This window comes from Chamaea fasciata, unplaced genomic scaffold, assembly GCF_029207755.1.
Source record: "Chamaea fasciata isolate MVZ Bird 193981 ecotype frontalis unplaced genomic scaffold, bChaFas1.0.hap1 SCAF_5, whole genome shotgun sequence".
In the NCBI taxonomy this organism is placed as follows: domain Eukaryota; kingdom Metazoa; phylum Chordata; class Aves; order Passeriformes; family Sylviidae; genus Chamaea; species Chamaea fasciata.
Genome location: NW_027094090.1, coordinates 17252545 through 18405977, shown reverse-complemented (window position 1 = coordinate 18405977; position 1153433 = coordinate 17252545). Strand labels below are relative to the sequence as shown.

General features: G+C 36.2%; 4 protein-coding genes and 5 long non-coding RNA genes across 20 annotated transcripts; 6 read left to right on the top strand and 3 right to left on the bottom strand.

Moving 5' to 3' along the window:
- Nucleotides 1–55972: 55972 nt before the first annotated feature.
- LOC136289301 (uncharacterized) lies at nucleotides 55973–72818 on the bottom strand. The gene is made up of 3 exons (XR_010720754.1): nucleotides 72473–72818; nucleotides 63404–63477; nucleotides 55973–57813 (listed from the first exon to the last, which is right to left on the bottom strand). It is a non-coding gene; the product is annotated as an uncharacterized lncRNA (long non-coding RNA).
- A 52545-nt stretch (nucleotides 72819–125363) lies between these two features.
- CRELD2 (cysteine rich with EGF like domains 2) lies at nucleotides 125364–138165 on the bottom strand. The gene is made up of 10 exons (XM_066182957.1): nucleotides 137867–138165; nucleotides 136742–136824; nucleotides 135741–135851; nucleotides 133435–133526; nucleotides 132235–132411; nucleotides 131064–131162; nucleotides 129397–129474; nucleotides 128515–128610; nucleotides 127526–127666; nucleotides 125364–125966 (listed from the first exon to the last, which is right to left on the bottom strand). The coding sequence occupies exons 1-10, from the start codon at nucleotides 138035–138037 to the stop codon at nucleotides 125908–125910; spliced, it is 1107 nt and encodes a 368-aa protein (XP_066039054.1). The 5' UTR covers nucleotides 138038–138165; the 3' UTR covers nucleotides 125364–125907.
- Nucleotides 138166–138417: 252 nt separating this feature from the next.
- Nucleotides 138418–153710, top strand: ALG12 (ALG12 alpha-1,6-mannosyltransferase). 3 transcript variants are annotated; one of them, XM_066182956.1, is made up of 10 exons: nucleotides 138418–138567; nucleotides 142409–142592; nucleotides 142737–142869; nucleotides 143408–143581; nucleotides 144923–145117; nucleotides 146430–146533; nucleotides 146977–147200; nucleotides 147906–148075; nucleotides 148262–148337; nucleotides 152380–153710. In XM_066182956.1, exons 2-10 carry the CDS (start codon nucleotides 142428–142430, stop codon nucleotides 152609–152611), a joined length of 1473 nt encoding a protein of 490 aa, XP_066039053.1. In that variant the 5' UTR covers nucleotides 138418–138567; nucleotides 142409–142427; the 3' UTR covers nucleotides 152612–153710. The 3 variants fall into 3 exon arrangements, with proteins under 3 accessions (XP_066039053.1, XP_066039052.1, XP_066039050.1); XM_066182955.1 differs by lacking the exon at nucleotides 138418–138567 and adding an exon at nucleotides 139048–139108; XM_066182953.1 differs by lacking the exon at nucleotides 138418–138567 and adding an exon at nucleotides 139120–139417.
- Nucleotides 153711–159791: 6081 nt separating this feature from the next.
- On the bottom strand, nucleotides 159792–186263 carry ZBED4 (zinc finger BED-type containing 4). 2 transcript variants are annotated; one of them, XM_066182952.1, is made up of 3 exons: nucleotides 186198–186263; nucleotides 178909–178985; nucleotides 159792–165077 (listed from the first exon to the last, which is right to left on the bottom strand). In XM_066182952.1, exon 3 carries the CDS (start codon nucleotides 164672–164674, stop codon nucleotides 161156–161158), a length of 3519 nt encoding a protein of 1172 aa, XP_066039049.1. In that variant the 5' UTR covers nucleotides 164675–165077; nucleotides 178909–178985; nucleotides 186198–186263; the 3' UTR covers nucleotides 159792–161155. The 2 variants fall into 2 exon arrangements, with proteins under 2 accessions (XP_066039049.1, XP_066039048.1); XM_066182951.1 differs by lacking the exon at nucleotides 186198–186263 and adding an exon at nucleotides 185537–185712.
- On the top strand, nucleotides 185774–253984 carry BRD1 (bromodomain containing 1). Of its 9 annotated transcripts, none has more exons than XM_066182945.1 (15): nucleotides 185774–185919; nucleotides 187965–188089; nucleotides 190147–190311; nucleotides 200454–201834; nucleotides 213398–213554; nucleotides 219604–219735; nucleotides 222785–222913; nucleotides 223836–224148; nucleotides 224931–225191; nucleotides 228408–228896; nucleotides 243597–243732; nucleotides 244894–245021; nucleotides 246863–246972; nucleotides 249196–249350; nucleotides 252082–253984. In XM_066182945.1, exons 4-15 carry the CDS (start codon nucleotides 200468–200470, stop codon nucleotides 252263–252265), a joined length of 3561 nt encoding a protein of 1186 aa, XP_066039042.1. In that variant the 5' UTR covers nucleotides 185774–185919; nucleotides 187965–188089; nucleotides 190147–190311; nucleotides 200454–200467; the 3' UTR covers nucleotides 252266–253984. The 9 variants fall into 9 exon arrangements, with proteins under 9 accessions (XP_066039042.1, XP_066039040.1, XP_066039039.1 ...); XM_066182943.1 differs by lacking the exon at nucleotides 185774–185919 and adding an exon at nucleotides 185935–186173; XM_066182942.1 differs by lacking the exon at nucleotides 185774–185919 and adding an exon at nucleotides 185935–186205.
- A 48460-nt stretch (nucleotides 253985–302444) lies between these two features.
- On the top strand, nucleotides 302445–780423 carry LOC136290130 (uncharacterized). The gene is made up of 2 exons (XR_010720986.1): nucleotides 302445–302476; nucleotides 780355–780423. It is a non-coding gene; the product is annotated as an uncharacterized lncRNA (long non-coding RNA).
- Nucleotides 345129–365412, top strand: LOC136290128 (uncharacterized). The gene is made up of 3 exons (XR_010720984.1): nucleotides 345129–345195; nucleotides 365066–365131; nucleotides 365246–365412. It is a non-coding gene; the product is annotated as an uncharacterized lncRNA (long non-coding RNA).
- LOC136290127 (uncharacterized) lies at nucleotides 573250–582572 on the top strand. Its single transcript, XR_010720983.1, has 3 exons — nucleotides 573250–573308; nucleotides 574314–574454; nucleotides 580256–582572. It is a non-coding gene; the product is annotated as an uncharacterized lncRNA (long non-coding RNA).
- Nucleotides 612667–621995, top strand: LOC136290126 (uncharacterized). The gene is made up of 6 exons (XR_010720982.1): nucleotides 612667–612726; nucleotides 613007–613155; nucleotides 616468–616529; nucleotides 618966–619058; nucleotides 620296–620371; nucleotides 620470–621995. It is a non-coding gene; the product is annotated as an uncharacterized lncRNA (long non-coding RNA).
- Nucleotides 780424–1153433: the final 373010 nt, after the last annotated feature.

The following is a 1153433-nucleotide window of genomic DNA, read 5'->3' as shown; positions in this document are numbered from 1 at the left end:
TCAATGGCTTTCAAATTTTATTTTCAGGAAGCACCCAGAATAGTTTGGACAAGAGGAGTCAGAAAGACAAAAGTAATTTAAGACATCTCTATTGCCAATTCAGCTGGATGCATCCAAACAGCGAACCTGTTCCTAGATTACTGTATTACTGTTTCTGCAGTTTCTGTGTCTGGAGACATGATCAGTGGCTTCTCTCTGATAAACACTCCCGCACTCTTCCCTAGAAAGCTGTGTTAAGGCTGCAGTGGTCTGTGTCACACATGAAATGACAGAGCAGTGCAATAGCAGTGGTGCACAGAACCCAGGCAGACCAATACACATATAGATGGAACAGGGCTTAAAGTCAGCTGTGGTCTAATACATGCACACAGTCTAACAGAAGAGCTCCTAAAGACCTCTCTTTCCATAATTGTGACAGCATTGTGATTCTATTTTAAGCTATGTCATTTATTTAAATTGTTATGGACATTAATATAATGCATTTGTAAACACATGTACACGCATAATGTATTTAAGTAGTACTAGGAAATTCTGTGCAAATTGACTGGTCATTGTGAAACTGGGCCCTGCCCTGAGAGATGCACAGGACACACCAAAACCAAGGACAATGCCCTTGCAACAGCTGAGAGAAGGGAACAGTTACCCTCCCTTCAGTGGAAAAGGGTAACCAGATTTCAGGTCTTATCTCGGGGCGCTTACCACTCAACAGGACACCTTGTTAGTGTGTCAGCATGAAACAGACTCACTGTGTGCTGGCACTCTCTCAAAAATTGTATCTGTCCTCACGTGATGCCCTCTGAGCTACCACACACAAACTCTCCTGGTCTGTACTGCTTTCAGGCATTCTGCCACTTGCTTCTGCAGGCCTGACCCCAGTGATCCTTGCTCCAAATCACATGTTGGTCACTGCAATCATCTGAGTTTAAAAAAAAAAAAAAAAGCCAGAGTACAAACTGGAATGAATTCAAGCCTCATGTGACTATGTCCTGTTCACTGGATGCTTCATTGACTTTAGCACAGACACACTGTACTTGTCACAGATATTTTGTAAATACCATCAGCAGCATAATTTAAGTCTGTTCAGATGAGGGTGGAAGAATTTTTCTTATATGGATGGTACTTTTAATTGCCTGGGTTTTGGAAGCTAAAAAGCTTAAGACATACTTTCCTGAGAACACAGTGAGTCCCTTTAAAAACAATGCATGCAAGAAACAAAGGCTACATAGTGATAAAAAGCCAGAACTATATGTTTTATTACTGTAGACATCATTTTAACGTGCAATTACCTATAAATTAATAGATAGAAGTAAATACTCCCACTTTCTTATCAAAAGGATACTTTAAGCCATTGAGGAGAAATGCACCAATTCTTGGTTTGTGTTCTCCATGATGGCTTTTTTCCTCATAATTTTTTTTTTTTCTGAAAATCCATCTGAATAAATATAGGCCTTTCATTCCCTTACCTACACTGGAAAAGACAAAGAGTTAGGAAGCAAAAAGAGTTTTATTGCATGACAAACAAACAAAGAACAGTAAAACATGGTCACTCCTGGCAATGTAAATATCAGCAAAGTACTGGTACATTGATCCAAAGTCCTTTCTGGTTTACACTGCTGTTAATGTAGTTATTCCAGGTTTACACTAGTGTTCCAAGGAGCAGAATTTGTTCCATTCAAAGATCAGTTTTATCTTTGGATCAGATGCTGTCCTTTCTGAATATCAGGCACTGTTTTCCACAGGCTGGCATTTGAATGTTTAATAACTTCTGTGTTGCATGAGAGAGAAATGAGTAAATAAGTTAACTCACTGCTCAGTCAAAACGGCTCATCAGTCCCTCTAATTAGGCACATTGACTCCAACAGCACTAAGAATATACAAAAGAAGATGGGGGTCACCCAGCCATCATTAGCCATCAGAAAATCAAGCATCTGCTCTGATAAGTAACTGCAATACAGCCAGAAGTGAGGGACAAGGATCTTGAGCAAGGGGGGTTATTATATCTCTCCTAAAATCTTAGAAAGGGGTGAGTTTCCCTTTGGATTTTTTTTTCTCTTCACTGAGAATAATCCGAGTTTGTGACAAGGTCTCCTTTTTAAATGGCTATGCTTAGGAGACCCAAGTCCCACGTGCAAATGCTACTGCCTGAGTGCTAAAGGATACCAAGTCCTTAAAGGCTGGGCTTCAGATTCTGTGCCAATGGATGCAAATGGAATGAATTACTAAAATTAACTAAAAAGGGGAAAATGGGAATGGAAAATTACCAGGACACAAGCAATACCTTGGGGTATAAATGACTTGCTTGTAAATATAACAATTCTTTCCTCACATATATAAAGTGATCTGACTGCCAAATCTATGGTCAGGAAGGCATTTTCCCCGTCTCCCCAAACATGTTGTATGAGATCTAAATATTTTTTGTTGTCTTTCTTGGGCACACTGAGTCAGGCATCATTTGCTCCATGAAGAGGGCATGTCCCCACGACCAGTATCGGGTGACTCTAGCAAGAGTGCAGACATCTGGGCATTTCTTCTACCACATCTCTTGATGTTTATGATTAGAGTTTAGCATGAAGGTGATGAAACAAATAGAAAATAGAAAATAAAAAAGGATACTTTTTACAAATATGGTTTACAAGCTTTCCTTAAACTGGCACTTTGCTTCCACAAAGAGCAGAAGTAAAGGCATGAGGAAGCTTCTTTGGTTCATAAATTTAATTGAGCCATAGTTATGCCAATTTTTCTGACTAATTGGGAATGATGAGATGTTGGCAAGTCCTTTAAACACTGCCCTCCCACACATGTAACTCTTCACAGACCAAAGGCACCCAATAACACATACAGATATTTACACATTACACTTTTTATTTAGGCACATGAAAAACCAACTGCAGGTTTGTTTAGGCTGTCCACAAGTATTATCCACAAGAATGTAATGAGGAAAAAAAAAAATGACAGAGGAAGAGAAATATAGTGAGAAATTACTTTCTTCATTTGCCATTTCAGAAATAAATCTAAAAGGCAGAAACATTTTTCAAAATTTCACTCCTGATTCGCTTACATCTGGCTTACAGGTTATTGCTAACCATTCTATTTATTGATAAAACTATCAATTAACAGCCTTTTCTTCTCTGAGCTTCCATCACCATAGACACTGTGAATCTCTCAAAGCAAGCAAAAAAATTAACATCATGTTTCCATCACACATTTTCAAGTTTTGAGTTGGGTTAAGACTAATCTACGTGTCTTCATAACTGACAGAAAATTCCAGCTTAACTTGTTTTTTATCAGATTTTCCTGGATATAGGTAGAAACAACTGTCCCGTTTTCAGAATAGAAAAGATAGAAACAAAGTAGTGCCATAACCATCAGACTCTGTTTATTGGAGGGCCTTCCTTGTCAAGATTTTAGTTGTCCCTCCATGTAAAGTCTAAACCTGCTGTGGTTTGTAGCTGGGACAGTTAAGAGCTGGTTTGGAACCCTATGGTCTGGCCCAGTTTTCAGTTAATGCAAGGCACCTTACATTCATGGAAATGAATGAAGCTAACTCTCTGAACACAATTAAACATTTGACCCCTAAGGAGAACAGCTGAAGAGTCGAACTAAATCACTTGTAAATGAGCTAAAGCAGATCTTCGAATACAGTTCTCTAAGGAGCTGTCAAGAGCTGCCCAGAGCCTCCCTCAAAGCGGCATATGGCAGGACAGGACAGGACAGGACAGGACAGGACAGGACAGGACAGGACAGGACAGGACAGGACAGGACAGGATAGGATAGGATAGGATAGGATAGGATAGGATAGGATAGGATAGGATAAGAGGTACTGAATTATAGCATCCCCTTTGAACAGGGGTTTTGTGCTCACTCACTGACTCCTACGTGGGAAGACATTTACCACATACCTTCACATAATGTGCCTGATAGATACTTCCCTGTGTCTCCTCTAAAATCTGGTGTTCAATATCAACAGGAAGGTATCTAAAATGTTTTTGTATTCTTTGATAGTTTTAAATATTTTATTATCTTTCCCTCGTATTACTTCTCTCTGAATAAATATGATGTGATTAAATTTTGTTTTGCAAGACTTTAGCAAGGATTTCTGGATAAATTATGGAGTGTAGGAACAATGGTTTGAAATTCACTCTTCCATAGATTAAGGTTAGGGTAGGGATATGGGATGCATTGTTAATTCACGGCTGAATTCCTCATTAATCAAATATTAATTCAAATTATTTTGCTAGGAAGAAATTAGAATTTTTCTCAAAATAATGATGCAAAACTGTACTGATTCAGGGTAAACAAGTAAAATGAAATGAAAATCAAAACATTTGGAAACCTCACAATGTGTGAATACAGCACAAGTGGGACTCTAATATTTTACTACTACAGTTTTTGCACTGCCTCATCATTCTCCTTTGCCATTCTCACCCTTCATTTGCTGCGTTAAGGCTGTGAATTGTCCAACGTGGGAGCTGGGCCTTTGTTCTGTTCTTTGCAGGGAGATGATATCAATAAATTGTAGTGTAGAATTTCACACTGTTCCCACTGCTGTCAATGGGCATTTTACATTGAACTCTTTGTGAGAAGGGTATGAGTCATATAGTAGATTTCTGAAAACTCCCTATCTTCCATAGATGAGGAGCAGTAAGTACAGTTTAGATTGTTCCTTTTTCCTGTCCTGTTCACTTTAATTGCTTTCAGCAGAGGAAGACAGAAACTTTCACAACCCAGTTTGCAGTTGACATCAGGTTTCTCATTTTTAGGTAACATTGCTTTTGCAAACTGTTACTCAAGTGCCTTAAGCTGAATCTACACTATTATTCATTCTTGTGCTTTTCTGAGAAGACTGTGAGGTCTGGTGATTTCAGCAAGTCTTAGAAGTAAAAGGTCAAAGCTCCAGTAAGGGAGATGAGCTGATTCAATAAAAAACCATGACTAAACCATCTTATCCTCCTGTGTCACAGCCAGCTCCACTGAGTCTGGGGAGAAATGTTATGAAGCATGACTTTGGATTGAACTACATGATTCAAACACAGTAGTTGAAATTTCCAAAGCTAATGAGGGAAATCCCCTCAATGAGTTTGAAAACCTCAAGCACTTGTAAAAGATCTATTTACATTTTATATCTAGAAAGCATAGAGTACTCTGTGGATGGTTTGTTGCATGCAGTGTTCATTACAAGTGCAGGAATTTGGTGTTCACTATAAAATACTTGTTTCATATACTGCCTTGTCCTTTCACAGTGCCCTTGCAAAAATGTCATTGTCAATGTGTTTTAATCATTATTAGAAACCAGCATGTGAAAGCACAGTTAAACAGAACTTGAATCTTTAAAGGTGACCTTCAAGTGTTTTTACATATGTTGTGTTGGAGTGGGTGAATCAGGGACATCCTCACTTTCAGCTCATTTCAACTTTCCCCAGTTGTTCTGCAATTATTTACCAGGAGGACAAGTAGGAATGCTGATTCTGCCCCAGAAGCTGTGCTTTGTACATCTGCTTATTCATAAAATATTCAGCTTGCTTTACAGGCAGACAAAATATAAAAGTATTGGCTGGAGCTGGAAATCTCTGCAAAACCACACTCTTCCCTTCATATTCAAATTCAAGGCAGGCAAAGCCTGTAAATAATGGAGACTCTCCGAGGACGTAACTTTGCTTACAATGGAGAGAGTATGAATCAGCAAAGGACAGGCACCCACTTACATTTGAGACCGATTTACACAAGCCCATGAATCGTCCAAATGAGGAAAGCTAGAAGTGGAAGTAAGGAATGCCACATGTGCCTTGACACATGGAGCAGTACTTAAAGATCATCTTACAGAATGATTCCAAGTATCAGCACAGCTATCCAGAGTAGGAAACTGAGTCAATTAGGGCCACGGAACCCATGCTTACAAACACTGCAAATTACTCACCATCACACCGTGGTGATTATGGAGTTTCTGAAGTAGTTATTAGCAAGGTTTTCTACCTTAATCCTTCATTTACAAAGCAATGTGTTTGCCTATTGTGAGCTCAGCCTCACAGTCTTAGGGCAGCAATTAATGCTGCCTCTTCCTGAAACACTCCGTGGAGGTCAAAGCCCTGGGGGAGGCTTCCAAAAGTTCCCTCTGACTGGACACTGCTGCCACCCACAGTTTGAGACACAACTGATTATAAATCCTTTTTTTTTTCTTTTTTTTTTTTTTTTTTCTTTTTTTTTTTTTTTTTTTTTTCCAGCAGCTTTCAGAGCTCTTTCAAGTCTTGATCATTTTTTCTGAGCACAGTAATTGCTTCTCCCAGTAGAATTCCTTGGCAGTCAGGTTTTCACGCAGACAATGGGCACACAAGAGTAACCTTCCTAACCCTGATGCTGACTGTGGAGTATGAGTCCATCTTAGCACCTCAATGTAAACTGTATTCACAGAGCTAACTGATACACAGACTATGAAAACTACTTCTTAAGTAGCCATCATGTCAATAAGGAAAATAATAGATTAAAAAAAATAAGAAGTGCAGTCATATTTAACATGGATTCATGTCTATTTTATGTTAGAATTTATCTGTGCTCCCAGAGCAATTTCAAAGCAAAGCACAGAGGTTTTGCTACTTGAATTCCAGTAAAATTGTTTGAATTTCTGCCACTAGAGCCTTTCAAGACTTCCTGTGTTGTCCTTAAAAGCTTTATAAAAAACAGTGTATGATCTGCTCTCTCCAATATTTCAATCCCTACAAGGAAACAGTGAACTTTTAAATAAAACTATTTGTACCCATCAAAAAATCAGTGTCTTGCACAAGCTGCTACCCATGGGCCTCTGTTTGACACAACTTCAGAGACCCTCAGCTGCAGGTGGAAGTACACGAGGAAGGGCGGAGGAATATTTCCTCCTGAAAGCCTGAGTATGGGAAGAAGTCACAGGAGGCAGACTACACAGGCTCTCAAGGGAAGCTGTAAACCCATCCAAGCCAGTGCCTTAATGCTGTAATTTTGCACAGAAAGTTGAATCCTATTTATTTTTCTTACTTTCCATTTTACTGGAGAAAAGTTAAACCTGAAAATGATCTATTGCAGAACAGACCTGCGAGTAAAAATAGACCATCTTACTGTTTGTTATTAGTCACTGCATTTGGGCTTCTGTTTTACTTCTCTCAAGTGCTGGAGAAAATGATCTGAAGATAACATGAATCTGCGAAACATCTTAATAACTGTCACCTTTGCAATATTTTTCCTGTGTCGCCTCAACCTTATTATTAATTTTCTTATTATTGCTTTTTAAAGGTTTTTTAATATTAATCCTTTGAGAGATATTTTGGAATTAAGAAATAAATGCACAAACCAATATAAAATTTCTTAAAAATTAAGAATTGTAGATGTTGATCATTGTAGTCCATTACCTTACCAGTAAGGCTTTTCAGATTTCTTGCCTTCTATATATTTAATCTTCAATCCTATAAAATCCTTGTGTAATGTATAATTATTTTATCTGTCCCTCAGCTTTCAGCTTTAGGCTGAAAACATGCATCATGATGTGCTTTGTGAATTTCAACTAGATTTAGATTTGAAACAGATTCTTGCTCTAAAGAGCATAAATCCACTATCTGCATGCTAAGAATCTGACTTTATGAGGGTTTTTTTAACTGGATTATTTCTTTTATAAACAAAATTGTGAGGTACTGGGTCTACTGTTGCATGACACTCAGCATCATTTAAAATTATTTTGCATTAATCATTGACTATTCTGCAAGAAATAGGCAAAAACTTACTACCCTTCATTATTTACCCTTTATCATATGTTGCACAGAAGAAATGGAGACTGGGCTGGAAGCAAAACTATTACCCACATTCCTCCTGGAAATGATCATAATAAGACTATTTTCCTTATATAGTAAAAAAAGGCTGCAAGACTGCTATGTGGAAAAGAGATTGTGACCTATTCCACTGCATGATTTTGAACTGAATGTAAACCACTGATTTTAATAATAAATCATTCAAGGAGGAAAAAAACCCTACAGAGCCTAGACCAAACTGCTGCATTTAAAGAAAACTTATTCAACATTACAGGTCAATCAAACAAATAATGTGTGTAAGCAGCACAAGGAGTTCCACACATGGTTTTCTTCAGAGTCTGCAGACCCCACACTGGCAGCTCACTGGATGTGTAATGCTGCACAGGAGTGGTTCCAGCTCAGGGAACTTCAGAGGATTACAGTTGCATCCAGCTGCTGCAAAGGCACTCTTCAGAGAAATGAAATGGAAAGAGAGCTGAAGAGCAGTGTGGAATTCACTCAATATTGGTGGGGAAGAAATCCCAAGAATACAAATTCTGCATTTTTGCTTATACTCTTTACCTGGGCCACTCATATTTTTTTCAGAGAAGATGAAGAACCAGGATTTAATTATATAATTTAGATTTATGTTAGTTTAATGTGACATTTGAGATTTTTCATCACATTTTCTTGCAAAACTACATATGCCTGTTCATTAAGACTATTACTTGAATGCTGTAACATCATGTCTAAATAAAACTGCTTAACTAAAGCATCTAAATAAAAATGCTTATTTATCTGATTGCCCATCAGAGTTATGTATCAGCATCAAGATTCTCATTTGTGGGAAATCAATTTGCGCAAGAAATTTCTTCTTTCATATCAAAGAAAATAAATCTTTTGTGCTTCTGGAAGCTGTCTGTTAGCTGGTAGAAGCAATTCTGCTAGTATTCTTTGTGTGGTGCATTGACCTTGACCAGATGCCCGATGTCCACCAAAACCACTGTGTCATTCCCTTCCTCAGCTGGACAGAGGAGAGAAAATAAAATGAAAGGCTCATGAGTCGAAATGAGGGCAGGGAGAGATCCCACACCAGTTACTCTAATGGGCAAAACAAACTTGACTTGGGGAAATTAGCTTAATTTATTAACAAGCAAATCAGAGCAATATAATGAGAATGAAAAATAAATCTTAAAACATCTTCCTCTGTGCTTCCTTTCTTCCTGAGCTCAAATTCATTCCCAATTTCTCCACCTCTTCCTCTCCAGTGGAGGAGCTCGGCTTTAGACAGCAGTGGGTCTGTCTTATTTCTGGCTGACACTGGCCCCATTGGACAAATGGGAAGCTTCTGGAATCTTCTAATAGAAGCTTCTTCCTATAGCCCCCTGCTACCAAAAAATGGCAAAACCAAGATGTACTGGCTATATATTTCCCAGTAAAATGCTTCTTGAACATATTTATTTAAAACAGGATAGCTAATTTTCAAATTAAACAATGAAAGAACATTTTGGTGAAGAGAGAGTGAAGAACTGCTCTTTAAGCCAGGATTAGGCCATGTGAGTGTAGCGTTGTGTTTTGGGGAATTTTTGAGGTAGTGTAAATAATCCCAGTCCTTGCTATGAAATTGTTGTGTCGTTCAACACTTCCATACACAGCTAGACATCAGAAGACTTTCCAACACCTCTCCCCACCCTTTTGGAAAATGCTACAGCACAAACAAAAATGTCATTAGCAGTAGATGAACAGTGCTTGAACTAAAGAGAATGCCCAATGGAAAACCTGTTTTTTCTCTGGAGAGGTACACACACTCAATAGGAAAATCCCCAAACCAAAGAACAGAGGAGCTGTCTTTTGTATCAGAGGGGTTCCTTCTACAGAGAGCACAGTAGAGCAAAGAGAGATAAAGACTACAGAAGAGAAAAGGATTCAGGAAATAACTTCCTGTGGGGAGGCAACTTGACCCACTCTTACAGAACAACAAAGGACAAGTGTTTGGACCCAAAATCATCCTTCCATACCTACACCAAGGAAATAGCAGTGGAAACAACCATCAGAGGTTTCTGTATTCTTTGATAGTATCACTCCAGCAGAGTAAGGAGTTTAAAGAGAAGTTTAAAGGAATTTGCTCCTCTGCATCTTGCTATACTACCACTATGGCATGTATAGTGGTACTTCCTGGGATGGCACCTCTACCAAACAGCAGGCTCTCCTGGCATGGGGGTGGCCTTTCTAGCGGGTGGTTCGGATGGAGATGATTATTTTAAGAATGTTATATATTGCTATATATTCTGTTTACTCTGGCTGCAGAGTCTAAGAACACCAGAACTTATAATTTTATTGGTATACATGTAGTCATTCCTTTTGAGGGTCCTGACTGCCTTCCCAAGCTCCTCTCTTTACTGGAATGAAGAAGCAGGCTTGTTTAACATGCCATGCCAGATGCTCATTAGCAAGTTCCTCTTACAAGCAGACTGGTCTTCACCTCATTTCTCAATAGCAACTTAGTATTAATAAAAAATATAAATTAAATTGTCTCTCTTGTTTCCTGTGAGGGTGGCCTTGTAAAGCTTTCAGTGGAAGATAGGGGGACAGATGGATGCTCCTGCAAAGAAAAGGAAACATATGAACACTGAATGGCCCATCTATATCTTAACAACAGTTTGGATACTGCGTTTTAATAACCCAGTTTGGCCTCTTTCATTCCATATAATTGTTTTATTTGTCTAGACTCTCAAGATTCATAGTACTCTTGAACACTTTTATATAATTTCTAATTAAGGAACAAATGGCTTCCAGGAGAGTTACCAAAATGGTCATGTCTATCTAAATATGCGAGAAACTTAACTCAGGCATCCCAACACACCGGCGTCCCTGTGATCAGCTTCAGGAATAATGTGTTGATACTTTACAGGAAATGCACTCCACCATTATCCAACATCCCAGTAAACTCTGCTTGTGGTCCAATGTTGAGCTTCCAAAGCTGGTGGACAATTCTTCCACCTCCCACTATCCCCCTGTCACTTAGGACCCTGCTGTTCTCCTGCTTTCCCCCTACCACAACCACCCCTTCAATCACTGTCCAAAGTCATAGAGTCTGATGGGAATTTTCCTGGTGGCTCACTGGGAGTGTTTTTCTTATCTTTTTTTCTGTACTTGGAAAAGTTGTCTTTCACACAGGAAGATTTTGCAGCTTCTGTTGTTTGCTTTAGATCCGCAAATACATGGAAATTTCTTCAGATGAGCCAAATCAGTTAATAAAGTTCAGGTGTAAATTAACAGCTTCACAAATGACTTCAAGTCTTAGATTTTTATTGCAGCACCCTTTCTCTTCCTTGCCAGGCAGTTCCTCCTCCATAAGTTTCATTATTTCAGCAGGCCAGGACATAACTAAAAATTGATGATGTGGTTCACCAGCAGGTTGGATATTCTTTTACTGGGCAGCTCTTTGAATTCCAAACTAGTGGCATGTCCATTGACACAGGTACCACCAGAGGCTGAGGACACTTGGACCCACAGATGTGACAAACATAAGAGAACAGAATGTGTCAGAATGACACTATGGGAAGGAGATTGTCCACTTCTCACAATTTTTCCCATATTTTATGTTCTAAATTCCTCATTTGTGCCACACAGAAAAACTGGAAACTCTACCCACTGTGCCAATGGTGTGACCTGCTTTTCCTGTGATACATTACTTCACATCCCATAGTGCATTGCATCCAGAGGCGACAAAAGAACTACATGGTCTTTTACCAGCAGAAGTGCAGATTGTGAGGACATGCAGTGCTGGTACAGACTCTTTGACCTGTGGTGTTCTTGCAGCTCAATTTTGTTATTGCAGATGATGAATCAGCAGAAGTATGCGCACCAAATTCTGTAACACAGAGGAAGCTTGAGTTAAATTAAATCCAATTCTCATCATACAAATGAGCTGGAAAACCATGACAGAGATAATCTTTTAAATATTAGTCTGATTCACACCCCAAAACTGACAACTGTTAATTTTAAGAGGACAAACATTTTGTACCTTTGGGAATATGCACAGTGGAAATAATGCAATGCCCTTTATTTAAGACTGGTTTCTCACAGCTCATAGCCTGTTATCCTGTTATTTAGATGACTAAATCACAAATGCATGCTCAAAACTCCAATTTAGACTGGGCTTGGCTGTCTCTGTACTCACTGTATCTGTCATGTTTAGCTATTGCTAATGTTTTGCTATCAATATAAGTGAATCATCCTCTGAATCACTTCAGATTTTCTCTAAGAGATCTTTTAAGAGCCTTTATAATACTGCTATTCTGAATGTCAGCTCTCAGTGAACCAAAAGGTCTGAAGTCAGTTGTAAGACTCACCAACAGCTGGAACAGGCTCCAAATATCACATGGTAAATCAGATTTCCAACAGTCCTCTTTTTATTGCTTTCTCCTCCCTCTGTGACTTCATCTCTTTGCTTCTCCTCCCCACTATGTCAGACTCATAATACTTGGGATGGCCAATTTATCTAGTCAGTGAATCTGCAAAACACAAAAAATGCCCACTTTAGCACAGAAATTGCAATAAGTCTGAAGAATGAATGTAGCTTCCCATCCCAGCTGGACCAGGCACCTTCAAGTTCTTTGAGAATATATCCCAGAAAAATTAAAATAAAGAAGTTTACCAGTTGAATAGAAACTGGTCAAGAAACATCTTTGTCTGACCTTGCACTCATGTTTTAAGATCATCTCTGATTCCTAACTGTGTCTTTATCCATCAGCATTGATTTCTTACTAGATTTTTCTGAAAGACTGGACCTCTGTTCAATGCTGTTCATAAGAGAGACATTTAGCATGGAAGAACAAGATTAAATACTTGACAGAATTAATTTCCATCAAAGTATGCATTCTTCCTACAGTCATATATGTCAAATAAATTAATTTCAATTATATTTTTAAATCTGAACAGAAAAGTATATCAATAATGTGAAGAGATTAATTAGTGATATTAGAATTAGTATTTAGTACAGCAACAGTTTGTGGCTTTTTCAGTTTCCAAGGTGGAACAGTATTACTTTCAGAACAGCAGAGTTTCCTTTAGGATTAAAAAAATGCTTATTTTCAACCAGTTCTACATTAAAAAAAAAATATCGGTGGAACAAACATCCCAGAGAAGCACCTTTGTTTTATACAAAACATAGAAGAAATCTTGCCTAAGGCAACAATCTATGACATAAATGCAGAATTGCTCAGAAATACAAGGCTACAGCCAAAAAGAGTTACTGTTTTCCAGGATGGTTATGCCCATATGGATTATGTCCAAAGGCCTACCAGGACCAAGGATTGCTGTGAGTGGAAACCTGCAGCTATCAGGGTTACTGTTCCTTGTATGGCACTTGACAGCCCACAGGGTGGCTGGAGGGAGTCAGTCTGGCACACAGTTTGACCCACATCCTCCCTCCTACTGTGATGGATTCTGTGTCTTTGTCACTGCCGATAAGGTATCTTTTCAAATGACCAGCTACTCAGACCTCAGCAAGGAACAAAGAAAGAGCTCACCAGCTGGTCATGCCCTTTATCGCATCCCTCAGTTCTAAATTTCAGTTTCTGCAAGCTTTACACAGCACATGGTAAGAGGTTCCACTGTGCCTTCTATCACTTTGAATTAACAGTGATAATAATAATGCTTAACCTTTGTGCAGTTCTTTCTGTCTCTGCAATGCTTAACTAACATTAGCTAATCACATTAAAATGGCTGGGCTTATCCTTCCTACTCTTTACAGTGCCATGAATAATCTGATAATTATTTCTTTAGTCGATATAAACAGCTTGTCCACTCTTCTGTCATTTTCTATTTTGCTTAAGCTATAAATATCTGATATTAACTAAAGAAATGGTGAAGTTTTTCAGTGTCACTCTCAACTAAAGCCGATAATTATGTTAATATGATAGATCTGAGAATGAATATAAGCATTTTACTGTATTTTTTAAATACCTATATCCCTAATTATGAGCATCTGCTAAGGATTATATTCTTCAAGAATGAAAATGTGCCAACTAGTTAGTCTGGAATCTGTTCACATCGATTATTTAAAAGCACTCTGTATTTATTGCTTCAAACATTAAGTATTGACGTACTATGCCAGTAGCACCATACCTTAGTAGTGTATATGTAAGACTGTGATTTAAGCAGCTTACAGTTAGTATTCAAATTCTGTTTTATTGTTGAGAAGCACCAGACTGTGTCTTTCCCACACCCTTCTCAATAAATTTATAACTTCATGGCTCAGATAATCAGCAGAAGGTTGATGAAATAAGAATTGCAAACTTACCACATTTTATCCAAGGTTAACTACTCATGTAGAATGATCTCTCAGTAGCACAGAAATTCATTTCCACATTCAGAAGTGAAATTAATTTCTTTGACAGATAACTGTTTTTATGTGCTCTCCCTATTCAGTGGAATAGCACTATTGCATTATCTCATGAGATCTACCATATTTTAGGCCATGATTGCTTGCCAGCCATATTGAGAATGTGAGCTGAATATAATGCAAACTGCTTGCATTGATGGTAGATCTTCTTTGGGGTCTTCCTGACCTTTGATTTCTATTTTATGACCCAATTGCTTTGAGTCTGCATCCATGGGCCTCTGTACTTTATAGTTCTTGCACTATCAGTCCCCAGCTTTATCCAAGATACAACACGAACTATATTGCAACCTTATTGACATCTGACACAGAATCAGTTATCTCTGCCCCAGTCTCTAAGAGATGAGCAGATCCCATCATTATTCCTTTATTAAAACAGTTCAGTGTGCATGGTGCTTTGTAAGGAAAAGATGAGTCACTGTTCCAAGAGATCTCACCCTACAAATGAGATGCAGCATGTGGAATGACGACAGTAAAATGACTGAGGAAGGAATACATTTTAATATATGAATTTATTGAAAGATTTTGTGAAAAATGCCCTTTTTATTTGTATCTCTTTTTTTGTCTGACATATGCTATTCAAAAACAAAAGATAACGTGCTATGTCAAAATGGGACTAGACCCATTCCTCTTGCAACCTCTTCTTTAAGTGCAGAAAGGATTGAACTTGTTCAGAAGAAGATCCTGTAGCATTTTGTCTACAAAATTTTTCTTACCCACTGAAAGAGATACTAAAATGAATAATGACTCATCCCACTAGGCACTGAACTTCAGCCCTAGTGAGAGAAGAATAAGAGTAATAATGATACAGGTCTGAAAGAAATATTTTTACGTAATTACAGGTAAGTGAACATTTCTATTGCTTTAGTCTGTGAAAGCATCCTTCCTCTGCACCAGGGCACAGGGGTCTGACAGAAAACCTATTCCAGCCCTACAGGTGCTCCTTATGGGTGTTCCCCTCAGCCACCCCAGTACCCCAGCAGTATCTACTGATACAAACCTTACTAGTAGAAGTCAGGTCAAGGAAAGATATTTTTTACTTTGAAAGGCAAATCTAGCAATTATTTGCAGGAGGAAATGGCAATTTTGACTGTCCAGCCTGTACACTGTTAATATCTTGTACACCTGTAATAATGACCAACAGAAAGCACTTATTTTCCTAGGTATTCCTTGTCATGGTAAAGTAAGATGTAGTTCAATCCTTCCAGCCAAATTAGCACAAAGCAGAGTATTTCAGTCCTTGACACATGAGTTGTCACACTGCACACCACGGGAATATTTTGATGAAAACAAGTAAGAATGTACCCAAGCCCAGTAAGAGCGAGGGTCAGGAGGAAGCCACTTCCTGGGAACACCTGGAGGCTGGGAGCACCGGGACCATACATGACTGCACAGGTAGTCAGAGGAGAGAGTTTGGTTTAGTTACGTGCAAAGGAAGAAAGGGTGGCATTAAAAGGAGTCACCAGCACTCTTGGACACTTTCTGCCTTGTTTTATTCTAATAGACATCTACCTGCAGGTCCTGCACCTCTCCGCAGAGCCATAATGAACTCCTAACAGCGATGGCAGGCTCTAAGGGACGCAGGGCGGGCTGGCGGCCGAGCGGCTCGGGCAGCGCGTCACGGGACTGCCTGCTCCATTTCCTCAGGCGTGTCTGGAAGGAATTCACGCTGGCTCAAGGCATGGCTGAGCTGTAACTGAGAGGAGCGTGTTCGTCTGTCTGGAAGGGTTTCTGCACACGAGGCTGCCCCACATGAAGCGTGGTGTTTCCTTGGCACCACCCTGCCCGGTTTCGCGCGGTGATGGCAAATACCCGCGTGTGACGGTGGCAGACAAAGGGATGACTGTGGCAGTGTCGGGAAAGCCGGCTGCTCCCGGCCTGGAGCAGCTACCGCTAATTGGCCTTGGGCTTATTTTGTGTTCCTGCATTGCCACCCTCTGACAGCCCGGTGGATTAAACCCCTGCCCTTCAACAGACAGCTGAGGTTTAGGCCTGAACGCAGCACGGTGGAAATGCATTGTTGCTGCCACGTTTTGACTTGAATCTTTTAGGTTCTTTAGTAAGTCTTCCTGGATATTTGTCATCTATTGCTGTATGAGAAAGATTTGTTTAAAAGCTGATTTAAGGATGTGTAACAGAGAGATAATTCAGCTCAGTGCAAAAACCTATATCAGACTCCGTGAGTGTCCCAGAGGAATCAGAGGTGAGAAACTGTGTTATCCTGTGCCTGATAAATGAAACTACGGCATTGGCTATATAGATGTCATGCTTTGACTCCAGCCAGGAATGAAGTATCAAGCAGCCATTTGCTCACTATCCCTGTGCAGGACGTGGGAGAGAATCAGAAGAGTAAAATATGAGAGAACTGTGGGTTGAGATAAAGACAGGTTAGTCGATAAAGAAAATCAAGGACTTCATTCACCACTTCCCGGGGGCAGGCAGGTGTTCAGCCATCCCCAGGAGAGCAGGGCTCTATCACATGTAATAGGTACTTGGGAGGACAAACACCATCACTCTGGGTGCCCTCCTCGCTTCTTCTTCCCTCAGCTGTATATACTGAACATGATGCCATATGGTCTGGATATTTCCCCTGAGTCATTTGGGGTCAGCTGTCCTGGCTGTGTCTCCTCTCAAATTCTTGCACATCCCCAGACTGTTCTGGGGCCCCACACTGATGGGGCAATATAAGAAGCAGAAAAGATCTTGGCTCTGTGTAAGCTCTGTTCAGCAACAGCAAAAATATCCCTCCTGTTTTCGCTTCTGTGTTCAGTACAAATCCAAAATACATCCCCATACTAGCTACTATAAAGAAAATTAACTCTACCCCAGCCAAAACCAGCACAATAGAATAAGTATTTATCGGGAGTCACAGAAGTGGAAATAACAAAATCTTCAGACAAAACTGCCCAAGTGCATTGTACAGACACTTTGAACACTAATCCACCTACAAGAATAGCAGCCTCGGCTGCTGTTGAAATTGTTTACCATGTATTGGGGGATACGTTTTGTCATCCTGACCTACCTTCCCACCAGCAGCTTGTCTGTGAAAACATAACATTTGTATCTATGTGAATGTAAAATTATATAACACCTAAAGGGCACAAAATGCAGGTCACAAAGTAAACACTTGTATCTGCTCATACGAAATGTGAAAGGTAATTTTACATAATGATTACTTTCAGCTAGAATTGCTCACATCTCAGAGAGCAGTGCATGAAGGATAACTGAAAAGCAAAAAGCTATGCATATGTTTTCGGAATAGGGAGGATTATATATGCTGTGTCTGGCATCTTACTTGATACCTTCTTAAATCATTGTTTTTGTAGAAGAGAGACATGGATAAACTGAAAAGAGCACAGCAGAGGTTTACCAAGACAGTTGGAGGCACAGAGTATGGTGTACAATGACAAGCTAAAGGAATTGGTTGGACAACGCCCCACCCCGTACAACCTGGTCTAGTTTTGATGTTAGTCCTTCTGCCTTTCACAGTTAGACGAGACAACTTCCAGAGGTTCCTGCTAACTTAAATTTTTCTGTGACTAGGGTGTATTTTCATGGGTGTGTGGACTATGTTGTTCTACCTTGTGCATCTTGGGTTTACTTCATAGCTTAAGTCCTTCCCTATCTCAGACAAGAGTGGTGCTGTGAGGCAGGTCCCTGTTTCAGCAGCAGGAAAAATGAGGAACTTAAAACCTAGCAAAAAAGATCCACTGCAAACATGGAGTGTTGGTCATAAGACAGAGGGCTCTTTGCTACTTTTTCTGCCAGGTTGTTTCACCAAAATGCAAAGTTTTACATGTACGTTCTTCTGTCTAGAAAAGAGAAATTATGCAGCTTCTTTAGTGGTTACAGAAAAATGTTACAGAAAAAAACTCTTTTTAAAGTGACATTTTTAATAATCTATTCATTATCACAATATGAAGCTAAGACACACAAAATATGTTACATATTACAAGTTTCACTTGGATGTCACTTTAACTTTGAGTAAATAAGATGGTGAATTTTAGCATAGTATCCATGGTGGGTACAGCTCAGAACTAAAAATTCTCCCAAATAACTGTTGAGGTTTGGGGATTTCGGGGTTGTGGGATTTTTTAAATTTTTTGTTTGTTTGGTTGGTTTTTTTCTTTAATAATTCCTCTTCTATGGCTTTGTTATATCTTTGGAAAGAACACCTGAAGTGTCAAAAAGCATTCCTGGCCAGAGTTTATAGGAAACTTGAAAATAAATGGAAACACTTTAAAAAAGTATAGAATATGATTGTGAGACTCAAATTCTAGGAAGTGTCACAGTCCAGTATTAAAGGATAAGTAAATGCAACTAAAAATAGCTTGTTTTTCTTTGTTTATAAGAACAGGTGTTTCTGTCTATTCAAGCGAATAATGACTAGATTTTTACGCAATGTTTATTGCCACAGTATTTAATTACAGTTGAGAAAATCCTCAGACACAGTTCCATTTATTTACTCATCTAACTTTATACTTCTTTCTAAAAAAATTGTATGCTACAAAGCTTTTTAAACATATTGTCAGAAAAAAACAGATGCTGAGACACTGAAATTAGAATCAATTCTATAGTTAATAAGAAAAATTTTGGCTGAACTAGGAAATAAATTTTACATCTTGAAACACCTATTAAGGGAATAAAATAACCCTTCTAATTAAGAAATATCAATGAATAAGAAAAATTCAAAGAAATAATGGAATAATTAGGGATATTAATATACAAAATTTTAATGAATAATTTTAAAGAAAAATCAAAATGCATTTATTTAAAAATAATGAAGAATTAGAAAATACTCTTAAGAACTTCTTACTGACTATCTTAAGCATTAGAATGTGAAATATTTATTTACATACCATATCCAAAATGCTTAGCTTCAATATCAGCCTACTTTGTAGCTAAAACTCAGCATCTGATTTTCTGTCATCTGTAGCTGAAAGACTGCATGTTTTTCCATTTCTCAGTTTGAAATAAACATAGATGTATGAGGAAGAACATATTAACCAGCAGAAAAGACTGTGCAAAGGATATCTCTGTTGTGGTAAACATGGCTGAAGGAAAACCTAGTGAGGCTGGAGAGCATTATGCTGAATAGATAGTCATTAATTAAGATCCTTCTCTCTCTTACATTGTCTACAGCTGACAGGACACAAGAGAGGAGACAAAAAGTGACTTAGCTTCTTCTCTAAGAGAAGCCAAGAGTGAAGAAGCAAAGTTTGAGAAAACATGGGGGGGTCGAAGGAAATTTTCCCTTTGCTTTTATTTCTGACTATCCAAACCTATTTTAATTTGGACCAAATTAAATTAATTTTCCCCAGGTTGATTTTATTTTGTCCATGATGATAGCTGCCAAATAGTCTTCCTCTCTTTGCCTTGGCTCACATGCTTTTCATCCTATTCTCTCCTCTTGTCCTGTTGCAGATGGAAATAAGAGAGTGGATGAGTGGGTGTCTGACCACCATTCAAGGTCAACCCCTTCCAATCACAGAGGACAGCAATGTAGTACAAGAATAGTAAGCAATAAAAGACACTGATCTAATCAGGATCACGGTACTAGTGACACATTCATTCAAATAATTTCTTCTGATATTAGTCTTCAGTAACAAAGGAATTACTTCTAAGTATAATAAATATAATAAATACATCATTTAAGTATAATAAAATACAGCGTTCTGGGACACAAAGAGAAAAAGAAAAAGACCAATAGCAAAATGATACTCATAACCAGAATAGGAAAAGAAAAAGGTGCATGTCCAATGTGATTATTGGAATTATTGTTTTCTGACATCCTATGACTTTTACTGCATAGTTTTAGTAATGTATTGACTAGTGAAGTAAGAACTATATTTGCCTTGTTTCATCATGGAATTTTTTTTTTTCTTTGTGAAACTAAGTTGCCTAATTTTGTTGTCTTTCCTAATAAAAACTCTGGTCCAGAAAGCATTCATCATAGCAAAAATCAGTCCAAATTTCTCTTGCTTTGGAAAGCTATGAGCACGAGAAAGCAGAAGGTAATAGTGGAAACTGTTTTGCAACTGTAACTACAGTGGCCTAAATGAATGCCTGCTCTTATGTGCAAAGATGTCCCAGGTGAATACTTCTGCTTTAGAAAGTATCATTGTGCTCAAATCTCAGGCAGCAGAACAAAATGTCCTCGGTGTTTTCACAGCAGACAGCGCATAGTCTCTGTGTTGTTCTGAAATGGGAGCGAGTAGGTGTACACCAGGGTGCTCACATGGTTTCCTGTTTGGGGAAGTATTTGTCTGATGTTCATTTTAACATTCTGCTTTGGGTAATTTTTCTTCTAAATTCTCCAAAGCACATAATTAAGGAAGAGGGTTAACTGGTTAATTTAATTAAGTTAAAAACTCTTTCAAAAGTGTGTGCCAGCTACCAAGAAAACATTTGGAAAAGCGTCAGCTTTATCCTTACTTTCCGGAGTGGGCATTCTTCCAGCCACTGAATCAAGAGGCAGAAAAACCTTCTTAGAAAACCTTATCAAGTCAGCACACATTCTTCTATTCCCACATCAATGTCTCCCAGATGCCTTGAAGCACCAGTTTCAACAGCTTCCAACATAGTCACCAAAACTGGCAATCTTTTGATGATGTTCGGAGGTAGAGCACTGTTATAGAATCTATAGTAGTTTAGCCAGGGCTAGAGGATCCCACCCCACTATGCCCTACACAAGCACAAGAAGAAGGTCTTGCTCTACAAGAGCTACAGTCCAAGAATGATAAGAGCAAAATTATTTCTCTCAAAGGGCTTAACTGAAACCAAGTTTAAAAAACTGGATGGACAGACGTATACTTTTTTTCTGTGCTGTGTATCACCTTAGAAAGGCACATGCAACTCTTTCCCCTCTAATGGGTGGAAAGGGGTTCATAACCTTCAGCTGTGACATGGGTACGTGTCTTGTAGGTGTGCTGATTTCCGTCCACTAAGTGCACTCTTGGTAAGTTTGCAGATGACATTAAATTAGGCATTGATCTTCTGGAGGGTTGGAGGGTCTGCACTTCAGAGGGATTTGAAATGGGTAGATTGGTGAGCCAAGGCCAATGGTATGAGGTTCAACAAGAACAAGTTCCCGGTTCTGCACTTCAATCACAATAAGCTCCTGCAGAGCTGCGGGCAGGGGGAAGAGTGGTGGAAAAGCTTCCCACAGGAAAAGGACCTGGAGGTTCTGGTTGACAGTTTGCTGAACATGAGCCAGCATATGTGCAGGTGGCCAAGAAGGCAAATGGCATCCTGGCTTTTATCAAAAATAGTGTGATGAGCAAAACCAGGGAAATTATCAGCTCCCAGTACTCAGCACCAGTGAGGCTATGCCTCGAGTGCTGTGTTCAGTTCCAAGATCCTCAATTCAGAAAGGAAACTGAGATGCTGGAGTAACTCCAGAGAAGGGCAACAAAGCTGGGGAAGAGTCTGGAGTACAAGTCTGATGAGAAGTGGCTGAGGAAGCTGGGATTGATTAGTCTGGAGAAAAGGAGGCTCAGGTGAGACTTTATCATTCTGTACAAGTACCTGAAAGGAGGTTGTAGCCAGGTGGTGGTTGGTTTCTTCTCCCAAGAAACAAGTGATATGGTGAGGGGAAATGGCCTTGAACTGCATCAGGGGAGTATAACATTGGATATGAGGAAGAATTTCTTCACTGAAAATGTGGTCAAGCATTGGAACAGGCTGCCCTGGGAGGTGATGGAGTTGCCATCCCTGGGTGTGTTCAAGAAACAATTGGGTGTGGCACTTAGTGCTCTGGTCTAGTTGTCTGGGTGGTGAATGGTCAAAGCTTGGAGTTGATGATCTTGGAGAACCTTTCTAACCTAGATGATTCTGTGATTCTGGGTGATTCTGTGATTCCATGACACTGTCTCTGTTTTTTCTCACAATTAACAATTGCTGTACACCATTCCAACTGAGCCCATGTCCAATCTGGGGCAAATTTTGAATGGCACATTGTTGGGGGTTAGGTTTGTTTCTTCTTTCTCTAAAGAATTTTTTCCCCATAAGTTACCAAGGAGACCAAGTGTTGGATAATTGAGAGTACTTAACCGAAACAAAGAGGTGGACAAAGTTGGAAGGGAGAGATAATGCAGGTAAAAGACAGAGCTTGAGGCAGCTGCGCTCTTCTTTTTTCGGCAGTCAGGGAGAGAGAGAACGGCTGTTGCTGGCTGGAAGAGTTTCACTGTGGCCAAAGGGATCCAGTCCTGGGAAATCTACTATCACCAGTTCGGCCTGAATCCTGAGCCTTCTCTGCCACCCGCGGGAGCTGGGCCGGCTCTGCCTCGCCTTCGGCTTCTTCGGCGCTGCTCCTCTTGCTGCAGCATGACCCTGCACCCTCTGCGCTGCCGGGACACCCTGCCCCTGCCTGCCAGGACACTCTGCCATCCCAGCTACCAGCCCAGGACTTTTCCACTGTTTCAGCTTGGTGCTCTGAGGATCCTGCAGGGACACCGAAACCAAACTGCCCTGGGTTTTGTGAAACAAAGCCCTCAAGGTTCTTAGTAGTGTTTTCTTTTGTTATTAATGCTGTAGTTGTTAGGGGGGTTTTTTGTGTTTGTTTGCTTTGTGAGATATACTAGTAAAGAACTGCTATTCCTATTTCCCAAATCTTTGCCTAAGAGCCTCTGATTGTAAATTTATAATTGAAAAAGAAAAAAAAAAGGGGGGGGGGGGTTTACACTCTCCATTCCGAAGGAAACTCCAACTTTTTTTTTTTATTACCTAGCAAATACCTGTCTTCCCAAACCAAGACACACATCTGACTGAGAACATGCAGCAGCATAGGCAGTGAACTTCAGGAGCAGGAATGGCAGAACCGACCTTATGTAACCTGAGCAGACCTTCACTGCTTGTGTTCTCTGCTGGAATGAGTCAGTGTGGCATTGGCATGAGCAATCCTCAGAGTTAACCAATGGCACACATGGAAGGAGAGGGAGGATTCAGAAGTAAACAAATATTTAGGCAATGGAGTCTTTTAAAGTTCAAGATGCTTTGCTTATACTGTGTCTCAATGGGAAAAGAGGACTCAGCTGAGACTTGAAGGAGACTAGATGGATAAAAGTTGAAAAAAGTACAAGAAAAATGTCAAATCCAAGCAAATAGGACAAAGCAACAAACTGTCAGACAGAAACAGAAGACCAGCAATTATCAGCATCAAAAATAACAAATAGGTAGCCAAAAACCAGAAACAAGAAAAAAACACATTCACAGAGGCAGACTGAGTTCAACTTCCACTATTTTTCTCTAATTCTGGTGTCCCTATTAATCAGATTACAGCTAAACCAGTGTTCTGGGAAACCCAGTGAGAAGTGTCAGGTCTCAACTCACTCCAGATGGTTCCATCACAAGGTTTGTACCAGGGTGGGAAGTATGTAAACTCATTTCCCATGAAAATATGGCAATTCCACTCCATGTGAAAATATCAGGAATCTAATCTGGATGCACAAGTCTCTTTCCTCCAGCATACTTTTCTATGAGAGAGAGTAAACCAACTCCACATCTTTTAACAGTATACTCATCAGGTTTTTCCTATTGATACACATATTTTGAGGATCAAAGATAGAATGTGAGAGAAAAGATATGATATTACATATCATAATGTAATTCCTCTGACCTGTTCAAGTTTCATAAAGACTTATATCTAACATCTGTTTTGGGCTTCAAATGGACATTTTTCACCTTGGAAACCTCTATCTTAAAAACTTGTGTTTCAACACCAGCTGGAAAAATAGCAAGCTCAAATACAACACACAGTTCAGTTTGGAAATTAAATGACTGATACCGGTCACAGTGTGGATGGAGAACTATGAATATGCACCAATTCCTGTTAAGATTGCCTACAATACAAAAATTGCAAGGCAAAGATGACAGTAATTTTCTTACTAGTTTGTTTATGTTGCAAAAGTTCCAGAAAAGGGTTTTCTTCCCAAAACATTGTCTGAAAACCAATCTATTCTTTTGGCTACATCCATGTACTCCTTAATGCAACCTTTGCTAGTGAAGAAAAAGTATTATACCTCTCCCAGTGTGGGAGAAGCAGAAAAATTAAGGGAAGAAACAGCTCCCTCTCCTAAAAGGCTGTAGAATCATTATTTTGCAGAACAAGTTCCAATGCTGTTCAGATGAGACATCAGAGCCAACACAAACTTTACTGGCGTGAACAAGGGGAGGATGCACATGATGCTTCCACAGTCCATTGAGTGGTTGCATGCATAGCAATTCCTTTGGTTATGGAGTGATGATATTAACTAGAAACATCAAAAGGCCTTTTTAATTGGCAAAACAGTCCAAAACATGGCTAACAGCTTTTTTTTTTTTTTTTTTTTTTTTTTTTTGTCATCCCAAAACTTCTCTGGAAAGCCAGGGAGAAAAACACCATTTAACATGAGAGAGGGTCATGTTTGCAGTGCCACACTCTGCTGAAAAAAAAAAAATAAAAGAAAGTGATTGAGTCATTCTCAATGGAGAAAATGGTGCAAAATTTGTGCCATGGTGGTGTGTTCAATTTTTAAGATTTCTACAGTCATTCCAGCACAGCTCTTGCAAACATCATTAGAAATTTGAATAACTGTCTTACAGCCATAATTCATCAATTGACATTTCCCTACATTTAATAATGATTTAAAGCAACACAGTTTATTGAGGGCAAAAGGAAAACATGGTAACATAGTGGCTCCAGAAAAGACCTAGATGACAGCTTGCAAGATTACCATTTTCTACCCCAATTTCCCAGCTCTCTCCCCACAGCCAAGGTAGCTAACTGCTATCTTCCCCTCATTCAGTATCTAGGTTGACAGGATTCCCTGTGGATTATTTTATAGGGCTCCATGGGTGATTTCAGCTGAAGCGGCACAGATTCAGTGATACACCTGGTAAAGCATCACAGCTGCTCTGCTCTGGCCTGCTGGTGTTCTCATTCAGACCCTGAACTGCTGGACACATCTCCCACACACCCTCCACGGTTTCAGATGTATTTCAGAATAGAATTAAAGGTCCCTAGTAAGCCCTCTGCCTGCAGCAGAAACACTTTCCTTGTCAAATGTCCTTTTTTTTTCCTCATAAGCCATCTCCAGCACACTCAGGCCCTCCCATACCCTGGCCATGTTTGCCTGTATGCTTTTAAACATGAATGCCAACCTTATATTCACTTCAACAGTAATATTTCATAGCTTATTTTTAAACTGAAAATTTATAAACTGTTACATAACTGACATGCAACAGAGGCCTGGCCCATCCAGTAAATTACTATTTTTTTCAAAAGCAGATGCAGGCAGAGCTTGGCAGGAACCTCTGTACCTCTCCAGGCATTCTGGATTGCTTTTCTCCTACTTCAATGTGGGGTATTAAGAGTAAGCTCATCCTCTTTATGGCTTCAGACCACCGGGTTTACAGCAGTTTATGGCAGCTTTAGTGCCTCCAAGATAAATTATAGAGAGTAACATAAACAAGTGATTCCATGCATTCCTATGTGCTCTGTGACAGGTGTGAAGGCTGAAAAAGTACATGGATGACAGTCTTGCTCCCCTGTGGGAGCAAACCAGACTTTGTCACCTGTAAAGTAGTTGCTAACATGAGAAAAAATCCAACAGTTCCAGAAACAATGAGTACTTCTTAACCTCCTTTGCATGCTGAGGGCAAAAAATAAGGCCTAAAGTAGTAAACAGTCCCACCTCCCACCCCGCCCCCAGCCTGCAGCAGTGAACAGAGGGATTACAAGGAAGAAAAGGAAAATCCAGGTCTCCCTGTACCACTGACTTAACGGTTGTCTATGTGATTGTGGTTTCCAATACAGAATCAAAATAGTTTCTAGTAGCAACTAGTTGTAAACATTTGAGAATCTGATGGTAATGAACTCACTCCCCAACTAACGAACAATAGAGTCATCAAGTACTACAATTTCAGTCCTGTAAATATAACACCAGTGAATATTGGTAAACTGCTTCAATCCAAACACCTCACTCTGGGCTTAATACCATTCTTTAGCAAACAAACACGTGCAGATGGGATTTGTTGTCAGAATAGGATCAGGATGGTAAATGAGTGAGATCATTCCTAATAATGCTGCTGTTGTAGGAGCAGGTCCTTGGTAGTTGCTAGGAACGGCATGTTGTTTATTATCAGATAAACACATAAAGTTAGTCTTCCTCTGTTTCAAGAAAAGAGGACACACAGCATTTAGTGAAAGAGTTATGTAGATTACTTTTCAAACCTGTAAGGGAAATGTCTCTCCTTTTACAATGAATTTGCATAATAAGCACAATTCTTTTACCAAAGAGTGATAAATACAAATCTGTTGTGACACAGGGCTTCTACTTCATTCACCTCATTATAATCTTTTCAGGAAATTGAGCCTTGTTACACATGGAAGTAGTGGAGCACAGCAAGGCAAAGTGACCTCCCCAGGAAACACATCTGTCAGGACCAGTGGCAAAAACAGACTCCTACTTGTCCAGAGTCCTGAGGCATGCTACCTCTATTTATCACATTACAGTATGGAAATCTTTGATAAATAACAGTTAAAGATAATAGGAAGAAGCAGGAATACCCATGCCCATAGGGTTTTTTTCTTAACTAATGCTGTATAATGAAAAAATTTCCTTTTTCCAAGACAAATAGGAAAGTAGAAAAACATCCTGTAGATAAGACCAGAATAAGTTTTTCAACTAGCTCAGGAAGATTCATGTTCTACAAGACCAGCAGATCATACAAGTTTCAGATTTACCTCTCCATCCAATTCACTTTACCACTTCTTCCTTATTTCTTAAGTATGTTTCATAATAAGAAGATTTTTTTTTTTTCCAAACAGAATGGTTAAGCTGAAACCAAAAGAAGTTTGGGTCCTTGATAAAAATGTCCTGTATTAATATGGGGAACAAAAGTCCCTGTCCCAAGAACAAATGATTGATCACGATTCTGTGCTCAGACCTGTATCCTTTATGACCAGTTAACTAGACAGATAATTTATGGTATATCCAGCTGTTGGTATCTAACTGCTTTGAAAATTAGCCCAATTATTCCTGGATTCACCTGACCTGATTTAATGGATGAGTCAATGAAAGCCAGGTGATATAAGGGAACAAATGTTTTCATTGTGTGCCTCTCTCCCCACCTGCTGTTGAGGGAGGCAAAGTGACTCTGCTTCTATTTCTATGTCCCATACTGTACCCAGATGTACATGAGATGTAACTGTGCCCTAATTTCCAAATTACACGGGTTGCGTTCTAACTCCAGCAGACTGTCGCACTGGAAACTTCAGCAGAAACAAGATTGCATCAAGATTTTAAGGAGGAGTGTAAAATGTATTTAGATTCACTGAGGAGTCTTTGCTGAGTTTTCCCATGAACAGGATCCTTCCAGACACTCAATTTCTTTCTCATGATATACTTGGAGACTCAGCTATGATAAAAAGATGTATTGGCTAAATTGCATCATGCACATCAAAGGGTCTAAGCTGAGATTGCCTGTTTGTGTGCCTGCCGAGGCTTTCTGGTGCAAAGGACTGTACAAAAGCTAGTTTTTTCCAGGGAAGACAGTGATGAACTCAGTCCAGGCTTCTTGGAAACTCACATAACATACTTCAAATGGGTGCAGCACATTCTCCCATCCCATTCCATATCTGGCTGGATCTGCTACAGATGGTCTTCTTTCTTCCTCACATCCAAATATGTCCAAGAGTGGCCTCAGACTCGATGCAGCTATCAGCTCTCTTTAAAGAATGATGGAAAATGAAGGTTTCTGAACAATTCTGTTTCTTCCAAAATTGTACAGGGTAAACCTGTAAAGCTGGCTGTGCTTAATATTATGAATGCCAGTGGAGCTTAAAGATTTTTCTGCTACCTTCAAGGGGACTAACTGTTGAACTCAGACTGAGAGAGGGAGGCAAAGCCAGAGAGATGCAGAGACAAGACGTCATTTAAGGAATGACTGACTAAGAGATTGAAGGGAAGCTGGAAACTTCTGTCAAAAGATTCTTCTGTGAAATAGGACTTTACCTGCTTGTAACTAATAATGCCAACAGATTTACAGATCATATATAAATTCTCTCCAGGTTAGAGAGAATTTGCAGGGCCAGTTCCAGGCTAAGTATCTTGAGAAATTAGTATCCTGACACTTTTACAGCCACGAGCTCTGGCTGGGGGAAGAAAAGACAAGGCAGAACAGACAGACAGCTGTCAGGACATCAACAAATGTGGGCCTTACTGCCTCTGAACAGGACAGACACCCTTATTTCCCATCACCAGTCCATAGCTAACAAAAACCTGTACCTTGTAAGACTGGTGTGAGTCAATGAGGATTTAGAGGTTTGTCTGCCAGCGTACCATGTAGCCAGCACTCAGGTTGTTTTGCTGTCCTCTGGAAATGCATCACTTTCCGAAATTCCATCCTCTGACCAAAACTAGTGTCAGCCTTGGTGCTGTGTACTCTGTCTCTGCACGTATCTTTTTTTAGTAACATTTAACTTAAGCTGTTTGATTTTTTAAAGTGAAATCAGATCTGTCTTATTACAGACCTGAGAAGGGACCTAGATGAAAACTCAGTCTAGATCTGCAGAAAGAAGTCATTCTGCGCTGCTATACAAGGTGCGGTGAACACAGGGCATGGGAAAACAAAGTGATCTTAGAAAGGTTTGTGTTGGAAGGGACCTTACAGACCATCAAGTTCTAATTCTCCTGCCATGGATAGGAACACCTTACACTAGACCAGGTAAAAAATATCAAAGAATTATATTATTGTATATTTTGAAGAACACTTTGAAGCACCTGGCTGTCAAGGTGATCAATTTGAATGTAAAAAATATTCATTCTCTGGTGTCAAGATTATTCAAACACTGACTGAAAAAAATTTGCTACTACCTAAAATTAATTTAATTCAAAATAAACAGTTCAGGGGTTTTGGAGTCACCAAAATATAAAACAAGCATCAATTAATAACACTTGCAAAATGAGGGTCTGTCCTGCAGAAAGTTAATTCCTTTTACTTGGGGAACTAAACACAGCTACATTAAATCATAAATTCACCAATAAATGGCAGTTTGTGCAGAATTATCGAGGAGGAATGGGGAGAGAGGGTGGTCCATGCCCAAAGCTGCTGACAGCAGGAGTTGCCTTCCATTTTATCCTGCTGCACACTATCCCATGCAGCAGAGTTCATCTGCTACACAGATGACATGTCCTGCATAGATTCCTGTATTCCAGTGGCCAAAGAGAGTAGATGCACCCAGCCACCAGAGTTCAGAGGTGACTTTCCTCATCTCTCCCAGCCACAGCTAGAATATATAGCTCTTAATTTTTTTTTTCTGATCTAATAGAAAGAGGATACAATGAGAGAAGATAAAATTAGATGTTAGATTTACTTTAAATATGACATGCATAAGGTCAAAGACACCATAATTCATTAAATACAAATTCTGCAGTGATCTGTTAAAGTTATTACCTCAAGATATGCCCTATATATTACATGTAACTCCTTGGTCATCCACTTCTGGAATCCAACCATTTACTCATAGAGTGCTGGGAAAATTCAGACCTAGAGGATATGTGTGTGGGGTCAGAAGAATTAAGTGCTGGAAGTTTGCTGGTAAATGTCAAGAATGTTAGTGATATAGTACTAATAATGTATCTTATACCTTTGTCTGAATTTCTCTATTGTCTCATTTTCTGTTTAATTTTGCAGTGACAAATTTCTTTTATTTGTAAGATTTCAATGCCCTTGTATGTGCATGTTTTCCAGTGCATGTGTCTACATTTTATTGTTAATTTGAGGTCAGTTTGTAGGAAAACAGGAATGGTCGCACAGTTCTGAGCCCCACAATAGGTTCAAACCCCACAGAAAATTACCACCTTGCAAGATGAGGTACGTTTATGCAACAGCAGCACCATTGTCTCATCACTTATTATTTTAATTTACTATAAAAGGATCACATGCTTGCTCTCTAGCTGATCCTTTGGGTAAATATTCTGCACTGCGGACAACAAATTTATATATACATATATATATATATATGTATGTATGTGTGTGTGTGTAGATATATATACATTTTTATTATTATTTTCATATTCACTACACATTCAGAAGAAATTCAGTCCATAGTGGTTTTATAGCAGGTCTGTTACTGGATTATCCCCTGATTCAGTGCATTTGAAATAATACAAACAATGCAGCATTGTCAGAAGTCCTGACAAGAGCATCTATTTTAAATTATGGAAATATTTGGAGGGTAAACCATTTACGATGGACACAGTGAAGCATTCAAAAATATCAAATTTTGTAACAGGATGGGAGAAAGGAATATGATCACCATTTTTTTTCCAGGTATTTTGCCAGACTGATCTTCTAGCAAGACAGTCAAGGATTAACATGTCTGTATCTCAAATCTAGTTTCAAAATTGGGAAATTACATGGGGTTTTTTGCCTAAGGACACACTTAGAAGTGTCCTCCTAACTGTTTAGCTAACATCTTGGAGTAAGAGTCAGTTTTGTCACAAATGTAAGTTTGCAATACCAAAACATTGATAGAGGAAATACTAATGACATTTGATGACCATGGGTAGCACACCAATCTTTCCACATACAGAGTTTCCTAGCATTTACTTCAGTGGTCCTTTTTTTCTGTCAGAGATGTACCATAAGCTTTACTGATACATTTAAATTTCTCCCAATTTATCTGCAAAATAAATGCAATTCTATGAGAAGCTGAGAAAGTTATAATTCTGATTAAAAGGTTTTCCTCCCTTACCTTTCTTTTAACTTTTTTGTATTTGACAGCCAAGTTGTGAAAGATCAATGATAGAGCTTTGGGCTCAATTATGCCATCAGATAAGCAGGATATCTCTAAGACTCTCTAGTTAATTTATACACAAGAGATGCTTAAATTGGTTCTCTTGTGTAACTTAACATGCACTGAAAGTTCTGCCATTGGGAAGAACGTCAATCAAATCAAGAAGATCCACGCAGAAAGCAAGAACAGATGGTAGGTGATGAGTGCTGATTTCAGAAAACAGAGAAAATAATATAAAAGAGAGATTTTCCCTACTAAGCGAAATTTTTTTCTGTTTGTCACTGTTTGATATGTAAGCAGTTTTTCCTGTTAGATATGTCCTTTAAAACTGATGGGTTAAGGAACATAGTTTCTTAATCAACCACTCAGCAGTACCTAGATTACAGGTGATTAAAATGACTATGACAGTTGTACATGTGGGTAAGTATGTAATACTGAAATCTGCAAGAACAGAGGTAGCTCTCTCATGTCATTCTCAGGGCATTGCTGCCAGTAATCCTCAAAATTGGGAGTTTGAGCAAAGCAAACTATAGAATAAATTAATTTGAAGTGAGAAGTGCATTCTGCAAACAGTTTCTACTTGTCTAAAATTTCATATGAGTTTCAATTTTAGGGTTACATATCTGTGAATTTTCTTCAGACACTGCATAAATAATGAAAAATCTCAATATTTGGTATAGATCATGATGTATGTGTGTGGATATTACATGATAATACTCTGCTATGAATGAGAGAGATAAGAAAGAAATACTCTTTATTGTCCAACAAGTATTTTTTTCATTCTCTTCCTCTTTCTTCTCCAAATAACAAAGAGAGTCCTAGGGTCAAAGCTGGAAGCTACATGATCTGATCTCCATTTCTTAATTGCTATGCAATTTTTTTCTTGATTATTTGTACATGTTTTTCACCATGGCCCAAATTTCCTTTAAGCCAATATCTGCCATACTGGTTTTCACTCTAAATCCCTCCTTGAAAGTGGCACTCTTTGTGAGGATGGTGTGGCAGAAGTGTAAAGACAGCCCAAGAACCCCAGAATGAAGCTTCAGCTGTCAGCTCCTACAGGGTAACAGATCAATAATACACTGTGCTGCCAGACAGATTCCTTAAATCTCAGGAAACACTCATATGAATGTTTCATCAAATACTTACCCATAACCTGTAGGAAAAGAAAAAGTTGTTACAAATAGCCGTAATGCTATGGATATTTCAAACTTCACTCGGCCAGTAGAAAAAATAATCTCTACTATTTCTGAAAACAAGATATAATAAAAGCACCATCTCAGTGGAATAGAAAGTTTGTCTTTGAAAAATAATAGGCTGTGAACAAGCATTTAAGGAGGTTTGGAATGTTGTATTTGTACTTTCACCAAATATTTAGCAAAATGTCTGAGAAGCACTACAAACTGGCTTAAAGAAATTGAGGCAAATTTTGACAGAGTCAGAAATCAATAATGTTCTTTCAATATTTGAAAGGAATAAGGGGTATTTATTAGCTGTGGATTGATTCTATGTGGAATTAAGTGATTAATTGGAGATTCAGCAAACAATTTAAGGTTATACATATTTAGTAGTATATTTATTTCTGTGTCTGCCTGACCCAAAAATCTTGTTATATTTTCTAGAAACATTTTAAATCTAGCTGGAAAATATAACTAAGTTCTTACTGTAACCATGGATTTTTCTGAGTTAATTAGTACCTGGACATTTGACTTATAAAACATTTACTGTACGTAGCACTGGCAAGGCCTATGTTTGAGAGACTAAAAGAATTGACTAACTAAGAAATCTTAGAACACAGTCAGTGTGAAGTCATTGATGAGTAGGACATTTTCTATCAAAATCCCCCAGATATTACTTTTTGGTCCTGTGCTCTTTTACCAATGATGTAAACAGGGATCAATTGCCTTTTCTGGCCTATCTAGAAGATGCAGTATTTGAAAGGGTAATATATAACTGGGGAGACAAATCACTGTAAAAGAATAATCTCAATCATATGCCTAAAAAGTCAAAAAGAAGCAAAATGTGTTTTAATTTGACCTGTAACCAGTTCATTATGGGAAGTGGTGGTCTCACCATGTCTTCAAGTGGTCACTTTAAACACTTTTATGAATTTCATTCGGTTTCTTCAGAAAATCCTTAAAGTCTGTGAATTCAAACATTTATGCAGCATGATCATAACAATTTGGCTTGGAAATATATAATTATGGGAAACTGCGAGTCCATCTTTTAGGGGAGAAGGCGAGACCTGCACTGCCTTTCTGGTTCTCGACATTCCTGCAGCTCTGAAATATGAAAATGCCTGTAACACATCTTTCCTGAAACATCCTGGAGAAATTGTGTTTCCTCAGATAGTTAGAGGTACTGCGATTTTGCCACTTGATGGATGAGCAGCAACTGGCTTTGCAGACCACAGAGGAAAAGCCAAGGAAGGAAGAGCCAAAAAGGATGTGATTCAAGTAGAAAAAGTTCACTCTCGGCTGTCTGGTTTTGCAGCCTCATGGCACTCTCCAGAACATACTAACCACCGTATTTTAAGCTAGGAGCTGATTTCCATAGTTTAGGACTGCAAGGCTGTAACAGAAAGGATACATGGGAGCAGCACAAACACTGTGGGTGATGTGAGGGGCCAGCAGACACTCCTGACATGGTGTGGGATGCAGCCTCCACCAGCTCTGGGAGCTTGTCCCTCAGTGCCACCCACGGCTGCACATCCTGGGCCTGAGGGACAGGAATCACGCCCCAGCTGTGTGCGCAGAGGCCATCAGACAAACAATGGTTCTGTCTGGCCTCCAATTCTGTACAACCACTCCACAGACTGCCATAGCCATTCTGGATTTCAGGCTTTCTTTTGGTCTTTCCTGCTTTCCTCCCCAAAGATGATAGCTGGTGGATTGTGTAAAGAACATCCATACAAAAAATAGATAAAAATAGCTTTGGATCCAACCTGTTCTCAGAAATCCAGGTACTTGGTTGAAAAAAAAGAAAAAAGTAAAACCAACTGGGAAAATATTTTCCTCCTGAAGTCTCTTTCAGCTAATTTGTTTACATGTAGTAATAGAAGATAAAAATTCAGGATGAAGTGTAGCTTTGAAGTTGGCAGCATCTCTCAAGTTTTTTTTTTTTCCCTAGCAGTATCAGAGACTTTGATTTGGAATGTACACAACAAAGGTATAATCTTTCAGATTCAGATTAAAGAAAAACAAAACCACAATTCTTGTCATGTAAAGCCGTAATATTGTCCAGGCTTTTGCTTTTGTGTCATCCAGAGCTGGTCACCCGGGATACCAATTATAAAGCTCTAAATCCTACAGCCAATCACTGTGCCTTTTAAGGGGGTGTTGGTTTCACGTGCTGAAGTGTGTGCACCAGTTTATAGCAGCTAAGAAAAGCTCCTTTCTGCTTGCCATAAACTGAGCTGACTCAAGGCACTACAGTAAGGTGGTTGTTCAAAGTGGGTTTCTCCAAATGTGGCATCTTGCTCAGCATCTGGTTCCAGTTAACTTCTCTTCTGAGGTTTATCTGTAAATTATTGTGTTGAATCTGTATTAAATTTCAAAACAGGGCTGACTGTAAATATAGAAACTCACCTTAATTGTACAAAGAAAATGACTATAAAACAAATTTCATTGGCCAGTTCACACTTGGAGAATAAGGTGCTATCACGTGGCATTTTTTGTCCTAAATCTGATGCTTGTGATTTTTTCTAGAAATGCTCATTTAAGTATCCTTTGTAACCATGCCTAAGGGTGAATTGAGATCAGCCTTCCCTGAGATCTGTTATGCGCCATGTTACACAAAGTTTTCATGTTCTGTGACTGCATGTAACTTCTTTTCTGATAGGATCAGAAACAAGTGATTTTGTAGAACAAATTTAAAGCATAGTGATTTATTTAAAATTTTTATGTAGTTAACCATAGTATATTTTTACTGGAAATCACATTATTTAGTAATTTAGCTTAACAACTGATTTAGTCTTGTAAAAAGCTAAACATAATGCATATATTCATGCTTTCTTCAGCTGCTGTAAGGCAGTTAAGCAAACAGAATACAGCCTTTTTTTATGTATAATCTCATCCCACTTCTGTACTGGCTGTTGTGCAGTTTTAGTGATCTCAGCATTACAACACTTCATTTCATCCAGACAGTTCGTCACTCTTGTTCAAGTGGACTGAACTTAACCTGATGAAGCATCAGATATTCAACTGCAATTAAACCAGCCCCTCCAGAAGATATATTACAATATATTTTTCCTAAAAGAATTCAAAAACATATTCTCACAAATTTCATATCCATAAAATTGACTAACAGAACCCACAATCTAGGTCTTATTTTATCTAAACTTACATTGTTCTTTTAATTTCCCAATCTGCCCATTTTGGGGCATTTGATCATGCTTGTTTCACACCACCGTCAGCAATGAAACAACATACTTAGTGCAGCAGCAGAACAGGAAAAATGAGTTTGCATTTTGTTGCATCTTATTCCTATGCCTATGTTCAGTAGCTGCAGTGAAGAATTACTTCCTGCTTCTGTGGTTCCTCCTTCCTTCTGGTTACAGGGACCTCTGTATATCTCTGAATTTTGTCTCAGCTAACCACAGATTTTTCCAATAGCTGTGCTTTTGCCCTGTTTTTCTGTATTACACTTCTGACCTGAAAATTCACATCTTGCTTCACCAATTGCTTATTAATTCTTAATTTCACCCATAACTGAAGAAATACCTGAAGGGTCCAAGGAAGAATGACACAGGCACTTGTCAGTGGTGTCTGGTGACAGGAACAGAGGCAATGGGCACAAGCTGAAACAGACAAGGTGCCGTTTGAACACAGGAGCACTTGTGCTCTGTGCAGGTGACCAAGCCCTGGCATGGATTGCCCAGGCAGGCTGAAATCTCTCACCTTGCAAATAGTCAAAAAACAGCTAGGCATACTTCTGGGAAGCTGGCTGTAGGTGGTCAGGCTTCTTTCCCAGAGGGAATCAATGAGGATTTTCATCTTTCAAAATTAAAGCCACTATCAATCAGTGGATTCCTTAAGGGAAGTGGAAGCAGAGATTGTTAAAATTAAGAATAAAAGTGAAACTGTAGGTGAGCATAAGGGGATTGTGGGGTAAGTGGGATCATTCCACTCCTTTCACTGTGACCCTTGTCATTGATAACACTTTTCTGAGGGAGATCCCACCACAGCCAGCAGTGCACCAACAAACCTCAGGTGTGTGGAAAAAACCTGATTAGACTGGTGCAGTGGCCACGTTTCAGAAATATCTAATTAAAATGAAGTCAAGCTTTATATTATAGGACTGTCAGTTCCTGAAGTCTAAATGAGGAGGTTTTTCCTGCTCTAAGCCCATAATTTCATCTCAAAGAAGCGAAGTGCCTTTATAATATGAAATAAATATGATATTTTTCCTACCTGCAAGTTTCAGTTTTCCTAACACAACTTGTCTTACCCAAGCCCTCAACAGAGAGACTGGATTTCCTCTGTCATTTCCTTTGGTGGATGTTGAACTTCCTAATACAAGAGAATTTGTTTGATTCTTAGCAAGTAGTATTTTAAAAACACAATCACAACATAATTTTATATTTATCATTCAATCTCTCTAGGATTTCAAGCTGCTTAAATGTTCTGTAAATCTTCTGATTTATATTATGCATAGAATACTAATAAAATGGATAATATGGTAGTATCTCACTATAATATAAATAATTTAAAAATATCTTTTATAAGCAAAATTGTGTAAATATGGCAATGCATACTAAAACAAAAAAAAAATCAATATTACGTGTTTTCTTTAGAACAACTACCCACCAGTATATAATGGCTGTCTAGTGAAAGAAAAAATTGACTCATGATTCAACTGAATAAATAGTTCATCTGCAAAATTTTCAGTTTAAAAAATGTGGGTATTACATTGCCATCTTCTAGACCTCTGAGGTATGTCACTCATTACATATTACAGGGGCACATCTGCTTCCATACCTGGAAGCTTCCAGGTCTTTGTAAAAAACCCTTAAAAAACCTTAAGTGCTCAAAAAATTTTACATGGTAGATGAACATTGCCAGACTGTTTAGTGCTAATGACTTCACTGGAAGTATCAGCATGAAAAAGGCTTCACAAAGTAGATTTTCAATAATCCTTAGTATCAGACAGGTATTTCAGTTCCAAGCAGAAATTTACTTGTTAATTAATTATATTATTAAGAATGTGGTGTTTTGTTGGTACTCTCTCCGACAGATTTTTTTTTTTTTTAAAAAGGTCTTGAAAGAACTGTCTTCATAAAATATGTGGCTGATCTGCTGGGTAGAAATAGACAGCTGCAGTAGACTGTTCTATAAGAAATGTCTGTGTCTGGGTTTGTTTGGTTTTATTTTACTTCCAGATCATTACTGTGAGAAAGCAGGAGCTTGAGCCTAATACAATTGCTCTGTGATTTTTATAGAGCTCTTACCATTATTGAAATTGGACTCGCTATTTCCCCCAAGCATATGCCTGAATAGCTGAAAGATCTGTGCATCAGAGTGGAATTTTAAAAGGAGTAGAACAGTATTTAAAATGCTGCATAAGAGAGGGGATTTTTTTTTTTTTTTGCCTTCTCCTATAATAATGTGGGGTTAATAAAGAGACAAGAATATTTTTTGTCTTTACCAGAAGTGAAACCAGGTATAGACGTGGCTTGGGCTACAGTGAACAATCCTCACAGAACGTTAAAGTTTTTGGAATCTGTAGTTACTTCTAGAATAACATTGTAGAATTAAATCTGATTCTCCAACTTTTATGGAAGAATAACATGAGCGTATGAGCTCCAGAATGTCTGCAAGTGCAGGAAGTGTCAGATCATCTTGTTCTTCAGACTGTAAACAAAAATCACTATGTCTGAGAGTAGCTTAAAAATAGAAAAAGGTTCAACATAATTGTAGGCTTTTACAACTGACAAAATATTGTTCATTTTAATTAACCTCTCTCCTACACTGTTGCCTGAAAATATTCTATCTGAAACCTTAGTCATCTGCCTAAAAAGAAGCAAAATATTAAACCTACAATTTCATATTATGAAGGTAACCTTCTACAAAAACATATTGAACCAGCGCATAACACTGCAAAATATTTTGCTGGCAAGGAGTACCTACTTGTCCACAGTATTTTCATGTGGAATAACCTGAAATTTGAGGCAAAAAAATGTTCTCAGATAAATACCCTATGATGGAACAGAATATAAATCTGATCTGTAAACTGATCACGGTCTTAACTTTGCTGTATCACCAGGTTAAAACACAAGTTGTGATTAAGGTACACTACTCACTACAGTGTTATCCAGAATGCAGTATGAGAGGAGCAGGACACAGTTTATGGTTCTTTCAGGAGTTCATGAGATGGTGCAATAACCAGACAGTATAGCCTAAATTAAATATTTGGCTTATAGATTTTATTTGCATACTCTGGGTTTTTTTTTTTTTTAGTTCATTGTCCAAAGGAAAAGAAAATGAGAAAAAAGTAAATAGTGAGGGGAAAGTAATCTTTCCATTTTCTATTGCTTCTGTGCTGTACATCACAGCTACAGAAAACAGAATATTCTATCCCTCTGCACTAAAGCATGATTTTTGTCAATTTCACATTAAGTATTCTGTTTAATCTATTCTATGTATGTCAATCAGAAAGGCTTTCACCATTTCCTTTGGGAAAATTCTCCACAGACTTGTAGATTTTGCTGTCACAAAGATTGTCCAGACAGTTAACTTTTGTCCTTCCTTAACTCCATGCAGTTACTCATGTTTCTGCTCACCTTCAGTCTCCTTAACTGATTGCTGCCCATTTCTGAGAAAGCCTTTTGAAATTTGCAGGGAGCTAAACATCTGCTCCTTCCTCCTGCTAGTGAGTATTTTCGGCTATCAGTGATGCTTCTGAAAGCAGCCTTTTCAAAAATAAATTTGCAATAGGTTGGTGATTAAGTTGTGTGCTGGTGTATCAGCACACCTGTGGCCCTCAGCCAGTCTTGCATCCTGTTGTGCCAAATGCTGTATGGACATGATGGTGAAACCAGAGACAAGGATTTTTCACAAGCAGTGGAACTTCTCAGCTCGTACTTTTCTAACATGACTTGGCACACCTAGATCTTTATTCCCTGGATCATTACCCCCTTTATGAAGTGAAGGAGACCACAGTAGACAAGCTATACCTTCAATTTGGATCAGTCTTGAAGGAAACTTCATCACTCCTGAGAGAAACAGGAAAGAAAGGACAAGTGTGGGAATCCAGGGCTCTTGAGCACTCTAGTAAACTTTGGGATTGAAGTTGCCACTTCATGTGGTTTGGTTGGGTTTAATGTTTTGGTTTGGGTTGGGATTTTTTGTTAATAGGAATTGGCATCTTTGCTGATAAAGCTTGATTCTCTATGAAAAATGATGGACAAAATGTCCTCCCATGCTGAATTCCCCCACCTATCCACAGAGTGACTCCCTGCCCAGAGCATGTAAACTGCTATTAGTTATTGAAAAGGTGTGACTAATGCCACAGACGATGAGTGGGAGGTTGGAAGGGTATGATCCCAGCTTCCAAAGCCTGCATTGAAGGCTTGTGCCAGTTGCAGTGGCAGAGAGATGAAAGGAACTGCTCCATCGAGTCCTTCTGGGGCAATGGGGAACATAGATTTATAAAAATCATTTCCATGGATGGCTTCTTCTCTCTTCACCAAATTTTAATTAATGCAAAACCAGCACAACTCCCAAAATGAACCTGTGGGAGCTGGTGCTTCCAAGAGCACCACAGGCACCCTGCTAGTGGGTCACAGCAGCCCTTGGGAGGCTGTCTCTGCACTTCTCTTTCTGTTGGGCCTTCTCCTTTCTGTTGCCTCATTCAGTCCTGTCCTGCTTTCCCATGTAAGGAATGGGTGACTGTTTGCCTCTTTCCTTGTCTTGGTCTTGCCCCAAGCACACAAGAGTTTGCTTCCCCTCATGCAAATGAACATTTTTTATTTGTTATTCCCTTTCCTGCAGTTGTTCAGCCCCTGTTTAACACAACATCTCCCAGGACTTGCTCTAACCAGCAATGCTGAGAGATTTCAAGCCAACATAAAGCCTTTGGAAGGTCTGAGGTCACAGTCAAATGAGAAGGGTGAGCTCTGCTCCCCAAGGCTTAGCAGGACCCCTTGAAACTCTCACATCCACAGATCATCTGTAGGTGTTATGAATGCACAGGAAAACCGCCTCACCACTGTCCTTATGTGACTAGTTAACTTTTTTTGTTGTTGTTGTTATAAACAATTATTCCTCATGAGATCCATTATGATTTAATTAGCAAATATGTTTTAGGATTGTTTTTCCCTGTTAATACCATGTCTCATTCTGTCAGTTAAAAAAAAATCAATCACACAATATAGAGCTGTTAAAGATTGCTATGAAAACTTTTGTGGGAGAAAAATTCTTGAGGGGGGGGGGTAATACTATGACAGTAAATCATAAATTTATTGTGAAAAGCAGCGCAAAAGTCAAACAAATAACCTGTGTTCTTTTTGTGACATATTTTTGTGCATAATATTCAAGACATAGTCTTCAAATCTGGTATCAGCATTACTATCTTTTGGTGGTTTGGGCTGGTTTTTTTTTTCTTCCAGCTTTCTTTTTCTTGTTCTAATTATCTGAAACAGAACCAGGAAAAACTTTTCATAATTTCCTCATGAATAGTCTAATAGAAGGGTTTACCTCAGTACAAATTGCCCACTTGCACTGTTTTAATCTGACACACAGTTCAAAATATTTTTTAAAGCTAGCTGAGGGAATGGAATAGGTACATTTCTTTGTAGGAATGAGTCAGTGGGAAGAGACACAGTGACTACAGGAGAAACAACTTACATGTTTCATTGCCTTTTGAGCAGGTATTACCCATCTTGTGGAGATTACAAACTTGATAGCCCACCTCCACATTAACCAGGTACAGAACTCTTTTTAGAAGCATGCTGATAATTTTTCAGCATGAGGCTCTTTTCTCTTAGACAGTCAGTTCCTATTTCTCATGATTGAACAGAACACCTCTGAACTTATGATACCTGAAAGATGAGAGTAATATGTTTTCTACAACTGATATACTTTGGATATCTGTATACTTCCTGTTTTGAAAGGAAATGTTCACAAAGACAACATCATGGGAATCATAGGAATTTTCTGGTTTAAATGAAATTCTCCATCTTCAGGATTCCAAGGAAAGTTCTGAGGTGAATCTATGGCTTCCCCAGAGCACTGCAATGATGACTGAAAACATACTGTAAAACTTGATATATATTCTAAACTCCCTGCCTTCGCTCCATAGAAGGTTACATTTCTACTCCCAGTCCAAGAAATAAGAAAAATTTGATTATCTGTGCATATGCAAAATCCCATTGGGAGTCAATGTAAACATAAATTTCCCCATGTGTTTTCTAGCATATGAAGCTCTGCTCAGATTCATGTGCAACCAAAAAAAAAATTTGAGAAAGAGGTAGTAATTTTAAATCAAAACCAGAAATTAATCCATCTGTTTCATATTTCCAGCCTACCAAGTGGCAACTGTCCTTATTCACAAGGAGAGGAGCATTCCAGTGACATACTCTGTGTCATGGACATGATCTTGTTCCCTATTGTGGTTTTCACTGAAAACTCTAAAAGATGCTGGGGAAAAAATAATAAATGTGCTCTTATGAAATCCTTCGTTTATTAAACAGCTAAAAATACTTCTGTAATTAAAACTAGGTATAATCATATCTACCATAGCATAAAAGTATGCTTTGCCAAATATTTCTTATCAGACAAAAAGAATCTTAGTTTGACCTTCAGTTCAACGTTCCCATGCTTTCATTGCTTACAGCAGGCCTTTGAAATTCAGTGAGAAGAAAGCTCTGAAGATGAATACCTCTAGTGTCTGTCATGAAATTCCATTTGTCTATGTCCCAGGTTCAGGTGTGGTGTCGTTCCCATCTGTCAGCGAAGCCAGGGCAGCATACCAAAATACCAACTGAGCAGGAATGCTGGGATACACAACAAAATAGCCAGAAACACCTACTACATCAGAAGCTCTGTGCAGGAAACCTCCCTTAGTAAAGATGAGAGAGGGAAATCTAAATCACCTTCCTTGCAATCTCCCTCAGATGCGTTACATGGCCTCAGAGTCATTCTCAGCTCTGAAGGAACCATGTGAACAAAGCCTTTCCCCACCATCTCCACATAAGTAGAGACCCAAAGCAGGATTTTTCAAATATTTCACAAAGTCAGTACAAGGCCCAAATATATGTTCCCTTGCTAAAGTATTCCTCTGAACAGCTGCAGTAGTTACTCAGAGTTCAGGCTAATTGTGGATGTTCAGACCTTGATAATACTGATAACATTTGATAATAACATTCCCACATACACTACACAACAGAATTATTGTCAACCCACAACAGACCTCGGTGATGTATCTAACAACATTAAAATAATGCTATGACACTTATCAAAAAGTCAAAAATCTGTCAGCTAAAAAAGGAAAAAATTAAGATTGTCTGACATTTTACTTCAGTCCTCTTGTACCTATAGCTGAGACAATCCTTCATGACATGGCATGGTGAATTCAGGAGTCTTCAGGAGTCTCTGTCCTTTTGCTGCACAGGTGAGACGGTGCAAAGGATGTCTGAGATTGTGATGACCACAGCTGGTTACCAAATGTTTCCCTGCTTCATTTCTTCCAGAAGGCTGGAAGGATTCTCCAGGAGGAAATGGTCACTTCTGTGGCCTCTGTAGATACTACCATACAGAAGAGCTAAGTGTCTGGAAATCTACAAGCAGGCATGTGGGTAGCTGGTCTGGCAAGGGCTTCACAAGTACCTCTTGCTGAAAAAAGCTCAGTAACAGTTGTTATTGTTGAGCAGTTCGGGATAGAATTACACATTCCCATAGTAAATGGCTGCAGAAGGAAGAAAATCTTAAAGAGGGCTGGGGGGATATGTTGAATTATGCAGTTCATTTAAACAAATTTCTTGCTGCAGATACATTTGGAGTTGATTAACATATACATAGATATTTGGCACCCTGGCTGCTGTGAATTTCCCTTCAAGCAAAGTAACAGTTCTTTTACTTCTTTTCATTCACTGAGTTTCACCAGATAAAAGAGAACAAAGTGTACCTGGAGCCTGAAAAGGGCCCCTATGTCCCAAAACAGTATAAAAGCCCGCTTCATTAGTACACATCATTAAACATTTCATACAGAAAGGCGCCATCTGTTCTTGAAAATTCTGGGACCTCAGCACAGAAGGTATTTGATTGCCCTCAGCAAAGAGGGAGAGCCTTTTTGACTGAACCTGCTAGACTTGGAACTGGGGTTATTTTGCCGAAATAGGGCTTTTCTTCATTGTACTAAGCACTTCTCCCCTGTTCTTGCTGGATATCAAGAGCAGTCTCCAGTTTCTTCCCACTTGTTGCGGGGCTCCTGAGTGTGGAAAGTCATGGACTGGTTGGACAGTAGTATTTGAAATTTATTAATTATGTGTGTCCATTTTCCTTCTTGTAATCTCACAGCATCAGGCAGCTGCACTTTACACCCACCAGAGGCTTGCACCAAAGCAAACACTGGGCTTAATTTTGGCACAGGTTTCCCATTCACAGTTCTTGATTGCTACCCCAAGAGCAAGTAGGGCAGGGCTTATGTCACAAACGGGGTCTTCAGTTCCCCAGCTCTGTCCTATGTCACTGTGGCCAGGTCAGCAGGTGGAATATGCTGCAACCTTCAGGATGCCACAGCCCATAAACTCTGAGCTCAGAACACCCTGAGAGCTCCTCAGAGCAGACCAAGGAATGACAGCTGAGGGATGTGGCTACTGCCATAATTTTGTGCTGAATGAGTAAATGTCCGTTTTCTGGTTTTTCAGGAAACTGATCACACAAAACAAATTTTATTACAGAGAAGAAAAAACAGTCATGAAGACTTTATATTTCCTTAATGACCTAGAAACTAATTATAATTAGGGATAAACCATAGTTAATAAAGTTGCCAATGGATTTATTTGGAATACTTGTATCATATTTAAAGATCTGTAAGTTTATATCTGATCCACAGTATATACTGGTAGCACACTACAGAATTCTGGGCTATTTCCCTGTATTTCTGTAAAAATTAGTGTCATATTTTTAAGAAACTCCCCCCCCCCCCCAAGAAAACTCCTAATAAAGTACACATCATTGTGTTTAATGGTGTACATAACTGGAATAACACTGATTTAGAAAATAAAATCACTATTTGAAACTTATAAATTTTTTATTCAAATGAAACAAGATAGTCCCTGAAAAAAAATTTCTGAATTTATGAAAATTATATTTCCATATTTTGTACAATCATGCTAGAATTACTCATTTTCACAACAAACTACATTTTTTAATCAAAGCTGTGATTCTATTTGAAAACAAAGAAATATTATGTCTAATACCATGAATATTATCATCTCTGAAAATGACTATCTTATCATAATTGATAAAATTGTCACCTAGGGGTTGCATATCTGGCAATGTCATCTAATCCACAGTCTTTTTCTGTTTTTCAAATGTGATAATTTAAATTTTTTTTTCAAGTTTATCAGCCTAGTTGTCCCTGTGTTTTGCTTTCTTCTCTAATGCAAGACCAAAAGATTAGATAAAGCTTCTCAGCAGTTTTTTTGTTCTACCCTTCATTTTCCCAATTACTTGTTACAAACTTTGGGACTTATCTGAAATGCAGAGAATATCTTTTCCTACATCATTAGTGTGAAACTGGTTTATATCCCTCAGAAATGCTTCATTTTTATTGCTTTTTAAAAATCATTAGTGTGGACTGAATTATTTCCATTTGTAATTCTGGAAATACTTACTGACCACAAAATTACTGACATCCCTTTCTTCCTCTGCATTCTTTTGCCTGCCTAACATCTGATTGCAATGATTCCACCACTGCTAAGCATGTTCCAGTTTTTTATTCATAACAGTTCTTAATAAAATTGTGGGGCCATATTTCACAATGCAATATTCATTTTCCTTATGTGTCTTTACTTTAGTTCTAAAGTGTATTAACACATTTGGAAAAAAAAAAGGTTCATAAACTTTCATGTAAAAATAAGTCTCTTCAAGACATTTGGTATGTCGCTATAGTGCATAGTCATTCCTCATCACTCCCAGTAAAGAGAGAATTAGCATTCCTTCAATCACTTATCTTTATAAGAATTAAAATTCTTTCCAGGATATTTAGTTCTTAGGGCATTTTATCACAGCACGTTTATGTTATAAACATGCTCTTTCTTGTCAGGAATGACATTAATTTTCCAGTAAGTTATCAAAGCAAATTACTTCTAAATGTATAGCAGTCTGACATAGATTTATAGAATTAGAGCATAAATCTTACTTGCTATCTTCAAAAGCATAGGATGATATGTGCCTTTGCCCAGTCACAGTATGTAACCAGATGTGCTTGTTTTTTTAAGAAAAAAAATATTTTCTCCTTATCTAAATCATATGTGTCTGTGATTTGATGAATATGTTCCTTTGATTGCTTCATCACCTTCCAAACAAAACTATTTGCTAACAGAAAAGACAAGGCTCTGACAATATTGAGCAGTCGCTCCCCAAATTTGTACTGCACACATGAAATGACCATGAATTAGAGTCTAAGGCAGCACTGCTGCTTCCTCAGAAGTACAGAACTAAAGAAGTTAGTCTGCCATCAGGATAAAGAGCATTCTCCAAGGAAAGTCTAGTGCTACTATTTATTATTTTAGCATCAAGCTGTCTGTTTCTTGATTTCCCGTTTCTCTCATGAGGTTGATTTGGATTCTGATTTTTCACTTGCCAAAGCAAGGAAAGCTCTCCCACTCCAGGACAAAACGGAATTCAAGTAAAACACTTCTCCAGCCCTTCTGAGTCTCAGTTGCTCTTTTTGCTGCAGTACATCTCTGGCACTATGCTCACGGTCATGCCTCTGCTCTATTACTAATTTTAGCCTTTGGATACTTCAGCTGTGAGCCATAGCCTCTTTTTAACCACAAATTACTTTCTGGGTTCTTATGGGCCTGTTTCTGTTCATGTTTTTCTCTTCTGACTCTCCTTTCTCCCAAAGGGGAGTGAACCTCTACTATCCTTCAATGCAATGGCCTTTCTTAGTTGATAATTGTTTTCTTATTTTCCCACCTCCATTTGAGCCTATTTTCTCTCCTCTGTAATGTAAGTACTGGCTTTTGTCCTTAAGAACATTTTCTCTAAAAATACCCCCCAGAGGATAGAACTGACTAGAGTTTTGACTGAGAATTTTCCCTATTAAAATTGAATTGGTAAACTCAGTAAAAAATTAGAGAGACAGAGAGAGAAAAGAGACAGAGAGAAAAAAGCAAAATATGAGACATGTTATTTAATATTTTCAGGGGAAAATTTCTTATGCTCATCCTCAAAATGTCTTTTGGAGAAGATTTATGCATGATACAAAGTCAAAGAAGAAGGAAGAGTTATTTCACTGCAATGATCATCTCCAATATTGATATTAAATGGACAATATTGATGATCATACTGAAGCCTAACCCATAAAACCTTTTTTAGTTGAACTTCTATTTTATTTGGATTTTTTTTCATGAAAATATCTGGTGCATCTCTGATTAGTGCTATAATAATATCTATTATTGTGATTGAAATTGTAAGTATGAATATATGAAAGCAATATTTATAAATGAATTATTCTAAATCCCTAACTCCAGAAATTGTAGATATAATGTTTTGAAAAATGGAAGTCAAGTACTTGACAAGACCTTAATCAACTGAAATCTCTATGGAGAGATTTACTGTTCTATTATATAGAAGTACAGCCACACAAGCACCCATACATACATGTGTGAGTAGATGTCTGTACATCTTCTGAATATCTAGAATGTTTAAACTCCAAACAAAACATAGATATCTCTTGATCTGTGATCTCAGTAAGCTCAGAGCTTAATGAGTGAAGCATGAGATGCAATGCAAAAAAGTAATTACTCAGAAGAGGAAAACAAGTATCATTTTCCTTCTGATTTAACCAAAGATACACTGGCAAATGTCACAAAAGTTTACTACTGTATTAGGATAATTTGCTGCTCTTGAAGCATCATATACTAGTGAGTCAAGAGGCCTTCTAACATTAAAATACATAATTTAATATAAAAAAGCTAAACATGCAGAGAATTAGCTTCCAACCAATTGTGGAAGTGTTATCTTTATGGTTGTACTTGATGGTCTTAAAGGTGTTTTCCAATCTAAATGATTCAGTGATTCTATCAGAGGTAAATAACTAAAATGACATATCTGACCTATTTAGAGAAGACTTGAGTGGTGAGCTAGCCATCAATTTTTTATTAAGGTTGTTTTCATTAAAACAGAAAATATCTGTTCCATGAAATTGAGTTTTTCTAGTGGCTGTCTTAATTTTTCTCTTCTGTTACTGATGACAGCTGCAGCTATCCATGCCATAGTCCCCTGCATTTCAGCCTTTGGGGAAAGTTGCAAAGCTAAAAGATCTCCCTGAATGGAAATCAGCAGAGAGAAGCAGACGGATGAAGCACTTCACATTTAGCTGCTGGTAACCCCAGCTGAAGATTAATATTTTCACTTATGGAAAGGAAGAGGAAAGTCAGCAGTACTTTCTGGGCAGGCAGACAACTAAGAAGCCAAAACTCTCTAAAAACACTTTTTCTTTTTTTAATTTTTAAAGAATTCTCCTGTTGAAGTAAATAAAAAAAAAATTATAAGTGATGTTGGAAACTGGAGGAGGGAGGGAGGTCTGTTCATCATACTTTTTACCCCAGTTCTTGAGGCACATGTTTTCCAAACTTTTTTATTAAGCCAAATGGATTTCTATTTTCCAAATATCTAGCTATGTTCAGCCAGATTTCTGACCACATGCCAAACATGCGTCATTTATTTACATGGGGTTTCACTAGAGAAAGGTTTGCATGGTTCACTAAAACCAGTCCCTCCCTGTTCCCACCAGGCCCCCCAGAAGTCATGTCCCCCCCAGTCAGGGTGCTGCTCTCCTCAGCCCACTCTGCTCATTCCTACTTCCAGAAGGATCTGATCCTACTCTTCTCACTCTCCCTGTCCTCATGTGGTCCAGTTCCCACATTCCTTAATTCTGGTGATCTTTCGTTAGCATTTACTTTTGTTTCCCAGATATCACACTCTTTACTGATAGAGAAACGGTTCTTACTCACTTATTCCCTTTTAATTTCTAAGGGAATATCAGTGGTTAGATGGAAGCCAGAAATGACTATGTGGTTTATATGGCTTTTGTAACTGACTTTTCTTTATATACCAGTACCATTTCACTGTTTCATATAGTGATAATTTTTTTATTCTACTGAAAATTGCAATGCAATTTTTTAAATATTTGTTTTAGTTTATTTTATCAATATGTATATGAACTTAATTTTTTGTCTGATCATTAGCTGTCAGAATTTTTCTTTTGAGAAAAAATATTTTTAAAATTATATTTTTGTTAATTTAAAAGAATTAGCAATGAGGGGAACACTGAAAAGAACTTATACAACTGTTTGGGCTCAAAATAAATAAGGGGGTTGCCATGGTTTTCCACAAAAAACATTTTGTGTAGTATCCACTGGAGCATGAGCTGAAGAGATTCCTTCCCTCAAAGTAGCTGCAGTGAAGGGAGCAAAGATCACCAGCTTCCAGAATCAAGCTACTACACAGTAGCTAGTGAAAATTTCAGCACAAAGATGTTATTTATTTAGTTTATCATCAGGCATGTAGAAGAAAAAAAGATTGTCAGGAGTAGTTAGCATGATTCACCAAGGAGGAAGTATGCTTGACCTGTCTGAGAACCTTCCATGATGACTTGGCAGAATGGGTCAGTGACGGGAGAGCAGTGGATGTCATCTACCTTGACTTCACAAGGCTTTTGACTCTGTCTCCCATGACATCCTTGCAGACAAGCCTAGGAAGTATGGGTTAGATGAGATGACAGTGAAGTAGATCAAGAACTGCCTGAATGACAGAGCTCAGAGGGTTGAGATCAGTGAAATAGAATGCAGTTGGACGCCTGCAGTCCATGGCATTCCAGGCAGTCCAGGGATCAATACTAGGTGCAGTTTAATTCAACTTGTTTAACAATGACCTGGATGAAGGGATAGACGGTAGCCTCAGCAGGCTGGATGGAGATATGAGACTGGGGAGAGTGGCTGATCCACCTGCACGCTCTGCTGTCATTCAGTGGGACCTTGACAGGCTGGAGAATTGGGCAGAGACAAAATGAGGTTTGACAAGGGCAAGTGTAGGTTGCTGCACCTGGGGAGGAATAACCACAAGCACCAGCTGGCGGCTGACCTGCTGGAGAGCAGCTCTGCTGAGAAGGACCTGGCAGTCTCGGTGGAGGACAATCTCTTCGTGAGCGAGCAGTGTGCCCTTGCAGCAGGAGGGCCAAGGGTGTCCTGGGGTGCCTCAGGAAGACTGTGGCCTGCAGGTCAAGGAAGGTGATCTTGCCCCTCTACTCAGCCCTGGTGAGGCCACACCTGGAGTGCTGTGTCCCATTTTGGGCTCCTGAGTACACGACAAGGAGCCACTGGAGAGGTCCAGTGAAAGCCACAAAGATCATGGAGGAGTCTGGAGTGTCTCTCTTATGAGGAGAGCTTGCAGGAGCTGGGCTTGCTTAGTCTATAGAAAACTGAGAGGGAATCTCTTTAATGCATATAATATCTCAAAGGCAGGTGCCAAGACAATGGTGCCAGGCTCTTTTTGGTGTTGCCCAGTGACAGGACAAGGAGCAATGGTCATAAACTAAAGCACAAGAAGTTTTCCCTCAACACAAAGAACTTCTTTACTTTGAGGGTGGCAGAGCACTGGAAAAGGCTGACCAGGGATGTCATGAAGTCTCCCTCTCTGGAGACATTCCAAATCCACCTTGTGTTCCCTGTGTGATCTGCTCCAGCTGACCCTGCCTTGTCAGGGAGGTTGGACTGGATGACCTCCAGAGGTCCTTTCCAATCCAAATAATTCTGTGGCTCTGTATAGTTATTAATACAAGCTTACTGTGATAACAGAGAAAGAGTTATTAGAATTTCAGAGTGAAAGAGTATTTCTACAATTGGTGCACAAGATATCAGTCAAAGAGCTTGACATTAAATGATTTTCCCCAAAGCTGAAACAAACACAGGGTCAGTTTTATTGGTTCAATGGATGGGTGAGAACTTATTAGTTTACCACAACTCAACTCTGGCTGTGAGCCATGGTCTTCCGCTTATAGACACAGTGTTTCCAGCTGTCCCATTTATTGTAGTATTACCTCTTCAGTGATGCTATTAATATTTTTACTATGTAAACCTGCCATCCAAATAGTAGTCCCTATATTGGGACAAACCATTCCATCCTACTGGTGGAGAACATCAGTAGCTTTCACATTTTATAAGCTTCAAATTCACTATAAAGTAGGGGATTATTAGTTTATTCTATATGGATAAAATCAGGAATTCAGAAGAAGTTAATGTGCATTATTGTGTGTTTACCACCGTGGGCCCCAATGCATACAGATAGCTGCATCAATGTGCAAAAATAAACATTATGTCTTGAATTTTTTATGGAAATACAAAATTTTTATTCCATGTGTTTTATGTCATAATATCATTTTCAGATAATCTGTGTTTTTTACAGATTTTAGTCATTCAGTTGAAGCTTAGAAAGCCTTATCAAAGGTTGTAAACTAATGAGTACACTCTTAAATAAGGCAAAACCAAACAAACATTGGCTTTTGCAGAGAGTGTGAATATATTCAGAAAATAATTATGCTTGACACTGCCAGAGTTTGACCTCCTGGAGCCCCCAAAGCAATCATATACATGACAGAACAAGGGAATTCTGACATAATCTCATGAATATAACAGTTTAATAAATTATAACTTGTACAGTGAGCCACAGTACATGGGAATTAGCTGCCCTTGGTTATATATTTAGAGCAACTCAGGTTAAAAAATACAGCTCAGCTATGAAAAGACTCTTTATGCCTTACTCCTGTGAATCAAAAAAAAAAAAAGTCTGATTTTCTCAGAACTAAAGGAAGAACACATTACCAGATAGGTTCATCTATCCTGAGCAAAGTACCTCCTAATCCATCTCATCTGATACTACTGTTATCATATTAACTGCCACAGTCACATTCCAAGAAAAAGACAACTCCAAGCATGGATCTGTATCTAAAACATCTCATCCATTAGCCCTGCAAGTAAAAAAGAGATACCAAAAAAACTTTTGTAGAGTCCTTGCTTTATGTCCTGTATTTGCAATGTTAAGGCAGTCTATAATTAGAGCACACGGGGACTAGTGACTAATGCACATGAAGCTACTGTGAATTAGCTGAAGTGTTGTCATTTTTTTTGCTCATAGATGAGAATACCAGGCATTCTGATGGTGTTCCTCAGAGTGCAAATATTGGCACACCCTCCTCAAATACAACCACAGAAAGAAAACACAAAAGAAAGAAAAGAAACACCAAGTGCAGATGTCGTATCTTCTCTTAAAGTATTTACAAGTAATATGTTCACACCCAGCATGACATAATTGCAACACATACAAAAATTCCATGCCTCCTCTGCAGCAACACATTTGTGTGTATGCCCACTAACAAAAAGGCACCAATTCTTTACTTGCTCTTACATTGAGTTTACTGCGCTCTCCCTTGACTTTCATGTTTTCCCTGTCTACAAGATCTTTTTGGTATGGGGCTATTATTGCCCCAGTTATTGGGGAAATGGCTGAACGTGGTAGGAAACATTGGATAGTTCTTATTTTTATTCACTAAGACCTGAAAGAATGTCTTTAACAGTGTCTTCACTCTTGCTTTCCTCTTCAAACCAAACAATACCTGCATTACTAAATACTCAGTCACTGGACTGTCAGCTTCTTCTTGGTAAACAAAAAGCTGGAATGAATATTGTGTATTTACAAAGAAAATGGATGTTTTAACTGATTAAGTGGGAGGACAGAACAGCTGGCTCGCAAATATTGTCCAAAATATGTGACCACAAGACAAAAGAAACATACGTTGTCCTAACAAAATCAAGATAGCTCCTGTGGATTGCTAAGTATGTCTGTATCTGAACATACTCTATTATTTTTTGCACAGATATATAAAATGTATCAGTTCACATACAGTTTAGTGCTTGGTGAAATCCAGCCCAGTACCAGGAGCCAGTTACAGGATCAATGCACCTTTGAAGTAGTGCCTAGATTTGTGTTGACCTTTGATAACAGGATAAATTTCACCCTGTGTCATTAGTGCCGCCCACTAACATGAAAGGGTTATGTTTGCCTTGCCTTAACATCTTTGATATTTACCCACTGCTTTGCTTGAGACATCAGGTATAAAGATGACCCTATCTTTCCTGACTATGCTGAAAAGGAGAGATATTTTTATTTAAAATAAGGTTCAAACCTATGCTGGAAAGACGGTGCCAGCTCTTGCTGAACTTTGCCCTAGCATAGAGCAAGAAGCCAGCAGAGGTGAGCTGATGCAACTTCGCTGTAATAAAAGACTTCAAAAACAGTCATGATTTGTCAACCCAGAGGCCAAAACTTAGCCCAAGAGAGAAGGTTGTGATACCACAGAGATCAGACATTACCCAGTGACCGTGATCCCCCACCAAGATGAAAGGAATAGCTCAAAGCCAGCAGTTTTCCAACCATTTGAGGGCATTTGGCACAGTGGGTAAAGGCTATCCCTGTCCGTGGATGCAAGCCTTACTGTCCTGCCCTGATCAGCCCACTGAAGCAGATGGTTGAATTTGGCTATGATCACTTTGGGATAACACTGCTTCCCCTGACACTCACATCAAGCCCCTAATGTGGAAAGGAGTGGGGCTGAGCTTAGGGGGTGGGCTACAAAACAAAACACACTTTACATACAAATTCTTCTGCTTTCCAAAGGACAGCTGGAAGTACTATCAGGCAGCTCCACTGCTCTCCAAAAAATGTAGGTCCCATCCCTTAATCTCAGCCCTGCCGCTTCTCCTCTCCGTACCTGCTCCTAAGCCAAAGGACTTCTGAAGGCTGCCTGTCTGGCTGAGGTGCTGCAGGGGAGTGACCGAGGCCAACTCTGCTTGTCAATAAAACAGGCCTTGACCCATCGTTTCAGCCTGGCATGTGTGGGGTTTGTGCATGTGACTAAGAGACACACAGAGAGAATAAAAAATTAAGCTGATTTGGGGAAATTGGCTCAAATTGTGCTTATGTTTGTGATCCTTAAGAAGGTGGGTAGCAGGTGAAGAGGCTAAGGTTCAAATTCCCAGTGTCACACACACAAACACAGACCATGACCTTCTTAAATGTGGTACCTTTTTTGACAGAAAATTAAATACAGGAACATGAAGGTACAACTATACATATTTCATAATGGGATTTCTTAAAAATAGTTGCTACTAAAACAAGATTTCTGCTGCAAACAAAAAGTCATATTGGTAGTCAGTTGTCTATTAATTTATCAGTCCTCAATTTCAAAAAATAGGGGCTATGTACGTGCTATGTCCCCAGGAGTTTCTCTGGCAAAGGGGATCCACAGAATGTGGAAGACTGCCCAATTACAATTTAAAGAAATTTACAGCAAGGATGACTGACTACAGACAGAAGTCTCTAACAGCATCAGGAAAATAGAAAGAAAGGCTGTAAATGGGTGATTATGTGTGTCAGAGCACTTAGTTTTCTCATATGAGTGAAGTGAGGACAATTTTTCTTGTTAAGTTTTTCAGTGAGTGGAATCAAGGTCCTGTTTCCTTTCCTTTCTTTCTTTTTTTTTTCTTCTCTCTCTTTTACTGTGTGCGGACTCTTTATTTAAACATGAAAAACTTGCATTGGTTATTATGGACCCCTTTTAGACTTACACATGGTAACAAAAAGGGGCCCTTAAAATTCTGTTTTTGGCAGAATGGGGAGAAAGTACAACATTGCTGTTAGCCCTGGGCTTAGGCAGGGAAGCGGTAAATGTCTTCTTCCTCTGGGAACAGAAAGGCGCTGCCAGGAAGCTGTTGCATTGGAAATTCCACCCAGAGCAGAATTATCACAGAATTGATTAGGTCAGAAAAGACCTCTAATAACACTGAGTACCAGCCATTAACCCAGCGCTGTCAAGTCCCCCACTAAACACTGTCTGTCCCAAAGTGCCATATCTACGTGTCTTTTAAATACCCCCAGGGATGTGATTCCAACACTTCCCTGTTCCAACATTTGATCACTCTTTCAGTGAAAAAATTCTTCGTAATATTTGATCTAAACCTCCCTTGGTGCAACTTGAGGCCATTTTCTCTCATCCTGTCACATATTATATGCGACAAAAATTCAGCCTCCAACTGGCTACAGCCTCCTTTCAAGTAGTTCTAGAGATAAGGGCAGTTGTTGCAATAAGGTCACCCTTCAGCCTCCTTTTCTCCAGGCTGAACACCCCCAGCTCCCTCAGGTGCTCCTCATAAGATTTATGCTCCAGACCCTTCACCAGCTCCATTGACCTTCTCTGGACATGCTCCAGCACCTCAATGTGATTCTTGTAGAGAGGGGACCAGAACTGAACACAGGATTTGAAGTGTGGCCTCACCAGTGTGCCGAATACAAAGGGACAATCACTGCTCTGATCCTGCTGGCCACACTATTTTTCACCAGGGAAACAGTGCACCTCTCCAAGTCATGATCAGTTAGTTGCTCCAGGAGAATATTTTGGGAGGCAGCTTCAAAGACTTTAATAAAGTGTAGACAGACCCTCTTCCAAGGGTCACCTTGTCACAGAAGTACCTCCTTCCATACCTAAAGGGGGCTTACAAGAAGATTGGGGAGGGACTTACAGGGTCTAGGAGGGTCATGTAGTGATGGGACAAGGAGAAATGGCCTTAAAATGAAGCAGGGTAGGTTTAAATTTGATATCAGGAAGAAATCCTTTACTATAAGAGTGGTGAGACACTGGACAGGTTGCCCTGAGAAGGTGTGGACTCCTCATCCCTGGAGGTGTTCAGTGCCAGGCTGAATAGAGCTCTGAGCACCTGGTCTAGTGGAAAGTATTCTTGCTCATGAAAGGGGAGTTGGAACTAGATGATTTTTAAGGTCCCTTCCAACCCCAAAAATTCTGTGATTTTATAATATTAGAGATCAGGATGTCTAGAGCTAAAAATATTTTCAGGAGCTAAGGACTTTTTCTAGCTCTCTTTCTAGTTTCTGGGAGTTGTCCATAGAAAGAGGTTGTACCATTGTGCCTGGATCAAGGATTGTTTGCTCAAGCAATCCCATTCTATGGCCATCATAAGTATCACAATCCAGCATTAAGCTGGTACAGGAGAGTGGCCAAATGATTCAAAAACATTTAAGATTGATTATAATCAAGCCCAATCGTTCTTTTTTGTTGCAAATATCTCCTGCCTGACTCACCTCCGGGTGTGGATGAACTTTACTGTTTAAGCTAGCAGCTTCCAATTTGACCTTCTGCCTCAGCAGTGTGGCTGTGAGTCAGTGCACTGCCCAGACATGCACTGGGAGCTTTTGGTTACCAGGCTGAGAGAAAATTAAGCAGTCCAGGTTATGGTATACAGCCAGGAACCCTTACCACACTAAACTGTGTGGCCTCACCCATGAAGGGAATGGTCCTCGGCCTGTTATCCTATAAAAGGCTTCTGGGTATTGTCCTAGGCAGTGTAAGTATGCCTAAACTCTAACATGGAGCTTATTTCTTTCTAATATTAACAGTTAAATTGTATGGATAATTGCAGGCTAGATCAAATCTCTTCTTCAACTGGCACACTGGTTTGCAGGCAATTCATAGCCCATTTCTCCCAGTGGTTACAGAAGAAGTTCATTTTCACCTAGATGGATCCCATAAATCCTCACAAAAGCATGTGAAAAATTTCTCAGTTAAAGAATGTATTTGATTTAAGACAGTTCCCTTGCTTTCTCAAACAGTAAGGAAGAAATTATGTAGAGCAGTTAGTAAGCTGACCAAGTAGATAATTGAATAAAAAGACATGTTCACACACCTCTCAAGTAATACTAATATAACAAAGCATAATACTCATTAGAAATATCTGGGCTATCTACAGATCAAAGAAAAACAGGTCCTCTCTTCAGGTTTAGTAATAACATTATTAGTACTTATCAACATCTAAAACATTGATCATAGAAATATGACACTGACATTATATCTGGAAAGGGATACTACATTTTATGTAAAGAATTCTGTAGCATTATCTCTTTCCTTTTACATTTTCAATTATTTGCTGTACAATTCTACCCTCCACCAAGTTCAAGAACCTGACAGGATTCTATATGTGATTAAAGCAATGGTATCTTGAACTGCTCTGCATATCTTGATTCGCGTCAGACCAAAATAATTTCAGGTCAGTGTCAATTCCCAAGCAATATCATCATAATGATCTCACTGCTTTGGAGGAGAATCGAAAGTGGTTGCAGCCAGGTCCAGCCCTTGGTGGAATGGTGTCATTAGCTTCCTCTGGCTTACCTGCCCACCTTTCACCCTGTATTACACAGGCTTCTTCATCTCTTTTAGGGCAATAAACCCCCTGAGTCACATATGACAGAAATAGGCCATGGGTTATTCTTATGTTGGAAAATGGGTTATTCTTATAAAAGTGAGCTCAAATATTTCTGGCACACTGTCCTGGGTTGTAGCATAGGATATGCACAAAGTATTCTATCACCATCTTCATGGACTGTTGAATCCAGGTGGGGCAGTGTTTTCCCAGACCCCCTCCCTCTGGGCCATTATCTTCTGTTAATGGCCCATCAGATGCCTTGCCCATGACTCACAGATAACTCCCCCCAGGAGCTATCTCTGTTTAATGGGCCATCAAGGACCCCCTGCATGACTCATCATCCCACTGTGAGATGCTCTGCCCAGGGGGAGGAACCAAGCATTCTCACCTGAATATAATTTGGGGTTTGGGACAGTACAGGGGGCCCTTACCCACTGGATTCCCAGAGGACCAGAGCTACCAGACCTTTCTATGGGATCACTGCTTCAAGAAGACCACCTCATCTGGACTGCTTCCATCACTCTGCTCAGGTAGTATTCTGACTCTGACAGTGGTATTTTGTAGTATTGCATCTATTTTATTTTCCTTTTCTTTTTTTTTTCTTCCTATTAAATTGTATCTCTGACTTGGAGCCTCTCATTTGTTTTGCTTTCAAACCACTACACACACTTTGGATACATGCTAGCTAAAGCACCAAACATCCTCTTTATATGATATTGGCAAAATACATAATTAGAATTGTGCATGTCCATGTTTGATTGACTGATACTAATTTCCTTTACAAAAACAACATTAAGAAAATTATTTTGTAGAGGAATTGGATGAAGTGTGTCATAATATTTAATGATCTTACTTGTTCCAGTGCCTGAATTAATGAGTTGTCACCTTACTGAAAGTTGGATTTATGAGTGATTTAGCTTCAATTCAGTTCCTCTGTTTATCATCTTTCACCACAATGGGAAATATACCATTCAAACAATTCCAAAATAAGAAAAATAAATAAAATTGATGATGACACTCTCCCAATATAATTGTCCTGGATGTTTAATATTTTGACATCTGCATTATTGAACCAAATTGCTTCATTTTCATTCAGTGACTGCCAGTGGAATTGCAAATCTTGCAAATGTCAGTGAACAGCATGCACATGAAACCTCCACTTCTTCATAATGTACAGGCACCTCCCTGGGCAGATTAACTGTACAGTGGATATTGACTGATTCAGTACCACAAAGGCACAGCTCTGCTGCTTCTTCAGCTGTCTTGGGTCTGGTATTATGGTTTTCATATCATAACCCATCTGAACTAATAATCTGTCCAGAACTTTCCTTGGCTTCATGAAGGATGGGCAGTCTTGATATCCTTTCCCAGAACCAGGAGTCTGTAAGAAAATAAAGTGCAGAGAAACAAAGACTTAGTAACTACAGGTGATCTTTGGTTTACTAATTTATTAACAGGATTTGAACTGGCGATCCTTGTGGGTCCCTTCCAGCTCAGGATTCTATGATTCTGTGGTTATGCTTTGTATCAGAATTGAAGGATTTGGTGTTAAAGTGAGAGTAGCTGCTGGAAACAAAAGAAGGTGACAGGGCTGGTACTGTGTTACTCAAGGGTGCATTAACTCAGCTGTAGAGCAAGACTAGTGCAGAGCCTGACCTGGAAGCTGATGCTGTACTTAGTTCTGGAATTGGAAGCACTGGGAAACATGGGCATGTAGAATGCCATGGACATGGCTCTGTGTAGTTATAGCTTTACAGGGAGCAGTGAGTAGGAACACAAAATCAACAAACAGTTCAGTTTAGAAGGAACACCTGGAAACCTTTTGATCCAAACACCTTCTCAAAGCAGAGCCTATTTTGAAGACATTTCAGGTTGCTGAAAGGCTGATATTGCATTGCACCAGTCAACACTGGTGGTGTCCAGAATTTTCCAATTTCTAGATGTCCAACATTCTTTATATTGAATAAACCAGGAAAAGTGCTGAATAAGTTACTCTGTCTTTCAGTCTTATCACTGACAGACTGTTTCAGAGTAAAATATAATCAACCCAGCTCTAACTTCCCTTATTTCTACAGCAGTCAGTAACAGATTCAATAAGTCTGTAGCACTTCCATAATGTGAAATGGGTATAAGTAAAAGGAAAATCAAAGCCAAATATTATTTACAGCAGCAATTTTATGGGAAGAAGGTCCATGGTTTTTTCCTCAATCTTCTTCCCTAAGGCAGAATCCAAAGTTTCCACTCTATAGTTCTCCAAGCCAAGAGCGGTGGAATGGAGTCCACAGCAGTGTGTATTAATCCTTCCTGAATTAAGAAAATTTCCAATAACTTCATTCTTCTTGCTTCATTTTACTCCTTGTAAAATCTTTCTGTATTATAGATGTTTCAAAACTCATAAGTGTGTTGTGTCATATAGAATAAACTACCTTTGTATAAATACCTATGCCAAGGCATAACTGAATTCTAGGTTTGTGAAAAGTAGATCCTAGGGAAAGATTAAATCTCTAGTTTAAAGAAACTTGGCTTGATACAGTTAATTAGAAAACAAATAAAACATTAACAAAATGATAGTTATATGTACTACATACTTATATATAAGTATACCACACTTAGATAACCCTTAGCAAAACAGCTGGGGGCTGGAAGTGGTATTACCACAGCAGCATGGGGTACCACCAAATGGAGCTTACTCCTTGCAGCAGCACAGCAAACCTGGCTGTTCCTGCCCTCCTTACAAAACAGAATGCAGACAAAACATCCACTTACATTCTTAAGTTTTTAGATTGAGACAGATTTATGAGTGTGTAGATTCATCGCAAAGTAAAAGGCATCATGACAATGCAATCCCACCCTCATAAAGTGAAAGCTATACATAAAAGTAGTCCAAAACCCCTTTATAATTAATTCAGGAGAGAGCTTCAGAAAAAAAAAAAAAGTGGCAAAATACCAATAACTCAAATAGTGCAAACAATATAATTTCAGTTTGAAGAACTACTAGTAACTCTATCACAGGAAAAATTAAGACAAGGAAATCTGTTAAGTCTGAGTCTGTATGAATTTAGTATGTTTTCAAAGATGTTTTGAGATCCTTTAGAGTCCATTTTTTGGCTCTCTTTTTGTTGCCTCAGAAGTTACAGCAACCAGGAAAAACTCTGGCTTTCTTCTGGACAAGGGGTTTTCCAGATATTTATTGAGGTTAAGAATCAGTTTTTCATGGATTTGGCCTAGAGAAAAGTGTTCAAGAGTACAGAATTTAAATAAACTAGAATCTCCAAAGCAAAGATAATAAGAAGCTAAGAAAGTGTTATGGTTTAAATACAGAGTTTGAAAATTCCAGTGAGAGATGTCAGGCACATCACAAAGTCTCTCTGTCTCCATTCTCCAGCTGTAAAATAGAGATAATATTTCTCTCTAATTCTCCAGGAGGTTATAGCATAAATTCATTAACATTTTTAAGGCATTCAGATGTTGTGTTAATATCTGAGAGCAAAAGAGGAAACTGCTGGTAGTGAATGAAGGCCTCATAAATTGGTATATAGATTACTCCTGATCCTTTTTATATTTCCCATGGAAATTTGAACTTAATTCTGGAAAAGAATGCAAGGATGGAAAATGGGTTCTTTGAGAACTAAAGCTGGGGATCATTAATATCTCTAAGGGTGAAAAAGACTAATAACTACTTAATATTTGCAATCTCAGCTCCTATCCCTGTTCACATTCATATTACTTCTGTCTTTTCTGTTGCTCTTCTATTCCCACTATTTATTATGAGTGGTAAGAGAACCCTTCTATGTAATAAAATATCAGGTTATTTTAATGAGACTCTCTGAAATTTACTCTTGTTAATAATAAAGAAAGATAAGCAATGAAATCTTTGCTTCATTGAGACCAATGGGATTTTTTCTGTTGATCTCAGTAGAACCAGAACTTCATGCAGGAATCAATACTGATACCTTCGACCCCATGACAGCTTTGACATATCTTTGAGTGAAAGCGCATTGACTTTGTTGCAGATCCTAATAGGAAAGCATGATTTCAATATCACTCTTCTAAGAGTTTATTTTCTACCCAAGAGAAATAATAGGTACCCAGAACAACAGTTCATTCAGCAGGAGGGTGGTCTCATACACACTTGTATTCTGATTCTCTCAGTACTTGACTCATAGATGAAGGTAAATTTGAGGTGACCTTTTGGTCTCTTTCCTTCTATGGTTGAATGAATGTTCATAGGCAAATAGTAGAACCTATTAAGAACAAGGAGTATTGTCTGTCTGGAAGAAAAGATCTCAATGTAGCTATGCCTAGTCTTATGAAATAATTCTTTTAAAAGCTCAGAGATTTCTGTATTTTGTCTGAAGTGTTGGTCTATAAAAGCAAGTGACAGTCTGTAAGATATAAACAGAACATACCATAAAGAATAAGTATTTGCATCAGATATTTACAAGGTCAACAACCAAAGGAAAAGAGGTATGACATCAAGATATTGAAACTGAAAAACAGTCAGTAAAAGGTATTATCAGGTTTCCTTTCCTATTCTTCTTTCCTTTTTGCTTCTGTATCCAGTAATACACTTCAAACAGTTACCTATAAACAAGTAAATCATTGTTTACTGTAATGGCATTCCTTCAAATACAAGGAGCTAAATGTGTGGCCCACATCACAAAGGGCAAGCAGATTATTGTTCTGCTTTTGATGGAGGTTCATTTCCCAGCAACTATTTTTTAGGAATATTATTCGAAGACAGACATCCTTTAAACTTGTCAGAATTAAAATGTCTCCAATCTTCGGGCACCTGTTGGATCAATTTGGAGATAAGTAGAACTCTTAGAGTTGTGACTGACACAAATCAAAAATGAAAAGTATTCCTTTTGTGAATATATATTATTCACAAAATAAGAGCATTATCAGGAGTTTTCATAATTGCAGAAATACCACTTGCATTCACAGGAAAGAGATAGTGTTGTTGTACATTTAATGCTCAAATTGATCTTTTCAGCACTATAGATACCTAGGGCCCAAGATATTGACTGTCATTCCTTTGAAATGCTCCAGCAGAAGGACACACTTGTCACCTTACTGAACTCTTCAATGTGTTTTGCAGGTTTTCTTCCTGATTTCAATATAAAAATCCTTTTTCAGTACAATTACGTAACAACCTGAGCCCCTTTTATTACAGCTAGCTTTGTAAGCATATGAAAGAGTATGATCAGCTTTGTACAAATAAATATGTCAGTTTTATCTTTATTTGTCGAGCAGAGATCCAGTGAAAATATTGTATATTTTCTTTGTTTTTAATGGGTAAGAAACTCCTTTGATTTCTTATTACCCAGATTAATTCAGGAGAATAGAATTTCCCACCTTTTTTCTTTTTAACATAACTGCATCTTCAAGTTCTTAGCAGTTTTGGGGACCTGATTAGTCAGCATTGATGAAATGAACTAAATCCTGTCAATAGATACACAAAAGGAAAATTTAAAGGGTAGAAGGTTTTTCATTTACTAATTATAAATGGATTGGTGTAAGATTTGTCGCTGCTGGTGAAAGCCTGAGATCCCAACTCTATTTTGACAGATTTCCAGTGACTGAGTTTTGTGAGGCTTACTCACAAGTTCCAGATGACCCCAGAAAAACCTAAAATCAGTTATGGCATTTAAATCAGAACACAAAGTTCCCGTGGATCTGTGCCCAGAAGCTGCTCCTGTGGATGCCCAGGAGTGTTTTGGTCTGGGAACCAAAGCGTTGCCCAAGTTCTGTAATAACACAGTAATGCCTTGTTATACTGTAAAAGATAGTCACTGTGTTTTTGTGTACCAAACATCTTGTTGCTACCTCACTCACCATTTTGTAGTTTTGCCTTAAAGAATTTAGTGTTTATTAACCACTCTTCTCTGCTAACTGCTGCCATTATCCCACTCTTCTGTCTTTCGCCTTTGATTTATTCTATTTACCTTCATAAGAAGAGTACTGATGATGACTGGGATGAAAATATAACAAATCATAAAGAAGCACAAAGAACATATGCACTAGAAGACGCATGCCAAACATTCAATATTTTGTGAATTGATGAGCAATTGCGGCCTACTCCAAGAAAGACTGGAAAAACCACCTGGACACCACAAGACTCAATCTCAGCTTGCAAGGTGAGGTACCAATCAAAACCTCATAGCAGTATGTAGATCATATCCTGAGCTGCGCTTTAAAAGTCAAATGAGCATTTTGAGTAGCATCTCAGCTGCTGAGAATCAGCTTATCTCCCATCTGATTGATCAGCCTGAGGATCTTGCTTCTGCCTCCCTGTCCTCCCCACAGTACTCCCTGCCCCATCAATTTAGCTTATATACATTTCATGACTCACTAATGATGACACCTCTTAGGAGAACCCTCCCCAGATAGCAGAGTGGGCTTGTAACGCCAGCAAGTACATTTGAGAGACCAAAACTGTTCCATATCCTTCTTGCTAAGGCGTGGTTACCTATCCTCTAAGAGAGACTAGAAGGAAAAATACCTTCTCTACATTTCCTGAGAACTCGTCTGGCATCATTTTATAGGTGAGAGTCACTAGCAAAAATATATTGCTAGGAGTTAAAGTAGGAATCAGCTTCTGTCTGTCCCTTTCTCCTTCCTGCGCCTATACACAGCTGATGTTTCCTTGGTGGACACGCAAGCCAACAAGGAGTTCTGGTATGCTCCAGCCAGGGCTAGGATCTAGGTGAGCCAGAGAATAGAACTGGAGGGTATAAAAGAGGTTGGTACAGCCTTAATTCACATCAGCCGTCTGTAGAAACTCTTCACATCTACAGCATTTGCTGGGCAGGAGGGGAGAGCAGAGAGAAGTATAGAAAGGCACTGACAGCAGTCTTATCACTTTTATTTTTACTGGTGCACAGTTTGGCCGATCCCAAACAGTAGGAACACCAGAAGGAAGGGATTAGCAAGTCTATAAAGTCTGTCAACACAAAATAAAACCATACCTGGCAAGGAATCGTGAATTTCTGCTTCCATACTTAAATTCAGGGTCATTTCAGCTTGCTATGGTAGACATTGCCTGGGAAACAATAGGACACCTTAGCATTCTTTACAGCAGATAGCTTAAAGCCAGTGAACATTCATTTGTTTCAACTGATATTTGCAAAAAACTATGAAGAGGCAAGTGAGATACTTGTCAGGGAGGCAGCACTTGAGTGATGGTGTAGTGGGGGTAGTACTTTGTGATTTTTAAGAAACCTTTAGACAGCTAAAGGTTTCTTGTGAGGGTTCAGTGCTAGTGAACAGACGTGTTAGATCGCACTGCAAGAAAATAAAATATACATCTGTGAGGCAAGGTCAAAGCAGACTGACAGCACATAGATACCTATTTCTGGTCCCAGCTCTTCCATCAGCTGAGCCAGGATTCACCCCTAGAGAATTCAGCAATTGTATCTTGTGACACTGGGGCACTACACTTGACCTATTTAACATGACAAAATAGATGCAAATTGTATCTTTAGGAAATCCTCCCATGTGCTATTGACAAAGATCAAAACATGACTTCTGGGTCACATGTAAAAACCTCTAAACAGAACCTTAAACCAGTTAAGAGCAACATGAGCAAGCTGCTATTGCACTGTTTGAAACAAGTAAACAAAAGCCACTTCTTGTTACTATTTCATAAGGGTTTAAATAAACAACCATTTAAAACACAAGATTTTACACTGAAAAAGCAAGAGAGTCATATTTCATTAAGAGCATTACTTTTTGTAGTCGGAAACAGCACCAAATAGATCAAAGACATGGCTCTTTATTGATTAGTCCTCAGTGTTTAATCAGTGACTGGCCTCTTCCAGGTAGACTGACAGTAAATTAACAGAGACGCTCATCTGTTCCTGGAAATACCACATTGTTGGACATTAGAAGGTTCTCTAAGTCCAGTGTTTTTAGTGAATTCACATGACCGTAGTCTAAATTATCAGCAAACAGAGGATTACAGATGTGTTAGTTAACGACTAATGAACAAGTAAACAAAAACTATTTGCATTATATTATTATACTCTTAACCTTGATAGTCACCTTACTCCTTTTTTACAGTTATTTTCTGTAGCTGATGAAACTGAAGCATACCTTCAGTTGAATCTATTAGGCTCTGTATTGCTATTTCTATTTTGTTTCAACTATTTTTGCTTCGTAGGAAGACCAAGAAGGGATTGTAAATGCTCAAACAGAAAAAAAGTGAAAATAAAAGCCAGTCTAACTCCCTTCTAAAAATAACACTTTTATTCTTATTAAGGTGTTCTCCATTTCCATGAGTTTTGAAGACAAGTGCAGCCTCTATTTTCAAAGGCAATGTAGCTGATCCACAGATAATGCTCACCCAGGTTTCATCACCTGTGTAACTATTCTGATACCAGAAAGAAACTTTGACTATGCTGGCCATCAGTAGACTACAGATAATGACCTTCCCACAAAGAGGAGAAAAGCCCTCTCTCCATGTGGCAGCACACCCTGGACTCATGTTCCAGGAATCAGGTTTTCATTGCTACATGGCACCAGCACAAAGGCAGGCTGGCGGCACTATCAGGGCTGGGCTAACACAACACCCTGACCTGTGTACACTGTAGGCCTGTGGATGCCTGGCTCTCTCTTTACTGTTGCTGAGCTTATGCTCATCATCCTGCATGAGATGTCTGGACTTGATGAGGTTCATGCTTACATTTATAACATTAGTCAAGCTGCAACTGGTGCTCTTATAATTGTAAGGGAGATCATGGGTGGCACAATCTCGTTTTCCCACAGATGTAGAAAAAGCAATTTTCTATGAGTTGAAGGACAGGGCCCCTACCCCACAAGCCCATTTTACCTGCTCTTAGCCATCCTGCATGCTCTCAGCTGATGCAGCCTCACAAACTAACTGGAATTGTATCATGCTTTTGCTATCAGCGGTGTTCTGCTTGTATTTCAACTGCATATACTTGAAACTGAGGGGGGGGGTTTCCCCCAAACTTTAAAGAGTAGCTTTCTTTTGTAAACTTTCTTCCTGCTTTTTAAGTGGGAAGTGCCTCAAATTAGAAGTTTTGTAAAGGTTCCATCCAGTAAGTTCTTAGAATTTCACATTCCTGTGAATAAGGCAGGGTCTTTGTGGCTTTGTCTTTGAGGGTCAGAAATAGAAGGGAGGGGAAATTGCACATAAATGAGGCAAAAAGGCAATCTTTATTTAAAAATTTATTTGGTGCTTTTGAGACGAGTATTTTTTAATGTCCCTAGGGTGTTTCAATCATCAGGACACATTACTGCTACAGCAGTCTGCTCACCAGCTAGTCCCTGGAGGATATGACAACTGCTTAAACAAGAAACACCATCCAAACTATCTAACACATCCTGGATTTGCACAGAGCTTGATCAAGACGGTGTGAGCTAATTTTTCTGCCGTGATAGGGAAATCTACACAAGCTCCCAACACTGGAATTGATATTGCTCCTACCCTTGCCACAGTTACACTGGGGAAGGGTACTTGAACATTTCACAGCCTGACAAAGGTCTGCCAAAGAGGATGAGGCATTATTCCCTGTTTTGCAGTTCAAGACCTAAGACAGAGACCACGTGGACTGACCTGCGTGACAGAAAATCTGAAAATGAGCAGGGATTCACCCTTTCATCTCAGGCTTGCCTTGTGTTTTGGAGGGGGCTTTTTTCTTGCATGGTTGAATAGTAACATGGAATACACAGAAAAAACCCAGAAAAATTAACTAAAACATATCCCATAATAAGATCATTATATTCTGATTGACAAAACCCTTTCTTGGGGAAAGAGTACTAACTGGCTGTTACTTAGAGAAGAAAATCAAAGGGACTGTCATACTGACCCTGGCACAATGAGTGGTTTTCAGGAATTACTAAATGTAATGTAGTCCTTTCTAGGGCAGTGTTTTGGCTCAGGGCATAGAAAGATGAGAATCAGAAAATCTGAAATTGAAAAGCCAACACTTCAAGTGACATAAAACAACCAGTTGAATTTGCATCAGTCAAGGTGACAGTACAATTATTAATATAGGCAGCACTTCATTTGGAAATCAAAGGAACTGTGGGTGTATAAATAGCAAAATACCTGTAAATTAGTTTGAATAGAGGAGGAAGCTGTGTTTTGTCTTATAAATCAGGATTTTAGTTGCTGTGGAAATGTTCCTTGTATAACTTGTCTACGTAAATGAAACTCAATCCTGATTGTCTCAAGCCACAGAGGATTATAGAATATTGCAAAACAAAACTAAGCTGATGGAACCTAGTCAACTTAAGACTTACAGTGAAAATTGTAAGTAAAAGTTACACAAAAAGTTACACAAACAGATTAACTTTTTGTTGTTTTCATTTCACCAAGGAAAACAAACTTCGGAAACACTTTACAACTGGAAAACACAGCACTGATGTTAAAACAATCCTGTGCAGCTGTCTCCTGCACCTGCCTGTGGCACCTTGGGTAGATGTCTTTCAGAAAAACTATGGAGGCGCTGAATAACAGCTGGTGGAGCAGACGGCTGAGGATGGTGATGAATAAAGGCTGAGATGGAGTATTATAAGATAATTAGGCAGATTTGAGGTCAGATAATAGACCAATCTAAGAGTAATCAATGAATACATAGTAATTTTATTTCTTAGAAAACTACAAGGCAGTTGAAATCCATCTATGCTCAGTATTGTGGAAAGAGCAAAACAGACTTCCAGAGTTTACTAAATAGAACTACACCATGACCAATGTTTTACTGGCTTTATCACCTCATGCAAAGTGTTTTACAAACAGATTGAGCCAGTGCATAAAAAAACAAAAGTCTGGACTGAGCATAACTGCCACCCTTCAGTAAACAACCCTGCTCTAATAATTAAATATTATGAAACCCTGGGAACAGTTTTTGGAAGACACAACACTGCACTTTTTCCAAGTGGCTGAAGCAGTTGGCTGTGGCACGATGCTAGTTCAGGGTCCTCAGGGAAATCCGTTTGTTTCCCAAAGCTCACATCTTTCTAGCTAAAGACGGGCCAAAAAAAGCAGCAGCAAGTGGACAAATGTCAGGATTGTGTAATCTGCCATCTTTTCTTTTCCCCCTCTTTAGGAAATAACTAGAGAAATTAATATAATGTATGGAAGCCATGACATAATGGTTTATTTCTCTTGGTAGAGGGCTTGGATTTAACTGTCTCTAATTATAGTAGGATTTCACAGGCCACGTCTAACCATAGAGCTATGCTGACATGTAACTGAATCTTTAAAAGAAAAGGAAAATCCCTCTATTGCACCCCTTCGTACAATGCAAAATTTCCCATCCTCATAGTGTTTACCCAGAATGTCTGTGGTACACCGATCTGATTTTGCTCTTAATCGTTGAGTTATCTCTCCACCTAATTACCTACCTCTCTGACTAACTGCACCTAGGAGGCCAGTAACTGCAAGGTAGAGAAGTTTGTGTCTATTTATCTCGTATTTGCACCTGACAAGTAGTTTAAACATGGGCTCCTCGCATGGCTGACCTAACATGACATAATATGCCTTGCCATAGGAATTCCATTGAGAAGCTGATTGCCTTCAGACTGGGTTATCAGCATCATCCGTGCTTTTTCCTCCTTTGGATGTAAAATTCTCTAGGTGACCCTTGATGCAGGGATCACCTGGTGGCTCTGTGTGATGGCTCAGGCAGATTTCCCAAGAAGAGCTGTACACACAGGCAGTGCTTGCACCCATGTTTGAGCAGTTGTCTGCGATTTCCAGGTGGACTGCAGGCTGTTGATTTTTGGTCTGCAACTTAGAGGCAACTTTAGTTGCCACACAGAGAATAAAGAAGTGGAGACTGAAAAGCACAGGCAATCCTTCTCTCCTCCCCCATCATTTAAATTGGATACACAGTATGGAAGAGGCCCCTGGAGCTGTGTATAACCCAAATTCTGACTGAATGAAAGAAATAATTATGTTGCAACATCTCACTGAGAGCAGGAGAGACAGTGGCAATGGAGCCAAAAAGGATGAGAGGAACTATCTAGCAGAACTGCCTCCATCTTTGGTTACAAAACCTATACTATACCCTCGGGTCCAACAGAGACTAGTCTGGTTGCTTGTTGAGGGGGCAGGTGGGTGGCATTTCAGAGCTTGCTGTATGAAAACTTCTTTCATCCATTTTTGAGGCAGTTGCAGGAAGCATGAGCTAAAGGCAAGACTGTGGGGGAAAATATTTGTAGAAAATATTTTGTATAAGCTTACAGGATTTTTTTTTTTTTTAAATTATATGGCAAGCAAGCAGAGACTTATATAAGTGTAAAAGCTGCATTATCAAAATGTTGATAGGTAAGCATATTAATAAAAATGTTCTGAAATTAAGAATCAACTGAGTTTCTTTTTACACAGAAGAGATGTTAATAGTGATCCCTGCCTCAACCCACTGCCAACATGCTTCAGGGCACAAAGCTGCACATAACTCTGAGCTCCACAACTCATCCCATTTGTCCTTGCTTCCAGACTGCCAGAGTGCAGGTCAGTTCATGGTCAACAGTACTGGAGGCAGCTGACACATCCAAAAGAATCAGAAATGACACCTGATCTTCATCCATCATTGACAAAGGATTATCAGCCAACACAAATATGTGCTGTGACTTCTGTTATCAAGTGGTCTGTAAACAACCATGTATTACAGACAGGTTTTCAAGAGAGCTCAGTCCTGCCCTATTCGAAAAAAAAGCAGAACAAAAGTGTGCTGACATGAACTGATACAAATTCAGCACTCAGAGCATATGGAGAGTAGGATTATCTGACCATCTACTGACCGATCTGGGATCTGAATGAAGGATTTGGGATCAGTTTCCTACAGAGAAGATATATTTAAGGAAATAACGAAGATTAAACTGATGCATGCCACTGTGTGGAAGAGTGTCTGGTTAAAAACTGGGATTTATTTGGAACACTTTCTGTGTGAAACAAGTTCAGAAACCCTATGTTTCAGTCTCTCAAATTGGCTGTCATGTAGAAAATTTTTATACGGCACCATTGTTCCACAGATCAGTAGGTATTCATGTCATTCTGACTTTAAAAGTAATCTCTGGATTATTCTGTCCAAAATAGGGCTATTTTAATTTCTACAGAGAAAAAGGGAAGTGCTATTCTTTGGGCTGTTCTTTTGGTGCCTCTTCTCTGGCATCAGAGCCCAGAAAATGATATTCACCAGACTGATAACCCTAACTTCTTCCTCACACCATACTGTCCTCAGTCCCTTTTGTCCCAAGCCTTAAATTTCTGAGTCCTTTCTGCCTAAAAACTCTTTCAAATGCCTTCTCTGTTGAGGGTCCTCTTCCACATTGTCCCCTTCCAAGGCCTCTGCTGTTTCAAATCACCTTTTTCCCATACAAAAGCCACTCATCTTCCCCCCCCCCATCTCTCCTTGCTTAGATTTACTTCATCTCTGACAATTATTTTCCCATAACTTTCACTAACCCTGTTCCTCCAGAGGCAGTCCTTGCAATCCCCAAATGGAAGTAAAAAAAAAAATCTCCTAAAACAGAGAAATAAGGCCTTCCTAACCGTTTTTGAAACACAGTCTTTCTTTCCCCCTCTGTCACCCTTCTTCTCCAAATCTTTTATCAAACATTTCCTCAGACCTTTATTTCCCCTTCTGTTCCCAATTCTCATTTCCTCTCCTGCAGTCCCTGTGCTCCACATCCTCAGTATTCCCATCCTTGTTCCCACCTCCTGAGTGGTGTTATGCATTTATAATCCATGTATTACCTCCCTGTTTACTGCCAAGAAACAGCACAGCTCTCTCATGCACCCTTGCCCTTCTAACAGAGCCCTCCCCTTCCTTATGCTGCCCTCAGATAAACTCTTTGGAGTTGCTGGGCACACACTTGAAGCCAGCAGCATTGGTTCCATCAGACATTAAGGAAACTTCTATCAGCTTCTCACAGAAGCCAGCCCTGTAGCCACCAAGCTACCAAAAACTTCCCATGCAAACCCAAGCCAAAAGTAATTATTCAAGAAGTATGAGCATCAAGTTTCATTTCCCTCCTCAGCCAGTGGGAATTCAAACTCATTTCTCCTTCTGCTTTGTGCTCTCCTTTTCGTCTTGTTAGTCTTCTTTTTCCTGTGACTATTCCAACTTCAACTCAAGAAGATGCAAAAAATATACAGAATAACCTGTATCTGAAAAGGTCAGATGTGAAATGGAAGACTTGACATCGAACTTTCTCAGCCTAGTCAAGAAAGGCCTCGAGACAAAAATTCACATTTTTTTCAAGTATTAGAAAATGCTATTGTATCATATAATGGAGGAATTAAAAAACCCTGCCTATTTCCTTTTAAAAATATTCATAACTGTGTTTTTCAAGCAGCACACTGTTCTGCATGTTTGCTATGAATGTTCTGAGAATATATTCCAACTTAAAGAGAGACTAAGGGGGAAATTTCTATTTCTGAAACCTGATCAAGTGTTGAACCAGCTGCTGAATTTCTCATACTAGGGCTGCAGAGAACTGAATTCTCATAATAGTAATGTTAAACATCAAAAGGGGGGCTCCTGGTGAGTTTAGGTATCCATATCGGGTTAGCGGAGCAGGGGATTTCAGGATCATTATTATGCTTAACTATACCCAAGTTTATCCGGAACTTTATCAACCCTGAGTCCTTTTGCAGATATGACCTTGCTTTGATTTTTTTTTCCTTTTAGTGCTCCAAAATCTCTTCCAGATCATTCTCAGAAACACATGAGATTGAAGTTGTTTTCTGCTTTTTTCCTCCATACTTGGACACAAGACAATGGTCAAATGATCTCAGAAAACTTTATGGGAGGGATTTTGAGATGTTGTCATAGTAAATTACCAGTTCCTGATCAACATTGGTGCTGGCTCCTCACAAAAGCAAGGAGCTCACGAGACAAGAAAAGCCTCTCCAGCTGAAGGAAGAAAGAAGACTCCCCTGCCAGAACACATTTCCACAGTGCAGAGAGGATCACCAGTAGCTGTCCTGGCTCTGTCTATTGTCCTCTGTTTGGGTAGCACATGAGGACAGTGCAGCTCCCTCTCCATGTGCCCAGGGTGCTGGGATTCCCTCATGTCCTCAGGCTGGGACCTGTAGCCTCTCTCTACAGAGCTATTCCAGATGGGATGTGGTTTTGACAGCTGGACTGACAACTGTCCTTTGGGAAGTGACTCAAATGAAGTATGTCAAAGTTGTCGTGCAAAGGGTGACAACTGTCAGATAACCATTTCCATTGATTTGTCTAGTCATGTTTTTTTTCCAGTTTACACAATATTTTGGCTGTGAAATATAATCTAATTGCATGCTTCCTAGTGAGAAAAATTGTTATTTTTTCTCATTTTTATTTCATGTGCTAGAATGCCTTTCCTATACTCTTTTCTTACACCTCCAAGCCTTGTTGTAGTAATTTAATAATTGAGTAACTAGCACTGCAAACAATGGAACAATTTATTCCAGCTGTCATATCCACATTAGGGGACTTACCTCTGGGGCAGATTTGGCCCTCCCATTTAAAGTTTTAAATTGTCAGTTGCAAAGCAGAGCTTTTAGACCAGCCCCCATACTGTCTAGCAAACTTCTGAAATAAACCTGCAAGACTTTAAAAAATCTGTTTTGTGTAAATGGCACTTTTCAAAGAGGCAATTGTTTTCTTGAAACTAAAAACAAGTATGAATAAAGAAACATTACACTGGGCTGTGTCACTGGAGTCCCTATTTCTCTAATCTGTTTAAAGCCTAAAGAAAACTATTAAACTGGACCTCTTTGAAATAGAAACTAAATAATCTCAGCAACAATTATCACTCACTTCTGTATTACTTTCAAAAATAAGTGAAAAAAGGAAGTATCTATCAGAACCATGATGTGCTGCGAAGAAGTTTTCCATTTGTTACCTCACCAAACAGAATTCTAGTGCTTTTCTAGTAAAAATTAAATTAAATGTTCTATAAATCCCTGCAAATGGTTTGCTTTCATTTCAATACAAGAAAGATATCTATAGTACTAGCTGTGAGAATAGACCTTCTGTGCAGTGACCACTTCAGACAACACTCAAATCACTCACCTTTTGCTTCTTATTCAGGCAGTGATGACAGAGAGGTGCCCTGAGGTCCTTACTGCCTGTCTGACTCCATGCATGAGATAGTCTGACTAAAAGGCTTGGTGCAAAGATGTTCCAGGGCTCATCAACAGCTTCTACACAAATTGCAGTCCTATGCAGAAACACCTGTCCTCCCATCTGCCATTCATCCAGCAGAGCTCTGAGGTCAGAGGAACCAGGTAATCCACAGCAACCATTTGGCAGGTGAGTAAATTTGGTCATTTCAAACTAGCCTGTGCTTTGCCACACAGAAGATTCAAAGACTACCAACGGAACTGGAGAATTAAAAGTGGTTTATCAAGCATCCCCCTATTTTACTACATGGCAGACAAAGGTTCGCCCTGATGTGTTGGTTATTTGCACTGACCAATGCACTTTGAAACTTAAATGGTGCAAATAGCTCTGCTGGTAATTAAAATTTTCCTTATATCAGTTCTGGAGTCTCCTATTTCGAGTTAGTGGCAGCCAGACACTGGGTCAGCAGCGTGCTGAAGTGGGAGGCTGGAATAGGAAAGTTGCAGACAGAGCATCATCATGAACTGAGTATGTTGTTACGTGCAAAGCATGACCACACAGGCAAAATGCTGATTCCATCCAAACCCATAAAGCCTGACTTTAACCTGATTTAGCTGCATCTTTTCTCCTCCTTGTTGAGTCATCACAAGGCTTTCTTGTCCAGGATTAGACCTAATCCTTCTGTGACATCACCCTTTACACCCACTAATGTATAAAGTGAGGGCTGGACCCAGGCCACAATCTCTCCCACAGATTTGTAAGTCATGGCATACATGAGACAGCTTTTTCCTGCCTGTGTTATAAAGTATCAGGTTTCTTTTTCTAATTTCTGCACAACATCTTGATATAATTTGTTCTGCTTTAGCATTTTTTACAAAGCAATATGTAGCACAACCCAACATTTATAAAAATCATAACAATTTGTATTTTCTACAAAATAGTTGCATTTCAGCTATAACCTCTTAGTTTTAAAAAAGTGTTTTTTTCACATCTTACAGTGGGGTTCATCTACCTTAATTCTAACATCTAGAAGTCTGTCATTTCATGTAGAGGCTGTACTTCGTGTTATCTTCATTCTTCTTCCTCTCTTCATGCTTCCATTGCTCATTTTCTCATTTTACACTGTTCTTTTTCTGTGATTGCTTTCATTTCTCCATAAATCCTCTTACTTTAAGATTCTCTCATTCCTCTCTTCTGGCTCTAGCATTTCTTTCTTTCTTTCTTTCTTTCTTTCTTTCTTTCTTTCTTTCTTTCTTTCTTTCTTTCTTTCTTTCCCTTTGGTCACCTTCTTCCTCCATTTCTCTCTTCTCCTATGATGTACCAGCTCTCTTATTATCCCTCATTGTCACATTCTTCCTTCTTCTTGTCTTTTCTTTCTGCATCTCTGCAAGATACTCCTTCCCCTTTCTCCTTCCTCCATTCCCACCTGCTCTTCTGTGTATCAGTTTTCCACTTTGATGTCTTCTCACTCTCACTGCTCTCATTCCCTCATTTCAAGCTGCCTCCTCTAAGTCCCTATGTCTCTTATCATATCTTGCTATTCTTGCTCTACCATTTGAATTTGCTTGGGTTTTTTGATGGCTTCTCTTCTTCCTTCCTTCCTTCCTTCCTTCCTTCCTTCCTTCCTTCCTTCCTTCCTTCCTTCCTTCCTTCCTTCCTTCCTTCCTTCCTTCCTTCCTTCCTTCCTTCCTTCCTTCCTTCCTTCCTTCCTTCCTTCCTTCCTTCCTTCCTTCCTTCCTTCCTTCCTTCCTTCCTTCCTTCCTTCCTTCCTTCCCATTCAATAAGTGATTCTCCAGTGTTACAGGTTCTACTAATTCTATTCAAAGAACTAATTTTATTCAAAGAATAAAAATACCTGTCCTCCAAATTTCAGCTACCCAAAACTCCTGAAAGGACATTGTGAATGGTGCCACAGCTCTTCAGCTTCACTAGGCCATCAGTAAAATAAAAGTTTGAGTTTAGGTGGAAGGATAGTCTTGCTTTGTTTCTGGTCTTCAGATCAGAAAGGATGTCATTGTGTAATCTCCCACCTGTGCACTCAGGTTTTCTTTGGAAGGAGTGCTTATTGTGCTCCAGATTGTGCTTCAACCTGGACAACAGACTAGGACTGCATCCATTCAGCAGAACACATGGACACAGCAGGACTTCCAGCTTCCCCAGGCTGGGGGATAGGAGGGTGCACCTGTAGACCTCAGGTAAGCTGTGCTTTGATTTTCTCTGAGATGTACAGTAAATTCTGCTTGTTTCCCACCATACTATCTATGTACTAGGCAGTATACAGGACAAAGGAGATTACAGTTCTTGCTTGAAAATTCAAATGTTTAAAAGATCAGTTCTCTGAAAAATAGGAGAGGGAGAAGCAAGTGGTACTATAGGTCATGTGTGTCTGGAATTGAGCAGTTTTCCTTTTTGAATGGGCCAAACAAGTTAAGAAGAAGTTCTGTCAATCCTGAAAAAAATGGAAGGCTGCAAAACCTGAAAGTCTAGAGCAACGTTGGCTCTGCATTTCACTGCTGTAAAAAACAATGCATTAATACAGGGGCTTCAGCTCCTAGGGCCACTTTCCACTCTCTTCCTGCATTTGGAATCTCTAACTGCTCTATCCACTCTACAGAGTCAGTCTTCTATCAATAGGGAAAATACTCTTGGTTTTATTTGCTGCAGCCTTATGTGAGAAAGAACAGAGTCCCACTTCCACCAACCATTAGGAGATGATGCCTATTCTTGGTTTCAGTGTTCTCAGGCAGCAAAGAGAACTGAGCTTGTCTTTCAAGGCCCATTCTTTCTAATTGCTAGGTTATTGGAATCTGCAGGAAGAAACTGATTCTTCAAAAAAAACCAAACCAATTTGCCCTCACAGTACAGTTTTAAGATAATTTTCTTAAGCCAGTTATGCATGTCACCCAAAAGCAATAAGACATAGATAGACATAGATCCTCAAATATATTTAGATTCCTAAATCCCATTTATTTTGGTATAAATTTCACATGAACTGGAAAGGACCCAGTCTGCCGAATTTTTAACAATCCCAGATCCATTACAGGGTAAATAGATGTAGAAAAGTAATTCCATGACAGCAATGGGAAAAGGAAGGGCTTAAAGGATAAGGCTAAGGTCAGAGACATGAAAATTTCCAGTCACTGGAACAGGATCAATTCAACTTATCCAGGGAAAACTAATGAAAGAAGAATTGTTGGGCAAAGAAAGAATCAGAAAGTAGTCTCAGGCTAGAAAAGAGAATTATGTATGTGACATGGCAAAACTTACCATTTTCATACTACATAAAAAGTCAAGGTAGCATTAGAAGGGGAAAAACAGAAGAAAATACCAAACTACAGATCCTGCACTAGCAGTCAGTAAGAATTTCTTCTCAAGACAGTCTTCTATCTTTCACCCTGTCAGTCCTTGGCACAGAAATTGCAGACACAGTCTACATGGCTCAGGGCTGATGAGCTTCCAGACTGGAGACTACAGCCTGAGGAGTACTCTGTAGATTGTCTAAATGACCCTGGAGACTTCTTAACTGAAAGGCCTCAGCACCTCTTCAGCACAGTATCACCACTTTGGACTAAAACAACTCTCAAAATTGATCAGAAAACTGACAGCTCTGAACATGCAGACAGGTCTAAAGAGGCAGAGCAGCTCCCAACAGCAACCAGCAAACCCAGAAAAAGGGCAGCCAGGAAAGCTTGGGACCCGAGTGTTGGTGTCCCTACATTAGTCCCAAGTATCTTGGGTGGATGCATGTGCTGCACCTTTCAATCACAGCTTAGATACTCCTCTGGGCAGGTGGAGTCACTTCTTTGGACATAAGAATGAGCACATTCCTTTTGCTGTTTGATTTTATTATTGAAATACTACTGGATTTTGTCTGAATTTCTCATGTAAATACATATAACTGTGCTGAGTAAATTCCTTTCTGCAGTCCTTCAAAACGAGCCCTCATTTATGCCTAGGCCTCCCAAGTATGGTGATAATACAACTGATTAAGTAATAGCAGTAGTGAAGCAAATTCTTTTGGAATTACACTACTTTAGAGTCTACTGCTATTCCTCAGCATGTCTCTCCTAAAGAGTTATGTGGACTTTCACTCAATTAACTCAGCATCCCCCGAAGTGAGTAAGACTCCAGATGGTCTCTCCTTTTGAGGTGGCTAAGATATTTTTACTGGGAGGGGGATGCAATTTCTTTCAGACTGCATCTGTGAGACATTTAGGAAGTTATATTGGTGCTCACAAAATAACGATGCCTGTCCTGAAAAATCATCCTGCTCTTTTATGACAGTCTGTTTTAATTGGCTGCCTACCTAGTGTAGCTGTCTTCTTGGCCCACACTTTTGCCTGAGCTGTGCTGAGATGTCAAAAATGGAAGAAGAAAATGAATTATTTAAACCTTCATGTAAAAAAAGCACCAAATTCTTTTGTCATTACACTGATTTTACATTAGTTTTTAAAGTTTACTATTTATATTAATGCATTTTATGAAATCACTTTTAATAGACAGCACTGTGAGATGTCAAATGGATATTAGGAGGTTTCTCAAAATTAAAGATGGCTCTTTGTTTTGATATTTGGATTTAGCACTAAACCATTTTGAACCTTATGACAAAGCTGATTCTGCATCACAAAATTTGTATCTGAATCAGAACTCTCAGTATCTACTGAAACTGTAAATTCAGTAACTATTGAAAAAACACTGCTCGTGCTCTTCTACAGGGACTTCTGAACCAAACTGTCAACTTTTTTTTTTTCTTTTTTCTTTTTTTTTTTTTTTTTTTTTTTTTTTTTTTTTTTTAAATTGAAAACAGCCTCCAATATGGATTTCATCCTTTATTTTATTTTGGTGGTTTTTTGTTTTGTTGTTTTTTTTGGGGGGGGAGATTAATTGTGATTGACAAAATTCAAAAAAAATCCTAAAATTCTCTAAAAAGCCCTTGGCATATTTTAAAATACCACATTATATAATTACCCACAAAAGACTTAACTTTCCACTGATATTTATGAATATCAGATAATTCTTGAAAATGTGTGTGTAAAACTCAAGTAATTATTTCTTGCCTTCTGCCAAAAACTTGAAATTACTTTTTGTTACATTGACTCAAATAATAAAATTATTGTTTTAATAATTTAAAATAAGTTTCTTTTTGTATATTTTAAAATGTGAACTGTTTCAGTTGAGATTAACAACAAGGAACTAAGAAGTGGAAATGCTTTTAAAATGTTTCCAGTTATATTGCATTCTTTTAGTTAAATAATATTATTTTTTAAAGTATCTTATTTTATAAGTCCCTCCAACCTCTATTTCAGAGCAACATCAATTTAGTATCATCTTGGTACTAATGGAAAAAATTACAAAATGTGCCTTAAATACTCTATTTCATAATTTAGAATATTTTTCAACCTCCAGTGTAGTCTCCATGTTTTGCACTGAAACCTGCACTAAATTTACACCAAGCAATCTTTCTACAGTGTTATTTCTGTGTTCTTTCTTTTTTTTTTTTTCTCCTTTATTCATCTCTTTGCTCTTACCTACACTCAGGCTTCTTACCCTTGTTCACAGAGGCTTTAAGAGTACTGCTGTTTCCTGACTGTTCTGGTTATTGTGGCTGCCTTCTGGTATATCAAGGACATAGAGACATATATTAGGATAGGCTATTTGGTTTGAAAGCAGAAGTTTCTTCATCAATGTGAATAGTAGCATGCTGACTTCTTCCACATAATTGTAATGATCCCATGATTGCTAATTTGAGAATCAGAGAGACTATGTTGAAAATACACACCCTGCTGAAAATGTACCTGGATTTTTTGGCAAATTGCAACACAGAAACACAGGAATAGGTTGATTTTTCCTAGAGAGTCTATTCAATCTCATTTTTTAGTTGCATAGCATTTTCTCCCACACTGCAATTTTCCTAGATAATATCACCCTCGCTTTGAAAGGGAGAGAAATATTTATAAATGTGTCAGAGCCCTAAAAGACAATTCTTTATTAAAAGCTAAAATTTGCTCAAGTAAGAACTTCAGTCATCAGATTTTCTGTGCTCTCTGCTGCAGCATACTATTATTACACTTTACCAATGAGTATGAAAAACGTGACACAGTAACAAAACAGTTACATAAACCGTATAGATGCTCCCAATGAAAAAGCAAATCACAAGCCCTGCTAAAATATGCTGAAGTGAGGGTGGTAGGGTCCCTGCCACTGACATAAACCTCTTCTTGCCATGTGGCTTGTGATTGTAACCTTTGCTGTAGTTTTCTGAGTGGATAATTGGTAAATGATGGTCCATATATGATGGCAGCAGGACCCTGTCCTCTCAGTCTGTGAGACAGGGAAGATCTACTACACTCTAAGTCTCAGGGAACAGGCTGAATGCCTACCATGATACTAAGATGGATATAGGTGGAATTTAATATCCACTTCCAAAGGAGAGAGGGATGTCAGAAACCTCTATCCCAACATTAAGTTTTCTCACTCCAAACAAATCATGGAAATGCAGCACTGGGTTCATTGAAAAGCGTTTCCTAATACTGCAGGCAGCAAGTTACAGAAAGGCTTTTCACTGGAGAAGAAGATGTTCAAACCATCACTGTAAAACTAGATCTTCATCTCCCTTATCTTATGCTGTAATTAATGGAATGATACAAAAATTGTTACTGTGCTTCCTCTTCTACCCATGTGCAGAAAAAAAATATTCAACTCCAGAGAATTTTTGTTTGTATTTCTAGAAAATAGAATAAAGGTCTAGACTTAGACATGCTCCCATCCTCAGCATGCTCTGTTGGTTAGTGATGAGTAGCAGTGCACTTAGTATATTAGTGGTTTTGGAATTCTCTTCACAGCAGTTAAATGCCTAACCATGAGTTAAAATATCGATTCAGGAGGCCAAGCATTTGTCTTGTGAGCTCCTTAAGTTGCTTTTGCTTATCTGGCCTAATGAATTTCTTGGTGTTCTTTAGGGAGATAGAGAGGTAGGATGCTTACAGGGATCTCTGGGAACTCAGCATTCCTTCAAGCCAGGCTGGTTACCAGAGCAAACCTGTTTCCTCACTAATGCAGAATTACTATTCACTTGTTTCAAACAAACATACTCTTCTGTCCTTCCACATACTTTGAATTATCCCACCCAACTTTACACTGCTTCTCTAGGAGGCATGTTATTTGCTCTTCCAGCTATGGAACTGAAAGATAGAGCTGTATGACTCCAGACATGGATGATCAAACAATGGGCTGTCAGTTTCAGACTTTTTTGTTGTTTGTCAGGAGCTCTGCAGTGACAGTGCATCTGTCTTTGGTTTGACACTACTCTCTGCAATATAGCCTGATTCCCACAGCTCTGTAGCCCAGCAATTTGTCATAAGCAAGTTCTTTGTATTTGTCTTCTTGGAAATTTGCAACATTCCATACTAGTTCTCTCCTACAGATGATCTTTGGGTGTGATATCAAGCATCACCACTGTGTACTGGAGAGAGGATATGGCCCATTACAGCAAAACATCACTAACTATCACCTCATGTACTGGAGTGACAGACTGAATTCTGGGTTCTGTACTTGCATGTGGGGATTGGTGGGATTACCTTTATGTCTGTCTTTCACCCAAACAGTAAGGGATGTTGATATGTTTGTAAGGAAGGTGCAATATTGACAATGAAATAGTCATGTGTTCTTGCAATAGAGTTTTTGAAGAACCACATCATTCGTATGGGTGCAAGCTACACAAAATACTGAGGAATGCATAGGAACAGTGCTCTGAGGTCAGCATGAAAGGGCAAATGTGACAGAGGGTGGGCGACCCACTTTGCCTGGGATGAGCCCTACCTGGTGCAGATCCCTGGAGGGGGGGATCAGTGGATACAGCAGCTGACATGCTCCAAGGCACCCAGAGCATACACCAGAGCTTACTTTTCTTCAACCTTGTGTTAAAGAATTTGCCTGGTGGGCCACTGGAAGCAATGCAACAGCACAGGCCAGAGGAAGATTTCCTGGCGAACAAGCTAAGAACCCCAGGATTACTGTGTGAAGAGAATCTACATTGTACATGTTCCATCTTGTGAGTGGGAAAGGAGGCTTCTTCTGCAAAATTCTCCTGTGCTGACTTCACCAGCAAGACTGTGATAAGTGGCAGTGTGATCACTTGGCAGAGAGTATGCAATTTCTTCGACCGTTTTCAGGTCTCATTAAAAAAAAGTGAATTTTTGGTTCATGTTTTCATTGCTCAAGCATTCCTAAAAGGTGGGAACACCTGTCCATTGGGGAGATACCAAGAAACAACTTTAAAAAACCTCCACCTTAAAATAACTTGCACCATTATCATCAGGAAATACTTAAGAAAAGCAAGGATGCTTTTCTTGTTTCTTGTGTAAGTACCAAGCAAAACGCATGTGCATTACCTTGTCTTCCAAAAATAATAAAAGAAATTCAGAATAAAAACTTTTTCATTGTTTTAGAATAAAAACACTGTATCATTCAGTATATCTTTGTAAAGGTCTGGTTTTCCTGGAGATTCCTGGTAATTCTAAGGCTCCAAAAATTACATGTAACAAAAGAATTCATAAAAACATGGAAAGACATGAGATATCTTTTTTCCAATGAAACCATCAATTCCAGTTAGATTTCTTACTTTGAAAAATGAAAAATAAACCAAACCACAGTCATTTAAGGTCATTAGACTGAAAAATTACATTTTCTTGGAAGCACTTCCAAGTGTAGTAACAGAAGAGATGAGGCTCTTTCTTTAGCTGCTTCCAACAAGTACTGGAAGGAGCTGTGCAGTAGCAAAGGAGAGGAAACTTCCTACAGCTTCCTTGATTAAGGCGTTGTTCCGTACTGATTCCATGCCCAGTGTGATCTGGATGTGTCTCAGGGCTGCTTAACGCATGCTGAATGGCCAGTGCACCTCACTATGTTCCTTACAGAAACTGGACCAGAACATACAGGCAAATCTTTCTCTGTCCACAAAAGGATGCAGCCAAATGGCAAAATGTAACCACAAAAAAATCCCCAGTAGCTGCTCATGGCAGCCTCTGGCACACTCTGCATTGCCAGCAGAGCACAGAGTGCTCCAAATGTGGCTGAAGTTGCTGCCTGCAGATTTTGTAGCAATGGTTGTTGCTATAAAAGGAAAACTTTGGAAATAACTTCATAGAAATAAAATTCTCTCTTTCTCTGTAATTTACTTTACAAATCTGGAGTGTGGTACCATCCAAGTATTAGTCGTGCATCACTATCAAGCTGAGAGCTTGAGTAAACATGAAAAAATCACAGATAAGCTCATTCTGACTTGTGAAAGCCAAAAGTGAGCTGGGATGTAACAAGGGCTAAGTGTGGCATGTCCTGTGATAAGAAGGAGCTTAATCAGGGAAGGGTCCTTGTTTTCAATTTGCTAATTTCCTTTTTCTACAGCGTTGTCAATAACAAGGGCATAGAGGGCTTTTTTAATTGGAAAATGTCTTATGTCTTCACTGATTCAGGCACTTGCAGGGTGTGGGTGGGACTTTTACTGTTAGAACTAACCAACACTGTCCCAGGGTTTCAATGTTTTCTGTCCCTCTATATCCTGCATTGTGAGGTAAGGCAACTCTTCATGTCAACCCATACTGCCACTGGGGAATACAGAATAAAATACTAAAAAGGAGATTAATTTGGAAGAGAGCTGGCTGAATCCCTAAGTATGGGGAATCACTAATGCCAGTGTATAAATCAGCTTCATTCTTAGTGACCGAATTCTGGTCTGTTTTACTTCCATCTGTGTGGATCCAGATAAACTCTGTGAAAGTGAAAGGAGGTCCTGTGGAACTGCATTACAATAAGGCAGAAACAGAATATGCCCCTTTGCTTAAATCCATCATGATTTCAGGACTCAAAGAACTTGGGAAGACCTTTTTTTAGGCTTATGAACTAATGAAAAAGGTAATCCAGAAAGACAAATGTTTTTTAGGACTCTCACACAGTGACTAGAGACACAAATAGGGTACTACTAGACTATAACTCTCAGAGTTGCACTCCTGGGAGAACAAAACAAAACAAAACAAAACTCTAACTGAGCAAAGGAAAACCAGAATCATCAAGTTTTTATTCTGTATAATAGGGGGTTTTTTGTATTTGTTTCCACTTGGAAACAAGTTGTGCTTTTTAACAGGTAAAAAAACACATAAAAGTCATTTGTGTGAGAGTCAGTGTTTCCCCAGATTTTGCATGGCAACAAGCATGATGAGCTGAGAGCTACCCACTGGAAGTGACACTTTGCATCACCAAATTCATAAAGTATCACTTTTTTTTTTCTATGTACAACACAGTACCAGCTTTCACTGCTTGTTTCATCATACTTTTAGTGGGACAGAACACTAAAGAACAGAATGCCAAACCTGGTATAATCTTTTTAGGATAGAAGGATGGGGGGAATGAAGGTCATTGCTGCTGGAAAAGAACAACCTACTTCACAAAGGCAAGATAGAACAGAGAGAACTGGGAACCAACAGCTTTGTCTCTAGCTCCCATGCTGTGAACACTGATGCTGCCTATGAATAGTCAGTGACTGGAAGTCCCCACCGACACCAGGTTGTGAAGTGAGAGATGTCACCATTTTTCCAGGGGCATAAAATGAGAAAGCTAAATCCAGACTAGTGAAGAGATTCTCTTCAGCAGGAGGAGGAAAGGAACTGCAAGGTTTCAGAAGGGTCTTCTGTCTTTGTGAATTCAAGCTGTGAGAGCACAGCAGAATGGCCTGCTCAGTCACAAAATGGCCCCAAAATCCCTGGCTGTTAGACAGAGCAGACAGATCTCAGCTTTCCTGCAGAAACAAGCCAGATGCTGTAGTCTCTCATATGGCTAGCTATGTCAGGCAGAACAGGGTATGTAATCCATGAGCCAGGAAAAATTTTGCAGTGTCTTCCTCTGCCCCAGTTGTCTTGGTTTCCAAGGACTGAAATAACTTCTTGTGAACAGAAACTAGTACAGTCCTGAGACACAGGACACAACCACAAGAATTTGATGTTCATAGCTTGGTTTCAATGCCAGTTCTCTTTCTGCTCTCAAAATTTAGACATAATCATCTTTGGAGAAATCACGTCCACTCAGCTTAGCTCTCTGCCCCTCTACAGCAGAGTAGTCCCATCCTTGATGTCACAGAGGGAGAACATTTCCAGGATCACTCTGTCCCTGGAAACAAGGCCAGGTACTCGTTGGTCCTGGGTGGGCCAGTCAAACACACACCAGAGGCTGGGCTGTGAGGAGAGACACCAACCCTCACTGCAGCTTTGCTCCTTTTACTGGTGTATTCATGGCCCTGCAGAAGGCCAAAGGAGCAGGAGAGACTGCAGGACTGAGCAGTAACAGCACTGACCTGTGGTCATCCTCTGTTACCTGCCATGGGCAGCTTCTCCTCTGTCCAATCACCGCAGTGCAGACCAGACTGCCCCACAAAATTGCTGTGCTGAGAGGAGCTTTGGCTACCAATGTGATTGACTTTCCATAAGACAGTCCCAGTCAAAATATTTAAGATGTACATAAAAGATAGACAACAAAATAGTCCCGTTCCAGAGGATCCAGTGAGGGATTAACCTTCCAGAGAAGTTGGAGCAAATTTCCTAAAGACATCTTCCAAAACACCCTGTCCAAAAAACAATGCTGTCACAACAGAAGCCTCTGCCCAATACCATGGGAGAGTGGCCAAGGGACCCCATAAAATCTACTTCTGGAGAGAGAATGTGCTCAGATTTGATGCAGTGAACAGACTTTTATAGATTGCTAAATAGTTTTGAAAATAATTAATGTAAATTCAACTAAGAAAAAGACACAAAACATATTTATTGAGCCTTCTTACCAATTTTCTTGCTTCATTCGTTCAGGGCTCAGCAGGGATGCTAACCAATTTCCTTCAAATTGCCAACAATTTCAGGATTTCAGCATCACTAGAAAATGCCAAGACTTTCATGGTATCTGTGACATATGAAACAGAGCTTTGGTTATGAACATTTGTTTATAGACTGCTTTCACTCCAAACTCCCAAAACACTGACCACCACAGAAATCCCTGCTCTGGTACTAACAGGAATCCCTTCACTGGTCCCTGGATTATTAAAGCCTCTGGCAAGGCAGAAACAGCTCTTAATACAGCAGTTCTGCACTGCAGTCTAATACAAGAAAGGAATAATAAGGTATCCAACTAAATTACACACAAAAGTCAGCTAGACAAAATATAGTTATCCACATGGAATTTGGACGGGGCACTCGTGGTAACACCCTATCCTGTCCAAAGCACTTCTGGAAGTTAAGTGGCCAAGAACTTGGCTTTAGAGCTCATCCAAAATCCCATAATGTTTGCATTACGTAATGGATTATAAAATAATTACCATTTTAGTGACAAGTTGCAGCTCTTCATTGTTGTGATTTTTTTTTTTTTTTTGGGGGGGGGGTGGTATTGGTAATGGTGCCTGACTTAGAATGGCCTGTCATTCACTGCTGTTGGTTTTTCCAGTTCTGAGTAGGCTTAGTCCATTTAAAGTCTTGCAGGCACTCTTTCTTTCCTGTGTCTCTTGCTGATGAGCATTTCTACAAGAGTCCTTTATTCTGACAAAAAAAATCAAGACATACAGGTCAGGTAATTTTTCAGAGAGGAGCTCTTAGATTTAAGGGAAATGCAGATTTTTGCACTGATCTGCAAAAGTTCACTGCAATTCAAGGAGAGTCTGCATGACCTGTGGCAAGTCACTGATCTTTCTTTCTTTCTTTATGTCTTTCTGTCTTTCTTTCTGTCTGTCTTTTTTTTTTCTTTTTTTTTTTTCTTTTTTTTGGTGTGTGTGTGTGAGTGTGTGTGCTGTTATTAGGCAAGTACAGGTGAAAAAAAAATATGTGAGCAGCAGAATTTATTAGAGTCTATTGAGCCCCGGGGGAGACTAATTAAAAAGCTTCAATACAAGACTGACCCCATCTGGCTACTACAGGAGTTTGCAGGACTTACAATGTTTGTGTGAAATACTCCTTTTATACCCTTTTATACAGGAAACTATAGTATTTTGAGATCTAGTTCCAAGTGGCAACCCCAAGCGAAGAATCAGCACCACCTGTGGGCACCCTATGGAAGCTGGTGAAGCAGAGGGCTTCTCAGCAGCAGACACCCTCCTGCTGCTCCTCCATCACTGCTCTCAGGGCAGGTGCAGGTATTTTATCACCACAGCTCTGCAACGTTGCCAGCTAAAGCTGTCCTCTAGTGTAAGCAGTTTCTAGTAAAGATTGATTTAGGTCTTTTTTATATCTGCAGAGTGATCCTCTAGCTTTTGTAGTATCTTCCCAGGGGCACACAAGAAAATGAGGTGAGAAGCCAGAGTGTTCTTTGAGAAAATGCAACGTTTCTCCCAGTAAATCACCCAAGCTTAAGCCAATGCACTTGGACAATGTACCAAAGTAAATGAAATTGTTCATGCTCTTAAACTGAAATGACTGGATAAGCACCTCTGAACAACAGCTTGAAAAACAAATTTAACTAAATGCGACCTATTATTTACCCAGCTCCTGGACTGAGCATGAATTCACAACCTATGAACTTCATTCCCTCCATCAGGAAAGAAAAATAAGATAATGATCAAAATTACACTGCAGTTGAATATGAGATGACAAGAAGTAATTTCTCACTTCTCTATCTGATTTTCCCCAGATACTTGCAGCTGACTTATTTGCATTGATTTGGAGCAGAATTGCTTTTCCTTTGCACTTTCCCAGAAAGGAGTAATACTGACTGCTTTCTTGAGCTCAGTGAGTCAGAATGAGTCAGACCACAAGGCAAGAGAGGGTCCCTGGCACAGAACTTCTCTCTGCAGAGGGTTTGAGGAAGAAAGGAGTTTCAAACCACACATGGAACTCCCTTCATGGAGCTTTTGCCAGGATGCCACAATTGTAGCACATTTCTTCAGTCAGATCAGAGCAACGGGAAATTGAATTAAGTCCTTGCTGACTGATAAGGTGAACACTTGTGCTTTTGAGGAAGGAGTAGAGTTATGCAATAAACAATGAAGAATATGATCCAAAGAAAACATCATTGCAATTATACAGAGAAACACTTCAAAGATATTACAAACAGATGGAGAAATAGGATTTTCAAAAGTATGATGTTTCCTTAATAAGAACTCCATCTGGAATTTAAAGTTTCCAGCTTTTTCTAGTTTCCATAGAAAACTACTTGCATATCTTAACATACTATAGATTATTACCGTGTGTCTGCCAAATTTACTAAAGGAGTGTTCAAACTCTACCCGGAAAAGGAATTTTCATTCTTCACATTGCATGTTAAGTTCAAATTTGTGTGTTCAAATCAAAAAGAGATTAATTTTTTTTCCTTCCTTGCAATCCTGAAAGCTGCATACAAGAGTAAATAAGTAAGAAAGAATTGTGAAATCTCAAATATACTTCCCTTCCTAATAAATGGTCTAGTTTCCCGAATACATCTTGGAAAACAGCCATCACCAGAACAACAAGCCAAAGTTATGTGAATATCTGTTTGTATGGTTTGGTTGCCAAAAAAATGATCAAATAATGAAATAAAAACTTCTTTGACCTAAAATGAACTTTTCTTAATTCCTTGGAAAAAACAGACAAATCAGTGAAAATTATTTGAGGACAAAAAAACAAAAATACCCCAAAAACCAATAACAGCAACAAGAACAAGCTTTTTTAAACTTTATGTTTTCTTCATATACTGAATCTACAAGAAATGTTTGCATTTGTTAGTATAGTATTTTTTTTTCTGAAAATGAGTAACTACTTTTAATCAGGTTACCTGATTAAATGCAAATGCTTCTCTCAGTGTTTGCTGCTCTGTGTCCTGTCCTTAAGAGACTTGCGTGCTTTTGACCGTGCCCCATTATTAACACTTCAGTAGCTCTGAGATGGAGTCAAATGCTGCTGCGGGGAGTTGTCATTCTGCTTTCTGTTGGAGAGCACAGGGCTGGCCTGGACTCTGTTAGGGAAGCACCTCTTTTCTGTTTGGCAGTTTCTTGCTGCATTTATGTGCAGTTTTCTACCTTGTATCAAAATGGGTAGTGACAATTTATTAAAAATTCACACAAGCCTTTCCATGAGTTCACACTCTGTTCTTATCACAGATGGACTCAAACTGCAAAATCTGGATCCTGAATTAAATATTCTTTTACTTTGGCGTGTCAGATGCAAGGTCTTGTCTTTATTAAGGAAAAAGAAAAGGAAAAAGAAAAAAAAAAGAAAAGGTGTGTTCTCATTTTGAATTAGTTAACTAAAGGTTAGATCCTAGAAAAGGCAAAGAAACTCCTATTTTATTCGGCTTCTCTACAGTCATCAGCTCAATGTGTAACTTATCTGAAGCCTATAAACTGCTCTGTTTTCAGTGGAGTATTGTTGTGCATCAATGACTCTGAGTTATAGGTACCTATTATCTTTAGTGAGGAAAATCCCCAAGTACCTGAGCAAGGGCAAGTTCCAACCTCAAAAAACACCAGAAACATTCAAGCACTGGATGCTAACCTATTTACCATTTGGTTCTGCTGCCAGCACACTGCACATTGTCAGAGGCAATAGTAAGGCAGGATCCCAACGTGTGAGATCTCACTCAGATCTCCAGTACCACAGGAGAATGAAGGAATTCTGAAGAAGACGTAAGGATTTTTCTGCTTTTCATGGAATGATAGGAAAGCATCGTGTTTTGCTTATGCTGGTTTGTGACCAGGACCACTAGTAATAGCATATTTCACACTGTTATTTTTGGCTGGTCTGTGTGTTACAACATAAAGAAGAGAAAATGAGGACCATTCAAAATGTAGCATAAATTAGATGATTATGATGAAAACACTTAAATTTTGACATGCACTTAACAATTCATCTGCACCCAGCAATGCTTGAACTAAGATGAACATGTTTTGCAGTAGTGCCAGATCCCATGATATCACCCAGGATCAGTAATGAGAAGGGCTGCTCTCTCTGAAGATTACTGCAATCACATCTTTCCACGGAAGGTTTAATGTTCAGCAGTCTGTTTGGAAGAAATGTGTTTTAAAACAGAGTTGGAAATAGAAAAGATGATTATGACACAATTATGCAGAAAGAGAATGGCACAGAAGACTTCATAGAGAGCAGTCTGGAAGAAGTCAAAACAAACAAACAAAAAATTGAAGCCTTTTTTTCTCTGTTACACCCAGTTTCTTAATAAATACCTCAGTGGGACTGCTACAGCTACTTCTCTGTATTGGTCTGTATTTATCTTCAGTCATGTAAAAAGATCTTTCTGTCACATTCTGAACCAGGCAAAGGGTAAAATACATAATTCTGTATACAGCTAAAACACAGTGGTTCACAAATATTGCAGCCAAGGCCAAAATCTTTGGATTGCAGTGTCAGCTTTACAATAGTATTTTGTAGCACCAAAGTTATCTATTTCCACTTCATAAGCATCTTTTATTTGTTAAGCTTTTTTGTATGGCTTTTGAAGTCCAGAAAACCTTTAAGCACAGCATGCTGTATCACTCGACAATTTTTCCTTTAGAATTTTCTTCAGATATTTCTTGGAAGATTGTCATCACGAAATTTGTACTGTTCCATGGATTATGCTTTTTCCCTGTGCCAAACAGATACATACTAATATACTACAATATATGCTCTTAGTAACACCAAGCAGAAACACACAATCTATTAAATTTCTACTAAGCTCAATGTATGAGATAATTTAAATTATGTTTAAGTGACTTCAATCCTCCAAATTCATTTAAAACCCAAAGAGCTGGCAGAAGTCCAGAAGCAATCAGAGGAAAGCCAAGACCTACAGGAGATCAATATAAAATTTAAAATTTAGTCTCTGAGTCCAAACTGCTGACAAAGTATGCAACCTCAAAAAATATATTAAAAAAAAAAACACAAACAAAAAGCAAACCAGTTAATCTGCTTTCCTAAGCAAACATCCAACGTATTTTTTTGTTATATAAAGAAGCTTTTTGATATATGTCATCTTTACTCTTTTCCAGCTCCTATCTGTCAGTGGAAATGTAATCTTTTATATACCAACTGATTTAGGTTCTCAAAAAAAAAAAAAAAAAAAGCAAAGGAATGCTCTACACCAATCACTTTTTAGAAACTCAGTTAACTAAACACTGAACTTTTGACAGCAGGTACTGTGAGGATAGACTTTATGCAGAATACCTTTTCCTTGTTTTTATTTTTAAGCAGTGACTAACTATAGAAGCAGCACTGCACTTATGCTACAACAGTTGATGTGGTGGTAGCTTTTCTGCTATAAATTTCTGGTTTCAGGGGTTTATAACTCATCTGTGGAAGACTGTTCCAGGAAAAAAGACAAAAAAAACAAAAAAAACCCCAAACTTTTTGAAGTGTAAAGATCGCATTAAACTACATGTTTAAAAGAAAACTGTACCTTTTTTCTTCAGCACAGCAAGCCAAAAGTTCAAAACAGCATTGAAAGGATAAATTGATCTGGTCTGCTTTATTTTGACTTCACACTGGAAGAAGTGATAGAATTTATATGTTTAATAGTAAACATCAATATTAGAAGAACATTAAACTGATTTTGAGGAAGCATGGATGTTGGCATTCACTATCACAATTTAAATTATTTCAATACATTTCAAGACAAGAGTGTCTCCTAAGAGTTTCAGAAATAATTATTTTAATTTAAATTTGGGGTAACCACTGGTTTCATAAGTGCAATGATTTTGCATGAAGCAGATTGTACACAGCAAAAATTCAGTTTCTTCAAGGAAATGTTTGGGTAATAGAGATAAATAAAGTGAAGGTTTATTTAAATGTTGAGAAAAATAAAAATACTAAATCAAGCAGAAAATTTAAAAAAACCAAATTACCTGAAGAATATTACCTGAATCTTGTCACAAAAATCAAAACTACCCTTCTAAAGGACTTCTATGTGTTAGTAATTCCCCTGAAAAGTGTAAATTCCTGAAAAGTTTGTACTTTTGCAAGGTAAAACTGAAATAAAAGAATAGTTTGAAAACAAAATCAAACAGGAGGGAATACCAAAGAGACAAACTATCTCTGGCACTAAAAAAGCACCATCAATCCATCACATAATGCTATTTAATCACTAATATTTTTATAAGCTTTTTCTTATTTTCTTTTTAAATATGTGTAGTAGTTTTGATGTTACAGGATATATATAAAATAATGGGTTATAAATCATTAAACCTGATGATTTTTTTTTTCACTTAGCATGTATGTTTTATTTGTGTGATGGAATTTTTTCACAGTCTGTCTCTAATTATAGGAAGATTTTTTTTTTCCTGTAGTTTATTTGACTTGATTCACCACTTCTCAACATATGCCATATTTAGGATGTGATATTACTAAAATTTCATGTGAAGCCATGCCAATTCTTCCATTTTAGGGGCAACCAAGGAATGTATCCCCTTTAAATGAGTGTATAAATCGCCTTTGGTTAAATATCATAATTAAAATAAGCCCAAGAAGACCACCTCTGTGGAGGAAAAAGTGATGCTGCTTGTAGGTTAGAGCTTGGGCAGGTTTTAGGAGGCAGCCCCAGTGATGGAATTCCTTCAAGGTGGGCACCATCACTGGACTTTGCAGAAGAAACAGGAATCTTGCACATCAATCTTCTGTGAGTCCAGACTGATTCTGTGTTTCTTCTAGAGTGTGTCATTTTAGACATTATCTATTTAGATATTATCTATCATATATTCACTTTAGACATTATGTATTTGGCTATTGTTACTATTCATTTCTAGCTTATGGTCAAAAAATCACAAATAAAACCATTTTAGTATTTAAAAAATTATGTTAGCTCTAGCAAATCCTTGGGTGGAAAAACTATATTTTATTTTGGCTGTTTCCTTTTTTCTCCCTCTGGCTGATAAATTTATAAAAACATGAAAATTCTGCATCCCAACTGTACTTTATAAGCACATAAGAAATCTATCCTCTAGATCCACACAACCCAAGCAAACCACTAACTACCACGTCACTTCCCTGCCAAAGACATATGAACTTCCTGGGAATCAGAAGTGAGCCCAGAACAAATCTAAACCATTCACTTGAATGGTAATAATACTATTAACAAATATATACAGAGTTTGTAACTTCTCTTGTTCTGTCAAAAAGATCAGATAACCCAGTCTGTACTCTGACACAATAAAGGTCATTACATTTTAAATTACCCTTCTCAAATGTTTAAATATCTAAATTTAGGACTCTGAAAGAAATGCCCAAAGGCCTTGAGTTGAGCTAAGCTATTTATCACATGAAGTCTTCTACTCCCTTGTTATCCCAAAGGTTCCTGTTTCTGTAACCAGGCAAAGGGGTAATTGTTACAACCTGCATCCTGTTGCTACACCTTTAAACAAGAAAGAGGAGGTGGGAATAAACAGCTGGATGTACTGTCACCTCCAGAACCTGAAGCTAGCTCCAAATCTGAGCTCATCTTTTCAGTACTTGGGTCAAAATACTCTGAAGCTCATCAGAGATCCTGTTTACAACAGGGGAAATCCAAGTCTTACCAGTGCCCAAGGCCCTTTATATGATACAATACTGAAATTATTTCTATTGCTAATCCTGCTGTTATTCTCTGCATTTCCTGTGTATACAATAGTGATTTCAAATACAAGTTTAAATGTAAATAGCAGACTCTTTTAACCCTGGAATCAGGCTATTCTCCCATAATGCTGCAGAAGTCATTAGGAGAATTTGCACCAAGAATAGTTTTTGGTCTTTCCATTGTTTTTGAGACCTCAAGCACATGCAGTTTTTTCATGTGGGGCATGTGAACGATCTTCAAGAGAAAGTGATCATAAAAGGGTGCTGCAGAAAGTCCTCCACTGGTATGTGCCTTCCCATGACTGGATTAGTGCTGTCTCTGCTGTCTGTCTCCCTACAGCTGCCTGACTTTTGACAGGTGATGTTTTGGGAGTTAGGATCTGAAAGATATCAAATGGGAGGTTACATCCCTCAGTAGATCTGTTTTTCTAATTTCATATGAAAACTTTTCTTCAGGGACCCATTAAATAATCCTATTTTAACTGACACTGGGATCAGGCATCCTGGAATCAGTGACCTGTCAACCCCCTTCAGCACAATAGACTGTTTGTGTAAAGCCATGAGGTACATCACAAATCTGAACCTGGGTAATCGCCGTCTGATACTGAGTTTCCATGCATGAATCAGGGACCCAGATACCTTGGGGGTTTGCTCATGGCCAGGTGTCAATGCCACCTTCTCAACCCTTCTCTTTGCCTCATCTTAGACAGATTTTTGAAAAAAGTTCTCTATGAAAAGCCACCAGGAAGATGGCGAAATTCTTATAATAATAAGATTCTTATTCTTGTGAGAAGGCTGGGTGCTGTAACCTCCTGATGTCATGGAAACAGGCTAGTGAAGTTTTAAGCTATTTTTGCTTTATTTCAGGACATATGTTCATGCAAATGAGGATTTGCTCCCACTGATTAACACTGTCCGATTTCTGTTGAGTCACCTCACAACGAAACTACTTATTTCTACTGGCTTAGTAGAAAAATAAAAGATGAAGCAAAGTTCCCATAAAAGTCATCTAGATTAGCCCTGTGATTGAGGGTAGTGTACAGAGATTACAGTAATTTAACTAAAAAGTTTTGAACCTACTTAGTTAAAATCCATGACATTTCCATATCCTTAGAGAAATTTATTTGACTGGATTTATATTTGTTTTAGGCACTGGGACAGATTGATTAGTTTTTACAAAAGGGAGGGAGTTCCAGATTATCCAAATTAATTTACAAATTCAAAAACTCTATTTTCACCCTGGGACTGAAACTGACAAATGGCTTTTTCTCTAATATTACCTGAAATGATCACATGAAAATTACTGAAATTAGAGTCATGTATCCCTGATTACTGTAGGGAAAACAAACAGCTTCTATATTCACAGTGCCAAAGGGCAGAAGTATGGTCAGGCCTTTTCTAAAAGATTTCTCATAAATTACCACACAACTTTCTCACGAATCCAGAAATTATTAATCTTATCAACCCAGGATTATTTTGGCATTAGGTCAGGGATTAACTCAATCACTTCAAAAGTAAAAACTGGAAGAGGAGGGAAATGTCTGGAAAAGTAAATCTAGTTGACTCCTACTAAGTTTCTGGAATGTCAACTATTGTTACAGTTGTACTTTGTAATGTGTCTCATAGGTGCCACCATACTATGCTCACAACAGGTTTACATCTGCTTTTCAGTTTTGGAGCAGAGGAAACACATAAGAAGAGGCCAAAATACAGAGCCTAAAACCTACAGTAACCTGTTACATCTTAGATAATCATAACAAAGAATATTAAAGATGAGGTTTGGATTTTTCCTAACTAAGAAAGGAAATTGTTGGAGTTTTTAACTCATCTGCTAAACCAAATGAATTAACAAGCTCAAATAAAGTGCTTGCTCCCCCGCATCCTGTTTCAGAAGGATACATGAGCATTGCAAGAGCTTGCAATCTAAAAGACTTCTTTCTTTGGCCCAGAAGCTGTAGTGTACATTATTACCAACTTAATGGATGTTGTAATGGTAAGAAAGAAAACATCCCAAAATGGATGTCCGTCCTGGAAGGTTCATCCTTATTCATTATTGATTTGCTTGTGTCCTTCCCTTTACCCTAGTGCTGCATGGACTCCGATGGCAGTGACTGGTTTTGATGATAGGAGATATTGCAGGTTGTGTTGAACTGTTTATTACTGTCAGTAGAGGAAAAAATGCGAGAGATGAGTTTCATAGTATGAAACTGGGATAGTTTCAACCTATCACTGTGATGGTGGGGTTGTTTAAGCCCAAAGGTCATACTCAACTAGGACACCCATAGCCATTAACAGATTCGAGTCTGGGCTTGATATTTAGACCCCCATCTTCCATATTTTTTCCCAGGTGTGAAGGCATGGAACTCTTTTAATTACTTGAGACCAGAAGAAATGTCTTACGTACAGATTAAGTGTCTCACCAATCAGGCCATAGGATTAATCACAGAGGCATGGGAGTGTGCACATCTGCATGTGTGAACATAGGCACACTTGCAAGTGTTTAGGGATGTCACATCTGTACACCATCAGGAGTCAGTGCCTTGCTTTGATACCACTTCAGAAATCCAAAGAGCCTGTCTCACAAGGGTGGAGGACAAGCTGGGGCCCCAGGGAATGTGATACGTGGGTATTTGTTCATCATTCTCCCATGACAGCGGCATCCTCATAGACTGTCTGCATTTATTTAGTTATTTTGTTGGCATTGCTCATGGAGGTCTTAAATCATCCTAAATGAAACATTTAAATAAAAATGCCTGAGAGCTGTCAGCATGCAATTCCACTCTGCATTCTTTTCTAAGCTTTGCATCCAGCCTTCACTGTACAGATGCTTGCAGTTTGGTGTGTTATAACTTGCTTTTATTTTCAAATGCTGTATTTCTTCACTATTTCAGAGCCATACAACCTCCATCAGGACATAATGACAGCTGAACACAGGTTTTAAATAGCTGCCTGATATTTAGAAATATAGCTTTCTAGGTGTCCAAGATTATCTCTGTGATTCATTCAAAATTTAAAGAAGGAAGGTAATGACTCTTCTCTGATGCACTGTGGTTATGAAGAGGATCTACTTTCAAAAGTCTCTGACTAACCAAATTGTAAAGCAAGGGAGAATAGCTAGTATGTTAATAAATGACCACTACATAGGAAGGTCAGCATCAACATACAGAGAGCCTTGGAGGTATCCTTCACCACTGCTCCCCATAAGCTAAGGCTGCGCTGTCTATAAAGCCTTTAAAGCGTATTGGCAAAAACAAACAAACAAAAACCAAAAAATCAACAACAAAGCCCAGAAAATCTCTCTTGTCAATTCTTTGGCCCACGACCCAGCGGCAAGTGAAGCTGTGCAGACTTGCAACAGCAAGGTCTGAGGCCAGCAGAGCACCCAGGAAATGCTGGCAGTCTATCAGGACACTCGGCACTCAGCTTTTGTGTAGCTGATCCTCACAGGCAAGAGAGCAACAGCAGTGCTGGCTGTGCAGTCCTGAAACCAGGCCACAGGCAGAGTTATTTCAGGATCAGAGCCCTGTTCACAGCAATACACTGCTTCTATGGCCAAGTCAACATCTGCATCTAGCAGGCTGTAGACAGAGCCATCACTCAGAGATATCTTGCTAGCTTAGGGCTCTCCTGACAATCCACTAGGGCAAAATTTTGTCTTCCCTGAATAGCGGCAGGTTAAAGCTCAAGAGTCAGGACTTAAATGCTGACTTTGTTATGTCTGTCTTACTGCTTCAATTACTCACTGCTCACTACTGAATCTACTGGAGTCTCCATCACTGGAGATATTCAAGAACCATCTGGACACAATCCTGTGCCATGTGCTCTGGGATGACCCTGCTTGAGTGGGGAGGTTGAACCAGATGTCCCATTGTGGTCCCTTCCAGCCTTATCCATACTGTGATTCTGTGTGATAACTTGATTTAGTTCCACGATATTTTTTACAGTTGTATTTTTTAAAGAGGGAGCATAAAAGTAGATACTGAAATCAAATTTCCGAGTAAGCTTTGAAAACTGAGGTAACATTACTGAAGTAAAGATAGCTCTTTTTTGTATTAAACTATTTCCAAATTGTGAAATATAACTATTTTTTATAATTGACTGCTTAAGTAATGTACAAAGAAACAGTCATAGCTGGCCACCTGATACAATAAATACCAATCAAGTCTACTCTGTAACTCAGCAATTCAAAATAGTTGGTCTAATACATTTTAACTAATGTAAGTATTGTAACTAATTTCAAGTGTGGTGGTAAGGAGAAATACTGCTTATGTAACTTTCCTAAACCAATTACTCTGTTTATTCTTTATGTAAGTGATATCTGATGTCAAGTCCTAATGCTTCATTACATTTCAGCTTTGCTCTTTTTTTTCAATTTATTTAGAATGGTTTGAAAAACTGGCATTATCTTGTTGCATTCAGGCTTCAGTGGTCACCAAAAAGAGGGGTTTGGTGCCCATCAACCAGGAGAAAATTGGTTTAAATTTTGTTTAACCAATCTCTGGCAGTTTAGATATAGGAGCCTCTGGTCATCATACACATCCCTGCCCTTAATCCCTAGATTTAATAGTCCTACTCTCATTTGGTACTGTATTTCTCACCCAAATTAAATATCTTTCTAATGTCCTCTGAAAGTGTCTAGAATGCCAAGAAAAACTTGTCATGTTGCTATGATCATAAATAATAAATGACAGCTGACTATAACTAAAGATACTGTCAAAATCCTTTATTAAAATCTCCTAATTTAGCAAGCAATATTATCCACATAAAGAGAAACACCAGCACATCCTGCACAATTCCCTGAACTAAGGGAAGACCATTCATTTATAATATTTGCCAGAAAGTTTTTGTATTGTTTTTCTATCAGAGAAGGACACTTGCCATTTAATTCACTGACTGATTTCACTGACTCCATTTTCTTAGCAGATCCCATGGAATACATGAGTAGCACCATGAGTATGGTTTGGCAGGGACATAATTAATCTTAAATATCACTTGCCTTGATTGCAGAGACCTTTTTAAGTCTTTCCAAGATGAGATTCTGTTTTGAAGGACTTCTATATGTGCTGAAATGTGGACACATCCAAGGAAAATCCTCCTGTCTGGAGATGAGAATTCCTTTCAGTTTCGTGCAGCACTATGGCATACCCAGTTCAGATTGAAAACCCCTTGTACAGTGCCCACCTGCCCCTGCTGCCTCCAGCAGTGCCTTGGCACAAGGACAAAGCTTCTTGCGTGATTTTAGAGTGGTTGTGGGGTCAGAGACAAACAGAAGCTGTGGCAACAGCCTTGGAAGCAAGATGGCCAAGAAACCACTGGAAGGCTCCAGAGCTGGGATAGCAGCATCATGGATAGATCCTTCCCTTTTCACATGACCCAACACAGAGAGGAGAGAGCAGAAGCACTACCATTATATAACCCAGCCTGAGAGATATTCAGTTCCCAAATAAAATGCCATATACACTAAAAAAGAAAGATTAAAAAAAGATTAGGTGTCTCCTCAGACACTTTTCACCTAAAGAAACAGTTCCCCGCTGTGCTGTTCTTCGTGTTGGCACAGCCCATTCTCTCTTCCAACATCCAGACTGACATAGCTTCATCTTGGCTCTAGCTTCCTGTTTGTCCAGTGCCACCTCCACCAGCAGCAGTAGCTCAATCTTCCAGCATTCTCAGCATCTGCCTTCATGTTCTAACCCACTGATCTCCTTCCATTCTTATGTCTTAACACTGTCCCATTCTTTCCATGTGGGAAGGACCCCTATTAACAATAATTTGGCAGCAATCTCCAATCTCACCGATCTCTGACTGAGAGAAACAACTTAGGAGTCATGGTGACTATTGATTAACATCATCCCACTTGGCCTTTTGCCATGACTGCCTCATAAAACATAAAACCTCTGCCACCCTGTGTTGAATTTACCTCATTGGAATAGGTCATTGGATCAAGCACACAGACCAATGTGGAAGCAGAAAGCAGAAACAAAGTTTTCTCCTTGCTGAGGATATACCTATAAATAGTAGCCTGCAGATTTAGAAACTTTTTTGCTTTCTGTTCACCCACCAGTTTCACATTCTCCCTGTAGAGTAAATGACCATCACCACAGTCTTGTCTGTAGGCTGCCATGGAGTGCAATATCCTGGGAAGGATAATCTGAATCTCATCACGATGAGAGGAATATTAAACCAGATCTCCCCCTTTCTGATTAACATCTATAGTCTTGCTGTGCTGTTTTCTTTAGCTGTGATTTGGAAAAGACTGTTTTTTTTCTGCGCTGAACTCAATACCATGTGGTAGACAGGTCTATTTTGCTGCAAAATTTGCTTAGATTTAAGACAGATGCCAGAAAACTCCATTAGCTATCACAGCCAGTCTCGAGGTACAAGACACAGTGTTTTGATGACCCCTGCAAGTGCAGGAAGGGTGGTTTTGCAGAGCATGGCACTGTCACCTGGAGGCACCCAGGGATGCTGAGCAACCTGGCTGAGTTCTGCAGTCCCTGGGGTTTGTATGGGCCAACTGGCATTGCTCAGAATTAGCAACGATTAGTGTGAGTAAGGCTAAGCAGGTACACAGCAGTCTTTGGGGCTGCTGATGGTGTCAGACAGATGTATCCTCTCCTGGATGCTTCCATCCCCTGCAGCAGGGAGGGCAAAGGAGCACAGCTCACAGGGCTGAACCACAGCAACTTGTGTGCTGGAACAAACTCAGAAACAAGCTCAGATGTTCAAGTTCAGTGCAGTGGTCTTTGTACAGCAGTGCTTTGAATGTCTTTCTGGTTCCCTGTTTGCATTCTCTCCTTTGGAGGCATTCTCTCCTTTGGAGGCATTCTCTCCTTAGCATGGATGGTATGAGAAAAAACATTGAATATTTTGAAGCTTGCAGACACTTGGATAATGGGGCTGTGCATCTTCCTCAGATGCATTATTAGAAACCATACAGTATGCTAGCAATTTCTTAGGAAATACAGGGGGTTTATTATTTTGTCTAACTAGGTACATAATTATATAGGGGTTAACACCCCTGAATCTTGCAACAGGCTAAATCTTTCTTTTTTATTTTCTGTCCCAAGGTGAAACTTTTTTTAAGGACACTTCAATGAATAGCTTCATCCATCCCAAAGTTCTGCCAAGGTAAAAATTACATTTTGTTTCTCTCTTTTACAAAATTAGAAGAGTAGTTTTACCGTGACAATAACTCAGGAACATTTAGAGAGGAAAAGACCGACTGCCACATAGTAAACACATCATGCAAAATAAAAATACATACCCTATACTTCATAGCTAGAAACATGGGGGGTTTTTTAAAGGTTTAACTCCATATAAGCAATAACATCAGTCACTATAGACTAAATGGCCTAAATTAAAATGGTAATATCAGATGATGAAGTGTTCTCAGACAAGGTAAAAAACAGTGTGAAATACTCTTTCATCTCTGTTTATGGTTGAATGAACCAATAATGAGATTTTTTAGGGTCTGGCTGCACCCAGGTGATTGGTCAGCACTACCAAGGCTTGGTGACTGCTTTAGTATACAAATGGGGCCCATCCTAAGAATTCAGCTGCTGCACAAAAACCGTCATTAGTTACCTGACAGTATCCTGATAAAATCCAAGACAATAAAAGAATGAGGGATAAAGGCATGAGACTCCTCTCATGTCAAAGGATTGGAGTTACCTATGCTCAAATGATGCAGTAGAAGAAAAAGTGTCATGATGGACACCATGAAGAATATTTCATGTGTGGTTCCACACAACATCCAGCATGGACACCATGGCATTCAATGGTGATACAATGGTGAGAAGTACCACCACGTTTATTAACAAATTAAATTTCTTAACCCATATTGTCTTGGTTTAGATGGACAGGGAAGAATGGAGTCTCCTTTGGAATGTAAGCTCCCCCCTCCCTTTTTGCAAATTATTATAAATTTGCAAATAAAGGCTGTCAGGCAAAGATTTTGGGAATAACTATAGCAGTTCCTTACTAGGGATATGTATTAAAAAATACAAATGTTGTAGTACAGAAGAATAAGCAAGCAAACAAACAAACAAGAAATCTTAGGAAAAAAAACAAAACCCTGACAGAGTCAGAAATACAACCTGACACCCTGTTGGTCAGGGTGTTGGAAAGAGTCCAAAAGTAAGCCCTCCTGGAGTGGCAGATGCGGTCCTGTTGGAAGCAGAGATGGTCCCTGTGGAGCCAAGGGTCCAGAGATGGGTCCAGTCTTCCTTTGGGAGTCCCATGGGAACACTGGCTGTCTGGTGACGCTTGTGACTCCTTTTTATCTAGATGGAAATGGTTTGGCTCCTCCTCCCTGAGTAGAGCATCTCACAATAGGATGATGTAATGTGTGATGTCATTGGTGAGCTTTAATGGCCCATTAACAAAAGATATCCCCATGGGGGTAGTGGAAGGCTGAACAGAGATAAGAAACATGCCCCACCCAGTTTTAACAGCTGGCTTTTTATCAGAGAAGGCAGTTACCCCCTCCCTTCTGGAGTTACAACAGATAAAGAAAAATCTCCCCAACTGGGGTTCAACAGATGGAATAGAATAAACATTTCTTTTTTGGTTACAAAACCTAAGACACATATTTAGCTCAAGCTGGGAATTGCCATAATCATCTTAAAGCGATGAGGTGACCTCCAGTAGCCATGTTCATGTGCGCATTTGAGGAACTGGACACCCCGAGGTGCTCTTCTCCTTTGTACTTCCCAAGGGAATCCAAGCCTATGTCTGTGTCTGAGATCTGTGTCTGGGCAGTTCTGTGCCATATTAAAGTTTTACAGCACAGCATTTAAAAATTTTTAGGGGGAGCTGGTCACCTGTCAGGACTATGAAAAAGAATATTATGACTGCTTGGTGAGAGTTAGCATCTGCCATGGAAATTTGACTATCTTAATTAAGGTCAGATGGAATAAATACATAGTAACACAACAAGCAGTGCAGAAAAAACTAACTAAAAGCTCTTCTGCACCAAAGGTTATCAGGATGCCACTATTCTGGAAGAAACACTACTTAAGAGATTGAGAGCTGGTTAAAAGACAAAGCAAAATAGGGTTTAAGTGTCATTTATATGATGGAGAAAATAATGGAGTATCTTCAGGTACAGCTGCTGGAACTAGTTTTATTTAACTTCTTCATGAATGACCTGGAAAAGCAAGTATGCAGAAAAACCCGCTGTGATCCAGACCTTACTACCACAAGTAGTCAAATGCCACACCAATGGAGAGGAGACACAGAAGGGCTTCACTCACCCAAGCAAAAGTGTAAAGTTTCCCTTAAAAGAAAAAATCCCCTTCAGAACAGACTGCATCTTCACTAGTGTTCTTTACTGAGACAGCTGTGCAGGAGAGGACTTCTCATGTGGGCTTTATTCCTTTATTAATGAAGGATTTATTTCTTCATGGGGGACGCCATTATCCATGAGATTGTAGCAATAGATGTTCCTTTTCCAGTCAAAAATCTCAACCTTCATTTTCTATCAATCACAAATTGCCATATTTCAGAAAAAAACTTAAGGCTCATGGGCATCTTGCAGGTCTTTCATCCTTGCTGGATGAAATGTTGCACAAAAACAGATTCCTGAGAGGACTCCAGTAACATCTCCAGCTTCCAGATTGGATTCAGTAACTGATGACAATTTATTATGTATGAGAATACTGTGTTGTTCCATTTGTCATTATATATAAAGCAACATTTTTTACTTTCCAAATTTGAAGGGTTGTGAGGCTCTTTTTTTCCTGAGCCATTAAAGAAAGAAAAAATCTAACTCCTTCATATTTTCAAAGAATAATGAGATCTGCTGTCCTCCATCTTAGTTCAAACCTGTTACTCCTGTCCAAAGTCTTCATCACTACTAACCCAGTGTGGTACTGATAGCTATTAGTGCAAGCATAGCGATGGACATTTGCAGAGCTGAAGCTCTGAAGTCTGTTTTTCTTTGGAATAGATGTCACTGAATTCTTAGGAGTAGGATTTGGCTTTGGATTGAGACAACGAGGTCTTGGTGTTGAAATTTTTTTAACTGTTCAAGGAATACTTGTATGTCCTTGCGCTTCTTTAGAGAACTTTGGTACTCCAAGCCTTTTGGAGCTAGCACGGGGCTTGCATATGACACTGAATTTGCAAAATATTTGACGTTTCTGGTAACAGCAGGTGGTATGTCTCACAAGCATTTAAAATTACACAGGATCTACATTTAGATAACTGAATCCAGATGCACATGAGTGTACTCTTGAATGAAATAAACTTGAATTTTGGCACCTTAGATTTAAACAGCTAACTTTTTGAGCAACTGATGTCAGATTAACTTTGTTTCTATCATATTTGTTCATGTAATGAATATAGGTTTCCTTCATGTTTTCTTATCACCTCACACTCATTACACTATGACTTTAACTATCAGTGATCTCCTGTTCCCAAGTGGCCATTCAGAGTATGAGATCACAGCCCTTTGATTCACAAGCATTAAATATACACACCCTGTATGTAACTCCAACATGAATAGAAGTTGCATGACCATGTCTCCAGATAGCTTTAGTCAGATCAGTCACCACATTTAAAAAAATTCACAGCAGTGTTATCTTGGCTCTGGGCTGGGCACATGCTTACCCCAGCTGCTGGCCTTCCTCCTACTCAGCAACCACTCCGTGAGTGGGCAAGCTCAGGCTGACCGGTGGCAGCTGGCATTGCACTTACAGAGCAGAAGGGAGACTGCTGGTAGAGTTTAAAATACATGTTTTACAGCATGCCAGTGCAAGGCAGGAGCCAGCTTTATGACATTTGGCTGGTATGAAATGTCTCTCCTCGATGCTTTAGGGAACGAGAAAATAAACAGCGCCAAATATGCAGATTGAAATCATTTTATTCCATACACGCATTTTACTAGTATGATAGTGTGCCTGGCAATTATGTCCTCAGCTAACCCTACATCTAGGTAATTTCTCACTCCTCAGGCCAGTCCTTTGTGATTATCAGTTATAAAATTTGTGTTTTGCACCCTACCTTGAAAATTATTAAGTTGGGCATTGCTTATACATGCCTGCAACTCACTACAAGTAATTTGGAGAAACATGGTAAGCAAGAGAAGTCCTGTCTTTCCACAGTGGTATGACTTGGCTACAATATCACTTGTAAATTGACATTTATATTTAAATACTGAAATTTTTGTTGAATTTGATCTTTCTTGAACTCTTGCCCTGTAATATATATATACAGGAGTATTACGTGCAATGATTATTTTTTATACTTTTTAATTTTCAACCTGCTAAAAAAACTGCTGTAAACAAGTTCTTGGGTTCCTACATTTTTCACTACTACATGACTTCTGCAATAATATTAAATTAAGTCTTTCATACTTTTATCTGAACTAAAGGTAGTATTTACTGCAGCATACTTCTATGAAATTTTTCAGCAAAAAACCTCTTTTGCAAAGACTCTGAGATCCACTTCACACAGAGATGCTTCAGCAGCTTGGTACTTAACTATCGGATATAAGAGGGATGTTGTGTGATATCTGAGGTCATGAAGCATCTTACAGGCAGCATTCAAAAGCATGTATGAACAAATCCAAACTAACTGTATGAACACAAGCACTGTCTGTTTGCTTGTAAAGCCCACTATGAAAGAGTTCATTGTATCTGTGAGTGTATCTGTGTGTGTGTGCAGATACAATCACTGGTGACTGGCCCTTCATGGCAGACCACAGTCAAAGAGCAAGTAAAAATGAGGACATGAAAAACAATCTGCTCTGCAGTCACCTCAGTTCTGCCTTATATTTGTTTTAATTTTTTTTTAAATGAAGGAGATCAATTATGCCAAACAAGCAAGAAATCAAGCATGACAATTATTCACAGTTCCAGCACAAATATGTAACCAAGCAGCAGAGAAAACACCCCAATAAAATGGCACAAAGATAAATAAGTGAAAAGAGGGAAATGGTGCATGTTGCTTAGCGTGGATATGAGTAGGATGGGGTAGGATGTGCATAGCACAGGCTATAAAGCACCTGCTCAAAGCCAGGGGTTGAAACTTTTCTACCATATCCTGGTTACTTAGAAATTGTTTTGTAGTGTGGTTGGTGTAAGCTTAAAGCCACCATGACACCTGATGATGACCCTGAAGCACTGTCAGGAAAGAGAAAATGACAACATCTGCGACTCCCTGGAATTGCAAGAAGTAGCATATTTCCAGCCAGATTCAAGAGGCCAGAATGTGGTCCACATGACTGTGGAGTTTTCATTCCCCTTCTACCTGGGGTGATTCACTTCAATCCCTGTCAGTACTTAAAATGTCGAGTCACCCTAGATGACCACAGAAAGCCACAAAAGCCCTATTTCTCACTGTGACTGAACCACAGTGTCTGCTTCCTGCCTTCTGGAATTTCCTTATATAGATTGGAGCTCAGGGGATTCCCTCTCCTATTGCTTTTATAAGAGCTGTTACTAGGCTGTCCTCACTTTCCACTTCCTGGACACACTGCTGCCTATTATGACACCGCACTTTTGACCTGCAATCCCCTGCCTGTTTTTGGTTTGTTTTTTTCTTCTTCTTCTTCTTCTTTTGTTAAGAAAAGGAATTTCCAGCTGATTTTCTTATATCATCTGGTTTCTGAGAAGCTCCTAAATAATCTTGCAGATTTCTCCAATACCTTTGGATCTCTGAATATAACTCAGATTAGAACTGCACAAACCAGAGAGAATGGGAGTCCCTGCTTATTGGTCCCTTGCCCCAGCTGAGAGGCTCCTGCCTATCAGCCAGCTCCTGACTGGGAACCTCCAACCCCGTACCCCTGTACACTGTGAGGTCCCATAGTTAGGCCAGACCTTTTGGAAGCTTCAGGGTCAGACACCTCATCCATCACGTAGGTCAAACTCAGCCAGAGTTCAGATGAAGAAGTCTTCAGGTTGATTTTTACAAGCAAACAAATCTCCAGTGTGATCTGAGGGCAGGAAGGGTGCTCTTAGAGCCTGGCCCTTGGCTTTGCTGCTTAGCTGAGGTTTTGAGAGTGCTGAGGCAGTTAAATACATTAAAGACATTAGCATGCTTCTCCATCTCACAAATGCTTGAAAAAAATGACAAAGATTACAAGTTTAAAGCAGGATGGAAGGTTTATTCAAAAAAAATCAGTGAAACATTCCTAACTGATTCCACTGATTTTTAAGCTGGACTATTCCCAAAAGTTTTCAAGGCGTTTTTAGAGCTTTGGGTAGCTATAGGGAACAGTGTACCAGGAAAGTACAGTAAAGCAAGCTGTGAGGAATTGGGAAGGTGACAAGACTTCTACCATTTGTGGACCATGTTCCAGGGACTTGGCACTCTACTCAGCCATAATAAAATATCCCACAAAAGGGGAGGATGGTAGCATTTACCCTGAAAAGAAATGGAAAAGGTATTAGTATTGTTACTACTATGTCTCTGAGCTCAGAGCCCTTCTCTTGGCCCCAAGGGAAGCAAAGGATTTCATCCACATGGGTTTACTCTTTTAAGCTGTCACATCTCTCTAATAAACTTGTGGGACATGAAAACAACAGTGGACACAAAACAGGTGTCTCAGCTCTATCTGGAATCCAAGCTTACTTTATCCCCTCTTTCTGAATAAATATCATAACTGCATGAGGGAATGTTATATCCCAAATATATCCAGATAATGCATACACATTTTAAGCTTTCGCCTTTTCCATAAAAACTGAAATAGCAGTTTCTTTACCATTTAAAGAAGTATAATTGAACGGGCTTTTTGTGAAGCCGCGTGTGCATATACTTGTCTTGGCATCATGGAAATGATGGAGATGTGCACGGGTTAAAGTTTTGCCTGACCAGCAGATTTCATATTCTTAGCAGGTTTCCCAGTGACACCACTGGAGCACTTGTAGGTCTCTAGAATCAAATGTACAGAGGAGGTTTCGGGACCCCCCTGCCCTCCTACTGTGCAGTCAGGAGTTGGTGCGAGGGCAGCAGTTCCTCACCAGAAACCCCGTCCCTGCCCTCCACTGTCCAACTGGGTGAAAGGGAAAGCTCCAAGCACAACCTGCTCCTGCCGCTGCGGACTTATCACAGACACAGGCCAGGCCTGGCAACGAAACGTTAAACAAACGCGTATTAGCAACAAAAAGTCTGTGCTGGTGAGCCCCTAAAGCCCGCTGCTCTGGCACAGAGCCGCACTTCCCTCTAGCGGCGGCACGGCTCCCTGGAGACCTCAGCAGAAGCAAAAAACATCAAAGATCGCGTCCCCTCACAGGAGCGTGTGACACAGCTACGAGGACAGAGACACATGTACGTGCTGTGTAGAAAGAGGTAAAGATAGGCATATGCAAGAAATAGGTAAAGATAGACATTTGCAAGATATCTTGTGTTAGGAACGTAAATGGTTTCAGCCTGAAGGGTGACTATTTTAGGGTCCATCACACACAGTGCTTAATACATTTATACACATGCATATACTTACATCACACATACAGACTTCTTAGTGCTGTTCCCTCTGTGTTGGTTTTTAAATCAGCACCCTGCTAGATAGTTTTTCCTTTATATTTAGGCACTTGCTGTTCATAAACAGAACATGAGCCAGAAAGAGATCAGAACTGATAAACATTGCATTCCCAGATTTCTTTCACTTTGCAAAGGGAAGTCGAAAAGCTCCCCAATAACAGGATGTATGTCTCTCCAATGGAAAACACCCAGGGAACTCCCCGAGCTTTCAGTAAGCCCAGCAGTTTTCCAGCAAAATCTAAAAATGACCTGATGAGCAAGTGGCACCTTCAGTAAGGGAAATGGCAGCAGGGGTGCCTTGACATGGCCCACACAGCATATTTAAGCAGAGATTTCTGCATGATATGAAAGCCATGCCAGAGAAACTCATCAGCCTTGATTTCTACCACCCTCTGGATGCCACAGGTCCCAGATATGCAGCCACTGAAATGCTCAAGAATTACATGTCACACCTTTCTGGTACAGCTCAGTAAATGCTTTTCAGGTGAAAGCACATAAACGAAATAACACATAAACACTGGTTTTTCCTCTAGGTGAAGAAAGTAAACAGAAACAAATTTAACTGGGAAACCAAAGTAAAAAATTAGATTTGTGCCCATGAAGTGACTTTGTGTCAAAATAAGCAGTTTAGAAGGAGGACAGAACCCATCAATTAGAAAAACGCAGCATTGCTTTCTGTTTCTGTTTGATTACAACAAAAACAGGTTTTGTGCCTTGCTGCCATGGAAGTCTGCTGTGTTTTACATTATTTGTGAGTTATATACTTTTAATAGAACCTAATGAGACATCTTCTGCAGAATTCTCCTCTGTTCATAAATGTGATCCATTGCTTGTGTGTGTAGTATCACATCCCAAAAATAGCTCACAGCTCCTACCCATATTCTGAATATATCACACAAAAGAAGCACCATAGAAGCAGCACACAGAAATAGAAATCGTGGGCAAAGTATGAAGTATTATTGTAATTCAGGCTCCTGTAAGTGCATTGGCAATGTCTTTCCTAACATGGTGTCATCCTATTTTTAGTAAGATTCATATCTTATTTAGTACTTGCAGATTGAATGGGATAGAGACAGGTGAGAAAAAATGTTTTTCCAAAATGGCTGTAAGCTTCCAAAGAAAAAATATCTCTTGCAATTGAAATAAACCTTCACACTTTTAATAAGACTAGTGTTGGGGGGCTTAATATAAAACCTAATCCCTTAAATTTATAGAAGAGAGTGAGAGATTTTCTTGAGCTCTGAAAGAAACAGGACCAATTTTTACCACAGAAAGTGGTGAGGATGCATGGTGAAGGTCAAGAGAGTAGTCATATGGTGAAGAATGTTTTTAGTGGTCACCACTTCTCACCCATTTTTGCTAGGGATCCCAGTCCCTCTGGGCTGGCCTCAGTCTGGTCTTTTCCACATGCCTTCCTCTGAAGTTTGTTCCTATTTTCCCCCTGGGCTGGTCCTGCTCTCCCCCGTAGAAGGCTGGGCAGTAAGGGGTTAAGTTACCCCTGCCTTATCCCGTTGAGGAAGCCTGGCTCCACTCCCACTCACATCCCATCACTCCTCTCCCCACAGGTCTTGATCCCAGCCGTACAGATTTCCAATTTCTTGTCCAAACTCCTCAGCCAGTTGCAACGCCCTGGCCCAGGGCACCTCAGTCCCTTCTCCTCATGTCCTTGCCTAGCCCATGCCAGATCTCCACCTGCTACCTTGGATCTGCTGTCTCTGTTCTCCCTTTGTCCAACCTTATCTTGCACTTCCAAAGTCTTGCACTTTCTTGCAGTTTCTCTGCTTCCTTCAGAATTCATCAGCCTCTACACTATCCATTTTTTCCTTTCTTACTTTACAGTCCCAATTTCCTTATCCAACAAGTCCCAGGTAATGCAGTAAATTAATCCAGCCATCATAGCAAACTTTATCCAAGTCCTGAGGAAAGCCAGGGGAAGAATGTCAAAGAAAAAGGCCCTAGAGATCCAGTGTAGACCTCATTTAGCCTCTTTAGTTTTGTTAGGAGACAGTTTTATATGTCTCAGGGGAGCCTGCCAAAGCAACCCCTAGGAAGAGGAATCACTTCTCTCTGCTGTCCTGGAGTAGAGTTGTGGAAGAATGAGTCATTTTGAAGATCAAAAGGTCTGGGAATTGTTCATGTTTACAAGAGACGTGGATTCCAGATCTAAGCTGAAAACACACTGATTAGACAGGAGATCAAAGTAAGAACATCAAATACATCTGACCCAGATGTAACATGGCCACAAGAGCCTTTATGGCTTTGTCATGTTATGCCAAGCCATATTTCCATTAAAAACAAACTGTACCTTATCTGAGTAGAATGGAACATCACAGACAAATGCAAGTTTCACCATTTTGCTTAGTATATGTAGTTTCATTTCTTTATCCAGGTGCTTGAATGCGTAACATCTGTTGCTTTCATCCCTAATTCCCAAAGATCCACTGCCAAACCACTAAGGATGGAAGTTTTACTATTGCCATGTGCTCCTAGTTCAAGTATATGTAATTTTACTATTGTTACTGAACTACTTTATCCCCCCAGGGAAACCTGGTCAGAACTGCAAAGAGACACCAAACAAACACCCTCTGGATGGCTGTGCTGGCCACGCTCACTGTGGAGTCACCTGAACATTACAGAAGGACTGAAGGGAAAGCATCTCTGGGGAATCAAATCACAAATTCATTCCACCATCTAGTACAACAGGCTCCAGTGCCACAGTTATGAAGAAGAGGGATAGCTATGGCTTTTAAGCAGATATGAAAAGCAGATTTTGTGACACTGATGCTTATTTAACTATGCATGCTTCAGAGTGACAATATAAATGTCAATCAAAGGATGTCAAAAAGAAAGATCAAGAACTACAAATGTGTAACATTTTTAATGATTTCAAAATTGCTAATCTTGATTTTGAATGATCAATTAGCAGCTATTGTACAGCAAACAATTATATACATAATGTAAGTAGCATAAAGTTTCCTCAGAGGCAATTTCTCCAGCATCTGAAGGCCTCACCCTTTAAACAGATGCAACTTTGCTGAAGTTTTGTCAGTTAATGATCTGCCCAACTGCAATGAAAAGGGGTTTCATGGTTTTTTTTTTGGTGTTTTTTTTTTTTTTTTTTTTTTTTTTTTTTTTTTTTTTTTACCTACTCCATTCCATTAAGTTAATTAAAATAACAAAGTATAAACAGTCTAAGTTATGAAGTCTTGATATTTGGAGACAGAGTGGTTTCAAATATTAGGGGAAGAATCAGCTGCAGTTTCAGGAGGGTAGAGCCCTTTCAGCCCTAGTAGAGACACCGAACGTATGTAAGGCAAAGACTGCAACGTGCAACTTCAGAACTTGGCATTTATGAAAGCTAGTGTTTGAATCATCTTGCTAAGGATAGCAGTAATCATAACAGCTACCTATTAAATACCTGAAAATGTTCTTTATAGTGTTTTAAAGGTTGTGAGGAGAGTAAAGTTTCAAAACACCTCAGTATCAGACAGCAAGAGAGGAGAACACACAGAACAAATGCATCAACTGCTAACCAGAGGCAATAATTACCCAGTCAGTACACAGATGAGATCAACATGCACTGATGGGGCACTCACAAGGTAAAGCATCATATAAGAACAGTATTAAGTTTGTACCTAAGCAGGAGACCACAAGAAAGTGAAGTTTTTGTCATGGTCATTTACCTCCTCAGCTGGAGTGAGAATGAAATTTATTTTGAGCTCTTTAGTGATAACCCATGACCATTTTTCATTATTAGATTCCAAACCAAACACAAGTCAATTAATATAAAGCCTGGAAGGAATCCTAAAACCTAACAAAATTTCTTCAGTGCAGATAATCTGACACCAGGCTGCAGTAGGTGAGGCTTATCATCTAGCAGGCTGAAGTTAAACAAACGATAATGAACACAAATGCTTGAATTCAAAGTGAAAAAGAGAAGGATATACCATTTCCTGCTAAAAATGTTTTGTGATACTCATTTGTCGAGAGTCATCAGCAGGACTTGCTGCACTCACCACCCCATGTTTCACACAATGTGGATCTCCCTTTTCTTAGGGAGGAAGTGGAAACAGGTGGCTTCAGTAAACAGTCACTTTTGTGGGTTACATCTGATGAACTGATGTATTCTGCAAAAATCTAATTGTGTATCGGATATTTTCTTTCTGTTCTTTATTTTTAATGAACACTCAGCCAGTACTGGATGACAAGGACACTGCATTTTTCCAGTGTAGTTTAATTACTCTGAATACTAAGAGAATCAAGAATCTCCTTTTCTCCTGTAATTTCAGCAACTTTTTTTCTCACTGAGCAGACACACCTACCACAGCTTTGACTAGTTTTAAGTCCAGGAGAGGAGCATACCCTAAGAAGAAAGTAATTTCTTGCTCTGATTCAGTATAAGCAATGAGTCTCTAACACTTCACAGGTGGTATTTATTACTTAAACTATCCCTAAAACTACCCTCTGAAACAGCTCTGTAATACTATTTTATTATATAATAGAAATGTCTATTTCTGACTGAAGATGCTTGTGTGGGTAGGCACCATTTATGGGGTTTGGCTGACTCATCAGGTCCTCGTGAGGAAACATTTGACTTGCCATGAGTAAGGAGTGGGTAGGCTTTCCACAGTGGGGAACATATGGAGAACAGTGATGCACTTCTCCCACTACCTTTAGCCCAGCCAGAGGTCACAGTGGCTCCTACCAGAGTTTTTAACAGCACATGGGTTACTTCCAACTTAGCAGGGCAAGATATGCTAAGTAAGAGTTATGTTTCTAATAAAGGAACAAAATTCTCCTGTTGCTATGCCATATTAATCCAATTTTGGTGATTTCTGTCCAAAGGGAATCCCTGTCTGCCTTGATGGTTAAATCCTGAGGTAAGTGCAACCCAGACAACAGAACTGCCTAGAGCTTCTGAACTCAAAGGTTTTGGTTTTGAATGAGGTCCACAAGCACCCAGGTGAAGATTTCTCAAACCCAGCTGCTGTGCACAGAGAAAGCTGATTTGAGGTGCCCATGCTGCTGCTCTGATGGGAGCCCAGTGTGCAGATGGGACAATGCCAAACACAAGTGTTGATCCAGAGTCAACATACCTACATTGACGGGTCCCTGGGCACTCCCTGACCCTTTTAAACAGCCCTGGCAGTATGGCTGTGGGCTATGGCAGTGGGCAGCTTATCACACAGTGCACCCAAGATATTGTAAACTAGATAGGACAACAACACTTGAAGCCTTTTTGGAGAGACTTGATCGAGGAATAGGTAATTCCTAAGTAGCCCTAAAAGCCATCACTGCTGGACACCACAAATTTTGTACACACAAAGCTGAACAAAGAAAATCCATGCTTTTTTTTAGGAGACTTGCAAGATATTAAGCACGTGTTATCAAATATACCAAATAATTTAATTGCAACATACAAGTCTGATTCCAAAAGATACTTAAGTCATTTAATATCTTATCATAACGTTTCCTATTGTAATTATAATTTTTGTTGGTTTTGGAGAAACTACAAAATTGGTCCAGAAAGCAGACTCTCACAGACAATTATTACCATAGATAATTGAATAGAAAATTAATAATAATGGAAAATTAATAATACAGTTTACTGAATTGGTAGACATACTCAACCAGCAAAACAATAGAATCTTATATTGCAAATATACTCCATGCATGAGAAGCTTCAGCCTGGTGAAATGGCATGTTATTTATTAATAACATAGCACAACACTAAAACTACTATACAGCTGATGTGATTTGGGATTAATTATCATTGCTATGAACCATAAAACTTCTGCAAGCATAAATTTTTATCAATGTAATAAAATAGGTGTCATAAAATATGTCTGTCAGTTGCCTGAGGGGTGTTCAGAGTGTCAGAAAAACTTTTTCCAATTAAAAAAAGGACACATTTTTTCTGATATTTTCCTTGGTGAAACTGCAATGCAGATCTGCCTTGAAAAATGTGTGCTGATTCTGAAGTCTTAGTACTTTTGCATTCAAGCCTCATTTGTATCCCTAGTCTGTGATAACCTACATTCAAAGTGGTGCAGCACTTCACAGCCAGACTTGATTTCCATCATGGCATACCCATTACAATGACATTTCTGCTAATTCAAGTCAAATTAAGCCTCCCTGCAGGACAAAAAACTATTAATTTCCAAACCAGGAGGGTCTGACTTTGTTTGCTGAGTGGTACTGTTTTCTCAGCTTCGTTGCGGATATAGTAGTCTGACTTTGCATTAAGTCTCCTGACACATCCAAAACAAGAATCATCATCAAGACAGCAGCATTTTCCTCACTGAGGGGTATTTTGTGTTCAGAAATATTATCTATGTTTTACATGGGCAAATGTTTCATAAATATTTCTACTTGCAGATTTACTCAGCAGATAACCAGGCTTTGGTAAAGGTATACAAACACATTGCCAGCTCCACTCAGTACTGCTTAACTCTTGAAGAGAAATCTGCAGTCATAATAAACAGCTTGTGATATCTGCGTGAAGCACCTACTGTGGACTGGCACCATACCAAGAGATTTTCAGCCACTCCAGCCCAGTGTTCTGGGAGGAGACTTTTTAAGAGGCATTTGGCACCAGCAGGCCCAGAGATGCAGCTACCAGTGTCACCCAAATTATTGCTCCACTCACACTCAGTCCCTATTTGCAAGAACTTCCCATGAGAGGGACTGGCTTATAAAGATATTTTTCTTTTTCTTACATGGAAGCAAGCAAACCCATCTGCTATTCAATTTATCCCTCTGTTTATCCTCTACTCCTGTGTATCTTTGGAGTTTGCAATTTCTCTTTGTGAGAGAGCCAGAACAAATAAAGTTTTATCTGTTATGCTATTGTCTAATTCTCTAATGCAAGCATTCAGACAAAATGCATTTATCTTTCTTCTCTTTTGAACTTTTGTTCCTTTCTGGAAGCTCATTCAGTCCAAAACAGGGGGTCCCTAACTAGGGTATTCTCCTTGCAAGAGACATCTTTAAAACATCAGCAGAAAGGTTTCTGTTTTCAACCATTCATTTTCAGTGCCCTAAGGTCACAGCCATGGTCCAGGTAAAAATTGTGGGTAAGTCTCCCACTGACTCACAGCACTGATACCCTCAAGTGACAGGGTTGGCTGGCTAGTTCCATCCCCTCAGGGGTGTAGAATTGCAGTGAATCACCCCAGTTTTTACTGGCAAGGGAAATCATCCCATCTCTCTCTTTAGGCACCAACAGAAGTAAGGTAAAACAATACCAAGTGTAGGATAAAAGTAAGCAGCAAGCAAAGGCCTTTGGACAGCTGTGGTCTGAGGAAGGAGACTGGCTGCAGATAAAAGCAAGAAAGGAGTGGGGAGGAATGCAGCAGGTGAGGAAGGGAGGGGCAGAGAAAGCCAAGGAGTTAGCCAGGAGAAATGATCCTCAGCATAGTTTATTCAGTATCACCTCTCTTCTCCAAAATCAGTTCAGTGTTGGAAAGCATTCATAACTTCTCCTTGCCTGCATGCACAACTTTACTAATTAGCTAAATGTTTGTCTTTAACTTTGAAGCTGGAGAAGGCCATCTACATATAATAACTTAAGCTGTGTTTGCAGCTGGATAATAATAATAATTTCATTTGTCCGGTTTCATTGATTTTGACTACAATATCAATTCTGAAAATCAGTTTCCACTTTAAACACTAGTCACTGTATCTAAGAGCTTTCAGGTGGGAAAATATGGTTCCTGCTAGTAGTAGAAACAAGTATTCTAGAAAATCATTTGTAACTTATACACCAGATATACCACGATACACCACTAGCTATGAAAGAATGAGAGGTTAAAGAAGTTTGCTGAAGTTTAGTGGTTCTTAACAGGTCCTTATAAGAAAAGTTGGCTCTGTGAAGAAGAAAGAACAATTTGTCCTGGAGTTATTGCCATCCCTTAAAAGGTTTTGTTTTTTCTTAGAACTGGTACTTTTTAGGCAAAAATAAAGGGGAAAATTAAAAAAAAAATCATTTGGAAAAAAGAAGAGATTGAGATAATATGCATTAGTCATGTTGCATTTTATCATTTTTTCTGTCCGTCTATTCTGTTCTTGATGTGGGCATACAGCAGCACTGATTCCCTGAACAAGAGACTGTGTAAATTCCAGTTATGATCATACAACCAAAGCTTGTATAACCAAAAGCAACTTTTTCTCCCTGCTGTTATTTTCCTTGAATTCTGGCCAAAATTGCAGCTGCCTGTCCTTACAAAGTTTACATTAATTCTCAGACTTGTTTGAACTGATATATGTTATGCTCCACAGTCCAAAGCCTGGAGTTATTTCACCATTTTGGACACTTCACACTGGAGTTTTCAAGTGTTTCTCCCACTTCTGTGGTGATACAAATCTCACAGAAGCACCAGAAAGCACAAAATCACTATGATCCCTGTGTTCACTGGAGATGTTTGGTTTGCACCAGATACCACTGAATTCATCCAAAGCCCAGGCTGCCACAGGCCTGTCAGGTTCTCCAGGGCAAGTCAGGTAACCATACTGATGCCTTGAATAACAATGACTATGTGGAGCCACTTAGCCCACTAAATTTCCTAATTCAGGTCAATGCTTTTAACTCCTATATCCGGCCTACAAATTCAATGAGAGGCACCAGAGACATTCCACCTTCTTTAAAAGATGTCCTCTCCTACCTCACACTGGGATAACACTGTCCAGGCCAGATTATCAAGCACAGACCTGCCCAAAGGATAAAGCTCAATGAAGCAAACGATCCAAAAATCACACAATTTACAGGAAGGCTAGATCTAGAACTCAGAAATCTCATCCCTGCCTGCACTCCACTATGGATTTGTTTATGGACATGTTATCTGAACACCCTGTGCTTGAAAAAAGGTACTTCAAATGTGGCCCTGGAGAAACTCAGAGCAATCTTTGTTGAAATCTTGCAGGACGCAACTGACTGACACCTTGGTGTGCTGCCATTACACACATCTCAATTCATTGGTCATCTGTCCTTGCTGACAGGTGTCACTTAAAAAGCTTTGGAGACATTCCACAGCTCTTCCTGTGGAAGAACTAAAGTAAAATGTCAGTGTGCTACTGGAATGACTTTTGGGGCAAGGGCCTGCTCATTCCATTTCACTGGCATCACCTTTACCATATATTCCAGACTATCCTGGTTTTCAGAAGGTTTTATATTTTCTTCTGCAGGTCATAACATCTATTTTTTTCCTATAGTCCTGTTGGGTTTTAAAAAAAAAAAAGCATTGTCAAAGCTCACTCAGTTTGGATGCTTTGGTAAAAATCTTCTGCTTGCTGCTTATTCATAGAGGACAGCAGAATTAGAAGAAGTGATATTAGCAATGACAAAACTCACTAGTGACTGTTTCCCACAACTTCTTATTTAACATTCCCACCATCTCTTCCTTCAGCCTGCTACTAGGAACTGTAAGGGTTTTAAGGCATTCCTGGAACCTTGTCATGCTTAGCTTGCAGAATTATGACCTTTTTTCCTCCTTCTTTATATTTGTAAATACAAGGACTCAAAAAGTGTTGCCTGTCCATTCTTTTACTGGCTAACTCAGAAGCTCACGATCCTGTGATAAAATCCCTGCCTACTCCAAAGAACAGTGAAACTTTTATGTCACAGCATGAGTATTTCCTGAAACCATTTTTAAGTTCAGAAATAAACAAATTTCCCATGAAAGTTTATTCAACTGCTATTGAAAGAACATTAACTCATAAAGCTGTTTCTTTCCAGTACCATGCTTCTAACTCATATAAACACTGTGTTCTTACTCCATATTGAGGGAAGTCCAAATATTATTACAATACAGAATGCAAGCCAATGCAGAGCATGCACCTCCACTGGTGACGCTTTCCCTGGTAAATATCAGACTATTTCCACAGTAATAGCAGATAATTCTTCAGAAGCACTACATATTCTTGTTTATGAAATTCTATGAAAGCTAGCAGGTTTTTAAATTGCTGCTAATAGATACGTAAGTTTACAGGATTTGAAAAAGTGTTCTGATATAGCTAAATTCAACAACCATGGATGCTTCCCGTGGAAGTGTGAGATGTAGAACAGGGGTCAGCATCTATTCAAGTGCAGTGTGCCAGACTACTTTTTTTTTTGTCAACTAGAGGCTAACTGCACTTACAGAAGCTCAGTGGCATACAGAAAATACTGCATCTCAAAGGGATGACCTCTTCCCCACTTCTGACACTTTATGTTGTTGACCCTTGCCTTAGATGGAAAAGTTTCAGCCATATGCAGACCTGTCTCTCTGCAGTACCTTGAACCCTCCAGGCTGATGCCGAACCCTTTCCCATTAAAATTTAGATGCATCAGTTACTGACTGAGATTATTCATTCCCTCTTTGCTAATCTCTTACTTTTTCCAACTATGAAATCATAAAAAATGAAATGAAAGGAGAAGTACACTAGGCTGTGACCTTCACAAAACCATATATTTTTGCTGACCCAGTACATTTCCACAAGGTTTTGGGAAGAAATAGGTAGAATTTAATTGATGGTAGTGTCAAGTGAAGGGTCTTTTACAAAATATTGCTGTACTGTCCCTAATAAGCCACCAGCTTTCATAAACTCATACAGCTCATGTGGTCCCAGGTTGAAAACTGGTCATAAAAGTGGTTCCATTAGCCTCAGTGCTCGGGCAATCCTGGCAGCTCCAGATGCACCAGCAAGAATTTTGAAAAGGTCTCAGGTGTTTCTTGCCACCTCATTGTTATGCTTGTAATCTGCAGAAAACATACAGCTGTAGACAGCAGGAGTAGCTGGTGATATAGTTGACTGGCAGAGGAGAAGACTGAAGAACAGTGAGGGAGCAACAGCTGTGCTTTAATAATCTCTGTTTCTACACATGAATAATGACATAAATACATTTGGTTTTGAGAGAAAAAATATGAGCCTTTAAAAATAAAAGTAATACTTATAGTAAGGTTTTCATCACTGTCAAGTTAAAAGTGCATTTGTGCTTTTTACCTTGACTATCATATCACATGAGAGATATGTAAGTTGTCTAAGAAAGACTATTTTTCTTCTTAGTGTATTATTTTTCAAAGAAAAGATAAAACTCTGTTCCTCTGTTATTTGCCGAATAGACTAGAAATCCATGATCTAATTTTGTAGTTTAACTTGTAGTAACATGATATACAAATCTGTAATCCACAAGCCTACAAACTTTTAAGTTTTGTATGTGATTTTACATAGTAAATTTATGTAGTAAATTCCTTCTATTAAAGGCAGCAGAGCTGTTGATTTGAATGAAAATGGAATATAAATACAAGAATTGATAGAAAAATGGGATTCTAGCCAAGATGGAGGAATGGACTGATAGTGCCTTATGAAACTCTAAAAGGACAAGCCCAAATTGCTGCCCTTTGGAAGGAAGATCCTCTCGCAGTGACACCATCTGGGTACTGAGAGCTGGAGTGCAACACTGTGTAAAAAGAAGCCCTGGGGTCCAGTGGGCAGTGAGATGAATATGAGCCAGCCGTGCCCTGGCAGCAGAGAAGGCTAGCAGCCTTCTGGGATGCACTTAAAGGAGCAGAGCCACAAGACCAAGGATTCACAGCAGTGCATGACAAGAGGGCAAGACACAGCAGGTGTAAGTTGGAACACAGCGGGTTCAACCTGAACACATACATGAACATTTTGCCTGTGAGAGCAGCTGCCAAAAGATGACATGCAGTCTCCATCCTTATGGGTTTTCAAGAGTGGGTAAGGCAACTACTCAGCTCTCACAGCAACCCTGCCTCACCACTTGTTTGGATGAGAAACAACCTGGAGTACCTTCAAGCCTGAATTTCCCTGTTTTTAAGATTGTCTTATACTGACAAGATCTCGGTTTGCGCTTTTGGAAAAACAGCAGTGTAGGTTTATTCAACAAAGTATGTGTCCTAGTCAACACTTATACTTTAGTACAATGAGGCCCATATAGTTCAGCACTCACATTTTCAGCCCCTCCTCTCAGTACAGTAACTCTGAGGCAGTAACCTCCAGTGTAACATATTCTTGGAAGTTTAAGAGTACCCTCTGCTGGTTTAACACTGAAGTTGTGAAAAACTGCAGCACAGTATACTGAAACAGCATGGCAGAGAGAAACTCCTTTTCCTGAGTAGCACAGCTGTGCATCTCTGCATGGGGGAACAGCTGTGCTGTAGCATTTATCACCTACAAAGTGGATGCCTGAAGCAACATTGCACGGCAGGCCACAGAGCTCTCTTTCCCAAACAACTGGAATTTCAGAGCTGTCCTATTAGAATGACTGTCTTGTCAAACAGTCTGTCAAGTGTCATCTGTGTGAAGAGCTTTAGCCTTAAACAAAACTTATTCTGGGGACACTCTGTTTATTTTGAATATGAACAGTGCACAATAAATTGATAACAGAATTATGTCCTAAAGCACACAACAGCTTGTGTCTTAATGACTCATCTTTTCTCCCTTGCAAGCTCATGGGAAGAGTTTATCCAGCTTCTACAGCTCACACTGCAATAAAATTTCGTGTTGCAAAAGTTGACATCAGGTAGGAAGAATTTATTTTAATCACTGCATATCTTATGGTGCATAATGAAAGAAATATTTAAATTATGAAGTACTTCAATTGGAAGGTGTTTATCTACAGCACACAGGTCTACTTACACCTACCTATGAAAGTGTTTCTTTATAAACATAAACATTTTGATGTACTGACGAGTAAATGAAAAAATGGAGTCCAGTCAGTCAGACTCTTGGCCAAATTATTAAAGACCTCCAGGAGATTGCCACTGAGGGTGGATACCACACCATCCCTTTATGGTGGCTGCTCCATACACCTGGTGACTTTGCATTACCTCTTTTCCACTCCCAGTGATGTGTGATCTATTTGCCCATGCTGAGCTGCCACAGCTAACCTTGCTGTTACCAGATAAACAAATGAAAATAACTTTCTTAAAGTTACAAAATCACTGAGGGGATACACTTGCACAGAAAGAAAGAAAAAAAAAAAAGTGAATTTCCCAAGACCAAATTGATTTATCTTAGTACTGAAACTGTGTTTCACTGCTGTCAAGAGTTACAGTTAGCCATTTTATAGGTTTTTTATTTCATACAAAAATGTCAGATGTTCTTATGCTTTTCTAAATGGTAGTTTCTGGTCTTCTTTGCCTTAGTGCTTGAAAATGTGACTCTGCTTATTCCTGAAACCAGAAAATTTGAAAGCCAGCTAAAAGGCTGCATATTTTTTATGCTAAAGGTCAAAGATGAGTCTCAGTTCCCTGAACAGGTTCCTCTTACACCTTTTGCAAAGTAAAGATCTTATACAGGACTATCTTTTGTGTCTGTGCATTACCTCAAAGAAGTGATGCATAATCACAGCTGCACGTGGGAGAGTTCTTGTTCATTGTGCTAGTCATGAAAAAGAATTACTATCAAATGATAATATATTCTGATAAATATAATAATGTGGAATGATGGAAAATACATTACCTAAGCAATTTTTAAATTAGATGTTGCATTCCAAATGGCATGGAGAGAGTAATTCCACACTGGCGAGGGAAGGGTAAGATGACCCACAAGGTCTCCCTAGTTAGAATACTGACTGATTTATTCACATATCCTTTTTTTCAGGCAGTCATTTTTATCTATGAAAAAAAAACCAACTCCAAACCCAAAACAAAACAAAAAACCCAACAACAAAAAAAATCTAATAAAATATCTGAGTGAGTAGGACACTTTATTTCTTAGTTTTAAAGTGCGTATTCCTTCTTCCTCCATCTCATTCAAAACAAAACAAAAACAAACCCCAGACTTTTTTTTTTTTTTTAACTAAGAAATACTAAAGAAAATCAATGTTTGTTTGGTTTTTAATTACAGAGAATTTCTTACAAGTACACAGAATGGGCAAGAATAACAGGATCTGGACCAAATTCCTAGAAGCCACTGAAAAAATCAGTGTGAACCAGAACTGATTTTATTTTATTATTATTTGATTTAAGGAGTTTTTTCTTTTTTCCTCATGGAAGATAAATTTGCATAGTCCAAGTATGATATCTATCAAAACCCCCCAGAAATACAGAAAGATTTATGAAGTTACTGTATACATAATCTACCAGAATGATATATTATGTGGACATCACAATTTGCAAAACATGAAGTACCACCACCAAAGTATCCAAAATTTCTCAAAGATGCTTAAAAATTACTGACATAGTGGCCCCAATATGTATTTAAAGATCCAACGTTTTCTTTTTTCTTCCCTCTTGGGTTTACTGTGCACTGTGAACATAGAATTCAGCAATAGAAACACTTTCTTCTAGCTGCACAACTTTCCAGCTACTGGTCATGCAGTTTTCTGCACTAGTGGATCCTACACATCAAATGCTGTAATGCAAACTGGGGAAATGTGAGGACTAGGGCATATTTCTAACAAAAGCAGATCAAAAACCTGACCCTTAGTCCTAAAGAGCCTACAGTCACCCCCAGACTGAATAAGAAGCGTTGGATTCAACAAAAAAGCACCATTGTGTAGAGTGACGATATTTTCACCCCAGCAGTAGATTAAGAAGTGTAACAAAATGCTATTTTGCCCTCAAAGCAGATCATAACCCTTTATATCAGAAGAGTAGACCTGGGCAGTTCAGGCATCAGCATGAGAGGATAGCTAAGGCAGACAGTCCTAGACAGAAGGGTCCAAGACATTTGTTTCGGTGACCATTTTCTCCACTTTCTTCAATCCTGATGTGTGGTAAATCAAGTAAAGGCAGCAGGAAGCTGACAAGCATGAACAATGAGCTCCTGACTAAAGTAATAAAAAGGAACACACAAGGTAGAAACAGTGGCAAGTGACCCAGAAGGAATACAGAGCCACTGTCTTAGCATGAAGGAACGGAATCAAGACAGCCAAAGCTGCTTGGAGAAGAACCAGCAAGGGATTTGAAGAGTATTAAAGGCTGCTATAGGCGTATCTGCGGCAAATGAAACCATGAAAATAGACAACGTGTGAAGTTGCTGAAAGGGATGAGAAAAATTCCATTTTGATACAAGGAAAGAAAAAAAAAAAGAAGCACAAGCAGTTGCTTTGAACAACCTCAAAAGATTCCTTTCAGAACAGATAAAACACAATCTTAGGCAAAAATCCATAGCAGTCTGACAGACAGAGGGAAGGGAGTGGTATCAGGTTAGCTAGGACCATTATGGAGACCATCCTTTATATTATTGCTATATGAGCCAGGACTTGAATTTTTTAAAGCTTTTATTTTGTTGCTGGGGGTTTTGTTGCTTTTTTTTAATCTCAACACATTTTTTTCAGTTAGTCACCTGTTAAGGCAAACTTGAATTATTTGTGTGCCTAACTTTGTGCAGTATTAAGAATGGTCTGAAAATAACCTGAAGGGCAGGGTGCACCCTATTCATCGCGGAGAATTGTCTCAGTATATCCACATAGTGCCACATACACCAAAAGCTTTATGCTAGAAGTGTGATTTGGTGATTTTCACAATTCTTGGTGTTTTTTCAATTTGCAAATGTCATTGTTTGACTCTTCAACTGACAACTGCTTGAGTAGTACCTCTCCCATACATGTTAGGATGATGTATGATTAGTCATCATCCATAAAAAGTCCTGTGTTTGCACAGTATATCCCACATATTTTACAGTCCCTGGTGTCCTGATCTTGTCTATGACTTACAGACGTTAGCACCTTTCCTAAAGGTGCTAAAGATTATGAGAGAAAGAAGATTATGATTTGAACCCTTTCAGGTGATCACTGACTTCCTGAATTACCTAGTTCATCATTTTGTTCTGCAAAAGATAATTCATTAACCCTATTTAGGAATGGATGGCATTACACTTTGAAGTGAACTCAGTGTCTATTACAGACATGTTAGGAATTCACATCAAAGAAAATATTCAGTATTATGCACCAATGTTCAGCTGAAAACATTTCAGCACATACCTTGACTTCTAAGTTTAGACACTGCAGGATTGTGGTATAGATGCTGCATACTTGTGACTGCTTTTTTGGTCTAGTTCAGTGCCTTAATTGAAACATGAAGGTTTCCAAGTTTACTTGGTCTTGGAAAGTGTTTCTGGACCTTCCATGGAGTGCAGCTATCATATACAAGAGAATCTTGTCCTTTCAAGTGCCAAGATACACTATTCAGTACTATTTCCCATGGCAAAAAAAACCCCACTTAGTTTTAGGTCAAGAAACCCCAAAGCAGTAGCAAAACAATCTAGGAAAAGGGATGCCACTTCCAGTTTGATACCACAGTATGAAGTTTACAAAATAAATCATAGGGGTGCGTCTAGAAGTTTACCTTGGTATTTATGACAGAAGTAACTAACCATCACTTCACTGAGGCACAAATCTTGTTTGTTGGATATCTCAGATCACTTCTGAAGCATTTACCAACATATTTGTATAGTTGTACATGAGACCTATAATTCCAGACAACCCTAATTACAGTCTTGTACCACATAACCAGATGTCCTTACAATGCAATGAAAAATTTAATGGAAACATCTCACTTGTTTTTAGCACCGTAATATTAACATATACAGTAGAAAGCATTGATAGTCTGGACTGGCTTGGTTAACAAAATGCACTTAGCCTTCATCACCAGTTTCTGCTAATCAGTTCAAATCCTGCTCTTCCACCCCCTCCACTCAGATGATAAAGGGCAAAACCCAAGACAACTCAGAGTCCAATACCCACTGTATTCAAGGCAGAGGGGGAAAAAAAGATTAAGTTAATTCAAAATAATTTTTAGTTTCAACTTCTAAAATGGAGCAGTAATTAGTCTGACATAGTAAAATGAGAAGACAGAATAAAACAAGGGAACTCTTTAAAAACTCAGCATCAAGAGGACATTAGACAGTAGCATAGTACTAAATATTTATCACATACATACCTTGGCCAACATTCCTTCAGTGAAAGCTCTAAATATTTGAATTCACCTTTCTGGACCCCACAATTAATTTAATGCAGAGCAACATGTGCCTGTAATTGGTGGCAGCAGAATGGGAGAACTGAGAAAAATAGAACATTATTGACTCCTAATACCCAGGTACTACATCTGTGTGTTTTGTAAGGAACAACACCCTGATGGTTCTACTCTGGTAATGGAAAGCTGAAATCATTTTTCTCCAGAACTGAAAAAGTCTGGTTGTATCAGACTACTCATTATTTTTGCAGGTCAGGTGAGGAAGAGTTGGTTTTTATCAGTTCATTTTAGAGTTGATCTTAACAAAGACAATTCAGTTAAGGCTTTCTGTCCAAAGCTTTGGCAGGTGGGAAGCAAATGCTTCCACAATGTAGTTAAGAACCTCATCAGGTATTCCCCAGAGTCCCAAGTAAGCTGAAAGGAACTTCGAGTTTCAAGTTCTTCTTCATAGGGAAGTATTATTTCAGGCTTGGAACATTAATAGAAGAGTTTGTACTGGACAGACAATTCCCTTGAATATGAGTTGATGGTAGTGTCTAAACAGAACCAACAGTTCCTGTTATGATCAACGACCATTCATGCCACAGCCTGCAACACCTGGGAGTTACATGTGAGTGGTGGGAAACATAAAGAAGCTACACTCCTGCAGGAGCCTTAGGGGCTAATACTGGCTACACCTATACTAAAAAACCCTAAAGATCCTGGAGTTGTATTCCATGGGCTTCCCAAACTGCCTACTTTTTCCTCCCTTTAATTTAGTACTCATTAAATACAACACCTACCCCTCCAACTTGCAAGATTTTGTGGCAAATAGGCCCACCTTTGATAACTACAGCTGAAAAAGCACTGAAGATTTCATACTCTGACTGGCAAGTTAAGAAATGTCTAGATATAACAGCTAAAGGAAACTGACACAGATACCTTAGTACGGCAAGGCATTTAAACTACCACGGACAAGATGAGCTTAGAGAGCTTTTAACATAAGAATCCAACAGAATCAGATTTTGTACAATATTCACCTATGTATCTATCACACATACAAATCCTCCATGCACTCTTCACATCTGAACTGTGATTTAGTTTGAACAAGTCTTCAGAAGTACATAGAAGATTATTATTTTCCTATTCATAGCCTTTTTATGCCCACTTACCTCAATGTACTGTTTATAATTTCATTGTCAAGCCTAAACTGCTCTTCTTGGCTGTACTCTACAACGCTTTGTTATATGCCCTGAAGTCACCACAATGTATTCTAAACTTTACTCACTTCCACCACAGACTCTACATGGATGGTCCCTATTTTACTTACACCTGTGACAGTCCTACATGATATATCCATTTTAGCTCTTATACTTGCCTTTAAGCTCAGAGACAACATATAGGAAGTTGTGTCTATGCTATGCTTATAAGCTTTCCCTCTAAAATGGCAAGAGACAAGATAAAAAACGGATTGTGGTATGCTTGCTCCACAGTATACGGGAAGCTATTACACACAGCAGTACGCTGTAGTGAAAGTTCTGTATTCACCAATTTTAGAGAGTACTCCCATAATAACTGTGAGACATTGTGGGCATGTGTTAGCCAAACCAACTTTTCATCACTTTCTAAACTAGTTTACATAGCTGATCCAAGTATCTATCAGAAAGACTGGTTTACCTGCCTTTGAAAAGCAAAGTAGACATAATTCTTCCTTTGGAGGAACGTGTGTGTGAGAGAAGGGATGTTGTTGAGTCGGGGTTTTTATTTCATGTATATTCCAATACAACTGAGTGCTAGAATTCAGTGCTGAACTGAAACACAGTTTACAAGGTTCTGGGGTTTTTGGAGGGTTGTTTGGGTTGCTTTCGTGGTTTTGGGATTTTTTCACTGACTTAAAAGAAAACCAGGCATGACAACACATCAATGTATTAACATCTTAAAAATTTTAAGGCACATTCCAACAAAATAAACTTTTATTGAATGCAATATTAGGCATTCTATTTTGTTTAAGGGAACAGTGCTTCCCTCCCCAAGAGATTCCCTTTCACAATTTCCAAAAGCTGTATTTCAGTTACAGAAATATTTCTCATGATTAGAAACAACAAACTTCATTCTAAATTTTCCTTGAATTATGAAGTGCAGCTAAATTCTTCCAGAAGGTAATAGTTTTCAGTAGGCACTAGAATGAGAAGCCTGCAAGTTGTTTACAGTTGCTGGGTACAGTGTTATGTTCACTCAAATTTTATAGTAACCAATCTAGAGTGTTGTTTTTGAAGAATTATATAAAAAGTGGAATTTAACAATAAAGAAATGCAGCTTCAAGAGCAGGTTGTCACCATTTAAAAAAAAAGTCTTAATGGCAACCTGCATATTTCATACCACTTCCAGAGTATGTCAGCTAGCAGAGGCTTAGTCCAATAATTTAAAACTTTACACAGGAATGTCTTTTGGTTCTGAACGCAGATCATAAGTCAACATGTTCAGTATGTGAAGGCTCAGTTTTTTCACTCTCTACTTCCTCTCCTGTGAAGTTAAATATAACAATTAGAATACAAATCTACTATCAATTATGCATATATAATTAATTACATATATAACTATGTTTTTTGAAATCAGGGTTTTTTAAAAGAGAAACCGAAATGAATATATTTATCAAGATTAGAGATGCAATTGAACCCTATATAACACTTACTTGCACTATTCTCCTAACCTAAGCTTGTATTTATATTTTTTACTATATGCAAACAAAATTTTTCAAATAAACTGGTATTATACTATTAATGGAAGGGAAAAAAAAACAGCACAGGCGCTTCTATCCTAGACTTTTGTTTTCAGCTATTCATGGTGAATTTCCTCCTTTCCATACAACCTGTCAGTAGTAGTTCCAGTATTTGAAAAATAAGGCAAGTCTTATTCAGAATTGTTTTTTATAGTACAAACTGCTCAGTTCAGATGTTAAAACAGCCTTCAAAAGTGCTGAGCAATTTCAATGTATTGGGAAAAGCATTATCTAAACAACAACAACAAAAAAAACTAAGCCGATTTGTCAACCTTTTATTTTACTTTTAGTCTCAAAATGTCAGACCACATTAGCAAAGGTAGTAATTGATACCCTCCATATCTGTATCAGAGAAGAAACTGATTCTAAAGGACTAGAAACAGTGAGCATTGAGAGTAAAAGGAATGAACTAACTGAGTAGCCATGAGCAGCAATACAACATCCATCTTTACAACATATTAGTGTAAGATGAAAAATCAGTCTTGGGGATGGAAATGGGAGAACAAAAATCCACCCAAATGTGCTAAGAAGTTGAAAGAAAACAAATATGAAATTAGGCATCTCTCATCTATTCTCCTACAGCTGTTATTGCAAAATAATGCTATCTTTCTCTTTGGAATTGTAACAGGCCTAGATGGAGTAACGGAACATTTAATGAATGTAGTTCTGTCCATATGGGTCAACATATCCTAGAAAAAATGAAAGTTGCATTTTTTGACTGAAGGTATAATTTAAGTGAAGCTAAACAGCTCCGTATGACTGACAGATGGATGTCTTCCCCATTTTCACCTTAACACCAGCTCTGGCACTTACATGATCACAAAATAAACAAATTCAGTTTTGTTATCCAGCAAAAAGAATTCTTAAATCTTTTTTAAATTTGTGATTTTCTGAGATTTCAGTAAGTTGAAGACTGCATGCAATCAGATAAACCCTGAAGTCACTACAATTAATGATAAGGAAAGAAGTGGGGATGACAAACTCATTTTTATGACAGCAGAAATTTGCTAGCTCATTTTATGTAACAAAGCCAAACTCTTAAGTGACTTAAAAACACAACCTTGAGTTAAGCAAAAACGTAGCAGCACAAGAATAGAATGTTTAAAAGCATAAACTATCTTTAAGCAAAAAAACACACATCAGAGGGAGGCCTACACTATAAACTGTTGATACAGAACAGAGATGTTATGAAGTGAGAAATAATACAGAGGGGCTTACAAGTAACTAGACCCTTAGACTTAAATAAAACGCAAAGTTGTTGATACAGCATATTTTTTTTAATTGTCCCTAAATAGCTACTTGCCTGGTTTTACAGTTTGAACACATGTTCCATCCTTATCTTCAAACCCTTCTGAACATACACACTTGTAACTACCTGACGTATTAACACAGTCTTGATTCTCTTTCGTGCAGACCTTTTCAGGAAGGTTACATTCATCTATATCTAGAGATAGCACAGGAAAAGAAAGAGTCCAATGCTGTTATTTTCTTAAAAACCTTATTTGTGCTCAGACATTTAAACAAAATTCTATTAAAATACGAAAATCACTGAGGATCAGAACACTGCTGCAACAGATTTAACTTCTGTTAAATAATCTATTTCTTAGTGATTTGGACTGTTTCAAAGTTATTCAGATAACACCCAGTACTGCTGTTTTTTAATGTTTTGCAGGTCCCTGTATGGAGAAATGTATTAAGCAGTTATGTCTGTCACAATTAGGCAATTTGTCTTAACCTACTGAACATTTCTCCCACAGTCATTTTTTATTTATGCCATCAAAGTATAGCTAAAGGGAACAGAGCTTGTAAATACTACATCATCACAGTTAATAGCTACTTCTGATCATGCATATGTTCTACTCTTTCCCACAGAGGAAGTCTAATTTCACATTACAATTCACTAAGAACGAATATCATTTGAACTTGGACATTATGGCATTCTGATGGATTAACAGAATGCCTGCCTTTCTGTTACAAAATTAATAGAAACACAGATGTGATGAAGTGGTAAGTAACTGACAAAAGACTCATGTAGCTGTTTCCTGAACCTACCATAAAATACCTTGGTTCCTTCGTACCAGTGATTCACTTTAAGCCTTGCCAAGCAAATTAGCTCAGTAATATAAAGGCAGTAATTGAGAAAACTTTTGCAGCTAATACCGGAACGACTGGGCACACTGACAGGCATGAAAGCTGATGCACACTGATGTAAATGTACTTATGAGCTCCTCAGCATGGCTAACCAAGAGTGAGCTAACCAGCATGGTTACCAGGTATGCTACATCCACCAACCTGTACACTTCTCATCTTCCTTCACGTATCCGGATGTGCAGGTCTTACATTTTTCAGAACCTTCTCCTGTGCAACCTATACAGCTGGCATCACAGGCTAAAGATAAAATATTTTATGGACAAAAAAAGTTGTATATCTGGGGTTTAAAACACCACCCTTAAAGTGAGACAGCTCACCCAACCAAGGAATCATAGAATGGCTCAGGCTGGAAGTTGACCTTAAAGATCATCTAGCTCCAAACCCCCTGCCATAGGCCAGACACCTTTCACTAGACCAGGTAACTTAGAGTTCCATCCAACCAGTCTTTGAATACAACCAGGGACAAAACACTCACAACTTCTCAGGTCCAGTGCCTCAACACCCTCATAGTAAAGATTTTCTTCCTAATATCTAATCTAAGCCTACTCTATTTCAGCCTGAAACCATTCCCCCTTGTCTTGTCCACTACATGCCCTTGTAAAAAGTCCTTCTCCACCTTTGTTGTAGGTATCTTTAGGTACTGGAAGGCTCTGGAGCCTTCTCTTGTGCAGAATGGACAATCCCAGCTCTCTCAGCCTGTCCTCACAGGGGAGGTGACCCTCTTGATCAAGATCTTCACAGCCGTTCCCTGGACTCACTCAGGGAGGTCCATGCCTTCTTTATGTTAGAGGCCCCAGAGCTGGATGCAGCACTCAAGGTGGGGGGGTCCCACAAAAGCCAATTAGAAATAACCAGAAATCTCTTGTTTCTCTCATACAGTAGGTCTAAAGCCTCATCCTTCCCATGCCCACTGAAGATCAGACCACACTGTACCAAACACATATCATGCATTTTCTAAGCATTACCTCTAGCATTAGTTTAGGATTCTAGACAGTAAAATACAACAGCAGATTGAAAAGAGACCTTTGCATGAGAAAGATCCATCTGTGTTCAAACAATACTGGTGATCTTTGCAAGGAGAAGCAGCACATTCATCTAAATCTGAAAGATAAAAAGTGACAAGTTACCTAAAATAGTAATCATGATTAAACAGTCAGATTCATACTTGAATGCTATAAAGTGACTGCATTGAGAATAGTTGTTGCAATGAGTTTGGGGTCATGCAACATGGTAGACACAGAGTTAGCATGGTAAACATACTGAACATATGCTGTTTTGTTCAGCTGAAATCTGTATTAGAAAAATCAAAACTCATCCTCATATGCTTTGTGACGACTATAAGAGATGCATCGGAAATTCAACAGCTCAAATTAAATAAACTTCCAGGATACCTGCAATCCTTGCCATTTTCAAGTCATGCATTTATGCAAATAAAACAAACAAGCAGACAGACTATTGCTCTGGAACACTTTTTTCTCCTGTACTGCTACACTACCAAGTTACAGAACTTTTTAAATGACTAAAAAGCTTATATTAATGCACATACACATGCCTCTTAGCATTCTGCACGAAGCAAATTGGAACCAGGTTATGATTAAGACCAGTCAAGCTGAAACTCTACTGCAGAGTTAAAACATGCAAAGCTTATGATTTTGAGGAAAGGGTGCAACAGTATTTCATTAAAAAATTCTAACAAAGACAGGCTATTTCAGTCCCTATCTTCCTGTCACTGCTGTCACTCATCCTGTTGCTGCATCCATCATTCCCACTGATTACTCAATTGATTTGTAGTTCATTTGTGGCAATAATTTTCTTGAAAAAACCCAGCTGTACAGAAGACAGTATCAAAGCATCTTAAAAATGCGCTGGGAGTGCTCAGTAGCTGCCTAAGCAGGTATTGCAAGAGCTGTAATTCAAGTCCAGTTCTCACTAGCAGTTTGAAAAGGAAGCAGTGTTCACATAATTTCTAAGACACTGTTTGCAGGCATTATGTTAGAGGTCTTCAAAGGGTGAAATTCAACCACTTCAACAGAATGTGTTACTCTCCCCTAGTGCTTTCCTGCATTGGGAATGTTTTTAGTGTTCACATTTTTCCTGAAGTGTTTCACACTTATTTTCTCATAAACCAAATTAAATGCTAAGATAGAAACAGGTAAGAGATTAATGAAGCACTGAGCTTGATGTCTCCTAGTATTTCTGTCCAACAGTATGAAAAGTTAGTATGCATGGTTTTTAGTGAAGTGTTTGAACTCTTAGGGTTGAGCATTTAAAACAAAGCTATGTGAAGATAAATGTGCCATTAGTACAAAATATGTAGTTAAGTTTATATGAATCTTCTACTAATTGACAAAATAGCTTGAAGAGCAGGACATTGTTTAGCATTCAAATAAAAACCAAGAAAACTCATGACTAAATAGAAACACCCCACTTGCTGCTCTACGTATTCCACTAAATTAAAAAGACATGAACACTATCATAAAGATAACTATCATCACCAGGCAATCAGTGGTGAGAAAATACTACTTTCCTGCAACATGAAACAGTTAGGTAGAGAGAGACTAATAAAACTGTAGAAATCTAAACTGACAGATCATTTCCATAAAATACAATAAACTTGGAAGTGATATAATCTAATCTTACTAGCCATTGTTACTACGAAATCTATTTGAAGTCTGCCAAGCATTACTCACCCACACAAGCTCCACCTTCATTTTTAATCCAGCCTTCTTTACAGTCTTGGCAGTCCTCGTTACTTGAACCAGTACATGTCTTACAGGCAGCATGGCAGGCTGAGAGGAGAAAACTACAACCTGAGTTTTGTTGAGAGATCCCACGACAAGCTTGAGCATACAGATTCTCAGAGGAAACTTTAGGATTCACTGGAATAGTAGCTTGAAACTCCCATTCACAAGATAGCACATCCATAAGGTCAAGATTTAATTTAGAAACATGCAGCTATCTGACCAAAACAACAGCAAAATCCCAAAATACCCCTGGAAACCAAACCTAGCAATTATAGTTATTTGCACCACTGAGAACACTGCCAAGAAATTCTAGTGGCTAGAAGTAGCAGGTCCAATTTCTAAAATATTTGGAAAGAAGAGATCAGAAAGGCAAACTTAGCTCAGCCTCTCAAGGCTGGGACATGAGTTTAAACATCAAACTCTGCACTTCCCTACCTAATGAATCCTCACACTACTTACGTTTGCAACTAGCTATGAGAGCCATTTGTGAAGTGATTTAACTCTGAAGAACTTCAGAAGGAAATACGCTAGAAATCCAGCTGTATATCCATATCATATCCATATATATATATAAAACATGCATTTATAACACACCCTATGTAACATATGTATGTTGTATATTGTACTCTAAAACAAATCATATAGAAGACTTACTACACAACTAGTTCTAAAAAAAGACTATTTAAAAACAATCTTATTAGGTCAGGATGTAGCTGTTGCAGAATCTCATCAACGGTCTAAGAATAACTGGAAACATAACCAAGGGAAAATTTTATTCCTATGACCTGACTTTGTTTCAAAATTAAACTTAGGCCAATCTAACTGGACTCTAAGAAGTTTGCAGCACAGATCAACTGTTTCCATGCCCATTTGTTCCATTTACACTTATCTGAGACATGAGGAAAAATTAGCTTTTAAAGCAGTCCAGTATGTAGTAATTTCAGCTCAACATTTTAACAGTACTTTGGAAGCAGAGAAGTAAAGATTTTTATGAATTCTGCTTCTTAAAATAGAAAAAAAAAACAATTTAAAAATCAGGGCAGTGTGGAAATATGACCTAGCAAAAAAAACTGAAGATGTAACACAAAGATATAAGCATGTGTTAAGACTTTGTTACCTGTACAAACAGAATGTGTCTCATTCCTCAAAGAATTGAAGTAGCCACTAGAACAGTCCAAACAAAATTGTCCTGTGTACTCCTTCTTACAGCTACATGAGCCATCTCCACCTCGGGTACCATCACCATCACAGTGGCCATTTCCATGGCAAGGTCTTTCTGATCCACCAAGACAAGCTAAAAATGGATAAAAACCATTTTTAAATCTGATGTTTAGGGAAATAACTTTCTACTCTCAGACACAAGCACCCGAAGTCCCTCCCTCTTCACAGAAAATAAAATAAAAATTAATTTTAAAATGTCACACTAAAACAGAATATAATTTCCCAGAGTCATATTTTCACCCTTGAGAGTAACCAGAAGTTTTGCAATAAGGCAATGCTCAATAATATATTCAAGTATAACTGAGAATCAAAATAATCTCTCGGAAAGTTCAGTTATGAATTTGATTTTGGGTAAAGACCATGGCTCAAAAATTTAGTTATTTTCCTAGCTTCTTGGATAAAATTGGTATCTTCATTTTTTCTGGATCGCTGAGAAGGCTCATATCACATCTGTAAAAGTCTAGTGGCTATCATTTAGATCAATATAGGGAATGGGGACTTATCTTTTGCCAATGTATTAAGTGGCCAAAATCACTCTCTTAACAAGGTGCAAAGTTCTAGAGATATATAAATTTTACCAGCTTCAGAGGCCAGATATGTCTCATCACTTTTGCAAAGACCTTACTTTCATCCTCACCTACTTCTACCCAATTTTTCTGATTGCCTTTTTAACTGATCCTCAGTTGCAAATTTCTTCATTTAAATGCCAGCAGCATTTGGGTTGTTTTACTCTTGAAACTTGTCTAGGATTCTTGTCTACACAGATTCTGCAAGGCCACCTAAACAACAGACTTCATGTTACAGAGACCCTTTCAGGATGGGTCAGGTGTGGATACGAGCATCAGATTGATTGTTTCTGCACATCTTGGTATCCTGGATAGCTTTGTACATTACTACATGCCCAGAAGACTTTCACTCAGGCGGATATTCACAAGGTAGCCACTCAGTTATGAGGCAGCAAGCAGGTACATACTACACAGCAGCCTGTGTCTCATGCAAAATATCATACATAATGTATTTGTTCATGACAGTAAAGAATGAAACAAACAGGTAAAAACAATGTATCTGCTACTGAATTTTTCAGAAGAAAAATTACCAAGGCAATCAGGTCCATAAGTTCCAGCAGGGCAGCAAACTTCTATTGTTTCAATGCAAAACCACTTAAACAAATCTGGATACTTCTTCTTTCTGTATATGAAAGACATTAATTTACGAACAAGAAGAACAAAGATTCTTTAAAAACCAACTCACACAACTGACCCAGCACAACACAGGAGAGAAAACCTATTTCTTCCAAAGATTTCAGGAACCAATTTCTGGAAGTCCTCCAACTTGAAAATATACCTTTTAAAATACAATACTATTAACAAGCTCTACTCAAATTTTATTAATTTTATTCAAGAAAAATAAGAGCAACAGACAAAATTAATTAATCTTCATACATGCACACACCCTTTTTTTTTTAAAGACCTTACTTTCAGGGAAGGTTTATATATAGTTCAAACAGTCTTATTTATGTCTTTCTCTTATAGCTAATTGCTGTATCTTTATCTCAAGTACACGGAAGACAGCCCGGAAGAGATGTTAACATTTGTTCAAATTAATGGCAACTTGATGATAGGGTAAAAAATTCTCCTTTTTTTTTAGCATTGATCGAGTATTATTTTAGAACACATTTTTAAAATTAAGAAGTTAGTTATGTGCTACTTGAGCACCAGCATACAGTCCCAATTAATTGTGTCCAGCTCCCTGCTCCTCACAGGACTTCCTACACTAAACTATGTGAGCAAGAGTGTCCTCCACATGACTCCTGAACTCTGACAGGCTTGGTGCTGTGGGGAACCTGTTCCAGCGATTGACCACCCTTTAGGTAACAACTTGTAAAAAATACCTAAGATATTTATGGGCAAAGAAACTGTCTTTTGAAACTACCACAGTAACTGAATGACAATTGGATTCTGCAGGTTAAAGAAAGGAAGGCAAACAATCAATTGCGTGCACTCAAAAGGTCTATTACATACAGAAACTTTCTAAAAGCCAATGCATTGTATGAATTGTTTTGATTATTTTAGATAGTCTACTTTGTCCAACTTTCTAGTTCAAGACCAGTTCTGCAAATTAAGCCAAATTATGACTTTGGGTTGCATAGTTTACCTTTCTGGAAGGCATGTCCTATGAGGAGCACCTAAGGACTCTGTGCTTGTCTAGAAGTAGGTGGAGGGGGTGGCCTCATTGCCCTCTGCAGCATCCTGAGGACGGAAAGGGGAGAAGGAGGTGCAGATTTCTGTTGTATTTAATGACAGGACACAAGGGAAAGGTTCACAGCTGCACCAGGAGAGGTTTAGACTATACATTAGGAAACATTTCTTTACCAAGAGGGTGATCAAACACTGGGACAGGTTCCTAGAGAGGTAGTAGAGGCCCCAAGCCTGTCAGTGTTTTAGAGGTGTTACGGACAATGAACTTAAGTTTAACTGCTTTAACTTTTGATCAGCCCTGAAGTGGTCAGGCAGAGGAACTAAGTGTTCATTTTAAGTTCCTTCCAACTGAAGTACTCTGCTTTCTCCTCTGCTGTTCTATTCTATTCCCTTCACGACATGTCAATGTATTTACAATCCTGTGTAGTTAGGTGAAAGGATAAAGCAGTCATTTAGAAGAAAGTGGAGTATCAAAAGGCCTTACCCAGTTATGAAACATTATAATGGCAGTTCACTCTATTGAATTCTAGCTAACTAGGAGTGGTAACAGTCAGTGTAAAATGCTGAGAAAAAATGTGATTTGGAACTAAAAACCTAAACATTAGGAAATCTAAATGTTCTGCTGCCATCCATGCATTAATTATATTTAAGACTGGTGTACAAAAAGCTCAGCTGTAACACAAATCCCAATCTAACTTAAAATGCAGGTAGAAAAGTCAGCTGCTGATCTACCATCCTCAAGAGATCCAACTTCTACACTGATTAGGACCAACTATTCTTTTGATTGCCAGGAGGACAAAACGTAGTTTTGGGGGAAAAAAAGTAAACAAACAAAAATCCCACAAGAACCAAAGACTCCTTTGCAGTTTTGTGACAAAGGAAAAAAAAAAAGGGACTAAACTTCAAAATTTTCCAATGTTGGTTTGCCTTGACACCCCACTGGTAACTAAGCAGACAGTGTATAAGAAGCAAGTATAGATGCTTTGGTGCAATACTTCTGGAATTGAACCTCAAAAAGAACATAGTACAGCAGCATATGATACTAAAAGTTAGTCTGAAACCAGCTGTACCAAACGGCAACTCTTGAAAGACAATGAAGAATTAATCATACCGCCGTAGTTCAGACACAAGATTTAACATCATTAGTTCATCCTCTTAGATAATTTATTCGCACAAAGATCTCCACCCAGAAAATGATACTTACAATTTGAACCACCATTTCTCTATAAGTTCTTCATGTTCTTCAACCATGTTGTTACATTCAAAGTTACTACTGTCACACAGATTCTCTATGATCTCTACAAGACGAATTTCACTACAAGCAGAGAAGAAAAACTATAAATTTAATTTAAATGTTCAGTACAACTCAAGACTTGAAAGAGCAGCCAGACTTCAATGAGAATATTACATCAGTTTATGGGGTGCTCTGAATTAGTTTCAAAACGTACCAAATATCAGAGTAAAGAACTAATAAACATCATTTCAGTCAAAAAAAATCCAAACTCAGAATAATGACCACAAGAACCTTGTGACTTGCTTGGATTTACTATGTTTGCAGATTGTAGGTTTGATAGATTTTTAGCTTCCCAGAAAATCTGAGTGCAGTACTTTTCTCTTATGTTCAACAATAAATAGAATGTATTTTTATTTGATACAAGCCTGTGAGTCTCACAGTAACATCTCAGGGCTCCAACTAAGATAAGAAATGAATTTGAAACACAGGAAAAATGTCTCAGGTTACTTTTCTCCATGGTTAACCAGATACATATACAATAATTTGCTTTCTCTTTGGCACAGAAACAGTGACAACTCTCAGGAGGAGATACTGCTTTAATCCTAAATCAAGTATTTCAGTATTCTGTACTTTTTATAAGTAGCAACAAAATATTGACCATTATTTAGATTCATTATTTTAAGACTTTCGGGGTAAATAGAAAAAAAAAACCAAACTACTACGATTAATAACAATTAACTTTTATTGTTTTCAGAAACAAAACGAATAAAGGCAATAGTAAGACATACAAGTCTTTACTATAATCTTTAGATTACAATGTAATGTAACATTATAATCATTAAGACTTTAAGGTTTGGACAAGAGAAACCTTAGCTACCAAGTTCAATACTTAAGATCCAAATACTGGTATAGTGAAGTTACACACAGTGAACACAAAACACAGCTGAATGAGAAGTACTGAGACACCTCACCTGGACTCATACTTCGACAGTGTCTTCTCTTCCCACGCAGTGTTTCCACCACCAAAGTTTTTTTTAGCTGTATCAGCTAAACCCTACAAATAAAAAGTACCAGAAATTACATAGAATTTGATTCTAACAAAAAATTAAGAGCAATAACAAATGCTTATATAAAATTTGTGAAAAGCACCATGCATAAACTACAGTAGAGTCTCATGCTGCTGATCAAATTTCTGAGTAAAAGCAACAGCTAATGACAACATGAAAAGTGAGAAAGTGTATATTACAGCATAACATGATTAAATTTTCCTAATACATATACAAGGCCATGTTACAGTCTTGATATACAGAAAAAACCCAGCCCATGCACGTATGAAACTTTACATCCTTCTCCCTCAAGTTCTCAGGAAATTTATTATTTATTATAATTTGAACAGAACCTCTACTTCATTCAGTTTTGATAACAGCCCGGTGCGCACCACATTGTAAGTTAAGCACACAACCGCACAACAGGGCGATCAGCAGAGCGGTCCTCAGTCACATCCAACGCCACCAAACGACACCTCGCAAAGCTCCGCAGTTCAAGTGACCTGGCGAGCCTGCAGCAGCCGATACGCGTGTGAGGAGTACAAAGCACCGGGCACTCAGCACAGCAGCCCCTCGCTGCCGGCGCAGAGTTTACCGTGCCATACGTATGGCTGCAAGTGGTAACAGATAGTGCAAGTTTGGGGACGAAGCTCTCCACCAGCACTTCCCATGGAGCCAGACACGCTCCAACGGAGCCAGCCTTTTTGCACAAAAAGCACCAAAACACCTTTAGCGGCAGAGACGGAGGAGCTCTACCGCCCACCCGTCTCAGCACTGGGACAGATGCCGGAGCGGGGCCCGCCGCTGCCCCATCACAGGCCCGGCAGCCACCTCGAACGCGGCTCCGGTGGAGGCGCTCCCGTAGCGCGGCATCTGGGCACGGAGCCGGCCGGACCCGCGCCGCGCCCGCCGGCGCTGCTCGGCCAGAGGCCGGCGCTGCCCCTCGGCGCCGCGGGCGCGGAGCCGCCTATGCCGGTGCTCGGCCCCGCCGGGAGCCCCCACGAAACCCTGCCCCACCGCGGGGCCGTCCACCCGCCCCCCGCGGCCTACCTGGTTGAACCTCTCCACGATGCCCCGGCAGGTGGAGCACGCCAGGCGCCGCCGCTCACCGGCGCCGCGGACAGGCGGCGGCAACAACAGGGCGGCACAGAGCAGCACAGCCAAGGCCACGCGAGACGGTCGTGGCGCGGGGCCCGGGCGAGGAGAGGGGCCGAGCCCCATGGCGAGGGCTCGGGACCCCTGGACGCGGAGCGGGGCCGCCCCAGCCGAGCCCCCTCAGCAGCGGCAGCCGCGCTCGCCCCGCCCCGGCCCAGCCCGGCCCCGCCGCCGCCGGCCCGCGAGCTCCATTCAGATTTCCGCGTCAGCCCCGCGAGCGCACCGGCGGCAGGCGCTCGTTGGTCGAGGCAGCGGAGTGAAGGGACGTGGTCCAATCAGCGCCCGCCACGCTCCGGACCAATGGGAGCCCCCCGCGTGCCCGGCGATCTGGGCGAGGGGCGGGGCAAAGCCGATGGAGCGAGCCACGCCCATCGGCCTCGCGTGCCGCCACCATCATGAGAAAGGGCAGGCACCGGCTCCGTAGGGGCTTCAGAGCCGCCCGCCATTTGTGTTCGGCCCCGGAGACCTTCTGCTGCTGGGGGCGTGCCCTGCCCTCACCTAATATGGCCGGCGAGGGAGGCGGTCACGTGCTCGCGGGGCTGGCACTGCCGCTCCCGCGCTGCCCTCTGCGGGGCGGCCACGTGGGCGCGCGCGCGGTGAGTGCGGGACGGGCCGCGGGCGCTGCCCGGGCCGGCGGGGCGGGCGGCAGCCAGGGAGGGAGGGAGGGATGAGGCAGCGGCCGAGCGGGAGAGCCGCCAGCTGTCCGTGCCTTTACTGTAGCCGGGCCAGAGGGCGTTCCCGGGAGCCCCGCCGGGCGCTGCCAGGCGGCCGCCCCGGCTCTCCGCCTCCCGAGCGCGGGAGCTGTGGCGATGCGGCAGGGAGCGCGGCCGGGCTGGGCTGGGCAGGGCAGCCGCCTCCTGAGGCGTGTGCGCGGGGCGCGGTGCCTGCCTCTGCCGCGGGGGCCTGGCGGCCTCGGGGCGGCGCCGGCGGCTGCAGGAGCGGCGGCTGGTGTTTGGTCTCGGCCTGAAGCCCCCGCGGAGCCCCTCACAGGAGCGACCTGACACGGGCGGCACTTCAAACCCGCCCCAGCGGGCAGCTGCGGGGCGGGCTGGGCTGGGGTCTGTGTCCGAGTGTCCCCTGCTGGGGTCTGGGCGCCCGGGAACGGGGGCGCGGGGAGGGTGTTCGGCTTGCATTTCGGTAGGTTTCAGTTGAGAGCATTCTACGTGTTTCTTCCCTGGTCCCAAGAGTACCTTTTCTTTCTCTAACGCGCCGTCGTGCCTTTGTGTCTGGTAGTGTCCCACACTGTATTTCCTGCCTCAACTCTCTCTTTTTTTTTTTTTTTTCCTAGTTTTTTGTTTGTTTATTTGTTTTGTTTTTGGGATTTCTTTTAGCCAGTTTCGAAACTCACGAGGAAGTGTATATAAGAATAGCAGCTGCAGTTTTTTCCTGATGCAAGAAGAAAAAGCAATCCCAGCAACTACAAGGTTTAAATCTGACCTCATTGAGGTGATAACTCTAGAGCAAACTTGAAAGAGCTATTAGAGCATAGGGAAAAAAATAGCTGTGGAAATTTAAGATAAAACAAAATGGGTTTTGCCAAAACCAGATCAAGCTAAAGGGGGAAGACCTTATGCTGGGGTGCGCTTGGTGGTCCTGCTTAGATGCCTCCATGTGAGGGAGTGAAATGACTCTGCAGACAGATTTAACATGCAGTTTGGCTGCCAAACTCTCTCATAGCTCTTCTGAAGTGTGTCTGGAAAATGTAAGTGAGCTAAATATGGTAGATTTTTCACGGGAAGAGAAAAAAAATCTATATGAACTAATGATACTTCCACTGAAAAAGTATAGAACCGCAGCAAACCCTTTTTGATGGAAGTACCTTACCGTTTTTTGGGGTTTTTTTTTTTTTGGTTTGGTTTTTTTTTTTTTTTTTTACATGAGAACCCCAATTTCTTTTTTCACCCAGTTTAATCCCAGGGAAAGATTAATCCTTTGCATAAAAATACCCCCTCTCTTCTATGATTCAGTCTTGATGTAGATTCTTGGGGGGGGGAGTTGGTGTGGCTATGTTGTAGAGGCCAGAGGAAGATTCTTCTGAAGTTGCTGGAATGTAATCAATGGACAAACCTGTGTATATTTCCTTATGATTATTCCTCTAAGTATCATTATTAAATTATTTTTAAGTGAAAAATCTGTTTCTGTGGTTTTGTCATTGAAAGAACAAAAAGCTATAATTGCAAGGATTTGCTTTTATATAGAAAATTTATTTTGATCATGAGATTCAGTGTCTACCTGTCTTGATAAATTCCACTTGAGTTTTGATGCTTGTCAGCATCAATTTTCAACAGAGTTATCTTGAGTCTTGACAAGACCACTGAATTTATTAGGCTTTATCTCAGAAACCTGTGTGTTGTCCTCATGCTTTGGTTTTTTTATCTTCTAGCACGTTTCCCTTCAGGGAATTTCAGTATTTATGATGCATGTAATTATCTTCAAGATGTACAAGTATGCTACCGTGCTTACTTTTTTCAGGGATACTAAAGGATTGGAGTCGAGGTTTTTTTAAAAAAAAAAAATCTTGTGATAAACTGTGTGTGGGATACAAAGCTTCACTTTCATTCTGATTTAGGAAGTTGGGAGTGATTACTCATGTGGTTATCAGCTAAAGATACCAGGAGCAGGCTGTGTTGTAGATCAGTCAGAGGATAATGGATGCAGCATTTATAGGTGATGATAATAACACATTATTATGCAGATGATGTAGTTTAGAGGGAAAAAATAGAACTTCTGGGCCTTGGGTCCTTTTATAGGGATTTATTCGGCCCTAAAATACCTGCAGTGTTAATAAGCTGTGAATTTGAAGTCAGGAATACCTACCTTGAATACGAATATGCTGTTTCACCTGATGCATGAGCTGCTCAAGTGCCCTGTTGCTGTGTGCAGCAGTGGTTTGACCCTTCAGTGTCCATTTTTCTCCTCAGTTAAGTTTGGCCAGAAACATGAGATTCTCCTGAATTTATTGGAAGAATTTGGGAAGATTGCCTTCTATAGACAAGAATTTGTGCAGCATAAATTGCCATGTGCAGGGCCTTAATTCCTGCCAAACACTTTTTGAGGTATCCTGGTGTCAGTCCCATACCTCTTTCTCCTAGGAAAAGGATTCTTTTGTAGCATATACCATTGTTATCCATTCTTGTCAAGAAGTCATACTAGGTACAGGTGAAAAAGGCTGTTCCCACTTCCTGGGATGAAGGGTTTGTTTAGGCTCTGTCTTTGAGCCCAGGCTTAAGAGCTTCAGTTACAGTCTGCAGCAGAAGCAATCAGAGAACGAGGTGCAGTCAGTGAGATATTTAAAATAATATGCAGATGCATGCAATTTACAGGAAGTACACCATTTTCAGGATTTTTTGCTGCTAGTTGTGAATACAAGGAACATGAGCTCACTCCTTTTTACTAATGAGCAGCACAAACATTGGTTCAGGAAAAGGTAGCTCTAGGAGGCAGTTGCTAAGTGATTCCAGGAAATCTGCCAGCTATATTACATCTGTTTGATGGACATATTTAGACCAAAATACAGGAGAAAACATCTCTAACCAAAACCTCAGACGTACCTTAAAAGTGCTGGTTTTGAAATTTTGTCTCTGTGGGAACAGAGCAAGAATAACAATAACCAAAATCTCTTGTCTTTTATTAAATTGTAAACTTACAAAAATTTGGGAAGCTTAAATTAAAAGGGCGTGAAATAGATTTACTCTGGCATCACCTGGACATGTGATTTTGTCGTAATGATAAAATACAACATAAATACTACCATAAGAATGGCTCAGTGGTGTTGTGAAGTGAAGCACTGGGTAGAGGTGGCCTTCATTTCTGGGTAGAAGTGTGAAGTATGAGGTACAGAATGTCTCTTGCCACAGAGATGTGTGTGGGTGCCAGAGGGGATTTGTCATTCTCTGGCCAAGTCCAGACCTAGCTGCAGGCAAACTCGGGAGATCAAAGTACTCTGTTCTGAATAATTTCTCATCTTCACGGATTTTTTCCCACTGGTTTTGGAGCCCTGAACAAACAAGAGAGTATGTTTTAAAGATCATGTGTAAATCCAGTGTGCAGTTAAAGTCAGGGTAAATTACAAAGCTGTCTGTCCCACGAATCACTGACATAACTCAGGTGACACCCAGCAGTGGGGCAGTATGGAATGCAAAGGGATATACTTTCTTAGTAGGGTCCGTGTTGTCTTGAGTTTTTTTAGGTGAAAATTAAAACAATTACATTTACAGATGATGGCATAAATTCTGAAATGCTTCTGAATATACTTTTGACTACCTTAATTCATTCAATGTAGTAAAAATTTTCCTGTTTTTTTTTTTTTTTTTTACTTATCTTTGTTTAAACTTTTTGACTGCTGTCACATTTTCCTTCTGTCATCAATATTTTTCTGGTTATACACTTCATGCCATGTTTTGTAATTTCTTTTTATTTTCTTTTTAATAATAATAGAATATATCTGAATTTCAAGATGGCTCAGAAGAGGAGCTCAAGTGGACGGTCATTCCCATTGCTGTTGCTGCTCATTGCAGTGGCCTTTCTTCATTTAACTGTCTGTCCTTTTACGAAAGTGGAGGAAAGCTTTAACCTACAAGCTATCCATGATGTGGTGTACCACCAGCTGGACTTGGATAAGGTAAATTGAAAAGAATGTCTTCATTTTTGGGTGATGTTAAAGATGGCAATTCCCTGCAGTATCTGTAGGATAGTTGTGGTGTGAGTATGGTTTATTTTCCCTTGTTTCTGATTTGCCTATTTAAGTAGATTCTCCTTTTTGCAGTATGACCATCATGAATTTCCTGGAGTTGTCCCAAGAACGTTCCTTGGACCAATTTTTATTGCTGCTCTTTCCAGCCCAGCCATCTATGTACTTTCTGTGCTAAGAATGTCCAAGTTTTATTCCCAGCTGATAGGTATGAGAATTTTTATCCTCAGAGATGTCACCCTTTAAAGCATCAGTTAAAACATCGTTGCTACATTTGGATCAATGGTTAAATTGTGATACTCTTTTCCTCAATGAAGGGAAACCCAAACTATGGTACTTAGGGCCGGCAGGGCCATTCTGCTCCCTCTTTGGGGAGTAACTAACAGCACACAGAAAATCTGTGCTAACAAATGCCAGGCAGAGTAGAAAAAGCAAGTGTCTCAAGTCTCTTCAGAGAGTACACGTCCATGTACACTTCAGAAAGGATCGTTAACTTCGGCATGGAAGCATTGACCTTTGTGCAGAACTGCCAGACACGTTGAAAGTGGATTAGAATAGATAAACTAAATGGAGTTTTGTTCAGTTTTTTGTTTCTTGAAGGTAGTTATATTGTGATATCTTAAGTGTTAATCTTCAGAACATCTTCCCATCTTCAGAACGTCTTCCCGTAACATGACATAACATGGCCATTCATCAATGATCCATCTGATATTATTACTCTTCTATTCCTGTTTTTATTCTAATAGTCCGAGGAAGTTTGGGGCTCAGTGTGATTTACACGTTATGGAAGCTGCAGAAAGAAGTTAGAAAACAGTTTGGAGCAACTACAGCATCAATCTTCTGTCTCATCACTGTTACTCAGTTTCATTTGATGTTTTACTGTACAAGAACTCTACCTAATGTGTTTGCACTTCCATTTGGTAGGTATTTAATGGGAAAAAACTTAAAATTTAAAACTTCTTCTGAAATGCATCAGTAGTTAAGGCACAGGAAAAGTACAGTCAGACCAAATTAACATATCTACTTGATTAAATTGTGTGATAACAAAACTAAAAAGCTTGAGATTTCTTTCTCTTTACCGTATATGCTTCCAATGACTGTTGAATCAAGTTTTATTGAATGTGAATACATGTGGGTTTTGTCAGATGGCTTTGATTAGCTAGAGGTTTGAGTACACATGTCTAATTCATAAAGCATAGAGCTATGAAAAGGGATGAGGTACACCTGCAGTTCAAAAAAACGCTGTGAACTTGGTCTGCACAGGAAGGGACTTTCTCATGGGATTGTAGCAGAAATTCCTACTGCAGCATCTCCACTTTCCTCTTCTGAAGCTGTCTACAAATGCAGCAGTTTGTATACTTACAGTAAAAAAAAAAATCAAAGTCAAACCTTTCTCTACATGTACAGTTTTCCCCCAGAGCTGATGAAGAGGAAAATTAATCACATGTGACAGATATTAACTGAGTCACTAAATGCTTCAGTGCAAATTGTTCAGCTAACAAAATCGTAAGTTTTATGTAAGAACCTGTATAGGTGAGAAATGAGAAAAAAAAAGCAGATGAATTGTCAGATAAACTGTGTACTAATGTCTCAGATAATTTCTGCATATTAAAAAATACAAGTTGTTTCATGATTTTGTATTTCACATTTTCCGTAGGATCCTGAGCACTTTACTATGTTGAGATTTAAACTGAAAGTAGAGACAACTTCATCTGTAGAGATATGGTGTGTCCCACCTAATGACACAAAAGAATTTATAGATCTTTTTGCCTCAGTAGTAGTCTGTAGTGTCATTTTTATGTTTGAAATGGGTTTGTGTTATTATGAATATAGAATATACTTAACGAGAGAATAAACTAACTGCCCAGCTGATATTGAGCAATATTAATTATGAATCGTAGTTTGAGAAGCTTTTAGTACTCCCTTAAGGTTTGTTTTTCTTCCCTTCCCCCCCTCAGCAGCTATTAAATATTCTGCTAGAGAGAGCTCCCATGTGTTCCTTCTGTGATTATACTTTTCCTAATTATTTAAGCATCAACGGTATAAAGCTGTGCATTATTCCAAATTACACTTCTCTAACAAAGGAAGTATTTCTGGACTAGAAATGGTATGAAGACCAAGAGAGGATTGGTGGGAAGTTAGAGGAACAAGAAGATAGTATAGAGTGTTACCATTTAGAAAACTAATAGTTCAGTATGTTGGATGATTTTTTGATGGTTTTTTGGTTTGTTTTGTTGGTTTGTTTGGGTTTTTTTTTGCAGTGCTCCTGGCATTGACATTTTGGATACAGCAAAAGCAAAGACCGTTCATTTGGTTCTCAGCTTTGGCGATTATAGTCTTCAGATCAGAGCTCTGCATATTCTTAGGCCTCATGCTCCTTGTGACCTTATTAACTAAAAGAATCTCCATTTTCAAGGTGCTTTCCCATGCTGTTCCTGCTGGAATGTTTTGGTTGGGTAAGTGTTTGCTTGTAAGAAAGGAAATGACATTAAGGTCAAGAGAAGTCTGGCATTTTGACTGTTTTATCTGTTGAATGGCCCTTAAGGGGGTTTTTTTTGGGAGGTGGGGTGCTGTGAGTTGCTTTTGTTTTAGTTTGATTCTATTTGCTAATAATATGACAAGATATTTTTATTTCTTTGAAAATTTCTGTGTGAGGAAATAGATGTGCACAGAGCAGAGAAAGTTACTGTGGCCTCTGTCTTTAGATGCTTACACGTCCTGATCTGAAAGAGGCTTAGTTGTACAAGTTGACTTCAGTACAATTAGTACCTGGCTGTAGCTACTTGTGCATATTATCAGTTGTAGTATCTATTGCCATGGTGATAAGCTGAGTCCCAGGATAAAATACTACAGTGTGACAGACAGAGATACCAAGCAAGGAGGGTTGTGAGGAGAGTTGCAGTTCAGCTCTATTCTATTATTAAATTAAATTTTACAGCTTAAGTGATCTCCATGCTGGAAAGGTTGGAAAGTTCCCTTGTCTCTGCCCATCTGTGGAAGACCCATGTGTATATACACATAAATACTCTAAGCTGCCCTGCCAGCCTACCTCATTAAAAATGCTGTTGTCATATATGTGATGATGAGCCCTGTGCTGTTCCTTGTATAGAGTGCACAACAATTATGCCAGGTGCTTTTGAAGGCACCTCATGGTATAAAAGTTTGGAGATCCAATGGGAGTTAGCCACTGGCACTCCCATTTATGATCTGAGGAAAATCCTTAAATACGAGAGCAGTTTTCACAGAACTGAGTGGAGGAGATAGGGCTGACAGTTTTGCTGTTTTTATTTTGCCTTTCATCCCTTATTCTCCTTCTCCTTCCACCTAATGAATAGTAGCAAACTTAGTGATTATTTTTTCTAACTCAACAAAAAACAGTTGTAGCTTTACAGTAAAAGTTTATTTAGTACTCTTTGAAGTTAACATGAGCTTCTTATCATTCATACATTTAATGCTCTTAATAGTCTTCTAAAACAAACCTCAGTTAAACTATTTTTTTCAAACCTGGGTGTGGAGTGGAGTGAATCCCAATTTGGTTCATGTCTAACGTGCTTCTTTTAAGGCTTCGGTTCAGAAGTGCCTCCCTTCCTTGCATTTCCCCTGCAAGACAGACAAACTCGGCCTTCTCTGTGGTTTTGGGTGAGGCTTACAATGCATCTTTCAGTTTATGTTGGTCTCAATGTGCTATATGTGCTATTCGGATGTGTTAAGTTTACTTTTGCCTGGGTTTTAGTTCATGCAGATTTGTATCTCTTTAATTTTTTTTAGGGCTAACAGTTGCTGTGGATTCTCTATTTTGGAGGCAACTTGTGTGGCCTGAGGGGAAAGTGCTCTGGTATAACACGGTTTTAAACAAAAGTTCCAACTGGGGAGTATCCTTTGAAACGTCCGGAGAAAAAGAACACTACCAGCCAAAGCAAAGACTTGATGTGACTTATTCCTGAGACTCAGGGTGTTAGATTCTACTTTTCATTATTTAAAACTTATGAGACAATATCTGTCTTTTAGGTGTTTCTGAAAATTGTAAGTCTCTTCTGCTAACATTTTTCATGCCTCTTTGTGTTCTACCAATATAAAGCCAGGCTTTTTCCCCTTGGTTTTTCATGTTGCCCATCATCTGTGTCATTTGATGTGCCTCTGTTGAGTAATGTGAATGTAATTAAGCAACTGCTTTTAGTTCTCCAATGATAAGGCTGGAAGAATGTGTGTACAAAAAGTATACTGCATATTTGCAAAGTTTGTGTGTACTAATGTAAAGTATAGTTACTTCACTTGTCAGCAGTGAAAGCATCCTTAACTCTTTTTCACCTTTAAGACCTCTCCCTTCTTGTGGTATTTCTATTCAGCCCTGCCTCGTGCTTTGGGATGCAGCATAGTATTTGTACCTTTAGGGGTAACAGAAAAGAGAACTCGGATTTTACTTTTGCCAGCACTGGGCTTTATTTTCTTGTATTCGTTTCTCCCACACAAAGAGCTGCGTTTCATCATCTATACTTTCCCTGTTTTCAACATAGTGGCTGCTAAAATGTGCTCACGAATGTAAGTTCAAAATCCTGTTTGTTTGTTTTTTTACCTCTGAAAATGCAAAATTTTTATGCACTATTTTTATGCACTTTTTTCTATCTTGAACTCTGGATCATATTGAAATATTCATATGCTGTAGAAGGGAGTTCAAGGTCTTTGTACTCATTTGACTGCAGGGACAACTGGAAACAGAGAAAAGTCAAATGCTTTGACAGGACTATTTGGGAAGTCTGGAGGAGAATTGAGAATAGAGTCCTAATTTAGCAGTTTATTTTATCTACCAGAAAAAAAAACACATTCCAGTGGACTCCTGAGCTGTTGACACAGCTTACCTTAGGAGATAGTTTAATACACAGGCGAGGCTTGTGAAACATGGAATTAAATAGCTATGTTTGGGTATATTGAGAAAACAAATTGAAATTCAGAGTTTAGCTTCTTTAAAAGAGAATATATTCATAGCTGAAGTTCTTAAACACAAATACTTAGCTTTATTGGTAAGTTTGTCTTAGCTTTATTAATGAGAATATTCTAATTTAAATGTCACTAGAAGTTAATCTTCTAGAAATTGGTAATAAATGCATGCCATACCGGATTAATAAAATTTGCATTAATCTTTATTATCTAGAAGTGGAGTTTCCATAACAGTTATGTCACAGTAGTCAGTGACCAGTATGAAAGAAAATAACAGTTTATTCTTCCTTCTTTTTCTCTTCTTAACAGTCTGAATAACTACCGGAGATCCTGGCTGAATAAACTTGGATCTTTCTTTATTATAATGCATCTTCTACTTAATGCTGTTTATTCAGGAACATCTTTATATGTTTCACATTTCAATTATCCTGGAGGAGTGGCAATTCAGAAGTTGCATGAGTTGGTACCTTCAACAGCAGGTATGTAAAGCTGGCTTGAGGTGTGTTCACCTAATTTCAATTTCAGTATATCTTTTTATGTATTGAATGCTACTTCTTCAAACTAGGTACATGCACCTTCTTTTTTACTGTTTTGTTTATTTATTATTAATCAGAGTGTACTTGGAAGAATTTTGAAACAGTATTCTATTTTCTTTATTTTTGTAGATGTCTCTGTTCATATTGATGTGGCTGCAGCACAAACAGGAGTTTCTCGGTTTCTAGAAATCAATTCCGATTGGAGGTATGTTCTGAATGAGGCATTTTGATCTGATAATAATCATTTTGATACTGATAATAATCAGTAGCCTGCTTTTTGCTTTTTTGCATATGCGCAGGGACAAGCATTGCAAACATCGTTTCTGGTGCAGCTTAAGAACAATATGAATCTTCAGAGAATTTTTGATGTCTGCAGTGCTGCCATTTCAGAAATAAAGCACTGCAGTGTTTTTTCATTGTTTTAGATGATTCTGATTTGCCTATATAGCATAGGCTATCTCAGAGGACAAGAGGAAATGGCCTCAGATTGTACCAGGGGAGGCTTAGGTGCGATGCTAGGAAAAATTCCTTCATGGCAAGGATTGTCAAGCATTGGAGCACGCTGCCCCGGGAAGTGGTGGAGTCAGCATCCCTGGAAGTGTAAAAGTGTGGATATGGCACTTGGAGCCATGGGTTTAGGGTGGATGTGGTGGTGGTGCTAAGGTGATGATTGGGCTTGATGCTCTTAGACATCTTATCCAACCTTAATGATTCTGTGATTCTAAAGACATCAGAAACTGGACAAAAATTGTTAGCTTACCAAAATTGATACCAACATGTTTAAAGTGGCTGTGATAACCCACTTGTGAAACAGCTGTTCTTGGCAGAACAGTGTATATGATGATTTGTTTGTCTGAATGATGTGTGGCAGTGTGAGTGTCATGTACATTTTAATATTGAAAGTCTGTTTTTATGTAGAACATCCTTCATATAGATGGCATTGAAGCTGCTGGTGTGAACACATTCATTAACTCTGTGGGAACGGTGTTGGATGTTTTGTTACTATGACCAGCAGTGATACATAGACACTTTTAAAGAGTTGGAATATTGGAATGGATAGTAGGAGACATTGTGGGGTGGCATCATTTGCTTTTCAGGATGAAAACCAAAAAATAGGCACCTTTCTGTTTTTTAGGCCTACGTCTTCAGCTGAAGTATAAGTTTTTAATTTAAATGAAAATGATCGTAATGAAAATAATTCATTAGAAGGTAACATGAAGCCTCCCTTCATATTACACAAAATAGAAGCAACACAAGCAGATTTTGATTTAAGAAGCATTCTGAGCATGGAGTTCTTTTTCCCCAGTTATAGTATTCAGGAGCAGATGAACAAATATAATTTAATTATTGGTATGTTTAGAGATAAAAGTACTTTGGAAGTAAATCAGAAGAAAGGGAAAGAATGATTCCAAGGGAATTACAAAAATCATTGATCTTGCTATGCCTTTTTATTTCCAAGCACTCTCATGATGGTACAGGCTGTTTAAGGCCTTCACAATTACCTGTCTGCTGTTTATTTCAAATTGGTTTTTTGTATGTTGAATATAGAGAAAGTCTTAAGCCATGAATTGGGAGGAGACATTAAGCTGCTAGAGTACAAGGGATAGAATGTGCATGATAGGTAAAATGTTTCGGTCTTTGGGGTTTTGAAATATACTTAAATGCAGACATTACTCTGAATACCACTCTACTCTCTCCGGAGTGCTTCATTCCAATGAGCTTTTTGAGTTGGATTGCTTTGAGTTTGTAAGGCCTAGTGGGATTGGAAGGTAAATGAGTAATATCCCTGTCACTGATTGATGTTTCATAGTGTTGCAGCTACAGAGCAATTTCTCTCTGTTTTATTTGTACTCCGCAAAACAAAGGCTTAAGTAATGGCTGATTCAGCATAAAGTTTCACTTTAAAACAATCAGGCAAAGTCCACAACTGAACGTCATACACAGGATTACCACTTGGTGTGACAGCACAGTAGTGCAAAGTTTAGTGGAACCAACTGTACATTTTCTCGTCCAAGAAAGTGACAGCCTTTCAGAGGGGTGAACACTAATTTAACATCTTCAGAGACAGTGTATGTCAGGTGGAAACAGATTAAAGATGGGGTGGCTGTGAAGGCTGATGATTCACTATCAGATAACTGCAATCCATAAATAAAAGTGTCTTAAAGTTATCAGCTCTCAGTAGTGTGCTCAGATTAAATCTATTTGCCTCAAGAAAAATGCAAGCAATCTATTATTTTTCTTCAAAGGGTGATTGAAAGGAGCTTGATGCAGGTTCTTACACGAAGCAGGTGTTACAATCTTGTCTTCAATTAGTGCAGTCTCTTTGAACCCTGAATAAATATGCTGTATAAGCTTAAAGTATTTAAAAATAATAAAATTCAGAAATGCTTGTAGCCAGATGAAAGGCCTTTTACTTGCTGATGAAGAAAATGTGGAATTAGTAGTTGGTAAGACTGTTACAAAGTAATGCTGTTCTTTCTGCCAGTTTGGATGTATCTACCAACCTAAGGGGTATTGTGATATTTTTGGAAATAGCAGGTGAAATTAGCATGCAGTTGTTTTAGAAGAAGAAAACACCTGTTCAGTGTGCAAAGTCTAATTCTGCATTATATGGTGTATTTAGTGACACTTACAAATTCTGTCAGCCTGGGGTCTTTTCTGAGTTGCCAAAATTTTAGTTAACAACCCACACAAAACCTCTAGTTTTATGTAAAGTAATATCTTAAATGTTAATGACTGCCCTTTCAGGCAACATTACAAAAATATTAGTAGAGACTTTTTTCAGGGAATTCAGGCAGATGAGAGGCCAGGCCTGCAAAGATGCAGGCTGGATTTAATCCTAGGTGCATTTAAGGGTATGTAGGGCTGGGACTGCACTGCTTCCCTGCCTGTGTCCACGTCTGCAAGGAAAGTCATGGCCTGAGTAAGATGCCTGTGAAACGTGTGGAAGGGTTCAGGTCCCTAAGAATAGGCGCTCCAAGTAGAAAACAGTTCACAGAACAGGGCAACAGAAAAGGTGAAGAATGGGGCACTGCTCTTCACTCAGGTTACAGAGCCTAGCAGTGATTTGTGGAGTGTTTTGGAGTGAACTTAGCTTCTCCTCTGAAGTTGCTGGACTGAGGACTCAATCAGGCAGTCATGTCCAGTATGAATATCCTAACCCTTAAGCTGTAAATGGCACCTGACTCTCCTCAGTGAATGAACAAATAACTATTGTGAGGTAGAACCACGTCCTCATGAGGGAAATCTGTCTCAATTCCTAGAAGATAAAAGGGATTCATACAGCTCTTAAGAGATAATGAACTTCAGTTTTGGGCTTAGATCAGATGAAAAGTGGCTGAAACTAGATCTTTCACATCTCTGCCAAATGGCTAAGTCACTTGATTTCTCATCCTGTAAATTCCCTCAATAGCTAGATTGAACATTGAATCCTTTAAGAAATAGCTCTAAGTCTACATAATAAATAGTTCTAGAACTCAGTAGTTACTTTTTATATTTTATATATAGTTTATATATATATATATATATATATATATATATATATATATATATATATATAAAATTTATATTTAATTCTGGTACTTAAACAGTTTATAAAAGCTGACCCAAAGTGACCTGCCCAAACATGTAGTAGATCAGGAAACTGAACTTAGAAATAACAAGTGCCAAATTAGTACTGTAATTGCCAGGCTCTTTCTTTCCTCCAGTGTTCAAGGAGTTTTTCCTCCCTGCTATTCTCTGAGGCACCTACTCTAACGTATGACTACCAGAAGAAAAAGTTTTCTGCTTAAATACCACATAAAGTATTTTTTAGAATTACTAAAAAATCCCACAAACAAACAAAAAAGAGAAAAAAAAAAAACCCAAACAAAATGAAACTTCCATGTTTCTCAAAATGCAGTTCTCATAGAGTAAAACTTAAAAATTGGCCCAGTTTCCTACAATCTTAGGCTTTGGAGTCCTTTCTCCACTGAATTCAAATAGGGAACTAGTAAGAAATTTTCTAGGGGTCGTGATTTATATCCCAATAGCTGCAGAAAGAACTTGCTGAACTTGCATGGAATGACTGAGTCCCTACATTCTTCAAAAATAGTATTTCCTCCTCTAGTTCTATTTAATCAGGAGATATAACTGAGGATGTTAGTTCCTTTTTGTATTTCATCTTGGATGCTACATGCCTGTGCAGGAATGGCCATCTTTAATAGGTAAAGCGAGGAATAAAAATAAACTTTCTTTATTCTTTACAGGTATGATAAAAGAGAAGATGTTAAACCAGGAGACCAGTTGATGTTTTCTTACACACATATACTGATGGAAACAAATCCTCTTCAAATATCACATTATAAGACAACCCACAGGCCACTGGCAAATATACCTGGCATCAGTAAAATTGGGTTGAACCTTACTTCACTACCTCCTTTTACTTTAAACTTGAAACCAAAATTAGTACTGTTGGAAAAACTTCCTCTATCATCTTGACTGTGAATTTAAAGTAAGTCTTTTTATGTGATTTTGCTGATGACTGAACCGTATAAGACAGCAGCAAATTGTCATTCCAGCACTGCAACTGAGCTTCTGTGGAAAGGCACGGAAAATCTCTGTACTGATTGGTATTTAGCTCCATCCTGTTTCTTATGTAAATAATACAGTTCATTCCTAGTCAGTATATACCCAGTATACTGAGTTGTATTGTTAGATATGTTTGAGAGAGGTTGCCTACTATTTCAGTGGTATGAAGTAAAATCTGTCTACTTGGTTTGGTAGTCTGTTTCATCATGTAGCACAGGTATGTCCTAATTGTCCTATATAAGATACAAAGTCAACAGGTTTGTGCTAGGGCATATTTGATATGTAATCTGTGTGTGCAGAGATGTATTACTTAATGTATCTGCAGGATTGTAACCCCCTCAGTTGTCGGATTGCCTGTGTGAAACCTAATGATGTTATCAACATAGGAAAGCCATATTCATTGTAGCTTCATCATAATACCTAATCGTGCCCTGTAGGCTACCAAACTAATGAAACATTCACTTTAAAAGCAGTTGGACCTCTTGACAAGCACTGTTTCATAACAGATTCGAGTACTAAGAATGATTACCTTCATTCCAACAGTTTGTGATAAAGCAGTAACTTGGATTTCCCAGGAAATAGAATTTTTACAGTAATGTTTCCCCCCTTCTGCTGTACTGATATCTTAATTTGCAGTGCAAAAATTTACCTATGAAAATGTCCACTTTAAGATAGGTGCTGTTTTCCTTTTTTTTTTTTTTTTTTTAATTAAGTAATCCCTTTGGAAAGGAGTACTCTAATGTGCCATGTGCTGCATTCTATGAACTACAGTAAGACTGCATGCTCTGTAGTTTCTTTATTAGATGCTTTTGTTAAGGATGTCTGTATAGATTGCTGAATGGAACAAGGGAAAAAGGTTAGAATTCTGGTTAGGACCAGTGGCAAAATGACCAAAGCTCCATTAGTGTAAAATGTCAGAATCAGTGAAATTGTCATGGGCAGAAAACTACTCCTTGCTGACTGAAAACTTGAGTAAAATATAATTATGGAATAAAGTGGTTTGGAGTTATGTTTTGTTTTCTTTTTATTCTAAACTTGCTTGATTCAGGAATTACCTTACCTGTGTATGTTTCAGTTTTTGGGACCATGTTTTCTTTTCATCCTCTAGATTATGTATCAGTGGAACTGATCTGGTGGGGTGGAGCTTGCTCTCTCGTGGGTGGCTGTTGTTGCCCAGGCTTCTTTGTCCTTAGCAGATCTGGCAGAGGCAACCTGCAGAACTTGTTGGTCCAGTCTCTGGCTGCTCTTGAAATTTAAATCATTCAAGTATTATCTATTTGACTTGTCTTTGGAAGAAAATTTAGCTTCCTCCAGAGCCAGTTTGAACATCAAACAATTCACAAGAGACAGAAGGAAATACATGTGCAAATAGCTGCAAATTTGGAACCACACAAAGGAAAACTTTTGTTTAAGGATGTAGGCAGGCTTTCACGTTAAGGCTAATCATTGACTTCATGTGACTCGCCCACACTGGAATCCACAACTCAAGAACCCAAACTAAAATTTATCCTGCCCAGGTGTATACAAATTGGTTGTGGTTGCTCCAGCTTTCCAAATCCCCAGTTATTGAATCCCTCTGTAGGAATTTGCTTTTGTCACCTACAGAGAAAACTCAGGGCTACTGTGCTTGCAGAATAGACATCTCAAGCTATTGTCTGAAGTGGCACTCAATATTTACATGAGGCATTTGAAGAGTTTCATCTTGCTGAATCTCATACTCACATCATGTAGAGTTCTTCCACAGACTTACCCTGGTGTGTAGGTGCTACCTGTGGGACTTAAACCAATGATGGTGTTCAGCTGTGGAGCCCATGTCTACTACTGTTCACAGCCTCATCACCCACAGAAATAGAAACCATCAGCTCAAACTGGCCTTTTACTATATTTATGTATAAAATACATACAAGGAGACAGGAAAGAGATACTGGATTGCAGTTTTATCTGAAGTTTATTTGGGTCCTATTACACCTTGTTCTCTATATGTGGTTATTGAAAGTGCTTAGTTTGAAAATCTGGAACTTTAGTTTTGCAGCTAAAAGGGCTAGATTATTAGCCAGGCAGTGCATGGAGCACCACAGTACCTGTGGCTATTTGACCTCTGTAACAGCATGTGCCAGGGCAGGTTTAAGTTAGATAACAGGAAAAGGCTCTTCACCCAAAGGGTGGTTGGGCACTGGAACAGGCTCCCGAGGGAAGTGGTCACAGCACCAGCCTGACAGAGTTCAAGAAGTGTTTGGAAAACACTAAGACAGGTGGTGTGACTCTTTGAGATGTCCTGTGCAGGATCAGGAGTTGAACTTTAATGATCCTTGTCTGTCCTTTCCAACTCATGTATTCCTTTCTAACTATGATTCTATGGGTAACTGCCTGAGACACAGGCCATGAATATTATGGTGACCCACACTTGGAATGAGCAGGGGCAGTTGGTGAACTGGGATGAAGATTACTGCAGTTCTTCCCTGAAGACTGCTTGAGTAAAACAAGCAATCCTTGGAACAGAAACTAAAACTATCTCTCCTTTCTCTTAAATGAATCTTCTCATCTCTGTCTTGTGTTGCCTTTCTTTAGCTCCACAAGAACACTAGAGCTTACTTTCTCCTTTAATATAAATTATTATTCAGTGTACTTGCGTGGAAGAAAAAAGTGTGAGTTTAAATTCCCTTAAATACAAGAAGGCATAAAGGAACCCTCTTGCTCCTTCTGCAAACTTGAAGTGGGGTATTACAAGTTCTTCTGCATTTGGGGGACATAGGAAAAAGCATCAAGTTACAGAATGAGTGGAGCAGGTAGGAGGACAGAGACTAAACACTTGGAATTTTTGAAGGAACTTTTAAGTAATTTCTCAAGCCTATTTAAGTTCTTGTAAGGAAAATACCTTTTGACTTCACTGATTACAATCCTACCATAAAGTTCAGTGTTTCTTAACAAAAGGAGAAATAAGGTGAGCATATTGAACTAACTGAAGGTTGAATTAACATGAATAAAGCAAAAAGACAGATAGTACAGTTCATCTATAATGCTGCTATAGAATGAGATTTATTTTAGGGGTCTTGTTTAAACTCCCTAAGAGTCAAATATGTAGCATCCTACATGGCTCTTTCAAGTTTGACTTAATTTCTTGGAAGCAATGCTTGTTCCTGTAAAAAGTCCAACAGATTATTTGGATAAAAATACATCACCATGCCTTTTCACATGGAGAAGGTGAGTAATCAGTCTTACAGCCTGAGATGTAGGACATTCTTGTTATAAAACTAAATAAAGTAATTGCATGAAAACAAAGATGTGGAACTTGCCAATAGAGGATATTTCAGGAAGCTGAAAGTAAAAGCTGCTTCAAAAGAAAGGTAAACTGATTACTCTTGCATTAAGAACCAAAAGAACTAACAATCAAGGAACAACTTCCAGTTCACAAAGTCTCCAATATCAAGAGCTGGAAAAAAATCAGACTATATTGACCTAATACCTGCCCTAAGTACTTGCTATTGGTCTTCTCTCTTGAGCTAAATTGGGGTGAGGAGACATGGAGAATGATTATATTGGATCTGACATCAAATACATGTATCTTCTATGACTGAGGAAAAACCAGAACATGTCTCAGGTTCTTCCCTTGTTTGTTCTGCAGAACACAACCTCAATGCAATCTGTTTGTGCATTCTGAAACACTGAACACACTCCTTTTTCTCGCTCCCTGGCCATTTCACACATCCCCTTAGTGAGACAGATTACACTTTCAAATTAAGCTTGAGATTGTTCTGCCACTCCTGCAGTTACAGATGCAGTTCCAGGACCATTCTTTTTTTCATGAATACTTCTAGTTCTTTCCATAATGTTAAGGAGCTTGAAAACTGATGAGTTCTTAGCATTGGTCTGCTGTATCAATTTCAATGCAAGAAAGTGTTTCCCTTGCATCTGACAGCATTTTTTCATAACTTACACAGAAATTCCAGAAATTCCAGCCTAGTGTTGCTTCCCATTACTACATGTGCTCACTCTTACATACTCCCCTTCTACCAGCACCCTCAAAGAGCTTTCCTTCTTAGTATTCAAAGGCTGTTTCTTGTACAAGTGACTTCACTTTCTGTTTGCAAGAAAAGAAAAGTTTTCATCAAGCTGAGTTTATCACTGATGTAAGCAAGAGTGTTTAGCCACAGCTATGTCAGTGAGCTGGTTACATAATTAGTCTCAACTATGCCAAGACAAATGTCAAGAGGCTGTTAAACAGTGATACATGAAATGTATCACTGCTTAACATGTGACACCAAAGATTAAAAGGGTATTTACAGAAATTCCTTAAGCTAAAAAAACTCTACAAAGGTTTTCTTCATTTTCTATTTATATATGTATGATTTCAAAGTGTAACTGTTCTATTTTGTATGCAGCGATTTATTTTAGATCAGCTCTTTAGATAAAGATGAGCACCCCTAACTACTTTTTGGTTGCTCATTTCAGACCTTTTTAGGTCAGGTTGCAGACCTGATAGAAAGTGCAGCCACTGTTTCCTCTGAAAATCTGCATGTTACTGTCATGGGCACTCTTTTTCACCAATTCTGCTTTATTTCAGCTACAATTGCCCTTGGTTCTGTACCAAGTCTTCTTCATCTGTCAGTTTGTGCCAAGTACAAGGTAAAAATGCCGCTTGAAATGGAGTCCGCCTTTTCCTTTAAAACTGCCAACTAAAGTTCGAAGAAGGCATTCGTTTATAGTTTATAAAATCTAAATAATCTGAAACTAGAAAGTGTTATTTGTTAATTACGTATTTTATATATATGTATTTAGTTTTCCTGTGTTTGGAGGTTGTGAACATCCAAAGTTCACAAGAACAAGTTTGATATGGTCAGCTCTGAATAATGGCAGAAAAAAAAAAGAAAAAAAAAAAAGCCTCCTCTCTTTAAGGGAGAGATCTCAACAACTCTAAACAACTACTCTGAGCTGTCATCAATTCAATCAATTACATCCTTACGCTGGCCTGACACTGCTCTAGTTGAGATTTCAATTCTTTATAAATTCAGAAGCTACTTTTGGGGAGTAAAGAGAAGCCATGAGTATTTGTAGTAAATGCTCACTGACTAAATTCTGCAAACATGTTTCCTTCACTTGGACTTGGTGAGCAGGAAAGAGGCCACATGTAAAAAGAGGCAAGAAGAATTATTACCTCAGGTTTCTGAAGCATAATATACATCTCTAGATACTTTCCATTATATACCCTTCACAAGACCTAAGTTCTTTGAAAAGACTATAGCAGATCTTAACTTCTTCCCCTTCCTACCTATGTTACTACAAACTATTTATTGATGCAGCGTATAGTTGTTGCACCTGCCTACTTTTAAAAGAAGCAAAAGCTTTAAGATTTTTTATGATGACCAAGTTTCATCTACACTTTACTTTGCATGCTAACACTGAAAAAATGTCTGCTTACTAAATTTATTTCTGAGGTTGCTAAGGTACTGGAAGTATCTGTTTATTACTGTTACAGGGTCACCATAGTGTGCATTAGGGCAGTGTCTGTTGCCACAGGGATTGGTGCAGCACAAACTCAGCTTGATGAGAACTCCCACTGTTTACAGCTTTATTAGTCTGAGGGAAAGCACTGTAAAATTAGGGGGTGTCTTATCTATTACAAAGATGAGAAGGGTTGTAAAAACAAAATTTTATCAATCACTGGGAATTTACATTAAAAATAGTAAGGCAAACCCACACAAAACACAGTCACTCAATAACTTACCTCAACCTTCAATGAAAGCTTTCAACCCTTCTTTTGGAGTAATTCTTTTCTCACAGGCAGCAGTTCCTGATCTGAAGGAGATGCTGCTGTAACTCCTACAGAAGGATCAAGGCTTATAACTGAAAACAGCAACTTTATGTTCTCAGTTTCCCTCATTTTTATTTAAGAATTAATTTTTTCAATTTTAAGGTCTTTTGGGCCTGCATATTATCTTTAAAAAAATTCTAACTTAAGCCTTTAATTAATTCTTAACCAAGCTGACACTGAAACAGTGTGGTCTTAAGAACTAAGCCCTTCAAAACTCCAAACCAAGATGAAAAAGGGAAATCACAGGTATAAATAAACTAACTTCAATTCAAATTTTACATTTAAAAATAGTGACTAGTTCTTGTCTTCTCAGGAAGTTTTGACAAAAAACAGGACTATACAACTAATTATCTGTATGACTAAGAAACAGATTTGGGGCAACAAAATACCATCACTACAACTTTCCACACAGGGAGTTTGATAGGAGCTACAGCAAAGACTCCCTTCAGACAAGCCAAGATGCTTGCATCCAGAGAACTGTGATTTTCAGGTGAGCTTGTTCACTGCTAGCATTCCTCCTCGTCTGATGTGAGGATCAATGCTTTAATTCATAGGCTGTATTTACATTGAAGCGTTGAGTGAAAATTGTATCATCTGTTTAAAAAGAAAAGTGTTTTTTTCATCCTCTCTTCTCTCCACTGGTTTGGAGAGATTAAAAATCTCCTTTGCAAGGGTCAAGGTTATATTCACAGTTAAAATGTAGGAGAAAAAATTGAGATAATAATTAACCAGTAACCATTTAAACATGTTTCCCAATAAGCTGCTTCAAACTCACCTACTTCCAGCTATATATAAACTAGAACAAATTGTTTTATTACTGCAGAAAAAATGTGTGCTGTTCTCAGTTAACCCTAGAAGAACAAAGAGATGCTGACTATTGATAGAAGTAAACATTATCTTTTAAAATACTGCAGGGAAAAAAGCACTATTAGTCTTTCCCAAGTACACTATGTAGTAATTTACTTAAACAGTACAGGTATAAACATAACATGATGGAATAACGCTTGAAATACCTGAAACAGTAAAATGTTTATAGAGAAACTACACATGGAAACCAGAGCCACTTGGGAAGTAATTCAACAAATTTTCCTGAGGTTAAAACAGGTTTTGGAAAATGAAAAGAAGCAGAATCCAGGCTCAAGTCCAAAGAGATAAATGGAAAACCCACCTTTTCACATAGCTTGTTCTGTGGTATATTTATAATTACAATTGTTTGAATTAATTTTTATTCAATGGTTGTCTTAAATCCATCTGAAAAAAAAAGGCAGTGTTGACTACCACTGGAAAATTGCAAATAAAATGTTTAATTTCAGAAACTGAGTTCACCATTTATAAATACACTAAAACATAGTAAATGCAAAATTAGATTAGGCATAGGTAGAGTATTTTAACAAAGCTATAACTTTTCTAAAAGGTCATAGGCAAATGATGACTTGTTTCCCAAAAATGTATGCAATGAAAACTGAAATGAAAAGATGAATCTTTCTAGAGTTAAACTAAGGAGAATGTTCCTTTCAAATTAAAATGCTGGCTATTTTTTCCATCTTATTTGAAATTCCAAAGGCTCTACATCCCATTTGCCTGATGGACACTAACAATTAAGAATCAACCCTACTACATAAAGTTCTAAGCAGTGCACCATATCCATAAGGCTATTACTGAAAACCAGAAGATCAGTTATTTCTGTACTAGGAGCTTTAAGAGAGGTTGTTCTACACAGCTGAAATTACATTAGGAGTAAGGGCTCAATTTTTACAATAGGGACTTTATACTTTTGATGCACTAAAGATTAGAAAAGGCATCAGAATGACATTAGAATCTTCGTGGTAAGTTTCTTGCCTTTTTTTTGTACATGGCATTAAATAACAAGCATTAATTCACAAACTTTGAGAGAAATTCCAAAGACCTTTTATAAATACCGAGAATATTTCTATAATTCATTTTAAATGTAAAACCTGAACAGGAGAACCCAGAATGGGAAGTTTTACTACCGATTGCTGTATAACTGACATTCCATCTCATATTAAATTTAAGATTTATTTTCAGATATTAAGTCAACAGTCTCCTGTAAACACATCTTCCTCAATAACTCTTCTTAATCCTTTAAGTACTTTAGGGCTTGTAGTTAAAAACACCATATGATAAAAAGACAGCTTGAGCCCCATCTTTCACGTACAGCTTTCTTTTGACAACTACAAAACCTGTTTTCTTGCAATTAAAGCAATGTTCAACTAAAATACAGTACCTGGTTTATGGTTTTTACATAATAATTGAATAAAAAACTACAGAATAGAACTGTTTACATCTTTTTTTTTTTCCATTCTATTAAAACAAATGACTGAGCTTTTAAAAGTTCATTTACAATTATGGATTAAAACCTACATAATTTTGTATAATTTGACGAGACAGGCTATCTCTAGTGTGAACTTTTAAAAAACATATATACAATATCTGGCCTGAAGTACTATGAATAAGGCACATGTAGACATATTGAAAGCTGAAAAAAATGAACCTAAAATTTGGAATTTAGTCACTGATTAGATGTCATACATGGCCCCTACTGGAGCAATTTAAAAATCTGAGTTATAGACAGTTAATATCCAGTGAGCAACAATAGATTTAGTCTAGCAGTTTGTTCATTAGTTTCAATACTGGAAGTATATTAAAGGAAGATTCACTTTCAAAAAGATAAGCTTTTCAAAGTGTTCAATCATTAACCTTGACTGACTAAAGTTGTTGCTTTCATTGGATGTATTGAACAATCTCTCTGAAGGAACAATGCTTGGTGGACAACCCAAGAACCTGACAGCTAATTTTGACAGTACTGGCCAAGATGACTTCTTAAAGTTCCAGTAAGTTAGAGGATCACAGTTATGCTCAAGTACTTCTTCCTCCAAGTAAGAAAGCACCATTTCCTCTGGTAACTTTGCTCTCTCTTTCAGGTCTTTTGTCTTCTTCATGTCACCCATGAGTGACCAAAGATTATCTTCCCCATACGAATTTGTAGATGGTGAACCTATATCACATCCATTGGAAACAGGTTTATCATCATCTGAGGTAGAACTCATTATTTCCAGCTCCCTGATTAAGTCTTGTTTATATTGTTCAGCCTCCTCTTCTGTAAATAACGATGTTTTATACCGGGGATCCAGAAGTGTAGCAAAAATGTACCTTGGATCATGAAGTGTGGAGGACAATCTACTCACCATAGCTTCTTTCAAAGATTTCAGCATAGTATCTATGCCCATAGTTTCTTCAAATAGCATTTCTATTTTCCTGTTAAGTATATGAATCATTGGAATCACTTGGCTTAGAGTCGACATGTGTGTACTCATCTCCCTACTTGCAGCTTCGAAAGGTTTGAGAGCATGACACACTGACTGCATGACTTCCCACTGATCACAACTTATTAGCTCCCGAAAGCTGCACTCTATTGACATTTCATCAATCGCTCTTTTCTGTTCAATAAGACGTTCAAGCATATGAAATGACGTATTCCACTTGGATGGAACATCTTGTATTAGCTGATGCTGAGGCAACTCATACTCTTTTTGCAACTCAGCTAACTTCTCTTTTGCTTTTGCTGACCGATGGACACGTTCACAGATTTTTCTTGCAATACTAAGCAAATTCTGAACCATTCTCTGGCTTTTAATAGCCTCATTTACAATTACATTAACAGTGTGACTAAAACATTGTACACTTGAATGATCACCTTCATTTAAAGTTTTCTCTATACTCTGATTATCAGTAACAGTAATCCCAATCTGAAGTCCAATGGAAGTAATCCACGTTTCCCACCAGTATTCTAGCTGCTTTTGAATACTGATTCCATTGTAGTCGCAATCAATCTGTGATACATTTAATAGTGCTGAACAATGGTAATCCTCACACTGTGGTCGAAATGAAGACTCAAATGTTACCCAGTGAGCAGTCAGGGTTAGATATTCTCGTGTTTGGTTGCTCATCCATATTCCAGATGTAAAATGGATCACTCCACTTTCAGCTTCTTTAAGATGTGAAATAATTATTTGTTTTACATTATCATACATATCTGGAATTGCTGTCCTAGAAAAGTAAGATGGAGAAGGTAAAGAATACTGAGGTTGCAAATATTCAAGCAGCCTGTTAAAGCCAATGTTGTCTACAAAAGAATATGGCTGGAGGTCAAGTGCAATCATTTCGGCTACAAGACTTGTGATTTTTTTGGCAACTGGGTGAGAGTCACAAAACTTGTCATTGGTTTCATCAAAATTTGAAGATCCTAGTAATTCTGTGCGGAGTGGCATGTGATTATCCGTTGATGAGGATAACACTGTCTCTGGGACATCAGTTTTCAATACATTGTTATGAAACCGCTGCAAATGTCTTAGAAGGCAACTTGTGCCTAGGTTTGTTGGCTTTTTCCCTCTACTTATTATACGTCCACAGTGTGTACATATTACTTTTGTTGAATCTGCAGAACAAATTGAAAAGTGATTCCACAGTTTTGAGGTCTTCTTACTATTAACAGGAAATATAATTTGATTATCATGTGTAACCATTGTAGGCAAGTCAGTCAACTTTGAGGATGAACATTCTGCAGAAGCCAATGTGGCATAAGGAGAATTTGCCAAACTCACATCGAGAAAGCTCTTTTCATTTCCTATTACATCAGGATGGCGTCTATATAGATGTCTCATTAAGCAGCTTGTGCCCACATCTCCTTTCTTACCACGACTTATCATACAACTGCAGTATCTACATACTGCTTTTAGACTGTCTGCAGGTGAGAGTGAAAAGTGGTGCCAGACTTCTGACTTAAGCCTTTTCATAATCCTTTTATTTTGCTGAAACACAGCAGTAGGTTCAAATATTAGTGGACCTAATCCCTCACACTGTTTTTCAGGAGATGAAACAAAGGAGACTTCACCTATATCATCAGAAGATGAAAGCATTGAGTCTTCCACTAGAGTATCTCCAGAGGTGAGATTAGTATGGATCTCCTCAGAGATTCTGTCTGGAGAAGAGGAAACAGAAGTTGGTTCTTTCATTAGTTTTCCCGGAGAGGATGACATAGAATTCAGATCGCTATCTGATGGTAGCAAAGATGGCAAGAGAGTAGGAGGTGCAGTGTAGAGAGGTGGTATGCTGGTACCGCCCCCGTTCTCTTGCAGGACAATGGAGCGATGGGCTCTCCACATGTGTCTTATTAAACAACTCGTTCCTAGGTCTTTTCCATTTTTTCCTCTACTGAATTCATTCATGCAGTGGATGCAAACAGCTTTAGAATTATCTAGAGGTGACAAATAAAAGTGTTTCCAGACAGCAGATCTCCTTCTAGAACCTGATGCACTCTTTGGAATTACAACTGTTTTTTCTGCTACATTCTCAACAGTGTCATCATATTGGTTGTTGGATTGCTGTGGAGATGAACCAACCATGACTTCTTCTTTGCTGCACTTTTCAGAAACTGAGAGATCTGATATTTCTTCAGAAGAAACAATAGAAACAGATTCCTCAATTATTCGATCTGGAGATGGTATTTTAGAAGCCATTTTCTTGACCAGTTTTATGGGGGATAACATAGAACTCAGATCTCCAACATCAGCAGACTGAGGTGGAAGCAGTAATGTAGATGAAGAAAAGGAAGATATACCTGGCATAGTTCCATTTTCTTGAATTAGTACAGTGGGATGTGCTCTCCTCACATGTCTCATGAGACAACTTGTACTCAGGTCCTTTTCATTTTTACCCCTGCTAAATTCTTTCATACAGTACATACATATTGCTTTAGTGCTATCTCTAGGAGATATAAAAAAATGGTTCCAAGCAGGTGACTTTTTTCTGGAGCTTATGTTTCTGCTAGAAAGGAGGCTTTGTGTCACAGCTTCCATTGCTACATCATACAGCGTATTACTATACTGAGAAAAAAGAGATCCATAATCATCTTCATTTTCTGCAGACAAATATTTGCCAGGGTTGTTGGTAATGAAGTTCTTTTCTTTGTCTTCCTGTTCATCACTGCTGTCCACATGTTTGAAATCATCTTGTTCTGTCTTTATATCCGTTCTTTCTAGAGTACAGTTAATACTGTCATCTTCTTGCTCTACTTTCAAGTTACTGATTTTACCCAATACAAAAGTATCATCCATTCCGGGGGAATCTGCTTTACTCATGTCCATGGATGATAAATTCTTGCCAAGACTTCATCTATTAATAAATATAGATAATTTAAAAGATTACTTAAAATTTGATTAAAATTATGTATCTTGTATACTGAATGTAAAACAAAACGTGTTCATGTGTTAAAATAATCTCGGTTTTATGAATTCTGTATTCGTGTTGTGCATAAGCAAATATAATTAGTCATGAAAATGCATTTAAAAATTATAGACTTAGTTAATGGAATCTCATTTCTTTTCCCAGGATCAGGACATTTCAGGTCATAGATGAATGTTCTCAAAGACGGCTACTGCTAAATGCTTCATGTTGTAGATATAATCCTAAAAAATGAATGTTCTATTTCTTGTTGAAGAAAGCCATTCTGTGCATCTTGACTGGGCAACTGAGATTCTTTTACACCATCTGCAAAAAAAATCAGAAGACAAAGTTGACTAACACATATTAAAGAACTACAGTAAAGGTGAAATGAAAGCAGGCCATCTTTTCTCCTTTGAGATAAAAAACAATTCAATGTACTATTGAAAAAAAAGGAAAAAGTCCAACATTTACTCAATACATTTACTGTGGGCAAATATGCATCTACACATGCAGCTCTGGTTCAACTTTGACAAAAATCTAGAGTCCAAGCATCACTTCTGTATTTGCATGCACACACCTATGCCTCATCCTACACCATTTTTCAACCACTGCATGCACATACATATACCAAAGTACACACACACATACACACACATATTTAAACCCAAATACTTTATAGGTGTCTATATCTACCAATATATATGAATACAAGCAGGCATGAAATTACATTAGCACAGATACATGTACTTCAAATGTTATATTGTAGTCCTGTACATGTGAGCCCACCATTACTGACAGCAGCCTTTAAAAAGAAAACAAGTAACTTCTGTAAGGGTGTTCAGCCTTGGCAGACTAATCACTCTTCCTCTGACCACTAGTGACCAAATAGTCACACATTTGTATTCATGCCATAACACTCCCAGACAACAACATGCTACAGAAATAAGCTACTTTTGAAGTTTCATGATTAAAAACTCAAATGTTTAATTTAGGACAACTGAGCTATGTAAATGCCATACAGACAGAGGTCTTCCAAAAGTGTAGCAACATCACTCAGAAGTAAAGACACACACAGTTGCATATGCTGCTGCCTAGTGCATATGCTGCTGCCTAGTGCAGCACTGCCAGCTCAAGTCCCTCACATACCCAAAGGTTACACTAGAAAGCCCATTTACAAGAAGACAGCTGATTTCAGTAGTGAGTAAAGATTCTTTGCCACCAATTTCAGTACAAAGAGTAGGTTTTTGAAGTTGCATATAAAGTTGCATACAAAAGGGCAACAGCAGCCTCAAAAACTAGAACCAAGTGGTCCCTCACAAATACGAAGAAGCTGTCTGCGTTAATCAGTGACTTATTTTTCCACTGCAATTATATTAGAATTTTAAATTTTGCCAAACCCTTTCTCATATATTCTTCTGTGTCATTAATGAAGTTATTGATGCCTTCATAAAAGATAACAAACATTTTTGGCCACATTGGTGATGCTACAGTATGCACTGGAATTTTTGCAAACTAAATTTTATGGAACTATTTCTCCACAGCTGAAGCCAAAACACAAATTTAAATTGATTATTTTAAAAACTTTCCACAACTTTTATGTGTTACTAAAACACAGGAAGCATTGGGGTGGTTCTTGGGGTATCCTGTGCAGGGCCAGGAGTTAGACTTGATGATCCTTATGGGTCCCTTCCAAATCAACATATTCTATGATTTCAGCAATGGTAAAATTAGCCAGACACAAAACACTTTAAAAAGGCTGTTATTCGCACTGACATTTCCTCCCTGTATCAGGATCAATGTCATATTAGCTTTGCAACCTATTTTAACTAATTTTATGCTGAGGTTTGTTTAAAAGAGAAATTAGAAACACTTACTTTCTGTGGATTTCTGATTTATGGAAAGCCTATAATCATGATAACTTCCTTTCTTTTCCAGTGCAAGGGAAGGGGCAGGGAAAAAGAGGGGCAATGATCATACTACAGCTATTTTAAGAAAAGGGAGATGGAGCATTCAGAACTTGCTGAAAGGAAGGGAGCAACTCTTGCTTTTCTTTCTGTGCGAGTTTTAGTATTTGTGTCTTTCTTTCAGATTCTCAGGGGAAAAAAATAATATATTTTCAGATACCAAAAGATATGAGGGTTGAGCATAAAGAACAGTGAAGGGAAAGACTTGAAGAAAAAAAAACAACCTTAGATTTCTACAAGAAATTTACACTACACAGGACTTTCCACTGGCTTGTGAAATCACATCTGAGAACAATTCTGGCAGCCAGACTAAATTTATGTGACTCAGTATAAAATTGAATGAAACAGGAATTAGTGATCATACACATACTGATGATACGGACGCATGTGGATCTGGGACAAGACAAAGAGTGTAACACAGTCAACTTTTTAAATAGCAATCAATTCAAGAGGATTTTTGTTTCATCTCTACTTTGATCTAAGCTGTGAATTTTGAGCTTGTACTGCAAACAGGAAAAGCAAGAAAATGTAATAAGCTGTTGTGACTTAGGATCATGGAATAGAAAGGCTCACAAGCAAGTGGTTTGATGCAGAGCTTACAGAACATAAATTATGCATGGAAGTGCCAAGTTACAGTAAGGACATTACAGATTCCTAGCTAGATTCACACAAAATAAATGCGTATTTCCACTGGCATCAGGTTCTGATGAAGCTGTGTGCAATTTCTTTGGCTCAAAACAGGTAATCTCATCTTTATCTTGCGATTCCTATAATTTCTCAACTACACAAAACCAATTCTAGGCTTTAAACAGAAAAATCTGCAGAGATGCTTTAAGTGCCTCTGTCCTGATAAGCAGTTACTGCTTAACACAGTGAAGCTTAAGGTAGCTGTGATGGGGAGATTTGAAAATCTGATAAATAAGACCAGTTGCAAACTTTATAACCACACTTAACTAGAATGACATTCATTAACAACACATTGCCAGTGGCTAAGTTCTTTAACATTATCAGCCATTATCACTACATATTCAAACACTTAGACCCTAATCACCTTATCCTAAATTATCTTTGAGTACACAATACCGCTGAGCTGATGCCATGCAGTTAAATACTGATGGCTGTGGTCCTTGACAGTCTTAGTTACTAAGCTGAGGTGAAGAGGTGAGGGAGCTGTTTGGACTTTGAAGCAGGAACCATGGTGCTAGAAATTCTTCCGTATTTCTCCTTGCTGTCATTGCCTGGTTTTAATATTCATACTCTCCTCCACCAAAAAATGTCGGAAGCAATCTTATCTGCTCCTGACCCTATTGTCTTCATTGCTTTAGGACCAAAAATTGTTCTTGGTCCACCAGAAATCCTTCCTGATTATTCTGTATCCTTGGGTTTTGACTGCAGTCTTTACTGCTTGAATTGTTGATTCACATGGTGTTTGTCCTCCTTTTGTGCAATTAAACCTAGGTCTCCCTTTGCAGCACATGTAATTCCTATATTTATGCTTAGCTGTGAAAATGCCTGCATGCTGTTAAAAGAGTTATTATGCTACTAGCAGTGTTAAAAAGCACTTACAGACTGTGGTCAGTTACACTATTTTAGTGTATTTATGACTGAGTGTAAGACAAGAAAAAAATATTTACATCTTGTCCACTTTATGACTGTTACAGGTCTCTGGCTACATAGTATGTATTTTTCTCAGCCTTGTTGCTTCCTTCTAGAAATGAGAAGAAATAGCTGAGATTACAGGAGACAATTACTTCTGGGGAAATCCCCAAAGCTGGATGCCCCTTAGAAGATTTTTAACGTATTTTTTTTTTCCATTTTCTTTCAAACATCTAAGAATGATTTTTGTTGCTTTGAGAACCTGGCCGAATGGCAGAGCTCAGAGGGTTGCAATCAGCAGGGCAGTCTGGTTAGAGGAACCCTAACTAGAACAAACATGAAACACAGGTGTTTCCATCTGAACACAAGGAAAACCTTTTCTTTTGACAGTGACAGAGTACTGGAAGCAGCTGCCCAGAGAGGTTGTGGAGTCTCCTCTGGAGGTATTCAAAACCAGACTGGACAAGGATCTTGTCCAACCTGCTCCAGCTGAACCTCCATTGGCAAGGGGAGTTGGACTAGATGATCTCCAGAGGTCCCTTCCAACCCCCATCATTCTCTGATTCAGTGTTATAATGTTACATCACTCTGTAAAATTAAGTCAAGCCCTTCCCTTCAAACACCCTTGCATGTTCAACCGAAACTTTCTTTAGAATAGTCCCCATAATATTTAGGGTTAGAAACATAAATACGTTTTTCATCCCATCCTCCCAGGCCAACTTTATGTAAGAGTCAATCTGTTTTAATAAGAAACAAAAGAGGATGTTTTAAAATTTTATTGTCACCTAGAACAAAGTATAAATTTGATTATGACCACGTTTACATAGCTAATTTACCCTTGGACCCAAGCTATTCAAAATTAAGAACTACTGCTAAACAAACAGGATACTCAAGAAGGAAAATGTTTTCAAAGGTACAAAAAGCTATTGGCAGTTAGCTCAAAGTGAATTATGCTTTTGAAATCTCCACAATGAGATACAGAGTCACCTTGGAACAAAACAATCTTCAAAGAAAATGAACAGAACTAAAGAACAACTGTCTACTCAAATGCACTACTCTGGACTATTAGCACCTGAGCAGTAGTTTGCTGTGGTAAGAAGCCTAGAGAAACATTTTATAGGATTTTCCATTCAAAATGGGATTACTGAAAGCATACAGTGGTTGACAAGAAATGTCTGGAGAATGTCACTGATTTTGAGTGCCACAGCAAATTGCCATGACCAGAAGAAATCACTGCTGAAGGAAGGAGGTAAAAAGTGAAACACTGGTGGTCTCAGAATTGCACAGACATACATTAACACACGGAGAAGTATGAAAAGTATGCAAGAACACTGAACCATAAGCTGATTATTTTTTGTAAAGCACATTGTGGCCTGTAAGCTTTAAACAATTTTAGATTTTTGATTGAATAGTCAGACAATAATCATGAACTTGATTATATCACAGAATCTTGGTGGAAATAATGGTCTAGAAAAAGTAATTTGAAACAAAAAAAAATAGTTACATTATTATTGAAGAGCATGTAGTGTAAATACAAAGACACACCTGCAAAATGCAAGAGCAGTTTTTTCAAGAAAGATGTGAAATGTTGAGACAGTGAAAGTAAAAGCATTTACTCGTTTGAAAAATAAAATCAAAAGTTGTGACAGATTTTGAGCATAAGATGTACATAAAAGCTCATTAGCAGTAACTTGCACAAACGGATGTCAGTTTTATAATACGTTAATCTTGTTCATTTTTGGAAACACACAGGCAACATGAGGAATACCTAAGAGCAAGAAATAAGAAACACATACTTTAAGAAATTATTTGTTTCAACTGCAATGGCAGGTACTATGCTAATTAAGGAATATTTGCTAAAGCAAAACAATCAAACAAAACAGAAACACGCACATTAAAAAACCCTCAAAAATTCAGAGAATACACATCCAAAATCCTAAACAAATAAGCAAAATGTCCACATAATTTTATGCTCCAGATGAACCTTGCTGCTTTTCAAAGTTATAAATCCCTTGAAGAAGGAAAACTAAGAACAGTGCATTTTTTCTATAGAAATTTCCTATGACAAAATATCAGTACTAGCTTACCTGTAAAAAACTACAGAGGTTTGTAAGATACTGATCAATCAAAATGCAAAATTAGAAATGCAAAATTGGCATGTTAGTCACACTGAAACAAGGTGGGTCCTAGTCTTAAGTCTCAGAGAAGCTCACGGAAATTGGCACAGATGTACAACCATGAGCAAAAGGTATGCAATAGTTTAATCTTGAATAAAGTACAGAAAGTCAGGCTTAACAGAAGAAACAAGTTGTTCTGGACTTCATGGGAAATATGATTTGTAGAGAACTGCTTGAAGAGAAAAGAAGTGAAACCTTTACTATTCCATTACTTTTAAGTCACCTGAAAGGCAGATCTTATGAAAACCAGTAACTGCTGTGGTTTTACAAGGGTTTTACTCTCCAACTTGTAAAACACCCTCTCACATCCACAACCCCAAACGCTCCATCTGGACACAAAGGAATGAAGAGTGGAAACAGCACCACCAATATTGAACACTGCTCCTTGTTGACATGAATAGTCTTCTGTGAGCTCTCCTGTGTGCTCGTGCTACTTGTCAGGACAGGACAAAGAGACCTCTGATGTGCTGAAGTATAAAGATCACTCATGTCCCTTCATGTTACTGGAAAACTCAGGGCTTGGTGTTAGCTGGGGCCTAAATCAGTCATTTCAGGCAGAGAAAAAAGCAAGGTGTAGAAAGCTGAGTGTAACAGTCACTGTGATAACTGTGAGTACTCAACTCCAACTACAAATGCAGGAATTTAGCTGAAGCAGAGACTAAAAAGATACAAATGGCCACTAAATGTAAATATTCCCCTCTTTCTTGCCTCTTGCCCCACAAAACATCAAATAATTTTACTCTAAACACAGATGTTTTAAGCAGTAAAACATCTGCTAGGGCCAAGTTACACTTTTCTGGTTCAGTGGACTCTTCTCTATGTTTTCTATTTTCCCCACCACCTCTAAATTGACAATAATTCAAGTAAGTAACAGCTCAGAAGTAAAAATTTTTTGTCACTTGACTATTGTTAAATGGACAGCATTGAGTTAAAATGTAACCAGCACACAGAAAACACCTAACACTGTACAAACTCAAACTCGTCATATTTAGCTTCTTACTCTTGAAAGATGTTTTAATTTATACAGCTGTTTTCTTCTCTCATTGTTGTAAACATGGAAAGTCAACGGGATGCTGTTCACTAATCATTTTCAAATAGTTCCTGAAACCTCAGAAAAGATTCAAAACTAAAAACTCCATCTTTGTACCAATATTTCCATCTCAAACCCTAAAACATCTGCAACACTGTGCATGCCAGCTCCCCCTGCACAAAACTACACTGGCTCGTACTCCAATGTGTAAAAGGTTGAAAATAATTCATGACAGCGGTAAAACTGAAGAGAGACGGTAAGATTTCCAAATTAACATCATTTAAAAAAATACTTTGGTACAGAGATAAAGTGGAAATGAAGATATATTTTTAAAGTAATATTTATTAAAAAAAAGATCCAGTTCTTAATTCAGTTCTTACACTTATATATCCTCAATCATATAACTTATTAAAAGAATTGATAATGCTTTTAAAATATGATACATTGCTATTATTATACAATATTATACATTTCATATTAATTAAAGTGTGATAGAAATTAGGGTGTTCAAATCAGCATGTATATTATTTACAATGGGCTGACATTTAGGTCTGGTATCCCTGTTTAGTGGTGTAGCATAGGATGCTCTGCTTGGAATGGGGTAAACCAGCTTGAACAATGCCCTGTTTGCAAACCTGTAAGTGGTAAATGAAGAAGGGAGCATCATACTGCTCTTGGTGTTGAATAATGCTGAAACCAGCCTGACTCATCAGTCCCAAAGCTAAACATCCTGATAGTGAGATGAAGGTGTGGTAGATCTGTTCCTGGATAAACGAACAAACAAGTGATACTACTGATAACTTGTCCAAAGCTGCTGAGCTGACACAGCTGGAGACATCGGACCATCATCAGTCACTTTATACTATAAAAGCCCAGATTTTAATGCAGGATCTTCTGATATAAGCCTTCTTGGAGTATGTATGTATGGAGACTCCTCCCTTGAATGGGGAACATCCCTCAAGGTTACTCCTCTTACTCCTTGAGGCTGAGCTAAGAGATTTGCCCAAGGTCATTGTTATGGGTAACATCAATTTACTTAATTGTTTTGCCAGCTTTGATACAACTGCTTCAATACAACCGCTTCATAGTGCGCTATATTATAATAGTTGCTACAGTTCCTGTACTGTGTAGTAAATAATTCTGTAAATGATTTGTATCTAATCATTATCATAATACATTGTATATATTTATGTAAATATATATGACTTGCCATCCTTAATCCTGCAGGACAAAGTTGTATAAAGGTTCAGTTACACCTCTATAGTCCTTTAGATGAAAACCTGGCAAGACTGGATCCAGCCACACCCAGGCTCCCCTCTGAGGAGTTCAGAAAGCATGGAGGTCCTTTCTGCCCCATGACTCAATAGGGGGGCTTCTGTAACAAACTTTGAAGCTCCCATTCAGACCACTGGGTTGGGTAAACAAGCTCAGTACCCAAAGGTTTCATCAGACTTAATGAAGCAGGCTCACTGCACAGCATGTGTAAGAATAAAGCAGGTGTCTGATACAGGGTATTGAGTCAAGGCTCAGCCTTAGGTCTGGAGAAATCAATCTTCATAATTTATCTACCAATGTATTAAGCATATATCTATTTGAAGCATCATCCTCCACCACCTAGACTTAAGTAACACTCTTAAATATGCTAAAGCCCATAGTACAGAAATCCCCATTCCACACCGTTTTGAACAGCATTTATCTTAAAAGTAAAATAAAAATGTAAAGCTACAACAACAAAACAATCACCCTGGTCAAAAAAATATCACTCCCAACTTTTAGTAAAAAACCAAAGAAGCATGTTGCATTACCACCACACATAACATTATGTATCACTGGAATTATTAGCACTACTCACACCTACAATCACTTGATAAGCCCTTAATTGTTGCTATTTTTTTCTTTAGTGCACTAAAAATACCATCAGATCTCAAAAGGGGCTATATCCCTTCACATGTCCTTTACTAACTTCCCATTGCAGCACAATGTAATGACGGACAAAAAAAAAGCAGGTACTACACAAGCTAGTAATTTTTTCCCGGCTTCTACTAAGAAATTACTCATAAAATCCAGTTCTATCAAACTAAGTAAATGATGTCAACATTTGTCTAGGATCCAAACTGTCACGCGTTGAAGTGCTACTTCTTATTATCAGGCATGTAATACTTGCAGGATATGTTTCTGACCTATTGTTCACACCTACCAAGTGTCAGATCTTTAATTTGTTAAAATGCCAATGTTTTAAGCAATAGTTTCATTAAAACTTTAAGCAGGATCTTTCCAAGTCTTACACACCAGTTCGGTGTTGCTACAGAAAATTATACATTTCTTTTGATATTTTTATCCTTTATAATTTTTGACAAACAAATATAATATGATATAATGGGGAAAATCTTAATGTACAAGAAATAAGGTGGTTTTCTTAAGAAAAAATAGTTTTTTTATTTTACGCAGCTGAAGCATATATTGTTTGGTTTAGAGCAGGACATCGAAGCTGCTTTTAGTATCACATGCTGTACAATTTGGGGCTGATGGGAGACGAATGAAGGCTGCAGTAACACAATACAAGGGTAAAATGGAGAAGATAAAAATAAGAACAAGGTAGGAAAGATGAATCAGTATTATCACAGAATAGGAAAAGCACACAACCAAAACCGCAGTAACAACAGGTAAGTCAGAAAAGAATGAAAGGCAAAAGGCTAAATATTTACTCCATAATGCTAGAGAATAGCAGCCTGCTTTCAAAAAAGCATCAGAAAATTCAAAGCAAAGCTCCTCTAACAACTCTTCTCTCCCAGTGATCAATTCTCTGAATAGCCTATTAGACTCTTCTCTTTCTCCTCCCATGCAGCTGACAAAGTAAAAGGGATAGGATTAGGACAAGTGATTTTTCGACTGACTTACTGACTACCTTCCTAGCTTGCAAGATAATAAAAACCATGCATTTTCGTGGATTTTATTTTTGTCTATCTTTAAATCCAATAGGAGTGAAACTTCAAGCACTTTGAGGAAGATTTTGAACAGTAAGAAATGAGACACCTGTAAAGAAGAAAGATGAATAGGCAGGATAATGAAACACAAAAAACCAGTTAGGAGAGACACATCATGTTTTGTGTAGCCAGTCTTCTTGGAACTCTGGCTGAAAACATTCATGTAAGTAGAAAGTGGAGAAAGACCTCACAGAATGTAAACTGAGTTCTTTACAGAATATATTTCATTAACCTGTTACAACTATAACTTTTCTGATATACAAAATGGAACTACATCTGTTAAACTGCCAAGACTACCAGGTAGTAGTATTTATTTTCATGCTAACCAGATGAAGTCTGATGATGTCTGTTCTAAAAACCCGTCACAGCTACCCATCAACCCAATTCGGTGATCATATTGATGCCAATTAGTTGTGTGTCCTCAGATAGTTTCAACAGTGCTATTGAGAGGTTTTCCATGATATATATACATACATTTTGTGTATGTGTAACATGACATAATACCATGCTTCTATTAAAACATTTGTATCCTGGAATGCTTGTGAACTCAAAGGAAGGTTAGAAAGAAAATGCAATTCATAGTACCCAAAACCACAAAAACATATTTTCAAGAGTTTGAACAGTAGTTTAAATACTTCATAGGGATTTTTTTTTAAACCTAAGCTTAATCTTTCTTTTGTCACCATACTTTATTTCAAGTCAGAAGACACCTGGTATGGAGAAGAAAAATTTCTTTGGAGAATCATTTGCAACTGACGGTAACTTCTTTCTTCCTCATGTAATAAACTGAAGAAGTATGTCTACATTTTTCTTGAAGTAAGGAAAAGATCATCTCTTTACTAAATCCAGTAAATAAAACAGGAGACAATGTTCACCATACTATCCAAGGTAATTAGAGTTCAGAAACATTCAGTTTCACCACCATGCCAATGAATACAAGAACTAACAAAAACAAAGAGGTAACTTAAAAACCAACCTCCCATATCACATGGAGGCATAAATGCACATGCCCACAATAGGGGTGAACTTCTTATGCCTCTTTGAATTCTTTTTGGTCGTTCTGTATTTTCTAAGTAAATTGTACATTCATCAGAAGCATCTGACATGTTCACATGAAATCCCAGTTTAAAAAAACAATGATAACATCTCTCTCCCTCTCAAAACAAACCTTTGTATTCACAGAACAGGGGTAAGGGAGGGAGAAATGAGTGTGCATATCTCCATATTCACTTGTTCCTAGCCTCCATGATGAGGTATTCTCCTCTTAACCTCTTTTAGGTTTGTCTTTGTCTTTTTCAAGGCAAGGTGAGACTGCAAAGACTTAACTGACTCAGACAACCAAGCTAAGGGAATACAAGGCTGTTTCCACCAGCACCACACTGAGCACTAGCAGGAAATACAAAGACACTTTCCCAGCCCCCAGGCAAACAAATAGCTCCTTCTAATAGCTTCTTCTCCCAAAAGAAATGATTTCCAGAACTATCCTCCTGCCATAGACAGATCTTAATTTGACCAAATATGGTTTTGCCCAAGGAACAAAAAAAAAAAGAAATTTTAAATTAAGGATAAAGCTTTTTGTAGTACTTATTCTAACCAGTGCAGTTCATGAGCTTTAATTAATGGACTGCAACTTGGTTTTTAAATAAGTTTTACATAGTACAACTATATGGGTGTCCTATTCAGAGCAGGATCCACAACACTATTAGTACAAGAGCAGGTAAAGAAATGGATAACCCTTTCCATTCACTTGATTTCTATTCTTATTAGTAATTATTTTAATAAACTTAATACTTTCTGAAGTATTGAAATAGGAAATAAAAGCATTTAGAGAAAAGGATGAGGAATCTTCCTGCTCTTTATGAGCATCACTGCATTTCCTGTCATAAATGGATTACGGTCTCCCCACAGTTCAGTCAACCACTGAAGACAACTCCCAATCACTAAGAAAGGAAACAAACAGAACCTCAATTCCTCTCGTTTCCCAGTACCAAAGCAAGGATGCTGCTGACAGCACAACCTGCACACTGTTTGACTCCCTGAAAGCTGACCCATTTTTCCCACTGTTTCAGCAGCTATTCACGCAAGTCACAGCAAGTGACAACCTCCCATGAATGAGTTTTACACTCTTCTCTTTCAGTTGGTTTTTTTTTTTTCCTCTGGTCTGTACATATGCTCCCATATCATGCATATCATGTTTCCACCTTTAATGAAGAACAAAGAAGGGGAACCATAGAGTAAAAAACTAGAAAAAATTATATGATTGCCATGAGCTATGCCACATATTAGCACTGGGATTTGCAGTCTCAATTTTAAATTAAGAAAGGTTGTCATGAGCTAGGAGCCAGTAGTTGGGTGTGAGACATAAACAGGCAGCAGTTTTCACACTGCTTTGTTCTCTCGCACCTTCTCAGGACACATTTAGCACTACTAGATCCCTTTAATCAGGAACTAGATTTTCTTCAATGATCTAAACTGCACATAAAAATTACTGTATAGCATATGCACTGAAAGACAAATCCTTACAGTCGATGCTTGTTGACCTACCAGAATTTAAAATTTTAACAGAAAAGGTAACATCTGGACAGCAGAATCTTTGTTCTCAGGAGACTCCAGCTCTATATAACTATCTGGTTTTAGGGTACCCACTGTCAAGAGAGTGCTGCTTTAATCACAAATTAAGAAAGGCTCTATCAGAAAACTGAGCTTGCAGTCAACAATTACTTCATATGGGACTATAAATCAAGAAATAGTTCTTGAAGGTACAAAGACCAGATACTCATTTTCATTAGACAGGTAATACTAAAGTGGATTGTTTTCACTGAAGGCATTTAACTTTGAGAGTGACAATGCAAAGGCACTTTAAGTATAATATACTACAGCTTGACATCATATAATGAAACCATGCAAACCATTCAGTGACCTTGAGATGAGTATATTAGAATACAGCATTAACTACATGGAGAGTGAACTTTTGGATATTCTGAAAAAAAACCCCAAACATTTTTCCTTTTGTCAGATTTCTTTACAGTGGTCTAAAACTGACCTAGGAGGCCAGTACAAACAACAACTACTTTCTCCTGTTCTTCAGCTCTCCTCTGGGTTTGAAAAGCACTAGCAGCTCATTTTTGCTTAGACTGATAAAGAACAATCCACAGGCAAGTTTAGTATGTAGCAAAATTTCCCACATCTTCTGTATGTGTCACCTAGGAAAAGTTTCCTTCAAGCAACAAATCTGAATCCTACTTTAAATTTTCTCTTCCTACGGCGACCACAGTCCTACAGGGAAAGGCTGTGAAAGTTGGGCTTGTTCAGAAGAGAAGGCTCCAGCGAGACTTTAGACTACCCTTTCAGGAAGAGGAGTTTGTAAGAAGGATGGGGACAAACTTTTTAGTAGGGCCCGTAATGACAGGAAAAGGGGTATGCTTTTAAATGAAAAGAGGGTAGAGTCAAACTAGGTATAAGGAATAGATTTTTTACAATGAGGATGGTTAAATGCTGAAACAGGTTTTCCAGAGATGCAGTAGACACCCCATCTCTGGCAACACTCAAGGCCAGGATGGATGGGGCTCTGAGTGATGTGGTCTAATTGAAGATGCCCCTCCTCATGAGTTTGACTAGGTGGCCTTTAGAGGTCTCTTCTTCTGATTCTATGACCCCACCAAGACTTCCTAGCTCAACATTTTCGTAGTCTTAAACATTTTGTCCATCTGTTGGTAACATACATGTTAACCAATAACACAGTGGCTTAAAAATAGAACTATTTTATTCAGGGTACAGAGGAGAGTGGCTAAGAAATAAACGTAAAGCTCTAAATCACCATGCAAGAACAACATTTATTGTTACTCCACATAAATGCTTATCTTCATATGAACAATTTTTTCTCTAAGGCATCTTACTTGGGAATCTCAGGCTTCCAAAAAATCTGTATTCAAAAGCTCAAATGGAATATATAAAGTTTTAATATTTTCAGACAAAAACCCTAGAAGAAAATACTAAAACTAACTTGCTCAGTGAAGACATGAAATCTGATTAAGATGCCTGTAATTTGAGTACAGGATGAAAGCAGCATCTAAGTTACCTCCCCTTTTTAAATGGCATAATTCAGGTAAGGATGTATATATGGCAGCTGATACCACAGAGTAAGAGATCCCCCATAAATCATAAAATAGTTACTATTTCTGTACCACTCTAAAGATATCCAGGCTTCCAAACTTAATTTTTAAAGATCAGGCACTCATACAAATCTCCTGCTAAATTATTAAGCTCCATACAAGTCAATGCACAGGCATACAATTATTCATTGCCTTTTCCCATTGTTTTCCTTCAAATTAATAAAAATAATGATACAAGATACAAAACAAACAAGCTGCTCACTAGTTTATTGAGAAAAACAAACAAACTTACACATCTGTTCCACTGCAGGCAGGCGGCTTCATTTGAGGTTAAATACTCGCTACTCAAACTTAATGAGATGATTGTATCTAAGGAAAAGAAGAAAGTAATTACTTTAGTATTTTTTAAACATGTTAACTGTCACAGTTGCAACTCATGGGATGTTTCAACTTTCATTTTAGGTAACGGCTCCAGGAGCTGCACTTACATGACTCTCATCTTATTTCAAATCCCTAGCCCTCACAATTATCAAGAAAAATCAGATATTTTCACTTCTAGAGCTGCTCCAAAGCAAAATAAAAATAATAATAATAAATAAACCCTCAGATGATTGCTAAAGTAAAATTTAAAAGTCAAATTTTTGTATTTAACACTGCTTTATTTTTTTACACTCATGCTGAATGAAACAGAGTCTACATTACATGCAATATTTCAAAGGAGCTTGCTGACATCTTTCCATGCACTACAGGATTCACCTTGTTACACCTTCTCTTCATAAGCTAAACACATTGCTTATACACTGCACCAACCATGAGTATTAATCAACATGCACACGATCAACACAAGATTATCACTCCTGGTGTATAAGAAAGAAGCAATTCCAAGTGGAGCATATTAGATCACATATTTTGACTTAGCAACTAAATAGACCAAAACAGTCTATGGCAGGACACATTTTTTGAGTTTTCCAACTTCAGTCCCACTTATCTCATGAATATACAGACATGAGTGACACAGTGCAGAGGCCTCAGTACACTGAAAAAAACCCCAAACCACCAAACCAAGAAAACATTTTGCCAGCTTAGAAAATCCATAATTTGCAAGGCATTCTCTCTTATATTGCAGTGATTACTCTTCTTAATCAGACTGAGATGTTTAACACTATATATATATACACATGCATATCTATACCCACACTTTGGATTTTTTTTTTCCTTAGGAAGGAGATCAACTCTCAGAGGGCAGACAGTCTTGATGACAGGCTTAGTGTGCATTATGAAATGAAATATATATCACTTCTCTTACTGACATTTTTTACTTAACAACACTCCTATAGTGCCTTTTAAGCAACTGAAACAACTCCAGAGCTGTGCTGCTGGCTAATTTGACTATTGAGATACTTTACCCATCCCTATTACAGCAACATTTAAATAATGTATGCAGAGAGGAAGGTGTCAGCCAAGGAGACATAGACCCACCAGAGGCAGGGTGCTCAGTGGAGCAGTGATGAAACTCTCCTCAGATGTAGATTAAGCTCCTCAGGCAAAAGTGAACCTGGCTCTCCCACATTCCTTGCAAGTGCCAAAGCCATCAGACTACAGGCAAAATTAATACAAATATGCATCTGATGTCTTTAAAAACCACCAGAACCTCTCAACCCTTCCATTTCCATTCCCCCCCCCTCTGATTTGTTAAAGATGACTATAGTTTCAAGCCAGGCCAAACATTTTGTTCAATTCAAATTAATGTTTGGACTTTTTTGATTGTTTATTTTTGTGAGAAGAATAACAAAGAAAAAGTAATTTTAGCTAGATCTCAGATTATTATCTTTAGAAGCAGACACTGATTCAGAAAACAGCACACAAAATGACAGCAACTGGTAATCTGAACAATTATTGAAAAGCCACTTAACTATTTGGGGTAATACAGGCACAAACTCTTTGGTCATTGCCACACGAGAGAAATATATTATTACATACGTTTTCCTGTATATTTTGTAAATAGTTGCAAAAAAAGTATTGCTAAAATGTTCAGCTGTTAAAAATCCTATTTTCAGCCTTCATTTTCAAGCTAATATGAACTGAACCCCAGAACTGGCTTTTATATTAAATATACAAAAATCTCAACAATCAATACAAAAATTACTCTAACACCTCACAGGACAAACATATCTGTGTGACACTAGTGAATGCAAACTAGAAGACATAGTGTAAAAAAAAAAAATCCAACAACCTTTCACACAGCTGTAACAAAAACTTAGTAACCTTCTAAACCTTCAGAAAGCGATTGTACAATTGTACATGTCCTGAAACAACAAAGGAGGAAGGGAAAGAGGTGAGAGATGGAAAGGACGCAACTGCCCAGTAATTGCTAAAGAGAGCACACAGGTTGTGAGCTTACATAAAGATTATTACAATATAATAATATTTCTTATGTCAACACCCACTGAAAACCGGTTTTAGACTATACAAAAGACTCATACCACACATTCCAATATGTTGTCAATATTAAAAAAATCACTATTTATCCTGAATCATCACACGTCAGTGAAAATAAAGGGCCTTAAAAATCAAGCTATTTCCCTGTTGTTGCTTTAACAGTCCATCATATTGAGTTCTAGCTCATCCTCCTCCCAAAAATCCACCAAATCACAACCCCAAATCTAAACCAATACTACCATGATTAAACTACGTATCACACTAATTTAGAAGTTCCTTTGCTTCAGCAAACAAACACACAAGCAAAAAAAAGGCACAAAAAATCATGATAAAAACTTTAGTTTGTCTTCCTTCTTGACCTGAGAGCCTTAAACTCTAGATTTCACTTGAAAGCTACCATTAGGCCACAGAAACTACTCAATTTTTTCACTAATTGTCTCAAAAAAAACAATTCCATAGTTGTAAATTGACCAATACTGAGGATGCCAGTAACAAATACAAAATAAATAGCCAAAGATGTGCAGAAAACAAAGCACATCTGCCATATACGAACTCTTTCTTTGTGAAGTCTGTTTTGAAAGTATACACTACAACAGGTAACATTATGTAAATTACATTAATTTATGTTGATCCTGCTAAAATACGAAAAAAACTCAGTCATGGTAAGTTAAACACTCTGCTCTATATGGTGCAAATTCCCAAATAAACTATCTATATAATTCTTTTCTATATAAAACTAAGCCAATATACATGTATCATCATGTTATTTGCATATGGCTGATTATTTTAACTGTTCATTACATTGGCAACCCCATAACAAAACATGCTCACTTTGAAGATGAAATTCTTAAAAAAATTAGAAGTGAGCTGCAAAAAAACCCAGGATTTACAAACCTCCCCTGTAAATATTCTTCACCGTGAATGGCAATAAAATGCAGCAAGTTGTTGAGAAATACAACATATACATTCTTTAACTCAAACTTTCTCGGAGGGAAAAAAAATCTCCCAGAAGTTAATGTATTTAGGATTCTAAAAACACAAAGAGAACAAATTCCAAGAAAAAGGGAGAAGAAAACAGAAAGACCCAGCAGGCCCAAAGGCCACTTCCTTCTGTAATACCTAATTTTAAAAAGTATTTTATAGGATACTCTACTTCAGTGGATGGACAATTTTAAATAAACATGTAAAAACAAATTCTTTTCCCCTCCTATATTTTCCAAGGCCCTGTTATAAGTCTTAATGATGTGTGAATGTTTATTGAAGAAGACCCCCTCTGCCCTAACCACCTGTGACACTAGCTGTCCTGCAAACATGATTCTTGCTCTGGACATTTACTGCCTGGGCTCCAAATAAGCCATAGCAGGGGGAAGCATCGGATAGAGAGGCTGCAGCAGACAAAGAAACAGAAAGATAGCAAACATTGCTCTAAGCTCATCACCTGTCTACCCTTCTGCTATTCTATACTTTGTCTCTCACGTTATCAATGAGGATGCCGCACGTGTCATGATTTTGCCTTATACAGATGTCATGAATGAGTGGTTTGGCTGCTTAAAGAAACACTGTCAAAGGTACTGGCAAAAGCAGGGTTTAATATGGATATGTGAAAATGCAACTTTACGGAGTTCAATGGCAAGGTTTACTCTACTACTTACCACACAGACTAAAGCATACAAAAGAAGATCAAATAAGAAGCAATTTGGAATGATTTACACAAAAGCTGTGGATGCAAAAGCAGTTAGACTGCAAAGGATATGGGTGGAAAGATAAGGGTGCAGAAGGATTTAGCAGCACTTAATATTTGAGTACTTTAACATTTACAAAGTGATTTGATAGTTTTCAAAGCAATTATAACAATGACTTAACTACGGATTGAAAATAGTAACATTTGTACCATAATCGATTGACATACACACAGGTAAATCATGTATACACCTACTTCTATGCGTGTAAAGGCTCATGAAAAATTCCCTTTGAATTCACTAAAATATGTCCAATCCTTTTGCATTTCCCAATAGGCAATGGTTGCACCTTGAGGAACATGGAGATGGGGGGTGATGGGCTGACAGTCCTTGAGTACCACAAACCTGAGGGTTTGCGAGCTCTGGGAGGTGCTGACACAGGCTGCTGTGGTCCAGGCGAGCTCCAAAAGCCTCACTTAGGACTGCTGTTTATAGGATCAGAATATGATTGACTTTGGTCACCAGTAACCTTCCTTCCTGATAATAAACGAAGTCAGTAACGACTAAGATTTTTTCCCCAAAGTACAGTAACAATGGTACCGTTCCACTCGGGCTACATCCAGGTAAATGGTTTACCAAGGCTACAGGAGGTAATTGCTCATCCTTTGTTTCCCACCTTTACCGCCAGAGCTCCGGGTGCAATCAGGGAGCGCCTCAGGCCCAACTGGTACAGCCAAGGGACGCTTCACCACTCAGCTGCTTTGGTCAGGGCTCACCAGGAGCTTCCAAGAAGGCAGAGCAGTCACAAGGATGGGAGGGTGTTACACCACAAGAAGTAAAAGACTTATTGTTACGTAATAGTACAAACGTTTAGAAAATTTTTCTCTGAGATGCTTTGTTTAGGTACTTCATTTTACTTAGTCTCAATTCCTACATTTGACTGCTCTGGAGAACTCCTATGGAATAAATTCCTCAACATCTGTTAAAGCTGCAAGGTACTAGCAACATGAAGTACCAAAGTAGACACACATCCAACTGTACAAAAACTGTTAGCACCTTGCCTGTTGGTCTTATACCTACTGGAGAGCACTCAAATTTCTACAAGTACATCAAAGAATTTACTTTGTTTTGAACAGAATTTTTTCCTCTACAAAACCAGTCTCCATAGTGAGTAATAACTAGAATGCTCCTGCCCAGTATTTGCACAAACACAGGCTTCCTAAAGTAGCAGCATAGGATCTTGGGGACAGTTGATAAAGTCTTCCAGGCCTCACTCCCCTCAGTACGTAAGCCAGAATGTCCTCCCAAGGGTGCACGCCTGCTCTTAAAGTGAAATGCTGCATTACTGAAGATAACCTTTAGAAGAAAAGTGCTGTGCTCATGCTCTTGAAAAGCAAAACAGACACACATGTATAGTGGGACATAAAGACAACAACATATAAGGAAAGTCTGGAAAGTACATTCATATTATGGGGGCTTGAAAAGCTTTCTCTGCTTAGTATTATAGGTGTAGCATGACAGGTCATGCTAAATTATTGAAATCTCTCGAAGAGACCCCCCAGAAACAAGACAGGGCTGCTTCTAACACATAAACACAGAGTGAAATCTCTCCACTACAAAGCCTAACTCTACTAAACTTAGTAATGCTAAATAGAATCACCTAATGCAAATGAGGATTTAACCTTTCAGTACAAAAATGCATGTTTTTGTATTTTTAGTATAGATTAGTTTATACTATTATTTAGTATAAAGTTGTCTGCTGTACACGCAGCAGACAACTTTAAGTGTATTGGACACCCTGAGAACTCCAGTAAGCATTCTAACACAAGCACTCTATCAGCAGCGGTTGACTCAGTGCAGATCTAGAAGCTGCAAAAGACGTTTTTAAGCAAAACTACCACGCTCCAAACAGAAAACGCGAGCAGTGCTACATGAAAGCTAAATTCTGCACTTTTCCGAGACACCATTCTTGAGCGACTCTGCCCAGGAGGGATGGCTGGAACTCCACCGCACACAACACAGACGCGGTGCTTACGCCGCAGACGAAGCCGCTGGCGGTCGCCTGTCCACCTCTTGTCCCGTTTCCCGGGGGTGGGGGGGGGGGGGGGGAACGCTTTTTAGGATTTCCCGGGCTTTCCGGTCCCGGCACCCGACTCGGGAGCCTGTGCCCGAGGCGGTCCCCGGTCCCGGGTTCGCACCCTAAGGAGAGCGGTAGGCTCTCCACGCCGGGGCTGCCTGGGCCATCTTGGGTCGGGATGGCAGCGGCCACATGGTCACCGCTCCCTCCGCGGGCCCGGCTCCTGCGGCCCCGCCAGGTGGGTGCGGGCGCTCGGCCCCGGTAGGTCCGGCGGGCTCGGCCCGCGCACAATGCCGGGGGGTCGAGGTGCACCCGGCGCCGCGGCGGGCACCCCTCCCCGGGCGAGGGGCGGTGGGGCCCGCCGGGCGGCCCGGGACAGCACCGAACCCCTGGGCACCAGCAACCTCGGTTCACCGGGCCGTCCGCGCCCCCCGCGGGGCCCCGCAGACAATAGAGCAGGCACCGCGGGCCTGGTTCCCGGCTTCCTGCACTGCCCCGCCGCCACACGCCCCCTCCCCGGCCTAGCGGCGCTGTCCCGCGGGCGTTCCCGGGAGGGACAAGGCGCCGCCGGGCCCGGGACGCAGGTCCCCGGCCGCGCAAGGCACCGAGGCCGCTGAGGCCAAACGCGGCGGCGGCGGGCACGGGAGGGGGAGGGGGGGGTGCGGGACCAGAGAGACGTACCGCCCTGCTCGGCGCCCTCCCGGTGCCGGAACAGCGCTACTCACCTCCCCGGGCGGCCGCCGCGGGGGAAGCCGGAGATCGCCGCTGCCTCCGCCCGGCCGGGCCCGAAGGAGTTAAGAGGAAGGGCCGGGCGGGCCCGTCCCATTCATTACCCGGCGCTTTGTCTCCGCCGCCGCCGCGGCGCTGAGCAGCTGCCCCGGCTCGGCCGCCGCGGGCGCGGGGCGCAGGCGCGGGGGGCGGTGCCACGCACGGCGCGCGACATGTCAGCGCGCCGGGCCGCAAAATGGCGGTACCCGGCCCCGGCGCTCAGGGACTGTGGGGTCTCTTCTCATCCGCCTCCCGGGGTGCCTTAGGGAGGCCGGGATCGGACACCGGCCTTCTCCGCAAGGGCACGGCCGCTGTTCGCTGCACCCCGCTTCGTTCCTGGGTGGCTGAGGGCGGTGGCTGTGTTGGCCCTGAGGGCGGCGGGTCGGGTTCGGGGCGGTTCCTGCGGTGCTTCAGGCCCGGAGGGACCTCCGGGGGCTCTGCCGGGCTGGCTGCGCCTTCCCCGGGAGGCCGCGGGCGGGCGCCTCGCATTCCCCGTGGGCCGGCCGCAGGGAGGTTGTGCTACGCCGGCTGGAGCCGGCACGTACCCGCTATTCCGAGCGCGGCAGTCGCCTCGTCAGGAATTTAGCCTCTATTGTTCGTATCTGCAGTTAAACTCACCTTGATGGGTACGCGTGGCCTCACGCACAGCGGGTTTGGTTCTCGGCGCTGTTTCGGTGTACTGAACCTGCCTCGGGAAGGGCCTTTGGCGTGGCGCTTGAGTCTCTCCTGAGCAGGCATCCCAGGGAAGGATGTTCATGGCTGAAGGGAATGCCCTGGGCCGGTTCAGGGAAGCAGCGGCCAGCTATATGCTTAAGGTCGTGTTGTGGATAAAGCTCCTCCAGTTCCGGTGTTCGGTTGTAGGTTGGTGAATACCTTCTCCAACTGAGAAATTTAGTTAAGGTTATCAATGGGCCGAGTGATCCAGGCTTTTCAGGCGGGGTAAGGATGAAGAAAGGTGGTTTGTTGGGCCCTATTGGTGTATGTCATTTTCCGGAGTGAAGAGTGATATATAATCTGCTGTGATTGCGACATTTGTTGTCAAATTCCCAGTAGCAGTTGTAGATTTCACTGTCTTTGCCTTAATTGTTGGTAGTCATAACTCGCTGCTTGCCTTTGGGAGTGAAAGCTTGGAAAAACTTTAAGAGTACTCTAAATAGTACTGTTTTGGAAACAGTGTTAAAGTTTAGATTAAGACCGTGTTTCGAGAGACAGTGCTTAAGCAAGTTCTTGCTTTTTTAACTGAGTTATTTTCATCAGTTAATTTCCTTCTTTTTTTCTTTGTAATTTGAACAGATTTAGTAAAGAGTCTTTTGGTTGGGTATGTGGCAGCATATGAAGTGATCAGCTGATAGCTATTTAATTTGAAATAGTGTAGTTCTTCAACATTCTGCCGTATTAGGTGTATGTTTGTACTTAAATACTGGTGTGATTTTCTAAGTGGATTCTGCCAGTCAACATACTGTAAATGATCTGCTGTGGTTAATTCTTCCTTTGGAAATCTCCTGTCGGTTGTTTGTTTGTTTGTTTTTAAGTCATACATTACTCAAACTCCCAACAAAATAGTTTTTACGCTGTGTGCAGGCAGTCCTTTGTTTCTTAGTACTTTTTAATTTACAGTTTCTTTTTATTGGTACAGTTCAACTGTATCAGTGTGTGTATATATATGTGTATGCAGACAATATTATATATATAGTATATGTATTATTTACTATCGGTGACTGAGGCCAAAGTGATTTGAGTTGAAGTTACTTGGTCTTACTTGGTTTCCACTGTTACAAAGTGCAGTTGAAGTTTGATCTTGGCCAGTTCTGCCAACTAGACACAGTAATAGAGGTGTGAGAGCTTAGTTAAAAGTCTCTATCACCAGTCTGCTGACAGAAAGTTACAGCAGTGATGATAGCAATAACTGTTATTATTAGTATCCAAATATGTCACCTCCTAAAATGTCTTTGAGAGAGCTGTAAAATTGCAACAGTTGGAATGACATAGTTATGCTTATTACAATATGGAAAGATTAAATATTGGCGTATGTGGCTTTGTTAAATGCCTTTTTTAACAGCGGTGATTTTAGAGAGTATCACAATTCGTAGTTGAAAATTTTACACTAAATTTAAAAAGACTGGAAATTAGTTTTGCACTTTTGCGCTGCATGTTGCTCTTTCTGTAATCACCTCTCTGTACCTCTTCATTTTTTCATACATCCTGAAGATTTCCTTGAGAGTTAGGAAATTTCAGATTAATGGAAGTTAATTATTTTTAAAAATTGTCTTTTAGGTGGCTTGAGAACCAGTCAGCAATTTTGTATATAATCTACAGGTGTATATCACAGATTGATTGAAATAACTGGAATTTTTCTTTTCTTGTTGTTTTACAAAAATACACCAGAAACTCAAGAAATGGGGTCTTAAAAATCTGAGCAAAGCTGGATCCATAACATCTTTTCACAAACAACCAAGTAATGTGATGAATAAAGTCCAGAGCTGGTGATCTGGTGACTGGCAAAAGAAAGAGTAAGTAACTGCAATTCCCAGAGAAGGCTCCAGACTGCCAGCTTGTGGTGAACGTAGCAGCACTAGTGTGGTGGTAGTCTAAAGATAAAGATTTTCCATAAAGGTTGCAGTCTGAGGTGTAAGTATGTGAAAGAATATAGTTATTTAGGAAGACAGACAATTAGGAAAATCTGCAAGGCATCCTGACAGGAAGAACCCAAAACTTCCATTATTTAACTTCAGAAGAGTAGTTTTTTTCTTTGATCTTTCCTCTGTTTATGCATTTATAATCTTGTTATCTGTTTCAGATATTGTGAATAAACATCCTTATTTGCATGGTTAACTGAACTTGACATGAATTAAAAGTGATATGATATTAAATGAATATAAAAAAGCAATTTCTCACTCCAGTCCCTGGAGCAAAGTGCAAGTATTTGCCTCCCCATTATGTTTTGTAGAGTAGTGGAAAGCTGGGAGACCATGCTTCCAAGTGAATTGTTCGGGTTCTCTGGAAAATAGGCATTACAGGTTCAGTGAAGTAAGAAACATCACTTATTTAGCAGTGAGTAACCATCTCTCTGTCTTTCTCAGTACTGGGGTGGACCTTGACCTTGGAAGGCTCTCAGGGAGGCTATAGCAAGAGCCTAAGACTAGTTGGAAGCTAAATTAAATTCTTATATCCCATCCTACTGTGACAGAACTTAAAATATGCCTTAAATACACTTATTTCAATATTATATTATTAGCCAAATGTAGATGTTTAGTATTGCAGACAGAGTTTTGTGTTTTGTGGTCCCAGGGTCTCTCCAGTCACTGGCTGTTCATCTTGATCTAGTTTTATTGCTTCCGTCCTTCTTTTTCTCTCTTGTTAGTAAACATAATATTGATACTGCAGTGATAAATTGATGTGGTTCTGTCTTTTCGCATTTGTATACATTTGGAAACACTAAACGTTGATAATTACAGTGTAATTAGTAGTATTGATGCCGTTACCTTGTTTTAGCAGAATTCAGCAGTTAATACTTATCTCCAAACCTGCTCTTGTAAGCTTATTTTCACTCAAACCTTTGGCTTCACCTCTAGTAACTTCTGCATCAGTGATACATTTTCCATATGAAGACTAAAACTACATTAAGAGATAACATTTCTTAAATAAAGCACAAAGAATTACAGATTTTTTGTATGCACTGAGGTAGTACACAATAAAATTATCTCCTTTCCTCCTTGTATAGACTCCAGCCTCTTCCAGGAACCTATCTAGGCAATGTCAATTTAATGATAAAACCTTAAAATAGAGGTGAAAAGTACTGAATTTGGATGTCCAATTTAGTATCTATTTAGTATCTATCACAGGGGTATGATTTCTTAGAACCTGTAACATAGGAAAGTACTTATATATAGCATACATACCCATTTATTTCAGTGGGTACTTGGCTCTGCTCATCAGATCCAAGGTGTCAAGGTGGGTGCTCGGGAAATAAGAGTTGAGCAATCACACAGGAGTTAGGAGCAAGCATTCACTGCCAAAACCATGGTGCCCTTGTGCATTTATATTAATTACCTCTTTTATTACAAACACTACTTTTTCATCTCTATCATCCTCACTTTGTAGCACATCAGAGGTGTATGTCACTGATTTTTGACTTGGAGTTGAGCATACAGTAGCATGTTGACAGGATTTACTCATCCTTGCGCTTTATATGGAGTAAGCATGGTGCTGGAGTACGTCTTTCAGGAGTGGTCAGCTTGAAGTTCCTATTCAAGCATTTTTATATGACCTATGGAGATTTTGTCTACATTATGAAGTCATCAGTATCAGAACTGATTTATACATACATGAGTTTGGAAGTTCTCTTTATTAGATGGCATCAGGCCTTGGCTGAGGCAGTAGCAAGTCTGGGACAAAGTTGTGTAAGGCTCATTACTACTTGTTAAATGACACACATGATTTGAGTTTCTCTGAACAGAGGAAGAAACTACAGGCCATGTCAGTTGCTCTTGGTGGGTCAGGCTTTTTTTGTGGATGTTATGTATTGTGTCTTACTTCTGACATTTTTCACTTTATTTTTCCTTCCCAGATTTTGATGTCACTTTCTTGTAGTCCTTCCCCATATAAACAAGGAGGCAAGATTTTAATTCTGAGTGAGCCCATCTGTTTTTGGATTTCTTCTGTGACAAATGACTAGGGATTCTAACAGTCGAACTTCCTTCATTGCAAACCATCTTATTCATCTGCAGACCAGGTTTGTCCTCTAGAATGAATGAGGAAGAGATACTAAAGTAATTAAGACTGGATTTGGGTCTCATTGCTAATTGAATTTTAACCTAATTATGCTAAGGCTGGAGTATTAACTCATTGTTAACATTGGAGATTGTTTCTTAGGGACGTGTATTTGTGTGTGGGCTAACTAGGAAAAGAACTTCCCTCAGAGCTTATACCTCATCTCATATTATATTTGCAAGTTTTTAAACTGACACCAGAGGAATTGAGAATAGGGAAGTCACTTTATGGGTTTCAATAAATAAAATAAACTTTATGTATAACTAAACTTTATGAAGGCAGTGAGCAACTTGTCTTTGCTTGGATGAATGCTGTGTAGAGAATCCTTTCCAGTGCAGAGGAAATGATCAGGAAGTAGGAAAGGGAGATGATAACAATGTATTTGCATAATATTGTTTACATGGGTAATGCTATCTTAAGAAGTTACTTCATTTATCAGAAACTCTGATATCTTTTGGAATCCGAACCTGATCAGGAGAACAACCACAGAAACTAAAAGAAATTGTATTTGTCAAAAATCATTGTGAGTCAGATATAAGTATGGAGTATACTTTGGTTCCCTTTGCTATGGCTGCATTTGGCAAAACTATTCAGTTCAAATATGTCCCTTTTTTTTTTAAATTAATTTTCCATAAATTCTGTCTTATGTCTGCTACTGAGGCTTCCTCAGTGTGTTTTGCAAAAAAAGAGGTCAAAATCCAATGTAGATTGTTTAACCATGCTGTTTTGTACTTCTTTGCTGTGCAAGTATGGTATTTTTAGAACTTTTTGCATAGCAATTACTGTTTTGTTTTTTGATTCCTACCCATTACCACTGACATTCTGTCTTTGCCAATAACTTGGCTCAGTTAGTAATGCTGCATGAATTGACAGACACTCCAGTTCTGAACATGCAGCTGCTTTTGTAAGCTAAACTAGTGATGGCTAATAACTGGGGATGCTGAAGGGGCATTCCCAAATCCTAGATTTACGTTACTGCTTCTTTCTTGTGCTGGTGATCATTTTCTTGCAGGGAGGCACTCCTGGAAGCTAAACAGATAATTGGTGACTTGTTTATGAAGGGGTTGTTCTGATGGCAGTTATGCTGTGGCAGGAATAGCTTCTGACAAAGACCTTTATGGGGGAGTTACTATACAGAACATAATAAAGGTGCCGAACTGTAAACACTAGGAATTGACTAATTAATATCAAAGAGACAATGGCGGAAGAAAAGGGGAATATTATTCTCTTGATTATGGCTCTGTCTACTCTTTTGGATTCAGCAATATCATTATACATGAGAGTGCCAATAACTCTGTTCCAAGGGTTTGTTCTTGATAAAATGGTCTTTAAAATAGTAGATTGTAGTTTTGCTGTTTGACCTACAGGGCAGTACACGGGCAAGCTCTGTGCTTGTGCTGCAGCATGTTATAATTTGGGTGTGGTTTTTTGTTTTATATTATTGAAGCATAGTTTACATATTTTTTCATGTATATCCTAATCGTGAAGTTTGGTTTTGCATCTTTGCAGTGTCCAGAGGAGTGAGCTCAATCCTCACCTTCCACCATGCAACAGTTATGAGTTATGTCTCTACACCTATTGTAGAGACCATCTTAAAACTGCAAGATCCTAAAGGTACATGATGTTAAAGGATTCAAGATAGTGGATAAGTAAAGCAGGCAGTAGGTTTCCCTGTCAATTGTGTGTCTCAGCGAAGTGTTTGGTGTATCTCTCTGTCAGTGAGTGACAGGATACAAACCTCTTCTTGCAGTAGGTGACCCCAAGCAGTAGTTCCAACAAATGGTTAAATGGAAATGGGGTAAGGGCCTTTGCATAGCAGCTTTACTACTTGAAGACCTCTCTGTCAAATGATCTTCAAGCTTATCTATAGATAACATTCCATGGGACTGCTTAGCAGATGCAGCTCACAGAGGTATTTCTTAGCAAGCACTCTGATCAAGCATGACTTCTGGTGGACCTCTGATGATAAAAGATCTCTGGACCTTCATCAGTACCATAAAAGGCACTGACACAGCTCTTAGTCTGTTTTTAAACTTTTGTTTTGATGTAGACATGAACTGTTGTGAAGGTTTAGACTAAAGGGTCCTACCAATTTATAAACGAAGAACCACTTTGGCTGTGAGAATGAGAAAGGTGGTACATGCAGGAAGTAGGAGTTACTGAGGCTATAAGAACCAAAAAATACTTGATTCCATAGCAGTTGGTGAACATTATGTACACCAATCATATTAAGTTTTTATTCCCCCTTTGTTCATAATACAGCTAAAACTTCCAGATCAGAAGAGTGAGAAGGAAAATCCAGACAATTCTTCCTAACTAGAGAAAAAGGAATATATTCAGTACACAAGTAGGAGTAAACACTTGGACCAACACTTCTCTTATATATTTGAAGCCAAAAAATTTGATCTTCATTCTGGGATGGCCATCTAGGACTTGGGACCATATATCTGACTCAGTCTAGTATGACATACCAGTCTTTCTGACAAGGTATCAATGGCAAATAGGAGATCGATCAATGATGTGTTATTTTTCTGTAAATACAAATATTTGCAAAGATCACCCAGAAGATGCAGAGTGATTCTGCACCACCACCCCACAGACTGAAAATAAACCGCTGAAATTTTGTCAGCACACTGCTGTAATATGTCTATTGATAAGGTTGCAGCATCTTTTCCACAGTGAATGCTGTTCTGGCTTATGTGAGGTTTGGGGACAGCCTTTCTTTTGTGAACTTGCAAAGTCATTCACACAAGTATTCTACCAAGTGCCACATAAGATGACTGATGAAGTAACCTGACATCTAAAAGCATTCCCATGTAGGATGAGAGGACTGTGGTAATGTTGTATCTCCTAGATGAGTGTGAAGGTGCAAGTTCTATAATGGAGAATCCAAACTTGAAAACTACTGGTGATACATTACCTTGAGGCATCATACAGAAGTATCTCATGAAAGGTTAAGCAGATTTATCATCATGGTGGGAAGGAGACCCACACGTGTATGTTATGGCAGTCCAAAACTTTCTGGAAATGCAGGTTCTAAGGAAGGTGTGGAGTGAGTTCAGATTCTTAACTGTCCCTTCACCAGCCAACTGTCCAGGCCAGGAAAGGGATACAAAGTTGCATCCAAAGTAGGCCAGTACCCCTGCCAGTATTTAGTGCTGCAGTGAGTCTTGGGTTGACTTTTATTAATCTGTAAAACAAAGGTGATACACTTTAGAAACATTGTAATGTGTCTGATGAAGTTTGGTTCTACCAGAAAATAGAGAAGGATGCTGAGGCAGATAAATAGCGATTGTGTTTCTTTACCTGACCTTTCTTGCGGTGATTCTGTTGAGAATTTGACAGCTAGTGGAGGTGAAAGCTGGTAGGCAGAAGATCCTCCTTCTGTGAAGTTTTCCATGCAGAGTGAGTCAGCATTGGCAGCTTGGTTAACATTTTGATGCTGCCAGGTAGGGGTGTGAGGATTCTGAAGGATTGGAACTGAAGCCCCTTGCACATGTTGCACTGATGTGAAAAAAGGTAGCGAGGGGTCTATTGCCATCAAACTATGGATCAGAGGGCTTCTTATTTTTGGCTTGAAATTGAACTGTATGCTAGTAGAATTGTATTCTTTTGAGTAACCATGTTTCACTTGTGGGATGAAAAAGACAAAGGTAACAGATCTTTGAGGTTATAGGGACATGTGCTGAGGACTGGTCAGATGCCCCAGACAGTACTACATACTGTTCTATTTTGAAATATTGAGCATCCTGCTCTGGTAGCCTGTCATAAGCTCAATGAGAAATTATTTTGAAGTCTAAGACTCCAATTACTCATTTACCAAGAGCTTTTTGTTGAGCATATCCTGGTCTTCGTGCTGTTGCTCTGAAATGCCATATGAAGGAATGACATGAGTTCTGTGTCCTAGCCTGGATGGTCCAGAGCGAAAACTCCACATTCCGCCTTCTTACTGAGACTAATTGGGAGAACCTAGAAGCATGAGTTTAAATTACAGAAAAGTGGTCAAATGGTGCAAATACCAATAAGGAATACCACATTATCAAAAGGATGTCTTAGGGACTGTGGAATGCTGTAGTCTACCTGGCAGAAAAAAGAAACTGAAGAATAGCCAGACTTGCTGTGTGTTAGACACATCAGAATGTGGACACCATCAACATTTCTGAGGAAAACTTGTCTCCACTTAAAAAAGTATTTGTAGAGCTGCACAGCAGATACACATATGAATTATCCCTTAAAAGATAAACCAACATATTTCCTTATCATAATATTATTAGGTTTTTGACATTATTTCTATTCATTTTTATACTCTGCACACTGATGTACATGATATGCTATGATGCTCCCTCTTTAATACCTTTGTATCACAGGTTGATTTCCAATGCAACACTAACTTATATCAGCATGTTGTAAGACTTCTGAGACTGATGGCAGGATAACTAAAACAATTTTACTGGAGAGTACTTCCTCACAGGCAAGTACCCAAATGACCACATGGCCTCCATAGTTCATACAAACTTCCTTATATTGGAAATTGAAGTGTTTTGTCTGTCTGAGCCTAAGGATCTATTAAGTACACTGAGCAGACTCCGCAAGTGTTAGCTGCTTCGATAGCTTGTGTTTTGTTCAGAGATCAGTGTGCTAAATGGTCCCTCATGAGGAAAAAATAGTTTGGAAAGTGCTTTTCCTGTTCTACAAGATGTCCGTAGCCTAGTTGCTTAAACTCTCTGGACCTTAGTTAACTTTCTACAGGTTAATTAACAGGTGTATCTATTTCTGATTCACTAGTCATATTTTTATTGTAGAACCAACTAGTTTTTGAGGCAAGGAAACATCTGACTGCTAGAGAAAACATTAAAATGAATTGTTAAGTTTTTTTGCAGCAGTTTAGCTGAGTGGATGCTAAATACTGATGGGTTAAGAGAATCACACGTACTCTCAATCACTTGCTTTTTACTATATTCAGAACTTGTTCTGGATGATCGGCACAGGCAAGTGTTTGTGTTAGGCTGGGCCATCTAAACGTTGTTTTTTAAGGATGTGGCTGCAGCTGCCTTGCAGAAATGTATTACAGTAAAATCCTCCAGTTCTCGAATATGGCTGCAATGGCTGTCTAAAAATAATACCTAACAAAGGGTGTCCTTCGCAGGGGAAGCCAGAAATAACCTTCTTTTTCTCTGTCAAAATGTAAGGCTATTATCAGTTAATCAACAAGCGGCAGCTTGACCCAGAGACCACGAAAGCGCCGACTTTCAAGCACATTTTCTACGTAAGGAATCTTAAGCTTGGACTTCCCCCCGCAAGAGATAATAAATACCACTCGCTTCAACTTTTGAGCATCGATTTTGTAACGAGCCGCGCGTCCCGCCTCCGTCCGTTCCCCGGCCCCCGCGCTGGGCCGTTCGAATGTTCTACCAGGGACACGCGGCGGGTTAGGCCCGGGTCCGGGCGGGAGCGCGGCAGGCGCGGGGCCAGCGCGTTCCCGCCCCGATCGCGGCCGGTGCCGGCCCCGGGCGCGAGGAGCGGCGGCGAGCAGGCCCCGCCCCGCGGCGGCGGCAGCGCCGGGGCTGGGCGGTGCCTGGCGCCCTCACGTCCCTTCCCTCGCTCGCTCCCTCCCTCCCCGCCCGCCTCTCCTCCTCCCCCCCGTCGGCGCAGCGCTGTGGTGAAGCCGCATTGTTTGTGCCGCGGGGGGAGGGGAGCCGCTCAGCCCCGGGAGCCGAGCGCCGAGCCCGCAGCCGGACGGCGACGCGCACCGCGCCTCACGAATGCGCCGCGCCCGGCGGCAGCAGCAGCCCCGCACCCAGCGCCGGGTGACCGCCGCGGGCAGCGCGGCCGTCGTAGCGCCCGCTCGCCCGCCCGCGGCTGCCGGACGCGGGGCCAGGCGGCAGCACCGGCGGGGCCTCCGCCATTAACCCGGCCGAGCGTCGGCCACAGCGGCGGAGCGGGAGGTCTGTCAGCCGCTCCTCGGCGGCTCCCACAGCGTGAGTACGGCCGGGTGGGCGGCGGGGGCCGGCGGGCGGGGGCTGCGGGGCCGGGAGCCGGCGGGTCCCGCGGCAGCGGGACGGGAGAGCGGCGTGGGGGAAAGAGCAGGGCGGACTGGGCACGGCAGCCTGCGGGCGGGGGGGGCAGCGGCGGGCGGGCGGGGAGGCGAGGCGAGCGCGGCGGTCTGGGGGAGGGAGGGAGGGCGCCGCTGGAGCTGTTTTGTCAGCCGCCATATTTGTGGGCCGAGTATTTTCGCGGCGGGGAGGGAGTGACTGTTGGGAAGGGCTGGAGATGATGGGCCCGGGCAGGAACCATCCTGCCGGGGGCCGGGAGGGGGGAGCGCCGCGGCGGGCAGGAACCATCGGCGGGAGGGGAGGGAGCGCGTTGGAGGCTCCCTGGGCGTGGGCAGGAAGTGTTGGCGCGGCACCGGCGAGGGCGGGCCCGGGGGCGTGGGCAGCCGCGCGCGGGAGGCAGGATTCCGGGATGGCTGTGGGACGAGGCGGCGTGTGGGATCCGGCCTTGGCGGAGGACGGCTCTGGTGGTCCCGCGTGTCTTGGCCGTGCCCGCGCACGTTCGCTGGGCTCCATGAGCCCCACTCTGGGCCGTGCCCCCCAGGGAACCGCTCCTGCTGCGCGGCTGAAGCGGCGGGTGGTGTCCGCCCCGTGTGCGTATAAGCACTGTTTGCTTACCGTCCCTCATTGTCTAGGACTAAAGAGCATTCCTGTGTCTTTTTTAAATGGTCTACATGAAAGTGGCATTGAGAATGGAATTCCCTAGTCCATTGAGCAGGGAATCCAGGGGCCAAGGCCAATTTATTTGAAGAGGAGGAAGGTAACTAGGACAAAGATTATAATTTAGAAGTATATGGTACTGTATTTTTCGTGTTGGTTTTAGCTATCTTGCACCTTGATAAATAGCTTGCGCTTTCCCCCCCCCCCCCCCCCCCATACTGTGTATTTCACAGAAACAGCTGTCTCCGTGTACTGTTATGGTGAGGAGAAACGTCTGCTGGTGATTTTCTTCCCAAGTAGCTAAAGCAATTCTAGGAGATGAGAGCTGTGGATAACTTTCCTGGTTCATATCCCACAGTCGTTGAAGGCAGGACAGTGCTAACAGGAGTGCATTGAAATAATTTTGTGTGCAGTTAGTGCAATATCTTTGTGAGCATTGAATGGAAACTTGTCTTAGTTTACTCTTGAAATTTAGGTCTTGGTCCTCATTCTTATTGATCTTCAGGATACTGGGAAAGGAGTGGGGTAGAGAGCAATGCTATCTGATAATTGCCTAGGAAAAGCAAACCAGTTGTAGCTCCTGAATCTGCTATGCAGGAGTCTGGTCTTCATACAGAGTATTTATAGAACATTTGTGAACAGAAGAATTTTGAAGAAACAAAACACTGCTTTGGCCTCTGGGGCATTTAAGTTATTCATGCTAAATTTGCATGAAATTTAGCCTAAATACTGCCAGTTTCAATTCTGTGTGCATTACATTGTAATCTGTTCTGTGTTTGAGACTGTAACTTCTTGCCTAAGTCAGCTGTAGTCACTGTTGAGTATTACAGTATACTTATATGTTAGCTCAATCTATTTTTTTAATCAGTCTTGTTCATACAGCTCATTTGACTTTTGCAACAGCTGTCCTAAATCTTTAAGCAAGATAAAAGATCTTGTGCTTTTGAGTATTTTCTTCCTATTTTTAATGCCTGCCTGAAGCCATGCTCGAGAATCTTGGGAACAGAAGGGAGTGCAGAGCTTGGAAACATAGCATTAATGTGTTTTTCTGTGGTACTGGGCTAAGGTAGTGTGGACAAGCTACACGTTTTTGATTTCTGAAGGTCACCTCTCATCCTTCCCTCAGTATTTTTTCCAAAACAGTCTCAGGAGCCGCTATGAACGTATACACAACCAGCTAAAATGTAGGAAGGGCCAAAACAGACCTTTACATCTAGACAGAATTGAAATGCAATTATATGAGGTAAACATTCTGTAAAACTGTGTTTCTTGATTGATGAATAAATTGAGTCCATTCTGATCTGTAATAAGTAGCTGAACATTGACATGTCAGTGTGCTTTAGCTGAAGGATCCATTATTACTTGTTCACAATAACAGAAATCAGGGCCATTGTATTACCTTTGTGTCTCTGAATTACAAAATCTGTGTTGAAACTGAAACTGGGAACTAACTTTTAATTTTGGTTAAATTACTGGTATGTTTTTTGTTTTAGTCGTTGGGCCTTCTTTGGCAGTATTAGTTGTTTAAACTGTTTTCTGCAGTTAAGAAGCTAACATGATCGAATCCTATATTGTTTTACAGAATTTAATTATTAAATTCTTCTTTCAAAGTTGTTTGAAGAGGTGAAGCCTTTTGTATTCTTCTGTTGTTTATAAAGAGCAGATCAGAGATCCGTCATGATTAAGCACTGACTGTTGTCTGGCTACATGGTATAGAAACAATAAGGATTAAGAATTAGTTGTGTAGAAGTCAGATCCATGAGAAGCACAGTTTTTGCATGAATAATAAAACTAGCTTAGATTATGAAAGCAGAGTCCATTTGTGAGAGCAGAGAAATAAGAGCCTTTAGGGAACTGGTCTTAGGATTGGTTGCCTAAGTGATCTGGTCTTCCTGTCAGAGGAGTTCCTTTAGTACTTGGAGGCCTTTAGAAATTGGCATCATAGACTTAAGCAGAAGGCAGTCAGCATGGAGTAGTTCATGTAGCTGTTCAGTGCTTGCTGTTTTCTTCCTAAAATAATATACTGGTCTTCTAAAGTAGTTGTGTTTTGTGTTCTCTATTCCTCTGCTATTTTGGCAATACATTAGCTCACAGTAGTTGTGTTATACTGAGCAGCCCTGTCTCAAAATGCAAAGTTGAAATGATGAGGTCCTAATAATACTTTAGGCAGTGATTAAAGATCAAGGTTTTTTTTATGTATCTGAGATTGAATGCTGTTTATTAATGACTTATTGGGAAGAAGGAAGGAGTGGAATAGAATTTTAAACTGGACAATTTCAGTCAGGTCTGTAATATTTTCAACCCTTACAGGAGAAAAACCCCACCCAGTGTGAAGATGTCAAAAGGCATGAGTATGTATGGAAGCTTTTACCTTTGAAATTTTGTGGCCAAAATGCGTGCTCATCCTAGTCATGGGGCTTTGGAGTGGGGGAGAGAAAGCTATCTTTTTATATTATATGAGATCTTTTTGCAGTAGGTTGTAAACTCTGAAATTGTTTTAAAGGGCTTGGGTCTGGATTTATAAACAGGGAGATTTTTATCTCTCAGCAGTTGATTTGAGAACAGCTCCTGAAGAATCTGTTGAAGGAGAAGGGTGTGTGTACATGCATACTTAAAAGCAGGGTACATGTTTTTTCCCTAGGTCAGATCTGCTTTACAGGTGGAATATTTACTAGTTGCAGTCCATACTGCACCATATTGAGCACTGCGAGTTCTGTCACGTTCTTGTCATGTTGTGAAGAATAATGGGCTCAGTAAGGATTGAGGAAAGTAAAAAAAGTATAGGGCTGTCAAACTGCCCACTTGACTAATGTGGAAGTATCTGTGCTTTTCTAGCTTTTAAATATAGCTATAGTAATTGAGTTGATAGTGTGAGTGTTTGAAATTGCACTGGAAAAATTTCAGAGAAAATTTGTTTTTCTTTCACAATTGCATTAGTTCTTTTGAAGAGAGGTCTGGAGGACATAATCCGTAGCTGTTACAAAAACTTTCAAACTGCAGGCACCCCATAGGTGTTAAGAAGTATTATATTAAAGGTTTTCTTACAAGGTAACAAATGCATTTTTTTAACTGTGACACTTCTGAAATGTTTTTGTTCTCAAGCAGTGGACTTGCCAACAGTCCTTCTAGAGGATTTCCAGCAATATCTAGATTTTGTATAGCTGCATTTTCTCAGGGAAGTTTTTAGACAATCTATTGATCTTTAGGTTAAACTTGTACGAAACTGAGTCCTGTTGAGTAAGAGTGAGAGGCTTTTGGTTTTGTTTACTTTCAGTTAAATATATGCATAGGGGGCTATAGAACCGAAGGGGTTTTTTCCTCACTACAGTAAAATTACTTATATTTTAATATGATTGTTTGGAGTTCTTAGTGTTAACTGTTGCTCTAATTTTAGGTAAACATTACCAAATGAGGAGAAAAGGAAGATGCCATCGAGTATCGGCAGCAAGGCATTCTTCTTCCCCATGCAGTATTAAGCACTCCCCGACACGAGAGACCTTGACATACGCTCAAGCTCAAAGGATGGTTGAAATAGAAATTGAAGGTCGCCTGCATAGGATCAGTATCTTTGATCCTTTAGAAATCATATTAGAAGATGATCTTACTGCCCAGGAAATGAGTGAATGCAACAGCAATAAAGAAAACAGTGAAAGACCACCAGTTTGTCTAAGAAGCAAACGCCATAAAAACAACAAAGTGAAAAAGAAAAATGAAGCTCTTCCGAGCTCCCATGGTATACCCGCTACAACAGCTCCTCTTCCAGAACCAAAAGTACGGATTGTTGAGTACAGTCCCCCTTCAGCTCCTCGGAGACCTCCCATTTATTACAAATTCATTGAGAAGTCAGCAGAAGAACTTGATAACGAAGTCGAGTATGACATGGATGAAGAAGATTATGCGTGGTTAGAATTGATAAATGATAAGCGGAAAAGTGATGGAGTGTCAGTTGTTTCACAAAATATGTTTGAATTCCTTATGGATAGGTTTGAAAAAGAGTCTTATTGTGAGAACCAAAAACAGGGTGATCATCAGTCTTTAATTGATGAAGATGCGGTGTGTTGTATATGCATGGATGGTGAATGTCAGAACAGCAATGTGATCCTGTTTTGTGATATGTGTAATTTAGCAGTACATCAGGAATGCTATGGGGTGCCATATATACCTGAGGGCCAGTGGCTCTGCAGACACTGTTTGCAGTCCCGCTCTCGGCCTGTAGACTGTGTACTGTGCCCAAACAAGGGAGGTGCCTTTAAAAAGACAGATGATGATCGTTGGGGACACGTGGTGTGTGCTCTGTGGATTCCAGAAGTTGGATTTGCCAATACGGTTTTTATTGAGCCAATTGACGGTGTCAGGAACATTCCCCCAGCCAGATGGAAGTTAACATGCTACCTCTGTAAACAGAAAGGTGTTGGTGCCTGCATCCAGTGCCACAAAGCAAACTGTTATACTGCATTCCATGTGACGTGTGCTCAAAAGGCTGGTCTATATATGAAAATGGAACCTGTGAAAGAACTAACTGGCAGTGGAACAACATTCTCTGTGAAAAAAACTGCCTATTGCGATGTACATACTCCACCAGGTTGCACACGGAGACCACTCAATATTTATGGAGAAGCTGAAATCAAAAACGGTGTTTGTAGAAAGGAGGGATCAGTCAGAACTGCTAGGTCTACATCAAAAATCAGAAAAAAGACAAAAAAAGCCAAGAAAACAGTGGTCGAACCTTGTACAGTTATGCCAACAGTATCTGCTCCTTATATCCCCCCCCAGAGGTAAGCAAACCATCAAAATGTGAGAAACTTTTATTATCTATTTAATTTTAAACCAGTGCTTTTAGATGCCACCTCGAAATCTTTGTACCTTTTCTCCCATGCTTTCTTTAAAGGCCTTTTTCAGAGAATAACTGTTCATTATGTACATTGCACTTCTGTGGAGTTGCATTAAAAATGCAGTAACTTCCTCAGAGAAATTATTAAGTGATCAAGTGGTCTGTCTCCTCCTCAGAACATTTGGTTTGGGATTTTTTTTTGTCAGACTAAGTTACGTTCACTTGTCATTCACTGTACTTCAAAGAATTAACTGCTGAGTTTGGAATAGTAGATGGAGTTGATCTTCGTATTAAAGAAAAAAAGCCAAGCTCACAGTAAACTTTATTTGTAATTTTGGATTCTGAGCTTCTTTTTCTAATTTTAAGAGTTCCAAAATGGAAATTACAATTGTGTATGTAAGTTTTGAATCTTGTTCATCTCACATGAGTTAAGAATAAACTTGCAGTGTAAGATCTATGTAAGTTTTAACAAAAAAACCTTCAAGGAAGTGTTTTCCTTGTGTGGCAGAATAACTTCTCCAGAGGTGTATCTGAAATTTATGTTTGTGTGTTTACAACACCATGTATTTGTTTACCCCTTGAATTAAATTCTTACTAATTTAAGAGCAGTAATTTGGGAAGTTTCTCAAACAGGCTCCAGGTCCGTGTGCAGGCTCATTTCCCGTACTGTGACTGGACTCTGAATGCACTGAAGTGAGGGCTTTTAAAATAATATGATGCCTTTTCAATAGCTGACTCACAAGTCTCAGGTAGTAAGCAATTAAAGCTGGTTAAATTAATCTAAATAAATACATGTTTATAGACTGCAGTTCTTTCCTGTAATAAGTTTTGTTAATGTAGGAAGCCACTCATTGGCTGACTTTGGCAAACAGCCTTCAGCTCCCATGCAGTGTTTTCAAACGTCAGATTAATTGCTCTGTTCTCTGTTAGGATTGGCTTTGTAAAATGGTATTTTTGTTTAGTGATGCACTGCAGAAAAACTTTAGTTGACAGTCGGCAACTAATACTGCTATTTAAACAGGAACTACTGTCCATGGAAGGGGGAAGTTGGTATAAAATAATTTGGCTTTGTCTCAGTTAGGACAGTCCCAATTGTTAGTGTAGTGTGTTTTTGTTTTGCTTTTTTTAAGATGATGTAAGAAGGAACATGAACTAAGAATTGAGGCTTAGAAGGTATGTTCTCAGTTGTGCCTCTGGCAGTTCATTTCATTGGCAACTTTAAAAAAAGCCAGATTCTAAAAAGATGCTTTTTATCGTCAGATGGCTTTTTTTTTAAAATAGTCATTAGATGCCTGGAGCAAAAATGCAAAGATGTTTTCTTCTTTTTTTTTTTTTTTTTTTTTTTTCACGTTAATGATTAAATTTCTTTTCAAGACTGCAGGGAAATTCAGCTTTCCTCTATTTTATGCTTCTCTTCATATTTCTAGAAACAAGTAGAGTTCCTATACTCTATGTCATAAATGTAGAAAATATGCACAGTTTAAAGGAATTTATAAGTTGAGCTTTATTATAAATTGCTTGTCTTTAGCTGAGGGAGACCCTTGCTTAAATACTCTTTGTAACATGAACATGTTCAGTCCTAGAAAACTGTTCCCTGAATTAAAAGTGAAACAGGAATGGGCATATTAAAAGGAAAAGTGATGACACTGCAGACCCAAATCTTTAGTTTTAGAACCAGTTGTCTAGTTTTTTTGGCTGTTCTTCAATTTTTTTCTGTTTAGGAAACACTCTTGTTTTTCTGTAGAAATTGAGTACATATCCATAAAGTATTAAAAAAATTTGGATCATTTCACAGTGGTCTTCATTTAAATTATTCCTTTAATCTGTTTGGGTTTTTTTTTTAAATACTCTTTTTTTTTTTTTCCCTTGGAGCTGAAGCGTGATTTTACAGAGGTCTTGAGGTAGAGCAATTAAAGTATTTAAGTCACTAGAGAATAAATATATATACTCAGTGTTTAAACACTAGTGCTTTTTTACCTGAAGAATTTGATTTTTATATGTTTTCAACATCTCTGGTAATTGAGGTACACGTGAAGATGCTTGGTTTGGATTGCTTTCTTAATACCTAGATTGTACACCTCCTCAGCATATTGCTGCCTCTTCAGAGATGGTGATTGGAAGAGTGTACAAATATAAAGATCATAGTTTGGAGGAAAGTATGTGCTGGATACAGCCCCTGAGTACATCTGGTGAAGCTTGAGGAAAACCATCTTACAATTTATGTTCAGTTTAACGAGAAGGATTTGTATCCTTTTCTGGATAGTGAGAATATATGAACGACTGAGCATTTTAGTAACACAGTTTTTAGTAATTCTGTTTTCTGAGACTATTATCTTAATGTTCAGGATATTTTAAAAAGACTGAGTGTGGAACAGCATACTTCATAATTTCTGTACAACCTTTATAGCTTATTAATTTCTGGATCAGCTTACCCTAAGTCAGGTTTCTATGCTACTGCCTTGAATGACTTCAACCAGAATTTCTTACACAGATGTCATGCTCAGCTTTTTGCTGTTAAATTATATAGACAGTGTCATTCTCTAAGTGGTTTATAATCTAATTATATGACCTATCATCTGTGAGCTGCTGATTTAGGGGTGCAGATCAGGAGTTGTTTACTACTGATCCATTGATGATAGGACATAAAAGCTTACCTCCCCTGCCTTTTTTTTTTTTTTTTTTTTCTTTTTTTAAATTGTAATTTATTTTTAATGCTGGGCCTATATCTGTCCTGTTGCCTGGGTATTTTGGAAAGCCTATACTTAAGTATCTACTTCCAAAGGTGCAGTAGTTTGTCTTGGAGCCTTAAGGTAGTTTCAGTTTTCAGTGCTGTCAAGGCTGACTTGTAACTTGTTTAGCATTTGTAATAATGTATGGAACTGCCAGGGAACTCTTATGCATGGAGGATGTATGTCACACCTGGCTGCAGAGATGTGTTGTTTCTTTACTAGGAAATTCCAGTCAGTTTATCGAAATAAAAAACTCTGGAAAGTGGTTGCTTATACTGTACTGTTTGTACTCATCAGCTTTTTTGTTTGCCTGGTTTTGGTGGGTTGGTTGGTTTGTTTGTTTGTTTGGGGTTTTTTTGATTGTTTAAAGGTAGAAATGAGCATCATCTAAAAGTGTTTCTGGGAAGTGCCAGAGCAGCTGTGCTGTGTGGGGAGGAGAGTGGGAAAGGTCACTCCAAAACTGTCCCGCTATATGGGAGGGACAGACAGTACCTGCTCCTCTTGGCAAATAGTAGTCAAAAAGTAGCCTTCCTCTGCCACCATCTAGTTTGACTGAAGAAAGTGGCAAATTTGTTCCTGAAGTATAGTATTGCCACTAGAGATGTGTAATGGTTGAATTTTGCTTAGTAGAGAGATTCCCCATCTCTGCAAAAAAACCCAAAAAAACCAAAACTAGGAGGATTTTGTTTAGACTGCAGGTCCAGAATTTTCAAGTTAAGAAATGCTAACTTTTAGGGTTGGCTTGACAATCTAAACCTAGCTGCCTCTCTCTGTTAGTTATCTTGCATTGACTCTGTGCTCAATTTTTTGGGAGGTTGTTTTGTTTTGTTTTTTCATCTGCTGCTTCTCATCCTTGTCCTTAATAGCTGTTGCCTTACTCACCAAGCCGGATGGGTGAGTGAAGCAGAAGAGTTACAATGTTAGCTGGAAAAACTACATGGTTTCTCTTATTTTTGCCTGTTTGATTCTTTAGTACAAATAGCGTTGTTTTTGTATAGTCTCTTGATCTGATGTGTCAAAAGAGGCATTTAAAAATGTTCTTGTTAGCCAGTGTCAATATTAACATTATTTTAAAAAACTGTGAAGCTACGATATTGTAGATATATATTTGGAGGGAAGTACAATGTGATATAAAATATTTAATCTCCAGTATTTTATTAGTATACACTGAGATACAGTGTAATCTGCTTTATTAAAATGCTATTCATTCAAGTGCTGCCCTATTAAATAGAAGCTGGCATTAAAAGTATATAAATATTTGCTTTCATCTTTAGTTTCTCTTTCTGCAAACATGGCATGTTTGTTATGTCTGAAATTATGAAAACATTTGAAATGCAATACTTGTATAAAAAGAGAGTAAGTAAAAAAGCCCCACTTTAATTAGAAGTAGGAACACTGTATGTTGTTGCATGAGGTGTGTTGCATCATTAATATTAAAAGAGAGTTATGAGATTGTTATGAAAGTAGGTAAGTAGTAGCCAACAACTGAGAGCAAAAATTGCTGAGACTCTTACAAAAACATTTTCATCTATTGTGACAGGTCAGCATTTGTGCCCCACATTAACAGATTTGTTTTTGTTGATCTTTGGTTTTTCTCAGGAGGAATACTGTGCCTGGTAGTAAGCTGGATTTCTCCCACTGTGTCTCAAAACAGAACCAGTATTATCTTTTGGTTTATAATTTACCCAGTTGAATTATCCTGAACTTTCTTACCAAGTAATTAAATGTAATCTTGTTATCTTAACACAAGAATCTTGATTGTCTCTGAAAGGAAGTATGGAGCAGAAAAATAAATAATGAATAAACAGTAAGTGTTGAAATGCAGTATAAGAGGAAAGGAACCTTAACAAAGCCTTTGAGACACTGTTAGTCTGCATTCAAAGATAATGCTTCTTATTCATATATGTAGCTTGTGAATTTCTTTTGGGGATTTTTTAGAATATTTTTAGGGTACTCTGAGGTTTTTTAATACATTCAGAAAGTTTTTAAGGTGGGAGGCAAGAACAAGAAATTTGGCTTAAAATTCAGCATAAGCTATTGAAAAATACTGCTGGGGCCAACATTGCAAAGAACTTGGAATCTGAATAAATTCAGACTAATGTCTGTTAGCTCTTTATCCTTGAATATAAATGTCTGTATAATTCACAGAATCATGTGAAAATGCTTATTTTAATTCCAGGGAGCATGATGTAGGTATGCCTTGTAACTGTACCTGATACTTGGATCATAGAATCACCTAAGTGAAGGGAATGACGGAAGTCAGGGACTGCTCATGTTTTTTAACGTTGTTTAAACAAACTTTGAAACCTTTCTGTTGCATCTAGGAACTACTACTGATGTCATCCTGATCTCTTTGTTTAAATAAAAAAGTAATTTTCCCTAAATTAAAAAAAGAGCTACTGTGGTGTTCACTAGTTTTGCCTCAGCGATATTTTAAAAAAGTAAAGGTGACTTTAGAGCAATATTTTGAAGCTAGTTCGTTTTGACACTGGTTGGCTTATTAAATAAGGATTAATTAATGTGTTCAAAGAACTGTAACTTGTTTAGTAAATTGTAAAAGTAGATTTTGAGTAAAAATAATACATTTTTTCTGTTTATTTTACGTGTACAAGGCCAAGCAGATGAAAACAAATGAATACATTACTTCTGTAAGGCATATCATTAATATTCTATGTGCTTTCTGAGGGGTTTGGTCCACAATAATTATATATGTGATAATGCAGTTATGAAGACCAAGATTTATGTGATTTTGTTTTTCAAAACTTCTGAGTTTCACCAGTTATGTCAACTTTGATTTTTTTTTTTTTTTTTTTTTTTTTTTTTTTTTTTTTTTTTTTTTTTTTTTTTTTGGTGGCACATAGAGGGTGTTGTGATTTGTGCCATAGCAAAACATCTAAAGAATGCATTTTTTGAAGAACTGTCTCCTGGCAGATTTTTTTATTCAATGATCAAGTTACAAAGTGCACAAAAAATTAAAAGATAAATACTGAGCTTTCTAACAGTTACAGATCAAAATGTGATTTTTGATTAATACAGGTGATGTGAACTTAGCCTTTTGATATTAGATTTCAAAATCATGTATGGTCATTATATATGTATATGAATTGGCAGAAGTAAATCTGTGCATATGATTTTTCTGAGAAGAGATTTTTCCAGTGTGACAGGGTGGGGGGTTTTCATTGTTTGAGTTGGGTTTGGTTTTGGTTTTTTTATTTTTTATTTTGGGTTGTTTTTTCCTTATCCAAAGTTTTGGAGTATCACAAACTCTAGTTGTTAGAACAGGAAGAAGATAACAGAGAATTAATTGAAATAACAAATTTTTCTACCACATTAGTTCACTGATCTACTTTTCCTGTCCAAGCAAAATTTTACAAGCTGCTTGCTCAAATAGAAAAATAGAGGGTTCACAGTCATGTAAGCAAGACAAAGGGCTTCCTACGTGTGCATTCAAAATCAAATACTATTTAAATGCCAGTAAATGTTGAAAAAAGAATAGGAACCTGGGGAGACTTTCAGGCTTCAGAAGATGTATCAGTAGATTAAATATATGCTGTTAGACTCTCAAGCTAGGAGAGGCAAATTCAGTAGCTAATCTTTTGAAACATAACAGACAAAAAGGAATAAAACCTGCAAAGTAGTTCTAAGTAAGAAAATGTGTATTTGTTGTATGGAGATTCTGCAGACTTGTGTTGCAGAGGTTTAAATGAAATCTTTTTCAGTCTTTCCAGGATTTGGAATGTACTCTGTTAGGCATGTAGCTGACTTCTGCTTGGTATTAAAGGAATGTTAACCTTTTTCAAAAGGAAATAAAGACACACAGATGGATTCCAATTTTTACATAGTTATTCATTTACCTGTGTTGTCTTTCAAGTTGGTCAGAACAGTTTGAGGGGTTTTTTATTCTTAAGTTAATAAGTCATATAGTAAGTTTTATCTTCTGTTGAGGAAGAGAATAACAAAGCTGTGTTTCTTCACTGTTGAAAAAAAATGTGTATTGAAAGACAGGTTTTACAAACACTTTGATAAGCAGCTGCTGCCAAAGATTTTCCGTGAGAAGAGTAAGAAAGTCTTATCTGTCCAGGTGGGCATTCTGATCTTCAAAAACGGAAGTTTTTGGATATGGAACTAGGAGGAATAGTTGGCAAAGTTCCAGAATTAATTCCAATTCCCCAAATAAATTCTTTCATAGCTTTTTATTCTAGTTTTATGCTAATTGTCTTCCAGTAAGTGTTAATGGAATTACTCTAATTATCTTAGGGAAGTCCCATGTCTTTCCTGTTTCCTACAAGTCTCAGTATATTTTGTGGAACTTTGCTGAACAAGGATTGAAAATTCAAGTGTTCTAGAAACTCAGTTTACTTTGTAACAATTTGCTGAATAATTTTTTTTACATTTTGTTCTGACAGGTTTTAAAACATACCTGCAATCTTTGTGTGGGAAAATAAGGGTATTTTATTTGCTCTGTAAAGTGGAACATAATTTGATTGATGATGGGTATTAGCATAAGTCAAGAGAAACTGGTATGTTAATGATACTAAGTGAAATGTTACAGAGTATAATACAGTTTTCCTGTGTTGTGTATACCTCTAGTGTTATGCTGGATAAAGGATAGTGCAAAATAACAAACTGATAAAACTGGAGACTCAAGACAAGTATGGTAATTAAAATATTAGGGTTGTTTCATGTTCAAAAATTGCTTAGTTTTACTGGATATTTGATCTTCCTTTGAGTATTAGATTAACACAGATTTTCATATTAAGTTCTTTGTGCTTGAGTTACTATAGTAATGTCAGAATCACATACTTGCTCAGGAAAATGTTCTCTTCAATTTGTATTTCAAAAACATAAGAACCTTGAGGTATTGTAATACTAAAATAATACCTGTGGAATTAAAAACTGTGTGTGCTTTGTGCAGTGGTTAGTAATGATTGATAAAAAAGTGGCTGATTATCTCTCATTGGCTTTCTTAGGTTGAACTGCCACACGGTTGGTTACCAAAAATACTGGTTTCACTTTTCCCTGTGACCAGTTGCCACAGTTGCCTCAGTGATACGTAACTGAAACTGGGCAAGGAAGGAAGTCATGAGTCAAAGAAGGCAGCTGTGAGATTTGCTAATATGTTAAAAGCACATCTCTTACATTGACAAAATTTATTTTATGCATTTTTCTAGAAGGTGAGGAAACAAGGACTGAGTAACACTGAGCTCTCTGAATGCTCTGGGTGCATTAAGTGTATCATCCTTTGCAGGGTAGATTATCCATCAAATGTCTCCATATGAGGAGACTGTAGGTGTTATTTCAAAGGTTCAGTTCAAATGGGACCTTTGCGTGTTTAAAGACAAGCAGGGAATTGTATGATAATCCCCATTTGTAGTGCACATCAATGTTTTACAGGGCTGGGGAAATGAAGTAGTTCTGGCTCAGTCAGTTGGCTGTGGCACAATTAAAACCGTTCTGAAAAATGCTTTTGTCATCTGTGTAGTTTTGGCACGTAAAAACAAAAATAGGAATTGGTACAACTGCTAGTACTAAAACATCAAAAGGCTGCAGTGGTCATCAGCTTGAAACCTAATGCTTCTTTTATGAGACCAGTTAGCAGCAGTCACTGAGTATCATTGGAACACAGTCACCTTTTTAAAAATTTACAAATTCCTCTATCAACATACTTTGTTTTAAATAACTGGTAAGTTGAGGGAAAATTATGGTTTTTTCTCCCAGTAGTTGGTGTGCTTGACTTGCCTTTAGAAAATAGTACAGAAAGCTGGGGTTTTTTTGTTTTTTTTTGGTTTTTTTTTTCCTAATGTGCTTATACTGGAAAAAGTTCTGGTGTGGACAGATACCTTAGCAAAAAAATGCCTTTGCTGAGGTGTTTTCTGTGGTTCTGGGAGGTGCCTTAAGTTCTCTAAACCTTGGCTCTGCATTGGGGATTTATCAGTGTAGTGTAGCAATTAATCCTGTCATCTCCAAGTTAGAGCCTGGATTGCAAAATGATGAAGTCTTTAAACAGCTCTCCCTTATGTAGCCAAAGTACATACCTTTTTTTTTTTTTTTTTTTTTTTTTTTTTTTTTTTTTTTTTTGTATTCTTCAGGGGTTTTTTTATTACATCTTTGTTGAAAAAAAAAAAAGGAAGTGGAATGTATGGAAAATTCTTTAGGTGGTGGGAGCTACAGAATCAGTACCCAGTCTGTGCCACTTACAAGGGTTCTACAGCAACGTTGTCTCATTTCCCAAAAATGGTTGTATTGCCCATCAAAATTGCTTGGGACAGTAAAAGTCTACCTGGAAGTATCAAACTAAGCAAAAGGATGGTTAATGAGCTGTGCTATAGGTAGTGGGTTGTTAGAGTCTAACAGCAGATGTAACATCCTAGCACTAAGTGCATCGTGTAAAGGCTCTGTAGATAGCTGCCACAGGAAGAGTTTCAGAGCTTGGTATTTTGACAAGTTCATAGCTGCTACCTGTGTGTGTTTAAATTAAATACTGCGTTTAATTTAGAGGGGGAGGCAGAGATGAGTAGTTTCCAACCCCTTGTTAAGTAGTCTCTGCACTCCAAATTACCTTCTGTTTATTTATATTTTGAAAGTTCGAGAGTGTCTTTTGTGAACATCTTTCTTAAGCTTCTTTTAACACTCTACTATTATAATTATATATGAATAGAATGGTTCGTTATGTGAATTGGCAGATGTACTTAAAGCTGTAGTTAAAGAGATTTGCTTAGTCTTGCCACATCTGATGGGCATGAAGCCCAGGCACCTTTCTTCATGTTATGATTCTTTGATCTTTCCAAATAGTTGTGTATTTGACTGTGCTTCTTTTGACTCAGTTCAGTAGGTTTTACCATTTCAAAGAGATTTGTGAAAACAATTATTTGATTTTGATTGCATTCTATAATTAATTGTAATTATGTTGTTTGAAGTTTAGTAGGATCATGTCTGTTCTGCATTGAGTAAATCTTTGTGGAGCCTATCTGCCTTCCAGTGAAAGATACACAAGACAGTCTTAAGTCCATCTGCAGACCTTCTAAGCTTTAAATTAAGCTAGGATTTTTCAAGAATGCATAACTAGCTTAGTTATTAATTAAAAAAAAATGTCATTGAGGAACTGAAGGACACAATGGCACTGTGGTTTAATGAAAACCTGAGTTTGCTCTGCCTTTACCTGGTGATGACTGAAAACTTCAGCTATCGTTAGTAGCACTGAATAGACCTATGGCACTTTATCTTCTACACAGTCCAAAAAACCCCAGGGATAGATGACCTTTGGTGAACCCAAAGTACACTCACTTGTGTGTCTTAGTCTGAAAAATACTTATTTTTCCCAGATATTCTTAAAAACCATTTTACCCAGTGCTTACTTCTAACTTGACATTTTCCTTAGATGTTTTGACTACTTGGCTTTTATCACTCACCTGCAAAACTGCTTACTTCCTAATACAAAAAGGGAAAAAGCAGCAAAGTATTAGTATGCATATGTAATCATGATTTTTGTTTAAATGTCTCATGGTACTGCTCTACAAATCAGACACTTCTTGAGTTAATATCTGCTTGGTTTAGTATTAAATTTTGGAGAATGTGTGATAAACCCTCTACTATTGATTGTAGAGTTTTGCTGTGGGTAGAAGTAATATTCTGAGTGAAGAGTTAACAGATTTCTTTTTTCATTGTTACTATCCTTTCTGTAACTGATTTATATCCAGCTCTCTTTCCAGCTCACCCCTGCCCCCAAATGAAGGAACCATCTCTCTTTCAATACAGGGGGTTGGTGGCTTGGGGCGTCTTGTGTTAATTTTGCAAGGGCTGCCACCAGTTACAAATACCAGCATTATCACAGAAAGAGAAAATCTTTTCACTTTACAACCATTAACTTTTTCTAACTTCTGTTTTCCTGTAATTTCAAGATACTGTAGGCACAGACAGCTGAAGATCTGTTTCAGATAAAGTTTCTTTTTAATATGTTTTCAGAAGCCACTGTTGTGTTTGAGACTTGGACATCTATCTAACATATCATTATTTGAAAAATAGGAATCAGTATTGTTGTATGTGATGTTCATAAAGCACTTTCCTTGAGTATTTGTAAATGAGTATATGCATATTTACATTTGTTAAAAAGCAGTTCTGGAGAAAATACTGGTTGATTTTGTTTGAAATATTTGGTGAACTGTTTATGTCATCCTCACCATCATCTCTGTCTGGTTATTTTCACTGTATTTGTGGTGTAAAATAATAACTGTTCCTGTGTTTTATATTTTTTGTTTGTTATTTTGTCAGAAATTTAATATTAATAGAGTAATACAAGACTTTCCTTGCATTTTTTAATGCAAAAAGTTTGAATATGTGTTGTCTGTAAAATAAACTACTAATTCTTTCTGTAGATGGCAACAAATAGTCTGATGATTTTCATAGTGATTTGGAGCTTTTTATCTGATTTTATTTTCAATGGGAAAATCATTCTGAAATGCACATAAATCTTTATTCTCAGCCCTAATCTGGGATTGCTCTTCCAATAATGATTGCAAAAAAAATTGATTCCCTTTAGCTTTATAAAGTATCTTAATCTGTTTAGTAGAAGCTGCAGTGTCAAGCCGATGTATTTGGTTGTAATTTACTGCTCAGAAATGATTGTACTAGCAGGGATCTTACTGAAAGAAGTTAGTAGCATAGTGATTACTTCTGGTTTTACAATATACATTCATATATTTATATATGATGCTTAACTTCCATAGATAAATGTTTTATGCTTTGCTGTGAAAATACAATATCAGTTTTTCCGTGTTTTAGATTAAATAAGATTATGAATCAGGTGGCCATTCAGCGAAAGAAGCATTTTGTTGAACGAGTGCACAGTTACTGGTTGCTTAAAAGGCTGTCTAGAAATGGTGTTCCACTCTTGAGAAGACTGCAATCCAGTTTACAGTCACAAAGAAACACACAACAGGTATGTGACATACTTTTTACTTACAAGAAGAAATCAGACATTTTCTATTTTGAGCTAAAAAATAAATTAGGAGACCTAGCACAAAGCAAAACCTTTGTTTTACTCAGGACTGAATAAATTCTTTACCTTATTCTGAAGTGATACTACCTATATTGGCAGTTGGGAATTATCTATTACTTTTTAATATGTGAGATTAAAAAAAAAACCTTGCAACTTTTTCTTCTGTTTTGCTTAAGTGTTTCACAAAAATACTATCATCACAGATATCATAATGCCATTACTCTTTGGTAAGTGTTGTAGGTTTTTGGAATTCATTCTTCAATGTACTGTCAGATAAAAGTAAGTTATTTTATATTCATCAAAAGATGCAAAGCAAATGTCTTACTTGACACTTGAAAAAAAAAGTGGACTTTAGCAGGGCAAAGGGTTAGACAGCTAGTTTACAGTTTTCACATTCAGATCTTTTTTGCCCACCTTGTTCAGTAATAACAAAATGCAAGTTGTTGGTGAAGTTCAAAGACCTGTTTCAACTTCTGGTTTTGCTTTTGACACAGTTAAGTTGGATTGTAGACAAGCATGAGTTTAGTTGTACACTCCTATGAATAAGTTGCTGAAAGACTTTAAAATGGGAACTCCAGGTGGTCTGTTTTGGTTTCAAGTTACTGGATAGCTTCAAAAATAATTAAAACTTCACAATTGTGTGGATCCATGTGTGTAGACTTTGAAATGGTGTGAAGCATCATGATGCGGAAATTTTTACTGCATCTCAGTTACGTTTTTTAATGGAATGTGTAGGTGGCTGTGTTCTTTCCATTCTCCTGGTGTTTGACTTCCTGTAAAATAGCATGTAAAATTTAGGAATTAATTTTATATTAATTTACTTGTATTTAATTGAATTTTTCCCCCTCTGAAGTGGAACAGTTATTTTTGTTAAAATTGCATTTCTGTTTGCTGATTAAGTCATTGAAAAACTAATTAATAATTTCCAGAGTAATTGGGATTGGAAAGGAGGTCATCTGGTACAACCCCACTGCTTAAGCAGGGCCACTTAGAACAGGTTGTCCAGCGCCGTGTCCAGTTGGCTTTTGAGTATCTCCAGGGGTGGAAACTCCACAACATCTCTGGGTAGCTGTGCCAGTGCTTGGTTACCCTTACAGTTTAGAAAGAAAATAAAAGTCTTCTGATGTCCATTCTTACTTTGTGCCCATTGCCTCTTGTATTGTCACTGGGCACCACTGAATGGAGCCTGGCTCCATCTTCTTGCCTCCTCCCTTCAGGTATTTATGTTTATTGGTGAGATTTCTGCCCCTGAGCCTTTTCTTCTCCAGGCTAAACAGTTCAAGATCTCTCAGCCTTTCCTTATAGCTGAGATTCACAAATTCCATTTATGTGGCCTCCTTTTAGGTGGAGTCTACTTTGAATATAAATTGACCGCTTGTTTATCTTGTTTTCATTGTTTCTGTATTACTCCATTTTGAAGTTTGATTAGTCTTTTACTTCTGTGTGAGAGCTTCTGAAGAGTGATACCTGGCAGTGTACCTAATTATTGTTACCTAATAATAGTTGAAATTCATTTATTCAAATATTAAACTTCTTTTTAAATGAGTCCTTTTAAAATACTAAAGCACAGAAGTGTGGTGCTATTGTGGCAGTATAGAACTAGACCACTGTTAGTGTCTGAAAAATTACACGGTCCAGTTTTCTTCTGTGATGGCATGATAAGAGGGCAACTTTTCTATATATTTAAATTATGACTATGAGAATAAAATTATTACAATTGATGTTTGATTAAAATAAAATAGGCCTTTGATACTAGCATTTTAAAATTCAGTTGCCGGTTTACACTTCAGTACAAACAGTATTTCTTTTTCTAATTTGAGAACAATTCTTAAATAAGGAAATAATATATTGTAAATAAATTGGAATCTGTATTGGTCTGTTAAAAAGATTGTTCTTTTAAAAAGTAAAATCTAGTTGCAAGGTGAGCTGAGTATTAAATGCTTCTGTTGATGTAAAATGTGTTGTTAGTGCTTTTCAGTGAATAGCAGGTGTCCTGTGCATGACATTGTGTCTTTTCCATAGCACCTTTAATAGCTATGTATTAAATCAGTCATAATTGCAAGGCATTTAATGTATTTTGTTACTCCCAAGTATAAACCAATTTATAATCAAGACAATAAACAGCAATGGCACAGCTGATGTGAAAACACCTTAAAAATTTTTAGATAGGTATGATCATTTTGTTCATTTCAGTCCAGATGGGAAATTTTTTTTTGTTTTATGTGAGAGGTCAGAATATCAAGAAACCTACATAGATTTTTCAGTTAATCAAAGAAATATAAAAAGTGATATAATACAGATTTTTTAAAAATTGTTATTTAAACAGAAGTGTTATAATGATGAACCAAAACCCTGAAAATGGTTTCAGGATGTGTGGTAGATTTTGATTTTGATCCCTCTTTAGTTACTAAAACGAATTGGGCAAAGGGAGAGGACTTCATGAGCTAGACTTACTTCCTAATAAATGTGTTTCAAATTTTGATTATGGTATGATTTTTAAGGTCTAAGGGTTCTAAATCAGGCAAAAAGATCTGGGCTGACCCACCATTTGCAGAAACAAGGAGCCCTGTAAGAGAATGGTTTATACTCTCACTTATCTCTCCACCTAGAAATTGGGGAACGGTATTGGAATACTCTAATAGATCTACATCCTCTTTATTTTAGGTGTTTTTCCCTGAACTTTAAGAATGCTTAAATGAAAATAAGGCATGAAATGTAAGTGTAGAAGCTTACTGCTGCTGTAGTGATGTTATTTTAAAGCCACTGTTAGAAGAAATAAAGAAGGTACTAATGACTTAAGGTCACGCCTGCACTGAAGATTTCATTAAGAACACAAGTTGCAACCATTAAATGGTTTTGCCTGATTCCCATACAAGTCCAGCAGAGCATGCTAATAAAACTAATTATATTGATCAAGGTCCAGTTTCATCACTGTCATTTTTTTTTGTTTGTATCATATTAAGTTACAGTCTCTGTAAGGAGTGAGGCTGTTCTCTCACATTCACATCCAGCATAAGGAGGGATATTGTGCTACACTGACAGTATTCCTGCTGGAATGGAGACACTGGTAGCATACTAATGGTGAGATGAGTTCTCAGTTGCTGCATGTTCTTTGTGTAGACTTAAAAATGTTTTCCTCTTCCCTCAGTATTAGTAAATGTATAAGTTTTAGCTTTTCTAGGTAACACCATGTTCAGCAAGAACTAAGTCCATTGGAAAAATCATAGACTCACAGAAAGGTTTGGAGTGGAAGGCTCCTTAAAGATCATCTAGTTCCCACCCTGCTGCCATGGACAGGGACAACTTGCACTGGACCAGGTTACTCAGTTCCCCACCCAACCTGACTTTGAACACTGTCAGGTATGGGGCATTAACAGCTTCTCTGGGCAGCCTGTTCCAGTGTCTCTCCACCCTCACAGTCAAGATTTTTTTCCTGATATCTAATCTAAATTTCTTTTCCAGATTGAACTCATTGTTCTTTGTCTTATCAGTACAGTTCCTGATGAAGAGTTCCTCTCCATATGAGAATTTCTTGTGTCATCAGCCAAAGGAAACGTGGTGGCTCTCAGGACAGTTGTAGAAAGAAAGGTTTGGTAGAAGAACTTTCCTACCAGAAAGTTAAGAGAAACTTTCTATGTCAGAAAGCTAAAAATTTTGAAAGGAACACTTTCTGTCTTCAGTTTTTACTGGTTGATGGAAACCAGTGCATCATGCTCTTTTCGACTTGCCTGGACCTTTTAATCTAATCAAGGTGTATGTTGTATGTCAGATAATAAATAGGTTAGGGCAAAGGAGAGTTGTCATAGCTATTAAGCTGTAAACTGTCTGCCAGCATTAATTTGCATAAAAGTGTCAAAAAATTGGAGGCTTGCTATTAATCCCCAAGCCAGACTGCCATTCAGAAAGGTAATGTATGTGTGCAGAAAAAAAAAAGGCAGACAGGGTGCTCTTGATATTTTGGATCACATCTGCAGTTTGACAAGTATTTGCGTTATATGGAATGAAATTGGTAAAACAGATGATTCAGGTAAAAAAAATTATTTTATTTGAGTGCAACTGCACCTTGAGGTTCTGCCAAATACTTAAGTGTCTAATAAACGACCCTAAAACCTGCTGTAACATTATTTTTTCTTGCTGTATTGAAGTTTCTTGACCCACCCTAGAACTAGTACGCTTTGTTGATTTAGCTTTCATCCAGCTCAGTTCCCCAGTTTCTTAAATTATGTGGTTACATAGAGCAAAAGAGCAGGCCCTGAATGTTTGCAAGCAAAGGGAGGACAAGCCATCTACTTCTGGTGATTTAATTTTGGTTCTGAAAAACAGCAGAACTGAAAAAATAGTACAGCTAAGAGTTGGGTTGCATTTCCATGCCTGAGGTTTATACTCAGAGATGAAGGGGTTTAGGAGAGCAGCAGTTAGTGGCAGTGCAGACTTCTTATTTCAGTGAGTCTCTTGAGAATTTAAGGAACTAAAAATTATTGAAAATATTAATATTCTTTTCGGTCAGAATTTGCTTCGAACTATTCTGACCCCAGCAGTTAAGGGAAAGGGAACTGGAAGTTTCTAGCTCCAGTTTTTAGGTTGTTGTTTTTGTTGTGTTTTGAGTTTTTTTTCTTACTGAAAAGAGGAAAGAACTTATTTCAGTTGCTATATTCTAGTGCAGAAATAGTTGATATTTTAAGTATTTTCAACTACATTGAAGTCAGAGATTTGACAACTAAGTTTTACCTTTACTAAGTATATAAAGCAATAAAATACAATGCAGATGACAGAATTATAGCACTGGCAAATCTATTAGGTAATGTTTTTAAGCTTCCAGCTTTTGTAAATCTATTTTTAGAGCCGACTATCTGAAAAATTGCACAAACTTCATTTGGAGGACCTATGGTGCTTCTAAATCATTCTTCTCTTCAGGAATTTATGGGTTTCAGTGTAATAATTTGTAATGTTGTTTGTTGTTCATCTGCTTAGACACTTTCCTTTATTTCTCTGTCTTCTCTATATAGAAGCTGAAGGGATTTACTGGTTTTGTTTTAGCTTTTAGAACACCCTCCAAGAGGACTTAACAAGTGTGTAAATGCATTATTCTAGTTATGGGCAAGCATGCAAAGTTTTGGATATCTCTGAGAGATGCTTTTATAAAATACTCATTTTTCAAATGTAATAATTGTCCAAAGCAGATGTTTCTTTTGTGTACTTGGTACTAATATCAGAAATTCAGTTTCTTTATGGCCTCATTTCTGGTGAATTACCAGTATCATTTGCATCCTGTAAGTAGTATTCTAGTGTCCTCCCTTTTCTTTATGAAAAATAAAGAAAGGCAAACGCACACTCTGGGTTTTGTATGTACAAGTCAATCTAAATAGTGCAAGTATTTAAACATTATTTACTCTGAAAAATGTGTAAATTATATTCTTTCTTCCATTTTCCAAAAGGGTGTATTGCTGCATTATTCATGTGCAGTACCATTTGAAGTTGCTATATTATCTAATAAACAGCTTCTCATTTCCTGTCCTCACAAGACATAATTACTCTGTTTTGTTACGAGTGTGTCCTAGTTCTGCTGGGTGTGAGGGAGGTGGACTGTGTTGACCACATGAGTAATTTGTTTCTACCGGGCTGGAGTTTCTGAAGAAACTGGTGATGTTCACCTAGTTTGGATTTTGGTGTGAAAATCCTGTATTGTATTTCGCAACTTGTTGTATTTCTCGGTTGCTGTTTGCTGTGTTGCTTCTTCTGATGTCAATAGCCATTGTCATAGGATTGCTTTCTAGTTTAGATTTTATTTTCAATTACACCCTTGAGTAACTCTGGAAGATACCCTGACCACAGGTTTTGTTGTTGCAGCATGAAGCTCATGAAGCTTATGAGCAAGTGCTTATGAGCTACAGGACAGTAGTGTGCATACGTTTTGTAATTGTATAGAACAGTCTTATAAAAAGAGGTATGCATTTTTCATTTCATGAAAACGTATTATTTCTTTTCTTAGAGAGAAGATGATGAAGAAATGCAAGCCTTAAAAGAAAAATTGAAGTACTGGCAAAGGCTGCGCCATGACCTTGAAAGAGCACGATTATTGATAGAACTTATACGTAAGCGTGAAAAATTAAAAAGAGAACAGGTAAATGGTGAAACTTTCATGAAGGAAAGATAATTTAAGTATTCTCACACACGGTATTTTCAGTAGAAGAACAGCTGCATTTTTAATCCTTAAGGTCAAGTGACATATGTGCATGCTGTGTACTCAAACTATTTAAAATATATAAAATTTTCATAGAATCATAGAATGGCTTGGGTTGAAAGGAACATCAAGGATCATATAGTCCAACCCCTCTTCAATGAACAGGGACATCTTCAACTAGATCAGGTTGTTCAAAGCCCCATCCAATCTTACATTTAATTTTTCCAGGAAAAAGGCATCTACCACCTCTCTGGGCAACCTGTTGTTCCACTGCTTCACCCTCATTGTAAAAAAATTCTTCCTTATATCTAGTCTGCACCTATCCTCTTTTGGTTTAAAACTGTTACCCCTTGTCCTACAGGCCCTGCTAATCAGTTTGTCCCCATGTTTCTTATAAACCCCCTTTAAGTACTGAGAGGCTGCAGTAAAGTCTCACTTGGGCCCTCTATTCTCTAGGATGAACAACCCTATTTCATCCTTTCTTCAGAAGAGAGCTCCACTCTGATCATATTTATGGCCCTCCTCTGGACTGATTCCAACAGCTTAATGCCCTTGTGATGGGGGCTGCAGAGCTGGATGCAGCAGTCCAGGTGGGGCCAAATGAGGGTAGAGTAGAGGGACAGAATCACCTCCCTTGACCTGCTGGCCACACTTCTTTAGGTACAACCCTGGATACAGTTGACTTTCTGGGCTGCAAGTGCGCACTGCAAGCGCACTCATATTGTGGTTTTCATCCACCAGTACTCTCAAGTTCTTCACAGGGCTGGAGCTGTTCATCCCTCAGCTGATACTGATACCGGGGTTGCCACAACCCAGGTGCAGGAGGACCTGGAACCCCCGGTCTTGTTGAACCTTGTTGAACCCCATGAGATTCCCATGGGGCCCACTTCTTGAGCTTGTCTGAGTCTTGATGGGATCCTAGCTTTCAGGTGTGTCAGCTGCACAGTCGATCTTGGTGTCATCTGCAGATTTGTTGAGGGTGCACTTGATCCTTTGGTCTTATGTCATTGAGGAAAATACTAAACACTACTGGTTCCAGTACAGACCCCTGAGGGACACCACTCATTACTGATCTCCATCCAGAGTCCAAGCCATTGGATGCAGCCATCCAGCCAATTCCTCACCTATGGAACAGTCCACCCATTGAATCCATCTCTCTTCAGTTTAGTTTTAGAGAGAGGGATGTTGTTGGGGACCATGTCAGAGGCCTTAGAGAAGTTCAGACAGATGACATGTTCCTTTGTCTGCTGATAGAATTACTCCATCATAGAAGGCCACTAGGTTGCTTAGGCAGGACTTGCCCGTGGTGAGGCTCTGCTGGCTGTCCTGAATCACGTCCTTGTGCCCTGTGTGGAAGCTTTGCCTGGTGAAGTTATCCGTAATGCACTCCAGGAGTCTCCTACAGCTTGTGCTACTTTTCCAGATGTCAGAGTGGTTGAAGTCCCTAGCAGGGCAAGAGCCTGCAAAAACAGTGCCTGGAGGAATAAGGCTTTGTCAATAGGCTCTCCTAGATCTGAAATAAATATCAGCCACAGGGTTCCTTCTCTCACCTTGCTGTCTAAGCTTTCAACTTGCTCATGGCTTTTCTTGAGACAACTGTTTGCAATATATTCATTTCTCAATTTAGAGGGCAACCCTGCTGCCCCTTGGTATGCTCTTGGCCCTTCTGACCAGATTGTAGCCATCCATAGTCACACTCCAGTCATGGTATTCATCCCACCAAATTTCAGTAATGGAAATAAGGGCATAGCTCTACCAGCACTGTGACCTCCAGCTCGTTCTGTTTGTTGCCCATGCTGTGTGCATTGGTATAAAGAAATTATTTAAGAAGACATTCCCTTAGACTTGGAAAAACTGATCTCTGAACAACTGTAGATGATTGGATCTATTCAGGTTTTCTCAATACATGTCCTTATACTTAGTAGCCCTTCTATCCTTCTGTCACAAAAAAAGCAAAAGTAAAAGCTGCGTCTGGAGTGCTAGAGCATTCTACAGTTATCATTGCCAGGAGAAGAGATTTGAGGAAGTGATAATGCGGAAAGATAAAATCTTTTATGAATATTCTGAATGCAAAATGTTTGCACTTAGGGGTTTTTAATGGTCTTTATTTGTAAAAACACCATTTCATTTTCACTTATGCAAACTGTGAGTGTTCATTGCAAGCTAATATAAATTGTCCTTCTGGAGTGCTTTCTGGAATTCTAGGCATCATCCATGTGCGTTCACTTATCACTTGCTTTACACATGTATTATTATTTATGTGCATGTATTTTCCATATGTGTGTTCACTTATACTTTATTTACATGTTTATATTACATATATGTACACACATATTTAATCTTTCATTAAGAATTTACTTAAGCCGTAGCAAGACTGCTTCATTGCTGGTAACTCTTTAAATGACCTTTAAATTAAACTGCAGAGGAATTAAAGTAATGTCAAAAAAAAAAAGAAATTCTAAAGGATATTTAAGTATTTGAAGATGTTGATTCTGTTTTTGGAAATAATATTCTTGGAATTTATGTAGAACATTGTCTTTCCAATTACTCTTTGTTTTGGTCTTATGTAGCCTATAAATCAGATTCTCTTTTTAAACTTCGAACATAGCAGTACAACTGAAATTTAATCTGAAATGTTACTTTTAAATTCTTACTATTTTCACATTATTGTTGAATTGTGAAGCTGTTATTATGCAGCATCTTAAAGAAACATTTAAAATTGGAACAAAATTCTTGCATATAAAATACAAGTTTGAGTTCTGGGAAGCTGGAGTTGAAGGAATGAGAATTATTTTTTCTTATAAAATCATTAGCTGAAAACCTATGTCATGTAAATGTCAACTGATGATATTGAAAGTAGTACTTAACTCATTTACTTAAATGTGTTGATATTTTATATCTTGTCTACAATACTGTACTATTGCTGCTAAACAACTTTAATTCAACATGTTAATGAAGAATGCTCAGTTGATAACTGTTACTTCTTCAGGTGAAGATTGAGCAGGTTACTATGGAACTTCAGCTTATTCCATTCACTGTACTTCTGCGATCAGTTCTGGATCAGCTGCAGGAAAAGGATTCTGCTCGTATATTTGCTCAGCCAGTGAACCTGAAAGAGGTATGTTTGCAGCTGTGTTTCCCCGTGTTTACATGTGGCTTGGTGGCATTTAAGTACAAGAAACAAGTCATTATATGCAGAGTTAGAAGCAGTGTTACCTTTTAATCTCTATTCTGATTACTTATAATTAACATTATGAGTTATGGTTTGCTGCTATGAAAGCCTTTTTATGTTTGTATACCAAAATAATTTCTGGGAAATACTTGTGTGGAATGTTGGGTACATACTGATACTTTTCAATAAGATGATTTTGGTAAAGGAAATTCGAAGGATATCAAAAATTGCAATACAGGTACTGTGTTCTTACTTGAAGGTGAAACTAGACAGAGTATACGTGTGTGTGTGTGCATATACTGCATGCACATCTGTTTATTGTATGTAGAATCACTAAAGTTGAAGAAGACTGCCAAGATCATCAAGTCCAGTCTTTGACCTAATACCACCATGCCGACTAAACCATGTTGTGGAGTACCACACCCATTTGTTTTGAGCACTTCCATGGACGGACCACTTCCCTGCGGAGCCTGTTCAATTCTTTACCACCCTTTCAGTGTAGAAATCTCTCCTAATATACAACCTGAACTGCCCCTGGTGTAACTTGAGGCTGTTTTCCCTAGTCCTATCACTCATTGCCTGGAAGTAGGAGTACATAAAACCACAGAATTCCCAAGAAAAACTAGTTTCAGCATCTCTTAGTAGAGATCAAACTTGTTACCTTAGATGCAGAATATTGTAATATGTAAACTTCTGTTGGCATGCAAGTGTTTGCAACATCAAGATGTGCAATTTGAAGTTACATTTTTAATTTCTCGTATTGAGGTGTTAAAAAGTATGTTTGAAAAGTGTATCAGTTAGTAACTAATGTTACTTGGTCTGTAATAAGACAGTTTTATCCATTTGTGTTTTAAATATTTGTTCAAAGGTTCCAGACTATTTGGATCATATTAAACATCCTATGGATTTCTCTACCATGCGAAAACGGTTAGAAGCTCAAGGCTATAAAAACCTCACTGAGTTTGAAGAAGACTTCAATCTGATCATAGATAACTGTATGAAATACAACGCAAAAGATACAATATTTTATAGAGCTGCAGTGCGGTTAAGAGATCAAGGAGGTGTGGTTCTCAGGCAAGCCAGGCGAGATGCTGAAGGAATTGGTTATAACAATGAAACTGGAATGCACTTATCAGAACGGCCTAAACTTGAGTCACCCCAGCCTTTCTCTTGGGAAGATGGTAAGATGTTTCTCAATTATTTTTGAAAGTTGCATTTTTCATTGCACACAGTGTGTATGTTCCATACAGATGTTCAGGACTGTTGCTGTTCGGTTTGCTAACTAGATTTCCCACCCTCCATTAAAAACATTGCTTGAAAGAGTTCTGGTGTTTCTATTCTACCAGATTTGTCATTACACGTAAGTGCTGTCTGGATTCTGATTTTGGCAGTGTCAGAGCCTAATACAACAATTTAGGTGGAAAAAGTTTTTGAGTGCTTTCTTTCACATGATTGTTTATGTTTGAAAGGCATGGAAAAGTAATACCAGTGTTTATAAACTTCAGCATGTTCCTAAATGACCTACTCAAAAAATCAAGCATGTTTGTAATACTGGGAATTAAATTTTTTTTTTGACATACATGTGAGTTTCTAAGGTCTGGCAGTGCAGGAGAATCATTAACATATTTCTTTTATAACTATAGTTTTGTCCTTTTCTTCAACAAGAAGGAATTCATCTGTTAGAGTGGAAAAGATTAATTATGTCTTCCTTCTCACCTTGTACTTCTTGACTCTACTACCTAGTTTTTTTGAACAAAATGCTGATTAAGAAAAAGAGTAAATATATTGTAGGAATTAACTTCAACATTTCTGACCATAATCTAAATAGGTTTTTGACAGGGTTGTTTTGGGTTTTTTTTTTTGGCATGCCAATTCAATTTTTTTCCTCCTGTTGGTATTACTATTCTGAGAAACATTCTGGGAAATGCTAACACGTTTTCAATTGTACGTATTTTGACTTCAGTGGATAGGTTACTGAATCCTGCAAACAGAGCACACATGTCCTTGGAAGAACAGCTGAGAGAGCTGCTAGAAAAACTTGATCTCACCTGTGCAATGAAATCCAGCGGATCAAGGAGCAAAAGAGCAAAGCTGTTAAAGAAAGAAATCAGCATTATTCGCAACAAACTCAGTCAACAACACAACCAAGCTCCTCAAATAGAATCAGGTATTGGAAGTTTTGAAGAAGAAAGTGCAGCATTAGAACAAGATGGAGAAGAAGAAGGTAAGATTGTAAACCAGGTTAAATGAGTTCTGTTCTGAACTGCTTCAGTCAGGTGCTCTGATGTGAATAATAGTGTGAATTAAAGAATTTGATAAATTAATATGAATTAAGTTTTAAATACTGATTTTAAAATTAATATAATATTTTTAAAATATGAATGTAGCTGCTTTATCGCAACAAGTATTTTAAGAGTAGAATGATCTTCTTAAAAAAACCTTCCTCCATTACTTTTCATGGTAGCAAGGTTTCAAAAAATCATATGTTATAAAGGAAAGTGCAAGCAATCTCATACAAAAAGCAGTCAGAAATGCCTGAGTGGAAAATACCTTTGTACTTTTGGAAATATACTTAAATGTCAAAATGTGTATTAGGGATCGTGTGTGCCTAGGTCAATGGTAGTGAAGACTCTGGCTGTTGTACTGTGCTTGTAGCCTTTTTTATTCACTACTCCAGGCTTTAGGGAGGAGGGTGGGCAGGCTTTGGGGTGGTTCACTTATTTTTCTATTTTAAATAAAGCTAACTATTGATAAGACTTAACAAATTTCACGTTGTAGAAGCAAGTCAGCCATAACTGCTCAGTTCTTCCCCTTTTGCTTCTCTTCCCTCCTCAAAACATTTGTCTCAGAACAGTGTCTACTCTTGGCTAATTGCCATTGATTTCAATGAGAGCAGTGTGCTGGAAGGACTAACTGCATATTTTAATTAAATATCGTATTTGCATTTTTAGCTTTTAAATGAGTTTCTGAGGGGTTTTTTGCTCATTTTTAAATGATGCAAAGAAAATCTGTCACTCAGATAAGAATTCTGTTGACTTTTTTTCCGTATTAGTTCTGAGAAACTAAACTTTTTTCTTTAGGAAAGTTAGGGATGTGTTTCATTTCTGAACTAGTGCATGGAGTAGGAGGAGGAAAGAGCTCAGGAGAAAGTGGAAGCATGGTAATAGATAAAATAGTCTCTATTTGTTGTGGCTTGATGCTGTCAAGATTTTTGAAAGGTGAAGTCAATAAAACGATTGTCCTTAACTGCCATTCAAACAGCAACTCAGTGTTAATTCCAAACACAGAACTTGCTGGAGATTTGAGCATTGGTAGAAAAAGTGTACATGAATCAGCACATTATCTTCTTCTGAGGCTTTTAAGTGTTCCCAAAATGTTTAATAGTTTGGGTTTTTAAAATTTGGGTATTTTTTAATCTTCAAGTGATGGTGGTATTAAATATAGTTCTTTAGGAATGTGGGGTTTAGCACCTAATGAATCCACAACTTTTTTTATTTGTAGCTTAACATTTTGTATGCTTCAGCCTTTCGCTTCAGCTATTTTTTTGTGAAAAAAGTCCTCCAAAGTAAGCAGTAGTGGTTTTCTTGTATTTACAGTATGCTTTAAGAAAAAAAACATGATGAAAGGCACAATCCAGGGTTGATTGGTATAGTTGTTATGATTCTGATCTAGTGGAGAGTAATAATAATTAGTTCAAATTTCAGTTCTCAAATGGAAGGTGCATCAAAGAATAAAGAAAAAAAATTGCCCAAAAAAAGATAAAAAAAGTATTAAAAGCCTGTGCCCAGGATCTGCAGGAGCTGACTTTGATAGAACTGTGACTTACCCCCTTGCAATTCTATTTCCAGTCTTTGATCATGTGAAAAATGCAGTACCAGAATAACCCCTTGAAATTTAGGGTTTATTTCTAAATAATTCTCAAGTGGTTTTATGTTCTTTAATCTACCTATGAATGTTTTTTAATTAGTTGTAAGAAAATCAGAATTTGTTCACCAAGAAAGCCACCTTGGAGATTCTAACATACAGGATTTTTAAATGGCTGGTAGATTAAATCTACTTATCTGACTGTACATTTCATTCTGTGGTCTTCCTCAAATATTAGTTACCAATTCTAATACCTGTGTGCCTTCAAATGATGAAGCACAGTCATGCTGTATTTTAAAAACAGGTATTTTTAATATGAACTATGGTATTGTTTAATTAAACCTTAAACAGCAGGGTAAAGATTTTTTTGCACCTAGAAATCATTGATTTCCAAGTAAACATTGCTGGGCCAAAACCAAACAAAATAAACTGCAAGTACAGGACTTAAACATTTGGGGGTTTTACGCCTTTCTTCCAGTGGCATAGAAAATTTAACTAAGTTTAAGTATTTTATGTGATGGCATAAATAGTACATTAGGGTTATACAGTTATTCTAGAATAAGTATTTCCTTTCTTATATTTTGAAAGATTCTTTTGGAAGCTAGAAAGATTTTAACATCTTTTTGAGTTGATAATTATGGGTTAGGACATCCTTTTATGTGTTAGGGAATGCTGCAATAGCACAATGTTTCTTTTCTTTCCCATTACTTGTGAAGAGAAACTGAAAATACTCTTATACACTCACTGTCATATCTCTGTTGTCTTTTCCCAGCATGGATTTAGTGGAATTGAGTGGGACATGATCATATTAAAAAAAAATTAAAATGTGGGGGGAAGGGGCCAGGAGAAAAGTGGTAGAGGGTGGTTTTTCTGGTTTCTCATATCAAATCTGCATTATCAAGTGTGTTATTTGTCAACTAGAGACTATAATCAAGCTGCAAGATTTTGTGGGTGTTGGGTTTTTCTTCCCCATTTTTATTACGTTGGTTTTTTTTTTTGATAGATGAAACTTCTGGTCAGAACTGTAAAAAAGCTTTATAAATCATGCCCTTGTGTAGATTTTGTAACACATTTTAGTTCACTCAAATAGAACAGCTTGCAAGTACTTTTTTTTATTGGTTAGCTGATAAAATTTTTCACAGGCAGGTAAGGTAAATACTGATAAGGTGAAATAGATAAAAATGTATATTATCAAAATTTTTACTTGAATGGCAGTATAATTGCATTTAACAGATAATCATCCACCACCCCAACTTTCTAATGACAAAAATAGATTTTGTAGTTTTTAGTTAATGAAACTAACATAACTGCATGAGAAGAAGAAAGTACTTATCCAGGTATAAATTGTTAACACCAGCTATAGACATCTTCTTTTCTACCCCTGTTACATTCCCAGTATAAAAGTAGGAACTACTAACTAGGATAGATTGTTGCTAGACAAGTTTTGGTTTTAAAATGTTATGCTTTGTTTCCAGACAACAATTTATTTGGTGGGCTGCACATTTATAGTGAGTTTTATAATAGACTTTATAACTACAGGTTTTCAAAAATCACATTCTATTTATAATTTTTTCAGGAGATAAATCTCCCCCTAAACTTGAACCATCAGATGCATTACCTCTTCCTTCAAACTTGGAGACTAATTCAGAACCACCAACCCTCAAACCAGTAGAACTCAATCCAGAGCAGAGTAAGCTTTACAAAAGAGTAAAATTTGATAATGAATTATATAGTACTTCCATTCAGAAAGAAATAAATGGACACACTCCAGAACACTTACTTGACAGTAATCTCAATGAGTCGACTGTTTCTGCTGTAGCTGAGTCATCAACTGATGTAAACAGACGTACATCCATTCTCTTCTGCAAATCGAAAAGTATAAGCCCCCAAAAGTCTGCAAAGAACACTGAAACCCAGCCAACTTCTCCACAGCTAGGGACCAAAACCTTTTTGTCTGTAGTCCTTCCAAGGTTGGAGACACTTCTGCACCCAAGGAAAAGATCAAGGAGTGCATGTGGAGATTCTGAGGTTGATGATGAGTCCCCTGTAAAGCGCTTGGATACAGGTAAATGTTTACAAAACTTATTTGAATGGATGCATCTGGAAAGTTAACATACCTGTTAATTTTTAAGTACATGTGATTGTTAATCTTCAAATTTTAGCACTTGAAACAGGTTGTCCTCACAGTTGAGTAGTTACTGTTCAGAAAATTATTACTCATTTTTGTGTTGGCCCTTGACAATTAGACTTATTGAACCAAGTTTGGGTTCTTTAGTTTCTTGATGACACATCTGGGTGTATATGAAACCTGTAGGAAAGATGAATCGGCTGCTTTTTGCAAATTCCCTGTTAAATTACATGGAAACTTGTCATTCCATGGCAAAAATAAGAGGGCTTGTAAGCAGGAGCATGAAAAATACTTGTGCCATGTGTGACTTCATTTTGCTGAGTATTACTCCAAGCATATTTTTACATTATGAAACTGATGACTGTGTATGAGGCACTTTGTATATCCATGTACGTTATGGAAGTGTTAAAATCCCAGTGGATAATGACACTTCGTGTGGTTTTTTTCTTTAGTCTGTGCACTTTAAGTTGAGTTGAAGGTAAGATTATGCTCTTAATGAGACTTCTTTAAAGGATATTTTAAAGAAAATGCTATCTTGATACGTTAGTGCAGAACAGCTCAATACATTAATTATATCTTTTCTTAGCACACCATAGTTCTATTTATTTGAGAAGTTCAAATATACCTTTGAGGAAGAAAAGCAGCATGAGGAAATTGCATAGAGATATTTCCTCAATGTCATCCATGGCCGTTGCTATGACTTTTGTATTACCTTTGAAGTAAATACTCTGTTTTGTTGTCATGTTGGGACCCTTATGCAGGTATCAAAACAGCATGTGAGGATTTTGTCTCTTTGAATGCAAGCGATAGAAGTTTAATTTGAACATTAGGTGTGAAGATGTGCTCCAAAAGCTGGGGGAGATGGGGGTTTATTTGGGGGAAAGGGAAGTGTTGTTGATTTTTAGGTTGTTTCATTTTTGTTCGGTGGGAATTTTTTTGTTTTGAATAACAGGATTTTTTTGGGTGTGCGCTGGTGTGCTTTTTTTAATTGGTTGGTTGGCTGGGGTCTTTTTGAGTGATCAGGTTAGGACAGTAGTGATTCTAATGCTGGAATCATAGCAGGAGAAAACAGTCCGTAAGATTTACAAGGGGAGTTATCTTTTATTTATATTCTTGGGGTTTTGTTTGGTTTGCCTGCATGGAAAGCCCCAGCTTCCATTCATTTTCCTGACAGCTTGGAAAGATCATGCAAATTTGATCTGGTACTTTGGTTCTGAAGTAAGTACCAAGGGAAGGCAGTGTGATAATAGAAATGAGTTAATCTTTATTAATAATATAAAAAGCTTTGGTTTCCAAATATCCTAATTTGCAAGTTTATAATCTTGATAATTTCATTATGTACCGATATATAGATTGAATTTTATCACACACAGTGCATCATTTTGTGCTAGATCACACCAGGAATTAGTACCAATTCATGAAATTTTTATGTTAAACATTGTGAGTTTTTTCTTTAAGGGAAAAAAAAGGTTTTTATTTTGTAAGAAAACAAACTTAATTCTTAAAAGGTAGCAACAAAACCAAAACCCACCAGATTTCTGAATGCATTTAAATTCAGCCATTTTTCTTTCCCTCTGTGGGGTTAAGTGTATGTAAAGCAAATATGCTTTTGATTATCTTCAAAACTAACAGCCCAGTTCCAGGAACAAAATCCAGAAGTTAAAAGGTTTTCTATTGTTATTTTAAAACAAAATTATATAGTCTCTTCCTGAAGCTGGTAAAAATAAGGGGATTTAAACTTGTGTACAACTAATACTTAGGGGATGTTTATAGTTAGAATTTGTAGTTGTTCAAGGAGAGTGAATTGAAACAGTTTAGCCAATGAATATTCACCTGAAAATGCTCTAGCTATGCTTGAATAGTGTCTTGTGTTTTAAGCATATATGGTTCATACAGATGTGGAAGTTTATCAGATCTTATTCCTTTGATTAGTCTTCCTGTTTGCAACCAAACATTTTGCTTTCACACAGGAAATTTTATTCCTCATGTTATTTTCAAATTTGTGTGTCCACACTAATTTAAACAATTTGCAGTTGGCAGCTATCTTGAGCTACAGGTCAGCAGGAAACCAGCACAAATGTCAGATACTTACCAAGATTTAAAAACAGTTGAGATTTTTTTGTGTATGCAGCTGGTATTGATTCATGCAGATGTCTGTGTTATGATAAAAATGCATTAGGTAATGTATACAGTAGTACATTCTTTCCGTTTGGTTATTTTTTACAAAATTTATTCTCATGCTGTAGGTAAAAATGTTTTTATTCAGTAGAATCCAGCAGAGCTTTTCCTTCCAAAGCCATCCAGTCATAGGAAAAGGCATGCAACAGGCTTCTTGTGTGAATTGACATGAGTTAGCAGCTTTCTGGGAAATCCCTGCAGTTGAAACTGAATTATTGTTGCTCAGTTTTCTTTGAATGGTGTGAATATTAACTATCCTTAATTTTGCTGAATACAGAAAAATCATTAGAAGAACTTTCCTTAATATACAAAGCATTAAAATTTTTAAGTTGTCAAGAGCTGTGCTGTCATATATTTTTTCTTTCTTACCTATTCATAGCCAGTATGAGGGTTTTTGACATTATTTAAGGATGTCTTGTTTCTGTCCCTCACTCTTCAGTCTCCTCAGTGTTTCCCCCTTTCTTGGCACTCCGGTATTCTTACATGATGAAGCTCAGAGGAAGACTCTAAAAGTTTATTTGGTTGAGTAAAACCACACCTGCCTGGTTGTTTCATTATTCTTATAGACTGCTTTTATTGTGCTCTCTTGACTTACATTTGAGGTTGATGTTTTTCCAGTAATTTTCAAGAAAGACTTATAGGATCCGCTGACACACTCCTTTGTAAGTGTGGTGTCCCACATGCTGTTGGTTTTTATACACAAGATTACTAAGATGCCAGCTCTTTTTCAGAAATAGGGAAGTATTGAACAACATGAGTTAACTTTCACGGAGGACTGAAAGCAGTTCATTTCAATACTCTGACCTTTCATATGGGAATCTTTAAAATACGTGAAGCAGGAGTATAGAGTAATCTTAAATTTAAATTTTCTACTGCTCTACTAGGACATTCACAGAGTACATCAGTCTTTGTAGTTGCTATGTAGAAAAAGACAGCTGCATAGTGGAGACGTGTTCAAAAATTTCTTATACATACTTGATGTATTTTGGGTTTGCTTCACATGGTATCTAGCAACAATTTCCTAAAGAAGATTTTTGGTTTGCTTAGGAAATTTTGATGTCATCAGAGATTGATGTATGATTCTTGAAGGTTGGGCATGTCCAGTCTTAACTGTGACAAGTTCAATGACCTTTTCAAAATACCCATTGTATACTTACCTTGCTCTTTTGTTACCAAGCTGAATCCTTTTTGTCAGAGAAGTATTTTGTGCAGTTATTACATCAGAGAAAAATGAAACATTAATGGACAGAAGGTAGATTTTACTGACCATTAAAAATCTGCCTGTATCAGTTGTGTATAAGTAAGACAGCAGATGGAACAAATTACTATTTTAAGAAACCTTTTTTAACATTGTAAAATGCTAGATTATGATGAGATGAAATTTGCCTGTGTACTTGGTGTTATTCATCATCCCTAAGCTTTCATAAATTTAGATTAATAATTCACAGTTACTGTTACAGTACTCCTTATTTTAAATAGGAACTAAGTATTTAAAATACACTATCCTAAAAAAACCACTGTAACTTACCATAGAATCAGGATTTCAGATAGTGACTATTACAGTGCAGTATTTTGTGTTTCTATTATTTCTTGTCCAAATGCAGTAGTAGAAAATTTCGGTGAAGTATATAATTTACTTCTGCTTCCAGCTACACAGATTTTCTCAAGATACTGAAACACATGTAAACGAGTATTTAGAATATGGATCACTGAAGTAGAATATTCACACAGTAAAAAGCACAGAGGGGGGAATTTAACATTTCTTAATACATACTTCACATGCAGTTATGAGTGCACAACAAAGATTTCATATTAAATCTGTTAGTAAATATTGGGCAGATTTTGGTTCTGGTGCATTCCTGCAGAATGATGGCAAGTAACCCATATATGAATTCATTTGCCTTTGATGGAATTTAATATTATAGTGAGAACCGCTACTACTTAATTTGATATGATAGGGGTAGACTTTGTCTGGAGTGAAATGGAACACTGTTTATTTTTTTAATTCTTGAGTACTTGATTTCTGTTGAATCTTTGCCTCTCTGGAACACAGGCCAGTTTGGCTAGAAGTCAAGCTTCATAGGTACACCATTCAGTTACCATTCACTAAATAGAGGAAGTGAAACTAAAACATGCTTATCTAAGAAACTTATGTCCTCGAAGTAAATAATAAAAACTCAAATAAGGGTTCCACAGCATAAAAACCCAACAAATTGGTATAATTTCTCTCCTGGTCAGCATAGACAGGAATGATAGTACGTGTGTGTGTGTGTGTGTGTGTGTATATATATATATAATATATATATAATATATATAAAATATTCATTAATCAAGTGCAACAATTTGACTGAATCTATTGACAGATCCACAGTCCTGGTTTGTTGTGTTTAAATGCATAGTGATTGTTTCATGTGAAGTCTGATTTGAAATTTAGTTATTTGTTCACTTAATGTTGTCCAAGAACTTTAGCTGCCTGACTGCAGGAGGTTTGGAAACATAAAACATTATAAGGTGAATTTGCAAACAAAGTATTGGAGTTTGGTAAGGCCTAAAAGGAGTTATTCCTTGGATTGTTAAATTTGTCAGTGTAGAGACACGGGGACTACAGGAGTCTGACTGTTGAGTTGTCAGGATAAGTTTGGTTAATTGGTTTTCTAGTTGGTTGATTGGCCACTGGGAAATATAAGACCATATGCTAAGAAAATAAAGCAAAATAAGGAGAGAAATTAGGAGGATGAAAAAAAAAAAGAAAGAACCCCTCTGCATTTCTTAATTTCTTTTTGTCCCACTCAGACTTTTGACAGGAATTCTGCCAGTCCTATGAAAATTTCTGCCAGTTTAATTTCTGGGAGCATTATTAGAGCTAGGGGAGAGTTTTTGTAATACACCTAGAATAAAATAAGTGCCTAAGGCAGAAAGATGGGAGGGGAAACTATTTTATGCCAATCAACATTTGCAATGGCTTTTAAGAAACTAAATGTTCTTTCTGGTTTTCTTTCATGTAAATAATCATAGTATTAACTTCCTGACTATGAAAACTCTTTTTCCTATTTCTTGATTTATGTTATTAAAATAGGGGGAATTTTGAGCAACATAGTTGAGGATGTCAGTGGGTTGATGAACACCTGGATAAATGGCAACTTAGTGCTTTTTTCAAGGCTTGTGAGGTGTGTGCATGCATTATACACTAGTATTCTGGACTTTTTTCTAGTTAATTTCTTTGAAAGTGATGTCTTTTTGGTTCTTTTAAAATATTACTCATTAGCACCCAACGTATAATTGCCGAGTTTTCTAAGATGATTATAACCAAAACAAATATTTTTAGAAGCTATTGTGTTTTTCTTGATGCTGTAGGAATTGTGGTTTACTGTGTTCTGGTACTAGTTTTTTAGGGGTTTTTTGTTTCGTGTTTGTTTGGTTGTGGTGATTTTTTTTGTTTTTTGAGTTTTTTTGGGGTTTGTTTTGTTTTGTTTTTATTTGGGGGGGGGTCTTTTTTTTTTCTTTTTTTTTTAATACTTAGTTCTTGGCCTAGGTTTGTCTTTCTAAAAAATTAAATATCATAATCTGCTATGTGCTTCATCTGTGACATTTGAGACTATTTTTTTCTGTGTGGTGCAGATGGTAAACAGAACTGTGGGATTTATTGAAAATACTTAAGAAGTTAGTGAATTTGGAGATTCACACTATACTTTTTAGAAGTGTGTTCTTAATTTATTTAAGAAGACACTTGCCGTGGTGCTGGGGCTGAGTATAGATGACCTACCTTCAAATTCACAGGCTGAAGTCCCCTCTTATCAGACATACAGTGGATCAAAGTGGATCAAATCAGCTGACCTGTTTGGAACATCATAGACTAGTTTGGGTTGGAAGGGGCCTTTAAAGGTTATCTGGACCAACCACCACATACTCACTCACTGGTCTGATTTAAGAGGTGGACAATAGAAAAGATTAATTCAGTGACTCCAACACGCAGTGTCAGGCACTGAACCTGGCGGGCAAAAGCACCAGTCGCTTATGGCCCATTCTGCTGTGAGTGGAGAGAGCGGGACAGTTTACACAGTATGAGTGACAGCAGATTAATGTCTCTCAGTGAAGGTTTGTGTGTGGATTTGTGGTTTGTAGTGGGGTTTTTTTTTTTCCTTTTCCCCTTTTTCCACTCAGTGAGATTACATTAGATTATGTATTTGCATGCACAGAGGAACATCCTTCATGAAGAGTAATTATGGTCTCATGAACTTGCCACTGTCATACGCACAGTCAAGTATTTGGGGGTAGTTTTAATTGAATAGCTCTTTACTGTGTTTGTCATTGTAGTACCCAGATGTAATTTCTTTGGCGTGCACAGGGGAAGTGTACACATTAAGAAGATACCCCATACAAAGAAACATGTAATACTCAAGAATGGGTAAAATTGAAGCAAAGTTGCTTTGTTTTGTTGCTACCAGAACAGCGGTCATTGGTCATGCTGTCAGTTTGACAGGCCATGCTATGCTTAATGTGGTAATGCTCCCACTTTGATTTCATTTTCTCTTCTCCTTCCTTTTATTCTATTTCTTCCTTGACTTTTCCTTTTTCCCATCCCTTCAAAGCTGTAATAATGCTCAGAAATTACTTCCTAACAGCATGGCATTGGAAAAAAGTGGAGACAAAAGCCAATACTGAGAACTAATGTTCAGCTGATAAGCATGGCTAACTCCTGAGTTCTCTAAAAAAATTCTGTGTTGAAGATGAAAGTACTTTAGGTCTGAGGGGAAAATACCAGCTGTAGATCCATCCGATTAGACACAAAGGTACGAACGTGCAAGTCAGCCTTCTTTTAACTCTTGTTCAGTTTTGCCTATAAAAATAGCAAAGCTGCGCTGGTATTTAATAGGTCTTGGTTGTCTTCACTTGATGATGCTTCAAGCACTGTCAGGTTGACTGCATGAGCAATGAAACATCTCATTTGGTCTTTCCAGCTCCTGTCAATAAAGCCAGGAAGACAATCTTAGGATAGCAAGCACTGTTAATTTTTGCTAGGCTGGAATAATTTTTTACTATGATGTTTCAGTCTCAAAGGATTCAGGTCATGCACTTCCTCAAGTACCCTGCAAGCTATCATAGAAGAAGGCTGTAAAGCTCTGGATCTTTTATACTGAATAACATGAAGTTTTAATCTCCCTGCATGAAGTACCTCTCAAGGTAAAAAAAGACCTGGAAAATTAGGACTGGGAATGCAGCTGTGTAACTTGATGATTACTGAAGTAATTGGAAGATTTGCAGTTTACTGTTGTGTTCTGTATGTCATCTCAGGAGTGGCAGATCTCTGCCTTGATCTCTCTTTCGAGTAGCAACTTCAGTTTCGTTTTCTCTATTCTAGAAAGAGGAACAAATTATGAACCAGTTGTCCTAAATTTGCTGTAGAAGGCAAATAAACGCTAAATGATTTATTTTTAATAGAATAGGATTGCTCTCCTGCTTACATAGGAGAGCTCTGGAGTTCTCTGTCCATCTGTTTCCTTTTCTTTGGATACCATACCCAAAACCTGTGTTCTCACAATTACAGGGAAACCCTTACTATGAATGAAGAAAAAACTGTGTTGATAAAAGCTCTCTGTAAAATCCTGTAGATAGTAATTTCCAAAAGTTAGTTCCATTCAGGAACAGCTCAATTTAGGAAAGGGAGTAACCTTTCTTTGTAGGTGTAGCTCCTGCTGGGCTGCTCTGAAAAAGTGTTAGGCACTAGGACTTTTGTGCAGTATATTGATAAATAATTATCATGCTTTTTCATTATGTAAGTTGCAATTGAAAATAACATGTATTGATTTAAGTCTTTAAGAAATCTCGTAAGATTTTTTAACTTACATCAGAATTTTGTAGGTGAGAAAGTAAAACTCTTCAAATGGAAAATGTTTAAAAAATTTAAACATCTCTTTTTTTTGTTTCAGGATTTTCTGGAGTGTTTTCTAACTCCTTCACTAAGGTTGCCTCCCACTTGCATATTTTAAAATGCCTTGAACAATCATCCTACAGTACAGAGATCCTGTTGTAGTGCAGAGCAACATATGATCCTTATCTTACGGAAGCTGTAGTTATTAGGTGCTGATTAGTTTTCCTTTCTGTCATGTAAATCTGATTTTGCTGTTGTATCAGAGTCTAATCTGATTTTCCAGAGACACTTCTTATTCTCAGATTTGAAGAAAATTAGTAGTTACAAGATGAATTCTTTGGCATTCTTTTGGAATACATCAAACAGGCCGTTCATTGAGCCACCAAACTGCATTTGTTCTCTGTCACCTAAACCTTTAAAGCTTAACATTTCCTGGTTAGGATCTTGAAAGGTGCTGCTGTTTAGTGTGTAGGTACCACATCATGGGCTCATTGAGCTGTCTTTGCTGTCTTTAGTGATCACCAAGTTTTAAGCAAGTTTCAAAAGCTTTATTTCCAAAGGGACTCTTCACACCAGGCTTTGTAGTCTTTGAGTAACCGGCTTCTATTTTGTGTGCATATTACAGACTGTTTTAAGCTCTGGAAGCTTTGATGTGCTCTGATATTCATCTGAGTATTCTGAAAAGAAGAATTGTGTTTAATACTCCTACTGCACTCTAGAATTTACTGTTTGATGTAACATTTAAAGGGTTACTCTTAGGGTCTTAGGCCCTTACTTCTGAAAAAACCAAAAAAACTTAGTGGATGCCCTCCTGGTTCTGCAGTCTGCCCATTTCCAAGGTTTGCGTTTTTAAGAATACAGTAACTTTAATGATTTATTACCATCAAGTATTCTGTTATCCTGTGTGTGCTTATCTGTCTATGTAAATCCCCCTAAATCACTGACATCCCCCTTCTTACTCTTACTGGAGGTATTTTTAGATACATTTCTAAATTGTGTTCTTGATGCATATCATGCACATGGAGGTTGTATTCTGTGTTTTCAATGACTTTCAGTATTTTCTTTTTTTAAGAAAGAGGCCTGAATCAAAGTGAAACTTACTTAGATTGTCCCTTTAGAAGCCTTAGGTTTTAGTGATAGAATACGTGGGACACTTGTGTCAGTCTCACTGTCTCTGGACACTGCTATAAGGATGGCTATTTATTTGAAAGCTGTGTTTCCTTTCAGAGAGACTTAATGGCTTTTTCACTGTCTTCCAGGTTCTCATATTAACTAATATCATGCTGGGTATTTATCTCTTTGGATCCTAATTATTTTCTATTATCCTCAACATGGAATGGAATTCAATTAAATGATCATTTTGGAACGCAGAAAGACAGTTACATTTGAAGTAATTAATTTGGATCATGTTGGAGACACCAGCCATCCTTAAAACAAAAAACAAATAAAAATGAACACTCTTGGAGGAAGTCTTTGACATATATGAAACTATGCTCTTCATTCAATATATTGCCCCATTTCCGTAAGTTACAAAGTTGTACGTGTTATAGTATATGTGACACAGATTGGTCGCAGAGTTTTACCTGTCCCAGCATTCTTATTCCCAGAACATGTTCTGTGAGAGCAGATTAGCTAAGAATGCTACATCTCCATCCTGTTCCCTTCCCCAGAAAAAAAAAGTCTCATCTTCCTTAGAGAACTGAAACCTACCAAGAAAAAAATGGGGTTTCTAATAAAATGCACATTTTCCTCTACTGTATATGTATTTTTACAAGGAGTAACATCACTGGTTCTGGGTAAGTGCACAAGTCATGACTGAAAATGAGACTAAAAAGTGTTATAAAAGTGCTGGTGCACTGTGTGCAGTCATTTTCTGAATGCTCCCAGTTTTTTTGGTGGTTGAATCTCAGCCCTTCAGGTCTAGTTTTAGGAGAGCACTTCATCTTACATTTGGATGTGCTTGGTTTTGCATCAAGCTACACATAGCACAGTTTTAATTGCTTTGAAATAATTTTGTACAAGTTCTGCTTCTTTCTTTTTGTTTCAGCAGAACTGTAAGATGTGAATACAGTCTGAAATGTACAATTCTGTATTCTGGACAGCATTTTATACATTTGTAGACATGCTGTGCTGCTCTTTGGACTATACTGAGCTTTGTTCCTCTGCCATGTTTTCCAAACTTCTGCTCTCTTTCTGAAGTTACCTTTTCCTGCTTCCGTTAATTTAGTATGGGCAACAAAATTCTAACTTGCTTGATGTAGGTAGTCAGTGAAAGTTTTAGTTGCAGCTTAAGAACAAACTGGCATTGTTGAGAAAAAGTTAAAAACTTTGCCTGATAAATACAGTTTTCAGTGCAGTGAGAGACCTGTGGAAAAGTATCAGGCTGATCATCTTACTTTTTCTTCTTAGTTAGCATTTCTTTCTTTTCAAAGTGGTTGTGTTATGCTATGATTGGTGAGCAGTAAACTTTCCATGTACATTGAAGCTGAGCTGAAGATTAGAAATGGCAGTAACTCTGCATTTAAGACTGATAGCAGACTTCATTGTATGAGAATTCCCTTTTTAATGGAATAAAGTTAAGTTCTGCCTCTTAAGAGTGGACTGCTTTTTTGAAGAAACTCAAGAACACAGGGGAAAAGTAAAGGAAATGAACCACTAATGAAAGGCTTTTGCTTTTAGTTTGATCTTTAGGACTTCTGGAGGGAAGAGGAGGGTTGTCATTCAGTGGTGTTGGTGAGGCAATATGTGTAAGAAATTTATTACCTCACGTAGAACTTCACTCCATGACTGTAGAGAAAGCTCATTTGATCTAACAAAATCGTGAGCTTTGGAAAATTGCAAGCAGGATGGGTTATGTCTCATGGATTTTCTTTGTTTGGCTTTAGTTATATCTACTGATTCAGTAAATGCAAGTTCCTTAAGGCAAATGAAGACCTTTAATTTCACTTACTCTAGCAGCTACAGGACATTGGGTGTTTCATGGTTCATGGTAGAAAATAGTTTTGTAATGATATTACAGAAACCAAATTGTGTAGTACATCTGATCTTTTTTTGCACATCAGTGCTGCTGCCATAAAGCACTTAGATTTTATTTCCTCGTTTTCTTCTGGCAGGTTACAAGGTCACTTGTGAACTGCTTCATCTATGACTAGATATGAGTGTGTTTTGTTTAAAATAAGCCTTGAGGTTTTCTTTTCTTAAAATAATGCCTATTCCTTACAACTACTGAAATGTGAACTGTATAAACTGCAGTCTTATTTATTGTGTCAGCTCTTGTCATTTGGGGCTTGACGCTCAGGAAAATCACTCCTGCTCATAGCTTGCATGTTGTTTTTCATACTTCCACAAGCAAGAGAGAAATATGTCTGGGAAGTTCTAAATTCTTTTGCACTTTAGTGTTCCTTTTTTGCCAAAAATGGTTTGGGGTTTTTTTCCCCCACTTACCACAGTTTAACCCCAGATGACAGCCAAGTACCACCCAGCCACTCCCTCACTTCTCCACTCCTCCTTCCCTACAGTGGGATGAGGATGAGAATCAGAAAAAGGTAAAACCTCTGGGTTGAGATAAGAACAGTTTAATAATGGAAACAAAGTAAAATATAATAATAATAGGAAAAAGGAATAAAACTCAAGAGAAACAAGTGATGCACAATACTGTTGCATAGCTACCACTAACCAATGCCCAGCCCTGTCCCCCAGCAGCGATCAGTCCCTCCCAGCCTACTCCCATCAGTTTATCTATGGGACATGGCACTCCCTGGTATGGAATATCCTTTTGGCCAGTTTGGATCAGCTGTCCTGGCCAGTTTCTCTCCCAGCTTCTTGTGCACCTGCTCACTGGCAGAGCATGAGACACTGTGTGCTGTCAGCACTGCTCATCTATGTCAGTGTGTTACCAACATTATTCTTATACTAAATTAAAATACATCACTATACCAGCTACTAAGAACAAAATTTGCTCTATCTCAGTAGAAACCAGGACACCACTGTTAGTAACCATTCTACAGATTGATAAAATATTTTTTTACTGTGATCTGAAGTGAATTAAATGAGTCATTAAACTCACAGGTTATAATTAAACTAGAATAAGGCTGGACTGCCACCTCACAGAGCTGTCTCCATTGCTATAGTTGCATGTTTCTGTCATATCCCTTGTTTTTTAACTTCAGCAATCAGGTGATCACATGGTTGCTTTGCCCAGTGCATTGCTGAAAACTGTCTCCTTACCATGACCACATATTTCTTGGTACTGACTTGTTGACAATGAGGAGACACCATTGGCAGGGACTGAGAATGCCAGAATGTCCATTTTGGTGACAGCACAGTCATAAACTGATTGCAGTAGTAAAAATATGAAGCCCTTTTGCCCTGGCTGTGCATGTTCGTACAAAACTGGTGTATGCAGAGATAAGCATCCAAGTCACATTTGTCTTATATACGGTTAAATGTTCTGCACATCCTCTTATAATACAGGTACTTCTTTCCACTTTCACAGTCCATTGGGAACCTGAACTGTGCCCTTGTTCTAGTAGCAAACATTACTTGATATATCTTCTGATTTAAAATTCAGTCTGTGTTCTGACTTGTTTCTGCTGATAGCTGCTTTGCATTAGCTAGATGCCTGAGCGTTAACTTGAGTAATGTGTCTCCAGCTTGTGGCAGGATGAAAACAAAACAGTTTATACACCTCACTTGAAAGATAAGTCTGACAGGATATTGAAGAATAAAAAAGTAGTTTGTGCAGAGATATAAGAGATGTCGTTTGCAGAATGTGGTTTTTTAGGTTTTCATTTCAAATGCCGTGTAAAATGTACTGTGGTAACTTAAATTCCCCTCTACACTTTTTCATAAAGCATACTCTGTTTCAGCACAGTCTAGGACCCAACTCTTCTTCAATCTGCAGATATTCTTATCAACTTGCTGAGAGTGAGAACATGATTAATCAATACCACTGATAATAGTTTGGTGCTTGACACTCAGGACAATGCTACCTTTATCATTTTTCTTCTGTAGGAAATCAAAGGCAAATGTAGGAATTACAAAACAAACACTCTTGAATGAATATTTACAATGTAAACTAAATGACAATGAAAGAGAATGCTTATATATAAATCTTTCAGAACCTTGAGTAAATATACTCCTTTTTCTCTTAAAAATCTAAAATTGTGTTGATAATCCAAATGGAAGTTCTCCTGGGGTGGAGGGGAAAACCCCGTTAAGACACTGTATGGAGATGCTTAAAAAAATTGCTGTACAGAGTACAGTACAAAAAAACTGTTGTACAAAGTAACTTGCTAAGCTTAAGCTCCTTAGTTATCAGCCTTCTTTGCAGAGGTCTTTGTAGCAAACACACTGGAAGAATTAATAAAGGAAGTTCTCCCATAATTGCATTATAATACAGTGCTCTGTGGAGGGGCTTGTGAGGTTGCATCACCTAGTTTGTCTGTGTGTGAATGTACAATGATCGTGATGGCCTTCAAGTCTCTGGTAGTGGTAACGATGGCTGGAATGGATAGCTCTTTCTTATCCTGTGAGTGGCATGCTCAGAAATGAATATTTTTTTAAATTTTGTTCTCTTTGTAGCCTATAGTTTACAGTAGCTGACTGCAGGCTGGTACCATTGCTTTTAGTGAGTGCGATTCTGTTTGTATTCTAGAGTCTCTGTTGGGTTCTTCCTTGTTTCCTAATGTCCACACCTCCACACACACTCCCACTCGCCCTGGAAAGTCTTCAGAATGCTATCTTAAAACTTTCCATTTTCCTCTTTAATCATGTATATAAATAGCTTAATAAGGACTATACTGTTAGTATAGCAAACTCAGAGCAGAATTGGCAACAGCCCATCAAATAAGTAGATTGTAATACAAAAGTCTTTTTAATGTTTTCATTACAATTATGGAATTAAAATATAATATCCTTCAATGTCTATAAACTTGTGTTAGGGGAAGGCTAATTAAAAACAGTACCATGTATATTATTGATTATTGGTGACAAAACAGTCATCATCATGTCAGTCAGTCTGAATTTACTAAAATGGAAAGACTAGCAGTAAGAATTAGATAGTGTCACGAAGAAATCCATACCAGTCTTTATTTCCGGTGTTTGAAAAGGATTTTAAGTATTATAGCATTGCATTCAATTAAGCCTTTTGTTGACTTGATAATCTGCCTGATTTGTAACATTTTATTTTCTTGGTTTTTTTTCTATTTAGCATTTGCAGCATGATTGTTTTAATAGTTGGAAACATTACTGCAAAGACTCATTTGATACTCCATTTGGTACTTCCCATATTACAATCTCTGATTGCCTTTTTTTTTGGTTTTGTTTTTGTTTTTGTTGGTTTTTTTTTTTTGGTTTTTTTTACCTTACCTAAAGGTTCGTCCTGTCTTTAAAATCTGGACAACAGGAACTCCTATTTATAATGCTTCCTTGAAATTACATTTTTTGTTAATATTCACGTTCTTTTTCATCACACCAAAATACTTGGAAGAACAAAACAATAATAATACATTGTGTGAATACAAAAAGTTGTTAATGAAAATGGTGTAGTTTCCAGTTTGATGCAGTTTATTTTTTGTGTTATGCTGCAGGTCTCTCAAATGGTTTTGGAGATGAAAGTAAAGAGAGAGCATTAGATGATACTCCAGGAAGAAAAGTCGAACCTCGTCGCCGCTGTGCATCAGAATCTAGTATTTCGTCAAGTAACAGTCTCTTGTGTAACTCAAGGTAAAACTCTAAATATGAAATACAGATTTGAGACTGGATATATCAGTTTTCTATAGCACTTGTGACCCACATTGGAGGCCTGCATAAATTTTGGACAAAAGAATGCATTTCGATTTTCTCAGTTAGGTCAAGTCTGAGATAGCTTTCAGGATTGCTGGGATTCTTCTGTTGAATTCAGGTTATTGCATATCCAGGCAGTTACATTTTTGAACTGACTGTGCTTCTCTTGCTCTGTAAAGATACAGATATATTTTTGCATATAGTATCTTGGCCTAATCACTTTCCTAGTCCGGAGCACAAAAAATGCGTGTATTTGTATATGTGAGGGCAAGAGAGAAGCAGCTTAAAAAGCTGAGTCTTGTACACAGAAAAGGTAGTTTGATGGCTTTGGAGCTGTAGGTTGTCAGTCTTTGGGTTGCTGGCTAGGTACTACAGTGATGATAATAACTTTGTACCAACTATTGACTTTCTCTCCACGGAGTCTGTTGTTAAAGGCAGGACTGTCAGAACAGACACCTCTGCCGCCACTGATGTCTCCATCACCAGTGGAGTACACCAATGGTGTATCTTCTGAAAGAGCGGTAATCTCTGGTTGAAGGGTAGCTGTCTCCAGTCCTGGGCTAAGAGGATGGGACATACAGGAGAGTATAGGGTAAAAATATTCATGTGTTCAGGTTAAGGGAATGGTGTTAATGCAGTCTTGTCAAACAGGCTTTCAGAAACAAAGAGAAATTAATATTGCATCTATTTAAAATGTGATATTTTTTAGATCAAATTGTCAGTATAATTGTTGTTCAGATTCTATGATTCTTGAAGAAAATGTGTTCAAGAGAACAGATTGCCTATTTCGAGTAGAGACATTTCACAATTGAAAGACTGGAATTTTTAGTGAAAAATTAAAGAGAGAATAGTTGTGTTTTCTATGTAGTAGAACTGTTGGAGCAGTGGAGCTGTCTTTTCCTGATAACCAAGCAGTTCTGTCTAGTAAAATAATCAGGGCTTTGGCTTTTGTTTTTTGTATTTTTTACTCAAAATGTTTCTAGAGCTAGCTCCATTGATCTTACTCTGTACTGATGAAATTTAAATTCTTGTTCAAAATTGTGATTTATAGTGAACAATGTTAATTATCAAGTAATAGTTTTAATATTAATACTTTTGTAGTTTCAGTCTACCGAAGTGTGGTAAAGGTAAACCTGCCCTGATAAGGAGACACACACTGGAAGATCGAAGTGAATTGATATCATGTATTGAAAATGGAAACTATGCCAAAGCAGCAAGAATTGCAGCTGGTAACTATAAATAATTGAATTCTTAATAATATTGTATAATTTTGTCCATTTATTTGACTGATTCTAACGTTCTTATTTTCACTCCTTAAATACAGTAAGCCTTATGAAAGTGTTATTGATATCCTTTCAGAAGCTACTGAATTCTGCTTTTGACTCTTTATAAAGACTTTTAAAAGAATAGTGTCTGACTGATTTTGATTCATTTTCTCTCCTTGCTTGAGGAAATAAAGAGGTTTTGAAACAAAAGGAGAAAATGAGTTTTCTTTTACAGATCTTGTAAAAGAAAATTAGTATCACATGTGCTACATTTTTAACCCTTTGGAATAAATTCTGACTGTGAAGAATTCTGAGACTGTTGCTTGTATATACACCTGAGAAGTCTCTGAGTCTGGCTGCATGCTTCCTGTCAGCTTGTGTATGATTTTCTATTCAGCATTAAAATACCATTTTCTTTGCAGCTGAGAATAGTGTTGATTTCTTTCTTTTTAGCTGTCCTGAAGAAGAGTACTTGCATTGTTTTTATATACCAGATACAGTTCTACATACATACTTTTTAAACAGCCTGGAAATGAAGGATGACTTTATGGAAACCCTCGTGACTCTTTCTAACTGACATGTGAAAACAAACTGTTACTAACAGAGCAGAGAGATAGAACTTACTATACAGAATCATTGAACTAATTTTTTTTTATGTGATCACTTTAAACACTTTTTTCTTACTATTTCTACTTTTAAAAGGTCTTAAACCACATTTTTTCCCCTGGTAAGTTTTTATAATGTTGAGATAGAACATGTATCTGCACACCACCTTTCATTATAAATAAGCAATGCCCATTTCAAATGCACTTTCTCTCAGCAGTAAGTGTTGCCTAACTGCTGAGAGAGTATGCAGCTGCAGCCCTGAACTGTATCTTGGTACCAAGTTTCCTCATTCAAGAAATGGTGCATGACCTTTACAGCTTATGAACTTGGATAACTTTTTCCCCTTTGATCACCACCCCCACTTCATCTTGGTGTGTAACTCTGTCTTCTGATCAGTCTCTGGACTTTTTTTAGGGGACCTGTTGTGGTTTTGGTTGACTGACAGGCTTAAACCTGTCTCAGGCTTCAATCCATTGCTGAGCAATGGAGAAGAAAATTGAGGATTCTGGTAGAAGTGCACAGTAACATAAACTCAGTTGTTCATTGTCCTGCTTTTGAGAAGAAATAAAACACTAGTGCTGCTGCCTGGAAGTCTGTTGATGTTTTTGAACTTGACTGCAGGAAAGGGCAGGGCAGAGAGACCAAGAAGACTTGTTAAAAATAAATAGAAATCAAAATGCAGTTAGAATTTAGGCATAAGAATAGAAAGCTGTACCAGAGAAGTATTGTTATGTTACCACGTGCTAATCTCTGTGGGTATCAGATATCCAACACTTGGAAACATATACCATGCAACTTGTGTCTTGAAAATCATCTCCTCTGTGACATGATTGTCATCACAGTTGTAAAAGAAACTGTTATTGGAAGTACCATAATTTTATGTTTTCTTTGGAGCTTTTTCAGAGGGAAACAATTATTGGAATTTGGAAAACACTTTCTAAGAACTAAGATGTTGTAAGATATGCTGTTTCTAGAAGTGCCTAAACCCTTGTTCTTTATCTGTAGGCTTGGAATAAAGTAGTACTATCATCTGAAGAGCTCTTATGAATACTACCTTGTTTTTATTGGTATGTGTTTGAAAGTTGGTATTAGTATTTGGATTCTAAGGATCATGAACTATTGATTAGGAAACCAAGAACTGCGGATTTGTCTGAGGTTTCATTCTGAAACATTTTAATTTTGTACTTCTTTGTTCTTAGAAGTTGGGCATAGCAGTATGTGGATTTCAACTGATGCTGCAACATCTGTTCTGGAGCCTCTAAAAGTAGTATGGGCCAAATGCAGTGGATATCCCTCTTATCCAGCTTTGGTAAGTGCCCAGCCTCCCAGAAGTACAGTAGTGACTGTTTCTGGTCTGAAAACACCATGCACAAACTTAAGGTAATTGGAAAAGTCCCATTCAGGTTGAATAAAGGTGGCTTACTGTGCCCTCTTTACCATGCACTGAGTTTGTAAAGCTACTGCAGTATTAGATTTTAAGTCAATAATTTCTGCTACCCTGCCCACCTGAGACGTGCAGTACTCCTGTGTGGTGGTTTAACCCAGTCAGCAGCTAAGACTCTTGCAGCCACTCCCTTGCTCCCTGTGGAAGAGTGCAAGTGAGAAAACTCGTGGGTTGAGATAAACGCAGTTTAATAGGGAAAGCAAAAGCTGTGCACACAAGCAAAGCAGATTCATTCTCCACTTCCCATGGGCTGCAGCTGCTCAGTCATCCCCAGGAACACAGGGCTCCATCACACGTAGCTTGGGAAGACAAACGCTATCACACTGGATGACCTTACCTTTCTCCTCCTTCCCCCAGCTCTGTATATTGAGCTTGATGCCCTATGGGATGGAATATACTTAAGGTCAATTGGGGTCAGCTGTGTCCCCTCCCAACTTCTTGTGCACCTCCAGCCTCCTCACTGGTGGAGCAGTGTGAGAAGGGGAAAAGGCCTTGACGCTGTAAGCATTGCTCAGCATTAGCAAAAACATCTTTATATTGTCAATGCAGTTTTCAGCCCAAATCCAAAACATAGCCCCATACCACATACCATGAAGAAAATTGTCTCTATCCTTGCTAAAATCAGCATACTTGTCTTCTTAGTCTTTGTTTCTACATTGTATATTGTTTATGCTGCAAAATGAGTGTAAAATGCTTGATTCTGCAGCTCATTAAAGAAACAAAAAGTCAGTAGCTGGAATAAACTGACTGATTGCAGCCAATTGTGAATGATACACTGGAAACTTAAAGCTGTTGTTAATATAGGATATATATATGTGTGTGTGTTAATGAAGGAGAAACAGACACAGTTCTGCTCACATCAAAGCTTGCAGAGAAAATACTGATGAGGTGTTTGACTTTGGGCCTTTGGGGTTAAATGAACAGTTCATACGCTGGTTTGATTTATATATGAGTCTGGACAATCACGGCTTTTAATATGTGTGTTCTAAGGACAACATGAAATGTAATCATACAGAGTCAAGTTAAAACCTCTGGAGGTGGCATTCAGACCACTTGAGTTTTAGTACCCTCCCTGGGTGATTCAAAGACACTTGGGTCAGTTGCTGATGATTTGATGATTGTCTCTTGAAAGGTGTTAGGGCTAGATTTAAACTTATGAAGACCAAAAGGGTTCCTTTTCTGCCTTCTCCTTTATGTCAGCATTGGTATCTCTGAGAGTAGGATAAGTTGATTGAGGAGTTAAACCTCTGTCAAGAGAAGAAAATTCTTCTGATTTCTACAAGCTTCCCACAGTATTAGCTTTCTGTTCATTTATTTCCCAAAGTCAGTTTACTGTGGGTTAAGATTGATGCCAGTGTGAATGGTGGAAAAACAACAGGAGTTTGTAGAGTAGGAGATGGGTGGAACAGGCATGGAGTAAAAACCTTTCTTTGGGTGGAAACTAAGCACTTCATAATGCTGTGAGCTGCCTGCAAAGGAGATTTTCCATCAGCATGGTTAGTTTAATGTTAGCAGCATATTCCCTCTCTCCCTCAAGTTTTGTTTAGAAAGACTTTGTTGACTGCATGTTTTGCTGAAGACTGTCACTAAATTGTATGTGCAACATATTTGAAAGTTACACCTTTTTTTGGTTTTGTTTTTTAATTTTTGCTCCTGAGTTTGAGTACGTAGCATGTATTTTACAGAAATACTTATACCTTAACATAAGTTGGTCCTTAAAGGTATAAGAATTTCAAACCCCAAAATTTGAGGCCAGTTACAGCTTTTAGAAATCCTGGTTTGACTTTTTCATTCTAAAACCTGCTTGTCAGTCTCAAAGTTGTACTAAGTGGAATTCAAATGGGACTTTTAAGAAGAACTGATGCAGATGAAAAATGCTTTTTATGGTGTTTTCAGTCAAGTGTGCTGCTAGGTTTCCACTGTGCCTCTTCAGTTTATGTCAAAAAGTTGTGTGTAACACAAAATCAGTTTATATCCAGGGGCTGTTTAGTTTATTATTTATTTCTTGTTAACTTAATTTGTAATACCTTCTTAAGATGAATTATGTCATTTTAAATATGAGGAACTGCCCTTTCTTCTCTCTTACAGATTATTGACCCTAAGATGCCTCGTGTTGCTGGCCATCACAACGGTGTTACTATACCAGTGCCACCTCTAGATGTCCTGAAAATTGGAGAACAAATGCAGACCAAATCAGACGAGAAACTATTCTTAGTACTATTTTTTGACAATAAAAGAAGTTGGTATGTTATTGAAATGTATTGTTTGATGCAGTGACTTGAAATTTTAAGACCCTGTACCTTTATACTAGAAGAAAATTGAAACGTTATTTTTGCATGGATATAATACTTATGGAAGTATAAACTGTAAGGTTAAAATTTCATATTTGAGTCTATATTTGGACCAAGGTTTATATCATCATTGAAAGATACCTTTTTATTGTCAGTGTGGAAAAAAAATATTAAAAGTCATTAAATAGTCTTTCTTATTTACAAGCTACTTTCATTTATTGACCTGATGAAATTGCTTCATAAGTTTTTTAAAAGTAGCAATCTAACATTGATCTCTATCATCCTTCATCATTGCTTTCTGAATTACAGCACTTCTCCCCCCAGTGTGCTCCAGTGCATTTTCTTTGATTTTTTTAACCTCTCTTTAGTTAAATGCTTTATTAACACTTTCATTTGAAGTTCTTAACCTTTTCTAAATTTTTTTCATTAAACCTTCCCTATTTCCATTTATTTTGGCATCAGCAGTATGCTGTGTAGAGCCTGAAGGGGGATAATTCACACAGCATTCTCTTTCCCTCCCCCATGGTCTTCAGTTTAGGGCTGGTGGGGTTTTTCTGGGGAGGTAAGGGGAGACAACACTAGGTTTTTTGGGTTTTCTTTTGGTTGTTTTTGGTTTTGGTGGGTTTTTCCTAGACACACAAGCTTCTCATCTACCTTTCATCAAGCTGTGTATTTCTTTTTTGTGTTCTCTGTAGACCCTCTCCTGTCCTAAGTTTCCATACAGGTCAAGCTAACTGTATATCTGTCCGTGTCTCGTTTTTTTGTCTTGAGTTTGCTTACTTTCAGCTATCAGTTTCCTCTTTAGATGATTATATGTGGCATGTAATGATGCTGCCATTCTCCTGACTCCCTCTGTGTATGAGTATGCCATCACTTAAATAAATTCCTGCCTAAAATTTATGACTGATGTTTGCTCTTCTGCCCCGTAGATTTTTTGGCATAATTTCTCTGTTCTTCAGTTATTTTTTAAATTAATTCTTCATATTTATCTTTGTTCAGCTGCTCAGGATTCCATAAGATCCTGCATTCTTTTGCTGTTGTTTGCAGAGAACATCTGCATTTAAACATACTCAGCCTTCTGTTTCTCATTTTTTTCCTTACTGGTGTCACCAGTGTAATGCCTGTTATCCCTGGTCACTTTCTTAATAATTGCTGTTTGCTTCTTGATATGGGGAGTCCTCTGCAGCTTAAACTTCTCTGATTAGTCTCTATGTGCAGGTGGTCCTAAATCATGTAAATATTGTGCAAAATTGTCTGTAATGGGTACTCTGCATAGAGGGACAGGAAAAGACTCAATACTTCTTCCAGCCCCTTTCCTCCCCTTCACCCTGACCCCACCAAAAAACCTCTTGCTTTGGTAATGATTCCTTTATTGTGATTATTTTGGCACTCATAATTCTATCTTTGTGGTGTCTCTTATAGTCTTGAACCCCTGCTTGTGATTTTCATTCATTTGCTGGGTATGTGTTACCTTCAGTCTGTGCTATCACTGTCTGTGCCCTTTGGATTTTTGTATTTGTTTCGTCTTCTTCCCCACTTAATATCTGGAGGATTTGCAAAGCTTTCTTTTAAAAATACCTTCTTAAAACTTCATCTGATTTGTATTAAAACTGGTAATGGTTAGACTGCTGCTTTTAATGCTGTTATCATACTGTCTGTGTCCTTGTACTGACTCTTCACATTTTATTTCAGTGTGTGTCCTCAATACAATAGGGTTCTAGTTTAGAGTCCTTTAAGAGAATAAAAATGTTTCAATAGCCAATTTTACTTATTTAAAAGAAAATTTTTGCAGATTTGACTGGCTGATTTCCTGTTGGTTTGGCTTCAAATAGTCTCCCAAACTAATGTTTTTAAACAAAAGTAGGGCTTCTGCCTTCTGCAGGATTGGGATTGCAGACTACAGTAACATATATTAAAGAGACTCATTAATTTACCTAATTTTTGTTTTCCTTAATGTTTGTAACTTCAGAAGACAGGATTACAATCAACATGTATGAAAATTACATAAATTTAATTTATACTTTTAAAGTAAATATTTAGAATTCTTTAACTAGAAGAACAGGATGTAGAGCTCTTTCCGTTATCACTCCTCCATACCCAGAGTTTGAAGATATTAATGGAGCTTAAAACAGGAAAGTTCCCTGAATATGGAGCTAGTGGGATTTCATACTGCAGGGTAAAAGCATGCTATAAAGCAGGACTTCCTTGCCAGTTTAGCTCTCCCCATAAAGAACAAATCGAGGTGCCTGGAATGTAAGGCAAAAATCCATCATCTGAGAACTCCTTGTAACAATGGAAGGGAAAGAATGAAGAGAAACAATACAGTGTCAGATGAATCTTGAGCCATATCCATTGTTAGCTGCTGCTGCCTATTCTTTAACTGCATCAGTATTTCATGCTAGTTTTTTTTTTTTTTTTTTCTGTTGATTCTTAATCACTAAGTACATATCACTGAATTGGTATGTATTCTCTGTTCTATGGAAGAGATTTTCTTAATGTTTCATGTTCTTTAAATATTTAAGGCAAGTAAGCACTATCTTAAAAAGTGTTTTATTGTTTTGTTTAAGATGGTAAAGCTGATCTGTGATATGAGAAACATGGCATAGTAGCCCTGACATTTTGGGACAGACTTCTTGATTTTATTCTATATTTAACAGATTTTTTTTTTACCTTTTTCTTACAGGCAGTGGCTTCCCAAATCCAAAATGGTTCCCCTTGGGATAGATGAGACCATAGACAAGTTAAAAATGATGGAAGGACGCAACTCGAGCATACGAAAAGCAGTAAGAATTGCTTTTGATCGTGCTATGAATCACCTGAGCCGAGTCCATGGAGAACCAGTCAGTGACTTCAGTGATATTGACTAACAGAGATTCTCTAGCAAGGCATGAAAAATACCACAGAGACTTGAACTCTACTAATGAACCTCTTTGTCTAAAAGAATGTATTGAAGATACAACCCCTTAATTGTTGATTCAGTGGCTGAGTTCTGCAAACTTGAAATAGTTGAGCAATTCTTCTAAATCACCATTGCCATATTGATTAATTATTTTATTGTGTTGTAGATTGGAGGATTTTCCACTAAACCTGTTAAAATGTCTTGTTCATAGTGTTCATAATTGTACATAAATGTATATTCAACACTTAACTTATTCTGATTTTAGAAGTAGCTCCTTAATTCCTTTTATAATTTTGCTGGGGAGGGAATTGTTTTTTGGTTTTTTCCATGCTTTTTACTTTTTATTTCTTTCTTTCTGAGGTTGAGTTACCTAAGCATCATCTTCCAGCTTAAGGTGTTTAGTGGATCTTAAAGCCTAATATCAAACTGGCGTCAAATATATGTTTGCCTAAATCATATACAGTATGGTGCTGCTTGTATCATTTCTTCCTTGGTCTGTAGCTTCTGAAAAAGACTTCTGAATGTTTGTGTAAATTGTTGCTCTTTGCACAAAGTACCACGTATTTAAGATTGATGTAAATTTACAATTAAAAATATGTATTTTAAGAAAGGAAGTTGCATTATTTTGGAGGGTACTTTGTGAGAAAGACATCAATAAAGATTATACTATGTACATCACTTGCAAATCACCAAAAACACTCCATTGTTGCCCAAAATGACTTAAGGTTGTTATTGTTTTAAACAAACCTGGCTTAAAGCCTGCAAGCACATTATTTCTTTCAAAACCATATCCCATTTATCTCCCATTGGTTTAACTTTGTTGATATGTGTGCCTCCCTGTGTTTTATTTATTGTAGAAAATGTATTAATTTGCTTTATAATGAAAAATAAAATTGACAAATATATTGATATGCATTTTTATACAGGCACATGAGAAGACAACTTGCTTTGGGAGAAAAATGTATTGGAAATTGTATAAAATAACTCGATGGTTTGTGTGTAATTTGGTTTTTTGGTAACTTGTAATCTTTTGTTTCCAATGGAGGGGATTTATGTAACTTTTAATTTAGAACACTTTGGTAGCAATAGAAACTTTGGATACATTTTTGTATGGTACATGTGATGTATATAGAATTAGTACTTTATTTTTATTTTTAAGAAGTAAAGCATTATGTTTGGGCAGGGGGAAGAAGGAGGGTGGGTTTCCAGAACTGCATTTTTATATTAAAAAGAAAAAAAAATAAAGTCAAGATATTGATTGTTGTAGCTACTTTATTCCTACCTTCACTGAGATACTGAATTTGTAACAATGAAAATGGCAAGGTATGTTTGCAATGTGATTTATAATGGCTCCATTATTTATAAATGCACTGTGTTTGAACTCTTTTGCAGTGATATCGTAAATACTGTACCAAGTTATATAATATGAAACACCAAATAATGCATATGAGTGCACGAAGTATTTATGCCCAGCTTTTTTATAAAGGATTAGCAAATACAGCAAAACCAATACTTTTTAAACCTTTTTTTTAAAACTTCATTGAATAGTATACTTCATTGTTAAACCTGCTTGAATCTTTATTTTAAAGGGATGATTACTTTTTAAATAGTTTTTAATGTTTTTATTCTCTATTGTTTGTAATACCCCCGTAGAAGCTTGAAATAAAATTTCTTTCTCAACTGTAAATTTTGTCCTGAATTTAGCCCCTGAGATTTTGCTGCAGTGCCCATTTTCGTACTCCATGACTGAGCTCTTCCAGAGGCACTGGGCCAAGAAGCTGAATGTTCTCCTGTGGCACCCAGCATTGTCCTTACTGGGCCCTTTGCATAGGAGGTGTTAGCTGAGATCAGTTGCCTGTGATGGACCCTGGTAATTAGGGATGAATTGGATAAATCTCACAAATGATCAAGCAAATAGTTTTCTCAGACTTGTCAGCAGACACAGCTTTAGTGAGAACAGTGATGGCAGGTAACCTGGAAGGACCATCGTTGAGGTATGCTGCTCTGTTGGCCCCAACAGCTACATCAGTTAAAAAAACTGAAATCTGGTTGTTTGCATTAAATGTAATGACTTCAGGGATCTGCCATATAATGCTGCTCTTCTTTAAAGGGAATGGAGCCTAATTTGGGCAGGGTTGAGACAGTAGAACCACTTGTCATCAGGACTCTGTTAAAGATATTAAAAAAAAACCAAAATGCTGCATCAGATTTTATTTCAGGCTGGTTCCAGAAAATGTACTCTGCTTTTGTAGGTGTAAAACTAAATAATGATTCACAACCTCATTTTGGTGCACAGAGAAATGGACTTTTTATCTGTCTTGGGCCTTGGAAAGCTGAAATGCAGTTACAACAGAAGTTGGAAGATGACGGTACTTGTATGACAAGAATGTTGATACCTGTGAAATATGAAGTGCCAGTGAAAAAAAATGCATACAGTTGCAAAATGATTCTTCAGAAGGCTTCGTACATTCTCAGTTGCTTTGCACACTAGCAACATTGCAGGGGGGGAAAGAGCTCATCTTAAAAAAAAGAAAAAGCATTAGTTTAATTATTTTGGAATGTTTTTTAAATCACATCTTCAGGGGAAGCTCTAGTTTGAATTTTGCTCAGACTTCCAAGTCTTGCTTTATGACTTAACTGTTCAGAGATGGGTTAATCAGTTCTTGGAGAATGAGAATGTGCTGCCTTCGTCTTACAGGTGACTCTATGCGCTTAGGAGAATTATCAGCTGGAAAACTTTACTGATTAGAAGAAGCCTGTTAAGTATCCTGACAAGGCATGCTCCATCTTCTTCTGATGAAACTGACATGAAGGGCTCATTTATTTTTGTTCTGGATAAGTGGTGGGAACTGTTCCAGGAATTTTTCCCAGTCCTATCTGAGATGAGGTTGCAGCAGCGTCAATTGCTGTTCCCATACTCTTTTGTGATGAAGTCCAGTATCATCCAGTGGCTCTTGAGATTGGGTTAAAGTTTAAAGTAATTTCTCAGACTTGCCGGTCTTCAGTGTGACTTAGGTGTTTTTAACAGATTTCGTGCCTGCTTAGGAAGTCTGAGCTCCAAAGCTGCTTTATTTCCAAAATCTAGGGCCTAACCAGATACAGTAGTCAGATGAATCCATGCATGTTGGAGTATACTTAACTGTCTTTTAGACCAGGTTCTTCTGTGATGGTAACAATAACAACTTAGAGTGGAAATTCAAAGTGGAAAGAAAAACTGGAACACCACATTCTGGCTTGCCAGCTTCTTGCTTGGGAGTGTTGTAAGTACTGGGTGTCAGTTTGCACATTCTCTGCTCAGTTCTGGTGTGATAATTTCCTGTTAATAGAAGCATGAGACCTGCATCATGATTTGAAACAAAAAGGAAGTGTGAAAGTGTCTTTTCTTGTGTCAAAATATGAGCAATTATGTTGTGCATGTTTAGGGGGAAAATGTGACTGGAGAATAATAATTTTTTTAAAAAAAAAGTTTCTTACCCACCTCAGTGATTTTTTGGGGAACGTTTGTTGTGATTTTCTGTGTTTTACACTAGAGGGAGCAATGCACACAGACCATCAACATTCACGAAATAAGTATTCCGTTTTTCCTTTTCAAAATGCTGCTATTATAACTTACTGCTTGCAAACAGTCTTTTTTGCTTCTAGTATTTCTAGTCCATCAAAGTAACTTTCTCTGTTCTTGCTGCAAGTGGGCCGATTTGGGCATGCTTCATTTTAACTAGAGCTACTACAGAGGACAAATAGCTCTGGATTTTCTGGCTCTCATGTCTAATTGCAAGTGACAGATGAGTAACTTCTTACACTTTTAGTTAGTTGTTGATTTTGTTTTCACAGTTGCATTCTGTAGTGTTAGCAAATGACTCAGGCTGCTGCAAATCAAGTGCAAATCAAACACATCAATTAACAGAAATACTCAATTTTGGAGGTGAAAGTTCCAGATGAGACGGTTGCTCTGTCCTGCAGCCTGACAAGGGGAGGTTTTCTTGAGGATGTGTGCAGTGGAATCAAATAAATTCATCTCGGTCTTGTGATCATATGCATAAAGGTTGTTGTCTATGTGAGAAAAAACTTTCTCACCCCCGCTACATCTGTAACAAAAGATACAGAAGTGAAATGTAAATGGAGGAGACATTTGCTGTCCACATCCTGCTTAGCACCTTTGGCCTACCTTGTTTAGATTTTTATTTAACATCATTCAGTTGCTATGATTTGCCTGTTTTATCAGTTCTTCCTTGAAAGATCCATTTCCTCTAAAACTTTTAATGTAGAAAAAAAGAGTAAAATCAAGGTAATGAAAGTTCAGAAAATAATATTTTGGAATAGCATGAAGTTGAAAAACTTTTTTTAAATTTTTGGGAGTTGGTATTTGATGGAAAATTTATGTAAATTTATTTTTAGTTGCCTACATATTCGACTTTTATTGGCTGTGCACAGAAACTGCTATCAAATCTCTTATGGCCAGGAAGGAAAATACCAGATCTCAGCAGTTGTAGTTTAACACTATTCACCATCTTTTTCAATTGTTTCTATGTGTTAAACTACCAGTGCAGTGATTGCAGTCACCCCATTCTATTTTCTGCTTATACTACATGGAGGGAGGTGACAGAATAAGAATTTTATTTTTCTTCTAATAATTTAGAATATTCTTTACATTTTTAAAATTAATCCCCATGATATCACATATCTTCTCATCATGCTGCTACTCTGCTGGCTTTGTGCTGCTCTGCTGCCTTTTTATTTTCACAGTTCCTTCAAGCTCAGCTCATTTTTTGATCATTTTGATCTGTTTTGAAGTCTTCACTGCAGCAAGCCAGCACTGTCAGCAAACCAGGGAGGTCTCCACTTACTGGGTTAAAGTGATTAAAATCTGGCTATGCAGAGGTCTGGGCTAATGTACGTAGTTTCCATGTCCAGTCTTTGGTTGCTCCTCTTTATATGAAATTTTATGTATTGATACCTACTTTTCTCATCTCTCCTATTAAACTGCATTTTTGGTCATGTCTCGCCTGTCTGGAGCCATTCTCCACCGTGAAGGGCTTCACACTGTGAATTCCAGGGAGATGTAACTGTATTCTCTGTTCAGCTTCCCTGGCAACAGTCCCAAGTAGGTTTAGCCTAAGAAGATGGGTTAGGAATGCTCACACGTCTCCCCCTCCTATGGTCAGTTACTGGGTCCTTCACTCCTCCATACTTGTCTCTGTGAGGAGACATTTACTGTCCACATCCAGCTCATGAGGATAGGAATTTTCACATCCTTAGTAAAAAACAAGCAAACAAACAAACCAAAAAAAAACCATAAAACAAACCCCACAGAAAAATCTTAACTAAATCCATGGAAAGTACAGGGAGGACAAAGGAGAATCTCCACCTGTCATTTTAATGGGAAAACAGAGTTGCTAATAGATGGTGCAAAGATGATAAAGGATTGGAGTTGTTTGATTAGGTTTTTGGATTTTGTCCCTGTTTTTGAGATTGTGACAATTCATTTTTTCAGACTCCTAGTCCTTGTTAAAAAAAATTGATAATATCCTCCTTTTGTAATTTTGCCTTCAGGCCATGGAAACTTGACGTTCATGCTCAAGCAGATAGAGAACCACAAGAACACGAGTAATTTTTGTCAATAATCAATAGGGAACTATTGAAAAACATTAGCAATTTTTTACCATGAAACTTGTAGGATTTTAGGACTTTGAAGACTGTTTAATTTTTCAGTGTGCAGAGTTCACAAAGTTACTGTAACATTAAATAACCTTAGTTGTAAGAAAAGCAATAGTCTTCTTAGGAGTTATTTAAAAAATAATTTATGATTAAGGTGTGCATAAAGTATTGCTGCTTAAGGTTTTCTGTTTATCACTTCTGTAAGGAAAATTTTATAAGGAAACCATTTGATAAGGAAAATAATAAAATTATTTTAATTAAAATAACCATAAAACTTAATGGAACAGCTATAACATAGGTATAATATTTAAAATAATAATCTTAAAATAATGAAAATAATATCATTTTATGTTGTAGAACAAAGGGATCCACTTTATTTACCACAAGGTTTTCTTTTCTAATAATTCTGATTTTTAATGCTGCTTTAATAGAAGTGTGTTGTTCCTCGGCTGTTCCTCTTTCACTGAGAATGACTGACAACAAACCAGTACTTGTTAGGAAGCACAAAACAGAGAACACAGATGTTACACAGGCGGGAGCAGACCTTTGGACAATCCCCATCCAGGTGCTCAGTGCGGCGGTGCTTCCCCTCCATGAACCACACAGTGCAGGAATTCATGGGCAGAGCAAGCAAACAAGCTTCCTGCATGGATTTGGCATGTGGCCGTTGAAGCAGTGGGGTAGAGACAACTGGGCATTAAAAACAAAACTAAAACTTAATAATTTTGTAACAGGAACCGTGCAATAGCAGGTTGTTGTCCTTGATGGCCCCTTACATGCTTTGTTGTTAATTCTTAAGTGTTAAGCTGCCTCATGACAGGTGAATATGACTTTTTACTTAATTTTCTTATGTCTAATTTTACTATGAATTATTTTTCTTTCTCTCTCCCCAATTCATATGTTAAAATAAAGTCAGAATAAGTAATCAGTATTAATGGTTGCCAGGATGAGAGAAGCAAACACGCTGTGGTTTTTTGCTCTCCTTTTCATTTACTTACTCTCACATTCTGTTTATTATTTATGTCATGATATTTTGCATTGTTGTGGTGGGGTTTATACAAGCCATGTCATTAAGAGATATATAAGTTTTAGTTTATATAAAGATAATGATATTTTGTGTAGATAAAATGTGTCATCTAATATTGTAATTTTTTTCTGTTTTTTCAGAAGACCTTCTGGAATGGAGTGAAAAATACTTCTCATCAAAATAAAGAGTAAGAGAGAATTGTTAGCAGCTAAGAGAAGTTACTGAATTATTTGATTTATCAGAGACTATGCCTGTCAACCAGAAAATACAAGGAAAAGGTAAAGAAAACTGCTGAGGTAAAGAACTGATAACTTTAAAATAGATTTTATTTTAAAAGTCCTAATTTCTAGGCAGAGAAAAGGAGGCTGCCTCGAAAATGAGTGCAGGATTCTCAGTTTAGAGTTAGAATAAAAAAAAAATAAGGTCAAAGACAGTAGCAGCAGCAGATTGTCACATGACATCTCCTCCAGAGCTTTATATGCCAGAGACTGTTGATGCTGCTTATTACTGCAATTGTTCAAAGTGTCTATCAAATCTCCCATGCTTCATATGAGTCATTTGCATAAAAATAAACCATTAGCATTTTAACACCTCAGCAATAAAAAGTTTTAGTTTTGAAAACTCTGGTCTTATTTTTTATTTAACATTCAGTAGTTTCATTAATCTTGGTTAGTGTGACACTGTCTTCTGTGTCCAAGGTTACTGGAGTTGACAGTGATGTATTCAGTCAGGTTAGGTGTAGCTAATGAACTACACAAGTCTGTTTTATTACCTGTCTCTCCAAAAATTACTTTTGGGGACAGCCTGAAGTTCGTATTAGCTTTTGTATTCAAAAGTCTCGTTAATGTCAGCTATATGTGTACAATTACCAGTTAAGGAACAAACAGCCTTGAAAGTGAAAACACAATTGAAAAACTGAAGCTGAGCCTGTTTAGTTATTGCATTTGTAGCAAGAGAGCACAGGAAACCTTTGCAGTAGATATTGGTCCTCTCATGCACACATAATCAAATTACCACTTACTTTTCTGATATTCATAGGATCTGCTATAAAAGAAAACCACAGGCTCTTTGGCTATAAGTTTAGACAACCACTTAATAATCAATTTGATTACAAACAAGAGGGAAAACAGTTCCAGAGCAAGACAAAAGCAATACATGGCTTATGTATGGCAAGCAATGCTGCTGCTGCTGCTACCATTAAAATAGTTTAGGTAAAACTTCTGTTGGTGGAAATTGAGTGAATTGTCCAAGGACAGTAGAAATTCAGATTGTCCAGGGCCACAGAGAAAGCTTGGGACAGAGCTAGGAATCAAACTGAACACATTTCTGCCTCAGTTATAAAATTATGTTTTCCTTTTTAATCAGTTGATAGATTTGAAATTTAATCACCGGCTCAGCTGCTCAGTGAATTTTGTTAGACAAGGAGTGTGTTGGGCTGGCCCCAGCTAGCAGCAAAGCACCTGCTTTGCACCTTCCCTGTGGGATGTGGGAGTGCAGAGGAAGAGAAAAAGCAAGCAAACTTGTGGGTCAAGATTAAACAGCTTAACAAGTGAGCATGGGTAAACCTTTGGGCAGTTCAGGTCAACAGCTGTGGCTGTGTTTCCTCCCAGTCTCCTTCCCCCTCCCAGCAGAGTGGCAGAGTGAAAACCAGAAGGACTTGGTGCTGTACAAACACTGCTCAGCAGTAGCCAAAACACTTGTATGTGATCAACAGAGTTCAGTCACAAATCCAGAACATGGCACAACAGCAGCTGCTGTGACATTCCAGACAGACCCAGTACAAAAGTTTAAGATATTTTTCAATTTGCTTTTGTTTTGCATCAGCATCAATGCTCTTGTTATGATAAATTTTTGATTTTTATTTTGAGGCAGATGCCCTCTAACCTCTTGTTAGAATGGTCAACAGTGCTGTAGGCAGAGCAGCCCTATGGGATATGGAAGACTCAGATAGATTCCCATTTCATCCTGTGGACACTGAACTTGGGCTGCTGTAACCCAAACCAACCATCCATTCTGTAAGTAGGAACACTTCTAAAAAAAGCCTTGTTGAAATGAAGGTGCTTCAATGAAAACCAAAATTGTTACCAAAACCAGCTTAATAATTATATCAAAAAGTTTGCTTTAGTACATTTATGTATCTTGGACTCTTATCTACCCATAAATCTTGATTCTACCTAATTTTTTACTCCTGTGTTGCAGATGTGAAACACAATATAAAGCTTTGTCTTATAAAACAGATACTAGTTGATCTTAATCTATTTACTGCTATTTGACTGCTGGTACCAGTTGTTTCCGGAATCCAATCTATATGGGTATGCCATGACAATATTGAAATAAATAGAAGTTCTACTGTGCATCCTGGGAATGCATTTGGGGACTACCAAAGCAAATAGTGTGTGTAGTTAAAGAGCTTAAATTCCTCTGTAATGTGTTTAAAGTTACGGGGTTTTACCAGTCTCTGCTTCATTTAGAAACTCCATTTCCATTTCTTTATGTGTTGATTAAAATATGAATGTTTTAACATTTTATGTAAGTTAATTTCATACTGCTAGATCTCTGGGCAAAAAAAGATGACAGGTTGTTAAGTATTGTTCCCTAAATAAATGTTAAAGTAGTAAAAAGAGAAAAAAATCCTTATTTTGTTAAAGTGGAGGCACCAAGTTTTAATCAAATGATAGCACAAAATTAGCACAGTGGTCATTAAGGGATTTAAGTACTTCATTCTGATAGATGAGCTGCTCATTTAATACAAATATACTACAAAGAGATAGGAGAACTATGTTAGGCATAATTTTTCTTTTGAATTACTTTTCTTATTAAGAGCAGCTTATTATGAAAACACAGTAAAAGTATAAACTATGCTTATGTATCTCACAAACATCATTCATTTTCACTAAATGAGTACAACCTTAGTTAAATATTTTCCCTCAGAAGCAAAATATAAATACCTTAATGGGCTGAATTTTGCCCAAACTTAAGGCTTGGGCTAAAATTCATCTATCATCAATGAAAAATTACAGCTATGGACCAAAATTTTTGCAATGAAAATCTAAACCTGACTTTCTTACTCAGTTAAGGTTGTTTACTTGCGTGTTTACTTGTTTGTGTTTTGTTGCTCACCCTTTCTCTGCTCACCCCTTATAATTTCTGATAATCTTTCCCAAAGGTGGAACTGTAAAAGTAACTGCCTGGAGACAGAGGTGAAGAGGATGTGGCCCTGCTTTCCATTTCTCTGTCTTTCTTCATCTTTCAGATTTCTCAGAGGCCCGTTTTTAACAGCCATGGTCAGGTTTCCCTTTAGCTGATTTTCTGTCTCCTCCTCTGCTGTAAGAAGGGAAATGAAATTATTAACTCTGAAGGAGGTGAAACAACTGAGCACATCTTCAGCATGGGGCTTTTAGCATTGCACAATGTGAGCTTTAGAGGGTGCACAAGAACCAGTTAATCTGGATCCTGCTCTGTGCGCCCACAAAGGTTGCTGAAGCCTGCTGAGGTCGGCAGGCTGAATTTTTGACAACTAACATTTACAATTGCATGACTAAACATATCCAAAATGAAATTTTAAATTAGCTTGCTTGGTTGGATTTCTTTTATTACCTATTTTAAAACAATACATATTAGAGACAAATACAAGTCTGCAAAGGTGCTGATTTCCAGACAATATTCTGCAACTAGCAGTTCAAACAGAAGAAATATACACAAATAATGTAAAGATAATTAAAACAGTTTATTCTTCAGTAAATATGCTTGCATTCTGCAGAGTAAAACTGCCTTATGTCCAATTTGTTTTGGTAAATTAATGCTTTTTAGATAAAACCCTCTTGTATGAAGGAACACTTGTATAAAATATATTTTAATATAAAAAATCAGTCCTTTCACTCAATTTATTACTATTTGCCATGGTTTGATTCATGCAGTCCACAAATTAGAGGAAGTTTGCTGTGTTCTTCAGTTGTTTACTGAAGGCACAGAGTTGATTTCCTGTTAGTGATGTCTCCAGGATAATGTAGACAAGAGCAATATCAGTAGGCCTTTGGCAGAAAAAGATTATAATGTTCTAAGACTAAATTATGAAAGTTAACTATTTAGAAGGTCATGGGAATCTCTAGGGTGGGACATAATTAAATTCTGACTTGTTCCCAGAGGAAGAGTTGCTGGCAAAGGAGAAATCTAGGGCATTAAACAACTTTTCAGTTTTAAAAAGTTTGTTTTATCAAAAAAGATCACTTGCTGAATCTATCCTGGAGCAGTGCAGGGAGGAGTGTCCCAGGGGTGGTACCCAAGCTGGAGCACGGGAAGAGTGTGAGGAGCCCCCCCTCTGAGGAGGAAGGAGCAACAGGGACAATGTGTGATGAATTGACTTGATAGCCCCCATTTTCCATCCCCCTGTGCTGCTGGTGGTGAGGAAGCAGAGAAATAGGGAGTGAAACTGAGCCTGGGAAGAAGGGAAGGATGGGAAGGTGTTTTTAAGATTTTATTTCTTCCGTTCCTCCTTGGATTTGATTGACAATAAATTGAACTAATTTCTCCAAGCTGAGTCTGTTTTGCCTGGGATCAAACAGCTGAGTAATCTCTCCCTGTAACTGCTGAGTGATACCTCCCTGTCTTTATCTCAAATCAGGAGCCTCTTTTAAGTTTTCTCTCCCCTGGCCATTTGTGGAGGGGAGTGAAAAAGTGGCTTGGGTGCCCAGTCAGATCAGGCCCCTACACCTATCAAGGAAGCAACTCTCCTGGTCCTGGTAGGCAGTAACCATGCAGGATGGATTGGAGAAATCAACTCTGTCCCTGCTTTAGTTTGCCAAGCAATCTGAGCACAGTCATGCAAATACTTCCACTGCTACCCTCAGGTCTACAGTGCAAGCAGGTACTCACAGTTTTGTATCCTGGTGGAGCTGCTCAGGTCTGGAAAATTTCATTTTGTTTCCACAAAGACTCATTCTGTAGGCCAGGGAACAAACACAAGATATAAAATGTCTGGATTAATTTCTTCATAAATATTTAATAGCTTATTTAAAGTGGAATAACTTTAGCAGTGATAAAGACCTTTCTCATCACAGGCAAAATAATTAACCATGAGGATTTAAGCTTATCTCTGTGACTTTGCTTTGGAACAAGAAAACTGTGCTGACCCAAACAGATCCTGTAGTCACCTGGCAAAGGCTGTTCATTTCTGCCTTTCAGTCCTTCTTTTATGCAATATATTATGTACTAGGGGGCTTAAAGTGTGCTGAGAATAGACAGGTCTCCTTGCAGACTTTCTGAGGCTTTCCAGAGTGAAGGGCACCTCAGTTAAGAAATAACTCTGTAGATTTTAAAGAACTTTTGGTGAAAAGCTTGGGTTTAGTGTAGCTATTTTCATTGTTTTCATTTCTCTTACTTTTACAGAGCCTTGAAGTAAATAACTAAAAGGCATTGAACTTGAATTTGAGTTTTTCAAACTATTTCTGAAACAAATAAATTTATTTATTTGAAAAGTGTTGTTTTTCTAACTGTCATTTCCTTGCAACAGAAGTCCTACCTAGGTATTCACGGAATGAGCACATGAGCAGAGAAGCCTACCCATGGAAAGATTAGAATCTAATGCTTTAAGCTGCTACACTTTAAATGTAGAGCTGAAATGTACTGCTGGATCACTCCTGCAGCAGAATTAGCATAATTTGGGAAAGTCATTTGGTGATCTTTTTATTTATGTTTTCCAAATTTTATTTTGTTCAGGCCATTTACAGAGTGCTATTATTTCCCACTGTCTACAACCCGACCAGTTAGAACTAACTTCTTACTTTTCCTCATTCTGAGGGCTGCTGTTTCTGCATGCTAATTCATCACTCCCTGTCCAATATATCAAAATGCACTTGCTAGTTTCTTCTAAAATTTACTGAGAGTATTGAGTGATTTTCCATTAAATCAGTATTTATTGGACTGATGAGCTGTAGATCCATCTGTCTGGAGTATATGTGACCAACACAGCACAATTTGGAGGGATCTGATGCTAAAGCAGATATTTCAAGGTAGTTGCTCTTCCACTGCTAATGAAGACTTTAAAGTGACAACAGATCTCAAAGGCTGAGTGGTGACTGTTTTATCAGTTTCAAAATAGTGCAGCTTTGTTTTCATATTTAAATAGTCACTTGGAATCACAAGGCTACAGAACTAGGTAGAGTAAAAAGGATCCCTACTTCAAAGGGAACAGAGCGAGCAACAATTTCAGGTACTTTGAGAGTATATGCCAAATGAATCTATGCATATCATTTCTTTGCAATTATTTGCAGCTCTGTTCTTGAGTCTGAAGCAAAGACTTAAAAAGTTCACTGAGGTTTAGGAATAAGAAACAGTATCTAATAATTACAAAAAAAGTTGTTCTGATGAGTGCCACCTGTATAATTCAGTTTCTATGTGTCTGTCTACGAGTACAGGTAAACCCATGTGATGTAAATGGGTTCACATAGGGACTTTTCATTCATTCTTAGTGCTCTTTATGTTGCACAGACATCTGAAGTGGATCAAAACTAACAAATGGTTCGGACAATCTCTAGCCATGACCCAGGATCCTTAAAGAGGCTGAAGCACTGCTTCTGTTCCCCATCCTCCTCATACATTGACATAAAAAGGGGTATTGTAAGACATGGGATTGTAAGACATAAAGTTATAGAGAAAAGCCGGGGAGGAATAGTTTAGTTGTTTTAAGCTCTACTACCAGTTTTGCTTACACCTGACAATTATTGCAGCTTTATGACAGTACTGGTCTGGATGATGGCCATGTCCTTCTCTAGCAGTGTGATAACACAAGTCTGACTGCAGCGTTCAGGCTTATATAAATGAGGTTTGCAGAAAAAGAGACCGTATATGCTTAGCACGTACATTTTTAATAACGTGGTGAGAAACATCCAAAGATCATTTTCTCCTTGCAAGGTTACTCTCCTAGTCAGTTCTTTCCCATCCCTTTCTTGCTCTTAATTCTTCTAATAGTAGTAACAGGAAAAGACAAAGCAGAATCAGCCCTGCTGTCTTCATCCTTTGGGAGGCTTCGTACAGTGTGAAGCTGTCTCTGTGCTCAGACAACAGGAAAGATTTCATTTTCAACAGAAAGAGGAGTATCTGATAGTCTAGCCTTCTGGTGGTGTTTAATTCTGAGAAGCCAGAAGTGAGCTCACAACATATAAAAAGTAGATTAAAAGAAAAATAAAAAGAACTTTTTTCTGCACCAACTTTTGTGTAGGAGAGGAAAAAACAGGCTTCAATGCTGTCAAGATGTTTTAGGTTTGACATTAGGAAAAAGGTTCCTTAATACTGACACTTTCACGACTCAGGTTTAGATGGCTGACAGATTCTGTGGAATTGTTATAATTTTCTCTCTTAGCAGAGTAATTAATTAAACTATTTCAGGGCATTGGGTTTTTTCTTTTTTTTTCTTTTTCTTTTTCTTTTTTTTTTTTTTGTATAATAATATTTCAGTCCTCTTTTTCTGCAAATGTCATTGTGGTTAAAACTTTTACATCTGATGTGAACCATTTTTACTTTCCCCTTTTGCAGACAGTTAAAAATAAAGATAGGCCACTTCTAAAGTAAAATGTTTCCAAGTGGAAAACTACAAAGGCACACATTAAAAAAAGGCCAAGGTTTTGAAATTTTCAAATAAAAAGACAAACGGTTTTACAAGATGTAATTACCATCAACACTTCAGAAATCAGTGACAAGGGACACAGATAAGTAATTTTCTTATTTTTTCTGGGGTTTTTGTTTGTGTTAAAAAAAGGAAAACATCAAAGTTTTATGACTCCAAATGACTCCATGAAAACTGCACTTACTTATGCTCAGGGAATTTCAGGTGATCTATTAAACACAAATATGTTTTATTTTGAACGTTATTTTTATGTTCCTGGTGCTATTCATATTTATAACATTGATATAAGTATTTTGAACAAGTCTCATCACACTTCTCAGTATTTTAATTGTGGAATACTTAATGGTACTGACATTTAAAATAACATTATCAGTATTAGAATTAATATTGAAATTAATAGAGTAGTGGAAACTCTAAGAACATCTTTATATTTACAATGATATTGTGTAGCACTTTGTTACAATTTTAATAGGAAATTATTTCATTATTATGGGTTTGCTATCAGCTCATAAATGTACCCTGAACCGGGAAGCTGTGTGTGGTTGAAATATGAGTCTTTTACCCTAGCTTAGTGCTGTAATTCTCAATATCAGTCTGATAAAAAAGGTGCCTGGAAACATTTTGGAGGCTTACAGAAAGGGGAGCCAAAGTGTCCTACAAATCTAATTTAGCTGTCACCAAAACTTTATCAAACCTCTTTCTTCATAGGAAGTTTCTTACATCTTAACATCTGTATCTTAAACCCAGGAGATTCCTCTGTTTTCCACCAGAAATTAGCAGAATATAATAATTTCTAGGGTTTTTCCTATGTCAGTTTCGATTTAACTTCACGTCCAAATCTTATTTTAATCCTTCCAATGAACATGCCCTTTTTAATTGCACCCAACTTTTACCCAGAAAACATTCCAGCTATCTTTTGAATAAAAACTCAAGAATATTGACAACTTTGAAGAGAATTGTGTGGGTTTTTTTCCCCATGAAGGCCTGCTCTTTATGCTGCAGATACTCCCTTTGATGGGTGATGCCACAGGGACAGTTTTGTTTTAACATAACATATTGCCTGTTAAAATAAATCTAAATGAACACAGAGGTCACACTGAGCTGGTCCCAAATGTCCCTATAGACATATGTACAGACAGGTGGTTAACGCAGCCTCCTGTCCAAAACCAGATCTGGAGGGATTTGTCCTTATTCCTGACAGATGGTCAGCTCTTCTCAGAGAACCTGAATATGTTCATTTAAAATATTTATGTGATTCTGAGATGGAACTAAGGGTTGTTTCGGGTGCAAAACCATGATCCACTTTTCAAGTATAGTTTACTTGGGGCTTTGAAATTAATTTCCTTTTCATGAAAAAACAACTACAAAAGTACTGAAGACAAAAATTGAGTTATTAAGGGATAAAACAGCAGAGATTAATTATATTGCATTATGCTCTATTTCCTTGTTTTTTGAGACATCTGGGGTACTGGGGTACATTTGCTCTCTTTCAAAGTCACTGCTGTTAGAGAACAGTGTATGATTTGGGTGTCTGTCAATCCTGAACAGAATGCAGAGGACACCTTTCTTGTGCAGCAGCACTGACCCAGGGACAGGGATCCCTCCATACCAGCCGTGTTTCTCTGGCAGCAGCGTACACGTCCTGCTGTGACCACACAGGGCTGTGTCACACAGCCTTTCCTGGTCACTGCAACAGCTTCTCATCCTTCACCTGCTCCCTTCACCAGGAACAGGCTCGGTGGGAGCAGCCCAAGGCTGCCTGTGCTGGCCAGTGCTGTGGAATGCAGCTGATATCATTGTTATGACAGAAACCCTTTGCCTGAGTGTTCTGGTCAAGTTGTTGTATCGCTGGTCCCCAAATGACCATTGAAAATAACACCCACAGCTTTAACTTTGTTTCTCTGTGAACTGCCAATCAGCTGAGAGAAGCGCAGAATATTGTTGCACCAGAATAACCCAGCAAATGAGTCATAAAAATGTCTGTTAAAAGTGTGAAGTATATATGTAGTGATGCAGTATTAATATCTTTTCATTGTCAGGGTACAATTCCCACAATGTGACAGACCTGTGGGTGATAATTGCAAGGCTCATGCTGTGGCACTGCTTAAAATTATTACTGTAATTCCACCAAGATTATCTGCTTGCACAGGTAGAGAGAGTAGGTACAAAAATGTCTAGGCTTAATATTCAGAGAGATTAAAAATGTGTTCCTTCACAGGCAAGAGTGGATAATCTGAACTTTTGGATCTAAAGTGCTGTACTCTGCTATTGAAATGTCTTTTAAAGCTTATTCTAAACCCACTAAAACTTAAAGCTGGTTTGCAAAGAAATTTTGCTCTGTCAGCTTCTGCACAATGATTTAATGTCCTTATAAATGCAGAGGCTCTGTTAAACTTTGTGAAACAGACCAAGTTTGTCTTTACAGAAAAACATATTTCTGAGAAATAGCTGTGACATTTTTTAATCAATGGAGGTTTTAAAGTGAATTTTAGCACATTGCTGCAGCAAACATATGGACCAGAAGATTATTAATATGTGTATACATAAACCCCTTAGGAAATCCCTATTGTTTTGATAGATGAAAATAACTCCCAGTAAGCACCAGACTCTATTCTGTGCTAAAATAAAAATTTTAAAAAAATACTTTACATGAACAAAGTGTATTAGCCATAGTCCATCTGAAGAAGTTTAGCCCTTGCTTGAAAGGTGCTGTTGGTGACCAAGATAAAAGTCTAAAACATTTCTAATGATGTTTGATGTTTCCCAAAGGAGTAAAGCCCACATAACCTGTTTTCTAATAAACATTTAAACCTTTGATATTTGCAGATTACTACTCAAATATGCAAATGGTAATTCTGCCCTCATATTCTTATTAATTTCATTGAGGAATTATTGGCTGTGGTCCACAGCAGGATTCCTTACATATTTCTCTTTGCAGCACCAGGCACAAGTGGAATTTTCATTATGTGTGGAATTTTCTGTGTCCTTGTGTCTCTCTGGGTGGCAACATAAAGTACAAGCTACAAGTAGCTTATCTCAGGAGCTCATTGGTTTAATTCCTTTATTTTCTTTTCAGTGGAAATACTGGTTTCTGTGCCATTAGTATTGCATTAGACAGCTCTTTAAAAGCAGACCCACTCAATGTTCCATGTTGAAAGAAACATTGGGATACAACAGTAATTAGAACTTAAGAGGAGACTTAATGATTATGTCTTTAGTGTCAGAAGACACTTTCTAAATTTTGAATTTAGTCAGCTGATATATACAGGGACACTGAGAGTACATGGCCTCTTTAGATACCCATATTAAGTTATTCTCTGTGGGGACAATTTATTTTCCTTTGTATGATGTTTGGTATCACATCTGATGTTTTCTTCAGAACTGCAATTCAACAGAAAGGTGATAATGTAAACATGTCAAAATACATCACATGAGGATATATACATTTGTTATTGTTGTGACACAACATCTGCTCCTACTCACCTGCTTTGTATGAGCATATTATAATAATGAAAAGTTGCAAAATTTGAAGAGAAAGCAATAAAATGCACAAAGCTTAATGCAACAACATATACCAAGAAGAGATAGATTTTTTTGTTTGGTCTTATCTCTGCTTATGTCAATCTCTTCTGTGTTTACAGACTTAATAACAGCAGAATGGAGTCTGTGACTGTCATTCTGCTAAAGTGTGAGTGTGTTAACATGGGAGTGCCTTTCTCCAGCCAAATCCACTCCTTAGTGCCTGGTGGAACAGAGCCTGCCTGTTTGCTTGCCTTTCCTGTTTTAAAGGACTGAAATATTTCCTCACACTCTGCTCTAGAATGTGCCATGTGTGCTGTATTACAGACCTGAGCTTTTCAGACCTGTGCATTGAGGCATTATGTTGTACGATCTCAAATGCTACAATCTTTTGTACACGGCCCATTCAAGATATTCATGATTCTTTTTCAAAACTGGAGCAACATTTCCCTTCATTTAATTTAGACAGGAAAGATTTTAAAGCTTATTAAAATCAGGTATGAATAATTTCAACTTGGAAAGTCAAAATAAATGTTCACTGTTAAAATTCACCAGATTATTATGGACACAAATGGTTGAAAACATTTGCATTTTTTCAACTTCTGTGCTAGAAGTCGTGTGTGTTTACTTGAATATCCTCTGTGTATTACTACACTAAATAAAGAGCAGAGTAAATAGAGCTGAGACAAAGTTAACTGAGTGATCATTATATAAAATGTTATGGAAAATTGCACTAGAAATCTCTTGCATTTAACTAACTGATATTATATATTTAATGCACAGCTTAAAGTGACTGCAATATAGTATAAAATATTAAAAGAAAGCTTCCATTTATGAAAATGGTGCTGTAAATGAAATGAAAATCAGGTTGATAGTAATTGATTGTTACTGGATTGCTACTATGTGATTAGATTTCAAACTTGTTATTGTTTCTCATTTGTAACTCTGAAATAAAATACAAAATGTTTAAAGAAAAGTAGTATATCTTCAATAACGTCCCAGTTTGACACCCTCTGAATCATGTATCCCCAATATATCGTTATTATTGACCAACAGTCCCTTTTGACACAGGCTCATTGCCTTCTCAAATGGATGAGGCATTTTGAAGTCTCATAGGCCATGTATTAACAGTGCAAAGAAGGAGCTGCACATTCTGCAGGGTCTTGGAAAACATAAAACAATGCTCTTAGCTTTTATCTTTAGCTGAAACAATCTCCTTGGCAGCAGATGACAGAGGAGGGAGCGGGGCTCAGCATTCCCCATAATGAACCTGCATTCTCCTGACGTGCCCTGTTGTAGGGAATGTCTGAGTGCCTGAGATTCCCAAGCCCAGCAATCCAAGTTTAGCAAGGCAGTGTGATTACAAAAGAGGCAGTTTCAAAAGTGTGGCAATGGTAAACCTAAGTAAATCAAACACACGTCTATGCATCATATATGGTTATTGGATACTTGTTGTCTGGTCCAGATCATTGTGCTTAAAATCTTTCCTTATTATACACAACTTTCCTTGAAAACAGACTGTTTGTTTATATGGTGTTTGGTTTGTTTGTTTGTTTGTTTGTTTGTTTGTTTTAATCAGCTCTCTAAAATATATTTAAGTAGGATGCAGATATGTTAAAATATTTTAGATGCAAATATTGAGTAAGTAAAATAATTTATGCCCATTAACCTTTTTAAAGTAATGAGTTACCTGTGTAACTTAATAGGTGAGCAGTTTTCCTGTATTAAAGCTGCTTTTCTAGCTAAAGTCTTTTGGGAGAGAATATTACTTTACCAAATCACCTTCTAAAAGGTTTAATTAATTTTTTATGTCTAAATTTATAAACCATTAATCATAGTCTTAGAATAGAATATTATGGGTTGGAAGGGACCACTAAAGGTCATCTAGTCCAAATCTCCTGCAATGATCAGGGACATCTTCAACTAGATCAGGTTGCTCCAAGCTCCACCTAAACCTGATATTGAATGTTTCCAAGGATGGGGTGTCTAGGATCCCTCTGAGCTACTTGTTCCATTGTTCCACCATCCACATTGTAAAAAATTTGTTCCTTATATATAGCTTGTCTAAATTTAGCCTCTTTTAGTTTCAAACATTATTCCTTGTTCTGTCACAACAGGCCCTAATAAAAACTTTGTCCCCATCTTATTTTGGGCCCCCTTTAGGCAGTGGTGCGCTGCAATGAGGTCTCCAGCCTGAACAACCCCAGCTCTTTCAGCCTTTCTTCAGAGCAGAGGTGGTTCAGCCCTCTGACCATCTCTGTGGTACTCTGGACTCACTCCAAAAGGTCCATGTCCTTTCTGTGCCGGGGACCCCAGAACCGGACACTGTATTCCAAGTGGAGCCTCGTCTGAGCTGTGCAGAGGGGCAGAATCCTCTCCCTCGCCCTGCTGCCCACACTGGTTTGGATGCAGCCAAGGACATGTTTGGCTTTCTGTGCTTTCATGTCCAGCCTCTCATCCACTTTCCCCCAAGGTCCTTCTCAGCACGGCTGTTTTCAGTCCCTTCATCCGCCAGCCTGTATAGATTGATAATTCTTGTAAAACTGTTCCCTGTAATTGTAAAATGTTGATGCTGTAAAATATTTATTATCAGACACTATAAATTTTTTGTAATCTGAAATTTCTCTGATGGTTTCAGGAGAGCTGAACATCCTTAATTTGGTCTGAAAGACTAATTGAAAAGTAATCATTTTTTTTTAGAGTGCAATATATTTGTCGTCACTGATCACAGGATAGCAAATCTAGATTTTAAAAAAATTTTCTTCTGTACCTGCAGTCCACAAGATGGCAATCTTGGACTGAAATTGTCTCCACAAATTATTCTGCTGGCAGTGTTCCTGCTGTTCCCAACGTTGGGAGCATGTTTGAAGCCTGCTGTGCTGTGCTTATGTCTGGGGCTGCACTGCGAGCAACCCTAAGGCACGATCCGATGGGCCCCAGTACCCTCAAAACTGGCAGCTCCAGTAATACAGAAACATGTTCCTTTGGTCTATCCAGTTTTCAGTGTTATTCACTTTCATTCAGGCATCTAGTTTTGAAACAGTCTTTTTAAAAGTATAGAGGCTGTTTAGAATTAGGAACACCTCTTAATGGCTTCTGTATGTTGAATTCAAACAAAAGCCCCGAATGTAACCACACATTGCACATTATCTGCTCAGTATACATATTACCCTACCCTATTGCCACTAGAGCATTAAAACCTCTGATAACATTTTGGAAAATATTGACCTCATATGTGATCCTCAGCATTAAGAATCCACCACAGTTGCATGTTCTCAGCTATGAGAGCTTGTATGGCTCCACTGAACTCAGTGTTACCACTGTGGTGTACATGCACTCCAGATAGAGCTGCTCATCTCTCTCTTGGGGCACTCCAAGATTTGAAGGCATTATGCTAATTCAAAATTGTCTGCTTAGAAGGGCATAGTTCGTAGCATAGTCCTAGGGCATAACTCGGCCTTCCTGAGGAGGCCGTGAGAAGTGTTTGCAGGAAGACGTGTGGAGCATGAGTGTCACAGTCGTGTATCAGCCCTGGAATTCTGGCTGTCTAGTTTTTTCCTCCAGCTTAAAATATTATTTCAAAACTTGGACAATGACAAACCCTTATTTGCTAGTCATGGTGGAAAAAATCACAACTAATTTTGTAATTCGTCTGTATTCATTTAATGAACAAGCTGCACCTATTCATTACTATTTAAGGCATCTCATCTTTCCAAGGCTTGAATTTGGGACTGGAAATGTCAAAATTCAAGAATGAAATATGGAAGGGAAATTATCTGAAAGAAAGCCAAGAAAAACAAGATGAAGAATTTTATCTTTTCTTGCATTAGATTTTATTTATATTTTCTGAGTTAGGGAAGGCTTCTGAGCATCAAAAAGAGGTACTATTACCTTTTTAGAGCATAAAGTGGACAAAGACCATTGTGACTTCTCTATCACCAGGCTTAGTTAAAAGAATGAAGATTGGTGGAAAGGAAATGAAGAAATCCAGCTCATTCTTCCATGTCTGTCAGAAAAGGAGACAAAAGCTAAAGTAGTCACAGAGAACAGTATAAGCTGAAGTCGTGGTCCGATCCTGTGCAAACAACCAAGAGCTCTTCTGGGCAGCTGTAGGCTTGCAATTGCCAGAAAAAAAAGGTGTTGTCAGACTTGCAGGAGTGAGTGCTGCCACATGGTGACAGGACTATGCCGTCAGCCTGACCTGCTCTGATGGAAATGCTTTCCTGTTTTCTCCTTTTTTTTTTTTTTTTTTTTTTTTTTTTTCATGTTTTGATCTACATGGGTCTTACTCAGAGGGATGGAACTGAAGTGCCTTAAGCTGTAACAGTTTTTGATATCAAATTTCAAACTTAAAACTTCAAATTCTCAAGATACCTTTTTTTCTTTCACAAATTTCCTTCTGTTTTTCCAAATTTGATGGAGGAACTTAAAACAAAAGTATTGAAGATACAAAAGTATCTTCAATACTTCTTCCCACAAATCAAAACCTATTTATCACTGTCATGTACTTATGGCTATTTGGATAGTTTCCACTTGGTACTATTTTGGTTATTACTATTCCAATTGAAATAAATTTTGGAGACCTTAAGATTTTATGGGACATTAGACAAAGTGTTTAAATAAATATATCTTACCTTTATTCATCACCTGCAATATTTTTTGGTTAGGAATGCATAAGAAAAATCATATTTTTCACTAGTATTTCTGGGAAAAAAGGGAACTTACCAGAATGCAATATTACTGAATTATAGTGTCTTCCACTGACAAAGTTGACTGTGAGATAAATTTAGAATAGGCTACAATAATTTTCCCTTAGTATCTCAATCTTATTAAAGAAAGGTTTGATTCAGAAATGCAGATTAGACTCGATCCCGATAACTGTATAAAAGTTCATTAAAAAGGTAATCTAAATACTGAAAAAACCTACCCATGTATTTTCTCTTTTTATCTCAAATGCCAGCAAAGCAACACACCTACATAACAGCATAGAAAGGTGAAAAATTAGAAATTAGAAAAGAAATTAGAACGAAAAATTAGAAAAATTAGAGGTCTCATCTTAGTCTTGTGATGTAATGGGGAGATTTTCAATTGCTTTTAATAAGAGAGAGATAAGATCTTGAGAATGCAAACAGTCAAGAGTTATGTGTGTTAATTGCTTTTATTCTTAAAAAACCCCAGCAGGAGCTCTTTCTTAATCCAAACTGCCTGAAGAAACATTATAGTGTGTATACATGAACAGAGTTTCTTGTCTTCTTTTAACATTTCTTATAACCTTGCATATACTGCTGACTTATATTTCTACATTTAAAGCTGTATTATTTGCAGAATAATTGAGACTGTTTCTCTGTAGTAAACACATGCATGATCAATATTATCCTTTTATTTATTGCATACACTAAGAAGTAAAAGAAAAAATTATGCTTAAAATAAAAGCATATTAAAAGAAATCACTTCAGAGGACATGAAACTTAGTGTTTGGATTTGAAGGCTATTGCAGGGAAACTGCTATAAAAAGCATTATAATTAAAAAGCTGTTTTCTAAAATTAATTACTGTGTAAAAAACCCATTGTATTGGAAACTGAGATTTGTATAAGAATACCATGGAAAGCATTTGTTCTTCTAAACCCAAACTATAATACCACTTTGTTTTACTTTGAGGGAAACGCAGAACTGGTTTCAGTTGAATGTTCCCATTGCACTCCTGCTCTGAAATGTCTCTTGGCAGTCCCTTCATACCAAGCCTTAGTTCCCGTTGTTAAACTGTGGCAGCTTTCTCTAGACAAGGGGGAGGGGGCAAAAAAGAAAATTTAGTAAAAAATCATGTTTTTCTTTTGAAGCTGGGGCAAGAGCTGAGCACACAGGGACCCTGTGTGTGTGCCATTTTGCTGGGAAGCTGCTTGCCCACCATGGTAGCAGTCATGGCAGCATTTGCGCCTTGAGGGTCTGTGGTGCTTCTGGGCTTCCAACTTTCCTGAAATTCTCCTCATCCTTCCGAGGTGAACCACCCCTGTGGGGAAAGTTACCTTACTCCCACATAGATGTAGGATTCTGGCTTCCCACAATTTGCAAAAACTGTAGAGTGTAAATGTGACCTGTTCACTGTCCACAAACAGTGGTGCAGATCACTTTCAGTCAGGATCTGGCGACAGGATCTCATCAGACAGGGAGGATGGAAGTTGGCACTCCTTTTGCTCCCAAGCAGTGTGAGAGCTGGTCATGGATCATGAGCTCCAGGCACACTGGAGACTCTCCCAACTGCAGGTGCTGGCTCATGCCGATACATGAGTCTGTCCCAGAGGGGAGGTGCTCCTCGATCTTGAGAAGTGACTACAGCTGGTCAGTCATGCAGCCCCTCTTCCCTCCTCTATGTCAGAATTTTATTGACCTCCTGTCATTGGCACTGCTCTTCCTTCAAATAGGAGCTCAGGCTCATTAGTGGGGCAGCTCGTTCTGTTCCTGCCCTGGCTGTGGCTGCTTTTTGAGAAAGTCACGAACTGTTGATGAGAGAGGTCTCATGAAGATTTATTCCTTGTCAAAGATAGAGGTCATTAATATGCTTTCCAATTAAATTTCGTTTCTCCTCTCTGAAAGGCTTCTTGCCAACTTCCACAATCATATTTAGTTAAGTAATCTGTGAGGATTTGTTATATTATTTACACTGGAATAAATTATATTACTTTCACAAAAATTTGGCTAATCTTCTGTTGCTGAGATTTTCCACTGAGTTACAAGGCATGGAGAACTGCCTGCTGGCCTAGAGTGAGGGACTCTGCCTTTCCAAAACAGAGCCTGTCACTACAATCGCCCTGAAAGGACAAGGGTTGATCAGTTTATTCTGAGGCAGTCATTTATTACAGGATGATAAACTCTAAAAGGTAGATGAATATAATTTGAGCTTTTATCTGGGGCTTTTGGGAACCTTAGTGGTCCCTCCTGCCTCTGAACCCTAACACTTGGCTCATTTTCAAAGCACCTCACTCTGATCAATCCAAAACCCTGCTTCACTTTCTTCATTTGTGAAGTAGGACTAACAGCTGCATTGCCAGCCTCAAAAATTGAAATATGATGAACAGCTTCCTGGAGCATTACTAGTTTGTTTTCAGTATTCTGGGGTTTTGTGGGGGACTCTTGTAGTTTGGTTTTGTTTTCTTTTTGAATTACTGTGTAAATTTTTATGCCATTAAATATTAGAAACGTATTTTGTGCTTTTTGCTCTAGTTAGAACCTTCCTTGAAAATAAGAAATCAAGACTGGATATTTTCATATATTCACAATATTTACTAGTAAGATGCTGAAAAAATTCCAGCAATTATAGGAAAAAAGATAGTTTACAAAATTATCTAAGAACTAGCATGAATGAATCAATTATTTACAGACAAATTTGCAAGGTGCCAATTATGATAGTTTTAGTTCAACTTCCAAAGAATCTAAATTGTACCATTTATATGTAATATAGGTATACTTGCTTTAGAGGTTTAAATATTTTAGGTATCCTAGAATCAAGTGAAAAGTAAATTTCTCCTAAGTATCCAGAGACTGCTGTGGCAGAAGACATTCAACTGGTTTCAATAACAAAATTCTGTTGCCTTCAGCAGAGTTTCTAGATTGATTCTGGTTTGGGATCTGGCCCAAAATGAAGAGGACTCATCCTGAATTAATCTGCTCTTTCGGATATTCTGTTTCTGAGATCTTCCCTTCCCTAGTGAAGGTCAGGGCAGTAGGAGGTAAAACACTGTCATGATTAATATTCCCCACATCTGTCTGGAGCAGAATGCCTAGTGCAGAAAGCCAGCTGACCAGAGGGCATTGTTAAAGAAGGTGATGCATTCCTATGGCTAAAAGCACAAAGACTCTAGTGAGCAAACTTTTCTTTTGTAAGGAATAAGGTTCAGGTGTCAGTCTGGTAAATTGTTACCATCTCACCCTATTCAAAGAGAGAGGACAATTGGTTTGAAGTAGGGATTTTTTTTTTTCAGTCACAATGAGATATTGCTTTGTTTCAACACTGAAAATAAAATTTAAAAAAGTACTGCATGGGCTTGCTTAGAAAAATCATTAAAATTTGTGATTTTTTTTTTTTTTTTTTTGTTCCTAGAAAATCTTTAGAGTGGTAAGATTTTCAACATTGGGAGGTAATACTAGTTATAGTAGTTGGTTATCCTAATGTGAGTAATTTAACAGTAATGTTAGGAAAATAACCTGCAAAAATTATATTCTATATTTATATGGCTTATTAAAAAAGTTGCATGGAACTAAGTATAAGTTTGCAGATTTTATTTGTGATTCAATACCACAGGAAACATTCTGCAGCAACCTTGGAAATGCGAAGACTCCACAGTGCAAAGAAAGTATCACTGTCTTTTCTGGTTAAGGCTGTCTTAATGTTCGTGTAGACACCAAGTACTTCCCTACCTGTGAACGCCTCATGACGTGTTGAGAAACAAGTCACCAAGTCACCTGTCAGATGCTTCCTTTGAACTTATTCCTTTCAGTTAAGTTTTTGATGAGAAATAAAAGAATAATTCTCAGTTTTTCATTCAGTGAAGAAAGTGTTAATTATTTTGAGTAGACTATAAAATGCTCTAAACAGATACAAAATTCACAGGTGAACTTATTCAGTATTAACCTTTCTAATTTACTTTTCCCTCTATTCCTATTTCATAGGCTAACCAGTTTATTATCTACATCAAAATGTCAGAGTTCCTGAAGAATAGAGAGTTTCTAGTTCACATGAATGACAGTTATTTTGCATGTAAAAATCTGTTAGAAAGAGAAATCTGACCTATGATGTCTGGAGAAGAGCTGAATTGTAGCTCACTTGCTGCTTCTTTTCTTCCTTGTCTAAGTGGGAGAAAGTTTAAGTCTGCTACAGAGAATGAAGCACTTTTGTAGGAAAGAATATGTACTGAAAAGTAATGTTTTCCCAACTAAAGTCAGTGCTGTTAAGGTCAGTGCATAAAACACGTTAATAACATTTTGATTTGTTCTTCTCCTGGAATCTCAAAACAGTAGTCATTATGTTTTGGGAACAAGAACAGAGCTAGTCTCTGGTGTAAGACAGTGCTTCGCACACTGGAGGTTGGTGACAGCAGGCTGTTATGGATTTCCTAAAGAATAATGGCTTGTGTTACCATTTGACCAAGGGAGGGTAGGGCCAGTAGTTACAGTGCTCCATCACTGACAAACCTTGCACATTAAATGTCATCAGTGACAGCCCTCACTCCTCCAAACCCTCCTGCACTACCAGAAGGAAAAGAGATGAAGGAGGCTTAGCCTCAATGCATTTAAGTCATTTAGAGGGACAGGAGCTTGATGGCCTCCCTGGAACCTTTGGGTACAAAGTAGAATGAAATGTAAATTATAGGACTCAAGACACCAATAAACATCAGTTGTGACTATACTGAGTAAATAGTCTTTAATTAAATACAAGGAAAACCAAAATGTGTATTTAAGAATGTTCCTCTGAGATCCTGTTGCTTCACATGTCAATTGTTTGAGAGGCTGCTGCTGGAGGAGTCCTCCCTATTTTATGTTCACTGTGAAAAAAAAAAAAAAAAGAAGCATAACTGAAATTGAGTAAACAGTTATTTAAAGGTTGACCAAAGCTGTAAGAAAATAACTTTTTTTTTTCATTAATGGTTGGGCACATATTAATGACTTCAGAGTCATTTAGAAATGACTAAAACACCAACAATAATTTCAGGAAGTACTTATAGTTGTAATTGTATATCCTCTCTATAATGATGCTGTTAACCTGAGATTTCAGCCCCTAAGCTTACCAGAACTATTTATATGTTTACTTCCCCCAAGGCACTAGCTGTGAAAATCCTTGAAAAAGCACCATCATTAGCACCCAATTAAAGAGAAAACTTATGCTAATAAAGCCAGGAGTTGCTTTTAAATGCTATGAAAAAGAAAAAAAAAATTAATGACTGTATTTCTGGAAACCTTTTGATGTTCATGATAATTAGTTCAGTCCGGCTACTAAATTAAGGGCAGTTAATGTATTATACAGACATTTGAAGGTTGCTATATTCAGAGAAGACCTTTTGCAATCCTTTGGCAGTGAATATCCAATATACAGATTAAGTCAAAGAATGTCAGCAAGTGGAAAACCAACTCAAGGATTCTGCTTGGGTTTTTAGAGGCTTTGTGTAAATCTTAGATGAGGAAAATAAATGAAAATATTTGAAAAGGCAGCTGCATAGCTGCAGAAAGTTATAGTTTCTGCATCTCCAGAAAGTTATATCCTACATTAAAAATCACTGTTATCAATGCATTCCACTGAAGAATCCATAGTATATTAGTCTTGAATAACTGAATTCAATAACAGTTTATGACTTATTTCAACTACAATACATTTCTGAACCATTATAGTACTGTGCAAATACCTCTCTCAGCTAAGTGACTTCAAGTGCCTGATGCTATTTTCAGAGGGCAAACAAAAACATACTTTTGAAAAGTCTAGATTAGCTTTTGATCTTCTCTCAGAGCAGTTCAAAGGGGCAAAACACCTCATTTTCCAGGTACCTAAGAGTTTGCTGTGGCAGAGGTGATCTGATGGAGTACAAAGAAACTGTGTTAAGGGGGTATGGTTCTTTCCAGTCCCTGGATGGTCTTACAATCCAGAGGATAGTCTGGTACCAAATGATGCAAATTAGAGCTAAAATTGTTTTACATTGTATTAACTTTTTCATGTGCCTGTGACAGCATTGCTCAAGGAGGCTAGCAGAGATATAATGTCATCCTGGCCCTGCCTTTTTCAGTGAAGGCCAGGGACTACTTTGGCCATGTGTTGTACACCTAACTCACCTTTCCTCTGATATACCTATACACAACAGATGTAAATATAAATTATGAGGGATTATTTTTAGTATATAAAATGATGATAAAATTTGAGGATCTTCTGGTTCATCGAGAGGGCATTGCTCTGCCGTATCTGTGTAAATTATCAACACAGTCAGCAGCTATTTTATATTTTGTCTCTCCTCTCCTCTCCTCTCCTCTCCTCTCCTCTCCTCTCCTCTCCTCTCCTCTCCTCTCCTCTCCTCTCCTCTCCTCTCCTCTCCTCTCCTCTCCTCTCCTCTCCTCTCCTCTCCTCTCCTCTCCTCTCCTCTCCTCTCCTCTCCTCTCCTCTCCTCTCCTCTCCTCTCCTCTCCTCTCCTCTCCTCTCCTCTCCTCTCCTCTCCTCTCCTCTCCTCTCCTCTCCTCTCCTCTCCTTATAAGGAAAGCTGCAAGAGTTTTGTACATTTGTCAGAATACGTCAGGGTATATTTTTGGTCTAAGACACTACACTGAGCTAAAACACGTGGCTGACCTTGTAGCGAACTAAAGATAGATCAAAGGAATCAAGATGTAGAAAAATGCAACATTTCACATAATAAGTATATCTCTCTGGTCACAAACATTCAAAGATTAAGCATGATCTTAATCTTTGAATGATTAATTTGAGCAGGATCTCAAGAAAATTCTGCTCAGCTGCGTTGGTGCATAACTGTGAGCCAAGGCGGCTGCTACTCACGGTCTGAGGGAGTCCGGCACTCAGAGAGCGGCAAAGCCCGGCTGAGGCTGCTCTGTCACACGCCCAAGTCAAGAGATAACCCACTCCGGAGCAAGAATTATCAGAGAGGAGCTGTTCTGTACTGATCCCAGCCCCCATTCTCCACCCCCTGGTGCTGCTCAAGGGCTGGGGTGTTGTTTTAATCTTTGTTTCTTGCTTCCAAACCTATTTCAATGGTCAATAAATTAAATTAGTTTTCTCCGAGGTAAGTCTATTTTTCCCGTGACAGTAGCTAGTGAGTGACTTCCCTGTATTTATCTCGTCCTATGAGCATTCTCACACTATTCCTACCCGTGCTGTTGCGGAGGGCCGGTGAGGGAGCCATGAGCGCAGCTGGCCGGGCATGAGCCGCAGATGCACAAGGTCAGCCCACCGCAAAAACACAGCAGAGGCTGCCAAGTGCTGCAGGAGTGGTGGGCTCACACACATACACTCCTATCAGGGCTGCCTGTCGTCTGCCACACAGAGAAATGTTTCTGTGATTGTCCTTCTGTGTGAATAAGGAGACAGCTGTTATGTAAGCCAGTGCTGAATTAGGGATACTCTCCTGTCCTCTGGGGCAGTGCTGTGTTGACAAACATACTATGCTTGGATAGGCATTACATGATAGTCAGCACTGTGGTGGAGCACTGGGAAGTAGTTCTGTGCTTGATGTGCTAGATTAGCTTCCTGACACAGAAGAATGTTCCAAATTATACTCCCTTTTTTGGATGGGGTTGATGAGTCCTGAGGCTGAGGCACAGAAGCTTACATATCATCCAGAAATGGATCAGTCTTCTGGATCAAAATTTTACAAATAAATCTCAAGGACAGAATCAGACTGACTGAACATAAAGTGGAGACGAAAAGATGAGATTTAGATTTCTGCTCTATGATAAAGTAATACCTAACATAAGCAGCAGTACACCACTGCACATCATAGTAATCAATTCTGCAGTCAATTTTGAAGAGAAGGGGTCCTTACACATTTCTGCCGTGTTTGCTACAGTCCTGCATCCACAACTCAGAAATGATTTTATCTAAACTGTCAAAACAGTTGGTTTTGCTGTCAAAAATTCCTGCTTGCATTAATGTGATATGCTGCTTGTCTACGGATAACCCTTCATAGGCAGCTAAAACTTTTTAGGTATTTATCAGGATAACTTAGTGAATTTTTTTCAGATACAGATTTTTTAAAAACATTTTGCAATCCTTGGCATCTCAGTGATATTTTTCCAGATGGAATTCAGTGAAGTTCTGGTATGTTCCTCATCACACTGATGTCCTTATTTAGGGGCATATTCCTCAGGGTCCCTAGAAATTATTTCAATAGTATAAATAAATAAATATACTTAACATCTAACTAAATAAAATATTGCAAAATTGCATCCATGCTTTTGGTTTGGGTTCAACTTTTCTTCTGTTCAGGTTACGAAAGCCGTCAGCCATACTGCTAGAGAAGAAAATGTCTCTAGTCATTTAAAGAGTCCAATTGCTTTGAGAGTGCAGAGACATTTGGCTTAGGTAAGACTTAGTTGGCAGTGAGGAAGAGGGGATCCTGGGACCCAGGAGGAGTGAAGTGTAGCTTCATTATTCTGTACCATCAGACATGTGAGGGGAGATGGGTATCAATTAGTCAGATGAAGCACTTACCAGAAGTTGTTCTGCTGCTTCCAGATCTGGGCTGTTTTATTTGCCTGTCCTCTCACTGCAATATGGCAGTCACTGCAAAACCAAAAACTTCGTGTTGGGCTCTGATATGCAGTGGAGTCCTGCATATTTCAAAGTAATCAAGCTCATGTGTGCGCAGTCCAGAACTGAAGGAAATTCAGTTGCATGTGTGTATTAAAAAATAATATAGTCTTTTTCCAAAATGTAGCTGATTATTACGTTGTTTGAGATCTTTCCCTCTGTTGTTCAATTATGCTGAAAATATTAACTACCAAACATTTGTATCAAACATAAGACTTCCTTGTCTGAATATGTTTTGATTTGTTTTGTTGTTTTTGGTGTGTTTTTTTTTTTTAAACTTATGAAATGGTTGACATGATGGTAATAACACCAAGGTTGTGGGTTTGATACTCATATATTACTCAGTACTCTAAAAGTTAACTTGATGATCCTTGTGAGTCCTTTCCAACTCAGAATATTCTGTGATTGTGTGATCTTAACAACAAATCTGCAGAACATTGCTAGTGTCTATTGGACTTAAAAAGTAGAAAGAAAAAAAAAGTAGCATGAGCATGGGTGAATGTATTTCAGTAAAAAAAAAAAAAAAAGTGAAAAATAATACTTAAAATGCATGTTCAGGACACGAGATTGTGTAGAAAATTTAGGCAGGAGACTGAAGAAATGGAATGAATCACTATTTAGAAAAGAAGTTAATGCATTTAAACTGGAATTGCAAAGGCAAAAAAAGAAACAGAGATGATATAAAAAGGATGACAATAACTAGAAAGGACAAAACAAAAATGGAAGAAAAGATATAAAAAAGCATAATTGGATTTGGCAAAATGAGCAGGAATGGTGAGAGAAAAATGGATAATGGCAATAGCAAGAAAATTGGTGAGGAATAAATTGGTTTTATTTGATGATAAGTCTGTTCCTTAACTTCTGATTCCTTTTGGTAGATTGTTATGTGTTAGGCAGTATTGAAATATCTTAGATGACTAAATTTTCAGCAGAGTCATACACTGGGATTATTTCATCCTGATAGCTGATAGAAGCTAGAAGCTAGGCATGTGTGTAGCAAACGATGATCAGCTAATCACCAAATTATATCAGAAGTATTTAATTCAGTTAAGAACATGGGATGTATTGGATTGTTTTCCTGGGGCTCATCCTGTGTTTCATTAACTTTTTATGCACAGGAATTCCACTCATGAAGGCATTGAAGAACTATTTTAGGCTTAGTCAAAAATCTCTCTCTTATGTCAAGGAGACATGTATTTGCTAAAGACTACTAAAAACATTTATATGTGATTACTCCTTTAAAGCATAACAATACTGAAAACCCATTTATGTTTAATAAAATTTTAGTTAAAAAAAAAAGTTAGAAAACAGAGACAGCAGAATATGAGGCCTTCCTTATTTCACCCATCTTGAATGGTGACTGAGAGTCATAGGACATTTCGTTTGCTGTGCCAGGCAGGATGTAGTTTCAGATGAGAATGTAAGAGGAAAATTTATGAAACAGCATTAATGAAACTCAGCCCAATTTTAAATATCTGCTTCTCAGTTCTGAAGCAGCATCTGAATATAAAGGTAAAGAATCATCTTCGTTTCTGCTGTCTGACATGAGTAAATTGCCAAGTGTATTTTATCAGAATAAAATAAATGAGATTTTTCAATGTACGTGAATAATTCTGAGCAAGCCTGCAAAAATCCAGATGCCCTTATTGCTCTAAGCAAGTTTTGAAGGCCAGACTAGGCTACCTGTCTTCTCATTAAACAGTTATTTTCCTGATCCTTTGGAAAGAACTATCACTTTTTGTGAATTCACTCTAGCATAGTCAGAAAGGAATTACTCTCATCACAATTTTGTAAGAGCAAGGTCCTGAAATTGCACTACCTGAATGGACTAAGCAGAGGGATGATGTGACATGCACACACATGAATGCCTTCCCCTGATCCCAAAGAAATCTGTCATGTGGATGTTTCGTGTTGTAGGTCTGCCCTCAATACAGGAGCTGATATTTCTGGCTGTTCAGAAACAGTCTCTGTAATGACCTTTTGTTATTTTCATGTTTCTTGCATTGAGTTCATTCACTCTGGAGGCTTAAGAGCCTTCAGATCTTATATTTGCATTGTAAGATGCTCTGTACATCTTTTTTTCTACACTTTTACATCTGCAGATCTTCTCTTATAAGGATAGCCTGACTTGTCATTTTGTCATTAATGGTTCCTCTTCTCATATGCATAGAAATATATTTTTGAACTATAAGTCTATTGCACAAATACAATATAAAGACTCTACATGGGAGGACAAAAAAACCAAACAAACAAAAAACCAAAAAAACCCCCAAACAAACACAAAAACAAAACAAAAAACAACCAAAAACAAAAACAAACCCAAACCAAAAACAAAACAAAAAAACCCCCAAACTGAATAAGAAAAACCCAAGTTACAACTTTTTAAATCCTCAAATCAAAAATGTTGCTCTTAGAAAACAGAACCAGCTACTTCTTTATTTAGAGAAACAAAAACTTAGGATGCTTCCGTAGTTAAGTGTAGGTAAGTATAGTTCATTATTTCACCTTCCTTCTACCTGCAGAAATTCCTGGGGATCCACCACAAAATGTTCTCATGGGCAAGGTTTAGTAATTTTGGGGAGTGTTTAACCAGACAATAGGAATGAGTCCTGACACTTATTTGCTTTTTGAGGTGCTCTAAGCTCTAGCAGAGCAAACTAATATGATTTTCCTAGAGGAGTGAGATCTAAGGTACCCTTAAATGGGATTTGAAATCTTGATGTTTAATCAGATTTCTCTATTGTCTTAATGGACTGAAAGTGAATAAAAAAGGTCCCTGAATAATAGAGGGATGAAAAATTACCAGTCCCCATGATCATATGGTTTGTATTCCTCACTGTATTGTAAATTTTGAAAGCAATATACACCTGTTAAATCAGTATGTTTGTTTTGCTACATAATTTTTTTTGTTGTTTTCATTTAATGACTGGACCACAGAGAGATAGTTGGGGAGATAAGGAATGCAGCAGGGAGGAGCTCTCCCTGCACACAAGAGAGAGAGTGTTGCAGTAAAGGCAACTAGTCTATGAAGGTTTGGACAGATTTGCTGGAGCAGGCAGCAGGGCTCAGACAGCATTAATGAGATTGTTTATTAGTACCGGATGAACAATTCTGCAACTCACTTGACAAACACCAAGCAAAAAGCACCACAGGGGAGCGTCCCACTGCCTTAAGCAACTCCATGATCTGTGGCACAAAATAATCACTGAAGAAAAACAATCTATTTTCCATCGATTGAATTTTCTCTAACATATGAAAGTGCTTCTATCAGAATTTAAAATCTACGCAAACCCTGCATGAGATCAGGAGCTTTGTTTAAAAATCAGTAATCTGTGCTTAAAACAGCAGCACAAACCTGAAATGTTGTGACTGACTTAATAAGCTGTATATGCTGTACTGCATCTATTTAATTTCGGGGTTTTTTACGTTCTTTGGTTTTGATTCTTAAATTCAAAAGTGTTACCTTAGCTACTGCACAGCATCAGATGTTCTTAGTACTGAAAACTGCCCTATTTTCCACAACTGTCTACTTTTCCTGCATACCCAGTGTTTGAATCTGTTTTAAATGGATGTTTGTCAGCTAACTTGACCAGAGTCTTTTTTTTTTTTTTCTTTTTGAATACATTCCCTCAGGGTCTGCTTGAGCTAAGCTACTAATATGTAGCAAATATGCTTTTTTGGTATATGTGTACTCACATATTTCTATTCACGTGAAAACTGTGTGCATAAGTAAGTTCACAAATGCATCATCTTTCTCTTTTCATTCTTTCATCCATTTATCCATACACACATCCATTCACTCATCCAGTTTATGAGCAATTTGTTATAGTATAGGATAAACAACAGACTTTGCAGGGTTTTCATCTTCAACTTTTTTTTGTCGGTGATCCAAGATCATCGGAAAAGTGAATGTGAAAGGCTGATTCTGCTTCTTTATTAAGTAAGTCTAGGAAAAGTGACTAAACTGAAAGGAATTTGTCACACTATGTCATTTATATTTTGAATTAGTGCCCAGAGCACTTTATTGGTTGCTAAAGTGTTTCTATGGTTTCTCAGGTCATTTTTACTCAAAACTGAACCTTAGTGTTATAATGGAAGGTATACTGCAGTGTTATAAGGTATACCATTTTGAGGGGATGTGTCACTACCATATCCCTTTTCTTGTGTTATGTTTTCTTTCTTGTGATAACCAGTTGCTTTCCTGTTTATATTGACTCCATCTGTATGAGCTGTCATTGTGATGTTGATATGTTAAATACTGAGTTTAATCTTCCTTTTCCTCTGGACCTCCTGCTCCTTTTCTTCCTCAGAAGAGTGAACAACTCTCTTTTAACTTGGCAGAAAAGTTGCCACACATATCTGTACACATACACTGTTGTCCTTCCATAACCTTGAAACAGTCATTCTTGAGTTCTCATTTGATTGCAGTTTTATGGGTTTGCATTTAAAGTGTTTAGTACACCACAATTTTCATTGCTCTCTAAGGTTTATCTTCCTTGACTCTCACAGGTATTGTAGAAATGAAGCATCTTTCTGTTCAGCAAGAGAACTGTTGTGACTGCTAACAAGCAAACTGTATCTAGAAGGAATTTCATCCCTGCAGTCAGCTCTTTCAGTGAGCAGGGATAGCACCTGTGCTGGTACATGGAAGCCATCTATCTATTTAGAAAGCTTTTGCTTATGTAGCTCAACATAAAGCAATACCATGTAGTAAATGCAGAAAGCTGAAACATCTGCTTAAAAAACCTCTTGGTTACTTATTAGGAATGGTAAAATTATATCTACCTTGGTACAGCTGAGGATGAAGAGTCCCTGTCACCACAAACAACCTTAAGATTTTATTTAGCCTAAAGTAAATTTCTGCCTCCATTTGCAAGGGGTGTCTCATTCTTGCTCATATGGATATTTTGACTATAGAGAAGTAAAACTTAAAATTAAATTAAATAGCAGTTATTATTTTATGCAAATTGTAGGTTAAATGCTATCAATTTAATGCTTTTAGCAAGGTCGTATGTGTATTGAAATCCCAATAGATATTTGTTGACTATTTAAAGCCATAAGCCTCATCATTCTGAGGGTGGTGAGATTCTGGATGGAACAGGTCACCCAGGGATGTTGTGGCTGACCCAACCCTGACAGTATTCAAGGCCAGGTTGGATAAGGCCTTGGGCAACCTGGTCTGGGGGAAGATGTTCCTGCCCATGAAGGGAGTGGTTGGGACTGGGTGATCTTTACCGTCTCTTCCAACCCTTGATATTCCGTGATTGTGATTCTATCATTTATCGAAGAGCTCTTAGATGTGGTCATTGCAATCAGACAGCCAGATGGGCTGTCAAAGTCCATAGCTGTCAGCCAGGTAACTGTACTGTGTCAGCTCAGCAGCACTCTGCAGGCACAGCTAATTGAGGATATCATGGGTAAGGACTGAGTGTTGTGACTATGTCCTGATAATTACTCATAATGATTACAAAGCAAGAACTGTGACTGTGTGTTGTTAATGAGCAGCAATCTAGTCATGCCTTGTTTTGAATTTTGAAACTGGCCTGGCTTATTAGTCTTTTAAATACTTCTATCACAGTGATTTCTAATTTTCTGACTGGTGCATATATCTATATCTAATCTATACCTATACATATACCTATACCTATACCTATACCTATACCTATACCTATACCTATACCTATACCTATACCTATACCTATACCTATCTATACCTATATCTATATCATCTATCTATATCCATCCTTCTGTATTTTCTGTTGTAATGCCAGTGTCAGGCAATCATTGAGAGTGTGACAGAGAATTTTACCTTTAATCACATATTCTCAGGTTTCACCTGTCTAACTCTCTGCACTTTGGCTGTTTAGTTTTTGCAAGGCATTTATGGTACACCATGGCCAGCAAGGGAGAAAAGCACCATCAAGCTTAACTCATCTCAACTCTCCTGGACATCTAACTTGGATTTGGAGTCACCTCTCTGGGGTATCTACACCTCTCGTCTGATTATAGAGAAAGATTACATGAATTTCTTGGATTTGGAACTGACTACAAGTCATTGCTGAACTGTTTCCCATCTTTGGAGGCTGCCTCTTCTAGGTACTTAAATTTTCTTTTAATTCAGGCCCAAGTTTTCAAAACATAAAACAGTCAATACAGATTTTTCAGGGTTATGCACCAGCCACCCGTATCAAGAGGAATATTAATTTCAATGGAGATTTTGCTGGGAGTTTTTAATGTAAGCTTACATATCAGTGGTGAGAAGAAAGCTCAGTCCATTATCTAGTGTGCCTGCAGCTAGGCAGCTGTACTTACTTTATTGAACCAAGTTCAGAGATTCATAGATCATAAAAGCCAGAAGGAACTATTGTGATCATTTGCTGTGACCTCCTGCATAACACAGACCATTGGAAATTTTTAAAATTAATTTCCATGAAATAAAGTGTTCCATTTAGAAAAATAGCCAATCTTGAAAGTGTTTCCAGAGATAAGTCTGCCATAATTAGTAGCAAATTATTTTAATGTTTTATTACTCTATAGTGCTTTACAGTTGATATGAATTTGGCTTACTTCATCTAAATCATTTGATCTCATTACAGAGTTACCTGCTGCACGAATCTGATATTATGAAGTGCCTGTTTGTCATGTGAGTATGGAGACTTAAGGCATGCACTAACCCAACCTTCCCTTTATTAAGGAAGACTGAATGAATAAGCGATTAAGGACATGCATTGTGAGAGGTATTTTCTGGTCAATTTGTATAAACATTTTCTACACTATGAACAACCGTTCTTATAATGCAGGCCTTGGATCTGGACAAGACAATATCCCCATAGGTGTTGTATCATTGCCAAGTAGAGAAATAGAGGTATCTTGTCTATTCCAAATAAATATCCTTTTTAGTGAAACAGGATTTATGTGACTGGTTTTGATCTTGCTGTTGTATTTGAAGGTTGAATTAGCTATTAGCTGAACAGGTCTCTTAATACGTATGTCTTCAGATAAAAAGTAAGAGATAAATTTTTCTGTTTTGTAAGTGTTGGCTACATTTGGACCTACTAAATGCATTAAAAAGTACTAAAAGACATACTGAACACCTGCACCAGTGCTCATTTTAGCATGTGATCTACCCTTAGTGTCAGTGACCTGTCCTTATTGTTTGCCTTTCATACACTGTTATGTCTTCTAGCAATAAAGTACCTTATTTTATGTCCTCTCTAAGTCCTTACTTCTCTGCAGCAACAGATATATCATGCAGCATATATTAAAACACTAGCTGCTGTTCACTCTTGAGCAAATAGTGGTATTTATTTTACCTACTCTGTCTGGGGGATTGAATTTTTAGTGATCTCAGTTACCAGTCTCCTAGAGATCCTAACAGAACCGAGAAAATTATTTCCAAGACTATTTCTGAGCATGCAAATCACATTTTTCCCTCTGAAGAAGTTTCTCTTTCATTCTCCCTGATGCCTACAGAAAGAACCAAGGGAACCAAACAACTAGCAGGTGAGGTGGATTCCTGAAAGTCGGAGCTGCTTGCATTTACAAAATTATCAGCTAATTTTAATCAGTTGTTAAGTTTCATATTCTCTTTCTGTTGCTCTGTTTTTGTAAGCAAAATGTGTTAAGTCAAAGGCCTTAGAGTAGTCTAAGAACACTACATCAAGACCCCTAATCAGCTGCAATTACTCCTGTTACTTTATTAGGACTTACAAAGATCACAAAGATATTAAGTTAGGTAATTATACACAAGAGAAAAGTATCCTTTCTCCTTAAACTCATTAATTCTGTGTGAAGCTGAACTGGGCTGTTGTTGCTACATACTGTGGTTAGGGATAATCTTGGGATGTCAGTTTCTTTCCCATTTCTGTGACATGTTAGTAAAAACATTTTTCACTGCAATTCTTGAGAGCAAGGCATAGGAAAAATTGACAATTCCTGTCTTGAACATTGTTTTCAGTGCAAGTCATATTCTTCATCTTCTATGCAGGTCCTTTTCTGGGGTATGTTATTGCATAGGAACATGATGGCAGATTTTTTCCCATCTGTAGCATGAGTCGACTTTTCAGGATGATTGTCTGTGTCCACAACCTTAGGATGATTAGACTTGCAAATACTAGAGGAACATGCTACACCAAAATCATCTGCAGCACGTGTGTATGGTGTGGTTATATTTGTGCATGCAGCTTGAAAACAGCAGTGACTTCTCTGAACTTTGAATTGTTGAAAGTGGAGCAGCTGGACTTCACTGGGAGTGGAGAGGGTTCTACACTCTATTATTATTTGTGTTATCACTTATCAAAACCAGAAAAGCCTGCACAGGGAATTTTGGCATGTTCTTAGTACTCTATACTTGGATTTCTAGATAATATTCTCTTTTCTCTTGGTATAACAAACAAAAGAACAAAGACTTCATGGAGATACTGAAAACAGGCTTGCTTTCATTAAATTTTCCTTATATGAAGATATTTACATAACAAGAATGAACTTTCAAAATATCATAATAAGGTTCACCAAAAATCAGATTGGTCAGAGATGCATTACAGCAATTTTTTTTTTTTTTTTTTTTTTTTTTTTTTTTTTTTTTGTTCAGCAGTATTATCTAGGTTGCAGAACAGAGAAATAAAATTTAGAAATGAAAGAAAAGGGAAAAATCCAGAAAGATGATTACTTTTAGTTCAAGAAGGGTATTTAAAAAGATTCAGTACAAGGCACACTGAAAGAATAAAAAATTTTCATAAGAAAATTTTAAATGAAAAAATGAAAGAAGATAGCTACCAGCAATCGAAATTTTCATAGGATATAAAGCAATCAAGTCCCAAGGCATTATAAATTGTATTTCAGCTGGCAAATCGTTCCACTTGGTACATGAAATACTACTGCCCCAAAGAAGTCAGTACCAGCCAAGGGCAGTTGTAAGGAATTTAGTTGCAAAGCTTGATACAGCAATATCCAGGGTCTTTTTAATTTTTTTTTAATTTTTTTTTTCTCTTACCTGTTAGGTTAGGATTGCGTAGAATATCTAATAATGCAGAGGCATGAAATGAAAATGGTGACATATGTATTTATTTGGCTGTGATCACACCTGGGAGATACATGAATATGAGTTGTATTTAAGCAAAGTGTTAATTAAAATATTTTTTACTTTTTGGATTGACTTGGTTTAAGACAATTTAAGGGGGTGGACACTCCCAAATGAGTTGCCTCCAATTTTTTTAATGACTCCCTTTTCACCAACAAGGAGAGACAAATGTGAGAAGATATAAGTTAAAAAATAACAGTTTAGTAAAAATGGAACAACAGGAGAAAAATAGAAGTGCTAAACACTAGCTACAATACTCCAGAATCTCACAGAGTTGGAACAAAGAGAAACAAAAATGGCGGACAGCCCCTCCCCCCAAGATGGTACCCTCCACAGGCAACTGTGGATGGGGGGAGAGAGCAAAGAGAGAAAAGCAACATGGCCAGCAAACCTCCACAATTACAAAAACTCATTCTTCTCCCCAAATAACAACCAATGGGGAACAAGGACAAAACAAAAAGAAAACTAGGTGTCCAAAACCAACCAAATGCTGCTCTTATCTCTCTGGCGGCCTGAACTGGGTAACTGGAACCTGTGGAGGGATTTCACCTTCTCCTTGGCAAAAATGGCATGCAGCCGGCTGGGGTAACTTGGACTCTGTGCCCTCCCGCTTTGACCGGGCACTGCTGGCAGGCTGGGGTGGCTGTATGGAGCAGGACTGTTTCATTTTCCTTGGCGTGGTACTGCGGCTGCTTGTCTGCCATGTGCTCACTGCCTCAGCTCTTCTGGCTAGAATGACAGGGTAAGGCAAGAGAGCTCCTGCCTGAGCACCACCAACCTTAAAAGAGCAGCACCCTTTTGCTGACGTCGTGGTTCTGTTTCTGGCTGCCTGGTCTTGAGAGATGGTAACAATTTTGGGTACAGGTAGTTATGGAATACAATAATAATTTTGGGTTACCCAGGTCTGAAGCTACTCCCTTCTCATCTTCCTTCTTCAGTGAATGCAGTACTTAGCTAGGCTATCATAAAGGTTAGCAGAACAGTTCAGAATCTCTTAATGCAGCATGGAATGGGACTGACTGTGCCATGAGAGAATAGCACACACCTCCCTCTGTCACACCCTGGTGCTTGCCTGCATGAAGGCTGATTTTCAGGGCTGAGCAGGCAGCATAAGCAAAGACCACAAACAACACAAGCTGATCAGATTTCATGATAGTGCTGTGCTTTTGCAGAGACAGATCCTATGTTATTTGCATTTTGAAAGACACATTATTAATCTTTTCACACCTGGCACCCAGTTACTAATGCAACATCTGGGCACAAGGTGGGCTAATGCTCCTTAGAAGGCATTCTTGTCTAACTGTGTCACTCTGAGGTGTAGGTGCTTGGTGTTATAATACTCATGATGGCTCAACCACTACAGACATCCATCTCTCTGTTCTTTAATCTCTAAAGAGGTTGCATTTAAGCAACATAAAGTGGTGGCCACAAGCCTTAAACATTCCCCAGTTCAGTGCAGAGACAATTCCTTTAGAGAAATAACTGAGAACAATAGAGCTGGCACAGCTTTCTTCAGTGTTTTTGATTATTTAATTAACTTTGAGACTATTTCTCTTACTGCATTTAATTATCACTACATTTTCTAGATCTTTGAAAAACCCAGTTCTCTTGCCAAGGTGATTTTTTTATTTATTTTAAAGGATCAGCACTTTTGCTCATTGCTGATTTCAGTGCCATTTGTGTGTGTGATGACTGAAGTGGCATTGGGACACTAAACACATGAGCACATCTTTCATACTTTTTGAAAGAAATCCAATTAAAAAAAAACCCAAACAAACTTCTATTAATTATTCATATACAAAAAAATCACTAAAAATTCAAGGTGGCCATGACAAAGAATTTTAACTTGCCATTGGGAATTTCTTTTTACCTGCAGAATAGAGGGTTAAGAGTACTGTGGCCTGTATCCAGGCAAAGTATGCTTTCCTGAAGTAAATCAGGGTGATTTCCTGAAGCAAATTTAAAAAGTGGTGAGAAAGTACTAACAAAAGCTTATTTCTGATGTTGCAAACACAAGCAAATCTTCATGAAAATTAAGCAATCAATGAATAGAAATTTCATTATGTAGCATTTTTGCACTCCTTAAGAAAATGTATGGTTTAAGTTATGAATATTCAACAGTCTGTAAAATACCATATTTAAGGACTCTTCTAATATTTCTGAATTATGAATAGTTCCAGGAAAGGTGGCTCATGGTGTAGAAGGGGAATCTAAATTTGTCAATTCATTCTCAACTGAATAATATGCTAATATTATTATATGTAATTTGAATATTGCACCTTATACTTTCATTCCTATGATCTAAAGGCATTTAAAAATTATATTTCATGAAGTAAAGAAACCTGGCTGAGAATGAAATTTACAGCAGGTGTTGTAAACTCAATTTAAACCAAATAAAAATAAATCTCTAGATGGCAATTGCTACACATGGACAAGTTTGAATAACATGGTAACGTATTCAAAAGGACACAATGAATGAATGGCTACAAACAGATAAAAATGCCAAAATACAACATAATAACTACCGGTGAAGAGGTAGTGTCTTCCAAATTAGGCATCTTAATGGTCCAGGGAGTGAACTTCTGCATCTAGAATAGGTCAGAGTCATTTTGTGGAAGTCTTTCTTTGCTGTTAAAAGCTAATTTTGCTAAACCCAGAAGTCTTTCTCAGAAATATTTTCAACTGAAGGTGATTAGAAAGGTTTCAGAGGAGACTTCAAACGTTCCAAAGAGAATAAAAGCACAAGCTCCATTTCCCATAGAGTGAGATGAACACACCTTTACCCTCTATGGGCCTTTCTTCAGATAGGAGAGACCCTAGAGCAAGGAACAAAAAGAGAAACAGTACTTGTTGAGAGAAGGGGATACAGTGGATTTTGCTCTTGCAAAAGCTGAAGAATGGCTCCTGGCCACTCTGGATGCAGAAGTCTGAACTCATTCACAAAAGGTCCTGCAATCTTGCACAGTTATGATCGGCCCAGATTTTCTTTTGCTTTCCCCTCAACCCATCTAAACTCTGGAGAGCTGGCCCAAGGAATCGCAAACAGTGTCATCCACTTTGGTTCAGTTAAATTACTACAATTTTTAAAATGTGAGTAGCAGTTTATTGTGCTGTCTAATACCTGTAGTAATTCTCAGCACTTTCATATCTCTATTCGTCTTCAAAGAGTCTCACTAATATTATCTAATTGATTTTCTGGTTTTCTTTTAAGACACAGTATTGCAGGCTGTGATCATGCAGACCACTCAGGTAATTATAATTTTCTTTGCATAGAAGATTATTCCAAAGACAATTTTTGTAATTTTAGGTGTAGTCTTGCAAATCCTAATTTTATCAGATAAAAGTTAACATTAAAGTGATTAAATGATAGAATTTTTGTTTGAATACTTCAAGAGTGACATGCTAGTAAATCCTTATTGGAAAAGGATTCTTTCATCTAAAACTTGACTGTTAAGTACTGAAAAATAGCATTAAAGGATTGGCTTTGACACAGCCCAAGCACAGGAGGAATCTAACTTTTATGCTATCAGAAAATTATTAAATTAAATATTCAAAGTTCAGAACAGTCTTCTGAGAATATTTTCCACAATGATTTTCAGCAGAGCAGTAAGTAGAAATTGGTCCTTTTCATTTAAAAGAGGAAGTATAAAAGATGCATTTTGTAACAAATAATTTGGTCAAGATGCATAATACATGAGCCGCTGTTCCACTGACCACCATTTTCTCAAATCTTGATTTGTATTTATTACTCTGGTGATTATTGCTTCTTACTTAAGGGACAGGAAGTGGTTAAACTAACAGAGTAAACTATTTTTTTCTTCCCTCCTCTAAGGTAATAAGAATTAAATAATAAAAATCATTCAAAATGAGCAACAGAGCAGATTCCTTAAATGTCTTCTGTCTCCTCTCTCCGGAGACAAGCACAACAAGGTGAATCTCATCATTATTTGTCTTTTCAAGGGCAAAGCTGTGATAGACAGGGCTTAATGTGTATCTTGGTGGAATTGGATTTGATCCTCAGGGCTGGGCCAGAAGGCTGCTTTGTTAGATTTGTTAGATTTAGTCTCTCTCCTGTGTTCTCTCTCTACCACAAACAAAATTACCTCTCGGAGGCCTGCATCAGCCTCAGAATCCTGAGACTATCTCCTTTTCTTGATTTCAGTCACATCTAAATCTGTTTAAACTGTCGACATGATGATTTGTGGAGAGACAGGGATTAAGCAGAAGGGAGATTAACACAGTTGTCTGTCTTCTTTGAAATAATATACCTGCTGCCAGTAAGGGCATTCTTCAATTTACATAACTTATCTCACAAGGAGGGCTTTACAGTTGTTATTGGGTTGCTTTTCTCACTATCAGCAGTACAAACTCACCTGCTACCTGCACATTTAAAACCTTGACAGTCCATCTCTTCAATTCCTGTAAGACTGAGACATGCCCTTGTTTCCAAGGCAGAACAAGATTTTTTGGTATTTGAGTAATATACATTCAAATAGATTATTTAAGAAATATGTATTAAATTCTGCTGGATTAGATATTCAAATACCCTAAAGAAAACACCTACATTCCAGTAGAGTAGAAACTCTGTGAATAATTGTATAGAAATGGAATAATGATCTCTCTTTTTCTTTCATTCGCTGAAAGAAATTGGCAGATTATTTATTATTCTAGTTGTCTAGGAAAAAGATGCCACGAAATATCTTCTTTAATACTTATTTAGATAATTCTTAACAGCAGTAACTAGAATTGCTTGTTCAGAATTTTGGGCTTGGCCTTATTGTGGTGGGGAACAAAGGACTGCAGAAAAGAAAGAAGGAAATTTTATCTAAAAAAATATCTATTTTTCTTACATTTTATACCTTTTATCTTTATTCAGTTATAAAGGATAAGGCACAGAGCCTTTTCTTCTCTATATACAGGACTTTGTAAAAGAAACCTTGTTTTGAATTAGGAACTGAATTGTGAGGTAGCACTATGCTAGTTAAGGCAAAGCACAAATTTTAAGCCAGAAAATTGATAAATGTACTGTCACAGCCACAGAAGCTGGAAGAGCTGCATATGCAGAAGAAAAATGAATAATTACATGGAAAAAAAGACAGTAGCCTCCTAGGTGTGAAACTCTTTTTTTTTTTGGTACTTTATATTTTTGTATGAAATCTCACATAAAAGCTGCTTCATGATTGCCGGGTAGTGTGCTGTTCTGCTGGGATGAGGAAGCTGATGTAGTTTTCTCCATCCAGCCTTCATTCTCTGGGAGTTAAAGCATTTGTGAAAACATCTGTTGCACCAGAACTAGGAAAGTTTTTGTGTTACAGAGCTTCAGCTTGTAGCTCAGCACGCTGCAGAGGAGCGAAGGCAGAGGAACAGACAGAACTGTTCGGTTCATCCCCCTCTGTGTCTCACTGAAATGCTAAGCAGTTCTTAACATGCTATAGGGTTGGTGGTTTTTTTTCAATATGAAAAACTAAAGTAATATGAACAACTACACGTGATGACATAAATAAAATGTATGTATGAATCAATCCATTTCTTAACCTATTTTCTGGGTCAAATTTGCTTCTGAGGTCTAAAGAATTTACTTATTTTTCTTCTTGTTCTTTTTTTTTTCAGACATTTTACTTCATAATTATCTTTGTGTCCTTAGCTATACCTATTAAACATTCCTCAAGAAACAGATTAGTTTCCCGAACTTCCCAGCTAAATCAAGCACATATAAACCATTCAAATTTTTCATCAAAAACTTTCAGACAGGCATCCAAACTTGGAGGTGCTTATATGGCTTGAACTGCATGTTTCAGATCTATCCATTTTTGGCAGAAATTCCAACAGAAGCTGCGTTTCCATTTTTGTATTGGCTGTATCTTTTAAGTAGCTCCTGTGACATGAAATTTTGGTTACTTGACACTTGTAGATATCACGATTTCTTTGACTGAATAAAGATGCAGTCTCAGTCCTCAGGTGTGCATAAATCAAGGCACTGAGCTGAAAGAGATTTTCCCAGTGATGACAACATGCGGAGTAGGTAACATTATTAGTGACACGGACCATTATGCAAGACTCTCAGTGGACTCCATATTCTCCAAAACCACACAAAGTTTATGCAAGTCTTAGCATTGCTTTCACTACCTTCTGATTAAGATCAGAACCATCTATGACTTATTATTTTTGTTTTACCTATCATCTAGTGCTGGGCTGCTGGTAGTTGAAAAAGACTCAGGTGTGAAAAGAAGGGCTATGTCTTACACAGGCTCAGAACAGGTATGGCAGAGACAGATAACTTCACAAGAAAGGACATACAATGATTAACAGACGGAGAATACTTGATGAATAGATCCTTGCACTAAAAGAGATTTGGGCAGCTGTATGTTTTCCAGTACTTTCTCTCTGTAGTAATTGTAGTTGTTTCTGTAGGTCAGATCTTATTTTTAATTAATTGAATTGCTGAATTGCTGAATTGCTGTATTGCTGAATTGGATGTTTTTAAGGACAGTCTTAATTCTAGCCTCAAAATCTTTAAAGGCTTACTCCTAACTAAATAAATTGGTCAGGAAGAATAGGGCATCTCTATAAATTTTCTTGGCATTCCACTTATGGGAAAAAATTATCTGGAAATTACCTTCTATTGCCACACATAGAAGAAGAATCAGAAGTGCCAAAGGGATGCTGAGAAAGGCTGCTGTACTGTCCCTGTCTAGTTTAACCCATTAGTTTATTTACTTTCACTCTTAGACTTTTCTGAAATAATTGAAAACAACCTCCTGACAAAAAGAGTTCATTATCTCCTTTTAGTGTGTGAAATTGTCAACTGTTGGCACCACATCTATGATGTAAGAAGAATTAATATTGTTTACTTTCTAAAGTGTTTGTTTTATTTTGTGCAGGTTTAGAAATATACAGAATTTTGTTTATGCTTGCAATACCTAATCCAAAATGGAGACAGAAAAAACATTTCTTCTAAACTCATTCTGCAAATTTAATTGCTCACAATACTCTCTGTGGGAATAAAAATACTGCAAGAATGCCCAGCATGAAGAGGCACTGGGATTAAATACTAAACAATTCACCTTACTGTGATTTCATATCAATGGGTTAAACATGATAAACAGTTTATGTATTCACATCAATTTAAGCTGCTGGATGTATCAGTGGAATGAATACATTTGCTGCTGTTTTTTTGGCTCATCAGTAAATCTAGTACAAAATCTGATGCTATACCAGTTGGATTTATATTGCTGCAACAGATAGAGATTGTTACTGATGCCAAAAAGACTGATTTTCTGCTGATTTGATTAGGACAGTAACTGTGCAAAGCTACATATTAATATATTAGAACACTGCAGTCCCCTAGAAGCCTGCAGAAGGGAATTTTGTATTGGATTTGGAAAATAAAAGATCTGTTATTTCTGTATCCTACTGCATCTACTAGAAAATTCATACAAATTCTTTAATCAGCCCGTTCATGTGTGCTAGGAAATGGGCTTTCCATATTAACCAGGGAAATGTCAACTCAAGGCTATGGGGGCTGGTGCTAATAAGGTTAATGAATAGCTGGCCTGAAAAGCAACAGATGGGCCTAACAGAGCGGGAGCCTTAATGGCATTTGTAATGCCTAGGGTCAACTGCAGTTTATCTTCATTTTTTTCTCATTTAAAATATTCCAACAGAATAATAAAATAAGTTTAAATTTTCCCCACAGGGAGATGAAATTTATGCAGCACTGTTTATTGAATATCAATGTGTTTGGTTACAAACAGAGGACTGCTACACTGCTGCTAGAACTGTAGTTGTTTTATATTTGTATTTGTAGAGGAATTTTTCATTTAGCTCATTTAAAATAGTACTCTCTTTTTATCAATTTCTGCTGCAGAGCTGTTTTGGATTTTTTTAATTTCTTTTTTGTTGTTGTTGTTTTGTTTGTTTTCTGAAGACAGCTAACACAAAAGGTCAATTTATTGCTGTATATTGCAGCTAGATACATGACCATTATGCTAAATTTGCATAGAGGAATTGTAAGGGTAGAGTTTCAATACCCATGTTGTGGTCTCTGTTTCTCCCCTAGGATGACAGAATTCATGCTCATTATAATAGAATGTCATATGATAGTATAGGATAGAGATGAAAAGAATATATGGTAGAAATCATAAATATTTCTAGATAAAGAAGCAAATGTTTCTGATCAAAAGGTAGTTGGATCTAAAATAACTTCTGTGACCTTGTCGTCCTTCATCTCAGATACACTAGTCTTTAATCAGAAGAAATAATCTGCACAAGAGGCAATTAATAGTCCTCTCAATTCTAAATGCAGGCTCAGGGTGATGTTAAACTATCATTATAGCAGATCTATTGCCTGAATTGGGTCTGCAAGATTTAAGCTCTAATATCAGCTAAGGCAGTGAAACATAATGTTGAGGGAGGTTTTAAGACTTGTTCTAACAAACAGTTTTTTGAATAGGCATTGCTCTTGGGGAAAAAGAAAACACTGAATTCTTATTTAGCTTATGCCTCCTTCAAATAGCTTCAAGTAAACATATGGATCCACAGTAGTTTTATTTATGAAACTCACTTTCATACTTCCTAAATGCATGGAAATAGTTAGGAACATATTTAAGTATGGGGTAAGACTTTTTAAAGCACTTAATCCTGAGCTGATGCTGGCAAGTTTTCCATATCAAACGCTTTTGATCACCCCTCTTCTGCTTCTTTAGCGCTCCCTTCAAGTCAGTGTTAAAACTTCCTTTGACTTTAATAGGGGCAGAGTTAGGCTAATACTGTAAGTGTTTGAAAATCTCACTTTATGTGGATTTTAAAAAAATTATTGGATTATTCATAATGAAAATCATAGATTTAACTGCAAGTTTAAGCAGTTCAATGATTTCAAAGTAGCTGATGAAATTTGTCTCACCCAAGTTTAGATGTCAGAAGATTAGGTGTCCAAGTCAAGGCCAGCCAGCATGCTATTCAAGATAAATCTTCCTACTGAAGTTATCCAGCAAAGAACAGAAGACAAAATTAATTATTTAAGAGGTAATAATTGAATAAATTTTCCTACTCATTGTAAGAAAAAGGATTTCTGTTATGATAATCTTGACATTTTGAGATGCACGAATCTGTTTTATAATATTGTCAATTAAACAGATACAAATAATCAAAAATTTCAGATGTTGGTTGAATTAACAAATAACTTTGTGTCTTTTGCTTAAAGAATATCATATTCCACATATATTATAGAATGTTTCAAAGCCAGTGTCCTGGAAGAGAGAATAATGTCTATCTGAACGATTAACTAATTGTCATACTATTTCTTTAAATTTGGGAAAAGTAAGAAAAATATTACTGAATATTTCATGTATTGAATTTCATAGAATTTGTCAAGTAATTTTTAATCTGGTTTTCTCACAGATAGCTATGGTCAGAAGTAAAACTTAGCACATAATTTCAAGATTAGAGAAGAATTCATAATTTCAAGATTAGAGAAACACTCTAATTTTATTATAGAATGACCTAAATCTGCATACTGGTTTGTGATAGACCTGTACTGCTTACTGGTCTGGGACAGTACCGTACAGTTGCAACTAATTGCAAGTTCTGTAGATACAGCATAGAGAAGTGGAATCTACTCACTTTTCCCTTGAGCACCAGAGAATTTATGTGCTCATTGAACAGGTGATTTTTATACTCTTTCATGGTTACTACTAGCCAGTGACAACAAGTCTGTTCCAAGTCTAGTCTAATAGAAAGCATTTCCCCTTGAATTCTGAAAAATATCATTGCTTTTTTTCCCCTGATGTATCTTAAAAAGTTACATTTTTATTTAATTGTACAGATGACATCTACTTTTACCTGAATCTTCTATCTTGAGAGTATTGCCTGCTGTCTTGGTTTGGGATGACAGGTGTCTGCCAGGTAATAATAAAAAAACAACTACAGTTTTCTTTGGAATGGAGAGTGTAAACCCCCCCCCCCCCCCCCCCCCTTTTTTTTTTTTTGTTCTTTTTCAATTATAAATTTCAGTCAGAGGCTCTTAGGCAAAGATTTGGGAAATAGGAATAGCAGTTCTTTACTAGTATGTATTACAAAGCAAACAAACACAAAAAAACCCCCACCAAACAACTACAGCATTAATAACAAATGAAAACAGTACCAAAAACCTCGAGGGCTTTGTTTCACAAAACCCAGGGCAGTTTGGTTTCAGTGTCCCTGCAGGATCCTCAGAGCACCAAGCTGAAACAGTGGAAAAGTCCCGGGCTGGTAGCTGGGATGGCAGGGTGTCCCAGCAGGCAGGGGCAGGATGTCCCGGCAGCGCAGGGGGTGCAGGGTCACACTGTAGCAAGAGGAGCAGCGCTGAAGAAGCTGAAGGCGAGGCAGAGCCGGCCCAGCTCCCGCGGGTGGCAGGGAAAACTCAGGATTCAGGCCGAACCGGTGATAGTAGATTTCCCAGGACTGGATCCCTTTGGCCACAGTGAAACTCTTCCAGCCCCCATGTTCTCTCTCTTCCCGAACGCCGGAAAAAGAAGAGCCCCCTGCTGTCTTTTACCTGTATTATCTCCCCCTTCCCACTTTGTCCACGTCTTTGTTTCGGTTAAGTACTCTCAAGTATCCAACACTTGGTCTCCTTGGTAACTTATGGGGAAAAAATTCTATAGAGAAAGAAGGAACAAACCTAACCCCCAACACCTGCCCTCTGACTCACGTAAACATTTCCGTTATTTGAATTAAGTCTGCAAAAAGCAGTTTAATTTATTGAAGGAAGAAGAAACTAAAACTCTCATGTTAAATTGAAAGTCGGGTACAACGTACACAGACGTCTACTTCTGAAGTTCTAATTGCATTCAATGTGAGTTTTAGGAATTTTATAGAATAGCTTTTTTGTTTATCCTGCCTGCTGACTTTTCAGGACAAGAAAAGACACATTTTTTGGTCATGGTAATTTTTCAAATACTAACTTTAAAAATTTTTGCTTATTGAGCTGTGTCTTATTTCATTGTTTTAGATGGCACAGACTAAATTTTTAAGCCTGTTAGGTGGTCAGTTTCAGAGAGTATTTCAAACTTCCAACACCAGAAAATCAGTTGATGAGAAGAATGGATAACTAATTTGCTGAAAAAGATTGTAACCAATTGCTATCTAGTAAATAGTTGTAACATTTTTAAAAGATAAGTTTTCCTTTTTTCCTTCCCACCCTCCACCCTGATAGCTTTATGATTACCTAGAACTCTGCATGCATTGATTTAATGTATAAATGAAGTGTTTAGTCCTCTATTTTTTGTAGTTCAAATCTGGAAATTGTTTAGCATTAGAAAATAACACGTTGCCAAATGGAAAGATATAATGCTAATGAAATCTGATAGATGGCACTGTTGGATTGTTGATAAACCATGAGCTTGACTCCTACGTTACCAGTATTCAGAAGGATGTTATTGCTTATTAAAAAACTGTTGCTTTAGAAAGCTTGATAGAAACCATTTATTTCAGCCTGAATTTGCTCAGTAGTGGGACTCAGTGTACTGGTCTGGTTGTAGGTCTGTAATTCTCTCTTTTGTGTTTCTTTCAGGGCATCTCTATATCCCACTAAGATATGCTCTGCTTGTACCAAGGTGTGTGGGTGTTTCTTACCTCACACAGATTCTGGTTAGAGCAGAGATTTTGGGAACAAAAACTTTGATTCTTTTTTCTTTTGTTATAAGTCATACCATTAAACATTGCATTACACATTCCTTTCATATTCCATTTATCCTTTTCTTTGAGGTCTTAAGAATGACATCCACTTCCTGTGGGATTGCTGGTACTTACAGATGAATTGACTTTGATTGTCTGAAGCAAATTAAAGGCTAACTTGTCTAGCTTTTGCACTTACTTAAGATCAGACAAATGCAAAAGCACTATTGGAACTAGTCCAGGTAAATCCATTGGATTTCATTTGAACTGAAACCTAATGCAGCTTTTGCAGAAATATTAGAATGAGAATATTCTTGATGTATTATCTGACATGCAACTTGGACTATAACCAAAAAAAATTTTGCCAGACAATGAGAAGTGATGTGATGATTCATCTATCCTTAAATATATAGCAATATTGTGAGTAAAAGCTACATTAAAGAGTTATTTTATGCACAAGAGGGATTCTGTTATTGAAAAATTTTCATACTAGTTGTGAATTCTATGATTATTATGGCAGAAACTAAAGCTAGACAGAGACTTGTTGAACATGTTTTGCAATATTCATCCTGTTTGTGCCGTGTCATTTATTCCCACTCTTCTTGGCACTGCAGTGAATAAAATTCCACAATAAACTTTAGCATCATTAAATAGTTGCTCAATTTTTTCTGTTTTAAAATTGACTACAATTGTGCAATTTCTGTCATTTCAAATAGCTGTGAATACACCTAAAATCAGTAAATGCACTCATCCATCTTAGACGACCTAAGCAGCACACTGAAGGATGTAATGGATTTAGGGAGGTTATAGATGCTACAATTGCACACCTTGAAATGTATCACGCACTACTGAAATTTTCCCCTATGATAATGGAAAAAAAACCCCAATGTGACAACAACATTAGTGATTATCTTCTTTCAGGTCTGAGGTATAGGGGAAATATGGGGACAGGTCTTCCCTATTGCAGAGAAAAATTGAAAGAAAAATGTAAAGCAGAAACTATCCCTGCAAAATTTTCTCCTGGAATGCTTTTCTCCCTTATATTTTTTCAAGAAGCAAATGGTTTGTTCTGCTGGAGAACAATTACAGGGACTGTAGGAACTCTGAACTTGAAAGCTGTTGGGAAGCCCAGGTATGTCTGTGATGATCCTTTGCCTGCCCTTTTTCTCTGTGCACTGAGCACCTTTTGTTCTCTGTCAGCAGAACATCAGCCAGATTGTTCTTGCTTGGTAGCAGCAGCTGGATCCAAGGCCTTGAGTCTTAAATGGTTTCAGAAGTCCATGAAGGTGTAAATGGGAAGAAAGCACTATTGTTTTCCTGTGAGATAGGAAATGTGATGCTACAAATTATGTTTAAAGTCGAGGCTGCCTCCTGGCCTGCACATTTGGCCTTTGGTTGCATGCACATTTTGGGGTATGCACAATTCCCTATGTGAGAGCTGTAGGATTAAGACGTACAACAATTTCTGCCAAGGTTTTTCCATTTCTTGTCTGTATATCCCTTTATACAGAGTTCTTGGGGGAATGAACTAATACTCAATTATTTTAATAGATATTGGAGATTAATAAAAGATGCAAGTCAAGCATGGGAATAAATCATGAGGACTACACATACATCTGAGTGAAGTAAATCTTATTTGCTTTGAGTCAAGCCATGTAGAGAGAAATAAATTTTATTTCAGCTAGAAGTATTTGTGAAGAAATAAAATGCACCTATTATTTATGTCTTACAAGCATTTATAATTTTATGGCTGCACCAAGTTATCAGGCTTTTCCAAGAATACAAAGGACTGTATCTAATTCAGTGATTCTATTCCAAGAAAATCCTCTAACAGTACCACATGATATAGCAAAAATCAGTTTATAATGGAAGGTTTGAATTTTTCATGAAATGAAAAATAGTTTTGCTGATGAGCTTTTCTCCTTTTATTTCAGGGGATGTTTTTTACTCAAAAATTGGTGTTTAATAGAATAAAAATGGATTATTCAGGAAACATCTGCTGCGTGTGGTATAACTTCTTAATATAACTTTTTAGTAGATTAGATTTGTTCTAAAAAAAACCCCACAAACCACAACAACAACAACAACAAAAACCTGAAAAAATTGCAACTGTATCATTTATGAGTTTGGTGTTTTGAACATTCATGCTTTTAAAAAACTAGTCAGAAAAATGCCAGATTTTGTCTGTTCTTCAACTGCGTAATTCCAAAAGTGGACTCTTGTAGACAAAGATTTTAATCTCTACAAGCACATTTAATAGATACCGCTCACCTGAATGTATTCTAGATGACCAATTGCCCCATTTGAAAGGCACTGATGTCTCAACTGTATCTGTAACCAGATGCTTAATGTTCAGAAAGAAAAAAAAAGTAGCAGTAGATTTTAAAAAAATCTACTCCTTTAGGTGGAATAAAACAGGTTCTAGGAGTAACTGGGGACTACTTCACTGCCTGTAGAAATTCATCAAGGCAATCTTTTTGCCTAATGATCCAGCCATGGTTGTGAATTATACCACCATTGTAGTTTCAGCTTGCTTTTGTTTCAGCAAAAAAGAAAAAAAAAAAAAGGGTGCCTTAGTTAGAAAATTATCTGGTATTTAAAATTATGTTTTAGTAATTTTAAAGGTTTGAATTATATTTATTTTCCATTGATATCTCTACTTGTCATCTCAAAAACATTTTATCCTTCTCTTGAAAGCAGATAAAGCTTGAGATGTCTTTGTCCTGTAATTTATAAAAGGGAAGATGAACTTTCCAGTACCTTATGTCCGAGACTCAGATGATTTACAAAGGTTGCACATAAAAAATTGTGTTTAGAACTTTATTCAAATAGTCATGCAAAAATTTTATTTACATAAATGAAAGAAAATGGGAAACTTGATATCAGCATAATAACTGTGTCCCACTGCTTATGAATGAATAGGGTGGAGATGACAAATATATGGTAGAAATCATGAACATTTCTAGATGAATTTATTGAAAAAAGATATTTTTGTAAAAAATTAAGAGAGAAGCTCAAAAGATGGTGAAGTTTGATTGTCCCAGGAAAATCTTTGCTGTGTTGAGAACGTACAAAGCTGTAAAGCACCTCAGTGAGAAACACAGTGGAACTGTTAGAACCACAAATTAGAATTAGGTACAAAGAAATACATTTTCATGATTTGAGCCTTCTACAAAACATAATTAGTCCTTTTACTTACTGAAGGAAAATACTGAAGGTTGGATGTGAGACAGCTTGCTACAAAACTCATGATTTTGGGAGGATGAGTACCCAAAAACTTGGATATTCTAATATGTGCCTGATTTGGAGATTATCTTCCCCTTGAAAAATATGAAATGCAAGAAACAATTTGTTTCTATTTTAAAAATTGTATGCCACTTGAATGAATCTAAAAAGTACAACTACTGACTACATATCTAAGAAGTAATAGAAATAATTTGCCAGTGGCAAACTGTATTCTGAAAAATTATCATCAAACATTACAGACTAAAACATTACCACTTCAGTTAAATTTTTTTCTCTTAGGAATGCACTCAAAAATGTATGAAAATAATTTTAAAATTACTTTGGTTAATCCATTTTCATTTACTAACTCATCATTATTAGAAAAATGTGTAAAAAAAAACATTTGCAGAAGACATGTGTTTGCAAATGCTGAAGCTTGAAATAAAGCCCTCTATTATTCAGATTGAATTGAATCAGAATAGCATCAGACTTCCTATGTATTTCTAGATTTTTTTTTTCTACCTTGATGATTTAGAGTGCACTTTACCTCTGAAGATCCAGGGGATGCAACCACTTCATATAAGAAATAAATTTAGATTTTATTATTAAACATAAGCTGCTATAGGGTTGAATGATTAGCATTAAGAATATTCAGATAGATACTTACTCTAACCTTGCCATGTGCTGCAGGTTATTTTAACAAAATTATTTAGATATGGATTAAAAGATTTCTGCTTGTGATATGATTGTTTGAAACAATAGAAAAAGCTGCTGAAAAGTTCCATGTTAATATTTTTTAGAAGGAATAAATAGCCTTTGTGTAAATATTTCTTATTTTCTCAATTGTTTACTTTATACTTTTATACCTTTATACTTAGTGATTCTATTTAAAGATATGATTATGAATAGTTAATGATTTTGCCCTTTATTCAGATCTATTAAAACCACTTTGTTATTGAAAATAGTTTTTAATAAAAATCTTAGAAAAAAGATACCATCTAAAACATAAATAATCTTTAAAAATAAGTGATTTTTTCCATGAAAAAGGAAAATATTTGAAATAAATAAAAATATAATACGAGGGGTTTTTTTCAATTAAAAGATGTCATCTCATTGTAATTAACCTCACAATGTGTCTTTTCAATAAATAGTCATGCTTCAATTTTGATTATTAGGAAAAATCTATTGTATAATGCTTCATCTCAGGATTCAGAATTGAGAAGAATGTATTTGCTGAGTAGTAACACTTTAAACTCTCTTACTTTTTCCTTTGTAGGCCTTTTATAACTTTTCCATAAGAAAGAGAAAACCACAGCTGTTGAATAATAAGGTATGGTCCTAAAAAGAGAAACTCGTACAAGATTAAATATTTGACACACATTGTCTTTTTCTTTTTCTTTTTCTTTTTCTTTTTCTTTTTCTTTTTCTTTTTCTTTTTCTTTTTCTTTTTCTTTTTCTTTTTCTTTTTCTTTTTCTTTTTCTTTTTCTTTTTCTTTTTCTTTTTTTCTTTTTCCCCTCACTTTATAACTCTCTTGAAGCTAGGGAAATATTCTGTAGGAGAAAATGGCTGTGCAACAGTCCAGGTTCCCATCACTCCCATTATCCATTTGTGAGACAGTTCCTGATGCTTACTTTGCAGTAAAACATTTAGTCACCTTTATTCCAAGGCCTTTCCAAGACAGGTTTGATTTTTGTGTAAATCGTGACACTATTGAGTGGCAAATAATCACTTTGACTCCTGTGAAACCTGAAAGTCAGTCATTTCTCATAGGAAGGCTGATTGATGCCTTCTCTTTTCTGCATCCAGAAAAAGTGCCAATTATTCCCACTTGCACACACACATGCATACACTTAGGCTGCCTCTCCTTTTGGAATTAGAAGACTACAGCATTAAAGTTTAAAAGAATTAACTAAAAATTAATGAAACAATTTGGCATGGAATCAAAATAAATGTGAGGGTTTTGAGATGGAATGAATAGACCTGTGTGGTGAAAGTGAAGGGAGTGTGGGAGACACTTTGGACTGAAAGAGGCTGAAGAAAAGTGGCCCTAGCCTGGGAGTTGTGAAAGACCTACAGTACAAAGCAGGTCAGGGATAAGATTTCAGGACTGGAAGGAGTAGTTTCAGGATTTCAGAAATTGAAATCCTAGTTTCAGAAACTGAATCCTAGACTGGCTTGAGTTGTAAGCGACCTACAATCCCACCCTGGATTAGGGTTGGTGTTAGAGCAGGTTGTTCAGAACTTTCTTGGTCTTGAAACATTGAATCTGGGCACTTCTCACCTGGACGCGTTGTGAGGTAAAGATGAGAAGCCTTTTCTCCCCTACAAGGGACTGCAATTCCTCCCTTTCTCTTCAGCACCCTGACATACATGAGCACTTAGCACTGGTGTTCTAGCTTTGTGTGGTTTCTTTTTCTAGAATAAAAAAATACCTTTAGTTAGAATCTCATAGAAGTTTTGCAACATTAAAAAATACCAAAATAAACCCCAAATGAAAATGATGCACTAAACTTTGCCAGGAAAATCTCTCACCTTTCTAAGAAAGAAACATATTAAACCTTCTAAAGGGAATTGTATTGAAATAAAAGGTCTGACTTCCATGTTTTTGAAACTGCAAGAATAGAGGTGATGGCAAGAAGTTGTAATGGCTGTCAGGAGACTAAACTACACTAAAGACCTCCAGATTCTATGAAATAACAACAGACACTGAAAGAGTCATGGCAAAGCTGACAGATACACAATGCAAGCAATTTACCGATTATCTAAGGAAGATAACAAAACACCTGCTGCTTACTAAAGTCCACTAGCTATCATCATTAGAGAAAAAAAAATCAAAATATTCCCCTCATCTGCTTTTATTTATTTCATTTTATGATACATTTCCCCATAATTTTCAGAGATTTATCTAAAAGCAATTGTATACATGCTTTTTTGCATATAGAATGACACAAATGAAGATTACTTAAACTTGCTATTCTGAGGAAAAAAGGTCTTTAAAAATCTGTTTTGAATAAGCTCCTCTATATAGAACCATTTTAAGTCTCTGATCTCCCTTTTGGCGATAGCATGGTACATTTATCATAACTTAAATGAAGAGTGTGCTTATGGATTTTTCTTTTAAAGAGCAAAATCAGAAGGGAACAAAAAAAGGCCTTAAGAACATTCGTAAGTTAGATTTTTGTACCCACATTCATTTCAAGTATCACTTTTGTCCATGAATCTAGTGCTGCTGGAATTCTTTTAGAACTTTGGTCTGTACCTCACACTTGAATGAAAATATCCGCATCTGGACAGTGTTCAATGAGTGGAAGTATTTTACTTTAACATGTTTAAAGCAGAAAAGCATAGGAAAAAATCCCAAAAATTTGCTTGCATGAGTAGAAACTGAAAAAGCATTTTGACTTTGAATACTACTGGTTTTTTATAAGTCATTTTTAGGAATTTGTCTAGCCCAGCCTCATGGAGTGGATATTCTATTGTGATTTCTTGTTCATTTTCTTTTTAACCTGATTGTTAGAACATATGAATTGGGTGGTCTCTGATATCTCTAGTCTAATTGAGTGTCCTGAAAGCCAACTGGATATAGGTGTTTTAGAGACAGTGGGTTGCATTCTACTGTTTGGGGAAAAAAGTATCCTGTGAATGTGTGTATCTGTGACAGCATGTGTCAATCAATTGCAACTCTTCTTCTGAAAGCCATTATGAGTTATTGAGAGCTAGCTGCTACATCCAAAATGCAGCATCCTCAAATTTTAACCAAGAAAATCACAGGGTGTGATGTTGGATTAAATAATTCCTTAAGAATTTCTTTTTTTTTTTTTTTCCCTATGAAATCCCTTTTCAAAGTGTGCCCATCAAAGTCTTTCTTCAAAAAGATGAAACTTTTTTTATTAATATTAGTCATTTAAATATGGCTGTAAATAATAATTCATCTATGCACTGAATTTTAGCTGTGCTCTTGAGTTGTAGTTTGTATCCATGAAATTTGAAATTGCACTGATTTTAAGAACAGTGAAAAATTATCACTTAACAAGTGAACAGTAGAATCAGGGTTGTACTTACAGCATTCTTGGGTTTTATGGTGTGTGCAATGTGATAAAACCAAGGGTTCCTAACTGGTAATTTTCCGTAGGGGAGGACACTGATGTCGCTGCCCAGGCGCTGGCAGTGGGAGCTCTGGGACAGCCTGTGTGAGGAGAGGATGGGGTTACCCTGGGAGGACTCGAGCCAGCCTCAAAACAGACCCGCCACTGGCCAAGGCTGGGCCCATCAGCAGTGCTGGTGGTGCCTCTGTGATAGTATGTTTAAGAAAGGGTAAAACCAGCTGTGTGCCAGCTCTGAAAGAGGAGTGAGAAAATCTCACACAGCTACCGACATACCAAGGCCAGAGAAAGAAGAGGAGGAACTTGAGGCTCTGGAGCAGAGATTTATTTCCCTGCAGCCCATGGAGAGATGTCTGTGGAACTGGTTTATCCTGAAGAGCTGTAGCTTGTGGCTGGACCCACACTGGAGTAGGGGAAAAGTGTGGAGCTCTAAGGACTGTCCCATTCCCTGCCCCCCCTGCCCCACTCAGGATGGGAAGATGTTGAAGAATAAGGAATGGAGGTGTGAAACCAGGTGGGAGAAAGGTATTGTTTTAATTTTTATTTTTGTTTCTTGCACCATGAGTCTGTTTTGATTCACAACAAATTAATTTTCCCTTAGTCTTTATCCTAGTTTTAATCCTTGGGCTTTTTCATCATGTTTTCTCCCCTGTGCTCTTGGTGAAGAAGGGTGAAGGTGCATCTGGGTGGGCAGCTGGCAGGTACTGGTCATTGTCAGCCCAGTGTAGGAAGCAATGTTTTCAAGTTTTTCTTCTAATGTTTCTATAATCGTTGTACTTTAACCCTGGTTAATTGTGCCTAATTCTTAAATTCAGCCAATAGCATGGAGCAGTCTTCCCACATTTGGAACACACAGGTTAAAAATTACAGGCAGAGTGACAGGGCAAGTCTCTTTCTCTTGGCAGTGTTCAAAGCGCCTTAACGCCTACCTGTCATTACAGCTAGGCCTCACTGACTGCTTCCTTGACTATCATGGAAATTTTAGACGCATCAAGAATAGAAAATTAGCATTAATTTACAATAAAATTGTTCTTTTTCATCCCCCAAATGTGTTAGAGGGATTTAATATAGTTGTAGCTGCAGCTGCAAGCAGAATCCCTTATAATGGTTGACTCTGCAGCTAGGTTTCACATGCTCGGTGTAGGAGAGTTCTTACAGAGTTGCAATTGATTTCTTTAAAGGTGATTGTGTTTTTTGGCACACAGTTATGGAAAATGCAAACTGGCTTTTTGGTGTCACTGTGGTTACGGCTAAATAGCTACTGTTGAATGCTTTTATATGCTGGCACAGAATACTTGGTGTGCTATTGTACTTGATTCTGTGTTATTCCTGCCTTGGCAGTGCCCCCATTCCATCAAAACAGGTGTATATTGCACATTAAAAAATGCAGTTTCTAAAGTTGGCTTCACTGAAAAGATTGTCTTAGATAATGTGGTCCTTACTTTACTTCCACAGGCATTAAATGCCTCCCCAGCACAGGTGTTACCTCATTTGTAGTGCGGAATCTCTATTATTCATATTACAGTAGCGCCCAAGAGCCAAGAGTAAAGAGTTTTCTTTGTTTCAGATGTGATATATAGAATAACAGACACTTGAGGAGCTTACAGTAGGGATTGCAGAGGCCTTAGATACCATATAAGAGGTAAGATAAACTGTTCTAGTCTGATATTCACTAAGGGTCAACCCAGTGATTTGTCCTGTCCTTCACAATGAGCTGCCTCTTACTCCACCTGACACTGCTGTGAATATTCAGTCCAATTCCACAGCCAAGGGCAGGATAAGGTGTAGCACACATACCTTGGTGGTGTTAGTAGATGTTCTGTTCTGTGCTCTTTATTACTTTTTTACTCTATTTTAAAAGAGAAAAAAATACATCTACATAGGTAGACACTTTAAACTGAGAATATGTTTAAAGGAAGTTCTTCCTGTTTTCTGTAATCAACAGGAGTTCTGACATTCATTGACTAATATTTGAGCAATGTGAAGTCCACAGTGATGTATTTCTGACATCCTGGATTTAAAAATAATACACTTTAACACTGAAATATTTTTCTTTCCCTTTCAAAGTAATAACAAGAACAGTTATTAATGTTCTGGAAAAGCACAACAGTTCAAATTTAGACAAATACATAAACAGGATTTAAAAGGTGAGAATTATTGATGTCAATAAAGAAATTCTTCATCAGTGTTACCTGACTGTTTATAAATCTGGGTAATCATTTTTAAAAGTACTTTTCAGATAAACTACCTAAATTTAGGGTTGAATTATTTTCTGCCATGCTGGAAACACAGCACAACACAGATCATTCACAATTTTTCACAACATAAATGATTATTTAATGGAGAAGGCACAAGATTGAAAGCTTTTTTCCACATTCTCCTGGGCATATTGATAAATCATGCAAGCAGTTTTATATCCTGTAATTTTCTACAGTGCATGTAGAATCACCTTCAGTTTACTTTTTTTTTTTGTGATTAAAAATTACATTTTTCTTCATGGTTAAGTATTTCTTTCTCCCTCCTTCCGCATAAGGCTACTGGAAGTAATGGTTTTATCTAAGAATGACAGTCATCCATTCCAAGGTGAGGAGTTATGCCTAATAATGGCTATTTTAAATACAACTTTATCTTAATTTTCTTATTCATACTAGCAAGCAGAATAACAAGAATAACGGGATCTTTTACAATAGCTGCCATAAAAACTTCTAGCTGTTAAATTAATCAAGGAGGAAACAGAGAACAGTTCTAAACTAAAAATGGTTCAAGTGCATGGAAATTTTGAAGTATAATTTTTTATCAGTTGTCTGAATGTGAAGGTTAAGGGGTAGTACACAAAATTTCTGTGGAGTAGCTATCTGAAATACTAATTTTTTTTTAGTTTGGTTTGGTTTTGTTCTAGTTTTGTTTGTTTTTGTTTTTGTTTTGTTTTGTTTTGTTTTGTTTTTTTTTTTTTCCCCCCAAAATAATAATCTGTATTTTTACTGGGATTTTTTAAGAAAAATATTTGACTGATTTATTATTCTTAAGAGTTAATTATTTTGTGAACATCATAAAAATCTGTTGATAAGCCATACCAACCTTAAAGCAGTGACACTTATCCATACCCTAACACGTTTAAATTAAACTGCTTGAAGGATGTTCTGCTCTTGATGCCTCTGTTGGACATGAGAGTAAGGGAACTACTCTCATTCCCTCCTTTCTTTTTATCTCCAGGCTGGTTGAACTCTTACTGAATAGGACGGGCAAATATTTTGTCAGAAATCAGAAGTAAATGTCAGATGATGTATTTGTGTCATGTAATCCTTCTCTATCAAGTCGTAGTTTTCTATAAGATTAAGGGAGGATTCATATATCACTACTTCCTTATCTGGTGATTCACTGATACTGGTTAGAGAACATTATTTTATCTTTTCCATCACACTACTCATTGTTAAACAGTAATATGTTTTGTAAGCCATGGATTCTATTTGAATCAAAGTGCACAGCACATTTTATATTTCCATGAGATATAAAACAAAGCCCTGGGAGATCATATTTTATATAAAGCCTGTCTGGTGAAACGAAGTTTCTGTCTATTAATTAAATGCCAGTGATTTGGCTTGGAGTAAGAATATGTGGATTTTGCATGCAATAATAGTAACCCGCCAAGTCAAGTGATGTTAGAGTAATGAAAAAATGCTTATTTTTATGAAGGTATTTAAACTTCTTTAGGTAGAAAGAAATTAAGCAATTCAGTATCATTATAACATACATATAAATACTCTTAATTCATTTTTGGAAGGTTTTATTTTCTCTTTATTTAATTTTTTTGCAGTAGGATGCTGAAGATAAAGAACTAAGTCAGGCAATGCATAATATGCAGTGTACAAGAGCCTCATAGGGAGAACTGAGTACACAACCTCACTGAACTTACCAGGCATTTTGTCAGAGTTTCCCACTGTGTTGGTTTTGAGAAGCATGAACCCCAAATTTCTAGTTTGTTTGAGCTATTTTAGTGGTTTTTGGTTTTTTTTTCTGGAGTCAGGTGACATTCTTAATTTAACCATGAAGTTAAAGCACTATGAACTCTTCAAAGAACTACTGTAATAATAGTGACAGGGAGGGTAAACTAATTTTCATATAAGCTATCATCTATGATGGGTACTACTTGCTTCAGCTCAGAAAGGAAGTTAGGACAAAGAAGAATTCTAGAAAATGGACCAAAATCAGGTTTATAGACAATTCTTTGATAAAGTATCCTCTTTTACTCTTTAAGGAGACTGTCTTTTTGTGCTTTTCTACGAAAAGAAGTTGAGAACCAGTGTAAATGGCACTCAAGAGGGTTTCTCTAACTTCCTAATATACAAGGAAGTCCCACTCAGTTTTAGAACATATATTTAAAATACTAAAGTAGTGGTGGACTGCCTGAGTTGCTGGACCGAAGGAAAAAAATAGAAAGAAAAATACTTTGTGTAAGTTTACAACATACTTTTGACAGTTGGCCAAGGAGAATTCATATAATTCAACTTCTGCCTGTGTTCAGGCTGATTTGAGTGCACTTGCCCATAGCTCTCCTGATAGGGTATGAAAGTGTAAAGAATTCCTGGTTTTGTTGTCCTTTCTGGGGAGAATAAAAAAATCACAGATTTTGTTGCAGTATAATGTTAGATCCATATTTTTCATTTGTAAACACTCAATCAGATCAAGTGTATGGCAACATAAAGAGATTACAGATTCTTTTCAAAAGTTCAAAGCTTCAGATAGTTGACTTTTCTAATAGACTAAAGCTGTACCTCATAAAAGGTTTTAAGTACCTGAGAACTCTCAACTAAGTTGGGGAGTTTATTTATACAGCAGCAACTACATCTTGTTCATGATTTTAACCATGTAGGGCTTCAGTTGGAATCCAGTGGTAAAATGAAGACGCATAGTCATAATTTTAATACATCAGCCTTCGAAAGTTGCAGCCAAACACCTAAGAAAGTCTTATTCTTACAATAGTTCTGTGGAAAATAGAACAGTACTCTTACAGGATATGATGCAGAAGATTGAGAGCCTTAGAAATGGATTAGTTAAGAGGTTTCAGCTTTAATCTTGTCTAAGAACACTAAAAATATCCATCCAATCAATCTAGTCTTCGATTTGCTATTAACAGTTTAATATCTGATAGTCCTTGGTTTGGAAACTATGTTTTTGGGGCTGGTACTGGAAGCTAGTTCTGTATAGTCTGTGCATTACCTTCTATTAATTGCAGTCCTTCCAGAAATGGGGAAAAAGTAGTAGCAAAAAGATAAGCTATTTAGGAAGAGCACCAACCTCACCATTTCCTGTGATCTGTTCTCCATATAGGCATTTTGGCACCTGCAGCTGTCATGATACAGATGCAATATGATACATTCCTTACTATTGCTTACCTGTATTTGTTTATGGATTTGCTGCTCAGGACTTTTTGTACCTTTCCAAACCTTCTGCTGCTGTCTGCTTTCAAAACCTCCTCTGGTTTTGAAATCTCTATAATCTAGAAATTTAATACATTTTGAAAAGTTATATGACTTTCATTCTTAAATGCTTTTTAAAGGAATATTCTTTTACCTGTTTGAAATTGAACTCCTATTGTTTTTATCAAGTACTCTCTGTTCTTGCACTGAGGAATTTAGTCAATTTAATTTTGTATTTGTCTTAGCCACGGACTCCTGAGTTTTGTAAACTTTGATCATATCTCTTGTCCACCTGCTTTCCAAACTGGAGAGTCAGAATCTTCAATCTCTCTTTGTAACATAGATGCTTTATTGTTTTTAGTACATCAGCTGATCTCCAACATTGCTATATCCTCCTTGACATGCAGAGAGCAGAGGAACACACCATTCAGGATATGGGCTCTTCTTGGTTGTATATGACCCAAAAATCATACATTTGTCTTGGTCCCAATATTCTTCCAAATATCTTTTTGGCTTTCTTGGCTGCCATTGCATACAGATCTCAGTGAACTTATGATTACAGTGAACTGTTGATGAGAGATCTCAATGGCTCTGTCTTGAATTGCAACTGCTACTTTTGTGGTCAGCATTGCACAGACATGGCTTAATTTATTTTTTGCTAGATATAGTATTGTCTTATATTACTCTACAGTGAAGGTTACCTAACACATCTTTTACAGTATCTTCACAGGCAAACTCAGGAATTGTGGACAGGATGAGTGGACAATGAGATGGATGAGAACTGACTGAATGGGAGTCCCCAGAGGGTCATGATCAAGATAGGAGCTCGAACAAGGAGTAGTTAGGGGCTTGTCACTAATGGTGACCCCCATGATTCAATACTGGACCCAGTACTGTTTAACTTATCCATCAGTGACTTGGATGAAGGGGCAGATGTCTCCTCAGCAAGGTTGCTGATGCCACAAAGCTGGGAAGAGTGGCTGATACCCCAGAGTGCTGTGCAGCCCTTCAGGAAAGGCTGGAGAGATGGACAGAGAACTCTCTGAAATTCAGCAGAGGCAAATGCAGGGTTGTGCACCTAGGGAAAAACAAACTCATGTACCATCACAGGCTTGGGCCTGACCTGCTGGAAAGCAGCACTGTGGAGAAGGAGCTAGGGGTCCTGGTGGACAACCGGCTCTCCATGAGCCAGCCAGTGAAATCCTGCCTCAAGGAGCATCCAGTCCTATTCTGTGATTTATTACACTGTGCTTCACACAACAGGACATCTGACTCTCGGCTGGACTGCAGGCACTGTTAATGGTAGTAAGTATTTAGGAAAAGGACTTGAATCATGAAAGTATGGCCCAGATTCTCAGCCTATATTATCTCTCTGTTCACTTACACCACATCTTTAATGTGTTTGTGTTTCAGTCTAGTGGCTTGACTGTACCACATGTAAACACGTCAACTGTTTTAAAACCAGCTTGCCTAGGGACAAACAGTAGTTTTACCATGATAACTGGGGCTTTCTGTGCTCAGCAGCATCTTATGTGTGCCTTTCATAGCTCTTGCAGCTGAATCCTTTGGTACCTGAGCCTGTCTAGACCAAAATTTGCTACAAAATTTTTAGACGAAGGTGCAGAGTAGATTACTGGAAAAATAAAATCTGAGTTTGCAATAATACATTTTTGTCTGTTCTTTAGCTCTGTGGACACTATTTTCATTCCTTTTGCATCTCAACAAGGCTTTTAATATATGCTTGATACATAATTGAGAGCACTAAAGGCAATGACTGCAATATAATAGCTAAACCTGGTATTATGTGCTGGGGCATTAATGTGCAAGAATATCTAGCAGTAACAGTTACAGAAGGCAAGCAGTCTTTGTTTTAGATGGAAATTGCAGTAAAAAAATATAAGGGAAATGTTCCTTAAATAAAAGTTTTATTAGTTTTACCGGCACTCCACATTTAAATACTGTAAGTGATAAATTTGAAAAAGACTTAATGTTTTTCTATTAAGCTGTTATGACTCCATCTTTTCACAATGTAATAGTTTGCAGACAGAATACTAAAGACAACGATGGATCATTGCTAATTCTGTTAACTGGATGATTAAAATGACAAGAACATCTGCAAACAACTGTTGCTAGTATTATTGCTATGCCTGAAAGCTCTGCTCTTGCTAAAGATCTGACAGTATTTCCATTACTAAGTCCTATTGTAATCCTCATTGAGTTTTAACTGGAATTCATATTCTCAGTCCAAAAGACAGTTTTTTGACAACATTTGGTTATCCATATTTTAGTTACAGAAAAGATCTGTGAGAGATCCATGAAGACTTGATACTTTTAAAGACACATTGTGTGTTCTAAAAGGTTTTTATTGATCCTAAAATTATGCAAGTCCTAACATTTTATGAATATCATGCATTCTTGGTTATCCTGAATAACAGGAAAATGTGGCCATTTGAAATGACAAAATATATGAAGCATGTGGACATAGATTCTGCAGATATTTACACCTGTACTTAATTTCTTAAACATGAATACACCCTCCTGTTGATTTAGTGAAGCTGTTCAAGAGCAAAAATTTAAATGAAGATGCAGATATTTCTTTGGTCGTCCATAAATTGTCCTGTTGCTCCTGCGAAACTTTATTTTAACCTCTCTGGAAGCCAAACTGTCTGCTAAGAATCATGCTTAATAGAGTCTGTTTGCACACACTGATTAACCTCAGCAAGACCCTGATTTCACTGTCTAGATAACAGAGATACTATCACTGCTTTTTATTTCATAGCCGACAGAAAGCCAGTGAGGAAGCCTACAAACAAAATTGTGCCCTTTTATAAATTACAGATTTGTATTTAACAGACTTTCCAGCATAAAGGCATATGAATATTCTTTTGATATATTTCAGAACTGTCAGTTTCCCAAAGACATTTTTCTAATATATATGGAAATATAGTTTCCTTTTTTCTTTGGAGAAAGCAGGCCAAGAACATTCTTATCGGTTTTACTAATCTAGTTGTGAAATGCTGGTCATCTAAACCAAAAGACCATATTTCCAGACATTCCTAGCACATGAACCAAAATAAGTCTAGAAAAGAGAAAAGACAGTAATTTTTCCATCTCATTATTGACACTAGGCAATAAAACAGTTTTTCATTATTATTTTCAGCTAAATTGTCACATTCAGATTCAAAGTATATCCTAATAAGCGACCCAAGTATAAATGTATGAATTGTACTATAAAGCACTTTGTGTTAATAATAGGATTTATAAATCTCTTACCAATTCAAATTTGTGTGCAATTCTGCTGCAGATTTATTTTAAAAGTGAGGATTTAAATGGAGGACAATTTGCATCCAGTTCATATGATAGCTGAGTACAGCTGATATATACAGAAAATATATACAAAAATTCTTGTTCTAGTCTTGTCAAGACATTGACTTAATCTGTAAGAAAGTGAAAAAATTGTCACTATATGGTTTTGAGTCACTAATTCAGTTTTATTTGCCATAGTTACAATATTCAGGCAAGTGACCCTCACCCTTTTCTTAAATGTAAGCATCCATGAATAATTTTTTATAGGGCTAATGTAGCTAATCCCTCTGCTTGCAGATATCATCTAATCCCAATTCTCCTCAACCCTACATACAATTCCTAGGAAGATGCTGACCTTGCATATTTGTACTTTGAAATATTAGCACATGTAGGTTCATCCACGGATGGCAGGGAGAAGGAATTCGGCTGACCTGAGATATTCTAGAATACGTAGTTTTATTGCAAGGGTCATAGGTAAAAAGGGCCTTGCCTTCAGCCACCAGCCTCGGCTGAAGGGAAGTCCCAGAGAGAGTGGGAGAAAGAACAAGGGGGTAAAAGTTAAGAGAGAAAGGAGCAAAGGAGCAAGGTGGCAGGGGTCAGAGAGCAGGGGGAAGAGGTAAAAAAGCAAGAGAGCAGGGAGTAGAGAGGAGCTGGGATAAGAGCAGAAGAGGCAAGAGCAGAAGAGGAACTAAGAGATCAAGGTCCTTGTTACAATGTATTATATCTTCTTTTGTGATGAATATTCTAATTTACAGTGAGCAACCAATACAAGACACATAATCGTATGGAATCTACATATAGCCTATAAGAACTACTACATTACCATACTATGTTAGATTTTAAACTCTAAAAACTACTCTTTAGACTTTTCTGTTTTGCTACATTGACCTTTGGTTTCTTAGCCCGCAGAAAGGTATCGTTCCATCAAAAGGGATTCTTCTTCAGCTGGCTAGGCTATTGTTTTCAGGTTATATAGTAACTAAAACTCGGTATCCGATCACTCAAAGTAAGCTTCCATTTCTATTTCGATTATTGGTTTCATATTTTCAGAATCTTTTGCTGAGCAATCATATTTACAAGGTTTCCTTGATTCATGTTCCCCAACAAGCACTGCCTCCAGCACTGTCACATAGTGAAGAATCGTGTCAAAATTGAAAAATTGAATCCTGTAATAGGCAGATTACTCAAATAAATTTTATTCCAGGTAAAATTAGAAAACCTGCAGTGTTTTTTGCAGTTTTAGATTTTTTTGCCATTTTGTGTTGCTCCAGGGACATGAATTTAAAATCACACCTAACAATGGTTAAATTGAGTCAACTTCTCTTGTATGTTGTATTTCAATCCATTTACCATTTTTCCTTCATGTGGTTAAGCTGTATTGTAATTGTGTGATCACAAATACTTTTCCATGTAATTTCTTGATCAAGTACTGATAAAAAGTGTTTTTGAAATTTCATCTTGACTCACTTTTATTTTTTTTTTCAACTAAATGGCTTTAATAAAGGCTAAGTTAGTGAGGAAAACATCTAGAAGAAGAAACTTTAACCAATTTTTGACTCTTTTTAGTTACCACAATTTTCTTCACTGTTTCCAAATGGGGCTTGCATTCCAGTCCTTTCCTATGCGTTGGTCCTTGTGCTTTGACCTTGGCTTCAAATTCTCCCACCAGCCTTCATGTAACTTGAAACAAAGATTACAAGTCTATTACTAAAATTTTCATGGGGAAGCAGAAACTTATTGACGATTTTGAAATCTAGGCACATAAATTGTTAGGAATAATACTCTCTACAATGACAAAGGTCCCAGAACTGTTTTTTCTTATCTACTTTCTTATTACCAGGACACATTGTAAGTAATGCTGTGCAAACACAATGAAGGTACTCAAAGAAATACTGATTTAAATTATCTTTCATCATGTAACTGGGTCACTAAGCTGCTTGGCCTTCATTTTGTTACCAGTTAGTAGTAATGAGATGACTGCACAGCAGCTTTCTCATTTAGTGTGAGAGTAGGGTTTTTTAGTCATTGTTCATATCATGAAATTTGCTCTTAAGTGTGAGGAGCTTGGTGTGTATCTTTGCACAATCCAACTTTTTGTATTAGTGGTTGTTCCTCAGTGGAGAAGGAGTAAATGATTGTTATGCTTGCTGGTGCAGAAAAGAGGGTGGATGGGCTAGAAAAAGGTAAAATCAATTACTATATTTAGAAGAATCCAGGTTAAACCTGTATTGTGACAATCCTATACAGTCTGGGTAGATACTGAATATGGACATGAAACTGAGTTTGACATCAAATTATTTCTATACGTTTTTGTTATTATTTTGTTTCTTGTTTGTCTTGTTTTATTGATTTTTTTTTAAAAGCTGAATTATTATTGTGGGAATGACTCAGATAATGGGGTACACTAGTTCAGTCTGTGACCAGGATACATTTACTGTTGTCAAACACTGATTTTGGGACTTTGGAGGGAAAAGTGCTTTGCAAAAGTAGGAATTATTTAGATGCAACAAGTCTATTTTCTTCGTAACTACTTCAGTGTGTATTTTTCTGCTTTTTTGTTTGTTTGTCTGTTTTTAATTAGGTTTCAAATCTGATACCAAACTATCAACGCAACAGTATTGTCAGAATTGATACTGTATTGTCAGAAATGGTTATATAAATGTACCAAAAGTTTATGCAAATGATATTTGAAGTTTTATACATATAATCCCCATTTCAAGTAAAATATAGACATTAGATGTTTTATATTTACATACATACTATAGTATGACAAACTAAAACACACAAAATATTTTCATTACTTAACAAATGCAGAATTCTTTTTTGAAAAACAAGTAGAAATCTATTTAATATATTATGTTATGGTATAACTGGATAATCATCCTGACTCCCAATCTGAGCTAAGCAGTTTTTCACTGCCTTTGAATATGATGCTTGAAATAAGTAATAAGTGAAGGATGAAACCCAAAAAGTAATCTAAGCTTAAACTCATGCTGATCTATATAGAGAGCTAGAAGCCTGTATACTTTGATGTTGCTTTAATCCACTTTTCTCCAGTTGTCAGATATTAAACATCATGGGGCACATCATGAGCTCATGTAATTTGTTATAGTGCTATTGAAAGTTAATGGAGCTGAAAGGCCAGCTGAAGGTCTGGCCCTATAACGCTTCAGCTAATGTACACAACTCTGTAAAGTTGAGCTATTATAAGTCTCTTCCACAGGAATGCCTTTCTTCCAGCTCTTTTCCACTTGCATTTATGATGAATATATCATAACAGATTCGAGGAAAAAGTGTAATGTCTTCCACTAATTAGCTACCATAGAACCAAAGGAAACCTGAATAGCAAAATGTAGAAGGTCAGCTTCTCCTATTCCTATTCCAGCATTCATAGTGCTCCAATTTATCTCATTTTGCAAACATTAAGAAGCCAGCTTTAACTTGCAACGAAGTTTCATAGTCCTAGCAATGGGAGTTGGGCAATAGCTTGTAACGAATCATTTCCTACTACCATACCACTGCTTTTTCATGAGTTCAAGATTGCGTCATTGCCTCCAGGACATTGAAGACAGCAGGAATTCAAAATCCATTTTAAACTAGACTGACAAAGAATTGTGCATAAGTCTGCTTTCTGGAGAGAGTTGGTCTTGTATCTGGTAACGTAACTAGGAGTGCTGTCTTTTTCCTACAAATATACTTGCCGTACTATTAGCAGACATAATTTTCTTGTATTTCATTAAATGAAGTACTGAGGCCAACAGTGTGAGGTTCAGCTAAGCCATGTGCCTTATCTCGCACTTCTGTCACAAGGAATGCAGACAGGGTAGGGGAAAGCAGACCAGCAGAACAGTACCTGGGGGTGCAGATTGACAGTGGCTGAACATTTACTAGCATGTGCCCAGGTGGTCGAAAATGCCAATGCCATCCTCACCTGTGTCAGCAATTTTGTGGCCAGCAGGACCAGGATAGGGGTTGTTCTCCTGTACTCAGCACTGGTGAGACCACACCTCAAGTGCTGTGTTCATTTTGGGCCCCTCACTACAAGAAAAACATTGAGGTGCTAGAGTGTGTTCAGAGAAAGGCAGTGGAGCTGGTGAAAGGTCTGGAGCACAAGTCTGATGAGAGGCAGCTGAGAGAGCTGGGGGTGTTTAGCCTGGAGGAATGGAGGCTCAGGACAGACCTTGTATCGCTCTCCACAAGTATCTGAAAAGAGGTTGGTAACCTCTGTAGCCAGGTGGGGATCGGCCTCTTAGGCAACCAGCAATAAGACAAGAGGAAATGGCCTCAAGATGGAGGCTCATGTTGGACATCAGGAGGAATTTCTTTGCTGAAGGGGTTGTCAAGCATTGGAACGGACTGCCCAGTGAGGTGGTAGAGTCACTATCTTTGGAGGTGTTCAGGAAATAACAGGACCTTAGTGCCATGATTTAGTTCACAAGGTGGTGATAACTCAAAGGTTGAACTTGGTGATCCTGGAGTCTCTTCCAACCTAAGGGTTCCTTTGATTCTGTGATATTTTATACTCAGGAATGTTAGATTGCCAACATCTCTGAATGCATATAATCTGTCAGTACACTCTTTGCACCCCTTCCCTCCTGCTTTGCGCGACACTTGGGTGTCCACAAGTACTGTGGTTTATGATTTCATCATTAGGATCTGATCTTTGAAGTCCAGCTTCATCGATGTACAAGTGTGTTTTCACTTTGATGGGAATACAGTTCCTGAACTTCATATGTGCTCTTTAATGAAAAGAAATGTTTCCACTGAGATTGTAACTTGATTTGGAAATTAATTTTTGATGAGATTATAACTAGTAAATAGAAATTGAGATTTTTTTTAATAATGTTTCTGAAGACCATTAAAATTTTAATTACACAAATTTAGCATCATGATTTAACAGAGTCATACTAGCAAAGGGTTGAGAAAATTTGTTTGGTCTGTGTCCCATGTTCATTATCTTTAAATACATGTGATGTTTATGAAGGTGAAACAGAAAAAAAGAGCCAAGCTTGAGTGTTGTGTATGTCTTGTTTCTCAGCAGCTCTCAATGTTTTACAGAGAGAATAACATCTCGATAATTAAATTGCTTCCACATCTGTGCAATGGTATCAGCAGGATATTGCCATATTGCATATGTTTAACAAATTACACATAATTTGTCTTTATATTTTCATTATGGAAATTGCATTCATATTATTCAACAAGAAGTGCCACCATGTAAGAATGAGACAAGAAAATGGAATAACAAAACTGATTTTGAATATTTGCAAGGTAAATGCATTTTAACAAAGACAATAAAGTTCTGCTTTGGCGAGTTACAAGAGAAATAAACAAAGCTGACAATCTGAAGAAACTTATTAATGAAAAAATTATTTACTTTTGTACTGTTGGAAATGTTTACAGCATTAAAAGATAGAAAGGAAAATGCAGTCCAAGGGGAATGCAAAACTTCAAGGTTTGATGAGGAGTGAGACTTGACAGAACAGCAGTGAATATGCCACAGAGCTTTGGGGCATAATTTGAGTTACTTGAAATTGCAGGTTAAATTTAATTGTGATTGTTATCAATTGTTTAGTGAAAACCGTTTTTTGATAAGTAAACCTCTATGGGTTTTTTTGGATGGAGAAGAGGAGTAAACAAACCATCCCAAGCATTATTTTAAACAGTGATTGGTTAAAAAATATGGAAAATAGGCTCTCCTTCTCTGTGCGGTGTAATAAAACTGTTTTTATTTCAAGTAGCTTTAGTCAATACCCTATGTCTGTAACAAAGGAATAGATTTTAATTTTTTTTCTGTTGCTTAAAGTTAACAAAGTACATAGAGCTGATACCTAGAGGTAAGAACAACAACACCTGAGAATACAGTTCCTTATAGATTAAGGCAGGTTGCTTAGTTTAAATATTTGCAAGACTGCATCCTAATTCTTATTCTATCAATTTGCATCCAGTTTAGAGTGGTGCCTCATGTGCTCATTGATTTCTGTTCTCTGTTACAAGTCTCCTTTCTTTCTGGCACTAAATACAAACAGAACATAAAAAATGAAGTGTTCCCTGCAGCTTTTCCTGGTAAATAATTTTATTACTTGGCATTAATCTAGACTTTTAATTAGTGAAGAAGTATACTGATGAAGGCATCTCTTCGTGAGGCAAAAGATGGGTAAATACCAAAAAGACAGAATCTAAATGTGGTGGATAGAGAGGTATATCTCTGAACATTTCTATTCCTATATTGACAGGCTTCAGGCAGCAGCACAGTTTGACAGCAGATGAAGACAGATTCTGGTCTGAACAAGGGCATCTACTTAATGGTCAGCACTTAGAGAGGAAAAATAATTGCAAGGCCTTTTGGAGAATGTGGTTTGGCATAAGATGGTATCTTCAGGAGTTACAGTCCCTGCACTTAGTCTCTAGTGCCCCTCTTGGAGACATCCTTGCTCTCTCCTCTTTTAGGAAAACTATTATCCAGAGAAAATTATGGGTTTTCCTCACTGAATGAAATTTTTTGATCTTCGGAAAGCCCCAGTAAATTAACCTTCTTTTAATTTTACACTTAGGAAAATTGTTCATGAACCATAAAAGAGATAATCTGGACTTAGCCAGTGATGATGCCTTTTCCTATTTTATCGTCCTGGGCATAAATTCTGGCGATGGTCCTCCATGATTTTGTGCTTCTTTGCTAATGCAAAGTTACCATAGTTCTTTCTCATGAGCATTTTTTTTGCAACTTTCTGGGGGGAAAAGGTTCATATCCACATCATCTCACTTCAGTGGAGAGTTATGATGTCAGTGAGGCAGGTGGTCAGAGCCTGTGCAGAATGACTGTCTGTTTATTCAGTGAGACCACACGGGGTGCTCTGTGTCCAGTTCTGAGACCCCACACAAGAAGGACATTGAAGCAGTTCCAGTGAGTAGCGTTACCCAGATACCTAAGTGAGCATGTGATGCACAAATAGAGTCTGAGAGGACTGATACTTTTCAGTCTGAAAAAGACAAGGCTAAAGGAAGACCTGACTGCTGTCTTTGACTCTTGAAGGAGAGATTATAGAGAAAATGAAGACAACCTCGGCTCAGAGGTGTATGGTAAAATGATATGATACAGTGGGCACAAGCTGTAGCAAGACAAAATCTAACTCAAGGGAGGAAAAAATATATTCTCCAAGAGAATGGTTAAGCTGTGAAAAGGGTTGCCCAAGGCTGTGGAGTCTGCATCTTTAGATAGATGCAGAGAGTAACTTGACAAAGCCCTTAGAAACTGAATTGAACTTTTAAGTTGATCCTGCTTTGTGTAGTGAACAGATAAGATGACCTCCAGATGTTCTCTCCAGCAGAAATTATTTTGTTGTAGTGTGACCTATCCCATTTCCCAAGCTGTGTAAGGACAGAACAGAGATCTTGCTACATACCTCAGAGTACATTCTTCCTCTCCCTCCTGGATAGATTGATACCCCACATAAAGTTCCCAGTGGTACTTCGCCAGCAGTTGAACAACAGAGATGTGAAAGACTATAAAGGCCTGATTTTTAAAAGATAGTCATCATTATTAATGAGCACAGCCCAAGGAGGGAAAAAAAGAAAGCATTTTGAATTCAAACTAAAGTATAAAAATATTTTCACTGGCTTTGTTCTTTTCTTTTTTTGGGGAAAAGGAAAATAAATGAAAACCAGTGCTATAACTATAGCTGTTTTTCCCTGCATGTTTTATCCATCATTACCTGCATATGAATTGTGCACAAATAAAGAAATTATGAACATGAAGCATGATTGGTAACATTTCAAAGAAGATTCTTCATCACTGTGGGAGGCATCAGACACATTCCACTCTTCCAAATCCTTGAGAGTGAAGATCTGCAGCTTAGAATTCAACCAGTGGCTTTCTGCTTCTGACACAGACTGCCTTTATATGAAGTAGAATTGAAGGAGTTTGAATGCTTGTAATGAATCCCTCTGAGAAACAGTGTAATTGGTATGGCATTGGTCTGCTCTATTCCCTCTGCCTGAAGGATAACTACTACATTCTCAGATTTCCCTTAAGATGAAAGGACTTTGGCTGACAGATGCCTTATCCATTGAATGCATTGCTATAATCCAAACCTGTATGAGGAGCAAAAATTTTCAGTTTCCCTCAAGTTTTAAGAACTCTGAATCACATATCTGAAGAGAAATAATATCTTTCTAGCTATAGCTCAAACCTATTTCCCCTTTTCTTTTATTCGCTACTGTTAAATCAACACCTTATAGAGGAGGAAATTGCTGAGAGCTACATAGCTCAGATGGATGTTCGTGTGCATCACCTTTTGTTTCAATGGTGTTTGGATGTTTAGCTCCAATTTTCTCCTTTTACCCAAAATACTGTTGTCTGAATACTGTTGCATTAGGCAGTGAGAGCAGCTGAGCAGTACATGGAATATCTAGCATCCCTTCATTTTGGTAAAAAGCATTTTCTTCTTTTCCATACTTCTCCATACTTCTCTGTCTTTTCCTTAAGCTCCATTAGGTTTCTCTAGTTATTCTTCAAAACATACTCTTCTTACTAGTTGTTATTTGCTGATTTTATTCTTTGTAGTTTCATTTCTATCTCCCAGTCAGCTTTTGGCCCTTGACATTTACATGTTGCATTCTGATCTGGATTTATGTATTTCCTCTTATTTATTCCTTTGTTTCTGGTTTTCTTGTTTTATCTTAATCCATCTTTGCCCCTGCCTTTTCTCTCTTTGCTGATACTCTAATTATACTTTCCCTTATTAATTCCAACCTCTCTTTCCATGCAGAAAATGTCTCTTTGTAGTCACGAGTCTGTTTCCTACCCTAAAAAATTTCTACCTTAAAAATTTCTGTTTTCCCACAGATCCTTTCTAGGGAGGATGATAATATGTCAGTTTCCTGCTTTTAGTTACATGTGCTCGATATGCATATATTAATTTTCCAGTTTCCTATTCCTTTACTATTGCTCTCTGTTCATCTCCCCTGCAATGAGTGAAATTCCACTGTACAGGCCAGCTATCAATAAGAATAATATCTTGATGAAGATAAAATCTTCTGTCTGATTTGTTTCTATTATGCTTAAGTCAAAAAGGTCAGCTAGAAATGCAGAGACATTCACAGATGAGCAGAATGTTGTGCCCTGCTCTGAACACCAGTACCGACTTCAGACTGGAATTGTAGCCTCGATAGATTTTGAATGATGCCAGGGAGTGAATTATTCAATTAGGCTGGCATTGTCACAAAGAAGCTTGAGAAATGCTAAGGAAAACCAACCAAAGCAAGAGTGTAGAGTGTTTGCCTTTTTGAAGATGTTTCCTTCCCTGAAATTTTATTTTTACACAGTCAAGACCTCTGCTGAGGTCTACATGAAATAAGGTTTTGTTTGCATCTAGCTCAGACTACGTCACTTTTTGAAACAGATGAGAAGGGTTTGGGTTATCACAAAAGTTCTAAAATAGGCATAGTATCAAAGTAGAAATAATAGGGATCTCTTCATACGTATGAAGACCTAATATTGGGAGACCAAATTCTAAATCCAATAAATAAAATATTTTCACTTCAGTGCTAATGATTGGATAATTACAGTAGAGCCCAGAACAGAAGTCAGAGGCAAAGAAAGATTTGTAATAGGTGTAGTGGAAAAAAAAAGGAAATGGCAAAGAGCACATTTCTGTGTCATGACAGGATTTTTCTTTGCCAATTTGGTTTTCTTGAGGTAAAAGAGAAGTACTCTTTTTTGTGATTTGAATTTCTTTATTTTATCAACATCTTGCTGGAGTGCAGAAGATGTCTTTTTTTTCTTTTTCCTGAAGTACAGTGTACTTTGAGGAATGGCTTTCAGAGAGTATGATGCAAGTGCATCGCTAAACTATTCACCAGGACAAATAACAAAGACATTATAATGATGAAAATTACATCACTAGAGGAAAAGTTTATTCTGTCCAAGAAAATGTATAAATTGCAGATTTTCTTCAAAAAGCTTTCTTCTTGTAGTTTCATTGTTAATTATAAGGCAAGCATTGTTTTGATGTTCTAAGAAACTGCTCTAAGCAGACAATGAGAACGCAATTACACTCTTCTGTCTCTGTAGACAAAAGCATGCTTGACATTAGAGCCTAAGTTCTGGAAAACCTACACTCCATTTTGTCTTTAAAAATTTCAATTTCTTCATAGCAGTTTGAATGGTGCTGTGTTTTGGATTTGTGACAAAAACATTGTTGAAAATACAGCAGTGTTTTAGCTCTTGCTGAGCAGTGCTTCATGGGTTAGGGCCTTCTTTGTTCCTCATGCTAGGAGGAGATTGGGGATGCACAAGGAGTTGAGAGGGGACACAAGCAGGACAGCTGACTCCAAATGCCCCAAGGGATGTAACAGGCCATATGGTGTCATGCTCAGCATATAATCTAAGGGAAGATGGTAGAAGGGGGGATATTTGGAGTGGTGGTAGTATTTTTCTTCCAAGGTAACTGTTAAGTGTTTTCCCCGCTTTCCTGGGCATGATTGAACACCTGTCTGCCCATGGGAAGTGGTGAATGGATTCCTTGCTTTGTTTTGCTTGTGACCACAGCTTTTGCTTTCCCCAATAAACTGTCTTTATCTCAACTCATGTTTTCACACTTTTACCCTTTTGAATTTCTTCCTCAGCCCATTGAGGGAGACTCAGTGAGCATCTGCATGGGGCTTGACTGCCCTGTTGAAACACAACAAATACTGCAATCACAATGCACTTCAGCTTAAAGGTGTGGTTTCTTTATTGAGTGCCTGAGAAACAAAAATACGTGATCCTTTCACAGTTTAATTATAGTAACCTGTATTAATTGTGATAAATACGTTGGTAATTTGAACTAAATTACAACAAATAGTCAAGAGACAAAGGCAGAAAAACAACCAAGTAGAAAAGGAGAAAGGAAAAAAAAGTTAAAATACTTCAGAGAAGATTTCAGTCTCCTCTCTCTGGTGCCTTTGTTTGTCTCCCCTTTTATTATCTTTGGTCAATAGTCTAGATCATGGCTCTTAGAGATGTTCAGAGAACTGACAGGCCCATTGGTTCCTTGAGCTCATTGATTCTCATTCTTTCTTTAAGGGCACTGTCAGGAAGGTATAAAAATTGGTAAAGCTCCTTGGCTCTCAAAGTGCATTCTTTTAGAAGATGTCAAATTAGATGCTTTAAATCTACAGCTACAACACCATATAAGAAAAGTTTTGAGCCTTATGCTGTTTTTTGTTGTTAATTTCTTCCTCGCTGAGTGGTAAACAAAAATAACTCTGTTAGAAGAACTTAGAAAAGTACAGACCACTGAATACTCCCTCTTTGTGGAGTCTTATAGATCTGTGTCAGATTATTGGCATTTTTCTTCCTTAGGCACAACAGTGTACATATTTTACATTATTATTATTATTATTATTATTATTATTATTATTATTATTATTATTACTGGGTTAGAATTCATGAGACCTCCATCCCATTGGTTAGATTTGAGTAATAATTTTGAAAGCTACTAAGAAGGCAGCAGCTACAGGACATGAATATGCAACCATGTGGTATGATCATATGAAAAATTTGGAAAGTCAGTCTAAAGCAGACGATATTTCAAAGCTCACAGAAACTATTTCAGTTCTATCCAGCTACTTATTATAGGAACACTTCATATTTATTTATTCTAAGCACGTCAAGATTTTGTTGTCCTTCCAGTGTCACCCAGCTCAGTTGCACAGTGGGACAGCTCACTCAAGGTCAGGAAAACAGTAGTATGTGCTCTCTAAAATACGAGGAAAGGTTTGGGGAGAAATGAAAGGAATTACAGACTTCCAGGTTCAGGTTTGCATGGAGGCTTCTGACACCAGGATGATTTGAACAAGTAATGTCCTGGCTTTGGTGATAGGGAGAAGCAGCATGTACTTGGAGATAAGAACTTGGTCAAATGTGACTGGATATCCCCAGGCTCATTCCCATGGCAATTTATTTGAAGATAATTTTAATGTATACGTCATGATCACTGTTTAGTAAACTGGAAAAAGATTTCTGTGGTTAATTTTGTCAAACCTTCTGTGTGCCCTGCAAGGTCTTGTCACTGATCCAGTCCTGATTCTTAGGAATGGAATCCTTCAATCATGTCCCAAAGTACTTTGATGAACTTTTGATTCATGGTATTGTATAGTGTTGAAATTGCATACAAAATATATAGCTTAGGACTGTAATGATAGATTATTTCTGACTGGTTTTCCATTTAAAACTAAAGTTACACATGGCTTAGTTACAGTAAAATTTGTATTCAAGTGCTCAGAAACATTAATCCTAAAATAAAGAGCTAATTTAATAATAGATTAAATGAACACATGATCTGCTTCAGCACAGTAGGTGATCAATGTTTAATACACCCTTGCTAAGTTATGTAAAGTCTAGTCACACCCTTCATTAAGATATGTTGACAGAGAAGTTCATTTAGTTGGACAAATACCAGGATTCAAAATCCAACTCTTAATTATGTTAAATTATATATGGTGAGTGAACAAGAGTGTGGACATTAGCAGTGAATAAGACTGTGGACAAATTGATTAACTACAATTAAAATGCTTGTGCATCTGTAAGATTATCCTACATGTCTGAAAACGAATACTGCTTTGATGTGCAGCAAAGCATTTACCCATAAGCTAACTGAATGCAATACACACTGTAATTAGCAAGATGCATTTGCTTCAAACTGCAAAAAAAGTATTGCCTGAATGATTTTAACATGTTCATTTTTCTTAGCATAAATTTTGGGTTGAAAAACAATATCTCATTGAAGAAACTGAAGATTGAAAAGAAAACAAGGGCCACTTTCTTACTGTACATACTTACCTGTGGTGATATCACTGCAAATATCATGCTAGAATAGGATCTCATAAAAATGCTATTTTCTACAAAATGAAGTATTATTAGACATGTCAAATATGTAAATGGATCTCCATTAAAACACCTTTTAATTACACAGATTTAGTTTCTATTGGTAATAAATATGTATCTGCATGACAGAAAATGGTGTTTAGGGAGAGCACAAGTGTTGCATGTGTGCATATATATGTGTGTGTGTGTCTGTGTGCATGTACATACACTTTAGAAAAGATTCCTGACTAGTGCAGAAATGAGGCACTAACTGCAGCTTCACAATTTAAATAAATAACAGCTATCATTGCATTTCATCCTTTTGATAATGGCCACAATTCCTTGGACAAATTGCATATGACCAGTTAGGTTCAAAAGACTGTGATGTAATTAAATTAAATTTACATAAGAGCATCTCTGCTCCCATGTAAACTGCATGAGAATTAAAGAACAGGGAGTCAGACGGAAGCGTCTCACAAGACTTGTAGATACAGTTTTTCCAGACCTCTGCATTTCAAATAAGGTGAATGAATAAAATCCCCTGACTAATGCAAATTCACCCTGTCTGCCTGGGAGAGAGAAGCACCAGAGGCTTGTCATACCTATTGTGTATTAAGTGAAATATTTCATCACTTATTCCTGGAAAATCAAAAGAGCTTTAGCCTAAGCGTAAGTTTGCTTAATTTGTACCCTATCACTTTATTCAAAGCAGCTTGTCTTTATCTTCCCTTTTTAATAGGAACAATATAAGGAAAATTAATATGTGCAGGAATGCAACATTTATGGAAGTGTTTTGATCAATAAATTTAGTTTTCATGACACAATGTAAAAGGGATTTTCTATGTTGCATGCATGAAAAATACATTGTTTAGTAATCATTCTGATAATATGTTGTTCTAAATGCAAAGCTTGATGTAACTGTGCTATTAAAATATATTCCAAAGAATATCTCTCTTGTCATTTTAGCTCAAGCTGGTGCATAAATTTCCAGTTGAAAAGAAATATTCTAAGTTAATCTTCTCAAGAAGTGGCTGAATGGTCCTCATGAGTCCTTGCAAGGCTTATAAAGACATAGTATCAGAAAGAACTTTTTCTGGCAAGATGTGTATTATGTGAATTCAAACACATAATTCTACCTATAATTAAGTGAAACTGTACTCATAAGTCCCAAGCCCTAGAGTGTTTCATTGTAGACTTCACAGATCAGAATGGAATCCTGAAAACACTAGAAATAGAACTGAATGGATTCATTCTGTTTGAATTTTTATGGTAATTCAAGGTGTATTCAACCTAATTAAATATCCCCAAGGAAATCCCTTTTTGTATACAAAACTGGGCTTTATCTAGCAAGACACACATCCTCCTGAAGTGAAGCAAGATCTCTACTGGCATAAATTTGGACTGTAAGTTCTGTCTTAGTGTAATTTTATACGGTTGAAACAGCCAAGAATTAATTATTTATAATTTCCCTACTGCATTTTGTCTATGGACTGACACAAATAGGAAAACTCTAGTCATTTTAACAGTATTTCATCACCAGTGAAAAGTATCACATAGCCAAGTATTTTCAAACTTGACAACAGTGATCAAGGAAACTGATACCCATTCATATCACCAAATATCACAGCGATACTGTGGACCAATATGCTTGGGGTTTTCTCTGAAGACAAGAATTGATCCTCTTCTGTGGAATTCTTCAAAGAACACAAAAGACACAATTGTGTAGCTATGCCTAGAAACAGGACATTTGGTTTTAATCTGCACAGTCTTTGTATAGTCTGAATATACTGGTTTTCTCAAATCCAGGACTATTCTATGAAAGCTTAATTCAAGGAATAGATGAGCCATTAAAAAGATTATTAGCACTCCTTCTTTATCACCTTTTAAAAAAAGTATTTTATTTTTTTAAAATTATTATCTGTTTTCCCTTGCTGAAAGGTTACAACATTTCATGCATCTCATTTCTTCCTCCTCCACCCTGTAATCTTTTGTAGGCACATATATGCTCCTTTTCTCACAGATATTCCCTCTAGCATGGATTATTTCCTTTCCGTTTAATCCTTACAGGCTGAGATGCTGTGCTTAACAGTCTTACACAAGTTTGCATAGAAAGCCTCTGTTTAGTTGATGTGGATCACATGGCTGCCAGGCTAGTTGGACAGAATTCAGGCTGGATAAAAACTGTATATTGTGTAGCAGGGAAAAATTACTAAATTCACATTGTCATAGCAAATGAGCATTAAAGCCATTTAATTTATACATGATGTAATTATGTGAGACTCAGAATTCAGGGTACATCAAAAAAATCCCAGATACACACAAACTTATGAACACCTTCCTATAGCTAATCCACCAAAGTTATTGTTACCACCAGCTTACACTCACTCAGCACTACACTTAGTAATCCCCTGGTGACTGCTTAATCCATTGATTGCCCTCTTGCTCTTGGAGACATGGTCTATCTCAATAAAACAACCAGAGATTCTTTAAGAAAAATATTAAAAAGTCAAGAAGAAACATCTTAAGAAAGGGAAAAAATGGCCATTGAGAGAGAAAGAGAATTTTAGAAGTCATAACTGTCTATGTCATAACTGCTTATGCCTTATTTTATTCAAAGACATGCTGAACTATCATTAAAACGAGACAGTAGAAATTGAGTCATCATGAAAAGGACTGGTTGTAATTTATGAACCCTATTTCTTAACATATACAAACTCTTTTTAAAATCACAGTTTACAACAAAATCGTAATTGTAACAAGACACTCCTGTGTGTGAAATATGAAGTATTATTTCGTGCCTTATTGCACCAGTGGCACTTGTCTTTAACTGCATGCCAGGCAAGAAATAATATTCCATTATTCACATTCCACAGTGTCTTTTGGTTCACATATTTTCCTGCATTCTCAGCATTATACAGGGCACTCTGAATACAAAGGAACAATGCAATGCAAGTGCTCAAAGCTCCCCTTGGAATAGTATTTTAGACCTCATCCTGCAAATAGTTGTTTTGCTGGTTTTTTCCCCCCATACTTAAAATTATAAGAGTTGAAAGATTGAAAGTTTATGAACCCTTTTACAGTTTCTCCACTAACTACTTTCATTTCACAAGACCAATTTTACTGGTTTTTGATTTTTTTTTCTTTTTGTGTGGGTTTTGGTTATTTGTTTGTTTGTTTTTGAATCACAGTGTTCTGGTCTCTTGTGACAGTATAGGGTACTTGTGAGGCTTTTTATCAGAATGTGCAGATGATGTGCAGGTGATAGAACTAACCTCATTCTGGAAGCCTAGTCTGTGGAATACCACCAGACCCTGAGCACTGTCATGCATCAAAAAGATTTGTCATATTCTGAAGTTTAAATGTAAGGCATTGCATTTAAATTTGGCATTGCTCATCTGAGTTCTCCAGATCATTTGTGGAGAGCAAATACAATTTATTTAATTTGTAAAACCTTGGAGATCTATAAGAAAAGAAGAACTAGCTATACAGATATAAGTGGTAACAAAATGTGTTGCATGCAAACCGATTTAGAATTGGTAAATCTAAGGAGTGTTTTAAGTTGTCAGTATTCTTTTAACACAATTTCAAAGAGATTTGGATCTAAGCAGTTCATTATGTTGTATTTTGAAACTGTGTAGAATTTACTACATGTTTGCCCAGTTCTTTCCAGATACATGTAGTTCTTTTTTAACTACTTAGACTTTTTCTCTTCTTGAAAGTTGTTAGAAAATATCTATTGAATTTGTGGTTTTGATCTATTTCTGTGCAGTTGCGGATATTCAGTACTGCTGTATTTAGAGCACAGTTGTATTTAGCTGAAAACAATATAAAAATAAACTGTGAAGTTACTTCAGAATGAACTTTTTAACATGAAAATAATATCCTGGGGGATCTGTTGAATGGAGTCAGAAACAAAATAACACTTGGCTAAGAAATGAAATTGAATGGCTTGTTAAGCCAAACCTATGTGTTGGAGCTTGGTTTGAAAAATTACAAAAGTAAGAATATTCAGACAGAAATATATATTTTTGACTAACCCAAGGATCAAGTAGCTGACCAGCTGGGACATGGATGGATGATGTTTTTTATCTTATGAATGTAGGAAGAAGTATTCCAAGTAAATCATAGAGATTGGTTTGTCTTTCACACTTTAGCAATCCACAGAAGAAAACATAAAGTACCAAGAGACTAATAGTATGTCTTGATTCTTTACATCAGGAATATTTTACTTCCTTGAGATAGACCCAAACTTCTGTATGTAAAGGTCTCTTTTTTAACCGTCAGCAAATTTTGGCTCATAAAAAATAGCTACTTGAATAGACATAAAATGCTATATTTTAAAAAACATTATTTAAACCTTCACTTTTTATTTTGTTTCTCTTCATATTTGGTTCTGTCTTTAAAAATAAATGAATTATTATAATAAGATTATTTCATCCAATATTTTAAAAAAATAATTAAATAGAGGGATATTGAAGATCCAAATTAATATGTGTCTGTTGTATTTTAAAACTGATGAAGTGTAGCCCCAAAGGCCAAATCCTCTGTGCACTGATGGCTGTCCATTGTGCTCAGGACTTCCTATGTCACGAAGAATAGTTCATAGAGAAATTTAGCATGTTAGTCTTAGCCCAGTACAGGAGTCTCTGCATTTTACAACGAAATACTTACAGATGTTAGGGTCGGAGAATGATGAAGCTGAGTTTTGCTAACAGTAACTAAGAATGTTACTTGCTTTAGGTGGCTCAAGATTTCTCAGTTAATGATGTAGCCGAGGAACAAGATATTTTCAACTGATGCCTGCATATGAACAGTATATGAACAGAGATCCAAAGTCCCCAAACTCCAGAGCTGATCACCTGCTGATGCTGTTTGCTACAGAATCTGTGGAACACAATCATGGAATCATAGAATCATAGGTTTTGTTGGAAGGGACCTTAAAGACCATCTAGTTCTAAACCCCTGCCATGGGCAGGGATGTTTTTCATTAGACCAAGTTGCTCATAGCCTGGTTGTCTGGCCCTGAACACTCCCCATGGAAGGGACATCCACAGCTTCTTTGGGTCTTCTGCTGGTGTCTCATCACCCTCATAGTAAAGTATTTCCTCCTAATATAAAATCTAAACTTACCCTCTTTCAGTTTGAAGTCATTCTTCTTTGTCCTATCAGTACATGCCATTGTAAAATGTCCTTCTCTTTCTCACTTGTGGGCTCTTTAGGTGCTGGAAGGCTTTTCTAAGCTCTCCCCAGAGCCTTCTCATCTCTGGACTGAGCTGCCACAACTTTCTCAGCCTGTCTTCACAGGAGAGGTGGTCCGGATTTCTGGTCTTAGTGGCTCTTCTCTGTACTCACTCTAACAAGTCCACATCCTTTACTTGTTTGGTGTTTTGACCTGCAATAATTAAGAGACAAGCTCTTTATTTTCCCTGCTAGGCATTTGTAAACTGTTTACTGAAGTTTAATATCAGTCAGCAGCTGGGAATAAATCTTCAGTAATAAGTACACAAGAATTTTCAATGAACTATTATGTTATTTTTCTACAAAAACTGTAAGGTTGTTAAAACTAAAATTATTCATAGAATCTGTTTCCCAGTTTTGATAAGCTGCTTTCTCAGATAAAAATGTTAGTGAGAGACATCTGTTCCATATTACTAAAAAATACAATAGCATAATAATGTAATCAATAATGAGTACCATACACATAATTTGTGGGAAATTATATGACTAATTTTCTTTGTTCAATAGTCCATTACCTCTGATTTGGAAAATTCATGCTCAGGATTATGGCAGGGACTGGAGTCCAGCCTTGTATGTTTCCACTTGACTATTATAATCACCAACAGATTGTGATGGCTGTAGTCTCTCCATTTCTTATGTGTTTTACTTTGTATTTAGTGTGATAAGAGTTTGGGTTTTTAGAGAAATTGAAAATATTTTTTGAAAAATCCCATTTTTTCTAGATATCAATTCTGAAGTACATGAGAGAGAAAAGTTAGCAAAACCGGTAATTAATCCTACCAGTCCCTCTGACAGTAATAAATTTCCAAGAAGGAGGAAGATAGCTCTGGAGATGTTGCTATGCAACTGCTTTCAAATGTATATAAATCTGTTAGTTGTGGTTTGTTTATTTTTGCAGCCAGCACTCTCCAAAGAAAAAGTAAAAAATCTAGGCCTGGAACTGAAAAGTGCAGCCCACTGCTACCATTTGACATTATACATATCAATTTGACATTTGATATTATGTAGGTGCTCTTTGAAGCTTAGCAAGCTCCATGTTGAAATGGTTTCTCTGGTCAGATACTGCAGCCACACCGTGGCATTGACTTCTATGACCTTTGAGTATAAAGCGCAGTGAATTTGAATTAGTTTCAGCACAGTTACCCTTTCCGAAAGTGTATTTAGGGAGGCTCACTCAGTGTTCCCAAGCAACTCATTCAAATGCCCTTTATCACTGAAAGGAAACACTTTATATTTTGGGTTTTTTTTACTTAAGGGACTCATCTGTCTAAGCCTGACCTGCCTATTGAGTACAATAATACCCTTGAACAGTCTCTCACCCTATTTCAGCCCATCTCTTTTTTTCATTTCCACAGCACAGTTGTATTGCCTGTGAATTCCCATTACTGTTCTTGGCTGAGATCTGCAGTTTCTCAGACACTGCAGGGAGAGGCATTGAAGAGTGTAATACCAGATTTAGTGTCACTTAACTACTGGGAAAATTAAAGTATTGCTTTATTACTGCTTCTACTGCCAGCCTGGGGAGCAGCAGGAGACCTCCCTTACCTCATGGGTGGAAGGAGTTCTGGCTGCTGGGAGCTGGTACTGCTGAGGGTGGCACCTTCCCTACTGTGACCCTGGGACATGCTTCTGGACACCATGAGGTGGCCATGGCCAGGGCTGTCCCCCAGCCCGGTGGGGACACTTCCAGCTGAGACTTTTGCCTGCTGTCCCATAGCCATGGGGCTGGCCTGGTCTCTGCCTGTCCCTCTTCCACCCCAGCTTTCTCCTTTGGCCTTGGCAGGTGCGATGGGCCCTGGCTGCTCCGCCCTGCCCTGAGGCCCCTGGAGCGGTGCCTCCCAGCTCCCTGGCCTGGCCCTGGTCATCCCAACCAGTAGGCATTGCCTGAGGCTCACAGAACGGCTGGTATGCTGGGGGACCACATCCAACCCTCTTGTTCTGGCATCTTGGAACAGGCTGCCCGTGGCTCTCTACCTCTGGGGCTTGAAGGTTTTAATACCTCCACAGGTGCAGGTACCACAAACTCTCTTTAGCTGCCCTTACTGTGTCGCTCATACCTGGAAGTATTCAAACACCTCATAGCCCCAGGATATGTCTGGGTGCTGAACATAAAGTTTAGACTTCTAACTGAATCAAATCTGAGGATTACATTGTAAGAAGTGCATCCTCCTCACTGCTGTTTCTTCAGAATTTCTTACATTTCAGGTATCTACTTGCTGTGACTTCTCCTGCCTTACTGCTACACCTTATGGTCCAGAACACTTTGCTTGCCTGGAAGCCAAGAATCTCCTTTCTCAGAGGTATCATTTTGACCCCCATCTTGACCTTTTAATCTTAACTGTTTCACCTCCATGGGGTGACAAGATTGTTGAGCCTGCCTGAGATAGTAATAGCAAGCACAGATGTCTTTCAGAAAGACTTGCATGGTCAAGGAAGGTAACTGTGAAAGCTGATCAAGTGGGAAGGACTTTCCTGGTCTGTATTAGTTCTTATGCTGTTGATGTCTTGGTGGTGACTGTGAGTACCTTAAACTAGTAAATTAAATAACATTACTGGTTCCCATCATTTAGTCTTTTCCTCTTTATTTCTCCATAAAGAAGAATTATGACTATGGGACAGTATCTTGGCATTTCTTTCAGTTTATATGTTCACAGAGAATTTTTTTTATGGATGCAAGATTAAGTGGATTTTTTATTAAAAGAAGTAAAATCACAGAAATTCACCTGATACTTGTGTCAGAGAATTTTAATGCTATTAATAGCTTCTGAGCCTGCTCTTAACTCCACCTGAGGGACCCTGATAGAACTGTCCTCTGCAAAAATGGACTTTGGGTTTTTTCCTCTGTTCCTCATTAGAAAGATTACTGGTAACAGATTTCATGACAGGGCATTAGTGATCTTTTAGATTACCTTTAGATGGAAATTGTTTGGATTTTACATTACTGAGGCACTTTGTAAACCAGACATTTTTCCATAAGAAAACAGTGAATAGAGTAGTAAGGCAAAATTTTTACTTTAATTTTGATAACTAGAAAATACATTGTACAGATAAAAGCATTCTGAGTGATCCCAGTAATAATGTCTCTGGATAAGTGTATGCATAGATGTTGATTGTTGCTATAGAAGAACTTCATTTTGTTAGGAAACCCATTGAATAGACTAATTGTGGATTAAACCTTCAGACCGAAAGACTGCCTCATGGCTAGGAAAATCTGCTAAGTTGTTTTATCAGTTAAGTAATTAACGATGTTCAATGAAGTTAGACAATAAGCAATTAGTGAAGCTGTGCAGTGTATGGTCCTTGTACTAAAATTCACATTGTCTTCCCATTTTTGCCATCTTTGTTAGCTGAACAAAAGAAAACAAGGAAAATCCCACAAAAACACACAAATCTCCTCCCCACAAAACAAACAAACAAATAAACAAACAAACAAACAAACCCACCCAAAAAATCCAAACCCAACCCCAAATCTCTTAGTGAGAATAGCATGAAATTCATATCTTAATACTAGTCCTTTTGGCCTCCAGTAAAGTTTTGGTTATTGTAGACAGTCTTACATCCACAAAAAAACTTAACACTTCTTTCTTACCTTTATTTTCAGTTTTCATAAATATTGATCTCATATATCACTATAACAAGTGAAAAACATGTTAAAATGAATTTTTTTCAGGTATTTCAAAAAGAAACTCTTAGAAGAGAAGAAGCTATAGAGCCTGAACAAGTCCCATGTGGCCCAAAGCACCAAACATAGCTCTCTGATCTTCAGGGCTCTGGGAAAATTTTAAGTTACAGAGCATCTGCTTCTTGTCTCTTTCTTACCCTCTCAATCCTCACCCAAAAGCAGCCTAAACCCTCAAGTGTACAGCTTAAGGTAGAGATTATTCTTATCATGTGTGCTGCAGCCATAGGAAAGGAATAGACTTTATCACTAAAGAGAACCTGGAGATACCATTCATGTTTTTGACATGTTTCCAGTAAAGTCAATGAGAAAGCTTTCCTCTATCTACAGGAAGAGGATCTATCTGCTTTGAATACTCTCACAGGTTTTCAAGATGTGAACAGATAGGTGAACAATGTTTTTTGCATGATTATGTCCTTTCTGTTCTTCCCGTGGAAGTTATTTGTTCAATAAAGAATATCTTCATGTGTTACAAAACTTTCATCTGTTTCTTATCGTAAGCAAAACATGAAAATACTTGTTTGCCATTTTAGCAGCTTCAGGTAATCCCAAATAAAAAGTTTTCTTCAAATTACCTGATAATGGCTCATCCTGGGAGCAATCCGAGGTGTAGTCTTTGAGTCTTTTTCCTGAAAAGATACTATAAGACCTTAATTTTGCCACCAATATCAAGATATTCAGAGTATAACAAATTACAGGTAATTATTAAATTTTCAAATTATGTCCAATATTCCTATCCTGTTTTTGCTGTGCAGCTGTGTCAGGTGGTTATTCTGTCTTTACTGATAGGTTAAATTTCAGAAAATTTAGGTTATATTTAAGAAAAGAATTGGCTTATATGATAGTAAGTTACTGTTTCTTGAGACAGAAGGTTTCTTGCTATCCTGTGTTTCTCTGATTCTTATACTCTGGTCTAAAAAGGCATTTCTCTATCTGAATAGAAGTTTGGGATCTGCTCCTCAACCAGGGCCTGCAAGAAGCTCTGTATGTTAAACAAGTTATCCCTGAGATATTGCATAAGTCTGTATAAAGTCACATAGCACTAAAGCTGTGAATGTCCACTGCTCCCTCAAAGGATACTAGGGCTTGTAAAACTTGGATTTATATGTAACACCTTTGCTTTATTACACTATGCAGAACATAACAGCATCAGTTTTTCCTGTGAGTGAAACTGGTGATAAAGTCTCAGAGAAGAGGTAAATTTCTTCCTCCAACTTCCATAAGCTCCTGCCTTTGATGTGTTTTCTGAGCTGCTTACATTGACTTCAATTGCAAATCCAGCTCATTATGTGCTTTGAGCATTCACTTCAACAGAGCCTTTTGATTAAGCAGAATCTAAGAATGTGACTCTCCCTGGTGCTCCCTAATTCATGGTAAGCATTAAGAACAACGTTGCTGCTGTAAATGACAGCGGATCAGACAAAGCTTTTATATACATCAGTTACCTACTACTGCAGGCCTTGTTTGAAATGCCTAGTGCTTAACTACATTCTACCATGCAGCCTTGTGTCACACTGTAAAGGGAGTATCAGGATGACTGCACAGATGTTCCTGCAACCCCTGCAAAACCCAGACCTTTACCACAGAGACCACCATCCTCCTTAATGGATTCTATGCATAATAAATACAGACTTAATGATGAATATCTAAACTCACTTAGGGTGATAAGGCTGGTTTTCATCCTCTGCATGTTGTAAAGGGAGAAAATTGAGAGACATATGCCTTTAAACTACAGAGGGAAAACTGCTAATTTCCTGTCTGTGCAGAATATTTTCATGGTTTGTTTGCTTTTATAAGTATTTGTTAGCACCTGAACACCTTTGAAGGGTTGGACATTGACAGTTATTCTAAATAAATAAGCCTATTTATGATGCAAACAAGGAGATGGTAAATGTTGTTTGATTTTTCTATCTTATTGTCTTATATGGACCTTGAAAGAATTTGGTCATCTAAACAGTATTTTAAAGTGTGAGAAAAGTTAGAAAATTTGAAAATTCCATTCTGTGGCAAATGCTGAAGTTTTTATTGTGATAGTAAGTAATTGATGAAATAGTTATATTAGTAATAGGATTAGAAATGTAAAAATTTATATTGCAAAAGAACACTATTACTTCAATTTATTTAAAGGAATGTGATATAAATAATAGACTATGTAAAAAATGCCAGATAATATTATGTTGTGACTCAAAGTGTGATATTTTATTTCATTATATTACTTTGACTTGACATAATGCACAGTTGGTATGGTTTAACAATTACAGTACATTAAATTAGCAGCAAAACTTGCACATTTTGACTTTGGTAAACTAGGAGTGTTTCATAAGGTCAAAATAAAGTATGTTAACACTTAACAGAATATGCTGCTTCTGTTATTTCTTGTACCTTTAAAAATTACTCAGGTAAAAACCTTCAATTCCATCAAATCATCATTTTCTAACATGATGCAGCAAAATCTTCTCTAGCAACAGTGAAATGCATGTTAGGACTGTTAGGTTAATGAGCCTCATCTCCTTTGTCTGTATCCAAGCAATACACCTTTATGGCAGCTGAGGATCTGTCCTAACTTTCCTCTTCATCCTCTCTTCAGTCAATGTTTTTCCTTTTATCATGTTGGGAAACCTAGGTCAAACATCTGAGCTTTACATTTTGGTTTTGGTCACTCTGATCTCTCTCACAGTGAATCTCTTAGTCACAAGCCAGCTGCTGAGAAGACTGACAGTCTCATGGGTCTTTCTTTGATGTCTGGCATTTCCAGTTCCCCAGAGTAATGCAGTTGTCATGAGAGGTCATGATCAGGGAGACTAGGAGCAACCATTAGGTTGCCAAGGCCAGTCACATGCTGGCCTTTAAAGAGCAGGACTGAAACATTGGGCCTCAATTGTATTCAGCTGGGAGCCAGCACTGAGAGCAGGCATGCGAGTGATGCAATTTTGATGGTCAGGTCTGCCAAGCACTTACAGGTTGTTGCATTCTGCAAAACATTAATATCTTGAAGGAGGAGGTGAAGAAAAAATAAAGAACTGAAACATCTGATTGTATTCTAGTGATCTGGTTGTACTGCCAGGGTGCTCTTGAGAGATAAAGCCCTGGGGAGGGGAGCAGGGACCACAGGGGTGGGTCACACAGGCTATTTAGTCAGAGACTTCACCATACAGGGCCTGTCCCACCCACTCAGGAGCAGGAAACGTGAGACACCTGGACAATGCCAGCCTCAGCAATCAGGGGTGGCCTGAGGTAGGAGTGGGACATGGGCCCATGGGCTTGGCAGGGTGGGGCTGTGGAGACTGGCCCTGCTGCAGCATTTCTGGGCAGGGAGAGATTCCAGGGGGCTGGAGTGTGGCCCTGGAGCATGGGGAGGATGGGGGAAGCCACAAGCAGAGCTGGGCAAGGACAGTCAGGACTCTTCGTGGCCTCCAGATGCTAAGGGTACAGTACTGTGATCTGTTACCGTAGGTAACTCTCTTATTAATTATAAACCTTTATCAGCCGACCATTGGAGGAGAAAATGAACTTTTAAATCAACGATGAAACTTTTTCCTCCAAACTGACCTGAGGAAATTTGACAAATATTGGTGACAATGAAAAGATGGTTTTCATTTGTACCATCTAGATGTCCTTAAGGGAGATACCCATATGTAGTAGTTTCAAGGCAAAACAAATGAGAGGCTCCAAGTCAGAGATACAATTTAATAGGAAAAAAGAAAAAAAGGAAAGAAAGTAAAATAAAATCAATGCAATAATACAAAAGACCACTGACAGAGTCAGAATACAACCTGAGCGTAGTGATGGAAGCAGTCCAGATGAGGTGGTCTTCCTGAAGCAGTGATCCTGTAGAAAAGTCTGGTAGCTCGGGTCCTCTGGGAATCCAGTGGGTAAGCGCCCCTCTGGTGTTCAGAGTCTCAGCTTATATCCAGGCTGGAATGCTTGGTTCCTCCCTCTGGGCGGAGCATCTCACAATGGGATGGTGAGTCATATGATAAGGCCTGATGGGCCCATTAACAGGAGGTAGTCCAGGAGGGGGTTATCTGTGAGCTGTGTAGCAAAGGTGCTGATGGCCCATTAACAGAAGATAAGCCAGAGTGGAGGAGGCAGGGAGCACTGCCTCACCTGGTTTCAACAGTTCTTGAAGATGGTGATAGAATATACTTCAACCCAGGACATTATCCACCCCTTATTCTATTACCATCTACATCATCCCAAATCAATACCTTCCTTAAACTACACACACACACATATATATATATAATGAAATCCTACACACAGTTCTCACTTAAAATAAGGTCTCCTTGTGGTACATAGTGGGTGTCCCCATCCTTTGGCATCACCCACCAAGTGTAACCAGGTCCTTGTGCAAAGACAACCCCACGGATGGGTTTGCCCTTGCCCGAGGTGGGATTAATCCAAACAGTCTTTCCTAACATACCTCTCATGTGTACCACAGGGACCCTATCTCCATCCACTGTATGCAAGGATTCAGACTGGGCAGGACCAGCTCGATTGATGGACCCTCGGGTATTGACCATCCAGGTGGCCTTCGCTAAGTTCTGTTCCCAATTTTTGAAGGTCCCTCCACCAAGTGCCTTAAGGGTAGTTTTAAGCAGTCCATTGCAGCATTCCACCTTCCCGGCAGCTGGTGCATGGTATGGGATATGGTATATCCATTCGATTCCGTGTTCTCTGGCCCAAGTGCTTATGAGGCCATTCTTGAAATGAGTCCCGTTGTCTGACTCAATTCTCTCAGGGGTGCCATGTCTCCACAGGACCTGCTTTTCCAGGCCCAAGATGGTGTTCCGGGCAGTAGCATGAGGCACAGGGTAGGTCTCCAGCCATCCAGTGGTTGCTTCCACCATGGTGAGCACGTAGCGCTTGCCTTGGCGGGTTTGGGGAAGGGTGATGTAGTCAATTTGCCAGGCTTCCCCATACCTATACTTTGACCATCGTCCGCCATACCACAGAGGCTTCACTCGCTTGGCCTGTTTGATTGCAGCACAGGTCTCGCAGTCATGGATAGCCTGGGAGATGCTGTCCATAGTAATGTCCACCCCTCGGTCACGAGCCCATCGATATGTTGCATCTCTCCCTTGATGACCAGAGGCATCATGAGCCCAACGAGCTAGGAACAATTCTCCTTTGTGCTGCCAGTCTAGATCAACCTGAGATACTTTCACCTTGGCAGCTCGATCCACCTGCTCGTTGTTATGATGTTCTTCATTAGCCCGACTCTTGGGTACGTGCGCATCCACGTGTCGAACCTTCACGGTCAGCCTTTCTACTCGGGTGGCGATGTCCTGCCAAATCTCAGCAGCCCAGATGGGTTTCCCTCTGCGCTGCCAGTTGGCCTTTCTCCAGCGGTCCAGCCATCCCCACAGAGCATTAGCTACCATCCATGAGTCAGTGTAGAGATAGAGCCTTGGCCACTTCTCTCGTTCAGCAATATCCAAAGCCAGCTGGACAGCTTTAAGCTCTGCGACCTGACTCGATCCACCTTCTCCCTCGGTAGCCTGTGCAACTCGTCGTGTGGGGCTCCATACAGCAGCTTTCCATTTCCGGTTAGCACCTACAATTCGGCAGGAACCGTCGGTGAAAAGGGCATATCGTCTCTCACTCTCTGGTAGCTCGTTATATGGTGGGGCTTCCTCGGCCCGTGTCACTTGCTCCTCCTCTTCTTCAGAGGATAATCCAAAGGTCTCACCTTCAGGCCAGTTTGTTATAATTTCCAGAATCCCAGGGCGATTCAGGTTTCCAATACGGGCGCGCTGCGTGATCAGGGCGATCCATTTGCTCCACGTGGTGTCGGTGGCGTGATGTGTGGTAGGAACCTTTCCCTTGAACATCCACCCCAGCACCGGTAGTCGGGGTGCCAGAAGCAGCTGTGCTTCAGTACCAATCACCTCTGAGGCAGCTTGGACTCCTTCATAGGCGGCTAAGATTTCCTTCTCTGTGGGAGTGTAGTTGGCTTCGGATCCTCTGTAGCTTCGGCTCCAGAATCCCAGTGGTCGTCCCCGAGTCTCACCCGGCACCTTCTGCCAAAGGCTCCATGACAGACCATGGCTCCCGGCTGCAGAGTAAAGCACATTCTTCACCTCTGATCCCGTCCTGACTGGGCCAAGGGCTACCGCATGAGCGATTTCCTGCTTGATCTGGGCGAAAGCTTGCTGCTGTTCTGGGCCCCAGTGGAAATCGTTCTTCTTGCGGGTGACCAGGTAGAGAGGGCTCACAATTTGGCTATACTCGGGAATGTGCATCCTCCAGAAACCTATGGCACCTAGGAAAGCTTGTGTTTCCTTCTTGTTGGTCGGTGGAGACATTGCAGTGATCTTATTGATGACTTCAGTGGGAATCTGACGCCATCCATCTTGCCACTTCACTCCCAGGAACTGGATCTCTCGAGCAGGTCCCTTGACTTTGCTCCTCTTGATGGCGAAGCCGGCCTTCAGGAGAATCTGAATGATCTTCTCTCCCTTCTCAAAGACTTCTGTTGCGGTGTTTCCCCACACGATAATGTCGTCAATGTATTGCAGGTGTTCTGGAGCCTCACCCTTTTCCAGTGCAGCCTGGATCAGTCCATGGCAAATGGTGGGACTGTGCTTCCACCCCTGGGGCAGTCGGTTCCAGGTGTACTGCACGCCCCTCCAGGTGAAGGCAAACTGAGGCCTGCATTCTGCTGCCAGAGGAATGGAGAAAAAGGCATTTGCAATATCAATGGTCGCATACCATTTTGCTGCCTTGGATTCCAGCTCATACTGAAGCTCCAACATGTCTGGTACGGCAGCGCTCAGTGGTGGTGTGACTTCATTCAGGCCACGGTAATTCACTGTCAGTCTCCATTCTCCACTGGACTTACGCACGGGCCATATAGGGCTATTAAAGGGTGAATGAGCCTTGCTTACCACCCCTTGGCTCTCCAGCTCACGAATCATCTTATGGATGGGGACCACAGAGTCTCTGTCGGTGCGATATTGCCGACGGTGCACTGTTGCTCGGGCGATCGGCACCTGTTGTTCTTCAACTTTCAGTAGTCCCACAGCAGAGGGGTCGTCTGAGAGTCCAGGCAAGGTACTCAGTTGTCTGATGCCTTCTGTCTCTAGAGCAGCTATGCCAAAAACCCAGCGGTATCCTCTTGGGTCTTTGAAATACCCATTTCTGAGATAGTCTATGCCCAAAATGCATGGGGCCTCTGGACCAGTCACAATGGGGTGTTTCTGCCATTCTTTCCCAGTTAGACTTACTTCAGCTTCCAGTACAGTCAGCTCCTGGGATCCTCCTGTCACCCCAGAAATGGAAATGGGTTCTGCTCCCACGTACCTTGATGGCATCAGAGTACACTGAGCACCGGTATCAACCAGAGCCGTATATCTTTGTGGGTCAGATGTTCCAGGCCATCGGATCCACACAGTCCAGTAGATCCGATTGTCCCTTTCCTCTACCTGGCTAGAGGCAGGGCCCCCCTATTCCTGGTCATGGCATACATTGCTCTCTTCTTGTAAATATGTTTCTGAGGTTCCTTCAAGAGGATCAGTCATATCGTCATTCCTGTACCGTCTGGAGTTCTGTGCACGAGAGACCGGAGCAACATTGATTCTAGATGGGCTCTTTGTGGTAGGTGTTTCTCTTTTCAGTTCACGTACCCGGGCTGCTAAGGAGGAGGTGGGTTTTCCATCCCACTTCCTCATGTCTTCTCCATGCTCCCGAAGAAAAGACCAGAGGTTACCTCGGGGTGTGTATCCTCTCTCCCTGGCTGGGGAGCGCCTGCTCCTAATGGCAGAGACTCTCATTGGCTCTGGCTGGATATGGTAAATTTCTTCCTTAAGTTCTTTTTTCAGTTTCTGATGGCCTTCTTCAATCAAGTTCCGGACTTGCTCAGCCAGTCTTGTTTCCACAGATGAGACATGGGTACGAACTGGGGCAGTGACAGTGTCCTCGTAAATTCTTAGTTTATTAGCCAAGACACCTACCCTGTCCTCACCTTCCCTCCATTGCAGTGTTGCCAGGTAACGTGAGTACATCTCGGGTCCAAGCTGTGCAAATCTCAACCACATCCGTGATGTGCACTGGACACCATCTGGGTTTCTAGGAAATCTCTCATCTTCTGAAAAAATGATTTCCAACACAGCCAATTCCCTCAGGCATCGGATACCTTGTTCTATTGTGTTCCATTTTCCTTGGTGCACTTGGAGGTCTTCTTTACAAAGGTATCTATCCTTCACACTTGTTAGCAGTCGCTGCCAGAGGCTGAGAGGTTCTTGGCTTTTCCCAATCCCCTGGTCAATGACCACATCCCGGGACAACGATCCCAGTTGCCTGGCCTCACTTCCATCCAGAATGGTGTCATTGGCTGCAGCGTCCCAGATGCGGAGCAGCCAGGTCAGGATGGACTCGTTGGTCTGGCGGGTGAATTCCCTTCGCAGGTCACGCAGCTCACCCAGAGATAGAGAGCGAGTGATGATTTCTGGCTCTGTCTCTTCTGCTGATTGTGAAGGTCCTGCTGCACCCTCATCAGTCACTATGCGGACTGATTTGGTCCTTGATTTCTTCTTCTGAACGGGGGCAACTGCTACTGGTTTAGGCTGTTCCGGTTCGGTGATGGTTTGTGTGGAGATGCTGATGGCACCCTTAGTCCCTTTCTCCTCTGTGACAGTCTGCGTAGATGTGGACACTGTTGCCTCACTTTTGGCTTCTTTCTCCTCTGTGACGGTCTGTGTAGATGAGGACACTGTTGCCTTGCCTTTGGTTCCTTTCACCTCTGTGACACTCTGTGTAGACACTGATATCGTTGCTCTGCTTCTTTTTCCCTCTTCCTCTTCCTTCAGAACACGCTGTATCACACCATCTAGTGTTTTGATTCTAAGCATGGTGCGGGCCGTGCAGAGAAGACAAAGCAGGACTAACAACAACATCATGCTGTCCTTGGCATCCAGAGGGTATTCCATATTTTCAAAAACTGCTGTGTCATGCCTGAAAAGCTGGAAAAAATCATTCTTCACCCCTCCCCACAGGGGCTGGGTGAGATTGTTGAGGCCCCAGATGTAGCATCCTAGACCAGAACAAGAAAACAAAAGTGGGTGTATATTCTGAATAATGTTCATTGCCTCAGAGTTTATCAAGCAATGGACATAATAGACTACTAAAGCAATTTTAGTACCATACCCTGGTCTACGCAGGAGCATTAAGACTGGCAGATAGTACCCCAGTTGTGGAAAAATATAGAGAGATAGATATAAGACACATGTAAGCATGTTGAGCATCATAGCGAACAGGTGTCTTCTTCAATACAAAATTGTAATTCTGACTTTTCTCAGTGCCTTGTGCCCCACGTTGGGCGCCAAAAATGTAGTAGTTTCAAGGCAAAACAAATGAGAGGCTCCAAGTCAGAGATACAATTTAATAGGAAAAAAAGAAAAAAAGGAAAGAAAGTAAAATAAAATCAATGCAATAATACAAAAGACCACTGACAGAGTCAGAATACAACCTGAGCGTAGTGATGGAAGCAGTCCAGATGAGGTGGTCTTCCTGAAGCAGTGATCCTGTAGAAAAGTCTGGTAGCTCGGGTCCTCTGGGAATCCAGTGGGTAAGCGCCCCTCTGGTGTTCAGAGTCTCAGCTTATATCCAGGCTGGAATGCTTGGTTCCTCCCTCTGGGCGGAGCATCTCACAATGGGATGGTGAGTCATGTGATAAGGCCTGATGGGCCCATTAACAGGAGGTAGTCCAGGAGGGGGTTATCTGTGAGCTGTGTAGCAAAGGTGCTGATGGCCCATTAACAGAAGATAAGCCAGAGTGGAGGAGGCAGGGAGCACTGCCTCACCTGGTTTCAACAGTTCTTGAAGATGGTGATAGAATATACTTCAACCCAGGACACCATATATTCTAAACAAAGTCTGAGTTTGGTCTTGGACCAAAGACCTCCATGCATTCTCCTCAGAATTTTGATTGAAACACAAATTAAGACAATGAATGAGACAGCTACAAACTACCCATCAGGCGCCGAGTATCAGCTGTGATTCAAAGATCACCCTCTGGAGCTCACTACTTCCAAAGAATAGATGGTAGCTTAACAAAATAAGGGTTCCTAGGATGTACAGCTGATGTCAATGAAGACATACAGAACTGGAATTTCTTCTCTTTTCTTACTAATAGTTTTATTAAAATGGGAGAGACTGTATCCATGAGCATTTCATACAATCTCTTAATGTGATACCAAATGAAAACAAGACTTCCAAGAAACCAGAATAAACTGGTTTCTAGCTTCAGTTGATGGTAACTAGAGACAAACTCATGTTACTGAAAGTTAGCCATTCTGTACTTATTTCAAGCAAGGGTAATTGGGCTTCATGCAGAGTAAGATGAGGCAAGCTGGCAAGATTCTCTTCACAGTGCTACTGCCCAAGAGATGCTTTTACTTATTTGATGCAGAATAGTTGTTATCTCTGTGGAAAAAAAAATATGTGTTATATTCTTGTACAAGTAGGAGTTCTAGAAACTCATTTAAAGTTGTCCCTGTGCTTTAAAAGAGAAATATTGATCTATTTTAAACTTTCAAAATTAAGTTGACTTTAATGGCAGTGATTTTAGTGTCACATGGAAAAAAATTACTTTGAAAAAGGTTTGAATACCTCTTTTTTGTCAATAGTTTATGGTTCATAACTGAAATATACTTCTATATTTAATGCTCAGAATAAATATGGGATCTTTAACAAGAAAAAAGAACAAATTCGAGGAGTGAATGGTACACACTGTTAATATAATACAAAGAACTTAGACCCTGGGGAACTATTTTTCAATGCTAAAAATAGCAACAAGGTGGTGTGATCTTAGAGTTGTAAAAGCAAAATAAATCTAAGAGCTTGGAACTGACTTTCTAGTCTTCAAGAATATAAATTGCTGCAGCTTCTTGAGTTGACATTTATTTACCATTTTGCAGTATGAGAAAGAGTCTCAAGATTAGAACAGAGAAAATTAAATTATGTTCCTGTTCTTTTAGCTACTCAGAGGATTGTGTTTTAGAGATCGCTTTAAAGGTACATGGTCACTCTTAAAGGCCAGTAACCTCACTTAATGTAGTTTATTCATAAATGAACTGTCGTGGAATCGCTCAGCCAGAACTAAAGGAATTGACCAATTTTGTTGCCTACTAAATAATTATTTATTCCTGAGATATATTTAGAAATATTAATAGTATGGAGATGATGTTGTCACTTTGGGGGCTGATAAGAACTTCATATTAAATTCCAAAGTCCAGCTGAGGATGCAGCTAAGACATGCAACAGTTTCACATCTGAAGCAGCATTGTTTTAAATTAGGTGAGATTTTCCACAAATAGCACTATAATGAAACAAAGATAATTTACTGTGTTCTGGCTAGACTGAGTTTCCTGTCTAGAAAGATTCATTGCAACTGCTTACAGTGTTAAAAGCCTTAAACATCTTTTATTAATACTGTTTTAGGTAGAATTTCTATATAATATTTAAACAAGTTTTCTGACCAAGTAAATATCTGAGCAAAGATAAGATGGATGAGATAGCAGTAAAATACATAAGGTTCTTAAAAGGAGGATTGCTGCAAAACTTTGAATTTATACTAAGCATTTACGTAATAAAACATTTATACCCAGGTTTCAGGGCTGTAAGAAATAACAGTTTTCATAGCTGTTTCACTGACAGTGATTGATCCAAAATACGGTGTTTATTTTATCCTGATATAAAATATATTTTCTTACAAGTCTTGCTGAATTTATTAATAGATTTTTTTCTTTTCTGTCAAGTTCTTATAATCTAAATTTCCCTGAGAGAAGACAGAGTGTGAGAGGAATACGTTAAAATTAACAAATAAAGCGTGGAGGTGGAAAATATTAATTGTTAGAGAACTGACATGTCATTAAAAAATAGTATGAAAAATGAGTAATACAAAAAGAAACACTATGCAGCATGAAGAAATTTGAGTGGTTTGAACAGGGATCAGTGCCAGAAAATTCTAACTCCTAATAATAATATAAGGAAGATACAGAAAAAAATGGTCTCTGAAACTGGGAAGCTGTTGCAACAAAGCAGCTGGGACTGAGCTTTTTCATGCAGGAAAAGCCAAATCTTTATTCACCTAACTCATTTTTATACAGTTTTCACAGACCTCCTGTTCATCTCTAATTAGCTAGTAGTTTTCTTGCCACTTGATTCATTGGTTAAAAGGTGTTTTGTGTGCACACGCTAAGACTCTTTTACTCAGGTGTTTGCATTTTTCCTTTGTGGATTCTCATGGGACAGACCTTTTGTTATTACAATTGCAAACAGTTCTGTTACCAGAATAGTTTGTTGTGTTAACTGACTTTTCATTCCTTTGATTCTCTCTTCTGGGAACTTACAGGCTAGCTGGTAATTCATCAGAGCAAGGCCTGATTTTATAAGGCCTTTCTTTCATAACATCTCTACCTGTATGTAACAAGAACCACAAAAATTTAATTTATCTTTTATGCTATTACATGTTGAAAACTGTGGTAATTCTGGTTTTGAAGACTGGTTTGCCACTGAGAAGTGTGGTGTTTTAATTTAATAGCTGATTTTTCTGGGAAAAGCCAATGAGTAAGCAACTGCAACTCCTTCCTCTACACTGCCTCAAAGGAAGGGCCTTTCCATGGTGAAACGCAGAGACAGGAATGGTTGCTGAGTCTCAGATGACTCACTGCAGGAAAAGACCTTTTCAGTGCCTCTCCCAGGCATCCTCTGGGATGGTGATTGCAATCACACAGAGACTCACTGAAATCACAGGTGTTTTCTACAAGTCCAAATCTGTTTCCACTTAAAACAGTTTCCAAAACTATGTGAGAAGCACAACTCATAGATCACTGTAGCACATCTTAGGCTATGAGCTTTGCAATGAACTAGGAAAGAACACAATCACACTTTTAGTGTCTGTGTGTCAGAAAATATCTTAATATTGTTCTTTACATTGCTGCCATATGTGATGCTTATTTAATAGGGGATATAAAGTGTAATCAAAGATAATAGGACATCTTGGGCAGATGTCTCATTTTGTTGATTGCTGAGGAGGGTTCTTGAGTAAGGCTTTAGTGACTTAAGTCGCTCTGAGAGAGCAATTACCTTGAGCTGCAGTCATTCAAATGGGGCTGTAGTGCTAGATCACATAGGCAGTTTAGGAACAACAAGAAAAATTGCTGTGTCTGGAACAGACTAAACGACCCTTCAGCCCAGAATCATGTCTTTGATAGGAGCCATCTCTAGAAAAAGATGATAAGAAAAGGCTTCATATAGAGTGGTGCCTCCCTTGATAAATGCCCTTGCTTTGGAGAAACTGTAGTGCAAATATTTCCTGAAGTGAAAGATATTGCTGCATCTTTGGAATAACAGTCCTCAGCACACTTTTCATCCATAATTTGTGTTACTGTCTTTGCAAGCATTTATACTTTTGACATGCACAGCACTTCATGACAATGCATTCCACAGGTTTATGACCTGTGTGGAGAAGTTTGCTTCCTTTGTTCATTTCAAACCTTCAGCTTATTTAACAGGAGGGTATAAAGCATAACCATAGATCAATATTGCAGAGACACAGGGCCATAATGGAACCTCCTAAATACAACTGAGTAAAAATAAGGTAGAAATTTAGAATATGATTAAGTGATTCTTGTTATTATAAATCGTCTATTCTTTCCTAAATTAATATCTCTAAGGAAAACAGGATCAAAAAAAAAAAAAATTGAAGCATGTCAAACACAAATATACAACAGGTCAAATATCTTCCTTGAGTGACCCTATTGACCTCCCACCTAAGCTAACAGAAAGATCTCTTAACAGGCAGCCCAGAACTCTAAATTTCTTGTCATTACTGATACTGTCCAGCCTTATTTGTAGTTGTAGTGGTAGAAAAATTGAAGTGAGTTCTCTGAAGCTCTAGGGGTAATTGAGCTCTTTTCACTAGCTTATTATTGGAGGCAAGTGCTAATAAATCAAGCCTACAAACCACATTTCTAACCAAAGGTCTACCAAGGCAAGGTTTGTGGTAAAGTACATAAGTGTTCCCTCTCGTGTACTTGAATGTGAACTCCAAGACTGCCTGAACATGTGCACTGAGACTTTGGGCTGTTAAACCTCAAGACTTTTTTTTTTTTTTTTTTTTTTTTGTAAGAAGTAAAGAGGATGCAGCAACAGCTCTTTCAGAAGATAACTCATGGCAGCTTGGACACTATTCTGAAAACTGGAGGTTTACTGATTTAAGAAGCTTTTGTTTTGTTTTGTTTTGTTTTTAATTTGCTTACAAACAGGTATATTTTCAAAAGCCTGTGTGAAGTTGTTAGAACATGGTGAAAGTGTCTTTGTGTATGGATAGAAAAGACATCTCCTCTCTAGTATCGAAGAAATAAGTGAGCATCCTCTCCACTCTACTGCTTAGAATCTTGTTTCCTTTAGAGATTTCTTTCACAAGAATTGTTTGCTTGAGCTGTCAGCCTGAGTTAATTGTAAGTGTGTATTGATATTTTGAGCACCTGGTTTTCAAAGCTATAAAAGGAACTGCATTACAATCAAGCTGCTGCATTTTCCAGAGCTTGACAGAATGACATTTCTCACACCTTAGACCTAAGCTTTTAAGCTTGAATGTTCTAACTTTCTAACGGTGACAAAAGCAAGTAACAAAGCAAATCTTGCAAGAGAAGAACTAAGTTACACAAGCTCACTTGGTGTCTGCTCACTCAGGATCTTCACGCACATCAACTCACTGATCTTTGGCTTTGTGTTTTCCAGTAGCTGAGGCAGCACAGTGGAGGTCTTTGCTGTCAGCATTAGTAAAGAATAGAAGAATAGATAGTTATATTTTCATATTTATCACAACTGAAGTAATTTTCAAAGTGTAGCAATATTTATTAAAATACATGTTTGTGTTACCAACTTTTTTTTAAAATTTCACTAATTACCACAGGCACTTCAGGAAAAACTGTGTCAAAGTGCAAGTTTTTAAATTTTAATGAGGTTCATGTAAAGGCAAGCTATGGTTGCCTGTATAAAAGGAGAGGGACAGGAGGGAGAAAAGCTTTAAGGGAGTTTGCAAACAAAAAGGCTTCTTCCCTTTTCTGTTCTATGTTGGATCTTTGTTTAATCCCTAAACACCCAGCATGGACCATAATGGTTATTTTACAAACATATGCTACTTTAAGTGTAAATGACAACACTTATAAACTTAAAACTAAGGGGTTTTCCTGTTTAAAGACAATTCCTGTCACAGGCTAAGTACATCTAACATACTGTCTGTGACATTTAAATATAGAAAGAGATTAGAAGAAAGGTTACCATACAATTATCAAGAGAATCTGAAACCTTAGGGTTTTTTTATACACTGTCTTTATTAGTATTGTTGCTATTGCTGTTTGCTTTTCCTTAGCTCATTTCAGCTTTTCTTGTAACGTATCTCAACCTGTAACCTCTGCCTTTTTGTCCCTTTCTCACCAGAGGGGGTGGGTGGAAGGGAAGCACCTACTTGGAGCATAATTTCTAGCTGGTTTTAAACTACAAAAATTTCAAACTTAAATGTTTTCTACTTTTTCTTTTAAATAAAATTCTGTAGGAAAATATTAGTGCTAATGTGAACTAAAAAAGAAGAAAAGAATATGACCCGAAAGTATAAATCCCTTGTTTGAACACAGTAATAAGTAGGTCTATTTTAATTATACACTGATAATATTAACTATCAATTGTAAAATACATTTTTTCTGCAAAGCATGCTGTATTATGAGAGCTGGTGTTTGGAGGCTGGTACTAAATTCAGATTCTTAATAACGCACCTTTAAATAATGAGGATAACTAACCAGTGGTAGAAATTAGGAATGTGATATATTCTCAGCCTTTAAACCAACACTGGATGGCATTTAAAGAAGTACATTGTCTTACACAGAAAGTATAAGATTGGTATAGAAATTGGTGCATAATTTTTCTGCTGTAAAAGAAGTTAGATTACAATACTTTCGTTTCATTTTAACATACATAATCTAAAAATAACAAGGTGTTTCTTTAATCTCAATTCTTAATTACGGTATTCAGCATGAGTTGCTGGTTACAAAGTCCAAGTCAGATTAGAATTTAATAAAATGCAAGTAAGAACACTGCTTTCAGATTTTAGGATTCTACTGTATCGTTGTTAAGGTCAATGACTGAAAGCATTTTGATATAGGTAGGATCTTATTCATTGAAACTTAATGATTAACATCCTTGTCTAATAATTTGCAGCTATGTATTAAATATATTTTTAGATTTTCCATGTTTCCATCCCCACAACATAAATATAGGGAAGACAGTAATTGTTGTTTCTAGTGTGTATGATTGCTTTGAGGACTTAATGAAATCAATTCGACAGATGGCCCAAATCTAGGATCCCTTTTTGTGATCTATCAACTGAAGAAAAATGGGAACCAATGGCATAGGAAACTTAAATCCACAACACATGACTTCAAATACATGACACACAGACACTGAATAGCTCCTTGCAAAGAATATTTTCTACTTTCAGAGAGAGAACAAGAGAACTGTTTATTTTTTCCACACTTGACTCTGGACATCTTCGGTGACTGTGTACATAGGCAGCACTAGGAACCTTTTAAGAAGAATTTCAAAATAATTGTACTTATCTGTTATCAAGTCATAAGAGCAGATGGGATACATGAAACAATAGGCCAGGTTTGATTATGCTGAAGACTGTATGTGAAATCTCTTTAAAGTTAATAAGTCCTTGAGGTGTACACCTTTTGCTCCCTCTTCAGGTGTGCTATGCAAGTTTGCCCAGTGTCCATTTCTGGGTAGACACGGGAAACCTGACTTTCAGACTCCTCTTTTTGGCAATGTAGATGCAGCAAGTGTGTTTGAAAGGAATGGGTGCAATAGAGAGATGATCACAATCTATTAGAAAGCTGGACTGTTGAATAGTAAAGCAAAAAGAGTATGATCATTGGAAAGTTTCAGAGTGAATTGAAGAAATTCCTTCAGTTTGAGTAAGTCCTGAACAAAAACTTGTCTTTGTATTTCTCCAGACATAATGATGCTCTGCACACCACTTTCATGACCTTGCACAACAACAGTGCAAGGTCATGAAAATTCCATCCTGCTTCACTGAGGACAAAGAACAGTTTTTTTACTGAATATAAATTGTCCTTTTTGCTTGAAAAATATCGATGGCTGTGTCACATTTTTAGTTCTGGTTTAAAATATGTGTACAAACTTATTTAGTCCCAAGAAATGTGAATGAAATCAAAGTGAGTTTTCTATTTTCATCAATTAGACTTGATCAGTTCCTTCATTAGAAAGTTAATATGGATGGTTTGAATCACTTAATAATCTGACCATCAAGCTGAAGGAAAGATTCTGGATGTAAATGGTAAATTACAGATTTTATTTTTAATACCAGGCAAGTTTTTATGGCTAGAAATTCTGTTGGTGCAAAGAAAGAAAAACGAAGCTTCATGTGCTTGCAAGACAAGCAAGTCAAAGTCCCTTATCTGTTTGTTCATTTGCTAATCAGCTCCTGACCCTATTGATTTACAAACATGCATGCACGAATACAGATATTTATAAAAAATGGGACAAAGATGCACTGCAGTGTGAGTTTATGGTCAAGACACTTTTGATCTTGACTATTTCTTATAAGAGATTTGTACTTTTCCAACTTTTGCTAAGAAAGACAAAACAATGTAATACTTCATACATTGATCAAAGATCTATTGTAATTAAAACAATATTAATAACAAAATTAATTCTGCTGCTTTTAAAATTATATCATTCAAGAATGTAATGATGTAAATTTGTCAAATACTCAGTTTAAATGTACTTAAAATTGATAGTGAGTTCTCCTTCCTTTTTCTTAACACTTCATGATGCTTCTTATTGCCAGCTAAACGTGTAGTCCATGCTAATAACAGAAATTTGTCTACCTGTTAGTTAAAGTTCTACTGCTACTGAACCTTTCTCTAGGGAGGACAGTATTCAACAAAATCTGAAGCTACCTCCTGTTAAGGAGATTATTCTACCCAATCTATCCACTTCAGTTCCCTCCCTCAATAAAAATGAGAATATCCTAATACATAACACTTGAGAATAGAAATTGAAATAATCACTTATGAATTTATCCACAGCTGACAGCTTTATTAATCTCTGTAGCTGTTGTCATTTGATAAAGAACAACATATGATAAAAATCCTGCAAATTACCTAATTAGGCATTCTGCTGCAGAAGCTCTGCTATTATAACAACCAGTAATCAGGTAGAAGACCAAAACAATACATTTGTCTTGGAAAAGAAAAGCTCTTTGAGAATCTTCCTCATTTATGATGATCTAGCTACAATCAAGGAAAGAATAATGATTCATAGTCAATGGCAATATTCTGGCATGTAGCTATTACTGGTAACAGATGAAGAAAAACGCTTGTGTTTGACAGGAAATCCCTCTTCCAAAAATACCCTGGAGCATATTTGTTACAGCAGACACAGAAATATGTCCTAGAGCCTGAAAGCAGTCTTCATCAGGAGAGCAGGACTTGGAGGGCGGAGATCAACAAGACTTTCTTCTTTCCTTTGCCTTTTGAAGGAGAAACCTAACTAATTTCAGTAGAGATATCCAGTGGAAAGCCTTTAATGCAATTCCTTTAAAACATTAATAATGCCTGAATCAGTCATGTATTTTGTCTAATGGGGATGGTTTTTATGAGGTCATTGCTTGGCATCTTAGTATGACCTAGTTGCCAAATGCTAGGACAAAATGAAGAAAATCTTTTTAAAATGTTAGGACAAACCTTTGGTCCTTTGAGAAACTGTGACTTAAAATGTTTATTTCCTTCAGTTGACAGTAAATGGAGCCTAGGCTAAGTAGTTAACATTGCAAACACCTGATGGTAAACGTAATACCTAAAGAATGTGTTACGCTTCTGTGTTTGCTGCTGGTATATATAGTTCAAATACATAGCTGCAAATTATTAGGCAAGGATGTTAATCATTAAGTTTCAATGAATAAGATCCTACCTATATCAAAATGCTTTCAGTCATTGACCTTAACAATGATACAGTAGAATCCTAAAATCTGAAAGCAGTGTTCTTACTTGCATTTTATTAAATTCTAATCTGACTTGGACTTTGTCACCAGCAACTCATGCTGAATACCGTAATTAAGAATTGAGATTAAAGAAACACCTTGTTATTTTTAGATTATGTATGTTAGAACAAAAGGAAAATATTATAATATACTTTTTCACTGTAAGTATGCTTGTTTGTGAGCTGCTTGTTTGTGGTCAAATAATTTCTTTCCCCATGTGTGTAATAAAGGATTTATTAAAGAACTATGTAACAAAGGCTAGAGATCCACTGGTTTGTTTGTGTGTACCAATTTTAAAAGCTCAAATGGTTAATCAATTAATTAATACATGAGTCTGTCTGATGTTTTGTTAGTCTTTCTCACGAAAAGTCCTTGGTTCTGTCTTTGTTCTGATCGATCTCATCATATTCCTTTAAGCAGAAGAAAGACTGAACTGCTTGAATATCTGGATTAATAGGATAGATATGATTTACGTTCTCTAACATAATTTTCAGATGATGCACTTTCTCATTCTGCTTGAAATACTTTGTTCACTCTTGCAATATGGCAATGCTACAAAAGAACTACCAAGACATGAAGCTAAAAAGATACAATACAAAGATTTTTTTCTCCAACATACAAAAATGTTTTCATTTTTGTGTAATATTCAGGACAAATAGTATGTGTTGATATTTTAATATTCGATATTGAATTGAATTTATATTTGTATGTTTGTTTCCTTCTTAATTGTAATGCTGTGAATATTTCCATATTTCTTTATAATTTTGGCTAGAGTTTTTGGCAGTTTCCTCTATGCCAAAACACTGTAAATTGGGATATTCAACAGTAGATTACTCTTTGAATATATGCAGACTTTTTAAAAAGAAGATTTTCTTCTTTCTAAAGTACACTGTGTTCCTCTATTTGCTGTAACTTTCTTCTCTGAAAGTGTCAATTATAAACATATCTCTTTTGTTTTAAGTGCTAATCTCTGCAAAATATTAAAGCTTGTTATAACAAACTACATTCAAGTTATTTTTTCCAGGGCTCCCAGTGTATTCTCTGTTCAGTCCATGAAAAAAGAACAGATTTTTATTAACATAGAAAATAATATTAATACCCCATACAAGTACTGAAAAAGAGAATATTTATACAACAATAACTTGAATATTTTAACTTTTCCAACTTAGGCTTCTAAATATGTGTACAGATATGAGTAATACCTTACAGTTAGGAATGAATACAAGAAAAAAAGGTTATTTATCTGCTTATAATGGATTTTGGTAAGAGAAGTGGATACAAAAATAATATTCATAATAATATTAATAACAAAATTCAGGAAAATGTATCTGACACAGGTACTGGGCTCCTCATGACTAACTCAGTTCATACATGCTTAATGAAAGAGCAGAGAAGATAATAAACTGCATTGCAAATACATAAGATCATGGACTTCCTTTGGGAGAGGCATCTGAAACCATGTATTTTGGGATTTGGAAGTGTCCAAGGCTTTCAAAACATGCCTTTTAGGACATTTAAAAGTATTTTATGCCTTTTGACTGTCTCTGGACATAATTTCCTGGACCTATTTTTACTTGACTAGATTTCTTTAGAACTGGAAAAAACCCATGATAATCTCTCATAATAGTCAAGCTTCAATTTGCTGTTTCTCAAAAGATGAACTGTAATTTGAAGATCTTCTGTGAGCTCTTAAGTTCTTCTGTTAACTGTTGACATTCTTCATTTAGGAAATATGCCAGAGAAGTAACCCCTACCATAACTCTACAGACCCTGTATTTTCATTCAATCATGTATTTTTATTCAGCTACGCAGCTGTGCAAAATTCTTAACTATTTGAGAAATTCCTTTGTCCTTATTACTGCTGGTATTTTTGAACCCAAAATAATGAAATGTTATGAGTAGAAAAATTGGGAAGGATTTTTGTTGTTTTTTGGATGTTCTTTTTGTGCGTGACAACAGCCTCTGGCAACATTATATACAAACCAGAAGAAGAGAAGGTCTAAGCAGAAAAAAAAATCCTAAAATAGTTTTTTCATATTTTTGTATAATAAAATGAGTATAAATGACATTAGTAAATCCTGCAAATGTGATCTTTTGTAAAAATTACATTATAGTGCAAAACATAAGTATAATTTTAAAACAAATGAGATGACCAAGATGTTATATATGATCATCTCTTATTTTTCATGATTTTTTCTTCCTTTTTGATAATTCCACCTCTCCAAAGTTCTCTTTTTAAACACTTGATCTGAGAAGGTGTGTACCCAAAGTAGTTTTTATCCAATATAACACAGATCAAATGAGAAATGTAAAATAAACTAAATATACCTTTAGAAAGAATTTGTTATTTATTATTTATGCAGTGAAAAGATATTTAGACATGAATTTCCAAAGGCTACCATTATTGTAGTACACTGGTTACGTTTTGGAGCCAAAATGGGTAGTTCTTTTGTTTGTTTGTTTCCAAATCTGTTTCCACACTTGTTCATGCATTTTTCTCTGATACAACTGTGTACCTCTATTTCAAGCTTAGTTTTGTTAAAATCTGAAATGTATTGCATGATTGATTGGCTTGCTGGACTTAAGTGTACCCTGAAAATTGGCATGACCTGAACTTGTAATGTTCTCTCTCTGCCCTGTCATAGCAATTTGAATGAGACCCATATTTTAATAGCCATTTATAGTGCTCCTAATGCCAAACCTCAGCTTGGCTATGGCTTTAACAATTATGAGTGGAATTGCTTCCTTGTGCTGAGGAATAGCTTTTACAGAATGCTATGACCTGATATAGATTTTGCTGTATTTCCTTGCTTTTTAGAGCAAGAGTGAGAAAACACATATCACATCAATTACAACTTTATTCTTCTCCTATCCTTACCTCCTCCCACTTACACTTTATGGCTGGCTCGTTAGGCTGTTGGTGTCCAGGTTTGTAGCAAAGTTAGGTGTTCCAGATTCTGCTTCTCCCTTTCTTAAGCATAGCACTGACATGGAGATTCTGTTTCTCTAGTGTCTTTCAGAAAGGTTTTATACCGGAATATACAGCAAGCTGGGAAGGAAGCCACCCATTTCCTTTGCTTTTGAAGGTATTGAGAGGAGACACTGAACATAAATTTTAATTCTGGCTCCTTCCTATCAAGAAATTCTACCAAGAACTTCAGTTACAAGAAGGCTGAAAAGAATAATACTGAATAATAATATTTTCACAAAATATATCTCTTTCCAGTGTCTTTTTTCCAGATATATCCATTTTTCTGGCTTCTCTGAGAGGAGGCTGAGGCTGTCCTCTTGCTGGACACTTCCAATTCCACCTGGCTTCAACAAATCCAAGGCGCAGCTGAGCAATGATAGTGGTTGCTCTGGGAAAATGTATTTAAGCAAAAGGAGAAAACAGCACATGGGAAGAGGAAGAGGCAACTAGAACAGTTAGAAAAACAGGGAACACAAAAGTCAAGGGAGGAGGCAGTACTCCATGGGAGGATAGGTTTTCCTTGTTGCCTGTGGGTGACCTGCACCAAAGCATGTTTATCCTTATACTTAGTCCAGGTGTCTTTTTAATGAGGAAAATACCAACATGAGCCAACCTGAAGTATTTTACTACTCACGTATGTTTAATGACCATGATTGAAAAGCATGAGAAAGAACAGGAATTCTGTGGGATCTGAAAGTAAAATATTGCAAAAAAGCGAGCAGTGAAAAGTCTCTTGACAATTCCCAGTGCTCAGAGCAATAAAAATTATGGATTGAAATGGTAGTTCTTGTTGTCATGCAATTATTATCAGCTCTGTGTTCGTGCTTTGTCAAGCTCTGGGAAGCTGGATCCCCTTCTGAAAATTCCAGACATGCTGAGGCAGTGTCCACAAAACAGATACTGGTTGTACTGGGTGAATTACTCAATCAGCAGGAGATGCCTTGCACTCAGAGGCAACTGAGAAGTTACTTAACTATCAGGTTTTCTGAAGAAAAAAATTCTTTAAAATTCTCCCACTATTGTATTAGAATTATGGTGTCTTTGTGTTATTGACCTTCTAGGTGTCCACACAACGTGTCCTCTGACTTGTGTTCGAACTTGGAAATAAGGCTGATTATTTGTATCAGGTCTGGGTTAGGATAAGTAAGACTTTGACTGCTGCTGAAATAATGCATACATTTCAATATTTTCTATTTCCCCACTCTGCCATGGTACTTACTATACTGTTTATTTCTCTCCAGGTCACATTAGAATGAAATGTGCTGTCATCAGAAGCAATGAAGTGCATCATAAAATGCCACATGTTGGCCCTACCAGTAATAGATACAACTTCAGGACTTCAGCAAGGTGTCCTTGCTCAGATCAGACTTGGTGGCTTGAAATATTAAGAAAAATTGTCTCATAAAAAATTAAATCAAAAGGGAAAAGCAAAACTTATAAATAAAACTCCAAATTCATGGGAAAGGGTTCCAGTAAGCTTCTCTCTAATACCCCTGAACACAATTCCTTGAAAATTTCAAGAAATATAGCTATAGGTAACCAAACAGACAGTAGATTTTGGTTTCTACCATTAAACTGATTTCATCTCAGGGATATATGTGTAAGCAGAGATGTGAAAGTAAAGACTTCATACCAAAATGAGACAGAAGGTGGGAGATATTGAAAATATAAGGCTATTACTAAATTTCAGGCTAAGATTACAGTTGTGGGTGTATGAATTACAATAAGCTACTGGTACTAAAAAATAATCTAAATAATGCAACTTAATTAAAATAGTTAATTATCTCATGGAATTATATTAGCTAAAAACCTGGAAGGTTGTTTTTTTTTTTAAACTTATCATTGCTTCCAAAATATTTAAGAAAAACCCTGAAGCTGCAAAGTTTTTTCTGCAGATATCCTGTGGATGAAGATGACAGAAGTCCTGTTTTCAAGGGTTGTGACTTTCATGAGTGCCAAACCAAATTTAGTTCACTTAACATAAAATTAAATTAAGGTAGATAATAAACCATGTGTAGAAGTGGATTTTGATGACAGGCTGTGATTGCTGGCTTACAAACCAATGCTCAAAAGTTTATTGTAGCTGTAATTCTCCAGGAAGAATGGCCAGTTAACTGTTTAACCTATTAACCTGCACGTGTGAAGTGCAAATGCTTCAGCAGAAGTCCTCTGCTAACAGTTCAGGTTTGTACATAGGTTTACAAGTTGGAAGGAAGAGTGTTTTTGAGAATGTTGGCATGGGCCTTCTTGGCAAAAGTTAGGGAGTAGGAAAGGAGCTGAAATGTAGTAGTCTCAATTAATTTAATCACAGGACCACTTTCTGATGAAACATAATCCAATAAAATATGGTATGAGTCCACTGCTGTCAATTAAGAAGTTAGTGTGAAGGTTCCACAAGAACATGGGGAAATACTTGTATTAATAAATTGAATTAATTATGATAATGAGAATGTCTCCTCTGCTTCTAACAGTATGATTTGTTGGTCCAGATCCAAGGACAAACTTTATGGAAACATACACAAAAGGATTTGCACATAGAAATAGCAGTATTTTATGAAGCAGGATTCTGTCAAAGATCACATTTTATACTCCTACTGTATAAAAATGGGCACTCTGGACAAGTTAATGAATGAATGGTTAAAGACACTACTAAAGTAGCAAAGCACAGTCACATTTTAACAGTACTTTTCTTGACCTCTTAGATGTAGAAAAAAGTTCTATTTAATAGAAAAAGTGAGTTTATTACCAGAAATGTTAACATTTTAGAGGGATGTCATCAATCTTGCTTTATAATCAACCATCAAATATTTGCCTTGACACTTCTATAAATTATTCTGTTCATGCAAAAATTTACATTAGAAAAATATAATTAGGACAGAGTTTTCAAAAGTATGAAATTTAAGTCCATCATAAAGTATTAAAACTGTTAACACTGTATTGTAGTTTTTTATTGTACAATCCATTGCATAATTTGTTAAATAAAATAAGTTTTTATTGTACAATCCATTGTATAATTTGCTAAATTATACGAGAAATATATGAGGTACGATTACAAATATCAAACTTGAGTAAAGTTGGAAGTTCATATTATGTAACCCAAACCTAGTAAGTTGAAAAAATCTGCTTTGATTGCAGTTAGCTTTGAATGTGACTTTTACCCCACAGGGATGAATATTTCTCAGTGTACAAACTTTAGCAAGTTGAAAATACATAAAGCATTTTCCCAGAAAGTATTTTCTATGAACTTTAATGATCAAAAGGTTTCCTCTGACTTGCAATGTAATGAATTGTCCTGTTTCAAAACAGAAGTGAAATTTAGCTGAATGATACACTATACTAAACATGAATGATTTATTTTTTTTCCTTCTGGTCTTAAAGCAGGGCCGGTATCCTAAGATTGCTTTTATACATTATGATGACTTTACCTTCCTTTAAAATAAGTAAAATGCTGATCTTAGCTACATTATATAAATGCGGGATTTTTTTTTTCTTATTTGTCCATAAATGTGAATATGTTTCTTTAAATTTTATTGTTCAGGCTATATGCATATATATTCCTCGGTAGAAGTTGTCGTCATAGCATACTTACAATTATATTAAAAGGTATCAAAGCTTTATGCAACAGCTGAAGGTCTTTTTTCTCTTGAAATGTCTTCATTTCTGAGCAGTTCATAAATTTTAGACACACAGATTTAATACTGAATAAGTTTTATTTCAACACCATCTTTTCCCCCTTCCTTCCCTGCTTCTATTCTAGTGAATTAGCACGTTCAGGACATATACTCCTAAAATGGTATACAGCTTCAAGTTCTGTAAAAGTCAATGCCAGTCTTTGCAGGTCATTTTAACTTCTCTCTGAATCAGAGCATGTGTCAGTGCCAAAGTGAAGCCTGAACCCAAATAACAAACAACAATGGTAGCATGTGCTTGATGAAACTTACTTTAGTCTCCTTCCTATTTTGTAGTAGGAGAAACCAAGCACTTACCCATAGAATGTGAACCTTTCAGCATGCAAGGGCAATACAAGGTCTGCTTTCCTACCATATCATGGTGGAATACACATTCTGGCTGCCAGAAATTGTAGTCTCTTCAAAACAAGGAAGTGATTAATATTGTGGTTGTTTTCAGGGATCTGTAATTTCTTTTGCTGATTAAGAAATGGCTCTAAAAAATGGCCAGTGCTCCAGGCTATAAAGCCCCATCCAGTGAGCTGCCAAGTGTCTTCCTTTGCTGTGAATTCATTATCGTTTAGGTGCATTGAACATGTCCTTGGCTGTTCTTGCAGCCACGAATCACTTGGGAAAAGTCTTTCTGAGTGGTGAACAACTCTCTTTAATTTATCAGAACTGCTCAGACACCCTGCTAATCTTATTTAACACACATTGAAAAGTTACTGACTTTTGTGAGTTGCTCGAGATTTCTCATTTGTATGTTATCCAGCTTGTGTTCATTTAGGTTGTTAAGCATCGCATTTCAGTAAGCTAACTTCTCAGTTCTGGGGTCTTTTTTATTTCCTATGTATATCTCTATTTTATTCTTCCTTTCCTGGTATCTCACATTGTAATTTTTTGTTGTCTGTCTCATATCGAAGTATTTTCTTATTTTTTTAAAAATTCCTTGCTCCATGTCTTTATTCATTAAAAAAGGAAGTTTTGTATTCTTTCTCTGGGTTATGAGTTTTCTATTTCCCCAACCTTTTACCTACTCCCTTAATTTTTTTTCTACTTTCTTCTGCTCTTTATATTTATCACATCCTCTTTGCTGCTGACATACCTGCAGACTATCTCACATTTGCTCATCTAGGCATGTTCCCATGAAGCTTATCTCTTTCTGCCACACTCAGTGTAAAGACTCTTCCTGACATTGCCTTCTTTTTTTGGCACACATTCTGAGATTCAGTCCAGTAGCTCCTTACATGCAAAGATAAGCTACAAAAATGTTGCTAAAGGTATTAAAAAAAAAAAAAAAACAAACACAAAAAAAACCAAAAAAACCCCACAAACCCAAGAGAACTCACTTTTTGGCAGGTTTCATAATATCCTAAAGTTCTATCCTGTGCATTGTTGCCATTAGCACTTTTTTCTGGGCAGTAAAAAAAAGGACGGTGTTAGATGGAAGTATTATAGAAACTTCAACACCTAAAAAAAAGGACTAATTAGAGTTAAAGGAGAAATGTGAGCCATCCTTATTAACCAATTGGGCAGTTTTATGGCACTAGTGAATTGACTACATAATGGAAATATGGTCAATATTATCTGCGTGGAACACAAGGAAGTGAGAGACGTTCAGTTACTTGAGGGAATGACAAGCAAAGGTGGAGAGGACAGATAGAACAAAAGTGGGGGGAAAAATCAGCTGAAGTGGGAACAGAATAGTAGAATGCCTTGTTTATGATAACAAAAAAGAGCTGGATATTAGACCTGTTATACTAACAATTATTTGTATAAGTTATCTTTTGGATATAGTACTGTATTAAACAATAGAATATAAAAAAGAGTGTAGCAGTTTGATGCAAAAGTGGTCTTTGGGGTATTTCGAATATTCCAAGGAATACTTGTCCAAATATTTTTATTACATATAAGGAGTAATTTACAGAAGGAGATAGAGACACCTTACCAAACTACTGTACACAAATTTGATCAGCCAAGTTGAAGAAAGAATAATTAAAGTACAGAAGCAATGGAGAGTTTGACTGATGCAGCTGAAAGCATCTCTCTTGTTAGAATATGTTAAAAGAAACCTCAGTGAAGGCCGAAATAAAACATGATCACTCTTTTCCCATAAGAATTTTAAGGCCCATATATCTGGACAGTGTGAGGAGAAATAAAAGAGTCACACTTGTATGAAAACAAATGACACATACTGATCAACAATAAATACATGGTAGAAGTATTACTATATTTTAATTACCACTGTAAAAATAGGTAGAAAGGCTTAGAAGCAATTGATTTTGTGATGAAATTTTCTATATTTCTGCGCAGGTTTTTGTGACATGATAGGGAACAGTATTTGCTGAGCTGTGATGTCCTGTCCAGTTCAATATCCTCATGGGTTGTGCAAGCTAATATGATACTGGTTCTTCACCCTAAACTTGTAGTTTTATTTTTCTTACTGCAGATCAGAGCCATGATAGATTAGCTCCAACAGCTCATCCAGTTTGTTTTGCAACATCAGTTTTATTGAGGCAAAAACTGAAGTGTGAACTTTGAACATGGTCTATTATTGTTCAAAGTGCATCATGCCTTAAATAGAATATTCACTGTGTTATAGGAACAAAGTAGGATATTTATGCTGGCCTGTGTAAGCACCATATTTTGACATTAACTCAAACCTTGCCTTCTGTAGAAAACTGTCATGGGGGGAAAGTAACATGAAAAGAGTTTAGTCTCAGAGTCTTTAGAATTTTGGTTGATCTTTTTCTGTCTCTACAGAGACATCGAATCCAAACAACATCCTCAGGAAATCCAGTGATAGAAGCATTATGTACCTCTAAAATCCATTGCTCAGCTGACTTTTCTTATAGTTGCAGCCATATAAACAAAATGCTAATGGAATGCAATATAACTCTATATTAAAATATTTGAGGATACACAGATGTATATTATTAGACATTAAAATACCCTTAATTCTTCTTAATAAATTCCTACATTCTGAGAAATTTGGTAAATCATTTAAGATCCCCAAAAACAGCAAATGAGAAATAGAGATGCATAATTTTTTTCAGTGGTTACAGTATTGTTTTGACAAGTGGAAAATTCAAAATAGAAATTACTAGTTAGCTGCACAATATAAGAAAGTTCTCAAGTTTGAGAGATGCTGCTAGATAGGATCAATCTCTCAGTGAATAAAAATATAAGCATAATGAATATATGAATACTCAGAATTACTGAAAAAAATAAGAGAAATTGCTCTTTTTGACTGCAAAATTCTGATTTTCCAATAGAATTTTTTCTTCATTTGGTTTGAGTTGAAAATATTTCTGTTTATAGTTCTGGAAAGGGATATTTCTTCATACAGTGAACTCTTAGAACATGAATAGGACTGGAATAATTCCTTTTATAAAGGAAGGGAAACATATATATGCCATTTCACGGGGATATTTGTTTGCACTTGCCACATCTTATCCAGATATGGATGCTATGGGAGGACCTTTTTGGACCATTTGCATTGCTACCCTGCTCTAGGGGTAACACAGTTAACATTCTGTAAGTGAAATGTGCTGGTCCTTTTTGTTTGAGATTCAGTGCCAGGCAGTGGTGTGAAATCTTTCTGAGTATTTCAATTGCAGACAAGTAAAATATTTTTAAGCCATATAAGTACTTCACAGAACATTAGGACATTGATTATTTACACGATGTATCTGAGTAAAAAGAATTTGTTAGGACTCATTTTTGTACTGAACTGTCTGCAATTCCTGTCTTGACAATTCCTTTTTCAAAATTGCTTACTATCTCTGCCTCCGTTGTAATCTTGTAGGGTTATGTCTTCTACTAACATGACCTGATTTGCATCCTTCCTATAAATTGCAGTCAAGCAGCAACACCTCAGAGAATACGGAATGGCGTTTTATCACTTCTGGAGTTGTGTATTGTAAGGTAAAGGTTGGAGTGTGCCAAAGGGAAGAAGTATTTGCCACTTGCACTTTGTTTTCTTTGTGACTATGTAAAAGGACTTCAGCCTCCAGAGATATAATTACAGCAATTTAAACAGACACTTAATCTGTGCACATGGAACTGGTACAATGAAAAATAAAGCTACAAAGGGTACAAGGCAAACCTTGGGATTTTTCTCTGATTTCTTGACCCTATGAGGGTACCTCCCATTCTCCAAAGCTGGGTAAGAAATTCAGGTCCTGTATACCTTTTAGTTTTGTCATCCATTCAATTCCAGTGAATTTGGAAGAATAGGCAGCACTGTAGTTAGAAATCATTTGTCAGGAAGTGCTTTTATAACCAAAGCTTAAACCATAGAGGTCAATTTTTGATCTCTGTCAAAAGGTAGCAAAATAGAATTCATAGCCTTAAGCAGAAATGGTAATCTTCCCCTTTTTGGTTTACCTGAGCTTCCTAAATCTGTGTAATAACTCAAAATAATAAGAAAGTTTTTAAAATCAACACTACAACATTTTAGCAAGCAAAGAGATTTTTTCTAACTGCCTAAAATATTAAATGAAGAAAACTTCATGGAGACATGTGACTTCCACATCTGAAGACTTGTTAAATCAAAAAAGAAGCAACACTTGTGTGCATTCACATCACAGCAATGAATGTACAACAAATTAAAAGAGAACATAGCTCATTAAAAAACATGCAGATGCCATTTTAAATGCTTTGAACAATTCTATGATTCCTGGACTTTTTGCAACTTGAGGAAAATTGGTTATTGACTGTATAACAAAAAATGCTGAGATGACATATTCATTTCTGTACACTTCACCATGATAAAACGTTCAGAACAAAGACTTACAGCTAAGAAAAACCAAATCCTCTCAGTGAAGAGAAGACATGGCCTTTTAAACTATGATTAGTATTATCTTTAAGAGGCAAGCAACATTACAAATTATCTACCTTTCATATATGATCCATCTCACTTTTTAAAGAACTTCTATTTGTTTTTTACTGAGTTTAGTCTGCTGATGAGAAATATAATTATTCAAAGAAGTTGCATAATTATCTGCAACTATCTGCTCTTGTAATGTTCTCTACAATGGCAAAACATATATTAGTGGAAAAATAAGTTAACTGTAAAGTGCCGACTGCTTGAAACATCAGCATTGACAAAACTGGCAATAAAAATCAAAACCATTCTAAACTTCTCAAAAGTTGGGTGGCCTGCTTTTTTTGTATAGGTGAGAGAGTTTTGACAGCTATCTAGTGCTAAAGTAATTTAAATAAATAATTAAAAAGACTGGATAGGTTAAAATAGATCCTAAAAAATCATACTGAATATGCTCTCTGGATCACTGAATTATAGTGTTCTGCCTGCATCAGCAGAGAGTGCCAGTTGCAAGAAATGCTACAGACAATTGCAGAAAAATGTGCTTAGAAGGACGTTCTCTTTGTATCATATTTAATTAGTCATTGGTTTATGCCCTGAGGTATAAAGTCTTGAATTCCAATTATTTTATCCTACTTAATATTCACGGTTGTGATTATTCTCCATCTTCATATCAAATTGAATCTTTCTAGTATTTTACTGAGTTAATATGCATCTTCAGCCATCTGCCTTGTGTTGACTATTAACTTCTGATAATGAGTACCATTGCTGAATTATGCACATGGTAACAAAGCATTTTCATTTATTGCTCCTAGAAATAGCTGTAGTTTCAATGAATATCCCCTTTTCTTAAATTAAGAAATTACATAGGTAAAACCAATCTTACTTTTCTACTTTTATGAAGCTCCCTCTAACTATTTTGTAGCCATGTCTGAATGCAGTAGATTTAAACTTTTCTCCTATTTAAATCTTTCCAGCAAGTAGCCAGTTTCACTATTTGTGTCTTACCTTTTGTCTGTCATATTTTTTCTGAAATCCTAATGTTAGAACTGAATTTTTTACAAGTGGATATTCTCTGATTTATTCTGTGGTACTATAAAATTTTAAAGATTAGATGTCCTCCCATCTTTGTGTTTCCCAACTTTTTGTCTTTATCACTGGTAGGGGCTGATGAATCCTACAGTCTGAAAGAGCCAAGGCTGCTGCATCTCTGTTTCCTCAGATCCAGCTGGGAGTGATGCTGAGCATGTTTTCCCAATGATTGTCATGCAGGCACACCTAGTACACCTACATGTGTACGGTTGACTGGCCACACAGGCCAACCCAGACTGAAAACACTAAGCACTCACACGAGCATTCAAGAACACTAAAAGCCTCATCCTGGCCCCCTCTCTGGCTAATTGGAATAAAGGTTTATTAGCAGGAAATATAAGTATATATATGTAAAATGTGTATGTACATGCACAATGATTACCTTGTCAGTGTTCCCCTGGATTCTTGCTCTTAATCATCTCACTCTCAGATGCAAAAGCTCATGTACAAATGAGTCCCAGCAGACCCCCAAGCCCCAGTGTCCTCAGCAGTTTTCCTGAACAAGCCCTGATCTTGCTAGTGGTGAACTCCTGCTGTCTCCTTGTGAGTGACACACTCACCCTCGGGGCTCCTGGGTTACTTCTCTGTGCTCCGGATATTTGCAAGTGATCACACTGTGATGCACACACCTTGACATCTCCAGCTTCTGACACCCCAAACACACAGGCCCTGTGACCCTGAGTGGTGTCACTCCAGCCCTGGCACTCAGACCTAAACACAAACAAGCACCAGCAGAAAGAGCCCCTTCACTCAGGACAATATTTAGAAATGAAGTGTAATGAAAAGACACGTCAAACTACTGATCTAGTGCAGGGTGTGCTGATGAGGGCTAGCCTGTATTAACCCTCTATCCCATGCCAAACCCACCTAGATACCTCTCTTTCTCCACCTTTGGTTGACCCTGGAACATCTCACAATAAGTCCTGTACAATCTCAAAATGCTTTTTCCTTGCCATCTGATACTGTGTGGAAACACCTTCCCCTGGCTCATGGGCCCCGAAGGCCCATGGGGCTGAAGCTTTCCTGGGACAGTCCTAGGGGAAGGCAGGGTAGATTTCTCTGCATGGGATGTTGGGGCTCCCTTTGTGCCCCTGTGCTCTTTGAAGCTCATGGGAATGGATTTCTAGATGGTGCAGGGTGTTTGGGTTCCCTCACCCTCCCCTTTGAATGTGGGGAGATTGAGCTTTAATTTGCATAACCAACTAATCGGTACTTCACATGGAGCTCTACTTTCATGAAGCAGTCAGAAACGACACTGAAATGTCTTTCTTAAGTTCTTTCCATTATTTACAACATGTCAGTTAGCATAAAAAAAAGTAATTAAATTCTGAAAATCTGCCAGTCAGAAATGGACTTTCTAATACATACAGATTTAGACACAGATTCAAAACTGCTCTAATAATCAAGACATCTGATAAGTCATCCACCAGATACATTTGTTTCTGTGGTGTATATTTTAGCTCAGTTTAATTTGTATTAATGTGCATTAGACATCTATGTTTTAGTTCTGCTGCAACACATAGACATTTTACCTCCAGATATTTAAAAAGAAGATACACTCTCAGTAGGCCTCCTCTAAACAAACAGAGCAACAAGGTAACAGTACCAAACAAGTTTTCCACGTTTTATTTTGCATTAATATGCTAGTAATTGCCTTATGCAATTTCTTCTCAAAATTTCATTTTTCTTTCAGGTAAATTTTCGATTTGTCATGTAATTTTTTTGTTGTTTAAAAATATTTTGAACATGTAAAGCAGTAATTGACCTTATTTCACAAGACTTCAGTGATCAGCTTCTTTAACTGGAAATCGGTATACCCTTTGGTAATAAAAACTATGTTGGGAAGTTTGGAAAATCTGTAAGTACATGAAAAGGAATGAAAACAGGCAAGAAATTTGTGAAAAAAACCCAAAAACCCCTTGTTTATATCCTAAGCACACACTGAAGGACAGATGCTTGTTGCACTTGATCTACTGTAGGTATCAGATATCAAACTGAGTAGCCTGGCTTTTTGGGGGTTGATGGTTAGTCCTGTCAGAACTGACTACTTTTATAAAATGATGGGATTGTCAGAGCCTAAATTTGATTTTCCGTGGTCTTGGAACAGAATGGCTGTAAGATTGTAGAAAGAAATAGAAAGCCTTATTTACAGGCTGTGAAAGTTTCATTTCTTTTGTGAAATTAGAGTTTATTTTCTAGTGGGGAAAAAAAAAAAAGTCTGTGTTATTCTGGAAAGTGGCTTTTCCTACAGAATTTCTTTGAAGTACTTCCTGAAATTCATCAATTAATACATTATGTTCCAGTTTTACTCCTGATCATGACTTGTGGTCAAAATCATTAGTCTGAGAGGATTACACTTAGAGATGCAGTTATTAGTTTAAAAAATTGGATGTAATATATATTTTTATAACCATTTTTCCAGTCTAAAGTCTTATACTTACAATACAGCATAGTGTCTACAGTAGGAATTTCATTTCTTATTTCTGTTTATTTATTTGTGTCAATAGTTAGCTCTTTTCTTGACATATATAGTAAAATTTTAATGTCAATAATCTTTGCATTGGTCATTCTTTAGAGACCATAGGATATTCTTCTGGAACACTCTTCAGTAGAAAATTTCAGTTAGCAGCATCAGGAAGAGTGTTCTGGATGGATAACAATGGATTGTCCAATTTGCACTTTTAGATTTATTTTTTGAAAATGTTTATTCCTGAGATTCTATTTATTGTTATTAGAGAGATCGAGTACTTGCTTGATTTCAGAACACAGGCATTAAACAACATTTTTATCAAGAGAAACTGTCATATGTTCTCCTAAATCTCCTCCCTATTACACAACAAATTTACTCCCCTTAAAAAAATTGTCATTCTTGTATGGATCAAAACAAATCAAAAATACGACTTCTGTCTTGTTCTCTTGTCTGTCATGAGTTTTAAACAGGTGGTATTTTGCCTTTGTCATCACTTGCTACAAAATATACCCCAGAATGATTGTGTAACACATGGTTTCACTGAACTTTTCTAGTCACTGGTACATAAGTTGTGATGAAGTGAGAAGGGTTCTATGCAAGAGTTTAAAATTCCTCAGACTAAAACCTTCAAATGTCATCCACATACGAAAAATGGCTGAAACCAATAACGTGAACAAATTGATTAGCATGTTCAGTGACAGGTTTTTGGATGTATATATCAATTTTCTTTGCCAAACATACTCTAAAAAGTAATATAGCAAAACAGACAACATGTAAGAACATTCCAGATGATCCTTAGGCTTCCTAACATTATCTGTTGTGCTGTTAAAAGTGGTTTGTTTGCTCAGGCTTAGAAGACATTATTTGTATAGTTGCTGTCAAATCAAATAAACTGGAAGAGATACACTGTCTGAAGAGTACTGGAGTAGGCAGCTAATCTTTTTCTTCTTCTTTGAAACAGTTGTACATACCAAGTGTGCTTATTTCCCGTGCTCTGATTTGTCAGATGGTATTTATTCATTGGAAAAGATGAAAAAAATGAAATAAAAACTAGAAAGATATGTTAAGCAGTTAATGGGGATAATAAAGATGATGACCAGCAAAACCCAAAGATTATTCTATGGTGTTACACTTTTATATTATTCTAAATTATTTTTTACTGAGATCAGTTTCTTTAGAACTGAATTCCATGCAAGTGTTCAGTTTCTCTCACTGGGAGAAAAGTGAGCTCTGAGCTGCTCAGAACAATGCCTTTGTGGTAAAGAGTTAGTGTTATTTTTATAATTTCATTTGGAATTGGGCAGAGTCAAAGGAATAAAGAGAAAAAATGTTTTATAATACAAAACACAGTGACAAATTGGGAAGAGGTATTTTCAGCAGTTCAAAAAGAAACATCTTAAGATGGTGTGAAGAGTCTGAGGTCTGCTTATATTTCTATAAGGAACAGCTTTGTGTACCTATTTGGGAAGAGTAAGACAGTTGTTTAATGTGAATCTTACAGGAGTAAGCAGAAATGTAGTGTCTGAAGAACTAAAGCTTGGTCTGAGAGTGATGTCACAAGTGGGAGTAGAATAGCCTAAGAATGGGAAAAGAAAGAGAAAAGGTATAGCTATAAAGTATTAACTACAAGGGAAGCAAATGAAAAGACAGTCGAAAAAAGACAAAAAAAAAAGATGGTATGGAATAAAAAAATGCAATAAAAATGCAGAAGTACTGAGGTATATGACAAGTAGACATCTTGAGATGTTTTGGAGAAGCATAACTTAAGGATGCATTCTGCTTCATGTGAGACTGTGCTGCGTAAAGGGGTTAGAGAACACTTTAGGGGCAGTGCAGCAGCTTCTCTTCTGCTTCACATGCCAGGCCACGACTGACACACTGAGTCCAGACCAGGGAGGCAGCTGCAGCCTTCCCATGGCAGTGTGTGAGACAGGAGTGCCATAACAGGAAAATGTGAAACATGGATTAGTGGGTGAATTTAATGCTCTGGACCGGGGTATGTGTGAATGATTTAATTGCCATATATCTATCTCATAAAAGAATTGTGCAGGAAGCTAATATCTTGAATTTAAGATGGCTGTCCAGTAGGACATCTTGAATGGTAATATATCAGATCTTTTCATAAGTCAGAGTAGCGGACAGTGTCTCCACTGCTTGACTTCTGGCACTGAACCTGATGAAAAAGGCTGTAGTTATTCCATTGCTGTGTTCTCCAGATGGGTGGCTAAAGCTGAACTGCCTGTTGGAACACAATGGTGCCAGGAGCTCTTGGGAGAGTGCTAGTTGACACAAGTGATATAGAGACTTTGTTAATGTTCAAGATAATTGTAGGGCTGTGCCTAGGCTCTGGAACTGTTTCGTTTACTTGGGGAGGTCTCTAATCCCAACTTCATTCCTAGCTGGGGCACTAACATTGCATCATGGTGCTACCACACATCAGGCTCAAAAGCCTGCCTAGCAATTCTGGCAGCAATATTAATGTGCTGCTTGTGATTTTTATATCTTTCTTTACAAGTATACTTGACTTTATTTCACCCTGAATTGTAACTGCAAGGATTTTCAGGGAAGATAGACATTGTCAGGGAAGAAAATGATGTTGAGCCTCAAGGGAGCACAATGAAACTGAGACACAGTGTGGGAAGGATCTGACCAGACTAGAGGGAGCAGTCAGTCCAAGAAAAAGTGCTCTGAGAGTCCAGGCTGTCACTTTATTAATGCCTCAGAGAAACCAAATCGATGCTTCATATCTTAGCAGTTTTGCTCTGACAATTCTTTCCTTGGCTCCGAAAGGCTGGTGCTACAGGAAATCCCCAGCACTAAACTAAATCTGCTCCTACTTTGCAGGTGAAAAACATGAAAAACACAGAGCATATTGAAATATAAACGCTTTTTAAAAGCTGTGTTGTTATGTCCTTTACAAGCTGGGAATTTTACCCAGTAGCAGATGTTGGGGGGCCTGAGAGCACCTTTGCCCCTATGGTTTGGCCCCCAGAGCCAGGTGAGCGCAGATGGTGAAGAGGGGAGAGGCTCCAGGTCCTGTGTGGCAGCCATGGGCAGGGCCAGCCCCTGGCCCAGTGGAAACATTCCCAACTGTGGCTCTTGGCTGGGCTCAGCCAAGTTCCAGCTCCCGCCGCCCCCCGGCCATGTGCCCTGATGTGGGCTGGCACCCTGGCCTGGCCTCGGCCTGTGCCCACGGCTGGGACTGTCCCTGTGCCTCAGCTACCTGGCTTCTGGCTGGACGGGCAGTGCCAGGCTGATGCTTCAGGAGCCTGCAAAGGGGGGCAGCTGCTTTCACTGCCCTGAGACTGCCTGTTGTGATGGTGTGGTGCCTGAGCAGCTTCCCAAAGGGCCAGTTCCACGCTTCAGGAACCCCCATGGCAGCAGCTTTGGTGGGAGAAAGCCACATGCTGTGCTGCCTCCCAGTATATTTGCCAGGAAGCTGTCCTGGATTGACTGGGTGAACAGTTCTTTCTTCTTCCCTTTTTGTGGCCAGAAAGACCCTTTTCAGAATTAAAATTAGGATTTTAAAAGTCCCCTGGGAGAAATCATCTCTAATAACAGCTTATCCAGGGGGATTTTTTCTTTATCCAAATACTGCTAGAGTTTAAACTTCTGCAAGCAAAAGCAAAGAAGAAAGTGAGGGGAGATCTTCATGGAAGTTTAACCTTCATGTGTACATACTTCTGGTGCCTGAAAGCTGAAAAAGTTTCTAGAATCTGAGACACATTTATCACAATTCAAAAAATGTGATTTTTTAGTGTTTCTCCATTTAGGTAATGTGGTATTTTCCCTTTCTTATTGAATAAATGTAAGTAGTGATCCTTTAGATTTAACATGATTAACTTGGTTACTCATAATTAAAATGCTTTCTGTCACCCTCCATAAAGAAAGTATGTAAATTTACTCTGGTTGTGAGGATGTGCTGATCATGTTTAACCAGATACCATTTCTTTTACTATTGCATTTTTTGTGAGTTTGCTTCTATATTGATTATACAAGAAATGTTCTTTAGGAATGATACTCTAACAAGATTTTGCTGGATTTTTTTTAAAACATTCTCTTCTTGATTTTGTTTCCTTAATCAGGTTTAATAGGCCTGAACTATTTAACTTCTATGTCTAGTGACTCTGTGGTGTCTCTGAGGCTGAAACATAATAAATCAGACCATGGCTTGTGAAATGACTGTCAATTTCTAATGCTTCTTCATGTCTGCTGGCATCTATAGTCAGAGGACTCTGGGTTTAACTACTGGTTTAGATTAAAATATTATTCTGTACAAAAAATGTTAAGCAATAGCATTTGCTTACATAAGTGCTAATGGCTTTATTTGTTTTTCTTTCCCTCTTCTGTCGGGATGGCTTTTTCAGTGGTATGAATGATGTATTATAGGTTTTTTAAGCTTCAAACAGACTTTCAAAAAAGACTTTTAAATAGAAGTAAATTAGAAGTAAATCAGGAACTCCAGTCATTCACCAGGCAGCATTTTTGAGACTTGAAGAAGAAATACCAAATTTTTTGCTTAAGTCTCTCCTGTAGTTGCATAGTTTTTAGACTACCTGTAAAAAAAAGGATTTAATTTTTTGCAGGAGAGGATCCCTAAGGAAAAATAACCGGGAAAGAACATATGCTATTTCCCTGAAATGCTTCCCAACCTTTTGCTGTGTTCAGGTCAGAGTAATTCATTAGCCTGATGTAATATTTTGTTAAGTAACTTTTCAGCTGATCTTTCTTTCAAGTTCTTGTAAGTTTGCCTTTGAATCTATGTACGTATCTTGCACTTAGCATAGATTCTGGCTTACTGTTTTACTGGTCTGTTACCAATTCAGAGACCAGCCATTTACTTTGGTTTGAATTTGAATCCTGCTGTCTTCATATGATGACCTATAATTCTTTTACTGGAAGAGACAATGAGTTTTTGATCCCTATCCACATTCTATATGGAACTCCTGATTTGTAGACCATTATTACATCTATGTAAGTCACCTCTTGTCCACATTGAAGGGGCTCAGCCTTACCCATTTTCCATATGGAACTGTCTGCTTATATGGGTGCTGGACATTCTTTTGATTATCTTTTCTGCCTTTACCTGAATTGTTTTCAGTTCTAAAATAACATCACTCTGTTCCTTGCTTCCTTATCCATACTTTCAGAGTTTTGTTGTCAATTGTTTGATACACAGTTAATGTTTACATTATGTAGATTTTCCATCTTTCAACCTTGCTTGACTTAATCAGTCTTGATTTATGAGAAAAAGCAGGTGGCAACAATGAAAATGTGATGTCTTAAAAGGCTGTATTAAGTATGCTCACACTGAAAGATTTCCATGGAACATTTAGTCTCATATTTGAAAGGGATGATGGTAGATAATGAAGCATATTTTCTCATAAGAATTAATGTATTTGTGGGGCAATGAATACAGGGACTGGAATGCAAGCCTAAATGCTTAGACGGTATACATGATGTGGAGGATGGTGTGACAGAAGGAGGATCACAGCTGAAGGAGAAGATGGCTTTTCATCTTTCAGAAGTGATATCTGTTCTAGAAGATCTCTGTCCTTTCAGACAGAAAATACAGTGATGTTAAGTGCTCAATTTAATAGATGAAGAAGCTGTCAAGAAAGGAACACCTCCTCAGGCTGACAGTCCTAATTATTCTGCTCCTCTCTACATCCTACACATTGCATTTAGTGTTATTAAGCTGTGTTCATTTCTCTAGTCTTTGCAAACATCCCCCACTTCTGCATGAAATCCTACTATAAAAAGTGATTTTCCATCTATTGACTTACTAACTTCCACTTTCTTCATAAACATCTTTGGAATGACTGCATATTGCTCTGAAAGGAGCCAGTCAGAGTGAACACAAAATTCAGCATGTGAACTATACTATAGATTTGTGCAACAGCATAATGATATTGTGTATTTGTTCATATAATTACAGCATCACAGAATGATTGATGTTGGCAGGAACCTCTGGCCATCTGGTTCGGTTGTCCTGCTCAAGCAGAATCACTTAGAAATGCTTGACCAGGACCATGCCCAGACATTTTCAAAAATCTCCAAGAATGAAGGCTCTGCAATATCTCAGGGCAACCTGTGCCAGTGATTTTCACCTTCATAGTGAAAAAATGCTTCCTGATGTTTAGAGGAAACCTTCCATGTTTCAGTTTGTGCCCACTGCCCCTGGTCCTGTTACTTGCCACCTCTGGCAAAAGCTCTATCTTCTTTCCACTTTCCCTTCAGGTACTTATATACGTTGGTAAGATCCCCTCTTAATATTTTTTTTTTTCCTGGGCTAAACAGAGAAAGGGTGCTCCAGTGCCATCACCATCTTTGTGGCCTTGGACTCTTTCTGTTATGTCCATGTCTGTCTTTTTCTGGATAGCCCAGAATTGGACACAATACTCCAGTATTGCTGGCCTCACCAGCAGTGTACAGAGGGGCAGAATATCCTCTCAGTCTGCTGAAACGTTCCTCTTTATGAATCTCGGAATACTGTTGGTTTTCTTTGCAGTACATGTACGGTTCATGTTCAACCACATGTCCACCAGGATCCTGAGGTCCTTCTCTGCCAAGATATTTCCAGCTTGCTGGCCACCAACACATATTGATGCATGGATGTTCCTCTCTGGTGATTTCCCCTGGTTTAACTTCATGAGTTTCCTGCTAGCCCACATCTCCAGCCCATTCAGGTCCCTCTGAATGTCAGCAAAATCACCTGGCGAATCACCACTCTTCACAGTTTTGTGTCATTAATAAACTCTCTAAGGGCACCCTGCCCCAGCATGCAGATCATTAATGGTATTAAACTTGACCGGGCTGTGTATTGACCCAAACTATAGTTATTGATCTCCAACTAGATTTTGTGCTGCTTATCAATACCCCATTCTGGGTCTGGTGGAGTGATCTGTGGCCCCTTCAGACAACTTTCAAACCACTTTGCTGTCTGCTTATTCAGCCCATCCTTCAACAGCTTCTGTATGAGGATCTTATGGGACACTGTCAAAGGCCCCAGAGAAAACAAGGTAGACAGTATCCATTGCTCTCTTCTCATCTACTGAGCCAATCCTTTTGTCACAGACATTTATCAAGATGGGTAAGCATTACTTCCCATTGGTGAATCCATGCTAACTACTGCTAATGATTTTTTTGTCCTACATGTACATGAAATGTTCTTTATTTCTGATCTTCTCCACCAATTCTATCTCAGCATTTACTAAGTGTTCCTCTCACTGGCCTTGTTCTCAGTGAGATGACACAGGCTGCCAGTCACGGCCATTCCAGCTGCCCAAACCTTCCCTGCTCCCTGGCTGGGGGCAGAAGAACATATATGGCTGGTGAGGCTCCTGCCCTGATGGATCCCCTGTCTGTGCAGATGCCTGGTCCCAGGGAGCTGCTGGCCCTTGCTGAGCCAGGACACAACTCTTGGTGATTCTACAAGGATTTCTGGAGGGCATTTTGCTGCTGTGGCTTTAGATGAAAACTTTATTATTAGTTTTTATTCTTTTCACTATTTGCTTCTCAAACTCTTGCTTGGCCTTCATAGTACTACTTTTTACATCTACACTGTCAAAATTTGTCAGGCTTTTCATTTTCTTTATGCCTGTACCACATTTTAAAAAATACTTTCTGGTTTCTAGTACTGTCTTTTACTTTGCTGAATAGCCATCCTGGCTTTATCTTTATTTCTAAATCTTCTTTAGCAGATGATATGCACTGTTTCTGTGTTTGCTGTATGGTATCCTTCAGATATTTTCATGCTGCTGGGAAGGGTTTAATTATCTTATGAATGTCTTCTGGTTACAGAGAAGACTTTCTGTCTGCTCTGAAGTAAAGCACAGTGGTAGTACATTTCTTGATCTTTGTTGGTCCATTGTGATGTTGAAACTAAATTTATATTTGCAACAGGTTTGGGAAGTGGTACTGCTATAAGCTTTGCCCTGCAAGAATGTTACTACATTTTGCACATAATTCACTGACAATATTATTGAATATTTCAGTTGTTTTTGTAATTCTTTGAGGAAATATCACAGTAGTTTGAATCCCCTTAGGTTGGAAAGGAACTGAATTTAACAACCCCAGAGTATGGATAAACTTTCTAACAATCAAGCTGTTGTATAAAGATGTGTAGCAACTCCCTCCCTATAAAATGAAAGGAATAATCTTTATTGCATTCTTTAAAAAACAATAATAAAAAAATGGACATTTCTTCCTGGGGTGGAAGTATACCTGGGGAAAAAGATACTTTTGTGAAGCCCTGACCCAATATCTAAAGTGTGAAAGGTAACACTCTTTCCTATAGACTTGTGTATTCATTGTTTCCTCACAGCTTGCTCTAAATGGCTTCTTGCTTGTTGCACTAGTCAATAGCTACTTCAAATAGCCATTCCTGCTCTTCTCAGGACACTGAACATGGATTTTAGGATGGATATTAAGCTCTGGGTTCTGGATTAATTGATGAAACACAGACACCTAAAAATGAGGCATTTTTTTCACATGACTTTTAAAAGTTAAGTGTTAGAGTGTTTAGTTTTACACTCCACTTTAGCCAAGAAGTAATTGAAGGCTATTGTTATTCCCCAGGCAAACATTACTCAACTCCATTAAGAACATTAAGAACATTTAAAACAAGTTTTCACACTCAGGTGTTTTAACTTATGTAATGTGACTGCTATAGCATTTGAATCAGAATGATGACAGTAAGTATTGTTTACCTTTACCTTCCCCAATGTTGTGATGTATTTGGCATTGCTAATGGCAACAGTTAAATAAAAAATGGGTTTCTGAGTTCTCAGAAATTCATACTAGACCATATCAACTGGCTATCACCTCCTGTCAAAGATTCAGTCATAATATTTCAGGGAAATCTACATCATCAACAACACAGGGAAAGCTTATGCTGGACATTAAGAAATATTTCTTTACTGAGAGGATGATAAAGCACTGGAACAGGCTTCCTAGGCAGGTGGTTGATGCCCTAAACCTGTCATTGCTCAAGAGTAATTTTGACAATGCCCTTAATATACTTTAAATTTTCAGTACTGAGTGGTCAAGCAGTTGGACAAGATGATCACTGTAGGTCCTTTCTAAATATTCTATTCTATTCTATTCTATTCTATTCTATTCTATTCTATTCTATTCTATTCTATTCTATTCTATTCTATTCTACCAACCTAAAAGCAATAAGTCTCTTTTTCTTACACCCTGTATTCTTGAAATACAGAATTAAAATATGAAGGAGGTTCATGACATGAATGAGTGTGACAGAAAGACAATGTGATTTAAAAGCTTCTGAAATATGCTGTCATTAACAGGTCCCTGAATTTATTTATTGTAGTTTACTGTACACCAAGTTTTGGATAAGAATTACTGAGGACAGAATCTGCAATAAATGGCTTTTGGATTTCAGGGAATGCAGCAAAGTAACATCTTACTCTCATACTGTGTTTTTCTTCAGTGGCTTATTTCAGTCCAATCAACATAAAAATTCACATGTCACAATATATTTGTGCCTTTGTTTATTAATATCTTCCTCTTTTCCAATCCTCTTGTGTTTTATTTTCATTTATGCAAAAGTTTTTTTGGAAACAGTTATTGGATACAGTGCTCTGAACTGTGAAATAAAATTTTATCTTCATTTGGTTTATGCTGCAGTATTTGTTTACTTTGAATTCAAGAGCTTTTTTTTTCCAGTATTCTAAAATCTATAAAAATGCAATTTTTCATTTAATTCAAAATGCATTAATGTCTCTTGTTTCAAAGATCAGCACAAAAATTTGTAATTAACTGAATACATTTCTTTGCAACTGAAGTAATCTACACCGTCTAAATAACATCTCCACTATAAAATACTGCACTCTCAAATACATTTCAAAGAGTGGAGGATAGGCTCCTCTGCTCTCTTTATGTTTAATAATATGAAGCATTCTCAACCTGTAAATAAGTAGTGCTTGAAATGGAAAGAAAGAGAACAGAACATTTACTAAGTATTATCCCTTTAGGAACAGTGAAAATGAAATGCAGAAAATTTGAAGGAACTGCTCCAAACCCAGCATCACAATTATGGCTAGAAAACATACTGTTCTACCTCTTCAGTCTTCAGTACATTGACTTCTTCTGTCAGGAGAGGTAAATCCCGGCTCTTGCCTTCTGGTTATGAAGCACTTCATAGGACATCAGAACCCTCTGAAATGACTACCCAGGGAAGAAATTGCTCTGCTAATAATTTCAGGGTTTTTTTTTTTTTTTTTTTTTTTTTTTTTCAGCAAGGCTAGCCTTTGAATTAAGTCAGTCATAGAGCCATAGAATGTTCTGTGTTGGAAGGGACCTTACAGATTTTTTTTTTTATTTTTTTTTTTTTTTTTTTTATTATTTTCACCCTCCACCTCTGTATTTATGTTGAGGAAGCTTCCCCCGCTGGCCGTTCAGCAGACTGGCTCCGGCACTCCACCCACACTCCCCGAGGGTCGAGGCTGCACCCCCGCGCTCACACAGCCACGCCAGGTCTTCTTTACAGGCTCAAGCCCGGGTTTCCTAGAGGACAGTGTCAGATATCCAGATCCTTAAATAATTTAATCATGGAGCAAAAACAAAATCACAGCTTGAGCTGAGTCCAAGGAGGGACCCCCGAACAAAGGAAACCCTGGGCTTTTACACCCTCCCAGTCTAGGGATGTGAAAGTCTGGAGTCCTCGGCTCCTGCCGTGTCTCTGAGTGTGACCTGGCCGGGCCACCCGGGGCCCCTTTGTCGTGCTAAGGGCAGTTCAGAGCCTCTTGCCTCGGGGTCCCCACCCAGAGCTCGATCTACAGCCGGCACTGCAGCTCGTCTGAATCCCTCTTTCTTTGGTCTATTGTGCTACCCCCAAAAATACTCCGTTTCAGTAGCTGTCTTTTGCACGACTGAGCTGTTCTAATCCTCATCCTAACCTGCTGTTAATGTTCGTTCTCCTTGAGGGAGGGAGAAGTGCTTCCAGTGAGATTCTCAACACAGCACATGGTCTCCTGTGCAGAAAGGTCTGGGGAATCTGGGACCCGATATCAACAACCCAATTAGCAGAGCTGCTCCACGGAGGCTATAGCATTTCTAATGGATTCAATGACCTTTATGCCATCAGTTTATTAGTGACAAGAAAATACTGCTTTCTGACTTCTCTAAAATGAACCGTCCTTCTGGTAGCTTGTCTTATTGATACTTGAAAATGCAAAGTCTTCTTTCAACGGACACAATTGAAATATGGCACCTACGGAGAGTCCTTTATCAAAAAGTGAACAGTGACTATAATATTTTGAATTTTTTTTCTGGGTTCAAGAGCAATGGATTGTGAAGGGAAGAAAATGGAAGAGAGAATTTCCCAATAGCTGGCCCATGGCTAGAGTTTATTTGTGCAGGAGAAAGAAATGTCTCTGAGTGCCTCTATTTATAGTCTTCTTTTGAATTCACTAAAGGGCAGTCATGCTACATACAGGTAAAAATCAAAATAAAAAAATACGAAAATAACTGCAGTATAGACTGGGCACACTTTTAAATATCAGCTCAGAAATGCAAAGTATTCTGGCCCAGTAATGCTCACCTTATGATTAAGCAAAAATGGTGCAAGTGTAGAAAATTGACAGTAATGAATTTACATGTTTTCCAGTCCAGTGTCTCAAATATAATTGCATTACCACTCTGGCATTGCCTTCACTGCAGCCATGTAAGGGTGTTACAAAATTTTGTGATCAGTGTGTAATAAGAATATGCATTCTTTCTAAGCATAGATTAAAATTTAGCTGGAAAATAGCTGGAATTTAATAACCCAGTGATGGAAATCTTGCACAGCACAGGCAGGAAAAGTGACTGACAAAGGAGAGAGGATATTTTGCCTGCAGAAAGGAATGACATGAGTGGCTGAGCTACTACCATCAAGACAGCTTTGAGCACAGTGAAAAGATACAAGAAAGGTATAATCAGAGAAAAGAACTATAATTTTCCTGAACAAGATGAAGATATTGAGACAGGACTATTTAAGAAGACAAAGGAGCACTCCATTTCAGTGCCTGGTGTACATGTTCTTGCACAGATATTATCTCCTTGGGAGATGGCTCCTCCTGCAAGATTGCTCCTCATGGGTGGGGAAGGGAAGGCAGTATGCTGTGACAAAGGAAACTTGCAGCCCCACTGCCACCACATCGCAGCTTTGGGCAATGCTCACACCCGATGCTTGTCTCCTCACCCACTCCCACAGCCCTCTCCCTCAGAAGCAGAAAGATCCTCTCATGAAGTCAGCACAAGGTCTCATTTTCCCCTTCTTGGGCAGGTTATCTAATCCTTGCCTATGCTGCTAAACTATAACCAATCCTGATAGGCTCCTAGCCTTGAAATTATTATGCCTGATCTGTCTTCCTACTGGCTACCTACTTGCTGTCTTTTTCCCTCTGGCACCTTCCATGCTGCCTGAAAAGCAGACACCCCTTGCTTACTGTGGAGAGAAAATACCTATGGATGGTGATTTTAAGGAAGTCACTGTGATTATGTAGAAGGGTCTTGTAGATCCTCCTTCAGAGCCATTCAAAAGTGCTACTAAATTTCCTAGGTGTCATCCTGTGATAAAACGGTTAATCAGGTTGGTTCTGATGCTTTTCTCTTAACATGATGAACTTGGGGATTGTCTTGTGGTTTTGGCAGACAGTAAAGGAGCAGAAATGCGTTCACAATGACAGATCTTTTAGGATAGGCTGCAGCATAAACTGAAGAAAATTTCCAGCACTGACCCTGACTACCAGAACAGGTAGAACATTACAAGGGAGTTAATGTTTATGGACAATATTACCAAATCAGAACTCTTTGCCATTATATAGTGGCTTCTAATGTAAATGAGGAGCTGTTGATAATAGCTAGCTACTCCTAATTCTATTGCAAAAGATGGGTTAAAAATGAGGAAAAAACCTGCAACAACAGATGTGTTCTGGGAATGATTTTAGAGCTGTTGATAATAGCTAGCTACTCCTAATGCTATTGCAAAAGGTGGGTTAAAAATGAGGGAAAAACCTGCAACAACAGATGTGTTCTGGGAATGATTTTAGAGGTTTTTTTTTTTTGTTTTTTTTTTTTTTGTTTTGTTTTGTTTTTAATACTGGGTTAATTTTCAGCTATGAAATTGTAGTAAATTTTCAGACAGCAGGTTAGTTATAGGACTCTGATAATGCACATTGGAAAAAGATGATGTATAGAGTGGTCCTGTACAAGATTTTTTTGGCTGTGAAAGGGGAGGAATGCAGACTGGAGGGGGTAGAAGCTTGAATGAAGTCAATCAAAACATAAATGAGATTCTCCTGTAATTCCTCATTCTACAGACATATGTTTCTCATCCTACTTAAAATGTAGATCATACCTGTAACTGTAAGTTAGTGTTTTCTGTTTACTGTTTGAGTAAGGAAAAAATACCAAAGTGGTTTTTGCTGACTCTTGGAATGAGATGAATTTTGAATGATCTTCCCTGTTTGCCAGTCTGTATCCAGTGATTTCGGTGTTCTAATTGTGAACTCTGTTTTCTTTTGACAATATTATATCTTTCTTCTCTCAAGGTTTGTTACTGCCTTTCTTTTCTTATATGAGTTGGAATGATTGTTATTTAATATTCCAGTTTCTAAAGCTCTTTATGTGTCAGCACAGCTAGTACTTCTGTCTTCTTTTTTTTCTTCATGATTGACAGAAAGAAAAAAGATTCTTGATTAACTGTATTCCAATTCCTTATGAACACTTTTTTTTTCTTTTCTCCCTGTAGGAGCACCAAAATATTTTTCTGTCAAATTACATGCCAAAGAATATCTTATCAAGTCTAGATGCTTGAGATAAAATTCAGCACTAATGTGACTGCAAAATGCAGTCATTTTTCACTCCTTACTGTGGTGTAAGGATTATATTGTTCCCTATAAATGTAAATCTCAAAAGATCTGTTGGAACAACTTGGCTAGAGACAATCCACTCCAGTATTTATTTAATGTTCACTGTGCTAAAGTGAGTTTTACAAACACAATCTTCAGAAGGCCCAGATGAGTCAGACTGGTAAAAAGTGCATGGAATTGATCTGTCATAAAAATGAAACATCCAGTAGTGTGTGCACAGTGCACTGCAAATAGCTGGCTCCCAAAATACCCCTTTAGGTCTTCAGTTCACAGACTTGTATTTATGCACCCATTCCTGTCTTCTCATATCTCACTACTTTTGCTTATTACATGAATGACAGTGATTGAAATGGGAGAGCAAAATGATAAGTACAATGTGAATAGCTTGAGTGATAATAATTTTGAAGAGAAACGATATCAACATTCTGGATTCTGCCATATCTTCTCATACAGAATTAAAAAGTGTCCTAACATTTTAAGATGAGAGGCAGAGACTAGTTTCTGGTAGACCCAGCTCTCTGTCTGCTGTGTCTTTCAGTCCCTCACCTACTAGAATCATTCCACCACTGTTCCACCTGGCCCTTGCTCACCAGTTACCTACAATAGCCTCGAACCATTAGATGTGTCAACAGACCACATTTTCTTTCACTGAAGTTTTCTCCTGAGTCTAACCCATGCCCATCTTAAGCCTGGAGACTTTCATTTGCATACTCAGCATTGAAAGATACTTTATTCCTTCCATGAAACCTTTCCTGCTGTGCTACACTGACTACACTCTGTGACCTGCCTGTGTCAGCCATCCATCCATCTGGCTTTCCTAGAGGAGGCTGAAAATCTCTTCTTTCCCTCGGGTTACACTCTGTTCTTAACTCATTGTCACTGTGTTGCAAGGTCAGAAGCAGCAGAAAAAACCTGGAAAAGACTGCAACTTGCAGGAAACTCAATATTCAGCTTCTCTGGGATTAATGGAGTTCCATGGAAAACATCTCCTTGTCACAATCTACATATCTGGCAAAAATGCATGGGAACACTGAAATATTCTGAGATTTGTCTGGTAAAATCACACCAAATCCATTGCTGATCCTTCAGGTTATTGTACATCAGTCACATTGCCTTGTGTTTGCAGTGCATCTGCCATGGCAGGGTTTCAGTGATGCTGAACCTCCCTTGCTCCTTGCACTTGACTAAGGCTCAATCCTTACATTTAATTGCTCGAGAACATATCAAATGATCTAAATTTTTTCATCTGCTGAACTAAATAGGTTCAGCTTGTGGCAAAGACTGCATTTATCATTTATGCCTTTTCTTGCCTTTTCTTCTCCCCACAATGTCCTTGAGGGTTATGCAAATGCAAAGTCTGGGGCACGCTGCAAATCAAATATTCTATCATTACATTAAAAAATATAGATGGCCAATCAAAATGTGGGCAAATGTAATTCAAATTAAAATGTAGCCTGTAGATTTCTGCTCTTTTTTTTTTTTTTTGTCAAGAAAGTCAAAGAATTAATTTTACTCTGCAAGGTAGCTATTTTTCAAAAATTGGCCCAAAAGAAATTTTTAATATAATATGAATTCTACTGAACTTAATCGTATAAGCTTTCCCATTTGGTTAGAAGGATAAAGTCTCATGGTCAGAATTATTTTAGGATGCTTTTATTCTTACAAAATACATGTTTAATACCTTTCACAGGTAAGAGACTACTTTTTTTTCTTGGTAATCGCGTTTTCATAGCTCATGCTCAATATAAGCACAATATATATTCTACTGTTAGCGTTACATATGACTGTATTTACCATAATTTCTTGTCTTGACTTAAAATCTGTCCAAATACAACATTTGCCTATCTCACTGCTAGTTCTGGTTGATTGTGAACCTTGATTCCTCCTTCATCCTGATGAACAGTTATTCACATGAGCAGCTTCACTGGCACCAGTGTAAGGGCACGCAAATTGAAAAACATTGAATATTCTTAGGGAGTCACATTCTAAAAAGAAAAGGAAAATTTCTTTCTCTTCCAAATATGATTCCACATAGAATATAATTGAAAGTGCTGAAGATAGATGAGTAACATTCTTCACTCATTGCACCCAAACCTGTTGCACTGTCTCATCATTAAGTTTAAGCGTTTGCATTATATTGTGGCACAAGGGCATTATTGAAATTCCATCACCAAACGAAGAAAATTACTTTCTTTTTCTTTTTTGAAGTATCCCTGGGATGTGTGAGACACTTTGAATTTGGTTTGGAATTAAACCAAAACCTATTACTAGTAAATATTATTATTACCTATATTATCCCACTGGAAGTATCCCACACTGAAGGTTGCAGATGGGAATCATCCATCCATAACAAACTCTACCCTTGTTTGACCTATTTGCTTTTTTTAAGGGAAGTATGGAGAATATTTCCTACAACCTGACTTTTCAGGGTTCATTTATAAAGTTCCACAGGAGAAGTTGTAAATTCTCCCTGGACGGAATAGGGAGTCAGTAACTGCCATTTTTATCTTTCTGTCATTTTACGTACGCATGAACAAACTTCTCTTTTGTTCAATCTTAATTTTTGGTTCTGAACAATAAGGGAATTGGTTTTCAAAGAGTACGTTAGTACTTCTCAATCACATCTCATCCAGGAATGGAAAGGGCATTTTTTTTGTCCATATTCTAAAAACGAGGATTCAGAGGGGTTATTCTGTTTTTTTTTTTTTTTTTTTCACTTGAATGGATTAATTAATTTAAGTTAATGTGTTTTCTCACTGATAGAGGGTCTGCTGTGATAGTTGTGGTTTTACTTTCCATTCAAATGTATCTTGTCATCTAGCAGAAATTTTACTAAAACTTTGACTTTGAGATTAGTTCAGGTGTGGTGTTCATTGAACACATTAAATCTTCTAAATTATCTGATATTGATCTGCAGAAAGAGAAGCTTATGTCTTTTGATGGAAATTTACTTATTTCATTTAAATTGACCCTCATCCTATCATATTGTTGGCCATTTTCTCCCCTACTTTAAAGGACAGTACATTATCTTGATAATTTTTACATCACTAAGTTTCAAAATACCTAGTCATTCCTAAACACTGCTTCTTGCTCGTATAAAAATAATTATATAAAACCCCATATAGAATAAGTGCTTTTGTTCACAGACCAAGATTTAGTGCTGTTTTCAAAGGGTGCTAACCTATTTTTTTAAAAAAAATTGCCTGTCATGAACCCCTTCACTTTGCACACAGGAACAATGTGTTTGCTTCAAGTCAAAAAACACAAGGGGGCAGTTTAGTATAACAAACCAACATTAGCATAGTAACAGATATCAAAAAGTTCTGTGTTAGAAAAGTAGCTTTTCTGAATCTTCGAATTAGGGTTGTATAGATGCAGAGAGTACCATTAGCTCTCAGAGACTTCAGGTCCAGACTTAAGGACAAGAATTCAAATAACATGGAATGTGTTTTGATATGGAACAGGCCTTTAGTCAATGAAGGGAATAGAGGGGAGAAAAAGTTCATACCAGCTGAATATGTTGGAAGGAATTTTGTCAAACATGTTTTCCCTTAATTCAAGAATTTGCATGCTTCAGTTACCAGAATGGATTAGACTGTCTGTCAGTTAACAGTTTTAATGTGATAAGCATTAGTGCAGCTGGCTGCACCATAGCACTGGGATAGTTCAACTGGGTTTGTTTACAATTTACTGTGTTTCCTGCAGAAGGTCTAAACCAAGCTTTTGTAACAGATTAAACTGATATACTGAAAAAGGAGTGTTATGAATAAGGGCTTCGCAAAAAGTGACTAGTGTGCCAGTTGAGACTTTCGTCTTGCTATGAATACAATGAAAAATCTCCTTTTCTATGGGAAGTTCAACATGCTTTTTGTTGCAAGTTCTGACTACTTTCCTGCACTATAATATAATTTCCCTTAACACTGCTTAGCCAGGAGCAGTCCAGAGTTATTCACAATTCAGTGAAAGCTTGCAGATAGCTTGCAGTGTGCCTTTGCTTTGAGATAATTTCTAGTGTACACAAAAGGTAATCTTACAGGAAGGATGACTCTTGGTAAATGGAGATAGGAATTTTAACATAGCAAAGTTCCAGGCTTGCCTTATGTCCATCTCACCCTCCGTCATGTTGGAAAAATTAATGGAAGCAAGAATCCCCATGAGGAGTTTGGACCGACTTGAACAATAGCCATTGTCACATCTCCTGTTGCAGCACTTTAGGACCTGGTGGCTATAGCACCAGAGGAGGGACCTACACAACTTTTGTGCCCCCAGGCCAGGCTGGCTTCAGCTCTGTGGTCTCGTTGTGAACGCTTCCACTGAACCAATCTGTACTACCTGCCACTGCTTAGAAATTGTGGCAGAGGCACAGCTGAAAGCCTGGATTCTTTGTCTGCTTAATGGGTGGTTCTTGCATGGTGGGAGGAGAAATCCTGAGCTAACTTCTGGCACAGCTCTGCACAATCGGGTTAGAAGATTGGCTAAAGATAAAAAGTTGACTATTACATTATTTTCTGTGATCTGAGAGATGGTTACTGTGGTTGCATTACACTTCTGTAGCAGGAAGCTTCTCCCCCTTTCTGAGGAGAGTGGCTTAAAGGCATTGGGTTCTGTGTGACACAATGAAGCTGGTGGTGCACAAAGCTAACTCTGTTTGAACCCATCACAGTGTGACTGCATTGTTTGCACCTGCGCTTTCTGCAGTGCCCTGTAATCTTTCAAAACTACTTAAAAAACACTTTTATTACCTTACTATGGGAATTTTACTGACTAGATTTTTTCCCATGTTGATTATAGAGTGCACAGAGCACTGTGCACATATGCAAAATAGATCTACCCCATTCTTAAATATTTATTATAGCAAATGTGACACTAGATTGAATCAAACCATGATTCTTTTCTCACAGTTTTCCAATCTAAGTTGCTGCCTGATGATTTAGTCAAGGATTCTTTTAGCAGCAATCTGTGCTATAGAGCAATAAAATCTTTTAAAATAAACTTTCAGATTAGCATTGCATTTTGATAGGATTAGAATATTCATCAGTAATATATAAGCGTATGACTTCTATACACTGTGAATTTCTGTCAAATATAATGGTCATAGGGGTCTTGAACTCCTATATTTATTTCCTGATTAGTCTAATCCAATTTTCCAGTGGGAAAGTTGAACTGTCTCTGTATGGTATCTTGCAAAGCAGGCGAAGTATCTGTCAAATAAATGAATAAAAAACCCTAAAAAGAACATGATAGCCAGGAACAACTGGTAATTTTTGTCAGTTACAGGGTACTTTCGCTGCACTTGAATAATTAAATTTTATACCTAAGAACGGCAGGAATATTAAAAAATGTTCACTGTGGCATGTTTTTATATTTCTTTCAAAGAATACAGTTCTCTTCACATTTGCTACCTCCTACTCATGGCTTTTTCCCTATCTGACACTTGAGTAATTGTTATAAACCATTTCCATCTGTGATTTACTTTGTATTTTCTATTGCAGGTGACAGTTAATGTATCTTGTCTTCTGCTATGAATAAAAAAACAGTCTGAAAATTATAAGAACAAACACTTGCAAAAACAGGAATAGAAAAAAAGCTTTTATGGTTTCTGAATTCATGTGCTTTGGAAACCTCTCAAACCACAATGTAATCATTGTTAGGATGCCTAGAGTGTCTTTGTTAAAAAAAAGGGAAGTGAGGATAGGCTAACACTACTTAAGAATTTCTATGGTAAATTCCTTCAGCTACAAAAGTGATGCAGTATAGACATGAAACAAAGATTTGAAGTTACAGATTTCCACAGACTTTTTAAGTTTACTCTACGTTTCCCTCCAGGCCTCTTCCAGCTGAAATCTACTGACATCAGAAGAGTTATATCCTAAGAAAGCTGTTTCACCCAAGGTGAACAGCAGAACCTTAAACTAATAAAACTTGATCACAAGGACAAAGATATAGCAAGCAAGGCTAGGTTAGGTTGTGGTAATTTGGAAGACATCTGTAGACTAGAACTTTGCATGTGAAAGTGGTACAGATCAGGTCATACACCCAGCTCAAAGAGAGGAGAAAATAGTGAACAACCATACTGTGTTTGGATAATTGTTTTCTAAATTTAATACCTAGCAGAGAATGTCTTTGAAAGAGGATGAAATATCTATGCAACTGGTTCACTTTCCAAACGTTCAGTTTGCTAATGTTAAGAGTTATTTTTACCTGTCCCTCACCTAGTTATTAGATGCATTTTCTAATGGAAAAGATAATTTTTGATTTCACTATGATGACTTCAAGTGTTCATAAAGGTATAGCTCATTCATAGCCAGGTGTGTCAATAATCACTGTAGTTTAAATCAGTGATTGCTGAATCATAGCTACAACAGGAAAAAAACCCAAACCAACCAACCAAACAAAAAAACCCAAAACAAGACAAGAAAAAAACCCCCACTACCTGCTATTTGGAAAGACAATGTGTGGTGAGAAAAGAGTTTCAGATGGTGATGACATAGGAATTGTCTGGTCTATGTGCAGATGCTGTGAGTGTACATAGGAATTGTGAGTCTATACTGATCCATGGTATTTAATGTTTTTAGGTGTTTCCATGCTTAAGCACCTAGCTTAACTAAAATCTTATGAAGATTTTTTTTTTTTGGTGTAAACTCCTTAGCTCTGTACACCTTGAAATGACTTTTTAATGTACTTGAACACTCTGTAGCTTGCAATGAGTTAACATTTAGGAACAAATGTATAATTTGCAGCCTTGCAAATCTTATGCTGTCCTTAAGTCACTTTTTTTCTTCTTTCTTCCTTTACCCTTTAATATATATTAAAGGTGATTTTAGATAATTGTGTAGATTATTCCAGAAAACTTCAACAAATGGGAAATTGTGGTTTAGTTCTGTTTTTCTGAGGGAGACTGATTGAGAACTTTTTCAAGACATATCTTGAAGGAAAGTCTATAGAAAAGGCTGCTGAGGAAATAAAAGGACTATTTACAAAATTTACTAGATAGAAAGGGTCTTTTTACCCTAGAAATTAATCTAGATCCTAGATACTTCTGGGCAGTTCTCACAGACATTGACAAGAATAGGGTGTTCAGCATGTCACAGTAGGTCCACAACATATGTATAGATTCTGCCCTAACCTTCAGTTTTTGGTGACATGCTTAGTCTTAATATTTGCTCATCATTTCATCCCTTCCATCTCAGATTTTCAGATTCCTCTAACTAAAGCCTCAGTCATATTGTGATAGTCCCTCATTTTGATGAATAGCTCCACTTCTCTCATTACTGAACATGCAGAAATAAATAAAACTGCCCAAATAGCAACTAATTTCTGGAATGCAGAATGTTCTCCTGGTATTATGCAAATGTCCTTCAAACAAGATAAAATTTGCTGTGCAAACTTCCATGTCTTGTGTATACCATTATGTCTTCAGCAGGTTGTATTCTCAGTGTTTCTCTTTAATATCTTTTGTCAATGTTCATACATGAAAAGAGGGGAAATGAGAAACTCTTTCCAGTAAGACTGAAAACTGTTGCCTAATTTCTTATTTTATGATTTGGTAGGTAAAAAAAACTTTGCAAGGAAGGCATTCAAAAATGGTGTTTATCCCAGCTTCTGTTCCATTTCATAACCATGTCAGAAAGGGACAAATATGTATTCTGTACACATCAATCTTTGTCTCTTCCCCCACCTTTATTCAGTGCATTTGTGCTATTTATTTTGTAAGCGGCTTTAAAGAAGTGAGTTGCTTTCTTTGGAGCTTTGGCCTCTTAAACCATAGCAATATTTCATTAATTTTGGAAGTGTTTACGTAAGAGGTAGAGTAAGACTGCTTTCCTGAGTATATTTCCATCATTATTCAAAAATTATAGTAGAGATTATCACACCTTTGAGATATCTAAAACAAGTAGCTACTCAGATATTGGAATGACAAAATGATGTTGCTCTGGCTGAGATACTCTCCAGCCTGCAACTAAAGAAAGAAAAGAGCTGCTTTAGATACCACATTTATACAGAGTTCTAGCAGAATGAACGGACCTTACAGGACTTGTTGAAAAACAGAAGCAAAATTAGGCTACAACATCAGTCATTTACAACTTGCCATTAACAAAGATCATTTATTCAGTGTTATGGAAATCAAAGCATACGCTGCACTTTGTTAACTTTTGTCCCATGTAAGTAAGAACCCTTGGCTGTGCTGCAGCCACATCTATTTGCAATCCAATGTAAGAAAATAGTTGTAAAGAGGTAACTTCCAGATAAGTAGTAACAAATGGATGAGATTCCTCACTCCCAGTTAGACTGGTATGTCTGTTTACATTGCACTCTGTCATTGTTTGCATTTTGTAGAAACTTAATGTAAGTTTGAAGATTCAGTGTTTACACAGACACCACTCTTGTGAAGGAGGCGTACTTTATGCAAATCACTAGAAAATTATGTCAAGTCTTTAAAAATGACTTAAAGCTACCGCACTGCAGATTAGCCACATATCTCTTTCATTGGTAATTTATGGACATAATGAAGTATATTTGAAACAGGTATATAAACTGTAAAAATCATCATGCTTTAACAGGCCAGTGGTCCCCATAATTTGTGTCCTGTTTCCAGCAACTATCTGTATACAGAGGAAGTGTTAAGTGTAATCAGTTTCATATGTTGATTACTCTGAAGTAACATGCTGTAGGATTTTTTCATGAAGTACATTAAGCCAAGACTGGCTTGTAATCTGAAGCACTGGACTAGGCGATTTATGTTTTTCAGGCCGATGGAATTCAGTTGAAAGGGTTGCCTTAGTGAATTCAGGAAGACCTTTTTAATCTCTTTCCACTAGTATCTCTTTCCAGCAAGAAAGCTGCAATTCTACAAAGCTATTTAGTTCAGTAGCTCTCACTGGTGTGAGCTGGGAATTTAAAATCCATGAGGACAGGAGAATTTATCTTTTAAACAACATTGCCTCCTGTATCCCCAGCAGACCATTCACCACAGAAACCCTGACACACTTTTCTAAGTTTAGGCAAAGCTAAATTCAGCTGTGATGTGGAGCAGGATGGTGTCCTCAAGCCATAAGGACACCACTGTGTTGTGTCTGGAAAAATGCAACTCTGACACTGTTGTACTTAGGGAAGATTGCCACTATCTTAAGTAATGCTGGCAGAAATCCATCCCAGGTACAAATTTCCAGTTTGCAAGGTCCTGTTTGATTTTTCTGAGCTATTCAAAATGCTTGTAAGCAAATCATCTTACAGGAATATTCTTCAGGAATCTGCAGCTATAGTAATTAGATTATATTCAGCATGGTGCTTAGTAATGCTTGATAATGCTTGATTGAATGCATTTTTCTGAATTTCCCAGTTGTGAGAGATTATTTGTTCTCTAGGTTCTTATCACAATAATTTAGCTGGGCCTTTTGAAGTCACAAAGAAGAAGGTATAAGAAAAGATCAAAAGACTTCTGAAAGCATCAATTAATGTGTTTAGCACATCAAATTATGGTGCACAGTCTTGTTATTCTTTATTTAGTTTTAGAAATGCATCTGAAATGAGTAGGAGTTTTCAGAGTTTGGAATTTAATTTGAGATTTGAAACTAGAAGTCTTTCCCTACAGCTGAGAGAGAGAAGGGAAAGAGAAGATGTGAATCAATCTGCCTGTGCTCTGTATATCTTGTAAATGTGAATCTCTTTCTGCTGACCCAATGCCACTTCACTCTTACACCCCTAAATCAAGCACTTAGAAGTCAGTTAGGGTACATTTTCTTTCTTGGCATGTGCCAAACACCTTCTCTGTTACATAAACAAATTTAATCTGGTCTTTGCCAAAGCAAAATCTTGATGATGTTTCACTAAGTGTCTAAATTAGGAGACATGAATCCCTTTTAGAAGTTTAATTTTTCTTATTATTGCTGAATAATACCCTTGGGAGAATTTTCTTCTTCCTGTTTATAGAACAAGTCCTTTAATCATATTCAGTGGTAAAGACACCTTAATAACAGAATTTTCTTTCAAATATGGCTCAGAATGTAGTTCTTAAAAACCATTTAAGCACAGGATCACAGAGAGGGTCAGTTTGGAAGGGACCACAGTGGGTCTGGCCTAACCTCCCTGCTCAGGTAGGCTCATATCAGAGCACATTGCAGAGGGTCACATTCAGACAGTTCTTGAATATTTCCAGTGAGGGAGACTGCACAACCTCCTTGGGCAATGTGTTCCAGTGCTTGGTCACTGTACAGGAAAGAAGTTTTGCTCATGTTCAGGTGGAGCTTCCTGTGCATCAGTTTCTGCCCATTGCCTCTTGTATTTCTGGGCACCACTGAGCAGAGCCTGCATCCATCCTCTTGACAGCCTCCCCTCAGATGTTTATAGACATTGATGCAGTCCCTAGTCACTCCTCCTCCACATTCCTCCTTAAAAAAGTCCTCACAAAATACAAATTGCATAAAGCTCACCCTCTACCCTGGCAGGACTCAACTCTTAATGGAGTTATCAATCTATTAATTAATCCTTAGTGAAGAAAACAAAACAGGTAAGTCTTAATGAATAAAACCCTCAACACTAGGGTTCACTAGACATAATGTATTTAAAACCTAAGCAAATATTTAGGATATGTTAGGTTTCTAGTGCCTCAAACCACCTCAAAAATTATTTAAAGCCAATCTACTGTAAGCAGAGCGCACCGCAAGAAAATGATCATTAAAGACTCCAATGTTTTATAGCAGCATGAAATCTACAAAAAAAAATATGAAGCTGAAGAAGAGGCAAAAAGTCAAAGGACCAAGGTGAGTGAGAAATTTTTAATTGAGAATAAGTTTTGCAAAATGTGAAATACACAATTAAAAATTTAGGGATGAGTAAGCCATTATTTCTGTAAGAGTAGAAGCTTACAAAAAATTAACACTCTATGGCTGTGGAATAGAATAACACATTTGAAAATATCTCATTAAATGTAAACATTTTGCTTGAGATGGAAGGATATCTGCCTGCCAATTTTTTATAAGACTTGGCAAAAAAAGAAATATGTGTGGAGCTTGTATCTCTCCTTCTCTGTATCTATTGCTTTTGAAAATTATTGCTGTCCTGAAGGATGGAGAGGACACTGACAGGAAAAATTTTTGAAACACATAGACTTAAAATTTAAAAAACTAATTTTTGTGCAATAAAGTTACACAAATAATACCTTAATTTTTCTTTTATTATTTGCTGATGTTTTGCTAATCCACCATTATCCCCAAATAAAAATAAAAGAATATATCGCAATAGTGTGTGAATTGCAGCACTTAACCACAGTTTATCTGATTTCCTGTAATTTGAAGGTAATAGTTAAAAGAGAAGGAGAAAGAGGTGGAAGGAATAGTGAAATTCAGGTCCTTCGAAAGGACTAAAAGTCCTTATGATGTAAAAAGAGTTAGGCTTACATTCTGTATGTATCATACACAGAAGAATTTGTCTGGTTCTGGTAGGAGCTGTTCTTCCCAGACACAGTCCTAAGTAGTGGCTGTGGAAAAAGTTTTCCCTCTGAAACAGTCATGTATTTCATTACAATGCATGCTTCGAGAGAACCTCTGTGATCATTTAATTTTTACATGTCTACAGTCAAGTGGTTCATGTCCTTAGTTCTGTTGGTCAAGGAGGATTGTTCTTTTCAGTAAACATTTAATAATGACTGTGAGTTGTCTGAGGCATTTTTATTCCCTACTGCTCATCAACCAAAGGAAGAAGTTCTTTCCCACAAATCATCAGAGAGGACAGTCTCCAGTCCTGGCTTCCCTTTATATGCCTGTTTATAAACTTTGGGAGTTCAGCAGGTGTTTTGTGAGTCAAGTTTGCAACAAGGTGCTCCTAACAGCAGAAACACGGTACCTAGCTCAGTTTTGGCTAACTCCACTCAAGAGTCTTGCATAATAATGTCTTTGGGTTTATTTTTTAACATTGACCTCTAAAATTAGTGTGAAACTCTTCCCTCACCCCCCTTATTTTCAGTTCCAATTTAATTTCATTTCATGTCACTCTGTGTAAGCAAATCACTTGGGTCTGCATCATCACTTGCTGTGACCCAGTTTACCTGCACAGCTGGGTCAGGTGGATCTCTGTAACCCTTGGCAGGTGGCTCTGGGACCTTATAGAATGTGCCCTGTGGCCAAAAGCTTCTTGGCTCTGGATTGCCTCTCTCCCTTTCCTCCCTGCTTTTCCCTGGAAGCCTGGTGACAATTAAAGAGAAAGAAACAGCTCTAGACACCAAGAAAAAAAAAACATATAAACAACAACAACAACAACAAAAAAACAAAAACAAACAAACAAACAAACAAAAAAACCCACCAAAAAACCAATCAACCAACCAACCAACCAAAAAACAACCCCACACTGAATTTATTATCTCCATAGACATTTCATTCATTAGGGGCACATAAATTAAGTGTTTCTATCACTATATGTACAGGTGAGAATATGCTGAAAGCAAATTTGTATATTGTATTGCAAACAAAAAGGCTGAAATTTGGCATTAGTTTACTTTAAATAAAATTCCTGTAGGTATTAATTTATTCCACATAAATTTCCCAAAATTAATTTTATATTTATAGTTCAGAATAAAACCAGTGGCTTACATGAGAGAACTGTGTGGCATGAACCTCAGATAAACTACAATTTAAAGATATAACTTCTTTAGTGTGCTTTAATAGTGTGGTGTTAAAAATAATATTTTATGGACAGTGTTATGACTGTCTTGCAATGGTTTTACTCATCAGGTTTTGTCATGAAACATAAATTGTAAATCTCATCCTACATACAAACTCAGTTTGGAATTTTCAGAGAATTAGGTAAGGAGGTGGAAAAAATATCCAGACATGATATCAGATAAAAAATATCAGAAGTTAGGAATGGGTCAGTGACACCAGATAAGAGCCTACTTCCATGGAAAAGATTTAAGTTCCACTGGTGCCAAGTCTCAGAGCTTAACAGGAAGAACAGAGTCAAATAGCTTTACCTTGCAGATTCCAAAGTCTCTAGCTCAGTGTTTAATTCTTGATCCTTTCAGTAGTGTTTCTTAGTTTTGCAGTTTATAAATTTGGTACTAACCAAGTCTAAACCTACATGCAATGGAAACAGAATTTTAGTGCGACACAACTGAAAATGTTTAGACATCTGGCCTTCAAATCAGACATTATTTTCACACTTAGTTTCTTTTCAAATTTCTAACGCTTTGAAATATTAAAAGAGCTGTAAAATGTTGCCACTTTTTGATAAAATAAGTGTTAATAACATTTTTAACCATAAACAAACTGAGAAGTTAAAAATCAAGATTTCAAAATAAAAACTCATTGTGTTTATAGTTGGTTTTCTCATGAATGATGTGTTCTTACTTTCCCCTAGAGAGAACAATAATTAGTTCTAAAAACAATAAATAGGTTCAGTGTGCCTTCATTTATGTGTATTCATTTAATCCATACCCAAGAGAGTAAGGAATTTCAAATCAAGGGATTTTCTTCCAATAGACTTTCTGACATTCTCAGTTCCTCACCTGGTATCTTTGTGGAGAAACCTGGAATGAAACAATTTAAAATATAAATTTAAATAATGACTTATTCTAAACTGCCAATTTTGGTCCAAATTGGGGTCTGGGAAAAAAGGCCACTCACCTCTCACTATGACATTTTTGGGTGAGAATTTCAATGATAGCTATGTATTTTGAAAGCTGTTGAATCTAATTGGAGAAATTCTCTTGAACAGACTCAGAAGTACTTTTCTAGGTGTAAGTGGAGAACCTGAGAACTTAACACTAATATACAATTGTGATTTTTATCAGTCTCAGTACTTTGATTTCCCAAAAGCCACAACATTTAGTTTACATCATGGCTGAAGCATCTAACAAAGCGCCAGACAGGTGATACTTTTATGTCTCAGCACTTGTGAAAGGAGTTAGTTATGGTTCTGTGATGTTTCTTAGCTGGATCACAGTATCATGAGACATAACTTTCATGGCTAATAAGGACTTGCAGCTCTGCTATCATGATGGCTCATACATTGTTATCTCTCTTGATTGTGCGGTGTCAACAATTTATGTCCAGGAGTACTTAAATAGTAAGTTGCATATAGTATGTGTTTTGGGAGCATTGTCTTATCCCACAGAGCAGGATACTGCACTAGCAAATTCCTACACATCACAACAGTTGTATCTTGAACCAAAAGTTTTTCTGTACCCAGGAATTTGATACCTACTTGAACTCACATATATGATAATGACCTTGTCCCACATCTTCATGACCTACACTTAACAATACCTAAATCACTGTGTCTTACTGCATTGTTATTGAACATCACTGAGATGGCTAATTTAAAAACCACACACTTCTCATCAGTTTCCCTGTATCCTTTTGTTAGAGACTATTAATGAATGACATTTCTGCTTTTTCAGGTCATAGTTTATTTATGAGAACAATTGATTTAGCAATACATAGAAGCATCAAACTTTAAATAGATTACACAGTTCATGCTTCATAAATCACATTGGTCACACATTCTTAACTTTTACAGAAAGCCCAACTGTTTGAGTATTTTCCTCTAACAACAGTGGATGACCCTTTCATAATTACACCAAAACCCAATTAGTTTTTGTAGATTAACCATAGACAGATTTAAAATATGAAATTGTATTTAGAAAATATTTTCCTAAACATTCTTGAAATGAAGTGTATCAGCAGCATTTCACACTAAGAAACGCTACTATTTTAACAGCAGTATTGCTTTCGTAACAGTACTGTGTATTTTGCAAAGTGTTTGTATACTTCACATTTTATCTGTTGTGGATGATATGTACTGATTTCAGTACATATCACTGAAAGTGATATGTATATATTTATTCACACTTCATTTTGGGGCTGACAACTGTAGCATATACTTCCCTTCTCATACTTTACCAATTACCTTAACCCTGACCTGCATGAATGTAATTTTCTGCATTAATGAGAAGTAGCTGTCTCTGTGAAGAGCCCTAGCTGAGTAAACACTGTCATCTGTGTCAAATGGTGGCGATAAACAGCTTTCACTCTTTATTTATGGCTGCCGGGGGTGATGGAGGAATTCACACTTATTCAAATGTCTGTTTATTTGTAAGCAAAGGGCTACTGTGAAGTCCTGAAGACTGAGGAAGCATGCATTCTAAAAATAGTTTGAGGTTATATTATTACAGATTTGCATGAATTTTGTGTTCTGGGAAGTCTACAGCTGTTATGTTGCAGTTTCTGGTTTGAATTGCAAACAACAAATTTGAAAGTATACATTTGAGCTTGACAAGCATCTGAAGTTATATTTCATTCAGAAATTAGAATTAGTCAATTAGTCAACACTCAAAACTTCTGCACCAATTTTCATTCTCAAAATTATAATTGAAAACCTAAAAGTGTTTGTAACTCCTCACAGAACAGAAATTCTGATACTTTTTCCTATTTATAGGTGTTTAAATGTTGAGAAGAATAGCCTGTGAAGGAAAAGGAGACATTACCAATGATGATCCCCTAGGAGTTCTCCACTCTTCTGTAGGTTTTCAAGAACCTGTAAACCACAGACATACATATAATCTGTGTGAGAAGCAGAGAAATCAGTTTAAAATAGAAAAAAAAAAGGTACTTTAAAGAGTAGCTAGTGAATTTATTGAATGTGCTGTGAAGGCAGATGACATTAGATGCTTTATAAATTGACAAATTCACAATATTATTAAATGCATAGTGGAAAGAATCTAACATCAGGGATGTAAGATCTAACATCTCTTTTGTTCAACTTAGTGGTGTTTGCACCCAGCACCACTTGCAGAAAACTAACTGAGTACTGTTTTCTGACATGGATACAGAAAGGTTTTTTTATGTAATACTTATTTGTTCATATTACTTCATGCTGGGAAATATTCAAATATTCAATGTTCAACTCCAGAAGAAGTTTATATGAAAATTTACTTGTGGTACTTTGATATTAAAGTTGCTTGCCAGAGTAGGATTTGTCTGAAGTCTGTTGAGGTCCTTTGAAATTCTCCTGTTGATCAGGACTTATATAGAAAGGTTAAATTTCTAATGAGCAAAAGAGGCAACGTCAAATTTGGGCAGCAGGTTAAATATTGGAACTGCACTTTCATGCACGTTCCTATGCAAAGTCTGCAGGAAAACATTGACTAAAAAGAAGCCATTCTGGGAAATCAGCAAAAAATGATCCAATAATTTGGCTCAAATTTGGCTGTATCCAGCCTGACTAAATATCTTGAATATTTCTGTCAACTCATTTTCAAATACCTGGTGAAAATAGTTTAAGGACACAGCAATTTCAGATTGTAAGTTGAATGGTTTTTCATTTGGTTTTCTATTCCCCCTACTTGATTAAACTTCAGCCTCAAAACTGCTGTTGCTCTTATAATTAGGATGCAGATATACAGCTGCAGTGGAGAAGTTGGGAGTTTCTCCCAGACAAGCTGCTTTAGTGATCATATCACCTCTGCTTGAAAAGTGGGAGCTGTGAATTTGAACTTCTCTAATCCAAAATAGGAATAGACCTGAGGCATTTTTGATTTCTTTGGCATTCTGTAGTAGGTCATAGAAAGATGAACAATTCCATCTCAATATCTATTGACACTGGCATTATCTTAAAAAGTACCTAAAACATGAAACGTTGAGATTTCTGAAGATGACAGAAATACTTATGCACACAGAAGAAGTTCATATTTGTTTTGGTGCTGTTTTCACTGACAGTCTGTGTTCTTACCTGTGTGATGGGAACTGTGATTCACTTCTGGGAATCCTTCCTGTTGTCTGCATGTATTAGGAAGCTTTTGCAGCCTCTCTGGAGGTGTATTAATGTTGGAAGGGTAGCTGAATGTTTGAAAAGAGGATTATCTTTAGAGATCTGATTTTTAAAAAGCTTTTTTCTGATATCCACATTAGTTAGTTAATATTTAGTGTAGCCAGCAGTGATACTGTATCTGAAATTATGACTCACGATGATTGAAACTCTAGCGGGTTGTCTCTTTAGCTTGTATGTCTAAAGAAAGTATACTAGCATTCAAACCTCTTGAAAATATTTTAAGCAACTGTATAATTATTGTTAGCTTTGGCTCTAATTATTTTGCTCTGTTAAGCTTCTGAAATATCTTGACTTGGTTACTTAACAAATATAAAGCAGCAGGCAGATGGCTTTCATCTATTGTTAAATTTCAGGGGCTTACTAGTGCTAATTATTTTGAAATGGATTCCTAGGATATTATGCATTATTTCAATGAATAATGCAGGACTGGCAATTTATTGGCAGAACATTCACAGGAGTGCCATAAATCTAGAAATAACATAAAAGCAGAGTGGATACATATTTTAAAACTGCAGCTTGGGGAATCACATTTGGGCAGTGCTACAAACCTTCTTATGAGGGTGCATATTTTTAGATATAATCAAATCAAGAGATTGTCAGTGAGAGACTGGAGTTTATTCTACATATTATTTTGACAGCTAAGAGACAGTTATTGAAATTGAATATTATATACTAGATCGTGTGCAAACTCATGAGGTAGAAAGAGAGAATCTGTACTGTCAAGAACTTGCAACTCAAATATAATCCCAAATGCATAACCTCTATGCAGTCACACACAGGTGAGAAGTACAAGAAGACATGCACAGCTGATGTCATAGCTGTATTTTCCAGGTGGCAGCAGCAGCAGCTCATATTTTTTGTAAGCATGTCTTCAAGGGAGAGATGGAGAAGAAAGATGGTAATAGCTAATGAAATAGCTCTGCAGTTGTTCAAAGTGAGCCCTTTCCAAGCCTGAAAAGCAGTTAAAGAACTGAACAGGAAGATCCCTTACTAAATACAAATAGAGGGGGTAAAAATAGAAACATATTTTTATTATTTGTTTAGAACGAAGTGTGATTTTATAAAAGACATTTTAATCTAGGAATGCTGGCACTCATGAAAACACAGCTGGATATGTTTTGGGATTGAAAGCAGCATCAGCTCTACCTCAGAGGAACTCCATTTGGTTACACTGTAGGGTACAGGGATTTGGACAGTTATTTTAACTGTTGCAATACTATTTAAAGGCATTTAAATTGTATGATGGTGGCCGCTATTGGAGAGTAATCTTAGTAAACCTAGTACCTTAGGGTACTAATCTTAGTAAACCTTTACTATGCAGCAGTATGAGCATTTCCGTGTTCTTTCCATTAGATTTGCCTGCAGTATGGATATAAATGCAGTATGGATATAAATGCAGTATGGATATAAAATTTTAGGACTGAGTCATAAAATACCTTAGTGTAAGACAAATAACATAATACAAATAGAGCAAATAGATATAAAGGAATGTACTTTTTTAAAAGATGATGATATAGAACAAATAAAAATGGCAAGCTAAAAAAGAAATCCTTGATTTGTAAAACAAAGGAATCATGTTAGTTTTAGTTTGAAAAAGTTGGGCAATAAATTGAATATTCTAAGGAAAATAGCCACTACGTACTTTCAAGATTATTGATTACTGTTTTTTATAATTAAGAAATTCAGTGTAAGGTTCACAGTACTTTTCAGCACTTTAATTTACCATACATGTGTAGAAACCATACCACTGCAATCTATTTTAGCAGCAACAGCACAAGGCCTATGGCCTTTCCAAGAAATAAAACAATTATTGAGGCAGAATATTATCAAGGTAAGGTAGCAGCAGTGAATATATATGAAATTAAAAAGGTATTTTATTTTTATGAAATATTACAGTATTCATGAATGTTTGATGCCAATTTACAGAGTGCAGATACTTTAACGTTTAGTACATGGGATTTTAATTTGCTGAACTATACACATGCACACCAGCAAATGGAAAATTATTAATAAAAGATCTTTTAGAAATTTCTGTTCACATTTTTATAATTTTCTGTAGGTTCTGCTCTCTGTAAATAACTTCATTCAAAATGTGCTACACTTCAGAATGGACTGGTAATAATGGATGTTTATTTTCAGAATTTTACTTTATCCTGATCTACTCAGATTTTATGTAGAGAGGCATATGCGAAGTGCTTATTAGTAAAGGCTAACATGACCATTTGCCTGAGTGTCTAGACAGTCTGAGTTTTTTTCTGGGGTATTTTTTGTAAATTTTTCAAAAGAAATTTTGAGATTGATAGGCATAAGTCTTTGTCAGTTATTAGATTTGAGCAACGCTTTTCAGCTGCTTAAGACAAGATTTTTCAGAGCTGCTTGTATTTGTCTCAAGAAGAAAGATGAGAGAGACTATTCAGTAAGTATTCTTCCAACCTTAAAATGTCTAAAAGGTTAGATTGTCTAATGATGACTCAGTCACACACTTAGAAAGAGCTAACTGCTTAATACTAGTGCTACTTGTACTTCCAAATCTATCCTACTCTTAGTTTCACTTCCAAATTACCAATATCCACTCTGAATGAATTACACTGTGAAACAACTTTTGAACTCTCTTAATCAGTATACATTCTTTTTTTGTTATTGCTCTCATTGTATATATATATTGTCTATATATTGTATATATATATAGAGAAGACTTCTCTGGCATTTGTATTTCCCTAACATTCCTTGAAATTCACTTTTCTTTCCTGTTGAGTTTCTTTCTAATCCTGACAGCATAAAGCCTCTTGGAAGGCTTGCTGAGCTCTGCATCTCATTCAGCGCACAGGATAGTGCTCGTCATGATCATGATTCCAAGATAGTCACAGTACCCCTCACAACATTCTGCACCACCCTTTTAGGAGGTGCCACTATCATCTTGGAATTGCCATGTGTTCTAGGCATGTGGGTGTACAAAATTCTAATAGAAAAGAATTGGCAGCTTAGATTTATAGGAGAAATCAAAATGAAGTACAGAGCAGGAAGTACAATTTTTCAACTTGACCTGAAAAGCCAAATTCAGCAGCTGGCAACTACAATACATCCACATCCCCAGCAGGCTGAGCCATTTTTTAACCAGCTCTGGGAAATGGAGAACCATTGGAGCCAAAGCTGTCAAGACTTTCAGTGAAATTCCATCAGGCAAGAAAAGTTTAGGTGGAGCCCCAGCATGGTAAGCTGCATCAAGTCTGACAAAGAACCTGGGACTTGAAGGAGCAGGACAGGCTGCCACATACATTTTTGGTTTCTCAGCATCAGTTTACAGGGACAGAGCACCCCAATATTTCAGAGAGCTCCCATTGTCTTTCCAGCTCCTCAGGTCCCCAAACACCTGCAGACACACTGCCAAGATACCACTGCTCTGTGGTGAAGCTCATAGGATAGTGAGACTAAACCACATAGACTTTCTGCTTCTTTGGAAACTAGCGTTGTAAGTTGTCGGAGAAATGTGCTTGTAGTTTCATTACCACGTCAGACATAATTGCCACTCTTTTTATAAAATGAATTCCTCTCTGAGCCCTTTCTTTGCCAAAAATCTGGTTTTAGCCCAGAGGTTTCTTTCCTGCGGAAGCATATGAAAAGGGAGATATAGTAGAAGCAATCCCATAAACTCTTGATTTGCCGAGTTTGTTTCCTTAATAAAAGAATTGAGATTTTGCTTCTAATCAAAATAATAAGAATATCAAACACCTAAAATTTCCTAGAGTTGGTTCAAGGTAGTTCTAGTAGCAGATAGATGGTGTGAATCACCAGAAATGTAACACAGTAAATTACACACTGCTAATCACAAAAAATATGAAGACTACAGCACTTCATACCCCATAAGTTCTTCTATTTATATAAAATCCATGACAGTTCTATGGCCCCAAAAAAATAGAGGTAAAAATGAACTACTCTCCTGAGCTGGCATCTGAATGAACATTGTTCTAGTAGTAGCAAAGAAAAATAAATGATCAGTAACCACAGATATGAACATTTTACAATCTGGAGGGTTAGCAATTCAAAAGGGAATAGGGTGAAAATATGTAAGGAGAAGATTGGTTTATTTAAAATGCTGCTGCAATTGTACAATATTTCATATATCTTTCAATTACATTGAAAAAGCATGTATATATCTGCCAGCAGATAGGGAAATGCATGTTAAAAGCTGTCTGGTGTTCTGAGATACTGTAAAGGACTTTAATTTGCACAGGACAAATACTGACTGTTTGAAATTCTACGAGGCACCACTCAATGGGAATTCTATTTTCTCTTAAAGTCCCCCCGACATTACTTGACTTGTGGGCATGTCAAAATCAGTATAAAGAATTCCACTTTATTAAGATAACAAATAATTTAATGATTTATTTATATGCCTCCTATTAGCATTCTACAAAGTGCTTTTTTTTCAATAGGCATACACTGTTAGGACCAAGTCTCCTATGAACTTCATCTAACAATTGAATTGTTCTGTATGAAACTAGTGTAAATTCTGGATGAGGCAGAAGACAATTTTTAACCATATCTGGAAGAGACTTATTAATACTTTTTTTTCTTCTGTTAGGTCTTGGAATTTTTTTCCTTTAATTTCTAGAACATATCTGTATATCTAAAGTTTTTTCTTCCTTTTAAATTGAAATAAAATTGTTAGTTCATAGAACCAATGAAAAATAGTTCACAGAAAATTAAGTTTTCATAAATTTCTCCACCTCTTTTCCAAGTTTTTCTTCACTAAGAAAAACAAAAACCCAAGTATTACTATGGAAATGTCCTGAGAGGCATTTGTTACCATTTTGTTTTTAACAAATGAATTGCTTTGGTGTATTTCTTTGTTTTTAAATTTGTATTTCTACTAATTCTGGGAAACTGTAGCCAGAAATGATGCTGCTCTAAATTTGCCTTAATTTCAGCTTTGTGGCTAATGTTAAAAAAAGAATTAAGATTAAACCAAATTATGTTAGAACTGAATTTGAAGACAGGGAATATTCTTCTACTGTAAAGGAATTGAAATATTTTTTCATTGTGTCTAATCAGCAAATTATACAAATCCAGGTATGGCAGAAAAAAATTATCTTCAAAGCCCATAATTAAGTCATTGTGATTTTTTATTAATACTTTCTATGTACTTCTCAGCAGCTTAATACAATGAACACTGAAAAAATGTAGTGCATGTGGAACTTTATGTGCTAAGGGTTTGGTCATGCGGTTACAGTTGGATCAGACCATTTTCTCAGCAAAGACTCAAGCATAAATATACAAATCCAGATACAAGAAGGTTTCTGAATTCATATTTAGACATAATATAAAGTCCATCTTTCTAAGACAAGCTTTTTTCCCTTCCCAGTTGCCATAGAAATTGCTACCTGTACGCAAGTATTTTCAGAGATTAGTAATGTCACAATGCAGAGTTAGCAATTTGGGCAGGATTGATACATGAGGTGTATTTCAATGTATGATAAGAAATATATCACTATCATTAACTATTTTTTATTAGCAAACACTGCATGGTAGTTTGTAATAATATGGTATTAGGAAATGTTTATGTTTTGGTCATTTAGATCTATAATGAATCATACCCAGTGGAATGGCATAATTGTCCTCATTATAGAGTTATTGAAGAAAATGTATGTCTGCTTTTGTTGCTGGGATTAAGGCTCTAATGTTATATTCATTGAAACTGATGTTAAAACTCGTAGTGATCCAGAGATGGGAAGATAGGCCCTCAGTGGAGTTGTCTAAGTGGCTTATAGAAGCAGCTGATTCTGCATTTAGATGTTCTTTATGTATTTTTTTTTCATATTCTTTGTACTTCTCTGAATCTTTTATTTGATAATTTCAAACAGAAAGAGGGGAGAAAAATGCCACAAATCATATCTGATTTCTCCTCAGCATCTCCTTGCCACTTTTTACTGCAAATCTGAGATGCCTTTTTTTTAAAAGTTCATGCAATAGACCAAAAAATTCCAACTTCCTTTCCCAGATGAGAGAAAGTAAGGCAGAAAACAGCTCACAGGTTGAGATAATGCAGCTTACTAAAGCAAAGTGAAACTTTTCACTTACATAAGCAAAAACCTAAAAAAAAAAGGTTTATTCTCTATTTCCGGTCAGTGAGTGGTGTTGATCCACTTCCCAGGCAGCAGGGTTTCAGCACATGGAGCAGATGCTCCAGAAGGCAAACACCACAGACCACAAATACCCCTCCATTCCTCCTGCCTCTGTTAGCTTTTATACCTGGGCTGTTATACGGTATGGAATGGCCCTTTGGTTAATTGGGGTCAGCTGGGCTGGGTCTGTCCCCTCCCAGGACCTTTCCCACCTCCAGCCCTGGTGGGGCCGGGATGTTGGGAGACAGCGCTGATGCTGACTCAGCCCTGTCCAGCAGCAGCCAAAACACCGGAGGGTGATCAGCTCCTTTCCAGGTAGCAGGGCAGAGCACAGCACTGTGAGGGCTGCTGTGGGAAAATGAACTCAGCTCAGCCAGAACCAACACAGGTATCAGCTCACGTTGGTGTTAAAAGAAGCTGTAAACTTATTGTCTTTGTAGGAAAAATCCATGCGTCCTATCAAATGAATGTGTACAAATTGATTTTTAAAATATTTTACTATGGGACATACAATATACTTATGCAACGAAAGTTCCTAGAAATCTCTTGGAAGTGCAGAAGAGAATGAATAACTTCTGAGGGTTAAATTAACAATATAAATTCAAAAATAATGGAGTGTTCCTCTGGTGCAAACAAGTGTGTCCTTCTGAATGTAATCAGACTGTTTTCATGAAATATTATAATTTTTTTTCCAAACAGGAAGCTTGAATACATGCACAAACATATGTGCAATGCATGTGCACAGATTCACTCCAGCTCACATATGCAATACCAGATGTAATGTAGGCAGCAATTTTACTTGGTCTCAAATTTCTTCACCTATTTACTTCACATCAAAAGGCTCAGTGCTGTGCTTTTATTCGAAGCAAGAGAGAGTGATTCATGTCTTATTTTTTGTCTATCTCAGGTAAGTCAGGTTGCTCTGTCACATCTGATCAGCAATGTAGTAAAAAGCACCAGTCTTTATGTGTGCATTCTCAAGCAAATGAATCTCAGGAACATGACAATATTTTATTTCATTTCATTTCATTTCAACTTTTAATACTGGGAACTCAAATTTTCATTTATTTAATGAAAAGCATTTCCATAATATCCACATGAAATAACTCTGCTCACATAGACTTTAAATACAACTCCTGTGTGCTACTCTGATACTAGTAATTCCGTCAGATCTCCACAGGTTCCAAATTCCAAATTTTAGATGTAGACTAAGTTCTTATGAAACATTGATTATCATGAAGGAGAATTTTAAAGAAAATGTTAGAGGAAGATGTGTTTAGAAACTGGAATATCAAAGATAAAAGTTTTTATTCTTCCGTGGTCAGAAATAGGCTGCATTTTCTTGCGTTGTTGGACTTATATTTGTAATACAAAGGATAGAAGTGGGGAACTCTACTTATCGGCAAAATAATTTTGTGTCAAGTGCCTCTGGGTCAATATATGAACCTCATTACTTTGCTGGAGAGAGAGATTTCCCTTCCCAGTTGCAGTAACTTGGTTTTCTCAAGGTAGTAAATAAATATGTAGATAGTTATCTCTTCTGATTGCTGACTTGTTTAATGTAAATAACTTGATTGAAAAGAGAAGCTGTGTGCAGTTCATTGCTTTCTCCTTCCTTTTGTTTTATTTTATTTTTAAATTTCATGTTTCTTTCTATGTAGTCTTTTGATTAAACTTTTTTGATCAATATTCAGTGACGTAATTTTTAAAGTGGATTTATTTCCTGCTGTCTGCGTGCTTTTGGTGGGCTTTTGTGAAATAACTTCATTACTTCTTTGTGATTCTTTTACATTCATAACAAGACTAAAATCATGATACCATCAAAGTTTCAGGAAATAAATGAAATCTGTATCAATATTTCAACATAAACATCTGTATGTATATGTTGAAATACTGATATTTTTCAGTTTTAAATTTTCATTTTTCCTAAGCTTTAAAAAAAGATTTTTACCATTACATGCTATTTTAGAATTTTGCCTTTGAACAGCGTATAAAATGTAGAAAACTGTTAGTAAATATTTTAATAGTGTTCTTGTGATTACTGGAAAGGCTACTTATTGACACTCATGGCTTGCAGCCACTTATGAAGGCTTAGTAAGTACTCAGGGGAGCAGTGAAAATGGAGCTTAAAATATCCACTGCCCATCTGGTAATCATCTTTTTTCACTATCTGATACCCACCACCACAACTATCTGTAAATTATATGTGAATTTAAATATGATAAATTGTTCCCTTCTCTTATACTGAAGCTTGTAAAAAATTGTGAAGAATTGTGATGAGATATTTATATTTGTCCGCTAAGATGCTGAACAGTTTAAGGAAGACCATTGTGTTCAATGGGTAGTTACAGGACAAGTAAGCTTGAAGTGGTCAAATCTCTCTCTCCAATAGAGAGCCTTCACCAAATCATAAGATTTTCTTCTGATGAACTCTAATTTTTCACTTTTTTGCTCCAGTACTTTTCTACTTCCAGCAGTACCTTTGCTGTCCTGGAAAGATGAGTTAGACTAGAGGCTGCTACTGTAACTACTGCCACCAGTAGTCAACACAGAGAAATTTCATTGGCATGAAGCTATGTTTTTTTGGGTCTTGTGTCATGACAAGGGTATGAGCCTTTTATCACATGACAAGGATAAAAGTTACCAAACTCTGTCTCATTACTTAAGCTTTTTGACGGAGGTCAGTGCTCCATCTCCAAATTATGTCCTCATGTGTTAAAATCCTCAGTGATTCCTCATATATGGAACACTCATGCATGTCTTTGTACTGAGACAGTGGCAAGAACAGGTATTTCAAGTTCTTTTTAGTGTAAAGATGGAAAATAAAGATTTGCTTACAATTGTATGAAGACTTTAATTGTTTTAGAAGTGGTAAAACTGGTGATTAATAGAGGTGGAACTTTTGAAAAAATCTAAAATAATATGGGAGTCAAATGAGCAGTAAAGGAGGAAAAATTGATAACATGCAGTTTTGTGAATAGATTTCAAATGGAAGAAAATTGAAGGTTGATAGAGAGATTAAAATAAATATCTTATAAGAGAAGCAGGATAATAATCATGGCCAGAGTAACCCTTAGGAGAAGGAAAGATACATTTATTTGTCCAACATGGTAAAATGTGGTCTGAAAATAAATATACCATAGGCCTGCATGGGTGGATGTCATTTTACATTACATATTCCTTTAGTAATCATCAGAACAAGAATAGCCCTTGTAAAAGAAATTAATTCTGCTTATCTCAGGCACCTATTTTATGATGGTCTGAGCAATGCTCTGGAGGTATTCATCCCCCTGTGCTGAAGACAGAAGTATCCTCCATGACTGGATCACAAAATACAAAAGGATAAGGTGTGAAAATGAAATAAAATTGATATCACTCACTTTAAAAAGTATCCACTTTCTAAAAGGTTCTAGTGCTCTGGTTCCCTACTGAAGCACAATAAGGAAATGCAGCTTTCCTGCACATTCATAAATTAGGGAGTGCAAGTACTAAAGATGGAATCTGAGATCTGAAGGGTCCTTGGAGTTATCTGTGGTGAAAGACAAAGTCTGGCTTCCTACTTAAATTATGGACAGGGTAATAAATTTCAAATAACTATCCAATGAAGATTATAGAGTTGCTGCTGCAGCTGTAGAGGTGTTTAACAGCTGATCTCTTAGAGAAAAACAGCTTAGAGATTATATGGCAAGAGAAATTTTCTCTAAGCAAGAGAAAATTTGTCAGGGAAAAAAAAACTTTCAAGTGAGATACTGAGATATGAAACGATGATTTAGAAATTATTTATCAGTTCAGGAAAAAACACAGGTTTCAATTAGTTATGAATTCTATTTCCATCCCATCATTCTGTTTGCCTTGAAGTTCAATACACACTGTATTTTGTTCTAAATGGCCTACAGTTTCTGTCAAAACAGGGGTTGTACTCTATATTCATGTGCACATTTGTGAAAAGGATTTTCTTGGATGGGTTTGTTTTGATGACTGCAGTTGAGGAAGTATTATGGGTAGGCAGTTGAAAATCATCTTAAAGTAAAATAAAATCACTTCTCGAACATCATATTCTCTCTTACAGCAGGAATACCTTCTGCTCTGCATGGTGTAGTTTGATCGAAAAAAGAGAAAGTAATAATATTCCCAAGACCTGAAAACCATCAGAGAAATGTGAACAGAGTCAGTAGTGCCATCCTCACAATTCTGTTCATTCAAATACATTTTTGTCCATTTTATGGAGGTTATTGCTATGGTGGTGAAAGAATAGATGTCTTTGAAGGAAGAGCCATGCTTAAAAATAGTATGTTAAATTATGTTCTTTTGCCAGTCACTATGTAGAGATAAAATGTTTTCTATCTTTAGGGAATTCTGGTAAAAACTCTTTCAGTCACCAGGTTGTCCCCTGGTCCCTTTCAATAAGTAACCAGGTGTTGTTCTGCAGTCACCAATATTCATTCTCTTCTTTAAAACAATTTCCACGGACACTTTGCAAAAGCACAATCCTTCTCCTAATGGCCACATCTGTTCATCTGCAAATGAACTTTTTGAAATGACATTTTGTCTAGTTGTTACATATGGTTTCTGTCTGATCTTAAAAATCCTGGTTGTACTCTTGGTGCTACGGTTTTGTCAAGTCTCAAGCTGGACTGCAGCTGTGTGTAAATGACAGGTTGTCAGTGCAAGGCTGGTATTCCATTCTCTGACATTCTTTCCAACGAGTCGGTATAAGCACAAGCCCCTGACTGGAGACAGATGTCAAATGGTACCGGAACTTGTACTTCCCTCCAGGTAAGGAATACTACAGATAGAAATCAATGTGTTGATCTGAGACCTGAGGAGATGTGTGCTGTGTTCCTGCAACTGCTGCATGACTTCAGACTGGACACTATACTTCCATGGTGTTTCTGTAACATAGATGTGATGATTGGATATTTTATAGGGGAAAATCCTACATAAAACAAATGTACTGCTTTCAAAAATAAAACTCTGAAATCTGGCCATGTATATTTTCATGACTTTTTTTAAAGAAATGCTAAATATCCTAGCAAATTTTCTAGTCTTCTGATTACTTTTTGCCTTTCAGAATTTTCCCTTCAGTTTAATTTAAGTATTTTCATATTTCAACATGCTGTTCACTATTGTATTGTTTAGTACTCCGGGCAGCTGCTGTATTCATCCCTAAGGTGGTGATATTTCAGTGGCCTAACCTAATTCACACATGAGCTGTAAGACTTAAGAGTACCTTTATGCCCTTCTCAAGAATGAAAGACAAAGCAAAGGATCTGTCCAGGATGTTAATGTGTGTATTTCCCTCCTATTTTCTCCTATATTATATATGAGTCCTTTAAATTATTTTTTCCCCTACAAAGAATTTTAACTGATATCCAACAAATTCAACCCAAATAGTAACAAAAACCTCTTCCCCCTCCACTGAAAGCTAGCCTTATTACACAGGTATTAAGTAGATGTCATGTTTCCATATAATTTATTTTCAGATCTTTCCTCTGTTGTATGTACACATTTAATCTCATTTGCCACGAGTGTATCCATTAATCTGATTTTACAGTTGCAATTACAAAGCTTCCTTACATGTTTCTTGTGAGAGAATGTTAAGTCCTCTGCAAAGCAGGAACTCAGCTCTGCTCTTCATCTCTCAGGAGCAGTTTTCTGTGTGCGCTATGAATTGGTGTTCCATCATTCATACCATGACAACTACATTTACTGTACACCGACAGTGATGTCTGTCCTCAATTATGAATTTAAAATTTCAGGAACACAGTCACATAAAGGCAATGATACTCAAATATCAATGCTCCTGATATTTGAGAGAATATTCAAGAGAATTCTGCTGAAGGACAAGCCTGTGCATAAGATTCTGCCTGTGGTACCTGTGCTGATAGCTAAGGTCATTGGCTAATGTCCTTCCTGTATTATATATGCACTGTCATTACTGTGTAGATTGCAATAAAACACTGAAAAGCTGGACACATTCCAAATGAGGTAGAGGAGAGCATCTTGGTCCCAGAGAAAGGAATCACAGAATTCCTAGGGAGTTTCAAAGCAGAATCAAAAATACAAGAGTGTTTCTATACAGATGTGAGCAGCTTCCATCATTTTGTGTTACCTACAGCCTGCTGCCCATTTTCCTCTTCATGTTTTCACATGACTGCTTCTGTACACAATGATCGGCTATGTGAAGAAAAAATTACTATTGTTTCTAAAATGTATTGCAGTGCAATTGATGCAGTACATGATTGATGCTGTGCAAACAGCTAACTTGGTGGTTGGTGATGCACAAACGCAGAATGGGGTCCATTATACCCACTGCTAAGTGTTGACTTGGCCAAGTTTATTTAGTAGAGGAGACTATTCTTCAGCTCACACTCTCTCAGGTACAGTTCAATTAAACAGTAAGGTTATATCTCTGTTTTATTATCAATGAGAGAATGGTTGGAATTTTTTTTTTTTTCATCTAAAAAAGAGAAAGAAATCACCAGAATTTCAGCTGGGGTTATATTACATGCAACTAAATGCCATATTTTACCCAAGTAGACTAAATCTGTTAGCCTAAAAGCTTGGGGCCCCAAGTAAAGGATCCTGATTATTATCTCTGAAGAAGAGGAAAGTTTCTCAGTTTTGAAAAGTCTGTTCCATTGGCTGTTGATTAACTCACAGAGTGCGAATTCTTCAAAATACTTTCTGTGGGAACAAGGGCACACAAGAATGATTTTCTTATTCTCTTCCTCAGGCCACAAAGCACATATTTTTCTTCCTGTCGCATAGAATGTGTAGTTACATCAAGTCTACAGTCTTATTCAAAACAAATATTTATGATCATTTTTCAGGCAACTTCAAACCCCTATATGCCTTATATATTAAGCAATTGAGAACAAAATGTCATCTGTTTATCTTAGAATGATAATTCTCTTATGGATTATTTTTACACATGCAACCAAATTGTTTTGTTCTGGAAAATGAAATAAACTGATCTAGAACTCTTTATTTTAATTGGATTATCTATATAAGTCACTGGTATTCTTATGAGAAAATTTGATAATATAGATGCTAAAGATTCAGAAAAATCAGTGATTTTTCAAAACCTCAATGAAAATATATAAACACTTGGGTTATTAGATTTTAATTACATTCTGAGTTTTAAATATAAGTTAAACTGTTAATCAAAAATTTGAAAGAAAAGGTTGAAAACACAGGAAAGAAACTTCTCAAGTGGCTTCTCCCAGGGTATTTGAATAAAATATTCAAGTTCTACTTATTAGACTTTGGTATACTGTTTTGTTATTAAAATTTCAAGAAGTCAGAATATAAATTTACTGACTATGTAGAAACACAGGTTTTGGTCCTAGTTTGTGGTATTCATCAATGTAGTACTGTACAATGCATACAATGCATAACCCGTAAAAAGCAAAACTGAAAATAGAAATATTATTGTGCTTTGCATATTAAAGATAGGATAAAAGGTGCAGAAATTGAGGTGGTGAAAATTATAATAAGTTAGTAAACTTATTTTTTAAAATGATATGTATTTTCCATTATTTCTAAGCTGTGACTGTGGTAAACACATAAGATAAATGGAGCAAATTTCATTTTATTTAATCAAGAAGAGGAGGTGGGTGCAACCTTTTACAATAATATCTCCACAAATATGGCTAGTAAGTTCATTGGTGGCACAAATTGTTTTTCATAAAAAAGCAATGGAGATGAATCACATTAATTTATTTTTTTCTGATTATGTAAATACTACCAGTCTCCCTACTCTTGAAGAGCCCAAATGAGGGACTTTGATTTTGCAAGTTATTTACTTCACTAATTATCTGCCTTTTTGCTAAGATAAGAAACACAGTCTTTTCCTTGCTACATGGGTACAAATCAAGAAAATGGTTTGATATATTTTGTGAAGGTCAGGGTAATCCACAGGTACTCTATTCTCTCTTAGTGAACACAGGAATATGATTAACTGTAATAAACTGAGCTTAATATCAGCAGAGACACCCATATGTCATAAATCTAGGGTAATTGATTCAAGCAAAGCAAACCATATCTATCAAAATAAAATTTTCAAAGCAGTATTAAAGGTTGCTCCAAGAGCTGGAAACTGGGAAAGTCTGTCTTTCTTTTTTTTTTTTTTTTTTTTTTCTTTCTTTCTTTCTTTTCTTTCTTTCTTTCTTTCTTTCTTTCTTTCTTTCTTTCTTTCTTTCTTTCTTTCTTTCTTTCTTTCTTTCTTTCTTTTCTTTCTTTCTTTCTTTCTTTCTTTGGAACAAGAGCAGGTAGAGAAATTAAAGAAAACAGAAGTCTGGAAGGTACTATATTTTAAGCCCTCAGAAAATTTATTTGAAACCTAAGTAGTTTTGGATAACAGTTTAAACTCATAAAAATTTAATAATTTTTATGCAGAGGCAATTGATAAACTGATACAAACAATCAACTAGTTTCCCAGTAGCTCTGATATTTCTACTTTTCCTAAATCTATACAACCAGCTGGAAGTTTATATTGTTCACATCTTTATCACATTTAATATCTGCCAGAAAATAAAAATCATAGTTTTTGGTTTGTTGTTTATCTTTTTCCTCTCTGAAGTTATGGAATATTTTACATTAGAGATTTAGAGAAAAAAAAAAGATAAAAAAGATAAAAATCTGTGAAATATAGAAATACCTGTACCTTTCCCTTTTTTTGAGTCTTTCAGTATCTGGGATTCTTTCTTTCCATGTTCGTCATAGAAGTTATGGGGGGATTTTTTTGTTTCTTTGGTTGGGTTTTTTTGGTTGTTTTTTTTTTTTTTTTTTTTTTTTAATATTTTTAAACAACAGTTTCTAAAAGAGAGAAGTAATTTGGAAAATGAAAATATGTTGCCTCAGGAAAAAGCAGTCAAGCATTTTGTGGGATTTTTGTCCGTTATTCATTTCCCCACTTTCCCCCTTAAGCCTTGTACTGTAGGAGTCAATAGCTGAAATTGCACAATGCTTTATCCCTATCATCAAAATATTATAATTATTAATTTTCAGAATGTGTCCCATGGGTGGAAAAATGCAACTTACACCAGAAACTTCCTTTACATAGAAAGTTCTGATCTTTATGTTTTTCAGATGGGTATAATTTTATTTGATGTAGTATCAGGTTCCAAATTTAAATCAATCGTCTAGGTTGTCTCTAAATGTGTTGTTGGGGGAAAGAATACATAATGGTACGTTACATCTTCTCTTTCCTCCCTAAAAACACAGAAACCTCTACATTTAATTTCTGCTATCCTCAGATCTTCCAAACTTTCAGACAGATTAGGAGGTGCAATGAATCTAATCTTTCATGCAAAATCCTTCTACACTCTCAAGTTATCCTGTAGGTTTTTTGTCCCATTTTCTTTTTTTCTTTTAAGTTTGCAAAATAAAGACCAGTTCTTTGGCTTTGTACAGTCTTGTCTCTGTGAACTATTGCTATCTTTCAGGATAGGAGACACCAGTTAAAATGTAGGGAATAATTTCAGGACACTTTCACTCATGTCAGGAGACAGCACTCAGAGAACCACAGGTTCACAGGAACATTGAATGACTGAGGCTGGAAGGGAGTCCTGACTCTGGAATATGTCCAAGGACAGAGACCTCACAACATCCTTGGGAAACGTGTGCCATTTCCAGTGCTCAGATGGAGCCTCCTGTGTTTCAGGTTGTGGCATGGCCTCTGATCCTGTCTTTGAGCACCGCTTGACAAGAGTCTGTCTCTTGCCTACTGGCAGATCAGCTTCAGAGCTCTTTGCTTTTCCATTCCTCTACATAAAGTGTGGATATATTTCTCTCAGCAGTCACAATGTTTTTTTCATATGCCTTATCCATGGCATTTCTAGGGAGTTGTCTCCTTTCAAATGCTAAAGATATAAAGATACTAGAAAAAAACCCACTATAATTTACATTTCATAAATTGCAGTATTATATTCTTATGTTTTGTTATGAAAAAGGTGTAAATATGCAAGATTTTTTTTCTGATCCCTGTATGGCTTCAGAGCAGTGTAATATCAACTATTGCTATAAAATCCATTTTCCAAATACCACATGAATTTTACATATGCAGGAATTAGCATTCACTTTTTTTTTTTTTTTTTTTTTTTTTTTTTTTTTTTTTTTTTACATTAGCAGTAATTTTCTACTGCTAATGTAAAAAAAATATCATTTTAATTTCTTCTTTCCCCTCTGGATGAAATTCTGAATTTGGTTGCATTAAAAAAGCTTCAAAGCAATCAGTGAATACTTACAACTGTATAAGGGTACAAGAATAATTCAGATATTAAATTTTTCCTCTATGTTTACAGCTATTAATACAATATTTGTATTTTCTCTTGTTATTCTGGCACTAGTTGAAATGAAGAGATATCAGAATAAATAATGTATTAGATGCCTACTGCCACAGAAAGCACTTCACGTGAACATTTAGTACTGGACTTTTTTTTGTTTGTTTGAAACCATTAATTAAAATACAGATAGCCAAATGTAAGGAATTTTTAAAATAAAAATTGCTGTTTCATATATGCAGAGCAAATTTCTGAAAGACTGTAGTAGTTTTTCTGGAGGCAAATATGTATAAGTTATGTACATATATTACCTGCTCTTTTTACCCTGAAATTAAAATAAACCCCAAAATAACAAAATTACATTTTTCTAATACACAAAATTTAATATTTGAAATAAAACTATGCTAACACTGTCAATGGCAGCAATCTCCATAAAAATTTCTGGGTATGATTCCTTGTGTATATCAAGAGAAAAAGTGAACAGATCCTTCCCATCCTCTAGTTCACATTTCTTAACCAATGTCTCCTATTAAATTTTACCCATTAATGTTTGCAGCGGAAGGTTTCTGTGACTGTAGGTGGTCAACATAATTTCAGCAGAAGCTTAAGGATCTCTTTGTGCTTGCTTTCTCTTATATTCTTCTAATTTTGAACTAAAGATGAAAGAAATGACCGAAATATATAATTCAAACATTGGAACTAGAGTTTTATACTGCTATGATCTGCAGTCATTTCTAAATAATTTCCACAATTATTTCCACTTCAATGCTGGCGTAAGTTCTGCTTTCAGAGGTATGAATGCACCTTCTATTGGAATTAATATCTGCAGTGGTAAAATTTTTCACTGTGGTAAAATCATTACTTGTTTTGTGGAAAGAGAAGAAAATTAGCTATTAGATTAAATCATGGTAGGTTTTACCCTGACATCCACCTTTCATTATACTCTTTATAGATGGAATTGCTCTTTCTGAACTGCTGGGTACTGTTTTGTTATTCTTCTTCAACATAAGGTTTACACTAAGACTGACTATATGCACAGCCAAAACAAGGGATGTAAGCAAAGCAAACCAGAATCTGAAAACAGTGCATTCCACTGAGGATTTTACTACAAGTCGCCTCTCCAAAATAAGAGTATGTTGCAATGAGAGAAAGCTATTTAGCTAAAATAGTTGTTTGTGCAACCTTTCCTACTTACAAATCATATTTTACTAGAGCAATTCAATTAGCCTAATTTAAAATTTCTTCTTTAATGGTTAGTCATTAAATATAAAGAATACCATTTATACATAAATTGCAGGGCATGATTGATTTTCCACCATTACAGTTGCCCATCCTTTTATGCAATAACAAATTTCTTTTAATTTTTTCTCAGCAGATGCTTCAATTTCATTATGTGAGAACCAAATCTCTTCTGCACAACTGTGCAGAAGAAAAGATTAGAAAATCTTCTGTATGTAAAAAATTAGTCTTAATCTATATAATTTTCAACCTTTTTTTTGTATTTTGAAATAGCATGGGTGGTAATTGCATCCAGTTTTGTCCTACCCTCTCACTCCCCAGAAAAATAATTCTCTAATTTGTTGCTCAAGAGCCCTTAATTTATATGCCAGGTTTAGGCAATTAATACTAAACTTGCCTCACCCTTCCTGCCTGCCAGCCCTCTGCCCACCATCATTGAAATGAAAAAAAAAATCCTGAAATTCTTGTTCATTTCACCTATCCAAAATTTCTCTGCAAAGTGATAAGTGCAGTGGAGAAGAGAAAAGCACTTCTACCATTAAATCCAAAGTCTGATCTTAACAATCTTTGCTTTGCAGGAGTACCTCTTATAAGTTCACATAAGAACACATTTAACTGTAGGCCCCATTTCGATACTCAGTAAGTGAATTTAAGGTGAATCTTCTGAAGACTAATTAAAGTAATGATTATTAGATTAAATTTAATATTTTCATTAAGTTTCTATAAATATTACAGCTTCTTGTTCTGTATAAGTAAAAAAAATTATTAGACAGATGAAAGAACTACTATTTATATAGGTTAGGCTGAGGACTAAAGAAATAAATAAATAAGACATAAAATGTCAACAGCTATAAGTGATCAAAAGCAAAGCATTAGGAAATAGAAATAATTTATCTAGACTATGATATTTCTGACTGAATATTACAGCACATCTACAGCTGAGGCAAAATCATGTATTACCTCTAACTGATATTAAGCAGGTAATTTTAGATTTTCATTTACTTTAATGCGTTAAGTTTCTTCTGTTGTGAGGGATAGGACCATCTAAGAGATTTCTTGTCTTAAAACATATGTCTAGAAAAGGTGGAAAGGCACTTTTTCTCTTGATTATGCAGGAAGTACACATGAACGGTTTAACCCATTTGCCAAATTTTAGTCACACATAGTCAGATGAGATGAACTCCACTGAGATCATTGTTAAGTGGTACACAGTTAAACATTTGGAATACAGCACTTATACAGTGATATACAGCAGTATTTGATTTGTGTTTCCTTGATTCTCCCTCTTTATTATTTTTACATATAATCTAATCTTATTATTACTTTTACTAAATACATTTTTCTTATATATCTCCTTATTTAAACTAAGATATATAGCCTTATCCAATACCATCTAATTTAATAAGAATTTTCTCAGCAACTATTGGGAATTTATTGAAAAGCAGCTTCTGACATTCTGATGTTGAAAACTTACACAAGATGACAAAATTACAGCCTATTTCTTCTCTTGCAGCCCTCAAGTTAAATGATAATAAAGTTAATCTCTTTAGAGGTTAGAATCTTTGTTAGAATCTTTGTAATTTTTTTGACAGTACATAAAGAGATTTTGTTTGTGGAAACGTTTTCTTAATATCCAATGGGACAATTAGAACTAATATCCTATAAAAAATCAGTCAACAAAATTTAGTCTTCCTAGAGCCACACCCAGAGTCACCAACTCTTGGCTTGTATGGTATATACATAATAAATTTCCTTAAAGAGTTATGACTGTGCATTAAGCCAATCCATAATATGAAGTTATTAAAAAATTGATATAGATAAAACCTCTAATAAAGGATATTTAGAGAAAAACTGCAGAGGACAGAAAATAAATTCTAAAATGTTAAGTGTAATATTACGCTGGGAAAACTTTACTAAAGGAACTAGAATAGGGCTAGATGCTGCAAGCATGCCTATGAACACAGTTGTTCACTCATGTAAATAATCTGTTTTTTATCACAATGTCATAACCAGAGCAAGAACAAGTAATTCTGATATGTTGTGTCAAATAAATAATAAAAATATTTTGACTTGATTTTGAAATCAAAATTTCACTTTAGCAGTGTGCTCAGATAAATGCATGTCGTAGCAGGTTGCCTTAATTTTTTGGGGCAGCCTTCCACTATATTTTGCCATAAAACCCCTCTGAATCAGCATTCATGTACACATACAAGGTATTGGCATTGAAAGTAAATACGTAAGTTTTTTACTTACTTATTTTTTGTAAATAAGTAAGTTGAATAACTCCCACTTTGTACAGAGGGGGTATTTTTTCAGTACTGACAATGGCATGGGTAAAAATTAATTCTGTTTTGTAACAACATACTCATGGTACATTTAAGGAGAGCTAGTTACCTTGGTCAGTCCATTTTCAGTTCAGCAATAAGGTGTTCCCAAATTTAATTCCACAGAATGTGGAATTTCTGTCAAGGATTTATGTTCAAGAGAGCAAGTTAAATTAAATAAAAACAAGTATGTAATTCCTTTAAAAGAAAAGGGCCCCACAAAAACATATGTAGTACAAAACAGTGATTGCAAGGGGGCAGCTCAGGGTTTAAGCAATTTTTTTTTATCCCTGAAATGAATAATACATCAGAGCTTTTCATCCCTTAGCTAGTCAGTGTGTCAAGATGGGAAATAATACTTTGAAATATAGATGATTGACTTTCCCTGAAAGATGGGCTAGTATTTTCAAGGTCAGAAATATAAGGACCTTCCAAAAATAAAAATTCTCAGAGAGGAATACTTTTAAAATTATATAATATTTTATATATAATTATTATAAATAATTTATCTATAATTATTTATATAATATTTTTATTGTGGTTGAATGATGTTGTAACCAAAAAACAATCCAGCCCTCTGTTATTGCTGTGTTCCTGAATAATATTCTAGTCATAAACAAATGTGAGAAATACTCAAGAAATACATAAGAGAAGATATAATGTAACACATCTAGTTCCTCTACTCATGAGTAGTTTATACACTTTAATGGGATATTTTGTCAGAGAGGTATATAACTAAATGTTTTATACTTAAAATATCTTTTAGCCATTTTTTGCGGGATCTGTTATGGAGGAAGTATGATGAGAAAGATTACTCTCACCACATATGAAAATCTGTACAGATCTGAACATTCACTGTTCCCATTGAAGTCAGTGGGAATATAACTGTAGCACAAAATATGGACTTGTAAGTTCAGCAAAACTCAGGCTCAGAAAAGAAGGGGAGAGACTTATGCCCAGTATGCTGATCTTCAAAATCTGCACTCCGTGGTGTGTATGGCTGAGCTGAGATGTGACAACTTGTAGTCATTGTTTACTTGCTAGTTTAGAGCATCCCATGCTAGAGTAAGAAAAGAAGAAAACTGTTCACTTCCTTGAATGCTAAAGACAGATGGCAAGTGCTACGTGACAAAGCATGGCTGTGGACTATGGATAGGATGAGGGTGGCTCCTAATCCTATTTGCAGGATATTATGAAGATTCCTATACTTGGAGATTATGAAGACTTAAAACACAATTTATTTAATATGCCCTGTAAAATCTTTTCAGTTCCTGCTTGTTATATTCATTGATATAAACCCATTTTTCAGGTGGATATGTTTTCACATACTTCCTTTGGAAAACTAGATGTCTAAGTCAGATCTGCTGGGTTTAGTAGGCAAACAGGTGCCTGGGACTTTGACCTTAATTGTGCGTTTAAGTTCATGAGTGTTCTCCCGTCTGAACAGAGCCACTGTCCAGGGGCAGAATATTCTGGTCCCAGTTTACACTTTATTTGACAATATGCTCTGGTGGTTAGTGTGGTGCTGACATGTGCACCATTCCCATTCTCATTTTTTGAGAGGAAAATAACCTGAAAAATCTTAAGTGGCCCTTGGAAAAGCTTTGATGATAAAAGATACATTATTCCTGATGCAAATCATTCCTGGCCACTAGAGTATTGTGCATTGTAGGGATTTCCAAAGCTCTGGGTCCTGGAATTTTACCAATTTGGAATACCTGCAGTGACAATCATGTCAAAACAGATGAGTACTGTACTAGCAGGTTGCAATCTCTATCTTTTGGTGGCTGAAATTTTATCTTGGAAAGGACATTTCCTTTCACATGAGGGTGAAAGGTTAATTTCCAGTTTTTTTTGCTATAATTTTTTTTTTTAATTTAATGCAACAGTATGTTGAAAGGTCAAAAGAATTTTGGTTTTCTATCTTGTAATTGTAATCCATACCTTAATTATAGTGTGTGCACTTTAACAAATCAGTATAGTTGTAATACTGGCTTTTTTTACTCCATGTCCCTTTACTCCTTTTTCTTTGTCAGAGAAAATAAATTACAATTCTACTTGGAAATGCATAGCACAATGCATTAACTGCCATATCAACTTCCTATAGTAAGGCTTGTGATTTCAGACACCTTTAATAGATACTTCATTTGGAGGGTTTCAGTTGTGTAATGGAGATTTTTTTGCTTTTACTCACATAGAGACATGAACACATTTAGAATGTGGCCAGAAAAAAAAAAAAAAAAAAAAAGAAGAGAATTCCATTTCAGGTAGGCATCATTATTCAACCAAGGGTTTAGATCTATATCCTGTTGGTGTAGAAGTGGGTTCTGCTCTGGGATTTAGGAGAAACTATATATTAGTATCAACTTTTTCAAATTTACAAGATTCTTCAAGACTGGAAAAAATGTTTCCCACTGGTTTAACAGGTTTCTATGTTCTGAAAGTTCTTGTGTTCAGGTTAAATCCTCAAAAAAGAAAAATCTATGGAAAAGATCAGTAGAGATCCTTTAGAGAAAGGCAAGAATTCATCAGCCACAGACTCACAGAGAACATCTTCAGCAGAATGAAGCTATGGCATGAAAGATGTAGAATAAAGAGAATGAATTTTTATACACATGGCACGATGACAAAAGTCCTGAATTCACTTTTAATCTCAACCAATATGTATCCCCTAGATCACTTATGACAGACATTTATTTTCTCTTACTTGATTGGCATCAGAGACTCTATAAATAGACAGTCTTCAAGTTTTGTAAACTGAAGTGAAATGAAGGAGATGTTCAGACAAGAAACAGGTTCCTTTATTTAAGAAGAGCTATAAGAAAGATACATTAGTGTTCACTTTTTTAAGGTTGGGTCATCATAGAACAAAGACAGAGCAATTTCATTTTTTTCTTCATCCCTGTAATATCATCTGCAAAACAAATTCCCATTGGCTTTTCTGATGGAATGACTTGTACGTTATACTCAGAAAAACTGCATTCTTCAGTCTATACTTGGAATATTTTCTTCTAAAACATATTATGGCTTCCAAACTCCCTTAAAAGTGCTTACTGCTGAAAATACATCTGTTCTGTTGAGACATTTTAGAATGCAGTTATGCAGTCTCAGATAATTTTGTTTGATTACTCACCATTTTCAAATCAGTTTTAGACAGCAAGAAAAAACTATTATTTCACATAATTTCAATAATAGAAGAAATAGTTCCCAAGTGGATTATCCAAGTTTAATGACTTAAAAGGTTCATTTTTTGTTTGTAATGTGTGTGATAGTGTCAGATCCCCAGTAATGACAATGAAGAACAGTCAAGCTTAGGACTGCTTATGAGAAGGATCAGTAGAAAAATGTGCTGTCTTCTGTCTGAGTATAGCACTACTTTGCATTAAGTTTTATGTAGAAAGCATTTTTGTGAGAGATGAAAGAGCACTGAGAAGGGAAAAAAAATCAGTGTCTTCTACGATATTTCTCCATTCAATGTATGACAAATAAGATGCAAAGACAGCAATAACAAAATTAACTTTATCAACTTTAAAATCAAGGACCACACATACCAGTTGCGTTAAATGTTCATAAAGTAATGATCATAATGACTTACACTGGTCTCATAGCAATTTAATGCCAATGGTGTATACTGGTGAATCAATATAATGACATATTTTACTGTAATTATTTTAAAAACCTTTTTGGCTAACAGCTTGCTTTCTTAAATTTGTCTTTCATTTTAGTTGTTGTACCTGAAGCTGGGAAAAAAGAAATAATATTTGACTTTTGTTGCTATTTTCGTTTTACTTCCTGTTCGATTTCAGGGATTTGACATCGGTTTGTTCATGCAATGCTTGAAAGCCCATATGTCCTCACCAGTCTTCAAAGAGCAGAATCTGACACTGAGAACTGTTATTGCTACTTGTTCAAAGATATAGTGGTGACTATTAAAATTCAGTGTTTCCGAATCAAGTAGCAAACCAGGGAACTGAATGCTCAGAGTGAACCAAACACAAAAACCATGGTACCTCTTCACTAAAAAATAACATTAAGAGGCCATGAAAGACCTGTGTCCAGATATCTACAGTTACTTGTTAATTATTAAAAATTGTGGGAGGGCAGGAATTGTAGAACCTTATATATTTTGAAGAACCAACATATTCTGAGGATTGCTGAAATGATCACTGAGTATAGAAGATTAAATCCCGGAAAGAAACCCTGTCTATGTGTTATGCTGCATTTCACTCAAGTCCCATAATTTAGTGTCAAAAATTAATTACATGCCTGTCGTGTATTGACAGAATCTCCAAATCACAGAACGGCTGAAGGCACTTCAAGAGGTCATCTCATCCTACCACGCTACACAGACCAGAGTCACCAAGAGCATATTGCCCAGGACTATGTTCAACTGGGTACTGAGTATCTCCAGAGCTGTCAATTCTGTGGGCTCCTTGGGCAGCCTATTCCAGTGTTTGACCAGTCTTACAGGAAATACCTTTCCATTATGTTTAGTTTTACAGACCTTGAGCTTGTGCTCATTGCTGCTTCTCCTTTCATTGGTTGTCACTCAAAAGAGTCTACTTTCACCTCCATCTTTTCCCTCAGGTATTTATACATAGTCTTCATTCAGTAAGTAGATACTGTCGCAAATGGACCAACATGGATTTACATATGCCTTTTCATTACATATACATATATATATATATATATATATATATACATAGCCTTGAAAGAGCTAGAGTTTTAATACTGCTGATGAAGAGAAAACAAGATTTAATAATAACATCTTGAAGATTGCTGCTCTTGTTCAGTGGTACCTCTCAATTCTTTCTAGCAATATCTGATGAAATAATTTCAAGAGATAGTATCATGCTGGAATAACAGTTCTTTTGCTTGAAGACAGAAAATAAGTCTCAGTGTCAAAGCAGTTTTGTTTGAGTAATAGTCAAGGGACAGCTCTAAGAATAAGACCCTTGTGCATATATCCACATGGTGTTTTAAACAATGCAATTTTTAAATTTCCTTTTTAGTAATTGAATTGACTTCTTAAATCCACCTCAAAATGATTCAATCAGGTCATTGTTGTAAACTTCTTGGAAGACTAAGTGCAGTCTATGATCTAGGCTGAAAGCAATGAAATGGGGTACAATAAAGAAAGTTTTTAAAATAAAAATGAATTAATTCAGCATGAAGGTGAACTGGATAGGCAAACAAAAAGAATATGGAAATTACAGTATTCATGTAAATAAATGTTACTCTGATACACTACTGAACAATAATAGTAAAAGGGAAATGTTTCATTTGCTTTCATGAAAGGGAAATATTGTATTTTAAACAAGGCTGAGGTAAATGCTGAGCAACTTATTTCTGTAAATTCTTGTTTTAGGGAAAGTAAATTCAACTAAGCAATCACATGGCTGTGTGTCCCCATGTTAATGGACTGTGTCAAATTAAATAGCAGGTTAAGTTCAGAATAAGGCATCTGGGCCCATGCCCTAATTTCCTCTTAAAATAACAGGCACAAACTAGAAAAAGTCCAAAGTTAAGCTGAAATACATGTAAAATGATGTCCAGGAAAAAACCCTAAGAAAACTAATGCATATACAGACTACTGAACAGTGTACATGAATAAAACATAAGGGTTGTTCTACCTTTCTCATGAGATATTATAGTTAGAAATGAGTGGAAATAGAGATCAGTGAGTTTAAGATGCAGCAAAAAGAACCAAAATCATATACTTGTTCTACATGAAGGCAAATAGCAAAAAGTTTATTCAGATACTGAAATTTCCAATTCCATTGTCAAATGTGATACATCAAGAATCATTGCACTCCTAGAAAAGAAATCCTGAGTAAGGACTGTGAATTAATTGGTTGAGGATTCATGTGAATTTACTCTACAAGAAGACTTTATTAATCATATCCCTTTTTAATATAGTGGGAACTTAGCTATCCAGTGCACTTGGAAACACCTAAGGAAAAGTGTCTTCAGCTGTGAGCTCAAGATCTTTCATAGGGCATAAAAGCTTTTTATGTGAAATTAGGACAAATAATGAAAAAAAAATCAAAAACAAAAGAGAATGTGAATGATATACATATGCAACTATCTATTGACCTCAGTTATTTGTTATACAGAGCAAAATACCTGACCAGAAAACATTAGTGTACAAGGTGATAAAAGGAGAACAGGGAAAATAGAGGTGATGGATGGAAAGATTTCACCTTTCTTTGAGGCCTTTTTGTAAAATTGTTTGCATAGTGATAACAACAACAACAACAAAGAGTTTTAACCAATGGCAGTGAGCACATTTGTTAAAATTTTTTTTTTCATGTCTTGTCCCTACTAGTCCCATGCATCAAACAGACATTTCCCTCCATCTATTCTTGCAAATTTATTTCCCTTTGCATGGGAATTGGAGATTTTCTCCTTGTTTTGAAGATCTTCATGACAGCTGCACCACACATTCCTGCTGTCTCATTGCAGAAGGAGGCTGCTGAAACATGGTCTGGGCAACCATATTTCCATTACTAATTGTAACTCCTGTGTAATGAATTTTCTGGGCCAGCATTTGACAGATAATCTTAGCTGGTAGCCACAATTGCCCTCTGAAGTGACCCGGCCTCAGGGAGGTGACAAACATCTATCCCTGACAAAGGCAGTCTTTTGAAATACCTCAAGAAGCATTTCCTTAAGGGCCTCTGAAGCTCATTCTGAAGCAAAGTTGGGTATGTAAGGCATTGCAGTCTCTAGTTGCTCATTCTGCCCCTTGAAGGTTACAGCCAGCATTGAAAAAGCTGACAGGAGAGAATCTATAGTCATATTTCAACAGTTCTGTTCACAGGCTGGTTGATGAAGGCTAACATTACAGCTCAGGTATGGATTGACAACTTGAGTGGCTGAGGTATTGACAACTGGGACAAGCAATACCTTAAACCATTGCAGCTAAAACCAGTGACTTGACTTCATAAAGTCTAAAGCTATTTTGAAATTTATTATGCACTATGCCCCTGAAATTTTCTTAAGAAACTAGAATAATGTGAAACTAGGCATTCACACAACATCAGGTTTCCAAATTGAAAGGATTTCAACTTTTAAAATTTATCATCTTGCCACTGTATTACTATAAAATGCTGCTTATAAGAAAAATTGCAGAAAAGAACAAGAAGAATGAGCAGTGTTCTTGAAAGCACGACCTCTGAAGAAAAGATAGGATTTGAAGAAAAAAAATTACTAGAAGGGATATAAAATAGCACACTTTGATATACCGGACACAGTAACAAAGAGGAAAGGAATAATCTGTTCTCTGTGTCAACCTTGGACAGAACAAGAAGTAATGGTCTTAAATTAGAGCAAAGGAAATTTAGATTATGTATTAGGAAAAGATTTTCAACCATAAATCACAGAAAAGGACCATCTAGAGAGACTGTGGAATTATCATTACTGGAAGTTTTTGAGAACAAACTGAGCAGACAACTTTCAAGGCTGACAAAAGTGGAATGGAAGAAATCCTGTTCTGGGAACAAATGATAAACTTTTAAAGTTCTTGAGGTTTTTTTTTTTTTTGTTTTTTTTTTTTTTTTTTTTTTTTTTTTTTTTTTTACTGCTGAATGTCAAATACATCACATGAAATTACGCACAAATTAGCTAAAAAATTTAAGCACAAATTACCTGAAAAAAAGGTAAAAACCTGTAGCCAAATGATGTGAAGAACAAAGGACATGATGACTATTTGCTGACTAACAGATTATACTGGAACTGAATTTTTGCTACTATTCCATGAAATGGATGACATACTGTAAATAGCTGTAGTCTATCCATGTGGAGAACAAGTTTAATCATATAAAAATTAGCAAAGTGCCTTCCCTTCTTCTCTTATTTTGCCTTTAAAGTTATTTTTAACTCTCCTCTGCATTCATTGTATTGTGATGGTTAACAAAAGGAAATGCCATCTGCAGTCCCCTTTGCGGTCAGGCCTTAAGTGTCCAAGGGATTTTTAAATGGTATGCAAATAATACCCGAACTGCCCAACATGTTTCCTTATGTGGATGAGTTACCTAACATCTAACACCTAGAATCTGATGTTTCAGTGCTGATGCTACTTAAATGAAATAACATTGGAAATTTCAGTTTTCGGTCAGCAACCAAATGTAAGGATGTTAAGCAAATTCTGTTTTACGTTTTTGCCTGAGGAGTCTGCATCACTCTGCTTCAGAACAGGTAGTCATTAGCCTTGTGAAAAATTACTCTAAAAGAGCTTTTTCTCTGTGAGACTTTGTCTGTTAATAACATTTTATTGCATATCATATCTGCTAGGTGCAGTGAAGTCTAAGGCATGCCTGTGATCATCAATAAAAGCTGCCCTTTGCAAGGTATTCCAAGAGAGGCTGTCACTGTGGCAACATTTAATACTGCACATTTCACTATGAGGTTATAACTGAAATACCTTTACTGTAATTTAGCTCAAGTATTGTAAAATGCTAATGATTTATTAGAATAACGAACTCCACAAAAGGTCATACCAGGTAAACTCATAAAATCAAACATATTGAAATAGAATTATAGAGTCACAGAAGCATTGAGGTTAGTCCAGCCCCTTTGCTCAAGACAGTCAGCTAGACCACATAGCTGGGGATTGCACCCTTTTGGGTATTGAATATCTCTCAGAATCAAAGTTGCACAACCACTCTGAGCAACTATTCCCATATTGTGAGCTCAGATACATCATAAAGGAGTTTTGTCTTATGATGTCTAAATGAGATTTTCTGTATTTCAGTTTGTGCTTCTTGCCCCTTTGTCCTTTCACAGATTGATGCTGATCGGAGTTTGGATCTGTTTTCCTTATTCCCCCCATCAGGAACTCATATTGATAAGATTCCCCCTGTGCTTTCCTTTTCCAGGCCGAACTCTCCCAGCTCTATCAACCTCTCCTTGCACGCCAGATGTTCCAATCCTTTTATAGCTTTCATTGCCCTTTGCTAAAGCAGTATCTCCATACTGCTTTTGTTCCATGGGAAGACCAGGACTAGAAACATGTCTCTCCAGTGCTGAGCAGTTCTCCATGTGTCTCTCCAGTGCTGAGCAGAGAATGATCATGTCCTTTGACCTCCCGGTAATGCTCGGTGAAATGCAGATCAGGAATTGTTCCAAGGGTGCCCTGCTGATTCCTCTTGGACCTGTTCTCCACCAGGTCTGCCAGATTCTTCTCTCCAAAGCAGCTTCTGGTCAGCCCCTAAGCATGTCCTACTGCATGGGTTTATTATTGATCAAGTGAATTACCTGCCTCTTTGTAGGTCTTCATGAAGTTTTGGTGAGATCCCTCTGAATGGCAGCACGTCGATTTTTGGACAGGACTAGACAAGCCTTGGTATCCCCTCCATAAAGTCCCAGATCTGGGCTCCTGGCAAGCAGGAAACCTTCTTAAGCAGCAGATCCGACTGCCAGCTGGAAGCCTTGGTACCTTCCAGCAGGGAGTCTCTCTCTTCTATCATTCACTGATTCCTTGGGGTGCTGCTGCACAGCCCAATCTCAGTCAGGCTGGTTGCTCCAACAAGAGGGAAAGCTATCACTTCTCAAGCACTAGGAATTCATATTTCACATAGAGTAACCTTTGCTGTATTATGTCTTTCCAGTATATTTTCAGCATATTTTCAGTTACAAGACGATTTTTTTTCCTCACCTTGCTATTTAAACTGAGTACATTTTAAAAGACAGCACCGGAAAAAGACAGTTGACTAACACTTGTGGCACACATTTATTGTTTTTACAAAAGGAAGAGAAATATTTTTAATGGTTTGAGATACTTTTGTACTAACTGAAAGATAGCCTTTTGAATAAGATAAATTTACTTTCCTACTTATTTCACTATTATGATGATATTCTGGGAGCACTGCAGGGTTGTGCTTGGGAAAAAAAGTGAACCAGAGCATATAAGGGCCAAGCAATGGAGAAGACTATCCAGCCATGTCAAAAATATGGACGCTCTGCCAATTTGGAAGAATAGCAAAGCTCAAGCATCACTAAATATTAAATAGAGGGAAATGAAACTAAAAATAGATTGTCAAACACTCAAAGAAATAAAACAAAAATCATGCAGTGTTGTTACATCTAAGTTCTCTGTGAGTCTAATTCCAGCTCCGTTAAAAGGTCATTAGGATTTGTATGTCTTCAAAACTCTCCCTCGGCTTGTCAGAGCTGAGCCACACAGAGTTTCCAAGCGTCATAATGACATTCAAAATCACCACGTAGATGCTACCAAATGGATATAACAAAAATATGTCTATACGGTGTGTGTACTTCTGAATACTACCTAACCTCTAGGTCTGCCTAAAACCAGCCACAATTCTTTTGTCCCCTGCTGTGTTCTCAAATGATACTGCTTCCATAACAGTAATTTGACAATTGCCTGGAAAGCAGGCAATAAAAGTTGAAGTCTTATTGAGATATGCAGAGTTGGGTTTGAATTTCTTTGTTTGCATGTTTTTGGTGTTTTTTTGTTTGTTTGTTTGGGGTTTTTTTACTTTTTTGTTTAAAACTCACCTAAACAGTAGCTTGCATTTTTTTTATCACAGTCCAGATATCTCATTAGAGAGGTTTGTTTCAGCGATGAGCTGAAAACACATCTAACAGCAATTGCTACACCCTGCAGCAGCAGGGTTGCTGCCAGCAGCAGGAATTGCTGCAGGCTGTTTGGGAAACAAAGGGCACACAGGAGAGCCAGCTTGGGAATTCAGATAACTGTTATGGGTGACTGACTCAGCCTAAGGACATAATGCCAGAGGAATTTTTAGCTGCTGATTTTGAACTGGAAGACAAGTCTCTCCAATCTAAGTTGTCCTTTTCCTCTAACAGATCAATTTCTGGATAATTTAAGCAACTTCCCACTCAGATCCTCTGTAAGCTGATGAAAAGTTTTTCCTCTACAGTCTGCATAGGGGAAGATGGAAATATGATGGAAAATCCCCCTGAATGTCAAGTTGTGTACAGAATCTGCATTGCAATTCTTGTCTGAGTAATGCACAGACATTTCTGGTCTTCAGGGCTGTTGTATTTAGCACATTTTGTATTTTCACCTGCATTCTTAAATACTTCCCGTGTAAAAGTTTGCCTCTTACTTTCCTCTCCCCCCGTCTCCACTATGCATTTTGATATCATTACTAGATGCACATGCATGTGCCATAATTTTTGTTTTCTCATTAGTGGGAGTGAAAGTGCAAATGGTTTCTGTAACCAGTACACCAGAACACAGCTGCTTATCCTGGAAACATCTGTGGGCAAGTAAGGGCAAGTGTAACACTGCCCAGACACTAATGGGAGATGGACTATGGACTTCTAGCCCTGACAAAATTTTCTACATATCACATTCAGCCTTAGATCACCATTTGGACTTGCTGTAGTATAAACGATAAATAGAAAAACAAAGTAAAAATATATCAATTAAATGGATCAACAAGACTTTGGGGTGAAATACAGTGAAGAGTCTATAACTGAGTTACTATGATATTATCTCATTGCCATTAACAGTATCTTAGCAAAATCTGTTTTCAGATGCCTGTAATTCAGACACATTAATGTTCTCTAAACATAAGGAAAAATATCATACCAATTTTTTTTTTGTCTAAAAAGCAACAATTATACATGAGCAATCATCTAAAAAAGGTCACAAGGTGTCCTGGGTTGTAGTATAGGATGTGCACAAAGTATTCTATCACCATCTTCATGAACTGTTGAATCCAGGTGGGGCAGTGTTTTCCCAGACCCCCTCCCTCTGGGCCATTATCTTCTGTTAATGGCCCATCAGATGCCTTGCCCATGACTCACAGATAACTCCCTCCAGGAGCTATCTCTGTTTAATGGGCCATCAAGGACCCCCTGCATGACCCATCATCCCACTGTGAGATGCTCCGCCCAGAGGGAGGAACCAAGCATTCTCACCTGGATATAATCTGGGGTTTGGGACAGTACAGGAGGCCCTTACCCACTGGATTCCCAGAGGACCAGAGCTACCAGACCTTTCTACAGGATCACTGCTTCAGGAAGACCACCTCATCTGGACTGCTTCCATCACTCTGCTCAGGTTGTATTCTGACTCTGTCAGTGGTCTTTTGTATTATTGCATCTATTTTATTTTACTTTCTTTCCTTTCTTCCTATTAAATTGTATCTCTGACTTGGAGCCTCTCATTTGTTTTGCTTTCAAACCACTACACAAGGAATGTAGTGTATGGATTTAATGTGTCTATATGGCAGCACAGTGACATGATAGACTGTAATGGTTATGTGGGAAATAATACAGATTAAAACTAGATTTTAAAAACAGTGTGTCTCTCTCAGTTCACTAAGTATTTTAAATTATCTCATCTCTCATTTAGTTCCATCAACAGTATTTTTTCTTCTTTTGAATTCAGCACTCAAGGGCAGGAAAATCTAGAATAATTTCACAGTAAAATAACATTAGAAGCTTTCATTAAAATGACATCAATCTAGTTATACTGTTCTCATGTAATGTATACTGTTCTCATGTAATGTAATGTAATTTTAATTACAAATATTCACCAAGAAGTCTAGCATAATATTTGCTTTTTTATTTTTCTTTGTAATAGATAGCAGTCTTAAAGCACTAGGTGTTGCATTTCATTCACAAGAATGAAACCATTGTGGGTGCCCCTGCTTTTGCATTTGAGACCAGTGGTAAAGAATGATGTTTGACTGTGTCTAAATTTTGGGGTTCTTTACCTTTGTATGACCAAACATCTGCTTTATTATTGACTTTGCTACTCAAATACTATTTAAAAATGTTTTCCTTGCCAATAAGAAAAATTAGCATTTCAAGAAACTATATTTCAATATTCCAGTGAGACCAGGTCTATCTGTTGGATTGACTTTAGCTACTTATGGACACTGAGACAAAAAAGAAAAAAAATAGAAAGTCACAGAAGACATGGAATATTTTGACAATGTTTCATAAATAATTGTGGCCATTGACCTATTTCACTCTCAGATGTGAGGGGCTATTTCTACACCTACGTATTTACAGCTGATGGGGTTGATCCTGCATACGTTTCTGCTCAGCTGTACATGTTGACATCTAATGTGACATCTCAGGAAAGAGTTATTTTTTCTGTCAGGTCTCCTCTCCAAATGAAGGATAATGTTCATTTGTCAGGCAGCATAAATGGAGTAAGCCTGACTGAAGTGTAAATGCAGCTGTACCTGAAGAGATGTGGCATGACCATCCCAAAACTCCTAGAAGAGAGAGAGCACCACTTGAGCTACTGAAGCATGAAGGGAGAAGTGACTGGGGCATTGTCTAGTTGCATGGGCTAAGTCAAAGATGCCAAGCACTGCCAGCTTCAGGAGCCCCAGTCCCTGGGGATCATTTCTAGTGGCCACCCAGGTAACCATATCTGGCATAAAGTAGACCACTGCAAGTGACAGATGTCTGTTGGAGATAGGCATGAAGAACTTTGGCACAGGAATTGCCTCAGTCTTCTAACACACAATGATTTCTAGCATGCAATATGGTGCCATGTATAAATGTATGTGTGGAATATGCATATATTTTTATTTATTTATCTATACACATAAAAATCATACATGAACATAAAGGCATGCTCATGCATCTGAGATCTATGTATGCACAGCACAAGCCATTGAACAAGGCATCGAACATTTTTAAATAGACTCCCTGTGGAAGAAATCAGGACAAATTTTCATGCGCTAAAATATAGCATGTGTATGCTGCCCTCTGTTTATACAGAGAATTTGTCTTTTTAAAGGTAGCATATAAGAATCTTCGTGTAAGTACATCAGGGATGAAATTTTATTTTTTCATTTTTTACAGCTTTTACTGCTTTGTGATTTTTCTGTTTCTTCTGAGATTTGAAAAACAGAAAATCCACAATGAATAATTCTATTTCCTGATTATGCAATGATTATTCTTCCTCTTATACTCTTTAAATCCATTTACTTTTTAAAAAATTTTCCCAGTTCCCCTTTCCCTCCCCTCCCCTCATTAAGCTTCTATAAAGTGAATCATCATAATATGTATATGAAAATTGTCTTTCTTTGTAATTTTTTATTACCATGAAACTGCGTGGGAAAATAAATCAGACATTACAGGTAACCGAGATTGATCTTGCATTTGAAAATTTATGAAGAAAACTGAATCAGAAATGTAAATGGAAGAGAAGATGTGTAAAAGTCAGGAAACATTTTTTCCTGAGGACTCTCATCAAAGTTTAAAAGCATATACATACATACAGAAAAAGAACCATAGATAAAAAATGTTTTTTTCTTATTTTCTCTCACTTTGCCAAGACAATTGCAGAGATAGTTTAATGAGACTCAATGAGACTGTTATTGGATTAGATAATGATCAAAATAGAATTATGAAAGTATATCTATTAGGGAATTAGTTGGCATCCACTTCACCATGGTAATCTCTGTCTGTAATGATTGATGCTGGGGTTTTTTGCACCTTGCTCTGGGGACTGGTCACTGACCTGAGTCAAAGGCAAGATCCTGGATGTCCTACTGTCTGACTGACATGAACCAAAATGACAATTTACTGTCTCTGAACACCAATGAATAGGAAAGATCATGATTGTGGTGGGTAGAAAAAAGTATGGCTGGACTATAGGTACTTAAAATACAATCCAGTGTGCAGAAATTATATGCATAGCTAGGTGGAGCATTCTAATTTGATCCTGATACCAGCTAAAGGCAGTGGCTCATTCAAGTGCACTTTAGAAATACATTTATAAAAATTTGAGAGCAGAGGAATACATGAAGCCAGTTACATCCTGAACAGATTTAGAAGGTTCCCATAAAATATTAACTCCTGCAGCCAACAGTTCAGCCTCACATGACATGTAATCAGCACACTGTTCTCTCTTGCAGAAGCTAATCTACTCACCTTTCTGGATTATGCTTGACAACACATTGTCTTCTGTAGCCTGCTGTTAGTTCTGTTCTTTTCTCACTGCAGCTTTTCACACTTCTGCAGAATTGACATGATAAAATAGCTTTTTCCAGCAGGAAAAGTCTTGTTGTGGTTCCTACTGTCAAAAATTTAATCAAATAATTTTTACTCAGTTTTTCCTTGGCCAAACATGTTCCTGATCTTACAAGATTTCACTGTGTCATTCTTGAAAAAAAACACCTTGCATATACTTATGTGCTAAAATGAGTACACCTTTCTGCAGAAGAGGAGTGTCCACATTGAAAAAGAGATTAAAGCTGGTCACTGCACACTCTTTGGAGTACTGTTGTATAGGAGTGTCGTTGCATGAATCAGCTCACAAATTTTAGTTAAAGGCTTGTGGCTTCAATTAAAAATAGATAAATAAAACCTTCTGGACAGATCTTTCCACAATAGCTTTTTAGTCAGAGAATGGCAATTCCCAGTGGGTGACTTTAATCACCTGACAGTGGTGTACTATATCATGTTTAGTTGTTTACTTATCTATTTCTGAAACTGATGGATCAGATACAGGATATTGTTTATCATGTTCAACTCCTTGTCTATTTGATTCAGTAAAAGTTTTATCAGATTTAACATGCTATGTATTTATGAGGTGATATGTTCACCTAATGTGCAATGCAATAGATAACGATAGTGCTGTAAGGGCAGGAAATCCGTCAGTATTTCCATTATAAACCCCATTTCCCAGGGTTTATCACTGAGTCACAGCTCACTGTTTGTCAGCTTAGATGCACTTTTTGAAAGAAAATCATGTTTATATTGATACAACTATTTTGTATTGTGAGAGCTGGTCTGAGGTATGCCTACTGTTTTTGAACTGCTTTGAACTTAATACAAAAAAAATTACTTCCAAAGGTGAGCAGAAGTGTTTTATCCTGTGCTTTTATGCACTGAACTCATGTTAATATTAAAGGCTGTTATGTCAATTTCTCATTTGATAGATCTCAATTTCTTTGCTAATGGGCAAGAGACTTCTCTTAGCTTAAACATAAATTGACAAAATACTTTTGAGATATTTCATGCTTCTAGAATAAGCTGAGGCTTGAATAATAATAATAATAATAATAATAATAAGCTTGTTGTATTTCAATTAGGTGAAGAGGTTTGCCCCACCAAAATCTCTGTTAAGGTAATGATGATCTCCTTCTGCTTGGAAGATGGCTGTTGGAAAATTGTTACAGTGAAGGAAAGGTGCTTGTGTTTTCTTGTGTTTGCCCTGCATTCCCACATGGCACATGCCTGCTTGTGGGTGCTTTCTTCTTCATCTTCTAGAAGTTACTGCTCCCAAATATTTGAACCCTGCTCTAGTAGAAACATAAATTTCTGCAGAGGCTGTTCTCTAGAGCAACCTCTGGCTAACAAGTGTCCAAAGACACAGAGCCTCAGGTGTGAGTCCTTGTATGACTGGCCAATATACCCAGGCTTATGCAGAAGCAGGTACATCCTTGACTCACACCAGTGTGGGGCTCAACAAGCTGTATTGATGAGGGCAAATTTTTATCTGTAAGTCAATTATGGTTTTTATACATATATATTTATATAAGGGGATTCAAAGTGATATATATGGCTTGAAGGGTTTGAAAGAACATATTATATGTATATGTGTGTGAAACGTTAGAATATTCCCAAATCTCTCTGGATGAAATGACAGCCTAAACTGTCATGATTCAACCCCAGCTGGGAATTAGCCCCACAGAACTGCTCCGTCACTCTCCCCCAGTGGGTTGGGGTAGAGAGGTGATCAGAAGAGTAAAAGTGAGAAAAGTTGTGAGTTGAGATAAAGGCAATTAATAAGTAAAGTTATCAGCATTAGATTAAATTAAAGAAGGGGTTATCATGCTGCTTTTCATGCTGAATAATGCTGAAACAAGTCTGACTCCTTATTCCCAAAGTGAAACATCCTGACATTGGTACGCTATCTGCATAAAGGAACAAACAAGTGATACTATGGATAACTGATGCAAAGTTGCTGATCTGACACAGCTGGGGACATATGACTGACAGTCAATCACTTTACACTAAATATAAAAGCCCAGTCCCAAATTTTAAAGGCAGGGTCTTCTGCCATATGTTCTTGAAGTATGTATGTTTGGAGATTCCTCCCTTCAGTGGGGTCATCCCTCATGGTAACTCCTCTTACACCTGGAAGATGAGAGAAAGATTAGCCCATGGGCATTGTCATGGGTGAGTAGCATCAATCTCTAGTTAATAATTGTTTTGCTAACTTTAATACAATTGCTTTAATATTGTTGCTTTGATATTGCTTCAAAATAGTGCACTCTATTATAATAGTTGTTACAGCTCCTATACTGTGTAGCAAATACTACTTATTAAAATCTTTTTGTCTAATCACTATCATAATAAATCATATATATTTATATAGATGTATCTAGTTTGCCATTCTTAAATTTGCAGGACAAAGTTGTGTATAGGTTTAATTACACCTGTATAATCTTTTAGATATAAACAGTTGACAAAGTCTCTGAGTGGATCCTTTCCATATCTTGTGACTTAATGGGAATGTTGGAAATTACATAACTTTCCTAACTAATTTTTAATTAGTTGCTTTAGTTAAATGTAAGCAGTGCCCACTTATAGCTAGCACTTCATTAAGTTTCTTCATGGACTGTTTTTGTTACTTTGATCAATAAATGATCAAAACCTTAAGTTTGTTAAAACTAACCCTGACAAGCTTCAATAAACAAAGCCATAGGCATTTGAAGATTGTGAATCTGGGATCTTAAATTTATGACCCTTCAAGGCTGTTAGAGTAACAAGAAGATACAGAGGAGATTAAGGCCTGGAAAGCTGGAGACTCACATCTGAGAAAAAGACAAAAAAAAGGACTAAAGAATGTGGATCAAATTAGCATCAAGAGTGAGAGATCAATAACCAATAGAGAACAGAATATTATTCAATGAAGAGGATTATATAATTTACGATTATGTAACTTGAATATTAATTTCTTTGCTAAAAGTTTTTAAATAAGTGAAAAAGTTTTGCATCAGTGTCTCTGTGGCAGCTGGAACTTTTTCAGTCACACACACACTCTTCTTGGCCAAGAATACAGTAATGCCTTACTCGCTAACATTAGAATGATTGTGTTAGGGAGTCTTGTTTATCCTGACAATTTAGGTTTTTGGTAATGGGGGGGCTTTACCCTGTCTCATGAAGTTTGTCTGAAGCTCCCATTCTGCTGAGCTTTATGCTGCCGTATGGTCTTGGATCATTTGGGATCAGGTGTTCCCAGTTATATCCCCTCCCACTCCTTGTGCACCCCCAGCCTTCTCACAGCTGGGGTGCAGAGCAGAAAATTCTTGACTCTGTGTAAACACTGTTCAGCAATAACAGAAGCATCTCTGTGTTATCAACACTGCTTCCAGCACAAATATAAAACATAGCCCCATGCCAACAGTTGTGAAGAAAATTATCTCTACTGCAGTCAAAACCTGCACATTTGCAAGGCAATAGCATTCACGGATCGGAAAGGAGAGTAGAGTTCCAGCCTAACTTTTGCTTCTGAACTGCAGAGTGGATTTTTTAAAATAGATTTATAAATTGATAAACACCGTAGTTTAGGCAGTGGTTGTCAAGTTTATAAAAGATAGCTGGCATAGTAGAGCAGACATTTCCATTATTCAGGAGTGTTTATATTCTGGACTCATTGCATCAGCTAGACCTTTTGTATTTTACTTTATCTCAATTTTCCAGAAGTAAAAGTCAAGTTGGCATCAACTTTCCATCTATGATAGGTATCCACAAAGTTTTGAAGCATGGCTGAGGTAACCTGTAACCTTTGCAGTGCAGATTTACATGACCATACTCACAAATCTGTGCACACCTATGTTGTAAAGAGTCAGCTGTCATAGGTACAGCTGGGGTTTCTACCACATGGATAGTGCTCCAGGGCCATGAGAACTTTAAATTTTATGCTTACAAGAATCTTGTGAGGAAGTAATTTTCGGGGGTTTGTTTGGTATTTCTCATTGTGAAAAGGAGATCTGTAAATTAAAACAGATGACAACAACACTGAAGCAAGAATAAATCTTCATCAAGTTCCCTCTTTTACAAAGTTAAAAAATGTGCATCTTTTAACCTTGTTACTGACCAATATAAAGTCGACATTTTAAAATGAGTTGTGCTTTAAAGACCCTTTTACTCCATAAGACATAAAAGGATGTTTTCCTTTAAACTTCAGTGAGACCTCAGAAACAAAGTGGTGCAAGTCTTGTTCTAATATCTTTATCAAAAACTCATCCATGTAAACTCTTTCTGTTTGGTTCCCCTTCACCCTGTGCCAGTTTATGTCTTTGAGGATCTTCCCATTGCAATATGCCAGACTTACTGGCAAGGTATGAATTACTATACAAAGTTCACTGCAGGGAAGAATTAGGCCACTTAAATGAAAATTATTTCTGCCTTTTAATCTGTTTTCTCTAAGTGGAGGGCTTTGCCATCACTTCAATGGTCTGTTGAAAGCTCTTGTTGCAGTTCACGTTCATGACATTTCATACAATGTTCTAAATATTTATTGTGAGAAAAACACCTCTTCAGCATTCTCAGCAAGTATTCACAACCAGCATCCTCCTATAGTATTTTTAATATTTTATGTTAATATTTGAGTTAGTATTATAATGTCAGCAGGAGCTCTGAGGCTGGTATGACAGAAATTGAAAACTGCTTTCAACTCTGCTTTTCTGCTCTCTCTTCAGTAGTTCATGACAAATGTAAATGCTAATCTAACTCTACTGATATGCAAAATGCCCCCAAAACAAACTATAATACAGAAGCCATTTGAAAACAAAAATAGGAGTCTTGAGTATTTAAATTAAAAGCAGAAGTGCATACTCATGAATAATGACATTTCAAAAGAAGGTAGAGTACCTTTTGTCTTCATAGTCATTGGATGTCATGAAAGAAACAAATAAACAAAAAATTATGTTTCTGATGCTAGCTTAACCAGTTATTAGTTGGAACATTGTGAAAATATTTTTCATTAAGTAGAAAATGTGATTGGAAAGGAAATCAGAGTCCTTGCTCTGGGAAAAAAAAAATTAAAAAGGAATGCTAAGTCAGTGCAAAAACTTTGCTTCTTTGTGATAGCAAATGCATTCTTTAAAAGAGGTATACAGTGGGGATGTTTTTTTCCTATCTTCACAGGAATCCAGTTAGCAGATAGGAAACTGAGTGCTTTGATGGATTCAGTCTTCCTTGTTGAAAATTTTAAACTTACATTTTTCTAAAGCTACCTGCATCTTTTCAGGTATAAATAAACCAGGCTAGATTCAATGCACCATCATTGTGCCTGACTCTGAGAGCAGGTACAGTAGAGCAAAACCAAACAGAATGCAAAGACCACAGAAAAGTTTTAAAACCAACTTCGTGCCACTTGTCTGAGTTGCAATACCCCAGTACTTGGCATAGCTGGCGTATCTGCAAGTTAGACTACTTAATGAGGAAAATTAAATCTCAGAGCAGCAGTCAGCTGCTGCAGGTATTGTATATACCTACATGATGTTTGGATGAGAAATGATCCCAAGCAATCTTTGGAGTCCAGAGCTGGAAGGACTGCCTTTTTGCTAGGCTTGGTCAGGGGTCTTTGAACTGGCACTGCAGCTTCCTTCTCCATGAGATTGCTTTGAACTCTGAAGTTAATATTTATTTTAACTCAGATTGTGTCCACATTGGAAAATATTAAAACCAGACAGGATTTAAAAGGACACACGTCTTCCATGCTGACATAAGCCATTTCAAAAATTCCTTATTCCATACCATAGAGTGAGAATTAACTTGCTCCTCAGTCCTGAAAGGTAGCTCTCTCACTCAGCAGTAGGCCGGCCTTTTCCCTAGTTTTCCTTTTGCTATTGATGTACTTGAAGAAGCTCTTCTTGTTGTCCTAGATATCCCTTGGCACATTCAATTCCAAGTGGATCTTAACCTTCTTTATTGCATTACTGAATAATCTGACAATATCCCCTGAACAGGATACAAGTAATGATTAATAATAAAAAAAAATATTAAAGAGTGGAGGATTTTTTATATATGGACTTTTTTCCTTCAATTTACACACAAGTTCAGCTGAGACAGCATATTCATATCAGTCTTGTTTGGGATAAAGAGGAGAGCAAGAAACCAGTTTCTCCTTTACAACTTCTTTCCAGGGGTAAGCTGACATTAACTTATTCCTTTTTGGTATGAACACACAATACCATGCTGAATCTTATAATCAGAAATCTGGGAAAAGGAGTTCCATATCTATACATTTCAGAGACACCACTTTCCAATGATGATGGTAATTTTGCAGTTCCTAGTGTAAGGCCACAGATTTTTTATTTGACTTTATATCTAGTAGATGTTCCTTTTTTTCTCATAAGAAGAATTTAAGTATTATAGATTTTTGGGAAAAAAAAAGAAAGAAACAATGGATTTTGACCAATATTTTTCCTTCTCTGACGTACACATCCTTCATAGTAGGCAGATTAGCCTCAGTGAATCATGTACAAAAAAAAGAAAATTAAATTCGCTGAATCTGTTTTATAAGTTGGCCTTTATTTCAGAGTTAGAGCTAACCTGCATTATTCTTCAACAGTTAATCCTTGCTGCTGTCCTGTTTACAAGAGGTCATGGCAATCCAAATGTACCTGACAGGTCCAGGACTGGATTAGAGAGCAGATGGTGTTTCAGTCAGGTGGAAACTTCAGTCCAATTAACCCTTGCTACCCAGACTACTCTGAGGTCCCAGATTAAATTACTCAAGTGTATATAGTCCTGCCATGATTTCTGCTAGTAGACCAAGAAGAGGAAGACAGATATATTCTCTGACAATGAAGGAAGGAAAAGTATAAAAGAGCAGAGTTTGTTCAGTTTAGAAAACCTGAGGACTTTAAACAAGAATGAACTGAAAAATACACACTAAGTATGAAATTTTACCCCAGTGAAACAGTCCCTCTGGCAGCGATCTCATGCAGAATATGTCTAGATCCTGCTGATTTTCTAACCCCGTCATTCTCTTGTTGAGTATCTGGAGGCAATTTGTGTGTGTCTGTCATTTAACCAATACAATAGGCACAGGGATGCTAATGTGTTCTGGCCATAGCTCAGTACATTCTTGTAGGCTCATATAGTAGAAAATTATTTGGACTGCTCTTGAGAAAATCCTGGGTCCAACCTTGATAAAGATCTATAACTTTATGTAGACATTTACAGGCTTTTGCTGTGTGGCTGATGATGTTTAAACACGTTTGGGCAGGGCTGAGTGTTCATAGTTGTTGCACTTTTTAGTAAATGAACATTTTTTAGTAAATGCTCATTTGGAAGTGCCCCAGAAAAGCCTTTAAAATATATTTGCCTCCTTTCTATCATGATCTGGGCATGAAGTTATTCCATAGACTAAGATTTATCTGCAGTAAATTACTGTATTAACAAAAAAACTTTCACTTTATCTCTGGACTGCACATCTATCTTCTTTGCAAAGGGGGAAGAGGATTTCTGCCGAAAGCCAATCGTGAAGTCTTTACATTTAAATTCTCAGATAGGTATTTCCACTTGCAATATTTGTAGGAACTCACTATTAGCCATTGTGCCCTCTGAGGATCTGCAAGCACAGTGGAGAGAGGTAAAAGCTATTGGATCCACTTGTAGCAAGATGGAAACTTTTGTCTTACTGTCTGTTTCTTGGGCAATAAGATTTTCTCCATACTGACAGAGGTTCTTGGATCATAGATCCTACCAAATTTTGAGCTTAGCAAACACCAGAAAGTTTGCTCCTCAAAGAAGAAAGATGATCTTGCAGTTTTGCTGACCTGTGGCTGAACTCTGAGCCTCCCTAGAGCTGTTGTGATGCACTGGTACTGAAGGACCCATTTGCTAGGAGTCATACTCAGAGACCAGAGAACACAGACCAGTTGTCTACAAGTAGTGAGTTTGTTAGACCTCATCATCCTCTGTTAAATTCTGCATTTCCTGTGACTATTGGCTCCTTGCCATCATCAGCTATTCCTCTCAAAGGCTTTAATTCCCTTGAATTCAGTCTGCAGAGCATGATTTTTCTCCTTTAAAAGAAATCTGATACGTCTACTAGCTTCTAAGTCCATTACTATGCTTATTCTACTGTGCTTGAAACCAGCCACATGCATTTCCTTTTCGAGTCCTGGTCATGTGGGTAAGTCACATCTCTCTACTTCTTTATGGGGTGGTTAAATCCCACTCCTTAATTTTGTTGTCATGATATCACACAGCAACAAGAAATTAACTGATGGAGGGCATTGCCTCTAAGAATTGCTAAGCACTGGTATTATATTTGTGTTTTTAGGGGAAAAAGGAGATTAATTTGTGTGCTACAGTTTCACCTCAATAAATTATTTTTGTACCATTATCTCTTCTTGTCAAGATGCCAGCCTGTATTGCAGACACAAAGATACATATTTCATTTACTCTGACATGATTCATAGTATGAATAATGCTAAACTTTATGAAAGTGAAGATGTAAGAGCTATTTGTTTGTAAGGATCAGCATGTAGAAAAAAATCAATTATTTGTTAGGGAAAACATTTTCTTGAGAGATAGCCATTCAGAGTTCATAATTTTTTTGCAGGTTAAAAATAAAAGGGAAAGTCTTTGCTGACATTTTGCAGTTGAGAGTCATAGTTGTTTAGCTCCAGTTAAATGAGAATGTCATAAAGAACTTGAACTCATATAGTGTCTCGAATGAGATCTAATCCATTAGCGATAATGGAGAGTGTATCTGAGAAACTAGATGTTTATCAGCTCTTTTATAAACAGTAAGGAATTAAGCCTAATACCACCTCTGAGGTAGATGAGTATTAACAGCCCCTCCTTCTGGGTGGAAATTGAAAGGCTTGGAGAGGTGAAATGATTTGCCTGAGGCCACACTTGAAACAGCAGTAGAATCCAGCCCTATTAACTCAAAGCACCTTTTAACTGTTACTTATGGCTAAAGCAGTATGCATGAATGACTTCAGTTCTTGCACTTATGAAAAAGTAGCTAAATTTTATTTCTATGGTGTAACTAACACAGAAAGATAGGTGATCTGTTCTTTTATTAAAATGTAATAATAGAAACAGTAATATTATTATTAATAATAGAAAAGTAGTGGCTATATACAGTTATAATGAAAATTTTAGATAAAATCTATCCCATTGGAGTAGGAATTCACAAAGAATTCCCACCAGAAATGACTCTACAGTCAACTACAGAGTTTAACATTAATCTGACTTGATCTAGCATAAAATAGTTCATCTATTTTTTTTTAATCAGCACAAATAATGTAACATTTTAGTATAGCAGTGTAGCTGTAGTTTAATGGAAAATGTTGAAAAGTTCTGATCATTTAATTTTTGGGGTGATGTAAAGGAACACAGAAATCATCAGAATGCCCTTGTAATTTTTTTTCTACTAGATAAGTGATAATTGCTCTGAGGAGACATGGACTATGGAAAAAAAATCCCCCCCTCCCCTACTTGACAGCTGTGTCCACTGAGCTGCAATTTACATTAACTCTGGAGGCATACTCCAATGCTGTTGTTTGGTATTTATTAGCCATGTAAATACATTCTAGGGAATAGTCTTGGCATTCTTGCCAAGCCTCCCTCTTGGGGACTGGGGATGCTTTTTGTAAAAAAACTCCAAGGATTTTAAACACCCTTTTTTTCTGGTAAAGCTTCTGCTAGAATTTGTGTGGTATACAACATGACGTTCAAGCTCAAGTTTGTCACAGTCACAAACAAATATGACCATGCAGCTGGATTTCTCAGCTTCTATCTTTTTTTTTTTTTTTTTTTTTTTTTTTTTTTTTTTTTTTTTTTTTTTTTCCTTTTATTTTTAAATTAGCTTATGCAGGTGAATTATGAGTACACCTTTTTATTTATCTGTATTTCAGGGCACCAGACAGCCTAGGGGGAGCTTCTGGGAGTCACTAGATGAATTTCCTTTGTCTGTGGAAACTCCCAGCAGTGTCAGTTTTACTGTTCACACATTGTACAGTTAGTTCACACACACAAAAAATGCTACGCAGGCCAAAGGCACTGGACCTCTTATGTATACAATGCCAGTACAGGTATATTTCTCCAAGGGATTCTAGATGGATATAAGGTAGTGTACAGTCACTGCTCCATATCTGGAATTTGCAGCTGGTATTTAATTATTTAGTTTATAATTCAAGGCTTTAAATTTCCTTTGGTTGTCACCTTGTAAGTGATTGTGTTTCTATGACAGTTGTCATAGAATAGTTTGTAAGACTCATCTGGCTGGGGAACAATAACTTTTCTGTTGCTATAGGCTCCCTTTGTAATCAGTCAGGGGAGATGGGACAGTTAATCAGATAGGAAACTGAATTAATCAACCTTGGATTTTGCAGACTTGCTTTTCAGGTGGCTCATTATTATAAGAAGACTGGGAATAATTCCTTGTAAGGGAGATTGGCTGAACAGTGTTGACATGAAGGTGAAAAAAAAAAAAAATGGGGTCCACAGAGAAGAATTGTGTTGGAATCTATATCCTAATTGTTATCAGATGAATTTTAACTTTGCCGGGGATCCTCCTTTTAAGGTTTTATGTTTGCATATATAACAAAATTTGAACTAGTAAAAAGGCCGAAAAGGGATGATGTCGTTTCCTGTATGTTGGCATACTTCTCAAAAAAGGTAATGAGCAAGTTTCCTTTTTTAACTATCTTTACATATCTTTTAGTCAAATTACTAAGTGCATCCTCAATAATTATCTTGACAAATGTGCAGCTCATTTCTGTGAAAGAACTTGAAGGTGCAAATTAAAAATAAGTAGAGACTATCCCACCTTGTTGCATGCCGTAGAAAATACCTTCCACTGATCCTTTGTCTCTCACACATAAACATGCGCTAAATAAGTTTAAATAAAACCTCAGATTTGGATTATATCAGTGTTAAAGTCAGTTGAAATCTGAAGGCAGACAAGATGGTCATTGTACCGCTACCTATCTGGAAAGTTAAATAATGCTCCTCGGCATACTAAATTTTAAATGCATATAAGCAATTTCCAAGTAATAAAAAAGCACATCAAATCTGCCAAGATAATGTTTTATTACTTTTTTGGGCGTGTATGAACAATTTCTAAATAAAACAAAAAAGCAAACATTCTGAGCATGGCAGGCTCAATTGTTCTTTTAAGTCAAATCTACAAAACCATAAATTTCTATGGCTTTAGGAAGACTTTAAAACCTGTGATTTCTCTTATGTACCATATTTTAGAAGCATCATGCTAAAAAAATACTTTCTAAACTTTTTTAAAGCAAAGAAATGCTAAAAAGGGATACCAGAAAGAGCTATACAAACACTGACATTAGCTTTGTATATCTGGGTTAGTGTGTGGTGGTCTGCTGGTTTTAATTTATTAGGGATCCAAATAGACTCTATACCATTTGGCCTGTGTTTCAAAAATAATTCTTTCAGGTGTCATTAGAGCTGACACTTCTGACAGTGAGAAAATTGTTTTTTCTTCAAAAGCTTCCCCACAGGGTAATCAGTTACTTTAGATTTCTTTCGTTAAGTATAAGGAAATTTTGAATGTTTGGGAAATATTCAGTGGTATATGTGAACAAAGATTGAACATTTTAGTGTGAGTCATTATGCTTAAAATTTCTTAAAGGCACATTGTTAAAATGAATATCCCCTTACTTGCTGTATAGCCAGCAGAAAATTATTCTGTGAGAGACAAGCTCCCACACTAATTTTTATTTTGATAATCAGTCATAGGTAAACGTCTCTAAGCCATTCTATATGAAGGTCAATAAAATCACATCACAATTTAATCAAGTCTGTGTCAGTTATGGAGAAAATAATTTACAAATTGATTATGATGATTACATTTTGAAACAGTGAAATCCGGCAAATAATTTTACTGACTACTACCCAGGTAATCTAAATTTAAATCTTATCTGTTGTGTGTATATATCAATATTGACCCAAAGGGTTTGCAACTCAATATCCTTCATTTCACACTGAAAACAGGGACATTTTGATGTTCTAAAACTATGACTCATAATTTACAATATGAAGTACTATGATGTAAAGGGATGTAGACGACCATCTTCATTGCTGATACCTTCTGTTTCAAACTTATGAAAATTTGACCAAAAAAGGCATAACATGCAAAAAAAAAATGCATGCTGCATTTGCACTTTTTTTGATTTTCCCACTAAAATCCGCAACATATTCATGTAGCAACCTTTGCATCATAGCCTGAATATTCTGTGGAATATTCTTGTGGACCATTTCAGAAGTTTATGGCTCAACTAGTTGTTAGAGAAGAATAATCTGTCACAGAAGTTGCATAGTAACTTCTTTGATTGTTATTAATTTCCAGCTCCTCAGATTTTTGAATACTGTATAATGGATCCAATGGTCATAGAGAGAAAGAGAGAGAAAGAAAGAAAAAAAAAAAAGAAAGTTTCACCTTATCTCTTTTCTCCTAAATTGTTATTATACATGCATATTTGTGCCTGCATGGACAAAATGTTGCATCCTTCTCCCACAGTCAGTAACTATGTGACTGTGCACTATTGACTGGCTTCACTGGCTCTACTTCTACCTCTCTCAAAGGAAGGGAGTTTGGAGTCTGTGGCAGGTGGCAAAGAGTGCCTAGGGAATGATGGTGGACCCTAAATTTTTGTAGGAAGATGATCAGATTCTGCTCTATGCAGACACTAAGTGTGACCATACGTCTTTGGGGGAAATGGGGGAAAAATCTACCCTCCCCCTTGATCCATGCTCCAGCCCAAAATCTTCCACTCTCCTTACAGATCTCTTTCATTTGGCAGGGGTGGTGGATGAGAATGTAGGTGTGCTCTATCTTAGTCCACAGAAAACTTAAAATTGCCTTTTATCTTTCATAATGCCACATTTCTCTATGGGCTGGATGGAAAATTTAGGCAAACTCTTTAAACAGGGATCCACTGTCTAGCATCTGTGAAATTCACACGTCTAGAGCAGTGGTGACTGCTCTTCTAATAGATTCTGTCTGGACTTCCTTGTATGACCCTGAGGAAGCCTTGGTAGCTCTCCCTGGTGTTCTGTCTCTGGAGTTCTCTCTGTCTCTGCAAGCAAACGCATATGAAACCTCTTTAACAGATTTGGCAATGAACAGTCATACTTGCAACTCAGTAAGGAAATGTCTTTTTGATCAGTTCCTTTTCTACTGTCATTTTTCACTTCTTCTGGCATCTTGATGAGAGTCTGGGTATCTCTTCCTCCAGCTGCATTCTGTTGGTGCTTCCATTTGAATGAATCTAGAATACTGTGCTTGAGGGATGTAGAAAATTACCCTTAGGTCATGTTACTGCTTTTGGAAGAAAGGCCAATTTATGCAGATACTGCTTCCTGAACCTGAATTTCTCCTTCTTTTTCACCTGTAATGTTACAACTGTCTGTGTGGTTGTGGGCTGGATAAGACTGTATGCTGAATCAGAGTTGATTATTATACAAAGAGTTTATTTTTCTAATTTTTGCTATCAGTTGTGTCATGTCTTTGAAGAATTGCAAAGGAAAAAAAAAGACTCAGAGAAGTGACTGGCTAGGCTGTTTATGAAGGATCTACCATAGATATTTATGAAAATACTCTACTAATGGCCACTAGCTTCTTAAGTATCATTGAATATAAAAAGAATACATTTACCAATGTGACTGCTGCAAAAGAGCCAAACAAACCACATAACTTTCACATTAAAAAGTGTCTATCTTACCATAATCTTCCTATGTTAGACAATAAGGATCCTGAAAAGGAAATGGATAAGAATGTTATCAGTGTGAAGAACTGGCATTAGAAGGCTTTATTTATCAGTGGTCTTGCAAGACCTGAAGAACTTCTGAAGAATCTTACTGCAAGCTGCTCATTCTCCTGAACCTCTACATTTCAGTAGCCCAAAGACTGAATGTCCAAAGGGAAAAGATTATCTTTTCTCTGTGTGCTTTATATAATGTAGGTTAGAATTTGATGCAGTTGAACAGTAAAATGAAAAGCATCTGATACCTTCAGCAGTAAAGTATTTATAATACCAAGATTATCCATATTTCTGAGGGTTTTTTTAAAATTTTCAATCAACTACAAGGTGGGGAAAAAACAAAAATTATACCAATCCTTGTCGTTTCTCCTTGAATTAATTATTAAGCTTTTATAATCAGTTATGACATAATTTTTACTTTGCTTGTGCATCTCCAAGTACAGGTGTATGGGTCTCAGTCAAATATTCAGTTCTAATTCATTAAACTTTACCCTTTGCCTTCAACACAAATAAATAGATTGGGGAAACATACAACTTCCTCCCTTACGTTATTTATCTAACCATCACTTTCTTGCCATTAGACCAGAGGCATCATATTAAGATAGGCAAAAAAAATCACTGATCTGGGGAGTATAAGAAGGCCAGCTATCACCTTGAATAGGCAACAGAATCCACACTTGGTATGTCAACAGTCAAACAATCTTCTGAACTCGTAATCTTAGGGCTGAAGACTAGGAAAGGTCTAATTAGTGTCCATGTCCACTATTATTCCTCTGATAAAAGATCAGAAGGATTCTTTAGCTATTTCACTTTAGTCTATGAAGGGGTATATATGCCAGCAAATCTGCTAGCAATATCTCAAGCCTTAGAAACAATGTCCCCAGAAAAATGAGATGCTTCACTATCAGAAAAAAAGTCTTATATGTGTCACAGTGCAGAATGACTTTAAAATGTTCCTAAGAGGGAGAATATTCAGATTTGGATTTCTACTTCATAATTCAGACACATTTCTGATTTTATGATGTATTCAAATCACATAATTCATGCTTTGGTTTTGCAACATTATTGTCTCACTTAGTTTACTTAATGTATTCTCTTCCTCTACAATGTTAATAGAGAAGGTATTAATGATTGTAACTAATACTAATACTGATATTACAGGTTTTCTTAAAAATCTATCGCATGAATGGTTGATGTAGAAAGCTAGTAGTACCAAATACTGATCAACAGAATAAATATCTGTTAGCTAAAGTTACATACATAGTATGTTTATTTGCATGTGAAAAAACCCCAGCTTATTAATAGTATGAACTTCAGACAAGTGGACAGAAAAATTTTGCATGTTATTCCATCACTGCATATTTCTACAACAGCACAGGATCAGTAGTCAGTCAGTGGGTGCTTTGTGAGTATCCACTCTAACAGTAGGAATTGCTTCCACTTATCTGAGAGGAGGATGCTTCCTATCTTTTCAGTTCTCAATATCAAGCAAGAGGACAGACAAACTTTTACATTTAGCTTTTAAACATAAAGGGAGGGGAAACCTCTCTTATGCCTCAACCAGTTCTATTAATTTGTTCCATTCTCCAGCTTCTGTCTCCTTAACACAAGAGTCTTTTACAGAAATGATACTGAAGGATGAACAAGAGCACAACGAGAGAGTTAAATGTTTTCACAAAAAAGGTGTCTACAATTTCACAAAAGAAAGCAATATGGAGACAAAATTTAAAAAAAAAAAATACGGTGCTAAATTTAGGTGGCACTTCAGTTTTCTATGTTTCCTATAACTGATGCTTTCAAGTTGTTTAATGAATGAAGAAGTAGAAAGTTTTTGTGATCTCCTGAGGTTGTATGAAATTTCAAAACTGGAAGGTGCTCTTTGTTTTGGGTCCTTGCTTGCCAGGACACAACCAATGCGCTATAGAAGGAGCCTCTGATACTGGACACAATCCCACGCTCATTAAATTTATTTTTCATATCTACCTGGTTTCAAAGAGAAAAGGAATATCTTAACTGTGATAGTATTCTGTCCATCTGATTTTGCAGCTGGACCTTGGACCTAACTGGATTTTTTAGGTGTTAAATAGCTGCACCTCCTCTGCTCCTGAACTTCTTTGCCAACCAGGTCAGGTCTCTGAAATCCTCCTCTGAGGAGGTGTCTTATGAAAGTGTCATCTTACAAAAAAAAAAAAAAAAAAAAAAAGCCATTCTCACTATCTGTGACCAACACATTTTCAAAGTTGTTAATCTTACACAAAATGATGAAATGTTTTATTAAATTCTTTGTGGTTATCCTAGAATTATTACTACAGAAAAATCAATCTTCCCTGTAAATGAAAGATGTGGGAGGGGAAAGACTGTGCACTACATTTGTAAGAGTGAAATCTAAGGAGTGAACACGATCACCTAATAAAGTTTTAAAACTTTTTTCCATTTTCTTTAAGCCACCCTGATGGTTATTTCAGTCTATATCAGAATTGTAGTCCAGCAAGAGGAATAAAACAGAAAAGGAAAAATACAATATTTTCTTTTGAACAGTACATTCCCTGAGCAATAATATCAGTGCCTGCGGTTTTTTCCAGTAATTGTCCTTCATGTTTACTTGTGTACGGGACAACAATTTCAGCTTGAAATTTTAAAGTGATTTGACAGAGGTACACAAAGGTTTCTTCCCCCATGGTTACCTAGACACTGGTACAGTTGGTGCATTTGCTGCTTGTGTTTCTTGTCATTTTTCTTAGATGGGGAAGATGGACGACTTGTAGTTTAATAACTTGAAAGCCTGAAAATGAATACCTGAACATATCATAGCATTGTTCTCACAAAAACACTGAAAAAAACCTTTTAGGACAAAAAAATCAATTGAAAGTACATAATCCAGAATGTTAATGGCTCCATTTGATGTCAGTTGTAAGCACTTCAATGGATTTTTCCAAAGAGACATTTCAGTTGCCTTGCTTTTCCATCTCAGCTTAGTTCAGCACAGCTGCAAGATTTTATTTAGGCACAACCATGCTCAATGTAGTGATCAGTGCCCACAAGGGAGTGTGGCTGTCAAACATATCGACACTTTCTACATCAAAAACCATCAGAAACTTATTTAATTATGAAAAGTTTAGATTTTCATAAATTATAAATTTTAAGTTAGATTTCTACATTTGTATACATGGAGTTGTGGTCATGAGTTTCCATCAGCAGATGAAACTCTTGGATGCATGGCACTTCTGAAAAGGAGATCACTGATCAGCAGCAAAAAAAACCCCAGAAGGTATAGGATTTAAGCATCTCTATCTGAAAAGCTTATCTGCATTCAAAAATCCCACTAATAGCTCATGGGTAAGTAAACAGGTGCAAATGATATTAATATTGACTTTTGAACTTTTTTACTAAAAAAAGTAATTCCTCTACTATATTTTTCTCCACCAATATGAGGAAAGCTCATAACTTCTGACAAATAGAACTCACAAGTCAGGTTGCTTTACAGGATTATGAACTTATACCTCATTATTGGGATATAATAACTCCTCATAATCACAAACGTAAGGATCAGAGCATACAATCAAATACAAAAAAACCCTGATACGGCGTCAGAGAATTCCAGCCAGCCCCTTCCCGGACTGCACCGAGAGTGGCCTCCCCCAGACCAGGATTGATCCAGGTGGAGGTAGAGCAGGGCTGCTTCCTGCAGCAGCTATCGTAGAGAGAATCCTGCTCTCTGCAACACCTGATGTCAAAGCTCCAAGGATCCAGTCAAAGACGGATGTCTCATGTGGTTCCCAAGGAAGTTTATTCCATGAGATGGTCAGGGACGAAAGACCAAGAACAAGCTAACTTATAAACAGGGGAGGTACTGAGGGAGGGTACAAGTATTCAACCAGTAGTGTAAAACTGGAGGAGGTTTACAAGGAGAGACTTACAAAATGGTGACCAATGGGGAAACGTAAGGGGAGGATACAACTTGAACAAAACAGTCATGCGTTGAAGAACACAGAACTTTCCAGAAATGAGGGCAGGGACAAACAAGGATTGACATCCAAGTAGGTGGGACAAAGGCCAGGTTTGGGGAGTGATGAACAACTGAAGGAGGGAGGAGTCAACTTGGGTTGCACCAACACTGTAAGGGGCAAGCCAGAACAACCCATTAAAACAACACACTATCACAAAACCCCAATATGTTTTCTTCAGCTAATTAGTTATTAATTACTGCAAAGTTCATTTGAGTGTGGAGATGTCTTTGTTATAACCCAAATTAGATTGTGATTATTTCTATTTCATTTCCCTCTAATTTTGTCAAAACATTTGAAAAAAACCTCTCAATTATCATTGTTACCTTTGTACTTTGTTTCTATTTTACTTTAAGAAGATTAATTCTAAAAAAGAAAGGCCCAAACGAAGGCTGCCTTCATATTTTACCATAGTGAAAATTCCAAAATGTTAGTTCTCTCCCACGTAACTGTCTTCTGCTTTTAGTTGACAATGACAAGAACAAAAGATTGTGGTATGACACATTCTTAGTTCCGAACTCTCACTTTCTATTTCAAAAAGTCAATAGGAACAGATAGCCCTTGGATTCTGGGTCGTCTGCAAGCTTTCTAATTAGTTCCAGGATTAATTTAAGATGCCAGTGATAAATTGTAAAGTCTTGCATAGTTGTCTTACTAGAATCTAGCATGACATTTCGAGTTCACTGAGTCATCCTGTGAATTTAAAACTAGCCTGGCAAGGCAGGCACAATGGTTTTTAGTTCTGTGGCCATCTGTCCTTGACTGACTCTGTATGTCACCCATAACTTGAAATTAAAAACTCCTGTAAAATGATAACTTATTTTTCAGACCATATTCATTATGATCCATTTAGTTTGGGTTATTAATTCAGGTATCTTTACAATAGGAAAGTTATCATTCAGTTATCTTTTCCTGTAGGAAAGTGCTTGCATACATTCACTCGTATATGTTTTTATACGTGTTCCAATATCTATGCTCTGCACTGCAGAGAAAAAAAATAGCTTTGTTTTTCTTCACAATGAATAAGTTTTCTCCTTTGAAATAAAAGTTATTTCCTGTGCCAGTAAACAGTCTCTATAAAAATGTATGACATTTATTTCAGCAAATGAGATCACACAAAAGGAATCAGGCGGGCTGAGGCAGATAAAACCAAAATAAAAAGTAAATTTCTGGAGAAGGCTTAAAAGAACCATCCCATCTGCAATTTCTTAGGTAGTTTTGTAGCTGCAGTATTAGGAAGGTTGTGTCAACATTCACAGTACAGATTTTTGCTTCTGTTGGACTATTTATTTATAACATATTGCTCATAGTTGTGAAGTTTCAGTTGTCATAGTTTTCTGTGCTGTACATTAAAGTAATGAAAAGATAAAACGTAAAAAAAAAGGGATATACTATGATGAATTCTTAAAATTTCATGCCACTTGAAATTTAAATATTTTTTTTCCATGAAATATTACAAAATAAATTCAGAAATAATTTGTTCTTTTTTATTCTTTCCATGATTTGTCTTCAGCACCTTCAGCCTATGACTTTCCTAGGCTTTCCTCATCAAGAGCATGAGTGACATTTTCTTCCTAAAGCCACCTCACTACCAGAGGGCAGTTTGACAGGAAAGTAATTGCTGAAGTATTCCAGTTTTGCCCTTTACGAAAAGAGCTGTGTAGTGGAACGAACCTTGTTATAGAAGTAGTACCAGAAATACACTATCAAATCCTTCACTTGATAATTTGATTTGTGATACCCAGCGGGGGAGAGGGAATTTCCATACTTCTTTTCATTCTTTCATCCGCATGCAAAAAAATTCCTATTTTTGTTGAGTATATCCATGTTTTTATATTTACATTTACCTTCCCTCGCATTTTGACAGTTTCCAGCTTACCACGGTTTTTGCTTCAGCTGGATAATAAATGTTATTTCCTGAAACTTCTAGAATCAGTTCTTAAATTCATTTCAAAATTGCATTTTGCTTGTGAAGTTCTCTGTATCCCTCCCCCCTTCATTAAAAGAATAGGTCCAAGGTTCTAGAAAGTGAAGAAAACATTGCTGATGGTTGACTTACAAATCATATTTTCTGTTTGAGTGCATGTGATAAGTGCAGAGGACCAATTCTTGAAAGGAATATATGTTGCTGATGTGCTGAAATATGTTGCGATGATCTGGTCCTGTGAATTTTTTTGATTGTAAGTAACATAAGTAGGTTATATTACTTATATGTTATATCTGAAAGTTCTCCTTGTTCCTGTTCTGTAAATATATACTATCAATCTTGAAATATCTAAACTTAACTTTTTAATAAGAATGTATACAGAGGAGTTCTTAGTCATCCGTGCCCTTATTTTAAGCTGTAATTTTTATGCAAACATGTTATTTTAAAAATGTTATGAGCCACTGGGTTCCTTTAAAGAATTGTTAAAGATCAGTAAGGCTCCTGTGGAGCATATATTTTATTACTTTTAAAGACAATTTCTTTTGGTATAGTGCTGTTTTGCTTTCAGGACGTGCATACATGAAGTATATAAAAGTTGAAACCAGCCATTTTTTTCTACTGCCATTTCCTCCCTTTTATGGGAAACAACATAAAATGAAATTAAACGTATCATTAAGCAATAACATTAAAATGCCTTCTACCACTAGGAGCATATGGATCGTAACTTGTTTCATCATAGCATTCTGCACTTAAACTTTGTCATTGGCTTCATAACTTTGAGAGTTTTGTTTAAGTTTTATCATTGCTAATCTACCATAAATTTAAAATGTCCAATCTGGAATTTTATTCACCCTCTGCTGCCCTTATCAGCCTGATTTTCTAAAGCTTTTTATCCATCAAATGAAGCTTTAATTTTTGGAAGATAACTTCTTTTCAGTTGTGGTCTTTTTTAAAATTGATTTTATTCATCAAGACTCATCCTTTCTTTTACAAAACCTTTCTAATTTTGTGAGAGCTTTGCTGGATAAATTTATAGAAGCCCAATTATGAAGGAACAAGATAGCAGTTTCAGCTGACTGCATCCCATCCTTATGACTGAGAGCTGCTGCAAAGTGTTTCTGTGTTTCTAAGAGATTGAAAGAGAGGAAAAAACACAGGAGTTCCTTGAACAAAGTTAGACATGTCACAATCAGAATTCACTTTTCCTAAGACTCCATTTAAACATAAGCTTAGAAATAAGCTCTCTCAACCTGGAGATTCCTGTAGAGAAGTAAGCACCTTCTGAGGGGGAATCATAATTTTCTATATTAGGGAAAAGATGAAATCAGATGAATAATTTATGAAGATACTTACTTTTCTCTGTTGAGAAAGGAAAATTCTTATCAACGTGGCATACTTTGGATGACTTCTTTAGGGTCATAATATAACAGTATGTAACTAATTTTTTTTTTTTTTTTAATCAGCCTTTAAGCTTTGGTCATCAACAAGGAAACTCAAAAACTTTTGAGGAACTGGTGAAGATGTGGAGCTCCTTACAAGCAGGTAAAAAACATATGGATTTGCTTCCTGATCAAAATTGTTCCTAAATTAATTTATTAGAAAGACAGAATTGAGGATAATTTACAAATCCAACTATTTAATTTTAAAATATATCTGAATTTTGTACCAGGTTATTGAAGTTCCACAATATTTTCTAATAAACCAACCTAACAAAAGTACCACTATTTTTATGCATTCATAGAAGTCCTGCCAAACACATTCGGCTTTGCATGAAATAAATTTCTGCAAACATTTTTGTGCATATTGAACAAATAGAATATAAAGCAATGCTTATACAGAAAACCAAACAACTACCACATGGAGTTCAAATTTTAACTTTTTGCATTTCCTTTCCTTTCCTTTCCTTTCCTTTCCTTTCCTTTCCTTTCCTTTCCTTTCCTTTCCTTTCCTTTCCTTTCCTTTCCTTTCCTTTCCTTTCCTTTCCTTTCCTTTCCTTTCCTTGCCTTGCCTTGCCTTGCCTTGCCTTGCCTTGCCTTGCCTTGCCTTGCCTTGCCTTGCCTTGCCTTGCCTTGCCTTGCCTTGCCTTGCCTTGCCTTGCCTTGCCTTGCCTTGCCTTTGCCTTGCCTTTGCCTTGCCTTTGCCTTGCCTTTGCCTTGCCTTGCCTTGCCTTGCCTTGCCTTGCCTTGCCTTGCCCTGCCCTGCCCTGCCCTGCCCTGCCCTGCCCTGCCCTGCCCTGCCCTGCCCTGCCCTGCCCTTTTTCCTATCTTAAGTGACTTCGGGTAAGATCCAAATGTCAGAGAAACTCTGCATCAGTACACAGAGCAGTTATGAAAAATACTTTCTTTTCTGAACAGCTACCTCATGTCTTGTTTTAGTTTTTGACTTTCATTTTAATAATTTAAAAATGGATTCCTGTTACATATAGATGGTGTAGAACACTTGCAAATTCCTCTACTTGTTGATACATAATGAATGCCTGAGATTTGATGCATATATTGAGATAATATGTTAAAAATACTTGTAAACTTTTCTGAAGTTCATGGTTATGTGAGTCATAAAAATCATATATTCATATACTTCCAGTCCCTGTGTGATTCAAATAGATTTATTTATGTGTTCAAGGGCAGTATCTTTTAGACTTTTTGTTGAACTTGAGGAGACCAAAAGACTAAGTAATCAATAAAGACTGATTAATAGGAGTGACAGCAATCTAGGCAAAGATAATCCTCTGAAATCCTTATAGGCTTTCCAGATATATGGTGGTAGCCCTGCAAGCAAAATTGTGATCTTCACAATTTTGTTCTCTCTACTTTTGTAGAACGGCACTGAATTAGTTCATAGTTTAGGACTTTTTCGAATTTTTCAAATCCATGATTTGAGTTTTAAATTATCAGTAATAATGACATGTTTAAGAAATTTTATATACTATATGTTATATATACAAAATTATATTTCTACTAAGCTATGCCTTTAAACTGAGCAATTATTTTTAGACTTCCATTTTAAAAATGAATGGAGGTATGTTTCTGAGAACAATAAAGGAGGGCAGAGGGATCCGAAACTGAAAATAATTCTTGGAGTTTATAATGGGTGTCAGTTGTAATTTTGTTTGATTTAGTCTTATCTTTTTAATTATTTTTAAAACTCCAGTGTTGGGATGAAAATCCCTCTGAGCCCCATTCACACAGGCTCAGAAGTACTCAGAAATGTGAAGGCTGAATTAAAACCATCAGAGAAACTAAAATACATAAATCCATCCAGACACAAGGTAGAAATGTAAGTTTAGTTTTAAATAAATAGAGAATATTTTAAATCCCTTAAGCAGATAAAGAGCCTGTATTAGTTAGTAAGAAAAGCCCTAAATCCTAGTTTAAAGTTCAGTAGCACTACCTTTTACAAAGTTAACTAAGTCCTAGACATAACAAAAACATATTGTAGCATTGCCAGCATTCCTAGATAGAACAGATAGAACTATGTATGTAGAATTTGTTTAAGATATTACAACCACTTTCGCACATCAATGTTAGGCCCGAATAAGTCCAAGAAGACAATAGTAGAATTGTGTTTGTAGCTGGGTAAAAAAAAAATTAAAAATGTACTGCTTTGAGAATGATGGAGATCATGCATGGATGCTGCTGCTGCTGTTGCTGCTGAGAAGTTTGCTGCTGCTTGGGACATGGGGAATTTAGGCCAAACAGCTTTGCATAATAGCACGAACTGTTATCCTTTGAACTCTGCCTTCATCAGACTGATCTAGTCATGCAATAATTAACTTTTACAACAACCAAGCCTCTTTTGTCTTCTATGAAGACCCCCTCAGATCAACACCCCAATTTTATGGTTTACAATAAGAAAAGAAAATGAGAACATCTCACTTTTCATCAGAAGTTTTGAAATTTAAAAAATTCATTACGAAATGTGAAGTACTATGTTCTTCCGTTCAGCTTTCTACCTTGTTGGCAGTGCCTACTCTCAGCTGCTGAAGACAGAGCTGATACTTTTTTCTTTCCAGACATACATGTTTTTACAGTCACAGCAAGGAAGAGAAAGGACACTGCCAATATATTTGGCCTGGCTCCATGCTACCATCATGCAACTGAACTGAAGCTATATATCTAAAATATAAAGTCCGGTTTTCCTGTAGCTTAAAAAAGGCTTTTTGAACAATGCAGAGCATGTTTCTTAGCTATGCTCCCAGGGAGTGAAAAAATTCAAAGGAGGACTGAGGTTTTGAAGAAGAAATATTTTTATTTCTGACCTCTATCATGAAAAGAAGCTTTTTTCTTTCCCCCCTAAATTTACATTATTTACCAGAGCTGCAGGGCATCAGTAACTTGCACATTGAAAAATTATTCAACATTTGATCATGTATTTCTTTTGCTTTGGCAGAACTTTTCATCTGTCTATGGTGTATTAACGGCAGTAGTTTTGAAAACGTATTGATAACGGCTCTTGGAGCAAAGGGAAATCTGCTTGTTTTGTCTTTCCTGTTTTTAGGTGTACTTTCAATATTTTTGATCTAAAACAAGGCATTTTGTCGGGGTAATTGTATTTCATTATAAATATGTACATCTTTGTCTTCCTGGGAACAGGACATACTTTTTGACTGTAAGCATTGCTAACAAGGCAGCTAGTGTGTTACAGTGAGAGCTACTTTGACTCTTCTGTTATTATTATTTAATATTTCAATTTTGTAATACAATGAAAATGACTTTTTCCTGCTTGAGAAGAGGATCATTTAGCTGGATTCATTAAGGTTATACATTAAGGATAGCCAAATATTCTGCTTCTCAGTCTTAGACGTGAACTTCTCCAGTGTGTTGGCCCCTAGTCTATCCACAGAAAACACCATTCTCACATGGAGCATGAGCAGCCTCTGGGCTGGTTCAGGTTGCAGCGATCTCCCACTGGGACGTCTCCCTAAGAGACTTCTCTTTAGCTCATGGCAAGCAAAGTGTGTCAAATCCATGAGCCTTTGCAACATTATGTTAATTTATTACTTCTCATTGGTTAGTTCTCCAGTTCCTGGTTTTTATCCCCATTGATTGGTTCTTTTTCAATCCTCTCCCTGATTGGTGCCTTTCCCAATTCCTTTCCCTATTGGCCAAGTTGTAGAACCCCACCCCCTGGTTTCCCTATATAATCCCTGCTCCCCTGAGTTCTCTGGTTCTTATCCTTGGAACTCTGGATGATAAAGGAGACTCCTGAGGACTGGAAGACCCCGTCTCGTGGTTCCATCTCCTGTACTGCCCAGAGTGGCAATCACGGCCCTGCTGCCAAGGCAGCAATCAGAAAAGAATTGATCATTCTGAGTGGCTGTGCCATGTAGAGCGTCTTTCTAAAGACACTTCTGGCGAGGAAGTTCTCTGCACCTTTCCACCCCCCATACCGTGGCACTGCAGTGTGTTCTAAGAAAAGTCTTTTATGTGCTGTCTCGTTTCTGGAGCTGCAATGGACAAAGCTTATGGTGAAGCAGTTTGACATTTCCTAGGAGACTTGCAAAGTGAGCAAACAGTGAGTCAGCCTCATCAAGAATATAGTCAAAGGGCGTCCCCATGTATAGTCAGGGAAGTTTAAGTTATTCTGAAAACAGACACATATGAAACTATGCAAGATGTTGACATATATCTTTTGCTGTGGTATGTGCTCATTCCTCATTCAGATATTAACATCTTTGAGGAATTCAGGAAACTTTAAAGACATTATCTTCCATCAGTTGGTTTTCTGGCTAATCCCTGGAAAAATATGGGTGATTCTACTGAATGAAAAATTTCAGGCACATTTGAGCTCTCTCTCAGAGACACAGACATTAAAATTTGTTATATGGCCATGTATTTTTTCCTTTAATTGCAGATGTATTCCTTGAGATCATAGCTACCATATTTTCAGTTGATATTTTGTCTACTTAAAAAATATTGTCTAAAAAAAGGTACTTTGGTTTTCCATTTTCAGATGGGAATTATCTTTTCAGGATGATGCTTTTATAGAATGGTTGAGGCTGGAAAGGATGTCTGGAGGTCATCTGGTCCAACCTGCCTGCTTAAGCAGGGTCATCTAGGAGCAGGTTGACCAAGGCAAAGTCCAGACATTTTCTTTTTTGAATATTTGATATGCAAGAGAAGGAAATCACTTGAATCTCTGCCTTTATTGTTTTTTAAAAATTATTTTAATGCTATTATTATGATATTATTATAGCAATATGATAGTATTATAACATCTTTTTCTCTACAAGGAAATTATTTGCATAAAGAGATTTCACCTCTGAAAGATCAAATACCTCATGACAATTGAGTTTGTACTCTGAGTTCATGATTATCAAATAAAGAATTGAAAATTATAGTTTCTCTGCATAGAAAGCAAAGAGCAATTATGTATAAGCCATTAATATTGAGGACAAGGCTGCTGCATTTCATATCTCTGGAACACATTTATTCTTTCTTGAATTTATACTATTGTCTCTATGAAGAAGATCTTTCTTGCTTGATGAAGCTACTTTTCTTTATAAAGTATCTGTATGTGAGGACAGGAGTTGGGCTGGAACTCACAGTGGTGTTTGTGCTTTCACGGAACAGTGAATTAACCAGAGTTGCACATGTATCAGTTTAGTAGTCTCAGGAATAGTTTCATGGTGATAGTTTCATGAGGTTCCTGTCTAATATAAGTAAATATTTCTTGACATTTCCTACTAATGATGCCAGAATATACAATGGATAGCACTATAAAACAGCCAGCATTTTAAAACCACACAGGGACCACTGTTCATGTTTAAAATGATGAGCGATGGGCTTTTTATCTCTTCCTCTGAGGATCATAAATTGGGAGTGGCTTAGAATAAGTCATTCAGACTTAATTAACATAAAATGAATGGAAATCAACTGACCTTAATGGAAAACTGTACAAATAACTGAGTCTTTGCAGTTCATTATGAGCTTCAAAAAAATTATGTCAGCTAAAATTCATATTTGTCTGGGGGAAGATGACTCTCCAAACTGAAAATCTGGACTTAATGTTCAATTCAAAATGCTCTTTTTGACTTGGAAGGAAAACAGTGTGGATAAGTCTTTGTAAAAGGAAAGGAAATTAAATGTAGTTTCACCAATTTGTTTATACATGGGAAAGCAACAAGTACTTTTGCATATCTCAGGAATTATCATTCTCATTGGAAATCTTGTTGCATTTACTTTTATGCATTAACATTTTCATGATCAGTGGCTCAAACAACGTGAAATGGCTCTAATAGGACCCAAAAAGCATTAAACAGGGGACAGAAGGTCACTGCTACACTTTCAGTTATTGGTTTATTTCTGACACCAAGCACACTAATAGATTACAACAAAAAATGTAAACCCTTGCATAGCCTGTTGATATAATTTCAGTTTTCCAGGATGTTTTGCTTGGACCTCTTAGTCTTTATGCCTTCAGAGGTCATTATACTTGAAGGGATAAATTAAAACCTATGCAAAGAAAGGAATTTAATTAAGTTATTCCATATTCTTAGTGGATAACCACAACACTGTGGACAAAATTGTAATATTACCTCCTTCACAGGAATAATTTTTAAAATATTGACATAAAACAATTTATCTAGAATATTAAAAGGAATTGAAATTTTGAAAAAATATATTTAGGACAAGACAAATGCTACTTTATATAGATATATTATTTCCCAAATAAATTTCTTTAGCTTAAGTTTATTCTGTTTCATCTGAGATTAAAATCAGGACCTATTCCACAAATGTTTAACATTTTTAGCATAAATTTAATTAATATTCTTTTTATCAGCCCAGTCAATAAATTTTCAATATTCTTTACTGAACTCCTTGTTAGATACAAAATTGTTGTGGGTATGTGTTTGTCGGTTGTTTCTTTTAAAATAGATTACATGCTGGACCAATGTTTTAAGTTTTCTTCCTTTACTCACTCCATTTACATAGTTCAGATAGACTTCCTTTCTTTTTGTATTTCTCATACTTAATGAGATTAAGTAAATTACTTGGTGACCTTTACTTCCTTTTTTCTGTCACAGGAATATAATACATGAATACATGAATATTTTTCTTCTGTGTCTTTTTCACTTTCTGTTTCTGGGAGTTTTAATCTTCATATTCTGTAACCCAGTTGTCTCTAAGCTGTGATCAGTATTTATGATTTTACTTTGTGATTCTCGTAATGCAGATGTTGTCATTAGTACAACCTTGGAAATGTCATAACACCTTTTGAAAACAACCTTCATAATATTTTTGCTGTTTTACTATGAATAATTCTGAATTTAATTATAGAAGTTATGCTGTCAAGGTAAATTTAGAAATACCACACAAAATTATAGAAATAAAGTAAATAAAATAAAAGTTTCTTTATGATAACTTTGGAAATACAGGCTTTTTCTAAGGCATTACATTGTTGGAACATAAATAGGCAAGCAAAACAATAGTAACAGAAATTCCTCCACATAATCTTTCCCATACTTAAGTATATATCAGAGCAATTTCTTTACCCTATTTACAGAAGGAAACCACATAAAAATGTGCAGACTTTCTAAGTATTTAATCTCAGGCTTTAAATTCTTCTTTCCCCAGAGTATTTGACCTAATAAGGAGATACTAATAGCCCTGCCTTTACCTTCATATAATGAGTGATTCTACTGGAAGCAAATGACTTCTAAATTGACATTGTGTGAAAATGACTTCTAAATTGACATTGTGTGCACAGTTCAGCTTTCTGTGGATAATGACTTCTATAAGAACAAGACTGATATGTTTAACCCTTAGGTATTCCATGGAAACCACATCAGAGTGCTGTACTAAAAATGCTTTGGTACAAAGTCTTGAGTCTGATTCAGATTTTTAGTACATCCTATAGACCCCAGTCTCCTGGGCTAATAATAACTGCAGCAAATTGTGGAATATTCCAATTATATTGGGGTACAAAATTGATTCTGATATTTATTGATCAGTGTGGATATCAGTAATATCTAAAGTAAATAAATATTTTTGGAAAAAAGAAGGATTCACCAACAAGCAGTTCTGAGAATTTAAACACTATTTTTAATCTACTTTATTGATTTTAATGCTATCTATTTGGAATATCCATTTTTTGATTGTCTGTGCTTGATGAACTTATCCATATAATACATACACATCTATCAAAATCAGAGCATGAGCACTAAAACAAGGATGGACAGAGTGAATTTTTGAGAACTTTCTGACCAGCTGGAGTCCCACTAATATTGAAGTACTCTGTATCTCTCAAATCCACTTTAACTACCCCACTGTTATAGGGAGAAAGGTATTACTCTTTATTTATTCAGTTAAAACTTTCTCCTCAGTATCACTTTTGTACCAACATATTGAACAAATTGTTGCATGTTAACTTCTTCACCATTAAAACTGCTAATAAAAATTTCTCATGATTCAAATTACACCACAGCTGGTAGTGTCCTGGAAAGTATCAAAGAAGGAAAGCAGTTTAATCATAAAGAAACCCAAATTCTTTTTTCATACTCCTCAGCTGATATTTAATAAACTTTTGGTGGCTTTTGACAGAATAGAGGCAAAAATCCCATTCAGGTTTTATCCACCTGTGGTGGTTACTTCAAATTTCAAAAATTTGAAATTGTTAGTGTGTTCCTCTCTCTAAAATGTAGTATCCATTTAAGAAATAAAATTTATGTTAATAGTTCACTATTTCTTCGACCCTCCCAAAAGAAAGAAGCCTCTGTATATGCCAAAAGAGATTCATTATTTCTTTTTTGTAATAAAATCAAAAATAGACTAGCAAAGAGATCAGTTCAGAAAAATGTTTTCTTACCATTAAATAAAGGAGTGATTTCTATGGAAAAGCATGTTTGGCTGAAAAAATCTTTGTGGCTATCACTGTTTCTGCATTGCTCTGGACTCCCAAATAAATGTGTTTCAAAGGAAGAGCCTACTTAGCCAGTCAGTTTCTTTCTGGAGAGATCATTCTCACACACTGTCTAGAGAGATAGTTCAGGGAAATTAAAGTCTCCAAGATAAGTAAGCCATTCTGAATATTCCCTGAGGCACTCTTGAAAATGTTATCTCATGACTTTAATGCAATTTATCTTTTCTTCTCATAGACAGCATAGTAATCTTTTGAAAATGTGTTGTGATATGCAATCCTCTAGTGAGGATTTTTTTTCTGTTGGCCATGGCAGCTTCTACACCTAAATTTATTTACTGCTTCTTTGGCCTGTTTTGCTTTTTTTCCTTATCCTAGAGAAATCATTACAAAATCTGAATAATACATTGAATGTTTTTTTAAACCATTTTCCTATGTCTAATCTATCTTTCAAACAACTGGATTTTATAAGAATTATCTATTTTCTTTTCTAGAACCTCTGTAACAGCCCTTTCAAGGACAATGTTCTTTGCTACTGTGGTATTATGAAATTAGAATTATTGCTGAACTTTAATGATGAATATAACATTTTCCTAACCCAATGATGATCCTCAAACTCTATTCAGCTGGCTGTTCTGTATCTGGCAATGGCAACTGCAATCACAAAGTCTCTGAAAAAGACACTTTAGTAGAGGAGTGATAATGGCAAGAATCTTCTGAGATCATATTCACAGGGAAAGTCCTGTGTTCAGGCATTGCTGGTAATGTTTTTATTCTGTGGTTTGAACCTTCTTACTCTACTGCCCATCTGAAATATTTTATTTCTTCCACAGTAGTGCTATAGCTGTATATTAATCATTTACAAAATTTATTAAGTCTTAGGGATGCGGCTTTACTAATCTCTGTTGGTAATGCACTTTTACAAAAGTGTTTTTCTCTTATTCATTAGAAATATCCAGGATCAATGAGTAGCTGGTGATTTTTAGTTACTGTAAACAAATTCAGGTTCCTTTGTTTGGGACAAAATTGAAATGCCTTGAAATATTCCTTTTTCCTTTTTCTCAAGGCTGTGTTGAATCAACTTTTCCAGTGAATGTTCATTAGCTTATGACATATTCTAGTTTTGATTACATGGTGGGTTGAAATGCTTGGACAAACATCCTTAAGAACACAATTACTAGGGGTGTCAGAAAAAAACTCTAAAATCCTTTTTGCCACCTTTATGTTCTATTCTTCCTTTTATTTTTCTGACACAAAATGTGGATAGAAATGAAAAAATGAAAATTCTTTTTTAATTTTCTTTTCAATGGTTTGGTTGCTTTTTATGGGATGACAATATTTGTCAAAAATAGCATAAAATTGGAAGTTTTTGGCAGAAAAACAAATGCTTGGCATTAAAACAAATTATTTGTTCTAATGGATGTATAGATTTTGAGGTATTTTGTCAGCATTTACACACTCATTGAAAGATTCTCAGCCAGACATATGTCCAAAGTATGCATTAGCAAGAGATTTTTTACTGTGCATCACAGTGGCTCATGGAGTGGAAAGATTGTAGCTCTCTACAGGAGATATAACTTGGTATTTTGAGTTTCATGCAGAGATGACATCTAGGAAGTCAGAGTCATTGTATAGTTTGAAATTGCATAGCTTCCACTGGATGTCTTTTTCCTAAAACCTTCAAAAACTTTTTGTATTATTGATTTTCTCAGTACCTGGTGCAGGTGAACTTGCTTGGGATGATCTGGAAGAAGCTATTTTGATCAAATGAATGGTGTTTCCTTAATGTCTACTAATTTCCAGTACAGAGCTTCCTGCTTTGCAACTGAAACTGTTCTTGATCCTTAATTCTGAAGAAATAAAATATAGATAGCCATTATCATGAATATTGAAAAAATTTGCAAGTGTGTTTAACAATTTATGGCACTTTCATAGAGTCTCTTTTAGTAAGTTTACCTCTCATGCTAGCACATGTGTATAATTCATTACAAGTATTAGTTTTGACATGTTTAGACTTTTGCATTGTTGAGCCTGTAAACTGTATACATTCTTTTTGGGTGGAATTCAAGAAAAAAATAGCAACATTTCTATTTTTCCCTTGCGAAGTCACAGAAGAGCCCCGATAATGAAGGGAAGTTGGCAAAGCAAACGTAGATACAACCAATATGATCAGTGCTACGTTTCTCCCTTATTGTGTGAAAGATGGCAGATTTTATATACTCTGTAGAGTTTACAGTTACCAATACATTCTCATTCGCACATGGCACAGGGAAGAATGCAAACATTCATTGTTTAATAAACTGTTCAAGGTAGCTACTATGTCCACACCAATTACTATACTTGCTAACTACTATAAAACCCTTTGACCCTTGCTAACACCTTAAGCTATAATTCTAACTGCAACACACTCCTGGCACTGAATTTCTATCTGTGCCACAACTCCTACAGGCCTCAGTGCTGAGGCCTAAAGGACTCAGCAATGTGGTTCAGTCTGGGTGATTCAACCACAGCCTATGTCACCTACACCGTTGTTGTCAAATGTTATCCATTTGTTATAGCATTCATAGTTTTCAGTTATTCAAAACACCTACTTATGTGTCTACAGGTTTAGAAATGGTAATTCTCAGTATGTGGGAAAACATTTGCTTGAATAAGATGGGTATCTTCCAAGGGACTTGACAGGCAGCTATTTTGGGTCAAATATAGTTGGTACCTATAATCTTCAGAGCAGACACAGACTGCCAAAAAAGTGATCTAAAAGAGTGGCACTGAAAAACCCAGTTAACAGTGATAGAAATCTAAACCTTTCTGTTGCAGCTCCAACAAACCTGAGAGTTCATTGTTAAGAGGGAAAATGAAAAATTAAAGTAATTAATTCTTTTAACTGTATTTTTCTTTCAGTTTCTCATAATTCATCTGTGGGTTTTATGGTAATGTTAAGTTGAGGCTGTTTCATCTATTCCTGTTAATGATGGCATTAGATGACTAATCCTATCAAAGTTTGTGCTGTATTTAAAGCAGCAAACTTTGTATTTAAAGTTGTCTACGTGCACTGGATAAACACACTACCATTTATATATCTCATGATATATAGTGATATATAATTTTTTGGTATCCAATGAAAAGTTATAAATGTTCATCTACATACAGCTACATATGTAAATTTAGAGAACAATTTTTTTGTCAAGTAATGTGGGTTTGATAACAGCATGAAGATGCCGCTTGCACCAAAGGTCACATGTGGCACACGCACAATACAGAAAATGCAGTAAAACTGCAAAATATTCAGACTACTAGAAAAGGCAAATGACACTGTGGGCCTGAGAATTAATTTCCAGTTTTCCACTTTGACATGGACTACTTGTCAAAGTGATAAACAGTTCTTGAAAGCCAAAATGACATTAATGCTAAAATTCCTAATATGGCTGAATTTACATACAAAATAAATAAGTGACATTTATTGAAAATATCTTCTCAGGCATCTCAAACTGGTTCTCATGCCATGTTACCTGTAATAATAAGAAAAAAAACCCTGTGCATAATATTTTGATTTCACATGGAAGCCCCAGTCATCAAATAGCTTGTTTTCAATAGAACCAACTAAAAAATCAAAAATAAACAAATCACAAAGCACAAACCCTCGAAAAAATTGTTTATAATAATTTCATATTATAGAACAAAGAGAATCTAGAAATGCATGAAGCTTACCAATATTAATTACACTAATATACAAAGGAGACACATCTTCTTTTCCAATCTTTTAGCCTTTCTACAATACAACAGCTATAATGAAATTAATCTAGACGGTAGATTAAGAATAACTTTGTATGTGGTAGATCAGATCATTAGCTGGAGAAAATGTTAATCTTTTAATTGCTTTCTGTGGCAGATGCACTTGTAGCAGATCTAAATATTCCCTCCTAACAAAAAAATCCCAACATCATTAATTTTAAGTAGCTTTATCTCTTGTGATAAATAATTTAAAAGCTAATATATGAGAGAAGCATTTCCAGAGATCTAACGCATCAGTCTGTCTCATCAGAAGGTCCAGGGCTGAATGAGTAGCACTGCTCTCCTTCAGCAATGGATGTGACAGAAACACAAATGTAGGTGATCAGCTGACACCTTCTGGGTGTGAGATAAGAACTAACAAAACTATGGTCTTGACTGTCTGTTTGTTTGTTTTCCAAATTATGATATTAAACTCTGGATGAAAACTTGCATTCTTTTAGGGTGAGGTGGTTTCAACATTCTTCAAGAATGTTAGCAGTTCATGTCAGTCTCAGAAAGGTTTTCCTGCATTTGCAGACAGAATAGTCAACAAAGTGAATTGAATAGCACTGAGGACTGATTGAGATATTGCCTACTGTTCAGTGTAATTGATATAATAATTGCATTTGTGCAATAGCATTAAATTTCCAAAAACCACCTTCTCCTGTGTTTCCATTTTTATAAATTCTTGAAGCAAAGCAAAACTAGAAACCTGAGCGTGTCTTTCCCTTCTTCTTATGACATCAGAGGAAAATTGAGTCAGGTAAAATATTATGAACTGAACTCTGTTAAACAGTCAATAAAATGAGCAACATCTTGCATTTCCTGGCAGTGTAAGTGACCAAAGGTTGCACTTTACATAAAAAATGTGACTAGTTTTTATTCAGATGCTTCATTAACAGTAGCAGTGTCTTGCACATATTGAAAAGGCAATCTCACTTTCTTCCAAGAGGTTTATTTATAGTGAATAACACATCTTTAGTACATATTTTTAATAGGTAGTAACAAACAAGTAGCATGTGTATTACAGTATAATATGGTTATTTTATAAATGTTAAAAGATATTGCTTTTTTATAGCATATGATACGTTAAATTACTTTGAAATACGAGCTTTTTTTAGTTGTTTAAAATTTGGGTATAGTCTTCCCATCATGCCCCATGCATAGGTGGTGAACTCTAAACATATTTAGGAAACTTTTCCTCTTTTTTTATCAAGGGTATAATTATATAGTGCTTGATGAAAAAAAAATTCAAATTGCATTTTGTTTGTGTGTCAAGGTAGTGGTATGAGGGGGCTACAAGGGTGGCTTCTCTGAGATACTGCCAGAAGCTTCCCTTTGTCCAATGCCACCTGGCTCCAAGACGGACTCGGTGTTGGCCAGGCTCAAGCCCATCAGGGATGGTGGTAGTGCCTCTGGGATAACATAATTAAGAAGGAAAGGGAAAATTATTTTCCAGAAGTAATTGCAGTCAGGAAAAAGTGGAGTGAGAATATGAAAGAACCAGCCCTTCAGACACCCAGGTCAGTGAAGAAGCCAGGGAGGAGGTGGTCCAGGCTCTGGAACAGAGATTCCCCAGCAGCCCATGGCGAAGACCATGAGTTGGACTATGCCCCTTTATCCCATGAATGTCCACAGTGGAGCAGTGTCTTCGTTTAGGAATAGTATTCCCAATTCAGTGTTCAACCTTAATAATTAAGTCTTTTTCATTAAATGAGTATATAACTTCTAAACCAAAAGAGACACTTTCACCTTCCTGTCAGCTCCAAGTTTTGTGCATGAAAATCCACTACCAATGGATATGGTGGCTCCAGTAACATGGGAAAACCACTGGAGCCTGAGTGGGGTAGACTCCAAATGTATGATTTTCTTTTGTTAAAATCAGTTGACAGGAATAATTTAAAACTACCCTCTTCCCAGACTTACTTGCAATCTCTTTCCCAATATGATGACAGCATGATTTTGACAGCCTGTTAGACTTCATAGTGCTTGGAAACTAACAGTGTTGAACAGCTGACATTGGCTTACTGTGAGATGGAAACAGAGCAGAAGTCAATGAAGATTATAAAGTTTGATTGTTTGGTAAATGAAGATCCACGAGAAGTGAAAATCATATAATCTTTATTGGCAGGCTAGTGTTACTAAAAAATGTGACATGAAGAGTGTAAAAAAGCATGGAAAAACATCTGTGTTGTGAAGAACAAGACCAGAGCATAAACAATTCCACTGATTTAATTAATGATCCTGTAAAATATACAACACTAATATTAACCTGTATTTTAGGTTTCATTTCCTTTTTTTGCATCATATGAGAGCTGACAGGTCATTTTTAGACACAAGTTGTTCTTGAACATTTAATAAATGCTGTTGCAGTTGATTTCTCTATATTCAAAAGTACCTACCATTGCACTATACTAAAGGAAAAATCAAGTTAAAAGAAAAAATGATATAATGGACATATTTGCAACCTGAGAATTTCCTGGGTGAGTAAAGAAGCTAAAAGGAAAATGCTAACTGCTTTTTATTTTGGGAAATATTGGGAAAAATTGATGTTATGAACATTTGCTATATAAAAAGCAGTTTTACATTAACTTACACTGTTTCATTATTGTATAAGGGAATAAATAGATTTAATGGGATATCACAAAGAAATGCTCTCAAGTTACTTTTATAACAGTACCAAGAACAAATATTAGAAAATTTAATATTTAGTTCTTCTGAGAATAAATTCACTTCAAACTATATGCATTTAGGCTCACAAGAGATATACTGGTATTCTCATACAGCATGAGACTTAGCAAAATTTCTTTGTGTTAATAAAGTTGATGATGTTAATGTACTTAGAAGAAGGAAGCTTACTTGGTCACACTGCTCAAGGGAGAAAGTGAATACATGTGTATGTCGATATGCGACAGACATCTCTGAAAGTGTCTTCTTATAGGCATAATTTAGTGTTTTGTCTTTGCTCCTATCCAGTTTTCCTCTGAAAGCAAATTTCAGTTTTACCACTTAAAGTGAATTGATTTGCATTTATGAGTTACCAGGGCCTGAGTTTTGAAAGCTGAATTAATAACTTTTATTAAATACTCATAAAATTCAAAAAATAAATTAATATCATGTGATCATACATAATATTAATATCCTAGTTAGTTTCAAAGAGGGAGGTTTTCTAAAAAAAACAAACCCAACCTTCAAATACCTGCTTTTTGAGGAAATAAATGTCTATATATATAATAACTAATATATATAATTAGTTATTTTATATATATATATATATATATATATATATAAAAAAAATATTGATAGTCATATATACAGTAATGGAGGCATCTTAGAGCTCAACCTTATACTTGCTGAATACTCTCAAGCATACTGAAATTAGCACAAATTCTATTATTAGAGACCTCAAAAGGCACTATCTTTCTAGCTCTTTTGGTCTCATGCTGTGCTTTTACTGTATTTTACATACCATATAGACTAAACATGACTTTAGTTAAAATTCAATGCTCATAGTCCAGTTTATTTAAACTCATAGGTAAGGAAATGTTGATTTTCTATCAGACATAGTCCTCCTGAAATTGCTTATGTCTTGATTCAATATTTATGTATTTACTTACCTGAAATATGTTTAGGCCTTTATTTGCTTAACTAAAACTACTTGTATTTTTTCATTAAAAAAAACCCCAAGCAAACAAAAAACAGCCTGAAGATTTTTAGTAACTAATAGATATGGATTTTTTTTTTATCCTAAGGTCATATGTTCAGATAGATCTTGACTAATAATGACTCAATGTTGTTACAGTTTCAGGGTAGCTAAGTGAATTTGTGTCATTGCAGCAGTCAAGGATATGTTCATATTCTAAAAAATCCTGTCCATGGCCATATAAACAGAATGTTCTCATAGCTAAACACCTTGTTAGCTTATTAAGCATATAAAGTCATTTTTATGTGTCCTTAGCCTTTTAGGATTTTTTTTCACTTTGTGAGAATATGAGATGCAGCTTTAAAGGGGGTCAACCATTAAGTTTTACTCATCAAAACTGTTAAATTTTTACTGTTGTCACTGTTTGCCTCTGCATCTGTAGGAGCACGAGCAATGCAAAGGTGCTACTGGCCATTCCTCTCTGAAGGGCATTGATGAGTCTTAGTAGAACAACTTGTTCAGTACTATCCAGTTTCCATATTTGCCTGTTTTCTATGATTCTATGAATAAATAGTGTGTTGTCTCCTGACCTGCTGGTATGATTTGTATGAAGAATAGCAAATCTGATAGGAGGGCAGATTTAAATGTTAGGGGGGCTGTGTCTTAGGAAAACAGTAGAGACTGTCCTACAGAAATACAGACTGGCCAAGAGAAATAGTATATAAATATACTTGTTTATTTAGGTTTATTAGGTCTGACAGTATCCTGTGTAGTACAAATTGATTATTCTAGAGTAGACATCTGCAGCAGTGTTTTGTAATATGACTGTACAAAAACTTTAGTTATTGCTTTGTGCAATAATGCAATATGTTAACACTTGGTCTCATATTACTTCCTGTTTCTTCCCAAATCTCAAACTCCTCTAGAAGAGCTAAGCTTTAGTGACTGTCATGGTGCAATTGCCATACAGGCTTTAAATTGTAATCCCAGAAAAAATAATGGCTCAAAACTGATTAAAAGCCACGACTGTCAAAATAGGTCTGACTGGAAGCATCCGATAAGAATTCTTCCTCCAACTTTCTACTTGTACTGCTGGATATTGAATTTTCTTTGTGAAAAATTTTGGTTATAAAGAATCAACATTCCTCAACATAAAAAAGACAGATAAAGAAATGCTATCAATAAATTTCTAAAAAAGTGCCATGTGCATATCCTGCTTTTCACTGTAATGCCACTGCTGAGAAACAAAGGTTTGATTAACAAATGTTTTATTTAGAACTTAAATAGGTTCTTCTGTATATACTATCAGAGGGGGTACCTTCCATAGTTCTTAGATCTTAATTAATGGCAAACCAAGGTATCCATAGTATCATAGTTGACAGAGGTGCATTTTGCCACATGGCTTGAGGTGAGTTCCATAAAAATTTTATGCAGATTCAGACATCTATCATTCAGATAAATTTTTCTAAAACATAATACAATGTAGAGTTTTACATAGAAATTTCAAACAATAATTTTTATCAGACAATAAACTGGCAACTGGCACAAAGAAGAGAGCTCAGATACACTGAGTGTGTCTTGCTGTAAAAGCTATATGTCTCTCAAATGTAATAATACACACAAACCAGTGTTATAATCTAGCAAAAAGGTAGTAAAGACAATTGGGAGGAAAGGATATGATTTCTTTGCCATTAGTAAACAAAATAAGTTTTAAGAAGTCAGCATTGGGGTGAGTCTCATAAGACCTTGGCATTTCACATCAAGTCCATGATGACCAGACATATCCACAGCTGAAAATTGTTCTGGACCCTGTCAGATCTTTTGATATCACCTATGCAATTTTGATTTGTAAGCCAAATTCTATTATATCTCTTTTTCCATACTTCTTCAAAAAAGAAGTAGAGAATGAGAAAGAGTCGTTATTTTAATTGAAAACCCCCAAACTTTTAAAAAGTAATATCCAGCTCTCTTATGACATGGGATGAGTTTATAACCTTGTGACTACGATGAAAATTACAGAATAGAATATAGCAAGACATGAAACTGATCACTACATTTAGAAGAGTAGAGGTTTGAGACATTCTTCAGAATAGCCAACTTCAGTTTCCCTCTGTGAATGCTACCTGCTTAGGCAGCCATGGAATTGCATGGAATGGCCATAGGATAGGAGAGTTTCTGCTCCTCAGGAATACCTTCCAGAACAAGTAGACTTCCATTGGTCCCAGAAACCACATTCTCAGGACATTGACATCCCTTACCTCAGCAGTTGTGTCATTAATTCAAACTGTTACTTTGGAGGTGGTCTAACAGGTAATATTTGTCCTTGCAGATTTAACAGCTGAGTAAAGAATCACATATATATGGGCTAATGATGTGTTGAGACCACTTTTTACTGACAGCACACATTTTGTCCTTCAGTAAGGTGGAGTTCACAGGTCTTTGCGTCTATAGCCACATCTCAATTATCAGTGATCTGTAATCTGATCAATGGCCTGTTACCCCCATATTTTAGCAGTCAACACTGTGATTTTTAATTAAAGTTAGCCATTTGTGTGAAATGATTACTCTGTTCATTATCTTGACAATTTCATTACCGTATCAGGTAAAATAAAACATTTATAGCAAGAGGAAAATATATGAGCTACCGTAAGGTTCAAGGAGGTTCATCACCGCAGTTGGCTGAGGCTGTTATCATTAACATCAATGGAACAGGTCACAGTTCCTGGTATGCCACATGCCAGTTATCTCCTTTTAAATGAATTATACATGTATTCATTAAAATTCCCTAAGTACTATGGGAACATGAACATTACAAGCATTTGTACCCTGCTTGCACATTCAATATCGTGAGATGCACGTGCAGTGGAGCTTGGAAGGATTTGACTATGAAAGGCTTTGCATGCATGATAATGCATCTTGGAGCTCTGTTGAGTGTTTCACATTCCATATGCAGAAGTTATTTGTGTGACTTTGACTTCACACCAGCTGAGAATTTAAGAATTCAACTTTGCTCTTTATTTTTTCAAAGTGTACTTCTATGTATTTCTTATAAATCCCAGGGGGTAAGTGCGTGCCTGCACTGAGGAGCAGCCAAAACTTTTGTTCCTGTTTCAATCTGGGAGCTGATGGGAGGGCAGAAAAGAGGGGAGTACAGAAGAAGAGCAGTGGACACATCAAGATGACCATCTTGATGAAAATTATCAATATGTAATTGTGTGTAACCCACAAAATGAAATTATCAGCAGGGTCCTTTGGACAGGATGCCTAAAGATCAACAGCATTTGAGCTTTTAAAGATGGTCACAGAGATGTTGAACAGAAGGAAACACTGGCACAGGGCCTCTCTGTCAGCTGTGGATGCCTCAAGGCTGCTTCTGTTGTGCACACTGACCTGATGTCCAACTTTTACATATCTAGATGTTGACAGAGGCCATGCTTTGTAGTTCATCTGTCATTTTTCCTGAGGATGAAAGAGCAGACAACAGGTTGGCATTGGGGAGAGAAAGGAAGCATGGAGAAACAGTGGACTAGGTTTACCACCATTAGGAAAATTCTATTCTTTCCACTGCAGATTCCAGCTTTAATTTTTCAGAGAACATACTAATAATTTCCTTAGCATTGGTTGCTACATTTCTTTGCAGTTATAATAAGGCAGAAGAGTTATTTTTTCCCCCACTAGAAGCAGCTTCAAAATGACTCAGTGAGCAAATTTCTAGGGAATGATGTTTAGTGCTTTTAGGGCATTAGAAAGAGGAACACCTGTATTCCAGTACACATTTTCCAGCTAATTTACATTTCAAAGAGGTCCATCATCTCCACACTAACTTAATTTCATCTCCAATTATTGTGTTACAAGGATTGGTTATAACGTTGTTTTGGGAGTTTGAAGCACCTCAACATTCTGACTTTCTGGGTATGTGTTCTTGTTACCTGCTGGTTGCACAGGAGATAGAGACACATCAGCCATTGTTTATGTAATAAAGTGTTGTACTATCGGTGCTAATTAGACATGATCAGATCAAAGGTATCAGTTCTGCGCTTGTTCCATCTCTGTGTTTATGAATCCAGAATGTGGAATACTGGTATCTCCATGTTCACACTGAGGTATTTGTCTGCAAAGAACAACTTATTATCTCTAGAGTCTTCGGACTGCATACAGAGGAGTTCTCCCCATTCCTCACACATTTTGTTGGTATTCCAATAGACTTCCTGAATTATGGGATCCTAGTCTTTTTCTCACTGAAGTGACAAATTCCAAATAAAGCAAAATTTCGGATGTGTGGGATGTAGCCTATTCCAAGAAACCAAACACTTTAACAACCCTTCTGTGCAGTTTAGGCATAAAAGCTGCACAGTGGAAGTGGCAACTGCATGAACTACAATACACCTAATTATTTCTGCTATTTCCCATTCTCTTGTGATGTTCTGTGATAGCCTACCTGTTAAAACCCATGAATGTCATAGTAAATCTGAGCACTTGACAACTGTGATGCTGTGATGCCTGTGTGCTTCTGGTTTTGATTGTAATTTTCTCACTGTTGTCTTGGGTTGTGTGCACTACCCATGTGACATTGCTTAAATTTTAATTCATTTTCCTACATACAAGTATTGACTGGCGTTTGAGACTGGCCTTTGCCAGGAGGCAATGTATCTGCAGAAACTCTTTTAGGTCTGCCACCCCTTTGTGAGTATATTAGATATCCTACAGCTTCACAAATATCAATGCATGCTCACGTTTAGAAAAATGAATTAAATTCTCTCAGATTAAAAGGTCTCTTTATCAGGAGACTTGTTCCTGTGGTCTTTTGTGTATGCAGCCTAGATCAGTGAAACCCGGAACTTTGATGGGACATCCAAATTCCACTTTTGATCAAGTAACTGTTAGACCCGTTAGACCCCAGCACTGCCATGAAATTACAGGACAATCCTTCCCTTTCCCTTGTGCTCCTTAATACAGCATTTCCCTTCAGTGAGATTTAGCATTTCACTTCCATACATTTCTACATTATTTGAGTGAAGAATTACTTTATTGAAGCCCAGCTGGTGATTTAAGTTCACATTTTTTACTTTGGACTCTTTGGACTATATCCACCTTTTGCCTTTCTCAACTATATATGTTGAAGTTTTTTATTCTGTTTGTATCTCAATTTCTCCTATTTTCAAAATTTAGAACAATTTGTGTACTGAGTAGTAGACAACCAGTTTTGGGTTTTTTTGTCTCAGGAAAAATATTTGAATAAATTATTTGTTTAGGTTTACTGGTAAGGTCAGTGTGACAGGAGTTTCAGTATTCCTGCCTCTTTAATCAAAATTTCATAAAAATCTATAAGCAGGAAAACCATGGGAAACAGCAAAGCACAGTGCAACCAGACACCTCCCAAAAGGGTTGGTATTCTCTCTGCTTTGTTCGTCCTGGTGATGGCGTGTACAAAATACACAAGGTGTGATCCAATGCCATCCCATCACAGTTTGCAGAAAACTGCACTGGAAAAGTGTACAAGAAAGATAGAGAATGTATCACCAACAATAATATAGTTGCCACTAAAGAACCTTTTTTTTTTTTTTTCTTTTTTTTTTCTTTTTTTTTTCTTTTTTTTTTTTTTTTTTTCCCCCAGGGGCAACTTTTGTCACTTGTAGCAGTGACACTAGGAATGCCCATTCCAGTGAAGAAAATCTTGTAAATTATTAATAACTCCATGAATAGGTTTCCACAAAGAGCACATGTCACCAAGATTGTCAGGAAGAAAATAAACAACTCATGAGCTGATTTTTTTTTTTTTTGCCAGTGAGAAATCAGATTGTAAAACTCTTCCATTTCTGTGTAATAGGGACTCATAATTTGTAATGATCAGAAGGAAAATATCATAATGGTGTAACAACATTACAGAAATTTAAAAAGAGGAAGAAACCAACAAACCACTCAATCCTTAAAATACAAAGAAAATTGCAAGACAAAAAAGATTAAAAAACTGAACTGAAAACAGATGTGAACTTACTATTAGAAGCCTCTAAATATAATCTGCATTTTAGGAACAGGACAGGCAAAGAAATATCATAAAGCTGGTTAGTACAACATTACATATTGGTTATTTAGCATTCTTTTTTCCTGTAAGTAAAACACTGTGAGCACAGTAAATGCACAAGCATATACTAAAATCCAATAAATCCTCCATCCTTCTCCTGTGCTAAGTAGTTTTCAGAGAAAAAAACCTGTAATGATAAATAATATGACCTTTGTGGAGGAAGAGGTGATGGGAAGGAAAAAATTACAACAAAAAGAAGAAAGCAAACACATAGAGCTTAAACCGTACAGTCGTTTGACATTACTTGATTTTCCTTACCTCCCAAGGGCATGCACCAAGTCCTGGAAAAAGCTGCTATCACTCAATTGTACCTGTAGGAAGAAGAAAAAAATAAATTTCTAGAGCCTTTCTGAACACTGAAATCTTCTTCCCAAAAGAAATAGTTAAAGAGGTAAATACAGATGGGGAAAATCTGCACCAGAATTTACCCAATCACAATGCAGCTCAGGACTTTTATGTAGTTCCATTCATGCTTGTTCTTTGTGGCTGTATTTTTGCACCTTTACATAGAAACTGGCCAAGGTGAGCTGTTGTTCTTTACCTCATGGTGGTCCTACTGCATATCCAGGGGCTGGAAGTGGTCAGTACTTTTTTTGATTGTAGATTATATCCTTAATTCTTTCAGCAAGACAGAAACCGATAGGTTTTGCATTCCTTAGTGAGGCCGAGAGTGAATGAACATGAAGTCTACACAGTATTTACTCACTGACTTTATCTTTGTAAATCTTTCATAATTATGAAGAAAACACTGTGTTTCTGTAGGATTATGTTTCATTTTTGAGAATATTTAACTTATTTAAGTTAAAATAGGTAATTAATATACTTTTTTGATAGCTTAGTGTGATAAGATGTTAAAAAAAAAAAAAGATCATCAGGTTTTTACCTTGATGTGTGAAGTGGCTTGAAAAGGTTTTATCTAGTTGAAGGAAAAAAAAAATTAAAATCTACTTGAAAGAATTTCTGAATAATCTTATATATTAGTATATTATCTTACTTTTATGTTAGGATTTAGGTATAGTATAAAAAATAAAGCAAGAGAAATAATGTCTGAAATGCAAGTCTTTCTTGGTGGAAAAATAACGTGGATTAACTTTTTGCCAGTAAACATTTTCCTAAAAGTGAAAGTATGGCTGAAGATTCATTTTGTAGGCAATTTTCTGTAGCCACAATAGTTTGAACTATTTTTCTTGGCATATATGTTATTCTTCTACATGACTATTTTTAATTAGAGATCCGAATACAAGGTAGTGGAAATGTAGAAAACTATTTTAATTTTAAAGCACTTATGTAAATTTCTGTCTTTAGAATGAAAAATGGTTGTTTTAATACCTTGTAATTGAAGAATTTGAGTAATATATCATCCACTGTCTGTTGGATTATATCTTTTACATTATTAAACATTTAGGATTTTCTTATTTGTCCACTGTAGTAGAGTAATAGGTGTGTTAGGGTTGCTAAACATTTTTTATGACTCAATTTTCTAAAGCTTTCCTCTGTAAGAGATTTTTAGGGAAACATGCTTTTTATTTCAGCAGTTTTGAAGATATAATTTATAAAAGATTATAAAGGAGAAAGGAGTTGGGTTTTTAAAATTTTTTCCAAGCCGTTTGACCAGACATATACAGCACCATTATTTTTCAAGGATTGCCTTTGAATTAGTCAATTCCAAGTTATTTCTTAACCTTTGCTGTAGTCACATTGAACATGTACATACATAATCATTTTCTGTGTTCAAAAGTCACAACTTATTCCAGTAATACTGATTGGTCTTATCATTTGCTTTCTTCATGTTTGTCTTTTAAATATTGATGACAGAAACTGAAAATAATATTTTTTATTTTTTTACATACATGGCAGTGATCTACTTATTAGTGTGGAAATTGCTTGTTTTTTTGCTAATCATAACCTTGTCTTCTGATTTAGGCTATGTTGTCCCTAGACACTTCAGGCATTCCTCAGGTATAGGAGATGTGATAACAGTAGAGCAAAATTTGAGAAAATATGAGTGATCAATGCATTTGTTAAGACTATTAATGAAATTACATTACTTTCACTATCCAACAGACGAGACCATTCTATATGAAGCAAGAAGGAATCACAAATTTAAAGTTAGATCCATATTTTGCAAGCTGTTAGATAACAGCTTAAATATACCTGAAAAAGGCAAGCACCCCTCTTACCAAGGCCCAGTTTTCTAATTGTGTTTGACAAGCAGAATTACTGTAAAGGGTTTTATAATGCTTGAGATCTCTGTATGTGGTTTATTGTGTCTTTGTAGATACAATGAAACCAAACATGTTTGACAGGATGCCAACACTGATGGTGGAAGTCCACTAACAGCCCACCTGCAAGTGAGCAACTGTCTAGGTGTGGTAGCCGAGGCAAAAGTAAAACAGCTCAAAACTGTGGGAGACAAAGTGGTCTAGGGAAATATTTCTTCAGAAATAAGAGAGTCTTTCCTTCTTATCATTAAATATTTCATCCAAGAAGAAATTGATGTGTTAATAACACTATTTCCTTAAATATTTGAGCAATGTGTAAGATATTAATGCTGTACTGGTACTGTCCATTTATTACTAAAGAGAGAGAAAGATGGCTAATGACCAGAAAGACAAGACACTAGAGTGTGGAGAAGGAATTCCTTAAAGGTAAAATTGTAGTGAACGGAGATTAAAGACATAAGAGGAGGATAAGAACATGCCCTTGGAGAAGAGAGTGTAGAGTACACGATGTAAATCTGAAACAATAAAAGTGAAAGTGGTAATCCTTTTAAAACAACAAAGTAAAACAACTTTTTGGAAAATTCTACTGTGTAGTTATCTCTTAACTTTTACAACAATACTCGGTTTGTTTCAAACATCCCAGATGGTGCAGCAGTATTCCATGAAAAAGCAATCTGATGGGGCAGGTAGTGCGTGTGTGTGTGTGTGGTGTTTGATATCAATATAGCCCCTTTGCCTCCTAGACAGTGAAGAATTGCTGTGTTTATTGGGACTCTGAGAACATACCTAGAGTCAGCAAATTCCTACTCAGGTCAAAATGAAGTAGAATTCTTTTAAAATTATGTCACATTTTAAGTGCATACTTGGTAAAATCTTGTTTAGGATATGGTAAATTAAACTCTTTTTTGCTTTATTTTATAACATTTCACGTAAATCATGTTTAGCACACAAATGAGAGAGATTGTATTTAAAGAGTTTGGTAAGCAGTGCCCTCCTTGCCAAGGTGACATATGCCATAATGTCTAGTAAGTGATCTTTTCCCAGAGCACATATGTTGGGTACATATGGACACCAGTAACCAGCAAGATGTAATTAGAAATACTTTTGAGGATTTATTCCTAAGTGTTCATAAATATTGATGACTTTGAATCTACACCTAGTTGCAGCATTTTGTAATTATCATTATCATCATCATCGTCCTCATCACAATACTAATACTAATAACAACAGCAGTAAAAATAACTAATACGAATACTAATAATCCCTTTTCAAAGTTTCCAAACCCCAGTTTAATTTTCCTGTCTTAACGTTGTGTGGCATTATGAAATGGCACATTTTCATCATATTTACTCCTGCCATCCCTAATGCATTACCAGGTGTGAGATTAATGAGTGGAGCGCATGAGACCTGCCACAGTTAATCACGTTTGTAACCTTTCAGATACAGAGCAGAATACATCTTGCTGTGAAACATCTTTTACCTTTTATTCTCTGCTGAGCATAGTGCTAACTCAACACCATAAGATTTTTCTTATGTATTTCAAGTTAAGCCATCAAATTACTTTTCCTCTTTCATATTTTTCTATCAAAGAACAGTTTGTATTTCAAGGAAATATTGAAGTAGTCAGAAAGTGATAAGAATAATAATAAACTTTCCAGAATTAAAGAAACATGTAAATAGATGTGAAAGAGGTGGTACTTTTGCTATCATACATCATAAAATTTACAGATAACATAATTTTTAGAATAAGTTTTAGTTCAGAAGTTTACACTTGATTTTTAACCTTGTGTGAAGTGTTAAAGGATCACTTGAGCATATTCTATAAATGACAGAGTTAACTCAATGGCACTGTGCATACAATGAGGCTATGTGTGTGCTCACATATGTCACTGAATATAGACAGAAATATGTAAGGCTTGAAAATTCCAAATTAATATTTTTTTACTTCTACAACTATGTGAAGGTCTCCATGTGAATAGATGTATCTACTTGTTCATTTGTATTTTTAATTGAAAAATGTTGGATGTTTGGAATGTCAGTCTAAATGTTGTTAATAATTCTTAGGGGAATTTTGCACATGTAGGTTTCAACAATGCTCAGAATCATAAAATCACAGAATGGTATGGGTTAGAAAGGATTTTGAAAGTCCTTTAGTTCCAGCTACCTTGAAATGGGCAGGAACACCACTACATCCAGCCTGTCCTTGAACACATCTAGGGAGAATCCACAACTTTGGGCAACATGTTGCAGTGCCTCACCACCCTTACAGTAAAGAATTTCTTTTTGGATCCAAACCTACCCTCTTTCAGTTAAAAGCCATTCCCTCTTGTCCTATCACTACACGCCTTTGTAAAATGTCCCTCTTCAGCCTTCTTGTAAGTACCAGAAGGCTGATATAGTTTCCCTAGAGCATTTTTTCCCCCAAAAAGACAGTCCTAATCCTCTTAGTCTACCTTCCTAGGAGTGGTACTCCAGTCCTCTGATCATCCTTATCAGCCTCCTCAGGACTTCTTTCAGCAGCTCTATGTCCTTTTTATGTTGAGGCCGCAAAGCTGGATGCATCACTCCAGGTGGGGCCTCATGAGAGCAGAGCAGAGGAGGAAGAATCAGGTCCCTTGACCTGCTGGTTATACTTTTGATGCAGCCCAGGATACGTTTGGCTTTCTGGCCTGCAAGTGAACATTGTTGGGTCATGGCAAGCTTCAGGCCAACTAGCATCCCCAAGTCCTTTTCCTCAGGACTGCTCTCAATGCATTTTCTGCAATGTGCACCTGCATTCCAGGACAAGTGTAAGTGCCCTGGGTCAAGGTAATCCTAAGCACAAATACAGTCCTTGTAAAATTTCATGCAGTTCACAAAGGCCCACCTCTCAAGCTTGTCAAGGTTCCTCTGGATGGCATCACTTCCACCCAGCATGTCAACTGCACCATGCAGCTTGGTGTTGTTTGCAGACTTCCAGAAGGTGCACTTAATCCCAATGTATCTCATCAGGTCGCATGGACTTGTGTACCTCCAGGTTCTTCAGATGTTCTTGAACCTGATCTTTTCCTCCAGTGGGTGGTAGGTAAGCAAGCAGTAATAAGTGAGTTTCTTCTTACTTATTTGCTGTTACAGGAAGAATTCACTCAAAGAATGCAAATCAAGCTATTACTTCTTTAGCTCACTTTGTCTGGCCCTGACATTACTAAGAAAAGGCCTTTTCCTTGACCTTGCAATGCAGGATCCAACATCTTGCCTTGGCTTGTTTTGGTTGAAGCTGATTTTAGCTTGTTTTGGCTATGATAACTATAGTCTAGCAGTAATGTCACTGACACCAAAATTATTTTTAGTTCTTGTTTATCTTTGTGCAGTTGTATAGTGCAATGTCTTGTAGCTAGTTAATAGATAATCATTCTGAGGAGAATGAAAATGTGGTGTAGGAGCAGAGAGGCCTGGTACTACAGGCAGCAGCCCTAGATAGTGAGCACTAACCTTGATATTCAACTGATATAACTGATGAGTTATAACTGTGGAGAGTGTGAAAGGCAGGGTTCTGACTGCACTATGACCTGCTCCTGGAACTAGGAGCTTTTATCTCAGGGGAAACACGACATGGAGACCCAACCTAAACAGGGTCCCTCTTGGTGAGAAGGCCCATAGCAACAATTAAACAATAGGATAGGAGATTTTCCCTAATAAATCAAGCGTGTAACTGTGACCAGAATGGCAGCTGCCTAGAATCTAGTATAAACCCACTCCTTATGCACAGGAGATGTGCTTAAAATAGCAAAAACATTTTTGGCTACCAAAATTAATTCCATGTACTAAACATATATTTTATATCCGCATACAGATAAAATATATATATAAATTTAAAATAGGAAAGAAAACTCACAAAAAGTATTTTCAATATAATGGCAAATACTATGTATCATTAACTACAGATCCTTTTTAATATTTAAAACCTTTCTTTTGTTTCGAAAAAAGATTTTAACTTGATCTGTCTATAAACTTTCAGGCAGAACTAATGCTGCAATATCCAGTACACTCAATGCTAAACCTATAATTTTATTCAGACTTGTAAATCTAAATTCACAAAAATTTCCTATGTACAAAGACATCAAGAAAAAAACCCCAAACCCAATGATAGTAAAAATAGGGCTCATTTTTGCAAGATACATGAAATGTTTAGGAACAAAAGGATAATATTTTAAAAAAAATTACTATTACCTGTATTTTGTTTTTTATTCAAATCAAATAAATCACTTTTCAAAAGGATAAATAATAAGAAAACCTGACTTTAATTAAATGAGTAGCACGATCTACATTTTAGAACTTAATACTATCATATATGCATTGTGATAGCATTTAAAACCACCTTTGTTCCTCTAAATGCTACCACTAATATCCAACATTTGTTTTATACTATTGATCTAATGATACAAACCATAAACAAATTTTACATTAATCATATCAAAACCTCTGTCTCATCACATTTTTTACTGTTGTATTCTTGCTTAAAGTTTACTGTTCACATACCTTTGACGAGGTAATATCTGGTTCCTCTATTCTTACCTATTACATTTTATAAAGACCCCACAGACTGAACATTCCATAATATCTAAAGCCATTACGTACTCAACAAATTTTTCATTATTACCATTCCCTATTTGCCTCAATTTCTAAGCCTGAGAAGGACCTGAAACTTGTCTCATCTCATCAAAGCTAAGAGGCTTCAGAGCTGTATTATATATAAGTCCTATCAAGATTCACAAACTATGCATTCCTTCATCTGCTTCCCCTGAGGGACCCCATGCATCTGATCACACCTACCAGATGGCTTGGTCTTTATGAAACAAAGCAAATTCAACAGCTTTCCGTAAAAACACAGATAGGAAAAAACAAACGCTGCATTTTTCCCTTAGCTTATTAGCCTGAAAGTCAGAGCTCTTACACAGTGTGGAAAAACTGGATTCAGTTCCCTTCACAGCCACTCTTCTATCTTTTGTGTCTGAACATCAAGATGTAGACTAATCTCCAATGTGAAAATGGATTTATATACCACTGTCAAGAAAAGAGGCAAAATGAAAGTAGCTTTTAAGTAACTGTAAAGTACTCACCTGGAATGAAGAATTAATTCTTTTCTTGCTTGAAGAATTATTACTATTAAGCACTCAGTCTGTGGAGCATATACCTCACTAGAAGTCATGCTTCATCATAGTGACTCCAGGAATTCCACGAGAGAGTTGCTCACTGATTTTTTTCTTGTTTATTTCATGTATTTTGATTCCTTTGATTAATTTAAATTGTATCAGATGACTGATGGTGTTACTTGTTAATGCTATTACCTTCTTCTGAAGCAACCTAGAAGGATCTGTTTTGTCACATAAATGTCCTAAGGATCTTTATGTTATTAATTTATTATTTAAATACATAGGAATTTAGCACTTGAATTATAATTGAGAATCTAAATACACTTGAATTTGGAAACATCCACAAAGACATATACTGAAATACATAGTCTACACCTATAAATTTGTAAGAGAGTTTACCCCATTTAGCCTACCATTCAACACTTTGTGCTGGTTTTGGCTGGTGTAGAGGTAATTTTCTTTGCAGTGATTAGTATGGGACTGTGTTTTGGATTTATTCTGTAAATGGTTTTGACAATATAGAGATGTGCTCATTATTGCTGAGCAGGACTTACACAGAACCAAGGCCTTTTCTGCTTTTGACATTCCTATGCTGGTGAGGAGTCTGGAGGTGCAAGGGAGGCTGGGAGGAGATGCAGCTGAGACAGGTGATCCAAACTGACTGAATGGATATTCCAGACTGTATGACATCATGCACATTTAATAAAGTGGGTGAAAGGAGGAGAAAGAGGGAAATAGTGTGATGGTGTGATGGTGCTTTTTTTCCCCAGTAACTAGAGTGTGTGATGGGGCCCTGCTTTTCTGGTGATGGCTGAACACCTGTCTATTCATGGGAAGCAGTGAATGAACTTTCTTTTACTTTGTTTGAGTGTGTGGCATTTGCTTTCCCTAAGGAGCTCCCTATCTCAATACACAAATGTTCTAGCTTTTATGCTTCCAATTTTCTCCCTGATTCAACTGGTGGGAGACTGAATGTCTGCATGGTACTTGGTTGCTGGCTAGGGTTAAACCACAACTTTGAAGAGTTATATTTATAGACCTTAGAATGATTTAGTGTGGAAAAGACCTATTAGATCATTGAGTCCAAATGTTAACCAAGTCCACCACTCAACTACATCCCTAAGTGCCATATTTATATGTCTTTTAAATACCTCCAGGGATGGTGACTCAACCATTTACCTGAGCAGCCTCTACTAATGCTGGTTCTGTGAAGAATTTTTTCCTACCATCAACGATAAATTATGGAAAGGGGCTTGGGGAGCACTTTCAGCAGGTCCCTCAGTATCCTTGGGTGGATCCCATCCAGCTCCATAGACTTGTGTGCATCTAAATGATGTAGCAGCTCGCTGACCATTCACCCTAGCGGGCTTCATTCTCTTCCCCATCCCTGTCTTTGGCTCAGGGGGCTGGGTACTTACAGAACAACTGGTCTTACTACTAAAGTCTGATGCAAAGAAGGTATTAAGTATCTGTTTTCCTTAGCTCTTGTCACTAAAAATAAGATTCAGTGAGCGGAATAGGGAACTATATTAACTAATCAGAAGAAAATCAGGAGAAAAAGAAGAAGCTAAAAGTATCCAAAGGCAGTCAGGTACAAAAATATTTCAATCAGATTTTTTGCCTTGAGGGTTTTGTTTTCAGATATGGTAAGTTATTAGTATGGGGTTAAAAACACATAAAAATTGTAACATCTACTTTTCCCATACTTGTCTTACTGAGGGATGAAAGCCACCTGTCTTCTCCCAAGTTATGAATGGAAATTAGCTATATCACCGTGTCTTGTTCAGTATAAGCAATCTTTCATTCCTACTCTTAGTTTATAGCTAAGAATGCAACATTTGAATGTGTGACTAGGTCATAAAATCTGCAGTTTTCAGTATTATATATTGCTTTGCACTTTCTCTTGCATACTGAGTCCTCCCAAACCAGCTCAATAACTTCAGCCATGATTACTTCCCATCAAAGTCAAATTTCCCTTAAGTTCTGTCTCAGGTTCCTCTAAGATCCACTGTCTCATTCATCTCTGCCTTTTGTCCTCACCTGCAGAGTGGGTCCTGGTGCTACCTCTGGTACTGCGTAACATGATCCACTGCAGGAGCTCTGCTGTGGCCTGAAATAATATTGTCAGCCCTGGAACAGTGAAGCAGGTCAAGCAAGTGCATTGCAGACTCCAGGTTCCCATTGACTGTATCCTACAGAAAAGGAAATATAATTTTCATCTAATTAGATTGTATGCAAGAAGAAGAGGTATCAACAAGATAGCAAGCCTCATCACAGAACTCGGATTATCCTGGTGACTAGTAAAAATCTGCGTCTTTGCTACAAACTAGACAGAGCCATGTTTAGGTAACGATGCCTACTACATTTTCTGAATGTATTTTCTTCCTCTGGCAGCTAGAAATAAAGGAACACTAATACCAGTCAGTCTCAAAAAGGTTTGTCTGTGATTGTATAATATGCAGCATTTGATTTGGTAGTGTTTGATTTAGTAGTGTAAGTATGCTCTTAGACCACTTACAGACCTAAACATTTTTTGTGAAGAATACATCTCCTGAAAGCCTTACTGGAAGCTCAGTAGGTATAAATTAGCACTTCTCATGTCTCGGTAGCCACAGGCCTTTGCAGCTCTTCACATGTCAGCTGGTGGAAATGTAAACTCTGGTGGAGTTAATAGGCAGCTTGGCAGGGTTTTGGAGAAGCTAGGGTGACATATTGGAGTATAGATTTATAAACAGGATAAGATGTATTGTCAATTTATGTTAAGTCAGATGATGCATGGAAAGTATGAGCTAGTCTGAGACACTTGGGAAGAGAAGATTCTACACTTTACTACAAGATAATAGCAGGAATATGGGCAATTACTGTAAGCCCTAAGGGCATACAGAAAATCCTTAGCAAAGATTTTAAATCCAGGTTGAAGTCCTGATACCTACCATCACTTCTCTTCTCTCCTTTTTCTTTTTATTTAAATGTGAATGTTTCAGAAAGGTTATTCAGTTCTGCATTAATTAAGCAGCATGTTTCAGCAAGTCTTGTAGGATTTGCACGAAGGGTGAGGGCACAGAGATTATTAGTATTTCCTACATCTTATCTGCAAGGCAAGTCTTCATAGTAGGACAACAAAGCTTGAAGTCAGCTGCAGTTGATTTTGGTGGGAATTGGTCAGTCCCCTTCTTCTCCATTTCAATGGGAGACAGCATGGGCTAACTGCACGAGATATAAATGCTCTGTCAGCTTCTAATTGGATGACTTGTAAAAATGGAGTCAAAGCATTTATTTGAACTTCTGCAAGTGTGTATTTCTCTCTCTTTTTTCCCTTTTCCTCCTTTTCTTTTAATTTGCCAATATTTTCCCCTTATTTTTTATAGTTAAATTGGCTCTAGTTCAAGAGAAAAACATCCCAGTCCATATGTCACTGTGTTCATTGCAGACAAGTGTGGTAAAAATATAGAAAACACTTCTATGTTTTTTCAGTAGACAGTAATAAAACTGTGTTTATTAGTTATGTGATTAAACCAAAATACCATTTTTGCTTTGTTTTAAAGAAAGCTAAAACCTAGTATCTTGAATACACAATTAGCCTTCTTAAAGAATTAAAATAATTTTTAAAATAAGATTTTCAAGGCTTTTTCCTCTGTCTTTCACAAATGAGGCCACACACCTGAATTTCACTCAGAGAGTCAATGAACTGTGAATAATGTCTGCTTCACTTCCATTCCCCACTGCATATCTGATTAGATATATGTTACTTTTCCAATGGATACAAATTATCTGGGATGAAATGTATCACCAACATTATTATATTTTTACCACCACTGGGAGGATTGTGTGACATCTTAAAACTGGATTGAAGACTGCTTTAGATTTCCACAGCCAGTGTTCTGTGAGGTAGATCCCAACAGGGAGCCAGGAGTGCTCACTCTTTATTGCACCCTCACTCCAAGGTAGTAGCAAATTCCCATGGATTTGTGGGAAGCAAAACGTGACAATTTCCTATCTCTTCTGGTACCAGTTTAATGCTGGATTTTAAATGCATTCACATTAAAAGATTATTTGTGCTGTTGTTTCCCCCCATGGAGGGGCTACTTCCTGTAATCCTAGTGCGTCACTGTTTCACAGAAGTTGTCTTCCCAGAGCATGTCTTCACATTTTTAAAATCTGACCTCACTTCATACTTTCTATATCCATACATCAGTGGATTTTTTATATTGTAATTCCTAATTTTGACAACCCAGGCAAATTTGGCTGCATGTATTTCTGCATATGGATGTACAAAAGACTACATCGCAGGTCTACTTTGATTTATTCACTGTTCTCCTTACTTAAGAGCATAAGAAAGCCCATAAATACCTAAACTTACTGTTACAGTCTGTAGCCTGTCTCTAATAATGGCCAAGATTTAGGGAAATGGGGATCTTTACAGTCTTACTTCCCCAGACACACCCTCAAAATGCTTCCAATCAGGGATTTATTTTTTTTTTTTTAAATATAATTTCTTTTTTGGGCAATGACCTTATGCAAAGAAGCTCTGCAGAGAAGGACTTGGGAGTCCTGGTAGAAAACAAGCTGTCCATGAGCCACCAGTGTGTCCTTGTGGCTGAGAAAGTCAATGATATCCTGGGCTGCATTAAGAAGACCATTGCCAGCAGGTTGAAGGAAATGATCCTGCCCCCCTGCACTGCCCTGGTGTGGCACATCTGGAGTTCTGTGTCCAGTTCTGGGCTCCTCTGGACAACAGAGATATAGAGCTCCTGGAGCAGGCTGATGACTAAAGGGATGGAGCATCTCTCTTATGAAGAAAGGCTGAAGCATTTGGGCCTGTTCTACCTTGAGAAGAATGAGAGGGCCTCATCAATGTATACAAGTATCTGAAGGGAGGATAACAGAAAGATGGATCCAGGTTCTGCTCGGCGGTGCCAAGCAATAGGACAAGAGGAAATAGGCAGAAATTGATGTGCAGGAAGTTCCACCGGAACAGGAGGAAGAACTTTACATTGTGGGTGACCGTGCACCAGAACAGGTTGCCCAGACAGGGTGTGGAGTCTCCCTCACTGGAGATACTCAAGAACTGTCTGGACAAAATCCTGTGCTATGTGCTTTAGAAGGACCCTGAATGAACACTGAAGTTGACCTGAGGAGTCACTGTGGTCTCTTCCCATTCTATGATTCTACCATTAGGACATTTTTATCTTTAATAATCTTTGATGAGCATGTTTTTCATGTTTTCTATTAACTTATCAGCTATATTTTTAGAACTCATAAACATTTGGATTCTCTTTTATCTCATGGTAGCATTTTTAAAGGTTTAATTTTGGAAAGTTGCTTCTCTTTGATGCCTTTTATATATATAAAAAAAGGAAACCTAAGTTTCACACAGCACTCAAGATGTCAATTCACCGTGCATTTAAACAGGAGCATATTGACATGCTGCATTTTGCTCTCTACTTCCTTTTAAAATAATTCTTATGATCTTTTTAACTTTTTTTTTGATACTTATTTTAACCCTACTGATGTTCCATAGTGCTATTCAAAGAGTCTCAAGCAACTTCTTGAATGGCAGCAGCTGATATAGAGATTATAAAATTATAGATGCAACTTCTAGTTAATAACAATGTAAATGTTTTATTTTTTTCTGGCTGTAAATAAAGGTCTTGCTAGTATTTTGGTTACAGATTGCTGCATTTTAGTTTACATATTTTATAATAATAATTAAGTTGGAACTAATATTCAAATAATATCCAACTAATATCATACTTTTATATAATCTTGGCTGAAATCTTTCTTACTCACTTTTTCCAGAGAATCTTGGATATAAATCTCTCCCTAAGAAATCTGTGATTCCTACTTTTTCTTTGAAAGCTATAAATATCTCATTACATTTCCTGATTAAACTTGTCATCTGTTGCCAAAATGGAAGCAAGTGGTATAAATCAACTAACAATTACTGTGCAGAGCTTCTGATGTACTTCAAGTGGTTGCTGTTCATGTTTTACTCTTTTATATGTATTCTTAACCTGCAAATACTTGTCTTTGTCCTTATCTCTTGAAATTGAGTCTGGTTTTGAACTCACACATTGCATTCCATATTTAACAACTCCCCATATTAACTTTGTTTTTATTTTTAACCTTCTTCACATAGATAAATTCCACATTGTCCACTTGTTTGAATACTCAGTGTAGAGATATATTAAAATTTCTTGAAGAAAAATCTGAACGAGAGAGAATGGATCTCTATACAACAACTGCACTGTCTCTGAAATGGAGAAAAGAAACCAAACTGGAAATATATTATTTTTCTACGTTTTTATTTTTGCTAACTACTTAGTGGCAAGTTATAATTTATGTACCTCTTTTTATGACTCTAATTCTTCAAAAAGTTAGAATTTAGCCTGTTGAAACTGCCAGAAGTTACTATCAGGAACAGGCATGTGTATTAATGACATGATTGTTTAGCAGGCCAGATATTTTGTTTTGATTAAGTATCACACTGCCTATAAAACGCAATTGTTGTCCTGTTGAAATTAATGATTTTCTCATTAACCTCTAATTGTGCAGGCTATTATACATCTTTTTTTCTCATGGTCTCCACACAGATGAACGGTCCCTCACAGACTCTACTTCAGATGAAATAAACAACTGTGAATTTCAGCACCCCTAGATTCTCATAGAAATTTTCATCATGATTAACTGTGTTGGCTTCAATATTTTTAATCCCAAATTGAATTTTTTAAAAATTAATAATCATAACTGTATGAGAATGTGAAATTTATAGTAAATATAAACGAAAGTCTAAAGACTCATTCTCTCACTAGTTCAGCTAAGGGTTACTTGTGATTAAAGATGTCAATTTTTTTTTCTTGTATCATTAGCGCTTGTGTGTGTGTGTGTCTGTCTGTCTGTGTTAGGATCTCAATAATTTTAGTTGCAATAGAACGAAGAATCTTGACAACAGTTAACAGAGCACAAACAGCAAGATTAATAGATCTAGACTTGTACAAGAAATTCAATTCCTGAAAACCACAGCTTTGTAGTATAAGACAATTTAAAACAACAAATGAATGGGCAATATTTGGAAAAAATCTGCAAATAGGATGGCAAAGGACATGTGATTTTCCTGAGGAGCAACAGCTCAGCGTTCAGGTTCACAACTTTTTTCAATTTTTCCACCTTCCATCACTTCCAAGCAACTACTTTTGTATTCAATTGCCCCAGACATCTGAGGGATAACAATATGATTTCCTTCAGTGTGTCACTATTGTTTTGAGTATGGGTGCTCTGAAGGGAAGGCACACATCAGGCTCTGAGCAGACCCCAGGAAGGAGAGTGGCTGGTACATCAGCAAGAGGCCTATCATATGCTGACTCTGACCTTCAGGCAGAAACCTATTCCAGTACTGTGCATTTGTTTAACCTTCACAAGCACTCAAAAGAGCAGTCATTTTTATCTGATCAAAAACACAACATACTTTGTTTCAAAGGGATGCTACCTCCTCTGCCTGCAATATATCTTTCTATTCTTGAGTATGGAAGTCAAGGAAACAGCAACATATCAAGGACAAAGGATAAGAATCAGAACAGTTTCAGATAAGAGGGAAGCTGTTACAAAGACAGATGAAAAGTAATTTCTATATTTAGGGGAATTTGTAAACAAAAGAGTTGATCCTGGAATATTTGACAACACAGAGTTGCTAAATTTTAGGCCTTGCTAGAGCATTCTCTATTAAATTTGAAGGTAAGATCTTAAGAAATCAATCATATATGTATGTACACATGTGCAAAGGCACACTCACAGACATGCCTTTTTCACTGTTGTTTGCATGCTTTCTCTCAAGAAAGTAAAACAAAAATGGGTCTTTTAATGGACATTTCAGGACTGATTTAGTCGTGGTCTTGATGCAGCTCAGTCAGGTAAAGGCAGAGGTATCCTTCTGTCTGTTTTGACTAAATGTTATCTTTATGAATTACATTCTTGGTACTGTGTGAGAAAACCATTTTTCAGTTAGTGCCCCCTTTTTGCCAAGCCATTCCCAGTCGCAAAGGCATGCCATGTCAGACAATGAAATATGTGTAACTTGCATTCTGTAATACCAGTGCAACTTTGCATTGTTTGCCATGCCAGAGAAAAAAAGATCAAGCTGATAAAATCCAAATGACATCTACTTTGGGCTGTGTGAGAAACTTGACGCTGTTAACAGAAAAAGGATTACAGATCAGTGCTTATTAAGTAATTCCTCTTTAGTGCTTTAGATATGAGTGATACCCAGTTCCCAGCATACTCCTTGGGAACACGATAAAAATAATTTGGATAGGCTACCACAAAATAAAATATTTCCAGAAGTTACTCTTCCTAAAATTGTGTTTCATATAATTAAACAAATAGAATTCCTGTATTCCTAACCTGTCTCTGGTGAAAATAAGCATCAACATCTTGTTTTAATTATCCATAATACCATACTGTTTTTAAGATCTGTTTATTGACCATAGATATGGTACAGCAAAAAGACCTAAGCTTTCTCAAATAAACCTGGGATGATCTGTAGTGCATGCCTTTCAAGTCAGCATATTCCATGATTCTATATTAGCTGGCTAGCAATGTGCCTTCATATTTTGATCAAAGCTATGAGATTTGACCAAAATTGTTCTCCTCAGGGATAAATATTGACATTAAGATTGTTTAATATTTTCTTCTATACTCTGGATCTTGGGAAAGAATGCACCCTTAGCAAGTCTGTGGGTGACACCTAATTGCTGCCTTACAGAGGGACGTTAACATGAAGGAGGAATTGATCCATTAGGAATTGCTTAGGGAGTTCAGAAAAGTCCCTGCTCTTGGAGGAGAATGACCCCATGAAATTCTCCAGGCTGAGCAAAACCTTTGCAGAGATAGAACCTGGGTGTTGTGTGATCAACAAATTGAAAAAGGATCAACAGTGTGGTTCTTTGCAATGGTGAATCCTAACCAACTACAGCATCAAAAATATTGCTAGCAGGTTGAGGGAAGCTATTAGTCCCCTGTACGGCTCTGCATCTAGAATGGTTCACTTTTGAAACAGAAATATCAGCAAATAGAGACCACTGTCAAAGTGCCACCCAGATGTCTGGGAAATGGAACAGAAGGCATACAAGGTCTACTTGAGGAATATGATTTGTTCAGCATGAGAAGAAATGTATCAGGGAGTCTAATAATCTTCAGGTATCTATTGGTGGAAGGTTAAAAATTGGATGTTGACAGATTATTCTTGAAAGCACACAACAACGAGTGGTGCTGTTGACACGTCCTAAAGGATGGGATGCTGTCCAGAGGGATTGAGACAGGCTGAAGTGGATACATGGTCTCATATGGTTTAACAAGACCAAGCACAAGGTCCTGTACCTGGGTTGGGGCAAATCCCCCCTACCAATGCAGTCTGGAGGATGAACAGATTTTATAACTGAGGAGGACTTGGGGTGCTGGTGGATGAGAGACTGGACATGACCAGCAATGTGCACTTGTAGCACAGAAAACCAACTGTGTCCTGGGCTGCAACCAAAGCAGTGTGGCCAGCAGGGCAAGGGAAGTGATTCTGTCCCTCTGCTCTGCTCTGGTGACACCCCATCTGCAGTGCTGCATCCAACTCTGGGGTCCCCAGCACAGGAAGGACATGGATCTGTTGGAGTGAGTCCAGAGGAGACCACCAAGCTGATCAAAACAATGGAGCATGTCTCCTATAAAGAAAGGCAGAGACAATTTGGTTTGTTCAGTCTGGGAAACAGAAGCCTTTAGAGTGCCCTAATTGCAGCCTTCCAGTATTGGAAGGGAACTTGCAGGAAAGATGAAGCAAGACTATTTACAAGAGCATGTAGTGACAGGAAAAAGGGGAACGAGTTCAACTTACAAGAGTAGATTTAGATGAGATATTAGGAAAAAATTCTTTACTGTGCGGATGGTGGGGTGCTGGAACAGGTTGTCCAGTGTAGTGGTGGATGCCCCATTCCTGGAGATGTTCAAGGCTGTGTTAGATGTGGCTCAGAGCAACCTGGTCTAGTTGAAGGTGTCCCTCCAGGAACAATCCCCCTGAAGGGGGGTTGGAACTAGATGATCTTCAAGATCCCATTCCAAACCAAACCATTCTATGATTCAAACAAAAGACAATGATCACAACCTGTAATAGAGAAATTCTAACAGTGTATGAAGAAAAAACTTTTTCATGGGACTGTTTCAACACAAGAACAGGGATGCTGTGGAATCTGAATAGAGATTTTCCTAATTTTTCTGAATTTTTGAAACTAGCATTGAGCATGTTGTCATACTCATGACCCCAGAAGTTCTCTCCAAATTTTTTGATGATGCTGTGATTTTTTCCCTAGATCTGGGATATATTTTGTTCTTAAATTTGAAATTTTTAGATTTAACAGAAGTCGTCAGGTTTGCAAGATCCCTGAATAATTTTTCATGGCGGGTGATACATAGGAGATCATCCTGTAAGTGATTATCTGCTCTGGGCTAAGTTTTACAGCAGTGTCAAGGGGAGTGACTATATGAGACCTACCAATGTCCACTATTAGCACGTGGAAAAAAAATGGTATAGAAACAATCAGTTGCTCATCTTTTTACAATGGAAATTAAAAACTAAAAGCTAGGAGAAGACATTACTCTGATTGCATACACTACGTAAGACATAATGTGTGAAAAATGTTGTGAGTTAAGGCATTAGAGGAATCATATGCCCAAACAGCATATCTAAAACTAGAACAAACTAATCCAAATCTTCATTTCCAGATGGAAGATGATATCAAAAGAAAGTCATGAATGAAATACTTATTAACATGTAAGCAGTGCATTCTCTTCAAAGGAACATTTGCCAGTTAATTACAAGTTGTGAACTCTTTTTATACATCATGGAATGATTCATGAGGGCATTAAGGGAAGATTTCATAGTTGGGGCCAGACATTGAGATTCTCAGATGATGTATATTGATCCTTTTCTTTTGCTTCTCCCAAGATACACCTCTGTATTCCATCTGAAAATCTAATGAACCAAATATACCAAATATACAGCTTCACAGTTAGAATATCATGTATTTGTATTTATCTTTTGAATATTATAGTAAATTAATTTAATTCTGTTGAAACCAGCTCTACAGGTTTGCAGCATTAAATAGAGGAACTGGATTTTGTTTCCCATTGGTTTTATACCATTCTCCAAGTCCCTGAAAGTACAGCAACAACAAAAAATGGTAGCCTGAAGCTATTCCACAACAAACTGTGATTTTGTCAGATCTTATCAGCTCAGACAAGTTGGTCCTGGTCTCTAGCTGGGGTGACTGCAGCAGGGAAGAAATGGACTTAAGGGATGCTTCTATCTTTTGAGTTTCAGCCTGCTATTGCTGCAGCAAATGGTTTCAATCTTTACTGCATGTTTTCCAGCTGATTTTTTTCCTGATATGTCTGTGTCTGCCTTTCCTGAGTTTGAGAATACTGAATTACAGCTTTCTCTGTGAGTGAGAAGGCAGAAATATGAGATTCAAACTCTGCTTTTCTGATACATCTAGGGAATTTGTTAGTTTTATATGGTTTTACAGCTGCATACTACTATTCCCAGGGAAATAATTTAGCAAAACGCCTTCTTCTAGTTCTTTAGAAAGAAGTTTTGGGTGACAATGATGGACATGAAAATAAAAAGAAGACTAAATGATGGAAAATTTTATGTAGAGATGAAGCATGCACAGAGTAAAAAAGCAAAATATATGAAGAAATATATTAATATCCTGTTAATCTGAATTCTTGCTTAAAATTCATGAAAAGGGGAGTTAACTTTCCTTTGTGTATTCCTGGCTTCATTACACACATGGTTTGATGTGCAATGAAGGACCTAATACAATAGGGTATGCTGGGATTTGAAATGGAAAGAACGACACACTGATTGATAATGTATGAGGGTAGAAAAGAAAAAATCCACTCACAAAAGATAGAAACAAAAAAAGGAAATAAAGTGATAAAAGAAAAATAAAGAGGAATTAAAGTGAATTAAAAGACAAAAGAAAGAAGAAAATATTATTTGAAAAAGAATGAAACAAGGCAATCCAGTCTTGTATTAAATATAACTATTATGTTAAGACCCATAGAAGACATGTAACCATCTACAAACTAACATCTAATCTCAAATATTTTAACCTTGCAGCAAGTCCCAGCTGAAGCGTTTAAAAACATCAATAATATGAATATGCTTTCTGTAGCTGATGTCTTCAAAGTTTGTCTGCTTCCAAAGATTTTCCTTCTTTTGGTATTCCTCATGACTCCTATTTCTTCCATAAAAATAAAAAAGCCACCTAGTAATTAGACCAAAGGTACATGTAGCACACCTCTTTCTTTTGGTAACACCCATAGGCTAATAATTAAAGATCAGCATAAAAACTCTTGATTTGGAAATATTTATTGAAATCCAAAATAATACGTCACCATGGTACAGAATAGAGGACTACTTGAGCTTTCTTCCTGTTATCATTCTCTCTTGAGGAGAGCTGGGGCACTTTATTTTCTGGGCCACCTGAACTCTTCAGTATGTAGTTCAGATGGAAAACACTGTTTCCTCAGCATCTCTCTTTAATAATTTCCATCATTCTGAGGCAATGTTCTTCCTATGAAAAGGTGTGGAGACAGAAGCAATTTTTGTGACAGGACAAGTTCTTTTCAATACTGAAGTCTGAAATTTTGTGCGGCCTTTACTGCTTGAAAAATTTTTGGAATTCATCTGTGTGAGGATGAAACATAATACACTACTTTCAGAACACACATAAGTCAAAAGAACATGTTCAGTTTATGATTATTTACTAATTGAGCCCTGAATAAAATTGTTATTCAGATTCATTATAGCAAAGAATAAGAGTAAAGGGAAAGAGAGAGACAGAGAGAAAGAATGAGAGAATTGCAGAATCATAGATCATGCTGAGTTGGAAGGAACCCACCAGGATCATCAAGTTCAGCTCCTCGCTCTGCACAGCACCATCCCCAAGAATCACACAATGTGTCTGAGAGCATTGTCCAAACACTTGAACTCTGGTGTGAAGGCTGGTGCTGTGACCACTGCCCTGGGGACCCTGTTCCAGTGCCTAACCACCCTCTGAGTGAAGAATATTTTCCTGATATCCAGCCTTAACCTCCCTGACACAACTTCAGGCCATTCTCTTGGGTCCTGTCTCTGGTCACCACAGAGCAAAGATCAGTGCTTGCCCCTCCTCTTCCCCTTCATGAGGAAGACGTAATAGCAGTGAGGTTTCCCCTCAGCCTTCTGTACTCCAGGTTGAACAGACCAAGTGCCCTCAGCTTCCCTTCAAGGCCTTTTCCCATTCTCATGGCCCTCCTTTGGACACTCTCTAATAGTTTAATGTCTTTTTTTTGTATTACAGTGCCCAAAAGTGCACACAGGACTTGAGGTGAGGCTGCCCCATTACAGAGCAGAGCAGGACAATCCCCTCTCTTGCCCAGCTGGTGATGCTGTGCCTGATGCCCCCTGACACGACTGATGGTCCTGGCTGTGAGGGCATTCCTGACTTATGTTAAACTTGCATCAACCAGGACCCCCTGGTCCCTTTCTGCAGCACCTCTCTATGGTCTCTCATTCTCCAGTCTGTCCAGACATCCAGGGATGCCCCATCCCAGGTGCAGATGCCATCATTTTCCCTTGTTGAAGGTGATTGCCCAGTCCTCTCATTTGTCAAGGTGTCTCTGCAGGGTCTCCCTGCCTTTGATGGAGTCAACAGCTCCTCCCAATTTTGTATCAGATGTGAACTTGCTTAGTATGCCTTCCAATCCTGCATCCAAGTCATTTTTGAAAATGTTGAAGAGCACAGGGACAAGGATGGAGCCCTGCAGAACCCCAGTAATGACAGGTCACTGTCTGATGTCACCCCGTTCACTCTAACCCCACCCATGAGAATGTTGCCCACCCATCCCATTATGTGTTTATCCAGCTGTGGCTGGACATTTTTCCAGAAGAATCCTGTGAGAGACAGTATTGAAAGCTTTACTGAAATCCAAAAAGATTACATCAAAGAGCACTCTGTATAAACTTCTACGCACTATGGCGGAATCAATAAAGTACAGAAAATATATCACTTAGAAAAACAGCATGTGCTTTCTGTAAGCAAATTTTGGTAAAAAAGAGATACATTTTCAGAGAAATCTAAGCTATTCATAGGACTCTGCAAATCCTTGAAAAATAAATATAATGTATAGAAAAAATCAAGATCCCTTTGCCCGGGAGGTTCAAGAAGAGTACTGTGAGGCGACTTCCAGTCCCACCACGTTATAGGCCAGAAACCACGGTAATCTTTAAGAGTGGTTCCCCAGAGGAAAGAGAACCATAGTCTGCTCTTTCTGAGGCACCACACTTTCTTTTTTTGATACAGTACTTCTCCTTTTTAGATATATTTGTTGATAGAGTTCATTGATTTCTCTTGAGATTTCATTCAAACAGCACCCTGATAAGTTTATAAGGTGAAGTATGGGAGATATTGCTGTTATTATTTCATGACCTGGAAGACCTTTCCCAGTTTTAAAAAGTAATCCTAAACCATCAGGGCTCAGTCTGCATTGTGATGCACATAAGCCTTTAGAAACATTGAACGAGTATCCTTGCAATTCATGTAAGTGTCAGTCATTAATGTCAGCATATCTAATTGAAGGGTGCTGCTCAGTTCTCTGAGACTTTTTCATTGCTTTAAATATGTGGCACATCAATATCAAATCTAAATATATATCGAATCTTAATATATATGAAATCATAATACCTGCCAAAGAAGTACTTCCCTTTGTGAAAGAAATGCATACCTTTATTCCTTTAAGAGTTTGTCTCTGTAATTGTCTTTAGTACAGCCATCATGAGGAATGAGAAAAAGCACTATCTCTTTTATTGTGTGAAAATTTAAGTTCCTTTGGTTTATTGCAACCACCTTCAAGTGTTACAATATTGATTATTTAAAAATGTGTTGCTGCTCTAAGTATTCTCTTGCTGACTGACAGATTCCATTACTTTATCTGCTGAGGAATTCAGATTTGTTAAAGTTATGAAAAACAGCACTGCGTACGAATCATCAATCTCCCTCCACTGTTAGCACTGAGATGTTATGGGGACAGCAGGCATTTCCTTGACACGTTGCACGATGTCCCCAAAATCTCTCATCTTTCTAGACTTGACAGAAAGAAAATTAATGGTGCAGACAGCGATTTGTCATTTTGAGGATTATCCAGGCAGGCCAGCAACACTGAAAGCACCAAATGTGCTGTTCGCCATCGTAATGGGCGCACAGATTCCTCCGTGGCATGAGGGCGGCGGTGGCATTTGGTGGGTTTCCCGGGGGATTAATCGGCCTGGGTGCGGAGCGGGCGCTCGGGAATGAGCGCTTCCGCCCCCCGCGCTGCCGTAAGATGGCAGCAGAGCTCCGCGGCGCCGCGGCACCCGGGCTCCGCGTCCTGGGGAGGGCGGAGAGGTGTGCACGGAGCTTCTGAACACCGTGGGAAATTAAACAGAAACTACTACTTCTAAATCATAATTTTGTGTTTAATCTAAAGGCATCCTTGTAGTTTTTGTTGTTGCTGTTGTTGTTGTTTTGTGTTTTTTTTTTTTTTTAAGGAGTAGCTACTGTTAAGGTGTGACAACCACCTTAAAATCTGAAACATCTGAAGAGATAGAAAGAATGATACTGCAGAAATGAATTATAAATCACATCTTCAAAGGAGACCTTGCATTTCCTTTCTGGAATGCTGTATTCATTTGCTGTTTCTTTTTCTAAATAGATACGCAAGGCTTAATACTAGTCTTAACATATTGAACATTTGATTTTAAATTAGGATTGTGGAATTAATGTCAAATTAATGTAGGAAGACATATACCTGTTCAAAGACATTCATTAAAGAAAATCATCTCTTCAACTTGGAAAAAAAAATTAAAATCAGAGTGAGACAACTAACTTCATTCTCCACATTTCACTCAAAAGCAGAGCCTGGATGCCTATCCAGTAATAAATGTAAAATGTGTGTGGGTCTCTTACACTAAGGATTTGTGAAATTTTATGAAGTTTTTCCTAGCGCCTACTGTTTTCTGTGTTGCATTCTTCAGGGAGAGCAAGTTTGTGGTCCCAGTTCCTTTCCCTCCACCAGTCCCAACGGGTTGTGGCACATAAGTGCTGTATGGCTGCATTTCTGTTTATTTCATGAAGCCATCTATGAACAAACACAAATCTGATGGTAGGTCCCACAGGAATGGAGAATTATTTCCTTCTTTAAGTTGTTCAGTCAGGCACAGTATATAATTCTAAGACAGGGACTGCAGCTCTGATTTACCTCTGTAAAATTGGAAGCTTGATGGGTGTCTGTCTGCCCTCTACCATTAAAAAACAGCCCCACATGTTAATTTCTTCAGATTGAGCTATCTAGAGAATAGGGAGAAAAACAGATGTAAAACCTGGTGCTTGTTTTAATTTTGAATGCTTTGGGGGTGATGGAAGCACCTATTATCCTTTTAAAGTTATCCACTTCTTAATTTAATCCATGACATCGATCTCATTTGTGTCAAGTCTGCATAATGAAATCAGACTATTAGTTTAATATTTCAATCAGTATTTTGCATATTAGGCACTCAATCTGCCTTTCCTACATAATGAAACCGGGAGAGGCCTGAGCCACTCAGCAGTGATGTAGAGCACCATATAGATCAAAACCCCCCACATTTATGTGAAAAAAATAAGAACCAGGACACATTTGTGTGTGTGTGTCATTCAGCTGACATAGGCAAAAGAAAGAATTAGGTGCTCAAACTGGAAATTATAGCTCTGATTTTCTATAGAGCTGTGCACAGCCTGTGTCCTGTAATCTGTGGATTTCTCATTATTGTCCTCTCTTCCGTCCTCCTAGCAGTTCAGTCTTTAAAAGAATGCTATAGAAAAAAGTGTGCTGCTCATTTCTTCCTTTGTATTCATCTCAAATGAATATCTGTTTGTGCAGCCAGTATGTGCACATTTTCCTGCAAATATAATGTAATTTTGATTTGAACAAACAGCTGTCTCAGCCCCTCTTTGACACTGAGTACTAAACACTCACATTTCATCCTGCTTAGAAGTTATGAAGATAGGGATGTAGAGAAAAGGCAGCAACTAACATGGCTTATGCAAAATCTATGGTTGCATTGGCAGAATTGCAGCCCAGGATGGGTTGATGACACAAAGGATGACTCTTCTGTTCTTTTGTTTTTCATCCATTGTGACTCAAACCAAACTACAGGGATGCTCAAAATATCCTGGGGATGTTTCATTTTATACAAGCTAATTAGAAGACTACTAAACATTAGTGAAATTACAGGCTACTGTTGATATTTAGGCACTCAGCTGAGAGATATCTTAGCTAGAAGACTAGTCCTGTGCAGCTCATTTTTAAGCATCTATTCAAAGTGACTGACCAGGATTTTTAGATGGATTTGGAGAAGATAGAATTACAAAACTCAAGGTAGATGGCAAATGGCTCTATGGATCTACTTTTTTCTTTTGTTGTAAAAACCCCCAAAAAACATGTATTGTGCCCAAAAAAAGGAAATTAAGCTAGTGAAGGGGCTGGAGCACAAATCAGATGAGGAACAGCTGAGGGAGATGGGGTTGTTCAGTCTGCAGAAAAGGAGGTGCAGGACAGACCTTACCAAATTCTGCAAGTCCCTGAAAGGAGGTTGTAGCCAGGTGGGTGTTCTCCCAAGTTTCATTTTCTTTCAGTTTCATAGTGTGATTTTATTTCTTTATCTACTTGTTTGTATTTTATTTTTGAATAAGCCATATGAGACTACTCTCATCAGTTTTCAGAAACGAACTGCTTTTCCTCCACCCAAAATGTACCCAGTACTTTTGGAACAGGAGATAGTCATTGACATCACACATATAAATCAGCAGTGCAAAATGACCTCTACAGAGCTGTGTTGATTTACCAGATTTTCATGATATTGGTGTACAGTTGTCAGTGATTTTTAATTTACAGTAACTATGTCAAGCTGTTAGCATGCATCGGCACGCACCTGTAGAGTGATTTGGGAATGCAAAAATAATATTATAAATATCTGGAAGTCCTATTTTTGGCTAAATTTCACAGTTTCTAAATTTTTCCATCAAAATAGTGTATTAGGTATTTTGTGATGAGTGGTTTTTTAAAATGGAATCTTTATTTCTTCCTATAAATGTTTAATAGCCTTAAATGAGCCTGGTTATCTCCTGAGTTAGTCCCTGACTGAGTTTCTGAAATTCATAATGTTAAAATATATGCTTTAAAACCAGTGCTTTATTTGTATGGATGAAATGATCACAAGCCACAGCTAAGCTTCCCAACCTGACAGCCTATATGAAAAATGTTAAAAATGTCTCAATGATAATATGAACCAAAGAATGTCACATCAAGCTTTTAGAAAAGCCTTCAATATTGGGAAGTAAATATGTGGTAGGCATGGAAATTACATTTATAGTTAATGAGACTACTATATAATAACTCAGTTTGGGAATTGAAAATTATTTTTCAAGGGATTGATTTAAATGAGTTAAAGCAAGAATACTCAGAATAAATGCTAAAATGTGAATAAAATTTCTGTGTACTTTCAGACATTCTGCTATTTTGGCATTGCAATGCTGCATCTAAATTACAAATGAGCTCAAGGGCAGGGTACAAGAGCAAAGACTGCATGTAATTGATGTGGGTTAAGGAATACACCTTATATACTGAACTAAGGATTTATTGTTAGATTAATTAAAGTGAAGGAGATATTATTAACTCAGTAACAATTAATTACTATAACAGCTTATAATGACAGAATTGAAACTGATAAAGACAAACACTTTAGTATGAACCCTCTTCCCTGGTGTTAGGCTGACCCGTGAAAACTGCCCAGCGTGCTAAGGTCAAAGGTACGAGTCTTCTCCAGGAAGAAGATATGCAAGTACGGTGAACTGTCAACATCCTGGCTCATTTGGCAATAAAAATCTTTTATTGATGAAGGATTTATTTCTTCTTGCTATTTAGTGCACTTTAAGTTCTGTTTATATATTTGCTGACCATCTACTTAACTTCATCTTTATTTAAAGGTCCCCATTTTCATGTACTGTTGAGTTTTATTATATATGTGATGTTTTAAGTATACTGCATAGTCATTCTTTGCTTCTTTGTTTTCCTCAAAACTGTGTTTTTTATTCCCAGTTAATAATATTTCATGCCTTCAGTGAATAGCAACTGAACATTTGTGACACATTTTTATGGCCCTGGGCAGACCAGTATCATGTTTTTAGGGCCCACATCATGATCTTTACTCACACTGTCAGCATCTCTGTTTCAAGCTCTTGATTTTCTTTGATAGCCTTCAAGCTGTGGTTTCCTGATAACAACTAATATTTTGTTACCACAAACTAATCTGAGAAACATCCTTTCTGGAGTGACACAGAATAGATCAGTCAGTGGAAAAATGATCTACTGATCCATTTCAGATATACATCTATCCCTAGATATTAGAGGTACAGAAATTATACTGTAGTTACTACATGTTATTAATACCTAATGGCTACATTGACATCACTGATATCAATATTTCTTTGCTCCAACATAGTGTTTATATGCTAACTGAAACTGCTAATCTAAAATCTATTCGAATATCTTCTACTCAGCTGTGATCTAATGTCAGCTGTTCCAAGGGTATCCTCAGGTACATTGTTGCTGTCCTTCCACTTACTAATTTACCCACTTACCCAACAATTAATCTTCATATATCCATGTGTGTTAGTGTGTCCTTCCAAAGAATTTGTACTTGAAATATGAAAGAAAAATTAAAGGTAATATTTTTCTTTTAAATAAAATTCCAAAAGCTCTACTGACTTTCCAGATTTGTGGAGTAAAATCATAACCAGTGAACCAGGAGGCATGGATAGATATGTCACTGGGCTTTTCCAGAGGCCTCTCAGTTAGATCCTGCCAGGCAGCACATTTTTGTGTTGCCACTTCCCTGCCTCTGTCAAGCATTGTGTGCTGTTGAAAATATAAGTCACTGCCACACACACAGAGTGAGAAACACATCCTCTCTTGAATGAAGTCCAGTGTTAGTGAAATGACTGTTTTCATTCTGTTTAACTCTGATACGCTTTCAGCAAGCTAATGCAAACTGGTTAAATTAGCAGTTGCTGATGAAGTTTTCAGCTTTACATGTATATTATGAAATCAAATCTGTTCTATTTAATGCTCTTTAGGGAGCATTAAATGTGTGTCATGTAATCACAGATGAGTTGCTGCTTAACCATTAGAGAAACTGCACCTCCTGGCCTAGAAACTCCAGGCTACAAACAGACAAATATCTAACACAAAGAGCCACACTGAGAATTGCTTTCACTGGATAAGGCATTTTATTTTCAATATCCTAATATCTTCATGAGAAAAAGAAGTGATGAAATTATAAAGTGATCACAACTAAAAGAAATAATATCTCTGCTTTGTAGAGTGAACAAGATCTACCAACAATCTAGTGTCTTTCTCATTTCAGCTTGGAAGAAAATACCAGCTGGCGGCATGATTGAAATGGAAGTTCTGTGTGTGTAGATCAAAATTTCTCAGAATCTGGTTATTTCTTTTAAGAATCCTCTATTAAATTTTGTTGGTTTTCTTTTCTTTAAAGCTAAAGTGCTGCTCTTTATGCCCTCCATGGGAGCTTCACACAATAAGAAAGACTGTGGGATGAAATATTGCAATGACACAAAAAAGGGCAGAGTAAAAATGAAACAATCTGCTGTAAAGAACAGAGAGCTAGAAATCTGAAAACTTCATGGACATGTTCTAGAAGTTCTAGTTCGGGTGCTATGGTACCTCTTGTCTCACTTTGATCAAATAATTTCCATATTTTTCCCATTTTACCCATTTATGTTAGAACAAATGCCCCCAGTTTTCCCTGATAGGATATTTCATGACTAGTTTGATACTCAAATAGTACTATTGTTTAGAGTATCTTATGAAAGTTTTCAATCATATGCATATGTTCAAACATCATTGTACGTTCCATAGTCAATTTCCAAAAGGTTAGTTTTTGATAGCTATAACTTTTTAAAATGTCCAATAACCATCCTGAAGATTTTTTTTGTGACAGTTGTAGCAAGAATGAAATATTCTGCACAATCTATTCTCTGTTTGAAAGTATAAGTGTTGGAAAACAATTATCTGAAGATGGCAATTTTTTTCAAGGATCAGTATAAAAAAGGAGATTCTAGAAACAGTTAAATGGAATCTTGGGAAGAAGGATTTGAACAAAGTAAAATAATTTTTACAGTTTAAATTAAGTATGTCGAGTGTTTTACATAATAATATTGTATAATGATTTATGATTACTGAAAAAGGAGCTTATGAAGACATCTTCAAAGGACCTTTTAATCCAGTTGTTCTAATAGAATCTGTTTAAACAATTAATAATGCATACAGAACTTTCCTATGTTGTCATTTTTCTTTCCTAGTTAATGGATACTACTTTCAATACTGTGTTCAAATAATTGAACACAATTAATTAAGCTTTTTTGTCCCTTATTTATATTATCAGATTAAAAGTTATAGATGTTTCACTTTGGGGTAGTTAAACATCCTTTTAATAAGGAAAACTAATTTTTGTTTGCTTGTTTATCTTTATAACTATCCTTCTAATCCTGCTTCTTTTCTCATGGAGAAAGCCAAGAGGGAGATAGGGGAATGCAAATGCTTCAGAATTTACCTCCTCATTTTTTTCTCTGCATATGAGCTAGAAAAGGAATGAATTAGAGGATGTTATCTTTCTTTTCTGCTACCCTATGTCTAACAATGATTCACAAAGAAGGAAAGAAACATTATTTCCTATCAAACAACTTTCTGTAACATTTTTGTCATGAATGAACTCATTCTGTACTTTTTAAGCAAAAAATACAGGGAACTTACAGGTCTTGTCTTCTCTGTTCATGCATTTTACTGGAATTGAGACTCTTCTACACAATTTCACTGAATTTGGCTGAGAGATGTGCAGACCTATTTTTCATGAGAAGCCAAGGTGCAAATGCCTTGCATGTTGCATTCTCAAAACACATAGTGCACTTTGAATAGTTTAAGAATTTCCTTACAGGCAGTGTTTGAAAAAGGCATTGTTTCTGGATCTTTCTGTCATTCCTAATGCTGTCTCTGTAAGCAGCAACCATCTTCTTCACAGCAATGAGAATATCCTCCCTAGGGAGGTGAAAATGCAAAGCTTTAAAATGCACTATTCATGGCCACCTCTTGACTACATTTTGAATTACTTTCATAGGGTAAGACTTTCCCCTGAACATGCTTGTGGCAGCAACAAAGCTATTTCTTTAAGTTGCTTATAATAACCTTCCATGAAATTACAGACACATATGCCTATGTACGAAGATTCATTTAAAGTCTTAATATTTCCAGTTATAAATAAATCCAAATAATGTTACATTTATCTTCTTTATAGCAGATACTCTCACAATGAAAATGATCATTGACTCAAAGATGGACCCTGCAGCAAGTGAAAAAATTTGATTCAGACTCTAAAAATGTGCAAATCAATTCCAAATCCTTAACCAAATCTTCACATGGCTGATATTAGAAGATCTTACATATGCTATGACAACATAAAATCCTTCAGGAATGTAAGAGATGAACATAGTTTCTCTGCATAGATATATAATCATCTGTGGGATTAATAACTAAACATATTTTATGGATAAAACATCATGATTTATGCATATAACATCATGTTATTTAAGCATATAAAACGATAACCAATGTAATAGTTATACTGAGAATAACCAATATCAAACTTCTATTATTTATTTAAATATAAAATTGAGAAGTGGAATTGAGTATCACAACGGTGGTTCCATTGGAGTTTACATTTTGATACAAAGTTACTTTTTCCCTGTGGGGTGGATGGACCCCAGCCCATTTACTCACTCACTTCCCTAGAGGGTTGACAGAGAAAATCAGAAAGAAAGAAAGAAAGAAAGAAAGAAAGAAAGAAAGAAAGAAAGAAAGAATAATAAAAAAAGACTAATGGATCAAGAAAAAGACAGCTTAATTCTTGGGAAAAAAAAAAAAAAAACCCAAAAAACCACTCAACACTCCCAGAAGAAGACCTGTGCCCTGACAACCTCTGAGCAATGCCTGCTTTGGAACACCCCTCCATTTGTAAGACCCTCTCCCATTTTATTGCCAAGCATGGCTATATATGGTACAGAAAAGTTGTTTTGTGTCAGTTGCCCTGCCTATGTCCCCATCTGAACTTTTACCCTCCCCTGAACAAATGACTCCAAAAATTTCTCTACTTCAAACATCACTGAAGACAGAGTCTGGATTTTCAATTAGGGGTAAATTTTAAATAGTCTGTTTGAATACATTGATTATTGAAGGTATCTAAGTGATTAATTTTTTCACTGCTAAAAGTAAACGTAGGAATTATTTTCATCCTGACAAGTATTTAGCATTAGTTTCTCAATACTACAAAAATACTCACAATAAGAACTTCGACAGGTTACTTCTGCATTACAGTCAGTAATGCTGTTATGGTAATTTTCCACTACCAAATATGAGCTACACTACAGATGCAAAGCCATGCACTGTATTTCAAAATGTGACTGGATGGATTAATAAGTTCAAGTTCTATTAATCTGATTTTTTAAATTAATTTTTTTCAGACTTAAATAAATAAAAATCACCATGAGTGAACTAAAATTGTGGCATTAAAAACTGTGGTATAATACAGGCATGTAGAAAGCCAGACAGAATTGTGAATCACACTTCTACAAAGGCAGAAATGCCTTCTTTTCTGACACTGAAATCTTGCATCTACAATTAACAATCCCTTGAAAGCTGACAGCTGCATCAATGGGTACTTTGAAACAGATGTGAATCATTATGAAGGTCTAAGAAAGGATTTTTACTTTTTCTCTTCCTTTTTTTTTCTTCTGATAAATTAATAAATAAAATATATAAATTAGGGAACAAATAAGGTGCTCTTTCTAATGCTATGACTGTGACCTAAAACATTTGTTCAGCACTCTATTTTGTTAACAACATCAGATTCAGATCACTGGTTCATATTACCTGGAGACAGAAAGAAAATTGATCGAACTAATTAGGAAATTTGCAAGACAGGTAATTCATGTTTAAGACTCCAGGAAACATACACTATGTTTCATAATAAGAGCTGAATTGCTAGCTGTTATACAGACAATGTGCAAATAAAACTTTCCTTTTTACAATAGAGGTGCAAAACAAATTCAGATAGAAATAAGGAATCTCATTTATCAAATCAGAGACTATTCACAGGAAAATAATTTTTCAGGGCTTAACATATATGCAATTTACATAAATCTCTTTGTTTTGCATAAAACCAATAAAGTCTACAGGAAAAATTTCTTATGCACACTAGGAATCAAGTATATGTAAAATATTTACTATATTGAGTTAATTTTTTTGTAAATTTAGTTTATTTTAGTATACTTATGGTGCTGAAGGACTTGAACATTCTGATGATGGTGGGCATTTTTGGTGACTATCTAAAATAAACCCCTTTTAAGTTGAAGGGAACTTGAAATGCCTTTCATATGATTCCAGTGTAATATGAGATATGGAATGACTGTGACATCTAACAGTATCACTTTTAAAAATTTTAAGTCAATCATAAATCTAGCCAACTTTCAGTGAAGCTATTATCTTCACTCATGCCAGAGGCAGTTTTTAAACTGACGTAAGTGAAAGTTAGATAAAGCTCCAGCAGGCAGATGTGTTAAACGGAATTCAAGAGCACACTGTGAAGCCCATAATTTTTAAAATATGGTAAAATATCAAATACATTTGTTTATTGGGTAAAAAAACATACCACTACATTAATACACATTTTTGTCCACTATGGAAATAGTTTAGTGTAGATGTAGAAAAATCATTGCTTTCAGTTTTTCATCTATGCCTCTGAATTACTTTCCTGTTATCTGTGGCCTGTCTCCTCTGCAGTTTTTGTCTGCTTTTCTACATTCCACAAGTCCACATTTGGTAATAGAAGAAGAAAAAAAAACAAGTAGTGATGGATCATTCATAGATATTTAATGATAATACTTCTTTCCTTAGCCTTAAATTTAAGGGCATATTATTAATTTATTATTATACTATTATAAAAATGGCCAGATCTGCAGCAGGTTTAGGGTGTAACTTATTATTGATTTGTAGTTTGACCGATGAATCGCTGAAGAATCACTTTATACCACCACTGAAATTATTGTTTGTTACCTTTTCACTTTGAAAAATGTGTATACTAGTTCTTCTAATATCACTGGTGGAAATGTAGTTTGTAAGCTTTCTGTCCTTAAAAATTCTGCAGAGTATTTCTATCATTTTAATTTTCCCTTACATGATTTATGAATTCATTATTCATGGAATTAAATGGATGGACAGACATTCCTGATATAGTCAATAAAGGCACCTGCATAACAATCTTTTTATCTGTTATTTTCACAGGGCCATAATATCCTACACAGAATTGTTTATATAGATAATAAAATTTGGATGTTCTGTTTGTCTGCAACTATTGGACAAGCGCAGCTCACAAGACCATAACTTTGTGATCTTATCCATCTGTGGCCTTGTTTAGTGTACCAGTCTATCTCCTTCCTAACAAAAATGCTAAAACCAGGCAGTGGATGTTCCGCAGCTGCCACAAACCTGTTTCAACCTGTTCAACTCCTTTTGCCATCAGAAAATTTCCCTCAGTATCTGTTCCATCTCCCCTGCTTCATTCTAAGGTTAGTAATTGGGCGTGAAGAATGCAGTAATTCTTTCTTTTGGCCACAGGATGTATCTGAAGATATCCGTGTTTACATTAAGAGACTATAATGAAAAATTCGTCATCAGAGCAAAATAATTCTTCCTAGGTAAAGTTACATATACGATTTCTGCATCTTCACTATTCACTATTCACTGTTGTTTATCTTAAAGACAAATTAAATGGCTATGATATAAATATTCACAGAAAACTGATGCTGATCATTATTTTTCTACGTGTTTTCCTAAGGTCCTAACCTTAGAATTAGTTTGGTTGACATGAAAAATTGAAATAGGACTGAAAGGTCAATAATTTTACGTTTATTCTTTTACCTAAGAAATAGACATTTGTCTTTACCCAGTGCTTTGAAATTTCGGAAAACCTACATGGAAGTGCTTGGGAAGTTCTTTGTGTATACTACTGCAAATTTATTTAAAACATCTGAAAAGCCTGCTGTATCCTTTAAAACATCCTTTTCTATGTTTATTTTGCCTGTTAAATCCTTTCTTTTACCCATTAGTTTCTGATCATCACAAAATTGCATGCAGAAAAATCAATTTACCAATGTAAAATTTACACAATTACAGAATTCAGACATGATTTTGGTGGGCTGACAAAATTCTGCCTCATCAGTGAAAGGAAAACTTCCTGGTGAGTTTGGAGAGACTTAGATTTGGAATTTTCTTCTCATCCTTCATTTTTTAGGAAGCAAATTTTTCTTAATGTTTTTTACCAACCAGTTTGGGCACTCATTCACTTTGACTGAATTTCCAACGCCCTTTTGTTCCATCTTGAGAAGTTAATCTGTATGGTTTATTCTCTTTCAGCTCAATCCATGAAACTTTTTTTTGCATTAGGTATTTTCTTTTGCAGTGTATGCCACAGTACAAGTCTAAGTAGCATAAGAGGTTGTGTATGAAAGGATAAGCATATTACAGTAAAATTAGACAAATCCTTTTTTTTTTAAATTTTGTGTGTGAAGGACAAAGTCTGTTTGAAAGACAAAGTTTAAAGAAAGCAAAAAGATCCACTCAGTGTATTTCAGATCTACATTTCCGTAAGTTTAGAATCCCATATACTATATAGAAATATACAAACGTTTAAAATTTCTTAGAGTATTCAGTCTTATGAAGCCATGTGAATGTATTTGTATAATGTCAGCAAAAATGAACCTTTGGTGAAAGAACTGTGTATTAACCGTGGAAGTAGACAAAAAATGACTTTAACCTGAATCCTTGGAAATATTGAAATACTTTCCTGACTCCACTGATATGAAGACAACTGGGGTCTAAATCTTTTGAAGGAACAGAGCCTTAGTATACACTCACTCTTGGGTTCATGTCCTCTAGGTTACACGTTACAACGTACTCCAATTTAGGTTTCAATTACATTCTCTCCATGGTCAATGAAAAGACAAACCTTCTAAGTACATTTCTTTCTACTTATGTGTTATGTACCTATTTAATGAGAGTATAAATCAATTTTTCACAGTGCTTGTCTCTCTTCATTGACTACAAAGAATAACCTAGCTGATTAGGTTAAAAGAGATGTGAAATCTTCACATTATGAAAACTTTCTGAGGCCAGTCTCAGCCTGTAGCCTAAATCACAAGCCTAAGGACCAAAATAGTTAAAGCAGAAAGGTGCTGGAGAAAAATGGCCAGTATCTAAGCCCTACAAAGATATTCATTCATTCATTCACCTGCCAGTAGGACCAGGGAGGGCAAAAGGGAGAAAAATTCAGGGATCAAATTAAAGCCAGTGTAATGAGTGAAATAAAGCTCTGTTGGCAAGAAAAGCAAAATATATCCTTTATTTGCTACCTCCTGTCAGCAGGCAGATGTTTAGCCACTTTCTGGAAAGCATGTGAAATGGTTGCTGAGGAAGACAAGCTCCATAAGCAAGAATTTCTTACTCCTCCTTTGCCCTCCTTTCACTGAAGAAACTTGGAGTACAACATCATAGATGTGTGTCCCTTTGGTCAGCTGGGGTAAGCTGTTCCAGCTGTGTCCTCCCCCAGCCTGTTGCCCATCTCCCAGCTGAAGGGGTATAGTGAGAAACAGGTATCACACCAAACACACTGGTGTGTTATCAACACCATTTTAGTCACAAGTAATAAACACAGTACCATTCAGGCGATTATGAAGAAAATTATCTTCCTTCCATCCAGCTCTTGTAGAATCTCCACCACTTATGCCATATAGTTTTCACCATGTTCAGACTGTCACCATCCAATATATTCTCATTAAGTAGCAAACAGCTTCCTCTCCTTTCATAAATACACGGGGAACCACATCAGCCATACTTACCAGGCAGTAACTGTGGCCATCCAGACTGGAAAATCCTGCCTGGATCCAGAAGTCCACCAGTTTGTAACACTCAGGAATAGAATTTGCAGAAAAAAACCCCCCGGTTTCCCACTTCCACTGTTTCTAAATGGATTTCTTTTTTGCATGAGAAATTGAAAATTCAGTGAATGGAGATTTTAAAACTAAAAAGCCATTTTCTTTTTTCCCCTTTAAATATATAAAAAAGATTAATGCATTTTTACAGCAAACTATATTTTGTGTATAAAATGAAAAAATATTCAGTGAACAGAATTAATAGAATATTCATTTATCTCAAATTATGAGACACTTAAGTTGCCTCAAATAAAAGTCATAAATCTCAGATAAATTCTGGAAATAGTTTTTTAATAATTATTTTAGGAATACATTGAATGTTAATTTGAACTTTGAATCATCTTTTCTAAATTTCAGCAGCTGGCTTAGGTGACTCAGGTCTTAATTCCACTGTGGAGGTGTCCTTTTTCTCTGCTTGAACTGTATGCTAGCCAGATGAACCCAAGTCAAAGCTGCTAATAAGCTATCCCAGTTGAAACAATGAAAGCTCATTCTCAGGAATCTAAGTTATTCAAAAAGTGCAATTTTTTACTTTTGCTTAAATTATTTCCATTCTTTTTCACTCAAAAGAGTGAGAGGTTCTTTATTTTTTTTTTCTCCTTAGCCAGTGGCTTACTGGTTTCAGTCCATCTCAAGGTCACAGTATAGGTTGCCACTATTTGACAGTGAATTATCCTAAATGAAATCAATTGGTGACCTCAATATAACCCCTGCTGTGTATATCCTCATCACAATTCAGCAGAATGGAAAGGCACTAAATGGACACAGAATTTGAACGCAAGATATGTTTCCTCCAAGCCTCAGTTAAGACATAGTGCACAGTAACACAAATAAGGTTATGATTATTTTCTTTATTACTATTATTTTCCCATCATCAACATAAAAATAATTTCTATCATTTAATAGAAGAAGAGATTTATAGAATAATATCTTTTCATGAGTTTGCCTATGTGGTTTTCAATTAATCATATTCTTCTTTAAGGTCTTCAGGTGAAATATCAAATGTAATGAATATACAACTTTCTGAAGGATAATGGGTTGCTTGTCCTTATTCAGATGGAATTATTTGGAATAAAGATTTTTTAATATATTTATGTGTTGTATTTAATCCAGCAAAGTTCATTTCTCCACTGTGGTTAATAACTGCTACTACAATGAAAAGAAGTGATGTAACTTCAGCAACATCAGTTTGTAAGAATTTATGTCCTTGCTTTGTTGGGCTAATTCAAATCTTGTGTCCAAAAAAATAAATCTCAGGTAACAGAAGTTCTGCAGAGATTTAAAAAAAAAATAGGAATATTTTCCACTTTATACCAGTATATATAATAGCACCATGATAAACCTTGGGACCCATTTACTACTCTATGCTAATCAATACTGTATTGTCCTTGTTTCATCTGGGATAGAGTTAATTTTACTCCTAATAGCAGGTACAGTGCTGTGTTTTGAATTTAGCATGAGAATAGTGTTGATAACACTTGGTTTTGTTGTTGCTAAGTAATGCTGATCGTCAGTCAGTGATCAGGAGCACAAGAAGCTGGGAGGCAGAGGGGTCAGAATTCAAAATGTCCAGAGGAATATTCCACCATGCCATAGAACATGATGCCCAGTGTCTATTCAGGAGGACTTGGCTGGGCGGTCACCAATCATTGCTGGGGAATGGACTGAGCATTGTCATCAGGTGGTGAACAATTGCATTGTGCATAACTTGGGTGTTATTTCTCTTTCTCTTTTTATTATCTCCCTTCTCCTTCTTCTTCTTCTTCTTCTTCTTCTTCTCCTTCTTCTTCTTCTTCTTCTTCTTCTTCTTCTTCTTCTTCTTCTTCTTCTTCTTCTTCTTCTTCTTCTTCTTCTTCCTCTTCCTCTTCCTCTTCCTCTTCCTCCTCTTCTTCTTCCCCTTCCTCTTCCTCTTCTTCTTTATTTCAATTATTAAACTGCTCTTGTCTCAACACACAGGGTTTACCTTTCTCATTCTCATCCTACCATGGAGGAGGTGGTGGTGAGCAAGCAGCTGTGTTGTACTTAGTTGCCAACTGGAGTTAAATCTCGACACGTGTATATGTCTAAATTCAAAAATTAATCACCAGACTAATTTAACATTAGGAAATGTTATTGATGGCACTATTCTGTGAAAGTGTATCGTTTATATAACAGAATGTGTTCTAAAACTATAGCCTACAATTTCTGAGTAGAGGCCAGTATCACATTGAAACAACTTCCTCTAGTTTTGGCAAAGGAAACTATTATACTCCAATTTTTCCTTGATGATAACTTACTGACAATGATTTTTTCCCCTCATTCTTACATAATAATTTGACAGTCATACATACACCCTACATATAAATATATGAATGAGAACAGAGTCCTGTACATTTCACATACATAATAGCTAAGCCCAGCAACTAGAAAATTTTTGTGTTATGTTGACATTTTTTGCTACATTGAAAAGAGTTGAATTTATTATCTTAATTTCATTGCTTATCTTATTTTCAGCATCTTCAGATTTATCCCTTATCTTTTTTTCCCATTTTCTAGAACATAAAAATGTATATTAGTTATTCTTAAATATATGTTAATGAATTTTATAGGCATGCTGGATGGAACTTGTATAAACAGGCCAGAAAATCTGAAGCCAGAGCCAAGGCAAACTCATGCCAAAACATTAGTCGATCCATTGGAACTGATTATACACATACAAAAGGGAGAATGCGTGAAGTGATATATAAGGTCACTGTGACAGCTAGAAGGTAATGCCAAAATATTCCTACTAGCTTGGCTCATTCACATGTATGGGCACAGAGCTGATTCAGAGCCAAACACTCTGCGTGAGCCAAACTTAACTTCCTTGGCTTGCCCACCTTCAAAGCACAGCTGTCGTGGCAAAAACAACCCATCAGACACGAATTCATTTTGCTAGTTTTCATCTGCCATGACTTTGTAAGATGCAGCCACCAAGGGCAGAGTGCTTCGCTGCTGCTGCTGTTCTGAGAGTAGTCTGCACTACTGAAAAAACCTGTTGGACTCACATTACCTATTGCAATGAGGTATCTGCTTCTGAATAATAAACATGCTCCTAATGAGTTCTAGGCACCTCAAACCATGATTTTGAGAATGTGAGTAGTGATTTTGATTGTGCAACATGCTGGGGCCCATCTGGAAGCACCTGAGTGGTCTGATTTGAAAAAACCACAGTCTTTGTAAAGGATCAATTAAATCCAGTCTTGAATGGGACTTTCCAAAGCCAGGGTGGTCAAAATCATTAGTAGATTTTTAACTATCTTAGTCTGATTAGTTTGAGTAAGGGAGAGTAGAAACACATTGATGAAAGGTATTCCAAAGTCATAATAGTTATTTTCTGTCTAACTATGGTGGAAACATTTGCCTTTGCTTGACATCCATAACCTGCTCCCTCCCCATTCCCTCCACACATCCCAACCAACCACAAAATGTTTTCTTCAATTTTTTCTCGTCTCTGATGTGATCCTAAATTGCATGAGTCCAACTGAGATCAGCTGACATGTGTGAATTAGATGGTGTAAACCCGAGAAAATTCAATGATCTACCTTGGATTTTTGTTCATTGCATGAATTTTATGTTTGTATTTTTAATATAGAAATGAAGTGACAAGCACAGAGTTTAGCATAAGCATACTGTTAAATATAGATACAGACATCTCCCTTAATTGTCACTTCCACCCACTACATCAAATATTAATAATTTTATGAAAATTGATATTGTGACTGTATGAAGATAACACCTTTTCAAGCCAGATAAATATAAAGTATAAAAAGGTGATGGCCAAGCAACATACTCATAAGTTGATCTGGGTTTTCTCATCTTTGTCCTCCTACACTAATTTCATGGAGGTCTCTGTAGGGATTCTGAGAAAATTTTCTGGATAGGAATAAAAGGCACATAAGTTCTCTTAATGTATCATATAGTTTTCTCTCAAGTACGTATTTTTTCTTCTCTTCAAGGAAAAAAATGAAAGATTAATTTATTATAGAATGTGATTTGATATTATTGCCTTTAATTAATCCTTGAGTTATGATTAATTGAATAATACATTTCTTATTTATGCAAGACTCCTGAAATATTAACATATACTCTACAAACAATCCATTTTCAGTTTCCTGAAGTAAAATCTTCAATAGTGATTGAAGTTAACATTTAACTGCCTCAGGATTTTTTTATTGAGATCAAAACAAAAACTCTGGTACATGAAAACTATCACAGAGGACTATGTGAAAAAAAAAATTTGTTTGATAATGATATTTAGATATAGTTTATCATCAGTTTTTTTGGGCCAATTTGTCTTAAAACTCCTGCCTTATCTTAACATCATGCCAAAAGTTCATGGGACTCAATTTAGAAATATTTTTAAAAATTATATTTTCACATATTCCAAATGTAGTTTTATTGATATCTGTGGAAATAATTCAACAGAAAATCATAAAGTCATAGAATGGTTTGAGTTGGAAAGAACCGCCTACATTTGTCTACTCCAACTCCATGCCCAGGGACAGTTTTCAATAAAACTTGTCACTCAAGGTCCCATCTCCCTTCACTTGAAACACTTCCAGGGATTGAGTTTTCACAGGGAAACTTGTTTGAATGTCTCACCACCTCACAGTGAAGTAATTTACTGGGGTTTAACTGTGTATGAAACTATGACTTTTGTCATTGTTCCAAGGAAGCTCATCCCTGCTAGATTGAAATTGTGTTGTCATGGTACCTGAAAATTCCTAAAAGAGAGCATTCATTGAACTTGCAATAGAACACATTCTCATGCTGATGCATTTACTGTTCATGTTACTAACAGACTTTTCCAAAAATTTTCCACCTTGAAATTTTTCTACTTGAAACACAAATGGAAAAATAAAGATTCAACAATAGATAAAGTTTTAATAAGAAAAACCTCCAATCACCTGAAACCACACCCATATTTTTCCCCTGTATACAGTCAAGAAAGAACTCAGAAGAGTTTTTAAAGTTTTTCTTTTATACAAAAACCCTTGATTTCTTCAAGGTGAGTCCTAAACTTAAAATGTATCTTAGTAAAAAATTACTGTTACTGTAGAGGGGCTTGGCCATTGGATTCCATCATTTGCTTAAAGTGAAACAATGGGATGAAACAGAGGATGATGCTTAAACAGATCATATGTGGTTATTAAGGCCACATCAGAGAAGAGAAAGAGGAGTTTGCAACATGACTGTATCCAGGGGCAGACATTTTGGCCATTGGGTTTGCTAAACTAGAACACACTCCTTTAACGTTTCCTTCTTTGCTCCTCTTGGAGGCAATGCTGTCCCTGCTGTTCCAGGATTCATACTGTGACAAGTCCGTCACTTTGGCATACTGTCTACTAGTAAAAGGAGGCAGTCAGAATTCAAGTATGAATCTTTCACTATAGACAATTATGAAGAAATTATGCTGCAGAAACTAATTTAATTTCCTAAAAAGGAACTGTACTTCTTTGTCAGTTTAGCTCCAGACAAAAATTCTGAACAATTCCAAAGACCTTTCCCAGTAAGTGAAAAGTTGAAAAAGGTTTTTATGTGAAATATTTTAATCATCAGTGATCAGCAGTATTCCCATAGCAATTAGTGTTTAAATTAGCAGAGAAGTAATTTGAAGATACTGAGGATGGCTAACTCTGCTTTTGAATTTTTTTCTTTAAGCATTTTTTCTGGAATAAGAGTGTATTCTGAAACTTGGCTAAGTAAAAACTGAATAGCTGTTGTACTGTATATATTGAATAAATACATCTTTTATAAGGTGAAATTTTATCCCCTGGCTTGATATTGAATGCTGTTTTCTGTTTCTGGATAGCAAGTGAAGACTGAAAATACACATGAACAAACAATTCAAGTCTGGTGGGATTTTAGGAAGTGACTAAAGATCTGGCATTATATTTTACTTGCTACTGTGACTGTACACCCTCTACGAATGTTTTGAGTAGGCTTTCATGACGGGGAAAAATGGAACTTTCAGTACTGCATTATTGTTACTATTATTATTATTGCTGTTGTTTTTATAGCCATCTGCAGTAATCTCTAAGAAAAAGTCAAAACTGCATTCCAGCTAATATGATTGTACTGTCCAACTAGACCAATCAAATCAAGAATGAATCTTCATCAAGGGATCAACAATTTACATGAAAACATTTAATCCTAGTGTATTCAAAATTCTGGGGAAAATGGATTTACTATTGGATGTACCAAGAAAGTCAGCAGATCAAACTGCTAGGCAGTTTTTTACTCCCTCACATTGCCAATGATTGCATATTTCTCTCTGAGAAACAAATTTTCTAGCTAATTATTTAAAGTTATCAATTGAAGTAAGGGTGATTTTTGCAAAGAATTAATTACTTAAAAATCAAAATAAACTACTCCCATGACATGAATTGTGAGGTAAACTTAAGAAAAATGGAGAAAATACTGACATTTTGTCATGAGGAAACAGGCTAAGTTATGTACAGACTCTTGAAGTGACAAAAGTACACACAGTAAGTGTTTGGAATAATTTTGTTCAAGTAATTATGACTGGTACAAGAATTACTGATCAACAAGGATGTTTTTGGTCCTGATCTAAGATTGACATGTATGTGCTTGGGGCAATCCCACTTGAGCCCTGCCTTGTTAGTTTTTATAACCTTTCTATTCACATAGCCCCTGTTCACCACTTTCTTATTTGCATATGGATCATCATTTTCCTTTCTCTCTAAATTCTCATTGCTGAGTGGGAAACCTTCCAAGATGACAGGTCAGGAAAACAGTCAGGGACTTTCATCCTCTGCAGCAAGAAAGCTCCAACTGCCATAACTGACTGCTCTTTATTCACTTCTGGGTTTCAGACTCAATCAGCGCAGCTCTGCTGCTTCATTTGACAGCATTTCCTCATGTTGCAGAGCTGCTCCCTCTTCCTGAACCACACCTGGGTCAAGGGCATCAAAACTTCAGGAACAGTTCTACCTACTGCCAGAGGCTGTAATGGTACATCACTGCCATTCATGAGGATGCAAAAACCAGTCTGAGCAGACCTGCTAATCCTCCACATTTTTAATTTTCTTCTTTTCCCAGTTTGATGTACAAACAGATCACAACCTGTTAGCTATGCTAAAGGTGCCTGATTTTCCCTGATCAAGGGTTAGAAGAAACAAAAGCTTCATAGACTTTGTGAGCAAGGACAACTGGGATTTTCTTAAATACTACTAGAAGCTACTATAAAGGCTGACATATGTTAAGGCTGCTGTGGCTATCCTTAGCTGGGAGCAGTGATATCTTCAGATTCCTCAGAGGATTCCTGGGAGCCTCTCAAGAATCTTTGATAAAATCGGGAGGGTAAAGAAAATATCAAACCAGAGCCCAGAAAATCCTGTCAAACTGTTGTATCTGTTTTGTGCTATAAACTTTAACTCTCTTCTATGGAAGAAGTATAAAATACAATAAAATGTAGATTGCACTGAAAAGAAATCAAGACAAGTTTATTTACCTTCTCAGCTCTGATTTCTCTTCTCAGAGAACTGTTGCAATTATAGGCAGATTTACAATAGAATTGGAATTCTAATTAATTTGTTATTCTGATCATGTTTTATTTTTAACATATTGTCAAAATACTAGTTTTATATGAAATTATGAATTTGGTTTGTTTTTTTTTTTTTGAGTGGTATGAAAAAGGGAGTTTGGAAATATCTTGTGATGTGACTGTATGTAAGCATTTACATAGGTAAGTAGTCTTATCTTTTTTTTGCCAATTTTTGATCAGAATGAAACATTCGAATGAATTTGCTAGAAACCAGATATATTGATTTACTCAAAATGAATTAATCAGTATCTTCCATTTGTATATTAAGCTATTTATCTTGGATTCATTGTTTTCATAGCATGAAAGCAACAAAACACAAAGACAATAGCCTGAGAAGACTGGGGAGTGGTTGTAGTGGTCATTGTTTTGAGGGAATGCATTTGATGATTGTCCTAGAGGAATGAGCACATAGTGCTCTGCCAAAAAATTCTTTTAACAGATTTCCAGCAGTGAGTTTGGAGCCAGAAAGAACCACTCTGCTACATACAGAATTCTTCTCCTTGGGCAGAGAATGGGAGCATGGATTATATATGACAGGTACACAGATGCATTGCTTAATCTTTGTGAGGGTGCTCAGGTACAGCAATGAGAAAAATGAACACAGGAGCTTACGTAGCACAGTCTTTCCTCATAATCTGATATCAGAATAGTTAATCACTACCAGAGAAAGGAGGGAAGTCTGTCTACTATGAATCTAGTTTCCAAGAGGATAAATGAAATTGTGATGAAGAAAAACTGGAAAGCAGACTTATTTGTAATTTATTACATATCTACCAAAAATGAAACTACAGAAAATGAAAGTAGACATATTAGAAATATAAAATAGAATTTGTGTAAAATTTACAGTAGTGCAACAGATTGAGATCGACATGACATCCTTTCTCTTCCAATATATTTTCCATGTACTCAAAGTACAGCGTCTGATTAAAAGCAAGTTTACACTAATTTTTTAAATATTTATTGGAGTTGTAGTCCCACAACAAATATCTATGACTCAAAACAAATATACATATATAAAATATGAATATAGACAGAAAGTTAAACTTTTTTAACAAGCTTCCATTATGTATATAATATGACAGTAAAATAAATTCATTCAAATTGAACATATTAGAAGCCTTGAATGAAAAAAAATCTATAGTGTTTTTTGACAGGAAAGAGTGCACTACTGTGTCTAATTTACAGGAAAGAGTGCACAAACTCTGTTAACAGTTAAATGTATTTTTTAAATTATGACATCAAGTGGTATTGAGACCTGAAAGGTCAGCTGTTGATGATGTTAGCATATTTCAACAACAATTATTAGATAATAAATTGAATTATTATCTAATAAATAAAAATTACAAATAGCTCAGGGCTGAGCCTAAAGATAGTATGTGAGGAAAAGGTATAAAACAAAATTCAGTTTCCTATTTATGTTTATTTACTCTGGATTGGTAGAGGATAACATACAAAACTCAGTTCACAACATCCTGAATCTTGCAGATAGAAATGCTTAAAATCATCCTGGTACAAGAATTCAAGTACGGCTAAAATCTCGTTTCCCGGTTTTTTGCACCTCACATGTGGCTGCAAACTGAAGTTTGGAATTCAAAGAGTAAAACTTTCTCTTACATCTACAAACCTAATCTACCCTTCATAAAAAGGTTCATGCATTAATTCAGAAAGTTCATGGGAAAAGAAGATATAAGCTTTCATATAAGACTTCATGGCTTCAAAAGGGAAACCTACATTTGCTTCCTTCTTGGACCAAAAGATGACCACCTCTCCTACAGAATGCTCAGACAATATCTGGAAATACTGCAGTTTTTGTGCAATTTGTGCATCCTCCCCGAAAAAGATATTACTCTGGAAACAATTAATTAGAAGAACTTAATAAAGTAGGACTAATGATTTATACTTTATAACCTAATAGCCAAGAAGCACTGCTAAAGAAAAAGAGATACTATGGTTACAAAGAACATTTCTGTAGAATATATCTGATTTTATTTTGCAGCCTTAAAAATAATCAGAGCAAAGAACAGGCAACATTCTGATCATCAGATGTCAGATCCCACGTTTTCTTTCTCTCCATAACAGCTGGCATTCTGTTTTACTAGATATAAATTTGAATGAAATTCATAATCCACCATCATGACCTTGAAATATTTTTTAATCTGTTGCTTCATTACCAGGTTCTTCAGTGAATTGATGCCTATTATTTTAAATCCATGCTACCAGTTCTCCTTTTCACTTGAGATTTGCCTTCAGAATCCATTCTTGAGCATCAGCTCATTTTCTTTATCATTAATTAAATCAGTTCTTTATTCACACAATTTCTTTCACAGTTCATCAGTTTTTCATTTCCCTTTATGCTGGAAGTCCAGCCATGATGTGTTTATCTTAGCAGTATAGATGCAGAGGTCCATCATTCTCCCCCTACAGTGTACTTTTATGTCCACCAAGACATCAGTAATTTGTCCATCCAGGAAATATTTCTAAAACTTAACACCTATTAAGTCTGAGACTTTAAAAAAAGCTGAAATGGTTTATTAATTTTGGCTTTCTGGGAAGAAAATTAATTCAGTAACAAACAGAAACAAAGATAGAAATCCCAGGTGGTCCAATTGCAGTATTTCAATAAATTTTCACAAGTAATGGTTTTTACTTTTCCACCACTTTTTTCCTAATTGTGAAGCAAATTGACATAATATAAATAACACAGCATCACAGGGCTGTTGGGGTTGGAAAGGCTCTGTGGAGATCACCCAGTCCAATCCCCTGCCAAGGCAGGGTCAGCTGGAGCAGGTTACACAGGAACACATCCAGGTGGGTTTGGAATGCCTCCAGAGAGGGAGACTTCATGACATCTGTGGGCAGGCAACAGAGTACTCTCTCACCTGCTCTGTAAAGAAGTTCTTCCTTGTGTTGAGGAAAAACTTCTTGTATTTTAGTTTATGGACATTGCTACTCATCCTGTGACTGGGTAGCACCAGAAAGAGTCTGGCACCATCCTCTTGGCACCTGCCTTTGTGATATTTACATGCATTAATATCCCCTCTCAGTCTTCTCTAGACTAAAACCTTGTTATCAAACAAGATAGCTGTGAGCATGGCTTAAAATCAACATGTTTTTACTACAGGGAGAGAACCAAGAGGTTGCGCTCGGTAAGCTTATGGTTCAATGAGGGAATGATTTCATTAACCGTGACAAGTCAAAGTTTTTCTGGTTTGTGATACTGTGCCTACTGCTCAAAAAACATTGGCTTCAAAAAGAACGCACTGCAACATTAGCACTACAAAAACTGGCCTTCAAATATTTAAAGCATTTCATTAGAACCAGGTCTTCTATCTTTCTTCAGAAATGATGGATGCTCAGAACTTAGGTTTCTGAGGAAAGATAAGATGATTACTCTGCTGTTTGGCTTTCAGGAAAATAGTATCTTACATCATGGGGGTTACCAAAGAATCATTACACTTGAGAGCAAATATATGAACATTAGATTTATTAATCATCTCAGGGCATAATGTTTTCAGTCCTAGTTGCTTTGAAAGAAGCTCTTGATGAAACCTGACTCACAAGATGTGCTGCCTTTTGGTGTATTTCCATGACAATATATAAAGAAATTACAACCAATTTTCCCCTGAGGCTTTGTGATCTGAGAGGCTAAGTGGCAATGCCTTTGGTCTGCAAATCAGTACCTAGTTTTAGGACAGCAAGGTCATGGATATTATCCTGTTTTAAAAACACATGAACATGAAAAAGTTTTTCCAAAGGCTGGTGTGTAGCCTAATATTGTTCAAACACCAAAGAAACATCAAAGCACACAGTGGGTCTGGGAGGTTATCCTATATTCAGATTAATATTGCAGACATCAGAGATTTCGGATGGGAATCTGCTGTTTTCCTGTTGCACTGAAATAAACAAAATTGCACAGCTTTCAGGTGGTAAATATTAAGTGATGACATGTTTAAGACATCAAAGCAATGTATGGAAAAATGAGAAGTTGCTGGAAGATGTTAGCAAAGAATGCTTACCTAAACAATTATATTATAACCTATATTGCTTCAAAAAGTATAATAAATAAGTAAATAATAATAACTAAGTAAGGGGATACAATATGTTTGCTTTTAATATGCTTTTAAGAATGATATTCAACTTTTCTAATAATTTAAAAAATCAAGTTATGGCAGAATTGAAATACTTTTCTTCAGTGTGATGGATAGTAAAAGAAGAAAAAAATTCTGATACTACAACAAATGGGGAAAAGAAGATATCTAAAGTTGTATTCTTGAAGATAATTACAAAATTGTGAGATTGTTAACAATCAAAAAATTCTGAATTCAAATATGTGCAGTAGTGTTCCTTTTTATCTCTCAAATTCTATACGCAAATTTATTTCATCAGCAACTAACATTGACAACAAACTGATTGTTTTTTAAATCACATATTTTTGATACGTATTCTTGATTTCAGTATTATATAGTGAAGATGAACATTGTAATTTAATTGTCTAGAAGTTTTCATGGTATCATATTAAAACTTAAAAGTCTCTATAAAAAATCACATTAAAATTTCTTTAATGGAAGTTGTTGATTCCTATATCCTCCCATTCAAAAATCTGTTTTACAGGTCACTAACATTGGTCAGAGTGCACTGCCTGGTCCTGAGGCAGACTGGTCAGTCAGAATTGCCAAATGTGCCTGCTCTGAGGGAGTGCAGCCATTTCTGAGCTGCTCACAGAAATTGACTTCTGGCTTGGACATGAACATTTTACAATGGCTCTAGAAAGCAAATTCAGTCTGTCCTGGATCCTTGAGTCTTAACTCATCCTTTGAAATCCAGCTTCACACAACTGTTTGTCATCATATGAGTTCATATATACTAATTATGATTATATACAATGTCACATGGGAATCAGAATATTTATCCACTGAAAGAATTTATGATCTACATTAGATTATTTTCTTAAGGTAGAATTTTTAATAAGACCTGCATGATTGTAAGGCTATGAGCCTAATAAACACAATTGCTATAACTACTATTACTACTAATACTACTGCTACTACTGCTACTTCTGCTACTACTGTTACTACTACTAGCTTAAAATAGCCTACAAAATTTCTTCATAATGACTTTTAAAAGACTATAAAATTTTCTTCAGGTAGGCTGCAATTGGAAATTTTTCATTTAATAGGTATTTACTGCTATTTTATTCTATTTAATTCAGCAGCATATCAGACCACATGAAGCTTTCTAAAAATGATTTTTCTGCTTTTGCTTTTTCTCCAAAATAATCAGGCTTAGTCTGCAAATACTTAATCACATCCTAAAGTAAAACAAAATTCCTATTGCCATTTCAAAAACATTTGAAAGCTGCTGATGTTTCACTTTGTTACATTTAAATCACAAAGCTTTACCTTATGTCAGTCAAAAGTAATTTCTTCATAATCACTGTAACCAAAACACTTAAAACATAAAGAGATTACATTTTTTGCAATACAAGTTTAATTGCAATGCTGTATATTTTTATACTACGGCTTTTAAGATACTGGGAACATAATTGATCAGACAGCACAGTCTTTCACAGCAATATCTTTTTTCAGTTTCTTTTGTAAACTCACACCTTGAGAATTCTGAAGCTGGAAACCTCAGAAGAAAAAATGAGAAAAAAAAAAGCATGATCAATTATTCTATACGTCACTTAACTAATCATCTCCATTGTAAGTTTAATCATGTTTAATTATTTTGAATGTTGTCCAAAACCCACTAGAACAAGTGAGAAGAATCTCCAGTCTTTAAAATGTTTTCTACATAATATACTGGATTTTGATAAAAAAAAATAATAAAAAAAAAGCTTGCACAAATACACTTTAGGTGCTGGTGTACTTTAGTGTAATGGCTCTTGAAGTTAAGACAGAAGTGAAGATATTTTGCTACTTTCATTATTGTATTATTTTGTTATGGCATGTTCTTGTACCACCAAATGGTTGCATTTCATATTAATTTACAGAAATATAAATTAATATATTGGCTTCAAGACAGTGGAGAATAACAAATATTCATAGTGAAAATTCCTAGAATAAGGTCTTAGTTCATATGTTAGAAGCATGGTTAGAATCCCAGGTGAGGAGAGAATGACAGTGTAAACGCCTAGGTACTTTTGTTCAGCATTTTGTACTCACTACAATTCACAAAGTGGAACTGAGATCAATAAAGCTCCTTTTTCCATCACTATGAACACAATTAATTGCCTAAGTCCACATATTTCACAACAATATAAAAATGGACAATAAAAACAAAACACATTTACTGCTGAAGAGACAGATAAGAATATCTTATCCCACAGAAGAGGATGTGCTATTCCTGCTTTCATTCATTGAAATGTTGTTTTGGCAGTGGAAAGCAGATCACAGCACAGGAACCTCTCTGCTTGCAGAACCATGATGCAAGTACAAACTAGAATGTGTGTATTAGCATATTTTTGACACCTCAGGGGCTCTGCAATTTTTTATGATTGAATAGATATTAAATGGAGTTTTCTGCTCAGTTTGAAAAGCAGCATCCCACACCTCCGGTTATCAATTATCTCGTGTTTCTCATGCATCCATCACTTCAGTAGCTCTGTAGCAGTCAGAGCAAACTTCTTTCTGACATAATGATCATGGTTGTTTTATTGAATTCTATTGTGCTCTCTATTTTTTTTAGTCATCAACATAGAAAAATAATGTTGTTTGATGGTTTCAAGGACACATTTAGAATAATTTTTCATTGGCCTGGCAGTGTTTGAGCAAGGAAATACCCAGAATTTGAAGTATTCTGACAATGGCATCTATACAAACATTGAAATGAAAATGCTCTTGACATTTTCAAGGCATCTAGACTCTCATATTTTGTTTGATTGAAAGTTAAATCAGTTATCCTGAGGAAAAATATATACAATTGGTATTTACATTTTGTCTTTAAAGGATTTCTCTTCCTGAATAGGGTGGGGGCTGCGGGGTGGCAGGTGGGAGGGTGGTGGTGAAGAATATCACACTAATATTAATTTAAAACATTAGCATTGTTTGAATAAACTCTGCTAATATGCAGAATCTTGCCTCTGAATTATAATGTGGATTTTTTCTCCTACAAAAAACCAGCAAAACCTTCCAGATTACTCTAACATATTGAGTAGCCCCCTCATAAGAGTACATTAGAACAAATTCTGTCTACCACAGTTCATATCTCCAGAGCTACCTAATGTACCAGTCACTACAATATTCTGTACAATTCTTTGGCAGTTTCATTTTACAGATATGCAAGGCTAAAGGTGTGAAAAATATACCAGAGATAACCGAGTGATGATGAGCACAGTGGTATGCTTGGCTACAGGGGTCATACCTGATGTATGTAAATGACTGACACGGAGAAATCAAAGATCTTTCAACCTTATGTCATTGGGGGAATTTGACTTATGAAATTTTGAATCAAATCAATGTCTTTGTCTCCCAGTGGGCTGTGCCTAGGCTTCCCTTCAATAATTAATTAGTTCCACACTTCTTGGCTGAAGAACCACTTTGTCCTACATGTTTGACTGTATTGAGTAAATCACTGTTGCCACAGCATTTGGGACTTGGCAAAAATTATCAGATATACAGTAAGGATACAACTTTGTTCTGGATAACTCATTAGAGTTGTACTGCCCCTCCCTGAATGGACAGATTTCACTACATTAAAAAAGAAAAATAATTTGGTCTACAGAGCTGGAATTGCACCAACTCCCACATGATATCAAAGTTCATCTGTAAAAAGAAAAAGCAAGAGAAAAAAATTAAAAAGTTGTTAATTTAATAATTCATACATTTCAATCTGACAATTTCAAAATTTGTTTCTTCCCTTAAATTAAAAAGAAAATACTCTCTTGGTATATGTTTTAATGTCTCTGGTGTTATTCTACTTTGTGAATTTTTTCTCTCTCACTTCAATCAGTCCATGATGAAGACTCATTTCTGTGCACAAGCAGATTTCTACCTGAGACAAAAAGCTGGATTTTAGTTTGATAACCTAGTATTTTCTCTTTCCATGGGTAAGTTAATATCTTAAATTGACTATGAAGAGATCAGGAGAATTCTGGCTCCATCCATCTATGTTTCTATCCTGACAAGGGATGTTCTATGTTTCTATCTCACAAGGACTAGAGCTCTGTCTGCAAAGTACATTTATTATGATATTACTCCACAATTTTAGAAATCTGCCGGCCAAAGCATGAAATCTACCAGATTAAACTGTTTAATTAAAATCCTCTTATTTCCCCCATATTAGCTGCATTGCAGAAGATTTTGAATTTTTGCTGAATTTCATTCAACACAAATGATGGTGATTTAATTGTAAACAAATGTTTTAATGTGCTGTTTCAGTCATATCCTTTGAGCATCACAGTGATGGATTTTTTATTTCATGAATAATTGCACAGGAAGGGATGATATCAGTGAAGCGATGCATCCAAAAGTTTCAGTAAAAGAAGTTGATTTTTGAAAGCCAGTCTCCCCACAATCTTTTCAGTAGGGAAACATTAACCAAAAATAGGTTTCACCTCTCTTTTACAAGACTTTCACACGGTGTTTGTCCATTCATGTTCAAATTACATATCTTAGAAGTATTTTTTAGAATAGTTGTGGTGTTTCATGGACAGTGAAAATATTACATTATTGCAAAATTCAATATAAACCTAAAAATACTTATATATGTATATTCATCCATCTATCTCTATCTCTATCATCTGTATCTATAAGTCTATATATCAATGTATCTATATATCTATATCTATACATATTTCATCCATCTATTTTGCAGTAGCAGATCTTTGAAATTTAGTAGAAGGTTTTACACCTAGTCAACAGCAGTCCTGGGGCCCTTTAAATTTTGAAAGTCTGAAATTTGATCTAATGGGTGAGAGGGAATGAGAAATTTCGAATGAACAGATGGAAAAGTGCAAAAAATCTAATTTCATAATAAGCCAGAGAAATAACATAGGCACTGTGAAGAAAGAAAGTCAAAGCAATAAAACTCCTAGAAGAAATCCAGTAAGAACTTTTCAAATAAATGCACATAAACGACAACATTTTCCAAAAAGATAATGTGTTTGCTATTTTCACAACAGTTGATAGGTTCAGAAAGCCTGGATGTTTTTTATTCTTTTGTGGCTATAAACTAACACTGTCAGCTAACTTTACAGGCTTGGATATCAAAATAGACATCTATAAGCTGGAAAATATTTAAACAGTATCTTTAAATGCTTTATTGCATAATAGGAATGATTTTTTAAAACTGTGTTTGAATTTTATGGTGGTACTTTAGCTACTCATTTATCATTAAACTAAACAGGAACGACAGAGGTGCAAACTCCACTTGGCTCTATTCTCTTCCTATGGGCTTATTTGCAAGTTCTGTTTGTTACAATTTTAATAGGCTTCCCTGGTTCAATCCTCTTTGGGAAAAAAAAAAAAAAAAAAGAGTCATCAGCAGAAAGAAGCAAAAGCATAATTTCTTCTTTTGACAGAAAGTACAAGTTATGAGTGCTGGATCTGTTTAAGCTCAGCAGAGATTCTCAAGAGAAAATAGGAGTTTCAATCTCCCAGCTTTTTGCACATTTCACTAAAGGCACACAGATGGTAGCTCAGGGACTATGATGCAGAAGGCAGGGTATTACTTTGATGGAAAGGTGTAACCTTGTGAACGATTTATGTGAGTGCTGCTATATGCTCTACATTGTTTGTTGTTGGTAAGGATGTCAAAATATGATTTCCACCTTCCTAGAATGGTGAGAGTTCAAAGAGTTAATGTGGAGGCTATCAGTGGTCAATTTGTCATAGGATTTTATGAGCTGGATAGGGGTAGAAGAAGCATTTCTCTCTACAGCCTAGTTTAATCTCACACCATCTATATTCTTCTAGTACAGAGTTTTGGTGAGATAGTTTAGGGATGAGACATCTTTTCCATTATTTGGATGATCTAAAGAAATGCACTAGAGAGGATCACAGTGTCAAATAAATTGATTTGTCTATGAGAGACTTTTTGAATTATATAATTTGAGGAAAGTAGAAAGGGGAATAATAGAGCAATGGAGGAGAAAGGAGTGCTTTATCCTCCTGTTTCAAGGAAGACTCAGTGTTTTTCAAATTCTCTATAACTACCAAAGGTTAAAAAGTACAAGAAAAGCAAGTGAGAACTTGCAGTCTCAGAGGAGTTATTAAATTATCACAGTGGTGAAACTCGTAGAAATCTTTGGGTTGAATAGCTTGATCCATTTTGTAAAATTGTATTTTCTTCAGTCAAAAGAAATGGTAAGTCTTCAGGGACACAACTGATTATATTGGAATTGCAGAAAATTTTCTTGGAGGCAGGTAACTTGTAGTTAATTTTCTTTTTTTCACTTAGCATATCTCCTTCCTTTTTTCAATGTTCAATATTGTTAAGCAGTCAACTAGGCTTTTAAACCTTCCACTGCTTTTTAATCACATACATGAAGTTTTTGGCAGCCAGTAACACAGTTTCAAATTCCCTCCCATTGACCACTATATACTTTCCTTTCAGTTTATGCTGAGAGAAATGCTATGATAGAAGATTTATTTCATACGTTTTTAATTAAAAGAGTGTGGTTCAATTTAATGAATTTAATGAATATCATATTTTGAAGTGAAAATAAATTTTCACCAACATATAAAAAGGCAGCAAGCAATTAAAAATAAAATGAAAAAATAAGTATGGAATTTAAATGTGACAAGATGTGACAATAAATATGAACATTTAAAATTGTGAACTCCTCTCAAAAAACTATTGATGACTTCATATTCTACTGTTTAGGATTTCTTTCCTATCCAGCCATGGTGTCTTTGGAGTTTCACTGAAATATGTTTCAATCTTTTACTATGATTACAGGGACATATATGAGACTTTCAAACTAGCATTTTGTATGTACTTTCCAAATATTTATTTCCAGCATTTGTGTGTGGTTTTCTTCATTTTATACATATTTTAAATAAATTTGGAATAATTCTAAATATGTTTCTAAAATTAGCATACTCTTTTTTTTGTGGGGACAGTTTTGAATATTTTAATAGCTTCATTAGAAAAGTCTAAATATTTAGAAAATAAGTGTCTGTGACTTGGACAAAGTTCTTATTTATATTATACTTAAGTTATGTGATACATGCAAGACTTTGATTGCTAATATTACAGGAAAAATCAAAGCTTTTTATATATCCTGTGCAAATGTAATGGATACTGACCCCTGATCCAGTATGTGGACTATAAATTTGGATGATTTTGATGATTTTTCAGTGAAGTCCTTAATTAACTTCTGATACCTGAACTATGTTATTTCAGGGTTTCTGATTAATATGGTATATCTTTCCATTCTGGGCATACAAGAATGATGTTCCCTTTCCTTTACTGAAGTTTCTGGCCTGAAACTTACTCCCTTCAATATCTATATTTTATGTTGTGTCTCTATTTGCTTTGCTAGAATTACTTACTGTAAGGAGTCTAAGCAGTGGTAGGAATATTTCCAGAATCAAGGGCTGAGAGAACTGGAACTTTTACTCATTAGACACTAAGTTTGTTCTTTTCTATCTTAACAGAAAAGTCATGAAGCTGCTGAGAGTAACCATTGGTTCTGAACTCAAGGAAACAGGCATATTTGTTTGTACCCAAAAGTGTCAATGTAAAACACATCAAAAACTACTCATTTAGAAGTGTTAATCCCAGTAAAAACAGTAGATCTGGAACAGATAAATCTTAACAGTGGAAAAACATCACTGAAAAGAAATACAATACGTATGAGGAAAGGGGTAATTATAATCCAAGTTAAAATGTTTGTTTATGCTCAAGCTGAATAAAATATCTGTGGTAAATTGGAGACTCACACTCTTTTAAAATTCTGATTAGTAAAACCTACAGGATACAATTTTATCCTGGAGGAATCTCCTTTTAATTACTGACAGTAATGATCCTTCATGTTTTAGAATAAGTGTGTGAGGTTTTTTCTCTGACAGCTATTGAATTCATTACATGTATTCCAAGGTTTTAAAGCTAATTCCTCAACTTGCTCATCCTGAAAACCTAAATAGTGTGAAGACTTTGTAAAAATATGAATGACTGCCATGGACAAGATTGAACAATCCAAAAGTTAGGCTTATCAGGCAGTTAAATTCTCATATTAGGTTATTCAACTACTTTTATTATGATTGAGATGACTGATTACTTTATTTTGTTTTTTTGTTTAGAGTGTCAGATAATATCTGAAACTTTCTATGAGGTATCTTGTTAATACAGAGTTTTATCTACGTCTTTCTAAACTGCATATGTTGCAGTCTAGATTAAAACGGCTAGTTAAAGAAAGGAAGGTGATAAGACACCCAATATTTCCCAACATGTGTAAAATTGGGACCTATGTGGGAGCAAACGCATTGTTTAAGTACAATGTCTTGCTGCTCAGATTCACAAGACTTCCACATGTATTTTTGTTTTGCTTTGAAGATTGCCTATTGAAAAGGTTTTTCTATTTAAAGTAAACAAGGATGTAATTAACTTTTCTCTGGTTGCATTTTGAAATTTGGAAAATTTGCATTCTTCCAGAGATGGAAGTCTTAATTGAAAGATCCTTTGAATGAAATTGCAAATTTATCAGACAAATGTTGAGATGTTTGAGTTTTTTTTTTTTTTTTTAATGTATGGGCATATGCCATTAAAGATAACCAGCAGCTATTTTTAAATGGACTCAATGTTTTTGTTGAATGTGGAAAAATATTTACTGTTTGCTGGGTTTGTTGTCATCTCTGCTGTTGTGAAGACATCAGGTTGTAGAAGTTTCTAGATGCCGCCAGTTCCATGAGACTTCTATGGGATTGCTGTAGACAGAATGTGATGAAAAAATTAGTTATTAATACAAAATCCCTATCCATCAGGATAGGACTGGATTGCTAATCACTACAACTTGTCTGACAAAACCAAAGCCCTCCTGGCTTGATGTAGATTTATGATGATTTTGAGCAGATATACTATTTGCAAGGTAGCCTTAAGGGAACTCAGATAACAGTGAATTGTTGTGCAGCTATTATAATAAAGCAAAAAATGCCTATAAAGACAAAGGAATATTTTGTGAGAATAAATTTCGGCTATAATTTTCCACTAAGTATTGGTTCCCACCGTAGCTAGAGACTGATATAGTGATGAATAAACTAGTGCAAGTTGTTCAGCCACAAAACAAGGAATTTCTTAAATTTACTTCACTAGTTATGATTTCTAAAATGTTTGCTTCAAAGAAACCTTCAGCTCATTTTTCTCTATTAACTGGTGCTTATTTGTTTACTAAGTCCTTTTAACATTTCCTTGTGGATCGCAGAACTCAATTCTTGTAAACAAGAGCATACAAATCAAACTCAGGATTATTCTTTTTTTTTTAATCAGTCCCACTCACAAACAACGTCATCAGACAAAAGGATGTGTTAAGGTAACTGTAAATTTATTTTGTATTATGCCACCTGTGGTTTGTATCAGGGTCTGGCAGACATTAGGCATAGTGAAGGGAGAATCACCAGGTTGCATTACAAATTATATCACTGCCTGGATATTTTAAAACTCTGTCCCCTCTCCATGCCTTTTAAAGCTCTGTACCCTCTCCAGGCCTACTTGGAATTTGTTTGCTAACCACTGGCCTTAGACTTGTCAGAAAGCTTTTTTTCTGTTGGGTAGTGAAGAGAAGGGCAAACTTCTGAGACAATTCTTTGATGATGACTTTTTCTTTGGGGGCATCCTCAAACTCTTAACTTTCATATACAAAATCCAGAGGGTTTCTTTCTTTTTCTTTCAGATTCCACAGTAATGTTTTAATATTAAAATGTGTTTCCAAACTCTCATTGCATTTTCTCCAAGAGTAGAAAGGAAGCAACAAGGTTAGCTTTAGACTTTGTGAGGGTAAAAAAAAGAAAGACTCATTCAAAGGATGACTCTTAGTGATGATTAGGCTCCTGCTCTCAATAACTCTCTGAAAGGATTAGGGCAAGTAGATTATAGACACCTTTGTAACATACACTCTTATCAGAGAGTTATAAAGAATAAGTCTAGCAAAAAAATTCCCCATGTGGGAGATTACACTGGATTTTAACTACCTAGCTTTTTATCATAAAGTTAAGCAGTTAAGTAAGACTTGGCAAAATATATTTCTAAAAACCCTGTGTGAATGAGAAAATAACTGATATGAGGTCTTTTCAAGCTAGAAAATATTTATTTTATCTTCCCTAGGCCCTGACAACATTCTATTTCTTCCTAAAGTTCTTTTGTTGGCCAGTGCTATCTTTGACATTAGAATAAATCATGCCATTTTTTCCCTACACAACACAAATTTACATGGAAATGAGACAGGGAACAAATAGTTATTACATGTAGATATCTTCCTAAAAGTCCAATGTAAGTGCTAAACAATTCACTGCACTGAAAATATGCTTTTGAAAACAGCACATCAAGAAATCTCAAGTGAGATACAAGTCAGTTTTGGAATACAGCCAATAATTTCAGGGGTGAAAGGGCACTGAGCACTCAGATAACTAAAGAATTGTGGAATTGTTAATCAAGAACAACTAGTCTTAGGATGTAATATTATAGAGGTAGAAGTGGAAAGATGTGCTGGTTTTGGCTGCGTTAGAATTACTTTTCTTCCCAATGGCCAGTATGGGGCTGAACACAGGGTTGATAAGATGGAGACATTTTTGTTATTGCTAAGCAGGGCTTGCACAGAGTCAAGGCCTTGAGATTGCTGAACACCTGCCTGCCCATGGGAAGTGGTGAATGAATTCTTTGTTTTGCTTTGCTTGTGTGTGGCTTTTGCTTTTTCTACTAAACTGTTTTTATCCCTACCCTCAAATTTTTCTAGCTTTAACTCTTCAAATTCTCTCCCTGATCCCACTTGTGGGGGAGTGAGTGAGCAGCGGTGCGGGGCTTGGTTGCTGAGTGTGATAAAACCATGACAAAAAAACCATAAACACTTTTGAGTTTTGGAGGAAGAAAAGATTGCTAAAGTTGATTCCTTCTCAAGAACTAATTGCAGTTTAAAACATGACAGACAAAATGGAGTTGCTCAATTAATGTTTTCTTGAAAAAGCAAGAAACCTGCTTTATCTCATGCTCCGCTGTACGTAATTTTTTAAAGATACAGTATGGAAAGTAATTGATACAGTATATTCTTGTGTATTCACAATTCTTGTGTGTGTGTGTGTGTGTGTTTGTTTTTTGTTGTTTAATATACAATAATCACATAAAAACTGCTTCCAAAATACCATGGTTATTACTGGCTTTGAAAACATGAGGAGAAAATGAGGCAGCAACTTTGCATTTAGAATCATTAATGATATTTGTTTTGAAAATGTTGAGCATTGACAACTCTCTGGGAGATGGTAGTTTCTAGAACCAATAAACCACCAATATAAATGTCCTCAGAATGTATACTATGGAATCTAAGAAAATTCTTCCTAATTAATTAATGGTTAGATTTTGACATGTTTTGTCCTGTTTTAACAAAGCTGAATTTGATTTTGTTCAGTGAAAGTCATCTTTGAATATCTCTGGCAGTTGTGGAGGCAGTTAGTGAACAGACAACACTGCAATCATTTAACAATTTTTTGTCTCATCTTCATGGTGGAGTTAACCAATTAATTTGATTAAAGTAATATAGTAAGATTGTAGTATAAAAATCCTGTCAATTATACAGGGACTTTCTTGTGTATGTGATGTTAAAATTTAAATCCATTATATATCTATTACTACATGAAAATTCAAGACATTTTCTAAACCATGTAACATGTTAAATTACATTTTTTATTCTTGCAAGATTTAGTCTAAATGAATTTTTTGTTGGTAGTTCAACATATTCTTACCCAAGTCCACAAGCTAGAAAACCATTCTAGTTCTTCCTTGGCTATTATTATTCGAAGTCTAATTTAAGAGAATTTTTTTTCTGTATAGTTTTTCCCCAGCAGCTTATAGCTTCCATTTCATTCTTTGCAGTCAGTCCTTATTAATGGGTAAATTTTGATGGAGACATATGACAGCTAGCTTTTATATTCTCTGCAGAACCATTTTATAGACCTTCAGTGAAAATATCCCTTTATCTCAGTCTTATAGAGATTTTATTGACTATACTCCTTACTATTTTCAGTTCTTTTCCCAATGTTTTTTTAATACTTAAATGCTTAAGTAGATTTTTTGAGCTAGTAAAACTATTTATAATGCATTTTTTGCTCTGTAATTTGAAAGCTTTCTGAGAATGGAGTAAAAAAATTAAAACCTGATTTCACAACCCTTTGTCCCTTTAAAGATAAATGTTGCAAAGCTTGGTTATAATTTTGAGAAAAAAAATCAAAACAATAGTTGCTGCCAGACAAGCCCTATTAGAAATGTAACACTAATTAGAGAGATGACTGTACAACACTCAAATACATTTGTGTGTGCTTGTGTGTGTAACAGAGGTTCAAAATGTTAAGATTTATACCCTGGTGAGCAAAAAGACATTCAGTGAGTTGCCAAAATAAGTCAGATTACATTTAGGTGTTCCAGCCCTAGTAAAGCAATAAAACAGAGGACAATTGAAGCATTTTTAAAAATCTACAATAGACTGACTTCCAGTCATAATTGATGAGGTGTCAATCAACATAATTTTCCACTGTGTTTGCAGAACTGTGAGTAAAGTAATGCAATTGGCAATTTCCCTGTCGAGTAAGAGCCATGTACCTTCCTAACTATGTTAAAGGCACAGCCATGGCAGATCAAACAATCTCTTGTTGCCTGGTACAGTTTTATTTTGAAATAGAGTGGGAAACCACTATGGGATGTGCAACACTTTTTTATTGAGCAGGGTTCAAGGAAGGTGAAACAACTTTTGCTGTTCACCATTTATTATTCTGTTACTTTGCAAACAAAAGAAACCACCCATAAATTGTCTGACAAAGGAGCTGAATGGATGCCTTTATTCGCCATAGCTTCCACATTTATCATCATGTCGTGTTTCCAGTTACGTTCTGTCATAAATTACTACCACAGTAAATCTTGACAAATTTCAACAAATAGAGCTATGTCTCATAATAAGAACATGTTGGTTAAAAAAAATTCCACTGTTCTTACAAAAAATTCCAGTGAAGCTGCTGAATACATGAAATCTTTGTTAACAAATATGAACTGAACCAAATGCTGTGGTTTAACCGCAGCCAGGAACTAAGGCCCTTCAACCTCTCTCAGTGGGATCAGGGAAATAACTGGAAGAGTAAAAGTGACAAAACCTGAAGTTTTGAATAAAGACAGTTTAATAGGTAAAGCAAAGGCTGTGCAAACAAGCTAAGGAAAACAAGGAATTAATTCACTACCTCCCATGGCAGGCAGGTGTTCAGCCATCCCCAGGAAGGCAGGGCTTCATAATGCATAATGGTGACATGAGAAGGTGTGGTGGTTTTCAACATGAATTTGGGGTTTTTTATAATTTATATGTCTATGACATGGTGAGCAATGGGGGTCTATGAATTAACCATGCATCATATGGACAAATTGTATTCTTGTAACTTTACTATTTTCTTTTTAATTCTGTATATTATAAGAAATAGTGAAAAGTGGCAAAACAACGTTGCAAAGGTAAACAGAGGCACCTTTGCAACTTCTTAAGCTCCAAATAAACTGTTGCTAGCTTTTATTAGTCTGTTGTACACTCAAATAATTTAATTCCTCTCATCTTATGACTGTGTTTTATCTGTATTTAGTCAGTGTGGCTTGATCCTGGGCAATGGGTGGTGGCTGTCATTGATAAAAATATATCCATCAATTCTTGAAAAGAGAGGAGAGGTACACAGTAAAGAACAAGCATTTGTTCAACACTTAATACAAGAATCTAAGAAGTACTTGATATGAATTAATTTATAACAAGTCACAGTAGTTTTCTATAATGCTTTTTGAAAATGAATATTTTTACAAGATTAAAACTATTTATTAGATGAACAAAACTATATTTAAATTATGCTTATAGCATCCAGAGAGTGGTATGTTCTGACAAAGTGTTTGCTCTCATTTTCCAGTCTCAGTAAAATTTATTGTAAAGCCAAATGTTCCTGATATCTCAGTGTGAGAGAAAATGAGTTATCAAGGTTACAAAGAGCAACAGTAATTCATAATTCAGGGAGTTTTGTTTGTTTGTTGTAACATTTGAGTCATGTTGTTTCATCTTAGGTAAAAGAAGTTGGCAGAAAGGTGCAATGCATTGCAAAGAAATAGCAAGTATGCTTGAGATTATACTTAGAACAGTCAACATTTCCTTTCATTTTGTCATTTAGTCCTTATTTTATGGTCAGACCAGTCATGACTCTACTTGCCTGTCCTGGTCTTCTTTTTCTTCCTCCGTTTCCTTACCACACCATCTGGTTTCATTTGAACTTTTCTGGATGGTGTTTTACATCTGGAACAGATTCCCTTTGTCACCAATACACCAATATTCCCTTTTTCATCTAATACACCTTCCCCAGTTTCTCAAGTTCCTTATTAAATTACTTTTTAAAATAAGATTCCTTTCAGCTCTCTCACAGTCTCCCTTAGTAACATCAACAGGGAGATAGCTCAAATTCATTAGTGTTAAAACATAAACTGATAAGACTCATAAGTACTCTCATCCGTTGAATGCAGCTGTCTCATAATACCGTGAAGATTTTTGTGTATTTTGTCTAAAGGAAAGTGCTTATCGATGTGATATGAAATGAAATTCTCTTCAAAACAATTCAGTAAATTGTTATTCAGTGGAAAGGTGTGATGGGTTTGATCCTTCATGTAAGAAGTTCAGTAGAGCAAACAGCAGATGGCATTTCCCTGCCATCATTCAGTGATGAATTCAATGAAATTCTTGATTCAAAGGACTTTGCCACAGAGTCAGGGGCCAAGTGTATTTATCTATTGGATCAGGAAGATTGTCTTCCTTTCTACAAAGAAGTATTCTACTGAAGTGATGCAGATAATAGAGCTTTTCTGGAGAGAGCATTTTGCAAAAGTTATTAAAATATAAATCAAAAAAATTATCTCTTTATAAAGTAGATAAACAGATATTCAATTTACTATTGTAGAAGACAAAATTATCAATTTAACTTGTGTACTGTAGTCTTTAGACCAATCCAATATTAGATCAAATTAAGCACCTAGTTAAACATTTATATTAATAAGATTTATATTCATGGTGAAGTACGTCTATGGTCTGGACCTGTACTTTTTAGATCTACTTTTTCTTTTACTATGCTCTGCTATTTAGTATCTGTTAATGAAATATGAGGTTATTTTATTTTATGTAAGTAGTGCTTCTTCATGATGCCACCCAAGATAATTTTTTTGTGGAGCAAGATGTATCATGTTATTTTTCTGTTACTTAAATGAAACTTCTTGTAGACATGACTCAATGAGAAATTCTTTTGTGCTTTTCAACTGAAACACAATAGCTACATTGCTCAGAGTTTGCTTTAAGAGCATAGATCCCCTGGACGTTTAGAGAACTGTTTATATATTTAGAATATGAACACAGAATTGTGAATGTGGGACAATGCAATTCATGTGATGTGTTATTTCCATTGCAAGAACACAAAATATGAAGCAAAATGCTTATCCTACAGTTTAAATGTTGAGATGAGCCTCTGTGTATTCAGATGCCCAAATTAATGCAAGATCATCATCAGTTTAGAAAAATCACTCTGTTTCACTTTCTGGATTTTCTTTACAGGAAATCCAAATTTTCAAAGAAGGGTTTTTTTTTAAAGCCTCAGAAACTAGATATTGTTTTTCTTTATTCACAGTGAAATTGCATGCCCATCCTTACCTCTTTTTTGTACTTTAATCTGTTCCAGAGCATCGTATTAACAGGGTTTTTTCCTTCTTGCTGATTATTAAAGATTTTGAAATACCTTTGCTATTTTTTTCCTTTTAGCTTTAAAAAAACCCAAAAATCCTTATTTCATCAAATTGAAATATATTCAAGTAGTGTAAACTGAACCCAAGAATGTTTGATCTTATGAAACAGAATTGTTCATCCAAATATACATTTTAATGCTGTTTGGGTTCTGATTTCAAAAATTATTTAAATACAACAAAATGAAGTTAAACTTCAATGACAGCTTCATAAGCTATATGTATTCCAAACCTCAAATAACAGTTTACAATATATGTAAAAATTAATGGATTGTTATTCAGGAAAGGCAAAGAGAGAAGAGAGAAACTATTAAGAACAACCAATCTTATGCTCCTAAGATTATTTCTGTGGTAAAATGTCTGCAGATACATGAAGAAAAGGTTGATCTATAGTAAAAATTGACCAACACTAGTTTCTTTGAAAAAAAATTAGCTGGGATTTTAAGTACGTTTCTACAGTGAAAATTACTTTGGAGCTGTCAGAGTAATACTGGAGCCTATGTTTAGGGATAATTGGCAGGAATCTCTGTTATTCTGATAAAGCTCGTTCCAAGGTCCTAGTTTGCTATATACGATGGTAATTTTTCCTAGCACTAGAGAGGGAATTTTGTTCTTTGTGAGGAAGGTGCAAATGGATCTAGGACATCAACAGACTTTGGGTCACTGACATAGTTTCTACAATTTAAAGTTTTGAAAAAAAATATAGCAGGTTCAAAAGCAGTAGCTATCTTTGAAGTCCGAAAGCAATGTCTTCCCATAAGAGTATGAAAAACACGTCAAATAATTAATGTTGTATGATATAAAAGCTTAACGCAACTATAAAAAGAATTCTGCTGCATTTAACACATTATGATGTAATCATTCACTTTTTACAGATTCTGTTTAGGTTTTTTAAGGGGATGAAATGTTTTAATATTTTCTACAGTTTTTAAAGAAACTTCTATAAAAATATGTTGCAGTGGTGTGCTGAGATAGGAGTCTCTCAATAACCTCCATGTTTACATGACTTAGTCACAAAATTAACACCTTTGATATAACAGATTAAGAAAGGAAAGCTCTTCAGCACTGTACACACTGCTGACTGGAGATTCCCACAAAACTGCAGGTGATCTGTGATCAAAGCTTTTCAGTCAGGCAAAAGAGCAATTTTGTGTATCAGCTCCGAGAGTTTTATCTGCCTTGTGAAATAATCAGTTTGGATTAGGGCAATAAACACGGAAGAATCATGACTCCACTGAATTCTGTGTGAAGGGTGTGGAATTTTTTGGAACCCACTGCAAACTTAAGTATATTCGAAAATAAAGGAATGAGTCCTATATTTGAACCATCATTTCCAAGTTTGTAGTTCAGGGAGACTTCTGTTCTTAGTGTGGAACTGCAGTATAGAGGCTCTCTCTAGGTGCCTTGAACATGGTGCTCAGTTCCAGGTGGTTTTCCTGATGACCCTTTTGGTCTTCTGCCTGAGAGTCAAACACTGGGATGCCTATGGGTGAAATCAGAGTGTCACTGGAAGCTCTACTGTATTTCTTTAATCTTAGTTGGGTTGTTTTGAGTGAGAGAAAAAGGATGAGATATATACGATTTTAGCACTGAATAATTACTGATAGTACTTCCATCTCTCTGTCCTGTCATTCAAGCGAAATATTTTGGTTCTCTGTGAAGCCCAGTGTAATTAGTTTCTGCTGGATAATTTAATATTTATTTTTTTATTTAATAAATACAATACATAATAACATTCAGGGAAACATTGCCCTAATTTCAATTATTACTTCAAAGAAGAAACTAAGAACTTTACATTTTTCACCTAAGATGAATTCTGAAAGTAGCTATTGAAACAGAATTACTCAAGTATTTCACCACAATGCATACTAAGTGATATTTAAAAGACACATGCAGTTGCATTACTATAGATATGCTATTAGTGCAAAAGAGACATACAACTAAGACGTATTTTAATTTATATACAAATTTCAGTTTATGATTTTTTGGCTATAAACTGAGAGTAGGTTTAGATTAGATACTAGGCAGGTAATCTTGACTGTGAGGGTGGTGAGACAGTGAAACAGATTGCCCAGAGATCCTGATACCCCATCAATGGAACAGTTCAAAGCAAGGTTAGATGGAATTTTGAGGAACCTTGTCTAGTTAAAGGTGTTCCTGCTCATGGCAGGGAGATTGGAACTAGATGAATTTTAAGGTCCCTTCCAACACAAACCATTCTATGATTGTATGACTGTATGATTCTGATTCTATGATTCTATGATTCTGCGATTCTATGTTCTTAGTTTATTTCTGAATTCAAGTTCTTCATTATCTTAAACTGATTATCTTAAACTAATTTCATTAGCTGGTAAAGAATAAAAATTCCATGATATTTGCCAACTCAGCTTCATTATCTTGACAAAGGTTCTGCAGACAGTTTTCAAATATAACCAAAACGTTACACACCAGTTTTGAATATAATACATTATAACATTATATATGAGTACAATGTTATATAGTATAATACATATGTTATATAGTATATATATATATATTATATCGTGTATACATATTATATATATAAAACATATATTATACAATATATGTTATATAGTATAATAAAATGAGTATAACAAATATATGAGTATAATATATTATAAGATTATAATTACATTATAACAGCTTTGGTCTGGCTTTCAGGCTTTCAGCAAATGGACAATAAGCCAGATTTTTCTTCCTTATTTCCACCTAATCCTTTTTGGATTAAAAAAAAAAAATTAGAAAATCACTAGTGATCTTACCATTGTAATCTTGGTTATTTAGCTAATATGCATAATCCCCACTGCTTTCTTTGCAGCTGTCAAAATGGACAAGCCCTGATTTTCCATTGTTCAAGCCGACAGTTCGAAAGATGAATACAGCTCATCCTGATTCATAAAATACTCTTCACTCTTTGTTATAATATACTCAACATGAAAAGTATAGAGGAATGGAATGTCTTTCACTAGTAGTAAACTTAGGGGAAAAACAAATGACTAAAATTTATTGCATAGATTGAACCAGATAATTTTTTTTTAAAGAATTGTAGAAAATTACAATGGGGCTTTTTTTTCAATGTAAATGAAAATTCAAGTTTTACTGGGAACAAGCAAGCAGGATTCTAGGATTTTTATTTCAGAACTATTGCTCTTTGGTGACTTAAAGCAATTTAGAGTGCGACATATTCCTATCCTAATTGTGGGAATTGTACAATATTACATGGATCTTTTAGATTACACGAAGTTTTTGGGTTTTTCATCAGATTAAAAAAAATCAGATCATTTTCAAATGCCATTTTCAAATTTCCTTAAAATTAGATAAAAAAGTTGCTTCCCTATCTGCCATCCATGATGGAAAAGCAAAATTGCTGTTCAATTCCTCAAAACCCAATGATATTTTCCTATACATCTTTGCTTGTCCCACAAACTGTCATTTTGTTGTAAACACAATAATTTCTTGTTCACATGTTAGGTGAAAATTGATGTGCATTTATGGCACGTAAAGGGAAAAGGTAAGTTCTTTCATTATGTCAGTATTTTGTAGCAATGTACAAATGGGCTGCCACTCACTTGAAAAAATGAATCACCATTTTGCCTCAGACAAAACAGATTTCTGTGACCTTTGATCTGATAGAAAATGTAAGTAATAACTCATTATAGATGTCAGCTTGCACTAATTTCTCTTAAATACCCTTTATATGATGGGCAAAACTTTCATAGAGAAATCTCTTATTTTCATGGATGACATTCTCTGTAGCTACCGAGTTATTTGCCACAGGTTATTGATTTATGTCATGTAGCAAGGACAATATGGGACACTACTATGTAGTTAGGGCAATAGATCTAATTCGTCGGGACTTACTGCCATGGCCAGTCTATACAAATACTACATTTAATATTGAAACAGAGTTGCTTTGGTATCTTATTCATGAATTTTGAAGATGTTCTCTCAGGTTCTCTACTGCTTGTGACAATCCCATGAATTCACTTGGAAGAAGTGCTGAGAGGCAGAAAAGTGTGCCCAGTTCCTGCCCATTCTTTTTGAACACACAGATTTGAAAGAGGAAGTATTAATATTTTGACTTTTTTTAAGTTTTTCATAGTTGTACTTCATCTTTGTAAGTGGCAATGATTAGTTCAGAATCTGTGTTTTCTTCTTCTTATGTAACCATATTTATAGAAATCCTTCAAAAAGGATGGAGAGAAGTCAGGTAAATAACATAAAGATCAGCTTTCAGACTGCAGTTTTGCTTTGAGGACTTAGTTTATGCAAACATTAGGGCTGCTCCCACGTTTACTGAAGCTTCGTAGCATCCACATCAAAAAGACTCTCTTTAAAAGTAAAGTGATAGTTCACTAATTGCCTATTCTAAATTAATTATTAATTTGTGTGTGGTCTGACAGTGAGCCCAAGATTCTTCTTCTTTTTTTATATAGCCATTGACAACAAAGCTGAATTTATGCCCATGCCATCACCTATGCAACTTCACAGCTTTCATATTTTGCCTTTAGTGGCGCTTCTGAAGCACCTTTTCCCCTGTACTAAATAAACAATCCTTTCAGAATAAGAAATAACATCACTTCCTCCTAACAACTTGTCTTGAAGAAATGACAGAAAGAGTAATATTTCATGATGCCCCAAGATAAGCACTACTCTGAAAAAAAATGTAATTCATATTTTATAATCTGAATGAGAGAGACATAATGAATTCACCTGATTTTAAAAAAATGTCAAATGCACTTTTACTATTAAAATGAGCAGTTAGGAGGCTGAATACAAGTTATGAATGATGAGGTATATGAAACTGAATATAAGGACACAAATAGATTTTTTGCTCTAGTAATATGGACCAGTGTGTGGGCAGAACAAATCCATAGTTTCCTTGTAAGTAAAGATGAGAAAGTAAACTGTATTTTTTCCCCTGTTCAGATAAAATTGGGAGTAATGGCTTTTACAGTTGACTGCTTCTCCAAGTTCATACACCTGACATTTGAATTTCATATTGACAATAAGTTACAGAACAATAAAAACCATTATACACTGTGATACATATCAAATGGCTTATGAGATTTTGATTCAATAAAACAATTCCATGAAAGCAAGTAAACACAAAATATATTAACCCGTATTTTCAAGTTATAGATGGTAGAATCAATATTTATCTGACAATTTAAATGTTTAAATAATTGATTTATTTATTTTTATGAAACAGAAATCTAAGTAGCACTAGACTGAAGATTCAGCTTACAACAGGTAATATGAAAAAGTTTTATATAATGTAAGACTGACTCTGATTTACTTACATATTTCTTATTTGTGACTACAAGTATCACTAAAGATGTACTGTGTACAGCCAGCTTGTAAAACTTTCAGGATCATAATGTAGGAAAAAAAAATTCTATCACATCCTAAAAGAAAAAAGAGGAAAAAATTTGGCTGTTAGAAGTCATGAAAGAAAAGGCTGAGAAAGGTCAAAAAGGGATTTAAAATCCCCACTGGATTTTGTATGGCTTTTGTGAAACTGGTTTCCCTAAGTTATTAGAGTAACACTTATACTGTTGGCAGAAAATGTTGAGAGCTGTTCAGAGGTGAAGCAAAGCACGTCAATTTGATTGAAGTTCAGTGTTTGGAGACAATGAAGAATTATCAACCCCAACATACAAAAACCCAGTCCTTTTGAAAGTAAGTACACTGAGTGCTGAGAATTGCAGCTTATTCGGCATGTGGTAGTCTCAAAATTGCACAGTCCCAGGCAGAAATGGAAGCAGTTTTCACTCTACCCTACTAAGAACAAAAAAACCCATACCATACCAAACCAAACCAAACAAAAAAAATCCGAACCAAACCACACCAAATCAAACAAATGACAAACCAACCCCCAAAACCCATACAACCCCCAAAAAACTTAAGCCATAAAACTTTTACCAAAGCCATTGCACTACTCTGTATTACCGAGTTCTTTCAAAACCATTTCTACTTTCTACTTTACTCTCATTCATTTCTTTCTATTACTGATATTTCTTTATAGTTATTTAAGTCCTTAGTGCCTATGGAGATGAAGAATGTGATTGGAAAAAAACCTAACAGTATAATGTAGGATTTGGGTCTATTTCTTCTGGTTTAATCAAGCACAGGTCTGAAGAAGTTATTGGCATAGACAAAATAAATTTGAAGATAGCACATTTTCCTGCAAATTAAAGCTTAAAAAGTGGATCTTTTCAAGTGATACTACTGTGGAAAACAAGAGTTTATGATGACAAAATGCAAGATACTCCCTCTCATCATCAGTTAGAAATTTTGTTGTCAGTTGAAACCACCAGGTGATAGAAAAAAGGCCAAAAATTGTTGGTTTAGAATTGTCTGTTTCTGCTTAATGAAGTGGGATGGTTAATGGCAAGAATGATATCAGCATTAAAATTTTGTATAAAACACCTGTGAGTAATGCTTATCTGGTTCCTGAAACCAGGCTAAAGTATTTTGATTATTATTTTGATTATTATTTCACAATTTCACAGGTGAATCAATGAAAACTAAAGTAGAGAAAATACATGCTTCAGTCTTTCTTTGTGGATATTTTTTACTGACTTCTCTTTTTCCACTTGGAGGGAAATCCAAGAATGACAAAGAAAATAATTTTTGGTCACTTTTATGGGCTAAATATCTTTATTAATTAATCATCCTAATAAAGATATTTAATTCCTTGTTAATCATAGCACTAGTTTTTTCAATGGTAATATACTGTAGTTTTAATGTAATTCTTAACTTCTGTTCTTAGCAACAAATACCCAAGAAAATAATGCTGAACATCAATAAAATCCCAAATCCCCTTCACTCTTGATAGAACCTGAAACATGTGCCCAATCTCACTTGTATTTATATCTCTATTAAATATAAATTTAGACATATTGAATAAATGGGAAAATTTACCTCATTTTGATCTCTGCATATTTAGAAGGGGACAAAAAAAAAAAAAAAAAAAAAAAAAAAAAAAAAAAAAAAAGAGAGAGAGCTACGGTATATGCAGCAGTAAGAAATTTTGAAGCTTTTGGGCTATTGAAACTAGAAAAGAAAATGTCTTTACAGGTCACTTTAATATTTCTGCCTATAACACTGAAAATGAGAAGGCTGAAAGCCTTTGTAAAGCCCACAAGTTATGCAGACTGACTGACTGGAAATCCTAGGAGTTTGTATCATGTCAGAAATCCTCAGTGTGTCTGTGAAGGTGTTTGATATAGTCCTGTTTGATAGATATTTAAGAACAAGACATTACCACACTCCTCCTCTTCCATGTTTACTCAGACGTGATGCACAGTGAGGATAGCTGATAGGAAACCCCCAAAAATACCCTGGGAGTATTTTCAACTTGCTGTGGTTTTACTCAAGAATATGTTTTATTTTCCAAATGCTCTCTTCAGCAAGCTATATTGAAATATTCACATGCAGAAATCAACAAAAGATTTCAAAAGTAAACATGTATTCTAGGGAATACATTATTCTTCTAACTCTTTTTTTTAATGTTCTACAACTGCTAATAAATGCATAAAATATACACAGTTATGCAGTATACTTGAATATTAGAAAGTTATTTGATACCTGCTATATTGTCTCAGATTTTGAAAGTTACTGTCAAGATCTTTTTCAACTGTGACACTAGGATACTGTGAAGTTAATTGGCAATAGAAAGAAATCTTGCAAAACCCAAATATCATTTTATCATTGAAACAAAAATGACTTCAGCCTGACCCTGTAAGGAGTGTATTGATTTTCAACTTCTATTATTACTGTGCTTTACCTACCTATGATTCCAGGTCAGCTCAATTTTCAGAAAGGTCTGAAGTCAAACACAGATTTACTCTTCCCACAATAGCAGAAAAAGAAGGCTTAGGTGTGTACGCACAAAGACTTAATAGAGGGAAGAAATTATTATGACACCATTTCTATTTTTTCTTTTTTTTCTTTTGGCATAATTTTATTGATTATTATAGGAGAAAACTAGAGGTATAGGAGAAGAAGCAGGGAAAAGCACATAATCCATCAATATGTACAGCCCTGTAACTTTGTAGAGCATGCTTTAACCTCCATAACTGCTTGAGGATATCAACAGAAGTGTGAAAAATGGTATTTAATAAAAGAGAAGTGGAAAATACATATTTTACCGATTCCCAGAAACTTATGATTGTATTGCCATCTCAGTGTTTATTTTATAATTCTGTTCATACTGAAGACATTACTGTGCTACATTAGAACCTAAATGCCTTAATTAAGGTCAAGTTCCCACTGGGCTAGATGCAAACATACATATTTGAAGACATTAACAGAAGATAGGACAAAGAACATATCAATATTTACAGTATATAAAGTAGAATTTACTGTAATGATCTAACAATTCCCTGAAAGGTAGACTTGAAAAAACTTAACAACAGTCAACAGAGAGCTTGAATAACACAACAAGTTCTGCAGCCTTTATTAATAAATAAGAAGTCTACTTCATGTAAAACATTCTTTGATATAAACATAGCCAGGTGAATCTATAATGTTGGAAGTTGCTAAACATTTTTTTCACTCCTTAAATTCAAAGTATACCAATAAATTTTTCCTGCATCCAGAAGTGTAGGGTTATGCTGAGACTGAGGCTAAATACACTTAATTTTAATCCTATAAATAAAGAGTTTATAAAATTTGAAGATATGGAAGTTACTGTCCTTTTAAAGTCCTTATTTTGTTGTAGTAACTGAATGAGTAATACAAGCAAAGGATTACTGTCAGGAGTGAACATGTGTAAACAATTATTAGTGATGCCAACAAGGGATTTATGATGTAGCTGTAAATTAGTATTTCATATGCCTCATTGCATATGAGTAAAGGTGGTAAGAAGCTTCCCCTATGGAATAATCACTAAGTCTGTCTTCTCATGTCCATGGATGGGGATTGCACACATGCTGTGTTCTTCTTCTCAGAACAGTATCTAACCTAAAAGGAAGTTATGTCACAAGCAGTAAGCATATCGAATCCTTTAGGATTAGCACATAGGTAAAAAGAGATGCTGTGGTACTCTAAGGGAATACATTTCACTGTCCTGGATATTCCCCTAGCGACGACCATGCACATGCTTCTCTGTGGTTCTTTTATTCGCTCCCCTAAAATACTTGTAGAAAGTGTTGTGTGATTTTCAGTTGACTATAATGAGCTAAGCTATACGTCTGCAATTGGTGTTCCACATAGGCAAGGTCAGTTTAGGGGTGTGCAGGGGTCTGATTCAGGGCTGAGTCATCCTGATGTGTCAGCTGCTGCATCACTTGTGCCACTGCATGCAAAGGTGAAACACGCCTCTGGCACTGACCTTTCCTCAGTTTGTGAGATGAAACAGCCAGAGCTGGCAGCACTGCTATCCGTATTAGAAAATGTCAATACATATCTTGCTGTTACATTCAGAGTCTATTTGTACAACCTTTAATCAGTATTAGACATGACATAGGTCAATGCAGTATCTTTGGCACCCAGATTCAAAAGCTTTGCTTCAAAAACACTACAACACAAATCATACATCTAAATGTTTATCATTCCAAACATGAGGCAACCATGCTTTTAAAATGTCAGAAGGGTCTATAGATTGTTTGCTTTCTTTCTATCTCTGTGAAAGTTCTAGCTGCAATGATTTCTCATGAATGATTTTTTGGTGATCAAACACAGCTATTATGCTTTAAGAAATAATCTTTGTATGTTGGTCTGTTACTTGTGCCCTTATAAAACTCATAAAATATATTAGTTTCTGAAAGAGGCTGTTGTTTCTGATGAGTCTATCATTTCATTTATTTGGAGAGTCAGATACATATTTCAGGCTTTATAGATATTGTATTAAAAATATTGTGACACTATAAAGGAAAAGTCCTTCTACTTCAAAAATACACTGTGTACTGAAATTCAGGTACATATATTGCAGACAACATACAGATTTTTTCAAGTGTTTAGGAAATGAAATATCCCTAAATATTTAAGAAATTAAAAGTTTTGAGTACAATCATTAGAATAAGAAAGAGAATGTTGTGTTAACATGCCTCTCCCAAAAGTCCATAACTTCTTTATTATTGTTTTTTTTTGCAAATCTGTCCATATAATGAGGGACATTTATGTGTACAATTTTCTTTAGAACTGGTTCATGTGATGAAGTCCATTAGTACTTGTAAAATGAAAAAAAAAACAACCAACCATTTAGTTCTGTCCATTAAAATAGAAAAAAGATGTTTGAGTCAAGGGCATCGTTAAAAAAGATTCTTTGATCAGGACTCTATGACCTACCTGTAGTTACTGTGGCAGTCAGAAGTGGAATTCATGGGCCTAAAACTGATCTCCTGTGTGTTCAATGTTAAATGTTCAATTGTTCAGTGTTGTATGTTTAGGGAGTATAATCAGTATCAAAGCCACTGTGAAGACTGCAGTGTAAAGAAAGAATTTCAAATATCTGTTTAGAACATTTTCCTAAGGTTTAATCACTGAGATTTGCTATAAATTATTTTATTGGTTAGGCTTGTTGTGTGTGTTTCTTTACTGGTCGTACTGCACATGTAAGGGAGAGTAGTACTCCTTTGAGGGAGAACTGGCAAAAAAGACATGGGAAGGCTGTGGAGAAAAATGATGCAATTAATCTCTTCAGACTAGGCATCTGCAATGTGGTTGTCTGCTTTAGAGCTTTTATTCAGTGGAAAAAAAGGATACTTTCAGGATATAGCTCACCTGACTTATTTATAGATATCTGTTTTAAGATAAAATAGATTGGTCCTCAGAAAACCCTGTGTCTCCCTACCAGCTGTGAAAGAGAGCTAGACAGTTATTTCAAAAGCATAAATCTATATTATAGATGCTTATGTTTTGTCACATGAATCCTACTGATTGCCTGTGGTGAGTGGAAAGAATGAGAAATTTATTTTATTCTAATAAAACTGTGCTCAGTGTTAGAGCAAAATAGTTATGGTAATTTGGATTGAATCTTTTTGCAATGTTAAACATAATGGAAGAAAAGCAGTGTAACACTAAATTGGAAGAAATGATGGTATAATATTAGGCATGCAATTGGTCCTACACAAAACAATAAAGCAATCAATGGTGTGTGTCTGGGAGGATTTTTTTGTGCAGGAGTTTTCACAGTTGCAGAAATGAGATGGCTTCAAAAGGGAGGGAGGGGGGGATCTGTTAGGCACGACAGCCCCATGTGTATCACACAGCCCACTCTCTGCAACAGCGTCAGGGCTTGTCTTGCTTCAGAATGCAATGTAGCATGGTCCAGAGATTCCTGGGATAACTGTGCTCAGTGCGAGTCAGGTGACAGGCAGCACATGCCACATTAGGCAGTTTACACGACTCTGACTACAACAAGTTGAGTCAGCACTGACCACTGCACTCCAGGCACCTGCCAGTCCTGGTGTGGTTAGGGCAGGTATCTCCAAGCTCTATGAATAGAGTCAGAAAGCAGCAAAAAAAAGGCTGTGATGCCCCATCTCTCTGCAGTGCTACAAGGTGGATTTCAATTTGTGAGGAAGGCCAAAGTGCTGGACATTATTGACATAGCCAGACACAAATGTTTAAAAACCCTGATTAATGTAAAACTCCATAAAAGCAGTTTCATAATTCTTTATTTCTGGTATAAATGCATGTCAGTATTAAAAAACCAAATTTTGCAGACTGGAAGACCTTAGGCAGTCAAATTATATAACTCACCTCAAGTCGAGATATGTGTGAGAAAATTAGACATGATTCAAAGTTCATTCTTACATATTTCTACACTTTGAGTCAATCTTGTTAACTCAAAATAGTTCCAAATTCTTTGCACAAAAGAACAGAAGAGAGAGTATTTTCTACATACTTAATGATATAGAGACTTTTATCATTGTATATACTATACGCATATATATTACAGATTTAAAATATATACTATAATTGTTTATATATAGAGAGGTGTCTGAATGTCTCTCTCTGGAGATACTCAAAACCCAGCTGGATGCAGTCCTACACAACTTGTTCTAGCTAACCCTGTTTGAGCAGAAGGGTTGCTGCTGATGATCTTGAGATGTCCTTTCCAACATAAACAATTCTGTAATTATATTAATGGGTTTTAATTGATTTTAAACCAAAGAGAATAGAAAAAAGTCTGACTTAACACTTCATTGGTTTTTCTTTTTTTACCCTCAACAATATTATTCAGAATCAATTACAGAAGAAGCAAAGTCATGCAAATTATCTGCAAAAAACCTTCAATTAAAAGTCCACATTTCATCATAAATCACAGATTTCCAAAGTGAGACTTTGGATCAAGTTACATTTACATTTAATTTTAATTATAAACTCAATTCAGAACCTGGTTTTACATGACAGCCAGGATGCATTCTCCTCTGAATCTCTGTGATCTCTCTCAACCTTGGCAGCATTGAGTTGTCATGTTCTAATTAATTTTATCTGTTAGATCAAGGAAAGGCATTTGCAAAGATTACTGGAAAAACAAAAGCCTAAAATACAGAAATGGATTGTATAAAATCATTCAGAAAATCTCACTGGTTCTTAGAAAGACAGCTATGATTAATGCTCACTTCCACTGGCAGTTCTGTTGTAAATTTCACCAATATTGGTAGCTAATGACCTTATCAGTCTCTACTCTTCTCATGAAACCTTCTTCTCACCATTTCCCTGCTGGAGCTGTGTGTCAGTCTGCTGTGAGACTGTGTGTGGTCACATGGAAATTACTCTTCTTTCTTGCTTTGAATTCTAATAGGAAAGGGAATCAGGTGAGTTGGTTATGGTTCATTATGGATGCCATAGAGGATGGAAACCACAGAATTTCACAGTTTAAAAGTAGTTAGTTTCAGACTCAGCTTGATACTGTGGGTAAACAGAGATAAGAAGGCAGTGGAATTGTCTCCTTCCAAACTCATACAGTGTGTCCATGCTAGAGCTGCTATCAGATCTGTGGCTGATATAAATTGACACAGCATGAGAAATTCAGCTGTTTCACTCACAGATATCAGATAGGGATGGATTCCAAAGGAGAACAGTATGCTGGAAGGGAGCACCACCAACAACACTCCTTGACACTGCAAAAGTTAATAAAGGTGAATTCCAGATTGAGACATTAAATTGCAATTCCTTACTGAGGCTATTGATTAAAAAAAAAAATCAAAACACAGTTTAATATACATTTTCTTTAAATAATTTTCTATGTTCATATATTGTCACTCCTTCCTGGCACATTACCTTACTATTTATAAGCACTTCCCTCATTATCATTGTAGCAATTTATTGCAGTTCTCTTTATAATGTTATTTTTCAAGTCACAGCTGAAGTTGTGAATGGTTATTGAAATCTGTATGTGGGCTTCACATTATGCAAACTTCGTGGTAAAAGTCCTACAACAATACTCACTATATACTGTCTAAAAAAACCAAACTCAAACCATGACATTAACTACAGAAAACTGGGCATATTTGTCTATTGCTGTTTATGCCTTTCCTTTGCAGTCATATTTTTTTTTCTCTTTTCACACTGTTTGGGGATTTTTGTTCAGTTGGTTTTTCGTATTTTTTAAAACATGATTGCAATGTGCACCACTCTAAATTATCTAATACAGGTAAGGTATTTTTTCCTGTTGGTTTGCTTTTCTTCTGTTAGAAATAGTTAAGAAATAAATGTAATTATTAAACATATAAAATCTCCATTTAACTGATGAGATTGACTAGTATTTTAAAATTACTTCTATATTCATGTAACAATAAGTTTGAAGCATGGTTGTGATTGCTTTTGCAAAGTTCTGTATTATTTTGGTAGTGGATATGTCTTTAAATGAATGTGCTATTTCATGCCTTACTTGGTTGTTATGAACTAACACTTAATATCACAATTAAGATGTAGTAAATGTTCTTGTAATAAATTACTGTTCATTTGAACAGCTGTCCATTAGTAAATGAAGTGGACAAGAAGACTTGTATGTCTTAGGAATTTGAATCCTAATTACTCACAAAGAAGAACACAAATACTGTACTAAACAAATTATACAGTTTGATGCTGAGTAGGCATATCTTGTAGCTGACATAGAAGACATACCTCATCTGAACATCAACACTCCTGGAGAAAGCCCTTCTATAAATTGTAAAGCTTATTATTTCTTGCATTTTCTAAACAATAGGTTTTTTTAAGGACCATCTTTTGCTATTTTAAATACATTTTCCTCCAGACTAGTACTCATAGGTTTCATATTTAGCTTCTAGTGTTTCTTAACTGTCCCATACAGTCCCTGTCTTAGCTTCTGGCTGAGTTAGGGAACAAGAAATCTCCTGCACACCACTATTGGAAGATATAATCCTTCTAAATCTCACTAGAGAGCCAAAATAAGTAGGTAGATCAAACATCATTCCATTAATTAGGCATCTTCTGGGAGGAAAAAAAAAGTATTCTTGGTAATGGCAGAGGCCCTCCTCCTGTGTTTCTCACATAGATCTCTAATGTAGGCACCTGTAAAGCCATTTTAGGTACTTATCCTAGGGAAGAGGTCTGATCTTCCTAAAATTAACACCTGTAGACAAAACCAAAGCTGCGAAATTAATGTGTTTCCCTGAAAATCTTTCTAGTAGAGTGTTCCAGCGGGAAGCTGGGGTTGCAAAAGATGGCTGACTTCATCTTCCCACTGGAAAGCCTTAAAAACCCCCCAAACATGCTCACAGTACAATTATAAAATCTCTCCTGGAAAGAGAAGCAGGTGAGTTACCAATACCGATCACCGACAGCAGAGCTTTCAGGGATGAAAGGCTTTGGGATCCGATCGTGATCTCCCTTACAACACACAGTATATCCAGGAAATTGTACCTGACATTGAGATATATAAGACAATAAGTCAATACTGCTAAGCATTTTTTTCCCATGCAATATTTTTGTTGTTGTTGTTTGTTTTGTTATTTCATTTAATATATTTTCACAACTGTCATGGTTTAGGACAAATTTGGGAGGTAACAACCAACCAGTTTTTTGTTTTGTTTTGTTTTGGTTTTTTTTTCTCTGCCACTCAAATGTTCTTTATCACTGGCTTACTAAAAGAACACTTTGAAGAAAGTAGATTTTTTTAAACGCATGTAGTTGTGTGCTAGTACAGGCAGGACTCAAAAATAATCACAAAACCACAGCTGAATTGCAAAAAGGAAAATTTATTTTCATTACTTTGCCAATGAGAGCAGCACCCAGCCAGAGGCACACAAGTGGGGACACAAGAACCGAGCACTTAGTCCATGCTAGAGAGTGACCTGCTCCTTTTCTTGACCATCAGGGATCCACACCACTGTGGTTACCACTGTGTTGTGATCTTTTGTGCATCAGGGCAGGAATCTCAAGTACAAGAGGGTGTTTCTAAGCCTGTCACAGGCCTGTTTTTGTCTAAACACATATGTTCTACTTGTCAAACACAGAGGACTAAAGGGTGATTAGCATGATGTGTGTCTTTCCTACACAAGTCAACTGAGCATGTTCATAGTCATCAGTCACCCATTATTCTCCTCTAGTACTGCTTTAGAACACAAGTAATCAGAAAAACAGAAAAAAAAATCCTTCCCGTAAAATAAATATTTTATTTGGTTTGCAGATTTGTCCATTACGTATATAAGAAGACTACAAGTAATGCTCATATAGAAACACATTCCAGTTGTACCCTTTGCCAAACATTCCATTAATATCTTCTTTGCTTTGTCTGCCCTTCCTTAGAAGAAAAAGTAGCACTCAATGCAACAAAAATTCTGTTTACAAAAATATTTTTGAAAGTGTTTTTCAAGGTTAATACATCTGGATGGTAGTGAAAAAGATATTCTCTTTCCTATCTCTTGTTTGTCCGTTCCTGTCCACTCTAAAGATATTTCTCTCAATAAAACGAAAAGATAAAGGAAAAAGATTTTCTGAAGAGATACTCTGAATTAAATAGTCTGAACTATGACACTTATGGGTATTACTTGGGCTCGTATGAGACATCCTTGGTACAGACCTTATCTACCATACTCAAGCAAAAAACAGCAAAAGGTGCATTTTTTTTTTTTTTGGAAGCACATTTTAAGTTTGAGAAAATATTCTTATTTAACTTTTTATCAAGGGAAGCATTACAATCATTGCTAAGTTGTAACTTCCTGTCGTTATTCTGTTCTAAATCTCATTGAAGTGGACTGGTTACCACCAAATTGTCCTCTGAGTGAAATCATAAGGGAAATACTATGTCCTTGAAACTAGAGAGAATTCTGACAATTACTTTAGTAGCACCTCAGCATGTCCCCAGTTATCAGTGAAGTTATGCTCAAGATCCTTATGGAGTTAGTGGAGGTGTGCTGCCCAACCCCTACAAAATCTGTGAGACTTTGCCTGTGAATGGGTTTGCCAACACAGTTCCAGATGTTGCTTTAGGGACTTGAAGGAAAACCAAACACTGAGAAGCAAATTTATAGAATGAGAAATAAAGGGTGTTCTAAAGGTGGGGATTCCATCAAAGTTATCTATATAGTGTGTAGAGAGTGTTTTCCCCGGGGAAGAGGAAAACCCAGGACTAATCCCCTGGGAAAGCCCTTTCTAATTACAGTAAGCAAGAGGCTTACTCACATGTGCCCTCAGTTCAAGTATGCAAATTGTTGCTAGAAAGTTCCTTGTTCTTTGTGTTACCATAGATTGATTTTTGGTGCAGAAATTTTTATATTCCAGATTGTTCTCCCCTATTGGACCCTTCCCTGAGACCCCACCTTAACTCCTACCCATACCAGAATGTACAAGTACCCCATCTGACCCTAGCCTTGGGCCTTTTGCCCCTTATTCCTGCCTTTTTCCAGTTTGCTCCAAATATTGTGTACACCTTCTTGTTTGTTATTTTTGCATTATTAAAATTCCATTTTTGGACAACTGGATCAAGGGTGCCTCTCTCCGTCAAGTTGTCGTCAGGGCAGGGTCCCAAGGAAACTCAAAGGGGTCCGATCGTCCGGACTCAGGCACCCGGGAATTCAATAGCATTTCTGAAGTAGATGTCAATCAGGCACAAGAGAATTGGAAAAGTACCTAAGTGCCACTCTCCTGGCCATTCTCACAGGATTTTCTGCATAATCCTTTATTCCGGGAAGAGGTGACAACTCTGTTCTTCAAACTGTGCAGAAACTATGCAGCCTGCCCTGAATATCACCTATGTAGCATCAAGTCATCCTATTTTTGTTCAGTCAAGGCAAATCAAGAACTTTTGGTCAGCTTGGTTTATGCTTGGTAGAGTATGTTATTTACCACTTGTTATTTTTCTACTTGTAAGAAAAGCTACATTATAAAGAAGGTAAGTGGTTTGTAGTAAACTGATTCTTTCCTAAGATGTTTTGCAGCTGCTCAGAAATTTGCAGTGTTAGAAATTGTTTGCAGAATGATAAATTAATGGACAAAATGTAAGTGAAGAAGGTCACATATCTGTTACCTGTAGATAGAAATATCAACATAATTTTTGCTCAGTCTTACAAAGATAAGTCATGCTGTTGACTAAACCAAAATATGTGAATGTCAACCCAAATATTTAACCTGCACAATAAAAAGTAAAACCAAACCACACAGTTTTGATAGAAAGCTATAGGGAAACTTACTTTGAAATATTATTATTAATTAAAGGGTAATAATATGATTGAGGTTTTGCATTACTATTTTGAGCTGTTTTTGAAAAGAATTTGGACCAAGATACTTATGAATCAACTGGGCATCAGCAGATCCCGATATAAATGAAGACACCAGGAGCATGTGTAGGAGATATCATATGTAAATGTATGCTATTTAACCCTGTTGTCCTGAGACTGCTGTACAACCTATCAAATTTGATATTTGGCTTCTCACGTTAAAGAAATTAACCATGAAGAGATACGAACATGGAGTTTGTAATAAAGCAATTTTTTTTCCAGTCTTTTAAGATGAACAACATTTTTATGCTCAGGGAGTACATCCCCAACACTGTTGCTTCCCTAAGGTCAGTAAGATGCTGTAGCGCAGTAACAGCAATCAGAAATGACCTTTAACAATTTTAATTTTCTTTTCCACTGTAATTTGAGGATAAAACATTTGAGAAAATCATTATACTTTTCTTGCCTTTCTTGAATCAGCCCATTTTATCTAAGGGCAGCAAACTCACAAGACAGTGTATTTAACGGATTTATATTGTGTTCAGTTTCCTCTCAGGCTGGAAGGGGTGGGGTTACAATTTTCTAAGGAATATACAGTGGTAATTTACTGTGCTTTCTGCTCATGAAGACAGGAATAAAGCTGAGGTACACAGAGATGTTTGGAGCTGAACAGAACAAAGGGGATGGGGAAGCTTCAAAGATGGGGAATGTGAGAAGAGGATTTAGTGCAATTTTATTTCCTCACCTGTTCCATAAGCTACGTTCTAAAACGTAGGGAGAGTACAAAAGAGTTTATGGTTCTTCTGAGAAGTTCCTTGTACAATTTGAACTCTTTTTGCTCTGTCCATATTAATGGACCAAGCAGTTAACCTGTAACATGAAGCAGCTGCTACGCTAGGATATTTATTCTCCTGGAAAGAAGTTTAGAACGTAACAGTAATTGTGTTTGAGTCAAATAAGTACTAGTGATTTCTCTCAGAAGTATTACTTCCACACATTTCTTTCTTAATGGAAGGGTTCAAGCCACCAGGACTGCAGGTACTGGGATCTAGAACCAGTGAGACCAGGTTGCAAGTTCATACAGCACTGTGAGAAAGAATATCAAAGGTTTAACCCAGTAAAATTAGTTTCTGCTTTTTTTTTTTTTTTAACCAAGAAAACAAGCTTGCATATGTGTGTGTGCATGTATAAGTTCAGTACATACTGAAAACTATGAAATAGACTCAAACATAACTGAGAAACAATAAGGTAATTTAAGAAAAAGCACTGACTTGGGCTGAAATGGCCTGGAATTTTCATTCATTATTTTTAAACACATTAACAACTGCTTATTTGTTTTGCTATTGATAATATAAGTTTTGATATTGATAACATCAACTGGGGCCAGTTGATTCTCTGAAATCATGTTGCTGTATCTATCATATGACTCAATTTTCTTTCAACCTTGTCTTTTGAAGAAGGAACAATGACAATTAGAACTCAGCTTTATTTTGACAAAATCTTTCTCATTCTGTTCAGAAAGAGAAGGAAAATGAAGTATATTTCACATGAGAATACTGACATCAGGAAAACTCAACTATTAGATAGAACACACAGAAAATTTTTCTCTGAATGCTCATTCACTCAATGTCACAAGTAAAATTAGGGCAAAATATTCAGTCTGAATAGGGAACTTGAAAGACAGGAGCATAGTAAAGTTAAAAAATAGTAACTTTATGTATCTAGAACAAAATACTGCTGAATTTCCTCAAATCCATTTGGGAACAACTCTTGACCTTCAGTTGTTAGCTTACTTGGTAGGCTTTTCAGAGGTTGTAAAATTGGACAGATTTTGGGATTTGATCTACCAGTTGGCTTCACTTAGGAGAACATAATTAAGTCGATGTATATCCTTTTCTCTAATAGAGGAGGAATTTTATGAGGTGAGCAAACCACCTTTTTTTTTTTTTTAATCCTGTTTTCCCAAGAAAACATTTAGGTTCTGTGTGGTGTTTATACACAAACTGGGCATCTGTTTCTTATGTTGAGTGGCCTTCAGAAGTGTCAAAAAATGATCAGATCATTGCTTATTATTTTGCACTGACATAGTACTTTTAATTGGAAGACATTCAAGGACTTGAAAACACATTCATTAGCAGCATTTTCTTGCTTGTCAGCTCTAGGAATCAGAAAATGAAATTTTTTTGTGTTTCTCTCTCTTTTCTTTACAGGATATAACAGGCCTTTAATTCTGTAAGCCTGTATAAAGATAACTGAAAACTGTAATATTAAATCTGTCTGGTATACAGTAGTTACTGTGGACCTTGGCAATATTGTCAGGATCCTGGCTTGATTGAATTGAACATATCAACTCTAATTTTGGCCTGAAGTATATCTGTCTCATTCCTCCAGCTGCTCTTCTTGTAGTACATGCACTCGGAACCCTGCAAATTATTGGTTGGCATTAAAAATGTCAAAATCCTTATCCCACTGTCCTGTTTTTGGCAATGACCACAGAGTTTATGCCAGTTTCCTGGTCGATGCCTGCTTTTTTCTGTGGTATAGGTCTTTCAGACACAGTGCCAAGCTCCAGCTAATCTATAGCCAGAGAACATATACTTCTTAAAACCAAACTCCTGGCATCTGAAATAAATAAAAATTAGATGTCAGTTATTGAGAACCAGGAATATTTTAAGCCCCTATATTTGAAGCATTAATACTTGAAAATATTGTCTGTTATTTACCAAGATTAGTTAAGCTTTTATTGTTTTCTTTCAATGTTTGTTTTTTGTTTATTTTTCCAGATGGGTTTGCAGGTGTTATGGTGGCTACTTGCTGAAAGACACAGAGACCTGTGGTGGCAAAGCCTCAAATACAACCTGGGTATTCAATAGTGTGTTCTCCAAGCTGTAGCATTCTTTGTAGTACACTAAGAAATTGTATTTGAATATAGCCATTGGCAAAAATATTAGCAGATGTGAAAATTGCATTTTAATTAGTTTGTATGACTACACAAGGTAGGTTTGTATCAGGAGCTACCATAATTACTAGCAGCAAAATTGATCTAATAATGGCCACATGGGCAATTTTCTGTAATTATCATTATTATCTAATCAGTTTCTAAACACTACCACATCTTCTGAATGGTCAAAGAGGACTTGTGGGGCCAGATTATTCCCTTGTTGAGAGATAAATGAATGGAAATGCACTGATATATTATTCCCTAAACCATTTTGATCAACAGAAGACACTGGCCTCATTAGTGCTTTGAGAAATTGTTGAAAAAAAAAACCAAACCCAAGTGTTGCCCAGCTTCTTTCGTTGCTCATAGTCCTTTCTACAACTCAGTATAGCAGCAACAGTTGCCTCTTTCAGAGAGGGGTCAGTTTCTCTGAACTGCATTACACTGAGCTCAGGGGGATAGGGGACAAAAGTCACTTTGGAATCTGGGTTCTCAGGGGAGCTGAGAGTCCTTGACATGGGCCAGGAAGGAACAGGATGCTACAGAAGCAGCTCAGTGCAAATCTTGTCGCCTCTCCACATACAATTCCTGGAGATGATTCAGGTCCATGAAACCACCTGACAGCTGCCAATATAGTTAGGATGATCCTTTAAGGTTCTGCTTCACTCTTTCCACCTGTCAGCTTTTTTTGCACATGATATGGCTGTAATAAGAAATGTACTATCTCCCCAGAAACCAAATTAATACAGAGCTTCTCTTGCCTTTGATGTAAAGATGTCACTATTGCTTCAGAAAGTGTTATTTTCAAAAATTAGTTTCAAATCCATGTTAATTTTTCATTAAGTAAAATATTCTTTTGACATAAGAGATGCAAAAAAAAAATCCTGTTCTTTTCCTTTGATATTCGCTTTTGCTTAAAATCAATCCTTTCTGAATGCAGTTTTATTCATTATTTCCTAATGAAATAAATTCTGTCTGTTTGAGCAAAACATCTTCTCTCTTACAGACCTGAGATTTTATTTTCTTCATTGATATCTGTTACTTAGCTTTCCTCAAAATACTTGCAGGTTTTGGATTAATATTAAAAGGTCCACTATGGAGACAGCATGCCATACTGTCTGCTGTTCCATAAAAATGCAAAGAATTCTACTCTTTTATACTTTTCCTAAACTACACTAGCTTATAGGACAAGAGACTGATTTCTTCTTTTCACACCTGCAACATCTTCTCATCATTGAACTATATTTTTGTAGATTTAGTTTCTTGCTGAGTTTCTTGCCTGGAACATAAAGCAAAAGTACCCTTTTTTTTTTTTTTTTTTTTTTTCCTGACAGTGTGCCAGTGTATTTACTTGAGAAATCAAGTGAAAATAAATCTAAATACATCTGGGATTTTTTTAACTGATCTTGATATATTTGCAAGTCTTTCCAACAAACAGAGCCAGAACAGTAGCTAAAAAGATGCTACCACCTTAAAAAAAAAGCAAAAAAGAAAAAAATAAATTGTTCCAAAGGAATTTCCTTTAATTTGGCTTTTTTTTTTCTTTTCATTTTTAATTCATTTTATATGCAACAATTCTATTTTTTTCATCTTCACTGATGATGGCTATTGTTTTATTTCATTCCATTTCTTAAAACCAAACAAAATAACCTCATTCAATTAGTCTGCTTGAATTTTTTAAGTTTTTCACAGCCTATAAACATTGCTCATTTGAAAACAGAAATATTGTTACTGAGATTTATAGAACACAGCCTTTTTATTTAGTTTTTGCAAAATTGTTATTTGAATTCAAATGCAGATTGTAAATTCGTCTTGTTAATTGTAAAGAGTTATTTGAGATGAGTCAATATATTTTTTCATTCTCATTTATTTATTCCATATGTAGAATCAAAGCTACCAGCCTTGTGTTAGTAGTTCCCATGATAAACTGGGAGACCTAGATCCTCTAAAGTCAGGGTCATCTAGCTGTCACTATTATAATTTAAAAGACACAAAGGTTTTCTGCTGTGTCAGGGCTTAGTAACTTTAGCAGAATTTTGCAAGATAAAAAAGTCTCCTTAGTGTGACAGATGCTTTGAAAGATAAATTAAAGTAACACACTCAGTGATAATGCTGCAAAATTTTACACACATACTGTGGATATTTTTATCCATAACTTTGAGAATAAGTAGCCCATGGTGCTACTACATGTAGTGTTTTGCAGACCTGGTGCTACAGCTCTACTTTCTAGATGCTCATTTACAGTGGTAAAATTAAATTAAATTTAAAATAATTTAAATACTATATTATTGTGCCTTTAGCCTGGCCTAAGCACCATACCTTTTGTATTTAACCAAATAACTTATAATTGTAAAATTTATATAGATATCCTTAAGTGTCATTATGTGTCACTGTCCTCTGGTGTAATAGACTGCAGTATTTTCAGTTTTAATCCTTCCAATAATGAGACAAAGACATAAATAAAAACTTAATCATTTCATATAAGCAATGAGATCTTGAATTGAGAAAAGACAGAACACATAGGCATCTGTTAAATTTGATAGACATGGCAGAAGAAACTTGCTTTTAAACATTTATTCTGTATATGTTTACAATAATTTATATTTTGAGGTGGTATTTTGTCAAGTGATAACAAGAAGTCAGTCATGTTAAATGCAGGCAATTAACAGAATATCTTCTTCAAGAGGACCACTTTCCAAGATAAAATGGAAATTACAAATGATAGTAAGAAGTCATCCAGCTACATAATTATTTAATTAGTTCCTGACTTCCACGGAAGCATAATTACAGTATACCTTTATGAGTGTATGGGGGAGGAGCTATTACAAAGTATAAGCCAGAAAGAAACCCCAAATTCTTCATGATATCCTGGTACATTGCTATTATCTTTGAAAACATTTAAAACAAACTTGGAAAAAGTCAGTGCTACAGAACCGCCTGAAGGCCCCAGTTATGTATCCATTAGTAGTTTTCTCAGAGAAAATAAAACTTGAAAAAAGTTTTAAACTACCTAAGGTTTTTGTATGGGTGGAACTGGCATTTAGACTGATTAAAAGCCATAGGTAGACCTACAAGTGCTTGGCAAAAGAGTGGAACATACAGCACTACAAAATACATTGAAAATCTCCTATTCAGCGCTTTTGGAGATCTTAGAGTCAAAATTTTGGCAATCACCAGCTTCTTGAATAGTATATTGACTAAATCCAATTATATGGTCTACTATTATCAAAGATCATAGAGTTGTTACAAGCTACTATGAAAAAAAATCAACTCTATTCTATCCAAAACCAGCAGACCCTTGTGCAGGAAGAGCTTAGCATCTCATAAATATTCCACAAAAATAGTTGGAGACAGGACTTTCAGAAATCTTATCAAAGAAAGTGCAGTACCTTATGAAATGTATAGTCCAGAGACCTAGTCTGGAGTAGTGGTACCACTCTCAAAAAGATCAGATGTGCCTGGCTTTTAATAATTCTTATGCTAATAAGGCAGCTTTTCAAAATATCATGGTACTTTCAAAAATCTTTACTGCTGAACTCGAATCTCTCACTTTGATGCTTGAACCTATTCAAGGAATAATTCTGGAATGGGAATGACAAGGTCAGCTTCCAGTCTTTGTCTCACATTTAAGCCCCACAAAACTATGTGTGCATTCATCCTTGTAAATCACCTTGTTCACAGTCATGCCTTACATGGAGTACACAGGAAATCTAGCATGTCCAAAATGTCAGGAGCTGCTGGTGTAAGCAATCTCAGCACTTCTAAATTATATTGGCTGAACAGTATCTGTTATTGAAAATGTTCTACCTGCAAAGCATTTTTCACCTCAGGAAGAAATCCACATTCCAGGTGGTTGCCTCAGGTAACTGATGGGAACAGTTCCAGGTTAAGCAAACAGCAGGTTTTATTTTTGCAGCATAAGATTCTTCAACATGTCTTCCAGCTGTTGCAGTGGCCTGATGCATTTCTTTTCATCAGTAAAAAAAAAAAAAAAAAAAAAAAAAAAAAAAAAAAAAAAAGAAAAAAAAAAGACATGCAGCATTTACTTATGCTATGAATGAAATGGTGATCACACTGTTTTTTAAAAGGTGTTTATTCCTCCATTTTTGAGTTTGTCACATACAGAAATTTCTGTTGCATAAAACATAATGAAGAGGCTGCTAGGAGTCCTGTATATCAGAAAGCTGTGTGGTAAAATAATTGGGCAAGAAAGTTTGTGTGCATCTTCCCATCTTTATGCTTAGATCGATACAGCACATTTAAACATTTAAAACCATATAAAAAGCCCTGCAATGCCAAAGTATAATGCAGAATTATCAACTGAAGATATAGAGATGTAAAAACAGACGTGAAGAAGGCGCTCTTGTTTTATGAAGAAGCTCTGCTTCACAGTGTTTCATTGGGACAGGACCAATTAAATCAGTAAGTTTGAAAACTTTTAAAACATGGGTTTCTATCAGTAGGTTTTTCAGAGACAGGACATCCAGATGGCACTTGGAAAACACAATGATGAATCAAGCCTTTAGAATGCAATATTCATCACATTATCAGATACAGCAAGTTTTGCCAACACCTGGTAATCAACAAATTATTCTTGCAGTAGAGCCATTAAATGGACTAAATAGAAACTGTGGGATACCTGTTAACAAGGTCTTCAGCTGCGGGGAACGTCTGGTTTTCTTTTCTTCCAAGATTTATAAATCACAACACACAAACACACCTGAATAATAATTTTGAAAGAAAATACTTCACAAGAATTATTTAACCGAATCATCAACTGAAGACAAAATTTCAGGGGGAAAAATTGTTTTTTGCAGGAGCACATTTCAGGTGAATATTTCCGCACGTGAATAGGAAGCAAGTAAGTATTTTCTTCTTGCTTATATTTATGCTTCTTAACAAATGTCTCTTTGACTTTAAAATTTTCTTATTAATTTCACAATTTTGATCTATATGAGCACAATAGCTAATGAGAGTATTTCTATCAAATGCAAAAGAGTAAATAAGCTTTTGTGCTGATACGAAAAGGTGTTTTACCCTTGTCAACTCTTGTGTCACATAAAATACTTTAAATTAATATTTTAATCTACCTTAATAATTTATTTTAAAAATTACCTGAATATGATTTAGATCTCTTTTTATGGAATTTTATTTTAACCCCTTTAGTTAAAAATAGCATAGCTCATGTCAGATTGATCAGTTTATTATAGTCACACAGTGTATAGAGCACCTGTGGACAAAACAACTTGATGCTGTGGATTTTCTGTGTCTCATATTGGATGCGAATTTCAGCTTTCAGAACTTTATCAAGATATAAGTTTTCCATTACAGAAAAATAATTGCTGCTATCAAGTACTAAATTGCGCCTCAGTTTGCAGACAAAGTACAGATAGAAATTTTATTTCCATCATCTAAGGCTACACAGACCCCTTTTGAGACCATCTGAGCAGGGTGTCCTCCCATCAGACACAACTTGAAGCATCCAGTGTGTATGTGTTGGAATGCAAATACCTTCATGCAAGTCCTCCATAGTGTCTACAAATCTAGTTTATCCTCTGGACAGAGAAAATATAACAGAAATATGGTAAGAGGTAAAGAAGGAAGACTCAGCAGTGTAGATGGAAAAAAAACCCCAAAAAAACAACAAAAAATGAACCAAAACCCTAAAAACCCAGCTAGGCATTACCAAGAAGAAAAACACGTGGTTGTGCTTTCCTTTCATTTTCACGGAAGAATAAACAGAGTATTCATATTCAACAGCTTCCCACTCCTTAAAATTGATTTACTGAAGGAGATAATCAACAATCATGTTTTTCTCATTAAATCAGATTTAACTAACACTTCTGAATTACTTTCTTCCCTTTAGGTCCAGGTATCCTTCCCTCTTTCTTACACACAGATTTCTCAGTGAAGGGGAGACCCTACATTTCATCAAATCTTTTTCAGCTACACCTTTTTGTGCAGAGTGTGGGATATGAATACACAGAAATCTTGAATCAGAAAGAGGGTAAGTTTGGCCTATATGCAAAACAAGTTCTATGGTTCGATATAGTACTACGGCTGTTGATTTCTGGTCTTCTTTCTACTTGGAGATTACAGAAAAAAGAAATACCATATTATGCATGAGTTATTCCATAACTCATTGTTACTCTGATGTTTTCTTCATTGGCATTTTAAATTAACACCCTTTTAGAGGACTGCTTTGTTCTCCACAAAAGAAACATCTATTCCTTTAATATGTCAGTAGCCGTTAGGTTTTTATTTCCCTTCCTTTCAACTAACTATGCTGTAACTGAAATCAGTTGAATAATTCCCACAATTAAATGTAATTCTACCTATGAGGTGATTAAGACAGGCAATATTTATAGAAAATTAATATATTTTATCTTTGAACAAAATGAATCAATCTATAAATTCCACTTCCCTCAACTTATTATTAAAGAAATTTAGATGTAAAACTAAGGAAAAGTATCTAAACTTCAAAATTTTACCACTGCATAGATTGCATCCAACTATAAATCTTTGATATAGAGATTGAGCTAAAAGAGAAAAAACAGAGTTAAAAATATACTAAGAAGCAGTATAATAAAATACTGCCAAATAATATAATCATAAGGTACCCTCATATCACTTATTTCAGTTTTTAATTCAACTTTTTGAATTCAGCTCATGGTAGCATATTAGAAACAGAATACATCTGTTTGCCTTCTAGCCCACTGCTATTGTGAACGTTAGGCAAGCTGAATTTTTCTTCTTCACAAGAGACTTATACATGATTATTTAAAACATTCTGGTAGTATTTCCCTTTACAGAAGAGTAAGGAAAATTAAGGTGGGTATAATTAACATACAAAGAGATGCAGGATTCCAGGTATGTGCTTCTAGCTCTTTTCTGCTAAGTGAGGTAACAATAGCAACAACAACAAAAAAATATCTTGAATCGGATACAGTGACAAATATTTGCCACCAACTTCAAATGAGCCATGTAACACATCCATAAGAATGACATAATATTTCAATTTATGTAGATACTAAGGAAGTCTATGAATATTATTAATTCTCAAATTGTTAACTTATACCTTTCAAGGTTAGGAATTGCCCACTTCCCTCATACTATACTGCTGCTCAGCTGTAAGAATTTCACCTCCCTATGCAGCACCTGGTGCTGACTGCTGCTAGACAGAATGTTGGACTGGTAGGGAATTGGTTCATTCTGCTGTAGCCACCAATATGTTGAGATACCATAGTTTAAAATATACAAGCAATCAGATCAAGAAAACAGCCTAAGAAAAGAATTGCTGCATTTCTAACTGACACAGACTTACTGGAAAAAGACATTTAAAACAAGCGTTTATATGTTCTGTTGCCTGACTGAGAAGTGAGAATGACCCGATGTGGTGGTATGGGTTTTCAGTTTTCCATTTGTTCATATGTACATTCCAGTTTGTTCTATTGTAATGGTTTGTTCCTTGTACCTCCTCCTGTTCATTTCCCTTGCTTCACTCCCAAGTTGTTTGTCCAGCAACTGTTTAATGTCAATCATATGTTATGTAACCAGCTAGTCCTGTCTGTCACTCTGGGGCCTCCCCCTGCATCCAGAAGGTTCTAGGAGAGGCATCGAGTGATTGGGCAGGATTCAGGTTCCCCCCTCCCCTTCTCCTAGGATTCGTTGTTCCATCTGTATGTTATGTTTTGAGCCACTCCCTGACTGCTCCTTTACTGGTTCCTTGCTGTACCCATCCCTCTGCAACACCCCCCCCACCCCCCCTTAAAAGCCTCATTCCTCAGGTGCTCTGGGTCTCCTCTGAGGCAGAGCCCTGAGGTGTGGACCCCTGGTCCAATACACTCAGCTTGCTTAAGCTCAGTGGAGTCCCTCCTTTATCTTTCCTGCCTTTGCCGCGTCCCTGCTCCTGGCTAACCAAGAGCCCAGGTGCTGCCAGGGCTGGCCAAGCCAAGTGACACGGGGCACCGCGACAACCTAATATATAATTTAAATTAAGAGAGGAGGTATGGTAACCAACAATATTGAAGCATGTTTAATTTATAGCTTTGAATCACTGAAAACACAATATTGCACCTGGTGTGTATTTCAACCAGGACTGAAAATCCTCCACCTACTTTGCTGTTTCAGTTATACAGCTGACTGATTTTTAAATTTTAGAAGATCAATCACTGAGGTATTGATCTAAAAGAGGTATAAAAATCAAAGCTGAATGAACATATCTGACTTGTTCATAATGCATGGTCAGTGTTGGAGAAGAAAAATTGTGGAATAACGTGGTGGTGGAGAAACACCTGGACTGTGACTTGAATAAAAGAGATTACATTGGCAACAAATCGATGATAGAGCGATGCATTCCATTTCATGCCTTTTGCAATAGATAGATGCAGAAAGGTAATGTGGATGATACAATCCCATCAACATTCCATTTTCTAAGCTGGGCAGTGGAATAAAATGCATGCAGCCTCTGAAAGAAAATTACATGTTTAGATATGGAACTGCAATAGTTACCTATCTTCAAAACCAAGTTTTGTTTGGAATTGTATACTGCTGCCTATTACATTTGATGAAGACATATTTTCACAGCAGAAAAACTGTACAAAAGTAAAATACTTGCCAGAATTAAATACCTACAGAAAATAAGAAATAGTTTGCTTCACTAGCAGGCTACATTTCTTTATTAAACAGGAAAAAAATCAAGACTGTTTTTTCTTTGAACTCCTTCTCTTTTGTTACTCTCATTCTGCCTCTTTAAAATTTTCTACGAAGACAAGCTTTGGGCAGGATTTTATGCAATGACTAAGAGATGAGTTAGAAATGAGGTAATAAACCATGAACATAGAACACATGACCAATTCCTTCCCTAAAGGCATCTTCACCCACTCTGTATCCACAAGTGCGGTGTAATGAGAATAAGAGGAATCTGAGTGACAGAAAGAAGAAAAAGAGAAATATTTGGTCTCATTTAAATTTATTGCTGTCCTTGTAAAAGGTGTGCAGTAAATAAAAATGTAAGGATATGATAGAGCATAATCTGCTATAAGTGACCTAAATTTAGTATTTAAAGCATAATATTCTGAATAGAGAGACAAGAAATTCAGCAGAGCAATTTTTTTTTTTCTCTTTGGTCGAGGAAGCTTTCTTACATGGCTTAGAGGAATGCAGAGAAATTAGCAACAAAACATTGCTAAATAATACATGACAAATAGTTTGAGAAATGTTCCAACAGCTAGGTATTTAAAGCGAAGAACTGACTTACATGTTTTCTTTACTTTGATAAATGAGCAAAAGTATCTAGACCTTTTATGAAACAAAAATATTTTCCACCTCAAAGAAGGAAATAAAACAGTGTCCTGAAATCTGTTGTACTCCAAGGATTTCCTTAAACAGAGTGGTAAGCATATGGGAAGTCTTTACTGCAAAAATGAATCTGAGGTGAGCTTGCAGAATCAATGCTAAAATATGTTTTAGAGACAAATTGAGGAGTAACAAAAATATATAAATATACCATTCGGGAATAATCTCTTTTGTGTTTTTTGGGGTTATGTGATATTTTTGGTTTAGTTTGGTTTTTTTGGTATTTAGTTTTGTTTGGGGTTTTTGGTTTTCCTTGTGTGTGTGTGTTTTTCCTTTTCTTCCTTGAGCAAGAGGAAAGGAAGGAAAATTTCTCAATTAGTAGAAATAATGGCTTGGAGTGAAGAGCATAGCACACAACCTGATTTCATTCTGACCCAAAGGCAGCAACATCTGGAGAATACCTTTTCTATCAGAGATATTTCCTCCCAGAGACTTAAAACCTTGAGTGGTAAAGGAAAAATCTGCCATGAAGCTTCAGTTCAGCTAAAATAAGGCTTGGGAATAAGGCTTGTAATATTTATTGTCTGTTTTCCAAGACCAAACATCAGTATTTGTCCCTCATTTTGGTAAGTAGTGTAGTGATGTCTTTGAGAAAATGCAAAGTGGTTTAAAACTTTGCTACATTTTGCTAGTTCTGATTTACACTGTCTATAACAAGAATAAAATAAGAACTCCTATGAAATTACAGGCATTTTTACTTAACGTGTTTTTACATAATGTGGGGAAAAAGTTCATGTGCATATATTAAATACAATAACGTAAAATTCTTTCAGTCCAGTAGTTTTAGCTGTATCACTCTAAACTGAAATTTCTCAAAAGGAAAGCAAGAGAGTGTTCCTGTAAAATCAAGACTTTTCAGTTCAGGAAGAGAAATCCCCAAATCAAAAACTATCCTTGAAACTTTTTTATTTTCTAATGATGTGGACATCTCAACTAGTGGGAGAACAGCTTCTGATAGCGCACATCGCTGAATGAGCTTCCAAGTGGCTACATGCCAAGTACAGGAAGAAGCTTATAAAATAATAAAAAATAAATAATAAAGTAACCTAGGCTTCTCATATACTTGAAGCTTGGCCAAACTATAAGGAACTGCAAACAGATTTGTAATGGGAAAATGTCAGACAAATCACTGCCTGTGTAGTCAAAAAGAATAAGAACAAATGAAAGCTGCTACAACTAGAAATCATTCCCTATTGAACAACACTATATAACACTGCTTATTATTCCTCCTTCACATGGAACTCAGTATAAAAATTTGGCTGACATTTTCTGTGTTATTAAATTTGACAGTTTGTGGGGACTGTCGATGAGTAAACCCTGTACTTGCTCACAGCTCCATACTGGGATCTGAAACAGGATTGGCAGCCTTATCCTGAGAAGTAGGGGCTACACAATGATGAAGTGCTGATGAAGTACTTTGGTAGCAATTGGGAAAATCTGCCATTCTTCAGGAAGTCCTTGTGCTATGATGTCTTTTTTTCTCCCTTTGTCTATAAATCAAGTCCTCACAGAACTAGTCAATAAAGAAAATCCTCTAGATCTGCTTTGCTGTGAACTGTGTAAACCCCACGTGATACAGCAACAGAGGGAAAAATTCTGTCTTGGTCCTTTAAGATCTTCGAAAACTTTCTGATACTGTCACGATAAAAAAGGAGTGTTGCCATGCAACAGTAAGAAATATGACCACTCTGGGATTTTGATAAGCTACCTAAATAAAAATAGCATTAGAGAATTGGAATAATAGTCTTATAACTGCTGTGAAACTCCTATCATTTTTATGTTGTTCTACCAGGTAACTCTTTTCCTGTCATTGCAAAAATTTCCACCCTAATAACATATTTCATCTTTTTTTATTCCTGCTTATTTTGTAACTTTTCTGGTTTACATCCTATTAAATGTTAGACATGCACAAAGCGTATTTTAAAATTAAGATACACTTCTTTTTTTTTTTTTTTGCTATTTAGTCTTTTTACTATTAATGTAGCAATTGAATTATTTATTACAAGTAGAAACAATTATAAATATGTCAATATCTTTAAGTTATACTTTAATGTAGTTAATTTAGATTAGCTAAATTTACACAGGGTTAATCCTACAGTCAAAAGGCTTGATCCAAAAAACACTTTTCTCATTTATATGTTATTCTTTTTGTGTATTCTCTAATTTGTATTTGCATTTACTTTTACTGCTGTGAAATACTATCTGACATTCAGGGGAACACAGAAAAAGGATAAAGAAGAAATGTTCAGCAGGGCTTTAGCCATTAACTAATGGCTTCCCCCTGCTCTACTGCTGACAGTAGTCACAATGCCAACAGTAGGGAAAAGAATGCTAAGAATAGAACTGAAGTCCTTGGAAGTCATACTTCTCAAACTTTTAAGTGAAAAATGGATTGACTATATTGGAATTCAATGCAGTGCCTAAAAAACACATATCTACTTTGCATTACAGGGATGTCTCTGTCTGGTGCATGAAGGTGCATACAAGCATTTATCACATGGACAGGAAGAGTAAACCTTTGGAAGAAAAAACCAGCCAAATCCTTTCAAAAGCTCATATTTTTAAGTAAGGTATATTAACCAACCCTGTGAGTGAAAAAGAAGTGCAAAAGAGAGGGGGAAATGCACTTGGGAATCAGAAACAGACTGAATGAGACCAGAAGAGAATGCAAAAGTGAGACCTGTTGAAGGACAAGAAAAGAAAAATCCACTGCCAGTGACATAGAAATAGCCAAGGTTTCAGACAAGGCCATGTGCCATAATACTGCATCACATTTGCTGAACTCTTATGCTCCTGATTACCACAGATGAATCAGAGGAAACAAAAAATAAGGGAGTGAGGAGCAGGTCTGCAGAAGTCCACAAAGAGTGGGGTGTCTACTGAAAAGCTAAGAAAACAGTGTTTCTTAAAACCTTAACCTGTTCTGGATTAGCCTCCTTGAATGTTTCCCTGAAGAGAAGTGGCTCAGTTCTTTCTTCCACAAGATAAGATAGATTTTATTTCTACCAAAAAATAGCTTAGTGGGAGGTTGCTGTATAAGAAGACCACAGCACTGGGAACCTTCAGCCTCTACAGCCTTCAAAGTTTACTGCTCCATGCAGTGCTGAACAATACAGCCACTCTGCTCTGCACTGAAAAGGCCTCATCAAAGGAATATATCCAGTACCATGACTATGCTGAATGTCAAGTGGTTAGAGATTCACAAGATGTGGGAGTCTGAAAATGTGTGACTTCTGACAATAGAAGTCTTTTGCTGATTTGGATCAGAGAAACATACACGTGTGAGCACTGAGAGGAAGCAGTGGGTAGGAGGGCTTGGGACTTCCTGCTACAGGGAAGTAAGAATGGCAGCAGCCTCAGTTCTGGGGGAATAGTGGCTAGAGGCTGAAGTTGAGGCAGGGAAGGCAGTGAAAATGTGTATAGAAGAATACTATAATGAACAGAGCTCACAGACCTTCCCTTTTGAAAGCAGCATGATTGGATATAGACAACAAATGCAGCCCAGAGAACAAACAGGAATTAGAAGCTGTGAATGGTGGTAGACCTTTAATCATAGGGGGTTTTACAGAGACACTTGGGTGTTTCCATGGACAGACAGAGGGACAGGTCCTGGCCAGCAAGGTCCCACTCTTGGCTCCTTGCTCCCTGTCCCTTGAGGAGCAACAGCTGTCTTGGTAGTGTTCTGACATTGGCATTAACATGAAGGAAAGTAATGATGCAAAAAAGGGAAGGATGAGAAGGTGGAGTATGATGAAGCAAGAGGTGTTGGAGACAGTATAGAGAAAAAAAAAATAAGAGTGGAAAGAGGAAAATTTCAGAAAAAGACAAAAGGAGATAATAGAAGTTTTGATTAGCTCATTTAGCATGTTGTGAATGCAAGATGCTGTTCTGTTAACTAACTGCTGACCTAATGATATAGCAGCAAGGCTGAAAGTTAGAGATATGGCAGGTAACAAACACCTCATTTTAAACTTTGAACAAATGGAAGAGTCAATTTATGCACTCTTAAATATAATTTCTTATATAAATAAGTATAACTTCTGATTTTTTTTTTCTGATTACTCTTGACTTATGCTCAAACTTCTTTTTCAGTGTCAGCTGTGACCATCTACTTCTTTACCTCTTATATGAGAGCAAGTTGTATTGTAAAACAGGTTATGATTTTGTTAGGTCCTGTCTAAATATAAAGAGGTTTTTGAAACAGTTCCATTGCTTTTATTTGTAAGATAATTAAATTAAACAGATATCCATGATGTCAAATTATTATACACAGACTTACAGCAATATTTGATTATTAATCTTTGCCACAACAAAACAAATTCCTGTGCAGATAGCCATGTGTGTTGTTGCAAATGTATATTCTGGTTTGCCTAAAAAATCACAGATACATTATTTCTTAATCCAGAATTTCAAGTTGTGTATATTTGTTCTGAAAAGGCAAGAACTGTACAAGGCATTTAACTTATATTATTTGAAAGGTATCAGCTGTTTAAATGACATTTTCACCTTCAGCAAATACATCTCTGCCTGCAAGAAGTAGTGATGCTATCAGGCTGCAGGCAATCTATGATACAGTCATGTCACAAATAGGTGTCAACTCTTATTACATTCTCAAGTATAAATTCCACTTATCAGTTCCCACATAGTTTCAGATGTTTTAACAATTTCATTTTACCATGATTGCACCAAGGCTCAACCTCAAATGCTTTATGATATATTTGTAGGAGCTACTGTAGATTATCAGATTTGGGAGCACTGTGTGTACTTTATAGCCACCTGGAAATTTTTATTTCCAAAAAATATTAAATTTACTAGTAATGTATTGTCCAAATACCTGTATAAATGAGAGAGATAAATGAGATAAATAATTTATGTTTCTTTAGATTTTGGTTTACTTCATTACAAAGAAATAACTTGTTACTTGAAATTTTTTTTTAAGGAAAATTTATCAGTCAACTCATACTATGATGATTAGTAAAGTTCCTGGCTAATGCCAAACCCCATACAATTTATTAGAAATATTTTTTAGAAACAAGTATTTTGGAAAATAAAAAAGAGTCTGTATACCTGTTCTATAGGGTGAAAAGAAGCAATAGAAAGAGATAAATTCCATTCCTCCCATAGGATACAGCTTTCTTAACTCTTTCCTGAACACATTCTAAAGTGGTTGTTATTTATTTCTTAATAATCTAATAGTGGTGTCTCATGAAACAACCTAGAATTTTATTATTTTAAGGTTACTGAATGCAACTTTTCACAGAGCAGACAGATAATAAAAAATAAAATGAAAAAACCCCAAACCAAACAAAAAGAACCCCCCCAAAACAAACAAACAAACAAACAAAAAAAACCCACCAAAAACCACCATCCCCACTACCCCCCCCCCCCCCAACAAAACAAACACACAAAAAAAACACCCAGGTGTCTTTGGTCAGTGTAGCCACTCAAACAAGAATCTTAGTCCAAAGGATCAGCAGACAAAAATTTTGGTTTGTTTGGAGTTCTTTTAAAATATTTTTGTGGAGAAAACCTCACATCTAATAGGTAATAGGTCCAGCTAAATCTGTAGGTATTTCATACTTTGATTGAATGAAAATAAAATACTATTTGGACTAAGGAGCAGAACCCCTGCTTGGCCTGAAGGGACTGCTCATCTCCTCCTGTGTTTCTCCCTTGCCTTTTTATTGCCTCTGACTGAGCACAGGCATAGAGTCACACAAAGCAGCACAAAATGACATTAATCCCTTTCACTATCTACAAGAACCAGAGGGGAAAAAAGTCACTAACAGTATCACTCTTCATAGTGATCATAGGTAGTAAAGTAGCCTGAGTGCAAGACAGTGTAGTAAAAGGTGTGTCATCTCTTTCAAGATAGCCAGTGTCACCTCCAGGATGATTCCAGGTCATGGCTGTTTGAGGAGAGTGAGAAAACTTGAAGGATATTGCTGAACCAATACCTCTGCATCTTCTACCATCAAATGAGAATATTCAAGAAATTACATTTTTTCAAGTATATCCAGATACTGTCAGTAGAATTCAGTGTTTCACAAAGGAAAAATGAGCTCCAAACTTCCAAAGCTGCAGCACGATATATAACATGTTTCTATAATGCACCATGATTATCATTAATAGCTTATTACTGCAACATTGCATTTTTCATGTCACAATGATTATATGGCCTGGAAAAAATTTGCCTCATTTTAGATAACTTTAAAACTACTCATCATTGCATGTTTGAACAAAGCATTGATGATCACCTGCATCTAAGCTTTAAAGGGTTCTGTGATTAGTAATATCAAATGTAATGAATGTGATTAACACTAACAGGTATCATTTGCTTATATAATAGGCAATAAAATATTGGGTGCTAAATCAGGCATCTTTAGAGATCAGACAAGTTAAATTTATACTAGAACCCAGCACTGAAGTTTTAGATAAAAACTGAGTTTGAAATTAATAGCAGTGAAATATCAGAATGTTTCCAATTATTTTCATAAGGCTTCTTGCTCAAAAAACATGAAGGGTACAATTATTAGCAGACAATGCTTATTCTTCCTTTTTTTCCCCTGAGTGAGATGAAAAATTCCTGAGAGATCAGGACACACCTGCAGGGGAACAGAAAAATAGTCCCCTATTCCTTTACAGCAACAACTTAGATTATAGTTTTGATTCATTCTTCCAAAACTCAAAAACCTTCACAATGCACAGGCCTAAAGTTCTAATATATAGTTTTTCTAATGTTTATAATTAAAATATTTTCTCATAATTTAAATTTCTTGCACATAAATATTAAATTATCAAGCTTGAAAAAAAAAAGTTGCAAAATATTGATAAAAAAGCAAGACAAAACTGATAGAATGAAATCAAAGCAGAAAAAAACCAACAAAATATCCAAGCTGTGATTCGCATTTTTCTTTTATTATTCAGAAATTCACTAGAAGTCTCTTGGTGCTTTAAGGAGATGAATTTAATGTACATGCAATTTCCACAGGGAACAGTCCTTTTTTCAGGCAGATTTCTTAATGAAGTAGCAGATTTCCTAATGAAGTAATGGAAGATTTCAGGATGTGACTTGCTTCATGAGCTGCGTGTGTTTACGTGAGGGGAAGGAAATATTTTCCCCTTCACACAGCCTGTGCAGAGGTAAGAGCCTTACATTGCACAAGAGCAGGGAGAATGCATCTCCTCTCCCGCAGGAGAAAGAACTTTTACCATAACAGATACTGGAGGCTTGTTAAAGGCACTGGAGGCTTGTGATTTCTGACAGCAGAGTTCCCCTCTGCGTATGTTTATTTGTAGACAAACTTCAGACATGGCAACAGACGATGTGACGGAGTCTGCTGGGGAGCCACCAACACCTGGGCCATTTGTGCCTAGTCCCTGTCTGAGGCAGTGGAGAAAGCAAAGAACAGTGGTACTCAGATGTCCCCTTCTGCAGGGGAAAACTTGCTCTGTTTTGAGCAAGGGGCTAGGCAGAATGACCCCCAGAAATCCTTTCCAAACTCTTTGTTCTTTGAATCTAATAGAGATGGATTTCACTGTTTTTTCTGGCTAACATTTATTTTATGACTTTCTTATCCCAGCACACTAACTGAGGAAAAAAAAAATCCTTTTGAAAGTTGGCTAGCTGATTTCTTCATATATTCATTCAAAAGTGCAAATCAAATACTGATCTATAATTTTAATTCAATTGAGCACACCCAAATCTTGTCAGAAATGAGCGATAGTGCAGTACAGAGTAAGAAAATACTAGTGCTCATTATCTAAATACTTGAACTGGAACAAATATTTCAAAGTTCAAATAAAAATGGTGACAATTCAGTTAAATGATGTGCTTTTTGCATCTGTAGGGTTGCCACAGTTAGTCATACTATTTTGGTCCTGAAGTTCTCTTTCAAAAGAATCTAAAATAAAAAAGAACTTTTGAATTTAGAGTCTATCAGAAGGTGAAGCATGAATAGACTGATCTCTATGTAGAAATATTAAAAATAATTTTAGGCTTTTTTTTTCATAAAACTGAAATAAAACAGGAAAGGAATCATTCAGATACATGCATTTTTCTTCATAATCACTTCATGATTTAAACTTTTTAAACTCCTACTGAAAGTTTGCATAAACTTTTCTTCTAATTCTGTGTGCCTAAATATAGATTAGGAATTCTAGTAGGAGACACCATCTGAAGTCCTTAGCTTTTTTTGTCACTCTGTGTTTCCAGAAGTCTTATCTCTAAGTTATCGTTCCAGATACTGCATTTTGGGATAGACACTACATTGGTTAATAAATATGAATGTTTCAGCAAAATTCTGTATTCTTGAAATTTAAGGAATATGGGATTTTTGAAATGTCTATAAATATCTCATTAATTAACTCTTTTTATGCAGATGTTGATATCAAAACATTGACAGGGTCAGAAGTTAAATGTGAAAAAAACAGGTTTTTTATATTTCTTGCTGAAGAAGAAAACAATTGAATAAAATTCTTCGGTTCATCCAAATAATGGTGTAATTTTTTTTTTACTTCATTTTGATCCATGGCTGATGGTGGGTTGTTTCATACATCACTTAGAAACAACTTTCAGAGATGTGGAGATTGTCAGAATAATATCTCTGTCTGCCTTACATGCTCTTTTCAAGAGCAATTCTGAATTGACAAAGATTGACAGGTTTCTTTGCTCACTTTATTTTTCTTTTAAATCAGTCATATGACACTTGAATAAAAAACTACAAAGGAAAATTTTTTGAAGATTAAATGCTATACAAAGAGATTAATTACTGAATGTATTTAATAATTTTAGCAATTCTTATCGATAATTCACTCATGATCATATGTCATTTTTCCATTCTATCACATTTATATTTTGATTTGAATATATAAAATATTTAATATTCATAGAATAGAAATGTTTTATAAGTCAAAAATATCTTCACTGTTCCAAAAGTAGGAAAACCTCACAAGAAAAAATTATAAATTCATAGGGAAAGAAATACAGTTTATAGAACCTATTGTATTCACAGTGGCTGTAATGAAGCCATTGTAATCTCATGGGTAGATATATAAACTTAATAGATGGATATATAAACTTAATATATATATAAAATATTAGTGAAACAAAATACTCTCTGCAGAGCAAACAAATCTTACCTTTTAAAAGTCAGATCAAGATAGGCAGATTCTTTATCCTAGGTTAACTATAGAATGATAATTAACTCTCCACCTAGCAAATTTCCTAGAAAATATATTTTAACCTATTCAGCCTTAGTTAATTTAGACTATTTTATTTGTTTGGGAGATACAGAAAATGACAGTACTTTTTTTAAAGTAACATAAGGAAGCTTACTAGCGGTTTAGGTATGGACACACAAATAACAGCTTTTTTTTTTTTTTTTTAGAAAAATCTGAATCAGCAAGCTGTGTTATGATGCATTGCAGAGGCCAGTATGAAAACGTGCTCACCATGGAAATTTAGAGACCATTAAGTATTTCCACTGTCACCACTCTGTTATGACTGGACCAGCTTCTGCTGCAAAACTTCATTCTGATCTGCAATGGAAATGCAGTTTTACCAGATTTCACCAAATTGATTTATGTAGAACACACCCACAAGACATAGTTGTACATTGGAGTACATCAAACACTACGTCAAAAAAAGTGGAACAAAATTTCCTATAGAATAATTCTCGACACTGCTTTCCGTGTAGAAATGTACTTCTTGTTAATGTGCAATATTTTTGTACTGATGTTTAAGTTAATATAAAGGGACAGAAATATATTTTCCTTCTGAAATGTCAGAAGTATGAACCTTTAGCTGATCCAGCATACTGTATAATCAGTCACAATAATGCCTCTACAATCTCCCTTCTACTGCAAACATAGGTCCCTGCCAAATACACTTCCTTCTTGCCTATTCAGCAATGTTACTGAAAGTGCCATTCCTCCCATAGCCAGAGTACTGATAATTTTACTTTTTTTAGTGAAATTTTCCATCTGTGCTATATAGCCTATCTTCTTAGCTATTCATCAGACTCATTATGCTTCATTTACAGTTCCATAGTTACCGTCAGCTAGCTTCAGACTTCAGAGCCCCATGGTCAATTCATGTGAAATATCTCTTATGTCAAATCACTCCCCAGTAGCTGAGAAGTGTTGCAGGAAGGAACAAGCTCTGAGAATTAATCTTCTTTGCTTGAAAATTCACATTGTGCTAGATTTTTTAAAATGTTTCCGGGGTTGTGTGTTTTTGATTTAATATGAGACAAAAAGATTAGCACTGTTGAGCTTGCTAAATTATCTGGGTTTTGAATTTGAAGGTAGGTTTTGTAATTTGAAGTTATGTTTTCTAATCACTTTGCCTTCTGTAAATATCCTGGGTGAACTAGGTTTCAATCTTATTACTTTGTTGGCTTCCCTATACTGTTGGTCAAAGTTTCTAAAAATTATTTTTGTTACACAGCTCTATCAGGACCATTTTGAAAAATTCTAAGACAGAGAAATCTTTCCTAATTCCTCATTTTTTTCTTTTCATTTTTCCTCACATTTGCCTTAAAAGTCTTCTCTTTTTTTGAGAATTCTGCTTTCTGTAGTCCTATAAGCAAGGAAGCAACAGACACATCCAGATGAGTTTAAAATCAGCTCTCGCTTTCAAAACTGAGAGTTGCTTTCTCTAATCACATCAGCATGGATTTTTTTTTTCTTAAAATGGCAATTTTAATGGAAGCATTTTTTCTTAAGGCTTCTTCTCCTAACATCATCAATGCATATAGCTTTGCCTGAATGAGTCTACTTTTCTGGGTTTTTTTCACTCTTTTTTAAGGCAGCTAGGTTAAAGGTTACACATTCTGTGTTTTGCCCAAAACAATAGATTCAATGACATGAACACATCAAAAACAAAGCATGAGCTACTTTTTTTATTAATCTTACTGAATATATATTAGGTCTTTTGCAACCTGGGAAATAATGGAATATTTCAGAACTTAAATGCAACTTTTAGGAATGGTTGTATGAAATTAGAACAAATAGCCATCTAGAAAAGTACTCTGTGCTTACTGCAGCAAGTGGAAATATAAAAAATTAATATAAAAATGGGTTTTGTAAAAAGTAGTCTTTTGCCCAGCATACTCTCTCTGAGCTTCCAACAGCTTGCAGTATTGGCATCTCCTTAGTTAAAATTCCTGTTTATAACTTGGCATTTAAAAGGTCTGTAAGGACTTTTAAGCCATAGATATCCCTAATTGCTTTTTGATTTAATTTGTACTTTTGACTTTCGTCCTGTGGCAATTTAATTCTGCAGTTTAATTTAGATAATAATAGCATGATGGGCTTCAGCAAAATATTCCCTAAATCCCATTCTGAGATCTCCCTCAGCATGTTTTACTCACCTATAAAGAGTTGGTAGATGTCCTGTGATAACACAGTGAGTTTCCTTTTTCCAGTAGATTTGGTACATCAAACGCTTGACCTTTCAATTTAACCCATTTATATAAAATATTTTGTGTCTGAATATAATCAGGACCAGATGAAAATATTTCTAAATAGAGCTGACTGGAATTTAAATGATAAAAAAATTCATAGTGGAGAATTTTAACTCCAGAATGGAATCATTGATTTTGATCCAGAAAGGGAAAGAAGGAAACTCTAGCAAAATATTGAGCACACACACTTGCAATAACCATGACGGTCTAATACCTTGCTTCCAATAAATGTAAAGATTGAAGGAAAGTCTCAGCCCAGGTAAGTATAATAGTTGTAAAGAAATTTCTGTTTAATGTATTTACTAACTTTTTTTTTAATAGATTTTCAAAGGTCTTAGGTCAGTCCTTGATTATACTTTAGATATTCGGATATAATCTTTCCTTTCCAGTGGTTTCAAGAATTTGATGATTAAGCTCTATATTGACAGATTGTTAGTAAAAAATGTAGACTAAGGTGTTACCTACTAAAGACTTCTTAATAATCAAATTTTAATCTTTAAGGCTTTTGTTGTTGTTAAGTATTTACTAAAGAATGTGCTAGAGAATTAGTGTTGAAGATGGAATTTTTAACTGGAAAATGGAAAATAAAACAGAAAATTAAATAACTACATGGAATTCATGCTCTTCCAAATATATTTTTTTTAAAGCAGAAAGTAGTGAGACGGCGTATGGAACTTTATAATGAAACAGATTTTTTTTTTTTAACTCCACTATCATACAGTTTATCACAAAATTAACTGTTGGAGCATGCTGGTGATAATTTTTTTTGTGTTTCCTGCATTTCTTATGTTGTCCATTTTACTTAAAAATAACTTCCAAAGTCAAATTATTTTCTCACTGTTTAGTTTTCAGCTCTAAGTTCTTGGATTCTTTTTTTCTGACATATCAATCACTGTTAAGGAAAGAAGACAAGTTTTATGAGATTTTTCACTAGATTGAGAAGATTTATTTTTCTGTGAAAAAAAAACCTTAAAATCCCCTCAGTAACTGCTTATATAAAAGAAAAGTTTAAGAGACTTTATTTACAGTTTGGTTTTGCTGGGTTCATAGGTAGTACAAATTAGCGTACATTGCTAATATATATCAGAATATATATCTAATAAACCCAAGCACATCCAAACATTGAGGATGATGGGACCCTGACCAGAAACTCTGCATTTCTCCCAGGAAGGTGCTCAGGACATCAGTGACTTCCGATGACAGCACAACACAACTTGGCTGGGGAAACTGGAGGGATATTGGGAAGGTGAGTACAGCGTCATCCGAAAAGGATATCTTTTAACAAAGGGTGTTTTAAAAGGAATTCTAAGGGTAATAATATACAGTTTTTTTCTGTACTAATTAGTACTATACTTGTTGCCGTCATTGTAGTTGGACTGTTGCTTTTCATTTGCGTTTTTTTTTTTTTTTAGCAGGCTGACAATACATTCTTGGCCTTTTACCTGTGCTTTTTTCTTTTTCTTGTAACACTGCTTTGAATGTAAACCAACTTCTTTAAAAAAATGGGGAACAAATAGGGAACTCAGATCAAGGGCTCAGAAGTATCCCAGAATTTAATAAAATAGACAGAGCCTCTGACAGTATGCTCTTAATATAGTTAAAGTTAATTCTGTTGTAATTTACCATATTCCTAGTACTGTAGACCTCAAAATAATTGAATCTCAAAGAAGGTGATCTCTACTTCAAAATAAGAAAAAATATTTATAATCATAGAATAATTTTGTCTCTTCTCATTTCTTTGAGGACTTAAAATATTTTAAATAACTTAAACATGGAAGATGTTTGGAGGGTATTGATATTTTTGGAATGGATTTTTTTGTGCTTTTAGTTACCAGAGACTTTGAGATGAGCTCTCTGCAAGGAAGAAATTTTCACTTCTGAAAAAAACCAGGCATGAAATCTGATCAAATTTTATTTTTGTTTCACCTTCTGGTGTCTATAAAGACACAGAAAGAAGGGCAACAAACATTGGTAAATGTTTATATTTAAATAGTAATTCGAAGAAGCATATCCTAATGGTAATGAAAACTGTGAAAGATCTTTATCCGCTCTGGCATTGCAGGATGTCCATAAGAAATGAATGAACAACAGTTGCTGTTTTAAAAATATGGACTTTTATAAACCTTGTCACTGTGTCTTATCAGAAAATGCATCTGATAAAAACTATAGCATGCCTCTCAAAGTTTGTATTTGTTGAAAATGCTTTTTATTGTAATAGAAAACAATCCTGAACTGTCTGCATAAACTGCTGACTGCTACGTCAATTTCTGAATGGAAACCTGGAAATATTTCCAGGAAGAATTTTATCTTTAAAAAAATTACTAGAGTCTAATCACAATAATGACCAAAATGGAAAAAAAATGTGTAGCTTTTTGTTTTCTATCTTCTGAATGTAAAACGGCTTTGGGGGTTTTTTTGGGTTTTTAAAATAATCTATGACATTCTGCCAACCTCAGAAGAAGAAAACAAGAGTCACTGAACTAGACATTAGGAATCATTAGTATAGTTCAGTGTCATAAATCTGAAGTTGCTTTAAACATACAAATTATTTTCAGAAAAAATCCAAGGAGACCCTTAAAACTAGGGCAAAATGAATGATGTTACACAGAAAGGCAGTAGTAGTTACGTCCAGTGGCTCAGCATGATTATAGTTCCTCAGTGCCTTCACAGCTTTATACAAATTATATAGCAACACTTGATACTGGAGAACATACAGCAGAGCATCTTAAAGATTTGTTTAAAAGTAATTAGCAACATTGATTGATGTGCAGGCTCTGAAAATTACTATATCTTTCAAAAGAATAAAAGTTAGCTAATCTCGGTTTTATCCAAGCTTCAGAATATTCTTTTAGGCTTAGCTCTGAAAAAAAAGTTTATGCATCTTTGATATCTATCCTACCTCCTAAAATCTGAGGGAGTATATTTAGGAGTAGACTTAGCACAGTGTAGCCTTAGGAAGTAGACTACCTTAGTGGTGAACACTGAGACTCAGAAATGAATTTTATTTCTTGAATTTGCCTAGAAAGTCATTAGTCTGTCTGCTAACATCCCCTTGGGTACCACAGGTACCAAAACCCCTTAGTTTTCATTCCTCATGATCCTGAACTGTCAGTGTATTATCAATCACTGTTTCACCCTTGGTCCCAAAATACATGCATGCATGATTACTCCAAGGGATTTTTCCTGAAAAACTTCTCTTCTAGGATATATATAAGAACCTAAAAGACTGTTTAAATAATTCAGGCCTTTGTGGCAACATGCCCCAAGCAATAGACTGAGACAGCATTTGCAAGAATTTAGTTGAGTCTTGTGGTAATAATTCAAAACTTCAGGATTCCTTTCTTGCACGTCAATACCTACATCATTGTGTTGGAACAGAGACATATGTGATTTCTTGGTTTTCTTTTTCAGCTTCATTATTTTCACACTTCTACTTGCACAAAAAACTTAGTTAATGTGTTTGGTCAGATTAAATTGTGGTTTCATGGTTAGAGGATTCTCCCAGAAAGGAGGAAACCATATTTGGTTTCCTTCAGGCTGAAAAGAAAATAAAATATTTTAACCCCCATGCAACTATGTAAGAATTGAACATCTAACCTTCTCCTGTGTACCTGAATAAAAAAACTTCTGTCCATGCACTGCATATCTGAAATGTAATTATTCAATATGCCTGATCAATCAAGCCACAAAGACAATTTAGGGCAGAGTTTTAACAGAGACCCTGTTTTCAGCAGTTTTTGCCCACGGTTCCTTTTCACTCCTGAACATCCCCATCAACAAAATGAGTTTGTTCTTCTGGTGTTATATGATGATCTACACAGGACAATTTTCCTGGATTAAAAATTGTTAGGATGGCAGTGTTTGATTTGATTCAATTCTAAGTCAGAGCAACACAGTGGCAGCAGTACTGCGTACATGTTCCTAAAGATTTAGGAACAGATGATCAATGATGTTGAAAAATATTTAACAAAACATCACCTCTGTCCCAGTTTAGATGGTATTTAGATAGTTCTCGCCTTCTTTATACTTCTTATGTTACAAAATGGGGGAAAAGAAACCACCTTTGTATATTATCTTTATTTAAATTGAATTTCATGAGAGCAATTAATATTAAATATTGCTCTTTGTCAATATAAAAATAGTTTCCCTTATTAATAAATATGTTGACCAGATCATGAAACAAATGGACCCATTCAGTCAACAAGGACAAATTCCTAGAGAAAATCAATGATTTTCAATTTGAAAGAGTAAACAAACACATTCCTGTACTTTGGGCTGTGAACCTGAAGCGACACTATAAACTAATTTAGTGTGGAGTTTATTAAATTAAAAAATTATGCATTTGATTAACTGAACTATGTTGTTTGAAATAAGTAACTATCTTTGAGGTAAAATTATCACAGCACTCTGCAGACAGTATTTTAGCCTTAGAAAAATATATTCAAAGGTAAAATACCATTATGATCATTGGTCCTGAGATTTGGATCCACATTCACATAATCTAAGCACAATATGAATTATTGCATTCTGCATTTCTATTCATGTTCAATAGAATCATAGAATCACAGAATGGTTTGGGTTGGAAAGAAACTTAAAGGTCTAGTTCCAACTCTCCTGCAATGGCAAAGATGCCTTTCACTAGACCAGGTTGTTCAGAGCTCCATCCAGCCTGGAATTGAACTCTTCCAGGGATGGAGCGTCCACCCAATAGGCAATATGTCTCACTACCCTTACAGTAAAAGAATTTCTTTCTAGTATCTAATCTAAACCCACTTGTCTTGGTTTAGATAGACAGGTATCTGCCAGGGAGGGTTGGAGTCTTCTTTGAAATGAAAGCCCTTCTTCCCCTTATTCAAATTATCTTAAATTTGCAATTAAAAGGCTGTCAGGCAAAGATTTTGGAAATAGGTATAGCAGTTCTTTACTAGGGATATAAAAATACAGATGTTGTAATACAGAAGAATAAACAAGCAAACAAACAAACAAGAAATTCTAGAAAAACCTTGACAGAGTCAGAAATACTACTTGATACCCTGTTGGTCAGGGTGTTGGAAGCAGTCTACAGTAAGCCCTCCTGGAGTGGCAGATGTGGTTCTGTTGGAGTAGAGATGGTCTTGTTGAAAAAAAGGTCCAGTAAGGGTGAGATGGGTTTGGTCTTCCTCCAGGGATCCGGTAGAAAAACTGGATACTTAGTGGGACTGTGGCTCTTTTTTATTTAGGTTAAGATGGTTTGGCTCCTCCTCCCTGTGTGGAGCATCTTACAATAGTACAGTGTAATGTGTAATGCCATTGATGAGCTCTTAATGGTCCATTAGCAGAAGACATTCCCATGGAAGTAGTGAAACAATGAAGAGAGATAAGTAGCACTCCACCATCTGATAAACGATATTGACCCATTTGGGCAAAGATAAGCAATTCTGCTCCACCCAGATGGAATAGAATAATATGCTCTTTACAAAACCCATGACACCACTCTTTTTCAGTTTAAAGGCATTCCTTTTGTCATATCAATATAGATCTTGATGAATTGATCTTCTCCAGCTTCCTTGCGAGCCCTCTTCAGATACCAGAAGGCTTCTACAAGGTGTCCATGAAACCTTCACTTCTCCAAGCTGAGCAGTGCCTACTTTCTCAGCCAGTCTTCTAACTATTGATGCTCAGTGTCAGAAAACAAAAAAAACTTCAATGTATGCAAAATTTAGCAGTTTCAGAAAATAGAGACTGCAGGATGGCAGAACCAGTGAAATGTGTCATTTCAGAGTATAATCAAAAAGATTTTAGTTTTTGAAATTTACAACACAAACAAGTCCTCTGTGGCCTGCTGTATTCCACTCAGAGCCACAGCAGTTTGCAAGTAGGCACATGGAGCAGCACAAATACAATGCCTAATAAAATTTAGGGAATATAAAACAAGTTTCTCTGAGATCATGACAGGCTCAAATGACAGAGCATTGTAAGAACTGAGAGTTGTTAATAGTTCTGGCAGAAAACCAAAATCACCCCAGTTTTCCATTTTACACCTTATCTGTCTTCAGCATGAACAGTAGTCATGTACTTTCTGGGTGCTTTTCAAATGATCTGTAATGATTTGGGTTGCATTTACAAGTAAATGTGAAGCTTTACAGAGAAAACTTACATTCATCTATGCCCATTTTCCCTTTAAAACACTATGCAAAATAGTGTTTTCATATTTCAAGATTCTGAGGCAGTGTATCATTTATTAATTAAAGTGGGAAGAAGTCCTTATGAATAAATTTCCAAAGGTGCTCAGTGAAAGCATGTTCATAGCTTTTTTGGAAACCAGGTAACAGTATTTAATTTATCATTATATATTCATGAAGTAACAGACTTTGTTCTGACAAACTGATTTCTTCAATCAGAAAAGAGCATTTCACAAGACAGGTATATAATAAATGTCTTTACAGATGCTGCTCCATGTAGACTTTCCAGTGATATATAAGAGTGTTACATTATTTTGTTAAAACTACTAAATTGCTTTGCTAAAACAAATTAGAGCAGGCATTACAGTTTCCTTTTCCATTTGCTGACTGCATGAAAGAGAAATGTGTTATAGCAAAATAGCCTTATGTGCATGTGCATGCAATTCTATCATCTGATTTAGAGTATGTCTCAGAAACACACAGTCTGTATACATTCAAGTAATGATCTGTTTTTACTGGGACTTCAGATCCTAGAGCGTTTTTAAGTATCTCTTCTTATTAAGGTTTGCATTTATTTGAAAAGTAATGCCTTTAAAATTATATAGTCAGAAATATTTCTGTGAAAAAAAACACAGTAAATATAACTTTTCCATAAAAATGGAAAACTGTAAAAATAAACATATGTGGACAGGAATGTGATCTTATATTTTAAGTTGAAAGACTTCAAGCATTGGAATGACCACAGTTCTCTTAACATTTCTATGCAAAATTGTATGTATAAAAATACTGTAAAGATAAAGCCATGTAAAATACATTATTACATTCCTTCTGGACATGTTTCTTAAGGACATAAATTTTGATTTATGTTTTTCTCATTATTTTCTTAAGTTCTTAAATTTGTGATTATTGTAAATATGAACACAACATTAGCTTTCCATACTAACCCTAGATAACAGGATGAACCACCCTTAACATAATTCAATTTTGTTCATTTAATGACTGATTGAACTCTTAGGAAACAATAATACAGAGGAAATTTGCTTTTGGAGCTAAACTGCAATTATCAAAACAATATGTTTTTCTTTATAATGTTTCCAAGGAGTCTAGTAAGTTTCCAGTCCTTCAGAAATTAATGCTATTTCAGCCCCATCCTTTGATATATACCTATACACGTAAAGTTTCCAAATAATAAGATGTAAAAAATTCTTAATAAATGAAGACTCTGTGATATATTGCTTCATTTTATTCAACACAATAAACAATTATTTAACAGAAAATTCTTTTTTTTTTTTTTTTTGAGAGTGCATAGTTCATATATTAGCAGAGTATTTCTTTAAAAATAAAAAAAAGTGGAAAGAAGAATTCGTCATGAGGAATATGCTTTTGGATTTTTTTTTTTTTTAAAGCAAGAGGCCAGGCTGGATTTTTTATTTATGCTTTTAAATATGCAATGAACTTTAGAACAAGTATACTATTATAAATGAATTCTTTTAGTTTCAAGATATGTACTCTTTTAACTTGTTTAAATGAGATCCTTTACAACTGGCACCTGCAAGCTCTGTGTGAATTTTTGTCAGGACTTATAATTTATACAAATTGTATTTTTTTTTTTCCTTTCAAGAATAATAAGCTTCCTTGAATACATTATGTTGGGGAAAAAATTTTTTGGAAGAAAGAATTTAAAATTACCCCAAATAGACAGTGAATATATTAGGAGTTTTCACTCAAAATCCAGATGTATGAAGTTGGCAGAGCTGAATGATCTCAGCTGCTGTTCCAGAGGCATTATGATCTGATAATAGCTTCAGGAACAGACTCATTTGGTTACAGATAAACATTTGGCAAAGAGAGAAGTAGGTTGGATTTATAAAATTATGAAAATGGTGAATAACAAAAACAAGTAATATAGTAAATAATTGTTAGAACACTAACACTTCCCGGGCATTTTTAAACTATTAAGAGGTACAAAAAGAGATAAAATATCTTGTCATATAAAAGGTCTTGAATTTCTATGATTTGTTGCTATGACTGGAGGTTTTGAGGGCAGATGGAATTCTATAGTTCAAAAAAAGATTACATAAATTCATGGATGACAAGTTTGATAAACATAACGTAAACATAATAGACATACTCTCAAGGGATTTGGTAGGAATGTTGTCTCATGTGCAGTTGAGGATGCAGGAAATACCCTGGAGGAATGGACTGCATAAAGTGTCCAGCTTTGTCTTTCCTAGATATTATATTTTTGTCACTGTACGTGGCAAGCAGCTCAACAGAGTAGAGCAACTTTATATCCCAGGAGCAACAGCCTAAAGAAAGAAAAAAAACCCCAAAATGGCCCAGTGTGGTATGAGTGCTTCTATGCTACAGACTAGTTGAACAGTCAGCACACAGCTGGTCATGTTTCTGATCACAATTAAAAAATAAAAAGAAAATTAAAAAAAAAAAAATCACGATTTTCTGGCCACCAACCCTGCTCACAACAGTTGTGACAGGCAGTGAGAAATCAGTATATCAGTATTTATCAGAAGAGATTATCAGTGTTTTATAGTGAATAAAATGTATATTTTTATCAAACTTTCAGGATTTAGAGAGAGTAAATACATAGGTTGTGTTTTTCCAAGACAGTTTTCCCATGAATATACCATGTTCAATTTGTTTACATTTTTAGTATTTATCACTAAAAAAGATTATTTCTAATTTGTAAGAGTATTTAATTTTTGCTTTATTGCTACTTAAAGAAATTTGATCTCCATTCTTTTAAAACTGTTAAATTTCTCAGCTTGCCACAAAATCCCAGATAAAAGATCATAATATATTACCATCAAATTACACAGAAAATAAATAATATGAAAGTTCAAATGATGGAGGCTGCAAAACATTACAAATATGCTTGCTCTCTTATAAATAAAATGTAACAGTTTAAGAAGCGTAATAGCACAAATGAGAGGTCATTGTGGTCAAGTTTTGACAACCTGGTGACCAAAAGATAGTGGTGAATTTAGGTACTGTACTGTACCAAGTACTGAAACAAACAAAACATAGGGGCCAGAGAGCCTCAGCTTTTCTTGAGTTCATAACATCTGCAAAAGTTTGTCACTATGAATATCTGGTCCGCAGCTTAACACTAGTTTCCTTTCTGTAGTAACCCTATTTTGCTGAGCTGGAAATGAACACAGTTCTGCATAGAGTGCTGGAACCCAGCCTACAGGACTCTGACTAAGATCACCTTCACAAGAGAGAAATAGTTTTGGATATTGAGGGAACCTAATACATGCTCTGACTGGGTCTTTTCCGCTTTCAAAATACCTTTCAGTAGACTTCATCTCCAAAGAATTGATCTAAGTGTGTTTCAAATTTCAAATGCATTTGAAATCTGCTTAGCCATATAAAATGCCAGGGTTTTATTGGATGCATTTACATTAAGATGAGAGTTCAACATTTTCATAAGGTCTTTGAAATTACAACCTCTTGTTCTGTATATACATCATTCAGACAACAAATTTTCTTCAGAAAAATTGCTTTAGAATGCTTTTTATATTTTTTCCATCTATTTTTTTGTTTTGAACTAAGCATATTTTAACTTATCAGCATGTCTTTTTTCTGCATCAAAAAACGCCAATAAAATCCCTTATCATGCCGGAGTCTTACAGTGCAGATTATTTGTATTGAAGATAGATGTATCCTCATATATCAATATTTTTAAATATTTTGGCTGTCAATTGTTTGCCAAAAAAAAAAAGTATCTCTCCATGTTGTGTTTCTGCTCATATGTTTCTTCAACGTAATACTTTATTTTCCTGTGGCTTGTAGGGAAAGAAAAGCCTTCAGAGGAAAATAATAAAAAAGTTAAAGCTACTAGAAATAGCCTTTTAATTTCTGGCAGAGCAAAAGATAATTTGCATTAATATTAGTATTTTATCTTTTAATGTGTTTTGAGCTACCTAAATAATTCCTTTGTAAATATATATGTATTATTCCTCTTAACACTGTCAGTATTTAAAATATCCCACAACTACTGTTGATTCAGAATTTACACACGTAAAAAGGAAAATTTAAATAATTTAAATGAATTAACATGTTTTAATATCACCAGACCTTTGACATCAATTATTTATGCCATAACAAACTCATAAAGACAACTGAAGCTGACCAGACAAAACAAGCAGGGCTCATATTCCAAATCTCTGATGTTTAGCAATGTTGCCTTCCTTTCTTCTCATGCTGAAGCGGTTCAGTTCCATGACATCTCATGTTAAAAACAAAAACAATCATCTATGGGCTTTTTATCTGCAGCTCTGTAACCTTTCTCTGAAGCTGTTGAGATAGCATGTTTCAGTGACTCTCTAGAGGTATTTCCCTTGTTATTCCCAGCCAGTGCTCTTGTTGTCATTCTCATGGCCTGAGACCTGCAAACCCCTGATTTTGTTCTTTTCATGGGTTTTCATGGGAGACTATTATCAGGGATGGGAGTATTATCTTACCCACCGCTCTTTAACTCTTGCTTTGTAGTTTTTAGTTTAAATTAGAGAAAACAAAAACGGGGCCTAACAAAATATTATCCATGTAAATACTTGACAAATACTGCTCAACCCTTTATGTGCAGAGACGCTGAAAAACCAATGTGTAACATTTGCTCTTTTATGCACAGTCCTGCTGGCACCGAGATCAGAAACAAGAACAACCAAAGGCAGGGAAGAGAGTGGGGACAGTCCTGATGAAAAGTACATGGTCCTAGCAGAAAGCATGATGACAAACCCTCATGACTGGTTGGACTGGAGAGAGCGCTGTCACTCTTTTCAGATGATCAGAAGTCAGTTTTTCCTTTCCTTGTTCTGTTTCTCTCTTCCTTTTTTTCCCATATTTTTTTCCCAAAAGTGGCTCGGACTATTTAAGTCTGTGTATGTTATAAGCTAGAGAACCCAATAGTAAATCTTTGTGTGCTTAAACCTGCCTCAGCATTCTTCATAAATCCCCATCATTCAGAAACTGCCTGATAAGTGGCCAGCTGATCAATTTTAGAAGTGATGTCAGCAAGCACTCTTTATCTTCTTGACACCAAGCTGGGACACTGGAATAGCCTGTCTTGAAGAAGCAGCCATATTCATTATCATCACATCTTCATCACGACATAAAGGAAGAGGCCAAGTTAAGAGACATGGCTGCATGCCCACTAGCAAAAAAATCCAAAAAGGTGATAGGGAGGAAAAGTTCCTAAATATGTTCCATATGTTTCCAGATATTCAGAAATACATAGAAAACATGGAATTAATAGTTCTAAATCTGGTGTTATCCTTATTCACTAAGAAAATTTTATAATGTACCATTGCATGATGTAACACCCTTGAAAATTCTTCAGACTGCACGGCTGCCACCAACTGCAAAAGAACATAATAATGAAGGAAAAGGATAGAAATAGAAATAGAAATAGAAATTCAGACAAACCCAGAAGGAGCAGGGACAAATTCAGTCACTGGATGTGAGCAAGTAGAGGGTAAAAAGGAAGGAGATTCTCAGCTATAAAGATCAGAAGAGATAAAAACCTATGGAAATTATCACTACTCTATTTTATTTGGATTCAGAGTCTGAATTTATTTTTAAAAAAGATGCTGGGAGAGAAGTAAGAATAAAGGCAGAGAAAGGAGGAGGAGTTCCACATGAAGAAAGAGAGAGGATGTGTTATGAAAACCTTCAGAGTCAGGAAGAAGTGGAGGGGAAGGAATGAGAGCTTTTGGAGAGAGATGAAAGACAGAAACAGCTAAAGATTAACACAGGAGTTCTTTCCTGGAACTGAGTTTTAAATTTTTCTTTTGCAACTGTATTTCTGAACTTCTGATCAAGACTCTGCCCTTTAATTCAATTCATATTAAACTGTGTGGGGCAGGTGTTTTTCTTTTTCTTTTCTTTTCTTTTCTTTTCTTTTCTTTTCTTTTCTTTTCTTTTCTTTTCTTTTCTTTTCTTTTCTTTTCTTTTCTTTTCTTTTCTTTTCTTTTCTTTTCTTTTCTTTTCTTTTCTTTTCTTTTCTTTTCTTCTTTTTTTTTTAATTTTTATTTTTTATTTTCTCAGAAATATAAGAATCCCAGAGGCTGAAAAATAATGAACACTCATCTACAGAAAGTGCAGGACAGTAACAAAATATTTTCCACCAATAGTGAGGCAGAAATGTAGCAAATCTGAGCCTTTGCCTTTAAAAAAAAATGAAGGGAGAGAAAGGTTCCCAAGTAACAGAGAGATACCATCTGCAACAGCCCTGTGTAAAACAGGGCCTAACTGTCTGAATGGCAAGAAATTTGGATTTCTTGACTTAGACGTCTGTTTCTTATTTCATATTTCTGACTGTAAACAGTACTGCTAATAATATTGAATATCAGTGCTCAGGAGGACTATGCAACCATCGTGTCTAAGCAACATTCAAATACAAATCCAGCTCTGAAGACAAACTAGAAGAGCAGACATAGAGGTGTGGTATTCATGTGAATCAGATCCTGGCTGAAGAGTGGGAAATTAGGAAATTTCTTTCCAGTGTCTTACTGATGAAGCTGTATATCCCATCTACAAATGACCAGCACAACATGAAGCTACTCATAATGGTGATGAAACAATGTGAAGGCAAGGACATGGAAGTCTGTATTAGCTGTGGACATGTAGATGACTATAGTATTAGCTATCTAATCAGGATGTGCAACTTGGCTTCTGTAAAACAGCACATGAGAATTCAGTCTCCTGGAGCAGGTCCAGGAAATGACCACTATTGTATCAGATAATTGTCCTTAACAAGACTGGATTCCCCTCGGCACAAATATATGTGCAAGGAGAATGAGATGATCCTTCTGGTTTAGAACAAAAAAATCCCCATGGAGTTAGTAAATTCAGCATCACATATAACATAGTGATCTTTCATGAGTGGTGGTCTTTACATTTCTAATGCAGCTGATAAAATTATAGCAATTTACATCATTTGGGTTTTTAATCTGTTGTCCATAACTTCCTTGAAATCAGTCAGGGAATAGTAAGCTTTTAATTTTGTTTCATCTATACTCATGTATGTGTTGTCTCTCCCAGTTTAATTTGGTATTTAAAAAAAAAATAAAGTCTTGTCTGGTACTGAACACTGTTAGTTCAGATTAAATAGCTAACACTGGTTATTGTCTAAAAATGATAAATTAAAACATTGCAGCCATGATGCATTTATAAAGGTTGCCATTAAAATTTTTTACTTCACCATGAAACTGAAATGCTGTATTAGTGGAAGAAATCTTGATGTGTACTGGCCTACATCTTTCTCTTCAAACAGTCAGCTGTAAGAATATTTTCAAAAACTAGCATTGTGTCAGTAGAGAGTAGAACACTTTCATGACTCTGGCAAAGATCACTGCAGGAACTGCTTTGGTACACCAAGCTGGAGAGAGGCTGCTGTGATAAAGTATCATAGCTGGAATTAAAGAGGACCATCACAGAAAAAAAGTTAATATGAATACAACATGAAACTATTTAAGGAGAGAGAAAAGAACAGAAGGAGTGCACACAAAGCTATCATATCAAGGACTTAATTACCTAACTATTCAGAAAGTTTCTCTCCAAAGTGCTGTGCCCTACAGCAAAAGAAATTATAAAAGGAAGTGAGATAAGGGATAGAAATGAGATTTCCATTGTCTGGAACTTCAAATATTTCCGTTAAACAAAGTCAAAGAAGGCCTTAGAGCCCAAGATAGAGAAAAGGTTGCTAAATATTACAGGAGACCTTGCAGGATAAAATTATGAAAATATTTTGGTCCTTCCAGCATAAAAGTTGAAATAAGGGAATATGACATTAGGGCAGTGTATGAGTGAAATTAGTAAAGATCCATCATTATAAAATGTAGCAATATGCAAAGCTGCATCAGCAGTAAGGCCCCATGATGTGGAGTATGTGATCCATAGCTTTACTCATATGAGATGCCATGGGTTACCTCTGTCCTGCAAATGGACTATAAGAATACTGAATAAAATCATACTTTTATTCTTCATTTGAAACTGTGATTTTTTCTGATTCTTTAATGTCTTGCAATCCTATAAAACACCTACAAGACAAAATGAATTCAGTTTTTTAATAATTCAACAGTAAGCCTGCTCCCTCCTCATTCTGCAAAACCTAAATGGCATTTCAGGATAACATTTCTCTTTTCCCAGTCAGCTGTTTTGGCCCAATGGCAGACCCTACACTCTTACAGGAGTTTCACTGCTGGAACTCAGGCACCAGGTGAGACACTCTCAGATGCCATGGGGCAGCCATGTCCAGGTTTGACTGCTGGCCCAGGGGAGATACTTTCAGTTGAGGCTCTTGCCTTGGCCCCACCTGATCTACAGCTCCTGCTGCCCTGCAGATGAGTGCCTGCCCACAGGTGCTGTTAGGCCCAGATGCAGGACAACATCCTGAGTCTTGGCCATTCTCAGAGAGGTTTCAGATCTGCCTCACAACCATGGACTACTCAACTGATCCGAACTCTCAGTTGATCCTGGTGGCCATCCTCAGCCTTTCCTTTTTCCTCTGACACTCCAGTTGCTTTATTAAAAACTGTTTAATTATTTAACTTTACTTGTTCTCAAAATGTTCCTAAAATCTGACTTCTGCAACACTTTTCTTGTACCCCAGATGGGGGAAAAAATGCAGTCCTATGTCTGCTAAATCTAGGTGCACATTGATATTCTCTTTCTTCTCATTTTTCAGTCTATATGCTAATAATGCTAAATGGATCTAACAAACTGCTTGCAAAACTGTATGAAAGGAATGGTATTTGGGAATCCAGACTTTGAACATATAGTATACTTGGTTAGGTGAGCTATCAGTGAAAGACGAATTGCCTATGGGGAATGTGGGGAATGCGCACTTCTTTTTTCTTGACTACATGAAAATCAGTGTGACATACAAATATCTAGAGCTGGTCAAGAGAATTAATCTTTCTTTCTTTCTTTCTTTCTTTCTTTCTTTCTTTCTTTCACTCTCTCTCTCACTCTCTCACTCTCTCACTCTCTCACTCTCTCTCCAGTGATTTTGGTTTCAACATAAATCTTAAATACATTTATAAAATATTAATCCAAGTAATTTCTCTAACTGTCATGATAAACTACCAAGTATTTCTTTCTGCTCTGTAGGCTCTGCTGCCTACTGATTAAATGGTCAGAGGACACTGACAGTGAGGCATCTCTTTACATAACCAGGACCTCTTTTTAAAAACTGCCATAAGAAACAAAATATACAAGTCTGCAACTTAATGTCAGTCATGCTCACAACACATTCTATAATTGCAAGGCTTAGACAAATACTGCTGCAGCATCCTTTCTGTGCATCAGCAGAAAAGTATGCGTACATGCATGGCTTCACACATTTTAAGTGTAGCGCTACATGTGAAGAAGGATAACAGATCTCCAGAAGAACAATAAAACTTTCACGGAGTCAACAGTGATATTCAGAATTGTGGTCAGCACACATACATCATAATTTTGATCATAATTTGAAAATCGCATTAAAGTAAGCATATGTTTTTGCAGAGCCCATTTTTATTCCTTCTTATTTTTCTTCCCCCTTTGTTCTCCATGAGAAAAGGGCAGTGGAAGTGAGGAAAATATTATTCTAGCTATGACTGAAGTGCTTTGTATAAGTTCCTTTATTTAATTTCTTGATGAAGAAAATACAATACAAAAATAAGTGATGTTGAAACACAGAAGAACAAATTGTGGTGAAACATTTATGTCAATTATAACCTCAAAAATTGAGGTTATGAAGCAAAAATGTGAAAAATGAAAAATCATCTTTTCCTTTTGGATCTTGTATATGAATCACAAAGGAAAAATGAGCCATTATGAATTATCATATAGAAAATTAAGACAACTCATGTAAAATGCCTCTCTTCTCCTTTTAGTTTTTGTGGCAAAGACACGTAGAATAAAAACATTCTGCATACAGTGAAACAAAACTTGAATATAGGACTGTATTTTAGACAGAAAAATTTTAAAAAAATACTGGGCATGTTAATTGGAGCTGGGTCACACACAACTAAAAGACCTTATGTTCTTTTGTGACATCATTATCATATTACAGGAAGAATATGAAGGTAAAACTTGTATTGAAATACAAATGTGTACTAACCAGAAGTTTCCTGTTTCAAATAGTAATCAGTAGAAGTTACCTGGTTGGGGAAGAATTAAGATTCAAGATTAAACACATGAAGCTGACAACAAGTCTTAAATATCCTTTCTTTCTAGGGAGAACTTGCTATTAAAAAGTAGAATATGGCCCATTAATTCATTTATCTTTATCAAGACAGAATCTTTGTTGTCCCACTGAAAAACCTTTTGTCCACAAAAGGTCTTGTGGATTTTGTCCACAAAGATAATTATTCCCTGGTTTTGGAGTACCACATCAGCAATTCTAATCCTTCATATATAGCAGATCTGTGACCTTCATGTGGTCACTAGTGGTGTCCCCTGGAGATCACTGTTGGGCCCAGTTCAGTATCTTTATCGATGATCTCTATGAGGGGATTGCATCTACCATAAACAATTTTGTGGATGACACCAAGCTGGGTTGGATCTGCTGGAGGGTAGGAGGGCACTGCAGAAAGACCTGGACAGGCTGAATTGATGGGCCCAATCCAGCAATATGAGATTTAATAAGGCCAAGTCCTGGATCCTGCACTTCGGGCACAACAACCCCCTGCAGAGCTGCAGGCTGGGGACAAAGTGACAGGAAAGAGGCCCAGTGGGAAAGGACCTGGGGTTGCTGGTTGACATCTGGATGAACAGGAACAAGCAGTGACTCAGGTAGCCAAGAAGGCCAGTGGCACCTGGCCTGGATCAGCTGAAGTGTGGCCAGCAGGACCAGGGCCTTGACTGTCCCCTGTACTCAGCATGGTGAGACCATACCTCGAGGGCTCCGGTCCTGGGCCCCTCAGTTCAGGGAGGTTATTGAGGTGCTGGAATGGGTCCAGAGTAGGATGAAAAACCTGGTGAAGGGTCTGGAGCACAAGTCCTGTGAGGAGTGGCTGAGAGAACTGGGGTTTAGCCTGGAGAAGAGGAAATTTGGGAGTGACCGTACCACTCTCCACAACTGTCTGAAGGGAGGTTGTAACTAGGTGGAGTTTGGCCTTTTCTCCCAGATAACAAGTGATAGAACAAGAGGGAATTACCTCGACCTACTTCAGGGAAGGTTTAAGTTGGACATTAGAAAGAATTTCTTCATGGAAAGGATGATTAGATACCAGAATGAGCTGCCGGGGGGGGGGGGGGGGGGTGGAGTCACCATCCCCAAAGGAGTTTACAATGATCATAATGTAACAAAAAAACATAAGGTCTTTCCCTTGTGTGTAACCCAGATCCGGTAAACATGTCCAATTTTTTTTTCACAGCAATACTTTTTCCTGTCTGTAATAGAGTGTTCACCATCCCCAGATGTGGCACTTAGTTCTATAAACCAGTTGACATGGTGGTGTTTGGTAATAGACTGGAAGTTATGATTTCAGAGATCATAGACTGTGTTTGGTCAAAGATTGGATTTTATGATGTCAGAGGTTTTTTCCAGTATATTTGATTCTGTAATCTTTTCTGCTTTGACAGAATCTAGAACCTAATTCTAGATATCAGCTGACTTCAATGAATACTATTAACTAGTAGTTTATTTCAATCGTATTTTGATTTGTCAAGACTGCCTTTTCAACATACTTAACAAGAAGATTATTATCAAAAATATTTCTCCACAGGATAATTGCAATAATTTTGTCTTTCTAAATAAAAAAGATGTTATTTTTGATTTTTTATTCAGTTTTTTCTTCTCTGAATAATTTTTGATTTTTTTCTAATTGATTTCATTATTTCACCGGTAACTGCCATTGAAATTTTCTAAGATGCTAAAAAAGAAAAAAAACCCCAATTATTAAACATACACTAATTCTTCAAATAGTTGCCTAATTTTATGAATCCATTTAACTTTATACTGTATTGTAACCTGCCTAGGCTTGCTGATCATTACATGCAGCAAGTACCGTGAAAGCCTCAGTCTATTTATGAATACATCTGGCAATCAGAACATTCAGATAAGCAAGAAAAAACAATAAGCAAATATCTCTCAAAAATTTCTTTCTTCCTTCCTTCTCCTACATTTTTTTTTTCCTTCCTAGAGAGATGGCACTGTCCCCATACATGTACTGCAGACAATAGTAAATTTGCATCTTCCCACCTTAAATTCTAATCAGCTTTGGGTTACTGCAATCCCCACATAATAGATAAAATATTTTAAAAATGCAAACTAAAACACATTTTGCTGTATAATTACAATGGTTGTAATGAATGAATACAAATGGTAAGAAAAAGAGAAACAGGATCTTATTCACAACAAGCTAGTTCCTAGGGAATATTAGTGATTTAAGAAGAAACAAAACAATGCACTTGAATTCTTATCCGCTGAGTACAATTATGCATTCCATTTTCGTTGCCAGAAGACTGCCTGGAACTGACTGTACAAGAGTCCTCTGAAGACCAGCAAAACAAGCACAAATAGAGCATTTTAGCAAAGTCCATACCATCAATCCCAGTATAAGCTGAGAAAAGAAAACAAAACAACCACAAAGAAAAAATTATCATCATTCTTACTAATGGGAAAGTAAAAAGGAATGCATTTTTTGTAAGTATAGAGAGAACCATGCAGTGTAAATTGTTTAAGGTCTAGTGGAAAAATAGAGGCTTGAATAATCCCACCTTTGTCCCATTTTTATTCAGACTGAAAAAAACACCACCACTACATGGAGAAAGTTTTGCAGTATATCAGTGGGTTATGCTCAATTGTTAACTGTTTCAGGAGAAAAAATCCTGCTTTCTAGAAATAAGAATATAATGGATTTTGTCTCTATAAGGGAGTGATTAAGGACTGAAAATGTACATCAGTGAGTGTGGGAGAACATTTCCAACTCCTCCCTTAAATGGTGCTAGGCTTCAATGCAGATTTTGTACAGTACAAATAAAAATTCTGAATTTCTGTCTTTCACATTATTTCTTAGGTTTTTAAATTTTGCCCATGAAAAGACTGTATTGAGATATGTCCTTAGAAAAGGAGGTCAGAAAATTTTCTATTTCTTTCCTTAATTCCATGTCTCAGAACTCTCCTTCAGCTAGAAATTCTGTGCTCAGATGTGACTGGTAAAAGTACTATTACCATGCTGACACATAAATTTTTGGCAGCAGCACACAATGAAGGAAATCAGCAGCAATCCATTTTCATATCAGATGGCATAATGTGCCAATCATGTGGTCCTAAAAATAATATAATTCTCCCATTACTACTTCATCAAACATTTAAGAGAAGAACTGAGACTCTGAGGTTTAATCTTTAAAAATCTCCTTAAAGTTAAGAGCAGTTTTGAAATGTTCACTTGCTGTAAAGAAATGTATTAAAACTGTAAACATTAGACCACTTTAGAGAAGGCAAAAATAGGCTGAGAATTGTAGTAAAATCTTTCAAAGGAAGAGACAATCTTTTTAACTCTACAATGGAGGGAGCTGTTAATTTAAAAAGTGGAAATCAGTTTAAAAAATTGAATTCAACCAAAAGAATGGCTCATATGTTGTTTATGTAATAAGATTGCATAAACTCTACATTTTTGCAAAGGAGTAGAAATGAAAATGTCAGCATATAACAGATTATATCCAGTCTTTTTTCTTTTTTTTTTTTTTTATTTTATGTGAAACATTTAGATCTGGACTAATAATAATTATATTGTTAAGATTTCAGTTATACTGACATTAATTTATTTGTTTTACACATCTATCTATAGAGCTTTTTATCCATAATCTTTGCTTTACATGCCCATATAGATACTTCTGTTGGTCCATATGGTATGCTTGCTTTTTGCCCATAAACAAGATTTTGACTATAAAAAATACAGAAGTTCATTTGCAATTAGATATTGCGGAAGTATAATTAAAAACTTATGCCAGCTGGAGACGTCAGTTGCTTTCTTTTTAATAGTGTCTGGTAGCAAAGGACTTTCTTATTTGCTCTAGCTTTGTAATCTGTGTAGTCCACACTTGGTTTGTAGCCAAGTATCTATGATGTGACTATTGAGGAATACTTTTAATTATTTTTCTTGCTGTAATACTTAAGAATTGTAAGTATGGGCTTGGGATCCATTGATACATACGTTGCAAAGACATAACAAAATTATTCTTTCCCAAGAGAATTCACAAAACAAATCAGGAGATGGATTCAGAGAATCAAGAGAGTACCAAGCTAAGAATGGCAGTACTGGTCAGTTAGACAGAAAATGTCTTGCTGGGGATAGTTAACAGAATATCTAACTGATATATTAGGAGAGTGGTATTTAGTGTAGTATGCTGGATAGCTGCCTTGGAAACAAAATCTATTTTTCAGTGTTAGGGGAAAAGTTTCTTGATTCCCAATATAAACTGTTTGAGAGCCTAAATTTTTCTCTGTGAAAGATTACCTGCCAAAACTGTGTTACTAAGGTCGCAGACAAAAAGAGGTAAAATGTAGACAAAATTGCAGCAAAGAAAGATCCAATTTGAAAATGACACCTTGCTTATTGACTGGACTATTAGATAGCCTGGTGGTTTTTTTCACACTAAGAGAAAGACAGGATGAAGGAATTATTTCTAAACTTTGGCTTTGGTTATATCTGAGTGTTTGCATTCTTTTTCTTTACACTTTTTCAATACATGGACTTATCACAGAGTGACAAAACCTCTTCTGCTGTAACATGAAAGGAGCGAGACAATTTGACCATTGAATTTTACATATATTTGAATGTTTTTTACAATATGTTACCAAGCCCTTGTTTTGTTTGCAATGGTTAAGAAGCATCTGATACTGTTTGCAATTAAAAGCCTGAAAACCATAAATGTCTTGAATTTTGCTCCTTTCATAAAGAGGAATGTGGACATGAAGAATTAGAAAGCAAATATTGCCTCAACAATTTCTATGGCAAGGAAGCACATCCCAAAATGTACATAAGCACTTCAAACTTCTCAGAACCACTATCTGATAATTTATATTAGGTTAAGTATTATGGATTTTTTTTTTTTCTAAAGTGGAAGATAGAAAAATAACAGAGCAGATCCTTCTTGGTTCATGTATCTGTAAAAGTTGAAGGTAAAGGACTGATTCACAATTCAGACAATGTTACGATAGATTTGTATGAAATCTAGAAAATCTCTATCAATTAATTAATCTATTTCCCTAGCAAAAAAGAATATTAAACATAACACAGATTGTTTCTGCTATTAGATACCCTATCTATTCTCTCTGCAGGCTAACACGTGAATAAAAACATCCAGTTAGAGGTTAAAGATTCTAGTTTTTGTTAAGGTTTGTTCTAAATACCATGGAGGTAATTTCTTTCCTTTTAAAGATACTAAACATCACTCATAGTAGTTACACAACATCAAAGACATGAACATTTTAACAATCTAGTGCAAATTTTGAAAAGGAAACTCTCATAGGAGATAGATATGCACTGAAGAATTAATTTCTGGAAAAAATGAAGGTGAGGGGAAGACTGTCCCATTGGAAATACATAAAACACTCATGTATTTGATGCAATTTTTCTGCTTTCAGACAAGTGCATACAACTCTGAAACTGATCCATTAATTCAGATGCAAAATACTAAATCCCATGAAATAAATATAGGAGATATAAATATGCTATTTTAAAAGGTCAGAAAAGAAGAATGAAAGAGAATACAGGACAGAGGAACACTACTGTATCCTTCCTGACGTTCATAGAGCAAAATACCAGGAACATGTAGATCTTAGACAAAATTCTTCCTAAAAATTGTTTCCAGGTTTTCCTTCATAAGATTTTTTTCCCTTATTTTGTACTTCTGGAAAGTATACAGGTACTTAATCAAAAAAAATGATTGAAGAGTAAAGATTTGTTTTAAAGTCTAAGCTCTATCTTTTTGTTGAGTTTGCTTGTTTTGCCTTCTTTCTGTTGATTATCCAGGAAAAAAATCTACTCTATCTACTTAAAATTGCTGTCATTATAACTAGTTCTCTGCTCCTCCCGCAGTACTTTACAATGGAAAGACAATTCAGTGAATCATGAAAATGAAGCATTTTTTTAGGACAAGTTTTAGAGCTCATCTACCCAATTGTATTCTAATCTCTACTACAAACATTTCCAAGCATCTACTGAGATACGAGGGACAAAGCCAAACAGAACAGAAAGGCCAAGAGAGTTGAAAGAATGAAAAAACTACAAAGAGAATTATAAAAATCCATAGAATTTCTTTTATTTCTTTAGTTTTCTAAAAGTATGTTCAAGACATTTGAAAGGGAAATAAAAAAGGATTTGTAGAAGGAAATTAACAGTATTAAAATAATTTAATACTTGGGTATTTCCTCTAAGGAGATAAGAATAAAACCTGAAATATATAATCAGAAATAAGTAGCACGAAATACAAAAAACCCCTTTTGAAAGTCAATAACAGAACAGATATACCAATAACCTGGTGGGCAAAATGAGATAAATATGACTGAGAAAAAAAGAAAAGATAAAAAAAGACAGCTATGTGCCTGCATGTTTATCAAGAATTAAAACAGTGTTCTTTTAATGAAAGAATTAGTTACTATTCTATCAAAATTCTTAAAGTAAATGAAATTAAATCATGCTCACAAGAACTTCATGAACCCATAAAAGGTGGCCCAGAATTCCACGGACGGCATTCTGTAATAAACAATTTATTTAATTCTAGATTTGTCTGACAGATCTTCATCTACTGATACTTTACTCTCATCCAATAAAAACTAATTACATTTCACCTTAAAACCTTTAATTTTAGAGAAATCAGAAACAAAAATCTTAGGGCTATTCCTGAATTTTTCATCATTGAGAGAAATAAGAACAAAAGATAGAGAGGAGCCTAAAATAGTGAGTATGCAGACATTTATGCAGCTTTTGTGTCAAAAGCAAACAGCATTTTACTATTAAAACTCAATGTATTTAACGAAGTCCTAAGCACTATTTAAAAGCCTTTTATAGTCCCAAGTGGGCAAGTCAGGAGGAAATATGAAGAAAAAACTGACAATAAAAGGTGGTTTTGTTTCTTTATTTAATTTTTTTACAGAATTCATCACCATTCAATGCAACTTTGATCACTGCCAGCTGGAAACTAATTACATGCAGCTAAACCTAATTATTCAAAACTCATTAATAAGTGAGGATGCAATTGCTGTTAAGGACAGACAAGTGGATTAGGCTCAAAAATGGATAAGAGATTTTAAGTCTATATAGGTGTTAGCCTACAGGTGTGATGTTTTGTTGCTATTCTTTGTCCTTCTGTTTGTGCTGTTAAGACCATATTGTGCTTATTAATTTTACAGACAAAAAAACAGTTGTAGGATTTCCTTTATAGACTCAGATTTAGCTAGTGATTTATTTAACTTGCAATGTGAAATATGGATGTTAAAAGCAGCCTCCTACTACTGCAGTTCTGGGCCTCCCTCCTGCTCAGGTGCTGGAACCCAGGCTGGGACCAAGGGTCTTTTCCGAGGCTCAGGGATGTGGCTGTCATTTTCCTGTGGACAGGTTCAACCAGAAGTGAAACTGGCATGTATCCCAGAGATGTAGGCACAGAGTGGGCAGGGTGGGAAGTGACCTTGGAGAGGTGTCATCTGCTCCAACCTCCCTGCTCAATGGGGGAATGAGGGAGTAAAATCAAGCCTAGAAAAAAGAGGGTGAGTAGAAGAAAATACTCTTCTAATTTTTTTTCATTGTTTCTCACTAGCAAAATCCATGTTAGCTTGCAATAAACTAATTTTCCCAAACTCAGTTTGCAGTGCCTGTGAAGGTGTATGATAATTAAACTCTTTGTCTTTTCCTTTACCTCTGAGCTTTTTCCATCTTATTTTCTGTCTCTATCTTATTCAGGAAAATGAGTGAGGGAATGGGTGGGCGAACGTACAGCAGTCAGACAAGGTAAGCCACCTCAGTCATTAGGACACTCGTGGCCTGGAATAGAGTTTATGCACTCTGGCCGCCCTCAGAGGTTTTTGAGAACAAACAGTATCCTGTTTGTTCTCTGCACACCTGGCATGGCCTCTTAGCTGAGATTTGTGCAGGCAGCTGAATTAGGGCACTCAGTTCAGTCCTTTCAGCTTGGGTAATTCCATAATTCTGTGATAATCCAGACGATTTATGTTCCAAACAAGCATCTAGTCAGGAAAACTTTAGGAATACAAGCAGAGCTCACCTGAAGTTAAAGGAATGTTCTGAAATCATTCATTTATCTGTAAATTTTGACTGGGGAAAAAATTTCTGTAAGAGAAATGTTTAAAATTTTAAATTTTAAAATTGAATCTGTGCTAGAATTGTTGGCATAAGACTCTAAAAAGGTGTCAAAAATAGATTTTTTGTAGGAACCTATGACTGGAGTGGCTCATCGTGTCAGCCTACCAATTTTATGAATAGGATAATTATAATCTGGAAAGAACACAAAGACAGTTACACACCCAAGTGTAACACAAGACACAGAAAATCTGCACACCCTCTAACATAAGATCTTTAATGTCACTTAAGTCTGCCAGGATGTTTGTAGATAAGACTGACAGAGTTTCTAAAGTCCTTTTGTGGAAGATAGTTGCAGTAAAGGGAGAAAGCAACTAAACAAACATCACAACAACCTCAAGATCTTTGCTAGTCCAGTATGTGTGAAAAATGCTTCTTGATTACAGATCTGAAGATCTAGGAAGATTTTAGAGTTAACCTTCTACACAAGCACAGTCTCACAAAATTTTTAACCAGCCACATCTGACTGTCTTCGGTGACCCTTCCCAACTGGTGTGTGATGGCTCTGCTGTATCATGTTTTCAAGCCTTCCTGACATCAGCTGTGTAGTGTGTTCTGTACTGCTTCATCTCAAAACATATTAATGTTCCTACATTCCTTGATGCTAAGCAGTATAAGGTTGCATTTTTAGAATAGTGTAACAAAATCACTGCTCTCCAAGAACTTAGTTTCAGGATAAAGGTATGTTTGAAGTAATATAACAAGATCCAAGAAAGGTGACCTGATGGCTGATAGTATCCAGGCCTCATAATTATTTTTCATGTCTGAAGACCAGAGTTTGCTTGAAATTGGAATGCTGATTTCACAGTTCAGCAAAAAATGGTTTGCAAATTCTGGTAATAAGAGTTGCAGTAAAGGGTTGCCACATTCTCCTACCCTGTTAAAATCTTTTGGAAGAGAAGGGGAGGCAAAATCAGTGCAAGCTGCATAAAGAACAGAAGGTTTATCTTAAATTGTTTCAAAAATGAAAAAATAAGTATTAACAGCAGTATTCATCTATGACACATTTATTATTAAAAATACATAAAAGACGAAAAAGTAATTGTAGTATTAATTCAGTTATATGTTTTTACAGGTTTAAATTATTTTATGAAGACTCTTAATTAAAAACAGAGTTAAGCCTGCTCTGAGACTTGTCTGAATTGCCAGCAATGCAGGAAGCTGGCTTCAGCAGCAGCCATTTATATTTGGACAACATAGCCTTTTTGCAGAGCTAAGGCAAGTGAGGAGAAACTTGACTTGAGGAAGCAAAGCCAGGCCTAAGAAAAGCAGTGTTAATTAAATTTCAAATATTTTACTCCATTACCATAAGCGCTGAATATATTTAGTAATTCTAACACTCAGGCAGAGACTGCTTACTTGAGGAAGGACAGTGGAACTGCTTTTGCTGTTACCTTGAAGATCTGTCTTCATCATAGCAGACAAGAGCAGTATGTGGTCCATCACATTCTGTCCTTGGATAGATTATGAATGTCCATACTATTTTCTTCCTATGAAAACTTAAGAAATTAGGGTGTACATACATATGATAAGGTGTGGAATATTTCTGTCAGATATATTCATCAGGAGTATCTAAACAGAACTGATCAAAGTAATATTTAGAAAAGAGAGTGGGAGGGAAAATTAATATAGTCTCCTTTGCAAGAATTTTTACATTGATAATATTGAAGCCTTATAAAATAAACCAGATTTTTCTTACTGTCCCTGCCTTCTTCACATAAAAAAATATTAAGATTTCAATCTTCATTCACAAGTATCCTTGAGAATATGCAAAACAAGATGCATGGTACTTTCTATCTGAGAGTCATTTCTTTGTGTTATCAATCAGCTGTTTGCAGTGTCATTCAGTGTGGCAGGTAATAACCATCCATATATCTAGAGTCAGTAAACAAAGGCATGAAATATGAAACTGCCTATAAATGTGTAAATTTTCTCAAAAGTTTAAAAATGTTTGGCACCAACGATTTTTCAGTATAATGTTTCTGTTATTGCCCCCACAATTTAAGAGTACTAGTATTCATCAAGGATTTTAAATAGTAATAATATTTTGTTAAATCTCTAAAATTGCCTGTTGCTGAAGCAAGGCATCTGAAATTTTACATACAGCAAATGAATGTTAGAATATTTAAAGCTTTCCAGAGTCTGCAAAACTAAAAATATATTTCTTTAAAAAGAAGTGAGGAATCTTATATTAAAAAGTAAAATCCAGAAGATTTTTGAACACTGGTAAGTAGAGAGTATAAAGCTGATTCTCTGTGTATCTCTCCATGACATTGTCCTTCAGTCAAAAGGGAATCCTTCCAGCTCCAATGGTTTTCTCTTTGTATTTTTGGATTTACTATGGAGAGATCACTGGCACAACTGACAAAAAAGCCACAAATTTTTCTGAGATATCTAATTTTTGACTATTTTTCATATTGATCATTTTAACATAAATCTATGCTAAAAGGTTGATGATTTATACTTTGGACTCCAGGTAGCAAAAAATAATGTCTCTTACTTCACAGAACTTTTGTGATAGTTCACTGGGAGATTCACACTAGAAAGTGAAATTCGGTAAACAATCAGGTGTGTGGCACTTCCTTTCCCCCAAGTATATCTCCAGGCTTCTCTTTGTGCAACAGGCAAAGATGTTTTTAGGAATATTTCAAATCTGCATGTTTCAGAAAAGAAAGGATTTTGCATTTATTTTACACCTTCAGGTCTAGAGGAATTTTCCATACACGAAGGAAAGAAGAGTTCAACATATACTCAATACGTTCTGGTGAGCTGTTTGCTGTACATCTTCCATTCTGTTTTTAGAGACCTCTATACTGACCTTCTTAAAAGGAGCAGCCAGAAAGGTAGGAAGAGAAACAACATGAGAATGAGAAGGAAAAATCACTGTTATCCAGATTTGAATTTTACACCACCTCTTCTTTGCTATTCTCCGTTAAAAATGCTTCATCTCACAGCAAGAATGGTGACTAAGTCAGTATCATAGCTGAGTGATTGCATAGAAGCAAAAGTTTTAATAATGGATTGACAAATTGACTAGTTCTTAATTATTAGCATGCAAATAATAATTCTTAATCTCCACTACATTTCTTAAAAAAAAAAAAAAAAAGCTTGACAAAACCACTAGCTTGAAAATCCATTATTTTAAATAAATCTTTTATCTGTCAAACATTGAAAATAGAGAGAAAAAGCGAAGACGGAAGACATTCAGGCTAGTTGTTACAGTGTTCTACAAAACACTGCATGGGGTGACTCTATATAGAGCAGGTTCCCCATGGGGTTTACTATATCAATTTTTTGGAGCACACAACCTCTGCCTTCTCAGTTCAACTTTTCTAAGCTCCTCCAAATCTGATCCTCCTAAAAGCTTCCCTTTTCATCATATCTTTCCTTTATACATTACTGACTTCATGAGTGTGCAAATGGCAGTCATGGCATGTACAGCACAGTGGGTTTTAGCAAAATATGAGCAACGGTGTCCATATATTCTCTGTAGTCTCATTCTATCTCCTTTGCTAGTGAAATAAAAGTATCTGGAGTAAAACCAGAGGTGATTTTCATTTTTAACTACTTTGGTAAGGCAATATTTTTCAAAAAGTATTTAGTATTCTGCAGTCATACTACCACCTCTGAAAAACACAACACTATTAGAAGTAACCTCTAGGCTAAACAAAGTTTAGTCAAGGTCGCGGCCTTTAATGAGTTCCCTGGGTATCCTACAAAAGTTATTGAATATATTGAAATGTTTGCCTTCCTAAAACCATAAATATTTTATAGTAAAGTAGAATCTATTTCCTTAAATTGTAAGGAAGGAAATTAATTGAGATCACCTAAAAATTCTGTGGTGCAGTACACAATTTTTTAGATTATAGCATCTTTGCTATGATATTAAAGATCAAAAAACAAAGACATGCACCTGGGTGTACAGATAATCTTTTTTAATGAAAGGGTGATGCCTGAGGTGAAAAAATAAATCTCTACAGTAAACCATGAATTTTAGCCTGTATTTTCATAAATATTTGAAAAGAAGGAAACTTATGCTAGAAAGAAAAATACTTTTTAGTGAGATGTTAAAATCTTTATAATGCATCATGAAATGTAGCAGGATTTTCATGGCTTATACTTCATAAATTTTTTTTTTTGTGTTCTTGAAATGTTGATGTATTAATTAAAATGAATGCCTGAAAACTGAAATTCCATCTTGACAGTTAAGTGCTTTCTGGAAAAGCTATTTAGGTTGCCCAAAGTCCTGAAGTCTCAGGGAAACTCCTAGATTTCATTTCTAGCTGTCAGATAGTAAGCAGGCAATAAATTTGGAATTCTAAGAACTATTTTTCTGTAAAATAATGATTCCTGTCCTAACAAACATCAAAAGCTCTGAATATCAGTCACTACAAAATAGATCATCAAATGAATATTAGATTAATGAATTTGTAGAACTTGCTTAATAATGCCAAAAAGAAAAAAAAAGTGGTCACATCTGAACTCTGAAGAAATTATTTTGAACCAAAAGGTACATTAGAGCTTCAGTGCTTGATGTCCCAGGCAGACTTTCTATTTTCTACTAGAAAAATATACTTTATTTCTCCTTTTACTTAAGTTTCACTTTGTGGGATCCTTTGTATCCGAATTTTCTTGCAGTGGCCATGGGTCACTAGGGCTGTCTGGGTGTGTCTAGATTGCTACTCTATACCATGCATATCATTGCTGGAGGATGTGGCTTTGGTGGGGAGAAAGGGCAAACACAATTTGTTTTTGTCTTGGTGGTCACAAGGAGCTTGGTTGGGGTGGTGACTTCCTTTTTGTGCATGAACCACTCTCTCTTTTGCTTACTTTTATCACTTCTATTGTTTCTGTTACTGTTTGTTTCTTGTCTCATTGCAGTTATCAAGCAAATTTTTCTTAACTCAGAAACTCTGCTTTTTTCTCGCTCTTGCCAGGGGGTGTAGTGGCTGAGTGGGATTTAATTTCCATATGAGTTTAAACCACAACACCGGTATTTGATTTTTTTTTCTACTAACTATTAACAGTAATCCAAATGTGGCTAATTAAACATATAGTATAAAATACTATATTCCACTTTATTGTCAAATACCCCAAATGGAATATTTTAGCTCATAACTTTAAAACATGCAGTGCTGCCAAATTTTCTGCTACCAACATATACAGGACAAATTGTCATCATTGTCACTTCTTCCTCCAGGGATGCTGACCATGTCCAAAAAATCAAATTTCTGAACATATAATTTTCACTGAGATGTCTCATTAAAATCAACAGTGGAGATGTACCAGAGAGGTAACTTCCTTTGGTTTATCAAGTTATAAAGTTTTATGTAAAATAATATCTATATTCTTAAGTTTTATAAATTACAGAATTAGAAAAAATCACCTTCCTGTTACTTATCATATATTCTTTCCAGATGGTTTGCCAACTAATTATAAGATTTTTCAGTAGTTTTTGTGGCTGAGGGGGCAATGTTAATTTCCTCTTCTGTGATAGAGGTAACTAAAATTGAGAAAAACGTGAAAAGAAATACTCTTAAAGGATCTGGGAAAATGGTAATTCTGTTAATTTCTACTTCTGCAGGCAATAGGTATTGAGGGTGTTAGGTTTATAGTCCCCAGAAGAATTGTACTCTTTTATTTTTGTCTTATTTTCTGTGAAGTTTTGCTATATCGTCCAAGAAGAATAGTGGAAAACATGCAATGTGGAGGGTGTGTACTAGGGTGATGTGGATGGGGGATTTTTATCTTGTATCCAAATGTTAAAAATTATGTTTAATTTGACATTGTTATTTAGATTGTTTTAAAAACAAACAGACAAACAAAAAGGCAAATAGAAGCCCCCCACAATCAAACAAAAAAACCCTCAGGATTTTTTCTTTGTTCGGAAATACCAAGAACCAAAGTTCTTTCCTTTCCTGACTCCATTGAAAACCTTTTACTCTTAAATTTATTTGCTCTATAGCTAGTTTTAGGATGGAGAAAACTCACGTGTGGAACCTGTCAAATAACATACAGAGAAGACTGTGAAATTCTTTGTGTTTATTTGTGTGCTATAATGTTTCCTTATTTGTCTGAAGGACTTCCAAAAAGAAAATGAAAACAGGAGCCATGGATACCGTATACTGCAATTTTCTGTGATGTTTCTTTCTGAAAGCTTCTTGTCTGCTTCAGTTATCAGTTTCCAAACCAGAAGGTCAGGTTTCAGATTTCGCTAACATTTAGGGAATTAACTCACTTCATGTATGTTTATTTGTTAAAGGACTCATTTTTTTTAAGCTCTCAGAGACAAAATTGATTCCTTTGATAAATACTTTTCTACACCTGCTTTTTGAAAAATGCTTGGAACTCTAAATGTATTACCAAAACTTTCTATATATTTCTACTTTATTTATTTTTATCAGCATTCATAATGCAGTATGTTTTTTCAAGCTTCACAGCTTGGTCCTACACTAAGTTAACGTGTTAATGCAAAACACTATCTAAATATAAGGCTTTCTTTCTTACTTTCTAGCTTGCTTGCTTTACAGGAAAGTTGATGAAAAGACAACACATAAATTTAATGACACAGCTAAGGAAGAGAAGAGGTTTCAGTAGACCTGCAAGGTGAATGGATCTTTAACACCTTCTGCACTTCTTCCCAGCACAGCTCGTGCAAGAGTTTTGTCTTAGGTACTCTCATTTTCCTGTTTTCTTGTGTATAGGTAACCTGCGCTGATCAGTCTTTTAGTTCTACTCTCAGACTCAACAGGTCACAATACAAAACAACTCCACTACCATCTACCCTGTTCTCATTTTAGAAGGGAAGGGGACAGGAATGCAAATGTCATAACAATTGCCTTGATTGTTCAATTAATTCTTTGGCCATAATTTGGATCTTGCAGTCACTAAAGCGTGTCATCACACTAAAAATGAAAACAGGCAAATGAAATATATGGTTGAAGGATATCTTCCTGATGGACATTTTTTTCTCATTTGTGAGAGCATTTGAAAGATTAGGAAAGTCAGAATGTTGTTGGTTTTTTACTGGAATTTTCTAAGGAATGGCCCACATAGGAAAATGCTTATAGGAGTTAAGTTTTTGTTTATTCAAAGAAGGTTTAAGAAATGATCTTTCAAAGTTGTAGATGACTGAAAGTGTGGGTGAAATTTTCCTTGTTATTATTAATAAAGTGTTATTTAAAACTCCATGAATATATTAGTCCAAGGGAAAAAAAGCCTTAAGGAGAGATTCTAGGCACATGTAAATTAGTGTATTTCTGTTGTCCTTAATGAGACTGGACTAATTTACACCAGTTGAGGAGTTGTAACATTAACATTAACTGTCAAATATTACACTTATGAGTTCAATATGGTTAATACTGCTTCAGATTTAATTTTTCTTCTGGCATGTTTCCTATGTTCTTTAAGAGAGAAGAATTTTTGATCTAATTTCCAATTTTTCTTCAATCCTAGAGCATATTTTACTATAGATGTATTTTTAGAATGATATTGAGGTTGAGTGGCTTAATTTAATTACATGATCATGTGCTTAGTCACTGTCTTTTTCCTTTAGGGTACTGGTATTTTCATAACTGATTTACACTAGCAGCTGTGAAGTTGCATACATTTTAAAAACTTACTGTTTTGTAAGTTAAATTCTTCCAATCTGAGAGAAAAAAAAAAGCTGTTAAAGTATAAAACAATAATTTGGCTGGTATTTTTTGGGTCTACAGGGGCAAGATAATCTATTTTCAGTTGTTTAACAAATCACCATGGAAGTACTTTCTGTTCTTTGGACAGTAGAGTATTGCACAAGAGATTATGGATGTAGAAGAAAAGCTAATGGATGTATTTTTAAAATGGACAGACATAGAAAGAATAGGTAATAACACTCTGAATAAGGATGCAGTCTTATGCATATATTTGAAAACAGAAAGAAAGGCTAGAAACTTTATGTAGATTCACAGATTTAAAGTTTCCTGTCACGTTTATGTCCTGAATGAGCCTGGGATCGCAATGGTAGTCTTACTGTTGGAGGAAACTGTGAAAAGCTAAACTGATTTTGTACTCTGAGGTTACCAAATAGAGTTTAAAGTACTTTTTGTAAATTATTGTTTCTTGCCTGTGGCTTTCAATCGTTGAAATGGTTTGGAGAACAACTGAATTGTAATCTAGTTTTGAAAATTTTAGTAATAGATTTAAGATTCAGAATATATGTTCTGTGTTTAACTGACTATGCCAATCGAGAATAATGGCTTATAAACATTTTGCCAATGTAAATAAATAAAAAAAAAATCAAAAGCAATTGTGTTGTGTGGGTAAAAACTTTTCACAACCTTTACTCAAGCTGTATTATATGTTGATGTATAAAAACCAGAGGAACTTAAATTTGTGACACACTACATTCCTACGTGTCTTCTATTTGAAAACCTCTGTTCAAACTGCATGCTGTGCAGTCCCTCCAATGCCTCTGTCCTCTCAAAACAATGAACAGGATAAATCAATAGATCAAAAATGGGGCACACTGTTCTCCAGAGAGCAATTAATGATCATTTGCATAGTCTGTACAATTTTACTATGAAATAAAAGCCATGTGTCCAACTGATGGCTGAATTTTTCTCTACCATTTCCCATAGGAAATGATAGCAAAACAAAATTTAGCTGAAAAAGAGAGATTCTTATTTTGAACAGCTTCAAATTTAAAGATATCGCATCTAAAGTCCTGTGCATACTTGCATTTCAGGGAAATCCTTAGTTTTCCACATTTTGTTAAAAACAGCAGACAAGTTTCCATTTGTATCTGTTTCTGATCTTTCCCTTCTTCGTTCTGGGTCAGTATTTTATGACTTTAGAGATTTTTCCGGATAGTGTTCTTCAATGTAATCACCACCATCCTCATACCACTAGAAATATTGTCTCAGTATTTGCTATTTCTTGAATAGTCTTAATTTATGGTTAAATGTCTCATTCTCCTGGTTAGTTGCTATTTTACACCTCTCTGCATTACTCTTCTCCCTTTTCCCCCCATCCATCCCCTGAGCTTTGTCTGTTCCACCTTGGCTCCACCAAACCACTGAGTATCTCCAGAATGGCACCTGCAAGAGAGGGCATAGCAAGGACTGAGGTCACTCGTGGTGCTTGGCTTGTCGACTGGACCACAGATGCTCAGTGTTTGTATTTCCTGATCAAGATCCAATTAAAAGCTTACCAGTTGCCATAAATCTTTGTCTCCATACAGCTTTCAATACAAGTGACATGCATTAGCATTCAACCTTTAGCCTGTCTTTCATTTTTGTCAAGTTATCCAAACATTCCTTTACTAGGATTTTTTTTTTTTTTTTTAACTCCAGGAGTTTTTTTTGTCTGGTTTGTCTGGGTTTTTTTTTGCTATAGCCAGAGGTTCATAGGTTCTTTGAAAAAATTATTTTGGATATAACTCAGTTATTATTAAGTAACATTGATAATTGCATTGTAGATTTGGCAGATTTAAGACCAATGAAAAATTTATAGGAAAATACTGACTGGAGATGATTTCAGAAAAGTATCATAAATGAAAATTCTTTGGCTATGAAAACATGAGAAATGTTTTATAAATATTTTAATCCAAAGTTAATCCTTAGAGATGTAAAAAATAAAAAAGCTATTTATTTTCAAGAAATAAATTTTAAAGGTCACAGTATTCGTGCTTTTTCTACATTTTTTTTTTTTTTAAGTGAGGATATGAACTTCTATTAGTTTACTGGAGTAGGAACTAGATTCCTTTGGTTAAACCAAAGACAAAGTTTATAGGACTGGTGGATATCTCAGAATATCACTATGAGTTCAGACCCCTTCTGGGAAGGCAGCTAGAATGAATCAGCTTCCTCTAAGACATCCAAATATGCTCACCCATAGAAAATTGAAATAATTTTATATGTGATACTCTATGGTAATTTCTGCACAGACTGGAGATTCATAAATTATAACACATAGAATGAATACACATCATCACGTATTTTCTTTACTAAACTTGAAAAAATGCAGTTTTTCTTCCATGCTGGTCAACAAACTGTTATATTCTTCACAATCTAACAACTTATTGTAACTGCAGGAAAGGCTTCAATTATTCTTTTGTGTTTTGTAATTTCCTTTCTCTATACTTTCACTTATTTACCTCAAAAAAGAGGGGGATAATGCAATATAAGTCAAAGCCATCACTATAAGAGTATTGAATTGTAGAAGTCACCTCTTAAGAACAGAATGTTCTGGAAAAGTAAAAATTGCAATTTATAGTTGAAAAAATAAAAAGACCAGCATGAGTGGAACAAATGAGAAATAAGTCTCAACACTGAACCTCAAAAGATGTCCATTTTTTAGTATTACTAAATGTACCAAGGTGTCTGTCTCGGGTGGAGTGGGAACTTCAAAGTTTGTTAGAGAAACCCTGATGTTGAGCCACGAGGTGCAGAGAGGACCACCTTGCTTTTTAAAATCTTTCTGGGAGAGGACCCAAAGTATGGTCCCAGATTTTGTAAATAATTTAAATATCATTGTCTGACAAGGTTAAAGTTGGCAAATCAGATGTATTTTTTATAAAATCATTTATTATGACAAATGATTAGATAAAATAGCTTAATCAGAATTATTTATGACACAGCATAAAAGCTAGAACAGCTTGTAGTATATAGTAAATGATAGTGCACTATATCAAAGCAATTAATAACAAAAAGAAACAATTATTAAGTAGAAATTGGTATAAATCACTATATGTTTTCTCATGCACAGATTTTGTTCTTTAACCCCAAAGAGTATCCCTGGAGAGAAGGGGCGGGGGCATCTACTACCCAAAAGAGGAATCTTCATACCCTTCAGAGAAAACATGTCGAAAGAACCTAACTGTGTGAAAGTGGAATTTTATAGTGTAAAATGATATGACTACCAATTATATGTCTCCAGGTGAACTTAGCAGCTCATCTGACAAATCTTTGCTTCCCTATCAAAATGTTAGCTCAGGGTTAGTTGCCAGAATGGATTTAGCATAATTCAACACCAAAACCAGCATATGGTGCCCCCCTCAATCCACCAATAATAACTTTCCAAATAGGACATTGTCGGAATTGCTTGATCACATTCTAGAGCAGAGCATCCAAGACAGAGCACCCTGGCACAGCGTCCTAAACGTTTCAGAAGAAAATATAATGATAAAGGGGCATGACTTCATACAAAAAGAACTTTGAGTGCTCAAGAGCTCAAGTATACACCATATGTTATTCAGGCTCCTTGATCATGAAGAAGAATTGTAAATCTGTATTAGCAGTATTACCTCTAAAAGCACAGTATTAGTATCAGACATCTCAAAGAAGATCTCAGTCTTCTGAGAAAGTCATGACTGCAGGAGCCTTTCTTCCTTAGCATCTTAAGTATGAAGCAGTGGCATGACCAGAATCCTTCACTCCTTAGAAACATTGCTCATAGAACTTCAGCTGAGCACCCTCTAATGATGGGTTCCCCTGGTCTGTTAAAAAGCAGTCTACTCTAGGCAATAGGCCTAGTTCCAAGACTGTCATCTCAGGTAAATGTACTATAAAGAATGATTTTCCATGGCAAAAAAATAGTGAAGCAATGACTCAACAAATGTTTCCTGCCTCTAATATCTTTACAAAGTATGTAGAGACCACTGCATGAAAGAATTGTTAGGCTGTAACAAATCATTGAGAAGAAAAATGTGAAGGTATAACTTCACTCTTCTTCACTTATGGTTTTCTGACATGTTGAGAAACTCTGATATATGTATCTGCACACATATTCTCCCTATTCTTTATTGCTTGATTTTCATACAAGGGCAATGAGACTGATTTTGTTCTGAGGGTAATTCAGATTGGGATCTAATATTGAGGATTTTTCTTTATTAGAAATTTAATTCTGAGCCTGGTATGTGAAGTAAACATGCAAACAGAATTTTTAAAATGTGCTTAGGCTGTTAACATAGAAGTAGGATAGAAGGTTATTTTTCATTATTAGATATTCATTAGAACAAGTCATGCTTCTTGTCTCCTGAAGGTAGCATGCACAGTGTATCTCCAGATTTTTGTAATAAGCCCAAATTATAATTTTATAATTATTCACATTAAGATCAAATTTTGGCATGAAGTAATTTTTCTCAGTGTCCATTATTAAATTTGATGGCTATGTTTTTTGCCTTCCTCAAGCCTCAAGTATATTCAAACTGACATATGCTTTCTTTCAGTGCTTTGCCTGTAGCAGAAATGTATAGTATTCCCCTGGCGTTGGCAATTTAATTGTCAGAAATCCATTTTCTTATTCTGTGTTGTAGTTTTACTTCCCCTTAATATAAACCTTTATCTGGACTAATGTATGCAATGTTTTCAGTATACTGTTAAATTGCCATATTAGTATAATTCACAATAGCTGTAGACATTAAAGAAATTTAATTATCAAGGTAATCACCAATGTTGTGAGGTACATGACACACTAAATAATGAATTTTTTAAAATGCTGTTATTTTTGTATTTTTAAGTGAATCTGCTTGTATTTTTTAGAATTTTTTATTCAATTTAATTAAACTTTCCTGTTCTATAAAATTATTCTAAATGTGCACTAAAATGTGACTAAGTTGAGCATGCGTAAAGCATCAATACTGTCAAATTCTAGATATACAGATGTTTTTATTAATTTTTCCTAATTTAAAGAGTAATAATATTGAAATATGAATACTTCTATTGCCTGGGTTTTGTTTACATGATATTCTTTTGTCCAACCAGAACTTAACTTTTATTTTCACTTCTTAGTGAGTTAAATAGAAAATTTTATTCAAGGGAATTGAATAAATTCTGTTGAAAGCATAAGAGAAAGACAAAAAATAACTACAATATATTTTCAGTAAGTAGCCTTTTTAATAACATTGAGGGCTAGAATAGCATAGTGGATCTTTAATCCCTAAGTTTGACAAAGAATTCCCTAAGTGAAAAAGGGCAGCCAATAATTGCCTTCTGTCTCTTCCCCATAATAAGCTACACTTCTCCACCAAAGAAGTATCCTACCCAAAGAACTGTGAAAGAACTTAGTCTAAAAATGTTTTAATGGACTCCCAGATTCTGATCCTTCCTCCTCAAAAGACCATCTATTTTGTTTAGTTGTTAATTTCTATTTAACTATGGTCTATTACAAGTAAAACTTATTTAAATAAATAAATATAGAGAATTTACAATGCATTTGTATGTACAATATATATAGATGGTACTAGAAGCTAAACATGAGGTCTGCTCCACATTTATCTCTGTGCTTTACCATTGTACTATGAAGTAAGGTACATTAACTGAAAATATTTTTTTATATTATTTTAATATACAAAGCATTAGTTTGATCTGTCGGTTTGCTTTCATATTTGACCCTAGAGATTCTGTGACTATAGTGTTCCAATCTGTATATTTAGATTTGTTTATATTCCAGTGCCTCTCAGGCCTTCAGTGGCTCTTACCACCTATCTCGTGGATATTCAGCTTCATGTACCACCTTTCCTTCAGTCACACAGGTTTATAGCATATTTCTATTCTGTTTCTTTCTGTCAAATGTGTAGAAAGAGTTCACAGAAAGAAAGGCATTCTCAGGTTTTTTTTCCTATAGCCATCTTAACTTCAAGTAGCTTGGCATTGTTTAATTGGTTTTGAAACACAGCCAATGATAGTCACTATATTATGATTTTTACAGGGGTAATATTTTACACTGAGCCTTCTGTGTTTAATGATTGCATGTATTAAGATGGAATGTACTTTGTCATAATTAGCAGCCTGTGTCTCTGCCAGCAGTGGAAGTCTGGATAGCAGGAAAATAAAGAGATTAATAAAAAAACCAAATAAACCATCTCTTAGGGAAGAATAATGAGTGGCCACTACAGAAAAAAGACACAGTTCATCATTATACATCAACTGGATTGAATTAATTTTCTAACTAGAAATCAGAAAACATTGCTTGAAGGAAATACTCTTGAAATACTATTGAATAATTATGATTAGAGTCTAAGAAGTACTTAACAGGAATTTTGTAACACTTGATGTTTAACACCTTTGAAAATTCCATTTATCATTCTTCACCACTGAGATGAAAAAGCAGTCTGCAGTGTCCATAAGACATTGCCATGTACCTAGAATACCCTGAAGCCACAAAATACTATTGTTTCCCTGATTTGCACATGTTGGGTGCACTCTATAGAAAAACAGAGGTATTCTTCACAAGGAAACATAGTTTTAGGTTTTTCTCTGGAAATACGCACATATGAAGTAGAAGTAAAGCACTGTTTTCATGTGTGAATCCAGTAATTTGGGTCACTTGTACAACGGGTGAAAGAACTTATTGATGGAATCAGAAATACAATGGCACAAGTCTTCTTTCTTACAGTTTGACTTTCTCATCCCAGACTGAGATTACTCTAGGAGCTTCTGAACTTTGTGTATATCCCAAATTCTTCACTAATCACTACTTACTATCTTTAATTCTAAAAATAAAAGTAAATAAAATCTTACGGAGATTCACCTAATTTAACACTATTAATTATACATAAATTTTAATCAAAAAAGGTCTTAATTGCAAATACTAAATGTGGATATGACAATTACACCATCATTAATAACTTACTTCCAATACTTCACATCAACTTAAATATACTGATATTTTGAGTCATAATTAAACATGAAAATGCAATTTGTGACAATGCTACAAAATGCTAAAAAGTTTTCTTTCCAGCTAAAGGTACTCTCTTTTATCCTAAATCTAAAATGTCACTATAAATTAGTTACTGTTGAAACATAAAATAGAATATTCTAGCTTCAGGTGTGCTATTAAATACACATCTTCTAAATTTAAAAAAAAGACTTTTCAAAATGAAAAATTGTTGCCTTCAACTTTTTCAATTTCTATGTTGTAGCAGGTGCCAGAAAAGACTTAGAAATGATGGCCTCTGGATAAAGCTGAATGTATAAAAACTGCTTCTTTTTGCATCTCAGTAGTCTAAGCTGACTGTATTAATCAAGTGGAGGCAGTCATCATGGTGATCAAATAGACACATTTTAGCTGATCTTGCAAATTTTTGTTACTAATGGGCTTAAGGTTTTCTGATATGATGTTAATCCTCAGTAAGAGTGACACAAGTTATACTGTAAAACATTGCAAGTTGCTAAGTCAGAGGGGAAAGGAAAACAGCATCTCGTATTAAACACCTCTAAGTTTTATTACAGGCAGAAGACATCCATTGGTATTTTCTATCTCATCATTCCTAGAACCAGCAGACTTTTCTTGTTTGTTTCTACTCCACCTCAGAAAACAACACCTGTAGCAAAGTGACAAAATATTTACTGTTTTTCCACAGCACAGAATAAATGAATGGCATAAAATAAGATTTCAAAAGGCATTCAGTGGCCTACCATGTATGTTCACATGCTGTTTCCATTGTCCATATGATGAATAAACAATATGCCTCTCACTTTCTCTGGCATTACACAATTAAAGTACCCTGAATTTTCGGGAGACTGGCTTAAATTTGTGTTTGGTGGGTTTTTTCCCTCAGGCATTCTTCTATGCATATATCCATCTTCCATTCCTTTGCCACCCAACCAACCCCTAAAATGGACAGTTTCATTTTTTCCCCATATTTATTTCATTTTGCATTGTCTTTTAAAATTTATTTACTTTTTTGTATGTGTGTGTATGTGTGTGACATTTCATTTTTTTTCCAATCTGACTTCCTTTGAATTTGTAATTCTATTTCTGTACACCCTTAATGATTGGATGTTTTCCTCTTCCATACGTTCTTTTCATTCTTAACTTCTTATTTTTTTAATTCCTTTTGTTGCTGTATATTCTGCTGTCTTCTTTCTTTTTCTACATATGCCTTTGATTAACCCTGTTAACAAGTTTTGTTACTCAAACAGCAGTAAAAAATTGCCATGCTTTGTTGTATTTCACACAAAATAAAATTACTTTATAGATGCACTGCTTTCACAAAAAGGACGTGTGTATATTGGCAACATTTTTAAATTGTTCAAGAATTACTGGTCAAGGAAAGTTATTAGAATACCCTGAGATATCATGTGTTTCAGTGAATTTTGTATCCCTTCACTGTCATTGCTGCCAGGAAAACTAATTAAAACCAATAAACTCTAAAGGTTAATATATACTCATAGTTCAGCTAGAGAATTTGAGAGCTGTCCAAGAAACTTGGATAACACCTTAACATATTTAAAGGTGGAAAATGAGCCAGGGTTTAGTGGCCTTGTCAAACTGCTTCCTAAATGTGGTAACTTATGTTAAGATACTGCTGTGTTAATAATGGTATTTCTTTATTAAGTCATCTGTTTTGGCAGGTTTTCTGAAGGACTATTCAATCTCTTTTCCTTATTAGATAATTTGATACTTTCATTACGAAACCAAGTTTCAAATTTTTTTTTACTTTTGCATTTTTTTCTGTAGCTTCTATCAACTTCTTTGTTTTTGTTGACTAGAACCTAAGAGGAACCAATTATAGAAGTATTCATTCCTTTATTTTATTTTTGGAGATCAATGATGTATAAAGCCCTAACTCTTGTGAAGATGTGTATGTCTTATATGTCTGTGAAATCCTAGCTCCCCTAGGATTGACTTGATCTCAAAGAATCCAGAATACTCATGTACTTTGAAGTACATCACTCATTCACTACTGCTAACACTTCCTAATGTATGTTTTTCATATATCTGCATTGTATTATTATTATATCTTTTAAGATAAAACCCTAAACTGTCATCAATTCAATTAATCTGATTTTATTGAGACATAAATCAGATTCAATCCTTAGCAGGAATTTCTAAATTGATCTATAGTTTTCATGTTAAATTTTGTTTACATTACTATCAAGTACCAAAAAGTTTATTTTTTTGCCTGTTCATTTAAGTGCAGCTTTTGTAAGCTCTTAATTATAGCCACAGAGGGGAAAGATAAAAAAATGTTTCTTTTTAACCATGTGGATAGTTCTATAGAATCAATTGAGGAAACTGATGCATTAAAGTAAACTGATATTTATTATTGTCAGGTTTAGGTTTTTGTGATCATTGTATTGTGTGAATACATTCAAGTTATAACAGATATATACCTTGTAATTGTCTAAACTTGTTGTTTAAGAAAATGCCTGAGTATTTTGATTTATCCAGGATAACTTCATTTAATTCCTGTGTGAATAGCTGAATAGTGCATGGATAATTATCAGAGCTGAGGCTAAATTCAACAGAATTTAATCCATGGATTCATCTCCCTGTGGAAAGAAATTACCTTTTGCAGCACCTAGGGTAATTTTCTTGCCATGGTACATCAATTCTGACCTTTTCCCTATGCCTACTTCCAAAGTATATAACAGGAGGCATTACTCCTTCAAGACACACCATAATTTTCTCTGTTAGCTATGAATTCAGTGGTTTCCAGCATATATTCAGAACTTGAAGTCTTATGTTTCTGCTTTCAAACTTTTACAGCAGTTTGTAACATGCTTCATAAAATGAAGTGAAATTCAATAGTCAAGCAAAAAATAGTTCTGCTTTCCATCTGAAATATGGAACCAGCAGGCTAAATCAGTATAAAATATATTATAATTTTGTAGAAAGGAGAGTCTGGTTCTAACATACCTGTTTACATGTAAAGAAAATAAGATGTTCTATGATTTCTGTGGCACCCAATGTTTCATTTGTTTCACCAATCCAGCTTCACCACTACAGCTATGGTTGCATTGTCCGAACTTACATACTCTGGTGCATGAATCCCTCCTGCCTATAGACCTTCTTGTTCTTCCACCACAACTACATCTGAAGTCACAAAATCCATTCCTCAAGAAGTTGTTTCAACAATGAAGCTAGATCAGACTTGGAGAAGGGATGGAGAAAAAGAGCACTTTTATCTCTCTTAGTAAAATACTCTTCAGCAAAAGATTCAAAGTTCATGGATCCAGAGAGAGACAGATGATGCAATTTCATGGCCAGTGAATTTTTTTCTGTGAAGGAAGGTCATATCAGGCATTTTCTTTCTAAATTATTTCTACTTTTTTTCCAGTGCCTATTTACCCTAAAATTCCCAACCGGTTTCGAGAACAGAACCCAGCAGCCTCTTACCCTCCTTGAGCATCGACTGCTCTTTCTTCCTCCACACTGGCACCCATCCATTCTTTTTGCTCAACTGCACAAGAGCTAAATCCTGTCAGATTGGGCTTTTCTAAACAGAGAGAAAGGAGGGAAATCAGATTAACTAACACTTTAGCTAATTTACTTAAAAATTTAATCTGAAGTACAGAGGCTTTTGAAAACAACTCTATAAGCAAAGCCCCCAAGTGGAGATAGACTTTAAACTGATAGAATCTCTTATTTCCTTTGATCATTTAATGTTGCCAAACACCACCAGAAAGATTCATCAGCGTTAATTGTATCAGTCTGGATAGGATTTTTTTTTTCCATGTTTGTAACTCTGCATCTTTAACCACAAGTTTTGACAGTGAACACTTCAATAAATTCAGGCTTTAGGCAGAAATTACATATCTATATGATCATATATGAGTGGAAGAGACTAGACAGTGAGATTCCGGAGGAAGAAATCTTGTTTCCTCAAATAAACAAAAAAGATTACTTTCTTATTCTTCTGCAAACTGATCTATGAAAAAGAGACTTTCAGAGATCAGATATCTCAAATTAACATATTAAACATAAAAGAGGATTCAAGCCTGAAGCAGCTACTTTCAAAACAGTTCCTAAAGGTCTGATGACTGCTTGTTGGCTTATCCACTTATGATGCAAGAGCCTAAATACTGGTTTTCGTTCTTGAAAGTGCTGCCTCTAGGAAGATTTTCTGCAATTTACTAATAACCTCTTTATAATGAACTATTAAACATGTGTACAGCTTATTTGCATTGCAATATTAAGAACAACAGTATTAAGAACAACAGTTTCAAATGTTAATTCTTTTACCAGAAAAACAACAGTTTTGGATGAGGAAATTTCGTGGTTTATACTAGCTTTTTTGCTTTGAAATATTATTCGGGCTCTTCTCCAGGCCCTTACCAACACCAGTGCCTTAAGACACAACTGGTTTCACTTGTCAGGTGTGTCAGAAGGTGTTTTTCTGCATTATCTCACATAGTTATTTTCTGGCTTCAAGTCTAGCAGCTTTTCACATTAACATGTGATATTTGCCATTTTTGTTATTATTTAAGGTTTCCCCTTCTCTCTTCCCTAATTCCATGCACAGCAGAATGAGAAAACACTTAACAGAGAAAGGAGAAACTATTTACTGTCAAAGAATATATTGAAAAATATTTGACCATATTTTTTCTTAGAACTACTTCAGTGCAAAGTAACAGACGTCACTTCTGTTAAAAGTGTCCCATGTTATGCATCTGTGCTCTGTATTCAAGGATTAAGCTATTGCCATGAACTTGCTGTAGTAAAGATTAGTCCTTATCCAAAAACACCCTCTCCATTTCAGAAATAGTCACACACTCTGCTAAAAAGTACACTTCAGAACATTATACTGCATCTTATTTTAGCTGTTGCATTTCCTAATGTGGTGTCACAGAGCATGTTACTGTACGTGACAGCAGGGGCAGGCTGCACTAAAAGGGGAGACAGGAGTGACAATGGTGGCAGGGCAGTGATCCCACCCACGAGGGACACTGTCCACAAGGCAACAAGAGCGGAGGTTTCAGTGTGAGAGTCCAGAAAACAGCCCTGTGAATGCCAGCCATGCCCATGTGTGTCTGAGATCAGGCTAGGAAGCAAAGTCAGTAAATCCAGGTCAGGGATAGCAGGGGCGGTGCTGGGAAGAGGTGCAGAATGGACAGAACTCACACAAGGACATAGAGTTAGGGCCTCAGTTTGAATACAACTCCCAAACAAAGGAGACAGACTCCACAGCTCCTTCTCACGGCTCACCTCTGGTCGTGTGATCCCATGTCACACAGCTAAAGAAAATTAAAGCTGACCTTGAATATTGGCAGCTGAGCTCCCAAGGACAGCAGGAAGATGTTACAAGGTATCTTGGTCCATTCAGGGCCCTGACAGTGTTTAATTGCATAATCTCTTCTGTGTTGTAGATTATTGCTTTGAAAAAATACATAAGTAGTTTTGATGTCAGCAAGAGTGGTGGCACAAGCTCAAAATCCGTGAGCTGAATGTCTGGAAGACAGAAGAAACCATCAGAACTGAAAGCTGATTAGCTATAATAAGAAAAGAAATGGCTACTGCTGTATTAAGCTCTAATCTTAAAATCAGAGTTTAAAAGTGGGAAAATTATAAATGGAAAGAAATGAATACATAAACCAAACATAAAGGATTAGATGCGCAAAATGTATTCTATATGTAACAATCTTTCTAGGAGAGGCAGTTTCAATACTTATTTTTCTCCATCTCCATCCTAACTGAGTCTCCCAAAAGATGAATATGTTCCTTCTGACAGCATCCCAGTAAAAAAAAAAAGAATCATAAAATAATAGATCACAGAATGGTTTGGTTTACAAAGGGCCTTTAATAACAGCTCCAGCCCACTCCTCCCACACCTCTGCATGGCCACAAATACCTTCCACTAAAACAGGTACAAAAATGGTATTCAATACGTTCTAAATAAAACCAATAAGCATGGGAAGCTCAGTGGTGAAAATGAAATAAGGGGCAGAGGCAGACACAGGCTTGCTTGCCAAGTTTCAAGGCACTGTGAGCATGACAGGACTTCCTGGAGTTAGCAGCACTGACAATTAACCACACTTTTGTAAAAAATACTGTAAGGTTATTACAAATGAAATAGTGTAAGGAAGTAAATATTTTGTTTCATCATTTTACTTCCTTCCTGAATTCCTATGTATATAGTGCAACTAGAATATGATTCATTTGATGAGACATACAAAGTTAGTTACCAAGATACCTACATCCTAACCAGGTATTATTTACCAGTACTCTCTGCCACAAGCCATTGATGGTGTCCGAAACAATACATTCCTGTGCACTAACTTCGAAGAAACTTTCATGGATGCAGTAAATATGGTCAATATCTCAATTTATTTCTGTTCCTCTCAGAAACAAGGTGCAAAAAACTTTTTTGTACAACTATAAAAGCAGCAATTAGTTTCTGCAGCATTGTACTTTTAAAACAGCTTACAAAACTTGGCAACCAGATTGTGTGAGATACTTGGCAAGCTGGGTACTTGGGTTTTATGAAAATCCATATTCTTTTTAATTGCTGAAGCAAAAGATAATTTCTTTTGAAAATCTGGTCTTCAGTTTATGTGCATATTGAATGAGTCATTTTAACCTTGATGTACAAACTTCAGCAGTGGCAATGATTGTTTGAGATTCTATATAATTATTCTCACTCTTTTCATGTTTTTAGGGCCAAGGAGGACAGTAAGCTACCAATTTTTGCCTACCTCTGTACATCAGGCCAAGAAATTGATCCAATTTTTTTATATTGGACCAATATATTCCATTAGGGTTATAGCATGTATTTAGTTATGTTTTAGACTCCTGCAGGAGTACCAACAATCCCAATGTAAAAGTAAGGCAGGTAATACTGGAGCATGAATCACAGTGACTTAACAGTTTGAGATACTGACATAGGACAGCAGAGTTCAAAAAACTGTTTTATGTCTGAGACTCAAATGAGTTAAAGGAATCTTTAACAATTTCTTGACTGAGTATGAAATTTGAAAGAATCTTTTATTATTGGTCTAGAATTTATTAACATTATAAAGAGGGAGAGAGGACACATTTCACTTACAGGACTGTTGCATTTTTTAAGGGAATTTGGCTGCTGTGCAAATGAGCAAAACAATGTCAATTTTACGCTTTGTGCAATAGGAGCCCAATCCTGATCCATAATTTAATGGTATTTTGCTACTGTGTTCTGGGACACCGAAGGAGGACCTGTATTAAAAATCCTTATAAGCACATATTATAACCCTGGAAAACTGTAGTAATTTATCTGAAAATGTTAAACCATGTTCAGAGCTCCAGGTTGGAGGAGCTGTCAGAGGGTTACAAAGGTTATTATAACACAAATGCCACTTTCTGTAATATTTTAGATTTACAATGAAACTGCTAGTTAACCCAGCTGCAAAAGGAGAACAGACAACCATTAATGAATACAGGGGTCACACTACCGTCCTGCAGGGGCACATGTCAGTGATTTACCACTTACAGCAGGAACAGTAGTTCAGACCAGGTGGATAATTTCCAAATTAGAAAAGTGGATGGAGTGAGGCATAGATGAATTTTGGGCTTGGGAAATCTCAGAATTCTTGTAAAGGGAAATGACGCTGAAAATTTTACACTGTATTTTAATGTGAGCTGCTGCCACTTGCAACTTGCAAAGTATTTTTGCTAAGTGGTACAACACAAGGCTGCAATAGTCAGTTAATACTGAAAAGTTCTGCCGGAGAATAGTAGGAATATTTTTTTCCAAATAAAGCCAGTAAGTTTTAAAATAAATCCTCACTACATTCACTACATTCCATTTTTTACTCTTATGGTCTCTGTGGATAATAACCATAAAACATATGGTAGCCAAATGTGACAGTTTTGGGGCATCACCACATTTTAAAAAATTAGTCATCCCAGTGGAAAACATCACTACATCTTAATGTACTTTGACAGAACTAAGTATGATGCCCTACTTCAATCTTACTTCTAAAGGGACTGTTGACATACCATTCACATTGGTCCAGAATGCAAATTTCTGAATTTTCATTGGCACAAAATAATCCATGATAATATTTCTCTGGACATTTTGTAACTTCTCTGATTACCTTAACCTCTTCCTCTCACCTTGTTTTTATTGCTGGAGGTGTAGAAGTCTTGTATAAGCTAGTTCAAACTACCATTCTAACAATTATTGCTGCGTTTGAATGCGTAAAAAGGCCCCAAAACTAACCTGACATCTATTCTACTTGGACTTAGATCTTGAATGTATAGACCTTTTCCCTACATTATATACAAACATGAAAAAAAGTGCAACTGTAATGCAAATCCGGAAAAAGGTGCAAACATATATTACGGCTAATTTGAGTATAAATCCTTGAAATCATAGCACTGAAGTAAAAGAACTCTAAAAGGTTAAACTCCAAAAGGAAAAGCCTGGGGAATATATGTGATGAAAATCTTAAGCCGGAAACTCCAAAGCCAACCCAGTTACTCATTGCAGTCTCACTTGCAGCTATGTAATGAATACTGGTAAACAGTAAATCTAATCCAACACTTAAAAAAAAAGTGAAAAAGGAAATTTATTTAAAAATAAATTATGTACTTTTCCTATCGTGTTCCCTAGAGTGAAGTTCAGTTCATGTACAAAATGCAGAGGGGTGGATGAAAAGTCACATGCTTTCTTCTGAGAAAAAAACACATTCTAGATCTTGATAACTGTTTTATTCCCTCTGAAACAGAAGTAGAGATCTCAACATCTTTTATCTTTAAAAAAATCAATTGGCTTTAATATTGTAGAATAAAGATATCTATGAGGTGTTTAAGATATCTAAGAATTATTGTTGCATATCTTACCACTCCTACTGTGTGTTCCTTAATTAAATGTCTAAGGTGAAGAGAATACATTTTGATATAATGAGCTACCTAGATGTAGAAGATCTAGGTTTTCACCTCTCATACACTTTAAATAAAGAAGGAAATTTAAGGTATATTTTCTATACCTCAGCTGCAGAGTTAGACTTTCTCACTTAAAGATCCAAGAGAAAGGTGCTACTCTGGTTGAGTCATAGTTGCATAGCTAATATAAATCTCTTTCAAACCAGCCCACAGTTAGAAAAGGACTAAATATTAAAACAAATTTCCATGCTTGCTACTTATCTTAGATCTACCTTTTCAAAAGGTTGGCCTGGTAACATGTTCAGCGGTGTCAGGGCTCTGTCAACAAGAAAGAGACATTCAAAGCTTCCTGCTTTCCAAGAGAAAGAGAAATCAAAAACAGCAGAGTCAAATCCAAGGATGTTGAAATATTTTAGAATTAATCTCTCAAAAATACAGCATTGCTTGCAGCTGAGAGAAGAGTAAATAAGTATATCCATGCATAAGCTAAGAGAACAGCTGTTATTACCAGCAAATTAGGATGTTAAAAACCCAAACAATGCAAACATTGATTTAAAGCAAGACTAAAGCAGTGGAATGTGACTCCCAAAGCAGACGTATGGTCTTTAGGGATTCACTTTGCTTTACTTTTCTGCTATTAGGGAAATGATATATTAGGTATGAGCAGCTAGCTCATATGCCAGTTAGATATGAAAAGGGTAACTTCTGCAGGGATGTTTGCCAGAAAGCAGTAAATTAAGCTGAGTATTGTTGAACTGCAGAGATGATAAGAACAAGTGTTGCTTATTGGTTTATTTATCTGATTATAGCTGGCAAGGGAGAAATCAATACAGTTAGTCAGGGATAAATTGCAGACTTTTTACCTAGAATGACTTGAACAGCTTGTGCAGAGATAATTAGCACAACCTCTCTTAGCTAAATTACTGTTTAAAAATGAAAGGAAATAGAACCAATTTTCTCAACAGTTATTTCATATCATGGTAGTACATGAAGAGAAACCCTGTGAATTTGAATAGGTGTTACAGTTCTTAATAATTTAACAGAATACACATACCTTAAGTTGTGTGTGTACATGTGCATATACAAACATTGGAATGCATTGCAAATAAAAACAACAGAAAACATAATTAGAAGGAAGTATTTTCTTGATAATTATTCATATATATTCAGCCAAATTTTCAAGGTTATTTTGAATTATTTTCCTTTTTTATTAATTGAAAGTATTAAAGTGAAATTTTCTTCTAGTTAGAAATAGAAACAGTACAACATACAAGAAAAAAGGCCTTTAGTTCATTCACAGACATGAAGAGGAAAAAATGTGGACTAATTGCTTACAAGAAGCGTGTGACTGTTACTGATCAAGAATCAGGGTCAGAGCAGACATTTCATGTGTATTTTCATAGGTAAAATGAACCTTCATGGTCAAAGGAATTATCATACTAGAAAAAGGCTCAAAAGAGAAGATAATTTGTGCTGGGTCTCATGCACAGGAAAAGATAAGATATCCATTTTAGCAAACTCTAGGGTTGTAATCACATTATGCATCTTCTCTAAAACAAAATTTGCTGATCCTAAGAGAATTCCTAGAATAATTGCTGTATAAATACAATACAATGTGATGTAAACTGCAGCTGAAAGAAATTTGGGGAACGATGGAGGTTTATATCTTTGTTGTCTTGAATTTTTTTCTTAATTGCTTCAATTTTCAGAAAGATATATAAAAAACCTCCAGCATTTCTTCCCCATCTGCATATGCCCAGAACATAATATCACAAAAGAATCAAGGATAAGATTCATGAAAATAAAGTCACAAAGATATCACAGATGTATACAACAGTAAAAAAACACTTTCCAGAGGAAGTAAAGGAAAAGTCTTAACCTGTAAAACATAAGAACTTCTGTTTAGTTGTGGGGTTTTGGTTTGGGTTTTTCATGTCTCAGTAAATATTGCTAGACTGTCTTTGTCTTCTTCATCTAGATAACTTTGACCCAACTTTATTCACCTGCAATTTACTTTTGTTCATTTTTTATCAACATTCTGTCTGAGAACAAATTGTTTCAAAAAATGATTAATAACACTCCTCCTAAGAATTCTAAAACTATCATCTACCTGAGAATGTGACAACTGGTTATAAAAAAATTCCTAAGGGAAAGGCTTCCCTTGAACCTGGAAAGCTGTTTCAAATGGCAGCATAAATATTTTTGACATCACATTTAAAAAGAACTGGAACTTGTTGTGACCTGTCTTAATATGTTGTGTTTTTTTCCAAATATTCCAAATATTATTAGGACAATCTATGTCACAGAATAATTAAAGAAAGAATTCTGTGAAAATAAGTTTTGTACAATTTTCATCACAGACATTGAAAATTTTCAAGGTCTATTACGCGTTCTTGAAATAAAACTGTAGTTGTGACTTGTTAATAATTTTAAAATTGTGTTAGTAATGACTTATGTGCAAAAATAATTCAGGAATAATCTAAGGACAATGTGCTTTAGGAAGGACACATAGCTTTGAGCATTAAGAAGCAATCAAAAAGAATCATTCAGTCATAATTTAGGATTACAAAAGTATTTCAACATATTACACATTATTGAATAAATTAAAGGGACTGAGCAGGAGAAGTCATTCCATGATGAAATTGACTGTAACCTTTCACTTGTAGCAGATCAGTTAACTGAAATGATGTTGTCAAAAAATTGTCTAGTTCAGAAAGAATTTTAATGAGTTTTAGTGGCAAACAGCTCCTAAAGATTACATTTTTGAATTTGAAAAAAAAAATCATTGAAGAAAAAGTAATAGGTTTGTTATAATATTACATTGTGTTGAGGGTTAAATAACATATATCTTGCCAGGTGAAATTTTACTATTAAAAAATTTACATCGATTTAGGAGTTTTCTTAAATTTAAATAGACAATGCTCCAGCTATTTTTGAAATAAGTCTGGTTGTCTATATGTCACTCAATGGTTTTATCTTGCTAGGATTTTTCTCATGTCCTCATAGCTATATTAAGTTTATGAATTCTAAGCTTTTGTGCACAAAATGCTGTAGAGGAACTTTCAATATTTTTATTGCATTTTGAGATTATTGTTTTGATATGAGAGCAACCAACAGCATACCTGTGTTTAAAATAATGGAATTAGATTGACAACCTAGCTCTCAAGTCTTATATTCTACATGTCCAATAGAATTGTCCAATTGAATAAATTCTCTTTTGCAGACTCACTGTTTTTTGATGCAAAAAACTCAGGTAAAGATTTTATCTTGCTTGTGTCACTTTGCACTGTGTCAGTGTAAGAAACACAAAATGATCCCAGCTGATTCCCTAGCTGCGCTGAAGAATGCCTGAAATATGGTGTCTACTCATTATATCCAGGTAAGCATCTTTCTTCTGTTTCATCTGTCTGAGAATAACATAAATGTCATAATTTTGTGTAATTTCTATAATGTGGCTACTTCATAAATGACATGTAATGTAGAGATTATAATTCAATCTCACTCTTTCATTTCTATTTGAAATGACACAGTCTCCGTGTAACAATGTGAAACCTGAATGGAGCAGAATGTGTTGATCTTAGTTTATAACTTTAAAGTCTTATTATGATCCCTACTAATGTCTTCTTACAGAATCTATGAAGGAATAAGAAGAGAAAGACAGTTCTTTGAAAATCTTAGCATGAGTATGGAATTTATACGAAGATGTTACTTCTCTGAGAAATACTTATATAGAGATAAGTGTCTTGGAAGCAACCAAATACTTATTTTTTTTCTGTACAGTGCTAGAGAGATACAGAGGCACCTACAAATAAAACATATTTCTGGTGTCAATAAAATCAGTTCCTAGAATTTCATTCTAGTCAATGGGAACAGGATAGTAAATAGCTGCTTACAAAATTAGAAAACTTAGATGATAGTGTAATCGTGGTGAGTTTTCTCCTTTTATCTTTTCTGGGAAGATATAAGGGACAGATATTACTCCTATTTACAGGTATATGAAGCAGAGGTTTGTAAAAACCAACATGAGCAGAACCATCCTTTTTAACCAAACCAGCTTTTTGTCAAATGCAAGGATCCTTTCAACCCAAAGTAAGAGCCCTATAATATATTTTCCTGATTAAAACAAAAAACATAAACAAAACAAACAAAAACCCCATAAAAACCAAACCCTAAACCAACCAAAAAAACCCACAAAAACAACAAAACAACAAAAAACACAAACAAACAAAAAAACCCCCAAGCTAAACAAGCTAATCTAACAGGGTGTATTCAGATTTCTTTTCTCTCTGACTTCCATTCCATCTGGAAGAAAAATATGATAGCAAAAAGTAGGGTCTAATCCAAAAGTAAACCACCTCTTTAAATGTCATTGGCAGGAAGCACTGTTCATCTTAAATGGATGAATGCACAGATAAGAATGTCTACTACAATTTGACAGTGGGTGTAGTTTATTATTATAAGCTTATCACTAGAAGAGGTAAGGAAATTTTTTGTAAAGTTTCAGAAACTTCTGGCAACAGTCCACCTTAATAAAATAAGTTTTTACAGTCTGGAATTATAGGATTTAGTGAGTGGAGGAATAGTCTCTAAGTGACAAAATATTTATTTCATGCTATTAGCTTTATTTCCAACTTCAAAATATGAAATGGAATGAATATACTAGATTTAGAAAGAAAAAACCATAGTCTTCTTAGGTCTGATCTTTATGAGTACAGTTTGTTTTCTGCAATTAGTATTTGGATTGAAGTTAATGACCCAGTAAAGAATCAGGTGTGGGCTGTTGGTAACAGGAGGAAATTATCAGTGTGGGATGTTTATTCAGTGTAAAGGTACTGGAAAGAAGTAAAAGCATGGAATGGAGAGATTATCTCCTGTCAAAACACGAAGTATGTAAAAGTCTCAAGAAGAAACATTTACTGATTTAAGCAAAGAAATGTTATATATTTACCTGTTCAAGATGCAAACATGGAAAAAACAATTGGATTCTCAGCTATGCTGGAAAAGATGATTATTTCAGAACCTGAAGCACTTGCAAGTAATAAAATTATATACAGATACCCTAAACTCTTACTGAATGGAAGAGAAACAATTCAGTTTACAGTCTAAATCAACTACAGACAATGATCATAGGATAGTTTTGGGAAAAATACCATTTACCTTATAAATAACAGCTCCTGCATGTCAAATTGGTACACAAAAAAAGAAAAGAAACTTTCTGCAGAAATAGATTTGTTCAGGTAATTTTTTCCCTTGCAGCTATTGCAATATGCTTATGGGGGGAGAGGTTATTAGTAGTGTTTTCTTTTTTATGATTGCCTGGTAAATACTATCCTTCAACTACTGCAATGTGAACAAAAAAAGACATTAGCCATGCCTTTAGAAATGTACAGGGTAAATGGACAAAAAGCAAGGGATCAATAAGAAACTCAGATAGTGGCACTAATTGGTGGTTTGGTTCTAATGGGCTTATGTTGTCTTTCCTTAGAATTCTTTAGCAATTTTATGCCTCCAGGAAAAGAAAATATTCAGAAAGATTAACAGCAAAGAGCATGCAGAGTTTCCTTGTTTATATTTTTATTTATACAATGTAAGAGATATAAAGAATTAGCTGGATATTGCTGTGAGGTTTTGTCCTACAGATCTAAAAAACTCAAAACTGTGGTGCAGTATGGGGAAGATACAGTATTACATGGAGAAGGAATTAGCTGTCAATAGGAAAGGCTACATTAGTATTGTTATACAAAAGAGGGAAAAGAAGTGATTTGGAAAGGTGACAAGAATCTTTCAGACACAGGATAAAAAATTAGAGAGTTTGAAAACAATCTATGCAAACATCTAACTGCAAATGGATATCTTTTTCCGGATCAAGAAAACATAATTTTTTTCATTTTTATCACCTACTTTTTTACTAACTTTAAATAATGTCATAGAAAAGTCTTTTACAATTGACATTGTTTTTCAAATTTCAAGTTTAATTATCTCCTGTATTTACTGAAAGCTTTTAATGCTCTTATATAAATTATTATTGAACTAGATCTTATTTCCAAACTGTTGTATTTGTGATCAGTGAAATCTGAGGTGCATTTGCTTCATAAATGGTCACATTGTTCATGCACTTTAATGGTAATTTATCAGAAAAAAACCAAGAAGGTATCACAGTGCACATTGTGAAAAAAAAGAGAAATTTTGAATGCAATCTGTACTTCAGCATCACTCACATACTTAGTGTTTCAGTGACTGAAAGTGCAAACCACAACTATTTAACAGATGCAAGTAGTATTTTCCTTAACCATGTGATCAGGATTAACAAATAAATCTCTCTGAAAAAGAAAAAACATAAAAAGGAAAAGGAAAAGAAAAAGAAAAAGAAAAAAGGAAAAAGGAAAAATCAACCAGAAGCAGACACCACTATAGAAAATTGAATCTCAGGTGTTTCAAGTTTAAAAGTTTTGTAAGAAACTGCAAATAGGGTCATATAACAAAACATTGGAATACTTATGAGCACAGATTGTGTTCTGCATTTTCATTTAAGGAAGAAAAATCAATTCCTGTATGTATTGAAACTTTCTGACTCTATGTATGCATACGGATACTTTTGCTGTCAAGAAAGCATGTAGACATGATGGAGAAGAGCAGGAGGCTGCAAACATGGAACAAAACTTGTACAACACAACACAAAGCAAGGCACATTCCTTTTCAGTTCTCAGTAAATCCATACTTGCTTTTGAAGCCTCAGTAGCACACATAGAAGTCTTTCTAACATGAGCATTATCATAAATCCTAACAAAGTACAAATAAACATAACCAAATAAAAAATAATTAAAGAAAACCCTTACAATGCTTTGAGGTAAAAATGTTTTCTACAACTGTGGTATGATTAAATAGTGACTATGCTTGAAACTCAGTCTCAACATAGCTTTAAATGTACTTTATTCAGTTGAGACCGAATGGATTTTATATCCTTCTGCCTCAATGATTTGCATTTCTCACTTAAATGAGATCTGCTTTGCATACATTTAATATTTTGGAAAGTGAAGGAGTAACGCTACTAGAGCCAGATACTGGACTAATACTCAGTGAACAAACTGCCTTTCAAATTTTGAAATTATTTTTTAATAATTTAGAAAGAACTTTTTGCCAGAGTTTCAAAATAAACAGCTGCATATAAATTCACTTATTTTACTACCATGCAGAATTTTTGTTAAACAATAAGAGAGTTCAAGCAGACCTGAAGTTTGCAATGTGAATCCGCAAAGTGACTAGACATTATCTTTTGTTGCTAGTTTTCACCAACATCTACATTATCATCAAACAAACATGAAGAGGCATTAAAACTGTCCATTTAAGTAATCTGAGTATTAGCTTCCAGGATCTCTACATCCTCAGAGTAGTAACTGTTTACTGTTTGTTGCCACTTAAGAATGAAAAAAGCCACACCTGGTTTAAGTTTAACATGTTATTAGCAACAGCTTGTCTTCATTGCTTTGAACTTTACCAAAGAAGATCAAATTAGGAAATGCAAATATTTGAGTATTTGGTTGAATACCTTATGAACAACATAACAAAATCAGACTTCAAAGATCTTCTGTATTCAAATCATGTCATTGTATCCTCTAAAAGAAGAACTTCTTTCTCTACAGATACCCCTAGTAATACTGCCTTCTAAATAAACTTTATTAAAAATTTTGATAAATTAAGAGTATTAGAGGAAAAAATCCTGATTTAAGAGAAATAAATTAAGAATAATCTGATTATGAGAAGCGAAGAAATGCCTTTTACATTACACTTAACAGTGTTGAAACTGTTTTAATGTTGTGTGATAATTAAAACAGTACAATACTGAGAGTTGCATGGGAATTTTTATATTTTGATGTACTATATAATTCTGTTTTTATTTTTTAGTTGAAAATTTTCTCATTTAAATAATCTATATTTCTAAGTTTACTTTTAGTTTAAGACCAAATTATTATGAAACAAACATCCAACAGCTACTCCCAGTGGAAAATTTATTTTTGTGTTTCAGCTGGTAAAATAATTATTGTCATTATCATTTTGCAACTTCTCTGATATCTGAGCTCTGGTCTCTGATCCCTACAGTGTCATATAAAAGCTACTCTAAGAGAAAGATAATAATTGCACAGAAAACTAATTAAAAGGTAAAATGTCTATCAAAGAAGTATTTAATGCTGATAAAAAAGTAATTTCATTATTGAAATTTTATAATTATTTTAAACTAAAAATTTGAATTTAAAACTGAGTTTAACAAATGGAAATGCATTAAGATGTAGAATGAATGTGTGTACAACCACATATCCTTGATGTACTGAGCTCTCTGACAAGGTCTTTACTAATTTTGGGAATGCTTGCTTTCCACACACAATTTACATTTCTGACATTTTCTTCACTCTTTTTCCATATCACTTGGAAATACGGCATATGACAGATGCCTTCATCTTCTTCTCCCTAAGATCTAGAATGTTACAGTATATAGTGAATTTATGACTTGTCTCTCAAAAATTATGTGGATTTTCTCAGACAAAAACTTCTCAGTTCACATGATTTAAACCAAAACATGACTGTAGCAGTTTATTAACTAGCAACACAGCTAGCAATCAGTGAATGATATCGAATGTCATCCACACAAGAAATAGGACCCAATACTGAGTACGTCCACATTATGAAAGATCATTTTCTAAATAAGCCCAAGCACCTGTAGGTGGCAGAGACATCCCACTCTCCCCATCCCCTCCTGGTTGTGTAGCCCTGGGGTGTCCCCACTGCCCTGTTTGTCTCTGTGGTCTCTTCTCTATGTTTGCATGTTCCTTTCATACTGCTCCTTTATTGCAAATTCTTGTGTCAACCTCTTGGTAACCATTTAATCCAGATGATGTTTGTAGTCCCCTGCCTCTTATCACTTTCATTTCTGGGGCAAGAACCTCCCCAAAAAGGCAGTTTTGGTTGCTTCATTCACAGGTACAGTTTGTCTCAAAGCACAGTATTTTTATGCAGAACATTTCACCTAGATATGTGATATCCTCACCGGTAATGTGTTGACAAATATTCCTATTTGTTGCAGACAGGTAGAGATGTTATAAAAGAAATGCCTTATAAAATATGGTTTAGGCCCTGCTACTCTAGCTAAGCTAGTAGTAGCTTGTAAATTTCCGTAATAATTAAAAAAAAAAAAAGAATTAATACAGCAATCTATTCTTAGAGAAGAAAATAAGTTTGCACCTGCATAAACAGTGAATCTGTCCCATGAGAATCAGTGAAGAAAATATATAAGCATATCTAGAGAGAGTAAATTTGATAGACATATACAATAGCCCTTACCAACCAATGAACTGAGTTTCACTGTGTTGCTGAACAACTAGGTTAAACACAGTGCCTTCTGATATTTCCTATAAATATGAGCTTTGTGAATAAAGAATTGGCTTTTCTGCATGAGAAAACTGAGTCCTGTCTGCGTATTTGTTACAACATCTATTTTTGAGTAATTGCTCATTAACGCCTCACAACATGGCTATGAGCAGGAAGATATGTCCTCAGCACACTCTGGTAATTGCACTGCTGTTTTTCACAATGTTCACAGAACCCTCTATACATTCTCCCCCTCTCTTGCTGAGTATTTGCCTTTTTGAATACTGTTGTGGATTAACTATAGCTGATTGCTAGGTGTTCACCAAATTCACTCTGTTACTCCCTTCCTCAGCTGAACAGAGGAGAGAAAATAGATTGAAATGCTCATGGATCAAGATAAAGACACAGAGAAATCACTCACCAATTACAGCCACAGGCAAAACAGACTCTGCTTGGGGAAAGTAGTGTAATTTGTTCTCAGTCATATCAGAAAGTATAATGAGAATTAAGACCAAATCCTAAACCCTCTTCATCTCACCCCTCCCTGCTTTCCAAGCTTAACTTTGCTCTTGATTTTCTCTACCTCCTTCCTCTGAGCAGAGCATAGGAACAGGTAATGGGGGCTGTGGTCAGTTCATCACACGTTTTCTCTACCACTCTTTTCCACAATGAGAAGGCTCCTCATCCTTTTCCTCTGCTGTGGCATGGTATCCTCCACAGGCTGTAGATGGATCTCTGCTCCAGTGTGGACCTTCATGGGCTGCAGGGGCACAGGTACTTCACTGTGGGCTGCACAGTGGGCTGCAGAGGAATCTCTGCTCCAGCACCTGAAGCACCTCCTGCCCCTCCTTCTTCACTGACCTGTGTGTCTACAGGTCTCTTTTTGTATATTCACATGCTTCTTTCTGCCTGCTGTTGTGGTCCAGATTTTGCCCTTTCTGAAATTTTCCGTCCCAGAGGTGCACCATCGTCACTGGTGGGTCTTGACCTTGGCTAGCAGTGAGTCTGTCTTAGAGCTGGCTGATGTTTGCTTTATCTGACACAAGGGAAACTTCTGTCAGCTTCTCAAAGAAGCCGCTCTTATAGTGCCCCCTCCACTCCCCTGAAAAATCCTGGCCACACAGTCCCAAAATGTGTGCTGTCTCTCAAAATGCTTTCTACCAAAGTAAATTCATAGATAGAAAATAAGGTTTTTCTGCCTTATAACAGAACCACTTCCTTAAACAGAAATCATAGTTCAGTGCTATTTGGCTTTCACTCCAAATACTGTGTTCGACTTGCTATGGAGTCTATCAACAGTATTCATGATGATACTCAAGATATTTTTTCTTCAGATATCTTATGATGTTTCTTATAATGACTGGTCTCAAATTCACTATCTGTTGTTGGAATGGGATACAATTTGTCTTATCATTACTTAAAATGGGACATAAAAGCTCAGAGATATGGCAGTATGGTCCATTTATATTTCAACTTTTCTTCAGAGTTCAAGCCTTCCCTGTTAATTTAATGGCCATTTGTCCATTTTCTTGTACTTTTAAGATTCAGAATATATGGCAATACTGAAATAGTTAAAAATATTGCAGTACATTTAGAGAAAGTCAGGTGTTTCACTTTAAAATAATCTAGTTTCTCCCAGCATGAGAAAATCTAGTTTCTCCCAGCCTGTGATTCCACACTGAATGGCATTAAGGGTTTTAATAGCGATGACTTGAGGATATGTAGCATAAGACCAGATTAAAGCTGGTGTAGGAAGAGTTCTGTTCTGCATCTTGTGATGTCTCTGAGTGGTGAGGTGCAGAATAATCATGGGCTCTTTTAGTACAAGCCAGAGAAAGTGGGTTAAGACCACCTCAACTGTTAATGCTTTTCTTAACCCAATACAACACACACTTCGGGACACTTTAAATTAGGAATCCTCTTATTTCTACTATTAGGCATGAACTGATATTATATTTGTAGAAAACCTCTTTCTAGACCTTTTACATTTTAATCTTCATTTGAAAAGCAGCACAACCTTCTCTCAGTGCCTACTATATCATGCTATTTGTCACCCTGTGCAGCTTATACCAGTTTGATGTCTATTCGTATTTCTGCTTTAGCTCTGGAGTGACTCTTTGCCAGAGGTGAAGCTCAAGTCACATTACAAGGGCATGTGTCTCCCATCTGTCATATTTTCTGGGTATATTTATGGAGCTTTGTTTTGTGTCTTCTCTGCCCTATGTCACTTTCTTGCTTTTGCCTTACTATATATAGTGTTTCTATACCCTTTAGCTGTATTTACTTTTTTCCTGTGGACTGAATGATGACACTGACATTCAATTAATATTTGAAGAATAAATGTACACTTATCCTGCATTGTATCATTGTCACCGTCACATAGAATTATGTCCAGAAATATATGGACTTAATAAGCTTACATTTATTTTAGTGTAAGCTAAGTGAGAACAGAAATTCCGTAACAAAATGTTCCTTTAACATGTAAAACAACTTCCAGTTAAACTCAAGTAAATGCTAATGTCCAGCACTTAAACAAAGGGAAAAACTGTCTTCCAAAATAAGAAAAGTAGTCTTTATGATTGTCATTGTAACTAGTCAAATGAACCATATTATGGAAAAAGATGTTCAGAAGGATTAAAGCTGTGAAGCTAGATGTTTTACAAACTATCCTCATCCATCTGAGCAGTAAGCTGTGTAACCATGTTTCTTTCCAAGACCTGGGTTGCAGTGATTAAATGAGTTGCACAGTATTTGATTACAGAGTATGATCAACATGTTGCAAAACTGAGTGAATAATTCATAATGTGTCATTTCTCTGACAATTTTTGCCTCTGTCTGTTTGCTATTTGTCATTAAGCGGATTATTATGTTCTCAAATGCATCCCTTATTTGAATTTATTTGCTAAATAATTCCCACAAATGATTCTTATTCTGTGAGTCATCCACAGGCAGTTTGTCATGAGTTTTCAACACTAGAAGATGCAGTTATTTTTATTTAATTGGCTTATGGATTATGCGCTATTCCTCTGTTTTCTTAATAGATGGCAACTAGATCAAAATGAAGCTTCAATATTAAAATTCTACATACATTTTTTCTTGTATACACTTAAAATTCTTGGATAAGAGCTGGCATGCCTCACTAGATTTAAAATTCCAGTCTAAGAACAGGTGAGTCTATCCATTCTTTTTCACATCACCTGAAGTCACATATGTACTGCCAAGAAAATTTGAAGATGCTGAGCCTATAAGCAGCCAGAATAGTGTACACAGTAACAACAGCTATTGGGGATCTCATCCTCTTGTTTCCCTTCTGAAATTGATCTGGGACAACATTGCTCGTCAGAAAAGATAATTATTTCATCTTTTGTAAAGTAGCCCTATGGACAGATACCTCTGAACTGGGAGGCTGCGATCCAGGGGAATCTTCTAAGAGAGAGGGATTAATATATACCCCATAAAAGCACTAGGCCATACAGAAAAAGAGAATAATTTATTTCTTGTCTCCTATTTCTTTTGTTCCTGGCTGTGTAATGGCCTAGTTTCTTTCTCCTTACTTCCTCACAGACTGCTTTAAGCACTCAACTAGCTTTTCAGGTGTCCTCTCAGGATTTACCATATGGATTGCAAAGCAGTTCTTTAAACAATGAGAACACTGATGTGCCACTGAATATTTCTGAGTGACCCAGCCAGCAAACACCCAGCTCAGTGGGATTGTGTCCAGGGAAGCTGGGCTTCTACTAGGTTAAGCATTCCTGGGGTCCCAGACTTAACGTGTATAAGATTTAGTGAACTTTATTTGGTTCCTTACTATGTAAGCTATCCATAAGCACATGAAATCTTTAAAGTTTTATAAGGACTTTTATACTTGCCGCAGCTTGCGCAAAATATTTACCACAGGAACAAAATTCCTATGCCATATTTTTCATTAACATTTCCTCTGTATATCTCAACACATAAGTCCAGTTCTTCACACTACTTGTGTTGATAGCACTCATCCCCTGGATTAAATCTAAGATGCAAATTACATTTCCCACAACTATAAAAAACCCCAACAAGTCTATAATTATAGCAAAATTGGGCATTGTTGTGATGCATATGAAATGATTTTAATTTTTTTTTGTGTAGCATTGCAAGCTTTGTCTGCATTTCCCATAGATTTCCAATGTCCATGGTCTGGGATCTGATACTGGTCTAAAACCCATGACAGATTCTAGGCTGAAACATTTATAGTTCCGAAGCATAAACAGAAACTATTTACAATTCTGCATAGAGCAGATTAAGGAAAGAACATGGTCACAACCTATTGCTTGCACTTCACCATAGAGATTCACAACTTTCTTTTGTAAAAAATAAATCATTCTTTAAAGAATCAGCACTAGGAGTTGCTGTAGAAATATGCCCTTTCTCACAGAGCCTGTGCCCTCTGAATTTTCCATTACTGTACCTACAATTCATCCATAACTGTTCTGTCAGAATATTAATCAATCAAATCAATCAATCAGTGAATAAATCTTGTACTTTTCTTTGCATGAACACACTTAATCTTGTTTTGTGTAAGCATTATCAGTGAGCCTCCAGGTCCAAGTGAGGCATATCAGCCATTACTATAAACCAGATTATGTCACTGCTCTATAAATTGATTGCTTTTTTGAGCATGTAATTCTTAGCAGAACTTGATTTTGTTAATATTTTTTCTATAGGAAGTGGAATGTTTTTCCTCACCCAAAATCAATCCTTCAACACTATTCAAGTTCATAAGACTTCATTCACAGGCCTATTTGTGAACTTGACCAATTTCATATAGCCATATTTGAATTTCCTTTACACTGGAACAGTCTTTCTTTTAGAACTATCTTTTTGCTGATTTGCACCTCCAACAGATGCTTCATTGCTTCTCAGATCAAAAATACTGCTAGCCAGTATAAATCCTAGAAGCGCCCCTCTCTGTTGTCGTATTGATAGCAGAGTACAGTTTGAATACAACAACACAGATACGGATTGTTAGGAATAAATTTAAATAACTCTGTAACATAATTCCATTTAAATGCATTTAGAATTAGTTTCTATTTTTGGAAATCCCTTCTCCTTCCCCTAAAATTAGCAAAATTCTGGAAGACAGTATCCATTGCTTAGATTTAATTTCCATTGAAAGCAAGCTGAGGGCAGGACAAGAAGTGTGCAGAAAGAACAAGTCTGAGTCCCTGCAAATTCAATTCTGGTAGTGGCAATGGCAAATTTTTGGGGCTACACAGTTACCCCATGAGCCCAAGATGAGTGCCAAGACATTTCCTGAAACCTTCAAAGTGTAAATATGGGAACCTGGAATATCTATTGCCATTGCTAGTAACAGGTCACGTGCTTCACTGAGGACTGAAACTTGTAAGGCTTTGTCAGGCTCTGAACTTTCCTTGACCTGCCTCTAACTTTGTTTTTATTGGTGTAAGTGTGACAGCCATTTTTCTAACTGATCAGGTGTCATAGGTTAGTTTGTTTTCCTTGTGTTTCTCTTTGTGTGGTAGGACCAAAGCTTTGCATGGGTACTAGTAACAAGAAATGAGTCCATGTGGAATGAGATATTACAAACCTAAATCCCAGTGTGTTGAGGCATACAGCAGCCTCAGGATGGGAGGCACCATATCTGAGGTAGAGTGAGAGAGATGAGACATAGGATGATAAGAGACGGGGCACAGGGTGGATACTGGAGACTCTGCAGCAATAAAGAACTGGAGCAGGACAAACATTTTTCTAGACATAACAAAGAAATAAGATTTAACATACATAAAAAGTATCACATATATTAATTTTGAATGCAATATGGAATTTGATACCAAGGAAGAAGACCAAAGGTTCAGGGAGTGTTACCAAACATATTGGAGAACTATTTGGAGTGGATGTCTGGAGGAGAAAATTAAAAACATCAACATGAATACATTATTCCTTTTGGTGAAAGACTACAGGGGCTGGCAACACTAAAAATACACCTTAACCTATCTCTGCCCCCGCCACCATAACCACCAGACTGAAATAATCTATCTTAGCATTCTAAAAGTTTCTCTCTAGTCTAAGGTTGTAACAAAAGACAGAGTTTGTAATTTTTAACTTCTCTAACAAAACAAGACCTGCTCTTTCTAAGTGCCAAAAGTACAAATCTGGAAATGTAAAACTGAAAGTTTAAAGAGATAACAGTTTATTTTTTGCAATTATTTCCTAGAAATAATTAATCTGCATTAAATTCTGAGGGTAAAGCTTTAAATACTTCTCCAAAGTGATAGGCACAACGATAAAATTGTTCATGATCACTTAATAGGCTTTTTTTAGCACTTTGATAGATGTACAGATGATAGAAAGGGTCTACTTCCAAGATATGAAGTGTGCAGAAATTATTTAAAGTGTTGAATAGTCTCAGAGTTTTTAGCTTTATTCTATCACACACAAACACATAGAGATTTCCAGATATCAGATAGGTCTTTTTCTAGTACCAGAATAGGAAACTTAGAGTGTCCAGTAAGAAATAACTGGATAACTGAGGATTAGATCCATTTTACTTGTAAGACATCATTGACAGCAGAGAGGAAAACAGCACTCTACTTAGTGGGGCTCCGCTCTTTAAAAATGGAATTTTAGTATCACTGTAGGGAAAACAGTAATTTAGCACAAGAGCAGCTCACGCTCAAGTATTGGGTGTATTTTGAATATCACTGTGTAGAGTCTCTCAATAAAATATCACAGACAATTAAGCACAGGTGTTTTGAAAGAATCTTGCTAGTTGTCCAAGATACCATAATTTATGAACAGAATGCTTTCCTCTCCCTAGGAGAATTTTCATTAAAAAGAAAAAAATTCAATATACTTTCCAACTAATGATAAGTAAGTGATATAATAAGAATTGACAGGTCACAACTTGCTCCTTCACCCTTGTTCAAAGCTGTAGATTCATAAAGTTTTAAATGTGTTTAAATATGCAAAAACTCAACAGGAAATTCCTGGTTTAAAGCACCTGCTCTCATCATCTGAACATTCAATATATGAAAGAAAATAACTTTAAAATTGAATCTCTTGAACTATATTGATAACTGATATTTTGAAAAAGTCTACCTGAAGCATATTTTTACCATGTAGTAATTTCTTAGAAAGGATTGTATGGTACTTCATAATTCAAAAGCATTTTCATAGATTTTTTAATACACAAACGTGACCTTCTTAAAATGCATGCTATCACTGTATTCACAATAAAAAGAAATAATGAGATATATTGCTCTTTTTACTTTTTAAAGAAAGAAGGAAATACAAGCCCAAAATATCTCTATAAATACTGCAAAGATATTGCAAAAATGCATTCTATTCTATCAGTACTCCTTTGAATATTTCAGAACATTAACTAGGCATGATTTAATACTGTTTGTTTTCTCTAACAATTTTAACTGAGGTTACATGGAGTGATGTCTAAATATCAAATTTTCATCAGTCATGAATTGCACCATAGTTTTATTAGTACATGACTTTTAAAACTTTGATTCTCTCCATCATTATTCTTTTAATTATTTTTAATTTTGAACAGAATATTAAGAAGACCTCCAAATAATATTTCTTAGGAAGACATGAAAATTGTTTTTTAAACTTCTAATTATATTTACATATATACAGTATAAATAATTTCACAAGAAATTTACTTGCACAGATCTAAGAATAAATTTACATAAATTTTAGAATTATGGAATGATAGAATAGTTTGGCTTTGAAGGAACTTTAAAAATCTCATTCCAACCATGGGCAGGGGCACCTTCCACCAGATCACATTTCCCAAAGCCCATTCAACCTGACCTGGAACATTCCCAGGGAACAGACATCCACAGCTTCTCATAGCAAATTGTTCCAGTGTCTCACCACCCTCACAGTAAAAATTTCTTCCTAACGTCTAGTCTAAAACTACCCCCATTCAGTTTAAAGATACTCCTGTTCGACCTATCAGCACACGCCCTTGTAAAAAGGATCCACTTTACTACTCTCAATTTTGAATTTCTTTATATAATAATGATCTAGGTGTTTTAATCCTGATAGGATAAAATGTCTCCTGACATATTGTATTGGGATTGCAAATGCAAACTTTGGTAGCAGAGAGGTTACTGGGGTAGCTTTTGGAAGATTCCTCCATGTCTGGCAGGGCTAATCCTTGGGCTCTCCAAAGATGCATGAACCTCTGGTCAAGGTTGGACCAATTAGAGATGCTTTTGAGTCCTCAATGATAACATATTTTAGAAAAAGGAAAAAAAAAAAAAAAAAAAAAAACGAAAATTACATGCATACTTAATGGGAAATAATTTAATCTCTACTTCCCATCAGCCAGCAATGTTCATACATTTCCCAGGCAGCAGATGCTCAGCATGTGGAGCAGTTGCTTCTGAAGGCAAACACTGCAAATAACAAATGCTATCCTATACACCTCCCTCTGTTAGCTTTTATACCAGAGCTGTCATAGGGTATGGAATGGCTTTTTGGTTAATTTGGGTCACCTGGGCTGGGTCTGTCCCCTCCCAGGACCTTTCCCACCCCCAGCCCTGGTGGGGCCAAGATTTTGGGAGACAGTGTTGATGCTGAGCCAGCCCTGCCCAGCAGCAGCCAAAACACTGGAGAGTGATCAGCTCCTTTCCAGGTACCAGGGCAGAGCACAGCACTGCGAGGGCTGCTATGGGAAAATGAACTCAGCTCAGCCAGATCCAATACATGTCAAAAATATTTCAGAAGATCTTTAATAGATTGAATTTTGAGGGTTTTCAGGCATGAACCCTATTTTCTAGGCTGCCTTCTTGAAGGATGACCAGAAGCTGGAGAAATACTTGGGTTTGGAAGGAAATACAAACTTTGATGCCTGGGAGATAGATCTCCTAGTGTTTCCAAACCTAGGACCTGTGGTATCATTTTAGGATCCTTCTTACTATTTCCTTCCACTGTTCAGAATTTGATTTTTTTCCCCCCTGATATCAGTTTGATCTTTTTCTTGCATTTACTTTAATATATCACTGACTGCTTAGGGCTACAGAACTTGCTGCTTGCAGATTTCTAATCATTAAATGACTGTATTGACAATAGAGAGCAGTAAGTAGTCATCTTCTTTTATGTTTAGACAGAAAGTCTTTGAGATAGAAGGAGAAATCCAAGCTTTTGGTGCGAAAGCAGCCTGACTTAAAAGTGTCTGAAAATAAGATACATCAACTCTGCTAAATAGCATGTTAAATTGTATGTTCTTTTGTTCTTAACAATTTTTTACACTTACAACAATTTTATCATAGTAGTTGCTGAATACCTGTTACTTAGAAAATGGCTTATAATGTAGTAAAAATGTGTCTTTTTACTACCCTCTCTTTTCACTAGGCTCCTTTTCTTTCATCATAATCACATTGCCGTCTGCAGAATACACAATTTTGTGTGCTACATTGCATTTCACTGCCCTACTGCTACGAGTATTCAAATACTCTGAACAACCCTGTGTAGAAAGGTTTTTCTTTTGCATGACAAGTTATATTTTCATAAGACACACAAAGCCAACATAAATTTTCTAGGTTTTGATCAACACTTTGTACAATCTTTCTGTCCAACCTCTTACACAGATATGTTTCTACACAATCAATTCTGTTTAATTTACTTAGACAACAAATGAATATGACAGTAAAAGAATCTGATACAGAATAGTTTAGCAATGCACACGCTTTCTATTTCTATGTATGTCTGATGCTGTGTGATGCAATAAGTTACAATGTATTCACTAAGAAACTTCTAGTTTCATTATCAAAATGACGGAAGTTTTTTTTATGGCAAGTTTTATCACACCCAAGCCTTAGCTGAAGCAAACCCCATTAAAACCCCTCTGAATTAGACATATGTATTCTTTTCACATAATTAAAATTGGGGGGGAAATGGAAGAAAAGGCAGTCCAAATAGAAATCTTTTTTTTTCAACCCTTAAAAAAGCATAGGCTAAATCAGGAAAATTAGTCCTGCATTTTGCTAATGGTTCCCACAGGAACCTTTAAAGCAGTGTCGGTGCCTGTTGGTCAGATTTATACTAATGTTTACAATGCTCATTAAGTTGTTGGAAATATAGTTGAAGTCAGGTTTGGGTTAATTAGTACAACTCCTGTCTCACAGAATAGTAAACTGTTTCAAGCTTTTGAAACAGTGAACAAAAGGAAAACACAAGTGCTTCTTTCAAGCTGAAAGTATTTGGTCAACCTATGATGACAGATCTTGTGTTTGATGATGAACTTTCTTCTTTCAAAATAAATACATTTTCACTCCTGGAATTTACAGGGACCTATTTAAAGTTCACTCTTGAAGAGTTTTGGTTGCAATGTAGATAAAATTTTAATAGGTTTTGTTGAAGAAACCTCTTTCAAAAAGGCAAGCTTATTTTAATGACTTTCTTTCTCAGACGCATGTTCTTACATGGGTTTTGTTGTTTGGATTCTGTTCTAATATTAGAACAGTAAATCTAACGGTGTTTTGTAGCAGATATGGACTATAAATGAATCATCCAGACTGGGCCTCATCCTGAGGCCTGTAAGGTTGTGGCGCAGATAGAAATTAGTGCCAAGTGTGTGTCACATTAGAAATTTTCACTTAAGGTGTTGCAAGGGTCAAAGGGTTTCGTAGTAGTTAACAAGTATAGTAACTGGTGTGGACATAGTAGCTACCTTAAACAGTTTATTAAACAATGGATGTTTGCATTCTTCCCTGTGCCATGTACCAATGAGAATGTATCTAAAACTGTAAACAATATAAAGTGTATAAAACCTGCCATCTTACACAGAATAAAGGAGAAACGTAGAAATAATCATATTGATTGGACCTGTGTTTGCTCTGCTGACTCCTTTCATTATTTCGGAGTTCCCCTGCGACTTCGGTGTTTTAAAGAGGTTTTCATTTTATTGTGTTGAAAGCTGTTTTAATGCTTCTTTTAAAAGGATCAGTCAGTACAATATAAGATAAAGTGGTTTAATAAAGATTTTATTTTATAGTACTACATGTAAGTGGAATATCCATTAATTAAAAGAAACCAGATAATATTTCTCAATTGAAAAAGACAAGTGATATAAAAAATATCAGGGTGACTTCCTACAGACAGTTCTTTATGGATCAGTAATTTCTTCATAACCATGCTTCTAATGGACCATCACAGAGGAATATATTTAACTGTTTTACAGTCTAATTAGATGTGGCATCTGTCAAATGTGCCTGATTTATCTCTAACAACTGCTAAACTACATATCAGGATACAGGCTGACCAGCTAACAACAAGAAAAGTCCAAGCATACTGGCTATAGACAGAAACCACAGAGACTTTTAATGTCTGAAAAAAAAGGGCTATTTATAAAACTACTTTTTAAAAAATTTTTTTGATAATAAAATTCCAACTATTGGCTGAATTTTACGGTAATACCATTAGTCTGCTCTCTGAAATGAAGAATATTTCCTCTTGCATGACTTGCTGAGGGCACACAAACAAGGTGTGGGGAAAGAAAAGTGGGAAGCTAAGCTTAACTGTACTGTAAGAATCAAACTATCAGTGCCATCCCAAAATATAAGTTTCATATTTGGAATGTCTTTTATTTTCCATTTTTGATATAACAACAAATGTGCAGGAGAGGACTTAGGGATGGAAAGGCTGGGTGTGACCTTGGCTGCGGTGAACATAAGATGGTGGAGTACAGGATTCTACACGGAGAGAAGTAGGGTGAAAAGTAGGATTACAAAGCTGGACTTCAGGAGGACTATTTTTCCTTCTTCAAGGACCTACTTGGATGAATCTCATGGCTTATTCCTTTAGTGATTTTATTTAATATTAATGTTAATATTCAAACATCACTTCCACTAGCTGCTCATTTCTCTGAAGAAAACCCAGCTCTCTGATTACCACTTTCTGCCAATAGACCTTAAGAATGACTGTGACTCACCATTTCCAGATGGGCAATATCTCTTTTTAAGTCTTCCAGAGAATTTAGGCATTGATCTCTGTTTGTATTACCTCACAAAGGTGCCAATTAATGTCATTTGCATTGTGGATTCTCAGTCATTAGAACTGAAACTAAGCCCAGTAACTCATTTCACATGACACATTGAAAAGCTGTCAGGGGGTAACAATTTCTGTCACAACTGATCTGATAGAGAGGTGTAATGCTCTATCTCACTACCAGCTATGTGGGCCATCCAGCCTATTTAATTATTTAGTTTCGTATTTTACCTTTTTTTCTTTGCTCAGGAAGGAATGCCCTTAGTCTTCAGTAATGCTCAAGTACAATAATGCTATTTTATTTTCTAAATGTAATATTGGGCCTATATGTTAGGGGAAAGAAAACTATGCTACAGATTCTTTTATTTTATATATAAACATAAGGTATTGATTTTTGCTTTTATTTTGTGTTTCATTCTGTCATTTTATTTTCCTATTCTCAAGATTTCAAGTGTCAGAATAAAAACTTTATAGCATCTGAGAGGATGAGACCATTTTACTGAGGCGTTGTGGTTTAGGATTCTAACTTCATCTGAAGGGAGACCTTGACATCCTTATGTTCTAGGAGAACAACAAGAATGTGAGTAGTGTGTGTGAAAATTTCTGGGATACGAGGGCTAATTCTAGTCACAGTGCTTTCAAATAATGAGCCCATTCTTCAGCTATTACCATTGTAGCAACTCATCTCATTGTGTTTCAGTGTTTCAGCATCTCAGGACACATCCTACCCATTTTAAGCATCTACAAAACTGCTTTGTAGTTAAAAGTCCACTGAGTATTGATTAAAAATCTCAAAGACAGAGGGACAGAGAAAGAGGGGAGAAAGAAAGGGGGAGGGGAAAGGGGGAAGAGAAATCTTTAAGAACCAAATCTAATACAAACCCAGTGAAAAGCATAAGCTTTTGAATAGCATGACACTGATATACATTGAAATGACTACATTAGAATTGGAGTGGGGTAATCTTTACTTTACAAAGCAAATGTAAATGCAAACCGAAGGTTGATTTCGTGGAGGTCAGCTCAGCTAAGATTGTTTTAAATTGGATAGAGGAGTTAATCTAGAATTACTTCCCCAGTCACCTATGACGAAGTTCTCCCCACATGTATATTTATACTATGGTAACACATACACTCTTCTTTCATCTTTCTTATGGTTTTCAGTCTTGTTCCAAGAAGACTGAAGAACATACAAAGGCAATATAAATTGAAATTTTGTATTAAGAATGTCAAGGATCCTTGGGTCATCTTTATTTGTACTGACTACAGGAGTTGGAGAAATTAATGCATTCAAACATCTTCTAATTTCTTCAAACCAAGAATTATTAATTTATCCAAGATCTAAAGAGTCAGGAGCAGGATTTAGGTCTGCCAACAAGATGTCATTTTCACTGGTTAAACACAAACATTAAGAGTTTAGGAGCACATAATCATTTTTTGTAAAATACTTTTGATACCAATGATATTAATGTAAGATTATACATGTAATCAGTATTGAAAACAGGTATTCCTTCTGTCAGGTCTTTCAACCTTTCCTTGTGATCAATTTCTGTTGAGTGCTATTTTTCAGAGTGAAAAATGACACAAGTGAAAGTAGGTTGTACTGATAAACACTAGTTGTGTCACCATATTCATTAAGACATCTTCAGAATCTTAGAAAAAACCAGAGGACTATAGCAAAATTACAAATTGATACTTTGAAACAATGAGCACAGGATGGTTACAGAGGTATAAATGTAAATTGAAATGTGCAGTTACTAATAAATGCAACTTTAATAGTTGTGCAGGCTCTATTTTAGGGCATAATTTCAATTTATATACTTGTGGTACAGTTGGTTGCAGATACCTGTTATTGTCAGCATAGGTGGAATAATCTTCAGATTTCTTACATGATAATAAAAAAGTCCCCCAACTAAATGCAGCTATGCCTCTTCAGAACAGCGTATCCAAATGTGATCAATCTGATATCTTATACTGATACTAAGCTATGCCTCTGTTAAAATGAAAGGAAAATATACTTCTCTTTCTTGTACCAGTATAAGTACCCCATTTCTGAAAGCTCAGCTGTAACTGGCATGACTCAATTGTCACGCCCTTAATGCAGAATATTTTCATTGTCTTTGACGATGGAGCAAAGAAAACTAGATGAATGGAGCGTGGTCAAAGCTGTTATTCTGTTTAATTTTTTTTTTCCACATGTAAAAAAGTAAATAGTATGTATCTATTTTGCTATGAATTTGCCTAATACAAGCAAAAATACATTGCATTTACAACAGAAATATAGAACAGAAAAAAATACTGAGACTTAACAAGTTATTCAATATTAAGTAATTGGCTAATATGCTGAGTGTACTAATAGAAAATAATGTGACTTTATGTACCAATAAGACTTTTGTTTTTGATATTTAGTGATGTTTCTTATTTTACATGTACAGCACACTAAGAAACACAGGTATTACAACTGATAGGTGACACTCTATTGAGCAAAATCAATTTTACAATTATCTGAGTCCTATCATATATTTAGACAGTATAATTAAAATTTACCATCTCAGAAAGAAAGGAAGTTGTTATAAATACAAAAATAGTGAAATTTTATTTTTGTTTTTTTTTTCAGGGTAGTTTAGACAGAAACATGGAGAATGTGAACATTTCTATTTTGATTCTGCAGAAGATGCACCTTTCAGTATTTTCAATTGTTTGAGATTTCTACTGAATTTCATGAGACATTTGAATGTCAGAGGATGTCTATGGACTAAAACAGTACAAACAAAAAAGGAATACACTTTCTACAAGTCCTCCAAATTTGGCTTTCCTACAATTTGACCATCTGTTTGTGCTGGACCTGGATTCCTCTGATACTGGCAGTGGCCAGTGTCTCAGGTGGTGAATGCAAGAGAAGAAATGGTAACATAAGGTAGTAGGATGCTCAATCCAGCCAAGCAAAACCAAAATGTAGAACATAAAAGCAATTACAGTTTATATTTTATGAACTGAAATCACAGAATGGCATTTTAAAGGTTCTAATAACTTACATTTTTAAAGGACTTAGTAAAAATTAGTAAAATGTCCTTAGGCCAAAACCAGATAAAAATAATTTTTCAGCCTGAATTTTGACTTAAGTGAATAAGAAAAATGTCTATACCATAAATTTAGGTGCTGAACTTAGGTCTAACACAAATCACAAAAATTTCCCATGATAGTTAACAGACATATTTCAGAAATACTTCAGAAAGGACGTTTAGAACATATACATTAATTTAAAGATGCCTGCCTTATGTATTTTAAAATACTCTGCATATTCTTCAAAGTACAAAACTAGAAAATTAATGTTAAGTGTTCTAATTTTCTCGCAAGAAGACCCAGTTGGTTTTAAATCTATACTTTTTGGCTACCTACACTTTTTGGGAAGAGGATATAGAAGCAGGTTTTTCAAGCAGCTAAAATGTAGAGCTAGTAGTGAACTTGCGGAGAAGCCGTTTTACCTCCCACATCCTGTAAAGCTGACAAGTTCTGCATAACAGTGCAGATCAACAACATCTCTTTGTGGTGAAGATCTGTTTTTTTCTACTCAAGATAGAACTTTCTTTGTACAAAATCTGATATGCCATCAGCCAAAATAAACTATATGTAGAGATGGATGTGGACATTTATTTTGTATATTTTATAATCCAAGTAATGTGCAGAAAAATTTCAGACCTTTTCAAGCTGTAAAAAACAAAACAAAACAAAATAAAAAGCAACAACAAAAAACCCACAAACCAACCAGAGAGGAAAAAAACAAAAGAAAAAGAAATCATGTAAAAGAAAAGCAAAATCTAAACATTCTGTTCCCTACCCCTTCATTAAAGCCAGGGAAAAAAAGAAAAAAGATCTAACAAGGTACAATCTCTTCTCCACAGACAAACTCTGAAAAAGGCTAACCTGCTTAATGCTTAAGTACTGAAACTGACACATAATTATGGTTCACACTTAGTATATTTTGTATAGTGCTCCATTCAGGTTTTCTGAAGAAATGGTCCTATGGATATAACAGATTCCAATACCTACAGCTTTTTAAGGTTAGGGTTTAAGACTCAGTACAATGAGTTGAAATGACATTTAATTCCTGATGTGCAGCCATTCAGTTCAGCTGATTATGATCCTTGGAGTTTAGTCATCATATGTAATAACTTTCACTTTCATAAAAGTTTAATGTGCTGCAAAAGCACCAATGGCTTTGAATGTTACACTTCAGGATTTCTGACAGAATTCAAAATTAATTCTAAAAGATATTTTTTCTTACTAAGTGTTAATATAGCCATCTGTTCTAAAACAATGTAAATTTGTTTTAATAGGAGCATATAATTATCTGTGGTTTTTTTTTTATTTCATGGTCACAATGACTGCAGTATAAACAAGCAAGGAATAATTCATCTATGGAAAAGCAATCATAATCTATTCAAATGCAACTAGCAAAAAGATTGGTGAGTAATATTTGAAAGGCCAGTTGAGTTTTCTTTTGGTTTTTGTTTTTCCTGAAAAAAAAAAAAAAAGGAAAAACAGTACTTATAACACTTAAAACTGCAATTATGAGAACTTGATTTGATTTGTATTTCTGGAACATCTTAGTAGTAATTATGAAACATAAAGATCAATATATATAGCTACTTACCAAAAATAATGATTTTGTAGAAAGAAGATTCACTACTCCATGTATATTTAGTCAGGCTTTGCTGACCTTTGTTACAGAAAAGGGTAAATAGATCAAAGCTTTGAAGTAAAATCAGAAGAATTGTATCCAGAATTGTATTCCCATCAATCAGTTGGGCTTAGCAAGAAAATTACAACACAATTAAATCTCTATGATACAATAGTGAAGTGAAGGGACATACCAATTAACTCTCAGTGAACCAGGGTGCCATTGTCACAGTTTTGTGAAACTGTTTAATCAGGCTAAAATAATCCCTTTGCCAACAGATCTAGGCCACCTATTAACAGTATGTCATTATATACACAACAAACATAACCCCTGAGAAGCCAAAACATATTTGTGAGCGTTATTGCTCAACGATAAAGTTACTTTAACAATATTGGTTGCAGTAGCACAGCTCAAGCTCAGACAGTGGAGGCAACAGGCATTTGGTCACTAGGCTGACACTGAAACCAGCTCACCTCAGCTTCAGTGAAAGTGAGCCCAGGCCCACTCTGACACTACATTCTCAGGTCAAGGAGTACATATCATTGTGTACAAAAAAATGGCAAAATCATTTTTATGGCACTACAATGTAGTAGCTGTATTGTGTTCCTGTGTGAGTAATTGTAGGGTAGCAGAAGAGACTGGTTCTCACCAAAGGAAAAAAAAATATAGAGAAGGTTGTTATAAAAGTAATATACTTTTATGAACCTCTTTATAAGCCACAGAACAACTTTTACAAATGCAAGAGAACATGAAGTAGGCCAAAGACCAGGAGGCATTGCCAATGGCGGCAATATGATGGAAATGACAAAAGTTGAAAAGTTTCTAGAAAACTCTGATACCCTTTAAGTGACCTAGCAACAGCACAGAAACCAAGATAATTCAAGAAACCACAGGACGAAAGGGTTCAACAGAAGTTAGGCATCACATACCTGAAAAAACTTTCCTTGTGTATTTATAATGTTACAGATTTATCTTGGAAGGGAACTTAAATTCTATTCAAAAACTCTAAAATTATGATTGCATCTACAAATGGGAATTTCAACATGAATAAGGTTCTGCTCTGAATATCCATGTGAAAACTTTAAAGAACTCCTGAACATCATAGTTGTGTGGTAGGCTTAATGCTCTTAGCATTAGGCTTGAAACCTGAGTTCTATTTAGCATCTGATGAATCTTAACATCTGTCAGTGTCAGTCTAAAATTCTATTTTTTCTATTATGATTGGATGTATGATGTCACCATTTGTTATGTTGACCACATCCTGGTAATCCGTTTGACTGCAGTGAGAGCATTATTATTATTATTATTACTATTATTATTATTATTAGTAGTAGTAGTAGTAGTAGTAGTAGTATTATCTATGATTATCATTATCATTATTTTATAGGAGAGCATACAAACCTATGCAAGACTTGGTATTGCTTTCTCATCACATTCCCTCAGTAAAATATACTGGCTTGTTTAATTTCTTCTTTATTAAATTAATTGTTGTCTAATAGTCTTAATAGCTCTCCCTTATGGCAGTAGTAGAAATGGAAATAATATTGAGTAATAATTCTAGAATTATCATTGGGAAGCAGTACTTTAATACTGTTCTCTGTTACATCAGTCACTATAGTAATAAAACAAATACTGAACTGTATTTATCTTCTCTCTGCTTCAAGACCTATCTGATAAGACAGTTCCCATATTATATTCATTATCCTTAATGGCTTAGACATTCCACTAATAACATATGTCCTTAAACTCCTTCTAATTTTTCCCTGAGTGCTATTGATTTCTGCAGGAGAGTTTTTTATGAGTGAAAAAATTTATTTTCTGTATTTTCCTGTATATTTACCACATAATTGTCACATATTATTTTTTTTTTTAATTTCAGACTTAAATCTTAAGTAATTAACAAGACTATGTTTTGAAAAGATAAAAAAAAAATAAGGCAAATTCTATTTGGGACAATTTTCTGTATTTCTACCATTTTAAATGTAAGTATCTTATCTGCTTACCTGCCTGGGCCGGAATTGATCATATTCAGGCCATCAGATATGCTTACTATCTTTATGCACCACATTGCCACTGCTATGCATTGTTTGTATGTGTGCAGTCTAGTTTACAGGCTTGTCTTCTGTGTCCCCAGACATGTCGAAAGCCTTAAATGACGAAATTTGAGGTCACATTTTATTGAACAAATCTCCATTAATTACTTTCAGCAGACCACTTGAATCAGCAGCCTTCCACACTCTAATGAGATAAATTGTATTGAAAGGTCCTGCACAAATACAAAGGAGGAAAGTTCAGGATAATTTGTCATCTTTACTAATTAGAAGTGATTGTTTTTCCTGGGTCTCAAATAAAGCCAATATCTTAATACAAAGATATTCTACTTTAACTAAGGTTTGGGAGTAGAAAGAATAGTCTCTATCAGTTTTCACCATAGCTTTTTAAATTGAATTTGATGCAAGAATTGCACAGAACTGTTTTACCTAACCTGCCTAATGCTGTTAGGCAGCAGTTTGGAGTGAATAAGTGAATACTAAAACCAGTATATAAATTATAGAAATTCAAGTTAGAGTGACAGTTTTATGAAAATTATGTTGAAAACCTCCCTGTATTTTTAATTTGTTGTATACTATGTTCAAACTACCATGTTCATGCAGTAAAATCTGAGAGAAAGGGGAGGGATACATTCATCAAGACATTTGTCTTCTTAAATCACCACTGTGCATGCTGGATTTCTAATTCCAAGGAGTGGCTGGGTTTTGCTTGCTGATGGGTAGTAAAAATACACATTTCTGCTTCCATGCAGTCTTTGCTTTTCTTTATTTAATTGCTTTTATCTCAGGCCACGAGTTTTTTTTAATCTTATTTTCTCCCCCTTCCCTCTGAGGAAAGGGAGTGAGGGAGCATCTTGATGGGCACCTAGCAGTCAGCCACAGTAAATACACAACAGAATTCATAAGCACAATCCTCCCTGTTGACCAGCTATTAAACTGATTATATGGATTTTTCTGTATTGGCAATACCATCTGTCCAGTAGGTTTAAACAGAAATGCATGAGCAAAAGTGATCTTTAGAGAACGAAAGGACATTTCACTGAGAGCAAAATTCTTTATTTTGTTAAATCTCCATCCCAGGCAATTATATCTGGACTGCTTATGTTCCACCTATAATTTTAACTGGATATAAAATTCTACTTTAATTCCCATCCGCACAGTTACTGCGTTTTAAGGGGCAAACATTTTATTTTGTCCAGTGGCAACTAGGATGATAAAAATACATACCATAACATAACACTATATCCTAGTTAATGAATATTAAAATCTTGAAAAAGTTCAAATGAGTAAACTGCTTAGATCAAAATATTTTCAAAGGCCCTGAAGACCAGTAACCAAAATCTGGTTTTATGTGGATAACAATTATTTTTGATCTTTCAATCTCTACGACACTAAGATGTTGTTCAGGAGTCAGTGAATATTAGTGGTGGGACCCTGAAAAATACGTTAGTGCTGCAGAAGGGGCTCTGAGTGTCAGACTGACTCCAGCTCTCTACAGAAAGCTTGTGAAGGAAGCCTCACTAAGTGAAGATCCAAGTGAACAGCATCCTCTGATCTGGAGCACTCACTATAAACACCCTGAAAGGCATCTGTCGCTACAGTAAGTAGGTGAAACAAACAGTAAAACGGCGATAGGTGTCTCAGAGCAGCATAGGTGTTAGGAAAGAGTGCTTATTTCATGCCCATTACAATGAGATTTATATATCCTTTGCGAGCACAGATAGGTGAAAACTTCTTAGTCCTGCATTTGCCTGAACTCTAACTCTGGCTTTAGGCAAAGAGATGTTGCCTTACTAGCAAAGAGAAGAGCATGCCTATCCATTGCTTTGTCTTCCCCAAGAGGTCTCATTGCAGAAGCTGGATGGTGTCTGCTTTGCAGAATAAAGCTGATGGCCTGCATGAGGTATTTCTAAAACAGGAAAAATGTCTGTGATACTTTGAACTACAGTCTACTACTAGAACAACAGAAACACCTAATTTCTTACAGCAGAGTAAAAAAAAATATGGAAAAATTAAACATCATCACTTATACATCAACATATATGAATTCCAACTACATTCAAAAGAACATATGATTACATTTGTTTCAGAAGTCATACTATTTTCCAACATTTAGTATATTTGGATTTTATTTATCTTTAGCTCAATTACAGCTAAACAAAGAAGACAAAATGATGGTGGCTGAAGATGGGAATAGGTTTCCCAGAGGGTTTTTTGAAGTCTTCCTCCTCAAATAAATTCTAGACTGGACTGGGCAGATGCAAAGTTTGAGCTTGTATCTAAGCTCTGGTTCTTTAATCAACCTTTAATTATCCTTTTTTGGACTTGAAGGGGCACTGAAGGAATGAGCACAGCACTAGAGCATATAAAAGGTATATATATATATATAAAGGTATATAAAAGGAAGTTTGTGTAGCAATACGAGAAAAACTGCCAGCAAAACTTTGATAAGGTGAGAGGAGACTTCAGACTTCTGAGGGAGCCACCTAATAAGGTTTTCCAGGAAAGTGCTTTTGTAGGTATTGCTATCAATGAATGCTGGTCACCTTTCAAGAACCATCTCTTAGGAGTGCAGGAGCAGGCAATTAGATTCTATGATGCTTATGTGTCACTTCCAACTTGAGCTATCCTATGATTCTGTAGTAAACGAGACTGTTCTGTATCAGGTAACATGGACTTTGGATTGTTGAAACACTAATTATAATAAATTCTTAGTTCCACATGGAAGATGTATTGCCTTTTCCCCATAACAAAATCTAGATTATAGCACCATAGACACCTGTAGCAACTACAGCTTATCTCATCCAATCCTTTCACCTAGACAGACGTCTCTTAAGTCATATTATTCCAGAACCAATTTTCAGCCATTACTGTTTCATGTTACTAAAATCAGATGCCTCAACAGTGAATAATCCTCCACTTTTTTTTAAAGAAAATTTTCCTGAGGTCTATCTTTTTTCCTGTGTTTAATAGTTACTCTCCTATTTACTAGTTCCCATACCTTCCTTTCAGTTTCAGTAATGAATTCCATTTTCCACTGTTCTCCTATATTGACCAGTCTGCGCACTTGATTGCAAGCTTAGCATTTTTTTTATACAGGTATAGGTACTTTTAGTCTCATTTGGCTCAGTGTCAATGTATCTTTTCCATACTGCATTCATTTATCTTTTTTGCACAGATAAATTTTGATAAATTTTTGCACAGAAAAATGTATTTACCTGGTTTCCATCAAACCAATGTACCAGACGTTGAAAATATCCCAATGTCTTGTTCTGTCTTACTAGTGATAATTTCCTTTTATTGCGTTCTTTTAGCTCTCTGAAGGCTCTTTCCCCAGTTATTTAAATGGAGTTAGTTCCTCATATTTAGGCCACAGAATAGCACTGTGTAAAAATGGGTTTCATAGTAACATTCTCTGGAGCAGATATTTCAAAATCTTACTCTGACATTAAATATCATTGAAACCCCTTTTTCTTCTGGTCTTTCAATGATTCTGTATTATCAATTTTTATTCAAATTTAATTTTTTTATTTTCTATTGAAAATTATTTGTATTGCAAGTGCTTCAAACCTGGATGTTTTTTGAGACTAATTAGAACCTGTCTCTAAAGAGAAAAAAATATTGACTGAATCAAAATAAAGTTTAAGCTATAAAAAGACATAAGAGCCTACTGGAAAAAAAAAAGAAAATAATGTAATTCTTATGGTATGGAGGTATCTAGTGCCATTGATAGTAGTCATAGAGTGGCAAGCACAGAAAAACAGACTATAAAGTAATGTCACAATTTAGATGGCTTCACACATACTCGATGTAACAAAAACTACTTTAAAATATTTAAAGAACTGCTTATAGAAGGGTTGTAAACATTTAGTTTTTAGGAAATTATAAAAAATGGGTGAAATTCTAGAAAATCTGTATTTATTGATAAAATAGGAGATTGACTCATTTTTTCTGTTATCCTCAGAAATATATGGAAGAAAAATATACCCATCCACAGGAAATAAATTCAGTGTCAGACTGCATGGATTCATCAGAAACAAACGTCAATACAATTTAATTTTGTTCTGTGGTAGACTAGCAAGGTTTAAGGTTGAGGGTTAGGAAATATTATGTGCTGTAATCATGTAAAAGTTTTTGACAAAACTTGATATACTTGATATCTGTAAGAAAACTGAAAGAAAATGGTAGGATGCACATTCATAAATAGGTGCAAGACTAGTTGGAAAAACATACCAAACTGTTATGAAGGAGTCCTTTGTCACCTGAGGATGAGTATGGTGACATTTTCTACTTGTCTGTATTGGACTACAGTTACTAAATATTTTCATTAGTAGTCTCTGAAATTAAATAAGTAATCCTTTAATTTTGCCTCCTTAATTTTTTGAGACTGAAAACTGCAAAGAATAGGGAAAGGACTAAAAATCCTTTTGATAATTTGGAAAGAGTTTAAAAAATATTTAAATCAATAAATACATTTAAGTATTGTAATTAGGTTTTTAAATTTTATTAAAACTTTGACAGATAATCTCTATGAATTTCCCAAGAGCACGTTAGATTATGACAAATTGTCAGCTAGTCTGCTGGAATGGAAACAGACTAATATACTTGATTGTCACTAGAAGGTATTACTCATGACACCACAATCAGCTGGATGGGTAAAGGAAGAGGAAAGTATCCATTCTAATCTTGAAAACTTATAAAGACACATACAATGTTGAAATGAAGGTGCCATGAAAATATGACTCAGTCATGCAACTCATATGAGAGAAAAAATGAAAGGTTGAGAAATGTTTTAATCAAATCAGAGGATCATATCTGAGACTTCTGAATATTTCAATATTGAAATATTTCTATCAGATTTCCAAAGATTTCCTATTGTTGGTTAGCCTTTAACCTATGGAGACTAGAGGCGAGCAATCATATTAAGATTACTTGCTAACCTTCAAATAGCAGTGTCAAAAGATCAGTAAATTCAACTTTGAAGAACTTTCAAAGAGAAAGTGTCTGATGCTTTGGAAACAGAATAGAAAAATTAGGTTTGATGCTAACTTCATCCATAAAATGAAGCAAGATGGGTTGAGAAGGAAAGTAACTTGAGTAATACTGTGATAAAGGACTAATAAAAAATTAAAGTAATTATTGTTACTATTTCTTCCAATATCATTCTTACTTCAAAATCTGTATGTATTCTTCATTGAGGAAAAGTGAACAAAACTCAGATATGATGTCTTGCAGGTTTAGTGTATTGTATGCTAGGAGGACAATTTCTGGGGAAAACAGTTCTTTTCTAAATTTAGATTAGTGTGTTTACAACTAGTTCTAGAAGAGAGTTCTTATTGTAATTAAAATGAAAATGTTTTTCTTCAAATATTAGTGAAAACTTATGTTTTATAAAGTCTCATTTTTGTCAACCAGTTCTGCTTTAAAAAATCAATAATTGAAAAACAAAGGTGAATTTCATCCTATCTTACTTTGGCCACCTAAACAGTCACTTGTTTTGTGATTAATTCATAATTTCCAGTGCTCTTGATGACTGTACCACACCTGTAGAGCTGGATGTGAAGCGCAAGGAAACCCTACAGCCAATCCATGTCCTTTGGGTGAGACAGCAAGAATATATGTGTACATATAGAAACAATACTACATGTCTCTGCCTGTGTAATTAAAAACCTGAGGTTGTGGTTTAATCTGATATGAAGACATTTAGATGCATGTGTCTAGACATCAGTACACAGAGATGTGTCTGAGGTCTAACCTTTGATTTATAGTGAGTAGAAATCTAGTGAAGGGAGTTTAGAGACCTATTATCTGGGCACCTGGCAGATGCTGAATCTTTGTCTAGATCCATGGAATGGATTGACCGCTGATGCGGACTTGAACATGTGTAGAAAGCTAAATCTGGAAGATTTAAATCCTGCACTCAGCCTGGCCTAATCTGTAATGATATTTAACTTATGAAAGCAGGCATGTTCTGAGAAACAGTAGCTCTCACAGAAGAGGAAGACATTCTGACAACTAGACATTTGCAGGAAAAAAAAGCTCAGACAACCAACTTTAAATATAAATTGACTCCTAAAAGTTTAGCTAGTGTCATGGCATCACTATATATTGTGGTGTCCAACAGCTGGCCTGAAGGCCTCACAATAATAATTAATCCCCTTTTTATAACTGAAAGGTAACTGATTATATAAGTACCTTGATTATATAACTTAACCAGTGTGGACCATTGAAGACGGGGCCTAAACCGTTGGGGACAAGAGCAGCTATTGGCTGGCTGACCAGATGGCAACTGGTTCAGCCAATGGGGACTGAGCACACAGACCTTCATGTCTATAAAAGAGGACACCCAATAAAAGTTGGCTGTTGTGCATGAACATGGTCTATATTGTTACATTCCTGCCTCCAAAATCAAAGTGACATATATAAGACTCTAGTACAAAACCAGACAAGAGTAACGAGCCCAGCACAGAGTAAGGGAAGGGAGAGAGATTAACTTGATCTTCACTGTCATGTTGCTAATGACTGTATTGGAGCAGAACTACATTTTGGCTGAAATAAGTAAGCTTAGCAAGAAGGTTTGAATGAGGTGTACCAATTTAATAACAGTGATTCATACATTAAAAATTCAAGGATGCGGTTCCTCAGAGTGATTTCTCTTCAGGAAAAGAATTCTTGCTATAAGCAACATTTCAGCTGTGCTTTCAATCATTTGTAGTCTTAAACCCCCCGTATTAGCTACACATTTTCTGAACTTTTAGCATTTATTCCCATGACAAGAAAAATAACTTGGAAAAATATCAGGACAGCTTTGTATTTTTAAAGAGAAGTGTTCCTTCTTTACCTACACTCCTGACAGTGAAAGCAGATAAACTCGCCTTGAGCACAAAGTGATTTCTTCATGGTAGTAAGTCACGATGATAAGAACATTGGCTTACTCTTATGCTAACAATCTCAACATCTTAACTACTAGTTCCGGACAGTTCATGTCCAGTCAGCTAGGAAGGAGAATATAATTATCAAGATTTACCTAGAAAAGAAAACCAAAGATAACCCTCAGTATGGCAAAGGAACATGATAACTCACTGTATATTGCTTTTTAATTTGAAGCTTTTTATACCAAAGATGCTTTCTGCATAAATCTCATAGTTTGGAGATTGTTATCATTTCTTCTAGCCATTTTTTTTTTTTTTACTTCAGAGATGAGCAGAAGCCAAAGCAGATGGCTGGACTGAATAAAAATATTTTTGCAAGAAGCTATATTGACTTTTCCTAGCCCAGTACTATAAGCTTACACCAATGACAGTATTTAACACAGAGCTTAGCTGGGCAATATTTATTTCCAGAGGGTCTCTGGATGTGTAAATCACATTAAACTGGAAGCTTAGAGCTCTAATTTCTAGCAAAGTTTATTTCATTTGGAATGTCAAAACCAATATTTTGTAGTTTATTTAACACTGATTATTTTTCTGTACTTGTTTTATGCAATCTAAAAGTTTCATCTAAGCTTTGCATGCACTTCATTACTCACAGTTTATGCAAGTGCAGACTACTTTTAGTAAAAATTTAAAATTATTTATCTGATGTAAGTGAATATACTCTATAGTTGAATGATGAGGGTTTCTAGAATTGTGGTCACCAAGATGACAGAAGCTGTCTGGATGTCATAGAAATAGATAAAAGTTAGCACATTTTTTGGTAGACACTTGAAAGTATTTTGCAACCCTATGGGGTTGTTTTGCCTCACTGTCTAGAGTCAAATGGATAATGATAAAACTGTTCTCTCTTAAATGCAACTTTTAAAATTAAGAATCCTTCACTAAATAGTGATTTTAAAAAAAACTTCTATGGAAATAGGTGTTTTCTGCAGAGTTTTATAATAAATTTTGTTTAATTTAAAAAGAAATTGATGGAATAAATTTGTGTTATTGAAGAGAATACCAAACATTCATTTCCTAGGTTCAATTTCATTCTAAACTAGCAAGCACTTAACACTGTCAGCCCCTTGTGCTTTTAACTGAATAAAGGTCAGATAATCAGACATCTGAAAGGACAGCTCATTTATCATCCTTTGATAAATGTGTCAGTAGCTAATCTTTAGCAGTGGATGATAACACTACACAATGAAAAGTTAATGGATTCAAAGCACTGAATTTACCACAACATGGTTGTAATGATGCTGTAGAGCAGAAAGTTCAATTTTATTCCCTATTTTATATAAAATTATATTTTTGTCTGAAAGCATTAATTACCACAATCTAAACATTATTCTGATAAATTATGTTCCACAGAGGACAAGAATGATCTTGAAAAGAAAGTGTAATTATAGAACTGATTGAAGTATTATTTCAACAATAAAAAGTAATATTTCTATCCCATCAGGCTAATTGCTGAATCATCACCAGTTTAAAAATTACTTCTAAATGTCTCTTGCTACAAGTTTGTATATACCATTTTAGTAGCACTTGTTCTCATTTATATCTCATCTATAATTAATCTAAAATCAAAATTATTATAGTCATCCTAGACCTAAAACTGAGATTGAGAATACATCTGCTTTAAGCCATATCTTGTCAGCCTTAGGTCATCATCCCTGTACAAGCATTTGAAATATTCTAAGGCATCTCAAATGACCAAAACCTACATTCAGACAGTTGTTGCTCATTTACTTTCTCAAAACTTTATGAAACTTTTTTTTAAATTTAATTTTGGAAGTATCGTAAAACATAAGAAAGAGTAGTACTGAAGAAGATGGGTGGTAAAGAAAAATGATACACTGGATTTACCTCATTCCTTGGATTGATGACAGAAGAAAAATGTCAAACAAGTTTGTATTGTTTGATGAACACAGCAGGTCTCTACTTTTCCATTATCTTCTCTATCTCTTTGCAAAAGTTCTTGGCAGAATCTCATGAAGATTATTTTTTCTAGATTTGGCAAAATAGAAGACTATTTTTCTGGATTTTTTTCAGATTATGCAATTATGGTTAAAACTCTTGAAGTTTATTGGTCTGCTGTTCAGGCTGGGAGGTCTTCAAGAAAGTATATGGTGTTCTCTTAGATTCTGTTGAGACTGAAAAGATTTGAGAAGGTCCCATACAGGACAAGGACAATGATAGAGACAATACTTTATGTTTCAGTGATTGAAAACACATTGAAAGAAGTCTGGAGAAATTTTTCAAGGTACTTTTCCACCTCACAATCACATTTTTCCACAGAAGGGAATGATCTAGACCTAAGTGGTTTATGTTCTGGTTTACAGTATGAATCAAGAAATTTTACATTTATTACTTTAGTTTAAAAAGGCCAAAGAATATACATGTCTTATCAATTAGCACATGAATTAGGTTTTTTTTTTCCTTAATTCTAAAGAAGATTCAAGTAATTGTATCTATCTTATAAGGCAGGTTAGTCAGCACAGAGGAAAAAAAAATGTGGCTAGAGTACATATCTAATATTTTAAATATCCTAAGAACCACTTTTATCCAGTTGTCAGGTATACTTTGCACTGTAATAGTTTATAGATATATTGTGGAAACCAGAAATCTGGCTGCATAATTTTTCATGTATCGTTGTAAGAGAAGCGTAAAGTTTATTGCTCATTGTGTATCAGTCTTACATACTCTCTGTTATGATATTCGAGTCAAACAGTAGAACAGGAACTTTCTTTAAAAAAAATCAAGAAACATGGAAAAAAAAGAAAATCTTTTGATTGATAATTATTTTTTCTACCAGGTAGCTCAACTGATACCTTTAGTGCATATAGAAGAGAAGGCTTGAGACCATTTACGGTAAATTCAGAAATATGAGTGATTAAAAATATTTTCTGGACAACATTGCAGTAGAAAAAATACAATAAAAGCTAGAAAATGATTTATAATCACATGAATACTCTTCTTCACGAGTCTCTTGAGAACAAAACAAAATGCTTGCATAATATATTTTTCTTCTTTCGTGAGTATTTTGTAGTTGGACTTAATTTTTTCTCCCTATCTCAAATATTTTAGTAATTGATTTTCATACAAATTATTCTTGGATAATAAGTTGATAATATATTATTCATTTGGGAATAGCTTTGTGTTTTAATGAGTGAATATGAATTCTGATTATTACAAGATAATATATGAAATGTACAATTTTTATTTTCATTAATTGATGGTAAAAATAGGATTTCTATGATCTTACTTAAAGATTTGTCCAAAGGACACTGAATTTGTGACTTATGCAAAATTAACTGAAGCACTTTAAAAGGATGTTAAAAATATTAAAGATCCAAAATACATGAAAACAAATAGAAAACACAAAATTAATATTAATGGAAACTCATGTGCTTGGTTTTACTTCCTATATGGTTTTATATGACAGTCTACAAACATAGTAGTGAGAGATTGTGTTGGGAAAACTCTTGCAAAAATGAAGCAAGTTTTTTTTAATATTCAGAGTAGAAACAGGAAAAATAATTGTAGTGGCACTTGCTTGAGCACAGACAAGGCAATTCAGTGACAACTGCAGACAAAGCATTAAAATACTGATATTGAATTACTGGCTGAAAAGCATTAGATAGGGTACGTTTTATGAAGAAATGTTTCCAAAATGAAATATATGTTTTCTGTGCCTGTTCACTTTAAATAGAGATAGAAATTTTAGAAAACATATTTCTAGGTTCATCCAAACTTCTGGGTATTTCAAAGTTTTAATTTCTATTCCACTACACTACAAATTTTACAAAAGTGACTATTTCTCATGAAAAATATAGAGATATATTTTAAAAAGTACTGCATGATCCTGACTACGTGCATCACATGAAACCTAAGGAAAGGGTCAAATTATATTTTTATAAGTATAGTCTTAAAAATGTTAAGTATATGACTCACAAACAATTTCTATATATTGCTTTAAGATACAATTCTGCAACATATCCAGGAGGGCTTTACAAGCCATTGGTCAGATCAGAAATGTCCGTCAAAATTTTAAGACATTATGCATCCACTCACTTATAATATTCTATCAAGACAAAGTACATTAAAATCTCAGTCTTTCACTAGATCTATCTATCACTAGTAATATCAATGATCTCAAAATGCAGGATGAAAAAGAAAAAAGAAACAGAAAAGAAGAATGGTTTAAAATTATACATTGTCTTATATGGGAGGTGCCTGGTGCAAACTTCTACTTTGTTTTTGTGGATTTCATATCACCCTAGGGCTTCAGTCTGATTCAGAGCCTAAGGATTTTCATAATCAATGGTTCACATTCACTGAAGAAAACAGATGTTTTCAAAATTCTTTTAAGAAAATGGGTCTGGGATTAGATAATAATAGGAACAGGAGGATAATGTGAAAATGAACAAAGCTGCTCAGAGATGTTTGTGAGAGACTTGGAAAACATATATTTTATGATTACTTTTGTTTTTTACAATGAACAAAGTATAAAAAGTACATTTATGTTGTCTTGTTGCAGATGGATTCTCTCACACATTGCTGTTGCTATTGCTATTGTTCTGCAGATAATGTAATGTAAGATGAAAAAGCCAAGAGATTTGGAGATATGCAAAATAAACTTTCAGACCATATTTTCTTTGAAAATAATGTATATCACTTTTGAAGCTGTGGAATGAATAAATTACAGAGCCATTATGAAAGGAGCTAGCCTACTAGATCAAATCCAAATTACTCTCTCCACATCTTTCTGAAAAAGTGCTTAAAGGAAAAATAAATAAATTATTTCTGAAGCAAATTTATCTTCAGCTCTAGATGTTGAATTACATGTATATCTATGACAATGCTTACCATAGACAGCAATTGGAAAATCAGGGCTTTTTTAAGATTTTTTTGAACATTACAGGTTTGTCCCAGATTTCCTACTACAATGTTAAAATCATATGCTCCCTTTTTCCAGTTATTCTGCCTTTGGCTATTCTGATTTTGGATAATTTTCCTTTCTGTCTTCATTTTTTAACTGAATCCCTGCTCTTCTTAGACTGTCTTGGATGATTTTCTGCCCCTTTATATTCTGAGCAATGGAAATGGCGGTTTAAAGTCTTTGAAGATCATTCCTGTCACTTTCCAGCTCTCACCTCCTTGGCTCTGAATCTCAGAACCATAGAATGGCTGACATTGGGAGAGAACTTGGAAGATCATGTTATTCAATCTCCCTGTTAAAGCAGAGTCAGGAGATAACCAGCTCCCCAGGTACTTATGGGTGCATCCCATCAGGACACATGGATTTATGTATGGATAGTTTTCTTAAGTATTACCTGATCTCATTCTCTTCTACCAATAATAAGTCTTCCTGGCTCCAGAATTTCCCTTCATGTCCAGGTCCCTGGATTTGGAGAGAAAAAAAAAATTATATAGTGGAATTGAGTGCATTCTCAGAAAGGTATTCAATAACACCCAGCTGAGTGTTTTAGTTGATTCTCTTAAGGAAAGTACCTTGACTAGAGGAGCAGGCTGTGCAAATGCCATGAAGTTAAAGAAGGCCAAGTTCAAGGCCCTGTGTCTGGGTTGGGGCAGTACCCAAAATCAATATGAAATGGGAAAAGAATGGAAAGAGAGCAGTCCTATGAAGAAGGACTTTGGTATACTGTTCAATGAAAAATTGGACATAAGCTGGCAATGTGAGGTTGCAGTCCTAAAGGGCAATCACATCCTGGGCTACATCAAAATTGTCTAGGACAGCAGGTTGAGGAAGGTGATTCTGCCCCTCTGCTCTTGTGACACCCCATCTAGGTGCTGCATACAACCCTGCAGCCCCCAAAATAAGGATCTGAACCTGTTGTAGGGAGTCCAGAGGAAGCCACAAAGATGGTCATAGGAGTGGAGCACCTCTCCTATGATGACAGGCTGATAGCGTTTGGGTTGTTCAGTCTGGAGAAAAGAAGGATCTAGGTGGAGCTTACAGCACCTTCTAGTACCTAAATGGGCCTACAAGAAGGCTGAAAAGGGACTTCTCCAAAGAGCAAGTAGTGACATGAAAAGGAGGGATGAATGGCCTTAAACTGAAAGAGGGCAGGTTTAGATTAGAGTAGTAAGAAATTGTTTTCTATGAGGGTGCTGAGACCACAGCTTGCCCCGAGGAGCTGTGGATGCCCCATGCCTGGAAGTGCTCAAGGCCAGGTTGGGTGGGGCTTTGAGCAAGTGGGTCTAATGAAAGATATCCTTGTCCATTGCAGTGAGTTGGAACTAGACAGTCGTTAAGGCTCCTTCCAACTCAACCATTCCATGACTTTGTCATTATTCTCTGACGCACAAGAACTCTACAGATTTCTATATCTCTTGAAAATATTTCTTTATGTAAAGACGTTGCAAGACAAAGTAAGTGAAAAAAAAATTAATTCCTCACGGGAGCAGGAAGCACAGAACTGAGGTTTCTCCCTTTTTGGGAATATCTCAGGACTAAGCCATTGTATGGTGAGAAGGCAACATTTTCAACCCCAATGTTTTTTCTTGAGAGAAGGGTTATGACAGGTATGCTGCTGTTGACTGTGAGCATAACGTGGTTTAGGCATGGATTGGCTTGAGTTTGCGCAGAAATTTAAAAACAGGTGGATCTGTTGGAATTTCCACATAACAGCTAGATGAATGCAGGCAGAAATCTTTGGCAGGACTTAAAGCCTAAAACCATACACAGTGTGTCCAGAAGAAGCTTTAATGAGGAAAAAGTTTTACTGGTGAAGGCCAGTTGCAATCAGACTTTCAACTGACTTAAATAATATATTTTCATCCCTTGCACTCCTGGGCTTTGATGTTCGCATGTACTTTATATTGCATTTTACAGTTCATTAGTACTTCTTTAAATCTAAGGACTTAATTTTTACTGCTTTACTTTTCTGGGTTGCAAAGAAAGAAGTTTTTAGCTTGGATTTTTAATGGTTTCTACTACTGTATCTCCATTAGCAAGGATGACAGAAGAAAATTTATACAGCGATGATATATATCGCTTAAAAAGTGATGACTAAATATTTCTACTATAATTTTAAGTCACATTTGATGCAGCTGTTAAAGATATGATAATTTCACTCGAGCATTTTTTTTACCTCTGTCTTTGTCAGCTAGTTTTATCATTGTCATAATTTATATGTACTTAGCAGGATGTCATTTGTAGCAAAATTGCTTACCTCAAAAATTTTATCTATCACTTTTTGCTGTGCCCAAATATTCTTCATTTCAGAAAGCTTTTGGTATGCATGTGATTGCTCAGACAAACCCCTTCTTTTCCTCCAAATATATGTCTCACACCTTTGCCAATAAACAGGATAATTGCCGTTGTCAGTCTCAAGCAAATAATTTTTTTTTGGTCAGGTATTGGGCTATTTAACTATTTAAGTGAACTGGAAAATATTTTGTGTTGTTTAGAATTCTTTTACAATGTATTTGTGCTTCTAATGTTTAGCAAATAGAATCTAGCTACTTACCCATGATGAATTTCACAATGCAAGATCCCAATTGAGAACCGAATGTAAAATGGATTAAATCAGAAACGATAGATATCCCTAATTGTCCATGACTAGATCTACATAGATATACTTAGCTGTTCCTTAGGTTAATAGCACAAACATTCTGGTAATTAATTAATTTAACCCACCAATTCATTAGTGATACCCAGTAACTTTTGAACTGTCATTTTCAGCATAAGAGACACACTTTAAAAACTGGAAGACTGAGGCAACTCAAAGACAGTTACTAGTTCCAGCCAACCCAGAATATGCTAATTAGTAGCTGGAAAATTGTTACTAGCTAATTGTTACATGTAGTAGAATATATAGCAAAGCACCCAAGAATTGATCTGCTAGTTTGTGGAAATGTTGTCACTATTTGCAGAATACATAGAGTTTCACAAACATAGGTCTTAGTACTCACAGGCATTTTGATCAGGAAGAGAACTGCTCTGCCTATATTTTTTCAACAAAATAGGCACAGAGGTATTTATAACAGAGTTGTAGTAGGAATGTGCAGAGGACATTTGCCTTCAACTGTAAAGAAGCTATTTTTTTCCCTCCATAATATCTTCTACCATATTCCTATTTATTCTTACATACTATTTGGATTTTTTTTTCAAATATGAACTTTTTAAACCTTTATAGACATACCAATAAATAGCTTTTGCATTAAAAGTAACTGTCTGATGTTATCACAAATAATAGTGATAATGCCAAAGGGTATTTAACGTTCACGATAGAGTGAGAAGTGGCAAAATGAAGAAAAAATATTTTACTAAGAATTTCAAAAGATGCCTTGGGGCTGCCATGAACAAAATCTATCATGTAAGCAGCCACCTGTGAACAGTTTCTACAAAATTTGGTGGAGGGCATTTATCATTCTTCAATTAAAATGTCAAATCTAATTAGACTTCCCCTCAACACACTGCATCTTGCACAGTGGTACAATGAGAGAAAGACTTTCCCTTGAATTACTAAAAAGCAAAGGGGTTATCTGTGAAAGCTCCAAGAGAATCAGGGGAGCCTTTCTGTAGCATTTCCAGATACAAGGGAGTTAATTCATCAGATGTTTACAGCCCATAAAGTATCTATGGATTTGATATTTTACCTGGTTGAAGGACACATTCATTCTCATAAGACTCCAGACCAAATTGTTGAATGATTAGGAGAGATGCTTCCAAGATTCACAGGTTGTTTTGATAGTGACTGGCATCATATATTGGCTGTTTGGCAGAGTGGAGACTTCACTATTCATTTTTTGGTACTTGCTTTTAATCCAGTATGACACATCTTAACAAAGCTAAACACCAAATGATTAACAGTATGTTCATTCGAAAAAGGGTTTCAAGCATCTTTCTTTTCAAATAAGGACTGTTCAGTTCAGCCTGCAAGTCTGAGTAACAGAAAACACAGTGGAAAGCAAAATGTTAAATATTATTACTAGTAACCTAAACAATTTCAGAGAAACACACATATTTAAAGAAAAATTCAAATATTTTATAAAATCTACCACTGTTAGCTATAAGAAATCAACTAAAAGATATCAAATCCGTAAATATTCTCTTCTTACTGATCTTCTGAAAAAATGCAAGTGTCACATGCAGAAATGCATAATGCAGTCTAATCATTTGAAGACATGAATCACTATACTAATAACACTTTGTAGGCTGGTCAAATTGTATCTGTAAATGTTATTCACTTTCCTCAACTCAATTTAAAATTCAAAATTTAAAAATAATGCTTTTATCATAATGGACAAGCCAGAGTAGTTATAGAGGTAACTCCTCTTTTTTTCTCCTTCTTCCCAACCTCCGTTCATACAGTATTTAGGTAATTGAATTTGGTTTTCTTTTGGAGTATTTTTATTTCCTGTTGCCATTGTTAGAGATACAGTTTTAGCTCTGGGTTTGTTTTTTTTTTTTTCCAAAACTGACTCTCATTTTTATATTTATAAAATATTGCTAATTGTCAGAATCTAGTACTGTGGAGGTTATTTTAAATATTCCAAACAAGGAGGTTTTAATTTTTAGTATCAAATTTACTTTCTAGTGAATATTTTATGTTACGTGGGACTTTGACTTTGCAGAACAATACAGCAACATAATGATATCACAAGATAAACAAAATATAACAATTACAATATACAGTTGGATAGTAATACAGATGTGATTCCAAGTCTTTGTAAGCTCACCATTATGATGGTGGGTGTTCTCAGCCTCCAGAAAGAATATGTGAATTGCAGCCAGCTCAAGTCCTTTACTCTCTTCAGACTTACTTTTGTTGTTTTTTTAATTTTTTTGGGGGGGCCATGTATTCATACTCCCATGTAGGACCCACTGGTTGGGGGAGGATAATACTTGGTATTAGCTGGGGTAGAGAAGGCCATTTACACAACTGCTTGACACAACCAACAGATACAGTCAATTACTTGAAGTAAAGGTTCCTCTCTGGTCCCTTTTATGTTGTGCTTCCTTTGGAGGAGCTGTGCTCCTGTAGGTCCGTAGGGGAGCAGAGATCCTCTCTGAGGCCCGTGGAGGGCCCTGGGTCACAGCAGGTGGAGATACACAGAAGGAAGGTGCAAACTGTGGTGACACAATGCAGAAGGAGATGCTGACAGGAGCTGCAGCGCATGGCAGATCTCTGCTGTAGCAGTGCATATCTGGTGGTCTGCACTCCGTGAAGAGGGCCCACACTGGAGCAGCCATTGAAGAACTGCTGCCCATGTGAAGGACCAGTTCACGAAAGACTGAAACCCTCTTCCCATGCTGGAGCAGGGGAAGAAGTGTAAGGAAGGTGAAGTGGCAGGTGCAAAGTATCACAAGCTGACTGCAATCTCCGTTCCCCGTCTCCCACATGCCACTTATAGGGAAAAGATAGAAGAATCAGGAAAAAAGGAGTTCAGTGTGAAATATGAACAATGTGAAATTGAAACTGTGAAGAAGGAGGGAGGGAAGGCATTCTTAGTTTTGTCTTTTTTTCTGGCCATCTTATTCTATTTTTGCTGGAAAAAAATTAATTGCTTGTTCTCCAAGTTGAGTCTTCTCTGCCCATCATGGTAATTGCAGAGCGATCTCCTCTTTAATTCAACCCATAAGCATTTCCTTCACATTTTCTCCTCCACTCATGCTGGGGAGGGAGACTGATGGAGTGGCTTGGTGGACATCTGGAAGCCAACAAATCTTATCCTACTGCACCTATCTTCTCCAAACCTTCTTTTATTGATTGGTCACACAAATAAAATGGAGATAAACAACCACTCCGTGGTATTCTCCATAATTATTGTCTGTAACTTGAAAAATGTATGATAGTGACTGCTCCACTTCTGTTCATAGTACAGTTTTCCTAGAAAATGAATATAAAGAAATGTAGTTGGTAACAAAGTATAAACTTAAAATTCTCTCCTGCTTATATTTTTTTTCTGCCATGGATGAGACAAAATATTAAAAATGGAAGGACTGAGAAGAACACTTTCTATGTGGCAACACAGAAAAAGTATTTCTTTACTTTCATCATTTTTGGCAGGTGTTTTGAGAGCCCCCAGTCACTAAAAATATTAACAGTATGTCAGAAAGTTAATGGAAACACTTCACTTAATAAGTGTGCTCATCAGTTGGAAGCTACAGTGTGCTAATTCAAAAAAGAAGATATATTTGGGAAAATGTAGGAAATGAGCAAAGTATCTAAATTCTGAGCAAATTTATTCTCTACTATTTCTTCCCCTTCACCAAAATTAAGATGCTTTAAAATTAAATTTCTACTTCTGGTAAAATATGTTATTTGCAACTACATCTATTGTGCTGTTAACTGTTTTCAGCTCCTGCTTCTATTTACATTTGCAACTCAGATGCTTGGCTGGGTCTTGATAAATTTTCAATGTACTTCCTTCACATTAAACCAGCTGTGGTCCTGCTTAACAATAAATCTTAGAAATAATTAATTTTCAGGGGGTTACTTCCCTGTGTCATGATTATATTTTATGATTATATTTTATAGGTGTTATCAACTATGGGATTCTCAAGTAATTGCTTGGAAACAACGTTAAAGTTTGCATTCTTGATAGCTTTCAAGAGATGAAATACCGATTTCCATTAGTGAGTCTGTATGCAACAGACACATGAAAGTATCAGCCAATAATTCAGATAATAACCATAGCAATCATCATGCACCACAAGGCATATGAATTATTTTAAAATACAAACACTTTTAAGATATTTTTGGATTAAAAAATAAATAAAAGTTATGAAACAGATAACAAAGTCAGTTCTATCAAATGTATGCTATTTCAGTTAAATTTATCTGATTCTTTGTCAGAGCATGAGACTGTTTCAATATAAGTCACATCTAAATGAGTCTGTGATAATTTCTGATGTATAAATGTGTATTAATTTGGGATATTTTGCATATGAAATTTATTTGTGTATATGTCGCCACATTTCCTTGATTTTTGTACTCATGCAAATTCATATATATAAATAGAATCTGATGAATCCCCTTCCCTCCAGTCCTCTATTTAAGTTTTAGAAGTTTTTTGATAATTTAGAGTCTAAAAACAAAATAAAGGGCAAATATTTATGCTAGCGTGAATGTGCACATCTTGGGTTTGGAGATATAATTCATCTAAGGTCATTGTGTTTTGTTTTGTTCTCAAATTTTTTTCCTAAAAATAAAATGAAAAATATTCATGACCAAACTTCCTTCATGGAAGACTTAAGAGTCTGCAACTGTCCCCAGCAGTAGCCAGCATTAGTTAAACCATATGTGAACAACTTTTGAAAACTCACTGAGAAGTACCAAGAAGCTGCCTTAAAGTATCATCCCACAAATGATACATTGTTCCTGTCTTAATAAATCTTGTCGTCTTTATGTAGGTGTCCACCACATAAGTTTATCTGTATTCCCTTACTTTTCATGCAAGCAAAATCCATTTCCATTCTTTGCTTTTAATTTTTAATTTTTTCAATAGATCTTTTTGTTGTATGAATTGGAACTGGGGTGTAGTATAACAGTTAGCCTCTATAACAAAACTTCTGAAAAAAATTCAACCAAACAACCACTTCTCAGGAGAAAAGACTGTTAAGAAGGGAAGTGATTGATCGTCCCTCTGGAGAGAAATATAGAGGTGTTTCACAGAGAATCAACTTACCCAGACTAGATTTTTACCAACAAAATGTGTTTATCCTTATCCTTGTAAAAATTTCTTGGGATCTCTTAATGAACATTAGTTACCAGGGCACTGATACCAATTTCTAAAGTAATTTCTCTCTCAAATGTTGTCATCTTGATGAAACATGATGCTACTGCTTGCCGGGAAAGCAATTCATTGTGTTTGCAATGTGCAGGCAAATCATTCTGATGTGAAACAAAGAATCAAAGAGTCTCTGCAGAGAAACTCGTGCTGACTAAAAATCCTGTCTTCACTAGCTTTTATGGCCAAACTGTATCAAATGGAAATGTTGCCACACCCTTTAGAAATTCAGATCAAATTAGGACCAGTATACTACTACATTAAATTATACAAAAGGCAAGAAACATGTTGTGCACCTTATTAAAATGTGATTTTATTGAACTACATGACAATTTTAACAACACTTAAAGTAATTAAATATGGTACTAATTACAGCAATTAGGGGTGATAGCATTATTTACTATAAAGTTTCCTTATGTTTGCAAAGATAACACCTTTTTTCTACATGTCTGACAACTTAGCCAAAATTAGCTAAATTATAATCATCTGAACATTCAGCTTCTGAATGCATATTAAAAAAAAAAAAAAAAAAAAGACAATGAAAGTGAAAAATCAAGAAGACAGTTCTGGACATTTCTCTGGAACAGGCTGAAGGAGTGTTTTTATCTGAGTTTTTATCCATGTTAAAGATGTTTAGAAATTTCTTTAAAGACCTTTTGCCCCATGCTTTAATTTGAAGAGAAGAGATTCATCAGGAAACATGGATTTTTGCTAAGTTTGTAAAAAACCCTACCATCAAGCCAAATTACACATCTTTTAAAAAGTTTTCAATGCATACTTATTCAGTTGGAAAGCAGAATTTTACAGCTCCATTTCCTAAGTACTCCCAGCTGAGCATGTTCTGGCCGGGTCTCAGCAGAAATTCATGCTTCATGGAATCTCTGTGTCAGAGGCAGCAGCAAAAAGTTTCTTCCTCTTGAACAAGAAGTTGACAAGTCTGTATTTGTGTCCTGGCTGCAAGAGTAGTTGGAGAGAGGAGTTGAGGGTGCAAACTATCCTGATCAAATTCAGTCATGATAAAAGACATCTTTACAGATAGATGACTAAACAGAGATTAGAAGGGGCATAGGAGGTTCAGTTTCAAGGAAAAAAAATGACATGGTATATATTGAGACTTATTAAAAAAAACAAACAAACAACAAAACAAAACAAAAAAACCCCCAAAAACCCCACCACCCAGGATTCTGGTATCTAATTTCAGGAGAGCTGTTCAGGAATTTGTGATTAGAAGTGAAAAGGACAGGCAAATATACATGGATATAATCTAGTAAGAAATTGTAGTAGTGTCACAGACCTGAGGTGGTCTTTGCAAAATAAGAAAATTAATATGTTGTAAAAAAAGAAGCAAGATTAGATGTAGAGCCCAGAAATGAAGCTTTTATTAGAAAACATTTGAGCACTAATGGAAAGACACAAGTGAAGGTCAGAAGGCAACAAGCAAGGCAGTCTGAATGAAGAACCTTGAGGAGAGGAAATGGAATTTATTGGGCAAGCATTTGAGCACTAATGGAAAGACACAAGTGAAGGTCAGAAGGCAACAAGCAAGGCAGTCTGAATGAAGAACCTTGAGGAGAGGAAATGGAATTTATTGGGCAAGCAGTTATCAGGACAGTCTTCAGCACCATGCAGAGGTTTTATCCAGAAAAGAAAGAGGTTAATGATGTGAGGAAATATGTATGATGTTTAATAGGATTTTTTGACTGGAACTGTATGTAAATTCCAGCACAATCATAGCAAAAGTAAGTAAAATTACTATTTAAAAACATACAACTTTGGGATGAGACAACATAATAGCTGGCAATCACAGCACTAAGATATTTACATGAATAACAGTAGAAAATATAATTATAGTGCCCTTATAAAATAAGTAATTAAATTATGTCAATATTATTATATAAATGCTAAAAATTCAACAGCATGTTATCATTCAAATATAAGAAAAATAGGGTTAAGGACGTGACATACATCCTCAGTGCTGAATCCCTGGATTCTCCCAATAATCTTAAGTTAACAAGTCTCCTATCTTGGACTTTAGAGTTCACATCCATGATTCAGGTGAGCCAGCAGCATCTGCTGAAATGTGAAGGTGACTTGGATGTTTTCCTCCACAGCAGTTGACTATCAGACACTGATATCTGCAGTGCTGATCCCCTTGACATTGAAAGTTTCAGATCAGCCATTTAAGTTGCCATTTATCCCATCTAATCATAGGTCCGGTTATTCTGTTCTCTATTTCTCCATTTTTGCAGTCTGATTGTTACTTTGCTGAGTTTCTTTCTCAGTCTGGAAATAATTGCTGTGTCATAATGTCTTCTTCCTGAGAATGATCCTCTGGGGAGTCAGGTCTTCAAAACAGATCAGAAATTAACATTTCAATTAATCCATAACTGTGCAATATCAAATAAATTTGTATTAGCAAAAGCCACACCAAGGCTTAACTTGACTTCAGTCATCATTTTTCCCCTGCTATGGAGGTTACATGCTCTGGTGCATTGCATCAGCATCTTCCTGATCATTCAGGTCAGCAATTCCCTTCTTCTGCAACAGCAGTTCGTTCATGCTTATTTTTCTATCCAGGATCAGCAACTCCCACCCCTGACATTAATTTAAGGCATTTTTGACATTCTTAAATTTCTTCTTACACCTACAGTAAGGAACTGGGAACAGTAGGAACAAGATGTGTATTCCAAAAGATAGAAGCATATACTGACTAGTTTAGGAGATTCACAAAAATGAGGAAGGTTCGAAGGGTCAGCTAGAGGTCCTTCAGTCCAATCTCCCTGATCAAACAAGGTCCCCTAGAGCATGGATCTTTTAATGACAAAATCTCCTAGCCCATCTTCATGATTCATGATCACTTGTGACAACAGCTGAATTACACTTTAGAAAAAGGAAGAAAACTTACTGCAACTGAAAAAATTCTGTTGGTCATATCAAACAAGTCTGTAAGCTGACAATATTTAGGATAGATAAAGATTTTGTAACAAGGTTAATAAAATTCTATTTTGAACAATCTGCAAATAAAATATTATGAAAATATTACTTACAAATATATTTTGTTAAACTCATAAATTTTGGCTAGCTTTTCTCAGGGGCAGCTGGTGCCTCTTTAAAAATAAAAATGAAACTAATTCATGAGTTTTAGATCGAGCTGTTTTCCTATAATTCTCTGTTAGTTTTGCAGGTTTTCAGTATCTCATTTTAGATTGTGTTTTCTTGTTTGTTTGCATTTTCTCAGCATCATGGTTTAAGTCCAGCTGGAAAATGGACACAAAGTCCTAATACTTTGTATTCTCCATTACTGTAAAGTTTAATTTAAATGATAACTCACATACTTATGATTTGTCATACTGTATTTACATGCTCTATTCTTCTCCCATACCTGCTTATCAGTGATATGCCCTGTTTTATACTAAGTTCAGAATTTTTAATTCTCATCAGAAATCATAACTTTACTCCTTCTGAATAGAATTCATTCTGACTCTGAGAACTGAAAACAGCTACGAAGCAATTAATAATGTCCCCCATGTTGGGGTAATGGGTGTAGAACAAAAGACATTTGGGGATTCAATGATCAATGTAACCTGATTCAAGAAGAACTTAAATTCTCTGCCTCAGGGAAAAAGAAGCCCCTCAACATATGTGAAAACTGAATTCCAAATTCAAATGGAATGAAGAGTAGCCTATATCCTAGTGTCTAGAATATCCCACCAGGGAAAACCAGAGAGTAAAAATTGGAACACTGAGAGACATGTTTACAAGAAATGGCTGCATGCATCAAGAGTATATTCTGGTCTTTGATTTTAGAGTCCAGTGGTGGAACTAAATCAAAATGCCTGTACCATGTCCTTACTGAAAATGAACAGATGGCCTTGAACTCTTGTGTATGAATATTTTTTGCACATACACTTCACCAGCAAAATTTATCCCCCTAAAAAGAACAGGAGGTGGGGATAGGGGAATGAGGGCAAGGGACAGGGAGAAAAGAAAGGACTCTGAACCATGAATGACAGTGAAAGTCTATGAAATCTTTAGGAATTTGCTTCTTAACTGATGGATTGCTTGGATTTAAGTCATCAAAGTGTATTTTAAGATCAGTTTACTAACCATAGATCACATTTATTGTGAATAATTACTGGAAAATAAAAAAGGCAGTTGAAATAATATCCTATTCTCAGGCACACAGAAAACCACCTTATTGTTGCACATCATTGCAAAACACAAGTAAATTTTAACAGGACAAAACTGTGGAATAAATGTTACAATTTTTAGCAGCACCAAAGTCGGGCATCATTTCTCCCTATATTTATGTTTTCTACCTCATCCTTTTTTTACATTTCTTTCCTCTCTTTTCAAGTCTTTCATCTTTTTATTATCATATATAAGGAAATTAATTTTCTCCAAATTTCCTCACGACTTTTCCCATTCTTCTTCTGCTACTTCACCTTTCTCTCACTGTTGTTAAGACATTTGTAATAAGGCTTCTTGATTTTCTACAAGACTTTCATAGCTGTTTTAATATCTTGTATCAAAAAGATAGCTTGGTGATATTCCTCAGAGATTTTTGCTCACTTTTGAAAATCCAGTGAGAACTAGAATTTTAAATCTATTGAAAAATTTGTGGTGAAGTGATTGTCTGCTCCATCCCCACAAGAGCCATCCCATCAGAGCAGAAAGGTCTAGAAAATTATGGACCAAGGTATCTTACACCAAATTAGAATCCCAAACATAGAAGTTGTAATATCAGGCTTTCTTCTCCACATGATGAACTTCTGGGTGAATGACTACAGACATTAATTAGAATGAAGAAATCTCTTCAGATCATATTTTAAAAGGAAAGTCTGAGCTGGAAGTGTCTTGAGGAGAAGTCTATGAACAGTAAGATCTGCCTTGTACTTTTCTCCAAACAAATCATACTTGCTGATCTTTCAGTTAATGATATTGATGTGTAATTAAGGAGATGTCTTCAGTAATAGTAGACTAGTGACCTTCTCTCCTTCTATAATTTTGTTAGCATTATATTGGTGACTTAATCTTCATTAACACTGTAGATTTTTCTGGTATATAATAAGCATGTTATTAATCTGTAATTTCATAAACATTTATGCCAAAAACGGATACTGGATCATCTAAGGTTACCACTGTGCACTCCAGGCCCTATAATGTGCATTTAACTAAGGCATATCTTTCTCAAAGACATTCAAACTGTGCTACAGCTTTTCAAGAGATGAGGATTTCAGGGTTTTTTTTTTTTAATTTCAAAGGAAAAACACATTCTTCATCAAAATATATAAATTCTTTATAACTGGAATATTTTAAACTACAACATAAAATATTTTGGATATTATAACCATACCTCACATCTCTTCCAAAAAAACTAAAACTCAAATGAGTAATTTAGTATACTAACTTTTAAAGGGTGGCTACTATAGCAGATTATGAGTAATTCAGTTTGCGTATTTCTCAAAAGTGCATATGAGCAGACAAAAAAATAGTAACTTATGCATAACTCTGTTATGAAATGTTTTCCATTGTTTTCCTATGTTGTCCAGATATCTCAGTTTCCAATATCACTCCAGAATTAATATCCATGAAAAAAACCTCCATGCTTTTCATTCATTTACAGAAATGAATCACTGTACATTTAAATTACTCAATCAGCCCTAAATGTTTCTGAAGCTGCAAGAACCTTGCCAGACCATAAGCAAGGAACTCTGTCATGATTTGCTGGTCCATCTTACTGGGCAGACTCTAAAAGACCAAAAGGCAGGATAAGAAGCAGCTGTACTAACTGCATTGCTCCCATTTTGTGTTTCTTCTTTCTGAGACATTACAGTAACAACGTCTTGTTATCTCACAGATTGAATGGATAGGTCAGTTTGTCAAACAAAAACTAAAAACTGTTGTTCTGGTCAGGTGGAGGAAACAAATTGCACCTACTTATCACCTCCACCTTAGGGGACAGCTCTGAAAAGAAGCAAAAAAATTCAACATCCAAGCTGTTAATCATATCTGCCTAAAATTTGGAGACCTCAGCTGGAAAAAAGGTGATATCCTTTATTACTGTGCTAGTTTTCTACACTCTTGATATTCTTTTCTATGTCCCAATTTCCACAGTGCTTAATCACTGCATTCTGATAAAGAGAAGCTAGAAACAATAACTGTCATTAGTCTCACATAGTTGCTTCTTTTCTCCTGTTAATTTCAGCAAAAGAATGGTAAAAAGATACACAAATGTCGCCCTGATTTTTTAGCCGTCTGATGATTGTTTACATATTTCTAATGGAGTCTCTCACGCATGTACATAAACAAAGAAGATCATTTCCATTCCAGTCTGTGATGGACTAGTGAACTGACCACTGGGGTCAGAGAGGTGTTCCTCTCATCTCCCAGTCCTTGATCAAATCCCAAATCCTATTTAAACCCCAAATCATAATAAAATTTCTCTTTCTGTGCTCACCTCTCAACCTGAGTGTGGTTCTTTCGTGTCCCTAACAGCGACACACAAATATTGCACCAGTTGCAGAAAGAAATTACTTGCTTTCAGTTGCTTCCTGTTTGCCTAAACTCTCCCTTTACCCAAACCAGAAATGTCCAGAACTATCAAACTAATGGAATCATATTGAGAAAATGCAAAGAGGTACTTCAGGCAACAGAATTTCATGTCTTAATTAGCTGGGCAGTGCTGGCACATGAAGACAAGTACTGATTATTGTAATGCTTCATCAGTAATGTTCTTATTCATCTTACCTATTCCCAGAACAGATATCTACGTGGCCTGAACAGTGTCCTTGATGGGCACTGGAGTAAAACAAGAATTTACAGGATGCAATTTGTCTCATCCTAATGAATGCTAAAAATAGGAGAGAAATTTTGCTATAGAAGTGTAAACCCATTTATAGGAATGTGGTGATTTAAAATCAGCTGGGGATTAAACTCCAAGCAAACTGCTCTGCATCCACCCAACCCCTCTCGTGACTGAGGAGGGAGTCCACGGTGCTGGCTGCCAGCAAATGCTCCAAAGAAGGAAAAGATCAAAAGAGGGCCACTCCTCATGTGTGCACTCCTTTCTCTTCCCTCTGAAGCCACTCACCCCAGGGATGATGTGTGTGATACAGAATAAAAACATAGACATGCCCAAGGGCTCTTGGCTCCACCATCTTCTTGTCACCTGCAAACAAAACTAGAGCAAGTGACCAATGAGAGAGACGGAACTGGATCATATTAGACCACACATTGTTGATGTGATGAACATTCAAAAAATACACCTTATTAACAATAAATTGGACATGCTTTTCCTTGTAAAATGCAGAGACACTTGAAAGATTCATAACTGCCTCAACAGATTCCAAACATTTGAACCTTCCTAAATTAACCTTTAGGGACACTTGCAGTACTGTAAAAATGAAACTGTCTCTTTTCTTCAAGATTAAAAGGCACTGGTTTTTCTTTTTGGGCAACTTAACTTTGCTTGTAAATTGTTATTTGACATTTTTGCCTATATGTATTTTGCATAATTTTGACTTTTTTGCAAAAAATTATGGTTTTTAAAAGGTCAACTGGATCTTGCAGTATGGAAGAAATGTTGCTACAACAAATTCTTTGTGTATACAAATAGATTTATATACATATATATTAATTTGTGAGAAATTGCTTTTAACAGTAAATGGAGGAGGGAAAAAAAGAAGAGACTTTCACAAGCCATTTGAATCTATTTCTCTACAAAATACAGTAAAAGCAATAGAGATGACGTTTCTTTCCAGGTAATGAGTCATATTTGAAGTTTTCTATTCCACAAATATATTTCTATTTATACCTTATCAAATGTCTGAAGATTATTCATTCTCTTGTCCTTTCTGGCTGCAAAAATTCACAGATATTTCTGTAGGATAATATGAACTTTCAGATTATATAAAGCAAAAAAAAAAAAAAAAAAAAAGGAGCTTTTCGTGAAAGCAGCTATCCATCTGTACTGCAATTAATGAACCAGAATTGGCATTTTTCTCAGTTCTACATTTTCTACTAATCAGGAATTTGCCCCTGGGAAATACAAATGCCTGTGCTGAGTAGACACAAGGTGTAAAACACTGATACAAAACATTTAATAGAAATCTGAATATAATGAAAATAATTCCTGAAAAAATTGTTGAACTTCACTGGCAAATAACTAGCATTGTGCAACAATGTATGGAGCTGAACTCAATATCTTAACTTGATTTTACTTTTTCTTCTTTTAAATGTCAATGGATATAAAAAAGTTTTTATTGTTAATTTCTTTTTGAAACCAAATGAAATTGAGGTCTGATTAAAGATTCTGGTCTTAGGAAAAGAAACATTATTATGTTCAAAATAATTTCTATACAATACATATTTTTTTCAAAAAAATATTGTAGCATCTCTGGTTTTTACCAATAAAGAAACGAAGGAATAGATGTGTCCCAAGTGAAAGTGAGTTAATGATGGGATCAGGAATAAAATGCATCACCCTGTCCCTGTGGAAATATGTCCTCTGTCTAAAAAACATCCTTTTTCCACCTCAGCTGTTCACAGGCATCAGTGACTATTGGCCGTGTTGTGTGCTTCATTGCTAATGGTCACAGAAGTGCTAGACATGGAAAGAACCACAGGAAGGCAACAGATTGTATTGCCTAGGGATAGAGTTGTAATTTATGCTTTTGCATTTACTACCATACATACATTTAAATAATAAGAAATATAATGAAAGAGCAGTAGCTTCAGTGATGGTTTTTGGCATAATTCTGTGTTCAGAGTTTTTGAATTAATTATCCTGCCAATCAGAGTCTAAAAGAAAAATCTAAAGATGCAGCAGTAATTTTCAACAGAATACTCTCAAAAAAACTATATTAAAAATGTATTATATACTATTATATAATTCATGCTAGTAAATGAGACTTTAGAACTCAGGATTAGATTGCCCACAATTTTTTATTTATTCATTTACTTTAAAAAATTGTCTTATCCTAAATTCTTTATGCCTCAGGCATTCAACTCAAATCTTGATGGTCTGAACCTTCAGGCTGATCAACAGTAACTGTGATGTTTTATAAATGTCTGTATATTAGTTTAAGGTTTTCTGCTGACTCATAGTCACAACTGAGAAATGCTAATGTATCCCGTCACCTCAGCCACTCACACTCATCTGTCATCTCTGGTCTCTTGGCTTGTCCCATACCTCGAGGTGCCTGTTGCCATTCTGTCTGAAGGACTGACTGCAGCAAAGGAGGACTTTTGTGAACACTTACGATTATGTTAACTTTCAAACTCAAACACGACTTTAGGGAGAATTAATATATTTCCCTTAGCTACATGTCTAGTAACTTATAAGAATCATCAAGTCCAAAGAACAAAATAGCTGTCTAGAAGGATTGAAGCCTACAAAAGCTCTATTTCTTTTTTTTTCCTTTTTCTTTTTTAAAATTAATTTTTATGTCTCATGTTATGGACAGAAAACCGTTAATACACTCGGTAAAAAAGAACAGTTTCTACCACCATCTACAAACCACAACACTGTATTCAGCACTTTGACCCAAAATGGTCTGGTATATCAGAAGAATAAATTCACAGCAGAAAAGATATATTCGAACATATGTGATCTTGAGGTCAACAGAAAATTAATGGAGTAACATCAGAGTAATAATTATTCCACCCTGAAGAATTTTAAATGCAGTCATCAGAAGTAAAAAGTATTTACATATCAGATACAATAATAATTATCAGATCTGATTTCTATCTGTTTTCATCTCTCTTATTTTTCTTGACTCTTGAACATTTTCTTATCTTGATATTTTATTTCTACTGTGCTTAAATTTTATTGGGTTTTTCATCTACTTTGATCCTTACAGTTATACCTCAGCTTCTTGTGACTCATAAGAGGTATGCAATTATATTCCTAATTCTATTTAAAATATTATGCCTTTTTGCCTCACAAAAAAATGATGAGTTTAATTTGTTTAATGTAAAGTAAAATACATTCAAAATATTCCTGAATTTAGGGTTTCAGAAAATTTCTCTTTCCCCTAACTTTTTTTTCAGCAAACTGCTTGATTTACACTTATGGCTAGGAAGAAAGATTTTATGCTTTCCACTCACATATAAATGCTGAAATTAGCAAGATACAAATGATTTCTCACAGAAAAGCCAATTTCTTTTCTTAGTTTCTCTGAGTTAATTTTATTACTTTAGTTTCAATTCTTCTTTCAAATTTGGACACAGTCCTTTCTTAGAAATTGCCTAGGCCTGTAAGGTTTAGGCTGTAAGACTCAATTCTTTGTCTTGCAGACTTTCAACCATTTTTGATATATCTTACTCATTCCACAATATTGTCTGTTTAGAATTGATTGTTCAGAACATTTGGTAAATTGTAATATTTCCCATTAAATATTATAATACTTTTTTGATTCAGATTTTTTTTTTCTTTACTTACAAAAGTTCTCATTTTCTCTTTTGGAATTTCTTGACATGAAAATAGAGCATTAAACACTTACAAACTTCTCCAGGGAAAACTTTGGTCTGCTTTAGCTTAACCTTGTTATCTGTCAATCACTCAATCAGCCTTTATTTTTTGTACAGTAGCACAATACAGAATGAGTCTTGGAGTGCCATACATAATAGTTGTTAGTTAACAAGAGAAAGCTAATCCCAGCTGATGGATTTTCACCTTTGTTTTACATCTACTTAAAGAGTTTCTGATAACCTCAGGGACTAAGTGCTATTGCTTTAGGGTATATGCTTGAAGTCTCAATCTCTGTGTTTTTTGCAGCTGTGTCTGTGATCACTCTAGAATAAAATGAACTTGGGTTTAGACTAAAATAATAATGGTATCAATGGTTGAATGTTTCTGCTATGTAGCATTACAGAGACTAATTACAATTTTGTGACATAACAACTTACCATAGCCACTGGCTAAGCAAACTGTTATAAAAAGATCTAAGCTGTGCTTCTGAATCACTATCCATACATTACAGTGAAATTAATCGTAGCTGTGGCTTTGGCAACTTGCACACAGATGAGGAATGCACCTGAGGGAGGTCACAAAGCTCTTATGCAAAACTAAAATATACCTGATACCTAGATAACTGTTACATGGCAAAAGTTGCCCCTGACTCCACGAAATGTCAAGAGACACCTGAGGGAGCCCCTCATGCACTTTTCATCTGTACTTTTCCATTTAAAAAAACATTTTGTGTCAAAGTGAATGGTGGTACTAAGTATGCCTGATACTTACAACACTGTTAGTAATAGTAATAATTTTGGAAGTCCCATACCTATTTTTTTCCTCATTTTGTTACTTAACAGAGAATTTTGAGCTCCCTACATAAAGAATTTGATATTTTTTCTGGGTAATGTGTAGACAGAAGAACAGAAGACAATGTATACAAAAGAGTAAGTGTACCTGGAAAGCTTGAACATGTGAGAGTTTCAAAAAAAGTGAATGAATGTTCCCCTTTATTAGAAAAAAAGAAGTGGCAGTAAATAAATAATAATAATAAAAAAGCTATAATGTTAGCAGACTCTCTTAATTCTGGTACTAATTGAGCTTCTTTACCAGTATAAAAAAGCATGTAATGTCTATTGTTAATTAGATACAATTGAGTAAATTCTGGAATAGGTTCATTTTCCAAACTACATGTGTTGACATCTGCATTAATAACATCATTATTAACAATTAGGATGAACAGCAGTAATTTTCACAACTCAGATGAAAATGTCACAGAATTTTTCTGAATTATTAGTTTCTATTTAATCTCATAGTTTTTAGTAGAAATATCCAGATTTTAAGGTTTTGTATGTAAGCAGGCCAGATTTATCTCTGGTACATCCTCTCCAGGGAATGAATCAAACGATCACACGATGGTTGGGGTTAAAAACGATCTCTGGAGATTATTTAATCCAATCCCCGCTGCCAAGAAGGTTCACCTAAAACAGATTGCACAGGATCATTTTCCAAGCAGGTTTTGAATATGTCCAGAGAAGGAATCTCCACAACATCTCTGGGCAGGCTGTTCCAGTGATTTGTCACCCTCAAAGGAAATAAAGTTTTCCTTATATTCAGATGGACATTTCTGTTTTAAAATTTCTATCTGTTGCCCTTTGTTCTGTCATTAGGCACCACTGAAAAGAGTCTGGTTCCATCCTTTTGATGGCCGCCCCAAAGATATTGATATGCATTTATAAATTCCCTTCTCAATCATCTCTTCTCTGGGCAAAACAGTTCCAGCTCCCTCATCCTTCCCTCATAACAGAGACAATCCAGTTCCCTAATCATCCTGATAGCCCTTTCCTGGACCCTCTCCAGTAGTCTCTTGTCTTTCTTGCACTAGGGAGCCTAGAACTGGACACAGTTCTTCAGATGTGTCCTCAGGGCAGAGTAAAGGGGCAGGATCACCTCCCTTGATCTGATGGCCACACTCTTGCTAATGCAGCAACAGCCGTTTTCCAGCAGGTCAGGCCCTTGTCTGTACTTGTGCATGGGGTTATTTCTCCGTGGGTGCAGGACCCTACACTTGCCCTCACTAAACTTCCATAGGTCCTTCTCCACCCAACTCTCCATCCTATCCACGTCTGGCTGAATGACAGCATAGCCTTCAGGCATGTCAGCCACTCTTCCAAGTTATCTACTTTCAGCAAACTTGCCAAGCATGCAAGGGTCTTGTACTGACCCTGGGGAGCACCACTGGCTATGGGGCTCTAATTAGACTGCTCTGCTGACTGCAACCCTCTGACCTCTTCGTTTTGCCCAGTTCTTAATCCACCTCACTGTTCACTCATCTAACCCATACCTGATCTTATGTGTGAGGATCTTATGAGAGAAAGTACCAAAAGCCTTGCAGAAGACAACATACAGTGCTCCCCCCTCATTTACCCAGCCAGTCATGTCCCCACAGAAGAGTTCGAATTTGGTCAAGCATGATTTCTAACTTAGGAATCCATGCTGACTACCCTGAGAATATTCTTTTTTGACCACATGCATAGAACAAACATCCACAATGAGCTGTTCCATCAGCTTTCCGGGGATTTATGTGAGGATGGATAACCTGTAGTTCCCTGGGTCCCTCTGTTCACCCTTTTTGAAGACTGGAGGGGCATTGTCTTTCCTCCAGTCTTGAGGCATCACTCCTGCTCTCCATGACTTCTCAACGATGATGGAGAGTGGCTTAACAATAACATCAGTCAACTCCTTCAGCTGGTATTTCCTCTGTAGGCTTAGTGTAAAATTAGAGGGAGCAAAGTAAAAGGGTATCAAAGGGTATCATCTTTATCTTTTGTTTTCTTTTTTTTTTTTTTTTTCTTTTTTTGATTGGTTGATTATTTTTTGGAAAACTTCCCATTTAGCAGTATACTTCAGGGAGAGAAAATCTTGAAAATGTCTCCTCAAACATTTCAAGTAACAGATTAAAACTTAAAAAAGTAAAAAAAAAATTTGGAATGTTCAGAGGAAACTGGAACGGAACAGCACAAAGAAGGCCTCTATCTCAAAAGAGAACTGCAGTATATAGATAAAGCTGTAGGGGTAATTTGACCTTCAAATTCCTTCCCTGAATGGGAAGGTTTTTGAGATAGAAGTTACATCACTGAAGTAGGGGAACCTGAGCTCATGACTGAAAGATAAGAAAAAGCTCGTAATTCTACTCAGGGCAGCAATCTTGTGCAAGAGACCTATCTAGAAGTTAGCACACTTCAGAAGATATTTTTATCTCCATATTTGCACATTTTTGCCCCTATGGCAAAATGTTTGTCTGTATTTACTACAGCAATTTGCTGTGAGACTTAATAAACTTCACTGACAACTAAATTTGTTTAAAAGCAGTTGGTTTTCATAACACATATTCAGACCTCAGAAAGAATCAGTATGTCAGTCCAAATTAATCTCAATCTTTTTTTTTTTTTTAAAGCTTGCTAACACATGTCAATTAATAAGCAGAGAGCTTATGATAATTGGCACTTAACACTCTATTATGAATCAGGTTGTTTGCTGTTAATGGAATGTAATGGATTGTAATTCTAAACTTTAATATTACATGCCAAAGCATGCCTTTCTCACCTCCCTTTCTGTCTTCACAACAAAATATGTATTATTTGACAATGATAAGTAGATAAATGATTATACTTGGCACATTTAATATGGAGTATTAAATACACTGGATGTAGCCATTAGATAAGTGATATTTATTCAGGCATTCCTGTCACTCCTAAAATGAAAGTGCTAAATTTTTCGTGTTTGTTTGGGGTTTTTTGTTTGTTTGCTTTGTTTGTTTGGCGGTTTTTGGTTTTTTGTTTTTTTTTTTGGTTTTCCACCTGCCATTGTTAAAACTCACAAAATCCAGCAGGTGGTCAGTCACAAGTGGTGTTCCCCAGGACTCAATTTTAAGACCAGCTCTGTTTCATATCTTTGTCAATGATCTGGATGAGGGGATTGAGTATACCATCAATTTGCAGATGACATCAGTTTGGGGGGATCATTGATCTGCTGCAGGGTAGGAAGGGTCTGCACAGAGATCTGGGATTGATGGGCTGAGCACAACTGTGTGAGGTTAAACAAGGCCAAGTGCTGTACTTCTGCCACAACTGCAGCACTACTGGCTGGTGAGACTGGCTGGAAAGCTGCCTGGTGGAAAAGAACCTGGGCTGCTGCTTGACTGTGGATGAACATGATCCAGGCCCAGGTGGCCAAGAAGGCCAATGGCATTATGGCTTTTTTCAGCAATAGTGTGGCAGCAGGACAAGGGCAGTATCTGTCCTGTACTCAACACTGGTGGGGTTACACCAGCTCTTTGTCCACCTCTGGGCTCCTCATTTTTCACAAGAGACATTGAGGTGCTGAAGCATGTCCAGAGAAGAGCAAGAGAGCTGGGAAGTTTCTAGAGAGTAAGTAATATGAGAAGTGTCAGAGGGAGGTGGTTGTTAACTTGGAGAGGAGTAGGATCAGGATACACTTTCCAGGACTACCTGAAAGATCAGTCCCTTCTCCCAAATAGTAAGAAACAGGACAAGAGGAAATGGTAACAAGTTGCATCAGGAGAGGTTTAGGTTGGATATTAAAAAAAAAGAAAAATGGGGGAAAGGATTGTCAAGAATTTGAAGAGATTGTCCAGGGAACTGGTGGAATCATCATCCCTGGAGATCTATAGATGTGGACATAGGGACAAGTGTTGGACTTGACAGTGTTAGGTTAATGGTTGGACTTGATGGTCTTAAAGGTCTTTTCCAATCTAAACACTTCTATGATTCTGTTCAGGTGTAAGTTAACAGTAAACACAAATCTTGAAAGCACTGGGATTGGGACTAAGTGGTCTCCGCTAATAATGGCTACTTCTTGTGTGACAGTTCAGGAGAAACAAACTTACTCCTAGAAATCTGCATGTGATCCTTAAACAAGGTGAGTGACTAGTAAATTAACACAAGAGCCTGACTAGTAAATTAACACAATGTTTCTGTCATTTTCTTCTGGGAACTAACTTAGGTCAGTTCTCTATCAGGGGATAAAAATACAGAAAGACAAAGAAAGGATGTTTACACTCTTTGTAGTATAGACATGCGCCATATTTATTTAACTGCACAGAGCAATAGCAGTGTTTCTTTTCAGGCCAGTGCTAATTACAGCTTGAATCAATCTCTTTGCCATTGCTAGCAGTAAACTTTAAAATATGTTTGCTTGTTTAACTTCACAGCAGTGAATGAATTGGCTTCTTAGGTTTTGTTTTGTTTTGTTTTGTTTTTTTTAATTCCTGTTTACTGAAGTGTCTATCATCTATCTATCTATCTATCTATCTATCTATCTATCTATCTATCTATCATCATCTATTTTTTAAGTCTTACTGTCATACACTACTAATCTAGTTACAGAAAGTGTATGAAAATATCTAGTAGCTAAAAAGAAATCAATCTACCTTTTTGCAGATGACTTGTATGAATTATAAAACAAGAAAAAACCACCAAAACACACCAAAACACCATATACGAGGAGTATATATTGCCCTGTCCACAAAACCAATGCAATGAAAACCTCCTCTTCCCCAAATAATTACCTCCATTGATTTCATTTGAAATAATAGCAATTATTGGTAAGTAAGCATTATTAGAACCAAAAGGAAAGGAAAAATTACGAATTGTATGCCCTGAATCTTAATGTCACAAGAAATAAAAGTGTCTATGTGATACAACAGGGCTAGTAAGGTTATATTCAGTTTCTTCATCAAACAGAATTCCCATTTCTGAAGATGTCAGTTTAATTATTCAACAGCATAGAGCAGGTGTATTGGATATATTATTGTTTGAATCACTTGTGATTCTTTCGAATTTTCTTTTGAAGCTCTTTTTTAGGCACACAACCCAGTCCCAACAACAGACAATAGAAGAATTACCTTAAGAAAACTTCAGAATATTAATAATATTCTAAGTATCTATGAAAGGAATAAATGTTTTTCTTCTTACCAAACTTTTTAATAGCTGCATTACCATAGTTCTTGGTACAATTTGTAAGGTTTACTAGTAGCAGAGCATCTGTACTTAACTAACCTTATCTGCTAGACTTCTAGAAACAAAAAAAATATCACCAAATTATCTGAATCTTGTCTCTCTTCTCAAAAGAATATTTATGCTGTGGAGATTGCAGAAGACATCCCTCTGTAATGGCAAATTGAGAAAACCTTTTAAAGAATTAGAAAGAGATTGTTGTAACATCTAGCTTCATTTGTTGAGATACTGGTGCCAACAAACTGATAAAACTGTCAAAAAATGGAGCACTCTTACCTTTTATCCTTCATGTTGAAAATTAAACCTTGTATAACACTGACATGTAAATTCCCAGATTTATATGGTGATATTTGCACGGTATGTACTTACACTCATACACACTGGATAAAAAAAACTAAAGAACATTTGAAACACTGTATAATCCTCTTGACACTAAGAATTTTAGTTTGGTTGAGTATTTAACTGGGTTTTATTATAATAAAAAGAAACAAAGAAGGAAATCAAGTAAAACCCAGCAGAAACAAGAATAAAACCAACCAACCAAACAAAACCCACAAGGAGATAATGGTTTCCATTTAGTCATTCCAGGGTTGTCTAAATTCAGAACTGCTGGAGAAACTTCATGGATTCAGGCCAAGGTGAACACACTGGTTAGTACTTGAGTATCTGCCTGAGCTGACCTACAAAATCAACTTCTTAAAAATAACAATGTCCATTTAAAGTGAAGAAATCCGATCCTTGAAGATACTACTTACTATGTTATATGGTGTTGAAATTTTTAATAATTTTTGTTTAAATTAAGACTTGCCAATGAAATGTAAAGGAGAGAGAGACAGTCACTGTTTCCTCAGTATAGGAGAAGCAAAAGTGCTTAGATTTTTTGCATAGATCAAGACTGTATCTTTAAAGTGAGTGTTGCCAGTGACTGAAATTGTTTGCATCACAGAGCAGTTTCTTGGTTCCTTTCAGATGAAATCAAATCAGCAGAAAAAGTTGGTCAAAGCACCTTGTATTCTCCAGTCAGTAATTGTAGGGTTTGTTCGGTTTTTTTAGTTTTCATTTGACTTTTTTGGTTTGGTTTGGTTTGGTGCAGTTTGATGCAGTTTGGTCTTTTTGTTGCTTGTTTGTTTTGGTTTGGGGTTTTTTCTATTATTTCTAGGTACAATCACAGAACCAGACAAGAAATAATTGGGAGAAAAAATTGAAATAAAACAAATAAACTGTGAGGATAAAAGGTCTTCAACATGAAGTGCTTTCCTGTACAGATTCACTCACAGTGCTACAAATTTATACAGGTGTAGGGAATGGCATTTGTAAGTCAGTGATCCCACATGTTCCTCAGTACATAGAAATGTACATTCTGGTTAACATGGCTGTCCACCACATTTCATATTCCTGAAGTATGATGAAAGGGTGGTGTTCCTTTTGCATTATGAAGTGTGTTTGGAATTCTGTTTCTTGAAATCAGTGAGCTTAATTGAATTATCATGGTTTGATTCCTCTTCATGATTACTTTTACACTCCTACATACTTTTATGCCACAATAGTATAAAAGCCTTCAACAGCGCACAATCAGCACTAGTATTTGTTATTTATGTGATTGTTGTGGCTTTGGGAGGGGGATATCGTATCCTTACATTTTCACTTTCTAACCATCACTCTCTCCCTTTAATTTCCAGTGCACTCTATATATTTTCAAATTGAACAAATTCTCCAATGTAAACATGACCCAATAACTTTTTACGTTGAATGCAACAGAAAATAATGCGTTGAGTCTTACTGTGCAGCACAGGTGAATTAAAATGCAGTTGAAAATAATGTGAGTGTGCACCCATGCATGTGTACGTATTTAAGTAATGAATTAGAATAAGGGTAAAACCAAAGATCTCAGATATTGTTTGCTATTTTTAATTTCAAATATCTTCTTATTTAATGCAAATGCAGTGAGTTTTTCTACTTGCTTAAAAAAAAAAAAAAAAAACACTTCAGACCTTAACAGAAAGCCATATGTAAAACCCAAGTTTGATATTTTATAATAAATATTGATTTTATTGAAGTCAGTGGAAGTATTCTGACTGAATTTTCAGAATTTCTCATAAGAATAAATATCTTTAATTACAGGATAAAAAATCCTATTTAAAAATACCTAGGGTTAAAATTAATTACTTTTACTCCATTCATGTTGCTATAAGTTTCCACTCATGTTTCATCTTTTGTTTATCCTTTGCTTGATATAAGAATATGATGCTCTATTATGAAAAATACACCAATTTGTAAATTAATCAATTAATTCCCTTGAAAACTTCCTTTCCATTATAGTTAAATTAGGGTCAAATAATGAACAAGTCTCCTCCTTCCAAAAGTATTTTGAAAAGAAATAAATTTTAGGTCCCTTTTTAGTGACTGAAAATGGAATTATAGATCTCTACATAATGGTGATGCATTTGAAAATAATAATTACAATCTGTACCTTTCTAGATCTTCTGTGAAAATGAGAACAGAAATAGGAGATATGCCTAGGGAGCATTAAAATAATTAAATCTTTTTAGTGTGAGAGTATGATAGATTGAAAAGTATCAGACACAAAAAAAAAGAGTCTTCCCTAGATACTTTAAAAAAATTAAAGCTTGAGGGAACAGAAACAACATCTTGCCCAACCATGACGCATTATGAGAAGGGTTAGGAAATTAACCCCTTTTTCCTAAAATCTAGTTGGAATCTAAAAGAACTACCCCACTGAATGGCATCATAGAAACCTGTTACACTGACAAGCATTCAACTGAAAACAATTTGCATTTACTTGTCTTGGATTAGAAAAGAAAAAGAAAAAAAAAAGTTTTCTCAGACCAAATTTTGTACATGGAAACACAGATGAAAGCATGCCATAATCTGGAAAATATAAAATAAATAAGAAAGTCCAGTGTTTCTTTGCCATGTGTATTAATAAAAGTCTACAGTTCTAGGAGAACTGGGCAAACCCAGACACCATTTTAAAGGAATGTGGGCAGCATAGCAGTGGGTACCCTATTTAGTGATGTTTTGCTAAGAGTTACATCTCTTACAAGCTCATACGTTCAGGATGCCTTTTCTCCAGAAATTCCATATAGACAGATGAAAATAGCAGCTTTATTTTTAGAGGAAAAAACCCCCAAAATTTTGTGTGGGTTTTTGTTTTATTGTTGGGGTGTTTTTTTTTAAGGAATGAAATGTTTCTTCATGGCACTGTAGGCAAAAAGGAAGGTTCATTTTTCACATGAACTTGGATGATAAACCTAACTGAAGAACACAATGTTCTTCCTCCTAAGGTGTCAACATCAATGAAAAGCTCAAACTGTGTTGAATCTGGGAGGAAACAACTGGTGTATGGGGTAAGGTACCACATTATATTTGTTGCCTTCTAGCTGCAGCTCCTGGATCAGTGCTAGTCAATACTTAAACACAACCTGTCCACCTGTATCCTGTAAAGGAGAGGAAGCCGCTAAATGTCTCAGGCATGACACTTGCTCAGGGATTAGTGTCAGAAAGCCTACCCTTCCTAGCTGATAAAATGCTTTGGTGGTTGGGATTCTCCTCTTGATACATTGAAATTTCACCATCGATATCTAACTATTAACTGCATTGGAATGAAGAAAACACAATTACTTCATAGTCAAGCACTGTTTAAATATATTATAATGCCTCTCTCTTAATTTGTGTCTTCCATTCATTTCCTTCTGTTGCAGTCAGTTTCCAACAGTCCTGCCATTAATTATATCACAAACAATGGGTACTCAGGAGAGATTCAGCTTACCTGAGATGGGGGATTCTTCTTAGGCTCACACGAGACCTAAATCTTTCAGCAATTTCCTGTTTGGCATCTTGGTATGTGCATATTAGCCAGACTGACAGTATTCTTACTAGTGTCCAAAAGATTTCCAAAATCTGGAAGAAAAAAAATAAACCAACAAGGAACAAACCCACCAAAACAATAAACCAAAACCCCAAACCCAAGCTTATGAGAAATTTTTTGACAAATATAGTATAAAATGTAAGGATTTCTTCCTTGTAAAAACTGCTTCTTTCTCTTTTCTTTCTCCAAAAATGGAATGATCTTTGAATATTTATGAGGTGTTTGCTATCCAATGCTTCTTGTACTAGTTTTGAAATGCATGGGACCATGTAAGTACAGTAATCTTACTATTATACCTGTGAGAAGGGGAGAATTTTTAAAAATATTTCTGAACTTTCCAAAATTGAAATATATTTAAAAAGAAAATTACTAGAATTACTTAAATGCAAACTAGGTTATTCTGCCCAAAAGTAATTAAAGATTTTGACAGCCATTTATAATGTGTGGTTTTATTCACATTTTTCAGGGTAAGCAAATTTGAAGAGAAAAGCCATCTGCTTCTATTGAACTTTATGCAATTCCTTCTGATTCAGTTTTTCTTGGTTCCATTACATCTCTATGAAGGAGTATTTAATAAAAATCTATTTTTGTGTCACCGGTAGGGACATGAAAGAACCACACTCACTCAGGTTCAGAGGTGAGCAGAGAAAGTTTATTATCATTTGTGATTTAAATAGGATTTGGAGTTTGGTCAAGGATTGGTAGGCGAGAGGAACACCTTTCTGACCCTAGTGGTCAGTTCACCAGTCCATCACAGACTGGAACGAAAACAATCTACTTGTTTATGTTACATCTGTGAGAAACTCCACTAGAAATATGTAAACAGTCATCAGAAGGCTAAAGAATCAGGGCAGGCAGCAATTTTGAACATTGTATCCAAATTTCATAATTTTATTTTTCCTTTAACATAATTAAGGTTTTTTTTCACAAGTAGTGACTCATCTCAGATATCAAAACCTAAAAACTTGAAATGGTGAGAAGATATTTTGCATGATCTTACCATGGATATAAGCAGCACAGGTGGCAGAAATCTGGTGTAGAATACAGCATATTTTAATAATAAATCAAGTGCATTAAAGAATCAAAAGCAAAACTCAATTAAAAAAACTAATTGACAAAATTTAAAATTAAAAAAGTGAATGAATTAGTAAAAAGCTTGGTTAATACCAGAATGACTAATGATATACACTTAGGTCATTCAACAAAATCAAAGTATCCTACAAAGGAAAAACAATGCATTTCATTTTTCATTGAAACCATACATATTAAAATACATGCCACCAATTACTGGGTTATGTGTTCTCAAATTAATTTAATGTATTTTTCATTATTTTCTAGTTACATTTATTATAAATCTCCATTGTTTAGGTAAGCTATTCATGAGCTTGTTTGTAGAACTTATAATGACACCAGCCTTCCAAAGTATTATGGTTTTAATACATTTTCAGACCAGTGAAATATAAAAAGTTGATAAGTTTTTGGGATGAACTATGCTTATACTAAGAACCCTCCCTGAAGCATCACTCAATTTTCAAGGTATCTAATGATGTGTATTGCAACACGACATAGTTCCCGCCATTTCAAGGGAACGCAAACATTGCCTTGTTCTGTGTCCATCAATATCCGTCTTCTGCTCTCCAAAGTCTGACTGCCACCACCCCTTATCGGACATCTTGACAGTATAATTGGAAACTGGTATCAGTGAGGAGGTTAATGTGTCAGGGAAAGCAACATTTCACCTGAGTCTTTTTCCACAACCTTTCTGTTAAAAGGTCATACTCGTACAATCAGATGGAACAAGCAGGCTCATCTGTTTCAACAACACTGACAGTTGTTTCTAAGTTTCTTTTTTTTGAAAACTGCAATTATTCCCTACACTATTACAACTCTCAGTGATTTTTTTCCTTTTCAGAGAAGTTGTAACATTATATTTTTAATTTAAAACTTGTCTTCTTATGACGAAATGGAATGCAAGGATTAACATCAGTTATCAGTTTTTGATCAACAAAAATGTACATAGAAAGGCATCTTGAAGGTAAGTGTTCTACTGATTGTACAGTGTGTGATTTATTTTCTACACCAAATTTATTTGAAGAAATATAAGTATTTTCTTATTTTACAGAAACAAAAGATACTTGTTTTCTTTTATAATTTCAACAACAATGATTTGCAGTGACAAAAAACAACATCCTGTCTGCTTTGTCTTTTTTATAAATTTCAGAATTAGTGTAAAACCTGAATAACCTTTTTACCTGTCTTTTTTTGCAGTCTTTTATTTCTCAAGATGTGCTATTTCTTCAGTGTGTTACTATATAAATTTTCATTATTGTAGGAATTTTATTAGTCTTTGCTGCACATCTCTTCATCTTAAATTCCTTCTCTGATGTTAGACATTCATATGTATTGAAATTCATAATAACATCTTTGTTTTCATTTGCTGTGTCAAAAAATGGTTACTTAACACTATTTGGATTTAAGTTAGCTTGCATATTATGAGTCTGTTTCAGTGTCATAACTAAAGAAACATTATTAATAGAAACTAAAATATTATCAGCAGTCAGAAACAAACTAACAGTTTTCTCCAGATCTGTGAAAGTTGTTGAAATATTTATTTACTCCATATTGCAAAAACAACAACAAAAAAGGAAATATTTACCCTGGACATCGAATATATAATTTTATTTCCCTTTGATGTTGAAAATCTCTTCAGGCCTTTTTAGGGTGGGTGATACCTGTGACACAATCACCTGCACAACTCCATTTTGCACACTTGCCTTTTCCAGTTCATTTATAATTATTACAGTGTTATGGAAGAAAATCAACACAAAATATTTTCTTGTGTTTCATAATATTTTTTCATGCTCACTTTGTAAATATCAAAAATTTACTACTCTATAAGAATGCTTGAGACAGAAAGTGAAAACTGATAATGCATTCAAATTAGTATTAAGTTTTAGGTGAAGAAAATTTAAGAACAAATTTGCATTTCTTTAGGCAGCTTGCTGTTGAGAGGAAGCTTAAACCTTACCCTAGGGGTCCCTTCTGTCCCTAATTTCTATTTTCTTTCTTTCCCTTTCCATTTTTTCTTCCCTTTCACTTTTTTTCTGTCTCTTATGTAAACAGATTCTTAAGTGAAACCAAACTTTGATTGACTATTAGAGAAAATCCTATCTGGATTTCCATGGATTCCTTATTAGCTTGGTAACCAGGGATTATTAATATAAGCATTTTGTCATCCTTTTCTCTCCTACTCTTTTATACATTTTACACTGTTGTGGTTTAACCTCAACAATCAAGCCCCACATAGTCACTCTCTCACTTCCCCACCAGCAGGATCATGGAGTGAATTGGAAGTGTAAAAGCCAGAAAACTCATGGATGGGGATAAAGACAACCTAAGAAAAAGCTGTGAACACAAGCAAAGCAAAATAAAGAATTCCCTGCTTTCCCTGGGCAATCAGAGGTTCAGCCATCTCCAGGAGGGCAGGACCCCATCACACGTAATGGTGGCTTGGAAAGACAAACACCATCACTCTAAATGTCCACCCCTTCCTTCTCCTTCCCAGACTTACATGCTGCACATGTAAATACATGGCTGGAATATCCCTTTGGTCAGTTAGGGTCACCTGTCCTGGCTCTGTCTCTGCCCAAGCACCCTTGCAGCCCCCACTCACTCACCAGCGTGGCCCTATGCAAAGCAGAAAGGCCTTGGCTCTGGGTTAGTCCTGCTCAGCAATAACAAAAACATCTCTATGTTATCAACTCCATGTTCATCCCAAATTGAAAACACAGCCTCATACCAGCCACTATGAATTAAATTAACCCTACCTGAGTTAAAACAAGCACGGCTATGTGACAGTTTTCTTCTAGCTATTATTCACCCAGGACAAAAAAATCCTGAATTCTGTTGGTGCTTTATTTTTTCTCCCAAATTATACAGCACCTTTCTCTTTGCAGTGCCCCTCATTATGACTCTTCACTACCATAAGAGCAGTATACTTTACTGATATTGCAGCTTTGCAAGGAAGGGCATTTTCTCTACTTCACCAAGTGTGTATATGGCACATTTAACAGTTTTGCCAAACACAGAAATAAAATATTGTCAGCTGTGGGGAAAAAAAAAACAAAAACATGAAGACAGCAACAGCAAGTATGTAAGAGATGGATACATGAGATATATGAAGAAGGTAGATATTATTTTTTTTCAATGTTTCCTACAGCATTTGAAAAAATGGAGAATTGCAAGACAGTCATCTATCACAAGACATGAAACAGCTATCAGAAGGTATATGGGGAAAGAAGGATTGTGTCGATAATGGGAGAACAGCAGACAACTGTTGAGATTTACAGCCATGAACTAGGAATGAGCTGCATAGATGCTGGCTTTTTTGCCTCTCTGACAACTCATATATCTGTAATGTGTTTTCCATCTAATTGTAGGGATTCAGCTGCTCATGGCTTGTTGCAGGATTAATTATTGTATTTGGAATGCAAAGAGCTTAGCAGTAGAGAAGATAGAGGAAGGCGAGACAAGGATCTAATTTGGCACTGGTGGGCAATAACAGCAACTATGTGGAATGTGGGGAATGAGACTCAGTATCTAACCTCAAGAAAGAAAACATATAGAAAGGTAAAAGAAAACCCTCAGGGAATTACTGAATTGCTGTCTAAACACTGAATTAGGAAATAAATCTCCTGGATTACTTCCTATTTAGATGATGAAAATGCTTATTTTTAATGGAAAAAATATAAACTATTAATGCTAAATTATGTCTCCGGTAAATCACTGAAGAAAATATTGAGAGAAAACTAATATGAGATCATTGACACAGTCATAACTATTTGGTGACATTACAGACATTTCAGCAAGTGAAGAAAGGAGTCATTCCTTCTCTGCATAAGGAAGATGAGCTAGGTACACTTCTGTCTTCATTGTCACATGGAGTATTGACATTTCAGTACCAACTGTCCACTGTTCTTGAAATATTAGAGAGTCTGTGGAATATAGTATGCTAAAAGAAATAGGTAAGCATGTCTGGATTCATGTCATGTTGGTCTCCAGATTAATTGAGTCAGACAATACAAACCCATTCTCCAACCAGAACAGCTGTCTCACTCCTATCTCAGCTGTGGCAAGTGAAGAAGTAGAAGAGATTAAGCTGTAAATTAAGGAGAAACCAAAGCAACTGTGAACCTTCATTAAATGAGAAATGGCAGGAGACTGTGGATAAAGTGTTGGAGACTGAAGAAAGTCAAGAAATTATATGTATCTATATCTATATCTATATCTATATCTATATCTATATCTATATCTATATCTATATCTATATCTATATCTATATCTATATCTATATCTATATATCTATCTCAGTTTTTGGTTGCCTAGAAGAGCCCTTTTTTTGGTCATTTTTTACTTTTTCAGAGTGCAATATGGCAGAGGAACCAAAGGATAAACTGTTCCCTATGAAGAGAGCTATCTGCCCCCACAAAAGACAAAAAATTCTATCTCTAAAACAGGAAAAACTGTTTGAAAAGGAGACGTCACAGGTAGACTGGATTTCTAATGGCTTTTTGGATTTTTGATGAACTCTGATATTGGAATGGGTCTTGATTGATAAAGATTTTTAAAAAATTACTGCAGGTAACACTTTATTTCAACTTAGAGTAAACTTGAGCTGATCAGTTTATTTTTTCACTCCTAACCACTACAATTTTTTTATCTTCATATCAGTGCCAACAGTTTGGAAGTTGTTCTTCTTTGTAAAAAAACCCTTAAATTCTGATTAACAGAAGTAAACTTAACACTCAGAAGTTTTTTTATAAGCTATTGAATTGGAGGTCCTAAATAAGAAAGATTTATTGGAATTAAATTTTTACATTAGTCATTCCATACAATTTCTCTAGTTCTTTTCTGATAGAATATAGACTGGGCCCCTGGAGAAATAAAACCACTCATCAATGTGGTGAGGTTAGAAAATTCTGTTATTTCAGAGTGAGTTTGTCTTGTGAATGTTGTGGTCCTGTGTTGTGTGTCCTGTATTATACAGAAATTCAGAATTTATAACCAGACATTGCAGTTTTGGCAGTTAAAAAAGCTTATGATCAGGATTCAAGTATAAAACACTTGTCTAATACATCCAATAAGCATCAAAGTATTCAGTGGAAAACTTGTAACCAGTCTTCTGATGATATCTTGAATTGTAACATGTCAAGTCATTATCATAATGGAGCTTTCACTCTTCAAAATAGCTCTGTCATAGCAAAATGAACTATACACAGCTGGTGTGGTCTGGGCTCCCCAGGCACTTGGAGCAATAAAGGTCTTTTTCCCAACTTTTTTTATTTTCTGATATTTAGGTTATAAATTTTTATGATAATGCTGAAATAACAAGGAATTCTGAGCTATGAAAGAACAAAATCCACGCATCTGTAAAGCAGCAGTCTAATTGTGCTAAAGGATCTTTATTTCCCAGTCTTCTCAATGAGTTTTTAAATAAGATATTCATCACAGTGTACTAAAAGTAGAAATTAGCAGTTCTTTTAAATTGTTTTTCACCTGAAAGATATTAACATTCTTTATTTTGTGCATCTCTGCTGTTTCAATTTTTTTGCAGGGATTACAGGCAAGGAGACGTGCTGTACTCAGATTAAGTGTTATAAATTTGTTCCAACTTCCTGAAAATTTTTCCTTCTATTTCTTTTTCTTTTCTCTTTATCAGTAATCAGTGTCTATCCCCTTGAACTTCCCAACTGCACTGCTGCCTCATCACACTAAAAATATTTTCAGTGCCTCTAAAAATTTGATAGTAGCAGTTTTTTGCAACAATTAAAGGATTATCAAGGTCTGCAGACCTTAAATCTTTCAGTGGTTGGTGTATTATAAAGTTCCTGCCACTTAGATTTTTCTTTGTGGTCAGAAAATCTTCAGATGACAGGAATCAGTGTTAGTGAAGGATAACTTAAGGGCACTTCATCTGTTGTTAATATGTATATATATCAAAAAAATTCAAGAAACTCACTGAAATTTTGGACTGATTAATTCATGTATTGAATAGGTCAGTAATTTTTATTCAAATGACAATATGTGATTTCATTGTTTCTTAAAATTATTTTCCATCACCAAGTAGATTAAATCAATATAGTTCCTTAGAATGAAGTACAATCAGAGTGGTCTTACACAACTCTCACTCTAAATGGATCACAAGAAATGAAAATATTATCACTAAATCTTCTGGACATTTCTGTCTAAAGATATTTAAATCTGTCTAGTGTTTTATTTTTCCAATCTTGAACATTTTTATATATAATGAATCATTGATAAGAAATATTTTTAGAGTTGAAAAAGCTTTAGATTAATGAATTGTCTTTTTCTGAGGGTTTTTTTTTGTTGTTGTTGGGTTATTTTTGTTTGTTTTTGTTTTTTTCTCTATTCTGGTTGTTAAAACATTCCAGAATAATTTTACCTCTATTTTTGTACATATTACAGTAATATTTTACTGTATTAATGAGACAACTGGAAGCATGTCAGAACACAAAAAAGATTTTGAAAAAAGTTATTTTCTTCATGAACAGCTTTAATTCACTGTTATGAAGTGACTCAAGTCTTATGACCCTTGAATCATAGCAGGTTTTATTCAGGAGGTGCTTTATAAGAGCATGGCAGTGAGTGTCAATCATTGCAGTGTCCTGGATTGAAGTATATTCTATCACCATCTTCATGAACTGTTGAAACCAGGTGAGGCAGTGCTCCCTGCCTCCTCCACTCTGGCTTATCTTCTGTTAATGGGCCCATCAGCACCTTTGCCACACAGCTCACAGATAACCCCCTCCTGGACTACCTCCTGTTAATGGGCCCATCAGGCCTTATCACATGACTCACCATCCCATTGTGAGATGCTCTGCCCAGAGGGAGGAACCAAGCATTCCAGCCTGGATATAAGTTGAGACTCTGAACACCAGAGGGGCGCTTACCCACTGGATTCCCAGAGGAGCCGAGCTACCAGACCTTTCTACAGGATCACTGCTTCAGGAAGACCACCTCATCTGGACTGCTTCCATCACTCTGCTCAGGTTGGATTCCGACTCTGTCAGTGGTCTTTTGTATTATTGTATCTATTTTATTTTACTTTCTTTCCTTTCTTCCTATTAAATTGTATCTCTGACTTGGAGCCTCTCATTTGTTTTGCTTTCAAACCACTACATGGGGTAATGGAACACTGCTAAATACCTTAGCTCCTCTCATGGCTTGATCTCACTAGAGCTCAGCTTAGTCCTACGCCACAGTTTCTGGTCACCCACATACTTTGTTAATTTTCCCAAGTTTTTCTTCTTGTGACAAAAAAGCTTTTACAATTCTTGGAATCATTCCATCAGAAAGATTTCCCTATAGTCAAAATGGGTAAATCCATACTACTTTTGATATTTCCACCCCATAAAATTCTTCAGCATAATTTGAGCAACACTTGTACACTGGAAAACTCCCAAGCAACTTCAGCCCAGGTTCTCAGGTAGGCAAAAGCAGAGCACTTAGGTATGAAACTATTCTTTGGGCTTTGCTGTGGATCTGAAGGATCACTCTCTTGGAGGGGATCACTTTGTCCAAGCAAATGTAAACATACAGCACGGATGACAATGCAGCACACAGCTGGTCGCAAAGAGTATATTCTACCGTATTTCTCTGTACATATTTACCAAGTTTCTTCTATATCAACTTTCCCTCCTTGATTTAGAGTTTTTAACTGGCTAATTATGTCTTCTATGATCTCAATATTCTTTTTAACACTTTTATACATCCTGTGTGCACAGTTTATGCTTTTATCTCTCTTATATTTATATCTAGAAATGAATTTATAGATATTACATTTTAAATTTCGTAACTATGCAATATCAGAGCCCTATGATGTATACCTTGACTACTCTTGTCAAAGCAGTATGGATTTTCTGCTCAAGAGTTTGTTATCTAGCTTCCTGTAAATCACAAAGTCCAAATTACTTAAAGCTACAGAGCTAAAGTAGTTGCTTTTCATATTCTTCGGACCTATATAACATTCCTTAATTCTATATGCAGTCCAGTAGCAAATAGAAAATCACCAAAGGATTTCTACAGGCCAGTGTGTATTTGGCTTGATTTGTATCTGAAATTTTTATTTCATGTACCAAACTTTGATTTTGGCTTTTATGATACTTTTGCATTTGCATAACATCAAATTTCCATTTAGTTTGGAAAGCTGAAAAGAAATTCCCAGTACTGCTTACCAGTCAAAAAACACATACTTAATTTCATAACCTTTTGGCTTTGTCTTTAAAGTTCCCCAAAAACCCTTACTGTTTAATCTAAATTCTGCTAGTTTTAGTTGCCATTTCCGTGGAATCCAATTCAAATAACATGCCCTAGAAAGGTCCGGAGTAATTTCCTTCACTGACACCCCCCACGGAAACTGTAATTTTAATCATTATCTCCATATTTGCCGCTGGCTCTTTTTTAATGATTCATTCTTTACAAAGATCAGAGACTTCACTCATCTTTTAAAGTTACTGGGTTTTTAACACAAATTAAAAATTAAGAATTTTATATACACTTTCAAAGTTCCTCCACAGAAGTAAACAGGCTGGATTTATAACTCTCAAGTGATAGAAAAACCAATGCCTTTATACTTTCTTCTCTGTTATAAAATCTGGGCAAGAAGATGAAGGGTAAGGAGTTCCTGGAGTGGGTCCAGTGCAGGGCAAGAAAGATGATTAAGGCAATGGAGCTTCTCACAAGGAAAGGCTGAGGGAGTTCTCACAAGGAAAGGCTGAGGGAGTTCAGCCTCAAGAAGAGACACCTGAGAGGGGACCTTATCAGTGTACAAAAATATCTGAAAGGACAGCCAAGAAGATGGATTCAAGCTCTTCTCAGCAGTGCCAAGCAACAGGACAAGAGGCAATGGGCAGAAACTGACACACAGGAAATTCCACCTGAATATGAGGAAGAATTTCTTTCCTGTGCAGTGACCAAGCACTGGAACAGCTTGTCCAGAGAGACTGTGGAGTCTCTCTCACTGGGGAATTTAAGAACTGTCTGGATACAACCCTGTGCTTTGTGCTCTGGGGTGCGCTCTGCTGGAGCAGAGGGGGTTGGACAAGATGACCCTCTGATGTCAACCCTGCTTGACCCATTCAAGAATATATATTCAAAACTCATGTCTCAGGAGATTGACACTGAATATAGTAGGAAGTTTAATACCATGGGAAAAGTTTGTCTTGGGGGCTTTGTTTGGAAACATTAGGGAAAGGCTTGAGTTATTGCACTGTTATAATTTTTTTCTCATTGATCTCAGTTATGACTTGAGAATAGAAAGAAGCTTGAAGTGAATCTGATTTTTCCTCATATGGACCTTATTTGTCTTCTATGGAAACTGCGGATATCAAAAATGATTTAAGAAAAATTATTTCCTGTTTTGCCTCTCTCTTGGTGGGAGGGAAGATAAAAAATCTATTTTAATTCTTGTTCAAGAAATTAAGGACTTTTTTTCTGTGATCTCTGGCACCAAAGGCATATCTGATATTTCTAAGACTCACTCTTTCTGCAATACATTACCTCCAGCTGAAGCTGTTCGCAAATGAATGACACTTTGGTTAGAATTGTAAAATTATATATTGTTTACAATGGAACACATTACATTTTCCTTTCCCAGAAATTTTAGTTTTAATTCTCCCAGCATCCAAAGAATACCTAAAGAAAATTAGGTCTGTATATCAAAGTGCAGATTTTGACAGGTTTTCAGAATAAATACTTTAGTTCACTTCTACTTTTTTATCTCAGAGTAGTGAGGTCCAGGATGAAAAGGTTCCAAACATTCGAGTTATTCTGTTGAAATATTCTGAAAATATTTCAGATTGCTGTGCTAGGTTGAAAATCTTTTTTTTTCAATACGGCTTTTCTGTCAGCTTCCACACAGGCTACTTGTTCCAGGTGCCCGTGGTGGAGCAGAAGGACTTTTTTTGCTGAGCAGCAGCAGAAATGTGTGATGAACTGACCATAACCACCATTCCCCATCTTCCTGCCCTGCAGTGGGGGGAGGAGATAGAACTGGGAAGGAGGCAGAGGTGGAGGAGAAGTTGTTTTTAATATCTTATTTTATTTCTCATTATCCTGCTCTGATTTTGTTACTTATAAATTCAGTTAATATCTCTAATTTTGGTCTGGTTTGCCTGTGATGGTATTTGGTGAGTGAACTCTTTCAGTCCTTGTCTCAACCCATGAATTCCTCCTTGCATTTTCTTCCCCTTTCCAGCTGCATAGGGGAGTGAGAGAGAAGCTTTGGTGCTTCAGGCATCCAACACAAAGTGCTAAACTAGAGACAGGAAAATACACCCTGCAAAAAGGATTGAGAAACTTCTGATGAATCAAAGAAGAATTTTCAAGAACTTGAATATTATACTTGAAGAGTTGTAATGCCCAGGGAATCTAGCGTTTGACACTTAGACTAATAAGAAGCAATACGCTGAACTTAGCAGAACTGTAAATTTTCAGTTAGGCATGCAAAATTCTACTTCTCACTCTACTGTCTATTGGCTTTAGACATAGCTTCCCTTTTGAGCTAGCATTTTCACATCAGAACAGTTGATTTAGGAACAGATGCAAAAATGTGCGTTTGTTTGTTCAGTGATCAGTCAAAGACAAATATAAAAATATTGGATATGAGAGAAGGTGCTAACTGGCTAATTGTGATTCTGATTATGGCTTTGGAACATTCAGAATTGTATAAGCAAGTAATTGAGTTTGTATTGTATATAATCACTTTTATCATCAGTACATCAAAGAGACTGATAAATTTTCCAGCTGTCTCTAATATTTCAAGCATGTCTTTAGTAGGAGAAAACATTCATGTTTTTTATTTTCTTTACTTCTACTAGTTCTTAATTACAATTCTTATCATTTTAATTTAAAACCTCATGATCCAGACCTCAAAAATGAACAACTAAAAATTAAAATCAGCAATAACTGTGTAAAATAACAAAGCAGGCAAACTTCTGCTGTTTTAACTCTTGTCTGTCATACGTTCAATGAATATACTGATGGTGAAATTGCTGACGTGATGAAAACTAAAAACAGAAAAAAAGCACACCTAGTTTACCCTATGAATAGCTAATCAGATTCTAATGTGATCAGTCAGAATTTCAAATCTGCACATCCTCCTTTTTTTTTCTGTGGTACACACTGTCAGGCTTTAATTTTGTGTTGTTCCTTGCACAGGAAATGAACAAGTTTAAAAGGAAATTACTTTCCCCTTCAGTCCTCATAAGTATTGTATAATTCAGTTCATTGTTAAAAACAGATTGCATGCAACAACAACCTTAGTGCTAACTTGTTCTGTAAGTGAGGCTAGACTACATTGACCCTAACTCTTGCTTCAAACAATAACGTGCCTGTTATGAATACAATATGTGAAGAACCTTGTACATCAGATCTTTTGCTGCAGAAAGATGGATGATGTTACAGGCTTGTCACAAATAAGCCAGCTCAGGACTTCCCAAGTAAACTTCCTAACTCTCTATGACTCAAATTTGGAGATTAAAGTGGCAGAGAACATATTTCATGTTGTGCCTCATTATCTCTTTTCACACAATTTACCCTAAGTAAATTGTAGTAGCAGCTGGACATGTTTACTTGTGTTATTCTATTTTCATGGGCCCTTTTCCATAGGCTAAGGAGCACATTACTGCTACCACTTGACTTCATCTATGACATCCTAACTGAGGTTGTTAGTCCTCTAACCTCCACTCCTATATCTTGATTGATATGAACTGAGTTATGGACCTTTCCTTTAGTCAAGACAGAGGTTCTAAGAGACCATTTTACCTTTGTTGGTTGAGCCTGGAGTAATAACCAACTATAGGAAAATATGTGCAGAGAATGGTAATTGGAAGAGGGAGAAAAAATTGAAGATATTTCACTTTGTATGTTGACCTTTTTATCTGGAAGATATAGCCATAAAGTCAGGTAGACAGATTACCTTTGTAAGGGAGGTCACAGAGTTTAATTCAGTAATTTCTACACCAAGACAATAAGACAATAATGACCATGAGATTCACCAAAGTTCCTGTTACTATCAGAGCAGAGGACTATTTTTGAAAAATTATGTGCACAGATCACAAAACACGTCTGTTTAAGTAACGTCTTCATTTTAATTAAAACTAATATTCTGAGCTATATATGTCACATAATCTGTTACAGATGATACTGTTCACCATCTTTACCAAGTAATTATTCCTATTTATGAGACTATTTATCTCCAGTCTAGTAATTTGATGATTTCTTCATATTCTTAGATGTAAGAGTGCAGGGTTTTCCAGGAACAATGAGACAAATTTCTCAGTCCTGCACAAGAAGATAAATATCTTGCTCTTTAGTAGTTATGAAATTTAGCATGAAATCGTGACTTTCTGAGTTATCAGCATTTGCCATGCTAATCAATGAACATTGGCCAATGGAACCTTGAGAGTTATGCATCAGGTCTTTGGAAAAGAGAAGTGCCAGCACTGCAAACACCTAAAGATGGCTCATTCTCTTACAGCTAAACTACAGACAATTTCTATCCTTACTATATAAGTCAGGGGAATAATCCTGATTTACTGTGTTGTTATTATTATTAAAGCAGTGTCAGTGGAAATTCTTTTCAAGGATATATTTATTATAAAAATATATTTCTATGTTTAAAGAGAATTATTTGTTTTTACTTTTAGCACTCACAGAAACAGTTTTGCAGTTTTGTTATAACTGTTAGGAAGCACTGCATGATCAGAGGAAAGTGTGGAAAGGGCAAAAGAGATCAATTACATAATAATTACAAAGAAACTGTAAAATGTCGCAATCTGCACAGGTCTTCCCCATTTCCTGTGGATTCAGTTTTCATGATCCCCCCCAGCTGTATTGACTAAATCTCCATTGATCACAGTGTTAACTGAGACAAGTAACTTGTACAGAAATCACATTCCAGACACCTCAAAACAGGCAAGGTGAAATCCACCCAGACCATACATTCTCACTTGCTCTGAGTGGTACTTGTATAACTGGTTCTTTCCACCTCCTTCAGAAACTAAATACCCAAATGAACCATTTGCCATAAGTTATGCTTTCTCTTCTCTTCTTCAGTACCTAGTCTTCTCCCCCCGTCTACCTGTACAGCTCATAGATGACCGACCTAACCTAGTGGAAAGTTTCTGTGAAAGTTACCAACCTCCTGCACACAGGAGGGGCAGCTGCCGGCAAGGCTGTGAAACAGCTGGGCAGTTCCCAGTCCACACTGATGTGTAGGACCCTTCCTTTCTGAGCACAGGGCTTTACATTTGTTTGTGTCAAAATTTCTTGGTTTCCAGTGACTCACTCCTTCAGTGTTTTGGAATCCCTCTGTATGGAAACCCTCCCATCAACTAAGAACCACTCTCCATCATGGTGTTGTCCTATTATTGATGATCTGAAGTGGAATGTCAAGTGTAACTAGACACCAGTTAAATTTCAAAGTGTTTTCCATTAGTCTATTAAGCCTAATGGAAAAAGAATTTTTTATCTGCCTTGTAATCCACTCAGACTATTCTGGTCTCACCACTTTAATTTCCATAGTGCTATTGGAGAGTCTTTACAGAAATGTTGCCAGAGCCAAGGTAAACATATACAGTCATCCACAGAGCCAGTCAGTTCCCATATCCTTCCTGGTTTGGGGAGTAGCTTCTAGGAGAACTTGCTCCATAATCTTTCTAGAGTCTGATGCAAACCTGAGAAACACTAGTTCCCTGCAACCTTCTTGACTTTTAAAATAGGAATATCGTAAGTTAATAAACTTAATTTTCATTTAGTGTTGTATTCTGTTGCAAGACATTTCTGAACCTAATTGCCCACTAGGTGTGAATAATAATTTCCCAAATAATTTTCTGGTTTGGTTTGTTTTCTGAAGTGGATTTATTTCTCTAAAATCTAAAATATTCCATGGAAATAAGATAATTTAAATTAATTTTTCCAGGTGTACAAAAAAACCCCAAGTAAAATATTTTGTTTTGAACTAAGTCAACATTAAAGAATGTGTGCTGCATTTCATAACAAAACTATAGTTTCTGAAACTATCTTCCTTTATTTTTTTGTTGTAACTGCAACATACTTTAGGATTCTTCTGAACTGAAAAATTTAAGAAGTGAGTGTACAATGCCGACTAAAGCTTAAAGAAGTTTGGAATTCCCTCTCAGTATGAAAAAAATGGATTCTAATTTCATTTAATAAAAATTTTTACAGATAATTTTTGGTGTTTTTTTTTCCCCCAGGGTTGAAAGAAAATTATAATTTAGATTATCATTTTTTTACTTAACATTACTCAAGTCAAAATGTTTTCAGCTAACAGAAAAAAAAAAAAAAAGGCTTCTTTTCCTTCATTTTTTAAATGGTTATAGCATATTTTCCTCCTACAGTGTCCTGTACTTGGGAAAGTGGAGTTTACATATAAGGTGCCCTTCATTTTGTGTAAGCAAAAATAAATCATGTAGAGCTTGGTCAAAAGAGAATATGCTCTGCATTTAGAAATGTACAGCCTAAAATGCCTACCATCATAATAAGGATGGTGAGCTTATAAAAAAATGCATTTAGTGGTTCATGAAGCATTTTTATTAACACTTTCATCAGAAAACCTGAAAAGACAAAATAATCTGACATTGATGGAAAGATATGGAATCTAAAAATTATCTTTTTTCTTCCAATGGCATTTTCATTTCATTCCAAAAAAATCAGGTTTTAAGGTGTATCTCCATGAAAAAGGACCTTTCACAGAAGAAGTCTGTGGAGCAGTCTTATATTTTACCAGGCTGTATGGAAATTGAAATCAAATTCAACCAAAACTGCTCTGATCTTGCAGAGATAATTGCTCTTTGCTTAGTGCAGTTTTGTATTATTGCAGTTTTGTAGTCATTCTGTGACTGAAGTTCCTTGAATGTTGAAGAACTATACATGCCTGACGCATAAGTGCAAGTGGTATTTGGCTGTCTGGGTAAGGAAAGGCTTCTATCCTCCCTAGCAGTTTAGCCTGACTTTGATAGAAAAGTGAAAGTAGAAAGTAATTAAGCAAAATTTCATCTTCCATTGCCTGCAGAAAAGATACATTAGGTTTCATTCATTCATGTTGGTGATTTTCAGAACCTATTCGATTCATAACTAACAACTCTCAGAAATTAGAGGAGCTTGTGTGGGTACAGAAGAGGGAGAGTACTAAAAGTCTGAACCAGTAAAATGACAGCTTTAGCCTTTTAGTACAGTTTGAACAAAGGAAGGAACTTTTCTGAAGTTCAAAGATAAAGGATATTTGGAACATATAGAAGGGAAAAGGTATTGGAACATTATATGAACACAACAGGTGTCTCATCTGTTTAGAGAGTGACGTTAGGTCTCATGTTCAGTGACAGGTGACTCTTGACTCACAGTGGTGGTGTGTAACTGCACACGACGTGCTTTACTTCCATTTGTGCTGGGGGTATTTACCACTTTTCTGAAAATAAGCCCAACTACATCTCAAGCAATGCATCTCATTGTAACCTCATAAATATGGTGCCAAGGTCCAAATAACAGCAAAAAGCCTTGCCACCCTCCGGGTGCTGAAGAAATGAGTTGCGTTGTGCATGTGCACGAAGAAAGTATGCAGCACAGAGTAAAACTGAAGAGAATACTGCAAAGTTTGTGTTCCAGAGGGAAAATAGCAACTTTCTTGAACCTGATTGAAAAAACTCTCACCTATCTCACAAGACCTCATGGATGATTAATACTTCTTGAGACAGATATCATCTAGAAAAAAAAATATTTTCTCCTTAACCAAATAACATAAAACAGAAGAATAAGTAGGAACACTACCCTGTTGTAGAATTTAGCTCAATATTTTTCAGGAAAATGCTGATTTATCCATTGTGCTCACATTCAGAGACTGTTCAGTAACAAATTAAAGTTGATTTTGTGTATGGAGCCTGACATACACAAGAAGGCTGATAAAAAGAAATTTAATGATCAGTCTTCTAAGTAGTTGACAAGAATATTACACGTGCTGTGGAATACTTGGTCTCAGTTCTGTGAAATCTTCCAATTAGCTTTGTTCTTCACACTTTTACAATATTTTATGTTTCTACCGTTAAAAAAGAAAGGTAGTTTAAATACAAATATATATCCAATAATTTTATTAGGGGATATTCATTGACCCACATAAAGTTTGATAGACTATCTTATGGCTGATTATCAAACTAGAATTTTTTTTTTATTTTTTCTGTGTCCTCCACTTTATATGCCATCACTCACAGCTTTCATTTCAAACAAACACGCAAACAAAAAACCATAACCTTCCCAGACCTCTGGTGAAAAAAATTCTGTGGAAAAGCCAGGTGATTGCAACTACTGTCAGTGGGAGTATCCAGAGAATCTGCGATAGAAGATCTGAAATCCATGAACAGTCATAAACCTACAAAGAGGTATTAAAAATAATGTCAGTGAAGTATAAACAAAATATGAGAAGCTTTCAGGGCAGAAGTGAGGACTTTTAGCCTAGAAAAGAGGCCATGATATTTTTATTTTTATTTATTGTCCAATTATTTGGTTTCCAATGGAGATTTTATTGCTGTAAAGGTTTCTTCTCGGGCAGGTTAGACAAGATTGTTAGGGATATGGATGCAAAGGTCATGAAGCACTGAGTAAATTGTTCTAGAACATAGTGGTTAGTATTTCCTTATTAATATATTGGTGGCGAACATGAGAAAAGAGTGTATTTATTTAGCAGCTTGATACAATGAACAAAATTGTTACAGATGGGAATTCTGAAAAAAATTCAGAAGAGGTAATATGAGGTCTATACTTCTTTAGTAGAGCTCTATATCCAGTTTTTTATCTATTTTTTAATAGAAAAATATTTAAAGCTGATTAAAGATGTGCTATTCCATCAATTTTGGGCTGTCTTGTACAGGAAAGTTGTTGCAAGGCCAGGAGAGGGTCTTCAGGATAAGAAGAGGTCTGAAGCATTACTTATTAAGAGTAAATGAGAACTGGATTTGTTCAGGTTTAAGAGAGGGTTAAAGGAGAGTTTTGAATTGCTGTCTTCAGCAATCTGATGGATCATGACAAAGAAGATACAGAGGAAGGCTTGGCAGGAGGTTTAAGCTTGCCCACAGATGCTGTGAAAACTCCATCCTTCGAGATATTCAAACCTCCACCACACAAAGCCTTCAATAACCTGATTGACCTAAAGTCAGATCTGAGTTAGAAATTTGTCTTATTTTGAGCAAGAATTTGAACCACATTATCAACCATGTTTCTTATAATTTTAGTTGGTATAAAATTAGTTTTTCCATGCCTGAAGCTATAACATACTTTTTCTTGTGAAGGATATATGCAGTTTTACTCATAGGAAAGATACTTCAGGTAGAAGGTATGCATCTAGATGTTATAGAATGTCTTAGGTGAAAATTAGTCCTGGATAACCACTCTTCAGTAAATGCTGACAGTTCTGGTTCCAAAAAGAAAGAAACTACATACCAAGAGCAAACCATAAAAGCAGTAACTGAAAATTCTAAGAAATCAAAATTAAAACTACAGTGCTGTGTTCATGCAAACAAAATTATACTTCATTTTTTATTGTTCAGATTATAGTTATGATCATCAACAACCTAACATATTGTAGTTATCATCATGATAATTCAACCACTCCATACATTTTGTGTCTTAGCTGAAGTCCCTGAGCATGGAACAGAATTGCAATCTGCTTTCTCAAGGCTCTACTGGTTGCATATATATATATTATGCAAAAAAACCCCAAAAAACAACAAAAACAAGCCACCGAACCAATGTGAAACATTTGCATTATTTTGCCATGAATGGCAAAGTAATTTTCACAGAGTATATTGTAATTTATATCACTTACAAAAGGCAGCTATACTTCCCCAAAGGTTACTGCTAATGAGAGAGGAAAAATCCTTTGGGTGAGGCATTTACAACTTTTTTCTCTTTACTTAGACATTATTATTCATTTTCATAAAGACAACCTGAGTAAACTGATACTTAAGCAGAACTCAAACTAATGCAGTACTGAAATAAAATTCTATGCAGAATAAAAAGGTTACCTCTAGAAAGATAGGTACATTAAAAACCTTATTGTAAGTTTTATTTATGAAGCAGTTATAAAAGTATTTCTACATTTATACTAAAGAGTTGAGTAAGGCAGTATGCATGAATGCACTTCAAACAGCAAATTGTAGCTCACTGTTTTTTAGCTTACTTTATAAATATGCTATTTCAGTGTTGGCACAAAGGATGCTTAGGCTGAATTTCATCCAAATAAATCTTAAATGCAGTTTAAAATACTTGGGATAGTTTACTCCTCCTTGGTTCTACATGCCAATTCATATACTGAAAAAAAATGATCGAAACCTATTAATGTTGACAAAATGACCACCTTACAAATGCCAAGGTGTCAATGAACAATAGAGAGAAATAATAGGATGACTGCTTTATAAAATAAAATTAATATTGTGCAATTAGCAAACTGTATGTTTGGATTCACATGCCCACACAACCCTCTCATGTATGTGCCTTAATAAAAAAATTGTTCATTAAATGTGAGCAGTCCCATGTATCTTTATGAAGATGTTGAGCTGCTAATTGAATCTGAAGCACAAAAGATGCTTAGTGTTCTATTCAGACTGTAGGTTTCATATATAAATATTCACTAATCCAAAGTCACTGAAAAAGATCCATCCAGCGAGTTTCTGGTTCCCCAGCTAAAAGTATTCAATCCATAAGCTGAAAACTCAGCAATTCCAAAGAGGAAATCTTTCAGTGATTTCCAAGTAAACATCATTTCTGATTCAAATCTGAATTTATAATTAAACAGTACATTTTGTCTTAAAACATATGCTTTGGGCTAGCAGGCCAGGGGACAGAAACCATTATGGTAATTTTTTCACGTGGGGGTAGCTATCAAGCAGCGAGAAAATTAGTATATGGGAAAAGAAAATGAAAATAAACGAAAAAAAGGAAACAACACATCACTATATGAACTACTACTACCCACAGCTTCCGGGGCATCAGAAATCTTTGTTCATCCCTTGATGCCAAACTCCTGAGGAGGTTTAGAAAAAACACACAACATTTAGAAGCATTGTGACATTTGCAAAGTCTAAATTATGGAAGAAAAATTTAACAAATCTAAACCACAAACTTTTTTGTGTTTTGTTTTAAAAAAGTCATATATGTGCCATAAAATTTTCAGGAAATTTAAATAAAAAATATATCATCAGAGTTATAATTATTACCAGTTATCTTCCACACTAGTAAAAGTACTTGTATGCATGCACATACCTACAGTACATACTAAACCAAAAAATGTCTCTCAAACTGCTCAGCAAATGAAACAGAAATTAAAACAAAGCATGTCCACCAGCCTTTAACAATAACAATATGCACAAACTGACTTGGGGATGACTCTATTAAATCTTAAATTCTCCTCTGGAAAGATATTTTTCTGCCTATTTCAATATCCAATGCTACATGTCACGGAAGAAATTGTTCTTCATATTGCAATTTCTGTTTGGCAGAAATTTGTAATAGATATTTATTTGAAGTGGGGAATAGTCTTAAATTTTGCTGACTGAATAATCTCAACAGTGATGGCAACTCTTTTGTCATAGAATGTTTAAAGTTCTCAGAGGTAATGTCATGATCACAAACTGCTTCCTTTTGCCTTTAAAGGGAAAATCTGTATTCTCATCTACTTGAAATGCAAAGGTGGTCCTCATCATGGCAAAATGAAGAATGAAAGAATAAAACATAAGGCACATATTGAATATTGTTTGAAGATAAAAATAGGAGTACACACATGTTCTAAGACATGTAATATGATTGTAAGCTACTGTTATATTTTCTCTTTTTTACAAATATTATGGACAATTACGTGTATTACAATCCCTGGCTTTCCTCAGAAAGTACAAACTTTCTAAGTTGAATGCCTAGATTAACTACTCTTGATCTTTCAAATCTGAGGTTGTAGTATGCAGCCTAAATGACCTGTCTCAGTGCACTCCCTAGTGACCAAAATTTCAGTGCTGAAATTTGCCGGTGGGTGAAGCAGTGATGTCACTTACCAATTATTCATCATGTACATTGTGCAAGGAGAAAAGTCATGGCAATCCTGCTCATCCCTCAGCTGCTGCCAAGCTCTCTTCAGCATAATGTAAAATTGTCCAGATTGAAAACATGCAGTTTTCTCAAAAGGTAGTATTGATGAATTAGCCAAAAAAAATCCCAGGATTTTGCAGCTGCCCACTCAGTCGTAAAGAATTTGTAGCACGGTGCAGAATTAACTTCCTTTCAATTGTAGCAACTTTTTGGGCTTATGGCAAATATTTTTTCTGCACAATTTTGTAATAATGTCTGCTTGTACAATATCCTCCTTTTGGGTTTAAAAAAATCATCTTAAATATATGCAAAATTGATCTATTACAAATTACAGTGAAGAATAAAAATAATTACAGTTAAAATATCTCTGGGATATTTTTAAAATAGAATTGAGAATTTAAATTGCTCAATCTCACTATGCAGGGCTCCACTGAGGGGCTGGTTTGAGAACAGATTGTTTTCTGAATTCTACTTCTTCAACTCAAATAGAAATAGGAATAAAAACAAAGTTATCCTAACAATAAACAAATCTGAAACAGAAAATCCAGATTTTTTTTTAATCTAGATAAGTATAAAACTCTCAAAGAGTAATTTCAAAGTTTCTGATGCTAACAGAAGGTAACTCATGACTTGTATGAATTTCTATCTCGCTCTCCATGCAGCAATTTACTTTTCACTTGTTAACTCATACCCTTACCCTATCTAACCAGTTTTAATAAACTTTGCTCTTTTTTTACTATCTTTTTCTTACATCTCCAAATGGCATTTAGAGGATGCACTAGGTTAATTTGTAGAAGAAAATCTTCAGGGACTATTTAATCTGAAAGCTATACCTATAGAGATGAAGGAAGTCTGTTCAGGAAATGAGCTGTGGTCCTCCAAATGAGCACTGCAGAGTAACACCCATTCACACAGCTCAGGAGTAGAAATCACTCAAGTGAACTCATAAACCCATTTGGAATGGACTTATCCAAGTATGCAGTTGGTACTTAATAGGCTCCAAGATAACTATTAATTTTCAGACATTTTTTTCTATCCTTTCCCAGCCTTTGGGTTTCAAGTTTTGGGTTTATCATACAGAAGTGATAAAGCAATGTTGAGAGTACAGGCTGAGGATGTGGTATGAAAAAAGAAATAGGGTTGTGTGAGAACACAGCACGCACTGGGACAGTACCATTACATACCAGAAGAAGGAGAAAATAGTGCAGTTTTGTCTACAAGAACTATATGGTATAGATTATTGAATGAACTGTCTCCAGAATATCAACCTATATTTTTCTGAAAGAAAACCAGTCAATTAAAAACCCTGGGAATGAGAAGTTTTAAGGTCTAGGGCCTAGGGAGGATGGTGCTACATGATTTTCCAGGAGAAATATCAGCTGTCATTTTTTAATCTGGAAATCTCAAAGCTATAAATTTTAGAGATTAGGAGAGCATGCTGGGGAAATTATTGCTTTATCTTTACCTACTTCTTATAATATTCTTGTGAGAGACAGGACACCGTGTTACAACACGACTTCTCTGTTCAAATCTCACTGTCTTAAAGACTTTTAGCAGTACTGCAGCGCAGATCTCAGTACCTGAGACAAAGACTGAATGGAAGATAACAAAACTTTAAAAAAATTAGGTGATAACCAAGACAATTTTAATGATGCTGCCTGCCAACCCTCTTCACTTACAGAAGAAAACCTATATTATCACATTCAACCAAAGAATGTATCTGATGCTCAAGATTTAAAATAATTTTACAAGCATTTTTTGGCACATATATAATACACTCGCACATACTACCTTTTTCTTTATTCGTTACAGAAATTAATTCAAGTTTTTTAAGGGGACCAAATCATTAGCAAGTATTTTGAAAAAAGAACAGTAAACAAAAAGAGACCAGTAGAGTGGGTTAGAATAGCATAGCTATTCTTTGCCCCAAAACACCTTCTTCATTGTTCAGATATCACCTACCTCAAATTGCACGCACTTGAAAGTAATTATGTCATTAATCTTTCTTCACGGATATGCAAGACTTTAGCTAGAAGTATTACACTTGTTCATACACTGATTAAAAGCTGTTTGCAAGGGGCAATCCATGACCACTATGATTTTTTTTTAAACTTTTCGATTGTCTATGTATAATTAAATTTCTTGGAGTTCTCTGTATTGCACAATAGCTGGTGGACTTTGAGCTCAGTTATAGTTGCATAAGTATTTATTTGACAGAGACCAAAGGTGTATTTTTACTGCCCCTCCCCCTTTGAACTTTTGTGAATTTGATTTCTGTTTCAAATATGATGTTCTTTGAGTCTCATTTTTATTGAGGCTAGAGACCGGTTTGATTTAGTGGTTTCTTATGTAGCAGATTGGTTTTTTTTTTTCTACATGTAGTTTATCAAAGTTGAAAGAGGAATAACTTTAAAAATTCCTTCCTAGCAACACAGTTTCTTTCATAAATTTTAACAGAAATAATGCTAAACAGTATTAAAGATCTCAATCTGAATTTTGGTTTGTCTTTAGAATTCACAGGATGTTTGAACCAGGACTGCAAGAATATCTTTTTTTTTTTTTTTTTTGTTTCTGAAGATTTTTTTTTTTTTTTTTGGTTTCTGTTGTCCTGTCTGCACACTTATGAAAGAATTTTTCTTTTCAGTACAAAGTTGTGTATGTGAATCTGATTTAAAATATAGACATTTACCTGAATAAAACATGAGATGAGTTTTAAAATTTAGTTTAAAACTATGGTCTGGATTTTGGTTTTTTTGGAGGGTAGAGATGCACAGCTTGAGTCCTGTTTTGTGATGCTGCACAGAGAAAGGCAGGTCCCACCTAGTGAGCACCTCTCTTGCAAAGCTGCAGTTGAGGAAATGAAGCAAAACCTCTATTCAGTCTCAGATCAAAGTCCAGACATGTGAAGGATGCTTTTAGCCTAATAAACAAGGAAAAAAAAAAAACTTCAAAAAAATTGACTTTGCTCATTAAGGTTACTGTGGAAAAACATTATGTCAGCGACAAACTCTTGCAAATGCTTACAGACATGCTACACCCAAATTGCAGGGGTTTCCACAAATCAAAAGGAATTATGTGAGTACAGAATTCATTAATAAAGCCAGAAGCTCACACAACAAGATTTGTATTTATTGGGAAGCACAGTGAATTCACACCAAAGAATGTATTCATACCTACATTTACCATACAATTTTGAATGTGGTGATGACTAATTATAATTTTTTCCTATATAAATTATATTCATAGCCAACTATAGCATAAATGGAAACCCTCATCAGAAGATATTCAGGATCAAAGTCTTAATCCTTCCATTAAGTGACAACTACTCTCAGGATTAAAAAAATTTTAATAGGTAAAAAATCAATTAAACTCTTAATTAATACAACACATTCTAATGTAAAATTTATATGTAAAATCAATTTCATTTACATGTATATATGCATGTATATATGTTAAATATACAAACATATGTATTATATACACTGATATATAAATGAAATGTGTGTGTATATATATATATATATAATGATATATTCATATAAAAGAAATCAATTTTTTTTCATGTATGTATCCAACTTCGGTTATATGCTTAGAATATACACATTTGGGTATTATAATATTATGAAATGCAATTCAAAGCAGAGTTCCACATGTGAATAAGCCAACAGATGGCAAGAATCCTCTAAGGCAGTCTGTATGCCAGAGTATAAATATCGCTGCAGTAAAACTAATCACAAGAGGAAACTAAAGCCTGTAGATGATGTATCGTTAAGCAAAATACAGTTAGAATTCTGGACTCAGCTTGGCTGAATCAGTGAATCTTGCCCTGTCACAAGTTATTGTCAAATTTTCTGAAGTGGAGAAAAAATATCCTTAACTTTAATGACTAAGGGTGTGGTGTGGAGAGACATCTTGTGATTACTAAGTACAAGAGTTATTGATGCCCTGACCATTTTTGAAAAATACTCAGTGAAAGCATTAGACTAGAAACTATGCAAATAAAAGCATAGATGGTGACTACAAGACTTACCCCAAAGCAAGAGTAGAGTTGCCTCCCAGCACCAATAAAAGATTTACTTGATTTGCACCACCTCATGCTTCTTGGCTTTCAGCCTGAAACTAGATTGTCCATCAGACTTTCCAGCTGATGATGTAAGTCACAAATACATGACATACTCTTCCAGGAGGATATTTTTGCTCTATTTTATGCTCACTACACTCTGATAACTGACAACTTGTTATAATCAGAAGTATAATTGTGCAGTTAAATACTTGGCCTAGAGTAACTGAAGCAGATATTGAAATCTTAAGTGTCTTATTTAAGAGGCTTTACAACTTTTTTTTAGAGAACTGTACTAAAGTTCTTACAGGAGCAGTAAATGAGACAGGTGCCATGACACGAGTCCCCAGGACCCACCTTCTGTTGCACCTTGCCTCATAGATGATGAGCTGGATGTAGTTTGTAGATGCTCAATACTTAGCCTGCATGATGCAGTGAAATTCTCTACAAATTCAAGTGAAAATTGGTAAGCATTGTATAAATAAAAATTTCTGATTGTGTAAATATGAGCTTATTAAATCATGAAGATCAAATTAGGCCACTCATAGAGCATAATTCCCTGTTCTATATTTCTGATCCAGCACACCTGTCTACATGAAGGGCTGATGAATCAGACTGAATGAGCATAGGTTCTTTGTGTACAGTTTTAAGCAAAATTTCACTGTATCATCTCAAAGGTGGGATATGTTGTATTTTGCTCAACTAACAGGAAGTTTTAAGCCCTAAGTGTATTTCGACCATAACTACAGGTATAGTGCATGTTGAATAACGGGTTACAATTGTCTCTGACTTTGATTAAAAAAGAAAAAAAAATAAAAAAACAATAAAAAAGGAAAAAAGAAAAAGGAAAGAAAGAAAAAAAAAAAAAGAAGAAAAAAAAAATTATTAGTACCTAACTGAAATCAGGCTATTACTCTCTTTTCAGCTTCAAGTAAATCAATAGGCTTTTCCAATTAAGCCAAATTGTGGAAACACTTTGCTCTGAAGAGATATACTGCCAAAGATATGACTCCCTTAATAAGATGTGTGTAGCAGTTTAGAAGAATTTTTGAGCTACCTTGCATCGAATAATCTGATGTTTTTAACTGTAATGGCACTTCAAGGTTTTGCTCTGTTTCGCTTTTCATTCAACATGCACTCAACACGCTGTCGCTACTGCTGATGGCACTTTTTGTGGAAGAAATGTTTATGTATAACACAAACATCTTGAAAGAATCGAGATAAATAAATATTTCTTGGAAGTATAAACTCCTAGGAGAGGCATATTAAAAATATACTCCCAATGGATGGGACGTGCTAAAATATTCACTCTCTCTGCCTGAACAATTTTAGGCAATGCCTCTGAAAATTTGATTGCTGGCTGGTTTTGTAGCAAATACAATCTGCCACACTTTTGTGTGAGTTATGCACAGCTGTGTATATAAGCCTCCATAAAATAACCCATATGCTAATTTTGTTCTTCAGAGAAGGCTGTACTTGCACAGGAGAGAAAATAAGGCAGCAGTTAAGGTTTTCTCTTTTCTTGACACTCTCCCCTTGCTTTTCTTGTAAATCTGAAGTAAAATGCGTCAGTGTCTAAAATCTGGCACACTGTAAGGAGGCACTGCTTTGCTGCTCTTCAGTCCCTTTAGTACTCCAAAGACATGACTGAAGGCTTCCTGCCAAGTGAGGCTCTTCTACTTCTATCTCTCAGTGTTCCTCCTTTTTCAATTTTCAGTTCTGAAGATGCACCAAATTGTTGTTACAATGGTTATCTGAAGATAATTTTTGAAAAACACAGTTGTTTTTACTTCCCCACCTTTGTAAGAACATCAACCTACAGTTTGTCCCTCCCTTCTGATTCAAAAGTACAGTGCAGAAGAAAAGTACCAGTAGTTGCTTAGAACTTCATAGTGTTGTCCGACTTGTACAGACTGCTACACAGCAACCTTCTGTAGAATTCTGTCAGGCCAGGTAAAAACACAATCTTGCTTTCCAAATTTAAAGTATCTATACACAGCTCTCTGAATAGCTATTAACTGTTTCTCTCCAGCCAGTCACAGTCATATGTTTCTCTCCAGCCACTCCTCATAGCCTATTCAAAGGAAAAACAAGCCTTTTCCAAGAAAGTCATTAGAAACATTTTAATTAATCTACAAAAATATATTGCTAAGTATTTATATATATATATAAAATATATATATAATATATATATTTTTATATATATATTTTTTGATGCACTCAAAAATAAATTCAGGAAAAAGAGAGGGCATGAGAAAGAAGAAAAAGGGAGCCACAAGGGGGAAATTAAGTTCCTCTATGAAACAACAATGCTACTCTGACAGAAACAAAACACAGAGACCTAAATGCAAAGGTCTTTGGAGAGAGATTTGGAGGCCTGTCTTGTAGAAAAATCAATTGAAACATAGGAGAGAGGCACCTTTGAAAGGGAATAAAGCATTCAAGTCCAGAACAAAGTAAGAAGGAGAAATTGTTTTGATGAAGGATGCTTTCCTGGTTCACGTTCACCACTACAAAATGTTAAAAATGAAACCAAATCAAAACACACACAAATTCAAACCAAAACAACCTAACCAGAAAAACCTCAGTAACTATCTTACTACTACATAAGGTAGTAAGGTTTTACAACAGGCTTCTTTTTACAATGTGTTTTCTGGGAATAGAAAAGTACACTTTCAATGTAATTATTCTTAAAATCTATCTACTGCCTTCAAAGCATAATGTCTAACATCTTTTTGTTCCAGTTCAGTAAAACAGAGGGAATCCAGAGGAGGGCCACTAAGATGATCAGAGGTTGGAGCCTATGAGGAGAGGCTGAGGGAGTTCATCCTGGAGAAGAGAAGTTTTGGGGGAGACCTTAGAGGAGCCTTTCAGTGTATAAAAGGAGGGTTCATACAAGAAGAATGGAGAAGAAATTTTTACAAGGATATGTAGGACAGAATGAGGTGGAATGGGTTCAAACTGAATCAGAGTACATTTAGATAAAATATTAGGCAGATATTCTTGACGGTGAGGGTGGTGAGGCACTGGAAAAAGGTTTCCCAGAGTATTAGCTGCCCCATTCCTGGAACTGTTCAAGGCCAGGTTGGATGGGACTTGGAGCAAACTGATCTAGTGGAAACTGTCCCTATACATATGAAGAATTTGGAACTAGATGATCTTCAAATTCTCTTCCAACCTAAACCATTCTGTGATTCTATGATTCTGAAAATCAGTCACACATACATCAGGTCAATGTAAATGTTCCCATTGCCTTTAGTATTGTAAGGCAAAAATTAGGTTTGTCTAAAAAGGAGAGACATAAAACCTTACAGTGAATTAAAGCAAGATAGCAGAAGAAATATAATAGCTTAGGTAAGTATTAAATACGCACTAAAACATAATGGATAGATATTTAAGTAGGGAATGGGGAATATTATTTTAAAAGTTATTAACGTGCAATTGAATTCAGTAATAATTAACTTCCAGTAATACCAGACATAATTGTCACTATTGTAGGCATTTTTTAATGAAATCACACAAACCTATACACAGCCTCACACTCACACATAAATATTTAAATAGAAAATAAAGAAGCTTGAAACAGCCTCTTCAGGTACCCTGAAGATGACCTCAAGTATACAGCAAAAGGCAAAGTATGTTTCATAATATCAAAACACCCTCAGAAATACAGGTTTATTTTCAAAAACCTTTGGGAGAACTAAAAACTACGAAACAGATTTACAGTCTTAATGGAAGTTATCTGGTGTTAGAGGAAACATTTCCAAGTAACTAGACACAATGAAATGACTGACTTACATTCTGGTTTATGAATGCTTCTCTGAGTTTTTTATCCTCTCTGTTTCCCATGGATTTAGCTGGGATCAGGCAGAGCAGGAATTTTTTCTAATACACAAAAAATTACCAAAATATCTGTGTAGATAAAATCTCAAACTTCAAATGAGAAAATAGAAATTATTGCAATTATAAAAATCCACGATTATGAATATTTATGAAAAATTACTTAATTCTATTTGCCCTCCCAGTGTACAGAATATAGTTTTATCTTCATCATCCTGCTTCCAAATCTGAATATTTGAGACCTCTGGAAATCCATTTGGTACCTTATGAAAATATAAGTTTATCATCTGTTCTAGTTTTGCTTGTAGTCAGATATATTACAACATTGGTTTCCCAGTTGAAATATAATGAAAATATTTAAGTATACTTACAATTTATTGAAAAGAGTGTTTAATTATAAATTTGATGCTGCAAATGAATAAAGATCTCTATAGAAAATTAAAATGGCTTAGTGCCAATGTCAAAGTGGTTCTATCCATATTTTATGCAGAGTTTACTTATTTGTGAAAGTTGAAATTTTTCCCTTGTACAAAAATGGGTTGAGAGATGTTCACTCAAGTGTGTTCTCCCAAAGAAAAAAAATCTGGATACTGCATTTTTTTCAGGCCTTGGCACATCCTTCAATTTTAAAACTGATTCTTTATGTAAATGACAAGGGTCAGAGAGACTGGAGTTGCAATGTCCAAGTCTCAAGAGTACTCATTAAACTGAGACTGTTTATAATCTTGTCATCAGTGTTCTCTTATGAATATTATTCTGGTAGTATCCCTGCAAGCACATTCCTCTTCATAGCACACCCAGGTGCAGAAGCTATGTATGTTGCTTGCAGGACTACCTCTACAATAAGTTGTAGTCAAAAAGGAAGCAACCTGAGATTTAGAACTGAAACCTGAGTTTCTGTCACAAGCAAACAGTTTTGTGACAGTCATATTACATGAGTTGTTTTGACTTTTCTATTGTATGCAATGATTTCACAGGTTAATTATCTTTCCTAAGCAGAGTGTCACAGAGATAAAACTTACAGTTGAGATAGATTCTTTGGTTTGACTTTTTTTTTTTTTTTTTTTTTTTTTTTTTAAGGCTTGCCAATGCAAATAGTGCTGCATTGTTCATTTAATGTAGTTTAAATCAAGTCAGAAGGGAAGTGATTTCTTGATTTCTTAATGACATGTCTGTAATGGCCAACCAGCGACCTATAAGTCAGCAGATAAACTGCAATACTAGACAGTTGCAAAATATTAAATATTTTAATTGTTTTAAATAGGCTATTTACCTCCTTTTCCATACCACTAATCACACACACCTTCCTCACTTAAACTCACTTTTACTGGACACGCAGGATGCAGTCTCACCATCCCCTCAGAGCCCTGCGAGTGTCCCTTTGCATCCCATGTGGCAAATCCGGGACACTCCAGCTCTAAGGTTGGCTGCCTGTCCCCACCATTGTGTCCTTGGGGCTGCGCCCCAGGGTGGCCCAGGGAAGGCAGTATTGCACAGCCTACACTGAGAGGGAGCACTCACCTGCCTTTCGCATCCTCTTCCCCTCTCTAGGTGTGTGTCTCCGCTACAATGGACCTTTCTGTTTCTCCTGTCTTGATTTTCAAGGCGGCCACTTGGTTGTTTCAGAGTTTCTTGGCAAAGACTACTTAATGCAGCTGATGACTGTCTTTGTCTGTAACATGGCCAATCTGGGGGCAGATGCCCTTCCAGAGAACCTGGTGTATTTGATTCATTCAGTGTCTACATGTATATTTTTCTATGGAAGAATGTTCTTTGAGACGATTTTTGCCAAGGGTAAGGCATGAAAGCAGCCACCACTATGTATGTATAAATATGTGGGTGTGAGCATGCCTATACATGTACATTTTTGCAGAAAGTATTTTCTATTTGTTTATCTATGCACACAGATACATGTATGATATTCTTGTCTTTCCTCACCGTCTTTCCATCCTTCACCAGTATGCTTTTTTATTTTAACCTTCAAACTAGCAAGTAATTATCTCTAGCCCTTATTCCACTAATTTAAACTAAACTGTTGGCATTTTCTCTTGTCAGGCTTACAGCAAAATTGTTCTGATTTAATTACAGCTATAAAATTATCAAAGTTCTGTCATCTAAAACAGACAATGATGTTAAGGTGCTAAACTAGTTAAGCAGAGAACATGCAAATTTGTGAAGACACTGGTGCAATGCTGTATGAGGATCAATACAAATAATTTCATTAGACATCACTATAGGGGAATACCTCATAAAGTTTGCTGGGGATTCATGATGTGATAAAGATGTCTACAAAAATAATTTCTAATTCATATTTTAACCTACAACATTTAGTTGTTTCAGCAAGGTGGTATAAACATCACTGATGCAGTATCTGATACATTGCTATAGTTCTGAACCATAAAATGTCCCTTTTTTCTCCATCGTCCTTTGCTTCTCTCAGTATCTCTTCCATTTCCTGTTTTTTTTTCTTCATTGGTAGCATTACCTTATATTCTTTACCATCCCACTCTTGCCTACTCTGTCTGTTGTAATATATTAATTAAAAACAAACATAGAAATCGAATACTCCCTCTTTACAGAGAATAATGATTTACATGCACTTTGACAGCTATTAATTCTCATGACTTAAACCTTGTGCTTTGCCCTTCTACCTTCTGTATTTTCTGTGGAATTTTGCATGGTGTGTTCAGTGTGACAGAAAACAGGCCTAAGGATTGGTGGAACATTTATCTGTAAGTGTTTATCAGATTTTTGACAAATAGTGGTGAGGGACACAAATTCTTTATCCTTTTCCCCATCAACAGAGCACCTGCAAAGGCAAGACGTTGTTACTACATTATATGCGCTGGAAAATGAATAGTTCCAGATTCTGCATTTCTAATTTGAAACTGTGGAGAGAAATACTGTGCGACATTCAATATTAAATTTATCTGGTGCAACACATATTTTCCAGGCCCAACACAGATTTTTTGGCTACCTGTACTTTGTCTCTGACTTCAAAACACATAGAAAATTCAATACCTCCAGACTATCAGACAGTCTGTCAATTCTGGGCCACATATGAGAGTAATCTTGCATGCAGTAAATGCTCTGATATTAGGTTTGATGCATTCCAACACAAAAGTTTTTTCCTGCCTTGAAATCTAAGTGTTTATTAAAAAGAAATTATAAGTGATAAAATAAATGATAAACAAAGCCAGTTCATAAAGGATGGTTTTAAAATTAAAATTATAAAAATAGAATTTAAAAAATTTGATTAAAAAACTGAAAACTATCAAAAATAGTAATATTATTTAAATATGTATTTAGAAAAAAACCATAAATAAACAGAAATACTCAAACATTGATTATCACTATCTGAATTTTTTTTTCTTTTTTCTCGCTTCAAGTCTGGGTTACTTGCAGCACCTCATTTTCTTTCCCAATAAAATATAGCTCAAGATAGCAAAGATTTATTCTCATTTTGAAATTAAGAAATAAAGAGTATGCTGTAAAAGAATACCTCTGTAAAAGAAGTTCTTTATTTAAATTACTTCTTAATACACATCTCAGAAGTATTTTAAACTCTCTATCAGGGGCTGTTGAAAACATCATACAATAGCAGTGGATTTATATCTTCAGACAAATTTCTTCAATTGGAGAAAACTTAAAAATCAGAAAAAAGATGGAGGAACATGCTGTAATGTAATAACTAAAAAAAATGCAAATGACTTTCAAGTTTAATGTTTATTTGAATCTTGAAACCTCAGCATATTGACCTTTGTTTGGCAGTTTTACAAAAAAAAAACCCAAAAATTAAATAAAAATTTATTATTTTCTTTCCCAGCAGAGCTGGGACGTAAGAGGTGTTGCCTTTCCCATGAATCTTCTCCTAATTTAAAGTGTTGCACATTGCACACTGACACTTAGGATGAGATCAGCTCTATGTACACACAGGATATTGAGAAAAAAAAAATTCACATGCCTTTCCTTAAATAGTCCTGGAATAGACTTGAATTTCTTGAACAGAAAGAACCTGAATTTCCTCTTTCCCTCACTTGCTAGAACCTTTTCTTTTTGAATAATTACAGAATGCATAAACTACCAGAGTATTATTCTCTTTCCTTTTTTCTGTCTGCTTGCCTGCTTCTGTTTTTGAAATGTGATGTTTTGGTGTGGGGGTTTTATTGTAAATATTAAAACAGGCACTGTAGTGGGTATAATAGTAGATGATAGGAAATCCTGCCAACAAAGTGATTAAGGGGAAGAAATGGAGAGGAGACAGATGGAGAAATAGAATGCTGATAGAGGAAGAAAGAGACATTTTATGCCTCAGAACTACAGCAATATATATTAGAGATGACATCAGTAATGAGCTTCCATAGTTGAACTGTCTCCCACCCTATGTATTTACAGTCATGGCTTCCATTTTAATGGGATTTTTTCAGAAAAAACCCTCAACTCCCCTAAAAAATGCCTCAGCTGCATGTTTTCTTACACCTGTTCATAGAAGTGCTTTTTCTCTTCATGAAAGTCTTAGACAAATGTGTCTGAAAACAGTTCTGAATTTCCAAACACCATGATACACAATCTAGAGTAAATAGGTAAGAGGCTTGTTCTTTATTTTAAAACATATATTCAATAAAGAATAGTCAGAAGAATATTCTCTCATGGAAACATAGAAATTAAATAATTGCGGATTTAAATCTACATATACAGATCTAGGATCTAGGGATATCACTCTATTTTTTTTTCTGAATGTCTTGGAACTTTCATGGAAAACGCTGCATTATAGAAATTAAAGAAATAATTATTCACATCCTTTGAATGCTTATGATTAGTAGTCAAGGTTTATTACTGCTAAATATACTATCTCGGAAAAAATAAGAGTTCTCAGAGTTCCTTAAAAATGCAGAGAAAAATAAATCCTCACACAAATGGATGGCATATTATCAAAACTCTTCCTCTCCAAAATTTTCCACATAACCATTTGGCTGTTTTTCAAAATAGTTTTTCGACTCCAAACACCTACAATGGGTTGGAGATTGTGAAGGTAGAAGAAAGTGAAGAAAAATATGGTCTTTGTGCACATCCAGCTTACTAGTGGAAGTAACATGCAATTACTTTCTTTTGAGCAGCAGTGATGCTTTTAATTGATACAATATAAAACATTTAATGCAAATCCTAGGCACTTTACACAGCATCATATTGACCTTTTCTTTTTTGACCTGATTCAGGACAATATTTTACAAAGATAAAAATAAGTATTTGCAACACACAGAGAAATGTTTTAGATCAAGTAACAGCATATAAAACATAACTATACAAAACATATGTCTAAATAGACAGATCTCTTCCGTTCTTAAGAACAAAATGACTCACATGAGAGTGTTCATTCAAATTAAATGTTTGCTAAAAAAAAAGAGGTTTTGGTTTTGTGCTTCTACATTATGTTACCATTCCATTATGGCTAGCATTTTATCTGCAAAATAATCCATGACTTCACTGTCTGTCGGCTTTTCACCTAAAATAAAGACTAAATATGTACCAATAAAGAGCAGATGACATTAAAGCAGCTTAACTATCCGAAGAACATCAGATTTGTAGCGACACACCTGTAGATGGTGCTGTTCCACTACATTTCCGACATAGAATTCGTTTAAAATTCATTAGTTCATCTATTCTTTGATATTTTGGTTTTTATTTATACAGTACATTCAGCTTTTACATAAAATGATTGGCTGTGTGTGAAGGCTAAACTAGATAGAAAATGATACCTAAAGATATAACTTTTTCCCATGCCAAAGATATTTTCTTTTTTTTCCATCTTCTTGTTATCATGTTAGCAGTTTTTCAGCATTGTGATATTTCTTTTTATAATATATAGCATTTTAGCTTTTTTTTTTTTTTTTGTGTTGTACTTGTAGTTACTCGGAGAGACTATGTTTACAATTGGTTTTCCATCTCAAACGTGTTACATTGTACAAAAAGTTTTTAGTGAATGTTATCCTAAAGAATAATATTACTCAAAGGCTACAGATTATTAATCATTCACATAAAGACAGTGGGGACCATAGAAATAAAATATTACTGCACAGAGAGGAAAAATTTCAAAGCTGTGTTTTCTGCAGGAGCAGAAGACTTAGGACAATATGTGTCATCACGTGAATTACTTCATACTTCTATAAAATTAATTGTGATTTCCACTGGAACTAGTTGTATTGTTTTACTATACCATAGTTTTTGATTTTTTGATCATGAGTGAAAGTATCACCACTACTACTACTGCTACTACTATTACTGCTACTGCAGTTATGACTAGTGGTAGTAGTAGTAGTAGTAGTACCACTATTATTTTGTAAAAATCATAGCTTTATACTTCATTTCCTCTTTATGGATATTTTAGACACAAAAAGTCTTTTAAACTGTATTTGGGAATGGAAAATATTCAATTTCAGAAATATTTCTATAAGATATTAACACACTTTGTAGGAGAAGCCCTCTGTAGTTGAACAGAATTTTTTCTCTACGAATCTATCTCAGAATATGAGTATTTGGCAATAGTATGGAATAAAAGTTAATTTTACTTAGATGTTTAAATCTTCAAAGTTTTTGACAGTATATAAATCAAGGAAAATTAAACATAATTAAAATTTAAAAAGAAAGAATTAACATTATAGTCAGGTATTAAGTTTTAGTTACAGGGTAAGTTGAAAGAATGTAAATAATTTAAATGAGAAATCTTTAGCCCCTGGCACTCATGGGAGAATTTTTATTGATTTCAATGATGTCAAAATTACATATGCTAATTTTCCACCATTAAAGCCACTCATGGATACCAGTAGGAAGTCCAAACATTTCATAAGTATAAACATATTTGAGTTTTCTCTTGGATTTTCTGGGATATATACTTTGAGGATCTTTGTTTTGCCTTCAAAAAAAACCTCCAAAACAACAAGAAAAAATAAAAAACAGAATCAAAACTGAACCCAGAAATTGGTTACTATTTATTTCCCTATTTTTCACTGAGAGAAGGATTTAATTACTTTTTCCACTTACTCTGCAGAGTAAGAAGACAATTTAATATTTAATGGATTATGAGGAGATCCTTTAGATGACCTGTGCATCTTCAGTATCCCTGATGCTTCTCTTAATTTTCTGTTTTATGCAGAACTTGCTCTTTGGGATGACCAAGACAATGATGTGGAATTTGGCAAATTAATGAATTAATTTAACTACTATTTAATTGCATAGTTATTTCTGCAAATGAAAATTCTTTTTTGAGTACTAGAGATAAATTTTCAAGAAAGGAATATGAAGTAACTCATTTATCTTGTCATAGAATAATCTACTAAAGTAATTTTTTTCATTCTGCTTTCAGAGTTGTAGTCACCTGCAGATACAATATGACAGCCTTCAAATTCATTATTTTTTACTTCTACATTTTTTTTCAAAGGCAGTAGTTGGTGTAAAGTGTGTATAATACTGTAAGAGACGGTCTGAAGATCCCTCATCTGCCTCACGACCATTGTCAAGGACAGAGACTGAAACCCCTAAAAGGGACTTTAAAATCTCAATGCAGGAGTTATGGCCTGGCTGAGGTGGCATGTTGGCCAAGTGCTGCCTGCAGGTGTGTTTGATGGAAAAACCCAGCACCCATATCGGAACATCAGAACCTGAGCAGAAACAATGGGCAAGTCACGGTGAAGTGACTGCGCCTGCTGACTTGTACTGGTTGACACTGTACCTGCTGACGACCGACTTGTTCTGGGTTCTCTAAATGAACACACTGCAATGATTTCCCCCACCTGTTTGGCCAACTGCCTGTCGCTTCGGAGAGGACTATAAGAACCCTGGAGACCCCTGCTCACTTTTGTGATCATCCCACTGGAGAAACTCGCGTCTATAGGCATCTTCAAAAGCCACGCGGACTCGACCCTCCATGTTGGTGGTTATAATCCCCTTCCCCTCTTTTTCTGTCTTTCTTACTATTCTCTTTTCTCTCCCCACTATCGCATTTGTTGGCACTAAATAAAGGTGCATTTGTGATTGAATAAACTGAGTTTGTCCCCCGCTGTGTCTTTTGCGCTCTGAGATCCCTAAAACGAACCATCACAAACCCTGCTTGTGTGAGCGGATCTTGACAAATACTATGGCTGTATTATACAGAGATTAATCTTCAACCCAAGCTGGAAAATATGCTGGAAAATACTTCCAGGTTTTGATTTATTTTCCCTGCTCTTTATTATAAAATCCTGTTTTCTTTCTTCCTTGGAATGTTCATGATTGCCTTAACTTACTCCTATCCTTTGAATCTCTTGATTTTCTTTTTCTTCACAGTTCTAAATTCATTCAGTATAAAGCAAAAACCTCTAAGCAGTCAGACTAGAAACTCCCATTTACTCTTAAAAATGAGGTTCATTAAGCTGTTATCTATAGCATCTTAAAACCCAAAACTAGAAAGTAAATTCAAATGTATTCTCATGGTATGGGAATGTATCCTGTGGTTCAGGGAACAGTATCAGAATAGAAAATTAGATGACACTTGGAGAAAGCTATGCTATATATCACACAACATGTTTCAGTTCAGCTTGGTGAAATGCCAGTGCAGGTTTCTGTTTATGTTGTGCAAATAATAGCCTGATCTATGCCAAACAAATGATAAATTATGTGTTTGGCCATACGTGTAATAAGTTCTGAAAATTTAAAATTATATGTTACTTAAATATATTTCCTTTCTAAAATAAGTTTTCTTTTGTACACTAATATACTGATTTGATCTAATTCTTCTGCTCTTTATTTCTATAAATAATTAAAATTAAATATTTTATGGTAGTGTTTAAACAAATTGCTATTGCATTTAGAAAAATTAAAAACTGTTTCTCTAAAATATTATTTTGTCCTTGATATAAGTTTAAAGTTTCATCTAGAATTTATAAATCTGTATTACTGATCTCTGCCATACCATGGAGCACCGCACTGGAGATGGTGGCCCAGCTGTGTCTCACCATCACCGAGCAGGATATCACTTCCCTTGGCTACCTACTGTGTTTTAGCTCAAATCCAGGGCTGGAGCATATCAGTACATGACCTTGTTATTGTCAAGTAATTCATTAAACATTATCAGATTTAAAATTAATTTTCAATCTTTCAGTTAAGTCTTGCATGTTTTGAATACTAGAGTCATGCCTTTTCACAATTCTGACTTCAGCAGCAGCCGTTGTACCTGGAAGATAATGCAGTGTCCAGGCTTCAGAATTTCCATTTTTAAAGAAATGGCCATTCCAAGACAGAAATCACATCCACTTGATGTCCAGTTATCGCAAGTTTAGTTAGAGTGTTCATGCAGATATTATTTTCAATTTAATTCAATGAGAGAGAAACATATGTGCTTTTTGACACCGCTTATTTACTAGTTCAGGCAGTAATTTATTAGACTTGAGTAGCATCCTAGTTCTCCATCTAGGGTTTATAGACATAAAAAAAAAAAAAAAAAAAAAAAAAAAAAAAAAAAAAAAAAAAAAAAAAAAAAAAAAAAGTCTCTTTTCCCTTTTCTTTTATGGCATCAAGAAATAAAAACATTACTTGCAAATATTTCTTACAGTCTTATGTTCCTGTTAGGCCAACTACTCATGTTGAGTAATTTTACAACATTGCAACTGAATAGGTCTCTTGGTCATTTCTAATTGCCTTATAAATAACAGCTTCTCATTACTGCCAGATCATAGTAACAAAGGCATATGCAACCTCTAAACTGGCAGGAACAACATGTTTACCACTGGGAAAGCAATGGTATGTGGATACCTTATTTAAACAAATACAAAAGATTAAGTCATGCATTTCCCAGCTTCAAAATGGCAGCTAATATTCCACAACTAGCATTTTTACAGGTTTTCATCATAAATTTAAAAAGGAATAAAAAAAGTGGACTTCAGTAAAGTCAGTGCCACAGAAATGATTAAGAATTACCCTAAGAGTAACTGCTGAGATTAAATGTTTGGAGTCTGTTTGGGCTTGGGGTTTTTGGGAGGGAGGAGGGGTTGTTTGTTTATATCTTGGGGATTTGGCAGGTTTATTGTCCCTACTTTTCTGTAAGGAAAAAAAATAAAATTTTGTTTTTACATGACAGTAGATTTCCCCCTTCCTTACCTTCCATGATCACTCCCCTGTCTCTACTTGTCTCTTGCACATAAAAATAATTGATGAGATAATAAGGAAAGGAGGGATAACATATTTTGAAGAATAAAATCAAGAAGATTCTTTAAAGAATCTTTTATATGAGTTATGAGGTATAACAACTCTAGTGCATTTCAAATAACAGTGGTCTGATGTCTGATTGCAACATTGTGGTGATGCCTTTTTTTTCAAGCACAGAATAAGAGATTTTACAGAAAGTACAGAATTAGATTCAATATTAATCAAGTGTGCATGTGTACTGTATGCTTATATCTATTCCTGCTTTGAATTAAGGAATTGATGAAGATAATTTTATTTTTAAAATGTTCTTTTATTTCTTCTCTGGGTTTTTTTGACAAGCACATTGACAAGCAAATAATTTATACATATACCTTTATTAACTGATCAAAAAAAGTGAGATTAAAGAAAAGAATAAATTTCTATCATCTAACTTCAATAATGTTCAGTTAATGATATTGACATTTCACATTTGAACTCATATGATAAACCGCAAAAAATAATGAATTCAAAATAAGTTGAGTCAGTGAAGATAATTATGGCAATTTTATGCGTCTCAATTTCTCTTTCAAAAGAACATATAATTGCTCTGGTATTTTGTTTCCAACCCTCTTGTCTCTGAGCCAATATAAACTAAAACTGTTTTACAAGCTCGCCTTTTTCTCTGCTGTTTACCAAATCCTTATCTGACTGAGAGATTCAAAGGGCTCAGCCTTCTCCTTGGGTCCTTCTCATAGTCCAGGTGTCATCACGAGGGAATATGTCTGGGTTAAGGGAACAACGTAGTTTCAGCTGGGGAGGGAACAGCACCCTGTGAGGAATAAACGGCTTTTGGTTCCTAAGACTGTCTTGAGACGCAGGCAACCTACCAGCTATAAAGGGTCATCGTTGACATATCTTTGAAAGTGTTGCAAATGTTCATCCTTTTCCTTTCTAATTGCCACAATGCTAAAACAGAAATTTGTGTTTGCAAAATAAGTTTCAAGAATTTTCTCCATTTCATTCAAAGTATAGTTGCATTAGTTTAGGACTTGTCCCACATCTATCTGAGGAACTGTCCAGGGATGGTTGTACCCATCCAGTTACAATAACAATCCCATTTGAACACCATAATTACACTAATGAAGGACCTCCACTGCTGCTTAATTGTAAGCTCCTGACAGTTGGAAAATATCTACATTCTGGAGGTGTTTTCATCTTTGGTAAAAGGCATTAAACCTTTTTTAAAATTAATCTTTTGATCTGAAGTTATTGTGATAAAGTATTATCAGCTCAGATGTGAGTTTTCTCATTTTCTTCACCAGGTCTTCATATTTTAAATAATATTAAGATCTTTTAAAATAAACTCGGCACCAACTGCAGTAACTTTTAATATCTCCTAAGTGGACTTATTTGGACAAATTATTATATGGGATATAGGATCTATCTGTCTTAGTTAATAGGTGCTAGGTTGATCCTATCTGGATGCCAGGTGTCCACTAAAAATATTTTATAACTCATCTTCTTCAGATTGCCAGGAAGAGAATATATAATTAGAGGCATGTGACTTGAGATTAAGACAGGATTATCATCGTGGACAAACTGATGTGATTTGGGGAAATTAGTTTAATTTAGTACCAATGCAATCAGAGTAACATAATAAATAAATAAAACCAAATCTTAGAAACACCTTTCCCCCTTTCCCCCTACTCCTTTCTTCCAAGGCTCAACTTCACTCCTGGTTTTCTCTACCTCCTCCCCACAAAGGGATGGGGAATAGGAACAGCCGTCAGCTCATCACACACATTTTTTGCTACTACTTCCTCCTCATGGAGAAGACTCACATTCTTCCCCTGCTCTAGCATGGGGCTCCCCTCCATGGGAGAAAATTCTCCACAAACCTTTCCAATACTGGTCATTTTTTCTTCCCCACAGGCTGCAGGTTTTCGTAAACCAATCTAGCCTGTGTCTTTCATGGGGTGCTGTCTTTCAGGTACAGACTGCTCCAGCACAAAACCCCACAGGGTCACAAGAACCTTCTCTGCCTCCTTCTGCACTGATGTGGGTGCCTGCAGGGCTGTTTCTCTCACATACTCTTGCTTGCGTCCCTGGATGAACCTGATATTCCCTCCCTGTCTTAGCTGTGGTATCCCAGAGGTGTTGCCACCATCCATGATTGTGTCAGCCTTGGCCAGCAGCAGATCCATCTTGGAGCTGGCTGACATTGGCTCCATCAGACACGTGGGAAGTTTCTAGTAGATTCTTACAGAAACAACCCTTATACAACAACCCACTATCAGAATCTTGCCATGAAAATCCAGTAAAACAATCTAAATACCATATCTGTATCACCAGAATCTGAACAGGAATGAGCATAACAAAACAGTTGGAGTATACCAGTACCTATTCTCTGGTCACGCTCTTCCAATCATATCAACACCTACCTTGTGCTCCTGTCCAGTCTCATTTTCTACAACTTTCTTGCGAAGGTTTATGCAAAGCTGTATAAACAAATAGTGCTTCTGAAGTTTAATGGATTTAACAGATTTAATAAACACTGGATTTCATTATGTGACTTCTCAGGAACAATAAATGGATATTAAAATTGGTGTGGAAAAATACCAGTGCTCTGGGAGAAGATGTCTGCTTGGATTTGTGCAATACCTCACATAGTGATATATTAATCTTGAAAACATTAAAATTAATCTATAGTACAAATAATTAGGCATTATGCTCTTTTGTATTCTATTTTTTTATAAAAATTAAAAAGGTATTGCAAAAGTAGCTTAGCTTTACCAATAATTTCAAAGCTGCATTAGTATTAAACATATAATGAACACCTATTTTCTCGTCAGACTATAAATATATTAACTAAATTAATTTTTATTATTGATGTTTTATTAATGTATTAATTATTTATAAACTATGTGAAGTTCCATTTTATGTATAAAATGTTACAGTCAATAAATTCACATAGCAACTGGAAGAAATTTAAATGTCTCTCCTAGAGAATATAGTCACAAAATGGAAAATGTGGGTCTTTTTAACGTGTCTTCAGAAAGAGTAATTTTTCATTGGTGACATGTCTGCTATACTTTATTTTGGTTTTCTTCTTCTCAAAATCATAATAATTCTCAGGAGAAAGATCTTTTCTTAATAAGTACTGCTTGACATTTACCATTACAAACATGATAGATATTTGAAAATAATCATCCATCAATGCCATGGCATCAAATTTAAACTTATTAGCCATGCAAATAACTTGGCCTGCAGATTTCATCAGCACCTTTTCAAATATTCAGGCAAACAACATTAAAAAAAAAAAAAAAAAAAAAAAAAAAAAAAAAAAAAAACACCCCAAAAACCAAAAAAAAAAAACCCCAAAAACCAAACAGAACAAGATCAAAGCAGTTTTGCCCCTTGCTAGCATGAAAGAGTTGCCAGTTAGAAGTTTAAATACCTATTAATATAGTACGAAAGATAAGCAAAAATTTTTTAAAGGTTTTGATAATATTCTTTTTTCTTCCTAGTGAATTTAAACTGAAACTCAAATTTAAACCACTAAAAAATAAAAAAGGGATGTTAGCTATTAAAGAGACAACTTGATCAAAATCCCATGATGCTTAAAATATAAGGTGAATTAATTTTTATTGAAGTGTTTTAATGTTAAATATTTTAGCTAAGACTTAGGAGAGATACCTCAAAGAGAGCATTCAGGGTGGAGATTCAGGGATTTTTGCATGAAACATTTTTTCTTGAATTTCAGCAATTCTGAAAGGTAGCTGTCTTGGTTTAGATAGACAGGTATCTGCTAGGGAAGATTGGAGTCTCTTTTGGACTGTAAACTCTTCTCCTCCTTTTCCTTATTATTACAAATTTGCAATTAAAGGGCTGTCAGGCAAAGATTTTGGAAATAGGTATAGCAGGGTATTTTTAGGGATATATTAAAAAAATACAAATATTGTGGTACAGAAGAATAAGCAAGCAAACAAACAAAGATGAAATCCTAGAAAACCCTGACAGAGTCAGAAAATACAACTTGGCACCCTGTTGATCAGGATGTTGGAAGCAGTTTAAAGTAAGCCCTCCTGGAGTGGCAGATGTGGTTCTGTTGGAGTAGAGATGTTCCCGTCGAAGAAAGGGTCCAGTAATGGTGAGATGGGTCTGGTCTTCCTCCAGGGATCTGGTGGAAAAAAACTGGTTACTTGGTGGCACTTGTGGCTCCTTTTAATCTATGTGAAGATGGTTTGGCTCCTCCTCCCTGGGTGGAGCATCTCACAATAGGATTATGTAATGTGTCATGTCATTGGTAAGCTTTAATGGTCTATTAGCAGAAGATATCCCCATGGGGGCAGTGGAACAATGATGAGAGATAAGCAACACTCTGCTATCTGATAAGTAACACTGACCCATTTGGGCAAAGATAAGCAACACTGCTCCACCCAGTTTCAACAGATGGAATAGAATAACATGTTTTTTTCGGTTACAAAACCCAAGACAGTAGCAGACAAGACTTTCTTAAAACACTGTCAGTTTTGAGTTTAAGTGGACTCAAAAACTAGGTAATATTCATTCCATGTGAACTGGCAGCCTTTAAGTTTTTATTTATTTCCAGCTCCATTATCTATACCTCTTAGATCAAAACTCAGAGGTTCAAATATGTCACCCATTCATCTTTATATATCAAAAAACCCCGTTCCTGCATCTTACCAGTCGCTTAGTTATGATAATCATATTGCTTACAAATATGGTTGTCCCAAAGACATTTCATTTATAAATGAGAATGATATACTTATCTGAGTAAACACTTGAACTGTGTAGAATTCTAAAAAAGCTCATTTTAGTGTCCTCTTAAGTGATTTAATTTCTTGTAAAATCCAATTTTACCAGAACTCCCTTCGAGTTAGAGTTTTTAATTAATTTAATGAATGACCTTTTTCTTCAATGGAATCTAAAATGTTACTGTAAATAATTTCTCAGTTATGGTCAGTCTGGCATGCACTCAAACTATCATGTCCTGGTCACTCTATTACAAGCCACACACCAACAAACCTGTATTTAGAAAATGAGTGTTCTAAGAAGGACAAGTCAAATTACCCCAGCTTAACATCTTGATGACTTCTAAATTAAAGAACTTAGATGATCTATAAAGCACATTTTCTAAAAGAAAAAGTTTCAGTCATTACAACTGTTTTTAGCCAAGTTTGAACATGTTTAGCAAAAAACATAGAGCTTGCAACTTTATGCAACTATTCCTAACAAACCTGCTAAGTATGTTATCAATATCACTCAGCTGTCCAGCTAAGCATTAAGCTCCCAGAATAGGGATTGTTTCTGTGTTGCATTTAATGAATGTGCTGAATACAGTGGTTCTTTGTTTTAAACACAGAAGACTGTCCCTGCAATCTAGAATGAGCACTCAGAGTCAAACATCTGAGAGCCACAAACTTCCAATGTTAAAGCAGTAGCCGATAAATGGATCCCCTGACTGTGTGAGAAAGTAAGGAATGTTAAATGTATAAATGTGATGTCATAAAGGACTTGCATGTTCATCATGAGCTATGGGAGAATCTGAAAATACAAAGGAATACAGTCTTGCAGAAAAAAAACAAAACAAAACAAAAAACCAACCAACCAAACAAACAAAAACCCCAAAACAAACAAAAAAACCCTAAACAAACAAAACCCAAAAAAACCAAACCAAACCAAAACAAAAACCAACCAACCAAACAAAAAAAACATCAAACCCCCCCCCCCCCCCCAAAAAAACCAAACCCAAAGCATTCCTAATTTAGGTTCCAAAACTAACTTCCTGGAAGCAGAGGATTCAACAGTGATATCAATGTTTTCCATCAAGTCAAAAAATGGGCACAGAGATTTCTAATTTTAACTTCTTTGTGGCACTTCTGCATTTTTAAACAGTTGTTGAGGTCAGAGGAGACCTCCAGAGCTCACACAGTCCAACCTCTTTGCTCAAAGCAGTGTCCACCACAGCAAGTTCCTCAGAGAAATGGCCAATCACATTTTGAATATTTCAAAGGTGAGAGACTCCACAATTTTCCTGAGCAGCCATCCTCACACTATTTTTCTTCCTATTTCTTATGTCTAAACCTCATATTTCAGTTTGAGGGTCTTTCTTCTGCAGTAGCTCAACAAACATGATATTGGCATTGTTAGTGTTAGGTTACCTGATTAAAATATAGTTGCAGTAAATACAATGAACACCAAATATCAGAAGTAGTACAACAGGTGACGAAACTCTGGTTATCTTATCAGTGAAAATGAAGCATACCTGAAATGACTACTTGTAATATTTCACTCCAGGGTGAGGCAACTAAAGGAAGTCTCTTCAGAATCCATTGCAATATAAAAGGAGTCATTTGCAAAGGAAGTTAAGGATTATATTAAATGGAAATGTAAGACTTTTAACTACAGATAAAGTTTTCTTCATACCTGTGTGAGTATTTTGTGTGATTATGTGGGTACTTGAAAAGACAATGCTCTGTATTAATCTGTGTGGCTTATCTGTATGCCTTGAGTATTAAGTATGTGCGTGTTGGTATGCACACACGTGTTGCCAGCCAGTGTGCAGAGCCCCACACTGACCTGCTGCAGCCACACCTGGCTGGCAGGGCAAAGGCCAAATCCATCAGTGTCATGAAATCCACTAATTTAAGCTGTCTCTGACAACTGAAGAAAGGTTCTACCCTGTGCTGAGGGGCTTACCTTGACTGCAGCTGGGCTGAGCTGAGCTGGTTTCAGCTAATCCCTTGGGACCTGTTGCCTCCCCTGCCTGAGCATGAGCTCTGCCAGCACCTCTGTGGGAAGGTTCAGAAACTTTTCTGTAGTTGCTGTCTAAAAGAGCCTCTGGAGTGGCTGAGCCTTTGAAGGCTGTGGAACCACTCTTGGACTCAGCTGTGAGCAGCCAGAGGGAATCAATCAGTAACAAATTTTTAAAATACACCCAAACTTCTTAAGATTGAGAGGAAGTAGCTTCAACTCTGAATATTAAACTCCTTACACTGAAGTTGTCAGGATTTGATTGCTCATGGTGACTGTCACTTCTTGTTCTTCATGAAGACAGAGACCATAAATCTTAGGACCTGGAGGGACATTACAAGGGTAGAAGTAACACTGATTAAAATGCACAAGTTTATGCATAATGATTATGCATAAATAAATGCATATAATAAACCAGGAAGTTTATGTATAATGATCATGTCTGTATTTTGGTAAGAATTTTCTATGTTAACTTTTACTATTAGGCTGTTACAACATAAAATTAACAATGTTTTTTGGCTGCATATATGTATATAGTCTGTTCTCTTTTTTTCTGGGCTCGTATATTAAATATATATGTACCAAAACCGACTTCCATTTAGCACCATACTTGGTCCACTTATATGTATATCAAACACTTGACTAACCTGACCCTATAAGGTGTGTTTTTCCTTTGGGAAATTATACTGCATTTTTAAGATGTGTTATACAAATGAAAAATCACCCAGACAAGGAACAAAAAAGAGAAAAGCTAACTGTGATAATTAATGGATATTTTCCGGATGTGGTTTTTCAACACTTTGCTGTTTCTGACTAGAATATACTAAAAATTACTCTGTGTAGTGTCTAACAAGATCAAGTGTAGCTGCCTAAAGGGTGAAAGTACAGCTGCCACTGGAGACCATCAATAAACAGACCCACGTCTTCACTCTTACAATTTTACCTCATTTCTGATACTAAGATTAGGAAGTACTCCAACCAATAACCACTGGCAAATGAGACTGCATACTTTATGAATAAGAAAGGAGTCAAAGAGTAATGTTTAATTTTCCACTGATTGAAGTGAAATGAATAAATAAAATATCTGTTTGTAAGGTAAAAATTATCCATCTAGAGAGTTTTATCTTCACTGTCAGAAGGGTCTATTTGTATCATCACGGGGTTTTTTTCACCTTCTCTTTTCCATGTTCTACTCTTTGATGATCATTTTATGCCTCAATATGTTCTTTCTAGTCCTTTTGCATTCCCATTTTTTCAGCTGGTCTTCTTTGTGTCTGTTTAGTTTGATTTCTCTGCTTTGCTGTCTTGCAAATCATTGACCAAAGTTTCTACTGTTGTCTTAAAAAAGTTGTTTGTGCCAATACAAAAAGTAGGTTTTAAGTATTTCAGACCTCTTTAGACTCACATCTCTGCTATGTTTACACAGGCTTGTTTCAGTTTTGCCAGCTGTAGAATCATGGAAGAAATATTTGTGCAGCACAATGCATAGAACCAGGCAACCTTAACCATGGGGAGGGAAGGTAGGATGCCATCCTTATCTTTTCCTCTTGTGCATCACTTTAGAAGACTTCTTACATTGCAGGTTCTCAATAGCTAGTTGAAAGATCAGATTTCAGCTCTTGAACTCATGGGAGCACCAAAAATCCTAAAGAGAAATTCTAGGGTTCTAACACTCTCTGCGCTGGCCAAGAAATTGAGAACCCAACACACTTTTCCTTTTGTGCAACCAGGGCAGTTACTGATTCCTTGCTATGTTTGAAGAGCCCTTCAGGTGACATTACACCCCACAAAGGCAGGTGTCAACCCTGAAGGGTTGGTGATTGCCAATTCACGTACTCAGAACAAACACCTTGGTATCCCATATTATCCTATGATTACCTACTTTGTATGGAAATAATACATTTGTATGGAGAGTCAACCTTTTCTTGTATGAGTGGAACTGTTGTTTATTCAATTGAATAAGTAGTATTTGTATGCAGCCTTAATCATGAACATTTTGGGGATTGGCATGCGGCACTAAGTACAATCCTGTCAAATAACTGGCAGTGGATTAACCGTGACACCTAGAAACATGCCAAATTCTGACAGAATAAGAACTTGCTGTGTACCCAATGTCAGTCATTCACTGAGTGCCACTCAAAATGCTTATCCTGTTAGTGATGACATCAATCTGCATTGGCATTCAAAATGCTCCTGTCCTTTGAATACAGAATCGAAAGCAACAGGCAAAGCCCCAAAGTGCATGCATTTGAACAACCACCTATCCTTCCTCAAGAACTGGAACTACCTACCCTGTTAAGGTGCTACTTTACTAATGGGCCAGTGAATTAACCCAGGCGTTTGAAAAACAAAACAAAACAAAACAAACATATATATATATTTATATATATATATAAATATAGATTGCTCTGCAGACAGACTTACTCAAAAGTAATTTCCATCATGAGCTAAAACTTCCAGAGCCACTTAGGTCTAATTCTAGTTACAACCCAAGTTGTAGAAGTCTACCCATATTAATAACAACAATTAATGTAGAGCAAGGGTCACACATACTTTTACGTCCCAGTATGGTTATTAAAGCACTCACTTCCTAAGTGAGAGAAGAGAGACCTAAATTCAGCCTAAGAAGTTTCAGAATTATAACCACCAGATGTTTAGGCTTACATTCATTTGATCTTCTCTTATCATCATAAATCCTGCATTTCTGCCTGCACAGTGAACTAACACAAGAGGAGCATGCCATTTTCTCTTTTCCTTTTAAGTCTGTCTTGTTCTATAATCCACAAGAGTGAGCATGACCTTGTGAAGCAGGAGATAAAGCTGAAAAGGAAATTGAACACATCTCCTCTTTCCTGGGCAAGTGTTCTAACTATTCAAAAGAGAAGTCGTTCTGCAGCAGTAGTGATGAATAAAAAGTGAACTGTGTTTTTTAAGTCGCTTCCTTTGGTAAAGGAGTCCACATCATCCTTGGCTAGGGATCACTAATAAAAAAGTCTAAGCCAAGTTCATAAGCTTTAAAAAAAAAGGCTAATCATTAGGATAGCTGTCTTTTCCTTCATCTTGCAAAGTTACTCACAAATGAAACAATAAAGATACTCCTAAGACTTAAGCATAGCTGAAAATACACCTTCCACCGTGTTTGTTGTATTAGCTTGTTCAGCATGTGGAAGCCACAAGTAACTCTTTGGAGATATGTCTTTCAACAGAAGACTTGGTGTTTTATTCCCTGAAAAATGTTTCTCAGACACTGCAGTGATTTTTTTTCTTTGAGATACAGAAATTGGACATTTGTTTCAGAGAGATTATTTGTAGAATCAGATTATGAAATACTCTTATGAAACAAGTTATCATAAATTATATATTTGTGATGCTGTAGTACACCACAACGACACAATAACTTCAACTTCAAAAGTCTAAAAAAGTGACTTCTTTATTCTCGGGAAGTATCTCCCCTTTTATACTACTCTACACAGACCAATTTGATTGGTGACAAAACAAACCTCTTCAATCACCATTGGTCAGACCAAAGGGACAGCAAGAAAACCCCCTCCTAGGGAAAATATGTAAACAATTTTACCATTACAACAACATATCTCTTGTTTACAGAAAATTCCCTGGGAAAGGAATATCAGAAAACCAAACATCTCAGGCACAAACCAGGGCAACATATGTGTTCTTCTGTTTTGCTCCAGTCACCAGGTAGGTTTCAAGTAGTGTATTTAGGCAAAGCACACACCAGAACTTCTGTTCAGTTTGAAAGCTCAAATAGGAACAAGATTCTTGTTCCTCTATCATGCCAGGAGGTGCTAATTCTTAGGCATTTGTAGGCTTATTTAAGACATCTCAAAAAAAACCCCCTAGTAATGACTTAATCTGGACTAGCAAAGTGATATGAGCATTCACTCTCATAGGCTGTCAAAAGTAGATCTTAGCCCATTAAATAGTGTCCCCTTCTCATTATCAGACACAACTGCACGAGAAAACCCCAAACCAATCAAAAAAAAAAAAAAAAAACAACCAAGAAAACCAAAATAATAAAAACAAAACCACAAAAACAAAACCAAAAACAAACAAACCAAACCAAACAAAAACCAAACCAAACCAAACCAAACCAAACCAAACCAAACCAAACAAACAAACAAGCAAACAAACAAACAAAAGCCCCCAAAAACCAAACCAAACCAAACGAAAACAAACAAACAAGCAAACAAACAAACAAAAGCCCCCAAAAACCAAACCAAAAAAAGGAAGGTCTAACAAGCCTGAAACCAGTTCCAGTTTTTTGCAAAAGCAGGACTGAGGTATCACGTCTGTGTTCCACCATGCTGTGCAAAAATTATAGCTTGCTTAGAGTTTTTGAGGTATTGGAACAAAGTCAAAAGTGCTGTAAGTTCAAGCACCATTCAACTTGATAATTCCATAAATTGAGCCTATTTTTTTTTTGTCTTTGATAACATACATAGACAATCAGTTGTTTACAAATCTTGTGTTAAACATACAGATCTCATAAGGAGCTTGAGCTTCTGGTCTGAATCTGATAACTCCACCGGAAAAAAAAAAAAAAAAAAAGCCCAGAAAATGTTAGTTATTGAACTGCCAAAGTACTTTTAAGGAGCTGAGCACAGTGTGTGCAAAACAGCATCAATGTCTCAAAAAGGCATTTTTCAGCTGCTGTCATGTGGAGGTCACTGTTTGCACTCTAGTAAATAGCTGCGATAAAACCTGAAGTATTACTGACTTGCTTAAAATTCAGCCAACGTGGAACAAGTGCAACTGTCAGCAATAGGAGGCCTTGAATAGCTGTAAAGGTTAAATATCAATTTGTTTTAAAAAAGAAGTCAAACCTGCTTCTCTACCATAAGCTGCAAATCTGATGGCATTCAACCCATTAACGCTCCTGTCAGACATTTGAATTTAAAGTGTTTGACACCCCACAAAGCACAGCACACTTTTATTAAATAGAGATTACTTTGTATAGGGTTTTTGAATATTCTCTTTTTATCTGAAAGGCACATCAAAATTTTTTAAAGGGTGTTAAATTTACTTAAGCCTGTGTTTATTTTTTATTTCGTTTTCAATGAAAGATTAAGGGATAAGAACAAATTGGATTTGAAAATAGCAAATGCATTTTAAAAAACATTCTTGGAAGTACAGAATGTTTAGAATTGAAACTTTAAAATTTAAAATTGGATTCCACATAAACACAATAATTAATATCACATTATCGGTGACAATAACAGTAATGGCCGATACACCAATACTTTCTCTACCACTACAAAACTGGAAAGTGCTGAGATCTGAAATCAAGCAGAATTTTACTATTCAATATTCAAATCAGTGAATGCAGCATATTAGCTATTTTTTTTTTTTAATGAGATATTTCTGATATTTGTGGGGTAGAAAACAGCATTTCCTTGACTATTTAACTGTTCAACATTTGGGGTTTTTTGTTGTTGTTTCTAACTTTTTTTGGTATTGTGAAGGCATTTCACCAAATCTTACTGGTACCTGCATTCGCTGATTTTTCTGCCTTTGAAATCTGGACAGAAGCTGAATTCATTCTTTGGTGGATACTTCCAAACTGTAGGGTATTTCAAACTGTCTTTTCTTGTGGTAGAAATGGAGTAATTAAGATTTCTTTTCCAGTTGCTGTAAAAAATATGGTATGATTGTTTTTTCTCCTATATGATTCCTGGCTTGCTTGGATTATCTTGATCCTTTTCATTATAAATTAATCTATCCTCTTAGCAGTATTAACCTATAGCACAGGCTGCTAGCAGCAGAAGTCTTTGATGCACAACTTTTTTGAACACCTCAGATATATCAACATGTAAGTCTATATCTTAGATTAAAATTATAATGTATATAATGCATGTCAATCCTTTGGTTGTAAGCATATAGATTAGAGCTTTCTCAGGAACAACACTATTATTAATAAACAGATGAGGAAGTAATATTTGAGCTCTTTCTGTCTGGACTTTTTTGGAGAATTTTTGCACTAAAAGCCTCTCATGTGGGGGCTGTTTCCCATCTGTGCATCCACCAGCGCATGTGCTCCCACATCCCTGCAATTCATCCACCCAGCTCCTGTCAGTTCCTGCCCTTTTGGACCATGTCCTGGTTTATGTCCTCCCGTGTTCTGGCACCAGCTCTTCGCTCTGCTCCCCTCTAGGTGGCAACAGAGGAGGGAGTAATACAATGTCCTACCCTGGCTTGAAAGAAGCAAAAGAATGAGGATCAAGAAAATAAGAGAAAGGGAAAGATAAAGAAAAATCGGAGGGAGAGGGGAAGAGATTCAAAGAGTTCTTTCCTTGATCTCCTGTCTTAGAGAAATACTAATATTCTGCACCAGATGATATTAACCAGCTCCTTATATTAGCTCTAGTTATCTGATGTTCCTTACAAGAAGGGATGGTGGAATAGGTTTTCAATCAGATCAATATTTTTCTCAGCAGTGGGATGAACTTCCTTATTTCCTTTATACCCATTTCAGACCTGAATAACCTTGCCATGCTGGAGAAGTACCAGTGAGAGCTGAGATGTCAGGAAACTGTGGAAAGAAGGTGTAATATTTGTATTAGTTAAATGGATACATAATTTCTGACACTTTTTAAGGATAGTCTTGATATGAAGCCTACTTTTAAAAGAAACACTGTTGTACATGAACTCCAGAATCTCACAAGTTGTTATTACTTAGTGTTAAATTGTACTTAACTATTTTGGGGGGAGAGGGATTTACCCTTCTCTTACTGATTGAAAGCCTCAATGACTCAATACATATTAAATCTATTTCTGTAGATTTTGCTGTGTCATATGAACAGACAGTTTTACACATGGCCAGATGCAAATATCAATAATTACAGTCCACAGTCACAAGGCTATTGTTAAGGTTCTATCAGTGCTCCCAAAATACAATAAAATGTTAGTTTCTTTTAAGAGATGGTTTGATTTTGGATAAGAGCTAAAACCAAAATATTTCTTCAAAGGCCTAGAACTAGATAGTTCTAACTCCTAACTTTTAAGAAGGTAAAACTTCAGGAAATTTTATGAATTCATGTAAATTACTGAAAATATTCTTACAGCATTTTTTTTAAAATAATACCCCTTGGTGTTTTTCTGATAGGGTTGTAAAGTCTTGTACACTATTAGATCAAAATCAAATAGAGAAATAAGGCAAGAAGGATGAGTCTGGAGCTTGCATAACATTCCTACAGCAGCCAGATGCAAACATCACTCAGACAAGGAAACATCACAACAGCTAGCCCTGTAAACAGCTGTATTGCCAAGAATGATTAAAAAAGAGTCTAAGGAATGTGTGTAAATTTAAAGTTCATTTGTAAAGAGAGGCAGAGAAGATTGCAATCAGCCACTGTAGGATGACATGAGTTACAGAAAGCAAGTTACAACAGTACATTAAGGATAAAGTTAAATCAGGTTTTCCTGTAGATTTGAGAAGGCGTTCACACAGGTGTAATTTATGTCTTCTTGGTGACACTTAATGGGTATCCAGAAGTATATCTAAACTAAACAGTGAGTTAATGCAGAAATCTTGCTGTAAATCAGATGCAGAAAATGGGCTACCTAGGCATGCATGCTTACCAATGTCTCCCAGACTGGTAGGGTCAGAGAATGGTACCTCAACAAAGAATGTTTGCCTAGGGGTCATGGTTAATGAAAACACTCTCAGATAGATAGTTCCTGCACACCCTCATTCCTGTAGGTGTGTTGGTGATGTCAACTAAATATACATGCAAATTTTTCTGATTTTGTGATGATATTGTAAGTTGGGTTTGAATATATAGAATTCATCCTTGAGAATTATGATTTTGGACTAAACAATAAACTGAACATAAACAGTAGTGATACAAAAAAGCACTTTGTAGATTTCTTCTTTATCAAGATTCCTTTCCTTTTCGGACCACATTCCTCATTTTTTACAGAATTTAACTGTTAGGATTCTCTGTTCTCTTTCAGACAGGTTTAATGTGCATGTGTCAAAAAAGCCTCAGTTTACTGCTCTGAGATTCCAGTGCTTAGAGAGATTTCCAGATGATATCTACTCTGCATAGCCTTCCCAGTTAGGTCCAGCACAGACGCAAGAGATGTGAGCCTAGAACCAGCCTGTGAAGGTACAACAGCTCACCTCCCAATTTCATTAAGACTGTCTATAAAAGATTTGTTTATCCTTCAGGGTAGGATCTGACTGTACCAGAGCAGCTGGACAATATGAAAGATTGGAATAGAAAGTCAGCTACTGTCTGTCTTTCTAACACTAAATGATATTGTTTTCAAGCTTTATTCACTTAACTCTACAGCTTTATATGCTCAAGCACCATGGACATGTTATACTGTGCCTTTATGAGTGTATGTGGTAATTGTTGCCTTTGATGATCCCAAAAGGTAAATCAATAAAAAGAACATATCCCACTGGCTGAAGCAGAACCCTGTTAAATTAGTGAAGAGATGAACTCAGGTTTCTCCAGAAGGACATCATTGTGATTATACAGAGGAGTCAAAGCAAAAAATCATGTCTTTCAGAGATAATGTTTTCAGCCTAGTAAAGAAACAAAGTTATACACAATCCTTACAAACATACGTACCTTGAGAGCATGTACTTTCCAAAACTCTAAGCTTAAGCAGTGTGTCCTTGGGCAGTCATTCTGCACGTTATGAAATCTCTACAGAATATGTGTGTATACTTATCTATGACAAGCATCCTAATAGAATTGCATGTGCACATTTATACCTTTAAGTGTGAGCTAAATGGGAAGTAGTGTTGGTGTGGATTTTTCACACTTTTTAATTCTTAGCTTGCTCTCTGTTATTATTTTGACCTTGACCAACTAGTTGTGTCCTCAAAATCCCACAGGAAATGTTCGAATTTAGTGCAGATGGGAGATGAACCCCACTAGGTAAATTGAGTGTGCTATTCAGGCCTTTCTCAGTGAGGTAAGAGAATTTGTCTGCAGGATCATGAGTCATACTGTGCCAGATGGTTTTATCTGGCATGTGAATGGAGAATCGTACTCAATCTGTGCACCATTATAACTGAAACTTTTGTCTATTTATTTAAATTGAGATATGCACTGATCTTGTACTTTCAATTTAGGCGAGCAGTCCTTCACAAGTATTATAACATTGATTACATAAGCAGATTCAGTTTCTCCTTCAGTTGAGCTTTAAAGTCATTCTTTAAAGCAGAGTAATTATGTGGCCTCTTCTGAGAGCTAGCAAATACCTATTAATTCAGCAGTATGTATGTATTGATCTTCTGATCTTAACCTATTCGGTTTATTGTCCTTTAACAGAATTCTTCCACGAACATTAGTGCTCATGAGAAAGTAGAAGAGAGATTTATGTTGCCTAAGGAATTTACATGCCTATATTTATAGATTAGGAGTCCATATAAAGATATGACATCATTCCCACAAAAATTCTACTACAATGTGTCTGTGGATTTTATAATAAAATATAGGATAATATAGATGTGTTCACCTAAGCATTTTTTTCTCTTTAAGAGTAACTACAGATACACTATATTCTCCATATAAATAGTTAATGCAACATAAAGCTAGAAAATATTATTGAAATGTTTTGATTTATGAATGCATTTAGGTGAAAGTTACCATGCTTTAGAGCAGAAGCTGTTATTGTGTATTTTCCATAGCATATACTAAAACAATCTCTGTAATTTAGAAAAGTAGATATGAATTATTCTATGCTTTAGGAAATACTTCTTGACAGGTGATTGGCAGGTCTAGTTCTGCCCAAAGTCTGTGAACAAGTTGAAGTATTCATTGTAACAGATCTGTGGACCATATCACTTGAAGGACAGGCAGAGGGATATTTTTCTCACGACATTTTGCTGTTTCAAGGCATGACCTTGGAGGCAGAATGCAGTATTTCTCTGGAAGTGCTAAAAAGTTGTGCTTGCAAAGCTTCTTAGTCAAAACAAACAAGCAACAAATAACTAAAATCTTGCTCATTATGTTCTTTGAGAGTTATTTCTTGTTCAGTCTGGTCCCACCATTATTTCTAACACTGGAAATAGATTTGATGCATGGCTTTGTTTTCCAAATTGGTGAATACTTATCAGTTCTTAATAATAATATCAACTGTTTTGTCTTTAACTCTTTATATCTTCCTTAGAAACTCATTCAGGCTATGGAAAGTAAAACTCTACCAAGATCCAAGAAGTTAGGAGTCAAAATGGCTGGGCTGCAAAGGTAAAAAAAATGGTTGATAGGATGAGGGTTGAGGCAGAAAACAATGCTAAAGATTGAAAGGAAACTCCTTTTAAATTTTTCTGCTATACTTTCTGCCTAGTATTTAATATAACAACCACTGGCATTACTGATACGAAGCTCCAGAAAGTACCTTCAAAATTATATGATTCATCTCATATGGCATATGTCCAAAATATAGGTACAATGAATAACCCTAAGAGAATATTTTTTTTATAATTACAATAGATAAGTAAATCCGATAGTGTTAAACCTGGGATTTCTATACTGCTGGCTGTTTCAGTGCGATGAGTTAAACACTAACCATTTTCTGCTGGGGCTTCTAGCACGATATTGCATATCAGTTGCTGCATCCATATGCATTCATGCAGCTAGTGTAGATTTTTTTATGCTCTGCAATGTTTAAAGTTCACTGCAGTTTCTACTGAAAATTAAAATTATAAAGTTTTATATTTTGTCTTTTTCCTATCACTTGATATTTTCATATTCTGTTAATATTCATTCTTCTTTATATAATGCTATAGAGGTTTCTCATTAAGAAAATATCTTTTACTTTTCACAGTGTTAACTAAAATACTTTATTATATCAAGACAAAAAGTAACTCATAAGACTTTAATCCATTACTATGAAGGGAACTCGTACTTTTTGAAATTCACTTTAAATTTTAGAACTATTAGAGATACTACCAAAGCATTGTCTTTGTTTCTATTGTCTTCATGACTCCTATTCATCTTCCTTTAAAGCTTTTCCTGTTTTTAAACCTCCGAGTCAGAAAAACCACTTTGTTTATTTGTTGATGTGTGAATTTAGGAAAAATGAAAAGTAACCTTGGCATATATACATTTATTTTTTAAAGAAAATATGGTACAGACCTCCCAGAACAGAAACAAAACCAGCAAAGAACTGGTGTGGATTTTCATTTCTGCAAAAAGATAATAATATAAAATCATTTCAGTAGTACATGTTTAAAATAATATACATAATATATGTTCTAGAATATACAATGTAACATGTGCTATATAATAAATAATGTAATACGTATTGTGTAATGGATTTTTTTTTTCTTTTTTTTTGCATTTTCAGAAGTGTTATCATAGAATCATAGAATCATGGAATCTCAGAACGATTGAGTTGAGAAGGGGCCTCAGGAGTTCATCTGGTCAAATGTACCTGTTCAAGAAAGGCCACCAACAGCAAGCTGTCCAGGATAATGTCCAGTCAGTTTTTGAACATTGCTGGAAGCACTCTTACGACTGCAGCTCAGGCAGGATTTGTCTTCTTTGTCATGAGAGTATTTTGCTGGCTTACGTTCAACTAGGTGTACAGCAGAACCCTCTGGGCCTTCTCTGCAAAGAAATTTTACCATTTTGTGCTGGTTCATGACATGCTCCTTCCCAGGTACAGAACTTTGCACACTTCATTGTTGAACTCTTTTGTTAAGAAACCATTTCACCGACTTGTTGTGGTCTCCTGGATGGCAGCATGACCCTCTGGCAAACTGCCAATCTCAGTTTTGCATCCTCAGCACACTCAGTAAGGGGACTCTGCTCTGTCACTCAGATAATGACGTCAGAGTCCCATTTCAAGCCTACGGCAATATTAAGGATATAGCTTAATTGTTCAGTTAGAGTGAAATGTATAAAATATTGCACAAAATGTTGGACGCCATGGAACCTGCTAAGAGCTGAGTAGCTCCAGTTTTGACAGCATGGACCCTTGTACTCATGGAACATTTCTTCTGTATTCATAGATATTATATAAGTATTTCTAAGTACATCTAACATTCCTGAAATATGGGCTGCAAGGGCACACTGTCAGCTCATTGTCTATTTGATGGCCAAATAATGGTGGATGACAAATCGTCAATGAGCTGACAGTGTGCCCTTGCAGGCACTGCCAGACTCTTCTCAGTAGTTGCCCTCAAGCAGCTCAGCCCTCAACCTGTACTGGTACTTGGCATTATTCCTCCTCAAGTGCAGGACTTGGCACTTGCCGTTTAATTTTATATAATAGGTTTGTGTTTCTTTTCTGAAGAGTTTATGTAATAGTTTCATATCATATTATTTATATATATCTATCCCATATATCATGTATCTTATTCCATATATCTATTCATTTCATATAAATAAATAAATATATATAATTTATATAATAATTATGATCGTTTTTGTAATAGTTTTTTATAATAGCTTTTTTTGTGAAGTGGAGCAAAATATTGTATTTTACTATTTATAGTTTTGCAGGGGGAAAAAAAATCATGTTTTTGTATTTTTAGTTGCCCTCAGCAAAAATGGATTTTAAAAAATGATTACTTCCATTTTCAAAAATATCCTCTACTGTAATTTTGCTAACTCTGTATCTGGCAGTTAAAAACATGTTCATTAGTAAAAATCGCTGTTTTCGATTACCTTTATTCATGCTGAGTGATGCCTTTCTTCAAATGGTGCTATTGACTACATTTGGTCTATTTATAAAGTACTATTCAACACAAGGGAGAAGAAAGGAGTCAGATGCCTGGTGCTCTGTCCAGAGCAGTGAGTCTAAAGATGTGACATGAAATCCTTACTGTATTGCATTCTATAGCAATTTTGTCTTTGACTTCAGTGAAGCCAGAATTTCATCCATTATATATACTTATTTCTCTGACTTCTTTGGAGTCAGACATTTCATTTATTTCTCCAACCTCTTTGCAGTCTTTCATCAGAGTCAAATACTAACTTCATTTACAACACAGTGAAATGCTTCTGAATTTCAGGGAATATTTTCCCAGGCAAAACATCAGACTCAGGCAGAAGTTAAGCTAAAGAGGTTAGCAGATATTTAGCTAAAGCACCACTTTGAGCTAATTGATATGTGAGTATTTAGTATTCTTAAATTTAAACATGTGCTAAAGTGTGCACTGAAATGGAAGGCCTTTGCTGAATTAGGTCTATGAACAGTAGAAATAACTAAGAATCAGAATATTTGGAGGGTATGAGTTGACACAGGCAGGCAGCCAGGAAAACCATAAAACCACGACTGAAATGCAAAAAGTAAATTTATTTAATTACCTCACTAACTGGAGGGTCCCGAAGCGGCAGTCGGGCAGAGACAGGCGAGTGGGAATGCCAGCACAATCAGGATCATTCCATCCTGGGAGTTGGCAAGGCTGCTGTTTGCACGCATTTATTGAAGGCCTGTACACATGTAGTTTACCACCATGCTGTGTTCTCCCCTGTGCTTTTTATGACCCCCAAGACAGGGAGCTCAAGAATGTCGATGAGAGTGCCTCCACAATCACATGCTATCTCTACACAGAGATTTTACTTTTCAAAGGAGAGGATAAAGAGACGTAGGCATAATATAGGGGGGTTCCCACATTTATTCTCCAGGCCTTGGCATTCCCAGCTGAAGGGTCAGTTGAGTGAATCTACCATCCTCCTTGCCATTTTTCAGCTTTTAACTCTTTCCTTCCTACAGAGGCAGTAAAATTTTGTTTGGTGGCACTATCAGATCAAGTTTCCTAGTCTGTGAGTTGAAAGTCTTAGAGCATCCACTGAGCATGTTAGAAAAGAAAAGGCTGTGCTAGAAATGGGACTTGGATCATAAGCCAGTGTACATTCTAGGAAGCTGAAATCAGCCTTTCTCTTGGAGTAGGCCTTGCTCTTTTCCCCTTCTTTGTTTTAAACTTGTGTCCCAGGGCTCAATTCTGTAATCCAATTCTGACAGCAAATCCCATGTCTCCTATGCTTTCCTGGGAGACTGAAACAGAAGTTCATGGCATGAGACTCATGCCATGAAGTCTTAGCTACAGGAAAAAGTGGTAGTCAGTCAAAAGCAATGGATTCTTGACTGATCTTGATGCTGTCGTCAGAAATGTGAGGAACAATAAAGAATGTTGTGTTATATCACCACCTCCTATGCCACTGACAAAGGAAGAAGACTACGTTGTCATGTTTACACCTTTTAACCAACACAAGGAAATTCTGCATTAAATACCACAGCTCCAGCTGAGATTACTTGCCTTGTCTTTATGGAAGCATCTAGAGAAGTGCAATGGTCCTATGCGATATTCATCTTTGTCCTTGACTATATTTCTTTCCTTTCTCTTCAATGTTAGCTTCTGACTTGGTGGCTACATTTTCCAATACTGTATTTAATTAACCAGTAGGAAAAAACCTTGCCAAAAAGTATTGCCAAAAAATCTAAAAATTGTCATACCATAAAAGGAAAACCTATCAACTATTCTAGGAATGCAGTAGGGAGTTTTCTAAGTGAAGATTTCCTAATAAAACCAAAAAGGTCTATACATATTTTATTCTGAAGGTATCTCAAGTTATTTCTGTAGATTTTTAAATACATTTTTTTACCTAAGCTGCTGCTGAAATAATCTTGTGAAACTTCTTTGAATGTCAGCAATTCTCTCAATCTTTTCAATTTAATGAATAAAGTTAACATTTATAATTACTTATGTATGAATGTAATTAGAGGAGTTAAATTATTAACATATGAGAGTCATTTTTTATGAATATATTCTAGAAGTGATAATTTGGGGAAGTACCAAAAACGCTGTAATAATTTTTGGGCCGCAATTATTTAGCGATTCTAAAGCCCACACACTCTTTAAAACTGGTCCATCTTATGAAAAAAATTTAGCGTGCAATAGTGAAACTATTAGGGTTAGGACAAGTATTATATTTATATTTAGGAACTGAAAAGTCTATAGATGCTGAAATAGTTGCTAGCTAAACATAGAATCTTGAAATAATGTAACCTGGGAATGATTTTCAGATGTCCAGGTCATCTCGTTCAACTGGCTGTACAGAGGTCCCTCTGGCCTTTGCACACTTGAGTTTCAAATCCCTCTAAGAGCAGAGATTCTACAGCCTTTCTGGGAAATCCTTTCCAAAGTCTGACTATACCCACTATGGATATTTGTTTCCCTAATATCAGATCAGAATATTCCCTTTGAAAATTCTCATGTGCTTAAGCACAATGGACTGCTGAAGGTGCACTAGCAGCAGAAATCTCCTGTGCTTACACATTTACCAAAAGAGATTATTTGATCCTTCAAAATGTAAGGTTTTGGAGCATAAAATCCTGGAAGTACTAATTTCTAACTTGAATTGGTCATGTAAAGTGACAATAATTTTGATGCCTTCTTCTATGTCTTGATATAGAAAAAAGTGGAAAAAGTAATACTATTTTGAAAGAATTGAAAACCCAGACAATGCCACAAGAAGGTGTTTAAAGTTTTTCTGCTTTATGCCAGGAAGTACTTTTCTTGAAACAAAAGTTTTTTTGCTGTTCTGGTCATTTGCACACAAGTAAGATGTGGCTCCTCTAAATTTCTTATGTATGCACAATTTCTTATGGTCCTTTTCCTTTTTTGTCTTTTCTCTTCCATAAATAAACACATTTAAATACTTAAAAGCAGAAAATTTTCCTTTCCCTTTCCCGAGAATGCAGTGTGCAAAGAGGGCAGATCCTAGATCTTGTCAGCGGTATCCAGTGACAGGATCAGAGGCAATAGGCACAAACACAGGATGTTCTGCTTGAACATCAGAAAACACTTTTTCACTGTGAGTGTGACCGAGCACTGGCTCAGGTTGCCCCTGGAGATTGTGAAGTTTCCACTGAAAAGCTGTTTGAACATGGTTATGGGCAAGCTGTTCTAGGTGAACATTCTTGAGCAGGGGGTTTTGATGATCATCCCTGGTCCCTGCCAAGCTGAATCATTCTGTAATTCTGTGATTCTGTGAAGCTAGTTCTACTTAATTTAATGAGGATACATTTAATTCCTGCAACTATGCATTTAGTTCAAAATTTCCTAAGTATGGATTGCCTTATTCATACCTGTGATTTTTTCAAATGGAAAACCAATGCAAATGTCCCAACTTGGTTTGTTTTAGAGGTTTAATGCAAAAAATTTGTTTTATATGTAACATAAAATCAATAAGGAACAAAAAGACAGAGGGAAAAGAAGGAAATAATGATTTTACCAGAAGATAAAATAGGATGCAATAGCTTCTAAGCTAAAATTTATACAAGGGCATTTAATGAAATCAAATGCATTACAGAGAGTGTAAGACAGAATTTATTAATTATTAAAGCAAGTATCTAATTCTCTGGATGAATCTTTGTAAATTAACTGTTTGCAACCAGTGTAACTCAGAACTGTCACTATTAATTTTTAAAACTTGGTTAGTATGGAATATCTGGAGTTCTATTTTGCATTATGGGACTATATCAGGGAAGGTTCAATATTAGAAAAAGGTTTTCCAATCAGAGGGTGTTCTGGCACTTAAACAGTGGAAAGTGGTCACAATATCAAGCCTTGCTGAAGTTCAAGAAGCACTTGCTTTCAGGCACATGATGTGATTCTTGAAGCTGTCCTGTACAGGGCCAGGAATTGGACTTAATGAAATTTGTGGGTCCTCTTCAACTCAGAATATTGTATGATTCTATGATTATGTAAAAATTTAGGCCTTTGGATGAGGTATACTAACAAAATACTCCCCAGATAACCAGCAGAAATTTTCCATTATCATCTTAATATTGAGTCCAGAATTGACTCTCCAACCTTGCAATCAATGTTTTATTGTTAAGCAGAAGTCATCAAAATAATAATTGTGTTTACTGATAGGCTGTCAACTACATTGCTATCATCCTGAAAAAGCATATTAATAGAAGTCAGAAGTCAGATAGGTGTGCCAAGGTCTCTTTTATTCTGAATAGGCTAATTAAGTATGCTAGCAAAGAAGGTATTACCAAACGCAAACAATTACATAAAAACCATAGAAGAACTGGTTTTCCTATATCCATTCATCTTGCACTGAATGTTTTAAAGATCTTAATTCTTATAAGTTAAACATTGTCAACCAAGTACAATAGCACTGTTTTATGAATGATAAATTTATCTTTTATGAGACACAGTAGTCAAAAGATACAATTCCGCTCACAGCAAGACTATGCCACCCCACTGAGTGCACTATTTTCAGTGAATACACTGAAACTTTGGCCTGTGCTTTCTAAACATGAGCCAAAATATTTTATGACACAAGTACAATAGAAATAATGATTTCTTTTTTCTGTTGACATGACAGCAGTGTTTTTATTTTCTGTAACATTCAGCCTAACATATTAGCCATCAGAACACCTTGAATGTGGGAAATCCCTTTTTGCAGCTCAAATGAATGCTTAAGTAGAGATATGCCTCAATAAAATAGAAGAAGAAGATAAAATCTTAAGGATAATTTTATTTAAAAAGCCGCTTATATAATTTTATTGAAATATGAACGACATGAGTCCAAGTTTCATCAGATTAGGAATGATTAATTCTTCATATTTTTTTCCCTTGGTGAGGCTTGTTCTGAAAATGGGTGGCTGTAAAAGGTTCTGCAATAATTTTCTCTTCATATGGTTATCTGTATGTATGCTTGTGTCTGTTTGTGCATCTTTATCTTCTCTCTGACGGAAGATTCCATTGCATGGTTGGAACCAAGAAGAATCCAAAGTTTGTATGAGCCCAAATCAAGAAGAGATTGCCTCTTTAAAGCTCTGAATTAAGCACACCATTTTCCTAAGAAAAAAAATATAATCTAAATCTTCCAAATTTTTCTGTGTTATCACACAAGCACTAAACAAAATTAAAACAATATTTAACATAGTATTAGATGTACTATTACCAAAAATCTGTTCCAGAACACCACACTGTGGGGATATACTTTCTTTGAGCAGGTACAGATGGTAACATGAAAGATAAAATAATTTGAAACAACTTACATTTCATTATTTTATTCTTTCATTAATGTTCACAAAGTTTTTAGAGATCCAAAGATGACTGGTACTGAGGAAGTGTAAAGCAATAACACCACAATCAGTGGTGAACATACAGAAATGACAAGTTTATGAACATATGTGAGAGAATTTTTCTATACTAGATTACGCTGTGTTGAATCTAATAAAGTGTAGATTATGAAATTATTCTCATAGCTTCATAGACTTCCTTCTCACAAAATTTTTATCTTTAAAAATTACTTTAAGATTACAGAGAAAAAGCTCCAAGCACTCAGGTTTTTTACTTTTTTTTTATACTATTCTGGTCAATGCAGTATGGAGAGACAGCTTTAAAATATCTCAGTGCATTTTACTTCTTTCCAGTACAGCCTTTCCAGATTGTTTCTCAACATTAAAAAATGGTGAAATTACTTCCCATGAGAAACTATCAGAAAGCACAAAATAGCCAGGAAAGTACATCAGCTATTCAGGAGATTTATTCTTTAATAAATGGCCTTTAGGAGGATAGACACAAAAAATTATGAAAATTTTCTAATAGTGGTGGACTTATATTTTTCACTTCTACCTTCAGTTCTCTATTTCCTCATGCAAATGCTGGTGGACTAAGGTTAATCTTATACAGTTTTTCTAGTTGTCCTCTCCTTTTTCTCACTAGCTAAATACCTCCAAATAAAAACCCAAGCTCCAATGACATTATATAGATCCCAGGAGACCAGGATGTGTACTGTGGATTTTGAGGAAACTTTTATACATAAGAGAGGCTTTCTGAATTTTAAAATGAAAATAGACTACAGCCCATAAATTTTATGTTTTTTTTATTGAAGCATTAATCTGATATTGCTAAGTATTTTTGTGAAAGTTTCTTTTTAGAATAAGCTTGTCAGCTTTACAGCAAAATTTTCTCATCTAATAGTAGTTAAACTTTGTACATACAGGTATTCTAAGTTTCCACAATTTCACCATCCTCTCTAGTTTCTCTGATTTTTCATTTATTACTAATCTAATAATTTTTTAAAGCATGCCATTTTAAAATATTTTCTTTCTGTGTGTTTGCATATTTGCATGTACATGCATCATCAGAAAGGTTCACAGAATCACAGAATTACTTAGGCTGAAAGGGACATTTCAAAGTATTCTGTTCCAATCCCCCTGCCCTAGCAGTGTCACCCAAGGACTATATCAGGGTTCCCAAGGACAATATCCAGACAGCTTTTGACTAGCTGTTAAAAAATTGGTAGAGTTCTTTAGGTTTTTCCATATGGATCCTTAAATTAAATTTTAGGAAGAAGCAAAAACTTATTCAAAATCCTACAAATATTAATATTTTTCAGTATTAAAACAGTTAAAACCCTCTTAATTTTAGATTCCTGTCTCTTAATAAATGAAGATTTTTGATCCAGTTCTGATGATTTTCAAATAATTTCCTTTATTGCTTTGCTGAAAAAACCTGTTCTCATACTCATGCACTCTTTTCATATTTGCAGTACACTCATGATCAGGATAAAAAGAACCATATTCATCATTTTTAGTGGTTACTGCACCATAAGAATTTTTTTGGTGTGAGATTTTTTCTGGCTTGGTTTTGTACCCTTGTGTTTTCTCTGATTTGTTCACAATAGGTAAAAACAGGATTCCAGTTCAACATGAGAAATAAAATATACTGTTCTATAGGAATATATATCTCTTTCTCTTTAGTGCCTTTTAGAGAGTCTTTTGGGGGTCCAGTTATTAAAAATTTTATGGATTTGGTTTCAGTTATTGAACTACTGCTAAATCAAAGGCATTCTATCTGTTCTGTGAGAAAACTGACACTCTCTATATCATGTTCCTTTTATTGCACTTTGACAAATATACTAAAGTAAATTCCAAAATAGGAATTTGCAACTATCAAAGCAGGAAATTAATCACAATGCAGACAAAGGAATTTGTTTTCTTTTTCTTGCATGGTGCTAAAGCTGTCTTTGTCTCATTTCTTATTTCTCTAGTTGTTTGGTAGGGCTTTTTACTTTTTTACATATTACATGTTAATGATAATAACAGCAGTAACAACAACTCTTAGAAGATGATACATACTTGGGACGTAAGATAAGTAATATATATATATATATATATATATATAATCTTATTATTAAAAATAATAATATAAAGGGGGAAGGCTCCTGTGACAGCTAACGAACTCTGGAATTTTTATGGATGAGGAAGAAGCAAATATTCACTCTTTGAGGACAAATAAAATGATTTTTTTTTCTTGCTGGTTAATGACTTGTTTGTATGACTGAAATTCGGGGAAGCTCTTTCCTGGTAGAAAGGCTGATAGGGACATAAGTGATGATCCGTAACAATTAAAGGAAAGACTGAGTTAGATCACTCATCCTTTGTTGTTCATGGATGAAAAAGATCCCTAGGCAGTTCCACAAAACAGTTTAAATCTCAGCCACCGCATTTAAAATAGCACCCTCTGGGTTCTTCAATCATTTATTTCTTTTCATTTAAAGACATATTTGATAAATTTCTCGGGTTTACTTGTTTAATGTTCCTTAATACTGTCAGCACTGTTAAGAAATCTCCTTCCTGTACTTGCCCACAATTTTGGGTCATAACACGTACTCCAAAATATCCTCTAGATAAAGAAATAGTGGTATCAGCCTATAGTATTGTTTGGTCAAGGATTCCTCTGAGCTCTGTATGGAATTTTAAAAGGTGTGTTTTATTTCCTGTTTTTCTTTCAAGATGCAAGTGGATGGACTAATATACCAAGTAATATTAAATTGATATTTTGCACCTTATAGGTTATTTTACAATGTTCTGTTACACCACAGGACTTACAAGAGTGTTTGAAGCATTTGCAAGTAGTATTTGGAGGTACAAACCCTATGAAAATGTTGAAGAAGAAGATTGCAGAATAAAGGGAGGCAATTCTGATGGAATCTTTTCCAGCTTACTATAAATACAGATCTTAGAAACAAACTTTTTCTCACAAAAGTTAATTTTTTTATTGGAAAGAGAATAGATTTATTCATTTAATTAAAACAAACAAAATTAAATCAAACCAAACCAAGAGAAACAAAGAACCAAAATAAACTAACCAAAAATCTTTAGGAGATATTAATATTTGCTGCCAAAATCTGATGACTAGGAAATAAAAGCAAACCAGGGAGATACATTTTCTGACATTGCAAGCTAAATCACAGAAGTTAGGTGCCTGTCTCCAGTAACTGTTTACAAAATATTAGGCAATGAAAATCTTCCATCATTTGGCATCCAGACTGACAGTTCTTCTCTAGAGGACAATGGGAATGGCCCTGCATATGCACACACATAGACATATGCACACACATAGACATATGCACATAAGTACATGCATATGTACATACGTGTACATACTTTCTTTTCTAAAACTAAACAATTATTTTCCCACAGGAATAGAAAACTGGTATTTTTTTCTCTTTACCTTCACTGATTTCGTTTCACCTATGTAAAGGTGGATAGTTCCATCAAAGCCAGAAATACACTAGATCTTAGGAGAGATGTTTATCTTGACATGAGCACTTGAGGTGTGTATATATATATATATATATATATATACACACACATGATTTTTGGGATTATGCTTTTTTTAATATGATCAAGGATGTTTCCAAGGTAAACAGCAAAGGACAAAGGGATTTTAGTACCTTCAACATTAGGCAAAGCCAGCACATATGGGATTTGAACAGTTGGCAGTGCAGCAGCTGCAATGCAAGCAGCTGAATTCCACCTTAAGTGAAATTTATTCAGACTAATTGAACAGTACACTTGGAAGACAGTAAGAGTTGTGATATCTGATAGAAAGATAACAAACAGAAAATTTTTGTTCTCTGGAAATATACTACTCTGGCAAAATATTTCACAGGAATATTTCTTTGCCTGTATATTTAAAGAGAATCCAGATATTTGATTCAGGAAACCTGATCTCATGTCACTAATTTATGTACCCAGAAACTTATAAAAATAAGTCTTTGCACCAGTGATGTCAGGCTAAAAACAAACTTTACTGCATTTTCAAGCCCATGTACACAGTCTGAAAGTCTGACTTGTGACTAAGCTTCTCAAAGACTTCATCTTCCTCTTTTCAGTATATGGAATAAAAAGTCTGCTCTAGCTCTCTGGGATGAAACAAAGAGCATTCCTGTTGCTGAGGGACCTTCTCCTACTTCCAGGTCCTTCTCATTGTCCACTGTGAGGCAGGAGGAGTTCCCAAAAGCTTTCTGAAACAAAACAAATAATTTTTTTTTGGCCAAAAGAGCATTGCTGAACTTTTCTTTCAATAGGGTATTTTATAATTTGTGTTACTTTTTTTGCTAGTGTAGAAGAGAAAGCCTGAACATTTTTTAATTCCTTGGGAAACTGGGCTTTTATACATTGACCAAGATAATATTTTGCTGTGCTTTTTTATTTTTTTTATTTTTTTTTTCTCCAGCTGGTATGCAAATACCTAAGAATATAAGAACTATCTAGAGATTCTCATGACAAAATGTGAAAATTAAAAGTAACAGCAAAGTAGTAGAGAAGCTTGCCACAGAATTGCTAGTGTTATACCATGTAATTCTCCCACTGCCTATTGATATGGCTGTTACTTTTTCTGAAAATGAAAATGACCTGATTCCAAGAAAAGTTCAGAATATCTTTCTCTTCTTGCTTCTCTTTGGAGTAATTCTTTTAGGTGGCAAGTCTTCACTGAGTTTTGGCACCTTTTATCAGTCTATGTTCTATTAACAGGAAATATCTTCTGACTTCTAACATGTATATAATTACTTTCTCTGGCAGTATTCCATTTAAAAGGGTTCATTTCCTACTCAATAAAATATTTTCAAATCAACTGAATTTAATTTAATCATAAGAATGGAAATAATTCCCTGACATTACAGTATTATTTATGAAGAAACTAATTGTGTGCGTCCCACTACTAGTCATGTTCACTTACATAAACAAACTGGAATGTATTTAGAGTTGCCTATATACATATCAATAAAAATAAGAATAATTCTGAGGTCAGAAAACCCTTGAATTTTGGCACCAATCTTTTAGCATCAATTTCTTGGTTTGAATAAAGCTTCTCCTATTCTGACCCAGAAGTGTCCTAATTTATTCAACCCATTTAATACAGAGAAAGATTAATTCTGTTACAGGTTGTTTTGGAAATTCATTGGTTTATTAGATCAGTTCCTTGATGGTCATGGAATACAGTGGTGGAGTGCATTTCTGGAGTGCACCTTCTGCTTCAGTTTGTGTTGTGAGGCAGTGGTGAAAAAGGAAGTGTGGTAACAAACTAGAGAATTTGCCTGAAAACCTCACCCTGATAAGAACTATTGTTGAAACTAATGTAGACACATTCTTTGGATTAGTTTTCTATTCCAGTAAATCTTCATAGAAGCTGTCTGGATTTGAGAATATTGAATAAATTTGATGTCAAGCAGCAGCAACACGTAGATGACTAAGGTGCATAACTATTTCACTATTTCATATTTTCTAAATACAAAACCTAATTTATTTAAATTCACATTTCAAAAAAATAAATACCTTTATACTTTTACTCAGAACAATATATCAGCTTTACTTTTTCAGGCATAGGACATAATGTGAGGTGCCCAGTGTCATAGCAAGGTAGATTTAGAAACAAGAACATGCTAGAAAGAAAGCAAATATTAAATAGAAAAAATGGCCTGAGAGAATGGCCTGAGACCTCATATCATCTTTGCTTCTATGATAACAGAATTTGCAAAATTGTGCTAAAAGATTATCTGAATAATGATTTTCTGCTTTTGCTGTAAAACTCAACCAAATCTTAGGCAAGATTACAGCCTACGAAAATTTCAAATGACTCATGTTGAGATTTGGAGTATTAATTATTCAGAATCCATCTGTACTTGGGATGCTTCAGACCCAAGTGGGTTTATTATAGCCAGCATGTACACACCCTCCTCCTACAAAGAATCCAAGCTCAACTGAAGAAACTAGATTGGTCTGTCTGCAGATTCTTTTTACAGCAGCTAGGAGAGTTTGAGTGTCAGAAACAAGGACTAAGAATAGGAAAATTATCCCTTCTAAATTGATGATTGGCCTACAGGCCGTAAGGAGGACAAGAGAAAAATTTCCTCTTCCCTTTTGCAGGATAAAGAGAAAATTCAGAGAGACTGACAGAGGTCATGTGGGTTTCCAGAAGGAGAAGCAGCAAATAGTATGAGGATCAAGTACAAAATAATTAGTATGGGCCTAATACAACAATTGTCTTTCTTATTCTCTATAGACATTATGAAAGACCAATAGATTTTGCCTTTTAAAATCTCCCCCACCATGACAAGTGTTACAGGGAGGGAAAAAAGCTGAAAACCAAAACCCCAAGCCTGTAAGCAGAAATTGTACTTAAAAATTGATATACGAAGATAAGGATTGCATTTGGATATACAGAATCAGTTCCGATTTTTGATTATGTCACATTTTGTTCTTCTGGGATTCAGCCTTACAATATTTAATTTTTATTAAAAAATTCTCTATATATTTCTATTTAACTTTTTTTCATCTCCTACTTCCCACTCCATTGTCCCGGTGTAGGTACCTTTTGTCTTTGAATTTTTCCCTATCATGGATGTTTTACTTGTCTCTTCTTCTCTAAATCCCTTCCCTTTATTTTGTTGAGCCTCAGTATCCTCTTCTCTCTACTCCTTTTCTGAACTGTTGAATCTGTGAGGAGATAAAACAGATAAGAGGAAAGAAGCCATTCAGCCAGGCAAAAATCCAGGTAGCTAGAACTGTATCAGAGGCTGCTTCTCAGCACAAAGGCTTCCATGTAAGTGCTTTTAGGGGCATTCACAGCCAGTTGAAGAACTTTCAGCAATCTCTGCCAGATCTTTGTCTCCTTTCCACCACATTAAACATATGAGTGTAAGCTTATTCAACATAAACTTTTCAAAAAGAATGTACTTCTATTGGGTTTCCATGTCAAGGTTTTGGTGGGAAAAGGTGGTTTATGTAAGAAGCTGCTAGAAGCTTCCTCAAAGTCCAATGGAGTCAATGCCAACAGGCTCCATGAAGAAACCACCACTGGCCAAAGTCAAGCCTGTCATTGACAATGTTAATATCTGTGGGATAGCCTAGATAAGAAAGGGAAAAAGTCATTGTGCAAAAGCAAATTGCAGCTTGACAAGACAGGAATTAGAACCTGTGAGAGGAATAACTCTGCAGACACCCAGGTCAGTGGAAAAGGACAAGGAGATGCACCAGGCACCAGAGCAGAGATTCATTCCCCTGCAGCCCATGGTGCAGACCATGGTGTGGCACAACCAGCAGTGCCCTGCAGCCCATGGAGGTCCCTGGTGGAACAGAGCAGGCCATAGAGGATCCAACACTGGAACACGTGGATGCATCCAAAGGAGGCTGTAACACCATAGAAAGTCCATGGCTTGGCTCCTGGCAGAACTATGGACCAATGGAGGGATGAACCCACACTGGAGCAGATTTGCTGCTAGGACCTGTGACCCCTTGGGGGACCCACCCTGGAGCAGGTTGTCCCTGAAGGACTGCACCACATGGAAAGGGCCTCCATGGGAGAAGTGTGTGAAGAACTTAAGCCCTTATGAAGGACTCACACTGGACAAGTTCATGGACAGTTTCCCACGGAAAATATCCCATGCTGGAGCAGTGGAACAGTATGAGTAGTCTTCCCCTTGAGGAACAGAAGTGGCAGAGACAATGTAATGACCTTACAGCAATCCTTATTTCCTGCCTTGCCTTGCACTGCTGGCTGTAGTCATGTAGATAATTTGGGAACAGCGTTAAGCATGAGGAGAAAGGAGGGTTGGGGGACAGGTGTTTTTAAGATTTGTTTATTTCTTAATATTCTTCTCTGATTTGATTGGTAATAAAGGCAATTAATTTTCCCTGAGTTTGTTTTGCCCATGACAGTAATTGGTGAGTGATGTTTTCCTGTCCATTTCCTCGCCCATGACCCTTTCATTGTATTGTCTCTCCTCTGTTCATCTGAAAATTGGGAGGATAGAGCAGTTTTTGTGGGCATCTGCCACCCAGAGAGGTTCAATCCATTATATCACTTTAACATTACATTTATATAATGATTTAGATAGCAGTTACTGTCAGAGACATCACTTTTTCATGTGAAAGAAATGCATATTCCACTCTTTTAAATAATTTCTGTCCTTTGGTTGGAAATGATTGCTGATAAACTTGTACATTGAGGGTCAATTCTTGCCCATAGGAAGATGTCAGCTTATCCAATATGCAGGTTGTACTTGCAGTCTAATCCCACTGCATGTTAGAGATTTTCTCCCACTTTCACAACTCCTTTACAGGTGTTAAACTCATTCTCTTTGATTAGCTCTTGCTGTCTTTGACATTTAAGACTGCATGACAGGATTTATGCCATACTGCAACAAGTACAGGTCCTGAATAAGCTGTAAGATTTGATAAAAAATAAAGTGCATTTTTCAGGTAACTATATACAGTAAACACATACTTTATACCGCAGTGAAAAACTATTGACATGATCAGAAAATTGCCTTTATTTTCACTATCCCCTTTCCTTACACTCTAGTCACAAAAGTAAATGCAGCAAGCTACATTTGCAGCCCCAAAAGCCAAATGTATCCAGGGCTGTGTCTAAAGAAACAAGGAGAGTAGGGTGCAGGAGGTGATTCTCCCCCTCTACTCACATGAGACCCCACCTGGAGTGCTGCATCCAGGTCTGAAGTCCCCAACATAAGAAGGATATAGACCTGTTTGGGTAACTCCAGAGAAGAGCCAGGAAGATGATCAAAGGGCTGAAGCATCTCTCCCATGAAGGCAGCCTGAGTTGAAGCTGCTCATCTTGCAGAAGAGAAAGCTACAGGAATAAGTCATTATGGTCTGCCAGTACCTGAAGGGAACCTACAAATAAGATAGAGAAAGATTATTTACAAGAGTATGGAGTTACAGGACAAAGGGAAATGTCTTCAAACTCAAAGAGAGTATGTTTAGATTAGATAATAGAAAGAAATTCTTCACTGCAAGGTTGGTGAGGAACTGGAATGGGTTCCCCAGAGAAGTTGCGGATGTCCCATCCCTGGAAATATTCAAGACCAGACTGGATAGGGATTTGAGAAACCTGGTCTATTGAAAGGTGTCCCTGCCCAAGGCAGGAGAGTTGGAACTAGATGATCTTCAAGGTCCTTTCTAATACAAGGCATTCTATGATTTGCAAGTTTATGAAAGGGGGCAACCCAGGTCTGAGCCCCTAATAGAAAAAAATACCCTGGGTAGTAAGTCAGGTTGACAGACGGGTCCCCTCAGAACCCTCATCAGTACAGAGGGGACCTACATCTGCATTCACCACTTTCTCATGGTGCACATGTGTGTTGCAGGTTCTGCTGACTCTAATGATTTCTCAGACCTGGTTTTCTCCTTCTGACCTGTCACAGTGGCACTTAAAATATTCTGAAATTGCAGATCCATAAATGTAGAAAATTAGGAGAAGAAGAAGATGGATAGATACTTACCTTCTGCCTTCTCAACTTCATTTAATAATCTGTTACACTCTGTCATATCTGTTTTTACTTACTAAAATAAATCTTGGCTAAACAGTAAGAGCATTTGAAAATTCGAAATTCCATACAATTTCTATTTTCTGGCACATTGACAGTTGTTTTGTTTTCTTTATAGATACTCTGAAATTTTGGTAAAGTTTTTTAGTAATATCAGGATTATAATTAAAACTTTGTGATTAATTCCTGTAAAAAATTGAATATTTTGGATGCAATTTGTTAGTTTTTAAAAATATTTTAGACAGTGTTTCCTTACTGAGCAAAAGCTTTGTTAGTGTAGAAACTCCTAAAGAAGGTTGAAATCATGGTATGTCAAGAAAATGTGTGAAGTTTCTACAAACTCCAGGACACTCTCCTGCTCTTCTCTTCTTTCTTGCCTTTGACCAGCTGTTGTCTATGGTTATTTATGTGTTTGTTCACTTTAGAAGCAGTTGTTAATCTGCAATCTGAAAATCTACCCTATCACCTGAACTTACAGCTTTATTATTCTCTGTGCCGTTTTCTCTTTGAATGAAGTAGTTTATTTGAGACATCATTTGGCAAGTCATTACCATTTCAGAGTTTTCAGTTTATAGGTTAAAATCAAACTATGAATAGCATAGTGTGTCGTATGTCATACCTCTTGCAGGATCTCTATTACCATCAGTGGCTTGATGCATTAGGCAGTGGATGACTGAGTTATTTTTGATTGCGTTTTCCTGATATAGCTGAAAAGAGCTTTCTTTTTTTCCCTCCAATATAAAATAGATTCGTTATACTTCAACAAAGACAAAAACAAAAGTGAACAATTGAAGGTCATGAACAACAAAAAATAAACATCAAAAACTCCAGCAATCAGAAGTTCTTTTGATCTGTCAAGTGTTCCTCAGTATCCTCCAAGTTTTAAGTGATTGTTTCATTCAGTACATCCTGCTGTAAAGGATTCCTGGCTATCCCCATTGCCTTTTATCCACTTGAAATAATTTTCCTTTATAAGTACCCCACTGGTCCCATAGCTATGTCTGTGCATCTTTGTAACATTCCCATTATTAAATTATCTACAATGCATGATCTATTATTAAATAAGCACTGCTTTACTGAAGCCAAAGCAACCCTATAGGCACAAAAACTTATTAGTATAGCAATGTGCTTGTAAAAGGTGACAGATAGGAAAGACAGCTACAAGGACAGTGGTGGACCCTACTAACCCACCAGAGATTAAATCCATCAATCAGAAAAAAAAAAACATGGTAGCAGTGTAAAGAGGGAAGAGGAGAAGATATCTCTCACAGCTTTTTTTTTTTTTTTTTTTTTTTTTTTTTTTTTTTTTTTTTTTTTTTTTTTTTTTTTTTTTTTTATTAGGCCTTTTTTCTGTTGCCTCTCATGCTTTTATTTCCATGCAAAGGGAGGATGGGGAATTATTGTCTCTGTCCTTCTCAGGGTAACATTTTCCTCATTTGTGATTTAAACTTTTTCTGAATTGATTGGTAAATCTAGAATCAAGCAAATTTTCCTGACATTTAAATCTTAGATAGTGTCCCAAACCTAATTATTCAATGTATCTGTGAAGGGTAATACTGACTCCTTGGGACAGTCCTTTAAGTTTCAGTGGGACTTGGAAGCTGTGGTAGCACTTTGCCAACTCAAAATCTTGGAATGAGATTTTATTAAATCTAATAAATTAAAATAAAAATGCAGAAGCAATAATTGACTTAAATATTAAAGAATCTAAATTGTATAAAAATAATTAGAAAGCATAATAAATAATGCAATATCATAACAAGAAATTATTATTAAATTCTCTTTGTTCTCTTGCTTTCTCCGAGCAGGTGAATGGGAAAAGTGAAGAAGTCACTGTTTAAAGCTGAAATGCACTAAGCAATTAATTATTCAACTAGAACAAGCTTTTTTTTTTTTACTTTCAAGGATTAAATAGAAAATTTTAAGCTTAGTTATTTTACAAAATGGGAATAAAGGATACAAATTATTTTTAAGAATTAAATAACACCTCAGTTTCTGATAATTTTGATAAACTTTTAAAATGCTTAAAGGAATGTTTAATATGTCATTCACCCCTACAATGAAAAATCTTCAACCTAGGTTTTGGCTATTTATTTTCCCTTCCATTTCTTTAGATTTATCTCTAAAAAGTGAGCATTCAGGTATCTTAGGTGTGTGTGATTTATACAAAATTCATCACATTGCATATTTTTTGTTGCTATGCAGTGGTGTGTCTTCTCATGCTCAGCTAGCCCTGACATGCCCCCACAGGATCTAAGTGGGATCTTGGTAGCCAACTTGCCCTGCCACGTGCCAATGGCGGAGGAAGAAGGACGGGACTCTCAGAGGCTGAGCTGTAACCTAGGTTTATTAGAGGGAGGGAGCCCTTACCCTAAGACCAGTGCCGCAGAGAGAGACCCTGAATCCCAGGAGTAAGGGGGTTTTATACAGTGGGTGGACACTCGGGGGGGGGTACATATACAACCAGTGGGGTATAACTGGGGAGTGTCTACTGACACAACAAGCATCAACATTGACCAATGATGAGGAGGAAGGAGGGGAAAGCCTCCAATCCAGCCAGTCACCAGAGAGCTCCCTTCCAAGCTTCTGGACCAGGGGGACAGGCCCTGAGTGACTGGCAGGGAGGGAGCGTTTCCTAACAAATGATAGGCAGTTAACCAAGGTGGGAAAGGTAAACCAACCAGGGGCTGTATCTGGGGGAGGCTGAGGATGAATGTTCACAACTTGTAACATAGGGGTCTAAAAATGAACAGCACTGAACTGGGGTACAGAAAACAACTCAAACAGAAAACCCATTACAAAAATTGCACCACTACATTGCTACTTTACAAATGCCAAAATCATTTAAAGTTATATTGCTCCAATGCCATGGAAGTTCCCTGTCCTCCTTTTGGGGTAGAAAAATATTTTCTTTGCAACTTTAATTTGGGATTGAAGAAGCAATTGAAAACTTCAATCACAATTTCTATACCGAAGGATAATATGCAGATTTATAGAAAACACTAAAAATTGGGAAAGAAGCCACATGATTATGCCATCACTATTCCCCATATTTCCATTATATCTATCATTCAAAAATATGGACTGCAGAAAATTTATTTACTATTTACCACAACATTTCATAGCTATATGTTCAATCATCCTGTACTCTTGCTCTCAGCCTCAAATCATACCGTATACAATAGAGTTTATTGTTCTTAATTTGTGGAGTCTGACACCGCTCCATAGGCTTTGGGTCAGTTTGACTCATATGCATTCACAGAGAGATTAATATTTTAACATGTTCTCTATATTGGAATTTAAAGTACATAGGAAAGAGCTGATCAAGTGCTCAGCAAAGAAGATAAAGCTGTAACAGCAAATTACATACTTGGACTCTGAGCACTTGGAATTGAGAATTAGAAGACTGCCTCTGTTCCTTAATTTCAGTGTGTTTGGAAAACATGGAATGTGTTGACCAAACTCTGAGTACATATACATTTTCAAATCTGCTTCTAGGGCTACTTCTCAAATTATGATTAATATTATTTGTTTGAGACTTTGATACCTAGACTTGCTTTTATATAATATAGGAATTAATGCTCAGAAGCCAGTTAAAACCTTTGAATAGTTGGAACATTATTCTCAGTAGAGAAATGCATCCATATCATGATCCCCTGCTGTCACGATCCGCTCACACAAGCGGGGTTTGTGATGGTTCGTTTTAGGGATCTCAGAGCGCAAAAGACACAGTGGGGGACAAACTCAGTTTATTCAATCACAAATGCACCTTTATTTAGTGCCAACAAATGCGATAGTGGGGAGAGAAAAGAGAATAGTAAGAAAGACAGAAAAAGAGGGGAAGGGGATTATAACTACCAACATGGAGGGTCGAGTCCTTGAGGCTTTTGAAGATGCCTATAGACGCGAGTTTCTCCAGTGGGGTTATCATAAAGTCTGTGGTGTAACTCAGGGGTTCTTATAGTCCTCTCCGAAGCGACAGGCAGTTGGCCAAACAGGTAGGGGAAATCATTGCAGTGTGTTCATTTAGAGAGCTCAGAACAAGTCGGTCGTCAGCAGGTACAGTGTCAACCAGTACAAGTCAGCAGGCGCAGTCACTTCACCGTGACTTGCCCATTGTTTCTGCTCAGGTTCTGATGTTCCGATATGGGTGCTGGGTTTTTCCATCGAACACACCTGCAGGCAGCACTTGGCCAACATCCCACCTCAGCCAGGCCATAACTCCTGCATTGAGATTTTAAAGTCCTTTTTAGGAGTTTCAGTCTCTGTCCTTGACGATGGTCATGAGGCAGATGAGGGATCTTCAGACTGTCTCTTACACCTGCAGATTGAATTTATTAGACATCATAGTGTACTTGCTTAGTGAGTCACATGTGTCCTAACTCTACTCTTATACAAAGGGGCTGTCCTAACTTCCTTGGTTTCCTGGAGCCTCCACCGTTCATCCCAGTTCTAACAATAAAGTTAGGAAACATTATTCCTTTCCTCTGTTTTTAGAATGGAGTCATAGAATTGCTTCAGTAGAACAGATATATAAGATTGAGTCCAGCCATTAACTGAGCACCACTTGGTCTCTAAATACCACATCTACATGCTTTATGATGGGTCAGTACTTTCCATTTACCTGATGGCCTGGTGCTGATTGACTACTTCCCTGCAGCCTCTTACAATGCCTGAACACTTTTCCCGTGAGGAAAGGTTTCCTCATTTCCTATCTAACCCTCTCCCGGTGCAACTTGTGGGGATTTCCCTTGTCCTGTCACTTGTTTACCTGGGAGAAGAGACTAATCCTCACCTTGCTACAACCTCCTTTCAGGTATTGCAGAGAGCAATAATGCCTGAAGTTCCTTTTCTCCAGGCAAAACAACCTCAGCTTTCTCAGCCCCTCCTCAAAAGACTGGTGCTCTAGTTGTTTTAGCTTACTCACTGTGGAAATGAAGCTTAAGCAGAAAATATATATTTGTGTAGCCACTAGTAAGTTTTTAATCTTTCAAGCAGATTAATACTGAATTTGGGTTAGGGTTAGGTTGAATGCAGAACAGAAATATCAAAAAATGCTAATATTTTGCAATTTTAGTGAGAGTTGACAATATACCTGGGAGACACATTCTGCTAGTTTTCCTCTTGAGAGAAAATCAACGAGCTCAAAAGGCCTTGTTTTGTTCTATTGATGTCAATTAATCATTGTAAATAAATCCAGACCACCATCAGCAGTTAGGACAGGTCAGACCTGTTCGAATCATCTGTGTGAAGCCTCATATGTGAATCTCAGAACATGGAAGAGGGACTGGAAACACAGTATGAGAGTAAACAGGAGCATCTGTAGTCCAGGGAGAGGAAAATAAACACGTTAGGTTAAAGGAGGACACAAGAATGACATGGCACACTGTGATGGTGTGCTGGTTTTACATTGATTGACATTGAGTGAGGAGGGAAGAAGGCAGTCACAGAAATGAATTACTAAGAGAAGCTGCTAAGAGCTTCCTCCATGCCTGACAAAACCAATCAGTGGCTAGTTTTGAATACTGACAACTTGGTAAACCATTAGAAAGCTGGATACGTCTCTGTGAACACACACGTTAAAAATTGAACAAACCCTGGGAAAGGTCTCTTTTCTTCCACCCAGGGAACAGGTAAAAGGCCCTGCTGAGGGGCCAGGCCCCTTCCTGGGGAGCCCTCAAGGCCCTGTCCGGGCTGGGCCTAGGCCAGGCCCAGCAGCTGTTAACATCCTGCTGCCAGGCCAGTTCCCTGCCTCAACAAGGCAGGATCCGATGGATCTTCTATCCTAAACAGCTCCGGCTGCCACCATTGACTCACCTTGGGGGGGCTGTCGCAGCACCATGAGAGATCATGAGGCTGGGACCAGAGGCGGCTCCACAGCCGTGGACAGAGTGCCCAGCAGCTCAAACTGAATGCAGCCAGAGCCCCTGAGCTCCTAGCACAGCCCCAACGTGGCCTGAATCTATCACTGTGATTGCTTCAACCACCATGACCTCTGCAGGGCCCAGGTGAGAGATTAACTCTTTCCTCGCACAGATGAAACTCACAAAACATTAATTCCTCTCTGAGTGAGAGAAAAGGACAATTAAGACATGTAGAGAAACAACATGAGGACATTAAGGTCAGTGAAGGAGGAATCAAGTCCTAGATGGGAGGAGAATGAGAAGATGCCTTATTCTTAGGCTGAAATGCTTTTATAAGGCCATGGTGATGGACTGTGATATGCTAGAAAATCCCTTTAATTAATGGGAACAGTATGTGGGGGATGAAGTGTTCAATATTGCAGACATGAGCAAAGGCTTTTTGTGTTAAATTAAGTAAATGTTGAAGTAGCTGTGATCTCATGAGAAGCTTGAACAGAGGGAGAGATGAGATGAAGACGAAGACCTACCTCCAGGGAGAGAAGAAGAAGACATCTGTTCTTGTAGATAAAAATGATCTCAGAGAGAGATGAAGAGAACCTTTCCTTTTGAGCTGCTCATTCTTAAAATGGTACCCCATAAGTTAGATATGGCCTATGAACACAACTGTGGGAAGGCTGCATGAAATTCACAAATGCAGATTCCTGGGCAGCTGCTATTCATGAAAATTGAAGCCATGAGAGAACTGTTTTCTTGTGGAGAAAACTCGATGTCATAGCAAAAGAGACTCCCCTCCCTAAAAGAATTGATGAAAGACTATTTTAGGGGTGGTAAATTAAACCAAATTTCAAGTTTTATCTCTATACATTGTCAGTGAGAAGGGAAAGAAGGTTGTGGGGAGAGGGGAAATGTTTTGAAGGCATTATTCTGATTCTTAATTATTTTTTCCGCCTCTTCTTGTAGATTTGTTAATAAAGTTTTCTTTATACCCTTTAAGTTTTGAGCCTGCTTTGCTCTTCTCCTAATCCTGTCTCACAACAGAAAAAAAGTAAATAATTCTAGTGGGCCCTCAACCCACCAAAGTATTTGTTGCGTTGGCTGAGAAACGAAAAATAGGAGAACCAAAACCCTACATTGGGGCATAGGAGATAAAGGGAATCTCAGATTGTTGAAATGACCACTCTAAGATACCTAACATGATCCCTGGGCATTTTTAGGAGTCAAGTAACACTGTAGGGAGAAAGAATACAATTCTATATAGGCTGAATTCGGATTCATTAATATGACTCATGACTGTATAGTTGATATAATTTCTTATTAAGAGAAAGGGAGTAACTGGTGGACATAGGAAAGTCTCCGACAGTGTTCCAGATGGGCAATTTTATTTCTCTGATTAATTTTCAAGATGCTCAAACCATACCAAGCTATGTCCCTTATTCACTATTAAACACATCGGTAGAGAAATAGAACTGCCTCCAGTGAAGACATTTTCTATTTCAAATGATGTAGGCTTTTTTGTTATTTCTAGTAAGTCCTCGAACTTCTTTCTATCTCTTTTTTTATGAAGGAGTTCATGTGGACTGCTCCATCCAGAAAGCAGTTATTCATGATCTTAGGGCCTTACGTCTCCTACTGTCTATTGAATATAATAACCCTCACTCAGATTGCCTCCCTCAATCAAATATATTCAATAATATTTACATGCTGCCGTAGACTATTGCAGATATGAACCAAAAATCAACGTCTTATACTTTAATCAAGGTTCTGCAGTTATGATATAAGACTGAAATGAAAAAACATGCTCACTTTTATGTGAAATTTTACTTTGGCAGATGGTCTGCACACCTTTGGAATGCTTTACAACTTTCCAGTTTCACAACATTTTGAGTCATACCTGACTGTTTTGTCTTGTGCTGTGCAAACTGTTTATTCCATAGATTATATTGAAATGTTATGGGGATTTAGAGGAATTTTCATTTACTATTTTATGCCCTAACCAACAGGCGAATCACAGAAAGCTTTTTAGTTAGACTTGAGCATGTGTGTAGGCACTTGCCTCTCTGGCAAACAGCTCACTGCAGCTCTAGTTTAATCAGCTCATTCTTTGGCATTTACTTGCTGCTTTCTTGCCTGAAGGGCAAACACTATCTTAATGAAGTACACAAGGACAAATGACTTTTCCAGGCTGTGATTAATTTTCACAAGCTGACTTTAATCACTGGTTAATTAATAGAAGATTTGTTGATTTACAAAAAAAGCAGTCATTATAAGCAGTATTATATTGATTTGTTTTTCATTAATTTAATGCAGTAACAAGCTTTTATTTAGAAATTAAATGTGTTGAAATTCCATAGTAGAAAGAATGATAGTGTACTAGAAAAGAGTACAGCACCTATGTAGCTCGTTGTGTTTGCCTGTTTGACCAGATGTTTTTAGGAGAAATGGGTACCAATACTACTCTAGCTCGACTCTGTCACCCCCTTACCTGCACTTGAAAAATGAGATTATGATTTTTTTTTCAGTATTTGCATCAATATTTTAATACTAAATGGTTAGTAGTAGTGGTATATGGCTTATGCAACAGACATGGCAAAGATCACAAAGAGTTCAACACACACAAATGAAGCAATTTTCTCTACCGTAGTAGGGAAAGAGATAATGCTTTTGTATTTTTATGCCAGGAGCTGGAAATTGTCTAAGACCAAATTTTATAAACTGCATTTAACAATATAAATTAAACTATTGAATTTTTTCATGATACTATGACAAAAAATTTATTGTAGATTCTACAAATTACATAGTAATTGGTTTAGATCTGTTTGATGGGGCACCCCATCATGATGTAACAGGTGAAACCACAGCAGAAACTGTGACAGGAGTCTAAAGACAAACAAATTTAGATTAAAAGCAAAATGCTAACATTTAACAGTTATGGGGCGATTAGCCTAGGAGATTGGATGATCTGTCATCCACTTTCTTTAATGGAAAGATAATTGCCAGTCTGGAAGATTTAAAAATTTTGGGAATTCAGTATGACCACAATGCAGGGAATGTCCTTGTAACATGGTCTATAACAAAGAGATCAAAATAAAGGAATTTCTGGTCTTTTCTGGACATGGAATCTATTAATGTTGAAGACCATTGAAGTTGCCTGACACATGACACCAAATACTTTGTCAGACTTCAGTACTTAATAAAATCAAATAAGCATTGTTTATGATACTGATACAGACACATTTTATCATAGTTTATACTATGTTAGATTACTTTAGTAGACTTTCTATTCATCATTTTATGCTTATCCATTCTTTTCTGCACAGTAAAAAATCCAACTGACATTGATATAAGTCATACAGTACATATAGAATTGTAAATGGAATTTATTCTCAAAATAATATTTTTCTTTTTCCTTTTGCATACAAAGAGTGGAACAATTGTAAAATTACATGATTTTTACCTATGCAGCTGCTCATGGTTTGGGGATTTTTGTTTGCTTGCTTTTAACCTTTTGACCCCCTTTTTCCTGAATTTTTCTAAATATTCTGTTCAAGTTTGTTTAAATGAAAAGTCATTGTCAGATCTAATTTTATCAGTTTTATCACCTCCACTCTTTGTATTCATAATTCCCTAACATAATTCTTTTCACAAAAAAAGCAGAAAAATACAAAATACATTAATATTTGGTGTTCGTGGAGTCACACTCATTTTATGACAGCTAAAGTGTCACATTGTATAAAATGAAGTATTCAAGGAAAACAATTATGTAGATTCAATGTTGTCATGCTGAAGTCTGGAACAGTTTTGACTTTAGCTTTTGACTCTTCAGACAGAGCAGATAATGCTCACTTAGTGACATTATACCTGGGATTCTTCTCCACAATACCACTTTTCTACCAATGGCAGCAGCAGGAGGCTGAAAATGCAGTTTAACACATACTCTGCAATAGCATATTTGAGTAGCTTTTGTTAGAGGAAACATTACACTTCCACTGGGCACTATGCACAATACTATTACATAATGAAGCATCAATTAAAATGCTATTAAAATAAGATGTTATCCTGTTGTCTTTTCAATGATGTTATCATCTGCCTAATGTCATCAGCGCAGTAGACTCAGTGCCATTAAGGTTAATGTGCAACATGTTTATAATGTACATTAGCGTGTCTTAGCATATGTCAAACAGGAAACCTGATCATAGTGATGATGATGGATTCACAAAAGAATATTCAAAGTGTAAGAAAAATATGTGAACTGACTCCTATCTGAAAGATTGTGCTGGCATTCAGTCAAGTGTTCATGCTTTCAAACATTGTCTAAGAACAAGATAAATAAAACTGGAATTGGAGCTTGAAGAAGTCTGTGTAGAAATATGACAACAGACAAATATATTCAGGGCCTAACTGTTCTAGAGTCCTCAATCACACCTCTAAATGCAAATGACTAACATTTTGTTACAGTCCTCCCACAATAATTCACTGAAAAGACATTTTTCATTACAATGTAGAGTAAAAGTGGCATCAGGTGAATTTCAGAATGTGCAATACTAATGCTAATTGTTGGGCAGCCTACATTTTCTGGATGTTTTCAGAATTCTTCTGTTCTGAGTTAACAGTTTGATTAAAGTATTGTTGGAGTAATTACTTAAAAGCACTACAGGCAAATGTCACATTTTTCTGTTTTCAAGACCACCTACAACTGAGATAAAAATTGAACTAAAAAGGCACATATGAGCTTAAAGTTGCTGTCACTTCTTCTATTTGTGTACATGACACATTGAAAAATAACTTGCTGTCTTACAGCAAGTCAAAAATAAATTTTTACACGTTTCTCAAACAGCTATAATCAATCAAAACATAGATTTGTAGTCAAAAGATTAAGCTCTTGATACATTAGAATTTTTTTCTATTGTAATAAATCTTTCAGTAAAAAATGGATACCTCAGCATGGTCTTTGGTGAAAAGCAATGTGGGAAACATAATTTAAACTGGTAGCCAAAGTAAAGTTCAAATACCTTATCTAACAATATTTAACTAGTTAAAATCTAAATCTAAATATTTTTATATATTTTTTAAATTCCGTATTTTATGAAAAGAGATTCCACGCTAATACGGAGTTCATTGAGTGAAACAATATCCCCTAGATACATTTATTTGTAAACAGGAGTGTCAGATTTATTTGGAATACAACATTATCTAAACAAATCTGGATAGATTTTTCTCCTTTTTTCCACTGTTTTTTTTGGAGTGGGGTTTTCTATGGGGGTTGGTGGTGGTGTGTTTTGTTTTTTTTTTTTTTCCCCATGGGTGGGTTGGGTTTGTTGTTGTTGTTGTTGTTGTTGTTTTTTGTTTGTTTGTTTTCAGGTCTTTGTTTGTTTTTGTTTGCTTTTCAATCAGTGAGTGAAAAAAATATGTTAGGGAATTATGAATACGAAGAGTGGAGGTGATAAAACTGATAAAATTAGACCTGACAATGACTTTTCATTTAAATAACTTGAACAGAATATTTAAAAAAAATCATGAAAAAAGGGGTCAATAGTATACCGTTAGTTCCTGCTCCCAAATGAGTAGTGGCAATATTCCCACTGCTTTACCTGGGAATAAAAGAGAAATATAAATGTGATGTCTGAATTTTAATTAATTCAATATTTTCAAGAAAATGCCTGGCAGTGTTTGACAGGTTAGTGAGACAATCACTCAGTTCCATTGTTATCCAAAGGAACTTCTGTTTTTAAGCCATTGTTTTAATGTACTCACAAAAGGACATAGATTTCTGTGTCAAAACATCATAATATTTCTCACTGTGAGTCTTTAGAACTAGTATTCCTTAAAGAAGGAAATCAGATGTACATGAAGTTTTTGGGTCACACTGTCTTTAAAATTAGAGATAAAATTTGCTAAGACAACCCAGGCAAGATATTTTTGAGACCCTCATTTTCACTTCTGAAACTCTGAAGAAAGGATCTTGATAGGCAAAAGGAAAAGTCAAACCCTTGAATCTACCTGAAGTCACTGACCCTGAATTCACTAGTAAAACTTTCACAGGATTTATCTTTCTGAAATACCTTACTTGCTGGGATAAGTGTCTTCCTTACTAAGACTAGAAATTTGGAATAGGATCTAAATGTACAATGAAATAATATATTGATTTATCTCACACTGAAATAGACATGAATTGCCTTGTTGAAGATTTCCTTCGTTGCCATCTGGGGAAACAAGATCAATGGTCAAGGCAAATTTGATATCTAACTTCCACATAAAAATTATACAAATCCTACCCTTCATATTTTCAATAAGGTGAAGTTTCACCTAAGAAACATATTTAGAATCTGAAATCTACATCCTTGTAAAAATGAATGTTTTAAAAATGTTTTGAGATTTTGAATACTTTTACAAAACAAATATAAATTCAACAGGAAATCATTTGTAACTGTCATAACTGAAATATCCATAGGACATGTACAAAAGACACTCATGTTTTGTGTCAATAAAACCATTTCACAATTATTTCAGAACTGAATATCAGAGATTGTTGAGCAATACTACTCAAGGACTTTAAAGCTGTTAATCTCAATGCAGATACGCTGTTCAGGCTTCGTTGTAGTTTAGCCAGTGATTCCTTGCTTTCCACAAGAAAATGTTATGATGCAAAATGGATAACTGAGAAAACACTAATCTGATTCTAAGTTTTAACCTGCTTCAAGAGATCCCTGCAGTAAGTAACATCATTCCAGACATGATAGAGGAAGTATGGATTTTAGGATTTAAAGTACTATGAAATAATATTTTAAATTAGACTTAATGAAGAAAACCCCTAGGAAACAACTGTAAATTACAGAAGAGAGAATTCTCCACCTGGCACCTCACAGTAATAGTGATCAGGAACTATCTCCAATCCTTTGGCAAGTGAAGGAGAAAGAAGCGCTCCCAAATGCTTTGATAATTATCATTATCTTTTTTAATACATAATCATCTGGAGTTTGTGCCAGCAAGCATTCATCACCCATCTGTGGCCATGCACAGAAGTTATCACAGTCTAAAAGCTGGTGCAATACACTACTGGCTGTGTGACAGCTGGTTGGAAGACAGACTGCAGAAAAATCTGTGATCTGAGGATGGAACCCAGGAGTTCAACCTACAAACCTTCCCTAAGCTGTTCTGTAACTTGCCATGGCAGATCAATGAATTTACTTGTAATGAACTGACTTTCCAGGAGGCTTAGCATTTTATTAATCAAAGTGACCTCTAGAAATTCAAGGCTTTGGAGTCTCAAATCATTAATGAATCACAAATCTAAGTAAAAAATTATTTGTTTATTTAAAAGAAAACATTATTACAGTTGTCATATTGATTATACATGCTTAAAATGCTTTTTTAATATAATATAACATACATGATTTTTTTTTTTTACCAAAAAAAAAATTAAAACTGTGGTGAATTCTGAATCCTTGTTTTGAACAAATGCATCAGCAATTTCAAAGAAACATTTAAATATAGCATTTCCCTCATCAACCTGATATAGAGGATGGCATCCCTTCCTGTGGTAGTTAGGTTGGAACTAGATGATTTAGCCTTCCTTCCAACCCAAACCATTCTATGATAGCCAGAAAATAGCCAGATCTCCTGGTAAGCCTGCTCTACACACACAAAAAGACAACTTCTAGGAATGACATCTCTTTAGATTTTGTGAATTCAATTTAAAAAATGATTATCATATTTGGCATTCATTACCATTTCCTTTAACCTAAACTAATCTCTTCCTGGACTTCTTTCATCCATTAGAGAGACATATGTTCCTGCAAGGCAAGACAAAATAGCAACTGAGCTTTATGTGGTCTGAACCACATAGTTGGTGAAACAACAATCTTCCTTTTGGCTGCAGAGAAAGCCAAGGGAACTCACCAGTATCTGGAAATGCTTCTTCTCTGCTCTTCCTCCTCTGTTCATGTGGATCTGAGTAATCACCAGCAGATTCATGGCAGAAACACCACCACCTGCAGCCCACCTTGGGGCAAAGTTGTCACAAACTGTGTTTTTGGTGACAATTCAGATGCAGAGGTTAGCACTACTTACAGATGTAGGAGCTGTAGATCATTTGCAGGACCAAAGTTCAAATCAGAGGGAACTACACAGAGCAACCAAGTGAAACACCCAGTACTGAAAGGATCAAAGTGAAACACAAGGGCAGCAGAAGCCCCACTCTCTCGGAGCATGTTTCCAAAGTGCTTTTCTTCATGACTATTTGTTCAGTGGGCCATGCCAACAGACAGATGTGGAGCCTCAGCTGTGATGTGATCTCATCAGTGTTCATACAACACTTCTATTATCACAGTTCGATATTTTGAAACTCTAGTTTGAGTGGTTTAACTCGAGTTATTGCACTTAAATTCTGAGTGTAGGATGTATTTCTTTCCATCACCTTAACACCTATTAAACACTTGCCAATCATATAAGCATGAAAATATATTACTCTTTCCTCTTGCAGAAATTGTTTTGAATATCCCATCGGTGAGTTCACTGTTTGAGTCAACAGTGCACTCCCTGATTTAATATTCAAAACAAATGATCCATTTGAAGTCAGTAAGATGTAAGTCAGCTCAAGATTTTTCAACTTGTCTGCACCACGTTCGTAAGCAATGACCACTTCCATGAGGTTTACAGCTTTGGAGAACCAAAGCTCACACAGGCCTGTGAACTGACACCATCAATATCACACATAAAGCAACCTGTTTGCTAACTGCTGCCTGAAAAATCCTTGCAGAATTAACCATAAAGATTCATGACTGCTCTGAAAAAAACTTGTCTTGGCAATTCTTCTAGAGCAAGAATTTCCCCTTAGTTTCTTCAGTTTTTAATCTGTCACTTTTTAAGAGTTTTAGGTAAATAAGTAGCATAATGGCTTTATTTGAAAAATATGAACCAGCAAACACTATTTTTGTTTAGATTAGTGAGAATTTAGATTTTTATCATTTCGGTTATTTTCAGAAAAAAAATTGATGTCATTTATTTGAACTAATGTTCTTGTTTCTATCTGTAATGTTGGGAAGATGCATATATGTGTGTGTGTGTGTGTGTGTATATATATACATAAATTTTATAATCTAGGTACCTCAGATTCCTTAGCTTATATTTCCTCTTCATTATGTTCTTCAGAGCTAAAAGGTATCTTTCTGCCTTGATTTGGAAAGGATTTTGTTTTCAGCAACATAAAAATCATCATATCAACAGAAAAATAACTTTGTATTCAAAACTAGAAAATGAGCAATGTTCTGTCAAAATATCTATGCTGGGACATTTTTGAGCAGCACTTGAAAAACAAGAAAATTATTTGCTGTCTTATGTCTGTTAAGACATGTCTGCAGGGAGACATGTCCAGAGACAGGCAATTCACATTTCCTGAATACTGCAATATCTTCAACCTTCTTAGTCAGAGGCAGATTTTTTTTTTTTACTGTCCTTCTAAGTATTTTGTCTCTATGATTTACTTTCCTCTTCCCTTTTTTCCTTGATGCGGTAAAATGCCTAAAAATCTTGTTCTGAACCTCCATTATATTTTTATCAGTATTGATAAAGCCCTTATTGTCTTTGTAAATAGAATGCCACAGTTCTTCTAACACACTAATTTCTAACTTTCTTTTAGTGTTATCTTCAGCTTTGAGAATTGTGTTCAGGTTTGATAACCTCCTCTCAGCAAAGTGATCCTGCATGATCACTTCATTATATCTTCTCAGTACTAATTTGGATAATATTCCAATATGAAAACACTTCCTTCTAATTTAAATTTTTTACTTACATTTTTAACCCTAATTTTCACTGAGAAAATGTTATTATTTAAAAATCAAAAATAATCATTAGGTTAAGTGACTACAGATATTCCAGAATACATCACTGTCAATTACTTTAATTCTTCTTTAAGTTATTGTCTGCAATTATTGACAATGAGTTCCATTGGTCATATGTTGCCCTACTATCTATCTTTTTTCAGGGCATGAGGTCTCATCCTTTACTTGAATCTGAAGTAACTTATATCTAAATAAACCAAATAATATAAGATTCATCAAGCTGAAATACAGAAAGAAATGAAAGATTCAACCTGGAGACACAAAGTGAAAATTGAAATGGAAAAGTAAATTTTATTTCCAGCTTTTTTTGCAGTTAAACCTTCCAATTCCAGATGAATTTGAAAATTATAAATTTAAAACAAAAGATTAAATATTATTATGTTTATTTATTGATAATCCCAAAGCATCTGTTACAGGTCATTTTCAGAACAGGATACAGTTTGGCCCTGGATAATAAATTCTCATCTGTAAAATTTAACTAAAAATTTTAAATGAAAATTTTTTGTTTTCTTTATTTGCTTAAACACTTAATATTATGAAGATCATAATACAAAACAATTTCATACAAAAGATGTATGATATGGGAGGCTTATGAAAATTTTAGGCAGGTAAATCCTGAAATACCATTAAAGTAAAATACCTCTTCTAGAGGTATTTTAATTATAATTGCCCAAATAAAAACAATCAAGGTCATATGTTCCATCATCATATGAATCTTGTCCAATTAATCTTCATTGAAATTGCGAGATTTCGTTCCCTTTCCCGAAAGGGAAAGTCTTCCTTTTGGGAAAGGGAACGAAATCTTGGAATCAGAGAACAAAGCCTAACAGATGCTCTGTAAAGGAAATATGAGGAAAAACAGTGCGACTGAAAAAAAACAAGAAAATTTGGAAGTGGAGCGATTGCAAGCAACTGGAGTGAGATGAAGTGAGGGGCAGGGAAAACGAGCAAGACTTGCCCAAAATCCTGCGATTGAAATGCTGCAATCCAGCTGGAAATGCAAATGAAGAAAGGAAAGGGAAAGAACTGGAAGAAATGCAAGCTTGACATTGTAAAAGAAAATTTTCGCAAGCAAAAACACAAAAAGTGAATGGAATGAGCAGAAGTGCAGGGAGAGGTGGTAACGGGAAACTCTCCACATAATATTTCATTGTCTGCAACTTTCTAGGAACTTTCTGTCAACAGAACATAATGATTTTCATTTTTTCCCCTCAATTTCAACCTTTTAATACACTAATGAAAAAATTTAGATATTGAAATATCATGCACATATATATTTGTAATCCACACAGAGTTTAAATGTATAAAAAATTTTGTAGATCTTTTTAATTCCTCGATTGAATTAAAACAAAATCATAAAACATTTGCAAAACAAAGTTCTTTTCGAAGAAAGTAAAAGTACAACTATAAGTATATGAAATATGCTTATATATAAACATTAAAATTCTGCAAGATATCTGCCTAATATAATGACATATTAGCTATGAAATTTCAATAGATTACAGCAGTATTGTGATACTTAGACTAATGTGAATTTTCACATTTTGCTGATGTATTTGTATAATTAGAACAAAATTGAAATGCCACATTGAAAATGTAACACATGGCTAATAACTACTTCCATGTATTTGGATTATTATGGCAATATTGTAATAATTGCAGTAATTATCATTGTGATTAATTCATTAACTTTAATTGATTAAGGATAATTTAGATTAATTTCATTCCATGAGTTAGTTTTGTGTGTATATGCAACTGCAGACAGAAAGTTCTTTATAGGTTGAAAAATTTCACCTTGAATCCTACTTTTGAATCAAGATGGAAACAGTATGTTTCACTAAAAAATTTTTAAGACCCTTTGATTTTCCTATGAAGCTTTATGACAGCATGACATACAATATGGATCAGTATAAAATATAAGTATGTCAAATTGGAAATACCTCTCAGCTTTGAACTTCTCAATTAATTAAAAATAGAATTAAAAAATGTTTTAATATGACACTATTCCTAGACTTGTTTTCCCATTCTTATATGACAAAAAAAAACATCTAAGATTGAAATATGTATTTTTTAAAGTAGAAAATCTATTTATTGAAGAACTAAGTATTTAATTGTAAATCCATCTCAAGAGGTCTTCTCAACCAATATAAGTGAAGCATCTCTTATCATAACAAATCTAAATGTGTGGTTTACAATGGAAAACTCAGTTACACAGCATTTAGCTTTTCAAGAACAATACCCTTCATGTCTTTCAACATTATTTTTAATTAATGGGATACTATTAATGATAACTATTAACAAAATATAGATAACATTCATTTAATCACGTGCACTCACTCCTCTATAATGTTTTTAAAAATACTCTGCAATACGCTGACATTTTATTTATTGCATACTTATTTAAACTCCATGTAGAAACACTGTGTTTTAGCATGGAAGACATGCCGATCTTTTAAAATTCCAAATTTTATTTAGAAAATACCACGTCCTCAAATGATTTCCCCTCATCTTGACAAAATTTCTGGATATGTCCTTTCTCTGTAATGACTTTCAGGTGCAAAGGTCAGAAACAAAGGCCGTATGCAGAGAAGCATGTATGCCAATTTTCAGGTTTCTTATAGTTTTATTTTCCAACATTTCACTGCATATCTACATTATGAATCAAGATCAGTGTCAGCCTCTGTCATTCACTCTGTATTAATCCCAGGAGAAGAACACATATTTAGAAAATAACACTGACAAGGATTTTAAAACTTTCAAAATAGCTTTATGTAGTGGTTTGAAAGCAAAACCAGTGAGAGACTCCAAGTCAGAAATAAAATTTAATAGAAAGGAAAAAGAAGAAGTAAAATAAATAATACAAATTATACAAATAATACAATACAAATTATACATAATACATAAGAATACATATACAAATAATACAAATTATACAATAATACAAAAAATCACTGACAGAGTCAGAACACAACCTGAGCAGGGTGGTGGAAGCAGACCAGATGAGGGGGTCTTCTTGAAGCAGTGATCCCATAGAAAGGTCTGGTAACTCTTGTCCTCTGGGAATCTAGTGGGTAAGAACCCCCTGTGTTGTCCCAAATCCCGGATTATATCCAGGTGGGAATGCTTGGCTCCTCCGCCTCAGCACAGCATCTCACAATGGGATGATATCATTCTATGAGTCATGCAGTGGGTCCTTGATGGCCCATTAAAAAGAGATAGCTCCTGGAGGGAGTTACCTGTAAGTCATGATGCAAGGCATTGACGGGCCATTAACAGAAAATAGTCCAGAGGGAGGGGGCAAGGGAAACACTGCCACACCTGGTTTTAACAGCTCATGAAGATGGTGGTAGAATACAAACTTTGGGCACATCCTACACTGCAAGCCAGGACACCCTATGAAAGAAGACTAAAAACATTTAATCTGTGGTGCAGAGCCTTTCATCTCTAATTTGCCAGTCTTAATCAAATCAAATTCAGCAATGCCTCACAGTCAATGCTGTCTGATGAATTTTTTTGGCCCATGAGAAATGAAAAAATGGTCTGTTTAGTAGCTTCTAGACAAAATTCCCTGTTGCAGAAAGATGATTTGCAGAAAGATTTCAGTGGCAGTCTTCAGTGGAAAGATAAGGAGAGTTAAGTATTCAGAGAAAGGGATCTGCCAGCCCTTGATAATGCTTCCAGACAGAGCTTGAAATATCGTAGTCTTCGGATCAGTCTTACTTTTTGGTACTGTTGCTGTGTATAGATGCAACACCTGTTCAGAGGACTTTCACAAATACAAATAGCATTCCCTTTAAGATCATATCAATTTATGGGGAATGTTGATTTTATTGGAGAAATTATTAGAAAGCATCTGTACCAGTAGCTGAATCCAGTTGGCAAGAATTATAATGGGTTTTTTTGACAATAACATCCATAAAATATTTAATTTCTTAAGATTTTGTCTTGCATCTGCCTGTGGTTCTTCCATAGCAATTAAAGCAAAAGACATCTGAGTTCCAGAGCATGCTCTCTGTCAGCCCTCAAATGACATTGCCAGCTTTTCCCACTATCTATGCATAGCCTGGACTTGTGAGTGTCTGTGTGGTCACACACTGAAGCAGACAGTGCGACTGTTCTGGGTCAGACCATTATCTCACAGGGCTGGAGCAGCTGAGCAGCCCTACCTGAACTACATGTGGAGTTTGACACTGCCACATTTCAGGTTGGGATATCTCCTGTAACTGTAAGCCAAACTATAACAGAAAATGTGCTGGTGTCTGCATTTGTTTTGGTATTTTAATCACTTGATTCTGCAGTCAAACTGGGCTTGAGAGTGAGATAACCATGTATAATCTATCATTAAGCAAATGCTTAATGATACCAAATACTCATGTAAATTTTCATGTAAATATTTCACTTGAAACCTGATATTCATTTAACATTTTTATAAATGTGAAACACTAGGAAATACTGCTCTGAACTGTTACTTTTACTGACTATCGCGTTTTTAAAGAAAATCATTATATTTTCAAAATAGAAAAAACTAGGAATAAAAGAAGCCTTTGTGTTCTTACTCCTTTTTTTTTTTTTTCCAAGTAACCTTGTTTTGAGTAGTTTTTAATTTATTACTAATGGATACTTGAGAATTTATTTCACTCTATTTCTGGTTGACCAAAATCCACAAAATAAAAAATAATCTCTAAGACTTCCTTCTTTTGAGAGATGACAAAATATGTAAAATATTCAGTAAATAAAGTGGACATAAATATTACATAAAACATAAATTATGAAATAGAAAAAAGCCACTTTTCATATTTTTACATGTATGGGCACAGGTAAATGGATGAAAGGATGGATTTGAATAAGCCTAAATAGTAAATGTGGTCAGGCAAAGGAGAAGGATATTTGAAATTGTAGGTTAAATCAGAAAATTAATTTTTTTTCTCTCATTTTTGTCTTCTCTTTTGTTTTACAATTGACCATTTCTGTTATCCTTAACGAAAATATTAATATGTCTGGTATTTACAAGCAGCCTTGTAAATTCACTACTCTGGAGTTCAGTACCTTGAAGTAATATGAATATAAACACTTGAACTCCCTGCTGCATTCCGTCTAATCCACTCATTAGTCCTTTTCACTGTTGTTTGAATCTCTTAAATTTTATTTTCTCTCTCACAGATGGTTTGCTACTTTGAAAGAAACTTGACTGAGGGATGAAGCTCTTCAGAAAGAATTCACACATCCTATTGTTAGGGAACCAATTTCTTCTGTTTACACTACATTTATTTGGAATTGTCACACCAGCATTGGCACAGCTGCAGATTATATTATGATGTCAGGAAAAAAGACAAAAACAATAGGCTTAAAAAATAAAAGCTGCCAACATTAAAATTCTCCCTTAGCCTAGCTGTATTACAAACACCTGAAGACTTTAATAATATCAGCAGCTATAAAACTTTTATTAAATTCCATTTTTATCTCTATGTAAAAATGCTGTTTATTAACACACACACACACACACGCTAATATTTCCCTTACCTAAAAAAAAATGATGAAACTGTCCAGGAAATTTGCATTAGTGCATTTGCTTTTATTACATGGTAAATTTTGTCATCAAGAAACTTAATTTATTGCCTGCAGCGATATTCTTTTTACTTCTTGTTTGCTTTGTCTTTCTTTTCAATGGATATTTGTTAGCTAAGTCAGGTTTACAAAGGTATCTGAGAGGAAACAGAGATGTTTCATTATTATTGTGTTTTCAGATTTTCATGACTGTTCCAACCTTTCTCATTTCTCTCTTCTTGGTGTTTTTTTTAGCTTAGACAATTCCATGCATAGCAGTGAAGTGAATCTCTGATTATCAGCCCGAGACAGGTGCATTAAACTGACCAGCCAAACTTTTACATAATTTTTAATGCCTTTACATTATTTCCCTTTTTTTTTTTCCAAATACTCCTTCATGCAGAACTTTAGAGTGAAGAAAAAAAAAATCATCAAAAGATCGAATAATATAAAGTTGTCAGAAACTATCGCTAGAAACCAGAACACCTTGGCTTCCCTTCACCCAGAAAAATATTTTTTTAAAATATTACTTAATTTTTCAGTAGTTCTCAGAATCAGAGAAACATTTTTCCTGTTTCTATTTTTCTAAGAATTCTTTAAAAATATTTGTAATTCGTTCTAACTGTACAATTTGAAAGCACATAAAATTAGCTATAGGTAGGAAAGAGAACACTTTTACTGAGATTAAATTTGAGAAGTGAATCTATTCTCAATGTAAAACAATATAGCTAGTAAGTAGCAAACTTGTCTCATAGTTTCACACTATTTAAACAAAATTTAATTTTGAACACAAACTTACATATCAAATGTGTTTTAAAACATTAAAGGTATTTTAAAATAAACTACTTAGAGCAAACCTTTCAGCTTTTTTGAACTAGAAAAGAGATAAGCACCCAAAAGCTTAAATTACTTTTGAGAAGTGAGATACTGAGGATGATAAAGCAGGATGCTTCCCTCCAGGGAACAAGAAAATGGAAAAGTTCCCTGTAACTACAATACTAAATACTTTGTAAGACCAAGACCTATAATGAAGGAAAGAGGTATTGTGTGTATTCCCAAGCGGTGACACTGCATTATATGAATGTAAGAAATTGTTATAGAAATGGTCATGAAATGAGTAAGCAGAATAAACTTGAATAATTACTTTACTACCTTACTATGGAGGTAAAATTCAAGAGTAAGGGCTCTGCTATCACCTCTAAATCTAAGAATTTGGAACGAAATGCTATGGTGGGCTCTTTTCAACAAGAGTCACTGTGGCGACTTCTGAAAATTGATCTCTATCATGCTTGTATGAATAGAGACCATCACCTTTTCTTTCAGAGCATCTCGAGTTCTCTTCTGTGTCTCGCATTACACTTTCTGATACAAATACTTTTTAGGGACCTGTAACAACCTTATGCAATGTCTGCTGCTTCTTTTGCCTTCTCTTGGAGGGATTTGTGGAGCAGGAGATCTACAGGAACACTTTTTTTCATAATAGCATTTTCCTTTTCTGACTCTACAGGCCTCCAAAGAAGGGTGTCACTCTGAGGCAGCTCTCCCAGACCCACTGACTGCTCTCTCCTTTGGACCCTGGGATGTAAAGGGTAGAGTGGAACACTTTTTGTTTATATTTCAAACTGCTGATTCTCCCTGAAGCAGAACAGGAAAGGATGCTGGCAAGCTCTCTCAGACATCAAGTCAGTGAATAACTGCTGTCTCAAAGAGTAAATCTGTCAGCTAAAAAGTCATCAGAGGGAAGTCGTCAGTGAAATAATGCACCCATTTGTTGGGCTGGAAGTCTTCTTTTCAAAGATTCTGGTCCTTGATTACCTTTCAACAGACAGAGTCTGTGGAGTGCTTCTGTAGAAACAGCTTCAAATGAATAAGAAAACAAACAGCGAAACAAGCACGGACTCAAGAAAAAACGAGACTTCAACTGACTAGACAGAACCAACCATGAACAGTTTGCAGTTCTCCAATGAAAGAGCTTGTGAGGCAAAACACTCTAAGAATATAAAAATAATAAATGAGAAACAAACAAAAAAAATAAAGATATTTTTGAGGAAATAGGATGCAGAATGAGCTGGATTTGGCTGGGATAATTTTTTCTCCTTGTTGCTAGCATGCGACAATGTTTTGCATCTGTGCTGGAAACAGTGTTGAAAACACATGGATGTTTGTAATATCCCTGAGCAGTGCCTGCACAGGTCAGTGATTTTTCTGTCTCTCACCTCACCCCAGCAACAAGGAGGATGGGTGTGCACATGCAGCTGAGGTGGGGGACAGACAGGACAGCTGACCCCAGCTGACCAGAGGAGTCTCCCATGCTATATGACATTGTGACCAGCAATAAAAGCTTAAAGGAAATAGCAAAAAGGCAAGGTGGAGGGAGGACACCTTTGGAGTTATGGCATTTTATCTTCCAAAGTGACTATCATGCATGATGGAGCCCTGTTTCCTCAGGAGGCTGAACATCTGCCTGCCCATGAACAGTGGTAAATTATTTCCTTGTTTTGCTCTACTGGTTTGCAATTTTTTTTTTCCTATTAAACTGTCTTTATCTCAGAGTTTTCCCACTTCTACTTTTCTGGTTCTTTGCCCCGTCCCACCAGGGACTGAGCAAGAGGCTGTGAGGGGCTTAGTTGCTGGCAGACGTTAAACCTCAACAAAGAAGCAAAGAAGGAATGCCTAACTTAATGGAAATACAGATTAATTAACAAAAGAAAAATCTACATAAATTTCAGAAGTCAAGATGAGGAAAGAGACTCAAGATATATATTTAGAATATTTTTAATATGAAATAAATCTAAATAATTTCAATTTGATTATATTACTTTAAATAAAAATTCTAAACTGCCCATGATATACTACATTTTCAACAAACTGTTTTTGCCTGTGAATTTGCCTTATGTACCTGAGATGTTGATAAAATCTAGTTTATTTCTGCTATACTAAATAGTCAGCTGAAATTCCTATTTCCCCCCATGTTTATACTTTCTTTAAAACCCTTTAAACTTCCATGTGGACACAATTAAACTAGAATTTATGGAAATATTTTACTTTAGGAGCTCCAAGTGCCTAACACTTGCCTAAGAATATAATTAAAAGTAGATTTAAAGTTATTTATTTCATTTCTAAACAAAATGAAACAGTTACATGAACATTCGCTTATTTCTATATTTACCAGTCTATGGTACTTCCATTTCCTGTGAAATTCAGAAATTCTTCTTGCATATACCCATCTAGTGAGCCATATGTTGAATAAAACCTGAATAACATAAAAGGTAATAGCAACTATCAAAATGCAGTTCAATGAGCTCTTGAAAAATGCATTGTTCCATTAATTATTGTGTTTCTTTTTATATAAGGATGTACTAATTAAGTGAAGAGTACCATACATGCAGACTCACAGATCTCATAAAAGTAATGTAATGCGCATTATTTTTCAATATTTGCAGTTTTCAATAATACAATGACTGAGAATGCTGTGCATCTGATTCCTAGTCTTCATTTATTGATGACATGAACTTTCAAAATTATGTTTCCCATCACAATTATTCTTCTTCAATATGATCCTCTGCATGTAAATCTAAATTTGCTAATTAGAAAGTTGGTTATACCAGTGGAATAAAATATGCTTGATTGATGCATCGAACAGTCTGTCTTTGAATTATGTGGTATTACAGTTACTTTTAATTTGCATCATTAATTAAAATACAAACAATAAAACAGTCAGTAAAGGAGTAACAAATCATAGTAATGTTTTGTATATATATCTACAGTGACAGTGAAAATGAACAGTAGAGTTTTGACAGATAAGAGTTAAATTCAGAAGACCATAAGTTATTTTTCTCATGTTTTCAAACTGAGTTTCACAGAAAAAAAAAAAAAAACAAACAAAAAAAAACAAACAAACAAAAAAAAACACAACATTTTAAGAAGGATGAAGAAAACTAGTTTTAATGACATTTTCATAACAGTCATTCTCACTTTTCAGAATCACTGATAATTAATATCTGATCCTGCAGGATACTGAATATATTTGGTGATAATCAGCCTCATAACTCTCAGAGAAATACAAACTGAGAGAATAACCACTTAAAGGGCTCATTTTGTGTTTCACAGGATCAGGTCCTAAATGAGCTTTTCAATTCATTGGTTCCACACCACAGCATTTTTCCATTCAACATTTATCAAGAACATTTATTCATATTGAAAATGGTAGCACCATAGGATGTCATGCAGCTATAGTAAATAGCAAATAGATTATTCAATTACTCTCTACCAGCAGAGACAACAATAAATGGCAAATATCAAATAAGTTCTTTGTTGCACATGCTTACTTGTTAAGAGTTCAGCAGCATTCTAAATCTGTTAACCTTTCTTGCGGCTCCTTCTTTCTTCCAGAAAGGTTGTGTTTCTGACAAATTTGACATGGGCATGATAAATTAGTTATATTTGTAGGTGTTCATTATAAGACCTGTTTAACTTGCTGTCCACCATTCCCATCATGCTACTAGATGCCTGGTAGCATAAATAAAGACAATTCCCATAAGCAAGTAGCAGAAGTTGTTAATGATAAAGTGTATCACCTAAGATGCTTTCAGCCCCTGCACCACACAACTGATGAAGAACTATGCATGACAAATATATAGATATTATATGATGTTTTAAGGAACATAAAATTATATTTTCTTTAAGAAAGAAAATTTTCAAATTTCTTCCAAATAACGGAATATAAATATGTCTCTTTTTTTCATTGCTATAGAAAAATTCTAATGCTATAAAAAATCATTAAGTGATGGCTAAATGGTGTGAAACCTGACAATAAGAAAAGTTTCTTTAAATTCTAATGGATCACTGTTTACACTGCTAAAATGTCCTCCTTTACAGGAATAAGCAGAAATTTCCTCTGACCATACAAGCATTATTTCTAGATTAGAGCAAAATCCAAAAAGCAGTTAGTCATGTAATTTCAATGGAATTACTTGGTGTCTTATATTTTATTAGATATGGGTTTCAGGTCTACAGAGGTTCACGTTCCTAAGTCCCTTTGGTGGTTTTTAACAAAGCATTTTGATAATTTGTTCAGGCAGCAGAGGTTATAGAAGCCTCCACGGGTTCTGAAAACAAATAGAATATAAACTCTGTGGGCTGCCAACCAGTCAGGTTCATATCCAATAGACAATTAAATGAAAATTTCAAAATAAATATGCAGTAAAAATATGCACAACAGAGATAGATTTTCCCTCCAGAAACTGTATTTTTGAGCAGTCTGAAAAACATCACAGATCAACTTTGAATGAAAGGACCCAGAGCATATGTTATTTTATAACAGAAATGGATTGTGAAAAAGACTTAAATCTCTCATGAAGTCACATGCCCTTTAGTGCTATCCATGAAATAGTACTTATCATAGGGACAGAGTGAGTTATTCAGAGTGTCAGTGGAGTTCACTGAAAATTCATTAGCATGGGACAGGTCAACAGCCGTAGTAATCATGGAAGATAGATTTTCATATAATCATAGAATGCAAGGTTGGAAGGGGACCTCAGTGATCATCTGGTCCAATTTCTCTTGTCAAAAGCCCAGTCTAGGTAAAGTGGTTCAGCTTCTTGTCCAGCTGAATCTTAAAAGTTTCCAGTGTCTGGAAATCCACCCCTCCTCTTGGGGAGATTGATCCAGTTGCTGATTGCTGTCATTGTGATTTTTTTTTCTCTTGTGTCCAATTGGAATCTATCGGGAATAACTTACACACATTACCCTGTTTTTGACTTGTGATTCCTTGTAAGCAGAGCCATCATCTTCTTTGTAGCCATCCTTTAAATACTTTAACATGGTAATAAGGTCTCCCCTAAGCCTTTTTTGCTAAAGGCTGAAGAAATCCGGTTCATATGACAGGCTTCATAAGAGTTTGATTATCTTTGTGAATCTTCTTTGGACCCTTTCAACCTGTCCACATATGGTTTGTATAGCAGGGACCAAAACTGTACACAGCATTCCATGATAAGCATACCTGATAAGCTCTGAGTAGATTGGGATAATTTGTCTCTGCTAGTGATACCCTTTTAGGTGCAACGCAGAATTCTGTTGGCTCTCTTTGCTGCAAAGAGTGACTGGTCACTCATATGGAACTTCTTGTCTACCAAGACCCCCTTTCCACAGAGCTGTTTTCTAGATGGGTAGATCCAAGCCTGTGCTTCACTCCTGGGTTATGTTTTCCCAGGTGCAAAACGTTACACTTGTCCTTGTTGAACTTCATAATGTTGGCCCACTCTTCCAGCCTATGTCTTCAAGGTGAATCTCCCAAAGTACCCACTTCCCCACTTGGGTGTGTTTGACAAAGTTCCTTGGAGTACACCTAATGCTGTCATCCAAGTCACTTATGAAGATATTAGACTGTGTTGAAACCAGTGTTGATCCTTGGGGGACTACCTTGTGACAGGTTTCCCATTTGCAAAGGACTTATTTAGTTAGTTGATACTGGACTGCCCTTGTAACTTCAGGAAAGGAAGATATCTCTAAAATTCTCATCAGTCATTCAGAAACAAAGTAATCACAGCAGATATTTATGCAACTTGTTGAGTAATAACTGCATTTCTTACCCTAAAGCACCTATCAGTATCTGAAACTGAGCGGTGAAAAAGTAAGGAATAAGAAAGGAGGAGAAGAGGGGTTTGGAAATAAAGGGTGGTGATGAAGGGCTGAGAAATAAAGAGAAGATAGAATGCCAGTTTCCAGTTCAGTTATCCCTTTTGAAACTGTTGGCTAGTACAGGCAGTCTTTGAAATCAGTCCAGCCTCCTGTGTCTTTTCTCTGCTGGTGGACAGATGATAGATTTGCCACTGTGCCCTCACACCAACTGAATCCAGCTGGTTCTTTTTCCAAATGACCTCCTAGCTGTGCCTATTTGCTGTGTATTTCTAGTCCCTTGATGTTCCATTTATTCAGTTCTGTCATCTTCTCCTAATGCAAAGCTTGTGCTCTCCTGACAGGGGACATCAGCATCAAAAATCTCTTTCTCTAAAGCACGACCAGTTGAATTTGTACTACAAATACTCTTGCAGATCCAGTAAATCCATTCTATTTGTTACCCTCATTTTTTATAATCATGTGGGATTTGAATATTATGATTAAGAACAAGATTTTATTAAGACTATTTATAACCAACATAGTCAATAGTTCTGTGAAATAAAGTGTTCTGCTGGCTCTCACCACCAAACCTGTGTTGGTAGCAAAGACAAATGTAACCCCCACTGAAATCTTTACTATTCAGGTCACAATATATTCTTATAGATCAGCTCAGACTGGATTTTTACATGCTTTTTTATGCAAGCTTCAGAGCAGGATTTTGGGATGAAGCATTTCAGACTATATTGTTTCAAAATCCTTTTTAACATACAAAAGTAGAGTTTATTTTTAGTTGAAAATCATAGATCTACAAGGTAGAGATAAAATTCAGATGAATAACAAATTGTCTTAAATGCTGAGAAATGCTAAACTACGGATAAATCTATACAGCCTGAAAAAGGTGTCTGATTGAAATCTTAATATGAATCATTACTTTTTGTGACAATAGACAACTACAGTTAAACTGAAACATTGAATAAAAGCTTTGATAAAACAACCATTCCAAGATATGATTGATACTAAACATAGGACAAACAAGATTAGGTGGTTGGTATAGAATATCAAGCCAAATGGAGTCGATTACCTTGGAAGTCTTTCTAACCCTAATGATTCTAAGATTTTTAGATTTGTTTTCATTCAGGTTTTTCAGTAGAAATATTCTATCAAATAGGTTTTACATAACAGTCACAGCTGATAGTTCCATTTGGTTTTGTTGAGAAAAAGATAGCATATATATGAACATGAAAGTGACCAGAATAATTAGCCAAATTTTGACCTGAGGTACATACCGAGAGATGTGATTCCATTGGTCTGAGCTTTCCCCTTCTGTCTGCAACTGCTGCTACAGAGCTGTGACAGATCCTACACAAATCTAAGCAATATTAGATGCTTTCAGGGATGAAGTGAGGAGAAGCAGAAAGAAACTCCATGAGAGTAACAGTAAATAGATGATTAGTATGTTGTCTATACAAGTTTGCATACTGACTCTTGCCTTTAAGATCTCCTGAGGAGGCTGCAGTTCTTCATTGAGAGAGCAAAGAACCAAAGTCAAACCACAAGCATATCTTCTCTATATACCAAAGCCTTCACTTTACACGAAACAGTGGGTTTTTTTAAGTTTCTGGCATAGGTAAAATACACAGTTTTGTATCAAATCCTTCAAAACAATGGGAAAAGCAAACAGTTGTCTCAAGATGAACAAAACTATATGTACACATACCATTGCCCATTGCTTCTGAATAAAATACTACTTCACTTTTATTAAAAGTCATATGACTGAGTGAAAAATGAAAGCAAAGTTTATACAAGAAAATGTGTCATAGGAGCTCCATTTTTAACCAATGACCACTTTGAGTCATTAACTGCCCTTTGAACCTGGTAGCTACATAGATTTTCACCAACTTTATGGTCTATCTATACAGTCCACGCCTCAACAGATTGTCAAAAAGGATGTTGTGGAAACTTTCTCTTGCTAAAATCAAGTGGCTTCTACAACTCTCCTCTCATCCTGAGCCAGTTCCTTCACTATGGAAGCCAGTCAGGTTGTTAAAACACGATTTATCAAAGAAAAGCCACTTCAAGAAACATATAGGCAATGTCCTAAAATGAATGTTGTATAAAATCCCATACGTCTCCAATTTCATATGTAACCAAGATAAACCTTAAAATAAAAATTGCTGATAAATCTAAATAAATTTAAGAAGTATGGTGGTTGCCTTGAAAGTACTTTTATGTACTACAATTAAAGACTAGTTTGTCTCTGAACCAAAAGTCTCCTGATTTTTTGAATGATTTCTGAGTCACCTGGTATTAACTCCTGTGTTTCCATATTTAAAAATTGATGACTGTTTGATCTGAGTCTGTTGGCTGAAGAAAGATGTGTTTCCTTCCTGTCTTATTTAGTAAATAAAGTCTGATTTCCATACAGTTTTTCAGGAACCATGTTAATGTCTTTGATATTAGTTTTGCTGGTGTATAATAGCTGGAAAAATATCCCTTCCATAAGTTTCCATAGAGATCTTATTCTTCTTCTAAAGTATTTTGATTATTTGTTTCTCTGTTTTTGTGAAGATGACAGTTCACTTACTGTGGAAGGTGAGAGCTATCGCTGAAAAGCAATCTGTATGACACTGAGGAGTGAAATCCGGAAGTGTTTTTAGAGTATTTATTTTATATATGAGGATGATTCTGAGTTTTAATACAGAAATACAATTGTGCTTCTAAGAACTTTCATAGTCATGCATGTTTCAGAAGCATGAATAAAAGATAGTAATTTAATAAAATACCTTTATATACTGCAAGCAATAAAAACTTTTGACAACTCATTTTTATTCTGTTTGAAGAGAACAATAAAACATTGCTCACAAGTAAATCAGAAATTTCAGCAGTTGTTGTCTGCCCCTCTTGCCCATTGCTCCTGCAATGTTTGCACTGCTTTCAGTTCAGAGACGATAAATAGTTTACAGAGATTAAATATCAGTAAGAATTGTTTTCTATATTCCTCCTTTTGGCATTGTACCCAGTGTCAGGATAGGAGTTTCAGTTCTTTTACGAATTTTCATAGTTTCAGGGAAGGACTGAGATTAAGACATCTAATGAACAAACATTAATGAGAATTAATTAACAATTAAAAATTAATATCTAGCCTCTAGCAGCCATTCCAGCTTTCAGGTGGCATCATGTAACATAGCATAAACATCACCATTTCTGTCCCAAAGCCAGTATCCCAAACAGAGTAAAAAAGAATGGGCTAGCTGATGAGAAAGGCACAGCATAATGTAGATGGCATAGCACAGTATTGCTTAGCATGGAACAGAACAGAATAGAGATTTTCTCCTAGTAATTTTCAGTGCTGCTATTTCACTTTGTCTCATTTCCCCGGCTAACTAGGAAAAGATGCAGTACCAAGTTCACTAATACCAACTTCCTTAAAACCAATGCTTGACAGCATCTGGAAAATCAGACCCAAGTGTAAAGAGGATGAATATTAAAATAGATAAAATCATTCCTTGCAGTAATTAACAGCAGCCACCTATGTTTATTTGATAAGCAATTGTTTGATTAGCATCCTGGAGCAAAAAAAGTAATGTTTTATTTTCTGCCTAAAGACTTATTCTTTTTCTGCCAGAATTTAGAAAATCTGTTCAGAACCGGTATTTTAAAATCTAGAGTGACAGTAACAATAAGCAGCCCTGCTTTGATGTCAGCAGCAATTGTTTCTTTCTGTCAAAAGTAAAATAAACGAAATGCTTTTGTAATTAAATACATGGAAACTATTCCAATTAAACTAGTCCCTAATGATAAGTTTGTTGCTGTGGGAAAAATACTTATTTCAAGACACTTTCATGTAAATAGGAATATTTGGATTAGTTGAAAATGTATAGGTAAGATCAGTATCCCTTTTGTTATGAGAACTGCTATTATATTTCTTCTGCAAAATGAAGAGCTTTGAGTGTTTGGCTTTAAGTCTTGCAGACTTTGTTTCTAGTATGATGTTTTCCCAGTTAGTTCTAAAAAACACCATTCAGAAAGAAACTGTTTAGTTCATATTCCATTTCCTCAGAGACTGTGCCTGTGAAATTTTCCATATGCAACATAAAAGTCAAGCTCTTATTCTTCCTGATAGGAATCTTGCCAAATGTTGGGGTTTTTTTCCTAGAAGAATATTTTTTAATTGTTAGTTGGTGTAAGAAAATTATCTCAGAATCACAGAAGGTTGGAAGGTATCAGAGTGCATTATCGGGCCAACTTCCCCGCTCAAGCAGGGTCATCCCAAAGCAATTTCACAGGGTTGTGTCCAGACAGTTCTCTATTATCTCCCGGGAGGGAGACTCCACAACTTCTCTGGGCAACCTGTTCCAGTGCACAGTCATCAGCACAGTAAAGAAGTTCTCCCTTATATTCAGGTGGCAGTTCCTGTGCATCAGTTTCTGCCTGTTGCCTTTTTTCCTACTGATTGGATTACACATAATTTATTTTCTTGATGGATTAAGAAGCAGAAAAGGGTTTGAGTGGAAGGTTGATTTGAACCATATTTGTCATAAACCCATAGTTGGGTTTTTTTTCTTTTTTTTTTTTTATAAAAACACTGGGCATTGTCTATCTACTAAGGACTGAACTGTGACCTAGGTGAGTACAATGTCCAAAGATATTCAGTTAATTCGCATTTAAGGTATAAATTGATTTCTCTATGGAGAGGAATAAGGTCCCTCAGAGTAAAATGAGATGTATAAATGTGGTATTTCAACTATCTCACTAAACAGTATGACAAGTGCACACAGGGACAGTGCATTGCTGCTCCATGGGTTAAGCAATATAGAAGCAGATTTTGTGAGCATTGTGAGCTCACACAACGTGGGGTGAGCCTTGTACAGAACTGGCACATGATTATGTATGTGCCTTTACTGAATAGTAGTTACCCATATTTAAAAATGTTAGAAAAAAATTCAGCAAGCATTAGTCTTTAGGTTTTAATTACAGAGCATGGGATTTTACCATAAGTTGTATCAGCGTAACAAGAGTTTCCTGAAGGATTTCTAAGTCTTCTTCACAAAAATATCCATGCTTCTTATATTTAGAGATCAACATATTTAGTGTTTTCTTTTCTTAAAAGCATTATATTTTTTTTTACACACAGAAAAGCACAGAAAATTAGATACATGAAAGTTTATAGACATGTATGAGTCTGAAACATGGAAAATATTTCCAGAAGAAATTTCTTCATTGAAGATAAGTAAAATCCTTTTAAATCTCAGTTAGTTCATATCTGCATCATTAACTGTCTCTATACCTTTAATGTGCATTAGGGGTAAAATACTTAGGTACACCTAAAAAGTCAGTGATATGTTCTTTGTATTTTAGAATCTAATTAAAGATAAAATATAGTCCTAAATGAAGGAAAGAAAATTGTGTATTATGCAAAACTTCCCAGATGAAGGATATCTATGTAAATGCTTTTGATGTTTCTTATTTTCCCCAAGTGTGACTTTTAAAATGTCTACGTTTAAGAAACACAGAGAACACTATATCAACTCATAATTTATTATGGTACCAGGGTCTTGCTACATCTGCACTTTATAACAACAGAGGATCACACTAAGAGCCACACTTTGACAAGCCAAAAAAATTCATATAAAGAAGAGGAAATTGCAGATTAAATAGATGCTGGCTTGTGGCTTAGCAGATTCTGGCAGAATCTAAAATCCAATGGATATAAAGAATAGATGATATTGTTCATGGCCTATAGTGAATTTTCAGCTTAAGATAGTGAAAGCAGGAACAGAATTTTATTATATACACAAATAGGAAGTTTAAAAAAAAAATTAAAAATAAAGCGTTTTTTGTTTTGCTACTTCTTTTTTTTTTTTTTTTATTTTTTTTTTTTTTTTGTGAGACTTGTAGCAGTACTTCTTGCCCTGAAGAAATCATGTTCTTTTCCATAGATTTCTTTTCATGAGGATATGATAAATTTAGGATTTGGTATAGTAAGAAGCCTACCTGTGGTTTTGTACTGAGCTCACTGGGCTATGATTTTCAGAAAAGACAGATACATAGGCTATACCTAAAAACTGGTAGGGTTGTAAGCACCCTTGATATGTCAAACTGTAAGAGATTACATCATCTGTGTGTCTACCATTGCAGGATTCACATTGCTTCTGTCACACAGCATGACTCTTAATTTGCAATAACACTCTTTAAGTAATAAAAAATTTTAATTGCTCTTGTGATATCATACTGTAGTAAAAGCAAACTTTTGGATTTGAAGTTTTTCATTTTGATATATGTATATATCATATCTCTACTCTTTATGGATGTCATATAACTTCTCACAATTACAATTTTTTAAAAGACTAATTTCAATTTATCTCACAGTATGATGCATCCAATACTACCTTCTTGCATTGTAAAAAAAAAGATGGTTTCGATACATTTTTATTAAAGTCATCATAAATTGTTATAATGGAATACTTTATAAATCATATTATTAGGAAATGTTTTGGATGTTTGGATGTGTCTCCAAAAAAAGATTAAAATTTTGATGAGAAATGAGTTTTGCATTGATTTCATAACCCTATATGTCACTATTCTAAAAGAAAAAAGTGCATTATTCTCCTCTAAAGTTTTGCTTTGACACATTTGCTATATTAATAACTACTTTGCTTTCAAGATGTCAGATGTTATTGGCAAGAAATTAATATGCACTTATGTTGTATATTTAACAGTATTTCTTCTGAATCTGAGCAATTTGCTGAAGATCAATAACTTGCAAGTAAACTTTATTCAACATTCTAGAAATACCTCATCTCCGTCTTTTGTTGTAGCAGACAGATCTTTTCTGTTGCTGGAAAACTTTCCATGCCAGCCTCATAATGAAGCTTTAGATCTCCTTGGAAGCACAATTTTTGGAAGTCCATTGGATTTGGAAGTCCATTTTTTCTAAGGATCCCATCATCACAGCAATTTATCACTCAAATGAATACTAAACATATAAAAATATTCCTGGCTCATGGGGTTCTTTTTGTCCCAAGAAAATAAATACTGGTAGAAGGATGCAATTAGCAGAAAAAGTTTTTGTTTCCAAGGAAGCTATCTTTGGACTACAGGTGATCTCTTCAGCTCACTTTGAGTCCTGGAATCTGGAATACTGTGATTTCTAACTAGAATAGAAAATAGCCTGAAGAAGCTTTTCTGGTCAGCATCCCAACGAAACAATTTTTAGAACTGTGGAAGGGCAAATGTAAAAATATTAGGAAAAAAACTTTTTAATACTTTTTCAAATTGTCCTTATCTCTTTGGATAAGAATTTCTTGTGCAAGTTTCAAATATAAAATTTATATCTATAGTGACCCTGAAAGAGGTATCAGAACTTTTTTATCTTTTCTGAGTGCTTTTTCAGTTTATAGATAATGTTCTCAAAAGTTGGTATGAAATGGGACCAGAAAGTCAGGGTGATTGCTCCAAAAGAAAGAAATAAAAGGAATGAATAAAGGAAAGAATAAGAAAAGGAGAGTAGTTGAATCAATGTATCTTATTTTAAAGTACGAACTTTGTAGGGTATAATTAAGTTTTAGTGCTCTGCTTCATGTTAAGGATCCCTTTCAGTTTTCCACTACAGGGTCCCTGCAGGTATCAAATGGGATCTGAGGTGACAATTTCTAATTTTATACTTTTTCATGATGCTGAAATACTGTTGAGAGAAACGGATCTTCAACAATTACTAGTAATACTACTGATAAAGTCAGATATTAAATGAAAAGTTCAGAAAACCCTGTGGTATCATGTAAATTAATTGAGAAATTACTGAAAAGTAGTTCTTCTGCAGCTATCTGCTAATGAGAGAGGGAAGAAGTAATAAGTAGGCTGAGGGATTTGAACCAGAAAATACATCTTCACAGGAAACCTATCAAAAGCAAATTCTCATGACACAAGTTTCAAGTTCTTTATGACCAACAGTCTGATTTCAATTGACTTGGAGAAAACTAGTGATATATAGTGGGCTGAGGAAAGCCATGTCATCAGTACATTCACATTAGTCTAGAGAACATCTTGTTATAACATGTCAGACGGTCTTATTAGTGATGGCTCCTCAGTAAGAAAAGGTTACATCAACTCATGTCTAGGCTAAACAGCATTCTCTACACTTGCCAACAATACATAAACAAAATTAGGAACTTGTTAATGCCACTACAGCACTGTGTTTTTACATTAAAAATCAATATTTTCTTTTGCATAATACTGTTGGTGATATATCCTTCGCAGTTAAATATTTCAGTGTGGTAAATACCCTTGTAAATGAACAATGAGAAAAAATAATTTTTTAAGCTTTTGGTTTTCTACAAATGCTGGTGGAGTCTTTATTAATCTATAGAGTGGAATTACTTCTCATAAAGGCTGCTCCCTTTTAGCTGTTTCCTTTATTACAGGAAAATGGCACGTAGGTGAAAGCTAAACAAAGGGAACCAGCTTTCCTCTATGACCTTCTATGCTCAAAATCAAAATAAACCTACCAAAAAACACCTCACCCAAACCAACAACCCCAAACTGTCAATATCCTAGAAATGGTTGGGCTGTAATGATTATTGAATAAAACAATACTTATATGTACACATCATATATATGTCCCCAAGAGCTCAAAATATACTTTGTGAGGTTTTATTCTTATGTAACATTATGAATGACAGAAAAACTAGAAGCATTGCTGCAGTGCTGATAGTTACTCTTAGATAACTCACATTTCTACATAGATTTTAGTAACTTCTATAGCATCTAAAAACTTTTTCTCTGAAGAAGCTAATCTCATCCAGCAAAGCTGAGAGATATGACATCTTAAAATTTATGAAGATAACATCAAAGTTGAGAGAAGAATAATGACAGTTTTTGGAGGTGATTGTTTTACAACAGCATTTCCTCCTGTTTCAATTGACAGTATGTATGCCTTAAAGAATTATAGATTAAAATTAGGTCAAGAAAGGTAATTTCTCTTTTGTTTAGTATTTTATATAGAAAGACATACTTTAAAAAGAAAATATTATTTCTTTTTTTCTTATTACCTTTCTCAAACAGTTTAGTCCCATACAGTTTCTCTTCTTTTCCCTGATGTAGCGGTATGACTGAGAACCTCCTGCAGCCTTTAAAAAAAAACAAACCAAAAACCAAAAAAACACAGTCAATTCTTATTTTATTTGAACCTTTTATTTTAAATATTTTGGAGGTTTTTTTGTTTCTTTCCTTTATCTTGCTGCTTTTTTTCCTGAAAGGCTTTGCAAATAAGTATTCTGGAGATTCTATTTAATTGCATTTGGTTTAAAATAACAATTTTGAATCTGCTTTACTTCTTAAGAAAAAAAATAACTTAGATAATTTTGAAAGTAATAAAAAACAAACTAATGTTTTAAGCCTGCCAGTTTTATGGTTGTTTAAGTAAGTCTTAATGTCAGGCTAAAGGATTTAATTTACATCAGACTGTAGGTGGTGTTTTCTTGGCAGGCCTATATATTCCAAATGGTTTCAGAAAGCATAAACACATGCAAGATACTAAATTGATATAATTTTTTCTTATATTTTCTGCAACTAACTTTTTCAAAATATTTGATTAGCATCCACATTTTACATACTCATGAACCAGAGATAATTTATTTGCATTTAATATCTCTTTTCTTTCTTGCATTACTTGTTTATTCAAAATTTTTTTTATCAAAGTTTCATTTATGAGGAAGTCAGTACGGTGGTATTCATAGAAACAATGCTAGAAATCACACAAATTATAACATTTTAAGAGAGTCTGTACATCTGACTTGTAGGTTTCTTAAGAAAGTATCTACAGTCATTAAACGAATATGTAAAATTACAAAGTGTAAATTTCTGGATTTTGCTTCAATTACTATTAGGTCTGAATTGAGTAAATAATTATTTTTAGCTTAAAAAATTTTAGCTTAAAAAATTGATAGTCTTTCATTTTCCTGACACAGACAATATGATACCATTTTCCTTTAGAGTTTTATGTATCTAATTTTGCTTTATGAATATTTACTTCCCAAAAGCCTGATTCTTCAACAGTTCTGCTTCAGAGAATTTCAGAGAAATTATTCTTTCTCCATTGTAATCCATTGATTACACTGCTCATATAAAAATAAAAGAATATTGCATAAATGTCAGAAATGTTTTGGCTATGGAAACATTTAGAGAGGAAAAAGCTGTATTGAATATGCTTACTTGTGAAGCCCTGTTCTGACTTTACTGAATCTAAACAGAAATTCAAATTGTTCAATAAAGAAAACAAGGTGATAGCATTTTCAGCCCTGAGAAACAGAAACCAGAGAAACAAATTGTCCATCCACTGTTGGGCAGCCATTTGTGAAATAGGTAATTGATTATTTAAAAGAAAAACTATATTGTAATGTCAGAACATGAAGGAAAGAAAAATCAAAGACCTTTCACAAAGGGACAAAAAAAATCACAGAATTAGCTAGGTTGGAAAAGACCTTCGAGGTTGTAAAGTCCAACCTATGACCTAAAACCACCTCATCAACTAGAGCAGGGCTCTGAGGGCCACATCCAGTCTTTTCTTAAATACCTCCAGGGACTACGACTTCACCACCTCCCTTGGCAGCACATTGCAATGCTGAATCACCCTTCCTGTGAAGAAATTCCTCCTAATGTCCAACCTAAACATCCCCTGGCACAGCTTGTGTAGTCTTGTCCTATTGAGAATTGTCTAGAAGTGGAGACCGACTCTCACCTGGTTAGAGCCCCCTTTCAGCTGTTGAGAGTGATAAGGTGTCCCCTGAGCCTTTTTTCCTCCGGGCTGAACAACCCCTGTCTACTATGCAGAAAGCATACTACTAAGACAGCCAGAACTCCTCTGACTCCTGCTGAGCTTCTCTCAGGATTGGAGGGGTGTAACTCCACCAGCCTGTTTGTCTTTCTTTCACTCTCCCTAATACTCTTTAGCCTTTCCACTCCTTCTTTAAGCTCTGGCCCTAGACACACCGTTCACAGGTGACTTTCCTGCAGCGCCCCGGTGCTATCAGCAGGCTGGGACACCCCCTGCAGCAAGCGGCCCGAACAGCGGCATGCCTGGGGGGTTCTGTCGGGGTAAGCACACTCGTGCTGGCAGCAGCAACAATGGCCTTTGACATTTTCTAAATCATCCCTGGGTCTAGTCAAGCTGGGAGGAAAAAAAAAAAAAAAAACAAAAAATAAATTAAAAAAAAAAAAAAAAAAACAAAAAAACAAAAAACAAACAAACAAACAACAAAAAAACCCAAAACCAAACAAAAAGCCCCCAGCTAAACACCACCTAACATACAGCCCCCCAGGAGCTGGAGGGTGGCTGCGCCCTTCCTGGGCACCCTGCCCATGCAAACTGCACCCCTGCTCACCTGTTGCTACTCTTGTTTGTGCTCCCCAGGCACGGTTCAATGGCCTGCAAAGGGCCCCGTGGCCACCCCTTGCTCACCTGAATGGTTGGCAAGAGCCAGCAGAACAAGACTCTTTGACAGGTACAAGAGAAAAGAATGGGGAAAAGCATCCCAGTAAAAGAGAAAGGAGATCTAAGGCTTGTGTTTTGGACTCTGAGATGAGAAGGCATAAAGCTCTTATGGTCTCTCTGTTCTGCATATTAGAGAATCATATAGCCACACATTACAGAAATGGAAATGCACACTTTCAGAAATATTTTCAGTAGGTAGATGTAATGATTAATGTATAATATCATAATAATATTGTTCCTTATGGCAGTCAATGAGAAGGAAAAGTTCCTTTGTTTGTAAATGTATCTATTATACTTATTAAAAACCTGTCCCAAAAATCCCCAAGAAAACAAACAACAACAAAAAGACTAAACAAATGAAATGTTGAATAACTATGTTTATTCAATACACTATAACTCACATCAGAGCCATTCTGTACAGGCTTTTTTTTTTCTTTTTTTTTCTTTTTTTTTCTTTTTTTTTTTTTTTTTTTTCCCCTCTCCTTTGTTTTCCTGTATTCAGCTCTTGCAGAGATCCCAGTGAATCATTTAACTTCTTTGTAATTTTCCTATTTCTCCATGTAATTTGTGTATTTGTGATAGTTGTCTGGAAGGCATGCCATCTCATAGTTGGAACACCTTCAAAGCATTTACTTAAGTATTCCAAGTGAGTAATATCCATCTAATTAACAGAACTAGCCAAAAATTTTCCACAATTAAATGCTTTATAGAATATTTTCTTTGGAATATTACAAGCACATTAAAATACACTGAAACTTTTAACATATTAAAGATAGACAAGGTTTTCCAGTAATACAAATATCTGCAAATCAGAGGAAAGGAGTGAAATATGGTCAAGTGAAAAAACATGTTACTGGAGAAAATAATTTAGAGCAAATTACAGTAAACACAAATGGCCACAAATAGTCAACAGGGGATTGCTGTGTTGTGCTGGCATCCTCTTGGGAATATGTTACTGGAACTGCTGCTTCTAGCAATGACTCCTGTAGGACAGAGCAAGACAGAAATGAGCTTGCCCTTTGCAGGGAACAATCAGGTACAGGCCCTTCTTGACATGTGGTAGTTAGGCCAGTCCTATTGTTTTCAATCAAAACAGTGATTGTTGTAGAAAGAGGCATTTGCAGATTAAATTTCCCTTACTTTTTGGGGCATTGTAAAATCTTCAGTATCGTAAATGGGCTAGTTAAGATTTTCTTAATTTTTCCAATTCATTTTATTACACACCCCTGTGTTAATGGCTCCAGGGCAGCTGCATCTCTGTCTGCTCAAGTGTCTGTAAATATTCCACTGTCTTCAAACAAACAAACAAACAAACAAACAAACAAACAAACAAACAAACAAACAAATTCTTAGGAAACATACAAGTCTTGTTTCTCCATTAAAACAAAACATTTAAAAAAAAAAAATCTGAGTTCTTCTAAATAGGTAAACCCAGGAAATAGCAGCCTGACAAAGCCTACATACTTTCTAAATATTTTCCCCTTCAACTTCACCAAGATCTGAAGAAAAAGAAGAAAATGGTTCTACTATGAAATAGACAATGCAGAATTTAAAGGACCGTTCCTTCTTTTGAAAAAAGACATTATTTGAAGAATTACCAATGTAACTGATAATAGCTTCAGTTCCATTTATAATTGAAGTAGCTGCTTGAACAGCCTTCAGTACTATGCAAATGTGCTGCACTAGAAGAATTATAAAAAAGGCAAACTATGGGGTTTTATCTAATCTGAAAAAAATTAAGATTTTTCTGTCTTCATGTTCACCATTTTTCTCCTGTGTTTTTATTTCTACATGGAAAGTAAATGAAACTTCTTAATAACAGTAATGTCTACACTTTTTTGTAATATAGATACAATTAATTTTATGACAATAATTATTCTGAATGTGTATTTAATTTGTTTACCAAGTAGTTATTCAGAATTTTAAATATTAATTGAAATACATTCAAATTTATTCTCAAAGAAAGTATTAAAACCCAAAAAATTTTCTAAAAAAAATTTGAACAATATCGTAAAATAATGTCTGCTTCTTACCTATTTTTTTTTCTTTGAGTCTTTTTTTTTTTTCCTTTTATCTTGCTTTTGCAATTAGTTTTAATATCATTATATGTAATGGTCAAAATGTAATTGTTGACTCAAGAAAATGCTTAATTTTTACAAAAAAGTTCGCAGGACAAATATTGTTCTATACATATGAAAGACCACAATAATGAGATTTTTTAAAATCTTTTTTAGAGTAATATTTAGTTCATATTTGAGTCAGTTAAAACTAAGTAGCATTTGGGATAAATTCAACTTTAATAAATTGATGTACTAAGGTAACTATGAGTAATTTAAAATTTAAGAATATATATGTAAATATGAAGACAAAATATTTCATATAATTGTGTTTCTAATATAATATATTTTAGCATATAATGTTTTTATTTTGAATGCAACCAGTTTTATTAGCTGAATAGTGTACAGAATGTAAATACAAGCCAGTTTCACTTGGCTGTATATTTTAAAATTTTAAGGTTAGAAGTTGCATGGTAAAGGCACCTGGTGAAGAGGGGTTATCTGTTGCTTTTTTTCTCCTATTTTTGCAATGACCTCCATAGAGTATTATTTCCTGTATTTTTATTTATCTACTATGAAAGTATATATATGTGAGTTTGGGGTGAGCTGTTATGTGAAACACTAAAAGATGACCACTAAAAAGGCCCAGCACTTTACAAAAATTGCAAACTTAGTTTTCCAATAATATTTTCTATTTTGGCATCTTAAAAAGAGTGGAAGTTGATTTCAGCAGAACATCCTGTGGGGAAATTAGTTCATTTTGCTAAAGTATCTTAATAATTACAGTGACATCAAGGTTAATTGCTTAATCTGTATTGCCATAGTGCAGTCCTGTAGAAATCCCAACACAATCTGTTCTATAATTAGTGCCAGAATACCCATATATAGAACAAGCAGTGGCCTAAAAAAATAAATAAAAAACCCCTCTGATATGATTAATAAATAAGATTTACCAGAGTGTGTGTGGGTTTGTGTGTGCATTTATATCTATGTATACATACAAAGGGAAGGGGGAGATTTCACAAAATAGAGGTTTTGCAAACAGTATATTAAACCCTTGAGGAGATATAAATAGCTGAGGTAGAAAACAACTTCAAGCAAGATGTTTTATCTCCTTATTCTTTTCCAGCTCCAGAATGTAATTGCTAGCCAGCACCATCAGATTTGCATCAGGTCCCATGCTTTGCTTGTTCCATGTCAGAAACTAAGTGGTCAGGGTTTAAAAAGTAATTGTGAAGATCCTTCTACTTCACCTTTTGGGTTAATTTCAATAACACTGCCTATTGCTGAGCTTACAGATTTGTATTGCTTTGGCATGCTTCATTAGCACATGATCCCATGTGGATTTGTTGACTGTTTAAATTCTGAAGATGTGCCATACTGAGGGACAATGTGGTGCCCCTGATAACTCAGGATGACATGATGGTTCCCTTCCTGCTCTATTCTCATTTTTGGAAACTGTGAGACCATTTGCACATTACTCCTTCATATTAGTCATTAGTTCTTGCTGAATGCTTATTGCATCTGAGGCACAAGCTGTGAGTTACTCTGTGTTAGCTAATATAATTTTCAAACAACCAGTATGTGCAGACAGAAATCAGCAACTGGATCTTTAATAGTTATCTGTACCATTGATGTAATTTTCAAAATTATAAGGAGAAGTTTTAAGGTGTTGACTAATTAAATAGAAACACACAAAAAATTCTGCTTTTAATAACCTTTAAAAAAAATCTACAGATTACATCTCTCCCATTTTTACAGAAATGGGATAAGTAAATCACAGCCAATACTGATCTCAAATATGCAGCTCTGAAAAATATGGCAATGGAACAAAACATGTTATATTGTCATTTGTTGTGCTTTGTACATCAGAACTGAAATGTAAAACCTGTATCCTTGAAAATATACACTTTTTACACATCTTAAGGTACACATTCCATTTTCAATGTTAAGCCCATCACTCAAAAGTTGACATCACTGTGATAAGCTTGATAATAGTTTATTGCTTCAGATACTTAGACTTTTATTTTAGGGAGTTGATGAGGCAAATTAACTTTAATTTTAAAAAGGAGATAAATATGTCCTTACTGCTCAAGGGCATACTTTCCAAGGAGAGATCGTTAAATAAAGAAATGTTTCCAATGTCACATACTTTAGATTATGCCATATGTAAATTTCAAAATATCATTTTCACTTCTCTTACCAGCATCTATATAATTATGTAAACTATTTGAGTAATTGTGATGACATATATCTTTACATAATATAGATGTCACACATAGATACATCTATGGGAATGTTTTATGTTCATACCTCTGAACTTGGCAATTTTTAACATAGTAATTTTTTAAACAAAGACAATAATATAGTCAAAAATAAAATGAAAAAAAACCTTTATTTTTTTTCTACATTTTACTTAATCATAGACTCTTATTCAGTGCCTAATCACCTCCAGGGAAACACGAATTAACTCTCCAACATCTTCAGCAGTTTTCATTTCAATGTGTTTTCAAACAAACACCACTTTAATTTTGAACCTTCATACAACACAGTGGGAATTTAGGCAATTTACAAGGCATTTACCATAGCAGTTGAGTGACTGTTTAGAAATTTCACAAGAATCTCTTGCACCTCAACATAAATTCTGTACTTTCCACTCCCTTTAAAAAGACAGTTGCTAACCTGATAAATTTGTCAGACAAACTGTAATTAGTAACCTGCAATACTGTCAAAGAAGAAACCTGAAGCTTATCACAGCAGTGAGTCCACACTCTTAGCTAATTGCAGCTTTCTTTTTTTTTCCATACCAAGTCAAGACAGTAAAAACTTACAGAAGGCTGGGAGTCTAAAAAATGCCCTGAGCTTTTAAAAAAGGTTTATTTTAAAGTGCTTGTAGCTGAATAATATTATTTGGTTCTCTGTTTTCCTTTCTTTGTCACCATAATTACCACTTTAAAAAGTTTTATAGTTTGTAAGATACCATGCTGATTGATATCAGGCAGACACAGGAAAACTGCTTCCTAGATTTGTTGATTACTTACTGCAAGTATCAAACTTTAGAGTGCATGGATCCGTTTGGTTAGCGCTCCTTCACAAATTTCTTCGGTTTTCTTTCAGAAATATATACAGAAGAAGCCGAGGTAAGACCTGGTTATAAAAGAATCAGTTGATTTTAAAACATATTTTTAACTTTTGATTAGTAGTGCCAATCAGACACAGGTAACTGTGCCATGTTGTGTGATTTCAGATTTTGGTAAGAAAAAAGAATATTTTTATTTATTTGTTTTCAAATCACCACATATTAGATAATAAAAAGATTGATTATGTTTGTAAGTAATAGAAATTCACATTCATATTTAACTAATACTAAGCAAGTTCTTTGGGGGAACTTGAATGTACTACATTAAAGAAGGTGTTTACAATGTTCCTGCTGGCATTTTCACTGTGAAAGATACCTGCTGTTCAGCCTTAAAAGGTCACATATTCTTGGCTTCCCTGACTTAATCAATATAAACTGTATGTCTCTGCATCAGAATAAACAGCCACTGCTGCCTCTTCTCCTTCCAGATGAAGTACTGTGCTGTTCCTCATCTCCTCTTGCCCCTGGGTCAGTCTCTTCTCACATTCATAGTCAGTGCATAGGATGACTGTAAAGACAAAGAGAACACTGGAGCAATGTTAATGCAGTTGCATATGACTGATTGGACAACCTCAGCAAAAATTGATCTTCCCGTCACCCCTTTGAGTCCACTAATGTCATGTTGTTTTTTCAAAGAGACATAAGCATACTTGATAGACTCATTCTCAGGTATTTCATTCTAACCTCAGAGGGAGTAAAGGGTAGGGTGATAAGCAAGGTCACTGACTATTGAACTGAAATTAATTAAATGATGAATAGCCTTTCAAGATAATTATTATCATACAAGTATTTCAGCACACTTCTGAAGGCCTCCTACTCAATGCAGGATCATATTCAGCTCAGTTTTGATTACCTCCAAGGGTGGAGATGATACAAGCTCTCTCAGCAACCTTTTTCAATATTTGACCATTATAGCAGCACTTTTGTTGTGGTTGACTGGAGTTTCCTTGAATTTATGCCCATTTACTCTTGTAATGTCACTGGGTGTGACTAAGAAGAATCTGGCTCTATCTCCTTTTGTCCTGCCTATCAGAAATTTGTTGACATTTTTTCTATATCTCTTTCAGTTGGCCTTGTATGGATTTTGTAGGGTGTTTGAAAAGGGTTCAGAGGTTTCTTGTTTCATTGTGTAGTTGGCTTTTTTTGTGTGTTGTCTGTGTGTGTAAGTGGTTTGTTGTTTTTATTTCTCATGTAGATTTATCACGTATTAGAATGAAAACTACTTAAGGTCAGAAAATAAATTCTGAGACTGCATTTTAATTTTTCTATTAGATGGCAATGGAAGAGAAAACATTTTAAGAAAAATTTCAGATTATATTTATTTTGGTTCATTGCATTACAGCTTTAAATGCTTAAAAACATTCAGTCTGTATTCCTGTTAAATTTGGGAGTGTATTTAAATAAGATTGGCATTCTTAGTCTACTGGTAATTTTAAAAATTACTTTGACAGAATAGGGAACACATTTCTTTAAAAGCATGATGAAAATTGAAAACTGCAATTTAGACCTTTTCAGATCAATCTGTTGATCTGTTGAGTAATATACCATCTCTTGTGGTGTAATTGTTGGGAAATGTACAAGAGCATCTGCATAAATGGAAGAAATTTGCAAATACATTTCTAAGAAGTTTCTATAGACTGAAAGTATTAAGAAAATTGAGACTAACACATACATTTTGTTCTATCACTGTGCCAACTCCTCTAAGTCAATAGTAAACATTTTTCTCAGAAAAATAGCACTTATTTCCTTGCGCAGGACTGTTATTCACAGGTCCTTTTATCCTGAGCTGTTTTGTTAATCAGATATGTAACATAGTTTTGCAAACAGCAGTACTGGCACAAAGGTGTGTTTCACAGTTCGAAGTATGAACTGGGAAATACCCAAAGTCAAAGTTCTTGTCAAAGGAAAAGGATCATGTGTAGCATGAGATAAGCCTCTTTTGGGACCAACTGAAGCATGACTATTTAAGTATTGATTTGGTTTTGCTTCATTCTGGGGGAAAAAAAAAAGAGGGTTGTGGATACTGATAGATATGAATAAACCAGCTCAAATAAATTATTATTTTTCTGGTTTTTTTTTGTTTGGTTTTACTTTTTATTTACTTTAATTCTTCTGAGTTAATTGAGGAGTACTGAGAATATTTGCTGCCTTGTCAAGTTTGTAATCAGGACTACTATATAAAAATAGAAGGATTTTGAACGTTTTTTTTTTTCCTCAGAAATTCTTTGTTCATAATAATTGAATAGCACAAATTGCCATAGTCATTAAAAGAAAAAGTAACAGAGAGATATTTCATGGTCTGAGTTATTCAGAATATTCAGACCAAATTATCTAATTATTTCTGTTACCACAAATTGAAATCCATTATTGCACCCGAGAAGCCAAAGTACAGAAGTGAAGAGAAAAAAAATGAGATTAATGAGAAAGCTTAGAGATTTGACTAAAAGTATCTCTTTTAGGAGAAGGAGCACCCTAAAATCTGTAATCTTCCCAATGTTATCTCACTGCTGTTGAGGAATACATCTGGTCCAGGTAGCTGGGCTCAAAAGCTGCAGATGGAGATGGAGGCTGGGCTTGGGTGGGAGTCTGAGACAAGAGGCTATGAACTGTCAGACTTCGGGATAACAAAGGGAACAATGATGGGTGGTGCCAGCCAGGTGAATGGACTGATATTTTGGATAACAAAGGAGATGAAAAGAGGTAACACCTGATTCAGATTCAGCGATCTGACTGGACATGGTGGGGGGGCCTGGAGTCCCCAGGAGCAAGATCGAGACCGGCATACTGACTGTGAGGATCTAAAAGCCATGGAGTTCCTTTGTTGGGGGTCCCTCCTCAGGAGAACCAGCTGGAGCTGTTTCTGTGTCACTGCATGGTGAATAAACGGTTTTATGGAACGAGACAGCTGAGACTCTGTGGTGGGAAACCTGGGGTTGAAGCAGTGAGGAAAGCTGGTGTGCGTGGCTGTGAGTGGGGTGTGCAGGCAGTCGGGGGGGTCCCCTCTGGTCACTGGAGCTGCTGCTATGAAAGGGATGAAAGGTCTCTGGTCCCAGCTGTGAAAGTCTCTGGCCTTTGGAATGTGCCTGACAGAGCGGTTCAAGAATGGTCAGACTGGCAAGTTTCCTTAAGAGTTCCCTGATACAGTTTCTTATTTTCCAGGTTCCAGCAACGAGAAATGAAAAGTCCAGGGGTACGAGCCCAGATGATTGGACCCCTTTAAGTTTCCTCGGGACTCTGCCCTGACGGGGACTTGTTAGAGAGAGGCAGCCTTGATCCAATTGTCCAGAAAGTGCAAAAATAACGAACAAGAAGGCGTACATTATATTTGGAGTGAACTGGAAAAAGTCAGGAGCAAGGGGCAAAAGGCCCAAGGCCAGGGTCAGAAAGGGGTACTTACTGCATGCTGGTGTGGGGAGGAGTTAAGGCAGTGTCTGAGGGAAGGGTCCAATAGGGGAGAACCATTAGGAATATTAAAATTTCTGCACCAAAAATCAACCTATGGTAACACAAAGAACAAGGAATTTTCTTGCAGAAATTTGCATACTTGAATGGAGGGAGCATGTGTGTAAGCCTCTTGCTTAGAAAGGGGTTTCCCAGGGCATTAGTCCAGGGTTTTCCTCATCCTGGGGGTAACAACTCTCTACAGAGAAATAACTGTCGCCTAAGCTGATTAATCACACTGAAATCACATTAATCACAAGATGATTCAGAGAAAGAAGTCACAATTAGTTTTCCTTTAGGCTTTGCTTTTGATTGGCTGAAGTTAAATGAAGAAAAACCCACCACCTGGTTTGGGCCTCTCTGTATTTTTGCCAAACTCGGGTTTTGAGTTCAGCTTTTTTTATTTTATTATTTTTTACTTTAGAAATATATTAAACACTTAGTTCAGGTATGGAGGAAATTAGAGGTCTGCTTTAAAGGAGTCGCAATCCATACTTGGAAATCTGGTCCTTAGACTTCTGTATCACAGTCTCAAGTCACTACAGAAGTAATAGAGGGAGAGAAGGAGAGTATATATGGCTCAAAAATTCAGGGCTAACAAAGGAGAAGCCAATCTAAGTTTTAGAGCAACGACTATGCTGTTTGTAAAATTATAAATGTTCAGTTAAAGAGAAAGTAAAAATGCAATTATAGAAAATAAATGACCAAATTATGAGTTCAGGATACATTATTATGTTTCTCACAGAGCATAATTATAGTTGTGTCATTTTCTCAGTTATATTCAAGGTTGTAGCAGCACTTATATTACAAGCCCTATATTTCAAGAGTTTACAACTTGGCGGCAAGAAATTTACATAGCAGTGGAAATTAAGATACTAAGTGTCAACTACCCAACACATTTTTTATTTATTATGCATGGGAGTGTAAGACTAAAAAGGACAAAGGCACTGTCTGGGCCAGAGGTCTGTTATTTTGGCACAGCAGCAACAGTGCTCTGGATCCCTTACTATCTTCCTAAAATTAGCATAAATATTCACTTGTAGTGATGTTAAATTTTACTGGCTGCTATGATGCAAAGTTCTCATTTGGGACTTTTAGGTACTGGGAAGTAGCAAAAGTAAATAGCAAAAGGAAGTATTTTCACCACCTTTGACAAAAAAGGATTTTTTTTTCCTGGTTTTGTTTGCTTATTTTTGTTGCTATTGTTCTTGTGGATTTTTTTTTTTTTTTTTTTTTTTTGATACTACAAGTAATTCTCAATTCAGGTTTTCATTCACACTGTCCTTTTTTTTTTTTTTCAGTTTTCCTCATAAATTGTCATTTTTGTTTCAGTCCAGAAGTTTTCTTTATTATTTGATGTTTTTACCTTGATTTTATTACTTTCTACACACAGAAATACAAATCATATATTTATATTAAATATAAATATAAAAATATTTAAAAAGATGTGTCCGTCTTCAGTTAACAGCTCCCATTTAACTTCTCTATAAAACAACCCTGTAAAATTACTGAGAAACAGAATCAAAATCTGTCTTTAATCAATTGTACTGCCTGACAAAGGGTCATTTAGGTTTTCAAGTACAAAATTAAATTATTTAGAGGAGTGCAAATATATTCAATGTAATAGGAACACTTAAATATTTTACATAATGGAAAGACTTTAATTATTTTATAAAACTGATGTTTGTTTATGACATTCTGCTTGGGATTTTTTATTTTTGGAGAGTATGTCATCGCTGAGATTTTACATTTTGGTGCTAATTTTTAGTTATTTATGTCTTAAATATTTGACTGGCTTTTAATTACTATGAGAAATAAGTTCTTATTATTTTATTTTAACCTGATAACTTCTGACTTTGTTCAGTATAGGAATTTGCCTTTACTTTTAATTCTCTGAACTAATTTTGTTACATATTTTCATCTCTTCATATATATATTGCAATTATAAAAACTCTTCAGAGACACCTACCTTCATACAAGTCTGCAGTATCAGAGTTTTATTGTTGGATACTAAAAAAAATTGCTGTGCAGCACAAGTAGGCATGCAAATAAACTTTTTTGCTGACTTTGTATATTATACTGGTAGCATGAAGATGTAATATAAACTCACTGAAAGTTAAAAAATGAAGAGTTATTTAATCTCTGACAAAAATATCTATGAAAACCCATGACATTTTACCAGGTTTTCTTTCTTAAGAGCCCCCATCTGTCCCATTTTATTTTTAGACCACATTTCAGCTGTTCGTTTTGTATTCAAATGTGGTGTATCTCCTGCTCCCTTCACTTGCAAATGCAGTAACATATATTAGAATGCCTCACATAATGTGAATAACATTCATAGGAACATCCGAAAATCTCAGAACTACTTATTTTTTGTTCTACAAATAGTTATAAAAATGATGTAAACTAAAGTGACAGTAAATAGATTCAAAAATTATGAAGAATGGAAAGCCTATTTTGGAAGTTTTTTCTTACACAAACTGTGAAATTTAGAACTTAACTTTTGTGAGAGTATGTGTGTGCAAGCTATGAGATTGTGCTCTTTGCTTTTGCTACAGACATTTTCTCAAAACAGCCCCACATTATGGAGCAGTTTTCTGCATAGGCCTGCACTGAACCTGGTAAGATTGTGTCAGGGAAGGGGTCATGGCCTGTGAAGCAGGTTTTTGAAGTAATAGTCAGCTTTGCAAAGGAAGTAGCTAAAAAATTTTAACATTAATTTCTTGTTGATGGGATGGAGCTGTAGTATTTTGCTGCCTTCTTAGACCTTGTCATCATTTTATCCTGAGAGCTCTTATAAGAATTCTTTAGATATCATTTTGATAGGAAAATAAGAAAGAGACACACTCAAATTATCTATATAAATAAAAAAAAGGAATAATCTGTTTAAATTTGTTGACCTTGCTGACTAGTGTGATTACTGCAGTTTTTCACCTGTAGTATTTTTAATGTTTTAGAACATAATTTACTCTTCTCACTTGTTTACACAACAGGAGTGATTAGATGATTCTGCTACACTGCAAAAAAATGATGAGTCCATAATTTCATTCGTAATGCTTGGGTCAGGCTATTTGAAAACTGCAGTGACCAGTCATATGAAAGAAAGACCTGAGGCATCCAAGTGTATGCTGAGTCTACGTTGCCTTGTAGCAGAATTTTTAGAGTCACATGTTTCCTTGATCAGATGCTAAAAGAATGTAGGCAATTCATTGCATAAAATACTTCTATGTTATTGTATGTAAAGCTATTTTTCCTGCTAAATGTGATAAAATTTGCTGAGATATAAATTTGGTTGAGTCAACCAAACACTGCAGCCTAGAAGGAAGTTATTGCATACCAGTTTAAAAGTTTGAGAGCTAAGGTAATTTGAAATCAGCTCATAGAAAACTATTTAATTTTTTTCCCCTTATTTGAGCTTCCATTGCATTTGTTTTGAGCCAGTAATAATTTTTGCCAGTCTCTCACAACACTTGTGACCAGCTGCCAGCTGGATGTAATTCCATTCACCATTGTTCTCTAGTCTTGACCACTCAGCCAGTTTCTAACCCAGCAAGGAGTACATGTTCTCCAGGACAAAGCCGTAACTGAAATGTAGAAGCACTGTTCCTAAAACAGGATAAAGCAAGAACACTTCAAAAAACATTCAGATCTCACTAATGAATAAAAAAAAAAAGAAAAAAAAATCACCACCCCAAAACTCACAATACAGGGGAAGAAAGCAAAAAAGCAAAATAAAGGGAAAAGGGAAAAAAAATTCCAAAAACTCAGCAAGAAACTAAAATGGTAAACTTGGTTCTTGGTAAACACCAGCACAAAATACTGGTGTAACCGACATTATAAGAATTGAAGGTGTAGTTATCACCCAGTTTGATCAGCAGCTATATGAAGGGGCTGACAGAGTGTTGTTATATGAATATAGCAATCCCAAACACAGCGTGTATGCACTAATACACAGTGTATATTCTAAATATTTTTATTTTCTTAGGAGGTTATCCTCATTCTGTCAAGTCAGTCCTAGAAACTGGCCCAACAGTCTCTATACTGACATAAATCTATTTAAAGGTTTGCAATGTATTAAACCTAGATTCAATCCAGGGAGCTACTGAGGAACAAACTTTCTGTGGTAAACCCTTTGCGAGTAAATATGACTTCTGTTTCCTACTGAACACTTGCTGGATTGCATTATTGTACACAGTGATCTTCATGCCCTAAACAAAACTGATTTTCTGCTATGCTCATGAAGATGGCAAATAATCTTAAAACCACTGATAACTATTGTATCAGCAAAACCTAAATTCTGCTAAGAAAAATAACAACATTAAAGTCCTGTTTGAGAAAGATGTTCACTCACAGAATTGACAGTCAATCTGATAGTTATGTGTTACAGAAATATTAATTCCATTTTAAGTGAGAGATATTGTATTCAAAGGCTTAAAATTTAGTTCTTCGACACTGAGTGTTCCTGATGAGGTTAAAGGATTGTATCAGGTTTCAAAAACTGCTGCATTTGCAGCCATCCATTTCTATGACTGAGAAATCATTTGAAATACTTGATTTGTAAAAGAAAATTGTTCCTTTTTTTTTCTTCCTTACTTTATGGGTGCTTGACACTAAACAGTGCTACTAAGTAATACATGGATCTCAAAACACATGCAGGTCTTTTCCAATCTAAATGTGAATATCCAAGCTGGTCAAAAGGTGCTGAATTGTTGACAATCACTCCTTTCCAGTGCAAACACACATTCAAAATATAACCAAAAACATTTGATGCTCTGTGTGGAAGTGAAGTTCTGTAATACTCTTGAATAGCAATGTATGAGACCTGTTAGGATTTCTTTAACAACTACTCTTAGCAAGTCCATGTAAAGTCAGCATTGGCATTTTGCCCTGCTGTGTTACTTTAATAATCTGCAACTCCAGTATAACTAATTTGCATTTTTACTGCAAAGGATGTCTGAACTAGTAGAAGTGTCTCAGCAGGTTCAGTGTGCATCAAAGGTGTCCTTCTCTGGCAACTGAAAATTATTATTTCTTGTTATATAAGACCAGTTTGCAATTGAAATACACTGTCATCTTCATTTTCAAGCAATATTACTGCTTTGCAAAAGAAATAACTGATTGTAACTTTCTGCAGATTGCTATAGCTTTAGAAGAGATTTCACAAGGAATGTCATCTCAAGGACAATACATTATGCTCAGGTTCTACAGGGTTGCACAGTGTGATGGGAGAGAGTTAAAATATTTTTATGGATGAATTATATTTGTGCAGATAATGGGGTTGATTAAATGAGTCCAGTATATGAAATTGTGTAGATCATGCAAGTCAAAACAGGTGTTCTTCAGTCTTGAAGTCCTTGTGATTATGTTTCATTGCCTGCAGATGGAGCAAATACAACTTTGCTGTAGTCAGAAAATTACTTTTGTATTCACCAATGAGCTTGCTTTCTCACTTCTTTCTTTTTCTTTCTTTCTTTTTCTTTCTTTTTCTTTCTTTCTTTCTTTCTTTCTTTCTTTCTTTCTTTCTTTCTTTCTTTCTTTCTTTCTTTCTTTCTTTCTTTCTTTCTTTCTTTCTTTCTTTCTTTCTTTCTTTCTTTCTTTCTTTCTTTCTTTCTTTCTTCTTCCTTCCTTCCTTCCTTCCTTCCTTCCTTCCTTCCTTCCTTCCTTCCTTCCTTCCTTCCTTCCTTCCTTCCTTCCTTCCTTCCTTCCTTCCTTCCTTCCTCCCTCCCTCCCTCCCTCCCTCCCTCCCTCCCTCCCCTCCCCTCCCCTCCCCTCCCCTCCCCTCCCCTCCCCTCCCCTCCCCTCCCCTCCCCTCCCCTCCCCTCCCCTCCCCTCCCCTCCCCTCCCCTCCCCTCCCCTCCCCTCCCCTCCCCTCCCCTCCCCTCCCCTCCCCTCCCCTCCCCTCCCCTCCCCTCCCCTTCCCTTCCCTTCCCTTCCCTTCCCTTCCCTTCCCTTCCCTTCCCTTCCCTTCCCTTCCCTTCCCTTCCCTTCCCTTCCCTTCCCTTCCCTTCCCTTCCCTTCCCTTCCCTTCCCTTCCCTTCCCTTCCCTTCTTTCTTCTTTCCTTCTATCTTTTTCCTTCTTTCTTTTCTTCTTTCCTTTCTTCTGTGACCTTTTAGCAAAACATCACTGAACACAATATTTTTGCAAAAAAAATAAAAAAAGGTAGAGGATCTTCATCTGTTTTCCAGGTACACTAATAGCCACTTATGTTGAATATTTCTTTGAGGAGAAATCAAACATCCTCAACATTTCTTTGTCTCACATGAAGTAAATATTTTAATAAGCTTTAATAGGAAGACAATTTAGAGATTTCCTAATATTGAGATTTGGTATTTCATCCTTCCACTGAAGGACATAAAACTGTGGTTACATTATTCTGTTCCAAACAGGCCTGAAATTCACTGAAGAAAGTGACTTCATGATCACTTTCATTCCTGATTTCCATTTGCATCACTGTTTGTTAATCTGATGAGCCTCATGCTTACAGCCTCCACACTGAGGGGACATTCTCATTACATGGCATGTACAAGTCAGGACTGAAGACCATGACCTAACCCCTATCACTCCTAATTTTTTAAATTCCAGTTTTTACTTCTTGATTCTGGATTTCAAACTCCCATGCTCCAGGTGGACTTCAGCAGAAGAAAAGATGTATCTTATGTCTTGTGGAGTTAGTCTGGTTTAACATACAGCTTTACTCCATCTTCCTTGGTTTTATATTCTTACAGCTCTTTTGCTCTATGAACTTTCACCCAAGCTTTCAAGCACATTTACACTGGACAACATATCCTTTTTATTTTGTCTGTATTTACTAGGCACTTCACAAACTGCCACATAATTGTGGTCTCCAGCTAAAATTTGTAATTGCAAAAGTTACTACAAGCCATAGGAATAGTTGTTTTCACTGACAAAACTGTAGATGAAAACTTGATTAACATGTTAACAGTGCTCTGCCCCTCCCGTGAACATTTTCAGATCCTTTTTTATCACCCAAAGTTTATCAAACTTTTCTTTTGTTTGCAGAAACTATTGGAGCTTTTTTTAATGAAAAATACCAGGCCCATTCCTAATAATTTAAGATTTTGTGCATCTCAGAACTAAGCTGTTTTCAAAAGCTAAATTTTTTGTCAAGTGTTGTTTCTCTTTTTCACTGAGACAAATAAACACTATATTTCTGGGTTGAAGGTTTTCTGTTTGTAAATGTTTCTCAGCCATCTCCTTTATACACCATTTCATTTGATTATAAAGCAGTGTTGCCATTTGATGGTGAGAAATTTGTCCTCTTTTTAAAATGATGTCTAGAAATGCATTGGGAGTCTTTATTTCCTAAGCACCCTTTTATTAGTTAAAAAAAAAAAAAAAAAAAAAAAAAAAAAAAAAAAAAAACCACACCAAAAAAACACCAACAAACTTTTCAATACTCTTCATTGATATGTTTTACATTTCTGTGTAAATAACAGATAATGGATAAATGCCTTCTGGTCTTTATTCTGGCTACTCTTGACTGACAGGCCAATAAAATAGGTAGGCCCAGGACAGAGAATCATAGAATATCTCAAGCTGAAAGGGACCCATGAAAATCATTGAGACCTGTAAGAATCATCAACATCCTGCTACTCTCAGGACTGCTAAAAATAAATCCTATGACTAAGACCATTGTTCGGATGCTCCTTGGACTCTGACAGGACTGGTGTCATAACCCTTCTCTGGAGAGTCTGTTCTGGTGTCCAATCACCCTCTAATTGAAGAACCTTTACCTAATGTCCAACCTATATTTCTCCTGATGCAACTTCATTCCATTTCCTCGTGTCTTACCACAGACAGAGAGAACAGCATCTCCCTCTGTGCTGCCAAACTTCAGGAAGTTGTAGATTGAAAGGGGGTCACCTTTCAGCCTTATTCAAGTTGAATAAGTGACCTCAGCTGTTCCTTGCAAGTCTTGCCCTCAAGGCCTTTTACCAATTTTGGTCACTTTCCTCTGGACATACTGTGTACATGTCTACTGTGTAAAGCCATGCTTACTAAAGCATGTCTTAGAAACAGTAATGTTCATTCCTTGCAACTGTTGAAATCATGGTGATGAGGTGGATGGTTTTGAGATTATTGACAGAATTTCCCCACTCTTCTTCGTGCTGTAAAAAGGATAAAATCATACTGCAGTTGAGTTATAAGTTACTGTTAGGGTCATTGTACAGGTCTCACTGCCTGTGCTAAAAGACAGCTCTGACACACCACTGATAGCCATGTACAGAGAGGATTTCACCACTTTTCCTCTTCACCTATGAAAAACCTCAAGACGCCTTTTTGGGGCTCTTGCTAATTGTTAGTGTATGCATCATTTATCCAAGAAAACATATACTTTTCCTTTTACTCTACAATAAGAAGTTAAAGTGGTTATGAGTACCCAAAATCTGTAGTGAAATGCTGATTTATATAAGTCCCTTTTAGTAAACAGTGCAAAAAAAGTAATATGTTCAGAATTTACTGCTCTTATCACTGTTTAACAAACATCCTAGACATAAATATATAAGCCAGAAATGATGTGAAGAAGTTGAACAGGTTCACTCTGAAAATTATATGATCTTTCACATGAAGTTGTGAACCAAAATATTTCAGAGTTTAGTGTGTATTTGAAATCAAATATGATTCTTCAGAATATGAAGAAGTCAAATATGTCAAGTATTTAAGTATTGGAAAAAAAAAGCTAAGTCCAAAGCAGCCCATGCTCAGGCATAAATTACACTTGCAATTAAATTACAACTTCATCCACAGCTCACAACCATTCAACTTTTAACTATAAATGAAGAACTGGGTCGCATGTGGAAGATGCTAAAAATGTTTATTCATCTTCTCCTTTCTCTGTTTTTGAACCCAATATCAGTTTGAGATCTTTTCACTACCTCGCTGGTTTATGACTTTCACCAGAGATCAAGTGTTTTGCATGATTTCAAAGCTAGGTTCCAGGTGAATGTACAGTGGCCACAATCTCTGGACATACAGATCTTCCAAGTGGGAAGGATGCTATTTTGATGTTATCTCATGAACAAAAAGCTATCGGTTTCAGCAGAAGGCCAGACTTCTAACTATAAATGAGAAAAAGTTGAAAAAAGGTAAATATTTCTTCCCTTTTAAACATTATTTAAACTATTTTAAACACAACAAATAGCAAGCAATAAGATTATTTGTTCCTAAAAATACAATGCCATAATAAAATCATATTTTGTTGTGTCTCCTGATGGTTATTTCTTCTTTCTTAATTTTAATATCAATAATTTAGTCTTCATACAGTACAAAGGCTTTTTTTAATATGGCATTGCTTGCAGGCTAATATTTCATGTATGAATTAGAAAATGTTCATGCTCTAGTGGAGTTAAACCTGCTATAAAAATAATATGAATTTTAAATAACAAAGTTACTTGAAAAGGAGATTATATAGGCCAATTAAAAAAATGCCCTCCAAAATAAAGATTTCTTTCTGCCAGAAGCTTCTGATTATAAATATTATTATAGAACTTGGAATTCAAAATGTTACTGTGTATTAATACTGAAAAATTTAAGGTACAACGTTCTAATTATATTTATTATTGCTCTGTTAATTATTTTAACATTATTTTGATTATTAGTATAGAAGTAAGTGCCAGATAGTTTTATAGAATATATTATTTTAAAGAAGCTGATATATTGTATAATGGCAAAATTTTAATGAGATATTACTTATCACACTACCATTGTTCCACAGAAGTAAACACCATATAAACATCATATGAAGCAGTAATTATTTGTTCTAATGATGTTAGAGATTAGAAAAACACCCCAAAATCTAGGAATTAAGGTTGCTGCAGTGTTGGAGTGTCTCATACCCCTAAGGACACTGAAGAAATCAACATCTTTTTAAAAAGCAGGCTCTTCAATATGTCTCAAGTTACTTATTTCAATTTGAAGACATTCATTTTATTAACTTTTGAAATCTAAACCACTCTCAATATATTTCCAGTCTCTTTTTGATAAATTACTATCTGGTGGCAGTTATGAACTAATACTGTTCTTGTAAATCTTTATGGTTTTTTCTATATTTACTTTTTGGATATTTTAAATACTTAGAATTTATCTGTATATCAGCCGTATATCTTTATATAATATTCAGTATTCCTGATTCAAATTTCAACATTAAGTATTCAACAAATTACAGGGATAGAACTTTAATGAGTTAGACAATTATGATATAGCCTAGAATTTCACCACCACTACATCAGTTCAAGTCAGTCTTCCCAAAGTTCCAATTTCCCTATCAGAAACAAAGAGGGTAATTATATTTATTTTCCATAAATAGAGCAGTGAGGTTTTATACAATTTTGTGAGGTGCTTTAATATCCTCAGGTGGAAGGAATTATGGAAATGAACATAAATTCTCTTGCAATCTATAAATACAATTAAGGAAAAAAGGAATAAGCTGACTCTTCTACAAAGTGTTGAAGCACAGACATGGACAGTTACTGTGGTACAGCTCTGTACTGCAAACTCCCAGACAATTTTGCCTGGTCCTTGGCCATTTGTGTCCCTATTTCCTTGGCAATGAAGAGGCGTCCTGCTTTTTGCAGCTGTTGATGGTGTATCTTCTTTCCATGAGTTGTATGTATGTGACTGTTTGTGGGAGGCTTTCTCTTGCACTTCATCTTGTCCAATCCCTCACTATAAAAAGGCCATGCATGGTACCAGCAAAAATATTATAGGAAATGGGTGAAAGGCAAAGTAGCCTGTTACGCTTCTGTATCAATGCCAATGGCTGTGCTTGCCTTCCCAAAGGTGCTGTGATAATCATGTGCTACAATTCCTTGATGTTTTACCAAACCATAGGACTCTATTAGGGCTCTGTTGTCTTAAAAGAATGAGCCAACAGAACTATCCAGATTATGCTGGTTTATATTTAATTACTGAATGAGGAGCACTAAAAACTGTTTTAAGATAATTTTTAAAGGATAAGACAAGACTCAAAAGACAGATGTCCTCCTGAATAAACTCTACATCATTAAAGAACTTCTGTTTTAGCAAGTGTAATTTAGAAATTTTGTTGTTTTATTATTTTAGTTCTTAATTAAACTCCCCATTTTATTGTACATAGATTGTCATATGCTGACAGCAGTTGTCTGAACCTCTGTGAAACATCCCAGCAATATTCTTATCCCAAAAAGTCCTACATAATTGTTAGTGAGGATGAAATTATTCTCAGAATTTTCATGATTATGGCTTTTCCAGTCTCCCAAATGCACTTTAGGGAAGCACAGTTTATTACCAAGCAAGACTTTTTGTCTTACAGTGGAGAAGATTAACCCCTGTGGACAAATGCCTATCTTCAAAGGAAATGCTAAGGAGTGTAATGTAATTTAGTTACCTTATTTCTCTTTGTGTGCTTTTCATAAATATATACTGCATGATATCCTATTGAACAATATGTTTATAATATATTGTGGGAAAAAATTAATTTAAATTTGAGTACTATTTTTTCTTTTTTGTTTGTTTGTTTCATGAAATTTTGTTGAGAGATAATAAATGACACTTATTTTATTCAAATACAGAAAAATTAATTGAAGTAATTGCAAGATCAGCTCATAAGGTCATAAACCAAGAGTCAGAGCTTGGAGCAAAGCATTACTGATGATGATCCTGGTCTTGAATAAGTTTGAAAGGAAGGTATTGTTTACTTTATTTTGGTGGGATAGCTAAAAATTAAACATTCTATGGTACATCACAGTTTTTACAGCCGTGTTTTGCAACTCTTTTAAATACCCTATTTAGTACTAACATAATTTTCATGATATTGTAAGATGGTAATGTTTCAGTATACCAGTGCCATTTTGCCAAAGGCAGATAATTTCATACCAATTTGGTTGGTATGACTTTTTTAACAGTGTCTAGTGTTAGTCTAGTGTCAAAATGTTTCTAGGTAGCAATGCAATGGAAATCACACTGTGGAAAGAAAGTAATTAGCAAATTTTATGTTGAATCTGTTCTCTGATTCTTTCATAAAACAGAATTAAAGATAGTTTAGTGTATGTTCTGGTGGTAGTATTTCAAAATAGTACTATTTGAAGCAAGATCCTATGTTAGAATTTGCTTGCACAGGGGAAAGAGAAAAAGAGTGACCTTTTGTGAAATTAAACGATCATATGATATTAAGAGAAAGAAAAGTAGGACCATGAACATGAAAGCAAAGATATGTAAAAAAATTTATATCATGTTAGAAGCCAGAAAAAAATGGGAAGTCTACTAAAAGTAGCAGAAAGCTATGGTATGAGATGGATGGTTTAGACAAAAATACTGAGTGAGGAGATGATGAAGAAGAAGTATATAGAAAAGACAACAAAATACAAAAATTGTATACAAAAATTGTATAAAAAATAAAAATTTGTGCTGAGAAATATGTGTTAGAATTGCATCCTTCGTCCCTTCCCCTCCACCCCAAGTCTCAGTTTCTGCAGCACCATCTTTACCTCCATTTACCTTTCTTAAAACAAAACTTTAACTGACTAACTGACTGATAAAACTTTAACTAACTTTAACTATGCAAATGTGTTTAAAAACAGACCTAAATTCCATTCAAAAATATCAAAAGCATATGATGAATGTAAGGAATATTTGTTTGAAAATAATTATACTTATCTTTTTATAGTCATTATTTTTCTGAAAAGTTGATTTTGATTAGTTTGTTGGAAATAGATTTGTCTCTAATGAATGTCTGATGATTTGCTTACCAAAATTAACCAAAAAAGGTTTCATTTAACTTCACTCCATTTCTATAAAACCATGATGATCATTTGCGTAAACTGAAGTTGAGAAAAAAAGCTCTGCTCATTAATAGAGAAGTGACAAAAACAAATTTGGGAAGGGTGTGTGGAAAGAAGCAGGATTTTCTGGTGTATTACAAGTTTTTTCTTCACTGTGAATACATTTATGATGCTGCCTCAGTCCAAATTTTGCAAATAACATTATAAAGTTCCTATACAGCTCAACAGCTCTAATTAACACATTTCCTTTTTTTTGGAGACTATAACAAAGCACAGGGCTGAAAGATTTATTTTCCATTGCTACTGTTGGACTATTTATGTAACACATCAGTCTTCATGTGCACTGCGTTTACAATAAGGTAAGTGAACACATCATCTTAATCATGGGTAGAATATAGGAAGCAGAGGAGTAGTAGGAATGAATACATTAATCAATCAACAGGGAGAAAAAGATGCAAATGATCCTGAATATTTCTGCATAGTTTGTAAAGGAAGTCTAGCAACATTTTTCTCCCCTACTCCCAGATTTAATTCTCAAAGCTGTCCCAGCTTAAGTTTTGATCTCCCAATCCTCTGTAAAAGGGTAATCCTGGATGAATTTTATAGTGCAGACTGAGAAAGAAAAATTACTTCTGAGAATCACAGAAGGCAATGAGGTAGCTTCACCCTGCAGAGTTCTAGAAGTTCTTAATTTAGACTATGAATCACTTTTGCTGCAACTGAAAGGCAGAAAGTCTTAAAGTGGCATCCTTTGGGGATAATTCTACTTTTAGTTCTGCACTGTATAATTCAGATATTTGGAACAAGTTAGGCATGAGAATCTCTGATGGTGGCCACTGCACTTAAACAATTGCTGGTTATCCTGTCAGGCTAAAGGAAACATGCTTTTCCCCAAAGTCTTCATTTTAATGGTAAATCCATTTTAAAAATGGTGAAAACTGATTCCAAAAATGGCCGGTCTGGATTTGACTAGATTGGTTGCCTCTCTGTTTCTTTTCTTTTCCCCTGATGTTTGCAAAGGTAAATATGGAGACAGTGTTTTGAGCACAAATCCCAAGTGACTTTGGAAAGAATAATTTATGTTTTCAAAGTTATTTACATGACTACATCTGCTTAATAAAATGAGTTTTGTGCTTTTCTCTCATGCTTCTGAGATAAAATATGTAAATGGTATTATCTATGCATTCTTATATATGGTTGATAACACCAGGCAGATGATTGGTAATAATAAATTAAATAAGGCCAATGCAGAAGGTGATTGAGAGCAAGTCCTCAAAATGTGCCATTCTTCAGTAGGAGGCTAACGCCTCTCAGAATTTTCAACATCACTGGTTGCCAAATAATGCAATTCAGGCTTTCTCAGGGTAGATATGTGTTAGGATTCAGTTTCAGATTTCTGTCACAATTAAAGTCTGGTTTTAAACAGAATCCGGACTGCAGATAGGATGAAGATTTAATATCCAAGGCTTTGTGTTTCTAGCCTTTCTTTAAAAGTAAAATTAATCATCATTAAATTAAATTTTAATTTCCAATTTTAATTTTTATAAATACCTAACTAAATAGAGTTTAATTTAAAAATCAAATTATCTGAATCTACATGTCAATGTGTGCCCATCAAAACTTTGAAATTCTCCTATATCCCTGAAGGACATAATCTCAATATATCTTCCCTTAAGGTTGTGATTAAAAGCTAGCGTCAAGAAAGAAAGTTTAAATGTATGGGTAGATCCTACATGAGAAGAAAATCAGTGGGAAGGAAATCTGTTTCATTTAACTGTCTTTTTCAATTAGGTCAGAGAACACTTTCTCCACTGGTTTTTAATATACTTTTAACTATGTGAACTTTTTAATTCCACCCTCTTTTCCAAAAAAATCCCCATAAAATTAATAATATTAGGAAATTAAAAAATCCAAAACCCACACAGAAAGAAGAAACTTAATGAGTAAACAAATCTTCTGATAAAATTTTAATTTTTGTTTTTTTTCCTTAGGAAACTTAAGTTAAAGACAATAGTATTTTCCTCCTGAATTCTCATTCCCATAAAAATAATATCTTACTACATATATAGTTTGTCTGCTAAGGTAATACATTTAGACTGCACATTTTAAAAATTAATTTTTCTTTTCCTGAATGCAGAAAGAATTTTTTTTACGATTTTGAAACTGTATAAATATTTTTGTTTTCTGTATATCTAATCACAGTCATTGCCAAAATAACATAAAATGGCCTGTCAAAATCTTTAGTAAGCATTGACTTATAAAGATGTTATTATTTACTTAAAAAGAATAAATAGCCCTATCAAGAAAAACTGTTGACAATAAACTAATGAAATATTTGCAAGAAGTTTATGAAAAGCTGTCTAATGTAATTTTTTATATCTTAAAATACTATATTTTTTGGAAGAAATTACTTGACAGAGCTGTTTTGAATTTTAATTATTTCTAATGAGGAAAAATATGTGTCAAGGAAATGTTTCCCATAATAAACAGTTTCCTCTTTCATACATGCAAGAAAATTACTTCCTATGATTAATTCATTTATTCAATTAATTTAAATAGAAATTCTTTTGGAAGGAAAAACACCAGTTTTCAAAAATGAGATGTATTTTCATCTTACATCAGGTATTTTGTAAGGTGTCATGAAGTGAAGGATAAAATTAGATAAATTGTTAGCAAAGATATCTATCAAGAGGCTAGTCATGTATGAATACTAAAACATAAGTTCTGAAAAGCATTCAACTGTTAAAAGGATGTATTTCCCATTTTTTATTTCAATACCTTTGTCTGGAGCCCTCTTGAAGAAAAAAAAATTCAATCTAAAAATTGTCTATTTTCTTTTACCTGAACATAATTATGGAAATAACTAAAATATTTGTGATAATGAAACTGTCTCCCTTATGGAATTAACTGTCTCATAAATTGACATGAGACTTGCATAATGGTTGAGGTTAGAAGGGCCCCTTATTATCCAGTCCGACTCTCTGGCAAGCCTGTTTTTGCTCTAGACCTACCCACATGACTTGGGGGCCTGGGACTTCTGGAAGAAAACCTTAACAATAAGGCCAAGGTTAAGGAACAGGCCAAGATATTCAATGACTCCAATTCCTCTGGCACCATCTCCTCTGCCCCATACACATGGGGGCCCACATTTTCCAAAGTTCCTTTTAGTGCAGATTTACCTGTAGACCCCCCTCCCTCTGCCCCTTACAACCTTTTTTAGATTCAATATCATTCAGCCTCTTAAATCTCATACACACATGCTCAGTGTCACTATATTCCTCCTGCTTCCACATCTTCTAACTTATGTTTTAATTGAGGATGATTTTTTTCATCCATGCAGGCCTCTTGTCACCTTTGCCTGGTAACTGAGTCATCACAATGGACCATCGTTGATCCGGAAGGTGAATCTATACACACATACACAGGACCAAACCCCCCAGAAAATCCATACAACAAACCATCATTCTTGACTCCCCCGTCACTTTTGAACCATCTGCTATTGAATTCTTACAGGCAAGTCTCTAAAGAGGCTGGTCTTCTCTCAAAAGTCCTGAGCTCTGATCATGTTATTTATCTTTTTCCTTTCCCTCAGGAAGGAAAAATGCCTTTGAGGCTGAAGTGTTTTAGAGAAGGTTCAGTCAATCTCTGTAGCACCAGAGATGAAACAATCCTCTGCACTCCAGCTTCTTTATTCTCAACACAAGAAATACACCAGTGTGTCCATCTCCTGCAGACAAGAAATATTCCTCCTTGTCACAGACACTCCCTACAGCTCTAGTGCCGCTGCGCTGTGTCCTCCCCCAGAAATTTGGTCTGGGACAAAATGGTCTCTGACATTACAGCACAGCTGCTGCAGTGGCTACTCTGCAGTGCCTGATCCCCCACCGCTGGGTACACATATGCTGTCTTGAGCAGAGGTCCTGAGCCCTCTCTACACAGAAGGCTATATCTGTTATGTGCTTCCATGAGTCATGCTCAAGACCAGCTCTTATATGGCTCCATCTCTTGCACCTGCTGCAAGGATGCCTGACCATTCCTCACCAGCAGCCTCCTTGACCCCCTAGGACAGCTCACAGAGCTTGTTAGAAGATGCTAGAGGCTGGTAGTCTTGGCACCCCAAGGTCATACCTCTCTGTCAGCAGCAGGCACTTTGATATTTTTCAGAGACCTCCCACAAGTTTTACAGTGATCTTGGACAAAGTTCCCAGAGCATCTAGAAGATTGCAAAGCAGAGCCCAGGAACTGCTCCACAAACTGTTCTGTCTGTTGGCTTAAAAGCCCTAATTGCTGTAAACATAGGATGAGGATAGATAATGACCACTGAGATTGGATATGAGTCCTGGAATGGACAGCAGAGAAGCGTCATTAGTTTTAGAATAGCTGATGATTTACAAGATTTAGTAGATTTTTTTTTTTTAATCTTGTGGACTGAAATATAATTAGAAAATAACAAATATTGTTATTCAGGTTGTTGCTGCTACATGTAAGTACATAACAGAAGAAAATAGTATGACATGATGATGATTAGTCTGGGAAATTCTAATGGAATTCTTATTCAAATAAAGGTCAGATTTCTTATCCATTTCCTTCATGTGGATAAATGTCAGGTTAAATAATTAGCTATTTATATAGTATACAGCTTGGATCATAATCACTAGGTGGTGTTTGGAGCCAACACTCAATATTATTTACCACTAATGAGATGACACTTTAAAGCTCATATCACATTGTACAGTTAGGGAAAAACAACCAACATGTACATACACACCCACACACACACACTCATGCTAGAAAAGCAGCCAGGGGAATTACTTGTCTAAAAACTTCTAAGAGACATAGGTACACCACTTATCATTGTGTGTGCTAATAGAGAATCACCCTCAGTTTAGCTGGATAAAAAATTCTGCGTTTTAAGTTTTTTTGAAAATTTGGGCGTTATATGTGCAAAGGCAGTAACAGAAATCAGGCAGGATGTAATTACATGTGGAAAAATAAGTATACTAACTGTAAATCTAACATATTACAAGTGACTTGCAAGAGTGCATAACTTAGCCAGGAAAAATTACCCATTATTTGAAATATATTATGTTTGTATAGAACAAGATTATATAGAAAACTATGTATTTAGGATAAAATGTTGATATGAAAAAAACTCCTAGATTCTGGAACAATATATTTAAAATAAAAAAATCTAATGGTTGTTAAAATAATCACAAAATACATTTGAAACTGCTGCCACATTCTTTCCTGTCATTGTTTCAATGACTTCAAATGAAGCTAGGCCAGCAGAGAATTTTCTTCTTACAATTTTTTAGACAAAGGTGAGAATTAATTCCTGAAATGCTGTTACCAGGGAGATTAATTTTTCAGCTTGTATATACCTTAAGAAAACACATCCCTAAAGACTAAAAGACACCTACTAAACAGAGCTATATAATACATAACATGTAGCTTTTCATTTCTGCATGTAATTCGATTGAAAGTTGAAGTACAATTAGTTACTGGCTTTAAAAATATTATATCAATGTAATTTTATCTCTGTTTAGGACAATTTTTCTGGGAGTTTCTCAATATATTGTATCTAGTAATCTAAATGTCATTTGATAAGTTTTTGGTTGGTTGGTTTTACAGCTATGGAATGAACTCTGATTTTCTCTTTTTCCAGTACCTATGCAGAATTTTTGTGGCAAAACTTCAGAGAGTCCTACGGCTTAGCTACAAAAATAGCTAAACCTCCACAGAGTACATTTCTTAGCACAAGCCTACCAGATCTGGAAAGGCAAATTATTCTATTTGGAAAGCACTGATGTAAATATGATCTGAATAATAAATTTAAAAATAGTGGTTCCTGATGTAGATATCTAAAGTCACTAGGCTTTCCCTGATCAGCCCTGCTGCTACCTAGATTAGTCTTCTGATAGGCCTGTAGTTTCCCTATCTACTTCCTGCCAAAATCTCTTCTGACTCACAGAGGCAGGGACATCCTTCTAAAACTTCAGGAGTCCTATCTGACAGCTATTGTTTAAAATCTAGGGAAGTTATCAGAATATTGATTTCTCTGAAATAGAGCTGACATGTTGGGCTTAATTCAGTTATATAAATATAGTAACTAGTGACATGTGAGATCCCCTTGGTTGTTTTATCTGCTCTCTAGTTGTCCTTCCAACAAGCTACAGATCTCTTGAAGGTTGGGAAATACTAAGAACGACTGCTATACTATGAGATCTGATGATCTACTGTATCTCAAATAATGTTAGGTATCTCTTTGTAAACAACTAAATCACACTCATTGTGACATCATAACTCATGTACCTGCACACGTAAGTAAATATTTGGCTCTAGGCCTGCCTGCCCTAGTTTAATAGTTCTTGCTACTTTATCCTAAAAGCATGCTAGTAGACAATGAGATCTCACAAACACGTGTGCTTTTCCTGTCCTTTTGCTGAATTAAAATCAGATCAAAGAAAATCACTGCAGCCATAATAATTAGCATTGGTATAAAATTATGAAATTATTAATTTCTGATCTCTGAAAAAGTTATACACTTCATGTTAAATAATTGTTTAGTTGAAAAACTAAAATATTCAGAATTAACCATGTGCCATGAAAACTCATTTGCTCCTTTTTCGGGAACTCAACTCATGAACTTCCAGTCATGTCACATCCTCTCATCCTCCTCTGCCTTCTGCATTTGATATCCACAGAATCTATACTGCAGTCTTTGCCCCAGGATGCAGACACTTTTAATTTTCATTTTTAGACTGCAGGAGAATCTCTGCACTGGTGCCTTGAGCATGTCCTCCCCCTCCTTCACTGATGTCTGCGGCACTGTTGAGAGAAACATATTTTCACTCTTGTCCTCAGCTGCTGTTGCATAGCAGTATTTCCCCCTTCTTTAACACATTATCACAGAGGCACTACCACCTTTACTCATGGGCTCAATCCTGGCGAGCAGCATTCCCTCTTGGAGCCAGCTGGCATTGTATCTATTGGACACTGGGGAAGATTCTACTCAGCTGCCCAGTAAACACGTAAAGATGTAACAATAAGCGCTTTACTCCAGGGAAATTTGTATCCTTACTTAAAATCAATGCAGTCTTGCTTTCCTGAGTCCTTACTGAGGTACTGTATTCACATACTATTATGTTTGTTTCCTGCAGAGAATTTTGTTTGGGAAAGATCTCAATATGTGGCTACTTCCAAACTTCCTTGGGGCTCCAGAAAAGATAAAGTCTTTACTTTTTTTCTTCCTTTATTTTTTCTTTCCATTTTTTCTTTTTTTTTGATGAGTCTAAAATTTACAGAGGGTTGGGGTAGCAGATTTGCTGCTTGAAAGTAGAGTGATAACACTAACGAGAAGTTCTGTAAAAATTATAGCAAAATAGTTCATAAAAAAAATGCATGACATTTGCACATTATTTATAGCTTTAATAAGAACATCCAATGCTTTAGGATTCAATGAAATAAATTTTCAGTCAAATTTCTCTATTGGAGGGCAAGAGAGCAACGCTAAATCTCTTAATTAAATTCATACAGAGTTTCTACTTGTTTGGTTCTGGGCGTCCCATGTTCTGCCTCCAGTTTATTTTTCCACTTATGTTAAAAGAGACACTGGGACTTATAACTGCTGAATATTCCCTGGCTGCAAGGAAATAGTAACATCCCTGAGGTTTGTTCACTGGTAGCAGAATACTGCATTGAATTATTGTGTCTGACAAAGATATTTTTTTCTGTCTCATTTTCAGTTCTTTGTGTCATTACTGCTACTTTACTGTCATCAAATAGTTTATTATTTTCATTAATTAAAATGCTAAATATTACTGTTTTGTAATAACAATACTAAACCCTAGATTTCACTATTATGTTCAATTGTTTTATATGAATATCCACGACTCACTATCTAGCAGTTTTATTTGCATATTTTTCACTTACTCCCTCAAAACAAACAAACAAATACCACCCCCATTTATTTTGCAAGTGAAAATCTAATTTAGAGAAAAAACAGTACTTGCTTGCCTGGAGCATGTTTATATTCCAGCTGTGAAGTAACGTGCAATCTGTTTTCATGACCACAATTTCACTAACATTCATTCTGTCATGCCTTATGAAGGTATAAAGAAAGATAATTACTTTAAAATGTTGTATTAATCGTACAGATAAAAAATGAACACTCTTTTTCCTTAAGAATTTTAAATTTGAGTACTTTCCTATAACAGAAAATTAGTGATGTATTTTTTTCATTTGCCCACACATTTTTCAGTGTAAAATTTTGCTACTGATTGTGTATGAAAGTGTTCCCGATCTAGGCAAAAGAATGTCATACAACTAAGGTAGTTGGAGAGTACTCAAACTGTTGGATTTTCGTGATGACTTGTTAATATGTTTCTGTTCAGAGCATTTCATAGGCATTATTACAAATGAGTACAGCTTCTGAAGAAAATCTGAACACCTGTGTAATACACAGTCAAAACTAGGGCTCATTCCAGATCTACTTGAACATCTCAGTAAAGATATGATTTGCGGTCAAATGTGGATATATGAAAGATGTCTCTCTCTCTTTTTCTCGCTGAAATTCTTTTCTCTCTTTCTCTCTGAAATTCTTTCCTGATTAACCAAGTATGTTAGGATATTCTGATTTTTAGAACAAGGTCTAGCAGTGTTAAACTATGAATTACAGGAGACAGTGTAATTTATTCCTTCATATTTCTGACCTTAATAAAATCACCGCAGTGCTCTTCCAATGAAATAATGAGATGATACTGAAACCTTAGATGATAGATAAATAGATAGATCAATAAATTATAGATTAATAGAATCATGGAATATCCTGAGTTTGAAAGGACACACAAAGATCATTGAGTCCAACTCCTGAATATTTTTGATATTAGATATTTTAGATATTTTCCTTAGGCAGAGTTCCCCAATTTGGAAAGCGTTTTCATACTTACATTTTTGGTTTTTTGGTAGTCGCTACAAGCTGAAAAATGTTTTATTAACTGTAAATAAAGAGACAGAAGGAGCTAGATGGAAAAAAGTCTTGGTATCTTTATTGGAATTTCCTGTAGAGGGGCCTAAGTCCAAAAATTCTGAATGAAAGTTCTTTAGTAATTCAATCTCTGCTCTTCCTGAGATCACTTATCTCAAAAACTTAATGCCAGAAACACTTAAAGACCATGCAAAATACTTAGGATGCTCATATCCTCTAAAAAATGAAGTTGAGATCCCTGATATTAGAAAAGTCTATATAATAGCATACCTAGTTTCTACTTACCTGGAGTACTAAAAGAGAAAAAGTGAAAATCTCTGAAATAATTTACATTCTCATAAACATGAGGTGACTGTTTCAAGTAAGGATCTGTATTGAAGGACTCTTTTGGAAGCCTTGCCATGTTCAGGAAAGGGTGCAAGGCTCTTGGAAGCAAAAAAGGTTCCAAACTGAAGCTCTGTGACTTAAGGTCTAACTGAATTCTAGATTCTGTTCTGTTCAGGGTCTAGAATGCATAAAGGTTGGGCTAAGACAAGTAAAATTCTTCACTTAGTATAAAAAAAATCCCATAGTGTAATTATTTAGGTGTATATGAATAAAGAAATCTGTGTTGTCAATTACACTTGAAGAATATTTCAAAAGGCACTTTTTTTTACATTTGATTGATTAAATAAATTCTACTTAATTGACTGTACAGCAGAGACCTTTGAAGTAATTTTATGTGAGACAGGTGGAGAAAAATTTTAGGGTAAAATACCCATGCTATTTCTTTTCTATTTTTCCCCTTCTGAAATGATTCATGCCAAAATATCCCACAATTCTTTTGAAGAAATACTATCTGCTAAAGTTCTTATACTTTAACATGCCTTGGCAAGTCTCCTCTCAATCAAAAGTATCATTTCCCCTTAGGATCTCTAGAAAAGACTAACACAGTGTAGTTTTTTGAAAGCAAAACAAATGAGAGGCTCCAAGTCAGAGATACAATTTAATAGGAAGATAGGAAAGAAAGTAAAATAAAATAGATGCAATAATACAAAAGACCACTGACAGAGTCGGAATACAACCTGAGCAGAGTGATGGAAGCAGTCCCGATGAGGTGGTCTTACTGAAGCAGTGATCCTGTAGAAAGGTCTGGTAACTTTGGTCCTCTGGGAATCCTGTGGGTAAGGGCCCCCTGTACTGTCCCAAACCCCAGATTATATCCGGGTGAGAATGCTTGGTTCCTCCCCCTGGGCGGAGCATCTCACAATGGGAAGATGAGTCATGCAGGGGGTCCTTGATGGCCCATTAAACAGAGACAGCTCCTGGAGGGAGTTATCTGTGAGTCATGGGCAAGGCATCTGATGGGCCATTAACAAAAGATAATGGCCCAGAGGGAGGGGGTCTGGGAAAACACTGCCCCACCTGGATTCAACAGTCCATGAAGATGGTGATAGAATACTTTGTGCACATCCTATACTACAACCCAGGACACACAGCTGAAAGGGGGATTTTCCATCTAATTCAGAGAACGCTGCTCTGATGAGATTTTTAACGGTGTTTATGCTACATTTAAGGTACAGAAAATCAAAGCAGTATAGCTGTCATGTTTGAGTGCACACATAAATAGAATTCTGTTCTAGTAGAACTAATTGGTACAAAGGTTGGCTTGTTCCAAAAGCTAGTACAACATATTCATAATCACCTAGGATTAGGGAACTCAAGCATAAGAAATCCCACATCCAAAAAGAAAGAAAAGAAAGAAATGTAATTTGCTTCTTACAGTTTTTTTCAAGACATGAACACTGAATAAGATGTAACCTAGATGGTCTTAACTAGTTTTTTCCACTTTTTGTTTTCATTTGTGGTGTCTCTGATGTTGATTTTCAGATCCTGGGCTGAAATTCATCTCTCTGGGTGAAATTCTCCAGTCAAAGCAAGTTACATAGAATTTATATGCCATGGAGGTATAGAATCATGTGGGTAAGGTCCTAACATCCAGATATTTTCTGCTACAGATTAACCACTAAAAAATGTTAAAAAAAATGTTAGGCATAATTCTACTTCTCTTCAGAGCCCTTTGGTGTCATATTACCCTGTAGTAGATTACTACAGGCTAAGAAGTAGGTAATTACTTAAAATAATAAGGATTGGGCAGACATTGATAAAGAGTTTCCAAAGCTCATGTGTTTGACAGGTAACAGTTTTCCACTAAATGGTAAATGGTATGTGGCAGTTATTGCCCCTTGGTCTCTGTAAAAAGAAGAAATCAAACAAAACAACTATCCATTAAAAAAGAAAGAAAAAAAGCAAAGTTTCAAACTGTAAATACTAATCTTACGCTCATGTCTAACATAGCAGAAACACAAATTCTGGAAATAGTTTGAGAATTGTTTTTCCTAATTAAAAAAAAAAAAATTTTATGATTTAGTCTAATGTCCTGGCTTACTTTTATTTTTTTTTAAATCTGTGTTTCTGAGCAAGTAGAGCTCTTAGCCATGATTTTTAAGTTATAAAAGTAGTACAAATCCATGCTTTCCTTTTCAGGTTGTCTGTAACTATGAGCAAGTTAATAACTAAAAGATCAACTGGTTTCAAATTTTTCTCTGAGATATTACCTGAGAATTTTGGAAGGTATTTATCTTCTGTATAAATCTTGGAGATAAACATAACCAATGAATATTTTGTAAAATAAAATTAATACGTTCAGTTAGGTTTTTTGTTTCTTCTTTAGTAACTTCTTATAGACTATTATCTCAAGTGGTATATGTGCAACTTGTGAGAAAATGCCAGCTCATTATTCTCAATGGTATCAGCCCATTATATCTAAATCTATAATTTTTAATGGCTTAAAAAATATAATTATATGGCTATTGCTAGATGTGAAGTTTACTAATTATATTATTAGTGATAAATGAGTGAATTATACCTCTCATCTGGTTTAATTTAAATCAGCAATAAAATATTCATGCATTTATATTATTGAGAGGTACATACCAATTTTTAACTTGCAGAACAAAGCAGTTTGCTTTGGTAACAAGAAAAAAGAAATGCATGACATAGCCATTGGTAAACATAAGTAAATGATAAACTTTTTTTTAGTTGAACACAAACAAAAGTTTAAAAAATTTACCTGTTCTTTTAACATCTCAGTTTCTTTGGTCTACTTGCACAATTCTTCAATGAATTCAGCTATTTAGGGGGAAAGAAGAGCATGGCTATTGGCTATATGCAGTGTACTCTAGCAGTGCACATTGCTTTATTTACACAATGAAAATCCTCTTTTTGAAAAAAAACATTTTGGAGGAATTTAGGATAGTTTATTTGTCTATGATTTTTCATGTGTAGGAAAGTTGAGAGAAAACAGATTTGGTCGTGGAACATATATAGTATGAATTTCAGATGAGTCTATTATGATTCTTTAGCTAAATTATCTTTTGAATAAAAACAAAAAAGTGGGTTTTGGACATTGTTGCCAAAAAAAATTGTTATGAGAATAAATGATCACAAAAAAGATGAATGTGACTTCAGAACTGATGTAAAAGCCTTCTTCAGTACATTAATTTAGGTAATTCAAATCCAAAATGTACTCACCCTTGAAATATATCCATTTTACTCCAATTTGCAAGTCTGAGAACAATTATGGTGTTTTAAAGGTTGAATGAGAAGTGATGAACAGACATTATTTTTTGAGTATATATGGAGGCCTATGTCAATATAGTACTTCTTCAAAGTAATTTTTTTTTTTTTTTTCAATATATATTATAAAGAGGTACTCCTCAGTCTGGCTTCCCTACTTCCCCTTACATGTACATTCAGATTTCTTGATGACATGGCAGAAAAATCACATGAGCACACGTGAAATATACATGGATATCAATGAAGTTCACCCATTCTGAAAAAACTTAAAAAAACCATACCATACCAAACCAAACCAAATCAAATCACAACAAAAACCCAGACAAACAAGCAAACAAACAAAACCCCCAAAACAACCAAAGCAAGCAAACAAAAAAACCCAAAACAACAAAAAAACCCCAAAAAACCAAAACATACCTAACACCAAAAACAACCAATCATTCAAATAAGAAAAAAAAAAACAAAAAAAAAAACAAAAAAAACCAAAAAACACAAAAAAGGCACAAAAATACCAACCAACCAACCAAACAAACCAAAACAAAACAGACAAACAAAACAAAGCAAAAAAAAAACAAAAAAAAAAAAAACCCAAAAAACCCACAACCCGAATCCCCAAAACAACTAACCAATCAAACACGAAAAAAAATCCCAAAGCAGAAAAATATGTTCAAGATGTTGAACCTCTTCATAAAAAAATATTTTTACTTCCAGAAGTCACACCTCTATTAGTAAAACTTACTCAAAGGAGAAATTCCAATTTTCTCTCTACTCCCAAATCTTGCATGTTTCTGAGCTAAATATGAGCAAAGAATTCTCAAGTAAGAAACTCTTTAAATGAATCTTTGCAGCAAATATTTACTAGATTCTATTACTTGAATTACAGAAAGAAGAATCTCTTCCTAGGTGAGACCCCATTCCGTTTTAGCGCAGAGCCAAGAAACCAGCCAACCAACCAACCAATCACATCTGGATACTGCAAGTTGTTGATCACAAAAGGAATTTCCTGTCCCCTCTCCAGTCTGAGTGAACTGAAGATGTATAACCTTTTTCAACACGTAAGTGATTATTCTTAGGTGTTTGTCTAACCTTCATGGTAACTGACACCAGCAAGTCTGCTGGGAATACTGTTACTGATATCACTGGAGTCACAACAGCATTTGCAGTTTGGAGGGCTTTGACAGCTTAAAATTTACCAGGAGAAAAATGATCAGATCTGTGACAATCTTTCTGCATGCACCTGCTGTTCAAATAAAATCCTTCTGTTCATCAAATTTGTGAGTAATTCAGTAAATAAGTAAATTGGTTTTAAATTAAATGTTTTTAAAATCGGCTTATTCATGACTGTGGTAAACCTTAAAATGAAGTTAGTGCAGCTTATACATCTATTAGAAATCATTCTGAATAACATCCAATTCACCAGACACTTACTTACAGGTTAATGTTTATTTAGAATTAATCACTGGAGTAACACAAGGTCATGCACAGAATGAGGTAGTTAACAACTAGGATGGTACTCCTAGGTACTCAGTAAGTCTTTGGATGCTGCAAGTCCCTTCAGTCGGTTAATGTTGCCATCTATTATGTGCTATATTCTATACTGGTTTCTCTTTCATGGCATACTTCATTATGAAATTATTTTTCTGTCTATGATTTTACATTAACCTTAACTGTACCTGTGAAGCTGTCAGCATTCAAAAGACTTACGTTTTTGTGCTGTACTTAAGATAAGTTAGAAAGATAGCTATTTTGACCAGATTATCCTGATGAGACTAATCAAACAACAAATATTGTTAGGCAAAATGGAATTTTATCAGTAATAGTTTAGTGACTGTTGTGATGAATGATTCATTTGATTATCATAATTTCAGCATTGTCTTCAATGAATAATGTGGAAGAACAAACAAACAAACAAATATATTGTCCACTTTGTAAAATTTCTGATCAAAGAAATCCTTATCAGTTTTGCTTTAAGGATAATGAAACCTCAGGAAGAAGTATATAGAGTTATTTAGGATTTAGGACCTAGGCCAGAACCAGGCATAGTCTTTTTTTCTGTGGTTCTGTGGATCAGGATCCACAGGAGGTTCAGGATCCACCTCCATGAGAATAGCTTTTAGGTGTCAGATAGGTACCACTGATGAGTAACAGTTATCAGAATATACCATTTTATATTTCTTCAATGAACATCATTTCTCTCCCCAGCCCCATTATTTTATAAACAATTGACTATCTTTTACCAAAAGAAAAGCCCAAGTTTTTAAACTTTCTTTGAAAAATAGGCCAGAGATTACATGACTCAGCACTATGATTTTCAGATGTCAACTGAAAATACTCCCCATGCTAGTTCGGCTAATGTACCAGAGTATGAGTGCGTTGTGTGCTAAACCACACCATGTCTATAAGGTTTATTTGGTAGTGAAAACTTATTATTTACTAGCATATCCATGGGAAATATCCTTCAACAGCTACCTCTTTTGGAAAATTTGAGATGTGCATATCTCTTATGTGAAGAAAATGGACAAAAAATTTAAAGGTCCATATTCTTCACTCTATAAAAATGAGACGCTATTAAAACAGATTATAACCACGGGGACAGAAAAAGCAATATAAAAGCACAGTAGTTTTAAATTTAAATTTGCATAACTTAAGTCTTCTCCTTTATTTTTCTATTCATCCCAACAGTCAGTTTTCCATTACTTTTCACTAGAGGAGCTCTCAGCCTTTTATTTTTTCTGTTCTCTTTTGGTTTAGATTTGGATCTTCTTTATTAGTAGAGTATTCATTAATAGCATTCATTCAGTGATTTATTCAGTGAAGTATTTGATTCTTAGGTATCTTTTTATAGACAAAGAAGAAAGAAAAATAAAAATTCTTAAGATAAAAGAAAAGATATAACACTTTGTGCAAGTTTATGTGTATAGCAGTTTGGAGAATTCATCATGCATAGTTTTGTGATCTGAATTAGGAAACTTTCATAAACTAGGTTCCTTCAAAAGTAATGGTGTTCTAATATTCTTCTGATTTTTACTGTTTAAGAGAAAGAATGAATTACTTTTTGTGTTATTTAGAGTCGAATATGTTTATTTAGAAGCATAGATTTGAAGTAATAAGAAAAAATAAAATACCCAAATTCATTACTGTAATACTTCCGTAGTAAAGTAGTGGCTGGTTTTGTGCCTGATTAGGCATTTCTTTCCATTCCTCTGGCTTACAGAGAATATCTATCTTGTAGCTGAGAAAATGATTTGTAATTCCTACTGCTATTTGTTTAATTTTTCTGTCACTTTCTTCTAGGGAAATAAGGGAAGGAAGGATACTATGCTCTCTATTGTTTATTTCTCTCTTTCTTTTTGTTACATCCTCATATTTGTGGAGTTTGTGTACCAGATTCATAAAATACTCCTGAATGTTACCTGAAGATTAAAAACAATGCTAGAGAAGGTGGAATTAGAAATGGGGTAGCTGCTTAAGTTGATCTATACTTTGCCTTCTGTCTTTGAGGATTTTGATAATTTCATAAGAAAATTTCTTGTGGATTCTCTACTATCTTCTCCTGAAAGAAATGCTCTTGAATAAACTGTTCTTCATAATCACAGATAGGGACATAGAAGAAATTTAGATAAAAAGAGTAGCTTGTCTTTATCTAGATTTTTTTAAAAAGGAAAAAAAGTGAATGGGAACTCTGATCACCCCTTCTAACAAGGATTTGAAGATTTCAGTCTTAGACGAGGATTCTGAATGAGAGATCCTGAATTAGCAAAGGTTGTAGCATATATCATTCCTTCAGATATCTAAATTCAGAAATGAACATGATTTTAATTATTTGCAAACTAATATAAGATTTTCTTCCCTGTTTGCAATGTAGGCTTTGTCCTTCCTAGGTACCTATGCAATTCCAGCCACACACCTTGTGTCCCAGGAAAATGTATCCACTTTGGGATATAAGTCTAAAGAATATATCCATTAATTTGACATGTTAAAATTTTATCAAGGAACACAGAACATTAGTTCAGTCTTTCTCAAGGTTAAATATTAGCTCTTTCTTTCTGTTTTTCTGCCAGAATTATGCTTTAAAATGTAAATTTAAATGTAAAAATTTAGAATTAATTCTAGTATGGTGTTTTCTGTTGCTGTATATATTATTTTTATGTGTGAATGATAGAGATAAACTTATAAGCATGTATTGTCTCTTCTAGTTTGTGTTTGTGCAGGTAGCACCCCCTTGCATTATAAAAGAGTGCCCCAATAAAGAAGATAATACTGTACATCTCAGTGTATTTTTTGCATGAGTATGTTTAGACAAATAGATAGTGTGAATACGCATAGACACTATAGTTAAATCTCAATAAAATAAGGCCTCTTTTTAGAACCTTCGTAAACAGAAACTCTAGGAAAAAATATTTTAATAATTGTAAACATTTTCAGACACTGTTTTAAGTTTAATTACAAGTTGAACCAGAAACCATGTTATTAACACAAATATTATCTGTGCTTTGTATATCTTGACTCTAAGAAATAATGAAGAGTTATCAACAGAACTAAAAAGTATTAAATAGAATTAGTTCATTTATACTGCATAGCTATGGAAAGCCAACAAATCTCCAATGATAAAGTAATCCCATGTCACAAAACTCCTTTAGGAACACACATGTATGTACCTATGTGTATTTCAATACTGTATCAATTTTACCAAGCCAAGCAAAAATTACAGTAAAGTAAACAATAATCAGTTGGCCATTGATGGTCACTATTACAAGCTACAAAATTCTCCAAGCAACACAAATCCAGAATAATCATGGGGTCCTGGGGTCTGATACAAGCAATGCCAACATCTTATTTTCTGGGACTACAAGGGCACAAAAACCTACCACAAATCTCTTTTTTTTTTTTTTTTTTTTTTTTTCTTTTTCTTTTTTCTTTCTTCTTTCTTTTTTCTCTTTTTTTTTAATTTCTGTGCACCTACAACTTACTCTCTTGATTTAATATGGTATCAAATAACCTGATTGGAAAATCATTGGATTTATAGTCACAGACATTTAGGCAGTATGTCAGCTAGACTATTGTCTCCAGAACACATGAGGAGTCACTAGGGAAAAATCTGTTTGGGTTTTTTATTTCCTTTTATTCTAAAGGGAAAAAAGTAATCTACATTTTTCTTTTAAAAATCTGCTTTTTGTTGTCTTATTTTCAAATATAACTGACTACCCACCATTAATGCATAAAGGCATCTGATCAAACATTTGAACTTAACAGGGTAAACAATATCAGCTCTGTTGAACAATTTATCTGCAGGGTATCCCATAATATCTGATAAATGAAAAATGTGATATAAAGTTTTAAAACACACAAATAGAGATAGACTTCAGCTGCAAAGCTAGAAACTTTTGCTACTGAAATGTCACTTCGACCTAGCTGAACTATTAAAGCACAACAAATTTCAAGCTGTGGTAGCATGCTGCTCCTGCTACATTGTTCACTTTTATGGTTAGAGGACATCAAAGCTGTAATTGAAAAAACACCTCATCCTGATTTTAATGAGCAAGTCACCAGATTGGATAAATGGAGTGTGGATATAAGATGAAGAACACACACGCAGAAAATTACTATGGTTAATATACTGTTTACATATCTTTAATTAAAATGCTATCTTTGCAAGACAAATGCTGTACATAATCCTGGGATTATGTGCTACTGATTCTTAGATCCCTTTCTTAATCCACTTCCTGTATTTATTAAAGACAAATGTTGATCTATTACTTTGTGACCTAGTATTGATTTATTTCTGTGAGATTTTTTTCCATCTCTGGAATAATAAAATAAAAAAAAACCCAACCCCTTATTTTCTGTCAGGAAACGGATAAGAGACATATATAAGATATTTTGTAAAACAATAAAGTTTGTGATACTTTCTTATTAGACATTTCCACAAACAAAGAACTACAATATAGTGTAGATAGTTCAATAGGAAGAGATGTACAATTACTGAAAAACCTCTATTCAAAATGTAACCAACGGTTTATATCTTTGCTGATATATTGACTGTGTGCTTATTCTTTTCACAGAATTATTAGTTGCATTAAAAAAAAAAAAAGAAATTGTGGACCTATATTTCTATTTGTATGGATAATAAGTGGTCTGAATTCCATAGGTTATGAGAGCAGATATAGTACATGGTTAGAAAAATTTAGCTTGCAATGCCAATGCTACTTGTGTCTGGGCTGGTTTAATACAAGATTGAAATTTCCATCTCTTCAATAAAATTCACATTTTGGGTTAAAGGCAAAAATTACTTGAATTGCAACCAACTTTTTAAGTTATATCAAAGAGTTCAATAAGGATATATTTTCTCAAAGATAAATAATAAATAACAAGGTGCATAAATGTACTGACTCTTGAGCTTTCAAATCATCTGAGATAATAAATCTTGATGAATTACATTTTTATGGCAAAGAACTGAACTTTACTATAAAAACTGATGTTAGATAAGTAAAAAGTAGTATCTCTCCAAGCTAAGAAGCAAATGTTTTGGTTTCAGTAATCTTATCAGTTGTATAATAAATATTTCAAATAAAAAGTAAATGTTTGTACTTTTAATCATTAGCATAAAATATTTTTGAATGCAATGGCATCAAGGTTTTTTTTCTACTATAACTGATACATAGGTAAACTATTTTATTTCCCACTTTTAATAACAAAACATGTCTCTTTAAAATATCAGTTCCTACTGAATTAGCAGAGTCTTTTTTCTCTTTTTACATTAAGATCAGCAGATGTTATTGAGTTGATTCTATTTTTTTTATATAAGATGATGTATAAGATGATGACAATACAATTAGGATTTTTTCAAAACTGTAAATGTAAAATTGACCTTATTAAAATTCCACTTCCTCCATAATTAAAAAAAACCCTAATTACTTGTAGTAATTGGACCAGAAATGACATTTTCAGTTCATTAATATTCGACAAATTGTTTTTGAAGATGTTCTTGCATGGTTAGTAGTCAGTCTTCAGCATTTCTGTTCATTTCTTATTTAAAAGTCATCTGAAATAATAGTTTGCATCTTAATAAGACAAGTTCCTATGAATTGATTTTATTTATAAGGTTTTTAATTGCTAATTAATGTGTGAAAATATCTGTCTCCTGTAATATTTGTAACACATGAAGTGAAAGGTGGATATAGTAGAACAACAATTTGCACATTGCTGCATTGCTCTAAATAAGCATGAAAGATAGCATATTTTCCATCCACAAATTCTCTCTATTCTTTCTAGAAATGTCAAAACCGGGTTTAATATGTCACGGTACTGTGCACCTGAATAAAGAAGTCAGTTTATCTAACATCAGAAAGTAGAGGAAAATCAAAATAATGATGCATGAACAATTTTATTAACCAGCAAAATGCAACTGAGATCATTCCAAGGTGTACACTGTTTATATTATTTAATATATTGACATTTGAATTGCATTCTAATTCTCTTTTTGCATTTTTTAATATATGTGTCTGTACTTATAACCTTGAAGAGTAATTCCTCTGATGTTCCTGAAACAGCCAGAGCTCAGATAGGGCTCAGTCACAGCTATGAAGAGATTTCCCTTCTGATACGCGTGATCCATGAGCTGGAGTGATCACTTTTAAGGGTAAGTGTCAAATTGCCAATAAAAACTGTCAGATGAAATGAAATGTGAAGTAATTTTGAGTGACATGTCTGCATCAGAAGTTAAACAGAAATGATTGTGCACTTGCCTTTTGTCAAGCAAAGAGTCTTCATGTGATTTTGGGGTTTATATTTCCATAAGTAGACATAAATTTTGAATAACCCTGCTTCTGTTTGTTAAACTTCAATATCTTCAGATAACTAACCTGACTGAAAGACTGAGAAACTGCAGGTGTTTCAAGAATTTTGGGAGCTTCCAAAGTAAGATTGCATCTGAGAAAGGATGTTGAGGGTGACAATATGGCACTGAAGGCAATTTTTTAAAATGCATCCTTCAGAATCAACTCCAAATCTCTTTTTTTTTCACATCCTTTTTCTTCCAGGGAGTTTTTTTTCTCTTAGAATTCTGTCAGGGCTTTTGACTTCCAGATTTAAAAAAGTAATAGATGTACTGGATAAAAGAGAAAGAATTTTTTTTTTTAATCTGTGGGAACCAATGCTGTATAGAGCCTACTACTTTAATTAAAACATCACCAACAGCTAAATTTCTGAGTAATTTCTAGTTTAGCCTTAGTGTCATAGAAGCTGAGGCAAATGAAAATTGACAGCACTCAGAACTAATCACCAGATATTCTATTATTGAAAGGGACATCTAGGTTCTGACCTTTCAAAGGAGGATATTTATCAGAACTCCAAGTGTGACGATGTCCATAGTACATACATACCATGCTAACAGCATCTCAATCATTTTTCAAAATTCCTGTGCTTTACAGGAGGAATGTCATAGTTCCTGTACTCGCAAATCCAGTTCCACAGAAACATTTTGAGTTTGCAGATAATTAAGTTCCCAGTTTAGCAGGCTTATACAGCAGATTTATCTGTTAGTCTATAAACAGTAGAAAAGCATCAATTTAAAACAAAAAAAGTAGTACCAAATCAAACTTCTTTCAGGAATCTGCTGTTTCATTGCAGTTTCTGAAAAGAGGGATGCAAGAGATTCACGAGATACTGCTAATCAAGGGCAGTAGTGTCTACCGGAATGTCAGAGAAAGAAATGCAAACATCACCCTTCCACCTTTGAGATGAACATCCTTTGAAACAGAGAAGTCTCTGTTCATGCAACCAGTGCTCCCCTGTTTTCGTAAGGATTCATATTCAACTACTAAAACTGAAGTTTTCACGACATGGCACTCACAGTTTGAATGAGAAAGAAATACCTAGAAAGGGGCTAGACATGAACATGATTTGTTTCCTTACATGTAATTTCCTGACTGTAATTAACACTAATGGTAGTTTAAAAGAACTGTTAAGTAAAGAGATGCTATTACTGTATTCCAATGGATTCATTTGTTTGTAATACGCTGAAAATTCTTTTTTTTTTCATACTTCTGGTATACACAGAAGTCTCGCTTCTTCAGAAGCATACCAATATTGTCAGCTCAGTCTGCTTTAATGAGTGAAATATCATGGGATTATTTATTAGAATATTCAAATTGATTTGTAGCCAGTTATATTAACTCTGGGGGAAAGAAAAATAGGAAAAGAAAACACAAAAGAAAAGGATAGCTTCCTTAGGTCTACAGTCCCATAATGGGTCTAAAATGCTAATTCTGTCATGCAACAAGAGAATTATTTCTACACAGCATTGAAATAATAATGATTTTTCTCACAAAGGTAATTTCCACAGCAATCAATTACATTACTCATTCTGTAGTTTATGTGTAAGGTGTAGTTAAAATTGGAGCTCCATGTTGTTTGAATAGCAGGATGAGGCAGCTAGTATATTTTGCCTGCACCACTTTTGATGCTTAGAAAAAAAATAAACTAATCTGCTGTGGCCTTCATACTCAATCAGGAAAAAGTGGTTAGATTTCTTAGGCTTCATACTCTAATATTTGTATGACATTCAGAACCACATTTAAAACAAGAAACATAAGATGGGCAACTTGGAAAAGAGTCCTATAATAATAATATAAAATCATTTGGAAGAAATAGCAAATAGACACTATGTCTTAGAAGCATGATTTTGCGCAATGAGTGTTAACATTTTGGAACCATGGAAATTATGCTCTACCTCCTTTAATCTAAAGGTGGACTGGTGGACTAAATTTTTTGAAATTTTTGAAGGCGTATTAGGAAGTCATAGTCCATAATTTTTATGAAATAGTATTGATTGTATTGAAATGAGATGTTGTTCAGTTTTTTGTTTGTATTAATATTTGTAAATATAATATTTATTATTGAAATTTAGTATGTTATATTAAATATAATATTATAAAATATTGAAAATATTGTATTGAAATATATTATTTATTGTATTTCAACACCTGTGGCTTTAAACAGCCTGAGGAGATGTTACTATGTTTACAAAGGTTTAAAATAAATTATTAATAATAATAACAGTGAAGGTAATGGCATGTTTGAAGAAGCCAGAATGGAAGTTTCCCTGAGCAAACCATGTGCTAAGCAACAATCCAATTGCTCTTCATGACTGAATATGTGCAGTTCACTGTTGCAGAGCTCAGAACTGTTTTATTGTGTTTTTACCACTATCCTCACCAGTGCTTCCTTTTGTGCGAGGCCATTGCTAGAGGCCGCAATGTGATATAAATTGTTGTCAAGCTAAACAAAGACACCAGACCATGTGCCAGCAAACTTGTGATTTCATTGTACAGTTGCCATAACTCTGGCAACCAGCCCACTGTTTGGACTCAAAAGGTGTTGGCTAACAAACCTTTAAATTCATGCAGTACACTTTGACATGTGGAAGCTAAAAAGCCCTAATTTTTATATAGTAAGCTTCAACAAGCTGTCAGCTCCTCAAAAGAAACTTCTCAAAGATGCTAGCTACCAAGACTCAAAACACTTTCACAAGCTCCCCACTTCCACAACGAAGTTCAGCATGGAGTACAGGGTATAGAATATGATAGTTATGCTTTGCCCAGGCAAAGCAAGGAGGCAGACAAAGAGAGACAGTTAAGAGAGAGAGAGAGAGAACAAAAAAATATCATTCCATCCTTAGATCCCATGTTTGTCTTGCTGCATGGATGGTCTAGAGCTGGGGTAAACCATGAGAGCAAAAGAGAAGAAAAAGAGTGAGGGAGTTCGATTTGCTTCATTATGTACTTAATCTGGTGTACGGCCCCTACGTAAACTAAATTTCTTTCACTGTTCTGTTCATGCACACACACGGGAAATGAGCTGGGGAGGAGCTGAGCCCGAGTGTCAAGATGGAGCAGGAAGTTGGCTCAGAACAGCAATGTTCCACCTCCACGGGACCCACTCTTTTGATCATACCTTTCTCTTCATAACTGTCAGAATGTTTTAGACAAAATACACTTAACAATTGGTCCTCCACAATGACATTAAATGACTTTGAATATCTTTCAAAGAGTTTAGTAAGTGGGCCTTGTCCATGAGCTGAGTTTTATTCCTGTTTACCTTTCTTAACTCATTTTATGTGTGTCAAATGCAGTCACAAGCAGATTTAATTCTAGTCAGTAGATTTATTTTACACTGCAGAGTAGTTGCAGCTCAACATTCGTATTTGTTTCTATTTTGTCATGTGCTATTTACTCTTTCTGTCAACCATATTGAGGGTGTTTTTTTTTGTTACGGTATAATTACAGTTACTTTATACATTTATATTTTTCAGGTCTTGAACTATTCAAGTTACTTGCCCATTTCTGTTATATTTTCCCCCAAATGCCACTGTAACTGCCCACAGTATGGTACTATGAAGTGCAAAAACTTACCTACTTTAATGGCTTTCTTCAGTAAGGAGGTCAATAGAAATAGCACACAATGCTACACAGTGACTCATAATTGAATGCAAGAGGTTTACTGAAACTGATTAAACTTTCAGAGTCATGCACAGGCAGCTACACTCATACATCTCAACCAAGCTGTAAGTGCACATCTTCCCTCATACTGACTTGCTGATTTAAGAGTCATGTCCTAGGTCAAAGAATATACTCATGATAGAGGAACCTAAAAGTGCTTGGATGAATAATAATAATTACAATTAATAAAATACTTGGCACAAGGGGCGGCTGATGGCATTGCCAATCTTTCAAAATATGTTGTGGTTGATAGCAATTGCTTAGGTCTGCAAATCTTCTCCTCTTCATCATTTAAAATAACAATTTAACTTAATTTAAAATGCAAGTCAAACACAAACCATGAAGCCAGATCTCAGACTCTTGCAAACTATTATAAATTGAGGGACTTTACCACTTAGTAGGGAGCCCAATTACTGCACTAGACGTTCAACTTTTACATAAATACACAAATGAATGAGAAAAGAAACTGAGTTTCTTTTACAGTGAGGTTTTTATTTTGTTTTGTTTTCATTTGGTTTTGGTTTTTTTTCAAGAAGAAAGCATGAACCACATAATTTAACTAACTGTAAAACAGAAAACAGTTAAAAGGTTCAAGGTTTCACTGGAGGAAAAAAAAATCTACAGTGCTTTCTACTTTGAAAAGTCATCTTTGAAAAAATCAGAAATATATCTATCCTTATTCAGGTACACTATAAAAATAATTACCCTTTAACAACATTTAGGCAGTTAGGGTAGATTAGGATTTTTATAAACTATGACAAATTTTAATGGCCAATGTGTTTCAGATACTGAGATCCTATTTTTCCTCAAATTAAAAGAGGTACTTCCTATTAATTTGTGTTTTGTTTGTTTATTTGTTTTAATCAATTAGATTTAGATTTAGATATCTAAAATTATGATGTCTAAATAAGTCGCAGGGGGTTTTTATAGTTCTTTCACTACTCAGGGGATGAAAATTAGCATAATTTGTCATGCTGATTTTCTGACCAGTTTTTAATATCTGCTTCAGGGTAAAAGGAGACATTCTTGAAACTTTATTCTTGAGTCTTCTGATTGTGGTGGGACCCTAAGGCAAGAAAGTGAGATGCAGACATCCAGACATAAATGAACATAATCCATCCAAACAATTACCCACAGTGTCTCAGCTAAGTCATCTAACATATTCCTTTCTTGTCAGATATGTGTAGGAGGCTGGACTCAGAAAGCAGTTGCACTCCAAGTCTCTTCCCTTCTTTTTCTGTTCATATACTTGGACAGTCATAAACTTTTTTTACTTCATTTTTACTTTTATTTCCTCCCTGCAGTATCCAACAGAGAAGCCTTGAAGATATAAACAGCTTCTCAGTTTAAAAGGTAAAAAAAAAAAAAATTACTTTCATTATGCTACACTTCCATCAGACTATGTCTTAATCAATTAAAGGTTAAAGGCTTATAAATAAATTAAATATTTTTGCATTCATACAATATACTATAAATAGTATGTTAATATAAATATTGAGAATAGTTACTATGTCTCTACATTTTAAGCAAACATTCTGGAAGAATAACCCTTTTTTTCTGCAACAGGCCCAAACTGTATCTTATTTCAAAATGTCTCAAAATAAAATAATTGGAGCAATTTGCAAAGAGGATGCAAAGTGTTAAGAGAGATTTGGATAATCATCTATATAAAAGTTTTCTATGTTTTGTGACTTCTTATGGACTTGTGGCTTACCTTTGAACTTATGTGTAACTAAATGGGCAGAGTAAATGAAATTCTTCTATAAATACATGAAACAGAATAACTTTCTCTGTTGACTACATGAACAAAAATGCCATCAGGTCTGAATAATCTGAGAGGTTAGTAGTTTATTAAGTAATCTTTATTTCTAATCCATAAAACTCTGTTTCTGAATTGTAGTTAGTGTATCTTCTATCCCAAAGAAAGTTCACATAGATAAGAAATAATGCAATTGAAATGAGACTACACATCAGAGGCAATGGAAACTGATAGGTGGGTTGTTATTAAACTGACTTTTTTCTCCTGTTAAAAAGAAAAAATATAAAAAATAAATTACACTGAATCTAAAGGGCCTTCCTGAAGTCTCTTTACATGTTTGCACATTCACTTACAAATGTCCTGAGTTGTAGTGTATGATGTTCACAAAGTATTCTATCACCATCTTCATGAACTGTTGAATCCAATTGTTGGAGCAGTGCTCTTCCCAGGCCCCCTCCCTCAGGGCTATCTTCTGCTAATGGCCCATCAAATGCCTTGCGGCATGACTCATAGATAACCCCCTCCGGGAGCTATCTCTGTTCAATGGGCCATCAAGGACCCACTGCATGACTCATCATCCTATTGTGAGATGCTCCGCCCAGAGGGCGGAACCAAGCATTCCCACCTGAATATAATCTGAGATTTGGGACAGTACAAGCAGCCTTACCCACTGAATTGCCAGAGAATGAGAGCTACCAGACTTTTCCATGAGATTGCTGCCTCAGGAAGTCCACCTCATCTAGACTGCTTCCATCACCCTACCCAGGTTGTATTCTGACTCTGTCAGTGGTCTTTTGTATTATTGCATTTGCTTTATTTTACATTCTTTTCCTTTCTTCCTATTAAATTGTATTTCTGACTTGGAGCCTCTCGCTTGTTTTGCTTTCAAACCACAACAACATAAAAAATATTTGTTTTGGTATTCTAAGGAAATATCTATTTCTACATATTCTGGGTTATACAATATAGTATAACATTTATGTTTTATTACATTTATTTAATCAAATATATATTATGTTGACATTGATATTTAGTGATCACATATGTTTTCACTATTCATGTTGAAAAGTCATTATACTTTCACATAACTTTATGGCAAATCTCCTGTTAGCAATGCCTTGTGCATGTAATATGAGATTATTTTATTTATGAAACTTAAAATGCCAAGTGTTTGCTTTTTGCTTAATCTTACTGAGATAACCAGTACATACATAAAGAAAAATTATGAAACTTTACAAACCTTCTTTAATTGAGATCTTATTGTGCCAAAAGACTCCAGAATTACACTCAGAGTAGAATACAGGATAAATAGAACTCATACCCTCGCTACAGAATGGCAGAAGGTTTTATTTCCGTTCTCTGCTTTACTGAAAGCATCAGAATAAGATGTCAGTAAAAAGAAAGTTCCAAGATCTTCCAGCACCTTCACGCCTTCCTGGACAATCAGTGAACTGTAAGGTTAACTGTTAATGTTTACTGTTAATGTAAATTTTCATTATTGGGTTTTTCATATTGCTCAGAGCAATAGCTACAGATTTAGGAACATTAAAATACCAGTAGCATAATTATGACTGGCTACTTATAGGTTAAGAACTTTTGTTTCCAGCAGCATTTTTAAGGGGCTCCTTTTTTAAAAGATTCTGAACCTCTGGTCTCAGCTTCAAAGGGGTTCTTTATCATATCAGTCGTGTCAGAATGAGAATAAAAAGGTCCATTACTATTATCCAGAATAAAATAATCCACTTTTTTTCTTTTCCTGGTAAATAGCATATAAAATTTTCAAAGATAGTTTATTTTTCACTCTGACCTGTACCCTTTATGCTTTTTCTCTTCCAGTTCTCTCTCCCCATGCCACAGGCAAGGAGTGAGCAAGAGGCTGAGTGGTGCTTAGTTGCCAGCTGATGTTAAACCATGACATTCCAATAACCCTTTCAGTAATAGCTTAACTTTTACTCTGACCTGTACCTAAAATTGGCAATTAAAGGCAGACACAGAGCTTGAAATACATATAGTTAGGTTTGAATCAAATAAACATAATATAAAATATTTGTGTCAAGTGTATTGTGATTTTAACAAAAAATTAGAAGCAGGACTTATGAGGATCTTGTTTCACACTCTTTGGTAATTTAATCCTATTACACATGCAACAGTACAAAACAAAACAATACTGGGAAAAAGGAAAAAGGAATTTAAGTGTTTGATGATTAAAAGAGTGATCTAAATCCTGGTTTATGGAGAGTTTTTAATAATTTCTGTCTTTAGTTTAATCTCTTGATCTCCTTTTATAGAGAGTTCAAGGTTGTGTTTCAGGGCAGTTTAGTTCTGAAACACTTTCTAGAGGAATCTATCTCAGTAGAAACAGTCTGCAGGGTGATTACATACTACAGGTCATTGTCTTTAGAGAAATTAGAGCCTAAGTGCATCCTTGTGAATATTTTTCAACTGTTCACTTCTTTCCAACATTTGAAAATAGAGAATGACTTTTAATTAGAGAGAAATTGTTTTAGCTTGTCTTGCTGTGAAACTGCAGACTTATGCAGCATTTTGCCTAGGTTTTGAATTTCAAGGTAGAAGAAACTGAATGCAATATATATTTTTCTTTTTCCTCTTCTTCCTTTTTTTTTTTTATTCCATCTAAAACTTATGTGGGATTTATAAAATCCCGTTGCATGAGCGGTTGTTCAGACTTCTAAAAGCCATGTAGTTCAGTGTTTATTTTGACCCTTTTTATTTGATATTGACAAAAATAACGAGGGTGTTATTTGCCTGATCATAGATATCAGAGAGCGCAGTCCTTAAGGATGATCTGTATGGAAGTATGAAGATCTGTTAACAAAACAAACCAGTTGCTCTGTCTTGTTTGTTATTTGTCATTCACCACTGTCCTGAAGCCTTCAGTCAATTTTTCAAATAGCAAAAATGCCATGACAAGTCTCAGTGACTTGCAGGACTGAGTCTTTACGGAGGCACCCAAAAGCTGGATTTTTTTCTGGCTACACTGGTTGAACAATGATGCCTGTCAAGTACATTTATACAAATCAAAGCCTATTTGTGAACAGAAATAAATAATTCAGTAACTGCAATAAATAATTTAACCAATCCCAACTGAGTGTAATACAGCCCCCCCTTTAGAAGCAGTTGCACCACACCATTACGCCAGTACTCAGGCACAATGACTGAATCGATTCAATCAGCAGCTTTCCTTGGTGTTGCTCCTGAGATATCTGATCTGCTGCAGGAAGAAGGCTTGAAATCTTTAAGACAGTTAGCAACTTTCATGAGAACTAAGATACAGTTTATCTAAAATGGTGCTATTAATATTAATTGCGTAGCTATGGAGGCCAAGTTCTACTCTCCATTTCAATGATGCAATACCCTAACTTTAATAGGGCTTTACAGATAGGATCAAGGCCTGAATTTGGTCTCTTTCAACTAAAACTGTTTCCCATTCACATATATGAGCTTACCACTCCCCACACTGTCTGCTCCCAGCTGGGTTGTGAGTGTGAAATATTAGAAAGTGACAAGATTTACACTGTTTCCAAAGCAGTCTTTGGTGAGACAGCTTCTAAAACTTTGTGAGCTTTGGTTATCGATTCCATGCTTCACCATGATGAATGCTTGCGAGATAGGACCCAAATAGGAGGAAAAAAAAAGAGAAAAAAGAAAAATTGAGGAACATCTTGAGCCCACGACTTTATAGAACTATCAAAATACAAATGTATGGATTAGGTTACAAATCTGCATAATTCTGAAAGAAGAATATCATATATATTAAGTTCTTCTTGAGCATCTGGAAGAGCAATATGGATTTGTGACACTGCATGCCTTGCAATTTCTTTTTCAGCCCCTATGTCCCTGGAGCTGTAGGCTTTGTGGTTCTCTGAATCCTCACCTCAGCAATAATAACTGCTTGGTGTTGGGAATGAGGTCCCCACCACAATGGGTGGTCCAGTTTAAATATGTGTGGAAGGAGCTATCTGGGTGCAGTGTCATGCTCCTCCTAGCATGCCTTTTTCAGCCCCACCACTGTGCCTGGAGCTGTAGGCTTTGTGGTTTTTCAAACCCCAACCCTAATAATGGCTTGGAGCTGAAGATCAGGTCCCCAGGACAAGGAGTGGCCTAGGTTTAAAAAGTGTGGAAGGAGCAATATTGGTTCAGTGCTGTGGTCCCCTTGGCATGCCTTATCCGGTCCCAGTGTCCCTAGAGCTTTGTGTTTGTCTGAACCCTAACTCTGACCTGAAAACAAATTAATGCCCAAATCTGATGTGAGAGCCAAACACTCCAAAGGGAGCGCGGCATGGCATCAGCTTTGCTCCTTCCACATCTTTCTGATCTGGACTACCCATGGTGCTGGTGACCTCAGGCTCAGATTCTACTTCATTTTCTTTTGTGTTGTGGTAAGAGATCTCTTGGAATCCTTTTGTCTTTACAGATGTGGAACAGTGTCAGCAGCTATATATAGGTGTAGTAGTTCAATTGCGTATTTTGTGTTTCTTTAAAAATCTTTTCCTCACAGGATCTGCCTTGAAACCATTAATGAGCTGCTGTGGGAGTCTAAATCAGGATGGCAAGTTACACCAAGGGAACACTTGTGTCAGATCTACAGGAAATGCAAAGTATAACATGGAATAAGAGTTTAGTCATTCAAAGATGCAGGTTTCACCCTGTTTCTGCTCATTCTACCTTCGCCAACACCACCTTCCCACATGAATATTACCCCAGGATAATAGTAAAAGAAGGACCCATTTAGCAAATTTAGGATGATTAAAAAAAGTATTGAATTGCTGCAAGAATTATCAATGCCTGCTTAGACATTCACAATATTCCTTGCATTTCTTTTCATATAACAGCAAAACATTTACATCTGTCTGAACCTTCTTCGAAACTGACCTTTGTTTTCAGGTTTTTAAGGTGTTTGTTATCAAATGACAGGTTTAGTATTATATTTATTATTAATTTAATATTATAAAGTTATCAGAACTAAGTGGTAGATAAAAAAATATAAAAGCCTTGCAGAGATGAACATAAGGGATATACTTTTAATATGGGAGACAAGTATATTTGATTTGGAAGAATAATCTGTTCTGGGCTTATCCTCTTTTACTGGCAGCTGATTTTTATGATTTAATTTTCAGATTATTTGCTCTGCTTTTGAGCTAGTTTAAATGCTGATATAAATTCACCTAAAGCAGCTATCATATTGTTGATATTAAAAAAGCTGATTGATAAGGTTAATATGAACAGAATTTTTACACCAATGGTGATTAATAACTCTAGCCAACATTATAATCACAAGGGTGAGATGGAGAGGTAAGCAGAAAAACCTTGAATGACCCATTCAATTAAAATAACCCAACCTGAAGAAACAAAATACTTAAAATTATGTACATGACCACAGTGATTTTTTTGTTTGTTTTATTTTTACATTTATTGTCGTTTGTTGGATCAGTTTCATTTCATTGCTGCATAGTCCTAAACCATGGCAGGGGTGAGTACAGTTCCTGTTTTATTGTTGGTCTTTTTGTTTCTCACCAGCCAAATCTATTCAAATTGGCTTTTTTTTTTTTTTTTTTCATTTTTTCTCCTGAATTTAATCCCTGTCTTTATCTTAACCTATGAGATTTTTCATTACAGATTTTTTTCTTATTTTCTCTCCCTTTCTGCTGAATGGAGTGACTGGGTGGGAATCTGGCTATTGGCCACTGCGGGTCCAACAAGACTATTTCAATTGTAAACTAAGACTGTAAAACCTGATGCACATATAAAATATATTCACTGCCCCTAGAAGTTTGAAATTTGAAAGAGGAAAATTTGTTTTAAAAAAGACACTAGAATTTCAGGGAGAATATTCTCAATTTCCTGATCATAAGCAACAGAGTCTAATTCTGTATAAGTTTAAAATATAGGCTTAAGATATTCAGCTTCTTAAGAGCATCAATATTAACAGTTACTAGTATTGTCAGTAATAATTTTGGGGCTTTTGTTCACTGCTTCTTTTTTATTCCTACAACACATGAAATATGTTTTTTGTTAAACCTAATTTCTATCTGTTACTACATAGATTATATACGTAAGCACACCAATTTAGGAGTATGAACTTCACTCTTATGGGAAAGTAAGAGGTTTTGATCTAAAGGGACTTATTTGGGTTATCAATAAACAAAAATATATATTTTAGAAAATGAAGACCGGGGTGCAAGTCATATATATATAAAAAGAAGTATTGTCTCTGTTTTATAAACTAATTTATTCATTCTCTGTGAGTGTGGTTTTCAAAGATACTCTGTGGGGACCTCTACTGTGTTTTTCTGGGTGAAAACTGGTATGTGTATCAATTCCTTTTCATTTTCATTTCAGAGTTAATTAGGAAGTATTAAGTATGGAGGAGGGCAGGGAGTAAAGAATTTTATGAGATATATGCCAAACAGTTCTACAGCTACTCTAATTAGATTTAACTTCCAAAGGCATATAGAAAAGACTCATCAGAGGGAGGTTTTTAGAAGAACCATGCCAAACAATTTAGCAGTCATTTGGAAGCTGAAGAAATAAAATGCATATTCCAGTGGGATTTATTTTTTAAAAAAAATAACGGGACTATGTTTTTACTCATTTTATTTCTAAAGAAAAGTTGACCAAATGCTTGTTAAGAGTGAGTAAAGATACTTTTTTTAGGGGACAAAATCTAGGAGACTAAGAAATGCTTAATATCTAGTAATGGGTGTATTTTCTGAATGCCAAGCTGTCCTGGAGAAACTGTCCTGGAAACTAGCGTCTGGGTGGCACTGCAAAGAGTAAGCAGAAAAGGATAACTTAACCCAAACTCTCTACAGTGGCTTGAAGAGTGCAGGGACTCAGCTAGACTTGACAACTTGCAGAACTTGGTCCAATATTATTGTGGTGGGGGGTGATCCCTGTGACCCCAATCCCATTTTTGCTGGGTTGCATGTGGCTAATAAATGAGATGGGTATGATGGATAGCCCAAAGATATGATTTAATACATCTGACCACAGACAGCATCCAAAGACCAGGAGCGTGGTTAGCCTGGCATTTTATAGGGTTTTACCTGGGGGCAAGTGTCCAAATTTGGTTACAGGGCTGGGGCTTGATCTTATAAGTCTAAGGTCTTGAACCAATGGGGCTTATTCTATTAGCATCTTCCTAATGTCCCACCTCCCAGGGGCTCAGGTTTATTCCCTCTGTGTAGGGAATCTGGGCTAAGCTTTCATCCATCTCAGGTAATTCCTAGGCTTCCAAACAATACATCTGATCTGTTTTTCAGAAGTACTGTATGAGGTACCTGCCTCAGATCAGTCTTCAGTTCTTGAAACATTATGAATGGTAGGGGCTTGATTAAGATTGACAGAAGTATTATTTTTTTCCAAATGCAACAATATGGATGCATTTTTATTATATGTTTATCAAAAAACAAGTTAATTTTGAGACACCGCCTGTCCTGGCAGCAGGGAGAGAGGGAAGAGAACAGCTGCTTTGAGGTATTTCCAACTGTCTCTCCCTTTAAATGTTCAGATCCAGGGTCAAATGACTGTGTAGAGCCTGAATGGATTTAGCAGAGTAGCCTGCTTAGGACAGATTGCTTTCATGTTAGCTCACCTTAAGACTTTCTGTTAGCAATCACTTCATGGGCCATGACAGTTGAACGAACTGAAGCCTTGTTAGACTCTGAATATCCCATGGAACCTGTATGGCAGACACAATTACACATGGAGAAATAACTGAGACAGCAAGACAAAAGACTTGACTCAATTTGGCACAGCCATGACCAGAGAAAAGCAAGATCAGGGAGGGCAAGGGAAGAGTGTATGTATGAAAACTGTGGAGAGGGTAAGGTTGAATTGTCATAATTCCTCCAGAGGTAAATTTAGGTAGCTACATCAATTCAAGCTGCTTTTTTTTTTTTTTTTTTTTTTTTTTTTTTGACTATGCCAGTGTCATTCTACAAGCAATTTCATAGGACATAACATTCTCTCAACATTCTCTTATCTAACCCAGTCATGTCATAGTTGTGACTTCAAAGACATTAAGGTCTGTAAAAAAAAGCTAAGAAAAACAATAGAAAATATCTTAAATTTTATATTATTAGTCCTGATATCCCTTTTTATTTTCTCATGTGATGAGTAAAGCATAAATAACAGTACATCAAGATTATATGAAATGGTCAAAGACCTTCTATCTAATGTGAGGCTCTGGCAGGTACTTATGAAAAACAGACAGCTAAAAGAGATGTGTAACCCCTCAGCTATCAAAAAAACCCCTTTTCTGCCATTATTGTTTGAAAATTCTTGAGCTTCTTTATGTTTTCAATTTGTCCCAAACATTTTTATAACTTCTATGAAAAAACACCAACTAAGCATAACCTTTTACTCATCTTCTTCAGTTGCCTAGAAAAACTAGGTAATAACCCTGTGGAGTTCTTCTTTAAAATACCGTATGTGACTTTGGAAACCCAAATCTTTGTGTTTTTCAGTTTCCTATTTGCTAGGAAGAAGAGTTCCAGTCTTTTAATCAGTCCTCACACAGCAACCTTCTAACATATTTCGTCTTTATTTTTTTTTCCTTTCTTTCTATTTTTATTATGTTTCAAAGAAGTTTTGAGATAGAAGGGTGAGACCTGCATGCAGTCTTACAGGCAGTGAAAGAATAAAGGATTTCCACGTAATGAAATAATGGCATAATGAAATTTTCTGATTTAATCTTATTTCTTTTTTAATAATTTGTATTGTCCAGTTTAGCCATTTCAGCAATGATGTTCACTTAGCTAATTCAATTCAATTTCAGAAATAAAACTTCCATGATTCCAGGATCTTCAGACCCACCAGTTTTTAGATAACCAGAATTTCCTTTCCTATGGAACAGCAGATATTGCATTTTATTTGTTATTTTACTGTCCTTTCCCTTTTCTCTGGATCCTTCACTAAACTCAAAGATCAAATAAAAATACAAATAAACAGCTTCTATTTACAAAGGACTCGTGCTTTTGTATTCTTAAATTTTTCATTGGTTTTCACTCTTCAGTAGGTCAGCCTAAAGGCAACCTTTTGTATCTCTCCAACAGTGCTCCTTCTGAGATTTTTTTTTCTGGTCAATGTCTTACACCTGTAGTGGGTTTTCTGCTGTCAGCTGTACTCCATTTTCTCTCACTAATGGACGTGTTGTCTGCGTGTTCACCACAAAGCAATCTCTCAGGTAATACTCTGAGCGTTTGGCCTTCCTGAGTTCAAAAAATCAGAAGATTGATATTATCTGTGCTCTTGTTGACCAACAGCTATATTGTCCATTCTAAAATGGAATTTTGGGTGGCAGGTTTACAGTTTTTATTCATGCTTCCAACTCAGGTTTCCCCAGACCTGATGTATCACTTAAGCATTGTGTGGTAGAGCAAATAGAACTTTCTGTTTCAAGTTATCTCCTGGACTTCAGTATAGTCTGCATAGTGTAACCCAAGACAGTTCTTTCTGAAATTCTGCAAGGAACAAAATATCAGAACTGCAAACATGAAAATATTAGTTCTGACTTGCTGACTTGAGAGTTGTGGAGATCATTATGATTCTGCTAAAACTGTTCTCTCTCAAGCTTAGAAATATCTGTGTGTTGCAGTACAGGCAAAATTTTAGATTCAGAGCAGAGTTTGAAAAGTTTCTTCTTTGTGCACAACTCAATTTCTCATTTGTCTAAGAGAACCAGGAATACACTGCTGTGCTCACCTTTAGTAGATACACCATTGCATGGGAATATAGAACAGTTTCACTCATGTTTGTCTTAGATTTGACCATTGCTATACCCAAATGTCAAGGAGTAGAACACTATTTTCTGTCAGCAGCATCTGTCTCCTTGGCAAATTCCTCAGACGATTACATTGGCAGCTTTGGAGTAGCCTCTAGGTATATTGTTTAGCTATCCTTGTCCTTGCAACGCTGTTCTATAGTGATTCAGTTTGTTTCTGAATAATGTCTGCAATTTTCACACAATTAAACTGCTACACAAATCACTTATGGGATCTCTAAACCAATCCTTTGATGGAAATATGTAGTACTTATTCACAACTGACAGTCTCCCTACCATTATTTGTTATAATAAATAAGAATTACAACACAAATTATTACTTTGCCAGCCTGGAAATATTTCAGCCTTTACATTGATTTAGTCCTTTATCAGAATTCCTGGTTTCTACTTAGATTTGTACAGACATTTTTCAGGCTAATGCACTGAAGTTTAAGCCATGACAGTTTTATCTATTACCAGTTACTCTACGCAATTAAACCCCCAGGTAATTTGCTTAAAGTTGTGTCTTACCACATGACTCTGTGTAACTGGTTACATAATAGTTTGCTTTATATCCACCATCAACTTATTCTTGGAGATTAACCGTTGAAAAGGCATTGGTAAGAGCTCTGCAGCCCAGATTAAAAACAGTATCCTCACTGTTGATAAAAAAGTAGGACTTAATTTTGCATCCATTAAACACAATTATAAGTTACTTCCTTGAGTCTACATAGACCAATATATTTATTAGGAAAAATATAGATTTATGATTTAATACATTCTTGCACAAAGATTTCCTGACAAATTTAGAGGTCTAGAAACCACAGGCCTAAAATAACCTTAAAAACCAACCTTCTAATGCTCCCAAGAGGTTGACTTGAAAGTTTTTATTCTTTTAGGAAATAAATTCTGAAGTAATAAGAACAATTTCTGAGACATACTGAGATATATTTTTTTAACAAATATTTCTCTATGAGAATAGAAGGAACTTTTTTTCAGTTCCAAATAATTCAACATCTCATCAAAATTCTTACTGGTGTTATGAAGAATTAGGTATTTTATTTCTTTAGAAACCACAGCAAACAACTCTTGCCAATTATATACCTAAAAACTTGCAAAGTCGGTGTTCAGATTCAAAAGGGGTTTTAATCCAAATATTTTAATTACTAGGAAAAAAATTCTTTATTTAAAATTTTTGACATATTAATAAATTATTTTTAACATCCAAAGTGCTGATGAAATTGCATCTTATTGAAACATAGGGTATTTATTTTCATACATTAAAACAGTTTTTTAAATAAAGAATACCCACTTTTCCTGGATTATTGTCTTTTATATGAAGGCTGTTCGAAACAATGTATAAAAAGATATAAAGCATTGTAAAAAACATTTATTTTTTAATAAAGGAATGAGGATAACAACCTTGTAAGATCTCAAGTGTAATGTTTAGATGTAATGTTAAGAAATATATTTCCATGTTATTTGACTGCTTAGTTTGAATGGTTTATAGGAGAAAATAATTAAGGATGTCTTGGCAAAAAATGTATAAAATGCTTACACTATTTTTTTGGGCAGATTATTGAAATAGTCCTGCAAAATCAAGTAAGATTACTCTAACAAATGATAGATAAAGCATAAAATCCGTATCAGATAGAATACATCATAGAATGACAGAATCATTGAATCATTTGGGTTGGAAAGGAACTTTTAAGATCATCTAGTTTCAACCTCAATGTCATGGGTAGGAACACCTTCCAGTATACCAGGTTGCTCAGAGGCCCATCCCACCTGACCTTGAACATGAATACATCCTGAGTAATGCTTGCAAACATTTAGCTGAGGTATTCTCTATACAAGATATTTGCTTCCTACTAAGGGACTGAGTTTATGATGATAAATGCCAATATCTTTAAGGTCTTTAAATTGTCATGATATGCAATTGATTTTCATAATAAAACGTGGGGTTTTTTTTGTTGTTTTTTTTTCTCACTTTTAGAGCAATCACTTTTTAATAAGTGATCAAAAGCATTGGAGAAAAAATAATAATCTTAATTGTGATAATCAATTGGTCACCAGTGGCCTATAGATTGCATTCTAGGACATTAAAATTCAGGTGTCTCAAACACAACTTCTCAGAACAAAATTTAAAAGTTGCCTTTTGCAATGGCTTGGTGGTTGTAGATCAATGCATTCTTCAGTAAATCAATTGCTGCATTGATTTGTGCTAACAAAGCGTAACCCTAAAGTATTTAAAAATAAACCACTTAATGTCAGGATCCAATGTCAATGCATTATTAAGGGTCGAATGCTGACTTTGATCTCACTTGAATTATTGTTATCTCTTTATTCTGTTGCAGCTTCTTTCTTTCACCAGTCCCACTCCATTCTAAAAGAGTGATCTGCATGCCTGTGTTGCTGTGGCATCAGAGTCCCTGAGAAGGTGCACTCCAGAGCTGTGAGCCGCATGACAAACATGTGACCTTCTCCTCACCCACATGCTTGTCATACTCTCCCACAGTGAAGCCTACACTGAGCAAGACAGCACTTTTCTGCTCATGGGCTTTAGGTGTTAAAGCACTGAAAACAAACATTTTAGATAACAGGAGTTGCTTACCTGTCATACATCCCAGATCATTCAGATATTACAACAAAATCCAGGATGACTCTGCTGGAGTGTTAAATGGATGTATAAGAATCTCACACATGCTTGCTGTTTGTTATTTGGTTAGGTTGCCTTTCAGATAGCTCAGATTACTCTGTAAACACTGAAAAACAAATGTCTAATTTTCAAAACATTCAGCAGAAATAAATTAGTATCTGCTTTGTTGGTTAGAGATAAAATTTTATCCTTCCCCCCGCCCCCCCACAAAGCCATATCTGCAAGTGAACAATGTGCTTGACCCAGTTTATCAAATTCTTCCTAGATACAGAATTTCCCTGCCACTTATGAGAACAGTTTTCAGTAGTGAGAGATCAGTTAATTATTATTTTTGAGGTTATGCTTAGGTTGTGAAGATCAAAAGGCTAACAACTCGTAACACTGTTTGTAAACATTGCTTGCAGATGGTAACTCTTGCAAATTGCCATTTCATCAGTATGTAGTACTTAAAAAACTCTCAACATTTAAATTTTTTAAAATATTTTTTCTGTGATTAATCAAACCGATCAAATAAAAGTGCAGTTATAAAAAAGGATTTGGACTACACATCAAAAAGGGAAAACTGGAAAAAATTAGTTCATAGATGTGTCTCTGTAAGTACAGCAAAACAATCTTTATATAGCATGAGGGAGGGAAGAAGGCAGGGGAAGAGAAAGAAAAAAAATTGAGAAATTCTCTTTCAAACATTCCATAATTTCATGAAGATATATGGGTACCAGAAAGGAATCAATAGCAAACCAATTTTTCTTTCAAGTGACTGGGAACATATTCTTTCCAATTTCTCTTTGCTTGTTAATGTGAAGAAAAAAGGTTCTGCTACAAGCTTTAGCTTTGAAAAATGTCTTTTTTGTTGTTGTTGGTAGAGTACTTTTTATTTGAGAAAAAAACATGATATGATTTTCTGTTTCTAGTTCATCATTTGTATTTCTGACTTCAGATTTGATTTGCTAAGGAAGATTTGTGTTTGTTGGATATGATTTTGCTATAGTTTGCTCATACATTTGAAAAAAGAAAAGAAGAATTACATAGCTGCTTACCAGAATATAAATGAAGCAGAAGAAAGAGTATATGGAATTTAAATATGGGGATAAGAAACCAGCCTTTGTGTGCTCATACTACCGGTAATCGCATTAGCACAGCTTGAATTTAGAAAGTGCTTTATGTAAAAATGTATAAAGGAGCACCTTTGTAATGCAGTCACTAAGAATAAACAAAGTGAAGGACTGTAGAGAATTGCCATGGCATGCATTAGGTCAGTCTCTTCTCCCAAACAGGGATTTAGTATCTCTTTTCCACCCAGAAGCAATAAATACAATTCAGTGTTCAATCAGACATCCTTTCACTTACATAAGTGTTTTTCTTTGATATTGTAGACTGTCACAGTTAGTACCTCTGGACTGGGAAATGGATATTGGGTAGCCAGTCATTGCTTTTTTCATAATTTATATTATTTGTACTTCCCCAAAGTAAATGTCTAAAGCATTTAAATACGTCTCTGAAATTGAAAGTCTAAAGAAAAAAACCCAACCCCAAACTCCAAGACAAAACCAAAAAACCAAAGTAACAAAATTGAAAACTAACCAACTATAACAATTCTTAAATTTTATTATTCTCATTTCTATTTCCACAGCTGAGGCACTAAGGTCACAGGCCACCAAAGTATTTGGACACCTTTGACAATACTTCCCTCTACAAAAACAGAAACAGAAGTGAAAGCACATGTTATTAGTCTGAAACTTTCACTCATTGTTCCATAGGATCAAAAATCCAAATATAAGATTTCTATTTTTTACTCCAGTAACTGAATCTAATTGATGATGACTGTTTCTCCTGAAATCTTTACAGTGAATATAGGTCAGTTTACCCCATCTCCAACTCACTTCCTTCTGACTTCCCTGCAGTTCCAACCCCTGTAACATATGGCCCGGGGCAGCCTCCAGGTCACTCATACGACAGGAATATGAGTTCCCTGTGCATAGTAATTCTTCATCGTTGCAGAGAATGTAATGTAGTCTAGGCTTTCCAGTTTACTTTTTGTAACCTTATAGCTACTTTTAACTGTAGATGTATGTTTAAATCCATGTTTTTGCCCCAATTTGCTGCTCAGACTCACAGAAGAATGTAGGCTGGAAGGAATCCCTGAAGATAAAGTGGTTTCTTCATACCAGGAACTATACGTTTGAGAAGAGACTCAACAGTTTTTAAACTCTTTGGTTTAGGGTAGGAACAACTTGGAAAAGGGCAGGTGAAATTAAGAATTAATATGGCATAGGCAGATGAGAGGTGCTGGTACTACCATGCAGTTACTGAACCAGGTGCCAGCTGTGGACCTCAGAGTACATCTGTTAACTGGCAGTTTTGGCAGTATCAGTGTCTGCCTTAAAAATAAAAAAAAAGTTGTTCTCCTGATGCACTGGTTCAGGTCTACTTCAGCTGTCACTAAAGGAGTGGGATAGAGTACAAACGACAGGAGGCAACTTTACTATCAGAGCCAAAGATATCAATTGCCCATCTCACGTGTGAGACTGTGCTGCAAGTTCTCACCCAGAGTTAAACATATACTATCTGTGATTTAAACTAACCTACTTTTGCATTGGAACACACTGATGGAGATATATGACACACTTTATTTGATTCATATGGGAAAAAATAAAAAGTCACACCCAGTGTCAGTGCTTTTTTCTTTAGGTACAGGAGCGCCAAACTAAAGCCCAGAGCTCAAGTGGTCTCATAATCGAATATGAGTAACTTGGAATATCTGATTCTTTACTCTTCTGAAATGGTTGTTCCAAATTTAATTAGAATCCAGGACACTGGGCTGCACGAGGAGGAATGTTGCCAGAGGTCAACAATTCTGCTCTACTCAGTTCTGGTAAGGCCAAATGTGGGGAACACTGTGTCCGGTTCTAGGCTTCACACTATGAGAGACAGATGGGAAATACTGGAGAGAAGCCAAAGAAGGGCCACTAAGATTATGAAAGGGCTGGAACATCTCTCATATGAAAAAAGGCTGAGAAAGCAGGGACTCTTTAGCCTGGAGAAAAGTAGTCTCAGGGTGTATTACATCAGTGTATGCAAATATTTCAAGGGAGAATGCAAAGAAGATGGAGGCGTGCTCTTTTCAACGGTGCCTAGTGACAGAACCAGAGGCAATGGTCACAAACCAAAACACAGAAGGAACAGTCTGAGCATAAAGAAGTACTTTTTTTGTTATGAGAGTTGCTGAGAACAGGCAGAGGTTGCCCCAGGATGGTTGTGGTATCTCTCTCTGTTGGGGTTTAAGTTTGTTCCTTCTTTCTCTAAAGAATTTTTTTCTCCATGAGTTACCAAGGAGACCAAGTGTTGGATACTTAAGAGTACTTAACTGAATCAAAGAGGTGGACAAAGTTGGAAGGGGGAGATAACGCAGGTAAAAAACTAAGCTTGAGGCAGCTGCGAGCTCTTCTTTTTTCGACATTCCGGGAGAGAGAGAACGGCTGTTGCTGGCTGGAAGAGTTTCACTGTGGCCAAAGGGATCCAGTCCTGGAAAATCTACTATCACCGGTTCGGCCTGAATCCTGAGTTTTCTCTGCCACCTACAGGAGCTGGGCCGGCTCTGCCTCGCCTTCGGCTTCTTCGGCGCTGCTCCTCTTGCTGCAGCGTGACCCTGCACCCCCCGCGCTGCCGGGACATCCTGCCCCTGCCTGCCGGGGCACTCTGCCATCCCAGCTACCAGCCCGGGACTTTTCCACTGTTTCAGCTTGGTGCTCTGAGGATCCTGCAGGGACGCTGAAACCAAACTGCCCTGGGTTTTGTGAAACAAAGCCCTCAAGTTTCTTGGTACTGTTTTCGTTTGTTATTAATGCTGTAGTTGTTTGGTGGGTTTTTTTGTGTTTGTTTGCTTTGTAATACATACTAGTAAAGAACTGCTATTCCTATTTCCCAAATCTTTGCCTAAGAGCCTCTGATTGTAAATTTATAATTGAAAAAGAAAAAAAAAATTGGGGGGGGGGGTGTTTACACTCTCCATTCTAAAAGAAACTCCAGTTGTTTTTTGTTTTTTTTTTTGTTACCTGGAAGATACCTGTCTTCCCAAACCAAGACACCCTCCTCAGAGATATTCAGAAGTTCTCTAGCCATGGTCAGGGGTAACAGACTGTAGGTGGCCCTGCTTGAGAAGTGGGGCTGGACCAGAAGACCTCCAGAGGTCCTTGCCAACCTCAATCATCCCTTGATTCTGTGATGTAAGGATAAAATCTGTGTCTTTGCTGTATCTGAGTAAACCCAGATATTCTTCAAAACTCAGTGTTAACTTACCAAATTGACTGCAGGCTCTTTCATTCTCTGTACTCCTTCCCATCAAACCCCTAATTTCTGCATGCAATATTCATATTGATAGTTTAGGCTTAACTGTTATATCATTGAAATTTTGTCAGCTCAAAATTTTGCTTCAGGACTCTTCATCTTTTATGTCACAAAAGGTGAAAACCCCTTTTTTGAATTTGACAAACCAGTGTCAGCATATACAGGAGCACCTCTGCTATAAAGAGGCTCAGCAAGTTGTGCATATTTAGTGTAGAGAAGAGAAACCTCTGGGGAGAAATTTTTTGCAGTCTTTCAGTACCTAAAGGGGGCTAAAAGAAAGGCTAAAACAAAAAGACTTTTTGTTAGGGCCTATGGTGGTAGGAAGAGAGACAATGGTTTCAATCAGAATGAAGTTGGAGTTAGATTAGATATTCAAAACAAAGTCTTTACTGTGAGGTTAGTGAGACTTGGAACAAGTTGCATTGATAGGCTGTGCAAGATCTATCCTTGGCCAGGAAGGATGGGGCCTTGAATAACCCAATCTAGTGGAGGGTGCCTCTGCCCATGCCAAGGCATTGGAACTAGAGGATCTTTAATGTCCCTTACAACCCAAATCATTCATGATTCTAGAAGAAATTGAGAAGAAAATAATTATAAGAATAAGGAAATATATATATAAAATGAACTTGATAAGATTGAGTTTTATAAGATTAAAAGAGTACTTTTGGATGGTGAGGTTCATTGTAATAATCCTCATCCCAACCAAATCAATACTGAAGAAACAGTGAAGTCTCAAAGACAGCACTGACTTCTGTTTGGATTTTTAGGCATGACGAAAATCAGTTTAACTTAAATGATAACTAAGAAAAGCAGAAGAAATTATATGGGATAAATGAGAGGCATCTATCACCAAAATATATCAAAATCAGCTGTTGTCACCAGTACCTCATTGGTACACACTGTGTTGTTAGTGACATATCAGCTGTGCACAAAGAGAGACCTACCCAAAGGAAAAAATATATTTTGGAGAGGTCCAAATAAATATGTGATCTGTCCCTTAGATGTTAGCAATTTATTTTTTTGAAATAATTTTTGACAAAAATATGTTTGAGGTTTTTGAAATGTAAGGAAAACAGAAAGTAAAGATCATCTTCAAATTATATCAAATTCCTATTACTCTTTTTTAGAGTTACAATTATTCTGAATTCCCTGTAGACAGTCATACAAAGACCTCCATTACAAGGTGTTTAATAGTTTCAGTTGTGAACAGCAGTTGCACTATTTCTCAAAAAATTTCCAAAACCAGTCACTGGGCTGATCTATCATTCACAGTTTTTTCACTGGCTAGTTTGCTCAGTTTGGCCCCTTAATATAATTTGTCATCTACATTTTCCCCTTTACAACAAAATGGATATAGTCAACCAACTGTTGTCAGGGTTTTGATCACCTTTTAGAATAATTTTAAATAAAAATGCAAGTAACACCTAATCTTTTTTGTTAGCCTTCACTTTTCTGTTATGGATAAAGAAAATAAGCAATTCCTCTCTAATTTTTATACCTAAGTTAAGACAGGGTTTTGGAGCTTCATTTTGCCCTCCCTCAAACAGTTCAATATTGGAATAAGATCCTAACTATTTTGCATGATATAAATAATCCTAACCCTTTTTTGTTTTTTTGTAAGAATGAGATTCACCAAATTTTTACAATTGAAGTTGTTAACTTTTTAATGTTTCATGTGGAATAGAGTATGCTTTTGGCTGGAGCTTAGAGAAAATTCACTATAAATCTCTTTGTATTTCAAACGCAATGGAATCATTATGTTCTCAGCATAAAAATACGAATTGCAGTGCAATAAATGTGGCAACTGGGAAACTATAATAAAACAGTTATGATCAAAATGTTCCAAATTCCCCACCTTTCTCCACCACAGTCCATATTAATGGAAGACTAACCCAACTTTTTAAAGTGATACTTATAAAAAGAACAGTTGTGGTGTGAAAACCCTCTAATTTTACATACGAGTTTGAACAACAGTTGTTCCAACCAGCCTCATTTAAAAAATTCTCTGAAATAAAGAAAAAAAAAACACAACCAAAAAAAACAAAAAACAAAAAACCAAAACAAAACCAAAAAAAAAAAAAAAAAAAAAAAAACAAAAAAACACACAAAAAAAAAACAACACACTAATGGAAAGATACAAGTTGACTGCTTTTAACTTGCTGATGTTTAAGTTAATGTTTTCAGTAGTACCAAAATAACCCAGGTGATGCACTAGAGATACACAGCATTGAAAAAATAATAAAAAATATATATTTTAAATGCCTACTAAACATATATATATATATATACACTCACTCCTATTAATGCAAAACTAATGCTAATTTCAAAACAAAATCAATGATTATGCTGGTTGTTTTTACTGTGCTGAAACAAAATATTAATGTACACAATGCATCATCAAAATGGTAACAAACATTAATTTAGAGAAAACTAATTCCCTACAGTATTACACAGATTTTTTTAAACTGCATCTTTAGTGGTGAGAATATTCTCTGTATGACTTTCTAGAACAATTAAAACATAATTCTCAGGTGTGCTATGCATATTATATGTGACTCAAAGTAAATTAAAGAATGATGCTTTTATAATTGAAGTAAGACATTATATTGGTTATATGTAATATCTTTGAAATGCCTTTGTTGTGAAGCTATTTCAGCTTGATTTAGTTTTTAAATCCAGGATGAAAGCATAGTTGCTTGATCTAGCTATATCTGTTCCTTGAATTGATGCCAGAGGTGTTACTTCCAGGTGTATTTCTCTAGTTTGGCTAGCTTTATTATGCTATGACACTTTGCCCAAGAGATATGGTAAGAAAACCTGATGTTATACGGCAGTGTCTGGGTCAAAATAGAGAAAAAGCACACAAAATATTCTGCAATTTCTTTGAACACTCAGTCCTAGAAATACACATAAAAACTACATGAGCATCAGACCAAATATTACATACAGACTTAAAAATGAAAGTCTTTCTGCTCTTATTCCTTTTCTAATTAGTTTCAGTCCCAAGGCAACCAATTAATTATATCCTTTGAAAATGAACTTTTCCCCTCCTAAATTCATTCGAGCCCTTCCTTTCCTCAGTCTTCAGGCTCTGAATTTTCCATTTCAAATTTGAAATGGCTTGTAAATACTACAAATAAGAAAATTCCTTATATTTTTAATGCTCTGCTGTTAATTTCAGAAGTTTCCAAACAAACAAAAAATAGTCTTTCAAGTTTTCCTTTAAAAAGTGCTCATTCTATCTAGTGAAATAAATGTAGATATCTACCTCATAAAAAAACAAATTACAGAGAAGTTTGAAATTGAAAGCAAAAAAGAAGAATGTTTCTTTCCTATGAAATTTTTGTGTGTGTGTTTTGGCTAAGTAAAAAATAGTGGAAAAAAAATATAGCAGGTTTTGATACAAATTAACTTTTATTCACTTAGTATTATTTCACTTTTTTCATACCTCAGATATATGTGGACAGAAAAATAGGGAATTGAATTTAAGCCAATTTTATGCAATGTATATGTGCCTGCATGAAATCTCCAAATTAATTATTTACTATTTCAGTTTCTGAAGCATCACTACATTGAAGCCTGGAGTGAGGTGTAATAATTGACAGCAATCAATTTCAACAGTCATATATTCACTGCTTGGTGTGTAATTTTCATAAGAACAAGGATATAAATAAAACTGTCTGTAAAGCCAAGACTGCAACAACAAAATTGCTATAGAACACAGCATTACCAAAATACTTCAAAGTACTGCTGCCTGACAAAGGCTGAAACATTTTTATGAATGAGAAAAAAATTGCAAAGCATGAAGACTTCAACACTGTAGAATCATAGAAATAGAATTGTTTGGGTTGGAAAAAACCCTAAATACCATCTGGTTCATAACTAATGATGCTTTGCTCTGTCCTGTAAAATGTTAATATACAGGAAGAATTTTTCTATTTACAAGTCAAAAGACTATGTTTCATTAAAAAACTTGAACCAACCAACCAACAGAAAAACTGCAAACAAAACCAAAACCAAAAAAAAACCAAAAAACCAACAACCAGAATAAAACCCCCAAAAAACCAGACCCAAACCAAACCAAAGAAAAAAATCCCGAAACCCCCAACAACCCTCCGCCAAAAAGAAAACACAACCAAAAAACCAAACAAAAAATAACCAAAAAACCCCAAACCCCAAACCAAACAAAACCCTACCCAAACAACCCAAAAACCAAAACCAAAACAAAACAAAACAAAAATCCTGAACAAGTAGGTGATGAAACGGCTACTAGGCAGACTAATGGACCATTTTAAAGTGACTGTACTAATGAAATAGGAAGATAAATAGTCTAGATCTTTGCAGTTCAGATGTGGAAAATCACGAGTCCTTGTGTTTGACTTCGAGTACTTCTTGGTTTGTCGTCGTGAGCAAAACCATTTAATATCAGTTATCCAATCTCTAACCAGATCTGAATCCAAGAAGGAAAATATGATTTCACACCTTACTTTCTCTCCTTCCTCTGGTTTTTTTTTTGTTTGTTTGTTTATAAGTCAGAATCTCTAATTGAGTACTCAGTATAAATTCTACTTTACAAAAGATTTGGTACCACATTAAATTCTAGACCTTCTCCTATTAACTTGTAAATAGTTTTCATGGAGTTATTAAACTCTTTCAAAATAAACAATATGGCAACTCACCTTGACAGCAGCTGCATCAGAAAAATAACTATTCTTCCTTCTTTTATAAATATTTTCTTCACACAGTGAGTGTGAAGAAAATATTTATAAAATATAGTAAATATTTATATTTATTATATTTTCACTCTAGTCGTACTCACTGTGTGAAAATTACCCAAAATTCATAAATTGCACACAGATGAAGATACTCAAGTAAGAATCAGAAGATTTTTCAAATATTGAATTTTATTTTTCCCTGTTTCTATCTGAAATTGGATTGAAATTGACTGAACATGAAAAATATTGAGGTTTCAGTCTCTTTCTGACAGATGAAATCACATACATATGTTGTTTTAAAAGTCCTCTTGAAAACAAAAAATATTAAAGTATTTTGAATTCTTTTCATTCCAATTCCATAGGGACTCTTGAAAAATTTAGATAATAAACTTACGGTAACACTTAGGGAAATTCCTGATAGTTTTACTTGAAACTCTCAAACAAAGACAAAAATGTTTAGCCAAAGAATATCCCTATAAATCTGACTTCCCACTCAAATTACTGACTGTAACTCAAACTTTAGTGAGGCATTATGAGAAACCTTATTTTATTTAAATAGAATGGACCAAAACCTGCATTATAGAAAAAAAAGATCCTTTTTGTTTTTTCTTAAGCTGCTATCACTATATAATATGCTATATAAGTAATATATCACTTTAGTAGCCTCCTGTTTCAATTTTTTGTTCTAATAGAGGTGCTTTAGCCAAGTATGGGTTAATTTCAGCATGTCAATGAGGATTTTGGTGTAGCAATGTACTGGAGTTTGTCTTTATAGACACATAAATGATTAGCCCCATTCAGCAGGGAATTAGTAGGAGTTCGTAACATCCAGTGGGGAAAAACCACAATTAATATTAAAGTGTCTTTAGCAGAGTCTTACTGCATTGAAGTGCACCTGAATGTATGAAATATATGAAGTCTCATGAAAATCATTAGAAACCAAGAATTTAATTACCACTTGATACAGGTAAAACTCTAAAGGCTAATATCATTACTCAGCAAGTTTAATTTGATGCATCATGACCTGTTTTAGGATAGAGAAACCCTCTTCCAACCTATATGAGCAATCTGTGTTATAGATGCTAAGCAGAACGCATTCTCTTCTAGGTTTCAAATTTCTAGTTAATTTAATATTTTTCTGATCTGGCCACCTTTCCATACTTCTGATACTGTACCTTTCCATACTTCCATACCTTTTTGAGGAGAGGAACAAGATCTAAAAAAAAAATTAAAATAAAGGTGGTTGGTGGATTTATGCAGTGTTATAATGATGTTTTCCATTTTACTAACTATCAGTTTCCCAAAGATATCTACTTCATTCAAAAAGTAGAAAATATAGGACATGAAATTGCAGGTGGATCTGATCTGAAGTCATGATCCCTAAATCTATTTTCCCACATCAAAACATAATTGGAAGCTAAAATGACAATTTAAAAGAAGACACTACTAATATTAAAAAAAGGTTGAATTATATTCATGTTTAATTATCTTTTTTAATTCTAAATAAGGTGATACAAGCAAAACCAGTTATGATTCAAGGAGTGTAATGAAGACACTTTTAACTGTAAGAGAGAAAATCCCCTCTTAATTTTAGTCATAACTGTAGGCAGAAAAAATGCAATCCATTTCTTTTTTCACTGAAGCATGATGATATAGATCGTGTGGACATTAATTTAGTTTATGTTAGTTCTTTGCTCAGACAAGGGAAAGGTTATGCAAGGAAAGAAGTTGTAAGTTACGTTTGCTCTTTGGTACCTGTCTGAGATCTGGGAAACATCTAGAATACCACCTACACTCCAGCTCTAATTTACATAAAGAGATGTGAACCCAAGATGTTCTATTGATTTCATATTTGAAACTACACTCTGAATTAGAAAACCAAGGATTCTTCATGAAGTAGGCATCTCAATTTCTGTACTCTCCATATAAGATTCTTTTTTTTTTTTTTTTTTTTTTTTTTTTTTTTTTTTGTGTTGATATTTTTCTTTAGATAAGAAAATCGATTTGCTGGACTGGAGATTTATTATCATGAGTAACCAGGATACCTTAAAATTGCACAATGAAAGAATGCTCTGCAAAAACTCTTACTGGAAGGAAAGACAGCAGGGGGTGAGGAGGAAAGAGAGTGAATGAAGCACATCATATTGCAGTAACCAACATTTGTGAAATCAAGGTTGTTGGGTTTTTCCTGTCCTCGCCCCACTTACCATCATATACATGAAGCTTTCAGACCCAATTTAAATAACTTGGTTGAGATCAGAAACTGCTGCTTTTCAGTATTTACACACAGCTCTTTAACTTGCTTTTTTAAGAAAAATGACTTCAATTGTTCTGAAAATACAGTACATGCTTGAAATATCTTGCAGATTGCCAACAGGATTTAGCTATCAGTTTTCAGATGCACTGATTGCATACATAGTGGAGTGTTACATTCTGCCAAATAATTCCAAACCTATACAGTTGTTTTTTTAACATAAAAAAAATTACTTTTCCCCTTGAGATAATATCATCAAATACCATCTGTGCTGGCTGCAATTTTAGTCATAAATCCTTGTTGTATTTATCAGAGTTTCGTTTTTCAAAATAGCTAATTTTCATCTCAGATTCAGACACACACTAATTTCTTTGCTTCTTTCTTGCTGAGAAGTCTGATATAACAGTCTCTCACTGAAAGGGTTTAGCATTTGCCCAAAACAAAATAGGCTTATCTCCTTGCATGGAATTAGTTTGCTTAATAGGTCTAGAACTTAGAATCATTAAATGCAATAAAAAACATTCCTTTTGTGTACGAGAAACTATTAAAAGGCCTGTGGGAGGTAACATGACAATTTTCACAATGAAATTATTATTAAAACTAATAAAACTCTGAGGGAAAGTCATCATACAGGTAGAGAAAACTCGAAATATGGATATATGAAAATGGAAGGAGAACGGCAGCAATATTAAGTTTGAGCATAATTTGTTTTTTTTCCCCCTGATTTCTGTTGAAGGTACTGTTGCCTAGAAGGCTGACCTGAAACAGAGACTGGACAGAGCTAGAGAATAAAAAAGGTATTTATTGAAAGCCCTCCAGGATCCACCTTGGACAGGACCGAAGCCCCACCAAGGCTGCACCCTGAGTCCACTACAAAAACGCTACACCAAAAACCCGCCTGGTCACAAGGTCTTACATTTTTATCAGTTTTGGTCCATTTGCATATTGGGGTTTAATTGTCCAATTACAGCTTCAGCTTGTGAGGTCCCATCCTTCTTGTTCCTCCCTTCAGTCCACCATTGTTTATGTTTTGGGGCCTGAGAGTTGTCCTTGGTGTTCAGCAAAAAGGGATTTGTTTTGTCTACCTACCCTGTGAAGAAAGCTTACTGACACTCAAGATGAGGCTTAAAGCTACATCCCTAGGTAGCATAGAATCTGCAAATACGAAAGCTAAATCTTAAGGCATCAGTACTACATCAGATTAGTGAGTGTGGATGACAGAAAATATAAATGGGTTAACTATAATTTTGAGTATTTGTCATGTATGACAAATTACATACATAATTTTGTTGCAACTGAGGTATTTAGAGACCCCCTGGGGAGAAACTGGTACTTCATGAAGATAGACAGTAAAAAGCATTTTCTCCCCAAATATTTTACAACATAACAAAGAATATGTGCATTCAAAACAATCACTTATTTAATCCATATTTCATCTATTAATTTATCAGAAAGATATGAGAGTAATTGTGGAAAGCCTTGCTGAAGTCAGGATAAGCAACACTTCATCCTCTGATGAGCTAGCTACTTCATAGAATCAGTATTGGGTCTGCATGGCCTGGTTTTTGGTAGTAGGGGGTGGCTAGAGGGGTGGCTTCTGTAAGAAGCTGCTGGAAGCTTCCTCCATGTCTGGCAGAGACAATCCCTGGTGGGTCCAAGGATGGACACTGGTAAAGGCTGGGCCAATTAGAGGTCATGGTAATGCCTCCATGATAACAGATTTAAGAAGAAAGAAAGAAAGAAAAAGTTATTTTTCAGTTTCAATTGTGGCCAGAGAAGAGTGGAATGAGAACTTGTGAGAGGAACAACTCTGCACACACCAAGGTCAGTGGAGAAGGAGAGGTGGTCCAGGCACTAGAGCTGAGATTCCCCTGCAGCCCTTGGTGAAGCAGCTGTGCAGACTATGGTGAAGCAGCTGTGCCCCTGCAGCCCATAGGGATACATGGGGATGCAAGAATCCACCCTCAGCCTATGGAGAGCACCATGCTGGAGCAGATGAATGTTGTGAGAGGAAGCTCTGACCCTTCAGAAGGCCAATAGAGAGTGGAGCCCACTCTGGAGCAGCGTGTCCTTGAAAGACTGCACCCTGTGGAAGAGCAGCCCACACTGCACAGCGGGAGGGATGCTGGAGCCCGTGGGATGGACTCCCATTGCAGCAGTGGACACAGTGCTGGATTCACCCACTAGCTCTCGACAGCGCGTCCAGGCTGGCTGTTCTCAGGAGTGATCTGAGAAAGAAATGAGGCTGGATCTCCACGGCACAAGACGTGCTGAGGCACAGACAGAAGAAAAGATGAGGGAGAGGTCTTTCGTGTGGTTTCCAAGGAGAGTCCAGGGACAAAAGACCCCAAACCCTGGTGTGCAAGGACTTTTATACAGGGGAGGTTCTAGGGGAACGTACAAATTATTGTCCAATAGGGAAAAGACTGGGGAGGAGCACAAGGGGATGTTTACAATGCTTCAACCAATGAGGAGGCACAGGGAGTGGGGAACAGTTCACACAAACCAATGGGGCTTCAAGGAACAGGAGATTTCCAGGGGATTTCCTTAAAAAAAGGGGCTGATACCAGGTGGGGTTGACAGCTCAGTAGGAGGACAAACTGGGAACATTCTGTATCAATGGGCAGGTCTAGGGCAAGATGGACAACTAGGTGGGAGGATACAACTTGGACTGGTCCAACAATACAGGGGGAAACGGAACAAATCATTGAGAATAATAGCATACTGCAACAAGAGGTTTGCAGGGAACTGCTGTTCTCATGTTGGAGAAGTTAACAGCAGAGAGCTGTCTCCTGTGGGAGGGGAATGATTGTTCTCCCTGAGTCATGGAGAAACCACAGGCAATGAACTGACCACAACCCCCATTCCCTGTCTCCATGTGCCTCTGGGTTAGGAGGTAGAGCTGGGATGATATAAGTTGGAGGAAATGATCCTTGAAAGTCAGACAGCTTTCCAGGGTTATCTCCCATGGGATTATTGGAAATAGAGTCCTGAATGGGGCAAATTATGCTCCCCTTAAATTCAAGCCTGTGATCCTTCAATTTGCTAGTTTTATCCCTAAAATCCCCTATTTTACAATCACTACAGCCAAGACTGCTCCCAGATTTCACATCTAAGGCCAGTTCTTCCTTGTTTGTAAGTATCAGGTCCAGCAGAGCATTTTGTATTTTTTGCTCCTTGGTCACCCATGTCAGGAAGTTATCAGCAGGACTCCTGGAGCATAAAATTAATTCAATCTTCTTTCTGAATGGATTTCGTCTTGTAGTCGATTTTGAACAGCAACGAAATTTCATTTTGCTTCAACACTTATAACTGTGGATTCTCAGAGACAGGATTCAGTTCAAGATAAGGACAGCAACTGACCTTGTTGCCTGTATTTTAGGTATCTAACTTGGGAATAAGTGTATTGTTTCTTATGTATAATTTAATGTATGAAATTTCTTTGCTTGGGCTATGACAATACATTTAGACTATAGGAAGATTCCCATATGTAAGTATCTACATCTAGACATCATAATTTCAAACTCATGTCAGACAAGGTATGAGCCATCATTATTTTTCCTCAGTTGACATAACACAGGATGCTAGTTTATATTTTAGATCTTCTGTCGAATACAGCTGTGTAAAAGCAAAACAAAAACCAAAAACAAACCCCTAACAAAACAAAACAAAAAAATCAAGTTAAAAAGTAATGAAAGAAACAGTCACATTTAAATGTATTAGAGGACAGAATGATCGACAAAACTTTGCATTAGAAAACTAACTTAATGATTCTATGAAATGAGTTTATTCCTTAAGCAAAAATAAGTGCTAAAATCAGATAGGAAAGAATGAAGAAAATTCTGATTAAGCAATAAAACAAAATAAAAATGTGACAAAAAATACAGAAAACATAAATAAAATTTTGGTGTATAAATCATGCACAGAAAAGCATGGCAGCACTTTCCTAGATGTAGTAGAAAAACTGTAAAAAGGAATGATATTAAGACTAATGAAAAATTATGTACAAGAAGTCTTTGAGGTGACCTACATGCAAACTTCCAGTACCTGAAGGGAGACTGCAAGAAAGCTGAGGAGGGACTTGTTTGCAAGTGTAAAAAAGTCTGGATCCATGTGAAAATACTGTAAGACCAGAATATAGCACAAGTTTGGCAAAGTGCAGAACAAGCAGTGAAAAACAGTACACTGAAATCAAGAACTGTGTAAAAATTATTAAATTATTCATTACAAACATCACAGAGCATAATAAAAGTTGCTACTTTTTTTCCTCATTACTGCACATGATTTGAACTTTTTGAAAGCCAGATTCCAAATTAGACAGCTGTTCATAACATGTGGAGAGGGAACAAGTGGTTCCAGTAGGGATCTCATGAAAGCTCTCAATGCTTCTTTCTGAAGTAATGAACACTTCATTGCAGAGGAAAAAGCATTACCTCATTGCATGAACAGCAGATAGACAGGTACATATTATCAATTTCACTGTCCTGGTAAATGGAAAAATCTTGAAAACACATGAAGGAAAGTCCTTATTATATTAAAGCGTATGTGTTGATGGCTGAGTTCATGCAGATTTGTTGCATCTGTAAGCAGACAATGCTTCAGATGCTTAAACAAGAGACAAAAAGTTGTAAGTTGGATGGCTTACAGTGTAAGTTTCATTTTCCTTGCCTGAGAAACTGAGTAGAACAGAGAAATTGAGACTAAATATATTGCCTATTATTTCCTTCTCCATCAAAATCCTTTTTTCTTTGTCTCATTATGCTGCATTATCTTTATTTTGCATCCTTTATGGACATTTATTATGATAAATCTTCTGTCATTTTGTTCTACTATATACTTAATTTAACCATCAGTCTGTGCAGTCATTTATCAGATTAAAGCTATATTTTAACCTACATCTCAGATTTATTGGAACTGAAAAATTTTAGCATGAATTATGCCTAAATAATATATATATAGGTATTGTATGCACAGAAAATCTGCTGTTGCTTTCAAAATCAAGGTGGAAGACAGTTATTGAGGGATAATTGTTAGTATTTATGGGAGATGGGTTCTCATTAAAAATAAAGGTTAAACAAAAAAGTTAGTTCTTTCCTGGGAATGAAATTTACTTTTCTTTTTAAAGTGACAGCTTTCAATAGCAATAAAATCTAAATTCAAACTTGCTATATAATAGACCTCCTTCCTCATTAAATGTTTTTTGGACTTAATAAAACAAACTTCTTAAAGCTTATTTCTGTTCATGCTTGGCTTCCTTCCTAAAGCAAATGTTTCTGGAACCTTAGAAGAAAATCCCTTTGAAGAAAATCCCTTCAGCTATTTCATAATTATAATATTATGAAATATATATTCCCATATAAATGCTAAATTCTGAATACCAGTTTCTTGATGGAGTAGATCATTGAAAACCAAACTTTTTAGCTTCCAGTTAGGATATGTAAATGCTTCAAGAGTGAAAATAAAATAATCTAAAGGCCCCACAAATATGTCAAAAAGGTAAAGAAGGGATCTTTCTGCAGTAAATATATTCTAAATTATTTCTTCCTGCATATCAGACCTTGAAGTAAAAATTGTGATGGTCAAATACTTTTATAACGAAAAGGATTGAAATAGAAGTTGTAATGAGTCCAGATGATTTTGTGAAGTACCAATACTGAAAAAGTTTCTGTTTTTCAGTGGCAGAGCAAATTCTAATCTACCTGAAAGAACGGTAGTCATGAAGAATGACAGGCTAGATTTTAAACAACCAAAACAAAATAAAACAACAATTCTAGGTAAAATTTAGTATCGCTAAAGTTGCTAACTTTAAATCTGAGTATTCTTGAAAGAAATAACGCATGAAGTTCTTGATAGATATTCAGAAGGAAGCACTTTTATGACTATTATCTTGGCAAATGTTAAAAGAGAGGTTTCTGGTCTAATGCATTTTCTGGTTTAAATATAATTGTTATCTGATGTTATATTTGAGACACTTTTGGATGATAATTTTAAATTTTGTGTTCTGAATCAAACAGGTCAAATTTGCAGAGACAGTAGCTAATGAGATAATCTTCATGCAGTTCCAAATATCAATTTCTATATTGACAATTCTTGATACACAGAATATAGAAGCTCTTTAAAGATCTACAATGTGGTAAGAAATAACCATTGATGAAAAGGTCCTCTGGTAAAATACATTCTTTTGCTGAAGTTCATCTTTTGAAAGTGCTAGGAGAACTACAAATACAAGCACTGCAAACGACTTGAAGAAAGCTAATGATTAAACTTTGCAGTTTTCCATTCTTTAGGTATTAAAGGAGTACCTGTTTTCCATTATGTGGCACTGATATATTTTGCTTTTCTCTTGCTATTTAACTCTTAGTGAAACATTCTGTTTGAATGTTTCTAGACTGTTTTATTTACTTAAAAAAATAGTAAAAATGAAATGGCTAAAAAAAAATCCATGACTAGTGGATTACAAATTGGTGACAGCAGGTTGTTTAAGATAATTGTGCAAAAGTAACTGAAGCGAGAAAGAATAAAACTCTCCAAACTACAACAAAGCCAGTGTGAGATCTACCTAGAGAGCAAATCTTCTAAACCCAGCAATTCATTCTCTTCTTTCTCAGTGCATGTATTGCCTTCAAAACAATTCTACCCAAGAGACATAGAATTGCTGTTTTAATTACAACTCACAAAAGAGAAAGCAACAGATGTATAAACATATTTTAAGTATTTATTAAATATCTGCTGAATTGTTATAGTCCTGTTGGCTCATTAGTAAAATCTCCATGGATTAACTACTGATTCCCAACACCTTCATCTACAAAGACATAGGGAAGATTTGCATTCTCACCTTATGTACACTCATTATAATTTCTTTTATATGTTGCTAATTATAAGACCTTATATTTCTTTGCTCTTTTCTTCTTAGTAAGATCTCACAGAATTGCTGACTATAAAAGATCTATAAAAGGATCTATAAAAGAATCCACTGAATAAATATACCAAACTATTAAGTCCTTTTTCAAACTGATCAAGGTTAAGAAGCATTGACAAACAAAGTGAAAACAAGGAAAAAAGGGGGTGAGGAAGCAGGAAAAAAATCCTCAGTTCTTAGAAAATTAAGACTGTGAGGATTTTTCTCATAATGCCAATGATAATTGTGATCCCCACACCACAGAGATTTAGAATTTCCTGGAAGAATATTCCTCTTTTGTATTATATCTCTGAATATAATTTAAGACTGACAAACAGACATGATGATTTCTTAATGTGCATATTCAGGAATAACTGTCGTATATTTTGCATAAAAATACGTAAACTTTTCAGAGGGCACATTGCAAATTTCACTTTCTGGACCCATAAGGATTTGTGTTAAGAGTGCATGACCCTCTGAAGGGATAGATAGAGCTTTTTCCTGCTTATTTTCCCCATCATTCCACAGAATGACCAAAAGTTAAAAAATGAATTTAATCCATATTCTAATAATCTCTCAAAGTGCTTCACATTAGGAGAAATTAGTAGCTTCCACCCTTAACTTTCACCTAAATGTCATAACTATACAATATTCCTTTTATTTTCCTCTACTGTTGAACCATTCCATGGGTTAGGAGTACTTGAACCATAATGTCTATCCTGAAGAATATTCTAAGCAGGAATGACTGAGATAAATTGAACAAAGGGGGATATTCATTGTGTTAAGCATCAACTACACCAGGATTCTTTTGCATTTGAATTTTTCATTTATGAGATAAAATGCAAGTTTCATATTAAGTAAACATACTGGGCATGAGTCAGTTTCCTAAATATAAGAGTTAAATTTAATTTCGGTGCTGGAAAAGTATTCTCTCTGGTCTTCACATGCTGCTGAAGACTGAAAATATCTCTTGGTCATCTGAATTCAATGCAGAAACCTAATATAGGGCAAGGACATTTCAAATGGTAGTAGTTGGCTTTATCCAAGTAAAAGAAACAAGTCTCAAGGGTAGGATCACTTTTAAGATTAGGATTACTGCATTTAAGGTTTTACATATAGATATTTACATGTGCTTGGGAGACTAAACTTCACTGGAAATCTGATTTGTACAGATGTTGTAAAGAGAAATACAGATGGCCAGGCTCCAGTTTTCTACCCAGGGGTGAGTGGAAACATCCTCTAGGCTACATGTCTCTGCAAACCAATTTTCAATCTTCTTCTATTTTTATTGTGGGTTTAGGTACTTTGCTTATAAGTAGACGTACAAGTATGTTTTTTTTAGATAGAGAATTAAGGCAGCAGAAGTGACATTTTTAAAGCCCATGGGGAAAATATCAAGGTAGTTACATTTTTGGAATATACAGGAACTGTCAGAAGACAACCTGTAGAGAAATTTGTTATGGGTCATAAAACCAGGTTTTTATTGAACCCGTGATTTTCAGAACAAAGTGGGATTATGAATTACTATTCCCAGGCTCATCAACTAAGCTATTTTGGTGAGCCCATTCAAGGATGGAGAGATATAGGATGCAGTATGTTTTTATGAAAGATATCCTTTTCATGGTAACTGGATATTTCTGTCCTTCATTGCTTGCCTGAGCTCCTTCTTGAGGACTTTCCTGAGGGCTTCATGAAACTTCCAGCAGTGGATTAAAAGTGAATAACTGAGGCTATTATCCCTTCCACCTTTCAGTGTGCTTACACTGAGCATACAATGGGCTGAAAACTGCTGCTGGTTTTGAACTGACTCAGAAGTGATCAGACTAGTTTTATCTTAGATGTAATAACACTATCTAGCAAAAGATAGTGTAAGTGTTTTGGTTTAAACCTGGCCAGGAACCCAGCACCATGCAGCCAGTCTCTTAATCCCTCACCAATAGAATCAGGGACAGAATTGGAATGGTAAAAGCTAGAAAAACATGTGGGTTGAGATAAAGGCACTTAAATAGGGAAGGCAGAAGCCACAAACACAAGGAAAGGAAATAAAGGAATGAATTCACTGCTTCTCATGGGCAGGCACGTGTTCAGCCATCTACAGGAGAGCAGGGCCCCATTGCATGTAATAGTGATCTGAGAAGAAAAATGCAATCACTGCAAATTTGATTTCCTCCCTCCTTCCCCCGACTTTATACACTGAGCATGATGTCATACGGTCTAGAATATCTTTTTGGTCAGTTGGGCTCAGCTGTCCCAGCTATGTCCCCATCCAAATCCTCATGCCTCCCCAGCCTCCTCATTGATGAGGCGCGGTGAGGATTGGAAAAGTCCTTGACTCTCTGTATGCACTGCTCAACAATAACAAAAGCATGTTTGTGCTATCAACACTATTTCCAGCAGAAATCCAAAACACAGACCTGTGGAGGCATATTAGCCTGCCAGGCCTCTGCCCTGGAGGCATGTCCCTTGAATGGAAAGGGATAAGCTCATCTCAACTCTTTCTGGGAGAGAGAACCCTTAGATGCTCTTCTTTCCAGTCAGGGCAAAGTACCCACAATGCTCTGATATACCCATGTAGATCCTTTCCAGCCCATTGGTTTCTCCCCTTTGGTACCACCCCTGCTTTCCCCCATGAACACCCCAGCTTTTGCGCTGTTCAGAGGGGAGCTGTTGTCCCTGACCCCCTTCGCAGGGTGCAGGACAATAAAGGATAACCTGTGGAATTGCTGCACAGCACTCCTGTCTCTCTGTCTCTGAGCTGGCTTTTCAAGGCAGAACTGAAATCGCTGCACTGGCTGCACCTTGCTGAGGCTGCCCAGACCCCTGGAAGGCTGTCTCTAGCAAGACCTCTCTCTCTGGGAAGTTTGCACCATTCCAGGTCAGACCACAGGCTCAACGGCTGTCCATACAGACCCATATTACTTACTATGGAGAAAACTAACTCTACCCCAGCTAAAACCAGTACCAACATAAAAACAGACGTATATGTATAGGAAAATAAAAGAAACCTAGGGCCTACTCCTGAAGTCAGACTGTGGTAGGTTGACCCTGGCTGGATACTGGCTGTGCACCAATGTCACTTTGTCATGCTCCTTGTCAGCTGGAAAGAAGAGAGAGGACATTATGAAAGGATAGAGATAAGGACTGGGAGAGATCACTCACCAGTTATCATCATGGGAAAAGCAGACTTGTATTTGGGAAATTAATTTAATTTTCTACCAATCAAAGCAGAGTAGAATAAGATTAAAAAAAAAAAAATAAAATACCTTCCCCCCACCCATTCTTCTTCCTGGATTCCACTCATGATTTCTCAGTGGCACGGGATGAAGGAAATGAGGGGTGCAGTCAGTTAATCTGCCTCTCCTTCCTCCTCATAATCTTCCTCTGCTCCATTGTACGGTCCCTCACACAGGTTGCAGATTTTCATGAACAGCTCCAGTGTGTATCCCTTACATGGAGCACAATCTTTCAGAAACAAATTCCTCCACCATGGGTCCTGTGGGGTCACAAGTCCTGCCACTTAAACTGCTCCACCCTGGGCTCCTCTCCTCCACAGGGTCATAGGTCCTGCCAGGTGCCTGCTTGAGCATGGGCTTCCCATGGGGTCATAGTCCTTTTCAGGCATCTACCTACTCCAGCATGAAGTCTTGTGCAGGCTGGAGAGGAATCTCTATGCCTGGAGCATCCTCTCCCCTTTCTTCACTGACCTTGGTGTCTGCAAGACTGTTTCTCTCACATATTCTCACTCCTCTCTCAGGCTGCTACTTTGCAGCAGTTTGTTTTCCCCTTCTTAAACAGGCCATCCCAGAGGCACTACCACAATCACTGACAGCCTTAGCTTTGCCCAGAAGTGGGTCTGTCTTGGCTCTATCTGTCTGATTGGATGGTATTGGCTGTATTGAACACAGGGAAAACTTCTGGTCTCTTTTCATGGAAGTCACCCCTGTAGCTGAACTGCTGCCAAAATCATGGATTGAAAACACTCTATACGGACTTGTATTGGATCACATTTCTTTGGTGTCAACACAAACTCTACTGAAATGAAATTTCACTTTCGTACCTAAAGACCATATTTGTGCCTTGACATCTGCTATACCCCTACCTATTGATCAGTTTGCATGTCAAAATCAGGATTTTAGGGTATTTCTCTATAGGTAGATGATCAGTAAGACAATATATATTCTGAAGTAGTAGCTTTTCCAACCACTAAAAAATCACCAAGCCATCACTGTTTTTTTCTAAAACAAATGCTTTCAGTATACCAGAAGTAACACTTCCACAGAATTCAGAACCCTTCCCTTGGAGGGGGACATACTGCCAAAGCACTGCTTCATTCCAGTTATCTCTGTCTAATAAAGCATTTCTTTCTGCTCCATTACTGAACAGCAGAACTCATGGCAGCCATGTGGGTGCTCTGATAGACAGTTAAGTATACACTGGCCCCCAGCTGCTATGACTAGTGAAATGCTCAGCTAGACTAGGTATGAGGGGCTAAGTAATCAAAGTCATTAAAAATGGCCAACTTCCTTTGGCTTGGTAAATTAGATTAATCTGGGAAGACAGGAAGAAGTTCAGGGTTGCAAATACAATTTTATCACAACTCACTTTTGCTGTTCCCCACATGGGATGATACATCATTCTTTCATCAATATTCAGCAAAACTGGCAGAAAAGTTCCAGTCATTTTATCGCCAGAATTACTGATTCATTTTCTGCAAACCAACAATCCCCGATCTGTTGTTTACTACAGGAATTGCTTTGGGAAATAATTTTAATGATGGCATGACTTGTGGTTAGGGGACTAATATAACTAGATAGGCAGAAAAAAAATGTACTCAGAAGTTCAAAACAATTGTGACTAATGAATGGTAAATGTAAGCAAAAATGGGCCTGATCCTCCATTGTTTGGTGTGTGGCAATGCACAATTCTTCCCAGACTGGCATGTTTTAGATTTTCAGAGGTTAGAAACTGCACAAAACAAGAAAGGGCTAAGGAATATTGCCTTCTAACACAAAGAACTGAAGAATGCATACTAATTTGAATGAATGGCTATTGCATTTTGACAAAAGAATGCTTGAGGATGAATAATCTGCTGGTTTTGTGCACATCTTCAAAGATATCCCAAAAACGAGTTGGGGAAAAAAAATAAAAACCCTTCTAAATAAGTATCCTTAATAACTGTATTTTTTTTTCCCCAAACAGATGTTCTATAAGAAATCTGCAATGAAATCTTACAAAAAACTCAGATGAGAATTTTGATATAAAACAATCTTTCAAACAAGTCAAAGCCACCACAGAGAAACCAAATGTCTTTTTTTTTTCCATCAGTGTTCACTGTGGAAAAATCAGGGAGGTTCTTTCACTGGAACTCTTTTTTATTTGAGACTCAGCAGTTATGCCTGAAATTGGCTGTAAAAGGGGTTATGAAGCAGACTGACAAAATAATCAGTAACAAATTGGAAGGACTACATGGCATTCACTCAAGTGTTCTAAGATAACTCAAGGATGAAATAGCTAAATTACTAATGGTAGTGTGTAACTTCTCTCTTCAAAACTGCTGTTGCACCTTAGGACTGGGAAATGATAAATGTGATGCCAGAGGTGATCTAAGAAATTTCTCTTTGTGGCAGGTTGTGGTATAGGTGACAGCTAGGTGACCAACAAGCCTCTCTATCACACCTCCTTCTCAAGAGAACAGGGGGATAAAATACAACTAAACACTTGTGGGTTGAGATAAGTGTAGGGAGATCACTCAGCAATTATCTCCATGAGCAAGACAGACTGTGAAATTAATATAGTTTATTACCAATTAAAGAGGCTAGGATAAAGATATTTATATTTTCACTCCTTTCACTCCCAGTTGCTGCACAGCATTTTTACTATTTCTGCAACAGTTTATCAGAGAGGCACTGGCAACATCACTGCTGAGCTCAGCTTTTGCCAGAGGTGTGACTGTCTTGGAGCTGGTTGGAACTGACTCTGCCCAACAGGGGGGCAGCTTCTGGTGTCTTCTCACAGTAGCCAGCACCTGGGCACACACACTAATTACACCTGAATATACAAGCAAATACATAATTAGAAAGAGGAGGCAAAGTAAGCAGCCTTCTCTTGCAGAGCATTGACATTAACATAGAATTGTGTTGGCAGTATATTTTTTACATTCATTTGCAAAAAAACTAAGAAAAAAGATCTACAGTCAAGTGATAAAGTCTTTCTGAATATGAAGTCATGTAGTGCAGAGTGAACAGAGTTCATCTTTGAAAACTTTGATGAAGTCAGTAAGAATTTGAATGACAATGTTAAAAAAAATGTCATATTAAATATAATGATGATAAATGCAGAGCAATCTACATGGGGAAACCAATAAAGGGCACTGAGCTGACCATATTACCTGGGGGCAGATTTTGGTTTTGTGACAGTCATTTTTAATGCTCAGCAAAAGTGAAAAGAAATCAGTTGTCAGAAAGTAATAAAGAAATACAGAATGAAACAGAAAATGTCATTATTCCATCATATAATTTCAAGTTTCTTGTATGTTTTGAATACTATGCAACTTTAGTCCCTGCACCTCAAAATGATATAGTAAAATTGGAAAAAGTTCAGGAAGGAGTAAAGCCTCTGATTAAAATGTGTAAACATTTCTATACAAGTAATGATTTAACAAGGCAGAACTGAAAAGGAACCTGTATGGAAGAAATGAGGTGGTGGATTTAATAAACATCCACAAAATCACGAGTGCCATAGATAGTTTAATAGACATCAATCATTTCTGTTTTCTTCCTATCTACTATCTACTATCAAATACAGCTAATGGGAATTAGGTTCAGAATAAAAGGTGAGCTTTTAGGGGTTTGGGGTTTGTCTTCCTACATATAATATGTATGGAACTGTCTTGGTTTAGATAGACAGGTATCTGCTAGGGAGGGTTGGAGTCTGCCTTAAAATGTAAGCCCCTCCCCCCCTTTTCCAAATTATCATAAATTTGCAATTAAAAGGCTGTCAGGCAAAGATTTTGGGAATAGGTATATGTTGGGGGTTAGGTTTGTTCCTTCTTTCTCTAAAGAATTTTTTCCCCATAAGTTACCAAGGAGACCAAGTATTGGATAATTGAGAGTACTTAACCGAAACAAAGAGGTGGACAAAGTTGGAAGGGGGAGATAACGCAGGTAAAAAACTAAACTTGAGGCAGCTGCGGGCTTTTCTTTTTCCAGCGTTCGGGGAGAGAGAGAACGGCTGTTGCTGGCTGGAAGAGTTTCACTGTGGCCAAAGGGATCCAGTCCTGGAAAATCTACTATCACCGGTTCGGCCTGAATCCTGAGTTTTCCCTGACGCTCGCGGGAGCTGGTCCAGGCCCTGCCTCGCCTTCGGCTTCTTCGGCGCTGCTCCTCTTGCTACAGTGTGACCCTGCACCCCCTGCGCTGCCGGGACATCCTGCCCCTGCCTGCCGGGACACCCTGCCATCCCAGCTACCAGCCCGGGACTTTTCCACTGTTCCAGCTTGGTGCTCTGAGGATCCTGCAGGGACACCGAAACCAAACTGCCCTGCGTTTTGTGAAACAAAGCCCTCAAGTTTCTTGGTACTGTTTTCGTTTGTTATTAATGCTGTAGTTGTTTGGTGAGGTTTTTTTGTGTTTGTTTGCTTTGTAATACATACTAGTAAAGAACTGCTATTCCTATTTCCCAAATCTTTGCCAAAGATCCTCTGATTGTAATTTTACCTGGCAGATACCTGTCTTCCCAAACCAAGACAGTATAGCAGTTCTTTACTAGGGATATAAAAATACAGACGTTGTAGTACAGAAGAACAAGCAAACAAATAAACAAACAATAAATCCTAGGAAACCTTGACAGAGTCAGAAATACAACCTGACACCCTGTTGGTCAGGGTGTTGGAAGCAGTCCAAAGTAAGCCCTCCTGGAGTGACAGATGTGGTTCTGTTGGAGTTGAGATGGTCCCGTTGAAGAAAAAGGGTCCAGTAATGGTGAGATGTGTCCAGTCTTCCTCCAGGGATCTGGTGGAACTGTGGCTCCTTTTTATCTAAGTTAAGATGGTTTGGCTCCTCCTCTCTGTGTGGAACAGCTTACAATAGTGCACTGTAATGTGTAATGTCATTGATGAGCTCTTAATGGTCCATTAGCAGAAGACATTCCCATGGAAGTGGTGAAACAATGAAGAAAGATAAGTAGCACTCCACCATCTGATAAGTGACACTGACCCATTTGGGCAAAGATAAGCAATTCTGCTCCACCCGGCTGGAATAGAATAATATGCTCTTTACAAAACCCATGACAGGAACAATGAAACTTCATCAAAGAATGCTGTAGACTGTAAAAATTTAAATAGGTCCAAGGGCTTATTAGATAGTTCTGCTAAAGAAAAGTTTATTAAGCATTGCCAAATAGGCAGAGCACACCTGATTCAAGATATTTCCTGAACTGAAAAAAAATTAAACAATAAAAGGCAGTGAAGTAATTCAGGAAATTTCATATATACTTACTCCATCCTTTCTTCTGCAGTGTCTGCTTATTCCTGCTGCTAGGAAAAAGATATTGGGTGTGTGCTTCTGATCTGACTTAATGCCATCAGTGTCATAACCTGTTATTTAATTTCTTGTACAGGGTTAGACATGCCTTCATTTTGTCAATATCCCACTCTTGCAATTAGATCTGTGTAGTGCATAAATTCGGCACAATGTTCCCTGAGGAGGGGAGGTGGAGAGGGAGGTGCTGATCTCCCTGGTATTTGGTGACAGGACGTGGGGCAATGGTTTAAAACTGCAGCAGGGGACATTCATATGTGACAATAAGAAACATTTCTTTATTGAGCAGGTGGTCAGAAACTTAACAGACTTTCTAGGGAAGTGGTTGATGCCCCACGCCTTTCAGTGTTTGGGAGGCATTTGGGCAATGCCCTCAAAACGTGCTTTAACTATTGGTCAGCCCTGGTTGAAGAGTTGGAGTAGATGATCATTGTAGAACCCTCCTATTCTTGCTGAACCATTCTTATGTATTTGATTGTAAACCTAGCAGAAGTATTCTCAATTAGAAAAACTGCAAAATACTTACCATCTTTTTAATTGTCACTTATGTAAAAGAACCCAACCCAATGCCTAAGTGGGAAACACTTCAGTGTCACTTTAAAAAGCAACAACACTAATTAATTTCACACCCATCCAACCCTCACATGATTTTGAGGTCTTAGAGAAGAAAAGGGAGAACAAAGCAATGACAGTTGAATAGTGAGTGCACTCCCACTGACTTCTAGATTGAGAAAAAAAAACCCAAACTTGTAGAATGTAGTGGCTACATCTCAATTTAATGGAAGTATTCTTAAGAGCAAATATTAAAACAATTAATGAAATTCACCAAAACCCCCCTAGTTTCTTCAGCTTCTGGTGCTATATGTAATACACAAACAGGTTTTCCTAGCTTTTTTTATGTGTACTTTAGAACTTCTTGGAAGAATGGCTGAAGAATTATCTCAACTTCTTACAGAAATCAAAGCCTAGTAGGTAAAGCTAAGCATGATGAGACAGTTCTAAAAGTATATTAGGATAAATCTAGACTGGTCACCTTGATTTTTTTTCACTATTGTACCTCTAAATCTGCCTCAGTATATTATTTTCTTTTGAAAAAGATGAAAAAAAGAAAGGAAGTGATAAAATCATCTTGCTCTTTCAGTTTTTTTACTCATTAAAGCTAGTCTGAGTATCTTTTGTCTCTTCCTTTAGAGTCAGACATAATCATACCCAAAAGACCAACATATCCATTGCTGTTCAGCTGCTATGGTATTCTTCACTCTGCAGGAAGTAAGCTTACTTTATCAGCAGGAGGTTTTCTTCTAAAACCATTGAAAAGTTGATATTCTTGTGGAATCTTTTATGTAATTATATACAAGAATCAACAGAAGCAAGTGTCAGCAGAGCCAGTGGCATTATACAGGGTTACAAATAGAAGAACATGGGTCATACTGAAAGGGTTGTCAGTCTCAAGGAGTGCTGGAAGGGTTGGATGTTTTAGTCAAAAAGCTGTTATTTGTATTTCACACATCCTCTTGATTTTTTTAAATTGTTTTCCTGTTAGTTTGTTTAGAGATAATTTATATGCAACTTTTATGCAGCTAGGTGACCTACTTGGCCATCTTTTGATTAGCATTCTATAAATAAAGGATATAAATTTCAATATAAAGAATATATTTTATTCTATTTTTCAGTCCTATACTTTTTCCCCCAGTGATTCTTGTGATGAAAACAAGTCCCATCACCTCTTATGAGCCTCACACATAATCCTTAACTTATTCTAGGCATTCTTTTCAGACAGTTGTTTCTTGATTCTCTGTTAAAAGCAGACCCAACCTCTACAAAATTTTCTAAGTAAGCAGAATAGTTTAGATTTTAGATGATATATCTTGGTCTGGTAGATGGAGCTTATTATCACTGTTAAAAAGATTTAGGCAAATCCATCACTGTATGTCTGTGACTAATGTTCAGCATTGCTCAGTTTAGTGTTTCAGTAAGATGATTGTTAAAAAAAAAAATCCTGGAAGTGTTGAGTTACTGTGGTTTTGGGTCAGTTTTGACTTTTTAAGTAGCAGACAAAGTGCCAGTTTTAAACTATGTCCATTCTTATTAATGTAAGGAAAACAATCTCAATACAGTTTTTACCGAAAAGCATATTATAAGTAAATCTATTCTAAATATTCACTAGAGAACAAAGTTTATCTCTTTACTGAATCTATATTTTTGCTAGGTTTCGGATAGCTTTATTTTTTCAACAAAAAAATTATCTAAGAAAAGACACATATCTTGGAAGAAAACAGTGTTAATGAGAAAATAAGGTCTTAAACGAGGTTTTTCTCAGTCATTATTAGAAAAAGGTGTTTTCTTATGTTTCTTATGTTGTGAATATAAAACCATAACAATGTGAAGAGTGTTCTGAAGAGACTAAACATATTGAGCAAACTCCATGTTTTATTTGAGACTTTAATAATACTTCAACCAAATTATAAAGAGGCATCCATACAGATTTCTTAAAAAAATAAAAAGTCAAATACTATTAATAACTTTTTACAATCTTTTGAATGCTAGCTTTTTTTAAACTGACTTCATTTTTTTGCCATTTTAAAGTAAGTTAATTTAAAGCCCTGGATTCTTACCAAATTATAATATCTCGCAAATATTCAAGTGCTTTACAGGACATGAAATGCCTGGCTTTTGTTAAGTATTAACCATAGAGATTAAGCAGGGTAGAAAGTAAAACAAAAAAAGACATAAATAATAAAAAAAAGTTAGATTACAGATTGTAGATTATAGATTATATGTTGATTTGAACCATTTTTTTTCTGTTAGGATGTAACTGAAAGTTTCCATGAAGATTTTAGAATGAAGTAGGAAAATATGATTCCATTAACAGGCATTATCAAAAAGACCTGCTCAAAATCACTGCTCTGGATCACCTCTGAACCTCCATCTCTATGGATCAGGCCAGAGACCTGATTTCTAGATATCTAAAAATCTGTAGACTAGGAAGGCTTTTTTTGGTGAGTGAGCTGACCTGTGCCAACAAGTGCCATAGCCACTGTAAAGAAAGAGAAAATCACACAAGATCTTTAAGTGAGTTTTCCCTTCTTGGGAACAGTGATTTTTCAGATCTCAACTCCATCATAAAACATAATCTTTGGAATTTTTATTTAAAAGAATTTGTTTTCATCATCTTAAACAATCTTTTACAATAGAAATAATATTTTTTTTATCCTAAGATTTCAACAGTCATGATTTCTAAATAAGCATTGAAAATTTTGTAAGTATATTTTATATGAGTCCCTTTTTAAGGGATATTATTGCTCAAATATTCACCAAATGAACTAGCTCTAATAAAGAGTTATAATAATTTATTGGAAATTTGATTAATATTAAATTAATTTGATCCCCAATGAGGTAAAAAAAAGGAAATTTATTTTCATCAGACTTACACTAAACATTAAGAAATATTTTGTCTTATTACACTTTGTTATTAATGATCAGATTTTATTTAATTTCACTTACAACTGACTGTGGCAATTTCATCAGATTAAATTGGTTTAATTTGATAAAATTGATTTAATCTGACAGGTTTTGATGGATTGTGATGACTTGATCGTCTTACATACATGTCCGTAGCCCATGAGCAAAGTTTATGGATGTACAGCTCAATGTAAAACACATAAGAAGTAGCTTCTTTTTAGTTTTATTTTATTCCAAAAGTTTATTGTTTTGTTTGGTGATTTTTTTTTATTTTTGGGGGTATTTTCTGTCCATCAACTTTTAAATTAAATATAGTCATAATTTTGTAAATATGGGTCTCAGCCATAAGGAGAAACAAAACTTATGGACAAAACCAAACAAATGGACAAATCTAGAGCTCTAGTAACACTGCAGAAAGAAAATAATTGTGGCTATAATATTAGGACTTGTCCTGATACCACTAAATATACAGAACTCAAGTAATCTCCATTATTTAATTAAACAAAAAATATAGTTGGGCTATCTGAAATGTAACTACAAACAGAAAATTATAAAAGTAATTGTCAATGTGAGAGAAACCAGTATGGTTGTGGAATCAGACTTCAATGTCTGATTTCTAATTATCTGGTTTTTGCTTTTTGTTTTTTGGCTTTCTTACTAAAATTTCTCATTTTACTATGTGTTGCTAATGGCCTACTGAATGGTTAGTCCACAGAGAAACAAACTAAATTAAAATAAAAAAGTCAAGAGGAAAACATCTTCTATTTTATTCTAGGTGTGGCCATTTGACAGCATTAATTTAATATTCTTCAGTACACATTATAAAAATCTATGCTGTGGGGGTCCAATTTTGTATACCCACAGATTTTTTTTAAAAAAAATTGAACTAAAAAAGCTGGTTTTGTTTTAATGTGGGCTAGTTTGGATATTCACTTTTCACTTTACTGATACAAGCATGAAGTTATTGAATGCTGTAGTTACTGTCTTTGGTGGTAAGTAATCTCTGCCACCAGTAACCTCCTCTGAACCTGGGCAAGGCAGAAAAATACTCAAGCTGTTTGGCTGCTGACTAATTTCCCTTTAAAATAAGATGATTGAAATAAGACAAAGGACCATACAGTACTTTTTAAACTTTAACAATCAAGTCCCAGTGTAGGGAAAGCTCATATATATAGCAGATTATACTCTGTAGTAATGTATAGAGTTGCCACCTCAGAGGATATGGACACTACAAATAGAATTTTTGTATAATTTTCCTTTTTCCAAATAAGTTTTGTTGAATTTTCTTTACTCTTAAAGTACCATATGAGCTTTTATTCAGAGAAGTTAATTATTACCTGCTACACTGCATGGCTTATAATTATGAGATGTTATTTAAAGCTCATTACATGTAGAAACTTGAAAGAATCAGCTCTTCCTTACTGCATATTTGAAAGGGACTACTAGTTGTATCTGTTTGATTACAAACTCATTTATACTTCATACTTTATAAAACATTTTAATGTAGTTATAATCTAATTACAGAATATTGCAGAACCTAGATCTAAATATAAAGTATCATTGAGCATTATATGTGTATCCTTCATCATTTTTTTGTTGCCAGAAACACTTTGTGAAGTTCCAGAGGTATGTGATAAGAGCAATTCCCTCTCTCAAAATGACTTACAAAAGACTGCTGGGACACAATATTTTGCAGTTTATCATGACACTAATGTAAATCTGAAGCCAGAAGATGGTGGCCACTCACTACTCTTGTGAATCTAAGCTGTTTTACCTAGGTGAGAGATGAGGCCTAGGTGTGTGGTATTAGATATCCTAAACAGCTATCATCACCATGTAAAGTTGTTTTTAATAGTATATACACCAAATTACACCAGATAGGTAAGTCAGGTAGGTTTTGAATCATGTCTTTTAAAAAATGAAGAGTTCTCTAACAAACAGAATATAACTTACTGGAAATTTCAATTCTTCTGTGCAATTGTTGAAAGATTTCCTAGTAATACTGTCACAAGTAAAACAACACTATTCACAGTTTTGGATTATTCAACTGTTTTGCCATGTGTTCATGGTATTCACAGCTTGATTCATTTCTGCAGTTTGTTAAGGACCTTGAAGCATGATCCCTTTCTTCTTCCCTTCTTCTAAAAGATTAAATTTGTTCTCAAAAAGTAGCTGGTGAATTATCAATAATTTTCATGGTCTTGAAAGTGATTGAATCAACATAATCACATGCAACAAATGAACAGGTGCTGGAAACATGGCTTCAGACACCTCAGAAAAAGATCAAACCAGACTAGGCTCAGTTACAAGATATAACCTTTTTGGCATTCCATCAGTTTTAAAATACTAGGACGTCCTGAAAATTATTTTATTTGAAGCATGAAGAATTGGCTACCATAAATCAAGTTCCATGTAAATATCCCTTCAGCATACAGTATTCACAGGATACTGGTAGTTTTCTCCAGTTTTTCACAGTCCTGAGAAATACTGATGAGAGAAAATTTGGGGATGGAGGGATGGTGGGGTGGTTTATGAAGGCATTTTTTGAAATGGTCGCTGTACCTCCATACCTTTGTTTTTAAATCTAGCAGTATTATGAGTTTTAAAATAATTTAACAAGGGTGTGCAAAACCATCATTGAAGCTTCTTATTTCCTCTAATTTTTTAACACTGAGGTTACAAGATAACAAACCTTGGTTTCTCCTCTTCTTTAAGAGCAATTTTCAGTGCTCCTCTGCAAATAAGAATTCATTTATCGGAGCAGCAGCTGTCAGAGTGTGAGACTGGTAGAACATGTTATCATTCCAGTACAGACAATGACTGTTAAACTGACCTTTTGTCAACAGTATTAAGATTTTTACATAATACATTTACAAAGCAATTAAGATGGAGAAAACAGTGAAGGCAAAATGTATTTATCTTAGTCTATGAACAAAACAGTATATAAACTTTCTCACTTGAGGCAATATGACAAATAAATAAACAGATGCACTACACAGGCTGTCTGAGATATACCTTAAACCATTGCTGTGTTTATGGTGATTGTTATCTCTAATGTACCAGTAAAAGGACTGTTTCAACAATCCTGATCACTTCTCATTTCCTAGCCAAGTCAGTTCAAAACTACTTTTTTTTTTTTTTCTGACCTCATATAAGGGCACTTCTTTATGCCTTCCAGAATGTGACATCAAATGGTATGTAACAGATATTATCATATACTATTTTTGATTGAACACAGTGGAGATACATATATATATAATTGACAAATATATTTAGTTTTACTCCTTCTATTACTTGTAACATAAATTCTTATATAGTAAGCTCTGATTTGTTATGTAATTTCTGTCACCTAAAAATCAAGATCTTGATTTATTTCATTTATTTCTTTGTACACATTCCCATTAAAATTTTATAGCTGTATATCCTGACTTAAATTCAGGTTCAAGTGCAGATAAGTCATATATATTCACCACACAACTATTCTCATTTCACATAACCTGCATCTGTGAAAAACTTGGTCATTCTCTGAAACATGAATTTAACAGTGCAGAAATAACATAACCTGACTTAAGTCACAGTAAGAATAAGAAATTCATGCTTCTATATGGCCAGGACACTGTTAAGATCCTGTGCCATACACAAAACAGCACAATGCCATTGGCTTGATGGCGTGACTTGACAATTCAAGTTAGAATAAGTACATGACAGGTTCTTTTGCTCTTAAATATTTCTTTGGATCTCTACCCAGATTTCGGTATTGTTTCTGTGTTCAAGATTCATGTACTAAGTGTCAGACACTAAATTTCTTCATGTCAAGAAAGTTTTCTGTCTGCATACATGCTTTCTCAGTCTAGGCCTGAGTAACCTGGAGCAGTATGAGTGACAGTACAGCTGAATTACAGATATTGTCTCAATACTCAGTGTGTTGAGATAAACTCCAAGAAAATTGTGGGAGTTATATTAGAAGGTTATTTTATTCTTTAGAGTCTGTAATGTTCTGGGTTTTGTCAATAAGCAGTTTGGTTCACAGGTATTCTAGAAAGGGATTTGTTTCATGTTTAGGCATAATGGCTTTTAATTTTGAGGCTATTCTGTAAACAGAAAAAATATGAGACTTCCTAAGAATGTTGAAAATACAAGCCTATCTATCTTCTTTAAGGAAAACCACAGTAATGATATATATTACTTTTTAAAAATATATTAAAACTGCAATTGTTTTGAATAAGATTTTTTTTCCTCAAAATGTATCCCTCATCATGACATCTGTAAATCTCATGCTACCAGAAGGATGTTCCAGTCCTTCCAGAACCATGTATTGTTGCCTGTATACTCACTTCTGTGTAGGGTATGAGGTCCTAGAGCAGAAGAGACAGGCATCAGACACTGTGTAATTCCATAGTCTTTCATGATGAGCAGTCTTCAGCAGAATTTCCTTCTTTACATGGGTGAAGCATACAAGTAAATTTATCATAAGAAAGCTTAAATCAACATAGGAAAAGGTATAAAAATTTGCATGACAATAAGAGCATGTGTTGTTCAGAAAAAGCTCTTCACTGCAGTTATTATTGAATAGATAATTATGAATATGAACAAAGCACACAGTGATACTCTCCCAGAATTTTTTTCAAAGTTCCATGAGTTTACGATGCAGTGCACATACCTCAGCTAGATTTGATGACTTTTGCTTTCTAGAAATCTTTGATGGATTTTGCTCTCTCAATATGTCCATATGTTTTTGAACTCCTAAAACTTTAAGCATTTGCATTTGGACAAATAATCATTATTTTTTCATAAGCTGCGTGAAGAAGGAATACTTCCTTTGTATTCCCTCTGCCCTTAAAGTTTTGTTCTGTCTTGAGACATAATACAAAATTGTCCTACTGTATGCTTAAAGAGCTCTTAGTCAGAGTTTTTCAGATGTGAAATTACGTTAAAGAGATTAGTTCAAGACAAACAAAATAAAATAAATTAAAAAAACCATAAAAATTATGTCTGTATAGTGCATACCTAATCTGTTAATAACTTCTTATATTTCAAGGATGGATAATTGCTGAACAAGACACTCTTATAATAAAACAAGCTAGATCAATTTAAATTACTCAACTTTACCTAACATGTATGATTCAGTATCACAACAGTATACCCCAAATTATTCCAAAACATACTCTGAATCTGAATTTTATGGAAGGATGAAATCAAGTGAAAAGAAGCAATATTATTAAATGGATGGAATCATTGCAGTTGTTATAATCCACTTTTTTTCCTTAAAAACCCCAGCCAAATACACACCTCCTCCCCCCTCAAAAGGCTGAGTACAGAAACGAGACTACAAACGAACAAACAAAACAAAAAACCAAAACCAAACAAAAAAATCAAAGGAGGAAAGGGGAGTTCCTGTAACAAGAGAATGAGAGAAGCTGAGCTTTCATCAACTGTTGTGCCACATGTCCACTGCCTGCGAGGACAGACGGTAATATTACTGGTCAGCTGCAGAAATGGAGAGCAGGCAACAGTGAAATCCAAGGGTGTCCTTTATTACAGCACGGACACTCCCAAATGTAGGCTGTAGTGGTTTGAAAACAAAACAAATGAGAGGCTCCAAGTCAGAGATAAAATTTAATAGGAAGAAAGGAAAGAAAGTAAAATGAGATAGATGCAATAATACAAAAGACCACTGACAAAGTCAGAATACAACCTGAGCAGAGTCATGGAAGCAGTCCAGATGAGGTGGTCTTCCTTAAGCAGCGATCCTGTAGAAAGGTCTGTTAGCTCGTGTCCTCTGGGAATCCAGTGGGTAAGGGCCCTCTGGTGTTCAGAGTCTCAGCTTATATCCAGGCTGGAATGCTTGGTTCCTCCCTCTGGGCGGAGCATCTCACAATGGGATGGTGAGTCATGTGATAAGGCCTGATGGGCCCATTAACAGGAGATGGTCCAGGAGGGGGTTATCTGTGAGTCATGCGGCAAAGGTGCTGATGGGCCCATTAACAGAAGATAAGCCAGAGTGGAGGAGGCAGGGAACACTGCCTCACCTGGTTTCAACAGTTCATGAAGATGGTGATAGAATATACTTCAACCCAGGACATAGGCACAGGAAGACCCCAAACAGTGGGGGACTACACCTTATATGGACTAAGTAATGAACATTCTAGAAACATTCTAACCAATAACAGACATACATTTATCCCATGTTAACATAATAACCCCCATGATCCTTTGTAAATGAACTATAACTGTAATTCTCCATAACTTGAAACGATGTCTCTGAACTTAGGGTGAGATTCTCCACAGCCTAGGGCTGACCTTGGCTGCGGCATGGACTAGGCCACTGCGTCTCCACACTTAACTTTTAGAAGAATGAAAAAGTGTAACAGCTATTGCCTGCAAAGGAAGCCATTCTTAAATTCAAGCTGTACTGAATATACTGTTTGTGGCAGTTGTTATAACAGCCAAAGGGATGTCTCTGGTATGTGCTTCAGCCGGCGTATTTTACTTTAATATTTATGTAATTTATTTTCTACAACAGTACACAATGTATCATACTTCAAAGATAGCCAGCATACAGTCTCTTGAAGATGAAAGCTAGGATAAAAGTTATACAACACCACCTCTTTCCATAAATATCTACAGTATATTATTTCAAATGTAATGTACATTTTTGATCTTAATTCTTTTTGTCCTGATTTTCTTGTCTCTAGAAAGCAGATTCAAGCAGCCCCTGCCCCTACTGGTTCAGGAAAAGATTTCCTTGGAGAAAAGTGGAGAAAAACTTTGTTTAATGAGCAAAGTATTCACAAGCATAAAGAATGAATAGTATTAGACAATAAAACCTCTTGCTGTCCTGAAGAGATGGCAAATTCAGAGAGAGTCCTTTTCGTGGGGTGTAGCTCAGCTCGCTCAGTCTCTTATCAGCCCCTCCTGTGCTGGAAAATTCCACATCACAGGCCCTGGTGAGCCACAGTCGTCATCAGGGCTGATCAGTTCAAAGAAAAAGAAAAGCCACAGTCTGAGGAACAACTCTGTCTCAGCTACAAAAGTAACTAAAAGCAAAGGAGAGCTCTCTCCCACTGTCCTCGCTGCAGACACCACAGTCTATGAGAAGGAATACAGAGGAGTGAGTGCAGTTTCTGAAAACAAATTGCACTCTTCTTTTCCCCCCTTTGCTCTCGGAAGCAGCCTTAAAGGGGCAGAACTTAATATCCAGCATAAGCAGAGCAGATGACTGGGTATACAAACATCCTAAAGTCACCACCCTTGGACATTTTCTTATTATTCTCTCAGCTCATCCTTGACTCCTTCCTTAATATTCTCTCTCCCTGACAGCTGTTTTCCTAATGGTGGGACTGTTGGGATTAGTTATAAAGAAAGTGGTTTCCCTGGAAACAGAAACTGCTATGTTCTATTTAAAAGTTTTTAGAATATTTCCACTTACTTTCAGCCAGCAGCTTTCATATCTTTTCAGAATAATGGAATGTCTGCCACTTTTTTCTGATCAATAGTGTCACTCTTAAAAATGTTCAGATACAGTTACTCCTTCTCATCACCCCACAAGCTATTTGTTGCTTCTATTGTTACATGAAGCATAGTTTACTTTATATCAACTAATTTCACAATTAAATATGTGTTAGCTCATGTTCAAGGAGAATGTTTTCCTAATTTTCAGTGCCTACTTATACTTGAATAATATAACTGTACATAAAGGAACTTCTAGAGTTTATAATTTCATTGTCCACCAGTAATGTTTTGCTCACTCTTTAATTCTAGTTGATTATAACCACATTGGTTAAGGCTTTGTAGCTATTTGATGAGGGAAAATCAGAAATATATGTTGCTTCACCGTAAACTCACTACCACAGAATCAGTAATTATCACGCACATATAACAGAGTCTTTTTCTCTTTTCTCTGTATAGTCACCTCAAAGCCCTCCTGAGACAGAAACAATGCATTTCTGGAAGATTCTTGAAACAATTGGTAGCTTAGAATTTTTATTTATAAACTAGAAATCAGACTTATGAATTTTGAAAAATGTTTATTGAATTTGCTTATTGATGTACAATAGGATAAACAAAGGAAAATGTTCCAGCTTCCCAAGAAGCTCATACCCATTCCAGAATAAATTCAGGATCTGAAATATATACCTGACCACATTAATCTCCAGATAGATCTTTTAAATGTCTTTTGTCAATTTTCTAATCAGGGTCACAAGCCATTCACTGGCACCTACCAATGGGCAGACGCTGCTTTGTCAAACACTGTTGCAGTGTGTCTGTAAATAATATAAATCAAATTACCTTAGAAAGCCACAAATAGTTTTTTGCCTTTATATATTTTATCATTGTGTGGACCATCGATTATGTAAAGAAGTATAAGAACAAATAATTTTATTTTGAAAATTACACATTCTCCCTTGTGTATGCTGACACTATGTTTTCATAATTTTGTCTGTAATGTTTGGGTTAAATTATTTGTTTTTCTCTTTAACTGTGTATTTCATTTATAGATACATTCTTTTTTGTTGTAGTTGATAGTTTTTTTGTCTTTTTTTCAATTTAAAATTTATTTTTTGCATCAGTGGCTTTTAATTGATTGTGAGGAGCCAAAGGCTGTGGCTTTGTTGTTCTTTTTCAAAGATAAAGAATGCATTTCCTGTTTCATAGCATAAACAGGCTTGTAAACCACTGTCATCCTACAGAAAGTTTTTCAGTGCAACATAGGTTTCTTTACATTTACAGGAAATTATAATATTCCCTATACCTAATTATCCTAAAGCTTTTCTTGAGCAGTCATTCATTATTATCCATGAAGTATTATCTGATTAGTAGTATTTTCTATGACATGAGTAACAACAAAAGATTTACTACTCCAGTCACCTGCTGAAATGCACATTTTTATGTTCATGAATCCACTTTTCTAGTTTTGCTTATTGGTTTCTTTTTAATGTTTGGTTTTTTTTGTTTTCTTCCCTAATAATCACGATCCATATAATCTCACAGATATTGAAAGTCTGACTTCATCACTGTCCAGATTACTGAGAGGGAAAAGGCAAATTGGCAGTGATGCATAGTTCTATTTCTTTCCAATGTTTGCAAACTCTAAATAAAATCCATTTCTTTTATTAAATCAACTTTGGTTTAGTCCTTTCAAAATTTTTATTATTTTTTTTAAGTGATCCATTTAAACTACCAGTCTTTCTAGTGTGCTTAAGAATTTAGTGTACTTAATGTCCCAGGGTCTGTGTGTGTTTTCTAAAGACATAGAGGCCAGAGATGTTTTCCAAGTTTTGGCATCTCCCATCCTAATGCCAATGCATAAATTTAACTTTTTTTATTTTTTAAAATTCATTTAGGGTAAAAAAATGTATTAATACCTTTTCAAAGATCACTTTCTTCAAACAGTATACCAAAACACTCAAATATCACAGTGACAAGATATTTTCTCTGTCTCAATACAGAAGTAAAAATTGTGGTTATTTGCCCTGTATAATTTTTTTAATCCTGTTCTCAGAAGAATTAGGACTTCCATATAATGAAATAACCTGCATAATGTACGGATAGTCAGATCACTCCTAAACGTGTGTTATTAATGCTCCTTTACCAGAATTGCTATTTCTGTCAACCAGTCGCTCCAGGTCATTTAAAATAATTCTAACAATGAATAACAAATACAGAAAATTTTGAATCAACTGTGACAACATTTCTGGATAGGAAAAGAGATATCTGAAAAATTAAGACCACACTGCTGGAGTATCAGCTTTCATGCCTAATACATTTAAAGTTCTGTTGCTGAACTAAATCACCAAATGTTTACCAATATATAGTTTTCAAAACAGTTAGGACTACTGAAATTTAAGAATTTTCAGCAAGCATGAAAACTACCAATTTTCTTATCTTTTGGTAAAAGGGTGAGGTAAATGGTAAAAGGTTTTTGTAGTTTGATTTTGTTTTCTGTTTTTCCAAATACAGAACTGATTATGTTATCATTAGAAACACCAGCAAATAACAGAAAATATTTTTTCTCACAATCACGTGATTTCTTTACTTCATGAAAGAATAACTTTAGATAAAAAAGCTAGTGTAATTATATTATTTCTTCTCTCGTTATCAGAGCCTGATGGAAGTGTATCTCTCTATGCATCATTGCTAGATAAAAAGAAGTTCATAAGGATTGTTTTTGGTATACTTCAAAAGAATTTCTTGGCATTATTTGAAGGATTCCTAAGTAATATAGTAAAATTCAATCAGTAATTCACGTGTGGGCTGTGGGTCCCAGACAGTCAAACTGTTATCTGATAATCTGTCTCAAAACCAGTCAGGATAGCCATTGTGAAATAAAACCTGAGTGTACTACTGTGTCCATTTTAGACTGATTTTGAAAGAGAATCAATTTTGACAGGACATAGTGTTGTTAGCTTGTACCAGTGGAACTCATTTAAGATACTTTGAATCTGTTCCATTTTTTGGAGAATTAGACTTTGAACTGACTTTTTTTTTTTATCATAGCAAAGACAAAGGATAAGCAAGCAAAAGGTTTTATTCTAGACTCAGGTGTGAAAAATAGCTTTTCTTCTGGTGCAAACTACTGTAATTTTTTGTGCAATCTACTATTGTAACTCAAATTTTCAAATTTCACTTTGCAATGAAATTTGAATCCATCTCTTAGACTAAAGTCTCCAGAGTAAACTTATAGAAATAAGCTTTTTTGTTTTCTTGCCTTGTTCTTTTTTTTTTTTTTTTTTTTTTTTTTTTTTGGTGTGTGTGTGTGTGTGTATGTAAAACTTGCAAAATTTAAACTAGGCATATAATGTACATACAAGTGATCATGGAGCCCAGAGACATACCAATGTTTAGTGAAGACCACTAATAGGAAGAACTGCCAACTCTGTTATAGAAAGATACAACCTTATGGTAAGACTTCGTAGACTGTTGTCATGAAACTGTTACCAAAATTGAGACAGGGAACCCGTAGAGTAAATAATCAAAACAAAGGAGGATATCTAAGGAGGAATATTTCCGTTCTCAGAACAAAAACAGAGCAAAATAATTAAATTAAAAGATTGACCAGAAGAAAAAAAGGAATAGGGTTTAATATCTAATCTATTCTTTCTGGATACTATAAAACCAAAAATTCTCTCTTCAAGTTTTCAATTCTTTAAATTCTTGTATATACATACTTTACCCCTTTGCTTTTAGTTTATTAAATCTTCAGAGGTTTATCACATTTTTTCAGCTGTAGCAGGAGTTCTTGAATATGTGTCATTTCTCAAGAGGACATCCTAATGTGATGAAGAGAAAAAAAAATCTCAAGTTACAGATTTCAAACTCCTTTGTGTTTTGGACCATGGAGACTATTATTTGCCATAATAAATTTTGTATTGATCAATGATTATAGGATGACAAATGACTCTCTGAGCATGGTAATTTAGCCTTCCTTTGTTTAAACACTGGTGGGCATGCTTATAATGTTTTTCTCAAGGCAACCCTGAGGCAGCCTTCAGGGTAAGTTTTCAATACTGTAGGGCTGCACATGTGGCTTCAGGAGTCAGCAACTCACTGAACCTTGTCAAACTGTCACTAGCTTGTTGTCATAGTTTCAGCATGGTACACAGGACTTTATTTTAATGAAGATATGTGAGATGTACCAAGACCTTCCTAGCAAGACATCCTTAGAAATGACTTCATTTCATCTTCTTTCAAAGTGCTGGTAATGATCTAACTAGAAATATCACCCAGTTTAAACTATAGCAGGCTGCATTTCAGCCCAAAATAAACTGTTAAATGCTGATACATTAAATGGGATTTGAGCAGGACTTTTGGTAAGTCTCTATATATGAGGACAAAATGAGGGTTAAAAATATTTATTTGTAAGAGAAAGCAATTTGACACACAACTCTTTTCTTGGCTGATAAATTACTTTCCCGTCAATCCCCAGGTCCTTTTAGCAGATCAGTTACTTTTCTGCTATAGGCTTCATGATAAGCAATTTGTTTGGATTGTTCGCTTATGCTTATGCTGCGTCACTGGCAATCCTTGTCACAGAGAACTAATTTCTCTGCATGTCTGCATGAATGAAATGTGCCAAATTATAAAATAGCACAGGAACAGTAATGAGAAATTAGTAAATTGTAGTGATTTTCTTTTAAAGAGATATTTCTGAAAACTTCAGAACCAGAAAACATCTACTGACTTTTTTGGTGAAGTTTCAACTAATTAGTCATAACCAATAACAGCCACAGCAATTTAGTTTTTAGTTGAGAGATGAAATGCATTATTTATTTTCCCTCTTTCTTTATTTTTACTTCCTTTTTTTTTTCTTAAGTATCCTTTAATGCTGATTTCGTTTAAAAATTAAAACAGGGAAAAATAGATAAAATATTTACAATTTAATAACAATCAAACAGGTATACCTTGGTTTTGTTCCTAATATTGGAATAACTTTTATGGATTAGAAAATCCTTAAACTGATTAGAAATATTCAACTGACAGTGATCATGTCTAGCTAAATGAAGCACTAAAGAATGATTCAAAGAAAATTGTGTCTCTAAAGGCTGTTAGCTGTCTGTAATAGACTAAATTAAATGACACAAGAAGTTCTCATATACTTCCACATTATTCAGGGTTATACCTTTTTTATCATTATTTATTCAAGGAAGGCAGATTTTCTGCTTTTTTTAAAGTTGAGAAGGGAACTAAGCTTACTGCCTATCCTGGAACTACTGAATGTACATTTTAGAATAAAAAAGAAAATCACTGTGCAGACGCCATGCTTTGCTGATTTGTGATTCATGACAATACCTATACATCTTGTGAGCAAATGGTTATAAGGCCAAGTCTGAGAATGCAGGAAGCTCAGCTTTTGTAGGTACACAGCTGAAGTGATGTCCTTCGGATTGCAAGTGATTAGTACTCTGCTAATAACACAATATGTAGGATGCCTCAGTCCTTCAAGACACACCTTTATTAGTGTAAAACAGTAACATGTAGATTAAGAAATATTCAGTTATGGCATCAAAAGATACATATTTACCAATTACGACTGACATTGGAATTTATGTAGTAAATGAACAAAGTAAAGAACTGATGTAAACTGAAGTAAAGAAGGAAGTAAAGAACATGCATGATGCCTTTAATGAAACTCTACAGACTTAAGAGTTTATGATCCAGTGAACCATTTAGCTGAGCAGGTGATGATGCCTGTGTTGCTCTATGCTACACTTACATCACTGTGTCATTACACCTGTGCTGTGCCTGTGCTCTGCTGTGTGTATCCCTTGGCTGCAGGAGAACCTCAGCAGTGCTGTGTGTATCCCCTGGATGCAGGAGAGCCTCAGCAGTGCTGTGTGTATCCCCTGGCTCCAGAAGGACCTCAGGAGTGTTGTGTGTATCCCCTGGATGCAGGAGAGTCTCAGCAGTGCTGTGTGTATCCCCTGGCTCCAGCAGGACCTCAGCAGTGCTGTGTATATCCCCTGGCTGCAGAAGAACCACAGCCCACCTAGGGTAACACAGGAGCCTGTGTGCAGCTCCCACTCAGTGTGGCCAACCACACTAACTGCATGACCTTCCCTTTATGTGAAAGTGTTTCCATAAACTCTCACATGATCATCTCTCCAGTTTCACAGTGGAAAATATGTTTTCTTTTAAGAAAATCTTCTAAGAGCTCAAAACACCAAGGTCGGGTAACATTTTCATGGATGAGATCTGCACAGTGCTCCACACCTTGAATAAAGGCCCATCCAACATCCCCAAAGTAAGGCTTTCCAGCATCTGAAGAGACTAGTACTGTATCATCCTCTCTGTCTTTATAACTTTAAATATAGCTGATAACTGTGGCATATGATGACTATATTAATTATGGTGCTAAAAAAAGTTAAGAAATAACATTATAAACCATACTTTATGGAACACAAGAGCCTTTCTTGCAGGAATCATAATGAACCAGGACCTCCTGCTGCAGAATAAGTCCTCATGAATGAAAATAAGCAGTACGAAATTAAAGATACATTTTAGACATATATAGAGAGAACAATGTCTTGGATTTTGGAGAACTGAATAAAAAACTTAAGTAACTTTTTTTTTTTTTTAATCTCTGATAAGGATAGTTGGGTGAGCTCCTGTTTGATGGAAGAAGTAAATTGAATAGTCAGTCTTAACTGGCCTGCAGGTAAACTGCAACTCACCAAAAAGGGAAACATAAAGATCCAGATCTCATTTAAAAATAAGCCAATTTACTCAATTATGTAAAAATGAAAGTGTTTGAGTCTTGTACAAAGGGATTTTATACTGCATTTAAAAAAGAATAGGTAAAAACAAATAATGTCTGATGTCGGGATGTACTGCTAGAATCTGGACACACAAAGAGAAGTAGGCAAAAGCTCTGTGAAGCACTGTGACTGTTCTTTTCTGAATTTTTATTTCAAATTCAACATCATTATGTAAATAGCATTGCATTTTATACCTTTTCATTTCATTGGCATTCAGAAGATCATAGATGTACTTCAAAGGAGTAAAATATATTTATCAACAAACATTAGTTCTCATTCAAAATATGATTAAGCTGATTAAAACCAAGTAGTTTCTGTAACCAAGAACTTAGCAAGATTCACAGAACGTTTTAGATATATGATGCGTATGAAAAATGTCCTTGGGTCTTTAAAATAGGAAATTAGGGCAATGAAATAGGAGAAGGAAAAGAGAGAGAGAAAGAAAAGAAAATTATTTCTTTGCATAATAATTTAAACCAAATTGTTGAGATCCTTAGTGACAATTCTCTAGATAATTGGCCAGGAACCTTCCCTAGGCAATAAATTATGGGAAGATAATTCTAATTTCAGCACAGATTAAGTGACAAATATAGTATTATTATCTATGATCAAGCTACATGTCATAAAAAATTAAATTGGCAGCATAAAACTGGAAAGAGAATTAGAGCAATCACAGTTAAATATATGTCAGTGGCAGAATACTTCAGTATGTGTTTTGTGGGCAAATGCAGATATCCAGCATATAATCCCAAAATGAATGCCCATTATGGTAATGAAAACTGTCGTCAGAAACATAGAAGAATCACAGGCTAGATGAGAATTGGATTCCAACAAGCCAGAAAGAAATCACTTTTGGGAAAGAAATTGAGTCAGAGGGCGATTCTGTCAGATAAAGAGCAATGTTGATGAAGGACTTGGAGCACCTTGAGCAGACATCTAATCAGGATAATATTTTTTCTCCTTTCTATGCTGTAACTTCAAGAAATTCACTCAGCCTTTTCTGGCTTGGGGAAGAAATCTTCAGTGTAAGCACAGATGTCTTATAGTTGACTCCAATTTAGTATGAGTTTCTTCTATTCTTAGCATACATATATTGCTGTAATACATCAAAGACCTTAACTGAAGAAATAACTTGAAATAAGGCTAAGAAGCTTTCAGCTGTCTAAACATTGGCATCTAGTGCTCTTTTAGGTTCTGTTGAATAATTTGTCAGTGCTGCAGCTGCAGCTTCAGATGCCACAGGTCTCCCATGAAGACAGTTTTGCATCGCCAGCAGAAATCACATGATAGCCTAGACCGTTTTGAAATGGCACATTCATGTACAGAGAAGGCAACTCCTTCCTGTCTGATTTGTATGCCTAGAAAATCCCTGAGGGGACAAAACCAGCCATTATTACTATCGTTGTTGATGTTGTTGTTGTTGTTGTTGTTGTTATTGTTGTTGTTGTTATTATTATTATTATTATTATTATTATTTTCTTTTATTATTTATAAAGATCATGATTATTTTGCTACTAATTAATCATTTTGTTGAGCACTGCTGAAATCACTAATGCAAGCATGAAATAGCAAAAAATGATGAGGTGGAGCAACTTGCTCCATTCTTGGTTTTGTTATGATGCAGAATATGCAGCATCTTCAAACAATCTGCTTTCCCACTTGCTATTAAAATATGAAAAATGATTCAGTGTTCAGCAAAGATTATTGAGACACTAACCACAAAGTCAAATCAACTGTGGAAAGAATTCATACATATATAATGGGGTTAAAATCCTCAAGTGCTGTGGCCTAACAAATTTATTTTACTTCTTGATGTCAGAAAACAGTCCCTGAAGAACCCTTGTGTGTGTCAGAGAGAAAACAAAGTAGAGAAACTGCTTAAGTGATAGGAAAATAAAGAAAGTGAAAATCCAAGCGAAGGCGCAAAGTAAAAGTGAGCTCAAGTAATATTCTTCAGTTTCTTTCCTCTCTAAATTCTCCTTGCATAACAAGGGAAGGATGCTGGATGAGGGGAACGAGTATGACTTGAAGGAAAGTAAGTATTCACATAAAAGCTAATGTTTAAACCACAGGAATCCATGGAGGAAATTAGGTGGGTCATTCTAGTATATATTTCTGAGAGGTAGAGACAGAAGGATTAGTGATGTGGCCATGTGGGTGAATTCTGAAGTAGTAGAGTGGGACAAAGAATCAAGAATACAGCAGAATAAAAACCAGGAGAGTCAGTCATTTTTTATAAATGGTAGAAATTTTTGATTTTTTTGCAGACAGCTTGCTTTATGGAACTACTGCACCCTGATGTGAGTGGGAGGTCACTTCTTGCTCAGAAAAGGAGAATGTGAATGGTGAACTCTGGGAAAGTTCAGAAGCCACCAGTAAGAGGAGCAGCAAGAAGGGGCAATATTGCATGGGTGAAGAGACTGAAGCATTTGGTGTATATTGATTTTTTAAAATACAGGCAAAGAGGTAAGGTCCTAGACAAACTGAAATGCTATCATACCATATCATGTGAGGAAAGAGAGGCTTCAAGAAACAACGTTGAAAAGGTTGAGCAGACACATATTGATCAGAAGTCCACTAAAAGTCCAGCATTTGATTTGGAAGGAAGATGAAGGAAAAAGCAGTACCAGCTTGGCGCTGTAGTGGTTCTTCACTGATTAAGTACTTAGTGAAGGGTTAAGTAACTAAAGCTCCCTAAGAACTTTACTCTGGGTTAAGTGCACTCAGCATGTGGCTCAGTGAGTGTTAAAGTGCAAAAACACCTGTTATTGAGGCTATGGCAGGTTGCACTCTGCAAACTTGTTAATATACTGCACAAAGAATGAATTTTTTAATGAATTGCAAAAAAAAAAAATAGGTTTGTTTATTTAATAAATTTGTTCCTTGTATCTTTCTAAATGTATAATCTCAAATTTGACAGTCAAATGGAGTATTATCATTTATTTATGAAGATATGAAGACTAAAATGTTCATATTGAAAATCTGTGGCCAGGAAATATTTCATTTCCCAAACCTCTTTTGAGTAGCCAAAAATACAGCTACAGAAAACATTTTTGCATCATCATGTTTGAATCCTTTACATATTATCACGCATATGTCAAAGCTCTGGATATTTATTCTAATAGTATTTTTTTTAGTTTGCCTACTCAATGAAGATTTTTTAATTTTCATGTGTCCATTGAATATATCACATGGAAATTCCCACATTCCCACACTGAAATGCATAAATGTTTTTGATAAAAAATGCCCATATTTTTATTTAATATGAAAGCCCAATGTCATATTAGTTTCATATTATCAATGCTCTTTAAATGTAATAACTTTGCCATAATACCCCTTGTGCTTTGATTACCACTCATTGGCAGAAAACTTTAGTAATTAGTCTTGAGGTGAAATCTCTCAATTTGACTGACTATTAAGATATTAAAAAAAAAAATCAGATGACCATGGTCAGGAAAAAAAAAAGTTACTACTGTAATGCATTTATAGATACTTTTATAATTTGGTTGCTATGCAAAGCTGAATTGGGTTTACATGTCAAAAGTTTTTTTGAGGTGAGCCGCAGTGGCGACTTCTGTGAGAAGAGGTCATGGGCTGCCCCCATGACAGATCCTGAGAGTTCCAAAATGGACCTGCTGCTGCAGAAATCTGAACCCATCAGCCAAGCTGGTGGTGCCACTGTGAAAGCATATTTAAGAAAGGGTAAAAACTATAGCACAATCCAGACACATCCCAAAAATGGTCTGAGAGAAATGTAAGATAAACAGCCCTGCAGATAATAAGGTCAGAGAAGGAGGGTAAGGAGGTAGCCCAGATGCTGGAGCAGAGATTTCCCTACAGCCAATGGAGAAGACACTGATGAGCAGCTTGTCACTCTCACTCCATGGAGGATAAAAGGGGGGAAGATATCCTCTCTGCAGTTTATGGAGGATTACAGTCTGAGCTAAGGAGCTAGGAAGGGTTGGAGACAAGGTGGTTTTATATCTTTGTTTCTCACCAGCTTACTCTATTTTTAGCGGGAAAGGTACTAAAATAATTTCCCCAAGTCAGCCTGTTTTGCCTGTGATTGTGATTGGCAAGAAAACTCTTTGTTTTTACCTCAATCTCTCTAGAGACTTTTTAGTCTTATTTTCTCCCCTTTTCCTGTTCAGGGGAGAAGTGAGAGAGTGCCTTGGTTGTCATCTGGGAGCCACCCAATGATAGCATTATTTCTTTATGCTTTAATGAAAAAAAAAAAAAAAAGAGCAGCCAAATAGACAAAAATGACAAATTTGAATTACATAAACACATTTTTTATTTATTATTTCCTTACTTTCTATTATATTCAATGTGCAAGAGCACAGACATTTACCAGGAACACTAAGGTGTAGTTAGTGTAATGTTTAATAAAAAAACATAAAACAATTAATTCTAAATACATAGACAAAGTGTAAGTTCATAGGTAGAGTCATATCAGTGTTAATAATTATTTGACTAGATTCTTGAGACAGGAAATAAAATGCCTGTAAAGGATTTTGTCTTAAATTCTGCCCCTTGCATGAGCCCAGGAATCTTCATAAAAGGAGAGATGTGTAGTTATGTAGAGTGTGGTAATTAGTCCGATCTAACATCAAGTCAGTTTGGGATTTGGGTTAGCAAAAACTTCTTGACAGATGTCTTTCCCAAATCATTCTTAATCAGGCTTCCAGAGAAGACTTGCAGCATACAGATGTTGACTCCAAAACATGTTTGGGTGGAGGAAGATCAAAAACTGAAGGTTCTGGCTTTGGGGAAATGTTCTACACAGGTACACAATTATATGGAATATAGGTAACTTTATACTCTGCAATCTAAAGCAAACCAGGTTTGATCAGAACACGACAAGAACTTCCCTCAGGCAGAGGGAAATCTGTTGACTGAATTCCAAAAACAGAATCACAAATTCCCTTGAATGATATAGGAACAAATTCAGGGGATTCCTGGCATTACCAGTGCATACAGTAAAAATTGCATTACTTACCTCTTGTGTGCTGCTTAATAAGACATCATTTATTACATCTTAATGGAAAAGAGTCAGAATTAATTCCCAGTATCAGATTTTCTTTTTCACCATTAATCAACAACTGATTATATTTCCTTCAGTTTTCTAGAATCACACGATAGAAGTCAGATATAAGTCACTTTCTCACTTCACTGTGAGAAAATTTGTCAGGAAGATTTTATTCTTGTAAAGTTTTCTATGATCCCAAAAATATTTATTTGGCTTGCTTTCATCATACTACTCTGTTTTTATGCAATTCTTCTGATGAGTTGATATGAGTACCTTATAGTTACTAACATTTTATTATTTTAATTGTCTTAATTTCTTTTATTTCTCAGCCAATCATTCTAATTACTCCATCTTTTTAATTCTACTGTTAAAACTGTCTTCAATCTGTCCCTCTCTTTCCAGAAGTTTCAGTATGTCTGTTTACAGAAAATTCAGAATTAACATCTTATTTATTACAGTATATTGTCATGTCTCACCTTCAAGGCCCATTGGAATACTGTCTTTAATTTTCCATCACCTTAATCTCAGGCTTGGTTTAGCACTGCTAGCTCCCTTGTTTATCCCCTCTTCTAAACACAGAATTTACAAATCCCTTTTCCAGATGTTTATAGTTTTACCTTGTTCCACTTACATGATTAATTTTATACTTCAACTATTGTTTTCATAAACTTAGTGTTTATTCTTTCCTCCAGATCAATAAGAAATCTATGATATTACTCAGATAAAATAACTGATTTTCTAGACAAAAGAAATGCAGTAGATCTATGTCATCAAGGATTCAGTGAAGAGGTTGTTTACAGTTCAACAGCAGGCAATGAAGTTTAATCAAAATACTAACAGAACAGTTAAAGAAACAGCTAAATAAAAAGCAACAAGTTTTTCTTAAGGGAGATCTCTGATGTTTGTTCTTTAGGCCAATTTTTTTTCATGTTTTCATTAACAGTTTTGAAAGAAAATATATATACTGATTTTTTCAGATAACCACATGTAAAAACATTGTACAGAGAAATGTTTGAATATAATAAAGGGACAACTGGATGATATCCAGGGCAAAATTAATAGAAAAGCCATGAAATTTAATAGGCGAACATACAAAGTGATGCAGTTAGAGACATAAAAAGCTATTTTTGCTTTGTTATAAATGGGATTAATTGACTTTAAAATAGTAAATGAAGAAAGGCAGTAGATGTAGTTTTTTTTCCTAGATTCTAATAATTGTTTTGATTCTGAAGTTCACAGCATTCTTCTGTAAAAGTGCAACTGTGGGATGACCAGCTTCCTGTTGTTCTGGGTGGAGAACTGGCTGGAAGGCAGGGCTTAAAATGTTGTAGTGAATGGGCCAACATCTGGCTCATGAATGGTCACTAAAAGTGCTCCTCAGGATTCAATTCTAGGGCCAGGTATTTTTCAATATGTTTATTGATGTATTGGATGCAAGAGTTGAATTCACCATTATCAATTTTGCTGATGATACCAAAATGGGAGATGCTGCTGATTAAAGGACAGGAGGCCTTGAGGAGGGCTCTAATTAGACTGGAACATTGGGTTATGAAAAAAATTTCACAAGTCAAAATGCTGAATTCTTCACCTGGGACACAGTAATACTGGACATAAGTATAATCTGGGAGGGGAGAGGAGAGGATGGAGAGTAGCCCTACAGAAGGGGTCTGGAAGTGCTGGTTGGCAGCAGCTAAATATAAGTCAACAATGTGCCCTGGCACTCCCATTGTGGAGTCATAACCACTCATAACCACAAACACAGTCATAACCAGCTAGTGAAAAAAGGTGTTTATCTTGCTATATTTAACACTGCTTTGGACTCATCTTGAATCATGCACATGTTTCTGAACCCCATGATTTAGGAAGGGTTGGAGGGTACTTGAATGAGTTCAGAAAAGGGCAACAAAGCTGGTGGAAGGTCCGATGAAAGGCTGGAAAGGGCTTAGTCTCCTAAGAGGAACACCAAGGACTAGTCTCCTAAGAGGAACACCAAGGACTTTGGAAGAAGAGGAGGGTGAGGGGTAAACTCTTTGCTCTCTGCAGGTTTCTGAGAAGGAGAAATGGAGAAACAGGTTCTGATCTATTCTTCTTGGTATCCAGTGACAGGACAGGTGCGAATGTTCAAAGGTGAATCAAGAAAGGTTTAGGCTGGACATTAGGAACCATTTCTTTACTGAGAGGAACTGAACATTTCTTTAAACTGGAACAGGCTTCCTAGTGAGGTGGGTGATGCCCCAAGCCTATCAGTGTTTAAGAGTCATTAAGGACATACTTTAACTTTTGGTCAGTCCTGAAGTGGTTGGCACTTGGTCTTGATGATTATTGCAGGTTCCTTTCAAAAGAACTATTCTATTATATTCTACTCTACTCTATTCTATTCTATTCTATTCTATTCTATTCTATCCTATCCTATCCTATCCTATCCTATCCTATCCTATCCTATTCTTAATTTCTATTTCTATTTCTATTTCTATTTCTATTTCTATTTCTATTTCTATTTCTATTTCTACTTCTATTTCTATTTCTATTTCTATTTCTATTTCTATTTCTATTTCTATTTCTATTTCTATTTCTATTTCTATTTCTGTTCTATCCTGTTCTATTCTACTTTATTCAAGGAGAAAGAGAGATCCATGAGCCACCACTGTGATGCTGGTGGCTAAAGAACTGGTATGGCTGTGGATAGTAGAAATTGACAAGCACATTTGCAATGTACTTTTGAAGTTTTTGGAAACATTCATATAACCCACTTTAAACTAACAAATGTTGACACTTCTCACACATGAATCATCAGGGAACTCTCTGTAGTTATTATAAAATAATCCACATTTCCTGAGTATACTTTATCTCACTTAAGGAATGCCAATTCAATTTAATATTGAAAAAAAATAGCATGGGGATTTTTATTACTGAGAAACTCAATTAAAACAAAATCAGATATAAATAGGTTCATTAAAATATGTGTTTTTAAAAATTCTTTATAATGAAAGAATTTTAAAGGAACGTATATGTTCTCTGTGTAGGTAGATATTTTGACATTTCTAAAGAATCTGAAGATATTTTGCATTTGGCAGCTCTTCAGAATGGTAGTGTTACTGTTTAATACTGTAACTAAAGATTTTTTTATTAGCCTATATGTGAAAATTGGCAACCCAAAAAACTTCTGGGATGTCCTAAAACACATATCAGTATTGTGAGTATAAACATATGCCTGATGGATGCTTGTAAAGATGGAACCAGGCTCTTTCCCATGGTGTCCAGCAACATTACCAGAGACAATAAGTACACCCCAAAAACTTCAACACCAGGAACTCCTTTTTCACTGTAAGTGTGACTGAACACTGGAATAGGTTTCCTATGAAGGTTGAGGGGTCTCCATCCCTGGAGTTATTCAGATATCATCTGGACATAGTCCTGGACAAGTGGCTCTAGTTGGCTCTGCTTAGGGAGTTTGATGGGATCCTTTCCAACCTTAACCATTCTGTGATTCAGTGTTTCTTAAGCTTAGCCTAAGACTGTCAAGACACATGTTGGATAAGTAGATAGTGAGGTGGGTAGGAAATTAGCTTACAGCTTGCACTCAGAATGTGGTGACTACTGGTTTTATCTCAACCTGGCAGACTTTTGATGTTCCTAGTCACAGTCCGCTGTCTTCTGAGGTGCCACAACCTTCCCTGAAAGAAGCGTCTTTAGAAAGACATTCTTTTTGGCAGGAGCACAGGCACTCACTGGTCAATAGTGAATCAGCTCAATTGTGAAAGCTGCCGGAGCAGCTGACTGTGGACCCACTTTGGGCAATGCAGGACAGATGACATGGGACAGGATCTTCAGGTCTTCAGTGAGCACCTTTATTCCAGGAGTTCTGAAGGAGCAAAGAACCCCAGAGCTCAGGGGAGCAGGATTGTATAGAGGGCTCAGGGGGTGGGATTAAAAACTTGGACCAATAGGGAAGAGAAGTGAGGAAAGGATCCAAAATACACCAGTGGGGGAAAGGAAAAACCAGAAACTGAGAGTACAGAAAATCAGATGTGAACAATTAGCATACTGTGTCAAGGATTCATGGAACTGTTTAGTTTTGCTTGCTGTGAGCAAGAGGGAAGTCTCTTAGGGAGATTTCCCAGAAGAAGAACATAGCAACTTGAAAACAGCTCTCAGGCTGCAAAACTTCCATGGGAGGATAAGCTCTTCTATGGTATCCTTAGAGGCTGTTGGGGGTTGGGTTTGTTCCTTCTTTCTCTGGGGAATTTTTTCCCCACGGGTTGCCAAGGGGACCGGGTGTTGGATACTTGGGAGTGCTTGGCTGAAACAAAGAGATGGACAAAAGGTGGAAGGGGGAGATAACGCAGGTAAAAGACACAGCTTGAGGCAGCTGCGTGCTTTTCTGCTTCCGGCGTTCGGGAGACGCGTGTCGGCCGCTCCTCGAGGATCTCAGCCGCCGCAAAGCACGCCGAGGAGAAGCTGGGCGCTTTCTGCCTCGCCTTCGAGCTTCTTCGGCGCTGCTCCTCTTGCTGCAGCATGACCCTGCACCCCCTGCGCTGCCGGGACATCCTGCCCCTGCCTGCCGGGACACCCTGCCATCCCAGCTACCAGCCCGGGACTTTTCCACTGTTCCAGCTTGGTGCTCTGAGGATCCTGCAGGGACACCGAAACCAAACTGCCCTGGGTTTTGTGAAACAAAGCCCTCAAGGTTCTTGGTACTGTTGTCGTTTGTCATTAATGCTGTAGTTGTTTGGTGGGGGGGGGGGGGGGAGTTTTTTTTTTTGTGTTTGTTTGCTTTGTATTACATACTAGTAAAGAACTCCTATTCCTATTTCCCAAATCTTTGCCAAAGAGCCTCTGATTGTAATTTTACCTAGCAGATACCTGTCTTCCTAAACCAAGACAGATTTTGGCGCCCAACGTGGGGCTTGAGGGCACTGAGAAAAGAAAAGGGAAGAGAAATAGCAGTTCTTAACTAACCTAGTACTTTCTTTTGTGTGCGTTGGATATAAAAACCTCATTAGGCTGCATCATGTGGTCTAACTTAGCCTGGTTTGGGTGGCATGTGGTTGTGGCTGTATTCCTTCCATTTGCAGGCCCTTATCTAAACATGGGCCCTATAACTAAGGCTACTGTGACTGTCATCCAGTTTATTTTATGGCTTAATAAGGTGAAGAACTCATGGATTTTTAATTTCCTCTGGAAGGCAGGCACATGGATTCAGGGCTATCGTACACTAACTGTGTGTTTTTGGAGTTACTTTAACAATGGTACCTACTGTGAGGAAATGACACCGGGGGAAGTTTCTTTTTCCCAACCCTTTACCCATCTCTTTGGGTCTGCCCCACCAGTTTTTGAAGGGTTTAAATCCTCTCTGAATGCTAATGATATCATACAATGGCTGGTGCTGCTAATAGGCATATTCTATTTAGCATTCAGAGATAAGGGAAGATTGACCTGGATAACCACCCTGATACCTACCCCACAGAATAGGGATGATACCCCAGAGCCTGACTCTGCCCCACAGCCTGCCTCAGAAAGGACCCACCCGGATTGGGTTGATGTTCTGGTAAAAGAGATAGGCCAAATGCTGAAGGAGTACATTTCCCCAGCTCATGAAAAACCCTCCCCCTGCCCCGAGAAGGCAGAGACTGATGGTGCAGCAGTGGAACCCACAGATGTTACAACTGTCCAGGTTCCAGCTGAACCACAAGGGCAGCCACAGCCAGCAGCAGTCGCCCCTGTGGAAACAAGGAAGTGTAAAGTGAAATCGTCAGATCCTGATACTAAGGGTAAGAAAGGAGGGTCCTCACAGCCCACAGAAGAGCCACAGGTTGAGATCATCACTGAGTCCCTGACATATGAAAGTCTACGTAATCTGCAAAAAGATATTGCACGACGAGGACGTGAGGCTTATACAGCCTGGCTACTTCGAGTCTGGGACCTTATGGGTACAGGTGTACAACTGGATAGTGCTGAAGCAAGGAATTTGGGACCCTTGACCCAGGACTCAGGTATAAATCAGGTATTTGTAAGAGAGCAAAGGCCCCTTCCCCTTTGGGAACGACTTCTAATGAGTGTGAGAGAGAGATTTGTCCACAGAGACAGAATGCAAGAGCACAACAATAGAATGCGATGGAAGACCCTTGAGGAAGGAATCCAACAGTTGAGAGAAGTGGCAGTATTGGAAGTACTTTTTGGGAGGACCGGACAGCATGATAATGACCCCGACAAGGTTAAATGCACAGGGCACATGTTGTGGAATCTGGCAACTCATGGACCATCCCAATACGCCACATTCATCGCAACAATTAATGCCGAGGATAACCGAGAGACAGTGGGTTCTGTTGCCAACAAGCTCAGAAATTATGAAAGTATGATCAGTGGCCCAATGCAGGCTCATGTCTCTGCGGTGGTGAAGGAACTCAAAGAGGAGATAAAGGAGGTGAGAGAGGAGATGAGAAGGAACAGTTCCCATGTAGCACCGGTGCGAGTCACAGGCCCCAGAATCAGAGCCCAACATCCCCCAGCGAGAGAGAGAGGGTACACCCCTCGAGCTGACCTGTGGATTTATCTGCGGGACCATGGGGAGGACATGGGAGCGTGGCATGGGAAACCTACTTCTGTCCTGGCAGCACGGGTACGTGAGCTCAAGGAGAGAAACGCTAACAGAGGGAGTTCCACTAGAATGAAGGTAGCCTCAGCCTCCCATGAGCAAGCTGCCAGGTATTACGGAGGTGGGAATGCTGTGTCAGATTCCCTCGAAGGAACCTCTACCATGTATGTCCAAGAAGGGAATAATAACCAGTGCTAGAGGGGCCCTGCCTCTAGCCAGGAAGAGGCACGGGAAAATCGGGTTTTTTGGACTGTGTGGATTCGATGGCCTGGCACATCAGAGCCACAAAAATATGAAGCTTTAGTAGATACTGGGTCGCAGTGTACTCTAATGCCATCAGGACATGTGGGGGCAGAACCGATTTCCATTGCCGGGGTGACGGGAAGATCACAGGAACTGACTCTGGTTGAAGCCGAGGTGAGCCTGACCGGGAAGGAGTGGCAGAAACTTCCGATTGTGACCGGCCCAGAGGCTCCATGTATTCTGGGCATAGACTTCCTCAGGAATGGATATTATAAAGACCCTAAAGGACTCAGATGGGCTTTTGGAATAGCTGCTGTGGAGACAGAGAACATTAAGCAGTTGAACACCTTGCCGGGACTATCAGAGAACCCATCTGCAGTGGGACTCCTGAAGGTAGAAGAACAACAAGTACCTGTTGCCACCTCGACAGTGCACCGTCAGCAGTATCGGACAAATCGGGACGCCGTGATCCCCATCCACAAGATGATCCGTGAGCTGGAGAGCCAAGGGGTGGTCAGCAAAACCCACTCACCCTTCAACAGCCCCATCTGGCCTGTGCGCAAGTCTGATGGAGAATGGAGACTGACTGTGGACTATCGTGCATTGAATGAAGTGACTCCACCGCTGAGCGCTGCTGTGCCGGACATGCTGGAACTTCAGTACGAGCTGGAGTCCAAGGCAGCGAGGTGGTATGCCACTATTGACATTGCCAATGCATTTTTCTCCATTCCTCTGGCTGCAGAATGCAGGCCTCAGTTTGCTTTCACCTGGAGGGGCGTGCAGTACACCTGGAACCGGCTGCCCCAGGGGTGGAAACACAGTCCCACCATTTGCCATGGACTGATCCAGGCTGCACTGGAAAAGGGTGAGGCTCCAGAACATCTATAGTACATCGATGACATCATTGTGTGGGGAAAGACTGCAGCTGAAGTGTTCGAGAAAGGAGAGAGGATCATCCAGATTTTGCTGAAAGCCGGGTTTGCCATCAAGAAGAGCAAAGTCAAGGGACCTGCCAGAGAGATCCAGTTCCTGGGAGTAAAGTGGCAAGATGGACGGCGGCAGATCCCCACTGAGGTCATTGATAAGATCACAGCAATGTCTCCACCGACCAGCAAAAAGGAAACACAAGCTTTCCTAGGAGCCATAGGTTTTTGGAGGATGCACATTCCTGAGTACAGTCAGATCGTGAGCCCTCTCTACCTGGTTACCCGCAAGAAAAACAATTTCCACTGGGGCCCTGAACAGCAACAAGCCTTTGCCCAGATCAAGCAGGAGATTGCTCATGCAGTAGCCCTTGGCCCAGTCAGGACGGGACCAGATGTGAAGAATGTGCTTTATTCTGCAGCCGGGAACAACAGTTTGTCCTGGAGCCTTTGGCAGAAGGTGCCAGGGGAGACCCGAGGCCGACCACTGGGATTCTGGAGTCGAAGTTACAGAGGATCTGAAGCCAACTACACTCCCACAGAGAAGGAGATCTTGGCCGCCTATGAAGGAGTTCAAGCCGCCTCAGAAGTGATTGGCACAGAAGCACAACTCCTCTTGGCACCCCGACTACCAGTGCTGGGGTGGATGTTTAAAGGAAAGGCTCCCTCCACGCACCATGCCACCGATGCCACATGGAGCAAATGGACTGTCCTCATCACACAGCGTGCCCGTATTGGAAACCCAAATCGCCCTGGGATTTTGGAGATAATTACAAACTGGCCGGAAGGAGAAAACTTCGGTTTCACGGACGAAGAGGAGCAGGTACAAGTGATACGAGCTGAAGAAGCTCCTCCATACAACCAACTGCCAGCAGAAGAAACACACTACGCTCTTTTCACTGATGGTTCCTGTCGCATCGTGGGAATGAACCGTAAGTGGAAAGCAGCCGTATGGAGCCCCACACGACAGGTTGCAGAAGCCACTGAAGGAGAAGGGGGATCAAGTCAGCTTGCTGAACTCAAAGCTGTTCAATTAGCCCTTGACATTGCTGAAAGAGAGAAGTGGCCAAAGCTCTACCTCTACACTGATTCGTGGATGGTAGCCAATGCTCTGTGGGGCTGGCTGGAAAGGTGGAAAAAGGCCAACTGGCAGCGTAGAGGAAAACCAATCTGGGCTGCTGATGAATGGAAGGACGTTGCCACTCGTGTAGAGAAGCTGCCCGTGAAAGTCCGCCATGTAGATGCCCATGTTCCCAAGAGTCGGGCTAATGAGGAACACCAAAACAACAAGCAGGTAGATCAGGCTGCCAAGATAGAAGTGTCAAAGATAGATTTAGATTGGCAACACAAGGGAGAGTTATTCCTAGCCCGATGGGCCCATGATGCCTCGGGTCATCAGGGCAGAGATGCCACCTATAAGTGGGCCCGAGACCGAGGGGTGGATTTAACCATGGACAGTATTTCTCAGGTTATCCATGACTGTGAGACATGTGCTGCAATCAAGCAAGCCAAGCGGGTGAAGCCCTTATGGTATGGTGGGCGGTGGTCCAAATATAAATATGGGAAAGCCTGGCAGATAGACTACATCACCCTTCCCCAAACCCGCCAGGGCAAGCGTTATGTGCTAACCATAGTGGAAGCCACCACTGGATGGTTGGAGACCTACCCTGTGCCTCATGCTACTGCCCGGAACACCATCCTGGGCCTGGAAAAACAAGTCCTGTGGAGACATGGCACCCCTGAGAGAATCGAGTCGGACAATGGGACTCATTTCAGGAATAGTCTTATAAGCACCTGGGCTAGAGAACATGGCATTGAGTGGGTGTACCATATTCCTTATCATGCACCAGCGGCCGGGAAAGTTGAACGGTGCAATGGCCTGCTTAAAACTACCTTGAAAGCACTGGGTGGGGGAACCTTTAAGAATTGGGATACTAATTTAGCAAAGGCCACCTGGTTGGTGAACACTCGAGGCTCCACCAACCGAGCAGGTCCTGCCCAATCTGAGCCCTTGCAAAAGACAGACGGAGATAAGGTTCCAGTGGTACACATGAGAGGTATGCTGGGAAAAACTGTTTGGATTAATCCTGCCTCCAGCAAAGACAATCCCATCCGTGGGGTTGTCTTCGCTCAGGGACCAGGTTGCACCTGGTGGGTGATGCAAAAGGATGGAGAGACCCGATGCATACCTCAAGGGGACCTTGTTTTGGGGTGAACTACCCATGACAATGTGGCTGCATCCATATTTGCATATATATATATGTATTTTTAATAGTTAAAACTCAATGTAATATGTTTGTATGGGAAAAAAATTCGGGGTGGATAATGTTGGGGGTTGGGTTTGTTCCTTCTTTCTCTGGGGAATTTTTTCCCCACGGGTTGCCAAGGGGACCGGGTGTTGGATACTTGGGAGTGCTTGGCTGAAACAAAGAGATGGACAAAAGGTGGAAGGGGGAGATAACGCAGGTAAAAGACACAGCTTGAGGCAGCTGCGTGCTTTTCTGCTTCCGGCGTTCGGGAGACGCGTGTCGGCCGCTCCTCGAGGATCTCAGCCGCCGCAAAGCACGCCGAGCAGAAGCTGGGCCGCCGCTATTCTGCCTCGCCTTCGAGCTTCTTCGGCGCTGCTCCTCTTGCTGCAGCGTGACCCTGCACCCCCTGCGCTGCCGGGACATCCTGCCCCTGCCTGCCGGGACACCCTGCCATCCCAGCTACCAGCCCGGGACTTTTCCACTGTTCCAGCTTGGTGCTCTGAGGATCCTGCAGGGACACCGAAACCAAACTGTCCTGGGTTTTGTGAAACAAAGCCCTCAAGGTTCTTGGTACTGTTGTCGTTTGTCATTAATGCTGTAGTTGTTTGGTGGGGGGGGGGGGGGAGTTTTTTTTTTGTGTTTGTTTGCTTTGTATTACATACTAGTAAAGAACTGCTATTCCTATTTCCCAAATCTTTGCCAAAGAGCCTCTGATTGTAATTTTACCTAGCAGATACCTGTCTTCCTAAACCAAGACAGAGGCCACCACCGTTTCCTGATGATTAACAATTAACACAGGGCCCCACCTTGTTCAACATCTTAACACATGATCTGGATGATGTGGTTGAAAACACCACTGCCTCATTTGTTGATGACACCAAGCTGAGTGATGTGTTCAAAATGTCATGTGTTGAGCCATCTTACAAACAGACCTACATAAACTGAAAGAGTGGGCTAACAAGAGCACTGCGAAGCTTAATAAGAAACAGCCTTGCTGAAAGGAATGTTGGGTTCATGGTAGACAACAACAAAAGTCAGTAGGATGTCATTGCAGTAATAAGGCAAGTCAGATCCTCAACTGTATCTTCAGGGGCATTACTAACAGAAGAAGAGCCATGATCATCCCACTCCATTCAGTGCTTGTTGGGTCTAACCCCAAATATTTTGTCCAGTTCTGGCCCCCACAAAAAAACTGTAGACAGGCTAGAGCAGGTCCAAGGCAGGGCCATAATTACGATCAAAGGGTTGAATAATCTGCTGCAAGAGGGATGACTGAAGGAGTTAGCTCTTTTCTCCCAGAGAAGACCTCGGTGGACCTCCTCACAGTATTCAAATACTTAAAGGCTGCCTACAAAGAGAATAGAAACTCTCTCTTCACAAGGACACACATGGAGAAGGGTCAATCAATGGATACAAGTTGCAGCAGGAGAGGTTTTCTCTTGATATAAGAAAGAAATTTTACACAGTGAGAGGAATCATTCACTAGAACAACGTCCCCAGAGATGTGGTGGAGTCCCTATCACTGGGGGTTTTTAAAATGCGATAGGACATGGTGTGAGATAATTTCATCTGGGTTTCCTCTACCATGAAATTTTCGAGCAGATCATCTTTTGATTTCCCTTCTTACCTGGGCTATGTTAGGACTCTGTGATCCCTAATCTTTTATTTATGAATAATGATTGAATCTTATTCACATTGCATACTTATACATCAGTTTTCTTGTGTAGAGAGTGTGTATAAATTCACTGAAATAAATGAAAATACTCGATTCTGCAAGCTTTAAGGGTTCTATACTGTAAATCAGACATTTAGGATTTTTTTCTGTTTGATATATATTCACAGCCTAAAATTGAGATGCCTAGATTAATCCAGCCTTTAAGAACCGAATGCGACAAAGGCAATATCTCCAGTGTTTGATTTATCAGACTAGCTCCAGACAGCTTTCACAGACTGAGATGTTCTCTTTGAGGTGTCTATGCTTGTTTCTTAATTTGAATTGCTTCAGCATAAGCTACATGTTGAACTAATTAAGGTATAACATTTAGAAAGCAAAAGAGCTGTTAAATATTCACTCTGGCTTGGATAATTTTGAAGAATTATGACTGCTGACGGCAGTGGACAATACCACAAAATAGGCTTTAAAATGGAAAGCCTTGGACATTGAAGGATGCAGGAATAAAATGCATTATCACATCAACATAAATAATTATTTATACTGACTCCAGGTTTTCTTTTGGAATTATAATATCTGCATTTTACTTTATGCAGTCTCCTTCTTGATCTCTTTGCCTCTCTGTACCTTGCTTTCCTAGTCTTTTCATTTATTGTGTCCCAACCTGACTGCAGCAGTTATTTAGTCCGAAAAAATTCAATTTCTCAATTTACTGATATCCACCTCACAAACTGTCTCCTCTTATCCAACTGTTTTAACCAGGAAGTCTGCTCACGAAACAGAAATATTTTTTACTTTCTGTCTGATTCAGTCTGAACAGCATCTCCATTAAAAGACAAAGTAATGCACATTTAGTTTGGAGGGTGTATCAGCTTCACTGTTGCTGGTTTAGCTTACTAGCTGCCTTACGCAGTTAACTTTTTATACAGTCACAAAGTCATATATTTAATTTATCAAAATATTTATTTATGTATGACTCGTGGTCATTTGCATGAGATATTTTGTGGAGGTGCATGAGGGCAGCACTGAGGAAACAGTGTTTCCAGCCCTCCTCTGGAGGGCATCCAGCCCTTAATTTAGTTAGTTAATTCGTTATTACTCATGGAGAGCATTTTTGATATGTTAATAAGCTTGGTTGGGATTGGTGGTTTGGTTGCTGTACCCCTATTGGTTCAAATCCTCTCCCTGGATTGGTTCCTTTTGGATCCCTTCCCCGATTGGTTAACTTTTCAATCCGCGTTCCTATTGGTTGTTATGTTAACCCCACCCCCTTTGTTGGTTATAAAAACCCGGCTCACAGGAGCTTGGGGGTCTTCAGAGGGTTGTCGGTTTCTGATTAAAGGAGGCTCCTGGAGACGACCTTGGACTCCTGTGTTCTCTTGGGAATAGCCCTGCTTGGGAGACGCTGCAATTGCAGCGAGAGCCTGAAAAAAGAGCTGACAGGCTCGGTCACCTCGGCAGCCATCACAGAAGAGCTGATCACTCTGCTGGAGTGCCTGTGCCACTAGGATTGAGCCCGCCCCCCTCAGGGCGACTCACCTGGGAAGGTCGCTGCACCTGGAAGACCCCTGCCGAGGGTCTGGGTGGCCGGCAACAATATTTCATATCATTTTATCATCTTCGGCATCTTATTGAAGGACCAGAGCATGGCCTGGGTTGGAAGGGATCTTAAATATCATTTAATATCAATGCCCTTGCTGTGGGCAGGGGCATCTTCCACTAGACCAGGTTGCTCAGAACTCCATCCAGTCAGGCCTTGAACAGTTCCTGGGATGGGCATCCACAGTTTCTCTGGGAAACCTGTTCCAGTGTCTCACCACCCTTACAGTGAGGAATTTCTTCCTGGTATGTAATGTAAACCTGCCTGCCTTCTTTCAGTTTGAAGATATTCCCCCTTGTGCTGTCACTGCATGCTCTTGTACAAGTTCTGCTCCATCTTTCTTGTAGGTCCCCTTGTGGCACTGGAAGGTCACAATTAGGTCACCCTGAAACTGCCTGGTTTTTAGCCTGAACAGTCCCAATTCTTTTAGGCTTTCTCAGAGGAGAGGTTTTCCATCCCTCTAGTCATCTTGCTGACCCTCCCCTTAACCTGGTCCAAGAAGTTGATGTCCTTCCTGTCCTGGGGATCACAGAGCTGAATGCAGCACTCCAAGAGGGGTCTCACCAGAGCTTCTTTTGTTTGATATGTCCATGTATTTATTTAACTCATGTAAACAATTGTGATCTTGGTCAAATAAAGGTAGAGGGAAAAACCCAACAACTCCATCACTTCAAACACTTTGCTATGCTCTTAGAGATATAAATCAAAACCAATACCAAAGTTCAATAAATGATAACTCATACAAAAAGAAAATACAAGTCTAATACAACTCTAACTAACATTTTCTGTGACAAAAGCGTATTTGTAATTGATATGAGATTGTGCAAAAAATGCTAAGCTTGTATGAAATTAGAGGTTTACTCCCTCGTTGTTAACAGAAAGAGGCCAAAAAACTGGGGAAAATGAAGACTCTATAAATGAAATTGTCAGCTTTCTTGACTATGGTACTCTTAAAGAGGACTTGCATGTAAAAATTATTTACTGTTTTCCTAGTAAGTGTGTGCAGGTAAAGGTGACTGACATAGTGGTAATACAATCAAGGAACAGTTACGTCATTTGGATTTGCCTCTTGGTAAAGCCAAGGAGAAAGATGGGATTTTCAGTGACTTGGTCAGCTATCTTCTCTTCAATTTGCAGAATTTACAGTGCCATATACTTCTGGAGTAGCATAAAAAAAGAGACTATATGCAAGGAGGCAAAATTCTGTAGTTTTGTCTAAATGTGATCCTTGCTGGTGCCAAATCTTGTTGTCTCAAAAGAGAACTTCATGATAACTCAAAGGATGTTTGAAAAAAATTAAGTTTATGCAATTTTTTTACACTTTTGTATACAAACAGGCCACTAAATTATTAAGTGGTTAATAATTGTAGATATTTAAAAATAATGTAAGAATTCCAGTGGGGTCATTTTCATGTACTAGGGTGAGGCTGCATATATATTTTTCTGACAAGCTGTTCTTAATTTACTGTAGAGAGGGGAGAGATGGAAAAAAGAGGAGCACTGAAGTTAAAAAGTGAAAAACAGATAAATGAACCTTCTTATCAAATGTATAATTTATAGTATTCAAAACTTCTAAATGATTAGAACATGGTTGCTTTCAAAATTTGTAAATTTTCAGTTTACACAATTTTAACACATTTTAATGTTTTTTAAAAGAAATTGTTGTTTTTTCATTGTGGAAGAATATATGTGAAAGATTTAAATATTCTCAATCATAAATACAACACCTTGAAGAGATGTTAATAAAACTTTCTATTTTCCGCATTCTTTATACTTCTAAATCTCAGAGGCGGAGGATTTAAATTGTATTTTATATATTGAGGAAGAATAGTGTCAGTTTAAGTTCAGGTTTTATAAAGGAACAGTGAGATCTAGAAGTGATTTGCTTTCTTTAGTCTCTTTTAGCAATTTAAAACCAGACGTGTCTCAGATATGTTGTTCTACATGGTTATTCATAGAGTTTGTTAAAAGATGTTATCCTAAAAAGTGACAGAATTTCTTGCAAGATTTTCCTGCTGCCACTATTAGCATTTTTTAAATCTAATTTTGGTTGTGGATTATAATCAATTTGCTTTGCATAAAAAGTGACCTAAACTGCTTTTAGTTCTATAAAGTTTGTTAAAACTTTAAAGGAAGGCAAATATACTTTGTATGGCCAAATATGATTGATTTCAAATAGTCTGATTTCAGGAATATGGTAACAGTGAATATGACACTAACATTTGCAAAATATTGTAAAAGACAGATATCAAGGGTAAATTTATAAGTCACAGTTCCCAACAATTATCTCGCTATTCAAATCAAATGAGTGAGATTGCAGCAGAGTGATAGATTTATTTTGACATCTACGAGTGGATCAAAGGGTCATAAGTGGATTTATCTTTTGAGAGAGGGGTGATGAAATGACGTGCCAGCATTGAAGTCATTACCCTTTATATAGGGTAAAAGCTACACTTTTTCAATAGATCACATCTTTTGCCATTACATTTTCTCTCTAAATATCTCTTTCCAAAGTTAAGCAAAAAAAGAGAATCAACTGTAATAGCACATGGGAAAATGTGCCATATTAACACCTTAAAATATAAGTCAGTGTTTGCGATCACTTTTAAATCCTAGGTGCTACTTTCCTATTTGGAGGGTGAAATTACTTTGAATTTTGGTGCCATTTTAAGATTGTCCAGTCTAATTGCTGTATGCTGCTTTTTCTGTAACTTTTAAAGTGTTCTGCCTCCATATTTTAACACAAAATTCTTGCAGGTAGCACAGAGATATAAACCAACTGACAATGGATTTTGACTTTGAATATTCAGATCTTAACATAAACCCTTCCTGGAAAAGTTCTGATTTCCTTCAGTTAACTTTTATGAGGAAATTTTTTATTAATTTTAATTATTTTTTTATTATTAGTAATTTGAATTCTCATTATTTTTAGAAATAAATTTCTCATAAATTTCCTGCCATTTTGTTATATTTAAAACAATTTATTTAAAGTAGGGTATGATAAATTTTATTTATAGAACAAACTATGAAAATACTTCAGGCAAAGATTATGATCCATTGTTTTTCTCTCCTGGAATACAGTAAAAGATAGTGTTTGCAGGCTCATGGGTGTCATTTCAACATTCATAGAATCATAGAATAGTTTATGTTGGAAGGGACCTTAAGGGTCATTTAGTGCCATCTCCCTTGCCATGGGCTGGGACATTTTCCATGTGATCAGGTTGCTCAGAGCCCCAGTCCAACCTGGTCTTGAACACCTGGGCAACCTGTTCCAGTGCCATACCATTGTCATAGCAAACAATTCTTTTCCTAATACCTGATCTAAACCTACCCTCTTTCAGTTTGAAACTATTCCCCTTTGTCCTATCACCACATATCCTTTAAGAAAGTCCCTCTTTCTTGTAGGCTCCCTTCTGGTACTGGGAGGCCTCAATTAGGTCACCCTGAAGCTGCCTTTTTTCCAGGCTGAACAATCCTAATTTTCTTAGTCTTTTTTTCATAGGAGAAGTTTTCCATCCTTTTAACCATCTTGCTGGTCCTCCTCTGAACTCACTCCAAAACATCTATGTTCTTCCTGTCCTGGGTATCGAAAAACTGAAAGCAGTAAACTAGGTGGAGTCTCACCAGACCTGAGGAGAGGAGCAGAATCACCTCTTAAAGCCTTAAAACCTGGGTAATTGCTTACTACTTCCCTTAGGAGGCAAGACAGGCTTAACCTGGGAAGAGTAGTATAATGTTTTGTCAATTGAAAGTAAAATATGATTATGAGAAACAAACAAAAAACTAAAAGTACCTCTCCTCCCCCTTCCACTTCTTTCCAGGTTTAACTTCTCTCATGGCTTTTTTGTTTCTTCCCACTCAAAGCAGCACAGGAGGATGAGGAATGGGGGTTGCAGACTGTTTATAACACTTCACCTCTGTCATTCATTCCTCATCACACTTTTAACATGCTCTAGCACAAATTTCCTCCCATGAAATACAGCCCTCTGCAAATATCTCCCACATCAGTCCTTCCCATGGGCTGCAGTTCTTGAAGAACTGCTTCAGAACAAGTCCTATCCATGGGGTACAGTCCTTCAAAGAATGCACTGGTCCAGCATGGGTCCCTCACAGGCTGCAATTGTTGCCAGGAACCTGCTCCAGCATGGATGCTCCATGGGCTGCAGCTTCCTTCAAGAAGGTGCTTGATAGATAGCAACATAGATATCTCTACTGTATTCTTCCATGAACAGCAGGAGGAAAACATGCTTCACCATTCTTTATTGGCTGGAGATGAACTTCAGATCCAGCACATGGAGCACCTCTTCCCTCCTTCCTCACTGATAACAGCTGCTGCATAGCATTTTTTTTGAAATATGAAAACATATTTTTCTGAAATATGCCCAGCACAGGGCAGCCCATGACCTCCTGTCACAGAGGTCACCTCTGCAGCATCCCTGTTACCAAAGCTTTGCCTAGTAAATCAAATGCACCTGGACACATCTAGAGAGAAATTTACACCATTCCAGGATGAATCTCTAAAATTTTTCTGAAATTTCTAAAACGTGTCTCAGGGCCAATTTGAGCAAAGAGGAATCACAGAGGTTTAACTCAATGGATCAGATGATCTCATCTTGTTTCTGACTTAATCTCAGGAGTGTTTGATCCTCATGAAACTGATAGCTCCATGGATAATCTGAACAGCACACTCAAAAGTAATCTTGAAGTGATTGGTTTTGGCTAAACTAGATTAGGGGACTCATTCTAATATTTTCATGCTCTTCCAAAACTCAAATTTTTCACTTTACTCTTACTTGACTTATTTATTTTTCGTAAATATACAACACAAAAAAAGCTCAAGGAGCTTTCATCCCCAGTGGTGTAGAGTAACAATTAAAAACTACTTTCAGAAGTCTTTATAAAGCAAATTCACCAACTTCATAATTCCACAGAGTTATGATTTAAAGAAAGTTTTCTAATTCATTTTGTCTTTGGAAGCTACAAAGTGACTGATGGCATTGCAGCACTTTGGTAAGCAGCATATTAGTCACAATGAAAGATCACTATTAGAAATAGTACATTGCTAAATCAGGGAATTATAGCCCTAGTGGAGCTGTGCAAACATCATACATACCTGATATAAAACATCATACATACCTGATATAAAAAAGAAAACTTTCTCCATCTGTTTTTTTTTGTTTGGTTTGGTTTGGGTTTTTTTTTTTTTTTTTTTTTTTTTTTTTTTGTTTTTGTTTGGTGGTTTTTTTTTTTTTTTTTGTTTGTTTTTTTTTTTTTTTTGTGGTTTTTTTTTTCTAAGTTTCTTTTAAATTTCAAGTTTTTGAACAATTGATGGATGAGTCTCCATAAATGTTCTTCTGGACTTTGTTCAAAAGTTCAAATCAGTCTAGGAAGCAGGAAAAACATTTGATGAAACCTTATGACCTTGGAAATAAAAATAATATTTTCTCAAATTTTCATAAATGGTGCCAGGCTCTAACAAGATTAAAACTACTGTGAGGTAGTTAAAGATACATATAAAGGTTTCATTATACTTTGTTTAGAAAAAAAATGCATCTAGAAAAACAGAATAATCAAGACATTACCTTATATAATAGCAAATTAAAGATTTTTTTAAGGGAATGTTGCCTTATGGAGGAGCTTCTGTTAAAACTGTTTACAAATGCTGAGAGAATCATTTATTCAGCTGTAAGGAAACTGGCCTTTAAAAAGGACTTGGAGATTAGGTTCCAAATGTTATTTGCTGCCAAATGCACTGTTAAACTTACTGAAGGATATTTATGAGCAGCACTGCATTTCTGGTTTTACTGTATGTTTGTATGTTGTAAACTTTGAGAATAAAATCTTCAGTTTACTTATGGAAAGCATTGCCTGAGTAAATGACATAAAGAGGTCACAATGTATGCTAAAAATTCATATAATTATTTAGTTAAAACTAGCTTATTACATTCTTAACTTCCAAAATATCTGGGAAAGAGAACATTAAAACTTTATTTTTTTTCCTCTTTCCTCTCCCTTTTCAATTAAAGCAAAAAGTATAAAATAAGAAATTACTTTGAGAGGTTTTTTTAAGTTTCTCACAGTTATATAATTCTTGTAGTTTTTGAATAATTCTACTGTTACAATTTTGTTTTCCTTTTATGTTAACATAATGGCATTTTAATTTAGGGGAAAAATTAAGAACACCTTTGTGATGAGTCACTGGGGTCACAAGACATCTTGTAACTGATAAATAAGAATGTAGTGGTGATAGCATAATATTAAATCAATCATAATATATTTAAAAACCAAACCCAGCATTCAGAAACCAAAAAATCTGCTTCTATGTTTCTTTATGACATCTGTCCATGATCATTAGATGTTTCATAATTAGTACTCTTTGTGTAGCAGTCTCAATTCTTATTCACAACTACTTTTCAAGGCCCATGTCAGAGCCTGTAACAGGTAATCCTTGAGTGAAAAACCCAAAGACTTCGCATGACTTCAAATGATATATTGAAGGAAATGTTTCAAAATTACTAACATCTAAACTTTCTTTTATTTTTCTGGTAAAACAGTAAATTCATCCATCCTGAAAAATTCTTGGTTCACCTATTCCTTAACGAAACAGAAAGGCCTCACTGCCCGCCCCGTTCATTTAGCATCTATCTTCTAAAGGTGTCCCTTTATGCATCCCCTTTCACAATTCTGCTTTATCACTTCTCTGCTTTTCCTACTAATATAGTTCAATTTTACAGCAATGGTATGAGTAGTAATACTTGAAGCGCCATTGTCTTCAGTGTGGTAAAATGTCTCTTACAACTGGCTTTCTCAGAAACATTATGAGAAATATAGATTGACAATTGGCTTATCTTCTTGCAGACAAGTTGAGCATCATTTCTGTAATCTTTAATTTATATCTTCAATATTTTCCAGTATATTTTGTAATCAAATAGTTCATTGAGAAATACTGAGATTTGGATGGAATAAGAACTGATTAATAATTCCTTATAAATATGCAATAATTTAGAGTATTTTTATTTATTCCAGTGAAAGACAAGACATTCTAGTAATACTTTATTTGTATTTTAACCTTTAAAAAGTGGACTTTTATAATCATAAGTGTGATGCAAAAAAATCTTGAAATTCCAAATTCCCTTCTTTTGATGTCAATATAATCAAGTTAAGCAGATAAGTACAGTTATTTTTCTCCTGTTCTAATAAAAAATAACAGATGCAGTCATAAGGAGTTAAATTTATGATGTGTAAACTGAGCTGTTCAACATACCAAAGTTATTTGTGATGTGGTATCCTACTCTCAGATTTATTTCAGATGGAAAGAAACTGCTGTAGAAGATGATCACAAAGCAAAAAAATGCAATAAAATACACACTTGCCTTCCATGAAAATAAATGAGATGGTTGCTTCAACCTGTACTGATGTTTTATAAATTGATGAATTAGACAAAAAGTAAAATAAGAAAAAAAAAATGGATAATTCATGCATTCTGTTAATGTACCTTTTGATTCTGGTATCACATAAAAAATATTTTGCAACAGAACCTGACAGTCGCACAGCAATAAATGTAAGATATTCTGTTCAGGAGTCTAAAATCACTACTCACTATGACCTTGAAATGCTGAAACTGAAAATGACCAAAAAAGGTTAAGTTATTTGTTATTTCAATTGGAAATAATTGTTCCACCTAAAACCAGTTCCAGCTAAGAACAGTTGCAGTACAAAGGATGATCTAGATGAACATGTAACATTCAATCAGCTTTTATTATCCTGTATTCACTCAGCTTCACCCTGTTTCTGTTTGGGTTTCTATGCCTTCTGGAATGGCACAATTTCTGTATATATTTGTTCAGGACACAGCAGTTTAGGAGGCACTTTTTAAATTTCTCAAGAGAGAACAATTAGTAGGAGCACTGTTACTACCTACAAAAATAATAAAAATAATGCATGACACAAAATGACACAAAATAATGCATGGTGTTTGAAAAGTATCCTTAAGTCCTTATTCCACTATTGTAGAAAGGATAAGAGTAAATTACAGAAGTTGGCTCTTATTAACAGATTATGAAGTTACAAATATGAGAATCTCCCTGCTGAATTCATTCTAAATTATTTGAAGATATCCAGAGATATACTTGTTTTTCTTTCTCTATAGTAGATTATTTTCTTTTTTATGTATTAGATAAATTTATTTTCCTGTGTTTCATAATGGTTTGACATTGCACCACATTGAAATTTTTTTATATAATGCTATAATTTTTACGTATGAGACACACTAATAATGTGTTTTATAAATCACTTTACACACATGCACACACAAACTTCATGTGACCTGGGAAGGAGCAATGTTTTCATTTAAACTCTTCCTGATAGCTGTTGTGTGTCACACAGGTGCTGAACAAGGCCATATTGCTTTATTAGACTCCTTTTGTTGATGGCAAATACACAGCTGAAAATAATGTATGTTTTCTTGTACACTGACATGTTGACTGGGAGCTAGCCTACCACATGCTCTAATAACATGAAACAGCTTGAATATTGCTCATTCAACAGAATTTTTCAAAACACTTCAAAAATAAATCATCAAACAGCATTTGAACTCCATGCAGGGAAAAAAAAGTATCCTCTTCCTTCAATATATAAAGTAATACTTACAGGTTATTTTCAAAATTAACTCTGTTTTCTTTTTTAAGATTCCCAGTTCATTTTAAAAGCCAGCCACATAGAGACAGAAATAGAGGAAAATTGCAGCCATTAAGTGCAGAAAGGAAATGTGTGCACCAGCTTTAGCTCAATGGGAAAATTAAATCCAAACTGCTACAAACTGGGTCTGGGTTTTAATGTTAATTGTTCACATGCCCTCAATAGAAATTATTCACAGTAATGTACTACATTAGCCAAGCCTGTCACTTTCACAATTATTATTTTGGTTGCTACTGTTGTTTTGTAAATGTCATCTCATTTTGTGTCCATTGTGGGAATTTAGGTAAGCTGCTTTAGTTGTAAGAAAGTTCTGAGCATAACATTTAAGGCTGCTGCTGCAGTTTCATGGATCATTAACAATTTGCTAATATTGTTTTAGCTTGCAAATTAGTGCAGCTTAGTGACTAAGGAAAGGTTCCATAGCTGTCATCAATCAAACTAAAATTCTTCATGCATGAGATGAAAAACGATTTTTAGCCTTTGAGGCTCAGACAGCAATTACTGTAACCACAAAAAAAAAAAAAAAAAAAAAAAAAAAAGTAGAATGAGGAGTGAAGAAGAGAAAGCAAGCTATAGAAAATGCTGTTAGCAATTCTCTTAAATTTATTTCTTGTTTCATTAGAAAAGAACTAACACATGCTCTGTAATCACTCTTTATCTTCCTGCTATATTAATGAAGTGACAAATTTTAGAGAGAAAAAGAGATTCTTTCATAGGAAATGACTACAGATTAGTGACTAAAGAAAGAACCCCAGAAAATCACAGTCTCAGATTCATTAACGTTGGAAAAGACCTCCAAGATCACCTAGTCCAACCTTTGACTGATTACCACTTTGTCAACTTACCCATGGCACTAAAGTGCCATGTCCAGTTGTTTCTTGAACACCTCCAGGGGTGGTGACACCACTACCTCCTTGGGCAGTTTGTTCCCATGCTTAACCACCCTTTCAGTGAAAAAAATTCTTCCTGATGTCCAATATAAGCCTCACTTGGCAGAGTTTGAGGCTATGTCCTCTCGTCCTGCTGGCAGCTGCCTGGGAGAGGAGACCAACCCCCAGCTGGCTACAACCTCCTTTCAGGGAATTGCAGAGGATGTTAAGGTCTCCCCTGAGCCTCCTTTTCCTCAGGCTAAACACCTCTGCTTCCCTCAGCTGCTCCTCAGTCCTTCCAGACTCTTCATCAGTTTCCAGGCACTTATCTGAGATCTCTTCACTGTAGTGCCATCATGTTTCGTAAAGTTCTGTCAAGGCCATTGGAAAGAAACGCCAAAATTTTCAAATTTATCAAAAGGCTTTTCAGGAACAATCTATGTTTTTTTTATGTTTAGGGAGAGAAGGAACTTAAGTGTCAGATATAGCTATCCTAAGACTCCATAAACTATGGGTAACTCAGTAATAACATTCAAGATCATGCACAAATATGAAAACATAACACACTGAGGTGACTTATTTTACCACTGTGCCACTAGGTACTTAATCTTAAGATAATTAATATTTTATAAAAAAATTAGAGACTACTGGAAAAAAGAAATAAGAAAGCATAAAATATTCTTTTTAATATTTCTTTTTGGGACTATGTTTGCAAGAAATCCCATTTTTTCCCCTGCTTTCTAAAATATTTTAGTTCTGTCTGTTTTCCAAATGTCGCAGTTCAGTTATATTTCTGAGGCACAGAAATCATGATACGTTTATGTTATGACCCAAAACTCAAACCAGCTCTTTTTTTTTGACAATTTCAAAATTTTTACAATCAATACTAAGAAATCAGGAGCAAAGAGATGGACAAATTAGTTTTGTCAGCAAGACAAAAAATTTTCTAATTATAAAAATTATTTGCTGAGCTTTGTTTTAAAATAATTAATTTAATATGTTATTAATTATACTTATCAGAGAAATTTGATTAGCCATTATTATAACAAGGTTTTTAATAAGTGTAATTTTTAAAAAATGCATATCTTAAAATGGCAAAAAAATGTTCCCAGCTCTGATTTCAAATTCAGCCTAACTTAATGTGAAATGAATGATCTGAGTTAGTAGTGACAGTAAAGTGCATAGTTATCTGTGTTAATTCTATGGCAAATAATGCTGGAGTTAGAATCTTACACTTGTCTTGCGTTTTATCCCAGCAGACTTGATCGTACACAATCAGAGCTATCACATCACGTCTAGTAATAAAACTCAATAGATCTTCATCTTTGCACCAAAACTGTGCAGCATCAATAAATTTTGTGAGCTTGTTAAATAAAATAATGGTCATGATTTCAAGTATGTTTTTTTAAGTTTCTCCGAGTGATGAATTTTATACTTAGGAACCATTTAAAAAAATTAAAATGCATCCTCTTACTGAGCCAGGGAGCAGCAATATATAAAATAACATTTCAATGAAGATTTTAACTGGACTTTGACATTGTCATTTTGAAGATAACTATATGCAAAATAACAGGTGGTTGCATTTTAACACTTCACCTTGATTGCTGTAAAAATTATATGCAGTGTAAAAAGTATAAACAAGACTTTTAATTTGTCAAAAAGTTTAGTTAATCCTGTTTGGCATTTCATGAGATCTCAAAGTGTACATAGATAACATTTTCTCAGTATGTTAAGAGTTAATCACACTTCTGGTAATAAAAGCCATGTATGTATATCTAATTAGAAAATTTATTATAATATCCAACAGAGCAGTTATTAAAGTAAGATTTATTTTATACCCTACTGTATCTGAACAACATAATGTAATCCATCAATCAAAAAAGTAATAATTTATTGCTGTTTCTTTTCATTTATAAGTATATTTTTTATCAGCTTGACAAAATGAGTTATGAGTCCTATTTTTCAGCCTTCACTTTCCTTTAAAAGTTAATTTGGAAATATCAGATACTTAAAATTAAAAATAATAAAAAAAATAATGACTTGAATAAAAGGTGAGGGAGAAAGAAAGTATTTCTCTTTAAATATATTTAAGAGTTCCTTTTACTTGTATTTACTGATGCAATAAATCTAATGTTTGTTTTACCTAATAAGAATGTGTTAACTTGTTCAGGTTAAATAATTTAATTTTCAATCAACTCATATTCATACATTTAGTACCAGGAAAAATAAAAGGGAAAAAAAGAGGAATATAAGTTATTCAAATATATAACAGATTTCTTACTTTATGTTTTAGAAAATTATTAATCAAATATTTCATTCAATAGGTGTTGATGAAAATATTTGAAATTGTAATCAGTAAAAATCTTTTAACTTTGGATTGTAGAATATGTTTTTCTCTGTTGCCAAGCTTAGAGTATTTAATTATTTATTTTTTTAAATGTTCTTGTTTAATTATAAATATTCCATTCATGTCTAAATTGTTACACAACTCAAATTTCCAGCATAGCAGCAAAGATGATCAGTGATGAATTAAAAATTTAGAAAAACCCTCTCACTTACAGTAAGTTAAGTTTTCCCCGTGCACACAGAATAGAAACAGAATGGAAAACAATAATATTTTAATAAATTAACTCCTTATGAGTAAGCAATTAAGGATTAATCTGGTAGAACTTGCTAAATAAACTGTCTACTATTTGTATGGAACAGACACTTCTTAAATAATCTGTAAGTATTAGTCTGGTGTATTTAGCTCTTCTAAATAAGCAAATGAGAAAATTAATTAATGAAAAATTTATTTCCATGCTTGAAAATACTCAAATCATCCAAAACTCGCTAGGCTCCCTGCAATTTTGTAGCAACAACATTCACTAGTTCATAATATAAATATAATAAAAATATTAAAAATATTTACTAAGCACTGTACACCCACCTAAAGAAAACCATAAGGAGCATAGGCAATATCTGCCCTGGAGCTTAGACCATATCTTACTATATTTCTAAAAAAGTGGAATAATTTGTAGTTCATTCCTCATTAATATTTTCTATGTATAATGTAAACAAAACTATATTGCCTATTAACCATAAATTTAAGTATTTTTGCATAGGATACACTTGATCTATATTCTGTCAAAGACCATGTAAATCTCATTAAAGATCATAAACAAGTAAAAATCACAACCAAAGCAAAATAAACTCTAAAATGCAACACTCATCTGTTTCTTTTTCCAAAAATGCTCATGCACATTTTGACAATGATCACAGTCAGTGAAATACTATTCTAAAAATTCAATATAAATGTCATTATTTAATAAATAGCCTTACAGTACATATCTTACAATACCCAACAACTCATTGCAAATGAACATAGCTCAAACTATGCTAAAAACACTGCTGTGGGCAGGATAACAAGGCATTAACACCCTTCAGCACTCAGAATTTTGAAAGTTTTTTAATAGCATGCCGTAAAACAGAAACAAGGAAAAAACCCCTAAACCTAAAACACATCAATGGAGACTATGATTTTATTTAATCACTGCTAACTACTTATTATAAACATTTTTATAAAGCAACTGGGAGACAATCCTCTCTCTGTCTCTCATCAATATTTTAACTGGACTAAAGCTCTGTTCAGAATGTGTTTTTAAAAATCAGCAAATACCTCTAAAAGCAAACTAAAAGATGAAGAACTGGTTCATTCATTGATTCCTATGTAGGAAGAAAGAGGATTAAAATTAACATCATTAAAAATCTCTTTTGATGGTCATTCTGAAGCTGAAAAGAAATTAAAGATTCTAGATACTTGCTCTGTGTTTCCATCTTCAGAGAAATTTTGAGGCATGTAGAAGAGTTTTGTGGAAAGATAATCAACCTCAAGAGCTAAAAGTTACAGTATGGTAAAAAATACCAGAGTATTCTTTTCCTCATAAGAGGACTGAACATGGATCACAGCTTGAAAAGAGTCTTAAGAAGACTAATAGTGACTTGGGAAAGAGATCTCTTACAAATTTGAAATCTCTATATATGAATATATACACAGATATATACATACACATAGATAAATGTAGATACATAGATATAGATAAATGTGAAAACATATGTTGTCACATTTGAGCCCAATGTGAGGGGAGTGTTAAGACTGGAAAATCAGAAAATTTTAAAATAAAATTATTAAATTAATTAAATAACCCTTGGTATTAATGCTTAACTAACACACAGAAGATACTGCATGAATGAACCTAGATTACAGAGCTGATGCATGGCTAGCACTGATATCTGGAAGTCCTGGAAGGTACTTGGTCACCACTACATTCCTACCATTGTGGTAGGTACATGTTTTTAAGGAAATGAATACTTTTATATTTTGATGGTAAACGAGTAAGTATAAGTATATCCAGGTGTATAAAATTCTAATTAAGAGATGTTAGAGGTTTCTGCACTGGCAACAAATGGAGAGAAAAATGAACATGCACTTAACACAATGTTGTTCTTTTTTCTCATAAAAGTAAAAAACTTTTCTGTTTCACTGTGAGAGGAATCAGATACACTATATATATAGATATCCAATAAATACTGCACTTTTTTTTGAGTCAACTTTTATTTCTAATCTTAATAAATTTACCATTCAAAGGATAAAAAATTCTGGCCATTTCTTGCATAACATCACAAAGATTTTTCACTGAATATATTCCCAGGATATGGAAACTTTGTCAAAATAATACCACAAAAGAATGAAAATAACAGCCCCAAAGTCACAGAAATCAGAGGAAGTATAGATGAAAGAAGCAAAAAAACCCCAGGCAAACAAACCATAGCTGCAAGTATTACTGTCTGGTTTAATACACTGGTGGAAATGTTGTGATGTCTCTAAAGACCTAGACACTGGGAGGTGTGTGATCTGAATTCCATTGAACTACATCAAGTCCAACTAAAGAGGTCTCCTATCAGGCAGGTCTAGATGAATATTCCTGCTTTTTAGGTTCAACACTAAAGGCTAGATTTGCTTCATCTTCCTGATCTCTGCAAAATGTTAAATTTGCTCCATTTTCAGCCTACATTTCTGTACCAATCCTGAAGTCAAAGACAACCAAGTTGAACTAATGACTTAACTTTTGGATGAACATTTAGGTCAGCAAAAATCTATGCCATGCTAAAGTTATATGTAGCTCCTAATTATTTCAGTTAATTTGCTTACTACTCTAAATTATGGTGTTGGTTGTTTTGTTCTAAACACTTAACCTGATACACATATTTTAAGTCATCATATTCTTCACTGAAAAAAGACCCTAAACTAAAACAAAAAACTTCTCCTCCTGAAGAAAAAAGGCAAAAGAAGGCATTAGGAATAGGGAATAGACTGTGAGATTTTGGGTAATTTCGTGTGAAGAAAGACAATGTTTCACTTCCCCAAAGTGGTAGATAACAGTTAGGCAAATATAACAGTCTCATTTTGTCTTTTCTTTGGAGCTGTTCTTCTTTATGTGAATGAAGAAATACAAACTGGATTAGCCAAGATTTTATACCCTTATGCTTAGTTTTATGTTGAGTGATATAGCTAGAAGATTGAAGACTACATAAGAATTTCTGATAGTACATTTGTGATCTTCTCATGTTCTGACTTCCTGGGAATACAAGATGCTTTTCCAAAGCTCCTCTGAAACCTTTTTCAGCACAAAACATTGGTGATCCATTTTCAGCTAAACTGCCTCTGATAAGTTTCCTTATCTTTACTGGCTCCCTAGTTTTTACTAATCTACTTATTTTACAGTGGAAGACTCATCATGTTTGCTAGCTTGGGATTAATGATGTGGGTGGGATCAAGACTGAGATTTGTCTTAATCACCACCAAAGAGAGTGACACTTTGGAGCCTCCTGCATTGTCTCCTGCCCCTGGCCCAGGACCTCTTTTCCTCCCCTCTGAAGCTCGCAGTCCCTGTCCCAGTGATGCCTTAACAGAACAACGCTGGACCAATGGTGGACCAATCCTTGGCCCCTCTCCATCCCCAAGGAAGATGCCCAATTCCCCCAGCTGGCTCCTGGACTGCTCTCTGCCCTGGCTGGAAGGTGGCAGAGCAGGGACTCCCAGCCAGAGTCCATCCCACTGCCTTTGGCTTTTGGCAGTGGGATCAGCCATGGAGCCCTGTCCTGACATCCCTTTGGGAGGTCCCTTCACCCCAGGCACCCAGCCCGCGAGAGACACCAGCTCTCACAGTGCCCTGGTACATCACAACAAGCTTTAGCTTTTACTCAATAATGTTCTGACCAGAGTGGACTAATATTTAAGTTCTTTGTGCATATTCTATTAGTAACTAATGGTGCATCATAGAGTTTATGTTATGATTTAAATAAGTGTTTGTACTGCGTACTTTTTTTAGGTACAGCATTTTTGCACTGCTTTCAACCTGAAGCTAAACTAATCTGTTTGGATTTCAAGTATCTCATTGTGGTTTCTTTGACTGGTCTGTACCTAATGTGTGTCAGGCAGAATTCCTCATACCAGTTCTTTCAAGGGCTACAAGGCTGACACCAAGGAATATCCAAAGAATAGATGCGTTAAATTTTATTTTAACATTTTATTCTTAGACACGTGGTGCTGTTCATGGGTTAACCTTATTGCATCCTGAATCAGATCAGAATTATAATCACAGACTTATACATGGAATCATATCCTGAGTTGAAAGGGACCCACAAGGATCATCAGCTCCTGGATCTATACATGACAACCCCAAAAATCAAATCATAAATAAGTCAGATTATTGACAATTAGTATGATTGGATACAACTGAGCTAGTTTTCTTGATTTCCTTCTTTTTCAGAACAAGTAACTAATTTTAAATACATACTTTAGGATTACTGATTCAGTCACATATGCACACACATATACATGAAGATAGTATCAATTAATCTTACCATACATGTCACAATAGAGATAGTATCCTATTATTAGTTATTACCCCAGACTTTTCTTATCAAAATTAAGTCAGGAGGAAGACTCATTTTTTGGGTAAAATGTCTTATGATCACAAGTTGAAGGAACAGTCCTACAGCATGACTCAGTTGTGAATGCTCCACAAAGACACAGAAGAAAACAATTTTATATTTTAGATTTAAATTTGCTTAGAGAAATTACCATTATGACATATTTTTTCCTCTATTCTCCCTCTCATTGCTTGCCTAAATGCTTCAAACCTGATTGTCTCCAAGTTCTAGACAATGCATCACCTGGACCTCTGAACCTGAGCATAAACTTCATTTGGGCCAGAGCAGAGAAAGTATGCAGCCTGAATTTGAGATTCTGCATTGAGCTGGAAATCCTGGCTGGAGTTAAAATCTTATGAACCTTTCTTTTAAGGATAATGATTTTCAAACTGAGATTGAATTCTTACCTAGGTACTTCTCTGATGGGAAGTCTGCTTTAATTTATTGCAATGAGATAATTCCTAATCAGTTTAAGAGAAAAAAAAGAACAACAAAAACAAAACCAGAACAAAACAAAAACAAAAAAACCCCCAAAAACCCCAAAACAACAACAAAACCCCAAAACAACAAAAAAAAATCTTGCAGAAAATGTTAGAATATCAACATGAGTTCTTTCCTTTATGCAACTGTTCACTTTAATCTCATCTTATTTATGAAACTATATTGAAATGTAACTGGGAAAGGCAGTAAAATGTCCAAGCTGTAACTATTAAAGCTGATTAGTCATTTCATACTACCACCTATTAATTTAAAAAAAAATGTTTTGAAATTGATTAGACTGTTTTGAAATCGTTAGTCAGCATGCCTAGAGCCCTGTGGTGTTGTTATGACAGCCGCTTTAAAGCTAAGGAAAGATTTATTTGCTATATGCTTGAAAAGGTCACAGAGAAAAGTACTTAAACAAGGACAATGCACGCAGTTTTATATAAACACAACAAGATAGTAAGTTCAAATATTATCCCAAATAGAAAGAACTCTTGCCTGTCATCTTTAAAGTGACCTTCTGATTAAAAGAGCATACCAAAGTATTTCTGATTAATTTGAAGAGACAGTAATTCAGTTTTTCACATAGACCAGTGAGACTGGGCATGTTTCACTTGGATTGGTTTGTTAAATATTTTATAGATCAGTTTTCTGCTTCTATTGAATTGGAGTGTAATCATTGCATAATATTTTCTTTACTGTCAAAGAGCATGTCAAGAAGCTTTTCATATTTGATTATTTATTTCTAGAGTAGATAATTTATTCATCAACATCACTTCTTTACTGTACCTGTCTTCAAGAGCAATTCTGGTTGATATAATCTGACAGAACTATTATGATGAATCAACAATCCTGGCAACTTGAATAGAATGATCCTTAATGTTGGCTAGTAGAATATAACACTTGTTTCTTGTCTTTCATAGAAAAAAACAAAGTAAAAAAACCTAACCTCATACCCATCTCCACCCCCAACTTTTCACTGGCTTAATTGCTGATGGTAATATGCAAAAGTTGTTTTTTACAAAAAGGCATTTCATCATATTGTGACTGTAGTGGTTCTGGCTGGAATGTAGTTAACTTTCTCCATAACTTTGGATTTGCGAACAAACCAGTGCTGATAACATACCAATGATTTGGTGATTTGGCTTTGGCTGAACAGTGCTTGATGACAAGCCTTTTTCTCATTCTTCTCAATCTGCTCCTTCAGCAATTAGGCTACATGTGGGAAAGATTACAGGAGGGTAAAGAGCTGGGACAACTAACCTGGACTGACCAAAGTCAGGTTCCATAGGGTATGATGTCCTGCACAATCATAATAACCATCTTCCAGGACAGGTATTGCTCAGAGTTTGGCTGGCCATTGATCTACCATCAGAGATGGTATCTGTTGTTGTTTGGTTGGTTTTTTCTCCCCTCAGTCCTTCATTTATTAAACCTTTCTTATCTTTGGTCATGAGTGTTACTGCTTTTGCTCTTGCTATTTTCTTCCCCAGTCCTGAAGAAGATGAGGGTGGAAGTGAGGGAGTAACCATGCTAAGAATGTCAGTCTGAAGGATCTCTCTGAAAAAAATAATGCCTAGTTTCTGGCAGTTTTGCATTCACTAAGCATAATTTTTCTGTGCCTCTCCTTATGTGATTGCAACATTTGTGCAAAACTAATGAAGAGGGATGATATCGAACCATCGGTCATATACTGCTTATATTCTTTTTGATTGTACCAACACAGTAATTCACAAATAAAGAGATATCTCTATATAAAGTTTCACACAATCATTTTCAGTATCTATTGCTCACCAATTGCTTTGAAGAACTTGCTTATATTTAAGTGGTTTGCATCATCATGAGAGCCTCCTTTGCACTTAGGAGCAGTTATCTATGAAAAACCACATATTATTGTTCAGAAGCGGTGAGTGTGGAGGTATCAAACATACTCTTTAATAGTATTTGAACATATTTCTCCACTAAAAGAAATCAAAGTTACTCCTTTGGTTACACTTCTGGTAATTTTTACTTCAGCCAGATAGGTTATATACATGATTATATGAAACTAATATTTTATTCTGTGTAAAACATTTTAAACACTTTGATATTTGAATATGTTCACATAAACTTTTACAGATTGACTTACACTTCCTGTGGTGTAGATTTGAGGTCACTCTCTGCCCATGATCCAGTTGAGTTAGAGAAGAGCCATCTCCAAAGTGGAAGACAGCCCAAATTATTGTAATGGGGTATTTAATTCATCCAAGTCTCCTACACCCATCCAGTTCTGTGAAATAATGCCACAGGATGAATGAAAACACAGATATAGCTGCCTGATTTTGACTCACAGTGGCTATTTCAGCTCATCATTATTACATGAAAGCTATACAGTAGGGCAATGATTCTTTAGCAGAGAACAATATCTGATTGCTAATCAGAAAGTATAGTGTCAACATTTGCAAAATGCCTGTATGGACATATCACCATAGATCATAACCTTTGAGTGCCTGCTGTAAGCTTGTAACTGTATTTGTTTTATATGCCAAGAGACACTAATAAAATTTTGCTCCCAGCAACTTTTTTTTTTTCATTTTTTTTTTTGTCATGGAATTAATAATTTCTCCCATATTTCTAGATTTCAGTCCTCATATGCATGCTTTAAGTGCATTACCTTTTCCTGTGACCAATAAAACCCAAGAAAAAGGGGAAATAAAAAGAACTTCTACAATGGCTACAGTTCAGCAGAGCCCTACATTAAGTTTTGTAATTGAAACAGCAGAGGTCAGGACAGCATCTGAATGAGATACTTCTCCAGGTGAGCTCGGGTCCTTTCTTTTATTCAGACAAGGGTTAAAGAACAAGTGAGTGATCTCCTTTCCCTGAAAACAGCACTCAGGAAAAAAGCCATAGGGGAGATCCATTTCCTGGTTTTCTGTAGGGGACTCACCATTAATCTTATTGCAGCTTACCCAAGCACCCAACTCCTTGTTGAATAACTATTTTTTCTGTTAGGAAAGTTTGAACCTTAATCTGTTGTGGGAAAGGCAAACACAATCTTCCTCTTCAGAGAAAGAAAGATTTTGATCTCAGTGACTCAGATTATATTGAAAATTACTGATACCCCACACGCATCCCCTCCCCCAAATACTCTGATTTAAGGGAAAGATGATGATTGAAATATGGGAGGTATTTTTCAGGTTGTTGGAAATCTCTGCTAAATGCAGATGGTGTTCATGGTATCACAAAGCAGTTGTTAATTTGTGTACCATTTTAAAGATATTTCTCTCAAAATACTTGTAAGGGATCCTTCTAAGAATTATTTGGTTTCCCCCATCTGTTCATATGAAATCCACCATCTTTTGTGAGTCTCATTTTATTTTTGAGAAGGCAATAAATTAAATCCATTTTCACCCTCTGTTGAGAACAGACATATATATATGTTTCATTAAGCTTGAAAATAAAAGTGACTCATCCATTTGTATCTTTTGAAGAGGGTCATGGCAGTTGGAAGTATATTACCTGTTTATCTGCTACCTTCCTGCATTAGGAGGGCACACCAATATTTGTAGCAATTAACAAGTCAGGCATTACTAGTACAGGTTGTAAAAGTTTTTCTTTCATAGCAGTAGATAAAATATGACCAGCCAGATTCATCAATCAAAAGAATAATTTTGGTGTGCCCAAAAAAATAAACAATGAAATTTTGTAAACTACGTTTTGATCATTAACAAGTGCAAATGTGACCGGATGTGTTTGGAACAGATTGTGAGTGCCAAAAAACGGTAACAAGCAAATAAGAAAAAGAAAGTATCATTTTAATGATCTACTCACTAACAAGGTTTTTCCTATCCAGTGCTATAATTTATGAGAATTCAGAGTTTCAGGCATACTCAGAGTACCTGACAGACTCTGGCGGCAGATGACTGGGAGCCAAGATCTTCTCTGCTGCCTCTAGAGAACGCAGGGAGCAGAAGAGCGATCAGGAAAACCTATGACCTGTCCAGGACCACATACAACCCAGTGAGTCCTCCTACTTCTCTCCTACAAGCCAGGGAATTGTATTATTTGTAAAACTGCGTAAAATTTTGACTAAAGTGTTTTGGTTTCCAAATGTCTTTAGCCTATAAACTGTCATTAGGTCTCAATCTGTGACTATGTGGCTAGATATTGCTCTCATGAAGCATTATGTTTTCCAATAAAACATCTGCTTTTCAGTCAAATGTGAAAGTTGGCATAATTAAACCACTTGCTTAATAATTTAATGAGATCACTTCATAGTTGTTAAAAAAAGCCTGGTGAACTGTCCCATTAAATAATTCAGTAATGAAAATCTGCAAGTCTTTAGTTTGAAATAAGTGTTTACATTCACACTCACATGCAAATCAAATTGTATTACAATGATTCCAGATTGCAGGGAATAAACAATTCCTTAATTTGAGTTAATGAAGCATCTTTTTGATTCAGTTGAATATATATTTGAATTTTCATTTGTAACTATATTTGCCCTAGGGACACAGTAAGACATTTTCGTTATTTATTTGTCTACTTTTGTGCATATGGACATGAGACCTAACATTGGTGACCCAGCAGGGTGGCTGTGGATGGCATCCAGTCATCTGAAATATTCCTGAAGTCCAAATACAGAGAAGATTTAAACCATGGTAGCTCTTGAAGGATTTGCTTTTTCTTATCTGATGGCTGCATTTTCACTGATAGCTACAGAATCTGTTTCATACAAGTATACCTTTCACCCAAACATATCATTACAATTCTTGAAAGTGGGAGTTAATAAAACTGCATTGTCACCAAGGGCATCTTCCAAATAGATTACCCCTGTTGGATGATGATTAATAATAATAATGACAGTAACAACAACACAAATAAAAACAAAACCAGAACACTTTTGTACATTGGGATTTTACATTTTTAAAGGGTGTATGTGAATACTATTGTTATAAATGATTATTAGCCAATCCAATATCAAAGAATTTATTTAGCAATTTCCAAAATCAATTTAAAAACAGCCACAATAAAATTGGACAACATTAATCGAATGCTGGGTGGACAGAGGAGCAGCAGCAGCAGTGCTGTCCAACCTTGCCCACAAATTCTGGGTCTCGGTGTACGGTTTTTATACAGTTTTTCTGCCCAGAGGCAATGTCTATTGCAAGTCCGAATATTCATGTATTTCTTTAGTTCAGAGTTGGGTTTTGAAAGAGTTTCCTGACAGTATGAAAGGTGTTCTGGGAATCTTTCATTGGGGTGCTGATCTGATCATCCTCCAGACATCCTCCACCTAGATTGATATCAGATGTTGATCAGCCATGAAGTGGAGGTCCACCCTTGATGGATGGGCCATCTCCCATTCAGCCTTGCCATTTCTGTTGCAAATTTTGTTATTTCACAGTTGTCCAGTGGGCCTTTGAATTTTGGAGACACCCCTGAGCAGCTTTTGGGCGTCCAAACTTACAGTGACAATTTTAAATTTACTACATACAATATTTTATACACAAATTTATGCACTACATCTATTACACTATATTCTCTCTCTTCCACCTCTGTATATAGAAAGAACCAACATATAAAATATTTTCTTCCTCTTCAAGTTTTTTTACTTTTCAGTGATTTCAAGGTTCTTGAAATTAGTTCTTTGGTTTTAGATGACCAAATAAATACAACTAATTACAAAATTTTAGTTTTTTTTCTTTAATGTGTTAGGTCAACAAAATTTCTTTTAAGCTACTTTTAAGATATAAAAAAAAATTATATATAAACTTGAAATAAGTCAAATACTGTGATATCAGTTAAGGTTAGATGTTTATTAGTCATGTTAGTTCCTCATTATTTAATTACATGCTGATGAAAACATCCTTAAAGGTTTGAAATCCTTATTTAAGTCTACTAAATGAAATTTTGTCCATGAACAAAAGTCTCATGAAACCATAAATATTGTATCATAGAAGTCCAGGTGAAAAAAGAATAGGTTAATAAATATTTAAGAATGGCAGATGTCAAGAAATGTGTTCTGAAGGAGAATGTGCACCATTTATATCCTTCAATAAAAAATACAGTTATGATATTGTTTTCTTCATTTTGAGTTGAAGAGATATTTAGTCAAATAAAAATTATCTTAAGAATCAAAGATGTGCAATGGAAAATATTTAAATTCTGTTTGGACTGGTAAAGGGTTTGTAGGAAAGTGCAGTAATACTTCTTGTGTTTAGGATGATTTTTAATAATATATATATATGTGTGTTTGGAATGTGTTTCAATTATAAAGCTCAAGTGAAAGTAAGCCCAAAAGCTGATATAAAAGTGAAGGAGAAGGCAAGGCAAAATATGTAATTAATATGACACATATTTATCTATTAGTAAAGGGGGCAGAAAAAGAAACACCTGAAGACATGAGTTAAGGTTGTTCCTTTTAAAGCAAGTATGATTCAAAATATGATTTGGTTATGGACTGGATTCTATGATGGCACATTCATCACTCAACTTAACTGATTATTCACACACAATTAGATTTAGTTAGGATAGGGACTCTTACGGACACTTTAATCATTTGCTTCATGAATTGAAAAGGGGTGTGCATTTGATTTACTGTCATCTGGGTGGGTGATAAAGATCAGCTAGGTGATAAATGTGGCAAATGAATTTGCTGATCGAAGCTATCCTTCCATTTGTTTTGCACAATAATTAAAGATTAATTAAATCAGACATGCCTCTAATGAAAGACTCTCACCTGCAATTCTCTTCATCCAACTGGAAAATACAAACCAGACCAAGATGAAAATTCTTCAAAGAATGAGGGGTTGGATAAAGAGAAAAGAGAATATTTTTATTGTTTTGCAGCTATTGCTGCAAGCAACGTTTAGCATACACACTCTGCCTATTTAGAACGATATTGCGTTTGGATGTGATATTAGTAACATTAAAAAAATGAACATGCAGCAGGTATAGAACTTGTAAAGCAAATTTATTTGTAAAATGTACATGAATTCTAAGTTTGACAGAGGTAAGCATGGCCTTTAAACTCAAAAGCTTCTAGACCTACTAACAGTGAAGAACAAGATCTGTTTCAAGAGCTTCACAGCTGTCAAGAAGGCATGTTTATTTGTCATGATCAATGCCCTAAATTATTCTTAAAAAAAATGGTAATAACTAATTAGGTTTGCTCAAATATATGACTCTTAACGCAGGAGCTTCCAATTAAAGTGAGAACTTAGTTCCTGCCTCTGTGTGTGTGTTGGACACTACACCTCTGATATGTCTATGTGGGGTTTTTTGTGTTGATTTGCCAGAAGGCATCTGCTGTGCTCCTGGGCAGCTTCATTATGACAGTACATGGAGTCAGAGTTCAATTTCCTAACTCACGATTTAAGCTTTCATATTGTAAAGCACAAAATTATCGAAAACAAAAGTAAAGAAAGCAAAAATTTGAAGGTTACACGAAATTTTCAGGATGATTTGATGGAAATGGATTGACACACCATGAATATTACTAGTTTAAAAACAAGTATTTCAGGGACTTCTCTGGAAGATACAGGGAAAAACTCAACCTGAAGTTCAGTAATATTGAATGTAAAATAGACACATAAGATAAAATAATGGAAAGTGGAATAATTATCTACAGAGTATTTTAGACATTTATTTTAGTTGCGGTGCATGCCTTCTCTCGTCAATTGATTGCCAGTGTGAGGAAAAATATAGTTAATTTGAAACCTAACCTTTAGGTGGTTAAAATTATGTCATATGACTTCAGACCTAGTGGGTTTACTGGAAGCAAAAAGCAATGAAAAATAACAATTTAAAATTACATATTTTGTAAACTTTTTTCCTCCAAGATTTGTTTCAAAGCTTCGAAAATATCCTTGAATTTTTAATCAAAGTTGGAGTGCAAGAAAAGGATATAACTCCTTATAAATATTGTCAGTTTTACTGACACTTCAAAAGATTAGGGTTGTTTACCTGCCTCCAACAACTGTCATATCTGTGTGTCATGGAGAAATGATAAATCAAAGACATCAGAAATCTCTCAAAGAGCTTTACATTTTTGCAACGTGAAATGTTTACATTTTCTAAATATGAAGGTCATTGGCCTGTACTTGACCCCTTTTTTCTTTTTTATGATTTGGCAGAGCAGTTCTTGTATTTAAAAGCCTCGTGCTTCTCCTAATGCTGTGTACATGTTACTTCCCACGGCAGTAAAACTTACTGCCCAGGTCTTACACTCTTATGTTTTAGTTTGATGTGGACTTTCTAAAACTCACACTAGAAGGCTATGAGAAAACAAGATATTTCTGTCACCAGGCCTTGAATGCTTCCACATACAGCAGGTAGTGACAGGACAACGGGGAATGGTTTCAAATTGGAAGAGGGTAGGCTTGGTTTACATACCAGGAAGAGATTCTGTGCTCTGAGGGTGGTGAGGCATTAGAAAAGGGTGCCCAGAGAAGTTGTGGCTGCCCCATCCCTGGAAGTATTCAAAGCCAGGCTGGATAGACATTTGAGGATCCTATTCTAGTGGAAAATGTCTCTGCTCATGGAAAGAATTAGATGGTCATTCAGGTCCCTTCCAAACTAACCGATTCTCTGATAATTGTTTTAAAAAAATTATGAACATAGGTAGAAAAACCTCATAAAATGTAATGTAATTCCACCTTTCTTTATCAACCAAACTCAAATCTTCATTATCTTTTTCAAAGGCTCATAAAAGCTGGATTTGAAGTTAGAGAAAGTTGAGGGGGATATTCTTCAAAAATTTAAAAGGCATTATGATATTTTGCAAGATGTAGAATATTGTTAAAGCAATGTCAATTATGTTTTTGATCAAAGCTTTTGATCATCACTATTTTTTTATCAAATCTTTATGCCCCTGAAAGAAATCACACATGGTGCAAACTTGCTGTGGAAATGTAGTTCTTGTGAAGACGTGACCATGTATCTCATGTGTTTTTAAAAGGACAGAGAAAGGCACTTTCATCTTGACACTGTAGGCTATCTTGAGAACAGGTTACAAGGAAAGCACTATCAATGGTATGAATCAATAGAAAGAAAAATCAATAGGGAACAAGAGACATTGACCTTGTATTATAAACCTCTATTTCTTGTTTCCTGAGTACATATTAATTGCTCCTCCAGTACCTATTTATAAACACCAGTTTCCACTATCTGTAGCAAAAAACATCAGCCATGTTTTCAAAGGTTTGAAAACCCCTGAATGGTAGTTTGTAGCATAAGGAACTGTAATATATGCTGGCTCACGGCAGAAAGATACAACTCACTTTTGAAAATATCAGCATTTCTCTATCATACTTTGCATTTATTCTGAATTAGAAGTTTTGTTGTACAAAATAAGGCACACAAGTGACCCAGAAGAATAAGTAACTAGATCACTTTTACCATAAAACTACGTAATTTATTGTCCATACTGTTGTCCTACATGATTTTTTTTTAATCCTTTGCATTGCTATTTACACTGAATGATCTTTAATAAAACTGTAAATGCAATCCAATTTATCTACATAATTTTAAAACACATATAAGAGATATTAAACAAGACTCTTTCTAGAGTACATTGTGAATCAGTCAATATTTTCGGATGTCATGAAACCTGGAATTTGCACCGGTGTGATACCAGGTTGTTTGATCATCTACTGAGGTATTGTCTCACAATTTTTTGAGGCTTTTCATTCATCATGAAGAAGCAGGATTCTACAGTGTACTAACATGAGGTAGAATCACAAATCTTAGATCCTGTATTTTTAAAAAAAGATTTAGCAATCTGAGATATAAATTTGGCTTTATTGTGCCCTAAACTATTTATTTTGTAATATACTGTTTTTCTGTAGGTCTTGGTTTCACTGGGTTCGTGCTTCAGAATGGTCATCTTTTAGCATGTCTGTAGGAGTGCATTTCCACACCCAAGCAAATGATTCTATTTAAGGAAAAATTTCGGCTTACCTCTGGACATATAAAGAAGCCAAGTTAGAAAGTTCTGTGCCCTTTTCATCTGCATTGGCCAAGTGCCAGCACAGGGGCACTGATTGAGCTTTAGAAATGTTTCTCAAAACCTGTAGCTGTTTCTATTGGCAGCAAGCCAAATCACCCCTCCTAAAACATTAAGTATTTAAAGAGGAACACAAAGGTGCTCTGGGTTTTTTGGGGTGTCTTAGCAAGGTGTCAGGGGCTTCTCTGGCACGTGTGCTTGACTTTTGTTTTGTTTCTGTATTGTTTGTTATTTTCTGCTTTTATTAAACCCTTTGTTTTACAAAACATACCCAAGGAGCTGTCTCACAATGTTATTAAGCTGCTCTGGGAGGTTGCAGGTCAACTCTCAGACTTGATACATCTTCAGGAGCTCATTCCACTCTGGCCACATGTAAGACTGTATCACATCTTGAAATTTATATTTTAAAATGAGAATATACACTGCAAACCTCAAAACCTGGCACCACAGAGAAAATTACTTTAAATTTAGTCTTCCATGGGTTCGGCTCTCATTACATATGAATATTCAGGATTACTTTTCTGGTATTATATATTATTCTGCCTTTATGACAAGATTCACGTTCCTTAATCATTCAGCAACTCCCAAGTAGTAAGAAATATGAATGATAAGTGTGTAGTGTGTTTCCTCCAGGAAATATTTTATACCCTGTGCAATTCAGATGTTCTTGTCTAATCTTCTAGCATAGTTTTGCCAGTTACTTTTTAATGATATTCTCATAAAAATTTCTGTTGTGTCTAAGTAAGATCATTCCTGGTAGCTCAGAGAGTTTTCAAACAATAGCTTACAAGGCAAATTTTTATTATGACATGGTTCTGTCCCTCTGCTCTCCTCTCATGAGACCCTACCTGTTTGGCTGTGTCTACATGTCTGCAAAAAAGACATGAACATGTTGGAGTGGGTCCAGAAGAAACCACAAAGATGATCAGAGGGATAAAGCTGCTCTCCTCTGAAGACAGGCTGAGACAGCTGGGGTTGTTCAGTCTGGAGAAAACAAAGCTCTGGGGAGACATTATTGCAGCCTTCAATTACTTAAAGGGAAGAGGGGGCCATGGACTCAGAAGAAAATCCTTCTGTATCATAAAAAAATGTAAAAAAAGAGTTACAGAAGATAATTTCTAAAGGACTCAGAATAAAGTACAGACTCTCAACGTTAGATTTTTTTCTGCATATATGTCTTCAGCAAAACTGTGCAAAAGAAAGGGAGAAAACAGCTCAGCAAACATAGACCTGAGTAGCATAAGAAAGAAAGAGTTCACTATAAAAGTGCGCCGTATTTTCAGTTATTATGAACTAACATGATATCATTGATTTTGATGGGCCAGTATTTATTAATTCTGAGAAAGCAACCCAGAAAGAGTTTCTGTATGAGTGTTATGTTTTCTTTTTAATTAGAGGAAGAGGTAGATTGTAACTTATTGCTAGTCAGAAAAGAAGAATGTTCAGATATGAAAGCACCAAACTTTTTTCTCCTCTTAGTTCTTTGAAACATACACACACACAAAGAAAACCTACCCTAGCGCAGAACACTATGAAAGTATATTCTGTTGTGTAAATGTCATAACAAGTGCTAAGAACAAATTTTGTATGAAAAAGCCTCTCCTCTTGATTAAACACTCATGTTATATTAGTAACATAGCAGCAGCCGTTGCAGATTTTCAGGGTGTTGCCTTTTTAGTTTCCACAGTTGCTTACTCCCCAGGAAAGATTACAATCCCTTTTCAATTCCTTTGCTATGTCACCTTACTATAACCTACATTTCCTGAAATGATCCACTGAAATAAATAAAAAAGATATAGTGTGTTTTACTCTTAAAATGGCTTGTCACACTTGCCTGGTTTAGAGCAAGACCACACAGCTGAATCAGCACACCTGAGGGTGTCATAAAATCTTGCAAGGGATGGGGAACAAAATATCTTAAATTAGATCCTCCTCCAGTGTAACAGTAATGGAGAATGAAGCCACAAACAGAAAGAAATTGGACTATGTCACAAAGTCCATGTCTTTTACAGCTGTAAGAGAGCAATCAAATTGCTCTGCACATATCTCCTCCCCAGCTGAGTCAGCCCATATATCCTGGACGTAGAAAGCAATATAAGGAAGTGGAATCTTCACTGCTTTTGGTATGAATTTTTTCATAGGATTGCTGATCTTGAGTATATCCTGGGGTCTCAGTTTTTAGAGTGACTATACAACTCCTGTTCAGGCTTTATTCCCAGCTCACAGAAATGTATTTCTAATACACTGTAGCAGTAAAGATTTGCCATTTAGAAGAAGTCATTGGTTTTCAAAATCAGACCCAATCCACTGGAAAGGTCATGTGTAATTGCATATACTGTATGGGTTTGTCACTTTTCCTGTCAGGTACTAATGGGAACAGTCAGACTTTTTTGAAAGAGTGAGCCACTACTACCCTATATTACTGGAAGGACAAATTGTGTAATCTATGTGTTTAATCAGTAATATAGCTAACAGATACATCTCTATGTATATAATCTGCTTCAGGCTGTACTTAAGCATCTTCTTCAGCCACCTTCTACAATACTGTTATCGCAATCAAAATAAATTACCTGTAGCATATAAAAAAATTTTGGACATTGCACTCATTCTTTCAAGATAAAAAGGGAGGACAATCCTTAACAGCTTCTAACAGCTTGCCAAAATAACACCTAAAGCAGTGGGATTCAAATCTAATTATACATTTGACAGGCTTTAGAAACAAATGAAAATTGTCCCAAGCATTTTGACAAGTACAAGATAAGAAAGAAGAGCTGTCCTCAAATCATTAGTAGCCAGATTCATGAATTTCTTTCAGATTAGATATCAGCAGGGCAAAAGTTCACACCATATTTCTGAGCCATTTAGACAACCTTGAAAATGAATTTTTGAAACTAAAATAAGACACAATTCAATTAAATGCATGTCATGACTTTTTCAAATGATCATGTGTTTAAGCAAATCTTACAGACATACTGTTCTCTACTAGTCCCCTAAGCTCACACTTGAGAATCGCTGGTACCACAGTAAGAGATGAATTTAATATTAATCTGATACATAAACAGTAAAGATACAATTGAGGCTTCTCAAAGGAGAAAAGTCTTATAATTCGATCATTTACCTAGCTTACCATACCATTTAAAGATTCTTTCTTAGGAGGTCTTACAGCTCATCTGTTGTAAAGTAAAATCAAAATCTCTTAAAAAATGGATCCCCACTTGTATTTATCAGTCATCGCAAAACCAGAGAATGGTTCAGGTTGGAACGGACCTCTGGAGGTTACCTGGTCCAAGCCTCTGCTTGAGCAGGGCTACCTACAGCCACTTGCCAAGGGTGGAGACTTCACAACCTCCCTGGGAAATCTGTGCCAGTGCTCAGTCACCGTCAGAGCAAAATATTTTCCCCCAGTATTCAGATAGATCCTCCTGTGTTTCAGTGCATTCTCTCCTTGTCCTGCCACTGGGCACCACTGAGAAGAGTATAGTTCCATCTTCTTTCAAGTATTTATATACACTGATAAGATTCCTCCTGAGTCTTCTGATCTCTAGGTAAAACTGTTCCACCTCTGTCAGTCTTTCCCCGTAGGAGAGGTGTTGAAGTCCCTTCATCACCTTTGTGGCTCCTCACTGTACTCCCTCCAGTAAGTTCATGTCTTTCTCACCCCTAAGGAGCACAGAACTGCAAAAATACTCCAGATATGGGCTCTCCACAGCTGAGTAGCAGGCAGGGCTCACCTCCCTCAACTTGCTAGCAGCAATTTGCCTATTGCAGCTCAGGATTTCCTCTCTCACAGGGTATTTCACTGGTTTATGTTTAACTTGGGAACCACCAGGATCCCCAGGCTCTTCTCTACCAAGCTGCTTTCCATCTGGGTGGACCCCAGTGTGTACTGGTACTCCTGTGGTTCCTCTCCAGGTTCAGGATTTCTCTTTCCTGAACTTCTGGAGGTTCCTTTCAGAACTTTTTTCAAGGCTGTTGAGGTCCCTTTAGGTGGCAGCACAACTCTCTGGAATATCAACTACTTCTCTCAGATTTGTGTTATCAGCAAACTTGCTTATGCTATGCTCTGTCCTGTGATCCAGATCATTTATGAAGATGTTAACCAGGAATAGACTCACTTTTGGAGTATACTGGTAGACATTGGCTCCAACTAGGTTTTGTGCCTCTGATCAGTACCCTCTGGGCCTGATCATGGAGCCAGTTTCCAGTCCACCTCACTATCTGCTCATCCAGCCCGAACATCAACAGCTTCGCGAGGATCTCATAGATGTCAGTGTTGAAACCTTACCAAAGTGTAGGTAGCCAATATTCATAGATTTCCTTTTGTCTACCAAGCCAGTCACTTAGTGAAAGAAATTACCAAATTTGTCAAGCATGAGTTCTCCCTTTGGGAACTCATGCTGACTACTCCTGATGATTTTCTTGTTTTTCCTGTGCCTTTGTTGAGAGATATATTTAGTACAGGTAGCTTGGTGTGCAAGCTGCAGTGTGAGCTACAGTCTGAACTCTGGATGGCAGGAAATGCTGGAGTGAACTGGTGCCAACACTTTGCACAACAAAGACCACAGGGACCTGTGGCACCAGACAGGTGACTGTGCATTCAGAGACACAGCAGAAGATGATGATGATGCAGAAGCCCAGTCAAGTTTCCTTAACACTTGAAAAAGTATTCCAGAATTAGCTCCTCTATCATTTTCCCAGTAATTAAGGTGAGGCTGGTTGATACCATAGTTCCTTGAGTCTTTTGTTTTTCTCTTTCTAAAGATGTGAGTGGCATTTGTTTTCCTTCAATCTTCAGATACTTCTCTCAGTAACCATGATTTATCAGGAATCCTTGAAAGTGGCCTTAGAATGACATTACTAGGTTCTTTAGCATTTGTGGATTAATTCCATCAGGTCTCATGGATTTATGTATGTCAGATTTTCTGAAATGTTCCTTGACCTGATTGTCTTGTGTCAAAGGTACATCTTCCTTGCTCCATTCTTTGTCTCTGGGATTACTGAAAGCTAATCTTGCTAGCAAAGACTGAGGCAAAGAAGGCATTCAGTACTTCAGAATTCAGGATTTTCTGGTCCTTCATAATTCTGGTCCTATAAAATTTAAACAAACAAAAAATTATTGTACATTGAGAAAACCTGACTAATTTTTTCAACAACTTTTTTAGTAATTTGCTAGCTACCATTTACAAGGGACAAGTTTTCCTTCTTAATTTTCCTGGTTCCTACAAACTGAGTTTGTAAATGTTAATTAAAATCATGGTAAAATCAAACAACAAAAAAAAGTAGGTTTTCAATTTTTTTTTTCCTAGAAAACAACTTCTCTTATGGAATAATAAAGATTATGGGGTTTGTTGACTTACATGAATTAAGAATCTGTATGACTATATTAAATTTTGAATGATCACAGTTTTCACATATTTCTGGAAGATCTCTTCAAGCCTTTGCTTCCATTTCTGCATTATCATGTAGTACTTTCTCTCTAGAAGACATTGTCTTCACAGCTTTGTCCTGAAGTGTTCTTAACTTCTCTGCCAGACTTAATTTGCAATCTTTCTTTCAGGAAGAATGGTATGTTCTGTGAGTCATTTAAGAGCCTGTAGCTCTATATTTACACTAATACAGGGAGAGCATTGAAAAACTTATCTTCCTTTCACATGTCACACCTGTAAGGCAGAATCAAGTTCTCTGACAAGCTAAGAGGAAAATTCAAGGAAAATTCAAGGAAAAGATTTTTGAGAGATGCTCAAGTAACTGGCATCCTCTTTTAATTATTTTTGTTTCCTTATAAATTGAAATGTTTCCAGAAAACCTATCAAGGCCAATAAGAGTTTCTGTTACTCTTCTGTTCTGGTTTCTAAAGCTGATTCCATGAAGAATACAAATTACTTATCATAAGCATAGTGTTTTCTCTTTAGTCATTATTAAAAAAAAAAAAAAAAGGTGCTAACATTTTTCTGTTGAATGTAGCATAAAAAATAATAAGCAGTTTCTTTCTTCAAAAAATGCTTCACTGTGTCACTCTCTAAACTCCAAATTTCATAGAAATTTCTCTGCTTCCTTTTAATAAGACCCATGGCTGCTGAATACTTCGGGTTTATGTCAGCTTTTTTTTTTTTGTCTTTAACAAAAGTTACAGAACTGAAGTACCATTCTAATAGCATTTCAACTCAAAGAGCCACATCATGCTTTACATTGTTTTGTCATTTTCTCCAAAGAACAGGTTTTTTTCAGTTAATTCCTCCCCTATATCCCTTGCTTTCTGTTTCCTGGAGATTAATACCATCTTCAGTCCAAATATTCTTATCCATAAACTTAGAAATGCTTATTTTTACATCACCTGAGATTTCTTCCTGTTGGTCAGAGCCAGGATTGATGCTCTTTCTCAGTTACACAGTGTGTAATCAGCTCAGAATACCCAAGAAGACATTTCTTCTGTTTCAGAAAACAAAGCATTGCAGCCATTCTTCTGTGTCTGTTTATAGGAATATTACAAAGTTTCCCAATATTATCAAGGTTTATGAAGTTATCAATTCAATTAATACACAGTGAAAAGATCAGCACTTTGATTAATTTTCATCCAGAACTGAAATTATGAAACCCACAGAATATATTCCAGTGGCCAGTGTGAGAGGGAGATATGACAAGTCAACCATAGAAAAATATGAAAAAAAATATTCTTTTAACAGAGTTCATGTTCTGGTCTCTTATAACTAGATTCTGGATGAAGTGCACATTACTTTTTACATTTTCAAAGATAATGTAATAACTTTGACAACCTTCTCTTCACTCTTGAGTCCTTCTAGATCTAAGCAAGGAAATGGACACCATATTTCAATTTTTAATTATTCCATCATTTTGGAACGAGTATGTTCTGTACTTAAAATAAAGGCCCTGGATGCCCATATACTTATATTTTAGTCAGTCTGGTGTATCCACTCTGATAGATTTAATATAATTCAAGATCAGTCTGTAGAGAAGCTGAGAAAACTTCTAAAGCTTAAAAAGTGAGTCAGCATTCAGACCATGCAGCCCTGATTGTTTGTATTGTAGTCTGAGAAGAGTAATCAGGATTGAGCCGTAAGTAATGTGCACTGATTATTGTTAGCTGACCAGTGAAATGTGAAGGACAACCTAGAAGTTGTCAACTACGATTAAAACTGATTAGTTTGATTCCTGCGAAGAATAAAAACAGACTAGTTTTCAGTCTTTAAGAAGATTTGTACTGAAACTCATGTATAAGCATAAGAGTTTGTATGCATAAATAAATACAAAGCATGGTGACCATAATTATAGTTCAGGTATTCCTTGACTGACTATATACATCCTTCACACATACACACACATTCACACTGTATTCTTCTTGGGTTTTTTCCTTAACTTTCGACAGCTATTCTGAATGTGCCTTTATTAAAATAATCACTTTGATGAAATTATAAATATTCTCACTTTTGTTTCTTGTCAGACAACATATGGTATGAAAGAATTGACTGGGTTTAGACCCTTTTCTTAAAAGAATAATAATTTTCATAGATTATAGATAGTTTCAGATACTTGGAAAAAAAACACAGAAAGAATATTTTTTTCACAGGAAAGCTGCCGTCAGTGAAAAAGAGAAACTCCCAGTTTTGGAGTTTTTAACCCAATAAAATACGGGAGTATGGTTTCACTAAGGAATATTTGTAGTTGCTTTCTTTCATTAAGGTACTGAAGTAAGTAAAGGTGAAAAAAAAAATGGGGGGAAAAAGAATGTGAAGATATTCCTGCAAAGTAACTCGTATACTAATCTGGAAAATTATGGGAAAATTGGCTTGAGAGTTGCCCTTTAAGAGAGGTAAACAATGGATACTTGTCTACTTTTAAAAACAGTCAATTTGATTTACATTTAAAGAAAGAAGTCTTATTTTCTACATACTAGTCTCCCAAATTTGGTTTTTAATAATCAAATCTCTCTCAGTTTCGAGAAAAAAAAATTTAAATACTCTGAGATATAAGTGCTTTTTATCAGAATAAGACCTACCCCACATTTAAAGTACAATTTGTAAATGAAAGCAAAATAGAAAAGAGGCAGCTGGTAATTTTAATCTAGTGCAAGATGATGCTTGTGTCCAGTGATGACACAACAAGAGTTGTGTAAACTAAAATCCAGAGAGAATGAATCTTGAAAGCTGTGTCCAGGTTGTTAGCAATATGAGAAATTCATGAATCATGCAAACAGTCAACTAGACAGCAAAAAGAAAAAAAGGCCTAAAAACGACTGTAGTTCTTTGGGTTAAGAACTGCTTTTGATGTAAAAAGTAAGTCACATTCTCTCACTTTTATCTCAAGGGAGTATGAGAAAGCACCAACTTAGAAGAGAGAAAATTTCAGGATGTCTAAGGACTGATTATTTATTGTCTGCCTTGGAATCAGACTATTAATTTGTACCAATGTCCCTGGTAAAGATATCTAAGCACTAATAACAGGAAAGATGAATAGTATGCTTGGTAAAGATTTATCTTCTCAAAGGAATTGAGATTAATGAGTCATAGAACTTAAAACTAGTTTGTAAGTGTTTAATTTATAAAAATTAGGTATGAAGCTTATAACACGCTCAAAATATATACCTTTATCTCTCTGTTGTTAAAGAATATGCCATTTTCTACATCTGAGCTACTGGTGACATTTTTATCAAAGTATGTCTGAATACATCTACATCACTATTTATCTCATTGTTTTCTATGGCATCTCCTACCAAACAGAAAGAAAGTTTGTAATAAGCTTGTGATTTGCTATTTCAAAGCAAACCTCCAACTCTGAATATTGCCTCTTATTCCTAGGCAACATGCAGAATTCCTAGATTTAATTTTTTTTCTCCACAATTTCATATTCCTCTCACTAAACTATAGACCACTGAAGAACAAAGTAGGTAAGTAAGTTCTGGTAAAAGATGTAATCTTAAAATTCACGGCACTCAGCGTGAGGAATTAAATTTTTAAATTCTTAGAGTAAGTCTATTTCTGCATTAAAAATTTGTTTCTAGATATTCTTTTGCTTAATATAAAGTTATGCACTAGTATGTATTTAATTAAATAAGCAAGGCATTAAGTGTTTGCTCTAGTCCCAAAATGGCTCACCTTTGAAATCACTTACTCAAGAGCACATAAAGTGGAAATCATAATACGGCAAGTTTGTTATCAATCCATCAATTAATTTTCCTGCTTTGCTGAATTCTAGATATGATATCATTGAAGAACTGGATTAGAATACTGATTATGCATCAATAATAAAAGGAAAAATTCATTAGAAGTTAATAATCTAACATCAAATATTAAATTTCATTACAATACAGATTGGAACATCCTTTATGTTACTTAACAAAGTTTGCTCTCCTTCAGAGTAAAAAGTTACAAAGATAACACAGCTAGATATTCACTTACAGGATAGTTCTTCTTTTGACATGGGAATATATTGAAGTTTTTGAAATATAATGGTAAGTTTTCCATAGACATTTGCTTTCTGTGAGCCCTCCATATTTTCATTCAAAATATACTGTATGAAAACTGCAGATCACCCTGCCACATAATTACTTACAGAGACATTGGTGATACTCTGAACTATCCATCTTTGTAGATAAAAAGCATCCAGGACAAAGAGAAAAATAGAAATAGATTATATGGTGGGTCAAGCATGGTGAATTATATTCCACGACGTCAGTTGTAGAAATAAAATTAGAAGAACTACATTTGGTTTTAATCCTACTTTTTCTTTTGAAACCATTATAAAACTTTTAAAAATCAGAAGATTTTGTATCTATCTAAAAAGTCATATTAAGTCAAGACATTGATGTGGTTCTATAGCCTCTTTCTATCAGCAGTAGATGTTCAGAAATAAATTGAAATAAAGCGGACATCTCTGAAGGGAGCTGACTTCATTAAGGGCACTGGTTTTAAGCTACCAGTTACTTAGAGACTCACTAAGCCGGACTTTGTTTATTCTATTTTGAATTCTTCTGCACTTTCAGAAAAGATTGTTGCCTCACTATTTAAATGCATTTCTAGACATTTATAACTGTACTGTACTGGTGTCATATTTGGGACCTTTACCAATAGCCTGGATTTAGTCTGAAAGCTGACCTTTTTTTGCCATTTCTTCTTTGCGATCTTAAACCATTTGGTAATCCCAGAAAAGATTTTTTCACATCCACATACACATTAGTTCCCCATGATAAGACTTCTATAAACGAGTTTTAAATCCAAATGCTTTATAGCTGCATGTGTATCTCAAAGAATCCTGGAAAATTTCTGAGGTTTGATATCTCTCCAGAATGCCATTGTCTCTACCCCAGTGCAAAGCACTTTTTTATTCATGTCTGCCGTTTGCCTTGTGTACTATTGCTTCTGTCACTTGCTTTGAAGGCAGCCCATTAATTATGGTTTTCTCCTTTACCCATAAAAGGTCCCAGGTAGGGAGTGTAGGTCACGAGCTTTGCTGGAGCTGGGCTGGGCTGGTTGCAGCTCCTGCTTCTGTGTCAAGTGCCTGCTGCCTCCCCTGCCTGGGTTGTGTCAGTGTTCCCGTAGGAAGGGTGCCACTGCTCAGAAAACAAGAGCCCCTGAGGAGGCTGTGGGAAGCTGTTCACTCTTAGCTGGGAGCATCCAGGCAGCAGCTGCATGGGGTAAAGAAATGCATAAAATAAATCCAAACAACCTCGGGACAGAAGAGGAAGTCTTCCCCCCCAGCCTGCCAAATTTTGTACTCATCCTTCCAAAGACTCAGGATGGTTGTGACATGTCTTACATACTTCTCTTTTCATCCTTTCAGGAGCTGAGCCTGTCAGTTTAAGGCTGTTATGGGATATTTGAGAAATGTTCACAGTCTCCTGGAAAAGAGCTAGATCCAGGAAGGGCCAAAGGATTGCATAGCAGGCTTAAATCTGCCATTGATAAGGCTGTTGTTGTCTGTATTAATTACATAGTTGGTATAAATGGAGTTTTAAAACATTAACAGCACTGTCAATAGGTTCTGAGATTCATATATATGTTGGGTTTCCTTTTGCTTATGACAAGATTTTGAAGGTGTCAAGCACAGCGATCAGACCTGTGACCTTTTTAAAACTCGCATTGCATATCAAACATTTAATTTCTCTGAAACCTAGACTATTTAAAGACATAGTTCCACTTCACAGTAAGCAGCTAGGCAATTTCATATTTGAGTTTACCTGAAATGTGATAAATGGTAGTGTTAAAACAGATCTTGATCCTTCATATGCTTTTATTCTAGGCTAAACAATTGAAAATAGGACTGTGGAGTCAGTGTTCAGAAGACTTAAATCTTTTACAGTAGTCCTATAGGAAGAGGTAGGGTTTCAAACCTACATACAAAGAAAAATCAGAAAATTAAAAACACTGCAAACTTAAAAGTTGCCATTACACCTTGATCAGACTTATTTTACTCCCCAGTTTCTTCCACTGCTCTTCTGAAGCATGTGCTTCAAACACATTTCATTTCAGAATGAAGGTGCATTGGAAAAAATGAAAAAAAAACCCAAAATAGATGATGAGAGGTAGCACAGTGGTAGAAATAGATGATTATGATCTGTTCATATCATAGTACTTTGGAAAAATACATATAGACAGTTTCAGTGGAAGCTAGAGTATGTCTTGAGGTAGGTAGATGGATGGAGGGATGAATGCAAACTCTCCAGAGACATTATCTCCAGCATTCTTATTGGGTATTTAATGCAGAAATTTCATTAATTTAAAAACTAAAGTATGGTTAACTTTAGGGAGATGAATAATCCCTCTGAAATCAATAGAAAATGTTCTGTCTTAAGTTTCATGTGCATTTCTTCATAATATAGGGATCAAATGAGTAATTAATAATCTATTTTTTAGTTGCCCTTTTGAGTGAAATTCTTATCTTATTGTATTAAGTCTTTATTATTATTTAAACTTGGCTAAATATGCTGGAACTTGAGGTTTACCTTTGTTACTGAAAACACCAGGGTTTTTTCCTCTCTAAAAATCAGATTTGGCTGAAGGTTTAAAAGTTTATTACTAGCTGTAACACTAAATAGAAACAAACAAGGAGTGTTGCAGAAATAGATGCAATACTAAAGATCAGAGCTCAGAACTTTATTAAGCAAGGCTATGTTCAGAGTTCAGAGACCTTTTCAAGGTAAAAGAAGTAATGAAAACATAGGTCTATTATCAGATTCTGATTTTTGTGATTCACAGCCAACTGTGGGTTTTCAGTGCATTTCAGTTGCTTGTTTGGGGGGCTTAATTTATATATATTTTTTTAAAAAAATCTTAATAATAAATAAAAAACATTTCCATGCACTCTTTGTTTCTTAAGATCACACCAATGAAGTCTTTCTAAAGGACAAACACCTATAAACAGAGGTGAAAGGTCCAAAACTCCCTTCTTTTCACTTCAGCTTTCTCTGATCCTTCCCTCCACTGCCCTCCATTATCTCCATTAGAGAGATTGCTGCACTCAAACTGCAGTTCTGAGGACAGACAGTTTGCAATATCCTGCTGATACAAGTGGTAGTGTTCCCATTCCATTCATTCCACTGCAGATCAAATTGTTAGATACAAGTCCAAAGTGTTATTTCCCAACATTTTAAGTGTCACTTTCCTATAGTGTATAGTTCTATGTCATAGGAAATTTTGAGAAGCACTTCCATCTCCAGAAAGAAGCCATTTTAAAGATGAATACAAATCACATCACTTGTGAGTTACCCAAAGTGTTGCAATGTTTTGTGTTACCTATCTATTTATTTATTTATTTATTTATTTATTTATTTATTTCTGCCTATCAAGATTGCACAGACATCATGTTTGCTAATTAGTAACTGTGTTTGCCGTTCCACTCATAAAGAGGAAAAGCAAGTTTAAATCAAATAGGTTTATCAATCAGGCTGTGTTATCACTAGATCAGGATTTTGCTGATGCTAATGACATATTTCTATGTATCCATTACTTCTTTAACAAGTAATAGAGAAACTAAATGGCAGCTTCATAGCCTGTTGAGACCAATTAACTCAAAGCAGATGGCATTACAAATACAATTGTTAAAGGGTCTTTTCTTGTTTGGGATTTCCACCTTCCTTGTTGATTTTACCCCCTGGTTGAATTAAGGTCTTTATTCATAGATCTAAGATGTTCCTGACATTTGATTAAGCAAACTTCATACCGAGACTGTATTAAAATTTAATATCTTTCAGAACGGAAGAGCAGTTTCTACTGGATGTTTTCTTCCCAAGTCTAGTGTTTGGTATCATGTAAAGTGAGTGATAGCTCAGCAACTGCAGCTACTGAGAAAGCAGTACAAATGCAAAGATCTGAAATAATATCAGATTTGAAACATTAACTCTAAGGGTCATTAGTGTTCTGTCCAAGCAGGTTGGTTATTTTACAAAGATTTTAAGAAATATGAGAAGCAACTTCATTGGGATGGGTATAGAATACACTTTATATATATACTTAATAATTTGAATTTTCTAAGTGCTGTTCTTTTAAGAAGTACCGTGAATAAGTGGAGGCTGTTTGATGTTCTTGGCATAGGGCATATGCTTCAATGGCACAGGTTTTAGAGATTTCAGTAAAAATTTGCGTCGTATTTTTGTATCAGTGAAAAATATCTCTCCTGGTATAACTGAGGCTTGAGAAACCAAACAGTGTCAAAGATGTGTCCATCAAGTAAGTGCTACACTTAAGGGGTCTCAATTGTCCCCAAGTTCTTTTTAGTTCTATTTCTGACATCCATTCTGGTGTTACATTAAGCAATGATTTTTGCTGCTCCTTTAGAGAGTGCTCAAAACAGATTCCATCAGAGGCAGATATATTGGGATTTTATTGTCATTTGCATACAGAGTGTTTTAGGCATGCAGAATGGTTGACAGGAAGATTTGCAAAGTTATTGTGTACAGTCTTGGGACTACCTCTTTTTTTAGCAAAAAACATTCCTTCTGGCTTATAAAATATATTTCTTCAAAGTAAAAAGTAATAAATGTATATCCAGGAGCCTATAGAAGTTTGAAATATGTTTTATTGTATCAATGTTAAAAAAAAAAAAAAAGAAAAATTAGGACAGCTGATGACACAGCTTTGAAAAAAAAACAGCAAATAGAAGATAGTGCTGTATCAAAGTGTAAAAAATTGAAACTATAGCCTTGCTTTCTTTAAAGAGCTGTTTTGTGGGGGTATTTTTCTGATGTTTTCACTGTGATTTTCTGATGATTTTCTGTGCCCTTAAGAATGCAAATACCTAAAATTTCAGGGTTTTGCACCCTACTTCTTTTGGTTTAATATTAGCCATACTGATCAACACATATCATAATTAAGCTTATTTTGAAGCAGTTGCACAGAATTCACTAGCAAACTTCTGATAAACAGTAGCTTGTGGGAATATAAACATAGTAATTTTAAAGGCAGAGAGCATTTTCAGGTAAAAGACAGAAAATTGTAATCATAAAATCATAAATAATATTTTGAACCATATATATTTGGAAAGTTGTGTTGTTCTAAGATGCTTAATAGCTGTGTTACTCTTCAGTGTATCAGCAGTCTTATCACACTGGAGGCTATACCTCAATGGTAATAGATTTTCAGTGACTTTTTTTAGTCTTAAAATCCACATTATCAACAAAATTTATGGTTTAGATTTTCATATTTGTCTCTATTATCTAAGATGTAGCAACTCTGTAAGCCTAATAGTGCAAGTTTAAAAATACACAACTAATTTCAAGACAGCCATAATTACATAAGAGAAAAAAAGACCCACAAAACCAGTGCACACTTGATGAGGTATAGTTGTGCATTGAAGACAGGTAACAGGAATGGCGGTGTGTGTTAAAAGTACAGTTAGATAATAATGACCAATTCATCCAAGGAGAGCAATTTCACTACAATTGTTGGCTCAGCAGCCAGACATCTCCTCTCTCCCCTGGGTGACAGGTGCTATCCAGTTTATCAGCTGCAAAGAACCATTCAGTTCCCATCCCTGCAAGGATTTCATCAGAGCCTGGGCTTGATGTCTGCCCTCCACCCTCCATTCCGTCCCCCAAAACAGGCGCACATATTTGCATGTTGTGGCTGTGGGGAATCATCATGAAATTGGCCTCAAGTGTGCCAACTGTATTCTAGCCAGGGAGCAACAACTGTACTTTAAGCTGTAATCTTCATACTTGTGTTAGGATGTGAATATAACCTCTCAGCTTCCCCTAATTTTACCATCAGATATCTTTCCACAGACAGGCAGCCAGAAACACAATTATAAACTTTTATAGATCTCTTAAAATTAACACATTTTAAAAATCTTGAGAAATGTGTTAGAAACCAGATGTAAAGAAGAATATGATGCTTTTCCATCAGGGTTTTTAAGACTTAAAGTTTATTATTATTGATAAAAACCCATTATTTGTTATTAATTATTTTGTTATCAGTGAAAAAGTCAGCTGAATAGAAATTGCCAATAGGATTTACTAATTAATTTACTAATTAATTCGAATTCATTCATTTATGTATGTATACCAGTAGTATTATATTGTTCACAGAAGGAAGGGTTACTGTGACTGTAAAATATCTGGAGGAAAGATGACTTTTTATGTGGGGCACCCGCATGAACACTTTGCTACCTGACCTTGGAGGAGCAGCCTCCTGTCTCTAGGAGTCTCTTCTTGAATCTTTCCTGCAACAAATCTGTCTCAACTATAAAATCTGCAGTAAATACTGGCTCTAATATGAAAGTTCAGCCTCTCCTTTCTGACCCCATTTAAAACAGAAGTGTCTCCTGTAGCATCCAATTAAGGATGCAGCCCTTGGTAGAATATATTGAGTATGCATGTCTATCAGATCAGGCTATTGATCCTACAGGGAAATGGATCTGAAAAAGGCTTGCAGCTTATAATAGTTAAATACATGGTCTCATTTTGCACTTTTGCCTGAAAAGATATAGCTAAAAATGCTAAGTAGTGGCTTTTTTGGTATATAGATATTTTGGGAACACTAAGTAATGATAGAGCAAATAATTTACAGATACTTCTTAAGAGGAGAAAAAATTTCAAGTGACAGTTTTAGCTTCTTTTAGCACTTCAATTTTACGTATATTTGTTGTAGCAGCATGGAATAAAAACTTTTAGTTATAATGATTATGGAAATAAAAAGTTTATAATTTCATCACTGTTCTTGAATTTTTGCTAGAACAGTTCATGAGATATCAATCTTACAATCACTCTAAAGTAAACATGCAAAGAAAATTCTTCTAGACAGACCTAATGTAACTCACTTTTTAGAACCCTCAAATAATTGAATAATATTACAAAAATCAACATATTTTAAAATTGCAAATAAAAATCTAGGCCCCCACAAAAAATCCCAAATAATTCTCACTAAATTTTTACCAGCCTTCACCTTCAGCAATTTTCAATGAGATCAATTTCTTTAGAGTTTATGCTGATATTGAGAATCAGTGTTCATTGATTCATTTATTTTTGAGAGAGCTTTTCTTTTAGCCATCAAGAAAATGAAGATATTACATTGCCATTCATCTTTAGATATATTAAAATATATTATCTAATAAAAAAGGTTTTCATTTTATTCCCTCAAAATACACTTTGCCACTTCTGTTTTAATATATCCTGATGAAATGGCAAAGGCAACACGGTCTTTACTTCTACGACCAACTTTTTTTTAGATCCCACCTATTACAATCGCACCTAGACAATATGGGGTATCTTCATCATGTCTAATATTCTTTTAAATTTTCCACTGCATTCTGGTCAAATCTCTTCTAATCTCAGTTAAGAAAATGCCATATTTGAATTAACTCAAAACTGTTCCTAAAACAAGTCTGGGTATTTCACTAAAATGATTTTTCTCACTGAACCATCATGTTAGAAAATATTTCTGGATTAAGCCTAAACTAACTGACCATTTTACAAAATGCAGGAAGCTTCTCTCTCAAATTGAAAGATAAATCTTTCTCTACTAGCTACTATGCCCTTAGTTAGGGAAGAATTTTCTATTATAGTATTCAAACTCAGTTTGTGAATTTCCTTCAAATGTCAATTAATGACTCATAAAACAAGAGTGACTTATAATAACAAATTATTGCTACTTTAAAAATTTTGCATGCTTGTCTTCAGTGACCTAAGGTATATTTCTCCTTCTATTTAGCTTGTCATAAAAATATTAAGGAAAAAACATCAGCTGTCATTAGATGAAGTCCATAATAACAGCAAAATATTTGAGGGAAAGAATAGAGAAGATGAAATACAGATACAAGGCTATATTTAATCCCACAGAGTAAAAGCATTAACCATTCTGAAAGAGTGGATCCCTAAGAATAGAAAGGTTATCTTTGCTACTCTTATTCACTATATGGACTCTTTGTAAAAGAGACAAAATGTATTAATAACCCTGGTTGTGTTAATATCTTAGTTCTGAAGCCTGTGACCTTCTGTTTGAAACTTCTTGGCACAGTAGTTCTAGGTAACTGATACTTTTTCAGTGTTAAAAAAACCAGAAATGGATTCAGGTGCTAAACCATAATTCTTGAAAGAATTGATGTTGTATGGTAATTACTTAAATTTTAGGCAAAGACAGAAGTCATCATACAGTTTTTTAGAAACAGATGGAAATATTATAATAACTTAGTCTACAGGATGTAAAGAGACAGCTTGCTGGAATATATCCACGGCTGAATCACCATCAAACACTCTCTAAGTGCAGAAACAGGATTTGTCAAGGAATTATCAGCCTTAAGTAGCAATAAATCTGGATGTTGTCTGCATAACAATAATATTTAAGGACATTTTAGATATCAATGTCAAACAGTGTAACCACAGATAGAAAGAAAGAATATTAGAAGTAAAATTTTAAGGTGGATGTTAGGAGGAAATAAGACAAATCCTGTTAGCCATAATCAGCAGGATTTGTGTGCTTATCTTCTGTACTTTTTGTGTTGAACTAATTTGTTTTGTAATACAAAAGGGCTGGCAGAGCAGACATGTACCAACAGCAGCAGACCTACTGCACAGGCAGAGCTGTTTTTTAAAAGGAAAATAATTATAGTCTGGGCCTAGTGCCTCTACGGAATCAAATGGATCTATATAAATAGAGTCTATCCTATACTCCTGAAGTGCTTGCAGTGGCTTTACACTATACATATGTAGTGAGATTAACACATATATGCACAGTTATTTTATTTAGCGCATGCACAGTGGTTACTCATCCTGAAATTTCATAGATCTGCCACGAAAGAAAAGTGACTGTTCAACCTGTCAGAATTACTATCTTGGTAGTGTCTGTAATGTGTTGCAATGTCAACAGCACATTCTTGAGAATTTTTTGGTCCTGTTGCTTATTTAATTATTGTAGATAAATATTTTTTGTTGATAGGAACATGATTTCTCCTGAACTTTCAGTGTGAGGAGGTGAATATCTGTTCCAGTGTGGTCTTCCATGGGCTGCAGGAGTCAATCTGTATCACCATGGTATTCCCTATAGACTCCCTATATCTGCTCTGACAACTGGATCTCTTTTCCTCCTTCTCCACTGACATTGGTGTCTGCAAGGCTGTTTCTCTCATGTGTTACCAGTCATTTCTCACAATTGCAATTGTGCAGTGTTTTTTTCCTTTTCTTAAATAAGTTATTACAGAGGCACTACTAACATCCCTAAGGGGTTCAACTTTTGCAAGAGGCAGGTCCATCTTGGGGCTGGCTCTGTCTGACATGGGGACAGCTTCAGGTGTTTTCTTATAGTAGCAACCTCTGCATGTTCCCCCTTCACACACACACACCTCACCACAAAAACCTTGCCACACAAACCCAAAACACATTGTTAATGAATTTCTTTGCTCCAGAGAGCTGAGCTCATAAGTAGGATATAGGATATAAGTGGTGAGTTGGGAAATGATAGTTCCATGTTAAATGACAAGAATGATAGGCAGAGACAGAGCCTCTCTTAGCCGTTAAAGTGCCAAAAAGAAAGAGCAGGAGCTGCTGATCTTCCCATGACAGCAAATAACAGTATTTTCTACTTTCTCTCTTATCAGCCTACTACATGGGATATTGTTCCTTCACTAGACTCAAATGGTTTTATGGATTAAGCTGAGAAGTGGACAGAACTTCAATAAGAAATCATTCCCAAACAGTAATTTCTCTTTTTCATTATCAGTGGCATACACTTGACTGACAGCATCCATCTCAGCACAAATGTGTTCAGAGCTTCTGCACTGTTCCTGGTACAATTCATGCATGCAGCCTCTAAAGAATGAGGCAATGTGAGGACAGGAATCTTATTTGGTTCCTGATTTTATTGAGCAGTTTTTCTGCCATAACCACAAGTTTTGCACCAGGATCATCCATTGTCATGTCTGTAAAATATCTCCAGGTGTAAATTGTACACCTCTTGCTTGCTTCAGCTTTAGATATTAATTCAGTTCACTGTTATGTTTTAAGCCTAATAAATATATTTTGGTTATTTTTTGTTTAGTGAGTGCTTGCTAGTACTAATTGCTATTAACATTTAACTTTTATTAGGATTATTTAGTGCTGTTAGTTAAGTTCACTAAGACACCTGTACTGCCCTCATGTTGTTTCCAATGCCATGAGCAATTATACATTTTTGTTCAGTGGAGTTCTTCCCCCCACTTTATATACTGAGCATGATGTCACATGGTCTGGAATATCCCTCTGGTTCATTTGGGTCACCTATCCTGGTTGTGTCTACTCCCAACCTCCCACGCACCCCCGTCTCCCTTGCCAGTGTGGCAGGACAACAAGCAGAAAAGGCCTTGAGTGTGTGTAAACCCTGCTCAGCAATAACAAAAACATCTCTGTATTATCAACCCTGTGTTCAGCATGAATCCAAATCATATCTCCATACTAATCGCTGGAGAGAAAGTTAAGTCTACTCCAGCCAAAACCAGCACATTCCACCCCTTTAGTCCATACCACTTACACCATGCTCTGGTCCCATGGCATTCAGTACAACACTACCCACCACCTCTCTTCCTCTTTAATTTAATACTCAGATATTGTTCTCCTCTTGCATTAATTTAGTCCACAACTTTGGGCTCCATCTCTTATGGTGGTCTCTTCAGACAAGTGAGGTGCTATGTGATCTGGAGTTATTGGACACCAAAGCCCGCTCAGGTCAAGTCACTGCTGCACTGAAGCTGCTTCTTGTAAGGCTTCTCCTGTGCTGGTTTGGGTGGTTCCTGTTCTAGTAATTCCTGCAATAATCAACTCAAATCATGGCATATGAAAATTTAAAGACAAATCCATCACAGTCTCCACTGATGGTCCTTTTGGTCCTGGTTTTAGCATTTAACATTGCAATGAACTCCGCCCCTTGTCCCCAGCCTGGCTACAACAAGGGGTTCCCATTACAGGATAGTCCACCATTAGTATAGTCCAAATCACAGCTCTCCATGGGCTGCCGGGGCCCAGCTGCACCAACATGGTCTTACCATGGCTACGAGTGAATCTTTGCTTCTCCTGCTCCAGCGTGGGGTCCCGCCCATGGGAGATAGTCCTTCTTGAACTTGTCCAGCATGGATCTTTCTCATGGGCTGCATTTCTTCACAAGCCTCTCCAGTGTGGGTCCTTTGGAGGTCACAAGTCCTGCCAGCAGTCTTGCTCTGTCACAGGATTCTTACAACGTTACATCCTCCTTCAGGCACCCACCTGCTCTGGTATGGGGTTCCTTCATACATGACAGTGCCTTCAACTCCAGTTCTGAAGTTCCAGCTTGTCCAGTACAGCAGCACAGAAACAACAGCAGTACCCTGGCCACTTGCCAGCCCAGGCACTTCTCCAAGGGTTGCTATCAAACTGCTCCCAGGCACAAATCAGTGAGGTGCTAAGCAGCACCACACTACAGCAAGCAGTGAAAGCAAAAAACAGCCACTAACAATACAGACTCAGGAAAGTGAGCCCCATGGCAAGCAAAGAAGCCTGCTGATTACTAGCTAAGCTGCACTAACAGATATTCAAATCTAACATATCCAAATTCAATTTGGTACATCCCAGTCAGATCTTTTTCTCAAACACTTTGAACCACGAATTGGGTGCCAAAAGGTACTGTCATGGTTTAACCCCAGCCAGCAACCAAGCCCCACACAGCCGCTCACTCACTCTCCCAGCAGTGACACTAAAGAGAGGAGGATAAAATAGGGAAATTCATGGATCTAGATAAAGATAGTTTAATAGGGAAAGCAAAAGTCATGCACACAGGAAAAGTAAAACCGAAGAACTAGTTCACTATTTCCCATGGGCAGGCAGGTGTTCAGCCACCTCCAGGAGAGCAGGGCCCCATCATGGTAATGGTGGTTGGGAAGAAAACTCCATCACTCTGCTCCATTACCTGGGTGTGACAGTGTGAAAACCAGAAAAGGCCTTCACTCTGTAAAAGCCCCGCTCAACAATAATAAAAACATCACTATATTAACAACCCTGTGTTCAGGACAAAACCAAAACACAGCCCCATACCAGCCACTGTGTATAAAATTAACTCTATCTCAACCAAACCCAGGACAAGGTGTAAACAAATCATAGGAGAAAATGATATCTTAACCCAAAGACATGTCCATGAGAATCCACTTATGTCTTTAATGCTCTATTTCTTGCTCTTTACAGAATTCAAGCCTGGCAAAAATCATTAACAATCTTTGTTTCTTGTTCTTCTATTTTTCTAGATTCAAAAATAAATTCTGTTTTCAGGTCTCAAAACCTAAAGGGTTATCCAGCCTGCTACAGATAAAGGTCATGGCTGTGGGTTCATAGGAATCCAGAAAACACAAGCACACAGAAATATTATTGTCTGAATCTCCCTTCTTGATTAGACATTATTAGAAATATTTAAAAAATCACCACTGACAAGTATATATATATATTATTAGTAAAGCAAATTTATACATATATTCAGCTATTTTATTATCAGCAATAAGTAGTGTGGCAGTAATCAATAACAGCAACAATCAACAGTATTGCAGCAATAACAGTCGGAATAGTTAACTGCAGCAACAACAATTTACAAAATTACGGGTTACTGCACACTTATCAGTAGTAAAGTGACTTATCAATAAAGTAACAGCAGATACAAAGCTTTTGTTTGTTTGTTTTTGTTTTTTTTTTTTAAGTTTAATTATATGACTATATACAATAGCAAAGTGCGTTAAACAGATTTCAGAAGGGGACCAAACCCAGAGAGGACTCAGCTGTCCCAGAAGTGGGAGAACAAACTGAATCAACCCCAGGGGAAGTCCCAGATGGAAACCAACCCACATGAGTTTGGAGCCAGCTGGGTGTCCCCATTTAGGGCCCAAGATCTCGTAAAATGTTCACGCTGACTTTTGAGGAAAGGGCAATTTATATGCAGCACAAGGAGTTTTCAGAAAGAGAAGATCCGCTTTTGGTGAAAAAGAAATCTTTGTTTTATTGTAGAGGCGTAAAAAGTCATAGAATGCTACCGCTTCAAGCAGCAAATAGATGATGGCAATTTATATTTTCTCATTTGGAACCCAATAGATGGTGGTATTCTCTGATCTATGGGATAAACTTTTTTATTTTTCCTGACTATTTTCCTGTTCTTGCTGTTAGAACATCCAGTTGCAGTTACTGATTCTTACTTTCTCTTGATATTTTCCCCTTTTCGCTAACTATTTTTCACCTTTTCAGACTATAAGTCACTCTTACAATTCTCTGCAGTTTGGCTTATTGCTGGTATCTCAGGATGTATCTAGAATGTTTCTAGGTACCCAACTGTACTTGAAAGGCACCAGCTGTGCTCATAAAGGACTAGTTTCCAGTCTAACAGTTCCAGTCTGGCAGGCACTTTCACTGTCACTATTTCAGCAAATGTATTCATTTCAGTATTTTTCCTTTATAACCAGAACCATAACTTCTTTATGGCGCCTCACATCAAAATAAAAAAAAATAAATTAAAAAAAAAATAAAATAAACAGAAAAGAAGCATGTAGTGATTTATGTACCCTTTCTTGTACTGAACTGAGAACTTAAAGAGTTTTCTTCTTACATTTATCTGTTACTCATGAAAGAAAGTGATGATAATATAAAACTTCATTCTGCCCCTGTCTTTAAGGCATATGTCCTTTTCTCAGGTGGACAGAGATTGTTCTTCATTTCAGGTAATACTTCAGCCAAGGCAACAATTTTTCCAGAATGGCCTGCAGAGTCTTCCCACTAACAATCAGTTTAAATTCTACTTTTGAATAATGACCTAATGGTAAATGCTGCCTTATACTCCTCTAAAAGGCATGATAAAAAAAATAGTGAATATCCTCAAAGCCAGTCCAATATGAACTATGACCAATATGTATAAGTTAATGAGAGAATTTAAACCACCTTAAAATAATGATTTATTTCAATTATTTATGTTTTTTTTTTTCAATTCAAATCTCAGAAGAGAAAAGCAAAATTATGTGACTGTCATCAGAAGACAGCCTGAAAATATAATGCTACTTTTCAGTAATTGCACCACATAAAAGATGGGTATTTATTATCAGTTTTTCACAGATGTCTTTGATGTTCACAGAGAGTCTGTAATATTCTTTAAGAAAATGAGAAATCTGGAAACCATTCAAGCTATTTCTAAGAATAAATTTTGGCAAGCAGCCCTCAGAAATTTGAGGAATGCTTCAGAAACACTACTTTTTTTTTTTTTTTAATGTTTGTGGATCTCAAAAGAGAAAATGAAAGAATTTTCCCACTATTTAAAATGTAATGTATAAGAATCTTTTTATTTTCATTAGACATGACATGTTAGACCAGAAGAATGCAACAAGAAATCTCTAAACCACAGCTGAATGAATGTTAGAAGCGATTTTTTGGAAAAAAAATCGTCATATACTTTCCCTGTTTAATATTGATTGATGATTCTTGCTGTCCACTGACAGACAAGAGATAATGTTAGATATTTTTTTAGATATTGTATTATCATTTCAATTCAAGAGAAAGCTGCTTTAAAATCAGTACTAGTTTACTTTCCAATTAATGACATACATTTTGACTTCAAATTTCAAGCTTATCTTAGCAGAGTATGACTAAAAGCACATCATAAGACAGATTTAGCATTTCAAATTCAATTTAATATTTTAAAGGGCTCTAAAAAATGAAGTGATTTTATAAGAATGAGGTCTCACACACATAAGCAGAATTCCTTGCAGAAATATGAGATAGGAATGACTGGATATACAGAAGGTTTGAAAAGCTGCAGATTATGGTGCATAACAATTTAAAGAGGACTTAAGCATGCTCAAAGCAGGTTTTGTTTGCAATTGAAAAAAATAGAGATCTGTAAACCAAGACAGAGGGAGTAATTTTCAATCTACTGGTAGCAATACTCCCTCCCCTGAAACACTTTGCCTGCTTTGAGCTCAGCACTCTGGGGAAGAATTTTGCTGGAGAATATCAAGGGACAAGCAATGAAAATGACTAAGGGTGATCCTAGAAAATACTTACCAGGAGTTACTGGAAGATGTGGGTTTGTTGAATTTAAGGAGATTTATTGAATTTAATTTTACAATTTTCTTCAAACACATAAATAATAGGTTTAAGAAAAAGGTATCAGAAGCTGTTCATGGAAGAAAGAAGAAATAGGGATGACACAAAGTAAATGCAATAGTTCACATCAGACAGTTTTTTATATCTATAAGCAACAATATAAGATCATGTTCTGGAGCTCTTTACTTTTTGAGGTTTCTGTACACTGAACACAGTACTTCTATGTCTGCGCTTGTCATCCTAAGTCACATCACAAAGATGACAAAATTATTAGGTCAGCTTCCCTCCCTATATTGATCTGTTTGGGGATAATCAGAAGCGATATGGCACAATAAAATGAAATACCACATTCCCCTTTTCGTAATCTTCGTAGTCTCATGATACTATAAAATAATTGGATAAAGGATTCTTTAAACATTCAGACTAAAACATCTCAGCTTCATAATATTAATTAAGATAATAATTTTTTTTCAGAATTCAACATAGAAAGAATTATCATTTTCCAGAGACTGCAGCAAAAAATTGTGCATAGACCTAAAAGACTTAACCCCACTGGATTCAGATTCTAGGAAAGTATTAGGCAAATTATTCTGTAATAAATATTTTTAAATTACAATTTAATATTTAATTTCTGTAGAAATAGATTAAAAAATTATTTGCAAATTTCTAGGTCATGTTCAGTTGAGATCAAGCAGTGTAGAGCATTGTGATGTGCTTAACACATCTGTTAACAAACATTTCTGAAGAGATGATTAGTGAGAGAAAATTTTAGGACAAGTTCCTTAACCCTGCTCAACTGGAAAAAAAAATACATGCCTCTGACAAAATGTACACTTCCATCTGTTTAGACTTTTATCAATCATAACAAAATTACTACAAATTCTGAACAGGATGTTGAAAGAAAAAAGATCCTTGATCTCCTTAACATTTTGTGTTTTAACTTAAGCACTGAGTAAAAGTTAAACACATGGTTAAGTAACATGTTAGCTTAAGGACTAAAAGAGGAACCCTGAGGAATTTTATTGATGGTACTTATTTCATGCTATTCCTAACTCTATCATTTTCACTAAAATTTCAGTATAAGCTATGTTTTCACTGCAAGCTATTTCACTGTTTTCACTGTAACCCAGCCAAGATCTTTCCACAAGAAAATATTCAATAGAATCAAAAGGAAAATATTGGTGTGAAAATGATTGGTAGCTGCAAATTAAACTCAATTTATAAAACTACACATGCAAGACTAACTCAGAGGAAGTGTGTGGGAATACACAAGACAGAGAGTAAGACAGACTTAATTAGCATGACTGGCTTGATAACCAGGATGCCATGGCAGGAACAAACAGAACTTTGAGAGTACAAAAGGTGGGATTAAACCTACTCACAGGAAGAGGAGAGATTTGATCAACCCCCTACGAGAAAGATGTTGTAAAATGCATGAACTGCTTGTATGATCTTTCAGCCTCATTGTAGTGGAAATTATTAACCTTACTGAAATGGTATATAAGCTTTTGGAAAACCTGAGTAAAATCAAATTCTGATCACTGAATCAGTTTTCCTGTCTCTCCATCAATCACCAATAGATATGCCCATATTTGCAAGTTTTGAAAATTTTATCATTTAGACAGAATATTTTAAGTACATATTTAAGCCTTCAAGAATATGGAAACACCAGAACAAGTATATCTGCCTTGAAAACGTCTATGATTTTCAATGAATAATAGATCTTAACTTTATATTCAACAGTAAGAATGTGCTAAGTAAAAAAAAAAAATAAAAAATAATAAAAAAAAAAAAACCAAAAAACACAGCTTTATTGAAAAATATTCTGTGAACTAAATTTAAAATCTCAGTTTTAAATTTACAAGACAACTTGTATAAAGTGAGTGATCTCACACTGTAAAAGGTTACCTCATGATAGAAGTATTTAATTAATTTTAGATATGAAAATTGGATATGAAAAGGTCATAGAAATACTTAAACATAGCATAATCAGGTAATTAAGTCAGATAATTCAGATCATCATTGAATGATTAAAATTCATGATTCTAATACCTGATTAAAATAAATATTTTTTTGATCACCACATAATTGCCTCATAAAACAATGAGCTGTGTGGATGAGGGGAGAGTTGGTGGTATGATCTGACTTGATTTCAGTAAGGCATTGCTTCTGATCTCCCACACAGTTTCCTTGCTAATGACCTGTTAAGATACGGACTGGACAAAGGAATAGCAAAATTGACAGAAATTGAATCCACACTGAGCTTGTGGATGGCATCAAATTGGGAAGAGACACGAGCCCGGACAGAGGAGTCACACTCAGTGTGATCTTTGCAGGCTGGAAAACAGACTAGAAAGAACTCCATAAAAATGAACAAAAAATAAATGTGAAATCCCGCACTTGGGACAGAGTAATTACAGTCTCTGTATCTAAAGGCTAGGGACTTATAGCTGAGGAGCAAATCTGATTAAAAGGTCCTGGGATTCCTGGGGCTCAATATGACTCAGAAGTGTGTCTTGGCAGCAAGGAAGGGCAATTGCTTCCAGGTGTCCATCTGTAAAATGTACCACACTACTCAACATGTGGAATGCCACATGGAAAAGTAAATTGATCCTTCTACTTTAAGAGAGACATAGATATATCCATACATGACTGCCAAGATGATGAGATATCATGGGAAGATATGAAAAAAAGTTGAAGAACTGGGTCTGTTCCACCTTAAGAACAGAAGTCTGGTCTAGTGTAGATGGAGGGGGACCGTATTCCAGTCACACTCATTAAATTAAAGGCAGTTGCAGAGAAGATTATTAATATCTTCAAAAGAATTCACAGTGACAGGACAAAAATCCAAGGGCACACGATGTATTAAGGGAAATTCTGTATGAAGATAATACATACTTCATTGTGACAAAAAACAATTGTTATATGTTGCTTGGAGAAATGATAGAACCTGTCTCTCCAGAAGTGCTCAAGATTTATCTTGACAAGGTGCTGGAAGAGGGCCCTGGAAAAACTAGATTAAGGTCCTGCTTTCAACAGAATTCTGGATCAAATGGGCCCTGGAAGTCTACTCCAGACTAGATAATGTTATGGTTCTGTGATTCTACAGTGAATTATATCCACAAACATTTGTTTTAAGGTGTTGCTGGTACTTATCCATTTTATTTCCCTTATTTACAAGCATAGATACTTTGTCAAATCTCTTGGAGAATGTTTATAAACATATTAAAGAGATTTATCTTAGCTTAAAATGCACCCAAACCAATAAATACCTGACATATAATGAGGTAATATGATTATTATTTCTCTGATCACTATGGCCACACTAATCTAGAATTTAACACAATTTTTTTTGGTCCTTAGTGCTAGCAAATTAACAATACCTGTATAGTAATTTGGAGGCTGTGGTGTTCTTTTCTTTCGTATCATGCTATTCAATTGTACAGCAGTACATTAGGAAACCTTTTTTTTTGATATGTTGACAATCACCGTTGGTTTTCAAGAGGGGAAAAGCTCAATTTATCAGTACCCTTCATAAATAAATCAAATATTTTGCAATCTGTTGTTACATTGGAAAGTATTAACACCTGCATCTTTTGTTGTGTCATGGTCTCACAGATGATAAAATCTGTCTGGGGATCCACATTGCTATATCAGCTCACAAATACAGAAACTGAGTCACATAAATTTGTCATAAGACACAGGTTTCCTGGAAAGGTAACTTGCATGAACCAGTTTAACTCTATTTAACACTGAAGGAGAACCTGATGGCCCAAAACCTGTCATTTTTAACTTGTTCTAAATTTTAGAGTATCTTCCATCTGAAAACATTTTTTTTCATATCAGAAATTGAGTTATTGATTTTAAAAGAGGAAATAAACTGGGAAAAGTGTAAAATGATAAGCAAACAGGATATTTACAATTTATCTAATATTTTCCCTACATTTGGGAAATTATCTTGGAACAAAGCTTTTAAATTCATACTCTTAATTTCTTCAACATTGACACCTCTCTTGTTTCTATTTATTTATATTCTTGTTTTCCAGTTTTTTCTCTGCAGGAATTGAGTTTCAATGACATATATATCTTATCACAAATAATGATTCACTTTTCTGTTTTCACCTCCCCTCTCTGGTATTTTCCTTATCTCTCATGTTGATCTTTTTCTTAAACCTTTTTAATGTAAATGAAACATTTACTACTTGGCCTTAGGCTGATTCCTTGTAAATTAAGAACTCTGTTTCATCAGGGGATGAGGGAGGAATGATACACTATTTTCAAAACTGGTACAATATTTAATAAATCATGTATCATAAGTATTTACATAGATCTTGTGCAATTCAGTCGCCATAGCACCTTTACTTTTCCAGTGGCATTTTATCCTCTTATTATTAATATGCTAGTCCTGGAAAATACTAGTTTCAGAACACTCTTTCCTAAACTTTCATTCCATTTTTGCTCCTTTTTTGGTTCTTTTTCTGCATATCCCAAGTTATACCACCACCCTTATCATCACAAGGAAACAAACAAAATGTTCATCAAAGTTAAATATTCCCTGATGTTTTTCTGAAGCAGAATTTCCCCCTTCACATTATTTCTTCACTGATATAACTGAGTTTAAGGAAGAATGTTATCTTAAAGCACTGAAAATACAACTGTAATTAATAGAGGCGAATATTAGTAAGACAGTCCTAAGTATTCAAACAGTTTCTTTTATTAATTCCTTTGCTTTTCACAGACTGTACTCCTTGACTGTGACTATCACTACCCCATTCAACCTTCACACTAATGACTGATGAATGCCTTTCTGCAGATATATAGCTAGTTCTGACAAAAAGGTACTTGCATGTTTTTTACTGGAAACACCCATACCTAATTTAGTCATCCAGTTTTATTTGAATCTGATCATGTAATATTCCATTTAAGTAAACACAACAATACTATTTCATCATCCTCACTAAACATTTTGGAAAGGTCTTCCTCCCTCTGTCTTTTCAGGGAGGCAGGACGTGATATTGTGCCACAAAAAGTAAGATGAAGAAAACTTTCAAAAATCTCAAAACTTCTCTATTTTTTTTTTCCTGCATCCTGAAGAAACTTCTTAAAGTAACTCCGTAAATTAGTGAGACTCGAGTCAGTTGGCTAAACACATGCAGTAGAGAAACTGATATGTCTCATCATATACAGGATACCCAAAAACATCTGATCAGTGCTGACAAATATGGGGTTTGTGCTTTTCTGGATTGCAGGAAAGTACAAAACAGATAGGCTATCTTTGGGCAAGCCCATATGGTAGCTGAAAACTGTTTAGTCAAGTCAGTCCCCACCTTGTTGCCACCTCTTATAGAAACAGAAAGATAAATGTAGAATTGATCCTATGCCTTTTATGGAAATCTTATATTTTCACACCAAAAAAAAAGGATGAAGAACATGTTGTCAGAATACTTTTAAATTCTAAGTAAAATTAAAAATTAAAAATAATTAAATTATTTTTGTAAGGCCAGCCCAAGAAAGACTATGTGACAGTGTAATTTTACTCTTCCCCAGGGTTTCATTCATCTACTCCCCACCTACCCCAAAAGTCAATAAACTGAAATAAATGAAAAACTGGTATGAAGTGACATTACTAGAGGATGACTTATCAGTCAAATACATATTTCAAGAAAACTTAATTTGTACAATCCTTATCCATTTTCCAGAATTTTTCAAATGGTTCTGGTTTTTAGGGTTCTATAGCACAATCTTTAGTTCACTGAAACAGATGTGTGCCTTGAATTCTTTTGAGATAGCAAATACTGCAGGAAAAAAAGTTCCATTTATGCTTGTTTTCAGAAGAACACTGTTTTCCTGTATTTCAAATTCACAGTGTTTATCTTTTCCCTTTATCTATACTGGTGTTTTATTTGAGACATTTAGTCCATTATGAGGAATGGGCTCATTCTTTGTTCCTTGCAGTGAAAGTTCTCTGCATGCACCTCTCTTTCTCCTGTAGCTTTAGACTCTTAAGTTCTATCTTGATATATGTAGAAGTCATTATTCTTATAAACAGCATTACCAGTTCTGTTCTCTTTATCTGGAATGTTCCAATTAACTTTCTTAGGTGCTTCTTCTTTATCTGGCCAACAGTTTCTCCATATCTTTTAACACTTAAATAGTATCAATATTAATGTTTCTAGTGTATCAGTACTGGGGCTAACAATATTTTTTTCAAGCCATATGGAATAATTTCAGAATAACTCTGATCTCAGGAAGCACTGGATACATTTTTTTTTTTAACTTTAACCTCAGAAAAAACTAATAATCAGAGATTTTTTTATATTGCAAATATCTTTGTGATAAGGGGTTTTGGCTACATTCCACAGAAATGCCTTTTCTGTCTTTTCCTTTATGTCTTACTATATTGCCACATAATATGTTTAAGTCTCCCAGTCTTCAAAGATTAAAAATATGTATCGATAAAACAGAAAAAACACCCAAACAAATCAGCAAGGGAAAATTGAACCAGTGCAATAGAAGATGCCCTAGTAATTTTTAGTTGGTGTGAGTTAAATCTACCTATGATTGTAAAAAATATAAAGAAAATCCAAGACAGAATCTTTGTGTGAAAATAGAAAAGGAAACTGTTTTGAACTTGGCAGCTTAGTGACTCTGGTTTATATCTCTTCTTCCACCTCTCTACTCTATTTCCTTTAGTATGAGGGGTGGGTTTTTTTTTGTTTTGTTTTGTTGTTTGTTTTTTTTTTCCCAAATAAAGAGAGTAAAATCTAAACCAAAAAGTGTTTCTTAACATTCAAAATTATTTAATGGTAAAATATACTACTATGCAGAATATTTCTTGCACTTTTTGGATTGGCATTGCATGCTGAAGGAGTATGTTTCTTTGTAAATATTTAGAGTCTAAAACATCTGCTGGACAAAAACATTATTTTAAATATTTTTATTTACATTATTCTACTAAACCAGGTTCCACATTTCATGCCTTTGTGGTTTCAAAGTTGTTTATTGCTCTATTTTTCTTATCACAGGGGAACATGTTGAGACTTCCTGTCACTTATCTGTCTTCAAGGACTTGTGTACTGGACTTACATAATTTTTTACAGAGGATACAATGTCTTTGTTTTCATGCCACCAGAGAGCACTGTTGGATCGTTGAGATTTGGCATTTTTTCATTCTAGATGCTAGCTTAAGTAATGAGAACTAAAGATTCAAACAAAACTTCGGTAAGTATTCTTTCCTATGTCATGACAAATGTAATGAGCACATAAGGCATAGTAAATCAATTGGTATATTTGTATTTATAGTTCTGCATTCTATCAACATTGTCTTCTTTTAAGTACTGAAAAGACTGCTATTACCAGAGTTACAACTAGTGATACAGTTTGTATTATTCATTTTAATATATTTTACTTTACTCACTAGTCCAGCTGTGACTTGTATCACAGGACAACTGTGAAGATCACTTCTGGTTCCTTATTCAGGGTAACAAAAATATTCCTTACTGCCACTGTAAATATCATAATATGGAGTTGAAGACCATGCTGCAAAAGTACCTTTCCACAGTGCCAATCACGGGTAATTAACGCAACAGTCATGGCAAAGACCAAGGAAACTGTGTAAAATGGGAAAAAAAAGGTCACAAAGTCACTTTTAAAGGAGGAGACCAGCAGCCTGGTCTTCTAGTTTTACTTTTTTTCCAAACTTGAGAACTACAAATCTTCAGTAGGTTAGGAAGTCATTCTGTGTGTAGGTATGTGCACTCGTGCTTATGACAACATATAAATGGATATAGTCTTGCATAAAATACACATACGTATTACACATTAATGTATTTTAAAATCTCCTAATTTTGTAGGGAAGCTAAGCACCTTTCTCTATGTGGTTATGAAATTAAGCTTTACGTGAAATTGACCAAGCATAGTTTTGAGACCTTTCTCATAACTCATAAAGGAACTATTAAGTGGACCACAAAACTACTTAACCACTTGGTGTTACACAGTTTTAGCATTTCAGTTTTGAAGCTGTTTTCAGGTAATGTTTATGATTTTCTAATACAGGGGAATAAACTATGTAAGGTCTTAACTTTTGCTTAGATTGAAAATGTTCCATTTAAATTTAAGCATCTACATACATTTTTATTTTAAAACTTGGTGATTAAAACATGTTGGAGGAATTGGAATGAATTTACTCAAATTAATTAAAAGATTTCTAATGTAGTCACTTAAGAAAAAAAAAATTATAGAAGTGCCTTTAGAAAATTAAATGTATTCTAGGAAAAAAGTCTTCTGGAAAAATACATGTCAGAGTTTTCTTACACCTAAACTTAATGATTTTTTTCTTAATTGAGGAATATTTGTGAGAATTCTACTTTTTTTATAGTACTAGAACAAGACAATTACTCTAAAGTTAATAATACTGAATGTCTTTATTCCACTCTTGATTATTTATTTTAATATAAGGAAATTATTCTGAAATTATGTTGTAATGACTGAGTGATAAATTTTCTTACCATATTGCAGCTTGGATATTGAAATGCATAAGTATCCATTCTACTGATAATTTCTACATTTTCAGAAGTAACACACAACACTAAAAAAAAAAAATCCTGTTTTTCTTTCCTCAGCATACCATATAGTAAACCCTAGTGTGAGAAAAACTGCAAAACCATCTTTCACTGTTTCTGTAGTAAAGGGTTTAACAGCCTTTTCTTTTTGGTGCATCTGTTAAGTAAGCATTTTTCTTTCTCATCATCACAAAAAAAATCTCCTCTGTAATGAGCTTTCTCCTGTTATCCACAGCCTAGGTGATACAGACTATATTGAACCTATCTGAGATTTTCCTTTGGCATGCTTGTTTCCACAATATTAATGCTTCTCCTTCTACTTTGAGCTTTTATCAGATAAAATGTGCATTAGAATTTTTGCTAGGGTAAGGACTTCAAAATATCTATATATTCAAATGAGAAACAGGACAATGATAATCTTCTTAACCTGTATTCTTGATTATTGCATTTTCTGTTATTAGAGATTTTTCATATCTATATCATACATTATTTATGTTTAAAAATGCTTTTAAAGTTCATAAAACTGAAAGTAGTGAAAATATGTTGTCTACAAATAACAGTAAAATAATAGAAATGTTCAGGTCGTAAAAGACTGCATCCACCTCCCTGAACACCCCGTTATCCAAAGCATTCTTGATATCCAACTTGAACCTACCATGGCACATCTTGACACCATTTCCTCTTTCTCTGTCACTTGTCACCTGGTAGAAGTGATTGACTCCCACCTTGCTACGGCCTCCTTTCCAGTAGTTGCAGAAACCAGTAAGTTCTCCCCTCAGCCTCCTTTTCTCCAGGATAAACATCCCCAGCTCCCTCAGCTGCTCCTTGTCAAACTTGTGCCCCGGACTCTTCAACAGCTTTATCACCCTTCTCTGGATGCACTCCAGCACCTAAGTGTCTTTTTTAAAGAGAGGGGCCAAAATCTAGGCACAGGATTTTAGGTATGGCCTTTTCTTGCTGTGGAGGTGATTAACCGTTGGAATAATATACACAAGGAATGTGTGGATTCTTTACTGTTGGACATCTTACAGACACTGACCTGTTGAGAACATATATTTTAATTTAAATGCAGAATTTTCTTATGTCTACATGTCTACATCTCAGGATTTTTAACCTTAAAATCTTTGTGATGGCTACAAGGTAACAGGTGAAGTAGCAGCAAACCAGCATTAAAGAAGTTACATCTTTTTCAAGAGATTCCACTGTCTTCCTTTTTCTAGATACATTGTGAAAGTGTAAACTGAGATCTTGAGATCAATAGAAATTTTGGTCAGAATTTGAAGGACATGATTTAACTTTTTGAATTAAGAAAATAGTAAAACCCCAAACTTGCTTCATGACTTTTAAAACCACACACCTATCTCTTCAGTAGAACTTGTAATCAGTAGTTCTATTTAACTTAAACAACTGGACCTCAGCTGCACACACAACCACTGCCACATTAAGTCTGATAAGCAGCAGATGACAGTAGTGTTTACAAGGAAGCCCAGTTCAGTAAAGGTATTTTTAAAGACATCTCAGATCTGCTGACAAGATTTATTCAATTTATTGAAGTAATGGGCTATGTTTTAAGAGAGTTTAAATGTAAGAACAAAGGACCTTCTGCCACAGGCTAGTCTATCATCTCCTTTGTACCTTGTGTGATCACAACTGGTTTTATGTTCATAACTCAGGTTTTAATATCCTTCCCTAGTAATTAATGACTTGTTCCAATAAGGTCCCAACTTCTTGTTTTTTCACTTCCCTGTGGGACTGGTAAGTTCCTGCTATAATAACTTATTTCTCCTTTCTGAAAATCCTTCCTCAGTAATGGCATTAAAATTAAAATTTTCCCCACGTCACTTGTGAAAATCAAATATTAAAAAGAATCTTAATAAGTGCAATCATACTTTAATCCAGAACCATTCTTAGTAAAGCTCTTTAATCAAAATTCTTTCACAATGGTGGCAAAAAATAGGACTAGATTTATGAACTTATTTAAATGACTTCACAGCAAAAATAGGTCAGTGGGATGCAAAAATCCCACTGTTCTTATCCAACTAACTTTGTCTTTTGCTTTGAAACTTTGCATTCATTCGACACTTACGAAGTCTTTAAATTAGCTTTTACTCAAAAAGCCACTTATACACTCTTGGGTAAAGACCTTCACACTGATTGCATAATCTGCTAGCTTGAAATTATAACGGTAAAGTCATTGCATTTTGAAAGAATAAAGTGATGTGTAATTTGCATTTGATGCAAAAGTTAAACAGACAGCTTTTCTGAGCAAGCAACTGCACTGACACTGTTCAGACATCTAAGACTTGCTGAAGTAATTTGTGTTTGTTTATGAGTCCATGATCCTCTCTAAAACACTAAAATGCACTGTCCACTTGTCTCTTCTACTTTTCTTGTCATCTGTATTTCTGCTATACTCTAGACAAGAACAAAGCTCGTCACCTTGACACTTTTAGAAATGTTAATGATTTCATATTGAAGGAAAATATTTCATAAAGTATAGAAAGCACTATGAATGGGACTTCTAGAGCATGCAAAAATTTAAAAGACAGTTTAAAAAACACTAACAATCCTCTGTGTTCCTATAGAAAGAAAAAAAAATTATTATAATATGCATGTTCTTTAAATTTTACACAATGAATCATCTAATTATAGGAATGCAGAAGGCTTCTAAACTAAAAATTTCTTGACTAAAAAATCACTTCCTACAAATACTGCATAAATGAACCCTAGTAGAACAATGAAACAGTCCCATTCCTTTAATTTCTCTTTTAGGTTGAAAACCTTTTGTCGTCTCCAAATTTAAAGGCATTGTATTCCCTTTCCTAGTGCATTGCTTTCTTCTATAAGTTGTTATAAATCTTCTGTAAGATGCTAAGCATCAGAGAAAAGCCTAAAGGAAGCTCAGTAATCTAAAATAATGTCTTCATGGAAGAAAAAATTCATCTTACAGATTAAAGTATATAAAAATGCATAGCTGAACAGTTTATAAATTCAGTTCTATAGCTGTCAAACTTCCTTTTTGACACATCTAAGGCCCACTACTGAAACATAGGAATTTCCACAGCAAGAACTGAGCATATATCTCCAGTAACTCTTAATGAACTATAAAAGGAATGCATCTGTGATTTATGTTAAACTTTTAATGAATTAGGGACTTATTTCCTACTTCACATGGACTATTCTAGCAATTTATTTGCATTGTTGTTACCTAGTAACAGGATTAGTTCAAGCAGTCTATGGAAATAAAATATTTTGTAAAAAGCATCCACAGTACTACAGTTACTACTTAAGGGACATGAATTAAAAATCCCATTTTCACTAGTGTGCTGGTCTTGGCTGAAGTAGAGCTAATTTTCTTCACGCTGGCTGGTAGGGGGCTGTGTTTTGGATTCGTGCTGAACACAGGGTTGATAATACAGGGATGGTTTTATTATTGCTGAGCAGGGCTTGCACAGCACCAAATCCATTCTCTGCTTTTCTTACTGCCATGTTGACAAGGAGTCTGGGGCTGTGTGGGAGGTTGGGACAAGACACAGCCAGGACAGGTGACCCAAGGGATATTCCATACCATATGACATCATGCTCAGTATATTAAGTTGGGTGAAGAAGAAAAGGTGGGGCGGGGGGGCATTTTTAGTGTTGGTGTTTGTTTTCCCAAGCCACCATTAAGTGAGATGGGCCCCTGCTTTCCGGTGGTGGCTGAACACCTGCCCCTGGGAAATACTTCACAACCAACTTTTTCAGTTGGTTTTCAACCAACTTTTACCACTGAGTAAAATTATATTCTTTCTAATATTCCAAATTTGACTGACAGTAGTGTAAGACTATCATAAAATTGCTTTATGAAGGCCCCACTTTTCCCTCGTACCAAATTCTTATGATCATGATGGCACTACTTTTAACTTCTCTTGTGTTGCTCCCATTAACTCTTAAAATATTTGAAGAAAGAAGATAGGCTGGCTATCTAAACAGGCTTCAGAATGCAGCTCTCAGAGGCAGATATCTACTCAGGAAAGACAATTCTGAGTATCTATATGAGCATAAAAGCAGTCATCCATGAATATTTTAGGCTTAACCATCATATCCAACCATCCAGAAAATCTATAAACACTCAAAGAGGATTTCTGTCTCAGACCTAAGTACCAGACACTCACTCTGATGATATTTAAGTGGCAAAGATTTCATCCCTGTGTTTTTTAAAATTTATGTTTGTAACAGTATTGCTATTATTTTATAAAACATGTATTTTAATATTTTTATTTTAGGGTATTTTCTGGACTCTGGATGAGCAGCAATCTCTTTAATACTGTAGAGAAAATGGAAAAATCTAAAGCCAGCAAACAGTCTTCCTTAGGAGGATATGGATTCAGACCATGTAAACCAAGCTGGTGAGAGCACTCGCATGGCCCATGTCAGTTTTTAACCTCTAATGAAAAACTTTGACACTAGCATGTCTTTGTTGTGTGCCTGCAGAAGAAGCCATCCTGGGGAACTAACGAGATGCAGCCAAATGTGTGACTTACGTCCCCACATGAAGAAAACTGCGACAGTCTTTGGATCTTATTTCCTAGAGAGGTTTTGCTTCATTCTTGTGTTAGTGCCAAAATTCATTTTAGTGCATATCCTGTTACAAACATTTTGAGTGTCAACTGCTGTGAATGTCAGTGATAGAATCTAGATCTCACTCTGCACTGCAACTTATTCATCAGTATTGGGAATCCTTCTTCCTAAGCCAAGACTTTTGACAGCACAACATGGTGCTGTTTGGGTTCAGTGTACAATTCGATCTGGATCATGTAGAGGGATTTCATCAATGTTCCCAACAGAGATATTGGTAGGAGAGAAGACTAAGCTCCCAGAATAGACATACAATGAAACCTCTCTATTGGTGAACTTTAGGTACTTGGGTGGTTCTTTTTGAAGAATGATGGTGGGTTTGGTTTTATTCTTTTTTATTGTAAATATATATATATTTATATAGTTACTGTACTTTTGTTGCAGCCTTATATATAATCTTAAAAAAAAAAAAGTAGTTATTCAAAAATCCAGACTGTATTGTCTTTATGCTCTTAGTTTGCATTCTACTGTAGCCTGAAGCTTATGCCTCTCATAAGTCACATTACTCTGTTTTTAAAGAGGCATTACAATACAGTGGAATACTAATAAAATATTGAAGTGCACCTCCTAAAGATTTTGAGGAAAATTTCAGTAATGTAAACATTGAAAAAAAATCTCTTTATTTAATGAGGCTAAAATCAAATGAACTATCTGCAATCTAAGATAAGTCAAACATTCTACAGGAATATTAAAAGGACAGAAATTAGTTTAGAAATAAAAAAATAGTGCAGAGATTTAATTTCTTGCTATGTTTTAGCTAACAAAATCTCCTTTATTTATGTTTTCTCATCTGAACATCAGTACCTGGATCCACACAAAGGTATAACATCATTAGAGTGGAGTTTATAAAAGGCCAAGTTACCACTGTTTTTCAGTGATTACTGAATGTTAATGTCCTTTAGTCTTACAATCTATTAATTCTATGCTACACAAGAACTTATCCATATAATTCTTGGGAAAGGGTTAATTTGAAAAGATAGTTTTGAATTTTCTTCTTGAACTGTGTCATTTATATTTTTTTTTCCATTTCATTACAAAAAACCCAAATGTACAACTATACATGCATACACTTTTTAGGCAAGTCAAATAATTCCTTTTGTTTTCAGAAGTGCTATGAGCTGTTTAAAAATGCGGTTTCTCATCAGGTGTTGGCACTCTTCAGGTATGTAAGTCATGCTACCAAAGCTGTTTGCACGCCTGCACAACTGGATGTGCATTAATCACCTGGTCAAACATACTCCTTTTCATTTGATAGGCACACATCCCTTTGCTTGATGAATGACACAATTTGTCTCAATTCACATCATTCAAATAGATAAGCTCTTGTTTATATTGAGTGTGTATCTACTGCATAACAGAAATCCCTTACTCATGAAGTGCTAACAAGGTAAGTGTATGTTCAGTAACTTTTTTCTCCAAAATTATGTGGCCTCTTTCCTAAGAATGTAATAAAGAATAAATTCTAGACATGATAATAACAGTTTTGCAGAAAAATGAGATTGAGAACTTGTGAAATAAGGGGCAGGGGGGAAGTTGAATTCTCTTTGCTATTAATTTCATAAATGGCAGGATAAGACTTCAGTTGTGATTATTTTTGAAGCTTGTGGCATATGGGTTGGGATGTTTGTTCCCATAAATAACAAGTAAATAATATACTGCAATACAGGCTGCGCAAAGCAACACCGAAGTCCTCTAGAAAGAAAATTTTTGAACTAATCTTATACAGTTGTAACAAAACAGTATGTCATAACTAGTAGTAGCACAGTGCTGAATAGGAAACTTTCTGATCATTAGAGACTGCCAAACCTACCATAACACTGAGCCATTCCTATTTGTCTTGAACCTCTATCCATTACAAAACTACAAAGGAGAAAGTAACAATTTTTTTCTTGTGATAAGTAGATAGAGGATGCTTTGATATATATATGCAAAGCATAGAGAAGAAATAATGTATAAAAAGTGATAAAAAAAGAAATTGTAAACTAGAAGTAGGTTTAAATTTCCCAGAAACTATTTCTTTTTGGGATATTCTATGTTCACAAGAATGACTTAATGGCTTTAGCCAGAACTGAAAAATAAAAAAAAGTCTTTGATATTCTGTTCTGGGTCACCTTGTTTTGTGCACTCCTTTCTTGATCTCCACTGGTTTTGCTAACATCTGAGTCTTGTTTTAAGCTTGCTGATTGCATTGAGTTTGCATTTGCTACACAGTAAGCTGGCACTAAGAAGGATTTTGATCTTTAATCTGGTTCAAGGGATGCTAAGCAGCTCTGATTGAAGCCATAGGCAATACATGTACTAAATGAGATTGAAGGACAAATTAAAATAAATAATGTTTGAGTAAATCATTTTGTCCCAGTTAAATGCATTTAACAATTTCATTTTCCCTTGCAAAGCAGGTTTTAAACAAATTAACAAGTGGGGTTTTTTTTGTTTTTTTTTTTTTTTTTTTCTGATGTAAGTATAATGACTCTTTTTCCACACAGGAAAACCAACGTCATTGAAGTTGTGTTTCTCCTGGATGTATTACAATGGCTTCAAATCTTTTGGGTAGAAAGCAGAGGAGAAGTCACAGATCTGTAAAATATCGTGCTGTATTTATTGCCAAAGGCAAAACATGGGAAACGGGTTAAAGCTTCCTTAACAATCATACTTCACTTGAGTAAAGATGTTTTAGGCATTTTTGACTAACAGTAGTTCCTGCAGACAGACAATAGCAACTTTATACAATTTTCACTGCTCTAAGAAATAAAGTCTAGTAATGAATTAGATAAAAAAAAAAAACAAGGAAATCAGTTTTATTTGATCTGGTCATTTTAGTAACATTCCACCTGCAAATATTTACATTCCTTAGGGTAATATTTTCATGCCGTCCTATATTTGATGAAGAGAAAGCTAAACAAGAAACTAAAATTAAATTATCTAGTGTAATTAGGGGAAAAACTAGAAAGGATAAAGCATAATATATTACAAGAAGGATTTTTTTTTTCAGCAGATTATCTGTGTTAGGTAAAACAACCTTATAATTGATAGACTAATCCCTCTTGGGCTACAATTTCAAGAAGAAAAAAAAAATAAAAAAAATATATATATATATATATATATATATATACCTTACAGCCCTTTGGAACCTGTGATCATCAATTACTTCTCTGCATGTGAATAGGTTTGAATAGTTCAATGTCTATAAAATATGAAAAGTCAAAGCAGCATGTGCACTTGTTCAAAACAGAAAAGTGGTTACAGAATAAACTCTCAGTGACATACTCTAACTTATAGATTATTATTATTATTATTATTATTATTATTATTATTATTATTATTATTATTATTATTATTATTATTTTACTGTTTCCATGCAAAGTTCTGAGGAGATATGCGTGTTCTTTATGGTATATCCTGATGCCCCGGCAGGATTCAGAATTTATTTTTACATTATATAGATCACTTCTAAATAATACAATTCAGAATTTTATACTGCATTATTGCTAAATTTTTTTCTTTATCATTTTGTCAGAGATAACTGACAGGTCAGATAGGTGGAGTAGTTTTGATAACTATAAAAACATAAATTTGTGGCTGGTGGACTTCTATATCTGCAACTTTGGAATAGAATATAATCTTTATGTACCCATACCAGAATTAAAATACTTTCCTGGCCACTAAAGACAGCATGGATAACAGGGAGAATTTACATATGGGGCTCCATTTATTTTATCATGTTTCACTGTAATTCATGAATCCTGGTAGCTCTAAAACATGTTTAGATCAACCAATTTATAAACTCCTTATTTTTCATTATTTTTTAAAATTAACATTGATTTGGTGAAATTTGTAAATTGTTAGAAGACAGAAAAATGTTGCAATGGGTATATTGCATTATGCAGTTATGACATGCTGAAAGCATTAAATATAGACAAGTTACAACACTCAGTAGTCTAGGGACCCTAAAAATTTAATAAGCAGTAGCTGTGGGCAAAAATCTAGCAGCTGCAGGGACAGAGAAGGAGGAAGTTCTAATCTATTGGCAGCATGTATTTTTTTGGCAAAAGTCATGCATCTTCATAACTGTTTTCTAATTCATTATTGAAAGTTTTCACAAATTTTCATCTAATGCTTATATCTATTTCTCTTTTTTATATCTTTTGCCACAGTTGCAGTAGAAAAAAACTCAGATTCCAAAAAATCTTATTTCAGTGATTAGGAAATATTGAGGAGCTGAATATTTATTTTTTAATATTCTGAACATAGTCCTCTGTTCCCAATAAACTTTTTATGACCATTAGATTGATCTTCTTGAACAGTATTTCTTTTTCACAAATATTCAGTAGGCAGAAGCTATGTTCACAATATAGATATTGAAACAAGATGCTACGATAAGAAAGTCATCAGATCAGTCTTTTGGTAGCCATGCTTAACAGTCAATGCATAAACAAAAATCACATGACATTGCTTTTAGGTATTTATTCAGATCTACGCTTCAACTTTATTTTCCAGTCCTACTGGGTTAGATCACACATACTGTGAACCTAGAGCACTTACAGCACATGGATTTTCTTTCTTACCACAGCAGTGATATTTGGGATTGAAGACCAAAAAGTGGTGTTCATATTCCTGACCAACCTGGAATCTACTTTAGCTGTATCTGAAAGAACCTGACTCTTTGTAACCAACGAGAGTTCTGAAAAAACCTGTGATATATCACTAGTTACATTATGATGTTGTGATGTCAGAATCTAGGTTGTGCACTGTGAATGAAGAATTCAGCTTATAAAGATCTTAGAAAAATCCCATTTCAGAAGTCACTCATTTCTAAAAATGCTTCATTCACATTAGGCTGATGCCACGTGAGATGGACTGACTTCATTTAAATTCTGCTGCATTTAAATTCTCCCTAGAAGTACAGCTTTTTCTTGTTCAATTTATCTAAAACTCTATCTTGGCTAGAGGACACCTGTGCTTAAAGATACAAAGGAAAATAATGACAAAAGAAAAAACCAAAAAGCCTCTTTTATATGTTTTTGATTTTATTGGTGGCTTTGTTTGGTTTTTTGTTTGTTTCTTTGGGGGTTTTTGTTTGTTTGTTTTGTTGTTGTTGTTTTTAATTTAGAGGAACAGTATCAACACATTCTATTAATTGCATTGCAAAACAGAGAGTCAAATTTCAAACACACTAGTTCACAACTCTTCATATTTTTTCTCAGTCTTAGATCAAGTTACATGCACTTTAAATTTGATGGGAAGCAAAGGTAAGATTAAGTTGTCTATATGGAAATCTTTCAGTTCACAGGTGAAATGCAATAACTTTAGCAGCATACACTGCAATGTGACAGAGAGAATAGAAACTTCTTAAAAAGCTGTAGAGTAGAAAATATTATTTTTCAGATTTGTAGTGTGATGACCTCAGGCAACAACCATCCATCCTTTTCCTCACTCCCTTCTCCACAGCACAGAGAGAAAATAAAAAGAAGATGAGAAGTCTAAATGATCAACATAATGACAGTTGAATAGAAAAAGCAAAGGCCGCGTGTGAAAGCTAAAGGGAAAAAAATGGAATTTCTTCTAAAAAGGAACTCATTTATTGCATCCCATCAGTAGGCACATGTCCATCTGCATCCTGGAAAGCAGGGGTGCATATTACAGCTCTTTGGGAAGACAAATGCCATAATCTGTACATGCCCTTTTCCTCTCTTGTTTCTAGAGCATTTGGCATGGAATAACATAAGCACAGCATACAGTATGGAATATCCTATCAGTCAATTTGGAACCACTGTCCTGGCTATAAGGCTCCCAGCCTCCTGCCTATCCTCAGCCTACTCACTGGGGCATTGGGCAGAGGAAATGAAGATGAAGGAAGGGAGAGAGAAAAACTTGACACTGTGCAGGTACTGTACAGTAATAGTCCAAATCACTGGTGTTTTATCCACAGTGTTTTAGACAGGTATTCAAAGCACAGAACACTATGAGCTACTATGAAGTAATTTGACTCTATCCCAGTCAGACCTAGTACGAAATTATATCTTCCAAAAATGATGAAGGCAGGCTGTGATTTATAGAGAAATTTTGCTTGGGACTTTAACTAGTTCCCATTATTATTGTTACAGTTGCAAGAACAATTTGAGTTGGAACCTTTTAAAAAAAATTAAAAATTTAATTCTATATTTGAGGGAAAAAGTCCTTCCTAAAGTAAGACCTTAAAAAGGCTTACAGCTGAGCAAACAAACATGAGATAATCAAAATGTTCATAATTTTTTGGCATAAACCCATGCAGTAACGAATGAATATATTGCGTCTGGGATTTACACAGAACAAGTTGCAACATTGTCTCTTATGCATTACTTTACGTAGTTAGGCTAACAGCTCATTAAAATTCATAACTGTATTTACAAATGAAGAACACACTTTTGATCTTCCAGCCACTGCAAGCATTATCTACAAAAACAGCAGAAACACCAGATTTACAAGGAAATCCAAAACATGCAAAGGTTTTATCAGAAAACACAGACATTATGTTTCCTGCACCTATCAAATCAGTAAAATAAAATTGCAGCTATTTTCAAAATAAATGAAAATTCTCCCATTATGATTAATCTTATGCTAGGAGGAGAATAAAGAAAAAAGATGGTAAAATTGCTTTTAAAGTTGGGATGAAGAGAAGCATAGTCAAGATGAGGTGGACTTTTTTGAAGTATAAGATGAAATACTTCTAAGATATCTAAGGTATGAACTCCAAGTTCATACTCACTGGCAAAAATATCTTTTCATACTACAAGTATATAATGTTAATATTTACATTTTCAAGTATTTTTTATGATATTAATCACCAGCAGTAAAGAACTCCTTAATTATGAGTACTAGAATCAATCTATGCATAATTCTTGTGGGGAAACTTCACCTAAACAGAAAAAATCCACTTGCTACATTATAAAAATCTGTCATACTAATAACAGCCCTTTAAACTGTATAAACATGGACCAGATCTGCTGTAAGAGGTGAAATTATTATCCCTTTCACAGAAAGGGAGTGCTACATCATTCCTGAGCTTGTGAAGGGGTACAGTGGAAAGGCGATACCTTTGTCACTAGATAGAAGATGTGCAATCATCAGAGAACAAATTTTTTTGCCCTTTCCTGCCAGGGTTCATTTCTAAAATCTTTCTGCTTTACCAGCACTTTCAAAAAGCCACCAAATTTGGAGTAAAATGGATCTCCAGTACAGTAGGTCCTAGAGATGTAGTTTCTCTACTGCACCTGCCTTTTGGTTGATTGTTTATGCTTTAGAACCCAGGGACAAAAGATGTGATGGTCTATCAGATATAAATTCCACAGTGCTACAAGAGTGACAAAAAATGACATTTCTGGTAGTAGAAAACCATCTTCTTTCAGACTGAATGAATCATAAGAAGTTAGAGAACATTAGATGTCAATTAATTGACATCTAAATTAAATCTCAGTAATATAAAAAATGCTACTTTTTACATTAACTTCACATTTAAAAAACCAACTATATTTGAAAACATCTAGGAAAAGTTGTAGATATAATTTGAGTGATTCTAGCTCAGTCAAAAAAATAATCCAGGAAAAAAGTTAGGATAAAAAAAAATTCATCTAAGTAGATAGGTACATAGCCATAAAAGTAGCTTTTAATTTGTATATGACATATAAAAAGTGAATTTATAATCAAAAATAGAAGTTCCTTCATTTTATCATTGGGAAAAAAGAGCTCCAATACTAAGAAATGTACTAGCATAATAATATTCCTCTGTTTTGTATTTATCAAGTTTTGAACTGAGTACCTACTAAGAAAAATAACTAATTAAAACTCTTTGCAACAGCATCCAGTTTATCTGTGATTATAGAGGAAAGGCTTACTATCATGATAGGATTTGACAGTATATGGTATTGATCAAAAGCAATATTGACATCACTATATTGAGCTATAATTTGAAGTCTTTTCTTATTTTTGTTCACAGGTATTGAGTGAAGACCCTCTTAAGATATCAAGGAGATTACATATCTACAGCTTCCTAGTGCCAAAGAGTTTTCTTAAGCCTCGTCTCCCCTGTTCTTTGTTATAGCTTCGCTTCCATACCATCAGGAAAAGGTGTTTTCAAGGAAGAATGAGAGGAGAGAGGGTAAAAGTCACTTTGATCCAACTACCACCTAGGATTAGATTTGCTGTTTTAGAAATGTTGTTAGAGGTAGTTTTACCTTCACTCTCCTCACAATTTAATGGGACATTTTTGTGGCCATCAGCACTGCCCCATTTCACCTTTTGTTGTCTGGTACTGATCCTCCACTGGAAAAGTGATATTGTTGGAATCATCCTGCATTTTATTCTCACGGTGGAATGATAGCAAAACCTATTTGAAGAATTGTATTGAAGAATTATGTTTCTCTTTATCTGATAAATAAGAAGAGTAATACTAAATCTTCTAAGAATTAACTTGGCCAAACTTCAGAAGTGAATGAAATGTGCCTTTTAAAAATTTGTAAATCATTTCCCATATGTGGTCTGCATTAATTTCAATTTTTGTATTCAAATAACAGCTGCTATAAACTTCTTTCTAAAAAAACCCTCTATCTGTGGTTATCCTTTGTGATGGTAATGTAACAAAGCATGGGTAAAAATGTAACAGTAAATCTTAAAATCATTATGCAAGACAAGTCCATATGAAACCAGTTTTTCTCTGCTGGGTATAACAAACAGTTTTTAAATGAATGAGTAAAATTTATGGGACTGTATCACCTACCCAAATGCTGTATGACTCATTGGGAAGTTGTCACACTAAAAATTCTGCCTGCTTTTCTAGGAAATGGCAGGAAGCAGCTCATTTTGTGTTGTGAAGATTCATAATGCTTCTAGTTTCTTTATTGCAAAATATTTTCATGCTCTGGTTATAATTTGCAGGAAAGATTCTGGAAAATTAACTTTATTGAGTATCAGTGCAAGTATTTGTAGGCAATTTAACAGTGGAGTTATTTTCATCTATGACTTGAAAAACATGATCATTTAGTTTCTCGCAAATACTTTTTTCCTTTTGCCCAATATGATAATAAAACAAGGTATTTGTGAATGTCTTATGAACAGCATATTTGCAAATTTTAAGAAAATTAAACTCATACCAGATGATTTTAGTAATGACTTGGACAGCAGCAATAAATTATAAATAAAAAAGTCATAAATTAGCAGACATACTTCAAAATTAGTTTTCGTGAGTAATATTTAAAATGGTTATCTGCATCACATTTTTTTATATAAATCACAAAGATACATATCCATTAAATAAATGATTATATCTAAAATAATTTACCATTATCTCCCAAAGAAATTGTATATACATAAGAGCATTCCAGAGATCAGTCCTCCAGCTAATTCTGATTCATGGTGCCACTTTAAGCATGGCTAGTAGAAGTGAGAACATTTTATGTTTTCCTAAATGTCTTTTGAAGTTTATGGTCATTGAAAAATCCATGCAAATAAATTGGTGAAGTTAATGATATATTCAGGTCTCATACAAAGTATCAAAGCATTATGGTGTCTTAAATTCCTCTAGAAACAACAAGAGATGAGATGGAAGAGTTTGCTAACATGTCTCAGGTGTTTTTTTTCTCATTCAGATGAATATGTTCATATAAACAGAAAAGAATATTATAGCATCAATCTATAGAAGCTCTAATACTTTATGTTAAAGGATGTTAGGCACAAGGCTGACTCCAACAGAATCATTTCAGGACTCTCTCCTGACAGCCACTGGAGCCCAGTGCCTCAGGGACCCAGGGTTATGCCCAGGCTGAAGGACACATCTGCCACTTTCCTGTTTGCAGGCAGAACCTGAAGTGAATTTCAATCCACATCCCAGAGACATACACAGACACACATGTGCAGGACAATGACATGGCCAGCTACACAGGCTGTCACAGACAAGGCACTGCCTTCAACAGTACCTGCATACAGGACTCACAAAAATGAAAGCACAGACACCCCAAACCCCTTGCTCTTGGGCTGGCAGAGGCTGGATTTCTGTGATACAGGCTTACATATGAAAACTCTCTGGATGCACAGGCACAGGGACATTTCTGGCTCCCCTCAATGCTTATACATCCCCTCTGGCACCCCTGCCTTCATCCCAGTCCCCTTACTAATGGTTCCACTCACCTACTGATCCAACTTGCTACTGGCTGCACACACACAGTACTTGCACGCTCATCCCACAGGCATCCCACGATCATGGATCCTCTGATCCTCTGTCCACCTATTACCTGTGGCCCAGCCTGAAACTCTTCTGCTTGCTTGGTGGTTCAGACAGAGGTTTTCTAGCAAATGCCTACAGACAGCTCAAGAACTCCAGGACTGGGTAAGATAAAGACGCTTGGAGCTCCGGCAGCCAACACCCAGCACATGGGCTGTGTCCTGAGGACCTGCCACAGCTCCCTGCACTGAGATCCTCCATCACACCAGTGACCCCATTATCTGTTTTTCAGGATACATACCATTCCTGCCCCATTGTAGGAGGTTAACAACCTCCACTTCCTCCAGTAGCTGGCTTCAAGACTCCACTTTCTCTCATAGGTGACCACTGGTCAGGGGCACCCACACCCTCCATCTGACTCCAGCAACTGGCACCAGCTTTTGCTCTCACACAGAGTTCTTACAAGATGGCACTTTGTCCTTGCAGCATACACACACAGAGGATTGAGTATGACACTGCAGAGGTTTAAGAAGAAGCTGCAAGAAGGTAGGATAGACTGTGGTGATCAGACACAGGACTCAGTCAGACAACAGTACTGACCAATTCCATTTTACACACAACAGGACTCTTTGTAGCCTTTTGTGTGTGTTTCCCCCTTAGCTCCCTGATCTGCTTCTTTCATCACACAGTCCCACTGGTGAGTTCCCCCAAACAGTCCTGCAGGTTTACAAAGTCCTCCTTTGCCTGTTCCTTGATCATGGCCCATTCATTAATACTACTACTGACTAGGCCAGTTTCTTGTCTTTGTCTCCATATTGGCTTTTAGTTTTTCTTTCTGTATATTTTGTCTATGGCTTCCTCCCTTGCCTTAATATTCCATCTAACAATGTCCTTAATCAGATAATACTATGGAAATAAACATTTCTGTATTCCATCTTCTCTTACCAACTCATGCTTCTGACAATGATTAATATTGTCTGATCAGATTCGTGTTTCTCTACGACCTTTCTGATTGAATATCCAAGTTGTCTTTGCTGACAGCTATGCACTATATTTGAGCATAAGCTTTATGCTTTTTTTCCCTGGTTCTATATTTTTTCTATGAGGGTCTCCATAGGATGTGGCACTAGATTTCCAAGCAGAAAAATTCAGACCTTAAGAAGTAGAGACAGGCATTTCATGAATTGAAGAGTCATATTTTTATTAAAATGTGTTACAGTGATATTGTGTATTTTCAGAAGGTGGTAATGAAGCAAATAAAATTCCAACATTTTCCCCTTATTATTTGATTAACTTTTCTGGGTGAATTTTATCTCACTGATTTCTCATGTTAAAATTAAATTAATAATTAAAATATTTTCAGTTAAGCATTTAATAAGGGTTTCAACAACTCCAACTCACAGAGAAGTACACATGGGAAAAAGGAGTCTCTTCTCTTTTTGCAACTCAGAAATTCTTCAGGTGATACAAGTATGAGGCCAATATCTGTTTTTTCAAGAAAATAAAATAAAGGTAGTCTGAAATATTGAGACTTTATACACCTAGGAATTTGAGAAAATAACTACGAAAAAGAAAGTAGCCTCTTGTCAGGATGTTTAAACTCACAAGAATGAGTCCCTTCTTTTGCTATAATACTGAATTAGTTGAAAAAATAGAAATTTTTAAAGTTAGCATTCTAGATTAAGAAGGTCTTTATTGCAAATCTTACATGAACACAAAGAACAGTCATATGTACATACTTCTATAGAAAAGGTTCATTGAGAACCCATAAAGTACGTGCAACCAAATGGAAAAAACAGTGTCTGCTTCCATCTCCTGGTGAAGAGACATGAGCAGAGTTTCATTTGCATAAATTTTTTATTCATAATTCCTTCAGTGACACATGGGAGTGATCATCACAATACACGAACTCATAATTAGTTGAGAATTGGAATTGCATGGAGAGAGGTGACAAGGGATTTCTTTCATGTAGCTAAAAGAACATCTGTGAGGAAAGGACCCACAGATGTTGAAGCTTCCTGCAAGTTATTAGTTGTCAGGCCCTGCAGATGATGTGCTATTGAGAGGTGAAATATAGGTGTTTCTTAAATGGATCTACAGAGGGCAGAAGAAGAGCTAGGTGAAATCCAGTGATAACTTTCCTAACATTTTCCTAGCAGGATAACAAAGTCACATTTCAGGTTTTCAAGTGTTCTTATCCATTAACAGAAAAGGAAGCATGGAGCTAAGTTGATCAGGAAAGGTGTTGTTTGGCTGTTTCAGTTTGTTTGTTTGTCTGTTTATTTTTTAATCTAATAGATATTCTACCCTAATCAAAAAACGTTTCATGGTGACTTTTTTAGAATAATTAATTTTATTGAGAAAATTAGTAATTGAGAATTTCAGGAAATTTTAGAAATTTCTCTTGCTATGAATTTGGATACAGTACTAGCTTGCGTTTGAGTAACTGTCAGGGTTTTACGAATCTCAGACTGTATCTGTATTATGAAGTTATTTCACTGCTTTATTCCTGCGCTCTAATCTCCTTATCACACCTGCAGGGATGTGTATTCCCAAGCTCTGTCCAGGAATGAACTCATGTTTTTTTGACAGGGAAGCTGACCAGCTGTACACACTCGTATGTACTCAACAGACAACATAGGTAATTTTGTTTCTCCAGCTTGAAAGTGTCTTCCAATACAAAGCTACTTTTCTCCACTCAATACCATGCTTCACAATAGCACATTGCATACTTTCATGCTATTTTTGAGAATACACTTGTCAGAGTTTCAACACGGTGTAAGAAAACAATCTGGAGTGTTGAAGAAGATTTCTCATTAAGTCATTTTTGTCTCAGGTATCAGCACACAAAGGCTGGTAGGGATCAACTAGCTGTAGGGACCTTGTGCTGTTTCAAAATCTTGCTGTTGGGAGGATTCCCAACAGTATTACAAGGAGGTCACTTGCCATATCTGCCATATGGTCAACACTTTCCAGATGGTAACTGTCATTCTCAACTTCTTTTTATGAGTGCAGGGGAACACAGATTGTGTGCAGAGCCAAGAATTTATTGTTAATACAGTAAATGTTTTAACAGTGTAAATAAAATACAACAAGCATTTCTCATTAGTCCAGTTAAATTAATTTAAACACTGATAGTCAAAATTATGAACCCAGTACAGAGAATTATCCAAGATAATGCATTTAAATTTGTTCTTTTCCAATAATATTTAGATCTTTCCTACTGTTTCTTGGATGTTGTTCTCACTCTCACAAAATTCCACTAGTCTTAGGTTTAATGGTTCTGGCTGGTCTTCCTCAAAAAGACTTCACAAAGAGTGTGGTTGAGTTATGAAAAATCATCCTTACTTCTTCCTCTAGGAATATTACCATGTTCATAGTGGAGTGCTTCTTCCTACTCATATTTGAATCTGGTTTTAAGTTAGTTGTGAATATTTTCTATCACATTGCTCTTTCTTCATTGCTAAAAGTTCCACAGTCACTTGTGGTTTCAGTACCATCCTAAAGTATAGCCAGATATGAATCATCTCTTTGTTTTAGGGGATCGAGAATAACCCACCAGATAGTAAGGGTTCATTTGGATGGCCTCCAAATTCAACACATCTGCACTAATTGTGCTAACAGTTAGTTATTTTACTAACTGAAAAATAAGGGATGAATTCCCTTGGAATTTTCTTGCTTTGTAATGAAGTTGTACAAGACACAAGCATGGTGTAAGCTAGAGAGGCTAAATGTAAAAGGATTTAAAGCTCATTTTTTATTTAAGTATGTGTTGATGTGCACTACAAATTAGATCTGCCAATGTGCAAAATCTGTAAATTAGCCCGCATCTGTGATAGAGATCTGAGTTCAGCCCCTGGGACATGCAAAAATGACATACATACATGGTCAACAAGTATTCAAAACCCTCTGGACTGAACCCCTGAATGTTTGGGCAAGTTGTAACATTGATATTCTCCATTTAGTCATTGAAAATGGGACCTCATGTAATTTATTTTTGTAAGTCTCATGAACAGCTGAAAAGAAAAACATTAATATTATTTTATTTATATACACATTATTACATACACAACAATTAGTCTAATACGAATTAGCATTGCTAGACACAAAGGACCAACTACATTTAAAAAAGAACAGACTTCAGGACTTGTTAATCTTCAAAATCTTCCTAGTCAAAAGCAAAGCAAACTAATGGCAAGAAATAGGCATTCTTCTTAACACTTTAGCATTAGGCTTTCCTTTATACTCATACATTTACTAGAATTTGTTCTGGATTTCAAAAAATCTCCAAAGAAAAATCATCTTGAAAATTCTCAAAATATCATTTATCAGATTAGCAGTGTCTAAGTTTGAAAGGAGAATACATGTGAAGAACATGTAGACTATTAAAAAATTAGACAAAAACAAAGTAGAATAGACAATATAATACCTATTGAATACATAACAGTAGCACGTATTTCTGTTGATATGAGTGAAAACTGAAGTGTTTTGTTTCTTTTTAAAATTTATTTATTTTTAGAACTCAGGTAGCATATCTGTAGATGTCTTGATAATAAATCTTTCTGATAGGAAGTCGCCACCTTTTGACATCCCTTTAGATAGGGTTACAACATTTTGGCAACAACAGGATAAGTCAGATCCAAGCATCTGTAGATGCTCCAGATGGTTTTCAGTTAATAGTGGTGTGAGGAACTGACTTCCAAGCGTAGCCCCTGCAGTTCTTTCACTCTGCAGTCATAAAAGTGTCCTGACAACAGCAGGCAGCTCCCTCCATGCTGTGCATGAAGAGAGCAACCACAGAAGGTGCCCTAAATATTCATAGTGTTTTGAGCAGCACTCGGGGTATGAAGTAATTCATACTACTTCATATTACTCCGCCATAATGAAGTAATAATGACTCGGAAAGACACTTAAGGAAAATGAATCTGAAGAACTTCTGATGCCCATAAATGTAAACAGAAGATATATACTAATAGTTTAAGATAACCTTGGGACTTTGGTGAGTAATATACGCTTGCTTGTCTTCAGAAAACTCGGTGGGACAGTGCTCATTATTACTACCAAGAGTAAACCATGACGCCCAAAGAGGCCATCTGTTGAGTTGGATAGTCTGAAAAAAAAAAAAAAAAATTGTCTTGAAAGCTCCTCTTCCAAGTTCTCACAATGTCAATGTCGTATCCAACTCAGAAAAGCCAACTTTACTTTCAGGGGTATAACTTCGCAAATAAATGAGGCTTTCCACACAATTTAAAGAAATTTTAAGAGCACTGCTTATGACTCAAAAAAGTAATAGAGTTGAACACATACCTGGTTGATATTTTCAAATAGTTCTTTTTTTAAAAAAAAGCAGGAAATCTTTTTAAGCTTATATAACTATTTTTGATTTTTATAAATGAACAAAACCACTTAGATTTCATTATGCTAATTACAGGAGTTGAAATTTACTAAACATCTGCCCACATTGCAGTACGGTCTTGATTAAGGAAAGATTGCACCAAGGGGAATGCCTATGCTGCAGGTATGGGTGTGTTGCCCAAACTTCTGAGGCAAGTTCAGGTACGGAAAGCAGTCTAGTCAGTCTAACCACATAGACAAAGAGCTCTGCGTGGCTTAGTTTCCCCAGCCAACCCGTCAATGCTGCAATGCTTAACATTCTTCTAGTACTCAAATTGGAACACAAAAATCTTGTTCAGCATTTGTTAACTACATTGCGATCTGCAAAAGTCATATAACCTGTGAAGAAACAGCCACTATAGATGCTAATAGGATTTTATTTTTCACAGTTTTTAAAATTGCCTTAGCTACTTTTTAGACCAAGTTTTTCCATTTAATAACTAAAGTGATGAGAGAAGTGTGGGTTTCTTTGCAGACATGAGTAGGAAGGATACACTAGCAGGTGTATACCATAAATTATCAGTTGGCAGGGAGGAATCTTTTTGCTGTTCTCACGCACCTCTTCCTACTTCTTTTTTGTTGTTTGACTCACACTCATTGTCACAAGAACACATGGTACAAAAAGAAGGCTTTGTTCATATGATATTGCCCATGTAAGGGATTTTTTTTTTGTCTGTGTCACCCCGTAGTTATTTTTGTCACCTGCAGAGATCAGTAGAAAAGCTGCTGTTTTAACAGCCATTGTAAGTGAGCTATTGTGAATCACAAAAGACAACTCAACTATGGTTTTTGGCAAAAAGACTTTTCTTAGTCATCTCTTCTTCAAATCCATTTGGATATGATAATCCGTGTGACAATAAAAATTAAAATAACATTTTTTACTTCAACCCATTATTATTTGTTTTAATATGATTAAATACAGTTAAGAACTTAGCTCTACATGACAACTAGTTATATAAACATTTTCAGAAGCAAGATAATACAGCATTTAATATACATTAAAATTGGTTCTTTCCTCCCCTAGATTTTACAGTCTCTTACTCACAACAGGATTACAATCACTGAAATATTTTATTCCTTCTTAATTTTGTGTTTATATACCTTGACAGTCCAACTTCAAAAGTCACAGCACGGATTGCCTTCATATAAATAAGAAAACATAGTCACAGAAAATTTACTGTCTTCTCTTTATCATTTAACTTACTTTGGTTATCAAGAAATGTTTTTACATCAACAATTGTATGTTAAGCCTCCATGACTGGGGAATTAAAAATTAATCACTGCAAAGTTCTGCAACTGTTCATTTAAAATGGAATTTAATGGACCTCTATGATCAAGTGTTCCTTTTTGCCCGTGGTATGAGAACTTAAAATAAATATATGATAACCTATTCTTATATTGAACTTAAAATTTGTTCCAAAATGATTGATACAAAGCTAAAAAGTACATCAATTTTTGTTGGTACTGTAAAAAAATTATAAAACTTCAAAAAAAGTATTTGGTGTCAGAACAAAATTTTTATGATTAATTGGCTTTTCATTAAAAAAATGAAGGTTTATAAATGTCTTAGAATTTGTTCTGATTAGTGATTATTTTCCCTAAAAAAATTTCTTAGCAACCGTGGATGTGCATTTTTTCTGCCAAAATATTTTATTATGCAACATACAGGAACTTAAAAGGAGAAAAAGAAAAAACTTTTTAATATATTGAATTTATAAAAGCTTGTGTTTCTGGTGGTTATACATTTTACATGCAAATAAGAATAAAATTCATACCTCAGAAAGTGTCATTTTACCCATTCACAGTAAAAAGCTGTGGGAAGGTTCTGGCAAAGAGAGGGGATCACTGCCCAACAAAATAAAACCCCTGGGAGCTGAAACTGGGAAGGCTGCAGGGCCACATTCACACTCAGCTTGCAGCAGTCAGAAGGCACCAGCTCATGGGGAGGTAACATATACAAACTAAACCAAGCAGATCCCAGTAATGAGGAGTAGGTGATCCCTACCATGAACAGCATTTCTGTGCCTCAGGAAAGGAACCTTATTTTATATCTTCTGTGAGTCTTGCCAATCTCAAAGAGTTTCTGCAGATAAAATACAATTCAGTACAATGCTTATGATATATTTCTATTTTAAAATATGTTTCTCTGAAAATTATATGATGTTGATACCTAATTTATATTATCCTTGATACTAGCTGAGGCAACACTTGCTCAGTTTCAGTTGAAAGTTCTTCCAGCCTTGCAAAGTCATCCTGGAATTCAAGAGTTAATTTATATCTGTTTATGTCTAATGTTAAAGTGAAAAAAGAAGCCACAATTTGTTGTTGAAATTAAAACTTATTTAGCGGTTCTGTTGATGAAATACAAGTCTCATTAGAATTTAACTTACTCCTTCAGATTTCTATTAGGTCTTGAAAGATAATATAAAGGGGTTTTTTCTCCCCCTAAGAAATAAGCAGCTGTGACTGCAAGATACATATATGAAGCATATCCTTTCAGTGAGAAATCAAACCATACGAATGACTGTTTTGTTAAATTATTCACGTAGTAACAAGTTCTGTCTGTCTGTACTCATAATTCCCAAATATTAAAATTAATTCTCTTAAATGGTACTCAAAAATATGAAATGAATTCTCAATCAGGGTTAAAGCAATCAATTAAATTAAGTGACTGTAGTCTTGAATAATATAAATCTATAACACGAGTATTTGGACAACTGAGTAATTGATATGATTTTGCTTTTACCTGGTTTCTTCAATTAGGTGAACGGCACTGTACCATAACTTAATAAAAATTGTTCAAAAACAAAGAAGGAATCAAATGTGTTAATTTTATTTGCATAATGTTATCAATGGAATACCTAACTGATACTGCAAAAATCTGAAGAAAACAGGTCCATCGAAATTATGTAAATTATCCCATCGTGCAAATGGCCTTTACTTGTTTGACAATTTGAGACAGGAAGAGAATAAATTAAAATGAAAATCAATTTCTAGCTCCTTGATCACAGTTTGATGGTCATTTATACTTCAATTTGTTGTAAGAAATTTATTTTAAGAGTATGAATGACATGAATAATTTCTGTTTTCTGGAAGTGAAGGTTTTACACTGTTTTCTTTTACCAATGAAGTTATAATTATGTCTTGAAGAATGGATTTAAATTACAAAAGTTTGTCAAGATTCAGAGGTCTGATTCTCAATTCTACCTTTTGCATACATTAGTAGAACTACTTTTTGGCTCTAACTCCTGAATTCACTTTCCAAATGAATTCATTTGTGACCATACATAACTAAGAAAAAGAAATCCACCATCCATATTTAAAACAGTGAAACTCTTAAGCCTCCAAGTCGGCATTTTAGTCCCCAGTTAAATATGCAAAATGCTGACTACCTTTTGTTTCAATGGCAGCTGTTAGAATCAATTCAGGAAGATGCATGCTCAGAGCAATTCAGTGAACCATGGAAAAATTTATTCCTGGTTTTAATAGGCACTGGGTTCAGTTTCTCATGGAGTATTTCACAGATTTATTTTGAACATCCATAGTTAATTGAAGAACAGAATAGAGAATGCAGTAATATTCCTTTCTGATTTGAATCCTGTACTTTTCATTATGGTTAACTTTCTGTTGTTTTACCTTTTTTTAACAGATTGCAAATAGAATTTTAAGTTTTCTAATTATATGATGATTGATTACATGATGATTGATTGATACCATATACAATTAATTTCTATTATGCTTTTCAATGATTGTGTTAGAGCAATATCAATAATTGTAGTGTTTCACAACAGAAAAGGGGTGATTCAGTTTTTGTTGATAGTATAAAAGTATACAAAATTTCTTTTTACTCTGTTCTTCAAAGATGTGGCCAGAATTTATGAAATACCTTATTTTGCAACCCAGCCTATTACACATGTTGTCTGATGAAAACATTACGCATAATAGACCGGTTGGGGGCCCAAATTAGGCAACATTAGACCCAATGTGGGTCATTATGATGATTGGGGATATAATCATCATAAAGCCACCCTAGGACCACCTACAAGAGAAATGGAGAGGGACATTTAACAGGGGCATGTAGTGATAGCATAAGGGGCAATTGCTACTAAATAAAAGACAATGCATTTAGTAGCAGGTTTTAACTTTTCATCAGCCGTGAATTGCCTGGGGAACTGGGCTAGCTGATCATTGTTGGTCCCTTTCAACTGAATATAATTACACCTGCATGGAAATGTGGTTATCTGTAGTAGTTTTTCTCTTCAAATACATCTAAGATAACAGCAGAAGGGAAATTTGCACATGGTGCAGTTTGGGGAAGTACCAGTGCGCCTGAAGGAACATCCTCAGCAGCCTCGTGACTTGACAGAGCTTTCAAGTTCAGTTCAGGTTTATATCAGAGCAGGACCATTGCTGGGTCCATGATGGCAGCTTAATTATATATACATTCTTAACATTGTTTACGTTAACCATATAGTAATATTTGTGCCTAATTTTTCACATGTACTACTTTCCTATGTAAAAATTGCATCTTCTATACTCAAATTAAGTATACTTAAGGTTACTAAGACATGAGGTCAGTTTCCAATTTTCTCATTGAATAGACTTACTACTCTTGAACACAAAGCTTTTATGGAAAAGGCATTACAAAATAATTGTTGATATTCCATCAAATATGGTATTAAAATAAAATTAAATTTCAGCTTTTCCCTACTAACTTAAAAAAAATTTGTTTAGACTCATTTATATATATATATTTACACTCGTTTGTATATACTCATTCAACACCATACGATATTTCTAAATATTTGTAAAACTAAAAACATATGTTAAAACATTCTGAAGACTTTATGCCCAAATGTTAAATTTTTTAAAGGCATCTCTCAAAAATGATGGCAGAATGTTGCCAAAGTATAGAAACCCTAGATTTAATGATTAAAAAATGAGAAACCAAAGTTGCTAGTGTAAAAGCTCTTCAAAACCATCCTGCAGTAACTGATATTATGATGTCTTTATTCGACTTCTAGGCAAAGTTAAGGGACCATATTTAAATTGTGTTAGAAAATAAGAGCAATCCATGCATTTATGTTTAGCAATAGAGTCATAAAACAATCTGTACAATTCAAGGTATTTAACTATTAATTTTGTTACCTATTCAACTTTTGTAGTATTTAGCACTTTTAAGTAGGTCAGTTCCCTCTTTATTCCAGAGATGTAAGCAAAGGCCAAGAGGCATGCTTATGAAAGCATTTGTTAAACTCCTAATCTTTCTTGTTAAAGCTGGATTGCCAGAGCATTTTTCCATTTGTTAATGAACACCTCAAAACACACAAACGATAAATTGGATATCAGCTCTTGACAACAGCAATTTAGGTATGGCCATTATATTTGCACAGTCTCTTAAAAAAAAAGATTCAAGTATGGCTCTAAGGCACCAAATCTGCATAATACACCTACCACCCACACCAGCAGTAATTGGATATATTACTATAAACAGTAACTTAAACCCCTTGTATATTACTTTTCAACTTTGATTGATTGTCTCTGTTTTATTCATGCCCTTGTATATATCTTTTGAGAACTCTACTAGACCTACATAGAATTAAATAGTCCTCGCTCACAGAAGAGTCCTAATACCTTACAATATTTTTAGAAGACAGATTTAATTTTAATAAGCATGTATTATACTTAAGTAATACTTTTTGAAATCAGAGCTTAGATTATTAGAATATCTGTTTAGGAATCAGAAAGAAACTCATCACGAAAGAGCAGTGTTAGGCTAATATTTCTTGCTGGATTCTTACTGTATTAAAAATTTTCATGCAAAAAGAATTTAGAATAACAGTGTTAAATAGTGCAGGTTTGAGAATGAAAACATATAAGAGATATTATAAATATATTTAAATATGGATATTGTTTTGTTTGGTGCTTTTGCTTGGGTTTGGGTTTGGGTTGGTTTTGTTTTTGTTTGGGTTTTGTTTGTTGTTTTTTTTTTTTTTTTTTTTTTTGTTCTTTTTGGTAAACACTGTTGTATTTTTCTGATATTCTAAGGGCTTTTTACTGAATCTGAGTGGAATGGAGATATTTTTTCATAGTAAGTCATATGATGTTATGTTTTAATTTAGATTTGTGACTAAAGCAGTGTTGATAACACACCAGTGCTCCAGCTGTTGCTGGATCAGTGCGTGTTTCCGTTTCTCACTCTGCCTCCATTAGTAAGTAGGTTGGGGATGAAAGCCATGAGAGGTTACCCCAAGTGACCAAAGAGATATGTCATGGTATGTGTCATCATGCTCAGGGGTAAGACAGAAGACCAGGTGGGGTTTGGGTAGATACTCATTGCTCAGAGGCTCTCTGGGCATTTATCACCTTGTGGGAGGCAGTGAGTGACTGCCTTTGCATCATTTATGCTTTTGTGGGGGTTTCAGTTAGTTTTCTCCTCACTCTTTCCTCTGTTTTTAACTTTTTAAACTATCTCATCCCAGAACTTGTTTTTGCACTTCCTGGTTCTGGAGTTGGAGTGGTCATGCACTCGGGAGGAGTGGCTAAATACTCAAAACTGTACATGGGCTTCTAAATAGGAGTGTAAAAATTTGGATATGTTCAGTACTGGTCATAACTAATTAAGAACAAAATAAAAACCCCTCAGTGACAGTAAATTAATTTCCATCTTCATATGTTCATTAAGAACATAAGTAATATTCGACCTTCAAGGAAGTTAGGAAGCTCTCAAAGCAAGAATAAAGATATTGTTTTCAAGTGGAAAGACAGCTTCACAGATTTAACTGGGAAATATGAATGTGAAAAATTCAAATTATGTTTGAAACCATAAAATGTAGAATAGGGACAATAATATTAAAACTTTTAGTTAAAATATATGAGTCCATCAAATATAAAAACTTCCATACCAACTTCCATCAAACATCCCATGAGATGATTTTTATAGCTTTTCTCCCTTTCGAAAATATAATCAAATTAAGTCAAATTTCAATGATTTCACAGTAAAGATTTCATTCACTTCTCTGACTTAGTCCCAAAAGCAAGGTTAAAAAGAAGGAAAAAAGAAAAAATGCAGAAAGCATGTGCTATCTACTTTGTTTCCATTTCAATCTACTAGTTATTAATCATAGCACAAAAGCCTTTGAAACAGAATTTCATTATTTTTATTTAAGTAGTCTGTTCTCAATTAAAAAAATGTATTCTTGGGAATTACATTAAGTATTAACCTTTGGTCAGGTTCATTTTTATATTTTATCTGTCTGTGTAAGAGGAAATGTTATCTGTCTTCACTGTAACTGAAACCATACTAACATTGTGTGTTACAAATTAAAGCTTAATATTGTTGGCTGCTGAAAACTGATGAGGAAAGTGTGGGATCAATTCTTTAAAGTGTTCCTTATTTCAAGGGAACCAGGAAACTGAATGCAGCTATATCTTCTTCTTGCTTTGAGATTAAATTAGGCCGTTCAGATGAGAGTTAAATCCCTGACAGAACTTGGAACAACCTCTTGTTCATGCCTCAGGCTGGTTTCTATCGTCTTCATTTATCCTAGTGTGGCTTGCTTTCTGTGCCACTTAATTTCTTTGATAGTTCCTACACTGTTATTTAGAAGCTGTTTCTTGAAGCACTGTGCAATTCATTACTTTTATATAACTATCTATTCCCATTTCTCTTTATATTTTTCTAAACATTCCCCCTGTGATTCTTCAAAAAATCCTGCTACTACCACATCCTTGTTGAAGCACTGATGATAGTCCAAAAATGTCTGTAGAGATGAAAGACAAAAAACTCCCCAAAAACCAAAAAATTACGCAGCTATGTCCCCACGGGACTAAAATAATATATTGGGCATTCTTTGATAATATTATTGATCTAATCTGTTTATAATTGTACTAATTTTTTTTACATATCTTCCAGTAAAAAATATTCCCATTTTTTCCCTTCCAGTTCTGCTTCTTTCCAAACACAGATGCACTTGAAGTACTCCTTGAAATTTATCTTCGAAACCTGGCAGATTTGTGTCATGGTGGGAATAAAATCTACAAGAATGGTTTGACCTGAGTTATCTGAAAATAAATCAACTACAATCCTGTCTTGATATGGCCTTCAATGGAGGAGAGGAGAGGAGAGGAGAGGAGAGGAGAGGAGAGGAGAGGAGAGGAGAGGAGAGGAGAGGAGAGGAGAGGAGAGGAGAGGAGAGGAGAGGAGAGGAGAGGAGAGGAGAGGAGAGGAGAGGAGAGGAGAGGAGAGGAGAGGAGAGGAGAGGAGAGGAGAGGAGAGGAGAGGAGAGGAGAGGAGAGGAGAGGAGAGGAGAGGAGAGGAGAGGAGAGGAGAGGAGAGGAGAGGAGAGGAGAGGGGAGGGGAGGGGAGGGGAGGGGAGGGGAGGGGAGGGGAGGGGAGGGGAGGGGAGGGGAGGGGAGGGGAGGGGAGGGGAGGGGAGGGGAGGGGAGGGGAGGGGACATATTTCTATTCTAATCAAGCAGGACCAGGAGATGGGCTCAAACAATGATACGGAAAATCATTGTAGATAGTGTCAGCATGTCACTTGGCTTAAATTTGTCCCTCACTAAGTTCTGCTTTTTTAAGAAGTCCTCAAGGGTTAGTGGTTAGAAGAAAAGACAAGAGTCTTTTTCCTTCAGGCCCTTTGGGTTAATCAGATAGTCATCAGAGAAACACAATTCAACCATAGGTGTAATTTCCTTATAAATCTGTCCTCGCATGCTGGACTGTCTAGATGGAGAAAACAAGTCACTACAGTCACTGCCTGCAATATGCAAATATGTATATCATGTCTTCATTCAAGTTTTTTTCCCCATATTGCAAAGAAAAAACATAAAAAATGCTTTTCTTTTAGTAAATGGAATAGACAACTAAAGACGCATATGTTGTTAATATATTTTAGTTTTGCTCCACTACTTTTAATTCCCAGAAGTCTTAATGAACAAACAACAGTTTGTAAATTCAGTGGGACACATTAAACCAAAACTGCAGCAATTGTCTTGGACTCTGCATTACATTGTTCTGAGTCATCCCGAAGCCAGAGAGATTAACTGGCTTTGGTAATAAATTATCAGAAGTGAAACTGGTTGGTTTTAGAGAAATCTTTCACCAACTCCTCTTTTCTCTTCATATCTCACTATCCTCCACCCCAAAATGATTTGGCAAAAAATTAATCTGACCTTCACCTTGTGAGGTGTAACTTCTACTTGATATGATTACTGAGCACTTTCACACCTTTTCCTGGGGTGATTATCCTTCATATACCCTTCCCCAGATATAAGTGGAATTATGACAATTCTAAGTTAATAATGAAATTTAACCAAAATTCTTCTGTGTGTGTTTTTGTTCTCCTCAGAGACCACCAGAGGATTAATAGGTGATTCACAGTGTGCTACATAGACTATCCATTTCCTGCTTTCAAGATACTACTAGATTTCTAATTAAATGAGATTACTTTTTTTCCTGCAGTCCACTAAAAATAATCAAAGTGATGTCTATTTAAGCAATGAATATTTTTTTTTTTTTTGTCTGGCAGCAAAGCATAACTTGATCAGATTGTAAGGCTGAGAAGGGGTTTTTGGGGTTTTTTCTTTTTGGTTTTTTTTTCCTCTCTTTGTGGAAATTTGGAATAACTGAGCAGTTAAAATTCATGACCTACACTTTTGTGTCATTATTATTGTATTAGCATGAAATTATGGTTCTAGTTAGTCATAATTATACTCATAATTATTCAATTTATCACTATAGGTCCTCCTGGAAATTTTATTGGAAGAGTTATTAACATTAATAAATTGTTTTTCTTCATATCCATATTATTAATTCACCTCATGTGTGATATGAACTATCAGCCATAAAATTATTGCAAACTCTGTTCTCTGTGTAGCTGATTTAATGATGGAGAGTCTGATAACCTTTAGCTAGTTTTCTGGTACAGCTGTTTGTCTTCTTCACTGAAGGCAAACAGAGATAGGTGGGCAACACTCAGACTCAAGAGAACCCAAGACTTTTGACATAAGTATTTCTGGTTTTCTATAATTTGAGACCAAAAAAGGGGGGGAAATAGAAAGAGAAGAAGAAAATCCATATGAATATGTCAAGGTTTCTAAGAAACAGTCCATCAGTTTCACCTGACAGATATTTTCTAGTCAAAGGCATAGAAATGCTTGTCAGAGCCAAGAACAGCTGACATACAAGACCCAGGTACTCACTACAGAATTCAACTCTGGCTTTGAAAGTGCTTTTTTTCTGATGCTTTTAACTTGAATACATGGATGAGTATGTACAGAACCATGGAGATGTTTGCTGCTGAACTGTATCGAGAACTGATGTACTACAGCGGCGTCAGTGTAATGGTTCAGAAAATATGGCACTGGTGTACAGAACCTAAATTAACACTGCACTATTGCATCTACTAACACATTTTTTCAGTCATACTCTATTACATACTGATGTATAGATACTTACACGTGTGTTTATGTCCTGGGTTGAAGTATATTCTATCACCATCTTCATGAACTGTTGAAACCAGGTGAGGCAGTGCTCCCTGCCTCCTCCACTCTGGCTTATCTTCTGTTAATGGGCCATCAGCACCTTTGCTACACAGCTCACAGATAACCCCCTCCTGGACTACCTCCTGTTAATGGGCCCATCAGGCCTTATCACATGACTCACCATCCCATTGTGGGATGCTCCGCCCAGAGGGAGAAACCAAGCATTCCAGCCTGGATATAAGCTGAGACTCTGAACACCAGAGGGGCGCTTACCCACTGGATTCCCAGAGGACCCGAGCTACCAGACCTTTCTACAGGATCACTGCTTCAGGAAGACCACCTCATCTGGACTGCTTCCATCACTACGCTCAGGTTGTATTCTGACTCTGTCAGTGGTCTTTTGTATTATTGCATCGATTTTATTTTACTTTCTTTCCTTTTTTCTTTTTTTCCTATTAAATTGTATCTCTGACTTGGAGCCTCTCATTTGTTTTGCCTTCAAACTACTACAGTTTATGAGATAGATAGATAGATAGATAGATAGATAGATAGATAGATAGATAGATAGATAGATAGATAGATACACACTTACCCTGGCTACTTTCTTACCCATCTTCTGCACTTCTGACAACCTTACCTATAGCTGTGAGTGTATAATACCCCGATTTTGTTAACGCTAATAAAGCAAGAGACTCAATTCCTTTGTAACCCATTGAAATTAATGTCCAGTTAATTGTGTATTTTTGATGTTGGTTCATCCCAACATTTACAATTATTTTAAGAGAAACGGAGTAATCGCTTTTGAGAAGCAAAAAAACTAGCTTTAGAATTTTTTTTTAATCTAGATGATGAAGGGCAAGAGGAACGGTCCTTTTTACCTAGTCCTGTGGTTCTTTTAGAACCTTTATCAATGCCCGCATTACTGAAAAATCATTTAATTAGTTGTAAATTCCTGGTTCTTTCCAATATATGAGGGCAAAATATTGTTATTTACATATAATCTGTTATATAATAGTGAAACTGCTCATTGATGTCTTATATTGATATTAAAGTTGGGGCTTTTGCATTTGGAGTACTTTTGGCTGTTCCTTCTCTTCAGCTTTTTTTTTTTTTTTTTTTTCTCAAAATATTTAATTATAATTTCTGTTGCTTCCACACTTAAACAAGGATTGTAACTGGTCTGTAATTCTGAAATACAAAGGTATATAGGAGAAAGGAAACAAATCCAAAACCTAAAAGCCTTTAAGACTTTTAAAAAGTGGTCTCAAATAACAATGTGTCCTCCCTTTTTTTTTTTTTTAGTGGATTTTCCTAACTTATGAAGAATTTAGTAATAAATAAATTAGATATATGATATTTTTCTTAGTAGTTTTTATGCAATAATGTCTCATTGTAGAGACTGGAATGGAACAATAATATATATTTTGGAAAAATAATGTATATATTGCCTCCCATGTAGGCCCACATTGCATGATCTCTGGCTTATGTTGCAAATGAATTATTCAGAAACTTAAGCTTAAATTATTGCAAATCAAGGAATATAATCATATTCAGTAATTGTATGGACAACATAAAAGAAGCTATGATGATTACTTCCTGCCTAGATGTTAATATCATCTATGCTATACAAGATAGTGAAAAAAAATATAGACGAGCATTATATAATATATATCTACATTAAAAATAATATAACCATAAAATAATAATATAGCTGATTTTTTTTTTAAAGATTGTTATTTCAAGTCTTCCTTGAATTAGTTTCCAGTCTGAGCATAAAGGTTTTGCGGATCTGCTGTGATCCCTATTAGCCCGCTCTGAGGCAGAAATGTCTTAACCAGAGCATATATAAACAGATTCACTAATACTGTGCTTGCATTGCAAGATGGAAATTTTGTGCATATGTGTACCATTCTGTCTTTCTTTGTCAAATTAATGTACTATTTTCCAAATAAAAATAATCATATAAATCACCTCAGTGAAAGAACACTTTAGAACATTTCCTATTTGAGAGATGTTGCTGGAAGGTTCTCTGCCAGGGAATCTTTAGATGAAGTTAGTGTTTTTATTCACTCCAATTTATAATACCAAACATTTGTTAAGCCCTTGTCAGAACTGGCTGAGTCGTGCAACTTTGGGACAGATAAAGAAGAACAAATTAAAGATGCTGCTGTAATTGATATTGCTGACAAGGAAGTGTCGCTGGAGTTACAGATGGATTTAGAGCTGACACTGAGAAAAAAGTATTCAAATAGTTCATGACTAAGTGCTTATTGAGGAGTGAAGTAAGATCAGGGAGTAGCAGAGGAAGCTGTTGGTGGTCAGTTTCAATCTAAGGAAGACAGAAGAAATAAGAAGAATTTGAACCCTAAGAAAGGGTGTGGTCAATAGGGATACAAGTCAATAGATGTCCAAGTACAATCAAGGAGAAAACTGGCCTGTATTGAAGAAAATGGGTGGGAAATGTAAATTGGAGGTTAGTTTACAGGACAAAAATACTGATAGAGATGATCCTTAGGAAAGAGAACTCAAAAAATATTTAGAAACTTAATATATGAAGAGAAAACACCTAATATACAGCCACAGGTGAAACTAAATTCAGAAGGAAAGTCTTCACAAAAGGGGCAGATGAAGAATTCATATTCAAATTGCGGAGAACAGAGACAGTCCTAACACAACAGATAAAGTTACAGTCAATGAAAGTAATGTAATTGATTGTAGTGGTTTGAAAGCAAAACAAATGAGAGGCTCCAAGTCAGAGATACAATTTAATAGGAAGAAAGGAAACAAAGTAATATAAAATAGATGCAATAATACAAAAGACCACTGACAGAGTCAGAATACAACCTGAGCAGAGTGATTGAAGCAGTCCAGATGAGGTAGTCTTCTTGAAGCAGTGATCCTGTAGAAAGGTCTGGTAGCTCTGGTCCTCTGGGAATCCAGTGGGTCAGGGCCCCCTTTACTGTCCCAAACCCCAGATTATATCCAGGTGAGAATGCTTGGTTCCTCCCCCTGGGCAGAGCATCTCACAATGGGATGATGAGTCATGCAGGGGGTCCTTGATGGCCCATTAAACAGAGATAGCTCCTGGAGGGAGTTATCTGTGAGTCATGGGCAAGGCATCTGATGGGCCATTAACAGAAGATAATGGCCCAGAGGGAGGGGGTCTGGGAAAACACTGCCCCACCTGGATTCAACAGTCCATGAAGATGGTGATAGAATACTTTGTGCACATCCTATGCTACAACCCAGGACATTGGTCAAAGAACAGTTTATAGCAGGGCATTTATAGAGTCCTTCTGGGTAATTAGAAAACCAGATTACAAGTACTTTTCCCAAAGAATGGTGCTAAAAGAGGTTCCAGGTCTTTCAGGTTATCTGTCTTATCATTATAACTGTAATCACCTGCAGCTACACACCACAACATGGGGGGCTTTGATTCCATTATACAATTCAGGTATTTACAAGACTTTTTTCCTGCCCTCAACAAAGAATTCAAAATATTGTTATGATATTTTATTGGACATAATAACGTAGGAAAAAAATTATAGAAAATAACCAGGAAGAGCTCTACACTGGAAAAAGAGTTGCATTTGGATCATGTGAGCACAAAGACAGGCACACATGAAATTGGCAATAGCTCTTCCAGGCTAGTTTTGGCCTTCCCATTTGAAAAAACAACATACAGAAAAATGACAACCTCAATATCCATATCCCAGAATTTCTTAGTAAAAATATGCATTTTTATAAAATATGAATTTCTTATATAAAAAATATGCTGTACCCAGGTAAAAAAAAAAAAAATAAAAAAAAGGTTTTTCCGCACACCATATTTGCCAAATGTGTTACAAATACACTTTCAGTATCAAATAGCATTATAAGCCCCAAAAACCTTTTCAGATAACCTGGCAAGCTGTCTTTAACATTCACCCAGTAGATGTTTGGCAATGACACTCAGCTGGTGAAATATACATTCTTTTATATATTTTTTTTTAAATATATATTTTTGGAATGATTAAAAGGACAAAAAATACTGCAAGAGGAACACTATTAGAAGATCTCTCTTTAGATTCATAGAGCTACTTATGAATAGAGATTACTTCAGTGACAAGGGCTGTTCTTTTTTTCTGAGCTGTTAAAAATAGAATATTATATTAGGGTACCCTTATAATAAAAACAACCCCTCATAATCTCCAGTTTTAATTGAGAATAACTATTGGCTAATACAGACGATAAAAAAATAATGTGGTACATTAATATGATTTAAATATTAAAAGCGTCTCCTTTAGGGGATTAAATAACAGTCAGTTATAAGGATGTTCTGTCTCTGACTCTGATAAAGAATCAAAAGAGTCACTGGCACCAAAAAAAGGAATATATTAGAATAAAGAAACAGCCTTGTCCCTAAAGCAACTCTCTCACTCTCAAAGAAAAGTTTCTGCCTAGAATGTTCCACCTGACTGACATTCTTCCAAAAAAGGAGCATCTGCCTCCAAGGGATTGTTATAGATCCAACATTGTTACAGAAAATGTGAGATGAAATTTCAGGTCTGTGTCAGTGAGGTTTTAAATGAGCAAATTCATAGAAATAGAAGATATTTACACTTTATGATGAAAAGAGTCCAGCAAATAAAGCAAGCTCCTTCTTTCGCCCTCCTTTGCAGTCATTATTTTGTATGCCTGATGTTTTAGACTGGCTTCAAAACCTTGAGCACAAGGCTCTTAGTAAACCTCAGCTACAGAGAAGGGGAGCATTAGACCCAAAAGATCTCCTTTAGTCCTGCCCTGCCCATCAGAGCAATACAAGTCTTCCTGGCTTCTCTCCAGTGATTTTTTCAGCTCTTATAATAGTTAAGCACTGAATTTGTTCTCATATATGGCTTCCTTTCTTCTACTTGATAAAACTGATGTCTAGGTGGATGAACTATCCCCTACCTCTCAAGGTATCTGGTATACACTAAACTTGCCTTCTTGAGCCTGGGGGTGCTGTCTCCACAGAGCGAGCAAAGTCCCTGAGGCTCTGCTTCTTTTTGTTTTAAAGCAGCATTTCTTCTTTCAACTTTACACGTTGTAGCTGGCAGCTTTTGTACTACCACTGAGTTTAGAATTATTTTAAGGGATTTTACATACATTTTCTGAAGTGTAGGATATTCCATTTAATATCCTCCTGAAGTGTAGGATATTCCATTTTTCTTATACTATTTTTTTTTGTTCTGAACGTACCTTATGCTGCTTTTCTAATACGCTTGTAGCAGGTTCTTTGCATCCTTGTTTCCAGCACAACATCCCTTCCAGAAAAAAAAAAAAAAAAAAAAAAAAGAAAAAAAAAATGTGCTATGCTAAGCAGAAAAGTATTTCTTTACTGAGGTACAGGACTCAAAGAGCTATCTAAAGTTCTCTCTGTTTCCTTTAGCTGAGCAAACCCTTGAGTTTCTCAAAATGTCTGTCTGAATGAAATCATGTTCAAGTACATTAGTGCATGCACCATTTGGCAGGACTGTAAAATGTGCTTCTGGAAGTACATATGCTTTCCAAGGTAAAGCAAGGTGCTTGCTTGGCATTTTGTACATTAGAAAACAAACAAGAGACACTTTAGTTGTTAAGTCTAGGAAAAGGATTTATGCATGTGTATAGATTTAGTAGGAAGGGAGTGGAGAGAAACCTCCCTTTTTTTTAGGCAGAAAATATTTTATCTGAAGTTATCAATATTTCCTGCATTCCTCAGCAACAATTAGTTTTTTCCTCAGTTTTGGTGGCCAAATTATGACCAGCCCAGGTATATGGGATGGGCTGAAATTATACTTGCAGTTGCCCTTGAAACAAACACAGGGGCCAGCTTTTCAAATGAAAGAATATTTTTTCTGTGGATTAGATTTCAGTTACCATCTCATTTTCTGGATTTTACAAACTCTCACCCAGTCAGATCTACAAAAAGGATATTTGAAATATTATTTTTGCTGTTAACTGTGGCTTAGGAAAGTGAAGTCTATTGCTTTTCATATGGTTGCTGTAGTCAGTCCCATCCTGATAACCTTTCTTAAAATGAGACTGTGGAAATGAGATGTCCTATGAGATGGATGATCTCCTTTTCCTGCTTACACTAGCAGCTGTTGCTTTGTAGTCTGACTTTCTTTGTAACTCCCCAGGATCCATGGCCTACCCAACTATAGTACACACTGTCAACAGGCTTTCAATGTTTGTCCTGAAACTTTTTGACTTTTCTAGAGCAGAATACAAATGTAAAATCATGCAGTCACTGGCGTGATAGAGAGGAGTCAAAAATATCCAGGTAGTCATTATAATTGCAGCAAAGAAATATAAATAAGCTCTGTTGCTATCAAAGATGTATTGCATTTCCCTTCCCTCCTCCATCCTCTTTTGTTTGTTTAAGGAAGAACTTGTTTAAAATCCTGGTAAGATGTTGCAACAATATTCAAAATACTAGGAAATAAGCTGGTAACTGCAAAAGTCAGCACAATGTAAAGGAAGATCCTGGTTTTCAGAATTTTGTGCTTGATACAATAGATCACAGTAGTAACTTTTAGTTAATACAGTACTTCAAAACATGGAATTAGACAGATGTGACTGGTTTCATTAAAACCTGAATCTTTGTGATTAAAGGTGATTTCTTAACTGGAAGAGCTGATCCTATGGCCTCAATAGGGTTCATCTATTCTACAACTTCATTTTGTTTCACATAAATAAATTTTGTTTCTTATTGTTTATCAGGTATATTTAGTACAGAGCAAGGATCATACTTTTTTGACTTTTTCATTTAGTCCAATTTACAGAACATCTTTGGACCAAGGCACAAGGTCAGACTTACTATTTTTCTTCTCTTAACCTTTCCCATACTTCCATGTGGTTTAGAACATCTACCTCATAAGAAGTAATAGATATATGGACACCACAGTCATAAAGATCTGTCTTTCAGAGATAAGGAAAAAAGTAATCTTTAATCAATTACTAATACTGAACTATCTGGTCATTTTTTATTTTAAAGACTGAGATATTTTTTCTTTTCTTTTCTTTTCCCTGTGATATCAAAAACATTTATTTAAGAGCTACAACCTCTAATCATTATAAAGCCAGTGGTGTATTTACACCATTAGCATTTTTGACAGATCCATAGTGTTCCCTCAAGCTCAGATTTTCTGTCAATCCCAAACCCAAAAATGTTTTATGTGAACAGCTGGAAGACATTCTCTGGAGACAGATGCTTCTTTTGGTGATTTACTAGATTGCCACTACAGCAGTTGTTGGACAGTAATTGGCACAACTTGCAGGATGTTTGTATGAAAAACAAGCATGTCACAAAATATAATATACACAGAGATGACTAGAACTAGTCCATTAAACCCCAAAGATCACAGCCACCGGAGTCTTGCAAGAAAAATGAAACAGATATTTGGGAGCAAAATTGTATCATTAAAGAGAAATGCTATGATCAATTTAAATCTTTTTTTGTCTATTTTCTTGTCTACTTTTGCTGTCTGTAAGCATTGAGATATCTACTGTGAAAATAGAAAATGGTAAAAATATCTCTTAGTGGGTTCTATTGGTTTAGTTTCGTTTTCTCTGTCTGTGAACTTTAGGTTTCACCATTTCAAATTTTGCTGGACCCTACAGAAATATATTTAAAATATTTTTAAAAAGTTGTATTTCAGATAAGTCTTGAAAAATGGCTAACAGTAACTGACAACATTATAATGTAGAAAAGCCTTTTAACGTACAAGATGATGCAGTTATACCATGAAAAGCATATTTAATTAATACATAAGTCTTGATGGATCACTTTAGCTTTATGATCAGTATTTCTAAATAATGAAAAATAGGCAGATTTTAGTAGATCAAGTGAGAAAATCACAAGCACCTCTTCCTTTTCTCTTTGTTGGTGCAAATGTAGGTTTGACGCTTATTCTTGCTTTGAAATTGCAGCAATGACCTAAAAATGGCCATAGCATGAGAAGACAATAATAGTTTAAACATATTTTTAAGAACATTTGGTTAACAATATTTATGAAATTATAGAGCTTGAAGAAGAGTTTTTGTGGTGTCCATTTGCTTGACTTCATATTTTTCCTGAAGGCATAATCACATAAAAATTCAAGGAAGCAGAAATACAAACATTAAAACTGAAGTTCTGGATTGCACATGTCTATTTTAAGACATGTAAGTACAGAATTAAATACCAGACTATTTTATCCCACAGAGCTAATATCTACTTCCATTATAATCTTTGTCACAAGATGAATTAATTTTATACTATTTTCTCATTACACCTTTTGACATGAATATAGTCATATATCCTTTTCTGAATGGGCAGATGTTTTCAGAACTCGGAATAACTCTGCCTCAGATGTTCATACACAGTAACTCCAGAACACTCAAAAAATTACAATTGTGTCTGGACCACCATGTAGCTAAGCAGACATTTCTATATACCCACAGAATACATCAGAGTTTTGCTTTTTTATATTGGTGGTTAGCACTGCTTCCTTTCTGATGCTCAGGTGAATATTTCCATCTGATGACCTCATGATTTTTCAGACATTTTCATTATTCTTGAGCACCTGGTCACTTCCTGCTTAGGGCAACAGATTTATCCTTGAGATCCAATTTCAGGACTTGACAATCTCAAGAAAACACAATGGATTTATAAATTTTTAGTGTTCCAGCACAACAGCACTACATGCTCAGTTTATCACATTATGGTTTTGTTGCTGCTTCATGTTTTTCAGAAGTGTAACATCAGAAATAGTATTGAAATAATATTGAAATAATATTATTTCTTTTGGTTAAAAGTCAAGCCATATAAGTTAGATTCAATTATGAGAGAAAATGGTGCTCAGCTCACTGCTTCTTCTCTTCTCTTCTCTTCTCTTCTCTTCTCTTCTCTTCTCTTCTCTTCTCTTCTCTTCTCTTCTCTTCTCTTCTCTTCTCTTCTCTTCTCTTCTCTTCTCTTCTCTTCTCTTCTCTTCTCTTTTTTTTTCTTCTGTCTAGGAGTTTTTCGGTATCTTCCATCCCTCTGCATTTCCTTTTTTTAAAAAATCAGTGTGCATCGTGTGATCACAGAGTCACAGAAAAACCTGTATTAGAATTGGACCTTTGTCCAAGCTTCTGCTCAGAAACTGGGGATATCTTCAAGATACCTTGAAGATATCTGTCTGAGGGCCTTCCTCAGACAAGCTCCAAAAACCCCTGTAGACAGTGATTCCCCATTCTCTAGGCAATCTCTTACAATGCTTAACACATTTGCTAGTGAAGCATTCTTCCCTTTCATGTAACTGCAGTTTTCTTTGCTGTAGCATAACAGCAATTACTCCTTGATATTTTCTTGAGAACAACTGGCAAGGGCTGGCTTAATCTTCACTTTAATTGCCTTTTAGATAGCAAAGTTTATTGAATTTCCAATGTAAACATGCCCAGTACTCTTCCTTTCTTCTTTATTGGGGTGTGCTCCATCTCTCTAACCATCTTGTTGGTCCTTCACTGGTTTTTCCCTAGTTCTCCATCTCTCTTTTCTGCTGGGAGAGCTGCAAACAGGACACCATACAACAGGGGTGGCTGAGTTGAGGGCAGCAAGAAGTTCTCTGGACCCACTGCTCTTTTTATTCAGGCAGCTTTCATCACTGCAAGGGCATTCTATGAACTTACATTCGATTTTCTGTCTATCAGGATCCCCAGGTTCCTGTTTTGCATATCTGCTCCCCAGTCAGTCATTTAACTTTCCTCTCTCTATTTGTTGCACTTCCAAGGCATCTTGTTCAATGACAAATGCCTGTGGTTTAGGAAGAAGCTCCTGGAACTGGGACAATCTGATTCTATACACAAGTGTAATATTTGGCTACTGGTTTTCTCCTAAAAACATTTCACTCCAGGCCAATAAAATAAACGTTAAAAGTCATAGCCTGTTCCTAAAACAACTATCTTTACTCCCCAAGGCTGTTGTCAGCTCTTCAGGAAGCTTTACATTCTTTCTTTCACTCAAACAGTTGTGGAAATTAGCACTTTCCAAAATGCATAGATTTGACTAGCACCAATTTCACCTCTGACTCAAGCTTCTGCTACTTGGACCTGCCCTCAAAAACAAATGCTATAATTTTTGTTCACAAAAATATTTAATTCTCTCATTTAAAAAGAGAAGAACAGGAGTTTATCTTGTTTCAGTAGATTTGATAGAGGTCAGTACTTGAAAAAGGACTCCAAAGCGCTAGCATAGGAAAAAATACCATAAATAGACTTTAAGGATTCACTTAAGGTAAGAAGGAATAAGTAACTTAATAAATTACAGATAACACAACCATTGACATCTTTTCATTGTGTCAGCCCAAATTAATGCCTCTCTCAAAGTCCATCTTTACTGTAACTGGTGTTGAAGGTGTTTTTCCCTGCCCAGTTGTTTTTCAGCTCTTGAGGTGAAATTTTTACTGTGTCTCTAAAAAGCCCTTATCCTTTTTTTTTTTTTTTTGTCTGTGAACAGGTAAGGAAAAGACTACTGAAGAAAACAGCAGTTCCTGTCACAACATTTAATTTTTTTTTCCTCCATACTTATGATGAGTGTTTAGGGACATGTCAAATCTTTCAAGAATACAGGGAGATATGCTATTCATGTCCCAATGAGCAGCTTTCTTTGATAGGAGGATTTTTTTTTCTTGTTTTTCAGTGTGAGCATCACATTTCTTTAATAAGCCTTCTATACTTTAACTGTATTTTGCCTGGGCTAAATATAAATTTGTTCTAGCATTGGCTAAGGTATTTGCTAACTTCAAATGGACAATAGTTTACATACATAACAGCTCTGGCATCTTTTTTATGTAGGTAGTTTATCACTGTAGTTATTATGCTTTGATTTACCATATTACTTTTACAGTGTTTACCATATTGACTCCAAGATTTGCCACTGTGACTAAATGAGTATTTACTGTAACTAAAGAAGATTTCACAGTTTCATTGATGTATTCAGATTCAGTCAAGTCTGAGAGAACTCTTCCTTATAGAACTGCATGCAGCTGATAAGTTCTTTATTTCTTGGACTCTCAAACCTAAAAAATCCACAAAACTACAAAATATGAATTTGCACCTCATTGAAATGTCTTATGGCTTAAGGCTTAAAGACAATCTGAATCTGAAGCTGATGATTTTCATCACGTTTGCACTTTTAACACTTTCACACAATGCTCGCTCCTGCTGGCACTAAAAGAAATAGAAGAGAAAAGGCTTCACCCTGAAATTCATGCACAGGCCAAAAAATATCTTTTTAATATATATTTTTGTCTGATTCATCCTCTCTACTAAATTCATAGTAATTAAAAGGAAAAAAAAAAAACACATTTGCTGGATCTTTAGATCCAAATGCATTCCAATTCCATGTTCTATGTGTGTTTCCTAAGCCTCAACCTTATACGTAGTCATAGTACTTTCCTACTCTTTTACTTGTATGTATTTTTGGTATCCTTTTATTCTTTATCTGGAATATGAGCACTGAAATAGCACACTCTGTATGCTTTCAGATACATGTTGCACTGTAGTCAAACCCTTGAAAGGAAATTCTATCCTATCAGATACAAATTTGGATTAACAATGCCATAGTCAATCTGATAATCTGTGAGGCTTTTTATATCAATGGGCTATAATATCAGTTCTTAGCTGTAGAAATAGGAAACTCATCATAAGTCCTTAAAATAATTCCTTTAATATTTCAAAAGTGTAGACTTCTGAAGTTGTTAAGGATTTGAAGAACAGTTCTGTAAGGATAATTTTAATGAGAGGCTAGAAATACCTAATATGGTTCAGAGAGCAGTCCCTTCACACGCTTAAATTACTTTTCTCATTCAGATTATTTATGGAAGTATTTGTTTCCTTAAACTATTCATGACTCATAGATATTACATACAGTTCTCAGTTGTTTGAATGGAAACAACTTATTTTGACCTTTTTCCTCTCTATACAGTCAATGCATGCAATTTTATATAATGAAGCAAAAACGAACATCTCTGAGATAATATGCTATGACATTCATAGGAATGTCAATGTTTTAACTCTATTAATATTGCAAAAGGTGTTTGCAAGTATTTACCATAGAAACAGTAAATAGAATGAAATTTAATATATGTTCAATTAAATACATCAGGATGACATTGTAAAACAGGGATGTGATGTTCTGAGAAAAAAAAAATCTAGAAATTCATCTAAAAATCAAGTCCTCTATTCCTCTGTGTTCTTTTAAACTAAACATCATGTGCAAATATTTTTATTTATTTAAGTAAAATAATTATTAAAATAAAATTCTTACCAAAGAATATGAAATCTATTGAATCACAGGTATTCTTATTCTTTTAAATCACTCTTTTCATTCCCAGTAACAAAAAACTTATCTGGGTAAATCAGACTATGAAAACTGCAAATAAAATGCTTTCTTATACATGTTATTTTTAAACTATTATATTTCCATTACATTGCAGCTTATAAGTGAGGTCTGTAGTGCTATGGTAAAAGTAAAATATTTATTTCAACACATCAAACAGAAAGTGAACTCAATGCACTCTTTCCTCTGTTTTCAAATTAAAATAGTTAATTGTTTGACAGTTATTTTTGGTCATCTTTTTATAAGTGATTCTTTATCTGGTAGATGGGGAGCTTTCTGTCATGAAATTTGTGACATTCATATAGCTAATACCATTCCACTTTTCTGAGATACCTGATATTTTTTCATGAAAATCAAAGATACAGTGACTGAGTGAAGGAAACCCCAAAATCTCATACAAGAACACTCCCTTCCATTGATATGACAGTGTGTTTTTCCTGTTTTTTACTGTAACACTTCTGAGAAGGCTCTCAGCTTGTAGCCTAACATTTTTTCGTGCAGGCATATATCTAAGTCCAGCAGCAATTTAGTGCCTTCTGTGATGCAGCAGAGAGACAATAATTTGCTGCAACATGATGGAACAGAGTGTATCAGCAGGGATCATCCCAGGGATCTGCAATGTGCATGCACAGCTCAGTTTGAGGCAAGACACAGATTTGTGTTACACTGCAGCTTGGCTGAGACACACATAATTGTCTGCTGTTAAGTAAACTGTCTGCAGTTATCTTTGTTCTGCAATGTGTGCTTCTTGCCATATTCACAATGCTAATAAATAAAAGATAATCAAATGGAATCCAGAATGTCTGCTGCTTTTGTAAATTTAATTCAATTTCTCCAGAATCACTGAATGCAAACTAAGTCAGTGAGACTGTCAGTTCTGCCCAGAGTTCCTGATGGCTTTATCATTTACATTTTCAAAATATAAACAATAACTAGAAGTTACTCATGAAAGAATATTTTTATTATTGAAGAAATGTATTCTTCAAAACAATGAGATATGTTTTTGTTTTTTTTATAGAGTGGTTGGTTGGAAATATGAGATCAGTGCTTCCAAGGGAGTAAATAAATAGAATTGTATGAACTTCAGTGTTGCTCTGCTAATGGAACTAAACAATCTAATCTAGACAGATGTGAGTCAGATCTTACCCACATTTTCATGAAGAAACAAAACTTGTCCTGCACAATCCAGAACAGAAGATCACATTTCCTTTCACAAGATGGAAGATGCAGAATTATTTAAAGTATACCTGGTAAGTATATGTACACTTGTTACCGAGTGAGATCAGTGGGAAATGGTTCTGAAGAAGGTCAAAATTAGCTTTCACAAAAACGTATCATCATTACAGCTTAGTAGACTGAACTAAAGCTCAGGTCATAATGCTTTCAGTATCCCATAGCAGACACAAACTCTTCCTTTTTTTTGACAGGAAAAATCATTGTCCAAGACATGCATGAATATCTTGGAAAAGATGCTCAGCCTCCTATAATGCCCTAATATTTTTCCCTGTAATAATGCATAGCCTTAAAAATAAATAAAAAATAGACCAGCTCCTTTAGCCATCTTAATGAATTGCATCTCTACATAAACATTGCCATGAATATTTACATATGAGTTATTTTCATAGTTTGTATAGACAGAGTAGAAGAGTGATTTATTTTTGTTGTTGTTTCTTTGAGCATCTAGAGAGCTCAATAATTATCATACTATTAACTTCTGGCTCATCTATTTTGACCCCCTCCTAGATATTGCCATTATATTAATAATAGAATATGCAGTTATAATTCTCCCATTGTGACACTCAATTTAGATACAAATTAGTGACTGACTCCTTAAAAGCATACCTACTGCTGATTTACTGCAGATTCAAAATTTATGTTCCCGGTCTTGTTAAAAAGCTACACATTAAATCATCAGCAATTCTTGAAATATTCCTCAAACAGGGAGTTGGAATCAGAGAGTCATTCAGAATTCTAAAATACATCAAATAAATAAACTGCTGTTGAAGAATGACCATTACTGGAAAATAAAGTTACTGGTGTATGTCACAGGTTGTTTCATAAAACTGAAGGCTTTTTTCACTGTGGAATACCAAACTTAGGTCCTCAAAGTGAAAAGCTTAATGCAATGGCACACTGCTCAATCTTTACATACATTCTGCTCATGACTTCATTGCAGAGATCTGCAATAAGAGTGCTAACTAAAGCCAAATGCATTTGATATTTAGTGTTTTGCAGGGCTATTTTGTAGCAGTCACCAAACACGGAGCTTATGGTAGTAGCTTTTAAGCAGTAGTTAAAGAAACAGTGACAGTACAGTGGTTAAAGCCTGGATACGACTTTAAATTATATGAATGAAATAATAAGTTTTAAACAGGAAGCTATTTGCACCTTAACATATGTTTATATTCTGCTGCATATGAACATAATGTAAATGAAGACACAACTAATCCAGCAAATATGTGAGCAATTTTAAATACAAGTAGCATTGTGCAACCATAAAAATTCAATATTCTGTCCCGGGAGGGAAGGTATTTAATTTCAGTACAAAGATTTGTTTTAGCAATCCATGTGTAAATTTTTCCATCTACATGATTTCACTGTGTAGTAATAGTCATACATTTCATTCTAGATAATCTAAAATAAAGGCTCCGTCCTTTTAAAAAGCACAACACATCTCTTTACTCCTCCACAACTCTACAAAGTTAATTCAACACTTACAAGCATTTTTAAATATCTTAGAAGTTTGTAGCATCGTGGCTGCACGGCTGCAATCATGTACTGACAGAGCAATAGGAAGTTCTCTGACATTAAAAGACTCCTTAAGAAGGACTTGCTCTCTTTTTGCTGTGAGAGAACAAGAACTGGGTAGTTATATTCATTTTGTTCAACCAATTATGTCCTTTCTGAAGAATGAAGCTGCTTAACACTGGTTATTTAAAGTAGAATTCACAGCAAAAGCATAGTGCTTTAACAAATAATGCTATCTAATACATGTGTAAGGAATTTTTTTTAAGTTTCTGGTCTCAGCTGCCAGTCTATCAGACCATAAAAATTAATCTGTCACTGTCCTTATGCATGGTGTCTCTCATAAACATTTTTGAGGAACAGAGTTGCAGAAAGCATCCAAATATTAGAAAAGGAGGCTTTGCAGTTATAGAATAATTGATATTTCAGGTTCATTACTAGCATCTCTTTAATTTCAGAAAATTTACATAAGAGGTTATCCACCTTCCTGGTGTCCTATTTACTTTAACGGCAACCTGGCTCACTGATGATAGTTCAAATCTCTGTTAATGCCAAAGTCATCTTGGTTCTATGCAGCACACATTATTTAAATAATTCTGAATAGAGAAAAAGTTAATGTCTCAAAGCAATAAGCAGATTTGGCTAATCAAGAAGCTATCACAATAGGATGAGGGAAGGATAGAAACACAGAACCATAGAATCAATTAGGTTGGAAAAGACATCTGAGATTATCAAGTCTAACCTATGACTGAACACCACCTTGTCAAATAGAGCATGGCACGGGGTGCCACATCCAGTTTTTCCTTAAACACCTCCAGGGACTGTGACTCCTCAACCCACCTGCTCAGCCGATGTTTAATCATCTTTTAAGAAGAAATTACTCCAAATGTCCAACCTGAACTTCCCCTGCTGCAGCTTGAGACTACAGAAATATATAAAATAATGTATAAATATTATATATGTTTCAGGCTTAGTATTACATTATCACTCTTCAATAATTTCAGCCAAGTTCTTAGCACCCTTGTCATGTAAATTGTTGTATGTGCTTTTGCATTAAAGTTCAATACAAGAAATAATTAGATTTATAAATGCACTGCCTGGTAGAGCTGCTAAAAAAAGAATTTACGTGGAAGTCAATAGTTCTGATTTAGTATAACAATCAAGATGATGTTTGTATTTCTATCTTCCTATTCTCTGGAGTACTTCCTGTATTTTTTTTTTTTTTTTACTGTTAGGAACGAATATTTTTCTTTGCATTACAAGATATGTATTGTAGATTTTTAAACCATAATAATTCTGTTGCTAACTTTTTCTGTTGTAGCAGAAATATAGCACCCTTATTAGCAAGGTAAAGCATATGGACTTTAATCAACATGAAGGTGTACAAGCTTACATTGTTGTAAGGTTGATTTTTGTCTGTTAATACCAGCAAGACAATTTAAAACTAAAATATTTAGTTAATATATTGAGGCAACCTTCAGGGTAAGAAAAATTACAACATAGACATGAATATAAATTTGGAAAATACCCAAATAATATAAATTCTAAGAGAAGAAATTCTTAGAATTTTTAACTGAGATTAAAGAAAAGGAAAAAGCAAACTCTTCTGTAATATTTGCACTATCACTCAAATTTTCTAATATCAATATAAAAAGTTCAAGAAAAGTACGATCATAAGTATTTTTTTAGTTATTTTGTTTCTAATTACATTAGTGGGAACAAATGCAGTGTTTAAACATTCATGTAAAAATATATGTTTTATATAAAAATATTTTCTGAACACCTACATCAGAATGTCAGATTTTAAACATGTCACTGGTAAAAAAAAAAAAAAAAAAAAAAAAAAAAAAAAAAAAAGGAGAAACTGACACTTAGAGTAAAAAACCTGCATTTTTATGTCTGAAAATAAATTGACTTAAACTTCATTCTTTAGGCACAGTCACTTTCAATGCCTGCTATCAGGAGACCTTCTGAATTCTAATAAATCACATTACATTTTCTCCAAAATCTGCTATTCATTTAAACCAAACCTGTTACTAAGTTTGAATAACGCTTAATAGAAATGATACTTGAATTTGAATGACATTATGAATAACGTAAGTGCAAATGTTTTTATATATTCTTATTGTCTGAAAATCAGAAAGTTTAACTTCTGTGTTAGACTCCACTTAAATTCATAAACTCCATCAATGTACTTTTCACTAATGAACATGCAATTTACATATAATACTAAATGTCTTTTCTTTCATTATAAAATCATAGTGTTTTTATTAATATTAAACCCCCCTCATATTTCTAGGAAAAAAACCAAACAAAACCAAACCTATAAAAATAGTCTGAGAATTTCATTACTTATATAGTACTCAGTTTCTGGTTTCTAAGTACATAATTAAAAGATCATGTAAGGTTGCACTCTTCTAGGACAAAACCAATTTAAAAAAATTAAAGATATCTGTAAAATTACAAAGGTTTTCTTAAATTTCTCTTATAAGGTGTTCCTCATTCAAAATATATAGTGGTATTTACTAGTCTCAGACTAAAACATGGGAGACATTTTAGGTTCTTCTGTAGAAAAAAGTGAAAAAAGTGCTATATTTTAAACAGGCCTACATATTAATGAAGTGGCATCTCAAACATAATATATTGTTTTGTTGCATTCTTATCCAATATCAGAGGATACAACGTCTGGATCTCTAAACCTTCATCTGCATCAGAATTGAAGTAATGTTCTTCTTCATGAAATTCAATATTATTTTCACTCAGAGTTGTGGAGTCAAATTCATTCCTTAGAAAGGCTTGGAAATCACTTTTCCCTTTGCCTACTTTACCTTTTCCTCCAGTGTTTCCTTCCAATCTGGCAATTTAAATTGGCTCTTAGGTCACAAGACCTAAGATAAAATATTTTTATTCATTGGTTCAGAGGCTACATTTTGTCTCTCCAGCAAGGAAACATGCTCTTTTTGGAAATTTTCCGGTCTTGGACCCTGCTGCAAACATTCTAATATAGTGAGTCCCCTCGTACCAACCCCATCCCATAAAACTGCTCCCACAACCTCCCTCTCCCAGTGGGCCACAACCTGGTCACAGAGAAATCTCTTTACAGAACATAGTGTGATGCACAGTAAACTGTGAGGGAGCAATTCCACAAATTACACATATAAGAATTTCTTAAAACCAATGTAATTTTAACATATAGAGAAGTACTGTTGAATAAAAGGAAAAGAAAATTTATTTTCAAACTGGTCTTATTTGTATGCATTTGATTATACCAGAAACTAGCCTCCAGTCTGCACCGTTACATACAGGATGCAAAGAGCAATTTAAAAAACCAAACAGAAGCTGCTAAAGAAACAAAAATTAATTTGACATATCTTGACAACTGCTACCAAGAAATACACTGCAAGGTGCAAACATCAGCATTCAAAATTATACACTTTAGGGGCAGTCATCTTCCCCTTTCAAGACACGCAAGCAGAATATCATTGTTCCATCTGGCTAATCTGCCAAAAGAAGGCGTTCAGCAAGGATGATTGCCTGAAAAATATGCTATATCAGTGCTGGATTGGTCACATTTGTCCTGTTTATTTTTCTTCTTTTCTCAGGCTGGCAACGGATGATTCTAGAAACCATGGCAAAGTTGAGATTTCAGACGCCTTTTAATTCTGCCTTGAAGCTGACACTTATTCTGTAACCTAGTGGGGAGTCTAGCTGCTTGTCATGTCCCAATTAGTGAAGCAGATGTGAAAGGTTTAATACCATCACCTTAGCCTTCAATTTAGCTTGAAATGGAGCACTCATAACTATGCAGAAGTTTACTAGTTCTGTTGGTTCTCCCTACATATTAATTTCTAAGTTATTTCATTTTAACTTTGAAAATATTGCTCTGTTCCTACTTTTACTACTCCTGGACAATTTTTTTTCTTGGTAAGCTAATGGCAGTTTTGTCATAATCATTAGTGGGAATATAAGTAGTTCCTATAATGTGCTAATTATTTTAAGCCAACTTTTAATATGTAACAGACAGTTACATATTTGCCATAAGATTAATAAATTTGCCATAAGATATACTGATAAAAATGTATTCAATCCACTTCATTATGTGTCAGTTTCAAATAATTTTCCGTCTCATTATCAGGGGTCTTTCCCATAATAAATGCAAGACCTTATGCATACCTAAGATTGTTAACTTTTCAAATGATTTTTAGTGCACGGGCCTGATGATTACAGGGGCTACTTGAGTACAGGCTAGGTCTTTAACTACAGTTCTAGTACATGGGGAGCTATGACCTCCAGCCTCTTCAGAGTTTTTCTAAAACCTGAGTCAGTGATAACTTCCTCAACTGTTTCCTGAGCTCTTGAGGTACAAGAGGGAAGTTACCACTGCAGCAGAGACCACCACCACACAGCAGCATAACCAGCGCTGGTGGGAACCAGGAGCACGTGAGTCATGTGCAAAAACCACAGCAAGTGGAAAGTGTCTCATAAGTTAAAAAGCAGCATGGCAGCCATGGCAGCACAATGCCATCTTTATTCATAGTCTAATTTCCAGGGAGTGCTCTGAAATATACAACCCCCTCTGAAAAATGGATTATTGCACCTTATATTGCAGGAAACAGGAGGTAGTAATAAGATTCAAGGAAGAGACATGCTTAATCATCAATGTAAAGTTAGCTGCCATCTTGATTAGAGGACTGTAACATTAGAAACTGAGAAGGAAATCTGCATCAGTTTTATCACAGGATAATCAAACAGTTGACAGAAAGAAATTACTACAAAGCTTGCACAGAAAAGGAAAAAAAAAAATTCCTTCACCTGATACAGAGAATCTATCTGCCTCTCTCTGTTGTCTGTGGAGAGAAGCTATGGAAGTAATATAGATAGGATGCCTGGCATTTTAGGCAACTTCAGTGAAAGGAATCTTAATGAGTACCAAAGAAATTTACTTAATGCTAAAAAGAAAAGAGAAGAAAAAGGTGTACAGAGATTGCTGTGATTCCTCACAATAATACAAGAAGAATGAGAAGAAATAAGATAGAAAGTAAAAGATGAAAAAGTTGTGGAAAATGAGACTTTAAATAGTAACCATTCCGCCTATGTAGACATGCTTACAAATTTAGGTCCTTTAATAGAATTAATACTCATAACAGTAGTCCTAAAAAGTGTAAAATGCAATAACACATGAACAAACACACTATAGCTATATCAACGCTTAAAACCAAAGGTCTGTATGATTTGAACGTTTACTTTCCCAACAGTATGCATAAGGAATACCTAGGATAGAAAACAGCATCTGAAATAACTTTTTTTTTTTTTTTTTTTTTTTTTTTTTTTTTTTTTTTTTTTGAGTACTGTGTAGTAACTTGCAACTTCCTAAATCAAAGTGCTTTCCAACAATTTAGGAAACTTCAATAAATTTACTTACTAGACTTGTCCCACCTTTCCCTAAACGCAAATATGCTTTCAATTTTCTCAGTATCCTACGATAAGGTCTTCTAGATTTTTGAGTATCTCATAGAATCCCAAAAATATCGAAAGTTTAGTTTAACCACCTGCTAGAGCAGAGATAAGTTCAAGATATGGCCTCCTTTGGTGGTACTGGCTAGTTTTCTCTGATGTCCCATAGTTCTTCCATTGACAGGGGCAGGAAGAAAGAGGTCCATACTTTCTATCTCTAGACAGATCATAAAAGCCATCTGTCATTTCTTCTAGAGATTTAATCTATTTTTCATATTGAAGAATTTGAAACTTACCTATAACACCAAACACTTTATTTTTCCTTTTTCTTAATATCTTTCTGGCAACTCTGAAAATTTTTACCATGTTTCTTCTCATATTTTTTTCCCATTTCTTTTTGAGACTGGTATCATACTGTTTTATTTTGATGAAAGTACATAACATTTGATAAATTTAATAATATCTGAATGATCTGAAGTTTTCTAGCCCTATATCTTGTTAGAAAAATTGTCTCTGAGTCACTGAAAGAATTAGATGAAGATCTGTAATATAATAGAAATTACTAATAGTAGTTTAAGCCTCTTGATATCATAACATCAGACCAAAAATGAGTGTTTGTAAAATCAGACAGTTTCTATTTGAGATCTACTTTCACATGTACCCTTTAAAGTTGTAACAAATTATTTTCATCACTAGATCATATGTGAATAGATCAGAATGATTTCAAAACCACCAAGGCAGCTTCGTCAGCCAGTTTTGGCATGATTTTGTGATTCTGCTGCTCTGGTCCTTAACCCTCATGTGTTGCTTGTTTTTCAGTACTATGATGAATAAATTTAAATCATGGTATAAAGATACAAAATATGCAATCATAAACAAATATTTCCTTCTTTTTTCCCCAAACAAGTTTTTAGTAGTGTCTTATGCTGTCGCTCTCATCAAAAGAGTAAATATTCATTAATTGATCAATCTGAAACGAATGTATCATATGGAAGAACAATTTTTAAAAGGTATTTATGAAATTGAGATATTAAGCTGCTAGATTACACTTACAGTAAATGTCACTGAATGAAATAGAAACAATGATTTGTCTTAATTTTCAATTTGTTACAGTTTAAAATCAAAATATGTTGGTAACAAGTCATGCTACTTTTCCCTTGAAAAAATTGCTAAATTGCATTATTCCTGTTCAGTACAGTGTCATCAATTTGTTAAGTTACCATTATATTTATCACCAGGGCCTCTACTGAATGTGACAGGTACATTTCCCTATTCTAGTTGAGTGTTTTTTCAAGCCAGTCATACTGTTCTAGCAATTGCTGATCTGCAAGTAAATATTCAGTAAGTAATATTCTAAGACAGTGCCTAATTGAGACTGAGAACAACATCAGCTGAAACTGACTCAAAGGAAGACATGTTCCTAGTGGCTTGATCAGCCATGCTTGTTATTTCTAATCCTGACTAGATCATTTATTTCTGGAAATGGTAGTAACAGCAGATAGTAATTACCCCACAGTGAAGGAGAGTGCAAGGGGTCACTTTCTCATTAAAAGAGGAAAATTAAACACACCAGATCTAAACCAGTTTTTTAACCTTTTATTTAACATTGGTGTGGTGAAATTACTTCCAACTATAAATAAACAAATAATGCAGAAAAAAAATAGTTTAACATGTATAGACATTGCTACCGTATGACACATTCCCAGTACCAGATGAACACATATTTAAAATTTTTTAGGCCACACCATGATAAAATATGCTGTAATATTAGGTCTGTTTGGGAAAGAAAAAGCTTCTTCCATCATATTTACATCTAGACTACAGAGTAGGTTCCACAGCATGAAAATATTAAAGTACATTTTAATGAGGTGAAATTGCCCAATAAAAATATTGATCAATTTTTTTATTATGGGTAAACATTGTGAAAAAATTAGTCAGTAAAATGCGTCAATATAGTTTCAGTTTACTTAGATTCTTAAAAGTATTGTCAGAACCATAACTCAAGTAGATTAACTAACAAACAACGTGATTCATACACAAACCTCTGAAATTTAGAAGACTATAATCTCGTACAGATTAGGTTTTAACTTAGTTGTGAGCCAGACAGCAGACATAGAAGGCAACTTTTTAGTAGTTGTGAGGGTCATGGTCTTTGATTTTTTGTGGATTGGGGTAGGATCTAAGCATCTTTTCTTTCAGAGACAAAGTTTGACATGTAAATCCACAGTAATCACATTTAAATCCCATTAAAATTCCTGCAGAAAATCTGAACTATTCAGTGACGGCCCTATATGAACTGTCTTATCAAACAGTATTCTTATTAGTCAGAATCCTTATCAGACAAAACTACAGAATTGTGGAATGATTTGGGTTGGAAGCTATCTTTAAAGATCAAGTTCACCCACTCAGTATACCCACACCACCACCCCCCCCCTTTCAACACCCCCAAAGGTTGAAATAGATCAACACGGACTTCTTTCGTTAGATCAATTTTACACTATGAATTTTCCTTAATCTGTAAAATGGAAAGAAATAATTTATTTTTTTATTAAAATTTTGGTAAGTATTTATAGAGACATATCTTATTTAAGTAACTTAGAGAAATAAAAAAACCTAAACCATCAGAATTAAAAATTAGTTTAAAAAAAAATAAAAACTTTTGGTCAGCTATGATTTCACAAGGACTCATATGAAAATTATTATTGTATTTTTTTACCACTTAAGAAATTTAACATGACTGCTTAAAATGAGCTCAATCTGTATCTCAATCTGCTTCTCCAAGTGCATCTCTTGTCTGACATTTCACCCCAGGCTGTGAGTATATCCTTGTATTTCAGGCAGGATTGGCTGGTACTATTGTGCACACTTTCTCCACCCTTCAAACCACTTTTGCATATTCATGACATACGGGGTCAGGCGTTCGCCTCCATCTGACTGCCAGAGAGACTCCTGAGTGGTCTGATGGGGAAGTTTCCTTAACAACTGTTTGGTAAATACTACAATTATATTGGAAAATTTATTCAAAACTGCAGAATATGAACCCAATGAGATCCACCCATTGAGTGCGATACTCAAAGTGATCTTCAGCAATACTGTAATGGAAAACTTGTGTCTGGAAGGAAAAAAAATACTCTGTGTGCTAGAAATGAAGAAATAGGAATGCCCACTTCTCATATGTATAAAAGCATAATGACATATGGGCAGAAATGCTCTATGTTTTGTAAGTTAGAAGTTAGCAGTATCTACTAATTAAAATGCAGACAAACTCTCACTCAATTGCAAGATCATGAATAACTGTGACATTTACTCAATAGCACCTTGCCAGTTCACCTTTTAATTTCAGCTGTGAATACCATTTTTTGAATTGATTGTTTTCCTTCTAGCTCCAAATAAATGTATAATGGGGTTTTTTTGTAGATATTTACTACTTTTAATTTCTGTATTCAGTGTTTTGTCATTGGAGGTTCAGTGACGTCTGACCTAACATAATAAACAAAGCAACTACAAATATGATGAAGTATTCATCTTACTGTCTTTCTACACTGATGTAAAGATATTTTAATTTATGGAATTATACTAAAAGTCAGTCAGATATTTGGATTTGTCTCCAGATTTCATGTACATGTTCTTCTTTTGATTTCACTGGATCATTTGTTTTATTATGTGTGACCTGAGTAAGTGGTCACACTTGCTCCAGAAAAATTTACTGGAAAAAAACCATGACAAAATCATGTTAGCTCTATAGTGCAAAATACCAAGTGGTTAAATAAGAGAGTGAAATAAATCATGTCTATTTCCATGCAGTGTCCAAGGGCAGCAAAAATTGGGGTTTTTTTTAAACATCTAGACTTAAGTTCTTTTCTCATTTTAGTCAAATATTAGAGAATCTTTTAAGTCAAGAATTGTTAGGATGCTTTCACATCACCATGAATTATTTCTTAACTATACTTAGGTAAGAGTAGAAAGATGTCCATCCTATAATTCATAACCTAAACCACTCTTTTTCCCTTTGCCAACATAGCGCAACTTTATTTAAACACTAAAGACACAGATAAGTGTTGCGGTCTGAAATTATTAATCTGTAATTTTATGTAGAATGGTTTGTTCCAGACTAACCCATGTTTTAACCCCTTTGATTTTTCCCCAGTTGTGGGTCCTGTCCATCTCCCTGCAACCCTGCCCAGACTCTGGTGAGGGGCTGGGGTGATTGACAGAGCCTATGACTTCTCCACCCTGAATCATGTATCAGATGTCCTGTGTATTGTCTTTCTGTCTTGGTAACTCTCACCCCACTCGGTATTGGTCCTGGGTTAATCCCTGCCCCTTCCCACACCCCTGGTACTTAAGCTGAGGGAGAGCCCAGAGAGCTCACTCTTGACGAGGCCAGCTGGCAGTAATAAACTTATCTTGTCACCCACGTAAGAGTCTGACTTTCTTCCACGCTGAAGCCACATGTCTACCTGAGGCCAGGACTCACACAGCAAGAAGGTACCAGAGCTGTACCAGTGAATGTGTGTTTGGGACCGAGCTAGCCACAGCAGCTCTGAGCACCTCCATAGATAAGTGCATATAAGCCAGGACTATGAGGAACAATGCAGATCTACTAAAAGGCTGTTGTTGACTTCATATTGCACATAATATCTCTCACACCTTAATCTTTCTTTAGCTATTACCCATCAAGGACGTATTTTTTGTAGTTTCACTGATGATGATGCAGTTCGGAAAGAAGCAGTGCAATTCAACCTAGAAGGAGACACCCAAAATAATATCAAAACCTGATGTGGCTACACAGAGACATTTAGTATCTGTCAAAAACCCACTAAGAATTGATGGGGAACTGACAATAATTTATATGCAGCAAAGAAACCACAGGAGATTTACCTCTGCTTTTCTGGGCAAAAAGTTTGTAAAATGGCACTATGCCTGTGCTTAGGCAAATAAAACTCTAGGTTGCTAGGGTGATCCAATGGCTCTCTTTCTGAGATTCATTGACTGTAGTGATGCCCTTTCTGAACATCTCCATGCCAAGAATGAAGACACATTATGCTCAGGCATCTCATGCACACACACAGATGCCTGAATGCAGGCCTAGTAGGCATTAATTGCTGGCAATCTCACTCCCAGGCCCATTAATCTCAGGTAGTATTCATGCTCAAACAAGGATTATTAGCAGAAAATAATCTTTCTGTGTACCTCATCATATGTTTAATGCAGCTGAGGCAGGATTGTACAATAGATAGTTACAATTCAAATTATTTCAGTGTTTTAACTCTGCCTTAGCATTTTCCTTTTTTTTTTGTTTGTTTGATTTTAGTTTTGTTTTTGTTTTGTTTTGTTTTCGTTTTGTTTTGTTTTCTTATGGGATTTGGATCTCCAGAGAGCTTATTTGTCAGGTATAAATAAAAATATCTGGGTTGGGGATTCACAGATAGTGAGAAAACTTCAGAAATCTTCTCAGAGTTTTGTGAATCTTAAGTGCAGTGAAAAGCAAGAAGGGTAGTGAAAAAAATTATGATGTATAGAAAACATTGTAATATATTTTCATTATTTGAACCCAAAAGAAAATCAAGCTACTAAAAGCTTTTTGCATGCTGCTTAGGTAGTTCCTACCATGAGAATAAAAAAAAATAATAATAAAAAAAAAGTTGTTGAGTTTTCCTCGGTTAAACAATGAATTACAAAACCGGATATAGTCAGAGGTATTTGAAAGTTACCAGAAGTAGTGCACTGACCCTGGCTGGATACCAGATACCCATAAAAGCTGCTCTGTCACTTTCCTCTGCAACTGGACTGGGCAGAGAAAAGGTAGGCAAAGGTTCATGAGCTTATGTAAGGACTGAGAGAGATCACTCACCAAATATCATCACAGACAAAACAGACTGAACCTGGGGATAGTAACGAACTTATTGTTAACAAAGAGAAGAATAATGAGAAGTATAGAACACCTTTTAAAAAACACCTTTCCCCCACTCCTCCCTCCTTCCCAGGCTCTACCTCCTCCCCTCCAGCAGTGCAGGGAGACAGGGGACGGGGACCTGGATAGTTATGGTCAGTTCATCCCATGTTGTTCCTGTTGCTGCTCAGAGAGGAGTCCTTCCCCTGCTCCAGCACAGGGTGCCTCCCGCAGGACACAGGGCAGAGTTATCACAAAGATCTTGCACATGAGTCCATCCCAGAGCCATTGCTGTGATTCCTGATTGGCATGGCTCTGGCCAGAGGCAGGAGGGCCTCTGCTGAACATGGAGAAACACTCCTGCAGCTTCTCAGAGAAGCCATCTGTGTAATGCTCCAGCTACCAAAACCTGGCCACACAAACCCAGTACATCCAAGCACTTATCATAGTTATGCTGGAACTTTACGCAGCTCTTGCTGTTCAATCTTATATAAACATAGTAAACCTCCTTGAAGAGAATTTCATTCCAGCAAAAGTACTCAGAACAAAGAGAAAAGTATTGTAAAATGCTCAAAAACGGTTAGTCGTGATTTTTCCTAATTTCCACTGGAATCAGTAGAACTCACAAGTCATATTATTCCCAGTGAATTTCCATCATAATGTAAGAGTTACACATAAACAGATAAAAAAAAATATTTCTTTTCAGAACAAGGGTCAAGTATACTAAAAATAAATTAATTCAAAGCAATCCTCAAGAGATATGCATATTACTGTAGCCAACAACATACCATCTAATTTTCCTAATCTCCAGTTGTTGAGGACTAGTAAAATGCATATTAGTATGGAGATTTTTTGCAATGGGGCACACATTTTTGCAAATGAAGCAAGTATGTCAGAGCAACAGAGCTGGATGAAAGAGTAATTGGATCTTACTTGAAAACCTTCAGCTTAAATTGTGGTCTAGAACTGACAGGTTCTGTCAATATTTACAGAGACATTTATCACTATGTCATATATGCTTAGAATGACACACCTATTTGTGCCACCATAAAAAAATAAAATAAAATAAAATAAAATAGTGTTCTTATATTATTTTTTAAATTTTGTCTGTATAAAGTGCAAGAATTTTTTTTTTTTAATTCCATGAAATTTACAATTAAACACAGGTTTTTGTCTCTGGTTTTATTGAAAATAAACAGATAATTATAAAAACTGTAAAAACTCATTATTATTTGCATGAATGAAAACCAAGTAGTGAAGATAACTAAGAAAAACATATTATGCTATTTAGATTATGCATTTTGCTTTATTTTATAGTATAAAACCACAACTTAAAAATAAATTAATAACAAAAGACAATTGCAAATACATGATTTAGTAACTAGGGTCTGCTGAGTATCATAATTTAATTCCATTCACAAACACATGATCAGAAGTAAATCAGAAAAAAAAAATGTATCTAATCATCAACATGAATAACTTTGAAGTAAGGGGAGGTTAATTTCTTTAACATTTTTAGTGTGACTCATGTTGTTTCCACAACTTCAGTCTCAATAACCTACTAATGTTTTCAATATGCTTGATAGCTGAATATTTCTCTGAACTGAGAACAACGAAACTAACTGGAGCTGAACAATGGCTAACTGGAACCTTCTTTCTAGAAAGACTCTGTGTTTCAATCTTACCTCCATCATTTATCATATTTTAAATATAATGTTGAATCTTGACCTGTCCACAGAAAAGTGGTAGATACGTCATTTATTTCCATTTCCTATTGATTTTTTTGCCTTGAAATAGTAAACAGAAATGAGACCTAATTCCAAATATAAACTGAGATCTGCTATATATGCTTAAAACAAAAATTTGAAAAATTTTGAAAATCCTTGAAATTTTCATTCCTGAAATATAAAATAAATTGCTCAGCCAATTGGTAAATAATTGCATTCTTACGTCTGCTTCTATTTCAATTTTTTTCACTGAAACTTCTTTCTTGCTGAGGAAAAAAAAAAGGCTCATGAAAATTTGGAACACAGTTATATTAAGGGACATCAATTAAATGAACTGTGATGTTTTGTGAACAAAGCTCATTGCTTCTAAAGAAATGTCAGCAACATCTGCTGTGTATCTGCACTTTCAATTTAAAATTTGAAAGGACATTTTTCTTACCCAATTCTATTTATGAAAATACCTAAAGCCCGTTTTGAACCCCAAAGCTACATTAACGGTGAGAATACATGGCTAAACTTTCTGAAAAACAGTTTTCACTGACCATTATTATTAGCTGAAAAAGACTGAGCACAAAGGTTTCTAGATAATAAATATCTGACAAATGCATGCATAAAAAATATATCTTTTATTTTAAGATGTAACTGCATAGCTCCCAGAGGAGTTTTTAGTCACTAAGTTCTCCAAAGTACCTAGATGGAGTCCTGAATTTAGCACTCAGATATAGGAGACAATTTGAGAAGAAGATCTCTTTTCTGGGTGCTCCTCATTGGCCTGCTCAGCATAAGTGACTTGTAGGAATTGCACATCTGAAGCTTTGAGTGGCTGAATGCCTACAGGATGCTTTGCTGCAGCCTTAAGTACCTATAAGGCAGTTAGGTGAGAAGAGTGTACTTAGAATTCCAAGTAATTACAGAAAAAAGAAAAAAAAAAGCTCATTACATGGTATCTGCTAAATGTTTTTCATAGTAAATTTTATTAACAACACTGTCATTTTGTCTTTATATTTCCCTAGATCTGTTTCAAGAAAGAAGTAAACAACTTTCACATATTTTTGATTTTGACTTTCATCTATTTGCATATTTTATATTATTGCTCTCAAGTCTAAGGAGATATATTGCATAGCACGTAAAAATGACTAGAGCCTGATCTCTGTTACATCTGAATAATAAATAACACAAGACTGCCTTACAATGCAAGCAGCAGCACAAGCACAAGATGTAAAAATGATCGAGAACTCGAGTTTATGGGAACACACAACTAAGGGGAATAGAAGTGAAGTAAAATTAATCAAACATGTTTGTGAGGGAGCACAGAATAAATCTACGTGGGTTACTCTTCTCCATCAGGCATGTATAACTGCATTGTTTCAAAACCTGTTATCTGGGTCAGTTCACAGTTTTGTTCAGGGTTTGGAGGCTTGCTGTTTTGCATTTGTGAGACCTCTCCAAAAACTTACACAGGGCAGTCATTTAGAATGTTGCTTAAGTATATTCTCTAAACCCAACTCCACATCTACTGCTTGTAATACGCAATGTAAAGCAGATAGTGTCTCAATGTCAGGGAAGGGAAGGGAAGGGAAGGGAAGGGAAGGGAAGGGAAGGGAAGGGAAGGGAAGGGAAGGGAAGGGAAGGGAAGGGAAGGGAAGGGAAGGGAAGGGAAGGGAAGGGAAGGGAAGGGAAGGGAAGGGAAGGGAAGGGAAGGGAAGGGAAGGGAAGGGAAGGGAAGGGAAGGGAAGGGAAGGGAAGGGAAGGGAAGGGAAGGGAAGGGAAGGGAAGGGAAGGGAAGGGAAGGGAAGGGAAGGGAAGGGAAGGGAAGGGAAGGGAAGGGAAGGGAAGGGTCCTTAAAAAATTTACAATTATAGCTAAAATTTTGTAATCCCAAGGATCTTTCTTTCTATATCTCTGTATTATGGGTATCAGGTTAGAACTTTTTCCCTACAGAGTATGAGAACTATTCCTTGTTGGTGAAGTTTTTTGAAATTCCTTTCTAAAAGAAGTCAGATAAACAGGTTGCCTTACAGGAAGACATAATAGTTGTCTGGACAAGCCTTGGGAGGGTAATCGTTGTCTAACACTTCCCAGTTTACCACTGGCGGCTGTTTCAAATAGAAAATGCTGAGTATACTGAAGGAGAACATATTGTAAATTCATGCCTTATCTCTATCAGCTGTTTTTGCTGATCATGGACAGTCAGCTAAACATCTATAAACCCTCTTCAGTCACAGAGCTGGAAAGGGTAGATCAGAAGAATGAAAAATATGCTGGCAATGTGACAGATCTTCCTGCCTGCCAGCCCATCAAAAATGGTGCTGAGTGTATCTGAAGAAGGCAGATGATGAATCAGTGAGTCAGGCTAACAGAAGGACATAAAGAAATTGGCAGTTCTGTCAACTAGCTCTTGGTGGGAAGCAATTAGGTTATGATGAGTAAGAGAAATAAATCATGCAGAAACTGTAGGCAATTAATTAGAAGAAACCTCCCCCCATAGTACAGAATTGCTGTAAAGTTTCAAAGAGAAAATACAGATTGCAGTGTTTCCACTGCAAATTAAAATGAAAAGACAGAACAAATAGGCACAAACATTTAGTGAAAAATCATAATTTATTTAATTCACTTTTTCTTTCTGTCTGCCCCATCCTTTCCCTATCTTACTCTCCTGGCATCCCTCTTAATTTGAATTTTGTTACAAAATAACTATCATGACCACTCACTCAGAATAGAAGTGGAGAGAAATACTCACATAAGAGCAGAAGTTCAGGAATATCAAGGCCTCTACAAAGGGAGGAGACGAAGAGAAACAGAATAATGAAAATGTGATGGGAAATCAGTATTGGCCCAAAGATGAAGGGTAGTACCTGGGACTGCAGAATGTTTCTCTTGTGGCTTTTGAGAAAGCATGATGAGTAGGACAGGAGAATTTCAGCATTCCTCTAAAGCACCAGACAGCATTCTTTTTCTCTCAGAAATGAAATTTCTCTTTTTCTCAGAAATATCTTGAGTAGTTACAGTGGATTACTCTGGTCAGGTCAGAAGACTGATTTTTCTTGCTCTATTTTTTTTTCTTTTTTTTTCAATGACCAAACAGAATCATAACTTCTATTTCTCATCCTCCTAAGCACAACAAAGATGGTTAGCTGAAAATGAAACTGTCTGTAGTTTTGTATTTTCAGTATTAGAATCAAATTGGACCAAAGCTGGTGTCAACAACTGATCATTTTCTACTATGCAAACCCACTTCCTTTTTTAACTTTATTTAATTCAGAGAAACAAGATTTACTGTATCATAAAATTATAGTCGTATCATAAAATACAAGGGAACTGTCTCTCTGACTGTCAAGAAAGGAGTGTTACCACAATTTCAAATGTCCCATTCCTACTTAAGATTAGCTCACAGTGTTTTTAATTTTAACTTCTTCAAAATCCTATATGGGTTATGTCAACATACCTGAAGTGCGATGGCTTGTTAATAAAGAATCTTAAAGTAATTTCTCTTTTGGAAGATGTATTTTATCAGTCATTTTCAGATTACATTGTGTTTCCTTAATGTTTCGCTTTGATTGCAGAGAGAGCATTTATTTAAATTATGAGTTCTTTTAAAAAATCTTGGTTTCTTAATATTTCCTATCAAAAATGAATAATTTTATCTGATATTAGGCATATTAAGATGTGTTTCACTGAAAAAATGTTTTGTTTGTTTATTTGTTTTTGTTTTGTTTTGTTTTAATTTTTAAATCCCCTTCATCTATCATCCATCTAACACTTAAAAACACTAATAAACTTCTGGTACCACAGACAAAAACAAGCAAACAAAACCAAGAAAAACTTATTGTTGTATCCTACAAAGATAAACACATAAAACAAATAGATGCAGAAACCTTGTCTTTAGAAAACATTGAAGCTACAACTAAACAAATCTTAAAAAACAAATTCAAAACCAAATCCAGTCAAAACTGGTCTAGACAAAAGAAGTCTGACAAACTGCAGTACTGTGGTTTTGCAGAATTATTGCAAGACTTTAGGAATTTTGCCAGCAGTGGCAAGACCGGGTGACTGTGAGATGCTTTCTGGTTTGTTCAGTTTCTCTGTTTTGGGATGGGTTTGTGCTCCATTTTTTTTTTTTTTTTTTTTTTTTTTTTTTTTTTTTTTTCTGTTTTGGGCGGCTTGGCTTTTTTTTTTTTTTTCCCTGACTGAAGGCCCTCACAATCTTTGGAAAAAAGACAACAAAAAAAAACCAAACAAAAACCTACCTAAACCTTTACATCGGAAAGAATAAATAATCTTTATATTATCTTTGACCTTTTAACCAGATAATGATTAAAATACCAGATAAGGACAGGACAAGTCAGTTTTGTTCCTCATTTTTTTCTCGTATATTAATTTCTGACCCTGGGCAAGTCTCTTCCTTTTACAGTGTCTGTATTTCTTGCCTGTAGTTTTAAGGTGACTTACATGACTTACTAAACAGTCTTTCTCCCTTACTAATGTGATCTAGAAATCAGAATCATAAAATTCTCCATTTAAAATTAAATCCTCGCATGATTTTCCTGTCAGTAACTAATGTGTGTCTGTGAGTGCCTGTGTAAACTCTGTGATAGAATGTTCTACTTTCTCTAGTTCCTTCTTCCAGGTGGAGCTCTCCTGGGTAATAAGAATTAGGTACCACTGACATCTGCACCAATTGATAAAGACTGCAATTATGCACAAATATCTGCCTCCCTGTCCAACTCTGTCATTACTGCCTGTCTCCTCTTGGCAATAAATTGAGTTCCTCTCTGGTTAAAAATCCTGTTGCCATCCTAATTATGGTGGCAATGGTTTCTCTTTTTTACTGCCATGAAAACCTTCATCTAGGCAAATGAAGTAACAAGGTACTATACCGAACAAGCATTTATCAACTTGACCTGAAACAGAAATTGGCTACTTAAAATTTAATCCAAAGCTAATCAACTTAGTTAAGTACATGCAATCCCTACTATACCATATGGAATTTGTGCAGGACACTGGTACTGACCAGATTTCAAATGGAAACTGGAAAAACTCTGTGCATCTAACACTGAAAATTGCTTGCATAATTTCTTTTACATATCTTTTTTTCTTGCCTAATATATGTAAAGTGCCATAGGCTGATTACATCAACGTTTACTAGTAGAGAGCTTCCAACAAGTAGAAACAAGGAATGGAGGCAGAGAGCAGCATGAGGGAAATCTACATCTATAAAGTGAGTTTGAAGGACCTGAACTTGGAGACATTAATGTTTCCCAGACATATCATGCTTTCATTGTCTTGTCTCTGCCATAGAATTTCTCAAGATTTTTATTTTAGATTGAAGTGTTAACTCAATAATTTTTAGACAGCTAACATGAATATAGCTTGAGTGAGGCATGATGTATTCATGGACATTAAAGCCAGAAAAAAATAGATTTCAAGGGCATTAATCATGCACATTTCTCATCAAGATATCAGTAAGTTGTACTCAATACTGTCCCTTCTGTTCAGGGAAGATAGCAGTACCAGTAGCAATCGTCAGAAACTGATAATTGTTCAAATTGTGCTTTCATAAAATGAAAAGAGTCCAGCAAAAACTAAGGGAATCAAAGACTGACTAAAGTCATGTTCCTACTGTGGCAAAGATTGAATCAGCTTAATAAGCCTGCCATACTCTTACTTATAAATTTAAAAAAGTATTTTTGATTTCTCATAGGTTATAAATATTCTTCCCTTTCTAAAATAAACATAGCTGATACATATATCAATTGCTACATGTCTTGGGAATATACATCTATTTTTCCCACTGGATGCCACTGTTTGATCAAATTCAGGCAAACAAAATCCTGGAATAATCGTGAAAATTCGTAGCTGAAAAAAGACGTTGAGACATAGGGTCTTTAGGAAACATTCGAAGAGTGTTTTATTAAAATGCCTGGAGCACAATTACTTTGGTTTTAGTAAGGATTATACAAAATTAAAGATTTCATGAGGAAATAAAAAAGAACTTACAGGGCATGATAGAACAATAGAAAAATTTAGTGATATATAAAACAGAACTTATTTGCCAAATAACAGATAATTGTTTCAACATCGTACTCGTTTTGAGCATGAGTTTGTAATTTGACATTGACTGATAAATGACTTGCCACTAACATTAAAATATTTCACAGGTGAAAGATCAAGTATATTTTTCTTTGTTATAATAGAATTAGCTTAGTATGAGCAGTTTCTGCTATTTCTGAGAGCCAGTATTCGAATTTTATTGTTACTAGAACAAATGGCACTTCACCACTCAATTTCAGAGGACATCATTAGACCAACATGAGTATTAAGGAACATACTGGCTTCATCTAACTCCTTGAAGAAGCATTGTTCCAGTCACAATAACAGTATTCAAGCAATGGTAAACGCTCTAGTACAAAATAAGAAGTGGCCTCTAAAATGTATATTAACAAAATGCAATACCACCAGAAAAAAAATTATTGTAAGAACACACCAGTAATACCAGGAAATGTGAGGAGAACATGAAGAAAAATCAAAGACTGCAAGTAAAATTAATTCAGTTTCTGGAGATTAACTCAAAAGTCAAGGAATTATCAGAAATTTATAACGAAAAATGGATGGAAAAGATGATGGTAATATTGTAAATCTTCCATTTTATCTAGATTACCATACAATAGTAATTTTTATAACATTTGAAACTCTGCTCTTGCTTTTTTAATATAATTTGAGGTATTACACAAATTGTCACAGTAAGACATTGGTTTAAGTATCTTATATGAATCCTTGACTTTTGTAAGTACATTCCAAAAATGTTCTACAGCTAAGTAATTACAGTTATCTTATAGCAGAGACATATTATGGGGATTTTTTTGTGATAAAATAAAGTAATCTTTCCTATTATTCTTCAGCTTCTTAGACATTGTGTATTATTTTCTGATCTTCTTACATTATAATATTCCTGGAATTCTGAAAATCTGTCATTTGTCACTCAAATACATTCCTAAGGCTTGCTTTACTATGGAAAGGAGCAGTCAACTCTCTTAAATTTAATGTATTTCTTGAAGACAAGAATAACAAAAGCATACCTATTTCAAAGACATGTATATGACAAGTTCAGCCCTTATGTAACACTGCAATTCACTGAGCCAAGACTTGTTTTTCCAGATTACTTTAAATGAAGACTGCACAGTAAACCTTGAAATAATTGTAAATTCTGGCTAGCATAGTTTCATGGTATTTTTTGACAGTGTCTTCTAGCATTCTAAACCTGAAAAGTTTTGATATGTTGCTTGGAAGCTGATGCAGTATGGCTGTCTCGAGCCTTTGATCAGCAGAGGAAATTCTGGCACAGGACAGTCAGTTTCATGCACATGTGGAACACCAGAAGTTAAGAATCAGCAGCAGAAGGAAAATGACATGGAACAAAAAAAATGGAAGACAGACTCAAAAACAAGAAAAAGTGAAATGTTTGGTGGAAATTGAAAAATATATATAAAGAGGAGCAAATAAAGAAAAACTGAGAAACAAAAATGTAAGTGTTTTATATACAGAGTTTTTATTTGTTTGTTGTTTTTAAATAACTATTCTTCCCTGCATTTATTCTGTGGGTGGATTTTTGGAGGGGATAAATCATCTCAGGGAAAACTAGTGAGTATGCTCTGTGTTTTGATCTATGTATACACTTCTGTGTGTCTATCCGAGTATCTATGAGCTTGCGTGATCTACCTATTCTTTTCATGGAACACTGTTTAACTTTCCAGAAGAAGCTGTCCCTACTCTGATTTATTTTTTCATATTTAATTAAAATTTTGTATAACTAAATTAAAAAAAAAAAGGGATAGGAAACCGGGCATTGTATCATAAAGAGGAAAAAGCAAAAAGCAGTCATACATCTGTGAACATCTCCTACACCTGATTGTGAGGTTAAAACAAAGTACATAAAAACAATTAGCACCGGTTATTTGAGGATGCTGTAAAGGGCATCCATTAGAAACTTAAAATATGGTTACAGCCTAGGAGAGATAAGGCAATGGAGAAAGCCCATCTGCCCCAACTATGAATCAGTCAGTTAAAAGCCAGCCTTGAGTGCTCAGATAAGTGCCACCTTGAGTCAAAGTGGCAAAGTTAAAAGACCCTGCAGGAAGCAGGCACAAATCTCAGGTGAGGGTTGATTTGTGTCAGGGGAGCTTAAAGCAGGCAAAGCAAGCTCCAGTGCTCCTGGAACCAGAAGTGCACACATGTTTAGACCCCGTGTCGCAGGTTTCCAGCAGTGTGTGCCAGCAATGAGCTGTTCAAGCATTGCAGGATGCATGTAACAAAGGGGACAGCCCTGGTGAATAAGCCACAGCAGGGCCTGAGAACTATGCCCAGGGTAATCCGTGCTGCCTGCTGCTGCCAGAGCAGGCAATGAGGAGGTAAGGGTACAGGAATAGGGGAGAAAAGACAGACAATGAGGGCTTAAATCAGAAAATATTACTGTGGATTAAATAAAGTAACAGGTAAGAATGGGGATGAAAGTAAAGTATTTCGTTTGACGGCAAAACTTCCCTTTGTTCTTAAAATCTCAAATAAATTGAAGAAAAAAAGAAAGGACCTGATTCTGATAATATGCTTGTGAGCAATATCAGTTACGTGAGTATATGAATACACAATACAAGGCTGGCAGTTCTACAAATGGCCAAATGTAGTGTGCAAATTATCAATGTAATGGTTGAAAAGCACTTCAGCTCATCTGAAATGTTTAAGGAAACTCCTTTTGTATTACCCTTTTTTATAGTTCATAAAAAAACCTGTCTAAAATGAAGCCAGTTCTGAAATAGTGTTATGCAATCTGAGTTGGTTTACTTTTTATGTACAAAATAATAATAGCTTCTGTATTGTCATTATTTGACAAAATTTTCCCTTTGTTTTTTTTGTTTTGTTTTGTTTTTTGTTTTGTTTTGTGCCTTTTTTTGTTTTTGTTTTTGCTTTTGTTTTTCCTTTTATCAGAGGTACTTAAAGCAAAGTCCTCACTGGCACATCTTGCCATTTAAACATATTCTAGGCCCACAGTTTCTCATCTTAAACTACAGTCTACTTTTTCTGCTTTTGTTTCTGTGGATTGTTATTTTAATCTCTTACTTAAAAGTCTTGCTAAGAATCTTCACCACTAACCATGGATATTGCAAATAAAGAGCACCCCCTAGATGATAAAGGAAATACAATATTTCAGATTTGTCTGTTCTTTAATGTTTAATGTAATTTTGACCTAACTAGAAACAAATTTCATTTTCATATCCTTTCTATGATATTCCATTTGCTTTTATTGATGAATTCTGATTCATAATTTGTGATTATAAGAAAATACAAGTGTATACCATTCTTTTCTTTTTAAATAATATATTTTCTTGAAAAGTTTGCCTTTTGACTTAAATACTATTAAAAAGTTATATTTAGGATGGATTTGTGAATTTAGTACTGATTTATTCCATCTGAGCCACAGTTTACTTTCAGTATTCTAAAATATCAATTTTTTTCATAATGTTGTTTATGTCATTGGAGTTACTTTGACTTTTGTCTGAGTTCATAGCAATTACTGGAAGACATAAACTATCGTTTTATGGGACAATTATAAACATGTTACAGTTTTCCTAGTTTTTTAACACATGAAGAACAAAGCTTAGGGAACAGTGAAGTTCAGGTTATTATATCAAAGTTTTAAGAAGTCTTCTTTCTTGAAGTCTCTGCAAAAATATTCCTCTATCATGGTTAAAATTAAAATCTATTGCTGGTTTTCAATATGAGAAAATGGATATTTATAGAAAAGATTAGAGTGAACGTATCTTAAGAACTTTAAAATCAATTCTACTCTGTGACCTTCAAATACCAAACAAAGTAGAAGATCTGTCATTACATTGTGATGACAAAACAGCAGCTCTCTTTCTGACCAAACACACTATAAAACAGCAATATTTTGCAAATTTTATTTTCCTGTCTTAAACGGCTTTGTCTACCCTAGGGTATCGTTGTTTAATATGTTATTACTCTGAGATATTTTACAAGGAGATAAATTATCTATAATCCCTGCCCCTGAAGAGTTTCCTTACACATAAGTACAATCATATGAGAGAAAGTAAAACAAAAGAAAGAATTAGGAGAAAATAAGGGGAGAGAAGGAAGGACATCAGTTATGAAATCCTCAGTTCTAATAGTGCTTTAGATAGCTTTTTTTTTAAATGGATTTTTAAGTTTCATGAATAAATAATACAATTTTAAAAAATATGGGTGGTGGCAGAGAGGGATAACCTATGAATGTGAGGAGGAAAAAGGGGTATGTAGACAACAAGTAGGGACAATGCAGGGAAGGATGTGAAATGAATTGTGTCTTTAAGTTTTGCAAGAAAACCAGTTTCAGTCATTAGTAGAGAGATGTGCATAATACACAAAGTCGATCCAGCTCCAGAGCAGGAGACCTTCATTTCTGTTGGGAGGGGTAGCTTGAAGAAACACAGCAGAGAAAGCTAAACAGCAGTAAGAAGCAATAAAATTAACTTGCCCTGCCTGTGTTTCTGAATCTCTTTATGCTGATAGAAGTTAGCCTGTCTGAGAGTGCTGTTCTGTTTCTCGCAACAGATATCTCTCAACCCAAAGGTAATTTTACATTAATTTACATTTCTTTTCTTATTATTTCTGTCTCTGTGTTCACAGTCATGCAAGGATTTTCCTCACATATCAAAGCTGTTGATTCCCCCAGCAGGTATTTATACACGTGAGTAATATACCTCTTAAACCTTTTTGTCTTCAGGCTAAACAGATCCAGTTGTTTCAGCCTCTCCTCATACTACAGGTGATCCAGTCTCTTGATAGTGATCAGCAAATATTATTATCTTTGTGGTCCTTCATTGGACTGTCTCCAGTCCATGTCTTGATCTGGCAAAACCAGGACTGAGAACTGCATTCGAAAAGAATTTCACAAGTCCTGAACAGAGGGGAAGGGTCACCTTCCTCAGCCTGTAAGAAACACTTTTCCTTATGCAGCCCAGGAGGCTGTTGGCCACCAAGTCAGAATTCAACTGCCCACCAGGATCATTAGGTCTTTTTCTGCAAAGCCCTCACCAGATACTGCCACCTCGAGATACACTTGACATTTTCTTTTGTTACAGTTTGCAAGATTCCTCTCTGCCTGTTGAGACCCCTTTGAATGGCAGCACAATGATCTGATCTAACCAACATTCCCACTTTGTATCTTCTGGAAACTCATTTTGGGTGCAGTATATCCCATCATTCACATCATTAATTAAGTGAAAAACTATTGGCTTAGTCTGACTCCTAGGGCACACCATTAGTGACTGCCCTCCAGCTGAACTTTGCTTCACTAATGGACCCGCTTTTGATCCTAACAGTTCAGGCAGCTTACAAATAATTTCACTGTCCCTTTAATGAGTGTGGAATTCAACAGTTTGTCAATGAAATAACGTGACATTGTGAAAAACCTTGCTGAAGTCAAGTTATACATCTACCACTCTGCCTTCATCCACCTTGCCAGCCATTTCATCATAGAAGGTGATTATCAGGTTGATTAGACATGCTTTCCCCTTCATAAATCCATACTGACAACACCCAAAAGCCACCGTCTTATTAATATTTTAGTGAAGGTTTCCAGGACTTTTTGCTTCACCACCTTCCTCGGGAGTGAGGTGAGACTCATTAGTTAAGCAGAGGACCACCAGATCCTCCTTCATACCCCTCCTGCAGATGACAATGATCATTACTTTCCTCCAAGCCTCAAGAACCTGCTCCACTTGTCATGACCTTTACCAAATAATTGAGAATGGCTTTACACTGCCAGGTCCCTCAGCAGGTACAGTTGTATCACATTGGGTCCCACAGATTGCCCCTGTCCACTTTTAGTTTTTTACAATGCTGCTTAGAATTTGACAGGGAGCCATGATTTTTGACAAGTCACAACCCCAGATATTCTCAAACAACCCTGTGCTTGCAGTGTGACTGTGACCCACCACAATTTCCACTTTATCAAGAATGACAGAAAAAGAACCCATAAACAGAAGCTGCCACTTTTGTCAGTATCGTACTCCACACATTTTCATATGACTTTTTAGTTGGTAAGTTTCCATTTGTTGAAACCCTCATGTCCATTTGCTCCCTGAGCAGTCTCTGATTTTTCACATTTTTTGCCTTCAGATCAGGAAGCGCTCATGTCTGAAAACATAATTTTCCATACACATATATAGGTAAATAAGTACACAAATATTTATAAAATTTAATATTTACCTATAGATAAACTTTAGATATCTTTATATATAACTTTGCATTTGTAAATACTTATAAATAGATATAAAAGGTAATCATATGGATTCATAAAAGTGCACGTACAAAGCATTCTGAAGTAAAAGTTAATGGGAAAAATAATTAAAGCTTAAACATATATAGAAAGTAACTAAAGTCAAAAATTTGGGGCACTCCCATGTTACAAGGCTAATAAGCTGTTCCAAAATTATCCCTATTAGATCATGCTCCTTACTGAAATCAGCTTCTTGATGAATTGCTCCCAACAATCCGTGAGCCCAGTGGGTTGACTTTACAGAAGGTGTACTTAATCTTGCATTTAGTTTCTTTGTGTGCACCGTTGCTATGTTTCTACCCTAGACAGTAACTAACTTTTAAACAGCTGCTCACTTATTCACTCCCCGACCAGTAGGGAGGAGAACCAGAAAAAAATCCAGCCTCTTGGTTTGAGACAATAATTGAAACAAAATTAAACACTAATATTAATAACAATAAAGAAAAGAATACAGAGAGAGAGGAATAAACCCCAAGAAAAAAAGAAGAGATCTACAAGAAAACTGCTCACCATCCACTGACCTATGTCAGCCCATCCCTGAACTGTGACCAGCAACTCTTCCTGGCCAGCTCTCTCAGTTTACATACTGGGCCTGACATGTTATGGTATGAAGTATCCCTTTGGCCAGGTGGTTTTTTTGGTCACCTTTCCTAGCAGTGCTCTCTCTTGGCTTATTTTGCACTTCCTGACTGGCAGATCATGTGATACTGAAAAATCCTTGTCATAGGGTAAGTACTACCCAACAACAAGCAAAACACCAGTGTGTTATCATCATTATTCTCATGCCACCTCCAAAACACAGCACTATACCAGCTGCTAAGAAGATAATTAACTTTATTCCAGCTGAAAAGAGGACAATCACATACCTGTATGCATGTTATATCAGCCCAGCTTCTGAGAGGGTGAAAGGAGAAATTCCCTAAACTGAAAAGGTCCCAGAGTCATAAACAGATTTAGCAGTGACTGCTGGTGTGTGTCTAGGAACTGTGTTGAAGGCATTGTGAGCTCACCATGCTTCAAAGAACACTCTAAACCCTGATAAGAGTGACAGGCTCTGTTGAAGGCTTCTGTCACCCTTTCTGATGGTGTAGGATGAAAAGCAGACAGTCTCTAATGAAACCCTAATAACAGGAGACCAAAAGCTTTCTGTGAAAAATGATTAGTGAATTTTATCTGAATTGAACTTTTACCTTAATCTCTAAAAAAATTAGATCTTTAAAATGTTCTTTAAACTGAAAAAAACCACACTATCACCAAAAACCCAAACAATCAAAACAAAACCTGGAACTAACGAGTTTTCCATATAGAGAGGTTACAACTAAATGTCTGATAGTTACAGAGCACCAACTGCCCAAAGCAAAATTTTCAAGGGAGCTGAGAACATGCTTTCAGTTTGACAATCATCATTATTTTAAAAGTATTTATAAGCACATTCTAGCATGCTTTTTAGGAAAATATCGCTCAATTTGTGTTTCCCAAGGGTTTTTTCCACTGTATTTTGTGGCGGTGCAAAGTTAATGTTAAGTTCAGTGTATAACAGTTGTTTTATGTACTTTGGTTTCATGTACTTCAGTTCATTGTTCACTGTAGCCCAGTTCTATTTTTAGTCTCCCTCATGTCACAGCCTCCCCCTCTGCCTCTTCTGATTTTCCCCAGTTACAGCACCCGATTGGCTTCCCTTTCCCGCCGTGTGTAACTGTCATCCCTCAAGGAGATTCCCCCTCCCTGCCAGTCACTCGGGGCCTGTCCCACAGGTCTGGAAGCTTTGATAGGAGCTTCCAGGTGACTGGCTGGTTGGAGGGCTCTCCCCTACCTTTCTTTGGTGATAAGTCTATGTTGTTGTCAGTTTTGTTAATGGATCCCTTCCTCTCTCTCTCCATTGGTTATGTGTGTACCCTCCCCAAGAGTCCACCCCTTGGTTAAAACCCCCTGTCATTAGAAGCTCAGGATCTCTCCGAGGCTCTGGGCTAAAGGCGAGGATCCCCCTCAATAAAGCCTGACTCCCAGATAAACCTCTGAGAGTCCCGTCTCTCATTACCTCCACCGTAGCTAAGCGGAGGACAAGGGGGGCCAAAAAGATCCCACCAAGGTCCTGTGGGGGTGTGTCAGGGGCTAGCCTGGCATAAGGAGACACGCACTGCCGCAGTATTTCAACAAATACTGACATTTAGAAAGCTCTTTTTTTGTAAAGTTTATTCTATTACAAACCACATACTGTGGTTTCAAACACGTTTTTTTGTATTAGATAGATTTATCATTGTGGTTATTTAGTTTTTCTGTAAATCAGACCCACAAAATATTACAAGATCTAAAGTGTACATTTTACATTCAATAGTAGCTATGGTGTGCAAGAAGCCCATGCTGTATCAATGAGAGAAAATACCCCTACACACTGCACAGAAAGAAGAATTCCCTGAAGTCTGGGCTGTTAGGTTTATGTGGGACAGCAATATGATGTTCTGGAATATTAACAAGGTAAAATAGCAATTGGACATTTGATTCCCCCAAAGCAGCAAACCTAAACAGAAGAAGTAGGAAATGAGCTAGAAGAGAAGCAGGGAATGTGTCCTTTGTTCCCATATGGCAGAGAACAGATCTCACAACCCAGAGTAATGCGTGACTTGTAAAATACTCTCATTTCTTCTTTCATTTGTCCAGTGTTAAAATTTCTACCCAACTGTTAAAATCATTGATATTTTGAAAAATGTAAAAACTGAGTCAAGTCATTGGTGAACACGATTATATCACAAACAAAATTTAAATATATAAGTGCAATGCTTTCCAGAACGCAAATTTAAGGTATAATAATTAGTATTGTCAGATAATTTAATTTTTACCCATATTACTTTTAACATTTACTCTGTGTATTTCATGTTCCTTATTTGTCTAGAAGATATCATCTAACCATAGAGGAATAAAAACATTTATTTCTCTTGAAATTTTTTCTCTTGGTCCATACTGAAAGGGAATATATGTATGTATATATATATGCTGAAGAAAAAATATTCTGTGATTAGAAGTTCAAAATTGGTATGGTTCCAAAAATATTCTTCAAGATAAATAACCTATCAAAACAGATAAATATTTACAGATTTGCATATTTAAGAAATCTACACATCTGCAACATGATAAACAACTAACAATTTGGAAAAATAAATATATTGACTTGTGTCCTTTTCCTCCATGCCCTCTTACCAAAACCTGGTATAAATACATCTGTCTAAAAATAGAGAAAAAAAAAGTAGGATCAGTGAATCCTCATTTCTTGACATAATTTTTATAAAATCTATTTTCAGGTAAAGCAGATCTGGTGGGATTTCTTTTATTTGTTTTATTTTGTTGGTGTGTTTTTGTTTGTTTGTTTGTTTTATTAAAAACCAAAACCAAACCAAAACAAAACCACAAAGAAAACCCCCCAACCAACAACAAAAAAAAAGAAAGCTATTAGCTCAGTGATTAACATGTTAACACTTTTGAATAGAGAACCAGTTGCTCACAGTCTGCCTGTTGGTTTCAGTGCACTTAGAAAAAACTTTCCATAAAAGTATACTGCTGGCAGAATATAAGCATGCTAAAAAATAAATGTTTCCAGAGCAGGAAACATTTTTATAGGTAGTGATATACAGACAACAATTAATCTTCCCATTGCATCAGGTGTTCAGTTTTCTGTAATTTATTCACTGACATATTCAGGTAAATGCAACAGCAACTGTAGATGGGCTGAGATCCAGTCACCACAATACTATGGCACTACTGCTCTTGTAGGGTGCTGTGGGTACATAGGGCCCAGGCCTGGAGACAATGCAGTAGAAGTAAAATGAATATTCAATAGTCTTCAGTCCAGGGAAGTAATGCAATTGCAAATACTGCTAATATTCGAGGTCTGCTCTCTGTCAGGTCTGAAGTAAGCTACAAATACCCATGTATCAATGCAGTGTGGGTATTGTGTAAGCTGCTGGAAGGATGAAGTAGCCGTCATCAATATATGCGTCTCTGCTGTGACAGAAGCATATTCATGTTAATAAATTGTTGCTTTTCATGTTTATCTTCTCCTAAATATTGATAATTCAAGCACAATGAAGCAAGCCTAACTGCAGGTGTGCCTAGGAATAAATTACATACACAGTCTCCCAAAGAAATGTTGAATCATTTGAAAAACACCAGCCAGAGTCACTTTATTTCATCATGTTGAGGGGGTAGGCTTTCCTTATCTCTTTAAATATATTAATAAATATTAAAAAATAATGTTATAAAATATTAGAAGTTTCCTCAGTTGTCTTTGTATTTATTCTAGATTCCAGGATTTGAGGAGTTATGTGTCCCAAGCGTTTGCTTTACCTCCTGCTGTCTAGGCCCTGAGTCTGCCTGCTGTTATACCTGCAACATCACGCTTTTCTGAGTGCTGACACTTTCAAGTCCATCATCTGATTACTCCAAGACTATGTTGCTCTTTGTGAAAAGAAAAAAAAAAAAAGGCCAAACCCAAACTATTTATGAATACTTGCTAGAAAAATCAAAATCAGCTTTAGCATGGAGATTTGAAGTGTTTTGAATAATGTAAACTCTTACTCATTATAGTGTTTCTGAGTCACTGGCCCGTGTTGGATACTGCATGTTGAGATATGATTTTATTGTACATGTGTAGTAGTTTCAAGGCAAAACAAATGAGAGGCTCCAAGTCAGAGATACAATTTAATAGGAAAAAAAGAAAAGAAAGGAAAGAAAGTAAAATAAAATCAATGCAATAATACAAAAGACCACTGACAGAGTCAGAATACAACCTGAGCGTAGTGATGGAAGCAGTCCAGATGAGGTGGTCTTCCTGAAGCAGTGATCCTGTAGAAAAGTCTGGTAGCTCGGGTCCTCTGGGAATCCAGTGGGTAAGCGCCCCTCTGGTGTTCAGAGTCTCAGCTTATATCCAGGCTGGAATGCTTGGTTTCTCCCTCTGGGCGGAGCATCCCACAATGGGATGGTGAGTCATGTGATAAGGCCTGATGGGCCCATTAACAGGAGGTAGTCCAGGAGGGGGTTATCTGTGAGCTGTGTAGCAAAGGTGCTGATGGCCCATTAACAGAAGATAAGCCAGAGTGGAGGAGGCAGGGAGCACTGCCTCACCTGGTTTCAACAGTTCTTGAAGATGGTGATAGAATATACTTCAACCCAGGACATTATCCACCCCTTATTCTATTACCATCTACATCATCCCAAATCAATACCTTCCTTAAACTACACACACACACATATATATATATAATGAAATCCTACACACAGTTCTCACTTAAAATAAGGTCTCCTTGTGGTACACAGTGGGTGTCCCCATCCTTTTGCATCACCCACCAAGTGTAACCAGGTCCTTGTGCAAAGACAACCCCACGGATGGGTTTGCCCTTGCCCGAGGTGGGATTAATCCAAACAGTCTTTCCTAACATACCTCTCATGTGTACCACAGGGACCCTATCTCCATCCACTGTATGCAAGGATTCAGACTGGGCAGGACCAGCTCGATTGATGGACCCTCGGGTATTGACCATCCAGGTGGCCTTCGCTAAGTTCTGTTCCCAATTTTTGAAGGTCCCTCCACCAAGTGCCTTAAGGGTAGTTTTAAGCAGTCCATTGCAGCGTTCCACCTTCCCGGCAGCTGGTGCATGGTATGGGATATGGTATATCCATTCGATTCCGTGTTCTCTGGCCCAAGTGCTTATGAGGCCATTCTTGAAATGAGTCCCGTTGTCTGACTCAATTCTCTCAGGGGTGCCATGTCTCCACAGGACCTGCTTTTCCAGGCCCAAGATGGTGTTCCGGGCAGTAGCATGAGGCACAGGGTAGGTCTCCAGCCATCCAGTGGTTGCTTCCACCATGGTGAGCACGTAGCGCTTGCCTTGGCGGGTTTGGGGAAGGGTGATGTAGTCAATTTGCCAGGCTTCCCCATACCTATACTTTGACCATCGTCCGCCATACCACAGAGGCTTCACTCGCTTGGCCTGTTTGATCGCAGCACAGGTCTCGCAGTCATGGATAGCCTGGGAGATGCTGTCCATAGTAATGTCCACCCCTCGGTCACGAGCCCATCGATATGTTGCATCTCTCCCTTGATGACCAGAGGCATCATGAGCCCAACGAGCTAGGAACAATTCTCCTTTGTGCTGCCAGTCTAGATCAACCTGAGATACTTTCACCTTGGCAGCTCGATCCACCTGCTCGTTGTTATGATGTTCTTCATTAGCCCGACTCTTGGGTACATGCGCATCCACGTGTCGAACCTTCACGGTCAGCCTTTCTACTCGGGTGGCGATGTCCTGCCAAATCTCAGCAGCCCAGATGGGTTTCCCTCTGCGCTGCCAGTTGGCCTTTCTCCAGCGGTCCAGCCATCCCCACAGAGCATTAGCTACCATCCATGAGTCAGTGTAGAGATAGAGCCTTGGCCACTTCTCTCGTTCAGCAATATCCAAAGCCAGCTGGACAGCTTTAAGCTCTGCGACCTGACTCGATCCACCTTCTCCCTCGGTAGCCTGTGCAACTCGTCGTGTGGGGCTCCATACAGCAGCTTTCCATTTCCGGTTAGCACCTACAATTCGGCAGGAACCGTCGGTGAAAAGGGCATATCGTCTCTCACTCTCTGGTAGCTCGTTATATGGTGGGGCTTCCTCGGCCCGTGTCACTTGCTCCTCCTCTTCTTCAGAGGATAATCCAAAGGTCTCACCTTCAGGCCAGTTTGTTATAATTTCCAGAATCCCAGGGCGATTCAGGTTTCCAATACGGGCGCGCTGCGTGATCAGGGCGATCCATTTGCTCCACGTGGTGTCGGTGGCGTGATGTGTGGTAGGAACCTTTCCCTTGAACATCCACCCCAGCACCGGTAGTCGAGGTGCCAGAAGCAGCTGTGCTTCAGTACCAATCACCTCTGAGGCAGCTTGGACTCCTTCATAGGCGGCTAAGATTTCCTTCTCTGTGGGAGTGTAGTTGGCTTCGGATCCTCTGTAGCTTCGGCTCCAGAATCCCAGTGGTCGTCCCCGAGTCTCACCCGGCACCTTCTGCCAAAGGCTCCATGACAGACCATGGCTCCCGGCTGCAGAGTAAAGCACATTCTTCACCTCTGATCCCGTCCTGACTGGGCCAAGGGCTACCGCATGAGCGATTTCCTGCTTGATCTGGGCGAAAGCTTGCTGCTGTTCTGGGCCCCAGTGGAAATCGTTCTTCTTGCGGGTGACCAGGTAGAGAGGGCTCACAATTTGGCTATACTCAGGAATGTGCATCCTCCAGAAACCTATGACACCTAGGAAAGCTTGTGTTTCCTTCTTGTTGGTCGGTGGAGACATTGCAGTGATCTTATTGATGACTTCAGTGGGAATCTGACGCTGTCCATCTTGCCACTTCACTCCCAGGAACTGGATCTCTCGAGCAGGTCCCTTGACTTTGCTCCTCTTGATGGCGAAACCGGCCTTCAGGAGAATCTGAATGATCTTCTCTCCCTTCTCAAAGACTTCTGTTGCGGTGTTTCCCCACACGATAATGTCGTCAATGTATTGCAGGTGTTCTGGAGCCTCACCCTTTTCCAGTGCAGCCTGGATCAGTCCATGGCAAATGGTGGGACTGTGCTTCCACCCCTGGGGCAGTCGGTTCCAGGTGTACTGCACGCCCCTCCAGGTGAAGGCAAACTGAGGCCTGCATTCTGCTGCCAGAGGAATGGAGAAAAAGGCATTTGCAATATCAATGGTCGCATACCATTTTGCTGCCTTGGATTCCAGCTCATACTGAAGCTCCAACATGTCTGGTACGGCAGCGCTCAGTGGTGGTGTGACTTCATTCAGGCCACGGTAATCCACTGTCAGTCTCCATTCTCCACTGGACTTACGCACGGGCCATATAGGGCTATTAAAGGGTGAACGAGCCTTGCTTACCACCCCTTGGCTCTCCAGCTCACGAATCATCTTATGGATGGGGACCACAGAGTCTCTGTCGGTGCGATATTGCCGACGGTGCACTGTTGCTCGGGCGATCGGCACCTGTTGTTCTTCAACTTTCAGTAGTCCCACAGCAGAGGGGTCGTCTGAGAGTCCAGGCAAGGTACTCAGTTGTCTGATGCCTTCTGTCTCTAGAGCAGCTATGCCAAAAACCCAGCGGTATCCTCTTGGGTCTTTGAAATACCCATTTCTGAGATAGTCTATGCCCAAAATGCATGGGGCCTCTGGACCAGTCACAATGGGGTGTTTCTGCCATTCTTTCCCAGTTAGACTTACTTCAGCTTCCAGTACAGTCAGCTCCTGGGATCCTCCTGTCACCCCAGAAATGGAAATGGGTTCTGCTCCCACGTACCTTGATGGCATCAGAGTACACTGAGCACCGGTATCAACCAGAGCCGTATATCTTTGTGGGTCAGATGTTCCAGGCCATCGGATCCACACAGTCCAGTAGATCCGATTGTCCCTTTCCTCTACCTGGCTAGAGGCAGGGCCCCCCTATTCCTGGTCATGGCATACATTGCTCTCTTCTTGTAAATATGTTTCTGAGGTTCCTTCAAGAGGATCAGTCATATCATCATTCCTGTACCGTCTGGAGTTCTGTGCACGAGAGACCGGAGCAACATTGATTCTAGATGGGCTCTTTGTGGTAGGTGTTTCTCTTTTCAGTTCACGTACCCGGGCTGCTAAGGAGGAGGTGGGTTTTCCATCCCACTTCCTCATGTCTTCTCCATGCTCCCGAAGAAAAGACCAGAGGTTACCTCGGGGTGTGTATCCTCTCTCCCTGGCTGGGGAGCGCCTGCTCCTAATGGCAGAGACTCTCATTGGCTCTGGCTGGATATGGTAAATTTCTTCCTTAAGTTCTTTTTTCAGTTTCTGATGGCCTTCTTCAATCAAGTTCCGGACTTGCTCAGCCAGTCTTGTTTCCACAGATGAGACATGGGTACGAACTGGGGCAGTGACAGTGTCCTCGTAAATTCTTAGTTTATTAGCCAAGACACCTACCCTGTCCTCACCTTCCCTCCATTGCAGTGTTGCCAGGTAACGTGAGTACATCTCGGGTCCAAGCCGTGCAAATCTCAACCACATCCGTGATGTGCACTGGACACCATCTGGGTTTTTAGGAAATCTCTCATCTTCTGAAAAAATGATTTCCAACACAGCCAATTCCCTCAGGCATCGGATACCTTGTTCTATTGTGTTCCATTTTCCTTGGTGCACTTGGAGGTCTTCTTTACAAAGGTATCTATCCTTCACACTTGTTAGCAGTCGCTGCCAGAGGCTGAGAGGTTCTTGGCTTTTCCCAATCCCCTGGTCAATGACCACATCCCGGGACAACGATCCCAGTTGCCTGGCCTCACTTCCATCCAGAATGGTGTCATTGGCTGCAGCGTCCCAGATGCGGAGCAGCCAGGTCAGGATGGACTCATTGGTCTGGCGGGTGAATTCCCTTCGCAGGTCACGCAGCTCACCCAGAGATAGAGAGCGAGTGATGATTTCTGGCTCTGTCTCTTCTGCTGATTGTGAAGGTCCTGCTGCACCCTCATCAGTCACTATGCGGACTGATTTGGTCCTTGATTTCTTCTTCTGAACGGGGGCAACTGCTACTGGTTTAGGCTGTTCCGGTTCGGTGATGGTTTGTGTGGAGATGCTGATGGCACCCTTAGTCCCTTTCTCCTCTGTGACAGTCTGCGTAGATGTGGACACTGTTGCCTCACTTTTGGCTTCTTTCTCCTCTGTGACGGTCTGTGTAGATGAGGACACTGTTGCCTTGCCTTTGGTTCCTTTCACCTCTGTGACACTCTGTGTAGACACTGATATCGTTGCTCTGCTTCTTTTTCCCTCTTCCTCTTCCTTCAGAACACGCTGTATCACACCATGTAGTGTTTTGATTCTAAGCATGGTGCGGGCCGTGCAGAGAAGACAAAGCAGGACTAACAACAACATCATGCTGTCCTTGGCATCCAGAGGGTATTCCATATTTTCAAAAACTGCTGTGTCATGCCTGAAAAGCTGGAAAAAATCATTCTTCACCCCTCCCCACAGGGGCTGGGTGAGATTGTTGAGGCCCCAGATGTAGCATCCTAGACCAGAACAAGAAAACAAAACTGGGTGTATATTCTGAATAATGTTCATTGCCTCAGAGTTTATCAAGCAATGGACATAATAGACTACTAAAGCAATTTTAGTACCATACCCTGGTCTACGCAGGAGCATTAAGACTGGCAGATAGTACCCCAGTTGTGGAAAAATATAGAGAGATAGATATAAGACACATGTAAGCATGTTGAGCATCATAGCGAACAGGTGTCTTCTTCAATACAAAATTGTAATTCTGACTTTTCTCAGTGCCTTGTGCCGCACGTTGGGCGCCAAAAATGTAGTAGTTTCAAGGCAAAACAAATGAGAGGCTCCAAGTCAGAGATACAATTTAATAGGAAAAAAAGAAAAGAAAGGAAAGAAAGTAAAATAAAATCAATGCAATAATACAAAAGACCACTGACAGAGTCAGAATACAACCTGAGCGTAGTGATGGAAGCAGTCCAGATGAGGTGGTCTTCCTGAAGCAGTGATCCTGTAGAAAAGTCTGGTAGCTCGGGTCCTCTGGGAATCCAGTGGGTAAGCGCCCCTCTGGTGTTCAGAGTCTCAGCTTATATCCAGGCTGGAATGCTTGGTTTCTCCCTCTGGGCGGAGCATCCCACAATGGGATGGTGAGTCATGTGATAAGGCCTGATGGGCCCATTAACAGGAGGTAGTCCAGGAGGGGGTTATCTGTGAGCTGTGTAGCAAAGGTGCTGATGGCCCATTAACAGAAGATAAGCCAGAGTGGAGGAGGCAGGGAGCACTGCCTCACCTGGTTTCAACAGTTCTTGAAGATGGTGATAGAATATACTTCAACCCAGGACAACATGCCACACAGAAAAGCATGACCCTTAAACTCCTTTCTTTCTACATTATTAACTGACAATTTGGCTTCTGGGCTGCTGCTATAAAGTGGGGTTTAGGACAAGAAAGGCTAAGAATGACATCATTGTCTGCTAGCATTGTCTGCTGCTGTCCTTGGAAAGACGCTATCACCCTGAGAGAAGAAAGCCCTACAAAGGTTTTACTCCTTCTCTACAGTCAACACCCTAGTAACTAGTCACACTAATCAACTCAGAAATACAATTCAAACAATGCATTCCCATAGAACACAAAAGCTTATTACTTATTCCAAGAGGTTTACATAAAAAAGGGAAGAATACAAATATTCATATTAAAAAAAAAACAACAACAACTTTCAACAATATTCAAGACAGAAAATTGTCTACTCATCCTGTCCCCACTCTTGTTGGTTTCACTCCAACAATAATTTATAATCTATCTGGAGGAGAAATATTAGTCAAACATGCATCTATATTTTACATCATGAGGATGCAGGGAATGTTCTCCTTACCTGCCTTTACAGACTCCAAGACTGATAAGCTTGAGATATGTACACTTGATAAACTGGGTTTCTGAACATCTACAAGATGCTTTTTAAAGCTCTGACCCAAGGGCAGAAACTTGTTTTAAAATTACTGTAGTGAACAATAATTATCAAACTAGCCAAAAGCCCAGAACAAGAAAGCAACAGGAAAAAATAATTTATGAATTATTTTCTAGTAAAATGCATCATGTGTCCAAGATGTTTGGCAAGGAGGAGATGGTATCTTTTGTCAAACTGATTAAAAAGGAGCAAATAATGCCACAAAACCTTTAGCTCATGAGAGTAGACGTCCTTGAAAAATGTTATTTTCAAAGATTAGCAAATCAATATATACAAGAAAAACTACACATATCCATAATATTGCAGGTTTTCTGTTTAAGTGGAAAGGTGAAGCATGAGAAGGATTTTTTTTTAATTCTGGTATATGGGTGATGTACTAACAAGGTTTTTTCTTAGTATCAGTTTCTAAGTGAAAGTATCAACACAAATTTGATTGTAATAACCTAAATTCAAGCCTTATTTTTCTAATTTTGTACAATGCATTCTTCATTCAGTGGGTGGTTTCTTAGTAGAAGCTGAAGAACAATTAGCCTGATTTTAACAGCTAGGTGTTTGACTGGAGTAAATATTTGACTTCGATTACTCTATTGACATGTATTGATTCACTCTGGATTTATAGATAAATAAGTTACATCTCACTACAAACTAAAAAAATGTATTATAAAAAGTTTATTTACACACTCAGGAATGAGGTGGGTGTGAACAAGGTAATTAATCTCAATTAACTTTGGGCATAAAACTAATCATTCTACAAATTCTCTGGAATGATAAGAAGTAGTGTAAGCTCTGCACCAGCTTTAGAAAGCATCTGTTTTTCTTCAAAGATTGTTCAGAAAGTCCAAAATGAAAAGTATCATAATGTAAGCACCTTAGATACCTAAATTTAAATGATACATTTTTTTTCACATAATAAAAACTGTTCGCTGAAGGAATACTTTGATGCTGCCACTCAGTCTTCCACCTGGATATTTACTGGATGTTTATAAGTACAGATACTCATCTCTGAACCTGACACTTTATTCTCTATTTGTGTTAACATTGTAGTCCAAGCTCTGAAATAAAAGCTATTCGCTGTAGACATCATCCACTCAAAATAATGTAGGTTAAGCAGTGAGGCAATTATTTGACAATGTAAAAAGAGTTCTGACTTTGAGAATAAGCCCTGTAAATGCAGGGAAAAAAAAGAAAAAAAGAAAAAAAAAAGAAAAAGAGATTAGTAATGGAATAGACTTGTTATATCATTTAGATACTCTTCTCAGTCAAATAGTGTTCCCAGTGAGTCGAACTGTATGCAGCTTTAAATATCTTATGCAGACATTGCAGCAATCCAAACATTTGAATATTATTTGTGTTTTGGGAAGATTGTCTCTGCTAATCACATACTATCATTATCCTAGACAGAATTACGGAACTGAAGCTAGGAAAAAAAGTTTTCTTTCTTTTCAGGTATCTTTTGCCACTGAGGAGTAGATACATGCTGTACTTCCCCTGAATGTCATTAAATTATGCACACATAGTCCTTAGAATGACCAAGGGAAAACACTTCATCTGCATTCTATAGTCATGGAAAATTTTAATTACTTTGCTTCTCTTAATATATTTTTATTACTGTCATAAGGATCAAAGAGCATCCTCTGTTGGCTAATACAACACCTGATCCTGTTGTGCTTCTTGCTTACTGTTGCCTTGTGAATAGGGTAATTGACAGTGTTATGAAAGGGTGTGGATTCAGTTCCTGTAGAGGATTTTCTTTCTTTAAAATTTCTTTTATTAACATCTACCTTCTTACTGGGATGTGACTAAATTAATTTTTAGGTTTAAATTATTTTTCTCATATTTCTAATTGGTTCTAATCCAGGAGCAAGTGAGCATGAAACAGTAAGAGAGACATTAGAATAACAAAAATAATATCTGGGCAAATTTTTTCTAGTTTTATAAAAGATATAGTCCTATTATTTTGGAAGAGAACCCTTAAAATTCTGACTTAAACTTCTGAAGGAAGATTATAATTTGATCTGCAGTTTGAGCTGAACAAGATTTGGGTTCTTTCTTACGATATTAATAATGGCAAATAGAGCACCTGTAAAGGAATAACTTTCTTATTTGAGACAGAGCATGTCTCTGGATAACAGAGATCAGCACTTTTCTGTGAGTTCAAGATAAAATGTAGGAAAGGATTACTGTAAACCTTTGCAAATTAGTTCTGGATTATCAAGGTCAGTCATGGCTATCTGGCAGGTTTCATTATCATTATTCCTTTCTACACAGGTCTGGCTATTATTGATGTCAATGCTCCTCCTTCTAGGCCAAGACTTAAAGTCTTGAAAAGGCCTCACAGGTGTGTAAGCAGCAGCATTTGCCAACTCTTACATGAGTAAATCTGTTGTATCATCATCTCTCACAGAAGACAGAGCATCAACATTTCAGAAACAAAGTATTGTTCAAAGTATTTCACGTCAAAAACTGTATTGTAGAATCAAAAAGATTCAGAGAAAAGGGGACAAAACTTAGTGGAGTTACTTTCATTCACTTAAGATACAGTCAAACTGCAAAAATCCTTACCATTGCATGCCTTAAGTGTATATATATATATATATATATATATATATATATATATATAAACTCAAAGAGAACTAGAATAAATTAACAGATGGCAAGGTCAAAAAAACTTACCAAACTTATGGGAACTTACAGGACCTAGAGATCCAGGTGTATGTGAGTTGAGGTTTTTGGTATTTGATATAATTTTGATATAGTCCAACTCCATAACCTTGACTCAAACATGAAAATTGCCAAGTTGTGAAAAAGGGCTTTAAAGAAGTACATAGCACACAGCTATGTAAGATGAGACAGATGAGACAGCTAAGATTGCTGATACAGGGATAGTTAGCAGTTCAAGGGTTGGAGAGGAAAAACACTGAAAGGAAAATATATAAAATCCTAAAAAAACCACCCCAAACAGTGAGTCAGAAGAGAGCAGCTCAGCAGCAATGTGCATCAGTCCATTCAAAGGGGAAATGGAGGCCAACCTGCCTGACCTCCCCAACAGCTGAGAAACCTGCAAAGAGCCTCCAATTACTTTATTGGAGATAGTGAACACATCGTTGGTTAGCTGAGTAACTCCTTTGACCCAAGTATCTATCATGTGTGTTACTCTTTGATATTTACCTTATACTTCCACTGTGTCTAAAGAAACTTTGTGGAATCTGTATGAAGTGAAAGTGCCCAGAAAAGATTATTAAGATGGGGAGGGCTACGTTATCTTTTGGAAGATACATTCTGTAGGGAAATACATGTTATTTAATCCTTTGGATGTTGTCTTTCCTCATGTGCTAATTAAGTCATGGCAATTGCTGTCTTAATACAAAAAAAAAAAAAAAAAAGAAAGCCAAATAAAAAACACACTTCCATTAATTTCTAATTTCACTTATCTAGACTGTTATTAGACTTGTTTTATGTCCACCTCAGTTGTAATAGAAAATTTTGCCTGATTTGTAATTAACATAATTAGTCTTCTCTCAATCCTGAAAAATGCCATGAGTTGAGAATTCGACATATTCCAATGCATATTGTTGACTTTCACCTCATTGCCTACAATAGGATGCAATTATTTTGCAATTGCAAATACAGTTTGAAAAAGCAGTGACTATTGAATTTTTGAACCCAAACTCTAAAGTAATTTCATAGCCTGTCTTTCTTTTAATGACAGGAGCTGTTCTTATCAGTAAAATATTTTAGGATAACTTTCTTTTTTTATTTTAGCTGCTACTTTTGATCATCATATGCAGTATTACCAAATCCTTCTAGAAACACAGCATGTATCTTTTTTCTGAGAAGTCTCATTTCATGTTTAGATCAATATTCATTAGATTATATTCTTTTTTTTCTATTTAGACATTACAACTGGGGGATATTCTGAGAAAAGGCAGTTTTTACTGTCACATGTGTATTGTATTTTAAATATATTGGCAATTTTGATGATACTTAGAGCAATATTTTAGCATGAGATATTGATGAGTGCATATATTAGCATTTTCCCTTCATGCATAGTTTCATACTAGCACAATTATTCAGAACATCTTCACTAGCATGTGTTAGCTAATTATGATATTTGGAGTGTAATTTTTACTCCATTATCTATTGCCTCCTTTTAAAAAATAGAAGTACATAAAATAATCCTATGAGCAAGTATTGGCTTCTCAGCTCTGTCATGTTCCATCCTTAAAGTTGGTTCAACGAGAGTTCTGAAAGGTTAGATGAGCTTATGTATCTGTGTTTTAACCTTGATGAACTATGCACCATACTATAGTTTTAGACATATCAATACATATTGATTCTGATTATCACTGATGGTTTTATAATGGTTATTCAGAAAATCTCTTTGGCCTTTGACACAGCAATGCAAATCAACCCCTACTTCACTGTTCTCAATCAAAGTTACATTACTTCAGGACAGGATGCTCCACTGTAACCAGCAGGAAATCATTGAGGTTTAAGAATCTGCTAGTCCCAAGTTTCCTGACTAATCAGAATAACACTTGAGGCTCACTAGTGATTTCGGTAAGAAGGCAGTACTGATCTATATGAGATCCTCAATCATTACTTAGATTTCCAGGTTCAGAAGTGTGAGATGAATTCTGCTTTTCTTAGTTCAATTTTCTTTCCACTCATAACACTTTATTTTTTGTATGGAATATAGAGTTTCAATTAACCACAGTTGTAGCTTTAGGCTTTATCTCTCCAACAGTCTAAATAATTAAAGATTTAGCAACTCTCCTTGGAGAGTTTCAGGTGGGATAGAGTTAATTTTCTACTTAGTAGCTGCTATAGTGCTGTGTTTTGGATTTAGTATGAGAATCATAACACACTGATGTGTTTATTGTTCCTGAGCAGTGCTCAAGGGCTAAAGTCAAGGGCTTTTCAGTTTTCCATGCTCTGCTGGTGAGCAAGTACACAAGAAGTTGTGAGACAGCATTACCAGGACAGGTGACCTGAACTGGCCAAATGGATATTCTGTACCAAGAATTCCCAGTATACAAACCAGGAGGAAGTTGGTCAGAAGGGACCAATCATTGTTTGGGGACAGGTTAAGCACTGGTCTCAGTAGATGGGGAGCATATACGTTGTACATCACTTGTTTCTTCCTTGGGGTTTTATTCCTCTTCTCTGCCTTTGTTTTAATACTATTACTACTACTACTACTACTACTGCTACCACCAAAAATAATAATATTTTTATTATTATATTTATTATTATCTTTATTTCATTTATTAAGCTCTTCTTACCTCAACATATCCCACCAGGGGGGAAGTGAGCAAACATCTGTGTGGTATTTAGTTATGTCTGGGGTTAAACCGTTACACAAATTCAGAAGTGTAGCTATGTATTTCACTGTCTTCTGTATTCCATATCAGTAAAATTGGAAAGACTTTATAATTTTATTATGAGGAATGAAAAACAGTGGATCTGAAGCCAGTAGAGCCCAGTCAAGGGTTAATAAACTGAATCGTAATATGCTCATTTAGAAGGCAATTTACTGCTTTTCACAAGCAAGTTCATTGTAGAAATACACTGATTTACAAGAGGAGAGCTAAGATACTCAATGAAGCCACTTCCATTGATTATTCTTTAATATTTTTATTTGACATTTCCTGTGATTCTCTAACTTACATGTTTAATATGATAGTGTACTCCTCCCATTTAAAATTTTCTGAGGTTTGATTCCTAATTTATCTTTAGGTTTACTCATCGCTTCTTTTACTTCATTTTGACTTTGTCAAATCTTTGGTTCTTTAACCTCCTTATAAGTGTGTTTATATTTCTGAATATTTTAGCACAAGGTAATTTAATTTCTGAGTTAGAAGAGCTCCTAAATTTTCCCTGTTTTTTGTGGGGTTTTTTGTTGTTTTGTTTTGGTTTGGTTTTTTGTTTGTTTTTGTTGGTTTTTGTTTGTTTTTTGCATTTTATATTCTTAATCCTCTAGAACTTTCTTGAAAGAATGTTCTGTGTGAACTGGATTTTCAAGGCGCTGTTTTTCTTTTCTATTATCACCTAATGAAGCCCAGAACTGTTCTGCATCCAGGGCTCTCACCTGGGGTATGGATGATCCACATGTAATTCAGCTCCACCTGATTAGAGAGTATTCAGTATTAATCTCAAGGGTATGTATCCTCTCTCAGATTATTAGTATCTCTTATTTTGAGACAGTTGAATTTTCTCTAAACAAGTGTTTGATGATTTAGAAAAAGTAATCGAGTAATTTAACAGCCAGCTTGGGAGAATGATGTTAAAACCCTCAACAACATTATAATGAATGGGCTGCTGACAATATAAACATCAACATAAAATCCTCCTTTCAAAATATTTCATACTTCATATATTTTAATATTATGCCTAGATTATGAGTGCAGGGATTATTATTAACATTAATATAGTTAATAATAATGACATTACTAATAATAATATAGATATTATTCACAGCATTCTGAATTTTCTTAAGGAATTTTGAGATGAAACAGGTTACAAATTTGATTCTGTCTATTTTAGAGCTATAGAAATGAAAAGAAGACAAAGAAGGTCTAGAAAACAGGAAAATTGTTGAATTGCTGATAATGGAGTTCTGATGAAGATCTGAGTTTCATGGCTGAGTTACAACACAAAGTTAAAAGGTGGGAAGCTGAGAAATTAAGATATGGATCAAACTCACATATATTCATGTATCATATACTCAGATTTTGAGGTGACACAGAAGAGTAAAGGGATACAGTATTGAGATTCACATTAGATAATTATGGTATGTGACATTAAGGATTAAATAAAAAGTAATTCTACCTTTTGATACAGCTGTGAACAGCGAATAACATCTGAGATATTGACATCTGAGGTGTTTTCATTACATAAATATTGTACATATTTAGAGAGAAAATCTTATTTCAAGTCAGATATTACAACACAGAAACTGAGAAATTGCACTTTAAGAATATAATACTCTATAATATGTAATTCCCTGTGGTTTTCAGTGGGAAGCACTTATCGTATCTGAAAAGGAATAAAATGTTGAACTTCTTTTACCTACTAGTATATGATTACTTCTAAAATGTTTAAGTGACCACAATGCTGATTGACACTGTCCAGAAATAATGTTTAATGAATAATCATAATGTGAAATGAATAAAGCAATCAGATCAAAATTGTAGAAAACAAAATTTGAAATAAGATATAGTCTCTTTTAAAAAAATCATACTTTAAAGTTGCATGATAAATATTTCAGTACAGTGTATTTATCTCACATTTTTCATTTTCAGTGATTAGAATTATTATCTGTTGTCATTAACATCAAATACTGAAATGATATAGAGTTACTTGAGCATTGGGAATTGCTGGAAAGTCAACTCAGTTATCTCATGGAAGGAGTAACATACAAAAAGAAAAATATGAAAATGAGCACTCACATGTCATGCTACTAAATAGCCAATGCCATTTTGTTACAGCTGCATAATAGCGTTTTGGACACAGTCCACTCATCTCCCTCAGTAACTGACTGAGAGATGCAGCTGCTGCCCAACGTGTTTTCTGCTGGGACTATTTGTATATCAGGCCACACAGTAGAAAAATTAAGCAAATGACTGTTATAAGAATTGGGACATTTTTAATTTGGTTATGCTAAAATCTTTATTTGCTTTGTAAGTTTTTCTTAATATATATATACTTTTACTTTGTAACTTTCGCTGTTAATGTATTTTTAACAACCCTTTCTGCCCTTCACGGGACAACAGAATTCTAACCAAGCAGTAGACATAAAAATTATATCCCTCTAGTGGTGAGCAATACCGCTGTGGTCCTCCTGCCCTGCCTGTCCTTGCTTCCAATGTCCATACAGTTTCCTTTCCCACCTAAGTTGTTCAGGAGGATCCTTGCTCGGCCAAGCTGGGCTTCTGTCCCTTTGGATTGACCTTCGACACTTCAGGATTGCCTTCTTCCACCCTCCTAACAGATGTCTCTTAAAAAGTAACCAGCATTTATAGACATCAATAACTTCAAAGGTGGACTACTAGGGACCTTACTAACTAGTTCCTTCAGCAGCCCAAAGTCTTCTGTGCTCATACCTAGGACGAAAGTTTTGCCAACAGCTTTTCTCCTCTCACCCATGATTTTAAACTCAACAATCTCATGATCATTGTGACCAAGGTATCCACCCATCTTAGCCCACGAATTCCTCTCTGTTTGCAAACAGTAAATCTAGGACAAATCCTTTCCAGCTGGCTCCCTTAGTAACTGCACCTAAAAGTTTTTTTCAACATATTTCAGGAATTTCCTGGTCCTGCTTGTAACCACTGCATGATATTCCCAGTTGACCTCTGGGACATAAAAGTCACCCATAAGAGTGAGGACCAGGTAGACGTTATTTTATTTTCCATGTATCCTTACGCAAAATCTCTCAGCTATCATCACCAGTTGCAAGCCCCACACAATCCAATCCCTCCCTTAAATACTGTACCACCTCCCTGTTCGTCCTGAAGAGCCTGGGACTGTCCATCCCAGCACACCAGCTGCAGAACTCATCCCACCTGGTTTTGCTTATTTCAATGGTTTCACAGTACTGAGAGTGGATCAAAGGTTCTAGTTCCTCCTGTGCATTAATTCGGAATATTTAATATAGAAGAATCCAGTATAACATATATAATGTAGATACTATTGTACATAAAAATGGAATACGCTATATTAAGAAACTAATATATGTATTTTATCTAGTAAATTGTTTTATCAAGTTATCTAATTATTTTTATTAACAGAATAAATATAAATCATAAAATATTTGATTAATTAATAAAATATATTAAAATATATTTAATATGTTAGTCTATTACTAGAATTCCCCCCATGGCAGAGGGTTTTGAACTAGATAATTTTAAGCTCCCTTTCCACTAAATTCATTCTATGCTACTATGATTAATAACAATTACTTAATTATTGATAAAATGTATTATACATTATTTTATGTAATAGATAATGGATATTAGATATTATTCTATTCTTTATAATTTTTTTCTGAAATCACAATTTTTTAAGCTTTGTGCTTTCAGACTGCCCAAAGTATTTCTGAAACATGAAGTTAAACACATATGCAGAGACTTTTCCATGGAGAACAGCCAGTACTGCTCATGAGATTAAAGTAAACTGTTCTCCTCAAATCAGACACCCCTGAAGTTTTCCAGGGAACAAGCCACTGACTGGTGACTAAAAAGTCACTGAAAAACCACAAAGGTTTTGTTGCTAACTTGTGAGTGGGAAAATGGCACCCATAAAATAAATTCCTGTGATTTTTGCTCATTTTAATAAAAATGCACATTTTTAAATTTTAAGTGGATGAATAAAAAATCCCCTTACAAATCTAACATAAATATATTACATTAGTTAGATATCTCCCAAAGTTTACTTTAACTGACATTTTTCAAGAAAGATTTTTTTTAGTGTGAGAATTCTCATTCCTGAAATAAGTTGCACCCATTATCTAGATATTCTTAAAATGCGAATCAGAGTTTTTCTAACTGAAGTAAAAGTGGTTTACAGTCGTAGCAATGGTGGACTTATTTAGCCACAAACCCAGTGGCCAAATTATCTTTTTGTCCATGGAAAATGACTGTAATAAGTGATTCTCTCTGACAGCAGAGTTTAAAAAAAATAATTCAAGTACATTTGCTGACACGCCCAGTAATTTCCTACTCATGACACTAAACAGATGTTTTTGCTATGTAACCCAAAGGGTACCTGATAGTTTTTTACTCTCTTAATCAGGAACAGATTTGGGATGTGTAGAAGTCCATGCTCCCACTGATGGATTCAAAAAAGCCCAAAGAGCAGCTGTACTGATGTAGCTTTGAAGTGGCATTCTCAGGAGTACTGGGAATGATAGGCTGTTTTAGTGGCCTCCATTCATTTCATACAGTTTCTCTTTTTCAATCCTGTCTCATACTAGAGTCAACAACGTGGTGAGGATACTGTATTTATATGTCAACTCACTTCAGTGAAAGTAGTGAATCCTTATCTGAATAGGCAAGTAAAAATTAAAACAGCTCTTAGGCATAATCCCTGTCTTCTCTGGTGTTTAAAAAATAAAAAGATTTAATAAAAAAGAACAGTGCTAGTAGCAATGAAAATATTATACAAATATAAAAGAAAAAAATGAAGATGAAATAAAATCAGAAAAACTGACATATTTTTTAGAAAAAGTGGAGAAGAGTGTAAAGGGAGAGATTATAAGATAGCTATGTTAGACAATCCCATAAATAATCATATATTTTTAAAGAACAGAGGTATTTTTTCCAATGAAAGAATTCAATGAGTACAACAAAATAAAATCCATAATGTCTTCTTGAACTAATAATAAAGGTTTCCCTGCAGCATTTACAATACTGTTATATATATTTTTTACATGGAAAATGCTTTAGATACTAAGTTCTTTAGTTTAATCATTCACTCGGGAAAAACAGATTTTACAACTGAGCACTTTAGTAGTAAATTACTTTCAGCAAGCCTACGTAAATCAGGGACACTTAATGTACTTTTTGGTTATGTTACTCATTCTAGTCAGACTAAAAATGGTTTGTTCATCTTATATGAAACCATTTAGGACAAACATGCGTAGAAGAGAGCTGGGAACAAATCCTCCCTTCTTATTCCTGTATGACGCTTTTTCCATATTAAAGAGTATGAGGCTGACATTTGTATTCGGCAAGTCTGGCATTCTCATCTGCACTCTCAACCAATTTTGGAGTGAAAGATGGAGTTTCCTATTCCTACCTCACAGCCATTTCACTCCCACTTTTGTGAAGAAAGTGCTTGATTCTCTGAAAACAGCAGAGAAATCAGTTAAAACTCAAAGAAGCTAAGTATCTTTTCTAACAACTAAATATTATTTATGAACATTAGGAAAATGAGGCACTTGTGCTACCTAATTACTTAATTATTTATAATCAACCATCTTAACTTTTTCATGAAGATAGGATACTGTAATAAGGGTGAACACAGAAATAAATATAACTTGAAAAATTGCTTGGCTAAAAACACCATCAGAAAAAAAAACCCTTGGTAAAAAATCTCTTACTGAAATTGCTATGAAACTGCATAGTATGAGGCAAGGAACAGGTCACAGAGTTCCTGAAACAGAAAAAAAATGTCTGAAACAGCTAGGAATCAGCTATTCTAGACTTCTTTCATGTCACAGTTTGTGGGAAAATATACACCTTTTTAATGTTATGTTAAAAAAAAAGAGATAAATGTGCTACACTTATCAGGAAGACCATTTTTCCTCCTTGGCTTCAATGGAAAATTCAAAATATCCTGACTGAAAAAAATATGCCAAATATTATATAAGCTTTTGTCCAGTATCTTAACAAAGGTGTCAGTCTTTCATCACTGGTTATAATGTCAATTTACAAAATTAAATGACTTGCAGATAGTTAAGACTCTTGAGCCAAGTGATTCATAAAGTGTCTGAACTCTCACAAAATAAATGTAAAATACTACTATATTATCTATGTGTTGCACTTATAAAAAAGCCACATTTATTCTCTTATCTGAAATAATAATAATAAAAAATGTTATTCCCTTCTTGCCATTATCAGCTATCTTTGCCTTTCTAAGAACCACAAATGCTTTTCATGATAGAGTTCTCCACTTTCATTTTTTTTCTCCTATCGACAAGAATCCTTTACTTTTGTATTCTTAATTTTCTATATCACAAAGCTCATCACAAAGGCACTGCATAAAATTATTGGACTGGTGATTTTTTCCCATCAATATTCAAGTAGGCAGCATCATTTATTATCAGCATGTCCTAATTCTGGTACTTCAGTAAAAAATCAGGAAAGGTCCTTTTCAGTTTCTGTTCATGCTGCTCTCAGATGTGTTGGGAGGGTCCTGGCAGTCATGTCACAGGCATGGGTGATCCTAGACCTGCACATGATCCAGAGGCAGTTTAGCATACCCTGCCTGTGGAGCAGAAAGCTCAGGATGTCTGTCACAGTACAACAAACACAGGCAGATAACTCACTCTGCTTTTCCTCATTACATCAAGAACCACTTATATTCTATATTGTTGTCAGAAAAAAAAATTTGTTAGCAGGAAATCTCCAGGCAAAGGAAAGAGGAGGTTTAAGGAAGAATCTCATGAAGCACTCTTCTCAGGTATAGTTTATCATCGCAAAGCAGGTTGCTATTGCCCAGCCTTTAAAAGCGTGGCTGAAAATCCATGACCTGTAACAAAAGAGTGTTACTTCAGTGGGATTCACAGAGTAAAAGGTTTGCTGTTGTAGCAAAGGGCAAACCCAGGTGAAGTGAAAGATGCATTCATTATACTACACACTGAGCAGTGCTGGAGGCAATAAAACGCAATTCCTTCTAGGAACAACTTGTCCTAAAAAAACCAGACATACATAAGTTAAACACAGAAACAGCAGCAAAAATTTCCTACACAAAATTTTAAAAAGTCCCAAGAAACTAGGAAGCATTAAAAAAACGCCACTTGGTTGTTTTGGAAATGGGAGTACATTTGCTTGTTTTCAGTCAGAATATGCTGTCCTTCCTACCAAGAAAAGGCATACACCACCATCAAAGATTACATATTTTTGTAATACAGCAAGGGAAAATTGAACATTAAACCAGAAGACCTAAATCCTCTGTAATTTGAAGTCAGGGAAAAAAATGATGAAGGATAAGGTTACACCTTTAACCAAATCTTCAGAAAAAGCATCCCTGAAAACATGAATGAATACTCAGTGCAAAACTGAAACTAATTAACATCAATGACCATTTAAGGGGTCAGGTTCAGTTTTTTGATATGATTTTTCAGAAGACTGATGCAAATCCCCAAAAATTGTAAAGGAACTCTTTAGAAGGCTCTATCTTGTTTTACGCACAGCACAAGAACAGACCATAAACCCAGTTATATTTTAAATTAAATTTTAAAAGGAAAATAAAATAGCATCCGCCAAAGAGAACATTCACAAAGAGGAATTTTAAGTGTTTCAAAGGTACACTTCATACCAAGATATAATATCAGCCTGGTACTTGCTTAAGTACATATTAATAGAAGTGAGGGGCATACGGCATGGAGAAAATAGCTATAACTGTGAAAATTGTGTATGGATTTCTGTATAATGAAAAGTTTCAATCTGTTAAGAAGTTAGTTGGGAGTAATAAAAATGCCAAAAAATAAAATGTGATGCAAGGTTTTACACAGAATTTAATTTCAATATCAGGGATGTAAAAAGATAAGTATTCCATGCCCTGCCCTGCCATGCCCTGCCCTGCCCTGCCCTTTCTTCTGATTTCAGATGAAGCAAAGTTAAATAGCCTTTTCTTACCTCCCAAAATGCCAGCTAGCCCCCAAAGACAATCAAGCTGATTTTTATCAGCGATACTTTCATTATCTGAATTATATTTCAGCCATTCAAAATATCAGATGAATGTACACAATAATTTAACACAAGTTAGTATAAATAAACACTTTAATAAAAGTATTTAATAAATAATTTACAGATTGAAGAAGCACATTATAGATCTGGGACTTGTAAAGAAGCATCAGGTTAAACCCGAACCAAAGTAGTCTTTTACAAATGGAGTGCTATACTGGCAAAAAAGGAATAATTCATTTAACAGTATAATGGTTAGAATAAAGACAATGAAAGATTCAGAGAAATGGAGAGGGAAAGGTGGCTTAGACAATTGCCAGTGAAGGTAGACAGTACATGGAAAAGGTTTTCCAAAGGAATAAATGCAAATGACAGGGTTAAAAGTGGAGAAGAGATTGAGATAATGGAGATGTGTGACCCATGGAGTAAATTGAGGACCATGTACTAGACAGTGCAGATTAGCACTGCTCAGGAAAAAAGATTTAAAAAATGTGCCTATATTCAAGATGTCTACAGTGATGCAACCAGAAAAGGCTGAAACTGAACAAGATATCTGAGGTAGCCTGAAGGACAAAATTAATCAACCAAGGTGGTTTTGAAGTTAAAGATGGTTATTGGGTTGAAACCCCAATACTGTAGGCATTAAATGCACTCAGGCACTCATTAACTAGAAATAACTTGTAATTTTCATAAACAGTGAATGAATTTGGGAATACTAATGTAATTTTTAAGCAGTTTACTTTGGAGATCCTCTTTGAAATTTTCCAAGGTGTTCAAGAGTATTTGTTTCATTATTTTAAGGAAAGAAAGGTAAAATTATCTATTTTAGGAGTGTCACTTGAAATTCTAACATTTGTGCCAAGGACCATGGAATTTGGGAGGCATGAAAGTTAAAAGTTGGTCATGGTGTAAAGTGGTATGGCTAGTTGTCAGGGCTGTGGCACATCTGCTGCATTCAGGCCATTCTTTCCTCAGGTGGTCCACAAATTTATTAGTTACTCATCTGCACAGCCAAGATAATGGGATGATGAGCGATGGTCTGCTCCATGAGGAGGCTGTAATGCTGGCTGCCTTACAACAAAGCATTGGATTAGCTGATACAAGAGCTCTCCAGGTAGGAATTCTGGGCTGATTTGAAGATTTCTTCAGGCAGGACCTGCAATGCCTACACTGAATTATTTATTTCAATGTGTTGATTGAAATTCTTTGGAAAAAGCTAGACTTTCCAAGGATTCCTAGAAAGGTTATTGCTGCAGGACTGACCAAATCCTACATAGATAAGACTTTTACAAATAGAAAATGGTTGAGTTAGACAAGATTTTGCATACAATTGCCATAATTAGCTAATTTGTGTGTGGTTTAAGTCAACAGCAATGGGACAGATTGTGTCTGAGCTGGAGTGCTCCTGTAGGAGCACAAACCAGCTGGTTATGAGAACTTGAGAACTCAGCTTAACAGCACTGTGGGGAATCTCACCCAGTCCAGCTGAACACACTGTAAGAACCCTTGCAAAGAAAACTTTCATCATCTAGAGAGGGACTGAGAATTTAGCTCTGAGTATTCAATTACTTGTATAAGCACTCCCCTATTGCAATATCTCAAAAATTCAGGATTTTTTAACAAATCATCCGTGGTTGTGCAGCAAATTCTAATTAAAAGGAGGTAAACAATTCCAGATACGTATATCTTCTTCTGAATATAATGAACAGTATGGTTGAAAAATATTGCTCTACCCCCCAAGCCCAAAGCAAATTGGAATTATCAGCTTTCAGATACTGTTGCTTTTGTTTTTCCTCCTCCAGATTGATATTCAAGCTCTTGCGTTATTTTTATTATTTGAAATAATAATCAGTTGAAACATTTTCATGTGTAAGTATGATTACTGCTGTTATTATTAAAGTGCAAAAAGCAGAGAGAAAAACAGTGGTTAAAAGGTATTTGTTAATGAATGTGTTATTTTTTTCCACCTCTAACATAAGAAGAAAAAAAAGGTAATCGTAGTAGGTGACTCCCTTCTGAAGGGAACAGAGAGCCCAATGTGTCACCTGGATCCATCCCACAGGGAAGTCTGCTGCCTCCCTAGGGCCTGGGTATGGAATATCACTGAAAGACTTCCTGGGCTGATTCAGCTCTGTGATTATTACCCACTGCTGATATTCCAGGCTGGCAGTGATGAGATTGAAAAGAGGAGTGTCAAGGCTGTTAAAAGGAACTTTAGGGCACTGGGTCAAGTGGTTGATAAGACAGGGATCCAGGTAATGTTCTGCTCAGTCCCTTTGGTGGCAAAGGGAAATGATAAAAGAAATAGAAGGACTCACATCACTAACAAGTGGCTTAAGGGTTGGTGTCATTGACAAAATTTCAGATTCTTTGATCATGGGGCAACTTTTATGGCATCTGCTCTGCTGTAACCAGATGGGATACATCTCTCTATTAAGGTCAGAGGGTTCTTAGCTCATGAGCTGGAAGATCTTGTCCCTGTGTGCCGGACCAGTCGACGAGGCAAATGTCCAGCCTGGATGGGCAAGGAGGTTTCGGGGGAACTTAAGAATAAAAAGAGGATGTATCATTTTTGGAAGAAGGGTCAGGTCTCTCAGGAAGTGTTTAACGGGGCTGCTAGAGCATGTAGGAAAAAATTAGGGAGGTCTAAGCTCAGTTTGAACTTAAAATGGTGACTTCTGTAAAGGATAATAAAAAATGTTTCTACAAATATATTGTTATAAATTATCAGAGCCAATTTCCAAAATCAAAGATTTATTTAACAGATTTGAAAAGCAATTTCAGAAAATGCCATGATAAATCAGGACAACATCGATCGAATGTTGGGTGGACAATCCAGGAGCAGCAAAGGGTGCTTCTCTGGAGTACTGCCCACAAATTCGGGGTCTCAGGGTAGGTGTTTTATACCATTTTTCTTCCCTGAGGCGAAAGCAAGACTATTACAAAGAATGTGGATTCGCCCAAAGAACATGACATCATGCAAATAATACAATCATTGAAATGTCCCACACCCTTTTAGGGATGTTTGAAAGGGCTTCCTGAGGAATTGAATGAAAGTCTGAAAGAAGATTCTCTGAATCTTCTGTTGGGAGGCTTCTGCTGATCTCCACCCAGATCGATATCAGATCTTCTGATTAACTGTGAAGATGTGGTCAGCCCGTGGTTAATGGGTCGTTTCTCTGTTACCTCTCCAGCAGATGTCGAGGTAACACCTTTAGACTAAGAAAAGATTGTGGAATGTAAAGAGACGCCCTGGAATTGTTTTGAGACATTCAGAGTTTTTACAGCCCACTGCAAAGTTTAATACACACAATTTTTGATACACAAATTTTAACACAGTATATCTATTACATATATTATTGGTAAAAGGAAAGGTAAGGCCAACCTTTTTCTCTATTGGATAAGGGAGGGAACTTAGTAACAGCTGATGAGGAGAAGGCAGAAGTGCTTAATGCCTTCTTTGCCTCAGTTTTCAGTGGGAAGACAATTTACCTTCAGGACAGCTGTCCTCCTGGGTTGGTTGATGGTGTCTGGGGACAAAATAATCCCCCCATTATCCAGGAGGAGGCAGTCAGAGAGCTGATGAGATGCTTGGATACTCATTAATCTATGGGCCCAGATGAGATCCATCCCAGGGTGATGAGGGAGCTAGCAAATGACCTTGCAAAGCCACTCTCTGTCATTTACAATCAGTCCTGGATCACTGGTGAGGTTCCAGGTGACTGGAAACTGGCCAAAGTGACACCCATTCACAAAAAAGGGTGGGAAGGAGGATCCCAGTAATTATAGACCAGTCAGCCTGACCTCAGTACCTGGCAAGATAATGGAACAGTTTATACTGAGTGTCATCACACAGCACCTACAGGATGGCCAGGGTCTTAGGCCCAGCCAGACTGGGGTTTAGGGGAGGTGGGTAATGTTTGACAAACCTGATCTCCTTTTATGATCAGGTGACCCACCTGGTGGATGCAGGAAGGGCTGTGTATGTTGTCTATTTGAACTTCAGCAAGGCCTTTGACACTGTCTCCCACAGCACACTCCTGGATAAGCTGGCAACCCATGGCTTGGACAGGAGCACTCTTTGCTGGATTAGGAACTGGCTGCATGGCTGGGCCTAGAGAGAGGTGGCGAACGGTGCTGCATCCAGCTGGGGACAGTCACCAGTGGTGTCCCTCAGGGGTCTGTGCTGGGACCAGTTCTGTCCAATATTTTTATTGATGACATGGATGATGCTATTGAATCTTTCATGAGTAAATTTGCAGACTACACTAAGCTGGGGGCATGTGTCAATCTATTGGAGGATAGGATGGCTCTGTAGAGAAATCTGGAATCGTTGTATGGATGGGCAGAGTTTAAAAAGATGAAGTTTAATAAGTCCAAGTGCTGCGTCCTGCACTTTGGCCACAATAACCCCCTGCAGCACTACAGGCTGGGGACAGTGTGGCTGGACAGTGCCCAGGAGGAAAGGCACCTCAGGGTACTTGGTCAGCAGCCGGCTGAACATGAGCCAACAGTGTGCCCTGGTGGCCAAGAAGGCCAAGGGCATCCTGGCCTATATCAGAAATGGTGTGGCCAGCAGGAGCAGGGAGGTCGTTCTTCCCCTGTACTCAGCACTGGTGAGGCTACACCTCGAGTGCTGTGTCCAGTTCTAGGCCCTCGGTTTAAGAAGGATGTTGAGGTGCTTGAGTGTAGCCAGAGGAGGCAACAAGGCTGGTGAGGGGCTTGGAAAACAAGCCATATGAAGAATGACTGAGGGAGCTGGAGTTGTTTAGCCTGGAGAAGATTCAGAGGTGACTTTATCACTCTCTATAACTTCCTGTAAGGTGGCTGTAGTCAAGTTTGTGTTGGTCTCTTTCTCCAGGCAGCAACTGACAGAACAAGAGGACACAGTCTCAGGCTGCGTCAAAGGAAATATAGGTTGGATACTAGGAAGAAGTTTTTCACGGAAAGGGTGATTAAATACTGGAATAGTCTGCCCGGGGAGGTAGTGGAGTCACCATCCCTGGATGTGTTTAAAAAAAGACTGGATGCGGCACTCAATGCCATGATCTAGTTGAGGTGTTAGGGCTGGGTTAGACTCGATGATCTTGAAGGTCTCTTCCAACCTACACATTCTGTGATTCTGAGATTTGCACCACTAGGTATTTTAGACTGTAAGACTAAGTTAATTCATACACAGATTTTCATCTAGATGCCTGAGTCAGATTGAATATTTACAGTATATGAAGCAATGGTTTGTAGTTTGTTTTTATAATATAGTTCCTTAAATCACTCCACATACCCTGGGATGATAACTATTTTCTTTTCAAAGAGCTAGGACTTTGAAGAGAAGATGATGCTAATAATTCTGGAAAAAAATCTTTTAAAAACTTTGGAACTGTAGAAGATCCTCAGGCAACTAGTCTCACTGTTACAGTATCATAGTAAATTGTTTAACAAGAAAAGATAAGATCTACATAAGACACCTGGATGTAACAAACTGTCCTCAGGATAGAAAAGGGTGAGAAAAATGCTTTGTGCTTCTCTGGTATCAGAAAACAATAGAGAGATCAACACATTTGTGAAAGATTCTACTTGTCAGTAACATATGCATGTCCCACATCAAGTGGAAGAGGCTGGAATAGTCCTTCCTACACTTATTGAATTGTGCTCTTGAGCTATGACTTTCTTCTTGGTTTGACTTCAAATTTTCACAGGCATTGAAATGACAATTGTTGCTTCACGTACTAGAGACCATTAATTTAAGGAGTAGACCTACAAAACTTTTCAATGTTAAAACACTCTGCTTTACCAGTAGAATATGAACAGCACCTGTTTTCATCCTTTCTCCTGTTTTGTTTTGTTTAGTTGATTTTTTCCCCTGTGGATGAATAAAATGTGGTTAGAATGAGTTTTAAAATACTTGTACCATGTGTAATTAATTACTCAGCTGTGCAGTCTTATGGATATCCCATCAATGACTTCTGCCACTAAAAAATATAAAATATGTTGATATCTTCATTAGGCAAAACCATTTTGGAAAATGAAATGTAAATACTGTATTTTTTTAATGTTGCTGTCATATTACAGCTCAAATGAGTAAGTCATGTAGAAAATGTAGTATATTTCATTTTATAGTAGCTGGAAAACAAATGTTTGGTGAATTTCATAGATTTGAATATAAATAAGAATTCCAAACTTTTTACAAATGTTTAACAATGTATTTGAAGAGAAGAATATGATGGAAGTACTGTCTTTAATCAACTAAAGCATAAAGATAATTTGTATCATGTTCTGTAATTTCACAATGTAGTTAGTAATAATCTTATGGCTCATTTCTAAAACTATCCAATCCATGTAAAAAAGCAACAAAGTTTTCAATTTTTTAAATGCATTTATAAAAATACATATGAAACTGAGGTTTGATTAATCCTTGGTTTTCATCTTGAAGATACCTAGAATGAGAGGTTTCTAAGCTCAGTTCTTCCTCACACTGTCCATGAAACTACTAAGAACTTCATATCATGACCAAGGAAAGTAAATTCTTTTTTTTTACAGTATTCCTCTCCTAAATTTCCTCTTTCAATCATTCCTCTTCTCACTCTACTAATTAATGAGGCTGGGAGGGACAGTTGAATAACTTTGATACACCTCATTTCATGATGAAAGGAATCTCAGCTAAAACCATGAGTCAACCTTAAAATTTAAAAATTAATTAAAATTTTAAAAAAGCTATATTAAAAATAGTATATCTGTGTACATATAGTTTAATTTATGTTCATCTGATTTATTGAAGTTCTTGAAATCCAAACATTTTAAGGCAAAAGTGAAAAATGTTTTCATTTTCAAAATGAAGTTAAAACCTGAAAATATTTTGGTTTGTATACAATTAATTCTTTTGTCTCAAAACAAGATTTTTTTGTAATGTTTTCCTTTCTTGTTCATAATTCTTGCAAAATTTGTAAATGAAGCAATAGTTCAAAATGAAAAACAGAAATGTTGAGAAAATATTGTAATTAGCATTTAGGCTGCTTTCTTCTCTAATTTTGTTTTGTCAAATAGAGTAGAAATGGCATGATTTCACTTGCTTTTATTAATCTCTCCTATGAATTTGTAAGAAAGTTCAAAATTCATAATGGAAAATACTGCAGTTTTCACTATTCAATAGATAAAATGTTTCTTTTTCTAATGCCATATTAGAAGTGATTTCTTAGAATCAAGCAAGAGATTTAACAAACACATATCTAAAAATGTAGAAAAGCATTTAAGCAGTAAACTCATTTTACTGCTAGATCAGCACGGTTTGTCCTTACTCAAGCATGTAGAAATACTGACTGTTTACTATACTTATGAAGCACTAGTTGATGAAGCAATCATCATGTCTAAGTAATTGGATTAAATAGCTATCAAAGAAATTGTTACTGATTTTACCTACATGCTTAGCTATATAGCAATTTTTTTCAAAAAACATTATTCCTAGTTTTAGCACTATTATTAATTTAGTGACATATTCATCAGCAGAGATAAAATCTATTCAATTCTATTTCTATTTTTATATCACCTTCATAACTGTAATAATGAGCAGATTTCATTGGTGCAGAAAGTATCATTAGTAATATTTTTCCCGTGAGTTTTGCTCTCTCTCTCTCTCTCCCTCTTTCTAGATAATAATTATTGTGATATAAGATTTTTTTTAGACTAAAATGTAATATGTCCTTGACTAATTATGCACCAAATGATGATTTAGTTGTTTAACTCCTGTAGACCCTTGGAGTTTTGGCTTGTAGCAGGCATAGCTATGTCAACTCTCTTTATGAGTATTAGATTCAGCACTGCAAAATTCATTGATCTTTTCAGACAGAACCGCCACAACAGTAGTTTTATCAAAGCTCTTTTTCAGCTGGACTATTTCTAGTCTTAGTAAGAACTGCTAACCAAGAGGTTCATCCAGAGATTTCTGTGTGAGCCCAGACTAAACCTGCTTTAAACATAGCAAGAAAATATATCACGTACACCTACAGGAAGGCTGTTGATCCATTCATATAATTACTTCTTTTTTTTCTTTTTTTGTTCAGATCTTAATTCAAACATATACAAAAAAAAAAAAAGAGAGAGAAAAAAAATTAAAGGTTTGAGATCAAGCTTACATGCTGTTATCGGAAGTGTACTAATGAGATAGAAAAATGCACAGAAATCTGAACGTGTCAGTGTTGTGCAATTCCCCTAAAATAGCAATAATAACACTGAAATGTTAGCAAGACCTGTGCTGAGCTAAAACATGAAGCAGTGAGAGCTGAATTTCAGAAAGCCTTCAGTGGCAGGGCAGCTTTATTAATGCCAGAAACATCAACAGTACAGACAACGGGTCAGATGTCAGTTCACTAAATCCTGATGTTCGAAGGAGAAAGCAGCCCTGGGTGATGCCATTTCCTCTGGAGATATACCTGACAGCTGCTGCAAAGGGTCAGGTGAGAGGTGAGGTGAAAGAGTCAGATGGTTTTCTACTACAAAGAGGAAACAGAAACAGGATCAGACCCCAAAACGAGAATATAAATATCACTTAAGTTAGCTTATTTGATGTGACTAAAGGAAATGCCTATGCCCCTCTTTAATAGAAATAGTTAAACGGTTTAGCTCAAGTACCTGGAAGAGCTTAAATTACTCTAGAAATTCATGTATTAGAAAGACATCAACTCAGCAATTTTTTACAGAGATATTTAAAGTAAATCAGGCAGAACACAATAAATAACTGTATTGGATTCCTGACACAAAAGCAAATAAAGACAGGTTTTTGTCTGAATTGACAAGTGGCCTTTGGTATTGTAAACACAACTTTGCTCTTTCTAATAAATGTGTCTAAAAATCTCATTATGCCTGAAAATCATATCACTCAGCCTAACCAATTCTGATATTTGGAAAGGAAACCCCCTTCTTCAACATTACCAATGTCAGGCTTTTTACCTTTTGATATTATTTACATGTGCAATAAATTGAAGGTGCAACTATTTGCAGATAAATAATTATTTACAAGATAAGAAAGAAATTGAAGATTTTAATTGAACTGAACAGTCTATGTGGAGTTTGTATACTACCTGAAAAGGAGAAAGGAAGAAGGAATAGGTTAGTGATGACTATGATAATAACTGCTGTAAGAAAAGAATATATTGACAGATATAATTTTTTTAAGACCAATGACATCATATTTTCCAACTCTTCCCTCAGTTTTTATGATCATGATTGTTGTTTTGTTTTTCCCAGAGTGAGTACTCCTGAAAAGCAAATACTTCATTAAACATTTGTTATTGTCTCTTTACATATTCAATGTCTGATTCCTTTAGTCCTTTCAAGATTACACTGAATTTTTTATAAAGGCTTCTCATGGGAAAGTCCAAGGCTGACTGCATATATTTTTTTAGGACAAATGGATCTGGAGATACCTGTCTTAGCTTTGAATCTGGGGAGCCAAATGTATAGATAACTGTAAAACAATGACTCTTCTTTTGCTTTTTCAATTACCAAGTATTGTAGTACTTTTGCCACAAACAGAATTAAGGAAAGCGTATTTAAAATCAATATCACACCTGCATACTTAGAACATGTCTTCTTTTAGTGGGGGTAAAGGATGAAATGTTTGAGAATGTCGTAGAATTGTCAGATCTGTGGATAACTACCTCTTAATATTTTACCTCTGGAAGAAAAACAAACAAAACTCAGTTAAACAATGAAAGTTGAAAATCACATTTTTATATTAACATAAATATTTAAAGATAAAACAGAAGGGTCTGGAAGATTTAATTTTTTTTCCACAGGGATGTATTCTAAATTTTTGCATGGAGGATGGGTGTTACAGCTTCAGAAGGTAATTGGTGTTTATATGAGCAATAATGTCGTCACCAGACTGTGCTAGAAAAGCTGTTTGACAGAGAATTTTACTAGACAGGTCAGAAAGTAAAGGTAGATAGATCTTATCCTTGATTCTTGCTTTAGAGGTAGTCTTAGAGAGGCTGAATGAAGAGAGATACCTCAGTGAGCAGTAGGCATGCACTTGGAACTGTGCTCATGTTATGAGTAGGATTAATTTGACTGCCAAGTGGACTAGATTGCCTTTATAGTTAGTAGATGGGTACAGTTTGCACTGTAAATACCTGAAAAGAGATGAATCTCTTTTCACTGATTTTGTAGGACAGCTAAATATACAGCACAAAGGCAGTATGGAGCACATCGAAGAAATCAATTCCACTAAGATTTTAGCACATCTGGAGCACAAGATGCAATTCTTTTCAGAGCTAATTCATGTATCCTTCTTATGGCAGGCTAGTGAGCAATTTAAGATACCTTCACAAGTTTTACTTAAAAACATTGATCTATACTTTAGGAAATTCACTTTTATCACATAAAATTACTGAGCTATTACAGGCAACATATGCTTTCATTTAACTGTTAAGTGTCCAACTGAATATGTAATGACTTAAATATACCAAAATGGATTCTGTATGATGTCACAATCTATTATGATCTTAAGTACAAGAGACATCCTTGTAATTGGAATCACTTTGTTTGGGTTTTTTTTTAGCTGAACATTTTAACTTTTCATTCTATTGCAAGATATACATGCCATTTGTTCCCACAATTTCACATATTCTCAGAGTTTATGTCTTAAATGAATCAATATGATCACCTCAGTATAACTTAATGCATATTGTACCACAGAATTGGTAGTTTCTGAATCTGAGGTGTTTTCAATTCACAACAATTTAACTACACCTTCTGCTAGAAAATTATATCTTTTCTTAGAGGCTACAAGTGATGAAGCACCTATCATTTGAACTTCTGAAATTATTTTCAGAATCTAATTACCATGTGTGTTTAGAATTTTCTCCTATTTTTTTCTTTTTAATAATCTATTGAAACATTCTACTAGCCATCAAGTAAATCAGTGGATTAGCAAGCACAAACCCTGTGGATATTTACACCTCGCCGCAGAGCTTCCTCTCTATCTGAGCTGCATTGTGTTTAATGCACTTGACTCTGAATCCTTAGGACTGAAAATGTCCAGACACTTTGAATGTGAGCAGAAATTTGGGATAGTTTTCACTGTCATGTGCTTAGGGAAACCAAACCATGAAGTGGTGTCCTCAGTAGATCACAGTAAAATTAATAAAATAAACCTTGCCTTTCACAATTTTAAGAATCAGTCTGGATACCTGCTGTGAAAATGCCCCACCTAAACTAGAAGACCTGAGGAGGACCTGCCTAGGGCTTTGCATAGACTAGGTCTCTCTAAAGGTGGAAACAGCTTGGTGAATACAAGATTATGATCTTTGCTTTTTTTAAAGAAGCAATTTCTAACTAAACTGCCCCAAAACCACCAACAACCACACACATATTGTTTGAAACATATATGTTGCACTATATTTATAAGCCAAGACATCCATTAAAATTTTGAAAAAGAGTCAGCTACACCCAAGTATATGTTTTTTCCTACAGTATGAGGCAGTATTTAGAAAAAATAGGAAGAAGAAACATAATATATTTTATTAAATAACAATTAAGAGAGATCCTCCAGGAACCTAGGCAGATTTTTGCAAAGCTGTAACCTGATGGCATGTTGATGTTGGTGCCCCATCCCTGGAAGTGTTTAAAGCCAGGTTGGAGGGCTTTCACTGAGCAACCTGGCCCAGTGAAAGTTGCCCCTGTCCATGGCAGGGATTTTGGAACTAAATCATTAAGATCCTTTCCAACCCAGGCCATTACATGGTGGCTATTAGTTCTAACTCTTAAAATTCCAAGCTGCAAAGGTGTTGAAGAAATATTTGATCAACTGTAAAAAAAAGTCTTTCTTTTAGTAGACCTGGAGCTCTTAGTCCAAAGAGTCAGTTGACACAAAGGTGCATTCAGGAATTATGCTGGTAATTCTGAGAATATTGAACGCCAAATATAAAGTGCTAAATATTGCTTTTGATTACTTATAAAAATGACTTTGGAGAAAAAAAATCACGTGTGACTAGACAATGGGAAAAAAACAAACCTGAGATCTAGGGCTCCATCACAATCATCACTTCTTTATGGATTAAAGAGTATGGAGAGTTTGGATATGGAGATTAGAGGGTGTTCAGTGCATAAAAAGATTGAAATTATAGGTACTGCTTCATGTGTTCCATCACTTTTTATTTACTTAGTTGGACACACATCAACTTACTTTTAATGTAGGTATATACAGACCACAAAATTGCATCTTGCCACAAAAGACATCTCGTCTCTACAAAATCTGTCACTGTCTCCTTTTATTACAAACCAGATGCGTGTAAACTTTAGCAAAGTCTGTATTCGTTGTTGCATTTTCCACCAGTGAGATGAGATGTGAACAACAGTGTTGTTTAGGACAACGGTTCAGGTGCTGCTGATGAAGAAATGCATCAAGAAAAACCACTGATCCACCCAACCAGAACAACCAAAATAAATCAGTAAATAAAAACACTCCACCAGATTTTATCTTTCCAGGCTACAGCAACAAGTAAGAGTATTCAATTCTTTTCATCTTGTAAATTAGATTCAACTTGAGGGCAAAAGGAGTAGCTTAGCAAATTGTGAAGCACTTGAGCTTTTCAGCTTTGTTCTTTACAAAGGCTTCCTTTAATCTCATTTGAAGAAAAAGGTATTTTTTACTTGAAACTTCAAAGATACAATTTATTTTTGAGACCAAAAAATCAACATACTCCTTCTAGCCAAACAGATTATTTTATCCTGATGTTCTCATATGTTCCTTTTTTGTAATTTATCCATCTATTATTTTTTTTAACTTCATGCTTCTTATCATAGCCTGAAGTCTCATTCAGTTTCTTAGTGTTATATCTACTCTTCCTGTGCTACTATTCTTTGAGTTGCTCAAGTCAGAGCTGAAAATAAGTGTCCAATTAAGATGCTCCTTTTTTTCCATGTGGCTACTCCACTCATCTTCTATCACATCACACATTATTCTTATGAGAAATTCCACTTAAACTGTGGCATTCCTGTCATCCTCTATCTCTGAGCAGTTCAAGCTCTCTTGATGCTCTTGAGTTCACTGTTAGGCTGCTTTATTTTTTTCTTTCATTTTTTTCCTTTTCTTTTTTCCTCCTAAACATGGAGCATAATATTAACTGAGGTTATTTACATGTACCCATGTTTATTTTATTTCATTAACCCCTGCATCAAACTCAGTGTGTCTTTCTGCCTAGGGTAGCATTCCATTTTTTGGGCTATTAGCCATATATCTCTTACACCAAGAAGCCATTAGCACTTCATAGTGTTCAGACTGGACAATACCCTTTAGTTTGCTTTAGCAAAATTAAATGTACAACTCAAGTTGGTGATTTATTCCAAATCCTTATTTGAACTTCCTTTAGCCTTCCTTGTCAGCCTAAAGAAAAAACTAGTAATAGATCAAAAACTTGGTCCAATAAAATGACAGAAAGAAAATTAGGAGAGGGGAAGATAATTTATTTAGGGTTTTAAAGGCTGCAATACATGTGCAGAACTAATTATTTTGAGAATGATCATGACCACACACAGGAAAATTAAAGAAAAAAAAAAGCTTTACCATATGTAAAATTTGTAAGTCATTCAAGACATAAGGTTTTCACTACATCTTTTCAGTAATAAATATGTTTTTGTTGTATTCAAAATATATGTTGTCACTTGTACAAATCATTGAGATTTCTTGATTTCTATCTGTCGCAAAGATGGTTGACTAGACTGGGGTTTCTCTTGGCCTTCATTTTGTTTATGAGGTTGTGTGAGTGTTTTGTTTTATTTTCCCTGAAATATGTGATGTTTTACAAGCTTGTTCCTCATGGGAAATGAAAGGAGGGAATAGAGGATAAAATGAGAAAAAATAAAAAAAAAAAACAAAAACAAAAACAAAAACAAACAAAACAAAAAAAAACAAGAAAAAACAGCTAAGCAATAGGGATGCTAGACAACCACTACAACTACTGTAGCATGTTATCCTATTACTGCTAAATACAAAAGTTACTGAGCTTTTTCTTACAAATGCCATGTCAAACAAAACCTGGATTCCAGCTAAAGTTTTTTAATCTGCAGAGTAGAGAAGTCACAACATTTTTGTGATAGGATGTAAACAGTGATACGGTATTGTCAATGACAATGCTATAGCTATTGAATTAACTCTGGGATTAGCTGTATTTTCTATCTGACATTTGGTTTAAACTCCATCTTCTAGAAATTGTTGTCAATAACATACTTCTATGAGATCATACCTTAAGCAGTGCTCGTAATCAAGGTGTATGTATTGTTTAAGATGGGGATACCAAGATCTTTGTCGTCTGCTTTCCTGTCTTATTTAATGTTTCACAGCAACTCCTTATCTAAGCTAAACACGACCAGTACTAGAGATGAAAGTCCAAGTACTGCTGGGCTTACAAGAGGTTTTGTATTTACTCTGAATCATCTGTAATATCCTCTAATGAAAGCCCTCTAATGAAAATCCTAATGAAAATTTTAACATTGGAAGGCAAGTCAACCTGTCAAAGTCAACAGAAAACCAAGACATGAATGGACAAAGATCAGGAGGTCTTTGTAGCAAAAGAACTAACCCTAACATATTGGCTAAATTTGAAATTTCATATTGATGTGCTCTCTACCTACATGTTCTTCCAGGTAACACTTAGAGACAGTGGGAGAAATTCTATCATCTGTTATTGATGACATCTCTCAAATATTTGCCAAATCATATTAAAATTTCTTTGAGAGAAAGTGAAAACAAGAAGAAAAGCATATGTTGATGATTACGATCACCACAACAAAATAAGAGAAGTAATTAGCCTATTTTCTGTACCCCTTCCCCATCAAGATGAGCAGCCTGGCCACACACAGATATATCTTCTGAGCTATCAAATAATAGCAAGTAGTTATATGGATAAAAAAGGTAATAGAGAAGATTTATGAGTTTTATTGCTCAATAGAAAATATAAAATTTCATGAGGATCTGTTAGTAGATGTATGTAGTTGATTTTTTAGCTTGAATTGTGTAAAAACCAAAATAAATGGCTCCATATGGTAGACAGTCACCTTCCCTCATTTTTCTTGTTTTCTTTCCTCACTAATCTTGTTTTTTAAATTATTATTATCTGAAAAATTCTGTAAAAGACAGATATTTTTAAGCTTATTCAAAGATCTTTATCATCAATTATGTTATTTGGAGATCCATTTCAAATGGATCATCATGGGGTTTGAAAACACCCTGAAGCAAGCAGCACGTGTATACGGATCACTGAAAAATGGTAGACTATACTGCCACCCAAAGGCCCTGTTTAATATGTTGCTTTTGTAATACACTGAAATAAATCTCAAGGTGAAATAAAGATTTAGTTGTTTCTTGGTTTGCAGTTATTGAGACTGATTTGCCAGCATTGGTAATTTAATGAAGGATTTAGTGAGCTTTACTTTTAACTATGAAGTGGCTTGTGACTCTTTTGAAATAATTATTTTTTAAATTATTAAAATCCCCTTTCATATTTATTCTTCACTTTTGCCAGCTAGTGCTTTTTATTATGGTGCTATCTGCCTTGGATTTAATAGTCTTTTCACATTAGATGATTTTCTCTTTTCACCAAGGAGAGAGTATAAATTGGTAGCCTCTTGAGTAGAATTGTTGGTGCCCATTTGGAAATAGGAAAGTGTCTCTTTCTTTCGTCTCATTTTTACAGAGTGATTGATCTGGATCCCATCTGATAACTTACAAACAATTCACCATCTTAGTTTTAATGGGTGTTTTCATGTCCACAACATATGCATGTCTCATTTACCTAAGTGTGACATATGGCTTTCCAGAATGGTCATTTTGCCTGGAAACTTACGTGTTGTAGACGGATTTGCAAGCCCTGCTCCACTCTTTTTTCTGCTGTGTCATTGAGTGATTGTGTGCTGTATAATTTGACAACCTCTTCTATCAGCTCATCAGCATAACCTGCAACATGCATGATAATTACAGCTTCATTTCAGGAAATATATGAGAAGGGGTCAGAAATGTGTCAAACTGTCTAACTTCTTCCTCCACCACATCTGTTCTACTTAGTACTTGGACAGAGTGGGACTACCCTGTAAAATAATAATGCATTTTTAAAACTGGACTAATCTTCTGGCTGTCAAACTGCTCATTCAATATTATTCTTTAACATGCCTTTCTGAGGATCTCTTTATAAAATATGATTTTAATAATAACATATGAAAATAATTGTGATCACACTACCATACACACAGTGCTATCCTCCACTAAAGCTGGAATCATACAAATAGAGTATAAAAAGTTCTTTGTAAATGTTTTGGGTACAATTTAGCGTTAGTTTGAGGGCCACAGTTACTATCAGGATGCCAGTCATAAATGATTTGCAGTTTTTTGAAATGTGTATAATCACTTGATATATTATAAACATATCACTAAAGGCATATATATAGGTGGTCAAAGACCACAATAATTTTACTTGCATTCTGGAATATTTAAAAATTGATTTAACAAAATATCTCTAAGAAGTTTAGTAACATTTTTGTGGACATGGCTTTAAGCTAAATTCTCCTCTTTAATGGCTTTGTACATGTACAAATTTTATTATTACTATTTTTCGTGATCACTAAAACATATTTTCAGTGAATTCCAGGAAACCATTTGTTGCCATTAGACCTAATTTTTCACTATAAATACAATGTAGGTAGACTTGCAAATACATCATATACACTGTATAATTTGTATTATATTACATGCTATTGTTAAAATTGCTGGAAAATTTAATTGTAATTCAGTTTTCTGATAAGCATCAGGAAATTCTGAAATTAATTACATATGGTATTTCTTTATTTTTCTACTTAAACCTTCAAATTCAATTTCCATTTTCTTAAGCAAAAGATCAAAAATGTCTTGCAGAAGCAGGAGCAAGCAAGTTGTAATTCATGCCTATAAACTAATATATGCAAATTCTCCTCAGAAATTGTCAGAGCTGTGGGCTCTGACAAAGAGGAACTTTTTAACATATTTGAAATTAGAGCCCTTTGTAACTACAGGGGAAACTATCTCACAATAAAGCTGCAGGAAGAAAAGCTGACATTGCAATAGACTTGTCAGAGCTATTTTATAATGGTGATCTGTTTTCCATCTAATGAGAAAGAAAACATCAAGGACACTGTCCTACCTGGCATTTGTGTCAAAGGTTTCAGAGGAAAAATATTTTTAAAGAATAGCAAGCTTCTTTTCCAGGTTTTGATTTACACTGAGCAACTAAAATGTTCAATGTTACAGGGAGTCAGATGATGAAAAACTGTCTTCCACAGATTTCATTTTGTGTGAGTTCCCTGGTAGAAAAATAGGCAAAATTGTTGTATTTTTCTTTTTCACTGAGACAAAAAGAAAAAAATAAGTGTTAAAGGCAAGTTATTTACAAAACACCTAATAGAATAATTAAAATGTGTTGATATAACAAAGAAATGTTGAACAGCAATGTGAATCTTGTACAGATATCTGAATCACATAATTGGTGACCAAATTCTTACTTCCTTAAATTCATGTAAGCAATCATATTAGAATCAAACACCTGTCTCTAATTTTTTCATTTTTTTGAGTGCGGATGGGGAAACTATTTCACTATTTTGTACCAAGGACATGCATCAGAACAGGGTGTCATATTTTGTTTTTCAAAAAACAAAAACTTTGCTGAGCTGAAAGTTGGTAAATAAGATCTCTGAACTGTATAGTGGACAATATGGTATCTGAGAAACTGATAGTCCTCAGAACCAAAACAAAAAATTATGGAGTAATATTTGATTGAAAAAGAACTGCTTTGCTATCTTTTGTTTGAATATATAGTGTAGTTCTTCTGATGACTGTCTTGAGAAACTCAAAATACATCTATGTATGTGTGCATATATATATATATTTGTAAATGCACATGCATGCTTGGATACGAATGGTCATAATTTTAAATCTGGACACAAGCTTTATTCCCCAGTGGTCACAAAGGTTTTTTGAGCGTATTTTTCTTGTTATCCTTTTTTCCCACAATCACAAACTTAGAGAATATCAAGATTCTGGTGCAATTGAGGATTGAGAGGAAGATGTCCTGGGGTAATTTGTTTTGGTTTTGGTAGGTTTCTTTGGGTTTGGGGTTTTTTTTGTGTTTTTTTGTTTTTTCTTGGTTGGTTGGTTGGTTGGTTGGTTGGTTTTTTTTGGTCAGTGTTGGCAGAGACTGTGTAATAAACCCAGTGGATACCTCTGGTCCTTTTGATTCTTTTTTGATCTTGAAGGTAAATATATTCATTACATTCTCCCACATTTTCTCCAAGTCCTTAGTCTTAGACATATACCTAGGTAAAAAATTCATTATACCCAGAAAACCAGCTTAACTTTTCTATTCAATATTTTTATCTTCTAACTAATTTTACTATAAGCTAAATATCTTTCTAGTAGATGGGTTTTTCATCAAACAGAAAATATTTAGCCATATGACTTGAATCAGTAAAAAAGGTTGATCTAATCTCATCACATTTGATATTTTGTTACATTTAAACAACATTTAATTTTTTCTTCAGTTATATGATGAAACTATACGCAATTTTCATTTTTTTAAGAGAGTAAGGATTTTAGAGTCAGTAATAATGGTGTTGTAAATTAAACTAATGGCAGTAATTGTTTGGTTTTTTTTTTGATTCACTGATAAAATTTTAATCAGCCCAAGAATAAACTCTTAGCTCTTATACGGAGTGTGCTTGTCACAGGATTTTTTCTGTGAAAGGTGTGCCTGCCTCCTTGAATATCAAATCCAAAAATCAAGAATATCATTCAGAAGCAAATTTTAAAGCTGAGATCAATATTTTTAATTCACATTTTTATTGCAGAAAAACATCAAGCAACTCATTAACAGCTTTCAGACTTTAAAATATGTGTTGATCAGGCATAGCTCAAGCCTTTCACAACTCATTGTAATGACTAACCATCATGTTTGTAGGGGGTTTAGATCAAATTCTTCTTGCTTCTCAAATTCCCATTCATTTTGAGGGTAATTGTAGAAATGGATAGTTAAATACTCTTTTTCATAAATTCTTCTTCATAATACATCTTTATGATAAGAATGTAAAAAATGTCTAAGGGCAAAAATTAAGGAAAAATGGTAGTTAGGTCTTAGCTTTGTTTAAGCCTTGGTGCATACTTCATATATTCTGTATTGTTCTGTAGTAGAATTAATCAGAAAATTAACCTTCTGATTTGTTCTCATGCTTCAGAACAGGAAAAAACTAAGCACTTTCTTACTTTGTCCATGTGATGGTTTGTGAAGAGCTTTAGTGGCACTTTCCTGTTCTGCTCTTGATTGAGAGCAGTATTCTTTGCTTCTTCAAAGCGCTAAAATCTATTGCCAACTTGGCCAATCTTAAAATCATAAAGAAATCAGGCTTTGCACTCCCACTGTCCCCTCAGATTAAAAGGAGTCTTCTTGATTTAAACAGATTTAAATAGCTCTTTGCCTACTCCCTCAACAGGCATGTTAAAAAATGTTCCCCTAAATTTTCACAACAACTCACTCAGATGTGATCAAATTCATTGCAATTGACTACTACAAATTTATGGATTAAGAGTCACACTCTCTTGTTTGCACACAAGTACTTACCAAATATTTGAAAGCACTTCAACGAAATGCTCTCTCTGGGATGAAGTTAAAGCCAAATTTTGATCTTCTAATTCAATAAGGAAATATAAGTAATATTTTTCATGGTAGTTTTTGACAGTTTGATACCAGATAAGTACATCTGATACCTCTCTCCCCTCTCATTCTTTATACTTTATAGTAGTGTTGTTACTCAGTGATATGTTTAAATTAATTTAATTAAGATTTTAATATTTTTCCCTAAATACATAATAAGGTTTTACAAGCATGTAGTCCTATGTCTTGTCTAAGCCTCTGTTCCTCCCACTGTGTTTTTTTTTTCTTCTAATGATAGTCAATTGTGCAGAAAATAATAGTCTCAGTGCTTAACATGATTTTACCCAAGGAAAATCTGCACATCAAAGGGTTACAGTATAAGACAGTATAATATTATACAGAATAATCAGGAGTTTATTTTACAGAAGAGCCCTAAATATGTCATTAGGCATGTAAGAGATTTTCAAAAGCACCTAAGCAGATTATGTATCTAACTCCCATTGACTTCAAGATAGCCAGATGTCTTTGGGAGCTGGGAAACTGAAAATATGATAAGACAGATGATGTTTGAATTACTAGACTAGAGTGACACCTCTAATATTATATCTAAGAGCTGATGTGTTTGGCTGGTGGGGAATTAAAGCAGTTTGGGCAGAAGTGAAAGATCTGTGGAAAGATGGAATAATTTAAATGATAACGAAATAGGTCTGTGCATGTAAGGTATGAATCAAATTCCTAATGCTATGATAAATACGCTATGAATACCATGGCAATTGCACAAAGTCAAGATACAGTGCTCCAAGACTTTCACTTTTATCCAGTGTAATTTACTTAATAAAATAAACAATGACAATAGAGAAAATTAAATCAAAAGCAGAAATGAAAGCTTATCACAGGTAACACAGGATAAGTTTTCATCTTGCTGTAGTGACACTAGCTTAAAACTAAGGACAAAATGCCACCACAGAAGGACTTGGTAAATTTTTGTAAGCACTATTTTGTGGTCTCCCAATTTGCCTTGCTGTAGAAATCACACAAGTAGCTTCTGATTTAAACAGGTCTATTAGACATTTTTTTTTTTTGGTGTTTCTTTCAGTGTAATTCATGAAATTGTGCTCTTATTTCCAAAATAGTGCCCAACTGACACCGTATTTCAGTTATATTCCTCTGCTTAAAAACTTTCTTCAATGTCATTTGGGAGAAAAGAAAATTAAAATAATCCTGTCTTCAAGATATGAGTTCTACCCTTTTCAACAGTATGTCAGACACTGGAAAATTTCCTACTGTGGCTTTTTATTTGTCTGTAAACTGATCCAATTCTATTGGAATAATCAATAAGATCTTAAAATCACAGTACCATTTGAAAAAACAAACACTAAGTCAAATCCTCAGGTTTAAAAATTCATGATAAAAGATCATTAGGATGGCTACCTGACATTCCACAGTGACTGCCACCACCTTCTTCTCCTTGCCAGTGGAAGCAATTCCATATGTTTTTTGGAAATTTTTCTCTCGTTGAGGACCATATTTTTGTGATATTCATAAATAAGAGATTTCTCTTTGTTTTCTCACTTAAGAAGATAAATCTATTTGAACACTAACAATTGAATACTAATACAACGATTTTCCTATTACAATAGTATTTCTAAAAATAACAGGAAGACAAAACCGTAGGAACAGGGCCAAGGTTTTCATAGTAAAATATTCAGCCAATGAGATACATGAAACAACTCCATTTCCGGTGTATTAACAACTTGGTCTACAAATTATATCTTCTTTCTAACAGATATATCTGTTATTCCTGTAAAATTAATGAAATGAACACTTAGAACACAGAAGTAAATGAGAAATGACATAAATTCAGGAATTGGCTTGAAACCACAGGCCCTTTTCACTAAAGTAGGTCTCCCTTGTAAGAAAGCTACAAAAATGTGGCCTTGAAATAAGATATCGAAAACAGAAATTCATCCCCACTTACCCCATAAATATACTCACATCTATGTTGTTAATGAGCCATATCACTCATGAATTTGTCCTGACTTCCTGGTTAATGATGTTATGTGAATGCCTGAGGATGCACAGAAGACTGGAGGTACTCAGGCTCCTCTAAATTCTTTTGTGAGGTATTGTTTGACAGAGAATCTACATGTTCTCTGTTTAAGGAAAGGGCCCTACCTTCAGACTGAAGAATAATATAATCCTTTTTTATTCTTCCTTGAAAAAAGTCATTTTACAGATAAAACAATAAGGTTTCAATCAGAGTATCTTATTTAGCAAACAGGATCCCTGTTTGATGCTGTCACTGTTTAGTTGAAAGAATATCTAGCTGTGGGGTCTGGACATACTCAGAAACTCTTTAGACTAAGATTCTTAAAGTAAAGGAAAGCTTCATACAGATGTCATGAAAATAAGAAGTCATAGTTCCAGCTTTTCTTTCACAAGGTTTCCCCACCCATAGACCCACACATCTCTAGAAAAAAATAGGAATCTTTTCTTTCACCTGAGATTTTGTTAGATCTTATTGAGCTACAAAAACCTGGAAATCTTGTACAGATGGCCATCTGCACAGTTCAAGTTTATTAGGAGTGATGTATCTCATGCTTTTGAAGCAGAATCTGTGTATTTAGTGTGTTTGAGCGCAACAGAAAACCTAGAGTTCTTGTCATGCTCTGTAGGGAGGCAGATATTTTCCTTTGTGGAAAAAAGACAAAGTCCACCAACACACAGTGTACAGGTGCAGAACTCTGGTATTAGCTCAGTGGGTTAAAGCATGGTGCTAATAGCACCAAGGTTGTGGGTTTGATCCCTGTATGAACTGTTCATTTGAGAGCTGGACTAGATGATCCTCATGGGTCCATTCCAACTCAGAATATTCTGTGACTCTGTACAGATGAGTTTCATCTTCAATCTACTAAAGATGTTCTTTGTATGATTTCTACAATCTTTTTCGCCTGTTTTTCTATACTAATGGTTCTCCCCCCTCCATTCTCAGTAGTAGGAGAATTCATTTGAGGGAAAATGTTTCCCAAAATTTTTATATTCTTCACTCTCTCAAACAGACAAAAAAAATCAGCAAATTCTTTAAGATTAGGATATTGCCAGCTTGGAGCATTTTATAGATTTCTAGTTTCTCCTCTTTCTCAGAACATAACCAGATTCAACTTTTTAACAGTTTCTTTGTTTATTTTATTAGAAGTTGCTTTCAAATGTGATCTGTTCTATTGTTAAAATTACGTGTTGATAGATACATGATCACATTTCTTTCCTTTTTTTTTTTTTTTTTTTTTGTTTGTTTGTTTGTTTGTTTTATATTCTGGTAAATTATCTGTCTTGATCAGGGAGTTACATGACTGAACAAAGGAACTTTCATACTTAATTGTACTCTGGCTGAGAGAAATACAGTTGAATAGCTCTTTAACACTTTAGAGATAAGACACTGTTTTCCAAGCAAATATTTTGTCAGCAAAGACAGGAATGAGAAAAAAAATCTAAAGGTTTTCTTTACAGTTAATTAACCATGCAGAAGTTCTTGGTTTGGTTTGTTTTATTTTCTTCGTTTTGTTTCAGGAAAATCAATAGTGTTGCATGATGAAAAGCTTCTCACTGATATATTTTTATTTTTGCTTCTCCCTTTCTCTTGTCTGTATGAATATGATCACATTTTTCATTATCCAATTCGGGTACTTTAGGCTTCAGAATAGCTCGCTGATGCAACAATTAATAGTCAATTTAAATATAAATATCAGGCTATCTCCAGTTCTGGCCAGAATCATTGATTTAATTTCCTAATGACAGAAGAATTAAGTGATAGACCCTAAGTAGGAATGCAAGCAATCATTTGAAACCATGTGCCAAATTGATATTTTAGCAACTCTGATAACTTATTAGGATGACGGCCATGAGGTGTCACAGAGCTGAATGATAAATCTTCAGTCTGCTTCTTTTCTACTTCTTATTTAAAATAGATTTTCTATTGCAAAATTAATTGATAATTGTGTTGATGGTCAGTCATCTTTAGTAGTGTTTAAATTAAGAAGCTCACAATGTTACTAAATGTGAAAAACTAAAGCAAGTAACTTTGCACAATAAAAAAGCGGATAAAGAAGGCTAGAATTCCTTTCACATATGGCCAACCAAAGACTGACATCATTAAAGTCCATTTCATGGCAGTATACAGCTCTTAAGTACTGCAGAGTTCTATAAATAGAGAATTTCACAAGAGAGGGGTGAATTGGAAAACTGTGTATAGACTTGCAAACCTAAAAGCATAGATGTCAATACTAGCAGAACAGAAATATCTCAAGGCTGAAATAAACATCTGGCTGCCATGAGGATTTTGGGGAGGAAGTCAGAAACCCAGAGCAGTGATGAGTCTTCACAGTCATATATGTTTTCAAGTGACTAAAAAGGGTCAATAAGATTTTAATAAAAAACCCCAAAGTGACTCATGGATCTAGGCTAGATTTTATGCTTTCAAATGAACAGAGAAATTCCTTAAATTAATTATTGGCTATGCAGTTTCATTATCTCCCATTATTCTTAGTATCATATTTACCTCTGATTTTAGAAGAATAAAAATATTATATCTTACCTACTTCTGAAATAATGTCTCTGATCCAATGTCATCATAATAGAAGGATTTTTTTCCCCATCCTTGTAGTACTCTAAACACTGACAAAACTGTAGATGTTTCAGCTTGTGATATCCTTGCATGTACTTTATCCAACTGCCTTACTCTAGATTCTGTTCGGGAAAGCTACTATAGAGTGGTTTTTCTTCTATTCTTTGTGCTCAAGCAAAGGATGCAGGCTTTTAAGATTGTGTTGAATATCAAACAAGCTGGGAATGTCCCCTGAGAGCAATGCTGCAGCTATATTCCAATCTTAGGGTCTTAAAACAGATTAAGTATACAGAGGAAAAAGCTCTGTCTAAAATACAAATATTGTAATTCCTGAACAAAACTAGGAATCAGGACCAGTAGTGCTCTGAAAAGGATTTGTCAAGCAGTGCATGAAAGCAATATTTTTTTGCAGAGCTATGCTACAGCTGTTCCTCTCCTGCATTCTATGGTTGCTAGTGATTTTCGATGTTTCCTAATGAAATGGCTTTTGGACAAACAAATGCCTTTGAAAGCTAATGCAGATTATGGGTTTTGAAAATTACACTCTCAGGTACAGAAACAAAGTAGAAACTCCAGAAATGAGATGTGCAACTTCCCTGAAGCATTTCTGTCCCAGAACTCATTTACAAGTTTGCAACAAGCTTTGTGTAAGGGGACCACACATTGGTTTTGCTACAAAAAGAAATCAGAGACTGGATTGTGAGGATTTGCAACTCACTAATGTATGGTGGCTGAATGCATACTCCAAAAGCTTCACCCCCACCCCAAATCCTACAAAACTAAACAAATTAACTAAAGAGATCTGACTTTCTCTAACATTGTATCTCTGGGCAGTTATGACATCATAACAGGTAAGCAAAACAACCTGCTAATTAATGGTTAGAGTACTTTAAATACTAAAAGTAATAAAATATACCAGTTATAAAGATTATTCTTTCCGACACATTTTCAGAGATTAAAAAATACAAAAGAGGCTGGTAAATCCTATGTGAGTTAAAATGACACCTGTATTAGTAAAAGAGATACCTAATGCATCCAAAATAACTGAGACTATTTGAGACATTAATTCTTTCTGCAGATACTGTAATGATTTTATAAGAATTTTCTCTGAGAAGTAGAAAATTAAAATTTTCTAAGAAATTATCCCTATAATTTATTATGAGTGAGGTAATTCTACATAAACAGAATAATTCAAAATGTGAATAAAGAACATGAGTCTTAACTTTACTAAAAGGTCAAATTCTGCCTGCAGATACATGAACTTTTAAGGAATGCTCATGGGCAGAGTTTAAGCCCTGATGTTAATGGTACAAATTTAGCAAATATATTATTGAAACTATGGTTCTTTAAAGACGTTTCAGAATCATACGTGTTAACTGTGCTGCACAGGGAATAAGTCTTGTGACAAAACTCAGGAGAACAGAAAGTAATTCACTGTAGGAAGTAATGAAAGTCCTGAGGATTTCTGACTGTTTATGGTGACATTACTGAAACAGTTTATTAACATACAGCTTACCATTATCTTTATGAAAATAATTTGAGTGTGGAACTATAGAGATAATTTCTGGTGCTCAGATATTGTGACTATTCAGTATTACTTTAAATCTGTAATTTTTGGTTGTATATCATATTGCCAGGCTTCAGTAGTGTGGACTAAATACATCTACACTTGGTATAAAAGTGATATTATTATTGTTGTTGTTGTTGTTGTTGTTGTTGTTGTTATTATTGTAAATTATAAGGGATTTTATTTTTTTTTTTTATGTTTAGGTGAGCACGGCTAGCAACAGATGCTGCAGGTAGTTTTACCTGCTTTATTGTTTTTCCACTGCTGTTTAGAAACTGTCTCTTGTGAGAAGTGCATCATCTGTGTGGCATGAAAAATTCTGCAGTCCACATGGTGCCTTACTAAAAATCCTTCCCTACTCAGATTTATTTGGAAAAGCAAAAACACCCAAAAACAAGCAAAGCAACACAAGCTCTCCCAAAACCAGAAACTAAACTAAAAGAGCACACAGGGATGGGACAATTTTCCCTGTGTATTGAGAATGGTGAATGTTTAAAGTCTTCCAACACTGATTTCTGAGATGAGTGTTCAGCTTCCTCATCCACCTGGGAGGAATTAAGAACCACATCACGGGGCAAATGCTTTAGGCAGAAACTTTTGAATAGTTTTGTGTAGGGAGCAAGGGAGGAAAAGGAAATATCTCCATTTGAAACTTCCCCTGGGCAGTGAAAATGAAATAATTCTCCTTATAGACAGTTAGAAAATTAAGCCTCATTGATTTCCCCAAGAAAGACGTTTCCAGATTCCTGCCTGTTCTGTGATGACAGCTTCTGATTTCTCTTTCCTTATGGAGAAGACCCACTTTTTTTTCTCCCACATTGCGGGTCTTAGTGAAGTTCCCGAAAGGAATTCAAAATCAAAGTGTAATTATAATGTCATAAGGTTCTTTTTCACACACCTGTCTCTCATGTGAAACCATGAATTCATTGTTCATCATCATCCATTTATGGCAAATACAGTTAGAAAAGATAGGCGCTCCACTTCTGGTCTCCAGTATCTCAGATCTGATTGATACAGTGATGTTACTCAGAAACTCTCAGAGTACTTTTAGAATTCTCATTACCTTTCAACAGTTAGCATTAACGGAGATTCATTGTTTGCAGAGTCGAAGACCTTTATTGACAGACAGTAATGACATTAAGACTTCATTTTTAAAAAATTCGTGCAGTCATTGTGTTTTAGCAATGTAGTAGATCAATCAAAGCCACGCACAAATTAAGGATCAGCTGAAATAACACTACCTTTAGAACACAACTACTTTATAGTGTAAAAAAATCAAAGGAAAGTTCTTTGTAGAGATCCATGCATTGATTTAAAGACAGCCTTTAAGCTGTGGTGGTGTTTTACCTGCTATGTATTTTTTTCAAGTTGAAGAAATATTTTTTTTTTATTTTATTGATTTTTTTATTATTATTAAGTCCCAAACAGAGAGCAAGGTAGATATTTCTAGTAATAGATAGTACAATTTTAACATGGTATAATAGTGTGGCAAGAATTATATATTATGTGATGGTTATGACAAGATATCAGACAGGATGTTATGCTGTTAGAATAATCCTATTGCATTATGATACTATAGACTTACCTGGTACTCATTTATTATTTCTTACCATGGACTCTTTCTTTGACAAATGTCATAGCCTGTACTTCAGCCTGCCTTCTGCTATCATAAAGATTCAAATATCACATATTTAATCAAGTAGGAAAACAGAATTTGCAAATATAGTCTGTTGAGAATTTTTGTGAGTTAAATTTTAATTTGACTCTGTTACTCCATTGGTTTACCATGCAGATATATGAATATATGAACATTATCTTTTTGTTAGTAGCATTAAAGGCATCCAATACAATTGGCTTTATTTCTAGCCTGCTAGAAAAATACATTAGGTCTCTTGGAACAATTTTTCTTGTACATAATGACAAGATTAAAAAAAAAAAAGAAAAAAAAAGTACCCTATAAGACAGTCATATAATCTTTCATAATATTTGAAACAAAAATAAAAAAGAAATGTAGATATCCAATGGCAAGTGATTCAATGGTTGTTGTTCTGGGGAGTTATTGTGTAATCCTGTAAAGGTATACATATCCTGAAAGGGTTATTTCTGAAGGATTCCATAATTTTTCCATATGTTCATTAAAAAGCATACCAATGTGTACAAATTATTTATCCTATGGCAATCAAAAAAGATTAATTTATTTTACTTTGTTCATGACATGCTTTCATATCTAAGATTTTTAGCACTGGAATAATTCCAAGAACATTACTTACACTTTAATCTATCTGCTATTTTATTTTTACAGAAATGATCTATAAATAATGCTAGGATTTTTACCTGCTTCTTTTACAACTGTTGAGAAGCTTTCATAATATTTTCCTGCTCTGCAATATGATAACTTTGCAATATTTTTGTCTTATTTGAAGATCTGGAACAAGTGTATTAATTATAACATAAGCACTCAGGAAATATCTCTTTCATAGTCCTCTTAACATACTCTAATACATTTAATTAATCTTAAATACCAGACACAGGGCAGAGCCTATGTTTTCAATTGCCGTTGCACATTATATTGCCTAAAACACGATGACATATTTAACGACTTCCAGGTATCCATTTGCCCACGACCCCACTGATACGCATCCAGCAGGAAAGAGTTCCCCCTTCTTAGACTCAGTCATTATGCAGACCACACCAAGCCTGCAGGAGTGTTGATCTGCTGGAGGGTAGGAAGGCTCTGCAGGGGGATACAGACAGGCTGGATCAGTGAGCCAAAAACAATTATATGAGGTTTAAAAAGGCCAGGTGCCAAGTGCCAGGTGCTGCATTTGGGTCACAACAACCCCATGAAATTGGGGCTTGGGGCAAATTAGCTGGAAATCTGCCTGGGGATAAAGGACCTGGGAATGATGTTTGACAGCCAGTTGAACATAAGCCAGAGTGTGCCCAGGTGGCCGAGAAGGTCGGTGGCACCCTGGCTTGGATCAGAAATGGTGTGGCCAGCAGAAGCAGGGCAGAGATCATCCCTCTGCACTTGGCACTGGTGTGGCTGCACCTCAGATCCTGCGTCCAGTATTGGGCTTCTCATGACAAGAAAGACAGCGAGGAGCTGGAGCACAGCTAGAGAAGAACAACTGAGCTGGTGAAGTGCCTGAACACAAGTCCTGTTAAGGAGTGGCCGAGGAAGTTGGGATTGCTCAGCCTGGAGAAAAGGAGGCTCAGTAGGGACCTTATAACTCTTTACAACTACCTCAAAGGAGACTGCCGCCAGGCAAGGGTTGTTCAGCTCTCCCAAGTAAAAAACAACAGGACAAGAGGGAATGGCCTTAAGTTGCATGAAGGGAGGTTTAGACGGGATATTAGGAAAAAAATCTTCACTGAAAGGGTTTTCAGGTATTGAATCAGTTTGACCAGGGAAGTGGTTGAGTCACTGACTCCAAAAGTATTTAATATACATGTAGATGTGGCACTTAATGACATGGTTTAGTGGTGGAGGTGGCAGTGCTGGGCTAACTGTTTGACTTCATGACCTTAGAGATTTTTTTCCAACCTAAAATATTTTATGATTCACTATATCACTGCGGGACGTAGTTTAAGAGAAAAATTTCTATTTGCCTATTGCCAGAGACCTGATTTAAAAAATTAACAACAACAACAAAAAAATCTAAACTATAAAATTGCATGAAAAAACATTTTAAGATATGCTTTTATCTGTTTTTCCTGAAAGTATTTAATTTTTGAAACTTTTGAAATGTGCTGTGACATTAAAATAATGTTATTTCCTTTTAAATAGCTCAATCATTTCACAGGAAAAATAAAATGTCACAAACTGCTAGTCATTTTAGTACACAGAATCAATACTTTTCAAGCAGTTTCACAGTTCCATCTAATAATAATCTATTTCATTTTATTCTACCACCTGAAAGTCTTATCTTTATATCATCTGTGAAAAGATGAAAACGCCTCCAGCTAACACTGCAGTCAACATACTGTTAAATTATGAATTTTGCTTTGAAACACACAACTGCTAACATTGTTTATGTGAGTAACATTAACCAAAAACATATGAAGATTCAAGTTTCACTCAGATTTACTAATAAAGGAACAAATACTAAAAAGAAATAAAGAAAGTAGATTAATTAGGGAACCCTGAGTTGGGAAGGGATATTTCTGAGACATTTCAAATCACATACTGGCAATTTATAAAACAGCAGAATGTATGGAAGGTCTTTGTCAGATTTTTCGATTGTCAGGGTAATTGGGGTGTAAATGTGGAGAGCAATATTATGTCAGACTTCTAAATCAACAAAACAGTCCTGTGAGACAGCAATTTAAACTTCATATTTTAGTTCAAATATATGGCTGACACTGCTTAATCATCTGGACCTATTTCTGAAATACCCATGGGAAACTATGATCTAACTTACCAAGAATAATCTGAAAAATATTTTGTGTATTTTTTTTTAATTTTAATGGAAACAAGCAAGAAAAACAGAATGATTACTCAATTGCAGTATATTTTGCAATCCACTGTACAGAAAAAAAAAAACAGTGAAATATATTTTTTTCTACACTGATGGGGGTCTTTAGAGAAATTAAAACTACAACCCGTAATTGGAATTACACTGTATAGCACTTTCTTTAGTGCTCCTTCTGGGTTTTGAGCAACATCTGTCTGAAGTAACCTATATAAATAAGGGACTGAGTTCTCAGTCTTACACCTTACATAGAAATTACCTCCTGTGAAAATTTACTCCCCATGAGACATACAAGTTTTTTTTTTCTGTGTCTTGATTCAAGGAACTTGCTTGCTTTCAGCAGAGCAGCATAGCTTTAAAAAAAGGGAGTCTTAACCCCTTTTCTTCTTATCTCCATCCTTGTCTTCATCTTGATGGTTACAGCACTCTGTGTTCCACAAAAGTAGGCGTGGGTTCAAATCCTGGCAGACTGAAGTGAGAATAAAATCAAGTCTTTCACCTCCTGGAAAAATGCACTAACCACTATTGTGAAAATAAACTGGTGATAGTAGCAGCATTCAAGAAGAAAGCAGCAGCTCCCACAGTGTTGTGTGAAGTGCCCAATCTTCTTGTTATGTGTTAGGGATTCTCTGAACACCATGAGGTCGAGCCCCTGAGGGCACTTACACACAAACATGCCGGTTTCTGAGTTGCAGTCAGGCAGAGACTTTCATATGATGATACATGTCTCAGCAATCTCAAGTCTGAGAGACCTATGGCCATACTCAGGACTAAAACTTTCAGGTACTTAGGTGCTTAAAATTAAAGTTAAAAAATAGATAAAATTAGCCTTAGATGGATCTTTGACTTTTTAAGATCAGAGGTTTTGACACAAAATACTGTATTCTATCTAGCTATCAGGATCCACATACATAGGAAGAGGGGAAAAACGGGTAGAAGGAATAAATCTGTGCCATTGTTTTACTCTGGAAAAATTTCAAATTATTTGAAAAATTATTTAATGTAGTTAGCTAAACTCTCAGACTTCATGACCCAGCTTGCAAATTGATAGAATAAACCATTCTTGTGTATTTTATTACTTTGATTAAAGTGGTTAACCAAGCAAGTATTCACCTAAGCAAGCATATTAGTACAATTAATTAAAGTAATTATAGACAGAACAATTTGAATTGAGGTCACAGTAAAGATGGAGCCAATAAATTACTATTTTCAAAAATCTAAATCTTCAAATAAAATAGATAATCGCTGAATTATGGATTTGACATGAGATGCAATTATTTTAGACTAAGCTTGATTTATGAAATTGAATTCAGAATCTTTAAAACTGGTGAACAAGCAATTCCAGTCACTGCAGTTATAATTTCTTACCAGAGAATTAGCAAAGAAATTTACAAGATGTATGTGTTCCTCATTTAACTGTCTCTTCTGAGCAAAGCTAATTGAGAAATGTTTTAGATTTTTAATCAAAGGAATTGTCTACTATTTCTAGACTTGCGTGTCATTAAAAATATTATTTTCTTCTTAAAATTATTTTAAGTAATACCATCTTTTAGGTCCTGTGTTTATTGATTTATTTATTGGCAGATACATTTATTTTCAAAAACTACAAATGGTGTTTTCTTTCTACACACCTGCATTTGTGCATGGCTATGCAAAAAAAAAAAGAAAATCCAATTAATGTAAAGTTTAAGTTTCTTCTGCTTTATTTCTATAAAGAATAGAAGACATTTCTGCAAGTAAAGTAAAAGTTTGGGGCTACATTTTTGTGTTTGATCAGAGTTGTAAACCTATTTCAAATAAATTCAAGAAATCCTGTTATAATGAGGAAATGAAATTGTTCGGAAGAATTTAAATTTAGATATCACAAATGGTACTGCGTCTCTTTCTTATATTGCATTAGAAATTCCCTTTAATCATCTTATTTATTAAGAAGCTACTAAGTATTTGCCAAATCAACTAATTAAAATATTTGTTAATTTTAAATTAATCACCATGAATATTTTGGGGTTTAGTATTTTTAACTGATTAAATTATCAAAGCAGTCTAGTATATTGGTGTACTAAGCATTTTACCACCATAAAAAAGGCCTTCATTTACATTTACTACATTTCAGTGAACAGCTAAGCTTCTTTAAAACTTTAAAGAAGCAAACTGCTTTCTTAGGCAAGTAAAAATACTATGTTTTTATGAAAAAGAAGAATGAACAGAGAATCTGAATGTGCCCATGGCCCATTTCTGATGTCAAGAAAAAAATTATTGTGGCTTACTGGAGCCATGGAAAGTTGTTGCAAGGAGCGAAGTGGAACCAAAGAGAAGAGGGTGAGTAGGTCTGCAGAAGGAGAAACCCAACAAACACCAGTGTACTTCATGCTATTTCCTCCTCTGTCTAACCTCTCCACTCAGAATTATGAATCTGCCACATGGAATAAGTTTAGGTTCCTTTTGGAAAGACAATGTAATTCTTTTAAATGAAAAAATTTCACTGACATCGACAATAGCAATTTAATTCTGTATTAGTAATACAATGTAATATAGTGGTTCCATTGCCATATACAATAAATACCAAGAATAGGATCTACATCTGAAGAACCTCACATAAAAATCCTCAGACTGAAGTATAGAGGCTTTATATTTAAGTGTTCCAAAGGAACTTATGTTTTTACTATTTCCCCTTGCCTACACAAAAAAAAAAAAAAAAAAAAAAAAAAAAAAAAAAAAAATTCTCCTTGTTCTGAATATTTAATTTTAGAATTAGAAACACAACGTTTATCAATTTGTTATTCATGATCAACATGAAAAATGTTAACTTTGTTGCATTATTTGGACTCTTCCATGTAACAAAATGCCATAAACCTGATTCTTGACCTGAAGTAAAGCTGACACTTTTGGCTCTGCCCAGTAACAGAAGAGGTCCATAATCTCTTAGATACAATTGCCTGGGGATGAACTGACAGCACTGACAGAGCTGGGTTGCAAATGTTTGCAACCAGAGTGATGTGTCCAACCCAGAACACTGAATTCTTGCAGTGTGCTTTAACTAACAAACCCTTGGTGATGATGGGATAACATTTTTTTTTCACTACGTCTCACTGCAAATGTGCCATTGTGAAAGGAATATAAGACCTGAAAAAGCAGGGAATGAATAAATTATTTAGTAATCAAGCAGAGGATGCTGAGGACACTACCTTGTTCTTTCTCCATCAACATAACATGCACATTAATACTCCCCTTACTCTCCTCTACCTGTTCCTAATTAAAAGCAAATTAGTCTGACACAATGATGTTTGAAATGTCACAGTCCTGTAAAATTTCAGCAGTTCTGCAATTTTTAGCAGCTTAGAAGCTCTGCAGAACAAATTCTGATTTGCATTTCATCACTACCTTAATGGAGGAACAGCAGTAAGCTTATGAATTAAAGCTAGCTAGATTAGGGAGTTTGTGCACAAGATTTCAGATCTCTAGTGAATGGCTTACTGCAGCACTACAAATCATTCTGTCAAACCAAATTGTGGTGTTAAAATACGCATTTAAAACAATGCTCCCCAAATAGGTAATATGGAGGTAATTGAAAAACCCAAAGTGCATAAAATAGTAAGAAAAAGTGAGCAATGAAGGAGTAATAAACCAAAGGAAAGAGAAAAAAAAAAAGAAGAAAAAAAAAAAAAGAAACAGACCACAGAACCAAGGCAAATGTAAATAAACATTACTGTAGAAAAAAATATAATTGACTTTATCACCAACTGCAAATAAACCACATTCTTTGAGCCTTAATATTTCACCTATTGTGCACACAGTGCTATCTACTGAGATGTGATGGGGAATCATGGGGAAAAATAGAGAAAACTTTATGCCTCATAAGTCTCCCACTGAAATACACTGAGAAACATATAATCTGCAAATGCCTAGAAAATATCCAGCTAGGAGTTCTTTATTTTATTAAACAGAATCATTGATTGCATGGGAAGGTAAAATTAAAAGATAAAATAGAGGGCAATGACAAATGCTAATTCTTTAACAGTTTTAAAATCAATGAGCTAAGTATAAAACCCCAAACCTGCAGCAGTGTAGAACTCAAACAAATGTTTGTGCAAATTTTATTAACCCTGCTGTAGGCAACACTTGATAAAAAGATTTCTTCCAGTGTTCATCAACATGAGCTCCATGTGCTAGTATGTGTGCATACCTGTGACACTCATCATGAACACTAAGACAGAATAAATTTGAATTAGTCTTTGCTTCCCTTCCCCCAGCATCAATCTATGTATTAACAAGCAGGGGAGATAATTAAAAAAATCAGCTTAAGAGATTTTTAGGTTCATATTTTTAATATTAAAATTTCTATACTGAATATCCAGTTCAACTCTATATAATTAAGAACACAAACTTTTAGGTTAGATAAAGATGCTAATTAAGAGTTCTGTTGAGTTAATCTGTTTCCATTGAACACCTAGGCCAACATGGATTCTTTCTTCATATGCATGAAGGAAAAAAGAAAACCATAATAGAAAATCCTGAGCAATGTGTTAGTATGGATTCAATTGAATTTTAAAAAAATCCATCAACAAACCAAAGCCACCTTTCTTCATTGAATGGAAAATCAGTTCTCTATACGTACTAATGAATTAATATTGAAATTCCCTTCTGTCCCACATGACTGTTTGACACTTCATTTAAAATTTAAAAAAAAAAAAAAATTGAATTAAATTTACCCCTTGTGACATTTTGTCCCCAGAGTTCTTAATCAATTGTCTTGATTGATTAATAGCTCTTTATATGCCCCTAAATTATAGTGCTCAAATCCTATCCTTTTCTTCACTCTTTGTAAATATCAAATAATTCCAGAGCAAAAAGACTCTCACCAAATAGTTTTCCATGCTCTAAGACAAGCCTCATCCCTTAAAACAAGCTTAGTGAAATACAGACAACAAAAATTATGACTTCCTCCACTGCAGTAACTTCAGCAAAATTTTCAGATGATTTTTGCTAAAAGTAAAGCACATACATTGTTTTTCCTATCCTCAGGTGTGCATATTTCATATTTCACATTTCACATATTGCATATCTTTGTCTTCCAGGAATTAAAACCAAAGATGAGTTCTTTTTGTTTGGATGGCTTTGTTGTCTTGTGAATATTGTCAGAGTTGGCATACTGCAATTTACTTATTAAGAAAATCACATGATTAAAAGTATTTAGAAAATTACAACTTCTACATCTGGAAATTCTTCCACTTGGATCACTTTGGAAGTCCAGTCCCTCGCTATAATTTAAAACTGAATCTGTCCTATGCATGTAGCCTAATAACAGCCTAAGAATTTTGGAACCTGTTCCACCTGTTTCCTTTACATTGATTAATAAGGTGTAAAACATCAAAAAAACATGTCTTGTTTGCTTTTTCATATCAAAAAACTCCTTCATTTTTGTTATAATCAGAGAACAAAACTTGCATGAAATTAGCTTTCTGGCAGAATCTGCAGGCAAACCTGTGGATCTTGAAATGACCCAAAATTTTAGCACCTCTAATTGATCACTTCCAGATGAAGATATACACAGGAATATAGTATTGATAAGTACATTTTAACCTTTCGTCTTCAGTGCAGTATCTCTATCTGCCTAACCATCTACTGAACACTGTGCAAGAAGGCAAAGTAATTGCATAACTCTTTTAAGCCCACATACCGTTCAGGTATGACAGTGAACCATATTTTAGTCAAGGCAATATTATTTTAATCCACAGTTCTCTTTCTCCTCCCCTTCTTTTTCCTTCTTACACAGACCGTAACCATGATCATATCTGTTTACTAATAATTTCTTTATTCATGTAGATGCATATTCCCATTTACTGCAGAGGCAAAAAGCTTATTAAATGTAGCATGAGGAAGAATTCAAATATGGAAAGAATTTGAGTGGAAAGTGAGGTGAAAAAGAAGTGCTTCTATGAATAGTTAATTAATTAATTGTTGCATTTCCAAATAGGACAGGAAGCATAATGAATATTTTTAACTGTGGGTTCTGAATTAAATCTGTTTTAATCTTTCCCAGAGGAGCAAAATATTTGAACCAAATTTGCTAATGTTTGCAAAAGGGTTTGGTTTGGGTTGGTTTTTTGGTAGGGTTTTTTTGGATTTGTTTTGTTTTGTTTTGTTTTTGTTTTGGGTTTTTTTTGTTGAGTTTTTCTTTTTCCTCCTACTTTTCTGTGAAATGTGCATTTGGCTTATCTCTTCAGATATGTTTTCTTGAAATTATCATGAAATTAAAATTGAAAATCAAACCTAAACAACCTTGAACTGACAAATAGAAAGACAAGGCCATAAAAAAATAAAGTTTTTCTTTGAGTGCAACAAATCATGTCTCTTGACCGTCTTACAAAGTGTTAGATCTGAAGACGCCAGCCTTAAAAATTATGTGTTTGTTTAAATGGTGATTTGGGGTGTAGGGACACCTGAGTGTAGTCCATGACAGCAGGTAAGTGAGAAATTAAATCATAATTGGTATTTTGATATAATGGTGATTTGAGTTAGGTAAACTGTGGCATACTAACAGTACTAGGGAAAAATATCCCCATTCAGAGTAAAATCATGTTTTAAGGTTTGTTTTGTTTTATCTCAGCATAGTAATCAGTAATTAATTGTTAATAAAATTGAATATAAAGGGAATATTTGGCATAATTTTAAGGGTTTTAATATTTACAAAGATTTATCGTTATTTTGCATGCAAACCTACTTTTCAAGAATTGTACTCTTAAAATATCTATATAATTGACTTTGTATGTTTAAGATTTGTATGCCTTCTGAAAGCAAAACAGTGTTAAATGAGTATATATCTGGTATATTTTTGCCAAAAGTATTTAATAGACTTTCCATTGTTATTCTAGAACAGTAGAGCAGTATCCTTCAAAACTAAGCAGGAAAGTGCTATTTCTTAAGATTAAGATTTCTTAATCATGGAGAATATTTAGTAAATATCTACATCAATTTCTAGGTGTTTCTGACTGATATTTGGGCTATCTCAAACTGATGAGTTCTGCTGTAAACTTTGACAAACTTTGAGGGAAATCCATCACCTACTTATATTAAAACACAATAAAATACAGGTAGTCTTGTATTTCAGTTCGGTCCTCTACATAAAACTTGATGTACTTTTACTTAATTAATTGCTATCTTTGTTGTCTCCAGCTTCAAAATTGACATCTTCTTACATGCCAGGTGAATTTGATTTCCAAATAGGCTGATCTCTTTTCCCTTGGAAAACCTCCATCCTCAGGATAACCGGTCACCAAGCTGGGCAATACCTAAAGGGAAGCTTTTCCCTTCTTTCCCTTTCAGAGAGCTTTTATATAGATTTTTCTGTATTTATTCTTCCCTCAAAATTTTAATTGAGGAACCTAATAGATAGTAATGATTATCTGTTGTATGGTTCATCATCAAAGTCCAAAAAATTAGGGCTATCACCAGATTCAAAATCTGAAAGACACTTTGAAGATACAAAGTCCTCTAGAAGTGCTTAGTTTTAAAAAGATGTGTTTTACAAATGATTGAATAAGCAATAGGACTGAGACAGACCTTTGTCATTTTATATATGTCTACTTTTTCCCTGTCATGAAAGTATCTGGAATTTAGAACTATCTCTGAATGTTTACTCAGCTTTCAGCAACTGCACAAGTTTCATAGGCACCAAACTGCCTCCCTATTCATCTGGCAGCTGAACTGGCAGGTAGGTCAACTCATATCCAAGCCTAAGTAGAACTTTAAAACCAGCCCAGATAAAGTGTGAATGGGGGCATGCTGAAAACAGTCAAGTTTTCTCCAATACACAAGTGCCTCAAAGACTGACAGTAGGGCTCATTTCTTCCTTCTTCTTAGTCAGTAACCCTGGAAAAAACACACTGGGAAGCAGAAAGAGAACTGGTCTGACTGTTCTCTCTTGACCATAATTTGCTCCATTTTTGGAATTGCCTAGTCTGAACACTTATATGCTAAAATTCCTGCTCTCTTTATAAAAAAATCCATAGGTCTTGAAAAATAAAGAATCTTCCTTCCTTCTAAGGAGGTGCATTAACACTGAGATATAGCCAACAGTGACTTTAACATTTCCTTTTACAATGTCAACATTGATAAAGCACATAGTTTATTGTTTGACTGCAACAAGTTTATTCTTAATCATCTGGCTGCAAAAATCTCTCAGTTCTTCGTCTTGAGAAAGACAAGTCTGACCTGAGCAGCAAGTTCAGGACAATCGTTCACAAAATGTCCTGTAAGATTTTGGAGATATAATAGGTATCCATCTGTTTCTGTAATAGAGTCAAAAACTTGGCCTTCCATATGGGCAATCTTAAATAACCTGCGCAGGACAAACGCACTTTGATAAAGTTTTCAGTTGTGTAGCACCTAATAATCAACACTTGATTTACTGGATGCTTTGTGTTCCTTAGGAGAGATGGTGTCTTTGGTAGCACTGAAATCCCATTGTGGGTTTAGCTCTTCACACTTCTATAACCGTTCACTTTAAGAAAACTTAATGGGATTACAAAAATTATCAATCACAATCTATTAACATTCTATTAAGAGATAAGGATATTCATGATGAGACTGTCCTGAAGATTGGACAATTGTTAATAATGATTTTTATGTTTTTAAACTATCTCAAAAATATGTTTAATTTGGTAGCGCTACCTTGAATCTAAAATGCTCACAATTCTGTGATCAGAATTAAGTTCTTTTTCTATAGCAGAAGATCAGAAATTTGAACTTCATCCTTTAAGCTACTTCTATTAAGAAAAGCAACATATTGCATCCTTCCTTGGATAACAGTATCAAAGAAAGTGATCCTTAGAAATACTTCTGTGATTGGCATTAGTAAGGCTTTGATACATACTATTTATAAAAAACAAAAGAAAAAAACAACAACAACAACAACAACAAAAAAAAAAAAAAAAAAAACCAAAAAAACCCAACAAAACAAAACCCAAAAAAAACCCCAAAACAAAAACAACACAAAACAAAACAAAACCACAAAAAACCTATTATGCTACACTTAGCTCCTTTGATGTCCTTGAAAGAGATTGCACATAATTCCTCAAGTAGAACACATGCACAGCGCCTTACAATGAACAGGAACAGTTTCCTTTACACACTGCAGTGTTTCATGTGCAGTCACTAAGATTTATGCTGGATGTTGATGCTGCAACACGATAGTAACTTTGCAGTTAGGAAAGAAAGAAAATTGCTCCTTAGGCTATCAGACTTTGTATCTTCTGGCTCTGCCTATGCCTCTTTATGGCAAGTGTGGTAAAAGATCATTAAAGATTAGACAAGTATGATGGCGGAGTATGGTATTTAATCTGTACTTTTTAATGTATACTTGCTTGTTTGTTTGTTTGCCACAAGATAATTAACCAATTTGAATTTTTAAGTCCAAAAATGTCTCTCAAAATTTGCCTTGACCACCTATCACAAATAAGATAGTTGACTTCACAGATTCACCAGTTTTGTTTGTTTGTTTGTTTTATTATCTTCCATCTGCATAGGGGTGACCAAAGAAGAATAAGTGTCACAGAAAATTTTCTGTCTTGGCGCTACCGAATGTCAGCATGTATTCCCATATCCTTTTACTGTGTTATCTGATTTTTATGTATTTACTACTTGGTTTAGGAAGACAGGTATCTGCTAGGTAAAATTACAATCAGAGGCTCTTTGGCAAAGATTTGGGAAATAGGAATAGCAGTGCTTTACTAGTATGTAATACAAAGCAAACAAACACAAAAAAACCTCCCCCCCCCACCAAACAACTACAGCATTAATGACAAACGACAACAGTACCAAGAACCTTGAGGGCTTTGTTTCACAAAACCCAGGGCAGTTTGGTTTCGGTGTCCCTGCAGGATCCTCAGAGCACCAAGCTGGAACAGTGGAAAAGTCCCGGGCTGGTCGCTGGGATGGCAGGGTGTCCCGGCAGGCAGGGGCAGGATGTCCCGGCAGCGCAGGGGGTGCAGGGTCACGCCACAGCAAGAGGAGCAGCGCCGAAGGAGCCGAAGGCGAGGCAGAAAAGCGGCCCAGCTTCTGCGAGTGGCAGAGAAAAACTCAGGATTCAGGTCGAACCGGTGATAGTAGATTTCCCAGGACTGGATCCCTTTGGCCACAGTGAAACTCCTCCAGCCAGCAACAGCCGTTCTCCGCTCGGCGTGCTTTGCGGCGGCTGAGCTCCTCGAGGAGTGGCAGACACGCGTCTCCCCGAACGCCGGAAGCAGAAAAGCACGCAGCTGCCTCAAGCTTTGTCTTTTACCTGCGTTATCTCCCCCTTCCACCTTTTGTCCACCTCTTTGTTTCAGTTAAGTACTCTCAAGTATCCAACACTTGGTCTCCTTGGTAACTTGTAGGGAAAAAATTCTTTAGAGAAAGAAGGAACAAACCTAACCCCCAACAACTACTGATTCACTAAACTGTTTTCCATACAAAACTGTAGAGGTGACACACATGACTTTAAATACCGTGTTATATTATTACTATTTGAAATGCTGATGAACAGCTGCTGTGCAGAAAACAACTGTCTTAGTAGGAATAAAATTAGTGTTTAGAATTCCAGCAAATTCCCACTTGACTTTTCTCTTCAAAACTCTCCAGAACAGAGCATATCAATACTCAAAAACACAGAAATACTATAAGAGAGATGAGGGACTGCTTAAGATGGTTGCCAGAAAATAAATAAATAAACAAATAATGAAAAACTATGCTGCATGAAAGTATGACTGAAGTACAGAGGGATTATGAAAAGCTGAAAAATGTATATACTGAAAAACATATCACAAAGAATTTTCTCAGTAACTGTTAGAGAATTTAATCATAATTGGAAGCAAGACTATTTTATGTTCCACTGTATTTGGGAAAAGCTGTACCAAGAATTTTGCTCAAGCTATGTTTTGGTTTTGCTTTAATAACCCAAACAATGCTGACTTCATGAGATATATCCTCAAGAGATTTTCTTCTGTAGAGGCTTGAGATTACTATGATGGATTGTGATTTACTGTACACTAAGTGGAGCCTCACTAGTATTGCTATATTCTCACAGAGGTTAAATGGAATTCGGTATGGAATACTGTCAAAAAAATTTTCTTTTGTGACAAGAAGACAACACAAAAAATAAAGAGAACCCACACACTCACACTTCCCTGTATCCAGTCTACTTTCTACCAAGCATCAAATGATGTAGACAGCAGTTTGGGAGTGAATTCTCTGGTGCTGGATAACAATGACTGGTGTGAGTTCAATTTTTTTAATGCCTTTCTTGATTCAGTTGAAGAAAAATGGTTGTTGGAGGTACAGAAAATAAAAGATTACACTATTAATTCTATTATTTTAGTTTACTATTTTTGGGCTACTCCTGCTTGCCAGTGTAGCACTTGCTATTTAGTTTTTACTTATTTTCAGAAGAATCCTACACCATGGATAGAGAGACATTAATTCTGCTATAACTGTTCAATGCTTCAATAGAATAATTTAGACTATTACTTTAACTGATTTAATTTAAAAACAATTATTTATATGTGAGTTTGTGTTATTAAATTATATTCTATATATTTTCTTAAATAGAAGTATTTATTTTATTGTTGCAAGAGTAAATAAATCCATTTCAGTACAAAACTAAAGCAGAGAGACTGAAAAACAGAAGTGTAATTCAAATTAGTTTTCATATAAAACACTGGCTGTACCTAGAGAAAAAAAATCTTGCTAGCACAGTTGTCACAATAACTTGAACCTGAATGGTTTCTGCATAACTCATGTCATCAAGTGATTCACTTGTGTATTACTTTTAAAAATTCTGTCTGACACTTTTGACATATCATATCCTTTGAGATTTTCCCTCTTATTCAGAAATCAAGGCAAAAAGTTCACTCCATAAAATATTAATAGGTGCAAGTATTGTCTCTGACCTTACTTGATCAAAGCGATTAGTGTCAAAGTTTAATTGCATTTCATGTGTCTTAGTGACATCTCTAAATCTTTCATGGAGTCAATAAATTATTAGCATCACAAGAAAATCTCAGACAGCCGTAATATAAAGTAGGAAAATTCTGTAAACTGATACTTGAGACTTAAATGAAAAATTATTTTATTTAATCTTAGTTATTTTTCTTCAGTTCTTATGAAAGATCAAAGATCAAAGCCTGAATAATTCTGTGAGACATGGAACATTTGGGGCATTTATCATTAGACTTAGAAAAAGAGTATACCTTAATTTGAATAGATATTGGGATAATCTTAAGATCTCAAAGATTGTTTTCTTCTCCGGAATTTTTTGTAAGACTTTTTAGGCCTTGTGTTTTACAGTCAGAAATCAGTTCCTGGTCCTTGTACTGAGCAGGCATGCTGGCATTCATCACAGTCCTTTCTCTGTAGTTTGTGTCTAGTTGGTTTTCTTCTCTAATAATTTTACTAGCAGTATTAAGAGTATTGTACTCTCCCTTCTAATAGCCTGTTGAATCACTGCTCATGCCAGTCATCCTCAGTCGGCAGTGGCAAGTAGCTGCCATTTGAGTCCCAAAGCCTTTGTTGGGAACAGTATAACACAGTGACTGAGTTCCTTTCTCCTCCATAAGTTTGAATTTTTTTATATGTCTCTCTTGCTCTAAGTTCCTTCCTTCTGTCTGCATGGCCCATTTCACAGCCTCCCCATCCTCAAAACTTCCCCCAGGGCGACGAACCCCTGTGTTTGCTGGACTCTTCCCATGCAGGCATTGGCACTGCTCAGGCTCAGGCAGGGGAGGCAACAGGCACATCCCCCTAATGCAGAAAGTGAAACCATGCCAGCCCTGACACTGGAGCTCAAAGGGCAGAACCTGTGGCTTTTTACTAGGAATGGCAAAAATAAAACTTATATTCCCTGTACTACAGCACTGCAAGTGGAACTGTTTTTGAGGAAACAAAGCTTTATATGCTTCAAAAAGATTGCTAGTGATGTTAGACTGCTCAGTCAGGAAGAATAATATTATTTCTTCACAAGAAGAATCTTTTGTCACAATCTGCTCATGCTGAAGAATTAAAAGAAATTAGTCTGGCTAACAGTTTGTCTTTTGGCCATCTCTTTAGCCCGAACTGTGCCTCTATTGGCACAATTATCACTGACAATAATTTCTGACCTGAAGAAACCAGTCAGGGAAGGATTCCACTATCAGCTTCTCAGAAGGAAGCTCAAATACTTCAACATTTACCTCAGCAGAGAACTCGCCATGCCAGTTTTTCTGGCTTGCAAACAGCTGTGCAAGCAAAGGGATCATCTCTGCAGTCATCACGATGTGGCTGGCTCCTCTTTCTCTAGAATACACTTGTGATTCAAATGAATCTTCACCTTATAACTATCAACATAATTAAATTCAACAGCAAGCACTTATCTTGTGCATAGCTTCATTCAGTTGACATCAACTTTCTTGAATCATAAATGATAAGCACTTCATTCCCATCTGGTTATGTCTAGTGGAGATTTATTCCAAACCCATAGACTGGAATAACCCAAATGATAATCAACAATGATTGTCATGGCAGATGAGTAGAATTGGATGTCAGTCACTTGATCACATTTTCAAAATGTACTTTCTGCCAGAAAGTCCATTGCCATTGATCTGTCTTGTTAAAGAAGCAGAGAGGTGTTCTGGTGACCACTGGCTTTTGTGGCAGAGATGTACCAGAAGTTCAAAGAATATCTAGAGATTTTGCTTATGTTTTAACTGAAAGTATACTGCCTTCATGTTGTCCTGCAAAACATATATGTATGTATTTAACATCTCCTATAACTGTAGTACTCAAAAAAGTGATTATCCCTCAGTCTATCCTCTGCTTTCACTCTTGGTGGACCTCCATGGTAGGCAGGGAGACAGTCTGTATCGCTATGGTCTTCTCCCCTAGACTGCTCTCATGCCTGGAGCACCTCCTCCCACCCTTTTACTCATCTGGACTGTTTCATATTTTTTTCATTCCACTCCTTCACAGCACCACTGCAGTGTTCTTTGCCCTTTCTTAAATATGTTATCACAGAGATACCACCAGCATCACTGATGGGCTCAGCTATGTAGTGGTGAGTCAATTTTAGAGCTGGCTGGACCTGTCTCTGACATGTGAGGAGCCTGGTGTCTTCTCACAGAAGCCACCCATGTATGACCCCCACTACTAAGATCTTGCCACATAAACCCAATACATATGTAGCTGTGCTTTTGTGAAATTTTTGTTCTTGTTCAGCAGCTGTGACAAGGTTTCACACATCACCTCCTGCATTGGATGAAACTCAATAATATCTGCTTTTGATTCTGAAACTTCAGCAGATGATTACCATTCTTGTAAACAGAAATTGCAGTTTTGGTTCTGCAACAGAATTCATAGTGCTGAAGTTCATCAAGTGAATGGAATTTGTTATGCTAACTAATCACATGAACAAACACATATATGTGGGACAACCTGCTTTTCTCTGGCTGCTACCAATTAAATAGCGTAAGAGGGGGAGAAGACATGATCCTCAATTCTTTCTTCATCAAGAAGAAACAGTCTCTGCTGTTTTGCTGCACAAAATGAGTGCAGTAATGGTGTGTCCTTGAGCAAATACATGCTCACTGGATATAAAGGAGAGAGTGATGATCTATCATCAGAGAAGTGCAAAAAGATAGTTACAGGTATGCACTGCAAAACTGAGGGCTTTCCTCCTCTCCTACATATCTTCTCAAGATATAATTCATATAAATATAGCTACTGTAGCCTATACAAAATGGTGTCTTCCAGCACCACGTCTATCTGCTAGAAGAAATTTCCATTGCTAAAACCACAATCCTGCTGGAATGTAAAACTTTTACAACTTTGTAGCTCTTTGTTGATTTGGGGTATTTCCAACAGTCATATGAAAATTTTTTTCCTTATTTAACTTTTTTTTTTTTTTTTCAAATAGCTTGTTCAAAAAGTAGAAGGAATTGGTGAAGAGACTTGAGAAATTTTGTACATCTTATCTTTTAAATGAAAGACTTTGACTGGTTCTTCTAGTGGAGAACTGATGGAATGTACAAGCATTTGAAACAGGGAATAAGGTAGATCTTTTTTTACTCATACAGCCACGAATACTGGTTTCATGTGTTAGAAACACTGAACATGTGGTGTGTTTAAAACCTATTTTAGTATTTCAGATTCATTTTTATCAGAGCTTTTTTTCTTCAAGTAACAGATTTGTGCATTTTTCACTCTGAAAGTTGACATTTCAGACTGTTTTCATTCTTTTGAAGAAATATTTTGAGAAAATAGATATGAAGAAACATATATGACTAAAACCCCATTACACAAAAATAAAATTAAAATTTGAATTGCAAATCATAATTAAATATCAGAGAAGCCTAGAGTATTCACAGCACCATTCTAAGTGACTATTTATTTTTGTGGTTCATGTCATGTGTAGTTCAGCAATGCTAAAAGCATTTCTGTATGTTCTGTGAGAAATTATAAACATTGGTCAATGCACTAATAAATGCTAAAGTGAACTAGCTGCATGTGATTCTCTATGGGCTAAAGTAAAATCAAAGCAAAAAGAAACCATTCAGTGGCTGCAAAATTGACGTGGTCACAAAATTTAAAAAGTGTCATATGACTACATTTTAAAAATGCATAGTATTTATAGAAGATTTGTTCAAAATATTTGATCTCTTTTTCTCCAGAGATTTCTAGATTACTAGCTTTTTATCTAGTATTCTATCAGCTCAGAACAGAATGCCTGTAGCTCATCTAGTATCATAAGAATAAAATATAGCTAGTCTTGAGAATATATTTTTCCAATTATGTTTTATTTATATAAAAGTCATTTGGAAAAACAGACACAGTCTGACAGTTGCTCAAACACCTTAAAGGCTTCCCTTCCAAATCTTCCCTCTTTCTAAGGTCCATTCCTGCAATGAATACAAATCCCTGCAGCTATAATAATCATACATAAATGGAATCTATTATCTTCAAAAGCAACTCATATTACATTTCTTTTCTAATCTTTTGTTAGCTTTAAGTACACCTGAGACATGTTTATGCTCAGGCAACTTAAAGACAATTAGGTAGATATAGGAAAGGGAAGTTAACACTAGAAAGGTACTTGTTAGCTGGCTAGAAGTATTATGAGATGCCAGTTTTACTAAAAATATATGGTGCTTGATCTCAGACTCCATTGTGTAAGGACATACTTGACAATACCTCAGTGTTTCATCCTGAATCTGAATATATATATATATATATATAGTTTAAGGACTCCAGGTTATGCTGCATGTTGATAGTGAAATATTTCTTTTCAGTCCTGTCTCTAACTGCATTAAGAATTTCAGCTTGGAAAGCAGAGATTGAACTTCTGCTTTCGCTTCCAATAGAGGGACTGTTTGGAAAGAGCCATTTTCCCTGAGTATACATAAATGCAGTAAACCAAGTTGGTATAAGTACAAAACAAAGAGACATTCAAGTTAAGAGAAAGAAGAAGAAAATGAGAGGGAGGGAGGGAGGGAGGGAGGGAGGGAGGGAGGGAGGGAGGGAGGGAGGGAGGGAGGAAGGAAGGAAGGAAGGAAGGAAGGAAGGAAGGAAGGAAGGAAGGAAGGAAGGAAGGAAGGAAGGAAGGAAGGAAGGAAGGAAGGAAGGAAGGAAGGAAGGAAGGAAGGAAGGAAGGAAGGAAGGAAGGAAGGAAGGATATATAGTGTTCTTACTCACTACTAGTAAGGAAAAGATGTAATAAAAACTTCATGAAAAGGTTATTGGAAAAAGCATGAACTCTTCTAAAAATAAAATCATTATTAAATGAAAAATGTTTGGGCAAACCCATAATCTATGGTATGTGATTTGTAAGTCTGGTGTATAAAAAAAAAGAAAGCAGAAAACTGAATAAAATAACTCGTTAGTTCTGTTGCTTTAAAACAAGCCATTGGGAGGGGAAAAGAACGGCAGAGAAACTGCTGGTGAGTGACACACAATGGTGTTAGTCAAAAATTAGCAGTGTTTGGTGAAGGCACCTATGTCAAATCAGCCTCAAAGGAAGGAGCTATTTTCTGATTGAAGGAAACAGCATGATTCTCATTTTGGTGGAGACAGAAGCTTCCTCTTTGCACTGACATGTATTCTTGAGCTCAAAGCCATGTCTCCCTCTGCCTTAATTTCTGTATAATGTAATGTTGTCAGGTCTTTCTATTGCAGACAGGTTTTTTTTTCAACTGCACTCACTTAGAAGCAGACAGAAATAGAAGTCTGTTTAAAAACAACCGTTAGCTGAGCTATTCTGCTCCTTAAATTCCTGCTCATCTCTCTTGACACTCTGGCAGATGCATTTTTAATTGCTTTTTAGTGACAATGGCATTCAGTCAGAGTTTTATAATTGTCAAAAGGCTTTTTTAAATTTTACAATACCTTGTCTTACCAACTAGTTAGAGCTTTGTCAATCAGTGAAATTAGAGTACAAGTTAATTTACATTTCAGTAAATGTGGCAAGACTTTTGCAAAAATATCTCTGTAACTCAACCTTAATTTTGTCCAAACCGTTCCACACTGGAATATCATCATTCAGCAGGTGCTGTAAAGCCAGTTGATACACAGTTGAAATGCAAAAAAAGGAGACGCACTCTTTGTGCCATGTGGGAGGTGAAGTATGTATGTGCACAAAGCAGGACTGCAAAAATCTTGTCAGTACTGAAGCCAGTTCTAGACAAAAGCAGGTGATGTGAGTGGGAGAGAGCACAGAACTCACAGTAAATAGGTACCTACAGAAGATGTACAAGCTAGAAATTTTTCTGCCACTGAATCCTAAATGACTTAGAGGTGGTTTGGGTGTCTGTGTTTCTGTCTCACTGTCTATATCCTGCCAAGGACTACATGGTAAGAAAATGTAAAATAAAATTGAAGGAAAAGGCAAGTATCCATACTTACGCCATAAAGATAAAAATGTAAAAAGAGACATGAAAATAAGGAGTACATTTATATAAGAAAAAGTGAGTTATTAAAATAAATAAAAATAATTTTAAAGGTGTTAAAGGTTTAAGGAAGATTTTTGGGAGGAAACCTCCTAAGGGGCCTTCCCTCCCCTCCCCCAACTGGTTCAGAGAAAAAACTTCTCAGAGAGAAGTGGAAAGAACCCTGTTTATTAAACAGGCAAAGCACTCCCCAGCACAATAAATTGGACAATACCCGATGACAAAAACTTCGTGCCACTCTGGAGAGATGACAGATTTAGGAAAGAAGTCCTTCCTGGAGGTGGTTGCTCTGTCTCAGTCCCTCTGGTGCTGGGAAATGTTGCTGCGCAGGATGGAATCTTGATGGGTTCCAGGTGCAAGCCCCCATGGCCCTCCCCTGGCTCCTCAGTCCAGAGAGATGGTAACAGTTCCAAGGGAAGGCATAAAAAAAAAAAAAAAAAAAAAAAAAAAAAAAAAAAAAAAAAGGAAAAAAATAAAACCAGGAGAAGGAAAAACACGAAGCTTCTCCCCTCTGCTAGCTACTCACTAACTGACTAACTAACTAACTACTGAGAGAGAAAAAAAGAAAAACACAAAGAAATAATAATAAAAAAAAGATCCCTCCGTCCCTCACTGTGTGTTGCTGAATCCTGACTCTCAAGGCCAGCTGGCAGAGGAATGTTTCTGAAAACAAACAGTGCACCTCTCCCTTCCCCCTGCTCCCAGACCCAAAAGACGACTGGGGATACAAACCTCACAGTTGCTAAAAATAAGGAGTATATTTATATAAGAAAAAGTGAGTTACTAAAATAAATAAAAATAATTTTAAAGGACAATTACTTACATGGTTAAGATGTCAAATATAAATTTTAAATCAATGTTTAACAAGAAAAATAAATAAAGCATTTTGTAAGTCATGAAACGCTCTAAAAAAAGCTTTTAAAAGAAGTGTAGTGGAAATGATTAAAGGGATGAATAGACTTTCTTATTAGAAAAGATTAAAAGCATAAATACAAATAGTTTAGTGAAGTAATTAGCTTAGGGAAAAAAAGGAGGACATAATAATCTACAAACATCTGAAGGTAGTAAACACAAAGGAGGGAGAGAAATAATTTTGCCTGATACAAGAGAGTGTAATTAGAAGTAAAGGAATTAAAGTTAAAAGGAAAAAAAAATACTCTGAGCAGAAAAGAAAAGCACTTGCCTACTAGATGAAAAAAGATCGAAGTGGTGAGAGTCTATATCTGAGAGTAACTAGATAAAAGGATTGGAAAGTGTAACAAAACAAAACAATAACAAAAAGGTAAAAAACAAGTTCTACGGGGCTGCATGCAACTCTCTGATTACAAAATTTACATTCCAGGACATTGCTTACCTTCTGAAAACAATACTTTTAAAGAATTACTGGAAAGATCATTTTAAAGATAATTTTCAATCCTGTGTAAGTCTTTATCACTGCCTGTCATCTCACTGAGCCTATGTGGTTTCATTTGGAAAGTCCTCTGGGAGAGTGAAGAAAGATCTACAATCACAGTGAGCATCTTCAAGATATGTCAAGCCCAGAGTGCAAGAATTAGTTTATTCCCAAAGTCACTGACCAAGCAATGATCAGGGGGATGTGTGAGAGGCTCAGTGTTTGATCTTTGTCTCGCTTACTTGTAAAAATTAGGGCTTTATGGGGAGGCTGTGTCATCATTTCAGATTTGGATTCTGCTGTTACCTCAGCAGCTGTGCTCCACAGTCTTTCTGTGTCTCTTTTTTTTTATTTTCTGTCCACTTTCTCTCAATTTCAATCTATCCCAGTTCCTGTTGCTCTCCTCCTGTCTTCTTGCCTCTCGTCACAAATAATTTCCTACATGTTTCCCTTTTCTTTCCTTGCAAGTGCACTAGCTACTCTCTGCCTCCTTTCCACTGTTACTTCTCCCAGTCGTCCTAATTCCTGACTCCATTTTCTGCTCATCTCCCTAAGGGACAAATGACGTGGAATATCTCAGTCCCACACTCTCTCCCTTAGCCTCCTTCTACACCTTCCAAATTCCCTCATTCAAAATGCAGCTCATGATAGGAGAAAAGAGAGGACAGTGCATAGTTTCTTTGTTATATGTGGAAATAATTTACGACTCTTGCCCTAATCATTGCCCTAAGCTTCACTGAAACCCCCAGGTAAAAAAAAAACGCCACTGTAAAAGCAGTCCCTGTAGTAATTTGTTTTTGAAAATGGTACCCAAAGTATACAATTCTGAGGATCCCTTTTTTTTTCCCTTTGCCTCATTTTAAAAATCAAAACTAATCTTATGAGTTTCCTGATTCAAATTCTATTTCTCAGTTATTACCCTAAAGATCCTAAATGTGCAGCTCAGAAATATTTACCCATAGCCTAAAAGTAAAAGGTGCTCATGTTCTTTTGGGGGAGCCACTGGTTTTGTGGATTCACACTAAAATGTAAGAGCATATGAAAATGATTTTCCACATGATGAATATAATTTTTAAAAATGCACTTTCATTTTTTAATCAGCATTCTTCATTGATGAAAAGCTACGAAACGGAAACAGCATTAGAAATCCCCCTAACTCTAAAATTATCAGATTCGGTTAGAAAACTTAATAATTATTTTCCTTTCCATTCCCCAGCCTATCATTTTCTGATGGCTCAAGTAATCCTTTTTTCATCTTGCTCTTGATGAGACAGCTAATAAATAACTCACAATGTGTTTTAGATTGAAAATGATTTTCCAAGTCATGGTTACTTATACAATTCAAATTTCTCAAATTGTTCAGTACAGGTCCATTTGGGAACACTGAGTTGGTTTTAGTGACAGCTTAAGATTAAACTATCAGGCGTGATGACAAGTCTCACATTTGTTAAGTATCTATTTACTTACTAAGATGTGTCCATTCTCTTCTGACACATTAACAGGTCATAGGTCAAGTGCTGAAGGAAAAGTTACTGTGAAAAGCCACACACCTGTTTGCTTTGATTTGGTACTTTAGGCATAGTGAACAATGAATAGAGTTATCAATATCAACCAGTTCACCTGGAATTAAATAACAATTGTAAAAGGACAGTAAAGCATCAGACTCAATCTGCAAAAAAAGCAATTAGAAAATTTCAGAAAAGTGGTATGGAAGAAGCAGAAAATGTGTCTTTATAACCAAACAACAGATTTCTTTTTCTTTTTTTGTTTTTGTGAATGCACTTTAAATATTCATCAGACTCATACATGTTCCTTTTCCTTAGTTGTTTTTTATCCCATGCCATCAGGAGTAACAGCTAAATGTTAGCCATATAACTGAATCTACGCACTGCCTTATCACACAGTTCCACACCATTCTATCTCCATAAGCCAGGAGAGCACAAAGAGAGTTCTAATAAAAGTGCTTCTTCACTGAACCACAAGGTTCATCTCTGGACTAATACAGTTTAGACATTTTTGTTTCTGTCAGTGTGACTCCGATTTGTTCAGGGTCACACCCACTTTAGCCCTATGGATCAAACCACATTCTGGGGACACAAACTGTGTCTTAAAAGCCTCTTCATCCCCTCAAAGATTTTTCTCAAAAAAAAAAAAAAAAAAAAAAAAAAAAAAAAAAAAAAAAAAAAACCACCCAAAAAACCAACAAACCCTCTTCACCATCTCAAAGCTTTGGACTAAGTCTCCTCTGATGTAGAAAATACATGTAATTATAAAAACCAAAAACTGTTTCACCATCCTGATAGTTCTTGGCAGCTCCATTGACCTCTTTAAAAGGATTCTTAGTACAACTTCTTTATGCCTGATAAACATAAGTGTAGTTACAAAATCCAAGGGACAGAATGTCTGTTTAAAGGTGCTTTTAGTTAAATGCCTCTCACATCTCCTACCAAGCACTTCTTTGTGGGACCAGTAGATAGCAGGAGTACATGTTGTCGCTCTCTCTCTTTTAATATTTTCAATATGGTAGTAGGAACATGTCAGAATATATTTATGAGTGGCTGCCACTAGTGACCTTTTTTATCCAGTGTGTTTTCTAATAAGTAAAGAATTAGAACCCAAAGAGTAGCAGTTTGTAATTTCCTGGCTTAACTGTGATTTGAGTATTACCCTTTTGAACTCTATCATTACCCTCTTACTCATCTGTAAATGATACATAAAATTAAAATCAGTAGCTGAGAATATAATTTGTTCCATTCAAGCTACAGAAAAAAAATTCAGTAAGAGAGCTTGAGTTCAAACAGTGAATTTCAATAACATCTTTCACTCAGGTATGTCTAGATCCATCTAAATAATAGGTTTGGCTGTCCAAAATCAGACTAGTTATGCTAACATAACTACTTGTTAGTTATATGTAACTTTATAATGTTACAAAATCCTGCTCTCCATGTCCTTACACAATTATTCTTACATGAATGAAAAGATAAAAATGTCATGTTCTTGTGCACTCTGTGTGTTCTGTTATACCTCATGTCTCATCCCATTGGTAATAAGGTTCTAATTTTTAGTCAAACTCGTATAAAAATGCACACTGTTTTGCTTTGCTTTGTATTATTTTCCTCTGTATTTAGAATTTACTCTTCACATTTTTATTAATCAGTCTGATTTGTTAATTGGTGCTTCTTTTATTAGAAAGGTTTAATATTTGGAGTTATATGTTATTCAAGTGTTTATACTGCTCAAAGTATAAATCTTCTTATCCTTAAATATGTAGCATAATCTTTGAAAGACTTTTCCATTTTTTCTCTCATTGAAAGGCTCACCACATTTTGTTACTCTCCTGCTATTCAGAGAATTGGACATATATACAGCTGAGAGGTACCTGAAGCTTTCAGGCTGTCCAGACTTTGGTCAGAAGTCAGGAACAAATACAATAATATTGTATTCTTGTGTAATATTGTGCTGGGAATCTGTACTTTATAAAAAGGCTGTGGTATGTAGTGATGCTACTTAGCAGCTCAGTTTTCACATGTATTTCTCCAGTCTGGAACCTCCAAAATCACAGTGATTTTCATGGACTGGCTGATTTATCTTGACACTTCCCTTGAAACCTTCCATAAATCATAAGGGTGCTTCTTATTGCTGTAAGGAATATTCTCATTCCTCTGTATTCTGGCATTCAAGAATCTTAAAAAATTAATCAATCAATCAACTGAAAGTGGAAAAATTAAACTATATACTATTTTGGGGTTAAATGACCTTGTCTACTCTCCAGATGCCCAGCCTCTCTATTACTACCTCTCCCCAACAGGACCAGGGAGAAAATGTGACAAAAGACTCATGTGCCAAGATAACAGGGAGATCACTCAGCTATTACCATCTTGGGCAAAAAGGAATCAAATTGGTAAAATTAGTAGAATTTATTTCCAATTAAAAAGAATAGGATAATAAGAAATAAGAAAAAATCTAGAACATCTCCTCACTCCTCTCATCCTCACTAAGTTCAACTCCATTCCTAACTTCTCTACTTCTCCCAAGCTGTGCAAGAGGACTGGGAGGAAATGAGTTGTAATATCAAACCCTGCATCAAACAGCCTATATTGAGTTCCAGAAATCAATACTCTAATTTATCCCTCTGGCTAATCATCACAATCCAAACTGCCCATCAAGAGAGACAGAATAATGCAAGAAAAGGTGTAAACCACTAGCCACTTTCTTGAGAGAAAGCTGAACTTCATCTGACTAAGAAAGCCCTCAGAGGTCAGTGTTTCACACAGGTGATAAAAACACAGCTGTCATAAGCAGCTGTTGTAAAATGAAACAGTTTTTGGCAGAACCTTTTAGTTTCATATTATCTTATGTTATATTATGTTAATATTAAATTAATATATAGAAATCAAAAATGAAAGATCCAGGCAAATTTTAATAGTAACCAGAAACAATGAAGTGAAAAATGCCACTCAAATAAACATGGCTAACTGAACATTTTGGGATTCTTTGAAGAGGCTGGAATTGTTACTTTATAATTCTGGGATATATTATCTGGAATAATTTTGAAATCTATTTACCTCAGGAGTCTATGATACATACATACTATTGACACTAATTGCTACAATGTAATCACTTAAGATCTACATACATATTTAAGACATAGGAACAACATACACAATTTTTTTTTCATAATTTTTTATATCATGAGTGTGCCTACAGTAGCCTTTTTCACAGTAAATATTTTCATATTAATATAAAATTTTACTGATTTGACATTAAAATATTATTATAAATATGATTATTGTTATTAACAGCAGCTTAAAATTACAGAAAATGTCACTTATAACTGTTTTAATTATAGTTTTGAAATTTTGTGGAATAAGACAGAAAATAACCTAGATTGTTTTTGTTAATGTTTACAAGTAGATGCTATTAGAAGAATATAATTATGGGGAAAATAAAAAAAAAAAAGAAAAGAAAGAATCTTTTCTTAGAAGTGCCACCTTAACCATTAGCAGACTAAGTCGGAAAAGGAAAACAAAGTTCTGTTGCATGAATAACTTTTCCAGATTCGACACTAGCAGCAGAAGGTGACACGTCTACCTGTGGTAATAAATCAGTAGCTGTTTCTGTGCCACTGATGAGAGAACTCATGTTGTCTCTTTGAGTGGTATGTATGCCATAAGAAGATGTACATAATCCTTCAAGAAATAATGAGTTAGAACAAAATGAGACATGTCCAGATGTTGGTGTTCCCTACTTTTTCTTTTTTCAGTCAGTCTCTGGAAGCCTGAACTAAGTTATTGCATGTTCTGTGGTAACTTTCATTTGAACTTTGCAAATCTCTCTTTTCTTGAGAAAGATAGATAGATAGATAGATAGATAGATAGATAGATAGATAGATAGATAGAACAAACCCTGTCTGTCTGTCTGTCTATCTATCTATCTATCTATCTCAGAGGATATTACTGTCTGAGAACAGAGTAGTTATTGCCCTATGTTTGTTCACTCATGCAAGAAAATTTCTGAAATGATAATAGATGTAAATGGTTCCACAAAATCTCAACAGCTTCTTGGATACTTTGAGATAACACCACTCCTTACTTCTTCAGCAACTTGTAGAGTTGATTCCTTCCTAATTTTAACATGTTATTTCGGTACCTCAGCACTAGCTTTCCTTTTTCTGACCCTCTGACACTAATTCCTTCCTTTGAATCATATACTGTATTAGCAGAAGATGTGATAATATTGATTTGATATAATTTGAAGTTGGGCATACTGCAAAGTACAATCTCTCACAGGGGAAGGTAATTCCTTTAGTTTCATTCTAGTCTTTGGTTAATATTATTGAAAGATTTGTTGTTGTTGTTACCAGATTTATGAAGTAATGGAATAATCTCTGGGGATAATTATTATAACTGTTTGTGTTAAATAATTAAACTATAGGACAGAAATAATTTTAATTACATTTACTCTACATCACATGGAAAGGCTGACTCTTCCCTATTTCCAAACATCTTATGTAATTTTTTGTGTAACATCTCCACAATTATCTTTACCTATGTTCTCCAATCCTCAGTTAAGACTTCCTCTTAAAAGGACTTTTAATTTTCAGCTCGGTACATATTACTGATTTTGTTCCAGCTAGTAAAGGAGTAGTGGAAAGGATAGGAAAACATGATTAAATTTCTTTGCAACATCCAAAATACCAAAATAGATTTGTTGCTAAGAGCTTCTGTATCTAGCCTCACTTTTGCAGCCCAATGCATGAGTTAAGTTGGTTTGATTTTTATTGTTTTCTTTTTTTTCACCCCTTCTGTCATTTCTCAGCACTAAGTTGTTTGGATTCACATTGCTGTAATTGCTTTAAAAGCAGTGGTTTTCCTGCAGGGGGTGAATTTGGCCACAAATGCCTAATTAGCAAGATATAGTGGTTGCCCACAAAATGCCCTGTTAAAAAAAGACGTGTTGTTTTTTGGTTTGTTTTTTTTTTAAAAAACCTGTATTTGTTTCAAGTTAAAACAACAAACAGGACAGGCACCACAATCCAACAGACTGGAAATCACATAGAATTTATATAATCACTTAATTTGATTTTTTTTTCTTCTTCAGTTTTGTATTGTTTGGGGGGATTTAGCTTCAAGTCATCAAGAATTTGTCAC

Coding starts and splice junctions, on each gene's coding strand:
- ALG12 (XM_066182956.1), top strand. CDS start 142,428: ATGGCTCAGAAGAGGAGCTCAAGTGGACGGTCATTCCCATTGCTGTTG. Junction 148,076..148,261: donor GTTGGTACCTTCAACAGCAG/GTATGTAAAGCT, acceptor TTATTTTTGTAG/ATGTCTCTGTTCATATTGAT. Junction 148,338..152,379: donor GAAATCAATTCCGATTGGAG/GTATGTTCTGAA, acceptor TATTCTTTACAG/GTATGATAAAAGAGAAGATG.
- CRELD2 (XM_066182957.1), bottom strand. CDS start 138,037: ATGGGGCTCGGCCCCTCTCCTCGCCCGGGCCCCGCGCCACGACCGTCT. Junction 135,852..136,741: donor CTGTCGAAGTATGAGTCCAG/GTGAGGTGTCTC, acceptor CTCTGCTTGTAG/TGAAATTCGTCTTGTAGAGA. Junction 131,163..132,234: donor GACACATTCTGTTTGTACAG/GTAACAAAGTCT, acceptor TTCTCCTCTCAG/CCTGCCATGCTGCCTGTAAG.
- BRD1 (XM_066182941.1), top strand. Junction 201,835..213,397: donor CCTTATATCCCCCCCCAGAG/GTAAGCAAACCA, acceptor TCCGTGTTTTAG/ATTAAATAAGATTATGAATC. Junction 219,736..222,784: donor AAAAATTAAAAAGAGAACAG/GTAAATGGTGAA, acceptor TTACTTCTTCAG/GTGAAGATTGAGCAGGTTAC.
- ZBED4 (XM_066182952.1), bottom strand. CDS start 164,674: ATGGACATGAGTAAAGCAGATTCCCCCGGAATGGATGATACTTTTGTA.